Source organism: Mesoplodon bidens, assembly GCF_964165515.1.
Source record: "Mesoplodon bidens genome assembly, chromosome: 3".
Taxonomy (NCBI): domain Eukaryota; kingdom Metazoa; phylum Chordata; class Mammalia; order Artiodactyla; family Ziphiidae; genus Mesoplodon; species Mesoplodon bidens.
Genome location: NC_138178.1, coordinates 65,042,138 through 66,195,570, shown reverse-complemented (window position 1 = coordinate 66,195,570; position 1,153,433 = coordinate 65,042,138). Strand labels below are relative to the sequence as shown.

Genomic DNA, 1,153,433 nt, shown 5'->3' with positions numbered 1-1,153,433 from the left:
GTTAAAGCTGTCATGGTGCAGTGGTTCGCATCCCTAGATTGGGATCCCAGCTGTACCACTTTAGTATCGGTATGACTTTGGGTGAGTTAGCTGACCTCATGGGGCTTCAGTTTCCCCATCTATTACATGGGGGTGATTGATAGTACCTTCTTCAGAGGGTTTGAGGATTAAATGAGTTAGCACATGTACAGCATTTAGAATAGAGATATGCAATAAGCGGTGACTAAATGTTAGCTATTATTATTTCTTGTTGCACTCCATAAATGGCATTTTTAATCTTCACTGAGAGACTTGATTGGAATTGAGGAGTCTTGTACAATGTACTACAAAGGATTTCAAGTGTTTACCGATGAGTAAGGGTAAATGTATGGTTGATGGGGGACTGTTTCATCCCTCCTGCTATCAGCTCCCACCCCTATACTGTTCTATCAGCCCCATCACCACAAATTTTGTTTCTCATTGGATTAAAAAAAATGACGGCAGTGACTGATTTTCTTTTAACTTTCGAATTTTCCTTAAATGAGTGATCTAGTTTTTACCATTATTAGTTATTAACAAATGCTTCTATAGAAACATAGCTTTCATTTCTTACATCATTTGGTTAGGCCTCCCCACCCTACACTCTGTGGCATCCTCAAAGCATGACTAAGGTTCTCCTCTCCAAAATTTCAGCTGGGGGTTAGGGACAGGAGAGGGCAGGCCAACCTGGGCAACACTCTTGCCTCCATGACCCCATAGTGAGGGGTGGGCAGTCTACCTGAAGCCTTCCTCTCATGTTTGCCATGTTTCAGAGCAGTTGGGCATCTTTCTAAGTTCTCTTAATGATCTTCATGTCGGGAGTATCATTCCAATCGGGACCTGTCCTCTTGTGTTTTCTTGGACCTACTCCTTACCCTTGTTATTGATTCTTGTTCCCACAGCTGAGCACTTTCTTTGTTCCACATATGTCACAGAAAAACTTCCGTCAAGACAGTTGATTGGATTCCTTTTTCTTAGGCCACAGTTAGTGATTATTTCTAAAATAGCCGTTGGCTACTAACCCATCTTCCTTCTTTAGTTTGGAAAATTTTCAAGTTTGAGAATTTGTTCTTTTTTATATAATCAGAGATCATTTTCTTTCTTAATTGAGGTACACTTTACTTACAGTGAAATTCACAATCCTGAGTATACAGTTTAATGAGTTTTGACAAATTCATATCCTGGTGAGAAACTGACATGCTAGTCAATATTTAGTATGTTTCCATCAGCCCAGGAAGTTCCCTCATGCCCTCTTCCTGCCATTCCCTACTTGCCATAGGAAACCCCAGTTCCAATTTCAGTGACCATAGGTTAGTTTGGCCTGTTGTTGAATGTAATATAAATGGAATCATGTTATATACTCTCTTTATCTTGGCTCTTTCACTCAAAATAAATATTTTTAACAACATAATATTTTTGAGACTCATGTTATTTTGCATATGAATAATTCATTTAAAAAATTCTAGAGTAGTATTCTGTGACTTAACTTGAATTAATTTTTGTGTATGGTATAAGGTAGGTTCAGGGTTAATTTTTTTTCATATGTTTATCTAGGTATTCCACTGCCATTTGTTGAAGACTTCTCTTCCTCATTAAATTGTCTCAGCACCTTTGTCAAAAATAATTGGCTGTATGTTTGTGGGTCTGTTTCTGGATTTAATTCTGTTCCATTGATTTATTTGTGTATCCTTAAGCCAGAGTCATATTACTGTAGGTCTTGATGTTCTTTTTAAAGATTGATTTCCATAGATCTTGATGTCCTTCTTTTTAAAAATTGCTCTGGCTATCTAGGTCCTTTGCATTTCCACATATATTTTAGAAGCCTCCTGTCAATTTCTATAAAAAAGCCTATTGGCTTTTAATTCAGATTTTCTTGAGGCCTGCTACGGACAAAAAAAATCGCTTTTATGTTTTGATATTTTTTGTAGAAGAGGGCCTCATAATAAACTCTGAAATTTTATTTTCATGTTTTTAAATTCAGAATATGTTATGTGGGGTTTGATTAGATTCTGAAATTTTCTCTTTGAAAATATTTTTTTCCATTTTGCTCTATCTTTGGTTTCTAAAAGGCTTATTAACACTTTTTTTTAAAGAGTTTCTTTTTTATACTAGTAATAGCCATTTACTGTTTTAAAAAAAAGTAAAGAAAAATTAGAAAAGCAAAAAAGAAAAAATTAAGCTACTTTAAGCTTTAAGTAGAGTTAACCACTCTGTTAATTTTGTTATGCATAACCTTCCAGACTTTCGGTATGTAGTACAGAGTATAGATACAGATAGATATGTAGTATAGATATATGTATATATGTGTGTATATGTATGTGTGTGCATAAAATATATATATATATATATATTTATATAAAATACAGTTTTCAGTGAACTTGGAGTCTGCAGTATTTGTGTCGGTCTGCCAGGGCTGCCATAACAAAATGCTATAGACTGGATGGCTTAAACAACAGAAATTTATTTTCTCACATTTCTGGAGTCTGGAAGCCCAAGGTGTTGCCATTTTTCCTTTCTTCTGAGGCTTCATTCTTTGGCTTACATATAGCCACCTGCCTTCTCACTGGGTCCTCACATAGCTTTTTCTCTTTTCTCTGTATGCCTTCATCTCTGATGTTTCTTCCTCTTCTTGAAAGGACACCAATCTTAGCGGGTTAGGGCCTGACCCTTGTGACCTCATTTAACCTTAATTGCCTCTTTATTTAAAGGCCTTATCTCCAAATACAGTTATATATATATATGTGTGTGTGTGTGTGTGTGTGTGTATTTCAGTTCTACATACACACAATATATATAGTGTATATAATTGTCAAATATTCTATGATAAATTTTACAAGTAGAATTGCTGTGAAGATGTAGTTACTACCCTCCCCCCAACTTTTTATTTAGAAATGCTTCAAACCTATAGAAAAAGTGAAAGAATAATAGAATAGTACAATAAACACCCATATATCCTTCATCTAGATTCACTGTTGTAAAAAATTTTGCAACATTTGCTTGTTCTGTCTTTGTTTATGAAAACATTTCTTTCTGAACAATTTGAAAGTAAATTTTAGGCATCATGACCTTATACCTCTAAAATTTCAAAGCTGAGAAGCTCTTATTCAGATAGTGGCCTGTTACCTTATTGATTATGTTAGTGACCTAAACTGAAGTTACCTAGGTGTGGCTGGGTAATTTACACCAGATGAAACTTCTGTTTTTATTGAATCTGTTCACAAAACTGTTTAACTTTTTTCCTAGTGACGCCAATGGGATCAAGTAGCAATCCACCTCAGGAAATAGAATTTGGAGAATCTGGTTTTGCTCTATTATTTCCTCAAATTGAAGGAATAAAAATAAAACCCTTTCATTTTATTATGGATCCAAAGAAATTAATACTAGAAAGGCATCAACTCACTGAAGTAGGTAAGTTGTTATTATTTACCATTAATTGCCCATATTGTTGATTGATTTTGTTTGTTACTTTGAGAGAGTCTGAATTAAGTACACGTTACTGCAGATGTGGATAATTCAAATTAGTGATTAACAGAGGCTAGTGCAATATTTTTTTTGGTAGAATGGATTTACTTTTTAAATTATTTTACTTACATTAAAGCCTGAGAGAACCAGAGATGAATTTTCCATAAATACTCTGTTGATAATAAACTTACTTGTATTTAATTCTGAATTTTGAAGGATTTCTTCCTCTTTGAACATTTTCTGTTTTTTAAAAATTATTTTTGGCCATGTTGGGTCTTCGTTGCTGTGCGTGGGCTTTCTCTAGTTGCGGTGAGCAGGGGCTACTCTTCATTGCTGTGCGCAGGCTTCTCATTGCGGTGGCCTCTCTCATTGCGGAGCACCGGCTCCAGGCGTGCGGGTTTCAGTAGTTGTGGCTCACGGACTCCAGAGCACAGGCTCAGCAGTTGTGGCTCACGGGCCTAGTTGCAGCATGTGGGATCTTCCCGGACCAGGGCTTGAACCCGTGTCCCCTGAATTGGCAGGTGGATTCCCAACCACCGCGCCACCAGGGAAGCCCTTGAACATTTTCTTATCATTTTGCCTTATTTTGTTTTCTGAAGCTGTAAAGTTTAAGGTTTTATTTCTCTTTTATGCTAGTAATAAACATTTGTTGTTTCAAAAATTAGAAGATACAGGTTAGTTCAATATTGACTAATTAGAAAGACGGGAATAAGTGTAATGAACTTGATAAGCTTTAGAAATAGTGTAAGTTAAGGCAGAGTATATCAAACAATGGTTTAGTAGGATATGTCAGGCAGGAAGCTTGGCTGGAGTAGACAGGTCATGCATGAGGTGATTTTGAAGAGGTAAAGGGTTAGCTCAGTTTCTAAGCTCTGGTAAGAAAGCTTAATTTAATATAGTAAGCAACAAACTAATTATTCAGGCAAAGCAGTGTTAAGGCCTTGCGTCTACCTCTGCAGATGAACTGACTGGGGTTAACTTGTTAGAGAAGCTTGTTTGGCCTTTGACTCAGTGCTTTTGCTAAAGGTCATATCGCCAAGCCTCCTCTGTGCTGTCTTTTTGGGTCCAGAAGTAAGTGTGGTGCCTCCTGGGCATGCTTCCCTCTGCCCTATAGCAACCCGGGGAATCCGTGATTGAGGTCCTTATGGTAGCACTGCTTGAAGCTAGAAGCCTAGTTTTGTCCATTTACAAGAAAGACCCAAAATCTTGAGTGGAAGGAACCATCTATTATATGATAAAATAGTTATTAGATTTGTTTTAGACCTTGTTTGCATTACAGTGCTAAAGAAGTATAGGAATCAGAAAACTGAAATGAAAAAGAGCCCCATGTTTTTCTGCTGTGTGAAGCGTTTTTATTGGTGTCCTTTCCCTAAGCTGTTTGCTGTGAACAATTTTGGCTTATTCCAAAGCATCATTTTCATCCTGTTCATGGCCTTCTGGAAATTGAGGCTTTGCCTAGATTGAGATGATAATCTCTATTCTTCCCCATACTATTTTCTTCACTTCTAAAATTGGACCATTGTCTTTTATGTGGACGAGAAGATGGAGGCCTCTGAGGTGGGCAAGGAGTGAGTGGTTGGAGGCTGTGGGACGTGCCTTCTCCACAGAGGCCCAGCCTGCACTCCTGAACCAGACACCCGGAGCAACTCTTAATCTATGTTCCGTGATAGTGGAAGGCACCTCATTCCTGGTAGTGTCCCTCAGGCTCGGCACACTTTCTCTGTAAAGGCCAGATAGAGAATATTACAGGTTTTGCCAGTGATACAGCCTCAGTTGCATCTATTCAACTCTGCCGTTGGGAGTGCAGAAGCAGCTATAGACAGTATGTAAAAAATCAGCTTTGTTCCAATAAAACTTTATACAAAAGCAGGGGCACCGGATTTGGCCCCTGGGCTGTGGTCTGTCTTCCGCTGCATTGTAGACTTGGCTGCTCTGACTAGAAGGTGGTGTGTGAGCAAACAAAGCAGCTCGGCCTCCTGTGAAATAGGCAGTACCTCTGTGCGCAGGGACCTCGTGTGTGATATTATAATTTTTCCAGACCCTGTGTATAGGGGGTGTTGTAATCGGACCCACTGTCACGGTACGTATAAATTTATATATATACATACACATGCGCACTTTCTGTTATATTCTTTTTGAAGAACTTACCAAAATGGTGCATTTTTTAAACAAGGCATAGGTTGTTTTAAAGTCTGTATGGTATCTTGTGTTAAAAATAGTCTCTGGAATGAAAAAAAAATATATATATATATATATGTGTGTGTGTACCTGTGTGTGTGTATGTGGGCTAGCACTTAATTCTTAAGGAGTGAAGGCAAAAATACCTCTATTCCCTAAGTGCCATAAAAGCCAATGTCCATTCATTCAAAAATTGTTCATGTGCATGTCATATGCCAGTCCCTGTACGTGCGGGGCTCTGGAGATGCTTGTTGGAGACACACTGTCCTGCCTCTTGGAGCTTCCAGTCTAGCAGGCCAGGCCAACTTTGAATACAATACCACAGATGTGTAAGTGTTACCAAGTAGAAGAGGTGCTAGGAAGCGTAATCATGGACTTAAGCCACTCTGGGGTGTTGGGAAAGTGACATTTGGGCAGAGCGCTGGGTAGAAGTGAACTCGAGTGGGGAGAGGTCCCTCAGATGTGGAGTCAGGAAGAGTATTGTAGGAGTATTGTACCTTCTTTCCAGCTGACTGACAAAAATAGATGAAAGGACAGGACATAGAAAGGGCCTGGCAAGTCACCTTCAGGATTTAGGTGCTGTGGATTCACCGGCTCATAGGAAATGTAAGGAGTTCCATCGTACCTGGAGAGTGGTGGGTGTGAGGAGGGGTGTGGTGTGAGGTAGAGCTGGGATGCAGGGCGGGGCCGCTCGGCACTGAGGATCTTGATGTGCCCAAGGGCAGCGGAAGCCGGGATTCTAAACTAAGGAGTGGCACAACCGATGGGTGTTTGGAAAATGCCCCTCTGGCTGTGGTGTGATGGCTTTGGAGGAACACAAGAGAGGAGGCAGGGAGAACGGGGGCTGTTGTGGCTATGGCAGTGGTGTTGTAGAGATGTGGGCGGATTCAAGATGAAGTTCCCACGTGAGTCCACAGGGTGAGGTGATGGGTTAAAACGTTGCTGGATGAGAATGAGGACCATGGCATTGTTGTCACCGAGGTTTCTGCCAGGGCAGGTGCGCAGTACCTTCTCCCGAGGTAAGGAATAGATGGGGGCGCAGGTTAGAGGAGTCAGATGATCAGTTCTGGGTTGGACACATTGAATATGAGATGGGGACATTGATTAGACAGTTGAATATGTGGGTCTGGAGTTCAGGAGAATGGTCTCGACCACAGATACAAATTTAGGAATATCAGGTAATTAATGGCTGTTGTTCATGTCCTTTCTGCTTACTTCTTTTTGGTCTTCTCTGTCAGCAACTTAGAGGTGTAAAAACTAAATTTTAATTATTTGTTAAGTCAAAGTCCCAAAAAAATTTGAGGGATTAAGTTTTTAAATTATCTGGAGATTTCATAGAGAATCTTGAGGGGGCCACAGTCAGTGATCAGGTGCAAAGCAGAGAAAAATGGTGCTAAAAGTTAAGTGATGGAACTTGTTCTGCTTTAGAGGCTGCCTAGCCCTTGAAAAAGCTGGGCAGCTTCTCAGGCAGGAAGGTGACTTAGAAGGAGGGTGGTGCCAGTGTTTTGTTAGGCTTTCCTGCCCTTTGTGGTGGATTTCACTCAGCTCCAGGAGCAAAGAACTAGGAGAGAGCAGAGAGCTAGCAGAGAGCTGTAAGGGGCCTGGTGGGGGCCAGCTCCCAGGTTATGGTGCTGGCAGGATACAGCCCCTGAGCCCCCGGGCCGTAGGCTCATGTTCATGGAGCTGACTGGTGTGGCACTTCTCTTTTTTTAAATCCCTTACCATGTACGTAAAGTGACACGGCTTCTCATTGAACGATATCAGAGAGATTTTTGGATAAGATGCATCTCAAAAAAGCATGACAACTACGTGAAAGCCAGAGCAGCACAGGTGACCCCTAGCTGGTTTGGAGGATAGGATGCATGGCTTCTTTATTCTCCCTCTAAATATACGATGTTTACTTCAGATTCATTTGATTCAAGGGGAAATAGCGTCTTGAGTGTCATTTCATTATTTGATAACTTGTGTAACTCGTGGTCGGGGCCCTCAGTTTAGCCAGAACATGTTTTGATAGCTCTCCTCTATTGAACCCTTACTGGGGGCCAGGCACTGGGCAGGGTTGGATGCTTCTTTATGACATTATCGTATTTAATCATCACAACCACTCTTGAGACTTGCTCCTGCCCCAGTTTTAGAGGAGGAAGCTGCACTTGGAGAAGTCTAGTAAATTGCTCAGTCAGATGGCTACAAGAGGTTGAGCCTGAGTTCTGATCCAGGTCTGATTCCAAAAGTCATGTCCTAGCATGCTGACTTCATATTTATACATGTTTAGTGTAAAAAAGATGGGTATAAAGATACAGGAAAGGAAGTGATGCTAAAACTAAGGTTGTGAGGAAGAGAGAACACAGCTTCTGTCTATGAATTGTTGATGGTATTAGCCTCTCATTTCAAGTAGACATTATCTTTCACGTAGGTTTTCTACATGCATTTAGATTACGTCACTTTCAAACAGGCCATAAAACAACTGTCTTCAGAGAGCCTTCCCTAAAAAGAGCAGAAATCTGAACACGCAGACCTAAAGCCTTTTCAAGCAGTCCTGGCCAATCTTTGGAATAATTCTTCATAGCTGGCTTTCCTGAATCTGATGCTGCTCTTGGTGTCTAGATTTGATTTTTTTCCTTTTAACCTTCCAGCTTGAGCATAGCTGTAATGAATTTATATTCTGCCTTATTTGAAAATGAATTTAAGGCAGCATACAAAGATACATAGACTATCAGTGGAGGAATTCTGAGTTGAGGGACATGTGTAGGAGGAATATAGTGCAGCCAGGATGGAGGGTAGTACATGAGATACAGACCATCATCATTTGCTAGCTGTGGGCCACAGGTTTGGCTGAGCTAGGGCAGAAGAACCATTAACTCTTCCCAGTTTTCTGAGAACTGAGATAAATTCTAGTGGACCTATATGCCCTTATAATAAATGGCTTGTTTTTCAAGCTGTTTCTTACCCCATGTCACTCTATGAACACCAGTGGCATCACCCCAACTATGACTCCTTAAAATAAAAGCAGTTGTAGGATCCAAACCAGTGAGGTCTGGTTACTGAGCTCTTAGCGAAATCTAAAAATGTTTAGAGCTGCCAAAGGAATGGATGGCCCACGTGCTCTTCAGCCACTCAGTCTGCTGTGACTTAGATCTCATGCTGGATTTCAGGGAACAGTGAACTGGAACTTGCACCTTTTATAGTTGGGCTGGTTGAGTATGTCATCTGCCCAACAAACATCGGAGCTGAGAATACGGCTAGCGTGCTTTCCTGAAGTTGAAAGTCCTCAGATACTGGTACTGAGCAGAGGGCCCTCCTGTTTCCCCACAGAGGCAGGACTGAAGGCAGTGCCAGGATTTCCCTCAGAATGAGCTGGGTAGTTGTCTTTTCAGGCTCGTGTATCTTAGGCCTCAATTTTTAGTGGCAAGGAGTTTGAATTGTACCTTCCTTCTAGTACATGATACAGACCTGTCTGCTCTGTCAGGCAGCCAGCCTGGGCTAAGGCAGATTTGTTCTCTAAGTTGGGTGGGGGGAAGTGAGTCTAATTTCTAGATTTGTGTGTGTGTGGTCCCGCTGTAGAACAAGACCACTGGAGGAGGATGTTGAAAGCACTCGGTGTGCGTTGGGTGAATAAGGGTGCCTATAGAACATTCAGATGAAAATTTTAGTAGGCAATTGTAAAAGAGGGCCTAGAGCATAGAAATCAGGAAAGGGAGAGATTTAGAAGTTTTTAGGTTTCTAAAACTTAAAACTGAGAAGTCAGGAGATGTGGGTCTAGAGTCTGCCAAGATGCCGTCCTGGGCCAGTCACTTTTCTAGGATTAACAGCCCTTCTTTGTAAAATAAGCATAAACTGTTGATCCCACAGGCCTCTTCCGACTCTGAAAATTCATTCTTAAAAAAAAAAAAATTTCTCTGAAAATTTGCTGGGCTGGTCTGTGTGGAGAAAAAGACCTTTTAGTAATGGTTTGGGGTATGTGGTATCTTGAAAGTACTGGTTTGTACTAATATCCTTCTTACTCTCCAAATCAGTGATGTACTGTATAGAGAATTAGAAATGGACCAGAGGCAGTCTCCCTAGATAAATCATTATTTGGTGTTAGGAATTGGTCATTCACCTCCACTCCACCCCGTTTCCTTAAGTGAGCCTTATTTCTGGCAACCTCTATTTACCCTTACGTCTGTGAAGATGGAAGTCATGTGGCTGAGTCAGTGGAAACTCAAATGTGGGTCAGGTGTTTGATTTTTTTTCTTCTTTGTGTCCCAGAGCCACCTCTTTGGCAAATTTCAAGTTGATAGTGTATAAACAAGGTGCAAGAGGCACATGTGAAAGCCTGGGAGCTTGTAGGGGAGAGCGTGAGTACTGCCTGCCTCCTGATAGACTATGCTGCCCTCTAGTGGTAGCTGCTTTTCATCCATATGCTGCAGAATTGAATATTTTCCTGCTTTGGAATGAGTTTCCAATGGTTAAACCACCTTCACTCCCACTCCCTTTCCTGGAATATATGGATAAGGCCTGTATTTTAATGGTGCATTAGTTTCCTGAGGCTGCTGTAACAAATTAGCACAAACTTTAGTGGCTTAAAACAACATTTATTCTATCACAATACAGAAGGCCAGAAGTTTGGAATCAGGGTATTGATGTGGCTGCATTCCCTCTGGATGCTCTAGGGGTGAATCTCTTGTCTCTTCCACCTTCTGATGCCATCGACATTCCTTATGGCTGCATCATTCTAGTTTCTGCTTCTGTGGTCACATTGCCTCTTCTGTCTCTATTTCTCTTATAAGGATACTCATAAAGTATTTAGGGCCTATGGATAAACCAGATGATCTCATCTCAAGATTTAATTACATCTGCAAAGACCCTTTTTCTTTTCCAAGTTAGGCCACATTCTTCTTTCCAGGGATTTGGTGTGGATATGTCTTTGGGAGACCACATTCAACCCACTACAGGTGGTTAGTGCTGTTTCTGTCCATTTTCTCTGGATGTTTAAATTCCCACTGCGTCTAACTCTGTCCTTCATAAACCCGTGTTCCCTTCCATTCCAGGTGGTGGCTGTGTGGAATGGCTTGCACCAAGGTCCACCAAGGGTGCTGCTCAGTTACATAGCTGCTTCCTTATTTGTGTTAAGTGTTGATTGTATTATTTTCAAATAGCCATTTAGTTTTCTTAATGATGAAAAATTAATTATAGCAAAGATTTTGAGTGTTAAAGTTTGCAAAAAAAATGGAGGACTTGACAGCTTAAACAGTAAATTGCACTTAACTAGGCATATAGGACATTAGCAGTAACATTTCATTTTGCAAAATAATAAAATGAAGAATTCCTTTTTAAGGATTTCTTTTTAAGGCTGTCTTTAATTGTTTCTCTTCATTTCTCTGCAGGTCTTTTAGATAACCCTGAGCTTCGTGTGGTCCTTGTATTTGGCTATAATTGCTGTAAAGTGGGAGCCAATAATTATCTGCAGCATGTAATCAGCACTTTCAGTGATATGAATGTCATCTTGGCTGGAGGCCAGGTGGACAATCTGGCATCGCTGACCTCTGAAAAGTATGTCTGATGTGCTTCTGATTTCTTCTGCACATCATGGGAAATGTTCTCAGCTTTATATTACTTGGGGTTTTTAAAAAACATGCTTAAAGAATTGCTAATAGTTAATTCCATTTTGCAATAGACATAGGTTGGGGGCTCACACAGTGTAATTCTGCTTATCTTTGAAGAATGAAATTTATGTATGTTATCCTTTAAGAATTTAGTTGGACTTATACTCTCCTTAAAATTGACTTTCAACATTGTCTGCTGAGCTCCCTTGACAGCTCTGTACTCTGTAACTGCAATACAGTAAGCCCCCTACATAACGAACCTTCAAGTTGCAAAACTTTTGTGCGTTTGCATGTCCAATCATGTAAATTAATTCACGTGACTGGCATACATTGTCACATGCGTGCATCCTCTACAGGTGGTTATGCTTTTGTGTACTGTACAGTACTGTATAGAGTACAGTAGTACAGTATCTTTATTTAAAGCCGAGGATGTCTGGAAGCAAGCATAAAAGCAGCGGTGATGTAGCTGATACTGCTAAGAAATGCCAAGCGAAAAGAACTGAGAGAGTGGAGCGAGGCAAAAAGATGGTAGACGTCGCTCATTATTATCACATGAATCGTTCAACCATTGGCACGATTCTAAAGAACAAGGACAAGAACATGTGAAGCCTGCTGTGCCAGTGATGTTGACAATATTATTGAAGAAATGTGGAAAAGTGATGGAGGAGATGGAGAAGCTTCTCGGTGTGTGGATGCAGGATCAACCTCAGTGTCGAGTCCCGCTCAGCTTAATGCTGATTCAAGAGAAAGCTAATAGCCTTTATGAAGACTTGAAGAAGAAACATGGCAAAGAATCAGAGGGCACATCTTTTAATGCCAGCCACGGCTGGCTTCATTGGTTCAAGACTAGAGTCAACCTTCATGATGTAAAAGTAAGTGGTGAGGTAGCGAGTGCAGATATGGTAGCTGCCTGGGAATTTCCTGAAATGCTTCTAGAAATTATTGATGAAGGCACATATTTACCTGAGCAGGTTTTTAATGTGGATGGGACTGTACTGGAAGAGGATGCCAGACCAAAGTTAGATCAGTAAGGAGGAAAAGTTGATGCCAGGCTCTAAAGCAGCAAAGCATAGGCTAACTCTGTTGTTTGGTGGCAGTGTTTCCAGCAATATGAAGCTGAAGCCTCTCTTAGTTTATCATTCAGAGAACCCAAGAGCCCTTAAAAACATAGACAGGGGCTCTCTTCCTGTTGTGTGGAAGAGTAACCCCAAAGCCTGGGTTACATAAGGCCATTTTCCAGGACGGGTTTGTCTACCACTTTATCCTGAAGGTAGAGAACTACTGCTTGGAGAAGGACGTCCCATTCAGCATTCCTTTGCTGCCTGACAGTGCTCTGGGCCACCCCCCCTATTCACAGATGGCTTTCATCGCACGTCAGAGTAGTGCATCTGCCACTAAATACAATGTCTCTCATCCAACCTATGGACCAGGGAGTTATAATGACTTTCAAGAAATATTTTTTATGTCACACTTTTCGTCAGGCAGTAAAGGCAAGTGACAAATCAGCAACAACCTTGTGACAATTTTGGAAGGACTATAAGGCCATACATGTACAAGGCCATAAAAAACATTGACTCTGCTTGGTGTGAGGTTATGGCCGTCACCATGAATGGGGTTTGGAAGAACCTTTGCCCACAGTCTGTTCATGACTTTTGTGGATTTGAGAAGGTGGATGAGGAATCCAAAGAGGTCTTCAGTAACTTAGTGACCCTCAGCGAGAAGCTGGAGCTAGGTCTGCAAGAGGATGACTTCATTGAACTCCTTGCTGTGCAACGTGAGGAGCTTACTAATGAAGACCTGATAGAATTGGGGGCCCAGAGAAAGGGCACAGAGAAACAAGAGGAAGAAGAAGTAACTGAAGAACCGAAGAGATTCATGACACAGGAAATGGCAAGGGGATTTTCCTTATTTGAGGAGGCACTGTTAACTTTTTGAGGCACAGGACCCGAACGTAAAATGGTACACAAAGGTTGTAGCAGCCGTTCAGAATGCAATCCAGTGCTGCCGTGTCATCTGTGACGAGAAAAAAAGAGCTACTACCCAGATATCACTTTTTTAAGACGGTAGATAGATAGAATTGAATCCAGCAAGGAACCAGAACCTGTGGCATCAGCGTCAGGCGCGAGTGCAGTTGCAGCTTGCCCTCCATCTCCTATTGCTGGCGATCCTTCAGCTCTATCATCTCCCACCTCCTCTCCCTCCTCCAGTCAGTAACTCTTCTTGCCTGTTCACTCGATGCCAGCCCTGTATGCCAGCTGTTGTACTGTACTGTAAGATTAGAAATTTTTATTTTTTGTTTGTTTTTTATGTATTATTTGTGTGAAAAGTATTATAAACCCATTACAGTACGGTACTATATAGCTGATTGTGTTAGGTGGGTACCTCGGCTAACTTTGTGGGACTTAACAAACAAATTGGACTTAAGAACGTGCTCTCGGAACGGAACTTGTTCGTGTGTAGGGGACTTGTTCGTATGTAGGGGACTTCGTATGGTTCATACGTATGTCACTTCCTCTCCGGTTCTGTTTTCCTCCTCTAAAGGAGATGCGTGGTTCAACAGTACACCTTTATGGTAAAACTTCTCAGAGCCTCTAATACTGTGCTCAGTACTTCGGATCTTTTAGAGGGAGGGGGAATATTATTACCTGTGGCCCTTCTTAAATCTATTTGGCCACAAAACCTTCTGTCCATGGAGCATCTTGCAGGCTGACTGGTATTACTTGGCACACATTTTTGGAAATACTGTACTAGATCTTTTTTTTTAACATCTTTATTGGAGTATAATTGATTTAGAATGTTGTGTTTCTGCTGTAGAGCAAAGTGAATCAGTTATACATATACATATATCTACTCTTTTTTAGATTCTTTTCCCATATAGGTCATTACAGAGTATTGAGTAGAGTTCCCTGTGCTATACAGTAGGTCCTTATTATCTATAGTAACGTGTATGTGTCAGTTCCAATCTCCCAATTTATCCCTCCCCGCCCCCCCCAACCCCGCTTCCCCCTTGGTAACCGTAAGTTTGTTTTCTACATCTGTGGCTCTATTTCTGTTTTGTACATAAGTTCATTTGTACCATTTTTTTTAGATTCCACATATAGCAATATTACTTGGCACACATTATTGGAAATACTGTACTAGATCTTTTGAAAGGCTTTTTCAAGCTCAAAAATGATGCATCTTTCATTTTATTATTAGGGCTTTTGTTTTCAAAGATAAAAAATATTTGCTCTTCTATCTTGAACCATTACTACTTTTCCATTTCCAATGAAAGTATGTAGTATTTTGAGTTTGAGCTAATTAAGTGGACATAAATATCAGCTGTTTCCAAAAGCAAGAAGATGAGACCCCCCCCCGCCCCCATCCTCCAGATGTTTCCTGCAAGCACTATTATTTGTTTCTCTCTATATTTGTGTTTAGTATTTGGATCCTAGAGTGGTGACATGGAGACACACTGTTAGAGATCAGTATCATTAGGAGCAACTTAAATCATCCCAGTCATCATCTCCCTCCTGGTAGTCAGCACTGATGGATCAGGGAAAGCAGGTAGCTAAGTTGAGTTCCCTGGAATCTGAGGAAGAAGGGAGGAAAGCCAACTGCACTGAACTCTAAGCACTGGATTTCATGCATAAGTATACCTGATTCTTGTTAGCTATCTGTGGGTTATTTCTCCTTTTGCCTAATTTTCCTTATTGTCTTTGCTTTTACTTTGAAATTATATACAGATAGGGCAATGACGATCTAACATAGTTGATTTTTGAAATGCAACTCACTCAGACATATAACATCTGAGGTGCTAGCCTGTTAGCATGGCTGTCTGTATATAATCTACTCTTTATACCTAATTTGGGAAATACACCCTCAACAATCATTACCTCTTACATGACACATTAATTTTAACATGGTCTTTACACTGTGTCATGGAGTAAGGGAAGCCATTGAGTAAATCAGTGCTCCATGTTAATGGTGTCCAGATAGGAGCCCTGCTCCCTCCAAAAAAAGGTGAATAATTCTTTTTAGGCAGGAGACTCTTGTTGCAGTTGTATACCAGAGAGGAAATGTAATAAGGTTAAAGGAACAGCAGCAGACTTCAGAAGATGGATTCTGCCCCTCAGAAACTGGTTTTGCCACTAGTTAGCCTTAAGTCGCTTAGTGCTTAAGCTTTTTAAGTCTTAGTTTCTTGTTAACGCAGTGAGTCCTGCCCATTTCGTAGACTCAGATGTTGGTAAACCTGATAGAAATGTTAGAAATGTAAGGTACTTACTTGGTTTTCCCCCAATGGGTGTTCACTGTATTATGCTTTACAACTTTATTGGCATTTTATTTTTATTTTCTTTAGTAACCATAAAATATTTCATTAAAAAAATACCAGGCAAATAGAAACAAAAAGAAAATGTATGATTTTACCTTCAGATTAAGCTAAATTATCAGGTCAAAGCGATAAATAAGACACAGCAATATAATCTATTCCTTTATGGACCAAACAGCATAGAGCTTAAAACTTCTGGAATTATGGGTTCTTAATAAAATTATTCTCCATGATTGAATATTTAATACACCTCTTTTAGAATTTGACAGCTGAGGTAGGGGAGAAAAGATACCAAAGAGGTAAATAATACCAAAAGCTTTAATACATATCATAGTATATATGAATAAAATTGTAAGATTCCTTTTTCAGGGAAGTGAGAAAGGTAAGAATACTCTGTACCCTTCTAAAACTCAGGTTGGATTTTAGAAATCTTTGTGGAGGTGATGCATTTGCCCCTTTGTATCTGTGACTGAGGAAATGGTTGCTTTCTTCTCCGTAGATCTGTCTTCTGCATTCTTTTAATATATTAATTTCAGTAGTTTAATTTTTAACCCTTATTACAGTCCTCTGATCAGGGAGAGAGAGCCTCAGACTAACTGTAGACTAAGGCAGCACTTCCCAACCAGTGAATCAGGAGGATTTTTCTTTTATACTGTAAATTTGAATGGTGTTTCATGATATATTGCCACCTTTCTAATTTAATTTTCTAGGAACCCTCTGGATATTAATGCCACCGGTGTGGTTGGACTGTCATTTAGCGGACACCGTATCCAGAGTGCCACAGTGCTTCTCAATGAGGATGTCAATGACGAGAAGACTGCTGAGGCTGCGATGCAGCGCCTCAAAGCAGCCAACATTCCAGAGCAGAATACCATTGGCTTCATGTTTGCGTGTGTTGGCAGGGGCTTTCAGTATTATGGAGCCAAGGAGAATGTGGAGGCTCATGTATTTAGAAAGTTTTTTCCTAGTGTTCCTTTATTTGGCTTCTTTGGACATGGAGAAATTGGATGTGATCGCATAGTCACTGGAAACTTTATACTGAAGAAATGTAATGAGGTAAAGGATGATGATCTATTTCACAGCTATACAACAATAATGGCACTAATTCATCTTGGGTCATCTAAATAAAGTGCCACCTGTAAAGTGGCTTTCACAATGTATAACTTTCAGGCTCTGCCTTTTCCAGAAAATGGAAACTTGGGATATGTATATTACAAATAAAAAACTTTATATATATCTGCTTTGTAGCTTTGACACTCTAAAGATTATTTGATAGTTTTTAATGTATTAGATGAAGAACAAGTTTGTAAATAATGTCATGCAAGACTGGGAGTTGAGAGCTTTTGCATCAGGCACAAGTGAACCAATTATGGCTATACTGTACCTACCAGATTATGTAGCTGCTGTGTGATAGGACTTTAAATAGTCTTCTGCATAGGAAGACTAAAAAAGGAGTCATCAACAGAAAGGAGATTTAAGACATTCCATGACTACCTCTGCAATGTTAGATGATCTTTCAGCAGAATCATGAAGATATTTTTCTCCCTTAATAAAGGAGAAAAATACATAGATGGCTTGGGAAATTTTTCTCTGCTTTACAATTTTACCATTTTTTTCAGAAGCTGTAACAAATTACTGACTTTTTACTTATTTGATAAATGTTAAAGAACTATTTTTTAGTACTCTATAAAGTTGCTTAGTCAAATAAATTGCCAAGACTAATCAGTATTTTATTACCTTATAAGGAAAAAAATTTTCCTTTTCCCTCAATAAAGAAATTGCAACAGAAAATTCTTTTTTTCACCTACTTCTGTGTAACTAATTGGCAGATGAGACAATTACATCACCTTATTTTGGTTTTATACCAATAAAACGTACCTTGGAAACTCAGCTGTGTACTTCATTGCTTTTAGTGAGTGAATGAAGGAATCCTTTAGAAAAGAAAACCCAGAATAATGGTATTTGTTAGCTAGCAAATCCTGGCATATTTCCAGTAAAATGTTTTTCAGGTTTAAATTTCTCATTATGTAAATATCAAAATGAAATCTGTGTAGAGAACACCAGTTTCCCCCCAATATCCATTCTTTCCTTTTCACATAGTCATAAAACCTTTGATTTTCAGCTAGGCACGTGCACACCAGAATAAAGACTACATCCTTGTGTCCCTTGCAAGTATGACTGTTCTGGCTGGTGAAATGTGAGGGAAATGATAATGTATCCTTTAAAACGGTGTGACCGTTTTTTGTTTTTTGTTTTTTGCCTTTTTTCAATCCTTTTGCTTAAAAGTGGATATGACTGTGAGCCATCTTAGACTCTACAGAAGAGGCAATGCTCTATTGTGGAAGAGAACCACACAGAACGATCCTAGGTTGCCATACCGTTTTGTTGAAGTGCTACCATTACTGATTTGGACTGCCTATCTCCAGAGTGTTTTACAAGACAGAAATTAACATCATTCTTGCCTAAGGCACTTGTTTTTTTCCAGGTCTTTGTTACAGGATATCTGTATTAGCATATTCTAATACAGTATGATATAATATATGGCACTTTTGTAACAGTCAGTGGTTCTAACGGGATAGAAGAAAACTTGCAAGGTAAGTGAAATCATCAAATATATTAACATTCCTGCTTTTCTATTTTTAATCACTTTTTGTAAACCAGTTTTTACTTCAAAACATTTTTTCTTGCTGTTTATTTATATGAATGATAAAAATAGTTAAAAGTTTCTTTAATTTATGGTTATACTCAATCTTAGTTCCTGAAGAAAGGCCAAAGAAAAGTTTGATTGCCATAGAACTTTTAATCTGTGAATATTAATATTTAGCTGTTTTTATTTATTAACTCTTCTGTTATTTGACATTGGTACCCATTATCAAGTAGACAATATCTCAAAATTCAAGTCCTTGTTTATGCTTACATAGCATATAAGGAAAATACTTTGTAAATTTTCTTTGTCCTTGATATTAACCAGAGTTGACTGAACAGTAGAGGAAAAAAGATTTTGAAAATGGAAATATGAACAAAATGCACCTGATTGAATGAACTGTTTTATTTTTTTCAAATTAATACATAAAATGTTTTATTACTTCTCAAAGGAGAGTCTGCTGCAAGGTCATTTCATACAATATTCGAGGTTAATATATGGCTCCTTTTTATAGCTGAGACTTTGGAGCTTGTTAGGAACAATAAATTCATTTGGCCACAAGATTGTAACCCTGGTGCAAAATAGAAAGGGAAGAAGTTGAACCAACTGAAGGAGTAGTACTGATGAAAACAAAAGTTACTGGCCCTGCCTCTCAGAGGCTTTGACATTTCTTTGGAAGTGGGGGGGATGATAATTTAACCAAAGTTAAAACAATTTATTATGGTTTTGAAAGGCCTGTCTTAAAGGCAAGCATTAAAGAAAAAGTTACTGTTTCAGCTAAAAACATACTGAATTCCTAGAAATGGCAACTGTTGTAGTCATTTGTGAAACTGGAAAAATGTTCACATGAAAAAATTGACATGAGCACAAAAAGAGAAGATGTACCCTTACTGTTTTCTTTACAATACTGAGCTGACTTCTATCAAGTGACAAGGATAGGATAGTTTAATCAAGGTGTTTAAAAAATACTGATTTCCTTAATGTGCTTTCAAAGCAGAATCTTTCTGCAGCTACAATTTGCCTTGTTAAAGGCTGCTTCAAAGGAATAAACTCCTTGAAAAGCCATGTAGCAATATAAGAAAGAATAAGGAAGCTTGGAATTAAGATCTCAAAACAGACACCCTACACATTGTTATAATTAGTAGTCTGTGACCTAGAGTAATGAAGGGGGTCCAGAAGGCCAGTTCACTTCTGTAATTCTCAACTTTGCTTAAACCTGCATCATTGGTAAATAAAACAACTTTTCAACCTAGTAAGAGAAGCCAAACAGCAAGAGTTTTGCCACTAATTTATATTACAAATTTAACACAACGAACATGCAAAGAATGTAAAATAAACTTTTACAAATCTGAGAATTTCCTAGGCATTCTGCAGAAATTTTTGAGAAAAAAATCTACTTCCGTCATTTTGTGCCCAAGTCTAACCCATTTGAGCACCACCATAAGTTCCATTTTAATGAAAACAGAAGACTAAATCCTCTTGATTTGAAATTGAGATTTTTAGATGACTGACTTGGTTTTCGTTTGTAGAAAGGGAATGAGTCTGCTTAATGAAAATCCTAAAATAACAAAACATAGTATTAGTAATAACATCCTTGTTAAATAAACAAAACTAATACCTGTGCTATGTAAATGAATGTTACCAGAAAGTTTTTTTTAACATTAGCCTGTGTAGAGAAAAATAGTCACATATTTACAAGACATGTTATTTTTGTTTCATTTCTGCCTTATGCCATGATGGGGACAGAGTAGAAGAATATATGCTACTCTAAAGTAGGAAACATTGGCAGAGGCCAATAAACTTCATTTAATGTCTTGGTACTAAGAGTGTATGGAGCATTTCATTTCATACTTTTTGTAAAAGTTACTCTTCTCTAGAGACATCACAGCCAGTAAAAAAGGCAAGATTGATAATTACAAGAAATTGGAAAAAATACATATATTCATTAATTTTAAATGTAAATCAGTGAAGATAATTGAGACCATTTTCTTAACATTTACACAGTACCTCCACATCTAACAAAAATTCAGTCACCATACATGTATCTAAAACATAACTCTGTTCAAGGCCTAGTCAGGATACTAGAATTACAGATAGGAATAAACAGAATTGACCTGAGTGACACTAGCAAAATTGTGAACTACAGCACTCCAAGCTTTTGTTCCTCCACAGAAACGTTGAGGAGGAAAGGAAAAAAGCAACTGTGTGAACCAAATTTGTTGGCGCTCTGGAAAACAAAGGTTTACAGCAACTAACACAGTGCCCAGTGAAGAAAACCCATCCTCAAAATGGAAAGTTTTGTGATTTTTTACTCACCCTTGCCTCCCATGCAGTGGTGCTCTTATTCTTAAAATGACAGAAGCCTGGTTTCCAGTTCCCTCCCTCAAACCAGAAGAGGAAGAATAGGCTTTATTTGCAAATCACTGTTTGTCTTTTCTAATCTGTGGGGGGGATTAGTAGGACTGACTCAAGGTGCTCATCACTGTTTTGCATAACTTGGAAATCAGGCAAGAAAGAGTAGGCACTGCTTGTGAAAGCTGCAAAATGACTACAGAATCATAGGCACCTGGATATGGGTGAAGACATAAAACAGGCTGTGTAAGGCCTAGAGGAGAAGCTGGGGTGAGATTTTTGAGAAACTGGGCATTCAAAAGCAGTTGTACCCAGGGGAAGATATAGAATGCCAAATGAATGCACAGGCAAAACATGCTCAGAAAAGATTTAAGAGAGCCTTAGGTTTTCATCTTGGTCTGATCCCTAGGATAGAAGCAGGCCTAGCTAAGAGCTGCAGGAGTGCCTTAGCACACAGGTGAAATGCAAAAAGGAGAACTGGCATTCAAGGAAATCTCTAAAAACAGCTGAACATGAGATAATAGGAACAGAGGCTTCAGTGATCACACACAAGGGATAGTCTTTGTAAAAGTAGCTTGGAAAAGTCTCAAAAACAAGTGAACAACAGCGTTCAGCAGTCAGCAACAACTGGTAAACACTGGGAATAGAAGAGAATGTTATATCCAGAATTACAGTACTGTAATAGTGAAATGCCCAATTTTCAACAACAAAAAACCTGTAAGGCATACAGAGAAACAGGGAAATGAGGCCTATTCAATGGAACAGAAACTGGCCTGGCCCACACATTGACCTTACTAGAAAAAGACCTTTAAATATGCTCAAAGAACTAAAGGAAATCAAGAAAGTGATGAATAAAATGAGAATACCAGTGGAGAGAAATTATAAAAAGGAACCAAAGAAATTTTGGAGCAGAAAGTTACAATAACAAAATTTTCACTGGAGGAGTTGAACAGCAGATTTGAGCAAGCAAAAGAACTCATCAGCAAGTTGAAGACAGGACAGTTGAAGTAATTGTGTCTAAGAAAACAAAGTAAACAATCTAAGGGATTTGTAAGATACCATCAAATGGAAGAAGAAACATTACAGGAGTCCCAGAAGGAAAAGAGAAAGCTACATAAAGTTTATTTGAGGAAATAATGACAAAAAAGCTTGCCAAATTTGATGCAAGACGTGGATGTACATATCAGGAGGCTCAACAAACTCCTAATAGGGTAAAGTCAAAAGAGACGCCAAGATACATTATAGACGGTCTTTGACCTAGGACAATTTGACTTAGGATTTTTTCAGCTTTACAATGGTGTAAAGATGATATGCATTCAGTAGAAACCATACTTACTTTTTTGAATTTTGATCTTTTCCCAGGCTAGCAGTATGCAGTAAGATATGCACTTATGATGCCTAGCAGTGGCAGAGAGCTGCAGCTCCCAGTCAGCCGCATGATCATGAGTAAACATCTAATACATGTACAACTATTCTGTTTTTCAGTACAGTATTCAGTAAATTACATCACTTCAAAATAGGCTTTGTATTAGATGATTTTGACCAGCTACAGGCTAATGTAATTGTTCACAGCACATTTAAGATAGGATAGGCTTGCTATGATGTTCAGTAGGTTAGCTATATAAAATGCATTTTCAACTTATATTTTCAACTTACCATGGGTTTATCAAGATACAACCCCATTGTAAGTGAAGGAAAATCTGTATAATTAAGCTATACAAAGAGAAAGAATCGTGAAAGCCGCAAGAATGAAGAAACATCACATAAAAGGGATCTTCAATAAGATTATCAGATTTCTTGAAAAAACTGTCAACCTAAAATCTTCTATCTGGCAAAACTGTCCTTCAAAAATGAGGGAGAAATTAAAACATTACTGGACACTGATACAACTGGACCTGCCCTGCAAGAAATGCTAAAGGAAATTCTTCAAGTTGAAATGAAAGGACAAAGGATAGGAACAGGAAACCATATGAAGAAGTAAAGCTCTCCAGTAAAGGTATACATGAAGAATTATAGAAGCTAGTATTATAACTTGATTTGTAACTCTCTTTGTTTTCCACACAATTTAGGAACTAACATATAAAAATACAGTTATTGGTTTACGTTTTTAGTTGGTTTATGTTTTTAGACACAATGCTTAAAGATGTAATCTTGTGACAGTAATAGTTGAAAGGGAGTGAGGGCAAAGTTATATAAGAGCAAAGTTTTTATGCACTATTGAAGTTAAGCTGCTGTAAATTCAAATTAGTGTCATTACTTCATGATGTTAAATGGAATCCCCATGGTAACCACAAAGAAATAGCTATAGAATACACACAAAAGGAAAAAAGAACTTAAATGTTTCACTATAAAACAAAACACAAAAGAAGACACTAACACAGAAAATAAGGAGCAAAAATATTCCATGCAAACAGTAACCAAAAGGGAACAGTATATTATTATGAGACAAATAGACTTAAAACCTTTTTGGATTTAAAGAGACAGAAAAGTACATTATATGTTAAAAGGTTTTATACAACAATGTAACAGTTATATAATATATAATATAACCGTTATATAACATTTACACATCTAATAACAGTTATATATAACAGTTATATATAATTGTATAATATACAATATAACAGTTATATAACATTTACACATCTAATAACATCCTCAAAATACATTAAGCAAAACACAACATACCAGGGGCTTCCCTGGTGGCGCAGTGGTTGAGGGTCTGCCTGCTAATGCAGAGGACACGGGTTTGAGCCCTGGTCTGGAAGGATCCCACATGCCACGGAGCAACTAGGCCCGTGAGCCACAATTACTGAGCCTGCACGTCTGGAGCCTGTGCTCTGCAACAAGAGAGGCCACGATAATGAGAGGCCCACGCATGGCAATGAAGAGTGGCCCCCGCTTGCCGCAACTAGAGAAAGCCCTCGCACAGAAACGAAGACCCAATACAGCAAAAATTAATTAATAAACTACTACCCCCAACATCTTCTTTAAAAAAAAAAAAAAGATTAGTCTTAAAAAAAAAAATCAGCACTGCTTTCATTGCACCCCATAAGACAGAAAATTCTAGCTGTAAATGCTTACATTAAAAAAAATCTGAAATCAACATTCTAACTTTATAACTTAAGGAACTAGAAAAAGAATAGACTAAATCCAAAGCTAGTAGAAGGAAGATTAGAACTAAGATAAGCTAAATACTGAAAAGAAAATCAACAGAAAATTTTGAACTAAAAGCTAGTTCTTTGAAAAGGTTAACAAAGTGGACAAACCTTTAGCTAGATCAATAACAAAAGAGAAGACTCAACTTCTAAAAACAGAAATAAGAGTACAAGACGCGGAGATCACCTTCCTCCCCACGGATACACCAGAAATACAGCTACACGTGGAACAACTCCTACAGAACACCTACTGAACGCTGGCAGAAGACCCCAGACCTCCCAAAAGGCAAGAAACTCCCCACATACCTGGGTAGGGCAAAGCGGAGAGATTCCCGCACAGAGGATCAGTGCCGAGCGGCACTCACCCGCCCGAGAGGCTTGTCTGCTTGCCCGCCAGGGCGGGCGGCGCTGGAAGCTGAGGCTCGGGCTTCGGTCAGAGCGCAGGGAAAGGACTGGGGCTGGCGGCGAGAACTCAGCCTGAAGGGGGCTGGTGTGCCACAGCTAGCCGGCAGGGAGTCCGGGAAGACTCTGGAGCTGCCAAAGAGGCCAGAGACTTTTTCTTCCCTCTTGGTTTCCTGGTGCACGAGGAGAGGGGATTGGGAGCGCTGCTTGAAGGGGCTCCACAGACGGGCGCGAGTCACGACTGAGGGTGCGGAGCCCAGTGACGGGCGTGGGACGCTGGGGCTGCTGCTGCCGCCGCCAAGAAGCCTGTGTGCGAGTGCAGGTCACTGTCCACACCGCCCTTCCGGGAGCCCGTGCAGCCCGCCACTGCCGGGGTCCCGGGATCCAGGGGCGGCTTCCCTGGGAGAACACACGGCGCGCTGGTGCAACGTCATGCCGACCTCTGCCGCTACAGGCTCTCCCCGCACTCCGTGCCCCTCCCTCCCACCCGGCCTGAGTGAGCCAGAGTCCCCGAAGAGGCTGCTCCTTTAACCCTTTCCTGTCTGAGCGAAGAACAGACGCCCTCCGGCGACCTACACGCAGAGGCGGGACCAAATCCAAAGCTGAGACCCAGGAGCTGTGAGAACAAAGAAGAGAAAGGGAAACCTCTCCCAGCAGCCTCAGAAGCAGCGGATTAAAGCTCCGCAATCAACTTGATGTACCCTGCATCTGTGGAACACATGAATAGACAACAAATCATCCCACACTGAGGAGCCAGGAGTCAGAGCTGTGCCTCTGAGGTGGGAGAGCCAACTTCAGGACACTGGTCCACAGGAGACCTCCCAGCTCCACATAATATCAAACGGCGAAAATCTTCCAGAGATCTCCATCTCAACACCAGCACCCAGCTTCACTCAATGACCAGCAAGCTACAGTGCTGGACACCCTATGCCAAACAACTAGCAAGACAGGAACACAACGCCACCCACTAGCAGAGAGGTGGCCTAAAATCATAAAAAGTCCGCAGACACCCCAAAACACACCACCAGACGTGGACCTGCCCACCAGAAAGACAAGATCCAGCCTCATCCACCAGAACACAGGCACTAGTCCCCTCCACCAGGAAGCCTACACAACCCACTAAACCAACCTTAGCCACTGGGGACAGACACCAAAAACAACGGGAACTACGAACCTGCAGCCTGCAAAAAGGAGACCCCAAACACAGTAACATAAGCAAAATGAGAAGACAGAAAAAAACACAGCAGGAGAAGGAACAAGATAAAAACCCACCAGACCTAACAAATGAAGACGTAATAGGCAGTCTACCTGAAAAAGAATTCAGAATAATGATGGTAAAGATGATCCAAGATTCTATTTCCCAGATCCAAAATCTTGGAAATAGAATAGACAAAATGCAAGAAACAGTTAACAAGGACCTAGAAGAACTAAAGATGAATCAAGCATCAATTAAAAACACAATACATGAAATAAAAAATACTCTAGATGGGATCAATAGCAGAATAACTGAGGCAGAAGAACGGATAAGTGAGGTGGAAGATAAAATAGTGGAAATAACTGCTGCAGAGCAAAATAAAGAAAAAAGAATGAAAAGAACAGAGGACAGTCTCAGAGACCTCTGGGACAACATTAAACGCACCAACATTCGAATTATAGGGGTTCCAGAAGAAGAAGAGAAAAAGAAAGGGACTGAGAAAATATTTGAAGAGATTATAGTTGAAAACTTCCCTAATATGGGAAAGGAAATAGTTAATCAAGTCCAGGAAGCACAGAGAGTCCCATACAGAATAAATCCAAGGAGAAATATGCCAAGACACATATTAATCAAACTGTCAAAAATTAAACACAAAGAAATCATATTAAAAGCAGCAAGGCAAAAACAACAAATAACACACAAGGGAATCCCCATCAGGATAACAGCTGATCTATCAGCAGAAACTCTACAAGCCAGAAGGGAGTGGCAGGACATAATTAAAGTGATGAAGGAGAAAAACCTGCAACCAAGATTACTCTACCCAGCAAGGATCTCATTCAGATTTGATGGAGGAATTAAAACGTTTACAGACAAGCAAAAGCTGAGAGAGTTCAGCACCACCAAACCAGCTTTACAACAAATGCTAAAGGAACTTCTCTAGGCAAGAAACACAACAGAAGGAAAAGACCTACAATAACGAACCCAAAACAATTAAGAAAATGAGAATAGGAACATACATATCGATAATTACCTTAAATGTAAATGGACTAAATGCTCCCACCAAAAGACACAGATTGGCTGAATGGATACAAAAACAAGACCCATATATATGCTGTCTACAAGAGACCCACTTCAGACCTAGAGACACATACAGACTGAAAGTAAGGGGATGGAAAAAGATATTCCATGCAAATGGAAACCAAAAGAAAGCTGGAGTAGCAATTCTCATATCAGACAAAATAGACTTTAAAATAAAGACTACTAGAAGAGACAAAGAAGGACACTACATAATGATTAAGGGATCGATCCAAGAAGAAGATATAACAATTGTAAATATTTATGCACCCAACATAGGAGCACCTCAATACATAAGGCAAATACTAACAGCCATAAAAGGAGAAATAGACAGTAACACAATCATAGTAGGGGACTTTAACACCCCACTTTCACCAATGGACAGATCTTCCAAAATGAAAATAAATAAGGAAACACAAGCTTTAAATGATACATTAAACAAGATGGACTTAATTGATATTTATAGGACATTCCATCCAAAAACAACAGAATACACATTTTTCTCAAGTGCTCATGGAACATTCTCCAGGATAGATCATATCTTGGGTCACAAATCAAGCCTTGGTAAATTTAAGAAAATTGAAATTGTATCAAGTATCTTTTCTGACCACAATGCTATGAGACTAGATATCAATTACAGGAAAAGAGCTGTAAAAAATACAAACACATGGAGGCTAAACAATACACTACTTAATAACGAAGTGATCACTGAAGAAATCAAAGAGGAAATTAAAAAATACCTAGAAACAAATGACAATGGAGACACGACGACCCAAAACCTATGCGATGCAGCAAAAGCAGTTCTAAGAGGGAAGTTTATAGCAATACAATCCCACATTAAGAAACAGGAAACATCTCGAATAAACAACCTAACCTTGCACCTAAAGCAATTAGAGAAAGAAGAACAAAAACATCCCAAAGTTAGCAGAAGGAAAGAAATCATAAAAATCAGATCAGAAATAAATGAAAAAGAAATGAAGGAAACGATAGCAAAGATCAATAAAACTAAAAGCTGGTTCTTTGAGAAGATAAACAAAATTGATAAACCATTAGCCAGACTCATCAAGAAAAGAAGGGAGAAGACTCAAATCAATAGAATTAGAAATGAAAAAGGAGAAGTAACAACTGACACTGCAGAAATACAAAAGATCATGAGAGATTACTACAAGCAACTCTATGCCCATAAAATGGACAACCTGGAAGAGATGGACAAATTCTTAGAAATGCACAACCTGCCAAGACTGACTCAGGAAGAAATAGGAAATATGAATAGACCAATCACAAGCACTGAAATTGAAACTGTGATTAAAAATCTTCCATCAAACAAAAGCCCAGGACCAGATGGCTTCACAGGCGAATTCTATCAAACATTTAGAGAAGAGCTAACACCCATCCTTCTCAAACTCTTCCAAACAATATCAGAGGAAGGAACACTCCCAAAGTCATTCTACGAGGCCACCATCACCTTGATACCAAAACCAGGCAAGGATGTCACAAAGAAAGAAAACTACAGGCCAATATCACTGATGAACATAGATGCAAAAATCCTCAACAAAATACTAGCAAACAGAATCCAACAGCACATTAAAAGGATCATACACCATGATCAAGTGGGGTTTATTCCAGGAATGCAAGGATTCTTCAATATACGCAAATCAATCAATGTGATACACCATATTAACAAGCTGAAGGAGAAAAACCATATGATCATCTCAATAGATGCAGAGAAAGCTTTCGACAAAATTCAACACCCATTTATGATAAAAACCCTGCAGAAAGTAGGCATAGAGGGAACTTTCCTCAACATCATAAAGGCCATATATGACAAACCCACAGCCAACATTGTCCTCAATGGTGAAAAACTGAAACCATTTCCACTAAGATCAGGAACAAGACAAGGCTGCCCACTCTCACCACTCTTATTCAACATAGTTTTGGAAGTTTTAGCCACAGCAATCAGAGAAGAAAAGCAAAGAAAAGGAATCCAAATCAGAAAAGAAGAAGTAAAGCTGTCACTGTTTGCAGATGACATGATACTATACATAGAGAATCCTAAAGATGCTACCGAAAAACTACTAGAACTAATCAATGAATTTGGTAAAGTAGCAGGATACAAAATTAATGTACAGAAATCTCTGGCATTCCTGTACACTAATGATGAAAAATCTGAAAATGAAATCAAGAAAACACTCCCATTTACCATTGCAACAAAAAGAATAAAATATCTAGGAAGAAACCTACCTAAGGAGACAAAAGACCTGTATGCAGAAAATTATAAGACACTGATGAAAGAAATTAAAGATGATACAAATAGATGGAGAGATATACCATGCTCCTGGATTGGAAGAATCAATATTGTGAAAATGACTCTACTACCCAAAGCAATCTACAGATTCAATGCAATCCCTATCAAACTACCACTGGCATTTTTCACAGAACTAGAACAAAAAATTTCAAAATTTGTTTGGAAAAACAAAAGACCCCGAATAGCCAAAGCAATCTTGAGAACGAAAAACGGAGCTGGAGGAATCAGGCTCCCTGACTTCAGACTATACTACAAAGCTACAGTAATCAAGACAGTGTGGTACTGGCATAAAAACAGAAAGATAGATCAGTGGATCAGGATAGAAAGCCCAGAGATAAACCCACGCACATATGGCCAACTTATCTTTGATAAAGGAGGCAGGAATGTACAGTGGAGAAAGGACAGCCTCTTCAATAAGTGGTGCTGGGAAAACTGGACAGGGACATGTAAAAGTTTGAGATTAGATCATTCCCTAACACCATACACAAAAATAAGCTCAAAATGGATTAAAGACTTAAATGTAAGGTCAGAAACTATCAAACTCTTAGAGGAAAACATAGGTAGAACACTCTATGACATAAATCACAGCAAGATCCTTTTGGACCCACCTCCTAGAGAAATGGAAATAAAAACAAAGATAAACAAATGGGACCTAATGAAACTTCAAAGCTTTTGCACAGCAAAGGAAACCATAAACAAGACCAAAAGACAACCCTTAGAATGGGAGAAAATATTTGCAAATGAAGCAACTGACAAAGGATTAATCTCCAAAATTTATAAACAGCTCATGCAGCTCAATAGCAAAAAAACAAACAACCCAATCCAAAAATGGGCAGAAGACTTAAATAGGCATTTCTCCAAAGAAGATATACAGACTGCCAACAAACACATGAAAGAATGCTCAACATCATTCATCATTAGAGAAATGCAAATCAAAACTACAATGAGATATCATCTCACACCAGTCAGAATGGCCATCATCAAGAAATCTAGAAACAATAAATGCTGGAGAGGGTGTGGAAAAAAGGGAACACTCTTGCACTGCTGGTGGGAATGTGAATTGGTACAGCCACTATGGAGAACAGTATGGAGGTTCCTTAAAAAACTAAAAATAGAACTACCATATGACCCAGCAATCCCACTACTAGGCATATACTCTGAGAAAACCATAATTCAAAAAGAGACATGTACCAAAATGTTCATAGCAGCCCTATTTACAATAGCCCGGAGATGGAAACAACCTAAGTGTCCATCATCGGATGAATGGATAAAGAAGATGTGGCACATATATACAATGGAATATTACTCAGCCATAAAAAGAAACGAAACTGAGCTATTTGTAATGAGGTGGATAGACCTAGAGTCTGTCATACAGAGTGAAGTAAGTCAGAAAGAGAAAGACAAATACCGTATGCTAACACATATATACGGAATTAAAAAAAAAAAAAAGTCATGAAGGACCTAGGGGCAAAACGGGAATAAAGACACAGACCTACTTGAGAATGGACTTGAGGATATGGGGAGGGGGAAGGGTAAGCTGTGACAAAGTGAAAGAGAGGCATGGACATATATACACTACCAAACGTAAGGTAGATAGATAGTGGGAAGCAGCCACAGAGCACAGGGAGATCAGCTCGGTGCTTTGTGACCGCCTGGAGGGGTGGGATGGGGAGGGTGGGAGGGAGGGAGATGCATGAGGGAAGGGATGTGGGAACAGATGTATATGTATGACTGACTCACTTTGTTATAAAGCAGAAACTAATTAAAAAATTTTAAAAAAAAAGAAATAAGAGTAGGGTTATTACTAATGAGTCTACAGAAATAAAAAGGATCATAAGAGTACTATGAGCAGTTTTAAACAAGTTGAATAACCTAGGTGAAATGGATATATTTCTAAAAACAAAAGCACAACCATACTAATACTGATTGATGAAGAAATTAAAAATCTACATAGACCTATAGCTAGAAGGGAGATTGAATCAGTGGTCAAAAACCTCCCAACAAAGGAAAATCCTGCAACCTCTGGCTTTACTCAATTCAACCAAACATTTAAAGAAGAAATAACTCCAGTCCTCAAACTTTTCAAAAAAATTCAATAGGCAGGAACACTTCCTAATCCATTGTATAAGGCCAGTATTGCCCTGATACCAAAGCCAGACAATGACAACACAAGAAAAGAAAGTTAAAGACCAATACCCCTGATGAATATTGATGCAAACATCTTAAAGTATTAGCAAACTGAATTCAAGAGCACATTAAAAGTTTTATACATTTTGAACAAGTGGATTTATTGCTGCAATGCAAGAATGGTTCAACATGAAAATCCAATCAAATACAATACACTGCATTAGCAGAATGAGGGTCACACATGGATCCCATCAGTTGATGCTGAAAAAGAATTTGACAAAATTTTTTTGATTAAAAAAAACCCACCACCCCCCTAGGAATTGAAGGAAGCTACCTCAATATAATAAAGACCACATATGAAAATCTTACAGCTAACATCATACTCAATGGAGAAGGACTGAAAGCATTTCCTAACATCAGGAACAAGGTAAGGATGCAGCTTTTACTACTGCTGTTCAACACAGTGTTGGAAGTTCGAGGCAGAGTAATTGGTCAAGAAAAAGATTGAAATTAGAAAAGAAAGTAAAATTATCTCTGCAGAATACATGATCCTATATGTAGAAAACACTAATGATCCCTGCACCCCCAAATCTGTTAGAAACAAATCAGCAAAGTTGAAGCATACAGAATCAACACACAAAATCAGTTGCCTTCTGTACACTAACATGAACAACCCAAAACAGAAATTAGAACAACTCCCTTTACAATGGCATCAAAAACAATGATCTACATAGGAATTAACTTAATGAAGGTGAAAGACTTGTACACTGAAAACCACAAAACATTGCTGAATGATGTTAAAGATGACACATAAATGGAAAGACACCCCATGTTCATAGATTGGAAGACTTAATACTGGTATGATGTCAGGTGATCTACAGATTCAATGTAATCCACTTCAAAATCTCAATGACATTTTTTACAGAAATAGAAAAATAAGAATATCTAGGATCCCCAAATAGCCAAAACAATCTTGAAAAAGATTAAAGATGGAAGGCTCACACTTCCTGATTTCAAATTTTACTGCAAAGCTACAATAATCAAAACTGTGGTACTGAATAAAAACAGACATATAGACTAGTGGAATAGAATAAAGAATCCAGAAATCCTCACATATAAGGTCAAATGATTTGGGGGAAGTGCACCAAAACCATTTAATGGGAAAGGACAGTGTTTCCAACAAATGGTGGTGGGAAAATAGGATATCCACATGCAAAAGAATGAAGTTGGATTTTTATCTAACACCATATAGAAAAATTAATTCAAATGGATCAAAGACCTAAACCTAAGACGTAAAACTGCACTCTTAGAAGAAAACAGGGGAAAAGTTTCAGGACATTGGATTTGGCAGTGATTTCTTGGATATGACACCAAAGTCACAGGCATCAGAAGAAAAAAACAGACAAACTGGGCTTCATCAAAAATTAAACATGTATCAAAGGACACTATCAATGGAGTGAAAAAAGCAATCCACAGAATGGGAGAAAATATTTGCAAATCACATATCTGATGAGGGATTAATATCCATTAATATATAAAAAACTCCTAAAATGCAACAACAGCAACAAAAGACAACCCAAATCAAAACTGGGCAAAGGACTTGAACAGACAGGTATCCAAAGAAGATACAGTATGGCCAATAAACATGTGAAAAAATGCTCAACATCACTAACCATTTGGGAAATGCAAATCAAAACCATGATGAAATACCACTTCATACCCATTAGGGTGGCTACTATTGGGGGGAAAAAAAAAGCATTGACAAGGATGTGGAGAAACTGGAACTTTTGTTCATCGCTGCTGGGAATATAAAGTGGTATAGCTGCTGTAGAAAACAGTATGGCAGTTCCTCAAAAAATTAAATACAGAATTAGCATTTGATTCAGCAATTCCACTTCTGGGTATTTATACAAAAGAACAGAAAACGGGGGCTTGAACAGATACTTGCACATGTACGTTCATGGAAGCATTATCTCAATAGCCAAAAGGTGAAATGACTCATGTTCATTGATTGATGAATGAATAAGCAAAATGTGGTAGATACATTGGAATATTATTCAGTCATATAAAGGAAAGAAATTTGGATACATACTATAGTGCTGATGAACCCTGCAGACATGGTAAGTGAAATAAGCCACACACAAAAGGACAAATACATGATTCTACTTACATGAAGTATTGAGAATATTCAAATACTTAAAGTGGGGAGTTATTGTTTAATGGATACAGTGTTCAGTATGGGATGATGAGAAAGTCCTGGAGATGGATGGTGGTAATGGTTGCACCAGTGTGAATATACTTAATGCCACTGAATTGTATACATGAAAATGGTACATCTTATGTATGTTTTTCTACCATAAAAACTTTTTTAAACCACCAAAAAAAGTCATATAACCTAGCTATTTTTTTTAAAAAAAAGGTTATCAAGCCACAAGACAGGAAGTTTAATTTGTATATGGCTAAGTGAAAGAAGACAGTCTGAAAAGGTTACATGCTGTATGACTCCAACTATATGACATTCTGGAAAACTATAGAGCTAGTAAAGGGATTAGTGGTTATCACTGTGAGGTTGGGAAGGCTGAGTAGATGGAGCACAGGAGATTTTTAGGGTGGTGAAGTTATTCAACATGATACTGTAGTGGTGGACACATAAAATGATGCATTTGTCAAAATCCATAAAACTATAACAAAAAGAGGAGCCTTAATGTAAACTATAGACTTTTGTTAACGTTTCATTTAATTTATAATTGTTTCATTTATATTAGCAAATGTAGCACACTAGTACATTTTACATAGATGTTTAATAGTAGGGAAAACTGTGGGAGAGGGAAGTATATGGGAACTCTCTGCAGTGTCTTCTCAATCATTCTATAAATCTATAACTTTTTAAAAAATAGTCTGTTAAAAAATTCTATGAGGGTTTTTCATTTTGTATACTCTAGTGCCTCAAGCTCATATGTATTAGTTGTAAGTGAATGATGGGTAAATGAATGAGTGAATGAATGAATCAGTGGCACTAGTGACAGGTTCAATTCACAGTGCTCACACTGGGCTAGACTGTTGGGAAAAGTCAGTGTGTACCGACTGAGGGATTAATAACCAGAATATCTGAAGAACTCCTAAAATGCAACAGCAGCAACAAGAGACAACCTAGTTCAAAATAAGCAGAGGACTTGAATAGGCAGGTATCCAAAGAATATACACAGATGACCAATAAGCACATGAAAAGATGCTAAACATCACTAATTAGGGAAATGCAAATCAAAACCACAATGAGGTACCACTTCACACCTATTAGGATGGCTATTAAACGAAAACAAGTGTTGGCAAGGATATGGAGAACTGGCTTGAGGGGGAAGTTATTCACAGGTGGGCTGTTCGTTTGGCCAGAGCTTGCTCCTCTGCCTCGGCTATTTACTAGCCCTAGACCTTTGGTGTTCAGAACTCCCACTGCTCCAAGCTACTCCACAACTCTTCATATGTCCTGAAAGTTGCCATTGGTTTTTTTCTATTATATTTCAGGGTAACTACACAGTTGGAAAAACTGAAGAAACTGTTCTGGCCCAATGAATTCTTTATTTTGCTCCTAATAAGATGAAAACCTCACATTCTGCAAAATCATGCCCTAAAATTAAAAGCCTTATGGGGAAAATAAGTTTGGAATTTTGTAACCTGAGCAGTAACAAAAACTAGAATCCTAAATTTCCACTAGTATCCACTGAGAATTAGTCCATCTTCTATATACTTAAACTTCTGGGCTTGTGTTTCTTTCAGATATAGATCCTTGAAATCAATTGCTTCTCATAGAGAAACGATTTCCATCAATATTAAAAATATGATCTAAAGGTAGCTGCCAATGATAGGGATAGAGCAGGATAGTTAACACAGGTAGTTTTAGAAGTCCCACTAGGGGATTATAGACACAAAGGGAACTTTGGGAGACCATTGTAAGCTAATGAACACTCAAGAAAGCAATCAGAACACTGTGAAACAAAACAGGTCTGCTTAACAATGAAACCATGCAATAAAAGCATGAGATATGCCCCAGGCCATTAAGTGAAAAAACAAGGCCTGCAGCCTGCTGGTCAAGGTCAGCAAGATAATGATCCTTAGGACATGCACCTGAGCATGTACCAAGGACAGGAATACAGGGGAAAGGTGGCATTCCAAAGTAGAAGACCCTCATACTGAAACCTGAGATGCTTTAACATATTTTAGTCTATGTTACCACCCTTCTGCTGATTTGAATAGCACCATGACAGTCCCCGTTTGACCAAATAGGGTCAAAAACTCCTCTGCCCCACCCAAAGGAGGAGCTAGTGACGTAAGCGTGATGTCTACTCAAAGAATGTGGAAGAAGGTGGTCCTCTCCCACTTCCCACTTTTCCTTTGATTATAAAAACGTAGCCCACTTAGTTCTTGGGGCAGAGCTCTCTTGCCTGCCCACTTGTATCCTTCACAAGCATCCTATACTAATAAATCCACTTCTTACCTCCCACTTTGTCCCTCACCGAATTCCTTCTGCACCGAGACATAAGAACCTGTGAGTCATTAAGTCCTGAGACAAGTTGTGTGGTTCCACATTCATCAATCAATGCTTTTTTTCTAATCACCGGGTGAAATGTCTTCATGCCTTACCTGTACTTGCAACTTCCCCAGACAGCTTAACACAGTGAAAGCCACTAAAGCCACTCCTTGCCCTTAGGATTTTCATCTTTTCTCTTAGGGTCTTCGTATATTGCTGAAAGTTTCTCATTAGCTGTGAGAAAGTTTGCCGATGGATGCTTCAACACATTAGCTTACTGGGAAAAATCATGTTTGACCAATGCCACTTTCACATAGGATTGATATTACTCCCCTATTTACCTACTGCAAATGAGCTAATAATACACGTGACAAACACACATACCTTGCAATAGGACAGACTGTGTTTCAGGGTATGATAACTTTCAGTCTTTAGAGAACAAAGAAGGATTAATGTCTAATTTCTTTTACCTTTTGGTGTTTCATTTTCTGCCTTTGTAACAAAAAAGCAGTGATTTGGGTTCACTGTGATATTTCTTCAATGTTCTCCATGACCTATAGAAAATAAGAATTAAGATGTTTTCTCCATCTCAATTTTTCTTTATATGCACACCTTCCAACACATCTTTATTTTATTCACACATATACATCCATCCCTTCTGTATGTGATATGAAGAGTTGAGGTGAACTAGCCTAGAACACCCAAATAAGCCACACAACGCTCCTCAGAACACAGAAGAGTTGTGTCAGCACCTCCATTCAGATCTCACAGAAGAAAGTGTCCCTGCCTTTCCTCACTGCCTGTTTTCTGTTACCTGAAGTTCTAACAAGCCTGGTGAATTTTTTTAAAGATATTACAAATGATAAAGAGAGTAAGGGGAAAAGATTGCTAGAGTGAGTCATTCTAATGGCAATAAAAATTAATAACTGATGGCAAGAAAACAGAAGAAAGTAGCAAAAACAAAACAAACCAAAACAAAAAACCCTGTGGCTAGCTAGGACTATTTAATGTAGGGACAATTCCCTCCATAGCCGATGAGCCCTAAGTCTGTAACCCATATCTATGGAAGCATAAGTGCAGTACAAAAACCTTGGACTTGGGGTTTAAATCCTTGTTCTACCACCTGATGTGTGATCTTGATCTTAACCTCTCTAAGCCTCAGTTTTCTCTTTTGTACAGTGAGAATAATACCACCTGCCTCACAATGGGTGTTAGGACTTAAAAGAGTTCTCCTTCTCCGATATGAAATATCAACCACAGTGCCTGGCACCTACAGACACCTGATGTTCATGATTACATATTACACTGCTTTCTTTTCATTTGAAGAGCTGTACTGTCAGAACTAGTGCATTATTGCAATAGGGATACATAATCACAATCTAAATGTATGCTAGGACTTTAGGCTGTAGGTTTACTTAATGAACGAAGTGAAAAGATTGCCTAGGGAGGTTTATATTCCAGAGGCACACAGGGTGACACGAACAAATCTATCAGAAGGGAGTGATGAAATGAATAAAGCTTTATGGTGTGGTGGCAAGAGGAGTTTCCTGGTGAAAGCAGGTCATTAATAAAATTTAAAATAGAATGTACCATCATGCTGTGATTTTCATAACAAGTAGGAGCTAATAGCATTAAGCAATTCCCAGTCCCCATGATCAACTTTATTTTCATGACACAGATCTTGTCACATGCAGTAAAAGGCATTTCTTTTTGCTTTTCTTAAAGTAATGGCCTTGCAGTTACTGATAGACTGTTTGACCTTGAAAAAATAAGTGGTCAGTCAGCTAACTTTGTGAGCTATGCCCAATACCTTATCTAGGTTTTTACCCTTTGTTGTGACATTTTTTGCCTCCATTAAAAGAAAGCAGCAATTTAATACTTGAGCTCCAAAACTCTTTTCTCAATGAAACCAGAGTACCTCTGTGTGGAAAGGCTCCAAAGTAGCTTCTATTTTATTACAAACATGTCTTTATAAACAGGAAGAGGTCGACTTGTTTTTTATGTGTATACATTTCCTAAAAAATAATTGAGTTTTTACCATCCCATTGAACATTCTGAAAAAAAAAATTAAGAGGCAAACCTTTTGAAGAGAGATGTTATTGGCGAATTACAAACACAGATCCTTGTGCATTCAAGCATTACTGGCAGTCAACCATTCCTACATTTTTTCTTGTCAGACTTAGCCTTATTTGTGTTAATCTTCCCAGTTAAAACCATGCTCAATAATAAATTTTCAGTTCTCTGAGAATTTCTTCACTGGTTACTTTACCATCAGGCATTTTACAAATGAATGTAGTTCCAGACAATATCATTACAAGTTTAGCAAAAATCAACAAACTCACCAAACCATTAAAATACATGATTTCACTCAATTACAAAGTAGAAGAACACATCTCAATCTCTTGATAACTCAAAAGTTAATTTTGAGCATATTAAAATGAATCATCTGACAGTATCATTTAATAACAGCATCTCTTTCTGGCTTTTTATTGTGAAATATACATAATAAGATTTACCATTTTAACCTTTTGTGTGTGTGTGTGTGTGTTACGCGGGCCCCTCACTGTTGTGGCCTCTCCCGTTGCGGAGCACAGGCTCCGGACGCGCAGGCTCAGCGGCCATGGCTCACGGGCCTAGCTGCTCCGCAGCATGTGGGATCTTCCTGGACCGGGGCACGAACCCATGTCCCCTGCATCAGCAGGCAGACTCTCAACCACTGCGCCACCAGGGGAGCCCCATTTTAACCATTTTAAACTGTACAGTTCAGTTCCACACTGTGTACAATCATCACCACCATGCATCTCCAAAACTTTTTCATAATCCCACACTGAAACTCTGTAGTCATTAAATAACTCCCCATTCTCCTACTCTTAGCCCCTGGTAACAACCATTTTACTTTCTGTCTCTATGAATTTGATTAGATACTTCAAATAAGTGAAATCATGTAATACTTATCTTTTGTGTTTGGCTTATTTCACTTAGCATACTGTCTTAAAAGTTCATCCATGTTGTAGCATGAATCAATTTGATTCCTTTTTAAGGCTAAATAATATTCCATTGTATTCATGTATCACTTTGGGTTTATCAATTCATTCCTTTTTTAAAAAATGCTTTTTTAAAGTATAGTTGATTTACAATGTTATGTTAATTTCTGCTGTACAGCAAAGTGATTCCATTATACATATATATACAATCTTTTTAAAAATATTCTTTTCCATTATGGTTCATCACAGGATATTGAATATAGTTCCCTTTGCTATGCAGTAGGACCTTGTTGTTATCTATTCTATATATAACAGGTTGCATCTCCTAACCCCAAACTCCCACTCCATCACTCCCCCACCCCCACCCCCACCCCCTGATAACCACAATTCTGTTCTCTATGTCTCTGAGTCTGTTTCTGTTTCATAGATAAGTTTATTTGCGTTATATTTTAGATTCCTCATATAAGTGATATCCCATGGTATTTGTCTTTCTAGTTACTTCGCTTAGTATGATAATCTCTAGATCCATCCATGTTGCTGCAAACAGCATTCTTTCATTCTTTTTTCATGGCTGAGTAGTATTCAATTGTATATATGTACCACATCTTCTTTACCCATTCATCTGTCAGTGGATATTTAGGTTGTTTCCATGTCTTGGCTATTGTGAAGAGTGCTGCTGTGAACATAGGGGTGCATGTATCTTTTTGAATTATAGTTTTGTCTGAATATATGCCCAGGAGTGGGATTGCTGGATTATATGGCGACTCTGTTTTTAGCTTTTTGAGGAATCTCTGCTTTCCATAGTGGCTGCACCAGTTTACATTCCCACCAACAGTGTAGGAGGGTTTGCTTTTCTGCACACCCTCTCCACCATTTGTTATTTGTAGACTTTTTAACGATGGCCAGTCTGACCAGTATGAGGTGATACCTCATTGCAGTTTTGATTTGCATTTCTCTAATAATTAGAGACGCTGAGCACCTTTTCATGTACCTGTTGGCCATCTGTATGTGTTCTTTGGAGAAATGTCTGTTTAGTTCTTCTGCCTATTTTTTGATTGGGCTGTTTGGTTTTTTGTTGAGTTGTATGAGCTGTTTGTATATTTTGGAGATTAAGCCCTTGTTGGTTGCATCATTTGCAAATATTTCTCCCATTCTGTGGGTTGTCTCTTTGTTCTGTTTATGGTTTCCTTTGCTGTGCAAAAGCTTATAAGTTTGATTAGGTCCCATTTGTTTATTTCTGCTTTTATTTCTATTGCTTTGGGAGACTGACCTAAGAAAACCTTGGTACAATTTATGTCAGAGAATGTTTTGCCTATCTTCTCTTCTAGGAGTTTTATGATGTCATGTCCTATATTTAAGTCTTTAAGCCATTTAGAGTTTATTTTTGTGTATGGTATGAGGGTGTGTTCTAACTTCATTGATTTACATGCAGCTGTCCAATCAGTTCATTCCTTGATGGACATTTGGGTGGTTTCCATCTTTTGGCTATTGTGAATAACGCTTCTATGAACAGTGGTATACAAATAACTATTTGAGCTCCTGGCTTGGATTCTCTTATGTATATACCCTGAAGTGGAATTGCTGGATCATATAGTGATTCTATGTTTAATTTTTTTGCAGTCACTTCCCATTCCAAACTCAACCCTAGGCAACCACTTGCATAGTATCTTCAAGGTTCATCCATGTTATAGCATTAACCTTAATATAAGTGCAAGCATGCAATTTGTGGTCTTTTGTGGCTGGTATCACTTAGCATAATGGAGATTTATCCATGTTACAGCGTGTATCAATACTTTGTCCCTTTTTATGGCTGAATAGTATTCCATTTCATGGACAAACCATATCTAGTTGATGAATATTTAGATTATTTCCACTTTGGGTTTATTATGAATATTGCCACTATGGACATTCAAGTCTTTGTGTAGACATATGTTTTCATTTATTGTGGGTTGTTATCTAGGGATGGGGTTGCTGGATATTAAGATAAATTTATGTTTAACTCTTTAAGAAACTGCTAAACTGTTTTCCACAGTAGCTATACTACTTATTTCTTCTTTTCTTTTTTCTTTTTTTTAAATTGAAATATAGTTAATGTACAATATTATGTTAGTTTCAGGTGTCCTACATAATGATTTGACATCTGCATACATTATGAAATAATGATAAGTCTAGTAATCATCTGTCCCATACAAAGTTATTATAATATTATTGATCATATTCTTTATGCCGTATGTTACATCCCCATGACTTATTTATTATATAACTGGAGGTTCGTACCTCTTAATCCCCTTCATCTATTTTGTCCACCATCCCTCCTTTCTGGCAACCACCCATTTGTTCTCTGCATCTATGAGTCTGTTTTTATAGATTCTTCCTTTTGTAATTTTTATATTTCTAGCTGTGGTTTCTTCTTTTCTGCTTATATAAGTCCCTTTAACATTTCTTGTAAAGCCAGTTTACTGGTGCTGAACTCTCAGCTTTGGCTTGTCTGAAAAACTCTTTATCTCTCCTTTCTGGGTAGAGTATTCTTGGTTGTAGGTTTTTTCCTTTCCTCACACTGAACATACTGTGCTGTTCCCTTCTGACCTGCAAAGTTTCTGCTGAGAAGTCAGCTGACAGTGTTATGAGTTCCTTTGTACATCACTAGTTGTTTTTCCCTCACTGCTTTTAAGATTCTCTCTTATCCTTTAATTTTTTGCCATTTTTAATTACAATGTGTCTTGGTGTGGACCTCTTTGGGTTCATCTTGTTTGGGACTCTCTATGCTTCCTGGACCTGGATGTGTTTCCTTTCCTAGGTTAGGGAAGTTTTCAACTACTATTTCTTCAAATAAATTCTCTGCCCCTTTCTCTCTCTCTTCACTGCAGGTGGCGCGGGTCCAATCCTTGGTCGGGGAACTAAGATGCTGCATGCCACGTGGTGTGGCCAAAAAAAAAAAAAGATTAAAAAAAACATATAAATGAGGTCATGAAGTATTTTTCTTTCTTTGTCTGGCTTATTTCACTTAGCACACTGTCCTGCAGGTCCATTCATGTTGTTGCAAATGGCAGGATCTCCTTTTTAAAGGCTGAGTAATTTTCATTGTATATACCACCATTTCTTTATCCATTCATCCATTGATGGATACAGGTTGTTTTCATATCTTGGCTATTGTAAATAATGCTGCAATAAACATGGGAGCACAGCTATCTCTTTGAGGTACTGATTTCATTTCCTTTGGGTATATACCCAGTAGAGGGATTGCTGGATTATATGGTAGTCCTATTTTTAATTTTTTGAGGAACCTCCATAACATTTTCTATAATGGCTTAACCAATTTACATTCCCACCAACAGTGTACAAAGTTTCCTTTTTTTCCAACATCCTTGCCAACACTTATCTTTTATTTTTTGATAATAGTCATGAGGTAATATCTCACTGTGGTTTTGATTTGCATTTCCCTGATGATTAATAATACTGAATACCTTTCATATACTTGTTAGCTATTTGCGTATCTTCTTTGGAAAAATGTCCATTCAGGTCCTTTGCTCCTCTCCTCCTTTTTGGTCACATACGCAAAGGAAAAAACTAATTTCTGGAAACTCTGGGAAATTTTTTGTCTCCTTCATGGGCTTATGTATTAAGATGTAATTGGTCCTATGACACTCAGTAAGAAGAGAGAGGAATCTTACTTGAACTTAAGGTTTAAAAAAAATAAAACTTGCGATTAACTCATAAGAAGTCCTACACTTAAAATCCCGTTTGACTGCTTTAAAAAGTTATTTTAATATTTCATTTATTTAGAACTATAGGGGTAAAAAGGCATTCCACATACATTTCTCTGAGAACTCAAAGAAAGAATGAGCTTAGCATGCTGGAGAGGCCCATTTTAAAATTGGATTGGTTGGTTTCTTTGCTATTGAGTTGTATGAGTTCCTTATTTATTTTGGGTTTTAACCCCTTTTCTGATATATGTTTGCAAATATTTTCTCCCATTCCTTAGGTTGCATTCTCATTTTGTTGATTATTTCTTTTGCTGTGTGAAGATTTTTAGTTTGATGTAGTCCCTCTTGTTTATTTTTGCTTTTGTTGCCTGAGCTTTTGGTGTCATATCCAAAAAATCATTGCAAATGCCAAGGAGCTTTTTTCCTATATTTCCTTCTAGGAGTTTTATGGTTCAGGTCCTGCATGTAAGTATTTAATTCATTCTGAGTTGATATTTGTGTATGATGCACTATAGTGGTCCAGTTTCACTCTTTTCTATGTGGATATCCTATTCTCCCAACACCATTTATTGAGAAGACTATCCTTTGTGTATTCTTGGCACCCTTGTCAAAAATTCATTGATTGTGTATGATGGGATTCATTTCTGGTTTCCTCAATTCTGTCCCATTATCTATGTGTTTCTTTTTATGCCAGTACCATACTGCCTTGATTACTGTAGCTTTGTAATATAATTTGAAACCAGGAAGTATGTTGCCTCCAACTCTCCTCTTTTGCAAGATTGCTTTGGCTACTCAGTCTTTTGTGGTTTCATACAAATTTTAAGATTGTTTTTTCTATTTCTGTGAAAAATGCTATTGGAATTGTATGGTTTTCATTGTACAGATCTTTCACCTCCTTGGTTAAATTTATTCCTAAGGGTTTTATTCATTTTGACGCTATTGAAGATAGGATTGTTTTCTTGATTTCCTTTTTGTATAGATCACTGTGTAGAGAAATGCAACTGATTTTTATATGCTGATTTTTGTATCCTGCAACTTTACTTAATTCATTTATTTGTTCTAACAGTTTATTAATCAGTGTTTAGGGTTTTCTACATATATGATCATGTCATCTGCAAACAGAGATAACTTAACTTCTTCCTTTCATATCGGGATGTTTTTTCCTTTTTCTTCTTTTCTTTTCTTTGTCTGATTGCTCTTGCTAGTACTTCCAGTACTATGTTAAATAGAACTTGTGTGAGTGGGCATCCTTGCCTTATACTGAATCTTAGAGAAAAAGCTTACAGTTTTTCCCCATTGATAATGATGTTAGCTGTGGGATTTTCATAAATGGCCTTTATCGTGTTGAGGAAGTATCTTTTTATACCTATTTTGTTGAGAGTTTTTATCATAAATGGATGTCAAACTTTGTCAAATGCTTTTTCTGCATCTACTGTGATGATGTGGTTTTTATCTTTCATTCTATTAATGTGGTGTATCACATTGACTGATTTTCATATGTTAAACTAACAGGTTTGTAATTTTTGATTGGATGTTAGATATGTGAGTTTTACCTGTTGGGTACTGGATTTTTTTTTTTTATTATTATTGAGCTTTGATCTTGGATGCAGTTATTTGGAAACAAGTTGATTCTTTCAGTTCTTGCTTTTAAGGTTTGTTAGGCAGGACTGGAGCAGTGCTCAATCTAGGGCTAGTTATTCCCCACTACCGGGGAAACACTCTTCTGTGTACTCTACCTATTACCCAATGAATAATTAGGATTTTTAGTCTTATTATTGGGAACAGGCACTTTTCCTAACCTTGTGTGAGTACTGGGTACCTCTAATCCTTTCAGGTAATTCTTACCCTAACCTCAAGTATTTTCCTACTATATATGTGCTGATGATTACTCAGCTGAATACTTGAACTGAAGATCTCTGAAATTCTCTCCCTTTGCAGCTCTTTCTTTTCCAGTACTCCATTCAGTGAACTATAGCCACATTGATGTTTCTGGACTCTCAGCCTCATCTTCTCAATTCAGGGAATCAACCAAGCTCAGCCTGGGCCGTCCCCCCAAACCCCTGTGCCACAGCCTGGAAACTCCTTCAAGGCAATAATCTGAGGCAGTCATTGGCTCATCTCAACTGTTTCCCATCTCTCAGGGATCACGATCCTTTGTTTCCTGTCATCCAATGTCTTGAAAACCATTGCTTAATGTATAATGTCCATTTTTTAATTTTTCAAGTAGTAGGTAAATCCAGGCCCTGTTACTCCATCTTGGTCAGAAGCAAAAGTCTCACAATACTTTTAAAACATGAACTGACCTACAAGCTTCCCAAAGATTTGCCTATACTGTAGGTAAAAATCCTCCTCCTCCTCCTCCCTGTGTACCAGCCCACTTCAGATTACTTCTGGAGAGATCAGTCCCTTACAGTAATCTGTGTAACACATTATAGCTAATATCGTAATTTCACATATTGAGATAACATGGTTTTCTTTGGGATAAAAAGGTGACTTGTGTCATATAGCTAGTAAGAAATTCATCTTCACATGAAAAACCCACAGAAAAAATTTTTGGGTCAACTATTTTTTGGATAGATCTAAATCCCATGTAACAACCACCATCTAATCTAGGGCTTTAAAATAAGCACTTCATTTTGAATTTACTCACTGTGGTGGACACTGGTACTGCTTGTCTCTACCAGGCTGATATCATACTGGATCGAACTGGCCCTCTGAAGGTGGCCCTTCCTGACAGTAAAGAGGAAAGAAACACACAAATGGAAAATGGGTAAGTGGAAAACCGGAAAGAAAGTTTAAAGTTGAATATGTGGAGGTACATTTTCTTTTCCACAACTCTCTGAAACTGCCAGAGCTTCCCTAAAACCATGCCCCATTATTTAACAAATCCTCCAGGGCAGGTAGGTCATCTGTGGGGACCTCAGATGCTGATGATGCCACTTAGTCTTCCTCCTTTAAGACAGCAGAACTGTTGTATTTTAGTGTAATGTTTTTGTGCTCTTCTTCAAGTGGCTAGTTTTAATTATTAGTTGGGACCCTTAATGTGACATGGGGTGGCTTTAGTCAACTATTGAAAAACTCATTTGCACTTTTTTAAGGTTGCAGTTCATCAATCTTTTTGGTCATCGAGTCAATTAATATAGGTTCTAATTGTATTCAGGTGTCATGACAGAGCTTTAAAAAACTACTTTTGGGGCTTCCCTGGTGGCGCAGTGGTTGAGAGTCCGCCTGCCGATGCAGGGGACACGGGTTTGTGCCCTGGTCCAGGGAGATCCCACGGGCTGCGGAGTGGCTGGGCCCGTGAGCCATGGCTGCTGAGCCTGTGCATCTGGAGCCTGTGCTCTGCAACGGGAGAGGCCACAACAGTGAGAGGCCCGTGTACCGCAAAAAAAAAAACTACTTTTAATATTAAATAAGATTTTGGAATGTATACTTGCTTTCAGTTTTTTTCAATAAGTCAGTGCCTAAAATATTACCTTACATTAATAAAAATGAATTCAAAACCACTTTTACCATAGCAAAATGAAAGTGTTTTATAAAAATATACTGATTCCTCCTTATGAAACACAATTGATTCTAGCCTGGAGTTCAGCATTAGTGGGTTATCATTTTGGACCTCATTCAAATACGGCATTAATTTCTTATTAAATTTCAAAAGGCCCTCAGCTTAAAGCAATTTCAGAAGTGAGACTGCTTGGTTGCAGCACATATAGTTTTTTAACTTTACAAGACATTTGCAAACTGAATCAAAAGTGTTCAAAACTGTTTCAAACTCTAAAATCTCACATTTTATATTGTTTGGATTTTTTAAAAAAGTTTTGCCAATCTTATGGGCAAGATAATTGCAGGCTGAATTTGCAGTTTCCTGACTAAGAAGATTGAGCATTTTTTATGTTTATTTTATGGAATTTTCTTCATCTTTTATACATTTTTTAAATTTTTCCCATTTGTCTACAGGTTTACTATTTTCTTGATTTGTAGGAGTTCATGATATACTCAAGACATATATGCATCTATTTTCACATGATATACTCAAGACATATATGCATCTATTTTATCTTTGGGACTTCTCCCACTTTGTAGCTAGGCTTTTTTTTCAATAGTGTCTTTTGATAACTAGAAGTTTAGTCAAATTTATCTGCCGTTTGTTTTACAATTTGTACTTCTTGAATCTTGTTACAGAAATCTATCCCTACTCCCAAGGGCACAAAGATATTCTTTAAATGTTCTTCTGAGAGTTTTCATTTTGCATTTCACATTTAGGTCTTTAATCTACCTGTACTGATTTTGAGGTATGCTTTGAGGCAAAGATCCAACTTTACTTTCTTCCATGTGGATAAACAGTAATGCCAATACTATTTATTGGAAAGTCCGTTATTTCCCCACTGCACTGTATACCATTTCTGTTGTACAGTCGACCTGCTGTATCAGAGGGTTCTGCATCCGTGGATTCAAACAATCTCAAATCGAAAATATTTGAAAAAGAAAAAAAAGAATACAGAAAGCTCCAAAAAGCAAAACTTGAATTTGCCTAAAGCTGACAACTATTTACATAGTATTTATATCATATTTACAACTATTTACCTACCATTTACATTGTATTAGGTGTTCAGAGATGATTTAAAGTATATGGGAGGATATGTGTAGGTTATTTGATCTTTTTAATGTCTGTGGCACCTGAGTTATTATATCTTTATTCATTCCTAATAATATTCATTTGTGCCTTCCCCCTGCTTCTTTGAAAGAGATTTGTCAATATTATTAATCTTTTCATAGAACCAATTTTGTCTTTGTTGTTCCTCTCTATTATACCTATTTTACATTTATTTTCTTTAACTCCTACTCTTTATTTTTACTTCCTTCTAGTTTCCTGGCATTTATTTTGCTATTCTTTTTCTAACTTAGTGAGATGAATGCTTAGCTTATTTATTTCCAGGCTTTCTTCTTTTCTCATATAAGCATTTAGGGCTATAAGTTTTCCTCTGCTGGTTCATTTGCATCTCTCAGATTTGTTATATAGTATTTTCATTATAGTTCCAGTCAAAATATTTCCCAATTTCCATTGTGAGCTCTTTGATCCATGAATTATACAGACATGTATTTCTTAATTTCCAAATGTGAAGGTCTTTGATAGTTATTCTTGTCCCTGACTTTCCTCTTAATCACACTGAAGACTGAGCATGTGGTATAACATCAAACCTTTGAAATGTGTTGAAAACTGTTTTACTGCCCAGCACAGAATAATATTCATAAATATTCTGTATGAGTTTATAAAGGATTTTGTACTGTGTTCTAGAATAAATCTAGATCAAATGTGTTAATTACATTGCTAAAATCTTATAAAGTCTTACTGATTTTTATCTCCTTTCTTATAAATTTCTGAGACTCATACATTAAAATTTAACGGTGATGGTGGTTTTGCTTATTTCTCCTTTGTATTTCAAATTTTGATTTATACTTTTTAAGATTTTGCTTATAAGAGCACATACATTTTTAAATTGTTAAATCCTCCTAGTGAACGAAACCTTTTACCATAACATTTATTTTGTCTGATAGTTATATGACCTTTTTACTCCTAATCTTTTTGTATCCTTATCTGGAAGGATTTAGCATCAAGAATTTAGATTTTAAAATATAGGTGTATTATGTCAATCTTTGTTTTTTACCTGGAATCTTTAGTATAATTATATTTAAAATAATTACTGATATATTTAGATTTAAATCTACCATGTTATATCATACTTTCTATTTATCCTTTTTTCTCTATTTTTCTTTATGTTTAATCAATTGATTATTTTTTATTCCTTTTTGTCCTTCCTCTAATTTGTAAATTATGTGTTTTGATTTTTTCTTCAATTGTCACCCTAGACATGTTCATTCCTAGTATATCAAGGTCTCACATTAACCTATATATTATCCTCCTCCCATTTAAAATCCTTTAGTATATTTAATTACAATCCTTTCAACTTATTTGCTATCACCATCATGTGTTTCTTTTTTTTAATAAATTTATTTATTTATTTATTTATTTATTTTTGGCTGCATTGGGTCTTTGTTGCTGCATGTGGGCTTTCTCTAGTTGCAGCGAGTGGGGGCTACTCTTTGTTGTGGTGCATGGGCTTCTTTCTCATTGTGGTGGCTTCTCTTGTTGCAGAGCATGGGCTCTATGGAGCACAGGCTTCAGTAGTTGTGGCATGCAAGCTCAGTAGTTGTGGCTAGTGGGCTATAGAGAGCAGGCTCGGTAGTTGTGGCGCACGGGCTTAGTTGCTCCACGGCATGTGGGGTCTTCCCAGACCAGGGCTTGAACCAGTGTCCCCTGCATTGGTAGGCGGATTCTTAATCACTGCGCCACCAGAGAAGTCCTGCCATCATGTATTTTAATTCCTCTTTTCAAAGACATAGTACAGTACTATTATTAAAATTTATACAATATTTGTTTTGATTCATTCACATAATGACTTTCTCTGATCTTTCTTCTTTCTTGCATCTCAATATACCATACAGGATCAATTTCCTTCTGCTTGAAAATATGAGAGGACAAACTCTTACAAGTTTTTCTTATCTAAAAGTATCTTTGGGACTTCCCTGGTGGTCCAGTGGTTGAGAATCTGCCTTCCAGTGCAGGGGACGTGGGTTCAATCCCTGGTCCAGGAAGACCCCACAGGCCGTGGAGCAGCTAAGCCCGTGCACCACAACTACTGAGCCTGCGCTCTACAGCCCGCGAGCCACAACTACTGAGCCCGCATGCCACAACTACTGAAGCCCGTGTGCCCTAGAGCCTGTGTGCCGCAACTACTGAGCCCATGTGCCGCAACTGCTGAAGCCCACATGCTCTAGGGCCCCCGTGCCGCAACTACTGAAGTCCATGCGTCTAGAGCCCATGCTTGGCAATGAGAGAAGCCACCTCAATGAGAAGCCCGTGCACCACAATAAAGCGTAGCTCCCACTCACCACAACTAGAGAAAGCCCACGGGCAGCAACAAAGACCCAATGTGGCCAAAAATAAATAAAATTTAAAATAAATAAATTAAAAAAAGTATCTTCATTTTACCCTCATTCCTGAAAGATGTTTTAAATGATACAGAAATTTGGGGTTGATGGTTATTTTCAGTGGATACTGAAAATATCATTGCTTACTCTGTCTTCTGGTTTTGCTTCTTTCCTACTGAGCAGCCAGCTTTCAGTAAAATTGTTGCATTTTTAAGATAATCTGTCATTCTTTTGTAACATTTTTGCAATTTTCTCTTTGAGCATTCTACAGTTGTACTGGGCTGTGCCCATATGTAAACTTATTTTTATCCTGCTTGAAATTTGTTGGACTTCTAGAATCTGTGGTTGACTTTCATCAGTTCTGCAAAGGTCTCAGCCATTACCTTTTCAAATACTGCCTTTGCCCCTTTCTCTCTTCTATCGTACATTTCTAGGTACTTTCTCTCTGGTCTCCCTTTTTCTTGACTTCTCTTGACCTCTCTATAACATTTTCCATTTCTTTTCCTCTCAGAATTACCTTCTGGGTAATTTCTTATCTATATCTTTCACTTCATTAAATCTTTTATTGTGTCTAATTTGCTATTAAAAATGTATTCTTGGTTAAAAAATTTTATTGAACTAAGACATGTATTGGCTTTTAAAAAATTACAATTATTATATTTTATGCATTACAGTTCTGTTTTGGTCTTTGTCAAATTTGCTTATTTACAAGCCTCTCATTTATTTCTTGGTATATATTAAACATATGTATTTTATATTACGTATCTGAGTCTTCCAAAAAATAAAGATTTTGAATATCTGATTTTACTATCAGTTGTTTCTGTGGGTTCTAACTCATGGTGCTTCTTTTCTTATATGTTTGGTAATCTTTTTATACTGTGAGATACTTTTTAAGGTAAAGGATGAAAGTGGGTTCTTCAAGAATTAATTTGCATTTGTTTCTGTCAACCACCTGGGGCACCGCCAGCCTGAATTATTCAACATTCCTAGCTTTTTTTCCCTAGACATTCAGACTGCATCAGGATGCAAACCAGATAATATTTGTGATTGGAGGTTCCTTTTGTCCTTTCTTGTTCTTATATACAGTTGACCCTTGAACAATGCAGCAGTTAGGGGCGCTGACCACCACACAGTTGAAAATCCACATATACCCTTTACAGTTGGCTCTCCATATCCATGATTGCACATCCAGGGATTCAACCAACCATGGATTAGGTAGTACTGTAGTATGTATTCAAAAAAAATCTGCATATATGTGAACCCATGCAGTTCAAACCTGTGTTGTTCAAGGGTCAACTGTACTTTCATTTTTCTTTTATCTATACTTTCTACCAAAAAGGTATTGTTTAGCCTGCTCATACTAGCAATATTGCTAAATTCTGGCTCAAGCCTGCAGAGTTACTGTGTTCTAGAAGGTCTCCTCTGAAACTTTGTGTCATTAAGCACCTGTGGGGTACAACATACCATGGCACAAACTCAATGGGTTTGCACAGAAGTTTCCTTTTTAGACAATTACAGCAATGTTAAAGCTCTATGGAATTCAAAAAAAACCCTCTTAACAATTCCCAGTGGAATGAATATTAGATTTCCTAATAAATCCTTTGGTCATTATGTAGGATGTGTATTTCTAGCTCTCTACCTTATAGGCATATGGTAGAATAGCATTTCCTGGTACCCCCTTAAGTAGGACCATGCAGCTCATTCTGGCCAATGAATCATGGCCAGACAGATCATTTCAACTCAAATATGAAACCCTCTGGCAGAGCAGCCCACAGCATTCAGGATGGTGGCTGCTCCATCAGTTTGAGATTTTAAGTGACTATGATTATAAAAGCCGGTCTGCCAAATGATAATAATTATACACTATGAATGGGAAACAGTCTTATTTTTTTAAGCCACTAAACTGTTAGGGTTGATAATTACCTAGCCTATCCTGATTGATATTACAAAAGTATTTATTATCCAATCAATAACATGAAATGCTATATTTCCAACCTGGCACTAGAGTGATTAATGAGGGAATTAGTCAGTTGGTCTTCTCCTTAGCATATTAGACCAACAAAATATTTAGAGGGATAGAATAAAATAATAAATCATTATTCATTTTTTTTCCAAACATGATTTAAAGTCAAGAGTACACCTAATTCCAAACATGGGTGTTCTGGTTATCTGTAACAGTATAACAAATCAACCCGAATTTAGTGGATTAAAACAATTTATCTCTCATGGTTTTCTGTGGGTTGACAGCTGGGCAGTTTTTGCTTGGGATCTCTGTGGTTGCAGTCAACTGGCAGCTAAGTCTGGATCAACTAAAGGTTCAACTGAGCTGGATGTCTGAGGTGGCTTATTCAAATGGCTGGTAGTTGACACTGGCTGTCGGCTGGGAGATCAGCTGAGGCTGGTTCTTTGTTCTCACAACATGGTAGCTGATTATGTGAAAGAGCAGCGGAAGTATGAGTGACAGGAAATGGAAGCTGCCAGGCCATTTAAAGGCTATGCCCTGAACTAGAACAGCACCATTTCCACAATATTCTGTGGTCAAAGCAGTCTGAATGCCTGCCCAGATTCAAAGATTTAGAGAAATAAACTCTTCCTCTTGATGTAAGAGTGGCAAAGTCACACGGCAGAAGAGCAAGTGGGAATGAGAGATATCGTTGTGGCTATCTTTGGGAAATATAATCTGACACAATGAGCTTGTATTTAAATTTTTATATCTGTAGTAAGATGCTAAATTATGAGATAAAACATATTAGATTGCCTAAATAATATATTTTAGAATAAAATATGTAATACCAATACCACGTATTTTAAAGCACCGTCTCCAATTTTTATTTACTCCATGGTATAAAGTAATTCAGAAATGAGGATTTTATGAAATATAATTTTACATGTTACTTTTCTTAGAATATAAATTTCTCAAGCCCACTGTATCTCTTTTATGACTACCCTCAGCTCCATTTTCCATTTGCACAAATATCTATGACAGCATACAGTGTGCATTTAATAAAAATTAATAATGAGAGTTATGATACCAGATAACTCCTAAATTTAATAAATTCTATATTCACTTATTTTCACAAAAATTCAGAAAAAGCTGAAGACCAAAACTAATGAATGAAAGTAATCTTCAGTGCATAGTGTTGTTTCATGTGAAGAAATTTTCCTTTGGTCTTATGAGTTACTAGTCTTCTCAGATTAGTTGCCTGCCTACTCATCTGTCTCTCCAAATTGATTTAAATCTCTATGAAGTTAGGGAACATGTCTATTTTCTTCACTATTATATTCTTTATGCTTATCAGCACAGTGTCTAGCACAGAGTAGGCACTAAATAAAGAGCTGATCCTAGATATTAACTATATGTCTTAAATTTATATTTACAGCATGTTGCATAAATTGTTTCTTTCTTTCACAAAATCTATTTTAAATAGACCTAGTCCAAATATTTAGGTGTTTTTGGCATGATGACTTTAGTGAATGTGGATCTACCTTACTAGTTTAGAAAAGTCAAGGTAAATAATGATGATGACATTAACAAAGAATAAATAGAGGATGCTTAAGATCCTTTCAAAAATGACTTATTAATTTTATAACAAAAATAAATAAATAATAAAATTTAATAACAGTAACTCTATTAGAGAAATAACTCTAAACAGAAAAAAAATCTCGAAAAATAATCTAGAGCTAAAGGGCATATTGATTATTTAGTAGGATAACTACTTTATGCATTACTTTTTCTTTTCAAAAGCATGTTTTTATTTTGGTTACCTGCAAAGGAAGTAGAGGGCTCCAATGATAAGAGTTCCTAGAAGAACAGCCAATGCCACGAAAGCTGCAAACAGGTCACTTTTAGTTTGGTTGCTGGAGCTTGGGAGAAAAACCTCTTCACAACGAGCTCCTGTATAATTTTCAATGCATCTACAGAATAAAATTTTAGATAAAGAATTGCATTCTCTGTTCCATTAGCTAGTATAGAAAGCATAAGGTTTCCAGCTGGTATGAAAAAAAATAAGACTAATTTTCAGATTGTGAACATAGAATAGGCATGCTTTCCTATAATGTTCACAGAGCTACAGTTATAATAAAACAAATTAGCATGTGCAGTCTAATCTTTGCTATCTTCCTTTTCCAGTTTTTAAATTGTTTAGAAATTCCAGAGAAATTATAGAATATTCAGTCCTTTTATCTTTTAGATTTTCAATATGTAATTATCCACACTTAAGTTTATCTGAAATTTATTTTGTTATTTCTGATATAGATGTGGTTCTAAGTATATTTTTCCTTGACATTGCTAACTAGTTATTCCAACCCCATTTATTAAATAATCATTCCCTTTCCCACTGTTTAACAGTGCCTCCTTTAGTGTATGTCAAATTTGTATAAGTAACAGCATTTCTTTATTCTTCAACGATATATACATCTAATCTTGGGCTTCTACCATATTGCTTCAATATTGTTGCTTTATAATATGCTTTAGTATCCGGTAGTTCTACTCCTTACCTTATTACTTTCCTTTTCTAGAGATTTTGTGATATTTTCATTTGCCAGCCAAATATTTTAAAGCCAGTTACTTTCAGCTCTTTAAAACTATGTGACCATAGAGAGAACCATAATCTTTGGTAATATCAGTCAGTTCCTTTTTCCCTGTTAATATGTTCAGAGATTATAAAACTAGAGATTGATATGAACTAATGAGTTTGGCACCAGATCAATTTCATTAGTTCATAGTTGCAGTTAAAATAAAGAATAGTATTTTAATATATACTAATGTTTGTTTATAAAGCAACCCATGAAGTTACGGAGTAAACCAGGGGTCCCCAACCTCCGGGCCACGGACCGGTACCGGTCTGCGGCCTGTTAGGAACTGGGCAGCACAGCAGGAGGTGAGCGGCAGGCCAGCAAGCGAAGCTTCATTTGCTGCTCCCCATCGCTCACATTACCGCCTGAACCATCCCCCTTCCCCACCGGCTCCTGGTAAAACTGTCTTCCACAGAACTGGTCCCTGGTGCCAAAAAGGTTGGTGACCGCTGGAGTAAACTACACTTAGCAATAATTTTGCGTAAAAAAAATGTGTGTGTATATGTATGTGTGTATATATATTCTTTAAGCTAGTATTACCAAAAATAGAAATATCTGTTCTACTAAATTAATTCTCCTCCTCACCTCTTTCCAGTTTAGGAAGTATTTACAAATGTTATCTTTTCTCCCACCCTAGTCTAATAAGGATGCAGTCCTAGAAAGTTACATGCTGAACTGATTACTAACAAAGCTTGGCAACTAATGTAATAGGCTAATAAAGCAGTATACAAATAAATAAGAGAAAAGAATATCAAGTTATAGCACAAGGGATCGATTTTACTTAAATGAGCATATGAAAGATGTTTTATGAACCTCAAGCCCTACACATGGTGAGGCAGTGGTGTTATTGGTTACAGCCTCCACTGAGGGGGGAGGGGTGTCAGTTTGAGCAAAGAAGCAGTTTTGATTCTCTCAAACTACTGTAAAGATGGAGTTGAGGAAACATAGAAAGGAAAAGACAGGACAGAATATGAGTGGCAAACTGAAATGCAAGTAAAATACTTTACAAAACACAATTACCTAACGTCTAAATAAAAAATACTTACTTTTTCCAAAGATCAAGTCAGTTAAATAAGTATGAGGAGAAAAAAGATTAAATGAAAATAATTTGTTTCTTTCTCCTCTAGCCCCACATCCCACTTCCAAAAAAGGGAATAAATAACACACAGAGACACACACACACAGACACACACAGGCCTAGAAAGTTAATATAGAGACTACCAAAAAAATCAATACATATGTCATCACAAAATAACCAAAGAAGGGGCATTCCACACAGTAAAAAAAAAAAAAAAGTTCTAAATTTTTCAAAACCAGAATTCAGTAAGTAGTAATTATTTATGACTTCGGAAGGTTTTTAAAGAAAAGATTTAGCCACTGAAAAAGTTACTGTCATCGTTTTAAAATAACTCTCAGGTTTTGAAATATTAAAATGGGGTTCAGTTTCCATTTGAATGTAGCTAGAACCCTAAAGAAATAAATTCTGAATTGAAACAGTATAATTCTTCTTTATAAGGAAGATTTCTTTTTTAAAATGCTATAAACTCATTACTCAAGGCTGTTCAAGTTTAGGTAAGATTGAACTTCAAGGAAGAAGATGACAAACTAGCTGATGTAACTAACCCTGTGTGTTTACTTTGAGCTGGAAGGAGTCAAGAGAATGGTATAAATATAAGCTGAGTGGTCAGATCAGGTTGTAAGCAAACAAACAATAAAGGCATATAAAGGAAAACAATCAACACTACAGTGTTGTTCTGTTGTCTTACAGCAGGGCCAAGCAAACACATGCTCTTGTGGGAAAGTCAAAAGCTGATGGTATCTTTAAATAAAGCAAAGTGAAGAATAAACACATCTTGTTATTATTTAACTAGTCAAATCAGAATTTAGAGAAAAGCAAAGAAATTTAAATATTATGTTATTATCTAAGAAGTAGAAATGGCTAACCTAAAAATTAATTTAAAATTTTCAGATATTTATCATACAAAAAAGTAAACACAGCCTACCAATGAGTATGTACAAGGATTCCACTTTTAAAGCTCGAGCTCATTTATGAAAATGTTATGACCCAGTTATGACACAAATATCAAACTTTAGGCAAAGTCAGCTCCTTTAAGGATAAATAAGGGTGAATTAAGAAGATTTAGACAGATAACTAAATGGTAGTACTAGTTGAAGCAAAACAGAAAGGTGAGGCATTTGTACCACTATTTCATGCAGAACTAAGTAGCCTTCAGTCTTCATGTAACTTTCTTGCTAAATTATTTCTGGACATCACTTCTGCACAGACTGCCAAGTAGCAAACAGTTGTGCCACCTAATGAGGTGAATATCAAGCACTAGGATCACACACATTCTCCTAGATCTGAAAGATGAATGCTGGAACAGGTACAAATGCTCAACTAGGTGAGAAATTCCAAAACTCAGAATCCAAGTCATATGTGCTGGTTTTCTGGCTGAATACCACCAACAATCTTGTCCTTAAACCCAGAAGCTATGTTTAGTACACTGGACATGAAATAACCTCATTAGATTCTACAGCATTCCAGGTAAGTTGTAAGAACCAAGTTTTTAATCACGTAAACAAACAGTGCCATTTAGCTTCAAGAAAGAGTATTGGGGGCTTCCCTGGTGGCGCAGTGGTTGAGAGTCTGCCTGCCAATGCAGGGGACACGGGTTCGAGCCCTGGTCTGGGAAGATCCCACATGCCGTGGAGCAACTGGGCCCATGAGCCACAACTACTGAGCCTGCGCGTCTGGAGCCTGTGCTCTGCAACAAGAGAGGTCGCGACAGTGAGAGGCCCACGCACCGCGATGAAGAGTGGCCCCCGCTTGCCGCAACTAGAGAAAGCCCTCGCACAGAAACGAAGACCCAACACAGCCAAAAATAAATAAATAAATAAATAATAAAGGAGTTCCTTTAAAAAAAAAAAAAAGAAAGAGTATTGGACTATGAGCTAGAAAAAACTGATTTCTTGATCCCACTCTTATCACTGTTGGCTGTGTGACCTTGGGCAAGCCACTCAAACTCTCTAAGACACTGTAAAAATCAAAATAACACCTGCTTTTGCTATTTCATAGGGCTATTGTCAGAATCAAATAATGTCTAAAAGTACTTTGAACACTGAAACACTATGCAAGTGAAACTGAAATTAAAGTAGTTACTTTACAAAGACCATGTTTACATCTAATGTAGGACTACAGGGAATAAAATACTCAAGAAAAATTACAGCCAGAAAAAGTTAAGAGCATGGAGATCAATAAATGTGTTAAATATTTTTCAGAAACAATAAACAACTTTATAAGAGTCCACTAACCAAACAATGATTCAACATCAATTCCACTTCACTTGGGCTAATCTATCCTGGAAAGAAAAAGTATAATATTGGCATATGCCAAAATTGACTTCCAAGTTTGATTCCTACTCTGTAGTAATCAAAGTTCAATCTGAAACCCATGAAAAATGGTGACAAAAACAAAATAAAATAAAACTATTAGATTGTTCAAGAAACACGAACTAACCACATGGGCTTAAATCCCTTTAGCATTCCAGGGCCAGATAACAATACACAAACATGCCAACATCCTATGAAACTCCTACTAGATTTTTATAAGCCAAGAATTCAGGGAAGACTGACTCTTTTATTAGCTAGTGCCATAAATGTAACTTCACTAAGCATTTATTAGATTCTTAATAGTACCCAGAGATACTTAGCTAATATTCAATCTTACGAAAGTTTTAATATTTATATGATATTAGCACCATTTAAAACCAATAACTAGTATGCTTCAAGTGTGTAAGTATAATCTAAGTCTAGTAAAAAAGCAAAATCTATTAGGTTCTTCCAAGATTGACTATGAACAAGATAATTCATGTGCTGAAATGGACTACAGACTATATCTGTATATAAATGGATAAAACATCCTGCATACATAATAATTCATATTTGTCATTATGTACGGTATTGTTGTAATTTTATTGTGAAGTGTTATAATTTTTTGCTTAAGTAAATCACTGTGAAAATGTGAAATATTTTACGTACTGAAACTAGCTAAAGCACAGTGAATGAAGGAAGCATGTAAACAAATGATGAGCAACAGTAGTTTAAAACACGACCTTCATTACTGAATCCATGCATTGGCTATTCTTTTCCAATTAAGACTTTTGGGGAGAGACACCCATAGAATGCTGCAGGGTTCACCAGAGTACTTGGGGAAAATTCTGTGATTAAAAATTTTTTCTTAAATGTTGTCTTCCTCCATGTGAGAAAAATAATTATCTCAATTCTCACCCTATTTTGTTTTCCTCAAGAAAAAAAACAAGATCAGGGAGGAAATCCAAAACTGCTCTTGAAAGATAAGATATATATGTTTTAAAAAAATGATCAGGGAGGAAAAGTAAAACTACAAGCAGAAAATACGTATATATTTTTTGTATTCTATTTTGTTATGATCCTTGGTGTAAAAAATACACAAATATTTGTATATACAAAGATTTATTTATACATAAAAACTGGTATATGTCAGTTCTTCCTTTCAAGTAATAATTTCAGTAAATATAAAGCTATATTTAGAATTTATAAATGATAAATTATAAATGGGCCTTCCAATTGTAGACATTTTTCACATGTTTTGGTAAAACTTAAAGGACATCAAGACCATAAATCCAGGAAAAAATGGAAAGACTTATGCTCTTAAATCACCAGACACTCAATTAAACCACAGTTCTAAATGGACAGTATTCATGCTGGCATCTTACCTTCCCAGGCTTCAGGTCTCAACAACCTTCTAATGCAGGGAAAATCTCATGCCCCAACTTGGAATAAGACAAAGAGAAGCCAGCATCAGTTCACTTCCTGACAAAAGAAGTTAAGTATTAGAGCTGAACAAAAGTCACAGTTGTCACTTTGCATGGTATTCCTATGTTGAAAATGAAATCTTACTGGTGAGAAATTGGGATATTTTTCAGGGGCCTTTCAAAGGAAATAGTGGATGAAAAGACACTATCTAAAAGGATAACCAAAATTCAGAAGCAAATGCATAATCTGACATAACTTATTATGCAACAAATAAGAAGAAAATGAAGGAGCTTTAAAGGAGGACAGTCATTATCTTTCACTGGCGTTCTGCTTCCTAGAACAGCAATGAGCTAACCTGAGTTAGTTCTGAAGAGTAGTTTCTACTCTTGAACAAGTGACACAATTGAGTAAGACAAATGCTGGTGGAAGACAAGCAGACCTAAGAGCAGTTATGTTTCCACTGTTTCAAAACCATATTCTGCTATGTTTGACAAGCAGATGATCTGGAAAAACATGATTTCAAGAAGATTTATCCTCTTTTAAGTTTTTGTTCTAAGCATGGTGGGTCAAGAAAGATATATCAGTTGTTTTTGCTGAGAATACTAATGAAAAAGCTTTATCAGAAGTAAGGTTACTAATGTGAAAAGTGTTAACAAAATGCATAGCTAAATAGAGCAGTTGTTTCGTGCTTTTTGCAACTGTTCTATTATCAGCTTCAAGGCTGTGATTTCCTTTCTGTAAAGGTGTTCTAAAGACCAATCTAAATCCTGATGTTTAATAAAGCAGTGCCAAAATAAATATATAAAGTATATATATATATATATATATATACACAAAATAAATATATAAAGTATATAATATATAAATAATATAGTACAGTGCCAAAAGTCAAAGTAAAAAGGACTTTGTTCTGATTAATATCACAGTAGCATTTTGAATTTTTTTTCTTTGAACCATAACCTTCTACTAAATTTACAGATGAAAAAACAGAAGTCTTACCTAAAAAGAGTGCCAAGAACTAGCCTATGGTAACCAACTGACCTTAAGAAAACTTTAAAATTTTATGTGATTAATAAAACAACTCATAAAACCCAGACGATTTCCTTTTGGAAACTGAGTTTAGTAAAAAGCACACTGAGGTCCAGCAAAACTGTGGACAGACACACACGCAATACACAATTAAAAGAGGCAACGTATCAAATGCAGAAGCACAATAAATGTTGATTTTCTTACATTTTTCCAATTGTGATTCTCATCCTCAATTATTTTACTTTCATAAAACAAGCCTTACATATATTATAAGTTGGTACTCCTAAATTGCCTCTCTTAAATAGAATTCAGTCTTTATTTTATCACCTGACAAATGATGATTTCTACCTAGCCAACACTGACTGTTGTGGATAGGGGACGAAGCTTGGCTTCTGTCAAGGCAGCAGGGGCCTTCTTTGGTCTGAGCTTGTGGCCCTCTGGGAGAATTCTGGTGATCAGGCTCAGGGAACTGGAGCTTACTAAGTCACTCTGGGTACACCTGATATCTTAAAACTCCACCTCCACACTGTGCAATGATTGGCTTCACGGTGATCACAAGAAGCCTAGAGGAAAGTGAGGCAGCAAGGAAAGGCCTCATCCAGCTAGTGATGCAAACATAGGTGAAGACAAATCCTTTCCCCCATTCTTTCTCCACGAACCTAGAAAGTTCTAGTTGGAAGGTTGAAAGATTAGGGGCTTTCTGACGTTGTGCCCAAGTTGGCGAAGAGGACAAGGGCTGGAAAGGGCTTCTGCCTGGACTGTTCTCAGTGAAAGACTTTGAAATAGACAAGATTGTTAGGTACCCTGTCTAACGACCCTTCTGGGTTATCTGATTCTATGGGGGCCTGTGCTTTCCATTGTCTTTGAGCTATTTTACAAACTCTGTAAATTGTAGAAAACTGACAATAAATGAATTTTGTCCAGTATAATACAAGAGATTTCCCTGTGGATATTGATAAGTATTTAGTATTTCATTTCAACATGGCTGATCACCTATACTTGCATGTGTGTGTTGTTTTTGTTTTTGTTTTTGGCCATGCCGTGCGGGCCCTCGGCAGTTAAAGCCCAGAGTCCTAACCACTGGTCAGCCAGGGAACACCCAAGTATGTGTTGTTTGAATTCATCTTTGAGTCAGTTGTAACATCTTATTGGTTCCCTTGTTAATGAATGAGTTAAATATGTCTTTGACACATGTTCATTTTATATTTGTATGAAAATCATGATTTTCCCTTATATAAAAATTTATTTTTTTTTTTACCAGTTTGAAGGTTGCCCACTGAGATGGATTCATCTGACAGAGCTAGTTAAATGGAGTTGCCAGTGAAGTGCACCTCCTTAATAGCTTAAGCACAGGCATGTCTTTTCCTGGCTTCCAGAGGTGAATCCCACTCAGCAATAGAACTTAAAATTTGCTGGTTCTCTGTTTCTCTAGCTTTTTTTCCCCTCTCCACTAACTTTTTTTTTTTTTTTTTTTTTTTGCGGTACGCGGGCCTCTCACTGTTGTGGCCTCTCCCGTTGCGGAGCACAGGCTCCGGACGCACAGGCTTAGCGGCCATGGCTCACGGGCCCAGCCGCTCCGCGGCATATGGGATCCTCCCAGACCGGGGCACGAACCCGTATCCCCTGCATCGGCAGGCGGACTCTCAACCACTGCACCACCAGGGAGGCCCTCCACTAACTTTATGTTTAATTTTTTGTCGTTGGTTTACTTACTACTGATAAGTTATTTTCCCATTAGTAAGAGCAATGGTAAGGAGTTTGGTTTTATAGTTTGACAATCTGATGATCTCTGTAAATGGATGATAGAGATCTACTCAACCAGGTGAAAGGATAGAGAAACTGGTTTGTCAGACTCTTATTAAAAATTTATTTCTCTAATTTTTTAGCTCAAATCAATTAAAAATTACATACCCACTGGGAAGGAGAGTACCTCTTTTGACATTTGGACCAGTGAGATTTTATGTTTCTGTGTTTACTTGATCTGTGCCAAAGTTATAGATCTGAAGCTATAAGCTCTTTCTATGCCTATGTGTCAAACTCAGAAAGGCCTTTACCTCTTACTCTGTGTGAAATTTCTTTCTTTCTCCAGAGGATACTAAAAAATGATAGTATAAAGTCTCTTAAATTAAAGAAGTTCTGTTCTGATTGACTTACAGAGATAAACAAGCTCTTACATAAATTCAGTATTGTTAAAATTCCCAGAATAGGAAATCGAACTTCTAATACTTTATTTTTTTTAATTTTATTGAAGTATAGTTGATTTACAGTATTGTGTTAATTTCTGCTGTACAGCAAAGTGACTCAGTTATACATATATATTCTTTTTCATATTCTTTTCCATTATGGTTTAAACACAGTTTATTGACTATATTAATAATTCCCTGTGCTAAACAGTAGGACCTTGTTGTTTGAACTTCTAATGCTTTAAATGTACTAAACTTAAATAAAATTCTTCTTGCTAAAACTAAGAAAACTTTTAAGAACCCAAGTTCACATTAATAAGAGTAAATCTTTGGTAAACAATACTAGCTTAATAATTTTGGCTTAATAAAACAGCTATATCTTTATCAGTATTAGTAGAACAGAAGTATATATTTTATTCCACTTGGGTTTGTTTTTCCTAAAATTATACAGGTTTACTGATCAAATAAGCTAATATTACTCCTACATATTATTAAAAACTATGAAAAATGAAAACTGTATTCAATTAAATTCAATCATTATTCTGACAAACATCTATTTCGACCATAATTATGTTCTGTAGTATTTATGTTTTATAGTAGATAATTTCTAAGGTAAAAGATTGAATTTATATTATTTTTTTAACATCTTTATTGGAGTATAATTGCTTTACAATGGTGTGTTAGTTTCTGCTTTATGCGGCTGCTTCCCAGTAGCTATCTATTTTACATTTGGTAAGGTATATATGTCCATGCCACTCTGAATTTATATTAAATTGAATTACTGGATATTATTAGACACAGATAATTTTTAAGTAAGGTAGAATACTGAAACATTAATCATTAAGTATAATTTCAAGTTTATATAATTTTGCTTCTTAAGGTTACAGCTTTGGTCATGTTAATGAACATATTCATTTTTGCCACTTTAAGGAGTTATAGAAGATATGTGTGTGGCAGTAGAAAGTTGTAATATGTGAGTTCATGACTTTGCAGATCTACTAAATTGCTTGTGTATGCCATACAGTTCTAAATTATCCACTACCCCAGTGATCTCTGTGAAACAGAAGTTAGTTATAGTTACTTGGCTGAAAGATATGAGTAATGAGACTATACTTGGAACAACTGTGACAGAGAAACACAACTCTGTGTGTACTTTTGTTTTCCAAGGGTAGATGTGTCTGAAAGCAGCAGTTTGCAGTAGTTCGCAGGCTTTTTAGTCTCTAGGACTTACTGAGGACTCCAGAGAGCTTTTGTTTACATGGGTTAAGAAACTATTGGTATTTACTATATTGGAAAGTGAAATATAAATTAACAAAAATACTTATTTATTGATTCATTTGAAGATAATTATATGAACACACAGTGTGTTATAAATAACATCTCAGTATTATAAAAATGGCTTCAACGGGTAAAACCTCTGAAAGAGAACCAGGTCAGTTTGTTCTAATTAGAATATGGGAAAGTGTAGTGAACAGAATTTAGAAAATAAACTTTATTTTGTCCCATTGATGAAAGAGGTTATTAAACATTAGTTCTCAGGCACCTATTTTAACCAAGTGCCAAAATCTCCTCTGACAACTTTTTTTGATTTTGTCTTCTCAAAATTGGATCCTAAATATAGAAAAAATAAAATAAAAAGTCACCCAAAACTGTATTTGAGATTTCTCAGAGAACACCCAGAAAATCACAAATTTTCTTTGTCTCTTATCTTTTAAAAACAGAGATGATAGAAATAATTATAACAGTAAAATAATGAACAAAAATCTATGAAATTTCCTGGAGATCTGTCAATGCCTCTGCTGCACATAATTTTTTCTTTTTTTTTTTTTCGGCCGCGCTGTGCAGCATACAGGATCTTAGTTCCCCAGGGATCGAACCCATGCCCCCTTCAGTGGAAGCACAGAGTCCTAACCACTGCACCATGAGGGAATTCCGGGTCCGTAGTGTTTTTAATCTCAGGGCAAATGCCAATCAAAACTCTTATGAAATAGTTGTACACTATACTTCCAACAGAGAATTTTACCCTTATTCACCCTGATATTATTAACTGGCTCACAGCCATTAAGTATCTGTCATCTATGTAGTTTTGTTTTAATGTGATGCGTGTCAGAAGGCACTGCTACAGGCTATAAGGCAGTGTTTGTATTCTGAACTAAAAAGGACAGTCCCAGAGCCTCATGGACAAAGAATGTACCAGGACTGCAAATTTCTGACACTTAAAAAAAAAGATTCTTGGGTACAAGCTTCTGAGATGACTGGACTGAATCAGGATTCTTTATAGTTCAAAATCAGACAGCCTCATGAAAGCAGGTTGTTAACCCAAGATCTCAAGGAACACAGGACTGAATGAATTGATGAGAATTTATTGTGGTTATTTGTTTAGGACAGTGTTAATACTGTAATGATCTATTTTTCTTATATTAAAAAAAAACCCTCTCTTTTTTCTTAAGCTATCCATAACCCACAACAATTTAGTAAATAGTACTTCTGTAAAATGCAACAAAATACTTTGAAATGTTATCTGATTCACATTAAGCAGCCCCTGACTCACAAATTCAGAAACTATTACTGAGTCTCCTTACTCTTCATGGTAATATAGTTATTTGCATATGTCCAACAAGAACCTGTTCTCCTTTTCATTAGGACAAAACTGGACAAATCATTTGATCAACCAAGGCCTTCCATGGACTATCATTTTTGAGAATGACTCTCATTGAATTAGGTAAGGTAAGCCGTTTTTACAAAACAAAAGCTGACTTTACATATGGATCCAAAATCTACAAAGCAGTAAAAATGGCCTGGTACCTGGCTTATAGGTTCAAGCCCTCGGGAGGTAAGGAAGTCACTTACTGGCAGGCCAAGAACCTTAGCAAATTTGGGGGACTCTGAGAAAAGAGAAACCAAATTTACAGGTACTCTACAAGTGAAATCTGGTATAGTTAGTTTCTTAGGCTTGGTTTTCTAGCCCCACAACAACAAACAATAGAGGCTTATAAAGTCAATTCCAAGATTCTTTATGAAAACTTTCAAACAGAAATGAATTTTGTAACTGTCATGGACGTTCAGTACTGAATTGCAAAATTCAGTAATTTTATATATTTAACTAATGCTCTTATTGCACTAGCATTTTTTACACCAAGAATAATTTTTTGGGATTATATAACTACAAGGGGAAGACTGTTATGAAAAATTATGAAAGACTTTGAAACAGACCAAAAAAAAAAAAAAAGACTACTGGGTGTTCTGTCCAATCCATCCTTCTGGATGATCTGATTCTTTAGGGGCCTGCATCTTTCATTGTCTTCCAGCTGTTTTACAACTCCGTAAATTATAGAAAACTTAGAGTAATACAAATGATTCTTTTCCACAGAAATTCAAAGGAATTTTGTCTGGTGGAATACAATTGATTATTGCCTGTAGATACTGAATGGTTTTGCATGTATTTGTAAACTTCTTTTAGCATTCCTGATTATATATTCATCTGTTGCTTTGAACTGGTTTTAACATCTTACTGGTCCTCTCATTAATTAATGAACTAAATAATGTCTTTCATGTGTTCATTTATATTTGTATGAGGTCAGGCCTTCACCTTTTTTTAAAAAAAAATTATGTTATAACATCAGGAAGGCTGACCCAAGGCTACAGAGCCTGGGAAGATTCTTATGCCTCCAATTAGGTTGCCAAGATAGAAGGGAGCAGAAACTACATGATCATATTTGGGAATTTTATGACACGTTAGGCCTTGAGGGTACCTTACACCACACTATCATTCGACTTTCGGACAATGACCTTCAAACATGTTTTCAGGAACATATTATATGTGAAAATTAAAGGTAAGATAAAAGTCATGATAAAACAAACTACCCTGGATCAAACTCTTTTACTAGAAAAGAACCATACTTTTGCAATTTTTTCTACCACCCTATTTTTAACAACTAAGTATGTAAAAGTAAAGAAAAATGTAATTTCTTTCAGAATCAAAACATGCCATGGCATATGACCCAGCAATCCCACTATTGGGCATATACCCCGAGAAAACCATAATTCAAAAAGAGTCATGTAAAACAATATTCATTGCAGCTCTATTTACAATAGCCAGGACACGGAAGCAACCTAGGTGTCCATCAACAGATGAATGGATAAAGAAGATGTGGCACATATATACAATGGAATATTAGTCACAAAAAGAAACGAAATTGAGTTATTTGTAATGAGGTGGATGGACCTAGAGTCTGTCATACAGAATTAAGTAAGTCAGAAAGAGAAAAATAAATACTGTATGCTAACACATATATATGGAATCTTAAAAAAAAAAAAATGGTTCTGAAGAACCTAGGGGCAGAACAGGAATAAAGACGCAGATGTAGAGAATGGACTTGAGGACACAGAGAGGGGGAAGGGTAAGCTGGGATGAAGTGAGAGAGTGGCATGGACATATATACACTCCCAAATGTAAAATAGATAGCTAGTGGGAAGCAGCCACATAGCACAGGGAGATCAGCTGGTGCTTTGTGACCACCTAGAGGGGTGGGATAGGGAGGGTAGGAGGGAGATGCAAGAGGGACGAGATATGGGGATATATGTATGTGTATAGCTGATTCACTTTGTTATAAACCAGAAACTAACACACCATTGTAAAGCAATTATACTCCAATAAAGATGTTAAAAAAAATGCCATGGGTTAATTTCTGCCACATGTACACTGTAATATAACAGGAAAATAATCTCAAAAATAATATAAAAAGGAATGTCAAGCAATAAAGCAACTGTAATTTCTTTTATCTTACAAACAAGTAAATGATAAATTAGTAAAATCCATCTGGATTAGGCCTAACAAATTTAGTGGCAGCTTTGATGAGATATGGGTAAAGGACTTCCTAATAGCTAGCCAATTGGTGCCATGAGATTCAGCTTCTCCTCTCAATTCTCTTTCTGCAGATAAAGTTAAAATGCCAATATCTTTGGGAAAACTAATACATTAAGCTACACTGTCATTTAAATCTCCATGGGTGTGGAAATTTTCAGAAAAAAATTTTAAAACAGAAAGAACATGGAAAGAATGTATAATAGAAGGAAAAGAATCATGACACAAAAAGAGGTAAAAAGATAAAATTTTGCTACTTCACACTAGGCCCCTGATTAACAACCACCTTCTTCTTGGACAGAAATTAGAATACGTGTTCCTAAGAGAAATCTTGGGTACACAAAGGAAAGAAGGAGTACAGCAATAGAAAGGGCTAGTGGCCTGAAATAAGTTACTCAAACTTGGGGCCTCACACCCTCTAAAAGGGACCTTGGAATGATCCAATGAGATCATGTATTTCAAAGCACTTGGCATATCAAGGTGCTCAATAATGTTTATGAACAAATAAATGATCGAACAAACTCTTGAATATGAGCTGTGGCCTGACTGTTTGTTGTTTTCCTAATTTTATGAATGGTGTTAGCAGAGAAAGTCTGAGAAGGAAATGAATAAATAAATGGAAAAAGGAATAATGCAAATTAGACACACTAAACAAAAGCCTAGTATGTGGATTTCTGAAATTTATTTGTAAGACCAGAGTAAATTATATAGAGTATCTGATTAACTACAAAATATACTATATACATACGAATCTATGAAGATGTATAATAATTACTCAGTTTTCTGAAATTTCTTTAAAAAGTTTGAGATAGTTACACATACATTTTCTTTAAAAGTGAGTAAAAAGCTAATAATGTGACTGAAAATCTAAAAGTTGTGCTATATTTTCTTCCTATTGTATTAACATTCTCAGTTGAAGTTCAAAAACAATAGTATCCTTTTATTCCAGACTATAAATTACAGTAAATTCTTATAATGACAACATAAGTCCATAATAGAAATGCTGACAACTGAATAACAGTGGAACAGCTCAGCATAGCTATAGTTAGGCAGTAATAGCATTAGCCTGTGCTTATATCAGCAAAACTCTCTATATTATTTTTTTCTTATCTCCAAATTGAATGGATTTTGACACCTCCCCTTTTTTTTGTAGTTGGGCTAACTCTCTCTGCATATAAAATACATTTATATATACCCACAAATATATCTTACTTCTATATTTCCAAGCAATGTATTATGTGGGAAATACAATTTTCTGTTTTAATGAACCTAAATATGCAGGTTTCGCGTGAGAACACACAAACAAATAATTTTATCTCGGTGCCATTTTGAAAATATTATTTGTCAAGATCAAAATAGCTGAAATTTAACTGTTTTTACTATTTTTATCTGATAATCTTATAACCCATTCAAAACACATATATGAGAAAGAATTTTGCTTCAAAAGAGTCCACAATCTAAAACTGGACAACATGAACCAACTGTTCAGTAGTAAAACAAATTAGTTTCAGAACAAACATTAACTGATAAGAATGCATTTCAAGGATTTTTTTACCAGGCACATAAGAAACTGTCAGCTTTCCCAAAATATCTTGACTCCAGATAAAAAGCGAAAATAGAGATTAGTGAAAGGAATAGTGGGGGTGTATTGAAAAATACTGGATAAATTCAAAATAAATAAAAAAGTTTTCTTTGGGGACTTTTTAACTGATGTTAATTAGTATAATCAAATACAGCAAACCAATAGATAGTATGAGGAAGAATACCCCAGTATGAATGTCAGACACAATCTGGGGTATTTCCAAACAAAATGGCAAACTGTTTCAAGGTTATCTCTGGCATCATTTCACCTCGCTTTTCAGTTTTCTGTTGCCACATGGCACCCACTCCCAAAGCCTTGAGTCTTAAAAGGTACTTAGGACATCCTACTGCAGTGATATCCAGAAAAGATCCCATGCTCCAGACCACTCTCTGCCCCCTCCATCCATCAGAGACACTTCACTCAGTTCTGATAAATTGATTCCTAATACTAAGTAATACTAATGACCAAAGCATTAATCCTTGGAGGATTATTTGCATATAACAGAGGACCTCACACTTTACAGAAAATAATCACATGAGTCAAGATCTTTACACATTTAGCTAGATTTGGGTAATAATAATTGGCTACATTTATTCCCACTAAAGGGAAGTTGAGCAATTAATCACCTAAAGAATTTAGATATCCTCAAGGAAAACTTTCTATATAACTAAGGCTCCTCTCAATTTAGATCATTGTTAGAAAAAAAGGACTATTTCATATTCTAGCTTGAGAAATACACATCTATCCTTTAATCCTTACCAATGTTATACATGTTATTCTTTATCATTTAATTACGTGTGTTTGAGACAATAATGCTCCTTTTCCTTAGTAAGACAGGAAATATGGCAGAAACAGCTAGATATCCCTCTACACCCATTATCCTTTTATCCTTTCTCTTCTCCAATTACAGAATCCTTAGCTAGGCACAGGGCTGCATGAAATAAAGACTGCATTTCTAAATCCCACTTTAACTGAGGTATAGCCATGTGACTAGGTTCCAACTAATAGAGTGTGAGAAAAGTGATGGGTGCAACTTCCAACTTCGAGAAAATATCCTTAAAAGGAGTAGAAGTGTCTCCTTTCCTTCCCTCCTACTTTTTGAAAAGATATAATCCACAGATTCTAAAATATCTGTGAGAAATATCAAAAGAAGCTGAGATTGGGCAGGCGCTACAAAATAAGAGCTCGAGGGACTATGAAGGAGGGAGAACTCCGTGTGTACCATTTGCTTCCTGGAAGGTGAAAGGCTCATTTTGACTTGCAAGAATCTGGTTTCTTGTTTGCAGTGGCCTGAGAAGGAACCAGGAGCACAGGAATGGTGAGACACAGTGGCAGAAATGTGCAGGTATGCAGAGCATGGAGGAAATATTGAACCTGTGAGCCCAACTTCTGGAAGGCAGCTAGGAGACAAACTTCAGCTAATCGTGACATGATTGCAGAGGCACTGACAAAAGCGCAAGCAAGGAGCACTGAATATATTCAAGAACAAAGACTAAAACAGATGAGGGAAAGTAGTGACAAAACAAATGAAAATGTCATATACTCTGACAAAGTAGAAATTGTACCATTTACAAAAATTGGGAAGAGAGTAAAGAGGATTAGGGGTAAAGTGAGGACTGAGATCTAAAGCATACATTGGCTGGCAGTCACGGCATGTATTTAACATTGAAACATCAAGTAGTAGAGAAGTATAAGCACATTAAAGATTTTTTTTTAAACTGAAAAAGTAAAGCAGAAACTAACATACCATTGTAAAGCAATTATACTCCAATAAAGATGTTATTTAAAAAAAACTGAAGAAGAATATCACTGTCTAAAACTAAAGGGAGAGGCGGGGAGAAGAGAAAGGATGCTCATTTTCATCACCATTCATAGTAGGGAATTAATAGATGCTACCTAGAGAAATGGGGTGGGAGGATTCGGAAAGATGACAGGAACAAAAAAATAACATGACTGAATTAAAACCAAACACGTGCTGCATCAATAAATAAAAAAGGGTTTCAAAGAAAAAGATGGCTCGTATTGCTCACAATGCTAAATTCAACTCTATGCTGCATTTATGAGGCATATCCAGAATAAATTAATTTAGAAAGGAAGAAAGTGGAAGATAGAGGAAAGGTACAGCAGGAGTCATGATTTTAATATTAGACAAGGTAGAATTCAGGCCAAAAAGCATTAAATTAGATGAAGAAAGTCACTTCCATAATACAAAGATCTAACTCACAATGAAGACATAACAGTTATTAATATCTTCACAGAAAATAACAGAGCAGCAATAACCATGAAATATATATTGCAAGAGATAAAGGAAAAGCCAGAAACAACAGTAGTAGTAGAAGACTATAATTTACTTCTCACAGTCCATGACAAATAAAATAGACAAAAAGTTATGTAAGAATAAAGAAACAAATAATATAATTAAGATGATCTGATTGATACATTAAACTTTTTGCCTTAAAAGTAGTGTAATCCTTCTATATAAATATCCAAGGAATAGTTCAAAATACTAAATATTAAACCACTAAAAATCAAAACAGAACCTTAATAAATTCCAAAAGGGAGAAATATTACAGAGACCATCCTGATAATATTGCAGGGGAAAAATGGAGATAAATAAAAGCAGAAAACAAAAGGTCTTTCCAAGTGGAAGTTCCTTGGGTCAAGAGGAAATTAAGAGCAAAATTATCGTGCTTCTAGAAAATCACAAATAATAGAATCTATAGGATACGGCTAAAGCAGTGTTCAAAGCAAAGTTCATTAGTTCTAAATACTTACATTAATAGGAAAGAAAAACTGAAAACAAGTTAATAAGTCCTCTCAATTAAAAGGAAAAACAATGATAAAATAATTAAAAGGGAAATAGAAGAACTTAAGATAAAGGCAAAAATAAATGGGTTAGAAAACAGAAAAAAAAACCCAACAATAAATAAATCTATGAGCTAGTTCTCAGTAAAATAACGTTGGGAGAAAGCACATTGTGGTGGATTAAAGATGGCCATAAAGTCTTTGTCACTCTCCTCATTGAGTGTCAGTCTATTTCCCCTCCCCTTGAATCTATGACTTGTTTTGGCAAGCAGAATGTAGGAGATAATGCTTCATAATTTTCAAAGTTACACCTTGAAAGAGATCTGCCTGCATCTATTCGAATATTCCCTCTTGATCTCTATGTGAGAAGTTTGACTACCCTGTTGGGACAGAGACTTGAATCCACTTTGGATGTTTCAGAAACCACCAAGCCCCTAGCGGAACACAGCCCTATATGACATAGAGGAGAAGAAAAACCCAGTATCTCTCTGCTTGAATTCCTAGTCCACAGAATTGTGTGCAAATTATAACATGGTTGTTGTTTTAAGCCACTGAGTTTTAGGATGTTACACAGAAATAGATAACCTTAGAATAAGGTGTTGGTGCAACTAAAAACCTAAAATCTGTGGCATTAGATTTGAACCAACAATACGTGGAGGTCTCAGGGGCAGAGACTGTTGGTAGAGACTACAAGTATGGTGAGGAAATGCTACTGGAAGCTGAATGTAGCCCAGTGAGTGACCTTTTGATACCATGTAGAGTAGAACTGCCTACATAAGACCAGTACAAATTCGTGTTCCATGAAATTATGAGCAAATAAAATGGTTGTTTTTAAGTTACTGATTTTTAGAATGGTTTGTTATACAAAATAGATAACCAAAATACAAATGCATAAGACATGATAAAGGAAATATAACCACAAAAATGAAGAATATTTTTTAAAATCATAAAAGAGGCTATTTTAATAAATTCTTTACATATAACATTGGAAACCTAGATGAATTGGATAATTGTATAACAAAATACAATTTACCAAAAAGTAACCCCAGTTACAGAACAAAAAAGAAGAAAGAAAAAGAAGGAAAATACTCAAATTCTTTCAATGAAATAGGATAATCATTGATCCCAAAACCTAAAAAGATTTTACAAATAAGAAAACAATAGGCCAATCTCACTTACAAATATCAAAGCAAAAATCCTAAATAAAATGTAAGTAACAAGAATCAGCAGACCGTTAAAAGAATAAGTGAGTTGTATTCCAGGAACACAAAAATGCCTCAAAATCAGGAAATCTAACAACACAATTCATCATGTAAGTAAAGTTAAAAACAAAAACCACAATCATGTTCATAAACTCTGAAAAGGTATTTGATAAAATTCAACAACCATCCTTGACAACAACATTTGATGAATGTGAGAGGTTTCACTTCTGGGTATGACTTGCTAAGATGCTATAGGATGACCACCACTCCCAGCCCCTGCAGAAAACTATGAAGATCTGGACAAAATATGAAAAGCAACTACCTGAAAGTCCCAGAGAATGAACAAATACAGAGTCTATTGGGGAGTTCATGTTCTGTTGAAGGAAGGAGGCAATGAGATAGTGTAAGTTCCTATTTCTGAAGCTTTTAGCCTGGGGCTGAGTGTGGCTTAAGTAGTGAGTAGAGCAGCAGTGGGGGCTTTGCATGGAAAAACTCTTCCTGGTCTGGGAAACCAGAAAAAAAGAAGCTAAGAAGACACAAATGCTGAAAGAGTGGGAGAATCCTAGACGAGAAAAAGCCAGAGAGGGGATCCCCAAATTCTGTCTACACATAGCTCAAACTGACCCCTGAATCATGCATGCTCAGAACAAATTCAAAACAACCTAGGTAAAAACAAAATATCAGAACAGAGACTGAAGCTACCAAATAAGAGACAGCATTTGAAGTAAACACAGAAAACCATGCTCATCAGAGAGAAATAACAGAATTTAGAATCTCCACAATTTAACACTCATGTCTAAGAAACAATCCCAAATTACCTAGCATACAAAGAACCAACTGCCCCCCCCTCCAAAAAAAAGAGAACATTTTCAAGAGAAAAGAAGATGAACTGAGTTCAAAGTTAAGACGAATCATATATTGGAACTCAAAGCCCAGAATTTTATTTTATTTAATTTTTAATTTAGCCACGTGGCTTGGCTTGTGGGCTCTTAGTTCCTTGACAAGGGATTGAACCCTCACCCTTGGCAATGAAAGTGCAGAGTCCTTAAAAGGCTAGAATTTTTTAAGCAACTAATATGACTATCTTTAATGAAGTAAAGCAAAACATGTTTGGAGTGCATGAAAATCTCAGCAGAAAAATGAGAGGTCTCAGCAGACACAGAAACAAACAAACAAAAGGAAATCCAAGAACTGGAATTAAAAAAAAAATTCAACAAAATAGAAATACATGGTTACTTACTAACATGATAGAATTTATCTACCTCACAACCAAATGTTAGCATCAGGTTTACTGATGGAAATACTAAAGGCATTCCCACTAAAGTCAAAACAAAAAAAGGACACCACTGCCATCACTATTATTTAATATTGTACTAAAGGTCCTAACAGTGCAATTATATAAGATATAGAAATAAATGTCACAGCAATTAGAAAGAGGTAAGTACTATTTATAGATGCTATGATTGTATACCTTGAAAACCTAAGGGAATCAAATGAAAAACTCCCACAAATAGTAATATAATTCAATAAGAGAGTGGAGGAAAATTAATATATAGAAATCATCAGCTTTGTTACATATAAACAATAATTAGAGATAGGGAGAAAAGGTCTGAATCACAAGAGAAACAAAATGATGAAATAACTAAGAGCAAATTTAAGAAATATATAAAAACTATTTGAGGAAAACTTTTAAAGATATTCTAAGTAAAACAGACTCAACTTCAGAGGCATAAGTTCTAAGTTAATTTATGAATGTAAATGTTATCCCAATATCCAAAGACAGAAACTATAAAGTTCCTGAAGAAAACATAGGTAAATTCTATGGTTTGATGATCTGCTAGGAGGACTCAAAGGACTCAGCATATAGTTGTACTCTTGGCTATGACTTATTACAGCAAAAGGATACAAAACAAAACAAAACATGCAAAGGGAAAAGGCACATCGGGTGAAGTCCAGAGGAAATCAGGCAAAAGCTTCCAAGAGTGCTCTCCTAGCAAAGACACAAAGGACATACTTAAGTCCTCTAGCATTAAGTCTTCTAGCAATGAACTGTGACAATATATGTGAAGTTTTGTCTACCACGGAAGTTCATCAGAGACTAAATGCCCAGGACACATACCAGGATAGCAGACTCCCAAAGGAAAGCATGTATTCAGCATAAACCACACTATTTATAGAAACAATTTAGGCACAGTGAGACACCCTTATCATATAAGAAGTATACATAAATATACGGAACTGTTTACCAGCCAAGTTCCCAGACACCAGCATGGATCAACTTTACAAACAGGTCCTTCTAAGAACAGCAGTCTCAGGACTGCTATGTTAACTGTTTCCTGCACTTCTTGAATATGAAAAGCCTAATTATCAGTCAACATCCAAAAACCATACAAGATTGATAAAATTAACTATGTAAAAATTTTAAAAATCTTATTTGTGGCCAAAATTCACTAGGAGTAAAGTTACAGATAAGTGAAAATTTATGAAACTGTGAAAGAATTTTTACAACTCATATCTCAGACAAAAAGATACTATATCTTTTTATAAATCCTTATTATATAAAAAGCACCCAAAAATGAATCCTAAAAAGACTACAACTTAATAGAAAAACTGAGAAGAAAAAAAAACATTGGCAGAAAAAGAAATACAAATGGCTCAACCTCACCTACCATAAGATAAATGTGTCAGACAGAGAAAGACAAATATCATATGATGTCACTTATATGTGGAACCTAAAAGAAGGGTACAAATGAACTTATTTATAAAACAGAAATAGAGTCACAGATGTAGAAAACAAACATATGGTTACCAAGGGGGAAAGGGAGGGATAAATTAGGAGATTGAGATTGACATATACACACTACTATATATAAAACAGATAACTAATAACCTACTGTACACCACAGGGAACTCTACTCAGTACTCTGTAATGATCTATATGGGAACAGAATCTAAAAAAGAGTAGATATATGTATAACTGATTCACTTTGCTGTACAGCAGAAAATAACACAACATTGTAAATCAACTATACTCCAAAAAAAATTAACTTAAAAAAACAGATAAATGTGAATTAAGGCAACACTCAGATACCATTTCTCACCTATCAGATTGGTGAAAGTCCAAAGTTAGACAGCATGCTCTGCTGGGAAATGAGGCACTCTCAAACACAGCTGGTAGGAATTCAAACACCTATGCAGAGCAATTTGGCAATATCTACCCATATTACAAATGCATATACCCTTGACCCAGTCAAATTCTTGGAATTTACTTGCACTCTATAAAATTACATACATATAAGGTTATCCACTGTAGCACTATTTGCATTAGCAAAAGATGAGAAACAACCCAAATGTCCATCAAAAGGGTTAAATACACCATACATAAAACATAATACTATGCAATTTTAATAAAGTTGTTGCTTTGTGCCATGGAAAGATCTCTAACATGTATTACAAAATGAAAAAAGCAAAGTAGAAAACAGTGTTATGATTTATAGAAAATAAGATTTCAGGTTGGTTTTGGCTTATACACGTGTAAATATATGTTAAAGATAAACAATACATAATATTAGTTACTTGTGAGTAGAAAATAGGGAAATAGGTGAAAACAATTTATACTGTATATCTTTTATTATTGCTTAATTGTTGGACCATGTAAATTTATTATCAAATTTTTAAAATGTCAATGTATTCTGTAACCAAAACTGAAGCAGCCTTAGGAGATGGTTGCTTAAGGAATAATCTTAGCATGAGATAAGACCATGTCCCAGGCCTGTTATTCATATCTTTGCCAGACACTGGTAGCCAGCTCAGAGGCAAAGTTGGAATGGAAAGGATAAACTAAGAGGACATTAAGTGAAAGACCTAAAATTTAAAGTTAAAAAAACTATTCATGTTAGATCTCTAGCTATGGTTATTCACATATGGAACTGAGTGGAAACAGGGACACATCTAGAGCCTAGTAATGATACTGAGCAGATGATGCCCACAAGCATGTAGACCCCAGACCAGTTGGACCTGAACGTTGATGATGCTGACTCCTTACCTCACCACCAACCCATCAGAAGAATGTCCATAAGCTGATCACGCCCTCTTTGAACAATTACTATTAAACTTCTATCTTCCCCAAGTGGGGGACATGTAGTTTTTCGTGGCAGAAGCCCGCTGTGTCCCCCTTTGCCTGGTGAAGTAATAAAGCTATCCTTTTCTACTTCACCCAAAACTGTCTCCAAGATCTGATTTGGCACCGGTGTACAGAGAAGCTGAGCTTTTAGCATCAGTTAAGTTTTTAAGTGGACTGCATTACCAAAGAAACCACAAGCCAAAAGCCTGTTCAAATTCTAAAGCAATCTCTAGACCTCCAAATCTAAACAGCTGGGACTTGGCTATGAAAACTTTGTAGTCCTCAAGAGGGATGAAGGGTAGCAGAATATGCCACCCCAAAACGTGCCACTCTGAAATACGGATTATTTTCAGCTGAAGGAAAGTAAGAAGAACCAGACACAAGAAAAATTATCTGTCCTTCTCCTCTCTACCAGGAAGAGCAGGACGATTCTTCATCTCCAGATTACTCTAGATTCTAATCAACCTGTAGGTTGACACCAGAGGAATCTATGTAGCAAAACTTACTAACTAGTCCCTATCTTCCATTATGTTTTCCTCATATATTTACTTTCCCACAGGTTGCCACCCTTGAAAGCCTAAAATCCCTTCTTGTCGTTACTTCTCTACAAATTTGTTGTTCTTTGTTCAGATGCTGTATAAGCCCCAAATTTAAACTAACCCTTTGAGTTACTCATCACCAAATACTCACATGTGTTTTTCACAATATATGCATTAATAAACTTCTGTTTTTCTCTTTTTTAACCTGTCTTTGTCAGTCTAATTTGCAAGGCCCCAACCAATGAACCTAAGACGGGTAGAGGAAAAATATTTTTCTTCCCTACTAGGATATATACTTTCCAATGGCTACACTCAAGTGGAAAGAAAATCAATGGAGTCTGACCCCAAGATGACCTAGATGTTGGAATTAGCAGACAAGAATTTTAAATCTCAAGGCTTTATGCTCAAGGATATAAAAGAAAATATACTTGTAATCAATGAAGAAATAGGATAGCTCAGCAGAAAAATAAGAAATATGAAAAAAAATTAAAATGGAAATTTTAGAACTATTAAATACAATATCTGAAATAAAAAATTGACTGGATGGGCTTAACAGCAGATTGTAAACAACAGAAGAGTCAGTGAACTTAAAGACAGATAAGTAGAAATTATCTGTTTAAAATACAGAAAAATTTTTTTAAAAAGAAAGAAAAACCCTATGATCTGTGGAACAGTATTAAAAGGTCAACATACTTGTAACTGGAAACCCAAAAGGAGAAAAGAGAGAGAATGGGGCAGAATAAAGAATATTTAATGAAATGATGGCCCCAAATTTCCCAACTTCAGTGAAAGACAAATTTGCATATTGAAACGCAGCCTACACCTAGCAAACTTAGGCACATCACAGCTAAAGGTCTGGGGGAAAAGAGAGAAAATCTTGAAAGCCATCAGAGAAAATGACACAGTACATATGGGGAAACAGTAATATGAATGACAGCTGATTTTGTATCAGAAGCCATAGAGACCAGAAGATAGTAGAAGGAAATATTTAAAGTGATGAAAGAAAAAAATTGAACCCAGAACTCTGTATCTTGCAGAAATATGCTTTAAATATGAAGGCAATAATAGCAGCATTATTCAAAATAGCCAAAAAGTAGGAAAACCCTCAAATGTCCATTAACTGATAAGTGGATAAATAAAATGTATATCCACACAATGCAATATTATTTGGCAATAAAAATAAATTAAGTACTGAGACATGCTACACATAGATAACTCTACAACATAAAATAACTTAGGCTAAGTCAAAGAAGCCATTCACAAAATAACTCTTATTGTCTGATTCCATTTGTATTAAATGTCCAAGATAGGAAAATTTATAGTGATTGAAAGTAGATTAACTGTGTGGTGGGGAATAGGGATTAATTACTAATGTTTGTGGTATACTTTTAGGAGGGGATGAAAATGTTCTCAAATTAGATTACAGTGATAACTGGTTGCATAACCCTGTGAATATATGAAAAAACACTGAATTGTTTACTTTAAATGGGCAAATCATATGGTATGTGAATTATATCGCAATAAAGCTGTTTAAAAAAAAGACTGAAGGCAATACAAAGACATTTTTAGATACGAGAAAATTAAGGTAACTCATGGTCAGCAAGCCTGCATAGTAAGAAATGTAAAGGGAAGGTCTCCAGGCTGAGAGGAAATAACTAGATGGAGACTTGAATCTACAGAAAGGAATGATAAGCATTGGAAACAGTTAAAAAAAGAAGTGTCACTTAAATGTCGATTTAGATAAAATACAATGACTATTTAAACCAAAAACAATAACATTGTATTACTGAGTTTATAGACTTATGTAGATGCAATACCTACAATAATGATGGCATAAAGAACAGGGAAGTAAATGGAACAATATGGTTACAAGATTTCTGCATCTTATATGAAGTGAAAATTATATGAAAGTTAATATAATTATATTAACTGTGAAGTTAAGTCTGTATATTCAAAGCCTTGGAGCAAAAACTAAAAATATAATAATACAGTAGTTAAAAGGCTTACAGATAAATTAAAATTCTACTTTAATGTTTAGTCATTTTGAATGGTACTAGCCATAAGGATCATACTGTCAATAGTCATGGGCTAAAGGACACTTAAAGAAAAATAAGCAATACAAGAATATGTAATACTTGCAACATACCTCAACTACATTTAGATTGTGTATTAAGTAAAAGGGTACAACTGTAAGATGCTCTACACTACTGATAAATGAAGGAAACAAGGTTATTTAACAAAAGCTAAATTATAAAGTCTATGAGTCAGAACTGAACAAAGCCAAGGTCCTTTAAAAAAATGGAGAATTGCTGAATATATATTAACATATCTAAAGAAAAAGCCTGTCAATCTGAGGAGCTGTTGGTCAGCAAGAGAAAGCCAAGGGAAAAAAGGCACAAGAGGCAAACCTTAGCAGTGCTCATCTAAGCACTAACAGAGAAGAAGTTATGGCCCGAAGACTTCAAGTACAGTCCTAGGTAAGATTATTCCTCTTATGGAAATGAATGCATCAGGCTAGTGACAAATTCAATTTATATAATTTTTCTTGTTTCCACTCTGTGTTCACTAAATAACATTCTAAACTTGACTTCCCTTGTATGACAGTCACACATAGAGAGGATATCTGACTCACATTAACTCAAGTCTGTGTAAACTACCACTCATAAATTAATAAATCAGAATAGTTATTTTAGACATTGGTCTCTGTTAGCCTAGTTTGTGCTCATGAGAGATGAGCCCCCCCCCTCACAATATGCTTAATTAGGTTCCTAAGCATGGAAGCTGAGAGGAGATCTCCAGACTATGATAATACCATGGTCACACAGTACTTCATGAGGCTATTTATTTCCTAGGTGTACGAACTTCACTGAGTAGTTCAAATCATTTTCTTTTTAATTACAAGAGTTTGAAATTTAAATCTTCATATTATTAAAAAACTTTGCTTTTTAACAGATGTGCTTGATTACATAAGACAGTGGAATAAAGAGATACTGCTGACAAAAGAGAACATTGGCGAAAGGTCAGGAAATGAGACATAGTCCCTAACATAAGCTATCCCTTAGATGTAACAGAAAAGAGATTCATTCACAAAACTGGAAAATAGTGCCCAATTCTTGTTTATAATAATTTATTTGTACAACAACTAGTGAATTGCTTAGACCATTCATCTACATAATGATAGTGCTAGATCTCAATATTATATTTATTATTACTACATCTGCTTGTACTGTCTTGGTAGAAATCAGACAAAATGGTTGTATCAGAATGTGAAAATGAACAGGTCTTAGATCAAACCTCAAATATTCCCAGCGAAATGTGTTATGAGAATTGCATCATAAAGATCTATAAATATCAGAATTACACATTTCCTCTTGATGGCCAGAATAAGCTCTACATTTTGAATTTCCATTTAACACATACTGGTTAAGATGCCTTGTAAAAAGGATGAGGCAGGTGTAAAACAAAGGAAATTATTTTACTGATATTTTTAAGACTTTTTTGTACGGCCCTCCCCCCATTTGAGCCCTTTCGCACTCTAATAGTCTAATGAGACTAAGAAAAGTTTCTGATCTTTTCAGAAGCACTGGTTTGTTATAAACTTAATGAGAGAAGGCAATATGTAAACTAAAAAAGAAGGGCAAAAAAACAATTCAGTAACATCTCTGTAGAAAATTACAAATAACTTTTATTTTCAAATCTACTCTATTACAAAGATCTTCCTCACAGAATGTCTTATTATATCTTAGCTTTGTTTGCTTGGTATTAAATATCCCTATTTTTCTGTGATAAGACTTCCAAATTCTTCTCCATCCTGGTTTTCTTCCTCAACATTTCACTCAAAAAACATTTTCTTTTAGCATTTATTATATTCCAGGACCTATACTGGATGGAGGCAATTCAAAGACAAATAAGAGGATGCATTTCTTCCAAGGAGCTTATATTCTATTAGGGAGCAGCATATACATAAATCATTAAGTGAAGTAAAGAGGTATAAAGATGTCTGAAACATGTCTGAGTACAACGTGAGCATATAATAGTCAGTAAAGGGCTTCCCTGGTGGCGCAGTGGTTGAGAGTCCGCCTGCCGATGCAGGGGACATGGGTTTGTGCCCCGGTCCGGGAGGATCCCACGTGCCGCGGAGCGGCTGGGCCCGTGAGCCGTGGCCGCTGAGCCTGCGCGTCCGGAGCCTGTGCTCCACAACGGGAGAGGCCGCAACAGTGAGAGGCCCGCGTACCGCAAAAAAAAAAAAAAAAAAAAAAAAAAAAAAAAAGTCAGTAAAATTAATACTAGCTGCCATTTAAGGTAAACCCTCAAATATTGGTGGCTTAATACAAGAAAAGTGTTTTATTTCTTGTTTACATTACAGTCTAATGCCCAGTGACAGGCAGCACTTCTCCATCTCTTAAATCTGCTACCTGGAAAACATGGCCTCCAAGGTCACTGAGGCAGGAAAAAGACAGGCTGAAGTTTTTCAGGAGATGGTTGTTTGGGGCCAGGTTTCAAAGTGGCCTGAATCCCTTCCCATAGCAAGCATACTGTCCCAGAACTCAATCATGTGGACCCAATTTAATGATAAGTGAGGCTGGGAAATGTAGAGGACCCCATAGATATTTATTGAACACTAACAGGCTCTGCCACAGGGTGTAAAATGAAGAACAGTTAATTCTACTTGGAAGAACTTCATAGAAAATGTAATGCTTGAGTTGGGTATCAGATCACTCTACTTTATCAGTTTCTACCATACATGATGGGAAAGCCAAGAGAATCAACTGAACAAAATATTACGAACAATAAAAGAATTCAGCAGAGTAGTTGGGCATTCACTCATTCAATAGATAATTACTGAGTGCTTACTCTATGCCTATTCTAGATGCATTGGAAACATCATTGAATAAAATAAAAATTCTTAAATTTTTAAATTAAAAAAACCCCATGGAGTTTATAATCTAGCTTGGGGAGATACTAATAATAAAAAAGTAAATAAAAAATCATATAGCATGTTAGTAGATGATAAGAGATTTGGAGAAAGAAAGAGTGGAAATGGGAGAAGAATAGGTTTCATTTTTTTAAAAAGTGGTCTGCGAGGCTTCATCCAGAAGTTGACAGTGAAGACATGAAGGATGTGAGAGAGTTAGCCATAAGGATATCCTGGGGGAGAGCATTCCACACAGAAAGAAAAACCAGGACATTATCTTATGATCAGGAATTTTCTTGGCATTGAGAACAGCAAGGATGTCCGTGTGGCTGAAGTAGTTTGAACAACAGGACAGGAGAAGGATATGAGGGCAGAGGAATACTGTGGCCATATCATTAGGGTTTTATAGGCCTCTGATCTTTATCTGACAGAGATAGTCACTGAAGAGTTTTAAATATAGAAGTAACATGATATTTATTAAGTTTATGTATAAAAATTGATTTACATTTGTAGCAAAAAATAAATCTATAGGAAAAAACTAGAGAAATGTGCAAAATCTATACAAAATGTTTTTAAAACACCCCTGAAAGACACAAAAGAGGATTTGAATAAGTAAGAAGATATGTACTGTTCTTGGATAAAAAGACTTAGCACTATAAAAAAACTTTTCCGTATGTGAATGTATCAAACTAATGCAATTACCCCCTCAAAAAGTCCACAGTTTTTCTTTCTGGACAAACAAATTAATTCTGAAGTTCATATGAAAAAATTAAAAAGCAAGGATCGTTAGGGGTGTGGTGGTGCAAAAACTAGACTTACCATATATTAAATCTCACTATAAAGATTCAGCAATTAAAAGAGGTTGCTACTGGCACATGAACAGATGGACAGACCAAAGGAAAATGAGAGAAATTCCAGTAAGAATTTAAATACATATGAAACTTAGTATATAAGAAAGTTGGCATTTCAAATCAGTGGGGGAATTCGTGCATTTAATAAATAATTATTGAGTACCTACTATGTTTCAGGCACTATTCTAGCAGTAAACATAAGAATAAAAATTCCTGCCCTCATGAGGATGACATTCTAATGGGGATTATGACATTTAAATCAAATATTGGAAGGACTGGGTAGCTATATTGCAGAAGATAAATCTGGATCCATACCTCATACCATATATGTATTCTAAATAGAAAAAACATTTAATTTAAAAAAAAGAAGCTGAAACAAACATGGGAAAATTCTTTACAACTTTGGTATAGGAAAGGCTTTTCTAAGTATGACAAACTCGAAGTTTAAGAAAACAAAGATTGAAAATTTGGACTGCAGACAAACAAAAAAATTACTGCATGGAAAAATAAACACCATAGGCTAGGTAAAAAGAAACATAATAAACTATAAATAATTATTTTAAATTAATATTACATAGAAAAGGCTAATCTCCCTAATATAAGAAAAGTTCTAGAAATAAAAAGAAAAGGATCAATAACACAATTTTTTAAATTAAGCAAATATGTGAACAAATACTTATCAAAAAAAAATAGTTAATATTTAAACAATGAAAGCTGCCTGACTTTATTTATAATTAGGAAAATATAAGTGAAAAGAACACTGAGATACCATGATTTTATCTATCATATTGGCAAAAATCCAGAAGTCTGACAACTCTGTTGCAAGGGAAACAAGTACTCAAATCCATTACTGGTGGGAGTTCAAAATGGTATTATAATCCCCACAGAGAACATTCCCTGGAACCCAGGGAATTCTCTGGGCTGCCTCTTAATACTCTACGTCAATTCTCAATAGTGCAGGTTAATGGCAAATTACAGCAATCAAAAAAAAAGGCTGGAGTATTGAGGACTCAGATCCCTCAGGAAAGAAATTTGGGTTACTCCATTTGGTAAGAAATCTACTGATGTGATGGCTGAAGACAAGCGGAGTATGGAATGGATAGTGGAGAAGGAAGCCACAGATATCACCTATGGTCTCATAACAAATTAATTACAAAAAACATTGTAATATGTATCTTTTCTGCTTGTTATATGTATGTATTTATTTGGAGATATTAACCATTTTCTTTTCATTCTCCATCTTACCATTACTGGAGGTTAAACTTAGTGATTAGTCTTTATATTACAGTATATTCAGTTGCACTATGACTAAATCTGAGGAGTAATTAATATTGCCAGCTATAAAAACAATTACTGTTGGGACTGAATACCTCTTAATTTGGGGAAAGTATGAGAATTTCTTGGTGTGTGGAAGTTCAAGTGAGTATAAGATGTACCTATAGAAGCTGGGTAGTCAAAGGAGGGATATGCCAGTTATCAATTTACTGCCTCTCACCTCTAAATCTAGACTTTGTCCAAGCTTTGTGAAACTTGGGCTTGAAAGTATACTATTTCTTTCTCCTTTGCCAGCTGGCATAATGTTAGGCCTTGTCAGTAGAGAGCACTGGAAGGACACCGTAAGAAGGGATTCTTTTTCTTGCTCCTATGGTGTGATGGCCAGTTGGAGGCTTCTGGTGGTATACCCAGTTATACACACCCTCCAGAAAGTTTCAACAGCACCCCAGCATGTCTTGCTCACACACTAGCAAGCAGCCTCTCAGTGAGACTCACCAGCAACCCAACGGGTGATTTCTGCTTAATAGCCTTGGCCTGAGAATTTCTCCACCATCTAATAGGCCATAGCCAAACTCTCTCCATCAAGATCTGCATCTCAGCATTGATGGAGCATCCCCCAAGTTTTTTCCTTTCTTGAGTACTCTCCCTCAGCTTAGAGGTAGTAGCTGCTCCCTGCATCTTCTGTTCCTGTATTCTTTATAGGAATTCTTTTTACCAATTTAAATTTTTTATACTAAATTAGGGAATATCAAGAATGACTTTATGCCAATACATTTAACTACTTAAATGAAATGGAATTTTCCTTGAAAGGCACAAACTACCACAGATTACTCAAGAAGAAACAGATAACTTTAACTTTACATCTATTAAAGGCATTGAATTTATATTTAAAAATCTTCCCACAAGTAAAACTCCAGACCCAGATGGCTTCATTTTTACATTCAACCAAATATTTAAGAAAGAAATATTACAAACCCTACATAAACTCTTCCAGAAAACTGAAGAGATGGGAACAACTTTCCAACTCATTCTATGAGGCTAGCATTACCTTATAAAGAGTTCACAGTGTATAATTCCATTTACTATATAAAATTCTAGCCACTGAAAAATCAATCAGTAGTGACAAGAAGCAAATCAGCATTTACTTGAGAACACAGGGATGGTAGGAAGAGATGAATTACAAAGGGGAATTAGGAAACTTTGAGATTATGGATATTTTCATTATCTTGATTATGCATGTGGTTTCATGGCTCCATACTTATGTCAAAACTCACACTGTACATTTTAAATATGTATTCTTTAAATATGCTTTAATATAGGTATAAAATATACCTTAAATATACCATATCAAGCTGTAAAAAATTAATATAATTTACTACATTAGTCAAATAAAAGAAGAAAATCATATGACCATTTTGATAGGCACAGAAAAAGCATTTAATAAAATATAAAACACATTTATGATAAAACTCTCAGCAAAGAATAAAAGGGAACTTCCTTAATCTGTTAAAAGATATCAACAAAAAACCTACAGTTGATATACTTAAAAATGACATATTGAGCTTTCTTTCCTTGAGGTCAGAAACAAGACAAGGATGAGCGCTCTCACCACTTCTATTCAACAAATATACTACAGATTCTAGCCACTACAATACAGCAGGCAACAAAGTAAAAAAAGGTATAAAGATTAGGTAGAAGTATAACTGCCATTTTCAAAGATGACAAGATTGCAGATTCTTTAGGACTATTTAGACACACAATTATCATAATTCATATGTGAATTCAGCAAGATCATTACACATAAAATCAGTATAAAATAATTTTATTTCCATACACAAGCAGTGAGCATTTGGAAAATGAATTTTTTTAATGCCATTGAAAATGCCATCCAAAAACATTAAAATATCTATTTTTAAAAACTAATGAAATATATGCAAGATCACAACACCAAGACTAAAAAATAGATATTGCTGAAAGAAATTTAAGAAGACATAAAATCACAACATTGTAAAGAATTGTACTCTAATAAAGATGTTATTAAAAAAAAAGAAAAAAAAAGAAGACGTAAAATCAAGGTATATAACATGTTCATGAATTGGAAGTCCTCAACTTTATTTGAGGCCAATTCTCATACTTGACCTAAAGATTCAATCCCAGTTAAAATCCTTGCAGGATTTTTTGGAAGTTCACAAGCTGCTTCCACAATTTAAATTAGACAAAATGGTAAACCAGACAGACTAGTTTCTACACAGCAGCTAAAGGCCTGCTTTGAACAATCTCAATCATTGATTGGATTAGGTAATCTATGATTACTAGTGCCTCTAACCACTTGTCAGAATCTTACATAAATCCTCTCTAAAAGAAGATAATACCATCAAAAACCTTACAATATCTCTACAGTTTTCACACAAAATGTCTGACACATTAAAAAATAACTACCTATGTAAGTACTCAAGACAATCCGATTAAAAACCAAATAGATGTTTTCCACAGAAACAAGAAAACTGATTCTAAAATTCATATGGAATTTCAAGGGACCCTGCATAGACAAAATAATTGTGAGGAACAAAGTTAGGGAACTAACACTTCCCAAGTTCAAAACTTACTACAAAGCTAAGTAATCAAAACAATATGATACTGGCATAAGGACAAACATATAGACAAATAGAATAGAATAGAGAGCCCCAAAATAAACCCTCACATATACGGTCAATTCAACAAGCATGCCAGGACGATTCAATGGGGAAAGAGCAGTCTTTTCAACAAATGGTGATAGGAAAACTGGATAGTCATATGCAAAGGACCTTACCTTACACCATACATAAAAATTAACTAAAAATACAAAAAGCCCTAAACATAAGACCTAAAACTATATAAACTCTTAGAAGAAAATATAGGGCAAAGGCTTCATAACATAAGGCAAAAGCTTCATGACATAGACTTGGCAAGGATTTCTTGGAAATGATACCAATAACACAGGCAACAAAGGAAAAAAACCAACAAATTGGACTTGATCAAAATTAAAATGTTTCGTACATCAAATGACACTATCAACTGTATAAAAAGGCAATTCATAAGATGGGAGAAAATATTTGTAAATCACACATCTGGTAATGTGTTAATACCCAGAATGTACAGAGAACTAAAACTCAACAACAAGTAAAAAACAACCCAATTCAAAAATAGGCAAAGGACTTAAATAGACATTTCTCCAAAGAAGATATACAAATGGCCAGGAAGCACATGAAAAGATTTCAACATGTCTAATCATTAGGGAAATGCAAATCAAAACCACAATGAGGGCTTTCCTGGTGGCGCAGTGGTTAAGAATCCGCCTGCCAATGCAGGGGACATGGGTTTGAGCCCTGGTCTGGGAAGATCCCACATGCCGTGGATCAACTAAGCCCATGTGCCACAACTACTGAGGCTGTGCTCTAGAGCCCACGAGCCACAACTACTGAGCCTGTGTGTCGCAACTACTGAAGCCCACGTGCCTAGAGCCCGTGCTCTGCAACAAGAGAAGCCACCACAATGAGAAGTCTGCACACTGCAACAAAGAGTAGCCCCCGCCCGCCACAACTAGAGACAGCTCGGGCGCACCAATGAAGACCCAATGCAGCCAAAAATAAAAAAAATAAAATAAACCACAATGAGATACCGCTTCACATCCATTAGACTATTATCAAAAAAACAGAAAATAACAAGTGTTCACAAAGATGTGGAGAAATTGGAACTTCTGTGCATTGCTAGTAGGAATGTAACACGGTGCAGCCACTGTAGAAAACAGCAAGGCAGTGCCTCAAAAATTAAACATAGAATTACCATACCATCCCACTCCTGGTTATATACTCAAAAGAATTGAAAGCAGGGTCTTGAAGAGATATTTGTATACCCATGTTCATAGCAGCATTATTCAGAATAGCCAAGAGGTTAAAAACAACCCAAATGTCCCCCAGTGGATGAATGGATAAACAAAATATGTTATATACATACAATGCAATATCACTAATCTTTAAAAAGGAAGGAAATTCTACACTATGCTATAATGGAAGAACCCTGAAGTCATTATGCTAAGTAAAATAAGACAGACATACAAGCTAAGTATTGTTATGATTCCACTTATTTGAGGAACCTAGGATAGTCAAATTCATAGAGCCACAAAGTCGAACAATGCTTACCAGCGCTGGAAAGAGGGGAAATGGGAGGTTATTGTTTAATGGGTACAAATTTCCATTTAGGATGATGAAAAAGTTCTGGAGATGGATAGTGGTGATGGTTGCATAACAATGTGAATGTACTTAATGTCACTGAACTATACACTTAAAAATGGTCATAATGGTAAGTTTTATGTTATCTATCTTTTACTACAGTAAAAAATAATTCAAAAAATACTAGAATTCACCTAAACCTTAAAATTGTTATGGTGAATAAGAATCATACTTTCATAAAGTAAAATTCACAACTTTAGTTAATAAATAGTATGTAAAATATATTTATACTTCCATTTATACTGCCTCATTTTCTTTTTTATATGAAATATACTGAAAACCACAAAAAAGGTGTAAAAAACCCACCCATAATCACTGCATAAAGATTATTTACTGATCTTGTAGGGCTAATATAACACAGTACATTTTACTAAACAATTTAAAATTTGAGCTTTCTGTAATTACTTGCAGTAATACATAGGTGTAATTTGTTCCTTTCCTTCCTTCATTATACTTATTTATTCATTTATTTATTTTGCTAGGCACAAAAAGCAGAAAGATGGCAAATCTCTGCCCTCAAGGCATTCACAATTTTGAGGAAGGCAGTAAATAAACAGTTAAAATATTAATCAGTGGCATAATAAAGGTATGCATGAAATGCCCAAGGTATAATGGGGTACAAAAGAAAGAGCCCATGAAACTACCTGGTTAAGACAAAGAAGGCTCCACAGAAGAAGTGATAAATTAGCTCTCTTCAAAGACAAGGGAGGAAAGGCATTTCAGGCAGGCGAACTGACATATGCCAAAGCATGGAATCAGGCTTAGCATGTTTGGGAACCTGCACATTGTTCAGGATGTTTAGAACTCAAGGTACATACGAAGAAGTTATAGGAGAGGATGTCAACAGAACAGACCAATATGATGAAAAGCTTTGAATGCCAGGCTAAGAAATTTGGAGATACACTGTATCCTTTGAAATATTTTGTGAACAGAAAAGACAAAGACAACTACAGCAGTATTGTGAATGAGACTAGGATAGAAGAAAGAAGGCTACTGCAATACCTCAGGAGAGAAACAATACTAAGGAAAGAGCAAAGAGATACAGAAGTAAGGATAAATTCCATTTAGATACAGAAGTAAGGATAAATTCCATTTAATCCAGGACTTTGTAAATAATTAGATGTTGGTACAAATGAACTTATTTACAAAACAGAAATAGAGTCACAGATGTAGAAAACAATCTTATGGTTACCAGGGGGGAAAGAGGAGGAGGGATAAATTGGGAGATTGGGATTGACATATACACACTACTATACATAAAACAGATAACTAATAAGGACTTACTGTATAACACAGGGAACTCTACTAAATACTATAAGTGGATATATGTATATGTATAACTGATTCACTGTGCTGTACAGCAGAAAGTAACACAACATTGTAAATCAACTATACTCCAATTTAAAAAAATAATATTGAGCCACTGAATCAAAAAAATAATAATAGACGTGACTCCAAACACATGCACACACACACACCTGAAGCACAAGTTTCACAAATAATACTTACACTCATTATGCACTATTTATTCTAATATTTTTTCTATTCTTTTCATTAAAAAAAGACAGACACAACTAAATTAATTTCAAGACATATCAATGAAAATAAATAGAATGTAGGGTGGAAAAATAAAACTTAATCATTTCAATAAAGACAGAAAAGGTAAAGTTCAACTAACTATATGTGTTTACAGACACACACTGAAAAATTGGAAGAAAAAAGTGTATTAGTCAAATACTGAAAAATGAAAGCTAGTATAGCTACCTTAATGTCAGATAAATAGATTTTAAGGCAAAAAACATTACAGATAAAGAAGGTCACTATATCATGATAAAAAGGGATACTTCACCAGAAGACATAACCATTCTAAATTAATATAGGCTTAATAACATTGCCTCAAAATATTTTCAGCAAAAATTAACAGAAATTGTGATATTAAAGATCCAAAAACAGTGAGAAATTTTGACATAACTCTTCAGTTATTGATAAATCAAGAAGATTGAAAATTAGTAAGGATATGTAAGATTTGAACAGCACATTATAACAAGCTTGATCTAAGGTACATATATAAAACCCTACATCTGTCAATTAAAGAATATACATTCTTCTCTAGGAGACACAGACCATTTAAAATACTGTACATGAACCAGGCTCCAGAGCAAATCTCAACAAACACTAACGAACTGATGTCATGTAGTCCTCAACTTTAAAATATTAGCTTAAAAAAAGAAAATCACTGTGCTAAATTACCAAATAAAGAAAGTAGATCAGAAAAATGAGAGGAGGCTGGTTTGAAAGAAAGTCCAAAGAGGCTCTAGAAAGCTCTCTCTTCCTACCATGTATGGCATAATCTTCCGTATTTTTGCATGTGTTTTTTACAACACTTTAAAAAGCAAGAAAAATACTCTTAGCTTGAGGGTCATACAAAAACGATCTGGCCTGTGGTTTGTAATTTGCTTACATCTAGAAGAAGGTACTCCTCATTCTGTCATACGTTGTCTCTGCAGTCTGACAGCTGGCTCCTTACTAGCTCTTCCAGAAAATAAATCTGCCAGTCAAAAGTTCTACCCAGGTACATCTGCAAACCAGGAAGCAGGCACTCACCAGAACCCAACCAGGCTGGCACCCTAATCTCAGACTTCTGGCCTTTAGAACTGTGAGAAATAAATTTCTGTTGTTTATAAGCCACCCAGTCTATGATATTTTGCTATAGTAGCCTGAACTAAGACCCTAGTTTTCTTCCCATTACAATGATTCTCCAAATTTCAGTACTCTGAACTCTTTCTTTCAACTTATTCACTGCAGCATAACAGACATTTATTTAGTATACAGACAAGTATTAAGTATACAGCTTAATAGAACACATACTCTGACTACAGTGCAATTAAATTAGATATAAATCTTAAAGGATAACCAAAAAAAAACCCCATACATTAAAGAAGAAATCATAATGGAAAAAATTTTAAACTTAGTACTGAACAACAGGCTATAAAATTTGTAGGAAGGAGTTAAAATGTATTTGGAAATTTTTAACATTAAATACTGTCTGTTAAAAAGAAGGTTAAAGATCAATGAACTGAAGACCAAAGTTAAGGACTCACAATGCCTGACTTCACTTATTATAAAGCTACAGTTATTAAAACTATTTGTTACTGGTAAAAGATAGAAATACAGATCAGTGATTTAGAATAGCCCAGAAGTAGACCCACACATATATGCTCAATTAATTTTTGACAAAGATGCAAAGGCAATTCAATGGAGAAAGGATAGCCTTTTCACCCATATAGCTATACCAAGATCAAGACACAAAATGTTACTATTTTTTAATTATTAAATTTATTTTTTTCTGGTAAGCATTTTGGTTTTGTTCTGTAAATGCCACATGCCATATCCCCTTATAAAGAATCCAGAGTGAATATATCATAAGATTAAGTGAACCCTGGGAGTTGTACTCAAAGGCCATTTCTTTAATTTTTTCCTAGTTGTATGACTTTTGGCAAGTCAGTTAATTTTTAATTTTCCCTTTATTTTTCTGTTTCTTTAGGTCTCCTCTCCCCCTTTTCTCTAAGGTTTTTCTGAGAATGAAACACGAAAATGTAAATAAAGAATATGGTCAGTAAAGAAATTTGGGGGGATAAAGGAAATGTTCTGTATTTTGTGGTGGTGGTGGTTTCAAGGGTATAGACATTTGTCAAAATTCATCAATTATGCACTTAAAATGAACATAGGGACTTCCCTGGTGGCACAGTGGTTAAGAATCCACCTGCCAATGCAGGGGACATGGGTTCGAGCCTTGGTCCAGGAAGATCCCACATGCTGCAGAGCAACTAAGCCCGTGTGCCACAACTACTGAGCCTGTGCTCTAGAGCCCGTGAGCCACAACTACTGAGCCCGTGAGCCACAACTACTGAGCCCACGAGCCACAACTACTGAAGTCCATGCGCCTAGAGCCAGTGCTCTGCAACAAGAGAAGCCACTGCAATGAGAAGCCCATGCACCGCAACGAACAGCAGCCCCCGCTCACCACAACTAGAGACAGCCAGTGCATAGCAAGAAAGACCCAATGCAGCCAAAAATAAATAAATAAATAAATAAATAAATAAATAAATAAATAAATAAATAATGAATGTAGTTTGTCATATATAAATTATATCTCAGTAAATGGATTTAAAAATGTAAAATAATGTAGAAGCTCCTGGTGGGTGAGAAATAATTGCTAATTTGTTCCTTTATCCCCTTCCTTTTTTACCTGAGAGGAAAAAATGCCTATTTTTAAAAACAGTCACTCACTATTCCCTCCATGAAAACTTCTAAAAACTTCCTGAGATAATTATAAGGTTATTTCTCTGCCTCTCCTCCTCCACACTAAATCCCAATATCTTTCACTTTTCCTGTGAATTTTACTTTCCTATCCTTTAATAAGATCTTAAATCTAGATTCTATACCTCTCACACTTCAGTTAAGTAACAAAAACAGATGCACATGCTACAAAGTATCTTTAGATGTTAGCTCTGCTAAAATCTGTGGACATTATTGGTAGTACTATGTTTTTCATTCACATATTAAAAGAGGTTTATTATAACCCCCTTAAATCCTGTTCAACCAAACTCACGAAGCCAGCTACACAAGTACTATTTTCAAGTCTTTTATTGATCCCTGGCTATAACGATACTCCCAAAGTGAATACTATTATTTTAAAACAATAATGGCTAAGATACCCTTCTTTTTAAAATTTGCTGCTATCATCAGAAAAACTTAACTCTTCATTTTCTTTTTAATATATCAAATGAAGTTCTGGTACCAACACAGTTATCATGTATTCTAAATCAAAGCAAAATATCTCATGTTGCTTTTCTTACATTGGTGAATTCTATACCTGTTTTGCCAGTAATAAGTACAGACTGTCTTCCCTAAGTTGCTAAACTCATAGAGAGTTCACTAAAATGGATTAAAAAATCTGAATAGGCTTGAAGCTACCACTACCAATTTTCAAAATAAACACTTTTGAGATTGTGCTTTGCCACTTTGCTTTGTTTTTATTTTAAAACCATAATTTTGTTCTATATAAATATGAAGAGTGTTCCTCACACTTTTTCATCTTATACTCTTTGTTCAATATTTATTACTTCTCAAAGAAGTTAGTAGATGATAAAAAATAAAATCACCCTCTCCCCCAGTCCATTTCACTCACCTACAAAATGGGCTGGGAATAGTAGGTATCACATAACAAATCCCTCCATTCAGGCAAAATGACCTATGACTGGGACCACAGGGCTCTTCATGATCTAAAACATATACATAAATAAAATAGAGAAAAACAAATTATAGCTTTTCTAATAAAATAAGGAAAAGGACCAAGTATCTTACACTGAAGTAGTAATTCTAAAAATTAGAATGAAGAATTGTTTCTTAAAATGAAGGACTTAATCTTATTCCTTATTTGATAAGCAGGGACTTCTATCCCTTTGAGGAAAAAAATTAATCTGTCTTGAAGATATGGTCATTAATTATAATGGAGTTAAAAGCTATATTACAGAAATAGGGAATCTCTATAATAGATTAAAAGAAGGACATTATGATCTTAAAATAAATAGTGGCTTTTCTCATTTAGTACATAGATTCTGCAGCTTTGCTTAGAGTTCTTCTGTCCCAAGTGTATATTTAGATTCCTATCTTTCCTTTAAGGTCTCAAATACATTAAAGTCTGAAATTGTTGTGGGAAAAAAATTTAGATTATTAAATAAATTCTGATGTCCAAAATCATCTTTAAATATTTCTACATATGACAATTTTAACATCAAAAAACCAAAAATATAATCTTATTAGGTTTTGGTTTGCAAGGGAATTTTAGGTAATAACTAGTAACTATTGAAAACCTAAGTCATCATCTGATATATAGCAAAAATGTTCAGAATATTAAGAAAATAAACCTCCATTTCTCTCTTGCTTCCTTTCTCTCCTCTTTCTCCATCCTTTCTTCCTTCTTTATCTTTGACCTTTCCTTTATGTTCTTTCTCTCTTTGCCTTCCCTTTCTCTCTTGGTACCTCTCCTTCCTTCCAGCCTCTACCTCCTCCTCCACCATTAAAAAAAAAATCTTACCAAAACCATCAGGCAGAAAAATTTAGAAATAACATAGTAGAATTCACTGAGTCATTATACTACTGTATACTACTATTTATGATTAGAAAAGCAAATTGCTGAATGCTTTATCTTTTGGTCCTGAAGGGGGAATCACATTGCTTTAAAATCGCACATTGTTGGTTCCTGATTGGTTCTGTCCAGAAAGTGACATAGAATCTATTGTGAAGGAGAAAATGGCATTATTCCAATTTAGCATTTTAAAAAATAGCATACTAATTTTAAAAAGTTATCTAGCATTTATTTGCCACTAAGATATCAATACCCTTAAGATGTAACTGCTGTAGAACCAGATGTCTTCACTATCAGAATTTGAAATTTTAAAACTTTCCTTTTACTTTAGAATTGAGAAGATTCTGTTTCACCATCACATTACAATTATAAAAGTATAAAAATGTAAGGAGGAAAACAGAACTACAAAGAATTTAAGTGGAAAAGAAGAAAGTAAACCAACCAGAACTAATCTTTTAGATTTTTTCTTTTTTACACAATGTCATGCTTCTTTACAACCGAACAACTTTTAATAAGATAATTCTTACAACTCTTCAGGAATAATTTGGCTAACAAATAAAATCCCAGTTAACATTACATTATGCTAGAATCATGGAAGTCATCACATAGGGTTTCTCCATTGAGGGTGGAGTGTCAAATTTATCACAGAATGCTTCCTGTGGCTGAAATTAATGCCCTTGTTTTAAATAAGATTACAACCAGTCATGACTCAGCACTTGCTATTTTATCAGTAAAGAATACTCATCTAACCTGAATCACTATCTCTGAATCTATTTTTATTCTGATTTCATTTACTTATTTGTAAAGTTATCAGATTTAGAGTAAGCCAGAATTTGTCAGTTTGTAAAAAGTGATAAAATATAGGTCTAAAATAAAATAGTTTCATGTTATAAAGGAAGGTCTTTCAAAACCAAGGTATTCCATATTTCTAGGACAATTTTAGATGGGGAAAATATAGTCTTGTGTTAATATACATTTGTTTTTTGGTTCTATTTCTATGCGACACACATTGACAAAAGTATAAACTTACAAGAAATTACCTGTTGGCATCTTAATTTTTAAATAGTTTCATTCTTGGTCAAAAGCTTAGGGTTGAAAAACAGCACCTAAAATTAACAATTCAGGAAAAATTATCTTCTTTTGAGAGCATTATAAAATGTCAAATATTGTAACAGTAATATTCTTTTAAACGATGAAAATAATTAAGACATTTAAAGGCTAGGGACAAAATTCTTTGGTTAGAGCATCTATTTTCTTTGATACTTATCACATATCAATAAAAAAATCTGAACAGATAAAACTAAAAGATCAACAAGCAGTATAAATGCACCAGATACAAATCATTGCCTAGATAATATAATGTACTCTTAAATCTCTCTTTGAAGAAACGTCTGTTTTACTTTTAATAAACATTGTTAAATTAGTAGTATACTATATGAGATTATATATGAAAGATATGAGTCAGTAAGTGAAACTGAATAACCTGAATTGACTTTTCAACTTTTTCATAAAGCCTGTTTCTAATTTGACTTTAACAGAACAACTTTCTATTTTTCAGTTTATTAAAAATGGCCAAAAAACACACTATAGAAAAAAAGTAACTGCATTTAAAAGGTTTGCATTTCTATAGAAACTTTAAAAATTTTATAAAAATACTTTCAAATTTACTGTAGATTGCACATTACATTTACCAATATACAAATGCCTTTTAAAAAATATCTGGCATCTAGCAAAGCAAAGTAGCTATATATGAAGTTATCTGCTATAACAGAAACAAAGGAATTACAAAATACAGTTGAAAAGATGACAGATTTATACTTACATTATGATTACATGTTCTCAATTTCTTTTTATAAAAGAGACTCACTCCTGACTTAAGCAGAAAGACTTTGTAACAGAAATCTCAATCAACAACTTCCTATTAACACAGGTGTAATAATTAAGGCCTTCTCTCAAAGCCAGTCACTCTTTCTTAAACAGACAAGCAATGACAGAGAGAAAGACAGAAGTTAAACCTATTTAATTTGAAATAATCACTGGCTCATCATATGAGTTTCTTTTTCTAAAGAAACAAGGCTTACCTCAATAAAAACTCACATTCATACAAACAATAAATTTTGTTGGATATGCAGCGTTTCAAAAGTTTTTGAACAATGCAGTCTGCAGCAGCTGTGCCTTGCCCTTTATAACACGTCAAAAATCTGATTTATATGGCTGCAGTGTGCAGCGTGGGCGCAGTGGAGACAAAGACCAAGGTGTGCACAGAGGTCAGGCTCCAGCCAAGGGAACCACCCCTTTCAGTCCACATGTTCAGAGTTGCAAATGGAGCAGAATTTTATTTAGGAAAGAAGTTGTACTAAAAGCTGCGCTCTCAAATCCCTGTCCAATTCTTTAAGTTATAAAGTAAACTACATTCTTTAGACTTCTAATTTATCTCTGCATGTCTGAATAATTCCAAAGTGTTGTACAACTTTGTGAAGAAGAGGAATTTGAATATGGAGTTAGTGGGCAAGCGTTCCCTGGGGTTTTTTTAAAAAAGGAATTTCCTTACAAAACACATAACGTTTATACAAATGGTGATTTGAAGTACTTATAAAACTGAAAGAAGGTAATAGTTACAATACAGCACGTGTACAATGCCATGTGCAATATGAAGTGAATATAATCACTGAACATGACTAATACTGATGGCAATATAACCATCTGCAAACTATAACAAAGCTGTAATACATGCATTAAGGGAAGCTATGAGGTTTAAAAATCATAAATAACTTAAAATATTGACAAAAACTACAATTTTGTTTAAAATGAAGTACGGGGTTCTTCAGCACGTAATTACCTAAAGTATGCTAACCATTCAGATGGTTATCTTTTCTAAAACCACAATTCAGATGTGACTCCTTGTTTGATGTAAAACATGGAAACGAGTACATTTGCCCTTTTAAGAAAATATTAAAATAATCTCATATAATTCATATTCTGAGAACAATACTTTTCATTACTATTATCTTCCACATTCAAAGGCAATTTTTACATAGTTACAATCTTATACATACACACACATACATATATACACACACATATATAAAATTTTGTTAGCTTACAGTGTTTTGATTTTAAAATGGTATTTTTATGAAAAATCAGTAACCTTTATTATTTGATTTGAACTATGGAACTATGATGCTGTCCACTAACATGAAAATGACTACTAAATTGTATGTGAGAGATAATAATCTGTGACTTCATTCAGGATATTAAAGATGTATTTATTAGGAGGCATATCATGGCAGTTGGTTTGGTATTAATAATTTTTCACACAATACAAATAAACTTAACTTTTGAGGCTACATGATTCTAAAGAAGAAGACCTAATGTTTTTCAAGTTGACTTTTCACTCTAAATAAAAGCCATGGTCTTTAAGAATAATTTATTTGTTCATGCATCTATCAACAAATATGTTGTAAGTGGTCTGCTGTTGTTAACAAATGATAGACACATGAACAAAAAGAGGTAACTACAAAAATGTTGTAGGCTGACATATAAACCATATTTCGGCTTAAAATGATAATTGGGCTTAAAATGATAATTTCATGCAATTCAACCAAATATAGTCTCAAAGACACCTATTTATGTCACTATAATAACACACACAAAAACAAAGCTTAACTATTAAGGAGAATCAGAGAAAGATTCCAAGAGGGAGTTTTATTTGTGCTGAGCCTTGAAGAATGAGTAAGAGTTTGTAAACAGAGATGGATGAACATTCTAGACAGAGGTAACAGCATGTTCAAAGGCACAGAAGAAAGAAAATCCTAATGTATTCAGATAACTGCAGGTAGATTGCAGGTCAGGATGTGTGCAGAGTATGTGTGTGGAGTGTACATGAGTTCATAACAGGATAGGATGGTGGGGGAAGGAGTGGTAAGAATAGATCTTGTCAAATAAGCAGGGTTCAAATAGTGACTCTATCTGAAAGGCAATAGGGATACCTTGAAAGGTTTTTAGCAAAGAAGTGGCATGATCACATCTACATTTTAGAAAATTCATTTTGATAGCAGTGTGGAAACTAGATTGCAACCTGCCAAGGAACTGGTATCAGAGAAAATTATTTGGAGGATATTTTAACAATCAAGAATAGTGGGGCCTCCCTGGTGGCGCAGTGGTTGAGAGTCCGCCTGCCGATGCAGGGGATACGGGTTCGTGCCCTGGTCTGGGAGGATCCCATATGCCGCGGAGCGGCTGGGCCCGTGAGCCATGGCCGCTGGGCCTGCGCATCCGGAGCCTGTGCTCCGCAACGGGAGAGGCCACAACAGTGAGAGGCCCGCATACTGCAAAAAGAAAAAAAAAAAAAAAAAAAAAAGAATAGTGAAGAGGGCTTCCCTGGTGGCGCAGTGGTTGAGAGTCCGCCTGCTGATGCAGGGGATGCGGGTTTGTGCCCCGGTCTGGGAAGGTCCCACATGCCGCGGAGCGGCTGGCCGCGTGAGCCATGGCTGCTGAGCCTGCGCATCCGGAGCCGGTGCTCCGCAATGGGAGAGGCCACAGCAGTGAGAGGCCCGTATCCATTAAGGAAATGTATATTAAAACCACAATGAGGGCCTCCCTGGTGGCGCAGTGGTTGAGAGTCCGCCTGCCGATGCAGGGGATACGGGTTCGTGCCCCGGTCTGGGGGGATCCCATATGCCGCGGAGCGGCTGGGCCCGTGAGCCATGGCCGCTGGGCCTGCGCGTCCGGAGCCTGTGCTCCGCAACGGGAGAGGCCGCAACAGTGAGAGGCCCGCATACCGCAAAAAGAAAAAAAAAAAAAAAAAAAAACCACAATGAGATACCATTTCACACCTTACTAGAATGGCTATAATAAAAATGACAGACAATAACAAAGAGAAACTAGACCTCTCAAACATTGCTGGTGGGACTGTAAAATGGTACAGTCACTTTGCAAAAAAATCTGAAAGTTTCTTAAAAAGTTAAACATAAATTTGCCATAAATGTATCCAAGAGATATGGAAATATGGGTCCACACAAAGATAGGAGTGTAATGCTTAGAACATTATTCATAATGCCCCAAGCTAGAAAACAACTCAAATGTCCATCAACTGATGAATAGATAAACAAAATGTGGTACAACCATACAATGGAATACTACTCAGCAGTAAAAAGGAATGAAGTATTGGTACATGTTACAACATGAATTAACTTCATAAAGATGCTAAGTGGGGGGAGACCTTCAAGATGGCGGAGGAGTAAGATGTGGAGATCACCTTCCCCCCAACAAATACATCAGAAATACATTTACATGTGGAACAACTCCTAAAGAACACCTACTGAATGCTGGCAGAAGACTTCAGATTTCCCAAAAGGCAAGAAACTCCCCACGTACCTAGGTAGGGCAAAAGAAAAAAGAAAAAACAGAGACAAAAGAATAGGGACGGGACCTGCACCTCTGGGAGGGAGCTGTGAAGGAGGAAAAGTTTCCACTCACTAGGAAGCCCCTACACTGGCAGAGATGGAGGTTGGCAGGGGGGAAGCTTCGGAGCCACAGAGGAGAGCGCAGCAACAGGGATGTAGAGGGCAAATCAGAGAGATTCCCGCACAGAGGATCGGTGCCGACCAGCACTCACCAGCCTGAGAAGCCTGTTGGCTCACCTGCCGGGGTGGGTCAGGGCTGGGAGCTGAGGCTTCGGCTTCAGAGTTCAGATCCCAGGGAGAGGACTGGGGTTGGGTGCATGAACACAGCCTGAAGGGGGCTAGTGCACCACAGCTAGCCGGGAGGGAGTCTGAGAAAAAGTCTGGAACTGCCTAAGAGGCAAGAGACCATTGTTTTGGGGTGTGCGAGGAGAGGAGACTCAGAGCACCGCCTAAATGAGCTTGAGAGATGGTCACGAGCCACGGCTATCAGTGTAGACACCAGAGGCGGGCATGAAACTCTAAGGCTGCTGCTGCAGCAACCAAGAAGCCTGTGTGCAAGCACAGGTCACTATCCACACCTCCCCTCCCGGGAGCCTGTGCACGCCACCACTGCCAGGGTCCTGTGATCCAGGGACTACTTCCCCAGGAGAACAAACGGCATGCCTCAGGCTGGTGCAATGTCACGCTGGCCTCTGCCAAGGCTCACCTCGCATTCCGTACTCCTCCCTCCCCCCGGCTTGAGTGAGCCAGAGCCCCCTAATCAGCTGCTACTTTAACCCCATCCTGTCTGAGCGAAGAACAGATGCCCTCAGGTGACCTACATGCAGAGGCGGGGCCAAATCCAAAGCTGAACCCCAGGAGCTGTGCGAACAAAGAAGAGAAAGGGAAATCTCTCCCAGCAGCCTCAGGAGCAGGGGATTAAATCTCCACAATCAACTTCCTGTACCCTGCATCTCTGGAATACCTGAATAGACAAAGAATCATCCCAAAATTGAGGTGGCGGACTGTGTGTGATTTTGTCTGTATAGCTTTGCTTTTACCATTTGTCCTAGATTTCTGTCTGTCCTTTTTTTTTTGGTATAGTTTTTAGCACTTGTTATCATTGGTGGATTTGTTTTTTGGTTTGGTTGCTCTCTTCTTTCTTTGTTTTTTTTAAATTACTTTTTAATTTTTAACAATTTTTAAAAACTTTTTAATAACTTTACTTTATTTTTTTAAATTTTTCTTTCTTCCTTTTCTTTCCCCTTTTCTTCTGAGCCATGTGGCTGACAGGGTCTTGGTGCTCTGGCCAGGTGTCAGGCCTGAGCCTCTGAGGTGGAAGAGCCGAGTTCAGGACATTGGTCCACAAGAGACCTGCCAGCTCCACGTAATATCAAACGGTGAAAGCTATCCCAGATATCTACATCTCAACGTTAAGACCGAGCTCCACTCAATGACCAGCAAGCTACAGTGCTAGACACCCTATGCCAAACAACTAGCAAGACAGGAACACAACCCCACCCATTAGCAGAGAGGATGCCTAGTATCAAAATAAGGTCACAGACACCCCAAAACACACCACCGGACATGGTCCTGCCCACCAGAAAGACAAGATCCAGCGTCATCCACCAGAACACAGGCAGCAGTCCCCTCCACCAGGAAGCCTACACAACACAATGAACCAACCTTAGCCACTGTGGGCAGACACCAAAAAAAACGGGAACTACGATCCTGCAGCCTGCGAAAAGGTGACCCCAAACACAGAAAGTTAAGCAAAATGAGAAGACAGAGAAACACACAGCAGATGAAGGAGCAAGGTAAAAACCCACCAGACCAAACAAATGAAAAGGACATAGGCAGTCTACCTGAAAAAGAATTCAGAATAATGATAGTAAAGATGATCCAAAATCTTGTAAATAGAATGGAGAAAATACAAGAAACGTTTAACAAGGACCTAGAAGAACTAAACAGCAAACAAACAATGATGAACAACACAATAAATGAAATTAAAAATTCTCTAGAAGGAATCAAGAGCAGAATAACTGAGGCAGAAGAACAGATAAGTGATGTGGAAAATAAAATACTGGAAATAAGTACCACAGAGCAGAATAAAGAAAAAAGAATGAAAATAATTGAGAAAAGTCTCAGAGACCTCTGGGAAAACATTAAACGCACCAACATTCAAATTATAGGGATCCCAGAAGAAGAAGAGAAAAAGTAATGGACTGAGAAAATATTTGAAGAAATTATAGTTGAAAACTTCCCTAATATGGAAAAGGAAATAGTCAATCAAGTCCAGGAAGCACAGAGAGTCCCATACAGGATAAATCCAAAGACAAACATACCAAGATACATATTAATCAAATTATCAAAAATTAAATACAAAGAAAAAATATTAAAAGCAGCAAGGGAGAAACGACAAATAACATACAAGGAAATCCCCATAAGGTTAACAGCTGATCTTTTGGCAGACACTCTGCAAGCCAGAAGGGAGTGGCAGGACATATATAAAGTGACGAAAGGGAAAAACCTACAACCAAGATTACTCTACCCAGCAAGGATCTCATTCAGATTCGACAGAGAAATTAAAACCTTTACAGAGAAGCAAAAGCTAAGAGAATACAGCACCACCAAACCAGTTTTACAACAAATGCTAAAGGAACTCCTCTAGGCAGGAAACACAAGAGAAGGAGAAGACCTAAAATGACAAACCCAAAACAATTAAGAAAATGTTAATAGGAACATACATATTGATAACTACCTTAAATGTACATGGATTAAATGCTCCAACCAAAAGACATAGACTGGCTGAATGGATACAAAAACAAGACCCGTATATATGCTGTCTACAAGAGATCCACTTCAGACCTAGTGACACATAACAGACTGAAAGTGAGGGGATGGAAAAAGATATCCAATGCAAATGGAAATCAAAAGAAAGCTGCAGTAGCAATTCTCATATCAGACAAAATAGACTTTAAAATAAAGACTATTACAAGAGACAAAGATGGACACTACATAATCATCAAGAGATCAAACCAAGAAGAAGATATAACAATCGTAAATATTTATGCACCCAACATAGGAGCACCTCAATATACAAGGCAAATGTTAACAGCCATAAAAGGGGAAATCGACAGTAACACAATCATAGTAGGGGAATTTAACACTCCACTTTCACCAATGGACAGATCATCCAAAATGAAAATAGATAAGGAAACACAAGCTTTAAAAGATACATTAAACAAGATGGACTTAATTGATATTTATACGACATTCCATCCAGAAACAGCAGATTACACTTTCTTCTCAACTGCTCATGGAACATTCTCCAGGATAGATCATATCTTGGGTCACAGATCAAGCCTTCGTAAATTTAAGAAAACTGAAATCGTATCAAGTATCTTTTCTGACCACAACGCTATGAGACTAGATACCAATTACAGGAAAAAAATCTGTAAAAAATACAAACATGTGGACGCTAAACAGTACACTACTTAATAACCAAGAGATCACTGTAGAAATCAAAGAGGAAATCAAAAAAATACCTAGAAACAAATGACAATGGAAACACGATGACCCAAAACCTATGGGATGTGGCAAAAGCAGTTCTAAGACGGAAGTCTCTAGCAATATAATTCTACCTCAAGAAAAAAGAAACACCTGAAATAAACAACCTAACCTTACACCTAAAGCAATTAGAGAAAGAAGAACAAGAAAAACCCAACATTAGCAGCAGGAAAGAAATCATAAAGATCAGATCCGAAATAAATGAAAAAGAAATGAAGGAAACAATAGCAAAGATCAATAAAAATAAAAGCCCGTTCTTTGAGAAGATAAACAAAATTGATAAACCATGAGCCAGACTTATCAAGAAAAAAAGGGAGACGACTCAAATCAATGGAACTAGAAATGAAAGAGGAGGAGTAACAACTGACACTGCAGAAATACAAAGGATCATGAGAGATTACTACAAGCAACTATATGCCAATAAAACAGACAACCAGGAAGAAATGGACAAATTCTTAGAAAAGCACAACCTTCCAAGACTGAACCAGGAAGAAATACAAAATATAAACAGACCAATCACAAGCACTGAAATTGAGACTGTGATTAAAAATCTTCCAACAAACAAAAGCCCAGGACCAGATGGCTTCACCAGGTGAATTCTATCAAACATTTAGAGAAGCGCTAACACCCATCCTTCTCAAGCTCTTCCAAAATATAGCAGAGGGAGGAACACTTCCAAACTCATTCTACGAGGCCAGCATCACCCTGGTACCAAAACCAGACAAAGATGTCACAATGAAAGAAAACTATAGGCCAATATCGCTGATGAACATAGATGCAAAAATCCTCAACAAAATACTAGAAAACAGAATCCAACAGCACATTAAAAGGATCATACACCATCATCAAGTTGGGTTTATCGCAGGAATGCAAGGATTCTTTAAAATACACAAATCAATCAATGTGATAAACCATACTAACAAACTGAAGGAGAAAAACCATATGATCATCTCAATAGATGCAGAAAAAGCTTTTCAACAAAATTCAACACCGATTTATGATAAAAACCTTCTAGAAAGTAGGCACAGAGGGAACTTACCTCAACATAAAAAAGGCCATATATGACAAACCCACAGCCAACATCATTCTCAATAGTGAAAAACTGAAACCATTTCCTCTAAGTTCAAGAACAAGACAAGGTTGTCCACTCTCACCACTATTATTCAACATAGTTTTGGAAGTTTTAGCCACAGCAATCAGAAAAGAAAAAGAAATAAAAGGAATCCAAATCGGGAAAGAAGTAAAGCTGTCACTGTTTGCAGAGGACATGATACTATACATAGAGAATCCTAAAGATGCTACCAGAAAACTGCTAGAGCTAATCAACGAACCTGATAAAGTAGCTGGATACAAAATTAATGCACAGAAGTCTCTTGCATTCCTATATACTACTGATGAAAAATCTGAAAGAGAAATTAAGGAAACACTCCCATTTACCATTGCAACAAAAAGAATAAAATATCTAGGAATAAACCTACCTAAAGAGACAAAAGACCTGTATGCAGAAAACTATAAGACACTGATGAAAGAAATTAAAGATGATACATACAGATGGAGAGATATACCATGTTCTTGGATTGGAAGCATCAACATTGTGAAAATGACTCTACTACCCAAAGCAATCTACAGATTCAATGCAATCCCTACCAAACTACCACTGGCATTTTTCATAGAACTAGAACAAAAAATTTCACAATTTGTATGGAAACACAAAATACCCCAAATAGGGCTTCCCTGATGGCGCAGTGGTTGAGAGTCCGCCTGCCAATGCAGGGGATGGGGGTTCGTGCCCCAGTCTGGGAAGATCCCACATACCGCGGAGCAGCTAGACCTGTGAGCCATGGTCGCTAAGCCTGTGCATCAGGAGCCTGTGCTCCACAACGGGAGAGGCCACAACAGTGAGAGGCCCAGGCACCGAAAAAAAAAAAAAAAAAAAGACCCCAAATAGCCAAAGCAATCTTGAGAAAGAAAAACGGAGCTGGAGGAATCAGGCTCCTGGACTTCCGACTATACTACAAAGCTACATTAATCAAGACAGTATGGTACTGGCACAAAAACAGAAATATAGATCAATAGTACAGGATAGAATGCCTAGAGATAAACCCCCACACATATGGGCACCTAACTTACAACAAAGGAGGCAAGAACATACAATGGAGAAAAGACAGCCTCTTCAATAAATGATGCTGGAAAAACTGGACAGCTACATGTAAAAGAATGAAATTAGAACACTCCCTAACACCATACACAAAAATAAACTCAAAATGGATTAAAGACCTAAATGTAAGGCCAGACAGTCTAAAACTCTTAGAAGCAAACATAGGCAGAACACTCTATGACATAAATCACAGCAAGATCCTTTTTGATCCACCTCCTAGAGAAATGGAAATAAAAAAAATAAACAAATGGGACCTAATGAAACTTAAAAGCTTTTGCACAGCAAAGGAAACCATAAACAAGACAAAAAGACAACCCTCAGAATGGGAGAAAATATTTGCAAATGAAGCAACTGACAAAGGACTAATCTCCAAAATTTACCAGCAGCTCAATATCAAAAAAACAAACAGGGCTTCCCTGGTTGCGCAGTGGTTGAGAGTCCGCCTGCCGATGAAGGGGACAGGGGTTCGTGCCCCGGTCCGGGAAGATCCCACATGCCGTGGAGCAGCTGGGCCCATGAGCCATGGCCACTGGGCCTGTGTGTCTGGAGCCTGTGCTCCGCAACGGGAGAGGCCACAGCAGTGAGAGGCCCGCGTACTGCAAAAAAAAAAAAAAAAAAAAAAAAAAAACCCAATCCAAAAACGGGCAGAAGACCTAAACAGACATTTCTCCAAAGAACATATACAGATTGCCAACAAACACATGAAAGGATGCTCAACATCACTAATCATTAGAGAAATGCAAATCAAAACTACAATGAGGTATCACCTCACACCTGTCAGAATGGTCATCATCAAAAAATCTACAAACCATAAATACTGGAGAGGGTGTGGAGAAAAGGGAACACTCTTGCACTGTTGGTTGGAATGTAAATTGATACAGCCACTATGGAGAACAGTATGCAGTTCCTTAAAAACTAAAAATAGCACTACCATACGACCCAGCAATCCCAGTACTGGGCATATACCCTGAGAAAACCATAATTCAAAAAGAGCCATGTACCAAAATGTTCATTGCAGCTCTATTTACAATAGCCAGGACATAGAAGCAATCTAACTGTCCATCAACAGATGAATGGATAAAGAAGATGTGGCACATATATACAATGGAATATTACTCAGCCATAAAAAGAAATGAAACTGAGTTATTTGTAGTGAGATGGCTGGATCTAGAGTGTGTCATACACAGTGAAGTAAGTCAGAAAGAGAAAAACAGATACCATATGCTAACAAAAATATATGGAATATAAAAAGAAAAAAAAATGTTCTGAAGAACCTAGGGGGAGGACAGGAATAAAGACGCAGATGTAGAGAATGGACTTGAGGACACGGGGAGGGGGAAGGGTTAAGCTGGGATGAAGTGAGAGAGTGGCATGGACTTATATACACTACCAAATGTAAAACTGATAGCTAGTGGGAAGCAGCCACATAGCACAAGGAGATCAGTTCGGTGCTTTGTGACCACCTAGAGGGGTGGGATAGGGAGGGTGGGAGGGAGATGCAAGAGGGAGGAGATATGGGAATATATGTAAACGTATAGCTGATTCACTTTGTTATAAAGCAGAAACTAACACACCATTGTAAAGCAATTACACTCCAATAAGGATGTTAAAAAAAAAAGAAGACAATGGGATAACATTTGGAGTGTTAAAGGTAAAGAATTTTGAACCTAGACATTTATAACCAATAAAATATACTTTACGTTTAAAAATAATTAAAACAAAACATGCTAAGTGAAAGAAGCCAGTCATAAAAACCACATATGGTATGATTCCATTTATAAGAAATCTTTAGAAAAGGCAAATCAAAAGAGACAGGAATAGATTAATGATTGCTTGGGACTGGGGCTGGGAAAAGGAAATTATGCAAATGAGCATAAAGGATGTTTTTAGAATGATGGAAATATTCTACAATTGGATTGTTGAGGTGGTCGCAAATTTGATAGAGCTAAAATATAAAATAGGTGCACTTTATGGTATACAAATTATGCTTCAATAAAGCTGCTAAAAACAAAATAAAGGAATACCAAAACAGATGTCATGAGTAAGATAGTGATTTCTCTCGAGACATGTTATATTTAAAATGTTACTGGGACATGTAGAAGGAAATGCCTGAAAATACAGATCTTGCATGTATGATAAGAATGAGGTTAGAGATAAGAGATTTGGGACTCAAATTCCACAGGTGGTTGCTGAAGTCATTAGCTCAGAGTGTGCACATGTGTGAGACAGAGGCCGTGGACTAATCCCTGGAAAATATCAACATTTAATGGCTGGAGAAGGAGCCCATTAAGAAATTATCAGAGAAATAAGAGAAGAACAAATATGACCAATGGCAAGCTCTTCTTCCATAATTCAAAATGCTTATCCTCTCTATTTCTAGATTTAGCACTCTAGACAACATCTAACTCCCAGCGATGAAAGATGAGGCTTCAGCTCTCTTACACTACCCTCTACCTCTTTAATTTGAATGTTTGATAAGTTACACTATTATCTATTTCTTCTCTTTGTTATATCTGTAATTTTAAATAATATACTCATACTTCTGTCCTCATCAATGAACTTGAGTCAATTCACAGACTAACTTCTTAACATGTAAAATAAGTAACTGTACTGCTAACTTTGCTTCCACCTTTTCTCTCCCCACTTCCTCTTTCTGCCTTAGCAGCTATACCTTGACTCTTACATCATGAAGGTTTTTAACATTTACATTCTCATCTGTGACCTTAATTAAGTGTTTTCATAACTTTGCCTCTAGATGTAAAACTTGAAAACCAATAAACTACAGTTTTGTCAATATAACTGTAAATAGTATTCACAGTAGATCCATGCAGTGTGAAAGAATAACATTTCCTTCTATTGTTTCAGTGTCACAATAGCTGGGCCATTCATAAGATAATATTCCCAAAAGCAAGATAAAATAAATTCTCTTTTCTTAAACTCTAGGTTGATTAAAATCATGCTACATTTAAATTTGCATCTTATTTGTATCTTGTTTTTTTTGCACAGCTTTAGAGTTTAGAGTTTCCTTCTTTTTGGGGGGCGGGCGAGACGACTGAAAAATAATGTGCTTTATCATAACATCTCAAATATTCAGCTGCTTTTTTTTGTAGTGTACAGATTTATTTATATCGATAGCACATGATCCAGCATAAAACCAAATCTCTTGAAATGTTTACTCTGTGACTTCCTAATTATTCAGGGACAGGGCTCATCAGCTAATCTCTTCACACACCAGGAGTCCAAGGTAGGAATTTCTTAAACCACAGGTATGACGTGGCTACACAGAGTCTGTACCAGGTGAATGATGTACTGCAGGTGCTCATTCCTCAGAGTGACTCTAGTTTGCCCTCCAATAGGTCTTTTAAGAACTGTGCTCTGAGGTCAGCATCAGTGAAAATGGGGTCTGCACCTGGGAGCCTGGACGTGGTCTCCAGGTCATGGTAATGCCAGTGGTTCCTGTCTGGATTATTCTCAGAGACAAAGGGCTTCCTGGTTTCTGTCAGCCTCACCATCACAACTAGGTCCACTTCTCCCTCAATCTGTCCTTTACCCCATGTTTCAGGATTCACTTTCTTCTTGGGCACAAACCGCCTGTTTAGCAGGATGGTAATTCCCAGGTCAGCACAGTAAAAAGGTAGCACCACCGAACAAAGAGAGCCAGTAGGCCAGCCTCCTGGGCAGGGTTCACCATGGTCCAAAACATCATGACAGCAACTTGGAGTGGTCAAAGTGCCTCCTGACCTTCACTGGCCTGTACTCCAGATTTTTCAGTTCCATTGGGTCTGCTGGCAGTGAGATGGGCTTGGCCACCACTCTAGACTAGCTCTGTGATCAACTTTAGCTTCCACTTCTGACGTTGGACCTGCCATGTCCCTGGGCCAAAGATAGCAATAGGAATGAGAAGCAGAAACCACTAGAGAAAGGAGTCGTCTTCTGTTTCTGTGGCAGTTGCTTCGGCTTAAGAGCTGCCACACCTACTGGGTCTCTAGGCCAACACTTGGGAGGAACATGCAAACTGTGATGATTAGTTATGCTTTCCTTTAGGATCCTAGACACCTGGGTTGGAGTCTTGGGTTGGCCCGGCATTAGCCCAAGGTGGCAGAGGAAGTTACTGCGTGTCTACAATCAAGTGTATGATACAGGAGTGCGGGAGGAGCCAGCCCTGGGGCTTTCATGAGGACAGAGTGCTAACCAGAGTGGGCATGCAAACAGGGCCTGATTCACAGGCTCAGGGAGCAGTTCCAGAGCGTGTTGCAATGCCCATACTCACCCACCCTCCTGCGCAAAGTGGAGGGCAGGGACAGGGCAGCTTTTCCTAGGTACATAGGGCATACCTGGATGAGTCCTCACCTGGGCACAGGACAACTCCAAGAATGTTCCTCCTGATGACATCGGCCTGGTGCCCACCCTGCACAGCAACAGCCCTAGCCTTGTGGCCTGCAGCCCCAGCCCTCAGATATTCAGCTTCCTAATCATACTATTTATTACATGTAGTCTTCTTTCATTTTCTTAGACATCCTTTCCAAAGCTCTTTCTACCTCCTGCTCAAATCCAGAGCTATTACTGAATTCAGCAGGTCAATAATAATCACTATCTTTTTAACTTTTATTTTTTTATTGAAGTATAGTTGATTTACAATGTTTCAGGTATACAGCAAAGTGACTCCGTTACACATATATGTATCTGTTCTTTTTCAGATTTTTTTCCATTATAGGTTATTACAAGATACTGAATATAGTTCCCTATGCTATATAGTAGGTCCTTGTTATTTATCTATTTTATATATCGTAGTCTGTATTTGTTAATACCAAATTCCAAATTTATCCCTCCCCCTTTTCCCCTTTGGTAACAATAAGTTTGTCTTCTGTATCTGTGAGTCTATTTCTGTTTTGTAAATAAGTTCACCTGTATCATTTTTTAGATTCCTCATATAATTGATATTATATGATATTCTCTAAAACCATAACAAAAATAAACTCAAAATGGATCAAAGACCTAAATGTAAGACTGGACACTATAAAACTCCTACAGGAAAACATAGGCAGGACATTCTATGACATAAATTGCAGCAATATTTTTTTGGATCTGCCTCCTAGAGTAATGAAAACAAAAACAAAAATAAACACAAAAAACAAAAAATAAACAAAGCTTTTTGAACTAAAAAGATTTTGCACATCAAAGGAAACCATAAACAAGACAAAAAGACAACACTCAGAATGGGAGAAAATATTTGCAAATGAAGCAACTGACAAAGGATTAATCTCCAAAATATACAAATAGTTCATGTGCTCAATATCAAAAAAATAAACAACCCAATCCAAAAATGGGCAGAAGACCTAAATAGGTATTTCTCCAAAGGAGACATACAGATGGCCAACAAACACATGAAAATATGTTCAACATCGCTAATTATCAGAGAAATGCAAATCAAAACTACAGTGAGGTATCACCTCACAGTGGTCAGAATGGCCACCATCAAAAAATCTACAAACAATAAATGTTGGAGAGGGTGTGAAGAAAAGGGAACCCTCATGCACTGTTGGTGGGTATGTAAATTGATACAGCCACTATGGAGAACAGTATGGAGGTTCCTTAAAAAACTAAAAATAGAACTACCATATGACCCAGCAATCCCACTACTGGGCATATACCCAGAAAAAAACATAATTCAAAAAGACACATGCACCCAATGTTCATTGCAGCACTATTCACAATAGCCAGGACATGGAAGCAACCTAAATTCCATCAATAGACGAATGGATAAAGAAGATGTGGTACATATATACAATGGAATATTACTCAGCCATAAAAGGGAATGAAATTGGGTCATGTGTAGAGACATGGATGGACCGAGAGACTGTAATAGAGTGAAGTAAGTCAGAAAGAGAAAAACAAATATCGTATATTAACACATATATGTGGAATCTGAAAAAATTGGTATAGGTGATCTTATTTATGAAGCAGAAATAGACACAGACGTAGAGAACAAACGTATGGATACCAAGGGGGAAAGCAGGGGTGGGGTGGGGCAGGTGGTGGTGGTGTGATGAATTGGGAGATTGGGATTGACATATATACACTACTGATACTATGTATAAAATAGATAACTAATGAGAACCTACTGTATAGCACAGGGGACTCTACTCAGTGCTCTGTGGTGACCTAAATGAGAAGGAAATCCAAAAAAGAGGGGATATATGTACACGTAAAGCTGACTCACTTTGCTGTACAGTATAAACTAACAATATTGTAAAGCAACTATACTCCAATAAAAAAAAAAAGGAAGAAGGAAATCTTGCCATTAGCAGCAACACGGATGAACCTGGAGGGCATTATGCTAAGTAAAATATGCCAGACAGAGAAAGACCAATACTGCATGGTATCACTTATATGTAGAGTCTAAAAATAAGTTTTTTTAAATTAAAAACTCAAACTCATAGAAACAGAGAATAGAACGATGGTTGCCAGGAGCTGGGGGTAGGGGAAATGAGGAAAGGTGGTAAATGGGTATAAACTTTCAGTTGTAAGATAATAAGGTCTGAGGATCTAATGTATAACAAAGCAACTATAGTTGATAATACAGTATTGTATAACTTAAATTTGCTAAGAGAGTAGAACTTAAGGGCTCTCATTTTAAGAAAATGTAAATATGATATGAGGTGATGGATGTGTTAACTCGATTTTGAAAATCCTTTCACAATGCACACATATATCAAATCATCACATTGTATACTTTAAGTATATTACAATTTTATTTGTCAATAATGCCTTGATAAAGCTGGAAAAGAAAACTCTGCTCTACAAAAGGCACTGTCAAGAAAATGAGAACACAGGTTTTCCGGGTAAGATGGCGGAAGAGTAAGACGCGGAGATCACCTTCCTCCCCACAGATACACCAGAAATACAGCTACACGTGGAACAACTCCTACAGAACACCTACTGAACGCTGGCAGAAGACCCCAGACCTCCCAAAAGGCAAGAAACTCCCCACATACCTGGGTAGGGCAAAGCGGAGAGATTCCCGCACAGACGATCGGTGCCGAGCGGCACTCACCAGCCCGAGAGGCTTGTCTGCTCGCCCGCCGGGGTGGGCGGCGCTGGAAGCTGAGGCTCGGGCTTCGGTCAGAGCACAGGGAGAGGACTGGGGCTGGCGGCGAGAACTCAGCCTGAAGGGGGCTAATGTGCCACAGCTAGCCGGGAGGGAGTCCGGGAAAACTCTGGAGCTGCCGAAGAGGCAAGAGACTTTTTCTTCCCTCTTGGTTTCCTGGTGTGCGAGGAGAGGGGATTAAGAGCGCTGCTTAAAGGGGCTCCACAGACGGGCGCGAGTCGCGACTGAACGCGCGGAGCCCAGTGACGGGCGTGGGACGCTGGGGCTGCTGCTGCTGCCGCCGCCAAGAAGCCTGTGTGCGAGCGCAGGTCACTGTCCACACCGCCCTTCCGGGAGCCTGTGCAGCCCGCCACTGCCGGGGTCCCGGGATCCAGGGGCGGCTTCCCTGGGAGAACACACGGCGCGCTGGTGCAACGTCATGCCGACCTCTGCCGCTACAGGCTCTCCCCGCACTCCGTGCCCCTCCCTCCCGCCCGGCCTGAGTGAGCCAGAGTCCCCGAAGAGGCTGCTCCTTTAACCCTTTCCTGTCTGAGCGAAGAACAGACGCCCTCCGGCGACCTACACGCAGAGGCGGGACCAAATCCAAAGCTGAGACCCAGGAGCTTTGAGAACAAAGAAGAGAAAGGGAAACCTCTCCCAGCAGCCTCAGAAGCAGCGGATTAAAGCTCCGCAATCAACTTGATGTACCCTGCATCTGTGGAACACATGAATAGACAACAAATCATCCCACACTGAGGAGCCAGGAGTCAGAGCTGTGCCTCTGAGGTGGGAGAGCCAACTTCAGGACATTGGTCCACAAGAGACCTCCCAGCTCCACATAATATCAAACGGCGAAAATCTTCCAGAGATCTCCATCTCAACACCAGCACCCAGCTTCACTCAATGACCAGCAAGCTACAGTGCTGGACACCCTATGCCAAACAACTAGCAAGACAGGAACACAACGCCACCCACTAGCAGAGAGGAGGCCTAAAATCATAAAAAGTCCGCAGACACCCCAAAACACACCACCAGACGTGGACCTGCCCACCAGAAAGACAAGATCCAGCCTCATCCACCAGAACACAGGCACTAGTCCCCTCCACCAGGAAGCCTACACAACCCACTAAACCAACCTTAGCCACTGGGGACAGGCACCAAAAACAACGGGAACTACGAACCTGCAGCCTGCAAAAAGGAGACCCCAAACACAGTAACATAAGCAAAATGAGAAGACAGAAAAACACACAGCAGGAGAAGGAGCAAGATAAAAACCCACCAGACCTAACAAATGAAGACGTAATAGGCAGTCTACCTGAAAAAGAATTCAGAATAATGATGGTAAAGATGATCCAAGATTCTATTTCCAAGATCCAAAATCTTGGAAATAGAATAGACAAAATGCAAGAAACAGTTAACAAGGACCTAGAAGAACTAAAGATGAATCAAGCATCGATTAAAAACACAATAAATGAAATAAAAAATACTCTAGATGGGATCAATAGCAGAATAACTGAGGCAGAAGAACGGATAAGTGAGGTGGAAGATAAAATAGTGGAAATAACTACTGCAGAGCAAAATAAAGAAAAAAGAATGAAAAGAACAGAGGACAGTCTCAGAGACCTCTGGGACTACATTAAACACACCAACATTCGAATTATAGGGGTTCCAGAAGAAGAAGAGAAAAAGAAAGGGACTGAGAAAATATTTGAAGAGATTATAGTTGAAAACTTCCCTAATATGGAAAAGGAAATAGTTAATCAAGTCCAAGAGGCACAGAGAGTCCCATACAGAATAAATCCAAGGAGAAATACGCCAAGACACATATTAATCAAACTGTCAAAAATTAAACACAAAGAAATCATATTAAAAGCAGCAAGGCAAAAACAACAAATAACCCACAAGGGAATCCCCATCAGGATAACAGTTGATCTCTCAGCAGAAACTCTACAAGCCAGAAGGGAGTGGCAGGACATAATTAAAGTGATGAAGGAGAAAAACCTGCAACCAAGATTACTCTACCCAGCAAGGATCTCATTCAGATTTGATGGAGAAATTAAAACGTTTACAGACAAGCAAAAGCTGAGAGAGTTCAGCACCACCAAACCAGCTTTACAACAAATGCTAAAGGAACTTCTCCAGGCAAGAAACACAACAGAAGTTAAAGACCTACAATAACGAACCCAAAACAATTAAGAAAATGGGAATAGGAACATACATATCGATAATTACCTTAAATGTAAATGGACTAAATGCTCCCACCAAAAGACACAGATTGGCTGAATGGATACAAAAACAAGACCCATATATATGCTGTCTACAAGAGACCCACTTCAGACCTAGAGACACATACAGACTGAAAGTAAGGGGATGGAAAAAGATATTCCATGCAAATGAAAACCAAAAGAAAGCTGGAGTAGCAATTCTCATATCAGACAAAATAGACTTTAAAATAAAGACTACTAGAAGAGACAAAGAAGGACACTACATAATGATTAAGGGATCGATCCAAGAAGAAGATATAACAATTGTAAATATTTATGCACCCAACATAGGAGCACCTCAATACATAAGGCAAATACTAACAGCCATAAAAGGAAAAATCGACAGTAACACAATCATAGTAGGGGACTTTAACGCCCCACTTTCACCAATGGACAGATCATCCAAAATGAAAATAAATAAGGAAACACAAGCTTTAAATGATACATTAAACAAAATGGACTTAATTGATATTTATAGGACATTCCATCCAAAAAAAACAGAATACACATTTTTCTCAAGTGCTCATGGAACATTCTCCAGGATAGATCATATCTTGGGTCACAAATCAAGCCTTGGTAAATTTAAGAAAATTGAAATTGTATCAAGTATCTTTTCTGACCACAATGCTATGAGACTAGATATCAATTACAGGAAAAGAGCTGTAAAAAATAAAAACACATGGAGGCTAAACAATACACTACTTAATAACAAAGTGATCACTGAAGAAATCAAAGAGGAAATTAAAAAATACCTAGAAACAAATGACAATGGAGACACGACGACCCAAAACCTATGCGATGCAGCAAAAGCAGTTCTAAGAGGGAAGTTTATAGCAATACAATCCCACATTAAGAAACAGGAAACATCTCGAATAAACAACCTAACCTTGCACCTAAAGCAATTAGAGAAAGAAGAACAAAAACATCCCAAAGTTAGCAGAAGGAAAGAAATCATAAAAATCAGATCAGAAATAAATGAAAAAGAAATGAAGGAAACGATAGCAAAGATCAATAAAACTAAAAGCTGGTTCTTTGAGAAGATAAACAAAATTGATAAACCATTAGCCAGACTCATCAAGAAAAAAAGGGAGAAGACTCAAATCAATAGAATTAGAAATGAAAAAGGAGAAGTAACAACTGACACTGCAGAAATACAAAAGATCATGAGAGATTACTATAAGCAACTCTATGCCAATAAAATGGACAACCTGGAAGAAATGGACAAATTCTTAGAAATGCACAACCTGCCAAGACTGAATCAGGAAGAAATAGAACATATGAACAGACCAATCACAAGCACTGAAATTGAAACTGTGATAAAAAATCTTCCAACAAACAAAAGCCCAGGACCAGATGGCTTCACAGGCGAATTCTATCAAGCATTTAGAGAAGAGCTAACACCTATCCTTCTCAAACTCTTCCAAAATATAGCAGAGGGAGGAACACTCCCAAACTCATTCTATGAGGCCACCATCACCTTGATACCAAAACCAGACAAGGATATCACAAAGAAAGAAAACTACAGGCCAATATCACTGATGAACATAGATGCAAAAATCCTCAACAAAATACTAGCAAACAGAATCCAACAGCACATTAAAAGGATCATACACCATGATCAAGTGGGGTTTATCCCAGGAATGCAAGAATTCTTCAATATACACAAATCAATCAACGTGATACACCATATTAACAAGTTGAAGGAAAAAAACCATATGATCATCTCAATAGATGCAGAGAAAGCGTTCAACAAAATTCAACACCCATTTATGATAAAAACCCTGCAGAAAGTAGGCATAGAGGGAAATTTCCTCAACATAATAAAGGCCATATATGACAAACCCACAGCCAGCATCGTCTTCAATGGTGAAAAACTGAAACCATTTCCACTAAGATCAGGAACAAGACAAGGTTGCCCACTCTCACCACTCTTATTCAACATCGTTTTGGAAGTTTTAGCCACAGCAATCAGAGAAGAAAAGGAAATAAAAGGAATCCAAATTGGAAAAGAAGAAGTAAAGCTGTCACTGTTTGCAGATGACATGCTACTATACATAGAGAATCCTAAAGATGCTACCAGAAAACTACTAGAGCTAATCAATGAATTTGGTAAAGTTGCAGGATACAAAATTAATGCACAGAAATCTCTGGCATTCCTATATACTAATGATGAAAAATCTGAAAGTGAAATCAAGGAAACACTCCCATTTACCACTGCAACAAAAAGAATAAAATATCTAGGAAGAAACCTACCTAAGGAGACAAAAGACCTGTATGCAGAAAATTATAAGACACTGATGAAAGAAATTAAAGATGATACAAATAGATGGAGAGATGTACCATGTTCTTGGATTGGAAGAATCAACATTGTGAAAATGACTCTAGTACCCAAAGCAATCTACAGATTCAATGCAATCCCTATCAAACTACCACTGGCATTTTTCACAGAACTAGAACAAAAAATTTCACAATTTGTATGGAAACACAAAAGACCCCAAATAGCCAAAGCAATCTTGAGAACAAAAAATGGAGCCGGAGGAATCAGGCTCCCTGACTTCAGACTATACTACAAAGCTACAGTAATCAAGACAGTATGGTACTGTCACAAAAAAAGAAAGATAGATCAATGGAACAGGATAGAAAGCCCAGAGATAAACCCACGGACATATGGTCACCTTATCTTTGATAAAGGAGGCAGGAATGTACAGTGGAGAAAGGACAGTCTCTTCAATAAGTGGTGCTGGGAAAACTGGTTAGGGACATGTAAAAGTATGAGATTAGATCACTCCCTAACACCATACACAAAAATAAGCTCAAAATGGATTAAAGACCTAAATGTAAGGCCAGACACTATCAAACTCTTAGAGGAAAACATAGGCAGAACACTCTGTGACATAAATCACAGCAAGATCCTTTTTGACCCACCTCCTAGAGAAATGGAAATAAAGACAAAAATAAACACATGGGACCTAATGAAACTTCAAAGCTTTTGCACAGCAAAGGAAACCATAAACAAGACCAAAAGACAACCCTCAGAATGGGAGAAAATATTTGCAAATGAAGCAACTGACAAAGGATTAATCTCCAAAATTTATAAGCAGCTCATGCAGCTCAATAACAAAAAAACAAACAACCCAATCCAAAAATGGGCAGAAGACCTAAATAGACATTTCTCCACAGAAGATATACAGACTGCCAACAAACACATGAAAGGATGCTCAACATCTTTACTCATTAGAGAAATGCAAATCAAAACTACAATGAGATATCATCTCACACCAGTCAGAATGGCCATCATCAAAAAATCTAGAAACAATAAATGCTGGAGAGGGTGTGGAAAAAAGGGAACACTCTTGCACTGCTGGTGGGAATGTGAATTGGTACAGGCACTATGGAGAACGGTATGGAGGTTCCTTAAAAAACTACAAATAGAACTACCATATGACCCAGCAATCCCACTACTGGGCATATACCCTGAGAAAACCATAATTCAAAAAGAGACATGTACCAAAATGTTCATAGCAGCCCTATTTACAATAGCCCGGAGATGGAAACAACCTAAGTGTCCATCATCGGATGAATGGGTAAAGAAGATGTGGCACATATATACAATGGAATATTACTCAGCTATAAAAAGAAATGAAATTGAGCTATTTGTAATGAGGTGAATGGACCTAGAGTCTGTCATACAGAGTGAAGTAAGTCAGAAAGAGAAAGACAAATACTGTATGCTGACATATATATGGAATTTAAGAAAAAAAAATATCATGAAGAACATAGGGGTAAGACATGAATAAAGACACAGACCTATTAGAGAATGGACTTGAGGATATGGGGAGGGGGAAGGGTAAGCTTTGACAAAGTGAAAGAGCGGCATGGACTTATATACACTACCAAACGTAAGGTAGATAGCTAGTGGGAAGCAGCCGCATAGCACAGGGAGATCATCTCGGTGCTTTGTGACTGCCTGGAGGGGTGGGATAGGGAGGGTGGGAGGGAGACGCAAAAGGGAGGGGATATGGGAACATATGTATATGTATAACTGATTAAATTTGTTATAAAGCAAAAAAATAAATAAATAAATAAATAAATAAATAAAATGAGAACACAAGCCACAGACTGGGAAAAAGCATTTGCAAAAGACATACCTGAGAGAGGATTGTTATCCAAAATATACATAGAACTCTTAAAATTCATATAAGAAAATGATCAGACCAATTAAAAAGTGGGCAAAAGGCTGTAACAGACATCTCTCCAGAGAAAATATACAGATGGCAAATAAGCATAAGAAAAGATTCTCAACATCATATGTAATCAGGGAACTGCAAATTAAAACAATGAGATACAACTACACACCTATTAGAAGGCAAAAATCCAAAACAGTGACAACACCAAATGCTAGTGAGGAAGTGGAATGTCAGTAACTCTTTTTTTTTTTTTTTTTTTTTGGCCACACTGCACGGCATGCGGAAGAACTTCCCGGACTAGGGATCGAACCTGTGCCCCATGCAGTAGAAGCATGGAGTCTTAACCACTGGACCACCAGGGAAGTCCCAGGAACTCTTATTCATTGCTGGTGGGAAGGTAAAAGGGTGCATCCACTTGCATGACAATTTGGCAGTTTCTTACAAAACTAAACATAACTCTTAACATAAGATCCAGTAATCGCATCCCTTGGTATTTACCCAAAGGAGTTGAAAACGTATGTCCACACAAAAACCTGTATATTAACGTTTATAGTAGCTTTATATATAACTGTCAAAACTCTGAAGCAAATAAGATGTCTTTCAGTAGAAAAACAGGTAATTAAACTGTGGTACATCCAGACAATGGAATATTATTCAGTGCTAAAAAGAAATGCAATATCAAGCCATGAAAAGACACAGAGGATCCCTAAGTGCATATTACTAAGTGAAAGAAGCCAACCTGAAAAGGCTACACGATGTATGATTTCAACTATATGACATTCTGGAAAAGGCAAAACTATGGAGACAGTATGAAGATCAGTACTTGCCAGCAGTTACAGGGGAGGGAGGGACGAATAGGCAGAGCACAGAGGATTTTTAGGGCAATGAAACTATTCTACAGGATATTATAATGGTAGATACATGCCATTATACATTTGTCAAAACTGAGACAATGTACACCACCAAGAGTGGACACTAATATAAACCATGGATTCTGGGTAATAATGATGTGTCAGTGTGATGTTTATAGCTGGGGAGGCTGTGCATGTATAGAAGCAGGAAACATATAGGAACTCCATGTGTTTTCTGCTCAATTTTGCTGTTAACCTAAAATTGCTCTAAAAATTTCATGCAGCAACAAAAACCCAATGTAGCCAAAAAAAAAAAAAAAAAAAAAAAAAACAACACCTCAAGGATGAAACATCTAAAGAGAGAGAATAGCATCCAAATACCCAGACTGCACTTTAAGAAGCACTGGGCTTGTAACTTAAAACAAGGTACAATGCAAAAGCAGCATTCTGAATTCAACAGCATTACCGGGACTTCCCTGGTGGCGCAGTGGTTAAGAATCCACTTGCCAATGCAGGGGACACGGGTTTGAGCCCTGGTCCAGGAAGACCCCACATGCCATGGAGCAACTAAGCCTGTGAGTCACAACTACTGAGCCCGCGTGCCTAGAGCCCGTGCTCCGCAACAAGAGAATCCACTGCAATGAGAAGCCCCCACACTGCAATGAAGAGTAGTCCCTGCTCGCCACAACTAGAGAAAGCCCACGTGCAGCAACAAAGAACCAACGCAGCCATAAATAAATAAATAAATAAATAAATAAATAAATAAATACTATTACCAATTAGATATAATTAATTGAAAACATTGCTAAAATTTGGCCTTAAGGCCAAATTAAAGCTTCCTCATAATTCAGTACTTGAACTGGATGAATTTTTGACTACTGAAAGATTTTACTCTTATTATTCAAACTGAAAATATTATTATTACTATTTTTTTTTTTTTGCGGTACGCGGGCCTCTCACTGTTGTGGCCTCTCCCGTTGCAGAGCACAGGCTCTGGACACGCAGGCTCAGCAGCAATGGCTCACGGGCCTAGCCACTCTGCGGCATGTGGGATCCTCCCGGACCGGGGCACAAACCCGCGTCCTCTGCATCGGCAAGCGGACTCCCAACCACTGTGCCACCAGGGAAGCCCTGAAGATATTATTTTAATATTCAATGGCATAGATATAGTACAATCAGAGATGTCAGAAAAAACACAAATAACTGAACCAAATTCATCCTTCCTCTTAAGAGCAGATCAAATAAAGCATCCTTGTTGATTATAGCTTAAAGGTGCTATGCTCCAAGGTTCAACTCTGTACATTCTCTCCCTTGGAGATCTAGTCCATTCCCATGGCTTCAATTATTCCTCTATGGAAAAAACTCTCATTTTTTATTTACAGCCCTAATCATTCTTATAAGCTCCACTTTTGAACTCTTACACATAAATATCCCACTTCTATTTAAATTCAAAATACATAATTCAAACCAACAAATACTTACTGAGTCCCTACTCTGTAGCAGACAACAAAAGAATCGCAAAAGAGTTAAATCATTTCCTACTCTTAAGAAGCATATCGTCTATTTGTTGAGAAACATGAAAAGTTCAACAGCAAATGTATAGCCATACAAAGCAGTTTCTACATATTACGCATACATGAATTATAAAAATAGTTGTTATATATTTTGCTATAACATTATTGAGAGGTTCCCAATCCTCCATCAGTTCACACTAATAAAAAGAAAATCTCCAAAAATCTTTGCAACTTTGGAGAAAGCAGATTTCTTAGAACATAGAAAGTATGAACCATAAAAGAAAAAAATGGATAAATTAGACTTGAGCAAATAAAAACTTTTGCTCTTTGTTGTTGTTGCTGGTTTTTGGCCACACTGCGTGGCATGCGGGATCTTAGTTCTTTGACCAGGGATAGAACCCATGCCCCCTGCATTGGGAGCATGGAGTTTTAACCAGGGAAGTCCCAAAACTTTTGCTCTTTGAAAGACAACATTAAGACAATGAAAAGGCAAGCCACAAAGTGGGAGAAGATATTTCCTATAAATGTATCTGACAAAGGATTTGCATTTTATATTTATATATTTTATGTTTTTATATATGTTTATATATATATATAAATGAACTCTTCCAACTCAATAATAAGACAGCTCAATTAAAAGATGGGCAAAAAAAATGTGAAGTCATTTTACCAAAGACATATGAAAATAATAAGCACATGCTCAACATCATTAATCACCAGACAAAGGCAACATAAAAGCACAGTAAAAATCTACATCCCTATTAGAGTGCCTAAAATTAAAAAGGCTGTCCACATCAGATGTCAGCAAGGATGTGGAACAACTGTAACTCTCATCGTCACTAGTGTGAGTGTAAAGTGGTATAAAGACTTTGGGAAACATTGTGACAATTTCTTAGAAATTTGAGCAGACATCTATTGTGGTGGAAAGCCTTTAAGGTGCATCCCAATGAACACCACTTCCTGATACTCACACTCTTGTATAACCTTCTCCCCTTCTGGGTGGGCTGGACTTACTGACTTACTTCTACAGAACAGATATGGCAGAAGTAAGGACATGCTGCTTTCAAGACTAGGTTATAAAGATTGTGGCTTTTGTCTTAGATGTCTCTTTTTCCCTCTTTTAGATTTCTTTACTCAGGGGAATCCAGCTGCCATGTCACAAGGCAGACCTGATAAAGAGGCTCACATGACAAGGAACTGAGGCCTGACAAGAGCCACATGTGTGAGCTTGGAAGTGGATTTTCCCCCAGTCATCCTTGAGATGAGTACAAGTCCTGACTGACACCGTGACCGACCCTGAGCCAGAACTATCTGGCTAAGTCATTCCTGGATTCCTGACCTAAAGAAATTGTGAGATGATAATTTTTTGTTGTTTTTAGCCTCTGAGTATTTGTTTGCAGCAACAGATAACTAATAAATCAACCATATGACCCAGAAATTCCACTCTCTCATATTTACCTAAGAGGAGTAAAAAGCACATCTGCAGAGTGATGTGTACACGTTCACAGTAGCATTATTCGTAACAGCCCCAAACTGGAAAAACCCAAATGTCCGTCAACAGGTGAAGCGAAGAGATAAACCAGCAAGCATCAGAATTATCTGGAAGGTCTGTTAAAGAATAGACTGCTAGGCCCTACCCTCAGAGTTTCTAATTCAGTAGATCTGGTGTGGGGTCTGAAAATTTGCATTTATAACAAGTTCTCAGATGATGGTATGGTGCTAGTTTGGTGCTTTGAGAACCATCATATTAGTCTACTATTTGAATGTCTATGGTATTCTGTGCTGTATAGTATCTTTTAGGACTGAAACTAGAACATATCCACAGGGTACTACCAGGTTGATGAAGGGAATAAAACTCTAAGGAATTCACTGGAAGAAAACTGGAGAATGAATCACCTAGAGAAAAGATAAAAAGGAGAAACTCAATAACTTTCTTAATTTACTACCCTGGATTTCTCTTTAGTCTCCATATGAATATGCTTTATTTCCTTAACTAGACTATAGGTTTCCTGAAACAGGAATAGTGTCTTATTTATCTTTATCCCTCTAGGCTAAATCTGGCCTACTGCCTTATTAACAGTAGATGTTTAACAAATATTTTGTTATGAACTTATTGCTTATAGTTGACTGCTAGACTGACTTGTAATTTCTTATGTTTTACTAAAAAACGACAAGCTTTTTAATAATTATCAAGGGGATTTCTTAAAAGAGCATATCAATCTTCCCATATTTCATTTTAATTTATGTAAATACGACAGAAAAATTATCAACACCTCAAACTTCATCTTCTTACATATAAGCTGAATAGAAGTGTGTGTTTCATAAACTCTAAAAAATAATTCTGTATGGAATGAACTGGAACTGCACAAAAGAATGTACTGGCCAGTGACACACCTTTAAATCTCATTCTTACAGGTTCTACAGGTTCTTCTGGTTCACCTCCCAAACACAAGAAAAGAATGTTAGCTGCCACTACGCTTACCTCAAAAAGATAAAAACCCATCAACCAGAAAACTTTCTGAAATTTTCAATGCCTATGATGGTTATGCCTTTGCAATATCCAAAATAGATTACAGTCCTGATAACAAGAAATTAAACAGAGAAACTTCTGCTTTAAAGATAGTGGTCTATTAATTTCCAAAATATACAAAAAGCTCAATCAACTCAATATCAAAAAAACAACCCAATCAAAAAATCTGCTGAAGACCTAAACAGACATTTCTACAAAGAAGACATACAGATGGCCAAAAGGCACATGAAGAGATGCTCAACATCGCCAATTATTAGAGAAATGCAAATCAAAACTACAATGAGACATCACCTAACACCAGTCAGAATGGCCATTACTAAAAAGTCTACAGGGGCTTCCCTGGTGGCACAGTGGTTGAGGGTCCGCCTGCCGATGCAGGGGACGCGGGTTCGTGCCCCGGTCCGGGAGGATCCCATATGCCGCGGAGCGGCTGGGCCCGTGAGCCATGGCCGCTGAGCCTGTGCGCCCAGAGCCTGTGCTCCGCAACGGGAGGGGCCACAACAGTGAGAGGCCCGCGTACCGCAAAAAAAAAAAAAAAAAAAAAAGTCTACAAATAATAAATGCTGGAGAGGGTGTGGAGAACAGGGGACCCTCCTACACTGCTGGTAAGAATGTAAATTGGTGCAGCCACTATGGAAAACAGAATGGAGGTTCCTCAAAAACTAAAAACAGAGTTACCATATGTTCTAGCAATCCCACTGCTGGGCATATAACCAGAGAAAACCATAATCTGAAAAGATACATGCACCCCAATGTTCATAGCAGCACTATTTATGAAATAAATAAATGTCCTATTTATGGAATAAGTAAATGTCCTAAATGTCCGATGACAGATGAATGGATAAAGAAGATGTGGTACATAAACACAATGGAATACCATTCAGCCATAAAAAAGAATGAAACAATGCCATTTTCAGCAACATGGATGGACCTAGAGATTATCACACTAAGTGAAGTAAGTCAGAGAAAGACAAATATCATGTGATATCACTTATACGTGGAATCTAAAAAATGATACAAATGAACTTATTTACAAAACAGAAACAGACTCACAGACATAGAAAACAAACTTATGGTTACCAAGGGGAAAGGTGGGGGGGGTGTAAATTAAGAGTTTGGGATTAGCAGACACAAACTACTATATATAAAATACATAAACAATATTCACTATCTTATAATAAACCACAATGGAAAAGAATTCAAAAATAAAGACAGTGGCCTGAAGTTGGCATTTCTCTTTTCTTCCTGGAAATAAGCATACTCCTTTATTACTACAACAGCAAATTTTGAAATCAGGTAGTGTAAGTCCTCTAGCTTTGTTCTCCTTTTTCTAAATTGTTTTGGCTATTCTAGGTCCTTTGCCTTTCTATAAATTCTAGAATTAGTTTGCCAATTGCTATTTTTAAAATGCTGCTGGGATGTCGAATCTACAGATCAAGAACTGTATAGTCTTTTCAACAAATGGTACTGGGATATTTGAATATCCATGTGCAGAAAACAGACTTATACCTTTACCTTAAAGCATACAGAAAAATTAACTCAAAATACATCACAGACCTAAATGTAAGAGCTAAAACTATAAAACTTCTAGAAGAAAATCTTTGCAACTTTGGGTTAGACAAAGGTTTCTTAGATATGACAGCAAGAGCACAATTCATAAAAGAAAAAACTGACAAAGTAGACTTTATCAAAATTTAAAACTTTTTCAATTAAAAAAAATTAAGAAAATGAAAAGGCAAGCCACAGAATGGGAGAACATATTTACAATCATATATCTGATTAGAGACTTGTATCCAGATGATATAAATAACTCTTACAAATGAAATAAAAGGAAGACAACCCAATCAAAAAATGGGCAACCACTTTTTCAACTTAGGGAAATTGAAATTAAAACCTCAATGAGAGGACTTCCCTAGTGGCACAATGGTTAAGAATCTGCCTGCCAATGCAGGGAACACAGGTTCAATCCCTGGTCTGGGAAGATCCCACATGCCACAGAGCAACTAAGCCCATGTGCCACAACTACTGAGCCTGGGCTCTAGAGCCCACAAGCCACAACTACTGAGCCCGCATGCCTAGAGCCTGAGCTCTGCAATAAGAGAAGCCACTGAATTGAGAAGCCTGCACACCACAATGAAGAGTAGCTCCTGCTCGCCGCAACTAGAGAAAGCCCACACGCAGCAACAAAGACCCGATGCAGCCAAAAATAAATAAATAAAAAATAAAATAAATTTTTAAAAAACCTCAATGAGATACTACTACATACCTACTAGAATGGTTTGGCTATAATAAAAAATACTGACAATACAGTTTTGGCAAGGATGTAGAGAAACTGGAAGCCTCATACAAAACTGGTGGAAATGTAAAATGGTACAGCCACTTTGGAAAAGTGTGGCAGTTTCTTAAAAATTTAAACATGTGCTTATCATACAACCCAGCAATCCTCCTCCTAAGAATCTACCTAAAAGAAATGAAAACATATGTCCACTAGAAGATTTGTAAACAAATGTTCATAGCAGATTTATTTTTTTTAATGTAAACACTTTTTGGATAAACCAAACAGGAAAAAAGTTCCACTAAAAATACTGCATTAAAGTATGAATGGAAAGTACTGAAGAATGAATCTAAGAAAGGAAAATGATTCTAGCTAATGATATAGATGTAAGAAGGAACTAAGGGCAAAGAAAGCTGTGAATACGGTGGTAAATCCAAATAAACACTATATAAAAAGTAGAAATGTTCTTTTGGTTTAATTAATATGCATGTAGCATTAACTGAAAACAAAAGCATGAAAGTTAGGAAGGAGTAAGTTAAATGTGTCCTAATGTCCTTTTATTTTCTGGGATGACAGCAAAAGTATTGAATAACATTAGACTTTGCTAAGTTAAGAATGTATGTTGTACTTACTAAGGTAACTACCAGCAGAATAGAAACTGTTTAAGTTCAAACCAGCAGAGGGGAAAACTGAAAAAAAAAAAAAAAATCCCAAAGAAGGCAAAGGAGAGAAAATAAATACGAAACAGATGAGATAGGGTAAACAGGAAGAAGACTTCTCCCCTCTCCTCTTAGGAACTCAGCCAATGAAAAAGTCACTGACTCTTTGTTTACTATAGCCTTTCCAACTTGTTTCTCTCCTCTATAAAAGTGTTCTCCTTCCTTTGCTGTGTGGGGACTTGCACGTAGCTCACCATGGTTGCAGACCCCAAATTGAAATTCTCTGCTGATCCCAAATAAACCCACTTTTCTTGTTGCTAGAAAAGTAACTGGCAGATTATTTCATTTAGGTAAAAATTAGAACAACGATATACATTTGAACTACATAATAAACAAACTTGATCTAATGAAGATATATAAAACAATGCTCCTAACAACTGCTAAATATACTTTTTTTAAGCATACACAGGACATTTATAAAAAACATATCATTATCGAAAAGCAAGTCTCAGAAAAGTTTAAATGATTAAAATCATACAGAGTAAGTTCTCTGACCATAGTGAGAATAAACTAGAAATTTTAAATGGGTCAATGAAGAAATTTAAAACATATTTTGACTCAACTTTGCAAATATTATACATTAAAACATGTGGATGAAACTGAAGCCACATTTAGAGGAAAATTTACAACCTTAAATGCATATGTTAAGGGGAAAAATTGCTTACAAATGATAAGCTAAACATCCAACTAAAAATAAGAAGAAAAACAAAATCAAAGAAAGTTTAAAGAAGGAAATAAAAAGCAAAAACAATAAAATGGAAAGCAAACATACAATTGAGAGAATTAACAAGGCCAAAAGTTGATTCTTTGAAAAGATTAGAAAAATTGACTAACATTTATTGAGATTTATCAAGAAAAAATTTAAAAATTGCAGGTCAATATCCCTGATGAAATAGATGTAAAAATCCTCGACAAAACACTAGCAAAACAATTCAACAGCACATTAAAAGTCACCATACACCATGATCAAGTGGGATTTATTCTGGGATGCAAGTGGTTCAACATATGCAAATCAATCAGTGTGATTCACTATATTAACAAAAGTGATAGGGATAGAGTAGGATAATTAAATAGTCAGTTTAGAAATCCCACTAGGGGATTAAAGACAGAAAGGGAATTTTAAGGGAGTTTTGGAGACTGTTGTAAGCTAATGACCACTCAAGAAAAGAATCCAGTAACCTAGCAACAATCTACACTACCTTGAAGGAAGACCAGGTGCATCCAAGTGCCAACACACTGAAGCCACAAACCCTGACAGTTAAAATACAAGACAATAGATACAGGGTCTCAATCTTGTGAAGTCAGAGTTAATAGTCCTTGAAGAGTAGCATTTTTGTATGTCGCCAAGACAGAAATATAGTTGACAGGGGAAAGAAATTAGGTGAAAGGGGACATTACACTGAAACCTAACATGAATTACCATATTTTAGTATATGTCACCACCCTTTTGCTAATATACATATGATTTAAATAGCACCATGACAGTCCTGGTTAAACCATGTAGGGCCGAAGGAGGAACTAATGATGTAATCTTGATGTCTGCCAAAGAATGAGGAAGTAGGTGGTCTTCTCCCCTCCCCACTTTTTCTTTGATTACAAAAATGTATCCCTCTTTGTTCTTGGGGCTTTGCTCCCTTGCCAGCCTCCTTGTATCTCTCACCAGTGTCCTATGCTAGTAAACTCACGCTTTGCCTCACGCTGAATTGTTTCTGTAATGAGACAAAATAACCTGAGCTTCAGTAAGTATTGACACCAAGTGAGCGGTTCTAATCAAAAGACAGTGGGTTCAAGTCCCCTCCTAAGCCAGGGATTGTGTATTCAAGTCCCACTCTGAGGTGCGGGTGGGTTCGAGTCCTACCCAAGAAGGAGTGCAGTTTCAAAAGGACGGATTAAAATCCTACCATCATTTCAACAGTTACAGAAGAAGCACCTGACAAAATTCAAGATCCTTTCATGATTAAAAACTCTCAACAAATTAGGTATAGATGGAATGTACCTCAACATAATAAAGGCCTTATATGACAAGGTCACAGCTAACACCATATCCAACAGTGAAAAGCTGAAAGCTTTTTCTCTAAGATCAGGAACAAGACAACATAGTAGTGAAAGCCCTAGTCTGAGCAATTAGGCATGAAAAAGATATAAAAGGCATCCAAATCAGGAAGGAAGAAACAAAATTCTCTGTTTGCAGATATATGATATCACATATAGAACACCCTGAAGATGCCACCAAAAAAACTATAGAACTCATCAATGAATTCAGTAAAGCTGCAAGATACAAAATCAATATACAAAAAACAGTTGCATTTCTATACACTAACAATGAACTATCTAAAGAGGAATTAAGAAAACAATCCCATTTACAAAAAATAAATACTTAGGAACAAATTTAACCAAGGAGGTGAATGTACAGTGAAAGTCATAAAACACTGATGAAAGAAACTGAAGATGACACAAATAATTGGAAAGATGTTCCATCTTCATGGATTGGAAGAATATCTCCATATTACCCCAAAAAGATATACGATTCAAAACAATCTCTATCAAAATTCCATGGCATTTTCCACAAAAAATAGAAAAAAAAATACTAAAGTTCCTATGGAACCACAAAAAAAACCCTGAATAGCCAAAGCAATCTTGAGAAAGAACAAAGCTGGAAGCATCACACTGTCTGATTTCAAAATGTACTATAGGGCTTCCCTGGTGGCGCAGTGGTTGAGAGTCCGCCTGCCGATGCAGGGGACACGGGTTCGTGCCCTGGTCCGGGATGATCCCACATGCTGCGGAATGGCTGGGCCCATGAGCCATGGCCACTGAGCCTGCGCGTCCGGAGCCTGTGCTCCGCAATGGGAGAGGCCACAACAGTGAGAGGCCCGCGTATCGCAAAAAAAAAAATACTATAAAGCTATGGTAATCAAGGCAGCATAGTACTGGCATAGGACAGACGTAGAGACCAATGGAATAGGATACAAAGCCCAGAAATAAATCCTCACATTTACAGTAAGTTGATCTTTGACAGGGGTGTACAACAGAGATGAGATGGTCTTTTCAATAAATGGTGTTGGGAAGGCTGAATGTCTGTGTGCAGAAGAGTGGGGTTGGAACGTTGTTTCACACCACATACAAATGTCAACTCAGGATGGATTACAGAGCTAAACCTAGGACCTAAAACTGTAGAACTACTAGAGGAAAGCATAGGAAGAAAGCTTCTTGACATTGGTCTGGGACATTCTGAATATGACCCCCAGGAGCACAGGCAACAAAAGCAAAAATAAACAGATGAGACTGCATCAAACTAAAATCTTCTGCATGGCAAAGGAGACACTCAGCGGAGTAAAGAGGCAGCCTATGGCACAGGAAAGGATGTCTGCAAATCATACATTTGGTAAGGAGTTCAGAATATATTCAGAATATATGAGAGACTCAAACAACTCCATAGCAAGACAAGAGATGACCTGATCTTATTTTGTTTTTTTCCAAACACCTTATAGTTCTTTATTTAAAGATTGAATTATTTATCTTTAGTAAATTGAAATGTCTTAAACCTGTTAACATGGCCAATGAATAAGGTTCTGAGTGATAGCTTATTTTGTAAATAAAGGACCTGATTTTTAAAATGGGCAAAGGACCTGAATAGACATTTCGCAAAGGAAGACATACAAATGGCCAGTGAATATACGGGATGATGCTCGACATCAATGATCGGTAGGGAGGTGCAGACTGAAACCACAGTAAGATATCACCTCACACATGTTGGAATTACTATTATCAAAAAGACAAAAAATAACGTGTTAGTGAGGATGTGGAGAGAAGGAGCCTTTGTGTACTGCTGATAAGAATGTAGACTGGTACAGCCATTATGGAAAACAGTATGGTGGTTCCTCAGAAGACCGGAATTGGAACTGCTACGTGATCCAGTGGTCCCCCATCTAGATATGCATCCAAAGGAAATGATATCAAATCTTAAGGAGATATCTGCACTCCCACATTTACTGCAGCGTTATTCATGATACCCAAGATATGGAATCAATCTAGGTGTCCATCAACAAATGAATGGTTGGAGCTGGTGTGGTATATAACAATGGAATGTTATTAAGCTTTAGGGAAGAAGGAGATCCTGTCATTTGTGATAACGTGGATGAACTTGGAGGACATAGCACTGGATAGACTGAGCCAGACACACAAAGACAAGTACTGCATCATCTTACTTGTATGTGGGATCTGGAAAAGTCAAACTCATGGAGGCAGGAAGTGAAACAATGGTTGCCAGGAGCTGGGGGGTGCAGGAAATAGGGTGATGTTGTTTAAAAAAAAAACAATGGCGAATTTCTCATCACAAAATAAGTCAGAAGAGAAGAATAAGGACCTCTTTCAAGTGCTGAAGAAAAAACAAAAATTCTTCTATCCTAGAATTCTGTACCTAAGAAAAATACTCTTCAAGGAATGACACAAAATAGAGACAATTTAAAATGAAAGCTGAGAGTATTTGTGGCTAATAGACCTACTCTACAAAAAAACAACAAAGAAATTTCTTCAGGCTAAAGGTAAATGATCCCAGACTGAAGCCTGATTCCACAAGAAGAAATGAAGAACACTATGGTAAAGAAACTAAGAACACGGTGGTAAATTCAATATCTATTTATGATAAAAACTCTCAACAAAGTGGATGTAGATGAAACGTTTCTCAGCATAATAAAGGCTATATATGACAAGCCCTATCAAAACTCCAATGGCGGGCTTCCCTGGTGGCGCAGTGGCTGAGAGTCCGCCTGCCGATGCAGGGGACACGGGTTCATGCCCCGGTCCGGGAAGATCCCACATGCCACGGAGCGGCTGGGCCCGTGAGCCATGGCCGCTAAGGCCTGCGCGTCCGGAGCCTGTGCTCCGCAACAGGAGAGACCACAACAGTGAGAGGCCCGTGTACCCCCCCCCACACACACACACTCCAATGGCATTTTTCACAGAAATAGAACCAATCACCCTAAAATCTGTATGGAACTACAAAAGACTCTGAATAGCCAAAGCAACGCTAAGAAAGAACAAAGCTGGAGGCATTACATTCCCCAATTTCAAATTATATTACAATGCTATAGTAATCAAAACTGTATTGTATTGGCATAAAAACAGACACATACAACAATGGAACAGAATAGACAGCCAAGAAATAAACCCATGCCTATATGGTAAATTAATCTATGACAAAGAAGGCAAGAATATACAATGGGAAAGGACAGTCTCTTCACTAAATGGTATTGGGAAAACTGGATAGTCTCATGCAAAAGAATGAAACGACTACTATCTTATAGCATACATAAAAATTAACTCAAAATTGATTAAAGACTTGAATGTAAGACCTGAAACCATAAAACTAGAAGAAAACTTAGGCAGTTAGTACCTTGATATGGTCTTGGCAATGATTTTTTTGTATCTGATTCCAAAAACAAAGTCAACAAGAGCCAAAACAAGTAGGACTGTATCAAACTAAAAAACTTCTGTACAGCAAAGAAATCCTCAATAAAATGAAAAGGTAACATGAACTGAATTCAACTTTGATTTGGACAAAGTTGACTGGGTGTTTTAAAGGGAGCATGAGGGAATAGGGAGGGGAGGTGAGTGGGGGCTTAATAGAGTTGAGGAATTGAAAAATTACAAAAAGCAAGAAGGTGGAAAGGTTTTTCCATGTGCGTCCCATCTGGGTTTGTTAACTGGCAGTTATCTAAGGTAGGCTCCTACACTCCTATAGAGGGTGGGAGATAGGAACCCTATCTTTGGGTAAATTCTTTTGGCAACCTTGAGTTTCCTGAGGCAGGCACTTTGGGGGTGGGGGGGGGAGTGTAATTCTAGGGATGTAGCCTTCACCTGTTAGAAGGTACGTTACTGTTCTGTTCAAGGACGAGGCCTAGTCAAGAAGAGGGTTTAGAGGACCCTGGCTAGAGACTGGTCAAGAAGAAAATCTTTGTTAGCCCCCAAATGTGAATCAGATTCAGATAATACAACTGATTATTCAAGAATGAACCTAATATATATGGAATCTAGAAAAAAAAAATGGTCATGAAGAACCTAGGGGCAAGATGGGAATAAAGACGCAGATTTACTAGAGAATGGACTTGAAGACGTGGGGAGGGGGAAGGGTAAGCTGGGACGAAGTGAGAGAGTGGCATGGACATATATACACTACCAAATGTAAAATAGCTAGTGGGAAACAGCCGCATAGCACAGGGAGATTAGCTCAGTGCTTTGTGACCACCTAGAGCAGGGGATAGGGAGAGTGGGAGGGAGGGAGATGCAAGAGGGAAGAGATACGGGGATATATGTATATGTATAGCTGATTCACTTTGTTATAAAGCAGAAACTAACACACCATTGTAAAGCAATTATACTCTAATAGAGATGTTAAAAAAAAAAAGAATGAAACTAAATTAGATCTATGATATTTTGGCTTCACTGAATTGCTCTATGCCCTCTCAGTATTTTATGAACAAGAACTGTGGATAAAAAAATCAAAGTCGAAAAAATGTTCACATGTGACTGACATTAATATCCATGTGAGTTAATAATAATGGCTACCATTTACTGTGCACTCACAGTATGCCAGACAAAATAATAAAACCTTCATATACATTATATAGGCCTTAACAAGAGTTTTACAATGTAGGGATTATCTTCTTTTTACAAAGGAAACTGACACTAAGAGAAGTGAAGTGGCTTTTCCCAAGGTACAGCTTGTAAGTGGCAGAATTTTAAAAAATTTGCCATGGTAAATAAACTATACATACTTAGTCTTATGAATTTACTTATAAATGGAATATGTAAATATATTCTCAAAATCCAAGATACAGGAAATATAAAATTCTTTTAAATCCCAGGTACAGAATGTATCTGAGATCCTCTTTCTCTGAAGATGATTGCTATTATTTTTTAAAAAGCCATTTAAAGTTAGTCCACTTAGGGACTTCCCTGGTGGTCCAGTGGTTAAGACTCCAAGCTCCCAATGTAGGGGGCACAAATTCGATTTCTGGCTGGGGAACTAAGATCCTGAACGCCTCATGGCACAGCCAAAAAAAAAAAAAAAAGTTAGTCCACTTAAAAGAGATGAAAATTTCGTATAAAAAGAGGGGTAAGAAACTTCCCTGGTGGCGTAATGGTTAAGAATCCGCCTGCCAATGCAAGGGATACAGGTTCGATCCCTGGTCCAGGAGGATCCCACATACCATGGAGCAACTGAGCTCGTGTGCCACAACTGCTGAGCCTGTGCTCTGGAGCCCGTGAGCCACAACTACTGAGCCCGCATGCCACAGCTGCTGAAGCCCGTGCGCCTGGAGCCGGTGCTACATGATGGGAGAGGCCACCGCGATGAGAGGCCCGCGCACAGCGGCAGGGAATGGCCCCTGCTCGCCGCAGCTGGGGAGAGCCCGTGCACAGCAACGAAGACACAATGCAACCAAAAATAAATAAATAAAAATTAAATTAAATTTAAAAAAATAGTGGTAAGAATTTTGATGTTTATTTCATCTTTTATTTAGCAAATTTGGGTTATAATTGCAATTATGTGCTAATTCTTTTTTCATAATTAATTTTTATTGGAGTATAGTTGATTTCCAATGTTGTGCTAGCTTCTGCTGTACAGCAAAGTGAATCAGTTATATATATATCCACTCTTTTTTAGATTTTATTCCCATATAGGTCATTACAAAGTATTGAGTTCCCTGTGCTATACAGTAGGTTCTTATTAGCTATCTATTTTATATATAGTAGTGTTTACATGTCAATCCCAATTCCCCAGTTTAGCCCTCCCACTCCCCCTTTCCCCTTGGTAGCCATAAGTTTGTTTTCTACATCTGTGACTCTATTTCTGTTTTATAAATATGTTCATTTGTACCATTTTTTTAGATTCCACATATAAGCAATACCAGTGTGTGCTAATTCTTAGAAGGCACAAATCAAGTGGGGATTTGGGCATAATTTTTCTGACAAAATTGTGTTATATATAAACAGATTTCAGCTAATGTCTAGTTTCCATATGGACAGTTGTAAAGAAGGCTGCAAAAAAGTTGACATTGTTGATAATTTTCCCAAGGCCCTCCTTTAACCCTGATATCCAAATATTTTAAGAGATGAGAGTCATCATCATTGCAATTTCTCTATTTTTCAATTGTTGTGGCCTAACTCTGCCAAATCTTCATTTGTCATTGGTTTCATTTGTGATTTGAGTTCACCAACATCATTTTCATCATCTCTCCTACATCTTTTCAAGATTCACAATTTTGCCCTAAAATCACTTGTATTGTATTTGTGTTTTATAGGAGTATTCAACAATCATAAAAAGACTGGCCAACAATGCCTCTAAGCTAGACAAGGATGCATGCATGAGGGACAACCGATTTCATAAGTGGTTTGTTCATTAGTGAATGTTATTATAACTTTGGCTTCCCTTTGGAATCTCATAACTGTGGGAACTTAGATAATAGTCAGATAACTAGGGTACCTGTACTAAAAGAAGACCTGTGAAGTTTGAACAGATAATGGCATAAGATGAGGCCAGAGAGGGACGCATCCACCTAGCAATGTTGCCTCTCATAGTGAAAGAAGATGGGCACATGTACATCATATACGATTTAAGCCAGCAAACGTAACCATAAAAAGTAGATAGAGAATCACCCAGCAGACTTTATACAGTAGTCATAAAAGCCACCACTCCAATAATAATACATGCTTAAAAATAAAAGTAATTTAAATCAAGAAAATCCCCAAAGTTTACACTCTGTTTCAAACTCTATCTATAGAGCGTTCAAATCTTAGTAGAAATAGATCAAAAAGAGTTTTCATCAGTTGGTTAAAAATATCCTTATCATATATTTAAGAATTTCCCACTTAGATGTTAGCTTGCTAGTCTTACAATATTCGTAGTTTTTTGGCAGGACTTACATCAGGAAAGGAAAGCAAAATATTATGTATGAAACCAGCAAGCAAGAAAATCACAGTGGAGACCAATATATCTCAATACCCCCAAATCACTTCATGTATATTTAGATATGGTAATAATAGGATCTTCAGTGTCAGGCCTTTCCAGCTTTTTCTAAAAATAATTTAAAAGCTTTTATTTTTAGAATTTAATGTATTTTAAAAGAAACTTTCAGATTAAAATTCTTTTTTAGGAAGTGAAAAAAATGATTTGGATCACATTTTGTCAATATGTGAACACAAATTAAAAAGCTAGCTTTTCTTGAAGCCAAATATAATTCTTCTATAAAATACATCCAAAGAAATATGTCTGTTCTCCTTAATTCCATATTTACCTTTGGTTGGTGTTCAAGCATTTCCTTTTGATATAAAAAGCTGGCACACATGGCTATTACCACTAATTAATTTTAAGAAAGGCAAAAATAGAAAAGTACAATCACGAACCTCATATGGTTGAGTCAAAAACTGGAATAAAAATTTTTTCTGAAATGAAGTAGTAAACATTTACTAGTAGTCAATGATGCAGAAATAAAAGATTGTCCTATACAAAAGTCAAGACTTAACACTGAACCTGTTCTACTCCAGTCAGCAATTTCTTCCTGAAGACTTCTATTAGGTTGTAACAAGTTTTAGCTTTTCTTGCTGTATACCTCAGCAGGAGAAACCAATTTCCAAAAGGTGTTCCCTAATTATATTAAATGTGCATGCTGAGCCATGCCAATATTCTATTCCAAAAAGTAAAAAATATAAGATAAGTCACATATGGAGGAGATGCCTGTCAACAGTAACGCGTCAATAATGCAATTTATATGTGAATCAGGCTATTGTAAAAGTTTTTTTTTTTTAATCTTTTCCTCCAGGGATCAAACCCACGCCCCCTGCATTTGAAGCACAGAGTCTTGACCACTGGACTGCTAGGGAAGTCCTATGTCTGCTTCTTTCACTCAGCATTATATATCTGAGGTTCATCCATATTGCCATATGCAGTTGTAGATTGTTCACTGCTGTATAGTGTTCTTTTATGTGAATATACCATTAAAAAGTCCATTATCCACTGGAAAAAGAAATCTTTTCCTCACTTCATATAACTATTTACTAATAAGACTTCATGCAAAAATGAACCAACAAATAAAAACTATCCTTGAGGTTGCAGTATAGAAAAGAGACATTTATACTGCATCAGTTTAGAATGCTTTGGATTGCAGGCAACAGAGAACTCAGTTCACAACAGCATAAACAAATGTGGATTCACTTCTCTCACAAGACAAAAAATCTTGAACTGGTGATTGCTAAGGTTGGTGTTTACCAATCAATGGTGCTATCTATATCTTCAATATTTTTGCTTCACCATCCTGAGTGTATTTACTTTTATTATTCGTGTTTGCTGCCTAATGCTTTCAAGATGGTCACTGTAGCTCCAAGCATCACATCTAAGGTCAGAGCAAGAAAAAAGTTAACCCCAGCACTGTCTGACCCTTTTATCAGAAAAAGGGAAAGCCTTCAATGAAGTCCCCTAGCAGGTTTATGGGCTAGAATTGTATTACATGACTACTGTAGCAGTAAAGAAGACTGGAAAATCAAATATTTAACTTTGCTAATTTTTATGGTAGAGGTAAGAAATGGATATGGATTGGTCAGCCAACAGTGTCTGCCAGTCCTCAACTCAATATGCACACACATACTTCTTACACATGTGTTAAACACAACATACTCATCCTCTCTTCAAGGAAGACAACCCCACTATCTCATCCAATTACTGCATGATACAGGATCTTTGGTTGATTTTCTGTCTGCTCTATCAAGTCCAAATATGACAACTCTTTTCTGACCATTTGTATGGCTAAATGGGAAGCTGTCTCTAAACCACTCCCCTCACATATATACAACGATGAAAAAGAAAGAATAGAGTGACCCCCCAAAAATTCCATTAAGAAAGGGAGATAAGAGGAAGTACACAATAGTCAACAATCCACAATCTATATCATATCTTCCTGGACAGAAATCACAGATTCCTGGGCAGGCAATAAAGTAAATCCCTTGGCCAGTCAATCCAACAGCGCCTACTTTACATCTCAGGAGGATCTGCTTTGTCATTGTGCTCTGTAGCCATATCTACGGCAGGTTTTGAAGCTGATGTCTTTCCCAGGGGATCCACAGCTTTTGTAGCCTACTTCATACTGGTTTGACTTAGGGAGGAAAGGATGAGGATTGCTTGGAAGGTAAAGACAATCACAACTAATTGCCAGCTTTGTACTGCAGGTTCCCTCAAAAACATATCAAGCTTCTGGTCTATCTGCTTCAGATCAATTCCTTGTGTGAGTAACCACACCCAAAAAACATTTCTAGAAATAATCTTTAAGCCTGGAGATTCTAATCTCTTAGCTGCTGACCTCTGAGCTCTCATAACAGACAAGGCAATTCTAACAATAGTCTTAGGTAAGAAGGTCCTACCCTTAATCCCTACAAAATTCCAAATTACAGGGCTCTTTTGTCAATTTAGAGTACAAGCTAAAGGCAGAACACCTCTATAGCAAAGCTATATTCTTCTGCCCTCTCTGCTTTCATGTTGAGGAACACTAATTTGAGTTCACCCCCCTTCTGTAGGAACCTACTGAAAAGCCACAAGAAGTCACCAATACAGCACAATATTCCAAATTCTTCCTTTCATTTCTCCTAACACTACAGTCTCAGTTTGCATAGTCAGCCTTCCACAGAACAGCAGGTACAGATTAATCAAATGCTTTGCAACTGTATAACAAGGGTTACAACTTTCCTTATTTTTCTCCATAATGTCTGGAGGTAGGCAATCCAAGATTGGAAGAGCTGTTCAACAATGTCCAGACTCTTTCAATCCTTCTCCTTCATGGTCCTCAGCTTGTTAGAATCATCTTTTCTCTCTCATACTTGTCATCTCATAGTTGCAAAGATGGCTGCTATATCTCCAGGCTTCATGTCTGCATTTAAGGCACAAAGAAGGAGGAAAGAGGAGAGTACCGGCCACCACTGTTCTCTTTATCAGGAAAGCAAAAGCCATCCCTGAACTTGGGAGACTTCCCTTCATGATCACTGGCAAAGGAGAATGGGATTGTCATGACTGGCTTCAACTAGTCAGGATTTTTTGCTTGAAGCTGGGAACACTGCTGTCCCTAACAAAATGAAGGTAAGCAATAGGGAATGGGTATAAGGAAGGTCACTAAGAATATCTCCACACATAGACATTTACAGTTTTAAGAGAATGTTTGAAAAATGAAAAGCAATCTCTATTTGGTGAAATTTCAAGCAATATAACAGAAGCGGGGGGAAGCTCCTCAGGCAGTGCTATAGAAATACACTTTAGGTAAAGAGATCTCTACTCAGGCATACCCATCCTACTTAGGAGTCTATCCCTTAAATTAACACCCTTTAGTAACTCTGCTTTTCACAGACTCTTCCTTTCCTTCAATTCTGAACCCACAGAATCTCTAAAGTACCCATGTTTATTCAACAGCTGTTTCTATGGAAGCAGAGCCCCTGGTGGAAGGGCACAGGGGTGGAGGCTATTTATAATTTAAGGACTGACAGTACATGCCAATAGCAGCTATTATTGATGAAATCCTTGAGGAATGTATAAAATAGTTAAATACTGTGAAAAACCAAAACCAGAAATATTCATGGTGCCTGTTGTTCACCAAGAAACCTCTTATAATTTGGTTTCCCATCTATATCCACCACCTGGAAGAAAATACACTGATCATACTGGTACAACTGGTTTTTGTAACAATTTTATCTCATTGTATTGGGTTGGCCAAAAAGGTCTTTTGGGTTTTTCCATATTACCGAAAAACCAAACGAACTTTTTGGCCAACCCAATATTTAAATTAATTTGCTTTCTGGCTTTACATATTAGGCTGATGAGGTCATCAGACTAATTTAATCCTCTCTGGGACACTTACTGACCAGATCAGGTTTCTAAGACCACAAGACTGAGGGTTAGACCCTAGTAAACTCACTAAGGTTATACCACCCAATGTGGTCTTTTGAATAAAAGCAGCTGGCCTGCCCCAAGCAATAGCCCTTTACATCACTGAGTGTATTGGCATGAACTTCTTTAAAACATTTAATCAATTTTCATTCCATGTAGCAGCTCACAAGAGCCACTTTCTTTGATGTAAATTGTGCTACCTATAAATATACTCGAGTCACCAACCATTCAAAGTAAAATAGTTTTCAAGCAACCCTCAAATCACGATTTTTATGTATAAAAAGATATGTAGTGTAGGGGTTTTGGGCATGGGCTCTGGAGCCAGAAGGCTAGAGTGCAAATCCTAGTTCCACATTAGAACATTCTACTATAGAATCGGGCAAAAACCTTTGTGCCAATTTTCCTCATCCATATGTGAGGCTTGAGGTAGTGGGGGACAGAATAATAGTGCCTACTTCAAAGAGTTGTCTGAAAATAAAATGAATTTATATATATAAGGTGCCTGGAACACAAGAAGCACTCAACAGGTGTTAGCTATCATTATTCTTCACTGGAAAATCTAATAGTATATGGTTGCATTTTATGCAAATGTAAAATGATTTGATAATAAAGATTCACTTTATATACAAAATATGGAATAACACAAAATCCCCCCCCAGTTAATAATTCATCAAGAATCACAGTTTCCGGCTCCCCTGGTGGCGCAGTGATTGAGAGTCCGCCTGCCGATGCAGGGGACGAGGGTTCGTGCCCCGGTCCGGGAAGATCCCACGTGCTGTGGAGCGGCTGGGCCCGTGAGCCATGGCCGCTGAGCCTGCACGTCCGGAGCCTGTGCTCCGCAAGGGGAGAGGCCACAGCAGTGAGAGGCCCGCGTACCGCAAAAAAAAAAAAAGAATCACAGTTTCAAAGCTGGTTGGTAATTGACTTATAAACTCTTTTAAGCTATTGCCCACATGGCAATAGCAAACTTCCCATTCTTTGCTGCCAGGAATAGTCTTGAATTATGCATGTCTCCTACAAAAGGCTACAGCTCTATACAGAGATGTGAAGGAGATAAAAATCATAGCACTTCCCAACCCCACTGACCTCTCAGTGTTGATCCTGGTCTTCCTAGAGGTTTCCTATGTCCTTGGAGCCTAGAAACTCTACAATCAATATCCAAACAGAATTAAGTCTCTGAACACTGCCCCAGAAAACTTTTCTTGAAATAGGGGTCACTCAGCCTGGTTATTTTTCACATGTGTGTGCCCTTCTCAGACCTGGAGTAATTACCATCCCTTCCCATTTTCCTTACTGTACATAGTTGTTTTTTTTTTTAACATCTTTATTGGAGTATAACTGCTTTACAATGGTGTGTTAGTTCCTGCTGTTTAACAAAGTGAATCAGCTATACGTATACATATATCCCCAAATCTCCTCCCTTTTGTGTCTCCCTCCCACCCTCCCTAACTGGTCAAGTTTAATACTTCCTTGCTCACAAAGAAATATTATCCTAAATGGCCCTGATTTTCCTTTAACCTATGTTTACTCTTCTCTCCTACTCAAATACTTCTTTCCCTTCTGTTTTATTTACTCGCCTCCATCAGCACAAGTCTTTTTTCCCTTTTGCATGTGACTGACACATCTTCACTCTCAAACTCCCCCAACCACACTCATTCCACACCCAATTCTTTAACTTCTGTCATTCTTTACCCTCTGCCCTATCCCCCATCTACTAAAGAGTCCATTTATTTGAGGAAAAACTCTTTTATCCAAATTTATTTTTCACTTTTCTGCAGTTTACTCTTTTTTAAAAATATTTTATTTATTTATTTATTTATTTGGTTGCACCAGGTCTTAGTTGCTGCACATGGCTTCCTTAGTTGCAGCTTAAGGGCTCCTTAGTTGCAGCTCACCAGCTCCTTAGTTGTGGCAGGCATGCTCCTCAGTTGTGGCTCGCCGGCTTCTTAGCTGCGCCACGCAGGCTCCTTAGTTGCAGCATGCGAACTCTTAGTTGCGGCGTGCATGTGGGATCTAGTTCCCTGACCAGGGATTGAATCCCGGCCCCCTGCATTGGGAATGTGGAGTCTTAACCACTGCACCACCAGGGAAGTCCCTCTGCAGTTTACTCTTAATAAAATTCTGGTTCCTCCTTAGATCACAAGGTACCTTTTCCAATATAACTTATTTAGTCCTTACTTTCTGCTTTCTTTGAATCCATGGGAAGAAGTGAGGAACAGCCTCTTCCTTGCTCCCAAATGCCATTTTCAGATCATCACACTGTGGCCTACTCTCCACTGTTTGAAATCTCTACCTATGTCACATTTCAGAGAGCCGTTCTCAACAATCCTATCTGAACACACTCATCTCTAAATTTATCCTCCCATCCTTCTCTCTAGTCTTGATAGAGGTGATTCAATTTCTGTTGACAGGAACGTATGTATTTGAAGAGCATTATATGAACCAAAAATTAAACATGTTAATGGTGATCACATGGTCAACAATGGAACAAACTGAATAAAACACATGACTACTTCTGTGCTCATAAAGTAACTTTATAATCTTCTATAATACTCCTAAAGTCAAGTTCTACTAGTTCATATATTCTATCATTAGAAATATATCATGTTAGTTACTTCCTTAGACATAAATCACCATATGTTTGTCAAAATAAACTGTAGCAACAGAAAATTAGAAGGCCTTATGATGGATATATAAGCTATTCTTGGCAGATGATCAGGCTACTTAGAAGACCTTCCAAAAAGAGGATTCTACAACTTCCCAAGGTAAATCATTCTAATCTTACACATCCTGAATTTCAAAAGCTTTGACTCTTCTTATCTAAATTTCTCCTGCTGTTTTTCCTCTATAGAGATGGAAAAAGGACAGGCAGCATCCTCAGTAAGTCAGCATCTCAACTACTTGAAAAGCAATATCATCCCTTAGCCTTCACTCTTCTAAACTCAACAACTTGAACTATTTTCCAGACTCTTGTTCTCCAAGACTTTCTTAACCTTCTTTAATTCTATTCATATTATTTTTAAATTACAAAGACCAGACCAGCTTACAACTTTGTTGTTTTTAATATGTTTTTATGAATAGTTAACACATACTTGAACATGGTTCTATACACACACACCTTTCCAACTTTAGAATGGAGACCCAAACTTCTGTAATTTAAAAGTTAAAGAACTTTCCATATTGTGGAGTCTACCACTATTACCTCTTAGTTGAATTAAAACAATGATCTATGGCTATAGTTGACAAATTATGGCTCCACATATGGCCCCAAAACATTACAAAGAATGAATTAACAAATAATTACTTACCTGATCTGTCCTCGGGTGAAAGTTTTTCTCCTAGTTTGCAGAGTAGAGATGAAACTGGCTCTCACTTTATAGTTCACCTCTTTTTCTTCTTTGATAGAAATTGTGGACACCATAAAGAAAAATAAAAACAGAAAATATTTTATATAACAATTTTAGTAACACATGGAAGAGAAGGAAAGTAGAATCTGTTTACAAATTTTATGGGCTTTTTCTTTTACTTAGTAATACCCTCAAAGAACTTCATAATAAGTAATAGAAACTTAATATTTTTAATTTCTCCTGCTCCCCCTTTTTTAAGCCTCAGGAAAACTATTTATTGTTAATACTTCTAAATACTAGGCTAGATAGAAGCTGGATTAAGAGGGAAATAGAATTTTATTAGAAGATTATTGTGTGGGAGGAAAAAAACCCTTTCAAACAGAGACTTTTGGGGGATGGCAAGGAATTTTATTTCTTTTTCTATGAAAGTTACTTTTTGTGTTATGTCTGCACCAAGAAAAAATTTTACATACAATATTAGGGATAGAGAGTTAATAAGGACTGTCATTTCAATAAAGTGGTAAACTTCATGAGAAAGAAAGGGAAAAAGTGGTATAAAATATGATCTATCTTCCACTTTAAAAGTTCTTTTTCCCAAAGAGCTTTACTTTATATGGCATGAAGAAGAAGGTCAAGGCTCAGAACACCTTAAGTATATAAAAGTGGCATATATGTATAATATAAATTTTTATATCAAGCTAATTATCAGAATGCATAATCAACCCCTCAGAAGTTTATGGTCTTTCTAGACCCATATGCTGAAAACTATAAAACATTGATAAAGAAAGTTAAAGATGATTCAAAGAAATGGAAAGATAGCCTGTGCTCTTCGACTGAAAGAATTAATATTGTTAAAATGGCCATACTTCCCAAAGCAATCTACAGATTTAATGTCTATCAAAATATCCATGACATTTTCACAGAACTAGAACAAATAATCCTAAAATTTATATGGAACCACAAAAGATTCAGAACTGCCAAAGCAATCCTGAGGAGGAAAAGAACAAAAGCTGGAGGTATAACCCTCCCAAACTTCAGACTGTACTACAAGACTACAGCTATCAAAACAGCATGGTATTGGCACAAAAACAGACACAAAGATCAATGGAACAGAATAGAGAGTCCAGAAATAATCCCACTCACCTATGTTCAATTAATCTACAACAAAAGAGGCAAGAATATACAATGGAGAAAAGACAGCCTCTTCAACAAATGGTGCTGGGAAAGCTTGATAGCTACATGTAAAACAATGAAATGAGAACATTCTCTCACACCATATACAAAAATAAACTCAAAATGGTTTACAGACCTAAATGTAAGATATGACACCATAAAATTCCTAGAAGGGAAGATAAGTGAAACATTCTTTGACATAAATTGTAGATCAGTCTCCCAAAAGAAATGAAAGTAAAAATAAACAAATGGGACCTAATCAAACTTAAAAGATTTCACACAGCAAAGGAAACCATCAACAAAATGAAAAGATAACCTATGGAATGGGAGAAAATATTTGCAAACGATGCAACCCACAAGGGGTTAATATTCAAAATATACAAACAGCTCACACAACTCGATATCAAAAAAACAAACAACTCAATCAAAAAATGGACAGAAAACCTAAACAGACATTTTTCCAAAGAAGACATACAGATGGCCAATAGGCACACGCAAAGATGCTCAACATCACTAATTATTAGAGAAATGCAAATCAAACCCACAATGAGGTATCACCTCACATTAGTAGAATGGCTATCATCAATAAGTCTACAAATAATAAATGCTACAGAGGGTGTGGAGAAAAGGAAACACTCATACGCCATTGGTGGGAATATAAACTGGTGCAACCACTATGGAAAACAGTATGGAGCTTCCTTAAAAAAACTAAAAACAGATCTACCATACGATCTGGCAATTCCACTCCCGGGTATATATCCAGGAAAAAAACGAAAACTCTAATTCGAAAAGATACATGCACCTCAGTGTTCACAGTAGCACTATTTATAATAGCCAAGCCATGGAAGCAACCTAAATGTCCATCAACAGATGAGTGGATAAATAAATTGTGGAATATATATATATATATATATATATATGTATATGTGTATATGTATATATACAATGCCATTAGAAAGAATGGAATATTGCCATTTGCAGCAACATGGATGGACCTAGAGAATATTATGCTTCGTGAAATACATCAGAGAAAGACAAATACTACCTATCACTTACATGTAGAATCTAAAACTAATACATATGAATCTGTATACAAAACAGAAACAGACTCACAGACACAGAAAACAAACTTATGGTTACCAAAGGGGAGAGGGAGAGGGATAAATTATACTGGATACAATAAGGATTTACTATACAGCACAGGGAATTATACTCAATATCTTATAATAATCCATAATGAAATATAATTTGCAAAAAACCCAAACCACTGTGCTGTACACACGAAACTAAGACGATATTGTAAAGCAATTATATTTCAATTATAAAAAAGAAGTTTATGGTCTTTCTGTAGTCACAGGAATAATGAACATGAAAGGTTTAATAGTAGCACAGGACTTCCCTGGTGGCGCAGTGGTTAAGAATCCGCCTGCCAATGCAGGGGGACACAGGTTCAAGCTCTGGTCCGGGAAGACCCACATGCCGTGGAGCAACTAAGCCCATGAGCCACAACTACTGAGCCCGTGCTCTAGAGCCCGTGACAACTACTGAGCCCGCATGCCACAACTACTGAAGCCCATGCGCCTAGAGCCCGTGCTCCACAACAAGAGAAGCCACTGCAATGAGAAGCCCACTCACTGCAATGAAGAGTAGCCCCCGCTCACTGCAACTAGAGAAAGCCCACACACAGCAACAAAGACCCAACACAGCCAAGAATAAATAAATAATTTTTTTCAAAAAAAGTAGCATAATTTTGTAACTATAAAATATCAAAAATTTATCTACCTTCAAATTTAATGCCAGTTTCCCCCCCCCGGTTCATTTTTAGTCTCTTAGATAAGTGAAAAATCAAATTTTCTTCTTTACATAAAAATAATCATAGAATCAGAAAAATTTAGAGCTAGAAAGAAATTTAGAGAATTTCTAGATGTACCAAGTTCAATCCTCTCCAAATCAGAGACATTCATTTAATTGCCTTTTTCAAAGTGAAAGAGTGAATTGGAGGTGAAACCCTGGAATCCAGAATGCTTTTCCCGCTACATAATAATTCCTCAAGCTTATTGAGGCACAACTTTGTGTGTGTATGTGAGGCAGTGAGGCAGTAGGGTTGAAATTGAGGTCTCTGAATCAGACTGTCCAGGTTTGAATCTTAGTTCCTCCACTTATTATCTGGGTGTTCTTGAGCAAATTACTTAATCCCACGGTGCCTCAGTTTTCTCATCTGTAAAATGAAATAACAACTATACCTTCCCAACAGGACTTATGAAAAAATTAATACAAATAAAGCTCACAGAATGATGTCTGACACATTGTAGGCATTTAACAAATGTCAGTAATCATTAGGAGTCTATCAATAAACACATGGACATGTACTTGCTAGGTTTTAAAATAGCCTAATTAGACTAGAATTGGAATACTAGATCATTTTTATGTTTTAAAATACATATACAATCACTGATATTTCACTTTGGCATATAAACAGTGCCCCCAAAACGGTTTCCTCATGAAGTACATGCAAAATTCCAGATATTAAACACATAATAAAGCTCACTTAATTTGAATACCATTCATTTTGTGATCACTTGAGCCCAGTGGTATACTCAGAATATGACACCCAAAGGGATCATTTTTTTTTTCTAACACACCCTCCTCTACGTGACAAAATTATTTTTAGTAATGACCGTGAAATAAAACAAATAATAATAGCCAGGAAAGAAACAGACAATGAAAATTCTTTTACTCAAACTCCACTTATATGCAAATATAAAATAAATATTATAGTACAAAAAAGGAAAAACGCAACGGAATTCATGTTTCTGAAAAAAGGAAAAACTTAAACCTACATATTGTTTTGTGGAAGTACTAAGTAATAACATTGCACCTCCTATTGATTCCTTCTTCAGTTTTGAAGTAAACATTAATAATTCAAAAAGAACAAATTTCAAAGTAAAAGAGTTTTTGAATTCAATTATTCCGAAGAATAATTTCACATATTAACTAAATTTGTACTTACAAGCCAAAAATATTACACTTTGTTTCCCTCAAATGTTACATGCAAATGAAAACCCTAAGTGGTCATACAGAATGACAACACTGAAGTAATCAAGTCTGTTTCTTCATCCTTATAGTCACTATGCAATCACTGCTTAAGAATCTACTATATAAATGCAAAGATATGGACCAAAGGGGCTGCAGACATGTACTGCACCTGAAGCCTTGAATTACCCTGAGTATTTATGAATTTATTTGGAAAAATATCCGTAGAGCTGAATCTATGTTTATTGAAAGCCAACTGTATAACTGGGAGTTCTTTGATTTAACTTCTATGTAGAATATGATATTTATTAAAGGATCAATAATTTAAATGTGCTAATTTGAAGCTTACATATACATTACTAAAACTTAACAGTAACTACAGTAATTGTTTAGAACCTAGATTCATAAGAAATTTTTCAGGGAGAAATATTTTATCACTGACATTGTTTAGAATTTCTGGTACATAGAAATTGCTGGTATGGGCTTCCCTGGTGGCACAGTGGTTGAGAGTCCACCTGCCGATGCAGAGGACATGGGTTCGTGCCCCGGTCCAGGAAGATCCCACATGCCGCGGTGCAGCTGGGCCCGTGAGCCATGGCCGCTGAGCCTGTGCGTCCGGAGCCTGTGCTCCGTAACGGGAGAGGCCACAACAGTGAGAGGCCCGCGTACCGCAAAAAAAAAAAAAAAGAAAAGAAAAGAAAAAAGAAATTGCTGGTAATAAAAATTGGACAGACTTTTAGTGGGTTTATTATAGTTTAATTCCCTACAGACAATGAGAATTTTTGTTTCCTAAACCCCAAGTGATGCTCTCATTGCCCCCACTCTTGGCATGCCACCGCTCAAGGTGAAATCTGCCACTGAGGTACCATCCTTGAAGATGGGCTCGCTATGTTAAGCGTATTTAAGCTACTTATGAGAAAACGTTTTTAAAAAGAATGTTAACTGAGGACCTATTCAGTGCACGGTACTGTGCTTTGTTTTATTCACATAGAATGTAAGCACATGAATTTTGCTTGTTACAAGTCAATCACATTTATTCACTAAAGCCCTCTCAGCAGAATTTTTAAAGCTATTTTGTTAGCAGTTATTATGTATACTTAAATTTTTAAATAATTATCAGAGTCACATATATTCCATTTTTCAAGCTTTTCATTAACTTAAATTGGCTTTCTCCCTATGTGTTCTAAATAAGTGAGGGTGCATCACAAATCAACATTCAGAAGAGGTTTTAAAATATTAACATTTACATAAACATTAACAACTTAAAATCTCTTGATACTTTAAAATTCCACAAATCATGTGGCATCACATTCATATGTTCTACTTTTTCAAGCAGCTACCTCAAGAGAACAAATTTTAACTCTAATAGCAATCTTTTTCATCATAGGATCAACATAATCTCCAGTCAGCCTTCTCATAATCTTGCAGCTGCATACATGCACAAATTTTCTGGTTATGTGATTCTGGTACTCTTGAAAAGACAGTGTATTTTTTTTTTTTTTTTTTTTTTTTTTTGCAGTACGCGGGCCCCTCACTGCTGTGGCCTCTCCCGCTGCGGAGCGCAGGCTCAGCGGCCACGGCTCACGGGCCCAGCCGCTCCGCGGCATGTGGGATCCTCCTGGACCGGGGCACGAACCCGCGTCCCCTGCATCGGCAGGCGGACTCTCAACCACTGCGCCACCAGGGAAGCCCAAGACAGTCTTTTTAACTGAAAGAAAATCTGACTTACCTCAAAAGGTACTTTGGTATGGGATAGCATGCCAATTACAGCCACATTAGAAGCAGATATATCTGGCAAGAAAATGACACACAAGCCTTAAAACTACAGTTAATTTCCTCTACTCCTGCTGTATAGGTCCTATTTTTTTTTATGCTGTGGGGCTCCTTCACCCACAAAATCCCTCTCACTAGTCACCTACAGTCTACTAAAGCCACACCTGTTCTGTTTATAGCTCTAGGATTCCCCCCATTGATAAGAATCACCTGGGACAGTTAAAAATAAAAATAACAGGCCACACCCCTTAAATTAGATTTTAATGGGTTTAAGGTGAGGCTCCGGTATCTGATTTTAATCAAGTATCTTCAAGAGATTCTTACAGACACATTTAAGAATAAGCTAAAGAGGCCTGCCAGAGATCTTCACAGTTCCTCCAAATTGATCAGTCTCAAGGGCTAATCCTCCTCTGGGTATTAGGACTTAGGGTATTTGAAAATAGAGCAGGAGAAGTTTGGAGAAAGCAGAATACCATCTTGTCTACAACTCTGATTTAGGTTTCCAACATCCTAAAGAATTAAAGAAGTGGAAGATTTTAGTTTGGATAGGTGATGTGAAGTACGACACCACCAGGGAGCAGCATAGAGCTGATAAATTACACATGTTTGGGGAGTTTTTGACTTCACACTACCACATAAAATGGTGTACCTACCTTTTCCATGAACTCAGATTACAAAAAAACAAAAACAAAAACCCCAAAGCAGCACACTTAAAAGACACAGGCAAAATATATTAGCATGTAATTTCCAGTTTTCTCTCTCTAGAGGGTCTTCACTGACAGCTGTTGTAGGAAAAAATTTCCCTTGAAGTAGCCTTGCACCTGAATCCAAAACTGGTATTAGACTACAAATATTCCAGGTAATCCAAAGTGGTGTTCCAATTTTTCTGTCTGCAAGTTTGAAAATACTTGTCCTACTCTTTTAACTAGCATTGTAACTGGATGCTTTTCAATGGTTTTAATCAAGTCTTCAGAGTTCTACTAAGTGTGAGGGTGGGAGGGGAATGGGGTGGAAAACAACTTTAACAAGCTATGCTGAGGCTTTTTTTTAAAACACTTTTTAAAAGTGTAGTTGAAATGTTGCCACCACCTGTCAAAACTATACCCACCCACCCAGCAATCCCATCCATCCTCCCAAGTTTTCTTGACTCATCCCCACTTTCTCTTTTCCAGTCCACATTAAATGTAGAAAAAAAGTCCTCTGGCAACCCAGGTAGCTTCTACAAATATCACCTCCAAGGGCTTTGTGTTCCTCTGAAATTCCATTACAGTTGGGTTAAGAAACACTGAAAGATGAGGGAGGACTTGAAGAAGGAATTTTACTTACTTCCCAGCTTGCCAAAATTCGATACTCATTCCCTACCTAGATATTCATGTGTCTAAGAAAAGTATGATCCAAGCCCCTGGGGCAATTCTGTGACCTGGGTTTTGATTTCCATCTTTTAGCTAGAAAAGCTGAGGTGGGAGGAAGAAGAGGCAAGAATGACTAAGACATTCCTGGGAGACCAAATAGGCCTAAGCAAAAAACAAACAAACAAAACAAAACAAAACAAAAACCCACTTTAGAAGAGGTGTGAGAACCGGAAATCAAGGCTGTCTGCAGAGCTAGAGCCCATCCTGGAAGTTAGCATTCTAGAAAAGAGGGTTTCCAATCCTTTCAAGTATTTTAGCAAAAATGTCAGGACCCTATTGGAAAATGGCTAGTTTAGCCCGAATTGAGACGAGTAACAAAACCTATTCCGAATCCAGAAGCTGCTTAAGTGATTGTATTCCACTGCTCACAGCAGCACCTGCAGACATTAGAAAGAGTTGTATGGGAGGACTTTAACCTACAGAGAGTATTATGGGTGCATCCAGGGCCCTCACCTACTCCACTTGCTCCACCCGCTAAAACCAAGAGCCACGGTCCTAAAGCAAGCATTCATTCTCCACGGGGCTGATGTTATCTCCAAGGGGCGAAATCTTACTCTTTTCATGTATAAAGCACAGATACACGTATGGTACATACACAGCTATTCAGGATATGAATGGTATTATAATTTCATGGCGGTTGGGGAGGAAGGGGTTGGTGAACAAAACGTTTAAAAAGGCTTTTCTTAAGAGAACGATAATGGAAAAAAAAAAAAAGGCCGAGTAACACTGTCCTATAAGGGTCCTGAGCTAAAACCATCAAATGAAAGTCCTGACAGGTAATTTTCTCCCAGACAGCAGCCTAAGGGTCAAGGGTCTCTGATTCTGGTTCGATCTCGGCCACAAAGAGGTGTTTTCCTCTCCGTGCCTCAAACCTCAGAGGGCAGTGAATGCCCGCCGTTTGCTCCCTCACGGGGTGCCGTGTATGGATGTGTCCAACGACTAGCGAAGAGCTTTGGACACCGCAAAGCGCTGCACCAAAGCCAGAGGAGGTTTCTATTCTCGGCTGCACGAAATTCCCCGGGTGGGGCCCCCTCGGCCTCCGCACTTGTTGCTTCCCGGCCCCGCCGGCCTCCACCTCAGACCTTCTCTCCGCGACCCCCTCCTCTCTCCACAAGCGCACGCGCAGCACCCCCCTCCCCCGGCCCCGCGACCCCCTCACCCACGCCAGGAAACCGGCGCGCTCCGTTCAGGCCCTGGCGCCGGCCGAGTCCCCAGCCCCCAACCCCCTGCCCGGTTCCCGCCGACTGCCCGGCCCGCAGAGGCCGCCGTTTCCTAGACAGCCGCGAGACCGCTCCGCAGCCTCCGGGGCGCGCGCGCCGACGGCGGGAGGCGAGGGCGCAGGCGCGGGCCCGGGCGAGCCGCCGGCGCGTGGCCGCGCGCGCGCCCCCGAGCGCGGTGGGCGGAGGAGCGGAGGCAGCGGAGGCAGCGGCGGGCCGCGAGGGGGCGAGGGGGCGGGGGGGCGGAGAGGGGAGCCCCGGGAGCGCGAGCCGCGGCCGGCGCCGCTGCAGAGCCGAGCGAATCCACAGCCCGGGCAGCAGGTATGTGTCCCCGCAGCCGGCCGTGGCCGGGGCTTCCCCTGCCAGTCTTCCCGGGTCCTGTGGCCGGGGCGGGGGTGGGGGCCGGTCAGGGTTTGCAGGGTACGTGTCCGGGAGGGCTGGGATCTTACCACTGACCTTCATCCCCTCTGGTCGCTGTAGCAAGGCGAGGGTGCCTGGGGCAGCCTAGGGCTTCAGCTCCAGCCTGGGGATCTGCTTCTTGTCACATGCTTCTTATTTATTTTTGCAAACTGCCCTGGTTCGGGTCCAGCTGCAGATGCCTTACCTCCCATTCTTTGCCTCTGTGTGCCATCTTGCATTTATTAATAAAACATGCAAGCTGGGGGTTGGGGATTGCTGCTGGGGGAATCCCATTGCAGTATAACAAGCGGGTGCCTATTTTAGTTCTTCAGGCGTGGTATTGAGGTGGAAATCCCACACCCTGGGGATTTGTAGCTTTGTTGGTCGTGACCACTTCCTAGTGGGCTTCCCCCATTTGTCTGGAGGCGCCACAGCGGCAGGATGGACTGATAGGAAAGGATGGTGGGTTTTCACCGTCAGGCCAAAATCCCATTCTAGGGACAGGTGCAAGCTACGGCGGACAGTTCCCTGCTTGCTAACTTGCCAGGGTGGCTTAAAACCAGAAAATTGTTTCCCTTGATTGCCGAGAGGAGGCCTTGAACAGAATCCCTGAGACTTGCATACTCAAACTCATTAAGGTTTTGCATCTGAAGATGACTAAAGCTTGCCACCTGTTGGAAGTTAGACCCCATGAAATCCCCAGTAATCTAGCCCACCAATCCCTGTTTCAGTCACTAATACTGAGATAGCAATAGGCCCATATTGATTCCTTCCATATTCTTTAATACTGCTTGGCTTTTATCTCTTTTAAAATAAAACCTACCTATGATTTGATGCCCCATAGGTTATAGATTGAAATTACATGATTTGTTTATATTCCATATACATATAACATCATATCCTAAAGAGTAAATTTCTCTTCAGTGTATATGTTACCTATTTCCCCAGCTTTTCACCTTGCTTCAAGAAACAGTTAAAAAAGTGGGATGTATGTAATGATTACCTTTCTTTTTTTTCCCCCTGAAATACTGTGGTGAAAAAAATAGTAAAAGCTAGAAGTATAGAATGAAAATGGTCACCACAAGATGTTGGGATATGGCAGCAGGACTGTAATTTCTTCTAAAATATATAGTAGAGTGCCACATCTAATCATGAGAACACATTTCTTAAATGCTCATATGTGCCAGGTACTGAGCTACAAGCTATTGGTGCATATCTCATTTCGTCCTCATAACAAACCTGTTATCTCCATGTTGAAGATGAAGAGACTAAGACTTAGAAAGGTTAGCTAACTTGCCCAAGGTCACACAGCCAGGGACAGGATAAGGATGCAAACTCTAGTGCATCTGATTGCTGCGGGGTCTGTGGGGGGGGGGATGAGAGTAGCCTTTAACCCTGGTGCTGCTGTTCCATCTACATTTTCATTAAGGATCAAAGCTTATGCATGAGCACACAAGCTTGGATCTGATTTTCCATTTCATAGATTTCACATCAACCTTTGTGGCTCTCCAGTACGAGAAACTGTTGTTTCAGAATGGGTTTGTGTGGAATTTTTTAAGGTGGCACTGAGCCTATAAACATGGGGTTCAAGACGTTTCCGTTCAACTCTCCCAAACAAGCAATTAAGTTCAAAAAGTTGTTTCCCTTCAGATTTAAATCTGTAAAATGTATATGCATCAGGTAGAATGAATTACGTTTTTCATTATCGCATCCTACTCCAATCTTCTTGCCGCCCTGCACACTATCTTCTGGTCTCGCTGCCAGTCATTAGAACAACATTGTCTGTCATGCTTGTGTGTGAGTGCCTTAACCAGGTGAAGGAATCCATACAAGTCGTGGACCATAATCCAGTCTCTGTGATTGTAGCAGCTCTTCATTTGAAAGTTTTGGAATTTGTACAGTCAACAATGGATATAAATTTAATCTTTTTTTGTAAATGCATTATTATAATGCAGGTATTGGATTTTGCTACACATTCCTAACAGTTCTCACAGACTTAGAAATCACTGTAGTTGCATCAATGGGAAATTCACTCATGGGGGCTACAAAGTTTTATACTCAGGTCACATATTTGAGATGGTGGTGAGAAAAGTACAGCTAAGTAGAAGGGGTTATTTGAAAATTGTATCCCATGGAAATTACAGCTTTAATGATAAATTGATGAATAATATTAGGTCAGAAATAGAAGACTCTTGTAAATTCTATAAGCTCTGTTTTCTTTCTTGGGCAATATGACTGGTTTTAGGACACCATGATGTTGCTTTTTTCATTATACTCTATTCTGTTGATACTAAAGCAATTTGTTATAGCCGTTTTGCCTCATGGAAATCACTCGGGTTTGGAAGAGCGCAGCCCCAGTGCTTATGGCAATGCTGAGATGGAGTCTTTCTGCCCTGGGGATTTCCAGTCTATGATCAGATAAACTCAAGATGAGTCCTGATGTTACTGGGGAAAAAGCAGAAAGCAAAGAGAGGTACTGCTTGATTCTGGGGAGCAAATTGGTTTTCCTATAGGGAGCACCATTATCTTCTTCAGTCAGAAGTCTCATAATTAAAAAGCATCTAAGAAGTCTACTTTCTTCTATTCAAGCAGGATTTTATTTACTGCAGAGCTGAGCACCCTTTTTTGGTGCAATGGTCAATTTGAGGAATGTTAAAATGTTTCTGACTACATATTTGTTTTCTTGAAACATATGTTTACACTGGGAAAAGCCATATGAACAACTATGGATGCTTAAGCATTATTTTTTTTATTCCCCTCGTCAAGGGTTTTTTTTTTTCTTTTTTTTGGAAGTGGGAAGCAACTAAAATTTTTCCAAGCTATATAACTAGCATGCATTGCAGTGACTGATTGTAATGCACATTTTAATGCATTGTTGAGTAAGACACTGGGAACTGGCATATTTGTCTTTCCTTGACTGACCTTGTAGGCTACTTAGTTGTGAAATGTCTTGTTTTCTTACAGTATTTCTTAACTTAGTAGTCTCTAAAATGAGATTTTTTTTTCAATGTCAACAATCTTGAATCACAGTACTTCACAGCTTACTCTGGAATACTTGATTTTCACCAGTCTTCTTTTTCTCTCCTTGATGGAAGCTATAGCAAGGGTTTTAATTTTATTTCGAAAGCAGTTCACAGCCTGCAAGTTAAGCCATCCCCTTTCCAGACTGAACCAGTCAGAGTTCACAAATGCTGGCCAGGCACACACACCGTAGGACCTTCTCCTATAGTCCAGGTCTCATGTGAGAACCCTAGACCTCCTGCTGGACTTACATGCACTCATTTTCCCCATATGGAAGATGTAAGAGGTCCTAAAGTGAGCTCACACCAGTGGGCCTTGGGTGCAAGGTAGGATGGAGGCTACTTGTAGGAAAGAGTCGGGAAATCACTTCTCCTGTACCAACACTAGTCTATATTGTGATTTCTGCTTGCAAATATGTATTCATTATAAAATGTTTGATCATTACATAAATATAGAACGTAGAGGTCCATGATTAGAATCTTTGATATTCTTATACTTTAGTGAGACCACCATTAAAAGTTTGATATAGATTTCTCTGGATTTTTGAATGTGGATACTAAAATGTTATTGTTTGCCAACAATACTATACATAGATGCACACTATTTTGTAGTTTCTCTTCTTGCACTTGGTAGTAGACTTTGGACCTCTAGAAGGCCCTTGAATGGCATACTTTTAGACACGGCCACAATGGGAACTAGATGAGAGGAGCCCTGTAACCAGGGGTAGAGGAAGGGAACTAATGTGTGCTGGGTAGGAACCTGGCATGAGCTGTGTCCTGGGATAGGTAGTTTCACATTCCATATCTCCTTTAACCCTTTGCAATGACCCTTTGTGGTCAACTGTTTCTAGATTAGGAGAGAAGAGCCCAAGGTCCACGACATAAGGAGCAGAGCTGAGGTCAGTGTGGCTCAAAATCTGGGCCTTTTCCCTCTTTTCACTCTGATTGCAAGATGGAGAGTGCTGTGCCCCATCATTCTCTGGCCTCCTATCCTCCTCTGCCTCTGCCCATCCACACAGGCCTCCTTACTGTTCCCCCGCCTCAGGGCCTTAGCACTAGTGCTTCTGTCTCCTGGACTGCCCTTCCTGCAGATTCTTGCATGGTTTACGCCCTCACCCCTTTCTGGCTTTGCTCAAAGTCTCACCACTCCTTTAAAACTACATGCCCTCCCACAGGCATTCCTGTTCCTCCTCCCTGCTTTGCTTTTATTCATAGCCCTTCTAAATATACTATATAAATCTCCCGCAGAGAATGAACACTCCAGAGCACAGAGATTTTGTCTGTTTTATTCACTCCCCTAACCCTGGTGCCGTGGAAAAGAACTGACAAGTCACAGTGTCATCCTTGAGTATTTCCAGCCTCCCACACTTTTTGTTTTTTGTAGCCCTTACAGTTCCTGGTAGTGAGCAGTGAAACCTCTCAAATGCAAAGGCTTTATATGTGTTTGGGGGTGGGGGGAACAGCAAGGAAAGTAGAGAAGAATCGGGAGAGATCTTGTCTTACTCCTGAGTGGAGGTTAGGAAGAGAGGAACCTCCCAGGTAGAGTCAGCCCCGTAAAGATGAAAAGTCTCCTGAGGGCTGGGCTGTATAATAAGGCAGCAAAAGCTACGTGCAGAGATGGCCTGGGTTGAAGAGGAGACCTGTGTGGGTTCCCCTCTATTTGGAGTGCAAAATATTTTGAAAACTTCCAAGAATGGTGCTCCAGATTCCACCAACTTTCCCATGGCCTGAGTCACTAGAAAGGAAAAGGAATCTGTGAACACTCACACGGGCAGGTTAATCACTGCACTACCAGTATCAGCATCTTGCTTTTTTTTTAATACCTGTTGGTGTCTTCCCTGCTTAAGCCAGGGTGTCAAAGTTCATTGACAAAGCACTTAACCCATGTGTCTGAGTTTTGCAGAAAGCATGCACCAACAGCATAACAGCTTGAGATTCTTTGGGCCCAAGCAGTCCCAGACTCCCAGTTACCTTTTATTCATCTATTGTTTGCAGTAGTTCTTGGGCTGCAGCAAAATGATGGGCATTTGGGGCACTAATACAGCCTCAGAACTCTTGAGAATTGAGTACACTGGGATGCAGGAGGGAGTTAATGGTTATGGGATGAAGTTCCCGTGGAACTACTCCTTAGCCACAGGGAAGCTTCCTTCTCCCTTTTCCTCCCTCCTCCCCCTCCTCCCCCTCCTCCCCCTCCTCCCCCTCCTCCCCCTCCTCCCCCTCCTCCCCTCCTCCCCTCCTCCCCTCCTCCTCCCCCTCCTCCCCCTCCTCCCCTCCTCCTCCCCCTCCTCCCCTCCTCCTCCCTCTCCTCCCCTCCTCCCCCTCCCCTCCTTCCCCTCCTCCCCCTCCCCTCCTTCCCCTCCTCCCCCTCCCCTCCTCCTCCTCTTCTTCGGTGTCTTTAATTGCTGCCCTAGGTGGTCGGAATTATCTGCCAGGAGAGAATTCCCCTCCAAGAAAATGCAGCCTCCCTAAAACTGCTTTTGATTTGTAATGGAAACTACTCAGTAGCTAGGACAGGGGCTGATAACTCAGTTCCCACAGCTCATTAAAACAAAGAATTTTAATAAGTATTTCTGCCTTTTGCAGCCCAGGTATTTGGAAGTCCAGACTGCGGTCAGGCATCTGTTCTCTGGATTTCATTCTCAAGCCATAAGGCATGCAGTGTTTTCTGCTACTCTTGGTTCGAAACAAGTCCGAAGCGAGTTATTTCATCCGTGATTCTCTCAGTCTCCCACCCCAGTTTCAGAACTGCCACCATGTCCAGCCAATGCCATATATAGTATGGTCAAGTACCTTTCTCCCATAGCGATTTCCCTTCAAACAGTTAAATCTTTGGTTTTACCTGAGTTTGACGCAGTTTTTAAAAAACAATTTCTGTGACACTTGCTAATTCTCGTTTAACCATGGCTACTAAAATTTGTTAGTTTTGCCCTTCAAAACAAAAGAACAAGGTGAATTATATTGTAATCCCTCAAATAAAGAAAATGTTCCATTGTTCGGGGGGGCATAGTCTCAAAAGAAAAGCCTGGAAAATTCTCTCCCATCTCTCCCTGTCCTTCCATTATCAGTTTCTACCTGGGACTCGATCCGTTATCACTCCCCACTTCATGTCCTACCAGGAACCCCTGTCCCCACCCTTCTACGAAACAGAACTCTTAAAGGTCACGCCTGATTGCCTAATCACAAATCCAGTGGCCCTTTCTCAGATTTCGTTCCTGATGGCTCAGCAACATCTGACCCCATTGACTTCCACTCCTTGAAATGCTGGCAGCTTCTTCCTAATGTGTCTGGTCTTTCCTCAGCTCTTATCCTTCCTGTTCTATCAAGAGGCAGTCCGGAGAAGCAGTTAAGAGTGTGGGCTCTGCCCAGGTGGTGAATCCTGGCTCTAGCCCTTGCTAACTGTGTGACTTCGCAGGAGTGAATTTACAACCCTGTGCCTCAGTTTCCTCCTCGGTAAAATGGGAAGAAGAACAGTGGCTATGTCATAAGGCTGTCAGGAAGAGGATGAAATGAGTGTGCCTAGAAAACAGTAAGCACTCAGTCGATGTCACCTTTTATCATTATAACTTCCTGTTTGGATGCCTTTGGAGACTCTCTTGTAGCTGCAAGATAAAACCGTCACTTTAGTGCCTGATTAGTTTGCTTCCTGCCCCTGCCCCTTTCCAGTGTGTGCCCACTTCCGAGCCTTTGCTCTGCCCCTCCTTCCCTGGCCAGAGGAGGGAAAGAGAGCTGAGGGCCGTGCCTGCCTGGAGGCTCTGAGCACAGACCGCCTTGTAATGAAAGACATCCTCCCTTGGGCACCAAGCCTATCCCTCTCAGGCAGATTATAAATTACTTAAGGACACCAGCTGTGATTTATACTTAAAAAAAGATATACGCCTCAACATTTAGCACTATACTTTACACATAGTAGGAATTTAACTCATATCTTTGAACTGCCAAAACATTATAGGTTTTCTTGGTCCTTCCAAAATCCTTTTTCCTCCTACACTGAAACTTCTATTGATCAGTCCTAAAGCCCATTTAAGCTTCATATGGGAAAATTGAGTTAACACCACAGGGCGAGTTAACCACTTCAACGTTTTTGGAATGAGGAGGGATATACAGAAATCATTCAAATAATGGGAGCACAGGGAGTAATTTAATGCTTTTTAAAAGGAGTTTGAAATCCTACCAACCCATGAAGCTGTTAGGATTTTATAGTGTGTGGAGCTTTTTTCTGTCCTCACACCATCACTCCCAAGTAAAGTGAGCTCTGAGGGTGTACGTGGCAAATCTTCAGACCTTGTCACAGGCCTGCTCCTGAGCCAGTGTTCTAGTCCTGTTTTCTTTCCCCTTACTACCCAGGTGAAGAGGACATTGAGGTTGAATGAAGATCAAAGGAAGGGCTGCCTACTTAAAAAAAAAAAATTAATCCCATTCCGACATTCTTTGTTCTTCGTTGGCATGGCAAACATTCCATCAGTTTCTGATGTGTCTCTGAGGTCGTGTACAGTCACAGAGTTGGGCTACCAATAAAACCAATAGAAGTTGTGCTCCCCTGGAAGCCTTAAGGACCATGTTCTTTGCATCTTGAGATTCTATAGCAGGGTTTTTAAACCTCAGCACTTTGGGGCCCGGATAATTCCTTGTTGAGGGGAGCTGTCCTGTGCACTGTAAGGTGTTTAGCAGCATCCCTGGCCTCTACCTATTAGATGCCAGTTGCACTACCACCCTCCCCCAGTTGTGATAACCAAAAACATCTCTACACATTACCAAATGCCCCCTGGGAACATTTGGCATCTCCCATTTGAGAACCGTTGCTCTATAGAATTAATCAAGAAAATTCAGCATCTTACCATTTTGTAGACTACCAGAGTTTAGACAGTTGGGGGCAGTTGAAGATAAAGATTTTAATAGCTATGAAAGGTAAATTTGGGTTTGAAGTTACTAACACAGAGAAAATTTAGTGTCAATAAGCATTTATAGATTATATCATGAATAAGAAGAAGTAAACAAGTAAAGCAGTTACAGAAATTGAGACCATTTTACTCCTAAAGTTCTCAGGTCTGAACACAATAGCACATTCTAGGACTGTTTCAATCATCCTTGGAGTATTTTTGTTGGAATTGTATTTAAGTGCCCCACATACTTTTAGGCCTTTGACAGTAAGTATATTAAACCAAAAATCATTAATATTTCTAACCTAACCCTAACCTAACCCTAACCCTAACCCTAACCCTAACCCTAACCCTAACTTGAGAAATCTTGGTTGATTACCATTGGAGAAAATTATATTTGACCTAAGGTAGGCTGGCTCTCTTCACCAGAGGCTGCTTCTGACCACAAACCTTTTGAAAACAGCACTTTTAGGCACTGCAGGGGCGAAGTAGGAATGACAAGGCACTTTGGGCTTTGGTGAAGGGCAACAATTGATCAGCGATCTCCATGGCTATTAGAAAATTTAACTGTATACTTGTGATTTGAAACCCATCTCCAACTGACAGTCACCATTGTGTTCTTTCTAAATGCAGTAGCTAATTTGCATGCCACACCCCAAAACTGAAAGTAATAGTTAAACATACTGCTTTCTGAAAAACGTTAAGGCTCCAACCTTAGGAGAGACCTGCTTTGGTCAGAGATCACATTCGGTGTATTAATTGCCTTTGAAAAGGAAAAACATACACAGAAGACCCCAAGATGCTCACTACCCAAGAGTGGAGAAATAAGCCTTGTGCAGTTCCTTGAATCAAGAAGGTCAGGTAGAATTACTAATTCCACAGGTAATTGTGATCATCTTCAATGTTCCAGACTTGTGAATAGGTGGAAGGAACTCCAGTGTCATGTCAGTGCTGTGGACTGGATGGGGACCCCCAAAATGCATATGTTGAAACCCTAACCCCCAGTGTTATTGTATGTGGAGATAGGATCTTTAGGAGGTAGCTGTCTGCAAGCCAGGAAGAGAGCTCTCACCAGAACTAGACCATACTGGCACCCTGACCTTGGACTTTTCAGTCTCCAGAACTCTGAGGAAATAAGTTTCTGTTGTTTAAGCCATTCAGTCTGTGGTATTTTGTTATGGCAGCCCGAGCTGACTAATACATCCAGCATCCTCATTGTACGGATGAGGAAACTGGACCCAGAGAGGTAAACTACTTTCCCACGGTCAAGCTACTAGTTAATGGTAGAACTGGAACACAGAACCTAGGTTTCCTGACTCCTAGTCCAATGTCTATTCCCCTTTCCCCACCGCCTCGGGTCATATAGCACTTTTATTCATTATCTCTAGAATCCGTGGCTCATCACAGTCTTTATACTTGCCCTGTTTATTTCAGCATTGTGAGGATCAGTGAGACGGTACAAAAAAGACAGTTTAAGTTTCTGAACTACAAAATATTTTACTAATATAAATATCATACTCAACTCAGATTGTGCCTGGATAGCAGGAATCTATTTGGCTCTGAAAATTGTAAGTTGACCTCTAGTCAAGTCGGAACTTCTGTGAGGTAGTATTAGGCTAGGAGGTCTCAGGTAGGAGGGTTGGCCCTTAGCTTTAGGGAATGAATCAGGGGACAGAGAAGGCAGAAGGAGGTAGGGCACCTGGTTCAGTGGTGTACCATCTCAAAGAACAGCTGAGAGCAAGACAACTGCTCTTTTTTGTTGAGTTTTAAAAGTTGTGGGTGATGTGAGTTTGCCTAGTAAGAGAAATGTCCCTTTTATAAGGACAGAATGTCAGAGCTGGAAGAGAGCTTGTGGTACCACTTGGAGTTCCTGGTGGTAAACAACAGAACAGTTTATAAACTACAAAATATTTTATAAATGTAAATACAACCATTCTTAACTTTTATTGCATTTACTGAAAATATATCATGAAGGAATATGCTTATCTGAAAGTAACAGAAGGTCTGAAAAACAGTGGCTTGAATAGGTAAATAACTTATTTTTATTGTGTAAGAAGTCTAAAGGTGGTGGTCCAGTCTTGCCTTGCTGCTCAGAGATATCATCAGAGGCTAGGGTTCTATTTAGCATTTTGTTCCTCATGGTCATGAGCAGCTGCTTCACCTCCAGGCATTTCATCTGTATTCCAGGCTGGAGGAAGGAGAGGGACAAATGTGAAGTGCAAAAGCTTTCTCCTCTCCAGTGCAAAAGCTTTCTCCTCTCCAGGTTTTGCCTTCATACTGGGGAAGGGACTTATTCCTTTATTTTAATAATCAGAACTGTATCACATGACCACTTCTTAATGCAAAGGCATCTGGGAACTCAAGTATTTTGCTTTCTAGCTTCTAGTGTAGAGGGAAACAAGGGAGAAAGAGATTGAATGGGGCTTGTGAGTCAAGTTAAAATAACTATCACAGAAGAACATGGCATTTCTGCAGAATCATAGGGGGCTAGAGAGCCAGCCTCAGCAAATAAGCAAGGTGGCCAGGCACAGCTCAAGGGCACTGGACACTCCTGTACTCTTCTAGGCTGGTCACTTCCAGTCAGCATTCATGCCATACCCCTGGACTTCTCATTCCACCACAGCTAGACTTTTGCATTCTTAAGGATTCAAAGTCCTCAGCTGAGCCTGGGTCACATTTCCATGCTGTAGTATATGGGAGGGGTAGGGAATGAGACTATATGGCCTCCTCTTGGGCTTCCATGATGGACCAGGAGGGAGTCTGCCCGCAACCCATCTTGGAATTCCTCCAAAACGAGAGGGTACTCTGATGCTTTGTAGCCACAAATATTCACCATCCCCCTATTTTATAGATGGGGACTCTGGAGCCCAAAAGGAGGAAAGGGCTCAGGCTGTACCACTGAGTAGGTGAAGGGCAGAGGCAGGGTTTTGTCTTATCCTCGTGCACCTGATCTGGTTGGTTCCAGGGAGGCAGCTCCCCTCAGAGTCTTCCCCTCAGAGTCCTTGACATTCCCTAAGGTGAGGGGATTTGTCCTTGGAGGCAGCCCCTCCTTTTCCCAGCAGTCCATGGGCAGTTCCCTTTCTCTCCCCAGGACTTTCCCAGCGGCTCCTTCCTCTCTGTGTAACGTCTTCCTTTCCAAAAGTAAGAACTACCCTCCCACCTTGCAAACAACATATTCTAAGAGAATACTGACTGGGATTTTTTTAATGAAGATACTAGGTGGTAAGTATCCCCACCTTCTAAAGAGAAACAGCTAGGCACAACCGCTCAAGATTTATGTAAAGGTGGTTGAACTTTTCTGGCTGCCATCACCCACCTATATAGCCTGTGTGAAGAAAAGACTAGACATTCAAGGAGAGTTGATTCCCTGGGCAGAGTGTGAGGGACAGTGCAATGGTGGGGGGTGGGAGAGCGGGGAGAGCCTTGATTCCTCCCAGCCAAGGGAGAGGGCTCCCAGAGCTCCATCAGTTTGGTGCCCCTGACTCAGATCCTTTGGAGATTCCCATAAGGCTTTTTCAGAAGCCATAGCTGCATTCAGCATTTGGACACCAGCCCAGAGAATGCTGTCAGCCGAGGGAGATCTAGAAACAGTCAAGTGCAGAGACTTTAGTCCCTTGACTTCAATCCTTGACAACTCCCCCCGCCCAGGCCCGCCAGTGATCCTGGGAAGCCAGAGCCATGGAAGAAGGGGAGGAGGAGAGAAAGCAGATTTCACCCCCTTCCCCATCACAAGACCTCAAGCTGTGAGCCATGATCACAGTCTGAGCCATGATCAGGGGAAGAGCTTTGAGCTGGATGTGAGATTGAAAACTTGATTTAGACCAGATGAGTTTTTTTTTGAAACACCTGAAAATTAGTCTTAATTGCTGAAATGAGGTGGTTCTCAAAAGCGTGAGTAACCAGAAAACTATAGAGTCTGTTTGGAGACAAAGGTTGGAGAGAAATAAAGCTGTTTCTAGTCGTAACCACGTTCAGGCTGTTGTTACTCTCCTTTTCCAAAGATAGCATTCCAACTTTTGAGAAGAAGCACTGGACTAAGGTGTGAGGATTTCTGGAGTCCAGCCCCAGCTATTCCACACACTAGGAGGGTAGCTCTAGAACAGTCAGTTTACTCTTCTGGGTCTTGGCATCCTCTCCCCAAATGATGGGATTGTGCTTTGTGGTTTAGGTGTCCCAGAATAATTTCTCTACTCCTCTGAACCGTGCAGTGACTTAAAACAGCAGGACAAAATAATTCACACAGTGAGTTTGCTTTACAAATTGTACTTCAGTTATATTTGTTGGAAGAGTCAAGCATAGATGAATGGCATTTGGCAGGAGAAAACCTTAGTATATCCGAAACCCTTAATTATACATGATAGGCAGCTCTGTAGCTTGGTCTGTGTCAAAAGATGCCACATTATCAAATGACACATGGTAGAGATATTCACAATTTTTGCAACAGCTTGTTCATCTGTAGCATGATTGGCCTGTGTCAGGCAGGTAGCATCCACGTTTTCACCTGAGTCTGCATTTGAAAACCTGAGCGCTCCTGTATTTAGATTAAAGGCCTCTTGTCTGGTTCCTGTGGAGATGAGTCCGTTGAAATTGATGACACTCAATAGGAAGTTTGGGGCCCATAGCTAGTGACACATGTTTATTTCCAGAGTTTGTATGTAGTTAAATATTATCACCACACTAGGTATAAGTTTTATACACAGCTCTTTATGTATTTTATTACATATGTAATATATAAAAATCACACATAAGTAATACATAAATTATAAATACTTTTCCTGCAATAAGAAAATCATATGTAATCATATGTAACCCTAAAGATAATTATTATTCTCCTTTTGTTCCTGTCCTTTCAGACTTGTTATACATGTATACATATATTAATTATCTTTTTCTTTTCATTACTATTTTGGTAAAATACACATAACATAGAATTTACCAGTTTGACTATTTTTAAATGTACAGTTTAGTGACATTAAGTACATTCACATTAAGTTCTGGAGATCTGCTGTACGAAATAGAGCCTGTGATTAAGTACATTCACTTTGTTGTGCAGCCATCACCACCATCCATGTCCAAAACTCTTTTCGTCTTGTGAAACTGAAACTCTGTACCTGTTAAACACAAAAACTCCTTTACAGCTCCACTACACACACTTTGTGTTATTGATGTCACAAATTTTCTCTTTATATCTTACATTTTTAGGTAGTATACATTCAGTTTAATAACCTGCTGAAGACAGCAAGGAGGCCTGTGTAATGAAAGTGCAGTGATTAAGGGGGTAGGAAATAAAACTGGAAAGGGAGCTTGCAGGGCCTTGTGGACCATGGTGAGCACTTGGATTTCATCTAAAATTAACTGGGACATCTTTGTATAGTGGAGGGCAGAGGAGTAACATGACTTAGTTTGTCTCAGAAGGTTCACTGGGCTGCTCTTTAGAGCTTGACTGGCAGAGGGTGGGAGAGGAAACAGGAGAGCAGTGGGGAGGCTCTTTCAGGTGAGAGTTGATGGTGGCATGGATCAGGTTGCTCTCAGTGGAAGCAGAGACAAGTGGTTGGATTCTGGATATATGTTGAAGGTAGAGCCGGTAGGATTTGCTGCTGGATTGGATGTGGGGTGGGAGAGAAAGAGGAGTCAAGGTTGACTTCAAGGTTCTGGGCTTGAGCAACTGAATGAAATTTCCATTTCCCGAAGTGGAGACGGAGGAGGAGGAGAGTTTAGGTGGGGGGAAATGAAGAGTTCTGTTTCAATCACGTTAAGTTTTACAGTCTATTAGATGTCTCACTAGAGAAGTCAAGTAGGCAGCCAGATATGCAAGTCTGGAGTTCAGGGGAAAGAATGGGGCCAGAGATAGAAATTTTGGATAAATTTTGGATAAAGTCTGTGTGGATGACATTTTAAGCCATGAGATTGAATGAGCTCACCTAGGCCCTGGCAGAGAGGATAGATGGATAATATATGAGGCTTGAGTACTGAGCCCTGGGGCACGTCAACATTTAGAGGTCAAGAGGAGGTGGAGGACCCAGCGAAGGAAACTGAGAAGGAACATCCAATGAGGGCAGAGAAAAAGAGAACAAAATATTTCAAGAAGAAGGAATGAGTGGTCCGTTGTGTCTAATGAGGCTGAGAAACTGAGTGTTGTATTTAGCAACATGAAGGTCATGGCTCGTACTTGGGATGCGGCTCCCGTCACCAGGGTCTGTGTCTAACCGATGATGTGGGGGGACTCCTGAATCAGGCAATTCTCCTTCCTTTTAGTGCTTCTGATTCTTAGTGTTCTTCTGTCAGATATTCACATACATTTTGAAATTGGAGCTATATTTTGTCTACACAGATGCTTCACCAAATCCTGTCTGGGAGGAGAGGAAGACACTTTGGGTCCTCTAACTTTCCTTCCTGAAAGATCTATGCCGTATTTATTTTTATTTATTTATTTTTTTGTGGTACGCAGGCCTCTCACTGTTGTGGCCTCTCCCGTTGCAGAGCACAGGCTCCAGATGCGCAGGCTCAGTGGCCATGGCTCACGGCTCTGCGGCATGTGGGATCTTCCCGGACCGGGGCACAAACCCGTGTCCCCTGCATCGGCAGGCGGACTCTCAACCACTGCGCCACCAGGGAAGCCCTATGCCATATTTCTTGATAGGAAATCACATTCCCTGTCTTAAGAGTTACCACTTATGTAAAAGAACTTTACCTTTTAGGTGAACGTTAAACATCTCATCCTCTAAGAGATAATTATCTAATTTTCTAAATCAGTTGACTCAAAACAAGTATTCTCTCTTCTCTTGGACCTTCCAAGCAAACAGGTGTTTTTTTCCTGCCTCACAATGGAGAACAATCTTGTTTTGGTGTGATCTGTGCTTTAACCATCACTAGTTCCCCTTTCATTCATCAACCAACAGTTATTTAACAAAATTCCGACAATAGACTATATTATATGCATCGAGTCTAATTGGAGAAAGAAACTCTCAGGAAGAGTTTATCAAGTCCCAGACACAAGTGATTCCCACGGTCAGGGTAGGAAGACCTCAAAGGAAAGCAGGATTGTGAGAAGGTGTGGAGGGTAAGAAAATTTCATGCCCTGGGAAGGCAGGGGGTTAGCTGGGCCTCAAAAGGTAGAAAGGATTTGAAGAGGTAGAGTAAAAGATAATCATGCCAGATATTTGATATCATAGTCAAATTTAATGCTGATTGCAATTACAGTTTATAGTGACAGATTGGCCTGAAGAGATGTCAGAGATAATTCACATTGAATCATGAACCCATGAAACCCATTCACACTGGCCTGTGCTTGAGAGGCCTATGATATCAAGATTCTAGATTACCTTTCAGAGGGATATTGATGGTATACGGCGGTAGTGAGGTGCCTTAGAATTTAGAAATAAGATTGCCTTAATTTAGCTCTTCAGTCTCATTCATGTATGAGACACTGAAGATGTATGAATACAGATAGATAGGTCCAGTGTTCAAAAGCCTCGAATGGTGGCCCCAAATCCCCCCAACTGCGAAAGATACTCACATTAAGTCCCCAGAACCTGTAAATGTTACCTTATTTGGAAAAAGATGTGATTAAGTTAAGGATCTTGAGATGAGGTAATTCTGGATTATCAGTATGAGACTCACGGAGAAGAAGACGTGGCAGTGTGGCCACGGAGGCAGAGATTGGAGTGATGAGACCCAAGCCAAGGAGCACCTGGAGTGACCAGAAGCTGGAAGAGGCCAGGACCAGATTCTCCCCCAGAGCCTTCAGAGGGAGCTCAGCCCCACTGACACACTGATTTTGGACCTTTGGCCTCCAGAACTGTAAGAGAATAAATTTCTATTCTTTAAAAAGAATACCACCGGGCTCCCGTGGTGGTGCAGTGGTTGAGAGTCCACCTGCTGATGCAGGGGACAGGTTTGTGCCCCGGTCCGGGAAGATCCCACGTGCCGCAGAGCGGCTGGGCCCGTGAGCCATGGCCGCTGAGCCTGCACCTCCAGAGCCTGTGCTCCGCAACGGGAGAGGCCACAGCAGTGAGAGGCCTGCGTACCGCAAAAAAAAAAAAAAAAGAATACCACCAAGTTTGTCGTACTTTGTTATAGTAGCTACAGGAAACTAATGCAGGTGGTATTAGTTATTATGGTATTAAACAAATGGTAAATGTGGGTTTGGAAGAACCCAGTACCTTAGTTAAGGTTACCTGCTTTGTGATCTTAGGGAGGCAAGTCCAGTCATAACTGTAATATAGCAAGTTTAAACATAATCATTAAACACCCTGTTTAGAGGACAGCTATGTGAGTGGAAGTGGGGCAGTTGGCCCCAGACCACAGAGAAGAGGAGCCAGAAAACCAGAAACTTGCAGTGAATGCCGCAGACAGGCGGGCCTGAACTTTGTGGTCTGTCGCGGTACAGGGAAGGCCACTGGGCCTCTCTGTGGCCTGGATGGAGTCCCTTCCTCTTTGCTTGCTGGGTGGTGCCCTGCCTCCTTGCTTTCATTCCATACAACTTACAGTCACTGATCAGCTTCCAGGTTTGCTGACTCTGGGCCCCTGCCGGTGAACTTGAGCAGTTTGGATCCTGAAAGAGAAGCTTTCTCTCTTTCTCACACACATACAAATCAATACATTTGCAGCCTTGTTTTTATTCCTTGGGAATTTGATTAGCATGATTTAGCTAATCATGCTAAGGTTGACTCGACCTTGAGATTGACAAAACTAGAAGCCGCATCCTGACACTTACTGAATTTGCCAGCTAAAGCCACACGATGAGACTTTTTGATAGACAGCCTTCGGGTCTTCCAGATACTATCTGGTGTTATTGTTGATCCCTCCATGCTAACTCAGGGACATCATGCTTCTCCCTCAATTTAAAATCTGGAAAATGCATTTATTCAGCAGACATTTTTTCTTGGCACTCACATATAAGGGGTGTACTAAGGGGCTGCTAGGGGCTGGAGAGCTCCTTAACATGCCCTTTAGGGCGAATGACCTCAGCTCCTGTATTTGTTTCCTAGGGATGGTGTAACAAAGTACAACAAACTGAGTGGCTTAAAAGAACAGAAATTCATTCTCTCACAGTTCTGGAGGCCATAACTCTAAGATCAAGGAGTCTACAGGGCTATATTCCCTCCAAAAGCTCTAGGGGTGTATCCTTCTTTGCCAGTTCTGGTGGATTCAGGTCTTCCTTGGCTTGTGGCCTCATCACTCCAATCTCTGCATCTGTCTTCACTTGACCTTCTCTGTCTCCTCTTCTGTCTCTTATAAGGAAAGCTGTCATTGGATTAGGGCCTACCCTACTCCATATAACCTTATCTTAACTAATTACAAAGACTGATTTCTGAATAAGATCACATTCTGAGGTTCTGGGTGGACATGAATTTTGTGGGGACACTATTCAACTGACTATAGGTCCTCAAGTTGGAAAAGCTGCCAGGGCTGGAATGAGTCTTAGGTTATGCTAAAATAAATATGAGTCAACTATAGCACAGACTAAGTAGATACCAATTTGTAAGTGCAGGGCTGTAAGATAGTATAAGGAAGCTTGGTAATGATCAAGAGACTACCCTCTCTGGTGGCAGCAATGATACACAATGATGTCTCCTGTTAATATCCCTAAAGGCACCTCTCCAAACGGGGAACCTGCCCATCTGGCTCTCCTGCCCTCCTCTAATTCAGATCACTCCAGCAGTACTGCTCTCTACAGGTGGAACTAGTTCCCACATCACCTGCTGTTCTCTGTGGGTGTGGATACCTGTCTCCTGGTGCAGGGTCTTCACAGCTTTGTAGCTTTCCATGGACACTCTGGCAAGTATCCAAAGGCTCTTTTTCTCCTATTGGGATAGGTTTGTCTTATAAGGGCTGCCCCACCCATAGTCACTCTGGTTATCACCTGTTATTGCCATCTTGGCATTTGTGTCCCGAGCTCAAAAGGTCACATGAAGGCATGTCTCCATGGCACTCTTGGACTCCATGGGACTCTGTGGAGAAGTTATTGACCTCATCTTTAGTTAGGTTAACCTGTGATGTACTCCAGTGTTGGTTTTTTTTCTGATCCTTCCCATCTCAATAAGAAGACAGTGTGTTCTATGCCAAAGTGTTACATTCTAGCCTCCCAAACTGTCTTCTTATTCCTCATTCACTCGTACGAGACCCTGGAGGGCACATTATGCAAATTAAACCGACCCTGTAGGCAAAAACTGCCTCTCCCACCGTGCACTGTGCCTAGGCTACAGCTGTATTGGAGCAAAACATCTGAAACCAGGAGAAGGGAAAAGAACTCAAGTTCTGTGGCTCCCAAGTTGCCACAGGACTTGAGTTCCAATTCCAGGTCATCCACTCACTGACAGTGTAGGTCCAGGAAAGGTTTGTAACCTCCTTGAACCCAAGTTCTGTAAATTGTAATTTATCTGTAAATTGGGCCTAAAACTGTATACTTTGAAAAATTATGAAAATTTAGTGAGATGGCGAACGTATGTGAAAACTCCCAGCATTGTGCTGGTTGCACAGTCACCAGTCCATAAATCTGCTACCATGATTATGGGCAGAATCCATGACACAACTGACAAAAAGTGATTGTCGGATAGCACCATGCAGATTCAGGAAAATGTCCAGTGAACCACGTGACTGTAATAACTGCGAAGAGTTAGTGTCTTTTCTCTAGATCTTTCCCCATTTTCCTGCCCTTTTCTCTTACCTCAAAGGAAGAATTATTCTTCCTTTTCAAAACTAAAAATCTCTGTATTCATGATTCCATCCTTTCCACCTATGGCAGAACTGTGTTTACATATTTCATCCCTTTACCTCTGTTGGCTGTATTCCCTCAACAAACCCAAGTTGTGTCTTTGCTTAAAAACACTCTTCCCCCAACTTTGCAGCCCACCCAGGATACATGTAATCTCTCTTTCCATTAGCTGTCAAACTTCTTGAACACTTCTAAAATTGACTAATTCACAAATGTCTGTTTCACATGACCCTGTGCTGGGTACCATGATGGACAGTGGGCGGGCGTCATGGCTGTTGGCAGAGGATGATACTACCAGGTCTGCTGCTGCTGTGTCTTGAGCAAGATGGTGGCCACATGTGAGCAGTTTCTAGTCTGGCCCTTGCCCAACTCTTTTCCCTCACACGGGGCCCATGAGTCTCTGTTCTCAAACCTCCGCCAGCTTAATTTCAGTTTCCTGAACAGTCTCAGGTTCTCTCCCACAATAAGGAGGAACACACTTCACCTGATTAATTCCTGTGTCTCCTTTAGATTCCAGTATTATTTGCTCAGGGAAACCTTCCATGCCTCCTCCCCACCCTATTTAGGACAGATTCTTCTTTTACATATTCGTAGACTCATCACTCCCTGTGTTCAGACCACTTAGCTCAGTTTCTAATTCTGCATTTGTGAGTGTGATTACTTGGCTTTCTTCTCCACCCTACCCTAAGCTCTAGGAGAGCAGGGACCATGACTGTTATTACTCATTCTATGCATAGCAGCTAGTATAGTGTCTGTCTGGTGGTAGACCATCATTAAATAGTGGTAGTAGTGTCTTCCAGGAGCTAGTCGGGTAGCAAGTAGAAAATAATGTGTTCTAGTGCTTTGAGCAGAGTATTCTAATGGAGTTATATCCTGTATGTTAAGGGAGCACAGAATAGCAGCAATTAACTCACAGGGGTGTGGGTACAGGTGTGAAGTAATCAGCACATAGCTCTGAAAAGATGAGTAGGCATTCGCTATGCAAATGCAGCAGAGGGAAGGACTTAAACAAAGAAGTGAAAGAACTTCATGAGTTGAGGGAACTGAGTGAGGTTAGTATGACTGGAGTGAAGGGAACATATGGAGAAGTAGCAAGAGATGAAGCTGGACAATTGGGACACAGATAATGGAGAGCCTTGCCTATTTCCTTTGGAATATGAACATATGTGGAGAGAGCCAGAGATGGTCTTTAAGTAGGAAAATAGTATGACAGATTTGCATTTGAAAAAGACTTGTTTTGGCATCTGGAACTCTCAGACATGGCTGGTGGAATTATAAAATACTAGAACCATACTGGAAAGCCGTCTGGCAGTTTCTTATAAAATTTAACATACACCTATCCCGTGAACTGGCAATTCTACTCCTGCATACTTATCTAAAATTGAAAATATATGTCCAAAAAAGACTTACACAAAAATGTTCATGACAGCTTTTTCATATGAGCCAAAACTAGAAACAACTCAATTTTTCATCAACAGATGAATAGAAAAATAAGTTGTGGTATATCCATACAGTTGGATACTACTCAGCAATATAAAGGAACAAACTTGTGAAAATGCAATAACCTAGATGACTCTCACAGACACTGTGTTGACTAAAGAATCCACACACAAGATAATCCATACCATGTGACTCCATTTATATACAGTTCCAGAACAGGCAAAACTAATCTATGGTAATAGAAATCAGGATATCAGCTGCCTCTGGGTATCAGGGGCTTGACTGAAAAGAATCACAAGGGAACTTTCTGAGACTACAGAAATGTTGTATATCTTGATTCGGGTGGTGGTTCTGTTTAAACCCATCAAACTTTACACTTATAATTTGTGTGTTTTATTGTGTGTAAATTATGCATCCTTTTTTTAAGTACTAGAGGAAAAAGACTTCTTTGGAAGCAGTTGGGGAATGCTGGAAGAGGGATTGAGAATTGAATTGGGGAGATTGTAACAATGCAGCTGAAAATTTTTAGGGCTGGGATTTAAGCTGTGGGTTTGGAAAAAGAGGGGATACATTTCTGGATCATTGAGGTGATAGGATTTTTTTTCTCTTCTCCCCTCAACCCCCCTCCCCTCTAGCAACCACTTGTTAGTTCTCTGTATCAGTGCCTCTGTTATTTAGTTATGTTGTTCATTTACTTTGTTTTTTAAATTCCATATGTAAGTGAAATCATACAGTATTGTCTTTCTCTGTCTGTATTATTTCACTTAGCACCTCTAGGTCCATCCATGTTGTCACAAATGGCAAGATTTCATTCTTTTTTATGGCCAAGTAATACTCCATTGTGTGTATGTCTGTGTGTGTGTGTATCTATAAATCTGTATATCACCACTTCTTTATCCATTTTTCTGTTGATGGGCACTTAGATTGCTTCCATATCTTGGCTATTGTTAATAATACTGTAATTAACATAGTGGTGCATATATCTTTTCATTTTCCTTGGATAAATACCCAGGAGTGGAATTGCTTGATTGTATGGTAGTTCTATTTTCAGTTTTTTAAGGGGCCTCCATACTGGTTTCCAGAGTAGCCGCATCAATTTACATTACCACCAACAGTGCACAAGGGTTCCCTTTTCCCACATCCTCACCAACACTTGTCATCTCTTGTCTTTTTGATAATGGCCATTCTGACAGGTGTGAGGTGATATCTCATTGTGGTTTTGGTTTGCATTTCCATGATGATTAGTGATGTTGAGCATCTTTTCGTGTGTCTTTTGACCATCTGTATATCTTCTTTGGAAAAATGTCTATTCAACTCCTCTGCCCTTTTTCTTTTTTTTTTTTGGCGGTACGCGGGCCTCTCACTGTTGTGGCCTCTCCTGTTGCAGAGCACAGGCTCCAGACGCGCAGACTCAGCAGCCATGGCTCACGGGCCCAGCCGCTCCGCGGCATGTGGGATCCTCCCGGACCGGGGCACGAACCTGTGTCCCCTGCACCGGCAGGCGGACTCTCAACCACTGCGCCACCAGGGAAGCCCTCTGCCCATTTTTTAATCGGGTTTTTTGTCTTCTAGATGTTGGGTTGTGTAAGTTCTTTGTGTATTTTGGATATTAACCCCTTATCAGTTATATCATTTGCATGGGAGATATCTTCTCCCATTCAGTAGGCGGCCTTTTCATTTTGTTAATAGTTTCCTTCACTGTGAAAAAGCTTTTTAGTTTGATGTAGTCCTATTTGATTATTTTTGCTTTTGTTTCCCTTGCCTGAGGAGACATCCAAAAAAGTATTGCTAAGACTGATATCAAAGAGCATATTGCCTATGCTTTCTTCTAGAAGTTCTATGGTTTCAGGTCTTTTTCTATGATGATCTTTTATTTATTTATTTTTTGCCACACGGCATGTGGGATCTTAGTTCCCTGACCAGGGATTGAACACTCACCCCTTACATTGGAAGCACAGAGTCTTAACAACTGGACCACCAGGGAAGTCCCCCAGGTCTTACATTTAAGTCTTTAATTCATTTTGAGTTTATTCTTGTATATGGTGTAAGAGAGTAGTCAGTCTGATTCTTTTGCATGTAGTTGCCCAGTTTTCCTAATACCATTTATTGAAGAGGCTGTCTTTTCCCCATTGAATATTCTTGCCTCCTTTGTCGTGGATGGATTGACCATATAAGTGTGGGTTCATTTCTGGGCTCTCTATTCTGTTCCATTGATCTTTGTGTCTGTTTTTATGCCAGTACCATATAGTTTTGATTACTGTAGATTTGTAGTTTGAAATCAGGGAGTGTGATGCCTCCAGCTTTGTCTTCTTTCTTAAGACTGTTTTGGCTATTCAGGGTCTTTTGTGTTTCTCTACAAATTTTAGAATTATTTGTTCTAGTTCTGTGAAAAAAATGCCATTGGCATTTTGGTAGGGATTGCGTTGAATCTGTGGATTGCCTTGAGTGATATGTTCATTTTAACAATATTAATTCTTCCAATCCATGAGCACAGTATGTCTTTCCATTTGTTTGTGTCATCTTTGATTTCTTTCATCAATGTCTTATAGTTTTTCTGAGTACAAGTCTTTTACCTCCTTAGTTATATTTATTCCTAGGCATTTTATTCTTTTTGATGTGATTGTAAATGGGATTGCTTTCTTGATTTCTCTTTCTGATGGTTCTTTTTTAGTGTATAAAATGAAGATGATAGGAATAACAAAACTTAAAAAGTGATAAGAGGAAAGAGTTAAGAAAACTTTGGGTTGTACCCTTTGGTAGGTAGGTATAGTTGGTGAAAATTGGGAAGCAAGTTTTCGAGGGAGATTTTTGGTGGTGGGAGATGAGTTGAGTTCCAGAAATGTGAGCTTGCTGTGCCCCTGGGGCATCTACACATCGAACAGGTGGAGTTAAATATGTGTCTGAAGCCTGGGGATATTCCAAGGCTGGAGATAAGGATGTGGGGTCGCCAAGAGGTAGGCATCATTGAAATCATCATGAATGGGAGCAGAGACAAGATCTAAAAACAGAACCTTGGAAACCTTGACACTTAAAAGGCAGTAGAGAACAAGGATCCCATGAAGGAATCTGAGGAGATGTAAAAATGTGCCTCATAGAAGCCAAAGAAGGGGAAAGTGATTCCATAAACAGGCAGGGTTGATGTCAAATGCTGTAGCAGTCAGGTCAGAAAAGAACTGCTTCCATACCACTTCCTCTCTCCTAAGCCCTTCAGATCTCATCAGCTCCTTCCTCATGCTACTGGAATGCTTTTTCCTGAAGGTGGCCAGAGACCTCCAAGTCTCCAGATACCGTGACCTATTCCCAGCCTCATCTTCAACCTCCCTGCAGCATTTGACATCATTGACCATCTCCTTCTCCTTGAAATTCTCTCCCCTAGGCCTCTGTGACTCTATAGGGTCCTTATTACCCTCACGCAACCCTTTCCATGGTTCCCCTTCCTGCTCCTGAACATACTCGTTCCCTGAGGTTTTGCCTTCTTTTCTTCCCTTGACATCGAATTGAAGCATCTTCTCATGGTTAGATCTGTGCTGGGTGCTGATGATACCAGTAAGTGTAACACAGGCCTGGCTTCCCAGAAGTTGACAGCATAGCCACAGAGGAAGAGGAAAATAGATCTCAACAATATTGTGTGCTAAAAAGGTATTAGCAGGGTTCTCTGGGAACGTGGAAGGACAGCTGAGCCTGAAAAAGTTAGGAATGAAACAGTAAATAAGAACGCATAGAGCCATGAAGGGGAAAGTCTAGGAAGGGATGGGATCCTCAGAAATCTCTATGGCTGAAGTGTATGTAGAAAATGCGGGGGTGAAGGGTGAGAGGAGGGTTGGAAATGTAAATATAGAGAGGTAGATTGCAAAGTATTTTGTATAATCCTAAGGAGTTTAAGCACTGTTCTCTATATATAAGCAGTAGGGAGCCAGCTGGGGTCTTAAACAGAGGAAAGGTATGATCACACACACACAAAAATTTTGGAAGGTAACTAGCTGAATGAAGGATAGAGAGACTGGGAGGAGGCTGGGGGCAGAGGGGCCAGTTAGGGGGCTGTTTCCGTAATTCAAGTGAGAAATGATGAGGATTCAAATTAAGGTAGCAGTGAGAATAGGGAAGATGATGAAATTCCAGAGATATTTCTGATATAGACTTGAATAGATTAGGCAACTGGTTGGGAGATATGAAAGAGGGAGAGGTTGAAGATGATGGCACAGTTCTTAAATAGGGAGATTTGGGTCAATGGTGACCCCATGATCCCAAATTAAAACCACAAGAATGGAAACAGCCTTTGAATGGAGGTAAACTAATGATTAAGATTTAGACGTACTCGGCAATTCCCTGGCAGTCCAGCGGTTACGACTCAGCGCTTTCACTGCCAAGGGCACGGGTTCGATCCCTGGTCGGGGAACTAAGATCCCACAAGCTGCACAGCACAGCCAAAAAAAAAAAAAAAAGATTTAGACATACTAATTTTTTTAACATCTTTATTGGAGTATAATTGCTTTACAATGGGGTATTAGTTTCTGCTTTATAACAAAGTGAATCAGCTATACATATACATATATCCCCATATCTCCTCCCTCTTGCGTCTCCCTCCCACCCTCCCTATCCCACCCCTCTAGGTGGTCACAAAGCACCTAGCTGATCTCCCTGTGCTATGCAGCTGCTTCCCACTAGCTATTTATTTTACATTTGGGAGTGTATATATGTCCATGCCACTCTCTCACTTCATCCCAGCCTACCCTTCCCCCTCACTGTGTCCTCAAGTCCATTCTCTACATCTGCATCTTTATTCCTGTCCTGCCCTTAGGTTCTTCAGAAACATTTTTTTTAGATTCCATATATGTGTGTTAGCACATGGTATTTGTTTTTCTCTTTCTGACTTACTTCACTCTGTATGACAGACTCTAGGTCCATCCACCTCACTGCAAATAATTCAATTTCGTTTCTTTTTATGGCTGAGTAATATTCCAGTGTATATATGTGCCACATCTTCTTTATCCATTCATCTGTTGATGAACACTTAGGTTGCTTCCATGTCCTGGCTATTGTAAATAGAGCTGCAATGAACATTGTGGTACATGACTCTTTTTGAATTATGGTTTTCTCAGGGTATATGCCCAGTAGCAGGATTACTGGGTCATATGGTAGTTCTATTTTTAGTTTTTAAGGAACCTCCATACTGTTCTCCATAGTGGCTGTATCAATTTACATTCCCACCAGCAGTGCAAGAAGGTTCCCTTTTCTCCACACCCTCTCCAGCATTTATTGTTTGTAGATTTTTTGATGATGGCCATTCTGACAGGTGTGAGGTGATACCTCACTGTAGTTTTGATTTGCATTTCTCTAATGATTAGTGATGTTGAGCTTCCTTTCATGTGTTTTTTGGCAATCTGTATATCTTCTTTGGAGAAATGTCTATTTAGGTCTTCTGTCCATTTTTGGATTGGGTTGTTTATTTTTTTGATATTGAGCTGCATGAACTGCTTGTTAATTTTGGAGATGAATCTTTTGTCAGTTGCTTCATTTGCAAGTATTTTCTCCCATTCTGAGGGTTGTCTTTTCGTCTTGTTTATGTTTTCCTTTGCTGTGCAAAAGCTTTTAAGTTTCATTAGGTCCCATATGTTTATTTTTGTTTTTATTTCCATTTCTCTAGGAGGTGGGTCAAAAAGGATCTTGCTGTGATATATGTCATAGAGTGTTCTGCCTATATTTTCCTCTTAAGAGTTTTATAGTGTCTGGCCTTACACTTAGATCTTTAATCCATTTGGAGTTTATTTTTGTGTATGGTGTTAGGGAGTGTTCTAATTTCATTCTTTTATATGTAGCTATCCAATTTTCCAGCACCACTTATTGAAGAGGCTGTCTTTTCTCCATTGTATATTCTTGCCTCCTTTATCAAAGATAAGGTGGCCATATGTGTGTGGGTTTATCTCTGGATTTTTCTGTCCTGTTCCATTGATCTATATTTCTGTTTTTGTGCCAGTACCATACTGTATTGATTACTGTAGCTTTGTAGTATAGTCTGAAGTCCAGGAGCCTGATTCCTCCAGCTCTGTTTTTCTTTCTCAAGATTGCTTTGGCTATTCAGGGTCTTTTGTGTTTCCATATAAATTGTGAAATTTTTTGTTCTAGTTCTGTGAAAAATGCCATTGGTAGTTTGATAGGGATTGCATTGAATCTATAGATTGCTTTGGATAGTATAGTCATTTTCACAATGTTGATTCTTCCACACCAAGAACATGGTATATCTCTCCATCTGTTTGTATCATCTTTAATTTTTTTCATCAGTGTCTTATAGTTTTCTGCATACAGGTCCTTTGTCTCCTTAGACGTACTAATTTTGAAATTATTATGCAGAGTTTAGTTAGAGCTCTGTTTCAATACAGAGATGGTGGCTGAAGTCCTGGTGTTAGATGAGCCTTTTCAGAAAGCCCATGTAGAAGAGACCATCAGTGGGTGGAGATGGAGCATCAAAGAATATCAGCATTGAAGGATTGTGAAGAGAAGGAAAAACTTTAAAGGAAATAAAAACAGAAAGGAAGGAAAGAACAAAGAATCCCCAAAACCAAGAAAATAAAGAGTTTTAAGAATCAGACGGTCATCAGCACTGTCAAATTTCACAGAAAGTTTTAGGACTAAAGGTGTCCATTGTGTTTGGTAGTTAGGAGGCCCCTGACTAACATATCAAGATCATTTTTATTGCAGGGCAGGGGTGGAAACCATAGTGTTGAAGTAGGAAGAGAAAAATTAGAAAAAGCATAATGTAAAATTATGTCACGTTCAGGCATGCAAATACTCAGACCATCTCCTTTCCACATAATTTTACTCAGGAAAATTACTTGAGGATGTAACTCCAGCGTAAATAAAGGGAATTCAGCAAAGAGGAGGACATGGGATCTGAGGTGGAAAAAAATGGAACCAAGCCAGGATAACAGTTGTGCACCAGATCCATAGAGTAATGTGTCCAAAATTGACCATTTAACAGGAAAATTAGAAATCTTGGTGATCTTACCATAAGATGAAGAAAACATATCATATCTACTTTCTATAAGAAAAAAGGCAGTGAGAAACTTCAGAAGTATAAAGAAAAACCTGCAGAAGACGTCTGGACTAAGCGCAAAGCATACTAAAGTATAGAATGATTTTGAGCAACTTGATGGTGTACAAGAAAAGAAAAACAAACCTATATACTTGAACTTTTTCCATCCAGCAACTTCGATAGAAATAGTGTTACATCCCTTTCTGTCCTGATTTAATCACACTACCTGATTCTGCCGTGGATATAATCATAAATATAAATGTTCTGGGCCCATGAGCCATGGCCGCTGAGCCTGCACATCCGGAGCCTGTGCTCCGCAATGGGAGAGGTCACAACTGTGAGAGGCCCGTGTACCACAAAAAAAAAAAAACACATAAAAAAACATGAGGGGGCTTCCCTGGTGGCGCAGTGGTTGAGAGTCCGCCTGCTGATGCAGGGGACACGGGTTCGTGCCCCGGTCCGGGAAGATCCCACATGCCGCGGAGCGGCTGGGCCCGTGAGCCATGGCCGCTGAGCCTGCGCGTCCGGAGCCTGTGCTCCGCAGCGGGAGAGGCCACAACAGTGAGAGGCCCGCATACAGCAAAAAAAATAAATAAATAAATAAATAAAATAAATAAAAAATAAAATAAATATAAATGTTGCTTATTGCCCTACAAGTTTTAGATGCAATTTATGAGCAATTTGCAAAGCATGCAAAAATTCATGTAGCTCCAAAACACACTCTGAATGATTTAAACCTTGACACGTAAAGAAGCATTGGTAATCAATCAATCAGCTAATCGAAAGTTGGAATGTGGAGAAGGGTATTAGTAATTTGATAGCTAACATTTATTGACTCTCCACTATGTCCCAGTCCCTATCCTAAGTCTACTATAGGTTATTGAATTCATAACAAAGCTATGAGTTAGGTGCTATTTTTATATCCATTTTCCAGATAAGGAAACTGAAGTACAGAGAGGCTAAGTAACCTGCCCAGGGTCACACAGCTAGAAAATGGAAGCAATGACATTAGCACCCCAGCCATCTGGCTCCAGAGCCTACATCTACATACACTCCACTGTCCTGTCTCCTCAGGAGAGGCCGAGAGAAGTGCCCAGGCCAATGACTTCATCACACATTCTGGAGGGGCAGGAGATACTGACCCAAATCGATGCAGCAGACAGGAAACACATATTTTTAAAAGTAACCTGAGGTGGTTGCCTCTGCAGGTTAGGACTAGGGGGTGGGAGGCTGAGAGGAAAACTTTTACTTTCTGTCATATTGTATACCTGTGTACCATTTGAATTGTTATTACTATGTGCATGGATTCGTTTCATCATTTAAAACTCCTACCCTTCCTCCAAGGCCGTGTTTAAAAGTTTCCTCCCAAAGCTTCCCTAATTCCTTTAGTAAAAAATGGGCTTTCAATCCTCTGAGCTCCTGTAGGGTTTTGTCTCTGTCTCTGCCCTCTTTAGAACCCACTACTTCTTTATTTTTTCTATTAATTTTTGTGTGTTTTAAAAAAATTTTTATTGGAGTATAGTTGATTTGAACCCACTACTTCTGACTTTACTACAGTTGCCTTTGAAAATGCCTTGAGGACAGCATCTTTGTCAGATTTATCTGACTGATCACCATAGCCTTGGCACCATGCCCTGCCTATGGTATATGCTCAATAAATATTGAATGAACTGGATGAGTGGCTTCTGTTAGCACCAGATCATGTCCATTTCCTTCAATTTGGGGAACTTGGAAAATGTAGCTTAAGTATGTCTATGTGTCAGTCATTGTGCTGCCACTGGGGAAGAGGGAGATGGGAAAAGAGGGAAGTGTGGAGTGGACACTCTGCCCCATTCTTCTATAAGAGCAAAGTCACAAAATGACAACGCTGAAATGAACCTTAGGTCACTATGTCCAACCCCATCATTTTACAGATGAGGAAACTAAGGCCAGGGAGCAGAAAGGACTTGAAAACCTACAGTTAAATTGTAATAGCTGTATCAGCTTAGGTTCTTAAGGGTTTTTTTCCTAATTACCAAAGCAATACATGTTCAATGCTTAGCTTGGGGTTTTTTTTTTAACCCCCTATAATCTGTCTATATGTCTACCTGAACATGGTTTTGAGCTTTTATTTTTCTCTTATGGTCATGCTTTGAATGTGATATTTTAAGCTGGCACAGATTCTGTTTGGATGTCAGTGAATGATGGATGGGTGGATAAATGGATGAATTAGTGACTTTCCCAGGATAACATAGCTGGTCGGTGACAGAGCTGAGACATAGCAAACCATGTCGCTGAGGGATGCCAAGCAGCTGAAGTACCTGACGCAAAAGCACTTCTGAGTTGCCATGACAACTACAGTAGTCCTCTAATTTCTATCAGAGCATGTGAGGATCAGGGTCAGACCCTTACAGGCACAGAGGTTAAGGCCCAAAGGAGGATGCTCCTTACCAGGCTGTGATGGCACAGCCCAGGCTAGACTCAGGAATCAGCATTTTGTTGAAACCACCAGGCCTGGTCTGAAAGAGGGGCCAAGGGAAATGGATCCAAAGGACACTGTTATCCAGACAGCACCATGTGGTGAAGAGATGCAGGAGATGGACCCAGATTCCAGTCCTGGCTCAGATACTAACTCACTGAGTGACTCTGGGCAGGACCCTGGGCCTCGGTTTGTTTACCTATGAGGTGAGGTGTTTGGACTAGTGCCTAGGTGATGTCCACAGGCTCTTCCAGTGTGAAAATGCCCTGACACTTTGCAATTGCAGGCCACACCAATTGCAACATGTCTCGTCAGAATCCAGAAAAGGCTGGGATTCCAGCCTCAGACCCACATAAAGGAGATATCCCTCCCTGCACCCCTTTGTCACACACAGACTCCGCTCCCCTCTGACAGCCAGCCGGAGCAGTGGGAGGGCAGCCCGAAGGCAGGTAGCCCCCCCAGCCCTGGCCAGCTGCCCACTCCAGGTGAGGTGGGAGTGGGGCCAGGAGAAGGTGCTCTTCTTCAGAGACTGCCTCCCCCTTTGGAGGCACTCGGGTACTGCTCCAGCTACTAGCGTGGTAAACAAAGAGCAGGGTTCCTTGGCTGGAAGTGGGGGTGTGTCTCCTACTCCATGAAGATGGGGGCTGGCAGGAGGTCAGCAGTTCTGGGAGCAGTGCTGAGAGGATAAAGAAGCCACCTGGCTAGAGGGGCAAGGTGATCTGGCGACCTTTGGTGACTCTCCATCCATGCCCAGTCCCCGAGGGTCGTGTCCCCCAGCCTCTTCATGAGCCATCTACCTCCCAAGCCTCTCCACCTTCCTGTGCTCATCGCCACTCATACTTCATTCATTCAATGAATATTTCTTGAGCACCTGTTGTTCTGGGTGCTGAGGATACCGTGGTAAATGAGAGAGAGACAAAATCTCTGCTCTCAAGGAGCTTATGTTCTAGAGGGGGAGGTACTTAATAAATACTAATCATATAGTATATTATACAGATGGTGAGACATGCTGTGAAAAGAATAAAGCTGGTAGAGGAGATAGGAAATGTGGGCAGAGCGTGTTATTTGATTTAAGGTGGTCCAGAAAGACCTTGCTAATAAGGTGGCATTTGAGAAAAGACCTGGAGGAGGTGAGGGTACAAGCCCTGGGACGTCTCAGGGAAGAGCATCCCAGGCAGAGAAGAGGCCCAGAGCGGGGAGTGTGCTTGACACATTTGAAGAACGAAGCTAGCGTGGCTGGAGAGGTGAGCACAGAGGAGACAGGTAGAAGTTGCAGGGGCTCTGGAGGGCAGGGTACAGAACCTTTAGGGCCGTCACTCGGCAGCCAGGGTAGGGAGCTACTGGAGGTGGTGAGCAGCGGGGTGATGTATCTGCCTTGGGTTTTAAAAGAATTTCTGCTGGGTGAAGGAGAGGTGAAGGAGAAAGCAGGGGGACAGGTGAGCTGTCTATTGCAGTAATCCAGCTGAGAGATGATGGGGGGCGTGGACCAGAGTAGAGAGGTGGTGACAAGTGTTAAGTTTTGGGATGTATCTTGAAGGCAGAACTGACAGATTTGCAGACAGGTTGGATGTGGGGCATGAAAGGAAGGAGTCAGGGATGACCCCAAGGCTTTTTGGCCTGAGCAACTGGAAGGATGGGGTTGTTGTTCACAGAGACGGGAAAGGCTGTGGTGAGGCAGGTGAGACATCTAAGTGCAGTTGTCTGGTCAGCAGTTGGATCCACGAGTCTGGAATTAAAGGGAATAGTTGAGGGTAAAGATGTATTTGGGAGTCATCAGCAAATAGACCTGCACTGTCCAGTATGGTAGCCACTATCCACGAATGGCTTTTTAAATTTAACATAAATTAAAATTAAATAACATTTAAAATTCAGTTCTTCAAGCACTCTAGCCACAGTTCAAGTGCTCAATAGCCAAATGTGAGCAGGGGCTACCATACTGGACAGCACAGGTATAGAACATTTCCATCATCACAGCAAGCTCATTGGACAGTACTTATATGTCTGGATGAGATTCCCAGGGGAGTAAATGGAGAAAAGTGAGCATTTATCAGTTGGCAGGATGAGGAAGAGTGGCCTGTACAGGAGGAGGAAAACCCAGGAAAGGACAGATTCCTAGATGCCAGTAAAGAAAGTATATTGCAGAAGAGGTCAAATGCACTTATTAGGCCAGGTAGACTGACAATCAAGAATTGACCCGTAGAGGGACTTCCCTGGCAGTCCAGTGGTTAGGACTGTGCGCTTCCACTGCAGGGGACGGAGGTTCAATCCCTGGGTGGGGAACTAAGATCCCGCATGCCATGTGGTGTGGCCAAAAAAAAAAAAAGCCTCTTTGGAAGAATTGACCATTAGATTTAACAACAAGTAGATCATCAGTGACCTCAGTGAGAGCAGTTTTGAGGAGGGGGAGGCAAAAGCTTGAGGGAAGATAGATTCCAGAGAGAATGAGGAGAGAGGGATTGGAGGCAGCACATGCACACACCTTTTCAGATGAATGTGCTGTGAAGGAGCAGAGAAATAGGCAGAGGCTTATGATGTTAAGGGAAATTTTCAGGACGAGAGGAGGAGTATAGCATGTTTGAAGCACTTGAGATTAATCCAATGGAGAAGGAGAAATTGATGATGCAAGAGACAATTGAGAAAACCATGCCTTGAGTAAGGAAGAGCCGACAGGATCTAATCCCCAGCGGTAGGATGGTCTTTGGTTAGATATGGACAGTTCATCTGGAGGATGGAGGGAGGGCAGAGTTGGTGGCAAGGCGGCAGGTAAGAGGGAAGCTGGGGAGCATGTGGAGGTTCTCTTGTGATTGCCTCAGTTCCCCCAGGGCAGTAAGGAGTTCATCAGCTGAGTGTGAACAGAGGCGTTGGAGGTGTGAGGAGAGAGAGGAAGGCATCGAGTAGTCATCCAGGAATCATCCAGGAAAGCGCGAGAGTGGTGGGATTAGGGGATGGATGTGGGGTTGCCAGGCTGCACCAAGGGCTTGCTTAAAGTCTGTGGTTCTGGGCTTCCCTGGTGGTGCCATGGTTAAGAATCTGCCTGCCAGTGCAGGGGACACGGGTTCGAGCCCTGGTCCAGGAAGATCTCACATGCCGCGGAGCAACTAAGCCCGTGTGCCACAACTGCTGAGCCTGCGCTGTAGAGCCCGTGCTCCACAAGAGAAGCCACCGCAATGAGAGGCCCATGCACCGCAAGGAAGAGTAGCCCCCGCTCGCCACAACTAGAGAAAAGCCTGCGCGCAGCAGCCAAGACCCAACGCAGTCAAAAATAAATAAACAAAAAAAAATTTTTAATGGATAAAATCTATCTTTAAAAAAAAGAAAGTCTGTGGCCCTGCCAGAGCCAACTTCCAGAATTTGCCCTGTTTTGCCTCTGTGTGTTCACATATGCAGCTTTTTCTCATAGGAGGGTCCTTTCCATTTCTCTACTCCCTTGTCTGCCCAGCCAACCCGTGGTCCTGCAAGGCACAGCTTGAGCATCAGCCCCTCTGATACCTCCTTCCGTTTCTTTTCAGCAGTGCCCATCCTTCTCCCAGAACTCTGGTAGTGTCACATTATCATTATTTGCTTACATGGGTGTTGCTCGAAGACACGGGTCAGTAAACACTTTTTGCAAAGTGCCAGATAGTAAGTATTTTAGGCTTTGTGGGCTCTTTGATCTCTGTCACACTATTCATTCTGCACAAATTGTAGCACAAAAGCAGTCAGACAATACATAAAAGATTGGGTGTGACTGTGTTCCAGTAAAATGCTATTTACTAAAGCAGGCAGTGGGCTAGGTTTTGCCTATGGGCCATAGTCTGCCAACTCCTGCTCAAGGGGATGGCAGGGATGGTGTCTCAGTTATCTCTGTGGCCCCCATATCTGGTGTCGGATCTGGGTATCAGGTAGGGGCTTAGGAAATGTTTGGATGAAAGATGAATGGATGTGCTGAAATAAATACTTGGCCTGCTGAGGTGCTTAGATTACAAGACAGTGCTCCCTCAGACATGTAAGTTTTGGTCTGTTTGTCAGTGGTCTGTCATTACAGTCACCCTGTGACTAGGGAAGGATTACACGTGAGAGCATGAGCCCTGGACACCCGGGAAAGATCAGAGATGGCCTCGCCATCCACTTCCTCAGTGCTAAGCTGCCACCCTGTCTAGCCAACCTCGCTCCTACTTGTTCCCAGGTGCACAGCCCCCCAGTTCTGAGGGTCCAGCCTCTTCACAAACAAGCCCTCTGTGTTCACTCTCCCTCTGCATGGTTCCTGTGTTCCCCTTCAGCCCACCACCCCTCGGCCCCTGCAGAGAACAAACAGTCATCAGTCATATGCAAGGCATGGTGGGAGAATCATAGGCCCTTCCCTGAAGAAGCTCACTCACAGTCTATGCTTTCCTCCAGGGGTGCCCTCTGCCTACCCACACCATACTCACCTGAGCTCCTCCTGAAAGCTTGCCATAGCCACCCCAGGCCGCCTGATTCCCCCTTCCTTTCTACTTTTTCACAATCCTGTGCTTCTGCACCACACTGGGGTTCTCTTGGGTATGGATTCACATGTAAATATCATCTCCCCATCACAGTGTAAGCTAACAGAGCACAAGGACAGCAGAGTGTGCTTTTGTTTCTCTGAGACCAGCACTGTCCAATAGAAATGTAAGCCACATACACAATTTTAAAATTTTCTAGGGGCACATACAAAGAGTTAAAAGAAACTGGTGAAATTAATTTTAGTGTATTTTATATAACCAATATATCTAGAATATTATTCCAACGTGTAATCAATATAAAAATGATTTTATTCATACTAGGTCTTCAGTGTCCAGTGTGTATTTTGCATGAACAGAACATCTTAGTTTGGGCTAGCTACACTAGAGTACGTAGTTCATGCAGGGCACGTGGTAGACGCCTACTGAGTGACTGCATTGAGTCCTCCTTGTGAAGTGCTTCACACCTACTGTCCAACCCTCACAGCAACCTTAGGAAAGAGGAACTGTTATCCCATTTTCTACATGAGAAAACTGAGATTTAAGAGGTTGCTTGTACCCAGCTGCTAAGTCACAAAGCTCAAATTTGAACCCAGGTCTCGGTCCAAATCCTATCCTTAAAATAGAATATTTAAGCTGGAAGTTTCTTTAGAAAATGATCCAAATTGCCAACTCCATAAATATCACGTGTATTCTCAGCACCTAGCCCCAGTGTCAGGCTCATCCTAGGAGCTCAGATATTTGAATGAGTGAATCTGGTCTCACTTTACAGATGTGGAAATTGAGAAATGCGGGGAGACTTGTCCAAACCAATCAAAAGAGGGAAGTCAGGGGCTTCCCTGGTGGCGCAGTGGTTGAGAGTCCGCCTGCCGATGCAGGGGACACGGGTTCGTGCCCCGGTCCGGGAAGATCCTACATGCCGCGGAGCAGCTGGGCCCGTGAGCCATGGCCACTGAGCCTGCACGTCCGGAGCCTGTGCTCCGCAACGGGAGAGGCCACAACAGTGAGAGGCCCATGTACCGCAAAAAAAAAGGGAGGGAAGTCAGGAGCTAGAACCCACATTGCTGGTTCCCACTGCACTGCTTTTGTTCTGTGTCCTTCTGTCATGCAGATGATCAACGCCAAAAAAGCATGGGAATTTGATATCTGGAGCTTTCTTTGTATTTGCAGGGACAGATTTTAGCAGGCATTTTCTTCCCATCTCCACACCCTCAGAACTCGCCATATTCCTTGCAATTCCCTTCTTTCCCCTTAACTCTACCTACCCAGCAGCCCAAAGGACAGGCAGAGCAGTTGAGCCTGCTCCGTGACCAGGACTCCAGGTCTCCAAGTGAAGCTGCATAAACCGGCAAAGCTCACTGCACCTGGGCACCACCCCCAGCTTTCATCTCGGGTCACGCTCCATCGTGACAACTTGTGCTGTTTCCTTGGCTGGAGGGCAGCATGAATTTACAACAGGGTCACGCTGACTAGCCACCAGCAGCTGGCCTGCGTGCCTGGATGCCTGCCCTGGAGCCTGGTTAGGGAGGCACCCTCAGGCTCACTTCAGGCCCAGCCAGTCAGCATCCTCCCAGGGAACTCCTAGCAGCCTCCTTCCTGATCAGGTCATAGTAAAGGTCACAAATTGTAGAAGCTTAGAACTGAAAGGGAATTTAAACATCATGCATCCTACTGCTCTTCAAACTGTAATGTCCTACATGTGTCCAGGGAATCTTGTTAAGATGCAGATTTCTGATTCAGTAGGTCTGGGATGAGATGAGAATCTGCATTTCTAACAAGCTCTCAGGGGATGTCAATGCTGCTACTGGTCTAGGGACCACACTTGGAAAAGCTAGGATTTTGGTGAGAAAACTAAGGAGGGAGGGATTAATTAAACTCACAGTACAAGTCTCCTAAATTTTAACTATACTTACCAACTGTATTTGCTATCTGCAGAATTTGTTGGCACTTATCACAGACTACTTTGTGTTAATATCCTTTTCTTCCAATTAGACTGTTAGAAGCAAGAATATATCTTATTCTTCTATGTATCTCCCTTGAAGTCCCCTCTGAGAGGCCACATGAGCTGTGAAAGCCCATGTACCTGGGCCTGTGCCTTGGAGGGTCTTGGTACCAGGTGTTCCTGGGGTCAGGGGCACAGTGAGGTGGAGCCCAAGTTGGAACTACAAAGACCTCAGCAGGTACCAGACCTAAAGGGCAAGGTGAGGATGGAAGTGGAAACTTGTAGTTTGGGAGTTAGCAGAGGTGCAGAGGCTTGGAGTCTTTCTGAACACAGTCCACGGATAGAGGGGGAAGGCTGCGGGCTCAGCTCATGTGGTGCCCAGGGCGTGGGGCAGAGGCAGTATGGCTGCTTTGGAAGCAAGGACCCAGGCCCAGCACCGAGTTTTTCCAGGGGCTCTAACGTTTGTTGAATAAATGCACAAATGAAGGTCAAAAAAGATGCAGCAGCAATAGTTAAACATATTAAAAGACTCCACAGGCTTAGCGATGATTTACACACTTCCTGGCACACTTCAAAAGTGGCAATGGCAGGTTTTTCTATTTGACTTAAAAATTAGTTTTTCTTTTGACCCTAGTGAATCGAGGTCTGTTCAGGGCACACACAGGACCAAGCATAAGCCCATAGACCTGGGGGGCCGAATGGAGTTGCCCAATAAATGCTGGAGGTCAAAGATGGCCCCAGTCTGTCTGTCTGTGTGCTGTGGCACTTATTTTCATAAAGGTAAAAAACAATATGTAATGAAAAGATAAGCCACAAACTTGGAGGAAACATTTGTAAAACACATATCTAATAAAGGACTTGTGTCCATATTATACAAAGAACTCTTAAAACCTAGTAATAAGAAAATAAACAACCCAGTTGAAAAGTGGACAGAAGATCCGAACATCAGATACCTCACCAAAGCAGCTATGCTGATGTCAAATAAGGAGATGAAAAGATGCTCCACATCATATGTCATGAAGGAATGGCAAATTAAAACGAGATGCCACTACACACCTCTTAGAATGGTTAAAATCCCAAAACACTGACAACACCAAACACCGGTGAGGCTATAGAGCAACAGGAACTCTCATTCATTGCTGCAGGGAATGCAGCATGGTGAAGCCACTTTGGAAGACAGTTTGGCAGTTTCTTACAAAAATAAACATACTCTTAACCACATGATCCAGCAAGCACACTCCTAAGTATATACCCAAAGGAGTTGAAAACTATGTTCACACAAAAACCTGCACACGAATGTTTATGGCAATTTTATTCATTATTGCCAAAAATTGGAAGAAACTAAGATGTCCTTTGATAGGTGAATGGATAAACAAACTGAGGTGTACCCAGACAATGGAACTTAATCAGCAATAGAAACACATGAGCTATCAAGCCACAAAAAGACATGGAGGAACCTTAAATGCATTTTACTAAGTGATATGGTTACACTGAAAAGGTTATATACTGTATGATTCCACCTATATGGCTTTCTGGAAAAGGCAAAACTGTAGACACAGTAAAAAGAGCAGTTGTTGGGCTTCCCTGGTGGCGCAGTGGTTGAGAGTCCGCCTGCCGATGCAGGGGACACGGGTTTGTGCCCCGGTCCGGGAAGATCCCACATGCCGCAGAGCGGCTGTGCCCGTGAGCCATGGCCGCTGAGCCTGCGCGTCCGGAGCCTGTGCTCCGCAACGGGAGAGGCCACAGCAGTGAGAGGCCCGCGTACCACAAAAAAAAAAAAAAAAAAAAAAAGACAAAAGAGCAGTTGTTGTCAGATACTGTGTGGGGGGGTATTTTTCGGGCAGTGGATCTGTTCTGTATGGTACTGTCATGGTGGACACATATTTTGAATCTGTCAAAACCCAGAGAGTGTCCAACACAAAGACTGAACCCTAACAATAAAGTATCAATACTGGTTCATCAATTGCAACAGATATAGCATTGGAAGCTATGGGGGGGTGGGGAGGTGGTCACATGGGAATGCTCTGTACTTTCAATTTTTCTGTAAACTTTAAAACTGCTCTAAAAAATAAAGTCTATTAAATTTTTTAAAATGTGCTACCGAATTCCAAGGGGAAATCAGTTGCTGGGTAATTGCTCATCCATGTTTCTCCTTAGGTGCAAAGATGATCTTGGACATTCACTGCTGACAGCCCCTCCACAAGCTGCCTGCATCAAAGCATTGACTTGGTTTGAGAATTGTCCTCGAGTTTTATGGGTTACTAAGGAATACTTTTTGAATGCAGAAAGCATACTCATGGGGGCCATCTAAGGGCCCTGAATTATTTTTCTGCCTTTAGAAAAGCTGCTGAACTAAATCTGGCACATAGAAATGTGCCTGAGGGATTTTTCTTTTATTTTTAAAGGTTTAATTTAATTTTTATTTTATATTGGGGTATAGATGATTTACAGTGTTGTTTTAGTTTCAGGTATACAGCAAAGTGATTCAGTTATACATATATCCATTCTTTTTCAGATTCTTTTCCCATATAGCTTATCACACAATACTGAGTAGAGTTCTTGTGCTATACAGTAGGACCTTGTTATTTATCTATTTTATGTATATTAGTGTGTATATGTTAATCCCAACCTCCTAATTTATCCTTGCCACCCCCTTTCCTCTTTGGTAACCTTAAGTTTGTTTTCAAAGTCTGTAAGTATGTTTCTATTTTGTAAATAAGTTCATTTGTATCATCTTTTTAGATTCCACATATAAGTGATATCATATGATACTTGTCTTTGTCTGACTTATGTCAGTATGATGATCTCCATCCATGTTGCTACAAATGGCATGATGTCATTCTTTTTTATGGCTGAGTAATATTCCATTGTATATATGTACCACAACTTCTATATCCATTCCTCTGTCGATGGACATTTAGGTTGCTTCCACATCTTGGCTATTGTTAATAGTGCTGCAATGAACATTGGGGTGCATGTATCTTTTTGGGTTATGGTTTTCTCTGGATATATGCCCAGGAGTGGGATTGCTGAATCATATGGTAGTTCCATTTTTAGTTTTTTAAGGAACCTCCATACTGTTCTCCATAGTGGTTGTATCAATTTACATTCCCACCAATAGTGTAGGATGGTTCCCTTTTCTCCACACCCTCTCGGCATTTATTGTTTGTAGACTTTGATGATGGCCATTCTGACCAGTGTGAGGTGGTACTTCACTGTAGTTTTGATTTTCATTTCTCTAACAATTAGCAATGTTGAACATCTTTTCAAGTGCTTTGAGATTTTTTTAAAATTTGCTAATTGAACCCTGACCTTAGTGAGCTTGTAGTCTAGAGTAGATGGTACAGGAGCCTAAACCACTATAACACGAGATAGAAAAGTGATTCATGCACTGAGTAAGGTACCATTAAAGTGGTTGGGAGAGAGATGCCCTTCCCCCCCACTGTCTTCAGGTGGAAGCAGTGACACTGGGTTATAGAAGATTGGATGGGAGAGCAGGTATTATGGTTGGGGCTTGTGGAATAGGGGAATCCATGTTCCATGCAGAGAGAATTCCATAAGCAGAGGCAGGGAGGTGGATAATGTGTGTGCATGTGTCCGTGTCCTGGGAAAAGTGGTGTCTGCACAAGGTGGCTGGACCATAGCACATGAAGAGGATGCAGAATGGCTTAAAAGGTTATGGCCAGTTGGTGGCAGCCTCTGAATCACAGGCCAAGGAATTGAGACCATGTTCAGTAAGCAGTGGGGACCAAGCAAACCCCAGCTGTGCTTCAGAAGAGTCATGTGGTAGCAGCATATAAGATGTGTCGGAGAAAAGAAGCCTGGAGGTAAGGATACTTGTCAGAAGACTACTTTGAGGAAGTATCAAGAGCCCAGGAAGTTGGAAGCTGTCTCTTCAGCCTCTGAATTCCCATATCCCTTTACCTGTATCTCTTGTATACACTTATCAGTTTTTACCTTATGTATCTTTTTTAGTTTAAAAGTAGATTTAGTTCATTATTAAGGAAAATTAGACAATATAGAAACATATAAAGTAAACAGTTCCCTGTAGTCCCACCACCCAGAGATAACTACTGTTAACATTATGGCTCTTTCCTTTCAGATCGCATCATATAAATCACACTATATTGGCTTTTTTTTTTACAAATATGAGCATAGTTTTAAAGCCTACTTTTTAAAATTACCTTACAGTGAACATTTTTCCTTGTCAATCAGTATTTCTAGATTTCTGTTGTTGTTTTGGTTGGTTTTTGGTTTTGCTTTCCCAGTTTTTAAAATTGTGGTAGAATACACATAACATGAAATGTATGATTATTGACAATACATTCACAATGTTGTGCAACCATTACTATTATTTAGTTCCAGAACATTTTCATAACCCTGAAAGGAAACCCTGTATCCATTAAGCATTCATTCCCTATTCCTCTCTCCTCAGCCCCTGGCAACCACTTATCTGCTTTCTGTCTCTAGAGATTTATCTGTTCTGGAAATTTCATATAAATGGACTCGTACAATATGTGGCCTTTTGTGTCTGGCTTCTTTTACCTATCACAGTGTTTTCAAGGTTCATTATATCTAGATTATCCTTTTTTTTTTAAACAAAAGATGCTCATGAACAAAAAGCACTGAGAAACAAGACCTCTCCTCAAGATTTCCACTTCCCCACCTCCCTACCTGTTAATAATTTTGGATACAGCATCTGGACCTTTTAGATGAATGGAGGTGATAGGAACAATCAAGCGATACGTCCTTCCAGCATATTCTGCTGTCTCTCGCTTCCCATCACCTGACATGAATGTGGGAAGATGCCTTAGCTTTTCTAGTCACTTTCAGGATTTAGGACAGGCTCATTTTCAGGTGTTAAAATATCCCATGTAAATCAAAACTTCCATCCAGTCCACACAGCCTGACCTTCGGATCAGCGCTTCTGCTCCTTCCCCCCAATTCACTCAGGCTAATCCTGGGATGCTTTTGTAAGTTCCTTAGAAACCCACCTCCCGTGTTCTGCCCTCTCTAACCCCTCTGGGGGCAGTAGGGGAGTTGCATGCACTATTCCACTGGATACTTGCCTAACTTCGGAGGGCTACCTTCAGTTCCTGCTTTCAACACTGTCCCCTTGGAACTCCTCTGGCCTTCTTGGGTGGAATCCTGTCAAGATGTCCCTGGAATCTATAACTGTAGAGGGCACTTGCCATATTTGTGATCATCTTGCATCCTTTTAGTGGCCTTTCTAGATCTGGGGAAATTCCCATGTTGAGTCCACTCCCCATGCAAGGTGGTAGCCTCCCTTGCAGCCAGGATACAGCTGTGTGATCTATCTCTGCCAATCAGATGGAGCTGGGACCCAGGATTTGGAAGCTGAGAAGGAGAGGATGTTGGTGTGGTGCAGTGGCATCAGCAATGCTTTTGCTGGAGCAGCGCCAGGGTCCAGTCACTGTTCCTGACCATAGAGTTTTGATGCCTGGCTCTCTGACCCACCTGGCATTCAGCATCCTTTAAAAATGTATACTCTGCTTAAACTATTGAGTTTAATTTTTACTAAGATCCTTGACTGATGCCACATCCTTGCTTAGCCTGGTGGTTAAGGGCAGGTTGCTTCCACCAATGCTCTCTGTCCCCACCTGGCCACCTCCCATGCCCCAGCCAGCCTGGGAGTCTGGCATGGGTTTCTCTTGCTTTCTCTCCTGCAGGCTGTCAGGAGTAGTAGTTACTGGACCAGCTTGACCATCTGTTAGTATGTTCCAAATATATGGTCTGACATCTCTCTTTAGAAATGTGAGTACTTACCATCTTTGTCCTCAACTTTTGGGCATCTGCAAAACTCTGAGACAACAGGAAAAGTCCTATTGCACACCCTGTCACACACATATTTTCTCTATATATTATGTAAGTGGGATCATCATCTACTTGTCATTTTGTAACCTTTTTACTTAATGTTATATTGCAGACAGCTTTCCATGTTAATGAGAATAGTACACCTTCATCCATTTTTAAAAAAAAATATCAGCCACATTGGTGAAAGAACTATTTATAAACAATAAAAAGCACCCATTTTAAATGCACACTTGGAACCATCACCACAATAAAGATTTAGAATATTGCCATTATTCCCAAAAGTTCCCTCATGTCCCTTTGCAGTCAGTACTTCCCAAGCTTCAGCTCTAGGCAACCATTCAACTTCATCCTTTTCAATAGCTGTATGACAATCCCATAATATAGAAGTTCCTTAATGTATTTAACCAATCTCCTGTTGATAGACATTTATATTGCTTTCAATTTATTGTTTTATTGATTCCTTATCAACACATATTTGTGGAGCACCTACTATGTGCTAGGCTTGGTGCTATTATAACAATTCAACGAACTTCTATATGTGTATATGTGTGTATGCATTTATTATTTCCCTAAAGTGTATCCCCTAACAGCTGAATTACTGGGCCAAAAAGTGTGCACGTTAAGATAATTTTGATAAATATTGTTAAATTACCCATCAGCAAATTTGCAACAATTTACACTTCTATCAACAATGTGCATGAATGGCCATTCTCCCACACCATCATCAGTACTAGGGATTATAAATCTTTCCGAGTCCATTAGGAGAAAAAATGGTTTGAATTTATGTATCTTTGCTTACTGATGAGGTGGGCCAACTTAGCGTCTGTGAATTTTATTCTGGAAATCACAGCCCCAGAAGCCAGACTCCCTTGACCTCACCCCTCAGAGTGAGGCTGCGGCCGGGCTCTCTCCACTGAACTGGAAGGACATCCTGTCCTGTTGGAAGTGGGACAAAGGTCACCCTTTGGTTCCTCACAGCTCCCTACCTCCCCCCCCCTTTTCTTTAAATAATTAATTAATTAATTTTTGGCTGCATTGGGTCTTCGTTGTTGGGTCTTCGTTGCTGCGCACGGGCTTTCTCTAGCTGCAGCGAGTGGGGGCTACTCTTCGTTGCGGCACGCGGGCTTCTCATTGTGGTGTCTTCTCTTGTTGCAGAGCTCGGGCTCTAGGCACGTGGGCTTCAGTAGTTGTGGCACGAGGGCTCAGTAGTTGTGGCTCTCGGGCTCTAGAGCACAGCCTCAGTAGTTGTGGCACACGGGCTTAGTTGCTTTGCAGCATGTGGGATCTTCCCAGACCAGGGCTTGAACCCATGTCCCCTGCATTGTAAGGCGGATTCTTTACCACTGGACCACCAGGGAAGTCCCCCTACCTCCCCTTGAACAGCCACGTTGGAGAAAGCCCCTCAAGGATGGGGTTGGTCCTAGTCTCTCCTGTGATTGGACCTGCCCCTGCAGGTACACCTGAGGAGGTCCATGTCATTTAGACTTCTAAGCTGGCAGAATGTGGGTGGAAATATAGCAGGCTTAAATTAGGTATAGTTCCTGACCAACTAGATAAAAATCATTATCAAAGGAGAAGAATTTTAACGAGTCACTCTTTTTAACAAGTAAATATATCAATATATAGGTTAGCGCCCCAAATATTACTGGAAACTGTTAGAAAGTGGCACCAGAATTTCCTGTAGTCGCCCCCTCCACTGTGGTGCTCTCCTGTCCTCATTCCCAGGAAAGTCAGATCTGCTTCCATAGATCACAGCTTGTAACTCCTGGGGGTGGGCAGGAGATGGGCACGGGTGGGAATCCAGGAACTGGTTATGTGGTTGGTTTAGTTGGGAGAGGTTAGGGTTTATGGCACAAGGAAGGAAACAGGATCCTCGGGCCTTGACTGTTGCTGAAACAGCTCATAGAAATACTGTGACAGGGTAGTTCCTAAGTCAACTATGTCTTTTCTTGTGGTGTAAGGATATCTATTGCTATTTTTGGTTTCATGCTTGTCCTCCATTTTCACGCCAGTGCCCATGGAGAAGAGGGTATAATTAAGCAAGTATTTGGACTTATTTGGTCCACAGCCACCCTCAACAGCTTGCAAATGATTAAGACACTCCCTCAAAAGGGAACTTTCATACTTTGCTATGGAGTGTGAATTGCTATAGCCCTTTGCAAAGCAGTCTTGTTTTAACTATTAAAATTTAAGATACGTACTCTTTAGCCCAGTAGTCTCACTCCTGGGAGTCTATCCCATACAAATAAAAATACCAGTACATAATGAAATGTATACAAATATATTTATTGTAGCATTTTTCACAGTGGCCAAAAAAAAAAAACCATCTAAAACTGCCTATCAACAGGAACATTGTTAACTAAATTATGGAGCATTCATACCATGGAATATTATGTAGCATAAAAGAAAGAATGAGTTCCAGTTTTACTACCTGACTTGGGAGAGGGGGGTTTCTATAGTTTCCGCTGTTGAGTGTGAAAAGCAAAGAGCAGTTACGTTTGAATAATGTATTTTTTAAATAAAACAATGAGATGTTTATTTGTGCATAATTGTGTAAGCACAAAGAAAAGTAAGGAAAAATATACACAAGGTTAACACTGGTGTGTGTTTGTGAATATGTATATTAAGTGGGGGGAAGCAGGCAAAAAAAACACAGGTGCCACTAAAGACATGAGTTTTATGATGAGCAATTTATATAAAATTATATATTGTACCTGTGTATATATATGAATTAAGAAGTTAGAAGAAATGTAAATCTTTACCTATTGATCAGAAAGGATGTCCATTATATATTGCTAAGTGATAAAAGCAAATTGCAAAGTTGGTTTTGTTTTGTTAAACACAAACCCACAAAAATTAGCCTATATATGTGCGTACACGCTTGCATAATTCTGAGCAAGGGTTTCCACACCTGGGTATTAACATAAAATCTCAAGGGAGAAGTGGAGGGTTAAAATGGAGGCTGGAGAGAGGTTTATCTTTTTAAAAATATACATCTTTTTATTATTTTACGTGTTGCAGTGGACATTTATCTATAATGTATCAGTGATCTATTGCCACAATAATACCACATAACAAACCACCCCCAAAACTTGGTGGGCTTAAAGAAACAAACCTTTCCTAACAGATGGCTGAAGGAAGAGGAGGATTGTACCTGCCAGTGTGAGGAGTCATTAGCTACCTAATATTTATAAGGAAGTTTACAGCTTTCAAAACATTCCTTTGTAATGCTTCATTCTTCTCACCTCTTTGAATTTTAATTTCTATCTATGCATCTGTCTTTATCACTAGCCCACTAGTTTCTTGAGTGCATCTCTTTTATCTTGATAACCCCAATGTTTGGTATACTTCCTAGAACACAACAGGTGCTAATAAATGACTAAAGAATGATTTTTTTTAAAAACTAAAGTTTTATTCACCTCCTGGGTTTGTGGGCCTGCGATTTAGGCTGGGCACAGCTGTGTGACTCTTCTGGTCTTGATCCAACTCACATGCCTGGGGGTGGGGGAGAGGGGAGGTGGCAGCTGGCTGTTGACTGTCCTTGGCTGGGGTGACCAGGCATGCAGGCTGTCATGGAAATGTGTACGTGAGAGGGCAGTCCCAATCACATGAGTGCTTTTCATGTTTGCTGATATGGTCGTCATGGTTCTACAGAGAAACAGAAGCAATAGGATAGATATATATGTGTATTGTCTGTGTGTGTGTGTGTGAGAGAGAATAAAGAGATTTATTATAAGGAACTGGCTCACAGGATTATGGAAGCTGAGAAGTCCAGACCCAGTAAAGCCCATAGTGTAAATTCGAGCCTGAGTCTGAAAACAGGAGGCTGGTGCCCCAGCTCAAAGTCAGTGAGGCGGAGAGAGAATTCTTTCTTACTCAGCCTTTTGTTCTCTGTAGGCCACTGACAGATTGGATGAGGCCCACCCATACTGGGGAGGGCAACCTACTTTACTCAGTCTACCAATTCAAATTTTAATCTCATCCAAAACACCCTTGCAGACACACCCAGAAATACTATTTAACCAAATATCCCTTTATGCGTCAAGTTGACATGTAAACCGAAGCATCACAGTTTCCAACCTACGTGGACAAAGCAAGTCATATGGCCAAGCCCAGTGACAGGTGAAGGGGCAGTGGAAAGTTATGTGACTTGTCTTCGTCCATTTGGGCTGCTGTAACAGAATACCTTAGGCTGGGGGTGGGGCTTCAACAACACACATTTATTTCTCACAATTCTGGAGGCTGGGAAGTCCAAGGTCAAGGTGCTGGCAGATCTGGTGTCTAGTGAGGACTCTCTTCTCCTGGTTTGCAGTCAGTGGTATTCTGGTTGTATTCTCACATGGCTAAGAAGTCATCTCTTTTGTGTTTCTTCTTATAAGGTACTAATCCTATTTGTGAGGGCTCCTTCCCCATGAGCTAATTACCTTCAAAAGGCCTTACCTCCTAATATCATCACGTTGGGGCTTAGGATTTCAACATATGAGTTTTGAGAGACACATTCAGTCTGTAACAATGACAAATACAGGAAGGGTGAGAATGGGGTCATTTTTGCATCATACCATATGTAGTCCAAAAAGTGTTGAAGAAAGAGGACTTTTTCCCTCCATTTACCAAAGAAGAGTCACTTGCCTGGTGCCATGTAGAATTCAATTGCCAAGTTAATTATATCTGGGTTCTTAACAGGTTTAGTCAACATCACGTACAGGAGAAGATTGCTTCAGAGATTTTCAAAGTGCAGCGTTTACACTTAAGATTTGCCTGACTGGGACAGAGAAGGTGAAACGTAGGGGTAACAGGGCAGCCACTTGCAGCCCTAGCTCATTGTTGGTGCGTCCCCAAATCATAGCTATTTGAGTTCCCCAGGAGCTCTGCAGAATTCTGGAGGGAAAATGACATCAGGCTGGGGTTGAGAAATGCCTGCTGGGGGGCATCCTTTTCTGCCCAGGCCAGCCAGGGGTGAGGAGCCAGTAGGTCCTTTGTCCCAGCAGGGACAACTTAGGGAAGTGTTTGTTAGGAAAAAGAATATCGAGAGGAAGGGAAGGATTAGAATAACGGTCCTCTTTGTTTTCTTCTCGGAATACCTGAGTAATTTCAGATCTAGTTTTGTGTGATCTCGTTTTGTGTTTCCCCTGCTTTATGAGACTGGTAATAGTTGAGAGGCTGTGTAAGTGAAGAGGAGCAAACAGTAGAAAGTAAGAGGGGTCCATGGGAGACAGTGCCACACTTAGAAAAGACAGCCCTGTGCGCTCCCTGCCCACTTGCTTAGCCACTAAGCATTGTGCAGTGGACTGGAGATCAGAGTGGGAGGATGCTCGGAGACATGATTGATTTTCTTCATTTTCACTTCTTGTTAACAGAGCAAGGTGTGAATGGGTCAGGGTAGCAACAAGGATGACCTCGTGTTGTTATACACCAACCTTTCTCTTCTAGCATAAGAATCGCCCTTCTCCTCTTGGGGATGTGGAACATCATGTCTGTGAAAGGTGCCTGAGTGGCTTCTCCCTAGGAGCAGATTCTACAGTGAGCTTTAGGATGTCAAAACTGAACCCCACACACATGCAATGCTCTCTAACTAAAAGAGCCCCAAGGTTTGGTAAGAACACATCTTTCACATCTCCTGCCGACCAGTTACCAACACTTGGCCAGTCTTGTTTGGAGACCCAGGAAACTTATTCAGCCGAGTGTCCAAACCTGGTCTGGCAGACAATTGGTTATACACACAACAGCTCCTTCCTGTCCTTGCTTGCTAAGAGAACTGAGATTTGTTTATGGAAACAATATGCCCAGCTCCAAAGGATGAATCACGATTGGTCTAGGCTCTCATATCACTCCTTACTTCCTTGGCCAGCTGTGCGTTGGCCTCGGTTCCTTTGCAGCCGTGTGACCCCGCTCTGCGCAAGAGACATCAGATGTTGACTAGAGGGCTTGGAGAGATAATGCTGACTGAATAAAAGATCAAAGCTTTGTGAGGAGAAAGCCTTTGATTCTTTTTCTTGTTTGGGAGCTAGTGTGAGGATGTGCAAGCTGGAGCTGCAGCAACCATTCTGCAACCAGAGGGCAACAAGTGTGAATAATGCATCACACAGGGGATGGGGGAATGGAAAGGTGCAAAGAGCTTGGGTCCTTGGTGATATCTTTGAGCCACTGCCTCCAGGCCTCTTGCTATGTAAGATAATTAAAAGTCTTCACTGCCTAAGTCACTGTTAGCCAGATATTCTGTTACTGGCAAATAAAAGTATTCCTAACTGATATATCTGGTCATCTTCAGCCTGGCCAGGGTAGGTTTTGCTGACAATTCCACCACACTAGCTTTGTAACCAGTTAACTTCATCTGCAAAATATGTTGGGAAAAAATACCTTCTTTATTACCTCCAGCAAACTTTCTGAATCAGAAGATCAGAGTGTGGTCTGTGGATCAGCAAATCATTATCCCCTGGGGTTTCTTCAAAATGTAGACTCTCAAGCTTCCACCCCAGACACACTAAATTAGAAATTTCCTGGGTAGGGCTATCAATCTGTGTCTTCACAAACCTTCCAGGTGATTCAGTTGCAATGGAAAGGGTAAGACCACTGATATTGAGGGTCAACTGGAGTGGTTGCATGTCAGAAACACCAGGGGAACTTTAAAAAGATTCTCAAACTCCACCTGCAGAGTTCTGATTCAGCATTTCTGTAGTGTAACCTATGAATTTATATTTCCCAGAAGGCCCCCAGGTGATTCACAGTGAAACCAGGTTTGGTAACCAATGGAATGCATATGAAAGCAGGTCACGTATGCCAAGGGGCTGTCACTCTAGTAAGAGACGAGGAATAGACCTGGTCACCCCGGGGACAGGTGAGCTGAATTATGGATTTTCTCACCTGGTAGGTAAGGGAACTGACGACTACTTGACCTTAGAAGTCTTTTTCAGCTCTAAGGTTCCTAGGACACCCGCTTGAACTTTGAAGATCTGGCTGGAACAAGCAAATATGGTCTTGGCAAATTACATAGACAGACTCATGAGCAACAAGTGGAAAGGACTGGAATTTTACTAAAGTTTAAAAAGCAGACTTGCTCCCCACCACTGCCAGACCCAGTAAATCCAAAACAGGTTTTCTCTTCTGCTTTTACCAGGTTTATGAGACGGCAGGTTTGCACTTCAGATGTTCATTTATAGAGTGCTAGACTACACCTGCTTCATGCTAGGCTTGTGCTTTGGGTGTTCTTTCCTTTGGAAAATATTATTTTTGAAAAACATCATCTTAAGGCATCTTGCCTTCTAAAGTGTGCTACTTGTTAAGGATCAGAACTTCTGAAGCAGCCTACTTACTGTCCATCCAAATATGATTTTAACCCTCTCTCCTGCCTCATCTCTGCCTTGTACAGGAGACGCCAATCATTTCTTCCCCACTCCCACATCTCCTTCCGGGAAACTGCAGTCCCTGTTTTCAGCAAGCCTGTTCCCCCACTCAACCCCTGCTGAGTGAGTGTTTAAATCCGTGACACTGTGGAAAATAAACAACAACACCTCATTGATTGACTTCAGAAGATTATTTTGAAAACCAATAAATAAAGGGGGAAAAGTTAAGCATTTATCCTTCCTTTTCTATATGAACTGTACCTTAGGCTAATCAAATAGTTGATGAGGGGGAGTTTTTCTTCATAGAAGCTGATAAATGAAGAAGGAAAGATGAAATCATAGCATGATCCTTTTGTAAGGCCTAATGAATTAATGGATCTAGGAGGCAACCATCAATGGCTCTTATGTCACAGAAAGAAAAAAAAGAAGACATTCTGTGTCACTGAATAGAAGTCATGACACTGCCTATAGTCTTGCAAAAAAAAAAGTTCCATCTGAATCTGATTAAAGTCTATAGACTAAAATTTACAGGAAATATAGAGGACAGAGGAACATGTTAAATGAAAACGAAGGGATACAATCACCATAATCCAGACTGTGGGAAACTTTCTAAGACAAATGATCTAGTTTTTCCAACAAATTGCATGGAAAACATAAGACACAGGGGGAAACCTACAGATTAAATGAGACTGAAGGGTCATGTTAACCAATCATAATGTGTGGACCTTGTTTGGCTCCTGATTCAACAAACCTTTAAAAATTACAGGAAAAACAAGGAAATGTGAACAATTCCTGGATATTTGATAATATTAAGAAAATATTGTTGATTTAGTAGTGATGATAGTTTTGTGGTTACATCTTTTAAAAGGAATCCTTATCCTTATTCTTAGAGCTACGTATTGAAACATTTACAGATGAATGAAATGACGTCGGAGATTTCTTGCAAAATAATCATGAGGGGTGGGGAAAGGGCAGGATACAGAGAAGACTGTCCCTGAGCTGTTAACTGTTGAAGTGGGTGATGACTAACTAGAAATTCACTATACAGTTCCCTACAACTCTCTATATTTGAAATTTTCCTTCCTAAAAAGTCAAATTAAAATACTTTCATTTCTATTTTTTATATATATTTTATATTAGCCATAATATGTTAGTATAGGAGTTGATGTTTGTTTTTTATAAATATAGATTTATCAAGTTTTACTTGTTCTTCACTGCTAAGGGGACCCAAAACTTTTGGAGGTTTTATTTTTCACCCTTGCCTGCCCAGCTGGATTGGAAGGTCCCTGGAAGCAGAGACCTTCCTAGTATATTCTCCACAGAGCTAATACCTTGTGTAGCGTGTAAAGTGCCCACCTTGGGAATACAGCTCCTTAAAACACCATTCCAGAAGGGAGTATTGCTCACCTGGTCTCCTATTTATGGACACCTCCATCCCGACTTCCTTGTTAGTGGAGAATGGACAGTCCACACAACCATTCCCACCACTGGGAGGAGTTGGTTAGCTTGAGGCTTTGTAGAGAGAACAGAAAAGATTGAAACTGACTAAATCTGTGTTATGGAATAGAGAACGTTATAAATGTACTATGCAATTAATACTACAAATACTACAGGAGAGTTCTGGTTTTTACATGTAGACCCTCTTTACAAAAGTATAAGGTAAAGTGAAACCACTAGCAAGGTGTGGCTACAAAATGTCTGTCCAAATTCTCCTCGCTGTTGTCCCTGCATCTTGGTTCCATGTTGTTGTTGTTATTGTTTTTGCCCCAGAAACTTCTGGTGTGAAAACGGTGGTCCCCTGTATTAAAGCCCTTAATGATTTTAGAAAGCTCTCCATCTCTCTTATTTTCGGTTGCTCGAAGTTCAGACTTTCCCAGGATTTCCTCAGTTTCCTTTAACTTGAGCTCTCACTTTTCTTTTTTTCTTTTAATAAATTTATTTATTTATTTATTTATATTTTTGGCTGCGTTGGGTCTTCATTGCTGCACGCGGGCTTTCTCTAGTTGTGGCGAGCAGGGGCTACTCTTCATTGCGGTGCGCGGGCTTCTCACTGCGGTGGCTTCTCTTGTTGCAGAGCACGGGCTCTAGAGCACAGGCTCAGTAGTTGTGGCACCCAGGCTTAGTTGCTCTGCGGCATGTGGGATCTTCCCGGGCCAGGGCTCAAACCCGTGTCCCCTGCATTGGCAGGTGGATTCTAAACCACTGCGCCACCAGGGAAGCCCCTCACTTTTCTTAATTACACAGAAGTTAGAGACACTTCTCCACTTTGTAAATTTACCATCAGTTCTTACTCCAGGAGCACCTTTTACTTCTGCATGATGTAACAATTCTATCCCTTTGTCCCTCCTGAGCTTCAGGATTGGGAGAGGGTATTCATCCTGGGTTGATGTCTTATAGGAAAAGCAGTTTGCAATTAGAATATAACTTACAAAAGGACCGCCCCTTGGAGTAACCTCCCTTGTAACTTGTTCAAAATCACCCAGAACATGGGTCTGTCTCCTTGTCTTTATACATTCTGCCTGATTGTTACTGTCTCCCAGAAGACTTCTAGGTGGTACCACAGCACCCGTTTATAGAAAAGTATACTCTATTTACCTAGTCTGGATTTTAAGAGGAAATCTTACACTCGGCCATCCAAATGCTTTCAACAGACCGTGCAATTTAAATTTATAAAACAGTAACTATGTCGATAAAAGCCAACACTACATGCCAGGCACTATTCTAGGTGTTCTACACGCATTAACTCATTTAGTTAGTTCTATTATTATTCCCATTTTATAGGTGGACAAACTGAGGACAGAGGGCCAGTGAGTGGGAGCCAGGCTCTGACCATTTTTGGGACAGCAGCCTTGAAGCAGATCTTATTTCCCTGCCCAGGGATTGAACCTAGCCGCTAGTCCACCAGGGGCTAGAGGCTAGAAGCAAAGTTCCCTGGTTCTTACCTCCTTTGAAAGCAAAAATGTTTCAAGGAGGCAAAAACTGCAAAACAGATACAAAGTTTATTATAAGAGGCACAGCACAACTGTATGGGAGAGCACAGAGAGAAACAGTTTATTTATCTAAGGCAGAAGCAAGGCAGAAATACACACCCAGAGAGGAGTGCAGGCTTCCTGAATGAGGAGGCAGTACAGAGGCGATTGAAATCACTTATATAGGGCAGTCCTTCCGGTCTTCGTTTACATTTGGCTGAGTATCTTGTTTCTTTTTTCACACCTGACTGGCCCTGGGACCCTCCCCAACATGCATAGGCAACTTTTTGCTAAGATGGATCCCACCGCAGAGGACTGTGGGGGTATGTCCACACTTATTATGGGGTGGCGCCCCCTCCCTTTTTGATCCCCAAGGAGCCTTCCTGCGCATGTGTAGACAGGGAAGTTTTCCTTGACCTCAGGAGTGGTCATCTTATCTCTTTACTTCAGCAGAGCTCAGCTTCTGCCACTAGCTTTGTCCTTGGAGCATCTGGGTGAGAACAAAGCTTCCATTTTACTCTACTTGACAGACATCAGCTGTCCAGCCCAGGGGCCCATCTATCTCCTCACTCATGACCACAGGCAGGCTGGCTCAGGATGTGCTGCCTGTCTCCTGGAGAGACCCAACTGGGAAGAAGAGAGGAAAGCCTGGAAGAGTGGAGAGACAGAACTACCAGAGGAGAGGGAAATCTCGGGAGAAAGAAATTTCTGGGGAAATGAGATTTTTTTTTTTTTTTTTTTTGCTGTACGCGGGCCTCTCACTGTTGTGGCCTCTCCCATTGCGGGGCACAGGCTCCGGACGCGCAGGCTCAGTGGCCATGGCCCACGGGCCCAGCTGCTCCACAGCACGCGGGATCCTCCCGGACCGGGGCACGAACCCGTGCCCCCCGCATCGGCAGGTGGACTCCCAACCACTGCGCCACCAGGGAAGCCCCAAAAGGAGATTTTTTAAAAAAAAATAAATTTATTTATTTATATTTATTTATTATTTTTGGCTGTGTTGGGTCTTCATAGCTGCCCGTGGCTTTCTCTAGTTGCCACGGGCGGGGGCTACTCTTCATTGCAGTACGTGGGCTTCTCATTGCGGTGGCTTCTCTCGTTGCGGAGCACTGGCTCTAGAGCACGCGGGCTTCGGTAGATGCAGCGCGTGGGCTCTAGAGCACAGGCTCAGCAGTTGTGGCTCACGGGCTTCGTTGCTCCATGGCATGTGGGATCTTCCCGGACCAGGGCTCAAACCCGTGTCTCCTGCATTGGCAGGTGGATTCTTAACCGCTGCGCCACTAGGGAAGCCCGGAAAATGAGATTTTTGAGACAAACCTGATTTTTGAGATTCCTAAAGCTGAAGTATAAAGTTACCCTGGTTTTTCCTTGTCTATTTAGTAGAAAGAGCTGTGGTCCAATCTGGCTCTCTGCCATCTCTGTGTGACACAGAAAATTCACTTTATCACTCTGGGCCTGTTTCTTCATCTCTAAAAAAAAGTGAAATTATGCCTATTGCTATCCGCCATAGGTAATGGTAGGAATCTGTTCACTATTACTTTGAAGGAAAGTCTATATGGAAGAAAGTTCTAAGGGCTTCCATTTTTAGATGAGCTTAGGAGGACTTTGGTTTGACATCTGAGTGTAATAAATTCCTACTATTCAATTATTTGTTTTCAGGGCACCACATTTGTATGCCTTATAGAACCCACGCTTGGACATGCTGATGTCAGGCTTCAAGACAGCTGAGCCCCACTAGACACCCAAAAAACCCATGGCTCTGGTTGCATCTTTCAACATGACCAGTCCGCAGTAAGTAGCATTTGGATCTGCTCTCTGTGGATACTGAGTTGGCACATCAGGATTGGGGGTACAGCCAATAGCTCCTTCCCCAGCCCTGTAGAGATGGAGGGGCTCCAGGTGGTTTTGTCCTTGAGCCTGACATTAAAATAATGTGTTAAAATCTACTTTTTCTCAGAGTTACCTTATTCATGTCATCTCATTTTTTAGTTCAAATAGGCAGAGGAATTCTGCAATCCAAAACTGGGATTGTAATCCCATTGCTAATCCTGTGGGATTGCTAATATCAGATTGGCTGAAACAAGTCTCATGACTGAACACAGCATCAAGGGTGGGGAAATATACTCTTCCTTTTGATGGGAAGCTCCAAAGTCACGTGGCAAAGTGAGGGGTGAAGAGCAGAGCCACTGATACGTGTTGCCCACCATACTGTTCTTCATATTCAAGACCAGGGAATAGTCCCAATACTCAGGCTATAACTGTGAGACCTTCACTCCCCCAAAGGAGGCCTTGTCTCCTCCCGCTGAGATGATCCATGGCCAGAGATGGTGCTGGGCCACTATGACCACTGGCAAGAGGGGAACAGAGGGCAGGAAGGCAGGAGTAGCTTATTCCGTGCTTCTCAGAGCCACATCCTGTTAGTTTCAGAAACTCTCCCCAGCCCTCCATGAACATCATGATCAGAAAGCTCTACTTGTTCAGTTTGGCAGTCCATAGTTTCCAAAAGAACAAATTTGACCCAGCATCTACTTTTTGGGAAACATCTGGAAGAGCCAGGATTCCCCCCATGAACACCCACACTTTTATTTCAATTGTTGAGAAACACACAGAAGCTTCACATCCTGTGACTGTCTATCTGAAGATCTTGAGTCATTTTGTAAATGCCACACCATGATGAGTACTATTATCTGTGCTTGACAGGTAGCAAAGAGCTAAGGTTTAAATAAAGCCTATAAAAGAGAAGTGGGGCATTGGAAATTACTTGGTGAATTCAGGTAGTTTAGGCAGCCAGTCTGTGGTGTTCAAGGAAAAATCCCACTTTTTCCTCAATTATCTGGGATGATTCAAGCAAAAGAGAAGTAGGCAGATTCAGTTCCAAACTTTCTGGATAACTGCCACTGTGTATTATTGGTTAGCTTCCAATGGTGGCTGGAAAAGTTTAGAATGTAGAACTGTCCAGCCAAGTATAGGAACTTATCACTCCAGAGCCCCTCCCACCTGCTCCATATTTCTTACATCCATGTCAGATCACAGAGAAAGAATAGAGCCTCTATTCCACCTCCTCATGCTTCAGCTGGAGAAACTGAGGCCCCAGAGGACGTCCGCAGAAGTCAGCATTGGAATCGGCACCAGAGCCCCAGAACAGTTTATCGCAGACTGGGCTGCGTTCCAACTGTCCTCTCAGTGTTCCCTCAAATATTTAATTTTTACTCCTCTCCACTGTTTGGCCAGAGGCACAAGACCCAGCCCCTCAGATTTTACAGACGAAATAGGGTCAAGGATGTGTTGGGGGAACCAAAGGTGGCAGCCCAGGAAGTTAAAGGGAAATGGTCCAGCCCACCATCTCCTCACAGTGTAGCTGTTGGTGTTTTGGAAGAAGAGTTCTTAGTTACTGAACACACTGCAGGATGTGTAATGTCCCCTTTCTTATTTATGTCATTAGTGACCTCCTTTGGTAATGTGACAGCCACAAATGCCTCCACCAATTGTCAAATGTCCCTGGTGGGTTGGGAGGTAGTCCTGCCTCTGGTTGAGATGCCCTGTAATGCCAATGGAGCTGTGGGTTACTTGCAGTGCCCTAGGTGAGCCTGATGGTAACCTAGTAGGAGACCCAAAACCCCTCAGACATTTGTTCAAGTGACCTCCATTTCCTACTGTCAACCTTATAAAGGCAGCTGTAGTAGGACCAGTTTAAGTAGGAAGTGAGTGGCACCCAGAACAGTTGGCTCCTCCTGTCCTCACTGCCCCAAAGCTCACTTGGTCCCTACAGGCCTCCAGGTCAGCTCCCCAAGCACCAGCAGTACATCCAGTTGTGAACAAACACCTCTCTTCTCTATTGTGGTACAGATGGTAGAAACATTCCCGAAGACCTTTACAAAGAAACACGGAAGACAATTTAAAAGAATGTATTACTCTAACATAAAGTCTAGTTATTGAGAAGCCTAAAAATCTAAGTCCTGGCTTTGCTGGTTGGCAGAGTTTCCATCTGGGTCTTTACCTTCCTTTGATGAAGGACCCTGCCCCCCAAACCTCATATTTTAAGATCTGAGCATGCTTCCACTTTTCCCCAGTTGGTGAGGGAGATGCGGCTGGTAGGGCCTCAGTCCAGTCCCTGGGTTGGTCAGCAGGGAAGAATGGTGACCTCACACTTCCCCTGCCCTCCTCCAGCACAGATTACAGTTCATTCTCCCTCTTTTCCTTGGGGAATGGAAAAATCATTTTGTTCTTGAGGGATAACTCTGCCCTGTTGCCATCCCCGACTCAGGCCTGCCACAGAAGGAGGAACTTCTGAAGTTGAGATCATCTCCCAACAAGTAGACGAAGAAACCAAGAGCATTGCTCCTGTGCAGCTGGTGAACTTTGCCTATCGGGACTTGCCCCTGGCTGCGGTTGACCTCTCCACAGTGGGCTCGCAGCTCCTGTCAAACTTGGATGAAGATTACCAAAGAGAAGGGTAGGTGTTGCTACCGTCGAGTAGCTAAGACGTCTCTTGCGTAACTCCCTGGGTTTCCATGGGTACCTCCAGTGAGGCAGCCCAGGGACGAGAGGTGCTGAATAGTAAGAGACCAGAAGTTCACATCAGGCCACCCCAGCTCTTCTCCTCAGATATTGTTTCCTCAGAAAAAGGCTGTGGGCACAGAAAATACCTGTCACTGCTAGACAACCTATTAAGCGACATTTGCTTGGAACTCGGGGAATTATAAAATTAAAGGCTGTCACACTGCATAATAGCCCATCCAACCCCCAATCTGGACACCTGGGAATCAGGAGACCAACAGGATTTAGTGTGACTCACCCAAGGTCTCAGCGCCTGTAAAGAATGGATTTAGAGTATACTTTCCTTTTATCAAGTCTTCTTTCACCAGGGACGAGATGGGGAAGAAAGCATGTGTGCAGTAACATGCTAAGGGTAGGAGGGAATTTAGCACCATTCATCCAGGAGCTTTGCAGACCTTAAGAAGGTCTACTACTTTTTCCAGTGAGAACAAATAGCATATGCTGGCCCCTGATTCAAAGGAGTGGCCCCTACCTACTCCTACTTAACTGGTCAATCAGATTGGATGCCTTTGTTCAATCTGGACAGGGGAGACACAGCAGTGACACCCTCCATTCACGTGGGGGAAGCTGAAGGCTGGACAAGGGCAAGAACAGGTCCTTGGGTCACAGGGCAGCTCAGGCTTTCCCCAGCCCCACCCTGTTGCTCTTAGATATAGACTTTTAAACATTGGCCAGGAGCTTGGGAGCCAGTTCTGGGCTACTCTCCTTCCTCAGATGCCACCGCTAAATATTTTGGAACATGCTGACAGCTTTGAATATAAAAACGAAGGGTTGCCAGGTTATTTTAGAAGCAAATGAGAAGTCTTAGCTACAATTAAATTTGCAGAGCTTGGATTCCCTGTAAGTGTTTTTGAAGGGCCTCCCCGCTTTCCTAAGATAAATTGCCTAGCAATTGTGAAACCATACACCTTTTGCAAAAACTTCACTCCAGTGGCTTTCTCTGAAAATATAATTTTTTCTAAGTACTGTGCTTAGAGTCAGCAGGACATTGGAAACAAGGATAGGCAAATGGGTCAGAAATAGTTCAGGGTGGCCTGGTGGAGGGTGGCAGCATTCTGAGCATGGGCAGCACCATCCAACCACAGGGCCAGCTTCTCCAGGTCTCCAGGTCCTTGGCTCCGCCAGAGATGTTGGCGGTCAAGCCTTCCCTGAGCACCTGGCTACTGTGCCACTGCCTTCTGGAGGTCAAAATTGGTAGTGCAGCCTGGTATCCTGCCCCAGCCATTCTCATGGACTCATTTCCCGCCCCACCAGCGCCACCTTTAGGCTCTTTTCAAGTTTATAGTTGGAAGGCAAGGAAAGAAGCGGGGAGACCTTGGAGAATCTAGTTCCAGACCCTATCCACACCTGCACCCTGTAGGCATACGCACCACAGGTGGTCCAGGCTTTGGGGGCACCACTCCTTAGCCTGAACTGGAGAAGGCAGAGTCCCTGCTTTGTCATTCCGTTTGCTTCTGAATCAGGCCCCTGCAAGGTTTCTTCTGAGCAGGGAGAATACAGATGGGATGCCTGCAAGGCCAAGAGGCTCTTGATTTGGTTTGAGTCTCCAGGTGTGCCCTGGAAAGCTGCTCCTGTTGGGTAAATAGGAAGCAGCCGGGTGAAGGGATTTGCTTCGCTGCTGGAGTTCTCGGCAGCAGGCTCCATTGGCAGCCAGAGGGCTTCCTGGAGGAAGGAAGAGCAGGCACAGGACACAAGCCAGGTGACAAGGAAGCAGAACAAAAGCACACTGTGAAGGGGGAAAAAAGCCTCTCTTCACAAGCTTCTTGGCTCTTGCTGCATTTCCTGGGGTTTTCCCCAAATTTCCAACCTGGCCCTTTCTGAAATGATGCAAAACAACACGATTTACAGTTCTGGTAGGTCTTCGAAAAGCTTTGGTGTAAGTCTTGTCAAATACACCTCTTCCTACTCAGGGAAGTGTTATATACAGGAATGAATCTTTTCTGTAGGAAATGAAGGGACCTCAGGGACCCCAACAAGATAGTGCCCAGCCACCCCACCATTCACTTCTTTTGAGCTCAGTGGTATTTCAGTGCTTTTAAGTTTCCCAGAATCTAAGAATGTTAGAGCTGGAAAAATCCTTAGAAAGTATGTATTCTAAATACTCTAATAGGATAGCAGAGTCTAGAGAGTGGAAGGAACTTGTGCAAGGTCACACAGTGACAGAGACAAAAATAGAGCCCTGGCTCCTGATCCAGGCTGGCACTACTGGGCTTCCATTTGTCACCTGTCCCTTTACAACATCACAGTTGTGACTATGGTTAGCATACATTGTACATGATACCATTGTTAGGCTATACCATCAAAGGCCCTTAACTTTTTGGCGTGCAGTCACTGAGATGTGGGTAAACCCCTAGGCACAGGTGGAAGAGTTTCATCTGTCTCAAGCTCCTTGACTTTCCTAACAGCGCTTTGTCCTTCTCGTGGACCTGCCTAGCAGAGCTTAAACTGCAGAGCTATCTGTTGTCTACCCTCTTTGCTTCTACACACAGACTGCTGAGGGCTCAGGTAGGAAAGTCAGACAACTGTGCAGATTGGTGCTGTCTTAGTCTGGTGGGGTTTCCATAGCAAAGGACCACCAACTGGGTGGCTTAAACAACAGGTATTTATTTTCTCACGGTTCCGGAAGTGGGAAGTCCAAGATTGAAGTGCCAACAGAGTCAGTGGCTGGCGAGAGCTCTCTCTTTGGGCTGCAGACAGCTGCTTTCTCGCTGTGTTCTCACATGGCCGTTCCTTGTTGTGCGTGAGTGGAGAGAAAGAGTGAGCTCTGATCTCTTCCTCTTCTTATAAGGGCACTAATCCCATCATTAGTCATTAGGGGCCCCACCCTGACCTCCCAGAAGCCCACCTCCAAATACCATCACATCAGGGTGGGGTGGGTGTGGTGCTTAGGGCTTCAACCTTTGGGGGGTGGGGGGGAAGGACACAAACATTCAGTCTATAAAAGCACCTCCCAGACTCAAGGCCTCCAGTCTCAACTTGCTTCTCAGTTTTGCCTGACAGTTCTCTGTGGTCCTGGTTAGCTTTCACTCCTGGTCCCCAGGTGGCCATTTCAGATTGTTTCCATTTCCCTCAAGCCTTCTCTTGCCTCCAGCAGATGACCTCCTCTCCTCCTTCCCTAAGAAAGTAGAAGCAGTCACAGATGAGCTTCACCCCACCCCTCAGTCGCTCGCTTCCTCCCTTCTAGGGCCAACCTCACCTCTGAGTTCTGATTCCCCTCCCCTCACACCTTCTCATGAACTTTGCTGCATCAGTTGCGTCCTCACACTGACTCCTCACACGCTCAGGTCTCTCACATCCCCCCTCGACTCCACGTCCCCGTTAGCTGCCACTCTCTCTTCCTTTTTGCAGCCAAACTTCTTAAAAGCCTCATCTGCACTAGCCATGCCCCCTTTGCTCTCTCCCATTCATTCCTCACCCTACTGCAGTCCAGCTTTAGCCCCATCCACACCGTGGAAACTGCTCTCCTCAAGGTCATCAACGGCCTCCGTGTTGCTAGGGTCCTTACACTGTCCTCTGTCCAGCATTTGAAAACGTCATCCACTCCCCGCCCTTGAAACACTGTCTTGTGTGTCCTCTGCTCTATCACACTTTCTGGATTTTCTTCCTACCCCTCTGGCTGTCCATTCTAGGCCTTTTAAAACTTGTTCTTTCTCTGCTTTGTCCTTAGATGTTGGGGTTCTTCTTTTTCTGTCTTTGGCCAGTTTAGCTCTACTAATTCTACCCACTGGGTAATTGCATCCACCCCCATAACCAAAATTCACATTCTTCAGCTTGTAACTTTCAAAGCTGAGTCTCTAGCACAGCTGCTCTCTCTCTCTCTCTCTCTCTCTCTCTCTCTCAAACTGCTGGCTCACATCCAACTACTTCCTGGACATCTCCACAGGATCCCAGACACGCCTAGAATCCTAACAAGTGTCTGTGGAATTATCTGTTCTTCTACCTCTGAGTTGGCTGCATATTTGAGAAATGTTCTTGTCTCCACCCAAGTCATTGCTAAAAATAGCTTTTTGGTGACAGCATTTAAATCCAGCCTGAGGAACCCTTATCTGCCCAACCAGGACTTCTGGCCATCTCAGACCCAACAAGGCCCCAAACTGAACTGTCTTTTCCCAAAACATATTCTGTCTGGCCCCAGTCAGTGGATCTAGACTTACCTGGCTGGCCTCCCCAGCCCATTACCAGAGGGAGTCACATGTGCATATTGGCTTATTTACAATGACCCTCAGCCTCCTTCCTGCCTCAACAGGAGCCAGTGACTTCCAAGACACCAAAGATCCATGAAGCCAGTCGGTCAGTCATAGTCACCACTGGAACTTACATCCTTCTTCCTCCCCTGCTCTGGCTCCCTCCTGTCCATGTCCACTGCCCATGAAGCCGCTGACACTGACAGTGTCCACTGTGGGAACGCTAGTGCCCAGTTCAGGGCCTTTCAGAAACCACAAGGCCACAGGATGCCCATGCAAGGTGGGGAAGAAAAGCCTCCCCTCCCCCCAGACTCTGTACCAAGCTATCAGTGAGCCCAGAAGTGTCTCTGCTTATGGCCACCGCTCTGGTCCTATTTGCTTCTGGCCTTCACTTCCCTACACCCAGGTCTCCAGTTCAATCCAAGGGGCTGCACTGGCATATCACGCCAGCTACACCATCACCATCATCACCATCATCATCATCATCATCATCCTTTCCCTCCTTGCATCTTCCCCCCAGCCATGCGCCTCCTCCTTCAGTAGCGGTAAAACACAGGTCTCCATGAATGTCTGCAGATGTGAACAGACAGAGAAGGGGGAAGGGGAACAGAGGAGGTTCTTGAGCACGTCTGAGCCCCAGCTGAGCCAGCCACAACGCCCCACTACATCGGTACCCTGAGAGACCAGCTTAATTTCTCCTCCTTCATCCTCATGTTCTGTCATCTCCAAGTCCTGTACCTTTCTACTGCCCTAATATCTCTTCACTGCATCATCCTTCTCACAAAGGATTGGTAACCCTATCAGCCAGGTGCTTTGGACTGCATACCACAGGAAGCCTATCTCAAACTCAAACAATGAAGGTTTTCATCAGCCCATGGCCCATGGAGCCCAGAGCTAGGGCAGCTTTGAGGTTGGTCCAGACCCTTAACAGTAGCAACAAGGACCAGATTCCTTCTATCTGTCCACTCTGCTGTCAACAGTGTTAGCTTCATCCTGATGCTGTAAGATTCCCCTTATTTTTTGAGAGGGTTGCCCTTGGTAATCTGGCCACATCCTTCTTCATACATGTCTGGCAAGAGAGAATGGCTACCCATCATTCTCTTTTAAGAGCAGCAAAGAACTTTCCCAGAATCCTTTATTTGCTCTCTCCTCATGTCCCACTGGCTAGAATTGGGTCACATGGTAAGGGGTATGGGAATCCACAGCCCAATCAGGGCCACCCCTTGAATTGTGTCATTTCCCAAAACACACTGTTGTTACCCCATGGGTCAAGGGTGGGATGGATATTGGAGAATTGCCCGCAATACACCACAGTCTCTAAGAAAGCCAAGCCTCCATTCATAGCTTTTGATCCAGAATTAGAACTTCCCTTTTTCCTTTCTAGTCATTGTTCGATTTGGAAAAGATCTAGAAGCATGCCTGCCTTCTCAGACTGTTTCTTCAGTAACTTGGTTGGCTCGATTATTTCGCTCAGATACAGTTTGAATTGTGTCCACTATCCCAGGGGACAACGCTTTGTGTTTCCATGTAACCAGAGCCCCTTCAGCCTGGTTGCCTTTGGACATCACCCCATTCAACAGTGGGAAAGTGAGACACAGAACTGCTTCTCAGTGAACCAACTGTCCACCTTTGGAAGAGGGACACTGGGTTTGCAGGAGGCTAACTCATGGCACATACTGGGAGTTCTACTCTTTCTCAACCAGCTACACTACACTGAAGGCCTGATTGGTTTGCAGGGTCTGGGCTAGACAAGAGGCCACAGCAGACAGAAAATTCGGAGAAGCGCAGAACCTCCACCCTAGGGAAGCTCACAGCCGATAGGAAAAATGATGGTGACAATATATGTGTGAGGAAGGCAGCGAAGGCAAGGGTCATCACCCGCTTTTATAGAGGAGACTCTGTGGGCCACATCGAGAGATAGTGCTCCCCATCTTTTTAGTGGAAAGAGGGTGCAGAGAGGGTCATGGAAGAGTAGGTAGGATAGTCTTTGTCAAAATATTAAAAAAAGTAAGAAATGAAAGATATTCAGCCTTTTGTAATTATTTACATTTTAGGGTTCTAAGAGGTCTGACCTGGTTGGTCAGGGCCAGACCCGCAGATGGGAGAAGCTTGGAGGAAGGCTGGGTAGACAGAAAGGAACGTTATTGCTTGGAGATGATGCCAATGGCACATTTCTGCTGGAACTTGACAATCAGAGAAAGAAAACCTAATGGTTTTGAGATGTCAGGCTAGGAAAAGATGACAGGGTCCAATATAGCAACATCTTTAAATGAGGACTGAAATACTTTTAGATATGCCAGCAAACAAAGGCTGGAGGCAAAGAGGGAGGAGGGGAGGTACCCCCTGAGCCATAACCCCAAATTCCCTTCTCTTTTCCCATACTGTCCAGCCCAAGGACCACCCCCTCCGGAAAATCTTCTGTCCCCCACCCCACCCAGGCCAGAGCCTCACCTTGGTGCACCCATAGCCCTTGACCTTCTTCTAGCTCAGCACTTGTGACACTGAGCTCTACTCTGTTCTCAAGTCTGCCTCTGGTACTGGACCAAGTGCTCCCTCAGGGCAGAGATCAGATCCTTTGAGCCTGGAACCGAGGGGTGTTGATTAAATGAAGGAATGACTTGAGTGAGTGAGTGGATGAGTGAGGCTGTGTTCAGATAAGGATTAGAAGAGAAGGGGAAGGCCACTTCCATTTGGGGAGAATTGGGGGCTGGCTCTAGACCTGTGTGGCGTCCAGGAAGAACCACAGGAAGGGACCAGGCTTCTCACTGCCCACAACTCAAGGCCATAGTCTGTGGCTGGCCCAGCTTTGAGCATCCCTGCTAATTCCACACCCCCTCCACAAAGTCATCCTAAAACAAGTAAATCAGATTTGCCTCAGAACATGCCCACTTCACTTAGTACAATCTTAGCAACCTTTTAGAAGAAGGGAAGGCTTTTGGGGGTTCAGGGTTAAAAGGCAGTTCCATCCCTGCCATGACCTTGCAAGTGCAAAGTCCAGAAGTTCTGCATCACGTGGCTTGTGAAGTCTTTGATTCATTTTTCCCTCAAGGGAGAAGAAAGTTAAAAAGAGCTTCTTTATTCCATTTGCTTGATGCCAAGGAGATTTGTCTGTAATAAAACTCTGCCTCCTCCTCTGGCACACCAGCTGTCCCTGGACCCAAGCTGACCCTGTGACCCACGACTCTTTATATTTTTCGTAGGCTCAGGCTTCCATGGGGGTTCTTGATGTCCCAACCAGGAAATAAAGGTTTGATTCAGATCAAAAAGTATTTTCTGGTAAGCACAGGTGAGCCTATTTCCTGTAGTCCAAGAACTGCAAAGATTTTATACTGATTAAGAAGACAGTAAGTTCACAGATATATTATTTCTCAGCAAAATAAAACCTCTTGTCCTCACAGGGCAGGGTGTACAGCCTCTGGAGAGCACTAGGTGGCGGCAGAGCACCTCTGACCACCTTCGCGTGGGTGTGTGAGCACTGCATGGAATGGGGTGGGGGACTTGAAGCCAAGGCCAGGTCCCCCAAGGAAGGTGAGCTGACTTTATGGGATTTGGGGGCCTCCAGTCATCTGCGGATGCCCTTGAGATCTGAACTTTAGCCAAAGAGAAGAAGACGGAGCTGGCCATCCCGGGATTTGCCAAGCCACAGCTCAGAACCAGAGAAAGCTGGACAGAGAAGTGGGCGTGGGGTGTGCCTGAAAGCCGTAGCCCACTGGTTCCCACCAGGGTAGGAAGCTGACCTCATTCAGGCAGCCCCGACCACAAAGCAGAGCATGAAGGAGACTCTCAGACTTCTGGCCAGTTCCCAGAATTGAGGACTCGAGGTGGGAGAGGTTCTTGTGGTCCCTTGGTCCAGCAGGGCCCCACTCCCTCCCCTGAGTAGACTTGAACCCCATGGAAGCCCTTCAGAGATGTGTGGGCAGTGCCCTGGGTTCCCCCAAGTAGGGGGAGCCAGCCGATGGTGCGTATTAGCCATTGTGTTCCCAGAGGAGGGTTGGTGGCTCGCCAAGCTGGGTGACAGCTCCTGGGCTGGGCTCTTGCCACCACACCCTGCTATCTTTCCCAGCGCTTGCCTTTCCCAGGATGCAAGAAATCTGAGATTCTGGAACAAGAACATGTCAGACTCCCGTGACCCCAGCTGCACACAGCCCTCCTCCCTCCCTCCGCCCCAAGGCAGTGGGGCTAACCTTTAGCTCTGATTGCAGAACGGAAGCTGCTCGTATGGGAACTTCAGTTTCTTCAGTTCCCCCAAGGGCTGGGAGAGTCACCTCTGACCTCCAACCTGAGAGTCCTCGTGACTGCAGTGTGTTGTGTGCTCGCATTTCTGGGTGTTTTGTGCTGCTGTGGCTTGCCTCTTGGAATTGGGTACAGGAACAAAGGGGATGCTTGACAGTGCTTTTCCTGCTCTTCTGGTTCTCCCTGTGGGAGTGAGAAAGAAGTACACGGGTGTCCCTGTGGGTGTTGGGTTGATGGTTCTCATGGGTGGATATTTGTCTCTGAAGAAGTTCTGCACATGTGAGCTCATTTCCCTCTCCTGCTTTTTCCTCTCCCTTTATGTGTTTAGCTTTTCAGGGTAGTCTAGGGCAAAGAGCTCGTTGCATAGTCTGAATTCACTTATAAGGCTGCAGGCTCCATGCGGATGAAGGCCCTGAACACTCTCCTGTGCTTAGCACCCAGTACAGTGCCTGGCACTTAGTGGGCATGTAATGACTATGTGAAGAATGGAATGGGTGTTGAAACTGCCCATATTTAGATGATTAATCCCTTTTCTAATGCTCACATGCCTAAATCATCATAGTAGATATGAATGGTAGCCGTGTGGTAAGCATTATGTTATGGGCTTTACATATGTTATTTTTAATATTTTAGAACAACAATCCTGCAGTAAGATAGTACTTATTCCCATTTGGGAGCTTAGGAAACTGGGGATCAAAGATCGCACTCAGAGTTCAGGCAGTGGTGGGGCTACAGTTACCACCAAAACCTAGACAAATGGAAGAGTCTGGCTTTCCCCATTGTTTGTCAACAGAGAAAAAAATAGAAGGAATTGCCTTTTAAAACTACTAGATGAGTTAACATTTGTAAAGTGCTCGGAATAGCATACGTGCATACTAAGTGCCTTATAAGTGTTTGTTAAATCAATAAAAATAAAACCCAGGTCAGTGCCAGAAGTTGGATTTAAGTCAGCTTCGTGGCTTTCTCTGACAGTATTTTAATCCTCTGGAATAAATACAGTAAAGAAAAATAAAGTGGGGCCACAGGATGTTCTGCTGACAAAAACACCACCAAGTCTGTGGCCTCCAGGCCGCAGGTGTTTAGCGTCACAGAATTGGAGTATCTCAGGGCCTGGAGGGGTCTCAACTGCCCAGTCCCAGGGTTTGAACTCGGATCCCAGGTGTCCTTAGAAGACCTATGAGTGAGAATCAAGGGGTCCGTGCACCCCTTGGAATGTTATGCACAGTGTTGTGGTTTTGTGCACTGTTCGGGTATGGGGCCACGGTTTTCATGCCCTGGAGAGCTCTGCAACACAGAAGGGTACTGAGGCTCTGGTCTAGCAGTGCCTCCCAAGGTAAGAGTTGAGGCAGGTTGGATAGGCTCAGCACCCCAGACTTCATTCAGGCTTCAACTACACCCCCTTTCTTTGGGGACTTGATGGATGGAAATCTCTGTTGAGTAGGACTGGCAGGCCATCTGGTCTGGCCACCTACTGGGAAATAAGCTCTTCTGTGATCTTCCACCTCCTCCAGGGACATCATGACTGTCCACTGCCTGTGGACTTTGCAGGCAACTTGGGGGTCTCCACAATCCTCATACCTCGCCACCGCCCCTTCCCCCCATCGTGCATCCTCCCAGCCATGCCAGCCTGGCAGCCACACTGTGGATTGCCAGGGTGGGAGAAGCCAGACCCCCCCCAGGAGCAAACACAGCCCCTGCCATCCTGGCACTGCACAGAGCAATTCTGCTCTGCCTTTCAGAATGGGGCTGTTTCAGTGCCAGGCTTGGGAATGCTGCCTGATGGAGCAGTGACCTGGAGCCGCCTCCTTCTGGGCCACTCTCGTGGCTTGACCTCATATAAAGGATTCATCAGAAACTTGCCAGAGTTCATTTTAATATTCTAAAAGTTATCCTCTCAAACTTTTATGAAGATACCTAAGTATATAAAGCAGAAGCAGTAAGGGTACTCAGCCTCTCCTCCCTCTCCAGGGTTTCTCTGAGGCCTCAGGAGTGACTGGTGCACCCTCACAGTAGAACAGTCACCTGCCTGCCAGGAGATGCCATCTGGTTGGTATTTACAGACTTTGGCAGCCGAAGCCGGCCTCCTGGAGCTGTCCCCTCGCTGCCACTGCACCAAGATAGGAAATTGAGAGACGCCTGCCCTCTGGTGGTGATCCTGGGGATAACACCACCCTGAGAACCAGCTCTAGGACTTTGATGGGCTGAATGCTCAAGAGATGGAGGAAGGTATCTTTTCTAATTAAAGAGTCAATGCTGATTTCCCTTTTGGCCCATTAAACTCCTTGAGTCATTATTTAATCACTCAGGGATACTTTGAAGCTGGAAAGATTCTATTTTTCTACTAAAACCCAGTCTCCAAGGAATATCTGAGTCATTTGAATTTCAGAGGAAATTTTATTAGTAACTGGGATTTCCAAACACTGGGGCAGCCAGAAAGTCTGCTGCTTCAGCCCAGCCTCTGTTCTGGAGTCTTGGGGTCCATGGTCCTACTCCTCAAGGAGCTGGAAGCCCAGAGCCTGCTTGGACTCCAGCTTCAGCCTCAGGTCTGGGCTAAGAAGCCCTCGATGCCCCCAAACACATACACTCAGTCTCAGTGAGTGGCAGTGCTGCCTTCTGCTCCCCAGGGGGCCTAACCTGCTTCACCATTCCCTCAGTGTTGGGTCCTGCACCCTGGCCCCAAGGGCTGGCTGGGGACCTGCTTGCCTTCACTGCCTCATCTCTCCTGCACCCAGACTCCCTTTGCCATGCCCTGCCCACCTCCTGAGCTGCCCGTTACCTCTTGTTAAATCCAAAGCAGTGGTTGTCACCTAAATCACCCAGGATCTCACTGAGATGCAGACACTCATTCAGTGGGTATGGGAAGGCCCAAGAGTCCGCATTTCTAACAAGGTCCCAGGTGATGCTGACGCTGCTGGTCCACGGAGCCCAATGAGAATCAAAGACCAAGGGCAGTGGTTCTCAATCTCAGCTGCACATTGGAATCACCTAAGGAGATCAAAACATACTAAGGCCTGGGTCCCACTCCATTGTTTGTGGTTTGCATGGTCTGGTGTGTGGCCCAGGCACTGGGATTTTTAAAAGCTCTCTTAGTGGTCCTCGGATCAGCCAGGGTTGAGAACCACTGACCTGGATACAGACTGCAGCCTCCCTGCCGCCACTCCTCAGCAGCTACTGTATCCCTGGACACCATCCTTTTTTGGATGGGTGGTCTCCCTCCATCTGCTTCAGTTGAGCCCTCCCCTGCGTGTATTGTCCTGGGGTTCACATAGGGTGTGTGCAAATAGCACCCCTTGAACTTGTGCACAAAGGGGGTTTCAGAAAGTCACCCCCAGACGGGCATAGTTGAGGGGCTTGTAGTGGAAGGCAGAGCAGAGGTGGGGGGAACCACTGGGCTAGTGCAGGAGCGGAAGCACAGGACCAGGGCAGTGAGCATGGGCTCCACTTTACAGCTGCCTTGAGGTTTTTTGGGAACTGCATTGGTTGCCCCATGGGCTGTGGGAACACCTGCAACACCTGCTTGGGGTGGGGTTAGGTCAGCTGCCCCCAGCCCTGAAGGGGAAGCCCTTCCGGGTGAGGCCTACCCTGACCACCTAGTTTAAAATGTCACCCTTCATGCCCTCCTTTCCTCCCACAGTACCCACCACCCTGTAGGACACCATCCCATTTCCTAATTCGTTATGTTTATTGTTTGACTCTCACCCACAGGAATGTCAACTGCCCGAGAGCCATGGCCTGTGTTGATCACAGTGCCTGCCTAGCGCATAGGGTGTCTGGCATTCACTTGACTTCCAGACCTTCCCCTGCCTGGTTTCTGAGTCCTGCCACCTTCCTGGCCCCTCCCTGGCTGCTTCCCGAGGCCAAGGAGTGCCGTGGTGTCAGGGCCAGGCTCGCATTGCCAGCTTTGGACTACAGGTCCCCACTTTTCACCGACCACTTCCCAATAACCAAACTTGGGTCTGCTTAGGAAGTTTTTCTGATCAAACAAGAAAATAAAAAGCAGCATCTTTTCTTCTTTTTTTTTGGCTGGGCCTTGCAGCACGCGGGATCTTAGTTCCCCAACCAGGGATCGAACCCGTGCCCCCTGCATTGGGAGCATGAAGTCTTAGCCACTGGATCGCCAGGGAAGTCCCAAAAGCAACATCTTAACATTTGAAGCCGCAATATAAAATGACTTTTCATTCCCATGGAGAGGCAGGTCAAGTGTAGAGTCTCCTTTTTAGAGGGAAAGCCTGCCACTTGAAGAAACAAATGGTTTGTTTCATCCCTTTCTCCCCGTGGGACCTTCCTCTCAGGGTAGAAGGCCCGGTCTCTGAGGGATGCACCCCACGCTTCTGGGGTGCACAAGGCACAGATGAGATCAGGTGCCCCGCTTCTCACGCTGGACGTGCAGGCGAGTCTTCCTCTGGATGCTCAGCAAGGCACCAGCCCAGGCCGACGGCTTTGGCAGCTGCCCTTTTCATTTATCACTGCAGAGGGGGCTTGCCTCAGATTTCAGGTGACAGTGAAATGGCATCAGTGTAGGGACCACAGACGATTGGACTGGGTTTTAGAGAGGATGTGGAGTTGGAGCTGGGTCTCCTTTGGGAGCCGGGGAGGAGGGCAGGAGGGTGGCAGGAGGGCAGGAGGGTAGGAGGCCGCAGGAAACTTCCAGAGGGAGTGCCGAGGCAGCTGGAGGCGGGGCGAGAACTGGGGTGAGAGGTGCGAAAGATTAAAATAGGGCCAGCGGAAGGGGGCGGGAATGTCATACTATGGGAAAAGGAGGGGTGACACTCCCGGGATGTATCAGGAGGAGAGGAGGTCAGCCAAGTAATGATGGCCAAAGGTACCTTACAGTTCAAAGGGTCTTTCATAGGCAAAAGCATACACAGCTGATAGCACCTGTGGGTGGAGCCTCCAGGATTCTCTGTGCCTCGACCAGGTAGGGTGTGGCTGTCCCTGACCACTCTGGTCCTTCTTTCCTGGCCTCCTGGACAGACACGCTCAGCCCTCCCACCGGTGTCCTTCACATGGCCTTTCCTTTCCTGACACTGTCTTCTCACCTGCATCCCAGGGATCCCATGCATTCCTCTGACCAAATCCCAGCCACCCTCACCAGGCCCCCTCAAGACTCCTCCGCTCTGAATTTAGGGCTGTCAGTTTAGCAAATAAGAATAGAGGACACCCATTTAAATTTGAGTTTCAGATAAACAATGAATAAATTTTTTTAGTGTAAGTATATCCTATACAACGTTTGGGACATACTTATACTAGAAAATCGTTGATTGATTGTTTACCTGAGATATAACTGCTCGTCCCGTATTTTCTCTGGCAACCCTACTGAGCTCCGCATGGTATCAGTTTGGGGTTTACCCTGTAGCCTGTTGCTTATGGGTGGCTCTCGTGAACCTGCAGGAAGGTGGAGAGAAGTGGTTCCACGGGCGACTTTGAAACCCATCTGCAGCGGGTGAAGCAGGTCTTCATCGATAGCCTTCGGTCTGGCCTCCGCTCACCTTTGTCCCCCTGTCTTCTGCTTGTCCTCAGTGAGAACCCTCTCTTCTGCCTGGCAGCTCTCCTCACTTCTCGCACCACGCTCTTGGCCATGGGCGAGGGTGTCCCATCAATCATCCTCTGCTTGTCCAAAAATGCCTTCCTCCTCTTCCCCCATCACCTGAAAGCCAAATTTCCTTGAAGAGCCATGAGCTTTGTCCCACTTTCCAACATCTGGGGCCTCCTTCAAGCTTTCCCTTGATGGACTGTGGGGAAGAAATCTCCCTGAAGCACCTACATTATTCCTTTGGGGAGAAGGGAGCACCTCAAGGCAGAGCTCCCCTTTCCAGAGACACCCTCGGGATCTTCAGGGATGGGTACCGGCTGCTTTGCAGCAGGCTCCAGCCAATTGCTCCCTCTGGACAGGAAGGACAGTGGGTGACGGCCCAATCTTTGGGCCATCAGATAATTTATCATCATCATCATCATCACCATCACCATCAGCTACATGGTGCTTTACAGGTCAGATACATTTTCTCATTTAACTTTCAATAACCCTGGAGGCTAAGGAGTTTTACAGATGGGGAGGCTGAAGTCCAGAGTGCCTTTGACATGGTCCCGAGAGGCTGAAGGCCAAGCCAGAAGTGAGGACTCCCCAGCCAGTGCTGTCTCTGGTATTCTAGGGCACCTAATTCTTCCTCATCAGGGCAGGCAGGTGAGTCCAGCTTGTAAATAACCCACCAAGGCAGTGAGGTTTGACTTCACCATCCCCATGCCCCCTTAGAGGCACTCCCTTTTCACCAGGATCTTGTGTTCCTGAAGCGAGCGGATCAAATGCCCTAAGGGGCCCACCAGCTCTGAGATTCTGTGCCTTCTCTCCACTTCCAAACCTACTCAGGAAAGATTTCATTATCGGTGGCCTCATGTCTTGTATGAACATTCACGATCATCTAATCAAAGGTTTCCCAAAAGACGGTCCATAGAACACTAGTCCCTCCAGGTGCTACGTGACAAAAGGGTGCATGGGCCAGTGAGTTTGGGAAAAACTGATACTGTAATCCCTTTTGGAGCACAGTGATGCATGATAGCATATTAATGGCACTAAAATGTCCTGCAGAGAAAAATATCCACTTAACTTTTTAAAAAATAATTTAAAAAATTTTTATTTTATTTATTTATTTTTGCCTGCACTGGGTCTTCGTTGCGGTGCGCGGGCTTTCTCTAGTTGTGGCGAGTGGGGACTACTCTTCATTGTGGTGCACGGGTTTCTCATTATGGTGGCTTCTTTTGTTGTGGAGCATGGGCTCTAGGCGCATGGGCTTCAGTAGTTGTGGCTCACGGGCTCAGTAGTTGTGGCTCACGGGCTCTAGAGTGCAGGCTCAGTAGTTGTGGCGCATGGGCTTAGTTGCTCCGTGGCATGTGGGATCTTCCCGGCCCAGGGCTCGAACCTGTGTGCCTTACATTGGCAGGCAGATTCTTAACCACTGAGCCACCAGGGAAGCCCTATCCACTTAACTTTGACCCAGATTTTCTAAAACTTATCCAACCCTAGAAACTTTTTATTGAGTAACAATCATTAACATTCTGTGGAACTAGCATTCCTTACAATCTACTTTGAGAAACAGGGATCAGTTCAGATCTTTCCTTGTATAGCTGAAAAAACAGAAAATTCACTTATGAATTCATTGAGCATTTATTAGAGGTGGGCTGAGGGTATCCTAAATACAGAGCCTGTGCTAGGTTCTGAGACCTATGCGGAAGTATAATATAATAAGTGTAATAATAATAATAATAATTCATGCAGCACTTACCACATAGCCAGGCTCTCCACTAACCGTTGTGGTCTTCCATCTTTACAAGAAGCCTGTGAGATGTGGTTTTGTACCCATTTTAAAGATGAGGAGACTGAAGCATGGGGAGATGCTGTGAGCTGCCCGGGTCAGCCTGTATACCGAGCTCCATCTCTTAATGAGATGTTTCTGGTCTTCCGTCATTCTACCCAGTGGCCCCTTGAAGAAAGCTGTGTTTCATCAGGAAGCAGAGCCGGGGAGGTGTTGAGAGCAGGGCTGTGGTGGGGACCTCACCCCCTCTCAGTGCCTTCTTCCCCACTTTTGTCCCCGCAGGTCTACCTGGCTGAAGCCGTGCTGTGGGAAGAGAGCAGCCGTGTGGCAGGTATTTTTGCTCAGTGCAAGTGTCAACAGTTTCCTGGTAGCCTGTGTAATATTGGTGGTGATTCTCCTGACTCTGGAACTTCTAATAGATATAAAGCTTCTCCAGTGTGAGTAGCAAGAGAGATACATATGTAAATACATATGATGTCAATATTCCATGTGCATCCATCAGGGGTCCCCAACTAGCAGTGTGATCTGCCCCCAGCCTGACGGCGCTGCCCACCCCTGGCCCCATGGCCCATGGGGATGACCATTGGGAGGAAAGCATCTGGCAGCTTCTCTCCCTGCCACCCCCAGCATTGCTTTGCCCCCCTCCGCCCAATGTGGCCTCTTCACTCCCCTTCCCCAGCATTCCATGATCAGAAACTGATGAGATCCAAAATGTTGGGGACCCCTGTGTGCACCTTTTTTTTATTGTTCCCATTTGGAATTTTCCAGGTTGGAATTTGCTGTAGCTTAAAGAGAGTTCCCATGTGTGGAGGCGTCTCACCTTGTAGTAACTAATAATGACAGCAGCCACAATGATGCTATGATTCCTTGTATTTTTATCCATCTGTAAGTTGGCAGTGTTATTTATCTATAACGTGATCATTTTGAAAGCACTTCTCCATGTATTTGACCCTAGTAGCAACCCTGTGAGACAGGCAAGACTGGTATTATCCCTTTTTATGGATTTGGGAATTAAGCTTGGGATAAGTTAGACTTTTCCTAGGTGAGAGGTATTAGAGCTGGGACTTCAAGCCATCAGGCCAGTTTTCTTTCCCAACCTGGTCCTCTTGGTGTTCGTCCTAGTTTCATGTTCATGGGAGCCTGATGCGCATGGCAGCAGATAGCTTGTCTGCCACCTCTTCTGTCCTTCTAGGTGTCCCTTGGCAGCACGTCTGTCAGAGCGGAGGGCCCTCTTTCTGCCTCCCACCCTGTAGACGCCTGTTTGGTGCACGAGCAAGGGGCCAAGGGTCTTGACGCTTGGCTTTGGCTGAGTGAGTGGTTTCTGGTAGAGCTCCTGGTTCCCCAGAGGTCCACTAGTCAGAAGACGGCTCATTCAAGTGTAAATTAAAAAAAGAAATGAAATTGTTGGCCCCTGAGAGATTTCCTTTCCTGCCATTGGCAAAATCCAGGACTGTAGATCCAGCCACCCCCAGACCCATTCAGTCATCTTAGACTTGTATTCTCAAATGCTCCCAGACCCTTTACTGGAGTCTCTGTATTCAGGGTCCGTCCTATTCAGGGTTCCAAGTCCTATTAGCCTTCCCTACTCTCTGAGAGAGGATGGCGGAGAGTGCAGAATTGCTTTTGTCTGATAAGCCTCGTTGGCTTTTGTACAGCTAGTGGCCCCTTGGTTCCAATCAAAGTATCTTCCAGCAGAAAGTGACTAGCGCTGATTTTACACTCAACCTGTCTTCAATTAAACCATGTTGTATACCTTTCCTCCTACTCATCGGTATGTCTGCTTTTTATGAGGTCTGACCATAACAGAGTCATTCTTTCCTTATTGTGGGTGATACTTGGGGCTCCTGGCCACTCAGGCATTGAGTGGAACTGAGAACACGGCCGACACTGGAATTTTGCTTAAAACTAAGCATCCAGGAGATTGATTTTGGTGGGAGATCCACTAGCAGCTCATAAAAGGCATCTTAAATTCCATAAAACGCACAGTCAGAGATTTATTGCTCTTCTAAAGCAAACCATAAAAAAAGGCACAGGAATTCATTTGAGAAATAATGGGGAGAGATTTTATGCTTCCAGAATCATCTGGAGGTCTTTTCAGAGTCACACAGGCCTCAGCCTCCCGGTTCCCACTCGTATTCATATGACCCAGGACGGAAAGAATCCACAGTGTGGCAGGACTTGCCTTCTGAGGCTTGTATTGGTCTAAAGCCAGGAACCCCAAAGTCTCCCACTTGGAACCTGTCTTTGAAGCCTCCTTCCCCCAGGACACGCTCCAGGACCTTGTTTCCACCTACCCCCAGGGCTTGCTGATCTCAGAGCTTTGGGGGAGGCTGTGGGTTCCTTTCTTTCGGCCAGCCCACCCCACTGATAGCTCTGGGCATCTTTCCTTGTCCCCCAGGGGATCTGAGCTGCGTGCTGACCAGAGCCCAGTAGGGAAATGTGCTCCCAGCTGCATTCCTGCACCTTGTTTTGGTCCTGCCCCACTGTCCAGGGATGTTCTACCAGTATCTCTTTTAGGCTGGCCCTCTGAGGGGGCATCCCCTCCCACCCACTCTCCATCAGAGCCCACCTGACCTTGTCCTGGGCCCCAGCACCCTACTTTTGGCCTTACTCCCTGATAAACTATGCTCTGCTACAGCTCAGAGGCTGGTCACGGCCCCTGTATTGTGAAAGGGCCTGCCAGAGGTACTGCCTTAATGCCAAGGATTGCCTGGTGGAAGGTGGGGTGGGAGCTTTCAGTGGCTGATAGCTCTCCCTGCTCATACGCTGGTATCCGGAGGCGTGGCAGCCCCCAGCTGCTCACTCTGCCACTTTCGGGAGGCTGACACCCTGCCCCACCACTGGTGTCTTCTTCCAGTCCCGGCTCCTGCCTTCTCCCCCAGAAGACCCTGGCTGACGTTGCCGTCTCAGCCACTCCGAATTTTCAGAATGAGAAGTCAGAGTAAGCTGGCCTTAAGCCCCACTCACAGCGCACAGTGCTTTGGGGGTGAATTGTGGGGATTTCTGGAAGCTCATCTAGATCTGACCGAAGCTGCCCACCCAGGTCTGAGGTGTCTTCTTGATCCCTCTGGAAGGCTCCCCTGGAAGGCTTCTTTCTGGGCACAAAGCCCATGGCGGCTGATGGGACTCTAAGAGGCAGCCCATTGGATGGAGGGAAGAACAGCATCACAGGCCCACCAACCTCCCACCACCTCCATCACAGACACCCCTTAAAGCTGCCTGATGTTCTCTGGCCCGACTGCATCCAGATCTGAATGCTCATGCTACGGGCTCCTGGAGGCCTGCCTCCACGCTATGAGGCCCCCTCTACTGATGCACCTAATTCCTTGCTCCTAAAATTGGCCCCTGTTATTGTGCTTGCAGTTTCCAGTGCATTCCAGTTTGCTGGCGTGATACACTGGATCAGTCTGGTCATTCTCTCAGTGTTCTTCTCAGAGGTAGGTCGAGACTTGGGCCCTGTGACCATCTCTTTAGGGCAACTCCTGGCCCGGGGAGACCAAGCTTTATTCTCTAAACACTTTCTAATGACAGACCCTCTGCCAGACCTTGAGGCTGCAAAGAGGGAGACACAATGCAGGGACCTGAGTTCTGTGCTGGGCCTCAGTGGGTGAGCCAGACGGTGAGCAGGTGTCGTCCAGGTGAGGGTAGATGGTGACATCTGTGAAGGTGAGACTGAGTGAGACATAGTTGAAGGAGAGCAAATAGTTTGTGTGACTGGTAAAGAGTAGGCGGAGGCCGGGCTGAAGCCCAGGGGGCCTGGAGGTGGGGAGACTGATTAGGACTCTGTGGCCATGGTCCTGGGTACATAGGTGACTTGCCCCTCGGGGTCGAAGCCCAGGGGGCAGAGAGGGTGGAGTCACAGGGCTGGGCAGTGGACTTGACCCAGTGCTTCAGTGGGTACAGGGTCTGGCTAGACTGAGCTGTGCCCCCTCTGTGGGAACAAAGGGGCACGTGTCTGGGATGAGGGAGCATGGGTGCCCTTCGTCGTTGCTAGAGCCAGCTGATGAAGCCCAAGTCCGTATCTCTGTGTGTGAGGTAAGAGGGAAAAAGCACCTGGAAGCTCGTGGGCCCTGGGTTTTGGTGGGAGCTGATAGCCCTGAGTGGGTCTGAAATGCGTGGGAACAGTTCCCCCACCTTGACATGGGGGTGAGTGACGCATCCTCTGAGCAGCTCCCGGCCTCTCACAGTGACCCCCTGGCCTGTGTTTCAGGGGCATTGACTTGGGGCTGCTCCCGGCAGGGTCTTCAGGGGAAGCCGGGAAGACTGGGCTTCATCCTATGCTCAGCGGCGGGTCTTTGAAGGACTGGAGAGTTTTGTGTGGAAATCCTGTCCCTCCTAACAGAAGACAGGCCCAAGTCAGCTGGCCACTGGCCCACTCCCTGTGTGTGCCCTCAGCCCCACGACCACAGGTCCAAATTAGCCCATGCAGAGCCCCAGTGGCGCCTTTCAGCATGGTCAGCAAGCGTGGGCGGAAAGAAAGGAATACGATACAGAGCCTGCTGGGGTGGCGTGTATGCCTGCACGTGTGCGCGTGCACGCACACACACACACACACGCAAGCAGCTTACACCAGCAAGGGTGATGCCATCTCAGAGGCAGAAGGGGCTCTGAGTCCCAGAGCCCAGCAGGGCCTTGAAGGAGGAAGGATGCTCCAGGAGAGCAATGATGTGGGTGGAGTTACGGAGGAAAAGAGTTTTTTGTACTGTGATCGGGGAGCCCAAGGAGTTAAGCACCCCAGGGTCCTCCTGGGCCGGCTCTGACCCCATCTAATGGCACGTACTTTCTCTCTCAGACTCAGGGGAGGCCTGGGCCTCAGACCTTGAATCCAGAATCCTGAGTCTGGGTGTGGGGTGTGGTGGGGCTGGGCAGCAGGCATTCCAAGCATGGAACATTCTTTCCCAGGCCTTGGCTCCCGCAGCCCACGGGGTTGGCAGGCGAGGACTCCAACACTGCCCTTCCTGGGAAGCGTCCCTAACAGCTCACCAAGGTCATTGCCTTAGAGGTGCCTCAGACCCCCGAATAGTGCCTGCTCCCCAGCCTGCTGCCCCTTGGAGGGTCCTGCCCTCCTGGCCCCCTTTGTCTCCGCTCATCGGGATTCCCTCCCATGCACACATGGGCTGTGGCCAGATGTCTCCTTGATGCAAACCTTGGAAAATGTGCCATGTGTCTGTGACTGCCAACAAAAATGTTTAATCAGTTGCTGCGGTTCTTCCATCTATCCCTGTGCTTTGGTTTTATTGGCTTTGCAGAATTTATTACCCAGTGTTAATTTGGCATTCCCTTCCTGTCACTGCCGGAGACGAGCCACCTGAAACAGACAAGCACCAGTGCAGAGGAATCGCGGCCTCAGAGCCCCCCCTCCCCCACCCCATGCCACGGAAGAGGCTGGGCTTCCCACAGGCTCAGCAGGGAGAGCTGGGGGCTGGCGGAGGATGACTGTGACCTTGGACCTTGTTAGAGATGGTGAGGGTGGGGGTGGAGCTGTAAGGTGGGAGTAACAGAGGAGTAACAGAGGGGTAGCAGGGGTAACAGGTGTAATAGAGGGGTAACAGAGGCGTTAACAGAGGAGTAACGGAGGGGTAGCAGAGGGGTAACAGAGAGGTAACAGAGGAGTAACAGAGAGGTAACAGGGGTAACAGAGAGGTAACAGAGGGGTAACAGAGAGGTAACAGAGGCGTAACAGGAAAGTAACCAGGGAGACCTGCCTCCCCCAGTACACCCAGCCCAGCGTGAGCGGAGGGGCTGGTACCCAGTGATCTCGTGAGGAGGCAGCCCAGCTAGCAAGCCGGGGTTTCCACGGAGCTCCCAGGAGAACCTAGCATCCGAAGAGGTTAGAACAGTCCCATAGAGGCCCTTTCCCCCTGCTCCCCGCAGGGCTGGAAATGTGCAAAGGTGTCTGTGCTTCTCACAATGACTGGGGCACAATGACTCCCCCTTTCTAGTGGGAAGGGCCAGGGCAGCCAAACATCCTTCAGCTGCAGAGCAGGCCCTGCGTATTTGCCTGCTGAAAATGCCAGCAGTGTCCCTTTAAAACCACATGGACGAGGACGGCAGCCCAGGGTCATATAGCCAGTTCCCACCAAAAGCGGCCCAAGGCTCTGGGCTCTTCATCTGGTCCGTCACCACTGCATCCTCCCCATGGCCCTAGTGCCGGCCGGTGGGGAGCAGACCAAGGATCTGGGGGAAGGGCCTGGGCCAGCGACTGAGAAAGAAAAAGCCCAGCCCTGAAATACCTCTGACCACAAACCCAGCACAACTGGCAGGCCGCCTCACCTAGGGAGAAGCGAATACCACCCCTTCGGAGCTGGCCTTTCTTCCTCTGGGAAATGGCTGCAGGCCAAGGGTGGGGGTCAGTCCGAGCCAGCTGACTTAACATGGGTGTGGTGTCACAGGCAAATTCCAAGAAAGTCCAACCCAAAGGACTCCAGATGCCAGGCAGCCTTTCACCTTGTGCTGAGCGTTATTCCAACCCTTGTCTCAACTGAGCTTTAGGACAGCCCCTGAATTGGGCGGGACACTTTGTGAGTTAGGAAACTGAGGCCTAGGAGGAGCGGGCGGGACAGATGCAGGCCTCAGGGTGGGTGTGCAGTGGGCCAGTCCATCCTTGCCCATCTCAGAGCTCTGAGGGCTGCTCCAGGGAAGATGCCCCGGAGGACAGAGCTAGGCCCACAGAAGAGAAGTGCAGGGCTGGTCTGACCTCAGTTTGAGGACATCTGTGCAAATAGGCCGAGCTATTCACCAGTGAGGCAGGTGCTTTTCAAAGTGGTGAGAGCAGGCGCCCCGCACCCAGTCAGGCCGTGTGGGTGCCCTACAGGGGCCCGAGGTGAAAATGGGTGCCTGGGAGGCTTCTGGGTCCTGCTGTGCTAGGTCGGCCAGGGTCATCCCACTTCCATGGGGCCCTGCAGCACAAAGACCGGGCAGAGCCTTCGGAATCCAGATGGAGAATTGTGCTAATGGTGTTTCCAAAGTGCCCCCCTGCCCTTGGCTGAGACCAGGCCCAGCAGCCACTTGCCACCAGGGAGGCCAGCAACTTCTCTTCCTGAGACCGCATGAGGCCTTGGGGCCCAGCCAGGCTGGGCCACCCTGCAGCAGGGCCTTAGTACAGGTCATGGGGTGTTGGCCCCATCCCCTAATTGGGGTGGAGATGCAGAGAGGCCCTGCTCTTCCTGGGAGAGGAGAAAGCCAACCCACGCTGGCCTTCTAGACAGGAGCCTCAAGGCAGTGGCAGCAGCTGCTGCATCCTCTTCCTCGTCCTCCTCCTGTTTATTATTATTAGGATTCTATTGAGGTGAAATTTACATAACAAAACATTTTAAAGGTTCAGTGGCATTTAGCACACACACAGTGTCGTGTGTGACCATCACCCCTTCCTAGTTCCAATGCATTTTCATCACCCCCAAAGGAGACCCTGTCCCCATTAAGTGGCCACTCTCCCATCCCCCCTTTTCCCCAGCCACTGCCAACCACTAATCTGCTTTCTGTTTCTATGAACTTAACTCTTCTAGATATTTCATATAAGCGGAATTGTATGATGTATGACCTTTTGTGTCTGGCCCTTTCACGCAGCACGGTTTCAAGTTCATCCACGTTGTAGCATGCATCAGTGCCTTGTTCCTTTTTATGTCTCGATACTATTCCATTGTATGGATAGACCACATTTTGTGTATCCACCTGTCAGTTGATCAAGGTTTTCTTTAACATCAGCTATTAGGGCCACCTCGTCCTCCCCGGCACTGACTCTTAAAGTTGTCCTGGGCTGCGCTGGGTCTCGAGGGAGTCTGGCCTGCTGGGTTACCTGTGCTGTGTGCCAAGCGAGGGCCATTGCCAAACTAAACTGAGCCAGGGCCTCCCTCATCTGTGCACGTCAGCAGCCACCCCAAGATTCTGGATCTGTGAGGTGTCCCTCTCCTGCCTGCTCCTTCCTCCCAGGGGGGCCCTGGTGAGCCTTAGTCATCAGATAGAAAGCAAGAGGGTTGTGCTTCTTTTTTTTTTAATTTATTTTTCACTTTTTATTTTATGTTGGAGTATAGTTGATTAACAATGTTATGTTAGTTTCAGGTGTACAGCAAAGTGATTCAGGTATACATATACATGTATCTATTCTTTTTCAAATTATTTTCCCATTTAGGTTGTTACATAATATTGAGCAGAGTTCCCTGTGCTATACAGTAGGTCCTTGTTGGTTATCCATTTTAAACATAGCAGTGTGTACATGTCAATCCCAAACTCCCTAACTATCCCTCCCCCCCATAACCATAAATTCCGTTCTCTAAGTCTGTGAGTCTGTTTCTGTTTTGTAAATAAGTCCACTTTTATCATATAAGCGATATCATATGATATTTCTCTTTCTCTATCTCACTTACTTTACTCAGTATGACAATTTCTAGGTCCATCCATGTTGCTGCAAAATGGCATTATTTCATCCTTTTTAATGGCTGAGTAATAGTCCATTGTATATATATACCACATCTTTATCCATTCCTCTGTCGATGGAATTTAGGTTGCTTCCATGTCTTGGCTATTGTAAACAGTGCTGCAAAGAACTTTGTGGTGCTGTGTCCTTTCAGACCATGTTTTTCTCCAGATATATATCCAGGAGTGGGATCGCTGGATCATATGGCAACTCTATTTTTAGTTTTTTAAGGAACCTCCATACTGTTCTCCATAGTGCTGTATCAATTTACATTCCCACCAACAGTGCAAGAGGGTTCCCTTTTCTCCACACCCTCACCAGCATTTATTGTTTGTAGATTTTTTGATGATGGCCATTCTGACTGGTGTGAGGTGATACCTCACTGTAGTTTTGACTTGCATTTCTCTAATGATTAGTGATGTTGAGCATTCTTTCATGTGTTTGTTGGCCATCTGTATATCTTCTTTGGAGAAATGTCTATTTAGGTCTTCTGCCCATTTTTGAATTGGGTTGTTTGTTTTCTTGATATTGAGCTGCATGAGCTGCTTGTAAATTTTGGAGATTAATCCTTTGTCAGACAGCAAACTTAATCCATTAATGTTTTGTGTGTTCTGACTGCTCCACCCACCAGCTGTTCCCCAGTCTCTCTCCCTTCCCTCAGCCTCTCTATTCACTGAGACACAGTATTGAAATTAGGCCAGTTAATAACTCTTAATGGCCTCTAAGTGTCAAGTGAAAAGAAGAGTCACACATCTCTCACTTTAAATCAAAAGCTAGAAATGGTGAAGCTTAGTGAGGAAGACATGTCAGAAGCAGATATAGGCCAGAAACTAGTCCTCCTGCACAAGACAGTTAGCCAAGTTGCGAATGCAAAGGAAACTTTCTTGAAGGAAATTAAAAGTGCTACTCCAGTGAACACACGAAGGCTGAGAAAGGGAAATAGTTTTATTGCTGCTATGGAGAAAGTTGTAGTGCTCTGGATAGAAGATCAAACCAGCCACAACATTCTCTTAAGTCAAAGCCTACTCCAAAGCAAGGCCCTAATTCTGTGAAGGCTGAGAGAGGCGAGGAAGCTGCAGAAGAAAAGTTGGAAGCTAACAGAGTTTGGTTCATGAGGTTTATGGAAAGTCGCCATCTCCATTACATAAAAGTACCAGGTGAAGCAGCAAGTGCTGATGGTAGAAGCTGCAACGAGTTATCCAGAAGATCTAGTTAAGATCATGAATGAAGGTGGCTACACTAAACAAAGGACTTGCTAATGTAGACGAAACAGGCTTCTATTGGAAGAAGATGCCATCTAGAACTTTCATAGCAAGAGAGGAAAAGTCAGTGCTGGCTTCAAAGCTTCAAAGGACAGGCTGACTCTCTTGTTAGGGGCTAATGCAGCTGGTGACTTTAAGCTGAAGCCAATGCTCATTTGCCATTCTGGAAGTCCTAGGGCCCTTAAGAATCATGCTAAGTCTACTCTGCCTGTGCTGTAAAATGGAACAACAAAGCCTGGATGCCAGCACATCTCTTTACAGTATGGTTTACTGAATATTTTAAGCCCACTGTTGATACCTACTTTCTTTCCAAATGTTACTGCTCACTGGCAATGTGCCTGGTCACCCAGGAGCTCTGATGGAGATGTACAAGGAGATTCATGTTGTTTTCATGCCTGCTAACATCTATTCTGCAACCCATGGATCAAGGAGTAATTTTGACTTTTTGGTCTCATTCTTTAAGAAATACATTTTGTAAGGCTCTAGCTGCTACAGATAGTGATTCCTCTGATGGATTTGGGCAAAGTAAATTGAAAACCTTCTGGAAAGGATTCACTATTCTGGATGTCATTAAGAACATTCATGATTCATGGGAAGAAGTCAAAATAGCAACATTAATGGGAGTTTGGAAGAGGTTGATGCCAACCCTCATGGATGACTTTGAGGGGTTCAAGACTTCAGTGGAAGAAATAAGTGTAGATGTGGTAGAAGTGGCAAGAGAACTAGACTTAGAAGTGGAGCCTGAAGATGTGACTGAATTACTGCAGTCTCATGATGAAACTTTAATAGGGGAGGAGTTGCTTCTTATGGGTGGGCAAAGAAAGTGGTTTCTTGAGATGGAATCTACTGCTGGTGAAGGTGCTGTGAAGATTGCTGAAACGACAACAAAGGATTTAGAATATTGCATAAACTTAGTTGATGAAGCAGCAGCAGGGTTTGAGAGGATTGACTCCAATTTTGAAGGAAGTTCTACTATGGTAAAATGCAATCAGACAGCATTGCCTGCTGCAGAGAAATCATTCATGAAAGGAAGAGTCAATCCAAGCAGCGAACTTCTTGTTATCTTATTTTAAGAAATCACCACAGTCACCCAACCTTCAGCAAACACCACCCTGATCAGTCAGCAGCCATCAACATCGAGGCAAAATCCTCCACAGCGAAAAGATTACAACTTGCTCAAGACTCAGATGGTTAGCATTTTTTAGCAATAAGTATGTTTTAACCAAGGTATATACATTATTTCTTTAGACATAATGCTATTGCACACTTAATAGACCACAGTGTAGTGTAAACATAACTTTTATATGCACTGGGAAATCCAAAAATTCCTGTGACTTGCTTTATTGCAATATTCGCTTTAAAAATTTTTTTTTAAATTTATTGAGGTATAGTTGACTTACAGTGTTGTGTTAATTTCTGCTATACAGCAAAGTGATTCAGTTATACAAATATATACTTTTTATATTCTTTTCCATTATGGTTTATCATAGGATTTAAAAAAATAAATTTACTTATTTATTTGTCTATTTATTTTTAGCTGCGTTGGGTCTTCGTTGCTGTGCATGGGCTTTCTCTAGTTGTGGCGAGCGGGGGCTACTTTTCGTTGTGGTGCACGGGCTTCTCGTTGCAGTGGCTTCTCTTGTTGTGGAGCACAGGCTCTAGGCACGCGGGCTCAGTAGTTGTGGCCCATGGGCTCTAGAGCGCAGGCTCAGTAGTTGTGGTGCACGGGCTTAGTTGCTCCGCGGCATGTGGGATCTTCCCGGACCAGGGCTCGAACCCGTGTCCCCTGCATTGGCAGGTGGATTCTCAACCACTGCACCACCAGGGAAATCCCCTATCATAGGATATTGAATATAGCTCCCTGTGCTATACAATAGGACCTTGTTGTTTATCCATCCTGTATATAATAGTTTGCATCTGCTAATCCCAGACTCCCAATCCTTCCCTCCCCCACGGCAACCACAAGTCTGTTCTCTATGTCTGTGAATCTGTTTCTGTTTCCTAGATATGTTCATTTGTGTTGTATTTTAGATTCCACATATAAGTGATATCATATGGTATTAGTCTTTCTCTTTCTGACTTCGCTTAGTATGATAATCTCTAGGTCCATCCATGTTGCTGAAAATGGCATTATTTCATTCTTTTTTATGGCTGAGTAATATTCCCCTGCATATATGTACCACATCTTCTTCATCCATTCATCTGTTGATGGACATTTAGGTTGCTTCCATGTCTTGGCTGTTGTGAATAGTGCTGCTATGAACATAGGGGTGCATGTATCTTTTCGCATTATAGTTTTGTCTGGATACATGCCCAGGAGTGGGATTGCTTGATCATATGGCAACTCTATTTTTAGTTTTTTGAGGAGCTACCATACTCAATATTCGCTTTATTGAGGTGGTCTGGAACTGAACCTGCAAAATCTCCAAGGTGTGCCTGTATAGTCTTCTGTCTCCCCCATCACCTGGCGTAGGGCTGGGCATCTGACATCCACCGATGAAGGCGTGAATAATTAAACATGTGAGAAATTCTTTTTCAAAATCTTGTTTTCATTTCTTCATTTGCCATGACCTTGACAATGATCTTAGGGAGCATGAAAGTTGGATATAGAGATGAATTTTCTAAACAAGTTGGAATGTACCGCTTTAGACAATGTCAAGCTCACCGTTGGTGGAAGTCTGCAAGCTCAGGCTAGATGACCAGCTCATTGGGCTACCAGACAAGGGATGAAAAAACACTGGAAGGCAGTTGGGCCATGCAACGTAACCTTTAAGGTCCTCCCTCCAGCTCTGAGATTCTAGAAATAATCTAGAAACATTCCACTTAACACCACATTCTCAGCAACAACTGATCCGTGCAAGTGGGGAGAGCTGGGCTAATACTTCTGCCTCCTGGAGGGGGGACCTATTAGGGAAGAAGCACATCCTCAGTGACCCTTGGCCTCAGACACAGACCAAGACCTCATGCCGGGCTGTCAGGGTGACATTCAGAAGGAGCTGGGAGGCCACCACACAGACAACCTAAAGTTTGGGTCCCTGGTGACTCCTCTGGGTGAGCACAAGACTCCATCTCATCACCCTGAAGTATAACAACAATCTTCATGTTTAAAAAGATAATTCTGCCCATTGTAGAAAATTAAGAAAATACAGACAAGACAAAATGAGAAAACACAAATCGCCCATATTCTCATCACCCACAGACAACCACTATTAACTTGGTTTACGTCCAGTGAGCCTTTTTCAATGCCTAAGTGTGTATGTACACACTTTTTCCTTAAGAAAAATGGGGTTATAGTGGACCTGATATTCTGGAACCCACTTTTTGTCTATGAATATTTTGTAAATGTCTTTTCATGTACATACTTTTACAACCACATACTTAGGGGGATTCTACCTAGTGTTTTGTTTTGTTTTTAATTAGCAAATAGTTGAAACACATCAAAAACATAGTGAATCATTTAATGCACACATGTGTTCACACCACCCAGCTTTGTCAAATCCTAACATTTTGGCAATCCCCTGCCATACAGTGGCTGCAGCCATTGTACGACGTCCCCAGTTTAACCCTCATCTTGGACTTGTAGGATTTCTCCCCGTTTTCTGCTGTTATAAACAGCAACAGCCCTGTAGACTCACCCCATCTCAGTGTGACTCAGTTTGGGTTTAAGAGCAGTGACCCTTGAGCCCGTGTGACCCCACTCCCTGCTCCTCTCCTGCCCAGAGTTCTCCCTTCTGCCCTCGCCTGGCACCACTTCTGGCTGTTTCTGGCTGTCATGGCATGTCCTCCCACCCAGGCGGCAGTTCATTCATGTGGGCCAGTGGCATAGAGGGAAGGTCAGGCCCAGGCTCTGAGCCTCCTGGTTCAGCCTTCTGCCAGCTGTCTGGTCCTGGGGAGGTCACTTTGCTTCTCTGAGCATCAGCCTTCCTCGTCTGTAAGAGGAAGTTAAAAATATCCATCTTAGGGCTTCCCTGGTGGCGCAGTGGTTGAGAGTCCACCTGCCATTGCAGGGGACACGGGTTCGTGCCCCGGTCCGGGAGGATCCCGTGTGTCGCGGAGCAGCTGGGCCCATGAGCCATGGCCGCTGAGCCTGCGCATCCGGAGCCTGTGCTCTGGAACGGGAGAGGCCACAACAGTGAGAGGCCCGCGTACCGCAAACAAACAAACAAACAAACAAAAAATCCATCTTAGAGGGATTTTGTGAGAAATGAAATAATGTGTATAAAGTTCCTCTATTAGTCTAGGTTTTCCAGAGAAACAAAACCAACAAATATAACCTAGATGTATATATTTATGTAATAAAAGAGATTTATAACTTCTTGGTTCACATGGTGATGGAGGTCAAGAAATGCCCAGATCTGTAGGGGGCAAAAGCTGGAGGCCCAGGAGAGCTGATGATGTGCATCTCAGTGCACGTCGGAATCTGCAATGTCCCAATTCAAAGACAGTCAAGCAGAGAGAGCAAATCCTTCCTCCCTCTACCTTTTGTTTTTATCAGGTGGATTGGATAGGATGAGGCCCGTTCATGTTGGGGAGGGCAATCAGCTTTTACTCATTATTCCAGTTCAAATGCTAATCTCATCCGAAACACCCTCCCAGACACACCCCAAATGAGGTCTGGCCAGATATCTGGGCACCCTGCAGCCCAGCCAAGTTGACATGTAAAATTAACCTTCTAATTCCTAATACAGAGCCTGGCACAGAGGAAAGACTTGATAAATGGAAGCTCTTGTTTATTTATTCATTCAGCCCACATTTTTGGGTGACTCCTTGCCAGGTGCTGTAGGTGGTACTGGGCGTGAGGATCCTGCCCTGATAATCAAGATGCAGGCCCAGCTCAGGTGTTTACAGTCTACTGGGAAGCCGCCAAGGGGATGTGTATAATGAGAGAACTGGAAATGGAGCTTGAGTCTCCTGCTGCAGTCAGTAGGAGACCTCAGACGGGAAGCAGGCTGCTTGCGGATGTGTGGGCTGCTAGGTGCACGGTGGGGATAGAGGACCTTCAGGCAGCAGTCACAGAGCGGACAAGGGACAGCGTGAGCGACCACAGCATGCCTGGTTGTTGACTACAGCAGGAAATGGTGAGAGATGTCCTGGGGACCAGGCCAGGTCATGAAATACCCTCCATGTCTTGCTCAGGAGTGGGGGTCTTGTTTTGAAGGCAGTGGGGAGGAGGCTCCAAGCAGGAGAAGGGGTGATGAAGTTGGACTTTTAGAGAAATCCCTCTGGCAGCCGGTGAGAAGCAGGGGTTGGAGGTGGGGGAAGACTGGAATTTGGAGACTATTTAGGAGGTGCCATTTAGCTGTAAGAGGTTAAAGGTTTGACCCAGAGCAGTGGAAGTGGGACGGAGGAAGGGACAAGCTGGACAGAGTAGAAGGAGCTAAACTCTGCAGGACTTGGGGAGCGGCCATCCTGGGGGAGGGGGGCACGTGTGAGCGAGAGTGAGGGTGAGCACGACTTCCCGGGAGCCTGGCCTCCTAAGAGGGGTGGGGATGCCTTGTGCTAAGCCTGGGAACTGCTGCAGGAGGAGGTCTCAGCTGGAGTCATGGACTGGGTGGGACTTCAGGGTGTCGGGGGCGAGTTGAAGCCAAGCGTGCAATTGTCCGGGGATAGGGGAGCGTGAGAGGAGAAGAAATGGAGCCCCAGGAAACAATTTTGGGACGGAAACCTGACTGAGAAGGTGTAGCCAGGGAGGTGGGAGGAGAACCCAGAGAGTGTGGGATCCTGGAAACAAAAGGAGGCCTTCTAGAACAAGGAAGCCGGCAGCACACCTGAAGCTGCTGAGGGGTCATTGGTAACCAGGGGCGAGCAGTTTTCCTGGAATGTTGGGTGCTGGCATCAGACTGCAGTGGGTTTAGTGGAGGCACCTCTTCAGAAACTTGGGAGAAGAGGGAGAGGGCAGTGGCTTAAGGGAGACGTGGGGTCAGTGAGGGATGTTTCAGGATGGAGGAAGTGGAGATGTTCATATGCCCAGAGGGAGTTCTGGAACAAACCTTGCACATCATGTGGGTTTCAGTTTCTCTCCTCGTCACCCAAGCCTAGCACAGTGCCCCCTGCACGGTGAGCACACAGCCAGGGCATGTCAGTGCTTAATTCACTGCCGTTTGGTCATGTTGTCACCACTGGGCTCTACCCTGTGGGTCTTGAACCCATTCTTTTAAGGTAGCCGGGAACCTCCTGCCAAAATGAACCCAGCATGGCGGGAGACGGTGCAGCCAGTGTGCCTGGGAGCCCAGGCCCCTGGAGATATCAGCTGCTGCCTCTCGGGAGGGAGTCATCTTTAGACCCCTAGGAAGGAGGCAGTCTCCATTCACCATCCTCTTCCCCACAGATTTGGGAGACTTGAGGGTGAAGGAGGGAGGGGGTGGCTGCTCGCCCTGCTCCTGTTTGATCAACGCCTAACCCCAGGGGGCACCCTTGTGCTGCCTGCAATCACCCCTCAACCTGTGCATGGTCATCCAGCAAACCTTTCTTTTGTTTTTTTCTTTTTCTTTTTCTTTTTTTTTGCGATACGCGGGCCTCTCACTGTTGTGGCCTCTTCCGTAGCGGAGCACAGGCTCCGGACGCGCAGGCTCAGCGGCCACGACTCACGGGCCCAGCCGCTCAGCGGCATGTGGGATCTTCCCAGACCGGGGCACGAACCCGTGTCCCCTGCGTCGGCAGGAGGACTCTCAACCACTGCGCCACCAGGGGAGCCCAAGCAAACCTTTCTTTTGCAAACCAGTTCAAGACTGCTTTCAGCCCCCGCAAATGTTCCTCACATTTCCTAAGTTCTCCTTGTAGCTGGATCCTGGACTCCATGTCTTCCTCTTGCTGCTCTAGTTTAACCGGGGCCTTGCAGAGGAGGGAGCCTGCAGCCATCTTGGCAGCAAAAACTTGCCCAAGGGTACATCTGCTTCTTGAGGAAGCACCAGGGGTCAGCCCCCAGCGGCCTGGTGCCCACCGTGTGTCTTCCTTAGGCCAGGCTGTTCCCCTAAGCCGTGCACCACCCCACTCCCCAATGCTGCCGGCTGCAGCCTTGCAGGGGCACAAGCTCAGGGTGAGATGTGTGCTGCTCCCTTTTCCCTGGCTGGTGGGCCCAGCTTTGGGGATGGCTCTGCAGGGAGCAAGGGTGCCAGCCCCCACTCTGCTCACCAAGCAGTGAGCCAGGGGATCTCCCTCGGCTGGAGGAAGGGGTGCCTTTGAAAAATTTGCTCGAAGGCATCTGATAGACTAGCAGGTGTTTCTGCCTGCATCTCCCAGCGTTCGTAAACCCTAGGAGACTCATCAGGCCTCATCCCAGGGAAAGAGGCTGATTCCCCTAAGGGGAGGGGCTCAGGCCTCAGGCCTCAGGAGGCCAGGAGTCCTTGCTGCCACCTGAGCAAGGCAGGGCCTGGAGCAGATGCAAGGGTCAGCACTTCCCATCCTCCCCACGTGCTGCCTGAAGCCTGAGCCCCTTCCCTTGGGAGAAATGAGGGGAGTTCCTCCTGAGAGCGGGGCTTGCTGAGGGAAAAGATGAGGCCTCTGGGGTGGGAAGGAAGAGGGGCCTGGGGACTAGAAGGTTTACCTGCCCCTCTCAGCCTCAGTTTGTGCATCTGTAAAATGGCACAAGAGCTTGGATTATAGTAAATAATAAATGGTGCCATCCTGGAGATTTTGCCAAGACTCTGGCCTGTCTTGATTGTCAGAGCATCCTCATCTCTGGAAGGTGAGACTGGAATGAAGGAGGCTGAAAACCCTTAGTCCCAGGTGGGACAGAGGCAGCTGGAGCTGAGGGTCCAAGTCCCTCAGTCCCACCCCCCTCAAAGCCCTTTGCAAATCTTGGGGGCAGGATTTCAAGGCCGTGGGCCCTGGGGTGGGGGTGGGTGATAAAAATAACCCCTCCTTCGTGTCCTCCTGCAGTTCTGTTAACAAAGCTCTTTCCAGCGGAGCTCTGTAGCAGCTGGCTAGCTGAGGCAGGCAGCACGGGGCCACTAGTTCCGCTTTCCTGCAGGCTGACTGAGGGCTACGGCCGATGTCCCATCGTTAGTAAGGGATAGTCAGAGCCCAAAAGGGAACCCTGACCTTTGACTCCTGATCTAACTCTCTTTCTCCTTCTTGCATCTGGGCATGTGGTCTCCCTGGGTTTACCCAGGGCATTGTCACCTTACACATCCCTGCCGTTCTGTTGGGTACTCCAGGGGAGTTTGTTTAAAAAAGGCGTATTTCTGGGCCCTGCACCCAGAGATCCTGACATCCTGGATCTTCATGAGAGCCCAGGAATCTCCATTTTAAACAAAATCCCCAGATGTTGCTAAAGCAGGGGGTCCTTGCCTGCACATTGAGACACACAGGCCAACAATGGGTTAGTCGGTCTGGGTGAGACCCGTGCTGGGGGCCGTGAGGTGGCAAGGCAGCGTGGCCAGGTCCCTACCTCCACGGACAGCACAGGATGCTGCCGGGGAAAAACCCCTGGGTGGAGTGTTTCAGAGCTGGGTTCTCATTCCACCTTTGACCCTGACTCAGAACAGCCAGTTCCAGGCCATTTCCCATCTACAGCAGGAGGCTGGCCCAGGAGCTGTTTCCCAAGCCATCTCCACAGCTGCCTTTTGGCTGTTCTGTTTCCATGGGCTGGGCTAGGAAGGAAAGTCTCCCTCACAGGGTGGGTCCCCTGTGGATGCGCCAGCAAGGAGGAAAGGCAAATAGGTGGCCAGTGCTCCCACTGTTCCACTTGCCTACCTGGTACCACCTTGACCCATAAGCCCACTCAACCTCCATCCCTTCCTAGAGCACAGAGGCTCCACTGGTGCTGCCTGCTGCCTGCTCCTCCCCTCTCTGGGGTTCCTGGCTGAGTTTCAGCCTGGCCAGCTCCCTTCCTCATCCCCCCACTGACTTTTTAGTAAATGCTGCTTTGTTTATAAAGCAGGATGATTCCTTTTAAATGAGGTAACCTAGAGGAGTCAAATTCATAGAGATGGAAAGTAGATGGTGGTTGCCAGGGGCTGTGGGAAGGGGGAAAGGGGGAGTTGATGGTTAATGGGCACAGAGTTTCAGTCTGGGGTGATGAAAAAGTTCTGGAGGTGGATGGTGGTGATAATTGCACAACAATGTGAATGTACGTAATGCCGCAGTTCACTTTTAGAAATGGTTAAAATGGTATAATTCATGTTATGTATATTTGACCACAATTTCCAAAGACGGAGCAGCAGCAGGGCAGGGAGAAGGAGAGATCACATCCAGACCAGGCCCTGTTCCTCTCTGTGCCAGCCTGGACTTTTTGCTGTGGGAGCCCCAGAATTGGGATTTTGAGGTGGATGTGGCTGGTGTATCATTTCAGAGGAGACAAATACTGAGTTTCAAAGTCAGCACAATTCGAGGGAGTGAACAGCAGCAAAAGAAACTCGGACAGTATCTGGTGATCTTATACAGCTTGAGTACACTACACGGAGTCCAGCACCTCTGGGTCCAAAGGCCGACTCACCTCCCAATGCCTGAGTGACCTTGGGCAGCTTCCTTAACCTCTCTGAGCTTCAGCTTCCCCTTCAGTAAAATGAGAATCATGTGTGAGGAGGGTTAACCCAAGATCTGCAACCTACTGATATGTACCAGATGGCAAATGTTAGTCTCATAATGAATTGGAAGATTTGTATCTTCTAACTCATTTCTCTAGCAGAAGGGGAAACTGAGGCCCAGAGAGGTTATCTGACTTGCCCAAGGCCACACAACCAGCCGATTACTGAGCTGTGACCTCAAGATATTGGACCCCAACCCAGACCTCTCTGCACCCACTCAAAGCTGTGGTGCAGTTAAGTGAGAGATTGGGAAGGCACGTGGAATGGGCATCAGGCTGCCACATGTCCCTATGTGTTCTCAAACGTGGTGACAGAACTGGCCGCCACCAGCATCCCTCCTTCTCATCTCTTCAGGATAGTCCTTTATGAGGAAGAGGTAAATTTTAGCAGCCAAGCCTTTTTGTGGCTTAAGTGTGGGTAGAGATCCCTCGGCTTTCTACAGCTTTGCCACATTCAGATGGCTGGCCTTCTACTATAGGCATGTGGGAGCAGGGACCTCACCTGGTGTGAATTACTGTGAACTTCTCATCTTGGTTCAAGGAAGGGCCTATGACAATTGTACCAGGGTCATATGAGACCAGCTTTTAAGTATCTTCTTTGGAGAAAGATGTACTCTTGGTGAGGAAACCGCCACAGAAGGCGGAGGCATTGGAGTGAGTTCCTGAGGGCTTTAAGGAATCAGACATGCATGCATTTGTTCATTCATTCACAACTTGTAATCACTCAGTGTCACTCTATGCCAGGGATTAGGGGTAAAGGAGAGAAGTCAGACAGTGCCCCCTGAGCCTGAATTGGGGGATCAGGCAGATAGGCACTACAAAGTAAGATAAAGTCCAAGGGAGGGAGGGTGGTGATTCATGTTCCAAGGCCTATAGGAACACCCAGGAAAGAGGCACCGAGCCTGGGGAGGGTAGAAAAGCTTCATGGAGGTGACATTTGAGTTGTGGCCAGAAGGAGAAGGCCTTTCCAAGAAGAGGAAGGGGAGAAGGCCCTGCTGGTTAGCACATAGGCCAAGATGCTATAACAAGAAAACCCAAAACACAGGGACTTAATTAAACAAGGTGGGGTCAGCAGTTAAGGCTTACGTGGTGGCTTGGGGCTGATGGGGGCCCAGCATTCTTGTTGCCAGCCCTCCCTAACTGAAGACACCTCCCCACCACACCTACACACCCACATTCTAGTCTTTGGGAAGAGGGAAATAGGAGGACGAGCCTAATCCCTTAAAGGTCGCAACCAGGAGGTGGTACGCAGAGCTTCTCTCCTCATAAGCCATTGGCCAGAACTTGGTCACATGGCCACTCCAGATGCAAGGAAGGCTGGGAAATGTAGTCTTTATCTGGGTGGCCATGCTGAAATTCCAATTATTGTATAAGGAGAGAAGAGAGATTGGGGGTGGGGGGAAGTCAATGGGGGAGTCAAAGCCACATGCAAAGACAAGGCAAAGGAGAAAGAGCTTGCATGTTTGTTGATTTGCAAGTGGTTTGTGACATGACAGGAGTGCAACAGATGACTGGAGAAGGAGGCAGGGTCCTGAGTATCATTCCAAGGATTCAGAGTGTATCTGTATGTAATGGGAGCATTGAAGGTACTTAGCCAGGGTCTGGCACAGGTGGTGACGCAGACCTGAGCTGGGGCACTCAAAGCAGGGGTGGAGAGAGCACGTGGGCTGAGAAACACTTAGGGGATGGTGAAGACTTCTCCCGTTATTGAACAGGAAGGAGAGCCCTTGATTCCGAGCTCTGGAATCCTCTCCTCCGGGAGGAGGGGGCGGGGAGAACAATAACCATAACCTCTTTTCTCACTTCCTCTCAGACTGTTCTTCGGATTGTGGTGCTCGGGATCTGGGATTACATTGAAAACAAAATAGAGGTAAAGACCAATGTCCATCTGCACCCCCAAGCCAACCATCCTGGAAGCCAGGGAATGTCACTGTCCCATCCATCCCAGGGTGGGAGCCATCAACAAAGGCCAGCACCTCCCCACACTGGACACAGGAGTCTGTTCAGCTGTGCCTTTAGGTGGGTGGGGAGCGGGGGTAAACTGAGAAAGTTTCCAGCAAAGGAGTGGCCTAAAAAATCTCCTTGACTTTCTGCAAAATTTAAAAAGTTATTCTTTTTTTTAACATCTTTATTGGAGTATAATTGCTTTACAATGGTGTGTTAGTTTCTGCTTTATAACAAAGTGAATCAGCTATATATATACATATATCCCCATATCCCCTCATCTTGTGTCTCCCTCCCACCCTCCCTATCCCACCCCTCTAGGTGGTCACAAAGCACGGAGCTGATCTCCCTGTGCTATGCGGCTGCTTTCCACTAGCTATCTGTTTTACATTTGGTGGTGTCTGTATGTCCATGCCATAAAAAGTTATTCTTGAATCATTTTGGAAAGCTTTTGAAATGTGTTTTAAAACAAATCCACTCTAAAATGGCCCCATGATCAGAGAGCTGAGTGGGGGAACCATGAAAGTGTTTCTCAGCCCGGGTTTAGGCAGAGCAAACTGGTTGCTTTGTTTTGTATAAAAGCAGGTGGCGTGTGGTGGGTGGAGATGAGATGCGGGGGAGGCTGGCTGACCCCCAGAGTTTGGTGCGCACAGGACAAGGCAAGGCTGTCAGTGTCTGCTGCCCACTCCTTCCTCACCACCCCATTCCCCACCACACACACTTTTTAGCCTCTTTGGGCCAAATGCTGGGAGCAGACATAGAGGCCTGGCCTGTGGAAGTCTCAGACCAGGCCAGGCTGGAACAGGCAGATGGAAGGTCAAGGCCCAGAGCTGAAGTGCAGGCTGGGTCCCCTTCTCTCCGAGCTTTGCCTACATGCAGGGTTAGAGACTCAGCACCAGCAGCAGATGCAGATGAGATGTGGGCTCTGGGCTGTTGCTTCCCAGGGGGAAGGGGCCTGCCTTCAGCCTCCACTGCCAGTGAGGGATTCAGTGAGGCCAGCGCAGGAAACCTGCGACACGGGATGCAAGCCCCATCCTGAGAAGGGACAAGATGCTGGAGACATATGCTTGCAAAAGAAGCTTGGAACAGCCCAAGGCCGTCTGAACCAAGGCTGGCGATGGGCTGAGGTCACTTGGAGGAGAGAGAGTGCTCAGGAGCACGTCTGGGGTGGGAGGCCCCTAAAGACTAAGGAGGGTCACGAGAGGCAGCCAGGGATGGGGATGAACTTCTGAGGGGGGTGTAGGGGATCATTGGCCAGCACCAGCTGCTTTGCCTGACCTGGTCTCTGGTTCCAGGACATTCAGGAAGTTGGCCCAGGGCACTGAAATCCACCTCCTCTCACAGGTGTTTGATGGGGCTGTGATCATCCTGTCCTTGGCCCCGATGGTGGCGTCCACTGTGGCTAATGGGCCCAGGAGCCCCTGGGATGCCATCAGCCTCATCATCATGCTCCGGATCTGGCGGGTGAAGAGGGTCATTGATGGTGAGTGGCCCGAAAGGGGCGAGTTCGAGGCAGGAAGGATGGTCTCTGGGGTCTCTCATCCCCTTATCGGGGTACCCTCTCCCTGGTTCCCAGCCCCATGTCCCATCCTGTGAACACTGTGGGGTTTGACATCTTGTCAGGGAGCCCCTAATCCAGAGTCCTCATCAAACTGAGATGTGATCAGGTCCAGCTTTGTAAGGCCCACGCAGGAAAGGCACTGGGAGATCATCTAGTCTGTTCCTCTCATTTCACAGATGGGGAAACTGAAGCCAAGAGGGATGAGGGTCACACAGGAAACCAGCTCTGAGTCAGCAGTGAAGCCCAGGACCCCTGACGCCCACCAGTGTTCCCTTAGCTGTTCAGCTTCCCCCATCTGCACAGGCTCTGCTCTTGGCTCTGTCCCTGAAGGGCTGCCACTGGCTGGGAGCTCATGGGGCCCTGTAATCCAGAGTCCAGGCTCCCTCTCTGGGTCTCAATGTATGTCTTTTATAAGTAGGATCCACTGTGAGTAACAGAGACTCAGAATAACAGTGACTAAAACAAAACAGAAGCTTATTTCTCCCACATGAAAGCCTGGGCCAGTAAGGTAGGCAGTAGGCAGTCCAGGGCCAATAAGGAGGTAGGCAGTCCAGGGCCAATAAGGAGCTTCTGAAGTCATGATTCCAGGTTCCTCTTATATTGTTGCTTTGCTGCACATACCCTATTTTCCAAAGTCACCCTCACGGCTCAAGAGGGCTGCTTCACTGCCTGCCATCACATCCTCATTTCAGCCAATAGGAAGAAGGAAGGGAGGAAGAAGATAAAGAAGCAAAAGGAAAGCCCCAGCTGCCTTTTCTTTTTACACATCTTTATTGATTTATAGTTCACACACCGTAAAGCACACATTTAAAGTACACAATTGAATGCTTTTTAGTATATTCATAGAATTGTGCAAACATCACCAAAATCTAAGTTTGGAGCATTTTTATCACTTCAAAAAGAAACCCATACCCATTAATTAGCAGTCACTCCTCATTCCCCTCCAGCCTTAAGCAACCACTAATCTACTTCCTGTCTGAATAGATTTGCCTCTTCTGGACATTTCATATAAGTGGAATCATATATGTGGTCTGTTGTGTTTGGCATCTTTCACTTAACAGAATGTTTTCAAGGTTGATCCATGTTGTAGTATGCATCAGTACTTTATTCCTTTTTATTGTCAAATAGTATTCTATTATATAGATATACCACATTTTATTTATCCATTTGTCAGTTGATGGACACTGAGTCTGTTTCCACTTCGGGCTGCTGTGGACACTCATGTACGAGTTTTTGTATGGACATATGTTTTCATTTCTCTTAGATTCCTGGATATGGAATTACTGGGCCGTATGGTCACTCCTTGTTGAATATTTTGAAGAACTGTTTTCCAGAGCAGCTGCCCCATTTTACATTCCCACCAGCAATGTGGGAGGGTTCTAATATTTCCACTTCCTCATCAACTCCAGGTGCCTTTTAAGGAAGGCTTCTGGAAGCCGCTGCACAACACCTGCACTTGCATCCCATCATCCAGGATGTAGTCTCATGGCTTCTCACAGCTGCAAAGGAGACTGGAAAATATAGTCCTCATACCAGGCAGCTGTGCACACAGCCAAAATTAAGGGTTCTTCTATCACTATGGAAAACGAAAAAAAACAGTATCTTAGTCGTGATGGGTTAGGGTTCTAGCCCTCTTATAGTTTCTGGGTGCTGTTGGGTAGCTGACACCACCACCCCTACCCCAGATCTTCCAGGAACCACACCTGGGCCTGAGCCTGATGCTGGCTGGATGCTGGGACCAGCCCCTCCCCCACCAAGCACTGCCGCTGCCAAGCTCTTCACGGGGCTGTCTCTGTCTTCCAGCCTACGTCCTGCCTGTGAAGGTGGAGATGGAGATGGTCATCCAGCAGTACGAGAAGGCCAAGGTCATCCAGGACGAGCAGCTGGAGAGACTGACGCAGATCTGTCAGGAGCAAGGGGTAACGCATGGTCACTTTCAGTTCTGCCCAGTTCCGTCCAGGGCTGAGGACACTAGTGGTTTCTAAAGTCCCCCAGGGTGCCAGAGCTGCAGGTGCCCTGCGGTCAGCGACCTCCTCCAGCCCCTTCACAGACACATGGGGAACCTGAGGCCCAGAGTGGGGAGACGTGTCTCTAAGGTCACTCGTGCCCAGCCCAGCCAGGCCTGGACTCCACCCTGGCTCTAAGGCCAGGCTTCTTTTCATCTCTCCGTGGTGACCAGTCAGCTCTCCAACCTGAACCGGCTGAGTCATCCCCTCAGTTATCAGGGTCTTCTGGGCATGGTGGTCTCTGAAACAGGGGTTGGATTCTGTGTACAGAGGTTGCTGGGCACCACTGTGGGCCAGTTGCCACCCAGGACCCCCAGACACACTAGAGAGGCTTCAGCAGCGCCCTCTGCCCTCTAGGAACCCTGGTAAAGACTCAGAGACAGGGACGGGCCCTGCAAAGCTGTGCTGGGCAGAGCCAGGGGGACGGGCAACCGGGGCTCGGAGAGGGTCTGTCTGGGAATCCAGAGGCCTCTCTCAAGGTCCAGCCCTCCAGTCCGCGGCTCCCTCCCCCAGGACTTCAACCAAGTCACACACTTTTTTGCCCTCAGTTCTTTCCTCCCTAACATGAGGGGACTGCTCCCATGTGAGTGGGCCAGACAGCCCCTTCTATAGGAGTTTAGGGGAGGGGACTGGGGTGCTCAGGAGGTCGGAGGACAGCAGGGCCTTGCAGCAAGGCCACAAAGCGCTGTAGAAACATAGCCTCAAGTGCAGGGAATGTTCTGGTACCAGCGGTGCAGGGTGGGAATGCCACAGAGCGACTAGCTCGCAAGGTGGTGGGAACATGTGTGGGAGGATGGGCCCCAGCCCCGAAGCCCTCGCTGTCGGCCTCCAAGGGTCCTGGGCACTCACTGCCGTGGGCCATGCTTGTTCGCACCCAGAGTTGCTTCTCCCGCTAAGCTGGATGCTCCCCTAGGGCAGGCTTCGTCCAACTTGTGTTTTTCCCCAGCCCAGCACCCCATACATGTGGGTCTCCTGGCTCCCCAACCCCGGGCTCTCGTGGCTGGAGGAGGCGCTGGAGCGGGTGGGGAGTCTGTGGAATTACCCCACAGGAACACGCAGGCCACGTCTTCCAAGTCACCCCTTTGGAATGTCTGTCTGGGAACATTTATCTCTTTATCTACTTGGGGAACACCACGGCCTTTCACTTCAGCACAAAGCGCTTATGAGTGACAAGAGGGGCCATCAGGGGACACAGTCCCCAGGGGCACATTGTCCATGGGGTCCCGGGAGTGGGGCCGTCTACACGGAGTGCTAGGCTGGGAAGAAGAATGCTCCAGTCCCCAAGCAGTTGGCATCAGCTTTGTGCTTACCCGTGCGTCTGGTCAGCCAGGAGTGTGCACAGGACTGGCCCCTGCCCTCACTGGGCTCTGGGTGACTCGAGGCGTTTAGCAGGCCCATGATAGACAATAGCAGTCCCGTGTAATGCATGCTTCAGCAGGGACACATCGGGGGGCTCTGGGGGCGGTGGGATGCCGGTTTCCAGAGGCGCTGACATTGAGCCACGACCCCCTGGAGAAGGGCGCCAGGTAGAGGGACAGGTGAGGCACGAGAGTGGGCATTGTGCTGGGGGAATCAAGGCCGTTCAGGGTGTGAGCAGAGGGTGGGAGTGGGGGGATTTGGAGGCAGGCTTGGGGAGGGCCGCAGGGCTGACCAGGGAGTTTGGGCTTCATCCAGTTGAGAGGGAAGAAGCCTGGAGTGTTAGAAGCAGGGCCGGGGGGATTTGCTCAGATTTGAGTTTTTGGTGGATCTTTCTGGTCGCCTTTGGAGGACGGATGGGAGAGGCAGGAGTGGAGACGGGAAGCCCGGTAGAGGTGGTAGAACCACGAAGGGGAACGGGGCCTGGGCTTGGGGCAGAGGGAGGTGGAGGGGTCAGGGAGAGGACAGCTCAAGTGTCATCCAGGACCCGGCCAGAGCGTGGTCAGGCAGCTCTCAGTCTGCTGTCTAATAGGAAAATGAATGCTCTGCTTCGCTGCACTTGGCCACGTGAAAGACACAGACATAGCGCCGCATCTGCCCTCCATAAATTCATGGCCACGTTAACAGCCCACGTGCTGCGTGGCTGAGGGGAAGCCCTGAGGGCAGGCCACCCCTCCTGGTTTCCACTGTGACCCCGTCCTGAGCCCCCGGGGACCCCACATTCCTACTGTCCCGGTTCACATCACCCTCTATATGTGGCCTCCTTCCCAGGGATCTGGGCCAGAGGGAGACTCCCTTGGATTCTGCACAGGAAAGAGCCAATAAATAAAGACATATTCCCTCTACGTAGTGACATCTGGAAAAGAGATAAACAGAAACAAACCATTTTATTTAAAAAACACCTGAAGCCTGTCATCTTAGTTAAGACAGCAAAAAAGGGCCAGATGGGCTGGAATCCCAGCGGGCTGCCAGGGAGGCGGGAGGGGCTGGCCAGAGCCACACGCTAGGTCACTGGGTTCTGCAGAGAAACCATGAACGCTGCTCTCCCAGAGCCGTGCCCACTTCACAGGGTGGAGCAAATAGACACCTCATTTTCAGCTGGATTTTAAGACCAGGCTTGGGACTTGACTGAGCAAAAAATGCCCTTAAAGAAATGTGAATGCTGGCTCGTGGAATGTCAGGGATGGCTAGACCCTTTGAGAGAATAGTGCCTGGAATGGTGAGGATGTTAGGGACAGACCTGAGTGCAAAGCCAGCTTGGCTACTTGTGGCTTTGGGCACCAAGGGGACCTCTGTGGACCTTGGTTTTCCTAATCTGAAAAATGGGGATAATAATACAATCCTTGAAGGATGGTTGTGCGATTGCTTAGCCTAAAGCCTGGCACATGATAAATGGTGACTCTATGGGAACTAACCACGCATTTCTCCACGTACACCCATTTTACAGATAAGAAAATTGAGAAGTGGTGACTTGCCCAAGAGCACAGAGCTAAGAGAGGGCTTTTAGAGCCAGGAGTAGATCCAGGTGTCCTGTCTGTGAAAGGTGTTCTTCCCCAGCCCACCTTGCTTCGGATCATGTTCTAGGACATTTTTATACCCATGTCACTTCTCAGGGCTCGGTGAAAACATTGATTAGATTGGGCACCAGGGTGTTTCAAACCACTGCCTGAGGACAACTCTCCTCTTGCAGGCACACACCTGGCTGCCCTCAGCTGCCTCAATAGCTTTTCCGAAGAGTCTCTTGCTGCTGCCCTCACTCCCACCCCACCCAACCCCATTCCAGGTCATTCTGTTCATCTTTGTCACAAACTCTTGCTCTCTCTCTCTCTCACTCTCTCTCCCAGCAGGAATTCTTAGGGCTTAATGAAGCAATTTCCAAACTGAATTTGTATATGCTACCTAAGAAATTGAAATTTACCCAAAATTCCAATGAAATGTGTAGAATCTCAGTTTAAACGAAACACTCACTTTGCGTTCACCTTGCTCTCTCCCTGGCATGTATTTGTAAAACTACTTGCCAACATTTCACTCATCTTAGCTCTTTTTTTTTTGCGGTACGTGGGCCTCTCACTGTTGTGGCCTCTCCCGTTGCAGAGCACAGGCTCCAGATGCGCAGGCTCAGCGGCCATGGCTCACGGGCCCAGCCGCTCCGCGGCATGTGGGATCTTCCCGGACCGGGGCACAAACCCGTGTCCCCTGCATCGGCAGGCAGACTCCCAACCATTGCGCCACCAGGGAAGCCCCATCTTAGCTCTTTTTAAAAATAAACTTTATTTTTTAGAACAGTTTTAGATTTATAGGAAAATTGTGACGATAGTACAGAGTTCCCATATACCCTGTACCCCTTTTCCCCATTATTAACTTCTTACATTAGTATCATACATTTGTTACAATTAATGAACCAATATCGATATGTTATTATCAAGGCCCACACATTGTTCAGATTTCCTTAGTTTTTATCGAATGTCCTTGATCTGTTCCAGGATCCCATCCAGAACACCACATGACATTGAGTCATCGTATCTCCTTGGGCTCCTCTTGGCTATAAAAGTTCCTCAGACTTCCCTTGTTTGTGATGGCCTTGACAGTTTTGAGGAGTTCTGGTCAGGTATTTTATAGGATGTCGCTCTGCTGGGATTTAACTGATGTTTTTCTCGTGATTAGATTGGAGTTCTGGGTTTTAGGGAGGGAGACAGGTCCCGTGCCATTCTCATCCCATCATATCAAAGGTACATACTGTCACTATGACATCACTGTGGATGTTGACGCTGAGGTAGTGTTTGTCAGGTCTCTCCGTTGTAAAGTGACTCTATTTAAATTCATCTTAGCTTTTTAGAAAGCTTAAATTGCTTCTTACTGTGACCCTGTGGAGACTCTTGGGTGACATGCTTTGCCAGCTTCTTGCATGAATATCTTGCACATTATATCTTCTGTGCCACATGGCATCTCATTCTCACCACAGGCCACGCCCAAGGTGTCCCAGAACTCCCTTGTGTTATAGATGAGGGGCCCCTGGATTTGGCAGATGGAGGAATCTGAGGCCAGTTAGGAGATTAGGATGGAACAGGGGTCTCCTACAGCTCATTCTAGTCCTTTCCTCCCCCCGGATCACACTGGCCTTCTGGTCTTCACAGGGAGACAGGATTCAGTGCTTCCCTCATTCCCTCATCTCTCCTGACTACTGGGCTCACCTCATCCTTAGCAGATTCCTATGAGAAAGAGGAGCCCAGAGGGGCCAGCGTTGGGGTCAGGGGAGGGAGGGGGACACTCTGTTGGTCAGTCTCACCTTTCCCAAGCCCTGGCTGACCTTCTGCAGCCTTCTTCCAGATGGCTCATGTCTGTGGTGGAAGCAGGTCGACTCAGACCCCTGCATTCAACAGTCCTTCGACTGGAAGGTCATTCCCTTTCACTTTTATTTTGCTCTGTATCTGGATTTTGTTCTCTGCCCGTCCAGCCAGAATTTTCTTAGGCATTCATCTCTCTGGTACACAGATGGATTCCAGAGGTGGGGTGCTAGTTCCTGTCCTTCAGAGAGGTGGTATGAATGTTTTGTCTCTTTCTTTGTACTGGCTGCTTCAGAAATCAAAGCTATTTTAGATGCAGTGGTTAAATCAATGCAGTGATATATTCTTCCAACTTGTCTTAAGAAACCACTTCTGAGGTTTTAGTACATCCCTGCCCAGGACCTTGCTCTGATTCCAAAACATATTCTGAAGTCCCCATTGTACTTGCTGTTTGCTCTATAAGCCTTGCAACAACTTTTGGTCCAAAATAATATGATCCAACTCAGCTCATGGTCGAAGTTTGTTTCTCTTCCCTGCTGGGCCCTGTGGGACCAGTTAAGTTCTTCTTCCTCAGTACCATCTGCCCTGAGACCACTGGCAAAAGACCCAGGGAGGTGGGGCTCAGTCTAGGGTGACTTGAGGCCCAGCAAGGAGGCCAGTGGAACTCTGTGAGCCCCTTAGGTCAGCCTTAGACCTGGGGCAGGCGGTGGTCTCTGAAAGAAGAATCCTGTGCGGGGGCAGCTTGTAGGGTGGAGAGCATCCTCTTACTATGGGAATCAGCAAGTGGGATTCTAACCTCAGCTCCACCAATAACCCCTGGATCTCAGGATCCTCATTGGAAACATGGAGGAAACAAGGCTTACGTCACAAGGATGCTGTGAATATCAGATTAATTCAAGTAATATATAAAGTCTGGCCCACTGGAGTCTCCCAGTAAATGTTAAAAAAGAGAGAGAACAAAAGTAATACTAAATGATTTATATAATGGTGACCATTTACAGATGCGCTGCCACGTGTTTTAGCTCATTTTGACTTTGATGGTCAAAGTTGGCAGGCTAGGTATTATTAATCCTTTTATAGATGGAAAGGCTGAGTCTGAGAGAGGCTGCTGCCTGCCCAGTGTCTCACTGTTTGTCATGGAAGGGAAAGGCTAGGGTGGAACTCAGAGTTCAGTGTCCATTTTCCTACAAAAGAAATAGGGCATCTGTACAAGTCACTGTTAGAATGAGTAACACAAGCTGCTCCATTAAACAAACCCAGACATCTCAGTGGCCGAACACAAGAGGAGCATGTTTGTCACCCACACCGCAGCCCAGTGCAATTACTTTGGGGAGGGGGTAAAGGGACACTGTTCCACACAGTCACTCTGGCCTCCAGGCTCTTCCCGTGTCATAGCTCCTTCTTATTCTAAGTGTTTGGAGTTTTCTCCCTCTAGCCAGGGGATTAAGAAAGGGAGGGTAGAGAATTGTGCATAGAAAATTTTTACTGGCTGGGCCTGAAAGTGGTGACATTGTTTCTGCCCCCATTTCGTGGGAGGACTCAGTTACACAGTCACACCTAAGGCACCAGATGCTGACAGAAGTAGTCTGAGTGCCCAAGGAGAAAACAGTCACCTGCACAGTCACCTAATAGGCTCACAATGTTTCTACCTCCATTCCCCCCTTCCCACTAGCAGGAGGTACCATCATAATGATTAATCCTTCCTGGATGATGCAAGTCTCCCTGGCCTGTTTCCTGAAGAAACAGGATGATAACCTGGACCCTAAGCGATAGGCATTCCCGCCGGAGGCAGGTGGGGGGCGGTGTCCACTCTACTGTCCTTCGGGGGCCAGCAGCCCCTTCAACAGATCAAGAACAGCAGGAAAGGGGTTCTCTCCTGGCTCTGGGGGTGTTGCTTGATGCCGGCTCATTCCAGAGAGCCCCCTCTTTTCTTGCAGAGGCCACAAGCCCCCAGCTCAGCACAATAGTCTTTGTTACCCGGATTATTCAAGATCCCCACTGTGGGAAGTGAATTTTTCTTTTTAAACATGGGCAGTGATTTCTAAAACAGCCGAGAGCTTTAATGACAAGCCTATTTAGCTGATCAAATTAGCCATCAGAGGAATAACTTATGTTATCCTTTTGCCATAATTTAAATTTATGGCCAACTACCAGTCATCTTCACAGTGGATGGAAAGGGGCCAAGGTCGAATTCAGCTTCACCCTGCTCCTAAATCATGAGTTTGCAATTGTCTCCTGAGTTTTATTGTTACCAACAATGGCGAAACTAATGGAAATAAACATTGGATGCCATCCCAATAGCAGATGGGTTTGAAGGCCGGGCAGTCTGTGCAGACAGCACTAATAGGATGGAAGAAAATTATTGCTATTGCATTAGATACCATCGAGCTTCTGGCCAAAGTGTGCATTGATCAGGCCAAGGCCCTGTCAGTTGTACTTCACAAACCAGACCATTAAAGGCAGAGATGGGCTGGGTGTGCCCGCCCTGCCGCCCCCCCGGGGTCTGGCCCCGCCTGGGCATGCATTAAAAGCCCAGCCCAATGGAAGGGGCCTGACTCACTCCAGTAATGCATGCTGAGGGCTTCCCTGTGGATCCCAGCAGATCTGGTCAGGTTATCTGATTAGAAATACTTAGCTAATAATGTGCATTAAGAAGGGCTGTGACTGCACTTTCCTTCTTCCCAGGTCACAGGATGGTCTTTTTTTCCCCACTGGACCAGTTTGCCAGTGGAAAATTTGCTTCATTTTATCCTCAAAGCCACCATGCACTTTCTGTCCCAGAGGCCCAGGCTCATGTGAGCCTGGAGAGCCTCAGTGCTATGGGTGTTTCTCCTTATCTGTGTTTAGCAGTTTGACTATAGGGTTTCTAGGTGTGGAAGTTTTGTATTTATCCTCCTTAGGATTCTCTGAGTTTCTTGAATTTGTGGGTTGGTGTTTTTCATTAGATTTGCAAAGTTTTTGGCCATCATTTACTTATTGCCTCTGTCCCAGCCTATCAGTCTCCTTCTGGAGCTCTAATTACATATATTAGACCTTCTGACCATGCCTCACATTTTCCTTATACCCTATTCTGTTCTCCCATTCTCTCTCTTTTTTCTTTTTCTGGCTGTAACTTTTTTTTTAAATAAATTTATTTATTTATTTTTTATTTTTGGCTGCATTGGGTCTTCGTTGCTGTGCATGGGCTTTCTCTAGTTGCAGTGAGCTGGGGCTACTCTTCGTTGTGTTGTGCGGGCTTCTCATCACAGTAGTTCTCTTGTTGCAGAGCACGGGCTCTAGGCGCACGGGCTCTAGAGCGCAGGCTCAGTAGTTGTGGCGCACAGGCTTAGTTGCTCCGCAGCATGTGGGATATTCCCGGACCAGGGATTGATCCCGTGTCCTCTGCATTGGCAGGCAGATTCTTAACCACTGCACCACCAGGGAAATCCCTGGCTGTAACTTTTAATATTTTTCTATAGACCTATCCTCAAGTTCAACATCCCTGTCTTCTACTGTGTCCAGTCTGCTGTTAAACCCATCCAACTGAGTGCTCAATTTCAAATATTGTATATTAAGGTCCTAAAAGTTTCATTTGATTCTTTTTATAGGTTCTGTTTCTCCACTGAAATGCTACAACTATTTTGTCCATCTTTTCCCATACTTTTCTCTAACTGCTGTATGATTTGATAATCGATCACTTTTTCCTGCTTGTTTGCATGAATAGTAATTCTTATTGTATGCTACACATTGTTGATGCATTTTAGAGGTTCTGGGTTATGTTATCTTTCTCTAAAGAGTTGGCTGTCTGACGTGGGGCATTTCCGTAGGAGCAGGGCATGGCCCTGAAGACAGCACCAAGAATTAACTGGCTCTTGCACTTTGTTCCCTCCTAGTTAGAGTCCCAGAGCCAGCACAAAGCTTGTTATAGACCAGAATTCAGCTGCTCCGTTAGCCTTATTGAACACACAGTGAAACTGAGGCCCAAGGAGGAAAGGAGACTTCAAAGTCGGAGTGAGGGAGGGGTGATGGGCCAAGAGTTGAGGCTCCTCCTCCAGCCCTGGCTTTTTCCCCACATGGGGGCCCTCCTGCTCTTTCCTGGCCCCCGTTACCACCAAGCTCCCCCGTATTCTGTTTGAGCTGAGTCACTTCCATCTTTCCCATAAGGCTTCAAGTTCCCTGACACAGGGTGTGGGGGGCTGGAAGCCAGAGACATGGGTTCTGGGCCCAACTTTGCTCTGATGCACCATGTGGTCCTAGCCTTTATCCCACGCTGTCCCCCAGCTCAAAAGCCTCCTGCCCATCACAGGGCCTCAGTTCACCCATCTGACTAAAGAGGCTCTGCTCTCCTAGGACCCCTTGACAACCCTTCATCAACTGAGGAAGCACATGTGGCCATGTTCAGCATATGGGAATCCGGAGCCAGGCTCTGAGGGTCCCAGCTAGAACATCCGGACAGTCCCCTGGGCTGTCACAGCCAGTGACCAGAGCTGAGAGCCATTTAGCCCATCTGCAGTGTCTCCGTAAGGAGTCAGCCGTTCCTTCTCAGGGCGAGGGATCAGAGCATCCAGCCACCCCACACCCTCTGGGTATGAAGCTTGTAAAAATAGGTCCCCAAAGCAGGTTGCCTCCTCCCTCACCCCCATTCCAATCCATGCCCATGCTGACACTTCTACCTCCTAAATAGTCTTCATCTTCATCTCCACTGTCTCTACCCTAGTCCAAATTCTGGTCATCCCTGGTCTGCACTGCTGCAGCAGCCTCCCAGCTGGTATTCCCATGTCCGCCCTGGCTTACCCCCATCCAATTCATTCCCCGCTCGGCTGTCGGCACAGTCCTCTCAAGATGCTCATCTGAATCACCACTCCTCCACCTCCACCCCTCCACCCTTCTGTTAAGAAGATTTCAGTGGTATATTGTTGCTCTTTAAATAAGGGCTGAAGTCCTTAAAATGTCTTACCATGGCTACAAGGCTCTGCCTGGTGTGACCCCTGCCGACCTCCCCCAACACCTCTTACCTCCTGGTCTCTGTCTCCCAGACACACCGTGCCTCCTCTGCCACAAATGTCACCCAGAGCTAGCCCTTAGAACTCTCCTGGGACATTTGTTCCCTGCAGTGCGTCAGACAGTGCCTGTCTCTGGGGCCACCCAGGACTCACTATGAAGCTGGGAGAGGCAGTTTCATTCCAATACACATAACAGAATTTTAACGTTTCCCTCGCCATGCTTTACCTGACTTCTTAGTGAATGAATGAATAAAGGAGTGAATGGGGGAACTACCATACACTCGGGTCCATATTTCTAGCCTAAAACTTATTTCAGTGTACATGCCTATGTCTGCACATGTGGGCTTGGGGCTGGGCAAGCCATGGCCTCTGGCGTCTGGCCTGAATTCCAGTGGGACACTCATGAGCAGCTCTGTATCAATTACACGTTATCAATAATGCATCTGTTCAGAGTGGCCTAGGAGGCCATTAGCTAGGGCTGCCGGCCCTGATGAGCGGCCTTGGAGAAAGTGGGCTGGGTATGCCCATGGGAAGTTCAGATCAGCCTGGGCAGGAGGGGCTCCCAGCCCCAGCAGAGCTAAGGAGCGTTGCCTAATGGGCTCTACGTGACATCTGAGACCTTGCTGCGAGAAGGGTGGCTCGAGCCCTCTTCCCCTGCACAGAAGGCCAATCTATAATAAGCTAGCCTCACTTTCTCACTTTCTGAGACCAGTGGCCCCATTCGACTACTGGGTTGTTGAGATCCAGGTCTGAACCTAGTCTGAGACCAGAGTTAGGGCCCAGTGTGTGATCAGGATGCAGTCTTAATATGTGACTTGGGTCAGGACTCAATGTGTGACCAAACTTGGGGCTCAGTGGTGGGGCTCAGGCTTTGCCTCAGCTTTGGGTTAAGGTTGGGGCCCAGTTTGTGGCTGGAGTTAGGACTCAGCCTGAAACCACAGAAAAAAGCTGGGCAAAGCTGACTAGTTTCACACATTGATTTATTGATTCATTCAGCAGTATTTACCGAGTGCCTTCTGTGTACCAAGCAACAAAACAGGCAAGATCCCTGCTCTTACAGAGATTATATTCTATATTCTATTCGTATATAGATTATATTCTATATCCCTGCTCTTACAGAGGGGTGAGGGTGGCAGTGGTGTGCTGGAGCTGCCACTGACTCGTGAGAGCCAGCTGTGCACATTTCTTCACAATTCTGCATGACATCATGTTGGTAGTTTGCAATTGGCCACGGTGGGAGTGTTTATACCAGAGATTAGCATGTACTAGAAATCAGGCCTCTTTTTTTCTATACCAGCACACCACTGCAGCTGAAGTGACCGACCACATGTATTTATCTGATCTCCTTCCCCAAACTCCAATGAGATGATAGTAAAGAAACAAATCATAAACACATAAGAATTAAGAAACTCCCTTTAAGTCCTGTCCATCAGGACCAAGAGGATACACATTTCAGTGGGTTTAGGGAAATGGAGAGTGATTTAGCAGAGCGGAGAATCTATAACTAAAGTGTCTAAAGAGGCAGATGGTGAGGGAAATGGGCTAATTCCCCCCTCAGTACCCTTTAGAGTTTGGGAGGAACGGGGTGAATGTGAAGCTGACCACAGGGGAGAGGGGTTGGCTAGAAGTCTGTACACATACTATTTGAACCCTCCACGTCCCCTCCCAAGTTCTGCTCAGCCGGGAAACCACACTCCCCCATCATACAAGAGGCAAGAGGTTCGTACTCCGGAGAAATTGAACCAGAGGGCTCTGCAGGTGGGCACTGGTTGAGGCAGAGGCCTGGGGAGGGGTTTAGGGCTGAAAATGAGGATTAGGTGAAAGTCCTTTCATCTAATGGCTGGACCCTCTTCTCCATTTCCCTGCCCTGCTCCCAGCACAGAGGCAGCCAGAGGTGTGTCCTCAGGCAGGAGGCTGATGAACTCTGGGAAAACCTGTGTTCCCAGAGACAAAATGTGTGAACACTGACATTGGGAAGTTGCCCCGAGGCCAGTTTGCTGCCTGGCCACCCTAGTGTTAGTGAATGCTTCAACGGTGTGTTTCACTTTTGTCAAAAGAAAAATAATAAAACATTAAAATAAACAAAAATATCAGGAGATGCTAAGTGCAATGTAGAGAATTCAAACAGAGTGATGTGATGGGGTGCCTGGGTGGCTGCCTTAGGTCAGGGGTCGGGGAAGGCCTCCAGGAGGGGGAGCCAGCCATGTGATATGGGACCAGAGGTCCCTGGGAAAGTGACCCTGAGACCAGCACACACTTAGTGTGTTTAAGGAATGACGAGAAGGCCTGTGTCACAGCAGGAGGTAAAGGGAGAAAGAATGAGATGAAGTGAACCAGGTAAGCAGAGCCAGAACATGCACCTGTTATGTAAGCCAAGGGTAAAAGTTTGGGTTTTCTCCCACCCGAGGTCTATGGACAAGGGGGTGACATGATCTGATCTAGGTTTACAAGAACCCCTCTGACCCCTGCTGGCGAATGGATGGTAGAGGGCTGTAGGACTGCAGTCATCCAGGTGAGAGCTGGCAGTGGAGGTGGAGGGAGGTGGGCAGGCTTGTGGTAGCACTTAGGGAGCTGGACTTGAGGGCAGATTGGATGGCAAGGATAAGGGAAAGTGCGGAAGCAAGGGAGGAGATTGCCTGTTTTTGGATGCAGCTAAAATGAGATGAAAACACCTGAGGAGCAGGTGTGGGGATAGAGCGAAGGGTCCTGTTTAGACTAAGTTGGGTTTGTGACACCTGTGCCCCAATTCTGTGTTGCTGTCAGGTAGGCAGTTGGAGCTTTGATCTGACATTGCAGGGAGGGGCGAGGGCTGGAGATTGGGATCATGGGCAAGTAGGTAATCTCCTAGGTAGGGAGCTCAGGCGGGGGGAGTCCCTGGGACTCCTCCACCCGCCTCCCTGCTTCAGGCCTTTGGGGGTTTGACTGGAGGTTGTGGGGTTATGCCAAAGCGATGCAATGTGTGTTTGGAACACTAGGTGGCAGTAAAAGATCTCCTTCCTCCTGAGCCCATGGCCAGGCCCTTCAGTGTCAGGCCCAAACTTTGCCTGCACCCAGATGGCCCAGGGAGGCCCCAGAGTGTGAACAGCCGTCTCAGCCACAAACTCAAGAGGCATCTGGAAGCCTCTCTAGGCAACCTTCCCCAACAACAACAAAGAATGAAACCAAAATAAAAATGTGTGCAGCTTTAAAAAAAAATTTTTTTTTTTTTTTTTTTTTTTTTTTTTTTTTGCGGCATGCGGGCCTCTCACTGTTGTGGCCTCTCCCGTTGCGGAGCACAGGCTCCGGACGCACAGGCTCAGCGGCCATGGCTCACGGGCCCAGCCGCTCCACGGAATATGGGATCTTCGCGCACCGGGGCACGAACCCGTGTCATCTGCATCAGTAGGAGGACTCTCAACCACGGCGCCACCAGGGAAGCCCTGTGTGCAGCTTTTTACAAAGCCTTTATGAAGCCCTCAAGTCCTCAGAGAGCTCTGTGGGGTGATAACCCCTATTCTACAGATAAGGAAACCAAGGACACATGGCAGTAAGCCGCAGGGTTGGAACTAGAGTCCAGTCTAGTCTGGCCAGCCCTCGGAACACCTCCTAGAAGAGGGGATATGGGCGTTGCTGGAAGACAGGTGGGTCAGGCACAGCCCCGTAAGCCACGATGGGCTCCCACCGGCTAGTTACACTGACCCTGGATATTGCGGGGTTTCCCGTCTTCCACTAATCATCAGTGTGGGACACCAGAATAAGTCTCTTGGGTGGCACGTTTAGGCAAGTAACCAGAACGAACCCCGTTCCCTGACTCTTCCTCGGATGCTCTTCCCGCAAACCACGGCTGTGCTTCCTCTCACGGCCATCTTGTCTTCACTATGGGGCCAGACTACACAGTATCCGAGGTAAGACACAGGAACATGTTTTTTATTACTCGGAAAAGGCTCCAGAAACGTCAGAGACGCTTGCGACTAGTGTCCTTGGGAGATTTGTAAGGAACGCCCCCTCCAGCCTTTGGATGCTCAGCCCATTCCTCCCCGCTCCACCAAGAGCAAAGCGCCCAAAGGTCGGGCTCGGGCCGGGTCCACGCCCCCGGCCCCGCCCCTGCCCAGCCCACCACCCACCGCCCCGCTCTTTCTTGCAGTTTGAGATCCGGCAGCTGCGGGCGCACCTGGCGCAGCAGGACTTGGACCTGGCGGCCGAGCGCGAGGCGGCGCTGCAGGCCCCTCACGTGCTCAACCAGCCGCGCAGCCGCTACAAGGTGGTGGAGGCCGGCACGTGGGCCGAGGAGACCGCGGACGAGAGCGTTGTGGAGGAGCTGCAGCCCACGCAAGGTGAGCCCGCCCGCGGCCTCCCCAGTCCCGTCGTGGGGAGACCCGTCCCCACCCCCGCCCTAGGGCTCTGTGCACAGCTTCCCGGAGTTGGAGCACGCCTCCTGGCAGGACCGTGCCCCCATCTCGGCCCACGATTGTGGCGGTGGCGGTGGTGGTGACCCTCAGATCAGTGCCCCCGGGACTACCTTTCTGAGCCTCGGAGAAAGCGTTCAGGTAAGCTCCCTTGACCCGACCTCGACATGATCTCAGTGGCGTGTACTCATTTCATGCCTGTGGGCCACTGGCTGCTTTGCGTGCACTATTTCCCCAGTCCTCGCGGTTAACCGCCTGCAGGAGGCTTGACTTTCTTACTTTATGGATGAAGGAACTGCGACCCAGAAAAGTTGTCCAAAGGTGCCTCACTAATAAATGGCAGAGCTAGGCTTCCAGCCAGATGCCTAGGACTTTCCTACTGGACTGCCCAGCCCACTAAGGCCCAGATAGTAAGTTCAGGCTTGGGGCCCAGAACAACCCAGAACCTATGCTTTAGGGATGGTAGTAAATTGATGGGCAGGTGATGTTGGTGGAAATGGGAGTGCCGGCCATACCCTAGGGCAGAATACTCTGTAGAAGACCAGCTGTGTCACCTTGTAGAGGGGAATTAACCTTTCTGGGTCTTGGTTTTACCAGCTGTCAAATAGGAACAATGCTGAGCTTTCCTCACAGGGTTGTTGTGAGGCTCAGGAAGCAGGTGAAAGTGGCTTCCAGAATTGCAAAGTAGTCCTGCAAATGTCAGGTGGTATTATTTTGTGATTGGGGGTGAAAATACCCTCACCTGGTGATGCAGCCATGTCAGGTTTTGGGCCTTTGGGAGGTTTGGAGAGACTGTGTTCTCATGGGCTCAGGCCAGGAATCAGCCTCGGCTCAGGGGGCACAGCAGGGGAGATCTGTGGTCTTGCTGGAGCCCCGGGGGAATCCTGGGAGCCTGAGCATGAACGCTCATGTCTGAGTCCTCCCTGCCCCAACTTGCACCTGAAAATGTTATCACTAAAATGATGGTTAAGGGATTTCTTCACTTTACCAAGATATTTTTAAAAGTATCGATGGCCCCTAATAATTCAGAATACATTCTTGGGTCCACATTTTTTACCTAAAGGTAAGGGAACTAAGATTCATCAAACTCCTCCAAGAGAAGCTTTTTACAGTGTGATTTCATTTCATCCTCACACCTCCTTTCTCTCATATGGAGGAGGAAACTCAGACCCGAAGAGGTCGAGAGAATTTCATGAGGTCGCACAAAAGAAATGGAGGTGCTGGGCTTGGAACCAAGGCTGTGGGATCCTAAACTCCAGCTTCATCTGGGGCCCACTTTGCCTTGGCGTGCTGTGTGCTCCTTGCCAGGGCAGTGGCAGCCAGGCAGGGCTGGGCAGGTTGGGCAGCAGGAAGCCAGAGCTCCAGACTCTGCCACTCCCTGGCTCTGTGACTTGGGGCTTCAGTGTTCCCTTCTGCAAAGTGGACTCATCACTCCAGCTCTGTCTGCCTTACAGGAAGTCTGGGGAACTGATGGATGTGAGAAAGCTCTGTAGGCTGTAAGGCACTGTGAACAGGTTTTGGGGAGTGGGGTGATTGCTATTATGATCTTTTGAGAGACTTTCCAACCTCAGAACTGTAGAATTTGGGGGGTAGGAAGGACTTCTGAGTCCAGCTCTTCAGCTGATACGCTAATCCCATCTATTACACCTGCCAAGAGTTCTACCTTCCTCTAAGAATAGGTACCCCGAACCTCCCAGAGAAGCCCATGCCAGCCCAACATCAAATGGCTCTGTTAGAAAATTCTTCCTCAGGCTGTGCTGAGGTCCGCCCCCGGCACCCACCTCTCCCACATGGACCAAGCTTTTATATATAGGCCTGGTGGGTGCCCTCCCAGCTGAGATATCCTTTCGGAGACTGGCCTCTGAGTGTTTTCTCCTCCAGAGGCTGTCACCTGCATTCCCACAACCAGTCCTCAGGGGACAAGCTCTCCAAGTTCTTGCTGTCCTGCCCCTCCCTGAGCATTCCAGTGTTTCAGTCACGCAGTTCTTGGGGAGCTGCAAGACCAGGGCAGAGTGTCGAGGGGGGCCACCCCTGCTGTTTTTCTGGACCCAAGACCCCTGTGACAAGGCCAGAAAACTCCTGAGCCTTGTGGTGGCTGCCTGGCCTGAGCTCACAGGTGACCCAGGCCCACATGGCTCTGTCGAGCCCCATGTCCCTGCAGCCCATCCTTGGGCAGCACACTTTCTGTACCCTCTGTGTGGATTTTGACATTCATTTGTGTTCAGCTGTAGCTTGTTTGATTCCTGCCTTTACTCCGGGTTTCTAGGACTTTGTAGATCCTGACTCATCACCAATTCCTTCCGGTTTTACTGCCTACATATATCGTGAAACATTCCCCTTTTCCATCTGCATTGTTCAGCCTTCCTTATCTCTGGACCTTGGCTGGCTCCCTGACCTCAGCTTTGCCCCCATAGGTGCCCCCTTCAGTCCTTTGTCCCCCCTACACACACACAGTCATCTTTCATAAATCCTTCATGTCCCTCCCTGAGTTAACACCTTGGCTGGTATCTGCTAGGGCTGCCGAAACAAACTACTGCAAACTGGGTGGCTTAAACAGCAGAAGTTTACTGTCTCACAGTGCTGGAGGCTGGAAGTCTGAGATTAAGGTCTTGGTAGGGTTGGTTCCTTCTGAGGGCTGTGAGGGAGCATCTGTTCCTGCCTCTCCCCCAGCTTCTGGTGCTTTGCTGCTAATCCTTGGCATTCCTTAGCTTGTAGAAGCATCACTCTGACCTCTGCCTTCTCTTCACATGGTGTTCTCCCTCAGTGTGTGTCTGTGTCCAAATTTCCCTTTTCATAAGCACCTTAGTCATGTTGGGTCTGGGGCCCACCCTACTCCAGTATGATCTTATCTCATCTTTTTTTTTTTAATACATTTATTTATTTTTGGCTGCATTGCGTCTTCGTTGCTGTGCGCGGTTTTTCTCTAGTTGCGGTGAGCAGGGGCTACTCTTCCTTGTGGTGCACAGGCTTCTCATTGCGGTGGCTTCTCTTGTTGTGGAGCATGGGCTCTAGGCATACGGGCTTCAGTAATTGTGGCTCGTGGGCTCTAGAGCGCAGGCTCAGTAGTTGTAGCGCACGGGCTTAGTTGCTCCACGGCATGTGGGATCTTCCTGTACCAGGGCTCGAACTCGTGTCCCCTGCATTGGCAGGCGGATTCTTTTTTTTTTTTTTTTTTTTAATCAATTTATTTATTTATTTATTTTTGGCTGTGTTGGGTCTTCGTTTCTGTGCGAGGGCTTTCTGTAGTTGCAGTGAGCGAGGGCCACTCTTCATCGTGGTGCGCGGGCCTCTCACTGTTGCGGCCTCTCTTGTTGCGGAGCACAGGCTCCAGACGCGCAGGCTCAGTAGTTGTGGCTCATGGGCCCAGTTGCTCCGTGGCATGTGAGATCTTCCCAGACCAGGGCTCGAACCCGTGTCCCCTGCATTGGCAGGCAGATTCTCAGCCACTGTGCCACCAGGGAAGCCCGGCAGGCGGATTCTTAACCAGGGAAGTCCAGTCTCATCTTAACTAATTATATCTACAACAATCACATTTCCAAATTAGGAAATCACAGTCTGAGGTACTGGGGGTTAGGATTTCAACATATGACTTTGAGGGGGAGGACGCAATGACTCAACTCATAACAGGTGGCATATAAGACCCTTGATGGTCTTGTCCCAGGCTGGCCACCGCCCCGACCCCCGCCATCTCATCTCCTTCCAGTCTGCACTCTGTCTTCACTTGCACTCTAGCCGAGTGAAACATCTTTGTGTTTGGGAAGTGTTCTTCGCAGTAGTAAGTCTCTGAGCCTTTCCACATGTTGTTCACTGGCAGGACAGGCCTGCCTGCCAAACTTCTTTTCATCCTTAAAACCCATCCCAGAGTGAGCTCCCAGTCACCACGCCCTTCTCTTGAGACCTTATATGAACTCCCACTAGGCCCTGAGTGTGCCAGGTCGCTCCCACACTTTATCTTCAGGGCCCACTGCGCCTGGCCCTCAGGCTCCCCTTAAAGTCCGTTGCATGGAATGTAATCTGCAAGCCCATAACTGATCGAAGAACAAAGTACGGCTTGTGGACATCACTTGTTTCCCTATGGGTCCTGCAATCCTGGGTTTTCTCTCGGAGCTCAGGGGGCATCTGGCAATAGCCCACTCCAAAAACCCCACTCCTGGCTTTCAGCTCCCCATGCTGGTGCTTGTGGAATCCAGAATAAAAGAATATAACAAGAATATAAGAATCTTCTTTTTGAAAGTTCTCCTGGAAGTCAGTGGCAGCTGTTGCCCACTTTGTCTTGCTTTCCAAGGATGGGAGGAGCAGGTTTACAGTCTCCTGGTCCATCACAGGACCTTCCTCCCGATGGAGCAGAGGGGGCTGGAGCAGCCGCTTCCTTGCTTTCCCTAGTGGTCAGCCTCCTTGCTCTGCCACATTTGGATTCACAGGGAGTCAAGATCGGGGGTCAGAGAGTCTGCCAACAAACCAAGCCTTTAAAATCATCCCACACATTCTAGTGCTGTGAAGCTTTGAGTGCCTGCCTCTCCACCGTTCCTCCTCTCTCTGCAGTCCCCATCATGGGCAACTTCTAGGAGGAAGTGGAGGGACACAGAATAAGAAGGGAGAAAGTGACTGGCTGCATGTGCCAGCTAGGGTGTTATGGGGTCTGTGCTGACCCTCCCGGAAACTAGAGGCTTGTCTGAACAAGGCACTCAGGCCTCCCATAGAGGTGGCAAACATGCACCCCTGGGAGCAGTTGCAAATGCCCTTCCCATCTAGCCCTGGAATCCCACCCCTGCTCTCCTTTATCTCCTCTGTGACACCCCCTACCTCCCAGCTCTCTAGATGCACACTTGCTTGCCCCAGCCCACTCAGGAGAGCACAGCGCATTCCTGGTCTGCCACTTGATGGCCAACCCCCAGAGCTGTCAATAGAAAAGGCAGTGCCTCTGAGGCAGAGGGCAGAAGCCTGGGGCTAGCAAGTGGCATGCATGATTCACAGCCTCAGATGAGCCAGGGAGACAGGGCACCCCAGCTGATCTCTCTTTGACCAGGAGCTGTGTCCAGGGAGGGATTTCCACGTCATTAGAAATTATGGCTAGACAAGCTAGGGGCGCTCTGGGCCACACTGGAGGTGGAGATAGGTCAACATTCATTGCTCACCATGACCTTCAGGCCAGCGAGGGCCCTGAGGCTCACCATATCACACTAGTACACAGACCATCTGGGGATTAACCTGCAGACAACAGCGATAAGTCTCAGGACCCATGGGCGAGGGCCTTGCTCCAGGGGGGATGGCAGCCCAGGAGGGCGGGAGTGCCAGCCTCAGCCCGGGCAGGAGAAGTGGCCCCTGCAGTCTCAACAGTTGCCAGCGGGTCAGTCAGACTAATGCCAACCAGCTTCTGTTTAAACTTGCTCCAGCACAAATCATTTTTAAAACCCAGGCGGCAGAGTTGCAGGCTTTGGGGGCCTGCCAAGTTCACAGTGCCCCTGTGTAGTCATTAATACTTCCCTCCCAAATTTATTAGTCTTGAAGCTCACCCGTAACTTATGAATTACAGCCCGTGGTGGGAGTGCCGCAGCTTTTAGCATATATCACAGTGAGCTTCGGTGTCCCCCCATGCTGCACCAGCACTCAGAGAAACCCCCCAGAGGTGCACCAGGCCCGCAGAGCTGGCACCAGTGTATAACCTTGGGAGAGGAGGGGCCTGTGTGCCAATGGAGGCAAGCCGGGGTTTCTGCTATCACTGGCCTCCTGATGTGTGTGCCTGATGGGGGGCCCTGGGGACCCCAGGGAGCCCCAGAGCTGTAGAACTAGAACTGGGCAGCGAGGCAGCTGACAGGGCAGAGCTGGTGTGGGTGGTACTGAGGGAAGGATGTGGGTTTAAGACTCAGGGCTGGGTTTGAATCTCAACTTGGCCTTGAACAAGTTACTTAAACTCTCTGAGCAGGACTGGCTTTATGGTGGGGTGACCCATGCAGTCACCGAGGGCCTCACACTTGGTTCAATGCTCTGCTGTCGCTCTTGAAATTCTTAATGCTTTTTTTCTTTCAGTGAGGTATAATTGACATATATAATTGACATATTAGTTTCAGGTATACCTGGTAATAATTCGATATTTGTATATACTGCAGAGTCACAATAACCCTAGTTAACATCTATCACTATACATAGTTACAGAATTTTACTTCTTGTGATGAGAACTTTTAAGATTTATTCTCTTAGCAACTTTCAGATATAAAATGTAATATTAACTATAGTGACCGTGCTGTATCATATCCCCATTTATTTTATAACCAGAAGTTTGTACCTTTTGACCTCTTTCACCCACCCATTTCACCCAACCCCCAACCCCTGCCTCTGGGAATCACCAATCAGTCCTCTATATCTGTTTCTTTTTAGTTTTGTTCTGTTTTTATTTTCTATTTTTTAACATCTTTATTGGAGTATAACTGCTTTACAATGGTGTGTTAGTTTCTGCTTTATAACAAAGTGAATCAGCTATATGTATACATATATCCCTATATCCCCTCCCTCTTACATCTCCCTCCCTCCCTCCCTATCCCACCCCTCTAGGTGGTCACAGAGCACTGAGCTGATCTCCCTATGCTATGCGGCTGCTTCCCACTAGCTATCTATTTTACATTTGGTAGTGTATATATGTCAACACCACTCTCTCACTTTTCCCCAGCTTACCCTTCCCCCTCCTCGTGTCCTCAAGTCCATTCTCTGCGTCTGGGTCTTTATTGCTTTCCTGCGCATAGGTTTGTGAGAACCTTTTTTTTTTTTTTTTTTTTTTTAAGCATACAGTATTTGTTTTTCTCTTTCTGACTTACTTCACTCTGTATGACAGTCTCTAGGTCCATCCACCTCACTACAAATAATCGTTTCTTTGTATGGCTGAGTAATATTCCAGTGTATATATGTGCCACATCTTCTTGATCCAATCATCTGTCGATGGATACTTAGGTTCCTTCCATGTCCTGGCTATTGTAAGTAGAGCTGCAGTGAACATTGTGGTACCTGACTCTTTTTGAATTATGGTTTTCTCAGGGTATATGCCCAGTAGTGGGATGCTGGGTCATGAGATAGTTCTATTTTTAGTTTTTTAAGGAACCTCCATACTGTTCTCCGTAGTGGCTGTATCAATTTACATTCCCACCAACAGTGCAAGAGGGTTCCCTTTTCTCCACACCCTCTCCAGCATTTATTGTTTGTAGATTTTTTGATGATGGCCGTTCTGACTGGTGTGAGGTGATACCTCATTGTAGTTTTGATATGCATTTCTCTAATGATTAGTGATGTTGAGCATCCTTTCATGTGTTTTTTGGCAATCTGTATATCTTCTTTGGAGAAATGTCTATCTAGGTCTTCTGCCCATTTTTGGATTGGGTTGTTTGTTTTTTTGATATTGTGCTGCATGAGCTGCTTGTATATTTTGGAGATGAATCCTTTGTCAGTTGCTTTGTTTGCAAATATTTTCTCCCATCCTGAGGGTTGTATTTTCTTCTTGTTTATGGTTTCCTTTGCTGTGCAAAAGCTTTTAAGTTTCATTAGGTCCCATTTGTTTATTTTTGTTTTTATTTCCATTTGTCTAGGAGGTGGGTCAAAAAGGATCTTGCTGTGATTTATGTCATAGAGTGTTCTGCCTATGTTTTCCTCTAAGAGTTTTATAGTGTCTGACCTTATATTTAGGTCTTTAACCCATTTTGAGTTTATTTTTGTATACGGTGTTAGGGAATATTCTAATTTCATTCTTTTACATGTAGCTTTCCCAGTTTTCCCAGCACCACTTATGGAAGAGGCTGTCTTTTCTCCATTGTATATTCTTGCCTCCTTTATCAAAGATAAGGTGACCATATGTGTGTGGGTTTATCTCTGGGCTTTCTATCCTGTTCCATTGATCTATATTTCTGTTTTTGTGCCAGTACCATACTTTCTTTGTTACTGTAGCTTTGTAGTACAGTCTGAAGTCCAGGATCCTGATTCCTCCAGCTCCGTTTTTCTTTCTCAAGATTGCTTTGGCTATTCAGGGTCTTTTGTGTTTCCATACAAATTGTGAAATTTTTTGTTCTAGTTCTGTGGAAAATGCCAGTGGTAGTTTGACAGGGGTTGCATTGAATCTGTAGATTGCTTTGCATAGTATAGTCATTTTCACAATGTTGATTCTTCCAATCCAAGAACATGATATATCTCTCCATCTGTTTGTGTCACCTTTAATTTCTTTCGTCGGTGTCTTAAAGTTTTCTGCATACAGGTCTTTTGTCTCCCTAGGTAGGTTTATTCCTAGATACTTTATTCTTTTTGTTGCAGTGGTAAATGGGAGTGTTTCCTTAATTTCTCTGTCAGATTTTTCATCATTGGTGTACAGGAATGCCAGAGATTTCTGTGCATTAATTTTGGATCCTGCTACTCTACCAAATTCATTGATTAGCTCTAGTAGTTTTCTGGTAGCATCTTTAGGATTCACTATGTATAGTATCATGTCATCTGCAAACAGTGACAGTTTTACTTCTTCTTTTGTGATTTGGATTCCTCTTACGTCTTTTTCTTCTCTGATTGCTGTGACTAAAACTTCCAAAACTATGTTGAATAATAGTGGTGAGAGTGGGCAACCTTGTCTTGTTCCTTATCTTGGTGGAAGTGGTTTCAGGTTTTCACCATTGGGAATGATGTTGACTGTGGGTTTTTCATATATGGCCTTTATTATGTGGAGGTACATTCCCTCTTTGCCTACTTTCTGGTGGGTTTTTACCATAAATGGGTGTTGAATTTTGTCAAAAGCTTTTCAGCATTTATTGACATTATCATATGGTTTTTATCCTTCAATTTGTTAGTATGGTGTATGACATTGATTGATCTGCGTATATTGAAGAATCCTTGCATTCCTGGGATAAACCCCACTTGATCATGGTGTATGATCCTTTTAATGTGTTGTTGGATTCTGTTTGCTAGTATTTTGTTGACGATTTTTGCATCTATGTTCATCAGTGGTATTGGCCTGTAGTTTTCTTTCTTTGTGACATCCTTGTCTGGTTTTGGTATCAGGGTGATGGTGTCCTTGTAGAATGAGTTTGAGAGTGTTCCTCCCTCTGCTATATTTTGGAAGAGTTTGAGAAGGATAGGTGTTAGCTCTTCTCTAAATGTTTGATAGAATTCGCCTGTGAAGCCATCTGGTCCTGGGCTTCTGTTTGTTGGAAGATTTTTAATCACAGTTTCAATTTCATTGCTTGTGGTTGGTCTGTTTATATTTTCTATTTCCTTCTGGTTCAGTCTCAGAAAGTTTTGCTTTTCTAAGAATTTATCCATTTCTTCCAGTTTGTCCATTTTATTGGCATATAGTTGCTTGTAGTAATCTCTCATGATCCTTTGTATTTCTGCAGTGTCAGTTGTTATGTCTCCTTTTTCATTTCTAATTCTATTGATTTGAGTCTTCTGCCCTTTTTTCTTGATGGCTGTAGCTAATGTTTTATCAATTTTGTTTATCTTCTCAAAGAATCAGGTTTTACTTTTATTGATCTTTGGTATCATTTCCTTCATTTCTTTTTCATTTATTTTGATCGGATTTTTATGATTTCTTCCTTCTGCTAACTTTTTGGGGTTTTTTGTTCTTCTTTCTCCAATTGCTTTAGGTGTAAGATTAGGTTGTTTATTTGAGATTTTTCTTGTTTCTTGAGGTAGGATTGTATTGCTATAAACTTCCCTCTTAGAACTGCTTTTGCTGCATCCCATAGGTTTTGGGTCATCGTGTTTTCATTGTCATTTGTTTCTAAGTATTTTTTGATTTCCTCTTTGATTTCTTCAGTGATCTCTTGGTTATTTAGTACCATATTGTTTAGCCTCCATGTGTTTGTGTTTTTTACCAAATTTTTCCTGTAATTGATATCTAGTCTCATAGTGTTGTGGTTGGAAAGGATACTTGATACGATTTCAATTTTCTTAAATTTACCGAGGCTTGATGTGTGACCCAAGATATGATCTATCCTGGAAGAATGTTCCTTGAGCACTTGAGAAGGAAGTATATTCTCTTGTTTTTGAATGGAATGTCCTATAAATATCAATTAAGTCCATCTTGTTTAATGTGTCATTCAAAGCTTGTGTTTCCTTACTTATTTTCGTTTTGGATAGTCTGTCCAGTGGTGAAAGTGGGGTGTTAAAGTCCCCTACTATGATTGTGTTACTGTCGATTTCCCCTTTTATGGCTGTTAGCATTTGCCTTATGAATTGAGGGACTCCTATGTTGGGTGCATAAATATTTACAATTGTTATATCTTCTTCTTGAATTGATCCCTTGATCACTATGTAGTGTCCTTCTTTGTCTCTTGTGATAGTCTTTATTTTAATGTCCATTTTGTCTGATATGAGAATTGCTACTCCAGCTTTCTTTTGATTTCCATTTGTATGGAATATCTTTGTCCATCCCCTCACTTCAGGCTGTATGTGTCTCTAAGTCTGAAGTGGGTCTCTTGTAGACAGCATATATATGGGTCTTGTTTTTGTATCCATTCAGCCAGTCTGTGTCTTTTGGTTGGAGCATTTAATCCATTTACATTTAAGGTACTTATTGATATGTATGTTCCTATTTCCATTTTCTTAATTGTTTTGGGTTTGTTTTTGTAGGTCTTTTCCTCCTCTTGTGTTTCCTGTCTAGAGAAGTTCCTTTAGCATTTGTTGTAAAGCTGGTTTGGTGGTGCTGAATTCTCTTAGCTTTTGCTTGTCTGTAAAGGTTTTACTTTCTCCATCAAATCTGAATGAGATCCTTGCTGTGTAGAGTAATCTTGGTTGTAGGTTTTTCCCTTTCATCACTTTAAATATGTTCTGCCACTGCCTTCTGGCTTGCAGAGTTTCTGCTGAAAGATCAGCTGTTAACCTTATGGGGATTCCCTTGTATGTTATTTGTTGCTTTTCCCTTGCTGCTTTTAATATTTTTTCTTTGTATGTAATTTTTGATAGTTTGATTACTATGTGTCTTGGCATGTTTCTCCTTGGATTTATCCTGTATGGGACTCTCTGTGCTTCCTAGACTTGATTCACTATTTCCTTTCCCATATTAGGGAAGTTTTCAACTATAATCTCTTCAAGTATTTTCTCAATCCCTTTCTTTTTCTCTTCTTCTTCTGGGACCCCTATAATTCCAATGTTGGTGCGTTTAATGTTGTCCCAGAGGTCTCTGAGACTGTCCACAGTTCTTTTCATTCTTTTTTCTTTATTCTGCTCTGCAGTAGTTATTTCCACTATTTTATCTTCCAGTTCACTTATCCGTTCTTCTGCCTCCATTATTCTGCTATTGATTCCTTCTAGAGAATTTTTAATTTCATTTATTGTTGTTCACCATTGGTTTTTTGCTCTTTAGTTCTTCTAGGTCCTTGTTAAATGTTTCTTATATTTTCTCCATTCTGTTTCCAAGATTTTGGATCATATTTACTATCATTACTCTGTATTCTTTTTCAGGTAGACTGCCTATTTCCTGTTCATTTGTTTGGTCTCGTGGGTTTTTACTTTTCTCCTTCATCTGCTGTGTATTTCTCTATCTTCTCATTTTGCTTAACTTACTGTGTTTGGGGTCTCCTTTTTGAAGGCTGCAAGTTTGTAGTTCCTGTTGTTTTTGGTGTCTGCCCCCAGTGGGTAAGTTTGGTTCAGTGCGTTGTGTAGGCTTCCTGTTAGAGGGGACTGGTGCCTGTGTTCTGGTGGATGAGGCTGGATCTTGTCTTTCTGGTGGGCAGGGCCGCGTCTAGTGGTGTGTTTTGGGGTGTCTGTGAACTTATTATGATCTTAGGCAGCCTCTCTGCTAATGGATGGGGTTGTGTTCCTGTCTTGCGTGTTGTTTGGGATGGGGTGTCTAGCACTGGAGCTCGCTCATCATTGAGTGGAGCTGGGTCTTAGCATTGAGACAGAGACATCCTGCAGAGCTCTCCCTGATTGATATTATGTGGGGCCGGCAGGTCTCTGGTGATCCAATGTCCTGAACTTGGCTCTCCCACCTCAGAGGCTCAGGCCTGACACCTGGCTGGAGCACCAAGACCCTGTCAGCCACACGGCTCAGAAGAGAAGGGAGAAAAAAATGAAAGAAAAATTAAAATGAAGTTATTAAAAAAATTTTTTTAAGTAATAAAAAAAAGAGAGCAACCAAACCAATAAACAAATCCACCAGTGATAACAAGTGCTAAAAACTATACTAAGATAAACATAAATATCAGTTACTAGTCTGTCACATACAGCAAATCCTAAGTCTACAGTTGCTCCCAAAGTCCACCGTCTCAATTTTGGGATGATTCTTTGTCTTTTCAGGTATTCCACAGATGCAGGGTACATCAAGTTGATAGTGGAGATTTACTCTGCTTCTCCTGAGGCTGCATGGAGAAATTTCCCTTTCTCTTCTTCGTTCACACAGCTCCTGGGGTTCAGCTTTGGATTTGGCCCTGCCTCTGTATGTAGGTCGCCCTCTGGCATCTGTACTTCGCCCAGACAGGAGGGGGTAAAAGGAACGGCTGATTAGGGGGCTCTGGCTTACTCAGGCTTGGGGGAAGGAGGGGTACGGAATGCAAGGTGAGCCTGTGGCTGCAGAGGCCGGCGTGACATTGCAACAGCCTGAGGTGCGCCATGTGTTCTCCCGGAGAAGTTGTCCCTGGATCCCGGAACCCTGGCAGTGGCGGGCTGCACAGGCTCCCGGGAGGGGAGGTGTGTTTAGTGACCTGTGCTTGCACAGAGGATTCTTGGTGGCTGCAGCAGCAGCCTTAGAGTTTCATGCCTGCCTCTGGTGTCTACACTGATAGCCGTGGCTCGTGACCATCTCTCAAGCTCATTTAGGAGGTGCTCTGAATGTCCTCTCCTCGCACACACCAAAACAGTGGTCTCTTGACTCTTAGGCAGTTCCAGACTTTTTGCCAGACTCCCTCCCAGCTAGCTGTGGCGCACTAGCCCCCTTCAGGCTGTGTTCATGCAGCCAACCCCAGTCCACTCCCTGGGATCTGACATCTGAAGCCTAAGCCTCAGCTCCCAGCCCTCACCCACCCTGGCGTGTGAGCAGACAAGCCTCTCAGGCTGGTGAGTGTTGGTCGGCAGTGATCCTCTGGGAATCTCTCTGCTTTGCCCTCTGCACCCCTCTTGCTGTGCTCTCCTCTGTGGCTCTGAAGCTTCCCCCTGCCTACCCACCCCATTTCCACCAGTGAAGGGGCTTCCTAGTGTGTGGAAAATTTTCCTCCTTTACTGCTCCCTCCCCAAGGTGAAGGTCCCATCCCTATTCTTTTGTCTCCATTTTTCCTTTTTTCTTTTGCCCTACCGAGGTACGTGGGGAGTATCTTGCATTTTGGGAAGTTTGAGGTCTTCTGCCAGCATCCAGTAAGTATTCTGTAGGAGTTGTTCCACATGTAGATGTATTTTTGATGTATTTGTGGGGAGGAAGGTGATCTCCACTTCTTACGCCTCCGCCGTCTTGAAGGTCCTCCTGTTTTGTTTTTAGATTCCACATAAAAGTGAGATCATACCTTGTCTTTGTCTGACTTATTTCACTTAAGCATAAAGCCCTCTGGTCCATCCAGGTTGTTGCAAATGGCAAGATTTCATTCTTTTTTATGGATGAATAACATTCCATTGTATGTATATGTGTGTGTATGTATGTATATGTATATATCACATCTTCTTTACCCATTCATCTATTGATGGACACTTAGGTTGTTTCCATATCTTGGCTATTATAAATAATGCTGCTATGTACATTGGGGTGCATGTATCTTTTCAAATTAGTGTTTTTGTTTTCTTCAGATATATATCCAGGAGTAGAATTGCTGGATCAAATGGTAGTTCTTAGTTTTTTGAGGAGCCTCCATACTGTTTTCCACAGTGGCTACACCAATGTAGATTCCCACTAACAGTGTACTTGGGTTCCCTTTTATCTATCTTCTTTCCAACACTTGTTATCTCTTGTCCTTTTGATAATAGCCATTCTACGAGTGTGAGGTGATCTCACTGTGGTTCTGATTTACATTTCCCTGATGATTAGTGAAGTTGAGCACCTTTCCATGTACCTTTGCCCTATCGTATGTCTTCTTTGGGAATATGTCTATTCAGAACCAATTTTTAATTGGATTGTTTGTTTTTTTGCTATTGAGTTGTATGAGTTCTTTATATATTTTGGATATTAACTCTTATCAGATATGATTTGTGAATATTTTCTCCCGTTGGGTAGGTTGCCTTTTATTTTGTTGATGGTTTCCTTTCCTGTGCAGAAACTGTTTAATTTGGTATAGTCCCAGTTATTTTTGCTTTTGTTTTTGCTTTTAGTGTCAAATCCAAAAACGCATTGCCAAGACCAATGTCAAGGAGTTTACCTACTGCCTATATTTTCTTCTAGGATTTTTATGGTTTCAGGTTTTACATTCAAGTCTTGTTTTTTTTTTTGACTGTTATTTGATTTTAATTTTCTATACAGCAGGTTCTTATTAGTTATCTATTTTACACATATTAGTGTATATGTGTCAATCTCAATCTCCCAATTCATCCCACCACCACCCTCTCTCCCCACTTTCCCCCACTTGGTGTCCATACATTTGTTCTCTACATCTATGTCTCTATTTCTGCCTTGAAAACTGGTTCATCTGTACCATTTTTTCTAGATTCCACATATAAGCGTTAATATATGATATTTGTTTTTCTTTCTGACTTACTTCACACTGTATGACAGTCTCTAAGTCCATCCACATCTCTACAATTGACCCAATTTCCTTCCTTTATATGGCTGAGTAATATTCCATTGTATATATGTACCACATCTTCTTTATCCGTTCATCTGCTGATGGGCATTTAGGTTGCTTCCATGACCTGGCTATTGTAAATAGTGCTGCAGTGAATGTTGGGGTGCATGTGTCTTTTTGAATTATGGTTTTCTCAGGGTATATGCCCAGTAGTGGGATTTCTGGGTCATATGGTAATTCTATTTTTAGTTTTTAAGGAACCTCCATACTATTCTCCATAGTGGCTGTATCAATTTACATTCCCACCAACAGTGCAAGAGGGTTCCCTTTTCTCCACACCCTCTCCAGCATTTGTTGTTTGTAGATTTTCTGATGATGCCTTTTCTAACCGGTGTGAGGTGATACCTCACTGTAGTTTTGATTTGCAATTCTCTAATAATTAGTGATGTTTGAGCAGCTTTTCATGTGCCTCTTGGCCATCTGTATGTCTTCTTTGGAGAAATGTCTATTTAGGTCTTCTGCCCATTTTTGATTGGGTTGTTTGTTTTTTTAATACTGAGCTACATGAGCTGTTTATATATTTTGGAGATTAATGCTTTGTCCATTGATTCGTTTGCAAATATTTTGTTCATTCTGAGGGCTGTCTTTTCATCTTGTTTATAGTTTCCCCTGCCATGCAAAAGCTTTTAAATTTCATTAGGTCCCATTTGTTTATTTTTGTTTTTATTTCCATTACTCTAGGAGGTGGGTCAAAAGAGATCTTGCTGTGATTTATGTCAAAGAGTGTTCTTCCTATGTTTTCCTATAAGAGTTTTATAGTGTCCAGTCTTACATTTAGGTCTTTAATCCATTTTGAGTTTATTTTTGTGTATGGTGTTAGGGAGTGTTCTAATTTCATTCTTTTACATGTAGCTGTCCAGTTTTCCCAGCACCACTTATCAAATAGACTGTCTTTTCTCCATTGTATATCCTTGCCTCCTTTGTCATAGATTAGTTGACCGTAGGTGCGTGGGTTTATCTCTGGGGTTTCTATCTTGTTCCATTATTCTGTATTTATGGTTTTTGCCAGTACCATATTGTCTTGATTACTGTAGCCTTGTAGTATAGTCTGAAGTCAGGGAGTCTGATTCCTCCAGCTCTGTTTTTTTTCCTCAATATTGCTTTGGCTATTTGGGGTCTTTTGTGTCTCCATACAAATTTTAAGTTTTTTTTTATTCTACTTCTGTAAAAAATGCCATTGGTAATTTGATACAGATTGCATTGAATCTGTAAATTGCTTTGGGTAGTATAGTCATTTTCACAATATTGATTCTTCCAATCCAAGAACATGGTATGTCTCTCCGTATGTTTGTGTCATCTTTGATTTCTTTCATCAGTGTCTTATAGTTTTCTGAGTATAGGTCTTTTACCTCCTTAGGTTGGTTTCATTGCAATGGTAAATGGGAGTGTTTCCTTAATTTTTCTTTCTGATCCTTCGTTGTTGGTGTATAGGAATGCAAGAGATTTCTGTGTATTAATTTTGTATCCTGCAACTTTACCAGATTTATTGATTAGCTCTAGTAGTTTTCTGGTGCCATCTTTAGGATTCTCTATGTATAGTATCACATCATCTGCAAACAGTGACAGTTTTACTTCTTTTCCAATTTGTATTCTTTTTATTTCTTTTTCTTCTCTGATTGCTATGGCTAGGACTTCCAAAACTATGTTGGATACTAGTGGTGAGAGTGGACATTCTTGTCTTACTCTTGATCTTAGAGGAAATGCTTTCAGTTTTTCACCACTGAGAATGATATTTGCTGTGGGTTTGTTATATATGGCCTTCATTAGGTTGAGGTAGATTCCCTCTGTGCCCACTTTCTGGAGAGTTTTTATCATACATGGGTGTTGAATTTTGTCAAAAGCTTTTACTGCATCTACTGAGATGATCATATGGTTTTTATTCTTCAGTTTGTTAATATGGTGTATCACATTGATTGATTTGTGTATACTGAAGAATCCTTGCATCCCAGGGATAAATCCCACTTGATCATGGTGTATGATCCTTTTAATGTGTTTTTGGATTCTGTTTGCTAGTTTTTTGTTGAGGATTTTTGCATTTATATTCATTAGTGATATTGGTGTGTAATTTTCTTTTCTTGTAGTATCTTTCTCTGGTTTTGGTATCAGGGTGATGGTAGCTTTGTAGAATGAGTTTTGGGGGTGTTCCTTCCTTTGCAAGTTTTTCGAAGAGTTTGAGAAGGATGGGTGTTAGCTCTTCTCTAAATGTTTGATAGAATTCACCTGTGAAGCCATCTGGTCCTGGGCTTTTGTTTGTTGGAAGATTTTTCATCACAGTTTCAATTTCATTACTTGTGATTGGTCTCTTCATATTTTGTATTTCTTCCTGGTTCAGTCTTGGAAGGTTATACCTTTCTAAGCATTTGTCCATTTCTTCCACATTGTCCATTTTATTGGCATAGAGTTACTTGTAGTAGTCTCTTAGGATGCTTTGTATTTCTGTGGTGTCCATTGTAGCTTCTCCTTTTTCATTTCTAATTTTATTGATTTGAGTCCTCTCCCTCTTTTTCTTGATGAGTCTGGCTAAAGGTTTATCAATTTTATTTATCTTCTGAAAGAACCAGCTTTTAGTTTTATGGATCTTTGCTATCATTTTCTTTGTTTCTATTTCATTTATTTCTGCTCTGATCTTGATTTCTTTCCTTCTGCTAACTTTGGGTTTTGTTTGTTCTTCTTTCTCTAGTTCCTTTAGGTGTAAGATTAGATTGTTTATTTGAGATTTTTCTTGTTTCTTGAGTTAGGATTGTACTGCTGTAAACTTCCCTCTTAGAACTGCTTTTGCTGCATCCCATAGGTTTTTTTTTTTTTTTTTTTAATTACCTTGCGGAGGAAAGCTCACTAGATTATCATCAACTGATTTTAATTAATTTATTTATTTTTGCTGTGTTGGGTCCTCATTTCTGTGCAAGGACTTTCTCCAGTTGTGGCAAGTGGTGGCCACTCTTCATCGCGGTGCGCGGGCCTCTCACTGTCGCGGCCTCTCTTGTTGCCGAGCACAGGCTCCAGACGCGCAGGCTCAGCAGCTGTGGCTCACGGGCCCAGTTGCTCCGCGGCATGTGGGATCTTCCCAGACCAGGGCTCGAACCCACGTCCCCTGCATCAGCAGGCGGACTCTCAACCACTGCGCCACCAGGGAAGCCCCCTTCCCATAGGTTTTGGATCGTCATTTTTTCGTTGTCATTTGTCTCTAGGTATTTTTTGATTTCCTCTTTGATTTCTTCAGTGATCTCTTGGTTATTTAGTTACATATTGTTTAGCTTCTATGTGTTTGTGTTTTTTACGTTTTTTTCCCCTGTAGTTTATTTCTAATCTCATAGCATTGCGGTCAGAAAAGATGCTTCATATTATTTCAATTTTCTTAAATTTACTGAGGCTTAATTTGTGACCCAAGATGAGATATATCCTGGAGAATGTTCCATGTGCACTGAAGAAAGTGTATTCTGCTGTTTTCGGATAGAATGTCCTATAAATATCAATTAAATCTATCTGGTCTGCTGTGTCATTTAAAGCTTGTGTTTCCTTATTAATTTTCTGTCTGGATGATCTGTCCATTGGTATAAGTGAGGTGTTAAAGTCCCCCACTATTATTGTGTTATACTGTTGATTTCCTCTTTCATGGCTGTTAGCATTTGCCTTATATATTGAGGTGCTCCTATGTTGGGTGCATATATATTTATAATTTTTATATCTTCTTCTTGGAGTGATCCCTTGATCATTATGTAGTGTCCTTCCTCATCTCTTGTAACATTCGTTTTTAATTAATTAATTAATTAATTTTTGGCTGTGTTTGGTCTTCATGGCTGCATGCAGGCTTTCTCTAGTTGTGGTGAGTGGGGGCTACTCTTTGTTTTGGTGTGCAGGCTTCTCATTGCAGTGGCTTCTCTTGTTGCAGAGCACAGGCTCTAAGCGTGTGGGCTTCAGTAGTTGTGGCATGCATGCTCAGTAACTGTGGCTCATGGACTCCAGAACGCAGGCTCACTAGTTGTGGCACACGGGCTTAGTTGCTGCCCGGCATGTGGGATCTTCCTGGACCAAGGCTCGAACCCATGTCCTCTACATTGGCAGGCAGATTCCTAACCAGTGCGCTGCCAGGGAAGCCCCTCTTGTAACATTCTTTACTTTAAAGTCTATTTTATCTAATATGAGTATTGCCTCTCCAGCTTTCTTTTGATTTCCATTTGCATGGAATATCTTTGTCCATCCCCTCACTTTCAGTCTCTATGTGTCCCTAGGTCTGAATGGGTCTCTTGTAGACAGCATATATATGGGTCTTGTTTTTGTATCCACTCAGCGAGCATGCATCTTTTGGTTGGAGCATTTAATCCATTCACATTTAAGGTAATTATCGATAGGTATGTTCCTATTACCATTTTCTTAATTGTTTTGGGTTTGTTTTTGTAGGTCCTTTTCTTCTCTTGTGTTTCCAACTTAGAGAAGTTCCTTTAGCATTTGTTGTAGAGCTGGTTTGGTGGTGATGAATTCTCTTAGCTTTTGCTTGTCTGTAAAGCCTTTGATTTCTCTGTCAAATCTGAATGAGATCCTTGCCAGGTAGAGTAATCTTGGTTGTAATTCTTCCCTTTCATCACTTTAAATATGTCATGCCACTCCCTTCTGGCTTGTAGAGTTTCTGCTGAGAAATCAGCTGTTAACCTTATGGGAGTTCCCTTTTATGTTATGTGTCATTTTTCCCTTGTTGCTTTTAATAATGTTTCTTTGTCTTTAGTTTTTGTCAATTTGATTACTATGTGTCTTGGAATGTTTCGCCTTGGGTTTATCCTGCCTGGAACTCTCTGTGCTTCCTGGACTTGGGTGGCTATTTCCTTTCCCATGTTAGGGAAGTTTTCAACTATAGTCTCTTCAAATATTTTCTTGGGTTCTTTTTCTCTCTCTTCTCCTTCTGGGACCCCTATAATGCAAATGTTGGTGCATTTAATATTGTCCCAGAGGTCTCTTAGGCTGTCTTCATTTCTTTTCATTCTTTTTTCTTTATTCTGTTATGCAGCAGTGAATTCTACCATTCTGTCTTCCTGTTCACTTATCCGTTCTTCTACCTCAGTTATTCTCCTATTGATTCCTTCTAGTGTATTTTTTCATTGCAGTTATTGTGTTGTTCATCTCTGTTTGTTCTTTAATTCTTCTAGGTGTTTGTTCTTTAATTCTTCTAGGTCTTTTTAAAACATTTCTTGCATCTTCTCGATCTTTGCCTCCATTCTTTTTCTGAGGTCCTGGATCATCTTCACTGTCATTATTCCGAATTCTTTTTCTGGAAGCTTGCCTATTTCCATTTCATTTCATTGTTTTTCTGGGATTTTATCTTGTTCCTTCATCTAGTACATATTCCTTTGCCTTTTCATTTTGTGTGTCTGTGAATGTGGTTTTCGTTCCACAGGCTGCAGGATTATAGTTCTTCTTGCTTCTGCTGTCTTCCCTCTGGTGGATGAGGCTATCCTACATTCAAGTCTTCATCCATTTTGAGTAAATTTTTTTTATGGTGTAAGAGAGTGGTCCAGTTCCCCCAGGACCACTTATTGAAGAGACTGTCCTTTGCTCATTGTGTATTCTTAGCTCCTTGTTTGTAAACTAGCTGACCATACATGGGTAGGTTTATTTCTGGGCCTTAATGCTTTTTCTAAAAAAATAAGTTTATTTATTTATTTTTGGGGGGCTGCATTGGGTCTTTGTTGCTGCACACAGGCTTTCTCTAGTTGCGGCAAGCGGTGGCTATTCTGGTTGTGGTGTGCGGGCTTCTCTTTGTGGTGGCTTCTTTTGTGGTGGAGCACGGGCTCAAGGCACACAGGCTTCAGTAGTTGTGGTGCATGGGCTTAGTTGCTCTGTGGCATGTGGGATCTTCCTGGGCCAGGGGTTGAACCTGTGTCCCCTGCATTGCCAGGCGGATTCTTAACCACTGCGCCACTGGGAAGTCCCAACCTTAATGCTTTATAAACAAGGGGCCCCACAAGTTATGCAGCTGGTCTTATGTCTCAACCCTAAATTTTCCAAAATGAGAATAGTAGTGGAAGCACATCTTCACTGAGAGGAACTGAACATTCAGTCATACACACTGCCCTCAGCCTGGTTCACAGCAGGTGCTCAGTGAATAGTAGTGTCCCCCCTCAGTGAGGGCTGCTGAGCTGTGGAGCAGCAAGTTGGAGTTTGGGAATGGGAGTCCCGACCAGGAATCAGGGCTTCCATCTGGGCTTTGGGGCCTGGATCTACACAGGACGTGTGGGTGTGCAGTGCTGACCCCCACCCCCAGGCTGGCCAGTCCTGTCACCTGTGTGAGGCCCAGCTGACTCACCACCCTTTTGCTCCACCTCTGCCTCGCTTGGCAGGTTGGGGCCCGGCCCAAGGAGCAAACCCCACATAATGAGCATCGCCACCACAGCACCCAACCGGCTTTAGGAGGATTAGTCAGGATGGCTTTGCAGAATGTTCACACCCTAGGAAGAAAGGTGCTGGGCAGCTGAGAGCAGCTGCCACAGAAACGACCCAAGACTTTGGGGCTGGCAGGGAGCACCATGGGCCGGGGTTTCAGGGAGGTGAGGGACAGCCCCAGGTTAGACTTGACCTTCATTATCTCAGTGAAACATACAGCTCACCAGCATGTAGATATTTCTTACTCCCATTTTACAGGTGAGGAAGCTGAAGCTCAGAGTGGCTAGGGATTTGCCTAAGACCACACAGCAAACGTCTGCAGAGCTGAGGTTGGCACCTGGGCTCTTTTGTCCTGGAGTCTATGTTTGTACCAACCCTTCTTTCCTACCCCTCCAGGGTCAGCCAACCCAGTCTCCCTGTGAGGCAGTTCCTACGTGGCCCTAGGGCTCCTTGATGCCAAATCAAAACAACTGTGGGGCAGGGGGTTATTCTTAAATGGAAGGTGGGTAGTCCCATGTTGAGGCTGACTGATGGCCTCTTCCTGGCCACAAGCATCTGTGCCTGCTTTTCTTCTCTCCCCACAAGCTCCCAGACACCCAGTAGTCACTAGTCTCTGGGCAGGAAGTACCAGGGACTGAGAGCAAGGCTGTGTGCTGCAGGGTGCAAAGAGCATCTCAGAGGGTGAGGGGAATGGCCCTGGGAGGTCTTGCATGTCCCTGACCCAGCCATAGGCACTGTTCAGTCATCCTATTTATTGGCGGCTGGTATATGCCAAGCACCATGCTAAGTGCTGGGGAGACTCTGAGTAAAATGTGGCCCCTGCCCTCTAAGGCTCTTGGGCCCCTGTGTGGATGGGGACAGAACTCCAGCCCAAGTGGTCAGTTGTGGAGAAGGCGGACTACCTGAAGCAGAGAGGGGTGGGCGGGGTGGGGGGTGCGGGCAGCATCTGCACTGCTAGGGAAGCCCGGGCAGGCCTTGCTCTGACTTGTCTTAAAGTTCACTCTGAGGCCCCTGTGTTTGGAGCAGAGGAAGCAAATACAGACTGGACAGGCCTGCAGTGGCTGCCTGGAGACCTAGGTTCTGTGTCAGGCGTGTCCATGGAGTGAGCAATCCCATTCATTAATCCCACAGGCATGACGAGAGTCCAAAGGGGAAAGCAAGAGGTCTGACCTAAGGCTGGACTATGGGCCATAGCAGAGGGTATCTGGGGTCCCTCAACTGGTTAGATTCAGCAGCAGTTGCGTTGTTGGTAAGGATGGAGAAGAAGCATGGAGAAGTGACCAGGGTCCCAGCCTGGGTGGGCAAGGGAACCATTCACCAAGATGGAGGTGGAGGGAGAAACTGAGTTCTGTTTTGGACATGTTGAGTCAGAGGTAGCTGGAGGTCATCCAGGTGAAGCTGTCCAGTTGGCCAGACAAGTCAAAAGCTCAGGAGAGATATCTGGGCTGAAGGTCACCTGGCCTAGGTTATTTTACCTGGCCTAGGCTTGGATGAAGATGTGAGCATCCTCAAATAGTCAACACTGAGACAGGAGAGAGAGAGAGAATACCTTAGTAGACTGAATCAAGATTCAGAATGCTTTCAGCAGGCTCTGGGCTGAAACCAGCAAGCTGACATTTGCCTGAGATGATAAACATGAAGCCCTCTGTGGGGGGTTACACAGCCACAGCATGGCAAAGGCCTGGCTGGCCTGGCCCCAGCTCCTGCAGAGAAGACCTGGGCATTGATGTTGGCCACGAGCTCGTGAGTCAGCAGAGTAGGGCAGTTGCTAAACCCACTTGGAGGAGGTTAGGCTGCATTAGGGGAATGATCATGCCGGATCTTGGGAAGGACCCATCTGTTAAACAATCCCAGCCTTGCAGGACAGCAGTGAGGATTAAAGGAGGTCGGTGTGTGAAGTGCCGAACCTGCAGTCTGGAGCTTTGAAGGGCACAGTAAACGCTAGCTCCCTCCTCCCTACTCCTCCCCCCATCTTGGTCTCATCTAGAGCCCACAGTGAAACCTTCAGAGTGGAGAGGCTGGAAAACTGAGGAGGGGTGAAAAATGGACAGGGGTTTCTCAGGAGAAGAGACTTCTCAGGAGGGATGTGAGGGCTTTTTAAGTGCTGGAAGTTCTGTCGTACAGACTGTGAGTAGAAATGGGCTTAGCCTTGGTACCTGTGGGGGCAGGATCTGCAAGGCTTCACATAGCAGGCTCTTCCTGAGGAGACGGAGACTGGCTGCCTGACCAAGGAGTGGACGTCCCTAGGAGGCCCTGACTGTGCTCCCTGGAGGTAGAGGGTCAGGCACACTGACCCTGTTGAGCGCAGATGAACCTGATTATTAGAGCTGCTCAACAAAGAGGTAGGAGTCCCCTTCCCTGAGGTGCACAGGCCGTGGTGGGGAGAGCCCCCCGTCAGGCAGGGGTTGAGGTGATTTCCACACTGGGGGTTCGGGACACAGCTCAGGTGCCTCCGGTCCCTTCCCACTCTGCTCTGACTCTCACCTCTTGGAACTTCAGGGCTGGCAGAGGGGTCGGGAGCCAGCTGTTGCAATCTCTAAGAGCCCCGCCGGCCCCCTCGTGGTACAGATAAAGAAACTGAGGCCCAGAGAGGGGCTGTGACCTGCCCAGGTTCCCATGGTGGGCCAGTGGCAGCACCGGCACAAGAGCCCAGGCTCTGGGTTTTTCTCATTCACTCCAGGCCACCTCCTGAGAGTGGCCCCTTTGGGATTCGTGGGTCCGTGGATACTTTAGCTGAGTTCATTGTCCTGCCCACGTCACATGGCCCTCTACAGCCCCATCACAGGTGCCTGCTGCCATGGCCTCAGGATAAAACCAAGAGAAGTAACCAGAACCTCCCACCTCCCACTACCCAGGGTGGCCTGCAGGGCTAGACAGCATTTACAACATAAATTATGAAGGACCATGGAGAAGAGTGTTGCTGTCTGATTCTGAGGGAGTGTTGCTGGTTGATCCTGAAGCAGGGCCTGGAGCCAGCCTGGGGCCCCTCCCTCAGCTCAGACATTAGTGAAAAACACACATTTTTTCATTTAAAAAAAAATGAAATGACCACAGGCATTTAACGATCAAAAGAGGCCGAAAATGCTTTTAAGAGCCAGGTTGCTGTGCGTTGCTGCCACCTAGTCTCCCAGTGTCAGGGCAGGCTGGCTTCTGCAGCCATCTCAGGTGTGCCCAGGAAGGCGGCCACAGAAAGCATCAGGCCAGTCACCTGCACACCATGGCTTCTTGGGGTGTGGACCCCAGTCCTTCCCTTCTGCCCCATCATCAGGCACCACCCAGCCTCCCTCAGGGCTTGTCTTCCTCACCCGGGCACTGTGGTCTCTGTTCTCCTGTCTTAAAGTCTGACACCTTCCCAGCCACTCTCCCCGCAACCTTGGGAGTGACTCACACCTGACCACGTTCACACTTTCCGGTGGCTCCTCACTGCACTTGGGGCAAGGCTAAGCTCCTTAGGATGGCTTTTGGGGTCTCCTGTTGTCTGCTTTTCCTCCTATGGTCAGGCCTCTCTGTGAAGTTCTCACCTCTCCTCTCTCCATTCCTTCCCCACCCCTTCAGGACAAAGAACCAACATTTCTTTGAGACCCTGTTCCCTTGCCATCTCTCTTGACCTGGACAGCTTTACGCCTTCTCATTTGTTATTCATTCAATAACTGTTTACTGAGCACCCATCATGTGCTGGGAACAGTGTAGGGGGTGGGCATGCCCAGCGCCCATGTCCATTCCTGTACAGCGTGGAAGACCGAGGGGGCTGTCGCCGATGATCAGCCTCTGCACCTGGCTGTGTGTGGCTGCAAATGGGGCTTTGAGGCTTTTGCACTGAGGACAGCATTCCTGGTGACCCTGAGAACCTCAGGTGGATTCAGAGACTCAGGACATCCAGGCAGGGAAAGCCCTGAGGAACTATTTCCACACCCCTTATCTCAGAGAGGGGGAAACTGAGGACAGAGAAGGAAAGGGCCTGTTCATACCACACAGCAAGCTGGAGATGCTCCCTGATACCCAGTCCAGTCCAGCCCAGCCCTGGGGCAGATGAGACATGCGGTCCCCCACGGAGGATCAAAGCATCAGGGAGCTTGTGGGAGACAAGCGCCTGTCTCCCCTCGTGGTAATGGGGGTAGGGGCAGGAGTACTGGGGGAGGAGCGTGAACTGGCCACAGCCCCTGCCTCTTGGACTCTCTGGCTCACCATCACACTCACCCTTCTCTGTCCCCACCTCCATAGAAGCTGCAGTGAAAGATGACATGAACAGCTACATCAGCCAGTACTACAATGGGCCCAGCAGTGGTAAGTCTTGTGTCGGCGGCTGTTCTGCATGTATCAGAACTTCTGTGTGGCCCTGTGCCAGAGGTGACCCTGGCAACCCCTAACATCCAGGCTAGGGACAACTCGACCTGGCTGTCCACCTCCCAGCACCTGTGAACCATAACTGCAGGCAGGGTTCAAGGCTCCCAGCAAACTCTAGCGCTAGAGCTGTGGGTGTTGTGGTGGGAGTGCTCTGGGATCGCCAAAGAGAGCTGCATGGGGGACTCTGGAATGGGAGGGGGCTGGAATCTAGACGTCTAAGTGACCTCAGCGCCTCCCAACCTGAGAACCTTTCAGGATGAGCATGATGGGGGTGAGATAGCAGCGTAATTGGGCTTGAGAAGTAACAGGCATTGGGCATGTCCTTGCTTGATTTATGTTTCATTCTTGCACTTCAGAAAGTCTTAGGGGACCTAGTGGTTTTCACTTATGGGGAGGGTTGAGTGAGTTTAAAAATAATACTCAGTCCTTCAACGTCTTGTTTCTCCTTAGCCAATGTCTTGAATCTTGTAGTTTGGGTTTCACAGCCCTTAAATCCTGGTAAACTCCGTTGTAAGGCTAGACTCCCTCTTCTGCCTCCTCTTCCAAAGCCTTATCTAACCTGCTGGTCTCAAAGACCACCATCTCCCAGTACACTCTCCCCACCACTTTAGAGAGAAACCTTGACCACACTACACCCACTATGATTCAGCCCCTTGATACTTCTCAGAGAAGACATTTTGAGGTGTCCTTCACCCTCCCCCTACAATGCATCATATAGAGATTAATCAGTCTTCTGAAGGCACAGCTCTGGTCACGTCACTATCACACTGGACCCATTTAAAACTTTGACCCGCCTCTGACCATGAAATTCAAATTCCTTATCGTGGCACACCATGCTTTCTGAGTTATGATGGGCTAGATTATGCCACAGTGGCAATAACCCCACATCTGTGTGGTTTAAATAAATCAACAAAGGCCCATGGCACACTGGCCAGGGGCTCTGTGCCCAGGCTGTCATCTTTATTCTAGCACCCAGCAGGCAGAACAGCTGTCACCCCTTCCAGAACAGTGTTGACTGCCAGAGCAAAGCACGTCTGGTTTACATAGCTTCTCTGGGAAATGCCACTGGTCAGTTCTTACAGATGATTGGCCAAGGCACGCCACGTGTCCACACTTGAGTTCAGCAAGACGGGGAGGCATAATCCTCCCTCAGGGAGGTCAGTGAATATTGGAGAACTGGACCGCCTACCAAGACCTCTCCCAGCAAAGCCCATTCATACTCACCGCCCACCGTCCAGCCCCATTCCTAGACCCGCCCCCATCAGGGCACGCAGAGGTGTGGCACGGGCGGAGTGTGACCCGCATCCCCTCCTTCCTTGCAGACAGCGGTGCCCCAGAGCCAGCTGTGTGTGTGGTCACCACGGCGGCCATAGACGTTCACCAGCCCATCTCCTCTGACCTCTTTTCTGTCGATGTGCCCCTGAAGCTTGGCAGCGATGGTCCCTGCGCCAGCGCCACCTCTGAGAGCGCCTCCCGCTCCACTCGCGGCTCCGTCACCCAGGCCCAGAGTGACAGCAGCCACATGCTGGGCTCCTCCACGGACTGCGGCACTGCCCGCGAGGAGCCGTCCTCTGAGCCTAGCCCCTCCCCCCTGCCACTGCCGCCACCACCTCAGCAGGAGACGGCAGAGGCCACAGTCCAGGACCTGTTGTCCTCCCTGTCAGAGGACCCCTGCCCATCCCGGAGGGCCTTGGACCCAGCCTCCCTTGCCCGGCCCAGCACAGCGGGCTTGGCCCAAACCAGCCCCGAGCTGGAGCACAGGGTAAGTCTGTTCAACCAGAAGAACCAGGAGGGCTTCACTGTCTTTCAGATCAAGCCTGTCATCCATTTCCAGCCTGCTGCACCTGTGCTGGAGGAGAAGTTCAGATCTTTGGAATCCAAAGAGCAAAAGTTGCACAGGGTCCCTGAAGCCTAGAGCCTCCGGGCAGGCTGGGAGGGAGAGGGGCAGACAGCCATCTCACGCTCTCCCAGGGCCCTGCAGGCTACTGGGGCCACACAAGGGGCCCAGGAGCCCTCCTGGCCTCCCTCAGGGTGCTGCCTGCCTCCAGGGAGGTGACGCCAGGCCAGGAGGCCACACGCCTCAGACCTCAAAGCCCAGAGCTGGCGCCTCCTCTCACCCTGCTCAGGGGAGGGTGGTGCTCGTGGCTGGGTTTTTTTTAAACCACTTTTACAAAAACCAGCCTGTGGCCCAGCTCCAGCAGGGCAGAGTGCAGGGGCCAGCTCAGCCTCTTCCGTTGCCTTTGTTCCTGATGCCCACCCCGGACCCTCGGGAACAGCACTGTGAGCAGGGGCTATCCAGCCCCACCCCCAAGCCGTCTTTTCCAGGAATCCTGGGTGGAGCCAACACAATCACACACAGACCACCATCTGAGCCTATTTCATTTGTCCTCATTCTCTCATTTAGGCATGAGCATTTCTGAGTCTTTTCAAGACAAATCTAGTTTTCACCTTCACAGGACATAAAGGGATGGATCTGAAAGTGGGTGGGAGGGTCAGGGGGGTGGGGGGGGCAGCCATTTTCCAATCTTGGCTTTAATAATAAAAACCACCTGCACTGAGACTTCCAGTTGGCAGAGGTGTTCCTTTGGTTGCTAGTCCAAGTGAGGACCCCAGAGTGGCTTGTTTGGGTTCGAGTTGGCCTTGAAAACCAACCCAGAGAGCCCCAACTCCTCTCTGGTGTCCCCAAGGCCTTTATAGAGTGGAAGGAGCCCTGGACCCCAGGAGGGAAGCGCTCACACTGCCTGCCTGTGTGACTGTCAACTAGTACCTTCCCTTCCCTCATCTCCCCACCAAAATGGAGCTCAGAATACAGTGTTCCTTGCTGACAACTCCCAGACGCAGCTCACTGAGCCAGGGCTCCATCCCTCAGGGATCTTGAACTTAGCAGGTCCAAAGCTGAGCATGATATCTTGCCCGCAGCCTGCGCCTCCTCCTGGATTCCCAGCCCGGGCACCACCATCCACCCAGCCATGAACGTGAATGAATCTTGGCTCCCTTCTCATCTCCCACAAGCAGTCACGAACGCTGGCCATTCTGCCCTCCAAGTCACCTGCCCCAGACCCCATCATCACAGCCTTGCTAAGGCCCAGGCCCAGCTCTGGCTCCACCCTCCTCCAATCAGTGTGTCCCCAACTGGGCTGCTGAGCCTGGTCACTGTCTCCCTTGCTGAAAAGTCTCCAAGGGATTTTATGATCACTATGTTTCATTTTATATGTCCAGAAGAAAAAGGGAAGATAATTTTTTTCATTTCAAGGGCTCCCATTGCCTCAACTGAGTTTCTTGGTGGGGGTCACAACTCTTAAATGAGCTCGCTTGCCTGCCCCCCTCCCAACCTGCTCTTTCTCCCCTCCCTGTGTGTGCAGGTTGTTCTCACTTCTCAAGTGTCTCACTAGTAGGTCAGGGTGTCCTCCCAGTTCCTGTGGCCCCTGGGACTCACCCTGACAGTGCAGTCAGTGATCTCCTGGCTTGGTCAGCATCTGCATCCCTGCTTGCATCCCCTTGGTACTCAAGATCAGGGATCAGGCCCGAGTCCCATTAAAACCCTAGAGCCCTGCGTAAGGCCACAGGCTTGGGCAAAGTCACTCAGGAAAGACGGCTGAATTGGAAAAAAGGGAGGGAAATTACCACATGCAGACAAAGAACACCCTCATGATTCGTGGGGAGATCAGCACTTGTCAAAAAAGACATTAAAGGGAGCAGTGTCCAACCAAGCCGTTTTGGGGTATAGTCTGAGGCATTCCAGTCACCAGCAGCATAGTTACAGCTTCCATTACTGAGCACTCTGTAAGGCCTCTACACACTTGGGCTCCTGTAACCTTCTGATGACCCCATGAGGTGGTAAAACGGCCCATTTTACAGGTGTAGCACCCAAGGCTGAGAGGTTTAAGGAACTTCTCTGAGGTCAAACACTAATAAGAGAGGCACTGAAACTGGAGCCCAAATCTGCCTGGCAGTGTGCTAGGTGCTAGGACTCCCAAGTTTTAGAGCTTTTGGAAGTAAAGTGGTCACTCTTAGGTTTTGTCACATGATGGGCTGGAGGGCATTACCTGATTTATAATCTCTAGGGCAGGAGTCAGCAGGGTCTGTTATTAGCGGTCTGCATTTGCTGGACTAGAAACAGGTACTCTCCTCGGCCAGGCCCAGCTTGCTAAGCTGTGATGCCTTCTTTGCTGACTTCCCGTCACCCCAGCTCGTGGGCTAGTGCTGGCTACCCAAACAGGTAAATGAGCCTGTCCTGTGCCAGAGCTGAGACCCAGCTCCTAGCTGGCACCGCCTCTGCTGTGGACTTCTACTGCAGAGAAAACCACAGGACAGGGAGGAAAGCAATGGGGTAAGATGCTAGGCAAGTGGCCCCTGCTCTCTGCCTCAGTTTCCCCACCTAGAAGACCTCCACTTTTAAAAGCTGGTTTCTTAGGGTATTTACAAATTGCTGTGAGGTGAAATTCTGCCTGAGCACTCACTGTTGCCTTCCTGCTTGAACAGGCAGTAGCAGTGTTAGAACTGCCACACAAGCGGATGAAGACTGGGGGCAGAGATGCCAAGAGGTGGTCCCACCTCTCCGAGAACAGAGTCTACAGTCACCGAGTTAGAGGGTGCACACAGACAGAGGAAGCCACTCACCTGTCTGAGGACAGGCGCAAGGCAGTCTCTCACAGCCTGGAGTGCAAGAGGTGGAGAGTAAAAGCTGTGGCTTTCACGGTTCCCCCGGGTGCCACAGCCCAGAGTTATGGCTGGCGGGCAGCTGGGGACTGGTGGAGATGGAGCCTGAGTACTCCCTCCCTGGGAGGTTTGCAGCTCTGGGAAATAGCTCCCCTTGCTCGTCAACCCATTCAGAGAGCCCCCTCTGGTGCTCTCCCAGAAGAGAGGAGGGTCTGGTAACAGCTGCTCTCTCCTGTAAGCCAACAAAAGGGTGGTAACAGTAGTGGCTCCCATTTATTCATTTCCTGTTGTGATGGGTGCTCTTTGCAGTGTTCCCTCTTTATCACAGCCTTGCAAACTGGGTGCTGTTTTCCCTGCTTTACAGAGGAGAAAACAGACACAGAATGATTAATTAAATGACTTGCCCAAGGGCATACAGCTAAACTACTGGCAGGATTCAAACCCAGGTCTGTCTAGGTTACATGCCATGCTGGATACGGTGAAACGAACTGTGGGGTATTAAACCAGGTATCGTCAGGAGAGTCAGAGAGATAAATCAGCCTACGTGGCCCCTCAGGCTGGAGGGACCCGCCCACCCTCTCTGCAGAGCCCTGTGGCTCCTCCCACAGGGCCAGCCTCCTGGCTCCACCCTGCCATGAATTCAGCTGGAGAGGAGCCAGTCCTGTAGCCAGGGTGCCACCCTGACCTGCCAAACCTGGCAGCGAAGGCAAGGCTGAGAGCCACCAGTACTGGTGGCCAGCCCCCAAGGCAGCTTGGCCAGAGCCCTGCAGGCCTGGCTCAAAGTCCACCCAAGACTGGGGAGTTGTAAGGCCTTCCCTGAATGACACAACTGGCCCCTCTCCAGTCAGCCCTGGGCAAGTCCTCCAGCCCAAACCTTGGTTTTTCAGATCAAGTCACACAGACTGGGGTTTTTCACAGACCCTGGACACTTAGAGGCTGGTGGCCAGGAATTCTCTTCGGCGTGGTGGGTGTTTATTCCATCAGTGACTCTCAGCTCAGGAACACCTTTCTGACTCCAAGCTCCTGACTGGTGCTGCCTCCACGTTCCTCTCTGGTGTAATTTCCTCATCTCTAAAGAGACTAAAGGTGGGGCCGTACACTCTGTGAGCTGGGGAGAGCCTCAAATAAGATGAGGTCCAAGGAAGCCTTCTTAAAAACAAAGTATCTTACTAACAAGTCAATAGGACACTTGCATAGAGTTGCTTAACAAGGATACCCAACAACTCTGGGAGTTAACCCCAGGTTTTGAAAGGACATCTCAGGGCAGGAGAGAAGTCTGGATCACTCCACCTCCACCCTCCACCTCAGATGCTGTGGTGCATACAGGGTGTGCCAAAGCCCTGGGTTCTCAGCCCAGCTCTGGTTTGCTACATGGCTCCAAGTGAATCCATGGACTTGCTTCCTCACCCTGTACAGCAGGAATAATAACTCGTCCCCTCCGCCCCCATCCCCGTGAGGGTTGCTGGGATAGTTAATGACATAATGGAAGGGAAAGCCCTTTGAGAATGTTTCAAGGGAGACACAAACAGAAACCATCCTTATTAATAATAGATGCCTGGGGTGTTTCACTGCCTACCCACGTTCAGCACTTCTGGGGAAGGTTGCCCAGGAGATGCTCAGCTATTTCATTTGCTGCCACTGATAGTCTGATGTGGGGAGAGGGTGGTAGATGGGTGCTGAGAGGACGTGTGCCCCACCCCCCAGCCCCAATAGCCAGCCTAGGCACTGTATCCCCACTGGTTCCCCTGTAAATAATGCCCTGGAGTCACCCCAAGTTACAGCACTGTTGTTCCCCAGACAGGAACCACCTTATCTGCCTTCCTCTCCCTTTTCCAGTACAAGCCAAAAACATACATTTCCGTGGCATAAACTGAGTGATGAATTCATATCTACTCTGGAAAAATTTTTTTTTTTTTTGCTCCAGCACTGAAAAGTTTAGTATTGTCTCCTGGTGAATAGTTAATTTAATTATCCAAAGAAAATGATGGAACATTTGCTGCTAAATTTATTGCAAGCTACCAAAGAGAGAGGGCTGGCATAATTTTATGCAGAGCCCCAGGCTATAGCATAGGGGAGCAGGCTGCCTATTCATCCTGAAACAAGCAAATGAAATTGACTACCCTGGAGATCAATCAGGACATTAAACACTGTGATGAATGTGGCAGAATTCTTCAGTGTCTGAGATTTACAGGCCACCTTTCACCAAGCGCTCTAGGAGCCTCCCCAACATCAATTAAGCCTCACATCTAGGTAGGCTCACCTCCACCTCCACTGCATAAAGAAGAGGCATGGGGTTCTTGGACTTGGGTTTGCTAAGTGCCACAAAAGATAGCCAGTGTGCAGACTAGATCCAGATTCTAGTACAAAGACCCCCCACTTCCCTCAGCAAGGAACGTTTTAGAATGGAGGGATCAGGTTAAAAGGGGACTGAGGGATTGGGGTCCAGAGTGTGTCACATTCTTGGTGCTTCTGTGCCTTGTTCACACTGGGCCTTTTGCCTGGGATACATTTCTTTATGGGTTGATTCTGACTGGTCCTTCTGAACTCGGCTCAGCTGTCTTATCGTGCTCCCCTCCACTTCAGCCTGCCCCCGTCAGGCTGGATTAGGTACATCCTCTGTGTTCCCAAAGAGGGACTCAGGATATGGCATGTAGTTGAGAGTAAACTTTGGCCTAAGGTCACCACTCACTAGCTATGAATCCTTTGGCAAGTGTTTTAAGCTCTGTAGGCTTCAGTTTTCTCAACTGGAGAATGGAGAATAATACTATACCTTGTGGGGTTATGAAGCTTAAATGAAATATAATGTCTGTAAAGCCCTCAGCACAGCATCTTGGGCACAAAAAGCTCTCAAAAGTGGTTACTGTCTCCATTTACCTAAGCTGTTTGATATCTGCCAACACATTCACACAGGTCAAAGCTTGAAGATATCTTGGAAGATTACCAAGTGCAATTTGCCGCTTTACAGATGAGGAAAATGAAGGCTAAAAGGAGAAGGAATGTGGCCAGGGTACCTCTGAGACCATATCAGAACAAGGACAAGAACCCAAGGGTCCTGGTGATCAGCCCACTCAGTGCTCAGCCCTTCCTGTGGTCCCCAGGTCCCAGACCCCAATGTTCCCCGTGCAGGCCCCACGCTGGGAAGGGAAACAGCCCTCCAAGCTGGACCTGAGTACACAAAAAGGCAGCAGTAAGCTGCCTTTAACCACGTGACCAGTTGTGGTAGGCAAAGAAGGTGAAGCCCAGACAAGTAAAACCTCACCATGGCTTGATTGCTCACCAGTCGGGCACCAAAGAAAGTAAATGCCAGCTTCCTTCCCAATAAATTCCTAATTCCATCACACTTCCATGCTTCTAATGACAAGCTTGCTGTTTTGAGGCAGTGCAAACCAGAGGATCAAGTCCTGGAGAAGCTGGAAGATGGTGGGGGGCAGCCTGGCACGGTGCAAAGGCCAAGCTCTCCAAACCTGGAGTCAGCTTAGGTTCCACATCTCAATTACTGCCTCTGCTCGGTTACCTCTCAGCCCATTTCTTCATCCAGAAAGTAGGGGTTGATGATACCCCCTTTGGGGATCACAGTATTAGAGAAGGATACACAATGCACCTAGTAGGTTCTTAACAAGTAACATTTGCCACAAGTCTGGTTTGTGTTCTACCTCTACCATCTGCTTTGTGCCTTGGGGCACATCACCGCTCCTGAGACCCTGACTTCTTCACTGTTTCCTACCTTTTCCACCTCTTGGAGTAACTTACATGAAAGTGCTTTTATAAACCAAGGATTATCAGCAACTCTTCTTCATTTGGGTTTCCCCCAAAATATTTTTAAAACCCTAGGGCTATATGAATTGTGGCATTATATCACCCTATATGGGCTTTTTTACAAGGTTATCAGTCAAGTCTCCTTTAGTTCAGCAACAGCTAACCAAATCCATCTGTTACAACCAATAGTGTTCTCCAGGTTTCCCAGCCTCTTCAGCACTTTTACGTAGACCAAAACAAAAACCCCTCTCACCCCCGTGAGAGACAGTGTGAAATGCAACCATATCCCTTTCAGAAAGACAGCAAAGAGAGCACTTATGGCTGAGGTTTCATTCAAAGCCCCCCAGCCCAGTACAGACACGCCCAGGCTCTGCCGGCAGCATGGCTCCCACTCTGTCCTGGGAGGAAGAGCCCCAGTCTCTGCCAGCCTCGCCCAGAGCACCGGACCCATTTCCACAGTCTCAGGGGACCCATTCTGTACCCAAAGAGCTTTCAGCCAAACCCATCTGGGGCATAAGGCCAGAGGATTCCTGCAACAGCCTCCTAATCACTTCCATCTTCTCCTCCTCCCTCCATCCGTCCTGAACACACTGCCAGGTTATTTTATTCCTCTAGGTTATGTTATTCCTCCAGATCAGGTTACAGGCCTTCCTCTATATATGTCAATATCTCCCTGTTACCGGGAGGGTGCTTCTTAAGACCTGTTCAGGTGGCAGGGCCTCAGGATGTCATATGCAACTATTTGTGGAACATTCTGGATATACTGACATGTTTAATTCTAACATACAAACAAGGAACAGAACAACCAGCAGAGAGCATTTTTAAGGATTCAACACATGTCCACTAAACAAAAGCTGTGGAGGGTCAGTGGCTGCTGACCTCCTTAGTTAATATCTATTTGCTACCTGTTCATTCACTTTGGAATCTACTTATATTAAGACGACATAGCAGCAACCAAGGTTTTAGAAAAACGTATGCAAGAAAGACTTAGATTGGGGAATTCTATTATTTTTTTTCCTGTAAATCAGGAAAAGAACTTTCACAGTACCACCCCCGGCTCAGCTCCTGAAATGGCAGTATTCCTTGAGGGCAAAGTTTGAGAACCACTGACCAATAAGGAAAAAGGACAAACTCCTCAGCCTATCAGTCAATGTCCTCTGCAATCTGGCCTTAACTACCTACCGCCCTCAACCCCTTTCCTGACGCCCTGTGTTTCCACCCGTCACTGCCTCAAGCATCCATGTGAGCCCTTATCTGTTCTACTTCTGCCCCACATGCTAATATTAACGCCTCCACGCCCAAGGAATAACCACAGCTGGCCCACTGAGGGAGCTCTCCCTGTATGCGTTGACTACATGCTATCTGCTTTTCTAATCACTTGGGTCTCATCTTCCCTGGTAGCTGCAAATCTTGAGGGCAGGGGCTGTGCCTCTAACAGCTTGTATTCTCAGAGCCCAGGAGGAAGCTGTTCTCCCTGTCAGGACCACAAGCTACTTCAGGGCAGTGGCTGGGCCAGACTTCCAGGTGTTTGCTCCAGCATCCCACACAGCACAGCTCGCGGATGAACCAGGGAATATGCCCCATAGTACTGCTGAGAGACCGTGGGACCAGGGGCAAAGCTGGGTTCTGTACTTTCTCAACTACTGGAAAGCTGAGACCAGGGTCCTCACTAGGCCTCACTCCATAGAGTAAGGAGTTGTTCGCTTGATCTAAATGGCCTCAAGGACCTACTCAGCTCTGCCCTCACAGGGCTGCCTTTCTACATGCGTACTTTTGCTCTCTCAGGGACTTCGGGTTCTAATTAACCAAATTCCCAGGGCTGTATGAGATTAACCAAAGACCTCAAAAAACTAGGGAGAATAGAAAGCTACTCCTAACACCTTTCCCCACACTGCTTCCAGAGCTACTGCTCTGGGTCCTCAAGCCAGATGCAGGGGCAGTCCTTTGGAACTGACAGCTTGGTTTCCAACAAAACATAAGGAGAAAAAGGGCATGTCAGATTGCATCTTCTGGCATATATGGTAGTTTTAACAATTTGCCCCCATCTCACACAACTGCCTTTTTAAGGTAAACTTTAAGTGGGCACTTAGAGGGGCTTCTGAGTTGAACAAATTCCTGCTGGAAAGACAAGCCCAAATACTGACTCTTCTCCTCAACTAGGATCCTGAGGATGTGCCCTGCCCACCCAGCACCAAGCACCGAGTGCCCTTTACCTGAGGTTACTGTGCAGCGACTCCCTGTTCCTTGAGCCGAAGTGAGGCAGAATCACATACTGGTGAAGTCGCTGCTCTGAAGCCAAACTTCCTGGTTTCAAATCCTGGCTCTCATTTATAAGCTGTCTGAATTTAGGCAAGTTATATAACCTCTTTGTGCCTCAGCTTCCTCATCTGTAAAACAGGGATGATAATAATAGCATCTATCTTACAGGGTATTGTGAGGACTGAAGGGGTTTAATATATGTCAAGTGTTAGAATGGTGCCTGACATATAGTAAGCGTCATACTTAATGCTATTATGATGGTGATGAGTTGTACCCAGTAAATTAAGTGAGCAGCTGCTTAGAGCTCGGGCAGGGCAGTCATGATAGGAGGGAGCCAAAATGGAGAAAGACCAACCAGTTCAACCCTGAGGCTAGGAGCCACACAGAGATACCAGCTGGGATGGTCCTCCGTGAGCCAGCACACCCTATATATACTGGGGGTACCTCTGCAGCCATCACCTTTGCTGTCTCTCCTCTCCCCCAGTTAGTGTCCAATAGGGATGAGGAGTAAATGGAGAAGGCAATGAGCAAGGTTAGCTTTCTTTGGAAGAGCCCCAAAGACAGCAACAAGATATGAGAACTACTTTTGCAAGGGTGATTCAAACTATGTGGCCTTGGACAAGTCACTTTACCTCCTTCACTTCTTCTCTGTGCCTCAGTATCCCTATCTGCCCAAGAGGTGTGAACCTGATGATCATTCAGCTCTGCATTCTAGGATTCTACAGTTCTAGCAGAGCATCACTTTGATGCTCCTCTCATCTCATTAAAAGGAGGCAGAAATGCCAGTGTTTCACAGCAAGTGATTACGACACATCAAAAAGGGTTCAACTAGTCAGTCCCAGGCTGGCCACACAAAGGAACTGGCGGGCCCCTCTGCTCCCTCCACTTATGTATCACTCGTCACTTCCCATCTCTTTCCTGCCGTTTTCCTTGTCAACTACTATACCTTCTGCAGATTGGCTTCAGGGTGGCAGTTCTCTTCATTCAACTTGCCTACTGACTCCTGGCCCTTCTATGACCCCAGATACCTGCCCACGCCTTCCTGCAGGCTTGGCCAAAGCCTCACCAGCCTCTGTTCTGTGGGCTGCACTCACACCAGCTTCTGGCCTCTTGCAACATTCTCAACCTCAGCCATGCCCTAGGGCAGCAGAGGGAGACTGCCAGAGCTCACCACCCATGTGGCCAACTCACATGCCTGCTGCTTTCTAAGACAGCCCAAAGGAAGCCACCAGGAGGGCGAAAGAAAAGCCAGAGCATTCTCTGAGCAGGACTTTAAACATTTACAATAATATCAAACTATCTGTTAGCATAAGAGGCCATACTGTCTCAAAGCAGCCCCTCCTTCTCCACTTCCCTCTCCTTTATAGACATTAAGTCCTATCAGCTGACAAAACCTTAAAATGAAATGGAAAATGAAATTAACTTCAGCCAACTAAATATATTCAGCAGGTTCAGGTTTAAGTCAGGTCTGCTTCTGTCACATTACCTGTGATTTTCGGAAGACTGGAGTATATTTAAGATAATATCCATGCTTTGTGGCCATGCATTTTTAACTCTCAATTTGCCAATCTAGTTCCCTTATCTTAACAACTAGATTATGTTGATTAGGCTGGTGGCAACATTCATGTTTACAATTTTGCCTAAAACACAGAGCCTTCCATGAACAACACAGTCAAAGATAAAATAATAAATTAACTTTCACTCCTTTTTTTCAATTTTTTCTCTTCCTTTACAAAGACAGGCATATTTCTGGTAATAGTTTTAAAGCTGTGGAAAGGCTTTATTATATATTTTATTACAGAACTAGAAAATTTCAAAAAATAACTGTTTGGAACCACAAATAATTAAAAAGAAACATAATAATAACCCCATAAAAAAGCATTCTGGTGCCTGTTAGAATTTTTCCTCAAATTACAAAATGTAGCTCTCCACACTTTCCAATGATTGTCACGTTAGCCATGAACTTCTATGATTTCAGCTGAATATACTTTGTACAATTTTCCTTCTTAAGACATGGTCATGGCTCATTTTTTCTTCAATAGTTCTGTCATTTCAGGAACAACCTGCAAATTAAAAAAAAAAAGTTATTAAGCAACTTGAGTCTTCATTGTGATATGGTCACAGCTTCTTAAGAAGTAAAAAGAGGCCAAAAGAAACAATGTGGATCACTACAGAGGTACAAAGTGCCCCCTTCTCTCCCCCACCCAGGAACTCCCTGTTCACCCACAGTCTCTCTTCCCATCCATGGGGAAACTATAAACCTTGGAAGGGAAAGGTCACCTGGGACACATGGCTGGCAGCGCCAAAGCCCACTCATGGCCTAGGAGCCTTTCTGATACAACCCCAAACCTCAGAAAGGCACCACAGAAAATAGGAAGTCCAACTTTTCTCTGTGCTGAGAATAGTGTATATTTTTTACTTTCATGTTTCCTAGCATTCTTCCTTCCCTCACTGCATTCCTGCCCTTCCTTCAAAGTCCACACCAGAGTCTCTTGCTTAGTCATGACTCCTGTCAACCTCCTCTAGTACTTGTTTTCTCATTGTTCATTCATTCATTCATCATTCATTTAACAAACACTGTGGCTGTTGTTCCTCAGCACATGTTATCATCTTCTGGCACATAAAAATGAGCTGCATGCTGAACATTGCCCATCATCACTCTTTATTAAAATCAAGGCCTTGTGCTGATGCAGTGGCTGATCAGCAGACACAGTAAGAAACCACAGTGAGGGAAACTGACCGAGTTGGCTCCCACCTTAAAAAGGATTAATTACTGACCCTTGGTCTTGGCAGTTTAGTGGCTGCAACTGGAGCTTTTGGTGTGGAGCTGCTTCGTAACAGCCTGGACAACAGAGGAGGGCTACATGTGGGGACTGCAGGGGAATGTCACACAGAGCCCACCTGAAAACTAGCTGAGCCACTCGCGTAAAATATCAATTACTCAGTCTTCCAAGGGGCTCTCGACTGCCCTAGCTCACAAAGATCCCAGCTGAACTCGCCACTGATGAATATAGCCTCTCAATTATTTAAGAGAGCTACATTTCCATTAGGTGGAAATAATGTGTTCGTACAAAATTTATTAAGGAAATTGTTGACATGTTGTTCCTTCCGAATGTCACTTTGTCTCCAGCCTATTAAAAGGCCCATGTTTACCATGGAGCCAGGAGGCATTAGCTCAGGGGCAGCATTAAGTGCTGGCACCACTTCTCCCAGCTTTTCTCGGTGGAGAGACCATGAGCTTATGCCAGTCACACAGATGACATGCTAAATGAGCTTCATGTGGGACCTACGTGTTTCATGAAAAACAGGCTAGAGCCCAACTTCTTTTAAATAAAACATTAATTTGGTTTAGAACACAGTTTTTAAAAACCTTACAGAATGTCCCCCTGCCACACTCCCCAAAAAAGAGTCGAAGGGTCTTTCTCTCTCGATCCTCTACATCCTTTTTATTAGATCAACCTCAGACTTTCCAAGCATACCACACAATGCCTTAGTTAGGAAAAAGAACATGTCAACTCAGTTTACTGAGTATCTGATGGTCTTAGCACACTAAAAGATCTGGATTCTTATTTTTATTCTATTTTAGATACTGCAGAGGCAGCTCCCTATTCAGTAAGACCAAATGAGAGTGAATTTATGTTTAAAATACGATAATCTACTGATATAAGTCACAGCACAACTATATTTCACTCATTTACCTAGTATTTCCTCAGGATAAGCACTATGGGAGATAAAGAAGTTCAGGCCTGATTCCTGGCCATGAGGAGTTCCACTCACTATTTGGAGAGAAGAGCCAGAGGCCTATGAACAACCCAATTAGAAATGTGCTCATCTTCCACTGTAAATGTAAGAGGATGAGAAGAACAGCACTAAAAGCTCCAAATTCAGGAGTCCTGAGGAAAGTTGAGACTGGTGCAGACTAAGAAAAATCAGGACATTACCATGGAGAAGAAAAAGATACTGAGCAAAAAAATAAGGAGGCAAACAGAGATAAACATTGCAGGTTCCAGAGACAGTAAAGGGATTAGAACGACCCCAGTGAATGACTACGCTGGGAAGAGGTGAAAAAGGTTTAAAAAGACAGGAGGTATGCCAAGTCTAATCAATGGGAACACAATAGTCTCTCCAACAGAGATGGACAACTGGATAACCACACATACAAAAGAATGATGTTGGACTGGACCGTCACCTCACACCATATACAAAAATTAATTCAACATGGATCCACAACCTAATTATAAGAGCGAAAACCATAAGACTCTTGGATCATGACAACAGATTCTTAGATATGACATCCAAAACAAAAGCAACAAAAGAAAAAAATAGATGAACTGGCCTTTATCAAAATTAAAGCCTTTTGTCATCAAAGGACATTATCAAGAAAGTGAAAAGACAACTTACAAAATGGGAGAAAATATTTAGAAATCATATGTCTGGCAAGGGTTTAACATCCAGAATATATGAAGAAATCTTACAACTCAACAACAAAAAGACAAACAATTTAATTAAAAAATGGACAAAGGACTTGGATGAACATTTCTCTAAAGAAGATATACAAATGGCCAAAAAGCACACATAAAAAATGCTCAATATCACTGGTCATCAGAAAAATGCAAATCAAAACCACAATGAGATACCACTTCACAACCATTAGGATGGCTATAATAAAAGACAATAACAAGTGTAAGCCAGTGTATGGAGAAACTGGGGCCCTTGTATGTTATTTGGTAGGAACGTAAAATGAGGTAGCCACTTTGTAAAACAGTCTGACAGTTCTTCAAAATGTTAAACATAGAGTTATAAAGTAAACCAGCAATTTCATTCCTAGATATATATCCAAACAAGATGAATCAGTGCACAAAAACTCATACATGAATGCTCATGGCAGCATTATTTACAACAGACAAAACGTGGAAACAACTCAAAAGTCTATCAACTGATGAATGGATAAACAGATTGTGGCATATCCATATGATGGCTATTACTTGGCAATAAAAAGGAATAAAGTGCTGATACATGCTACATCATGGTGAACCTTTAAAACATTATTCTAAGAAGCCAGCCACAAAAGACCATATATTACACGATTCTATATCCAAGACTGGCAAATCTACAGAGACACAAAGATTAGTTGTTGCCAGGGGCCGGGGAGAATGTGAATAGGGAGTGGCTGCTAATGGGTATGGGGTTTCTGCTCAGTGTGATGAAGATGTTCCAGAATTAGACAGTAGTGATGGCTGCATAACTTTGTGAATATATTTAAAAAAAAAACCCCACTGAACTGTACATTTTAAAAGCATAAATTTTACAGTATATGAATTACATCTCAGTAAAGCTATTATATTGAGAAAAAAACAAAGACCCCAAACTACCAGTCAGGTGGTGCCCTCTGCCCTATCACTCTAACTCTGATTACGATATTTACCATTTATTAAGCACCTACTATGTAAATGTATGGTAGGAAATACAATCAGGTAGGCTAATATTTAACATAGACTATACTAGGTGTAGTATAATCTCATTTAATTCTCATTACAAGGTAGTATAATATTTATATTATCTATGAGAAAGCTTATATTCAGAGAGATTAAATAACTTGGCTAAGATAATTTAATTAGTATGTGCCTAAGACAGAATATGAAACAAAGCTCATAATTACCATACAATGTTATTTCTGTCATATGAAGAAAAAAAAAAAAACTTGTCCTAACTCATATGATTGTTGAAGGGTAAAGTGAAAGGATGAATATAAGAAAATAAAATGTTATGCATATATATTTTTACTCCAGACATGATGAAATTTGGTGGACACAGTGTCCCTTAGAGAATTATTAGTCTAATAGCTATATACACTTGTTATCTGTGATACAGTTTGAAATTTTTAATTTTTAAACAAAAATTTGATCTAAAAAATCCCTTCTATACAGCTATTATTTGACTTATGATGTTATTTTAAGATCATAATCCCAAATAGATAATAATTTTCATTCATCATTTGCATACTTGTATTTTTAAAGTTGTTATACCTTTAAATATTTGATAGAGAGGGTGGCTCCAGTGAGAAGTATATTCACTGAGCCACCCTGTTTCTTCTTCTGTCAGAATTACTATAATATTCATCTGGAATCATTCTGATTTCAACTGAGAAAACAATTTGATTTCTGTCTAGTTCTGCCTTGGCTGCTAGTCTGTCAAAGATGTGGTTCTATTTACTGCAACTTATCTAAGGTACAGGAGTAGCGGTGAACCACCCAGCTGTGGTACCTGATGAGCTGGAAAGGCAGAGTGATGAGAAAACGAACAGAATCAGGAGCCTGGCTTAGTTGTGCCAATAACTTGCTGAGCAGCTTCCCCAGATCACATCTCTCTGGGACACAGACAACTTAAGAAGAACACACCCTGCATGTTACTCATATAGTAATAAATGGGAGGCTGCAACTCAAGCAGAATTTTTAGTATCTTCTTTACTAGTTTTTCCCCAAACTGCATTTTTAAGGACTGATTAACTTTCTCACTTTGTATTAATCAAAGGCATATATAACTGTACTTCAGAACTTCTGAGCAGCATGAGATAGACACTACTGTAATTCTAGCTAAAGGCAAATAAAAATTATGTCTTACTCCAAATAGTCTCCCTATAGTCAAATGTGGACTTCTTAAGGGACGGAAGATGATACTCCAAGCAAATGGCAGCTAAAAGAAAGTGTAGCTACACTCATATCAGACAAAGACTTCAAGACAAAAAAATTAACAAGAGACAAATTGGACAATGTATAATGAAAAAGGGACAGTTCCTAAGAAGACACAACTTATTAACATATATGCACCTAACAGAGGAGCACCAAAATATATAAAACAACTATTGGGCTTCCCTGGTGGCGCAGTGGTTGAGAGTCCGCCTGCCGATGCAGGGGACACGGGTTCGTGCCCCGGTCTGGGAAGATCCCACATGCCATGGAGCAGCTGGGCCCGTGAGCCATGGCTGCTGAGCGTGCGCGTCCGGAGCCTGTGCTCCGCAACGGGAGAGGCCACAAGAGTGAGAGGCCCGCGTACCGCAAAAATAAATAAATAAATAAATAAATAAATAATAAAACAACTATTAACAGACCTACAGGGAGAAATTGACAGCATCACAGTAATAGTAGGAGATCCTACTTACATCAACCAATAGATAATTCAGACAGAAAGTCAATAAGGAAAGAGCAGCCTTAAATGAAACGTCAGGTCTGATTTGATAGATTTGTACAGAACAGGCCATCCAAATGCAGCAGAATACACATTCTTCTCAAGTGCACATGGAGTTTTCTCAAGGATAGACCATATGTTGGGACACAAAACAACTCTCAATACATTTAAGAAGACTGAAATCATATCAAGCATCTTTTCTGATCATAATGGTATGAATCTAGAAATCCACTACAAGAAGAAAGCTAGAAAAAATGTGGAGAATGAATAACATGCTACTGCACAACTGTTGGGCCAATGAGGAAATCAAAGGAGAAATAAAAAATTACCTGAAGACAAAAGAAAATGAAAATATGACATACCCAAATCTATGGGATGGAGCAAAAGCAGTGCTGAGAGGGAAGCTTATAGCAACACAGGCCTACTTCAAGAAACAAGAAAAATCTCAAATAAACAATCTACTCTCACACCTAAAGGAACCAGAAAAAGAACAAACAAAGCCCAAAGTCAGTAGAAGAAAGGAAATAATAAAGATCAGAGCAGAAATAAATGAAATAGAGACTAAAAGATGATAGAGAAGATCAGTGAAACTAAGAGCTGATTCTTTGAAAAGATAAACAAAATTGACAAACTATTAGCTAGACTCACCAAGAAAAAAAGGCTCTGATAAATAAAATCAACAAAAGAGGAGAAATAACAATGGGTACCACAGAAATACAAAGGATTATAAGAGAATATTGTGAACAGCTATACGCCAACAAACTGGACAACCTAGAAGAAATGAACAAATTCTTAGAATCATACTACTTTTCAAGACTAAATCATGAAAAATAGAGAATGTGAATAGACCAGTCACTAGTACAGAGACTGAAACAGTAATAAAAAACTCCCCAGAAAACAAAAGTTCAGAACTAGATGGCCTCACAGGTGAATTCTACTAAATATTCAAAGAAGATTTAATACCTACCCTTCTCAGACTATTCCAAAAAACTGAAGAGGGAACGTTTCCTAACTCATTTTATGAGGCCAACATCATCCTGATACCAAACCCAGACACAGACAACACAAAAAAAGAAAATTACAGACCAATCTCTCTGATGAATATAGATGAAAAAATCCTCAACAAAGTATTAGCAAACCAAATACAACAATACATTAGAAGGATAACACACCATGATCAAGTGAGATTTATTCCAGGAATGCAAGGATGGTTCAACATCTGCAAACCAATTAACGTGACACACAACATTAACAAAATGAAGGACAAAAACCATATGATCATCTCAACAGATGCAGAAAAAGCACTTGACAAGATTCAACATCCATTTATGGTAAAATCTCTCAATAAAGTGGGTGCAGAAAGAATGTACTTCAACATAATAAAGGTCATATGTATCAAACCCACTAACATCACACTCAGTGGTGAAAAACCAAGTTATCCCTCTAAAATCAGGAACAAGAAAAGGATGCCCACTCTCACCACTCTTATTCAACATAGTACTGGAAGTCCTAGCCAGAGCATTTAGGCAAGAAAAAGAAATAAAAGGCATCCAAATTGGAAAGGAAGAAGTAAAAATGTCACTGTTTGTGGATGACATAATTTGATATATAGAAAACCCTAAAGATTCCACCAAAAAACTATTAGAAGTAATAAATGAATACAGCAAAGCTTCAGGGTACAAAATCAACATACAAAAATCTGCTGCGTTTCTACATACTGTCAATGAACTAGCAGAGAGAGAAATTAAGACAGCAATTCTGTTTACAATCACAACAAAAAGTATAAAATGCCCAGTAATATATTTAACCAAGGAAGTGAAAGACCTGTAAAATGAAAACTGTAAGACATTGTTGAAAGAAACTGAAGAAGATATAAATAAATGAAAAGATATTCCATGCTCATAGACTGCAAGAATTAACACTGTTAAAATGTTGATACTGCCCAAAGCAATCTACAAATTCAATGCAATCCCTATCAAAATCCCAAGGACATTTTTCACAGAAATAGAACAAAAAATTCTAAAGTTAACATAGAACATAAAAGCCCCCCCAAAACCAAAGCAATCCTGAGGAAAAAGAACAAAGCTGGAGGTATCCCATGCTCTGATTTCAAACTATATAACAAAGCCATAGTAATCAAAACAGCATGGTATTGGCACAAAAATATACACAGATCAGTGGAAGAGAACAGAGAGCCCAGAAATAAACCCACACATATATAGAAAATTAATTTACAATGAAGGAACAAAGAACATACAATGGAGAAAGAATAGTCTCTTCAATAAATGGTGCTGGGAAAACTGGACAGCCACAGGCAAAAAAATAAAAATAGACCATGCCCCACACAAAAATCAATTCAAAATGGATCAAAGACTTGAATGTAAGACCTGAAACCATAGTACTCCTAGAAGAAAACATAGGCAGTATGCTCTTTGATATTAGTCTTAGCAACATCTTTCCAGATATGTCTCCACAGGCAAGGCAAACGAAAGCAAAAAATAAACAAATGGCAAACTAAAAAGCTTCTGCATGACAAAGGAAATCATTGATAAAATGGAAAGACAACCTATGAAACAAGAGAAGATCTCTGCAAATCATATATCCAATAAGGGGTTAATATCCAAAATACGTAAAGAGCTCATACACCTCAACAACAACAAAACAAACACCCTGATTAAAAAATGGGCCTAGGAGCTGAATAGACATTTTTCCAAAGAAGACATATGGATGGCCAACAGGCACATGAAAAGATGTTCAACATCACTAATTATTAGGGACTTGCAAATCAAAACCTCATTTCTGTTAGAATGACTATTATCAAAAAGGCAAGAAATAACAAGTGTTGGTGAGGAAGTGAAGAAAAGGGAACCCTCCTGCACTGCTGGTGGGAATGTAAATTGGTGCAGCAACTATGGAAAAAAGTATGGAGATTCCCCAAAAAATGAAGAATAGAACTACCACGTGAACCAGCTATCCCACTCCTGGGTATTTATCCGAAGAATACAAAAACACTAACTTGAAAAGATATATGGGTATTTAAAATGACCCATATACAAGGACCTACTGCATTGCACAGGGAACTCTGCTCAATGTTATGTGGCAGCCTGGATGGGAGGGAACTTTGGGGGAGAATGGATACATGTATATGTATGGCTGAGTTGCTTTGCTGTGCACCTGAAACTATCACAACATTGTTAATCGGCTATACTCCAATATAAAACAAAAAGTTTTTAAAATTTTTTAAAAAAGAAAAGAAAAGATATATGGGGAATCCTGGGTTCACTGCAGTATACAACAGCCAAGATAGGGAAAACAGTTTACAACAGCCAAGACAGGGAAACAACCTAAGTGGCCATCAAACAGTGAATGGATAAAGAAGATGTGGTGTATACATATACAATGGGATACTATTCATCCATAAAAAAAGATGAAATCTTGCCATTTGTGACAACATGGATGGACCTTGACAGTATACTGCTAAGGAAATAAATCAGAAGGAGAGAGACAATTTCACTCATGTGGAATATAACCCCCCTCCCCACCAAAACAAAGTAAATGAACACACCAAATAAAAACAAACACGTAGAATCAGAGAACAGAATAGTGGTTACCAGAGGGGAAGGGGCTTGGGGGAAGGTGCAATGAGTAAAGGGGATCAATGGTGTGGTGACAGGTAGAAACTAAATTTCTGGTGGTCAGCATGCTGCAGGGTATACAGAAGTAGAAATATAATGTTGTACACATGAAACTTATATAATGTTATAAAACTATGTTATCTCAATAAAAAAAATTTTCAAAAAATTTTTAAAAGTGTGCTTAAAATACCAAAAATAGCTTGAGAATCTCAGGTTGGAAATCAGCTGACTGGATGATCTTTGAGGTCCCTTTCCACTTTTACTGTCCTAGGACTCTCAAATGAGATATTTCTTTGATCACGTGCATGTGCATAAACACACACACACATACAATATAGATACATACACTCTCTCATGTTAAACCTGGGAGCTGCCCTTAATGCAAGAGGCACAATGTGTGGGACACCACTGCATCTATCATTGCTACAAAGATAGCAATGATATCCTGCCTTGAGGCAGGAGCATCTTTGTAGCAATGATAGATGCAATGGTATCCCACACAGTATGAACATCACAAATTTCCGACTGTCTAACACTTCATTCTTTTATCCAGTAAGCCCCGCATGTGAGTAGCAATACACAGTACACAAGCAGACAGAATAACATAACTTAAAATAAACAAAATTACTTATAGATTTACTCAAATATTCTCTTGAGGAAAAATAAAAGGTAACTACAGTAGATGCCTGTCTGCAAACATATCAACAAGATACATGGTTAAGGTTCAAAAAGTGCTTGCTTTCATTTTTAAAGTAAAAGGTCTTTATCCCTTTATCTGTATCTCACTGGAACTAAATGCTTTCTACTTGAACAAAGGTATTATTATACAGAAATACAGAAACATTTATCTTTTTCATACTAACTTTTCCTCCCACTGGGATATCCTGGTCAAATGACTGCCACTACTGTTTGTTCTTACATAGTTGGGCCAGGTCACAGGAGCAGCTAACCTACCTAGACCCTAAATTTCAGATACAGAACCCCAGGATCACAGAAGAGGGGGTGTATTTTTCCTATGCAATATACAGACTCTTTTGGGAGTGGGGGTTCCATGGGGAAAGCTGCCCTATGCTGACCCAGGACAATAGCCCCAATTCTAGTCTCTCCATGAAGTCTGGACCATTACTGAATAATTCTGAGCATTTGAAGGGCCCATCTTTCATTGAGCATGAACATACACTTCAAAATACAGATGTGCTCTCAAAGTGCAGTCATTAGTTCATCTGGATCATAAACAGTGCTGGAGAAGCCATGGTAATGGGCCAATCCGCTTGCTGGGGAGACCACCCCTGGCTCTGATCTCAGGTTGCAGCTCTCCATTAAGGCCCACAGTAGCTCATTATACTTCTATGCGAGGGGTTCCGCACTCCAGTAAATCCAGGATTGGATGCTACTTTCAGAGCCTCAAGTCCTGCATGAGTGATTTCTGCACAAGGTAACCTGGAAGCTAGTAGACAGGCCCTGAGGGACAAAAAGAGGCCAGGCCATGCATAAGCTATGACCTTTAAATGTGGCCAAATGAATATCAGGTGCTCAACAATATCACTAAAGTAATTCTCTCACGGAGAGGGCAAATACAGGGGTGGTAGCAGGGTAGAAAGAACACTCAAAAAAACGAAGAGTGCGAGGAGCGGGAAATAAGTGTCCTTCTCTACAGCTGTCACTGTTAGGAAGGCCTTTGACTCTCAAACACAGCAAGCAGAGCATACTTGCTGAGTAGATAAAGTGGACTTGAGTGCCCACTCATCCCATGAAAAGCTATAGTATCACTAGTAAATCTCTGAATGAGGGGTTATGATGTGAATTTCTTTAAGGTACCTGCTAAATATGGTTCTAGGTTATAATTACTTGAGTCATTTCACACTGTACACTAACTTGGCATATGAGATGCCAAGAGTCATGTGGATGTTTGAAAGACAATATGGACTTCTTAAAAGGAAAGTTATAATGCTCTATATAAACATCATATATTAAGTAGAACAACTCTTCACTTTAAGTAGTTCAAAATTGCGTATATTAATATATACATACACAGACACAGGTACACAAATACACAATGTTTTCCTATAATAGCTTCCTCCCTGACCAACTCCTGGAGGTTGTTGGATGACAACATAGATAACAGCCGTCACTCTCAAGGCCAACTTACCTTAAATAAATCTGCAACTATTCCATAATCTGCCACTTGAAAAATTGGAGCTTCTGGGTCTTTGTTAATAGCCACAATTGTCTGTGAAACAAAAAGAAAGAGTTTGGCCTTTATAAGAAAACATACCACACAGACTGATGGTTCTATTCTAACTTCCCTAACAACAAATTTGTATTCTTAAAAATGTCTACCAAATAAGATTAGTTTGATTAATTTATGCCAATTGTAAGTTTAGAAATTTCTGGATTGGAACATAACAAGGTTATCTCCCACCCCCACCACTAGCCCATTGCAGTATTAAAAAGGTTTTAAATCATTATTTTTTAAAGTTGTTTTTTTACTTATGAAAAAAAATGTTTTAGATAAGTAACAAATCAGAGGAGAGGATTCTGGGAAGATAGCCAAGTAGGAAGCATTGGGAATCTGTCTCCTCATCTACACTACAACTGAACTGGCAGAATCTCTCTAATGTAACCATTTTGGAACTTTGGAATCTATTAAAGGTTTGTAACTTCCAGGGGGAGACTTGCATGGTAAACTGTAGCTCTTAGGAAAACAGTTGCTACCCACCCCCCAACTCCCAGCCCTAGTGGCAGGCAGCTGTGCACATGTTCCTGGGGCAACTTTCACACAGCTTACAGGAGCCAGAGTGGGCAAAAAGGACCCTGTTCTCCAAATATTGAGGATCTATGCTTTGGTCATGGAATGCTGCTTCTGATCACAAAGGTGCAAAGAGGACAGTGGCTACTGCTGTTGTACCTTAACCATTATTGTTCATGCCCTCCCCCTCCAGTCAAAGTTATTTCCAGGAGATTTAAAGGATCAGTGCTCTTCATTTTTCTCTTTTTCCCCTTTTGGGAGCCAGACATTAAAGCCTAGGACATTCAAAAGCAAATGTCTATCAGGAGAAAACTACAAAGTGACCACACATGCCCAGGGAAAGGCACAGGCTCTGAAAAGACCCAAGAAGACAGTAAATTTATACCTCAGGTAAATACTTGGCACAGAGACAGCCTACAACAATCAAAAAAACAAGAACAATAATATGCAAAAACAATAACAAAAAACCCAGCAAACGTGGGGAAAAAGGAGAACCTGATTTCCAGAGACACCACATTATTAGATTCAAGAGTCCAGTTTTCAACAAAAAAATCACGAGGCATACAAAGAAACAAAAAAGTATGGCCCATTCAAAGGAAAAAAAAAATCAACAGAAACTGTTCCTGAAAAAGACCTGATGGCAGATCTACTAGACAAAGACTTTAAAACAGTCATCTTACAGATGCTAAAAGAACTAAAGGAAGATGAGGAGAAGGTCAAGAAAACAATGTGTGAACAAAATGGAAATAGTGATAAAGAGAAGACCCAAAAAGAAACCAAAAAGGCATTCTGGAACTGAAAAGTACAAAAACTGAAATGAAAAATTCACTAGAGGGATCCAAAGGCAGACTTGAGCATGCAGGAGAATGAATAAGCAAATTTGAAGACAGGATGATGGAAATTAACAAGCTTGAAGAACAGAAAGAAAAAAGATTTAAGAAAAGTGAACAGAGCCAAGGCACCTGTGGACCACCATTAAGAGGACCAAAATACCTATGGTGGGAGTCCCAGAAAGAGAAGAGAGAGAAGAGGGCAGAGAGAATGTTTAAAGAAATAATGGCTGAATATTTAAAGAAATAATTTGATTAGAGACATGAATAGAAACAGCCAAGAAACTCAAAAAACTTCAAGTAAGATGAATTCAGAGATCCACACCAAGACACAAAATCACACTTTCAAAAGCTGAAGATAAAAAGAGAATCTTGAAAACAGAAAGAGAGAATTGATTTGCTACACACAAGGAATCCTCAATAAGACTATCAGCAGATTTTCCATCACAAACTTTGGAGGCCAGAAGATAGTGAGCTGATATATTCAAAGTGCTAAAAGAAAAAAACTGTCGACCAATAATCCTATATCCATCAAAAGTGTCCCTCCAGTGACTTTTGCAGAAATTGAAAAACTCATCCTAAAATTCATATGGACTCTCAAGGGACCCTAAATAGGACCAATGAAATAGAAGAGGGAGCCCAGGAATAAACCCTCACATATATGGTCAAATGATTTTTGACAAGGGTGTCAATATCATTCAATGGGGAAAGGATAGCCTTTTCAAAAATGGTGTTGGGAAAACTGGATATCCACATACAAATAAATGAAGTTGGCCCCTTACCTAACACTATACACAAAAACTAACTCAAAACAGATCAAAGATTTAAACATTAGACCTAAAACTACAAAACTCTAAGATGAAAAACATAAGGCAAAAGCTGCATGATGTTGGTTTTGACAATGATTTCTTGGATATGACATCAAAGGTATAGGCAATAAAAAAATAGACAGGGCTTCCCTGGTGGTGCAGTGGTTGAGAGTCCCCCTGCCGATGCAGGGGACACGGGTTTGTGCCCCGGTTTGGGAAGATCCCACATGCCGTGGAGCAGCTAGGCCCGTGAGCCATGGCCGCTGAGCCTGCGCGTCCGGAGCGAGGCCACAACAGTGAGAGGCCCACGTACTGCAAAAAAAAAAAAAAAAAAAGAAAAGAAATTGAACTTCATGGAAATTTAAAAATTTTGTGGATCCAAAGACACTATCAACAGAGTAAAAAGGTAACCCAGAGAATGGGATAAAATATTTTCAAATCATGTATCTGATAATGGATTTTTAAAATTAATTAATTAATGTATTTATTTGTTTTTGGCTGTGTTGGGTCTTCATTGCTGCACGTGGGCTTTCTCTAGTTGTGGCGAGCGGGGGCTACTCTTTGCTGTGGAGCACAGGCTTCTCACTGCAGTGGCTTCTCTTGTTGCAGAGCATGGGCTCTAGGTGCACAGGCTTCAGTAGTTGTGGCTCACGAGCTCTAGAGCGCAGGCTCAGTAGTTGTGGAGCACGGGCTTAGTTGCTCCGTGGCCTGTGGGAGCTCAAACTCGCATCCCCTGAATTGGCAGGCAGATTCTTCTTTTCTTTTTTTTTTTTACGGTACGCAGGCCTCTCACTGTTGTGGCCTCTCCTGTTGCAGAGCATGGGCTCCGGACGCACAGGCTCAGCGGCCATGGCTCACCTGCCCAGCCACTCCGCGGCATGTGGGATCTTCCTGGACCGGGGCACGAACCTGTGTCCCCTGCATCGGCAGGTGGACTCTCAACCACTGCGCCACCAGGGAAGCCCAGCAGGCAGATTCTTGACCACTGCGTCACCAAGGAAGTCCCATGATAAAGGATAAATATACAGAATATATTCAAAAACCTACTAACTCAACAACAAAAAAAACCAAACTACCCAATTCAAAAATTGGGTGAATGACTTCCACAGCCACTTTTCCAAAGAAGATATACAAATGGCCAATAAGCACATGAAAAAATGCTCAACATCACTGATCATTAGGGAAATGCAAGTCAAAACTACAATAAGATACTACCTCGGATCCATCAGGATGGCTACTATCAAAAAAACAGACAAGTGCTGACAAAGGTGTGGAAAAATTGGAACCCTTGTGCATTGTTGGTGGGAATGTAAAATGGTACAGTTGCTGTGGAAAACATTATGGTGGTCCCTCAAAAAATTAAAAATAGAATTACCATATAATCCAGCAATTCCACTTCTGGGTGTATACCCAAAAGAATTGAAAACAGGGCCTTGAAAACATATTTGTACACCCATGTTCATAGCACCCTTACTCACAAAGGCTAAAATTTGGAAAGCAACCTGAGTGTCCACAGATGGATGAAAGGATAAGCAAAATGTGGTGCATACATACAATGGAATATTATTAGCCTAAAAATGAAGGAAATTCTGACACATGCTGCATGGATTAACCTTGAGGACATTATGCTAAGTGAAATAAGCCAGTCAGAGAAAGAGAAATACCAAATGATGATTCTACTTAAAAGATGTACTTAGAATAGTCAAAATCATGGAGACAAAAAACATAGAACTGTGGTCGCCAGGATCTGGAGAGTGTCGGGGGAGACTGGGACGTTACTGTTTAATGGGTATGGAGTTTCAGTTTTACAAGATGAAAAGAGTTCTGGAGTTGGATGGTGGTGATGGGTGCACAACATTATGAATGTATTTAATACCACTGACAGTGTGTACACATCTAATTTTACACTTAAAAATGGTTAAGATGGTAAATTTTATGTGTATTTTACCATGCAAAAAACATTTAAGTGCAGTGTACTAAAAAATTTGAATTTTCTGTATATAAATTATACCTCAATAATCTGACTTAAACAAACCAAATATAACTGAAAAGTTTTGCAGTTCATCGAAAAATTTTAGATATATTGAATGAAAACCATGGATGAAAAATTAACTTATTTTATATTTGGAGTGCTTTATTCAATAAGACAGAAGTCTACTTTATAAAATCATCATGAGATACATATTAGAGTCAATCCTCAGCTTATTTCACTTATAAAATGATTAGTATTTTCTATCTCCTATTAATAAGTATATACATTTAAACTTGTGACTATAAATGTTAGATTTCAACTTTAAAAAAGTAACAAATCCATATCCTAATTCCTAATCCATATCCTAATCCTAATAGGCTTTGTAGCTCACTATTTATCTTCCATGTACTGCATTCAATTTAGTATTTTAAAATTACTATTCTGGGTCTATGTGAGAATAGAAAAGTTAACTATCTAGTCAGCCTGTTAAGATGAACTTTAAAACAAAAAAGTTTGTCTTTATGTATGCAGCAAATATAAATAAATGTAATAAAGCAAGTAAATTACTACATCTCCTACAAAAACTACCACAAGTTCCTCTTATCTCCTATAAAATTTTTAAGTGTAAAATGTTATAATGACAGATCAGTAACAGGTTAAGGAGTAATAGTCACTAAAAAAGGTGTTATGTTTACACAATTATTTGATTAACAACAGATTTATTTATAAGTTACAAATAGTTTGGTATTCCCCACAGATGCTTCTAACACCATTGCAATTAAAGTAAAATTAGAGTTTTGACTCTAACATGGTGTTATTTTAATAAAAAGATCATAATAATGTGAATCTCTAGAAGTAAAATTAAGTACTTCCCTGCCTATTATGCCATCTCATGAAAACAGCTGGAACACCTTTTTAAAGTATTTTGATACAGTCTGACTTAAAATATAGGCTACATGACATTATGTGTAATTCCCCTAGAGGGGCCCTGAGGCGGAATATTCCAGAATATCTGAAACTGGTGCACACTGTAGTCCAGGTAACTACTGATCCAGAGAAACATGCCATATATATTAAAGTATGGTCAGAGACGATAAACGAGGGTTTCAATATGAGCCTCAAATCCCAAGTCACAAGGACAAACATTTTGAGTCACAGGCATTGATTTGCATCGAGGTGTTTCTCTTCTGGGAATATGTAGCCTGCTTCACAGCTACTAGCAGAGATTTATTTAATTAACGATGGTTAATGATTTTCCTGGAGGCCACCTAGTCAAACATCTGACAGTTTAATCATCTGAAAGCTTTTTCATCCCACTATATAAAAGTTATTTTTAAAGTAAGAGCACATAACTGTGGGAAAGGAACCACTATAGTATTTAAGAAAAAAGATTTGGGCTGTTCAGTTTTTCAGATTACTAAAAGAATATTCCTGAATTATCAACTGTAAATAACTATGATAAAATCTTACTTGCACCTTACAGCTCTTTTAATATGTCCTTATAAATGCATGTTCTTCTTCCTTACAGACCTTTTAAAGCACAGACTGTATTCAACCATATTAATATGTATACAGTTCCATCAAATTTCATATTCTTTCAACTAGACCATAATGCTAACTAAAACTACAGCTTACATGCAATGCAACTATCAGATTTAAACCAATCACTTAGTACTCCATTTTAGAGCTTAACCAAAATTACAATCTAAGACTGCTGTGTCTCCCACACAAGACAGTGATGGCAGGGACTATGTCTTTTTCAGTTGAGTATCTCCAGCATCTAGTACAAAGTACACATGTTTAATAAATATTTGTTGATGGGATGGAGAGACAAATTCTTGGCTCAAGTTTATTCTTATGGATTGTTCCCCAACACTGGTCTCCTTACTTCAATTATTCTTTTCGCTTTGACTATCTAGTCCATTTCTCCCAATCCAGCCCTGTTGGGATGTAATGAGAACTTTCACCAAGATCGTCTAGGCAGGTAGAGTCTTTTATTTTAGAGAAGCAGAATTCTAGATATGTCTGAACTGGCCCAGCTAAAAATATTTTTTAAGGTTGCTGGTGTTGGAGTGCTTTTTTTCCTCTAATGCAGCAATAACATTTTCCCATTGGCACTGCTGTTTTCAGAGCTCAGTAAAGAAACCTGCCATCCAACTGTGAAATCTGACTGATTTGGGGCCAATTCATTTAGAGGTTACAAGGAGGTAGTGCATGCATCTTTTCAAGTTAGAAGTTAAACCTATTAAAAGTTTTATTACCTTTTATATCAAACTTCCATCTGAATGGATAAAAGCAGGAGTGTCTGAGGCATCTCTGACTTCATGTAAGACTAAGTTCATAATTCAAACTGTGCATTGTTATGCATGAATTAATGTGTCATATTCTGAAATATATGTTCACAGAGTCATCACACAGAGTCCAAGTAGCAAGTTAAAATCAAGTGTTTCCTCTATACACTGTATTTTTGACAATTACTGAGGTTTTGAGACACTCCAATCCAAAACATGTCAGTCGCAATTTAGTAACAACCCAAGAAGAGGGGCCTTGCTGAGGTATGAGGGTGGGACCGTTAGGGGACTAGGGTGAAGCAGAGAGACAATCAGGCCTCAGAACCTCATAAACTAGATAAGTCAGAACCTCATCAAGTTGTTTTCACCCCACATTTTCTATCCATAGATTGTCAGAGCTGAAAGGGATCTTAGAGATCATCACCCAACACCTGCATTTGGCAGACACAGAACTGAGGTACCAATAGGACATGTCACGTGGTAAGTTGGCAGTGGAGCTGGGATTCAGGTTCACACCTCTTTCCATGACATAGCACTGCCTCTCCTACCAATGGTACATCTTCAGGCAGGGTACAGTAGCTTATTTATCTTTCAGTTCCTAGATTTTTGTTCATGTGAATGGTTCCACTACACACACTATAACTACATGGAAACATACCAGTCAAACCCAAGTTTTAAAATATGAAAACTTTTCCTCTTAGCATCTTTATTGTTGTGTAGTTACCTTGCTGTCTTTCATCCCAGCTAAATGTTGGATGGCTCCAGATATTCCTACAGCAATATAAAGTTCCTGAAACAAGAGACCATATCATTAGTATGTATTTATATTATATTATACCTTCCAAAATATTTGCTATTAGCAACTCGAGTCTTACACCAAAAGTATTTTAAATAAAATAGATGCAATATGTATTACTTAAATTATGCTTTTCTCCTTTTCTGATCTCCCTAACCCATAGTCCTCATTTTCCTCTGAATTCCTATAGTAGTGGTGGTATAATAATAAATACATGGATAATGAGAGTTATTGAGCATTAACTATGTGTCAACCACTGTGCTAAGCATTTTACATCAACTGTTTCACTTAATCTCACAAGTTCCTGTGAGGTAGCACTTTTTTGTCTATGCTACTCATTTGGATAACCACACTTCAACTCATCACTCTGTATGTAACCATTCACAATACACACACATTGTATATTAACATATAAACACATACACTTACACATATTAAAATACATTTTGACTTAATTGTTTGCCTTCTCATGGATATTTGTGGAAGTGGTAATTAGGGTATATTTATTAAGCTTCATATTTAGAAAAACCAAAATTACAAATCAGTCTCAAGAGTCACACACACACACAATCTCCTTAACTAAAAAATAACAAATTTCTCAAAGGCATAGAATGAACCTTTGTATTTCTAACGCCTAATAAATGGGTCACCGCATTGTAGTTTCTAAGTAAATGTTGATGATATCTGCATCTCTTCCTACCCCTCTGCCCCCACTAATTACAAAGGGAATGATGACTTACTGCTGCTCTCTGTCCCTTTATCTAAAAATTTTAAAGTATCCATGTTTGACAAGTAAAATTCACTATCATCATGGAAAACTGACTTAATAAGTGCTTAATTAAAAGAGCTTAGCTGCTCTATTCTGTCTAGTAGGGATAATTAAAGCTTCAACTGAAAAGCTTTTCCCACACATAAACTGAATTAACAAGTCCTGGCTTGGGTAGGGGGTGCACCTACCATGTAACCAAAATAACACTACAGTTTTGTCACAAATGACAGTAAAGTTTCTCCTCAATATGAATAACATGGAAGGCATTGAAGGTGGCTCTGTCACACTCAGTTTTATTACAGGGCAGATACTTCGAAGTCAATGACAGTGTCAGGTAGTCCCACTTTGTTTTCTGTACTGCTCATAATCTTATTTATGAGCATTGGAGCTTTTTAAAAAAGCTCTCCAGCACTGGACCTTTCTTAAAAAGCTCCCCACGATGCTCTAATGTATAGCTAGAGCTGAGAACCAGTAAAACAGATGATCCTCAGCTCTTGTGCGGCTTGAAACCTGTAACTCGACACAGCACACTGACAGCATATCTCTGGGTCTCATCTTTAAAGGCATAAAGTGTCCATTGCTTCTAGAGCAGTGAGATACACTGTGTACCCCAGAAAGGATACAACCTAGCCCCCACTGTGAGTTAATCATCTAACAATCTAAAATGAGCTGGGCTTGTTTTTTGATTCAACTTGCTCTGTAGTTAACCATCAAAAGCCTGAAGATAAGAAAGAGCAATTTGGCCCAAAGAGACTGTGTCTTAGGGTGGAGGGTATACTGCAGAAAGTAAAATGTATGCGTGAGGATAAAAAACAATCCCATGCTCCATGATTCTATCTTAAACATAATCCAATGTGTCAATTATGACCATACACAGTTGGACAATACAATAAGGCCCTGTCATTATACTGTCTTACCAGACATGGACACTCACATGAGTAATAAACAAGCACCACTATTTTCCATTGAAGATTTTACAGGTAACTTCAATTGATAATTTTAGCCTCGTTTCAGTTTATTCTGACTAGCATTTCTTTCAAGAAAGAACATTCATTAAATTATTAATCAAAATATACTTACTAAATCCTACATTCAGGAAAACCAGGCCAAAAAGTTCTAATGTAAAGATTTTTAAAGTAAGATATTTAGACAGACACTGTCTCACTAACCACTCTTTTAAGTATATTCTCAAAGCAAGTATTGGGAAGGATCAATAGTTCTGTAAATGAGTCTTTCTGACATACACGTCTTCATTAAAATTCAGCCAGTTTGGGCCTCCCTGGTGGTGCAGTGGTTGAGAATCTGCCTGCCACTGCAGGGGACATGGGTTCGAGCCCTGGTCTGGGAAGACCCCACATACCGCAGAGCAACTGGGCCCGTGAGCCACAACTACTAAGCCTGTGCATCTGGAGCCTGTGCTCCACAACAAGAGAGGCCGCGATAGTGAAAGGCCCGCGCACCACGATGAAGAGTGGCCCCCGCTCTCTGCAACTAGAGAAAGCCCTCGCACAGAAACGAAGCCCCAACAGAGCCATAAATAAATAAATAAATAAACTTATTTTTTTAAAAAGAAAATTCAGCCAGTTTTAAAAGCCTCTCCATTTGCATTATAAAATGCTGATTCACTCTGGTACTACACATCAACATAAATATGATATAAATGAAATTTACTTTAAACCCCCTGAGAAATGAATACTGTTGGCTTTATCCATAAATGTCACTAAGGAAATAACAGATTCTGGGGCAAAGGAAACCAAAGGCAAGTGGTTCCAGGGTCATTCCCTCCTTTCTGACCAGCATAAATTGCCCAAATAGGTCCACATGACCAACAGGACCTTATTTTATACTATCTTGCAAACATGGTTCTCTTAATAAATACAAAAGCTTTGCAACAACAGCCCTGAACGAGTCCTGAGATTTTGGCTGCTGTTCTGAGATCTGATAGCTCTCTAAGGCAGGAAGAGAGGCTTTTTTCTTCTTTTTTAAAAAACATGTACAGGCAGTTAGACTAGTGTCGTAGGGTGCTTCCTCATGGTTCAGAAAGCATTTCTGTATTTCAATAATAATAATTAGTATGTACAAAACTCTCCACAGATGCTAATTTATGGAGCACTTTAGACACTGCTTCACAACATAACAAGGCAATGCCTGCCCTGAGGCACTTTCTTTCTAAATCAGATAGGAAGATAATTTGGAGAGAAAATGAGAGGCGATGTTGGAGGGGAGAACAGCAATTAAGGGTTCAAGAAGAGGTGGGATTAAAGAAAGGAACAGACACAAAAGGAAGGAGGGGTAGTCCTGGAGATAAAATCCTAGTAGCCTTTACAAAGGGAGGGAAATCTTGAAGAGTGAGAGACTAGGACAAACCACACAGCTGGTAGCAGTCTGGGTGGATCATCCTGCAATTCAAGGATGGAGACTGGTGGGAAGAAATAAAGCCACAGAGCAGTAAGAGAACCAGGGGTTATTCTGAAATATAAAGAAGGGACAGCACCTTCTTCAATACAAACAAATTCTGGCAGAAGAAAACACAAATCTCTCTTCCTTTGCCAAAGCCTAAAAAAGACTACAGCTGTAGACTCATCCAAAGAACTTACGGGCAGATGTCTAAACTACTCTAGAGTGGGCTCAGATAAAAACAAGAATGGGGCTTGGAAACTTCTGCATCCAGTGCGGTTAACAGAGGTTTGCAAGAGGAGCACATTACTGTGGTTTAGAACCTAGGCTCTGGAATCTCACTGCTACGTTTAAATGCCAGCTCAGCCACCTAACAGACATGAGACCGTGGGCCAATTATTTAATCTCTCTATGCCTCAGCTTGCTCATCTGAAAAATTGGGACTCTAAGAATCCCCACTTCAGAGGGTTACTGTAAGGCTTCAGTTCTTAGCATAAGTATCTGGTTTCCCAAGACACTGGTGTGCCACTCATGAATTGAGATTTGCTCAAACATTGATTTTCTCAGCCCACTGGGTGACCAGTGGACTCCTGGGGTGGTCCCAGGCTACCATGTACAGCTGAGCAGGCTGTATACTGAACAACTCTAAAGGGAGGTATCATTCATATCATAGTCATTAAAGATCTGCATTTTATTACAATAATTTTCCAACAGATGGCAGTAAAGTACCTTGAGAAAGGGGCACTTTTTTCCTAATTCATATGAGAGAGTTGTATGGACTAGTAGAAGTGCAGGGCAGCAAGAACCCCCTGTGGTACGAACACTGTCATTGTCTTAAGGATGCCATAACATGGTTTTACTGTTGTTGGTACAGTTATACGTTACAGGCAATATAAAGACAACTAATTCTTTGTCCTGTGTTCTCATGAAGCTCACAGTCTAACAATGTAGGTTAAGGTAAGATAATAAAAATCTGTAATTCATTACAGGAAAAAATCAGGGTGTGATAGAGCTCTGGTCTCTTATGCAACCCTTTACTTTCTGTTCCTGCCACTGAGAAGTGGAAAGACCTTTACAAGCAGGAAGCAGTTCGCAGGATGACAGTCCTCTGTAGTCATTTCTATCCTCTGCCAAACAGGAGTCCACTTTTATATCCATCTGTTCTTGTTCCCTTAGTCCTTTAAACAAAATAAGCTTTTAGAAGAAGTTTTACTGATCCTAGCCTGATGATAAATCTGTATGTCTGAGAACAGAAAGACTGGAATGAAATCTTAACACTTTTAGGGAAATCTAACCAACCTGTGGAATCGACATGGTCAGAGTATTCCCTGGTGGATGATTTGGGTTTTGGCTGCTTTCTTCAGAAAGTATGTGCTAACATCATTCTCCTGCTTTACCCAAACCTTGTGCAGGAAATCTGGAATTCCAAGAGGTATTTATTTCTGAGTCCTGCTCTCTAGAGGATTCTGGTGCAAAAGCTAAGGAGAAAACTGTTTCTTACTTGCTCATTGTGATTTTTGCCTAATGTTATTAAATCCAAGAGATATACAATATAATGTGAGCTACATAATTTAAAATTTTCTATTAGCCTCATTAAATGAAGTAAAATGAAACAGGTGAAACCAATTTTAATAATATAATCTCAATTAAGACTAGCCACATTTCAAGGGCCCAATAGCCACATGTAGCTTAGTGGCTGCCGTGCTGGACAGCACAGATCCAAGATGATTTAAGAGCAAGCTAAAGAAGGGAATTCCCTGGAGGTCCAGGGCCCGCTGCTGAGGGCCTGGGTTTGATCACTGGTCAGGGAACTAAGATCCCACAAGCTATGAGGCATGGACAAAAAAATCAAAAACAACAACAACAAAACCAATCAAACAAAAACAAACAAAAAACAAGCTAAAGAAGAGTCTTCTTGTAAGCTCTAAGAGGTACTGTAGAGCATAGTTTGATAGTAGACCTCAGGATAGAATGACATTAGTCTCTTGTGTCAGCTTTGCTTGTATTATCTCAGAACAAGAACATTTATAGGTTGTTCAAAATCTGTGAGAGAGAACCAAAAAGGAAAGTCAGCAGAATGACGAAGCTGAAGACGAGCGTAAGAGACATGAGAGACAGCAAGATTAAACATGGGAGCAGCCAACAGAGACACAAATAGATGACAAAAATCCAACAATTTTCAGGTACGGTAGACCATCATAGGAAAACCAAAAGCAGATGAAAATGACTAGTTTAAAACAGTAAATTTATACTCTGAAAGTAATTATCAAATTTTGTTCTCTAGTACGATATATTTTCTTAAAATTTTAGAAAAACCTGAAAAATCTATCCTGAAAAGCTCACAATTCTTAAAAAAAGGGTACAAGCATACCATGGAGATTTTGCGTGTTCTAGACTACTGCAATAAAGCGAATATCCCAATAAAGCGAGTCACAAGAAGTTTGTTTCCTAACGTACATAAAAGTATGTTTACACTCTACTGTAGCCTATTAATTGTGCAATAGCTTTATGTCTAAAAAAACCAACATACCTATCTAAATTTAAAAATACTGTATTGCTAAAAAAATGCTAACCATCATCTGAGCCTTCAGCAAGCCATAGTAGTAACATCGAAGGTGACTCTTCACAGATCACCATAACAAATATAATAAGATCAGAGACAGATAGGTTCAGATCCTGGTTCTTTCACTTAATATCTGTGTTCTCAGGTAGGTTACTTAACCTCTCAAAGGCTCAATCTCCTCATGTGTAAAATGGAGATAAGTACCTGCAGCTAATAAGGATTGCTGTGATTATTAAATAAAAGAATGAATGTGATGTGCCCAAGATATTAGACATTAATGCTATTATTATTATTACTGAATGATCACTAAATCTTTAAACTAGAAGGCATTAGACAACCAACTACCATATAAATTCCACTTTAAACTACTTAAGTAGTTTACTATTGTAATAGTAACTATTACTATCTCAAGGCAAGTTGTTATTTAACTTGATACAATTCTTCTGGGATAATGTACTGGGAAAATTTCTTTTTATTGATATTTGTTAGTTTCTGTTTTGCATTTAGTACAAGCTGTGAAGTTTGAATTTCTGCCTAACTTTCTAGACAGTTCTGGCCGGCCTAGGAAGTTGAGGTGAGTTTCTTTACAAAATTCTAACCCAATCTTCATACAGGTACCAAGACATATCAAATTGGTCATACAAAAAATACATATATCAAGTTGAAATTATACTTTATTTCTAGAATTGGAACAGTATTCTGCTGCAGCAACTTCAGATCTGCTTTACTTTAAACAAAGTAGAAAGGAAAGATTTAAACATTTACTTTTTTGTTTATATGAAATATGGCTATGAGAGGAGTAGTTAAATCCGGAGCTTTCCGAGTAGAAAAACCAGGCCAATATTACTTCATCTCTTTAAAAATCAGGTTTAAAATAGCTTTCCTACCAAGTCTCCCTTTCTAAATAGAGTTGGGGAAGGAATGTAAAAAACTACATTTATTCAAAGATAAAAAATTTTAAAGACATCATATAAGTAGTTCTCACTAGACTTCAGTAATCCAATGTTACGTGCTCAAAAACAATACCCTATGACTACCTCAGACAGGACAAGTTTTACAGAATGGCACATGCTCTCTCAACCTTGTTTACTCAGAAGACTACAGAGGCATAAACTTAAACAGCAACTGTTACAGCTAAAACACAACACATGCACAGGACAAATGCCAGGTTAGGAGTTAAATGGAATTCATCATAACAAATAATGAATGTCTCTTTGAGAAGTAGATTAACTGAACTATATTTTCTAATTACGGCAAGTCTCCTGTGCATTAATATTGCTATATTTCATCCTGCTGCCCATTTAAAAGGCCAAACTATTTCCTCTGTTTGCCAAATTGTGTTTAAGTCTCTTCTCTTTTTGGAAGAGGCCCCAAAACGCAAAGCACAACTATCTGTGGCTCTTTTCTCAAACAGCTCTCTGCCTATATTATGAAATTCTCAGGCAGGATTATGGCTAAACTGAGTTTTACATGAAGAGAGAACTTTACCCATACTCTTGGTTTGAAGCTGAAGGTATGTCCCATCCATCAAACAATGCTCCTATACTAGGACTAACTCAGGTTTTATCAGGATTCAAGGTGGCATAGTAATCATCACAGCTACATGAATTGTCCATGATATGCCAGTAACCATATTCTACTTTATATATATTAACTCACTTAACTATGACAATAACTCTAAGGGGTGGAAATTCTTCTCATTTTACAGAACAGAAAGCACAGGCTCAGGCAGGCCTGCTGAGTTGTTCGAAGTTATATACACCTAGTAAAAGGCAGGCTTCTTAACCTTAAATTTTTCTTAAGAGAATATTTTGACAATAAATTTTTAATATTTAACTATTTTGCAATTAAATGCTTAGCATTTATTTAATTAGCTTCTATACTAATTCACAGATTTTCTACTGCGGGGAGATATTCTTCAAGTATACCTAGAATGATAGAAAGCAAAGTATATTATATAAAATTATTATATAAAATTATTCAGATGATTAAATTACAATGAAATATTTGGGTGTATGACATCAAAATATTTAGATATACAATCAGTCTATTACAAAGCTTTGTATTTTAGCAGATCAAATAAAAATTTTGACTATAAAATTTTTTATCAGTAAGGTTTTTTAACTGACATGGTTAGTTAGATCATGCTAAATTATATATACCTATATAGAATTTTGGAGTAGTAAGGAACCTCTACGAATTTAGGCATAATCTTTTTATTTAATCAATGAAAAAACAGAGGCCCCCAAAACCAAAGCTGGCAATTGAACCTGACTTCCAAGTACTATTCTTTTCACTCACCAAGCTACCTCTTTCCCAAAATTACTAAGAAGGCTATTGTTTGTGCACAGCCTTTCTTGATGATTATCTAATCTAAAATTATTTAGATAACTTCTGTGCCAAGGAGCTTATGAAAGGTACAAAGTAACCAGAGGAACACAGTTTGGAGGTTCTTTAAAAAGCTAAACAGAGAATTACCATGTGACCCAGCAATCCCACACCTAGGTATACCACCCAAAAGAATTTAAAACAGGGACTCAAACAGATATCTGTATGTGAGTGTTCTAGCAGCATTATTCACAATAGCCAAAAGGTGAAAACAAAACAACGCAAGTATCTATCAACAGATAAATGGATAAACAAAATGTTCACGGACTATTACTGAAATATTTTTCAGCCATAAAAAGGAATGAAGTTCTGACACATGCTACATGGATTAAACCTGAAAACGTGCTAAAAGAAGACAGTCACAAAAGGACAAATATTGTATGATTCCACTTTTATGAAATATCTACCATAGGCAAAATCATAGAGACATAAAGTAGATTAGGCATTACCAGGGACTGGGGTGGGAGGGAATGGGGAGCTACTGCTTAATGGGTATAAAGCTTCTGTTTGGGGCCATGAAAACTTTTGGGAGTAGACAGTGGTTATGGTTGCACAACATTCTGAATGTAATTAGTGCCTCTGAATTGTATATTTAAAAATGGTTAAAATGGTAAATTTTGTTAGATTTTACCACAATAAAATCATCAAAAAGTAATTTCCTGACAGAATCCTTTACATAATTCTCCATCTTCAAAACACTTAATTCTAGAATCCTGTGGTTTCAACAACTATCAAAAGTAAATAGTTCAACATAACATTAAAAAAATAACAATAGGTGAAACCAGGTAAAAGATTGACGGGAATCATCTGTACTATTTTTGCAATTTTTCTGTAAATCTAAAACTGTTCTAAAAAATGTTTTGTTTTGTTTTTTTTTAAAAAGCAACTAGAGTTCTCTGTGAAGTTCAGCCCAAGTTACACAAAGACTCCTTGAAGCACATTTTAAAGTTACAAGAATTTGAGCAGAGCTAGTAATGTAGAAAAGGGAAGTGCCTGTAACACAATAATAAATTTACTATTCTTCCAACCTTACTGGAGACCTTCTAAGTAATCTCAGTTTAAGGAAATGGAAGATATTCCCCTGCCCCAAATACCATTTCCCAAATTCCTTTTCAGACTAAGTTTAGTTAATATTAATATATAATTATATTAAAATAAGTTATTAAAATGTTCTTTTATACAAGATCCCAGTACTCATGTTTTTGGCCCTAAAGTAAGCACAAGGATTGAATTACATACTCTAACCGATCAACCATCATTAAATAAACATTTCCTTTTAGTACAGTGTCTCACGTTCTCTGACATTAATGTGCATGTTTATCTTATTAGAAACTATACGTGAGAAAAAAATTAGCTTTTATATGAAAGAACCAAAAATACAGTTAGAATAAGAATAGAGAATGAAGAGGAAGTGGTCTGGGGAATGCACAGCAGTCTGGAACACAGGGCTCAATAAATACTCATTGACAGCTGGAGTGAATGAAAATTCTGTCCAGGGTGTCTCTTTGTGGGTTGGGGAGGAAGGGCAGAGGGCTAGTTCTCTGGAGGGATCCTGAGTCTCCACCATGTTGCCTCCTTAGGACAAGTCACGCCAAGGCCAAAGCTGAGGCAGCAGAACAGGCTGCCCTGGCTGCCAACCAAGAGTCCAACATTGCCCGCACTTTGGCCAGGGAACTGGCTCCAGACTTCTACCAGCCAGGTAGGGCCAACCAGGGAGGGGAGGGGCAGGATGGGGTAGAGGGAGGTTCTGAGGGGGGGTGGACACAAAAAAAAGAAAAAAAAAGAATAGAAATTTAGAATAGTTTTATTCAAGTTGCCACACCACAACAGCTACAACAAAGATTTGCTGTCTACTCTTACTGATTTTCGTGCCAGCTGTTAAATGAGATTGACCACCTACATGTCAATTATATCAGTGGAATCTTTTTTCAAAGTTCTAGTATGTACATTAAAAAATTCAATTGTCTCTCCAAAACTTAAAAAATTTAACTTTATACATAAAGTGGTAATGGATAAAAATCCTGGCTGATATTTGTCCTCTGAAATAAATGTTTAGAGAAATCAGTCAAATAAAAATTAGCTAAGAAAATAAAGCAAAGATATAATTAGAACCCAAAGATACAATTACAACTAAATTTTAGCAAATAAGTTTTTAACTATTGCACAACCAAACTATTTATACATCCAAATCACAGTTTATTAGTTCTACAACTTCTCCTTTGTCATTTTAAGCTTCTCTGTAAGGGCTTCGATCATCCAGGCCATGTAATTACCTTTAAGAAGCATGCTTAGGGTGTTTTCTGGACTACAGGTCCATACAGCATTTCTCTTTGTCCTCTTGGGAATAGAACATCAATTGCTTTCAGCTAAATGCACTCACATATGAATATTTTAGTACAATTTAATGCTTCTACACCAACCCCAAAGGAACAGAGCATCAATTTGTGAACACTGTTCTCTTGGAGTTAAAAGCCAAGCTGGATAATGCAGTATGAAAGGGGTTGTCAATCTTTAGCTTTTTAGCAAGTCAGAAAAGCAGTCCATAAATTCAGTCCCAGCTGTGTACAAATAACTCCATAAAATTTATTCATACACAGATTTTTCAACACTAGTGAATTTTTTCAAGAGAACCCAGAAACAAAATTTCTTGTCCTGCTAAATTATCCCCATAACTGCTTCTTCATCTAGTAACTATTCACCTTGTCTTAGAATTATAAATGAACCACTAATCTGTTAGTAAAATACCAAAATACAGACAAAGTAATCTACTTCCACTAAGTGTAAAAACACATTTTCCTAGCAGTAGGTAACAGATTCTTTAATGACTGCAATATGCTTATATGTTTGGAACATAAAGTCATCAACAGGGCTTCTAAAAGGCAATCCAGAAAAAAAGTTAAATGGGAACTACCACTAACTATGACAAGGCTTAAAAAGCCATATTCATTAAATTCTATTCAGAGCATAAATCTGACACTCTGTTAAGCTCAACACATGTTAATTAATGTCCTAACAAACTATCAGGTATTAGTTAAAGAATTCAATACCCCTTCATGATTTCAAAACAACAAACTTTTAGCAAACAAGGATTTATAATAGTAATTATAAAAGTAGCTAATTCACAGTACTTATACTATATGCCAGGCACAGTTTTAAGTGTTTTACATATACTAACTCATTAAATCTTTAGAACTACCATATGAAGTATACAGACTGTTACTATCACCATTATACAGCTGAAAAAACTGTGGCACAGAGAAGCTAAGTGATCTGTCCAAGGTCACACAGCAAGCAAGTGGTAATACTAAGAACTGAATTCAGGCAATCTGGCTACAAAGTCTGGACTGTTAACATTTTTAACCATTATATGACACTGTCTATTGTAGGAAACTGCTTTAACATCATACCTAGTGGTGAAACACTAGAATTCCCTTGAAAATAAGAGATAGGGATGTTTATCAATCAAAACTCCAACTGTGGAGCTTGACAAATTAATTCTAAAACTGTGGAGAACCAAAAATGGCTAAGACAATTTTGGAGAAGAATGAGGGAGAGGCATATTGCCTAACTAGATAATTTTATTATAAAGCTTTAGGTGCAGTATTGGTACAATGATAAACAACTGATGCATAGAACAGAACAGGGAACACAGAAATAGACTTGTGCATATATGTAAACTTGATATATAAAAGTTAACACTGTAGATCAGTGGGGGAGAAAGGAAATGTGTAATAAATGATTAGTTACATGAGGAAAAATTAAACAGTTATTTCACACCAAACAAAGAATCAAATCAAGTAGATTATAAACCAAAATGTGAAAAGCAAAACTTTAATACTTTTAAGAAAACAAATACTGCTCAATATTGTTAAGACCCTGTCTTAGGAAAGATTCCTTAAATAAGACACAAAAAGTACATATCAAAAAAGAAAAACTGTTCAACAACGTTAAAATTATAAGCTTCTGTTTATCAAAAAATATGATTTAAAAAATGGAAAAGACAGCCATAACTGAGAGGAAATGTAACACACATATGAAAGATTAGAATCTAGAATATATAAAAGAACTTCCAGAAATTGATAAGAAGACAGACAATTCTATAGAAAAATGGGCAAAAAAGATATAAACAGGAAACTCAGAGAGGGAAAATACTATGAATGGACATTTAGCATATGAAAAGATCCCTCACTAGCAATCAGGGAAAAGCAAATTAAAAAACACAGTGAGATTTCATGCCCATCAGACTAGCAAAACTTTAAAAAAATCGTAGTAAAACATAACTAACAAAGAAGTTACCATTTTAATCATTGTTAAGTGTAGTTCTGTGGCATTAAGTGTGTTTGCCTTGCTCTACAACCATCACCACTACCTATCTTTGGAACTATCATCTATCTCTAGAACTGCAAAACCTTAAAAAAGAGAAAATACCAAAATACAGAGATGATGAGAATAAAGGTAAACTTTATAAACTGTTGTTAAGTGTAAATAACCACTTTGGAAAATAATTTGTCAATGTCTGGTAAAGCTAGACATTTACTGGTAACTAAGCAATTTCACGCTTAGGCATACTTCTCTAGGGAAATACTAACATACAAGGAGACATTTAAGAATCTTTACAGCAACATTACTTGTAATAGCAAGAATTTATAGACTACCTAAATAAACATCCATTAATAGGAAAATGGTGGAGTTATGATATATTTATATAGTAGAATACCATAAATCAATGAAACACAAATGAAAAAATGCTACCTGCATTAAATGAATGAATGTCACAAACAAAACTGACTAAAAACAGGATAAAGAACACATACAGTAAACAAAGTGGGTATAGAGGGAATATACCTTAACGTAATAAAGGCCATATATGACAACCCCACACGTAACATCATACTCAACAGTGAAAAGCTGGAAGTTTTTCCTCTAAGATTAGGAGTAAGACAAGGATGCCCACTCTCACCAATCTCATTTGACATAGTATTAAAAGTCCTCACCACAGCAATTAGGCAAGAAAGGGAAATAAAAGGCACCCAAAGGCATTCCTTGGAAAGGAAGAAGTAAAACTGTCTCTATTTGCAGATGACATGATATTATATACAGAAAACCCTAGCTCTCCTGCCCACCCGGCAGTGGTGCATGGAAGGCAGGGGTGTGGACCCCAGCCCACCTTTGGTCTCCCACCACTGCCTTTCATGCTACGGGCACTCTAGCCTCGCCGCATGTCTCATGACAGGCCCTCCCCACAGTGGGGTAAGGGCGGGGGTGTCCCACCACCACCGTGCACCCCCCTCAGTGTGTGAGCGCATCTCGCCCTGCTCTCAGTGGTGCCACTGCAGTGCTCCAGGTTGCCCCTCAGTGGCCCAAGCTGTGGCATCGTTTCCCATTGCCGGCGAGGCCCTCGAGTCCCCACCGCAATGGTGTGTCCATTGTATCAGCTCTCTCGGGATACTGAGAGGTCTTTTCCAGAGATGTTCATGAATGGGCTCCTTTCCATCCTAGAGATCTACCTGGATAGATTCTCATCATTCTATGTGATTTCAAGGGCACCTATCAGGCACCAGAGGGGGACCATGTACACCTAAGGGGACGGGAGGAACCCCCAGTGACTGGCTTCCAGGATCTTGGCTCCCAGGCCAGAGGTATGGCCCAAGCTCCTGTGGTGGGAGCTCCGAGTCCAAACCGCTGGACTAACAGAGAACCTCAGACCCCAGGGAATATCAATCGGAGTGAGGCCTCCCGGAGGTCCTCATCTCAGCAACAAGACCCAGCTCTATCCAACTGCCTGCAAACTCTAGTACTGGACCTCTCAGGCCACACAACCAGTGAGACGGGAATACAGCACCATCCATCAAAAGAAAAAATGAAATGACAAAAAAATATGTTACAGACGAAGGAGCAAGGTAAAAACCTACAAGACCAAATAAATGAAGACGAAATAGGCAACCTACCTGAAAAAGAATTCAGAGTAATGACAGTAAAGATGATCAAATATCTCAGAAACAGAATGGAGAAAATACAAGAAACATTTAACAAGGATCTAGAAGAACTAAAGAGCAAACAAACAATGATGAACAACACAATTACTGAAATTAAAAATACTCTAGAAGGAATCAATAACAGCATAACTGAGGCAGAAGAACGGATAAGTGAGCTGAAAGATAAAAGGGTGGAAATAACTGCCAGGGAGCAGAACAAAGAAAAAAGAATGAGAAGAATTGAGGACAGTCTCAGAGACCTCCAGGACAACATTAAATGCACCAATATTCAAATTATAGGGGTCCCAGAAGAAGAAGAGAAAAAGAAAGGGACTGAGAAAATATTTGAAGAGATTATAGTGGAAAACTTCCCTAACATGGGAAACGAAATAGTCAAACAAGTCAAGGAAGCACAGAGAGTATCATACAGGATAAACCCAAAGAGAAACATGCCGAAACATATATTAATCAAACTATCAAAAATTAAATAGAAAAAATATTAAAAGCAGCAAGGAAAAGTAACAAATAACATACAATGGAATCCCCAAAAGGTTAACAGCCGATTTTTCAGCAGAAACTCTTCAAGCCAGAAGGGAGTGGCAGGAGGTATTTAAAGTGATGAAAGAGAAAACCCTACAACAAAGATTACTCTACCAAGCAAGGATTTCATTCAGATTTGATGCAGAAGTTAAAACCTTTACAGACAAGCAACAGTTAACAGAATTCAGTACCACCAAACCAGCTTTAGAACAAATGCTAAAGGAACTTCTCTAGACACACAAGGGATGGAAAAGACCTACAATAACAAACCCGAAACAATTAAGAAAATGGTAATAGGAACAAACATATGGATAATTACCTAAAATGTAAATGGATTAAATGCTCCCACCAAAAGATACAGACTGGCTGAATGGATACACAGACAAGACCCGTACATATGCTGTCTACTAGAAACCCACTTCAGACCTAGAGACACATACAGACTGAAAGTGAGGGGATGGAAAAAGATATTCCATGCAAACGGAAAACAAAAGAAAGCTAAACAATAATGCTACTAAATAACCAAGAGATCACTGAAGAAATCAAAGAGGAAATCAAAAATACCTAGAAACAAATGACAATGAAAACACGATGACCCAAGACCTATGGGATGCAGCAAAAGCAGTTCTAAGGGGGAAGTTTACAGCAATACAATCCTACCTCAAGAAACAAGAAACATCTCAAATAAACAAACTAACCTTACACCTAAAGCAATTAGAGAAAGAAGAACCAAACCCCCCCCAAAATTAGCAGAAGGAAAGAAGTCATAAAAATTAGATCAGAAATAAATGAAAAAGAAATGAAGCAAACAATAGCAAAGATCAATAAAACTAAAAGTTGGTTCTTTGAGAAGATAAACAAAATTGATAAAACATTAGCCAGACTCATCAAGAAAAAAAGGGAGAAGACTCAAATCAACATTACTGGAAATGAAAAAGGAGAAGTAACAACCGACAATGCAGAAATACAAAGGATCATGAGAGATTACTACAAGCAACTATATGCCAGTAAGATGGACAACCTGGAAGAAATGGACAAACTCTTAGAAATGCACAATCTTCCAAGACTGAACCAGGAAGATATAGAAAATATAAACAGAACAATCACAAGCACTGAAATTGAGACTGTGATTAAAAATCTTCCAACAAACAAAAGCCCAGGACCAGATGGCTTCACAGGTGAATTCTAGCAAACATTTAGAGAAGACCTAACGCCTATCCTTCTCAAACTCTTCCAAAATATAGCAGAGGGAGGAACAATCCCACACTCATTCTACGAGGCCACCAGCACCTTGATACCAAAACCAGACAAAGATGTCACAAAGAAAGAAAACTACAGGCCAATATTACTGATGAAAATAGATGAAAAAATCCTCAACAAAACACTAGCAAACAGAACCCAGCATCACATTACAAGGATCATACACCACAATCAAGTGGGGTTTATCCCAGGAATGCAAGGATTCTTCAGTGCAGACAAATCAATCAATGTGATAAACCATATTAACAAATTGAAGGAGAAAAACCATATGATCATCTCAACAGATGCAGAAAAATCTTTCGACAAAATTCAACACCCATTTAAGGTAAAAACTCTCCAGAAAGTAGGTACAGAGGGAACCTGCCTCAACATGATAAAGGCCATATATGACAAACTCACAGCCAAGATTGTTCTCAGTGGTGAAAAACAAACATTTCCTCTAAGATCAGGAGCAAGACAAGGTTGTCCACTCTCACCACTATTATTCAACATAGTTTTGGAAGTTTCAGCCACAGCAATCAGAGAAGAAAAAGACATAAGAGGAATCCAAATCACAAAAGAAGTAAAACTGTCACTTTGCAGATGACATACTATATATAGAGAACCCTAAAGATGCTACCAGAAAACTACTAGAGCTAATCAATGAATTTGGTAGAGTTGCAGGATACAAAATCAATGCACAGAAATCTCTGGCATTCTTACACACTAACAATGAAGAACCTGAAACAGAAATTAAGGAAACACTCCCACTTACCATTGCAACAAAAAGAATAAAGTACCTAGGAATAAACCTACCTAAAGAGACAAAAGACCTGTATGCAGAAAACTATAAGACACTGATGAAATAAATTAAAGATGATACCAAGAGATGGAGAGATATACCATGTTCTTGGATTGGAAGAATCAATATTGTGAAAATGACTATACTACCCAAAGCAATCTACAGATTCAATGCAATCCCTATCAAATTACCAATGGCATTTTTCACAGAACTAGAACAAAAAATTTCACAATTTGTATGGAAACACAAAAGACCCTGAATAGCTAAAGCAATCTTGAGAAAGAAAAACGGAGCTGGAGGAATCAGGCTCCTGGACTTCAGACAATACTATAAAGCTACAGTAATCAAGACAGTATGGTACTGGCAAAAAACAGAAATATAGATCAATGGAACAGGATAGAAAGCCCAGAGATAAACCCACGCACATATGGTCACCTTATCTTTGATAAAGGAGGCAAGAATATACAATGGAGAAAGGACAGCCTCTTCAATAAGTGGTGCTGGGAAAACTGGACAGCTACATGTAAAAGAATGAAATTAGAACACTTCCTAAAACGATACACCAAAATAAACTCAAAATGGATTAAAGACCTAAATGTAAGGCCAGACAGTATAAAACTCATAGAGGAAAACATAGGCAGAACACTCTATGACATATATCACAGCAAGATACTTTTTGACCCACCTCCTAGAGAAATGGAAATAAAAACAAAAATAAACAAAATGGGACCTAATGAAACTTAAAAACTTTTGCACAGCAAAGGAAACCATAAACAAGAAGAAAAGACAGCCCTCAGGATGGGAGAAAATATTTGCAAGCAAAGCAACTGACAAAGGATTAATCTCCAAAATATACAAGCAGCTCATGCAGCTTAGTATCAAAAAAACCAAACAACCCAATCCAAAATGGGCAGACCTAAATAGACATTTCTCCGAAGAAGATATACAGATTGCCAACAAACACATGAAAAGATGCTCAACATCACTAGTCATTAGAGAAATGCAAATCAAAGCTTCAATGAGGTATCACCTCATACAGGTCAGAATGGCCATCATCAAAAAATCTACAAACGGGCTTCCCTGGTGGCGCAGTGGTTGAGAGTCTGCCTGCCGATGCAGGGGACGCGGGTTCGTGCCCCGGTCCAGGAGGATCCCACATGCCCCAGAGCGGCTGGGCCCGTGAGCCATGGCTGCTGAGCCTGCGCATCTGGAGCCTGTGCTCCGCAACAGGAGAGGCCACAACAGTGAGAGGCCCGCGTACCGCAAAAAAAAAAAAAAAAAAAAAAATCTGCAAACAATAAATGCTGGAGAGGGTGTTGAGAAAAGGGAACCCTCTTGCACTGTTGGTGGGAATATAAATTGATACAGCCCTATGGAGAACAATATGCAGGTTCCTTACACAACTAAAAATAGAACTACCATACAACCCAGCAATCCCACTACTGGGCATATACCCTGAGAAAACCGTAATTCAAAAAGAGTCATGTACCACAATGATCATTGCAGCTCTGTTTACAATAGCCAGGACATGAAAGCAAACTGAGTGTGCACTGACAGATGAATAACGAAGATGTGGCACATATATACAATGGAATATTACTCAGCCATAAAAAGAAACAAATTTGAGTTATTTGTAGTGAGATGGATGAATCTAGAGTCTGTCATACAGAGTGACGTAAGTCAGAAAGAGATAAACAAATACTGTATGCTAACACATATATATGGAATCTGAAAAAAACGATTGTGATGAACTAAGGGCAGGTCAGGAATAAAGACACAGACGTAGAGAATGGACTTGAGGAGACAGGGAGGGGTAAGGGTAAGCTGGGACAAAGTGAGAGTAGCACTGACATATACACACTACCTAATATAAAATAGATAGCTAGTGGAAAGCAGCCACATAGCATAGGGAGATAGGCTTGGTGTTTTGCAACCACCTATGGGGGTTGGGTAAGGAGGGTGAGAGGGAGGTGCAAGAGGGATGGGATATGGAGATATACGTATACATATAGCTGACTCACTTTGTTATACAGCAGAAACTAACACAACGCTTTAAAGCAATTATACTCCAATAAAGATGTTAAAAAATAAAAATAAAATAATGTCTGAAAATAAAAAAGAGAAAACCCTAAAGACTCCACCAAAAAATTGTTAGCACTAATAAATGAATTAACTTGCAAGATACAAAATCAATATATAGAAATCTGTTGTGTTTCTACACACTAACAACAAAACTATCAGAAAGAAAAATTAAGAAAACTGTCCTATTTACAACTGCATCAAAAAGAATAAAATAACTGGGAATACATTTAACTAAGGAGGTGAAAGACCTGTATACTAAAAACTATGACACTGATGAAAGAAATTAAAGAAGACACAAATAAATGGAAAGATATTCTATGCTCATGGATTAGAAGAATTAATATTGTTAAAACATCCATACTACCCAAAGCAATGTACAGATTAAATGCAATCCCTATGAAAATTCCAATGGCACTTTTCACAGAATTAGAACAATCATAAAATGTGTATGGAACCAAAATAGACCTTGAATAGCTAAAGTAATCTTGCAAAAGAATAAAAAAGCTGGAGGCACCATATCAGAAATTTGTAATATAATTTAAAACTATATTACAAAGCTATAGTAATGAAAACAGTACGGTACTGACATAAAACAGACATACAGATCAATGGAATAGAACAGAGAATCCAGAAATAAACCCATTCACATATGGTCAATTAATTTATGACGAAGGAGCCAAGAATAAACAATGGGGAAAGGACAATCTCTTCAATAAATGGTGCTGGGAAGACTGGACAGCCACAAAAGAATGAAACTGGACCACTATCTTAAACCATACACAAAAATCAAATCAAAATGGATTAAAGACTCGAATAAGACCTGAAACCATAAAACACTTAGAAAACATAGGTGGTAAGCTCTTTGACATTAGTCTTGGTGATGGTGTTTTGGATTTCACACCAAAGGCAATAAAAGCAAAAGTAAACAAGTGGGACTATATCAAACTAAAAGGCTTCTGTGCAGCAAAGGAAACCATCAACAAAATGAAAAGGCTACGTACTGAATGGAAGAAAATATTTGCAAATCATATATCCAATAAGGGGTTAATATGCAAAACATGTAAACAACTCACACACCTCAATAGCAAAAAAAAAACCAAAACAGAATCCATTAAAAAAAATGGGCCGAGGATATGAACAGACATTCTTCCCAAAGAAGCCACACAGAAGATGGCCAACAGGTACATGAAAAAATACTTAATGTTGCTAATCATCAGAGAACGGCAAATCAAAATCACAATGAGGGCTTCCCTGGTGGCGCAGTGGTTGAGAGTTCGCCTGCCGATGCAGGGGACACGGGTTTGTGCCCTGGTCTGGGAGGATCCCACGTGCCACGGAGCAGCTGGGCCCGTGAGCCATGGCCGGTGGGCCTGCATATCCAGAGCCTGTGCTCCACAATGGGAGAGGCCAGAGCAGTGAGAGGCCCACGTACAGCAAAAAAAAAAAAAAAAAAATCACAATGAGATAGCACCTCACACTGTTAGAAATGGCTACTATCAAAAACAAAACAAAACAAACAAAAACCCAAGAGATGACAAATGCTGGCTAGGGTGTGGAGAAAAGGGAGCCCTTGTGCACTGTTGATAGGAATGTAAATTGGCACAGCCACTATGGAGAACAAAATTAAAAACAGAACTACCATAAGATCCAGCAATTCCACTTTTGGATTTTTATTCAAACAACACAGAAACACTAACTTGAAAAGATATTTATTGCTGCATTATTTACAATAGCCAAGATATGGCAACAACCTAAGTATCCACCAATGGATAAATGGATAAAGAAAATATGTTGTGGGGCTTCCCTGGTGGCACAGTGGTTGGGAGTCTGCCTGCCGATGCGGGGGACGCGGGTTCGTGCCCCGGTCTGGGAGGATCCCACGTGCCGCAGAGCGGCTGGGCCCGTGGGCCATGGCCGCTGAGCCTGCGTGTCCGGAGCCTGTGCTCCGCAATGGGGGAGGCCACAGCAGTGAGAGGCCCGCGTACCGCAAAAAAAAAAAAGAAAAAGAAAATATGTTGTGTATATATATACAATGGAATACTATTCTGCCATAAAAAAGAATTGAAATCTTGCCACCTTGAGGGCGTTATGATAAATGAAATAAGAGAAAGACAAACACCATATGATCTCACTTAATGTGGAATCTAAAAAAACAAACAAAAAAACTCTAAGCTCATTGATACGGAGAACAGATTGGTGGTTGCTGGGGGTGGGGAGGAAGGGTCAGAGGGTGGGCAAAATGAGCGAAGGGAGTCAAAAAGGCACCAACTTCCAGTTATAAAATAAATGAGTCATGGGGATGTAACGCATAGCATGGAGACTATAGTTAATGACATTTTATTGCATATTTGAAAGTTGCTACAAGAGTAAATCCTAAAAGTACTCATCAGAAGAAAAAAAATTCTATAATGATATATGGTGATGGATGTTAACAATAAAAAAACAGCATGCTATTATTAACATAAAGTTTTAAAAATATACAAAACAGTAGTATGTATCAGTGCTTCCCAACTTATTTATATCATGGCACACAGAATATAGTAATATTTGTATGGTACACTAGGCTAAATGAACAAGGCTAGTCATAATATTTACTCTTCCAAAGACTGAGAGGATCAACATCTTGGCAAACTTGTAAATCATCCACGGCACTCAAGTTGAAAAGTTCAGCTATATACTGTTTAGGGATCTGTCGATATACAGTAAAAGTAAAAATGAAATGCATTGAAGAAATAATCATCAAATTTAGGGTAATGGTTACGTTTGAGGGGAGGGAAGGATATGCACTGAACGAAGAGTTACAGGGGTTTTCAATTGTAATACTGCTTTTTAAATTTGGAGGTAAAAACGTAAGTGTTTACTGTATTATATTATATATAAATATACATATATTTATATTTTTTTAAATAAAAAGAAAAGAATGGGAAACAAAGTGAATTTAGTAAACATAAGCTAATTTTTCAAGCTTAGCCTAGCAAGAGAGATAAACAGGGTGGTAGCTAGCAGGGGAAAAGAGCTGCTGGGTGGGTAGATGAATAATTTTCTTTTTTTAAGGTTATAAAATAGCAGCCAGGGACTTCCCTGGTGATGCAGTGGTTAACAATCTGCCTGCCAATGCAGGGGACATGGGTTTGATCCCTGGTTCGGGAAGATCTCACATGCCGCGGAGCAACTAAGCCTGTGCGCCACAACTCCTGAGCCTGCGCTCTAGAACCTGCAAGCCACAACTACTGAAGCCTGTATGCCTAGAGCCCGTGCTCTGCAACAAGAGAAGCCACTGCAATGAGAAGCCCACGCACCACAACTAAGAGCTGTCCCTGCTAGCCACAACTAGATAAAGCCCACATGCAGCAATGAAGACCCAAAGGCAGCCAAATAAATACATAAATAAAACTAAAATAAAAAAATAAATAGCAGCCAGTAGAGAGGTGCCCTGGACCCAAAGTACAGGGGTAATTAATGGAATACCATCTCAAAGGAGGTGAGAAGTGATGGGATCCAACGACAGGTAGACATATTAGTATTAAATAAGAAAAGGGCCACCTCTCTCTCTGATACATATAGGTAACCTGGGTTTTTGTTTTGTATTGTTTTTTGCTTTCATAGAGAGTACAATTTCATAGAGAGGACAATAAGTTGACTTGTGAAGCAGAAGGAAAGGTCAGTGCCCAAGAATAAGGGAAATGATACTAAAATAAGGGGTTTAAAAAATTGGTACAATATAAAATAATGTAGTTGATATATACTAACAAATCAAAATTCAGTTCAGGTAGATATGCTTGTGGAAAACTGTCTGAGACTATGCAATCCACCAATTTTTTCTGGACAAGTGATTTTCAAAACGTGCTCAGGGCTCTAATCACTCTGCAAAGGTGCCATAGAAAATCTCTCAGAATACTGAGAAAGGGAGAGAGCTGAGTTAGTAGCACTCCAGGTACATGGCCCCAGTCCAATCCCACTTTTTCTTATGTTATGTATGGAACTTTCTGATAAGATTTCATATGAAGAAGGGTTCTACAACAAAACCACTATGAAATTTTATCCTAGCCAGACCTACAGGCCCAAAAGCAAATAATTTTGACTCCTTACAGAAGTGCACTTAAATATTAGGCAATTGGCTGACACTGAAAAACACTATTTTTTTTAAAAACCTGCCCTTTGAAACCACTGTCCTATTTATAATAAAGATATTGTTGAGGACGTTAGGGCTCAAGGGATAAATGTATTTCTCTGATCTTGATACCAGGCCAAATTATGCTTCCCATGTGCAATTAGTTTGTTTTTACCTTAGGGACAATGTAAATGAAGACACTGATCTTGTTTCCCAATATGAACTGGCTTCTAGAAAACCTAGTGCCAAATTGGCAGCCCAGGTCTAACAAATGGACAAAGCCATACAGAATTTATTTTCTTTAAAATCTCTCTCTTAGTTTCAACACATATCTCCAACCTTTGTTTACCCTCTACCTGAATTTTCTTAAGACCACTCAAATTGCTATCCAGCCACCCCCCCACCTCACCCCAAGAGATACAAAGCAGAGTTTGGCTGTGACAGGTATGGGGGTGGAAAGTCAGAGCAGGAACACTAAGAAATCCCTATCTCTGAGGCCCAGGTACAGAGGACCTGCCTAAGATAAGGTTAAATAAGAACTGAGAACCACCCCTTACCACAACCAAAGACTAAAGAGATATGACAACTAAATGCAATACTTGGCCCTAAACTAGATGCTGTACTGAGAGGGGAAATATACTATCATGAACATCGACAGGCTAATAAAATAGGAATATTCCATTAGAATATGGAAAATTGGAATTGGAATATAAACTGACAAAATCCAGATATGGAATGTAAACTGTACTTTGGCTATGTATCTTTCTTTTTTCATTTTTCATTGAAGTATGTTGATTTACAATGCTGTGCCAATCTCTGCTATACAGCAAAGTGACTCAGTTATACACATGTACACATTTTAAAAAATATTTTTTCCATTATGGTTTATCACAGGATATTGAGTATAGTTCCCTGTGCTATACATTAGGACCTTGTTGTTTAGCCATTCTAAATGTAATTGTTTGCATCTACCAACCCCAAACTCCCAGTCCATCCCTCTCCCTCCCCGACTCCCCCGTGGCAACCACAAGTCTGTTCTCTATGAGTTTATTTCTATTTTGCAGATAGGTTCATTTGTGCCATATTTTAGATTCCACATATAAGTAATATCATATGGTGTTTGTCTTTCTCGTTCTGACTTACTTCACTTAGTATGATAATCTCTAATTGCATCCATGTTGCTGCAAATGGCATTATTTCATTATTTTTTATGGCTGAGTAGTATTCCATTGTATATATGTACCACATCTTCTTTATCCATTCATCTGTCAATGGACATTTAGTTGTTTCCATGTTTTGGCTATTGTGAACAGTGTTGCTATGAACATAGGGGTGCATGTATCTTTTCGAATTATAGTTTTGTCTGGGTATATTCCCAGGAATGGGATTGCTGAACTATATGGTAATTCTATTTTTAGTTTCCTGAGGAACCCCCATACTGTTCTCCATAGTGGCTGTACCAACTTACATTCCCACCAACAGTGTAGGAGGGTTCCCTTTTCTCCACACCCTCTCCAGCATTTGTTATTTATAGACTTTTTAATGATGGCCATTCTGACCGGTGTGAGGTGGTACTTCATTGTAGTTTTGATTTGCATTTCTCTATTAATCAGTGATGTTGAGCATCTTTTCATGTGCCTACTGGTCATTTGTAAGTCTTCTTTGGAAAAACGTCTATTAAGGCCTTCTGCCCATTTTCAATTGGGTTGTTTGGTTTTTTGTTATGGAGTTTTGTATGAGCTCTTTGTATATTTTGGAGATTAAGCCCTTTTGGGCTTAATATTTGCTTAATTTGCAAATATTTTCTCCCATTCTGAGGGTTGCCTTTTTGGGCTTTTTTCTTTGTTTTTTATGGTTTCCTTTGCTGTGTAAAAGCTTGTAAGTTTGATTAGGTGCCCTTTGTTTTTGTTTTTATTTCTATTGCCTTGGGAGATTGACCTAAGAAAACTTTGGTATGATTTATGTTAGAGAATGTTTTGCCTATGCTTTCTTCTAGGAGTTTTATGGTGTCATGTCTTATGTTTAAGTCTTTAAGCCATTTTGATTTTATTTCTGTGCATGGTGTGAGAGTGTTCTAACTTCACTGATTTACATGCAGCTGTCCAACTTTTCCAGCACCATTTGCTGAAGAGACTGTTTTTTTTCCCATTTTATATTCTTGCCTCCTTTGTCAAAGATTAATTGACCGTAGGTGTGTGGGTTTATTTCTGGGCTCTCTATACTGTTCCATTGATCCGTATGCCTGTTTTGATTTCTGTAGCTTTGTAGTGCTGTCTGAAGTCTGGGAGAGTTATGCCTCCTGCTTTGTTTTTCTTCCTCAGGATTGCTCTAGCAATTCTGGGTCTTTCATGGTTCCATATAAAATTTTGAATTATTTGTTCTAGTTCTGTGAAAAATGTCATGGGTAATTTGATAGGGATCACAATGAATCTGTAGATTGCTTTGGGTAGTATTGCCATTTTAACAATATTAATTCTTCCAATCCAAGAGCATGTGGTATTCCATTTCTTTGAATCCTCTTTTATTTCCTCTATTAATGTTTTATAGTTCTCAGCATATGTCTTTCACCTCTTTGATCAGGTTATTCCTAGGTATTTTATTTTTTCAGGTGCAATTTTAAAAGGTTTTTTTTTTTTTTACATTCCCTTTCTAGTATTTCATTGTTAGTGTAAAGGAATGCAACCAACTTCTGAATGTTAATCTTGTATCCTGCTACTTTGCTGAATTCATTTATTAGATCTAGTAGTTTTTGTGTGGAGTCCTTAGCGTTTTCTATATACAGTATGTCATCTGCATATAGTGACAATATTAGCTCTTCCCTTCCAATTTGGATACCTTTTATTTCTTTTTCTTGTCTGACTGCTATGGCTAAGACTTCCACTATTATGTTGAAGAGAAGTGGTGAGAGTGGGCATCCCTGTCCTGTTCCAGATTTTAGTGGGAAGGCATTCAACTTTTCACCCTTGAGTATTATATTGGCTGTGGGTTTGTCATAAATGGCATTTATTATGTTGAGATACATTCCCTCTATTCCCACTTTGGTTAACAGTTTTTATCATCAATGGATGTTGAATTTTGTCAAATGCTTTTTCTGCATCTACTGAGATAATCATGTGGCTTTTTACTTTTCTTTTGTTAATGTGGTATATTACATTGACTTGTGTATCCTGAACCATCCTTGTGAACCTGGGATGAATCCACTTGGTTGCAGTATATGATCTTCTTTATGTGTTGTTGGATTCAGTTTACTAAGAGAAATTTTGCATCTATATTCATCAAAGATATGGCCTGTAATTTTCTTTCTTGGTGGTGTCTTTGGTTTTGGTATCAGAGTGATGGTGGCTTCATAGAATGTCTTTGGGAGTGTTCCCTCCTTTTTAATCTTTTGGAAGAGTTTGAGAAGAATCAGTGTAAGTTCTTCTTTGTATGTTTGGTAGAATGTGCCTGTGAAGTCATCTGGTCCTGGACTTTTGTTTGTAGGAAGTTTTTTTTATTACAGATTCAATTTCACTTCTAGTGATCAGTCTGTTCAAATTATCTATTTCTTTTTGATTCAATTTTGGGTGGGCTGTATGTTTCTAGAAAGTTGTCCACTTCTTCTAGGTTGTCAAATTTCTTGGTACATAATTGTTCATAGTATTCTCCTACGGTTTTTTGTACTTCTGCGGTATTGGATGAGATTTCTCTTTTTTCATTTCTTATTTTGTTTATTTGGGATCTCTCTCTTTTCTTCTTGGTGAGCCTGGACAGAGGTTTGTCAATTTTGTTCACACTTTCAAAGAACGAGCTCTTGGTTTGGTTGATTTTTTCCTATCATTTCTTTAATCTCTATTTTATTTATTTCCTCCCTGATCTTTATTCTTTGCTTCCTTCTGCCAATTTTAGGTTTTGTTTGTTCTTCTTTTTCTAATTCTTTTAGGTGGTAGGTTAGGTTGTTTACTTGAGATTTTTCTTGTTTTTTTGAGGCAGGCCTGTATCACTATGAACTTCCCTCTAACAACTGCTTTTGCTGCATTCCATAGATTTTGTATGGTTGTTTTCATATTCGTTTGTGTAAGAGACTATTTCTACTCTTTGGAAATACACACTGAAGTACTTACCGGTCATGATCTTACTGTCAAATAGTTCAGAAAAAAATTGTGTACATATGTGTACACATACACACATACTGTATTATTTTTAATTTTCAAATTTTTATAAGTTTGAAATTATTTCCAAATAAAAAGTTAATTTAAAAAAAAGGAATAAAAGTCTTTGTTGCAACAGTAAGCTACAGACTAGTGGATCCCCATAACTGGGTCTGAATTCTTGCAGGGAGCATGAATCCATAAACATACCAGATTGTTCCATATAAATACATGTTCAATAATCTTCCATATGTACGTGTCAACTGCTATGAATGATAATATAAAAATGTATTTTAAAGTATACCTAAATTCATAGCATCTCTGGGGTATTCGATATTTTCTTAAAAAACTGATAATAAAAGTAAAATTATTTTGTGAAATAACAAAATTTGCCTGTCCCCTTACATGAAATAAGGAACTTCTTACTATTCATCATCAGAGAGAACTATGATGATGCTTTCCATAGCTGTAACAAAATGACAACAAAATACAACATAGGATCTTCAAATAATACAAAGTTAAAAGGAATATGAATGAAAAAAAATCAAGCTTTAAAAGATTCAGGAGGTTTCGGTGGTAAGACAACACAGACCCAAATTTAATAAAGATAACTGAAAGTACTTTGTTCAGCTTTAAACACTAAGAAACACTGCATTATTACTAGACAAGGGAGACACGGTTTAACAGCAGACAATAAAATATGGAGGAAGGAGAAGAGAGATTTTGGATGTCTTCAAATGCCAACAGTAGGATCTGGCTGCCAAGAATCTAATGCAATATTAAGTAGCACTAATTAAAATATTATTTAGGAAGATAATAATCCAACTCTGTACTAGTCAGAGCACACATGAAGTAATGTGATCAATTCTAGGCCTCAGGACTCCTGCTTATGACCCTGAGAATAGTTTGTATCAGACTAACCCCCCTCTTGCAGAGAAAAACTATGAAACCTGGTTAAAATAAAGGCAGCAACTGTTTAAATACGTTGGAGATCAACCAAGATAGTGGACACTTGAGAAGCCAGAATTCTGTAGGGGAGGGAAGCACAATGAGAAGAGCCCACCGTACACCTCTACTTCTTCCCTTGGGACATATGCAGATCTCCCACAAGGGGAATAAAAGCCCCTCAGAAAGCAGCCACTTTAGATAGAAACCTGCAGTCTTATTAGTGGAGGGAACAAACAAGACAGTATTTATGGTTGCAACATTAGCTGGAAGGTGAGGAAAATATTCCAGAGGACAACCACAAACTCTGCATACATATTCTGCTCAAAACTCTGGCTGACCACCCCCCCACACACACTGGACATGTGTCAGGTAGCCTCTAAGCCAGCTGGCTAGGCTAAAAGAGAAGAGGATTTGAGGTTTGAGTGCAGCCAAATTAATTGCCTGCTAAAACAAAAATGAATATTCTCAATAGAAATATAACAGAATCCATAATCTCTACACATATTATTCAATGTGCATAATATGATCCCAAAGTACTAGGCCAGTGATTCTTAAAATGTGATCTGCATATTCCTGTAAGTCCCAAGACCCTTTCAGGGGTCTGCAAGGTCAAAAATATTTTCATAGTAATACTAAAATGTTATTTGTCCTTTTCTCTCTCATTCTATCACAATGCTACAGTGCAGTTCTCCAGTGGCTACATGACTGTTTGAGGAAATCATCTCTCTGATAACTACCAGAGGTATGCATCTGTATTTCTGTGTTACCTAAAAATGTTTAAAGTAGTAGGTTTTAAGTATAAACATGTATGTTTAGAGAGATTAACTCAGTTTGTTCTCAGTACAGTAGCTTGTGCTCTTATAGCTGTAATTTCTGTAACCTCATTATCATCCAATAAATTGATATTTGGAATCCCAAAGATTTCCCTGTGCCTACAAGGAAACACAACAAGTACATTTTGTTACCTTATATGGCAATAAAAATTTTTTTGTAAATTTTTATATATTTTAAAATTTATCTAAAACTATAATTTTAGATTTTGCTAATATTTATACTAAAATACAGAAGACTGACTTTCCCAACCCACAGCTCCAACATCTACATCAAAAGATGCTGATAAAGATGAAACTGATAACAGAGATCTCTAACTTATGGAAAAGAGGAATCTATTCTAAAAAATATTGTGTAAAATTAAGTGAAAATATGATAAAAGTTATCTTTCTCTTGGCTTCAGAGATGTTAATAATTTATGTTACTGTGTCTTTTGCAACAGAAATGATGGCCATTTTTAAAATAATTCCGTTTAGAGAAAAATTAATTGAATGTTTTATTTTTAACACAGATGTGATGAGTTCAAAAGTAAAAAATTGTTTAGCTTTTCAAACCAGGAAGGAAAAAGTCACTGAAGCATCATATGGGTTATCATATTTCATTGGCTAGACAAGCACAGCTGCTAAAAGACTAATAAAGGTGACCTTGCTAAATGCCTGCTAGATGAAAAATCAGTGAAAGAAACTATGGCACTGCCACATTCCAATGATACAGGAACTTGCTGAATAAAAGATTTAACTGTAAACATGAATATTAAGTTAATACATCATCTGCAAAATTGTACTTTTGCCTAACAAACAGACAAATCTATATAGTTGGGTTTTGTGTTTTAATTGTATTTGTCCAGTATTAATAACAACTAAACACTGAAGAATTCCTTTATGTGAATGCTTGGCAACAAACAAAAGTGGTACTGAAAAACTCAAAGTATTAAGTAACTTTTTTGGATCTCATGGTTTATCCTAGAAAAACTATTGACATTTGCACTGATGATGTAAAAATAACAGTGGGTAAAACTGCTGCCTTAGCATTAAGCAAGACAGTTGCACCAAACTTGTACTAGTTGTCACTGCATTCTTCATGGCCACATACAGTTTAAAAAAAAAAGAAAAAGAAAACCTGGTTTCACTTAACAACATCCTTGATGAAGTAGTAAAAATTATTAGTTTTATTAAATCTTGACCTTTGAGTACACATCTTTTTAGTATTCTGTGTGACAAATCACAAAGTATGCAAAGTACTTCCATTGCATACAAAAGCACAATGACTGTCTTGAGGAAAATGGCTCGAGTGATGGTTTGAGGAAACCACCCACATTTTCATGGATCACCATTTCCACTTCAAAGAACAACTGATAGATATTTGGAGTTTTGGCAGACATTTTATTGAAAATGAATGAGGTGAGCTTATCAATTCCTAGAAAACAAAGTTTTGGTTGCCAAGGACAAAATTTGTGAATTAAGTTGATAATTAGAATTTTAAAAAAACTTGTATCCATGAATATGAGCTGTAAAGACTCCTCTAATGAGATGAGTGGTGATATTGATGAAGGTAATGTTTTGATATTGATAAAATGTGTCAACATTTGAAAGATCTACAAAACTCACTAAAGGTTATTTTCTAAATGTTACAGGATAGTGAAAGATCCATTCAAAGCACAATACAGACCAACAGATTTTAATGTAAGGGTATGAAAAGTTCATTGATATGGTTTCAGATTCCACACTGCCAATACCCTTTAAGAATTTACTCCTTGTCAAGTTCTGATGTAGTGTAAAAGAATATCTACAATTTTATGAAAAGGCTATTAGAATACTCCTTTCTTTCTATATATCTGTGTGATGCTGGATTTTCTTCATATACTTCAATCAAACCAATATAAAACAACACACAGTTAGCAAAAACGAGAATCTAGCAGTTTTCTACTAAGCCAGATTATCAAGTCAAAAATGTAAAAAAATACCATTATTCTCATTAAATTTCTTTTGTTTTGGAAGATGGTTATTTTCACTAAAATAGTATTTATATTAAAAGAAATGGCTTTACTGTTATTTTCAAAAGAATAAATATTTTAAAATTTTCTCAATTTGAATTTCTAATATAAGAAATATCAATAGATATAACCCAAATAAACAAAAGCTCTGAGAGCCCTAAATAAATTTTAAAAGGAGCCCTAAGACAAAAAATTTGAGAACCATTGTACTACACACATGATGAACCATGAAAGTGTGAAAATACAATCAAAGGACATCAACCCTGAAATAACCCAGAACTTGGAATTAGTACACAAGGATTTAAAAGCAGCTATTACAAGTATGGTCAAGGATGTAAAGGAAGATACCTGTAATGACTGCACAGATAAGAAATCTCAGCAGAGAAATGAAACTATAAAAAGAACCAAATGAAAATTTTGAACTAAAAAATACCAAATCAGAAATTTTCTAGATGGGTTTAATAGTATATTAGAAATTATAAAAGAGTCAGTAACCTTGAAGATAGACCAGTAAAATTATTCAATTTGAAGAACAGAGGGGAAAAAAAAAACATGAAAAAGAATGAACAGAACTTAAGTAACCTACAGAAGAATATAAAGATATCTAAAATATGTGCAACTGGAGTCCTAGAATAAAAGTAGAGAAAAATAATGTGGCATAGTGTTCTACGTCAACAGGCCAAATCTGGACCGCCATCTGTTTTTGTATATAAAGTTGTAATGGAATACAACCCTTCACTTACAAGTCTATGGCTGCTTCTGCTCTACAACAGAAGAGTTGAGTAGTTACAACAGAGACTATGGCCAATTAAACCAGAAATACTTCCTATGTGATTTACAGATAGCTTGCTATCCCCTAGTCTAGATCTTTTATGTCCTTACTGAAATTTTTCATCTAGTTATTCTATCAACTACTGGGAAAAGGTATTAAAACCTCCAACTATAATTATGTATTTGTTTATTCCTCACTTTAGTTCTGTCAGATTTTGCCTGACGTATTTTGAAATTCTGTTATTGGGCAGTTACACAATCATGATCGTTCTTTCTGATAAATTGATCCTTTTACCATTACATAATGGCCTCTTTATGTTTGGCAGTACTCACTGTCTTGAAGTTTGCTTTATCTGATATTTAAAAAAACAAACCAGATTTCTTATGCTCACTATTTGTATGGTGTATTTTTTCTATCTAAAATATATTTCTTTTAGGTAGCTTATAGCTGAGTCTTGCTTTTTATACATCTGGTAATCTCTGCTTTTTGACTGGAATATTGAGTTCATTTATACTTTTCTCTCACTGCTTTTAAGAATTTATTTTTATCAGTATTGAAGTGGATGTACATTGTTTATGAGTTTTGAATACAATCATATCAACCATAAAAATAGACCAAACAATTCTGCTTGTCTGTCAGAAAACAATTGTTGATCATGAGATTTCAGGTCTTCATTTTGTTCTCATTTAAAGTAATAAAAAGTGCTTGCTGATCATTAACTGGAGAAAACTGCAAAGTCAGTGAATCTGGAAACTAACATTTATGACATACAGATGGCCAAGAGGCACATGAAAAGATGCTCAACACTGTTAATTATTAGGGAAATGCACATCAAAACTACAATGAGGTATCACCTCATACCAGTCATAATGGCCATCAACAAAAATTCTACAAACAACAAATGTAAGAGAGGGTGTAGAGAAAAGGGAACCTTCCCACACTGTTGGTGGGAATATAAACTGGTACAGTCACTACGGAGAACAGTATGAAGATTCTTTAAAAAACTAAAAATAGAGCTATGATTTATGATTTAGCAATCCCACCCCTGGGCATATATCTGGAGAAAACCATTATTCGAAAAGATACATGCACCCCAATGTGCAATGCAGCACTATTTACAATAGCCAACACATGGAAGCAACCTAAATGTCCATCGACAGGTGAATGGATAAAGAAGATGTGGTACATATATACAATGGAATATTACTCAGCCATTAAAAAGAATGAAATAATGCCATTTGCCGCAACACGGATGGACCTGGAGATTATCATACTAAGTGAAGTAAGTCGGAGAAAGACAAATATCATATGATATCGCTTATATGCAGAATCTAAGAAAAAATGATACAAACATACTTATTTATAAAACAGAAACAGACTCACAGACTTAGAGAACCAACTTATGGTTACCAGGGTAAGAGGGTGGGGGGTATGAACAGACTGGGAGTTGGGGGCTGATATGTACACACTGCTATATTTAAAATAGATAACCAAAAAGGACCTACTGTATAGCACAGGAAACCCTGCTCAGTACTCTGCTAATAACCTAAATGGGAAAAGAATTTGAAAAAGAAAAAAGTTTCAATAGGGAATGCAGCAAGGAGATCTGATGTTGGTTAAATTATGGACTCCTTCCAGTTAGTTGGCTCTCCCTCCAAAGCAAATGTACTAAAAATAAAATGACTTCCTTTTTGAAAAAAAATTTTTTTCTTTTTATCATTCTGTAAACAATTTGACTATTACATGCCTTGTAGTTTCATTCCTGTTTCCTGTTCTTGGGGTTTGTTGAGCTTCTGAGATCTGTGGATTTATAGTTTTCATCAAATTTGGACATTCTATGGTCATTATTTCTTCCAATAGTTTTCCTGCTCCAATTACACATATATTAGGCCTCCTAAAGTTGTCCAATAGCTCACCAAGGCTCTGTCCATTTTTTTCCTGTGTTTTCAAAATTTTCTGTGTTTCATTTTGGACAGTTTTTGCTGCCATATCTTCAAGTTCACTAATCTTTATTCTTGTAGTGTCTAATGGCAGGATAAACATTCTTTTCAAGTGCACAAGGTATATTCACCAAGACAGAGCATTTGTTAGGCCATAAAATAAGACTCAATGAATTTTAATACTGAAATATTAAAGAGATGCTCACCAAAATTAAATTTGAAATCAGTAATAGAAAGCTATCTAGGAAAAAAAATCACAAATGTATAGAAATTAAACATTCCTGATTTTCTAAATTAGAAAATTTTTTAACGAATGATGAAAATATATCAAAATTTGTGGGATGCATCTAAAGTACTATTTAGAGGGAAATTTACATCTTTAATATTTACATTTAAAAACAAGCAAAATACAAAATTAATGAAGTAAAGTTCTACCTTAACAGCAAGGTAAACCCAAAGTAATTAGAAGGAAGAAAATTAAGAGCAAAAATCAATAAAAAGAAAACAATGAAAAAAATTAACAAAGCTAAGAGTTGGTTCGTTGTTGGTGTAGCTGCTCTGCAAAACAGTCTGGCAGCTCCTCAAAGGTTAAACATAAAGTTACCATATGAACAGCAATTCCACTCCCTGGTACATATCTGAGAGAAATGAAAACATATATCCACACAAAGACCTGTACATGAATGTTCCTATCTGCATTATTCATAAGAGCCAAAAAGTAACAACAGCTCCCCACACACACAAACCAATCTTACACAGATTTTTCCTTCAGAAAATACAGCAGGAGGGAGTATCTTTCAACTCATTTTATGAAGCCAGCATAATGCCAATACCAAAATTAGACAAAGATATTGGGGGGGGGGAATTACAGATTATTTTGATAAAGACAGACCTAAAAATCTTTACAAAAATATTAGTCAATCAAAACCAGCAATGTATTAAAAGGATAACATATCAATCAAGTAGGGTTTACCACAGTAACTCAAGGTGGTTTAACATTCAAAAATCAACCAACATAATTCACCACATTAACAGAATAAAGGAAAAAAACCATGATCATTTCAACAGATGCAGAGAAATATTTGACAAAATTCAACAACCATTCATGATAACAACTCTCAGCAAATCGGGAACAGAAGGGAAGTTTCTCATCTTGATACAGATAATGACTTATATACAAAAGAAATAATGAATAATAGAAATAAATAGGCAAGCCACAGATTGGGAGAAAATATTTGCAAAACATATATGACAAGTAACATATCTGGAATAGATTTTTTAAAAAAAACTTCTACTACTCAATAACAAAAAGACAAGCAATTCAATAAAAAAGGTGCCATACATCTGAACAGATACTTCGTAAGGAAGACATCTGAGTGGCCAATAACACAACAGTGTTCATCATCACAGATATCAGGAAAATGCAAATTAAAACCACAATAAAGTACACCACTACACATGCACCTGAATAGCTAAAATACCAAATGTTGGTGAAAATGAGGAGCAAGTGGAACCCAGATACATAGTTAGTGGAAATATAAAACTGTACAACTACTTTGGGAAGAAATGATCCAGAGGGGTGTCAGAGTCCAAGCAAGGTAGGTAGGGTTATCTATATAGGAGGGCTGAATGTTCAGTGCAGGGTGTGGGAGCCTGAGTGGGGCAAGGAAAGCATTTGTACAGGTTAGCGTATTGGCAGGGTCCAGGTTTTTTACTGCCAATGAAAGGCATTACAAACAGGGAAAGGGAGAGTCAGAATTGACCCTGCAGTGGAATTGGTGATGTCACTGTGAACTCATGGTTTTCAGTGTAGATAGACTGATAGTGAAATAGATATAAATGTTTGTATGTGTATATGAATACATATGTGTGTATATCTGCATACATATATACATACCTACACACATTCCCTAGCTTTTTCCACTGAGGGGTCCTGGGAATAGCAACGAGCACAATTAATATCCAGATGTCAGCTTCATACTATTCTTCACTAAAAGGAACCAGGACTCCCTGGAGAAAAGACCGATGCCAGGGCTGGGATAGGAAAGGTACAAAAAGCCTGGAACATCTTATTCTGCCAGTAAGTAAGAAAGGCCTCAAAGAATTATGGGAACATGTCAAGAAGACACAGAAGCCACCTTGAAGGGGTTCTCACTGGCCAAATGTGGAACAATTTGTACATCAATTAAAATAATAACAACAGATTTTCACCCATTGAATAAAACAGGAACCATAAGTCCTATTATAAAGAAATGAATATTTATTTAACATTCATTTATAAATAAATATAAATAAATAAACTGAAAGTGAGGAGAACTGGAATATTCACATCATTTCAAAGTACCTCCTCATAAAACATTTATTAATTAAAAAGGGAAAAATAACTTTACAGTGGAGAAGTTTGACAGATATCAAAGCCTTTAATATATTTAAATTCCTTATGAAAAATTTAACCAAATGGTCAAAGTGAAAATCTAATAAGACACAATGAAATTGTGTACCATCTGACAGTATGAAATAGCACTTTTGTGATATTCCTGTCAAAGATGTATATATAACCTAAACTGAATGGTGAGGAGACATCAGACAAATGCAAATTGAGGGATATTCTATTCTACAAAATAGCTGTCCTATAATTTTTCGAAAGTGTCAAGGTCATGAAAGTCAAAGTAAGAAAGGAACTGTTTGAGATGGAAGGACACATGACAACTGTATGCAATGCAACATGTGATTATGAACTACATCCTTTTGCTATACAGGACATTATTGGGACAACTGGCAAAACCTGAACAAGGTCTGATGATTAGATAGTATTAATGTAAATTGATGTTAATCTCCTAATTTTAAAAGTTGTACTGTGGCTTTATAGGAGAATGTCCTACATATTTGGAGATGATGGAGAATCATCTCAGCAACTTACTCTCTAATAGTCCACAAAAATAAAGACTTTTACTCTGTCCTTGAAAGTTTTCTGTAAACTTGAGAACATCTCAAAAAAGCTTTAAAGCCTTAAAGAAAAGTACACACACACACAAATAAATATGTACACATATATATACATGTCGAAGTCTAACTCAGAGTTAATGAATCAGAATCTCTGGGGCTTACGTGATTTATGTTAAAGAAAGTCTTCAAAGCCTTTAATGTATTTAAATTCCTTATGAAAAATTTTCAATAATCCTATATTCATGACAGTAATGTTGAAGAAAGCTGACTGTATGACATTTATTTACAATACAGGTAAGGATGCCACTGGTCATTCCCTGTCATTCTGCTATCCTACTTAATAACAAGTGTGTTGTTACTGAAAAGTCAATGTAAATAAAAGTTTGTCTCCCACCATACTTTCTTGTAGAAGTATTACTGATTAGGAAGGTTGTGGGTCTGATCTTTTGTAAATAAATTCAAGCCTAAAGATTATCTATTCATGTAAACTAGGACAAACAAGATTTATACCAAAAAATACCTATGTGCCACACCTCATTAAATGCTAGGGAAGGCTCAAGCTTACTTGCTCAATAAATGCTCTCACAGCCTGACTAATGCAGTATCACAAGCAAACAGGTCACATGGTTTTGTGACTTTGTTTATTTAGTAACTATTTTACATTCTGAGATCTTATCTGACTTCAAATAAGCTGAATAACACAAAAAGTATTAACAACCATCCATACATTAGATCTTATAAAAATTAAAAATTTCCGGAAAAAAAAAAAAAAAAAAGGGCCTCCCTGGTGGCGCAGTGGTTGGGAGTCCGCCTGCCGATGCAGGGGATGCGGGTTCGTGCCCCGGTCTGGGGGGATCCCATATGCCACGGAGCGGCTGGGCCCGTGAGCCGTGGCCGCTGGGCCTGTGCGTCCGGAGCCTGTGCTCCGCAGCGGGAGAGGCCACAGCAGTGAGAGGCCCACATACCGCAAAAAGAAAAAAAAAAAAAAATTAAAAATTTCTGCTCTTCAAAAGAAAGTGAATAAAGAAGCAATAAAAAGACAAAGAACCCAATTTTAAAATGGGCAAAAGACTGAACACTCTTCAAAACAAACTTCAAAAGCAAGACTTAAATTTTTTGCCTATTTTGAAACTTTGAATGAACCTCTGATGGAACAGGGCACTGAGATATGAGATTTTTTAAAATGGATATGACTTAATATCCTGTTTTGAAATACATTAAAAATTTTTTGAAATATATAAAAAAATTCATTTTCCTCCACACAATAAAGACTTAAACTGGCTGAGAATTGTATTCACTGAAAACCTGAATCATCTAAGAAATGTGAACAATCATTAGATATTGTTAGTGATTCAACTTTGAAACCAAAGTATTCCTTTTGTAAGTTTTGGATAGTTTTAACTGAATAGTCTAGTATCACTTACCCATATGGATAAGAATTTTCTGAATTTCATGCAACTAGACATAATACAGAAATAAACTAGGTGTTCAGGAAGATATAAGACCACAGTTGTCACTCACAGCTCCCAATTTTGAGATTCTGTGTTCATTAATATAGATTCCTCAGTTTTACTGATAGATTTTATAATATATAGGCTTTATGGTAAATAAATGTTAACGTGAACTTGTAAAATCCATTTAATAATAAAATGCTGCTTCTATCAATTTTATATTTAGTGTTGTGACATAAATTTGACAAACTATTCCACTGTTTTAAAAAATGTGAAAAACAATGCTGGATTTAAGAACTGCTCTGTGTTTTACTGAGGCCAAGAAATCCACAGACCTGTGAGAAGAACACATTCACCATGGTAATGGCTAACTGCTTAGGTACACTGAATAGGACACCAATCACTGGGATGATTGTTCCACAAATATATACAGTTCTCATCCCCATAGAATTCTGCATGGCATATTTTATTGCGATACTTACCGGTGCTACTATTTTTCCTGTCTGTCCAACTTGCAAGTCATTGGGAACAAAGCCAGCATCAACAGCAGCACGAGACGCACCAACTAAGGAAAAAATATTTGTCATTTTTTTAAGCTCTATTATTCAACTAGCTGGAATATTCACTGATAACAGTAAAAAAGAAAAAAGACACTGATAAAGTACATATATAAAACATACAGGGCTTCCCTGGTGGTGCAGTGGTTGAGAATCTGCCTGCTAATGCAGGGGACACGGGTTCGAGCCCTGGTCTGGGAGGATCCCACATGCCGCGGAGCAACTAGGCCCGTGAGCCACAACTACTGAGCCTGCGCGTCTGGAGCCTGTGCTCCGCAACAAGAGAGGCCGCGATAGTGAGAGGCCCGCGCACCGCAATGAAGAGCAGCCCCCGCTTGCCACAACTAGAGAAAGCCCTCACACAGAAACGAAGACCCAACACAGCAAAAATAAATAAATTAATTAATAAACTCCTACCCCCAACATCTAAATAAATAAATAAGCTGGATGTTTAAGTCAATATTTAGAAAAAAAAAAAAAAAAAAAAAAAAAACATACATTATAACCTGTTTGGGATGTCATTATATAATGCTCCTTTACACCATAACTTCACAGCTTTTAAAGAAAGGTATTATAATATCTTTACCTCTAGGACCAGATAAAGAAGAGTTACATACAACACAAGATAAAGGCTTAACCAGTATTTTCTATCTAAAAATAAAAATGAAAATTTAACTAGCCTTCTATCCTCATTCAGCAGGAGTCAAAAGGAGCCCTGTACTTGGAGAAAAGGTACCCCCTCTCCCAGCAGGGGTCAACAATGAGCCTCAGGTCCTCTTCATCTCCATCTAGAGAGGACAAAAAGGGGGAGCCCTAGTGAATACTCCTCACTACCTCTTAACACTCACAGACTCACCTCCACTACCTATCACGAGTCAGTCAGGACTGATCACATTCTGCCCTTCACTTACATCAGTCACTGCAACAAGCCCCAGACTCAAAGGTTATCCTTCATAACCCATACACTGATCCCCACAATGCCCTGCATGCTCCCCAGTCTGCACACTTCTCCCACTGCTCCCCAATTCCTGAAACCTTACACTATGATTTCTGGAATTCACAGCCTGATACCAGCAAACCACAAGTCTCTCTATCTTCCACCTATCGGTCTAAATGTTCCCCGAGGACAAGGATTCCCCTGCAGCCCTCTCCAGCAGATGTCGCTTTGTCTGCCACCATCTTCATACCACTGGGCCTAGAGGTGGTGCACCAGGCCCTCACTGCCACTCTCAGAAAGTTTCCCCTCCTCCCTCCTTAAAACCCTTCAGCTTCAAAGCTCATGTCATCAGATTATGTCACCCATATATTGCTGTGTCATCTATCAACCAGCATGTCAATTCCCTTCATTCCTCAATGATTTTTAGCTTCTGGGTCTTTGTCACTTTCTCCAATACTAGTCTTGTCTTAATTCTTGAAGACTTTGACACCCTGGCTTCTCAGTTCCTTGAGCAACTCTCCTCCAGTCATCTTGTCCTTCACTCTACCCATGGTCATATCCCCAACCAGCCCATTAGCAACATCCCTCAATGATCTTGATTTCCAAAGTCTCTCTGTGACCTCTCCTTTCTAGCTGACTATTTTTAGTACCCTACTCCAACAACCCTCTGACCACACGGGGATCCACAGTTCTATTCATTGTCCCTCTCTCCCCTCATGTTCTCTCTTCTTTCTTTACCCAGCTTAATTTCTATGATCAGTGACTCTAATCACTCCTTTGCATATGTCTTTAATTTCTTTGCCCTCCTCTTGTACCATCACACTCAAGTGGAAATCCTCCATCTCTGGTTACTGATTAAGCGATCTTTCCACCTTTTCCATACCTGTCCTACTATAGTTCTGCATGACTGGAGAAAAACACCAATACTCAGCCATGTTAACTGGGTTTTACTTTAAATAAATAGGCCTTAATTCTCTCTATCTTTCTTAAACTATCGATATAATTTCATATCTTTCCTTCTCTCTTCAAACTTCCAATACTCTTTAAGATTCTGCCTATTTCACTGAAAAAGTTGAAACAATCAGAAGAGAATTTCCACATGCTCCAACTAACACATTCACCCATCAACCTGCAGCTGTGTTCATATTCTCTCTCATCTACTCAAGAACATCTCTCCAGTAACTCTCCTATCTCGTGTATGATTAATCTCTCCCTCTTAACTGAAGCATTCCTATCAGCATATAAGTATGCTATTATTTGTCCAATCTTTAAAAAGTCCCTCTGTTCGTCTCACTCCCCCTCTAGCTACTGTCTATTTCTCTGCTCTCCCATAGAGTTAAAAGCCTCTAAAGAGTTGTTTGCATCCACTGTCTCCAATGCCAGGCCTCCTATTCTATTTCTAAAAATTTTTTATTAAAATATAACACACATACAGAAAAGCACACAAATCACAAATGTGCTACTGCTCAATGGCTGATCATAAAGTGAATACAACCAGGTAACTACTACCTAGGACCATTCTTTTAAACCCACTCCAATCAGGTTTTTGCCCCCACTACCCACGACCCCCATTACTAAAACTGCTCAAAGTCACCCATGACTTCTAAGTGGCTGAATCAATTAGTCACCTTTCAGTCCTCATCTTCCTTGACCTTCCGTCCTTGCAGTATTTGACATAGGTGATCACTCTTTCCCTTACTGAAACACTTCATTTGGATTCCAAAACATCATACTCTATCCTGATTTTCATGCCTTACTTACCCATTCCATTTGGTCTTTGTTCTCCCCTTCTCCCCTACCTCTTAATCTTGCAGAGTCTAAGGCTTAGTCCTGGGACCTCTTCTATATCTACACTCAGTTCCCTTGGTGAGTTCATTTGGTCTCATGGCTTCAAATGCCAAATAAATGCAATTGATTTCCAAATTTCTATCTCCAGCCCAAACTTTTGAACGCCACATTCCTATACCAATTGCTTAATTGACATCTCTATTAGGATGTCTATTATTAGACATCTCAAAACTTAGTACAGTCATTCCTCAGAATCCGCAGGGGACTGGTTTCAGGAACCCCGCCCCACAAGGATACTGAAATCCAAGGATGCTCAAATCCCTTATATACAATCAAATGGCATATATTTGCATATAACCTATGTATACAGGCATACCTCAGGGATATCGCTGGTTCGGTTCCAAACCACCACAGTAAAGCAAGTTACATGGATTTTTTCGCATATAAAGGTTATGTTTATACTATACTGTAGTCTATTAAATGTGCAATAGCATTATGTCTAACAAAATAATGTACGTACCTTAATTTAAAAATACTTTATTGCTAAAAAATGTTAATCATCATCTGAGCCTTCAGCAAGTCATAGTCTTTTTGCAATAGTAACATCAAAGGTCACTGATCACATATCGTAACAAATATAACAGTAATGAAAAAGTTTGAAATATTGCGAGAATTACCAAAATGTGACACAAGAGACATTAAGTGATCAAATGCTGTTGGAAAAATGGCACCAATAGGCTTGCTCAAGGCAAGGTTGCCACAAACGTTCAATTTGTAAAAAAATGTAATATCTGCAAAGTGCAATGCCTATACTTTAAATCATCTCTAAATTACTTATAATACTGAATAATGTAAATGCTATGTAAATAATTATAAATACAATGTAAATGTTATATAAACAGCTGCCAGTGCAAGGCAAATTCATTTTGTTTTTTGGAACTTTCTGGAATTTCTTCCCCCCGAATATTTTTGATCCATGGTTGGTTGAATCCATGGATGCAGAACCTGCACATATGGTGGCCTGAATGCATGCCCAAAACTGAACTCTTGGTCTATCCTTGGAAACTGTGCCACCTGGGGTATTCCCCATCTCAGCTAATGGCAACTCCATCCTACCAGCTGCCAGATAAAAACTTTTCCTCATAATCTATATTCAATCTATCAGGAAATCCCAATGGTTCTACCTTCAAATATATATCCCAAAACTGTTTCTCCCCACATCTACAGCTACTAACCTGGTTCAAACCATGAGCATCTCTCACCTGAATGACTGAAACAGTCTTCTAATTGATCTCCTTGTTACTGCACTTATCACCCTATAGTCTATTCTCAAAACTGTAGCCAGACTGATGCTTTTAATATGTGTCAGATCATGCAACTCTTTTGCTCAATGGTTCCCCATTTTACTCAGAGAAAACCAATCTCCTTACGAAGGCCTACAAGCCCTATGTGATCTGGTCTATTACTTCCAATCTTATCTCTTACCACTCTCCCTTTCTGCACTTTTCATTCCAGCCACACTGGCCTCCTTGTTATTCATCACGGAGGCCAGACACCTTCCTGCCTTAGCAAAAAGCCCTTTGCACTTTACTGGTCCCTCTACCTGAAACACTCTCTCTCAGATTTCCTCATGGCTTGCTTCCTTACCTTCTTCAAACCTTTATTCAGATGTCTCCTCATTAAGGCATACTCCGACCAGCTTATTTAAACCTGCAATCCTCCCCCTCCAATCCTCCTCCTTCTCCTTTTCCTGTTCTATTATTTTCATAGCATTTACTACCCTCTAACACACTATATTACTTACTAATTTATTGTGTTTACTGTCTGTGGTAGGCAGAAAAATGGCCTCTCCAAAGATATATTCACTTTCTAATACCCAGAACCTGTGAATTACCTGTATGACAGCAGATAGGATAAAAAATTAAGGATCTTGGCAGAAGGCACTTATCCTGAATTATCTAGGTGGGTTCTAAATGTCATCACAATATCCTTGTAAGAGGGACACAGAAGGAGATATGAAACAGATAGAGAGAGAAGAAAGTAATGTGAGGACAGAGGCAGAAACTGGAGTGATGCGGCCATAAGCCCAGGAATGCCAAGGCAGCCTCTGGTAACTGGAAACAAACAGATTCACCCCCAGAGGGAGTGTGGCTCTGCCAACACCTTGATGTCAACACACCTGTGGCCTCTAGAGCTGTGAGAGAATAATTTTGCTTATTTTGTTCAATGCTTTTGCTTACCTCCTAAAATAGTGCCTGCCAAATGGCGGACACTTGATAAATATTTCTTCAGTGAATGAATGAATGAATGCATGAATGAAATATCCTCAGTCAAATACCACCATCTAATTATAAAGAGTTAATATCCTGCCTTTATTCAGACAAAACCATAACTGTTTCTATGGGTACACATATTAGGTAATATAAAAGGACAGGAAAAGCTTAGAAAGTTATACACAAAACTCTCAAAAGGGGGAGAACAAAACAGATATTTCTATAAAAAGAAGAATATATTCATGTAATGGTTGTATAATTAAAAACTAAAATATTTTTAGTTTTCTGATTTTTCAAAAAACATCATTCCATTCTCAATATACTTTTAATAACAAGATGTCTCTTCCCTATAAATTTAAAAAGTAATGTTAAATGTTAATTTCTACTTGTATGAGAGAGTTATGTTAGACCACCAATAAAGGGAAAAATAAGGCATTCCTGAAGTAGGCGATGAAGCTGACATTTAATTTTTTTTTAATGGAAAAAACTACTGAAATGTGGCAAATGTTAAGAGTGTCATATAAATAATAAAAAAGAACATGGACAACCTCTCTTCACTGAACACTATACCATTTACTTGGAGACTAAGAAAAACTGTTTCAGAGAGAAAAGTTGAAAACCAGAGAAAGCAAAAAATCTGCAGCTTTGAATGACTTATATACAAAAGAAATAATGAAGAAAAAATATTTCCAACGAAATGGGAACATTTTTCTACTAAGGAAAGTAACTTTACCTGCAGCATGTAGTTGATCTGCCAAATCGTACAACAATTTAAAGTTCTCTCCACTCTTCAAACCCCGACCTCATTTAAAAAGATGAAAAAAAATATTGAGCAAATATAAACTCCATTCCATAAAAATTTTGAACTTTGTATACATGAGTGAATCTTCATATTACACAACTGCCATCTCCTCTATAAAGCCTTTCCTGAGTTCTCCCATGATACTCCTGTACTTCTCCTATAAAGCATTCAGCACTACTGTAATTAACTGGTTAACTAATGGTATAATCAGTCTTTAAAATCAGTCTTCCCCACTAGAAGAAAAACTCTTTCAATACAAGATCCTTACCTATCTTGGTCACTGCTATATTTAGCAATACTTAGCTGAACAACTGAAAGAAGTTATTATTTTCATGGAAGTCATTCCACTAGACTTTCAACTCCTTAAGAGCAAGAACAATCTGCCTTTTCCTCTTTGTTTCTTCAGCACTTTGCAATGGGCCTGGCAGAGAACATATACCCAATAAACATTTCTTTAAAAAATAAGTGAATAAACTAGTCAGATATACCTTTTTTGAAATATTAAATTATTTCCTCTCAATGCCACTTGCAATAGGAGGCTGTTTGGAAGCTTAATTATTTCATTTGATGTTTAGTTTGTGAAGATTTTTAAATCACAGCAGTTATTTTTTTAAAAAGCCAGCAGGTTATAAAATGTAGGCTTTTTTGTTTGTTTCTTGGTCTTTTTTTTTTTTTAAGTAAGAAACATGACATACAAAAAGAAGCAAGTCTTGTGCAATATTAAGAGCTTTGATACTAAATGCGAAAAAACTTTCAAAGAGTTATCCATAGAGACCTGGACTGCACTGGAGGTCTTTCAAAGAAGAGTGAAGGGTGGGAATCATACAACACAGCAAGACCTGGACTGCACTGGAGGTCTTTCAAAGTAGAGTGAAAGGTGGGAATCATACAACACAGCCCTGAGATTCCAACCAGTTCTTTCTGTGATTTCAGAAGTCAACCATACTCTTCTGAATAACACAGAAGTCAGTCAAAAAGACAAAGCTATGGAGTTGAGATTTGTACCATGCTCCCCCTGGTGCCAATGACACAGATTTGCAACAGAAAGTCCAAACTGTGTATTAAACGCATGATTTCATTTTCCTAATCGGTAAAATAGGACTAATACTCGCAACTTGCCTACTTCTTACATTTGAAAAAACACCTGTGCTCCTCTAAAATGAGTACTAATAAAAGCAAAGTATTTTAAGTTTACATCATTTTTTAAAATTAATAAATTACAATATTCCACTTACCACCAGATACCACCACTTTGGCACCTGTTAGCTCTGGTCGATCGCTTTTTGTTAATTTCTGGTCAAGCCATTCTGATATCCCCACTGGGGAAGCACTTGATGCTGCATATATTGATACATATAACAAAACATAGAGCATGAATTCAAGTTCTACAGTAAAAAATAATTTTTTAAGAGAAATACACAAAGAATTAATTCCAGGCAATTTAACTTTGTTAGTTACTGTGAATTTTTTATGCCACTAATTTCATTCTCTCTGATTTTATGAAAGACAACTAGATTCCACCTTCACCTCATTAGCTGTATGACTTTTGAGAAGTCATGTAACTCTCTGAGTCTAGCTATAAAACTGGAATAAGCCTCTCTCTATGGGGTTCAACAAAATACTGTATATGTTAAAGTATAACACCTTCCGTAAGTTTACTATTATTAAATTATTCCATTATATTGAATCTCTATTATAACAGGCAACAGTGAGAGGGGAGTAAAAAATCTTTACAGCAACATAACGGATTAATCTTAATGCACCCCCACCTCCTACCCTTTTGATGTACACCAAAGCAAATATCCAAGGACCAAAAATGATATAAATATTTCTTATTTTTGTATAAACTTGGGAATAATATTTAGATTGAGCTCTCAAACACTCTGCATTAGAAATTTAACTAGAAGCCTTCTCTTATTCTAATATAATGTCTGAGCTAAAAACCAAAAAACTGAAATAAATACAAACAAATTCAAATGAACACTCACCGTTTTCTAAGCTGGCACTACCTCCACTTGTCGCTGCAGCTTCAAAAGATGTTCCTCGGACAGAAAACACCTTCACTTTTTCATCACACTTCACTGTACATAAAGCATTTCCTGTAATACACATTTATTTTTAAAAAACCACCATGAAAGGCAAAAAACTTCCCAAATAGTCCTTTGAGGTTCAGAATTTACTTCACAAAGAGAAGGAAGAAATAACTGTAGACCAGTTACTTGTTTTCTACCTTTACTAAGTATAAGATAAAGGACTATAACACTGAAGAAACATATCAGTGGCTCTCTGTATAACCTTGGATGTCTTTAAAAATAGAACAAGTGCTGACCTGCGTGGAAGAAACAAACTGGAAAAGGCAGTCACACTAATCAGGTACACTCTTCCTAAAAGGAATATAAACAAAAGCTTCCTTCTCCAAAAACAACATAATCAGTAACTCAACAACATGAGCTGCAACAACTTAATAAGAACGAAGCTACTATGCCTTGCTAAGGGAGGAAAATAAGTGAAAACATGATCAGGCGTAAAGGACAGGAAGTGTGATGCATCAAGACTTTTAAAGGATTTGAAACATTTCTTATGGATTAGCAATCACATTAAGAGTAACCTAAACTATGACCAAATATTTCCCTTTAAACACTACTAATGATGAAAGATCTGATTTGAGAATTGCCCATTTATACTGAAACGCACAACTTCGACCAGAAAGAACAAAGAGTTCACTGCCTTCTCCAGCCCCACTAGAGACCAGCGTGCTTAGCAAAAGATCAACTAAAGAGATACCAAAATGAATATCGTAATGCAGACGGAAATGAAGTAGAAGCAGCAAAGAAGACTGAAAATACTACTTTACAATAAAGATGTTAAAAAAAAAAAGAAAATACTACTTGAAAAAATAGAAAATTTTCTTTTCCAGGTGCCACTTACAAAATATACTAAATAGTAAATCTAATTTTTATTGATCACTGGAAAAATCTCACTCTGTACACTGAATGATCAGGAAGGAAAGAAGTGTGTTCCAGATTTACCAGAGAGAATGTCATGTCATGGTCCAGTGGCAATTCTAAGACTAAGATTGTCCTCAGAAATCTTAAGATGGTCCATATTTCAAAATCCTGTCTTCAAGATTAATCTCTGCTTTTAAAGTTTTCAAAAATTTAACATACTGATTAATTATTTTCCTTGGGTACTCACCTGCATAAATGGTTCTCACAAATGTGTCGGGTGATTTGATTGCAATGATGTCAGAAATAGGGGCAACATCAAGTTTGGCTGCTATTCTGGGCAAAAGGTTCTAAAAGCAAAATAAGCAGTGAGTTACACACATACATGCTGATGGATGGCTATAAAGTTATCAGCAATAACATTCTCTAAATGGAAATTCTGTAGAAATTTTAATTTGAATATTTTATATTTCACATGCATCTTTAGACATACCACAATTTCAAGCACAACTTTTTGGAGAGTCTTTGAGCATAAGTAAGACTCGATGATTACTCTAACTACATTAAGAGTTTTATAGCAATAAACTACCTTAACTCAGTATGTTGAATTATGAGATACGATATTTGCTTTAATGATCATCATTTATGAAGTGTGACAGTTATAGACTACTGAATTTAGATAATATAGAAAAATATTTAGAGTAGTAGTAAAATTCTCAAATACTGAGAAAGAACATACTTGTATATGTTTATTTAATGTACATGAAAGAAATAATTTCAAAGCAGACATTTTCATCTGTTTAAAAAGTGATGTTGCATTTAAAAAGATCAAAACTAACCTAAGTGTCCATCAACAGGGGATAGGTTTATAAATTATAGTTCATCCATATAATTTTAAAAAATGAGAAAAGTAAAGCACAATGCCTCTCTCTCTCTCTCTCTCTCTCTCTATATATATATATATATATATACACACACACATATATATCTCAACAAAAATTAATGTATGTGCTTTTCCTTGTATATGCATATAACATCTCTGGAATAGATACATGTGGTAACTTTGCTCCCACTAGCAGGGACCATTGGGCAAGCCACAATATTCCCAGGCCTTAGTTACTTCACCTCACAATGAGAGGAAGAGAATCTCTATGCTTCTACTCTAAATTTCTCTGACTCTCAGGCTCTAAAACAGAATCAGTTAGTGAAGAATGAATATCCCATGCTTTCTAGACTCAGAGGTTCTCTTAGATGATGACACCATCTAAGTGTAATTTTAAAAGTGAAGTGTTGCTTTGATCACATAAATAGAAAAGGTGAATTCTACACTACTTTCTACAGAGAGCTTACTCCATGGCATCCCCTAAACTCAGTACATGATACTACCTCTAGCAGGCAAACTTTCATTATGACAGTACTCAAGTTCCTCTCCTCACTCCAACCCCAAACCCTCTCTGTTGCTCTAAGAATTCTCTCAGGATTATCCTCTAATCACTCCTTTATTCTTCATCCTCTTGCATGCATGTACAATTATACTATTTAATTGGCACTAACGTGTATTTTGTTTTAAAATACTTTTTAATATACATACTATATGACCCTCAACTAAATTTATAAAGCACCCTGAGAACAGAGGTTGTGTGTCTTCTGCTCCTTGTGTCTCTGCCCAGTATATAATAAGCAGTTCTACATAAATCGATGCTAACAAGTGTTAAAAGCCTGAATCAAATTTCCTCCTGTTGCATCTGAAAATCTATAAAGATTTTCTAATTTTCAATCTATTGCTACCTAAAAGAGCTACTGAAAAGTACTGTAGTTTATAAATCCACAATTAGAAAAAATTAAGATTTCACAGGAAATAAAGGGCTTGGGAAAATAATTAAAATTCCATTGAACATAGCTCTAACTTGATAAATAAGAAGTTTAGAAGACATGTGCTTTTAAAAGAAACCAAATTTGTCAGCATTTAAAGCCTACTTCAGTAAGTAACTCTTTTCCTGAGCCACCTTCTTTAAATTGTTCAGGAAATACTGCTGGAATATTGTTACCTGGCTGAGCAGATTCTCTTACAAATTTTATGATATGCAGACTGTGCTTCTTTTTAAAGTTTTACAACTTTCTAAACTTGAAATTTAATCTCTTTTGTACTTCTATTATCCCTTGTTTTATTTTAGCACTTCTTGAAAAAAAATTTACCACAGTACCTAAAGGCACACGTTTTTCCAGGTCTGATCTTCTGTCTGAATCTCCTAAGAGGATGGATGGTAAACAGATCTATTTCTACACTATCCAACAGGCTCAACCACATGGTTTCAGGGAAGGAGAGGCAATAACTAACACAGTTTTCTTTTGATGCACAAAAAGGTGACAGATTTTAAAATTCTAGCATACCAGTACAAAGGTGTGGTATCTTGAAAACACAATTGGTGAAGAACTGTTATACAGCCAATTGTTTAGCTTAATCTGATGGACTCTTCCTCATTCCAAATCCATTCAGAGGCTGCAGCAACAGCTACTACTATGTGACCTTTGTTCTCAAAACTCCCATATGTCACAACATAGCAATCAAGGCTAGAGTATTAAAATCTAGCTAATCAGATACAACAAACACCCCTTCTTGGTTTAACAATCTTTTAGGTAAACTGTCATCACAGAAACTCGGACTTACGAAATTGTTTATATCACCCAACACAGAACCAAACTCTCAGAGATGGAATGGTCCATAAAGATCTTTTAGTTCAATGCTCATCTACAACAATCCAAAGTACAGTAGCTGGATGTCAAGCCTCTGACTTAATCATTTCCAAGGGAAGTGAAACCTGCCATAGAAAAAACCCATTCCATTTTAACATTTCTAGTTGGTAGATCATAGACATCACTTGGCCAAACTGCATCATTTTACATATCAGAAAACAGATTTCAGGAAGGTAAGTGACTAGCCCAGAGTCATATATCGTATGTCATATATATAGAACCATCTTACTTAGCAATTACCAAACCCCACACAAAAATGGGAAAACTTATGATAGTCTGCAATGTGACAACCTAATTGTTGTCACATTGTTATTAGTAAAAGAACAATTATTGATTAAACTCATGTATTTACATTGTAGATTACAAATTCTGTTATTGCCTAGAAATTCTACTAATCTTAAAAGAAAAAATTTAATGAATTCAAAGTGATAATTGTGAGCTTAAAAACAAACTAGAGCAATTCACATGGGTGACAGTGCAAGATCCCTACATGTTTGCAGTGATTCACGTCTAGAAGCAATATTGCACTACAGATAAATATTCACAAACACTATTCATTTTGCAAGAAAAGAGATCAATGTGTTGGGAACTCACTGCTATTACCACTCGACATGGTTAGCTGATGAAAGAGCTTATATCTTATTCCCCAAACTCGTATTTAAAAATCAAATACAATTGTGAATGTAAAAGGAAAAAAAGTCAAATCAAGACAATTCAAAGAAGAAATTTAAATGACTGATAACTATATGAAAAGATATTTGATCTCACTATCAATCAGAGAAATGCAAAACTGTTAAAGATATGATTTTTCACACATCAGATTGGGGGGGGAAATGTTAAAATGTACAATAGCAAGTGTTGGCAAGCTAGGCAACTGGTGGAGTGCAAACTGAGGCATCCCTTCATGAGAGCAATTTAGCAATATACATCAAAATTTTAAAAGCACATAGTCTTGACCCAGCTATTTCACTTCTAGACCTCTGTTCTAAATAAATACCAGCCCATGTATACAAAGGTATATACAAGGACGTTTCTTCACAGCAAAGTTTATAAATACAAAAAATTAGAAATAACCTAACTGTCCATCCTTGGCTAACTATGAAATATTATGCAACCATTTAAAAAATGAGATAGACACATTACGAGCAAATATTTTCAAGATATACTCTTAAGTGAAAACCACCAGTCACAAAACAATTCATGCTATACTACCCCATTCTAGAAGTTAAAAAAAAAAATTGTACGTCTATTATAATTTGAAAATCCACAGGAAAAGGCTTAAAAGAATGTACAAGTATTAACACCAGTACTTTGGAAGAGGGAAGAGAGTTGGGAATAAGAAAGGGCAATTGTGATACCTTGCTCTGCATACTGCTTTACTGTGTGCATCTTTTATAATAAGAATGTATTGGCGTACAACTTAATTTACCATCTTTAAAGGTAAAAATAAAAACTACAAGCTGCAGCTTATTAAGAATGGGATAAAAGAAAAGGGAGCTAGAATAATACCCATGGTCACAGGGAGAGCAAGAAAGACCCACTGACAAATTCCTTCTCTTGGGCTCCCCCTACATTCCCCCTCCCTTTTTTTAAAACTTCATGCAGACCACGACCCATCTCATAGCACATTCTTTCTTCAGACATATCACAATGCACATGATCAGATTACACCTTTCTCTACCCTAAGGATGTCTTCAGCCACCACACAGCCCTTCCCAAATCCCCCAAATAGATAAATTTGGCCTTTCTAAATATCCATCAGTCACTCAAACAAAGCCATCTCTTATAATGGGTTACTAATACAAATGACATTCACACAATGAGAAAGTTCAGCATTGTTTTTAAAGTAAAATAATTTTTTTAAATAGTTTTCTCCATAACAAAATCTGAAAATCTGGAAAAGGCATTCTAATAAATTATGACGAAATCTTGAAAGAACAGAGTTGTCTCTGTGACAAAATGGAAAGCCTGGAGATAGCATTTTCACAGAAATTATAAAATCTTGAAAGAATAAATTTTAGCAAAACTATCACATTAATTCTGAAAGCCAGGATTAGCTATCTAAACAAAGTCTGTTGTACATTTTCAGCACAATGAAATCTAATGCTTCCAAGCAGTGACATCAGATTCCAGTCTCAATCTTCTCACCTTTCCAAAGGCAGATGCTCCAGCACAGATGTGTGTGTAATTAAACTGCTTCTGAGTTGCCAAAATCAATGGTGTCAGTTCCTCTGAGAATTAAACACATTTGATAAACACATTTTATAGTATTTTATTTATTTCATAAATTCATAAACTTAATTCTTTCCACTGGAAAAACTCACCTGGAAGGAAGCCTTTGTACACATCATGCTGAGCCACCAGAACTTTTGCTACACCTGTTACTTTGCAGAGATCTTGTGCCACCTATGAATAAAAGAGTTTTCAATTATCCATCTAACAGAAAGATACTGATAGAGCCACCACTACAATTATCAACAGAGCATAAAATCTTAATGGTCAACTGTAAAAACTGTTCTTATGGGAAAAAGGACTACTTGGGAATTTAAAAAAGTTATTTAACAAAGAAAATCTTAAGCCAATTGATCTTACTGTCCACTGACCTTAAACAAAAATTCCTGCTTTGAAAAAGAGAAGTACTAATTGATAAACCAAAATCAACACAGCTGTCTACTCAAATTTAGTTGTACATTGTGCTCTTTCCTTTCACTCAGTGCAAATGTAAATTCATCATTTTAGAAATGGTGAAAATGAAGCAACAGTTAGATTCTTTCTCTCACAATAACAACACAGCCAGTACACGTCAGACTCAGGGTTCCTAGAGCTAAAGAACAGGAGTTAACCACACTGATATACAGACTACTGCACTTTATCTGGCAATAATAATTTCTGCTGATTTTAAAATTAGTGAGTGAATCCGGGCAATAAAGAAAATCTTATATAACAGTCCCCTGTGAACCACTGAGTTCCTACTCACTGACATATATTTATCTATGATGAAGCAAATATTTTGTATTTGAAATCCTCATTTCTTCTGTTTAGAATCAGGCTGGGGTTCTGGGAAAGCTTTTTGACCACTCAGACTTCCTGTATACAGAAGGCAATTAGAATTCCTTCTTTTAAATCTCTTTAATTACAGCATAACTAGTTTCTGCTTTAGGAGAAACATGGTAATCATATTATGGTCTACTGTCTTCTTGTTTACCTCCATGCTGATTCACTGAGGCGTAGGCATAAAATGCTGTGCCTCCTGTCCCCTCCCTTGATGGAGGGTAAGATTGCAACAATATTCACTGAAGAAAGAACGCAGTGCAAAAGCACCTCTTCTGAATCAAGTGTTCACTGGAAGACAATCTTGTACTATCAAAACCATCTTTTTTTAAAAAAAAAAAACAGCAAAAACTTCAGGCACTACACAGAAGAGTCACTTGCTGTTTATGACAGCTACAGAAAACAATATAAAACTGAAATATGCCTAGGCTATTAACAGAGTCTCTATATACAGGTACTGATTGTTTTTCTTTAAGATTAAAATGTGACACGACAATAAAATTGTAACTGAAGAAAAGATGATTTGTTTTGATCTTTCTCAAAATAATGTAAATAAAATAGCATCAAATATTTTTAAGTCATATTGGAATAATTATTTAAAATCACAGCAAAATAAATAATCAAATCCAGAACTAGTATATCTGAAAGTAGGGCAACCAAAAAGATAGCTTAGCTATATCATCATACATTGTGGTTTATAACTATGTAAGACTCAACAAGTGTTAGCAGGATTTTGGTAAAGAAATCCACATAACCGCAAACCTGCTTGAATACATTCTTTTAAGATACCAATTTCACGTAAGAATATGGACAGAAGCAACACTAACATTCTGAACCTGCATTACATCACATGCTCTGCAACAATGTCATTTAATAAAAAATAAATTAAATCCTCTAAAAAGAAACATGCTTTATTAGGGATTTCTTCCTCTGAGGTCCAAGCCCCCAGCTGTACAATTGGCAACTCATGTATAGTGAGAGGGAACGGGCGGCTCAAGCCGGGTAAGCTTAATTGAAGCACACTTTCAACTACACTACAGCCCAGAGGTACAGACTCTGCATACCACATTAGAGATCCTTTCCAGGGGGTTACTTTACAAAGCTGTCACTGTCTTATTTCAACAACAACCAAAATGAAGAACACCTTTTAGTAGCAGCTATAGTTTAGAAAGCATAATACTTACATTTGAATTCTTACACCAATTAAAAATTAACACCCATGATACTTTTTCCAGATTTACCACTTACAGGAACTAAAAGCAATTAGCAAGCATATTCATCAATACAAAAAAGGGATCGGCTATTAACCTCTAAGGGGACTCAAATATTATCACTCTACTTGGTACCTGATGGTACATGATGGTGCCAGTGGAACTAAATTAAGTATTCTACCTCATTTCAAAAGATAAAATGCCTGGTGAGCAAACCTTTTAGTTCCTTTTTTCACACGTAGTAATGGTTGTGACATTCAGCATTTAATGAGGATCAGAGACCAGTTTGGGTTACAGTCCTCAGCATAATTCTCTGTCTCCATCTTTCCCTGTTTCTTGATGGAGATTATATTTGCTATGGTTGACCTTAAAAATTTCTCACCTTGTCACATTTGGTTCCAGCTACTAAACAGGACACTTCACCTCCAAGACGTGTGGCTGCAGTGATGGTATTTAATGTAATGGGTGCTAGGGTATCATTTCCATGCTCAGCTATTACCAGGGTACTCTGAAATCGTAGCAATGAGGCCTAAAAAGAGAAAGAAAAAAAGGAAAAGAATGTTGTAATACAAACTTTATTTTTACTCTAATTGATAAGCATGTGTGCTTTAAAGAAAACTGTATGCAATATTCAGTTTTATAAATGTATTTATAAAATACTTGCTCAGTAGCAAAAATTGGGACTGTGTCTATCACTCTATTACTGATAGTCTTACCTAATAAAAACAGAAAATACAAATTAGTATTCTACTGTTAGAAAAAAAATTTTATTATTTCCAAGCAACTTTCCCACTAATCTATGTTCAATAACAAACTGATAAATGTATCTATATTTAAAATCCTTAGAACACATTAACCAGCAAACTAGGAATCAACTACTACCAATTACATTCACTTGCAACAATACTGCTAAACAGTACAGTATATCTAGAAATAATGATTATGAAATCAATTACTAAAGTTCTGTTGCTTCAGGCAAAATGAATTTAATACCAAAATAACTGATAATGTAAACCTGCCTTTAAAATACAATACTACACAGCAATTTTGATAAAGTTTCAATTGTTCAAATATGCTTCCACCTTCAAAAAAGGAGCTTTTGGACAGTATCTTGGAACCAACTAATATCCATCCATAGCTACTGTGGACTATCAAGAGACCACCAAATAGTTCATGGTCATTTGAAATAATTTCAAACACCAGAAACACAAAGATGAACAAGAATGGTCCCTGCGCTCAAAGTTTTCAAGAGAAATTAAGACTTGTTCACATACAATTATAAGACAGAATAGTTTTCAATTAATGAAGAGAGCCAAAATGTTGGCAGCTGCCGATCATGAAGCAGAGAATCAAGAGGAAGAATGGAAGGAAGTTTAGGTATTCCTGTCATGTGAAAGGATAAGGAAGCACACCACAGGCATGAGGAAAGGAGAAAATTTTGGAACTATCCTTGTGGAAAATGTCAATGAGAAATGAGAAAAAGAGGCACTGATGATCAAATGTCATGGCTCTGTGGCTTTGAATTCAGCAATAATCTTCAGATCTGGAGTTGGAATGAACAAAGCAGAGTGTAAAATGTACCCAGAGCTGGAAATTTACAAAGAGGGTATGAATGAAGGGAAGCCAGGTACAGGACTATAATGCTGGTTGCACAACTAAACTGACAAAATACATATTTTTTGTTTACTATATTGTATATATCAATTGCTATATTCTTCACCTTTTTATTAATATATGGGCATATCAGTTCAACTAGTTTCCATAATCATTTGGGTTATTAGTAATTTTTTATTATATTTATATAATATATATTATATTTATTATTATATTTATTTATTATTATAAACAATGCAGAGACGAGCATCCTCATAGCCAAAGCTCTGCACTCAACAGATGAGAGTTCCTTTTAGTCCAGTAAGACCTTTTTGACTGAAACTTAGCCAGGTTACTCTACCTGCTCTGCTTCCACGGATGAGTCAGATTCTGTGCAACCTTCAACAAAATAGGGGCCCTTCTTCCCCTAAGCCTCCTACTTCTACCACTGCAACCCCTTCCTTCTCCTCAGCCCTCTAAACCCCCTCTATCCTTGATGAACCTAATCCCAGAGCTGGGGGCCAGAGACTGCAAGGCAAGACTTCAGGGGCAGAAATGCTTCCAGAGCCACAGAATGAGGATGGAAAGAGGAAGAGGACAGCACTGAAGAATACGCCAGAGGAAGGAATTGCTGCATTGTGTATCAGTGGATGACATTTAATGTCTTTTTTCCTCCCTTTCTGTTTACTCAAAGGGAGCAAGAAAAGGGGAGAAAATTAGACTTTTGTTTTTGCCAAATCAAGTCGTTGTTTGTATAACTTTTCCTTTTTTACGATAAAAAAAAATTGCCTTCTCACGAGGTGAAATTCTTTATGGTTAAGGTTAGCAATCTTCATGCACTTCTTAAGATTCTCTTCTTATGACAAATTCCTAGGAGTGTTAGATCAAGAGACAGACACATTTTCAAGGCTTTTAATACAGATTGACGCAAACTGTTCTCCAGAAAAGTTGTAGCAATTCACAGCAATTCACAATTCCTGGGATGACATGAAAGTTCTTAGAAGACAAACACCATGCCTGTTTACTTTTGTATCCCCATAGTCTAAAACAATGTTGTTTCCAATATACATCTGTAGAATTATACAGTACTTCTTTTTTAATCAGAAGAGCACAATATCTTGTAAAGAACTTTGTAATTAGGACCCAATGGCATAATTTGATTTGAATCACATTTCACAAGAATTGCCAGTAACAAACGATTTATTACCAATATATATCAGACACCATATTTTTGATTATGCTTCACACCTCATTTGCCATAAAAATTAAGAGCTTTTCATCACCTTTTAAAGAATAAATCCAAGATTTGGTGGCAAAAGGCCCATATTTGTTATAAATTATAGTTCTAACATAATATAAATGAGGTAGTGTCCTAAGGAATTGTCAAGCCTTTTAGAACTTACAAGGGATCACTGCATATTCTTTCTAAAAGACTATTCAAAATTAAATTTATCAGGATAAACAACTAAAGAATATACATAAGGAACTACTCAGTCCGTCTATCTGATCAATCTTTACTAAGTACTACATATATCATAAGGCACTCCATATTACTTTATCAATTGACTCCTTTATAGTTTTTTTAATACTACGCTTTCTTCTAATTCAATGTTCCATCTTCTATTTCTCAGATACAACCTAAAGAGAAGCTGCAGCATCTAAACATGGTTATGTAGCTTAATTCAGCAATAACAGCTGTGTGCAGCCTACAGCAGAAGAAATTGGTCTGTGACCTTTAAAATGTTATTCCTCAATCCAGAGCCCAGTTTCTTCATCTTCAAATTGAAGGAGACAAACTAGATCAATGGTTTTCAAACTATACTCCATCCAGGGAGGCACCTCAGGAACCACCGCATAGAATAAAGTAAGAACCAGGCAGGTAGGGCTGCCAGAATGGTCCCCAGCTTTGCTTTAACCAAATTAACCAAACTAATATTACAGAGCCCTGTACTAAGATAAAATTGTATTTAAAATTCAAGAAACCTCTATGATGTAGGTACCATTACTATCCTGACTTTACAGATGAGGGAATTGGAGCTTAGTGGCTACATAGCTAAGAAACAGAGCCAGGTTAAAGTCCAGGTAGTTGGACTCCAGATTTGGGGGTTTTAATTACCAGCTCTCATCAAAGCACCATCATTTTTAGCTGTTTTATATATGGGTCATTCCTGTAATATTTCACTTAGCAAATTTTCTCTTGTTTAAAAAAAAATAGCACTGGTCAAAAAGAAACAGAAAGATGATATCAAAGGCCTCTTTTCCAGCTCTAAAAATTCTGTAACCCTAAAATCCTATTTTAAATAGAAGTGGTATAGAATATCACAAAAGATACAAAAAACACTGCTACTTAAATTAAAATTAATTCATGCAGACCAGTGCCACCATAAATTCTTGGTCATCAATCTTATCTGGGCCCTCTGCCTGGCAATGTTTCTATGACATCCTTGTTGGCATTCTCACTCACTGTCCACAGCAACTATTTCCAATATCCCCTTCCGACATTTTTCCAACTGCCAACATAGTCTGCTCCTTACTCTCAGAAGAAAGCCTCACTTCTCACTTCACGATGAAAACTGAAGCCATCAGAAGAGAACTGCTTCCCCTTCCTGATATGCAACATAGAAATTCCCGCCCCTGCTCTATCACAGTAGAAGCTGCTGCAGGTCCTTCCTCCTGGAGCTGATCCCTTCATCTGGACTCTGGATTCCATCCTCTCAAACCTAGTCAAACACTTCATTCTGTAATCACCTCTCAGTAACGTTTCCAACCTCTCCCACCTCTCCCTTCTCCTTCCCGTCAACTTTAAAACATGTTTGAAGCTCTCCCAATTTTAATGAAACCCAAAATTAAAAATCCATTATCCCACCTTTCACTCCAGCTAATTCCTCATCTCCCATACACACCTCAACTACTGTACTTGTATCCTGGCTTCTGCACTCACCAAAATTACCAACAAATACTTTTCATGCTTACTTCTTCTCTCAAAATGTGTGAAATTACTGACTAGTCCATTCTTACTTCCATTGCTTAATTTATAATTTATCATCTATATAAAAATGACAGATATACAGACAGAGACAGAGGTATCAAATCTCTCTCCTAAGTGCTAGACCTATATAATTAGGTTACACCTGCATATCCAATTGCTTAACTTGTCTCATCAATCACTCACCGACTCAGCAAATCCAAATCTTAACTCACCTTTCCCTTGATCCTCCAGCCCCCTCCCATACTGCTTCTCTGGGGTTCTACAGGGGATGCACCACCCACTAACAAGTTGCCCAAACCATGATCTGAGAGTCATATCTGGGTTTTTCCCTCAATTCTCACAGCCAATCAACCACTAAAGCTGTAACAATTCTTCCTTCTAAATATAGTATCTCCTAACTCCACTCACTCCACTCACTTCTCTCCATCTTTAATTCCACTACCTAGTGCAGGCCATTAACCCTCTCTTATTACTCCAACTGACTCCCAAACCAACTTTGCTCCCCTCCAATCCATTTCTCTCAGTGATCTTTCAATGATAAAAATCCAACATGTTATTCTCCTGCTCAAACAAGTCAACTGCTTCCTGCCTCCTTAGGATGTGGTAAACTAGACTCCTTAGATTGGCTTACCAGGCATTTATTCTATGGCCTGATCTACCTCCCTAGCCATATATCTTTTGCTCTATTTATAACTTACTTTCGGATACTTGAACTTGCCCTGCTCTCTCTGACCTTTAGCCTGTCCTCACATTGTTCCCTCAGACTTAAGGACCTCTTCCTCTATTACCGGATTAGCTTTCAGTTAATCATCCTTAGGTTTTCTGCTTAAATGCCAACCCCTCCAAGAAACTTTTGTACAGTGTTGTGGTAAAGAGTACAGGCTCTAGAGCTCCCCTGCCTGTTCTTGTTTTTGGTTTTTGTTTTTAAATTTTCTGGCTGCACTGTGCGGCCTGCAGGATCTTAGTTCCCCAACCAATGATCGATCCTGGGTCCGGACAGTGAAAGTGCAGAGTCCGATCCACTGGACAGCCAGGGAATTCCTGCCTGGGTTTAAATCCCACCTCCACCATTACTTCTTTGTGCCTCAGTTCCCAGATCATAAAATGTAGATGATGATGACAACAGTAATAATCTCAGAGTTGTTGGGAGGATTAAATTAGTAATTGTAAAATAAAGCTCTTGGGATAGTTCCTGGAACATAATAAATGCTCAATAAACGTTAGCATGAAAGCTTCCGTGGATCTCCTCCAACTGGTTAACTTTCCTAGCACCAACACAGTACCCTGAATCGACTTCATTACAGCACTTGACTACACGTACCTGATTACTTTGTCTTCCCTTCTTGATTTTGAGTACAGAGGTCATGTCTGGTTTTCTCACCGCTACAACCCCAGCTTCTACTTCAATGTCTAGCACAGAGTAGATGTCTAATAAATGAGTTGAACATTGCTTCTAAAAACTTCTTCATCGAAAGGATAACAAGCCACAGATTGGGAGAAAATATTTGCAAAAAAAATATCTGATACAGGACTGTTATCTAAAATACACAAAGGACTCTTAAAACTCAACAATAGGAAACAAACTGATTTAAATATGGGCAAAAGTTCTGAATAAACACCTCACCAAAGGAAATATACAGACGGTAAGTAAGCACACGTACAGATGCTCTACATCATATGTCATTAGGGAACTGCAAATTAAAACAAAAATGAGATACCACTACACATCTATTAGAATGGTGAAAATCCAAAACACTGACAACACCAAATGTTGGTGAGGATATGAAGTAATGGGAACTCTGGTGTAAATTCAAAATGGTACAGCCACTTTGGAAGACAGTTTGGCATTTTCTCACAAAACTAAACATACTCTTGCCATACAATCCAGCAGTCACACTCTTTGGTATTTACCCAAATGAGTTGAAAACTTACATCCACACAATGGGACTTCCCTAGTGGTCCAGCGGTTAAGACTTTGGACTTCCACTGTAGGGGGGTGGCTTCCATCCCTGGTCAGGGAACTAAGATCCCACATGCTGTGTGGTGTGGCCAAAACAAAACTTACGTCCACACAAAAACCTGCACACGGATATCTATGAAAGCTTTATTCGTAATTGCCAAAACTTAGTAGCAATCAAAACGTCCTTCAGGGGACTTCCCTGGTGGTGCAGTGGTTAAGACTCCGTGCTCCCAACACGGGGGCCCAGGTTCGATCCCTCGTCAGGGAACTAGATCCCACATGCATGCCGCAACTAAAAGTTCACATGCCACAACTAAGGAGTCCGCAAGCTGCAACTAAGGAGCCTGCCTGTCGCAACTAAGGAGCCCTCAAGCCACAACTAAGGAGCCCTCGAGCCGCAACTAAGAAGCCTATCAGCCACAACTAAGGTCCAGTGCAACCTAATTAATTAATTAAAAAAAAAAGTCCTTCAGTAGGTGAACGGATAAACTGTGGTACCACTCAGCAAATGGAGTACTAGTCAATGCTTTAAAATAAAAAAAAAGAGCTATCAGACCATGAAAAGGCATGGAGGAACTGTAAATGCATATTACTAAGTGAAAGAAGACCGTCTGAAAATGCTACATACTATACAGTTTGACCAATGTGACATGCTGGAAAGGAAGAGCTATGGAGACAGGAAAAAGATCAGTAGTTGCCAGAGGTTGGCAGGGAAAGGGCAGAGCACAGAGGATTTTAGGGCAATTGAACTATTCTGTATACTATAACAGTGGATACTTATCACTGTACATTTGTCAAAACCCATAGAATGTGTAACACCAAGAGTGAACACTAACGTAAACCATGGATTTTGGATGATAATGATGTGCCACTGTAGGTTCTTCAATTGTAACAAATGTACCACTCTGGTGCAGGACACTGATAGTGAGGGAGGGAAGAAGGGGTAATATGGGAATCCTCTGTACTTTCTGCTCAATTTTGCTATGAACCTAAAACTGCTCCAAAAAATAAAGTCTATTTTAAAAACATCTTCTGTTGCTTTAAAAACATCCTTTTAAACTACTTTATACACTGAGCTATAAAAAAATAATTTTAAGACTCTAGATTAGTTACTCCTCAAGGTTATTCATTTGAACCACAGAAAATGATGCGAATAACTGTTTTCTTGATTCTCCTGAGAATGAACATAGCTAGGACCATTCCAGATTCACAGGTAAGAAGTTATTTCATTACATACAGTGAATGCTTAAGGATTATAAATGTTTGTTGCCACCTTACACTTAGATCTTCCTTTTGTGTGTGTGGGTGTGCAAGAAGGTTTACTGGGGAGTAGTACTCTTGAGAACGATACTCAGGAGGCATCAAGGAAATAGAACTGGGCAGTGGAAGAAGCTGAACTGCAATGTTGCAGTGCAGTCACTACAAAGCTCTCGGCTGATCTCACAAGGAACCCTGGAACTAGGATGGCCCTTCAGAGTTGTCCAGAACTGAAGCAAGGGGGCCACAGGCTTTGCGTGGTTTTTTTGGTTTTTTTTTAAAGAATAATCAAACTAACATGACTGACGCGTTCTTTTATTTCTAATTCAACCCTGGAAATAACGCCATGTTTTTAAAAAAAGCAAGATATGATCAAATAAGAACACATACAATATGTACAGAATTAAAACAATGGTAAACAGGTGATTTAAGATAGCCAAAACTCAAAAATGAAGTGGCCTTTTTATCTAAAGAAAATCGTTCACCCTTACTACTTCATCAGCCAATAACAACAGTTGTAAAGCACCTTAGTTTACAAAGCAATTTCACAGGTTTCTCTAGCCCCCTAACTAGATTAATCCTCTCCCCAATTACATATTCCCCTAACACCCTATACACCTTTCTGTCACAATGATCACACTTAAAATAATGTGTTCAATATTTGTCTCTCCCAGTCTGTTTGCACCACGTGGGCAGGGACTAGGTCTGTCTCATTCTCCACTGTGAACTCGGTATCTATCGGTGAGCGTGACACATAGTGGGCATTCAATGAATGTTTAGTGAAAAGTTTCCCCCTAAATGATCAAAAACTAAAAAAGCAACCATTTTCCTCTCATTGATAATTTAATTATCTAAGCAGTTAATATGTGTATCTACCAAGAACAGTACGCAAACTTGCTAAATCCCTAAAGAAATACCCCATCATCCTTTTACAGAACTTATCTAGACTACTAACTAGACTTAGTTCCAAACAGTAAAATGTGAAGTTTTTTTCTGCATACCTGCCACATACCCTTGTTAAGTTGACTGGCCTTAATGAGACAGTATTCTTGAAGATAGGGTTAAAGGGGTCTTCATCCTCTCTCCACCCTTTCAGAGCCAGACTTCTTGAAAACAACGTCCTTAAGCATAAACTCTGCTGCCTCACCTCACTCTTTCTCCCTTACTCACAGCAAACCAGCTTTCACTTGCACTACAGCACGGAATCCAGTCTCTTCAAAGTCACCAACAACCTGGGATAGCTAAGTCCAGTGAACACATTTTGGCCCTTCTCTTATTCAACCTTAACAGTTTTGACACTGTTTTTGCTTTTCAGTGTTTTTAGGAGCAACAAAGGAGATTCACTGCTCAGGTGCTCCTGCTGTGCCTTTAACTGTGTGTTCAGGTAGTAAACTACCACAGGTGTTAGAAGGAAAAAAAAAAGTTGGACTCTAACTCCCTACTGTACAAACCCACTCAAAACCTAAAGTAGTAAGAATAAGTTTAATCTACCTCCCCCACCTTTGAAAACTAAGTGGGGTAATGGTAAGGGGGTGAGGGTCATTTTGCTTAACTCACAAATTAAAAAGCAGGAAAAAACTATAAAATCTTTCCAACTTCTACTGAAAAAGATAAATAATATATAATTAAAGTTACCCATCCCTATTTTAACATATATTTTGTAATTTAAAAATGTATATTACATTTCTGTACTTTAACCTCCTTAGTAATAAAATATGGTAGCTTTTAATCATGACTAGAAATGTCATATGACATTGATTATATTATTAAAAACAGTCAATTTACTTCACTTTAAAAACAGACAAGACCCTTAAGTAGACACGCTGGCAGGAAGCATAATTTTATGGAATTCCCCTTATGCAATAAAATGTTTTAGTACCACATCAAACTTGGCTTTCTTCTTTCAAAAGAAATTAAAATTTGCATGTGAATTACAGAGTTCAATCTCATTCATCAATGATAGACCGTGGACTCTGAAAAATGTCATGTTCCTTCATACCAGTTTCAGAGCTTCTGAATCAAGGTAGATATGCCTCCTGTCTGGCAATGAATATAGTAACAGGAAGACTCAAATAACCTTGAAAAGTGTTGCTTCACTCTCCATGTTAAAACATCTCTTTGGTATCTTAGTCAACAAATCAATTTCAAATGCAAATGAGTAAAATAATACTAATAATTCAAATCAATAACCCTGCAAGAATGTTAACTACCTGTTTTCCTCTTATTGTGTTCCCCAGCTCTTTATTGTAGATGGAAAACTTTCATTAACAGATAACATTGAGGACCACCCCCACACACACACCAAGAGATGAAGGACTTTGCTCAAGGCCACAAATAAATCAAAATGAAAATGGAATTTAGATACCAAATGCGAGTCATTTAACTTACATTCTAACAGTTTAAGGTATCTTTTTTCTTCACTAGTTGCAATAAATTTACCATCTTAACCATTTTTAAATGTACAGTTTAATAGTGTTAGCTATATTCACATTATGATGTTAACAGTTTAATCTTTTAATAGATAAATTTATTATTAAAAATATGGTTTTGTAGAAACATATCTTCCTGAATTTACTCATGGTTAGCTACAGAACAATTTATTTAAATTGCAAGAGTGGAGATTCAGATAACTCATTTTGACTTTATGGTATCATAAATATAACTAAACAGGAGCCAGACTGAAGGGACTTGCACTTTAGAAATCTGTGACAACTTGAGCACCAAAACATTTAAGAGTAGTAATGGATGAAGTAACCTACTGAATGAAGTAAGGATCCATGAGTCCATAAATAAATACATCAATAAGCAAGAAGGAAATGTTCTTTCTTATAATAATACAAAGCTAATAAAAGTAGAAGGAATGGACTTCTCTGGTGGCGCAGTGGTTAAGAATCCGCCTGCCAATGCAGGGGACACGGGTTTGAGCCCTGGTCTGGGAAGATCCCACATGCCGTGGAGCAGCTAAGCCCGTGCGCCACAATTACTGAGCCTGCGCTCTAGAGCCCACAAGTCACAACTACTGAGCCCACGTGCCACAACTACAGAAGCCCGCACGCCTAGCGCCTGTGCTCTGCAAGAGAAGCCACTGCAATGAGAAGCCCACGCACGGCAACAAAGAGCAGCCCCTGCTCGCCACAACTAGAGAAAGCCCGCGCGCAGCAACGAAGACCCAACGCAGCCAAAAATAAAATAAAATTGATTAATTAATTTTTAAAAAAGTAGAAGGAATGATGAAATTAGAAAAATCACTATTTTACATCACAGTACTCATTTCTCAGGCAAGAATCATCAACAGGTAAGACTAATGGGTGAAAGTCTGATGAGAAACAGAAGAGTTACATAGTTTCAATGTATCTCTCCACAAATTAGTTAAAAATCACGAACGGATGAGTAGTAATTTGATAGTGGAGAAACCTGCTGAACACTTTAGCCAAGTAATTAACATCACCAATGATGGGATAAACCAACATTATGAGCCTCCTAATATGATGCACTGAGAACACAATACCACTTCTGTGATACTCCTGCCAGTACATAACCTGAAACTAATCAGAGGAAACACCAGACAAACCTAAATCGGGGGACAGTCAACAAAATAGAAGGCCTGTACTCTTCAAAAATGTCAATGCCATCAAAGCCAAAGAAAGGCTGAGGAGTTTTCTAAAAAAGACTGAAGAGACATGAGAACTAAATGCAAGGCATGATCCCAGAGTATCCTAAACCAGAATAAGAAATACTGCTACAGATGCAAACCATTACATACAGAATGGATAAACAAGGTCCTATTGTAGAGCACAGGGAACTGTATTCAGTATCCTGAGATAAACCATAATGGAAAAGAATATAAAAAAGAATGTGTACACACACACATATATAAATGAATCACTTTGCTGTACTGCAGAAATTAACACACTGTAAATCAACTATACTTCAACTAAAAAACAACAATAAAAAATACTGCTACAAATGAGTAACAATTGGTAATACTTGAGTAATATCTACAGATCACAGTATTGTATCATTGTTAAACTTGCTGATTTTGCCAATTGTACTGTGATAATGAAAGATGAACCTCCTTGTTCATAGAAAATATACTGAATTATTTAGGAGTATAGAGCATGTCTGCAACATACATATTATATCAGAAAAATAATATGTATATATGAGGAGAGAGAAAGCAAATGTGCCAAACTGTTAATAGCTGGTGAAACTCAGCAAAGGGTTTTGAGAATTCTTTGTACTATTCTTGCAACTTTTCTGTAAGCTTGAAATTTCTAAATTTTTAAAGTTAAATATGTATGGGTATTTATGTATCCATTTTACAAGTGTTCCCACCGTTTTCCTATACCCTTGAAATTCAAATCTCTCAAATGTTCTTAATGACTTTAGAGGAGCTACTCTACTTAGCATGACTTCAAACCCTGAAAATAAAGTCAAGGTCAAAGTCTTTGGCAAACCACAGAAAAGGTGTGGAAATACTGCCTATGTATATTGGCAGTGTTTATAATGACTTAAGCTAGTCATTCCATTTTTTTCTGGTAGTGCTACAAAATAACTGAGTCCTAAATTCCCCCTCCACAACTATTTCACTTATGCCAGACTTCTAACCTGTCCACATAACTACCTTCCAATTACTGTATAGGTAGGAATCTGGCCCTGGAACTTTGCCAAATCCATGACTTTAACTTTTTTATGTCTGAGTCATCTGAGGAAAATTTCTGGGGAAGACTGAACACTGACCTGAAGGATGTGGGTTTGAACTTTGAGTGTATGGGGGGGCGGGGGCGGGGTGGGGTTGGGCTTTTGTTTTTTAAGGGGACAAGAGTACATAAGAAAAGGGCCTACAGATATCTAGAAATACTGCCAACTATGTTTCAGGGAGAAAATCCCAGCGGTGGGTACGAAAACATGCATGCACAAGAAAAATTGTAGAAAAAATACAAAACGTCAGGAAAGTTTCTGACCCAAGTTTAGCAATCTTGTCACTTAACCATCAGAATATCTACAGAATCCACAATATAAATGGTTACTTGACTTGTAATTGGTCAATCTCCAAATACTACTGTCCCAAATACTACTGTCCCATTGCATTAGGACAAACACCTATTTTCTATCAGTCTTTCTCACAATAGCAAAATGTGGTAAACTCATGATTTGTAACTAATGAAAGCATCAAAAACTTACCGCTACCAATAATCGTTCCCTAGCTATTTAACCAGCAATCTGCTGGTTTAAAAGCAGGTCAGCTTGTAGTAAAAAGACGCCTGCCCTTCAAAACTGGCTACAGCTGTCAGTACAATCACCTAAACGCAGCACTGCCCCATTAGCCAGAGAGCAGAACAAGGTTCCAAAACCACATTGCCCCTCGCTCGCCCCAGCACTTGACAGTGAGTGGATTCGAAGAGCCGCAATGCACCCAGGGAAAATGTTTAATTCTTCCAGAAACGTCACCTTCCAAGCTGAATTCAGGTTTTAAACTTTTTCCAAGAGGACATCCCGGCGGCGACATTTTCCTCCCTCGGGTGAAGATTCCCCGGGGACTCAGCTGCTCGCTCCCCGCCAAAGGTGGAGAAACTGGCGGCCTGTCAGTGCTGGAGGCTGGGAGAGGGGCTGGGAAGAAGACGGGGAGGAGGAGGGGCAGCGGGAGCGCAGGTTCAGTACTCTGACCTCTGACCTCGACCCCCACCTGGCGGCCCGGAAGGAGGCAAGGGAAGGCCCCAGCACTTTGAGCCCAGGCCCCAGGCCGGGCTGGGCCTGCCAGTGAGAGGGCCAGTCAGGTCCGGGGGTGGCGGTGACCTTCGCCCAGATCTTCACAGGGACAGCAGATCGAGGCTGGACCGTCACCGGGCTCGACCCTTCCCGCCCGGACTCACCGCCCGCCGGAGCTGCCCAGGAGCCACCGCTCGGAACATGGTCACTGCACCCGTTCGCTTCACACTAGCCGAGGACGTACCCAACTGCACCGCCTCCGCTAGTCACCGTAACGCTCGCGAGACTCGGGAACGAGAGCGGACGCCCCGGCGAGGAGAGCGAGCTCGCGGTTTCTGTCTGCCTGCCTATTGGGCGGTCGCGCAGCCAATGGGGACGGCGGAAAGTTAGGGGCTGGACTTGGGAGTGGGGCAAAGGTGAGGCTGTTAACTAGGAGACGTAGGCTGAAGCCAGGCTAAAGAAAGACCCCGGCAAAGCGGTCAAACTGCCGACGACCGTAGCCCAGACTGTCTGCCAGCCCCAGTGTGCAACGCTTGTTGGACCGAACTTTCCCACTGAGCTGATGACGTCACTGTCCTGGCTTCCCAGACCTCTGGACGAAGTTCACCTCTCTCACTCTAATTATTCTTCTGCCTGTTCATTTGCTCACAGATATCAATGTTAACCCCCGCAATGTGCTAAACACATTTTCCAGGTCAGGGGAATATAATAAAAGGATGCATAAAATGTTGACCTCACCAAACTCTGGAGGAAACATACGAGTAAACCTATTATTACTATTATGGGAGGAGGGATTCCTGGAATTGGTGATATTTGAGCTGGGTTCTAGAAGGAGGAAGCTCCGGAGCACAAACAGGGAAGGAACATGACAGGAAGGTCCAAGGACAAGGGGCAGGATGCTGTGTGCTGCCTGTAGAAGGAAGCAGATTGGGAAAGGTCTTGAATGAGGGAGTAACATGCGGCCCCACCCTAGCTCACTTCTCTCCCCACTCTTCCTATCCCGGGACAGGCCCACCCACACCCTGGCTTCAATGCTCTTGACTGCCAAATCTCTTCTGACCTTTGGATCCGCTTATCCACCTGCCTACTGGGCATCTATCTCCTCAGGATGTTCCTCAACACCTCAGACCCACATATCCACAACTGACTGGGCGTTCCCTTCCAGACTTTATTCTCCTCCCGTATGCCCTTTCTCAGGGAATGCTTTCCACCTCCACCCAGCTGCTCAAGCCAAAAACCTGGGGGTCATACTTGACTTGTTTCTTCCTTTATTCCCTATCCTATGAGTCACTAAATTCTAGTGATTCCACTCCCGGAACAGCTCCCAAATCCATCCAGGACTCTCTTCTACCACACTCTGTGTTTGCACTGCTGCAGTTGCTTCTTTACTGTTCTCCCAGTTTCCAGTCTTCAATCCATCTCCCACTGCAACCAAAGGGCTCTTTCAAAAGAGCAAACTGGTGATGTTACTCCCCTGTTGAATACACTTCAATGGCTACCCACTGATTTTAGGATAAAATGCAAACCCCTTAACGTGATGTATAAACCCTGTGTGAGCTGATCTTTTCCTTCCTCTTTTACCCCCTTTCCATCTCCCATGGCCATACAGAATTTCCTCCACATCCTCCAATGCCCTATTCCTTCTGCCTCCCCACTCTCTTCCCCCTCCCTCTCCCCTTTACTCCTTCAACTGTTTAGTACTTATTCATTCTTGACATTTCAGCTTGGACTTTCCTCCCCCCAGTAACTCTGAATTAGACCTCTCTTCCACATGCCCCTATATCTGCCTGTACTTCACCTGTATATAGCAGCAATTGCCACATTGGTTGTAATGGCCTGGTTACTTGTCTGTCTCACCCATCTGACTGTAAGACCCGTAAAGGCAGAGTCTATCCTACTTTTTTTATTAATGTGTCTTCACACCTTGCACACTGCCTGGCTCACAGGAGGCATTCATTCACTGTTTGTTGGATGAATCCGCAAATCAATGAGTGACTTGCTAAAGAGTCTGGACTTTAAGCAGGGGAGTGATACACTCAGAAATTGTCTCACTTCCCAATTTTGTAACCATCTACATTTCGATCCTTGTCGAGTCTACCAACAAATCCCACTGGCTCCACCTTCAAAAGATGTCCAGAATCCAACAACTTCCACCAACATGTCTTCATTCCTCCACCACTACCACCTCCCCTCAGGCCCTTATCGTCTCCCCACCTGGATCATGGAAGGAACCTCCTGACTGGTCTTTCTGTTTATACCTGTGCCTCCTGAAGTCTCCTCTCCAAACAGCAGACTGATTGTGTCCTCTGCGCAAAGCCCTCTTCTACCACTGCCCCCTCTGTCACTATGCCCCAACCGACCTCGCTGCTCCTTGTACACACCAAGCAGCTCCCATCTCTGGCCTTTGCACTCCTGTTGTTCCCTCTGCCTGAAATGCTCTCCCCTGGGGACCCACGTGCCTCTTTTTCTCACTTCATTCAGGTCTCTGTTCAAAAGCCACATTTTCAGAAAGGTCGACCTTGGCCACCCTATGACGTAAAACAGCCCCCCTCCTTCCGCACTCTCTGTCTGCTCGTTTGACTTTCCTTCTTGGCATTTATCACCACCTGACAGGATGCACGTTTCTATTCATTTGTGTTTCTTGCTAATCTCCCTGCAGGGGAATGTAAATTCCCTGGAGCAAGAACTCTGAGCCAGCAAACATTTGAAGGGCCCTGTGCTTGGCTTTTGCTCTTGCCTCTGTCTGGAATTCCCTTCCCCACTCAGCAGACCTCTATTCCACATTTAACACTCAGCTCACATGACATTTCTTCTGTGAGGCTTTCCCCGACCCTCTAGGATGAATGAACCCTTTCCTCTTCTGCACTCTCCTGGTTCTGTGACCATAAATTGAACATACGTTACATCCACTTAGAATATGTCTGCGCCCATGTGGTGGGCTGGGGCTCGGGACACCCTCAGTGAGTCTGCATGTGGGAGGGGCCGTTTAGTATTCTGTATATCAATGCATTTGCCTCCCAACCCAGTTTCCCAGTTGGACTCATAGTCCAATGGAAGTGGAAAGAAGAGGGAAGGGTGCTTTAAGTAAAAACTGCAAGGGGTATTTTACTAAAAGCGATGTAAAATGTGGTCCACAAAGCCACCTCCTCCCCTGCCTCCCCATCCATGACAAAGCAGAACACGAAAGAGGAGAGGAGCTTCCCCACCCCTCCCCACCTCCATCTCCCACCGGGCAGCTTTGGCACCACCCAGCCTCCAGTGAATCAGCAGCAGCTGTGCCCAGCAGAGGCACGATGCCAACGGGGACAGGGTGGTTCCTGGCAGAGCCGAGCCAGAGCCAAGGAAGAGGCAGAAAACTGCCCAGGTCTATGATAACTGACCAGACCTGCACATGAGCACAGAGGGGACGCCGCTTGGGACTTCGCCGGGGAGTGGTGGGGAGTTCTATATTCACATGCAGGTCAACAACCACCGAAATGTGTGTACGAAAACATCTAACTTAGAGGGATTTCCCTGTAGATACTTGGGTGTCTGTTTTTCCCCCTCAGTTATGAGCTGCTCTGATGGCAAGACCGCGTGATTTTTATCATCTGGTTCGTGTTTAGTGAGTGTTTGTAGAAATGTTTGTCCAAAGAGAAAAGGGAGTAAGAGAGGGTGGGGAGAAGGAGGAAGGAGTTGCCACAGTCAAGCCCTGAAGACTTACTCCAGTCTCTTTGGAAAAAGCTCACCTCACCTCTTTCCTCTTCACAGGCCATTTTCAGGAGCAGCTTCTCCAGGATTCCTGGTGAAAACTTAAAAGAGGAGAGTTAGTGGGATGAACTACAGCCCCAGCTGCTGCAACTCTCTTGGGGGGCCACACTCCTTCCTCGTCAGCCATGCTAAGCTCGCCTTACCATCAGCTGGCACCTCCTCTGGGCTCAGTGGTTTACCTGCTGATCTGAGCCCTTGACCACCGGGCCCTTCTTAGGCCAGGGTTGTTGTACTTGTCCATTTATCATCACAAGTGGGCAAGAGAGTACTGAGAAGCACTCAAGTGGATCAATCTTGGCCAACATGATGTCTCCTCTTCTTGCCTGCTGGTCCCTGCATACAAGGTGCCCAAAATGCCCAGGTGGCATCTGTAGCTAAATACTTCAGTGGGACTCTTACCGTGTCCTTCGGTGGAAGATTCCCAGTTTGGATTCAAAGACCTCTAACCCTGAAGGGCCCAGAGCTGTGAGGTCTGGAAGCCCAATCTCCTCGAGAGCTCACTGAGAGTGATGGTAAAGTAGGCCCCTCCTGCTTCCACCCTTTGGTTCCTGGATCCACGTATTCTTCCTGCTGGGGACACAGCACCATATAAAGGTCTTTGATTCAAGATGCACATGGCATCCTGGAGGATGAACCCCATCCTCATAAAGTATTGCCTCCAAGCTGGTGCTTCAAGTGGGCCTTCAGGGAGGTCATTCTGATGCCCTATCAGGCCAGCAGCTTCGGGGTGGTAGAGTGTGTGACTGGATCAGTGACTCCTGTGATCACAGACTTATTCCTGCACCTCCACTGCAATAAATTAGGTCCCAGGTTTGACATGATGTTATGTAGGATCCCGTGCTGGTGAATCAAATACTCGATAAGCCCTCAGATAGTGGTGCTGGCTAAGGTCTTGGGGGAAGGAAAGGTGACCGGTACCCTGAATATGTGTTAATTCCTATCTGGATGAATCATGGTTCTTCCAGGGTGGAAGGGGTTCAATGTAGTGAACATGTCACCACATGGCCAGTTGGTGTCCTGGAGGAATGGTACCATGTTGCTGGCTCATTCAGCAGCAACAGTAGCTAGAACAACCTTCTTAAGTGGGAGCCCATGCTACTAGGTTCATACTGGCCTCTCTTGCTGTCACTGTGGCCACTTCATTCATGTACCCTTAGTGCCAGCACTGGGTGGCTGACGGCAGAGGCTGGCTGAGGTCATCTGGTCAAGTGATGTTTTGTCTTCTTGGTTATTTAGTGCCTCTTTCATGGTGAATGCTTGCTGGTGGGTGTTAACATGTGATACAAATACTTTCATCCTTGTGTCTCTATCCCAGACCTCTTTGTCGCTAATCCTCCAATCTTTCTTCTTCCAGGCCCCTACTAAGCCATGTAGGCCATTTATCACTGCCCCTGAGCCCCTATATATTCTAACCTTGGGGCACCTCTCTTTCCACACAGTGTGGATGACCAGGTGCACCTCCTGAAGCTCAGTCCACTAAGAAGAGTTTCCTTCACCACTATTTTCAAGGTCACCCCGGAGTGGGGCTACAATGCAACTGACATCCATTTTCAGTTTGAACTCACATCCTGAGCCAACTCTCCATAAACCATATACAGGATTTTCTTCCTCTTTTCTGCTGGTTGTGAGGGATCCTACACAGAGCAGTAAGTGTGAACTGAGGATGGGTGCTGGTATAACATGGGGTCTGGGCTGCCTGCTCAGGCAACTTGCTCATGCTCTCTGGTCCTACTTGTGCTCAATTTCAGATGTACCACTTCCATCCTAGGACAGACTGTTGCTGCCTATCTGATATTATGACTTGACGGGTTTGAGAGAACCCAGCTTATGATGGGTGGTTTCTGACATATGCTTACTCGGTGTGGTTATACCAGCTTCCTTTTTGCAAAAGGCACATAAATCTCTGCTGTAGGTGGCATGGCCTTGCTCCAGGGGCAAGGGCCTATTTTGTGATTCCCAGTGGAGGTTACCATAAACTTCACACAGCATCTCTTCTACAACTGATAGCACTCATACCAGCTATGGAAACATAAATGGCCTAATAGCAGGACTGCTGGGACTACAGCCTGGACCTACTGTAGGACCTTTTTCTGCCCTGCACTGCATTAAAGCTGGCAGCCTTTTGTGTCACCTGGTTTATGGGCCAGAGCAATATGTCCAGGTGTGAAATAGACCATGCCAAGAACCCAAAGAGGACTACCAGGCATTATGCTCCCTTATTCATGGTAGGAGGTACAATAATTTATCTTTTTCTTTGGATGGGTATGTGGCACTCCCCTGACTCTGGACCCCTAAACATCTTACTGATGCTATCAGCCCCTGCGCCCTTATAGAATTTATCTCCCACCCTCTGGAGTACATGTGTCAGACCAAGGCCTCTAATGCGCTAGCCACCTTTTGTCCATCTGACTGAATTAATATGATGTCTTTGTTATAACAGATCAGGATGTGATGTTTTGCAGGATGTCTAAATGGTCTTGATCTCTTCAGTCTGTCTTACTACAGAAGTTGAAAGTTAACATAGCTCTGGAGCAAAACTATAAATGTATAATGTTGATGTTCCATATGAACGCATACTGTGTCTGATCTATTTTCCTCATAGGGATAGGAAAGAACTTATTCACCAAATCAATATCCACATAAAATGTACCTGAGGCTGTGTTCATGTGCTCTAGCCAAGATACCCAAACTGGTGTGGTGGCTGCAATAGAGCTACTACTTGGGTGAGTTTGGGCTAGTCCACTGTCATCCTCTAGGTTTAGTCTGGTTTCTGCAGGGACAACACTGATGAACTGAATGGAAAAATGATGGGATTCCTTTAGATCCTTAAATGTTGCTTCATTGTATGCTGCCAAGGAGGCCCTCTGACTTTTACACATAGTTTTAAATTGCCTGTTAATCATTCCAAGTCTTTTATATTTTTCTCTAGGGCATCAGTGGAGCTTAGCAATTGCCACCCAATGCCATTGTCTTGTAGTTACTCTTTCCCCTGTATCTCTCAAATGCCTAGCATATTCCCTTCCACAGGCAAAGCATCCCAATTCACCACCAGTGAAAGCTGTAACAATTGAACCACCACTTTATGTGAAGGGCTATCTGTATTCCAGCTACTGGCAGTGAGGGGGTCCTCAGTGCTGGTCTAGCAAAGAGCAATACAGCTCCAAATCCCCATCTCATCACCTGCTTTCTCAGGCCGCTCCCATACTCCCATTTCTATTGGAAGCAGGTTCTGAGGCAAGTTTAAAGTACCTGATGACTACTGGGGGGATGCCCTTAAGATTCACACCTGTGTAAAGGATGAGAGAAGCAGAATGGGGCAGAAGGAGAAGCTGGGCAGATATGTAGGCCTGAACAACAATGCAATGGAATGTGAATTATTCTGTTATTGAATAAGTGGAAAAGCACTGTGTTTATTATGCAATAACACTATTGCCATGCTAAAAGAATACAGTATATATCAACATTAACAGACTAAATGCTGACCACATTATTGTCAACCCATAGGAGAACAACCATCAGAAAAATTAGAAAATTAAAACTGGAATGTATCATCTGTGATATTTGAAACTGAATAGCTCATTACATCAGAATTTCTTCACAAATGTAAAGAATGAAAACAAAGCTGCAACCAAAGTAAATTTCTGATTGGCTCATTTGTTAGCCAAACAAGGAAAGTCTTTTTACTGATGGTGATTTAATTAAATTGGGCTTGATTGCAGCAGCTGACAAAATGTGTCCAGAGAAAATTAACTTGTTTACTATGATTAGATTTGGGGGTAGAAGAAATGAGGACATGAAAAGCAACATCAATAATCAATTAAAAATCCAGGTAAATTATTTCAAGTAGTTTTCTGTGGCTTTTGATGAGTTAACAGACGCTACCAATAATGCTCGGTTAGTCTTGTTTATTCAAGGAGTCAGTGCTAAGTTTGAAGTTACTGTCAAATTGCCCTCTGTGAATAGTCTGAATGAACAGACTATTTCCTAAGAAGGTGAGAAAACACAAATCAGTACAACCTGAAGTGGAATCTGCTAAGATGTATTACACAGCCAATGGTGGTAAAAATATGTGTGAAGCAGAAAAAGGCTTAGACAAATTTTAAAACTTGTGAAAATGTAAGGTGTGTAAAGCCTGTAGTTATTCATTGTATTATTTGTCAGCAGCTATTTCCTTGAAAATATTTTGAATCTATCATTTTTCATTGTCTCAGTGTCAGCAGTGAAATTCATTCACTCTCATGGACTCTTATCAGTTCTGTGATTTTTTTGCTCAGAAATAGAAGCTGAACTTGTGCTACTACATAGCAGTTTGACGGTTTAGCAGTGATAAGGTTTTATTGTGATTTTTAGCTCAGGGCCTAGATTGAAATTGTACTCAAATGTTTATAACAGCTTATTATCATAGCCCCAAACTGGAAATGATCCAAATGCCTATTAACTGGCGAATGAATTAACAAATCGTGGTCTATTGTATTCCATTGTGCTATGGACTGAATTGTATTCCCTCCAAATTTATGTATTGAAGCCCTAACCCCCAATTTGGTAGTATTTGAAGATGGGAACTTTGGGAGATAATAAGGTTCAGAGGAGCTCATGAGGGTGGGGACCCAGTGATGGGATTACTGCACCCTTCCTCTCTCCCACATTTGAGGACAGAGAGAGAAGGCAGCTGTCTGCAAGCCGGGCTTACCAGAACCCTACCATGCTGGCACCCTGATCTTGGACTTCCAGAACTGTGAGAAAATATATTTCTGTTGTTTGAGCCCCTCATCTGTGGCATTTTGTTATGGCAGCCCAAGCTAAGCATGATCCATTGTATTCCATTGTAAAACAATAAAAAATGCACATACTACTGATACACACAACATGAATGAATATCAAAAGCATGCTAAGTGACAGAAGCCAAACACAAAAGACATATGATTCCATTTATATGACAGTCTGTAAAAGGCAAAACTAAAGGGACAAAAAGGTGATCAGTGGTTTCCAGGAGCTGGAATGGAGGGTGGAGTTTGATGGCAAATGCGCATGAGGAAACTTTCTAGGGAGATGAAAGTGTCTGTATCATGATTGTGGTATATATATCAATGATTATGTACATTTATCAAAACTCAACAAACTGTATATTTAAAATCGGTGAATTTTATTATATGTGAATTTCACCTTAATAAAGTTGATTAAAACACAACCACACACACATACAGCAGGTCACCAGACTGAAGCCTCTGCTTGTACAATTTACAATCAGGATATTGATGCAAACATAAACTGAAACATTTCATTTTGTAATCTGACCCACATCCTGCATTCAATCCACCAGCAAACCCTGTTGTCACTAGGCTTCTGCTTCCGCTCTAGTCTAGCCACTGTCATCTCTGCCTGGGGTTATTGAAGCAGCCTCCTAACCAGTCTCTGAGTCTCTGCTCTTGCCTTCACAGACTATACTCAGAACAATTAGTGATCCTCTTAAAACGTAAATCACATTACACCACCCCGTTCAAACCCTTCCATCATGCTGGGGAGAAACTCCAAAGCTCTTGCCATGGCTGCAAATCCCTCCCTGATCTGGCCCCTGCTTGGTTCTCCTATTTATTTCCTCTCTCTCCTTCCATTTCAGGTACTCTGTCTCTCTACTCTTCCTCAAACACATGAGCATACTCCTGCCTTGAGGACTTTGCACTTGCTGTTCCCTCTGATTGGGATGCTTTTCCTCTAGACCTTCTGCTCGGTTTGCTCCCACTTTTCATTCAGGTCTCAGCTTAAGTGCTGCCTCCTGGGAGAGACTTTTTCTGACCACCACCAGGTAGCTCCTTCTCCATTTTCTCCATCTTCTAATTATGTTTTATTTTTCAGAGCAAGGACTTTGTTCTATTCCCTGTTGTATCCCTTGCCCTTAAAACAATATCTTGTGCGTGTCAGGACTCAGTACATACTTTGTGAATGAACAAATGAATGAACAGATGAGCTTACTTGCTATGAAGCCTTCTCAGACCGCCTGGCCTGCCTCTCCAGGCCATCTCTCCCTCTTCCTCATCTTTCTGGCATTTGCTCTTTTTGTTTAATTTTAACAACACCTTTATTGAGATATAATTATGTGCCATACAATTCACCCATTTCATGTATATAAATAAATTATTTTTAGCATACAAGCCACAGTCAATTTTAGAATATTTTCATCATTTCCAAAAGAAACTTCAGGACTTCCCTGGTGGCGCAGTGGTTAAGAATCCACCTGCCAATGCAGGGGACACGGGTTTGAGCCCTGGTCCGGGAAGATCCCACATGTCGCAGAGCAACTAAGCCTGTGCACCACAACTACTGAGCCTGCGCTCTAGAGCCCGTGAGCCACAACTACTGAGCCCACGTGCCACAACTACTGAAGCCCGCGCGCCTAGAGCCCGTGCTCCACAGCAAGAGAAGCCACCGTAATGAGAAGCCTGCGCACCACAAGGAAGAGTAGCCCCCGCTCGCCACAGCTAGAGAAAGCCTGCACGTAGCAACGAAGACCCAACGCAGCCAAAAATAAATAAATTTATATAAAAAAAAGAAACGTCATATTCTTTAACTATCAAACCTCTAATGACTAATCTACTTTAGTAGAAATGACTAATCTACTTTCTGTCTATGGATTTGCCTATTAAGGACAATTCATATACATGGAATCATATAATCTGCGGCCTTTTTGACTGGCCTCTTTCACTTAGCATAATCTTTTCAAGGTTATTCTACATTGTAGCAGGTATCAGTATTTTATTCCTTCTAATGGCAGGATAATATTCTATTTATGGATATACCACATTTTATTTACCCATTCATCAGTTGATGAGCATTTGGGGTTGTTTCCATTTTGTGGCTCTTATGAATAATGCTGCTATAAACATTTGTGTACAAGTTTTTGTCTGGACATGTTTTCATTTCTCTGGGGTATATACCTAGGATTAGAATTGGTAACTCTGTTTAAGCATTTAAGGAGCTGCCAAACTATTTTCCAAAATGGCAATACCATTTTACATTCCCACCAGCAGTGTATGATTGTTCTGATCTCCGCATCTCTCAATTATATTCCATTGACCTACGTGTGGTCTTTGCTGTTTTGCCACAATACAAACCTTTCACTGTGTTTCAAAGGTCTAGTTTGAGCCTTAGATTGTTATTGACCTTATGTTACTGGTTAACATTTAATATATCTGATGCCCACCACCCCAAATGAATTGTAAACTCCTTTAGGGCAGATTCCATGTCTTGTACATCTTTGTATCCCCTTCATCACATGGTGAAGTGCCAGGCATGCAGCAGGTGCTCAATAAATATGTATTGATTATCTGAAGGAATAACAAGAAGTTGGCAACAATCATGAAAGGAGAAAGGAAGGAAGGGAAAAGAAAGGAAGGAAGGAATTTGGGGTCACAGGGAGAGTTAGAATCTAATCAATCGAATTTTAAATGTTATAATGAAAGGTCAAGCATCAAAAAACTCATTCTCCTTGAAAAAACAACTTTCTCCTTGTGAGGTTTTCCACATGTAAGAGAATGAAGTTGGACCCCTTCCTCACACTATACAAAAAAATTAACTCAAAGTGGACCATAGCCCTAATGTAATAGCTAAAACAATAAAACTCTTAGAAGAAAATATAAAAGTAAATCTTCAGGACCTTGGGTTAGGTAAAGCCTTTTTAGATATGATATCAAAAGCATGAGTAAAAAATAAAGCATTGATAAATTGGACTTCATCGATATTTAAAACTTTTGTGCTTCAAAGGACACCATCAAGGAAGTGAAAAGGCATCCCAGAGAATGGGAGAAAATATTTGCAAATCATATATCTGATAAGGGATTTTGTAGCCATAATATATAAAGAACTCTTTCAACTCAATAATAAAAAGACAACCCAATTTTTAAAATAGGCAAAGGATCTGAATAGAAATGAAATGGCAAAAGCACAGGAAAGAATATTCGACATTAGTCATCAAGGAAATGCAAATCAAAACCACGAGATACCACTTTATCCACACTAGAATGACTATAATCAGAAAAATAGATAATAAGTGTTGATGAGGAGCAATTGGAACCCTCACACATTGCTGGTGGGAACCCTCATAATGATGCAGCTGGTTTGGTAAACAATTTGGCAGTTCTTCAAAATGTTAAACATATTACCATATGACCCATAAATCCCATTTCTAGGTATATGCCCAAGAGAAATGAAAACATATTCACACAAATCTTGTACACAAATGCTCATAGCAACATTATTCATAAGAACCAAAAACTGAAAACAACACAGATGTCTGCCAACTGATGAATGGATAAGTAAAATGTGATATATCCGTACAATAGACTATCATTCAGTAATAAGAAGGAATAAAATACTGACACACACTACAGCATAGATGAACCCTGAAAACATTATGCTAAGTAAAAGAAGCCAGTCACAAAAGACTGTGTATTGCATGGTTCTATTTATATGAAATGTCCAGAATAGGCAAGTCTATAAAAACAGAAAGTAGATTTGTGGTTGCCTATGGCTGGGGGCGAATGGGGAGGGACTGCTAATGGGTATGGGCTTTGGGGGAAGGTAATGGAAATGTCTACAAATGATGGAGGTGATGTTTGTACTACTCTGTGAATGTAGTAAAAACCATTACACTGTACACTTTAAATGTGTAAATTGCACAGTACATAGATACACACACACACACACACACACACTCCATGAGGATGAGGGATGTTATGATAAGTCCTCTCATTTATTTTCTGTTAAAAAAATTAATCATTTGAAAAAGTCAGTAATTCAACCATTAATGATTACAGAGGTTTTGTAGCACATCTCACACACCAACCTCGACCCACAGTGTTTCAGGACTCCATGAATGAGAACTGCTGCTTTACACCTTCATTTAATATGCTTAACACCATTCACTTCTCTCTGCTCTCCATCTAGATGGCTCAAATTCACTGCTTTCCAGAGCTGCTCCAGAATTTCTGTCTAGGAGAATTTTAGGGGCAGCAGTCTGGTTAGAAGGGGTGGCCCAGGGATTTGTCTTGAAGCTGCATATGCATAGCAGACCCACTTTTTCACTTAAAATTTAGAGGCTGATGAGATTTGGACCCCTGGGTACTGCTTTTGGATGGTCCCCTGTTCTGCTTCAATATGGGCCACATAGAAATGGGCCTGTATTCTTTTTTTTTTTTTTTTTTTTGGTGGTACGCGGGCCTCTCACTGTTGTGGCCTCTCCCGTTGCGGAGCACAGGCTCTGGACGTGCAGGCTCAGCGGCCATGGCTCACGGGCCCAGCTGCTCCGCGGCATGTGGGATCTTCCCGGACCGGGGCACGAACAAACCCGTATCCCCTGCATTGGCAGGCGGATTCTCAACCACTGCGCCACCAGGGAAGCCTGGGCCTGTATTCTTAAAACCTGCTTCTCAGTTTCAAGGCTCACCTGTGTTCCCAACAAACAATTATTCTGCAATGACATTCTGCCTTTCTAAAGACAGCACATGGAAATGGACCACCCTTTTTAGCAGTGTCTGCCAACAGGCCTTCTTTTTTGGTGCTAAAATTACCTGCAAATTATTTTAACTGTGCCACTTTCAGATTCTCCTTTCAACATATCTGTTCCTTCCCATGTGTTGTCATTTCTCTATTTGAAAGTCATGACCGTGAAACCTCAAACATTTATGGGTTATGCAAACAGCTTCTTTTGGTATATTTTTAATAATCACTGCTCTTATTATTACCAGATGTTGAAATTGCAAATGATAACAAAGTGACAGACTTTAAGGGTAAGATTATTTGGGCAAGAGAAATGTGACTTTTTGTTCTCTGAGAGATAGCGGGTGTCTTGCCTGGATTTGTATCCATTTTTTCCCACTTTTAGCTGAGATGTCTTAGACAAATTCTTTAATTTCACGGATCCTTTGTGTCTTCACTGGTAAAGAGTGCTGTTAATGCCTCTTTCATAGAGTTTTGTTGAGAAATGTGTGGGATTTTATGTTATTTATTATTATCAATTAGACATTAGTTATCTATTGCTGTGTAACAAATTACCTCCCAATTTAGCAGCTTGAAACAATGTTTTTTATCTCACACAGTTTCAGAGTACTAGAAATTGAGTGCTTTAGCTGGGTGGTTCTAGCTTAGAATCTCTCACAAGATTGCATTCAAACTATTGGCCAGGGATGCAGTCTCAGTAGACTTAAATGGGATCAGAGGATTTGCCTCTAAGCTCACTCATGTGGCTGTTGGCAGGAGGCTTCAGTTCCTCACCACGGGGACCTATCCATATGGCTTCTCCCAAAGGCAGTGATCAGAGATTAAGATGGAGACAGAGATACCAAAACATAAGCTGCAGTCTTTTATAACCTAAACTCGATGGTGACATACCATCATGACTGCCATATTCTACTGGTCACACTAACCAACCCTGTTACATTGTGGCAGGGGACTGTGCCAGGGTGACTAGAACAGGAGGCAGGGATCACTGGAGGCCATGGTGGAGGCTGGGTACCACCTACAGATAGAGTACCCAGAAGGCATACCTGGACACCACGAATTCAACAGCCCTTCTAGGCTCAGGAGATATAAAATAGACATTGTCCTTGCCCCCCACGACTCTCATTCTAGAGGCCCATAGTAAGTGCTCAAGAAATGTGTTTTTCCCTCAAGAAAGAGAAAGAAACAAACAAAAACTTCACGAAAGGAGATCTTGCTAATCAGAGGTATAGCCATGATCGAGGTAATTCCCGCTAGGGAAAGTAGGGAAACTCTCCCTAAGGGTGACTATTACAAGTTGGATGACTCTGCAATTTTCAGTTTAGAGCCTGAGAATTTGTTAAGGATCCTAGCAGAAGTAAAGACACACATTATAACTGTCTGTGAGAAAAAGGTGTACTAGGCAGATTGATGGTATCCACAGTCCAGCAAACAATGTTATTTTCCAAAACGATCTTTTCAGACATTGGCTGCATCTATAGGCACACTAATAATAAGGTTCTAAAGTCCTGGGCTCCTTAACTCTATGTAAAAGCAACTAAGGTGGGACCTCTATTTGGCAATGACTCATCCACTGTCAATTTTGTTGATGTTTAATATAACGTATATATAGATAACATATGTACTATATAATAAGGCGACCTTGAGTTTAACATCTTCTAGAAGGCACTCTGACCTCCCAGTTTACCCTAATTAGTGAGGTTTTACTCCCCTGATATTTTACCTGTGCTAAAATATTCATATTTCAGGTTCTTAGAGGAGGCATGTATGACTCACGGGATTAATGACAAAGGAATTTGCTTCCATTATCAGATTAGCCTTGCATCTCACCAGCCTTCATAATGCTGAAGTGAAGCTTGAGATTTATACATAAATATTGAAGTCTTATTCCAAGTTTAATAAAACATGCATATCTTTCTAATATACCCATGGACAGAAACGGACCCTGGAACTTTTGCTGATGCAGAAGAGCCCACAGGTGTCTGAGAGATACCAATTCAAGTCCCACTGGATGGCTGTCATTCCCTCTAATGCCCTTGACTGGCCTTTTCAGGTCACTGAAAACTTTGTGGTTCAGTAGCTCTTTGCGGAGCCTGCCATCCTCTGCCAGGCCCATGGAGGATGCCGGAGAAGAGATTGATACCATCTCTGAGCTCATAGATTTAATGAAAAACACTCGTCCTAGAGTCTCCGCCTCCACGAGAAAGAGCAAGGATTTTATCTGTCTTATTCACAGCTGTGTTTGCAGTGCTTAAAAAAGGGATTTCAGGCAAACTCCGTTAGGGAGTCCCTAAGAACTAAATTGTCATGTGGTCCCCGGGTGTCTCCACACTGAAGCATACACACCACGAAACTATAATGAGAGCACTGGGGCCAAGCAGGGGGCCAGACCTTTCACAGTCCCCATATTTCGGGTTCATTCCTGCCTCCCGGCTTTGCTGCCAGGTGCCTGCTGCCTTGGTGCACCCTCCTCATTGCCAAGACTCTACCCCAGTGGTTCCTAATCTTCAACCCAAGAAGAAGTTTTTGGCATTTTGCAGCCAAATGAGAAAAATCAGAATAATGTAATGAGTTTTTCACAAAGCTCAATGGGAAGGACTATTGATTCTGAGACTAGGCTTTCTTTTTTGGTGTTACTATGTTACCTCTTATATGAAATTATGGTAGGAGATAGTGGGTTGTTTTCTTTTTAGTGCCTCACCTGGCATCATGGAGTAGTGGCTGTCCTGTGTGATGTCCCCATTGTTTTTTCCTTGGTTCCTGAATTCCAGAAGTTTGAGAACCACCATCATACAAGAAAAGTTCAATCCCCACCTCACTCTTGGGGTCTTCCCTGATCCTTCGGGGCTCACTTTTCCTTTCTTTAAAAACAATATCAATTAGGATATTTTTCTAAAGCCATAAGTATATAGTGCAGGACAATTGGTAAATGTAAAAACTCACAAAGAAGAAAACAGAAATCCTCTATAGCCCCACTTCTCAAGAGAAAATAAACTTAGTCTGAGAGATGCCCTTCTATTCCATTTTCTGAGTTTTTCACTTAATTTTTTAACAAAAATGGAGGTATTTTGTGTAAGCTGTTTGGTAATTTCATAATATTCCATCCTCATCCTCTTCCACAATTTTTTAAAAAATAAATTTATTTATATTATTTATTTGTTTTTGGCTGTGTTGGGTCTTTGTTGCTGCGCACGGGCTTCCTCTAGCTGTGGCGAGCGGGGGCTACTCTTTGTTGCAGTGCACAGGCTTCTCACTGCAGTGGCTTCTCTTGTTGCAGAGCACGGGCTCTAGGCGTGCGGGCTTCAGTAGTTGTGGCTTGAGGGCTCTAGAGCACAGGCTCAGTAGTTGTTCCACGGCATGTGGGATCTTCCCGGACCAGGGCTTGAACCCGTGTCCCCTGCGTCAGCAGGTGGTTTCTTAACCACTGTGCTACCAGGGAAGCCCCCTCCACAATTATGAAGTGCTGACTTGGTCTAGCTGCTGTGGTATGCATTTACATGTATGAGCCACTTAATCCTCACAACAACCCCATAAAGTGGATACTATTATTATTCCCTCTTTGTAACTGAGGCTCAGAGAGGTTAAGATACACCCCCATTTCACAGAGCTGCTAAGTAGTAAAGGCTTTCTGACCAGGGGTGCCTGGCTCTGGAGCCCAAACTCCAAAGCAGTATGATTTAGTGCACTTCCATTATATGGATTTACCACAACTTATTTAACCAGCCTTTTACTTTTGTCCATTTTCCTTTTTTTCCCCAAGTTTCTGGTATTATAAATAAAGCTGCCCTGTACAACCTCAGGAGTAAATCTTTATGCACATTATCCATAAGTATTTCCATAGAATAATTTCTAGCAGAGGATTTGCTGGGTCAAAGTGATTACAGCGTTTTAAGGCTTTGACAAAATTTGCCAAACTGCATCTCAGATTGTTGTGCCTTTTCAGAATCTTGTACCCTGGACACTCCCTCCAATAGGCTATGAGAAGGCCAGTTTTCCCACACTTTGCCACCACTGGGAATTATCGGGTTTTTTGGTTTTTTAAATCTTTGTCAATGTGAGAGACCCAAAGTGGCAATTTATGATGCTTTAGTTACTAATGTGGTGGTAGCTCCCAGCGATCCAAACCCTTGTATAATTCCCTCCCTTTGAACACCTGTGACTTGTTTCTAGTGAAGAGACTATGGCAAAAGTGAAGGATTTTGTAGATGTAATTAAAGTCCCTAATCACTCGATTTTCAGTTAATCAAAAGGGAGATTATCCTAGGTGGGCCCTACCTAATTGGGCGAGCCCTTTAAAGGGATCATTGAAGTTAGAGACTCAAAGCAGCAGAAACTCTCTCTGTGGCTGGCTTTGAAGAAGCAAACGATCATGAAATGAAGCTGCACGTAAGTGAATTTCATCACCAATCCGGGAGCTCAGAAGTTTGTCCTTCCCTAGTCAAACCTCCATATGAGAATGCAGCCTGGCCATCACTTTGATTTCAGCCCTGTAATGCCCTCCCAGAGCAGAGAACCCAGATAAGCCATGCCCAGACTTCTGAGTTACAGAAACCCTGAAATAATAAATGGGTGTTTTCTTACGCCACTGAGTTGTGTGCTAATATAACTAACAGGACTACAATTTTTCCACGTGTTTTTAATCATGTTTTTTTCTTCTTTCCAGCTCATTTTTCTGTTAGCATTCATCATTTTCTTATTTGAGTTCTTAATATATTTGTTTTAAAGGTATCAACCCCTTTGTCTCTCATAAATAATAATCAGCCATTGCATTTTTATGTGGTCAAATCCGTTGGTCTTTCCCATCTGGAATCTATCTTTATTGTGCCACTTGGAAAGCCCACCCTCATCCCAAGGTTATAGGAAGAGTCACATACCTTTTTATCTAGTACTTTTGTGGTTTTTTCATTACATTTAAATCTTTAATCCATCTAAAGATGGTTTTAATAAACGGTGGTGCAGAAAAGTCCAACTTTAATTGCTTTCAAATGTACCAGTAATACCTACTGAATAATCATTTGCTTTCCAATTGAATTCATATCAAATCAAAAGTCTAATTTTGGCCTTTTCAATCTGTTACATTAAGTCCATCATGTTCTGCTTTAGTATCAAACTGTTTTCATTATTAGAACTTTATAATGCATTTGAGTATGCGGTGGGAAAAATCACCCTTCATTTCTCTTCTTTTATAAATTTTCCTCAATATTCTCACACATTTCTTCTTTCATTTTATCTTTCGCATTATTTTGTCAAATTCCACTGGCAATTTAATAGTATCTGTAGCATACCAAAATACATTTATAGATTTATACACATATAGATTATTTGGGGGAGAAATGACACCCCATAGTTCCATACCAGAACATGTTTGGCATTCTGTGAATTCTTCATGGCCCTCATCAAGATAGGTTTATTCGTGTACACCTGACACATTTCTTGTCGAAGTAGTGACAGGGTTTTAAATATTTTCATTTAAAATATACTAACTCTAGTATATTTTAATAAGTGTTTATTGCTAGATTATAGGAAAAATATATTTTTTTTACTTACTTATGCAACCATAAATTAGTAAGAGTTTGGCAAAAATCAGTGAAAGAATTCTGTGAGAATCAGTTGGCTATGTGGAATTTACAAGTCAGAGTATTGCATATTTTATAATTTATTTGTAAATTATTTGCTATAGTTCCTTTATATCAGTAAAATTTATTAGGAACATATATATGCTTTATGTATATGTATATGTGTGTATATATATATACATAATATGTGTGTATATATGTATATAATATCTTCCCTAGAGACCCAGTTCTTAAACGTTTATCAATACCCCACTCGTGGGATGTATGAGCCTATGCTGATTTGTCTAAGTCATAAGAGAATCCCAAATTCCTTGCCAGTAATTGGTTCAGGAATGGACAAATCTAAGCCAAGTTGGGCCAGTGAAACAGGAAAGAGATTTTCCAGGGGATTCTGAAAAGAAGCTCTCTTGCTCTTTGGTGAGAGCCCCAGGAAGCCAGCTTCTCCAATTGGTCACAGACAAGGAGGCGCGTGTGTATTGTGGCAGCCGTTGTGTGACCATAAGAACCACTCTCAGAATGAAGCTGAGTCTGTGGACAGTAGAGCAGAGAAACAGAAAGACACTGCTGATGACATCTTTGAACCCCTGGGTCGTGTAACTCTGGGGTCTACCCTGCCTCTGTGCTTGTTCTTTGAGCCAGCTCATTTTCTGTTTATGTCCCTTTCACCTGGGCCTTCTTTAGCCCAAAGCACCCTGCCAATACATGAAGACTGAGTGAGGTATATAGAGTATCCACCAGTTCCCAGCACATAGTGGCTGCTCAGTAAATGACAGCACCTCACCCCCACCCCACCGCCTCCCACCTCCAGCCCCGCCAGGCCTTGCTTCCCCATCCAGTGCAGGCCTGCCTCCAGCCTTTGCTCCCACAATCTCCCTCCTCACTCACAGGCCCCATTTGAAGCTTTCTCACCCTTAAAGACCCTGCTCAAATCCCACCTCCTTCACAAATGCTGTCCAGCTCATGGGGAATTCTCCTTCATGCTCAGCTTGTGTGAGCCTCATCACATACCGTCTCCTGTGGTTTCCTGGGCCTTCCTGAATCTGGGTCCATCTTCCCTAGAGCGGATCCCTTTAGGGCCTGGACCATTCAGTGTGCGTCAGAGTCTGCCTCCTGCACTGGCCTGGCTCAACCTCTTGCCCCCTGTAACGTTTAGTGAGTACTTGGTGCTGAACGTACCAGACTTTAATCTCTTCTCTTCCTTGCTTTTTGTAAGCTGTGGGCACCAGGATTCAGCTGAGTGAGATTCCTACAACAGCAAGAGGAGTGTTATTATTTTGTTCTGAAGGTCTTTACAAGCATAAGGCATGTCTAAAGTGGCTATAAATAATTTATACTGTCCATAACTCAAGCTGATCAAAATAGACCTCATCACAGTGATGCGGCAAAATCTGGCACAAGCTGCTTTTCCGCTGCCTCCAAACCAATTACACATTCGGCGCGGATGAAAATCTGCCTGGATTCCCTCCCGAATCGGATTAATGGCCCATCTGCAATCACATTAATCACAATCTGTCCATGATTAGACATTGGATAATCCCATTGGACAAGAGGTGACAACCCAGTTTCTATCATCTCATTTATTATCTATTTTTGGAGTTTGCTGGTAACTCTATAGCCTCCAGAAGACGTTTTCCAGTGGAAGAGGCTCCTCTGTGGATCCTTTTGAAAAACTGTCACTTCATAGGCTTCAAAGAGAGCCAAGCACTTGGTGTTATTTATGATTCCTATTTTGTTTCCAGGTGATGAATAGACAAAATAGGACACAAGTCTGTGGTCTCTGTTATGAGAAACACACACACACATTTAGCTTCTTACAAATGTGTGTTGGAAAGAATAAAAGACATCCTTCAGAACCTTTCTGAAGAGGCAGCCTCACGTTTGAGATATATGATACTTCCTTTTCTGTTTGTTTTACTATCATAAAAGCAAGCATCTATGATTGGTAAAGGAGCCGTAACTGGCCCCAAATGTCTGAAAACCTAAACCCACACACATGCACACATTTGTGCAGGATGGAGGACCTTTTACAATATTCCATTTTCCTGCTGGAAGGTCAAACTGAACTCTGATAGCTGATTGTTCCTCTCATTTGCCTCTAGAAATACCGCTCAAGGGACTTCCCTGGTGGCGCAGTGGTTAACAATCCACCTGCCAATGCAGGGGACGTGGGTTCGAGCCCTGGTCCGGGAGGATCCCACATGCCGTGGAGCAACTAAGCCTGCACGCCACAACTACTGAGCCTGTGCTCTAGAGCCCACGAGCCACAGCTATTGAGCCCAAGCACCACAAATACTGAAGCCCACGTGCCTAGAGCCCGTGCTCTGCAGCAAGAGAAACCACCGCAATGAGAAGCCCGTGCACCACAACGAAGAGCAGCCCCTGCTCGCCGCAACTAAAGAAAGCCCGTGCGCAGCAACGAAGACCCAACACAGCCAAAAATAAATAAATAAATTTATTTACAAAAAAATAAGAAAAGAAATACCGCTTAAGGGAAATGCTAGGACCACATGAGTTCGGACAATTCTAACATTGCACCCACGTTCTCAGACCCATGGGTGCTGGAGCACAGCAGAGAAAGCCCGAAGTCACTCCCACCCCAGAAGGATACAACTCACAAAGCAGGATTGTTCCCCACAATACTGGTGTCTGTATCTCAAACCAGATGTATTTTTCAATATCTTCAACAAGTAAGTTACAAGTGAGTGGTATTCTTTTCCTCCTTCTTCTTTTCACCCCATGGAAATGGTTGCGAGCAACTGATCACCAGCCACCCGTCCCCCAAACCAGCTTCCCTCCTGCCGTTTCTAGGTTTCTAGGTGGAGAGAGGAGCCCCCCAGAGGGTTTCTCCCTTCGTCCCCCGCCCCCGCTCGTGACTCATGTCCTTGTTACCTCTTGCCTTGCTTGACTTACCCACGTGTTAATCTTCCCACAGCACAGCTATGTTCTTGCCATTTTCCCGTCTGAATCTCTTCAGTACAACAACAGGATCCTGGAGGTTCTCCTTTGCCAAGAGAATCCCTCATACTCCTCAGTGGAAGTCTGAGGCTTCCCACTGTCTGACACAAGCTTCCCTTTCAGTCTTTCGCTCATGCTGACTCCTCAGTGGGAGTCCAGCCCCACGGACCTGCCTTGGGTGGCTCCAGGGGTCTTCCCTGTCTCTACGGGGCTTTGCCTGTGCCACTGCCCTGATTCATTCCTGCCTCTCCCAGCTGCTCATATTTTCCCCAAAATGCACTCGACTCACTCATCTCCTCCCTCTGTCTTTGAGACTGTTCCCTCTTCCAAGCAGACCTTCCTGCTCCTTTTCTGCTTGGAAGAATCATACTCATCCCACAGGGCTCAGATGATTTGCCGTGGGCTCCAAGAAGCCTTTCCAGTCATCCCGTTCTGTGCTCCCTCCTTGGTGTTCCTGTTGCAGCTCTGGTTCTCAGCTCTGTGGTAGCCCTCTTCCCACTGCTGACCCTAAGTCAAAGGTGAACAAAGCTGGACACTAGGTAAAGTGGCAAGGACACATTTTAATTAGTAATGTCTATTGCAACAGGGAGAAGAGTCCCGCATGAACCGAACTCAACTTCGATTTGTACGGAGGTGATGGGAATTGTAAAGGGAGAATGAGGGAACAGGGAGGGGGATGAGTGGGGGCTCAGAAGAGTCAGCAAAGTGAAGAATTATAAAAGGCAGGAATCAGGGGTTGGTCTGTGAGAAATCCATCGGGGTTTGCTAACTGGTGCTTATCCAAGGTAGGCTCCTACCCTCCCACAAAGGTTGGGAGACACTGGCCCTATCTTAAGGTGTTGGATGGAACAAAAAGTAAATTCTTTCAGCAGCCTTGAGCTTTTTTCAGGCAAGCACTTTAAGCGGGGCTGGGGTCATCCTAGGGATGTGGCCTTGAGGCATTATAAACTATGTTAGTGTTTTGCTCAAATCTTCATAGGCTAAGACATAGGTCTAGTTGAGAAAGCACTTAGAGGAGGCTGGCTAAAGTTTGATCAAGGAGAGACTCTGTGTCACCTACCATCATCTTCCTCTTCTCTCTACTGGGCTGCCTTGTTTCAGTGAAGGCACCTTGTCCAACCAGGGCCCCAGCCCCAAGCCTGGCCCATTTGGCAAGAGGCTGGCATCTCTGCAAAACCACCCAATCCTGGTTTGGTTAATCTATTCCTTTTGGAGCTCAGTCTCTCCCTCTCTCCTTCCCTCCCTTTCTTTCTCATTTTGCCCAGTATCCAGATCTCGGCAAGGGGAGGGATAGTGATAGAAAAAAACCGAACCCTAGAAGGTAGGCCCTGTGAGTCTGCAGGCTGGCAGAAGCAGCCAGGAATGCCAGTGCCCTGGGTCAGACTGCTCAGAACCACTCCCAGGCCACACTGAGCCAACTGGGGTTCCCCCTTCTGGAAAGATGGGAAAAATGCAACTGTCCCAAAAGGCATCAGCACAGCTCCTTCCTATTACCCCCTCCCTTCCTGAGATCTGGGCTTGGCGGTTTATCCCTGTGGCTACCAGGGTGTGCTTTGGAAAGAAACAAAGGCTCCCATGTGTTTTTTTTTTTTTTAAGGGTTAATTTTTCTCATCCTTCTGTAATGACTATATTGATCCCGCAAGGAAAAGAGTGCTAGAGACTGTGGGTTTCTTAATACAGAATGACCCTGGCACATGTCCACTATAAACAAAGTAACAAACAAACAAATAAGTTCATTCCCATCTGGATAGACTCAAGTAGCACAAGTTCATAACTAGTCTCATGGACTAGTGGGCTTGAGTCTCAGTCCCATCTCTCATTAGTTGTATTAACTCATGAAGGTTATTAATTTATTCATCTCTGAGCTGCTGGAAGATGGTAAGAGGACCTGCCTCAATGCCTCAGAGGCAGAGTTGGCTTCATGGGATGCAACCGGTACAGTCCATGGGGCCCCATGCTTGGTTTCATATTCTGCCATTGTTGTCTTGAAATTGTTACTAATTTTTGAGTGAGGGGCCCCGCATTTCATTTTGCACAGGTATCTGCAAATTATGTAGCCCATCCTGCCCTGTGGGTTGTTGGGAGCTTTAAATGAGACCTTCTACGATTGCTTAGCCCAGGGCCTGGACTGCAGCAAGGGCTCAGTGAATGTTAGGGAGGGAGAAAGGGGCTCAGGAAAGAGAGAGAGGGACCTGGCAGTGTCACTGGATACCTGTTTGCTCAAAGGAAGTTGGTGGGGGTCAGGCAAGAGAGCCTGGGGAGAGAGGACGGGCTTGGATATCAGAGGCCTGGAGTCTGACTCTGATTTGCCAGGTTTCTTTCTCTTCCTGGACCTTAGTTGCTGTCTCTGAAACATGGTGCCCAACTCCCCCAAAGTCGAGCTCTCAGAAGCCTATGGTGGTGACGTTGGGGATGCTGAAACCCTTTCTGGCCTATTCTGTACAATGTCTCCAACTGCCTTTGGAGAGGAGTAGAGGCCAAGGTCATGGGGTGGGAGGGGGATGGAGGCAGGAGGCAGAGGAGGAGGTCTGGTCCTCAGGTGGGCAATAACAGAATCCCATCCCAAAGGACTCCAGCAGGAAGACCCCTGGTCTGGGCCAGGGGAACCTGGCATCCAGCTCCATTTCTGTCACTTATATGCTAGATGACAGGTCATTGGCCCTCAGTTTCCTCTCTGATACTCACAGTGGGATTAATGCTCCCATCACTAGCAACAGCTTCCTTTGTGTTGGGTGGGCACTATGCCTGTGACATGCCCTTTGTGAGTGATCCAGAGGCAAGATAGTGTAATGATTCCACCAGCAAGCTCCGGAGGCAGAGAGCCTGGCTCAAGTCCTGGCTCCACCAGCTATGTAACCTGGGACAAATTACTTAACTTCTCCAAGCCTCAGTGTCCTTATCTGTGAAATGAGGATAATTTTAACAATAGTAACTCCTTCCTGAAATTGTTGTGAGCATACAGGCAGTCATGTGTTTGAAGGTGGCCCCAAGTGAGAGTCCTATATGTTAGCCATGACGATGATGATGATACTGAAGATATAGGTTAAGCCCCACATTCCTTCCCACATAGGCATTTCCATGACAAATAGGAGACAAAACATCTCCTGGCAGGTAAAGCTCTCCTGAGTGGGTAAGAACAGGAAGGCGGTTAGGGGGGAAGGAAATGGAGCGTGTGTGTGCACATGTGGGCCTGTAGGAGCTGTGTGGGGGCTCTGAGCTTGAGGACGGGCAGGCTGGGCGAGGATGACCACCTCTCTGGGCTGCAGATTTTTCTCTGTCAAACAAGGGTCTGAAAGAGAAAGTCTCCAAAGGGTCTTCCAGCGTTTTCGTTCTAGAGTTCTGGAAGGAAGGAAGAACGGAGGATTGACTAAGCAAAACTGTAAAATAATAAAGCCTGGTTTGCTTTAGGTGACCTGGCCTGCTTTGTGATCTGCTCCTAGGCCCTGGCCCCATGCCTAGTGCTTTCCTGCTCTTTCTTTCAGGACTTGTTTCCAGGGTAGGAGCTGCTATCCCTGTATCGTGAATGACCACATGTTCTGTGATTTCTCAAGGATTTCTGCACAGTAAGCCTGTCTTTCAGGGGAATTGTGAGTAGAGTTTAAGGCAACAGAGATGGGGTGGGGGGAGGTTTGGGGAGAAGGAATCCAGAGAGACTTCTTTGTGCTTCTGCAGTCTTCCCAGGAAGAGGGTCATAGCCGGGGTTAGTTTATGGGATAATACAGAGCTATGGAGCTCAAGCTGCTATTCCCAGTAAGGATAGAGAGTGCTCTAAAGCCCAGGAAGGGAGGCTCCCAGATCTCCCGTGTGCTGTGGCCTGGGACATGGAGAAGGGGACCCTGGGAGCAGCCAGGAAGCAGAGAACCAGGGCAGGGCCAGATCAATGGTGCCTTGTGGCTGTGCTGGGGGAAGAGGATTTTCACTTCTCTCACTCCAGTGCTGGTCTCCCAAGGATGGTTGTGGCCCAGGAGACCCACACGGAGGGATCCTGAAACTGGTCCGTGGTTTCACAGCTCCAGAGAAGTGAAGCTGGTGAGTGATGGAACCACACCCATGTGGGTCTTCAACCGCACAGTGAAAGAAGCAAGGGAGATGGAGCCAGGCAGACCTGCTTTGAATGCCAGCTCTGACTTACCCTGTGACCAGAAGCAATCGTGTCACCTCCCTAAGCGTCAGTTTCCTCATGGACTAAATGAATCTAATACTACCCACCTCATAACATTGAGGTAAAGACCTAATAGGCTAATAACAGGGGATTTGCACATGATGGAGACTAAAGAAATATTAGTTCTTGACCCAGCTACCTGACATCCCAGGAGAAATCACCATCTCCCCCATTCTCCCTAATAGGGTCTCAAAGAATTGGCTTTTTTCTGGTAAGGAGGAATTTCTCCTCTTGGCAGGAGAGTGTTAAAAGTCTGGACCTAGGATTCCAACCCAGAGCCTCCCCCTCCTGGCTGCCTGTGCCATTGAGTTAATTGATTTGCTTGCTCCTAGTTGGGTGCTGACAGTCTGGCCAGGCCCAGAGTGGCTGGAGAGAGAGGACAACCAGCCAGGAGCACCTCCTAGTTCACTAGGGAAGCACACCTACCACAAACCTCCTCCCCATTCTGAGATGGCACCCAGATACACAGACATCATTTGTACACAAATTCTGCACTCAGACCACAGTTTCTGATCCTCCATCCCCACAGGAGACACACACAGAGCAAGCACGCATGGAAATGCACAAAGAAATCATCAGATGACACACACACAGATATACGTAGACCTCCCCTCCACGCCCAGAGGCACACAGGCACCGCACACAGGAAAGGCACAGCATACATAGAGGCTCCCAACACAAAGACACAGCCATAATTGTGATTATCATAGTTACCATGTATTGCACTTACTTAGATATTGTTCTAATCCTTTTCCAGAGAATGCTTTAATTCTTACGATGGTAGAGGTAGATATTATTTTTATCCCTCATTTTACAGATGAGGAAACCGAGGGTCAGAGAAGTAAAATAAAATGCCTGAGGTCACAGAGTGGCCCGGTGCAGACATACCCACCTATACCCGCTCCCTCTCTCCTCAACCCCGTTTATTTTCATAGACACGCAGCGTTGTCCCCACCCCGACATGCTCCACACACACTCAGGACGAGCGCTGTTTGGGGCACTAGTGGCCAAAGACGCAAGAAATGGCCTGTTGGCACAGCGGCTGGTAAGCTGTACTGAAGAACCAGACGAGTGAGAAAGACCAGGCGTTCCAAAGGTAGTGGCAGTGGTTAAAAGCCTTACAAGACAGACGGGGCCACCAGGTGAAGCGCTCAGCACAGCGCTGGGTGGTGGGCCATCATCCAGTAGTGAGTTCAGTGTGCGCTGAGGGCCTAGCCCCAGCTCTGCGCAAAGTCTCTCCTTGCGCGCTTGGCTGCACCCATTTCACGGCGAGCAGCCCAGAGTGTGAGGCCAACCAGCCCTAGGTTTTTAGCAGAAGGGCCGCCGAGCTCGACCGCGCCCTCAGGCCGACATGGGCCGGGATCTGGGGTTCCCGTGGAGACATTTTATTCCCAGGCGCCCACCTGCGTCCATCGCGCACCAAGTTCTTGGTACACCTTTTAATGGGAAAACAACGACAGCCACCATGGTTGGATAAATGTTATTTATAATTCGTGGGCCAGTTCTTGAACCCTTTCAAACAAAACCCACAGAGATTTCTTTGAAAGAAAAATGCCTGGACTCTGCTCAGAAGTCGCGGGTTTTCTACGGAACGACAAGCCGCTACACAGATAGTAAATTACCCCGCGCGCCACATTTGTTTCTGATTATTTGCGTTGCAGTTGGTTTGTGAAATAAAACAGGAGAGTTTATAAATATCATTTATTCTGGAAGTGAGACACACATTCGACCCCAGCCTCGTTCCTAGAAGGAGCTGTGCTATTCGAATGGGGAAAGAATGGGGGAGTCCGTGTCAAATTACACTCCCGCCCCAAATGCAAGTCAAGGCTCGAATCTGGATCCGGTGATCGTCTTCGGATTCTGCGTTCTGGCGTTACCCACCTAACGCTCCAACTGGGAGAAGTTTTCCACAGGCGGACGGGTGGGGAAGTCTAAACAGAGTTTATCCAAACCCTTAACCTCTCTCTCTAGCTTGGACCCTGAGAACAAAGGCGCCTGAGAGGAGAACGGTGACCGGCTGGACGGTGAAGGTCTTGTCCAAACAGACCACCCTTCCTCCCAGCTCTCGTCCTAAGAGAGTGGATTTTTTTTTTTTAATGAAATAAGGGAGCATCTAAAGGACAGGCCCCCCTTCACTCTCCCAGGTATCCATCACCCTGCTCGAGCGCGCCTGGGGAGACCGCACAGCAAGTCCAAGAGGAAGCTCAGAGCTGCGGCGGCAGCAGAGACAGCTCAGCAGTGACACAAGGTCCAGCCGGGATAGCCGGACCCAGCGCCAGAGTGGGGATCCTTGTACATTTCGGGGGAGGGGGCTGCGCTCCATTGTTCACTCTGGGCCAATCAGGGTTAGCCCATTTCCTCCCAGCCAATCTTCCGTCACCCCCGCCTTCCACCCAATCTACCCCGCCCATCAGCCCCCAGGTCCCCAACACCTCCCCTGCATCCCCAGCGGTTCTGGGGAAGCTTCGTGACGCCACAGGTCCCGCCCCCAGCTCCGGCCACGGGTGAATGCGTGCTGACGTCATGCTGCGTACGGGCCGGTGCGGAATCGCTCCTTCAACTCCGCGGGGCAGGAGGAGTTAGTTAGCGAAAGAGCCGAGGCTGGGCGCGCGACCTTCGTCCTTCTGCCCCTGGCCGCACGCTTTGCGCACATCTCTTTTCTGCATGGTGGATATTATTTTTCATTATCCTTTTCTGGGTACTATGGGGGATCATTCCAAGAGTAAGTCTTCCTGTGTGTGTGTGCGTTGTTATGTGTGTGTGCTTAATATGCAATATTTCTAATGCAGAAGAATGTTTAGTGGATTCTACAAGTGGCTTCTATTTGACAGGACACTGGGAGAGAAAAAAAAGAAAACGAATGCATTTTCCTGCAGGACCGCTTATCCGTTGGAATCCTGTTGTTTTAGTTTATAATTAAACACTCTTTCTCAAGCCTGCTAGGCTGACCTCAGGCTGTGAAATCTGCTTCTGTTTTGCGCTAAGGCAATAGGTTTGATTTAGGGATGTGGGGTTTTTTGTTTGTTTGTTTGTTTGATTGCTTGCTTGTCTTTCGGCCTTTCAAATAAGGAAGATTTCTCTAGCTTTCTTAAACTAAGAAATGTCAAAGAGGATGAGTGGAGACTCCGCCGAAAGCTGATGTGTCTGTGTTGGGATAGGAGGGAGTCGCTGTGAGAGGGAGTGTGCGGACGGCAATGCCGGAACATCACCGTCCAGTATTGATAGTGTGGCGTCCGCAGGGTTTAAATGTCTATTTACTCTTTCTTCTCACTGACTTGTTATATTTTAGTTACAAGATATATCGATAAAACGCCTGTGTCCAAGTGAATGTAATAGCGAAAAAAATCGGGGAGGGGGGTGGGGGAAGACAGAAAGCCTTCGCAAATTCAGAAGATTTTGTTTTTTCGTTTCCAATTGTCTGGACCTTTGGAAAGCCCATTTCCTTTTTCTTGTGGTCGCAAGTCTTGAAAGAGAGCGAGAGCGAGAGCGCCAGCGGGTTGGGTTGGGGCTGGAGCGGCCTCGGTCGGGGTCCGGGCAGCCAGGCCTGACGCGGGCCCCGCGCCCTTCCCCGGCAGAGAAGCCCGGGACGGCCATGTGCGTGGGCTGCGGGAGTCAAATCCACGACCAGTTTATCCTACGGGTGTCGCCCGACCTCGAGTGGCACGCCGCCTGCCTCAAGTGCGCCGAGTGCAGCCAGTACCTGGACGAGACGTGCACGTGCTTCGTGAGAGACGGGAAGACCTACTGCAAGCGGGACTACGTCAGGTGAGGCCCGCGAGAGCCCGGGCTGCGCCACCGCTCGCTGGGGCCGGGGCTCGAGGATGGCGGGCCGCCCGCGCGCCCCGGCGCGGGGAGAACACGGCCCCCACCCCGAACGCGTGCCGCCGCACACCTCCTGGCCTGGGAACCCCCCGAGGGCTGGTCCTCGCAGCCTCCCTCTGGGCCACAAAGCGTCCTGGGCGCGCGTGCCCGGGGTGGGTAGCAGCCCGGCAGGCGAGGCCGGCCACAGGCCCCGTGCTGACACCGCCCGTGCCTTGGGCCCGCAGGCTCTTCGGCATCAAGTGCGCCAAGTGCCAGGTGGGCTTCAGCAGCAGCGATCTGGTGATGCGGGCGCGGGACAGCGTGTACCACATCGAGTGTTTCCGCTGTTCCGTGTGCAGCCGCCAGCTGCTGCCCGGCGACGAGTTCTCGCTGCGGGAGCACGAGCTGCTCTGCCGCGCCGACCACGGCCTCCTGCTCGAGCGCGCCGCGGCCGGCAGCCCGCGCAGCCCCGGCCCGCTCCCCGGCGCCCGCGGCCTGCATCTGCCAGGTAAGCCTCTTGCGCCCGGTACTGCGCCGCCGGCTCGGGAGTGAGTGCATGGGTGTGTGTGTTCGTATGGGGGTGGTTGTGATCGGACGAAAAGTTGTCACTTGGGTGTATTTCCGTTTGCCTGCAGTGTGGGGTTTTCTGGGTGAGTGCAGAACCCTGTGTTAGGAACGCGGCTGAGTGTGTGTTCATGTGACGGGGAAAAATTGCGTGTGGGTAAACGTGAGCCGGGATTGTGTGTATGAGTGTGCAGAATAGTGGAGGAATTGTGTTCTCCGTGATCAGGAATATGTGGAACACAGTAGTAGGAGCAGGAAGGTGAATGACCACGGGGAATCTGAAGTGGTGACTTTGTCTATGGAACTTGTACTCGGAATTTCAAGCAGTATGTGTGTTGTCAGAGAGAAAAGATAGGTTTGCCTGGGGGTATGTGTGTAAGGAATACAGTTCCCAGCCTAGAGGTGGGTTCAGCCAGCCAGAAGCCCACCCGTAAGGACAGTTCTGAAGGCTAACCACTCAACAAAGAGCTAGTGTCTGCATTTGTATTTTGAGGCCCAGTTTGATGAACAACTTAGCCAAACGTTTCTCGGTGGGGAAGGAGTGGACGTACAGTGGACTCAGGGATCATACACCTCAGGGGATGCTCTGGGTCCTAATCAGGAGATGCCCAGAGTTGGGTTCTAAGTGTGTGGTTACTGGGTAGGAACAGTGACTCTGGCTGAGCAGTTACCAGCAAGTAGCCACAGACCTGAAGTACCAACCTCTAGGCCAGGCTGAGCCTCTGGGTCCTGTGTGCTTGAAGTGCTCCCACTTCCTCTGCTCCTCCCTTTATTCCCGTATAAAATGAGAAAATTGGGCTAGATGGGCTATTTGTAAATATTTATCCAGATCTAGATATGCCCGGAAGGGGATATAAATTGAAACAGTGAGACTTGTATCCAAACCTGGTTCAGATGGGAGTGCGAAAAAGGATGAAGCCAGTGTTGAGGGCACCCTGGTCTCGGGTGTCGGAGGGGCTCCCTTTTGTTTGCTGCGGGTTGCGGGCCGCGGGGATCCGGCTCTAAATACCCGATTCTACTTAACCTGGGGTTGAGAGAACCCAAGGCCAAGTGAGGAAAGTGCCAGCGGCTGCGCGCAGGCCGGGAGGGCGGCCGCTGGGCCAGGGTACCCGGAGCCTTGAGGGAGGAGACCCGGCGGGCCGAGGCCCGAGGGCTGGCAGAAAGGAACCGTTCCAGGCCCTGGAGGCCCACTCGCGCCCCAGGGCAGGTCTTTGCGACACACGGCCTGGCCCTGTCCGAGAGGCCTCTGAATCAGGGAGAAGGGCTCTTGGGGGGCCACCCGGGAGCAGGAGACAAGCCCCCCCCAATTCCGAGGCAGGGCGGCGCGTGGGTCCCCTTCCCCTTTCCCCCTCCAGAGTCCCGGGCGCGCCTCCTTCCTCTTCCTCTGAAACTCCCGACTTCTTCCGGAGGGCTTCCCTCGTCCCGCGGAACCCACGCGGGCATTCCTAGGGTCTGGTAAGTGGAGGAAGCACAGCGGGGGTCGACCACTCCCGTCCCGCACAGGCCTAGCTCGGAACTCCCACGCCCAGTTTGCGCGCTGGCGAGATCGCTGCGGGGAGCCCTGTGGAGGAACTAGGGAAGGGACGAAATGCACACCTTTTTCCGGGTAGGGCGAACGGACGGAAAGGGAGACAAGACGAACAATAAAACGAAATAAACGGAATAAAAGAGAAACGAAATCGGGCCCCGGAGGACTCGGCCGCTGCGGGGCGGGGCGGGGCGCAGGGAGAGTGAGTGGCGGCCACTCTCTCATCTCTCGCTCCCTTGCAGACCCGGGATCGGGCCGGCAGCCCTCGCTGCGCCCGCACGTGCACAAACAGACCGAGAAGACAACCCGCGTGCGGACCGTGCTCAACGAGAAGCAGCTGCACACTCTGCGGACGTGCTACGCCGCCAACCCGCGGCCCGACGCACTCATGAAGGAGCAGCTGGTGGAGATGACCGGCCTGAGCCCGCGGGTCATCCGCGTCTGGTTCCAGAACAAGCGGTGCAAGGACAAGAAGAAATCCATCCTCATGAAGCAGCTGCAGCAGCAGCAGCACAATGACAAGACGGTGAGAGACTGGGAGCTGGAGGATCGGATCGGGTGGAGCGTCGGGTTCGCGCTGCGGCATCTGCGCGCCCATTTCTGGGCCGGCTCTCGGGAGATCCAGGGGGAACTGGACTCTCCAATAGCGTGTGTTGGTGCTTTCAGAGCAAGGCTTACCTTGGGGTTGAAGGCTTCTTAATTATTGTATCCGAGGTCAGGTCTTCCCCAGTTCCAGCGGCAGACCAGAGTTGGGGTCTGGGGCGTAGTTCGGAGCTCAAGGTGGCATGTTTGCCAGAGCCAGCAAGTCGGGGCGGGTTGTGTCCTTCTCTCAGCATGACTCGGTTTGAACACTTTTCCTCTGCAAACCTGGAGAGGGATGGGAACGCAGGCCTCGCGTTCGTTCCCTTGCCATGTTGGCTTCCAGCACCGAGGCTGGCCTATGGTGGCTGTTTTTGGGCCCGAGGAATTTGCACTGGAGAAGGCGGGCTCACTCGGCTGCGGACAAGTGTATGCCTCCCCTAAACCGTTTCAGGCTCCAAATCACGTGCCAGTGCCTGGGGCCCCAGTCTCAAAGATGGCGGGAAACGCAAGACCTAATTCGAGCGTCTTCCACCCTCTCTTCTGCTTGTCCCGCAGAGCCTGCAGGGACTGACCGGGACGCCCCTGGTGGCGGGCAGCCCCATCCGTCACGAGAGTGCCGTGCAGGGCAGTGCAGTCGAGGTGCAGACGTACCAGCCGCCATGGAAAGCGCTCAGCGAGTTCGCCCTCCAGAGTGACCTGGACCAACCCGCCTTCCAGCAGCTGGTGAGGCCCTGCTTTCCCCGCCCCGAACTCAGGACTCCGGGGGAGGTGGGGTGGATTTAGCCACTTAGCCGAGGTGGGAAGGGGTGGGGGTTTCTCAGGGGATGAGGGGCTGGGGGGTTTGGGGGGAGGTGGGTAGGTGCAACCGCACCCGGCTCATTAATTCGCTCTAAACCAGGTCTCCCTGGATTAAAGCGCTCGCAGGGGAGGTCGAGGGATTACCCAACCCGCAACCCCGCCCTAATACCCCTGCGTGTGCTTGGGGACCTGGCCGACTTATCCAAGGGCCTGCTCCCAGACGGTGGCTTGTCCCCATGGGACACCTTTGGGAGTAGGTGGCCCGGGAAAACCAGCTCGGGCGCTGCTTCACCCGCTCCTTCCCGGTGTCTCCGCTGCCCCAGGTCTCCTTCTCTGAGTCTGGCTCCCTAGGCAACTCCTCCGGCAGCGACGTGACCTCCCTGTCCTCGCAGCTCCCGGACACCCCCAACAGCATGGTGCCGAGTCCCGTGGAAACGTGAGGGGGACCCTTCCCCGCCAGCCCGCGGACCTCGCATGCTCCCTGCATGAGACTTACCCATGCTCAGGCCATTCCAGCTCCGAAAACTCTCTCGCCTTTGTAATTATTATTATTGCTATTTAAAGAGAGAGGACTGAGAGAAGCGGTCGGGATAGCCAAAAGCGCCGGGACGCAACCTGCTTTCACCAGACTGGAAAGCCCTGCTCCGAGGACTTTTCTTTTTACAAAACCAGAATTTGGGTTTGCTAACGTTAGCTCTGCCATCTCTTCTCCCTCGCTCGGCGTGGCCGCCGCCGCTCTATTTCCGCGCCCCCCGGCCCACGCACGCACTTGTGCGTGGAGAACGCGCAGGTCAGGTCCCGCGCCGGCCCAGCCCCGAGCTCGCCCACGCGGATGCGGGCACTTGCCGCCGCCCGGCCCCGCGCTCCCAGGTGGCCTCGCCCCGGCTCTAGCGGGGAAGAGGACGGGGCAATCCAAAGGAACAGGCACTCAATCCCCCAAAGAGCATGATTGCCGGAAAAAAGTAGAAACGAGACTTTCCTTGAAAATGTTTTAAATTATCGGTCGACGGAGGACAGAGTGTGTGAGCCTTTGCCGAACAAAACGTAAGTTATTGTTATTTATTGTGAGGACAGCCAGTTCATAGTGGGACGAATATTTTGATCTTAATAAAAAAAGATAATAACCCGATCGATGCTGCTCCTGTGTGCTGTTGGTGCAGCGGGAGGGCTGGACGAAGGCAGGTTGGGGTTGGGGCTTGTTTCAACGAAGATGAGGCTCCGCGCAGGGCCCACCGCTGGTGCCCGCGCCTCGCGCGCCACTGGCCCGCGTGCTCCCGTGCCGACAGGGGCGGGCCCGGCGGGGATTGGGCGCCGCGCGCGGGGCGGGGCTGGGTCCCTGTGCTCCGTGCGCCCCGTGCGGCCCAGCGAGGCCCAGCGAAGCGTGTGAGCGCCCAGGACCTCCTGGAAGCCTGCGCGTTCCCTGTTGGCTCCCCACTCTCGGCGTTTCGCTGCAGAAGCCCGCGGGGCGGTGGGGGTGACCCCGTATGGGCAGGGAAACCTGCGATGTTCTGATGGCGGCCGTTTGGCTGGCTAGGGCCAGCGTTTCCGTCTCAACCTGGCCTCAGCTCCTGCAGCCGGACCCAGCCTGGCGTCCCTCAAGGCCCCCTCGACCCTCGCTCCACTTTCGGCCGGGTGCACTCGCCCCGCCCCCTGCGTTTCTTTTCCCGCGGGTCTGGAAGCCCGAACCCCCACCCCCGGGCGCCTCGCCCGCCTGCCACCCGGGCCCTGCCGCCGAGCAGCGAGGCCAGCCCGCGCGCCCCGGGGTGAACAGGGGGGCCTTGACGGTCGTCCTCGGCGCTGTCCCCAGAGTGGATGCGCGACGTGATCAATCCCGCTGCATTTATTAATTCCCCCGTCTAGACAGAGGAGAAGGCCGTGCGGCGGCTCCTTATCTGCATTTGGCATCACCTGCAAGCGATACACTGAAGGAGCCACAACAAGCCCCCGCTAGGATCGAGGCTGCCAGGGAAAATAAGTCCACCCAGAACCAGTCTGGCGTGTCCTTGGTTTATTTTCTTTCCAGACCCGAAATGCAGGGGGCGGGGGATGGCTCGGGTGGGAGGGAGCTGGGAATGGCCCCTGGATATGCCGTGCCCAGGTCACTTGGTGTGACATTTCAAACCCCTGTGACTTGTTTTCTTGAAAACTGGCTTTAGTGATCGCAGGAAATAACCAAGAGATACTGAATCTCCAGCAGGCCCCCGGGCAAGCACAAAAAACCGGGAGGCTCAGGTTTTACCCTTCACAAATATTTAACCCTTTGGCTGCCTGGGGTAATTCTTTCCCCAAACCAGTCCTCTTTTGGTGGACTCAGAAAGCTGCCAGCCTGCCAGTGATTCCACTACTCTTGAACAATCTATGGCATTGGGTTTCCTTGTCCCTCCAAGTTAAAAGACCCTCAGGTAGCTCCTTCTTTGTCCAGGAATTGTTTTGAAAGAGGGCAATGCCCTTACTGAGTAGGGGATAGTTGCAATATTAGCTCAGGTAGCTCCTGGTAAGGAAAAATGTGTCTGAGGGGGCATCTGTGGTCGCTGGATAGAGGAATCGATGCTTTCTGTTGAAAAGCCATGGGCTGATTGGATGGCCAGAGGCTGCTATAGGTGTTTCAGCTGAACTGATGGCAGAATTCCATCAGCAGCTTTCTCCCCTTCCCCCCCACCATTAGAGATGGGAGGCTGGAAGACTGGCTAGCAACTGAGGAGGTGGGAAGATCGGGCCACATTTATATTTTACTTCCTGAAAGTCAAGGTGATGCTAACACAAAAATTAAAGAGAATCTTCCCCTTCTTCAGAATTTAGGAAATGGTGCTGCAGACTTAGAGATAAGGGAAGAGATATGTAGGGTTAATGAGGACCAGCTTTACTCTCAAGTGCCCAGAAAGTGTTTTAATAATCAGGGTTAGATTCTTTGAGGGTTCATTCCCTTAACTTAGATCATTCCCTCCCAAACAGAACTATAGATATTTCCCTTTACCTTCTGGCTGGCCATTGGATTAGGGGGCTAAACTTCCAAGAAAACTTTTGATTTATCCAGAATATTGGGTTTTGTCATTTTAAAAAAGGAAATAACAGGTTCTTGAATTTAAAAAATTTCATTAATGGTTGTTGTTAATTAGCTCTGAATTTTTGCTTTGAACACACTGCAGTATTTTAATGCTACAAATGGAAACATCTGCCTATCTAATTACAGTCACCTCTTCCCTTGCCATCCATAGATCAAAAATCTAATTCCTCTTTTTGGTATTTATATGAGTGTGTCTGTTTTTGAATATTGGGAAATTATCCAGATCACGGTGGTTACTGTGTATTAGGATACCTGTATCTATGTGTATTGCTGTATAAAACATCACAAGCTGTTCTCCTGTAGTTTGTTGCTAGCCACCCAAAAGGGCGCATCGTTTTCCTTGTGGGTTTCCAAGGAAAGGGTTTGACTCTAAAGCCTTATTACAGTGGTCCCTGGTGAGGTGTCAGATCTATGGTTGGTTAGTTACATTAATAAATATCTGTTTTACTGGTTCCCAGGTCATCTTTAAACATCTTCTGTAATACAGTAGGGATTTCCTTGTAAATTAAACTACCTGTAACAATTACAAGTGTTGTATTTTATGCTTACTGAACTTTTAAAGTGAGATACCCAGCTGTGTAGTAAAAAAAGTCAGTTCAATCAAAGAGGCCATAGATGGGAAATGGGAGTAAGTTATTTAACTAGATTCATCTTAGAATAAGATTTTCTCAGTGGATTTATCTAATAATTTGGATAGCTCTATGTAATTGAGGCAGAAAGGGATTCCCAGAGATGGAAAAGTTTATGGCTATTACACCACAAATTTAATACATATTGAAAGGCTGCACAATTCTGGGAAATTCAGAGTCCCTGTGGCAGTATTCCCAACGAACTTTAATTTTTAATGGGTTGTGGAACAGAAATCGGCCTTTCAGTTTTGAATATGAAATAGCTTAAAGCTTAGTTTTGTCAGAGTTGCAAATACTGGGTTTAAATGAGACGTTGTCTAAGATTGTTCTCTAAAAAATGTGAGATTCTGCCGCTGCTGTCTGGGGGAGGGCATAAATTGCCACACATTTAGTTAGCTGTCTTTTCCCGTACAAGTATTCACCAAAGAGAGCAAGAGAATTAGTTGACTAGCAGCATGCTGGAGAGGGGAAACAATGAATGAATAATAAACGATTTGCAGAGGAGTTCCCAATGGGCTTGTGATAAAAGCAGGAAATTCAGAGAGTTTATTAAGCTGATGTAGGGAAGATTAGAGGCTTTTAAATATGTGTCTGATTGATGTAAAGGTAAACTTTCTTCAGGATACTGGGATTCAGTGCAATAACGAGGATTGTGTGACCAATTACAGACTAGCACCTTGTTGATGGAGACTGTGCATGGAAGATGCAGATAAATGGAGCTAGGCTGAGAGCAGTAATGGGAGAAAAAAAGGGCACAGAGAAATACTCCATTGGGATCCAGATGTGGAGTGGTGTAGGGGGAGTGGTTCAATTTATAAAGCAAGTTTGGCGCCCGGCAGAAATCATGCCAGAAAGGCTGGAGTGCTAGGCGAGGCCATCTTTTGGATCGGGGCACCGCCTGGTCCATAAGGTCAAGGGCTCGTGAGAGAGTGGGTCAGGGGGTGAGCGGAGGGGCAGGAGTTCAGGAAGGCTGAGCGATTCCTCAGTGGGAAACAGGACATTCAAGGCGGTGGTTTCAGTGTGGAAGGCAGGAGACCCCAGTGTTCTTTCGGGGCGTGGGAGCAGGGAGAGGGACGTGGAAGAAGAGGGATGGTGAGGAGTAATCCCTTCCCAGATTATTGAGACCCAAGAATTCAGAAAGCTTGGCAAGGACCTCTGGAAAAAATGGCCCACGTGCTTTTCTTCCTGGGGGAGGAAGGAAAGATGGTAGAGGAGGCGAGGTCCGGACCTAGATTCAGGGTTCGAGGGTCACAGCGCCTCCAATTGCCTGTAGGGAGGGAGAGGCTCCGGAACTCGGCAGAAAGCGGCATCCTGCTGGGTGTCCGGTGTGATGAGACCTGTAGAGCTCCGGGAAAGCGAGCTGCCGCCTAGAGCGAGAAATTCGGTTGGGCAGCGGCGTTGGGCGTTCAAATGTCGCTGCCCCCGGACCTCGGGCGGCTTTTACCTATTTGGCTCAAATTCTGGGCTCTAAAGCCCGGGCGAAATTGTTACTTTTGCTGCGACTGGGCCCAGTCGCATCCTCAGGTTTACAGGCTGGACCCAGCAGAGGCTTTTCGCTTCGGCCCAGCGGGTCCACCTGTGGCCCCTGAGACTCGGGAGACCCGGGACGTGGCCCCCGCCCCAGGAGAAAGCCAGTTGGTGGCACTTGCCTCCGCAAATTGGAACAAGATGTGCCTGCGCTCACCTGCGCGCGGTTCTCTACCCACCCCGGGAGAGTTTAGAAGTAGTAAAACCCAGGGGAGTTAGAGCTTAAATCACTCTAGCCCTGCGGAGCGCACAATAAAGGAGGGAACTTGAGACCTGCAGAAACCGCGCGGGTCGGGAGTCACAGAGGAGCCGCCAGACCCGATCCTCGCAGGCTCCCCAGCCGGGTGGAGCCGGGGTTTGTCTCAATCAAACCCTCTCCCCTCCCGGACGAGGGGCCCAAATGAGACCATTCAATTAAATGTTTAATTGCGAATTCTGGTATGGTTTCTGGAAGGTTAATCACAGCTGTCTCAATTATTTATGGCTTTTTGGCAAATTTCCGACCAGATAAGAAGTATATTCTACTGTGAAGCGTCTTGCAGGAAATCTGATAAATATTTGATTATTCCTTTCAGCTACAAGGATTCTGTGTCCACGCCCCAAGACCCGAGGGGCAAGCGGGATTTGGGAACTCCTCCCCTGGTTGGGGCGCCCCGGGCGACGGCGGGTCGCGCAAGGAGCCGGCCGCCGACACCTGGCTCCCCGGCCCTCGGGCAGCGGAAAAGCCCGGACCGCCGTCCTGGAGGAGGGCGCGGGCTCCAGGGCCCAGCCCCTCGGCCTCCCGGGGGCGCGGCGCTCAGCCCGGCCGCGGCTCGAGGTGTTTCGGAGCGCGCCGCGGCGAGGGTCCGGGCTCCTGGGTCCGGCGCCCCGGGCCGAGTCGCCGCCGAGCCCTGGGAGCGGGCTTCGCCGAGGCGGCGGGGACTTCCCGAGAGTCGGTCCCACTGGCCTCGGAGCCGCCCTCCCCGCCCCGAGCCCAGCCGGGCTTCGGCCCCGCAGCCCGAGCGCGCGGAAGACGCCGGGTCCCGGGCGGCGGAAGTACAGAGCGCACTGGGATGCGTTCGCTTTTTCTCTTTTTTTTTCGTTTGAAATTGGATCTCTTTATTTTCTATTTGCAAAGGAGTAAAAACAGCATATACAAAACTCGGCAGCCATGTGGGGCTCCAAAAAGAAGTGTCCTGAACATTAGGTAGCTAAGTTTGCTTTCAACAATCCTATGAAACTTCTGTATTTTCCAGGCCCCTCCGCCCCCAGTCTTGAATCTGATACGTATTAAAACCATTTTTTTCCCCCCGAGCAGATCTTTCTTCTTGGTAATGTTTGATCCTTATCTGACAGAAATTATTACCAATGTCACTCAGTGACCGGCTTAGCACTGACCGTTGGCTTAAGGTGGAGAAACGATGAGAACAAGATATGAAAAGGTCAACATCTCCTGGCAGACAATCCTCCCGTTCAGCTGTGAGCCGTGCACAGGAGTTGAAAACTTCAATTCAGAGCCCTTGTGACCGTCTGTTTTATTTTCACTTCGGTTTTCATTGCAGTTATTTGAGAAAATATTTTAGGGTGATTCACTATGGTTGATCTTTCTGGATCCGTAATTTTTATTCTGGAGAATTTCAGTTCAGCGATGCTATTCCTATAGGAGACTCTCAGTATTGGCCGCTAGGAAAGTTTAAGTAGACCAACGAATATAATGCTTTAAATTAATTTCAAATAGCCCCCAAAACATATTATGTAATTAGAATGTAAAACTGTTATAAACATCTTTTACTCAAACCTATAAAAGGGAAATTTAGAGCAGGTTGACTTTTAGTAAGTCTTTAATTAAGATACTTCCGGAGTTGGAATTAACGTTTTTCTTTCAAATTTGTATTGCTTTAACAAGAAAAGTCATCATTGCAAACAGAATAAGTTATTTTATTACAAGAACAAAACAGACTTGCTAATTTTATGTCTAATTTTACCCACATTACAAATGCAAAGTATATATTATCATAGGAGGTAAGTTACCAAACTCCAAAATATTGTGCATAAATGAAATAAACTCAACTTGCAGAATTAGAAAGAACATTAAAGTATCTACAGTCTTTATAAATAGTGCAAGGTATATACCATATCTACAGAGTATAAACATGTGAAAATGAACTTCTTAAGGAACAGTTAGAACGTTTGATCAATTTAAAATACTAATGAGGGTACTCAAATATACAACCAACCAAAACATTTATTTTTTCTCTTTTTTTAAGAAAAACTGTCGAGCTTCTTCCCAGGCCTGCTGAGGAAATCTGTTAGCCAGCTCAAGATAGTCTTGGGAACCAAGGCATTTTCCTGAGAGAGAAAAAAAAGAAGAGTAAAATTAAAAAGAGTTAAATTCTTCAAAATGTAAGAAATGAAAATTATTTTGATATCTAAAATGGAGACATACTCTTCAAATAAATCATGATGCAAATTTAAGTAAAGGTAACTGATCTATATCTATCTATAGTATAAAATATATAATATATATTTTAATCACAATCTATTTCATGCTTCTAACCTATTCAGACATTAACCCCTATGTAAAACATTATGAAAAACATTGTTTTTGGACTCTGGAGTAAGAAAATAAGTAAATAAGTATGGTAAACAAAATAAAGTGACAGTCATGTATTCCATCCTTAAGTTAGCCTTGAAAGGCTAAATCTGTATGTAAACTTTACATTTATTTTCTAAAATAGTCTATTTAATCTAAAACATGATTTTAGTTTAAACATAACTTTAAAAATGCTCCAATCTGGCACTCAGTCACCTAACAAAGCAGAGGGAACTGTCAGGAGCTTTACTGGCTCTTGAAACAAACGATCTCCTGGCCAGCCAGTCATCTAGCAGCAAGTATTTGAAAAACAGAATTCTTCCTCAGCAATAAGAATGTGGTGCTGCCAGGAGCTGCTTTACACTTAGAACTTAGAGGTTCACCTGGGCAATGAACTCAACATCTTGAAACATCTTGAAACATTTCTGGGGGATTTAATCTAAGCAAAAGGGGAACAGATGTCCAAGGTGCAAACTGGCAACTTAGTGTGGCATCATCATTTTTTAAAATCAAGTAAGCATATTATGAGCTGTCACCAGTAGAGTGATGACTTTTTCTAAGCAGAGCAGAGAACAGTTTCCTATTTGTTGTTTTGTGGATTAACCCATAGTAAATCCACACTGGGGAAAGCATGAAAGTTAGAGAAGATGGTCCCTTGGAAAAGGAAAGAAGGTTGAAACCAAGCAGACAGAGTCAGCCCCTGGGACTTCGCCTGCCAGATAGGCAGCAAATTGTGACTCATCCTTATGTCAGGAGAAAGAGGAAGAAAAAAGAATGTCTATACTTCTTACTGGCAAAAAAATTGCTGTACAATTAAAAATAAATACATTAGAAGATTTTTCTAGGCATTTTCATAAATTCAAAATTTAAAACATTGTTTTATAAGGTATAGTAACAAATTATGCTGATTTCTCTCTAGCCTCCAACAGCTTAAAAAAAAATGCTGTCATTGAGTCAGGGCAGAAGTGAACTTGCACACTAACACAGGCTTAGACAAATGGTACCAACTATGATGTTGACTTGAATTTCTAAAAAGGGGCATAGCTTTCTGTTTACTTCTCTGAGTGTCTGAACCAATAAAACATGACATTTTTTCATGATATTGTTATAGTTTTAGTTATATTCTCTTTTATGTACTTTTCAACACCTGCCCACTATAAACTGTATATTCTGATGTACTCATGCTTGATGACAAAATCAATTTCTTTATTCCCTGAAATATATTTGGTATCCGAATCTCAAATATTTTAGGTGATGTAATAAATTGATTTCTCTAACAGTTTCAGAGGGTTGAGTGAGAAATGTCCAGCTAACAAACACATGACATTTAATTTCAATAGAGACGTACCTTTGGGCTGATAAGACTGGGTATCTGCCTGACCTGGAGTCTGTGCAAAATCCTGTGTGAAACGAGAAAAGTGTTTTTTAATACCAATGCTACGAACAGAGAATTTTGCTGAGCGTGGCTTTAAAAATGCTTCTGAATTCTGAGGCAACTATTTTTTTTTTAAACATTTATTTTATTTATTTATTTATTTATTTTTGTGGTACGCAGGCCTCTCACTGTTGTGGCCTCCCCAGTTGCAGAACACAGGCTCCGGACGCGCAGGCTCAGCGGCCATGGCTCACGGGCCCAGCTGCTCCGCAGCATGTGGGATCTTCCTGGACCGGGGCACGAACGAACCCATATCCCCTGCATTGGCAGGCGGATTCTCAACCACTGTGCCACCAGGGAAGCCCGGGCCTGTGTTCCAGTAGCCATGGCTCATGGGCCCAGCCGCTCCGAGGCATGTGGGATCTTCTCGGACCGGGACATGAACCCGTGTCCCCTGCATCGGCAGGCGGACTCTCAACCACTGCGCCACCAGGGAAGCCCTTTTTTAACATCTTTATTGGAGTATGATTGCTTTACAGTGTTGTGTTAATTTCTGCTGTATAACAAAGTGAATCAGCTATACGTATACATATATCCCCATATCCCCTCCCTCTTGCACCTCCCTCCCACCCTCCCTATCCCCCCGCTCTAGGTGGTCACAAAGCACCAAGCTGATCTCCCTGTGCTATGCAGTTGCTTCCCACTAGCTTTCTGTTTTACATTTGGCAGTGTATATATGTCCATGCCACTCTCTCACTTCATCCCAGCTTACCCTTCCCCCTCCCTGTGTCCTCAAGTCCATTCTCTATGTCTCCATCTTTATTCCTGTCATGCCCCTAGGTTCATCACAACCATTTTTTTTTTAGATTCCATATATATGTGTTAGCATAGGGTATTTGTTTTTCTCTTTCTGACTTACTTCACTCTGTATGACAGACTCTAGGTCCATCCACCTTACTACAAATAACTCATTTTCGTTTCTTTTTATGGCTGAGTAATATTCCATTGTATATATGTGCCACATCTTCTTTATCCATTCATCTGTCGATGGACACTTAGGTTGCTTCCATGTCCTGGCTATTGTAAATAGTGCTGCAATGAACATTGTGGTACATGACTCTTTGAATTATGGTTTTCTCAGAGTATATGCCCAGTAGTGGGACTGCTGGGTCGTATGGTAGTTCTATTTTTAGTTTTTTAAGGAACCTCCATACTGTTCTCCATAGTGGCTGTATCAATTTACATTCCCACCAACAGTGTAAGAGGGTTCCCTTTTCTCCACACTCCGAGGCAACTGTTTTTGCATGAATAGTTTGGAGCCCAAATATAAAAGCTGAAGAAACTGACATTATGTAATTCAGGTTCTCATATGTTTAAATCAAATAATGATGACTCAAATCTTGCTAAATATCACCAGGGGCCAGGTTGTTGCCTCCTGTGTAAAGTACAACTTTGTTTTATATCTAACAAACTGAATTCTTTAGCCAAATACTGTCTTAAAATATTGACAGATTTTTAACATTTTAAAAAGCACAACTATAAAAGCCCTTATGTATTCTGCAGCTATATCTTTTTTTAAATTGAAGTATAATTGACATACAGTATCATATTAGCTTCAGGTGTGCACCATAGTGATTCTGTATTCATTTACATTCTGAAATGGTCACCATGATATGTCTAGTTAACATCTGTTACCATACAAAGTTATTATATTATTGACTATATTTCCTATGCTGTACATTACATTCCCATGACATTTATTTTATAGTTGCAAGTCTGGGGGCTTCCCTGGTGGCACAGTGGTTGAGAGTCCGCCTGCCAATGCAGGACACACGGGTTCGGGCCCTGGTCTGGGAGGATCCCGCATGCCGCGGAGCGGCTGGCCCTGTGAGCCACAATTACTGAGCCTGCGCGTCTGGGGCCTGTGCTCCACAACGGGAGAGGCTGCGATAGTGAGAGGCCCGCGCACCACGATGAGGAGTGGCCCCCACTTGCCACAACTAGAGAAAGCCCTCGCACAGAAACGAAGACCCAACACAGCCATAAATAAATAAATAAATATAGTTGCAAGTCTGTACCTCTTAATTCCCTTCACCTATTTTGCCCACCTCCCACCTCCCCATGCCTCTTTCCCAACCACCAGTTTGTTCTCTGTATCTATGACTCTGTTTCTGTTTTGTTATGTTTGCTTGTTTTTTATATTCCACATATAAGTGAAACCATATGGTAAAATTGCCTTTCTCTGTCTGACTTATTTCATGTAGCATAATACTCTTTAGGTCCATCCATTCTGCAGCTAGATCTTAAAGTCTAGTAATTTTACTCTTAGATGGAACATGAAAAATGTCATCTATAATATGTAAAGTTTCAGGAACCTAGGACAAACTACTAGCCCTTATTTTTAATATAATTTTCTAGTAACTATTAATCATCTAACACAGGGGACCTTGAAGAACCATTTTATAAACTAAAATCCAATGTATTTTCATTCCCTTGAGCACAATTATTTATAGAAAAAAACGAAACTTGATTTAACTCCAGCAATCTAAAGTGCTATCCCAAATAAGCATTATAAGAAATTTCTGTAGTATTTATAAAATCTGTGTGCTAAAATAAAATGTATGTTAAATGTGTTACATTTACATTAAATTACATTTAATTGTGTGTTAACTGTAATGGAGAAGAGTTGAATTAGAAGTACTCCGAGATCAACACCAGATGAAAATAATATATATGATCCTTACTTTAGATTCTGATACCATTTATAGTTTTATAAATTGTTTTCCAAGCAGTTGAAAATGTAAGGGACTAAGTTGGTACAGATGCAAAATTGTCTTTGCTCAACATTCACTCTCTTGATTCAACAATCACTGTCCTGGTTGAGGCCTCTCTGCTCATGCCATGAAAAACTGCATATCACCTCCCTGGCAGTCCCTGTCCCCCTTTCTTGCATTACTTTTCTCCATAGCACTTAATACCATCTGACATGCTATTTATTTTACTTATTTATTTGTTTTTTGTTTTGACTCCCCCCATTCTAATGAAAGATCTTTAAAGGAAGGAATTTGTATCTGTGTTATTTGCTGCTGTATTTCCAGTGCCTAGAGCAGTGCCCAGCACACCAAGGGCACTAAAAAATTACCTGTTGAATGAAAGAAAGAATGAATTTTAAGATCACAGTCTTAAAATTCTCTATAAGATATTTTCTGTTTAAATTTAATCCTAAGGCTATGAGAATATCTGAAGAATCCTAAATGTTAATTGTGATGTTTATATAAAAATTCATTAAGATTTTAATTATTAATCACAAGATGTTCTTTGCAAAATCCGTACCCTACTTATAGATCTGAATATCTTTGAAGAAATTTTCAGAAATTGGAATCCAGACTCAAACAGAACAATTAAGCTGAAAATAAAACATTTCTAAACAATTGATCTAGTATGTTTATTAACTGATCATCTAATAGAGGATAGTTTAAGAAATGTAAACTACTAATTGCCATCTAAGGTGAAGAAGGCTTGGGGGACTCTTTAGCCATCCCAGCCAGCTGGGCACAGTTACACCCTTTCAAAAGTGATATTCGTATATTAGCCAGAATAAGGAACAATAACAATACAGAGCTCTGCTTTCTGTTTCATTATTATGAACAGAAAACACTGTCTATTAATCACATGTGCATCATGGAACAAAAACAGATTGGTTTTAGGGTGGAACATTTGAAGGAAAATGGAAGATTTTCAGCAAATAATGATATACAATGGCAGAAAAAAAAATCACAGGACTAGCTATTAGCAAATGTTAAAGAATAGCCAACTTGATTTTCTATTGTCAAGACTGGGTTAATTTAGATGTGGAAATACTGCTTTGCTTTGCTACAGTACTAATTCTTATTCCAGTCCTACAGAATTTAACTGGATCAGAAAAATATAAGGCCATACTTAAAAGTTTTAGATTTAAGAAAAAGCAACATAACAGATTTTTATTATACACACAAGGCTGTGTGTGTATTTATTTATTTATTTAAAAATTTATTTAAAATATTTATTTAAAAATTTACAAATAAACTGACATTTTAATTGATCTTTCTTCAGCAATCATTATCTTTTCCCTATAAATAGACAAAAAGCAAGATGAATTAACAGTTAAAGCCTTAAAGAAGTCTTTTAAAAAACATTTCCTTAGTGCAGGCTTACCATTTCATTAACTGGAAAAATACCCTTTTCTTGAAATCCTCCAAGTAGAAATTATACAACACCCAAACCCCAGTTTTACTATCATGATATTTTAGAAATTAATTTCAAGCACAGAAATATGTGAAATTTTTAAAAGGTAGAGTGGATGGCAAGAATAAACAGCTGGTTCGCTTTTACTTTTCAACTGCATTAGCTTACACACAGAGCCAGAGAATTAGGCATAACACAGAAGGTACCTGAATGAACGTGGCCAGTAGAACACAGCTCATCTCCTGCTCCAGAATGATCTTGTTCTGAAGATTGTTGTAACAAGCAGCGATAAGTGAAGGGAACAGCACTTTGATCAGCCGTGGGTCACTGAAATACTGGAAGGGCAACTGGCAAAGCTTCTGCAGCACCGTGGGGTGGCGGCCGGACTGCACGATGACCTGAAACAGAGGAGGAACCCCAGGTCAGCTGCCAAAAAGCCCCGGCCTGCCTGCCCTGTGTCCCCCTTCCCCAGCCAGTAGTGCCAGTAAGAACCATGGAGAACATGCTGAATAAGTGTAAGGAGGAAAGAAAAAGACTCCTAAACTCCTTACCAGAGCTTAACTTAAGTGACATTTGAAAGGAGCAGAAAAGAAAGAAATCTCATTTCCTAACTTAAGGAAAAGATTCCAAAAGTTCTGCACCCATTTAAGTTCATATAATCCACGAGGAATCATGCACTTATCATGGAGAGAGGGTGCCTGTGAAATGGGTTTGGGATACACACTGCTTTAACAGAGTGCCCCACCCTTCACTCTTCCCCTTAAAGCAAAACAGCCATATTCCTTAAAACCTGCAAAGAGTTCACTCACAAGAAAGATACCCTTTCTTATAGTCCTGCCCACTAACCTAGCTCACGGAATATACTGAACACAGATAGATCTATTCTGTATGCAGACAAACCCTTGGAAAGAAAAGGGGATTGTAAAGGGAACGGGAACAGTTTCAGCAAACACAGGCTCCAAAAGTTCCTTCCTCCGATCCATACAGCTTATCTATGTTTCCATCAGTGCCACTGAGTCTAAAAGGAGAATTGTTTAGATAAATGAGACTGTTGTCTTGAAGCAGTCTAGGTTTACAACTGTGTACATTTTAAGAAATGGGGCAATGCAATTAATGGGCTTGCAGGGAAGCCCTCCTAACTTACTCCCTAGGCCTACATGATAAACTAAGAAATGTCAAAATCAGATCTGTTTCAAGTAACCTTGATTAGACTGTTCTAATATAAAAGAGCTGGGTGACCCAAAGCCCACTTCTTGGTATAGGAGGAAGCTCACGGAAGGTTAGGAACACTGTAAAATCTAAGGTCAAGACCGTAAATTGTACTTGGAAAAACACAGTTTTACAGGTACACACCCAGACAGGACTGCATTCAAATTAAAACCAGAAGGACAGAATGAAACAGCAGAGGCAGGAGAAACATAAATTACAGGGATTTACAAGTTTTCAAAGTACTTTTAACAATACTTTAAGAATACACTCTCAGATGATAATGCAGTTTGGTTTAAGAAGAAAATCAACAAAGTAATAGTTCACATATTTTAGTTCAATAGCTAAAGTGACATCAAAAACCTTTGGAGAATGTTGATAGGGACTTGTTAATACCTTCAAATCCAGCAGGAATTTTAAAGACTTGCAGTGTGACAATTCAGCACATGGCTATATGTTGCCATTTCTGACACTGGCTGAGAAAAATATGCCCTATCATCCACTTTATTGATAAAGCATTTGCTTAAATCTTTAATTATTAGCTACAAATTTTGTAGCACAGCCAAATGATCATCACTTTAGAATTTATAATGATACCATTATTAGAAGTCTCTTTTCTCCCTTTGGACAAAAATTAAGAACAAGTTTTTTCTTTGGAACTTCACTGTTAAAATGCTATTATTGGAAGACTCACTGATTGAAAAGATATTAAACTGGACAGTCTGGCTAGCACAGGCACAATGTTAACTCAAAGATGACAACTCCTGGTTCCTGGTAAATTAGCCTAGAACATGAGAGCTTAACCATAACTTATTCCACCTGGACTCCTGACTCTTGCTGGGGTGTGGCAGAGCCCCTTGGGGGTCAGTCCCCTCTGGGAACAGGGCTGGCTATCAGTTGCCTGTTGAAAAAGTGAGTTTACAGAGGTCACCAGCAGTGTAGTGAGATGACCTGCCAGAGGCCACTACCTTTAAGTCCTCAGACTGCAGAAGACACAAATGGATACAGGCAGTTTGGTTACCTTGGGGTGAAGAGTTCTACCCACAGGACTAACTATGACAGGACTCAACCAGATTATAGGTAAGGGGTCCAGTCCGTGAGAGCCACACCCCTTGGCTTGGCTGTGAGCCAGAGTAGGACATGTAGTTGTCACTGTCCCTCAAATCACACTTCAGACATTGTGGGGAGACAGGATTAGGAGACGCGGGAAGTGGCCAACCTGTAGCACTGAGACTCAGTTGGTGAGACTACTCCTGGATAATTCAGGTGGGCTCTTGGCACAGAGCAATGGCAGTTTGACGTCATGAGCACAGCTAAATAGTCATCTGAATTAGGCTAATAAGCACTTCCTGTAGGGGCAGGGAAGCAAGGCTGGGATGCAAACAGCCTGACCTCAATGCTGAGGGCCTTGGGTACCAGGAGAGAGTTTCCTGAGGGGCTTTTGACAGATTAGGGGATAAAGGCATGATTCAGTTTTATTTCAACCACTCACTCCCAGGCCTTAGGGGGGGTAGGTCAAATGTCACCTTGGACTACTTAAGCTTTCCAAAATCAGTAGAAAGTCGATAGAGTGTCATCACGGGACATGAAGTTCTTGCTGAATGAAAGAAACGTACATAAGAGAAATCTCAGACATACAATATGATGTAAATATGTCTCTCTATATGCCTTCCTCATGGAGCTGCAACTAAATCAATAACTGCTGGTCTGTCACCTTTGTCCAGACAAAGGGTTGCCAATAAGGCCTAAGGTGGTACTACTCTGAACATGGCCAGGCCACCTGCCCTTCCTTTCAGGACACACAGGCCAACACAAATATAAAGAAGCTTTTCACAGAGTCCCTTTCCAGAGTACTGCACCAAGGGAAGGATGTGACCTGCCTGTAGATTTCTTTGGTGGCCACAGTCATCAGAGACAGTAGATAGGGAGCTGGTGTGGCCTCAGGAGTAATGAGAAACCTCCTCTCAAACATGATGTCCATTTTCAGATGCAGAGTAGGGCTCCAAGGAAACCAAGGGAATTTCTAGCAACGTTCAGATCAAAAGAGACTGAAACTGAACTTGCCTCTTGCTCTTAGGTGTGATTCTAAAATAGGTACTAACTTAAGAAGAACTAGGAGATCTGAGTTCCTGCCTTCACTCTAGTCACCAACTAGTTGTGTGACCTAAGCAAATAGCTCAGTTGCTTTGGGCTTTAATTTTTTTAAAAGTATACTTTTCATTGAAGTATAACACACACACCCATTAAGTTAATAGCTTGATTTTTCACGAAGTGAACTTACCTGTGTCGCCAGCACCCAAATAAAGAAAGAGAACACGACCAAGGGTTCTGGGTCTTTAATATACTCTTTCTCACTGAAAATTAGATTCCTGCATTTTGAATTTAAGACAAGTCACAGAAACTACTTGACTGTATTAGAACATAAGATCTCTCTTATGTTCTTAGCACTTCGAGGCCTTCTTGGATTCAGTCTCTATCAATCATTCTCTGGAGAGAATTCTCCTTTGGTCTTCTAAGCAAAGGCCAGTGGGCCTAATTCCTCAGTCACTGAAGAAAGATACCTTTTACCCAAATGCCCTGGCACTCACCACCTTTTTTTTTGGGTTGGGGGACAGAGTGGGGAGAGGGTAAGAGAGGAAGTGGGAGAGAGACCCTCACTTCCTTTTCTTTTTGGAACTATCAACAATTCTGGGAAGAAGGGGCTTTAGAAAAAGGAAAGTTGCATGCTGCCAACGTGTGCTATAGCCTGTGGAAAGAGGGTCAAGAGGATCTGAATGCTGGCATTAAAAAGGCATCTGGGAAAAAAATAAAAATAAAAGGAATCTGGAGTAGACAAGTGGACATGTTGATTCTTTCATCTGTTGATCCCTGACTACCCACTAAGCCTTCTGGCTCCAATCTTTGCACTTCCTACCAAGTGAAGCATAATCTGGGTGCACTGAATGAGAGAGTCAGAAGAGAGCTCTAAATTCAGCGGACGTTTGCTGAGTGCCTCCTGTGTGCCAAGTGCTGTCAGGGACATGGACAGGAATCAAGTTTTAGCTCTCAGGGAGATGAAGTATGTCCACAGTAGACAATGATACAAAGGAGCCTGGGTCATCAGAGAGGGAAGGATAAGGTACTAGGGGACCCCTCACCTCCTTCCTTAGGTGAGGAAGGCTGCACTGAGAAGGTGGGCTGGACCTTCAAGGCTAGATCAGATCTGAGCACCGAGAATTGTAGGTGGAGGAATTTTAGGTGGAGAGAAGAAACGCCTAGGTTCAATAACCAGCCTGTCTTTGTCTGCTCAGGCTGCCATTACAAAATACTATAGACTAGGTGTCTTAAATGACAGAAATTTATTTTCGCACAGTTCAGGAGCCTGGAAGTCTGAGATCACGGTGCAGCATGGTTGGGTTCTGGTGAGCGCTCTCTTCCTGGTTTGCAGACTTGACACCTCAGTGTGTCCTCATGTGGCCTTTTCTTAGTGAGTGCCCATGGAAAGAGAGATCTCTCTCTTCCTCTTCTTATAAGGCCACCAATCCTATCACATTAGGACCCCACCCTCATGACCTCATTTAACCTTAATTAACTCTTAAAAGCCCTATCTCCAAGTACAGTCACATTGGGGGTTAGCATATGAATTTTGGGGGGATACAATTCAATCCATAGCTCAGGTCTGATTCCTCATCACCCCTGGCCAAAATAAAGTTTCATTAGCAGGCTACCCTCACTAACCAGGTGGATTTTAGAAGTGACTGGGTCAGTTGTCTCTCAGTGGGCATAAGCCGTGAATCTGCAGGCTCAAGGGTGCTTGGTGTTAGGTAGCCCTGGGCTCTAGGCCTGGCTCTGGCCAGTTAACAGGTTTGAGCCTCAGTGTTCTTTCAATAAAATAAAGGTAGATGGCAGCCTTCAGGGTTTACATGAGGATCAAATGAGACAGTGTCCATGACCACAATGCATTAATAAAAAACAATGTTAGTTATGAGTGTTTGGTTAGTTCACCAGCTCTACTGCTCTGAGTCTTCTCCTGCCGGATCTGGCTTCCCTACACTTGCAGGACCAGAAGTCCCCTCCCAACGTTAGGCCTAATGAATGCTTTCCATCATCCCACCCCCATCTCTCCATAAGGGCTGCTCATTAGAACAGGGCATCTGGCAGCAGCAGGCCCTACTCTGGCTGGGACTCATCAGCAAGCTTCATGCGCCTGGGAAGCCATTGCGGCGGCCTCTCCCTGGCCCTGTCTGCACAGGAGACAGCTATGCAAACAGTGCTGGGGATGCAGCTAGGATCTTGTGGTGGTGGGGTAGGAAGTGCATTCTGAAGGCTGTGAAAAGAAAATCCTAGCATAAGCACGATCCAAGAAATGCAGGTAGCGGTACAGAGAAAGTGTGTGTGTGTGTGTGTGTGTGTGTGTGTGTGTGTGTGTGTGTGTGTGTGTGTGTGTGTGTGTGTGTGTGTGTGTGTGTGTGTGTGTGTGTGTGTGTGTGTGTGTGTGTGTGTGTGTGTGTGTGTGTGTGTGTGTGTGTGTGTGTGTGTGTGTGTGTGTGTGTGTGTGTGTGTGTGTGTGTGTGTGTGTGTGTGTGTGTGTAGCCTGTTGTGCTAGACTTGTCAATCTGAAGACAGAGCAGGAAGGGCCAAAGCTAATAGGCTGGTGTTGTGGCCTCCTGATTCAGACCCAGGAGGAGCTTCCCTCCAAGCACTTGAGGAAATCCTTAAGCCCAGGAAGCCTTCCCAGGTAGCACAGCCTGAGAATGCCTCTCCTTTTCAACCCAAAGACAAGGCAGCAGCTATTACACATTTAAGTGTGTGTAGCTTAATTCCTAGTTCCAGAAGGGCAGGAACTGTATCTTTTACTCTTCTGTCCTCCATTGCTCTGTTGCAGGGCTAGGCACATCAAAGTTACTGGAATGAATGAATCAAAGTGACAGAGGGTCCCTAGTTAACAAATTCTTCTGTGCCTTACCTTGGGGGAGAATCATACCACAATCTCTTCTCATGAGGTATAGATGCCGTTTTCTGACTCAGGGGCCTCAATGGTCTCCACATCATGTTGCCTTAGGTCTGCACAGCTAGTCCCTTGTCATAGACTGAATGTTTGCATCCCCCCCCACCGCCCCCATCTGCACTCACACACACCAATTCTTATGTTGAAATCCTAACCCTCATGTGATGGCATCAGGAGGTGGGGGCCTCTGGGAGGTGATTAGATCATGAGGGTGGAGCCCTCATGAATGGGATTAATACCTTTATAAAAGAGACCCCATAGGGCTCTCTAGTCCTCTTTCTGTCATGTGAGGATACGATGAGACGTTGGTAGTCTGTAACCTGGAAGAGGGCCCTCCTCAGAACCTGAACAGGCTGGCACCCTGACCTTGGACTTCCAGCTTCCAGAACTGTGAGAAACAAATTTCTATTGTTTATAAGCTACCCAGTCTATGGAACTTTGTTACTGCAGCCCAAACTAAGACATCCCTAAAGAATGGATTTTGTGATACTCTGTCTCCTATCCTAGAAGGAAGTTGGGCTTGAGATCCTCAGCATCCTAGGCACAAACTCAGGGCTCCCTGGCCTGGTTATAAAGAGAGGTCTGGAAAAAATCCTCCTTTGTGGGTGGTGGGTGACACTGGTCTCTCACTTGATGTGAAAGAATCCAAAATCTTCTAGGATATCACATTGCCAGAACCTCAGCAATACCCAACACAGCAGAAAGCCTGTCACTGGAGGAGACATTACTCAGTAGTCTATAAAGCCCCTTTCCCTACATTGTCTGAGTCTCTAAACACCCTGTGAGGTGGGCAGACAGGGATGACTATACTCTTATAAGAAGAGATCTAACGCTCAGAAAGTTTGAGAGACTTGTCGCAGGTTCGCCAGCCAGTCACTTATGGAGCTGGGCCTCGCAAACTCTTATAACTGACTGCTGGCTTTTCTCTCACCACTCAGGCCTGTCCAGTGCTATCAGACACTCATGAGGCTGCCCCTTACTACACTGAGGGGCTCTCTGTCACCTGAGCTCATTCCAATGACTGGCTGCCAGCCAGCTTCTCGCACAACTTTGCCAGCCCAGATGAAGATGAGGATGACATACTGTCATTCTAAACAGACTAAACCAATTGACATATACAGATTAAACCAACACAAAAGGCCTTTCTTCAAAACCCTATATTCTGTTTGGCTGGGTATCAAATAACCAGTTCTCCGCTATTGGCTGTGCTGTGCTAAGGGCTTGTCTCAAATGATCAGACCTAAGAACTTGAAAGAGAGAAATGGCTGGCAATGGGGCTAGATTCTCAGGAGTGAACTGTTGGAACATGCGACTCCAAAATGAGGACCCTCTTGCGATGGTTATGTAGTCAGCTGCCTTCTGGGTTTTGAGTGCCTGCAAACCTGGTCTTACTTTTTTTTTTTTTTTTTTTTTTTTTTGCGTTACTTGGGCCTCTCACTGTTGTGGCCTCTCCCGCTGCGGAGCACAGGCTCTGGACGCCCAGGCTCAGCGGCCACGGCTCACGGGCCCAGCCGCTCTGCGGCATGTGGGATCCTCCCGGACCGGGGCACAAACCCGTGTCCCCTGCATCGGCAGGCGGACTCTCAACCACTGCGCCACCAGGGAAGCCCTGGTCTTACATTTTTGAAACAACTGCTATCATCTATAATATATTTATAATGTTAATCCTTGGTATGACCTGAATAGTTTTTCCCAACAGTTAAATTTAAAGAAGAAAAAAAGGAAAGTGGAGGTAGGCTACTGAGTAGTTCTAAGTCTGGTCTAGAAATGCAGTCGGCCGGGGGAGAGTTTGCAGATTTCACATCTGTGAAATGACAACTGCTGTATTCACTTCAAAGATCCCAAGGAGAGTGGCTAGGAAGGCCTATGGAGACTCTATCATGTTATGTAAATGGAAAACAGCCCGATTCTCCTCACCCAGAAGGCCCCCTTCCTCCAACTGTGACCACCTGGAATGCAGCCAAGAACCAGGAAGTGAGCAGGCAGACCACTGAGCAGACAAATCAGTTCATTCATCAAAAATCTACTGAGCATCTACTCTGGCCGAGTGCTGTGTTAGGCTCGGGGAGTGGGGTAGTGAATGAGTCAGACACACCTTGCCCTCATAGAGTGCCCAGTCTTTCCACAAAACTGATGTCAATTATTCACAGCAAAGTTCTGCAAGCTCCAACTCAGTCTACCAATTCACATTTCAGAAGCAAGTCTAACAAAGTGGATTGGAATCAGCAAATTAGGAGACTGCTGGAGATAGGTAAACTGACAACAGGAAGAAGCATCAGCTGACACGAATAAGTGATGGGTGGTAGGTAAACCAACAACAGGAAGAAGCATCAGCTGACACGAATAAGTAACAGGTGGGAATTAAAATTATTTCAAGAAGAAATAAGAATTCAGAAAGTTGCCTGGAACCATTTAGTATATAAATGGTTGGTCTTGAGTGCATTAATGTACTGTAGTAAAATATCATATTATAACCCATTACCTTTTCTTAGTACTCTACACTTTAAAAATTTAATTCACATACATGATAATCCTCCTGTACCTGATACTATAGTAGGTATTCATTTCTTAAGGCATCAAAAAATATATATTAAGTATAATTTAAGTTCAAGAAGACTATAATATTTAAAAAATGAACACAAATAGTTAATGTTTGTTTTTTTTAACACCTTTATTGGAATATAATTGCTTTACAGTGGAGTGTTAGTTTCTGCTTTATAACAAAGTGAATCAGTTATACATATACATATGTCCCCATATCTCTTCCCTCTTGCATCTCCCTCCCTCCCACCCTCCTTATCCCACCCCTCTAGGTGGTCACAAAGCACCGAGCTGATCTCCCTGTGCTGTGCGGCTGCTTCCCACTAGCTATCTATTTTACTAGTTTGGTGGTGTATATATGTCCATGCCACTCTCTCACTTTATCCCAGCTTACCCTTCCCCCTCCGTGTATCCTCAAGTCCATTGACACAGACCTACTAGAGAATGGAGTTAATGTTAAATAAACATCATGTTTTAAAGGTAAGTTTGGTCTTCTGCCAAATTCACTTATATGGGAACAGCTCATTCCCTGACCATACCAAAACCATGACACTAAATAATAGAAATAAACTAGAAAAAGGTTCTGTGCCAGTTTCTTGCCCCTCTCCAAATCCATCTATCCATCCATTCATCCCTCCAAGCACCTTAGACACAAACATGGTATACTACAGTAAAATCTCTCTCTCTCTAGAACTCACCTAATTCAAGGAAACAAAACAGAAAATGGTCATGTTCTGTCTTACCTACTTATACTCTGTGAATCCTGCTGATTTTGCTAAGATCTAAGAGTGATCCTGAATTTCCCCCTTGTTTAGGAGAAAGTTTTGCATTTTGTTTTATTTTTATTAGGTTTTTTTTTTTTTTTCTCAGAATGCCCTCTGGCAAGCTTCTAGCTACTTACGTCACTGGGACTCCAACCCCATGTCTGCCATGGACCAGAAGACAGAACCACACATATGGCCTGCCTGGCTCCAGATGCACAAGCAGTTGTTTAGGCAAAGACAGGCAGATGTGAATCTCCAGTTTTCAACACTCTTAAGACTATAAGCTCCATGAGAACAGGGGTTATGTCCCTTTAATTCACTGCTGTGTCCCCAGCATCTGGCATAGTGCCTAGCACAGTGCCTGACAAATTATAGGTGCTCAATAACCATCTGGGGAATGAATGAATGAGGACTGAGCTTTGGTTTCCAAACCTGACTCCAGGGGCCTATACCTTCCGCACCAGAGCCCTGGGCCTACTCTTCCCAGGGCCTTCAAGGTCCTCAGAGACACTGACTTTGGACCTACAAGAACGGCTGACTGAGTACCTCAGCCAGCACCCTGTCCAATCCAACAGCCTCTTGGCACAAAGGTGTGGAGAGTAGGGCTACGTGGGGCAGGGGCAGCGTCTTTCAGCAACACTTGTGAGCTGGTCAGTCAAGCCTAAGGCCAAACCACCTCCGTCGGCCAGGGTGGTAGGGTGAGTGGAATACGGGTCAGACAGAAATGTATACAGATAGTTAAATCTCACCAAGGCAAATTCTTTATGCTGAGGAATTCCTGTTTTGCTTTTTTCCATTTCTTGTCAGAGACAAGGTGTCCTCAACAAAGGGGCAAAAACAGGCGTCTAGACATCTAAATTCATTATAAGAGACAGCCAAAAGAGTCTGTAAATCATTGGAACAAAGAATATTTTTCTAGCAGAGCAGAAACAAAGTAGCTGTTGCATTCCTTCCCGCAAAACTGGTCCTGCTACAATGCTGAAGTGAAGAGGCAGCAGCCGCAGTGGCCAGGCCAGTGCACAAGCCTCTCTATCCACATTGCTCTTGACAAGTCTCATCACACGTGAAGCCCAGGCCCAGGAGAGGAACAATATGACAGGAGGGGCCTTGAGGCCAGTGACCTCTATGAATCATATAAAGAAATGGCATGCCCCAAACACACACACACACCTTGTTTCTCTAATCTCATGCCTTGGGGGTAGAGTAGGGAGGGTGTTGAAGTGGCTCTATTTAAATACCACATAAGAAAAGTTTTAAGAGTCTGTCCACATACATAATCAAATCAAATTCAGAGCAGAAAAACACAAAGATTCCCTCAGCTAGCACTGCAAACAAATTCCTCTCCTCCCAAGCTTGCTTCTGCCATAAGATAGATTTCTAGGCTGAGATTCAATGCAGAGATCTTAGCAGACTGTGTGGGAGGCAGGCCCTTTAAGCACTAGCCTTCTTGCTGGTGGTCCCAGGAATTCACTGCTGTCTAGTGCCAGCAGAGGGTCAAGGAGGAAGGAAAGAGGGTGAAGAAGGGAAGGAGGGAGGAAAGCAGCCAGGGGCACGAGGAGAGGCTAAAGCCAGTAGTTGGGGGCTTGGCCTCTCAGAGGCTTTGGAGACCAGGTGATCCTACAGAAACGAGGGCTTTCTTCATGTAGTAAAGGGTGAGTGGCTGTCCTGCAGTGTCCCTCCAGGGAAACTGGGTGAGAAGGTCCCTGAGCTGTGTTCCCTGCTTCCTATGAGTGACAGGCTGTGTGCTGAGTACCACTAGCAGAGGGGCGCAAAGGAGGCTTCTGGGCAGGCCTCCCCCCTCAAACGCCACTCTGCTCCTGCAGGCGAGAATGATGCTTCAGAACCAGGGGCATCAGGTCCCAGTCCTGGGGCTCCAGTGTGGAAGTCCTGATGCCCTCCACATACTGGAGTGACTTTCAGACGCAGGCTGAACATATCATCCTGCTGCTCTCCTCATCATCTCCTAGAGGATAAATCCCCAATTCTCAGCCCCCACACGTAGGTCTCTTCATGACCTGGGCCTGGCCTGCTTCTTCACTCTTAGCTCTTATTCCTTCCACTACCTCCTAAGCTCCAGCCAGAATGAACACTTTGCAGTTCCCTAAACCTTCCCAGGCTATTTTACATCTCAGTATCTTTGCTCATGGTCTTTCCTGTGCCTAGAATGTCTTTCCTACCTTGCTACCTGGTAAGTATCTATTCCACTGTCAGATATCAGCTCAAGTACCAGCTCCACTGTGAAATACTTCTAAGAGGAAGCTCTAGCACCGATCCAGGTTTGTTTACTGTCTGTCTCTCCCTTTTCTCCTAGAATGTCAGCAACTTGAGAGCAGGGACTTAGTCGGTTTTGTTTCTGTCTGTCTCCTGGGTGTCTAGAACAGTGCCTGGACCATTGCAGGCACTCGTTAAATATTTGTGGAAGGAAGGAATGAGTCTCAGCACTGCTCCTAGGCTGTGGGTTCCACAAGGACAAGATCTGGGTTGTATTCATTTCTTTATGTCACAGCACTTGGTTTGAGATGGGGTGGGCATTTAGCAAAAGCTGATAAATGAGAGAAAGAATGAGTGATGAATGCTCATATGGACAGAAAGCTCATGATACAGGGCATTTCCCCAAGAATAAGTCACCTCCAGCCTTCTGTTCCATGTTAGAGCTTCTTTTTACTTCTTTCATGTTGTCTATTTTGTGAGAAGAGTTGCCTTTTAAATGAAGCATGTTCTAAATTCCCGTCAAACACATCTTGTAGCACAAGAAGCGGGGGCTAGATTCTCTTAAAAACTTGGCTAACCCTAAAAGTCACAGATTCTATAATTTGTCAGGGACTATACCCATACGTGCTTTTTCTGTTTTAATTTATGTTTGAGACAGAACCTTGTCTAAAGAGCACAAACCTTGGAAATGATACAGACTCACTGTACCGTCATACATTTGAGGGACTACTTTATTTTGGATTTTTTGTTTATTTGCATTATCTGTGTCCCATCTACCACAAGGTGGGGGGAGGGGAGAAGAGAGAAGGCTGGTCACAAAAAGTCCTAGATAATGTGCCAGGAGGCCTGGCTCCAGGGAATTGAGCAAGTCCTTCTCTCGTCTGGCAATGAGGGGAGTTGGACTAGATGATCTCTGAAGGTCTGTGAACTTGCAGAAATAATATAATACTGTGCTATGAGCATTCCCACACATAAGCACCTTTTGCTGACTATACCTGCACAGATATTACATTTAAATATGGTAAAAAAATAGTTTAGAATATATTTTTCTTAGGAATGAATGAAAAGTCTTCACACAGGATATGCTATCTCCACATTCTCAACTATTCTGATTTTCTAATCCAGCTTCTTTAAGAAAAGGGAACTTATAATTACACACACACAAACACACGGGTACTGGCAAGATTATGTCCATTACAGACTAACAGGACATGTGTGTGTGGGGGGTTGGGAGGTGGGTAGGTAGATGGACAGTATTTAAGAATGCCCTAAAATACAAATATTCCAAGTGGGCTCTGGACCTTTCCTGTGAGGAGAACCTTCCTCACCATGGAGCCTTTGGGTGGTGTAAGAACAACAGCAGGGTTAATAAATGCAGAGTACAGCCTGATAGATTTTCTGGTCACATCCTAACAGCAGCCAGAGAGCATGGATGCATTCCATGGAGCATTTATGGGCTCACTAGCACCAGTCTATGACAATTTTATTTAATAATAAAAATATAATAGTAGTCAAATCTTTTTGTAGTTTCAGTTTACTGCTTTCTTAAGTGAAATAAATGGTCTCTCAGATTTCTTTTACTTTCATCTCTCTGCTCTAAGTACAGTAGGATAAGGTTCCAATTAAGGCCCATTAAGTGTTCACGTTGATTCATGTGAGGCATTTTCCAGTTTCTTTTCCTAACACAATCTCAGTGTACCTCTGAGTTACCTCTGTGGTGTGTTTTCAGTTTAGCAGTTGCTCATATAGAAGAGAATTATTCGGGTGTGAGGTCTCCCTTCCTCCTATTTCTGCAGCCCAAAACGGTGAGCAGAGATTCTCCTTCATTGCACTCCAGACAAGCATATGTTTATCACCTGTCAGGTACATCCAGATGAACTACACATGCCCCTTGGGAAGGGGAGCTGGCAGCTGGCCAGAGCAGACTGACCCTCCCAACCTCTCTTCGCAGCTGTGCTGGAGCGGCACGGTGAGTGGCAGCCCAGAGACCCCTACAGGGGGACCTCCTGGTGCTTCTACATCTTTTGGGTCCATGGAGACACACAGAGTTCTCTTCAGTTTCTCAACAGACGGGGATACATGCTCTGATGGCAGAGATGGCCTAGCTAAGGTGATATCAAGTGTCAGAGCAGACTGAGTGGATACTCCAGGGATTTTCCCAGTAACAACAGGGAATGTGGAGGCTGACAACGATAATTTCAATAACATCGTAGTCAACACTTGCTCCCAGCCAGGCAATGTGCTAACACGATGCGCATGATCAAATTTAGTCTACACAACAACCCTATGAGGTGTTATCAATGTTATCCCCACTTTACAGGTGAGGAAACTGGCACCAGGAATGTAAGGGGTTTGACCAGGATCACAGAGCTAGTAAGTGGTATAGTTGTGACCATAACATAGGTCACCTGGCTCCAGAGCCCATGTTCCTCTCATCATGCTATAGAAACATACTACCAACTCCTTAAAGCAGAGACCAGCCCATGGCTACCATGGCAGAACTGCTGCACACTAGGGTCTCTGACGAGGTGTGCATTATCTGACGGCAGACCAAAGGTGCACAATCCCAAAGGAATTACATACCCATGAAGAGATTTAAGAAAAATATTTTAAAATCCCCTCAGGAAACTTGCTATTAAATGAATGATATGGTGATTTGGGGGTCTTTAAGTGTAGATTTTCCCAGTGTGTGCTTTCAGAGTGAGGCATACCTGCCAAAAAGCCTTTTTTTTAACCAAATCATAACAAGTCAGTGTAGATTTGCTGTGACAATGCCACCAACTTGATAAGCAAATACCCCAAAGGCATCCACTCTCATAGCTGACAGTCAAACTTGGGGCCTAGTAATAAGGATGACATTTAACCTTCCCAACAATCCTGTGACTTAGGACTTCTTGGCTCTGTGTTACAGCTGGGGAAAGCGACTCTCGGGGTAACCTGCGCAAGTTCATCACCCAAGTGAGAGGAGGGGCTAGGACGTGAACCTAGGTCTGCCTCCAAAGCTTTCTCTCACATACCGCTGTTTTCTCAAATGCAGGATTTGCCAAACCTTAAGCACAGTGGTTTCCTTTGGATCTCAGAACTACTGGCTCCAGCAAAAGCAAAACTAAGAACTTTCTTTTAGAATAAATTCAAAGATAAATAACTTACAGTGCCAAAGAAATGGCTCTTAAATTTTTAGCTAAAAGTCAGTTCAGGAGGTTTGGTCACTAAAACAGAAGTGCTGTATCCTTCAAAATCTGGAGCCATTTTATCCTTTTCTGCAGTATTATGCCTAAGAAGAGATGTATTATCTCAACATCCAATAATTCATTCAACAAATATTAAGTAATTACTATGTGCCAGGCACTGCTGTAGGCACTGCAGACAAAGGCTCTGTTCTCAAGATACTAACATTCTAGCAGGATGGGGTGGGAGCGGGGAGACAGGCAAAATAAATAAATGTCAAGGGCGGGTAATAAGTATATGAATAAAAATAGAGCAAGGTAAAGGGGAAACAGTAACCATGGGGCTGATACTCTATTTTAGATACTGTGGTCATGATAACATGATATCTGAGAAAAAAACCTTTGAAACACCCCCACCTCCCAAACCATGCTGATTTCTGAGGGAAAAGATTCCCAGGTAGAAAACAGCAAGAACAAAGGTTTGACATGAGAGGTGTGTTTGTAGAAGAACAAGGAGACCAGCATGGCTACAGTGGAGTACTTGCGATTACTACAATTAGAAATGAAGATTATTAAATTCAAGTACTCATGTTGGTCTGGACATGACTTCCCACTTCACCTTAGAATTATATATTTGTCCTCCATCAGAGCTGGAAGGGCCCTTGGGAGTACCCAGCCTAACTGTGGGTAAAGCCCAGAGAAGGGCAGTGACTTGCCCAGCATCACACAGCTGTACAGCTGTGAAAGGACCCAGCAATCCTGACTGCTGCACTAGTATTTGTTCCTTGGTGCTGGGCTTTTTGTGACTGATGAGGATCTCATATAAGGTTTCCTACCTCAGGAGAGGCGTTTTCTCTGTGATTACAGATTAAGTCTTTACAGTCTATCTCAGTGATTTATTAAAAAGGTCCCTCTATGACCAAACACCAAGACAGGACCAGAAAAAATTAGATTCACCACTGGTCATGAGTTAAACTTTGACAAACTATTCCTTCTGGCCTCATTTTCCACCCCATTAGAAGATTTCCAAGTGAGCAAAGGATGACTGAGGATTGTGCACACACCTGACCTGGCAGTAGGGTTCAGCTCTGGACCTTGTTCACAGGATCAGGGTTTGGGCACCTGGGGAATAGGGTGCTGACAGTTTATTGCTTGGCTTCCCCTTGTGCGTTTTCTGCTGCTCTGCTCAGTCTTGGGATGGAGCTCAGAAGGAGATGATTAACTTCATGGCATCTTGCGGCTGAACTAAGACCTCGCAATGACCCTACTCATGCTCTTGGTCTCACTTCCACTGCTGAAGGAGCTTAGTGGGTTCCCAACTTTTTATAGGAGAGTGGAGATGAAACTATGGTTAGCTTTCAATTTCAAAGTTTCAATGTTAGATTTCCTGACAGTTATTTTACTGGAGTGTTCTGAATCTGAGTTCCCCAAAAATGAGAAACTGAGAAGACTGGTGAAGGAAGGATAGTTTACCTGCACAATTGTGTTTTTTTCCAATCACTATGCCAGAATTATGAATTCAGCCTACTGCTGTATCAGGTGTATTATTTAGTGCCATAAAGATGATGGTAACAGGGCCTTCAGGGATAGCAACAGCTGCCTTTCTTGAGCATTCACTATGAGTCAGGGCCTTTATTGTCTCACTTAACTCACACAACAATGTGGGAAGTAGTGGTATTACGTCCTCCATTTCACAGATGAGGAAGCCGAAGCTCACAGCTCAGTAACTTGACCAAACCAAGGTCACAGTGCTAGGAAAGAACAGAACATGGATTTCAAAGCCAGCTGACTTCAGAGCCTATGCTCTATGTCACGGAGGTGTGACATCTGACTTTTAGTACTATCAGAGATCAAGTTCAAAACCTCAACTGCTGACTGACTCAAGACGTGAATCCATTCAGGTGCCACCTTAACTATCACTGTATCAACCACAAGCAGGGGGATCCATGGGATTATAGTGAGCCACGAATTAGGACACAATCCTGTACAAAGGGGGAGAAGAATGTTCCTTTCTCAGTTAAGTGCTACAAGTATACCGGGCCATTGTTAGTCTTGGGTGGTGAAGGCTTCCATCTGAGAGCTCAGTGGAGGCTCCCTTGCAGAGGCTGCCATTTACTCCAGCTGATTCCCTGGCAGTGCAGCCACCGGGTCAAGGAGGGAGTTCCTTATAACCTCTCAAGTGGTTTTTGGAGTTAAAAGGTACGAGCTCATGGTACTTCAAACTACCCTTGTGTTGGAAAAGAGTGATGAGGGCACCAAAGAGATGAGGGAAGTAAAAGGTATCTTTTATTCGGATTCTGTGACATTGGTGACTTTTAATACAAGCAGCCAAAATTGCTAACTGGCAAATTTCTCCATTCTAATATCAGCCAGGTCACTCACTAGAAGTCTTAGAATAAATCTTTAGGTAGGGGACTTCTCTGGTGGCGCAGTGGTTAAGAATCCACCTGCCAATGCAGGGGACACAGGTTCGATCCCTGGTCTGGGAAGATCCCATATGCCGCAGAGCAGCTAAGCCCATGAGCCACAACTACTGAGCCCACGTGCCACAACTGCTGAAGCCCGTGTGCTTAGAGCCCATGCTCTGCAACAAGAGAAGCCACTGCAATGAGAAGCCCACGCACCACAACGAAGAGTAGCCCCTGCTCGCCGCAACTAGAGAAAGCCCGCGTGCAGCAACGAAGACCCAATGCAGCCAAAAAGAAATAAATCAGTAATTAAAAAAAAAAATCTTTAGGCAGAAGTTATTATTATTATTATTCTTATTTTTTGAGGTACGCGGGCCTCTCACTGTTGTGGCCTCTCCCGTTGCAGAGCACAGGCTCCGGATGCGCAGGCTCAGTGGCCATGGCTCACGGGCCTAGCCCCTCCGCGGCACGTGGGATCCTCCCGGACCGGGGCATAAACCCGCGTCCCCTGTATTGGCAGGCGGACTCTCAACCACTGCGCCACCAGGGAAGCCCCAGAAGTTATTTTTAATTAGGAAATTTATTGTTCTACTTTTGGGAAAAACCCCATATTTTTCTTTGGTGCTGTAATATTGAGAGTAACTCCAAAATGGTTATACTGTTGAAGTTCTTTGGCTCTTCCTTAGACATGATACCTTGTTATTTTGTGAAAGGAACTGTATCTGTCACACAAAGAAAGAAAATACAGAAAGCTGACGTTTGTGTGACAGCTAGAGAATAAGCTGCCAACACTGGGAGAACAGAAAGGCCTTGAATGCTGGAGTTTCCACTTTGAGCCCACCACAGCAGACTCCATTCTTGGAATTGGATGGGGCTGGGGGAGTTTACCAAATGCATGTGACCTAGGACCATCTGCCTTTGAGAAAAACAAAGAGTAAAGTAAGAATGTGTGAGCAGGAATTAGGCCACCTCTGAAAGTTCTAAAGGCTACAACGGAGCTCTGGAAAACCGCCACTCTTAAAACACAACTCTGTGTCCCTCACTTGTAGATGGTATACAACTGGGAAATTGCCCTGTTTTTGTTTGCAGGGAAGCATCTGAGGTAAGTACAACGGATACATTTTAGGACCGTTTAGTCAATTAACATTTGGATTCTCTTATTAAGCCATCAAACTACGAAAGACTTGGAAAAGGCATGTCACACAGCTCAGGCAGAATCTAGTTTCAAGAGCTTCAGTGTCCAGCTTACTCGCAGGTTCTGATCTCCCCAGACACATTCAGGAGCCTTTGGTGCAGTGCCAAGCAGATGATTACATGATCTGCATGACTCTCTACAGAGAAGCTGATGGGGGGAGGGTGGGCCAACGGGATCCTTCCTACTTTCAACTATCACAGGAGACTCCGGCTCTGATCGCTGGAATCTATGGGGTCTTTCCAAATGAAAAAGTCAGTCACTAACTACAATGAATATGCAAAGGTGCTTATTCCCAATACAGTAATATGCAGGCAGTCAAATCATCTGTCATTCAAGTTAATTTAATTATCAGACCACATTTAATTATCCAATATAAAATGTAAATAAAGTGAAGGTCTGACAGCCCATACTAATTATGTTCATTATAATAATTAAATGGGAAGGAACGTAGAGTCATGAAAGTACCATAAAAGATAAGGAAGCTTTTGATTAAAAAAAACATTTTAATTAGAAACTGCAGCCCTATAGGAAACAGATGATTGGTTCTATCAAGGATGGGGCATTACTTTTATTATCCAGGTTTCTCTTCTAAAGTCATCTTTAGTATCATGGGGCTCAGTCCTTCCAGTTAATAGACTAAATGGTGGCAAATAAAAAGTGCCAATCCTTTATGCAAAGCAGTTTCCTAATAAAACAGCCTTAGGCTGCAGCAGGAGTTCAGGATCTCCTGTCTTACAAAGACACAAGCTGGAAATAAAGGATCCTCTGTGGACAAACAGGCACTGCAAATTAACATGACTTCTGCCTAATGATACGGAAAGATGAAATGAATTGAGCATCATAATTTCTCCTCTGAAATTTCTCTGATATAAAGTAAGTGGCATGAGGTTAAATAAATTCACTTTCACAAGAACAGAAGTGAGGCGGAAAGGGCACTAACTGGACTGTCAATCAGGAGGTTGGGCAATTTCTTTTCCTTCTCTGAGCCTCAGTTTCTCCATCTACAGTATGAGGGAACCAGACTAGGTATCTCAGGGCCCCTCCAGGATGAAGGCTCCACGAAACTTTGATTGAAACTGGAGTGAGAGCTTAAAACTGCACTTCCATATCCCTCAGCAAATGCTCACTTGGCAAATTACTGGGTTTTGGAGGGAGCAGAAAGGGGATTTAGAATGAAAATAAACAATCAACTTTTTAGTTAGAGAAAACTCCCCAGTTCTACTGGGATATGAGCAGTTATCATTAAGTAAGCTTGAGGCTATGTCCCCTACCCTTCCCTTGCCATGCAGCCTGATGGGCGTGGAGCCCAGCCACAGATGGTGAGCATGGCTGTTTGGTGCAGGTGAAACTACTGTGGCTAGAGACGGCATCACACAGCAAGGACACTGACATCTCACCTGTAAGTCTCTGCTTGTGAGTGTCTGCCAATGGGCCCCCTGTATTAAGATAGGAGAACCAAGGTATATTCAGCTTTTAAGGATGAGCTGCCACGGAGTGGGCAAGCAGCTCATGAAGCTATCTGGTACTGAAAGAATCTGGAGTAGGGTAAGGAGGACCTAAAAAACCACAGTATGTCTCCATAAAATCAGAATGCTGGTCTGTGGTTCTAATCTCAGCCATTAAAATATCACAGACTCACAGAGCTCAAAGGAGAGATGATCTAGGACAATCCTAGATCATCCTAGATCATCATTTAAAAAAAAAAAAGGGCTTCCCTGGTGGCGCAGTGGTTGGGAATCCGCCTGCCAATGCAGGGGACACGGGTTCGAGCTCTGGTCCAGGAAGATCCCACATGCTGCAGAGCAACTAAGCCCGTGAGCCACAACTACTGAGCCCGTGTGCTGCAACTACTGAAGCCCATGTGCCTAGAGCCCATGCTCCGCAACAAGAGAAGCCACTGCAATGAGAAGCAGACACACCGTGACGAAGACCCAGCACAGCCAAAAATAAATAAATAAATAAATAAATTTATAAAACAAACAACAACAAAAAAACCACAACCTTTTTTTGGTGGTAAAATATGGATAACATATAATTTACCATTTTAACCATTTTTAATCCTACCATTCTCAATGGCATTAAGTACATTCACAATATTGTGCAACCATCACCACTATCCAGAACCAAGCTATTGGGTTGGCCAAAAGGTTTGTTTGTTTTTTGCCATAAGATGGCTCTAGTAGCGCTTAGTTGTCTTTAACTTCATTCGAAACAATTTTGTTGGATTGTATTGTGACAGCTGTCATATCAGAGTGCATTTAAAAAATTATCAAAATTGGTGGATTTTTGTGTAGCCATTTTAATATTGAAGATGGAAGGAAAAAAGCAACATTTTCGGCATATTATGTTTTATTATTTCAAGAAAGGTAAAAACACAACTGAAACACACAAAAAAGATTTGTGCAGTGTATGGAGAATGTGCTGTGACTGATCAAACATGTCAAAAGTGGTCTACGAAGTTTCGTGCTGGAGATTTCTCGCTGGACGATGCTCCACAGTTGGGTAGACCAGTCGAAGTTGAGAGCAATCAAATCGAGACATTAATTGAGAACAATCAACCACACGGGAGATAGCCAACATACTCAAAATATCCAAATCAAGTGTTGAAAATCATTTGCACCAGCTTGGTTATGTTCATCGCTTTGATGTTTGGGTTCCACATAAGTTATGGGAAAAAAACCTTCTTGACCATATTTCCACATGCGATTCCCTACTTAAACATAACAAAAACATTCCGTTTTTAAAACAAATTGTGATGGGCGATGAAAAGTTGACACTGTATAATAATGTGGAACGGAAGAGATCGTGGGGCAAGCGAAATGAACCACCAACAACCACACCAAAGGCTGGTCTTCATCCAAAGAAGGTGATGTTGTGTATATGGTGGGATTGGAAGGGAGTCCTCTATTATGAGCTCCTTCTGGAACACTGAACGATTAATTCCAACAAGTACTGCTCCCAATTAGACCAACTGAAAGCAGCACTCGAAGAAAAGCACCCGGAATTAGTCTACAGAAAACGCATAATCTTCCATCAGGATAACACAAGACCACGTGTTTCTTTGATGACCAGGCAAAAACTGTTACAGCTTGGCTGTGAAGTTCTGATTCATCCACTTTATTCACCAGACATTGCACCTTCGGATTTCCATTTATTTAGGTCTTTACAAAATTCTCTTAATGGAAAAAATCTCAATTTCCTGGAAGACTATATAAGGTACCTGGAACAGTTCTTTGCTCAAAAAGATTAAAAGTTTTGGGAAGATGGAATTATGAAGTTGCCTGAAAAATGGGAGAAGGTAGTGGAACAAAACAGTGAATACATTGTTCAATAAAGTTCCTGGTGAAAATGAAAAATGTGTCTTAGTTTTATCTTAAAACCGAAGGAACTTTTTGGCCAAACCAATACCTCTTTGTATGGTCAAAAATGCTCAAGCCTCAAGAGGGAAAATGATTTATCTAAGATCCCGCAGCTAGTGGCAGAGCTGAGGTTAGAACCCAGGCCTTCTATTTGCTAGATTATGGTCCATTTTGTGCTCATAAAACACATTCATTTACACTTTCCCAGGATCTTTACCCATCTTCCTCGAGTAAGGCACACAGATATGTCCCAGAAGCATTCAGAGTTGCAGAATGGCAGCTTCTCAGTGTACTGTCTAGGTAAATGGGCATCATCTTCTAAACCCTCCACCCCTGCCCAAGAAATACTTCAGAGATCACTGGTAGAAAGGGCCACTGATACATCTAATTTTCTTAAGCAATGTGAAAGAAAAGAACACTGAGCTGGGCTTTGCAAGACCTGCGTTCTAGTCCTGGTATTTTAGCAATTCTTTATGTCATTTCAGGGGGCTTATTTCACCTCTCTGAGTCCTGATTCTTCACCTGTCTGTGAGGCGGGAGTAATTCCTCTGCCTACAGTCTCAATGAAGTGCTAATGAGGTCCAAGAGGCCACAGATGGGGCAAGCAGTATAAAGAATTCTACAAATACCAGAGGTTATGCTTTAGAAAAGCATCTCCATAGGTGCAATGTCTCAGTGTTTGACAATTACTATCATTTCTATCAATTTCTGATTTCTTCTCTACTTTTTGTCATATTCTTTCTTTTCACAGATTGTTGCATTTCAGCAATTGCCTGAGGACTGAACTGACTTCTCTGACCTTCTACCTTCCACCAAATCAGAATTGGATGTCCAGTTAGGATTCAATCCCTCTGGGAGGCAAGGTGTTGAGAAAGGAGGTCTGTGTTTTTTACTTTTCTAATTTCTTCCTCTCAGCAATTACCTCTAAACCCCACAGCTTCGTCCCCAACCGAGAAGCCATAGGGTCTCTGTCTCCTCCTTGGATTGCTTACTGCTCTCTCTGCCCATTTAATCTGCTTTCTTCCTGTCCCAACATGCCCAGTCATTACTTTGCCATCAGGTCCACGTCAGTTCTAACATGCCATTTCCAAATACCAGTTCCCCTGACCCCATTTCTCATTGACTCTGGTGAGCCCAGAGATACTTAGAGTGTGTGTTTTATCTATAGGAGAGGATTAGTCTGCAGTCCGACATCAGCAGAAAATCTCTCTGAAATCCTACACAGTTCTGAGTTCAGTAAATTCATCACAACAGAGTTGGTTTAAGCAAAGAGCTTCAACCATCCCTAAACATGGGTATGCTGAAGAAACTGAACTTTTTGCTATAGAACTGTACAGCAAAATATTATCACACACACAAATTACTTACCTCTTTATAAGTGCAGGAGATATGATAAATGGTAAACGACTTAACAGGAAATTGTGAGGTAAACCATGGGCTGTCTACACAAGATAAAGCCACGCAGCCATTAAAAACTGTATTCACAAAGAAGGATTACAATATAATGTTAAGTGTACAAAGCAGGATAGGAGTGTATATACCATATGACCTCAGCTATGTAAAAATATTCATAGAGGGCTAGGGAGTGGGTGAAGTGAGTGACGGTGGTCAAAAGGTACAAACTTCCAGTTATAAGGTAAATAAGTTCTGGTGATGTAATGTACAGCATGGTGACTGAAGTTAACGATACTGTATTGTATATTTGAAAGCTGCTGAGAGTAGATCTTAAAAGTTCTCATCACAAGGAAAAAAATTTTAACTATGTGAGGTGATGGCTAACTAAATTTACTGTGCTAATCATTTTGCAACATATAAATACATCAAATCTTCACACTGTACACACTTAAAAATAAGACAGTGTTACATGTTAATTGTATCTCAATAATATTAACTGGCAAAAATATTCACAGAAAAGAGACTGTAAGGAACCTGCCAAAACGGTAACAGTAACTATCTCAACAGTGAGATCAGGAATAACTGTGATTCCTCCTCCTTCTTTACACTTGTCTATCTTTTTCATGATGAGTAAGAAACACTTTTGTAATCAGAAAAATAAAAACAAACTTTTAGAGGGAAAGGAAATGCAGTTTAGTAGGTCAAATGCATACACATGAAGAAAAGAAAACCACACAGGAGATTTCGCTCAACTTTCCTTCCTTGAGTAGCTTGTAAGAGACTCATGAACCTGCTGGGCTTAGTCCAAGGAAAGGACAAAGCATCAGTACCCGAGAGAGCACTGTGTGAGTGCTCCTGTGGTGGGAGGTGAGAAAGATCTGCCCTTCTGGCAATGAGGTCTGCGAAAGGGGAATTTTTCTACGTATGACGCTTCTTCTGGCAAGGGTCCACATTTTCTATATTTTAAATCATGGAAATCTTTCTACAATGGACTTCATATTCCTCACTCTTCTTAAAGGGAATGCACAGAACATACATTTTGCCTCCATGCTCACTCAGGGTCTGCACTGGGGGCATCAACAATCATCCAGGGAAATCAAATACAGGGCTTAGTGTCCCTTTGAAACCAGATAGCTGCAATTTTTTTTTCTTTACTTTTTTGGCCATGCCACGCGGTATGCAGGATCTTAGTTCCCTGACCAGTGATCAAACCAACACCCCCTGCAGTGGAAGCGCAGAGTCTTAACCACTGGACAGCCATGGAAGCCCCAGATGGCTACAATTTCTGAGGTCTTGTGCTTGTCTTGTTTTTTTCTATACTCTTCCTCCTTATCAGATAGGCAGTTTCAGCTCTTAGTGTGTAGGTTCTCACCTTGTATTTGGCTCTGGCACTACAGCTATCTCCTGTCCTTCTTCCACCCTGGTCTAGTTTACTGCAGGCTAGTAAACCTAGTAAGCACACTTATTAGAGAGTTGCCTAAAATAAAAATTAGTAAGCTTAGAGTGAGGGTTAAGGGCTGTTCATAGGCCGTTTTCTCAGCTATAATCCACATAATTAAGTTGCTGAATATGAGGCTTTAGATAAATGAGGTAGTCAGGAATTACAATTTGATATATTAGTTATGCCATAACTCTGTTTTTAAAAATAAAGATAACAACCTAAATGGGAAACGAATTTGAAAAAGAATAGATCCATGTATATGTATAACACTTTGCTGTACACCTGAAACTATCACAACATTGTTAATCAACTATACTCCAATATAAAATAAAAAGTTAAAAAAGATAAAGTGCTTTATTATTGTTATTTTAAAAATAAAATCTGTAACAAAGATTTCCCAACTTTTTAAAGCAACAGAACACTATTTACAAATGAAATCTTGCTCAGAAACCAAATAATCAAAATAGTTAAAAGCAAAACTACTCTGGGTGATTCAAGGGGGTAAGGCCCAAGCCCGGCCTTCTCAGGCTCCCCTCCAACACCATCTGGCACCCTCTTAAGCACCTAGGCAGAAGCCAAAGACCAAGAGCAGTTTCATAAAGCACCAGACTAATGCTATAATATTTGCAAACTGACCCAAGTTGAAAGATGTAACCTATTTCATTAAAACAACAACAAAAAAATATGAATAAAGCATCAGGATCTATGTGGTAAGGGAGTAGATGGTTCTGTGTGGCTTAAGAATATTTTATTAAAAATATCTTATTGTTATAGCTTTAAGAGGAAGTCCTAGTGCTGGTCTAGTGCTGATCAAATCTCTTTGGAGATAAGTCAGAGGCATATCCCTGGAGCCTGGTTAAAGGGCCTCACACAGGACAGATGGGTTCCAGCAGGCTAGCCTGCCTTTTCTCACTCCAATACCTCACACTCTCAGTGCTGGGGAAGCAGTCTGAGGAACTTTCCTGTGCCTCTTACCTGGTTATCTGGGTGGTTGACAGTGAAGTAGCCCACACAGACGATGACCTCATGAAGGAGGCTTTCACAGGAGACGTGGCTGCAGTGGCCCAGTAGGGAGCTGGCGATGTGCCGGAATGCAAGGGACAAGCCCTCTGCCCCTACAATAGACTAACAAAGACAAGGAGCATTTAGAACTCCCCAGCCCAGGGACAGCCAGGGCTGCAAATCACAAAACACACCTGGGCCCTGTGCACCTTCTGCCATGATGCCAGAAAAGCATATGAAATTTCTAGAGCACTGTGCTTAACAGTTCAGTTCAGGGATTCCTGCTCCAATAAACGACCATAATAAATGCAACGTTTAAACTGAAAAAAAAAAAAGACAGAAAATAAAGCATAGCAGACCAAATGCCTGTACTATGTGGATCAAGACACTATTCACCTAAAGCATGGGTATTTATCCCATTTTTAATGAGGTATTTTTTTTCTCATTGCACAGTCTCACTGTAGAAAATTTGGAAAAATATAATAATACTAAAATTCACCTGTAAGTCTATCATTTAGCTAACTTCCAATACTTTTTTTTTTCTGAAGGAGAAAATATTTTCTTGTATGCAGGGATAAAAATACGACTCTAATTATTTACTTACGTTCAAATAGAAAAGAAATATACATAACAATTAGTTATTATTCAAATAGCTCTTGAGCTCCCAAAGTAATGTAAAAAAACCCAACAACCTGCCCCCGCCCCCCCAAAAAACACAAAAAACAAACCATGAAGCCCCCTCAGCTATGAGGCTTCTGGGATCCTTTCTTGAGACAGTCAAAGGGCTGTTGGTGGTGGGCGACGTGGGAGGAGAGCCTGAGTCTGTCTGTGCAGCCTGAAGCGTCTATTTAATAAACATGTCAAACAGACAGAGCGACAGGAGGGCAAAGGGGAGAGGCGAGGCCCACAGAATGCACTCGCAGCCCACACTGGAATGAAGCACCACTGCCAGCCTGTGGGAAAAGGCAGTGTTTTAAACTCATCTCTTGATTTGAGGTCTTGGCTGGCTTGAACCAGGTCAGATACGTTGCAGCTTGGAAGTTTCAATGAATTCACTCTGCCTAACAGCCGCGAAAGCACAGTCTTTTTAATAAATACTGTTGAAACAAAATTACTACTAAATTTTAAGAGTGCCTTCTGTCTCCGTTTCACTGCACTGAGACAAAATGTTTTTCAAGCCCCAAAGAGACTTCAGGAGGGCCCTCCTCCTTTAAATCAAGTAGTGACACCTTCTCAGCTCAGCCCTTATTTAATTAGTTGTGTCCAGCTTGCTGTGACCCAGTGCCCTCTGTTTAACCTTCACTGATAAGAGCAGGTCAAGGGGCATGTAAGTTTGAATATAAAAATTAAACCAATTTTTCAAGGAAACTATATTTCCTTTTTAGTCAGAATTAATTGCCAAGTCAGTACATTGATTTGTTTCTTGAGACCACCTTCAATTGTAAAAACTGTCAAAGTATATGCACTATACAATATCCGGGATCTCAAGGCCATCTGTGCTAATATGAATTCAGAGTGAAATCAGACTCTTTGCTGAAGGGAGAAAAATATTTTGACAGCCTTATTCGTATATAATGAAATGAAACCAGTTAAAAAAATATTCTAATGGATAACCTTTTGTTACTACTATGCGATGAGTTCTCACACCAAAACAATCACATAGGTTTATGGCTTCAAAGAAGGGTGCAGAAGCACTGGGAATGTTGCATTCTAAACTTAACCTTTTGATTCAACATCTGCAAGAAGGTTTGGGTAAGTTCTTCACCTTCAGAATATGAGTCAGTCCACATTTCCTGAGGGCCTACTATGTGCTAGCTAGCACAGTGCCTTTATGTAATCTCATTTAAACCTCAGACTTGTGAGGTAAGTGTTTTTAATCTCTATTTTACAAATGAGAAACTCAGTCTTAAGGATTCAAATGACTTGTCTAAGGTCATACAACTTGGTAGTATGATGGCTCAAAGTCAGGTCAGGCTGACTCTAGACCCAGAGGTCTTGATGAGGATGCTTCTCCATAACAGCTCTACAGAGATGCATTCTTGTGATGCACCGGGACTCAAACCGTCAACATGTCTTACACTGTCTTGTCTAACTCTTCAGAGGGTCAGACCATTTATCTCATTTCAATTTTCTTCTTCAGTTCCTTCAATCCTCTCAGGCAATTCATAAATTGTCTCCCAGATTTTTTTTCTGAGCTCAGACCCATACTGTACCTAAAATCTCTTTTCCTGTGCTTTATAAACATAGTTCCTGAAATCTCACTTTTGATAAGTAAGTTGTTTTAATGAACTAGAATATGAGTTTCTCTGACCATATCTATCATAAAAATAATACTTTTCTCCTAAACTCACCTATTGCTTTACAATGCAAATATTGTGTATTTGTATGCTATTTACTTGAGCATTGCATGATTGATCAGATGTCTATCTACATCAATGATGTCTATGTGGTCAGATGCTTTGCTTTAGCTTGCTCAACAGAGTGTAGTGGTTAGTTAAAAAAAATGACTATAAATCTTTGACAGTCCTCCCATTGAGAGATGGGGCCTATGTCTTCTCCTCTTGAATCTGGAAGGCTTATGACTGATTTAACCAATAGAGGATGGCTGATATGTAACCATATGACTTCTGAGGCCACGTCATAAAAAAGCCATGCAGCTTCTGTTGGTTCTCTTGGAGCAGTTGTTTTCCAGAAGCTTCCTCTCAGGAAAATCCTACTGAGAACCCAGACACCATGATGTTTTGAGAAGCCCAAGTCACATAAAGAAGCCATATGTAGAGTCTCTGGCCAATAGTCCTTGATGAACCTAGTCTTTGAGTAATCAATCCCAGGCATAAAACATGAAAGTGAAGGAGCCTCCAGATAATTTGAGCTCCCAGCTATTTGAGTCAATTTGCCCCTCTTCTCCATACCCCCCAACCCCAGTCATTCGAGCCCCTCAGCTGAAGCCCTACATCGTGGAGCAGTGACAAGCCACCTCCGCTGTGAAAAGCCCTGCCTGAATTCTGGATCCACAGAATCTGTGATCATAACGGTTGTTGTTTACCCCACTAAGTTTGTTTGTTTTTCAAATGTATAAAAGTAACTGGAACAGTAAGGTAATCATTGGTAGATGTATTAAAAAACCTGATGCTAGAAATTCTAGGTATCTGGGTCCCTGCACACACTGATGAAGCATAAGAGAAAAACATGTGCTTGACTTTGGGCACCAAAAGGATGGCAGCCAGGAGGAAGGTCCCTGAAGGCTTTCCTGGCCCATGCACTGGTTAAGGGGAAAAAGGTGCCTGGGAACAATGTCCGGGGAGAGGATGAGAAGCAGTGATGGCAAAACTGACTAAAATAAGACAGGAGAGTCAGGACAGAGAACAGGAAAAGAAGAAAAAGCAGGAAAGAATTAAGAGAAATATGGAGTAACAGGAAGGACAGAGAAGAAAGAAGCAAAAGAAGTGTTAGGAACCAGCCACAAAAGGACATTCCCCTGGGGAGGTGGGCATCTCACTCTAAGAATGGCTAGAACTCTCGAGTCACCTTGGTGTTTCTCCTGGGGTTGTGGCAAAAGCGGCTCAGGTAGGGAATATATTCTGGGCTCGATACGGCAAGGAGCTGCAGAGGAGAAGTCGTGGTTTCATCTTAGTTGGGCATGAAGGGCTCCAGAAACAGATTTTTGACTTTTCTAACATTACTGGCCATTGTGCCTAAAGGTCATAAGGGAGCAGGGCTGGTTGGAGTTCAGTGGTTCTTTTGAGTAAGGCTGCACAGGCTGTGAGTTCATGGAGGGCTGGGGGTAGGGCAGGGACCTGGGGCTCCCTGACACTCAGAGTAACTGATGGAATGAATGGCTGACTTAATGTAAATGCTTGTGTATGATGTGGCGAGCCCTGAAGCAGTATAAATCCTGGTCAGAAGACCCATAAACCAGGAGCTCAGGAACATTTTTAGGTATTTGTTTTTCATAATCCCTGGTAACAAAAGAAATCACTCTAGTTGGACCTAGCTGATGGGTAGCCTGCTGGTCTCCATATTCTGAGCGCATAAAATTAGCATATCTTGATTTCTAAGCTGTTTCCAGACAGAACACAATGGGGTTGGGTCTTCATAAAACACAAATGTTACGTTCAACCCAGAGGCAAGAACCATTGGCATTCTCTGGAGCAGGTACCTCTTGTTCTAGGTGTGGCTGTAAAACTCTCAGAACTTTACTTATTGTGTAGCTACCACCTAAGGCTAGTTCAAGTGCTTTGAAAACTAAAAAGCATTAACCCTAAGGAAGAGATTTCTGTTCTTATGATGGATAAACTAACTCTACAAAGTTGAAAGATACTGAATCCAATGATACGACTTACTAATTTCCAGTTGTGAAGAGAATGACAGGAAGACAAAAACTGCACATTTGTCACCAGCTACAAAACAGAAGTGTTTCTTCCATCTTGCGATGACCAAAGACCACAATTTTCATATATTTGTATCTCTATAACCTTTTTCCCGTTGAGCAAAGCAATTCATCTAAATTATGGGTTCATTATTTGCCAAGTTTGTTCCCTTTTTAATGAAATCACTTGACAGTTAATAAACTGAAAGAGAAAGTCTACTCCTTGGGGCTTGCTCTGTTCCAAAGGTTCAGTGTTTTTGAAAATTAAATTTCCTATATGAAAAACAATCTGTTTCTAAGCTGACAGTCTGGTGTTATAACATAAAGCAATTTTTCTTTAGCTATAAAAACTTAATATTTATAGGGGTTTGCACATTTAACTACACATGCACTTTACGTTGGATACAAGTCAGTTAAATCATTCATAGACAGTCATATCAATCAAAACAATTTAGCTAATTTTGGTTGTGTTTATATAAGAAACCATTACTTTCCTTAATATTTAAATATTTATGGTATGATAATGCCTTTTCTAAAGAAATCAAGACAGAAGATTTATAAGTAGCAGAATGGCATAGGCTTGGGGCCATGGGTACCAGTCCTGGCTCAGCCATGTGTAACCCTGGGAAATTACTTAACTGCCAGCTCTTCCACCTGTAAAATGGGTATAATAATATTCTGTAGGGTAGTCATGAGAATAAATAAGAAAGCACATGCAAAGCACCTAATCCAGTTCCTAGAACACAGTAGCTTAATAAATAGCATGTATTATTATTCCCTGTATTGTAGCTTATTCCTTATGCCCCAATCCAGGAGAAGAACCTCTCATCATATCTACACAAAATTATTAACTCTTGGCTGGTTAACCAATTCCTGGTACCTGAAAAGCAGGCAGATCAAGAGCTGCAAAGCTGTTGAAGAAACGTAAACTCTGAATGGCCACTTGGACTGTGTTCTGAGCGTAACTCTCCTTGGGACTAGAAGTGCCGGGGTCCGAGATTGTGCCATGGAAGAGGACACAGTAGAGCATATGCAGAACTCCAGCCAGGTCTGTGGCCTGAAGAGCGGCTGTCAGTCCTGTGGGATCCTGGCGATTATTGTCAAATATGCTGTGTGACCTGATAAAGAAACATTCAACTTTTTAAGAGAAATCTACTTAAAGGATGTTAGCATTTTTATAGGTCAAATGCAACATGACAAGCAGACCGTTAAAAGCAAACCATGTGAGTGGTGTTGTAAGGTAACAAGAAACCTCAAGAAGTAAATGCAGCCCTCCCCCCACCAAGTGCACTGCAGCCCGCCCTTTTCTCCGGCTGGGAGACTGGGCTGCTGCAGCAGGGGCAACTGAGTACTCTGCAGCCAGGCTGAGGCTGCTACCACCCTTTGCAGCCTAGATAGCCCCACTTTGTTTAGATTCCAGGCCTGGTGGAACTGGACAGAGTCCATGAGAGCTGTTGGGACTTAGAACCCAAAACACCATGGCTTCCTTTCTGGATACACAAGGGAATCTTCTCAGGCAAAGCAGTTACCGGGAAAGCACGAGGCCTCAAAAACCCAGTAGTGTGTTGGTATACCGTGACAGGGAGACACTTCAACCGCTTTTGAAGGCACAGTTCCAGCATCAAGGAGTATTGGCAGGACAGGCTGTAGGGGCCAGACTCCCAAGAACAAGCTAGTGCTGGATTAGCTTTGTACAAATCACCTTGAAGTTAGCTTAGCAATTGTGGCAGGCAGTATGGGTGAGCAAGAAGCAATGGCAGTGGCAAATGAATTCCTCAAATTAATAGGAAAGGAAGGGTTTGCTAAATCCAACTCACTCTGGAACTCAGGTATACGTGAAGCATCTAGTGATCAAGAGCCTATGATTTTAGTAAATGTGGCTGCTAAGCATTCATTCACCCTTTTTGCCCCTAGAAACCATACCCAGGTTTCTCTCCCGTTCCCACAGCCAACATGCTTCATGTGGGGCCCCCTTCCTATTCACTCTGGCTCAAGGGTATGTAGGCCTAAGGTAAGGGGAACATGGAGGGAGATTCTTGTGCTGAAATGCCTGGAAAGAAGCCCTCACTTTTTCTCCACAGGTTTGAATCTGAAATGTAAGGTCTGTAGCTGCTGCAGCCATTTGTTCTAACCACTGCACAAATCCTCAGGTCTCTGGGCTGTTCCAAGTGGGTCAGTCACCTTCCTTCATGGGACACAGCTTTTCCTCAGGAAGGGAAGTTACAAGTCCCTGCTCAGTGTCTCCCTTTAACCTGGTATGATCGGCACAAAGCTGAGCAGAAGTGTCTTTATGTTTCTGCCACAGGATGATGCCCTTCCCTATTTTTAACACTAATATAGGTCCCTCCCATTCCTTTTTCTGTTGTTGTTGTTATTGTTCCTTTCAGCTGGAATCTAGAATGGGAGAGAGGCATTAAAGATCTATGCTTATCTCATAAACTTGCCCAGAAGCACTGAAGAGATGCCACTAAGTAAATATGAATTCGAAAGTGCTGGCTGGCAAGTTTCTAGTATCTTGTCTAGTTTTCTAATCCATAACTTTTTAAAGTTCTAATCTGTTAGTTTCATCAAAGTGTAGTTTTATTCGTAACCATGGTAAGCATTTATTTCCTGAATGTGCACTATTTCTGATAGTCTAAGAATGTGGGATGACACTTATACTTGTTCTCTTCTCAAGAAAGCAGGTCTTATGAAATACTATAATCTCATTTGCATGGCAGGACCTGCTAAGTACATTCACATCTTCCACCCCGCCTCATTTGTAGTTCTTCATAGTTGGTACAGAAGGTATTGTTCTCCTCACTTCGCACATGATGCAACCAAGACCCTCAGAGATTCAGTGAGATGTTTTAGGTCATAAACATTTGTCAGTGGCAAGGGCAGGGGTACTACCAAGAACTTTTGACTCTTTAAAGGCAGGGCTTTGTCCAAAGACCAAAACATCCAGGCCAAACAGGAGGTGACCTCTTCTTTTGTCTCCATGCCTTTTCTTAAATCAAATCTCGGGGTTAACTGCACACTGTTAAACAAAGTACACAGAGGTTGTAATGTAATCCTGATTATCACGGAGAGATGCTTTCTGTCTTATGGGGCTCAGTAAAAACAAAAAGTTAAGAAATTATATTTATTTGCTTATAGGCACATCTGAACCTTTACACAAACTGTTAGCTAATGTCATTTCAGTTTGCCCTTCCTTCCTTCCTTCCATTATAGCCATGAGAGTTAGGGGTCAGACCCTGACTAAAGACGTGAGTAGAGATTAATGTGTCTGAGTTTATTATATAGATTCCAAAAAGGGGTCTGTGTTTGTTTAACAATGACTGCCTTTTAGAACCAATGACAAGTCAGAAGACATTTCTCCCTAAAGCTAATTTCTAATAGGCTTTCAGAACCTTGGGGATGAGTGACATCACTGCTGGTGACAACATTTTTTCTTCTTTGTGATTCAGAATGGTGACCTCCCCTTTACTGCCTGTGTTGCTTTTAAACTGATTATTAGCATATTCAAATGCAGATATTCAGGAATATAGCTTTATTATTTAGAACACTTTGTAACAGTTAATCTTTGTAAGCATTTATGAAATAACATGAATTCACTGCTATTACTTCTTTAAAAGAATAAATTTTAAAAAAACCCCAGCAAGTGAAGATCATCAGAATAGTTTCTCTTCTCTCCACCCCACCCTATTTAGGAAAATACTAAACTATAAAATAACATAACTCAGGATCTTTTGCAATATTCTTCTGATGAAATAAAAATGTTGATTCAGAAAAATCAATTAAATTAGCATTCAAGAACTCAGATGTGGAAATGGTTCAAAATGTGTATTAATATTGCTTTGTGGAAAAGACAATTAATTTTAAAGTTAGCCTACAGAATATACAGGGTGGAGGGGAGGGGAGAGAGCTTGTCTGCTGCATTTGGCTTCCACAGGACTAATGTAGACATGAAGGGACTTTAGAAAATGTTTACTTTTGATTTAGTCTGAAATACGGATAATTTGTCCTTGAACAGGACACTGGCTCCTGTTGGTCTTAAATGTCAGCTATAATCACTTTAAGCCTAAATGTTTATAATAAAAAAGTAAAAGGCCTTATTCACATCAGGCACAGGTTATAAAAAGTTTTCTTTTTTAAAATACATTTATTTATTTATTTTTGGCTGCGTTGGGTCTTTGTTGCTGCGCATGGGCTTTCTCTAGTTGTGGCAAGCGGGGGCTACCCTTTGTTGCGGTGCATGGGCTTCTCATTGCGGTGGCTTCTTGTTGTGGAGCATGGGCTCTAGGCACGCGGGCTTCAGTAGTTGTGGCACGCAGGCTCAGTAGCTGTGGTTCGTGGGCTCTAGAGCGCAGGCTCAGTAGTTGTGGCGCATGAACTTAGTTGCTCCGTGGCATGTGGGATCTCCCCAGACCAGGGCTCGAACCCGTGTCCCCTGCATTGGCAGGCGGATTCTTAACCACTGTGCCCCAGGGAAGCCCATAAAGTTTTCTTTTAAAGACACATTGAAGATATGAAAAATCAGATCTGAAATTTTATATATTACACTCTAAGATCTTCTCAATTTTACTGGATTTTAAAGTGTTTTTGTTTGGTCTCTAGGATTAGAGATCTTAGTGGTATATTCATTTCTGTTCATTAATCGTGAGAGTCAATCAGGAAAAACTATAACTGGGCCATCAATATACCTGCACCGCTCTTGAAAACCCTACTTTGCCTTAAAGGAGAGTATAGCTGGGCAAAAAAAAAAAAAAAAGCAATAATTTGGGTGGGCATGAATCAACTGCCATCTGTTCCATCTTTGGCATTTTAAACCACTTATGTAACAGGCCTTATTTGGCCCAAAAAAGCAGCTGTGACAGTCGCAGAGACTATAATCCCCTTTGCCCATTTGTTCCTGGCTTGCTTGCTCTTGTATCCCCGGTTGCAGATTTCTGATTTGGTAACATCCACCCTGATCCCCTTCAGTGCCGGTATCTTCTAGACTGCTCTCCTAGCTTCTTGGATTTTGGCTTTGTGCCCTCCTTTAGATCTGGAATCCCAGAGGCATCTTATCAGAACCTCCCATTTTAGCCTCTGAATCCAGAACACTCCCCCCAAAGGTCTGCATAGTGCTGGGAGTGGACGGAGTTAAGTAACTGTCCCTCCCAATGATGAATGTGAACTTCACTGTTCAAGAAGTGAACTATGTCTTACAGAGTTATTCCAGCTGTGGGCTCTGATGTACTGGGACAGTCTTAGAAAGCTGACCTGCATCTAGTAATATCATCATTTATCAGGCTTTGTGGTGAGCAAAAGGGACACGATTATCTGTCATATATTCTCTACTGAAAAAGCCAAAGTACCTGTGCTCCAGCAACAGTGACCTGTGATGTATTACAAAATCAAGGAAGACCAGACCCCTGTCCTATAGAAGGTTACAGTCTAATAGTGGCAGGCGTGTGCATCAGTTTCCTATTGCTGCTGGAATAAATGATCACAAGCTAGTTGTTCAAAACAACACAAATTTATTCTCTTAAAGTTCTGGGGGTCAGAAGTCCAAAATGTCTCACTAAGCTAAAATCAAGGTGTTACCAGAGCTGTGTTCCTTCTGGAGGCTGAAGGGGAGAATTTATTTCCCTGCCATTTACAACTTCTAGAGTATGGTTGCTCTTTGGCTCCTGGCCCCTTCTTCCATCTTCAAAGCCAGCAGCATAGCACCTTCAAATCCCTCTCTAACACTGACTTTCCTGCTTCCCTTTGAGATTACATTGGGTCCACCTGGATAATCCAGGCTACTCTCTCCATCTCAAGATCCTTAACCATTTCTGCAAAACTCCTTTTGCCATGTTAGGTAACACATTTATAGGCTCTAAGGATTAGGATACAGATATCTTTGGCAAGGCATTATCTCCCCCCACCCCTAATTTTTTTTATTGTGGTAAAATACACATAAAATTTACCATCTTACCTATTTTTAAGTTTACAATTCAATGGTATTAAATTTGTTCATAATGTTGTACAACCATCACTACCCACTATCTCCATAAGTCTTTCATCATGTAAAACTGAAACTCTATACTCATTAAACAATAACTCCCTATTCCTTCCTCCCCCGGCAACCACTATTCTACTTTCTGTCTCCATGATTCTGACTACTCTAAGTATGTCATATATGTGGAATCATCATATAGTATTTGTCTTTTTGTGACTGGCTTATTTCACTTAGCATAATGTCCTCAAGTTTCATTCATGTTGTAGCATATGGCAGAACTTCCTTCCTTTTCAAGGCTGAATAATATTCCATTATATGTGTATATCACATTTTGTTTATCCATCATCCGCTGATGGACACTTGGGTTGCTTCCGTGTTAGCTACTGTGAATAATGCTGCCATGAACATGGGTGTATAAACATGTCTTCAAAACCCTGTTTTCAGTTCTTTTGGATATATATCCAGAAGTAGAATTTCTCAATCATATGATAATTCTATTTTTAATTTTTTGAGGAATTGCCATAACATTTTCCACAGCAGCTATACCATTTTACATTCCCACTAACAATGCACAAGGGTTCTAATTTCTCCATATCCTCACCAAACCTTGGTATTTTCTTTTTTTTTTTTAAATAGTAGCCATCCTAATGGGTGTGAGGTGATATCTCATTGTAGTTTTGATTTGCATTTCCCTATCAACGACAGTGAGCATCTTTTCATGTGCTTATTGACCAATTTGTATTTCTTCTTTGGAATTCAAGTCCTTTGCCCATTTTTTAATTGGTTATTTTGTTGTTGTGTTTTAGGAGTTTTCCATAGTTCCTGGATATTAACCCCTTATCAGATATATGACTTGCAAATATTATCTCCCATTCTCTGGGTTGTTTCTTTACTCTGTTGATATTATATTTTGATGCACAAATCAAAAAACTTTTCATGCAGTCCATTTGTCTACTTTTTCTTTTATTGCCTGGGCCTCTGGTGTCACATCCAAAGAAATCATTGCTAAATCCAATGTCAGGAAGCTTTTGCCCTGTGTTTTCTCCTAGGAGTTTAATTGTTTTAGGTCTTACATTTACGTCTCTGATCCATCTTAAGTTATGGTGTTAGATAAGTGTCCAGCTTCATTCTTTTGCTTATGGATATCCAGTTTCTCCAGCACCATTTGTTGAAGAGACTGTCCTTTCCCATTCAATGGTCTTAGCACCCCTGTCAAAAATCATTTGACTATAAATACAAGAGTTTAAGTCTGTGCTCTCTATCTTATTCCATTGTTATATATGTCTGTCTTTATGCCAGTACCACACTGTTTTGATTACTGTAGCTTTGTAGTAAATTTTGAAATCAGAAGTGTGAGTCCTCCCCCTTTGTTCTTCTCTTTCAAGATTGTTTTGGTTATTTGGGGTCCCTTGAGATACCATATGAATTTTAAGATGGGATTTACTATTTCTGCAAAAAAAAAAAAGCCTTTGGGATTTAGATAGGGAGTGCAAGGAATGTATAGATTTATAGATTGCTTTGCATAGTAATGACATCTTAACAATATTGTTTTATAATCCATGGACATGGGATGTGTTTCTAATTTATGTCCTCTTTGATTTCTTTTGGCAATGTTTTATACTTTTCATTGTATAAGTCTTTCATCTTCTTGTTTAATTCCTAAGTATTTTATTGTTTTTGATGCTATTATAAATGGAATTTTCATAATTTCCTTTCCAGATTGTTCATAGTATATAGTGTATATAAATGCAACTAATTTTTGTGAGTTGACTTTGTATTCTGTTACTTTATTGAATTCATTTATTAGTTTTAACAGCTTTTTTGTGTGGAATCATTAGTGGTTTCCACATATAATATCATTTTCAAACAGAGAAAATTTTACTCCTTCCAATTTAGATGCCTTTTTCTTTTTCTTTTCCTCACCTAATTGCTTTGGCTACAACTTTCAGTACTATGTTGAGTAGAAGTGGCAGAAGTGGGCATCCTTGCCTTGTCCTGATGTTAGAGGAAAAGCTTTCCTTCTTCCATCCTTGAGTACGATGTTCCTTGTGGGCTTTTCACATATGGCTTTTATTATGTGAAGGTAGTTTCTTTCTATTCCTAATTTGTTGAGTGTTTTTATCATGAAAGGGTGTTGAAATTTATCAGATGCTTTTCTGTATAAATTGAGATGATCATGTTTTCTTCCCCCTTCATTCTGTTAATGTGGTCTATTAAATTGATTGATGTTCATATGTGGAACCATTCTTGCACTCCAGGAACAAATCCCACTTGGTCATGGTGTATAATCCTTTAAACATGCTGCTGAGCTTGGTTTGGTAGTGTTTTGTTGAGGATCTTTAAATCAATGTTCGTAAGGAATATCAGTCTGGAATTTTCTCCTTGTGGTGTCTTTGTCTGGCTTCAGAATCAGGATAATGCTGGTTTCATGTTAGAAAGTATTCTCTCCTCTTCAATTTTTTGGAAAAGTTTGAGAAAGACTAGTGTTAGTTCTTTAAATGTTGGGTACAATTCACCACTGAAGCCATCAGGTCCAGGGCTTTCCTTTGGAGACTTCTGATTACTGCTTCAGTCCCCTTATTAGTTACAGGTCTCTTCAGATTTTCTATTTCTTTGTGATTTAGTCTTGGTAGGTATTGTGTTTCTAGTAATTTGTCCATTTCATCTAAATTATTCAATTTGTTGGCATACGTTGTTAATAGTACTCTCGTATAGTCCTTTTTATTTCTGTAGAATTGGTAGCAACGTCCCATTTTCATTTCTCCCCCCACCCAACTTTACCGAAGTATAACTGACAAATAAAATTGTAACATTCAGTGTGTGTAAAACATGATGATTTGATATACATTGTAAAATTATTCCTATCATCAAGTTAAAACATCCATTACCTCATATAGTTAACTTTTTTTTTTCGGTAGAATGCTTAAAATCTACTCTCTTATAATTTCAATATACAATACTGTACTACAACTATAAAAAAACAAAACACTTCAAGAATCTGAGTGTCATCTCTGTGCAGGGACCACGCTAATCTTTGTATCATTCTAATTTTGGTATATGCGCTGTCAAAGTAAGCACCCCATTTTCATTTCTGATTTTAGTAATTTCAGAGTTCTCACTCTTGTTTTCCAGCTGAAGGTTTGTCAATTCTATTGATCTTCTCAAAGAACCAACTTTTGGTTTCACTTATTATCTCTACTGTTATTTTATTCCTAACTTAATTGATCTCCACCATAATCTTATTTCCTTCCTTTTGCTAGCCTTGGGTTTAGTCTGTTCTTTTTTTCTAGTTCCTTAAGTTGTATAGTTGTTGTTTTTTTTTAGATTAATTAATTATTTTTGGCTGCGTTGGGTCTTCATTGCTGCACACAGGCTTTCTCTAGTTGTGGCAAGCGGGGGCTACTCTTCATTGCAGTGCACGGGCTTCTCACTGCGGTGGCTTCTCTTGTTGTGGAGCATGAACTCTAGGCGTGTGGGGTTCAGTAGTTGTGGCTCGTGGGCTCTAGAGCACAGGCTCAGTAGTTGTGGTGCACAGGCTTAACTGCTCCACAGCATGTGGGATCTTCCCAGATCAGGGCTCCAACCCATGACCCCTGCATTGGTAGGCAGATTCTTAACCACTGCACCACCAGGGAAGTCCCTAGTTAATTTTCTGATTTGAGATATTTCTAGTTTCTTTAGTGTAAGCACTTATAGCTATACACTTTCCCCTTAACAGTGCTTTTACTGTCCCATGAGTTTTTTATTTTATTTTTTATTGGGGTATAGCTGACTTACAATTATATTAGTTTCAAGTGTACAATGTAGTGATTGAAATTTTTATAGATTATACTCCATTTAAAGTTATTATAACATATTGGCTATATTCCTTGTGCTGTACAATATATCCTTGTAGTTTATTTTATAAATAGTAGTTTGTACCTCTTAATCCCCTACCTCTACATTGCCCTTCCCCACTTCCCTCTCTACATTGGTAATCACTAGTTTGTTCTCGATATCTGTGAGTCTATTTCTGTTTTGTTATATTCATTAGTTTGTTTTATTTTTTAGATTCCACATACAAGTGATAACACACAGTATTTGTCTTTCTCTGTGTCATTTATTTCACTAAGCATAATATCTTCAGGTCCAGTCATGTTGCTGCAAATGGCAAAATTTTATTCTTTTTATGGCCAAGTAGTATTCCATTGAGTGTATGTGTGTATGCATCTCCTTTTTCCATTCATCTGTTGATGGACACTTAGGTTACTTCCGTATCTTGGCTACTGTAAATAATGTGGCTATGAACACTGGGGTGCATGTATCTTTTCAAATTAGTGTTTTCATTTTCTTTGGATATACACCCAGGAGTAGAATTACTGCATCATATGGTAGTTCTACTGTTAGTTTTTTGAGGAACCTCCATACTGTTCTCCATAGTGGCTACACCTATTTATATTATACCAACAGTGTACAAGGGTTTCCTTTTCTCCATATCCTTGCCAACGTTTGTTATTTGTGGTGTTTTTGATGATAGTCATTCTGACAGGTGTGAGGTGTTATCTCCTTGTGATTTTTAAAGTTTTATTGAAGTATAGTTGATTTACAATGCTGTGTTTAATTTCTGCTGTACAAAAAAGTGATTCAGCTATATATACATACATATATATATATATATATATATATATATATATATTATTTTCCATTATGGTTTATCACAGGATACTGAATATAGTTCCCTGTGCTATACAGTAGGACCTTGTTGTTTATCCATCCTATATATAGTAGTTTGTATCTGCTAATCCCAAACTCCCAGTTAACTTCCCTTCCCCATCCTGCTTCCCCCTGGCAACCACAAATCTGTTCTCTTTATCTGTAAGTCTGTTTTTGTTTTGTAGATATGTTCATTTGTGTTGTATTTTAGATTCCACATATAATTAATATCATATGGTATTTGTTTTTCTCTTTCTGACTTACTTCACTTAGCATGATAATCTCTAGGTCCATCCATGTTGCTGCAAATGGCATTATTTCATTCTTTTTTATGGCTGAGTAATATTCGCTTGGATATATATATACCACATCTTCTTTATCCATTCATCTGTTTATGGACATTTAGGTTGTTTCCATGTCTTGGCTACTGTAAACAGTGCTGCTCTGAACATAGGGGTGCATGTATCTTTTTGAATTATATTTTCGTCTGGGTATATGCCCTGGAGTGGGATTGCTGGATCATACAGCAACTCTATTTTTAGTTTTTTGAGGAAACTCCATACTGTTTTCCACAGTGATTGTACCAGTTTACATTCCCACCAATAGTGTAAGAGGGTTCCCTTTTCTCCACACTCTCTCTAGCATTTATTATTTGTAGACTCTTTAATGATGGCCATTCTGACTGGTGTGAGGTTGTACCCCATTGTAGTTTGATTTGCATTTCTCTAATAATTAGCGATGATGAGCATCTTTTCATGTGCCTACTGGCCATCTGTATGTCTTCTTCAGAGAAATGTCTTTTTGGGTCTTCTGCCCATTTTTTTTTGTTTTTTTGTTTTTTTGAGGTACGCGGGCCTCTCACTGTTGTGGCCTCTCCCGTTGCGGAGCACAGGCTCCGGACGCGCAGGCTCAGCGGCCATGGCTCACGGGCCCAGCCGCTCCGCGGCACGTGGGACCCTCCTGGACACGGAGGGCATGAACCCGTGTCCCCTGCATCGGCAGGTGGACTCTCAACTACTGCGTCAACAGGGAAGCCCCTGCCCATTTTTTAATAGGGTTGTTTGTTTCTTTTTTTGATATTGAGTTGTATGAGCTGTTTATATATTTTGGATATTAACCCCTTGTTGGTTGCATCATTTGTAAATATTTTCTCCTATTCAGTAGGTTGTCTTTTCATTTTGTCAATCGTTTCCTTTGCTGTGCAAAAGCTTTTAAGCTTAATTAGGTCCTATTTGTTTACTTTTGTTTTTATTTCCTTTGTCTTAGGAGTCAGATCCCTCAAAATACTGGATTTATGTCAAAGAGTATTCTATTTGTTTTCTTCTAGGAGTTTGACAGTTTCCAGTTTTACATTTGGGTCTTTAATCCACTTTGAGTTTATTTTTGCGTATCATGTGAGAAAATGCTCCAATTTCATTCTTTTACATGTAACTGTCCAGTTTCCCCAGCACCATTTATTGAAGAGACTGTTTTTTCTCCCTTGTATATTCTTGCCTCCTTTGTCACAGAAACCATAAGTGTGTGGGTTGATTTCTGGGCTCCCTATTCTGTTCCTTGAGCTATGTGTCTGTTTTGGTGCCAGTACCATACTGTTTTGAGTACTGCAACTTGGTAGCATGGTCTGAAGTCAGGGAGCATAATACCTCCAGCTCTGTTCTTCTTTCTTAAGATTGTTTTGGCTATTTGGGGTCTTTTGTGTTTCCACAGAAATTTTAAAATTATTTGCTCTAGCTCTGTCAAAAATGCCATTGGCATTTTGATAGGGATTACATTGAATCTGGAGATTGCCTTGGGTAGTATGGTCATTTTAACAATATTAAGTCTTCAAATCCATGAACATGGTATATATCTTTTCATCTGTTTATGTCATCTTCAATTTCTTTCATCAGTTTCTTAGAGTTTTCTGAGTATAGGACTTTTACCTCCTTAATTATTCTTAGGTATTTTATTTTATTTTATTTTTTGATGTGATTGTAAATTGGATTGTTCCTTAATTTCTCTGACAGTTTGTTGTTTGTGTATAGAAATGCAACAGATTTCTGTATATTAATTTTGTGTCCTGAAACTTGACTGAATTCATTGATAAGCTGTAGTAGTTTTTTGGTGGTGTCTTTCAGATTTTCTATGTATAGTATCATATTATCTGCAGACAGTGACAGTTTTACTTCTTCCTTACCAATCTGGATTCCTTTCATTTCTTTTTCTTGTCTGATTGCTGTGCCTAGGACTTCCAATACTATGTTGAATAAAAGTGGTGAGACCGGGCATCCTTGTCTTGTTCCTGGTCTTAGAGGAAATGCTTTCAGCTTTTCATTGTTGAGTATGTAATTAACTATGGGTTTGTCATATATGGTCATTTTTTATGTTGAGGTATGTTCCCTCTATACCCACTTTGTGGAGCGTCTTTATCATAAATCAATGTTGAATTTTGTCAAAAGTTTTTTCTGCATCTATTGAGATGATCATATGATTTTTATTCCTCAACTTGTTAATGTGGTATATCACACTGATTGATTTGTGGATAGTGAACCATCTGTGCTTCCCTGGATAATTTCCACTTGAACATGGTTTATGATCTTTTTAATGTATTGTTGGATTTGGTTTGCTAATATTTTGAGGATCTTTGCATCTATGTTCATCAGTGTTACTGGCCTGTATTTCCTTTTTCTTGTGATATATTTGTCTGGTTTTGGTATCAAGGTGATGTGGGCCTTGTAGAATGAGTTCAAAAGCATTCCTTCCTCTGTAACTTTCTGAAAGTTTGAGGAGCATAGATGTTAACTCTTCTCTAAATGTTTGGTAGAATTCACCTGTGAAGCCGTCTGGTCCTGGACTTTTGTTTTTTGGGAGGTTTTAAAATTCCTGATTCAATTTCATTACTGGTAATTGATCTGTTCATATTTCCTAGTTCTTCCTGGTTCAGTCTTGGAAGATAGTACCTATCTAGGAGTTTGTCCATTTCTTCTGTCCAGTTTACTGCCATATAATTGTTTGTAGTAATCTCTTATGACCTTTTATATTTCTGTGGTGCTGGCTGTAACTTCTCTGTTTTTATTTCTGATTTTACTGATTTGTGCTCTGTTTTTTTTTTCCTTGATGTATCTGGCTAAAGGTTTATCAATTTTGTTTATCTTCAAAGAACAAGCTCTTGGTATCACTGATTTTTTCTATTATTTTTTACAGCCTGTTTCATTTTTTTCTGCTGTTATCTTTGTGATTTCTTTCTTTCTACTAATTTTGGGTTTTGTTTGTTCTTTTTGTAGTTCCTTTAGGTGTATGGATAGGTTGTCTGAGATTTTTCTTGTTTCCTGAGGTAAGCTTATATCACTATAAACTTCCCTCTTAGAACTGCTTTTGCTGTGTCCCATAGATTTTGAATTGTTGTGTTTTTGTTTTCATTTGTCTCCAGGTATTTTAAAATTTCTTCTTTGATTTCTTTAGTGATCCATTGGTTGTTTAGTAGCACATTGTCTAGCCTCACCTGTGTAATTTTTGCAGTTTTTTTCTTGTAGTTGATTTCTAGTCTCACAGTGGTGTGGTTGGAAATGATGCTTGATATGATTTCAATTTTCTTAAATTTACTGAGACTTGTTTTGTGGCCTAGGATGTGATCTATCCTGGATAATGCTCCATGTGCACTTTAAAAGAATGTGTATTCTGCTGCTTTTGGATGGAATCTTCTTTATATATCTATTAAGTCCATTTGGTCTAATGTGTAATTTAAGGCCAGTGCTTCCTTATTGGTTTTCTGTCTGGATGATTCGTCAATTGATATAAATGGGGTGTTAAAGTCCCCTACTATTATTGTGTTACTGACAATTTCTTCCTTTATGTCTGTTAATATTTGCTCTATGTTTTTAGATGCATCTATCTTGTGTGCATATATATTTACAATTGTTATATCTTCTTCTTGGATTGATCCCTGATCATTATGTAATGTTTAAGAGTGTTTTGTTTAATTTCTGCAAATCTGTGAATTTTCTAGTTTTACTTCTATTATTGATTTCTTACTTTATCCCATTATGGTCAGAGAAGATATTTTGTATGATGTCTACCTTTTAAAATCCACTGAGACTTAATTAGTGGCCTAACATGGTATTCTATCCTGGAAAATGTCCCATATACACTTGAGAAGAATGTGTATTTTGCTTTGGGGTAGAATGTTCAGGAGGGGCATTATTCTGTCACATGGGCCTATTCATTCATGATTCATTTATTCAACAAATATTCACTGAGGACCTACTCTGTGAAAGCACTTTTCTAGGCACTGGGATTCAGCAGTAAAATCTATGTTCTCTTTCTAATAAAACTTACATTTTAGTGTATGAGATACAATGAACAAATAAACAAGTATCACATGTAATATATAGTATGTCAGGTGTGCTAAGTACTGTAGAAGAGCAGGGGATATGGGTAGGGAATGAAGATGTAGGGGTGTGTGTGTTTGTGTGTGTGTGTGATGCTATTTTATATAGGGTGGTTGGGGAAACCCTTTCTAAAGTGCTATTTAAGCAGAATTCTACAGAAAGTGAGGAAAGAAGCCATGTGGATACCTGAGGCAAGGGTGTTTTTAGGCAGAGGAGCAGCAAGTCCCAAGGCTTGGAGCCAGGAGCATGCATGACATATTCAAGAAATAGCAAGAAGGCCAGTGTGGCTACAGCTGGTTAAGCAAAGTGGAGGAACAATGGGGGATGAGGTCAGAGAGGAAACAGGAAGACGATCAGGTAGGGTCTTGTAGAGCATTGTAAGGACATTATAACGGTTTTACTGAATGAGATGGAAAGCCATTGTAAGGTTTTCAGCAAAGGGGTGATATAATATGACTTTGGTTTAAAAATAATCACTATAGCTAATTGGTTGAAAAGTTGTTAGAAGAGCCAAGACAGAAGCAGAGAGGCCAATTAAGAGACTGTTTCAATCATCCAAGTGAGAGATCATGGTGGATGAACCAGGATGGTAGTCATGGATGTGGTAAGAAGTGGCTGGATTCTGAAAAATATTCAGAAGGGAAAACCAATAGGATTTCCTGATAGAATGAATGTGGGGGTGAGAAAAAGAGGGGTAAAAAATGGCTTAGTGGTTTTTTTGCCTGAGTAATTGAAAGAATGTGGCTGTCATTTACAGAAATGGGAAAGACAGTGGATAGAGCATGTCTGGGGAGGAAAATGAGGAGTTCAGCTTTAAACTCGTTAAATTCAAGATGCCTATTAGACACCTAAGTGAAGATACTGGATCAGAAGTTGGATAAAATGAGCTTCCCAAGGGTAGGGAATTTTGTCTGTCTCCAGGGATTAGTACAGTATCTGACATAGAGTAACCACTCAAGAGACATTTGTTGAATAAATGAATAAATATACAAGTCTGAGTTCAGAGGAGTGATCTGGGCTTGAGATATTTGGGAGTCATCAACACACAGATGGTATTTAAAGCCAGCTCATCTAGTGAGTGAACACAGATTAGTCTGAGAATTAAGCCTTCGGATACTCCTAAGTGTAGAAGTTGGGGAGATGAGAATAAATCATCAAAGGAAACTGAAAAATGAAACCAGTGGTGTAGGAGGAAAAGCAGGGAAGTGTGGTGCCCTAGAAGCAAACTGAAGATAGTTTCAAGGAGGAGAAAGTAAAAAATAAAAAAGTTTAATTAAAAATAAGTGAGGACTAAAAAAGGATGAAATTTATAGAAATGACTATTAAATCCTATTTTTAGATTTAAAAACTAACTGCATATGTTTAGGATGGGAAGAAGGTAAGTGACAGAGGACTGGAATATAGCTTTCAATGATAAGTGGGGGAAAAAGACTAAGCAAATTAGCTTCCTATCCATTCAAATGAAGAAACAGTCTTGCTTGATTACCCATGAATATAATTCAATTTTGACTGAGCTAACAGGAGTAAAACATACACAACCAGAAAGGTTTATCCTGATCCACCGCAATGAACAACTACTCTGGAAGTACTGGTTCTAGCACTGGGTATGGCACTACATTCAGGACACTGATGTATCAGAAAGTTCCCAAGGAAAGTGACTTGTGTGGTAAAACTATGTGGAAACAGTGTCACCTGAGGTACATTTGAAGGTACTGGGAAATTTATTTCAGAACTGGAGGATATAAAGGTTATCTTCAACCTAAAGAGGTATTACACTGTTATTTATGACCCCAGAGGAGAGATGCTACCCGAAAGCACATATTAGATAAACTTACAGAAAATTTTCTAACAATCAGAACACCCAAAAGTTAAATGGGCTGTTGGTGAGGTATTACATTCTTAACTATTCTGCAATCAGTGGAGGAATACATTCACTGAAGTCACAGAGGGCACTCAAAACTCAGCTGGGCAATGGACAGGATGATGTCTAAGATTCTGTTCAGTTCTGGGGTGTTATAACAGGTGTGAATCTGCTTCAAATATTATAGTCTCCTACACAGACACACACACGCACACACACACACACCCTATATTTTATATATACAGTAGAGGGAGAAAATAGCTTGTTTAATGCAGATCTAATTTGGAGCCCTGTTAAAGGGAATGAGGATGACTTAGTGGAGATATGAGAGCAAGAGAAAACTCAAGGTGGAAAAGATACATGTGTAAGCACTATAAGATAGTCTGGATATTTGGTTAGAGAAGAGGAAAAATATAGGGGAAATTAAATAGTGAGAATATTAGGTAGGGTGAGGCTGGCTGATCATTTGGGAGGATTTCCAAAGTACCTGGTTATTAGTTTCAGTTGAATTCAAAAAGGAACTTTTGAGAAGGAAACCTGTCTGGGAAGAGAAGTGATAGATGATGAAAACAGAGAGACATTCTTATTGTTGGAGATCAGCAACCTAGAACATGCTTGAGAAAGAAGAAGACCAAGAGGACACCAATGAGAATGGAAGGTAAAGGGTGAGGCCCCTAAGAAGAAACTGTGGTCTCTGGCAGAGGTCTGGAAGGAGGGCCAAGAAAGTGGAAGATAAAGACAGTCTGGGGACAACCAAAGGTGAATGGAGAAAGGGCAGGGAGGAGTCCAAAAGGTGAGAATACGGCAGCTCTGGATGACTGACAACAGTATATGGTCCTAAAGCTTGGAACTACAGACTAGGACTGTTGTCCAAGAATGCTTCTCAGATGGGACACTCCTGACCTATCTTCAGTTTTCTCATTATCACTGTAAAACACAAAAGGGCCCTGTGCTGATTTTGGCTAGTTCAGCTGATATTTTGGGCTTCTCTTATCTTTAGTATTTGGCAGTTAGGCTGAAGGAGCTCTGCCAGAGGCTCTGCTGTGTTGCCAAATGGAAGCAATTACTTCTCCTAGGTGAGTAACTGGGAGGAAAAAACTGTCATATCTGGGCTGCGTGATGCAGTACCTTCCTCATTAATCTTTCCTGCTTCCACTCTTGCCCCTATAATCCATTCTACACAGAGTAAAAATCCATTACTTTTTAAGTAATCAGATCATGCTGCTCTCCTGCTTAAAATCCTCCAGTGGCTTCCTATCACACTTAGAATAAAACCCAAACTTCCACTCTCTCTGCCCTGATCTCTTGGCCCTTCATCTCCTAGCACTTTCTTGCTCATCACATTCCAGCACACTGCCTTCTACGTTTCTGGTACACACCCACTTCAGATATTTGGGAGTCATCAACTTCCTATTCTGCTCAACTAGAATACTCTTCCCTCCGATCTTTACAGAGTTGGCTCCTTCTTAGCTCAGTGTCATCTTCCCAGAGGCCTTCCCTGACCACTCACCCAAATCACTCTGCTATACTACCCTGCTTTATTTTCTCATATCACTATTACTAGCTAAAATTATCTTATTCATTTACTGGTTTATCATCTTTTTCTCCTGTTAGACTGTGAGCTCCACAGAGCGAGTATTTTGTTCACCACTGGATCCCTAATACCTCAACAAGTGTCTGGCACATATCAAGTGCTCAGTAAACAGTAACTAATAAAGATTTGCTAAAGCAATGGAAGGAAGAGAGAGAGAACTGGTCTCAGAAAGGTATGCCAAAGGCATGAAGGCCTTTGGAGATCCTTCTTACCTTAGGGGAGGAAGAATGTGAGACATACGCACCTCTTCTTCCTATGCTAAGAGTAAGCCCAGGAAATGGGGCCCTGGCATAGGTCGATGGTGCACACCAGTATTTGCTAACGCTGTCAGTCATAGCTATTTACCGACTTCTTATTTTGTTTCTACCCTGGTGCTAGGTGCCTGAAGGGGAGCTGCTAGGATATTTAGTCTCTCTCCTTAGGGAAACCTTTTCATTTGAAGACACAAAACATATACACAGGACAAAGGAACTAGTGAATTAGAAGTAGACAAATATCAAGTCATAGGTATAAATAACAGGAGCCATCTCATATTTCTGAGGCAAGCATATTTTTGATTTAATTGCATAGGACTGGATTGGATTCTGAAAGACAGAAGTCAAAGATAATAAAAGTTTGAGGTCTTAAAATCTGTTCATATTACTACAGTCATGAGCAGAATAAGGTAATCAGGAGGAAAAGCCAACTTTGGATGAAAGCCAATGAGCTTGGACTCTGACATATTAAATATAAGTTCCTGGTAGAAACTGTCAGTAGGAATTCCAAGAGGAAATGTCTATCAGGGTCTTGTTTATGAATATGGTTTATGCCTTAACTTTACTTGCTTCTGGCTTCATTTACTTTTCCTTACCTATTTTCTTTTATTCTACTTTTTTTCATCTATTTTTTAAAAATAAGAAGACATATATACTTCTGTAAGCCATCTCAAATCTTTTTGGAACAGGGTGGGGTCTAATAAATATATATATAAAAAAGCACCTTGGGCAGAAGGTTAGGGTGACAGACATGTTAGCCCCCATTTGCCCCTACCCTGTCCAACTCTGTGAAGAAGAATTGTCAAATTCATGTTTATAATGTGAGGAAACAGGCACTGAGAAGCTAAAGAATCTGTCACTGGTCACAGAGCTAGGAGAGCAGGAACTGCATTCACATTTTTCTGACTCCCAAACCTGGGCTCTTCAATACAACAGTACAAAAGGATTTTCCTCTTGAGATCCTGGCCCCCAAAGTCCTAGAGCCAGTGGGAGTTCAACTGCAAGTGTACACCAGACATATTCTGCTATCCTAAGTCTGGTGAGCCTGCATGCATATTGGCAGACTACCTTCATCACACCCTCTCCCCTCTGGGAGTAGTAAGTCAGTGAAGCCTGCCCCTAAATGCTGGCCCTGTGGGCTAAGGCCCAGGCAGCTTTCTCTGGCATAGTGTTCACCTAGCACGCAGTAGACACACAGTTTGAATTGCAGCAATGAAGTGATCATCTTTCTGTCCCTACAAGTCAACTACCACTTTATTACCAGCTGGGATAGATCTTTCAGAAATCTCTGTACTAGCATTTGCCCAATTGTGAATATAGAGACAGCCCAGAGGTTCCTGTTCCTGTATTCTTCTCACTTTCCAGACCTGAAGGATTCGGACAATCACTCTTCCTTATCAGTCTAGAGGCTGTTATGCTCCCTTGGACAGTGTGAGGATTGCTGGGAGATAACTCATGAGGAGCCCTTAGCCTGGGGCACATAAACAGTGTTCAACAGATGTTACTTCCTTTAGTTACACTTGCTTAGTCTTATTATGTTCACTTCATTCCCCATCTCCCAACACCAGCAAGCCTTTTGTCCGAGGACAGTGGCTAAAGATGCCAAGAGAAATGATAATACCAAGTATGAGACTGCAGAGAGGAAAGAATACAGATGAGAACAAGATACTGGGAACACATTTATCTCTAGGGTAGGTTGGAATGTGGAAGACTCTATTTTTCAAATATAAACATAGCAATATTTCTGGTACAATACGCTCTTCCAGAACCTTTATATTGCCCATGAAGAGATGGGAGTCTACTTCTCCTCCCTTTGAAGGTGAATGGGACTCTGTGGCTGCCTTGCTGAACAGAATTCAGTGGGGGGGATGCTGCATGACTCCTGAGGCTAGGTCATAAAAGGGGACATGGTTTCCACCTAGCTCTCTCACTTGTCAGGATGCTCCTCCTTTGAACCTCCACCATGCTGTGCAGCCCAAATTTGCCTGTGCAGAGGGACCACATGGAAAGGTCCCTAACAAACAGGTAGCGTGAACTACAGTCATGTGTGAACAAGCACACAGATGATTCCGACCTCCAGCCTTCAAGTCTTCCAACTGAGGCCTAGACACTGTGGAACAAAGATGAGCCATTCTCCTGTATCTTGATAGAATTCCTGACATACAGAATCTGTGAGATTAATAGATTGTCATTTTATGTCACTAAGTTTTGGGGTAATTTGTTACACAACCATAGTAACTGGAACAAGAATGAAAGCAAAGGAGAATATGTGGTACGGTGAGACGGGAGAAGTGTAGGGAGAAGAGTGGGGTTAGAATAATCTATATGTTGCCAAGGAGCAAATAGAACTAGCACTAGTAGGTAGTATTAGGGAGACGGATTACAGCTTGGTATAAGGAGAGGCTTTTAAAGCATTAAAACTGATCAATGACAGAACAGGCTCCCCTGGTAAATAATAAGTTCCTTGTCAATGAAGATACTCAAATGTAAACTGAAAAAAGTTATTGAAGAGCTACAAATCTGAACAGAAGACTGGATTAAAGTGACTTTAAGGTTCCTTCCAGTCAATGGAACGTGACAGCACATTAGATCTGGGGTACAAGGAAGACGGATGAGAAAGAGATGACATCTGGAGCCTGATGCCCGAAAGACCAGTGATACCATACATAAAAAGAGAGACTATGAGAGGATTTAAAAAGATTCTTCTTTTCCATTCCTTTTGCCTCTTGCCCAGATGCTGTTAATGGTCTTTCCCACTTTCTACAGCCTCTCTCATACACTTTCACATGATAACTCCCAAATATGGTTTTTAGCATGTCATTGCCCTGACCAAAGGCTTTTAATGACACCACTGCCACCACCACATTCAGCAGATTGTTTTATACATCACACAGTAGTTTTATATTTATTACCTCATTTGAACATCATAACAGCCTGGTAGGCACTAAAATCACCATTACATACATCTCAAAATCCAGCCAAATTAAGTACTCTGTTCATTCTTCATGTTTTTTTCTGCTTTGACGTCTTTACGTATGCTATTTTCTTTATCTATGTTTTTCTCAACTCTAAATGTTCCAACCCTTTTTATCTTTCAAGGCCTAGATTAAATTTTAGTTGCTCTAGAAAACAGCTAATTCCTACAACTAAGAGTGATCTCTCCCTCCTCTGAAGTCCATCAACGATGATGTGTTAATCCAATATTTATTAAGCATTTACTGTGTGCCAGGCAGCATGCTAAGTGCTTTTTGTGTTTTATGTTCTATCCTCTGTATCACTCTCTGCCTTATACCATGGATATTTGTATATACCTCTTCTTTACTAGCTTACAAGGTCCTTGAGGACTCGATCAACATCTTAGTCATTTTTGTTTTCTCCCAAGCCTAGCACAGGGCCTGGCACAGAGCAAGCACTGTATAAATATTTGTCTAATGAATGAATGAATAATTCAGGCAGGCAGAGTTAAAGTTTACCTTTGCTTGAACAAATGGTTTTCAAGCACCCTTAAACACTTGAGAAGCACTCATTTATATCCACATAATTAATGGGCTAAATTACAAATTATTCTTATCTTTTTATGACACAGGTTTCCAGAGACCTTGGCTAGAACTCATTTTGTTAGTGTAGTTTACAGATGCGAAAATAAAACCCACAAATACACATAATAACAAATTTCTTTTTCTCTAAAAATATTCTGGCTTTCAGAATAGTGTTTTCCAACCAATCAGAATTAACTAAGTTTTACAAGCTCCTCTTTTTCTTCTGTGTACTCATAAGGACTGTAAACTCTTTCACTTTGGATCCACTACTTCTTGGCCCTCTTGCTATAGTACTTTGCATAGTTATGCATCTAGAAATGATTGCTGATTAAGTGAAAGGTTTTGTGTTGGTTACAATTTATAATCATTTATTACTGCTCGGATCCTATTAGTTTGGCTAAGGAGCCAGCACCTTAAGGGGGACTCAGTGAGCCTCAGCCAATTACGGCAGTTGAGTCACTGCCCTGAGATTTGAAAACTATCCTTTTTTCCTTATTTCTTGCAGGCCCAAGAATGGAAAACTGCTAACAGTTAAGGCCAAACAGTTATTTCCGAAAGTCCTATTACAGATTGTTGAATTTTGTTGAAGTGATTAAGAATTATAGCTTGTGAACAATTCGCATATTAAAATTGTAGAGTAATCCTAATATAAAAATCAATCCTTTCACCAGAAGATCACAATTTCAAGTTTTACTTAAAGAAATGCAAGCTTACTGTTCAAAACCAAGCCTGGTACAAAAATCATCAGTTAGTACTTTTCTCCCCCATGCTGAAGCAGAGATTAACAGTGTAAATACTGACACCCAAATTGTCTTTCAGAAAACCTAGGTAAAAATTAGAAGATTAAGGGCACAATAGGAGGGCAGTGCAAAGGCAGACCTGTTATAATCACCATCACAAAGGCCGGCCACCGGCAGACTGCAAAGTGTTTACTCAAAGCCCTGCGCTATCAATTAGTGTACATAATTATCTCAGGGTCTGCCAGTTCACAAGAGGCAGTTTTTGAAGGTCTCTCTGGCCCCCCTTTGTCTTTCACTCCTGTTGGTCACAGAAGGGCTTTGAGGACAAGCCTTCCTCGGCGCTCAGGCTCTGGCTGGCTTCCCTTGGCAGCCCCAACAGGAATTATGTGAATTCCTCCAGTATAACAACAACCAAGCTACCTTTCTCTCCACACACGGCTTTGACCTTGTGCTGAGACTATTTAACACATGCAACAAAATGCTTTCAACAGGTCGTTGTAGCTTATAGTTTAAAAATTAATTTCCACGAAGAAATGGGAAGTATTGTAGCACAAAATGGGCTGTAAATATTAGAGGTAAACAAATCAGAAGATGTAGGAAAAACTCCCCGTATTCCTGTAGCTTGGCAGTATTCAGGAAATGCTGGAAGATTGAAGGATGAGAGGAAGAACAGCAGACAGGGGTCATTCTTCTTGTCTCTCAGAGAAGCAGCTTACACTGATACTGCTAAGAATTTCCTAGGTAAATTAAGCCAGGAAACCACCCGAACCTGCTTTTGTAGCAAGGCCTACCAATAGAAATTTGCAGAGTAACTGAGGTTGGAGAAGGAAATTATATTGGGTAAAAAATAGATGAAGAATTCTTAAAAACCACTAAGGGTTAATCATTGATTTATTTAAAATCCAGTTGTATATGTACATAGAAATAATTATACTTCATTTTATGAGTGTGTGTATATACATATAGAATAAGGTTTTATATATAAACTTCATACATACACACTCACACTTTGGTCTGCCTGGATAATCCTTAGGCATGTCTAGAAGCATGGAAAACCACGTATATCCCCTAATTTGGAGACGATACCATCTACCACTCAAAAATTTCAAGTCAGAAACTTGGGAGTCATTGCAGACTCCTCACTTCCTCTTATATCCCATACTATCAGCTCTGTGCCATTTCCCTTACATTTATTCTGTGTCCTCAGTGTATCTGCTCCTCTCTATTTCTACTGTCTCCACAGGACCTCAACATTTCAAGAGCCTTTTTACTATTCCTTCTGCCTCTAGGCTCATGCCATTCCAGTCATTTCTATAGTTTTCAGGAGTGATCATCCTATCACAGAAATTTGAACATGTATGGAGTGCACTGAATACCTCATCTCCTGCCACTCTTCACAGTCACCCTATTGTAAACTACATCAAACTGAACATGAGACAATGTCTTATATATCCATAACTCTTGGTTTGGGTTGCCCCCAAAGCAGTCCCTGAAACAAAGATATGGGTGTTGGTAGTTTATTTGTGAGGAAGTAGAGAAGGAAAAGAGGGTAGGGAGAAAAGCCAATCAAGTATGTGTTAATGAACAGGTTACCACTGGGCCCCTTTGAGAAACTGTACAGAACATACCTCAGGATTGTCTCACTGAGGGTTAGCGGAGCTGGGATATTACCCACCAATGTATTGTTGGAGAGTCACTCCTGGGGGTGTTAACTCCCTGGCACTTCTAGCAAACAGCTACTTGTTCAGTGAATATCCTCAGGCAGAGAAATACAGGAAGCCACTTGTAGGTGACCTCCTGATAGGCCACAGGCACCAATAACATCTACTATATCATGCAGTGCCCATACTATGCCCTTCCTCCCAAATGAATTCTTTACTCCACTCGTCTTCCTGGATCCTTTAAGATTTAGGCCATTGAAGCCCTTCTTGACCTCCTTTGGAAGTGTTTTACTTCCTTCTCTGTGCACATTCTCTTCTGTTGCAGCTATTATGTTGTAGCTATTAATTTGCAAGTCTGACTCCACACCAGACTCTGGGCTCCCTGAGGGCAGTAACCTTAGTACTTAGCTTGGTTTCTGGCCCAAGGCAGATGTTCAGTCAATGTCTACTAGACAAGGACATGACTGTGTGTATTAAAGAGAAGAGGATCCTGTTTTCCACATATGTAATTGAGAAAATTTTCAAAGAAACAAAACGTATGCTCCCGTATTTTGAATAATATAAAGTCAAGTGTGTAGGAGGGAACACCAAGGGAGGAATCTTGGGTCCTAATTCAAGTTAGTTTGGCTCAGTTGCTTTCCCTATAAAAATGAGTGGCTATTAATGACCTTTAAACTTCTTTCAAGTTCCACAGATTTCAAGTGACTGAATCCATGTGTAAGTGAAAGCTAAAGCCCACAAACTATACAACAACCACATATGGAAATATTTATGTGTGTGATATTCATCTGGATTCAAGGAAAGAGTATAGGTGACAAAGACTTGAGACGCTGGCAGGTTTATAATGGTGTGTATACAAAAGAGTGAGTGTTGGAAGGGTCTCCTGGGTGAGAGGATACCTCCCAGGGAGTGGCCTGGCTACTGCACAGGAGCTAGCTGGGCAGCATGGCAGCCTCTAAGCTGGCAGGTGCCAATGCCCTGGATGGAGCCCTGTTACTGCTGCCAGCCTCTGGGCAGTGTGGGACCACCCGAACTCACTTAGGTCACAGACCTACAAATAACCACTTCCTGAGTTCTCGTCAAATCCCTGGAAGGTAGGCTCTGGCTACATTTCTAGAGGGAACAGACTAAGTGGAAAACTGACTACAGGCCGTGCTTGGCTTCCTTGACACTCAGTCTTAATCTTCCTAGAAATGTGACTCGGGGTAGAGGGACTAGGCAAGAATAAGGAAGAATAGGTGGGTGTCGGGGGTCCTATGCATAACAGACTAACAAATGTTGAGGAAGTTCATTTCAGAAAACAAATTCTCTTTTAAAATATTCTGAATACAGACATTAGCATTGTGTGTACATTGAATATGGCTGGATAAGATTTCTTTAAGTAGCTAGACTTTATTAGTTTCAAATCATTAGTTTTATTCTTGACAAATCCCTGATATATATATATATATATAAAATTTGTATGCAGTGCTGTTTAGAATTTAATTGTAAGAAAATTGTTTTACTGAACATCCTTAACATGCCTGAGGGATATGTCATATTTCTATCAGAAACACTGAGTCACTATTGCAAATGATTTTTACTTGGTAGGAGGGGAGAGAAAAGAACACGAGGCGGTTTACTCTGTCTCTCTTAGAGAATTACTGTTTTTGAGGACAGTCCCCAGGGTGGGGCGAGGGGGTTTAAAGAGCCAAGCAGGCCAGTCATAGTCCCTGGCACACTGGCTAAAATGATGCCCATGGGTCATATGTGATGTCAGGGGGCTACTGTTTTTGGATGGCTCCTTTCTCTTATTCATGGAGATACCTTGGAAGGACAAAGGGGAAAATAAAGAACCTAGGAGGCTATAACTGAAAGCATGTGATGGTCAGGGCACTGTGAAGCTGTGCCGTGTTGCGCTGAAGGCCTGACTCAATTTGGTCTAGGCTTTGTCACTGACTTGCTGACTTAAGGAGAATCACTTGATTACTCTGTATCTCAGTGGAAGAGGAACTGGATGACTTCTAAGGTCTCTTGTAGAAATTATAGTTAAGTTTATGACACCAACAAGAAAAATAGGCTCTGACAGGAGCATGTAGCCAGGGAAAATGAGACATATTAGACAAGTCTCAATATGGGAAGCCAATAAGGACAGAGGTAGCACAAAGAGGAAAAGAGCCCAAGATGACCATGTACATCCCTATGAAATGACTCCAAAATGAGCAAAATCCAAGAGATGTTTCAAAAGTTGACTCCAGACTGACATCAAGTAGAGGCCTTACCTTCTGGTGACAGCAAAGCACAGCGTGCACATTCCGTGTAAGAGCCCTGCGGCATGCTGCAGAAATGTGGCTGTTTTGGGATTCTCATCCACTGGGCCTTGCACCGAGAGGAAGCAGCCACAAAGCTTGTCGATCAGACCAATGTTCACCACGTAGCTAGATGTGGGGAGAAATGTGTGTTATGAATCTGCATAGTCTGGCAACATCTTCACCTTCAAAGATAAATCTTAACAAACACAGGCTTAGACCCTTCAAACAAGCAAACACAACACACACAGGTTTGGGTACAGCATCTTAAATAACAATTTCCTTAGATTTAGTCCTGAATAATCAGCTATTTCTGTAAACGGTTCTCTTTTCTCTTTTGGTTATTCTGCTGCTATTTTTTCAGGAAAGTGATCAGCTGATCATTCTCACCGGTCTAGAGAGTCTGACAATAATTGAAATGATTTATAATGATCTCTATCCTCTTGAAAAGCAGTAATTCCTAAAGTACTAGGAAGCTAAATTCACCAGAATTCAGGGATTCAGAAAATAAGATAATGCTACCCAGACACTCCTGTTACAACCTAAACTGCTAATGCCACTGTAGATTCTCTACTTTTTTTTAAACCCTATCGCCATTAGGAGTATAACAAACAGTGAGAATCTAATTGCCCTCTGTTATGAAAAGTAGCAGTCCTGAGAGTTGACAGTAACATTTATGAAGTCACTTTCATCTTTTCAGTCTATTAAACAGTTTTTCAGAGATGTTTATTAACCTGGACCAACAACAGCAGTTCCTTTATTAGTCCACAAAGCAGAAATTGAAAATATCTGAAGACTATAAATGACCTTGTAGATAAATCAGCCTTAGCTTAGAGATTTTATACCAATTCAGTGCTACTGCATTTACATGTATGAAAAGCACAGGACTCTGAATATAGCAGTTCTGAAAATCAACACATACAAACTTTCAGCAATATGTGCAAAGGAATTGATGCTTCTGCTTGTAAGTGCACTAAAATCCCTATCACTATTCATTTACTAATACAGTTTTTTGTAAAAAGAAGGAGAAGCTGATGAATAATTCATGTTTGGAGCCTCTTCTAAGTTTACTATTTAAAAGGTATAAAATAATGTTCCTTTTCTCCTTTTACATTAGGAAATGCATTTATCTGGTTACTGAGCATCCGTGGCCTGTTAGGAACCAGGCCGCACAGCAGGAGGTGAGCGGCCAGTGAGCCAGCGAAGCTTTATCTTTTTTTTTTTTTTTTACATCTTTATTGGAGTATAATTGCTTTACAATCGTGTGTTAGTTTCTGCTTTATAACAAAGTGAATCAGTTATACATATACATATGTTCCCATATCTCTTCCCTCTCGCTTTATCTTTATTTACAGATGCTCCCCATCGCTCGCATTACCGCCTGAGCTCCACCTCCTGTCAGATCAGCGGCGACATTAGATTCTCATAGGAGCGCGAACCCTATTGTGAACTGCACATGCGAGGGTTCTAGGTTGCGCACTCCTTACGAGAATCTAATGCTTGATGATCTGGAGCTGAAGAAGTACTAGATGCTAGTGCTGGGGAGTGGCTGCAAATACAGATCATCATTAGCAGAGAGGTTTGACTGCACAGAGACTATAATAAATTAATTGCCTGCAGACACATATCAAAACCCTATCAGTGAGTGGCAAGTGAAAACAAGCTCAGGGCTCCCACTGATTCTGCATTATGGTGAGTTCTATAATTATTTCATTATATATTACAATGTAATAATAATAGAAATAAAGTGCACAATAAATGTAATGCGCTTGAATCATCCCAAAACCGCCCCCTCCCAAGTCCGTGGAAAAATTGTCTTCCATAAAACTGGTCCCTGGTGCCAAAAAGGTTGGGGACCACTATCCTACAGTTTTAAAATTGGGAAGTATGAAATGATGACCACTAACCCTATTATCTTATAATGAAGGAAAATGACATATTGACATATTGAACCCTAGCCCTGCAAGTTACTGGATGACCTTGGGCAAATTACCTTGCCCTTCTTAGTCTGTTTCCTTTTTAATATAATAGAATGTTAGTATAAGGTTCTTGTAATAAGTGACTGATAAGCTAATACATGAAAAGAAGTTGATACATTTTATTATTAGTTTTATTGTTACTAGTAGTAATAATAGCAGTATTTTAAAAATAGATGCATGCAAACTTACTAATCATAAATACAATGAAAATGAAGACAACACAAAATACCATTTCACAAATATCAGACTGACAAAAATCAGTGAGTTAATATAAAACACTGATAAGGATATGAGGAAATGGAATTCCTATCCTTTAGTGATGGAAAGTGAAATCTGTAAAATCACTTTGGAGAACAATTTGGTGTTACTTGGTAAAGTTGGACATGCATTTATCATAATATTCATAAATTCCTACTGTAGGCATATAAACTTGAGAAACTCCCATATAGGCAAAAGAAGGTTTCTACAAGGATATTCATTGTATCATTGCTTGAAATAGTGAAAAAATAGAAACTATTGCCCTTAAATAGAAAATGGACGAACTGGAAATTTATTCATTTAATAGAATCTGTAGAGCAGTTAAAATAAATTTATCAGATTTATATGCATCAACATAAATAGATCTCAACCCCATGTTATGTGAACATAGAAACTGACAAAATAGTATGATAGCATTTATGTAAATTTTAAATAACACAAAAGATAGAAAGCAGAGTATATTGTTTATGGATATTTATTATATATAAATATATACATATAAATTTTATATACACAAATATATTTATATATATTTGTATATATTTACATATATACATATATATTATACACATGTATATAAAAATTTTATTAAAATTTTATAAAAATGCATAGGAACTATACACACACACTCTAACAGTGATTTACATCTTGAGCAAGAGTAAGGGGAAAGGGATGGAGATGGGGAGTTAGCTGTATCTACAACATTTGGTTTCTTACCAATAAGAAAAAAGATCTAAGACAATATGGAAAAATGTTATTGGTTACTGAAAAATGTCAAGTTGGTACATAGGTATTGATAATTTTGTTAGGTGTATGTTGATATACTTCATCATAAAATAATAGAAAACTTAAATATTTTAAAAGGCAATAATAACAAACAGGAAAAGCATTTGAAACCTGTAAGATGAAGGACTAATGTATTTTTCCCCCATGTTTATTGAGATATAGTTGATATATACATCATATAAGTTTAAGGTGTACAATGTGATAATTTGACATATGTATATTCTGTAAAATGTTACTGTTTTCCAGTTTCACACCACTGTGATTGGAAAAGATACTTGATATAATTTCTGTGTTCTTGAATTGTTGAGATTTGTTTTGTGCCGTAACATAGGATTCATCCTAGAAATTGTTCCATGCGTATTTGAGAACAATATGTATTCTGCTGCTGTTGGATGGAGTGTTCTATATATGTCTGTTAGGTCCTTTTGGCCTATAGTGTTGTTTAAATCTGCTGTTTCCTTACTGATTCTCTGTCTGGAAGATCTATCTATTGTTGGGAGTGGGGTATTCAAGTCCCGACATATTATGGTATTGTTGTTTTGTTCTCCTTTTAGTTCTTTTAGTATCAGTTTTATATATTTAGGTGCTCCAATGTTGGGTGCATAAATATTTACCACACCACTGTCATATCCTTGGTGGATTGACCTCTCTATCATATAATGACCTTCTTTGTTTCTTTTAACCATTTTTAGCTTAAAATCTATTTTGTCTGATATAAATATAGCTACCCCTGCTTTCTTTTGCTTACCATTTCCTTGAAATATCTATTTCCACCTCTTCGCTCTCAGTCTATGTGTGTCTTTAAAGCTAAAATGAGTCTCTTATAGGCATAATATTGTTGGATATTGTTTTTTTATCCCTTCAGCCACTCTATGTCTTTTGATTGGAGAATTTAATCCATTTACACTTAACGTATTGATAATTACTAATTGGTAAGGACTTACTATTGTCATTTCATTAATTATTTTCTGTTTTTTAGATCCTTTGATCCTTGCTTCCTCTCTTGCTGTCTTCTTTTGTGATTTGATGACTTCTTGCGGCAGTATGCTTTGACTTCTTTACACTATATGTATCTACTACAGGTTTGTAAAGGCTTAAATAAAACATATATATTACATCCTATTTTAAGTTGATAAAAAGTTTGATAGCATACAGAAACTTTATACAGTTGTCCCTCAGTATTTGTGGGGAATTGGTTCCAGGACCCACTATAGATACCAAAATCCGCAGATGCTCAAGTCCCATCATTGGCCCTCCATACCCTCGGCTCTGCATCTATAGATTCAACCAACCACAGATTGTGTAGCACTGTAGTATTTATTGAAAAAAACCTGCATGTAAGTGGACCTGCACATTTTAAACCTGTGTTGTTCAAGAGTCAACTGTACTTTTATTTCTCCCTCCTCATATTTTAGGTTATTCATGTTATAATTTACCTATTTTTATAGTGTTCATTCAATAACAAATTACTGTGGTTATGTTTACGTCTATTATGTTTGATTTTTAACTTTCAAACTAGACTTGTAAGTGAATTATGCACCACCATTACAATACCAGAGGATCGAATTTTGACTGTACGTTTACCATTACCAGTGAGTATTACGCATCCATATGTTTTTTTTCATCTTTAAAAAAATTTATTTATTTTATTTTTGGCTGCACTGGGTCTTCGTTGCTGCATGTGGGCTTTCTCTAGTTGCGGCGAGTGGGGGCTACTCTTTGTTGCGGTGCGCAGGCTTCTCATCACAGTGGCTTCTCTTGTTGTGGAGCATGGGCTCTAGGCATGCGGGCTTCAGTAGTTGTAGCATGTGGGTTCAGTAGCTGTGGCTTGTGGGCTCTAGAGTGCAGGCTCAGTAGTTGTGGTGCACGGGTTTAGTTGCTCCACGGCATGTGGGATCTTCCTGGACCAGGGCTTGAACCCATGTCCCCTGCACTGGCAGGTGGATTCTTAACCACTGTGCCACCAGGGAAGCCCATCCATATGTTTTTATGTTATTACTTATCATCCGTTTCTTAAAAATATATATATATATATATATATATTTATATATTTATATATATATATATATATATATATATTTATTTATTTATTTGGCTGCGCTGGGTCTGAGTTGGGGCACGCGGGATCTTCATTGCCATGTTTGGGATCTTCGTTGCAGCATGTGGGATCTTTAGTTGCACCATGTGGGATCTTTAGTTGTGGCATGCAGGATCTAGTTCCCTTACCAGGGATTGAATCCGGGCCCCCTGCATTGGGAGTGCAGAGTCTTAACCACTGGACTACCAGGGAAGTCCCTATCATCCTTTTCTTTAAACTTGAAGAATGCCTTTAGTATTTCTTGTAAGGCAGGTCTAGTGGTGATGAACTTCTTCAGCTTTCGTTTGTTTGGCAAAGTCTTTATTTTTCCTTCTTTCCTGAAGGACAGCATTGTTGGGTACAGCATTCTTGGTTGACAGTTTTTTCCTTCAATATTCTGAAAGGCTGTGCCACAGGCTGGGTTTCTTGATCAGGTTGGCTGCTCACTGTGCTCTGATGTTGAGCAAGGTTGCTGGCTGGCCTCTCTGGTTGGGAGGGGCCTCCATTTATATCCCATAGTTGGGTGGGTAAAGAAACTGTCTCTGTGGTTGGGAGAGTCTTTGTTTGGGCTCCATTGTGGGGTGGGGATACAGGCTATGCTCTGTAGTTGAGTGGGACAATAGCTGGGCTCTAAGACTGCCCAGGGTTACTGTTCAGTCTTCCTGGTTATCTGGGGTCAGAGGCTAAGCTCAACAGCTGGGTGGTTCTGCTGGCTTGGTTCCCTGCCTAAGAAGGGCTGTAGTTTGGACTTTGTAGCTGCCTGGGTTTCCCAGCTGGCCTTCCTGGATGGTCAGAATGAAGGCGATGCTGAGCTAGAGGGCAAGGATGATAATTTGCTTTCCTGCCCAGGTTGTGTGATAAAACAAGCTCTACAGCCAGTACAGTCTGGGGACTGGGGACCCTAATCAGCAGAACTGCCAACTGAGCTCTGTGGCCAGATGGGGCTACAGGCTCAGCTCCACAGATGGGCAGAGCTGCTGCTTGGGATCTCTGCTTGGGCGCCACTTCAAGCATCAATACAGTCCACCAAGATCTGAGTGCTGACTGCTGTCAGCCCCTCCACACCTTTCTACTTGATCAGTGGTCAAGCTCTGCAGATTCCCCCAGCAATCCCGGTGAGCTGAGACCCAAGTGGAAGTGTCCCACAATGCTGGGAGAGCTGGATGTCCATTTGGGCTCCCTCTTCCCACTGGAGAAACCATAGGCTTGCGGGAGGATGGGGGCTCATGCAGTGTTGTGCTGGCCTGTGGGAGGGCTGTTGTGGTCAGAGTGTAGCTGCTCCTCTTACCCTTCTAATGTGGTACTTCTTGATCTCTGAGGTCTGGGGGGAGATGCTTCAGTCTCATCTACCTCCTGCATTCTGAGTTTTCACAATGGTTTCTTGTCTATGGATAGTTACTATCTGGCTTTCTTGTGAGGCCATCTGTTTGATGACACAATCTGATCAAAAGTAATGAACTAAGACCTTGTAAACAGAGGATTATCACAGGGAATCAACACTGATCCTGGCAAACAGGAGCATCATCTACAGCACTGGAGTCCATTTCATAGTACAAGATGGTTGGCTGTTCTTTAGCACATTCCATCCATATCTCAGCAAAGTTCTGGAAGCCAAAAAAATCCAAGATCAAGGGGCCAGCAGGGTTGGATTCTTCTGAGGCCTCTCTTTTTGGCTTCCAGATGGCTGCCCTCTTGCTGTCTTTCATATGGTTGCCCCTCTATGCATGTGCCTAATGATTTTAATACATGAATAGCTTTTACAATTAAAAAAGTCAATACTTCCAATAGAAAAATGGGCAAAGTACATGAACAGGCAACTCACAAAATAATTAAAATGGCCAGTGAACATTAAAAAATGTTCAATATAACTACTAATATAAAAAATGAAATATTTTCGCCTCTCAGTTTGGCTAAGACTCAAAAGAATGATGATATCCGACAGTGTCTAGGCTGAGGGTACAAAGACGTACTCATATGTAATCTTTATGTAGGACAATTTGGCAATATGGATCAAAATCCTTAATACATATTCTTTGACCCCCCAATTATACTTCTCAATGTTTAATAGAAGACAATAATCAATTGTAGGGAAGGATGTTCTTTACAGTATTATCTGTAAGAATAAAATACTAGAATAAACCTATGTAAGTAATAATAGGTTACCTGAAGCAAGTCATGGCTACATAATTAAATACTTGGAAACCCAGTAAAAATTCATTTGCAAGTTTCTGTTGATTTGGAAAAAAGCACTTATAAAAAAGTATGACCAATGTGTATAAGTATTACAATCTTTTTCATAAAATAACCACATATATATGTACCAAAACCAAAAAAAACCCAATGATTATCTTTGGGTGGTGTGATTAAAGATAATTTTTGTGTATTCAACAAAATCCAGTGTGCTTTTCTGTGTTTTTCAAATCGATTTTCTCACTGAGCACATATTAATTTTATAATTAGGAAACAAGTTATTTTAAAAAGGCGAATGGGGAGAGAGGCAGAGGCAAGCTATCTGCTATTGCAAGAGAGACTGCACTCTTAAAGAAGTAGCAATGGAGCAAAGGTAAGAAATCTGAGATATTTACAAGGTAGAATCAATAGGTACTAAAGACTTAATTGGATATTGGTTTGGTAAAGGATTGTGAAGAGTTTTTGACAATGCTCAGAATGCTGGCTTAAGTAACTGAATGGGATACTGGTGCTACAGATAAGGACAGAAGACACAGGAAAAGTATCTCCTTTGGGTGGAAAGATAAGGTGTTCAGTTTTGAACTTGTGGAGACTGAGGTGCCTGTAGTACATCCCAGCAGCTAGGAAAGTGCTTGGCTAAAGTACAGTTTTATAACTTCTCCTTGAATAGATGCCTTATGTTTACTAATTTTTGATTCCAAAAGGCTGGTATCAGTGACTTGGACTCATCTATTTGCCTCTTGGTTGCAAAGTTTGATTTCCCTGTTTGGAGGGACAGATATAAATTTCTAATTGAACATGATGAAAAGAATTGTGCTTCAGCAAAAAAACATGAATAGCCAAAGGAATCCTGTGAAAGAACAACAAAGTTGGAGGTATCACATTTCCTGATTTCAATCTATATTACAAAGCTACAGCAATCCAAATAGTATGGTACTGGCATAAAAAGAGACAAGTAGACCAATGGAACAGAACTGAGAGCCCAGAAATAAACCCATGCATATCTGGTCTATGAATATTTGACAAAGGAGCCAAGAATACTCACTAGGGAAAGGATACTCTCTTCAATAAACGGTGCTGGGAAAATCAGATAACAACATGCAGAAGAATGAAACTGGACTCCTACCTTACACCATTCCCAAAAAAAGAACTCAAAATGTATGAAAGATTTAAAGGTAAGACCTGAAACCATGAAACTCCTAGAAGAAATCATAGAGGAAAAAACTTGACATTGGTCTTGGCAATATTTTTTTTGGATATGACACCAAAAGCACAAGCAACTGAAGCAAAATAAACAAGTGGGACTACTTCAAACTTAAAAACTTCTGCACAGCAAAAGAAACAATCAAAAAAATGAAAAGGTGACCTGCAGAACAGGAGAAAACATTTGCAAAACATATACTGGATAAGGGGTTAATGTTCAAAAAAATAAGGAACTCCTACAATTCAATGGTAAAAACACAAATAATCCAATTAAAAAATGGGCAAAGGACCTGAATAGACAGTTTTCCAAAGAACATATACAAATGGCCAATAGGCATAGGAAAAGATGTTCAACATCACTAATCATCAGGGATATGCAAATTAAAACCACAACGAGATACCACCTCACACCTGTTAGAATGGCTATTATCAAAAACAAAAACAAAAACACAAAACCAAAAAGCCCCCAAAACCAAGAGATAATATTGGCAAGGATGTGGAGAGAAAAGTGAACCTTTGTACACTGTTGGTAGGAAAGTATATTTGTAAAGCCACTATGAAAAGCTATGCGGTTCTTCAAAAGATTAAAAACAGAACCACCATATGATCTATCAATTCCACTTCTGGGTATATATCTGAAGGAAGTGAATCACTATCTTGAAGAGATACTTGCATTCCCATGTTCACTGCAGCATTATCCAGAATAGCCAAGACATGGAAACAAAGTGTCCATCAACAGATGAATGGATAAAGAGAAGTGGTAAATACACACACACACACATATATACACACACAATGAAATATTATCCAGCCATAAAAAATAAGGAAATCCTGCAATTTGTGACAATATGGGTGGCCATATAAGGCATTATGCTAAGTGAAATAAGTCAGACAGTAAAGGATAAATCCTGTATGTTCTCACTTACATGTGGAAACTAAATGAGCTGAACTCACAGAAACAGACAGTAGAATGGTGGTTGCCAGAGGCTGGGGTGGAGTGTCGGGGAAATGGGGAGATGTTGGTCAAAGGGTAAAAACTTCCATTTATAAGATGAATAAGTTCTGGGCATGTAACGTACAACATGGTGACTAAAAATAACAATACTGTATTACATACTTGAAAGTTGCTAAGAGAGTAGCTATTAAATGTTTCAACACACACACACACACACACACACACACGGTAATTATGTAAGCTGATGGGAGGTGTTAATGAACATTACTGTGGCAATCATTTTGCAATATATATGTGTATCAAATCATCATGTTGTACAACTTAAACTTACACAATGTTACATGTCACCCATATCTCAGTAAAGCTGGGAAAAAACAGAATTGCAGAGCTTCAGGATTGATGCATTTCCTGAGCAAATTTCAAACCAGTGTTTTTTCAAATTGCAATCTGCTTCTACCCTACACATAATACTGCTTTCCTAGAACTAGGCTAAACACTTGACACTGACAATATTTGCATCTTATAGAAAAAATAATTCTGATGTTTGATAGCTGAAAGATATTATTTGGATATTCTGTTAAAGGTTTTTTTGTTTGTTTTTTTTTATCCCAGGACCTTGTGAAGTGTCTGGCACAAAGTGAGTACAAGTGATCATATTTTGAGGTGATAAATATTTGAGGATCCCTTAGATCTAGAAACTCGACTAAACCATGTAAAATAATGAGAATAAACACTGCTATTACCTCATCTTGGTTAGACACCCTCTTGCCTCTTCTATGTCAGATAAGGAGAGAACAGGGACATATGTCAGGGTGATGTGCCCTGTTCCAGCTCTACCTTAGGGGTACAGGTCAGAAAATAGTGCCAAAGACTGTGTTGGAACGCTTTCCTCACAACTTTACAATGCTAGAGATATAAACTGACAAAAAATGCACAGGTTGTAGCAGGGAGTGGTGTGAGAGTTCCTGTCACTTCATATTTGAGAAGGTGAAAAAGCAAGCATGAAAGTAGTTAAACATGTTCTGTTTGTTTCATTAAGATCTGAGATAAGGTTTGTGGTTCTACATATAGGGATCATCAAGCCAGCCTACAATGCATTATCTACAAGAAAACAATATTTACCAAAAGTGGTTCAAGTCAGATAAAGAGTGGCATGGTTTTGTACTGAAGTACTGTAATTGTCAATCACCCTTTTTAAGTTACATGACTTACTTGGTTTGGCAGATTACCACTGTTATTTTTTTCCCCAATAACCTTCTTGTTTTTACAAAGGATCTAGTAACTATAATAATATATGTAAAAATGTAGGTACTTTCTCCCGGAAGGCCGACCAGAATTGCATTGAAGCACTTGGCTGGACCTTCTGCCTCATCACAGCTGAGGCATGTGGCTAAGCTGTCTGGATGACAAGAATGCAGGGTTGCTGCATCACAGAGTAGCCCAAGGGAGAATGCTGGGGCTGAATGGCATTCATCAGCAAAGAGGGCCAGGTTCTACAATGACCAAAAGGACATGGGGAAATTGAATGGGATCAAGCAACTGAGAGAAAGGCCAGGGAGGGTCAAAGTCAAGTGCTGTATGATAAATGGTTGTGGACCCAAAGGGCCTAGTACTCTGTAGCAATAAATATGCCTGGGGAAAGAGGGCAGGCAGATGGAAGGGACAAGTTAACAAAGTAATCAAGGGTAAGAAAGATACTGAATGAAACAACTGTTTTCAAGAAAGCACTACAAGAGACCAGTGTAAAATTTATGAACTGTGAAAGAAGCAAATGCAGAAGAGAGCATTCTCTTTCTCCTATGAACCTACTATAAGCTTCAGAGAGTAACAAATTGCATGGGTTTTGGAAGTCAGAGATCAGTGCAGATCACAGAGGAGTTTCTGATAGGTGGGACAGGTAATTGATTAACACCAGATGGAACCCTGTTGGGAAATTAAATGTCCTACCTGATTCCAGATTCATGAGGGAAAAAGAATTCAGACGTCAAAGTAGGAATAAATTTCCCAGGAGAGAAGGTGACCTTGGAAGGAAGCAGGGTTGACCTTGAACAGGTGTTAGGAATTGCCACATTTGTGTAGTGGAAAACATACAGCTGTTGGGAGTACAGCTAGACCTGAGTTCCAGTCTCAACTCTCCTACTTAACTTTTAAAGTTATTCAGTACATAACCTTGGGCAAACCACTTAACCTCACTGAGCAATTTCCTTACCTACAAAGTCTGTATTAGAAATCCTACACTTATAGGGCTGTAAAGCCTCTACTACAGTACCTTACATATAATGGGTGCTCCACAAATGATAGCTATTATTGCTGTTTTAAATCTGAACCAAATTTATAACCAGAGATGACCTGAGATAGGGAAATTCTTAGAAATTCTTTGAGTTGGAAAGAGTTGACAGCAAAAAAAGTTATAAAAAGCTTGGACAGACCCAGTCTTTTGCAAGGAGCCCGCGAGGGGGGTTGGCGCGCGCTAAACGGGAGAAGCACTGGTTTGAGAAAAGCATGGGTCGCAAGTACACATTGGGACCCTGCCATTAATGGAGGGGAAAAGCGGGGAGACGCCAGCAGATTCCATCCTGTAAGCTGGTAGGAAGCCTGAAGGCTTGATGGGATTCCAGTGTGATAGGAGGCAAGGACATGCTTCAGATACATCAGAAATTCATCTACACGTGGAACAACTCCTACAGAACACCTACTGAACGCTGACAGAAGACCTCAGACCCCCCAAAAGGCAAGAAGCTCCCCACATACCTGGGTAGGGCAAAAGAAAAAAAGAATAAACAGAGACAATAGGATAGGGACGGGACCTGCACCAGTGGGAGGGAGCCGTGAAGGGGGGAAGGTTTCTACACACTACAAGCCCCTTCGCGGGCGGAGACTGCAGGTGGCGGAGGGGGAAAGCTTCGGAGTAGCGGAGGAGAGCACAGCAACAGGGGTGCGGAGGGCAAAGCGGAGAGATTCTGGCACAGAGGACCGGTGCCCTCAGGCACACACCAGCCCGAGAGGCTTGTCTGCTCGGCCGCCGTGGCGGGCGGGGCTGGGAGCTGAGGCTCGGGTATCGGCTTTCAGTCGGAGCGCAGGGAGAGGACTGGGGCTGGCGGCAGGAAGAGAGCCTGAAGGAGTTAGTGCACCACGGCTAGCCCGGAGGGAGTCCGGGGAAAGGGTCTGGAGCTGCTGAAGAGGCAAGAGACTTTTTTCCCTTTTGTTTCCTGGTGCGCGAGGAGAGGGCATTAAGAGGGCTGCTTGGGGAAGCGCCGGTGACAGGCACGAGCCGCGGGTAAGGCACGGACCTCGGAGACGGGCGTGGGCCGCCGCCGCCGCCGCCGCCCGCCCGCCGCGGCCCGCCGCCGCCGCCGCCGCCGCCGCCGCCGCGGGGCCTGTGTGCGAGCGCGGGTCACTGTCCGCCCCGCCTTCCGGGGGGCCTGTGCACCCCGCCACTGCTGGGGTCCCCGAGACCCGGGGACGGCTTTCCCGGGAAAGCGCACGGAGCGCCACGGGCTGCTGCAACGTCACGCCGGCCTCTGCCGCCGCAGGCCCGCCCCACACTGCGCGCCCCTCCCTCCCCTCTGCCTGAGTGAGCCAGAGCCCCCGAATCAGCGGCTCCTTTAAACCCGTCCTGTCTGAGCGAAGAACGGACGCCCTCCGGCGACCTACGCGCAGAGGCGGGGCCAGGTCCAAGGCTGAGACCCGGGAGCTGTGAGAGCAGAGGCAGGGAAATCTCTCTGTGCAGCCTCGGAGGCAGCGGATTAAAGCTCCACGGTCCATTTGATGTGCCCTGCGTCTGTGGAGTGCATGAATGGACAGCGAATCATCCCAAATTGAGGAAGTGGACTTTGAGGACAAGATTTAAGACTTTCCCCCCTTTTCCTCTTTTTACAACGAATTATTCCAAATTAAGGAGGTGGACTTAGAGAGCAAGATTTCAGACTTCTCGCCCTTTTCCTCTTTTTACAACGAATTATCCCAAATTGAGGAGGTGGACTTGGAGAGCAAGATTTTTGATTTTTCCCCCTGCTCTCTTTTTGTGAATGTGTATGTGTAATCTTCTGTGTAAGATTCTCTCTGTATAGCTTTGCTTCCACCATATGTCTCAGGGTTCTATCGGTCCGGTTTTTTTTTTTTTTTTTCAATAATTACTTTCTAATTTTAATAACGCTACTATATTTCATACTTTATTCTATTTTACTTTACCTGCTCTTTCTTTTTTTCCTACTCTCCCTTCCTCCCTCCCTCCCTCCGCTCCTCCTTTCCTTCTTTCTTTTTCTTTCCTCCCTCCCACCCTTCTTCTTTCCACTTTCTTTTTCTTTCCTTCCTCCCTCCCTCCTGTCTTTCTTCCTTTCCTTTCTCCCTCCCTCCCTCCTTTCTTTCCATCCTTCCTCCCTCCCTCCCTCCCTCCTTTCTTTCTTCCTTCCTTCCTTCCTTCCTTTCTTCCCTTCTTCCTTTCTTTCCCTCTCTCTTTCTTTCTTCTACTAATTCTTTCTTTCTACTTTTTCTCCCTGTTACTCTGAGCCGGGTGGATGAAAGGCTCTTGGTGCTGCAGCCAGGAGCCAGTGCTGTGCCTCTGAAGTGGGAGAGCCAACTTCAGGACACGGGTCCACAACAGACCTCCCAGCTCCACATAATATCAAGCAGCGAAAATCTCCCAGAGATCTCCATCCCAACACCAGCACCCAGCTTCAGTCAACGACCAGCAAGCTACAGTGCAGGTCACCCTATGCCAAGCAACTAGCAAGGCAGGAACACAACCCCACCCATTAGCAGAGAGGCTACCTAAAAACATAATAAGGCCATAGGCACCCCAAAACACACCACCAGACGTGGACCTGTCCACCAGAAAGACAAGATCGAGCCTCAACCACCAGAGCACAGGAATTAGTCCCCCCCACCAGGAAGCCTACCCAACCTACTGAAACAACCTTAGCCACTGGGGTCAGACACCAAAAACAACGGGAACTACGAATCTGCAGCCGGCAAAAAGGAGACCCCAAACACAGTAACATAAGCAAAATGAGAAGGCAGAAAAACACACAGCAGGTGAAGGAGCAAGATAAACACCTACCAGACCTAACAAATGAAGAGGTAATAGGCAGTCTACCTGAAAAAGAATTCAGAATAATGATAGTAAAGCTGATCCAAGATTCTATTTCCATGATCCATAATCTTGGAAATAGAATAGACAACATGCAAGAAACAGTTAACAAGGACCTAGAAGAACTAAAGATGAATCAAGCATCGATTAAAAACACAATAAATGAAATGAAAAATACTCTAGATGGGATCAATAGCAGAATAACTGAGGCAGAAGAACGGATAAGTGAGGTGGAAGATAAAATAGTGGAAATAACTGATGCAGAGCAAAATAAAGAAAAAAGAATGAAAAGAACAGAGGAGAGTCTCAGAGATCTCTGGGACAACATTAAACGCACCAACATTCGAATTATAGGGGTTCCAGAAGAAGAAGAGAAAAAGAAAGGGACTGAGAAAATATTTGAAGAGATTATAGTTGAAAACTTCCCTAATTTGGGAAAGGAAATAGTTAATCAAGTCCAGGAGGCACAGAGAGTCCCATACAGAATAAATCCAAGGAGAAATACACCAAGACACATATTAATCAAACTGTCAAAAATTAAACACAAAGAAATCATATTAAAAGCAGCAAGGCAAAAACAACAAATAACACACAAGGGAATCCCCATAAGGTTAACAGCTGATCTCTCAGCAGAAACCCTACAAGCCAGAAGGGAGTGGCAGGACATAATTAAAGTGATGAAGGAGAGAAACCTGCAACCTAGATTACTCTACCCAGCAAGGATCTCATTCAGATTTGATGGAGAAATTAAAACCTTTACAGACAAGCAAAAGCTGAGAGAGTTCAGCACCACCAAACCAGCTTTACAACAAATGCTAAAGGAACTTCTCTAGGCAAGAAACACAACAGAAGGAATATACCTACAATAACGAACCCAAAGCAATTAAGGAAATGGGAATAGGAACATACATATCAATAATTACCTTAAATGTAAATGGACTAAATGCTCCCACCAAAAGACACAGAGTGGCTGAATGGATACAAAAACAAGACCCATATATATGCTGTCTACAAGAGACCCACTTCAGACCTAGAGACACATACAGATTGAAAGTAAAGGGATGGAAAAAGATATTCCATGCAAATGGAAATCAAAAGAAAGCTGGAGTAGCAATTCTTATATCAGACAAAATAGACTTTAAAATAAAGACTATTAGAAGAGACAAGGAAGGACACTACATAACGATAAAGGGATCGATCCAAGAAGAAGATATAACAATTGTAAATATTTATGCACCCAACATAGGAGCACCTCAATACATAAGGCAAATACTAACAGCCATAAAAGGGGAAATCGACAGTAACACACTCATAGTAGGGGACTTTAACACCCCACTTTCACCAATGGACAGATCATCCAAAATGAAAATAAATAAGGAAACACAAGCTTTAAATGATACATTAAACGAGATGGACTTAGTTGATATTTATAGGACATTCCATCCAAAAACAACAGAATACACATTTTTCTCAAGTGCTCATGGAACATTCTCCAGGATAGATCATATCTTGGGTCACAAATCAAGCCTCGGTAATTTTAAGAAAATTGAAATTGTATCAAGTATCTTCTCCGACCACAATGCTATGAGACTAGACATCAATTACAGGAAAAGATGTGTAAAAAATACAAACACATGGAGGCTAAACAATACACTACTCAATAACGAAGTGATCACTGAAGAAATCAAAGAGGAAATTAAAAAATACCTAGAAACAAATGACAATGGAGACACGACGACCCAAAACCTATGGGACGCAGCAAAAGCAGTTCTAAGGGGGAAGTTTATAGCAATACAATCCCACCTTAAGAAACAGGAAGCATTTCGAGTAAACAACCTGACCCTGCACCTAAAGCAATTAGAGAAAGAAGAACAAAAATACCCCAAAGCTAGCAGAAGGAAAGAAATCATAAAGATCAGATCAGAAATAAATGAAAAAGAAATGAAGGAAACGATAGCAAAGATCAACCAAACTAAAAGCTGGTTCTTTGAGAAGATAAACAAAATTGACAAACCATTAGCCAGACTCATCAAGAAAAAAAGGGAGAAGACTCAAATCAATAGAATTAGAAATGAAAAAGGAGAAGTAACAACTGACACTGCAGAAATACAAAAGATTATGAGAGATTACTATAAGCAACTCTATTCCAATAAAATGGACAACCTGGAAGAAATGGACACATTCTTAGAAATGCACAACCTGCCAAGACTGACTCAGGAAGAAATAGAAAATATGAATAGACCAATCACAAGCACTGAAATTGAAACTGTGATTAAAAATCTTCCATCAAACAAAAGCCCAGGACCAGATGGCTTCACAGGTGAATTCTATCAAACATTTAGAGAAGAGCTAACACCTATCCTTCTCAAACTCTTCCAAAATATAGCAGAGGGAGGAACACTCCCAAACTCATTCTACGAGGCCGACATCACCTTGATACCAAAACCAGGCAAGGATGTCACAAAGAAAGAAAACTACAGGCCAATATCACTGATGAACATAGATGCAAAAATCCTCAACAAAATACTAGCAAACAGAATCCAAGAGCACATTAAAAGGATCATACACCATGATCAAGTGGGGTTTATCCCAGGAATGCAAGGATTCTTCAATATACGCAAATCAATCAATGTAATACACCATATTAACAAGTTGAAGGAGAAAAACCATATGATCATCTCAATAGATGCAGAGAAAGCTTTCGACAAAATTCAACACCCATTTATGATAAAAACCCTGCAGAAAGTAGGTATAGAGGGATCTTTCCTCAATATAATAAAGGCCATATATGACAAACCCACAGCCAACATTGTCCTCAATGGTGAAAAACTGAAACCATTTCCACTAAGATCAGGAACAAGACAAGGCTGCCCACTCTCACCACTCTTATTCAACATAGTTTTGGAAGTTTTAGCCACAGCAATCAGAGAAGAAAAGGAAATAAAAGGAATCCAAATTGGAAAAGAAGAAGTAAAGCTGTCACTGTTTGCAGATGACATGATACTATACATAGAGAATCCTAAAGATGCTACCGAAAAACTACTAGAGCTAATCAATGAATTTGGTAAAGTAGCAGGATATAAAATTAATGTACAGAAATCTCTGGCATTCCTATACACTAATGATGAAAAATCTGAAAATGAAATCAAGAAAACACTCCCATTTACCATCGCAACAAAAAGAATAAAATATCTAGGAATAAACCTACCTAAGGAGACAAAAGACCTGTATGCAGAAAACTATAAGACACTGATGAAAGAAATTAAAGATGATACAAATAGATGGAGAGATATACCATGCTCCTGGATTGGAAGAATCAATATTGTGAAAATGACTCTACTACCGAAAGCAATCTACAGATTCAATGCAATCCCTATCAAACTACCAATGGCATTTTTCACAGAACTAGAACAAAAAATTTCAAAATTTGTTTGGAAAAACAAAAGGCCCCGAATAGCTAAAGCAATCTTGAGAACGAAAAACGGAGCTGGAGGAATCAGGCTCCCTGACTTCAGACTATACTACAAAGCTACAGTAATTAAGACAGTCTGGTACTGGCATAAAAACAGAAAGATAGATCAGTGGATCAGGATAGAAAGCCCAGAGATAAACCCACGCACATATGGCCAACTTATCTTTGATAAAGGAGGCAGGAATGTACAGTGGAGAAAGGACAGCCTCTTCAATAAGTGGTGCTGGGAAAACTGGACAGGGACATGTAAAAGTTTGAGATTAGATCATTCCCTAGCACCATACACAAAAATAAGCTCAAAATGGATTAAAGACTTAAATGTAAGGCCAGAAACTATCAAACTCTTAGAGGAAAACATAGGTAGAACACTCTATGACATAAATCACAGCAAGATCCTTTTGGACCCACCTCCTAGAGAAATGGAAATAAAAACAAAGATAAACAAATGGGACCTAATGAAACTTCAAAGCTTTTGCACAGCAAAGGAAACCATAAAGAAGACCAAAAGACAACCCTCAGAATGGGAGAAAATATTTGCAAATGAAGCAACTGACAAAGGATTAATCTCCAAAATTTATAAACAGCTCATGCAGCTCAATAGCAAAAAAACAGACAACCCAATCCAAAAATGGGCAGAAGACTTAAATAGGCATTTCTCCAAAGAAGATATACAGACTGCCAACAAACACATGAAAGAATGCTCAACATCATTAATCATTAGAGAAATGCAAATCAAAACTACAATGAGATATCATCTCACACCAGTCAGAATGGCCATCATCAAGGAATCTAGAAACAATAAATGCTGGAGAGGGTGTGGAGAAAAGGGAACACTCTTGCACTGCTGGTGGGAATGTGAATTGGTACAGCCACTATGGAGAACGGTATGGAGGTTCCTTAAAAAACTACAAATAGAACTACCATATGACCCAGCAATCCCACTACTGGGCATATACCCTGAGAAAACCATAATTCAAAAAGAGACATGTACCAAAATGTTCATTGCAGCTCTATTCACAATAGCCCGGAGCTGGAAACAACCTAAGTGTCCATCATCGGATGAATGGATAAAGAAGATGTGGCACATATATACAATGGAATATTACTCAGCCATAAAAAGAAACGAAACTGAGCTATTTGTAATGAGGTGGATAGACCTAGAGTCTGTCATACAGAGTGAAGTTAGTCAGAAAGAGAAAGACAAATACCGTATGCTAACACATATATACGGAATTTAAAAAAAAAATGTCATGAAGAACCTAGGGGCAAAACGAGAATAAAGACACAGACCTACTTGAGAATGGACTTGAGGATATGGGGAGGGGGAAGGGTAAGCTGTGACAAAGCGAAAGAGAGGCATGGACATATATACACTACCAAACGTAAGGTAGATAGATAGTGGGAAGCAGCCGCAGAGCACAGGGAGATCAGCTCGGTGCTTTGTGACCGCCTGGAGGGGTGGGATGGGAAGGGTGGGAGGGAGGGAGATGCATGAGGGAAGGGATGTGGGAACAGATGTATATGTATGACTGATTCACTTTGTTATAAAGCAGAAACTAATTAAAAAAAAAAAAAAGAGAAATCTAGAAACAATAAATGCTGGAGAGGGTGTGGAGAAAAGGGAACACTCTTGCACTGCTGGTGGGAATGTGAATTGGTACAGCCACTATGGAGAACGGTATGGAGGTTCCTTAAAAAACTACAAATAGAACTACCATATGACCCAGCAATCCCACTACTGGGCATATACCCTGAGAAAACCATAATTCAAAAAGAGACATGTACCAAAATGTTCATTGCAGCTCTATTCACAATAGCCCGGAGCTGGAAACAACCTAAGTGTCCATCATCGGATGAATGGATAAAGAAGATGTGGCACATATATACAATGGAATATTACTCAGCCATAAAAAGAAACGAAACTGAGCTATTTGTAATGAGGTGGATAGACCTAGAGTCTGTCATACAGAGTGAAGTTAGTCAGAAAGAGAAAGACAAATACCGTATGCTAACACATATATACGGAATTTAAAAAAAAAATGTCATGAAGAACCTAGGGGCAAAACGGGAATGAAGACGCAGACCTACTTGAGAATGGACTTGAGGATATGGGGAGGGGGAAGGGTGGGCTGTGACAAGGCGAAAGAGAGGCATGGACGTGTATACACTACCAAACGTCAGGTAGATAGATAGTGGGAAGCAGCCGCAGAGCACAGGGAGATCAGCTCGGTGCTTTGTGACCGCCTGGAGGGGTGGGATGGGGAGGGTGGGAGGGAGGGAGATGCATGAGGGAAGGGATGTGGGAACAGATGTATATGTATGACTGATTCACTTTGTTATAAAGCAGAAACTAATTAAAAAAATGAATAAATAAACTTAAAAAAAAATGGATAAAAAAAAAAAAAAAAAAAAAGCTTGGACACTACCTATTCTAATATCAAATATCTAAATATCAAGAAAGACAAATGAGCTCTAACTGTAATGCTTTTCATTAATAGGATTTTCCTGCTCTCTACAAAATGTGGTATATTTTGTATTAGGAATTTGTGGATGGTGTGAGAAAGACTGCCATCACATGGGCCCTGAGACTTAAATTATTTTAATATATATTTTTTAACAAAAAAGACAGTTTTAAGAAATCTAGAAATTTACCTGATGAGGTCCTGAACTCGACTGTTAAAAGCATCACCTTGTGAGGGTTTGCTTTTCATTTCCTGTGTTGATATTTTTGGTGTAATTGGCTGGCTGTTTCCATCTGGTCGATTGGCAATCAGGCAGCCAAAAACCACAGCGCTGACTTTGAGAAGTCCAGTTGTCAAGCCTTCGAAAACTTGCTTATTTGTATTTCTTCCCAAAATAGCATTATTTTCATCTGGAACGTAAACCTAGATGGAAAAAAAATACAGTAATTGTGTTTCAATAAAACCACCAAAAATGAACAGAGATTATACGGAAAATTTCTGGAATCAGAAATAACTTTGAAATTCTAGAGGTGCCATCTGAATGTTTGAGTATTGGTTCTAAGGTCAGATTGTCGAGTTCAATTCTCAGCTTTGCGCCCACTAGCTGGGTGACCTTGGATAGGTTGTTACTTCCAAGCTTCAATTTTCTCATTTATAAAACATGGATAATGACATTACCTATAACATAGGGTTCTTGTGAGGATTAAATGAGCTAATAACATAAAATGCTTAGCTCGTGCCTATGTGCATAATAAGCACTCAATAAATATTAGTTATTCAATTGAATAAAGTATATTACAAATTTGTATACACTCAGAAAACAAACCAGTTGTTAAACTGATAGCACTGTTTCTTGTTAAAGTGAATTTTTAAAATATTTAATCTAAATTCCTCTCTTAGGAAAAAATTTTCATTTCTTATTACAAAATGGTAAAATAGTTTTTTGCCTAATACATAGGGTCATATTGAGCTCTGTTTATTTATGGTTTACAGGAAGTAATATGCCTGTTAAAAGCTGGACAAGGAGTCAGAACCTGGGCTTGGGTTCTGGCCTTGCAGCTATATGATCTTAGACATGTTCCTTAACCTTTCTGTGTCTCAGTTTCCTCAACTGTTAAATGAGGATAATCTTAGTATCTAATGAATCAACATATGTAAATTCTTAGAACAATATTTGGCACATAGGTAAGTCCTAGAGAAGTGTCATCTGCTACTGTAACTGCTACTCTTACTGTGCTTCCTACTATTACCAGGAGTAAATACTACTGTGTATGAACATCAGCTCTCGCAGAGAGGATGACTAGAAATACAGTGGCTAGATACATAATTACCAGGCTAGATACATAATTACCAGTGGCTAGATACATAATTATTCTGCCTTGGCATGTGATGCTGGCTACATAAGGGTTCACTCTTCCCACAGAGAAGAGGGGCTCCTGAAGGCCTCACTACCAAGAAAGGGGCAGAGACAAGAAGCTAAAGGTGGGGAGGAAGGAAGTTTGGACATGGAATCAGATAGCACTGTAGTTAAGTTCCAGTTCCTCCTCCAGCACGTCACATGACTGTATGTAAATACTTCACATTTCCAAGCTTTGGGTTCTGTATCTGTCTACCTGCTAGGACTACCATGAAGTTCAAATAAGATGACGAATGGGAAATCACTTGGTAAATTATTACCAATAACTTTACAAATGCACTTATCTAGTAACAACTAGTCTTTGCCTCATTCTCATTCTTTATCTGCACCAGTTCTATCAAAAGATAGAGGAATAAATGATCACTAGGATTCAAAAGGAAGATCTTCATAAACACAAGCAAATATCCCCTCCATTGTTTATTGTTGTTGTTCATTTAGACATTCCATGAAAGTTACTTTTCTGAGAATAGCCTTGTTTAAGACTGTTGACCATTGCTAACCACTGAGCCATTCCTAAGCCAAAGTAATTACGGTAGAATCTTTCTGCAGTATGTGCTGATGGAAGTTCCCTTTGAAACTCTATAAAACAGTCACAGAGCTTCTTCAAGCTGTGACTAGCATAATCTAGCCTATCCCAATACAGAAGGTGGTATTAGGAGTTGCGTTTGAATCAAGAATTTCTGTATAAGTCAGGATAAGCTAGGTTATGCTTCAGTGAAAAATTCCTCAAAAATTCCAGTGGTTTCAAACAATAAAGCTTTATTTTTCATTCAAATGACATGTTCATCTGAGACTGGCTGGGGCTCCTGTTGTCCTTACTTCGGAGTCTAGGTGACAAAGCAACCATCATTTAGAGCAACAATGCCCAACAGAACTTTCTAAAATGATTGAAATGTTTCAATCTATACTGTTCTATATCTGCACTTGTCACATGTGGACAATGAGTACTTCAAATGTAGTTAGTTAGACATGGGACTGAATTTTTAATTTTAGTTAATTTAAATTTAAATAGTGGCTAGTGTATTGAACAGTACAGAGGACTGTAGGTCACAGTGGCAGAGAGCAAAAAATATCTCTGGAGGGTCTTGTGTCAACATTAAATGAGCTGCCTGGAAATGACACATCGCTTTTGCTAACAACTTATTGGCCAAAACGAATCACATAGTCCAATTCAACCACAAGGGAGACAAGAAACGTCATTCTACTATGTACTTGGTAAGAGGGGGAGAATCAGAACATCTGGTCCACAGCACTACTGACAGCATAATATTGTTTCTTCCACTATGACTATACAAATATTATTCACAGTTAAGCTATTTAGTAAATGATTACATTTACTTTCTTGTACAAATTTTTGGTTTCACTCAGATGTTGAATTTCTTATGTATGTATCACTAGTTCATTGTCAATCTTTCCGGTTAAAATGGAATTTCCTCTCAAGTTCAAACACATCAGGGATTGTTGATTCTTCTTCTCCCTCCAATGGAGACAATTGTCCTGCAACTGCCATCCTCCTGCTCTAATCTGGACTGGTTGCTCTCTAGGCATACTATACAGCTCTCATTTTGAGATGCCCTTCATCTTCATCCAAAGAATTCCTTCCACCCCCACCCCCCGACCCCGAGTTAGATTCCTTTATTTCTTGGATTCCAAACAACTTCCAAAGAAAGGGTGCATGGGAGGAAAAATTTTGAGACCTTTTATGTCTGAAAGTATATTTATTTCATCCTTATACTTGACTAATAGTTTGGATGGATATAGAATTCTTGGTTGGAACTAATATTGGTTGGAACTAATTTTCTTTCAGAGTTTTTTTTTAATAAATTTATTTATTTATTCATTTATTTTTGGCTGCGTTGGGTCTTCATTGTTGCGTGTGGGCTTTCTCTAGTTGTGGTGAGTGGGGGCTACTCTTCATTGTGGTGCGTGGGCTTCTCACTGTGGTGGCTTGCCTTGCTGTGGAGCGGGGGCTCTAGGTGCGCAGGTTCAGTAGTTGTGGCTCGTGGGCTCTAGAGCGCAGGCTCAGTAGTTGTGGCACACAGGCTTAGTTGCTCCGCGGCATGTGGGATCTTCCCAGACCAGGGCTCAAACCCTGCATTGGCAGGCAGATTCTTAACCACTGTGCCACCAGGGAAGTCCCTCTTTCAGAGTTTTTAAGGACTGCCCCATTGTTTCCTACTTTAAGTACTGTTCTTCAGAAGTCCAATTAATTCCTAACGTTTTTGTACATGTCCTATTTTGTCCTCTCTGGAAACTTTTAGGCACTTCTTACCCCTGATTTCTTCTGTCATGGTATAGCTCTTCCTTCATTTTTTGTTCAAAAACTCAGTGGTATTTTTCAATCTGAAAGTCATGTGTTTCACTTCTGAAGGTATCTCTTGTATTACTTCTTTGCTAATTTCCTCTCATTTATTTTCTGTGTTGGATTTTGGTCCTGAGCTGAGTCTTGAATTTTCTTGTATTTTTTTCTTCTGCTTTTCATATCTTTTTACTTTGTCCTACTTCTTAGGCAATTTCCTTAACTTTATTTTCCAGTCCTTCTGCTGAATTTTTCATTTCATCAGTTGTATTTTTTTTTTTTTTTTTTTTGCGGTACGCGGGCTTCTCACTGTTGTGGCCTCTCCCGTTGCGGAGCACAGGCTCCAGACGCGCAGGCTCAGCGGCCACAGCTCACAGGCCCAGCCGCTCCGCGACATGTGGGATCTTCCCGGACTGGGGCACGAACCCGTGTCCCCTGCATTGGCAGGCGGACTCTCAACCACTGTGCCACCAGGGAAGCCCCATCAATTGTATTTTTAATTTTCAGGAGTTCTTTTGGGCTCCCTGTTTTGTTTTTACAGTACTTTGTTTTTGCTTCATGGCTGCAATATTTTCTCATCTCTGTGAAATTCTAATTTTTAAAGATATTCTTTTGTTTCCTGCATGGTCTTTGTTTCCTTTGAGTTCTTTCTTTGTATTTCAGGTTGTAGGCTTTCCTTAAATATGTGGTAATCTGGGGATTTCTGTCCATACTTAAGATTAATGCATAGATGGATTTCAGTGTTTCACAATCTAGATCTAATCACAAGCTGGATACAAAGTCAGCATGAGGGGCTTCAATTTGGATGACTAAGCAGAGACCCAGCTGGGGAATCCCAAATGTCAATATTTGTAGGTCTATTCTCCTGGGACAGTTAGTGTCACAAGAATGGAATCCTATGCCCTCTAAGCCTAGAGTATATGACATAGCCTGCTCATTTTCTCAGAGGTTCATAGAAGAAGGGGCTGAGTGTCTCAGTGTTTAAGGAACAGATTTTCACTTAATCATTTTGTTTTTGTATGATTTCTGTATGGCTGTACCTGGTGTCCCCATGTCCTGAGTAACTTTGGTTCAACCTCTTGTCTTCTGCCAGTGTTTGGGGAGGGGCATTCACTTGGCTGTACATGTAGCAGATGGGATCTAGGGCATCTGAACTGCCTCTTATTTAGACTTTCAACCAATCCTCCTCTTTCCAGCCCTACTTGTACCCTCATTTTCTGAGATACTTGGGAACTCTAATTTTTGAGCCTTCTGGGGTTACGTGGCACAGGTTTTCTTCTGGTAGTAAGACCTCCTGCTAATTGAGGTTTTAGCTTTTAGGCAACTGTTTTTCAGTCATCTGCTTTCCAGATTAAAACATACTTGCTTTCCTTTCCTTCCCATTCTCTTTGTCGTTGAGGGGTTAGAATTTTATCTGTATATCTATTTACTATAATATTAGTGGGGGCCTCCAGAGAGATAGAATGTAACTTGTGTGTTCAATTGGCCACATTTAAAAATTAACTCAATAAATCACCTAAAGACACAAGTTTCTTTTTCTTTTACAAACTACAGAAAGAAAATGAGAAACACATTTCTGGGTAATGTCAGGGTTCTTCATACATCACAGATTTTCATATTCCTTTCTTTTCAAAAACCTTGTACTGATATTAAGTATTTCAAATAAAACACTATACATGTGCATTTAGCAATCTTTCATTTCTCTACATGTATTTTATCCAATAATTGCATCTTTTAAGAATATAGTTGAGAATCACAAAGACATTAAAGACTTCTGAGATGCCCAAATTAGTGTCATTTATTTAATCACCTGTTCATCCAACATTTGAATATCTACTACATCCATGGTCAAAGGAATAAAGTGATGCTCTGCTTATTCTAAGGATCATTTAGACCCTGTATACTTTGATTTTACAAGTAAGTGTAGAAAGCTGTGGTTTACTGGTTTATAGTAGAACAGAAAGAACAATATAAAAGAGAGAAGTGGTAGCCATTTTAGAGGTAGGCAGTAGCAAAATGTAACACTAATTCTGGAAGCATAAGAAAAAACAGATATAAGAATGCTAAAGGCAGTGCAATGTGAGACATGTTATTTTTACTGGACTCACTCATCTTTATTTGCACTGAAATTATTATTTACTATAAATCAGTATAACTGTTTATGCTCAAAATGACAACCTTAAGATATCAAAAATAAAGCTAAATTATGATCCTTACTTATTTGAGGGGCAGCAAAGAAAAAAGGATGAAAACTAACATTTATCGAGTTTTTCTTCTATGCCAGATACTTAAGCATTTTCCTCATACCATTACATTTAATTTTTGCAGATTAACATATCAAAGTTCAGAGATACCAAGCAACATGTCCAAGTTTCACAGCTAGTTAATAGAAGAGCTGGGACTTGAACTTGAGTTTATCAGACTCTGAAGCCCATGTGCTTTCTCTTACCCCACACTGACTTCCTCCCACTGGCCATCTCTTCTGCTGAGGATTCTGGAACAACTGTCTCAATTGGAGGGAGGTGAAAACTGATCATGGGCCAAACATTGCCTTTCTGATGTCTCTTCCATTAAAAGCTCTTAATTAGGGCTTCCCTGGTGGCACAGTGGTTGAGAGTCCGCCTGCCGATGCGGGGTACACGGGTTCGCGTCCCGGTCCAGGAGGATCCCACATGCCACGGAGCGGCTGGGCCTGTGGGCCGTGGCCGCTGAGCCTGCACGTCCGGAGTCTGTGCTCCGCAACGGGAGGGGCCACAACAGTGAGAGTCCCGTGTACCGCAAAAAAAAAAAAAGCTCTTAATTAATTTGAACTTTATTCTTGACCAAAGGGCATGAAAATATTTTATTTAAAGGTTGTTGGAATAATTATGGGTGAAATATTCTAAACTTATTATTCAGAAACCATAAATGTGGTTCAAGGACCAAATGTTACTTCTTCATCAGCCCCCCCAAAATAAGCTCAATGTAAAGTAAATCAGATATATTTTTATACTTTTCTTATTTTCTCTGTCCACAACTGACAACTTTTGATTTTTCTATTTCATTGGGGCTTTCTGCTTTATTTTAGAAACACCATTTTGGCAGTTTTTAATAAAGTAAACAGAAATTGAAAAACTTCTCCAACAATCTGGCAATTATATGAAGAACACTTGTGGCCTGCAGGAGCCAAGCTTGCCATGGTGAACCCTGGGACCTCAGACCTCAGTCTAAAGTCCCTCACTGTACTGAACAGTCTTTTATTTTCTCACTATGGTTTCTTATTTTCCAATAGTCTAAGCCCCTCACCTCATCATATTTTCACCCCAAATTTGTTTTTTTCTCTCTAATTTCCTTATTTAATATTGATCCTTTCACTGCTGAGAATAGAGTTTTCTTTTGCTTGTAACCTTTGGTGAAGTCTTTGTCTCATAAGGACATTATTTTATTTAAACGGTCACAGAAATTCTCCCCATCCATATATATAGATTTTTCTTTTGCTGGTTTAAAATCCTTTTACCACAATGTTTTAAATAGGAAACTGATGTTTCATCTAAGAAAGAATTTCAAAATTGACTGAATTAAAGTATGAAGGGCTTTATCTTCAGTTAGACAAAAGGTTCTTTCTAGTCTTCAAGAATGAGATTTGATAAAGAGAAACTTTAAGGAGAAGGTATCTACACTGTAAAGGATATTCTATTCAGAGCAGTACCCTGCACTGTTGTCTTTTGTCTAGTTGGGTATCACTGTTACTTGCCAGAGGTAAAGTAACTCGTTAACAGCCTGCTCTTTTGGGACACTTAGTAGATGAAATGCACACCTAGAGTTCTGATATACGCTTATAGACTAACACTTGAGTTTGCACTTCCTTCTAACACAGCTGCTGGGCCAAGGGCACACTGCAAGTTGAGGGGCCTGTCCTTTAGGAAAGGTGTGCAAGCAACATCCTCCCTTCCCCCCTGCCTGCTGTGTATTGCACACCTGGCTTACCTGAGTCTGGAACACATTCCATCCTAGGGTGGGTGGTCTGTGGAGGGCAGGGGAAGGTTGCCTTCCCAGCATGCAGCAGTGCTTGTAACTACCACCTGCTGGTACGTACCAGGCCTGGCCTGGGAAAAAACAGAGCTATGTAGCTTTTATCTCTTCTGAATCTGTCACTCCTGAGGCAGAAATCTAAAAACCACAATTGCTCTTCAATGGATGCAAGGTATTTCCTTTAGTATATTTCTTTAGAATACACTGGTGTGGTTATTATCTTACTCTTATAGTAGCAGCAGAGTATAAGTAATTTCATGTAATAATCTTATTTATAAAATTTCTCCTTCCTCTCAAAAAATATTTGGCTTTCTCAAAATTTGCAGATATTTCATATAGTTTTAGATCAAGAAGGAAACTTAGAATCAATTTTTTTCATTTTATATTTGAGGAAATAATGGTCTAGAGGAGAAAGAGACTTTCCTGAGAATGAAGAAACCATCAGGGCTAGAATAAGTACTGTGCTACTTCTCTAAACCTACTCCAAGGAGAAACCCAATATCTATAGGGCTAAGCTCTGAGGCAAAGTGCTTTAGCAAAATTAAATTAAAAGTCATTATCACTTTTAAAAGACGAGCGCATACTCTTTCTTTCCCCCACTACCTCCCAACACCAAAGTAGTTTTGAAAACTTTCTACATTCTTTTTTGCAATCCAGAAAGATGCTTTTATTAGTAGTATAAATCTATCCATCTGTAACATGATTCCATAAGAGAGAAAATTAACTTGGTAATCAGTGGTAATTCTATCCAACTAATTTTCAGTATTGTGAAGTTGGGCTTAAGTATTTTTAAGTTGTAGGGTGTGTTCACAATGGTCAGAATATGAACTAAACTCACTGAGAACCAATACGAGATTGTTTAGAAAGCTCCTGTCAAGTCAATGTCAGAGTATAGGGGAAAAAAAGGGAAAAAAATGTGGAAGGGCTCCAGCATCACACACAGGTTTCCATAGTGCTGGGACCATTTTGTTTCCTTAGCTAAATTGTCTTCAGACTACAACAGTCTTTTCACCATTGACATTTTATAAAACATCTATGCTCATGTTGTATTATGTATAAAAATAGAACTCATGAATGATATTTACCCTGATGATTTACTTGGCTTGAAAGCATGAAAAGAAATTACATAGGAATGGCTAATAGTTTTTCAACATTATCTTTTTAAAATTTCACAAACAATATCAAGACAATATTAAAGAGGATGTTGCATTTTATCCCAAATATTATTACCCTTTTTAATATATTTATGCTTTTCAGACTCTGTTTATACATTTTCCAAAATCCTAAATAATATAATTTCAGCAAGCTCTATAGTGCATGCCTTAGTGGTCTTGATGCTTGGAAATTTCTTTGTTACTAATGCTGAATCATATTATTTTTCTGCTCAAAAGATTCCCTGGCTTCTTATCTCCTGCAAAGCTAAAGTCCAAAACCGCATAATGGCCAAAGAGGCCCTTCCTGATCTGTCTACTTCCCCAATTACCTCTCTGAATTCATGTATTACACTTTGTCTGTATGGTTCTTGCTCTTGCTCTGCTATTTCCTCTGCCTAAATACTCTTCTCCCAGGTATCCTCATGATTCATTCCCCCTCTTCCTCTAGGTCTCTATTCAAATGCCATCTTATCCATAAGCTTTTCCAGACTATCTCTTTAAAAGTTACATTCTTCTCCCCCAAACGCACTTCCCTTTCCTGTTTACTCAGCTTTATTTTTCTCCCATTGCAATGGTCTAAACTAGTATGTATTTCCTCTCTCTCCAAGCTAGAATATAAGCTCCATGAGGGCAAGATTTTGTTTTGTTCAATTCTCTGATCCTGGTGCCTAAAACAACACTGGCTATATAGGGTGTTAAAATAAATATCTTATTGAATGCACCTAGATATTGATTTTCAATTTTAAAAACCCAATTATTGTAACATATTCAGAAGTTCTAAGTTAAAAATAAAACCAGCACTTAAGGGACTTCCCTGGTGGTCCAGTGGTAAAGAATCTGCCTTCCAACTGCTGGGGACGTGGGTTTGATCCCTGGTCAGGGAAATAGGATCCCACATGCCGTGTGGCAATATAGCCCATGTGCCACAACTACTGAGCTCACGCGCCTCAACAAGAAAGCCCGAGTGCTGCAAACTACAGAGCCCACACACCCTGGAGTCTGTGCACCACAACTAGAGAGACAAAAGCCTGCACACCACAACTAGAGAGAAGCCCATGCACCACAACAAAAGATCCCACATGCCTCAACGAGGATTGTAAATGCCACAACTGAGACCTGATGCAGCCAAAGGAAGAAAGGAAAGAAAGAATAAAAACATGACATTCACAGAAAGATAGACAAGATGAGAAGGCAGAGGGCTATGTTCGAGATGAAGGAACAAGATAAAACCCCAGAAAAACAACTAAATGAAGTGGAGATAAGGCAACCTTCCAGAAAAAGAATTCAGAATAATAGTGAAGATGATCCAGGACCTTGGAAAAAGAATGGAGGCAAAGATCGAGAAGATGCAAGAAATGTTTAACAAAGACCTAGAAGAATTAAAGAAGAAACAAAGAGAGATGAACAATACAATAATTGAAATGAAAAATACACTAGAAGGAATCAATAGCAGAATAACTGAGGCAGAAGAACGGATAAGTGACCTGGAAGACAGAATGGTGTAATTCACTGCCGTGGAACAGAATAAAGAAAAAAGAATGAAAAGAAATGAAGACAGCTTAAGAGACCTCGGGACAACATTAATGCAACAACATTCGCATCATAGGGGTCCCAGAAGGAGAAGACAGAGAGAAAGGACCTGAGAAAATATTTGAAGAGATTATAGTCGAAAACTTCCCTAACCTGGGAAAGGAAATAGCCACCCAAGTCCAGGAAGCGCAGAGAGTCCCATACAGGATAAACCCAAGGAGAAACATGCTGAGACACACAGCAATCAAATTGGCAAAAATTAAAGACAAAGAAAAATTATTGAAAGCAGCAAGGGTAAAACAACAAATAACATACATGGGAACTCCCATAAGGTTAACAGCTGATCTCTCAGCAGAAACTCTACAAGCCAGAAGGGAGTGGCAAGACATATTTAAAGTGATGAAAGGGAAGAACCTACAACCAAGATTACTCCACCCGTCAAGGATCTCATTCAGATTCGGTGGAGAAATCAAAAGCTTTACAGACAAGCAAACCAGCTCTACCAAACCAGCTCTACAACAAATGCTAAAGGAACTTCTCTAAGTGGGAAACACAAGAGAACAAAAGGACCTACAAAACCAAACCCAAAACAATTAAGAAAATGGTGATAGGAACATACATATTGATAATTACCTTAAACATGAATGGATTAAATGCTCCAAGCAAAAGACACAGGCTCGCTGAATGGATACAAAAACAAGAACCATTTATATGCTGTCTATAAGAGACCCACTTCAGACCCAGGGACACATACGGACTGAAAGTGAGGGGATGGAAAAAGATATTCCATGCAAATGGAAATCAAAAGAAAGCTGGAGTAGCAATACTCTTATCAGATAAAATAGACTTTAAAATAAAGAATGTTACAGGAGACAAGGAAGGACACTACATAATGATCAAGGGATCAATCCAAGAAGAAGATATAACAATTATAAATATATATGCACCCAACACAGGAGCACCTCAATGCATAAGGCAACTGCTAACTGCTATAAAAAGGAAATTGACAGTAACACAATAATAGTGGGGACTTTAACACCTCACTTACACCAATGGACAGATCATCCAAAATGAAAATTAATAAGGAAACACAAGTTTTAAATGATACAACAGACCAGATAGATTTAATTGATATTTATAGGACATTCTATCCAAAAACAGCAGATTACACTTTTTTCTCAAGTGTGCATGGAACATTCTCCAGGATTGATCATATCTTGGGTCACAAATCAAGCCTCAGGAAATTTAAGAAAATTGAAGTCATATCAAGCATCCTTTCTGACCACAATGCTATGAGATTAGAAATCAGTTACAGGGAAGAAAACGTAAAAAGCACAAACACGTGCAGGCTAAACAATACGTTACTAAATAACCAAGAGATCACTGAAGAAGTCAAAGAGGAAATCAAAAAATACCTAGAGACAAATGACAATGAAAACATGACAATCCAAAACTTATGGGATGCAGCAAAAGCAGTTTTAAGAGGGAAGTTTATAGCAATACAATCCTACCTCAAGAAACAACAAACACCTCAAATAAACAATCTAACTGTACACCTAAAAGAACTAGAGAAAGAAGAACAAACAAAACCCAAAGTTAGTAGAAGGAAAGAAATCATAAAGATCAGAGCAGAAATAAATGAAATAGAAACAAAGAAAACAATAGCAAAGATCAATAAAACTAAAAGCTGGTTCTTTGAGAAGATAAACAAAATTGATAAACCTTTAGCCAGACTCATCGAGAAAAAGAGGGAGAGGACTCAAATCATTAAAATTAGAAATGAAAAAGGAGAAATTATAACAGACACTGCAGAAATACAAAGCACCCTAAGAGACTACTACAAACAACTCTATGCCAATAAAATGGACAACCTGGAAGAAATGAACAAATTACTGGAAAGGTATAACCTTTCAAGTCTGAACCAGGAAGAAATAGAAAATACGAACAAACCAATCACAAGTAATGAAATTGAAACTGTGATTAAAAATCTTCCAACAAACAAAAGTCCAGGACCAGATGGCTTCACAGGTGAATTCTATCAAACATTTAGAGAAGAGCTAACACCCATCCTTCTCAAACTCTTCCAAAAAATTACAGAGGCAGGAACACTCCCAAACTCATTCCATGAGGCCACCATCACCCTGATACCAAAACCAGACAAAGACACTACAAAAAAAAATTACAGACCAATATCACTGATGAATATAGATGCAAAAATCCTCAACAAAATAGTAGCAAACAGAATTCAACAACACATTAAAAGGATCACACACTATGACCAAGTGGGATTTATCCCAGGGATGCAAGGATTCTTCAATATACGCACATCAATCAATGTGATACACCATATTAACAAACTGAAGAATAAGAACCATATGCTCATCTCAATAGGTGCAGAAAAAGCTTTTGACAAAATTCAACACCCATGTATGATAAAAACTCTCCAGAAAGTGGGCATAGAGGGAACCTACTGCAACATAATAAAGGCCATATATGACAAACCCACAGCAAACATCATTCTCAATGGTGAAAAACTGAAAGCATTTCCTCTAAGATCAGGAACAAGACAAGGATGTCCACTCTTGCCACTATTATTCAACATAGTTTTGGAAGTCCTAGCCACAGCAATTGGAGAAGAAAAAGTAATAAAAGGAATACAAATTGGAAAAGAAGAAGTAAAACTGTCACTGTTTGCAGATGACACAATACTATACATAGAGAATCCTAAAGATGCCACCAGAAAACTACTAGAGCTAATCAATGAATTTGCTAAAGTTGCAGGATACAAAATTAATGCACAGGAATCTCTTGCATTCCTATACACTAATGATGAAAAATCTGAAAAAGAAATTGAGGAAACACTCTCATGTACCACTGCAACAAAAAGAATAGAATAATCTAGGGAGGGTGGGAGGGAGAGAGACACAAGAGGGAAGGGATATGGGAACAGATGTATATGTATAACTGATTCACTTTGTTATAAAGCAGAAACTAACATACCATTGTGAAGCAATTACACTGAATAAAGTTGTAAAAAAATTAATTAATTTAAAAAAGACTGGGGTGGTAAAATTGGATTCAATAAGGAAAAAAAAAAGAACAGGACCATATTTTTCTCTGTATTCCTATATCTAGCCCAGGGCTAGAATAAATGCATAAATTAGTCATAAGCCATTTATTAGTCATAAGTGAACTAGTCATAAAATGAATAAATAAATAATTGGTATTCTTTTAAAAAAAAAAGAATAGAATACCTAGGAATAAACCTACCTAGGGAGACAAAAGACCTGTATGCAGAAAACTATAAGACACTGATGAAAGAACTTAAAGATGACACAAACAGATGGAGAGATATACCATATTCTTGGATTGGAAGAATGAATATTGTGAAAATGACTCTACTACCCAAAGCAATCTACAGATTCAATGCAATCCCTATCAAATTACCAATGGCATTTTTTTACAGAACTAGAACAAAAAATCTTAAAATTCGTCTGGAGACACAAAAGACCCCAAACAGCCAAAGCAGTCTTGAGGGAAAAAAATGGAACTGGAGGAATCAGGCTCCCTGACTTCAGACTATACTACAAAGCTACAGTAATCAAGACAATATGGTACTGGCACAAAAACAGAAATATAGATCAATGGAACAGGATAGAGAGCTCAGAGTTAAACCCATGCAGCTATGGTCAACTAATCTATGACAAAGGAGGCAAGGATATACAATGGAGAAATGACAGTCTCTTCAATAAGTGGTGCTGGGAGAACTGGACAGCTACATGTAAAAGAATGAAATTAGAACACTCCCTAACACCATACACAAAAATAAACTCAAAATGGATTAGAGACCTAAATGTAAGACGAGACACTATAGAACTCTTAGAGGAAAACACAGGAAGAACACTCTTTGACATAAATCACAGCAAGATCTTTTTGATCCACCTCCTAGAGTAATGGAAATAAAGACAAAAATAAACAAATGGGACCTAGTGAAACTTCAAAGTTTTTGCACAGCCAAGGAAACTACAAACAAGACGAAAAGATAGCCCTCAGAACGGGAGAAAATATTTGCCAATGAATCAATGGGCAAAGGATTAATCTCTAAAATATATAAACAGCTCATACAGCTCAATATTAAAAAAACAAACAACCCAATCCAAAAATGGGCAGAAGACTTAAATAGACATTTCTCCAAAGAAGACATACAGATGGCCAAGAAGCACATGAGAAGCTGCTCAACATCACTAATTGTTAGAGAAATGCAAATCAAAACTACAATGAGGAATCACCTCACACTAGTTAGAATGGGCATCATCAGAAAATCTACAAACAACAAATGCCAGAGAGGGTGTGGAGAAAAGGGAACCCTCTTGCACTCTTGGTGGGAATGTAAATTGATACAGCCACTATGGAGAACTCTATGGAGGTTCCTTAAAAAACTAAAAATAGAATTACCATATGACCCAGCAATCCCATTACTGGGCATATACCCAGAGAAAACCACAATTCAAAAAGACACATGCACCCCAATGTTCACTGCAGCATTATTTACAATAGCCAGGTCATGGAAGCAACCCAAATGCCCATCGACAGATGAATGGAGAAAGAAGATGTGGTACATATATATAATGGAATATTACTCAGCTATAAAAAGGAACGAAATTGGATAATTTGTAGAGACATGGATGGATCTAGAGACTGTCATACAGAGTGAGGTAAGTCAAAAAGAGAAAAATAAATATTGTATATTAATGTAAATATGTGGAACCTAGAAAAATGGTACAGATGAACTGGTTTGAAGGGCAGAAACTGAGACACAGTTGCAGAGAAAAAACGTATGGACACCAAGGGGGAAAGCAGTGGGGAGGTGGGGGTGGGGGTGTGATGAATTGGGAGATTGGGATTGACATGTATACACTGATGTGTATAAAATTGATAACTAATAAGAACCTGCTGTATAAAAAAATTAAAAAATAAAAAATAAATGGAAAAAAGAAGAATAAAAACATTTTAAAAATCCCAGCACTTAAAAAACAAAAATGTACAGTATGTAGTCATCCTGGATGAATTCGTAAAGTGAGTAAAAGGAAGAAAGGAATTTTTCATGTTACCCCCTTCTCTATGCAATATCCTACTTCTTTCTCACCTCTTATTCCTAGTTCTGTTGCTGCAGTTATGGGATATGTCTTCTATTTTCCCCACTTGCCAGTTTGAGTTATGTGCCTCACTGAAGTCCCCAAATACCCCGGGCACACTCTGCTTTACTGCAGCACTAACTGCAATGCATTTTAAAGGTCTGTTATCTGTCTTTTCTACTAGATCGTAAGTTATTTGTCTCTAATTCCAGTGCCAACTATCTACTTGGTGCTTCTAAATATTTGTGGAATGAAAGAATGAGTAGGTTCTAGAGGCATTTACAAAGCAGTATTGGTATGCTGACGTTACTGTGCTGGGAGCTAGGAAGCCAGGGTCTCATTCTAGCTTAGCCATTATTATCAACATGACCTATGTGTCTCCAATTCTTTATGCATAAAATAACGGCATTTGGCTTTAATATTTATTGAGTCTATTGGAAGTAAGATGGTGAGAGAGGTACTTTTATAAGCATTTAACTCATTAAATGTTTACAGCAACCCTCTAATATATCTATTATTATCCCTATTTTGCAACTGAGAAAAGAGAGGCTCAGAAATGTAAAACAACATGCACAAGATTGTGAAGTCAGTAAATGATGAAGCAGCTTCTCAAATTCAGGACATCTGATTCCACGTCTAGTGACTTATCCCAACATCACTGTATCTTTCTTAGTAGGAGGTTGCAATGATTACGCTCTACGGCCTCTTTTTATTCTCAGATTCTTTGATTCTGTAGGCCTAATTTATTTATGATAATGAAGTTATTCAAGTAAAGCCATCTATTTGGAATACAAGCAAGGACCAGGGAACAAAACAGACAAAAACAAAACCAAAAAACCAACAAACAAAAAACAATGAAAAAGGAGATGGAATCAGGCCTACTGATGCCAGTGAGAAAATAGTTAAGCAGTGAAAGTTGAGGTAAAAAATGACAGCACCACTATAAGCATCATCATAAAACACTAGAGGGAGGAACCTGAAGAACAGAAAATCAGAGATTCTCAGAGTGGAAAGCTCCATGATTAGATCATTAACTGGTTCATCCTCCCAGATAATGTAGGGATTTCTCAATATGGGTCTGACATCCTCAGCCACAGGGTCTCCACCAACCATTCACCAAGGCAGACCTTTCCAATTTTAGACAGTTCTAATTATTTATTATGTTTATGTCAATATCTGTCCCTGCTCCTAGCCCTATCACTCTCCACTGACCCACTGGTCACTGGTCTTCTTATTACTCTATGCAATCAGAACAGGGGTGTTCCGTTGTCCCTAGGAGAACCATTCAGAAATTTAAAAACAGTTCTCATGTATATTGAGTCCCAGTTTCTTCATTTATTTCTTATTTTGCATGATTTACATTCTCTTTACCTATCAGGTTACTCTCTATTCTGCAGAGGGACTGTTATTCTCTTGTTCTAGACACCATTCAACTATATGATATGACATTAGTTTTTTTTCAGAAGTCATGTTTCACCCCAGACATACTAAATTCATAGTCATCTAAAACCTATAGGTCTTTCCTCCAACCTTGAGTCTTTTCCACTGATGCAACAGAAAAGCTAGGTTACCACCACACCCTGCATCCTGTAGCTGATTTTTTTCAACCTGAATGCCAGTCCACTGAGATCTTTATCAGTCCTATTTCTATCACTCTAAAAACAGCCTATCCTTCCTAGTTTTGTGCAAATTTGATATGCCTGCATTCTATGCCTCTCATAGCCAGATTCCTACCAATACAAGGCTTAAGTCCAAAGGCTCTGAATGCACATAGCCAACCAAGGAACCCATGCTGGGCACATCTTGTTGAAATAGCTTTCATTCTCTTTTGGAAACTCAAACCATGCCATTTGTCAAATGGAAATTACTGTGGTTTACGGGTTGGAGGTTGGCAGGGTGTGAATGGGAGAGGTATATATACATGTGTGTGTGTGCACACACACATGTGCGCATACCCACACCTTCACAGATGGTAAATATCTGTGAAGGCAAAACACTGGGTTTCCTATCACATAAGTGTGGAATTCCTAAATAAATTATTTGGCATTTTGCAGCAAATAATGTCTCTTTTGCTCAAAGCTGCCATTTAAAATTCTATTGACCAAAAAAAAAAAAATCACCCTTAAGTACAAGGGGCTCTTCTCTAATAAACCTGGTACTCTTCTCATTTTTCCTATGTCAAATAATGGCACTATCATCCATCTAAGTACAAAATCCAGAAACCTTGGTCTCATCCTCCTTACCCTACATATCCATTACCAAGGTGAATATTTCTTGACTCCCCTATTTAGGTGGCTATCCTAATAGTCCAAGTCACCAATAATCTCTCTTCCAGACTACTCTGATAATCTAATTGGTCTCTCTGAATCCATATTTGCCCCCCACCGAAATCCATTTTAGATATCCATATGTATATCTGATCATATCTGATACCCTTCAGGAATGTATATTTATGATTAAAGTCACAGACTTAACTGAACCTACAAAGTCCAGCATGCTCCAGCCCGTAAATCTACCTCACTTGCCCAAATTGACTGCCTTCACTTCTTGTTCACAAGGGTCCAGCCTCAGTGGCCTTCCTTTGTTCCCTGAATTACACAACCTCTTTTCCACCTCAGAGCTCTCTTAGGAGCTATTCTCTCTGCCTAGATCATTCCTCACCTCCCTTTTTGCCTAGCTAATAAGCAAAACCTAATCCTTCAGGATTTAGTTTAAATAGCACTTCTTCATGGAGGCCTTTCTTGACCCTCCTAGCTTGGTCAGTTCCCATTTATGCTTCCCTAGTACCTTGTAAATATTCATTTAGCATGTAACACAACAGTAATCACATAATTAATGACTAGACTTCATACCTGGTAAAATAGTAGCTCTATAAACATTAGAACAAATGTATTTCATTCACTGTTCTATTCCTAATACCTAATGTTCAGTTCCTTATATGCTATAGGTGCTTAATAGATTTTTTTTTTTTTTTTTTTTGGTACGCGGGCCTCTCACTGTTGTGGCCTCTCCCGTTGCGGAGCACAGGCTCCAGACGTGCAGGCTCAGCGGCCATGGCTCACGGGCCCAGCCGCTCTGCAGCATGTGGGATCTTCCTGGACCGGGGTACGAACCCGTGTCCCCTGCATCGGCAGGCAGACTCTCAACCACTGCGCCACCAGGGAAGCCCTTAATAGATATTTTTTAAAAGACTAAACAATTCTTTGAAAATGGTACTATTGTTTATCCCCATATTATAGGTAAGAAAACTGAGTTTTAGAGAAGTGAAGAAATTTGTTCAAAATTAAAAATTAGCTAATTATGGAGTGAGAATTTGTATCCAGGTAGTTTGATTCCAGAGCCCAGGCTATATGCCTTCTAAGGTATATGAGATACTTTTCAAGAAGCATCTTCCCTCTTACCCATTTTTATGTCTTTTTTTTATTGTGGTAAAATACACATAACAAAAGTTACCATCTTCACCATTTTTTTAAAAAAAATTTATTTATTTGGCTGCACCGGGTCTTAGTTGTGGCACGTGGGATCTTCATTGCGGCATGCGGGATCTAGTTCCCTGATCAGTGATTGAACCCAGGCCCCCTGCATTGGGAGTGTCGAGTCTTAACCACTGGACCACCAGGGAAGTCCTATCATCTTCACCATTATTAAATGCACAGTTCAGTGGTAATAAATACATTCACATTGTTTTACAACCATCACCACCATCCATCCCCATAACTCTTTTCATCTTATACAACCGAAACTCTTCACCCATTGAACAAACTCCCCATTCTCTCCTTCCCAGAGCTCCTGGCAACCAACATTCAACTTTCTGTCTTTATAATTTTGACTACTCTAAGCACCTCACAGAAGTGGAATCACACAGTATTTTGTCTTTACGTGACTGGTTTCTTTCACTTAGCATAACATCCTCAAGGCTCATCCACATCGTAGCATATGACAAAATTTCCTTCTAAAAGACTGAATAATATTCCATTGTATGGATATACTACACTTCACTTATCCACTCATTCACTGATGAACATTTAGGTTGCTTCCACATTTTATCTATTGTGAATAATGCTGCTTTGAACATGGGTCTATAAATACCTTTTTAAGACTCTGATTTCAAATCTTTAGGGCATATACTCAGAAGCGAAATTACTGGATCATATGGTAATTTTAGTTCCTTCAAGAATAAGTTCCTTAAAAGAAAACACTTTTTTTCTACAATGGTTGTACCATTTTACATTCCCACCAACAGTACACAAAGGTTCCAATTTCTCCATATCCTCACCAAATCATTTGTTTTCTGATCTTTTTGACAGTGGCCATCCTAATGAGTGTAAGGTAGTAGTATCTCATTGTAGTTTTGATTTGTATTTCCCTAACGATTAGTGATGTTGAGTATCTTTTCATGTACTTATTGGCCGTTCAAATACTTTCTTTGGAGAAATGTCTATTCAGGTCTTTCGACCATATTTTGATTGGGTTTTACTTTGTTATTGTTGTTATTGTTGAGTTTTAGGAGTTCCCTATATATTCTGGACATTAATCCCTTATCAGATATAGGATTTGCAAATATTTTCTCCTAGTCTGAAGGTTGCTTCTTTACTATGTTCACAGTGTCTTTTGATGCACAAATTTAAAAAATTTTTCACTCAGTCCAATTTGTCTTTCTTTTGTTACCTGTACTTTAGTGTCATACACAAGAAATCACTGCCAAATCCAACATCATGAAGCTTTTGCCCTATACTTTCTTCCAAGAGTTTTATTGTTTTAGCTCTTATATTTAGGTCCTTGATCTATTTTGTCTTAATTTTTGTATATGGTGTTAGGTAAGGGTCCAACTCTTTTGCATGTGGTATTTAGTTTCCCCAGTACCATTTGTTGAAAAGACTGTCCCCTCACCATTGAATGGTCTTGGCAACATCAATTGACCATACACATGAGGGTTTATTTTGGGGCTTTCTATTTTATTCCATTAGTATATATGTCTGTTTTTATGCCGGTACTACACCATTTGATTACTGTAGCTTTGTAGTTAAGTTTGAAATCAGGAAGTGTGAGTCCTCCAGTTTTGTTCTTCTTTTTCAACGTTGTTTTGGTTATTTGAGGGTCTCTTGATTTTCCATATGAATTCTGGAATGGGTTTTTTTCCCCACAAATACATCATTGGGATTTTGATACAAATTGCATGGTATGCACAGATTGCTTTGGCTAATACTGACACCTTAACAATATTAAGTCTTGTAATCCATGAACACAGAATGTGTTACCACTTACATATGTCTTCTCTAGAATCTTTCAGCAATAGTAGTAGTTTCCCTTGTACAAGTCTTTCACCTCCTTAGTTAAGCTAATTCCTAAATATTTTATTTTACTTGATGCTATGGTAAATTGAATTGTTTTGGTAATTTTCTTTATAGATTGTTCACTGTTTGTGTATAGAAATGCAACTAATTTTTGTTTGTTGACTTTGTATCCTACTACTTTGCTGGATTCATTTACTAGTTCTAACAGTTTTTTCTTTTGTGTGGAATCTTTAGGGTTTTCTACATATAAGATCATAACAGATAAAAATTGAGATTATTTCTTCCTTTCCAATTTGGATGACTTTTATTTCTACTTCTTGCCTAACTGCTCTAAAACTTCCAGTACTATGTTGAATCGAAGTAGTGAAAGTGGACATTCTTGCCTGTTCCTGATCTTAAAGGAAAAGCTTTCAGTGCTTTACCACTGAGTATGATGTTTGCTGTAGGTTTTCATATATGAATTTTATTATGTGATGATTCATTTTTTTTCTTAGATTCCATATATATGCATTAGCATATGGTATTTGTGAAGATACTTTCCTTGTTTCTAGTCTATAGAGTGTTTTTTTAAATCATGAAATGGTATTTTGTATTTTGTCAAATGCTTTTCTGTATCAATTGAGATTATCATGTGTGTTTCTTTCCTTCATTCTGTTAATGTGGTGTATTACACTAATTTATTTTTGTATGTTGAAACATCCTTGCATTCCAGGAATAAATCCCACTTGGTCATGTTATATAATCCTTTTAATATGCTGCTGAATTTGGTTTGGTAGTATTTTCTTGAAGACTTTTACATCAATGTTCATAAGGGATATTGGTCTGTAGTTTTATTTTTTTGTAGTATCTTGTCTGGCTTTCATATCAAGGTAATGCTGGCCTCATAGAATGAGTTAGGAAGTGTTCCCTTCTCTTCATTTTATTTTTTTGAAAAGTTTGAGAAATATAGATATTAGTTCTCTAAATGTTTGGTAGAATTTGCCAATGAACCTATCAAGTACAGAGCTTTTCTCTGTTGGAAGATTTTAAATTGCAGATTGTATCTCCTTGGTTATAGGTTATTCATATTTTCTTCTCCATGATTTAGTCTTGGTAGGTCCTGTGCCTCTAGGAATTTGTCCACTTTGTCTAGCTTATCCAATTTGTTGGTGTACAACTGTTCACTCTAATCTCTTATAATCCATTTTATTGCCATAGAATTGGTAGTATAATGTCCTCACTTTCATTTCTGATTTTAGTAATTTCAGTCTTCTTCATCTTCCCCTTTTTTTCTTTGTCCATCTAACCAAAGGTTTGTTAATTTTGTTGATCTTTTTGAAAAAAACAACTTTTGGCTTCATTATTTTCTGTATTGCTTTTCCATTCTTTATTTAGTTTTTTCCTGCTCTGTCTATATTATTTTCTTTGGGTTTAGTTTGTTCTTGTTTTTCCAGTTCCTTAAGTTGTAAAGTAGGTTGCTGACTTGAGATCTTTCTTATTTTTTAATATAAGTATTTATAGCTGTAAAATTCCCCCTCAGCACCACTTTTGCTGGTTCCCTTAAGTTTTGCTTTTTTTTTTTCAAATTCATTCATCTCTAAGTATTTTCTAATTTCCCTTGTGATTTCTTCTTTGATCCATTGGTTGTTTAAAAGTGTGCTGTTTAATTTCCACAAATTTGTGAATTTTCCAGTTTTCTTTTTGTTACTGATTTCTAACTTCATCCCACTGTGTTCAGAGAAGATATAATATCTTTTATAACCTATTGAGACTTTTTTGTGGCCTAACATATGGTCTATCCTGGACAATGTCCCATGTGCACTTGAGAAGAATGTGTATTCTGTTGTTGTTAGGTAGAGTGTTCTCTGTATATATCTGTTACAGCTAGTTGATTTACTGTGTTAAGTCCTCTATTTCCTTACTTATCTTGTGTCTGGTTGTTCTATCCATTATTGTGACTGGGGTACTGAAGTCTCCAACTATTATTGTAGAACTATCTATTTCTCCCTTCAATTTTGTCAGTTTTTGCTTCACATATTTTGATATTAGGTATGTAAATGGTTATAACTGTCATATCTTGCAATATTGAAACTTTCTAAAGATATATAATGTCTGTCTTTTTTTCTTGTAAGCTTTTTGATTTAAAGTCCTTTTGATCCAGTTTTAAGAATCAAACATTTTCTTATTTTATCTCCATTATTTTTATCTGCATCCACATACTTCATTACATAGAAATGAAAATGCAATCACAGAGTTAAGATATATAATTCTAGTCTGAATAACTTCCCTCTTGGTCACAATATGTTGGAAAATAATAGCAAGTAGAGTAGAACTATATCCAAGATGGCCTCCTTCCAAGGGATTTGTTGAGAATTTTAGGGTCAAAGGCAATTGGTCTGGAACAATTTTAAAGGAAGAACATTTATATGATTTTCTCCTTTCCCTATTCCAACAAGGTGCTATGTATGTATCTCTAGTCTCACTCTGATGTTGTACTGTAATTACTGATTCTTACGTCAGTTGACTTACTATATTGTAAATGTGTTAATCCCAGAAATATATATTTTTAAGATGTACAGCATGATGAATTGAAAAACATATACAGAGTGAAATTACTATAGTCAAGTTGGTTAACATATCATCTCTTCACATAGCTACCATTTTTTTGTGTGATGAGAACATCTGAAATCTCTTAGCATATTTCCAGTATTCAATACAGTATTATTAACTATAGTTATATATTGTACATTAACTCTCTAGACTTATTTACCCTACATAACTATAACTTTGTACCCTTTGACCAACATATCCCAATTTCCCCCAGGCCCCAGTCCCTGGTAACCACCATTCTACTTTCTGCTTCTATGAGTTTGACTTTTTAAGATTCCACATATAAATGGATTATGTAGCATTTGTCTTTGTATGCCTGGTGTATTTCACTTAGCATCATCACATCCTCTGAGTTCATTCATGTTGTAACAAATGATAGGATTTCCTTCTTTGTTTTTTTTTTTGGTCGCACTGAGCAGCATGCAGGATCTTAGTTCCCCAACCGGAGATCGAACCCGTGCCCCCTGCCTTGGGAGCATGGAGGCATAACCACTAGACCACCAGGGAAGTCCCAGGATTTCCTTCTTTTTTAAGGCTGAATAATATTTCATTATACCTATCTGTCTACCACATTTTCTTTATCCATTCATCTGCCAATGGACACTTAGGTTGATTCCATATCTTAGCTATTATGAATAAGGCTGCAATGAACATAAGAGTGCAGGTATCTCTTTGAGATATTTATTTCCTTTGGATACATATCCAGAAGTGTGACTTCTGGAGTCACACTTGAAGTCATTTAATTTCTAGTGGACATTTAAAGGGCTTTCTGGAATACAGCCTAGTAAATGGCAAGAGACCAACACAGCCTAAATAAAATTCACACAGAACAGAAAAGAATATTTCACTTGCTGTGACGAAAGTGTCAGGAGTGAAAGGAGTGAGGTACAACGAGGAAAATAAATATGCATCATAAATGGGATGCTGGGCTACACATGCCTGCATATTTAATTAGGCCCTAAGATGATTTGTAAGGCAGTACAGAGCAGCAAGGCAGGATGCTGAAAGACTGTTGGATTATGAAGCATGAAGAAATAAGTTCAGGCTGGGTGAGTTGGCATGAATTTTTTTAACTCTTTAATTTAAAATAATTACATATTAATTGGAAACTGCAAATAAAAGTGTAGAATGGTTCTATGCACACTTCCCAGTTTCCTCCAATGATTACATTTTATATATCAATAACTGTAGTATGACATCAAACCCAGGAAATTGACATTGGTACAATGTGTGTGTATAGTTAGTTCTATGCCATTTTATCACCTATGAAAACTAGTGTAACTGCCACCACAGTCGAGATACAGAACTATTTCATTACCACAAAAACATCCTTTTATGGTCATGCATACATCCTCCTCATCTATTCTTCACTGCTGGCAACCGCTAATTCACTTTCCATTTTTATATAAAATTTTATCATTTTGAGAATGTTATATAAATGGAACCATTTAGTATATGACCTTTTGAAACTAGCTTTTTTCACTCAGCATAGTGCCCTTGAGATCTACCAAGCTGTTGAGTGTATCAGTAGTTCATGATTTTTAATTGCTTAATAGTATTCTATGGTATGGATGTACTAAAGTTTAACCATTCCCTATTAAAGGACATTTTGGTTGTTTCCATTTTTGGCTATTATAAATAAAGTAGACTATATTTAATGTGATTACTGATATGTTAGGACCTAAGTCCATCATTTTATTTTTTGTTTATCCTGTTGTGGCCTTTTCAAACCTATACATTTATGTCTTTTGACAAATTTCAGACAATTTCAGCCATTATTTCTTCAAATACATCTTTAGTCCTGTCTTCCCTCTCCTTTCCTTCTGTGAATCTGATAACATGAATATCTGACCTTTTGTTATAGCCCCATCAGGCCCCTGAAGCTCTGTTCATTATTTTTTAAGTCTATTTTCTCTGTTGTTCAGATTGGGTAATTTCGATTGTTCCATCTGAAAATTCATTGATTCTTTCCTCTTTCCTCCCTGTTCTATTGTTGAACACATTCCCTACATTTTAAAGTTTTGGTTATTATAGCTTTAAGTTCTAACATTTTCATTTGGTTCATCTGTATATCTTCTATTTCTTTGCTGAGGCTTTCTATTTTTCATTTGTTTAAGCATATTTGTAATTGCATGTTGAAGCATTTTTATGATGGCTGCTTTAAAATCCTGTGAGATAATCACAACATATGTTGGCCCTCTCTCCTCAATCAGGTATAGGTTTTTCTGGCTCTTGGTATGATAACTGATTTTTTAAATTATATCTTTGATGTCTTGGGTATTACAAGGCTCTGGTTCTTATTTAAATCTTGCATTGTAAAAGGCCTTCTCTGACTGTGCTGGTATGGGGTAGGGGATGCCACCTTGTTACTGTCAGGTGGGGACAGAAGTGCAGGTTTCCTGCTTGGCCTTTACTGACACCCTTGGTCGGGGAGGGTGCCCCATCACTGTTGGGTGAGGGTAGGAGTTCAGGCTCCTCACTTACTTTTCCACTGATACCACACTGGCTTGCTGGTTTGGAGAGGGAGAGGTAGATGTTACTGCTCCCCCTATGGCCTCCACAGCGGGGTGGTGGGGCTTGTTACCTCAGGCAGGTGGTAAGGGCGGTAGGACTTGTTACTAGAGGAAGGTGGTAAGTCCTGGCATCCTACTTGGCCCTTTCTGATGTCACTCTAGTGAGAGAGAGAGGGGAGTCTCACTACCTCTGGGTGGGGTGAAAATTCAAGCTCTCAGCATGGTCTGTGCTTACCCTGGTGGGCGGAGGGGGGCTCATTACTGCTAGGTGAGGATTAAAATCCCAGTTTCCCACCCAGCCTTCTCTGAAACCACCATGGTAGAAGGGCAATGCATGAGTGCTTAACCCCTTCTTAAGGCCTGATTCTTCCAGAGAGTAATAGCCACTGTCACTGTGCAGGGATTTTTCTTACAGTGGTAACAGAAGTAGTGAGAGAGGCAGTAGGGATAATAATAGCAGCTTACACTTAGTGAGCACTTAACAATGTGAGATACCAGTGCTAACAGCTTCACCTGGTCCATTACACTTAACCCACACAATATTGCCCAACAGCAGCATTGCTACTCCTTTTTCAGACACGAAAGCTAGGGTTTAGAGAGGTTATATTATGGCAGAATCAGGATTTCAATCCAGGCAGTCTCACTGCTAAGCCTGGGCCTTAAAACTACTTTACTATACTGTAGTGAGGATTAATCAAGATGACGTGTGAAAGTACTTGAAAATTAGAGAGCACTAAACAAGTGTGAGGGAATTTTTATTACCACTTTTCAGAGTACTTTGACAAGTCACCATGATTAGGTAAATGAAATTTCAGGCTTCATCCAAAGCTAATGAATCATTTATACACTGTTTTCCACTGTAACAGCTACCCAAAAGATAAGTTTCATATACCGTAAAAGCTGCAAAGCACCTTTGAATGAAAGTTTTAAAGGTAGAACTTTAGGGAAATACATGTACAGACTATTTTCTCATAGGTATTTTTACATTTTTCACATATAGAAATGGGAGCTGAATTTTGGTTTAATCTCTTTAGATAGGTTTCAACAGAAGTTGTGAGGAGAGAGGTGTTATGGATAATCACTGAGCCATGCTATCTACTTTATAGGAAGGAGATTAAGTTGTGGAGGAATCCCTTTAAAGAAATAGTTATATGTAGATCATGAAGTAGACAAATTCACATGAAAAAGGAAATGTATATCGTTCGCATTTCAACTATATTTGAAATGATGTATAATTCTCTAAAGCACATTAGCTTATAACACTGTTTCATTCATTTATCATTTTTCCAACACTACTTCCTAAGCTCTGTGATAAGCTCAATGGGCGAAGATAAAGACACAGTCCTGCTCTCAAAAGTTCATAGGTAAGTAAACTGTAATTAGAATTCCATGTAATAAGTACAACCCTAGAAGTAAACTCATGGCACTGTGAGGACTGGCACAAGGAACAGTGTGGAGGAGGTAACTCCTGGGCTGAGTCTCACAGGAAGAAAAGAACTTAGCTTTCAGGGGTCTCGGTGGTGTGGGGCAGTACAGTACAGAAAAGGACACAACATGAAGGCAGGCCTGAAAGAGTGCGGACATCTAGGGAGCTGCGGGTTGATGGGTGTAGCTAGAGCAGCAGGAAATGAGACTGTCGGATCACACAGGCCTGGTATGCTTCATTAAGGATGTTGGTTCTTAATCCTGAAGGTGATGGGTAAGCCGATCAAGGATTCATTTTAGAAATAGGACTCCTGTCATAATGTGGTGTTATGGAAGGGATTAAAACTAAAGGCAGGGAAGAAGCCTATTATATTGCTACAAATGAGGGATGATGGGGATTGTAGAATCATCTGATTAACTGCATATTTGGTGAATGGGGAGGAAGAGGAGCGAAGGGAGGTATGGTTTTAAAACATTTCCTAGGTTTCTGACATAGATGGTAGTGTTACTTATCAGGGTAGCGGGGAGGTAATGGGGGAGGACAGGCCCAGTTTTGGGCATGCTAAGTTTCAGGTACTGGGTATGGAGATGCTGATTTGGGATCATCAGTGTGTGGACAACAGTTGAAGTCATAAACATAAAACTGTCCATGAAGACTGTACAGCTTGAGGGGGAGGAGGAGAAAAACTCAAAAGGGAATCCTGGGAAACATCAACATTTGCAAAATGGTCCTCTATGAGGAAAGTCCAGAGGGAGATTTTACACAAACCAAAGGAGGGGAGATTTTTAACGTGGAAGTCACTGGTGATCTTGGTGAAAGGTCTTTGAGTGAAATGGTGGGAGAAAAAGCCAAACTACAGTGGGTAGAAAGTGAATGTGTAGTGTGGAAGTGAAAAGAGTAGATGCAGACAGCTCTTTAAGATGCCTGGATGTGACACACAGGGGTGGTAGGTATGACCAGAAGCCAATGAGCTGTCATTTCTTTTCTACTGGAAATACAAGGATGTCTAATGACAGCAATACAATAAAGCTGATGATGCTGGCATTTTACAAATGATAGCTTAATCTTTGGCAACTTGGTCAAAAACAAATGCAGGAATGAAACAGAGAAAAATACAAAAGTGCTAGTCTCAGGATGGGTAATCTGATGTAACATAGAAGCCACATTTTCCCAAGTTAATTATAGGCAACAATAAGTAGTTTTCAAAATTATGTCATTTATTTGTTCTTCTAAAAATACCTATGAAATATCTATCAAACTGTATGTGAAATGCACAATTAAAAAAAAGGTTTTGGTCTTCCTCTTTCACAACTTTCTCTTGGGAAACAAATCCCCACTGACATTTCTCATGGCACACAGTAAACCTCAAAGGAAGGGAGAGTAGATATGATTTGAAAAAAGTCTTTTAGACAGTCTGATCTGCATTCCCACACCTTAGATGAGACTTCTTGCCCTAGAAAGGTACTTCAGGAAGGCAGGTCAGTTCAATTCAGTAAATGTTGGTTTATGTGCCTCAACGTGCCCAACACAAGGTGTGGAAGCAAAAGCAATGGGTTTTAGTATAGCTCCCCCACTAACTTTGTGACCTTGCATGAGTTATTTAACCTTTTTAAGTCTGTGGCCTCACCTGAAACTTGAAAGGGTTGTACGAGAGAATCCTTCAAGTTCTTTACAGTTCTTGATATTTTATGATTTGTTGACAAGCGGGTCGAAGGTTGCTAAATTAGACATTCTTTTCTCTCTACCTGGTGATTTTCAAGAGCATATGCAAAGTTTTCCTTCCATGCTTCCTGCTCCAACCACTTACCACTCTGTTCCCACCTGCCTAATTCCTACTTAGGTTCAGCTTCCAACAATACTTCCTCAATGAAGCCTTCTCCAACCTTCCTGTTAGGAAGGAATCGCTCTTTCCTCTGACCTCTCAGAACACCCAATCTTTACTTTGCTTATGGCACTCTTTGCTTTGGCATTCATGTCTTATTTTACTAGAGCAGAGGATGGCAAACTTTTTTTATAAAGGGCCAGATAGTAAATATTTTATGCTTTGCAGTCATACAGTCTCCATCACAACTACTAAACTCTACCATTATAGGCAGGAAACAGCCATATGTAACAAACGAGTGTGGCTGTATTCCAATAAAACTTTATTTACAAATAGGTGATTGTTTGGCCTGTATGTCCTAGTTTGTTGACCTTCGTGCTAGACGATAATGCTCTTGAGAGCAAGCTCCATACCATATTGTCTCTGCATTCCTTGTGATGCCTAGTATAACATATTCTTGCCTAAAGACGGCACACAAATAGATGGAATAAATTATGTACACTTAAAATAGGAGGAAAGAAAATCAATAGCCATTCCCTCTATGTTATTCATTTCAAGAAAAAAAAAGAGAATCGATATAAAAGCATAAGAAGATGGTGTAGCCCTTCAATAATCTAATCAGTGTCTTTACATTGCTGCCTTTTAGACAGTACTTTTCCCTTTCTAAATCTAGGGCAAAAAATTAAATTTCACTCATCTTACAATGCCAAAAGCCAAAGGCCCTTCTGCATATAACAAAAGCACATTTCCCCCAATTTTTTGTTTTGAAAAACGTCAAGCTGTTAGAAAAGCCAAAGAATATTAAACAATGAACTATACTCTACCTAGATTCACCAACTGATATTATTTTGCTACATCTGCAAAAGCATGTTTCAAAAATAAATTTTATTGTAAACTGCACCTATTTTAAGTGTAACTTGCAACAAGTTTTTTTTCTGAGAAAATTTTAAAGTTTTGCTTTTTAAACATTTGGGGAAGAGTGTTTGCCCAAGCATACCATGACATCCAATATCCTTAAAGGAAAATATTAATGTATTTGATTACATAGAATGAGTAACTTCTATACCAAAAAAGACAGTATAAACAAAATTTAAAGGAAAAGGAGACACCAGATGCTAGGAGAAAATGTTAGCAACAAATCTATAAAACAGGAATAAAAATACATAAAGATAATAAATAAAAATTTTAATGTGTGAACAGAATTTAAGAAGACAACTCAATTAAGATGGATAAAGGATGTGAAGATATACAAATGACCAATAAATATATGCAAAGATATGCAATTTACTAAATTATCTAAATTTATCTAAAACACTAGTGAGATTCCATTTCAGTTTAGCAGACGGGCAAGTATTTTAATATATAGAATATAACTACATTGTAATATCTGATGTTGGTAAATCAGTAAGTTTTGACAAATCTATGCACCTCTATAAGAACCATCAAGGTAGAGAACATCTTCAACACCCCCAAAAGTTCCCTTGTGCTCCTTTGAAGTCAATGTTCTCCTCCACTCCCAGGGCTCTAGACAACCACTGATCTGCTTTGTGTATCATAGATTATTTTGCATTTTCTAAAATTTCAAATAACTGGAATCATATAGTAGGTGGACTTTTGCATCTGGCTTTTTTTTTTTTTTTACTTTGAATAATGCTTCCCTGAATTCTGAATAATTAATCCATGCTGTTGAGTGTATCATCAGTCCATTCCTTTTTATTGCTAAATATTATTCCATTGTATGGATATACCACAGTTTGTTTACCATATCACCCGTGGGTGGATATGTGTGTTGTTTAGGAATTTTAGTTATTTATGAATAAGGGTGCTAAGGTCATTCTTGTACAAGTCATTTTTGTGAAGAAATGTTTTCATTTTTCTTGGGTAAACAACAAGGAGCGAGATTGATGGGATGTAGGGCTAGTATATGTTTGTAAGAAACTGCAAAACTTAAACCACTCTTTTTAAAACAACAGGATTTGTTAAATTATATTGTCAAGATTCAAGAGAAAGCAAGTTATCTTTTAAGGAACAAAACTACATACTGAAGTGTGGTCTACATTAAGACTCTCACTTGCTGCGGTCAGAGGTGTTAATGAGACCTAATATTGCTGCTTTTCCTCTCTACACAGACTGCTTTCATAGGTGAGAATGAACTGAGCAAGAGCAGAGGCCCACCATAAAGAATGCTTTTAGTCTATTTCCAGTATCTCATAAAACCCCAAGAGGACTGGGAAAGGGCATAGAAACAGGAACTTAGCTGTGTGTATGACCATTTTAATGTCTGGTATTACTGTTCTCTTTCATTTACTAGAAACGCCAGAAGGCCTTCTGCTTGATGCCCTGCTATGTCTAAGTACAAACATGAAGATGTTGGGATGTAAGCTTCAGAAGGGCAAGAAGAGAGACTGAATTATTATAGGGTGCTGGAAAAGGCCTAAACAGAGTTCATCTATATTCACCCTTCTAATTTCTGTCCATCCTCCACACCTGACCCACTAGTAGTCTCTTTTTCTCTCCATTCTATATTGCCCTCCCGAGCCCTCCTTTTGTCTGTTTCCTTCTCTTCTTGGGTCCCACTCTTGTCTTCCTTTTAGTCTCTTCCATTTTCTTTCATCTTTCTGCTTTCTGAGTATGTGTACAAATGTGCATGTGTATGATTCTCACCCTTGCTAGGCTTATTTCAGACTTCTCTTCCTAGTCTCTCTTCTTCCTCCCAAACAAAAGCTACGAAGTCTGTTAGACGTAAAGAAATAGAACTATTCCCTTGCAATTGTTGATGATGGCCTTTGTGCTTTTCATTTGCAGTAGTTTTCTCCCTGCAGCTAGATACTACAGGTTCCAGTCTGAGTCCTGGGATCACCCATTTTCCTGAATCTCTATGTTAAATGACAACATAGCGTGTTCAAAATGTACACTGAATAGCTGTCACTCCCTTTAAGGAATTTTCAAAACATGAGTTAAATAGTTGTTTTTAAAATTCCTCTGCAGGTATTTTAAAACATGTTTCAACTATATAGCTATAGATATACAGTCTACAATGAAAGCTTCACTTTCCTTTCATAAAAACAATCATTTTTCCAATTAAAGAAATCTTTTTAAGTTCAAGGCCATATTTAAGCCCTAAGAAATAAGTCCTGTTATTTAAATTACCAAGTTATTTCAGTTACTGAGGTGAATGCATGTAGCTGATGGAAACCACATAACTCTTTTACCAAATTCCGGAAGTCTAGAACTTTTATTTCTGTACTGCTTTAAAATCTCTATATATGTATGTGTGTGTTTGTATGTGTATAGAATGTCAAACTTCAGAAAAGTTGCAAGTATAGTTCAGAATCATGCTGCACCTAGTTGTCATGTCTTGTTCCTACCCATCTAGAAAATTCCTCAGTGACTCCTTGAACTTTCATGATTTTGAGACTTTTGAAGATTACAGGTTATTTTGTAGAATGTCCTACAAGTTGGGTATGTCTGATGTTTCCTCACGATTAGATTCAGATTATGCATCTCTGGCAGGAATATCACAGTAGTGATACTGTGTTCTTCTCATTGCAGCCTATCAGGTGACAGACAATTTTGATTTGTGCACTACTGATAATGTTCACTTTGATCACCTAAGGTGGTGTGTACCAGGTTTTCCCACTACAAAGTCACTTTTATTTTGTAATTAATAACAACTTGGTAGGAATGTACTTTGAAACTAGGTAAATATCCTATTTCTCATCACATATTCATTTTTTTAAAGAAATGGGTACAGCATAAGTATTTCATAAAAAAGTAAATATTTCTCTTTCACTGGTTAAAAAAAGGCAGAGTGATATTTGGAACAGGATTTGAGATATAGGTCTTCCCGCTTAAACTGACAGATCAATTACCATTTGTATCTATTTAAAACATAGGCCATTATTTTTAAAAATGTAGAAGTACAATAAATGTATTCTTTCCTCACATTTGAAACCTGAGAAGTAAGCAAGCTTCTGTACAGTAAAAGCTAAGGCCATGTCATTTCACTGTTAACTCAGTATCCGTCTTAAACTGAACCTGGCTTAAGTCTGGCTGGAGCTCTCACCGCTTAGCACTCACTCCTTTTCCCTCTGCCTTGACTTGGGCTGTAAGCTTACTAAGGTTGATATTTTTTTTCTCATTTCCTTAGATAATGATTAAATTACTTATCAATCAGTTCTCAGTTTAGATAGCTCCTCTCGGAACTTCCCCCGACTCTTGAATATCTCAGCACCCTGTCTTGACTCATCATAACCCTTAAAATATTATATCGCATTTGTCTGTTTGCTTGTTTGAACTGAACTATCCACAAGACTGTAAATTCCAAGAAGACTAAGATTGTGGCTTTAGTCCATTAAGAATTTAATAACTTAACTAGAACAATACCAACAGATTTAAACTCTTTTGGTTCTTCTGTTATCCCACTCCATGCCTCTCTACTTAAGTAACCACTATCACGAATTTTGTGTTTGTCATTTCCTTGCTTAATAAAGTTTTTTTTATCACATATGTATGTGTCCCTAAAGAATATAATTTTTAGTTTCCCTTGTTTTCACACTTTATAAAAATAATATTTGAAAAAATTAATCAGTGAATTTAATTTACTAATATTTTTAGAATTTTTGCTTTGGTTCATGAGAGAAACTGGCCTGTATTTTTTTTTTTTTTTTGGTTTGGTTTTGTTAACAAGGTTCTACTGGCCTCAAAGAATGAATTGGGAAGAAGTTCCACTTTTTCTCTTTCTGGAAGAGTTTAAGATTGAAATGATCTCTTCCTTGAATGTTTGATAGAAGTTGGCTATAAGATCATCTAGGCCTGTGATTTCTTTGTGGAAAGACTGTGAATAACCAATTCAATTTTTTTAATGGTTAGAGCACTTTTCAGGCTTTCTATTTCTTCTTAAGTTGGTTTGTTGAGTTATAATTTTCTAGGAATTTGTTAAATTAATTTAAAATTTTAAATGCACTGGTATAAAGTTGAAGTATTCTCTTAACTTTTTAATTCCTCTTCAAGCTGCAGTTAATTCTTTATATTCCTTATATTATTTGTGTCTCTTCTTTTTTTTCGTGATCAAGTTTGGCAGAGGCTTGCCTACTACATTAGATTTTATGAATAACTAATTTTTGCTTTGTTGATATTCTCCAATGTTTGTTTTCTAACTACCTATTATAATTTCCCTTGTTTTCTCTCTAGGTCAATTTGGCTGTTCTTTTTCTAAGATTCTTAAGTTAAATACTCAACTACTTATCCATACACTTTATTCTTTTCAAATATAAGCATTTAAATATATATTTTACAGTTTTGCTTTATTGCATCCCCCAAATTTTGATATGTAGTATTTTCATTATTGTCCTATTTTAAGTTCAAAAATTTGTGACTTACTGTATGACTCCTGAGTTTAAGTCTCTAAATTTCTAAATGTATATGGATGTTTATCTCTTTGTTATCAATTTCCATCTTAATTGCATTACATTCAGAGCAAATTGGTTGCAGAATACTTCTATTAAACACTACAAACTTCCCCTTAAGTATTGCTTTTTGGGGATATGCTATATTTTCATTATCATCAATTCAAATTATTTTCTAATTTCCCTTGTGATTTTGTAGGTATATTATTGATTTCTAATTTTATTTCATTGTGGTCAGAGAATATACTTTCAGTTTCTTTAAATTTACTACCATTGTTTTATGGCCCAGCATATAGTCAATCTTGAACACATTATGTATGCTAGAAAAGAATGTGCATAGTATTCTGCAGTTGCTGGGTGTAGTGATGTATAAATATCAATTAGATCTAGGTGGTATCATTTATATTTTTACTGACATTTTTTTAGTCAAGTTATTTTATCAGTTGCTGAAGGAAGGTGCTGAATATCTGTCTATGAGAATGGAATTATTTATTTTTCTCTTTGTTAATATTTGCTTCCTGTATTTTGAAGCTGTTATTAAGTACATACACATTTATGATTGTTATATTTTCCTATTGGTTAACCTTTTATCAATTTGCAATGTTGCTCTTTATATCTTCTAATACTGTTATATATTAAACTCCTCTTAGTTTGATATGAATGTAGCTATTCTAGCTTTTTGTTTTGTTTTGTTTTCAACTTATATTTATATAGGTCTGTGTTTTTATATTTAAGTACATCTCATGTATATAGCATTTAGTTGAGTCTTGGTTTTTACCCTTTTTGGCAATTTATGCCTTGTAACTTTTTCAAGGAAAGTTTTGCACATTCTGTTTAGTATAATTATTGATATATTTGGGTTAGGTCTGCTGTTTCATGGTTTTCTGTTTGTCTCACTGTGTTTTGGAATATTTAGATATATTACAGAATTCCATTTTAATTTACATATTAGCTTCTAAGATATTTTGCAAGTAGCTTCTCTAAGGGATTATAACATACAATCTTAACTTTTCATAGTTTACTTAGAGTTAAGATCATACCACTTTGTATAAAATTCAGAAACTTTGTAACCTTATAGGTTTCCTGTCCTCCCCATCCTTTATACTATAGCTATCATATGCAGTACACCTAAACATGTTATAACCTTATAAGACAGTGCTGAAATTTTTGGTTTAAACCATAACATGTATTTAAAATTTTTTTTAAAGAAACAAAGAGGAAACAAATCTTCATTTCCAGTGTTCTTCATTCTTTCCTTCCTAAAGATAGCAATTTTCATTGGGTATCATTTTCCTTCAGTCTGAAGAAATTCAGCATTTCTAGTACTGCAAATCTGTTGTTAACTAATTGTCTTAGGCATATATTTTAAAATGTCAACTGTATTTATTTCACCTTTATTCTTGAAGGATTTTGTTTTGCTGGATATAGAAATTCTGGATTGAATTTTTTTTTCTTCTAGCATTTTAAAGATGCTCACTGTCTTCTGGCCTCTGATGAGACAGATGTCAGACACTATCTGAATCATTATTTGCCTGTATGCAGTGTGATAACTTTCAACATTTTCTCTTTTTATTATACTTGGTTTTTATCAGTTTGACTATGATTTACTTAGGCATGATTATCTTTGTATTTATCCTTTTGGAGGTTTGTTGAACTTCTGATTGAATCTATATATTTATGACTTTTACCATATTTGGAAAAAATTTAGACATTATTCTTTCCAAAATATTTTAATGCTTCATTCTCTGTTCTTCTTCTGGATATCCAATATATATTACACTGTTTGATATTGTCCCACAAGTCCCTAAGGCTCTGTTCTTTTTCTTTGTTTTTGTTCCTCATTCCCTCCACCACACACATTCTTCAGACTGGTTAATTCCTATTCATATAACTTTAAGTTCAATAATATTTCTTCTGTTACCTCCATTCTGCTGTTAAGCCCACTAGTGAATTGTTTTTTAAAAACGTATACTTATTTTGTAAATAATTTTACACTTCTCTCAGCCTTCCCTAGTGTTAACACCCTACATGTAACTATAGCACAATTACCAAAACCAGAAAATTAACACTGATACAAAACAATGAACTAATCTACAGACCTCATTAGAGTTTTGCCAGTTTTCTCACTAACGTCCTTTTTTTTTGGCTTCAGTATCCAATCCAGAATCCCACACTGAATTTAGTTGTCACATCTCTCTAGCCTCTATGAGTTTTTCAGTCTTTGCATTTCATAAGCTATCTCGTAGACTGACCTCAATTTGGATTTTGTCTGATATTTTCTCATATTTAGATGGCATTTTTGGCAAGAGTACCACAGAAATGATGGTGTGAGCTTCTAAGTATATAATACTAGAGGGTAAATGATGTTGATATGTTCTGTTTCTGGTGATGTTAGCTTTGATCACATAGTTAAGGTAATATCTGCCAAATTTCTTTATTGTAAAGTTTCTATTTTCCTCCTTTGTAATTCAAAGTATCTCGTGTGGAGTTATTTTGAAACTTCGAAAATATCCTGTTTCTCGTCATACTTTTACTCACTAATTTTTGCATCTGTTGATGATTCTCTCCTGCAATAATAATTACTGTGGTGTTTGTCTAATGTTGATTTTTCTATTTTTCATCATTCCCTCTCATTAATTCATTTGGTGAATTTTTAAATTCAGTTACTGTATTTTTCAGTTTGATTCTTTTAAAAAAGCAGGCATATGACTTTTTTGGACTCAACTGGAAAACTCTATTCTTGGATAGCAGCTGAAATCTCAGTTCAGTTTGTCTTTAGCTGAGGCACTTGGAGTCTGTCCCACACATATATGGTACCAGGGTCATTCAGATATTTATAAATAATTTAGGGGATCCTCCTTTCTGGCTCTCTCCTTTTTGAATATCATCCTTACATTCTAGCAGTTGTCTTTGCCCCAGATTCTGTCTTCTGGTTCTTTAGGCCAGAAGAATTGTGGATTTTCTACAGTAGTTTTAGTCATCCCATGTGGTACCAACTGTGGCCTGCCCTCAGGCTAAAAGCCATAAAACCAGGAAACTCAATGCTGTTCCCTTCTTCCAAGTGTCTATTCCAATCAGAATTTGTCTGCTTTTGATTGGTCTCTAGTACCTCCAGGTAGGTTTTTTTCATACTTTACCCAGAGATTATATTTGTCATCTACAGGAGGGTCAGTCTGGTAGGAGCTTATTCAATAATATCTGAAGCAGTACTGGATCATCTGTATGATACTGATTCTTTCAAATATGTTAAGACTTGCTTTATGGCCTAGTGCATAGTCAATTCTTGTAAATTTCCCATGTGAGCTTATAAAAAATGTACATACGGTTCTATCTATGTGCATTAAACCAAGTTTGTGAATTGTTTTATTCAGCTTTGTACATATTTAACAATTCTGTCTGCTTTACCTACCATTTGAAAGCAGTGTGATAAAATCTCCACTATGATGCTGGATGTGTCAATTTCTCCCTCAAGCAGTCAACTAATGATTCTAGGTGACAGTAATAATAATGATGATGATACTATTTCATATGACTGCAGTAGAAGGGCAATTAGAGTTATAATCTGACCCATATTCTTTCACTAGGTCAATTTTGAATGTAGCTTTGAGGGTAAAGTTCTACATCAGTTACAATATCCTTTAACTGTTCTCACCAAACTTACATTAGTGGTGTGTCATGTAATATAGTAGAAAGAAGGTTAGGTTGGGATTTTGGAGACCTGAATTTGAATCCCAGTTCTATTGGTAACAGGCTGTGAAACTTCTGGCAAATACCCACACTATACATCTCCCATCCTTCTCCTTTTTTGAGTTCCATTGTCCTCATTTGTAAAACAAGGAGGACTGGACTAGACTAGATACTATGAAGGCCTCCTCTCTGTTTCTGATATACTCTGTATCAATAAGCTATATAGCCTACTAGACACAGAGTTCACATTATTGATGAAGAAAAGGGTAGGGTGTCCTTGACATGCTGATCAAGTGCCACAGTAAGGAAAGGAGAAACAAGATGCAAGTGGCATCAGGAAGAGCAATATTACCGGTAGAGAGTTGAAGGATTTCTGCTGTCTGTAATTAACTATTAAGTCCACGTTCTGGCTCCTTGGTACAAAGAAAACAGTGTGGTGAATGGCCAATTCCAGGCCTTTGCTGCTGTAATGAAAATGAAATAGGCACCTGCATGGCTCTGCACACGACTCAGTGAAAAGCGATCCCCTTGCTGTAAGGTTGCACTTATATTTTCTTTGTTTGTACACAGGGCTTTCTTGTCACATTCTGAAGTGCTCACCAACAGTCTCTTTGATCCAACAGTACCATATCAATTATTTAAGGTTTGTACATCACTTTTCAATTAACAGTTTTCTTGGCTCCAGAAAATATATACGCACAATTTATAAGAGTATTCTTTAAATATTCCATGAGGAACAGGTTACTATGAATTAAAAATAAGAATGCTAATAAAATATGTAATGCCTTTTAAAGTGCAATGAAACATCAAGAAATTATAAATCTTTTAATTAAATGCTTCTTCAGTGTATCTTACCCAGGTGACAATATTAAACATGTATAAAATTAAAGTCACAAAAATGTTACTTTATCTCATTTGTCAACTCAATAAAGTGAGGACACATCAATTTAGATTATAGGAAGGGATGTCCTGGACAGGGACTCAGGAGACTAGCATCCAGGTCATGGTTCTATCACTAGGTAGTTGTATGATCTCTTTGCCACATCTCAATTTACTAATCTGTAATATGGACTATTTAGAATTTGTTCAACATAAAAAGTCTATCAATCTATTTTCACAGCACTCAGGGGTACTTGTACTGATCTTTTTTTATGGTAATAAACATGTAACATAAATTTACCATCTAACAATTTTAAGTATACATTACAGTCTAATTAACTATATGCACATGGTTGTAAAACAGATCTCTAGAACTTTTTCATCTTGCATGACTGAAACTCAATACCCACTGAACAGTAACTTCTCACTTCCCCTCACCCCAGCTCCTGGAAATCACCATTCGACTTTCAATTTAATGAGTCTGACTACTTTAGATATCTCACATAAGTGAAATCATGCAGTATTTGCCCCTCTGTGACTGGCTTATTTCATAAGGTTCATCCACGTTGTAGCATATGGCAGGATTTCCTTCTTTTTTATGGCTAACCAATATTCCAGTGTATGTACATACATTTTCTTTATCACTCATTTGTCAATGGACATTTAGGTTATCTCCCCCTCTTAGTTACTATGAATAATGCTACAGTGAACATGAGAGTGCAAGTATCTAATTGAGATTCTAATTTCAATTCTTTTTGGGTAAATACCAAGAAGTAATCCCATATGGTAGTTCTATTTTTAATTTCTTGAGGAACTGCCATTACTGTTTTCCAAAGCAGCTGCACCATTTTACATTTCCACCAGCAGTGCACAAGGGTTCCAATTTCTCCAAATTCTTGCCAATACTTGTTACGTTCTGTGTTTTTGATTTTTGGATATTATGTATTTTGGATATTAACCCTTCATCAGATATATAAATTTCAAATATTTTCTCCCACTCTGAAGTTTGCCTTTTCATTTTGTTGATTGTTTCATTTGCTGTACAGAAGCTGTTTAGTTTGATGTAGTGCCACTTGTTTATTTTTGCTTTTGTTGTACTTTTGGCATCATATACCCCCCAAAAAATCCTTGCCAGGACCAATGTCAAGGAGCTTTCTCTTCGTGCTTTCTTTTACGAGTTTATGGTTTCAGGTCTTACATTTAAGTTTTAAATCCATTTGGAGTTAATTTTTGTGTGTTGTGTAATTTTTGTGTATGGTCCCCAACCTTTTTGGTACCAGGGATCAGTTTTGTGGAAGACAGTTTTTCCACGGACTGGGGCACAGGGGCAGTGTGTGTGTGATGGTTCAGATGGTAATGCGAGTGATGGGGAGTGGCAGATGAAGCTTTTCTCGCTTGCCCGCCACTCACCTCCTGCTGTGTGGCCTGGTTCCAGGGGTTGGGGACCCCTGGTGTAAGATAAGGGTCCAATCTCATTCTTTTGCATGTGGATATCCACCATTTCCCAACAGCATTTACTGAAGATTACCCAACAGCATTTATTGAAGAGACCACCTTTTCCTTTGTGTATTTTTGATGCCTTGTCAAATCTTAGTTGACTGTATATTTGTGGATTTACTTCTGAGCTCTCTATTCTGTTCCATTGGTCTATGTGTCTGTTTTTATGTCAGTTTGCTTTAATCTGAATTATTTCCTTCCCTCTGCTAACTCTGGGCTTAGTTTTTCTTTTTCTAGTTTCTTGAGGTATAAAGTTGGTTGTTTGAGATCTTTCTTCCTTTTTAATGCAGGCATTTATTGCTATGAACTTCCTTCTTAGCACTGCCTTTAAGCATCTCGTAAGTTTTTGTATGTTATATTTTAATTTGTCTCAAAGATACTATCTAAGTTCTCTTTTAATTTCATTCTTTGATTCACTGGTTTTTTCATGAATTTGTTTAATTTCCACATATTTGTAAATTTTCCAGTTTTCCTTCTGCTATTAATTTCTATTTTCAATCCATTGTGGTCAGAAAATATACTTGGTATGGTATCAGTCATCTTAAATTTGTTGATGTGTTTTGTGACCTAACATGTGATCTATCCTGAAGAATGTTCCATGTGTGCTTGAGAAAAATGTGTATTCTGCTGCTGGTGGGTGGAATATTTTGTATATGTGTATTAGGTTCGTTCAGCCTATAGTGTTGTTCAAATCCTCTGTTTACTTAATGATTTTCTTTCTAGATGTTTATCCATTATTGAAAGTGGGGTATTGAAATCCCTTACTTTTACTGTGTTACTGTCATCTTCTTCCTTCAGTTCTTTTCAATGGTTGCTTCTTATATTTGAGTGCTCTGATGGGTGCATATGCATATATATTTCCAATTGTTGTACCTTCCTGAAAAATTGACCTTTTATTACTATATGATGTCGTTCTTTATCTCTTCTGAGAGTTTTTGACTTCAAGTCTATTTTGTCTGATATAGGTATGGCCACCTCTGCTCTTGTTTGGTTACCATTTGCATGGATTATCTTTGTCACTTCTTTCACTTTCAGCTTACGTGTGTCCTTAAATTTAAAGTGAGTCTGTTGTTGCCAAATGATTTTGATCCATTCAGCCACTGTATGTCTTTTTACTGGAGAGTTTAATCTATTTACATTTAAAGTAATTATTGATAGAGAAGGAACTACTATTGCCGTCTTGTTAATTATTTTCTGTCTTGTAGTTATTTTGTCCCTCATTCCTCTCCTGCTGTCTTGCTTTGTATTGTTGATTTTTTTTTTGTTTGTAGTAACATGCTTTGATTCCTTTCTCATTTTCTTTTGAGTATCTTCTATAGGTATTTTCTTTGTGGTTGCCACTGGGTTTACATAAAGCATCTTATAGTTATAATAATCTATTTCAAGCTGATAACAACATCAATCACATACAAATATGCTACACTTTTACTTCTCCCCCCCAATATTTTATGTTACTGATGTCACAAAATACATATTTTATATCATGTATCCATTAACATACTTTTATAGTTATAGTTATTTCTACACTTTTGTCTTTTAATTTCTATAACAGAATTAACAGTGATTTAACCACCCTCCCATTACAGTATTACAGCATTCAGTATTTGTCTATATATTTACATTTACCAGTAAGCTTTATACTTTCATATGCTTTCATGTTGCTATTTAGTGTCTTTTTGTTCCCATTTGAAGGACTCCTTTTAGAATTTCTTGTAAAGCAGGTCTAGTAGTGGTGATGAATTCCCTTAGCTTTTATTTATCTGGGAAAGTTTTTATTTTTCCTTCATTTTTGAAGGATAGTTTTGCTGGATATAGTGTTCTTGGTTGGCCTTTTTTTCTTTTAGCATTTTGATTATAACCTTCCACTCCCTTCTGGCCTGTAGTGTTCCTGGTGAGAAATCCACTGATTATTTTATGAGAGTTCCCTTGCATGTGACAAGTTGCTTTCCTTTTGCTGCATTCGAAATTCTGTCTTTGACTTTTGATAAGTTGATTATAATGTGTCTCTGTGAGATTCTTTGGGTTCATCAAAGTTAGGATCTGTTGGAATTCTTGAATTTGGATTCCCTTTCCTTCACTAGACTGGGAAATTTTAGGCCATTATTTATTTAAATAAGCTTTCTGCCCCATTCTCTCTTTCTCTCTCCTTTTGGGACTACCATAATACATACATTTGCCTACTTTACAGTACAGCATAAGTCCCTTAGGCTTTTTTCATTCTTTTTTCTTTTTATTCCTGACTGGATAATTTCAAATGACCTATCTTTTAGTTCGATGATTCTTTCTTCTGTTTGATCAATGCTGATCTTGAATTCCTCTAATTTTTTCAGTTCAATCATTGTATTCTTCAGCTCCGAAACTTGTCTTTGGTTCTTTTTATATTTTCTACCTCTTTGTTATTTTCATTTTGTTCATATATCATTTTCTTGAGTTCATAGAACATCTTTATGATGATTATTTTGAATTTTTTGTCAGGTAATTCATATACCTGCTTCCTTAGGGCTGGTTTTGAAGATTTATCTTGTTCTTTGTAGGGGCCATGTTCCCCTTTTTCTTTGTGTGTCTTGTAACTTTGTGTTGGGATCTGCACATTTGAAAAAACAAGCATGACTTTTAGACTGTACATATTGGCTTTGTAAAGGGGAGGACACCAATCACCTTGACTAGGGAATTAGGCATTCTCTGACACTTTTGTAGGGGATAGGACTTCTCTGGGCCTGAGTGTGCAATTCCTCAATTAGAAAGGCTTGCTGGTTTCTGTTTCAGGAGATCATAATCTCTTGCTCCCTCTGGTGTCTGCCTGCAGCACTGCAAGTTCTCTGGTTCTCAGAAGCAAGCTGCCTTGCTCTCTCTTGTTCTCAGGGGCTGCCAGTCATCCAAAGTATGCTAGTTTCCTGTCAGTGCCATAAGTCAGGTGAGACAGATACAAGTCCCCTGGCAGTCCTCCAAAAAGCCAGAATGCAGGACTCACACTCAACTCCCCTCCCTCCTAAAGGGGAGAACCCATGAGCTGGGGTATTATCTTCCAGTGTGGAGCTGTGCCAACTTGAGAGAGGGGCGATCATGAGTAAAGCAAACAGTTCTTCTTACCCACATCAATGTGGCTGTTCTTGGCTTTGAGATCATCTGGGGTATTGCAATATCTTAACTGTTTACCAGAGTTCTCATAATGGTATTTTGGTCTGTATATAGTTGTTAAGTATCTCTGTGGGGAATGAGAACTGGGACTTCCTATTTTGCCAGTTTACTGTTTTTCACTGGTCTTTTTATTGCCTTCTAATGTGCATGTCTGGTCTCCTCAAGGAGACATTTTGAAGGTAGAGGCCTACTTTTCTATGCACTGAAATGATTTAGGTACAGAGAAGATTCTTAACAATTACTTATTGAATGAAATCTGCTTTAACATATTTTAAAGTTTTCATACCTTTTGGAAGATAATACATTTCTGTTAGCCTTCATCTTAGATCATGCCTGTCTAAATGTACTGTTTTTACATGACTCCAAATAAATTCCTCAAGACCTTATCTTAAAAATCCTACTTTGAATCTGTGCTGCAAGAAAAAGCTTTTACAGTGCCACATATGCTAATTTAGCTTTTGTAAAAGTCATAATCCAGAACTGTAGAATTTCCATCCTTCCTCAAGGCATGGGCAAATACAATTTCTTCCCGAAAGCCTCTCCAATGCTCCAATTAGAACTCATTCATTCATTCATCAAATATTTAACAGGCACCTCTTATGTGCCAGGCACTCTTTTAGGCTGCGTGGGCTACTCTGTAGCTCTGATTATGTTACAGAACTTCTCATAGCTTTCCTTTAATGTTAATGTATGTAAGTTGTTCCTTTTTCAACTGTGGGCTTCTAGAGGAAAGGAACTGGGTCCAATTCACCTCTGTAACCCTGGAATCTGTACGATGCTTTGCACATAATTGAGATGAAATACAAGAGTGCTAAAACAAACTCCAAACAGCTAGACTGGGGGAAAAGAAAGTCTTCTAAACCATCTCAGTTTGCTGAAGAACCAGAAAGGCTGAAGTGTCCTAAAATCAGGTGTCATATAAATTCCACCAGATCTCAATTAATTAGCTTCTTTTATGCTTCTTTCTAATCCTTCTGGAAAATGTGTTGATGACTATTTTCTATCCTTTACTTAAAGGGTACTAACAAGTTAGTGATCCATATTTCAGTTACATGTATATCAAAACAAGTCAGCAATAAAAATGGAAATGCACTCAAGTGATTTCCAGAAATGTAAAAATCACCATCACTAGCCACCACCACCTTCTACTTCCCCAACTTAGAAAACATACCCTCCTCTCCCAACTATCACAAACTCTATCACAGCAGTATTAGAATTCACAGCTAGAGAATAAAAAGCCAAAAGGAACAGCAGAAACCAGAAAGTGCCACATATAGGAGGGATAAAATGTGTTTGATAAACTAATATCCCAGGATCCCAGTTCTAAACTGAACAAAATAAACATGGAATGTGGTGATATCCACTGGTTGGGAGACTAAAAGCTTTCTGAGTGTCAAGAAACCTTGAGGTCACAAGTAAGGGAATATTATTCAAAGAAAACTGGGGATTTCAAAATACAGGGAGAGGATCAAGCTACTTTTACAAGCTCCTGGCACATAGTAGGCACTTAGTAACTGAAAGCTATTATGAGGAGATAAGGTCTAGCTCAAATGTCCCTCCTTTGTGATGTCCCGGGTGGAGGCTACTGAGCTCCTTCCTCTGTGCTCCACTATACTCTGTACAGGTTTCCAACACACCATTTTTATATGCAATTTACATGTCTATTACCACTCCTATGCAGGAATTTCCTGGATGGTTGGGATCATGTCTTATGCTTCTCTGGAACTGGAAATAGTAGGCGCTTACAATTATTAAGTGAGAGAATAAACAAACTACCTCATACAATAAGAAAAGCTTTCGATCAGAAAAGAATGAAGAGACATTCTAGACATCCTAGCTAGGATGGAGGATCTTGTCTGTAAGTCTTCTTGCTCATTCCTTCACATTTCAAATGTCTCTTTTGTTACCTGTTCTGTTCAAAGTACATTTATGTATCTTCTTCCATTAGCAATATAGAATAGGTTTCACAGAGTAAATTCTTCCAGATGATGCAGCATGCAACAGTGAGAGAGCATGGGATTTGGTTTTTTAGTTTTTACTTCTTATTTTAAAATAATTTAAAATTGGTAATGGAAGAATATAAATTATATACTTTGAACAGGACAAGTAACAAAAGAGAATGGCGGGGCTTCCCTGGTGGCGCAGTGGTTGAGAGTCCGCCTGCCAATGCAGGGGACATGGGTTCGTGCCCCGGTCCGGGAGGATCCCACATGCCGTGGAGCGGCTGGGCCCGTGAGCCGTGGCCGCTGAGCCTGTGTGTCCGGAGCCTGTGCTTCGCAACGGGAGAGGGCACAACAGGGAGAGGCCCGCGTACGGCAAAAAAAAAAAAAAAAAAAAAAAAAAGAGAATGGCTTTTAAATGTGAAAGAATATGCAAGAAGACTTAAAAACAGGATACGATGCAAGAATAGTAGAGTTCCCTTCAGCCAGTACCCCTACTGTTAACACCTTACAAAACCATAGTATAATTACTGAAAGCAAGAAGTGAGCCAATAAAATTAACTATTCTATTGACCTTATTTGAATTTTCAAGTTTTCTCACTAACATCCTTTTTCTGGTCTAGGATCCCACATTACATCTAATTGTCAGATCTCCTTAGTTTCCTCCAGTCTGTGATAGTTCTCTAACCTTTCCTTTTCTTTCATGACACTGACACTTCTGAAAAGTACAAGTCAATTTTTGTGTAGAATGTCCCTTAATTTGGGTTTGACGGACCTAGGTTGGACTCTTGACTCCGTGACTTACTATCTATGTAGCCCTGGGCAAGCCAACCTCTCTGGGACACAAGTTTCCTCATCTGTAAAATGATATAATAATACTGACTTTCTGTTTTAAAAATTAAATGAAGCAATATATATTAAAATACCTGGAATATAAGGCCATACCACAAATGCTAAGTCTTTTCTCCTTGCCCCTGCCTTTCAACTATTTCTGATAGAATTTTGCTAAATGTGTAACTCGTATTTCAATGCCTTCTTTTATAGATAAAACCACATATAACTTAGCCCTCAAGTGATGACTCAGTGTCATCACTATAAATAGCCATTATTGCACTGTGTAACAGTTCTAGGTCTGTGTTTTTTGTTCTCTCTCACTGCAGTCCCTTCTCATTGTCAGTATACCTACGTGTAAGGGCCTCATAATTTCCTTTCTGATTTTCAGCTTGAAACTTATGGGGTTCCATTTATTTACTTATATATTCATCAAAGACATACTGAAGCTACTGTGTCAGGCCCTGTGTTAGGATCTCGGAGAAAGTGATAAATTACCTCCTGTCCTCCTTGATTTTATGGCTAGTTGGGGAAATGGACAAGTAAACAGTTAATTACAATTCAATGTGATTAATTCTATGAATGACATAATGCAGAGGAGCATGTAAGAAGAACACCTAACCTGGACTTGAGGAAAGAGTCAGGTTGGGGAAGGTTTCATAAAGAAGGTGCCATTATGTCTCAGTAAAGGTCTGCAGAATGTGTAGAAATTAACCAAGTGGAGAAGGAAAGAGAGCAAAAGGCACACAGTTTAGGAAGAGCTATTAGAAATATGTGCTGAGTAAAAGTAGATCGGTTCTGAAAAATAAATCTCCTGTGTTATAACCTTGCAGCTTGAGAGAGATTTTGTGCCAATATCTCAGGGGCTCAGAAACTTGACCAAGAAAATTCTGGCCCCAGGGCTGTGTTCTGGAGACTGCAGTTGACAGGCCTAAACCTTTGGATACTATGCTGAGCTTACCTCTTTCAACACCTGTGAACTGAAGTAAAATTTAAGGCTACAACTGGCTGCTTGTTTCCACTGCAAAAGTATAACAGGTTTGCCCCTTTCTGACAGAGGAGTTTCTTCCTTCAAAAAAATATATCAATGGTTATCAAAAAGTCCTTTTTAAACTGACCCTTTTAACTGAGCTGGTAAGAGAGGTTTTGAGACTTTCCCAGCTGTCTTCCCTTCTACAGCACTCATTCCTACGGCCTCAGAGGTTTGCCTTTGAGCCTAACTCATTCCAAAGCCCTAGTCTGATCATGTAAATTTATGATCTCAGCAAGTGCTACAAGTATATTACCCATCAAATATTGGAACTTAGGAGACTGCAATATAAGATTTTCAAATTAAGAGGTTTTTCTGCCAGTTCCTATTTTACTCTCCCAATCATCTTCACTTTTTTTTTTTTTTTTCCAATCTGGAGAGTAAATAAGCTTTTAGTTTTCTCTACAGGGGATATTTCTCAAATCTTAGCTGCTTCTAATTCAAAGCAATAATATTACATACCGTCAACTGGTGTATGAGGAGGTCCATCAAGAAGGTAATCTTGTTACTAAACAGAACATCAGTGCAGTTTTCTGAACAGTTATTGCAGGTGAGGTTGTAAACATTGACTGCATTGCAGAGAGACCTAACAGAAGGAGAAAAACACCACTTATAAAACCCGTGCAGCTCTTCTCTAAACAATTTAAAATACATAAAATGAATGGTATAAAAGCAACAGGCATGGGATAGAAGTCACTCTAAAAGAAAAAAAACAAGCCAAATATTACTAGGTGCAAGGTCCATCAGCTAGATATAAAAGCTTGTAATTTTTATCCACAGCCCAGTGTTCATCAGTAACTAATTCTTGCCTCTTATTAATTTCTTAGTTGCAGCAGCAGGCAATGGAAATGTACTTACCAGTCTACTGACAAGGTCTTTATAATCTAAGATTAGATATTACCCAGGAATTTTGGGACCTAGAATTCTTTGAATAATACCCAGAAAAAAAGGTCTGCCAAAGCTCCTGTTGCTAGATCTCCTGGTCGACAAGGGCAGATAATGGAAGAAGGGAGCACACATGAGGAGGAACTAGAGGCTTTCCCTGTGAGACAAGAACTGCAGAGTTCTGGGGAGTGAGCACCACACCGGCTCAGAGACTGAGCAGGGGAGGACCTAGAGAATAAATCAGTCTAAGGTCAAACCCATCAAAGAAATGTTTTTTTTTCTTAAGGATTAAAAAATTATATGCCACTGTTCAAAGAAACATTTGGAGCAACACTCAATGGGTATTCTTCTGAGTGCTTTGAAAACTGTGATTAACCTGCATTGCCTGAGTGATTAATGTTGATTCCTGCCTGTCTGACTAAATCTCCTGCTTAAGTCCTATGTATAAGTGTTTTGATTTAGTCCCTTACAACCAATCCTCTAGAACAACAATTCTTAAAGTGTGAACCACGGACCAGTAGCATCAATATTACCTGGGAACTTTTAGAAATGCAAATTCTCAGGTTCCACCCCAGGTTACTAAATACTAGAAACTTTGGGGGTAGAGTCCAGCAATTTGTGTTTTAACAAATTCCACAGGTAATTCTGATGCATCTTCAAGTCAGAGGGCCGCTGTTCTGGAATAGGGGCTCTAGAGTTTGACAGAGCACTAGCATCACCTGTATATCTTTAAAGATATATACCTGCCTGAGTTCCTCCCCTGGAGATGCTAGTTGGGGAATGGGAGGGCTCTAGACATCTGCATGTTTCAAAAGTTCTATGAGCAATTCTGATGTATAGCTAGAGTTGAAAAGTACAGGTCTAAGAACCAACAAGTGGGTATTCATTCATTCAACAAATATCTAAGTGCCTATGATTTTCCAGGCTCTGTGCTAGGTGGACAAGACAAGCTCTCTGTCCTCATGGAGCTGATGCTCTAGTAGGAGAAAGATGGTGAAGACAGCCCCTCCTGTACTTGTAATCATCTGTTTGTCTGATATAGTTGTATCTTGCTTCACATAATTGATAGGTTCCTGGAAACTGAGCATTAGAATACATTGGTTAAGAGTAGAGGTACTGGAATAAGACACTAGGTTAGAAACCCAGTTGTGCCATTTGAGGTTTTAACAAGTTACTCATTTAATATCTTAGCATCCATTTTCTTACCTATAAAACTGAGATAATAATACCTAAGCTTCACATGGTTATCATGAGAATTAAATGAGATAACAGATGTAAAATATTATACTTAGGACAGTGCCTGGCACATGCTTAAATACTTAATAATGATAGACTTCATTAGCGTTATTAATCTTATTATTCTTGTTAGGAAATGCACAAATAAAACATTTAAAAAATCCAATCAAAGTGTGCTATAGAAGCTATTATTTCCAGAATAATAAAGCACAGTGTGTCCAAATTTCTTCATGGTATACTGGCATAAACAACGAAAGGGGGCTTCCCTGGTGGCGCAGTGGTTGGGAGTCCACCTGCCGATGCAGGGGGCGCAGGTTCGTGCCCCGGTCCGGGAGGATCCTACGTGCCACGGAGCGTCTGGACCCGTGAGCCGTGGCCACTGGGCCTGCGAGTCCGGAGCCTGTGCTCCGCGGCAGGAGGGGCCACGGCGGTGAGAGGCCCGCGTACCGCAAACAAAACAAAACAACGAAAGGACTCTAAGTTGAAGGGAGCCAGGAGGAGGCTCAGCTCTGGCCTGACTTAATCCCTGAGGATTGTACAGGAAAACGTGGCCTACATGTAACTCACTTATGACACATTGATTTGGAGGTGCTACCTAACAAATTCTCCACAAATGCAAATCAGCATTATTTCAGTTATTAGGTAACATATTTAGATTTTTCAAGAGGGCTTTTCTTTTTAATTTAAAAAATAACATGTATTTGTGATTATAAAAATAATTTTAGATAACTGTCATAACTTTGGGAAAGAGAAGCACAAATAAACAGTAAAAACTATCAAGAGATGATTGGTATTTGTACTTCCAATCTTCTCTTCTTACAAATATTCACTTAGTTAATATGTGTACAATGAATATTTCTCCATGACATTTAATGTTCTTCTATAGGGATTTCCCTGGTGGTCCAGTGGTTAAGACTTTGCCTTCCAATGCCGGGGGTGAGTGTTGTTCAATCCCTGGACAGGGAGCTAAGACCCCACATGCCTCGGGGCCAAAAAACCAAAACATAAAACAGAAGCAGTATTGTAACAAGTTCAATAAAGACTTTAAAAATGGTCCACATCAAAAAAAATCTTTAAAAAAATCCTTCTATAACACTGGTCTTCAATTTTTTAAATAAAGCAGCAGAATGCTTTCTTACTCAGAAGCTTAAAAGCTAACAAAATGTTTTTCAGAAGCCTAAACCAAAGAACAGATAAAATCAGACCTCTGCTGACTGAAGCAGAAGTGGGGGACCCAGGACCCTACTTTGTTCTCCTCTCAAAGAGCCTTGAAGGGTTCCTCAGAGACCTGGGGACACCTGTGGGTATGTTCCCTTGGAGTACAGTAAAAACTACTGAGCTTCAATACAAATAAAATTTAACTTGGTAACTTTTTGAATAGGAATGATGACCTTAGTACAACACACACAAAAAACCATGGTGAAAAGTATCTCCCTCTTACTTATTTCCCTCAGCCACTCAGTTCCCTACCTTAGAAATCACCATGGTTACTAGTTTACATATCTTTCCAGAAGTAGTCTGTGCATATGCAAGAGTTGTTCCCTCCCACACAAATGGTATCATACAAGACTTGGAGGGTGAAGTGAGCCAAGGCCATCTCCCCCTGCCATTGGTTGTTGTCCTTATCAAGCAAGGTTTGGAAAAGTGAGGTTTTCCTGCAGTAGTATTCAGGTTCCATTTCCCGAATTCTATGTGTCAAGAACCAGTGGGATAACTTGTACTACTTGATTTGATTTCCTAACCTGATCTGCAGCCTTAAGTACCCATTCTGTGGTTTCCTGGTTGTGAGAGAAAGTTGTGTGTGGCATTAGCTTATTTCCTTCCTAACTTGTGTTTGGCCTCAAAGGGAGCAGCGCCCCCAGTGGATATGTCTGGTATTGTTTTGGAGTCAACAACAAAAGGTCTACAACTTTTTCCAAGTTTTGTAGACATCCAATTTCTTATTTTAAATTCCTTTTCTGATTAAAATACTTACATTGAGAAATATTGTAGATTTTAAAAGATGGAACAGTGTCATCCAACGGATATAAAATTTTACTTCAATCAATCCCTTACTATTGTGCCCAATTTTCAACGTTATAAACAACACTGTTTTAATATTCAGAGTTCTTAGTTATATGCCACAGGAAGTAAGCTCTGGCTGACTTAAATATTAAGGAAGTTAACTGAAAGGCTATTGGGTATATCATAGGATTTAGAAAACACAGGCACAGAAGTTACACTGCCTGGACCAATATCCAAATCACATACCATGAAATTGATCTGCTAAAAATAACACTGGGCACCATATGCCACAGCTTGAACTCACACTATGATTTTGGACACCAGATGCAGCTGCCTCCAATTGTCAAAAGAATAGAGTTTGGGATGTCCTTGCTTCTTACTTCATTAGCCTCAGAGTAAAAGTCTGGAGTGGGTATGTTGGGTCATGAAGCCTAGGTCACAAGTTTATATACTAGACACAAAGAATACTGGGAAGCAAATACCTGGCATTCTCATGCTCTATAGTGGGAGGGCCACATTATATGCTTGGGAGCTCCACAAACATAGGATGTGCTCAATAGCACAACTCATGTTCACAATAGCTGTACTGAACAAATCCTTCTGCTTCCTTAGGATGAATTTTCAGCAATGATAATTTGAGTCAAAGGATATGAACATTTAAGATTTTTGATAGACACTGCAAAATTCAAATTGCCCACCAGAAAAAAAATATTTTAAACCAATTTATACTCCTAGAAAAAGAGTTTCTCCATGTTTTTACCAACACCAGATAATTTCATTATAAACAACTGCTACTGATCTGACAGCTAAAAATGGAATTTTTAAAGGGTTGCATTTCTTTTATTACTAGTGTGATCAAAGACTTTTTCATGTGCTTATTGCCAATGTATATTTATATTTTCTTGAATTATCACTGTGAACCTTTTACCCATTTTTCTATTGGGGGGGGTCTCTCTTTTTCTTATTGATTTATAAGGCTCTTTACCAATAATAAAGATATTAACCTTTTATCATCATATGTAGCAAATAACTTTTCCAGTCTGTTGCTTATCTAAATTTTTTGTTTTCTGTCATAAAGAATGTTTTCATTTTTATTTGATAAAATCTGTCAAACTTTCCCTTTAGTACACCTGGGTATTGTGTAAAACTCAGAAGGACCTTCCCACTTCAAGATTATAAAAACATTCTTTTAAATTTACTTCTGGCATTTTCATAGATTTTTGCATTTAAATGCAAGCTATGAAATTGATTGTGGGATAAGGTATAAGGTAAGTAGCCACTTATCTTTTTGTTAATTATTCTTATCCTCTATTTTAAAATTTTTATTGGAGGTTTTTATCTTTCTCTTAGTGATTTATAAGGATTCTCTCAATATAAATATAACAAAGGGTTAATACATGTTGTTAATATATTTTCCAGTTTACCTACTGCCATTAATTTTGCTTGTTATTTTGAAAGCATTTTTTATGTACTGAAGCTAAACAATTTTAGGTAGTCAAATAATTCTTTCTTTGTGATTTATTTTTTTCTTCCTTTCCTTTTATCCTTTAAAAGGTTATTCTTCACTATAAGATGAGGTAACTACATGTCTGTGTCTAGGCATTTGTATTTATTTTTCTTTAATCATCACTGTGTGTGGTAATTTTATGGTTTTATAATATACTATCAAATCATTTAAAATTTATTTTGGGGTGTGGCATGAGGCAGAAGCCTAAGTTCCACCCCCCGCCCCAGAGATTACTCAATAATTCACTGTTTCTCTACTGGTTTGAAATGCCACCTTTACTATAACTATATATATAGGATATATTCCCTGGTTTCCTAGTCTAGTTGATAATATTGTTCAGCATTGTGCCAATATCACATTGTTTTGTGTACTGCAGCTTTATAGTGGGACTAACATATGTAACTATAGATCCCTCATGGCTTAAAAAAAATGAGGGTACTATATTTAGAATGACACGTGGAATTATAGTTCTATAATTGTATCCTCTTTTCCCTTTGGTTTTGATCTATAATTTTTATGGTCTTGATTTCTAATCTATTTTTTTCTGTCTTATTCAATGAAATCCCTACAACTTGTCTAAAATCTTTTGTGGAATATCGTAAGGCATAAATAAACATACACATGAAAAAGCAAACAGCACATGGTAGGGGATTTTGTCCTAAAGCCCTCTGTGCTTTAAAAAAACTGCATTTACTAGTAAAGTATGGAATATGCATCTGTATAATCTTATGCTCACAAAACTCTCCAAAGAAACTTCCACAAAGAAACTACTTTCTGATGAGAAAAAAGCGGGGCGGGGCGGGGGGCAGTAACCAAAAATCTCAGGGTCAGGAAAAACTTGTCCACTTAGTAGAACTTGTTTGAAAAACAACCTCTATTTGAAGAGCACCTGTCTTAGAAAGATCATTTCTTTGAACCCAGCTTGGGTGGTCTGCCCAAGCAGCTTTCCTTGTAATTTAAAACTCAAATGACTGGAAGCACTTTTTAACATCAAACAGAAAGCCCCAGATTTTAAAAGTATCTTCTGAGAAGACAGTAAAATCTTACTGTCCTTTCTGTCAAAAGTACACTGTGGTTGGGTTTAGATAAAGGCTTTCTGCTCCAAATAATCATGAATACATGAGTGAATCTTGTGTCAGTAAGTCTTCTCACCGAAAATGTTTCCTCTGAAAAGCAGAGGACAGAAAAGGCATCACAAAGCTGGGTATTTTAGCAATAAATACAGGAACCTATTTATACCCCAAAAGGACACTAATAGAATACAAGTGTAGTACACCTCCGACATTAAGATTAGTATCTAAGATGTTATGAAATAGGTAAATAGAAAAGCCCCAGGTGGTTGCAGCCTAAGAGGACTTGGTAAAATAATATAACTAAGGAAGTATGTAAGTTTATATCCTTATGCAGTTTCCAGTGATTAAGACTTTTCAGGAAACACTGTTCACCAAAATCCACTATCTCATACCAGTGTCAAGAAAGCAGACATTTAAAAACAACTGCCATTGGCAGTTTAAAACCAGAGTCCTTATATTATAAATTATAATTTACCAAATGCCTTTGGCTTGCATTGAGCATTTTTTTTTTTTTCTTTTTTTTTTTTGCGGTATGCGGGCCTCTCACTGCTGCGGCCTCTCCCGTTGCGGAGCACAGGCTCCGGACGCGCAGGCCCAGCGGCCACGGCTCACGGGCCCAGCCGCTCCGCGGCATATGGGATCCTCCCAGACCGGGGCACGAACCCGTATCCCCTGCATCGGCAGGCGGACTCTCAACCACTGCGCCACCAGGGAGGCCCTGCATTGAGCATTTAATAAATGGCATATAGCTTATACACATGGAGGTGAGTGAAGACTTTAAGTTCCTGCAGAGCAAAATTCTGTGCTAAGTAGGCACAGCAAGTAATAAGAGTCACACCAATACAGCTGCAAAGAGAAACTTGGAATTTTCATCAGTTACTGTTTCGGCCCTCATGTAAGAAAAGGATTGGCTTGATGTGGATAAGTGTAGGAAAGAGACAGAACATCACAAAACACAGCAAATGATATAATTTAAGGAAAGAAGATTATCTGGACTGAACCAGAACACACAGCCCTGGAGTAATACCAGTTTCCTAGGGAAGGGAGAAATGAATATTAAAACTAGAGCTCTCAAACATATTATAATTTACCACGTACATTTTGTTTGCATTAAGCATTTAATAAATGGCATATAGCTTATATGCATTGCCATTCTCAAATTATCTTTTGTCTTTATAAAGCTCCAAACTAAAAGAACTTTTTAAGATATTATTAAAAAGAATTATTTGAAACTAGGGAGATGCAACTGCAATTAGAATTCTAACACCCTAACTGGACCCACCAAGTGAGTGGCCCCTCACAGAACGGGGCCTGTGATGTAGGCCTGGCCCTGCAGGACTGGCCCACCTGAAAGCTGCATGTGCCAATTCTGGAGGCTAAAAACTGAGACTAGTGTCAAAGCACAGAAAACTCTATTCTATTATACAACTACTTTAAGTTAGTTCTAAGCAAGGTCCTTGCCTGATTCATCCTTTTTGGGGCCCTCATAGTATGCAGCACAGAGCTGGCTGTGCACAGAGATGTCTAAATGAAGGGACAACTGTCTTCCTTGTTTCAAGGAGAATATACAAGAATGTACAACTGTGGAACATGCTAACGCATTAATTAACCACATTTTCCACTATTCTGCTTTTTTAAAAACTCATTAGAATGACTGGGGTGGGAACCCATCCCCAGTTAAAGATCAAGTATCTTGTAAATTCATATTGCTATTTCAGATTCAAACTCAGGACTACGGGATTTTTTCTTCAAACTCTTCTATCAACATATAACAGCTCTCTTTCCTCTCTTTGACACTGAGAATCCTGGTCCTTAAGAGCAGCAAGGATGACAGAGTTAGAATATCCATAATTACTTATTTGCTTTATGCTACATTATAACACACAGCAGTTTGAGAATAACAAAATTAATAGTACACTAATTATGATTACTGAAAACAGTTAAAAATATTTTGGCATATGCCATACCTATCCCTCACCTCCAAAGAGGCTGTACTAGCTACACCGTCAGAACGTACAGTCATCTCATACTACACTCTCCCTCTTAATCTTCTTTAGTTTTAGTGCCATAATTACATATTTAATGTTCACTATCAGTCCACACGTCAATGTATCTATATTCATTGCTTGTCTGAAGCTTGTTCTCTATTAGACTCCTTAGCAAGGTCTTGTGGGAACAATATTCCCTGAGTTCTTGCATATTGATAAGTGTCTGTGCCTTTTATAAGGGAAGGTCAATTTTGCTGAATATAAACTCCTTGGCATGTATCTTCTTTTCTTGAGTGTATTAAAAATGTTACTTCATTTTCTTCTGAAATAAAACACTGATATTGAAAAGTCTAATGATAAATGAATTTTCTTTCATTTATATATCATGTGCTCTTTTGAACTTTCAATATGTAATTTTAAAATTTGAAGTTCAATTTATACACAGTTACCATTTACCCTTTTTAGTGCACAGAGTTTTGACAAATGCATTCAGCAGTGAAACCACAACCACAATAAAGATATAGAACCATCATCTCCCAAATTCCCCTGGATGGTTACTTTCTAGTCATCTCCTCTCCTAACCCCTGACTATCACATATCTGTGTTCTGATTCTGTAGTTTTGCCTTTTTCAGTCATAGAAATCGAATCATTCCATATGCAGCTTTTTGACTCTGGTTTCTTTTACTTAGTACAATGCATCTGAGATTCATCCCTGTTGCTGCATGCATAGACAGTCTGTTCCTTTTTATTTCGGAATAGTATTTAATTGCATAGATACTTTCCATGCTTATGGATTGCTTGTTCATTTACCAGTTGAAGAATATTTGGGTTGTTTCAAGTTTGGGGCAATTATGAATAAAGCTGCTATAAACATTCATTTACAGGTTTTTGTGAGCACATATTTTGTTTTATTTATCTGGGGTAACTAGGAGTGGGACTGCTGGGCCATATAGTAAGTATATATTTAATTTTATGAGAGACTTACACACTGTTTTCCAAAGTGGCTGTTCCATTGTGCATTTCCCACTAATAGTGTAAGTAAGAGAGTTACAATTGCTCTGTATGCTCCCCAGCACTTGGTAGTATCAATTTTCTTTTTTATGAAATTTTAGTAGGTATGATGAAGTCTCTTCATGTGGTTTGAATTTGTATCTCCTAATGAGGTAGAGCATCTTTTCATACACTTACTTGCCATCTGTGTGTCTTCTTCGGTGAAGTATCTATTCAAATCTTTTGCACATTTATTACTTTTTATTCTGTAATGTATCCAAAGCACATAAAACACTTCCTGGTCTATACGTATCAGGAACTAAAAAATAAACACTGACAACAGAGCGAATGAATATAATACTCTCTTCCTCAACCAAAAAAGGTAGAGAAAGAACACTACCCAGCTTGGAAAACATGTGGAAAGTTCATGATTTTTAAATTTTTAAAACAAATAAAATCAGCTTTCATTTGCAAATCTTTTAGTATCAGATCTCTTAGTTCTTCTCTACAGAAAGTAGAAAGACTCTAGTGTATATTACTGAACCAGTGAATTTAAAATTATAAAACAACATGGAATGCTAACATGGAGTGTTAACAGAGAGTGCTATTTGATTATGCTTATAAAGTTATTTATTGAGGCAAGGGAGAAAATTTTCTAAAGCAGTCTCATTTTAATAATGTTCACTTGGTCTGTTGTACCAAATAGATTTTAGACATATAGTACTGATTAGAATAAAATAAACTGAATGAAAGCAAAGCAAAATAGTATTTAACATGGAAAATGTATTTGCAAAAAGTTCTATATGTGGTCTTGCATACATGGAAGTCTTTTTAAGTGTTATTATGTTATTGAGAAAATTTGAAGATATTGAATAAGCAAGTCTTGGTTAATAAGAAAATGTCTTCTCAGCAAGAAATCTGAGGACAGAAGAATGATGCAGAAAATTTAATAAGGAAGAGATAGATGATTCAGTTTTGATATTTTTGTGACCACAAAGAATGTGGACTTGTGACAGAATTTGGAGGTATTTTTGCAGTGGACATTTGGACATTTGGATCCGTGTGAGCTGCGGATAAAGAGGAAAACTTTTCCCACTGGCACAGTGATGACTAGTGTAAATCCACACTGCCTTCTCTACCTCTGACTCCCTCCATTCTGATGCTAGAACACTTAGGGTGGGTGGGGATAGCAGGGGGGGCCAACATCCAGGAACTGCCAATCAAGACAGCTCAAGGGGTCTTGACGAGACGCTAATAATGCTGCCGACCAACCAATCTTTACTATGGGTATGTATATTATGTGCATCCTACACTTCAGTTTGCATCAAAATTCAATGTAACAATCACAAATGATTATTACATTGCATATCATATTCTACAATGTAACATTTTAATAACACTGAGATTAATTTTTTAATTAAATGATTTTCCTAAGTATAATGATGCCTCAGAGCAGGAGTAAGAAACTTTCAAGTGGATATGTTATTTCAAGGGTTCTTCTTTAATTGGTGAATTTGGGACAATTAGATGGGCAATTTAATTATTCCACAGAGACATATTCTAATTTTAAATGCGAAACCATATATATTTTAAGCAAAACCTAATTAGACTTTCTGCATTTCCTAAAATTAACCTCCCACTGAGAAGGTGTTATGTTTCAAAGATTACAAAAATATATTTAAAAATGTAGGATGAGCATCAAATTAAAACATTAATTTTAAAGTCTAGTGTTAAACTCTGTCTTGTCTAATAACAAGACAGTTATGATTAGCAAGTCTTTAGATATGTTCTTAAGTAGGATCTGGTTATATAATTTTAAAGTCACAATTAAACATGTTGGCTCTGGAGAAGACCCCAGGTGGTTTGCAGTGTTAAACAGCAGATTAAAGTCGACACAACTAATTTCTTTACTTTAATCTTATTAGTGGTACAACAGCTGTCAACTGTAACCATTTCTGTTCAGCCTTCCGAGACATAAACAAAATGCTTCAATATGTCAAATGGAGATGAGTATTTATCAATCACTATGGCTAATTAGCTTGCAAAACAATGTTTTTACTTTTATTGTCTTGAGGAAAGTTATTCACTTCTAGTAAACCTTGATCTAAAAATAGACATTTAGAATTATATTACAATAATTCTGCCTAGAAATAAGGAATTGCTTATTAACAATGGATTGTATCCTAAATTTCACCCACACTGGCAAATACCATTTTATTAACACTTAATGAGGGGCTATAATGTAGCAGATACATGGGGTGGCACATGGTTTCCACCTCTATAGTACCCACATCTGTTACTGATGGGAAATAAGTCTTATGATAAATTTACTCCATATTTGCCACCTGATTTAAGTCATGAAAAGGGTGTTTAAGGTAACACAGAAATGTTGCACTGCTTTTTTAGACTTCATTGCTAGATCTTCTCTGAACATTTTGTCTCATATATACAGATAGTTACAAGTGGTTTTGGTTCATCTTTCCCAATTTCTGTTAGATCATTCCTGTTGTCCCTCTTTGGCTCCTAACCTGTTAGGAGGGAAAAATCATTCCACAAGCATTTTCTGTACCCACACCAAGAAGCCACTACAATAATTGGTTTAAAAGCCTTAAACCAATCAACCAAACAATACCACCTCCACCAAAAGTAAAAAACTAAACAAATAAACTAAATAACAACAACAAAAAACCCCCAAGCTACTCACAGGAATGATGACAGTAATATTTTATAAGATATCAAAGAAATATTAAATTTTTATTAAATTTTTAAAAGTTAAATATTCACATATCAGAAACAAAAGTATAGCCATCATTACCCTGTAAATACCAGCTTTGTAAGAGATCCACTGAGGACCCTTATAGACTCAAACAAATTAAATCGCACTTTCTGCATACACCTTCAATAATTCAATTTTTTTTTGTTATGTGGTGTAGAGTAACTTACTGATTAGTCTTATCTTTCCAGTTGTGATGTAAGCTCTTTGAAGATAAAAATCTCACATATCTCAGAAGAAATTTAACAAATACCTGCAGACTGATAATATCTCTCTTTGGTGATACCATGTAGGCAATAAGGTAGAGAAGGAAGAGTACCAGAATAGAATGCACAGTCCTAGCTGCCAGTGTGATAAATGATGGTAAATTGTTCAGTCTTTTTAAGCCTTAGTTTCTTCATTTATATAATGTGATAAATTGGTGAAGACAAGCCAAAAACTCTGTTAAATAAATGTAATATATTTATAAAACAGTTTTATTACTCTTGTATTTCTGACAATGCCAAGTGTTTTGCAGGGATTCAAAACAACTTCTTTGTAAAGGTTCTCTCTCTCACTCATCTTTTACCCACAATACTAAACAAAGTACTAAGTACATGGCAATGAAAGAATATATTAAATGACTGAATTCTTCTTTGGTTAAAATAGCATAAGCAATACGGGCTTAAATTAAGGTAGTGGCAGCACTAATAGAAAGATGAGTGAATGAAATAGATATAAACTTTTCTTGCCAAAATGTGAAATAAATAAGGAATAAATACCTTTTACTTTTCCCTGAATTAGTCATTTTGTCCAATTCCCTCAGACTTAATTATTTTTGATATTGTACTGACAGTGTTCTAATATTTTTTCCTCTTATTAGAACATTTGTGTCTTAAAAATATCAAAATGTGTACAGCGTCCCAAGCACATCCTATTATTTCAGGCCTCCATGATCTTGCACATGCTGTGCTCTCTGCCTAGTAGGATTTGTTAATTTGGCAAACTCTGAATCTATCTTTTAAAACCCAATTTAGATGGCATATCCTACAGGAAAGATTCTGTGTCCTCCTATGGCAGTTAATTACTCCATCCTTCATGTTATCTCTGTATTTGGTGCATACTTCTAGTTATACTTAGCACATCATACTAAATTACCTCTTCCCCTGTTTAGCTCACCTCTTAATGAATGAGCCCACTGAGGGTATGGACAATGTTTTATTTCCACAAGTCTACTGCTCAGCACACAACTCTCAATCAGAATTGTACCAACCTCCTAGGTATGTGTGTAAAGGTATAATAACATATTTGGTTGTCACAATGACTGAGGGCAGAGGTATTTAATGGGCCAAGGGATGTTACACACCTTGCAGTGTGCAGGGCAATCCCGCATTCTGACCCAGTGCTACTGGTGTCCCATGCTAGAGTGTGACAATTCACAAAGCCCTTTCCTACATATTAGCATTTCACCTTCATAACAACCCTGTGAGATAGAAATCTTTCCCCCCATTTCCCAGATGAAAAATACTACAGCACAAAAAGGTCTTAAGAGACAGGTCTCACATTAAATACTGGCAAAGCTGGTATTTGAACTCTAATGCTCTGACTCTAAATCCCAGCTGAGTTTAATCCATTAGTGCATTATATTCCCTTTTCTCTAATTCTAAATACAGATATTGCTGGCTTCAGTTCTAGAACTAATCAAGTGGGAAAGTGAGTATGTTTATAGAAGTAGATTTTAGCCTAAAATACATTATGTGTTAGACTGTGTACATATTTGTAAAATGTGATATTATAATCTTCATCCTATTTAGGTGTTTCTCAAGAATCTAAGTCCCAGATGGTAACAAAAGAAAAGAGGTTACAAAGTTAGCAAAGTGCGACATAGTTCATAATTCTGAAAGTGCTACAGAGTATTTCAGTAAGACTGCTGTGTTACACTGTCTAGAACACCAAAGGACTTGGTCACAAGCTCTACATCAATTGTTTAGTGCATTGACACTTTCCTCACAGAAATACACTGCTGATTTTAGAAGGAAATTGATAAGAAAATAGGATTCACTTAATAGAAATTAGCTTTACAACCATCTTTGCTGGAATGCATAAATTTGAAAAATAGATTTGTATTTACATTAACTCAAATGTCAATGCTGAGAACTATTTATATGAATTTTTATTTTCAGTAAGGCAATAACCTCAACTCTGAATCAATAGCTAGGCTTGATGAAAATGATTCCCTGGAGAAGGCATTAGTGTAAAGGAAATAGCAAGCAAGCTAGAGCCTCAAATAAGCTGTGAGTAACGTCCCAGGAGTTATTTACCAGTGAGAGTCCAAGTTAAAGATTTTCTTAAGTAGACACGTAACCAAAAATGTTCAACCAACAAAGTATTACCTGAGAACTTTCTACATGGAAAGAAAATGCCTTAATGTAGACTGGGCTAAGAAAGAAGTTTCAAAACTGCAAATTTTATCAGAAAACATGAATCCAGCATCTACCAGTGCAATTTTGGTAAAACAACAACCCCATCTAGAATGAAGTTTTGCATTTCTTATTGGGAAAGAGAGAGAGAGAGGAATAGGATGATGCAATGCTCCGAAACTTGCATCAGGTACTTGATTATGTCATGCTTTGGGATAGATGTTTAATAATATGGAGATATTGTGTGGTTTCCCTGAGAAGAACAAAATTGCAAGTCCAAAAAAAGCTTGAACTGAAATAAGTCAACGTTTTTCTTACTTCTTTTAAGTACTATAAAAAAAATGACTTAACAGAAAAATCATGTGTCTTTTACCAATGCTATATCTTTCCCCTAGCAGTTGAAACTGCACTGTTAACTCTTAAAATAAAGGCATATTATTCAGTTCTTAAAAATATAATAAAGCTTTACCTTGTAGTATAGGATTAACATTCTGAGCTGCATCATGCTGTCAGGACTTGAGTGGGGGGTTGGGGGGTGGTGACTGCTCTTGCAATCCCCTCACATTCAAAACATCTTAACCTCAGCTTCAAAACAGGCAACTGGTTCTAATTTCAGAAGATAACTGGTGCAATGATTAAGTTCATCATGAACAAATATTTTTTATTAAAAAGTTGGACTATGGTCCATTATGATCAAGTCTGAGAAAATAGAGTCTAAGAAAATATACTTCTAGTTTTTGTAAAAATAAGACAGTGTTACTGGGATTCAAACTAAGTTCTAATTATAAAGTTAATAATGAGGTAATCAATCTGGGACCCAAGGGCCAACCAAGAAAGTTAATACTTGAGGGCTATAAAGAACATGAGTAGTACTGTTACTTCTTCTTGCAGAACTTATGTATTGTTATTAAAGAACAATACACAATACATTTTCCAATCTTTGATGCTGAAAATAAGCTCTGCACTCTAGAGTATGTTACTTGAAGTGTGCTTACCTTAGCATCCAGGGACAGAATGTTTAATGTATATAATTTTCTATACAGATTCTCCAAACTGGGGTTAGGAGAAAAAAGGAAGGTTCTGCCAGTCCCAGATTGTAGAAACATTTAATGTTCATAAAGAACTATACCCTAGAGAACTTGTAAAACGTGCTTTCTCTATTTCTACTTTAAAACGTGGGCATTCATTCATTCTTCCTTGGTATGAAAGAATTTAGAAAAACAATTCTATGAGGTTGCAAGGAAGGTTCTATAACATAGTCCCATATTTTCAACCCAATCTAGAGTTTTAAAAAATCTTTAATATTTGTATTTAAAAGTATCAGGCTCTAGGTTGGAAAGGACAGAAATTTATTCAAAATATGTCAAGTAAAAAGAGACATTTACTGTAAGGCTGTTGGGAACTTTCACGTGAATCCAGGAGAAAATGAACTACCAGACTTCAGGAGGGCAGGAACAATGCCAGCTCTGTGGACTGGGCCTACTCTCATTTCCAGCCCCCTTTTCTCTCATGAAGCAGTTCTGGTCTCCTTTCCCCAAACTGGCTTTCATTAGTCCTGCTAAACTTGGAGTGAACACAGCCCTGTAATGACCATCCCAGAAGTTACTCTACATGATTTTTCAAATTCAAACACACACACACACAAAATGGGTTGGAGTTTTATAATTTTCCAACTGCAAATTCCTGAGAGAGAAACTTGACTGGACCAGTTTAATTTTGGGGGCTGCGTTTTAAGCCTGATATTGCTGGCTGGTCTACAGATTGGCTGCTTTTGAGTCAAATGTCCATTCTTGGTTTAACCAGCTATGGCCATTGAGGGAAACACCCTATGGCATAAAATATAGCTTCTTAGAAGAGGCACAGCTGCAATGCCTAGAACATGTAGTATTCATAACACCCATAAAAAGGGAACAACAAATAGGAATGGAGTTGAGGCGAATATGAAGTGAATATGACAAGCCAAGAAGAAATAAAGGGTAGCAGGGTAGGAAGCTCATGGTGAAAACAGGTTAATGGAGTCTGGATTGTGTTACACACTGAAGAGAAAGGCAAAGATTTAACAGTAGATGAGCTCCAAAGAGAACAGACACGTGAGTCAAGAGACCAGAATAAGAAGCAAGCTATAGGCCAGGCACATGAGGCCAGGCATCTGAGGAAACTAAGTTTGCAGACATTAGATACGTAACAAAATGTTCCTTTTATGAAGAGCTTACATAAACCACCAGGCTGGCTACTCCACAAAGGTAACACAGCAGGCTAGTACTAATGATATTTAGAGTTTAACCCACCTCATTTCCCTGTAAGTTCCCTAAGGACAAGGTCTATTTCAAATGGTTCCTAGATGTGGCAATCCCATTCCCATGTCCATATGTACATACAACTGATCCCAAGAAAGGAATCCCTAGAGAACAGTTTCCCTGGGTATCAGGATCAGAAGCCCTACGTCATGTACCTGCTTCTGGTATACACGGGATATCCCTTTTCCACTATGAAATGAACTGCATCAGTCGCTACCCTGTGAGTATCACTAGACCAAGAAAAAGGAACAGACACCTTTAGGGATGAAACCTCAATAATCATGGGAGAGTAATTCTGAACACTTCGCCATTTGGAAAGAAGAAACACTCTTTGAAAAAAGAGTATCATGGCTCTCTTTCAGGTTGCAGTCATGCCCCAAACATTGTTGCTCCTGACCCTCATTCTGGCAGCGGTCACGTACATGGCTTCCGGTGACTGTGAGGAGTGAACAAGGGAAGCCAACGCAAAGCATCTGACACACGGACTGGCACTGAGGATGCTCTCAATAAATGTTAAGTTCTGCCTCCCCACCAACTTCAAAGGATCAAGCAAACGCAATATTGACAAGTAGATAAATTGCACAAGTTTATGTTATTTTACTTTGGAGAATAAATTTGTGATCTTCCTAGTAAGCAAGGCACTACCTCACATCATCCTAAATTTATTTATTTTTACTGTACTCAGTGACTATTGTTCTACCTGAGACTGATTTACTAGATAGATAAATGTATATACTCTAAAGAAGCAAAAAAGCAACTTAATTTGTTTGATGTGAATAGAGAGGTATACTTTATAAAGGCCACAGCAGCAGGAAGAATTTATTTTTTCATCATAGATTAAAACGGGGGTAATCTTATATAAACCCGTGTACTCTGATTCTAAAACTGTGATAAGGACAACAACCAAGAATATAGTTCTAGCATTCTCTTTGACCTTCTGAGGAAAGAAGTTACAGATATAAGATATACAAATTCACAGAAGTTTAAAGATGGAATAAAAACATATTGCCTTAAGTCTAGCTAACAGAGTGGTCAAAATCAGTAGGGCCTTATTTGGCTAAGATTGAGATGTGATCATATTTTAAGTCCACAGAGTCAAGTATTTGAAGCAGTGTGCTCTTTTACTGCTTTACTTCCGTGTCTCAGAAAATGAATTCATTCATGTATTCAAATGATATTTATTAAGATATCATATGATTTATAAGTAATGTATTTACTATGGTCTCTGATCCCAAGGAATTATAATATCTCCGAGGAGAAGATAACACGACAAATGGAGTACTTGGCAACATTAAATAAAGTGCTAAATTGGACTATTCTCTAAACTGTTTGATATTTCTTCAGTGGTTTAGATGAAGATACATATCTTTTACAGATCAACTTCAGGAGTGGCACAAAGTTAAAGAAAAAGAAACTAAATTAGAGGCCAAATCAGGATCCAAAAAGGATCTTGACAGGCTGGGCCAAAATTAACCAGGATGAAGTTTGGACTTAGGGTGAAAAAAACAAATGACCAAGTAAAATTAATAGATCATAGATTCTCGGAACCCAAAGTGACACAGACTTAGGGATTTAAACTTCAATAATTAAGTAGGGTAAGTAGAGTCAAAACAATAACAACTACCAAAAAAACCCATTGATATTAACTAAGTGCTTTCTTTGTGCAGAGCACTTAATAAATACACACACTTTTAGCAGTCAACAAGCCCTACCCTGGTAGGGTTACCATTTAACTGAGGCTCTGTTACAAGTAATTTAGCCCATGATCCCATAGCTACCAAGTGAAAAGCAGAGAGTTAAGCTCAGATCTGACTGCAGAGCCTGTCTGTTCTCCATTATACCATGTGGTCTGCACTGCTCCATGTTAATAAGACTACTTCCATATTAAAAAATTGTGTCCAGAGGGACAATGGAGGAAGAGAAGCAAGGCTGATGGAGAAGAAAGAGGGGCTGGTGAGTTCTGCTACAGAACAACCTAGAGCAGCTTAGAGAATAAAATAGTTAAGTACAATAGCTTAACTATTTGGCCCCTTTTTTGTCCATGAGTACCTGTCAAGAACTAGGAATACCAGGTAAGTAAAAGGCAACCTGGAAAAGACAGCCCAGTATCATTTTTGGTGGTCCAAAAGGTTTGCTGGCTTCTTTATGAAATATGAACATTTACTGCTGCCTGAAAAGGGCTTGGAGATGTGGAATGCCAGCAAGTGTCAACTCTCACTTCTGTTATCATTGCCACTATGTAAATATACTATAAAAACACAACACAAAGTTTAGGTCACAGCACATCCACCTTCTTATTTACATAACATGGGGCATTCTTTTTGCTCAAAGAAAATGACAAACTACCATTTATTTTCAAATATTAAAAGCTATGTTAAGAGGCAAACTAGTATATATAGAATGTATAAATAACAAGGTCCTAATAGCACAGGGAACTATATTCAATATCCTGTGATAAACCATAATGAAAAATAATATAAAAAAGAATGTACATATGTATAACTGAATCACCTTGCTGTACAGCAGAAATTAACACAACACTGTAAATAAACTATACTTTGATTTTAAAAAAAAGCTATGTAAAAAAACAACTGTTATTAGCCTAAACCAAAGAAAAGGTTAGAATATGTCATTCATTGTTTTGTACTTGTTTTCTCCAAGTAAAATTAGGAGGCAGAATAACATGAGGCATTCCAAAAGTAGATACAACATGAAATGAAAATTGCCTTGTTAAAAAAGAGGGGATATATGTATATGTATAACTGATTCACTTTGCTGTACAGTAGAAACTAACACAACATTGTAAAGCAACTATACTCCAATAAAAATTCAAAAAAAAAAAAGAAAGAAAATTGCCTTGTTTCACGGTGATCTTTCTTGGCACTGAAAATAATTTTACTGGAGGACATTTGTTAAAAAGGTTGATTTTAGAATACCATATCCCGACCAAGTCTTTTCAGTAATAACTGATATATATATATATATATATATATATATATATATATATTAATTGAAGTATAGTTGATTTACAATATTGTGTTAGTTGTAGGTGTACAGCACAATGGTTCAGTTTTATCTATATATCTATAAATCTATAAGCATATCTATCTATCTATATCTTCTTTTTCAGATTCTTTTCCTTTATAGGTTATTATGAAATATTGAACATAGTCCCCTGTGCTATACAGTAGGCCCCTATTGTTTATCCATTTTATACATAGTAGTGTGTATATGTTAATCCCAACCTCCTAATTTATCCCTCCTCTACCCCTTTCTCCTTTGGGAACCAAAAGTTTGTTTTCTATGTCTGTGGGCCTATTTCTGTTTTGTAAATAAGTTAATTTGTATCTTTTTTGATTCCACATATAAGTGATATCATATGATAACTGTCTTTGCCTGGCTTATTTCACTTAGTAGGATAATCTCTAGGTCCATCCATGTTGTTGCAAATGGCATTATTTCATTCTTTTTCATGGCTGAGTAATATCCCATTGTACATGACAAACCCACACTTAATATCATACTCAATGGTGAAAAGCTGAAAGCATTTCCTCTAAGATCAGGAATAAGACAAGGATGTCCACTCTCACCACTTTTATTAGACATAGTTTTGGAAGTCCTAGCCACAGCAATCAGAGAAGAAAAAGAAATAAAAGGAATCCACGTTGGAACAGAAGAAGTAAAACTGTCAGTGTTTGCAGATGACATGATACTATACATAGAAAATCCTAAAGATGCTACCAGAAAACTACTAGAGCTCATCAGTGAATTTGGTAAAGTTGCAGGACACAAATACACAGAAATCTGTTGCATTTCTATACACTAACAGTGAAAGATCAAAGAGAAGAATTAAGAAAACAATTCCATTTACCATCGCATCAGAAAGAATAAAATACCTAGGGATAAATCTACCAAAGGAGGCAAAAGACCTGTACTCTGAAAACTATAAGACACTGATGAAAGAAATTGAAGATGACACAAACAGGTGGAAAGGTATACTGTGCTCTTGGATTGGAAGAATCAATATTGTTAAAATGAATATATTACTCAATGCAGTCTACAGATTCAATGCAATCCCTATCAAACTACCAATGGCATTTTTCACAGAATTAAAACAAAAAATTTTTAAATTTGTATGGAAACACAAAAGACTCTGAATAGCCAAAGCAATCTTGAGAAAGAAAAACGGAGCTGGAGGAATCAAGCTCCTTGACTTCAGACTATAATACAAAGTTACAGTAATTAAAATAGTATGGTACTGGCACAGAAACAGACATGTAGATCAATGGACAGGATAGAAAGCCCCCAAATAAACCAATACACCTATGGTCAATTAATCTACAACAAAGGAGGCAAGAAAAGCCAATGGAGAAAAGACAGTCTCTTCAATAAACAGTACTGGGAAAACTGGACAGCTACAGGTAAAATAATGAAATTAGAACATTCTCTAACACCATACACAAAAATAAACTCAAAGTGGATTAAATACCTAAATGTAAGACTGGATACTATAAAACTCCTAGAGGAAAACATAGGCAGAACACTCTTTGACATAAATTGCAGCAATATCTTTTTGGATCCATCTCTGATAATAATGGAAATAAAAACAAAAATAAACAAATGGGACCTAACCAATGATAATTTGAAAAGGATTCAAGCAGGTTTATGGGCTTTCTCTGTTTCTAAAAAAAAGAAAAATAACCCAGTGAAGATTCAGAAAGGTTTCAAAAATTTAAATTTTCATAAGTGGGTATAATTCTCAATTTCACACTAAAAAAATCTGCTGGAAGCAAAATATTCACTCAGAGGGAGTTACCTAGCAATAATTATAGGACAACTGCTGAGGTACCATGTGGAGTAAAAAGGAAGAGGGGCAAAGTGGTGAGGAAAGAGGATCCGGGAGTTGGTTTTTCCATTCACAGTGCTCTGGGACTGCAGGGGCAGTGAAACGTTAGGCCTGCAGTCATAGGTGATCCACATGATAAATGTTACTAGACAGTGGCTGCAACTTCTCAAATCTTTTCCTGTTTATTGCTGAGAAAAATGAACTATTGTAGGATAGTAAAAAAAAAAAAAAAAACCAAAATACAGTCTCTCTAGGTAAGAGTCACGAAATGCCACAGGAAGCAGAAAACAAAATGTGCTAAGGTGGCAGAAGTTTCATGATGACGAGGGCTGGGAGCTCAACAGGGATAGAAGGGGAGGATCTGGGCAAGTTGAGAGCAAAGGAAGTCCCAAGGCCAGAGAGCAGTTAGAAGGAATATGAAAAAGTCACTGACTCAGGCCCACCAGTGTGCTCTGAGTCTACATTTAAATCTAATGTAGTTGTGGCATTTTTTTTGCCTGTCTCCAAGTAAGCAGCATAACCTTAATTCATTAGCCCAGAGAAGTGAGGCTAGTTTAGAAAGTAGAGTCATGATCTTGAGCTGTGCTAAGGACGGACAGGAGAATCTTAGAGTCAATGCTAGATGCCCACAGCCCTGAGTGCTGGCCTCACTCAGTAAGCAGTACCTGGCTGAAAACACAAAACTATTGGCCTAAGATGAGAGGAAGAAACAAACTCTCAATCCTGGCACTGTGGCCAGCTGAGAAGCATTGATCTGGACTTTCAGGATTCCATGGCTTCTTTCCAAAGCAGGTGTGCTAATTCTTACTTAGGTCTTTTTGGGAACTATGGAAACCTCTTCTGTTCCCTAAACAAGAGGCACAAATAAGCACCAGAACATGTCCTCTGCCACAATGACAAAGGTAGCTTTTGGGAAATAGGCATTTCATCTAGGTTACCATTAAGGGAGCTTAGGGTCATGCGTGTTGCAGCCTACCAGAAAACAAACAAAACAACAACAACAATGAAATCAAAAAAGAAACAAAACAAAAACTACAGGTGCAGTTAAGATGAACAATATGAATTATTAACAGTTATGAAAAGCACTGTCCCGAAGAATCAAATGCCATTTATATTCTTACCTCAAATATTTTACTGTATTTCATTCTTTCCTTCCTCTCTCTCTCTCTGCCAATTAATATACATTGAGTGCTGACAACATGCCAAGCAACACACTGTCAATAAAGTCTACTTTGAAAAGGAATAGCAACTCTTCTGGGTTAGAACATCTATATGTGTGCTATAACTGCCCCATGTACAGTTTTCTGCTCCAAAGAAAGATATCCTGACTTTAAAGGACACCTATACATTCTTTCATTAATCTCTACTTTGTCAGTAGAGCAGAAGAACCCAAACTAACTCAGTATCAAAGTCTGTACTTAGAAATCTCTCACGTCAAATAGATAACACTGTCTTAAACCAGGCAAGATTACTACTTTAAAAACTGTCACCTAATATTTATATAACACTTCAAGGTTTACAAAGAACTCTCACATACATTATTACTTCAACTGATCCCCACACTGTGAGGTGAATATGACTACCCCTGTTTGACCAAATGAGGAAACAGATGCAACAAGATGAAGGCACTTGTCCCAATTCTCCCAACTAGTAACCAGCAGAGGTAAAACTGGAATTCAGGTTTGTATGACTCCAAAGCTGGCGCTATTTGTATTTTACCAAATGTCTCTCAGGAAGAAAGATAACATACTCTTGGAATTTTTTTTTCTGTTGTATCCAGCAGACAAATGAAGCACTCACTTTTGTAGAGCTAATTAAATATTTAAAAGTTTCTCAGTGATATAACTGAACTTTTATCAAAACTTCTCATTTAAACCCTGCAAATAAGAGTCTCCACAAAATATCCAAAAATTGTGCATGTTACAACTCAGGAATACAATACTTCTGAAATAATGCTGTCTGCTACTACATCCTAGGTGGCCAGGGACCAAAGGGTGACTTAAAAGAATAAGAAAGTAGATCTTGGGTCTAAAGGATGCACATGATCCTTACGAAAGAGCAATTTGCAGTTAAAAGACCAAACTGCAATCCACTTCCCAACTATTTGGCTGGGACTCCAGACTATGGCAGTCTTGGCCTCAGACTGCTCTTCCTGTATGTTAGGGACTTCTTCAAATTTCACAGCTCAGGCCTTTGTCAATGTACTTACCTCCTTTTTTGTATGCAATACAAAAAGTTAGCTGTTATTACTATTCATTTCTCTTCAAATTTTGTAAGCAATTAGAACTCACAAGTTTATCAGTTCTTCTTGATTTAGGATTAGAAAAGGTCACAGACCAAAGAAATTTCCTTCATAAGGCTTTTTAAGCTCAATTTGAGTTTTGTAAATGAAGTCGAGCACCTCTGTTTTTCTCCCTAATGGGGAGGGTAAGCTTTTGCTATTCAAGCCTGAATAAACATACAATTTTCCTGTGGTCCCCCATATGGAAACCATAGGGCAGAAATGACTCACAAGTGAAACGTGAAAGACAGATTTAAAAACTCTACTTACTTAGGAGGAATTCGTGAAACTGTGTTCACATTTGTGACTGGGACCACTACTTGAAGAATGTGTTCAAGGGCTGTTAATCCACCAGCAGCTTGAAATGCAATCTGATCTGCCACATTCTAAACAGAAATACAAAAAGAAATTAGCCCCATTTCCCAGGCATAAAATTATAACCAAATGAAATATTTAGCTGTAGTGTGAAATATTCTGTTGGTTCAATTATTCTACCAACACTTATTGAATGTTTACTCAGTGCTAGGAACTATAGGTCAAAAGTGGTGAACAAAAAATCATAGTTGCTGTCCCCCATGAAGCTTAAAATTTAGTGGATGAGACCAACATTAATCAAATAAATATAAATAAAACAATTTCAATTATAATAAGTACTCTGAAGAAAAAGGAAAGGTGCTCTATGAGAACAGTGGGGGAATCAACTGTATATTGGGGAAAGGGTCAGCATAGGCTTTTCTGAGAAAGTTGAGGTTTTGAGACAGGCAAAAGAAAAGGGAAAGGGATGAAGCACTCCAAGCATAGGAAAAAATCATTTCATACAGAAGTTTTTAGCAACACTTTTAAAAACTGGATCATTTTGTAAGGTTAATTACCACTTAACAAGACAAACTGACTTCCACAAAGATTTCCTTTGCTAGAACTTTTTTCTTCAGTAATACAAGATAATCTAATAACTAACCAGTTAGATGTACCTTTTTTAAAAAAAGTGGATACCTTCAAGATGGTGGAGAAGTAAGACGTGGAGACCACCTTCCTCCCCACAAATACATCAGAAATACATCTACACGTGGAACAACTCCTACAGAACACCTACTGAACGCTGGCAGAAGACCTTAGACTTCCCAAAAGGCAAGAAACTCCCCACCGTACTTGGGTAGGGCAAAAGAAAAAAGAAAAAACAGAGACAAAAGAATAGGGACAGGGGCTTCCCTGGTGGCGCAGTGGTTGAGAGTCCGCCTGCCGATGCAGGGGACACGGGTTCGTGCCCCGGTCCGGGAAGGACACCACATGCCGCGGAGCGACTGGGCCCGTGAGCCATGGCCGCTGAGCCTGCGCGTCCGGAGCCTGTGCTCCGCAATGTGAGAGGCCACAACAGTGAGAGGCCCACGTACCGCAAAAAAAAAAAAGAATAGGGACAGGACCTGCACCTCAGGGAGGGAGCTGTGAAGGAGGAAAGGTTTCCACACACTAGGAACCCCCTTCACTGGCAGAGATGGGGGTTGGAGGGGGGGAAGCTTCTGAGCCACGGAGGAGATCGCAGCAACAGGGGTGCAAAGGGCAAAGCAGAGAGATTCCCGCACAGAGGATCGGTACCACCAGCACTCACCAGCTTAAGAGGCTTGTCTGCTCACCCGCCAGGGCGGGTGGGGGCTGGGAGCTGAGGCTCAGGCTTCTTCGGAGGTCAGATCCCAGGGAGAGGACTGGGGCTGGCTGCGTGAACACAGCCTGAAGGGGCCTAGTATGCCACAGCTAGCCGGGAGGGAGTCTGGGAAAAAGTCTAGAACTGCCTAAGAGGCAAGAGACCATTGTTTCGGGGTGCACGAGGAGAGAGGATTCAGAGCACCACCTAACTGAGCTCCAGAGATGGGTGCAAGCCGCGGCTATCAGCATGGACACCAGAGACGGGCATGAAACGCTAAGGCTGCTGCTGCCGCCACCAAGAAGCCTGTGTGCAAGCACAGGTCACTGTCCACACCTCCCCTCCCGGGAGCCTGTGCAGCCTGCCAATACCAGGGTCCTGTGATCCAGGGACAACTTCCCCAGGAGAACAAATGGCGCGCCTCAGGCCGTTGCAACGTTAGGCTCGCCTCTGCCGCCGCAGGCTAGCCCTGCATTCCGTACCACTACCTCCCACTGGCCTGAGTGAGCCAGAGCCCCCTAATCAGCTGCTACTTTAGCCCCGTCCTGTCTGAGTGAAGAACAGATGCCCTCAGGCGACCTACACACAAGAGGCAGGGCCAAATCCAAAGCTGAACCCCAGGAGCTGTGCGAACAAAGAAGAGAAAGGGAAACTTCTCCCAGCAGCCTCAGGAGCAGCGGATTCAATCTCCACAATGAACTTGACATACCCTGCGTCTCTGGAATACCTGAATAGACAACGAATCATCCCAAATTTGAGGAGGTGGACTTTTGGAGCAACTGCAGACTTGGAGTTTGCTTTCTGCATCTAATTTGTTTCTGGTTTTATGTTTATCTTAGTTTAGTATTTAGAGTTTATTATCATTGGTAGATTTGTTTATTGATTTGGTGGCTCTCTTTTCTTAATATATATATATATTTTTTTTCCATTTTCTCTTTTTGTGAGTGTGTATGTGTATGCTTTGCGTGATTTTGTCTGTATAACTTTGCTTTTACCATTTGTCCTAGGGTTCTGCCTGTCGGTTTCTTCTTTTTCTTTACTTAGTGTGGTTTTTAGCACTTGTTATCATCAGTGGATTTGTTTTTCGGTTTGGTGGCTCTCCTCGTTCTTTTTTTCTTAATTACCTTTTAATTTTTTAAAGTTTTAATAATTTTATTTTTTATTTTAATAACTGTATTTTCCTCCCTCCCTCCCTCCCTCCCTCGCTTTCTCCCTTTTCTTCTGAGCCATGTGACTGACAGGGTCTTGGTTCTCTGGCTGGGTGTCAGGCCTGAGCCTCAGAGGTGGGAGAGCCCAGTTCAGGACACTGTTCCACCAGAGACCTCCTGACTCCATGTAATATCACACAGCAAAAGCTCTCCCAGAGATCTCCATCTCAACGCGAAGACCCAGCTCCACTCAACGACCAGCAAGCTACAGTGCTGGCCACGCTATGCCAAACAACTAGCAAAACAGGAACACAACCCCATTCATTAGCAGAGAGGCTGCCTAATATCATAATAAGGTCACAGACACCCCAAAACACACCACCAGATGCGGCCCTGCCCACCAGAAAGACAAGACCCAGCCTCATCCACCAGAACACAGGCACCAGTCCACTCCACCAGGAAGCCTACCCCCCTGTCTGGGGGCAGACACCAAAAACAACGGGAACTATGGGCCTGCAGACTGTGAAAAGGAGACCCCAAACACAGTAAGTTAACCAAAAGGAGAAGACAGAAAAATACACAGCAGATGAAGGAGCAAGGTAAAAACCCACCAGACCAAACAAATGAAGAGGAAATAGGCAGTCTACCTGAAAAAGAATTCAGAGTAATGATAGTAAAGATGATCCAAAATCTTGGAAATAGAATGGAGAAAATACAAGAAACGTTTAACAAGGACCTAGAAGAATTAAAGAGCAAACAAACAATGATGAACAACACAATAAATGAAATTAAAAATTCTCTAGAAGGGGCCTCTCTGGTGGCGCGGTGGTTGAGGGTCCGTCTGCCGATGCAGGGGACGTGGGTTCATGCCCTGGTCCAGGAAGATCCCACATGCCATGCAGCGGCTGGGCCCATGAGCCATGGCTGCTGAGCCTGCGTGTCCGGAGCCTGTGCTCCGCAGTGGGAGAGGCCACAATGGTGAGAGGCCTGCATACTGCAAAAAAAAAAAAAAAAAGAAATTCTGTAGAAAGAAGCAATAGCCGAATAACTGAGGCAGAAGAACGGATAAGTGAGCTGGAAGATAAAATAGTGGAAATAACCACCCAGAGCAGAATAAGGAAAAAAGAATGAAAAGAATTGAGGACAGTCTCAGAGACCTCTGGGACAACATTAAACGCACCAACATTGGAATTATAGGGGTCCCAGAAGAAGAACAGAAGAAAAAAGGGACTGAGAAAATATTGAAGAGATTATAGTTGAAAATTTCCATAATATGGGAAAGGAAATAGTCAATCAAGTCCAGGAAGCGCAGGGAGGCCCATACAGGATAAATCCAAAGAAAAACATGCCAAGACACATAGTAATCAAACTATCAAAAATTAAATACAAAGAAAAAATATTAAAAGCAGCAAGGGAAAAGCAACAAATAACATACAAGGGAATCTCCATAAGGTTAACAGCTGATCTTTCAGCAGAAACTCTACAAGCCAGAAGGCAGTGGCAGGACATATTTAAAGCGATGAAAGGGAAAGCATTACAACCAAGATTACTCTACCCAGCAAGGATCTCATTCAGATTCGATGGAGAAACTAAAACCTTTACAGACAAGCAAAAGCTAAGAAAATTCAGCACCACCAAACCACCTTTAAAACAAATGTTAAAGGAACTTCTCTAGGCAGGAAAAACAAGAGAAGGAAAAGACCTACAATAAGAAACCCAAAACAATTAAGAAAATGGTAATAGGAATATACATATTGATAACTACATTAAATGTAAATGGATTAAATGCTCCAACCAAAAGACACAGACTGGGTGAATGGATACAAAAACAAGACCAGTATATATGCTGTCTACAAGAGACCCACTTCAGACCTAGGGACACATACAGACTGAAAGTGAGGGGATGGACAAAGATATTCCATGCAAATGAAAACCAAAAGAAATCTGGAGTAGCAATTCTCATATCAGACAAAATAGACTTTAAAATAAAGACTATTACAAGAGACAAAGAATGACACCACATAATGATCAAGGGATCAATCCAAGAGGATATAACAATTGTAAATATTTATGCACCCAACACAGGAACACCTCAATACACAAGGCAAATGCTAACAGCCATAAAAGGGGAAATTGACAGTAACACAATCATAGTAGGGGACTTTAACACCCCACTTTCACCAATGGACAGATCATCCAAAATGAAAATAAATAAGGAAACACAAGCTTTAAATGATACATTAAACAACATGGACTTAATTGATATTTATAGGACATTCCATCCAAAAATAACAGAATCCACTTTCTTCTCAAGTGCTCATGGAGCATTCTCCAGGATAGATCATATCTTGGGTCACAAATCAAGCCTTGGTAAATTTACAAATATTGAAATCGTATCAAGTATCTTTTCCAACCACAACGCTATGAGACTAGATATCAATTACAGGAAAAAGTCTGTAAAAAATACAAACACATGGAGGCTAAATAATACACTACTAAATAACCAAGAGATCACTGAAGAAATCAAACAGGAAATCCAAAAAATACCTAAAAACAAATGACAATGAAAAAACGACGACCCAAAACCTATGGGATGCAGCAAAATCAGTTCTGAGAGGGAAGTTTATAGCAATACAATCCTACCTCAAGCAACAAGAAACATCTCAAATAAACAACCTATCCTGACACCTAAAGAAATTAGAGAAAGAAGAACAAAAAACCCCAAAGACAGCAGAAGGAAAGAAATCATAAAGATCATATCAGAAATAAGTGAAAAAGAAATGAAGGAAACAATAGCAAAGATCAATGAAACTAAAAGCTGGTTCTTTGAGAAGATAAACAAAATTGATAAACTATTAGCCAGACTCAATCAAAAAAAAAGGGGAGAAGACTCAAATCAACAGAATTAGAAATGAAAAAGGAGAAGTAACAACTGACACTGCAGAAATACAAAGGATCATGAGCAATTACTACAAGCAACTATGTGCCAATGAAATGGACAACCTGGAAGAAATGGACAAATTCTTAGAAATGCACAACCTTCTGAGACTGAACCAGGGAGAAACAGAAAATATAAACAGACCAATCACAAGCACTGAAATTGAAACTGTGATTAAAAATCTTCCAACGAACAAAAGCCCAGGACCAGATGGCTTCAGAGGTGACTTTATCAAACATTTAGAGAAGAGCTAACACCTATCCTCCTTAAACTCTCCCAACATATAGTAGAGAGAGGAACACTCCCAAACTCATTCTACGAGGCCACCATCACTCTGATATTAAAACCAGACAAAGATGTCACAAAGAAAGAAAACTACAGGCCAATATCACTGATGAACACAGATGCAAAAATCCTCAACAAAATACTAGCAAACAGAACCCAACAGCACATTAAAAGGATCATACACCATGATCAAGTGGGGTTTATCCCAGGAATGCAATAATTCTTCAATATATGCAAATCAATCAATGTGATAAACCATATTAACAAACTGAAGAAGAAAAACCATATGATCACCTCAACAGATGCAGAAAAATCTTTCAACAAAATTCAACACTCATTTATGATTAAAAACCCTGCAGAAAGTAGGCATAGAGGGAACTTAACCTCAACAAAATAAAGGCAATACATGGCAAACCCACAGCCAACATCGTTCTCAGTGATGAAAAACTGAAACCATATCCTCTAAGATCAGGAACAAGACAAGGATGTCCACTCTCACCACTATTATTCAACATAGTTTTGGAAGTTTTAGCCACAGCAATCAGAGAAGAAAAAGAAATAGAAGGAATCTCAACTGGAAGAGAAGAAGTAAAGCCGTCACTGTTTGCAGATGACATGATACTATACATAGAGAATCCTAAAGATGCTACCAGAAAACGACTAGAGCTAATCAATGAATTTGGTTGTAGCAGGATACAAAATTAATGCACAGAAATCTCTTGCATTCCTATACGCTATTGATGGGAAACCTGAAAGAGAAATTAAGGAAACACTCCCATTTACCACTGCAAGAAGAAGAATAAAATACCTAGGAATAAACCTACCTAAGGAGACGAAATACCTGTATGCAGAAAACTATAAGACACTGATGAAAGAAATTAAAGATGGTACAGACAGATGGAGAGATATACCATGTTCTTGGATTGGAAGAATCAACATTGTGAAAATGAATCTACTACCCAAAGCAATCTACAGATTCAATGCAATCCCTGTCAAACTACCACTGGCATTTTTCACAGAACTAAAACAGAAAATTTCACAATTTGTATGGAAACACAAAAGACCCCAAATAGCCAAAGCAATCTTGAGAAAGAAAATGGAGCTGGAGGAATCAGGTTCCCGGACTTCAGACTATACTGCAAAGCTACAGTTATCAAGACTGTATGGTACTGGCACAAAAACAGAAATAGATCAATGGAACAGGATAGAAAGCCCAGACATAAACCCATGCACATATGGTCACCTTATCTTTGATAAAAGAGGCAAGAATATACAATGGAGAAAAGACAGCCTCTTCAATAAGTGGTGCTGGGAAAACTGGACAGCTCCATGTAAAAGAATGAAATTAGAACACTTCCTAAAACGATACACCAAAATAAACTCAAAACGGATTAAAGACCTAAATGTAAGGCCAGACACTATCAAACTCTTAGAGGAAAACATAGGCAGAGCATGCTATGACATATATCAGAGCAAGATCCTTTTTGACCCACTTCCTAGAGAAATGGAAATAAAAAACAAAATAAACAAGTGGGAACTAATGAAACTTAAAAGCTTTTGCACAGCAAAGGAAAACATAAACAAGATGAAAAGACAACCCTGAGAATGGGAGAAAATATTTCCAAATGAAGCAGTTGACAAAGGATTAACCTCCAAAATTTACAGGCAGTTCATGCAGCTCAATATCAAAAAAACAAACAACCTAATCCAAAAATGGGTAGGAGACCTAAATAGACATTTCTCCAAAGAAGATATACAGATTGCCAACAAACACATGAAAGGATGCTCAACATCCCTAACCATTAGAGAAATGCAAATCAAAACTCCAATGAGGTATCACCTCACACCAGTCAGAATGGCCATCATCAAAAAATCTATAGAAAATAAATGCTGGAGAGAGTGTGGAGAAAAGGGAACCCTCTTGCACTGTTGGTGGGAATGTAAATTCATACAGCCACTATGGAGAACAGTATGGAGGTTCCTTAAAAAACTAAAAATAGAACTACCATGCGATCCAGCAATCCCACTACTGTGCATATACCCTGAGAAAACCATAATTCAAAAAGAGTCATGTACCAAAATGTTCATTGCAGCTCTATTCACAGAAGCCAGGACATGGAAGCAACCTAAGTATCCATCAACAGATGAATGGGTAAAGAAAATGTGGCACATATATACAATGGAATATTATTCAGCCATAAAAAGAAACGAAATTGAGTTATTTGTAGTGAGGGGGATGGACCTAGTGTCTGTCATACAGAGTGAAGTAAGTCAGAAAGAGAAAAACAAATATCATATGCTAACACGTATATATGGAATCTAAAAAAAAAAAAAGTTCTGAAGAACCTAGGGGCAGGACAGGAATAAAGGCACAGATGTAGAGAATGGACTTCAGGACACAGGGAGGGGGAAGGGTAAGCTGGGACCAAGTGAGAGAGTGGCATGGACATATATACACTACCAAATGTAAAACAGCTAGTGGGAAGCAGCCGCATAGTACAGGGAGATCAGCTCGGTGCTTTGTGACCACCTAGAGGGGTGGGATAGGGAGGGTGGGAGGGAGATGCAAGAGGGAGGGGTATGGGGATGTATGTATACATATAGCTGATTCACTTTGTTATACTGCAGAAACTAACACACCATTGTAAAGCAATTATACTCCAAAAAAGATGTAAAAAAAAAAAAGTCTATGATAATAATAATAGCTAAAAAAAAAAAAAAGCCACTTCACCTATTTTAGGGAGAATATTAAGTAACCATTTTAGAACTCAACCTATGATTTTTCTATACAACTTCTGATTTGTATACAATTCTTGTGGGAAGGATATATAAGCTCTTTGCATTCCTCTGGCATGGGGAGGGCAAGAGTTTTTAAGCATACACAGAATCACTGCATCAAATATGTGAAATACAGGATAGCAACCTGCTATAGGCTGAATTGTGTCCCCACCCTCCACTGAATTCTTATGTTGAAGTCCCAACCCCTAGTATCTCAGAATGTAACTGTATTTGAGGATAAGAAATTTAAAGAGGTGATTAAGTTAAAATGAGGCTGTTAGGGTGAGGCCTTAATCCAATATGACTGTTGTCCTTATAAGAGAACAAGAGACACCAGGAATGCACATGCACAGAGAAAAAGGCCATACACAGCAAGAAGGTGTCCAATTACAAACCAAGGAGAGAGGCCTCAGAAAAAAACCAAACCTCCTAACACTTTCACCCTGGACTTCAGCCTCCAGAACTCTGAGAAAAGAAACTTCTGCTATTTAAGCCACCCAGTCTGTGGTAGTTTGTTATGGCAGCCATAGCAAACTAATATTCGACCCTTCTATTACAATACCCCTTTATATTTCTTTTAATAGTATTCTACAGTTCATTAAGCCTTGAAGTGTCTTTGAAATACTGAGGGGCTTTTTTATTGGGGGGGGTACTTGGGGGAGAGATATGAGTTATTCACAGGCTCTGTCAAACATGTTTTCCTGATTCTTCTGATGTTCAAAGCACAATGCTCTGCCTGCTTGATGTGGACTATCAATTATTGGCTCCAGTACATGTCTGGAGTTTGGTAGTATAATATCTTAATCATTCATTTACTCATTCTTTGTGCACAATAAAATACAGTCTGAGACTATAAGAAGTTCATCATGAATCCTAGACAAGACCTCACACTTTTAAGATTAAAAATTAACAATTTATGTGGTTATTAATGAAAAAATGTTTCCTTGCAATAAAACTAACAATCAGAAAATTGAAAACCTAGGTGCTCAGTAATTTATTTAAAATCATAATGCTGTTACCATTCTTTCTTCTTATGCTAGGATGTCAATATAATTAGAAAATAGTAACAACTTTGTATTAGTACATAGCATACACAGATAAAACTGCACTAATCATAACTATATAGCTGGATGAGCTATGGCAAATTGAAAACACATTGTAATAATTCCAAAATTAAAAAATAAAGCTCTATAACATGCCATAATACCCCTGTTGCCCATCCTACTCATTATCTCTCTGTCTTTCCTCGATGTAAAGGCTCTCCTGACTTTGAAAATCACAGAATCCTTTTGTTTTCTTTTCAATTCTATAAAAATAGAATCACACTTTATATATTCTGTACTATCTAACTTTTCTTGCTTGTTTTTTCCCCTAAATTCATCCATATTGTTGCCTGTAGCAGTATTTAATTCATTTTCCTTGCTGTATAGTATTCCTTTATCTGATTACATACCTCAACTTATTTAAATGTTTCACCGCTGATTGACATTTGGGTTGTTTCCACTTCGAAACTCTGGACAATGCTGCTTTCAACATTTTTGTATATGTATTTGGGCACATGTGACATGCAGTTGAGTATATGCTTAAAAGCAGAACTGCTGGGTCACAGAGTGTGCATAGGTTGTGTTATTAGTTATAGCCAAACAGCTTTCTAAAATATTCAGAACAATTTTTGTACACATTGCAGTACCATGATGATTTCGGTTACTCTACACTGACACCAAAACTTGCCTTTATCAAGTTTTTTTTTTTTTAAGTTTAGTCATTCTAATGGGTATATACTTGCCCTTTTTTTTTTTTTTTTTGGCTGTGCTGAGTCTTCATTGCTGTATGCGGGCTTTCTCTAGTTGTGGCGGGGATGCAGTGAGGCTTCCGTGGTGGCGCAGTGGTTAAGAATCCACCTGCCAATGCAGGGGACATGGGTTCGAGCCCTGGGGCTACTCTTCATTGTGGTGCATGGGCTTCTCATTGCGGTGGCTTCTCTTGTGGCAGAGCACGGGCTCTAGGCACGTGGGCTTCAGTAGTTGTAGCACACGGGCTCAGCAGTTGTGGCCCACGGACCCTAGAGTGCACGGGCTTCAGTAGTTGCAGAGTGTGGGCTCCAGGGCATGTGGGCTTCAGTAGTTGTGGCATACGGGCTCAGTAGTTGCAGCTTGCAGGCTCTAGAGCACGAGCTCAGTAGCTGTGGCACATGGGCTTACTTTACTGCATGGTATGTGGGATCTTCCCGGACGAGGGATTGAACCCGTGTCCCCTACATTGGCAGGCCAATTCTTAATCACTGGACCACCAGGGAAGTCCCTGTATACTCACATTTAATTGAGGATTTTATTTATCTTTCCCTGATAATGATGGGGTTGAACACATTTTGTTCATTGGCTTTTTTTTTTTTTAAATTTGAGGTATACTTTACAATGGGGTGAAGGGCTCAGATCTTAAGGATACCATTCAGTTAAATTTGATGAGTACCTATCAAGACCCGAACATTTCCATTACCCTAGAAAGTCCCCTCATGCCCCTTTCACAGTCACTCCCTCCTCCCTGATGCAACCACTGATTTGATTTATGGTAACATAGGTTAGTTTTGTCCACTGTAGAATTTCATATAAATGAGATCATGTAGTACGTATGAATATTTAATTTGGTAGTGATTGGTTATCCTACCAGCAGTTTTACCAGAGTCAGGCCTAGGGTATCACGGAAGCCTCTTTAGCCCAGGGGAAATGACAGAGGGGCTCTGAGTCAAGATAGGGAAGTAAACACATATGTACATATCCTTTCTTCTATACTCAAATAGGAATTATAGATAAAATATTTAATAATATGAAAAAATAACCACATTAAAAATAAGTGAAACATCTCTGTAAAACAGGGATGGAAAAGCTCATAATAATGCATAGAGCAAGGGTCCAACTTTCAGCAGACTCTTAAAAGAACATTTGCCCTTCTAGACTCTTTCCTCTTCCTCAGCTTTCACACTGATTCAGCCTCCAAGTTCTGATTACTCGTCTCCTGTTATGGCCCTTAACTTTTGCCTTTTCTATCCATGTCTATTCTTACCATGTCAGTTCAGGCTTTCGTGGTCTGTTGCTTGAGGCACTGCAGCAACCCCCTAACTAGTATCTCTGGATCCAAGCTTACTTCACAGCACACCATTCTCTAGAGCAGTGCTTCCCAAACACTCTAAGATAAAAGTCAGGAGTTTTTGTTTGTTTCTTTGTTTTTAATATTTTCACTCCATTGTGACCAATAGTTTTGTGAAATATAATACAAATTAAATACTAAACAATTGAGGGAAAAAAGGTATACTAACTTTGAGCCCACATTTTAAAATATTAGATGAAAGACATAAAATTACTCTTGATTTGTGTACTTATCTCACCATATTCTAGTAACAGTAGCCTGGCACTGGCCTGTGGACTCTCTTTTGAGTAGCCCTGCTCTGGATGCCTTTATATGCAATGAAGATAATATTCTCAAGAGTAAATGTGATCATGCCACTCTGTGGGTGAAACATTTGAATGACTGCTTCCTCACTGTCTACAGAATGAGGCCCAAACTCTTTAGCACAATTCTTCAGAATCTGATCCCTCTCTAACAGCCTCCTTCCCTGCCATGCTCCTGGCCTCTCTCTCAACCAGATTCCCCATGTGGCCCATGCTGTTTCATGCCTCTGTGTTTTGGCATATACTGATCTTCCTAGAAGGGATGATCCTCTAGCTTTTCATCTTTGTATCCCCACTAAACTCAGAGCTTCCTGCAGGCAGGGACCATGTCTTCTTCATCACCACATCCCCAACACTTAGCAGAGGGGAATGTACTCAGAAAATGCTTCATCAACGGTTGTTCAGAAAATGCTTCATCAACAGTTTTGAAAAAGAAGGCTCACAAAGGTATTTTAACAGGATTTTAACTGTGAAAACACAGATAGTCAATTGCTCTGGTATGATCCCAGGATACAATTCCTGTTACTGCATGTGCCTAGTGGAATAGTTTTTCATTGGGATTGAGCTTCATGACCAGAGAACAAAATTCAGTTTTTTGAGACTTAAACACCTGTTCACCTTGAGCCTCCTTAATAGCCACCAAGGAACCAAATTCTCCACTTGTACTCCGTTTCAATGTAAAGCCTTTGTATTTTGATATTTCTCAACTCAAAGTTATGTCATACCCTAAGCCAAGCAGATGCACCAATTGATGCAATCTGTCCACAGAGAAACAAAACAGCACCACTGCTGTTCTCACAGACCTTTCCACAACAAGAGAGAACTGGGTCAACATTGCAAAAGTGTACGGGAAAAGGACTGAGTGAAAGCAGACCATCTTAATGTACACATCTATGCCTTAAAAACAAAACAAAATAAACTCAAAGCCTTTCATGCAGTGCCAACAACATGGATATGACCTCTTGAAAAACTTAAAACATGGGCTCTAACAGACATTAAGCAGGAAAAAAAAGCCAATTTCAGGAAGATAGGCCATTCAAAGCCAAATTTTAAAGTATTATTGAAAATTGAAGTTCTAATTTATCATTTGCACCCTTTCAAGGAACTAAAGCAAAAAAAGCAAAACCAACTGTGCAATAAAAAATCTCACAAATTTCTCCCCAGAGAAATCAAGGATGGTTTTGGTCATGTGCACTTCTGTATTACAGATCCAACAAGCCATTTTTGGATTCTCTTCCACAGAGCATGGCCAAATGGGAACACTGTTCAGTATCCTCCTAACTTCTTCTTCATGCCCCACTTCAACTCCTATTCATGCCATCATCTCTGCCCTACCTCAGGGCCCCATTTCTCTCTGTCTGCAAGCTCCTCAAGAGTGGCAGCTGACTCATCTCTGCAGCCCCAGTGATGACACAGAACAGAAATGGTAAATACTTGATGGATGAGTAACTGAACAAAAGGATGAACAAATGAAAAGATTTCTCTCAAACAGCAAAAATGTCCTGTGACATATGACAGTTTAACACAATTATAGGGGCCCGTGAGCATAACAAGGAGAAACACCTCCCACTGGATCCTATTTCCTAACACAGTGCAAATGAACAGCTCTTCCCTCTCTCTGTACATAAAGGTAGATGAGACAATCCTCTGATAGCTTATGCCTTTTTCACCTCAGGGGGACAGAAAGGGAAACTCAAACTGGCTCAATGATGAGTTGCCCAAATGTTAAAATCAAGGGGGAAAAAACACCTTCTTAAGCATGTGGCATTAAGTACTCTTTATGCAAATGAAGATCACTTTCACACAGTAATCCAGGTAGATTTAAAGGATGTAGAGAGCCTCTTATTTCCTCCTCCTCTCTATTCCCACCACACTAGCTTCTTGTGCCAATCACGTGGTACTTCCTATACACTGCTCTCTTTATATTCCTGGATGCCTCAGTGAGGCTGGATGCTCCTCAAATACATGGTCATATACTTGTTCCTATCCCTCAAAGTGTCTAGAAAAAAGGAAGTATGCTAAAAATGCTTAACCATAACTATACTCTCCATCCAACCTGCCCCCTTCTCAATTTGTAATATTCAAATGCTATCTCTCAATCCTTTAAGACCCAGATCAAATCACTCATAAAGTCTTTCCTGATCCCCTCAATAACAGTCAAAAGGTCTTTGTATTTAACTGTATTTCTCTTATGCCCCTTATCACTTTTGACTTTATCCCAGAGCTTTTCGTGTTCATGTGCCACACTGTGAAGCCTAAGCTCTCCTACCTCTGCATTCTCAATCGTGGTCAAGCACAGGATGCACATACTGCAGATACCAAGCAAAGTTTGTTAACTGATTGAAAATACCTCATCTAGAAAGGTGAACTAGATATTTTTCCTTTTTTCTGTTACCCCTTTTCCAAATACTCTGCATTCAGACAGAAATTATAAAATTAGAACTTTCATAAATAGCTTTATCATTCTGATTTGAGCAAGAAAAAAATACCTCCGAAGAGGAAATATGTGGCTTTACTTGTGTACCAGACATAACACCTTAATAGCTCTCCCTTCCTTTGCTCTCTCCCACTGTGAGACTGACAACTGACTAATAGGATTAGAGGCTCCATTATAATAACCCAGCTTAGCTAAAGGCCAGCAAAAAATGACAGCTTCAATCTGAATTACATGGCCTAGGAATCCATTCAATTATTAACTAGAGTAACTGTTATTACCTCTCCCAATTAAAGGAGAGGCAGCTGTTAATCTTTGGTGGCCTGAAAAGGCTGATGGCCTTTGTACTTGACTTCTCTATAGACAGTAATTACATTCTTTGTGATCAGAGAGGAAGGCCTTCCTAGCCGTTTAGACAGAGGTGGCAGATGGGGAAAACTGTTTGCATGTTCATTAGCAGGATAGGCTAGGCTAGATTTGTTTGGAGCATCTGGTGGCACCTTAAGACCTGTTTAGAGATAATACAAGTAGGTTTTGGCAAGTTCATAAATTTAGAACTCAGTAGCCCAATTTATAGAGATGAGAAGATTCTAGAGTGAATTTTTTTACAGCTGTTTTTCCCATAATGAAAACTTTCCTACCACTTAAATGACATCATCTCTACTCAACTACTATCTTCACCTGTTATGGTCAGCTTAAAAGAAGCAAGTATAATGAACTGATATTCCTTCTTCTGTTACATGGTTTTTCTCTTCTAAGCCTTCTAATGTCGCCTTCTTCATATTCTCATAATCTACATAAAGGTTTGGCTCAGTCTTTCAGCCGTAGACACTCATACTTGAAAGAATCAGTTTCTGGAGTCAAGAATATCACAAGGAAATTGTAAATTTGTGGGACTGTGGTGCCAAAAAGAGTATAATCATAACCCACAGTTTGAAGGGTTAGGTAATAAGGTAAGTGGGGCTGAGAGAGGCTGGAAAAGCTTTCTCAAGATGAGAGGAAGAATTCCTTTGTGATGCTAATCAGAACATGGACCCTTTGGAAGGCTCTCCCTGAGGGAGCTGAATTGTGCCATGTTTGACCTGTTTGGACTAAGTGAGATGAGGGCAGGGTGAGTGAGAGGGGGTGGTGCAGGAACTGAAGGATGAAAGCAGGACACAGACCTGAGTGCTCTCATTCCTTCTCTCTAAGCTGTTATGAGACAGATGACCAAAGATTAGTGTATAGAGTTTATTACTGCAATCCAACAAAACTCACAATAAAGTCATTTTGATCTTCCCTCATCTTCACGCTCCACAAAGCTGCCAAGTGGCAGGCACTGGGCCAGACCCAACACTCATAGCTACAGTGAGAGACAGACTTAACATAGACAAATGCAACACTGTGAGATAAGCACTATAATAAGGGGATGTACAAAGAGTTGTTTGCACACAGAGGACTAGTTCTTCAGGATATAATGGGTGTCAATGTGAACAGTTTTCTGAGTTATCATGTTATCAAACTAAAAGACAAAAAAAGGATTCAAAGTCAAGGACCTACATATGAAGTTCCTTGTGCAACTCCTTTATTCTCCCACCATTCCTAACTTGCAGGCTACCTGCTGCTTTACCGCAGAACTTGAGGAGTCTTACCACAGCAGTTCCCTGTTTCCCTTGTTGCTGCATCTTAACTCTCCTGGGTGCTTTAAAGTTGGGAGGCAAAAGAAACTCAGGACCATGAGACCAAGGAGAATCTGTTTGGGGCAAGGGAGTGATACGGACAAGGACCAGTAACAAGGACAAACTCCTTTAGGTCCAGCAGCTCCCAGGGAGCAGGACCATAGAGCTCGAGGCTCTTGTCCACTGAGATGGCAAGGAAATGGAGAGGAGTGGTCCTAGAGCACTCTGTTCTTGCTCCATTGTGACACTGGCACTTCTTGACTGATTTTTCTATTATTTAATTGTAAACTAGATCATACTGATTATCTATTTTTTTAATCACAAGGTAGACTGTGAGCTCTTTGACAGCTGGGATTTCGTTTCTATAGGTCCAGCAAAAAGTAGGTATTCAATAAATAGCTGTTCAATATAAAAGTACAGCCTGATTTCTGGGCTCTAACATCAGAAATTCTATTAACAGGAAAGAAAAGCCATCAATCCTTAATGAGAAAGAAAAGGCTTAGAAACACTCATGTGCCTGGGAAAGTCAAGGCAAGGATACAGGTAAGCTAGAAACTGTGGCTGATAAGGCAAGGCAGGCCCTGGTGTTAGGCCTGCCTGAAGGGGACAAGCCCAGAGAGGAGAGGCCAGGAATGTGAAGGCCAACTGCAAGGCCTTTGCCAGTCATCTTTGCTTATGTCCTGCCTTAGTTATCTTGGCATTCTTTTTTTTTTTTCCCCCTTATTCTCAAGGAAAGTAATGACCCAGACCCTTTTATGTCCTTAAGAAGGGATGGGGAGAGCAATTTTCTCCAAGTGCCATCCTGGAGGGCTGAAAGTGACAATTCAAGGAATTACTATGTGGCAGGCCCTAGGCTGTTATCTTATTTAAGCCCTCAAAACCGGTACCTCATCATCATCCCATTAAAGAAAAATAGTCTTAGAGGAGTCAGTTACTTGCTTAAATTTTTACAGCTAGCAAGTGGTAGAGCCAGGGATTGAGCCTAGGTTTATCTGACTTCCAAGGGTATAATGGGTCTATACCAAGAAAGCTGTGGGGGAAATCTAGTGTGTGGCTATAGGAATGTATGTGACTTTTGGCACACTTATCACTCAATATCCCAATTTTGTAAAATCTTGGACTTGATATTATTTTAAAATTTCAAAGAATATTTTATGTTGAAATAATTTTAGATTGAAGAGTTACAAGTAGAGTAGAGAATTAGTATATGCTTTAATTGAACCTTCTCTCATATTAACATCATACAAAACCATGGTACATTTATCAAAACTAAGAGATTAAATTAAAACTATACTATTAATTAAGCTATGGACTTATTTGGATTTCCCCTAGTTTTTCTACTGATGACCTTTTCCTGTTCCAGGATCACATCTAGAATACCACATTGTATTTAGCTCAATGTTACTGTGAAGACAAGGTGAAGTTACTCTTAGCATTAGAGGGGGGATTCTGAGCTCTTATATTAGCAATTTCTAGCAACTAAAAAAAATTCAAAAAACTTGAAGTAATCCAGACTCAGAGAATGCAAAGGAATGCCAAGTTTGACTATCACAAGTAAATAAAAAAGGAAATGAGAGCTAACTAGATTCTAAGGGACTGAAATATGAGTAGTTCTTTTAACTGGTGGTGCAGTTCTTGAGACTGTCAGGAAATGGGAAGAAATGTGCACACAGCAGGAGGGAAGTAAGCCTTGGGTGAGGAGGGAGGGAATGTGGGACCAGGGTTAGAAGAGACTCCAGGTGGCCCAGGATGGGCTCCCCCTGCAGCTCCAGTCCCAATTGGCCTTCAGTACTTTTTTGGCCTATGGCAGGCTTTCAAAACCCTTTCCTTCCTGGATGTCAGTGAAATCCAGTAAAGCCTTCCAACTGTAGCATGATACTGCTTCAAAGTCTTCAGAGTATGCCTTTCCCACTTGTGCCCATGATAGGATATTTACTGCAAGATTTTTTCCAAGAAGCAGCTAGGTTAAAAACCTTGTGATAGGGCACTAGGAAAATCAGTTACAGTTGATTTTAGAAATGATCCTGCTAGGAAGCACTGGGTCTGCTTACTTTAGTCTGGAGGAAATGAAAGGGGGGAAATAACTAGTGATAGGCAATGTTTTCTCAGATGGATTATCTGGAGTCTGCACTCCGTTTTAGCCCCTCCTGTTCTTTAGCATCTAAAGTATACAGGGAAAACAGAGGAGACAAAATCCACACTAAATCTGTTACTTAAGAGACTATCTGATACAAAGTATGGCAAGGAAGAAGGCAAAAATGAGCAGCCTTTCAGATTTTGGACTTCAAGATCATTGTGCAAATTTATACTTTGATCATGGATGAAAACTGAGTAACAATGCAGAGCTTTTGTTCCCCATTAAGCTGCTGCAAACAAGACCTTCTTATATAGAGAACAGCATGAAAGGCAGAATATCTGGTCCTTCTTCCTGATTTTGCTAAATCAAATATGATCAAATGTTTACTTAAGAGTTAATGCTGCTCGACTGAATTATAACTGAATTAGAGAGGCTCTGTGCTATCACTTTTAGCTAGTGAGAATAAGATAAGACCTTTATTAAAGGTGAACTAAAATGTTTAAAAGTCTGCTTATTCAAGGCAAACAAAACTCAGAAGACTCATTAAGTCTGGAGAACACCAGACCATTACAGAATCTTATTTCTTTATAAAAAGACATATATGAATCTCTTTCTCTTTACAAGGAATAATGAAGTTCATGTGAAGAGAAATTTGGTGATCAATTTATATTTACACAGCTTTTAGTCTGAAGTCTGAAAAAGGTTTTAGTTTTAAGTCAGAATGCAAGTCCATATCCTCCCATTATGGGGAAGTAAGTTATCTTATGGAAAAGAAATGTAAAGATCCTAAAAAGAGTCCACACTTCTGAGGACATCCATGTGTAAACATTAAAAGGCATACAACACTAGGAGGCCTTTTCAGCAGGGACAGGGAGAGGTAGGGATTTGAGAAAGACAGGCAGAAGTGATGTTTTAGATTTTGTTCGTTATGGCACAAATGGTGTCTTTTTTTTTTTTTTTTAAAGAACAGATGTTATTTGTTCAGAGTTTGCTATAGCAGATAGTCAGCCACCAACAGTTACATTTGGTGGAGGGATGGGTAAGCTTTATGATGAAAAAAAGAGAAGGCTTCAAGTATGCACTGTTTGGAGGCTATTGGCATGGGGAAGCTAGAGGTAGGTTAACTAGGAGTGGGCATCTTATGTGATGGCTTGAGTAGCATACTCATCTTTTTCTGGTGGGTCTTGAGTTAGAAGCAGGATCAGAAAACAGTGAAGCTGGCAGTCACTGATCAACTTCTGACCATTCTGGGTTGATTGCTTCAGAGGTAGTAGACCGGCTTCCTAAACTGGTTGCTGCAGAGGTTGTAGGTCATTGTTTTATTGTTATATATGGGCTGGCTACTGTCTATTTGTATATTCAGTTTCTCAGACAACTTGAACATATACGCAGAAAATCCAGAGGAACATACAAAAAAGCTCTAAAAATAATAAGTGAGTTTAACAAGGTCTCACAATATAAGTCAATACAAAAAAATTAATTCTATCAGCAAATCTGTAAATAAAGAAGTAGATTAATGGTTGCCAGGGGCTGGGGGAGGAGAAAATGGGGTGTAACTACTAATGGGTATGGGGCTTCTTTTTTGGGGTGATGATGTTATGGAATTAGATAGTGGCGATGATTACACAACCTTGTTAATAAACTAAAACCAACTGACCTATATACTTTAAAGGGGTGAATTTTATGGTATGTGAATTAGACACAAACTACATCTTATTTACTGTTTAGAAGCTGTTAGCATGGCCTACAGATGAATTCTGCCACGGGTTGAATCCCAACTCGTTCACTTACTAGGCATAACATCAGGCAAGTTCCTTATCCTCTTGATGCCTCAGTGTTCTTACAAATGAGGGCACATAATTCCCACTTCAAAAGGTTATTAAGAGAATTAAATAAATTGACCTATATAAACAGTAGAATCATCATCTTCTTCTTTATATTGTCCCTGCTTCTTCAGTTAAGTACCTAGTATAATGTCATCAAATAAATATTAGTTCCTGACTACTGAGGGTTCTTGCTTTTTCTAGACTTCACATTTCACTTCTAGTTCATTCAGTACTAATACCCGTAAGAGTAGACCCTTAATGTTCTTGAGAGGACATATCCTGGAATCCTTCTGATACCTCAAAATTTCACTAAAGTATGATTTCTCTCATAAATACCTTTATTTTAGCTGAGTCTACCTTCTCGCCTCATCAGCCTCAGCTTCAATATTACTTCCTCAAAAGGGCATTCTCTGACCTCTAGGTTGTATTTATTCTTCCTATGACTTCCACAAACAACTCTGTATTTCCTCAATCATTTCCTCAAAAACTCATCACTCTTTACTGTAATTAACTGCTTAACTGCCTATAAGGGCAGGGCCTGTATCTGTCTGAATTAGTGCTATTTCCCATGTGCTTGGCACATAAAAAATTCACTAACATTTGTTAAGCATGTGCACACAAGGCCAGGTACTCTCCTAAGTGCTGGTTTGCAAGCACCGTCTCAAATAATACAACAGCATGAGGTGGATACAATTATCATTCCCATTGACTTGGAGAAACTGAAGTTCAGGGAAGATAAGTAACTTCTTTAAGATTATGTAACTAGTAAGGGCTGGTCTAGGACTCAAATCCAGGTATATCTGATTCTAGAATCTGAGCTTTAACCATCACACTATTCTGCCTCTCTGAATACTGTGCACTGAAAAACAAAATCATTTCACTGAACTAAAATGTCTGTGAGTGAGTACAATGATACAGAGTTAGTGCTGGGAAGTTTCCCTAGACAGGAAGATAGCATTATAGACATAATACACTATACATTTCTACATAAGGGATGGCTCAATATTGTTCTTGAGAATAAGGCTTTGAAAACGAGCCATTATTCAAGTAGCTAGGAGTAAATAGTAAGAGGCAGAAAATAATTATAGAAACTAAAAATTTTAGATTAAGAAGGAACCTGAAAATGATCTAATTCCCTTATATAAGTTGAACACATTAGATCAGGCAAAGATGTACCATAGAATATTTTAAGGTGGCCATTTTGGGTAGTTTGGCAAATGTTATGTGCTCTATAATCTTACTAGATTTTTATGGCATATTTTACAACTTATTGTCACAACTTGGACATAGATGAACAAGCATGTTATATCAATTCAGCAAATAATCTATGTAGTACTCAGAATATATAAGGAACTGTAGTTGGTGCTTCAGAAGACCAAATCGACAGATAGCAAAAAGTCAAATTTAAGGATAACTAATGTCTGTACTTTGGATTTTGTATTCAAGAAATTAATGATGCAGGGGACTTCCCTCATGGTCCAGTGGTTAAGACTCCACGCTCCTAATGCATGGGGCCCAGGTTCGATCCCTGGTTGGGGAACTAAGATCCCACATACCGCGACTAAGCTCATGCGCCGTAACTACTGAGCCCGCGCGCTCTACAGCCTGCAAGGTGCAACTAGAGAAGCTCGCGACTAGAGAAGCCTGGACACTGCAACGAAGACCCAGCGCAGCCAAAATCAATCAATCAATCAATTTTTAAAAATTCAATTAAAAAAAGAAATTAATGAGGTAAATTATGTATAGGCTTTTTAAGATAAAAATATTTTCCAGCTTCCTTTGGTCCTTGATATAAGTATAATAAACTTGGGATACGTAAATGACAGCAAACACAATAAAACAGAGTCACTGCTGCAACTCTTTAAGATAACACCAATTTTTCCCTCTGAATAGACTGACTTTGTGAGGTAATTCCCAGAACTCTTTCCTGGTATCACCAAATCTGCCAAGTTGGCCACTTCTGTAAAGTAAGCTATTTGGCCCAGACAAACATCTATCTTGAATGTTTAGGCATTTGCTTGCCTTAAGGCAAGGAATGGACTAGAAGACAAGCCAAAAAAACATTCAATTTATTGAAACAAACATTTATTGCCTGCCAACTGTGTGCATGGTGTTTGTTAAATGGCAGAAATACAGAAGCACAGAGGATCAGGACCTGCCTTCAAAGACCTCATATTCTACTGAGAAAGAAAATTCAAAAACAGATTAATGCAACATAGTGTGATAAGTCTGTAGTGTGATATGATGGAGGTACAGGGTACACCCTGGGCTTACGTAGTAGGTACCTAACCTGCTTGGGTGAAGATCAGAAGAATGACAGGGAATACTTCCTAGAGGAGGTGACACCAGAGTTGAGCCTCAAAAGAAGCCATCCAGGTAAAAGTATTTGATTATGGTGTGAGGGTGGATGTGTGTGTGTGGGTGGGTGAGTGGGGTGGAGGGAGGCAAATGCACTGAGCGGGAGAGAGGGAGGTGTTCTAGGGGATGAGGTGTATGCAGATAAAAGGGTACAAGGACCACTCAAGGGGCAATAAGCCACTGAAAATGGTTACGAGTGTGAAGTGATGGGGGAAATGTTGAGAGATGATGACAGAGGGGTAGGAAGAGAACAAATGTTGCAGGGGACCTCGTACTCAAAGAAAGAGAGTCTAAATCTTATTCTAACCCAACAGAGAGCTTCGAAAAGGTTTTAAAGCAGAGTGACACACCCAGATTTTCACTTTTGAAAGCATGCTCTGGAAGCTATATGGAGGACAGACTGGAGAGGGTTAAGACAAAAACCAACTCAAATAGTAGAAATGATTAGGGACCCAACACTATCAGTGACAATTCAAATAGAGAAGTAGGATGGCTGGCTAAAAACTATATTTACAAGTAAAAGCAACAGCCTTGGCTGCTGATTGGATGTGGGAGAAAGAAGAGTCAATTTACCAATCATCTTCTATGTATAAGGCAAAAAGGATACAAACTGGTCTGGCACAGGATCAGGCTCTCCTCCATGAAAAAGTTTAGAATTCAGTTGAGTATACTAGGGATAAAAAGAATCTAATGATTTTCAAGGTAATGTCTACATGCTAAATGAGTATGTGGCAGTCACAGGACACAGGGTTCATGCAAGGCAGGAGACAGACAGGTCTCATGCCTCCTTTTCATAATGCCAAGTGAAAAACATGTTTAAAAACCATTTTAACCTTTTAATATATAACCTTGGTAAATGGAACAGTGGCTTGAATTGGGTATTTGTACATAGGACTAAAATTGGACAGATATTTTACTGCATTTGTCATTAATCAGCCATCTCTGTTCAGTAATATTAATTTCATAGAAAAGATAAAGAAGTAAAATGTGAAGGAGGAGGGGAAGGAAGAAACGGAAAGATACACTGCTTTTTCTAGGAAAGGCAATATTTCTCCCAATGAACGTCATATATTGGTTGCCATGACTCTGAACAAAAAAAGCCTACTTTTCCTTCTCCTTAGTTTGAACTTATAAGGATTCCTGTGGCATCACCATATAGGCGCCTTGTTCTCTGAAGGTTTTGTAGATATTGGTTTGGCATCTCTTCTATGCTCATAGCAGCAGGGTGGGGGGGGGCTACATCATAGGCCCCTATAATCTGTACCAAAGCACAGAGTGTGGAATTTGAACATGGAATAGTTCAAAGAGGAGACCAGAATCTCTGATTTTTGAATGATCTTGTGCTCATGTTTTCCAAGCCCTAGTCAGCATATCCATAAGCTCAGAAGCAGTGTATATTTAAGCTTTGTAAGCTATTAGCCACCCACAGACATGGTGTTGTCTTCTCAGAATGTGCATTTTATTAAATTAACCAATTTCTGACAAAGCACCTTTTCTCTAATCTGCTGAGAAATACACTTACCATATTTCAGATGGCCTCTGAGTGGCACTGCCTAACAGTCAGTAGACTGTGTCAGATATGCAGTTATGCTACCTCCCCCTTTTTAAAGAACAATATAACTTGATAGGAAGAACTAGGGCTATTTCAAAGTAAACAGGCAGGTCCAAACTGTTAAGTTAAAAATTTCTATACAAGCTTAAACACCTTACATACATGGTCTGAATATATTTACATGAAGATGTGAGTGTTAAGTCAGGTAAGTTTACTTATATATTATAACTTGCACTTTAAAAATTAATTTTTATAATCCTAATACTTAACACGGTGCCTGGCATATAAGTACTGAGTAGGTACTTGAATAAATGCAAGTTTTTTATACTAATAAAACACTTCCCAGCCTACAAAGGAATAAATCAAAAGACTGTAATCCCTAAACATATGAAATACCAAAATGCACAAGCAGCACAAGAGAATCACATCCTATACACATTGCTATGTCCAATGAACATTACACCAGAATTTAAAGTTGCACTGCACAATATATACATACAATGCATATATTATAACTAATCAGAAATATTACTTTTTCAAAGGTAGATGTAGAGCTACAGCATTGCCAGTGATCGGTGTGGATTTACAGGTTCCAGGCAATCCTACATTCCCATCTTTTACTACTCCAGCTCTGGGTGGTGCGGGGGTAGAGAGGAATAGCTTCCTGCAGTTATAACTCTCTGGGTACCATCACCCTCCTCTTTTTGCTCCTCCAACCTGTCCAATAATTTTTATAATGAAATCTTTGTTTTAAATACTCTTCTTTTTGAAATACCTAAAGTAGTCGCTATTTTCCTGACTGGGTAGTACTTTCTTACTGCCCACTGTTGCTTGACATTTTCATTCATTTATTCAACAAACATTTATCAAGCAACCATTATGTTCTTATATTAGGTTCTGGGGACAGATAAAACAGACATGTCCATCCCTTTATGGAGTTTATAGTCTAGCATTCTAGTCTGGTATAATTAGTTTCTATTCACAAATACGTAAGGATTAAAAACTCAGTGAAAGATCATAAAGTACTACTCAATTCCTACTGGTAAATGCTTTACTCAAAATTAAATTTATTGCTTTAAGTAAACCAAACTATAGAAGTAATTTTATTAGTTAATAAATCAGAGTGATAAGAGAAGTAAGTCAATCCTTCATAGCTGTACTTTAGTAATCCATTCCTATTCCTAATGTTACAATTAGGCATTGCAAAAATACATACGTGATACAAGTTATGCAAACTGTATACAAAGGGTACAAAAAGGATACACAAAGCATATACAAAAATATCAGAGAAGCTGCATAGACTCATCACGAATTTACCTAAATCCTCATTTGAATTAGATAAGAAATTAATTAAATTTGTTTCTATGGCACTTGATACAAAGATAGTAGACAAGTCCAAAACGTCCTCTATCAAACGGATTCAGCAGTCTAATGTGTCCCCAGACACTAGGTTACCAATTTGTTTATCACTGATCTTGACTATAAGGTTTTTAATGTATTATTCATAAGTACATTATGCATTTTACTGCTTGTTGCAGAGATCTTAATTCAGAAAATGCTCTGTGCCAGCAAGAACTTAGTGTAAATGATACAGATAAAAAGATCATTTCATGTGTTTCTGACAAGTGATTTACATAACTTTTCTATTAATCAAAGTAGAATAAGTAGTGTATAACGTAACTTGTCACCCACATGGGGTTTTCTATTCTGAAAAATCCAAAATGCTTTGTGACTGACTTTAATTTTCTTATAATTGTCTAAATCTATGATAAAGAACAATTTAGACCAAGAAGTCTGAATTGAATACACATAATCCAAACTATAAGAAATACATTCACCCACTATGACTTATTCCAATTTCAGTTTGGTGGAGAGATATCTCTTTAATCACTGTATAGTAACTGATTCACTGGTAGTGAGTCAGTTAAAATATTGATGATTTTAATTCTGTCAATAAAGCAATCATTGCTCCCCAAATAGTATACTAATTTTTAAGTTTTATACTTGAAAGGAAAGGTAAAATGATAATATTCAAGTTACTAAATTTGGAGCTCATTTAGACAAATAGCTTGCAGTAAGACGTGAAAACCTGGACTCTACAGAGATGGTTGAAACACACACACACACACACATACACACACACACAATGTGAACCTTTGATCATTATATTAAGACAGGGTAGGAAATAAATATTTCAAGTGTAAATGTTAACAAAATGCTAAGGGGGATGAGGGAGATTAGAGAGTGATGATTAAAGGGTGCAGAGTTTCTTTTCAGGGTGATGAAAATATTCTAAAATTGATTATATTGATTATATTCAACTGTGAATATACAAAAACAGTAAATTATATCGTTAAATGGGTGAATTCTATATTATGTTTAAAGCAGTTTAAAATGTTAACAATAGCATAAAGCAGTTTAAAATGTTAACAAAATGGTCTTACTAAAAACCACACAGTTTATTGAAATACTGGGTTTGAAACATTTACAGCAATTTCAGAATAGACCGATAAGCATAGTTCTCACGCAATATTAACATCTTTACTAAAAGTGGCACATTGTCTTAAGTAAACATAGTACATAAAATTCAAATTAGAACAACACTTATGAAAATATTTTCTACTTTACAAAAGATTCAGATTCAGCTGACAGGACTGAAGAAAGTCTTAAGTAATAGATCAGACATACATTTGCACAAAAATGAGAAAAACTTAGAATCAGACAAAAGTCTCTGATTCTAGGTTCTGATATGGACCGACATGTTTCTCTCTCTCGCACAGAAGTCAGAAGTTATAGGTTTCCAGGACAGTCACTGATTACCCTTTATGGGAATCTGATAGAACCAACTAATAATCAACAAAGAGATTCAGAATTTATGTGCTTCAGAAAACATGATAATATAAACAACCCTAAGCACCTGAATTCCATGGGAATTAAACTACTGTCAGGATCTCATTCATTCATTCAATAAACATTTTTGTGTCATTTAAGGCTTGTGCTTCCTTATTAATTTGGGGGTATCCATCCAATAACAGTACTGAGGTGGGAAGTACTGTGTAAGGAAAACTAACAACTCACTGTAATTCCATGGTAAATGCTATAACAGAAGTATAATCAGAGGGCTGTGAGAACACAGAAAGAGGAGAAATTGCTTCTTGTATTTTAAAAAGAAAGTACGTGCTTTATATATGAAAAATAACAATTATAGCATGTTATCATGTATGCTGGACAGGATGATATACATTCCACTTCAGTGTCTTAGTAAAAAAAGAAGTGCATAAATCAACTATCAAAAACCCCAATTGTTGTGTGTGATCAGGGTAAATTCACTTAACCTCTCCCACCTTAGTTACCTCACACATGCCATCAATTCCTGACTCACATGAGACTGAAATGACTGTCAGGACTTAAATAAGACTCTTTCATATTTCAAATACGGTTTGAAGTTCCTTTAAAACATCAACACAATTAGCTTTACACAAATCTTTCTAATGTTAATGGCCTGATTATTCAAATAGAAACTTTACTTACTTTACCAGCAAATCTGTAAAATTTTCATAGCTTTGCAAGACAACATGCGGTAACATACTCCTATAGAATGCTTTGTTGTTAAGAGTTAAAAAAAAAGAAACTCCACAAAACTCAGATATACAAAATGACCGTTCATGTGACATTTGTGCGCTGTGTGTATAGACTGTGCTCATCTACCTTGTGGAATATAGACAGCCTTGGTAGGAGACATTGAGAAGACCAGTGTTCGAAGTGATAAAAGAACAAGCAGCTACAAGCCAGGGCAAAAATTGGTACTTGTCCTAAGACAGATGCAGACAAAGTGTTTTTAGAGTTCAAAGAAGAGAGAGATCATTACTATTTGAGAGATATTTTCACTTGGATTACTAGGCTTTTATGGATGATTCCATTAGAAACAAGACCACCATATATCTAAGTGAATATTTTAAAATATATTCACTTATTTACATCTTACTGCATAATTATTCTTGCCTCCATGTTATTTTTATGATACTGAGATAGGAAATGAGGACAGTGCCACATTCTGCTGAGAAATGTTCATTCTGTACTTTTTGGGATATTTAAGACAACTGTTAACAATTTCTGGAGTCTTTTATCATTCATTCAGAGACTTAACAATAGATGAGAGTGTTATCTTTGGAATGAAACAAGAACTGCAACCTAATATTGAAATATCTCAGGAATAAACATGAATGCTTCTGCCAACTATAGGCTTACATGAAGGGAAGATCTTCTGAGACCTGGACTATCCAAAAAGTCCATCACAGGACCCTTAAGTTATGAAAAATTAAACATAATTACTGGTCCACATTAATACTATGTTAATACATGACTGTAAGGTAGAATTTAGTTTTTGGTAAAGTTGGATTTTCTATGCATACTTAAAAAATATAGGTATCCCTTAACAGATGCCTATTTTAATTAAATTTAATTAGAAGTTTACCCTGTTAATGGTTTTCAAGGCTAGGTCAAGTAGTTTTATCTTTGCCTTATGAAATCACTGGCCTCATCTATGATTTACCTGATTTTGAAACCTTGTTCTAGAATCTAAATTTATAATTATGACATTATTCCTGTGCAGTAATTTTGATTCATAAGCATAGTAATTTATTTTTTTATTTTTTTTATTAGTTTCTGCTTTATAACAAAGTGAATCAGTCATACATATACATCTGTTCCCACATCCCTTCCCTCATGCATCTCCCTCCCTCCCACCCTCCCCATTCCACCCCTCCAGGCGGTCACAAAGCACCGAGCTGATCTCCCTGTGCTCTGCGGCTGAAGGGTAAGCTGTGACAAAGCGAAAGAGAGGCATGGACATATATACACTACCAAACGTAAGGTAGATAGATAGTGGGAAGCATAGTAATTTATTGAAAATATTCACTCTCCTCTACTCTTACTTTACCATTTCTGTCATAAAGTCCTTTGCATATTTTAACTCCCAATTATATACCCTCCTCATATCTTGTTATCACCAACTAAAGGGTTAAGTTTTTCTTCCTTTTCCTTTTTGTGTAAAAAGTTTTTTTTTTTTTAACATTGTCAATGGTTAATGAAGCAAACTGATGCATTTTTACAATTTCTAGGCTCACCATTTTTACGTATCCCATGCCTTCTCTCTGAACTCATTTTCTTCTTGCTGACGTATCTTTTAATTGCTCTTTTAGTGAACGCCTGTACTTCTTCTATTTCTTTGTCTTCAAATGTTTGAAAATGTCTTCATTTTGCCTTTATTCCTGAGTCATGTTTCACTGGGCATAAAATTCTTGGCTGATATTACACATTTTGAAGATACTGTTCTGTTGCCTTTTTTTTTTTTTTTTTTTTTAATTTTTTTTTTAATTTTTTTATTTTTTTATTAGTTTCTGCTTTATAACAAAGTGAATCAGATTTACATATACATCTGTTCCCACATCCCTTCCCTCATGCATCTCCCTCCCTCCCACCCTCCCCATCCCACCCCTCCAGGCGGACACAAAGCACCAAGCTCATCTCCCTGTGCTCTGCGGCTGTTTCCCACTATCTATCTACCTTACATTTGGTAGTGTATATATGTCCATGCCTCTCTTTCGCTTTGTCACAGATTACCCTTCCCCCTCCCCATATCCTCAAGTCCATTCTCAAGTAAGTCTGTGTCTTTATTCCCGTTTTGCCCATAGGTTCTTCATGACATTTTTTTTTTAATTCCGTATATATGTGTTAGCATACGGTATTTGTCTTTCTCTTTCTGACTAACTTCACTCTGTATGACAGACTCTAGGTCTATCCACCTCATTACAAATAGCTCAGTTTCGTTTCTTTTTATGGCTGAGTAATATTCCATTGTATATATGTGCCACATCTTCTTTATCCATTCATCCGATGATGGACACTTAGGTTGTTTCCAGCTCCGGGCTATTGTGAATAGAGCTGCAATGAACATTTTGGTACATGTCTCTTTTTGAATTATGGTTTTCTCAGGGTATATGCCTAGTAGTGGGATTGCTGGGTCATATGGTAGTTCTATTTTTAGTTTTTTAAGGAACCTCCATACTGTTCTCCATAGTGGCTGTACCAATTCACATTCCCACCAGCAGTGCAAGAGTGTTCCCTTTTCTCCACACCCTCTCCAGCATTTATTGTTTCTAGATTTCTTGATGATGGCCATTCTGACTGGTGTGAGATGATATCTCATTGTAGTTTTGATTTGCATTTCTCTAATGATTAATGATGTTGAGCATTCTTTCATGTGTTTGTTGGCAGTCTGTAAATCTTCTTTGGAGAAATGCCTATTTCAAAATTTGTTTGGAAAAACAAAAGGCCCCGAATAGCCAAAGCAATCTTGAGAACGAAAAACGGAGCTGGAGGAATCAGGCTCCCTGACTTCAGACTATACTACAAAGCTACAGTAATTAAGACAGTCTGGTACTGGCATAAAAACAGAAAGATAGATCAGTGGATCAGGATAGAAAGCCCAGAGATAAACCCACGCACATATGGCCAACTTATCTTTGATAAAGGAGGCAGGAATGTACAGTGGAGAAAGGACAGCCTCTTCAATAAGTGGTGCTGGGAAAACTGGACAGGGACATGTAAAAGTTTGAGATTAGATCATTCCCTAACACCATACACAAAAATAAGCTCAAAATGGATTAAAGACTTAAATGTAAGGCCAGAAACTATCAAACTCTTAGAGGAAAACATAGGTAGAACACTCTATGACATAAATCACAGCAAGATCCTTTTGGACCCACCTCCTAGAGAAATGGAAATAAAAACAAAGATAAACAAATGGGACCTAATGAAACTTCAAAGCTTTTGCACAGCAAAGGAAACCATAAAGAAGACCAAAAGACAACCCTCAGAATGGGAGAAAATATTTGCAAATGAAGCAACTGACAAAGGATTAATCTCCAAAATTTATAAACAGCTCATGCAGCTCAATAGCAAAAAAACAAACAACCCAATCCAAAAATGGGCAGAAGACTTAAATAGGCATTTCTCCAAAGAAGATATACAGACTGCCAACAAACACATGTTCTGTTGCCTTTTGGTACCTCTCATAGCTGACAAGAAGTTTCAGTCTAACTGTACTTTTAAGATAATCTGTATTCTGGTAGTTTAAAATATTTTCTTCTTCTCTTTGATCTTCTGCAGTCTCACTATAATGTGAATGCATGCCTTTCTTCCATTCTTGAAAATTCTCACTTTTGAGTGTGAAATATTAACTCCACTTTTCTCACCATTCTTTCCCTCCAGAACTCCAAATAGATGCTATGGAATCCCCTCAGTATACATTCATGACTCTTAATCATTCTTTCAGCCTTTTTATCTGTTTTTCTTCTGTGTTTGGGGGATATTCTTTAATACCATCTCCCAAGCTACTGATTAATTCTTTCCCTGTCTACTTTCAGTTTATATTTTATCCTGTTGAGTTTGTTCTTTATTTCAAGAGCTATATTCTTATTTCCTAGATTTCTTTTAGTTTTTTTCTCATATTACCTATTATTTCACTTCTGCCTATTTTTCATGCTTTCCTATTAATTTTAAATGGGTGCTTTCATTTATCTCCTTGAGCATACTAAATATATTTCTTTAAAAATCTCTTTCAGAGAATTCTATAAAATGAATTTCATCTGTTATAAATTCTTGCTCCATTTAAGAAATTGTTTGGCTATTCTTTCTAACATTTTATTTATTCATGTCTGTAATTTTGACTTGTAGGCACATTCTGAGCAGAGGTGTTTTGTTTTATTCTCTCTATCCCTTTATTCTCCCTTATCTAGTTTCATAGTTGCTTCCCCTGGGCACCCAGGGCTCAAGGTCACTTAAATGGCAATTCAGAGGTTGGAGCTCCAGCAACGATCCCGGAGATACTGTAGATTTGGTTACTGAGCAGGCAGGTGGCTTGGTTTAATTCTTGGTTGTGAGGCTGTGTGTTCTCTTCCTTCCTAGGCCTGAAACCTCCTGCAAGCTGATGCACTACGCAGTAGTCAGCAGCATTTTTTATTCAACCTGCTTTCATGAGTGGAAAAGTCCCTAGCCCAAGCTTTGCCCTTGGGCTGTGAACATGACTTTGTATGGGACAGTTACCCCCTTTCAGTCCACAAGAGCCCAATCATGGTCGCCATAGTGTCTCTGGTCTGCGAGTACTACGGAATGGTGACTTCTGCCTTTTTGTTAATACTTTGTGTTTCTATTCATTCCATCCTGGTCCACAGGAATCCCAGTTTTGCTTCTGACCTGGCTATGTCCCCTTAGTTTTCTTTTAAAATATCTTTTATTATTGTTATGTATTTGAAGCAGAAGAGAGGTGCCAGTATATAAACTTACTATGCCAACATGATCCAAAGTTTCCCTAACTATCTGAAAACCCTGTTTTTCCCCTTCTGATATTCCCTATCACTCTCACTAACATTTATCTTCATCTTTGAAGGCTTGTCTTCCTTTGCTTCAATCAGGGGTTAGTAAAGTTTTCTTGATGGGCCAGATAGTAATATTTTAAGTTTTGCAGGCAAAATGGAGGCTATTATGTAAAGTATAATCACTAATAAATGTAAAGAGCATTCATAGTTTGTGGGCCATTAAAAAACTGCCAGGGCTTCCCTGGTGGCGCAGTGGTTGAGAGTCCGCCTGCCGATGCAGGGGACACGGGTTCGTGCCCCGGTCTGGGAAAATCCCACATGCCGCGGAGCAGCTGGGCCCGTGAGCCATGGCTGTTGAGCTTGTGCGTCCGGAGCCTGTGCTCCGCAACGGGAGAGGCCACAACAGTGAGAGGCCCATGTAACGCCAAAAAAAAAAAAAAAAAAAAAAAAAAAAACTGCCAGTGGGTCAGCTTTGATCCATGGGCCTTAGTTTGCCAAACTCTGCAGTAAATATTATTATTTTTCAGGTTTCTCTTCTCCACTCTATCCTTTCACTACTCTATAGATTTTTATCCATTTCTACTGCTCTCTTCACTGTATCCAGGCTGATGATCCTAAATCTCTATCTCTAGCCTAGGTGCTTCTTCTAAGCCCCTTGTTTTTAGAGTTAACTTTATACTAGATATCACTATGTGGATGTCCCATGAGCACATGAACATGTCGAAATGGAATCTGTTCTGTTTTTTCTTATAAACCTGGTACTAAAAGGCACCATCATCCACTTCATGTGAAGCTTCTTCCTTCCCCATACTCCTCACAGCCAATGTTGATTGAATATCTCTTAAATACTTTTCAAATGCATCTATTTCTCATCCCTACATTTGTCAACTTAGTCTGCCACCATCTCATTTAAATATCCAAAATAGGCTTCTAAAACGCTTTACTTCTACAAGCTTGGCCTCCTGCAATCTACTCACCACACTGCAGCCTGAAGGATAGTTCCAAAAGAAATAGCAAAGCTACTCACTTCGCTCCCTGTTTGAAGTCCTTCAGTGGCTCCCACTGTCTTTATCTGACCCTTCACTGGTCCCTGATTATCTCTCCAGTTTCACTGCTTACCACTCCCCATCCTTGCTATGTCCCAGTTATGATAAATGACCAAAGTACCACACACTCTTGTGCGCTTCTCTGGGTCTTTGCAAGTGCTGTTCTCTCTGCCTGAAACACTCTGTTAAAAACCTTTTACTCATCTTTCAAGTCTCAGCTTTGTTGTAAGGTCTCCTCTGATATCAATTACTGGATTACGTGCTCTCATAGCACCTACTATTTAAATTTTACTCATTTACTCAACAAGTATTTATTAAGCACAGACAGAAATCCCTACTTTCATGAAAGTTCTATTTTAGTTGGGGTAGAAAGTCATTAACAACATAAATGAGTATGTTAGATGGTGATAAGGACTACAGAAAAAAATAAAGTAGAGATGAAGGGCTGGGGGCCATGGAGGGAAAGAGGGTTACAATTTTTAAAGGATGGTAAGAGAAGGCCTCCTGAGAAGATGATGTTTGAATAAAGACCTGAAAGAGGTGAGGAATAAGCCATGCAGCTATCTGGAGGAAGAGATTTTCAGGCAGCGAGAAGAGTAAGTGCAAAGGGCCTAAGGGAGAAGAGGACTGACATGTTTGAGGAATAGCAAGGCCCATGAGGCTAGAGCAGAGTCAGTGAGGAGGAAGAGTAGTAAGAGATGAAATCAGAGATGTAAAGAGTGGGGCAAATCTACAGCTTTCTAGGCCGTTGTAAGTACCTTAACTTTTGCTTCAAATACATTGGGAAGCCACTGGAAGGCACTGGGTAGGGAAGTGATGTGATCTGACTTAAGAATCATTCTGGATGCTGTGTAGAGAGCAGACTGAAAGCAGCAAGGATGGAAGCAAGGAGACCTATTATTGTACAACTTATTATATGGTATTTTAACTGCCTCTTTGCTTTTCTGTAGTCAGCTATTAGACTGAAGCACCTTGTGGGCAGAGTGTGACACATACATTAGGCATTTATATTAACTGAAAGAATGATCTACTTCCCAAGGATCTGTTTTTAAACATAGTTTTCAGGAATGAAGGAACATGCTCTCCTAAGAACATATTGCATAATAAACATCAAATGCCTTTTAGGAAAGAGATGAATTATCCTTCCAAAATGAAAGGCAGGATACGTCACAATAAAGTCTGCATCCATCAACTAAATTATCTACATGCTATAACTTATCTCTGTGTTTCAATGACCATGTGACTCCTTGGTTTTCAATGACCAGGTGACTCCTACTCTCAGGCATCCTGTTTACTTTTTGGTCACTGTACTCTTTTGAAAGAGGAGTAGGCATTGCCTCCTTGTAAACCATGTCCTGAACCTTTCAAACCCAAATTATCTAAATGTGGTCTGAGGATGAGAAAAATTTGCAGGTATCATGTACGAGGCATCTACTGTTTAGAAAGATCTGTTCCAAAGACACTATGGCAAATTTATCAAACGCTTCATAGTCAAACTTACTCATGAGGATCTTGTTCTTTTTACGTTTTTTCCAAATAAAAAAGTGAGTATGTGTACCTGCATATGGTTTCTGAGTGTGCACTGGGGGAACTAGAAAGCATCTGTTTCCTGTGAACGTGCTATGTATCTGGAAATCATCACCATCGTATGTTAATTATGTACCATTGTTCACAGACCAACCTACAGCACTGAGAAGGAAAAAGTGAAAAGGAAGGAACGAAGGGAGAGAGAGGCAGAGAGGTATGTTAATGATGGAAGAAAACATCGAGAAGACATATTTCTTGTAATCGAAGAATTTTAAAGTTATGTGTGTATATATATTTAACCCAAACCACAAAGAACATATTTATGACTCAGTTCTGAACTATATAGATAAAAGCAATGATTTAGATGACTGTAACAAAAATTTAGGGTAGAAGTCTGTAAATCTCAGAATTAAAAAAAAATGACCATAAATGTGTTAGCCTTCAGGTATACTGGTATTTCTTGAACACTTTAGCAAAAGTTGAGGGCATAGAGACCCTTAAGTAAAACTCGCTAGGAGAATCTACTGAAGTTGGTAGAGGAAATCAGAAGATCAAACCACTTGGGATGAGATACCTGTTTTCCTGACTGGGCTGGAAATATACTCCCTCCAAAAAGATATCTGAGACTGAAATATGGCTCTTGTAGTTGTGGCTTATGAGAATGTGTGAAGCTCTCTGGACAAAGGAGTTAAGGGACAGTCACATCCAGATGCATGCTCAAGCAAGTAAGAGGCAGCAAGATAAATATCAACTTGCTTTACTCAGTACACTGTAGTGATTAATAGCTTGGATTCAGGCTGCAACTTATTGGTTTTCAACCCCTGGTTCACTACTTATCTGCTGTGGGACCTTGGAAAAGTGCCTCCGTTTCCTTATTTGTAAAATGGGGATCATAAAAGCAACAGGACTGCTGTGAGGATAACATGTGTTAAGTTTATGCTAAAAATTTAGGATGAGTACCTGGCACAAAATAAGTGTTAATTATTAGTCTGCACCTATTGAATCATACTGTCCAGAGATGTTTTCTTCTATGTTCCCAGTATCTTTTGGCTCTGAGTAAAGGAAGCCTTCAGGATCCCACAGAGAGCTAGGGGCCTATCTACCAATCTTTAGTAAAGTCAATTAATTGGATGACTGGGTTGTGTCCATGCTCTTTTCCTCAGCAGATTTCTTGTCCCTTTGGCATCAGGGCATGGTAGAGAACACAGATAATCAAAAGCATCCCCCAGCAAGAATAAACATCTTCTCTAAGATGGAGTAGATAGAACATAAGTTTTCTCCCACTTGCCGCCCCCCACTAGGTACCCTTGGTTTCCTTAACCTCATTCCAACTCTTAGTGGCCATCAGCTCTGTTCTAACTTCTGTAAGAGGATCTTCTCATATGAGGAATGAAATGAGAAAGGTTCTTTGGAAACCATGATGCCATCTGCAAATATAAGCATTATTACTATTATTGTGGGATTGGAGAGATGGTACACCTATTCTGAGATTCCACCACCTTCTGATTATGCTGGCCAAAAACTTTCTAATTCATATTCTACCTTTCTATAATTGTGCTTTGAGGCAGTCAGAGGAAAAACTACATTTAAATTCTCTTTGAATGATGTAACCATTGTCTTGAAATCCTACAACGTTTTTCTTCTTTAGTCACATAATAACTTAAAACTCCCCTTGCCACGACTATACAACTCTTTCAGCAGAAAGTAGCTTCCACAGTATGGTTCCAGAGACATAACACTAATTAGGTTTCAATCTGCCTTCTAAATAGTTCCATCCCAAAACCAGTTTGCTACTTTCACGTATCTGTAAGAGTCCAAGATTGGAAAGCTCGAAGAACCCTCAAAACCACTGTTTCATTGACGAGGAAACTGAGGCTAAAAGGTTTTGTCATTCCCAAGCACATACAACCAGGTAATGACACATCTGGAGCAAGAAGCTGAGGCTTATCATTTCTGTGGCACTGTTCTCCCTTGTCACAGAGATGACTACACTGGCAGTAAGATGACTATATGACTAACATTCAAGCTCCATTGAGGTTATTTTTCCCATCATTTATTTTCCTTTTTGTTTAACACATTTTTCTCTTTTAAGTTTGTAGTCTAATGTTGACTTTCCACTCATCAATTTATCTATTACTCATTTATTTTTTCATTAAGTATCCTGAGGGCCTATACTGCTCACTGTACTCTTGAAAGCCTCAAGGACTGAGTTAATCATAGGTTTTCTAAAGGAAATGTATCTTGAATATGATCTTGAAGAAAATAGTAGGCACAGATAAACAGAGGAAATGGGGGCCTATTACAGAAGCAAGGAAATGCAGAAAGGAAAAGATGGTGTAAGCACAATACAGAGGATACTGTTCTGATTAACAAGGGGTGATGCCCTTGGAGAAGTGGGAATGAAGAACCAGTGAGGGAGGCCACAAATGCTAGCATTCTAGAGCAGAAATATGACGTCCTAAATTAAATAATTCAACATTTATTTAGCACCTACTAAATGCCAAACACTCTGCTTTACACTAGTGACACATGGTTAAATAAAACAGCCCTTACCTTTTAGAAGCTTCCAGTTTTAGTAGGGGAGACAAACAAGAAAATCAGTAATCATATTATGAAGTAGAAATGACAAATTGTATTATGCAGCTATGACAAAACTTGGTAAGGACTTTAAAATCAAACAATGGACTGAGATAAGGCTCCTAAAGGTGATTACTGAAATTAGTTTTGAAGAACAAGTAGGGGATGGCTTCAGGGAGTAGGTGTTTCAGAGGAGGAAGCAGTATGGAGGCCGTTGGGGATGAAATATACTGTTAAAAATTCAGTATGTCACGGACTTCCTTGGTGGCGCAGTGGTTGAGAAACCACTTGCCAATTCAAGGGACATGGGTTTGATCCCTTGTCTGGAAAGATCCCACATGCCACAGAGCAACTAAGCCAGTGAGCCACAACTCTGAGACCACGTGCCACAACTACTGAAGCCTGTGTTCCTAGAGCCTGTGCTCCGCAACAAGAGAAGCTACTGCAGTGAGAAGCCCACGCACCGCAACGAAGAGTAGCCCCCACTCGCCACAACTAGAGAAAGCCCATGCGCAGCAACGAAGACCTAACGCAGCCAAAAAAATTTTTTTTTTAAATTCAGTATGTCAATATTTATATACATACATATGAGTTCTGGACAGATCTTAAGCAACATTCAATTTATTTATACACTCCCCAAACCTTTGCTCAATAAAAGATTAAGTAAATACCTGAAATTGAGACACAGGCTTTAATTGGCTGTAATAGTTGACATGACTACAGTGCAAGCAAAGGGCCACTCCTCCTTTCTAAAAACTCCTCCTCTGTCTACTTGTCAGCACATTTTTCTGACCTAACTTGGAGATGATCAGAAAAAATATCACCACAGGAAACACATTCTACATGTGAGTTTCCACATTTCACTTTTGGAAGAGGGTCATTAACCAAAATAGTAATATAATTTCTAATACTGGAATGGCTTCTTCTCACCCTTTAGCCATCATCTGTAAAACACATTTTTTTTAAAAAAGACTAATTCAGAGCAATACATGGCAACTAGTATAAAAATTCTGTGCTATTCATCTTCTCATGCTGCAGTTGGTCACTATAGTGAGCAGGCCTGACAGTTTGCAGATGAAAATGTAAACACTGAGCTCGACTCAGTTATGTTGAGGCCAACCATTTCTGACAGTCTCTACAACGTGATAAACACCGTCTGTCTATAGTTCCTCTGTATTTGAAAGTTACGACAAACATTTTGTTGAAATGTAAACAACTGACTTCGTGACTGGTGAAGCAGTGGGCTGCAAATTTATCTAAAATCAAGAAAACAAAGATCTTGTTTGACACTAGATAAACCATTAGTGGTCACCAAGGGAGCAGCTTTGGGAGGTCATAAGTGTTGTCATCAGTCTTGAGAAAATATGCACTGAAAGGTATTGTCGCAACTTAGTTGAGGCAAGAATAAGTAATATGAGAGACAAAAGAATTAGAAACTAGTAGGAAAAGGGTAAATTTTTTTTTTACTCTAAAGGACAGTTTTTAACCAGCAGAAAAAAGGTGAGATTTTCTCTTTAAAGGACAGTTTTTAATTGGAGCCGAATTTTAAAATCTATTAACCTTAATTTGTTTTTTCAATGACTTTAAGTGGAAGAGTATGGAATAAAATGTATAACTAATTTTCTAAAAAACTTAATGAATCCATTTTTTCATTTATTCAATTCTATGGGAGATAATTGTTATTACTTCTTTGTACGGCCTTCCTGAAAAGTTATGCAAGTCCAGCCCAGTGCTCTGGAAAACTTCAACTTACTTTTTAATTAAGGTGGTATTGCAAACCAAATTCTACTATTTTATAATGATATATTATATGGTTAAATTAAATAATATTTATATTTATAATTTATAAGGTTAGAATATCGCTGACTGAATTTTTATGACAGCCTGTAAATGTTTACAATTCCTGTATCTGTATTCCTGGGCTACATATACTTAGACCTTAATGATGACTTTCAACATGAAGGACAGACATATTAAAATTTTTAATTTCTAGATATGTAAAAAAGTGTTTATAAAATGGAATGGCGGTCACTTTAAGACATGGTAACAAATATATTAAGTGAGAGTCCAAAATCAAGGACTTGGCTTCTTAAAGTTCACAATAAATATCAACTAAATTATTTTCTACATTATATATAAGGCAATTCATACTGCACTATATGGCAAATTAAAGTCAATTTTTTCTAGTGAATTTATTAAGATTAATCTTCTTTAGTCATTCACCCAATATTTAGAATATGTAAAATGCACTTCAAAGACCTTTTCAAGATTACAGAAGGAAGATATTCCTACTATGCAAATGAAAAAAGAATCTGTATATTTTACCTTGATCAATCAGCTAAAATAAAAACTGACGTAGCTTTATTCATCCTGTACCATTATATTTTAAATCAAACCCACTAGATTCATTTTGTAAATCATGTAATTATAAAATCAAAGACAAAAGCACATGAATTTGTTTACCTAGTGTAGTTCTTCCCACTGGTTAGCTCAGTCTTGTGTTTTATAGAATATTAGTCATATGTTAAGCCCTCTACGGTTTCTTCTCAACTACCTACCTGCCTCCTGAACACACCCAATACCAGAGAAACAGCAGCTCAGCAATACTTTCTAGTCACAGCCTAGTACTAACCTATTTCTTGATCGATCTGCGTGCCAGTTTCCATCTGCTTCTGTTCCTCCCAGGTAAAACTTTGCTGCTTTTTCTTCTGTTTCTTCCCTGTCTTTGCCGTTTACATCAGTCAAGATGCTCAGCACCATTTTTATACCTAAGACCTAGATTAGAATAGCCTCAAGTAAAAAACGTTAAGTCTTGGTTTGGTTCACCCTGTGACTGTTTAATTCTAAAATTTTTCCACCAACTTTGTCCTGGCCCCAAACTCTAGAACTACACATCATGGATGGCTTTAATCTAAATTCCCAGTGTACAGGACAAATGCCTAGCTACCATCTTATGAAAGGAAGTCTACACCCTTCATAAATTACCTATTTATTGAAACAGCTTAGTAATCTTTATAGGCAAGAAAGTTTTCATAGTCTATGAAGTTGTACATTTTGGCTCATTTCTCATTCTATCCTCAAAGAAATTGGATGGTATATCTTAGAACTTCTTATTAAAAACATTATGTATACAAACTCCACTAGCTTACTCTTTACCATTTTCCTAGTTAACAGAATAATCTCATCCATTCATTAATTTTCTTGTTTCTCCAGTAAGTATTTATTGATCATCTAGTAATATGTCAGATTGGGCTAGGTCCTAGGGACTCAGAGACAAAAGGATCCTCAAGGACTCTACAATCTTATAAGAAGACAAACAAGCAAGTGAGCTATTCTGGTATAGCAATGATTCTCCACCCTAGCTGTATCTCGAAATTACTGGTAGAGATTTTTATTTAGTAAATCTGTGGTGGACCCAAAGCATCATTTTCTTTTTAATTTTTATGACAATAAATTTCAAACATAACAAAAAAGAAGAGAGAATCGCCCAGTTATCTGTATTTACTTAAAAAAAATTCCTAAATAATTCTGAGGCACAGAGTTGAGACCAATACAGTATATTAATGATAGTGCTATGAGAGGTAAACATGAATGGATGAGATTATAAAGAAAGGGTAGCTAATCTGGAGTGGTGACAGGCAGGTGTGTGTGTGTGTGTGTGAGTGTGTGTGTATATACAGGTACAGAAAGGGCAGCCTGGTAGGGAAGTCTTCCAGAGGACGTAACACATCAGCTGGTTTTCTAACAGTGGAATTTCCAATCCTTTATTTTGCCGTAGAAATTTCTAATCAGAAAAATGGGGCTCTACCACGGGCACTCCAAGCTCACTGTTATCACTGCTACAGTTCCTTTTCCTGCTGTTGTCCTTTTCTTGGATTGGCTAGGATTCCCAGTGGAGAAGGGACTACAGTCCTCTTCTTCGCTGCTCAGTTGAACATCAATTTACATGCTTTAGGACTCTACCCTAACCTGGGGATCTCAAAAGACCGGGAAAGAAGAAGAGCTTCTCACAAAATGCTGGATGCAACGTGCAATTTATAATTCTACTTCTAGAAATATGTCCTGCAGAAATACTTAACACAAGTACTCAGCAAGATCTGTAGGTCATTTTTTTTTATTCAACAAACTTTGCCACTTACTAATATTTTCCCTTCTGAAGAAAATTTAAGATCATAGGGTAAAATTGCAATTGGAATTGCAATGCCAAAAACATAATCACGGGGATGTAGTATGTGAGAATTCAAGGTAAATTCAAGAGGTTATCAAACAAAACATTTTTCAGAAACTGTGGCTTAGCAACTTGGTGTGTGTCTGTCTCTCTTATTTACATTTGGATGTTAACTATAACAAAGGGTAAAACTCAATGTAAAGAGAAATGCAGGTCTTAATTTATACAATGAAAACATGCTAGAGCAGACACACTCAGCAGGTCCTGTAGAAATGAGTTTAACATTTAGGATTATAGACTGATTGGTTTACCATGCCCATGCCATGACCACGTTATCTTCTTCCACTAAGAGTGCAGGAAATTCCAATTTTAATGTATATTGATATGGCCTTTACAGACTTAAAGCATCAGCACACTTCATTCACATAGTTCACAAACAAAAGAATGAGAGAGTTGGCTAAATAACTCTTAAGGTTACTTAACTTCTAACATTCTATGACTTTCTTCCAATAATTTGTAAAACCAGGAAAGTGCCTTGTAGGCTCAATATATACTTAGTGGAAAAATTTTATAAACCATTCTGAAAGAATATTTCATGAAAGGAAAATATACTAAAAATTTCATATTTCTACAAGGACTACTTCTATATTTTGCCAGAATGTTTTAACTTCTTATATGAAATATACGACATTGAAATACTGAATATCCCATTTGTGCAATAAACTTATTATGTCAAATAAAAAGGCTTAAAAGTATTTTTCAATCTCAGCTCTGCCACTTACTGTGTTACCCTGGCCAAGTTAGTTAATCTCTCTGTCTCACTGACTTTACTTTAAAAATGGGGATAACATCAGATAACATTACTATACTATAATGTTACTATAATGAGTTAATGAGACAACATAGGAAAGCGTTATGACAGTAGATGCTCAATAAGTGTAGGGTTTTGTTCTTGTTGTTGTTCACTGACAAACATTCTCCAGCTTTAAGATGCCTTCTGGATTAATAATACCTGGTGTTGGCAAGGATGAGGGGAAATGGACCCTTGCAAACCATAGGTAGGCTTGTGAATTAGTATAGTACAAAATTCTTTCAGCTGCTCTCCACTTGGCCAGAATGATGGCTTATGGGACACTCTCCACTTCTCCTGTAAAACATGCTGACTGATGCCTACATCCCAGTGAACATCTTGCCTCTGAGTGTTATCACACACAGCATAGGTTCCATCTGTTCCCAAAGAAGTTTATGTTAATTGACTCTTCACCATATTATGTAATTTAACTAAATGTCAAGAAACTTAATGACATATTAGGAAAAAAACATTTCTGTGAAAACTAAGTTGAATGCTTCAGAAAGATTCGATAATAACAGCTGCTATACAAAACTGCCAGCAAATTAGGTCTAAGTGAGATAAGTGAAAGGACTGGGGGAAAAACGTAAAAACCTAGAGGACTAGGATGAACTCAGATGGTTTTACACTTTAAAAAACCTGAATGTGGGGCTTCCCTGGTGGCGCAGTGGTTGAGAGTCAGCCTACCGATGCAGGGGACACGGGTTCGTGCCCCGGTCTGGGAGGACCCCATGTGCCACGGAGTGGCTGGGCCCGTGAGCCATGGCTGCTGGGCCTGTGCGTCCGGAGCCTGTGCTCCGCAACAGGAGAGGCCACAACAGTGAGAGGCCCGTGTACCGCAAAAAAAAAAAAAAAAAAAAAAACACCTGAATGTGAAATCTGTAGCTACTGTATTATAGGTAATAATACTCATGTAAGAATAATGGAATGGAATTCCAAAGAAGAGATCTATTCACAAAGAAAAGCCTTGCTTCTACACCAGAAGACTGGTGAATGAACATAAACTGAAATGTTTTATATGCTGAAACAAAATACTTAAAGTACTTAGGTATCATTTATCATGATTTCCTTGGTTTGACCTTTGGGCTTAACTGATCAACTACAATTGATCTCAATTATACTGGCTAAGAAGGTTACTACTTTTTAACATGTATGAAGTATATATAATTGGCTTTTTTAAAATCAGAATTTCAATTCCATACCTAGTAAATCTATCCCAGAAAATAAGCCCAAGTCCACAACGGCACAGGTACAGAGATGTACATTGACTCACTATTTGAAAAAGCAAAATCCCCCCAAAAATCCAAACAAAAGTCCATCAACAGGGAAATGGTTAAATAAGTCAATGGCACAACTATTCCATGGAATACTATGCAGTCTTTAAAAAGGATTTCCAGGGTAAGTAAAAGAGAAAGTTGCTTTTCACTGAATTCCCTTTTGGATGGTTTAATTTTTTTAAAGCCATGTATTGCCATTTTTTCAATTGAAAAATAAGCCCAGCTAATTAAAAAGGTAAAAATTAGGTAGATCATGTGCTCACATGGAATAATATTCATAATATGCTACTAACTGAAAAGAAAGACAGTCAAAAAATATGGAAGGGTATTTTCCAAACTCCTTAACAGCTGTTATGTTTGAGATGAGGGACTAGGAAGGAAAAATGAAGGGGCTTTCGCTTTTCTATTTATGTATTTCTGTACTGCTTAATTTTGTTTTTAACAGTCAACATACATTATAGTAAACCTAAAGGTCTCCCAAACAGATGATTAACCAAATAAATTATAGTACTCTCATATGATAGAAAACTGTGTGGTTCTTAAAATCATGTTCATAAGAAATACTAAGAAAATGTTTAAGTGTTACACATTTTCTACCAACACACATTACTTTACTAGATTAAAACTAAAATGTTTTATTTTAAAATTATATTAAAATACATATATTTTTATTTGAAACATTGGTAGTTTGCTTCTGAAAGTTTTAAGTGGAAAAGAGCTGTTGTAATCAACTTTTTATTTTCGAGGACAATTCTGTATCCATCCCGTACCATTAGCAGAGGAAAATCAATGCAACCAACTCATACATATTGGAGACTTGTATGGATTTGTTCCTTCTCCCCTTCCCCACACATGATGGTATATTTTTGTTCTCTTTACGGAAATTCAATTAGCAATATTAGCCTCCTCCTCTGTCAGTGATGGACACCATTGAGATTCTCCTCACCACCTAAAGACATGTAAGATGGGCTTACTGATTCCCTGACTTACTAGTTAACAGGAGAATTACTGCCCACTCCTATAAATGACTCTCTATGTTTCTTGTCATAAACACAGTGACAGCTCCTGAAATCAATCTTTCATGACCTTATTGATTAAGACACTTAGAAATAATGAGACTTCACTAGTGGCAGAGTAATGCTTGGAAAAAAATACTCCAGTGAGGACTTGCCTATTAACACTGAAATTTATCTTCTCATTGCCCTTTTCTTATTACAGACATTTACCTAGAAACATACATGATGAAAAGTTAATAATCAGTTTTGTGGTTCATGTGCTTTTTCTTAATACTTGCTGGTAACATTTTAAATTAACAAAATAAATAGATATAAAAACAATTTTTGATCACTGTCTTCCTACCCTGTTAAGATCAGTACATAATTTCTAAACAAGGGAACACCTGGGTTTTTCTGAGAGCGATTACAGGATAAAAGCTATTTAGGGAAATTCTGAATATTCTAGAAGGGGGAAGTTTTAAAACTGTTTCACTCATTTGAATATTTTCTGCTTATATGATTTACATATACATGTTTGAAGCAAAACATCACATAATTTTAGAGCTGGACAGAACCCTAGAGATCTTCTAATTCAATCTACTTCTCATATTATGAACAAATTGTCACCTAGGGAAGGGAAGTGACTTGTCTAGGGTTATACCCAAACAGAGCTAAGATTGGAATCCATAACTCATCTGATGAGATGTTTTACAATTTTCCATAAAGTGAGAGGAGGAGGTAGAGCTTATCTGGTTAAAAAAAAAAGAAAGAATTCTGCTTCTTTTACCCTCTATATCACTTTTAGGGTATCTAGGACAGGGTTAGGAAACACGACCATGTTTTATTTAAAATGTGGGCCTGTAGTCAAGAATCACATCCCTTATACAGTACCTGGCATATTACAGGTGCTCAATAAAAACAGGCATACCTCTGAAGAGTGTTTCTGTGGATAACATTTTCCTGGTACAAAGCCTCTTGGTTTTTAATACCCAAACTTGATAGAACGCACTTATCTCTCATTACAAAGCTTTTCAGTTGATATACACAGAAAACTTATATGTACCCCGAACTCAGTACATTTTAAATGATATGCAAGTTGAATTACACTCCAAATAGAACTCATAAACGTCAGGATCACATGTAGACATTTCAAAAAAATGCACTGACTGACAACAAAGGGAATATGTAATATACTACTGCATGCAAAGCAAAATATTAATAACCATATTAATCGTTATGATGTTTTAGACACTTTACATTGTAATGTGTCTATTACTTACATATACATTTTACCATGTTTTAGTACAGTTTAGGAAACTGGAGTTTAAAATGTAATGTGTTTTTTTTTCTCATTTAAAATAATGGGAAACAGACTTGCAGTTAGCATTCTCACACATAATGGATTCATTTCAGGAATGAATTACTAATGGTAAGAGGGAGATTTTCAGTGCAGACACTGTACTTACAACTGCTGGGCACAGCACTGTACTTTGCACTGTGGACAGAAGGAACTGTACTACTTCTAAATCCTGTCATTGTTGAAATCTGAGAACTGGATGTATCTGCTGCTACCCTTACTGGAATGGATTCTTTGTAGTGCCTTTCTTCCTTACCTCCTTAGACTCAGATGCAAAATTTGGCATGGGTGCTTCTAACTGGAAGAACTTAGATCATAGGCCCATGCCAAGCTGTAAGGGAGGCTGGAAAAATAGTTTTCTGATTTCTATTTTGGGAAGGCTTGTACTCATAAGGTAGGGACTTCCATAATACCATGAAAACTAAGACCTCAATATCATGATTTTGCAATAAGACACCAAATCCACAAACAACCAAAAAAATAAAAAATAAACTGGACTTAATAAAAATTAAATTTTTTATGCTTCAAAGACACCATTAATAAAGTGAAAAGACAACCCAAAGAAAGGGAGAATTACTTGTAAGTCATAGTACTGATAAGAGACATAACCAGAATATATAAAGAATATATAAGAATATATAAATTCTTACAATTCAACCATAATAAATAACCCAGCTTAAAAATGGGCAAAGGATTTGAACAGACATTTCTTCAAAGAAGATATACAAACAGCCAATATACACAAACAGATGTTCAATATTATTACTTATCAGGGAAATGCAAATTTAAATCACAACAAGATACCACTTCTCACCCACTAGGATATCTATATCTGTCTGTCTGTCTGTCTATCTATCTATTTATTGACAGAAACTAACAAGGATGTGGAGAAACTGAAATCTTCATATGTTGCTAGTGGGAACGTGAAATAGTGCCAATTTGGAAAAGTTTGCCAGTTTCTCAAAAAGTTAAATCTAGAATATACTATACAACTAAGCAATTCTACTCCTAGACACATACCTCAAAGAAATGAAATCATACGGCCACACAAAAACGTGTACATGAATGTTTATAGCAACATTATTGATAATAGCCCCAGAGTAAAAACAACTCAAATGTCTATCAACAAAATTAAATGTGGTACATCCATACAATGCAATATTATTTGGCCATAAAAAGAGGACAGAATATTGTACTAATACATGCTACAATACGGATGAGCCTTAACAATATTATGCTAAGTGTAAGAAGCCAGTCACGAATGTCCACATATTGTATGATTCCATTTATACGCAATTTCCAGAATAGGCAAATTTATATAAACAGAAAGTAGATTAGTGGTTGCCTAGGATGGCAAGGGTAGGGGAAAATGGGGAGTGATTGCTAATGGGTACAGGGTTTCTTTTGAGGGTGATGGAAAAGTTCTGAAATCGACTGTGGTGGCAGCTGTGCATCTCTGTGAATATATCAAAGAGCATTGAATTGTATGTCTTAAATAAGTTAATTGTATGGTATGTGAATTATGTCTCCTTAAGGTCCCCCTATATATAGAAGACCAGTTAACTATACACCTAATTGTTTTTAGTATCTACTGGTGGTTATTATCTAGATTCATTTCATTAGAGGATTTACAAAACTAGTAATTTTCTATGTTCAACATTCTTTATTAATTTATTAATATCGATTACTTGGTTGCCCTAAGATACTATCTACATAAAAAAGCCAGGATAAATACTTGATTCCTTCTCTCAATTTACATATTTTCAGAATAACGAAATATTACAAAATATTTCAAATATACACAAAAATATAGAGAATAATATAACTAAAATTTATGTGCCCATTGCCTACATTTAATAAATGTTATTTTTTCAAATTGACTTAATTTTTAAAAAAGAAACAGAACAAATAGGGTTACCTTCCCCTCCTAACTTTCTCAAAGGTAATGACTATCTCGAATTGGTATATATACCTCCTATTAGTGCTTTTACACTTTTATGTAACCCTTCCTCTCTCTCTCTCTCTCTCTCTCTCTCTCTCTCTCTCTCTCTCTCTCTCTCTCTCTCTCCCCCTCCCTCCCTCCCTCCCTCTCTAGCAACATAACATTTCTTTGAGCATTTTAAAATGTTACCTAAATGGAAGCATACTGTGTGTAGACTTTTGCAATTTTCCTTTTTTGGTCAACACTGCATTTACATTTTTAAAAGTAAATGTTTTACTTAAGTATACATATAGAAAAGTGCATAAATTATAAGTATAAAGCTTGATGACTTCACAAAGTGAACGTACTCTTTGCCTTCATTCATTTTAACTGCCACAACTTAAGTGATGACTTACAAGACTTTGTGTTGCTTACCATCATATCTTCAGTATCCAAAGTGTTTAGTACACAGTTGAAAGTTCATTAATGTTTCTTAAATAAATGAATCAATAAATTGCTTCATAGTATTCTATTATAGGACAAAGCTGCAATTCATTCATTCTCCTATTGCCATTCTCCCACTGATGACATTAAGGTTATTTTTAGGCTTTTGCTATTAAAATGAGGATAGAACACACATCCTTGTATAGATCTCACTGCACCCAGGTATAGGAGTTTCTCCAAAGTATAAAACTAGAAATAGAATTTTGGGGGTCAAACAGGGTATGCAAGCTTCTACTTTACCAGATCTTGCCAAACTGCTCTACAAAGTAGTATATCAATTAATACTCCCACCAGCAGTATATGAGGGATTCCTTTCATCATATGCTTTCAAACACTTAGTATTTTCCATTTTCAGTTTTCACCAGACTGGGAGTGAAACGGTGCCTTGTTTAAATTTACAGAAATCTATTAATGAGGTTGAATATCTTTCCAAATATTTAATGGCCATCTGGATTTCTCTTTTTTTATGACTCCACTCAGTTTCCTCATGGGTTCACTTTTTCCTACTGATTTGTAGGATAACTTTAATATATTTTTCTAGTCCAATTTTTGGTTATATGTGTTGCAAATATCTTCTTTTCATTCATAGCATATAACTTTGTTTGAGTTATTATTTGAAGACATTTTTTACTTTAATGTTGTCACTCATGTTACCTTAATTATATATGCTTTTGAGATCTTAAATTATGTTATAACGAATATCATAAAGATATACTATATTTCTTCTAAATTATAAAAGTTCTGCTTTTTACATATAGGACTTTAACTTATCCTGGAATTAATTTTCAAGTTTGTGAGATAGGGGTCTTATTCCATCACTTATTCATTTACATATACATCCATTCATTGATTGATTAGTATGGAAAAATAACTGACCCAGTCCCACTTACTGAAGGGTACATTCTTTCTCCACTATTGAATATGCAACTTACGTCAAATACCAAGATCCTCTCTCTCTACACATGTATATGTGTACATGTATGTATTATAGATATAGATATAGATATATATATACACACACATATATATATATACACACACACACCTATATATGTAAAACAGTTTCTGGGCTAATATATTCCACAAATGTATTTGTCTATTTGCACCAACATCACATATTTACTACAGCTTAAAAAAAGTCTCGTTTAATTCTTTGTTTTTTTCCCCAGTGACTATCTTTTCAAAATTTATCTTCCAGTTTTATTGAGATATAATTGACACATAACACTGTACAAGTTTAAGGTATCAAGTTTAATCAAATAATGTGTTGATTTAATATACATATATTTTATGAAATGATTACCACAATAAGGTTAATTAACACCTTCATTATCTCACATACTTATAATTGTGTGTGGGGGGGTGTGAGGACCTTTAAGATCTATCTCTTAGTAACTTTTAACTATATAATACAGTATTATTAACTTCAGCCACCATACTATACATTAGATCCCAGAACTTATTCGTCTTATAACTAGAAGCTTATTCTCTTTGACCAACAGCTTCCCATTTACCTTACCCCCCCAGACGCTGGCAACCACCATTATATTCTCTGGTTCTATAAGTTTGATTTTTTAGATTCTACATACATGAGATCATACAGTATTTGTCATTCTCTCTCTGACTTATTTCAAACAGCATGCCCTCTATCCATGTTGTTACAAATGGGAGATTTCCTTCTTTCTCATGGCCAAATAATATTCATTGCATATGTACACACCACATTTTCTTTATCCATTAATCTGTCGATGGAGATTTAGGTTGTTTCCATGTCTTGGCTATTGTGAATAATACTGCGATGAACATGGGAATGCAGATATCTCTTTAAGATAGTGGTTTCATTTCATTTGACTATATACCCACAAGTGGGATTGCGAGATGATATGGGTAGTTTTATTTTTAATTTTTTGAGGAACCTCCACACTGCTTTCCATAATGGGTATACCAATTTATATTCCCATCAACAGTGTACAAGGTTCTCTATTTTCCACATCCTTGCCAACCCTTGTTCATTGCTGTCTTTTTGATAATAGCCATTTTAACAGGTGTGAGGTGATATTTCATTGTGGGTTTCTGTTACATTTTCCTGATGATGATGATGCACTTTTTCAAGAACCTGTTGGCCTTTTTATGTGTTCTTTAAAAATGTCAATTCAGGTCTGTTTGCCCATTTAAAAATCAGATTATTATTATTATTTGCTATTGAGTTGTAGGAGTTCCTTATATATCTTAGATATTAACCCCTTATCAGATTTGGTCTGAAAATATTTTCTCCCATTCCATAGGCTGCCTTTTCATTTTGTTGGTTGTTTCTTTTGCTATGCAGAAGTTTTTAAGTTGGATGTAGTCTGACTTGTTTATTTTTGCTTTTGTTGCTTGTGATTTTTTTTTTTTTTTTTGCGGTACGCAGGCCTCTCACTGTTGTGGCCTCTCCCGCTGCGGAGCACAGGCTCCGGACGCGCAGGCTCAGCGGCCATGGCTCACGGGCCCAGCCGCTCCACAGCATGCAAGACCTTCCCGGACCGGGGCACGAACCCGTGTCCCCTGCATCAGCAGGCGCACTCTCAACCACTGCGCCACCAGGGAAGCCCTGTTGCTTGTGATTTTGGTCATATCCAAAAAAATCATTGCCAAGATAAATGCCAAGGAACTTTTTGCTCGTTGTTTTCTTCTGGGAGTTTTATGTCTCCAGGTCTTAGATTTAAGTCTTTATTCCATTTTGAGTTAATTTTTTTTTTTTAAGAAGATGTTGGGGGTAGGAGTTTTTATTAATTTATTTATTTATTTTTGCTGTGTTGCGTCTTCGTTTCTGTGCGAGGGCTTTCTCTAGTTGTGGCAAGCGGGGGCCACTCTTCATCGCGGTGCGCGGGCCTCTTACCACTGCGGCCTCCTGTTGCAGAGCACAGGCTCCAGACGCGCAGGCTCAGCAGCCGCGGTCCACGGGCCCAGCCGCTCCACGGCACGCGGGATCCTCCCAGACCAGGGCTTGAACCCGTGTCCCCTGTATTAGCAGGCAGATTCTCAACCACTGCGCTACCAGGGAAGCCCCAAGTTAATTTTTTTGAGTTAATTTTTGTGAGTGTGAAAAGAGTCCAATTTCATTCTTTTGAACGATTATCCAGTTTCTCCAACACCACTGTTTGAAGACATTATCCTATCCCTGTTGACTATTCTTGACTCCCTTGTCAAATATTAATTCACCCTATGTGTTGGTTTATTTTTAGGCTCTCGATTCTGTTCCACTGGTTTTTGTATCCGCTTTTATGCCAGCACTAAACTATTTTGATTACTATAGCTTTACATAGGGATTGCATTGAATCTATAGATGGCTTTGGGTAGTATGGACACTTTTAACAATATTAATTCTTCCAATCCATGAATGAGATTTTTCCCCATTTATTTGCGCATTCTTCAATTTCTTTCATCAGTTTCTTACAGTTTTCAGTGTACAGATCTTTTCACTTCCTTGGGTAAATTTATTCCTAAGTATTTTATTGTTTTCGATGCTATTGTAAATAGGATTGTTTTACTTCTTTTTCAACTACTTCCTTGTTAGTGTATAGAGAAACTACTGATCATTGCATATTCATTTTGTATCCTGCAACTTTAGAGGTTTTGTTTATTAGTTCTAACAGCTTTTTTTGGTGGAGTCTTTGGGATTTTCTATACATAAGATCACATCTGCCAACAGAGACAATTTTACTTCTTCCTTTCTGATTTGAATTCTTTATTTCTTTTTCTTGCCTAATTTCTCTGGCTAGGACTTCCAGTACTATGTTGGATAAAAGTGGTGACAATAGGCAGCCTTGTTTTATTCCTGGTCTTAGGGGGAAAGCTTTCAGTCTTTCATTGAGTATGTTGATAGCTGTGGGCTTTTCATATATGGATGCTATTATGTGGAGGTATATTCCTTTCATAACTGATTTGTTGAGAGTTTTTATCATGAAAATGTGTTGAATTTTGTTAAATGCTTTTTCTGGATCTACTGAGAGGATCACATAATTTTAATCTTTCATTCTATTAATGTGGTATATCACATTTATTGATTTGTGTATGCTGAATCATTCTTTTATCCTAGGAAAAAAATCCCACTTGATCATGGTTTATGATCCTTTTAACGTGCTGTTGAATTTGTTTTGCTAGTATTTTGCTGAGAATTTTTACATCAACATTCATCAGGAATTTTGACTTAACACTTTTTTTCTTGTAGTGTCCTTATTTGGCTTTGATATCAGGGTAATGGTGGCATTGTAAAATGAGTAGACAGTATTCACTCCTCTTTGAATTTCTGGAATAGCTTGAGATGAACTGGAATTAATTCTTCTTTAAGTGTTTGGTAGAACTGACTAGTGAAACCATCTGGCCCTGGGCTTTTCTTTGTTGGGAGGTTTTTGATTACTGATTCAAATCCTTATTTGTTATTTTTCTGTTCAGATTTTCTGTTTCTTCAGGATTCAGTCTTGGGAGGTTGTACATTTCCAGAAATGTAGCCATTTCTTCTAAGTTGTCCAATTTCTAGGTGTGTAATTGTTCACTGTAGTCTCTTATGATCCTTTGTGCTATCAGTTGTAACGTCTCTTTTTTCATTTCCGGTTTTGAGTTTTCCCTTTTTTCTTAGTCTACCTAAAGATTTGTTAGTTTTGTTTCTCTTTTCCAAAAATCAGCTTTTAATTTAACTGTCCTTTTCTAAATGTTTTTTTCTCTATTTCATGTATTCTGGCCTGATCATTTTTATTTCCTTCCTACTAACTTTGGGCTTAGTTTCTTCCTTTTCTAGGTACTTGAGGTGTAAAATTAGGTTGAGATCTTTCTTTTTTCTTAATGTAGATGTTTATCATTATAAACTTCCTCTTAGAGCTGCTTTCATAGCACCCCATAAGTCATGATATGTCATGCTTTTATTTTCGTTCAAGATCTTTTTAAAATTTCACTTTTGATGTTGATTGTTTAGGAGTGTGATGTTTAATTTCCACATATTTGTGTATTTTCCAGTTCTCCTCCTGTTCTTGATATCTAGTTTCATACTACTGCAGTTGAAAAGATACTTGGTATGATTTCAGTTTTCTTAAATTTGCTAAGATTTGTTTTGTGACATAACATATGATCTATCCTGGTTAATGCTCCCTATGCACTTGAGGAGAATATGTATTCTGCTACTGTTGGATGAAATGTTTTGTGTCTATTAGTCCATTTGGTCTCAAGTATAGTTTAAGTCCAATGTTTCCTTATTGATTTTCTATCTGAATGATCTATCCATTATTGAAAGTGGGATATTAAAGTTCCCTTGTATTGCTGTCTATATCTCCCTTCAGATTTGTTAGTACTTTATATATTTAGGGGCTGATGTTTGATGTATATACATTTACAATTTTTATAGCCTCTTGATTATTTGACTCATAATTTTATCATTATATAATTACCTTCTTTTTCTCCTTATAATTTTTGACTTAAAGTCTATTTTGTCTGAAATAAGTGTAGCTACCCCTGCTGTCCTTTGGTTTCCATTTGCATGGAATGTCTTTTTCCATGCCTTCACTTTCAGTCTATGTGTGTTGTTAAAGGCTGAAGTGAGTCACTTGTGGCCACCACATACTGAGGTCTCTTTTTAAATCCATTCAGCCACTCTATACATTTTGATTGGATAATTTAATCAGTTTACATTTAACATAATTATTGATGGGTAAGGACTTGCTAAAGCCATCTTACTGTCTTCTGGCTACTTTGTAGTTCCCTTATCCTTTCTTCCTCTTTTGGTATGTACTATTTTTTGGCTTTTGTTTCTTGGTTACCATGAGGCTTACATAAAACAACTTATTACAGTCTCTTATAAACTGGTAATTTTGATTGCATACAAAAGTCTACCTTTTTAATCCCTCCCCCCATTTTATTTTTTGATGTTGCAACTTGCTGCCTCTTTTTATATTGTGTAATAATTAACAAACTATTGTAGCTATAGTTACTTCTGATACTCTTGTCCTTGAACCTTTATACAAGAGTTAAGTGACTAACACACCACATTACATTATTAGAGTATTTCAAATTTTCAACCCTTAACTTTACCAGTTTTATATTTTCATGTTACTAATTAGCATCCTTTCATTTCAGCTTAAAAAACTCCTTTCAGCACTTCTTATAAAGCAGGCCTAATGTGATGAATTCGAACAGCTTTTGTTTATCTGGGAAAGTCTTTATCTTGCCTTCATTTCTGAAGGACAGCTTTGTTGGGTAAAATATTCTTGGTTGGCAGTTTTTTCTTTCAGCACTTTGAAAATATCATCCTACTCTCTCCTGGCCCACATGGTTTCTGCTGAGAAATGCACTGATAGCCTTATTGGGGGGGGCATCCCTTGTATGTGAAGAATTTTGTTTCTCTAGCTGCTTTAAAAATTCCCTTTGTCCTTGACTTTAGACAATTTTATTATAATGTGTCCTGAAGATCATTTGGGATTGCAATTTTGGGGGCACCTATGAGTTTCATGAATTTGGATGTCTAAAACTCCCCAGATTCCCATATCTGTGAAGTTCTCAGGCATTATTTCTTTAAGTAAGCTTTCTCAAGAGACCCTTTCCTTCCCTCCCTTCTCCTAATTGGACTCCAATAATGCAGACTTTTTCTTAATGGTAGACCATGGTTCTTGTTAGTTTTTCTTCACTCTTTTTCATTCTTTCTCAGGTAAATCTTACATCTCCATTTCTTTGGGGTCGGTTGCTGGAAAACTGTGTTCCTTTGATGGTATCATATTTCCTTCATGTCTTGCATTGCTATCTTCTTGTTTAAAGAAGCCATCACCTCCTCTTTACTGACTGGCTTCAGTAGAAAACTTAATTTGGTCAGCCCTGTTAGGGATTCTAAGTTTTCTCAGAACTATGAATACACTTGCTCCATACTTCTTGTTCCTCTTCTGGGGGAATGTTAAGATTATACGCCTTCTCTTGATCCTGCAAAGCCAGGCCATGTGCTGACAGCCTCCCTTTTGCTTTCCCTAGGGTGGTGCTGAATGTTCACATTTGGGTGATTTCTCTCAATTCCCCAGAGTTGGGCCAGCTTTCTGTGTTGCTCATTAGCCATCTGCAGAGGTTTCTTCTTGCTGCTGTTAGAGGAATGCACTGGGAGCTGGCCAGGGGGTGTAGGTTTGTGTGGATGAGGTGCTGGGGTACTTGTGGACCAGTTGAGGGGATTCTAGGGCAAGGTGTCTTCAGCATCTCATGGGCAAGCTTGCTGATGGAGTCCACAATGTGGTTCGTAGGAGCCATGTCCCTTTGATGTTCTCCAAGAGCACTAGCTGCTGTTCTCCCAGCCACATCCAAGCTCCTAGTCACACAGCACACCTCAGTATTGAGGATGGGGCTAAAAAGAAGTGGGTCTCTTTGGCAGCATCCTGCCCAGCTGGGGAAGACTAACTCTAATATGCTCTCACAATTCCTCCTTGGGAGAAATCACAGGCCTAAAAGGTGTCTTATGGCACTGTGCTGTGCCTCCTTGGGGTAGAGGTGACACTGATAAAGGTGACGTGTCCACTTATCCTCTTCAGTGTATCCAATCTCAAAATTTTTTGCTCCGACAGTGTGATGGAACTTTCCCTGGGTCTAAATTGGTGTTCTTGGGCAGGGAGAAGACTATAGGAAATATTTAACCTACCATGTTGATGATATCACCAACTCTCATTTATTTCTTATTTAAAATTGGTTTAGTTATTCTCAACTTTATTTTTCTACAGACTTTTAGAATTATCTTGTAATATTCCATGAAAAAGTTAATTGCAGTTTTAACTGAATTTTATTTATGTTTTAATTTGTGGAGAATTGACACTTTATAAGTCTTCACAATCACGAACATCAAGTATTTCCATTTGTTGAAATACTCTTTCAGTAGAATCTCATAATTTTATACCTAAAAGTCTTATTTTTTAAAAAAGGTTATTCCTAGGCATATAATAGTTTCTGTTGTTATTAAGAATGAGATTAAAGCTTTTCTTTTTTACATTTGTAGTTTTTGGTCACTGGTGTCTAAGAACACAACTTAATTTGGTAAATGGATCCTGTAACCAGGAATCTTTATCGTCTTTTTGGTTTTAAGAATTTGTGAATTTTCCTGGATTCTCAACATAGACAAGCACCTTATCAGCAAATATACGCAACTTTGTTTCTTTACTGCTTATCTTTTATTCAGGCATGATGTTCAGATATGTTAGCAACATACTTCACAGATATCAACCAATCAAAAGGAAGCAATGGCTTTAAACAATCCATTTGGCTGTACTGGTGCATATCAGCCAGTAATCAGCACTGCTTTTTCTTGCTATATTGAATAAGAAAATATATCGTCCGGGACCTTGAGGACAGTGAATCAATGTTTCATTATTAAATATGATGTTTTTTGCAGGTTTTTGGTAACCATCCTAAACTAGCCTCTTCTTCTTAAAATTAAATCTTTAAAATTGTTAAAAATTAGGATTAAGTGTTGAATTTTAATTTATGCCTTTTCTGTTTCCACTAATACTGTTTTTCCCCTTTAATTTTAAAATAATGGTTTATATTAATTTATTTTTGATGTTATATCAATCCTTTCATTTCTGTAATAAATAATAGTTGACTATGTTGCTACTAAATTTTAATTCTCACAACTAAAAGAGTTAGATATGCAATCCTACCCATATTTTTCAAAGGAGAAAAGTGAAGTTTCTGGTACTTCCCTAGTGGCGCAGTGGTTAAGACTCCATGCTCCCAATGCAGGGGCCAGGGTTCAATCCCTGCTCAGGGAATTAGGTCCCACATTCATGCCGCAACTAAGAGTTCACATGCCACAACTAAGGAGCTGGCGAGCTGCAACTAAGGAACCCACCTGCAAAAACTAAGACCTGGTGCAACCAAATAAATAATAAAATATATATATATTTAAAAAAAGATTAATTAAAAAAAAAAGGAAAAGTGAAGTTTCCTACAAAGGTTAATAATCTGGCTAAGCTCACAGAGCTACTACATGGCTGATCTGGAATTTGAATTCAGGCCCATAACTACAGAGCCTGTGGTCTTAATAGCTGCATTATATTGTATCAACATCTGCTGACTGCCTAATTATTGCCATGAGTTTAACATAAATTATTTCATTTAATAGTCACACAATCCTTTGGGATGTGTCAACATCATACATTTTACTGATAGGAAAGACTGAAGCCCAGATAGATTAATTAATTTGTCCAGGTTCACACAATAAATAGGTAGCAGGTTCTATGCCCATGCTTTTAACATTGCTCTCATCTGCTTCCTTAATATCTGCCCACTGATGGTGCAATTTTGACCAACATCACGTGCAACTTTCAACAATTCTCTATTTCTTCATAGTTCCTGAGAATGGCATAGAGGACAACATAAATGATTTAATTTATTCTAAGGCAGAGTTTCTCCAAATGTCCATTTAAGTATCTCTAATGTCAGAAAAAAAGTGAATTTCCAGGGACATGGGGGGTATACACCTAGTAACAGCAAGAAACATCTTCATGAGTATTTTGTTTCAAAAATAAAAAAAATGTTGCATTCCTTTCCGTGATATCATCTATGTTTATTTTAACCAGAAAATAGTTTTATATTACATACTATTGTGGAGGAAAATAGTTTTCTACTTGCCTTACTTCATACACAAGGTATTTGCCATGGAGTCTATTAACATAAAAAAAATGAGCTGAACTGAAGACAGCTAGCTAGTATCAAGGTCCTTATACAGGCAATTTCTCATTTTTTAGTGTCACTATTTCCGAGAACCCAGACTTATATAAATGTGGTTAAAAACAGTAAGTGTTTACTCACTGCATCCAGCAATCAATCACTAAGGTGAGCCCAAGAGCAGATATTGCCAGAGAGGTAGCATGATGGAATACCGTCAGGCTGCTATGGGAAGAAACTTCAAAAAGCACATCTTACTGACAGGTAAAATCACTCATGTCATGTGCTGGGCTGAAAGGATGTCTTATACAGCATTGTCTATTTACTTATTTATTTTAAATCATAACAACAATGTACTCAACAAGAACTTTATTAGTGAAGAAAGAACTCTAACAATTTGTTCTTAATATTATCAGTAGCGTTGTCATTTTTAGCAATGTAAGTGAAGATTAAATAATTCATGGTCCTACTTCTGGTTCTCAAACAGCATTTTCATGACATTTCTTGCCTAATACAATAATTGACATGCTTTGGTTAAAATTTATCAATTATTTGCCACAAAGTATTTATTCAAGAGATAATACTAAAATAGTCTTTTTCACAAAAACCTGAGTGTAAAATTTTTTTAATGATTTTTTTTGTCGCTAATATTTGCATAAAACTGACACTCCAGGGAAGTGTACTTTTGTATCTAATAGCTTTAAGAAGCCCCCCTTAGCAATGTTCTAGGGAAAGGTGATTAACAACAGTATATCAGCATTCACCTAGCTAGATGAGTAGTGAACTTGGTATTGCTTTCTCATACTTAGCTCTCTTTAAGCACACCATAATCTCTCTACTTCTAAGAAGAAATAACAAATAGCCACCAAAAAGTGTGCAGCTGGGATTCAGTTATAATTAACTCTAATGTTCTATAGTTCTGGTCAATGAACTGAATACTTTTCTGAATGAGGACCTGCACTGTTCAGTCAGCAGAGACAGACATTCTCTTTTTAAACTAAATCCTCTATGTGTGATACTTTTCTAAGTAGAAGATGACACACAGCTGTTTTCCAAGATTTGCAACATGGCTTGATATGAAACAGGTTGATCCTCAATTACACAACCAGCTAACAACTCTAACAGCCATTTCTCAAAATGCTGCTGTTATAGACATTAATATCCTTCTAGTCTGTAATTTATTGTAAAAGTATGATTTAAAATGATACTAGAAGGACTACCTCATTCAAAAATGGGAAACTAAGCAATTAAGATAAGCTCTCCTGCTGAAAACAACCAAAAAAGCTGAATAAAACATATTTTTATTATTCTAAACAAATTAAAGCTACCAGAGAGAGAACTGCAAGTCAAAAATCCAGGAGAAGGTAACAACCAAAAGACAGAAGCACAGCCCTCAAAGCTGCTTTTGCTGATCCATGAGAAACAGTTACAAAATGACACAAATTAAACCATTCCAAACAAGACTGAAAAGTTTCATCCTCATAATAAGCTTGAAATGGAAGTCAGTCAGCCAATCCACATACTTGAAGCTTGCTTAGGACACCCAAGTGCCCTGGGGAACCTTAGACCTTGAACTTGAATTAACATGGTTCCAGAAACATTAGTACTCTTAGCACCTACCAAAAATGAATGAAAATATTTCCAGAGGAAGGCACCATCATATTAGGTTTTCAATTATTCTTAAAAATTATTCAAATACAATGACCACAAAACACATGTAAATAAATTTTAAAAGACTGAAATTATATAAAGTATTTTCTCTAACCACAAAAGAATGAAATTAGAAATAAGTAACAGAAGTCTAGAAAACTCACAAATATGTGGAAATTAAACAATACATTCTTGCGCAACCAATGGGTCAAAGAAGAAATCACAAGGGAAATTAGAAAATACTTTGAAATAAGTGAAAATGAAAACACAATATAACAAAACTTATGGGATTCACTGAAAGCAGTGCTCAGAGGAAAATTTATAGATGTAAATATCTGCTTTAAAAAGAACAAAGATCTCAAATCAATAACTTTACACTTTAAGGAACTAGAAGAAGAGCAAACTAAACTCAAAGCTAACCCAAAACTAAAGGAAATAAAGATTAGAGTGGTGATGAACAAAATAGAGAACAGAAAAGCAAAAGAGAAAAATCAAAGTTGGTTCTTTGAAAAGATCAAAAACATTGACAAACCTTTAGCTAGACTAAAGAAAAAAGAGAAGATTCAAATGACTAAAATCAGAAATGAAAGTGGGGATGTTACTATTGACCTTACAGAAATAAAAAGGATTATGACAGCATACTACGATCAATTATATGCCAGCAAGTTAGATAACGTAGATGAAATGGACAAATTCCTAGAAACATGCAAACTACTAAAACTGAGTTAAGAAGGAATAGAAAACTGGAATATATTTGTTAACAAGTAAAGAGACTGAATCAGTAATCAAAAACCTCTCAACAAAGAAAAGCCCAGAACCAGATGGTTTCACTGGTAAATTCTACCAAACATTTAAAGAAGAATTAATACCAATCCTTCTCAAATTATTCCAAAACACAGAAGTAGAGAGAATACTTCTTATCTCATTCTATGAGGCCTGTATCATCCTGATAATACAGCTAGACAAAGATATCAGAAGAAATTCTAGACTAGTACCCCCTATGAGTATAGATGCAAAAGTTCTCAACAATTATAATTATCAGCATATAATGAAAAATTAACAGGTTAAAAAGGAAACAAGACATCACAAGAAAGAACGTGTAAAAACACACGCTGAAAGATGTGAGATATTAAGGTTATTAAACATCAATTGTAAAATGATGTTTTCTGTGTATAAATAAAAAATAAGCTTGAAAATATCTGCAAAGAACATGCAATTATAAAAAAGGTCATAGCAGGTGTGAAAAAGAGCAAACAGGCTTTCTAGACATAGAAAATTAAATACTGTGGTTAAAATTAAGAATCTCATGGATAGTTTTAAGAGTGTATCAGAGACAACTGGGGAGAGAATAAATTAAAACAGAGAAGCTAGAAGAAACTCACATACCTACAAAACTTTGATTTACGACAGACGAGGCACCAAAGAACAGTAGGGGAAACTAGTCTTTTCAATAAATGGTGCTCAAAAAATTAAGCACCCAGATGGAAAAAAAAAATGAAATTAAACCTTACAATAAGCAGAAAAATTAATTCCAGGCAGATAATAAACTAAAAGTAAAGGCAAAACTATAAAACTTCAAGAATAAAATATAGAAAAAGACTTCTTGATTCAGGAATGGGACAATAGTTTATAAAGATAAGCAAAAACTATTAACCATAGAATACTGATAACTCTTTGCACACTAAAATTAAGAAATACTATATGATATCACTTATATGTGGAATCTAGAAAATACAACAATCTAGTGAACAAAACAAAAAAGAAACAGACTCACAGATATAGAGAACAAACCAGTGGTTACCGGGGGGAGAAGGACAGGGGGAGGGGCAATACTGTGGCAGTAGATTAAGAGGTACATGCTATTATGTATAAAATAAGCTACAAGTATATATTGTACAACACAGGGAATATAGCCAATATTTTATAATAACTATAAATTGAGTATAACCTTTAAAAATTGTGAATCACTATACTGTACACTTGTAACTTATATAATATTGTATATAAACTATACTGCAGTTTTTAAAAAAAGAACTGTTCATCAAAAGAACCAAAAGAGGGCTTCCCTCGTGGTGCAGTGGTTGAGGGTCCGCCTGCCGATGCAGGGGACACGGGTTCGTGCCACAGTCTGGGAAGATACCACATGCCGCGGAGCAGCTGGGCCCGTGAGCCATGGCCGCTGAGCCTGCGCATCCGGAGCCTGTGCTCCGCAAACGGAGAGGCCACGGCAGTGAGAGGCCACGTACCACCAAAAAAAAAAAAAAAAAAAAAAAAGAACCAAAAGACAGTAAAAAGACAGCTGAGTAATAGAAGTGGATATCTTTAATACACTTCAACAACCTAGAACTGGTATCCAGAACATAGAAAGAATTCCTGTAAGTCAGCAGAAAAATGAGCAAAAGATTTGAACAGGCATATCACAAGAGAAGAATTCAAATGGCCAAGCAATATGAATAGGTGCCCTAACCTACCTGCCAATAGAGATGCACATTAAACTACAGCAAGCATACTACTACATACCCACAAGATTGGCAAAAATTAAAAAGTCTGATAACATCAAGTGTTAGAAAAGGAGAAAGAAATAGGACTTTTATACTCTGCTGTCAGTAGAGTGGTTTGGTACAACTTCTTTGGAAAACAATACAGCATTATCAAGAAAAGTTAAAGGTACACATACCCTATAACCCAGGAATTCCACTCCCTAGGGAAATTCTTGCACATGAGTACAAGAATACATGTTTAGAAGTACATTTTTTATAAAAACAACCCAAATTTCCATCAATGGTGAAATGGATAAGTGCTACTGTGGCAAATTTATATAATGACACAGTACATACAGCAATGGAAAAAACCCTCTACACAACATAAATTCTTAAATACATAAACTTGACAGACACCAAGACACAAAAGTACAGAGAGTAGCATTCCATTTATATAAAGTTCAAAACTAGACATGTTTAAACTAATGTATATTATTTAGGAATGTATCCTTAGGGAATAAAACCATACAGAAAAATTTTAAAAAGTGGTTTCCAAAAAGTCAAAGTAATAATTTATCCAAATATTAAAAGAAATGCATGATTGGCAAAATAAATGTAGGTGGGTTGCAGGGTTCGAGATGCTGGCAATGTTCTATTTCTCAACAAGTAGTCACTGGGGTTTCTTGCTGTTATAATTATTCATTTTTCTGTGCAAGTGTGTTTTACATAAATTTCTGTGTGTTGTATTACATAAGAGGTTTTTTTTTAAGACGAGATTTTTAAAAAAGAATTTAAAAAGAGTTTTCAAAGAGTTAATGTGCATAATCAGAAAATATCACAAGTTGTGTAAAAAAAGTTACTATAAGCTAGACGTACAAATATTCATCACTGAGTTTTTATAATAAATTTATTTGCTTTTAAAAGAGCACTCTTCAAAAAGAAGCCACAATAAGTGATTTCACATGAGATGACTAAAATAGTGTGCTTTTATAAAGGCAGGCCTCAACATCTGAAAAATAATATAAACTATTTTGGAATCATGATTATCTAATTTTTTTTTTTTTTTTTACTGAGACATAGTTTACATAAAATGCACAGATTTAAGTATTTGGTTTCATGACTTTTGGCAATTGGACACACCTATATAACCACATCTAAAACAAAATACACAAACACTTCCTCCTTTCTTTTCCTTCACTGTTTCTTTTTAAAAAATACAAACCATATACATATTAAATTTCTGTATGATTCTTAAAATAACAATTAATTCCATTTTCCTTATATTAATTGTCTAATGCAAGCTAGTTGAAGAAGGTATCAGAAACATTTTCATTTCACTTTGGGCCATACAATACACTTGTCACCTTCTGACAAAATATGGGTGTCATACAAGCTATATAGTTACTTGTCAGCTGCTATGAGGAAACAACTACATAAATTGAGAACACAGTAAGTGAGGGGATCAAAATAAGATGATCCTACGACTGAATGTTTTCCAGTTCCTCTCAAACTGAAGAGTTCCAACTGAAAATAAGAGAAGTAAAACCTAATGCAACCATGAGGTTTGGAGGATAGACAGTGTCTACCAGGACCTGGACACAATTTTCTGAACACAATTAGGTTGAAAAAGCTCTTAGGGATTAGTGGTTTATCTTCTCTAGGCATGTGTTAAATAGCCACAAAAAGCAGGAAAAAAGGGAGTGGGGTGAGGAAGAGTTTCTACCTTTCTACCTTGCACAGTTTTTTGTTGGTGGAATTTTGCAAGATAACTTTCAAAAACACCAAAGTAAGACGGGGTTTGCTATAGGTATGACAAATTCAATTGTGATTTGACATCTCAATTCAGTTAAATTATGAATGCTGTCAGCTATGTGGTTTACTTATTCAGGTTCAAGAGATTCACAGCTGAATCCCTATTTAAATTTGGCAGCATTCTAAAAAAGTCAGGAAAGGCAACTGGACAAAATCCATGTCCAATCCATTTGCTTAAAGTGTTTACTTATAGTAACAGCATACAAATGTCTCATGTTACTGATAAACCACAGAAAGCTTGTGGGATGCTGTTACTATCCAAACTTAAATGTAATGTTCATTATGGCAAAGTAATGAGAAAGTCAATAAAAATACAAATCACATTTACTTAGAACAAATTTAATACAATGGCAAGTATGATGAAAGTGCCTTTGCATATATGAGAATGTTTTAGAAACTCTTATTTGAAATAATTAAACATTTCTGCAACAGAAGTGTCTTTGGAGCAATTTATTTTAACTTGAACTTTAATTATATTGTGAAACATAAACATACATTAAGACAGAAAAAAAAGAAAACATTTAGTACAATTTTAAAGAATAATTATAATTTGAACATAACATCACCATCTGGTCAAGAAAAAAGAAGACTAGAAGCACTCAAGAAGCCACTTAGGTAAATCTTCCTGATCATACCATTCACCCTCCTCTTTGGATAATCATTATTCTGATTTTGACGAGAAATATTTTCCGTATCTTCTTTATAGTTTTACCACCTATGTATACAGTCTAAAAGAATAATGTTACCTTTGTCTATTCTTAAAGTTTATGTAACTGGAAATGCAACAGTATATAAATATATTTTGGTGACTTCTGACTACACGTTGTGAGATACACCCATGTTGTTACCCATAACTGTAGTTCATTCATTTTTTTTTTAACATCCTTATTGGAGTATAATTGCTTTACAATGCTGTGTTAGTTTCTGCTTTATAACAAAGTGAATCAGCTATACATATACATATATACCCATATCTCCTCCCTCTTGCATCTCCCCATTCATTTTTACTGTTGAACAATATTCCATTACATGAACATACCATAATTAATATATTCAGCTGTTGATGGATACTTGGGTTATCTTCCATATTTGGTAATTATAAACAATGCTGCCATTGAACATTTGTGTACGTGTCTCCTGGTGCATATATGCATTAATTTCTCTAGGAGTAAAATATAGTATGCATGCCTTCAACTTTAATTGATCCTGGGCATACATCAGAGGAAATCATAATTCAAAAAGATACGTACACCCCAAGGTTCACTGCAGCACTATTTACAATAGCCAGGACATGGAAGCAACTTAAATGTCCATCAACGGATGAATGGATAATGAAGATGTGGTACATATATACAATGGAATATTATTCAGCCAGAAAAAAGAACAAAATAATGCCATTTTCAGCAACATGGATGGACATAGAGATGGTCATACTGAGTGAAGTAAGTCAGACAGAGACAAATATCATATAATATCGCTTACATGTGGAGTCTAAAAAAATGGTACAAATGAAGTTATCTACAAAACAGAAACAGAGTCACAGATATAGAAAAGAAACTTATGGTTACCAAGGGGGAAAGTGGAGGGGTGGATAAATTGGGAGATTGGGATTGACATATACACACTACTATATATGTTGATAAAATAGATAACTAATAAGAACCTACTGTATAGCACAGGGAAACTCTACTCAATCTATGTAATGACCTATATGAGAAAAGAATCTAAAAAAGAGTGGATATATGCATATGTATAACTGATTCACTTTGCTGTATAGCAGAAACTAACAGAACATTGTAAATCAACTATACTCCAATAAAAATTAATTTAAAAAAATAAACTTGTAGTACCAACTTATATTATCACAATGTATGAGCATTCCCATTGCTCTAGATCTTTGCTGATACTTGGTATTTTCAGTGTTTAATTTTTGCCATTGTGATAGGTGAATCACAGTACCACACTGAGTTTTTTATTTGGATTTTCCTGATTACTAAAGAGATTGACTATCTTTGCATCTATTTATTGGCTATTTAAGTTTCTCCTTTTGGTTTTGTTTTGTTTTGTTTTTTATCCGCCGCACTGTGCAGCATGTGGGATCTTAGTTCCCCAACAAGGGATCAAACCTGTGTCCCCTGCATTGGGAGTAGGTTCCTCCTTTCGGAATGCCTATTCTCTTGATCATTTTCCTACTGGGTTGTTGGTGGGTTTTTTTTTTTTTCCTCATTAATTTGTAGGAATTCCTTATATACTCTGGATACCCTTCTTCATGGGTTGTACATATAAAGATCTTCTCCCATTCTGTTCTCTTGTCTTTTTACTCTTTTTTTCTGGTGTCTTTTGATGAATAAAAGTTCCTATTTTAATGCAAATTTATCAACACTTCCCTTTATGGTTAATGTCTTCTTTTGTACTTTGCTTGTCCAGGCAAAACCCCAAAGTCAAGAAGATATTCTTCTCTTATCTCCGAAAGACTTTTTTTTCTTTTTACATTTAGGTCAATCTGGAATTAATTTTTTGTTTATGATGTGAGGTAAGGTCAAGTTTCATTTTTTAAAAATAAGGATATTTAATCATTGTAGCATCATTCACAAAATAGACCATACTTTCCCCTAATGCTTTACAGTGCCTCCTTTTTCCATACATACATAAACAAGCATACACATTTGAATAGGACTATTTATGTTTTTAATTATGTTCCATTTTTCTTTTTCTCCATCTTTGCTCCAACAGCATACTTTCTTAATTACTGCAGCTTTAAGCAGGAGATATGAATAATCTAATCCATGAACATGATAGATTTATTCCTATATAATTAATATTTTGATGATATCATAAATACAATTGATTTTTTTATACTCTCCTTGTATCTAGTGGCCTTGTTAAACTTATTTATTAGCTTATGATGTTAGCTATGTTTTTTTTTTTTTTGTAGATACAATTTGTCAGATTAAGGAAATTCCATTCTATTCCTGGTTTACCATCATGAATTGTTTGGCTGCTGAATTTACCAAATGTTTTTACTGCAGCTTTCGAGATGATCATTTTTTTCTCTTTTTTCTTCTATTAATATAAGCTATGATTGATTTTCCAACATTAAACCGAACTTGAATATCCTGAATAAATCCAACTTTGTTGTTATATATTATTCTTTTAACACATTGCATGATTCGGTTTGCCAAAATTTTGTTTAGGAAACCTGAATCCAAGTTCATGAATGAGATCAGCTTGTAATATGAGTTTCTCCAATTTCACTATGATGTCTGTAGGTGTGTATTTCTTTTTATTTACCTGGCTTGAGCTTCATTTGGCTTCCTGAATCTGTGGGTTGATTTAGAAGTTTTAGAAAGTTCTAAATGATGATGTCTTCAAATAATGCTTCTACTCCTCTACTCTCCTTCTGAATAACTACACATACATTAGGCATTTTCACTATATATTATATGCCTCTTACACTCTTCTCTGTGTTTTCCATGTCATCTTCTCTCCATGTTTCAGTCTGGATTCTTTCTTATGACCTACCTTACAGTATACTAATTCCCTGTCCAGCTGGTTTATTCTGCTGTTATCTCAGCTACAGTTTTCTTGATTTTAATTACTAAAATATTCAGTTCCAAAACTTCTATTTTCTTTCAAATGTGCTGTACCTTTAAAAAAATAATTAATACTTATATCATTGAACATAATAAGCAGAGTTCTAGAGCCCCTATTGGACTGTTTCTATTGATTTTTATCCATGTTGTCTTGCCTTTTATATGCCTAATTATCTTTCTATGTCAGACAGTCTATTTGAAAATTATTTTGTTGAAGTAATTTGAGACTTAGGTTGATTATTATCTTTCTCCAGAGTAGACTATCCATTTGCTTTTGTTAGGTACCTGGGGGTATTAGCAATTCAAGATCACTTTACTGCTTTTTCCAATGATGGGATTTTCCCAGCTACCCAGATGATTTGCCGTTTATCTGCTGTCTGTGCAACGACTGGCATACTTCCTGTTTACAGTTCAGTCCTTTAAGGTCCCAACCCAAAACATGGGTTTTTGGCCACTGTCCTACGACTTACAGTCCTAGACTCCAACAATTTTTCCCCACCAGTTCTGCAATAATATCAAAAGTACTACTCAGCTTCTCATCCGCCTCTTTTGGATCACCAATTGTACCCAGCCCCAAAATGCCTGCCATGTTCCCAGATCTTGGACCAGTAATTCTTTACTACGTTATTAGCAATTCAGTTCCAGTTTGTATTTTGTCTAGCTTTATTCATTGTCATCAGTGAGAGGACTATTCTGAGTTACCTCCTCTGTCATTGCTGTTAGGTCTATAACTAAATATTTTCAAGCTTATCTTTTGTTTCCTTAACACGTAAAAAAACAGTTTTATGATCTGTGACCGGTATTTACAAAGCCTTGCAGTTCTAGTTTCTGCTTGCTCTTACTCATAATGACTTATCCACTTTTGTGCTTGCTTTTTGACTGTGGCTACTCGTTCTTATAAAATTACTTGACAGAAATTACCTGAGGCCTAGGATAAAGGTGTCTTCTTCCAATTAGGACTCGCATTTCCTTCTGCCAGTTTTCTAGGGGATGCTACTAACCAATCTGAGACTATTTTAAACTCAATTCACCATTTGATATAATACAGGTAATGTGAACTTGGACTGCAAATCTATTCCAGGGCTGGATTATGGTTATAACTTCTGCACTATACTGAGACACTTTCTTTGCAGTCTCTGAGGTCAGGTGAGAGGGTTCACCATAATGTCGGGGAGAAGGCTATGGTGGTTTTTGTGAAGGGAAAATCTCTTATTCGACTTCATACCTTAGGTAGCCCTTAGGCTTTTACTTTTGTCTCCCTACCCCATGAGGCCTGCAAAATCGTAATTCACATTTGCCAGCCTGGCAAATACTCTTGTGGCATTCAGTTATAAGCACAACTGTCTAAACTCTTGCTTTTTCTTTGGCCTGATAACTCTTTAATTCTCCTTAGCTCTTTGGTGCTTTTAAGAAAATTACTTTTAAATTTTTTCCAGAATTTTTAGATGTTTCTGATGGTAGAGTTGGTGCAAGTCCCCTAGATCACCATATTTCTTATAGAAGTGGCTGCGGTTTGTTAAAAAGTATAATACATGCAAGAAAGCTTACAAACGTTTTATTTCTGAACAGAATCAGAGAACCCAAAAAGCCAGAAGGGACGTGAGACACACAGTAAGTATTCCAAAACCCAGGTCTCCTCAGTTTCCAAATCTCTTTTGTGACAAGAGCATTTTTGTGCATCACATATTTAAACTGTTAGCCCTAAAAACAGTTCTCAGAGCTTCAGAAAAATTATCTAAGGAAACTGTGTCAAAGCAGTAACAGAAAGCATCAGTGTGTTGAGGTCTAAATTAGAGGACAAAGACCTCAAGATTAATCTCTCACCATTCCTCAGTGAGTGCCTGCCCAAGTTCCACCAGTGCCCCCCACCCCCGTCACTTCTAGGCTGTCTTCAAATCCTTCACTGGGTACTTGGCTTTGGTGTTAATGATTTTGTTACTCCAGGCAGTTTTCCAAACAAAAAGGAATGGTTATTTATAATTCCTAGACTGAAATCATAAATACCATCAGCTGAATTACACTGAAATGTCAGTATAACTCTATGAACAGAAGTTCACATAAAGTTAGTCTGTCTTGGCTAGGTAAAAAGGATTTTAGTTATAAAAGTTGCAAAAGGATCTTATTGTAGGTAAGTTTAGACTCTTAGGTGGTCCTGCAGTGTATACTCTGAGGACAGCTTTGCAGCAAGGTTCCTGACACAGATCATTTAGGCTGGGAGCCAGACAACATTTTTCTCCCTCAAATTATAAGGGATCAGTGGTATTCCAGTAAATTGCCCCTTTGTGAATGAAATAACTTTACTTAGATTTTTACACTGAAATACCATACTGAATACCTTTCTTATACAGATCATTTTACTTTTTCCTCAAAAATTTTGTGATTACTTCAGTCTAAAACAGTATTCATGAGATATGGTATACATGGTGGTATCTTCAAGCAAATGCCTTTTAGTTCAAAGTATAAGTACCCTTCATAAAAAAAAATCAGTGTCTGCTAATTTTAAAATAATTAGAGATTTTTCCAAGGTATATTAAACCTCCAAACACTCCATCTAGTACATGTCGGACAACTAACAGCTTCTGAACTCTCTCATACTCTGAAAGGGACATGTTATACAAAAGAACTGACTCTATGTGGCTCTGCCATGATATCACAGTGAATATGCTGCTCTCAGTTCCTATAGAGGATTGTATTTTCTGATGCCAAAATGCAGCTGAGCACTATCTTGTAAAGCTGATCATTCATATGACTGAAAACCCGGCAATTCCACCCATGAGGCATATCCCCTAGAGTAGAGCACTGATTCTCAAAGTATAGTCCCTGGACCAGCAGCATTAGTGTCACTTGGGAACATATTAGAAATACAAATTCTTGGGACCCACTCCAGACCCACCGAATCAGAAATCCAAGGTGTTTTAACAAGTCCTCTAGGTGATTCTGATGCAGACTAAAGTCTGAGGCTCCCTGCTTTAGAGAAATTCTTGTTCACTTGCTCTGATACAAGAATTGCTTGAGCAGAATTGCCCCTTCTCTCTCTACCTCTCCCCCACCACACACACACACACACACACACACACACACACACACATCCAATCCCGAAAATGAACATCTACTGTCAGGAGAACAATATAAAAAAATGTACTACTAACACCATGTAGTACTCACTATACAACAGAGAAAATAAATGAAAAACAGCTACATTTACAAGCTTAAATAAAACTTAGACCCATAATTTTGATTGAAAAAAATCACGTTAAGTCTGAAGTGTGATATTTTATAAAGGTTAAACACAAGCAAAACTAAATAATAAATTATTTAAATATATATTATGTGATAAAGCAATAACACTATTTTTAAAAAACAAAGAAAGGATACCCCTTTAATTCTGTACAGTATTTCCCTCAGAGGGAGCAGAGGCAGGGGGATAGGGTGAGGAAGGAACATGGTGGGAACCATAAATGTACTGGGATCAATCTAGTTCTTAGGTTGGTCATGAGATTGCAGCTGTTCATTTATTTATGTAATTTTTATCACTATATTCTTTTGTATATATAAAGTATTATATAATACATTTTAAACCCAGAAAACAGAAAAATGCAGCTAATAAACAAAGATAGTCATTACCTTAAATAGAAAAATTAGAAACCACCTAAGTGATATAAATTGTGTAAATTGTGATATGTTCATTCACTTACAAAGAATTTTAAAATTTTTGAGAAAATATTTATGATAAAATTAGTTAGATAAAATAATGTAAAAAATGTACAGTAAAAGGATTAGAAAAAATACAATAAAGTGTCAGTAGTGGGTATTACAGGAAGTTTTGTTTCTTCTTTGTACATTTAAATTTTTCTATAGTGAATAATAAATACTTTTAAAATCATTAAGGATTTTTAAAACTGTCACTGAAACATTTAATAACTCTAAGTCATTAAAGAAAACTACCAAATCTTCCATTGGAAACAGGAAGGAAGTTGGTATTTTGTGAAAATCTGTGATTTATGAGCTTTATAATTCAAAGTTTTATATTTTCTGCCATAAACCTGTGTATCTTTATTACTCTGATTTCAATTAAAATAATTTCATGTAATTTGTGTGGGAGGAAATATGACTGAGAAAACCATGACCTAAAGAATATATTTTTGCCATAGAGGACTTCAATTAAAACAACTAAAAACAACTTCGATATCCTTAAGAACAAAAAGAAAAAATATCCACCAATGGTTGACCAGCTTTTGGAAACACCGAAGAAACACATATACAGAGAGTCTGCCTTATAGCCCCAGGGCCCATCATAATAAGAAAGAAACATAAAGATTATAAGGCCAGAGGCCAGAGATTAGTTACGTACCTCTTTTTCCAATATTCTAGCGACCTCACCAAGGGTACGATCTAAAGCAGAAACCTTATTGTTTGCCCATGAGCCACTGTCTTGTACTTGTAGTTGTTTTAGAAGATCTTTGGCTAATCGCTGAAGCCTTGGATACAAAATGAAAGAGAAGAATGACATGAATGTATTAGACTATAATATTTCATTTTCCTAAATATTTTTATTTTATTTTTTTTATTTTTATTTTTATTTTTTTTGCAGTAAGTGGGCCTCTCACTGTTGTGGCCTCTCCCAGCTCCGGACACACAGGCTCAGCGGCCATGGCTCACGGGCCCAGCCGCTCTATGGCATGTGGGATCTTCCTGGACCAGGGCACGAACCCATGTCCCCTGCATCGGCAGGCGGACTCTCAACCACTGCACCACCAGGGAAGCCCCCTAAATATTTTTAAATAAAAGTTACTTTCATTATTGTATTAGAAACTGCTTCATAGAGCACCTAAGGGGAAGAAAAACAAACCACTCCTAAGGCTGGTATTATCCTATGTTCGCAAACACCAATCTAGTCCTTGTGACACAAAATAGATCTAGAGGACAGTACTGTCCATCCACAGGATTAGCTGGAGCAATTGCTGCCATCAGTTTCCACGTGACCCTTAAACTGGAACAGAATTGGAGATGGGGAAACGTGAGAGTATGATGGCAGAGAAAATGAGTATAAGAGCCTGAGCAGGTTTTCATATTTTGATTTAAATCTTCAAGGTAGCCTTGGATACCATGTTATAAGCACTGTAAACTCTCAGAATATCAAACTCCCCATTTTCCAATTTACAGGCAATTTGGGGATTTCCTGCCACTGCTGATATCATTTAGACAATAGAGCAATTATTTCCTTTTCTCCATGACACATATTTCCTAGATCGTAAGATTCTTTAGTAAGGGGAACGTATGTAATATTTCTTTGAAGCCCTTATTTCTTCTGCTTCATATACCTCACTCTTTGATCAATCCTCCTCTACTTTCAACTTACTTGCTTGAGTATCCTACCAGCAGATACTCACCAGACACTTTCCCAGATCTCTCCACTTTTCCCCTATGCATCATCTCCCTGTTGCCTTACTTCCATTTTTATCTATGATTGATTCCATAGGCCATCATTATAATCACTTTCTTGTAAACGTGTGCTACATTCCCTTTCTGTTGTTCTGTTACTCCTACAGCTAACTCCCAGCCATGGTAACAATCACTAATGCTTGTTTAGTGGGCCAGGCATCCCTTTCAGTGCCTTGCATACATTAATTTATTTAGCTGGATTAGTGAACATCTGCCCACCTTTTCCATTTTTGATACTGAGAAACAGTCATACCATGCAAAATACTGGTATGACTATAGATTCAGAATCTTACTAATATACTTTTTTCTAGTCTGCTCACTCTCCTACAAAGACTTGCATCATATATTGCTCAATCTCCTCACAACTCGTTCCTTTCTCCCCCTTGCTTTCACATAAGAAGATCTTACATTTTATAGAGAAAATGGAAGCTACTGGAACAAGAAAATCTTCTTTCTGCCACAAAATCTACAAGGATATCAGCACTTCACCCATACTCTCCCTTATTTCTCCTATTACAATCAAGGAAGACTGATTCCTCCCATGTAGGGCTAGTCTTGCCACACAGGCTCTGTATGCACGAGCTCTTTCTGGATCTAAATCCCGCTCTTCCTGCTTCAGTGTCTTTGCAAATGCTTTTCATTCATTCCTTCTGAAATGCTTCCCCCACCTCCACATTATCTAGAAAATTCCTACTTATCCCTAAGTTCTTAGGCCAAACTTTGCTTTCTCTGATTTGACTATTCCTTCAAATCACTTATTACAAGTCTCTCCCATGCAGAGATTTACAACAGAACTTTTGGTAATGATGGGAATGTTCCATATCTGTACTGTCCAACATGGTGGCTGCTAGCCAAATGTACCTATTGTGCACTTGAAATATAGTTAGTGTGACTGAGGAACTAAATTTTAAGTTTTATTTAAGTTTAGTAATTTAAAAAGCCATATGTGGCTAGAAGCTATCATACTGGACAGCGCAGAAGCACAGTATTAACTTCATGAGACAGGGTTCTTTTCTTTTTTTTATTATTAATTAATTTATTTATTTTTAGCTGCATTGGGTCTTCATTGCTGCACATGGGCTTTCTCTAGTTGCAGCGAGCAGGGGCTACTCTTCGTTGTGGTGCGCGGGCTTCTCATTGTGGGGGATTCTCTTTGTTGTGGAGCACAGGCTCTAGGTGTGAGGGCTTCAGTAGTTGTGGCACGTGGGCTCAGTAGTTGTGACTCGTGGGCTCTAGAGCACAGGCTCAGTAGTTGTGGTGCACAGGCTTAGTTGCTCCGTGGCACGTGGTATGTTCCTGGACCAGGGATCGAACCTGTGTCCCCTGCATTGGCAGGCAGATTCTTAACCACTGTGCCAGTATGGAAATCCTGAGACAGGGTTCTCGTTGACCCATTCACCATCTTATCCGTAGCACCTTTAGATAAGTACACTCAATAGATATTTAATGATGAATGGTCTAAGAAGAAATTTCTTCTTTTCATTAATATTAACAATATCCATAACCTCATATGTTACAAAATACTTTCATGTACATGATCATTTTTAGTCCTCTGAAAAACACTGTCCATCCCTGTTTGAAAAATGAAGACGCCGAGGCTCAGGCAAATTAGGTGACTTTCCCAAGGCCTCATGACTGGTAAATGTATTATTGGGACTAGAAACCTAGGCCTTTAATCTTCAAATTTCATGCTTTGTCTCCACACCATAATAGTCAATTCAAATAAGGTAATTTCATTCACAAATGAATAATATTCTAGAATATAATTTTATCTAGAAATGTATTTATGTAAAAAAAATTGAATTCCTCAAAGAATACAACAGTAATTGCAGCTCAAAAAGGCCCTGGTGAACTCCAGTTTAAACCTAAGCTATCCATATGAAGTTTACTTTGATAAGTCAAGGAATAAATACAAACTCTAAAATCAGAAATACCTATGCTTAAACTCTGGCTCCAGAACATATCACATAGGTAAACCCTGGGGAGGTTATTTAACTACTTTCAATCTCAGTTTCTTCAACTTAAAAGTGGAGATTTTATATATATACATATATATATATATTTTTTTTCTTTCAGAGCTTCTGAAGATTAGAGATAATTAATGTAATGTACTTAACACCATTCACTAAAGTAGACATTCAATAAATGACCAACTCTTATTACTATTCATTGACAGAAAGTCTCAACCTAACAAAAGGAAAAAGGGAATATAAAAAATACAAAAATAGAATAAGAGCAACATACTTCTTTTCTTCCTAATCGAATATGGGCTACAGTCCCATCCGATTAAAGTTACTGACCTTATCATGTGGATGAATATTGGCAGCGAACTTCATTGTGTGACAGATAAGTAGCCACTTCAGCTTTTGGCTGAATAAAGCCTGCACACCATGTAACTGAATATCCAGCCATAGCAATGGATGCATATGAATCTAGCACTATTCTTACCAAGAATGCTCACATTCCACTGAAAACCAGGGGTATTTAGGGAGGCACAAGGGCCATTTTAATTCACAGAATACAAGAGGCTTGTATTTCACCCTGAGGTAAATCAAATCTGGGATTCATATGAACCTATCTTTCAAGGAAGAATGCCAAATCAAGGGGATGCTTAGGTAACATGAGCTAAACCTCTGTTTTATTCCCTGCTTCCAAAGAAGTACCACAAATAATACAGCCCCTCTCAAGAAAAACATTAGATTTTGATTCATACTATAAATAATGATAGAATGTCACAGGACTCAAGCCCTGAAAGCTGTATTTTCCCTACAGGGCAAGAATAGGAGCTGTTTAGAGGGTGCAGTTTTTATTAATACAGAAATTGCTATTTGAGTTACTTCTGGCATGTTAATTTTTTCTAGCATGAAAAGAAAAAGTGAAGGATTCATAACTCTAGCCTAGAACGTGAGAAGTATCTGTCAGGTAAATGGCTTTATGGAGAATTTTTTAAGGTCAGATATTTTCTTCTCAAAACTTGAACAAATTCTAACAACTCTAAGTTCAAACCTGTCACTGGCAAGTGTGAAATGTAAGGGCTTCTCTGTATGGATCCCTAACTTTTATCAGTCAATTTTGGGAGGTTCATTAGGATCATTGGGAAGATTTATAAAAGTGTAAGAAAGGAGACTGGGTCCAAGTTAGGAACTAACATTGTTCTTCGGTGTGATGGACAGGAAGACATAAACATATTAACTTCTTTTTTTCTTTCACCTCCTCTATTTGAAAGGTACATAGTCTAAATTTAAGGCTACTGGTTCCCCTTCCATTTGTAAATAATATGCTTAAGCCTGTATTTCTAAATGTAACGGCCTAAGAAATCCCCATATAAGATGAAAAAATCAGTGTGCATATATTGCCTCCTATATTGACCATCTTTCATTGTTGCCAGGCAGCATCCTTTCCTGTGGAAAAAGAACCCATCTATCCCTTTCAGGGAACTACCTCACCTTCATACTTACATGGGTATACTAGATGTGCTCAATGCTATCAGGGTGTTGCTGCTCCCAGGCCCTCATTCTTAGTGGAAAGATCTAGAAAATGTGTGTATATTATTATATAAATAAATATTAAAAATACATATAACTATATATATAATTATATACACACAGAGTTGACGCTTGAGCAACAGGGCTTTGAACTGTGCAGGTCCATCTATAGGCAGATTTTTTTCACTATGTATGTCCCACAGGATTCAGGGTTGGTTGAATCCGTGAATGCAGAACTTTGGAGGGGAAGGCTGACTGTAAAAGTTACAGGCAGATTTCTGACTGCTCGGAGGGCCAGTGCCCCAGCCCCCACCCTCACTGTTCAAGGGTCATGTGTGTGTGTGTGTGTGTGTGTGTGTATCCCTACACTTTACATCTATATTTATTTCTACTATATATACATATAATGGAAAATAGGAGTTAAAACTGATACCTACAATTCCAATTCACCACCATAGGATTTTCTATTCTCCCTGGGTCTATTTTTAACTCTCTTCTCTCATCCTTAATATATTTACTTATGTGAACAATCCACCTAACATATCATGCATCTTTCTTTATGCATACTGTTATCTTCCTGCTTGGCCTCCAACTCCCTACTCTGGGCTCTTCTGCCATTCTCAGCTTGCTTGGGTTTCACACCCTTTGCAAGACTCCCCTGACAGACTGTGCCAGGATGACATTCCATGGATTACCCTCCTCATTTGGCTCTGATTCCCCACACCAGGCCATGGTGTCCTACCCCACATGGAAGCTCCCTGCACTCTGCTTGGGCTCTGAACCTCCATACCTGGCGGCCCTCCTTAGCCTACTCAGGCTCTGACACCCATCATTTTGCCACTGCTGCCTCCAGCCATCCAGCCAGTGCAGATGGTTGCTTGGTGCTCTCTCATCTAGTGGCTTTAGGACTGAATTCTTCTGGAAAGGGAGGGGAAACTGGAGGAAGAGTCATTTTCATTTATTAGCTAGAATAATTTTATAAGGAGACATTTCTTTTCATCTGCTATTTGGTTACCAATTTCAATCAGTTACAATAATTATCCTTTTTGATGCTCAAATTGTCCTATTTTTGTCTATTAGTAAACTTTTCAAGTCAGCTCCTGAGTCTTTTGATAAAACACTAGCAGTTTTTGAGAGATTCCTTGCCATCTAGTGTGACAGAGCATTCAGATCTAGCATTAGACATTTTTCCAAGAAGTTCTTGCTCCCTTTAGTGAGATATGATCACTGCTACTCCATTGGTCATTGTTTCTAGGCCTCTTCAATCGACAGAGCTAGGAAATAAAAAATGTGTGTACACACACATACATAATACATGTGTATCTATATATGTATATACACAAATACGTATACACACAAATACGCAGAACACTTTTTAAAAGATAAAATATCTCATAACTTCATATATTTCAAATTCACTCCTACAGGGGTATTACCTGATCTCTAATGTATTACATCTATCTCCTTTCATTCAGACTGAGAATTCAGTTTCTCAGTAATACAGGGGATGAAAGAATGCTAGTCTCCATAATCTTCTTTACTTTATCCTTATTATTATGCACACAGACTCAGAATAACATCATCAATAATAACATCACCAATATAATTGGAGAATGGTTAATTTTTTAGAATATGTTTTCCTCATTCTCCCCGATATTTTTCTTATAGTTACACTATAAAAACACCTGAGATACAGTTATTACATAATATTCTTTTTCTTCTGGCCATCAGTTATTCTTAGTTCTATAAGAAACTATAACTTTACTATTCATCCCTAGCCTTTATGTTATGTCTAATAATTTTGATTGTCTAAGGTTCATTCTCTCTTAGTATTTAAGATCCTCAAGAAAAGAAAATGTGGGTCAAGGATTTTGTAACTGGCAAAACTGATTTTTGAGGGCATAAAATTATTGATAAGAAAGAGTAAGAACTAAGGCAACACTGTTCACATCAGCCCTTCCTGAGGAACCTACTTAAGAATGAGGTTCAGGTGCTTCTCTCAAATTGGTTCCCTGAAACTTCCAGTGAAAACCTGTTAGTTATTTTGGGGTTATCCTTTCCTTACATCTGTTATCCCAGTTGCTTCTCTTTGCTTTCTTTCACACTGATGTCATTACCATGCAGGTCTTGTGGCTATTTGTTCCCATCCACTTGCATTTCAGATTTCATGTAGATATCTGGCAATGTAGTTTTTTTTGTAAATGCTTCCATGGGTTTTTGGTTTTCTTTATTAGTTATCTGGTTTCTATGCTAAAAATTGAAGATATTGAAAAATTATGCTTCTATTGCTACTGCCATTTTTCTAGACTTATAATTTAAAAGAATATCCTGGTTGCCCTGTGGTGAAGAGACTGTAGTAAGCAAGGGCAGAGCAGTATAGAACTAATTAGGAAGCTGCTACAATAATCCAGATGAGAGACACTGGTAGGTTAGACTAGACTAGTTACTATGGAGGTAATGAATAGTGGTTAGATTCTGAATATATTTTACAGATAGAGCCAACAGAATTTTTTGATGGACTGAAAGTAGAGTGTGAGAAAAAGGATGACTCTAAAGATTTTAGATGACTTAATTTAAGGATGGGCTTGCCATCCTTAAACTAAGGATGAGCAAAAATATGAGGGGTAAGGTATGGGAGCAAATTTCAGGAGTTTAATTTTGCACATGTTCACTTGAGGCATCCAAGTGAACAGAGAGACATTCAAGTGGAAATGCTAAATAGGAAGTTGGATATAGTATTCTGGAGTTCTGGGGACAGGTCTGTATTGGAGATATAAATTTAAAGTCCATCCAGATACTAGATGTTTAAAGTCATGAAACTAAGATTACCAAGGGAGTAATCCTCTATTTGAACTCTCAGGACAAAGGCATGTTAATGTCAGTGGTCAAAGAGACAAGAAACAACCAGGCAAAAGATCCTGAAAAAGAGCATCAGGTCAAGTAAGAGGAGAATCCAGAGAAAGTTGTATAGTAGATTGTTACATTAAAGGTCCCCCTTGAAGTATATCTTGCCAGCCATGACATACATAGTCACCTCAGACAGTGACTACGGACTTGGCAAAATGACTTGCCTTGGCCAATGGGACATAAACAAATGTGACACAAGCAGAGGCTTGATAAGGCCTGATATCCTCTATGAACACTGATGCAAAAACCCTCAATAAAACAAGCAAAACAAATTAAACAGCATATTAGAAGGATTATACACCATGACCAAGTGATCTGTCTTCCTCAAGGAGGCTGACCAAAGCTTCCTTATATGGCAGTCACAGGGGAGCAAGAAAGCGAAGTTGTGAGCAGAAGCCTCAAGACTTCTGGAGCTAAGGCTCAGGAGTCACATATTGCTTCTGCAGTAGACTGTGGATCAGGACAAGTCAAAAGGCCAGAACAAATTCAAGAGGAAGGAAAATAGAGTCCACTCCTTGATGGAGAGGTGGCAAAGTTATATTGCAAAGGGACATGCCTCCAGGAATGGCTCAACAACTTCTGGCCATCTTTGCAAACACTATACCACATCATATATTAAATTTCCTCAAATTTTGGATCTATTTCTAGACTGTTTTAAAAAATCTATTCCATTAATTTGTATTATTATTCACATGCCAATACAAAACTATTTGGTGGATAAATTAGGAGTTTGGGACTAGCAGATACAAACTACTGTATATAAACTAGATAAATAACAAGGTCCTACTGTATAGCACAGGGAACTATATTCAATATCTTGTAGTAAACTATAATGGAAAAGAATTGGAAAAAATATATATACTGGATCATTTTGTTGTACATCAGAAACTAACACAACATTGTAAATCAACTATAAATTAAAAAAATAAAGTACAACATAAAGTGCTAGAACTTAATCTTATACATAATTGAATAAAAGATATCTTAACCGTAAACAAAAAAGTGGACATGCTAAGCTCCGGATTCACATTGCCTTTCAATAAGACTACACCAGTCTGTACCCCCATCAGCAGTATTATATAAGTACCTTTCTCTCACTGCACCTCTACTGGCAGTCTATTTGAGAGAAGCAAAATGATGATGTTTTTGTTTACTTAGCTATTACACTTAGTAATTACACTTACACCCAATGGCGGAGTCTAAATCCTCATCTGTCAAGTGGCCCTTGCAACAATCTTGAATGAGATCTCCTCAGAGTAAGAATCAGTACAGCCTTGCCAGAACTTGTTTTGTTAGAATAGGGTTTCTTTACCTCAGCACTACTGATGTTTTGGATGTGGTAATACTTTGCTGTGGAGGTCTATCTTGTGCACTGAAGAATGTTTAACAGTATCCCCTGGCTTCTGCACGCTTGATGGCAGCTGCACCATTTTTCCAAGCTGTGATAACCAAAATATTATCACATACCCCCAGGCACAGACAAATGTCCTCTCGCAAAACCATCCCCAGTTGGATACGACTGTGTTAGCAGAATAAAATTCTAGGCATCAGATACAAAGTCCATGACCACAGGCATACAATGATGGTTCAGATAAGCTTTTGTTACAGGCAAAAACTGAAGAGACAAAGAACTAAAATGTAGGATAAAATACTCACTTTGCTTTATAGGGTGAGTCTGAGCCAGAATTTTTTGTTTCCAATAAACTCTCGTATTCCTTGGCCCTAAAGAGAAAAGAGTTTTATCACTTTTAGTTATTTTGCTGCTAATTTTTATAACAAAATATAACTTTAGCTGTGTTTTTCCTCTCCCAGTACTAGGAACATTACTACACTAGTTTTCACACTTAGATTTCTGAGATTGTATCTTTAAAATATTACAAATCTATCAAAAAAGACTGAAAAATACATATTTCCTCACAGGATATAAAACAGATTCATAAAAACACTTATGAGTTTAGGGACTTGGTACAGAATGGTGCTATTTTTCAGAAATGTTATAATCATGATAATTAAATTTAAAACCATACTAAGTTTCTACAAGGTGGTTGAGGTGCCTCAAGAGGCATATAATGCAAGATTAAATACAGGTAAAAAATAGTCACTTAACTCTAGAAATAATTTTAAAAGGCAGTGGAAATGACTTGAGCAGATACTCAAAGATCTGTTTTGTTCTGCTTTTGTTATTTATACTGACTAAATACCAAAAGTCTGCAAAAATCTGAGATAACACTCTTCTGCCATTGTCCAACTAAGCTCCACCTTGCCTGTAACTGTAGGTGACAGCCATCAACAGGTCACCAAACTAAGCAGATGTCACTACATCAATCCATTAACAATGACTTAATTTGTCAATTTCCCTTTTCAGAGGAAAAAGAGAAAAATACTAATTTAAATATTAACCATTCACCCAAAGGGTTCTAGTCTCAAATAATTAGTCCAGTGACCTATGAAAGAATTAGTCACAATGTACACCAATCCATACAGCAATGACGGGTGAAAAAATAAAACCTATTTCATAAAAAACCTGAAAGATGCAAATTACAACACACCTAATGAGAAAAAAGCAATCTAGCATAGGTTATGCTTGGGAATGAAGAAATAACTAAATTAGAATTAAACATTAAATTATGTATTGTTTCAACCTACGTGTGCTCATTGCTATCAGCCAAAATATTAAGGCATATCAAAATGGGGAAATAACCACATTGTAGTTGCAAGTAATTGTGACCTCATATGAAAGGTGGGGAAAGTAACAATTTTGCAGGATTGAATATGTTCCAAGAGCTGTGCCAAGGAGCTACACATTCATTGTCTCATAGAGTCTTACAAACTCAATATATATATTGTCCTCATTTTACAAAAAAGAAATTGAGGCTTAGGAAGATGCCAGTTATATCAAGACATATATTTATCTGAGCCTTCAAGTGGAAAAAACTGAATACACTCTCCCATTTATGCACACCTAACTAGAAAATTACTACCCAAAGAAATCCTAACTTTACCTGGAATGGTAGTTAACTGCTTTTTCCTAACTTGAATCTCACCTTGATTCACTTTTAGCAATCAATTAAATATTTATTTCCAGAGCCCCTACGCTGTATAAACTAGAGTATGGGGGGATAATAAGATTTATATATATATAAGGGATGGAGTATATATATATAGTGGGAATATTCAATGTATTTATTCTCCATAAGGAGGAGGAAGATACAGCATTAAAAGATACATAGTTCTACAAAGCTGAGTAAGTGACAGATGGGTACTGTCACAAGTGCTCATTTCCACCTAAGATGCTAGGGGGAGTTTCCTCAAGGAAATGGAAAGTGTACCTGCTTGAAAGATAGGTAGCATCTGAATACACAAAAAGAAAATGCCATTAATAGGGTAGAGAAGTGAGCAAATAATGCTAGATGTGGGAGAAACACAGGTTGTGCTTAGGGAACAGTGTACAGATCCCTTTTGCTGGAGCAAAAGATTAAAATGTGGGAATAATGAGAGATAAGGCTGAAAAGAATTATTTCAGAAACTCTATTATTATTAAGTTCTGATTACCTACTCTTTAAGATAATGACCCACTTTATTAATATTTTAAATTTATTAGTGTTGTGTTGTATACTGCATTCCCTCACTTTTAGTCTCCTTGTCATCGTGTTTGTACTCTTTCTTAGCCAAAATGTGGGATATTTATTTACTCCATTTTATTTTTTGTTAGCTTTTCAGAGTTTACCAATATTCTCCAAGAATTAGATCTTATCAACTTCTATTTAATTTCCATTTTTATCTTTATAAAGATATAGTACATTGTAAGTGCCATATGTATATTTGTTAAGTAAAAATAAATACATCTATCCTATCTCCCATGAAGAAGATATAAATATTATTCTAATCCTTGAGTTGTTTAGATCACTACTACTTCAACTGATAAAATAATTTAAGGCTAAAATTTCATTCTGAGTAAAGTTTTGACCATACTCCATAAGTTTCATGTTCTCATTGTCACAAATTTCAAACAGTTTGCATTTCCATTTTGTCTTACTCCTAAAAACTCTTACTTCAAATAATGTTTTCTGGCCCACTCCCACCCCTTGGTTCCGAAGTGTTAATTTTTTTGTCTTTATAATTTTTTTTCATTTTTGGGTCAGCTTTATCGAGGTATAATTTACAAACAATAAAAACTTTACATTTTAAGTGTATAATTTCATGAGTTTTCACAGTTGTGCCTACCAACATAAGTGAAACCAAGATCACGATATAAATCATTTCCACCACCCCACAAAATTTTCTCATGTTTTTTGGTAATAATTCTCTTCCCCCTGCCCTCACCTTCTTGTTCCTAGGAATAATCCATCTACTTTTTCCCAGTATAGATTTCTGAATATCAAATTACTACAATCATACATACTTTCTTGTGTCTGGATTAATTCATTTAGAATAAATCTCGAGATTCTTTCATAATCAAATATATTATTAGTTAATTCCTTTTCACTGCTTTGCAGTATTGTATTGTTTGGACACCACAATTTATCCATCTCCAGTTGGATATTTTACTTCTTTCCAATCTGGGGCTACTACCTACTCTAAACATTTGTAGACAAGTCACTGCATGGGCAGATGTCTTAATTTCTTTTGGATAAATACCCAGGAATGGGGTTGCTGAGCAATCTGATAAGCATGTGCTTAACCTTAAAATACAAAAATGTTTACCAAACAGGTCATTCCAATTTGTACTTCTACCAGCAAAGAATGAGAGTTCCAGTTGCTTTAATCCTTGACAAGTGTCTTGCTTAATTTCTTTATATCTGTGAAGTTCTCATATTTCCTTTTGACTTCTAACTTCATTTCCTTGTGGTTAGAGAAGATATCTTGCATGATTTCAATATTTTAAAATTTATGGAATCTTGTTTTGTGGTCTAATGTATGATCAGTGCTGAAGAGTATTTCATGTACACTCGAGCAGAATATGTATTCTGCTGTTTTGGGGTAGAATGTTCTCTATTCATCTGTTAGGTTTAGTTAGTTGATGTTGTTCAAGACTTTTATTTCCTTGTTGATCCCCAGACTGGTTGTCCTATCCATTATTAAAAGTGGGGTATGAAGTATCCAACTATTACTGGTGAACTGTCTATTTCTCCCCTCAATTCTGTCAGTTTTTCCTTCATATATTTTGTGACTTTTTCAGGTGCATATATGTTTGTAACTGTTATGTATTTTTGATGGATTCATCCTTTCATCACTACATAATATCCTTCTCTCTTTATTGTACAATTTTGGTCTTAAAGTCTATGTTGCATGATAGCAATATAGTTACTTCAGCTATATTATCTTGCAGAGGGTACTCTTTGCATGAAATATTTCTATCCTTTCACATTAAACCACTTGGGTTCTTATAGTTGAAGTGAGTCCCTTGTAGACAGCATATAGTTGAATGATTTTTAAAAATTCATTCTGCCAATCTGTTTCTTTTACTGGAGTCTTTAATGCATCTATATTTAATGTGATTACTAATAAGGACAGATTTACTTCTCCCATTTTGCATTTTCTGTATATCTCTTTGGTCCCCCAATTCCTTCATTACTGCTTTATTTTGTGCTAAATATTTTCTAGTGTACCATTTTCATTCCCTTCTCATTTCTTCAAGCATATGTATATACTTATTTATTTATTATCTATTGTTTTCTTAGCAGTTGTCCTGAATTATAATTAACATCTTAATTCATAACAATCTAGTTAGAATTAATACCAACTTAGTTTCAGTAGTATACAAAAATGTCCCTATATAGCATTTACCTCCTTTATGCTATTATTATAAGTCATTTCTTTATACATTGTGTGTGTCCATCAACATAGGTTTATAATTATTGCTTTGTGTAGTTCTCTTTTAAATCAAATAGGAAAAATAAGAAGATACAAAAATACTACATTTACACTGATTTATACATATATAGTTACTTCTACAGCATTCTTTATTTCTTTGTGTGGATTCAAGTTACTGTCTACTGTGTTTTTATCACAGACTGAAGATTTCCGTTAGAGCTTTGTGAAGAGCAGGTCTACTAGTAACAATCTCTCAGCTTTTGTTTATCATAGAATGTATTAATTTCTCCTTCATTTTTGAAGTTTTGCCAGATATAGAATTCTTGGTTGACAATTTGTTCTGCTTTTGTGTTTTTCTACCAGGAAACCGAATATGTTTATCCTACTGCCTTCTGACCTCTATAGTTTCTGATGAGAAATAAACTGTTATTATATTGAGGATGTTTTACATATGAAGAATTGCTTCTCTTTTGATGTTTTCAAGATTCTCTTTGTCTTTATCTTCCAATGTTTGATTATAATGTGTCATAACATGGATATCTGCATTTCTGCTACTTAGAGTTTGTTGAACTTCCTGGATCTGCAGATCATATCCTTCATTAAATTTGGAAAACTTTCAGCCATCATTTCTTCAAATGTTCTCTGCCCTTTTCTCTCTCTACTCTTCTCTGGGACTCCCCTTATGTATATGTTGGTATGCTGGATGGTGTCCCACAGTTTTTTGAGACTGTATTCAAATTTTTCCCCATTCTTTTTTCTTTCTCTTCCATGGAGTGGATAATCTCAATTGAGAATCTTCAAGTTCACTGATTCTTTCTTCTATCTGCTCAAATAAGCTGCTGAACCCTTCAAGTAATTTGTTTCTTCAATTACTGTACTCTTCAGCTACAAAATTTCTATTAGTTCTTTTAAATTTTTTATCTCATTATTAACATTATCCAGTTGGTTACATATCATTCACATGTTTTCCTTTAGTTCTCTGAGTGTATTTAAAAAAATTTTAGGGCTTCCCTGGTGGCACAGTAGTTGAGAGTCTGCCTGCCGACGCAGGGGACACGGGTTCGTGCCCCAGTCTGGGAAGATCCCACATGCCACGGAGCGGCTGGGTCCATAAGCCATGGCCACTGAGCCTGTGCGTCCGGAGCCTGTGCTCCACAATGGGAGAGGCCACAACAGGGAGAAGCCTGCATACCGCAAAAAAAAAAAAAATTTAAATCTCTGTCTAGTAAGGCCAATGTCTGGGTTTCCCCAGGGACACTTTCTATTATTTTTTTTCCCCAGTGTATGGGCCAATTTTCTCTTTTTTTGCATGCCTTGCAACTTTTTATTGAAAACAAGACATTTTAAATATTATAATGTGGCAACTCTGGAAATCAGATTCTCCTTCCTCTCAGGTTTTGTTTTTGCTACTTGATGTACTTGTTGTACATTTGTTTAGTGAGTTTTCTGAACTAATTTTCTAAAGTTTATATTCGTTGTCATTATGGCCCCTAAAGTTTAGCAATCAATTAGTGATCCAAGAGATTTCTTGAAACACCACAAACAATAACATCAAAAGTCCTAATCTAGTCTTGGCAGATGGGCTCTGTGTGTGTGTTGGGGCAAGCCAACAAGACTCAGCCAGGCAGATTAAAACTCTACATTAGCTCTCACTTCCTGCTTGCATAAAAGACTAATGGTCAGGACCTTCTTGGGTCTTTTCTGATCATGTACCCATCCCTAGGCATGCATATGGCCTTCTAGATTTCTCAGAATATGTGGGAGATTTTCAAAGCCCTTGTTCCCCAAGGCATCTCAATCCTCAGCCTTTCCCTGCAAATTTTTTGATTAATTATTTACACTAATTGTATACCCTTGCACTGGGCACCACCAACTAATACATTTGCCTTTAAATTGTTTTTGACAATCACCCCCAGGTAGCCTCCTCAGCTCTGAGAGAATCCTGAGTTAGGTAAAAGAAAGACAAACCCTTAGAACTAACCTTTCAGAGAACCATCAGCCAGGTTAAAACAACTACAGTTCTTTGAGTACAAGGTTTGTTCTGCTCCCTCCAGTACTAAGTACCTGTAACAGGGATGCTGGGAAGTTGAGACATGATCAGGGTAAGTTAAAACACCAATAGCCTCTTTTTTTAAACTGAAGTATAGTTAATTTACAATGTTGTATTAGTTTCAAGTGTACAGCAAACTGATTCAGTGATATATATATATAGATTTTCGTTTCAGATTCTTTTCCATTATAGGTTATTACAAGATATTGAGTACAGTTCCCTGTGCTATACAGTAGATCCTTTTTGTTTATCTATTTTATAATATATAGTGGTGTGTATATGTTAATCCCAAACTCCTAATCTATCCCCCACCCCCCACTATCCCCTTTGGTAACCATATGTTTCTTTTCTATGTCTGTGAATCCATTTCTGTTTCATAAATAAGTTTGTATTATTTGTATCATTTTTTAGATTCTACATATAAGTGATATCATTTGTCTTTCTCTGTCTGACTTATGTCATTTAGTATGATAAACTCTAGGTCCATTCATGTTGCTGCAAATGGCATTATTTCATTCTTTCTTAAGGCTGAGTAGTATTCCATTATATATATACCACATCTTCTTTATCCACTCATTTGTCAATGGACATTTAGGTTGTATCATGGGGTATTCTTCTGTGGGTTAATCCTATATGGAACTCTCTGTGCTTCCTGGACTTGGGTAACTATTTCCTTTCCCAGGTTAGGGAAGTTTTCAGCTATTACCTCTTCAAATATTTTCTTAGGCTCTTTCTCATGCTCTTATCCTTCTGGAATCCCTATAATGCGAATATTAGCGTGCTTGATGTTGTCCCAGAGGTCTCTTAAACTGTCCTCATTTCTTTTCATTCTTTTTTCTGTTCAGTGGCAGTGATTTCCACTACTCTGTCTTCAGATCACTGATCTGTTCTTCTGCCTCATTTAGTCTACTATTGATTCTTTCTAGTGTATTTTTCATTTCAGTATTGTATCCTTCAATTTTGTTTGGTTGTTCTTTATATTTTTTAATTCTTTGTTAAAAACGTCTAATTTCCTTTGTTGTGGTTTTTTTTTGCAGTACGCGGGCCTCTCCCGTTGCAGAGCACAGGCTCCGGACGCACAGGCTCAGTGGCCATGGCTCATGGGCCCAGCCACCCCGCGGCATGTGGGATCTTCCCGGACCGGGGCACGAACCCGTGTCCCCTGCATCGGCAGGCGGACTCTCAACCACTGCGCCACCAGGGAAACCCAAAACTTCTAATTTCTTGCTCTGTGCATCCATTCTTTTCCCAAATTCTTTGATCATCTTTATGATCACTACTCTGAACTCCTTCTAGGGTCGACTGCCTATCTCCACATCACTTAGTTCTTCTTCTGGGGTATTATCTCGTTCCTTCATCTGAAACATATTCCTCTGTTGCCTCATTTTGTCTAAACTGCTACTTGTATTTTCCTGTATGTGGTAGGTTGGTTAAGTTTCTCAACCTTGGAGAAGTGGCTCTCTGTAGGAGATGTCCTATGCATCCCAGCAGTGCACACCCCTCTCATTACCCAAGAGCCAGGGGCCAGCTGGTCCCAGGGTAGTATCTGGTCTGGATTTGTGGACTCAGTCTGCAGGCTGTGGGACTGTAGTTTGCTTGCTTCTGGTGTCTGCCCCCTGGTGGATGAGGCTGGTCTAAAGGTTTGGGTAGGGTTCCTGGCAGGAGGGGCCAGTGCCTGCCCCCCTGGTGGGTAGAGCTGGGTCTTGGTCCTCTGATGGACAGGGCCGTGCTAGGGGCATGTCTAGAGGTGGCTGTGGACTCAGAGAGTCTTTAGGCAGCCTGCTTGCAGATGGACACATCCCCACCCCGTTTCTTGTTTGGCCTGAGGTGTGTTGTTTGGCACTTGAGCTTACAGGCTGTTGGGTGGGGCCAGGTCTTGATGCCAAAATGTCAGACTCCAGGAGAGTTCTTGCAGATGAATGCTCCCCACTGTGTCCACCACCAGTGTCTCTGTCCCCAGGGTGGGCCACTGCCACTCCCCACCTCCACAAGAGACCCTCCAAGACTAGCAGGTAGGTCTGGCCCAGGCTTCTATCAAATTACTGCTTTTGCCCTTGGTCCTGGTATGAGTGAGATTTTGTGTGTGCTCTTTAAGAGTAAAGTCTCTATTTCCCCCAATCCTGTGAAGCTCCTGCAATCAAGCCCCACTGGCTTTCAAAGACAAATGCTCTGGGGGCTCCTCTCCCTGGTGCTGGATCCCTGGGCGGGGGCGCCTAATGTGGGACTCAGAACTCTCACTCCTGTGGGAGAACCTCTGCAAATAAAATTATTCTCCAGTTTGTGGGTCGCCCACCGGAGACATGCGGAATTTGATTATATTTCAAGTCTGCCCCTCCTATGGGTCTAGTTGTGGCTCCATCCTTATATCTTTAGTTGTAGAGGAACTTTTCTGATAGGTTTCAGTCTTTTTCAATGATGTTTGTTCTGCAGATAGTTGTGATTTTGGTGTGTTCATGAGAGGGGGTGAGCTTGGGGTCCTTCTACTCTGCCATGTTGGCCACTCTCTTCCCTCTCTCAAGGAGGTTCATCTGATTTTTCTTAACTGCCTTTTCCCCCAGTAGCAGTGAGCCTTTGATCATTTACTGAGTTCAAAAAAACTTGATTCTGACAGTTTTTGCCAGTTGATTCATTATTTTTATGGCAATATGGACTCTTGGAGTTCCCTACCCTACCTTTTTATTCACATCATTCAAGATTTTTAAAATTTTAAATAAGAGACCTTAATTCATATTTACATTATAATTGATGTGTTTAGCATTATTTCTGCCATTTTATTATTTAAACCAACTTTGAAATATAATTCAAATACCACATAATTCACCCATTTAAATGTGTAATTCAATGTTTTTAAATATATTCATAGGGTTGCATAGCCAATCATCACATTCTAACTTTAGAAGATTTTTATTTTCCCTGAATAAAATCCAGTAACCTTTAGTACTCAATACCAGTTTTTCTCCTCCTGCTCACATCCCCAAGCAACACTAATCTGCTTTTTATCTCTATAAAATTTTTTATCCTGGACATTTCATATAAATGGAATCATAAGATGCATGGCCTTTTTCTGATCGGCTTCTTTCACTTACCATAGTGTTTTTAAGTTTCATCCACATTGCAGCACATGTCAGTATTCATTCCTAAATACTATTTCATTGAATGGATATATCAAATTTTGCTTACCTATTCAACAGTTGATGAACATTTGGGTTGTTTCCACTTTTGGCTCTTATAAATAATGATGCTATGAACATACTTGTACAAGTTTTATTTGACCATGTTTTCAATTCTCTTGGGTGTAAATCTAGGCATGGAGTTACTAGGTCATATAGTAATTTTGTGTTTAACTTTTGGGGAACTAACAAACTGTTTTCCAAAATAGACAGATCATTTTATATTCCCAACAATAAGGTATAAAGATTCTAATTTCTCCACATCCTTGTTACTGTCTATTGAATATAGCCATCCTAGTTGGTGTGAAGTGGAATCTCACTATGGATTTGACCTCCCTGATGACTAATGATGTTGAGCATCTTTTCATGGTCATACTGGCCATTTGTATACCTTGTTAAAGAAATGTCTACTCAGATCCTTTGCCCATTCATTATTGGTCAGTCTATCAAGGCAAAAGAAATAAAAGCAAAAACAAACAAATGGGACCTAATCAAACTCAAAAGCGTTTGCATATCAACAAAATGAAAAAACAACATACTGAATGGGAGAAAATACTTGCAAATGATGTGACTGACAAGGGGTTAATATCCAAAATATACAATCAGGTCATACAACTCCATATCAAAAAAACACACAACCCAATCAAAAACTAGGCAGATGACCTAAATAGACATTTTCCCAAAGACATACAAATGGCCAACAGGCACATGAAAAGATGCTCAACATTGCTAATTATTAGAGAAATGCAAATCACAACCACAATGAGGTATCACCTCACACTGGTCAGAATGGCTAACATCAAAAAGTCTACAAAAAGTAAATGCTGGAGAGGTTATGGAGAATATCGCTGGTGGGAATGTAAAGTGGTGCAGCCACTATGGAAAACAGTATGGAGGTTCCTTATAAAACAAAAAATGGAGATACCATATGATCCAGCACTCCTACTCCTGGGTATATATACAGAAAAAACAAAAACTGTAAGTCGAAAAGATACATGCACCGCAATGTTCACAACAGCACTATTTAGAAAAGCCAAGACATGGAAGCTACTCAAGTGCCCATCAGTGGACGACTGGCTTAAGAAGATGTGAGATATATATATATATGTATAGAGACACACACATACACACACATATGCAATGGAATATTACTCAGCCACAAAAAAGAACAAAACATTGTCATTAGCAGCAACATGAATGGACCTAAAGAATATGCTTAGTGAAATAAGTCAAACAGAGAATGACAAATACTACATGATATCACTTATATGAGGTATCTAAAAAACAGTACAAATAAATCTATATACAAAACAGACTCACAGACACAGAAAACAAACTATGCTCACCAAAGAGGACAGGGGAGTGGGAGTGAGAGACAAATTAGGAGTGTTTGATTAACAGATACAAACTACTATACATAAAATAGATAATTAACAAGAATTTACTATATAGCACAGGGAATTATACCCAATATCTATAATAATCTATAATGGAATATAGTCTGCAGGAAAAAACCCAAAGACAAATTAATATGCTGTACACCTGAAACTAACACAATATTGTAAATCAATAACAAAAAAATTACTCTGAGCATTAAACACACAGTATATAAAAAGAATGACATGGTAACTATTCTTATTAAGAGTTTACAGTGAGGAGAATAAATAAAAATTTTTTAAAATAAATAAGGTAATATCTGAGAATAAGATATCCTATAAAGAGAATAAAGTAATTAATATACAGTGGCTGATTATACGTATGTGTGTCAAGGAGTTGAAGGATTTATAGAGCACAATGAAGGAAGGCCTCTGAGAAATAAGTTTTTAAGCAGAAACCTGAATCAAGTGAAAGAGCCAGTCACAGGGAAATCTCAGGGAATTTCAGGCTGGCTAGAGGGAACATCAAGTGCCAATACACTAGGGAATATTCAAGGAACAGAATGGCAGCAATGGTAAAACGAATACAGAATTATGCTTATTATATAAACATGCTACTCCATTAAAAATGCTTTCTTGAAAGTCATCAATGATCTCCAGTATTACCAAACATAATGGCTTTTTCTCTGTATTCATTCTCCTTGAACTTTCTGACTATATTTCACATCTCACTATCAATGCCTTTTTCATGCCCTCATCTCCTTTCACTTCCATTTAACAATTATCTATTGTTACTATTGCAATTTTAATATTATAATAATGAATGCTAAATATATAATTTTAACTTTTAGTCCAAATTTCAAACTCCTGAAGCTCTTCACTTGGAAGCTCAACCTTCACTTTGTTCTCTATATCTTTAAAACCAAAATTATTCTTAACATTGTACATCCACTTACCTATATTTTTCAATAGTACTTTGGACTAATATTTCAAAATTATTTTCTATTCTTCATTTTCTTTTCTCAATATTATCATAAAATCATTAATCTTAGATTAAAACATTTCTTGATTGCTTTCTTTAAATTTATTGTACTATACACTGTAATGTCAGCCCTATCACTTCATGCCTGAATTAGTAAAATAATCTCCTATGCACCCAAGCTTTCAACCTTCTAATCCTACCTGTATAGCACAGGTGAAAAATCTTCCCAAGTCATTAATTTCCTGATGTTATTCCCTTGGTTATCTATGGTAGTTCTTTCCCAAAAGATATAGTCAATCTTCTAACTAGCATTCAAGGCTCTCCATAATTTGACCCTTTGCTACTTATTCAACTTTATATTCTCTGACATATCAACTGCACTTTATAAATTTGGATTTGCACAGTCCATTATCGAGACATTTTCACCAGTTAGGATACTGCTAGCCGGGAGCAGTACAGCTTAATACCTGCACAGATTAATGCAGGAGGCAAGAAATAGGAGGAAATTATTACTTTTACAAAAATAAACTTCAACTGAAAAGAATAAATAGGCATTTAACAGGCTTACGAATGTGGACACTGTCTACCATTTCCTCTGGGATATCACTTGGAGAGCTGAAACCTACCTGCTGTATGCTCAGCCACATCATCTCTGTACCCCTATTTCTTTTTTCTCCCAAGTTTACTGAGATATGATCAACATACAGCGTGGTGTAAGTTTAAGGTGTACAAAGTGATGATTTGATACACATATATACTGTGAAATGATTACCAAAATAAAATTAATTAACACCTCCATCATCTCACATAATTACCATTGTGTGTGTGGTGAAAATATTTAAGATCTACTTCCTTAGCAACTTTCAAGTATTAAAATATAGCATTGTTAACTATAGTCACCAGCCTGCACATTAGATTCCCAAAACTTGTTCATCTCATAAGTGGAAGTTTGTTCCCTTTGACCAGCATCTCCCCATTTCCCCCACCCCTGAGCCCCTGGTTACCACTGTTCTAATCTCTATTTATATGATTTTGACTTTTGTAGGTTCCATGTATAAGTGAGATCATATAGTATCTGTCTTTCCCTGTCTTACTACTACATAGTAAAATGCCTTTGGGGTTCCATACATGTTGTTGCAAAAAGGCATAATTTTGTTCTTTTTTATGAGTGCTCCCTATTGCAGTCAAGGACATACATCAGCATACAGATAGATGCTCTAAGGACACCATCAACTTCTTCCTGCCTCCCTCTCTCACATAATCTATCTCAGATTTCTTTCTTGTATGTATCTACTCCTCCACATGTCTGTGCCAAACATTCTGGCATCTAATTTTGATCCTTACTGAACCACTGTCTAACTACTTTGTGTGAGGAAGTTTTTTTTTCTAAGTATGACCTTTAGAAAGCCATTGTATTTTGTAAGCCTAAGTTTTCCACATTTGTAAGATGAGGGAATACAACTAGCTAATTTTTAAAGGTCTTTTCTAGCTGTAAGATTCCATGATTCTAAATTCTTATAAACAGTAGGTACCAATTTGTTAGGTAGGGACTTCCCTGGTGGCACAGTGGTTAAGAATCCGCCTGCAGGGGACACGGGTTCGAGCCCTGTTCTGGGAAGATCCCACATACTGCGGAGCAACTAAGCCTGTGTGCCACAACTACTGAGCCTGCGCTCTAGAGCCCGTGAGCCACAACTACTGAGTCCACAGGCCACAACTACTGAAGCCCACGCACCTAGAGCCCATGCTCCACAACAAGAGAAGCCACCACAGTGAGAAGCCTGCACGCTGCAATGAAGAGTAGCCCCCGCTCGCCGCAACTAGAGAAAGCCTACATGCAGCAACGAAGACCCAACACAGCCAAAATACAAATAAATAAATAAATTTTAAAAATTGTTAGGTAGATTAGAAGTGGTTGCGAGCTTGCTAAAATGTAGATTCCTCACCTAAAACCAAGTTAATCAGAATCAACTGGCTGAAGCCCAAGAACCTATCTTTTAAATAGGATACCAAGTGATTCGGATGTAAGGGGTCGAAGACTACAGTTTGAAAATCATTGTCCTGTTTCATGATTTGATCTATATTAACAAAACAACATAAAACTTATCATTTATTGAGTTTTCTCTTAGATACTAGGCCAGTAGTTTTTAGAGTATGATGTGATGCCAGGGGGTCTCGGAGAATCTTTCAGAGGTACAAGGTAAAAACTCATTCATTCTCATTCCCTTACAAGCATACAATGGAGGTGAGGCTATATGGCATGTGATATTACAACACAGAAGCAAATTTGAGAATCCAGCTCTATTTTTTAAGCCAGAAGTTAAGAAAATTAACATGACTCTTCTTACTAAATTTTTTGCTTGTTTTAGAAAAGTTATTTTTCATAAAAATTTTTTTCATTTTTAGACCCTTTGTTTTATAAATTTATGTATTATTGCTTTGGCTAGAACTCACAGAATTATGTTCAAGACCAAGGGGGATAGTCTTTTTGGTTTGCTTCTGGTTTTAAAGGGAAGCATTTAATGGTTCACTATAAAACTGGTTATAGTTAGTTGGTTTAAAATAGATATGCTTTAGTAAGCTTTAGTTAGCTTTAGTAAGCTAGACAAGCACCTTTATTTCTTTTTTAGAAATTTAAGAACTCACTGTGAATATACCTAGTACTGAAGACTTAAGAAATAACATTCTTCAACTACTTTTTATACTATTACTCTGTAGCTCCCATTTCTAGATATGTAGACCCTCATATCATTTGTAAATCAAATTCACTCACATGGTGTTTTACTTCCTTGTACTACCAGCATAATATAGCTCATCTGACTTACTGTGAAATACAGATCTTTTAATCTATTCAAAGTAACTCAATACATATTATACTTAGTACACTTTCAGAATGGAGCTTTGTTTTCAACTGCAGTAGCCTTCCCCAGCTTAAATTTTTTGGTACCGCCTTTTTATTACTTGGATTTTGAGCCTTAAAGTTTTATAATTATAAATGACAAAGATTAACACAGTTTAGAAGTTGATTGGCTAAAAATAAACTAAATAAAAGGTATACTCATAACAATTATGATCGGTCAAGAGAGTGAATGCCAGGAGAAAGAATAAGTCATCGTGAATGGCTAAAGGAAGTGCGAAGCAGTGAAGAGAACCACTAGGACAATCAAGACCTTTTTCACTGTTCCTACATTTTTTCATAGTTTTTCACTGTTCCTACATTTTTTCATAGTATTACAATGCAACCCATGCCCCGTGTAGGAGTAGTTCTCCCACAGGAAGGAAGTAAGTGGATTGTGATTTTCCTCTTTTAAACAAAATCTAGTATTTGGCTTTGTTTCCCAGAAATCTGGGGAAGTCTTTATCCTGGGAGAAGTATAACTATGGAAGTCCTTATCCTGGAGGAAGCATAGTGACAGGTGAAGCAGTGAGGACTAAGGAGCAGCTCAGATCTGCCTTAAACAACTTTAGTTCTATTTTTTTTTAACTGAAGTATAATTGGCATACAATGTTGTATTAGTTACAGGTGACAACATAGTGATTTGACATTTATATAAATTATGAGATGATTACCCCAGTAAGTCTAGTTACTACCTGTCACCATTTAAAGTTATTACAATATTATTGATTATATTCTGTATATTACATTCCCATGATGTATTTATTTTATAACTGGAAGTATCCCCTTCATCTGTATCTCCCTTCTCTCTAAACCCCTGCTCTCTGGCAACCACCAGTTTGTTCACTGTATCAATAAATCTGTTTCCGTTTTGTTTTGTTAACTTTTGTTTTTTTAGATTCCATATGTAAGTGAAATCATAAGGTATTTGTCTTTCTCTGTCTGACTGACTTCATTTAGCATACCATCCTCCAGGTCTATTCATGTTATCAAAAATGGCAAGATTTCATTCCTTTTTATGGGTGACTAATATTCCATTGTGTGTTTTTGTGTGTGTGTGTGTGTGTGTGTGTATGTGTATCGCACCTTCTTTATCTATTCAACTGCTGGTAGACATTTAAGTTGCTTCCAAATCTTGGCTATTATAAATAATGCTGCAGTGATCACAGGAGTCCATAAATCTTTGTGAATTAGTTTTCTTTTTGGGGGGTAATTACCTAAAAGTGAAATTTCTGGATTGTATGGTAGTTCTATTTTTAATTTTTTGAGGAATCTCCATACTGTTTTCCATAATGGCTGCATCAATTTACATTCCCACCAATGGTGAACAAGGGTTTCTTTCTCTCCATGCCCTCCCCAACACTTGTTATGTCTTTTTGATAATAGTCATTTTAACAGGTATGAGGTGGTATCTCATTGTGATTTTGATTTGCATTTCCCTGATGATTAAAGATGTTGAGCAATTTTTCATGTGCCTGTTGGCCATCTGTATGTCTTTGGAAAAATGTCTGTTCAGGTCCTCTGCCCATTTCTAATCAATTTTTTCCTGTTTTTGGTATTTAGTTGTATGAATTCTTCATATATTCTGAATATTAACCCCTTATCACGTATATGATTTGCAAATATCTTCTCCAATTCAGTAGGGTGCCTTTTTGTTTTGTTGCTGGTTTCCTTCACTGTACAGAAGCTTTTAAGTTTAGTCCCATTTGCTTATTTTTGCTATTTTTTCCTTTGCCTGAGGACTCAGATCCACATGTATGTATCACTAATACTGATGTCAAAGAGCTGACTGCTTATGTTTTCTTCTAGTAGTTTTATGGTTTCAGGTTTTACATTCAAGTCTGTAATCTATTCTGAGCTTATTTTTATATGTGGTATAAGATAGTGGTCCAGATTCTTTCTATTCCATCAAGTTGTCCAGTTTTCCCAACAACATTTATTGAAGAAACTGTCTTTTCCCATTGTATAACCTTGACTCCTTCGTTGTAGATTAACTGGTCACATGTGCATGGGCTTATTCATGGGCTCTCTATTCTGTTCCATTGATCTATATGTCTGTTCTTGTGCCAGTACCATACTGTTTTGATGACTATTGCTTTATAGTATGCAGTTGGCCCTCTGTGTCTATAGGTTCAACCTCCATGTATTCAACCAACCACAGACTGAAAATATTAGAAAAAAATATTAGACAATATTAGACTGAAAATATTAGAAAGTTCCAAAAAGCTTAAATTCGCTATGTGTCACAGCAACTATTTACAAAGCATTTACAACTATTTACAGAGCATTTAACTTGTATTAGGTATTATAAGTAACTTAGAGATGATCTAAAGTACATGGGATGATGTGTATAGGTTAGATGCAAATAGTATGCCATTTTTATATGGGGGACTTGAACATCCACATAGTTTGGTATCCACAGGGGGTCCTGAAACCAATCTCCTCCACATACTGATGGACAACTGTAGTGTGAAGTCAGGAAGTATGATACCTGTAGATTTTTTCTTCCTTCTCAAGATTGTTTTGGCAAGTGTCCATTGACAGATGAATGGATAAAGAAGATGTGGCACATATATACAAAGGAATATTACTCAGCCATAAAAAGAAACAAAATTGAGTTATTTGTAGTGAGGTGGATGGACCTAGAGTCTGTCATACAGAGAGTGAAGTAAGTCAGAAAGAGAAAAACAAATACCGTATGCTAACACATATATATGGAATAAAAAAAAAGGTTCTGAAGAACCTAGGGGCAGGACAGGAATAAAGACACAGATGTAGAGAATGGACTTGAGGACATGGGGAGGGGGAAGGGTAAGCTGGGACGAAGTGAGAGAATGGCATGGACTTATATATACTACCAAATGTAAAATAGATAGCTAGTGGGAAGCAGCTGCATAGCACAGGGAGATCAGCTCGGTGCTCTGTAACCACCTACAGGGGTGGGATGGGGAGGGTGGGAGGGAGACGTGACGGGGAGGGGATGTATGTGTATGTATAGTTGATTCACTCTGTTGTAGAGCAGTAACTAGCACACCATTGTAAAGCAACTGTACTCCAATGCGGACGTTAAAAAAAAAAAAGACTGCTTTGGCTATTCAGGGTCTTTTGTAGTTCCATACAAATTTTAGGATAATCTGTTCCAGTTATATGGAATATGCTATGGGTATTTTGATAGGGATTACATTGGCTCTGCATATTGTTTTGGGTACTATGGCTATTTTAACAATATTAATCTTCCAATCCATGAGCACAGTATAACTTTCCATTTATTTATATTATCTTTAAATTCTTTCATCAATGATGAACAGTTTTTATCTTCTTGCTTAAATTTATCCCCAGATATTTTATTCTTCTTGATACACCTGCAAATGGGATTGTTTTCTTAATTTCTCTTCCTGATTGATAGTTTATTATTAGTGTATACAAATGCAACAGATTTCTGTGTATTCATTTTGTATCCTGCAACTTCACTGAATTCATTTATTAGGTCTAATAGATTTTTTTTTTTTTTTGTGGTACGTGGGCCTCTCACTGTTGTGGCCTCTCCCGTTGCGGAGCACAGGCTCCAGACACGCAGGCTCAGCAGCCATGGCTCATGGGCCCAGCTGCTCTGCGGCGTGTGGAATCTTCCCGGACCAGGGCATGAACCCACGTTCTCTGCATCAGCAGGCGGACTCTCAACCACTGCGCCACCAGGGAAGCCCGGTCTAATAGATTTTTGATGAAGTGTTTACGGTTTCCAATTCATAGTATCATGTCATCTGCAAACAGTGATAGTTTTACTTCTTCCTTCCCAATTCAGAGGCCTTTTATTTCTTTCTCTTGTCTGACTGTTATGGCTAGGAGTTCTAATGATATGTTAAATACCAGAGAGTGGGTATCTTTGTCTTGCTCCTGATCTTAGAGGAAAAGCTTTCACCTTTTTGCTGTTGAAAATGATGTCACTTGTGAATATGTCATATATAGCCTTTATTATGTTGACGTACATTCTCCCTATGACCACTTTGTTGAGAGTTTTGATCATAAATGTATGTTAAATTTTGTCAAATGCTTTTTCCATATCTATTGTGGTTATTATATGGCTTTTATCCTTCATTTTGTTAATGTTTTGTATCACACTGATTGATTTGCAGGTGCTAAACAATCCTCGCATCTGTGGAATAAATCCCACTTGATTACGGTATATGATCCTTTTTATTGCTGAATTTGGTTTGCTAATATTTTGCTGAAGCTTTCTGCCTCTATGTTCATCAAGGATATTGGCCTCTAGTTTTCTTATTTTGTAGAGTCTTTTTCTGGTTTTAGCATTAGGTGATACTGGCCTCATAGAACGAGTTTGGAAGCCTTCCTTCCTTTTCAGTTTTTTGGAACAGTTTGAGAAGAACAGGTATTTATTCTTCTTTAAATATTTGGTAGAATTCATCTGTGAAGCTGTATGGTCCTGGACTTCTGTATACTGAAAGTTTTTTTTTTTTAATTACTGATATACTTTCATTACTAGTGATTGATCTATTCAGATTTTCTATTTCTTCCTGATTCAGTGTTGGAAGATGGTATAAACACTCCCCAACTCATTCTATGAGGCCACAATCACCTTTATACCAAAACCAGAAAAAGATGTCACAAAGAAAGAAAATTACAGGCCAATATCACTGATGAACATAGATGCAAAACTCCTCGACAAAATACTAGCGAACAGAATCCAACAGCACATTAGAAGGATCATATACCATGATCAAGTGGGGTTTATCCCAGGAATGCAAGGATTCTTCAATATACGCAAATCAATCAATGTGATAAACCATATTAACAAACTAAAGGAGAAAAACTATATGATCATCTCAATGGATGCAGAATAAGCTTTTGACAAAATTCAATACCCATTTATAATAAAAAACCCTCCAGAAAGCGGGCATAGAGGGAACTTACCTCAACATAATAAAGGCCATATATGACAAACCCACAGCCAACATCGTTCTCAATGGTAAAAAACCATTTCCACTAATATCAGGAACAAGACAAGGCTGCCCACTCTCACCACTATTATTCAACATCGTTTTGGAAGTTTTAGCCACAGCAATCAGAGAAGAAAACGAAATAAAAGGATTCCAAATCAGAAAAGAAGAATTAAATCTGTCACTGTTTGCAGATGACATGATACTATACATAGAGAATCCTAAAGATGCTACCAGAGAACTACTAGAGCTAATCAGTGAATTTGGTAGTAGCAGGATACAAAATTCATGCACAGAAATCTCTTGTATTCCTATACACTAATGATGAAAAATCTGAAAGAGAAATTAAGAAAACACTCCCATTTACCACTGCAACAAAAAGAATAAAATACCTAGGAATAAATCTGCTCTGATCTTTATTATTTCCTTCTTTCTACTAACTTTGGCCCTCATTTCTTCTTCTCTTTCTAGTTGCTTTAGGTGTAAGGTTAGATTATTTATTGGAGATTTTTCTTGTTTCTTGAGCTAGGTCTGTATCTCTACAAACTACTTTTGCTGCAACCCATAGGTTTTCAAAGGTTGTTTTTCCATTTTCATTTATCTCAAGGGACTGATTTTTTTGACTTTCTCTTTGATTTCTTTGTGACCCATTGATTAGTTAGTTTCATGTTGTTTAGTCTCCATGTATGTGGTTTTTGTTTTCAGTTTTCTTCTTATAGTTTATTTCCAGTTTCATACCATGGTGGTCAGAAGATTTTTTAAATGATTTCAATCTTCTTAAATTCAATGAGACTTGTTTTGTGTCCTAGCATGTGATCCATCCTAGAGAATGTTTCATGTGCACTTGAGAAGAATGTAAATTCTGCAGGCTTGGGATGGAATGGCTATACATATCTGTTAAGTCTATCTGGTCTAGTGTGTTGTTTAAGGCCAGTGCCCCCTTACTGATTTTCTGTTTTGATGATCTATCCATTGCTAAATTGGGGTATTGAAGCCATATGCTATTAATGTATTGCTATCAATCTGGATAGGTACTCCTATGTTGGGTGCATAAATATTTACAGATGAATAGACAACAGTGAGATGGCAGACTTAAAACAACCCCAGCAATAATTTCATTAAATGTAAATTGATTAAAAACTGCAAATAATAGACAATGTTACACTGGATAAAGATGGAAGATTAAATCATATGACAATTATAGGAGATGCTCAAAATATATAAAAAGACAGTTTAAGTTTAAAACTAAAAGAATTGGAAAAATTTATCATGTAAATAATAAGTGGAAATGGTAATTATTAGCAAAAGTGGACTTCAGCATAAGGGAGAGAAAAAGTGGACTTCAGCATAAGGGATAGTACCAGATATAAAGAAGGACACTTTATAATGGTAATGTGATCAATTTGTCAAGAAGATAAAATAATACTAAATTTGTATATATCTAGCAATAAAGCTTCAAAATTTGAAGCAAAACTGGAAAAAACTAACATGAGAAATAGATAAATCCACAATTATATTTAGAAATGTTAATATTCTTTTTTATGTAACTGATACAATATGAAATGGACAATACCAGAGATAAAATACAGATTTTAACAACACTATCAACCAAACACACCTAAGTGACACTACAGAAAATGCACTTACCACAAGCAAAATATACATGCTTTTCAAGTAAACATGCAGCATTGACCAAGACAGACCAGATGCTGAAGATAAAAGTCTCAATAAATTTAAAGGAACTGAAATTGTGTGCAGTAGCAACTCTGACCACAGGAAAAAAAGGCAAAAAGATACATGAAAAGTTGCCAATTATTTGGAAATTAAGCAATACATTTCTAAGTAGCCAATGGGTCAGTGAAATTGAAAAATATTTTGAACTGAATGAAAATTAAAACACAACATCGAAAATACTGGAATACAGTCTAAGCAGGGCTTAGAGGAAATTTTATAGGTGTAATTTCAAATATTAGAAAAGAAGAGAGGTTTCAAGTCAGTAATCTAAGTTTCCACCTTAGGAATTTAGGAGAAAAGGCAAAATAAATATAGAGTAAAGACAGGTAAAAATAATAAAGTACATAAATCAATAAAATAGAAAACAAAAAAATAGAGAAAAATCAATGACTGCAAAAGTTCATTCTTGAAAAGATTAATAAAACTGATAAATTCCTGGACAGAGCGATGAAAGAAAAAAGAAAAAAAACCAACAATTATAATTTTTAGGAATGAAAACGTATATGTCACTACAGATCCATACAGGCTTAATAAAATACAGGAATATTTTTAAACTAGTTTTTAGAGCAGATTTAGGATCACAGTAAAATTGAAAGTTACAGAGGTTTCCTATACACCTACTGCCCTGAACATGCATAGCCTCCTGCATGATTAATATCCTCAACATGCATAGCCTGCATGATCAGTGATGATAGCCATTCTGACCAGTTGTGAGGTGATACCTCACTGTAGTTTTGATTTCCATTTCTCTAATAATTAGCAATGTTGAGCATCTTTTCATGCGTATATTAGCCATATGTATTTCTTCTTTGGAGAAACATCAATTTAGGTCTTCTGCCCATTTTTTGATTGTGTTGTTTGTTTTTTTCTTATTGAGTTGTATGAGCGGTTTGTATATTTTAGAAATTAAGCCCTTGTTGGTAGCATCTATATGGAAAAATAAACTTGGACCAATGCTTCCTATCATACCCACTAATTTATTTGAGATGGATCATAAATCTAAATGCCAAAGCTAAAATTACAAGGCTTCTAGAAAAAAAATATGGAGGCTTTTTAACCTCTGGTCAGACAAAAACCTCTTAGAACCCAGAAAGCATAAGAACAAAAAAGAACATATTGATAAAATAGACTTCATCACAATTAAAAAACTTTTGCTTATTAAAAGCTATCATTAACAAAATGTATAGGCAAGCTCCAGATTCAGAAAAAAATTCACAAGACACATATCTGACAAAGAACGTGTAGCTAGAATATATAAACAACTCAAAAATAAAGTGACAAACAACTTTTAACATGCACAAAAACCTTCAACAGACACATCATAAAGGAAGATATGAATGGTTAAAAAGCACATGGAAAGATACTCAATACATATCATTAGTCACTAGGGAAATGCAAATTAGAATCACAATGAGATACCACTATGCTCACACTGGAATTAGGTTAAAATTTTAAAAACTCACAATACCAAGTACTGACAAATTGTTGAGCAACTGAAACTCCCCCAGTTTGCTGATGGGAGTGTAAAACAGTACAACCACTGTGAAAAACAGTGTGGTATTATACTTTTAAGTATTTATCCAAGAGAAATGAAAATGTGTATACACCCAAAGACTTGATAGGAGCTTAATTTACAAATGCCAAGAATTGGAAACCCAAATGTCTATCAACGTATGGACAGATAAAAATTTGTGGGACATGAACACAATGGATATGTTCAGCAATGAAAAAGAACAAACTATATACATGCCACAACACAGATAAGCCTGAAAAACAGTATACAGTTGACCCTTGAACAACATGGCTTTTAACTACGTGGGTCTACTTATACATGGATTGTTTCCAATAGTAAATACTATAGTACTACACAATCCCCGGTTGGTTGAACCCATGGTTGTGGAAACATGGATACAGAGGAACTGCAGATATGGAGGACCAATAAGTTATACGTGGATTTTTTGACTGTATGGAGAGTCAGTGCCCCTAACCCTCCCATTGTTCAAGGATCAACTCTACTTAGTAAAAGAAGCCAGCCACAAAGGAATCTGATTTCATTTGTATGTATTTCTAGAACAGGAAAAACTAATCTATAATGATAGAAGGCAGATCAGTGGTTACCAAGCACCAGGAGTGGTGGAAGACTGACTGGAAAGAGACATAAAGACACTCTGTGGAGTAATGGAAATGTTCTAAACTTTGATAGGAGTATGGCTTACATGAGTATCTAGATTTGGCAAAACTAAACAATCTGTACATTAGAGATCTCTACTTTCACTTAAGTAAATCATACTGCAATGAAAAAAATGTCTATAGATACTGGTAAGTATGCATAAAAAGGATATATATGCCAAAATATTAGTATCAGAATTATAGTTTTTTCCTATAATTTAAAGATTTTCTTTAATAAACTAGCATTATTACTATATATATTATACGTATTATATTAATATATATATATGTGTGTGTGTGTGTGTGTGTGTATATATATATATATATATATATATATATATATATATATATATATATATAACTATACTATACTTCCCTGAAGGACCTCACTGAAAAGGTGACATTTAAGCAAAGACCTGAAAGAGGTAAGGGAGCTAAGCTCTATAGATGTAAGTAGGAAGAGCCATCCAGGAAGAGGAAAACTGAAGGACTGAAGTTTAAAAGCCCTGAGGTTTTGAGAAGAGAAGTGATGTGATTTGACATTTTAACAGGTTCACTTTGGCTAGCGTGTTTGGAATAGACAGTAAGGAGCCAAGGATAGATACAAAGAAACTAGTCAGAGGAGTACGGCAATAATCCAGGTGATATATGGTGGAGGCTTGGTTGAAGGAGGAAGTAGTAATGCTAGAGAAAGACAGTCAAATTCTGAATGTACTTTAGAGCAAAGCTATCATTATTTGCAGTTAGATTGGATGAGTAGTGTGGGAGAAAGAAAAAGGTCAAGGACAACTTCAAGGGTTTTGGCATACACAACTAGAACAGAGTACCTGGTCATTACGATAGGGAAGACTATGGGACAAGACTATGGGAGGAGTGTTGCACTTATTGTTTGGACATACTAAGTTTGAGTAAAACTGAGGATATATAAAATTGGTAGTCATCAGCAAATGGAGAATATTTAAAGCCACAGAACTGGGTCATCTAGCCAAGGGAACGTGTACACAGAGGAAAAAAAAGAGAGGTCCAAAGAATGGACTCTACAGCATTTCAGGACCTCAGCAAGTTCTTAGCACAAACTAGAAATGAAGGTCAGTAATACCCTGAAGTATATACTGCAAAACTATTTTTAGAAACTTGGAGGAACTTCAAAAAATATAATCAGGGCTTCCCTGGTGGCTCAGTGGTTGAGAGTCCGCCTGCCGATGCAGGGGACACTGGTTCGTGCCCCGGTCCGGGAAGTTCCCACATGCCGCGGAGTGGCTGGGCCCGTGAGCCATGGCCGCTGAGCCTGCGTGTCCAGAGCCTGTGCTCCACAATGGGAGAGGCCACAACAGTGAGAGGCCCGCGTACCAAAAAAAAAAAAAAAAAAAAAAATATATATATATATATATAATCAAAAAAGCCTTTTCTATTCTTTGCCTGAATGAGTACTCTCAAGTTTTCACTGATTCTATAAGATGAAATTGATACCTTTTTAAATTACAATCTGAAATTGGAAACTATAGAGAGATAACCCCTGTTCACCATTATTCTAGGCCTGTATTTCTATAATCCCATGGGTGAAGCTTCTCTATCTTTCAAACCATTTGGGAATAAAGGTATAACAACATATTCAGACTACCTTCCTTCAAATAGCAAAGATCTTCTAAGGAGTAACTACATTTGTGTCCTCGAACAAGACTCATCAGTCATCAGATGATGCTCAAAGCTTGTGAGGTAATGATATACTACACAGCTGTCTGATCCTCAGATATCACTTTGGAGGCAGATGATAAACTACAGATCTGACAACTCACTTTCCATTTCAAGATATTTCTTGAACTTTTTCTTGTGTGACAGGCTACCAAATTGATTAAACCCAGTCATGGGATTTGACACTACAGCCAGCAGACTTCTATTTGTTGATTGCTATTGATTTTCTTTGATACTTCATTTAAAAATCAATAGTTGGAAAGAAAAATAGGCTTGGTTTACACATACTTAAACATACTATTGTATGCTGAAGGAGGCACAAGTTTGGCAGGGCTTTGGCATCCAATTATAAGAAGAGCTCTTAACAGGTGAAAGCAAGGGCTTTAGATCGATATGCAGTTTTCTTTCTCAATCAAATAAAGTGGCTATAAATTAGTCTCATCAGTGTTATTTTCAAGGCTTTCTTGGAGCAAACAAGTTTAAACTTTTTTGGCGGGGAGAGAGGGTCTTCCTTGGATTTACATTTAAAAAGATACATCACTAAGAGTTTTTCTTTGTTTTTAAGGATATTTTTAGTACCTGAAGTTCATCCGGGATTTTATCTTTTTGGCTTTTTTTTTGTTTTTTTGCCGCTCTTCTCCATCTTTCAAAGGCTCTGGTGGAGCTGCACTTTCAACCACAATGTCAATAATATACTTCTTTAAGGAAAGGTGTTCCTGCAAGATAAATAAATAATGGTGATGATGATGATGATTAAGAAATAACATAGCATTGGTACAGACTACAGTGAGTATAAAAGAATATATAGATGAAAGTAAAAGTAATCTCTATGAAATACTGGTTTCAAAAATTGCTTGGGGAGGGCTTCCCTGGTGGCGCAGTGGTTGAGAATCCGCCTGCCGATGCAGGGGACGCAGGTTCGTGCCCCGGTCCAGGAGGATCCCACATGCCGCGGAGCGGCTAGGGCCGTGAGCCATGGCCGCTGAGCCTGCACGTCCAGAGCCTGTGCTCCACAACGGGAGAGGCCACAACAGTGAGAGGCCCGCGTACCACAAAAAAAAAAAAAAAAAAAAAATTGCTTGGGGAAAAATTGAAGAAACTGTTTTACTTGAGATTTTCATTGACTCATCAAACCTTTGCTGCACATCAATTATGCTAAATGCTAGGGATACAGCAACATATCCCTGTGCCTTGCAACCCTACACTGCAGTAGGAGAGGTAAAATATGTACACAAATATATAATACCAAGCTTGAGAGTTAGAATGCTATAAGAGCTCAAAAGGGGAAACAAGATCACTGTTCACTCAGGGTAAAGAGGAAAGATTTTAAGAAGGAAGCACAACATCTGCTATCCCTTGAAGGATGGATTGAATTTGAACATATGGATATTGGGGATGTGTGTATTTGTTTGGGTTGGTAGTTGGTAAAGGTGGCAGGAAGGAGAAAGGAAAAGGGCATCTCAGAAAACAGGCAGAGATGAGAAAGTGGAAGGTGGTTACTGGCAGCAGAAGTTGGCCCCACTGCCCTCCTTAGTCATCTTGGATTTTACAGCTCATCACTGTAATCACTCCCTTGCATGTACACAACTCGCTTGCCCCTTCTTTCATACTTGCATGGAAAAATCCTAACCCTAAATCCAACTCTTTCCCTACTCTGTACCCATAACTGAGCAGATTAATATGGCTATAATTACAAACCATGTTGACTATTCTAACTTTAAATTTATGACATTACACCTCAAATGGGCTCCAGTACTGCCAGGCAATCAAGCAACCTTAGTCTACTCACATTCTCCTTCCTAGAAATTATTTTAGACCCTCTCCTTAAATTTCCAACACCATTAGAACTGTAGATCACTTCTTCCTCCCTGACACTCTTTCTTCACTAGGTTACTAGACATCACATTGTCCTCCTAACTCCAGCTGTACCTTCTACATTTTCCTTGCTAGATCCTTTTCCTCTTCTTGACTGGTAAATGTTAAACATCTCAGACCTATCCTCAGATCCTCCCTCTTCTCTATTCAAACTTATCCATCAAGTGCAGTGACTTGAAATATTATTCACACAGGCAATTCCCAAATTTTTATCCCTAGTCCAGACCGCTCCCCTGAACTCCATTCCTATATCAAACTGTCTCCTGAAAATCTCCACTTAAGTAGAATATTTCCACCATAAGCATTTCCAAAATAATATTCTACAACAAAACTCTTACGCTCCCAATATAAATTGCTCTTAGAGTGTTCAGTAAATGATACCACTATTTGTACAACTGCTCACATCTAATACACTAGTAAATCCTATCAGCTCTACTTTCAAATATACCCATATTAATCCCAATCCAATCACTTCTCCCCACCACCATCACCTAGTCTAAGGCATCATCAGCTCTCATCCATATCATCGCAGTAGCCTCCTAAATGTTCTTGCAGCTTCTATGATCTCCAAATCTTTCCTTTACAAAGTCAGCGACTTTTAGAAATATAAATCATATGATATCATTCCTCTTATCAAAATCTTGAGTTCTCATCACATTTAGGGTCAAATCCAAAGTCCTTACCATGGCCTACTAAGCCCCCACATCATCAATCTCTCTCACCTCATCTTACACTACTCTCTCCTTTGTTCATTCCTTTCTATCCACAGTGGAGTGGATGCTGTTGTTCCTCACATTCATCAGGAATGGTACTGCATCAGGACTCTTGTTTCCTTAGCTGAGAATATTGTTCTCCAAGTACTTGCATAGTCTCAGGTAAAATGAACACCCAATCTTAAGTAACACCTTCTATTATTTGCCATCTTCTTATTTTGTTTATTTTTCTTCATAGGACTTGTCTAATATTAGTGCCTAACATCAATATTCATTTGCAATCTCCTGCACTAGAATATAAGTTTCATGAGGGCACTGACTTCGTTTTGCTCAGTGATGTTTCAGTGTCTGGTACTGTGCCTGGCATATGGTAGGCACTCAATAAGTAAATGTTAAATGAGAAGAGGGTGAGGTAATAAGATCTAAAATAGTATTTGTGGTCAAATGAATGAAGGTGTTCAAAACGTACAAACTTCCAGTTTTAAGATAAATAAATCCTGGGAGTGTAATGCACAACATAGTGACTATAGTTAACAATACTCTATTGTATATTTGAAAGTTGCTAAGAGAATAGATCCTGAAAGTTCTCATCACAAGGAAAAAGAATTTGTTAATTATGTGTGGTGATAGACTTTAACTAACCTTATATGGTAAGTAAGTTTACATTTCACACACTATATATATCAAACATTATGTTGTACACCTAAAACTAACACAAATGTTCTGTCAATTATATCTCAATTAAAAAAAAGACAAAAATAGTATTTATGAGGGTTTATTCTACAACATACATTGAGATAAGTACTTTACATATAGTCCTTTGAACTATACTAAAATGTATATATTGTTATTATTCCCATTTTAACTATGAGGAAACAAACACAGAATCAAATAACTTTTCTGAAGTTAAAAGGTCAAGATCATGACTAAGCAACTTTGCAGGTAGTAGTGATAGAGCCTAAGTTTAAACCCAGACAGTATGATTATGGAGTCTATATTCTTGACTAGTACCTTACATATATGGCTGGAAAATGAGTTTGAGTCAGAGTTGTGCTCATTATGAAAATTTTATGCTTAGTGAAGTCAGACAGAGAAAGACAAATCTTTTATGTTCTCTCTTATATGTGGAATCCAAAAAATAAAACAAATGGATATAACAAAACAGAAACAGACTCACAGTCACAGAGAACAAACTAGTGGTTACCACTGGGGTGAGGGATGGGGAGGGACAAGACAATGGAAGGGGATTAAGAGGTGCAAGCTACTAGTTATGAAATAAATAAGATACAAGGATGTAGTGTACAGCACAGGGAATATAAATATATATATGTTATATAATATATAACTGTAAATGGAGTATAATCTATGTAAATATTGAATCACTGTGTTGTACAACTGACACTAATATAAGATTGTAAATCAACCATACTTCAATAAAAAAGAAACTTTTCAATTCATAAACCGACCAAAAAAGCAAAACAGAAACTCCACAACCAAAGGCAGAAAATATTCTCTCAAATGCAGAAGCAATTATTTTCTTTATTTAATCATTTATTAAATACTTACTGTGATCAGCAAAGGGCTAAAGTGCATACATTATTTCCTAAAATCTTCACAACCCCACAGAACAACAGGTGGCAATATGTTTACATTTTACAGATATTTAACAAAGGCTCAAAGAGGTTCAATATTATGTCCATGATCAAAACCCTCAAGTTCAAAACCACAGCTGGCTGACTTCACAAGACCAACCTTTTTTACTACTCCACATTCCCTCCCCCTACACTGCTCATGTGAGCTGAGTCTCTGACATCTAATTTCTATCACTGCGTTAAGGAAAGGAAATCTTCTAAATGACATCTTCAATTTTGTGAAAAGTTCAATTATACTATTTTCAGTTGTACATAAATGTTATTTACATATCTAATAGAATCCATTAAGTATTAATAGGATCCTTATTACGAAAATGCAGACATTATATAGAAAAATTTGGAATCTATCCAGAACAAAAAAATTCCGTCTTTTAAAAAGACATTACATTTACATACACATTCACACATACAACACACATCATGCCCTCAAATTTATGTTAATTTTTTTAAAACCGCAAAACTAAAAACAAATGAGGATATATATTTTTGTTTGACTTAACTTTTTCCTTAATATAAAATCAACATGTTAATTATAGAAAATATGAATAAAACTAAGAAATAAAAATCTCCTATAATCTTAACATCTAAAAATAATTATTTGAGTATATCATCCAGACATTTTTCTTCATATATATTTTTATTAAAATGGGCATATCTTTTATAATATTTTATAATCTGCTTTTTAAATTTAATATTGCAAATATATTCATACCATTAAATAATGTTCTAGTACATAATCTACTGATTATAGCAGTACACCTAATTTTACTAAATGCTTTTTTGTTAGATATTTGGATTTATTTTATTTATTCAATATAATAAATACCAGGGCAATAAATACTCCTATAGTTAAAATTTTAAACACAGAGCATATTATTCCTTTATGATCAAATCACAGAACTGAAATTCCTGGGTTACAGATTACACATATTTTTAAGGCTTTTCATATGTATTCCGAAACAACCAAAATGAGAATTAAGTCCCCACAAGTGATTTGCTAGTACCTAGTGTTTCTGTTTTCTTTTGTCTTTTTTTTGTTGTTGTAAATATGTCAATTTGTTAGCTAAAAAAGTGATATAAGTATGCTTAACCATTTGTTTGCATTTTGTCTTCTGTGACTTAAAATGTGTCTTTTGTCTGGCTTTCTATAGACACTTTTCAAGGTTTTATAGATTTGCTTCTAGTGGTTTGCATTATGTTTTCACTTTTTGTAAGAAAGAGACCGCCTTTTTTTTTTTTTTTTTTTTTTTGAGACCGCCTTTTGATGATAAAAGAAATGCATTGTTGGATGTGACACAGGATGATTAATAGTTATTTTTCCATTAAAACCATGAAGACTATACAGGAAGAAGGTTTTGAGATGGTTTCTGAAGATGGAGAGCATGTACAAAGAAGGTTTTTCAACACTGAGAAGTGGTTGAGAAAATTATGGTATATTTCTATGATGAAGTATTAGTCATTAAAACACTTATGAGAATTCTGAGAAGATGAAGGCAGTGGTAGCAATGTTTAAGATCCTCTCTGAATCATCATATAAATCAGAAAGAACAATTAGATAGCAAAAACAAAACCCACAGAAATTATTTACAACAAAGTAAGTGACAAGGTATCCCCACAGCCTCCAAATAGAAGAGGGTGAGGACAAACTACCAATAGGTCAGCTGCATTTCAGTGTCTTTGAAGGAGAAATCAGAAAGAAACAACAAGAGTGAATAATGAACTTGAGAACAGAACTCTAAAAGGAACTGTTTTTCACTGGAGAGTTCAATAGGCCAATTTGCGAACAGTATCTAAAACTGAGAGGGGTTTGCCCACTTAAATGGCAGGTGAGTAAAAGGTGCCTGCATTAAGAAGGACTGAACAGTGTGGTGAAGGCTAGGCCCTATGAACTCTCGAAACTGAGCCAAGGAGAAACTGTTAAAAAAGGAACTTAATTAAGCCAACTAGGGATAATTGAGACAAAGGAGGAAAAAGCCTCGATAAAAGCAGAGCAGGGAAACAGAATCAAGAAATTTTAGAAAGCAAGTCACTATATTTTTCACAAAAATAATAGAAGAGGGAGTTCTAAGAAGTTAGAATAGGTACCTTGAGTCACAACTCATTATAAAAGTCTTATAAAACCAATTCCACATAAAAATAAGCAATACAAAAGTATCAAGGTCAAATGTCAAACTTATTAAAAGAAAAAGAAAATAAGTAGAATAGCAACACTACAACAATGAAAACGCACCAAAAAAATCCACAGAAAAGATCAAAATGTAACCTTCTATTTCAAAATAAAGTAAAACAAATATAGAAAATGTTCCAACACAAATCGCCATCCTAAGACCTCAGCATTTAGGTCACAGAACTCAACGAAGACTGCAAAAGAAAATAAATCATTTAAGAAATGAAGATAAAATAGATGACAAAAGAGTGAATAAATACAACAAATAATGCCTCAGACAACTAAAAGATAAAAGGTAGAAAGATACTTAAAGCAAAAGAAATAAAAATTATTTGAGAGTAAGTGGACATACAGAAGATAGGGAAAGATGCAGCAAACTGAATAGGAGTGCCTGAAAAAGGAAATCAAACCAAGGGAACAAAGCAAATATTAAAAACTATGATTCAAGAAAACTTTCCTGAAAAAGAATATAATTAAATATTGAAAGAGTACACCACATATCTGAAAATATTGACCCAGAGTGGCTAATACCAAGACATACTGAATTAAAATTTCTAAAAATATAATTTATAAAAAAAAATAGATTATCATCAGCTCTTTTGACAGCAATATTTTATGCCAGAAGAAAATGAAGTACAGTAGTCCCCCCTTATCCTCGGTTTCACTTTCTGTGGTTTCAGTTACCTGTGGTCACCAGGGTCTGAAAATATTAAATGGAAAATTCCAGAAATAAACAATTCATAAGTTTTAAATTGTGTATTGTTCTGAGTAGTGTGATGAAGTCTCACACCAACCTGCTACATGGCCTGGATGTAAATCTTCCTTTGTCCAGTGTTTCCATGCTGTACCTACCTGTTAGTCACTTAGTAGCCATCTAGGTTGTCAGATGGATTGTGGTACGGCAGTGCTTGTTTTTAAGTAATGCTATTTTACTTAATAATGGTCCCAAAGCACAGGAGTAGTGATACTGGCAATTCAGATATTCTCTTACTTGCCTAATTTATAAATTAAACTTTATCACAGGTATTTATGTATAGGAAAAAACAATACAGCTGACCCTTGAAAAACATGGGGGTTAGTGATGCTAATCCCCACACAGTCAAAAATCCACATGTAATCTTACAGTTGGCCTTCCATGTTCGCAGATTCAACCAACCATAGATCATTTTATTGAAAATAATCCATGTATAAGTGGACTCGCATAGCTCAAACCCGTGTTGTTCAAGGATTAACTGTATATATAGTATTTGATACTATCCATGGTTTCAGGCATCCACTGGGGTATTGGAACATATCCCCCAAGGATGAGAGGGGACTACTGTAATGTATTTAGTATTTTTTAAAGAAAGAAATGTGAGCTAAGGATTTTATATCCAGCAAAACCAACTTTCAAGTATGAAAAGCACAGATAAACTGTTAACAACATTTAAAAAAACCTCAGAGAGTATTATTCTCATAACACCTTCCTGAAGAATCTACTACAGAACAAGCCTCAGAAAACCAACATGACTAGAGAGACACAGACATAAGACTAGTGGTAAACATTACATGTACACTTACAGAACTAAGACTACACTAGTGATTAAAAGCTAAAGAAATATAGTTATATAATGGCTATATGTCAGACTTCTCACAGAATTACTAATAAAAAAAAGATGAGGAGAATAGGGAAAACATGAAAAGAATTTTAAACTGTTCTCAGTAATTAACATTGGTAGTGGGATTATTAGTAATATTCTAACATTGCTGTGTGTGTAATGTGGGATGAAATAAAGGAGATTATGGGTATTATAATTCTATCATTCCCTGTGTCCTTTATACCCTGAATGCTTGGTATGGAAGAAAAGAGATACAGACACAATATGGAGAAGGTTAAATAAAACCCATGTAGTCCTGAATTTGAATTGTAAGAGTTCATGAGCCCATCATCATTTAATAAATAATAAACGTATATGCACACACATATGTATATAAGAGCTTGTATGTAACATACTCACACACATATCACATACATTTTATTTCTTTATTCTCTAATTCTGTTCACAGTGATCCACCCAGTAGCAATGACCATCCCTTCTTGTGCTCTTAAAATACCCTTTCTCAGTAAAAGTAATTAGGGCTTCTTCATGAAATAGTTAATCATAAACTAAATGTCTTGCCATACCAAGTAGCAAGGTAACTAACAAATTCAACTAGGCTCATGTCAAAAGAACTTGAGAGCAAACTTTAAGAGGCTCCCACTGACCAAAAGATAGCATAATTTGAGCTTTAAAAAAAGGAAAATTTCCAATGACTGAAACAAAAGTGTTTAATTACAGAGTTTATAATGATATATACATTTTAAAAACTAATTGTGGACACATTTGAAGGATAATAGGAAACCAACTCATTATACTGAAAACAGGTAAATAATCAAAATTTTAACCTGCCACTAGGTAACCAAATAGTAGATGAGGGAAAGCATCTCTTTATAAATGTATTTCAAATAATAAATGCAAATGAAATGTATAATTAGAATATCCTCATATCCATGAATTAATGGATTTAAGTATACATTAATCAAAACCCAAGAGCATCAACAGCTAATATGTCAATATCACAAAAAGAAAGACAATCAGACATTAAGTTCATCCTGATGAAAGAACTCAGCACCAAATACAGTTTTTCCAAATGGGTTGAACCTTAGCCTGATCAAGCCTCTAGATCCGCCTGCCCATAAGCAGGCAATACAGAGTACAGAGGAACATACCACACTGCAGCAGGCTGCACAGTAACAAAGCTTTAGCAAGTCACACAATTCTTCAGCTAGGAACTGAATTTCCCAGTCCCTCTTATAGCTAGTGGTAGCCATGTGACTGAATTCTCATCAATGGACTATGAATGCATGTTCAGTGTTTGAAGACCATTCACTTTCTTCCCCTTCTGCAAACTGGAACACAAAAGGGCCTATAACACAGCTCTGACTCTGAAGGGGAGGGCATATCTTAGGGGATAATAGAGACAGGAGATGGATCTCTGAAAAACCACATGGCATACATAAAGCCTTGGGACTGCTTACCTCAGGACTGACCACTTGGGATTGCTTACCTCAGGACTTTATTGTGAGAAATAAACTTCTATGTTCTTAAAATCACTGTATTTTTGTCACTATTACAGCAGATTAGTCTCTTCCCTAATTAATGCAATTATGTACAAAATTTTATAATAATTATATACATATATCTTTGCATTTTTATATGTGTATATGTATGTACATGAAATGACTATAAGAAAATAAGGCAATGGGAGGGAGGCTCAAGAGGGAGGGGATGTGGGGACATGTGTATGTATATGGCTGATTTGCTTTGCTGTGCAACAGAAACTAACACAGTATTGTGAAGCAATTACACTCCAATAAAGATCTATTTAAAAAAAAGGTGGAAAATTACTAAAAGTTGTCACTAGATGATTGTGATAGATTTTTAATTCTCTCATTTATAATAAGCATGTATAAGTAGAAGGTAAATCATTTTAAAATAGCTCTTATGAGATGAAATCTGGAATTGACTTCGAAAGAGTATTTGTGGAAAGTGAATGGAACGTCAATAAGGCAGGATAAGTTTATCATTGTTACAGCTGAGTGATGATTACATGGAGGCTTGTCATAAATGTTTTAAATTCTCCACAATAATCAGTATAGAAAATCTTGTAACAAGAAATAATTTGTACACATGCATCTTAAAATTCTATATTTGGCTTGCCAAAAGGAGTAAATGAAATCACAATATTCCTATCTCTCAAGCATCTAAGAACAGGACTTAAAATGAAAATTACATGTTTGCACACTATTCAAGTGCTAAAAGTGTGTACTCGAAGTTTGAAATCTATTGTAAAGACAGAAGGAGACAATATCCTGCAGAAAATAATCCTTAATGACATCCTTTCTTAAAACCCCAAGGAACTGCCTAAGGTAAGAAAAATACAGCAATCTCATCTCCTTTTACCCGAAATGTTGCTTGCTTAGAGTTTTCTATAGTTCTGGTCATCCAAAAATAGAGCTTTTCAGAGATTGATATTCCTGCCTCCATTCTATATGAACAACCAAATAGTTTCAGAGCCCAGTCTACTTAATAATTAATAAATGTTCAGTTAAAAAAAGAAAAGAAACTGTAAGTAATTTACTTCTGCAACAATATTACTCTATAAATATATTCACACTGCAGTGAGATTTACAACAAAATATCAGCAGTAGGGGATTGATTACATAAATTATGGTACATGAATTAATATGATACTATACAGATTTGATTAGTTCCAAACAACAGTAATGATATTAAAAACATTCATTGTATAATGGTAAATAAAAATTCAGTAGATGCAAAAATCCTCAACAAAATACTAGCAAACAGAATCCAACAACAACATATTAAAAGGATCATACACCATGACAAGTAGGATTTATCCCAGGGATGCAAGGATTCTTCAATATACGCAAAACAATCAATGTGATACACCATATTAACAAACTGAAGAATAAAAACCATATGATCATCTCAATAGATACAGAAAAAGTTTTCGACAAAATTCAACACCCATTTGTGATAAAAACTCTCCAGAATGTGGGCATAGAGGGAAACTACCTCAACATAATAAAGGCCATATACGACAAACCCACAGCAAATGCCATTCCCAATGGTGAAAAACTGAAAACATTTCCTCTAAGATCAGGAACAAGACAAGGATGTCCACTCTCACCACTATTATTCAACATAGTTTTGGAAGTCGTAGCCATAGCAATCAGAGAAGAAAAAGAAATAAAAGGAATACAAATTGGAAAAGAAGAAGTAAAACTGTCACTGTTTGCAGATGACATGATACTATACAGAGAGAATCCTAAAAATGCCACCAGGAAATGACCAGAGCTAATCAATGAATTTGGTAAAGTTGCAGGATACAAAAGAAATGCACAGAAATCTCTTGCATTCCTATACACTAATGATGAAAAATCTGAAAGAGAAATTAAGGAAACACTTCCATTTACCACTGCAACAAAAAGAATAAAATACTTAGAAATAAACCTACTTAGGGAGACAAAAGACCTGTATGCAGAAAACTATAAGACACTGAAGAAAGAAATTAAAGATGATACAAACAGATGGAGAGATATACAATGTTCTTGGATTGGAAGAATCAATATTGTGAAAATGACTATACTACCCAAAGTAATCTACAGATTCAATGCAATCCCTATCAAATTACCAATGGCATTTTTTACGGAACTAGAACAAATCATCTTAAAATTTGTATGGAGACACAAAAGACCCCGAACAGCCAAAGCAGTCTTGAGGTAAAAAAACAGAGCTGAGGGAATCAGACTCCCTGACTTCAGACTATACTATAAAGCTACAGTAATCAAGACAATATGGTACCAGCACAAAAACAGAAACATAGATCAATGGAACGAGATAGAAAGCCCAGAGATAAACCCAAACACCTACGGCCAACTAATCTATGACAAAGGAGGCAAGGATATACAATGGAGAAAAGACAGTCTCTTCAATAAGTGGTGCTGGGAAAACTGGACAGCTACATGTAAAAGAATGAAATTAGAACACTCCCTAACACCATACACAAAAATAAACTCAAAATGGATTACCGACATAAATATAATACTGGACACTATAAAAGTCTTAGAGGAAAACGTAGGAAGAACACTCTTTGACATAAATCACAGCAAGATCCTTTTTGATCCACCTCCTAGAGAAATGGAAATAAAAACAAAAATAAACAAATGGGACCTAATGAAACTTCAAAGCTTTTGAACAGCAAAGGAAACCATAAACAAGACGAAAAGACAACCCTCAGAATAGGAGAAAATATCTGCAAATGAATCAACGGACAAAGGATTACTCTCCAAAATATATAGACAGCTCATGCATCTCAATATTAAAAAAACAAACAACCCAATCCAAAAATGGGCAGAAGACCTAAATAGATATTTCTCCAAAGAAGGCATACAGATGGCCAAGAAGCACATGAAAAGCTGCTCAACATTACTACTTATTAGAGAAATGCAAATCAAAACTACAATGAGGTATCACCTCACACCAGGTAGAATGGGCATCATCAGAAAATCCACAAACAAGAAATGCTGGAGAGGGTGTGGAGAAAAGGGAACACTCTTGCACTGCTGGTGGGAATGTGAATTGGTACAGCCACTATGGAGAACAGTATGGAGGTTCCTTAAAGAACTAAAAATAGAATTACCATATGATCCAGCAATCCCACTACTGGGCATATACCCAGAGAAAACCATAATTCAAAAAGATACATGCACCCCAATGTTCATTGCAGCACTATTTACAATAGCCAGGTCATAGAAGCAACCTAAATGCCCATCGACAGATGAATGGAGAAAGAAGATGTGGTACATATATACAATGGAATATTATTCAGCCATAAAAAGGAACGAAATTGGGTCATTTGTTGAGACGTGGATGGATCCAGAGACTGTCATACAGAGTGAAGTAAGTCAGAAAGAGAAAAACAAATATCGTATATTAACGCATATATGTGGAACCTAGAAAAATGGTACAGATGAACTGTATTTTTGCAGGGCAGAAATTGAGACACAGATGTAGAGAACAAACGTATGGACAACAAGCTGGGAAAGCGGTGGGGTGGGGATGGTGGTGTGCTGAATTGGGCGACTGGGATTGTCATGTATACACTGATGTGTATAAAATTGATGACCAATAAGAACCTGCTGTACAAAAAAAAAATCAGTTATATAAATATGCAGGTGTAGACCCATTTATCTATTCTGTTCCACTTGTCTATTTTCCAATCTAGATACTAATACTATACCATTCTGATTGCTATAACTTTTATAATAAGCCTTATAATCAGGTAGCATAAAATCTCCAACTTTGTTCTTTTTCCAAAGTTGTTTTGGTTATGAATCAGCTTGTAAATTGTATTCTGTTCCACTTGTCTATTTTTCAGTCTAGATACTAATACTACACCATGTTGATTGATATAACTTTTATAATAAGCCTTATAGTCAGGTAGCATAACATCTCCAACTTTGTTCTTCTTTTTCCAAAGTGGTTTGGTTATGAATCAGTTTGTAAATTTTTACAAAAAAAGTGAGGCAGAAGTACTGAGATCTTCCTGAATGGAACACTTGTAGGATAGAGCCTGAGGATTTGTCCAAGGTGTTCTCATTTAAGTATTATTTCCTAAGCTCTGTATTTATCTAAAACAGAGATAATGTAGAAAAAAATGTTAAAAAAGCATATATGTAATATGTATAAAAATTCTCAATTAAAAAGGGCTACACTTTTTTTTTTTTTTTTTTTGCGGTACGCGGGCCTCTCACTGCTGTGGCCTCTCCCGTTGCGGAGCACAGGCTCCGGACGCGCAGGCCCAGCGGCCATGGCTCATGGGCCCAGCCGCTCCATGGCATGCGGGATCCTCCCGGACCGGGGAACGAACCTGTGTCCCCTGCATCGGCAGGCGGACTCTCAACCACTGCGCCACCAGGGAAGTCCAAGGGCTACACTTTTAATACGTCTGATGAACCTAATGTGATTGAGAGACACCGATATTGCTGTTTCCATTATCTTGTGCGTGAGACCTATCAGATGTGTGAAAATACTGACCCCTTGGAAAAGAAGTCTGTGTTAATATAATTGTAGATTCTATGTTGTCATATGTAGCATATCACGTAGACAACTGTCTGGCTGTACTTGGAAGACTTTTTGAAATCTGATTGCTCCTCAATGATCTTCTGTTTTAAAGAGTGTGAAACAGATCACATATGCAAGTAATAGACCAAAAACCTTAAGATCAATGTATACAATTAAACCACATAGCTTTTATTCTTAAAAAAAAAAAATTCAGGATTCAATCCTTGCAATGCAGCTTATATATAAATATGTGTGTAAGATTCATATATTCATATGTAAAGAGCTGAAAATTAGATCAAAATGTTAACAGTAAGAAAACTTTATTTTTCTCAAATTTTCCACAATTGATATATATTAATATTTTAATTATTGTGAAATTAATGCTAATAAGGAAATGCAAGGAAAAGGCAAGCTATTTAAAGAAAAGAGGATTGGTTTGTATTAGGTTACAGTTGCTATAGGCTCATTTGTTCTGCAGAAGAATAAGTATAACTACGTAAAAATACACTCATCTTTTTGTATCTATCCACAATCCTAATTATTATGGCACAGGCATGAGGAAAAGCAAAGTATATTCTTTGAGACACAGTATCTATGACTCATTTCCAAAATATGAATCAATCAGGACCAAAAATCATCCAAAGGCCCCTGGATCTCCTTCTTTCCTATAAAAATTTAAAAAACACAGCTCCTACCCTGGAATCCTGCTCAGTGCAAGTACTAATCTGCTACTAACAAGTCAGAAATGAGTCTTCATTGGCCATTCTCAGTATTTGACACTGTTAATTCTAAATATGCATTAAGAGGGGAGACTGTTTTTCCTTAGGAATAGAAAAGGAAATCAATGCAGTAGAAACAGCACTGAATTGTGAGTCAAGATAGCTATACCAGGATAAATTCTACAACTCATGGCTAAATGACTTCTCTGGGCCTCAGTTTCCTCAGTAGGAAAAAAAGAAAAGGGATTAGACAGTAAATTGTAAAGTCCCCCATTTTCTAACATTCTGAAAATGAATGTATCAAGCCCAAAAGCTAATTAATGATGGCTGTGTACACACACACACACACACACACATTTAAGTTTAGTTTTAAAGTCACAGTTGTGACTTTTTATATAAAAACAACATTGCTGCAATAAGAAATACCAGTAAAATATATAAGGAAACTAATACCTATACAGATGATCTCATCAAAGTTTATACCCTTCTTATTCTTTTAATTACCTTTTATGGCATACTAGACCAAACCCTGGCCTTTCTAACATAATTTACTATATTCAACGAAATAATTCATATTGAAGTTTATGACCTCGATATTCTATCAGACTCTTCCTAAAGGTTCTCATAGTTATTTTTTAAAAGAGACAGGAAAAAATTAAGCCATAGATAGGTTCATGATCTTTGGGAAAGAATGTCAAAGTTCTAAAAATAGTTGATTAGCAGGAAAATATAAATTATACAATATAGGATTTTATTAAACTATAATTATTATAGCTCTCTCAAGTGTTACCACACAATAAATACATTTCATAAAATGTGCTACATCAAAGAAAATAATTTGCTTCCCACTATTTAAAAATATTATAATACAGAACTGAGAATTTTTAAGGATGTTATTCTTCCTTGATCAAAAAGCATTTAAATATGTCTTCTTAGAATAAAAAGGACCAGAATTTCATTACAGTAATACAAATGTATTTTTACTTGAAAATCAAACATCATGTTCAAGAGGCATATTTCTCTAGGGCCAAAGGTTTACTTTCAAGAGCAGGGTGGATGCCAAGTTACTAATCTAAATAGATGAGAAATTAATGCAAGGGTTTTCACATTTTGTTTGGAAAACAACATTTTTCTCTCAACCTCATCCTTTACTTTCTCAACTTTGTAATCTAAAATCCAATGATATTAATCAATTCCAGAACCAAATAATGTTTTCTCTTAAATTCTTAAAAATATTATGAGGCATTCTGCTCTTTGAAGCCTGCCTGGCACAACAACAAGTAAGATAAATAGGAGGCATTTTACAATATTTCCTCACTGTCTTCTACAAAAACTGGGAAAGGGTGAAGGCCTGGAGGGTTGGAACTTGTTTTTCTTGTTTCTCTGGATGACTATGGTAAGAAAAGTGAGGGGTGAAGAAGAGGTGGAAGAGTGGAGAAATGAAGGTGTTTGGGAAGGGAAGAAGGAAAATCAGGGGAAAAAGAGGAAGAAGCAGATGAAAGAAGGGAAGAAATAAAGAAATATTCAACCACAAACAACATGGCATTTTTAGACAATACTTTACCACATATTTTGAATATCAACCTCAAAGACATAGTATATTGAAAATAATAAATAACAGGTTAGCTCATTAACATTTAACTTATTAACATTTAATTCAATACTAAATGCCAAGGGTTTATGCTAACAGCTTAAGTTAAAGAGTCAGAGTTTTACTCAGAATAAGACCAAAAGAATCTAAACTATTATTTTGACTGATATCACTCTTCCATAAAACTATTCCAGCAGATTATCCCCCAGAAAGATTTCACAGGAAAGCTGATTTGTAATTACTGATTGTTTGGATGGCATTAGCCATATCTACAGATTATTATCATCTAAGCACTATTCAGAAGTGAAAGCACCATATACAAAAACTAGTTCATTTATATTTAAATGAGTGTTTAGAGATTCATGAAACTATGAAATTTATCAGAGATAGCATAAAATTAAGAGATAGGTTCAAGTGACATTTATCTGTATTTCCCTGGTCCCTGGACTAGTGCAGAGTGCACAAGCAGGTGCTGAAGAAATGCTTTAAAAAAAAGTTTGAGAGTTCCATTATATTTAAATAAAATTTTAAATTTAGTCAAACAGTAAATTTAAGAAAATCTGAAATGTAATGCCTTTTATCAAAATAATGCCCTTCGTGACAGCATCATTTTGAAAAAGTAAACAGGTGACAATGACAATTTTTAAAACTCGATAGGCTATTTTAATTATACAAAAGATTCAACTCTGCCAAGGTCCCTGTCTACAGGTGTAGGATACACTTATGTTCTTATCTATTACAATCTATGTATTATATTGTTTGAAGTGATGGATGAGAAAAATGAAGCTAATGAAACACTGTGAAACAGACACCATGTAAAAGAGAAAAGGCCATCTTCTGATAGAATGATAGTCCACCATCTGTCCCCCTGCCACTCAGTGACAATTACAAATACTCCATCAGTTTTCTGGTTGGTGGAGATGATAAATGAGGTAAAGACTTCTTTTTCAGATACTGATATTCCTTTCTGATCTAATCTGAGGTTTAACAGATGACTCAAAGAAAAGCCCAGAGTTCAACAAGCTTATAATTTATCATGCTGTGAAGATGGAAAGAGGTCTGAGCTCAATACTACAACAGGGAATGGTTCAGTAGTATTGAACCAAGGCTTATAATGAAAACTGTCTTTGCAGAATTCTCAGATTTCAAATATAGCAACTTAGATTAGTATCAGACTTCATCCTTAGAAATCGTTTCAATAATATCCCAGTAACAATATTACCACAGATCACAAATAACATCACCCTTTCAATACAGAATCAAAGAGACAATAATGCTCATAGACAGAGCTGGAACTCCCCAGTTGTGAGTGGTTTTCACAAGCCCTGGGTGACAAGGGCTTGAGAGAGTTAGCAGCTTCACATCATAGTCAACAGTACCAGAATAAACATTCCCTTTAAGTCTATTGACCATTAAATGTTTAAGAAAAGGATGCATGCAAAAAAATAAATACCTAGGTTAAAAGTAAAGGGATAAAAAAGGATATGCCACTCTAACACTAGATAAAAGAAAGCTGGAGTGGTTATGTTAATATTAGACAACATAGCAAAGAATATTATTAGGAATAAAGAAGGTCATTTGACAATAAAAAGGGGTCAATTAATCAAGAGGACATAACAATGATTAGCATTTTTGAATCTAATAACAAAGCTTTGAAAAACATGAAGCAAAAACTGGTTGAACTGCCAAAAGAAATAGAAAAATTAACAGTTAAAATAAAAGATTTCCATATCACTCTCTCAAAAATTGATAGAACAGAAGTAGGCAGAAAACCAGCAAGGATATAGCAGATGATGAAACTTTTTGAGATGACAATTATGTTCACTATCTTGAACGTGGTGATGGTTTCCTGGGTGTATGAATATGACAAAACTTATTAAATCATAAACTTTAAAGTAAGTGTAGTTTAATGTACAACATTTATACCTCAAAGTGCTTTAAAAACAGCAGGAAATTCCCAATTTGTATGACTCTAGGCACTATAATACTGAGTGGAAAAGAGCTAAGTTCAAAAAGATCACATACAGCATGGTAACTTTTTATAGAGCAGAAAACAACTAAAATAAAAGTATATTTTTTAGTAATAGATCTAGATACAAAAATAAAACTATGAAGGAAAGAGGAAGAATATAAAAGTACATATCAAAAACCTAACCAAAACAAGGTTTGCCATAACAATACAAAAAAAAAATCTAGGAGAGAGGCATTAAATAAGAAAGAGGAATGTTTCATATTCTTAAAAGGTATAATTCATCAGTAAGATGAAAAATGTGTAAATAGTTATGACCACGATAATAAAACTTTGTGATATATATATTGCAAAAACTGATTTTAAGAATACAAGGAGGCAAGAGTAAGTAATAATAGCATATTGGCAGTCTTCATTTTTGAGAAAAGGATATTAATGAGCACAAAAATAGGTGTAAAAAAGTAAGAATATCCACATAACAATGAACAAATTTGATCTAACATATATTATATATATCCAAAGAGAAAAAAACATATTCTTCTTAACATTTTACAATGTATGAAGCTATAAAGAAAATCATTAGATTTCCCAAAGTAGAACCTATATAAGGCATAATCTATGACCATAATGAAATAAAAATGGAAATTATAAACGAAGAATAGTGCTCATTTTGGCATCATATATTTTAAATTAAAGCAATGCACAGAAGATTAGCCTGGCCCCTATACAAAATATCTGACAGTCAAATCCATGAATCATTTCACATGTTTAAACACACACAAACACTCATATTCATAAAATAAAGCAAAAGGCATTGCCACCACTCTAATCTATAACCTTGGAACTACCTCTTTATTTAAAAGAAAATAAAAACTGAAATACAAAATATTTGTAAAACCCACTAATTATTGAGAAACAAGCCCAGCAAGAAATGCTTAAGACTTAAATGAAGAAAACTATACACATGCACACAATACAATATATGAGTAGACAAACATGTGGCTGGATGGAAAGAAAGAATATTTAAAAGATGTCCACACTTATCTCAATGCAGTCTCAATCAAAACACAAACAGGATTTTCTTAGCTTACAAGTTAATTGCAAAGGTTATGTAGAAATTGAAAAGCAGAGGAATAGCTAAGGAAATTTTGAAAAAGAATAAAGAAGAACAAACTGACCCTATTAGGAGTAGAAGCAAGAAGACAGCAAATGATATCTACTCAATTTTTGGAGAAAATAAATGTAAAACTGCAAATGTCTACCCAGTGAAAATATCTTTCATAAACAAAAGCACATACAAACAAACAAAATTTCCTACTGGGAGATTCTTACTAACCTGAGTAGTAGGCACAAAGACAGTTGTTCTATTATTATTCTACAAACAGTATATATACATCTTATGTACTCTTCTGTTACGTAATGAATTTCACCAAAATATTTTAAAGTAGAAAAAGATACACCATGCATATACTAAATAAATGAAATCTAGTATATGTATATTACTGTCAAACAAAATAAGACTTTAAGAAAATTCTTCAGAGGTAGAAAAAAAAAGCCAATTTATTTTGTGAATCTATTATGAACTTGATGTTAAAACCAGAAAGTACCTGCAGAAAAAAAGGAAAACTATTCACCTATAGCATTACTCATGCTACAGAGCCATTTCATATAGTAAAAGGCTGAATACATTAGAAAGATATACAATTCTAAACTTGTATGCTCTTAGTATCCTAGCCTCAAAATATATGAAGAAAAAATGGATGGAACAAGAAAAAATAAATTTATGATCACAGTGAGAGACTTTAATCTTCTCAATCAGTAATTGAAAGTAGACAAAAATCAATATAGATATAGAATATTGTAATATCATGACTAATATGCTTGATAGAATAGGTAACTAGAAAATACACTTTCTCTTCAGGCATAGGACATTTACAAAATCTTACCCTGTGCTACGCTACTTCAGATTTCAAAGGATTTCAAAGACTACATTCTCTGATCTTACTGTAATTAATGTAGAAATCAACAGACAAAACTCTTATGCTTGGAAATTTCAAGTCAATGTTCTAAACAGCCAATGGATAAAAGAAAAAATTCTGAAGGAAGTTAGAAAATATTTAGAAGTGAGTAATAATGAAAATATTTTGTATCAAAAAAGGCCTTAGAAATTAATATCTTTAGGAAAAAAGGCTAAAAATTAATGAGCCAAGCATTCACCTTAAGGACTTAGAAAAAGACTGGCAAAAATAAACTCAGAGAAAGAAGTAAAAAGGAAATAATAAAACCAAGAAATGACATTTACTGAGTAAAAAACAAAGAAGCGATAGGATCAACAAAACCAAAAACCAAATCTTTAGAAATACTAATAAAATAGACAAACTCATGACAAGAATGATCAAGAAAAAAAATATAGGCACAGGACTTCCCTGGTAGTCTAGTGGATAAGACTCCATGCTCCCAATGCAGGGGGCCTGGGTTCGATCCCTGGTCAGGGAACTAGATCCAACATGCCGCAACTAAAAGATCCCGCCTGTCGCAACTAAAATGATCCCACATGCTGTAATGAAGACCCCTCATGCTGCAACTAAGACCCAACGCAGCCAAATAAATAAATAACTAAAAAAATATATAGGCACAAATTTTAAATGTTAGAAATGAAAAAAGAGACACAGTTAAAGATTCCTTTAAAAATCACAAAGAATACTATCAAAAATGTTTTGCCAAGGCCATTGAAAACTTAAGAAAACATATAATTTCCTAGTAAATGAAAATTTACCAAAATAGATGTAGTAAATCATAGAAAATCAAAATACACTCAAATAAATAATTGCTAATTTAAAATCTGACCAACTCATTAGGATAGCTACTACCAAAAAAACAAAATAACAATGTTGGCAAGGATGTGGAGAAAGTGGTACCCTTGAGCAGTTTGTGGGAAAGTAAAACTGTATAGCTACCGTGAAAAAAAGTTTAGTGTCCCCCCAAAATTAAAAATACAATCACAGTACGATCCAGAAATCTACTTCTGGGTATACATACAAATAATTGAAAGCAAGCATTCAAATAGATGTTTATACATGTCCATAACAGCATTATTTGCCATAGCCAAATGGTGGAAGCAAACCAAGTGTCTATCAACACATAAATGGATAAACAAGATGTGGTATATACATACAATGGAATATTACTCTGCCCTAAAAAGGAAGGAAATTCTGACATATGCTACAACATGGTTGAACCTTACGCTGAGTGAAATAAGCCAGTCACAAAAAAACAAATACTATATGATTCCATTTGTGTGAGGTATGTGTGGTAGTCAAATCCTGAGACAGAAGGAATGGTGACTGCCAAGGCCTAGGGGGAGGGAGAATGGGGAGTTATTGTTTAAAGGGTAAAGAGTATCAGTTTTGCACAATGAAAAGAATTCTGTGGCTGGATGTTGGTGATGGCATATAACGTGAATGTACTTAATGCCACTGAACTGTACACTTAAAAATGGATAGGATGATAAATTTTAACTCATGTATTTTACCACAAATAAAAAACAGAAAATAATTATTCAGAAAAAACACATACTAAGAACATATAATTTTATAGACACATTAAACAAAACCTTCAAAGAAAAGATTATTTCTATTTTATGTAACCTATTCCAGGAGTTTTAAAAAAAAAAGAAAAACTTGTTAGCTTACATTATGAAGCTAATATAATCTTGAGAAAGGAAAATTAGGAAAATCTAACTAAAATATTTGCAAAACAAATTCAACTACATATCTTTAAATCAAGAGCAAGTAAGTTTAATAACAGAAAAGTCATTAATGTAATATATCACAATAAAAAAATTAAGGGAGGGAATTCCCTGGTGGTCCAGTGGCTAAGACTCCGCATTTTCACTGCCGAGGGCCCGGGTTTGATCTCTGGTGGGCGACCTAAGATCCCACAAGGCGTGCAGTGTGGCCAAATAAAGAAAGAAAGAAAGAAAGGAAAAAGTGACCTTAAGATCCAGAAAAAATTTTCAATAAAAATTAATACCTACTTATTTTTTTAAGATCTTACAAAACTAGGGAACTTCCTTACCTTGATAAGAGCCATTTATAAAAACTTGTAATTGTTAAAACTCCAAATCAGAAAATAAACAGGGTAAAAAAAGTCTTAATTTCATTCAGCTTAAAATGCCAAGTTACTGAACTAGTTACCAGCATAAATCTAAGGTCACTCTGTACCCCAAATCCTATAGCATGGTTAACACAGATGAAACCTGACAAGAGTCAATCGTACATGCTTTAATTCACTTGTTCTACAATGCCAAAAAGCTAAAAAGCCAACTTGAAATTAAGAATACATGCACCTATCTGAGCAAATCTCATCAAAGTGGCCAAAATGAATCTAGTATTTTGTCTTTTATAATGGCATCAAAGGATATTGCAACAATTTAAAAGAATAAGGAACTAAGGATGTAACCAGCCAAAATACCCAACTTCACCATAATGGTCTTTTATGGTTGCAGATGCATTCATTTATCTAATTTTAACCTTGAACCAAAAAAAACAAAAAAACAAAAAAGGGGCACAGAAGACTCCTGAGCAACAGGGACACATCTCCATTGTTCTATTTCTTCTTTAATTTTTTAAAATGCTTTTGCTTTTATCAAAGTTACCCATACACATAATTTACACAGTCAATAGTTCAAAGAAAGTAGTTTCCTACTGGTTTCCCCACTTCTTTCCTCAATCCAGAGGCAATGAATTTAGCTGATTATTTTATCTTTTTTTTTCTAGACTCCTTAATATATTTTGTGTTGCTATTTCTTCATTTTTCAATTTTAGGATTATCTATTGACTTTTCATTGTGAAACATAAGGACTTAAGCTCTACTCCTGGAACCTGGTCCTCCCACCCACACTTTGTATCTCATGTATTCCCCTATCCTTCCAAATGTAAAGAAAAAAAAGTGTTATCACCTAATTATCCAGGTGACAGGAATATGGGGTTTACTACATTACTTTCTTCTTTTTTTGGTGTAAAATTTTAATATCTAAAAAGAAAATTCAGCAACACTAGTGAAATATGGGAGAAAAGGTAATATATTTTATCTTTGCATAAAATAATATGTATAAATTATCTACAAGGAATGAAATATTAAATTTATATGACTGAAATTTTCACATAATAATATATATATCTAAAATTTTTTCACTTTATAAAAATTTCTTCAATGTACTTTTAAACTAGGCCACTTTATTTTTATTTTATATTGGAGTATAGTTAACAATGTTGTGTTAATTTCAGGTGTACAGCAAAATGATCCAGTTATACATATACATGTATCCTTTTAAAAATTCTTTATGCTAAGATACTTCATAATCTAAAAAAAATCTTTTTTGAGAGAGAGGACCAAACTACGGGACTGTGAGAATTCTGTTTTATAGCTTTGTGATTTTCCTAACACAACAGATGTGCCTACTCTGCCAACTGCAAGAGAAGCCGAAGTGACAGAATAATTATTACTAAAATTCAGTAACTTTGAGCAGAGATAGGTGTTCCCTGTTCCTCTATGAATAAAACACTGGCCACTGAATTTCAGATAAAGAACCTAATAAAGTCTTAATTAAAGTAAAAGCATTTATAATCACTTATTTATTAAGGAAAATTAGAAGAATTATCTAAATTAGGCATGTAAAATGCTAAATTTGTCATCTATCCTCATTAGGGCAGCAATGTTCCCTCTCATAAACTATCAATAAATCTTTCATTTCGCTTACCCCTCCCACATGAAGTCATCATACTATGGATTTCAAGATTATGCAGGCATAAAATTTCTATATAAAGAAATACATATTATAAAACTTTTACAGCATATTCAAGTAGAAGCAGCTTGAGCTGTATAAACCTGTCTCACTGTAACCCTGTTTCAGATCCTCCATCATCCAACTGAAAGACAGTAGCTGAAAAATGGTGATCACAGTTGCTTCGATCTTTTAACATCACCCATGGACACAATTCTGCAACTCCTTGTAATTGACACTGAAGAGCCAGATGGGAAAGTATCAGCCTATACTCTGTGAATGTATAGAACTAGCCACGGTTTTAGTCATTCCTAGCTACCGTGATCTGGATTAAGAGTTTAAGGAGTTTAAGAGTTGCCTTTTATAAAACAATAGCGTTTAGGTATGTAATTAACTTCTTAAAGGCAATGGATACCTGTTGCAAATAACTGCCAAAAACATATTATAGGGACTTCCCTGGTCGTGCAGTGGTTAGAAATCCACCTGCCAATGTAGGGGACACGGGCTCCAGCCCTGGTCCGGGAAGATCCCACATGCCGTGCAGCAACTAAGCCCGTGTGCCACAACTACTGAGCCTGCGCTCTAGAACCAGCAAGCCACAACTACTGAGCCCATGTGTCACAACTATGGAAGCCCGCATGCCTTAGAGCCCATGCTCCACAGAGAAGCCACCGCAATGAGAAGCCCACGCACCACAACGAATAATAACGCCCGCTCACCGCAACTAGAGAAAGCCTGCGCGCAGCAACAAAGACCCAACACAGCCAAAAATGAATAAATAAATAATTTATATTAAAAAAGTATAACCTTTAACACTTAAAATATCATCTAGAAAACTCCATTCTAAACCTCAAATAAGCAGATGCCAAAAGGAAAAAATAATCTTAATTAGTTTAAGTAAACTATGAAATTTAGGCAACCACCATGATGCAAAAGAAAAGTAGCATGTGTTACAGTATACACGCACCAAGGACTCATGCAGGAAAATATGGTTGAAATGGCTTTTCACATTTGTACAGGTTAACAGTATTTTGAGAGCTAAGAGTCACAGAATGAAATTTTATCCAAAACTAAATAGTTTAAGTTTCTAAACTGCAGTTATTTGTTACCTATTTAAAAATGCATTTTATAACAGAGCAACTGTTTAAAAGCAAAGATCAATGGAAGAAATACTGAGACGGTGATTATTAGCAGTGAAAGCACAACACGTAACATTAGAAGAAGCATGAGAAACAGGTATCACTGGAGTACTATTTCAAAATTATTAATGTGATTATCCATTTTACCTTTCTTAGCACATGGCCTTTGCCCATTTCAACCCAGCTAGACAGGTGATTAGAATTTGTTCCAAAATAAATAAAAGAAAAAAAGCACTTTATAATCAACTTTAGATATGCAGAACAGATATATGCAGCAAGACAAGAGTTTTATAAGCCAAGCTAATATCCTGAGATTTAATAAATTTATTGACTTTGCCCTTTAGCATGTCAATAATCAAGCCTGGAGGATTCCTATAGCATTTACTTCAAAGTATGGAGAAAGTTCCCTTTTGCAACCTTAAGGCTTAGTTACTTTGTTAGAATAAGGAGGAAAGAGAGGTTAAAGTAAATTTTACTTCTTTCTAGCCAAAAAAAATTTGGAGATGAAAGGAGGAAAAAAAAGTGTGTCCCAAGGGAGATAGGTGTGTTGGCTAAATCAGAGTAATGACAAAAGTATTATTTTGATTCTCAAAAGAAACTGTCTCTCTAGGTGTTCCCGGCACCAAATAGGGTGTGGTCCATTAATATGGCCATGCTGTGTGGTTTAGCTTTCCCCAAATGCCCTTAGTTCTTATGTGGTAGAAGCCAGTAGGATGCGAGGGGCCAGAATGGAGGTTATGGTAAAGTCTCAGAGATATGAAAACAGAGAGAACTGAGGGGTGGCCTGATCAGGAGGAGGTAAATAAATGGCTGATGCTTCACTGGAACACCGTCCAAGTGGAAAGAATAGATCAAGAGTTCACTAGCCACCCTTCCAGATCAGTGGCCCTGAGCAAACTAAGTGAACAGGTAAACAAGCAACTTACACTGGAAATCAGAAAAGACAGAAGATATGATGTAGTAAGATCCCAACTTTTCCTCCTAACATGGGGTTACGTATGCCATACTCTTACTTCGATACGCAAAGATGCCATCTTAAGGAAATAAGCGAGAGGATGGGGACCAAGGATTGTTATAAAAGAGGCTGGGTACTAACTATGGAAACGAATTAAATTATTGGATCAAACTAAGGTTTAAAACAAACTGGTTGCCTACTTAAAATTTCTTCCTTGAACCAATGAAGAAGACTAAATCGGCTATAGATAGATAGCTACATATTCTCTGCAAATCCCAGGTACAATGTGAGTGAATTTACTATCATAAGAATTCCAAAAGTGAGAAGAAATATACACATTAGCAATCAGCTATATGTGTGTGAATTATATACACACACAACTATAAAAATGTTCCCATCCTATTAAACAGAAAATGAAGGCAATGGAAACTATGTCCTATAAGAAAGGGTAAGATGTTTTTACATCATTTCTCAAACTAACATAAAATGTACTTATTGAAGTATTGGGGGGAAATGAAGATCCATTCTAAATGAGTTCTAGTTTTTTAATTTGACTTGATTTTCTGTTGAAAGGCAAAGAAGATATTTTCCTAACATGATTATAAAAAGAGAGTAAATACTTGTGCTTCTACAAACGTAATAACCAAGGTAAAAAGAAAATGAATCTATTAGGAATTACGGAGTCGTCTATTATTTCTCAGACTGCCATCAATTCTGGGAGACATCTACTACCTCTTTTATTTTTTTAATTAATTTATTTATTTTTGGCTGCATTGGGTCTTCGTTGCTGTGTGTGGGCTTTCTGTAGTTGCGGTGAGCGGGGGCTACTCTCCCTTGTGGTGCGCAGGCTTCTCCTTGCGGTGGCTTCTCTTGTTGAGGAGCACGGGCTCTAGGCACGCGGGCTTCAGTAGTTGTGGCTTGTGAGCTCTAGAGCGCAGGCTCAGTAGTTGCGGTGCACGGGCTTAGCTGCTCCGCGGCAAGTGGGATCTTCCCGGACCAGAGCTCGAACCCGTGTTCCATGTATTGGCAGATGGATTCTTAACCACTGTGCCATCAGGGAAGCCCTTTACTACTTCCACATCAATGCCAGGCACACTCTAGTCAAAGAGATCGGCTTATATCCCATTAAATACAGTGATATCTTTATATTTTTACTAATTAAAATTTTCATTTTTTCCTTCAATCACCTAATTAGCATAATTTTCCAAGCAGAAATTCTAAGTTGGGATTTGTAAAATCACACTTGGTTGTAAACATTCAATAAATTATAACTTAAGATTCTTCATAAAAGTTCTTTTCATACTTTCCATGAATTAAATGAAAATAAATTATTATTTTCTCTATATTTAAATAACACAGTTGACAAACAGGTATAAGTTATATGCTTTTAGAGCCAAGGAGTCTCATAAACACAGAAATGTATACATTAAAAAAATTTTTTTAAACCTTTTTAATTTCATTTTCTATATGGAATTAAATGTACTTTATGCAAGTCCTACAAAAATCACTATCAGCTTCCTCAGAGAGTGTGAAAACAGGTTCAGAAAAAAAATCAGTTTTAATTAAAACTAATACTTTACTATTTCTCTAGTAATGTGCTGAAAAATTAAATTTTGGAACGTATTTAAACTAGCACCAGTTTCTTTTGACCTTTAAAAATCACATACTTTTATCATTTGCATTCTAAGATGATGGAAGAGAAAAAAAATCAAGCATATAACAGCTCTTTTTGTGAAGTCTCAAGAAACAAGAAAACTTTCCTGGTCAAATTACAATAAAAACACAAAACATTAAACCTTTCTTGCTGGGCAGCTACCTATTATGTTTAACAGGCTTGAAACAAAATGTGTCAGAGATCAAGAGTAAGTTATCTGATATGTCAAGTGCATAAGGTCAAAGGTCCAATTTTATTAGGTCAGAGGTGGTATAAATAAAATCTTATATGTCAAAGAAGAAGGGTCACAGATAAAGTGTATATAATATAAAGACATCACAGATGACAAGTAATAACTTTAAGTAGAACAAGTATGTTTACTATAGATACCTTTGCTGATTAAAAATGACATGTGTGTGTAAATATAAAATTGCCTTTCTGTATCACACAACTACATTGCACACTTGTTTTCAGGAAAAAGGGGCTATAACCAAGAATAACTACATGAATTGAGAACTTAAAGAAAATTTAATACTTTTATACTGAAACAGTACACAAAATGAATACATCGATCAAATCTCAAACCACAACAGCTAAACATCAAACTATGCTTTAGTAGCTACAAAAGTTAGATAATATTACACACTTTTCTTCCAAAGTACATGAATTAAATATTCTTTCCTTCTCTACTTCTCTCATTGAGATAAAAACACATAAAATTTAGATTCCAGTTTACGTAATAGCAGTGCTCCACAAAAATTTAAAATATTTTTTTGTAAATTGAATAATATATTTAGTTTTTTTATTAAGAGAACTTAGTTACAAACAATTTTTATAAGTGGAAGAATTTCCTTTATAATGGGAATAATTAAATTCTAATTAATGAAACAATTGAGAATTTTTTTTCATAGTGGAACACACATACACCTGACTCTAGCTCTAAACAGTAAACTTAAGTAGAGAATGGGGATAATCACATGAATGATTCAAGTAAAAAAAAAATTCCATATTACTCTCTCTTAAAATACCCATACAATTTGATTAAAAGGCAAAAAAATTATTTCAGGTAAACGAAATAGATGATTAGTTCCATTTTTTATTTCACCTTTATTAATGGTACCTAAAGCCATTCTGTATAACCTTTCAGTTCAACTCAACTAAATGAGTTCTTATTAAATACCACACTATGTGTCAAGCATTATGTCAAACAATGGATATTACAGAAATTAAACATTTAAAGACTTCCAATTTTAGCCACAGTGACTGGCTTATACTGGACTAATCTTCCAACTCCAAAAGTTGCACAAAATATACAAAACATCCATTTAAAGGCATTAAAGAACAGCCAACACAGCCAGAACCTGAGAGACCATGATCCCTAAAAGGAGGCAAGCACGTGAGGCGAGCTCCACATTCACTCTGGATTTTTCCCTAAGGGCTTATGCCAGTTTCTGGCATGAGAGAACAGTGCAAGGTGAAAGTGGCAGTCTTACTAAGCTGAGGAGACAGAATTTGGTTTAGAGCTGTCAAAATGGAACTTGAGGGGCAAAAATCCTTAAAAGGAGGAATCATAAAGAAGTGAGCCAAATTAACCATGTGCAATTTCCCCTCAAACACTGGTCATATCCAGAAACTTAGGAGAAAACAGCAGCTTTGTTCCTCCTACCTAGGTAAGATTTATTAAGAACCATCCACATAATTACCCCTGCTTCCTGACAGCATCCATTCCAGAGCAAAGTCCCACGTCCTTGAACAGTCCCCCCTCACCTCCAGATCACCTAGCAAAGACCCAAATCCTATACTAAGTCCTTTCTAACACGTTATTGAGAAACTATAACTTCCCATAGTGTGCATTTTCCCCTCTTTTAACAAGTCAATAAACCTAATTTTATTCAATTGTAGATGTGTTCCTGATGGTCTTTGCCTGGAGAGCACTGACAAAAACCCAAGAAAAAGAATGAACTATAGCTTCATATAAACATTAGGGATCAATCTCACAGACTTAAGGATGAGTGAAAGAAGCCAGGTACAAAATGTACATACTGCATGATATCATTTATATGAAGTTCAAGAACAGGCAAGACTAATTGATTGTGCTAGTAGTCAGAGATCAGTTACCTTTTGGGGGCACGACTGAGATGGGGCATGAGGGAGCCTTCTGGGGTTCAAGAAATGATTTATGTGCTGATATGAGTGGAACAAATGTAAAAATTCATCAAGCTATATACTTTAAATTTGTGTATTCTATTAATATATACTCTACTTGAAAAAAAAAAAAGAGTTAAACACACATGTGCACCTACACACAAGTACTGCCCTCAAAGAACCACAATAACCTTTCCTAGACATCTTAAAAGATGCTTGACAAACATGAATTTCTCAACTCTGGGTATGTTTAGAAATTTTCTATTAAAAATAGAACCAAAAAATTCAGAGATTAGTAATGTCATACATATCTCAATAACAGTCGAATGAAAAACATTTATAAAACTACTTATACAAATCTAAATTCCATGTAAATAGCAATTAGAGGTAGATAAATAATGCATTTCCCAAAATTTCTAAGTATTGTACTGATACAAAATTATCAATTTATATGATTTTTATATTGTTAACTGTTTTCCAAGAAACATAGAACATCACTAAATAAAATTATTAAATATTTTAAATTATTAGTATTTTTAAATTATTAAAATGTCAAAATACCATAAACCTTTTTTTGCACTGAAATTATATAAACAGTATTAAATTCTTATTTCTGTATTTCTTTTAATATATATACTAAAATAAGGACATTTGTATACTATATTGTAGTAGTTATTAAATATTAAATATAGTTTTAAATAACCATAGAAATACATATGAACATGGATTTCTTCATAATAGAAAAGAACATGAAAGGTACTCAATAAATGTCCAAAATTAAAGCTTACCACTTCCTCATCTGAAAGTTCACGCCCTTGGATGCTGCTATTTTCTCTCACAGCTTGCTGATGTTTTTTTCCTTTAATGTGGCTAAAAAGATACACCTCTGAAGAGATCTAAAAGCATAAAATCAAAGCAATGTAATGAACATATAATTATATCTTACTTTAAATATTACACATTCTATCCAGTATACTATATGCAAGTTGCGATCACTCTAGCATTTACATATTAGTCTTAAAAATATTTTCTTTAGAATACAATTCTGAGAATCCTCTAGAACAGGGGTGCCCAACCCGGGTTCGCGGACCGTTACTGGACCTCTTAGGAACTGGGCTGCAGAGCAGGAGGTGAAAGGCGGGCAGATGAGCGGTCAGCGAGCAAGTGGCTTCATCTGCCGATCCCTGTCGCTTCCGTTACCACCTGAACCATCCCCCCCAGCCCCGGTCCGTGGAAAAACTGTCTTCCACGAAATCTGGTCCCTGGTGCCAAAAAGGTTGGGGACTTCTGCTCTAGAAGACACATGGTCAAAAAGGCATGTCATCAAAGCCAATCTTAACAGAGTTATAATTTCTTCTAAGTATCAAGGTTCAAGTTTCAGCACTGAAAATGTTCCTTTTCTTTTGTGGTCATAATACCCAAAAATATTGACTTGGGCTATCATTAAGCAGGTATACATCCATTTTAGCAGCAACTGCATGCTTTGCTTCTTTGCACTGCTACTCCTAACTGCTGATACTATTTTTGTACTACTTACTTTGCCTAAAAATCATGAAAGAAATCCACGGTAGTCAGCAGATGCCTCAGTATGACTTTTAAAAGATTGGGAGAATATATTTCCATAGTTTAATAAACTTTAGTAAATAAATTATAACGTATGGTAACAATACTGATACTGACAACCTACCGGGACGCTGCAGAGAGAACACTGCTTCTTTCTTTCATAAGGGGTCAATTTGGGGGCATAATCAGTATTTGCATGTCGTCCACTGCTTAACTCAGCAGCTTTTTCTTTCCTTTGCTCAATCTGTTCCATGTGCCTTCTAATGCTTTCATCATGCTGTAAATGAAGTCGAAGTGTGAGAATACAGAAATCTATTCAAGTTATACTGAGAACTTGAAAAAGTAATATTTCCATTAAACTTTCTAATATAACAAAATGTCTTAATTCAGTATTAACTTGGACACTGAGGACAAGAATCTACGTAAAGCCCTTTAATATCTCCTACATGCACAGTAACATTTCCTAAAGTGTACTTCATGGAATTACACTGTGGGTTTTTTGTTTTTTTTTTTTTTTTTTGCGGTAGGCGGGCCTCTCACTGTTGTGGCCTCTCCCCTTGCGGAGCACAGGCTCCGGACGCGCAGGCTCAGCAGCCATGGCTCACGGGCCTAGCTGCTCTGCGGCATGTGGGATCTTCCCAGACTGGGGCACGAACCCGTGTCCCCTGCACCGGCAGGCGGACTCTCAACCACTGCGCCACCAGGGAAGCCCTACACTGTGGGTTATTAATAAGTATTGATATTTTGTGGAAGAGGTTCTATGGTCAAATAAATTTGGAAAATATTAAGTTAAAGCTACTTACTTACTCCAGCTTGTCACTGTGCATTATGACTCAATAAACCTAGCTTACACTAAGCAACATTTTACACACTTATTTCATGACAACATACTTTTGAGAAGCACTTCCTGGAACACACTATGGGAAATGTTGCCCCACAGGTAAAGACCAAGCTCATCCTCACAGCAGACAAGGCCCATCATGACACAGACCTTTACCCACATCGACTCCAGTGACTTCCCAGAAAACAAAAAATAAACCAACTAAAAAACACTATTTCAGGGCTTCCCTGGTGGCGCAGTGGTTGAGAGTCCGCCTGCCGATGCAGGGGACACGGGTTCGTGCCCCGGTCTGGGAAGATCCCACATGCCGCAGAGCGGCTGGGCCCGTGAGCCATGGCTGCTGAGCCTGCGCGTCCGGAGCCTGTGCTCTGCAAGGGGAGAGGCCACAACAGTGAGAGGCCCGCCTACCGCAAAAAAAAAAAAAAAAAAAACCACTATTTCAGACTTCTGACTTTGTGCTCATACCATTTCATACGGCTGGATGCCATCCCACCCATCTACCTATTCAACTCGTCTTTCTTTCAAGATTCAGCTCACAAATTATCCTCTAAAATTATTTCCCTGACTTCTGAAATCCTTCATGTTAGCTTAGTATCCTCCTCTGTACTTTCATAGCACTCCATAGCACTCTATCCATACGGAAATTATCTGCTTAGCATCTGAATCTCACACTAGATTATGAGTTTCTTGAAACTGAGAACCATGTCTTACTCATCTCTGTATCCCCATGCCTAGCACAAGACTCAATAAATATTTGCTGCATTAAATTTAAATAAATGATAAAGTTCTAGAACTATACAAATAGTAAAATAGGGTCCTCTACTCCCTGGAATTTACTACCCCTGTGAAAACCCAACATGTAAATAATTGTGACACAATGTAAAATATTCATACTGCTAGAAACTACTAACGGTAAAGATTTTCTAGAAAATATCAGCTTATCATAATCTCCCAAGCAACAACTGTGCAATTCATAAACACTGAAATAATCTTTTAGTTTATTTCTAAATAATTAAAAGTCTATGAATATAAGAAAGCTAGTAGTAATGTCTTCAAGTCATTAACAAATTAATTAGTAAAATCAAGAAATGCTAAAATTCCTTTACATTTTTTCCATCAATTGCTTTATCTTACTAAAATGATTTCAGTTTTCAGATAGTTGAGTTGGAATTGATCATAGCCAAAACCACATAAGTTTTATTCTCCAAATAGTGATATTAGGAATACAAATTAATTCAGTTTTTTTTAAAGAAATATGACTGATTCTTTTATTTTTAAAATAAATTTAATTATTTTATTTTTGGCTGCATTGGGTCTTTGTTGCTGCACGTGGGCTTTCTCTAGTTGTGGCGAGCAGGGGCTACTCTTTGTTGCAGTGTGTGTGCTTCTCATTGCGGTGGCTTCTCTTGTTGTGGAGTACAGGCTCCAGGTGCACGGGCTTCAGTAGTTGTGGCTCCCGGGCTCTAAAGAGCAGGCTCAGTACTTGTGGCACATGGGCTTAGTTGCTCCACGGCATGTGGGATCTTCCCGGACCAGGGCTTGAACCCATGTCCCCTATATTGGCAGGCGGATTCTTAACCACTGCACCACCAGGGAAGCCCTAATTCAGTTTTTATACAATTAATTAAATCGATAAAATTTTAATCTCATGCTACATTAAAACAGCTCTAAATTTTCAAATTAAAATATATAATATTCCTACCTTGAGCTGAATTTTTTTCTGTAGCTCTTCCATAGCTTCTTGTTGAGCAGCTGTGAGTGCTGCCAATCGTTCTTCCCTGTCTCTATGAGAAGATATTTAAAAATTATAAACTCAACTGCTTGTAGTAACAAATTTCATGAGGTTAAAAAAATACAATTAGGACACATAGGCTTATATATTCTAGAGAGTGTTTTAAATTATTTTTTTCTGAATGCCTATTAAGTCTCAGATATATTATTGCTCATTAAACATTTGGGAAGCAACAGACATTATTATTTATAAAAACAGGTTTCTGGACCCAAGAATGGGTTTAAATACTAGCTCTGGGTCTGTCATTTAAATATGGCATATTGAAAATATATATTTATCTCTTTTCCCTTCCAAAAACCTATAAAACAATATGAAAAGAATAGAAAAGGCAAAAATTCACAAAGACAAAGAGAATAGGAGAGGAACCAATCACAAACAAATTATGAGACATACAAAGAAGTATGACCATGTTTAGGAAAAATGCAGTCAAATGAAACTCTCTGAATGAGGCCATATGCTGGATTTATTTGGTATTATAAATACGTTATAAGAATTAAAAGAAAGTATGCCAACCTAAGGAAAAATATCGCGACAATGATTCAACAGATAGAGAATCTGAACAGAGAAAGAGAAATCGTTTTTTAAGAACTTTCCAACAAAAGGAACTATGAGTCCTTAAACAAATGGCTTTCTAGGGATGGAGCAGGGAAAATATAAGGTGAATTTGAAGCATCTTGCAGTGCCAGGAAGTAAGGAAGTACTCAAAAAAACAAAATGATGAAGTATGTCAAAGGCAAGCAGGGGTCAAATGAAAAAGCTTCCAATGTCCAAAAATGAAACAATTTGAGCAACAAAACAAATACCATAATACTGGTTTGTAACCCATAGTATAATACAAATATAAACGAGTCCCTGTTGACATAACAAAGGAATTTAATAAATAAATGGGAGAACAAATATCCTGTACAGAAGAACTGCAAGTAATTTATGTATGAATTCGTGTCTCAAGGCGGTAGAGAATAACTCCCCATCTCTTCAGCATAGGCTTGCTGGCTTGCTTCCAAGGAGGACAGCATAGGGAAAATTTTAAACGATACAGTGGAGAAATCTGACAAATACTACCTTAGCCAGGTGATCAAGGTTAACAAAATCAGTGATAAGTCAAGGTGATAGTATGAACCTTAGACATTTTAAAAATGGTAATTCACATTCACCCCTGTGCTCTTCCTCCCAAAACCCATAACCTCAGTCTAACCATGAGAAAAACATCAGACAAATCTTAAGAGAAGAAAAGTCTACAAAATACTTAACCACTACTCAGAACTATCAAGGTCATCAAAACCATGGAAAGTCTGAGAAACTGTTACAACTCAGAAGAACCTGAAGAGAAATGACAATTAAATATCTGAAGAAAGAGTGGCCACTTTCCAAATTTTATGAAAAGCATTAATGTACAGAGTAGGATAATCATGAAGAGAACCAACCTACTGGTGAAAAACAAAGTCAAAAAGAAAATTTTGAAAACAGGTAAAAAAAAACCCAACAACTCACCATATACAGAGGAAAAACAGTATGATTAATGGCCGACTTTTCATGAGAAACAACAAAAGTAAGAAAATTCAAAGTACTGAAAGAAAAACCAAGAATTCTATATCCATCAAAACTACCATTCAAAAGGAAGGCAAAATAAAAATATTCCCAGATAAGCAAACACCAAGGTAATTCAATGAAAGCAAACCTGTCTTACAAGAAATACTGAAGGAAGTCCATCTAGCTAAAAAGAAATAATGCCAAAGGGTAACTTGAACCCACAGAAAGAAATGAAATACACAGGAAATGATAAATATGTGGATAAATATAAAGGAATCTACAAATACATTTTCTCTATTATTCTAATTCCTTTGAAAAATGTGGGACTGCAGTAAAAAAATCGTAACACTGTATTGTTGAATTTATGACATATATAGATGTAATATATATGACAATAACAATACAAGAAGAAAAAGACATAGTACTATATTGGAAAAAGTTGTTCTATTTTACCAAAATTAAGTTAATTTTAACCTGAAGTAGTTTGTGATAAGTCAAGATGAATACTGTAATAAAGAAAGCAAACACTAAGCAAATAACTAAAATAATACAGTTTTTAAAATCAAGAGAAAAATTTAAATGATGCCCTAAAAAGTACTGGTTGAGGGACTTCCTTGGTGGCTCAGTGGTTAAGAATCCACCTGCCAATGCAGGGGACACACGTTTGAGCCCGGGTCTGGGAAGATCCCACATGCCGCGGAGCAACTAAGCCTGTGCGCCACCGAAGCCTGGGCGCCTAGAGCCTGGGCTCCGCAACAAGAGAAGCCACTGCAATGAGAAGGCCAGGCACCGCAATGAAGAGTGGCCTCTGCTGGAGGCAACTAGAGAAAGCCCGTGCGCAGCAACGAAGACCCAACACAGCCAAACTAAATAAATAAATAATTTTTTAAATGTACTGGTTTAACAAAAAAGAAGACAGTAAAGGAGAAAAAAAACTTGAGACATACAGAAAACAAATATCAAAATGGCAGATATTAAATTCAGTCATATCAATAAATTATATTAAATAAGAATGGACTAAACAATCAAAAGGCAGAAAATAGAAGGCCAGATATAAAAAGAAACCTCAACTATATATAAGTGACACACTTTAGATACAAAGACACAAAAAATGTTTCCCTTTAGACTGAAAAAGACATATCATGTAAACAATAAACATGGCAATATTTAAAACAGAAAAAAAATTGACTTTAAGACAAGAAATATTTTTTAAAAACCCAAAGAGGGATATTTCATAATGATAAAAGGGTCAATATTTCGAGGAGTTATAATAAGTATAAATTACATGCCTTTAATACTAAGGCACCAAAATACATGAAGCAAAAAACTGTCAAAACTTAAAAGAGAAATAGACAATTCAATAATTATTTTTGGAGATTTCAATAACTCTATCTCAAGAATTAATACAACTAGACAGAAAATCAGTAAGTATACAGAAGACTAAACACTATCAACTAACTTTACTTAACTGACATTTAGAGAACACTCCATCCAAAACAGCAGAATACATGTATTTTCAAAGAGCACACAGAACATTCTCTAGGATAGTCTACATTCAAGACCATAAAGTAATAAGTTCAATAAATTTAAAAGGACTGAAATCATACAGAAAACATTCTTCAACCACAAAATATTTAATTAGAAAACAGAAAAACTGGAGACATTCCAAATATTTGGAAACTAAATAACATGCTTCTGAATAACTCAGGAATCAGAAAATCATAAGAAACATTAGAAAAAAATCTTGAATTGAATGAAAATAAAAATACAATGTATCAAAACTGATGAGATGAAATTAAAGAAGTGCTAAGAAGAAAACTGGTAACTTCAAATGCTTATATTAGAGATGCAGAAATATCTAAAATTAATCAACTAAGTTTTGACTTTATAAAAGTAGGAAAAGCAAAGCTAATCAAATCCAAAATAAGCAGAAGGAAAGAAATGATAAATATCAAAGTGGAAATCAATGTAACAGAAAACACAAACATAATGTAGAAATTCAAAGAAACCAAAAGCTGTTTTTTTGGAAAGATCAACAAAATGCACAAACCTTTAGCTAGACTACCAAGAGACAGAGAGACAGAGACAGAGAGGAGAGACATAAATTAGCAAATAAGGAATGAAAGAGGAAAATCACTAGAGATCATGTTAAAATTAAAATCCTTATAAGGAGCTATTAACAACTTTATAAAAATACACAACTTAGATGAAAAGGACAAATTCCTAGAAAAACACAAATTACCAAAGCTGACTCAATAAGAAACAGAAAAATCTCAATAGACTGATAACATGTTAAGAAAAATTTATTTAGTAATTTAAAGTCTTCCCCAAAAGATAACTCCAAGCCCAGATGGCTTCACTAGTATACTGAACATTTAGCAAGGAAAAATAACAATCCTACACAAAGAGTTTCTGTAAATAGTGGAGGAAAAAACACTTCCCATCACATTCTCTGAGGCTAGGATTGCCATGACATGAAAGCCAGACAAAGACATCACAAGAAAATTACACACCAATATCCCTTATGAATATATCCTTAACAAGAATTCAACAACACATAAAAATGATTTTACACTATGACCAAGGGGGAATTAACCCAGGAATGTAAAGTTGGTTTAATATCCAAAAATTAGTTAATGTAATAAACCATATTAATAAAAAATGAAAGCCACATGATCATCTCAGTGAATGTCCCCAAAGAAGCATTTATTTAACCAAATTCAAAGTACATGCATTCTAAAAACTCTCAATAAACTAGAAATAGAAGAAAACTTCTTTAACCTGGTAATGAGGATTTATGAGAAACCTACAACTACGTCATATGTAATAGTGAAAGACTGAATGTTTCCCCCCTAAGATCAAGAACAAAATAAGGATATACAATGTCACAACTTCTATTAACGTTATATTGTAGGATCTAGTCAGTGCAATAAGGCAAGAAAAAGAAATTAAAGACATCTGTATTAGAAAGCAAGAAGTAAAACAATCTCAATTTGCAGAGGACATGGGCCTTTATGTAAAATATCCTAAGGAACAACAACAGCAAAAAAGAAAACACTAATAGGAAAAAAGTCATAGGAAATTTGTGCAAGATCATAAAAAATTATAAAATAAAATATATAAAAAATTGATTGTATTTCTACATACTAGCAAAAATACTAAGAAAAATGAAATAAAATAACTCCATTCACTATGGCTTCAAAAAGAGTACTTAGGAATAAATTTAAGAAAAGAAATGCAAGACCTATTTTCTAAAAACTAAAACATACTCTTGAGAGATTAAAGCAGATAGAGACACATACCATATTCATGGATCATATACAATATTGTAAAGATGGCAATTCTTCCCACAATGATTTATAGATTCAAGGCAATTACTATAAAAATGCTTGCAAGCTTTCTTTTTTTAGAAACTGGCAAGCCTACCCTAAAAAATTATTTGGAAAGCAATTCTGAAAGAGAACAACAACATTAGAGAACCTACATTAATTGATTTCAAAACTTGCTATAAAGCTACAGTAGTTAAAACAGTGTGGTGCTGGAGTAAGAATAGACATGTAGATATCAAAAGAATCGGACAGAGTCCAGAAATAAACCCTTACATCTATGATTAATTGACCATGAACAGGCAGCAAGGATAGTCTCTTAAAAGCTAGCCTCTTCAACAAATGGGGCTGTGATAAATGGATATTTATATGCAAATAAATAAATTTATATTTTTGATTCATACCATACATAAAAGGTATCTTAAAAGGAATTAAAACCTAAATGTGTGTCAAACTGAAAAACTATAACATTTTGAAGAATATCTTATGACATAGGGTATAAAAGGATTTCACAAACAAGATCAAAAATCAATTTGGCCAATTAAATGCTTCTTCCTGGGTCTTTGTATCTTAACCAAGTGATTTTAAAATGTAGGGATGGCTGAATGTCATTTAACATAATCAGGGCGGCAACATGTTGACCAGACCATTTCCATCAAAAGACTACTGCCGTGGCTCCTGGGACCTAGTCTCTGATGCTTGACCATGTCCCAGCCTGGTCATCTAACCACCTATCACTTTCGTTCCCAATATTTTACTTAAAATTTACTTTGCTTAAGTTAGCCAGAATCAGATTCTATTTCTTACAACTGAAAATATCTTGAAATATCAAGTTTCCCATCCAACAGAAATGTTCAAAAGTTTTCCATTTTGAGTAGGATGTCTTAATTCCTGGAAATCGAAATTCAGTATAACATTTCTGTATATGTAACACTTTCTAAAAATTCTACATGACAGCAAATAGCTTTAAGACTTGATTTGAATATGCACTCACTGCAAATGTTCATCAGGATCAAAATCAAGATAGCAAATGAAGTACCTAGCTCTTTCCCGGGCAGCATCTTCCCGGGCTTTTTCCTTTTCTTGCCTCTGTTGCTCAATTCGGGCTTCTTGTTCTTTCCTCTTCATTAACAATTCTTCTACACGGGCCTGCCGTTCTGCTTCTAGAGCTCTCTTACGTTCCTAACGTCAGAAATGTTTTAAAAGATGTTAGAATTATGTGTAAGATGAAAATGATTAAAGGTGACATAGCTTTGACATATACTTATATATTCAAGCCAAATAGATCCCAGGCTTGTCATTAGGTATGCTTCTCAGAAGTTAAATAAAATCAAATACCAATACTATCTGGTTTTCATATGTCATTTACCAGTGTTACAAATAATTAGAAGAATAAATGCTGGGCTTCCCTGGTGGTGCAGTGGTTAAGAATCCTCCTGCCAATGCAGGCGACATGGGTTCGAGCCCTGGTCCAGGAAGATCCCACATGCCGCGCAGCAACTAACCCCGTGTGCCACAACTACTGAGCCTGCACTCTAGAGCCTGGAGCCACAACTACTGAGCCAGCGTGCTGCAACTATTGACGCTCACACGCCTAGAGCCCATGCTCCGCAACAAGAGAAGCCACCACAATGAGAAGCCTGCATACCACAACAAAGAGAAGCCCCCACTTGCCACAACTAGAGAAAGCCCGCACGCAGCAACGAAGACCCAACACAGCCAAAAATAAATAAAATAAAATAAATAAATTTATAAAAAAAAGAATAAATGCTATTTTAGGCAGATACTATCTTATTAGAACCTGATACATATTTTATGATTAATCGCTTCTAAAGCTTTGTGTTGGAAATGGTTATAGAAATAACAGAACATGATGAAGAAAGCATAATTAACAGATTTTATTTCTGAACTAAGCTTTCATATAGGAATTAAGTGAAGAAAAGCTTGTGGCAGGGAGAAAGAGGCATTATAATACAGCATAGTGGGTAAGAGAGTGGACACTGTATTAGATTCCCTGATTTTGTTTCCTGATTACATTATTTACCAGCTGGGTGACCCTGGTATAGTTATATTATACATGTGACTTAGTTTTCTGGAAGACAAAATAACAATAGTGCTTATTTCTTAGGATACTGTGAAGAACACATGAGATAATACATGAAAAACACTTACATAGGGGTTAGCATATACTAAATTCTCAATAATTATCATCATCATCATCTTTAATGCAGAAGATAACTTCATTAAAATACTGTGATATACTTCCTGTGTATTTTTGCCTACTAGGAGTACTTAGCTAATTTTCACCATATTACTAGATGTATTGATATATTTCTTTCAATTCATCCCCATCCCCTAGGGAGCTCACACAACATCTCCCTGGTCCCTACTCTTTATGATAAATGGAACACACTACACTGATCTAGGCTCTAGTAACTACTACGTACATAGCCTTGGGCAAGTCATTTTACCTTAAAGAGACCCAGTTTGCTGTGAGATCTAAATTATTAACATAGGTAAGTACTTAGCAAAGTGTTTAGTACATAGTAAAGTGTTCAGTAAATGAGAGCAGAAAAGAAATGCTAAAGCAGTTTCTGTTTAGAGGACACTGGGGAGAGATGCTAATATTCCTAATAGTTAACTAAGTTACTAATAAGCTCACAATGGTAACTTTATATCTACAACAAGCTGTATCTACCCAGGGGAAGAAAACCTTTTTAAAGTAGTAACACAAAAGTGTCCCTATTTCTTTTCTTTCTTTCTTTTTTTTTTTGGCGGGGGGCCTGCGAACTAGAGGGAATGCACTGAATTCAGGAGAGCACATCTGACAGATCGTAGACTGTTGCAGGTGGGCAATTAGATTTTAAATATAGTCTTTACTTTCTAACATACTATTCATGAACTGGTTATAGCTATTTCTCATTACTAAATATAATATGTAGAAACTTTTTTAGTTATATACTCTCTGAAAAACTCAAGAGTAAAAAACAATCAAACCTGGTACAGAAAATTTTCTCCAATAAAAAACATGAACAGGGACTTCCCTGGTGGTCCATTGGCTAAGACTCCACACTCCCAATGCAGGGGGCCTGGGTTCGATCCCTGGCTGGGGAACTATTCCCTCATGCATGCCTCAACTAAGAGTTTACATGCCGCAACTATGAGTCCACATGCCACAGCTAAGAACTCCACGTGTAGAAACTAAAGATCCCACATGCTGCAACGAAGATCCCATGTGCCACAACTAAGACCTAGTGCAGCCTAAATAAATAAATATTTAAAAACAAAAAACATGAACAAAAGAGTTTTCCCTTAAACTCAAATTTATTTAAAAAATATGCATTATGTCTGAAAACACAACTTTCACACTAAAATGCAAAAGGTTAAAGCATTAAATATAAAGAATTAAACCAGAACTTTTCATTTCATATTTTATAAAACCAAAATCTTGAGGGATATACTTTTAAAAATTATAAGTTGGGGGCCTCCCTGGTGGCGCAGTGGTTGAGAGTCCGCCTGCCGATGCAGGGGATACGGGTTCGTGCCCCGGTCTGGGAGGATCCCATATGCCGCGGAGCGGCTGGGCCCGTGAGCCATGGCCGCTGGGCCTGCGCATCCGGAGCCTGTGCTCCGCAACGGGAGAGGCCCGCATACCGCAAAAAGAAAAAAAAAAAAAAATTATAAGTTGGCCTTATAAATGAAATTTATTAATATTATATACAAACAATTACTTTATGTGTATGTGCAATGTAGCTAAGTTGTATGCATAAATATGATGTCAACTTGCTGATTGTTTTTACGGATATAAGAAGTACTCCAACATTGTACTAATAGAAATAACTGGACTTCAAAAAATATCCAATCTTCTAATTTCTGTTTTTAATAAGTGGAAGAGAAAATTGGTAACTGTATACATAATGAGTAAAATTAGTAAATTCACCTAGTATTTTCCTTTCTATAATTTAAATTTCTTAAAGATAGGAAACTTTGTACCCCACAAAAGCATTTGTACAGGGCAGGAGTTCGATAAATATCTATTAAACGAATGAAGCGTAACTTTATAAAATAATATTCATTATAAATCTATATGCTCACAAATAAAAAGCATAAACCTACAGCAAATGAACTGTAAAGATATCTAACTCTCAACCCTTCTGAAACCTCTCAGACTCCCATGTACTTTGTTTCACAGTCAAGGATGTATTTATGGCAGCCTAAGAAAGGATTTTGCAACCCCGCCCTTTACGCCTACAAATCAGAAGATTAGGGCAAGAGAACAAGGCCGAATATCTAAGAAAACTGGGCTTAAAACTAATCCATCAATAATTTATATAGCAAAAAAGGGAAACTGAGAAGATATGATGGCAGCATTAACTTAGTATTTCACTTACAAAAAACAAGAATCACAACTGCCTTTAACAATTTAACATTTATGTGAATGTTTCGAGAGTAAAAGTAAAGCAGATGGAGGACCTCTGAATTCTTTATTAAGTTAGTAACTTACTATTATTGTATTTACAGAATGTTTGGCATTATCACCTTGCACATATAGTAATGACTACATATTTTTTAAATTTTTTAATTTTATATATATGTTATATATTACCAATGAATTTTTCTAGTATCAGTTATCTCGATTAAACTTATGTACATACATTTTAAATTTTTCACTGAAAATTAAATCCATAGGAAATTTCTACATTTTTAAAGATAAAAATAAGTCTGAGTAGTCAAAACAAATTTTAAGTGTTAGTGAGTTCAGAAGATTCCTTACTACTTTCAGAAAAAAACTGCTTTCCTTTACGCCTTAATAAATGTTCCAAATTATAAAATATGAGTCATCATTTTTAAACAGAAGATAACTGTTATATTTCAAATCTGCAAATCTGCAAAATAAATGCAGAAAAAGTAACTAAAGATGTCTATTCAAAAATATACAATAATACTCATATATTTCCCCCCAAATCCAGTTAAGAAGTTACCTCTTCCACAGAACTTTCCCTGACATTCCCCTCCCACCAAGAGAGCTAATTATTCCCTTCTCTGTGATACCACTGTAACCTATACAGTACAGGTTTCTATTACACTTTCACACTGTGTTGTATTATTTGCCATAAAGGCAAAGATCATATCTCATTTATTTCTGAATTATTAATGCCTAATGGTTGCTCAAAAGTAACACACAATTTTCAAAATAATTATGATTTTTTAACATCTTTATTGGAGTATAAAAATAATTATTTTTATAAAATGGTTTGATGCAGAAAAAGAAAGAGCAATAAAGCTGAAGGGATGGCTCAAATTAAAAAATTCAAATATCCTATTTCATTTACTCATCTAAGAATGTTAGTTAATGGGTAATTAACTTTTAAATGATAAAAATGAAATTTTTTACTGCTCCTTTGAGAGGAAAAGCTAAAGTTTCTCTAAAAGTAGTATCCTGTATTTTTAAACATAAGTTAGCTTGGCACTCAGATTAAAATGAGACCTTGAACTCAAATCAAATAGAGATTGGGGTGAATATGGGACTGCTTGCTAGTGTACAAAAAGAGCATAAAGTAACCAATAAACTTGAAAACTGTAATGATATTTTAATTTCCTAAAATTACCAGTGACATGAAGAAGCATGAAACATTAATAACATCCCTAGCTTTTAATGTAACAACAAAGCTCTTCACAGTCAGGTCCCTAACTCTACATGCATTACTCACTCATCTCCTGCATAGAATGCCTACTTCGCACCATTTACGACTGTCTCAGTTTTCAAAACTTAGTTGAGGCATCGCCTCCTCCAGGAAGCTTTTCCTGACGTTCTCACGTCTTTGCCACTCTCAATTTGAGTAACAGGTTCTCCTTTGTGCTTCCAAAAACGCCTTTATTGTTACACTAATCCTAATGGGTTAAGATTTGTTTACATATATGTCTTCCCATTGAGATCAAGGATATATCTTTTTCATGTCCTTGAGCAAAGCACAGCACACAGATTATAGTAGTAATTCAATAAATGATGACTGAATGAATAAACAAATAAATATTAGTCATAATAGATAAAGTATGTCTGAATCCATATTTGATCTTGAGGAAGATTTAAATAGTTTAAAACCATCACTAAAGTTTATGTGTTAAGTCTTCTTCCCATCCTGAAAATGGTAGCTAACTTAGGGTATGCTACAGAGGTTAAAGTACCTGATGACACTGCCCAATATATGACAGGTGCTCCTTGTCATAAGCATAAGGATTGCCCAGTTCTTTAAGGCTATATACATTGGTTCAAAGACAATCCATTTGTAAGGGAAGAAAGGAACATATTCTTGCCCAACCCAATTAGAAAAGAATAGATAATAATCTGTCCAGAGCAATTTAGTCCTTCATCTGGTTGAGACTACAGATTCAAATTGACAAAAACACAGATAACCCAATCTGAAGGAGTACACACTGCCTTGAAAATCAGACTTCCTGTTTCCAAACCGTGCTACACTAAACCATGCATCCTTGGGAACACAGACTTGGTCTTACTCCTTTTTCTATCCTCAGCACCTGGCTCAGAGCCTAGGAAATGGCTGCTGCTCAATAAATGCTTGCAGAATAAAATTCTACCTGAACAGCTTCATCACGTGCTTGCTTTTCTTCCTGTCTTCGCTGACGCTCTTCCTGTAACTCATTAAGCCTCTGCTCATATTCCTTCAATTTTGATAAAACATCATGGCGTTTGTTCTGGGCTTCGAGGGTATTTATAAAGGCAATTTCGTTTACCTGCAATAAAAAAAATGGAGAAAGTGAGTTTCAAATCAGGTTAATTTTAAGGCACATCACAAAAATAAGAAACTTAACAGTCTTTATATAATAATACAAACCAGTTTTAAGGCATAGACCAAAAAATGAACGACTTATAGTCTTTTCTTTCAATACTTATCCCCAAAATGGATAATAATCCAGTGTACGTAACAAACCCATAGGCTGCAGTAAGAAGTGATTTAGAGAAGTGGTCCCCAACCTTTTTGGCACCAAGGACTAGTTTTGTGGAAGACAGTTTTTCCACGGACGGGGGTGGTGCGAGGATGGTTCAGGCATTAATGCGAGTGATGGTACAGGCGGTAATGCAAGCGCTGTTCAGGTGGTAACGGAAGTGATGTGAAGCAGCAGATGAAGCCGCTTGGTTGGCCGCCACTCACCTCCTACTGTATGGCCTGGTTCCTAACAGACCACAGGACCGCTAATGGTCCGCGGCCTGGGGGTTGGGGACCCCTGATTTAGAGTAAAGGTCTGCCATTGAAATATTTTTTATTGAAGTATAGTTGATTTACAATGTTATGTTAGTTTCCGTGTACAGCAAAGTGATTCAGTTATACATATACATATGTTCTTTTCCATTATAGTTTATTACAGGATACTGAATATAATTCCCTGTGCCATACAATATGACCTTGTTGCTTATCCATTCTATATATAATATCAATAGTTCGCATCTGCTAGTCCCAAATTCCCAATCAAACCCTCCCCCTTGGTGACCACAAGTCTGTTCTCTATGTCTGTGAGTCTGTTTCTGTTTCATAGGTAAGTTCATTTGTGTCATAGCTTAGATTCTACAAATAATGATATCATATGGTATTTGTCATCTCTTTCTTACTTCACTTAATGTGATAATCTCTAGGTCCATCCACGTAGATGCAAATGGCATTATTTCATTCTTTTTATGGCTGAGTAATATTCCATTGTATATGTTTACATCTTCTTTATCCATTAATCTGTCAATGGACATTTAGGTTGTTTCCATGTCTTGGATACTGTAAATAGTGCTGCTATGAACATAGGGGTGCATGTATCTTTTTGAATTAGAGTTCTATCCAGATATATGTCCAGGAGTGGAATTGCTGTATCATATGGCAACTCTGTTTTTAGTTTTTTGAGGAACCTCCATATTGTTCCCCATAGTGGCTGTACATGGTCACCAATTTTGTAGGAGGGTTTCCTTTCTTCCATCCCCTCTCCAGCATTTGTTATTTGTAGACTTTTTAATGATGGCCATTATGACCAGTGTAGGATGGTACCTCATTGTAGTTTTGACTTGAATTTCTCTAATAATTAGTGATGGTGAGCATCTTTTCGTGTGCTTGTTAGCCATTTATATTGTCTTCTTTGGAGAAATGTCTATTTAGGCCTCCACTGAAATGTTTTTAAGAGACAAATTAAGATTTTTATAGAAACCATTTTATAAAGTTACTTAATATCATTGTGATTTGACATTATACAAGTTACATTTAGTTTTAATAGGTTTGTACATTATTCTAATGAGTTTGAGATGACAAAACTTAAAGTAAACAAACAAATAATTCTTCTTCAACATACACCAAATAAGTGACAATTAGGTACAAGGTATTAAACTATATACCTCATCCTCAACTTCACATATATTCAGTCTAAACAGTCAAGTTTTGCTAGAGAGTACAGTTTTTTTTAATAGATCTTTATTGGAGCATAATTGCTTCACAATACTGTGTTAGTTTCTGTTGCACGACGAAGTGAATCAGCCATACGCATACACATGTCCTCATATCCCCTTCCTCTTGAGGCTCCATCCCATCCTCCCTATCCCACCCCCCTAGATCATCACAAAACACTGAGCCGATCTCCCTGTGCTATGCTGCTGCTTCCCACCAGCCAACTGTTTTACATTCAGTAGTGTATATATGTTGATGCTACTCTCACTTTGCCCTCCCACCCTATGCCCTCAAGTCCATTCTCTATGTCTACCTCTTTATTCCTGCCCTGCAACTAGGTTCATCAGTACCTTTTTTTTTTCAGATTCCATATATATGTGTTAGCATACAGTATTTGTTTTTCTCTTTCTGACTGACTTCACTCTGTATGACAGACTCTAGGTCCATCCACCTCACTACAAATAACTCGATTTCATTTTTTTATGGCTGAGTAATATTCCATTGTATATATGTGTCACGTCTTCTTTATCCATTCATCTGTCGATGGACAGATGGTTCCATGTCCTGGCTATTGTAAATAGTACTGCAGTTAACACTGTGGTACATAACTCTTTTTGAATTATGGTTTTCTCAGGGTATATGCTCAGTAGTGGAACTGCTGGGTCATATGGTAGTTCTATTTTTAGTTTTTTAAGACACCTCCATACCATTTTCCATAGTGGTTATATCAATTTACACTCCCACCAACATAATTAAATGAAATAGAAACAAAGAAAACATTAGCAAAGATCAATAAAACTAAAAGCTGGTTCTTTGAGAAGATAAACAAAATTGATAAACCCTTAGCCAGACTCATCAAGAAAAAAAGGGAGAGGACTCAAATCAATAAAATTAGAAATGAAAAAGGAGAAATCACAACTGACACCGCAGAAATACAAAGGATTATAAGATACTACTACAAACAACTATAGGCCAATAAAATGGACAATCATGAAGAAATGGAAAAATTCGTGGAAAGGTAAAATTTTCCAAGACTGAACCAGGAAGAATTAAAAAATATAAACAGACCCATCACAAGTAATGAAATTGAAGCCATAATTAAAAATCTTCCAAGAAACAAAAGTCCAGGACCAGATGGCTTCACAGGAGAATTCTATCAAACATTTAGAGAAGAGCTAACACCCATCCTTCTCAAACTCTTCCAAAATATTGCAGAGGGAGAAACACTCCCAAATTCATTCTATGAAGCCACCATCACCCTGATACCAAAACCAGAAAAAGATATCACAAAAAATTAAATTACAGATCAATATCACTGATGAACGTAGATGCAAAATCCTCAACAAAATACTAGCAAACAGAATCCAACAGCACATTAAAAGAATCATACACCATGATCAAGTGGGATTTATCCCAGGGATGCAAGGATTCTTCAATATATGCAAATCAATCAATGTGATATACCAGATTAACAAATTAAGGAATAAAAACCATATGATCATCTCAATAGATGCAGAAGAAGCTTTTGACAAAATTCAACACCCATTTATGATAAAAACTCTCCAGAAAATGGGCATGGAGAGAACCTACCTCAACATAATAAAGGCCGTTTATGACAAAACCACAGCAAGCATCATACTCAATGGTGAAAAACTGAAATCATTTCCAATAAAATCAGGAACAAGACAAGGATGTCCACTCTCACCACTCTTATTCATCATAGTTTTGGAAGTCCTAGCCACAGCAATCAGAGAAGAAAAGAAATAAAAGGAATACAAATTGGAAAAGAAGAAGTAAAACTGTTACTGTTTGCCAATGACATTATACTGTAAATAGAAAATCCTAAAGATGCCACCAGAAACTACTAGAACTAATCAATGAATTTGATGAGGTTGCAGGAAACAAAATTAATGCACAGAAATCTCTGGCATTCCTATACAGCAACAATGAAAAATCAGAAAGAGCAATTAAGGAAACACTCCCATTTACCATTGCAACAAAAAGAATAAAATACCCAGGAATAAACGTGCCTGAGGAGGCGAAAGACTTGTACTCATAAAACTATAAAACACTGATGAAAGGAATCACAGAAGACATAAACAGATGGAGGAATATACGATGTTCTAGGACTGGAAGAATCAATATTGTGAAAATGAATGTACTACCCAAGGTAATTTACAGATTCAGTGCAATCCCTATCAAACTACCAATGGCATTCTTCACAGAATTAGAACAAAATATTTTACAATTCATATGGAAACGTGGAAGACACCGAATAGCCAAAGCAATCTTGAGAAAGAAAAATGGAGTTGGAGGAATCAGGCTCCCCGACTTCAAACTATACCACAAAGCTACAGTAATCAAGGAAGTATGGTACTGGCACAAAAACAGAAATATAGATCAATGGTAAAGGAGAGTAAAGTTTTTATGAGTAAAGTACAGCTAATGATAAAAAAATGGAAAATGTCTGTTGGGGTCAAATTTCTCATTCTTGAAAGCCAGAAGGAAGGCATGCCACAGTGAAAAAGGTAGAGTGAAATAGGGAAGTAAACAAACACTGGAGCTTACTCTCTCTGAAAGAAGTATAGACGCCAGGAATCCATGTTGGATGAAATAAAACCTATCACTAGATATGTTACAAAGTGAACCAAGAAAGTTTGAATACAGTTCTAGCAAAGATTTCCCAAACTCCATCCCATGTAACTACTTTCATAAGTAAATTAACAATATAATCATTTCTGAAGGTATACTGAAAGTATAAGACAAACAGGTATGCTCAAGGAAAATTAATCATAATGTATCAAGGGTCACATGTTAAACATAATCAAGAAGGAGGAAAAAGAAATGGGACCTAATGCTCCAGACAAAATAAATAAAATAAAATTCAGAGGGAAGAATGTGCAAAAGCAGCATAAAAAATCCAATCTGTGATGTTGGTCAAATGTTACAAAATTTTAGTTATGCTAGTTGAATATGTTTGGAGATGTAATGTACAGTATGGTGATAATAGTTAATAGTACTGTACTATATACTTGAAACTTGCTAAGAAGATAGATCTGAAATCTTCTTAGCATGTGTGCGCGCACACACACACTTAGTAACTAAGTAGAGGTAACAGATATTTTAATTAGTTGGATTGTAGTGATCATCCCACAATGTATATGTATATCAAAATATCAAGTTGTACACCTTAATATATACAATTTTGATATGTCAATGATATCTCAATCAAACTGTAAGTAAATAAAAAAATAAATAAATAAGACATTTCCTGGAAATTAACTGGAAGAAAACATAACCAAAGAAACAGCAGAATATCTCCTAGGCAAACTTTGTAATGTAAAAGAAGTCAACACGAACCTGAATTTAGAGGTGCAAAAAGGATGATAAAATGACATGATAAAATAAAGGAAGACTAAAGAGTTAAGGAAACTTAGGACAAAAGTAACACAATCACAGAATTAATTAAATTAGAAAAAGCATGAAACAGAGCAAAGATGGTAAAAAATCAAATCACTAACAGAGGAAAGGCTTGTTATAATCACAGTTAATATGGACTTTAAAATGAAAATTTATGTGTAAGTAATAACTTTTGAACATGGAGAACAAGTTAAGATGACCTAATGTAAGAATAATATCTGTAAAGTTAAGAAAGACAAAATATTCCAATATATAATACAGAAAATTTTACCTGAAAAAAAGAAGTACTGAAAATTGAGAAGGCCCACTTTATTTCATGAAGAATTTATTCAGAAGATCAACACCGAGAATATCCTTATTAAATCACAAAACATTAAGGAACAAGCACAAATTTTTTAAGCTTCCAGGCAGTAAATGCAACTCATCTATGAGAAAGAGGGAGAAAAAATTTGTCTGGCCTCAGGCTTCTCCACAGAATTAGTTAATGCTAGAAAAACATGGAATGATGCCTACAAAACGTTGAAGGAAAGATATTCTGAACCATGAATCTGATCTCTAGCCAAGATGTACTCTGAAATGCCACAGGCCTTTGATACCTAAGAACTCAAGGAATAGAGCACAATAACCTCTTCCTGAAAAAATCACTTGTTAATAAAATCCAGCCAACCAGGTCAAAACAAAGAACTCATGAATGGAGGATTAGGCAAGCTATGCATCCATTCATACATAGTAGGAAAACTGAACTGTGGAATTTATAGTTTCAGAACAAAATGTAAATGTTATAAACCTTAACAATGTAAAAATAATGAAACTATGAAAATTCTTGGGAGGAGATCTTGTGATAAAGAAACATTTATTACAAATTCAGTAAGTCCCTCAATTTTACTTCCACGTCACTTCCTTATCTTAAAATGGAACTAAAATAGAAATGAATACTTCTTATTAAGAAGTACCATGGATAGTATAATTCTTTTATTATTAATTAATTAATTAATTAATTATTTTGGGGGGGCTGTGTTGGGTCTTCATTTCTGTGTGAGGGCTTTCTCTAGTTGCGGCAAGTGGGAGCCACTCTTCATCGCGGTGTGCGGGCCTTTCACTGTTGCGGCCTCTCTTGTTGTGGAGCACAGGCTCCAGACCCACAGGCTCAGCAGTTGTGGCTCACGGGCCTAGCTGCTCCGCGGCATGTGGGATCTTCCCAGAACAGGGATCGAACCTGTGTCCCCTGCATTGGCAGGCAGACTCTCAACCACTGAGCCACCAGGGAAGCCTGATAGTATAATTCTATTTTATAAAGTTATCTATTCATTCAATCTAAACATTATTCTAAAGAGATTTCTGGAAGAGTATTTATAATGTAAATGGTAGCTATTTCTGAGGGTGGGATTTTGAGTTTTCTTTGCTACATATTGCTTGAATTCTTTAAAATGAGAATAAACCATTTTTATAACAATATGGCCACTATTCTACATATAAAACAGAACTAAAGAAAGCTAGAGTAATGCATTTATACAAAGACTTAAAGACAAGAGAAAGTCCCTGAAGGTTTTTAAGTTGAGAGGTAATACAATAATGCCCTTAAGAAAGATTAATTTGAAGGGAGTAGGGACAAAAGGCAAGAATAACAACTGCAAATATTGATAAATGATCACAAGCTTTCCAAGTCTAGATTAATGGGAGACTAGTGATACCATTCATCTGAAATATGAATTTCAGGAAAGGCAAATGATTTGGGATACAGGGATGGTAAGCTGATGAGTTTCACTGAATACAATCATCAAGCAATAGGTAATTGAGTATAGAGCTTCACTGAGAGGGTGGGGTTAAAATGCAGACCTAGGAGTCACTACAGAGAGGATATCTGAAGCAATGAGAATGATTGTGATATTCAAGGAAAGGAATAAGTGAAGTGGACTGAAGGCAGTAACATTAAGCAGCAAAAGAAAAAGGGAAGATAGGAAAGCATTGGTTAGGAAAGCAGAAGGAAAACCAAGGTAGCGCAGAAGAAAGTATTCTAGAAAAAAATACATAACAGTGTTGATAATGAACAGATCCAGAAAAGGCTTTTAAACATAGTGATAACAGAGTAACATTCTGAAAGGAAAGTACAGTATAGCACAGAGGAAAAATGGTGTCATAAGGAATTCAAGAAGACAGGAGTGATGAGGTAGTGGAAATGAGCACAGACAGCTCTTTCTAGGCATCTAGTGATTTCCAAAAGAAAAGAATAGGTAATCTATAGAACAGGTGGAAGTAGTCAGTCTAGAGGAAGAAAGCAAAGGAGCAGGCACAAGAAGATAACTGATGAAGCAAATTTTAAAAGCAGGCAAGAGGACACAGCACAAGGAAAAGGCTACTGCCATAAATAAGGAAAAAGATGTCTTTTCCTCAAAAAACCCCCCAAAACCCTGTAATTATGAGTAGACACGTTGCATCTGAAAAACTATCAATGAGACCATTAAGAAACTGAAAATAAAAGCCATTTTTATACTATTAAATAAATGATAAAATCAGGTGCTAAATATCTCTGCCTGTAATAATAATCACTATCAACTAAATAGTAGATGACTTATTTTCAATCATCTGTGTATCCAAGAAAGAACTAAGACATTTGAAATGACTGTTAATTTATGCCAAGAACTCACAAAAAAGTATATATGGAAAAAATTATATCTTACACAGGACTGAAATAAATATATTTGGTATGTCTCAAGGACATATTCTTAAGTTCTAGTGGAACTTAAGTATATTTTAAATCACTGGATTATTAGAACTTCTGGATTAGTAATAAAACAATAGAAATGCATTAGGGACTTAAGGAAAAGTTAGGAAGTGGAACACAAATAGGATGCGGCATTCTATGAAATTCTAATATTTTACAGAGTATTTACAGCATACCAAGGATGGCATTAACTGCTTCACAATATGCACAACCTAATGTAATCCTTTCAGCAATTCTTTGAGATGTAGGTAAGATTATTCCTATTTTACAGATCAACAAATAGGCTGAGAGGCTAAAATAACACCCAAGACCATTCAGGTACTACATGGTAGAGTCAGGACCTGAATCCAAATTTATCTAACTCCAGAGACTTCAGTCCTCACTATAATGATGAAAAATTACTTCTGAAGAAGGAGCAACTGTTTGATATATGTGGAACCAAATTTCCTGATCATAAAAATCACCTGGGGGGCTTATAAAAAAATAAAGCTCCTCAGGGGCCACTCTAGCATTACTGAAAAAACCCTGCAAAGCTTGGAAAACTCTCTTTTTAACAACTCATATTACTGTTATAATCAGGCAAGACTGGGAAATATTGGCATGTGATAAATCCAAAGGTAGGAGGAGGTTTTGTCTCATAGATTAAAATGTCTGGGGATGAAAGTAATTGGCAATGTTTCACACAAACTTTTAAGATATTTATGTAATTATACTAAGAACAATTCACTCATAAAATATTTAAATGAATGAGAGAACAAGAAAAACCTAGATTGTCTATTTTTATTTTCTTTGTAGATATAATACATTTCAAAAGAGGGTTTCAGAGATTATCTAAGAGAAAGCAATGAAAATTAAGAGAACCAATAGGGCAGCAGTTGGTAGCAGGGTTTTAAAGCAGAATTTCATATTAGCAAAAATCTTAGTACAGACTCTTAACTCAGTGATCCTGACTAAGAATTTTTAAAACTGCAAATGGTAGCTGATATCTTTATGTAAAAACAACCAGCAGTCAACCACTTATCTTGATGGAAATTATCTAAACTATAGCTTGGGTTAATATGTTTATAGGAGCCACTTTGGTTTAATGAGATTATAATGAAAGTAAATATATTAGGCAATTAGACAGATCAAAATTCATACAAGTCATATAAAAAAAAGAACACAAAATGAAAATACTAAACCAATAATAAGAACAGTGGTAAAAGCATAGGCTTTGGAACCACAAACATCAGGATTTTAATTCTGGCTATATGACCATCAACAATCTGCCTTCAGACTGCTCCTCTAAAATATAAAAATAATACATAGTTCAGAATTTCCACTTCCAGCTATGATGGAGTGATAGGGTCCAGATGCACCCTCCCACCTTAAACTAAAAAATTAGACAAATGTATAAAATATATGAAATTCAATTAATGTAACACAGCAAATATCAAAAGAACAAAGGACAAAACCACATTATTCTTGCAATAGATGGAGAAAAAGGATTTGACAAAATCTAATACTCCTTCATGATAAAAACACTCAACAAACTAGGAGTAAAAAGGAACTTCCTCAATCTTTGAAGGGTATCTATGAAAACCCCATACCTAACATCATACTTGATGATGAAAGACTAAATGCCCCCCACTCCAAAGATCAGGAACAAGACAAGGATGTCCGCTCTTACCACTTCTATTCAGTATTGTATTGCAGATTGTATCCTGAGCAATAAGCAACAACAATAACAACAAAAATCAAAGCCATACAGATTGGTAAAGAAGAAGTAAAACTATCTCTAGTTGCAGATGGTATGATCTTGAATATAGAAAATCTTAAGGAATCCACTAAAAAGCTATTACAATTAATGAGCGAGTTCAAGCAAGGTTGCAGGAGTTAAGATAAATATATAAAAATCAATTGTATTTCTATACACTAGAAATAAACAATCTGAAAATGAAATTAAGAAAACAATTCCATTTACACTCACCTCCAAAAGAGTACAATCAATACTTAGGAATTAATTTAAACAGAAGGTGAAAGGCTTGTGTGCTGAAAATTAGAAAACACTCCATAAAGAAATTAAGGAAGATTTAATTAACTGGAAAGATATCCTGTGTTCATGGATTGGAAGATCTAATATTAAGATGGCAATACTCCCCAAAGCACTGTAAAAATTCAATGCAATCCTAACAAAACTCCAATGGACTTTTTTATGGAAATGGAAAGCTTATCCTCATCCTAACTGCAAGTTACCCCAAAGAGCTAAGACAACATTGAAAAAGAATGAAATTGGAGGAGTATAGTTCCTGATTTCAAAGCTTACTAAAGTGCTACAGTAATCAAAACAGTGTGATACCAGCATAAGGACAGACGTATAGACCAGTGGAATAGAACTGAGAGAGGAGAAATAAAACTGTACACCTATGGCTAATTGATTTCCAGCAAGTGTGCCAAGACCATTCACTGGGGAAAGAATAGTGTCTTCAAGAAGCAGTGCTTGGACAAATGATATCCACCTGCAAAAGAATAAAGGCAGACCCCCTTACCTCATTCTGTATATAAAAATTAATTCAAAATGTATCTATGACCTAAATATAAAAGCTAAAACCATAAAACTCTTAGAAGAAAACATGGAGGTAAATCTTCATGATTTTGAATTTGGCAATAATTTCTTAGCACAAAAAGTACAAAAAATAAAACAAAAGATAGATAAATTGGACTTCATCAACATTAAAAACTTTTGTGCAAAGAACATTATCAACAAAGTGAAAAGATAACCTACACAGTGTGAGAAAGTATCTGCAAATTATGTATCTGATAAAGGACTAGTATTGAGAATATACAAAGAACTCTTACAGCTGAACAACAAAAAGACAAACAGCCCAATTAAAAAAAATGAGCAATAGACTCTGAATAGACTTTTTTCTAAGGAAGATATACAAATAGCCAATAAGCACATAAATAGATGCTCAATATTGTTAGTCATTAAGGAAATGGACAGATTCCAAGAAAGACACAAATTACACAAGAGAAAGAGATAATATGAATAGCCCTATGTATATAAAAAAATGGAATTTTTAGCAAAAAAACTCAACCACAAAGAAAACCCCAGGCCCAGACAGCTTCATTGGTAAATTCCACAAAAAAATTAAGGAGGAAATGGTACCAGTTCCACATAAACTACTTTGGAAAACTGAAGAGGATGGAACCCTTCCCAAGTCACTTTAGGAGGCCAGCATATTCTGTTACCAAAAGCAGACAAAGACATTATAAGAAAAGAAAAAAAAAGATCAAAATCCCTCACAAACATTGATGCAAAAATTCTTAAAATTTTAGCAAATGAAGCACACCAAAATATAAAACTGATATTATTTCATGACCATGTGAGGTTTATCCCAGAATTGCACAGTTACTTTGGCATCTGACAATCAAATACCGAAATTCACCATTTTAAGATCTTAAAAAAACACATAATATCATCTCAATAAATGCAGAAAAAGCAGGTAACCAAATTCAAAGTCCATGGTAAAAATTTCAGTAACTAAGAATAGAAAGGAAGTTCCTCAATCTGATAAAGAACATCTATGAAACATCTACAGCTAACATCACACTTAATGGTGAAAGACTGAGCACTTTCTTCCTAAGATTAGGAGCAAGGCAATGATATTGGTTCTCAGCACTAATCAACATTGTGCTAGTACTGGTTAATGCAATAAAGGGAGATTAAAAAATGAAAAACATACAGGAAAAAAAGAAATAAAACTAGAACTAGTAGGTTTAGCAGGGTTGTAGGATATAAGGTAACACACTAAAATCAAATGTGTTTCTATAAGTTAGCAGCAAACAATTAGAAACAAATTTAAAACAAGATACTATTGACAACAGCATTAAAAATATAAACTGCAGATAAATTTCATAAAATATATACAAACCAAAATAAATGGAGATATATGCCATCAGATATATGGTTCAGAATACTCAATATCATTAGGATGATACGTCTCCCCCAGATTAATCTATATATTCAATGCAATTCTAATGAAAATACAGGCAGGCCTCTTTTGTGGGGGAGGAGTAGAAATTCACAAGCTGATCCTATAAATTACATGGAAATGCAAAGAACCTAAAAGAGCAAAAATAGTTTTAGAAGAAAATAAAACTTAAGGGTTTATACTTCTTGATTTCATGACTTATTATAAAGGTACAATAATGAAGATAAAGTGTTATTTATAAAGATAAATGTAACAGAATAGAAAATCAGAAATAGACACACACATATATAGCCAATTGCTTTTCAACAAGAGTCTAAGGCAATCTATTATACAAAAGATAGTCTCTTTAACAACTGATACTGAAACATTATATAACCATATGAAAAAAATGAACCTCAGCCCTACCTCACACCATATAAAAAACTTAACTCAAAATGGAACATAGACCTCATCGTAAAATTTAAAATTTCTAGAGAAAACTTAAGAGAAAATCTTAGTGACCTTAAGTTCATGTAAAGATTTTTTAAATAGGGAACAGAAAAACATAAAGTATAAAAAAAAAAAGTCAATATATGGGACCTCTCCAATTTTTAAAACTTCAAAAGACACTTTTAAGAAAATGAAAAGGCAATCTGCAGACCGAGAGAAAATATTTGCAAAACATAGATATTAATATCTAAAATATACAAAGTCCTCTAAAAAATCCTGCTATTTGCCACAACATGGATGAAACTGGAGGGTATTATGCTAAGTGAAATAAGCCAGAGACAGAAAGATAAATACTGCATGGTATCACTTATATTTAGAATATAAAAGAAAAAGTGAAACTCATCAAAACAGATTTTTCTTTCTGTAGTTGATTTCTAGTTTCATACCATTGTGGTTGGAAAAAATGCTTGACATAATTTCTATCCTCTTAAATTTGTTGAGACTTGTTTTGTGGTCTAGTATGTGATCTATCCTGGAGAACATTCCATGTACATGGGAAAAGAATGTTTATTTTGCTGTTTTTGAATATAATGTCCTATAGATATCTATTAAGTCCAACTAGGCTATTGCATCATTTAAGACCATCATTGCCTTACTGATTTTCTGTCCAGATATGGAACCAACTGAAATGCCCATCAGCAGATGAATGGATAAAATAGATGTGATATATATATACAATGGACTATTACTCAACCATAAAAAAGAACAAAATTCTGCCATTTGCAGCAACATGGATGGATCTAGAGAACGTTATGCTTAGTGAAGTAAGTCAGACAGAGAAAGACAAAAACTGTATGATATCACTTATAATTGGAATCTAAAAAATAATACAAGTGAATATATATGCAAAACAGAAACAGACTCAGAGATATAGAAAACAAACAAACCAGTAGTAACCAAAGGGAAGAGGGGAGAAGGGAGGGGCAAATTAGGGGTACAGAATTAAGACATACAAACTACTATGTATAAAATAGATAAGCAATAAGGATATATTGCTGTTACATGGAATTACAGCTATTATCATGTAATAACTTTTAATGGAGTATAATCTGTAAAAATACTGAATCACTATGCTGTACACCTGAAACTAACACAATATTATAAATCAACTATACTTCAATTCAAAACACGCAAAGAAAGAGTGAACAGAAAAGTAGTTGCCACAGGCCGGGGGGAGGCAGATAGAAACAGGGAGAGATTGGTAAAAGGGGACAAACTTTTAATTATAAGATGAATGAAACCTGAGCATCTAATGTATAACATGGTAACCATAGTCGATAACACTGTATTGTATTGATATAACTGAAATACGCTAAGAGGGTAGAACTTAAATGTTCACACACACACACACACACACACACACACACAAAAGATAAATATGTGAGGTGATGGATATGTTAATTAACTGGATGAGGAAAATCCTTTCACAATGTATATGTATATCAAATCACCATGTAAATATCTATTTTATTTGTCAATTATATCTCAAAAAAGCTGAAAAAGAGAACTGTTTGACTAATAACCAAACAACCTAACTTTAAAAAATGAACAAAGATATTTGAACAAACACTGTACCAAATAAGAGCTACAGATAGGAAGTACACACATGAAAAGATGTTCAAAAAGCAAATTAAAACCATCAGACACTATACATAAAGACTAATATGGAATGGTTAGAATTATAGTATGTAACCATGTCAAGTGTTGGCGAGAATGTGGCTAACTAGAACTCTCATCCACTGTTGGTAAGAGTATATAAAGTGTTTCTTTAAAAGTTAAACCTATCATAAGACTCTGCCAATCTCAGGTATTTACCAGAGAAAATGAAAGCACACATCTGCACAAAGACTTGTATATGAATTTACACAGCAGCTATATCTATAACAGCCAAAAACTGGAATGAAAACAAATGTCCATCAACAAGTGACCGGATTAACAAACTATGGTATTTCTACACAATGGTATACTTCTCAGCAATGAAAAGGAAATGATACACAACAGCATGGATAAAATTCAAAATAACTATGCTGAATGAAAGATGCCAGAAGAAAGAGTACATACTCTATGATTTCATTCATATAAAATTCTGGAAAATGCTAACATCCATAGTGACAAAAAGCAGATCAGCAATTGCGTGGTAACAGAGTTGGAGGAAGGAATGAATTACAAAGAGGTATAAAGAAACTTTTGAGGGTGATGGAATTGTTTATTATTTTCATTGTACTGATGGTTTCAGGAATATATATGTCAAAACTTAACAAATTGATGCTTCACATATGTGTTATTTATTGTCTGTGAATTATACTTCATTAAACCTGTAAAAAGTAATACATATCTCATAGGATTATTGTAAGAATAAGATATTGCACATAATAAGTAACAAGTGAGCATGTAAAAATGCTGTTATTCTGGCACAGGATAAACATTTGATAAACATTAGCTTCTCGTGTAACAAGGGAAAAAGTTCTCAAGTAACTAATTCAACGTTCAAAGCACCTAAGTTATACCTTAGCTTCTTCCTCTTGTGCTTTTTTAACAATTGCTTGTAACTGCACCTCTCGTTTAAATTCAGCATGAAGTAATTTCTCTTCCATCATCCTACGTCGTTGGTCTAGTAACTCTTCTTTCCACTTCCGGACATCTTTCTCCTATATGCAATGAATTATCACATCATTAATTTCAGCATACACAGTCACTTGGCAAGAAGTGCAAACAGATAAACAGCTTAGGAATTATAAAGTCAAGAACGTAGAAAGACCTAAAGGATCATGACTAATGATTACGAACACAGCCTATGGAGCCAGACTGATGAGTTCATAATCTACCATGGTCACTTGCTCGATATATAAACTGGGCAAGTTTTTTAGCCTATGTCTCAGTTTCCTTATCTATAAAGAGAATAGTAGTACCTAACTCATAGGTTTTCAAGATTGAGTGAATATATGTAAACTCTTAGAACAGTACATTAGACATTGCTCAAGAGAAATATTTGCTGTTATTATTATACTGTGCTATGAGCACACTTAAAAATGAAAATAGTGTATATGTCTTATCCTTATAAACGTTAATGGCTCTATAACCCAAATTCAAGACAGATAATTTTATCCTAGAAATTGAAAAAAAGGTGAGAAGTCTGAAAAATAAATATTTGCATAAGAAACATTCTCTGAAGAAACAGAGAGTTTTGACTATAGAAGAATAATTACGTTAGCTCCCTTTACTTCCTTAAAACAATATCAAATAGGAGAAGTAAAAGACTTGTCCTGTGCTCCAAGAAATCAGAACCTGCACCAATAAGAATAAATTATAGAAAATCAATGTTGGCTCAACATGAATGGGAAGAAAACTAACATTTCAGTTGAATTTTAGCTAAATAATAATGTATTTAACCATCTAAAAAAGTATGATGCAGAAACAGTACTGGATTAGGAGCTAGGAACAGGTCCTTAAAGCTCTAGCTCTGCAAATTATTGGTCATGTGATATTGGTAACTAGCTCTGCAAATTATTGGTCATGTGACATTGGAAACAGCCCTTAGCCTCTCCTAGATTCAGTTTTCACATCTATAAAATGGGGTTCAGGGGGACTTCCCTTGTGGCGCAGTGGCTAAGAATCTGCCTGCCAATGCATGAGACATGGGTTCGATTCCTGGTTTGGGAAAATCCCACATGCCGCGGAGCAACTAAGCCCGTGCACCACAACTACTGAGCCTGTGCACTAGAGCCCAAGAGCCACAACTACTGAGCCCGCACGCCACAACTACTGAAGCCCACATGCCTGGAGCCTGTGCTCCACAACAAGAGAAGACATCGCAGTGGGAAGCCCGCACACTGCAACGAAGACCCAAGGCAGCCAAAAATAAATAAATAAAATAATTTTTTTTTGAAATGGGGTTCAGGATCTGTTCAACTCTGTGTGCCTCACAGAGGAATTGTGGTGATCAGATGAGACCATATGTGTATAGAATACTGTTGAAACAATAACTCATTATATAAATTGAAGGTGGGATTTATCATTTAAATTAATTGAAGGGATACCTACATTGATGGGAGAATTAAACCAGAGAACCTCTAACGTCTTGTACAATTTCAAGAATTTACTATTTTGTTTGCATGAGTATCTGGAGATTATATTACATAGTGAGAAAATAAAGTATATAATTTTATTTGTATTAAAAACACACTAAGAAGGGAAATTATAATTGTGTTAGAACATTTTTCTAAAGCTTAAAATGAAATAATACATTAACTCTTATAGAACCCCATGACATGGAGACTGTTTTTCATATTTGATCTATTCAATCTAAATGATTAAAATCTTGATTAAAATAATTAAATTCTTGAGATTCAGGTGAAGAGAAAAATTACAGGTTTTCTTCCTTTCCCAGCCAACTTTTCTACTGTACTAAGGAGAATCTTATGCCACCTCATTTTTACATTCAAATTATTTGGTCCAATTATTTTTCCCAATTTTAAAACAAACACAAATAATGCAAATAACCTAGGCATATTAGTCCTCCTTTCTAGGACCAGAAGGTAACAAAGGAGTTCACCTATACTATAACGGTTACCTATCTTCTGTCATGCTGTGTTAGGTATACAGACTCCAAGATGGAGTCTGTTAGTACACAGACTCCAAGATGGCTCCAAATGATCCCAGCCACCTGGTAATCAGACCTTTCCTTGTGTATTTCCCTCCAACACTGTATCAGGATCATGACCAATACAATTCAGCAAAAGTGATGGTATATCACTTCCGAGATTAGGTTATAAAAGACAGTGCAGCTTCCATTTTGGCAGCTCACTTGTTCACTCTCTCTCTCGTCTTCTCTCAGATTACTCTGTGGGAAAAATAGCAGCCATGTTGTAAGAACATCAGGTTATGGAAAGACCCACATGGCAAGATACTGAGGTCCATAGCCAACTGCTAAAGAGGAATCCAGGCCTGCCAATAACCATATGAGAGTTTGGAAGTGGATCCTTCCGCTCCAAATGACTGCTGCCCCAGACAACAGCTTGACTGCAACCTCAGGAGAGACTCTGAACAAAGAAATAACAACACAAGCCACTCCTGGTGGTTTCCATGCCCAAGAAACTGTGAGCAGTTGTTTTAAGTGAAAATGTGTGTTGTTTTAAGCTGCTAAGTCTTGAGGTCCTTTGTTATACAGCACACATAACTAATACAATACTCATGTCTGCTCTGTGTAACTAACAATAAGAACGACCATATACTGAGCAACAGCCACCCGAGCAACATGCTACTGTTTTACTTACTTGCCACTTTCATCATCACAACTGGTTAACAATGATAATTGTCATTTTATGGATAAAGAAATTAAAAGGCAGTATTGTTAAGTAATTTGCCCAGGGCATCATATCCTATTATGTGGTTCAAACCAGGATTTCACCTGATTGGCCATCTCCAGAGCCCATGTTCTTTCCACTACACTGACCGGAAGTTACACTGCTCTAAATACTCCAAGAATCTCTTCCATAAATCTAATTAGTGCCCCACTTATTCAAATCTGATCATCTCAAGCTCAAAACTGTCCTACCAATTCATTGAACACTTTGCACAAGACTCCCCAAGGAAACCCCCACTGAAAATGGCAAAAGACAAAGCGCAGCTTTAATAATCCATGCGAACTCAGCAAAACATCAATTTACCAGCTGTTTTAGGAATGACAAATTCTGTTTTCTTTCTTTAACAGGTAGCTTTCTGTAACTCAGTAGATAGAAATGCTTTTGTTTCCTAGTAAATTTATTTTTATTGTTCTTTTAGCTTCTCTCAAACTAGAAGAAGTCAAGTTGAAAATAAGCCCATCAATTTAAGGCAATCATACTTCCCTAAAAATTAAAACTCACCCTTTCTAACAATTTCTGAAGCTTTAATGCTTTCTCTTCGCGTAACTTTTCCCTTAGCTGCTGTGCTTTCATTTGTTTTTCTTCATGTTTCTTCTTAGATTCTGCAATTGTTCTATTAATACAAATAAATGGACAAGAGACATAAATGTTTACATGATAAAGTCAATAATATCTTCTTTAGTCTTCAAAGTTCTTAAAATAAATATAAAAAATATACAAAACTAACTTTGGCCTAAAATTTCACAGAAACATTGTCACTTTTCAAAGAATCTGGAAATGTGTTGAATAATGTACCTTAAAATAGTATGTAGTAACTCCATTTAATAGTCAAGAACATCTAGTTCCCTTCCTGTGAAACATTTCAAATTAAATTTCAAAGGCCAGACCTTTTACGAGATGGTGAGGAAAGTTTTTCATGCATGTGAATTCCATGTCCTGGAGGTCTAGCAGGTTCCTCCTCTACAATATCCCCCCAGGATGTATTTTGGCGCCAAGATTCACGAGCTGTTTTCAGAAAAAAGAAAACTGCTATTGTTTAACCACATAATTCTATAAAACGAACATTTGACAACAGACTTTTAAAAGGCATCCCACTCTTATTTATTTTACAGAAAAACCCCATAATCTATTTTATACCCCTCTACCTATACATACAACACACACACACAAACATACAAACATGTAATACCTTCATAATCTGCAAGGACATCGTTCCAATCCATAGACATACCACAGAAAGATACACTTCCACTGCCCATGCTGGCCTAAAATGTAATAAGAAAAATTGAGTAACAAATATTTGAATCAATTATAACCTTATAAAATGAACTATATATGAAATTTTCCTACCTATTGCTCATATATTTCATTTAGCAAACAGTCCAAAACCAGAAAAAAGTCACATACTTCTTACAGTCACAATAATTACCAAGTTAAAAATACCACAGCCTATACATTTTAAGAGGAAGACTAACCTACCTGCCATTAACAGCAGAGACAAACCAAGTAATTTTAAAAGAAAACTATTGGGTTTAAACTATTACTACATAAATTCTGACATATTTAGAGCACACATCAGAAGAGCTAAAAAGTATTTGTTGGGCATTAAAATTTAATAGGAAGACATTGCAAATATTCATGATTACTTTTATTCTTTAAGAAATCCCTCATCAACATATATATCCTGAGCGCCTAGTGATAGCAAGGCAATGTATCATTTGCTTTTTATTAGCAGAAGGAAAAATATATCTTCGATTCTTCTTCAATCTATACAATTATAATCTGAGAAATGTGGCGTATTTACTTACTCTGAGACTCATTTTCTTGATTTATAAAATGAGAAAACAACTTCCAACGTGTCAATTGCATTATATATAAAAACACTTAGTAATGGTAAAGTGCTTAAAAAAAGACTTGCTATTGTTTATCGTATAAGTCTCAATCACCCAGAGAATAAAAATTCTAAAAGCTCACAGAAAAATCACTGTCATTGTCAGTTTCAATACTGATATCATTGTTTTCTTCAGCTTCAATTTCTCTAGTTAACTGTTCCTCTTCAGCAATAGCACTAGCAATGGCTTCTTCATTGGCCTTTTCTAGACGATCTGCTAGCTCTTCCTTTTTAGCAAGAACTTCTGCCATAGACTATAAAGTTAAAAACAAACAAAAAGAAGAATCATCAGTTGACTGGAAAGTTAAGTAATTATTTCTTTATGTTCTAATCATAAATAGTATATATAAAAATAGCATTGATCTAGAATTATAAAACTTGGGGTCCAGTTGTATGACTCGGAAATTTCTTAAAAGCAAAAGACTATTTTATATTCCATAAAATGATACAATAATCCATGAGACCTTTTTACCAAACTGCTGTGTATGACAAACTGTGAAGTTGTATAAATAATAGTTGTTATTAATAATAAAGTGTGAATTTCATTTGAGCACCAAAATTCAAAACATTTACAGGTCAAATATTTGAAAAACAAAAGAAAAACATTATACTTTAAAGGGAATATAAAAAAAAAATTATGCCGTACTGGTGATGACACTTTCTGAACATATATACCTTACTTAAAATTATGCATTAGCATTATGTAATACAAATATATGCATCAGAATTATTAATTAATAAATCCCTATAAAAAGCTAAATATGTATACTATAAGCCCTAAAGCAAACAGTGAAATAACAAATATTTATGGCTACTAAGCCAACAAAGAAGATAAATTATAAAAGAAAATTAATCAAAAAGATGGGAGAAAAAGGGGATGAAGAACAGATGAGTCAAAGAGAAAAACAATAAGATGGTAGATTTAAAGGAACCATATCAATAATCACATTACAGGGAAATAGAGACTCAAATTGGATAAAAGCAAGACCCCAAACCACATGCTGCCCATAAGAAACCTAATTTAAATATGAGAATATAAACAAATTACAAATAAGAGCTACCATACTACCACTAACCAAAAGAAAGTTGAAGTACTAATATCAGACAGTAGATTTCAGAGCAAAAAATATGACAAGGAATAAAGAAGGTCATTTCATAATGATAAACTGTTAATTCACTAAGAAGACAAAATAATCCTAAAGGTTTATGAACTTAATAATAGACTTTCAAAATAAAAGAAGCAAAAACTGATAGAATTACAAAACAAAATAAACTTAATGGGAATGTAAAATGATGTAGTTACTTCAGAAAACAGTCTGATAGTTTCTCACAAAGGTTAAATGTAAAGTTACCATACGACCCAACAATTCCATTCCTAGATGTATACCCAGGAGAAATGAAACCATATGTTCACACAAAAACTTGTACACAAATATTTAAAGCAGCATTATTCATAAATTCTAGAAAGTGGAGAAAACCTAAATGTCCATCAACTGATGAATGGATAAAATGTGGTATATTCCACATTTTTCAAACAGTGGAATATTATTTGGGCATAAAAAGGAATGAAATACTGATACAGGCTAAAACACGAATGAAACTTGAAAACAATACGCCTAGTGAAAGAAACCATTCACAAAGACCACATATTGTATTCCACTTCTATGAAATCTCCAGAACAGGCAAATCTATAGAGACAAAAGACAGATTAGTAGTTGTATAGGGCTGGGAGGGTGGGGTGAAAGGGAGGACTGCTAATGGGCACTAGGTTTCTTTTTGTAGTGATGGAAGTGTTCTAAAACTAATTATGGTGATGTCTGCACAACTCTGTGAATATACTAAAAAACACTGCACTGTACACTTTAAATGGATAAACTGTATGTTATGTAAATTATATCTCAATAAAGTTGGCTTAAAAAAAGTAGTCCCACAGATATATGCAGAGATTTCAATACCCCTCTCTCAACTGATAGAACAAGTACAGAAAATTGGCAAAGGAGACCTGAACAATATTATCAACAAAACTGACCTAGATATTTTCCCAAGAGAAATGAAAACATATGTACAAAACAAAGACAAACGTTCATGGTGCCTTTATTCATAATAGAGAAACTGGCAACAACTCAAACATCTGTCAACAATTGAATGGATGAACCTACTGAGTTACATGCATACAACAGAGTACTCCTAAAGACAATAAAAAAAGAAGGAACTATTAATATACACAACTACACGGATGAATCTCAAAATAATTATGCTGAGTGAAAGAAGCTAAACAAAGATTACATTATTCCATATACAGAAAGTTCTTAAAATGCTAATTAATATGTAGTAACAGCAGAATAGTGATAACCCTGGGAAGGGGAAATAGGGAAGAGCAGAAAGGAGGGATTACAAAAGAGAAAGTGAAAACTTCTGGAGGCAATCGATACTTTCATTATCTTGATTGTAGTGATGATTTCACAGGTATAAACACATGTCAAAATATATCAATGTGTATATCTTAAATATGTGAAGTTTACTGAAAATCAATAACACCTCAATAAAGGTATTAAAAATGTAAGTGCTTGAGCTTCGGCTTATTACTGAATTGGTCTGGAGTGGAGCCTAGACATGGGTATCCTTTTTAAAGCTTCCCCTCCCCACTTCATTTCCGCTGTCGATACTCTGCCCCCTCAAAACATACAAGATTGTCCCTGGGGAAAAGAATGGGGTAAGAGAGTTTAGATGACAGACTATTTCTTTGCATCATAAGCTTTTTCTATGTAAACTCTAGAATATTATAGAAACTAACTTGTTAAGGTGCCACACAAACATCATACCTAACAACAATTTAAAAAAACTATTAAAGTTGAATATATTTAACTTTGCAGAAAGTAAGTTCTCACATAAGCCTATTTCCTTCTCAATTTTATCTTCTCCAGAGAACATTTCTATTTCACCTCTTAAGACCTAAAAAGATTTTAACAGAGTAACAGAGCTTACAAATGAAATAATGATTCAATTATCCATATACAACTTCTACTATTTTCACACTGCGAAATTCAAATACATATCTGCATACATAATCATTTTTTAAATTTCTAAATTTTCATTACAATTTGTAATTTCAGTAAATCTAAAAAAATATAAATCCATGGTAGCTAGGATTTACATCAGCACATTTTTACAATGTTGGCAAAAGTGGACCTTAAATATAAAGGATTCTTTATGTTTAATAAATAAATTTTATTATTATAAATTCTTACAGTCATTTTTTGCTTAGGTTTCTGTTAAATAAGAGAACTACAGATTTTTTTAGTTGAACCATGTATGTGACAATACTATATTGAGGGAAAAAAAGAAAATTTTCTCAACACTGCAGCAATTCTCTATAACCCTCTACTTAGAACCTAAACAATGACATGCTTATCTGGAGCAACCCACAGAAGTATCCGTGCCAAGACAAATAAAAAAATAAAATTTTCTCAAAATCTTAGTTTAGTTAAAATTCCTTTAAGACCTAAGGATATGCTAATATTCATATGTAAAGCAGAAGTGATTTTGATTCAAGTATGTAAATGTCATTCTCAAAATAACCAAGGGTTTTTAATACTCTACCATAAGCTTATTTTACCTATTTGATAAAAATAAAAATGATGAGAAAAGAATTTTTAAATAATTATTTTATGCTTATTTAAGTATAGGATCTTTTTCCTCTTTTGAAATTTGATTCTCATAGAATCCATTCGCAAAATAAATAATTTAATATGACAGCTAGCTATGAAAACAAAAATATAAATACGACCAATTTCTACCCATACATTAAACCCACTATGTACATGATCATAAATTATTTAACCTTTAAAACATTCACACTAAAAAACCTAAATTAAAAAAATTGCCCTTTATGCCTTTATAAAGGAATCTAAATATTTGTTTTTCTTATTACTGTAACTCTTATTTTTCCCATAAACCATATAAAATTTCATCTGTATCTAATCTTATTCTCTCACTAAAATGTATAATTTGGCCTAATATCATCTGCTGCTATCATCTTTCAACATGATGAGGCATTCAGTTTAAAAAGAAGTTATAGTATACGGTGGCCAATTAAAAACTAAATTTGGAGTGTAGGAAGAGGAACCAAGATGGCAGAGAAGAAGGACGCACTCTCACTCCCTCTTGCAAGAACACCAGAATCACAACTAACTGCTGGACAATCATATACAGGAAGACACTGGAACTCACCAAAAAAGATACCCGACATAGAAAGACAAAGGAGAAGCCACAATGAGAAGATAGGAGGGGCGCAATCACAGTAAAATCAAGTCCCATAACTGCTGGGTGGGTGACTCACAGATTGGAGAACACTTATACCACAGAAGTCCACCCACTGGAGTGAAGGTTCTGAGCCCCACGTCAGGCTTCCCAACCTGGGGGTCCGGCAACCGGAGGAGGAATTCCTAGAGAATCAAACTTTGAAACCTAGTGGGACTTGATTGCAGGACTTCGACAGGACTGGGGGAAACAGAGACTCCACTATTGGAGGGCACACACAAAGTAGTGTGTGCATCGGGACACAGGGGAAGGAGCAGTGACCCCAGGGGAAACTGAACCAGACCTACCTGCTTGTGTTGGAGGGTCTCCTGCAGAGGCGGGGGGGGTGGGGTGGGGGTGGGGCTGTGGCTCACCGTGGGGACAAAGACACTGGCAGCAAAAGTTCTGGGAAGTACGCCTTGGCATGAGCCCTCCCAGAGTCTGTCATTAGCCCCACCAAAGAGCCCAGGTAGGCTCCAGTGTTCGGTTACCTCAGGCAAAACAACCACAGAGAGGGAACCCAGCCCCACCCATCAGCAGTCAAGCAGATTAAAGTTTTACTGAGTTCTGCTCACCAGAGCAACAGTCAGCTGTACCCATCACCAGTCCCTCCCAACAGGAAACATACACAAGCCTCTTAAATACCCTCATCCACCAGAGGGCAGACAGCAGAAGTAAGAAGAACTACAATCCTGCAGCCTGTGGAACAAAAACCACATTCACAGAAAGATAGACAAGATGAAAAGGCAGAGGGCTATGTAACACATGAAGGAACAAGATAAAACCCCAGAAAAACAACTAAATGAAGTGGAGATAGGCAACCTTCCAGAAATAGAATTCAGAATAATGATAGTGAAGATGATCCAGGACATCAGAAAAAGAATGGAGGCAAAGATTGAGAAGATGCAAGAAATGTTTAACAAAGACCTAGAAGAATTAAAGAACAAACAAACAGATGAACAATACAATAACTGAAATGAAAACTATACTAGAAGGAATCAATAGCAGAATAACTGAGGCAGAAGAACGGATAAGTGACCTGGAAGACAGAATGGTGGAATTCACTGCTGCACAACAGAATAAACAAAAAAGAATGAAAAGAAATGAAGACAGCCTAAGAGACCTCTAGGACAAGATTAAACGCAACAACATTTGCATTATAGGGGTCCCAGAAGGAGAAGAGAGAGCGAAAGGACCAGAGAAAATATCTGAAGAGACTATAGTCAAAAACTTCCTAACGTGGGAAAGGAAATAGCCACCCAAGTCCAGGAAGCGCAGCGAGTCCCATGCAGGGTAAACCCAAGGAGAAACACGCCGAGACACGTAGTAATCAAGTTGGTAAAAATTAAAGACAAGAAAAATTATTGAAAGCAGCAAGGGAAAAATGAAAAATAACATACAAGGGAACTACATAAGGTTAACAGCTGATTTCTCAGCAGAAACTCTACAAGCCAAAAGCGAGTGGCATGATATACTTAAAGTGATGAAAGGGAAGAACTTATAACCAAGGTTACCCTACCCAGCAAGGTTCTCATTCAGATTCGATGGAGAAATCAAAAGCTTTACAGACAAGCAAAAGCTATGAGAATTCAGCACCACCAAACCAGTTCTACAACAAATGCTAAAGAAACTTTTCTAAGTGGGAAACACAAGACAAGAAAAGGATCTACAAAAACAAACCCAAAACAATTAAGAAAACGGTCATAGGAACATACATATCAATAATTACCTTAAATGTGAATGGATTAAATGCTCCAACCAAAAGACACAGGTGTGCTGAATGGATACAAAAACAAGACCCATATATATGCTGTCTACAAGAGACCCACTTCAGACCTAGGGACACATACAGTCTGAAAGTGAGGTGATGAACAAAGATATCCCATGCAAATGGAAACCAAAAGAAAGCTTGAGTAGCTATACTCATATCAGATAAAATAGACTTTAAAATAAAGAATGTTACAAGAGACAAGGAAGGACACTACATAATGATCAAGCGATCAACCTCAGAAGAAGATATGACAATTATAAATATATATTCACCCAACACAGGAGCATCTCAATACATAAGACAACTGCTAACAGCTATAAAAGAGGAAATTGACAGTAACACAATAATAGTGGAGGACACTAACACCTCCCTTACACCAATGGACAGATCATCCAAAATGAAAATAAATAAGGAAACAGAAGCTTTAAATGACACAGTAGACCAGATAGATTTAATTGACATTTACAGGACATTCCATCCAAAAACAACACATTACACTTTCTTCTCAAGTGCGCACAGAACATTCTCCAGGATAGATCAAATCTTGGGTCACAAATCAAACCTCAGTAAATTTAAGAAAATTGAAATCATATCAAGCATCTTTTCTGACCACAACGCTATGAGATTAGAAACGAATTACAGGGAAAAAGAAATAAAAAACACAAACACACGGAGGCTAAACAATACGTTACTAAACAACCAAGAGATCACTGAAGAAATCAAAGAGGAAATCAAAAAATACCTAGAGACAAATGACAATGAAAACACGAGGATCCAAAACTTATGGGATGCAGCAAAAGCAGTTCTAAGTGGGAAGTTTATAGCTATACAAGCCTACGTCAAGAAACAAGAAAAATCTCAAGTAAACAATCTAAACTTACACCTAAAGGAACTAGAGAAAGAATAACAAACAAAACCCAAAGTTAGCAGAACGAAAGAAATCATACATATCAGAGCAGAAATAAAGGAAATAGAAACAAAGAAAACAATAGCAAAGATCAATAAAACTAAAAGCTGGTTCTTTAAGAAGATAAACAGAATTGATAAACCATTAGAAAGACGCATGAAGAAAAAGAGGGAGAGGACTCAAATCAATAAAATTAGAAATGAAAAAGGAGAAGTTACAACAGACACCACAGAAATACAAAGCATCCTAAGAGACTACTACAAGCAACTCTATGCCAATAAAATGGACAACCTGGAAGAAATGGGCGAATTCTTTGAAAGGTATAACCTTCCAAGACTGAACCAAGAAGAAACAGAAAATATGAACAGACCAATCACAAGTAATGAAGTTGAAACTGTGATTAAAAATCTTACAACAAACAAAAGTCCAGGACCAGATGGCTTCACAGCTGAATTCTATCAAACATTTAGAGAAAAGCTAACACCCATTCTTCTCAAACTCTTCCAAAATATTACAGAGGGAGGAACACTGCCAAACTCATTTAATGAGGCCACTATCACCCTGTTACCAAAACCAGACAAAGATATTACAAAAAAAGAAAATCACAGACCAATATCACTGATGAATATAGATGCAAAAATCCTCAACAAAATACTAGCACACAGAATCCAAAGACACAATGAAAGGATCATACACCATGATCAAGTGGGATTTATCCCTGGGATGCAAGGATTCTTCAATATACGCAAATCAATCAATGTGATACACCATATTAACAAACTGAAGAATAAAAACCATATGATCATCTCAATAGATGAAGAAAAGCCTTCTGACAAAATTGAACACCCATTTATGATAAAAACTCTCCAGAAAGTGGGCATAGAGGGAACGTACCTCAACATAATAAAGGCCATATACGACCAACCCACAGCAAACATCATTCTCAATGGTGAAAAACTGAAGCATTTCCTCTAAGATCAGGAATGAGACAAGGATGTCCACTCTCACCACTATTATTCAACATACTTTTGGAAGTCCTAGCCACAGCAATCAGAGAATAAAAAGAAATAAAAGGAATACAAATTGGAAAACAAGTAAAACTGTCACTGTTTGCAGATGACATGATACTATACACAGAGGATCCTAAAAATGCCACCAGAAAGCTACTAGAGCTAATCAATGAATTTGGTAAAGTTGCAGGATATAAAATTAATGCACAGAAATCTCTTGCATTTCCTATACACTAATGATAAAAAATCTGAAAGAGAATTTATGGAAACACTCCCACTTACCATTGCAACAAAAAGAATAAAATACTTAGGAATAAACCTACCTAGGGAGACAAAAGACCTGTATGCAGAAAACTATAAGACACTGAAGAAAGAAATTAAAGATGATACCAACAGATGGAGAGATATACCATGTTCCTGGATTGGAAGAATCAACATTGTGAAAATGACTATACTACCCAAAGCAATCTACAGATTCAATGCAATCCCTATCAAGTTACCAATGGCATTTTTTATGGAACTAGAACAACTCATCTTAAAATTTGTATGGAGACACAAAAGACCCCGAATAGCCAAAGCAGTCTTGAGGGAAAAAAACGGAGCTGGAGGAGTCAGACTCTGTAACTTCAGACTATACTACAAAGCTACAGTAATCAAGGAAATATGATACTGGCACAAAAACAGAAGCACAGATCAATGGAACAAGATAGAAAGCCCAGAGATAAACCCACGCACCTATGGTCAACTAATCTATGACAAAGGAGGCAAAGATATACAATGGAGAAAAGACAGTCTCTTCAATAAGTGGTGCTGGGAAAACTGGACAGCTACATGTAAAAGAATGAAATTAGAACACTCCCTAACACCATACACAAAAATAAACTCAAAATGGATTACCGACATAAATATAATACTGGACACTATAAAAGTCTTAGAGGAAAATAGAGGAAGAACACTCTTTGACATACATCACAGCAAGATCTTTTTTGATCCACTTCCTAGAGTAATGGAAATAAAAACAAAAATAAACAAATGGGACCTAATGAAACTTCAAAGCTATTGCACAGCAAAGGAAACCATATACAAGATGAAAAGACAACCCTCAGAATGGGAGAAAATATTTGCAAACGAATCAATGGACAAAGGATTACTCTCCAAAATATATAGACAGCTCATGCAGCTCAATATTAAAGAAACAAACAACCCAATCCAAAAATGGGCAGAAGACCTAAACAGACATTTCTCCAAAGAAGATATACCGATGGCCAAGAAGCACATGAAAAGCTGCTCAACATCACTAATTATTAGAGAAATGCAAAGCAAAACTACAATGAGGTATCACCTCACACCAGGTAGAATGGGCATCATCAGAAAATCTACAAACAACAAATGCTGGAGAGGGTGTGGAGAAAAGGGAACCCTCTTGCACTGTTGGTGGGAATGTAAATTGATACAGCCACTATGGAGAACAGTATGGAGGTTCCTTAAAAAACTAAACATAGAATTACCATATGACCCAGTAATCCCACTACTGGGCATATACCCAGAGAAAACCATAATTCAAAAAGACACATGCACCCCAATGTTCATCGCAGCACTATTTACAATAGCCAGGTCATGGAAGCAACCTAAATGCCCATTGACAGATGAATGGATAAAGAAGATGTGGTACATATATACAATGGAATATTACTCAGCCATAAAGAGGAATGAAATTGAGTCATTCGTTGAGACACTGATGGACCTAGAGACTGTCATACAGAGTGAAGTTAGTCAGAAAGAGAAAAACAAATATCGTATATTAACGCATTTATGTGGAACCTAGAAAAATGGTACAGATGAACCAGTTTGCAAGGCAGAAGTTGAGACACAGATGTAGAGAACAAACATATGGATACCAAGGGGGAAAAACCGCGGTGCATCGGGGATGGTGGTGTGCTGAATTGGGCGATTGGGATTGACATGTATACACTGATGTGTATAAAACTGATGACTAATAAGAACCTGCAGTATAAAGAAACAAACAAACAAACAAAAACTAATACTAAACTTTCTTTGGGTTATTTGTATGGAAGTATGTTAATATAAATGTTTCAGACATTACATGAAATTTCTAAAAATCTTATATGTTCTGGTATAATGTTATAAGTCATATTTCTAGTTATTACTTTAAAATGTATATCTCAGAAAAAACTAAATTTCCTTGTCAACTGCAAAAAAAAAAAAACAACTAAATTTGAATTTTTTCTCACAACTCTTTATATGTGCCTATTCCTTTTGAAAGTTACTTTTTAAACAAAGCCAGCATGACCTATTCTGAATTATACTCAGGCCAAGTATCTTAATACTAAAATGGGAAGGAGAAAGACATGAGCAGAATTAAGTAGTCATCTAAAAACATAAACCTATAAATAATTTTAAGTCAATGCATTTTTAAAGATTCTGCAATAGCGATGATAAATAAATTTCATCTTAAAGACCAACTCCAAGCAAATGATTATAACTGTCTAAAGTACTCTGTTAAGAGAATTCCTAAAGCTAAGTTCATTAAGCACAATTTCCCATCTATCAGAGTGGTAGATGTTGCATAGAAAACATTATTATGATAGTTTCTTAATGCTAAAGAACATGTGATCAAATCACACACAAAGTGAATGATTTTGAGCAAGTTATTTAATTCTCACAGTCTCATTTCCTTCCTCTACAAAATAAGAAGAAACTTAACTATATCAAAAGATTGCTATAAGAATAAAATGTTAAAATGAAATAACATATATAAAATGCTATGTTAAAAAGTGCTTGTAAAGTGTAGAGAAATATACATTACAATTTTTTATTATTGGGGTTTATGTCTCTTTAATATATTTACTCAGAAATCCGATAAGTTGTTCTTACCAAGTTAGCAGCACTCACATTTGAAATATCTGAAGGATTCATTTCACTTTCTATTCTTGCTTTCTCTTCTGAAAATTTGTCTTCACTTGCTTGCACAGGTGTGTCAGCTTGCTGAGTAACTGAAACACACTCTATATCAATGTGAACGGCAGGTATTTCAGAAGTTTGCACAGAATTGTCTTGTAAGAAACTATTGCCAGAGTTCTTGACATCATCCAGTGTACTCACTGTGAACTAACAAAACATATTACAGATTGAATCAGAGATAACAAAAAATACTCACCAACTTATTTCACTCTAGAAAACCTGATTCTGCTTAACCTATCAACTGTAAAGCAGCAATTGACTGACAGACGACTCAGTCATTTTTTGGTATGTTTCAAGTGTAAGAAGAGAAACCATTAAGCAGCCACAATTTTTATTTGCACATCTACTATGTTTAGGACACTGTCTTAAGTGCTTTAGCAAATTACTCAATGTACATTGTAATTACATTTTATTTTAGTAGGCTGATTCCTGATGAGTACCGTATACGCCTCACAAAAGAAATCTAGCCACAAGTATAATACTCTGTCTTATATTCAAATAACTAAAGGTATTTACATGGTTTTTAATATCAAATGAAGGCACTTTTCACCAAATATGTACTTCCAGGGCATTTTACTCAAAAACATTGAACTCGCTCTCTTTAGATAACATTAACACAGCCTTGAAGCATCTTTCATAAAGATCCACATAGCACATAATACCGAATCTCAGATCTAAAAGAGAAATACACCATAAAAAGTAGAGTATATGTCAGCATGCAGTTTCATCATGCAATTCATATTCTTTAGACTTCAATAGGCTCTCCATTCCCCTTTAGGAATATTTAACACATAATCAACAGAAATGTAAAAACCATTTAAACAAATACAACTTTTGCTGAAGTCAAATACATACCCATTTTTTTAAAACTTTCTAGTTTAGTGAATAGGAACAAGCCTTTATTTTCACTTTCTAACAGAGTACAGAAAGAATGGCACTATGTTTTCCAGCTATATTCAGAGTAATGAACTCCAAAGAGAAGAACTAAAATCTAAAATTGTGAATTTAAAACTTACTCACATCACTACTTAAACATTAGATAAACAGTGCAGTGGCTATAAAAACCATAGTTTGATATAGTATTTATATAAATATTAAACTTGGCCAAGTCATATAAACTACTTTAAAAATCCTACTATTGGTTAGAACTTTAAAGTGTCCCAAAGTGTTCATTTTAGCATAAGCATTATTCAAATTGCATCACAATGTTTATATTGCTATCAACATTATCCATACATCAGTCACCATGGTTTATAATCTTCTCAGTAATATTTACATTAGCATTATTGATCTTCACAATATAGTCAACCCTGTTTATTAAAAAATCAATATCAACTTAAATAACAAAATCAAAGCTAAACTATAATGTTGAAAAATATGTAAAAATGCTAATTCCATTTTCAGAATGACAGTGGAGAAAACAATTATTAATATTAGCTTGGCCACCACAAGCAGTGAACTTTTATAGTGAAATAATTTAACAATAATTACTCTAAAGTTCTATGTATAGACTATTTCTAAAACCTCAAAAAATCACATAAGTTTATTCATTACACAAAGTCAGCATAATTTTTATACTGTTAAATTTTATAGTTAAAATATAATACATGTACCAAGAATGCTAGATGTTAGTTAAGTGATATAAAAAGTGATTTCATCATCAAATTTACCTACATTTAAAAGTTTCTTAAAGTTTCACCCAACAACTATGTACTGATTACTTCCTGCGTATCTATGACTCTGCTCCATATTGTGGGAAATTAAAAGGCAACATAAGATAATGCCCACAAGGAGCTTTCAATCTCATGTGGGCACAAAACATACATACATTAAAGAGTTATAAAACATCAGGAACAATGTAGGATTAAGAGCCATTATCATTAAGGGGAAAAAACATGGAAGTTGAGTACAGTTTCTAATAAAAATAAATATCCTACAGGTAAAAGGAGAGAATTTTAAAAGGCAGATACTATTCTGGACTGAGAAATATGACAACTATTTTACAACTTTTTTACTTAGTCCCTGTACCTTATCAAAGAATCTCTCTTTTATTTCATTAGTCATTTTACATAAAATCATACTAACTGAACGTAAATCTTTCTGTAAACAAATATCTTTTAAAAATGCATTGCTGGGACTTTCCTGGTGGTCCGGTGGTTAAGACTCCATGCTTCCAACGCAGGGGGTGCAGGTTCAATCCCTGGTCTGGGAACTAAGATCCCACATGCCATACAGGGTGGCCAAAAAAAAAATAATAATAATAATAAAATAAAATTTTTTTTTAAGTCCTGGTTTTTAAAAAAAATGCCTTGCTTAACTGAGTAAGTAAAATAAACTTCAAATGGACTGACAGAAGAGTACTGGGAATATTAACTTTAAAGAATGATTTAAATATAAATCACTCTATACTCGAATTGTAGGAAGTAAAAGTAGAGTAAGTGAAAAATTATTCTACTTTAATCACCATTTAAAATAACATTACAAATGAAGCAGGAGGACAACATTTTTACCACATAATCAAAGTTAACAAACTTGGGCAAATTGATATGATATGCCTTTAAATGTGAGGCTAAGAACAATCACTTTATTTCTGTCAAAAATGTATAAGCTAAAGTGAATAATGAATAAACAAACTGAAGAACACTGTACAAAAAACCCACAATGTAAACTTCAAAAATATTAATGTCATGAAAGACAAAGACAGGCTGAGTAACTGTCCCTGGTGAAAGATATTAAAGAAACAAAGCCAAATACAATGTGTGATTCTAGACTGGATCATGCATCATGGAAAAAAATTCTATGAAGAAATTATTGGGACAACTGGAAATTTTTAAATACAGACTATAAATTAGATAACAATATTATATAAATGTCAAATTCCCCAAATTTTATAATTATAGTGTGGTTATGTAAAAGAGTTTCTTTGTTCTTTAGAGATATATGCTATAGCATTTAAAGGTGAATGGTTACGATGTTTGCACATTACTCTCAAATGTTTAGCATACAGTATGAGTGTGTGATATGTAAACAGAGAAAAAAATGTGGCAAAATGTTAATCTGGTTATCTACGAAAAGGGTACAGGAGAGTTCATTATTCTATTCTTGCAACTTTTCTGTAGATCTGAAATTTTTCACAATAAAAAGTAAAATGTGAAGTAGAAAACTTAAGACATTCCAACATACGTATATATACCCTTTATAAAAAAGCAATAAAAGGATTTTCAGAATGTACTACCTGGGTTCTCTCTGCAAGAGGATGATCACATGAGTGTAATGAGTCTTTGAGCCGAGATTCTATAGTATTAGAAGGTCCACCTCCAACAAATTCACCTTTCTGAATACTTTTGTCAGGTAAAAGACGTACATTTTCTTTATCACTGTCATCCTTTGACCTTAATGCTTCTGTAGGTAATGAAACTTTTGGCATCACTGCTGTTGATCGTGAACGAACAGGCCTTCCTCGCTGAACAGTTTCCCATCCTTCAGCATCTTTCCGTTCTATGCAATTGAGGGAAGAAAATAAATCAAGATTTCATTGATGATAAACATTTTCAAAAACCTACAAAATAACATTTGCCAATCTAATTCCCATTAAGTATAACTAAAATATAAATATGACACTAATTACGATGCAAAGTGTATTGTGCACAAGTGTGTGTGTATTCTCTAGTCCCTACAACCACACTGTGGGGTAGGTAAAATTATCCCTATCTTACAAATGATAAAACTGAGACTAAGACTGACCTAAGACCCTGGAACTTCCCTGGTGGTCCAGTGGTAAAGAATTCACCTTATAATGCAGGGGACATGGGTTCGATCCCTGGTCCCACACGCCGCGGGGCAACTAAGCCAGAGCACAACAACTACTGAGTTCACACGCCTCAACTAGAGAGCCTGCATGCCACAAACTACAGAGCCCACGCACCCTGGAGCCTGTGCGCCACAACTAGAGAGAAACGCGTGTGCCACAACGAAAGATCCCACATGCCTCAATGAAGACCCAGCGTGCCGCAACTAAAACCCAATGCAGCCAAAAATAAAATAAATAAATAAGAAATAAATCCTTAAAAAACAAAAAATACTGACCTAAGTCCCCATAGTCAGAAAGTAATAACATTTATATTGTGTATACTATGTGCTAGCACTGTTCTAAGTGCCTTAGATGTAACTCTTTTAAATAAATCCTCTTAGAGGGTTCACAACAACCCTCTAAGATCAGTACTATCATTCCCATATTACCAGTGAAGAAACTGAGACAAAGAGAGGTTGAGTAATTTACCCAAGGTCACACACTTAGTAAAGGTAAAGCCAAGATGTAAGTCTAGGCAAATTGGTTCTGATGTCCATAGCCCAATGAATATGTAAAAACTACCTCCCCTTCTTTTAGAATCCAAACATAGGCCTTGGTCCAAAATCCACATTCTTTTCCCCTGTCTCAGTACTAATAGTATACACTGACTTAGGAAAAAGAGGTAAAAAACTATTTTAATGATCATAAGATTATAGTGTTAAATGAATGAACCCTCAATGATCTAGTCCAGTATTTCACCATACACATAAGAAAATGAGGGCCAGTATCCAAAGTCACAGAGCAAACTAGCCTAAAATAAATAAGAAGCTTCTACTAAAATGTTTCAAAATTTCACAACCTGAGATATATATGTATACAGTGACCGCCACAATTTTTCAAATTTTATAGGCTAATTGTAATCTGTCAAAATTAGTACAAAGACTTCCAGTTCTGGCCAAGATGGAGTAGCCTCACCTTCATTTCCACGTCCTCCTATTTACAACTAAAAACTCTGGAAATAAAAAAGATACAAAATAAGCACAGGACGATTTTAAAAGATAGAAAGTAGTAGGCAGACTGCCTAGTGACCCTGGGAATTGAAAAGCAGCACAGCAGTGAGTTCTCTGTTTTTGTTTATTGCTGACAGGATGCTATAAAAGCCTCCAATCCAGAAGGACCAACTGACATAGACAAAACAGGTGTCAGCAAAACTTGTTTTGCCAAGCCAAAGGACAGAGAAAAGGATGGCCTAAGAAAACAGAAAACCATTTTGGCAATATTCCTTCTATTCTAGCCAAACGTCAGTGGAAACTTTCCACCCCATAGTTTCAATAGAGGTAAGCAGAGAGCTGAACTTCTGTTGCCCACCTGGCAGAAGCAGATGGTGGTCCAATTCCCTCACCAAAACAATGTCAGCAAAGGTGAACAGTGAGCTGAGCTTTTACTTCCAACTGGCATTAATAACACTAAACAAAGCGGTAGGAACCGTACTTACTCAGCACTCCACTTTCCCTCATACCTAGTGTCAGTGGGAAGCTGAACTTCCACACCCACCAAGCAGCAGTGAGACTTAATGAGGTAGTGAAAGTCAGAACTGGTAGACACTGACCTAGTCAGCTAGCTGGGAGGGAGTCTGGGAAAAAGTCTGGAACTGCCTAAGAGGCAAGAGACCATTGTTTCAGAGTGTGCAAGGAGAAGGGATTCAGAGCACCACCTAAATGAGCTCCAGAGATGGGCGTGAGCCATGGCTATCAGCATGGACACCAGAGAAGGGCGTGAAACACTAAGGCTGCTGCTGAAGCCACCAAGAAGCCTGTGTGCAAGCACAGGTCACTATCCACACCTGCCCTCGGGAGAGCCTGTGCAGCCTGCCACTGCCAGGGTCCCATGATACCGGGACAGCATACCCGGGAGAACACACGGCATGCCTCCTGCTGCTGCAACGTCACAGTGGCCTATGCCGCTGCAGGCTCGAGCCGCATACCATACACCTCCCTCCCCCAAGACTGAGTGAGCCAGAGTCACCTAATCAGCTGCTACTTTAACCCCATCATATCTGAGTGAAGAACAGATGCCCTCAGGTGACCTACACACAGAGGCAGGGCCAAATCCAAAGCTGAACCCCAGGAGCGGTGTGAACAAGAAGAGAAAGGGAAATTTTTCCCAGCAGCCTCAGGAGCTGCGCATTAAATCTTCACAATCAACTTGATGTACCCTGCACCTGTGGAATGCCTGAATAGACAAGGAATCATCCCAAAATTGAGGCGGCAGAATCTGGGAGAACTGTAGACTTGGGGATTACTTTCTGCAAATAATTTGTTTCTGGTTATATGTTTATCTTACTTTAGTATTTAGAGTTTATTAACATTAGTAGAATTGTTTATTCATTTGGTTGCTCTCTTACTTTTTTTTAATATATAGATATAGATATATATCTTTTTCTCTTCTTGTGAGTGTGTATGTGTATGCTTCTTTGTATGATTTTGTCTGTATAGCTTTGCTTTTACCATTTGTCCTAGGGTTCAGGCTGTCCGTGTTTGTTTGTTTTTTTTAAGTATATTTTTTAGTTTTTACTGCTTACTATCATTGGTAGATGTGTTTTTCAGTTTGGTTGCTCTCTTCTTTCTGTCTTTTTTTTCTTTTATTACTATTTAATAATTATTTTTCATTTTTGATTTTAATAAATTTATTTTTATTCTATTTTTTCTTTCTTTCTTTTTTCTCCCTTTTCTTCTGAGTCGTGTGGCTGACAGGGTCTTGGCGCTCCAACCAGGTTTCATGCCTGTGCCTCTGAGGTGGGAGAGCTGAGTCCAGGACATTGGTCCACCAGAGACCTCCCGGCTCCACGATATTTCAAATGGCGAAAGCAATCCCAGAGATCTCCATCTCAACTCTAACACCCAGCTCCACTCAAAGACCAGCAAGCTACAGTGCTGGACACCCTATGCCAAACAACTAGCAAGACAGGAACACAACCCCACACATTAGCAGAGAGGCCGCCTCCTATCATGATAAGGTCACAGACACGCCAAAACACACCACAGGACATGGTTCTGCATACCAGAAAGACAAGATCCAGCCTCATGAACCAGAAAACAGGCACCAGACCCCTGCACCAGGAAGCCTACACAACCCACTGGGGGCAGACAACAAAAGAAACGGGAACTATGAACTTGCACCCTGCTAAAAGGAGACCCCAAACACAGTAAGTCAAGCAAAGTGAGAAGACAGAGAAATACACAGCAGATGAAGGTAAAAACACACCAGACCAAACAAATGAAGAGGAAATAGGCTGTCTACCTGAAAAAGAATTCAGAATAATGATAGTAAAGATGACTCAAAATCTTGGAAACAGAATGGAGAAAATACAAGAAAACTATAACAAGGAACTAGAAGAACTGAAGAGCAAACAAAAAATGAAAAACAACACAATAAATGAAATTAAAAATTATCTAGAAGGAAACAATAGCCAAAAAACTGAGGCAGAAGAATGGATAAGTGACCTGGAAGATAAAATAGTGCAAATAACAATTGCATAGCAGAATAAGGAGAAAAGAATGAAAAGAATTGAGGACAGGCTCAGAGACTTCTGGGAAAACATTAAACACACCAACATTAGAATTATAGGGTTCCCAGAAGAAAAAGAGAAAAAGAAAGGGACTGAGAAAATATTTGAAGAGATTATAGATGAAAACTTTTCAAATATGGAAAAGGAAAGAGTCAATCAAATCCAGGAAGAGCAGAGAGTCCCATACAGGATAAATACAAGGAGAAACGTGCCAAGACACATACTAATCAAACTATCAAAAATTAAATTACAAAGAACAAATATTAAAAGCAGCAAGTGAAAAACTACAAATAACATACTAGGGAATCACCATAAGGTTAACAGCTGATCTTTCAGCAGAAACTCTACAAGCCAGAAGGCAGTGGCAGGACATATTTAAAGTGATAAAAGGGAAAAACCTACAACCAAGATTACTCTACCCAGCAAAGATGTCATTCAGATTCGATGGAGAAATTAAAACCTTTACAGACAAGCAAAAGTTAAGAGAATTTGGGCTTCCCTGGTGGCGCAGTGGTTGAGAGTCCGCCTGCCGATGCAGGGGACACGGGTTCGTGCCCCTATCCCGGAAGATCCCACATGCCGCGCAGCGGCTGGGCCCGCGAGCCATGGCCGCGGAGCCTGTGTGTCCGGAGCCTGTGCTCCACAACGGGAGAGGCCACAGCAGTGAGAGGCCCGCATACAGCAAAAAAAAAAAAAAAAAAAAAAAAAAAAAAAAAAGGTAAGAGAATTCAGCACCACCAAACCAGCTTTACAACAAATGCTAAAGGAACTTCTCTAGGCAGGAAACACAAGAGAAGGAAAAGACCTACAAAAACAAACCCAAAACAATTAACAAAATGGTAAAAGGAACATACATATCGATAACTACCATAAATGTAAATGCATTAAATGCTCCAACCAAAACACAGACTGGCTGAATGGATAGAAAAGCAAGACCCGTATATATGCTGCCTACAAGAGATCCACTTCAGAACCACGAACACATACAGACTGAAAGTGAGGGGATAGACAATGATATTCCATGCAAATGGAAATCAAAAGAAAGCTGGAATAGCAATTCTCATATCAGACAAAATAGACGTTAAAATAGACTATTACCACTACATCATGATTAAGGGATTGATCCAAGAAGAAGATATAACAATGGTAAATATTTATGCACCCAACATAGGAGGACCTCAATACAAAAGGCAAATACTATCAGCCATAAAAGGGGAAATTAACAGCAACACAATCATACTAGGGGACTTTAACACCCCACTTTCACCAATGGACAGATCATCGAAATGAAAATAAACAAGGAAACACAAGCTGTAAATGACACATTAAACAAGATGGACTTAATTGATATTTATAGGACATTCCATCAAGAAACAACAGAATACACTTTCTTCTCAAGTGCTCATGGAATATTCTCCAGGATATATCATATCTTGGGTCACAAATCAAGCCTTGGTAAATTTAAGAAAATTGAAACCATATCAAGTGTCTTTTCCGACCACAATGCTATGAGACTAGATATCAATTAGAGGAAAAGATTGGTAAAAATTACAAACACATGGAGGCTAAACAATACAATACTTAATAGCCAAGACAACACTGAAGAAGTCAAAGAGGAAATCAAAAAATACCTAGAAACAAATGACAATGAAAACACGAGAACCCAAAACCTTTGGAATACAGCAAAAGCAGTTCTAAGAGGGAAGTTTATAGCAATACAGTCCTACCTTAAGAAACAAGAAACATCTCAAATACACAACCTAAACTTACACCTAAAGCAATTAGAGAAAGAAGAACAAAAAAACCCCAAAGTTACTAGAAGGAAAGAAATCATAAAGATCAGATCAGGAATAAATGAAGAAGAAATGAAGGAAATGATAACAAAGATCAATAAAACTACAAGCTGGGTCTTTGAGAAGATAAAAAAAAATTGATAATCCATTACCCAGAGTCATCAAGAAAAAAACAGAAGACTCAAAACAATAGAAATAGAAATGAAAAAGGAGAAGTAACAACCAACACTGCAGAAATACAAACGATCATGAGAGATTACTAAAAGCAACTATATGCCAATAAAATGGAAAACCTGGAAGAAATAGACAAATTCTTAGAAATGCACAACTGCCAAGACTGAACCAGGAAAAAATAGAAAATATGAACAGTCCAATCACAAGCACTGAAATTGAAACTGTGATTAAAAATCTTCCAACAAACAAAAGCCCAGGACCAGAAGGATTCACAGGCAAATTCTATCAAACATTTAGAGAAGAGTTAACACCTATCCTTCTCAAACGCTTCCAAAATATAGCAGAGGGAGGAACCCTCCCCAACTCATTCTACGAGGCCACCATCACCCTGACACCAAAACCAGACAAGGATATCACAAAGAAAGAAAACTGCAGGCCAATATCGCTGTTGAACATAGATGCAAAAATCCTGAACAAAATACTAGCAAATAGAATCCAACAGCATATTAAAAGGATCATGCACTATGATCAAGTGGGGTTTATCCCAGGAATGCAAGGATTCTTCAATATACGCAAATCAATCAACGTGATACACCATATTAACAAACTGAAGGAGAAAAACGATATGATCATCTCAATAGATGCAGAAAAAGCTTTCGACAAAATTCAACACTCATTTATGATACAAACCCTGCAGAAAGTAGGCACAGAGGGAACGTACCTCCACATAATAAAGGCCATATATGACAAACCCACAGCCAGCATCATTCTCAATGGTGAAAAACTGAAACCATTTCCACTATGATCAGGAACAAAACAAGGTTGCCCACTCTCACCACTATTATTTAACATAGTTTTGGAAGTTTTAGCCACAGCAATCAGAGAAGCAAAAGAAATAAAAGGAATCCAAACTGGAAAAGAAGAAGTAAACTGTCACTGTTTGCAGATGACATGATACTATACATAGGGAATCCTAAAGATGTTACCAGAAAACTACTAGAGCTAATCAAGAATTTGGTAAAATTGCAGGATACAAAATTAATGTACAGAAATCTCTTGCATTCCTATACACTAATGATGAAAAATCTGAAAGTGAAATTAAGAGAACACTCCCATTTAACATTGCAACAAAAAGAATAAAATATCTAGGAATAAACCTACCTAAGGAGACAAAAGATTTGTGTGCAGAAAATTATAAGACACTGATGAAAGAAATTAAAGATGATACAAATAGATGGAGAAATGTACCATGTTCTTGGATTGGAAGAATCAACATTGTGAAAATGACTCTACTACCCAAAGCAATCTACAGATTCAATGCAATCCTTATCAAACTACCACTGGCATTTTTCACAGAACTAGAACCAAAAATTTAACAATTCGTATGGAAACACAAAAGACTCTGAACAGTCAAAGCAGTCTTGAGAAAGAGAAATGGAGCTGGAGGAATCAGGCTCCTTGACTTCCTACTATACTACAAAGCTACAGTAATCAAGACAGTATGGTACTGGCAGAAAAACAGAAATATAGATCAATGGAACAGGACAGAAAGCTCAGAGATAAACCCACGCACATATGGTCAACTTTTGAGAAAGGAGGCAAGAGTATACAATGTAGGAAAGACTGCCTCTTCAATAAGTGGTGCTTGGAAAACTGGACAGCTACATGTAAAAGAATGAAATTAGAACACTCCCTAACACCATACACAGAAATAAACTCAAAATGGATTAAAGACCTAAATGTAAGGCCAGACACTTTAAAACTCTTAGAGGAAAACATAGGCAGAACACTCTATAACATAAATCAGAGCAAGATCCTTTTTGACCCACCTCCTAGAGAAATGGAAATAAAAACAAAAATAAACAAATGGGACCTCAGGATGCTTAAAAGCTTTTTTGCACAGCAAAGGAAAACATAAAGAAGATGAAAAGACAACCCTCACAATGGGAGAAAATATTTACAAATGAAGCAACTGACAAAGGATTAATCTCCAAAATTTATAAGCAGCTCATGCGGCTCAATAACAAAAAAACAAACAACCCAATCCAAAAATGGGCAGAAGACCTAAATAGACATTTCTCCAAAGAAGACATACAGATTGCCAACAAACGCATGAAAGGATGCTCAACATCCCTAATCATTAAATACAAATCAAAACTCCAATGAGGTATCACCTCACACCAGTCAGAATGGCCATCATCAAAAAATCTACAAACAATAAATACTGAGAGGGTGTGGAGAAAAGGGAACACTCTTGCACTGTTGGTGGGAATGTAAATTGATACAACCACTATGGAGAACAATATGGAGGTTCCTTAAAAATCTAAAAATAGAACTACCATATGACCCAGCAATCCCACTACTGGGAATATACCCTGAGAAAACCATAATTCCAAAAGAGTCATGTACCACAATGTTCACTGCAGCACTATTTACAATAGGCAAAACAAGGAAGCAACCTAAGGTCCATCAACAGATGAATGGATAAAGAAGATGTGGCACATATATACAATGGAATATTACTCAGCCATAAAAAGAAATGAAACTGAGTTATTTGTAGTGATGTGGATGGACCTAGAGTCGGTCATACAGAGTGAAGTAAGTCAGGAAGAGAAAAAGAAATATCGTATGCTTACTCATATATATAGAATCTAAAGGAAAAGAAAGAAAATGGTTCTGATGAACCTAGGGGCAGGACAGGAATGAAAACACAGACAGAGAATGGACTTGAGGACATGGGGAAGGGAAAGGTCAGCTGAGACAAAGTGAGAGAATAACACTGACATATATACACTACCAAATGTAAAATAGATAGCTAGTGGGAAGCAGCTGCATAGGACAGGGAGATCAGCTTTTTTTTTGAAACCATCTAGAGAGGTGGGATATGGAGGGTGGGAATGAGATGCAAGAGGGAGGGTATATGGGGATATACGTATGCATATAGTGATACAACAGAAAAGTAACACAACACTGTAAAGCAATTATACTCCAATGAAGATATTAAAGGAAAAAAGAAAAAGAAGGGAAAAAAAAGCCCTGGAATAATCACAACCTGACTGTGATTTGTTATCATTTTTATTTATCGCTGTATTTAATTCACTAATATGTCGTTCAATGTTCAAGAGAAAATGTTTTATAATATCCATTTAGGTTTTGATGTTAAGGTTATAAAATGATCTCTCTTTTATTCTGAGGAAGAGTTTCTTTAAGATTGAATGTATCTTTACCTAAAATGTTTGGGAGAATTCACAGGTGAAGCCATTTTGACCTGGAATTTTCTTTGTGAAAAAATGTTTCATTATTAACTCACATTTTTTTAATACTTATACGTTCCTTCAAGTTTTTCTAATTCTTGCTATGCAACTTTTGTTATGTTTTTCAAGTTATTTGTTAATTTCTTCTAAATTTCTAAATTTAGTGTATAATATTGCTCATAATTTCTTTTTAATATTTTTGCAATCTGTGCCAATGCCCCTGTTTCATTCCTGGTGCTAGGCCTTGTCTCCTCTTTTTCTTGGTATTACTAGAAGTCTGTTAATTTTATTGGTCTATTTGAAGAACTACATTTTGGCTTTGTTAATTTTTCTCTATTCTCACCTGTATTTTTCCTTCCCTATTCCTTGGGTCTAGCTTGTTGTTTTCTAACTTCTTGAGATGGACAGAGTATGGATTTTAGGTTTTCCTCCTTTCTAATTGGTGTAATTGAGGCTAGAAATTTTCCTCAAAGCATAGCTTTACCCTAATCCCAAGGATTTTAAATGTTCATTTTTATTCAACTGACATTTTCTAATTTTCAGTGTGATTTCTTCCCTGACTCATGGATTATTCAGATATATATTCCAAAATTCCAAAAATCTGAGAATTGTACAGCTATCTTTTTGTAATTAATTTCTAACTTCATTCCACTGTGTTAAGACAGGCAGAATAAGTTCAATCATCTGAAAGTTGTTGAAACTTGTTTAATGTGTCAATTTTGGTAAATATTTGGTAAATATTCCATGTGTGCTTGAATATGTATTTGGACTTACAGCCATGACAAAGTAGCCTGTATTAATATTAATCTTCTTCCTGCCAAACAGAACTACAGGAGCTAGACGAAATATATAAATGAATTGTTTAAAGGCATTGGAAAGCAACCAGTATAGGCAAGATTTGAGGAACTACAATTCCTGAGAATAGAGACAAGAACATGAGATCCACATTCACCCTAGAATTTTCCTTGAAGACTGTTGGAATTCACAGTGTAGGAAAGTGAGTTCTAGCAGAAACCAGCAGTCCTATCTAGCTAAGACAGATATTGGAGTTCGATGAGTCTAAAGCAACTGGGGCTTCAGGGGAAAAAATCTTGGAGAGGGGGAAACTGCCGGAAAGTAAGCCAGAAGAATCTGCATTCAATCTTCCCCTAAGAAGTCTGACAACTGCTAAGCTTTGCATATACAGGGCAAGATTCCAAGACACCCAGCAGAAAACAGCAGCTGGGATGCTAATGAGCGAAGCAGATATTGTAGCAACTGTATGGTGCTGAGGAAACAAAAGTTGGAATTCAGGAATGAAGTGGTCTTGGCAAGCACCCCAGGTTTTCAGTTGACACCCCAAAAGGAACAAGAAAAAACTAAAACACATCAACTTTAATAAAACCTCAAGCCAAACCTTGACAGGATTAAGGTGTTCTGCTTGTTCTCTACCTTTCTGCCATAAAAAACTATATATTTTTAGAAGAAGCCTCTATAACTTTTAGTATACAATATTAAACGTTCAATTAAATATGAGGCATCCTAATCAAAAAGAGTAAAATAACTCTAAACTGCCCCCAAAATGTTTTTTAAACTAACAAACTCACAGATGGTTCAAACATTTTACTTTTCAGACACAGATTTTTAAAATAGCTATTATTAATATGTTCAAGAAAATATGGATTAGACATACAGAACAGAGGATGAGTAGAATGACCAGAAGACATATCAGTAAAAAGTTTCCATATTGAAGCATCAAAAGAGAAAAAAATGGGAAAAAAAGCATTAGTTGTTAGACATATCAATTATATCAAGTTCATTAATCAGGTTGTTTAGATATTTTTTATCTTTACTGATCTTTATCTACAGGTGCTATCATTTGAGACAGTTATGGTAAAATCTCCCAGTGTAAATACAGAGTTTTTTTCAATTTTTCCTTTCAGTCCTGTCAGGGTTTGCTTTATATGTTTTAAAGATATGTTATGTACATATAAATTTAGAGTTATTTTATCTCTCTGTTGAAAAGACCCTTTAATAATTTTTTAAAATCTCTCTTTAAAATGTTGCTTGGCTATTCTTATTTCGTCTGGTAACAATACTAGCTTTGATTTGAATGGGGTATGTATAGAATATCTTTCACTGTCTTTTTCTTTTGACTTTTCTACATCTTAATATTGAAGGTGTATCTCTTATAAGCAGAATACAATTGGGCTTTATTTTTTAAAGTTTTATAATCTTCTTTTTTAAAATTTAATATTTAGACCATTTACATTTAACATAGGGATTGATACATTTGCATTTACTTCTATTACATTATAATTCTTTCTTTGATTTGTCTTATCTGTTTTGTGTTCCTTTTTCCCTCTTCTCTTGCTTTCTTTTGGATTGATCAAAAAGATTATTAGTTGAACATTCTTTTATTCTTCTTTGTGGTTTTCCTGAATTTATAACACAGCGTTGACTTATGTCTAATGCAGATGAGCACTTTTGTAACTTCTTAGACAATGCTAGAACCTAGAAAATATAAACTCCATTTATTCCTCTCTTATCTTTTGGGTTACTGTCATAAATTTTCATTCCACATATATGTCAAGCTCCACAAGACATTGTTTCACACAGTCAATACACATTTAAGGTTATCTGCATGTTTATTCCTTCTAGTGTTTTTCATTCCTTCATGCATTTCTGGGATGCTATCTGGGATCATTTTCCTGCCATCTGAAGAACTCTGTGGTGTTTCTTTTAGTGTAGGTCTGATTACAAATTCTCTCAATTTTTATTCATCTAGAACTACCTTTATTTCACCTTCATTTTTGAAGGTTATTTTTGCTGGATGCAGAATTCTGTCTCACCAGTTATTTTCTTTCAGTACCTTAAAGATCTCATTCCACTGCCATCTGACTTTCATCAAGCTATAAGTTGACTCTTGCTCATTTGAAAAGTCTTTTTTTTTTAAAAGCTGTGACTATTTGCAAAGATTTTCTCTTTCTTTGATTTTTAGTATTTTTATTATATTGCATCTAGATGAGATTTGTTTTGTATTTTTCCTACTTAGAATTTATAGTGGTTCTTGAATATAAGACTATACCTTTTGACAGTTTGGGGAAATCTTCAGTGATTACCTCCTCAAAGGTTGCTTTTGTACCATTCATTCCATCCCTTCAGACTCCACTTACAGGTGTGCCTCTCATGCTCTTCTCTGCATTCTCCTCTCTCTCTCTCTTTTCTCTCCATGATATAGCCTCAGTATTTTCTACTGACTTAGAATTAATTCAATCCCAACTCTCCTAAATTTTAAATCTCTTCTGAGTGTGGGTAAACACATTAGTTGTTTTAAGAATTTCATTTATCTTCCTGGATTCCTCCCTTCCAGGGCACTGTGACCATAAAAAAATCTGGACTGGCTGCTATCTAGACATGTACACAGCAATCATCCTGGGATCACCACCACAGAATAATAATTCCTTTGCCTCTTCTCTGTACTGGCTCCCTCTGGTAGTGATAGTGTCCATAGAGTTAAAAATCTTTTGAGACCTAGAATGTTTGAAAACGTCTTTAATCTACTCTCACATCTAATGGATAATTTGGCTGGACATAGGATTTTAGCTTAGAAATTATTTTCCTCCAGAATTTTGAAGACATCGCTCAATTTTCTTGTGGCTTCCAGTGATAATTCTGCAAAAGCAGGTGTCATTCTGATTCTTGGTCATTTGTATATAAACTGATTCTTTTCTCTAATTTTTTAGAGCCTCTCATCATCTGTAATACTCATAAATTTCCCAACATGTTTTGATGTCACTGCATTTTCATCCATTATAGTGGGCACTTAATGGGCCCTTTTGGTTAAAAACTTATTATCTTTCTGTTAAACAAAATTTCCTTTAATTATTTCATGACTTCTTCCTTTTCCTTTATCTTTCTATAATCCATGTTATTCAAACAGTGGATAGTCCCAGTATCTATTTTTATATAATAAGCCTAAAACTTAGCATCTTAAAATACTAACCATGTTATTTCCATGCAATTCTTTGAGTCAGGAATCTGAAGAGTGCTCAGTTGGGCGGGGGGAGGTGTAGGAGGGGGCTCATCTCATCTCATCTCCATATGGTGTCAGCTAGGGTGGTTCAACTGAGACCAGAGAATTCATGATAGCTTCACCACATGCCCAAAGCTTTCATACTAGTTACTGGCTGAGACTAAGTTCTTCTTCTCCTGGCCACTTTCTCTTCACATGGTCTCTCATTATTCAGCAGCCTATCTTGGGCTTCTTTACATGGTAGCTGGCTTCCAACAAGGAGAAAATTGAAGCTGCAAGCCCTCTTACCAGCTAGGTTGGGAATTTACCAAACCTCACTCTAGATACATTCTATTGATCATATCAAGTCACAGGACCAACCAAGGATTTAAGGCGAGGGAAAACAGAATCCACCACTTGATAGTGGAAGTGGCATGCATGCACAGGGATGAGAGAAACCGTTCACACCCATCTTTGCAGACAATCTACCACAGTCCACAATCTGGCTTCAGACTGCCTAAGTCTTCCAAGACTACCAGACATTCATCAATTAGAGAATCAGCCTTGAAGACCAATATCTCATGATCTATATCAGATTTGGATGTGTTCCTCAGGTGTGGGTTCTCTTGATCTGGAAGCCTGGCAGTTCAAGTAGAAGAGGGCTTGAAGTGGAAGCGACATTGAGGAATCTCAACATTATCTTTATCCATAGTCTTCTACTTAGTCTCGTTGTTTGCAATACAGTACCCTCACCTTCCAATGTGTTTGGTATCCCTCAGTCAAATACCATCTTTTGTACCTTCTCTAGAAACTAAACCTCCAATATTCTGTAGGGTGAGAGAGATACATCTACTCTCATCCTACTATTCAGAGTTATGGGGAAGTGGGGAGGATTCGAGATTCTTCTTATAATCCCTACCTATACCCTCACTTCCAGAGATACCTGCTCCCACCAATTTCTGATCCTTTTGGAAGTTATATGGATCAAATTGGATTGCTTGACAGTTTTGCCCACCCTCTGAGCTGAGGATTCAGCTAGCTTACTCAAATGTCACAGCTGGTCTTGCTATTTTCCAACTTTCAAAAATTTGTTCATATCATCTCTTCTCCTGTCTCTTTTTCCTTAAGTCCTTTCATAACATTTTAGTTGAGTCTGGGGAAAAAGCAAAGTAACTGCATGTGCTCACTCTATCATCTTTAACAAAAATCAATTTTATAGCATATCATTACAAACTTGAGTATTATACCTACTGTAATTATAAATTACTTAAGATATACACCATAATTCACTGTGCATAACAGTGCATCAAAACCCCACAACTGAAAACCAAAGTGGTCAAAAACAAAATTCCTTGGTATATTAACGAGTATTTTTAAGCCTACTCATAATGAAGATCTATCATTTCACTTCAACCAAACGGGTCACACTCATAAATAATCTGAGAGTACCACTTTAAACAAAACCATGATACGTGCTAATACTATAATTCCTTTAAGTTCTTTTGCAGTTTTGATTTTTTAACACATTTCTCTCAGACTTTCACGACACAGACACTAAACTTCATGATTCCACATTTTCCTACCTTTTCCTAAGAAAGAACTCATACCTACTCTCAATTTTCTACTTTCTCAATAGAGAAAGCAAGGGCAATATATTCCATAAAAGTAAGGTATATATCTGAAATAAGCCAATAGCACTTACTGAGACGAAAATGGAAAAACAGCACGACAATAACAATATCAATAATGCAAAGGTGGCAATACCTTTGTTATATCCAATAAAACATTTCTTTATGAACCAAAAAACTCCAAAGTGATCCTTCATTGAATAGAAAGGAAAGCAGTATTCTCAAGTTGTTCCTTAACTAATAAGACAAACTCATTATTACTTACTAACACTCTAAAATCCAATCCTCTAAAGATGTATAAAAATCCACTCTGGATTTATGAAGGAAACTCCTATGGAATTAATTCAGATGAGTCTTCAGAATTACAGCCCTTCTATTTATTTTTGCCCCTTTATTATTCTGACGGTATGGAAAACAGATATGTGAGTAAAGATAAACACATGATATTATTTTAGCACCAAAACAGTATTTAAATATTAATGAAATGAAGTACTGACATGACATTTTAAAGTGTATACTACCTAGAAGATGAACTACTTTATTTCTTTTCTACTTTAAGTCTTATAAATGAACTGACAAAAGATATCATTCTCCTTAAAGTTTACACAGGGCAAACCTGAGACTAGAATGATCTCCAAAAGTTTTCATGCAGTTTTTAAGATGATTTTATGATTTTAACTAAGGCAAATTAACATCATATAAATGATACACAAAGATAAATATATAATGTTATTAGCACCAACTTCAAATGAAATAAGTATCTCCACATAAATCTACTTGTCTAATACATAAAAAGGTTGATTCAAAGTCACTTGCCACTTTTGCGGGAAGGCTTCTGCACTGTCACTGGTGGGCAAGACTGGGCAGGTGCTACCTCCGAAGAAGCAGTAGAGCCTGTATGATGAGCCTTTACCTTGTCAGCCCAACTGACACCTGTGGGAGCCAGACGCGGAGCAGCCACTGTGCCAGGTGAACCCCTATGGAGAAAATGACAGCATTCAATAAATCAAATATAAGTTAAAATTTTAAATATATAGTTAATATATTTAAATTTTAAAGGCATTATGTGTGTGTATGTGTATCCACATATATAGAATAACATACTACCATAGCAATTTAAGGCAAATATACTCATAAATTTATCTTGTTCTAATACTTCATTAATATACCATAACATAGTGCATGGGAACAAATATAACAAAAAAGCTCTCACCAGATTGGTTTAAAAGAAAATTTTAGTTAAATGGGGAATCTTAAAAAAATGCATATATTTTTTATTTAAAATTTTATTTTCATTTAAAACTCATATCTTTTAATATAAATGTGCATTAATTTGCCAATTTATCAATGTAGGAATTATTAAAACAGGCTTTTTTTGTGTATATTATTTCATACATGATGCCTCATTGACAATGTCCGATTTTGTTTTCTTTAAAATGGAGTGATACTTTAGTGACACCTATTAAATAATCTTAGTACACAATCCTCCTAAATTTTAATAATAATTTCCCCAATCTTTCACAGTTGTCCTATCCACTTCTCATCTGACAGCAAAACTTTAACAGTTCACTTTATGAAAGCTTTAAAACAGAAACAATGACTCTTTTACACTCACATTTTAGTGGTTTACTTAATATTTAAATTATGAGTTAATATATAGACAACTTGAATAAACAAGTTTGGTAACTAACTGCATAGTCTAAAGCATTTAACTCAACCAGTAAGAACAGAATTGAGCATATATACTAAAGTAAGCCTATAAGCCACAATTTTTCAGCATGCTTAAACATGTTTTACAATGATAATAAACAGTGTCAATTAATCCAATGACATAATACATGGAGATCAGTATGAGAACCTTTACTATGCATGCATTAAAGACTTCCAGGTTAAAATAAACCATGTACTATACAATACGCTGAACCACAGACCAATAGACTGCATTACAGGGAAATTTCCCTTAAACTGGTGATAGAATATAAAAACGTTTGTTTTTATCTGCTTATATGTCTTTCCCCCACTCCACTAAGGTCCAATTATTATAAGGTTCCAAAGTCCATCAACCTTCATCTAAGGCAATATTATCTAATAGTCTCATATGAAAGCAAAAAATTGGTTCTACTGAATAACACTTTATGAGCTCTTAGTAAGGGCCAAGTATTGATACAATGCTAGATGCTTGTGATAGAGAAGATATGACAAACATCTTGCCTTAAAGAAGGTCATAATATAAGTACAAAGAGTAAACAAACATTAAAAATTTTAACACACTGAGGGTTTGAAGCAGCTGCTGTTGCGGGGCGGATAAGGCAAATCAGCAAGCCACTCCGGGAAGCCAGTCACAGGAGAGCAATGCTTTGGACCTGCCATCAGCTTATGACATAAAAGATCATGTGTTGCAGATACCCAGCAAGGAGGTCCACAGCGAGGCTTTTAGTTCTGAGGGAGCCCTTTCTATCCCTTGCTCTTGTGATGTGGATCCAGCTGTGTGGCTGACAGAGTCTTGGTGCTCCGGCCTGAGCCTCTGAGGTGGGAGAGCCAAATACAGAACACTGGACCATCAGAGATCTCCCGGCCCCACATAATATCAATCGGCGAGAGCACCCACAGACATCTCCATCTCAATGCTAAGACCCAGATGCACCCAACAGCCAGCAAATTCCAGTGCTGGATGCCCCATGCCAAACAACTAGCAAGACAGGGACACAACCCCATCCATTAGCAGAGAGGCTGTCTAAAATCATACTAAGTTCACAGACACCCCAAAGCACACAATCACATGCGGCCCTACCCACCAGAAAGACAAGATCAAGGCCCACCCGCCAGAACACAGGCACCAGTCCCCTCTATCAGGAAGCCTACACAAGTCACTAAACCAACCTCACCCACTGAGGGCAGAAACCAAAAACAACGGGAACTACAAACGTGCAGCCTGCGAAAAGGAGACCCCAAACACAGTAAGTTAAGCAAATGAAAAGAGAGAGAAATACGCAGCAGATGAAGGAGCAAAGTAAAAACCCACCAGACCAAAGAAATGAAGAGGAATTAGGCAGTCTACTTGAAAAAGAACTGAGTAATGATAGTAAAGATGACCCAAAATCTTGGAAACAGAATAGACAAAACATAAGAAATGTTTAACAAGGACCTAGAAGAACTAAAGAGCAAACAAAGATGAAGAACACAATAAATGAAATTAAAAATTCTCTAGAAGGAAGCAATAGCAGAATAACTGAGACAGAAGAATGCATAAGTGACTTAGAAAGTAAACTAGTGGAAATAACTACCACAGATCAGAATAAAGAAAAAAGAATAAAAGAATTGAGGACAGTCTCAGAGACCACTGGGACAATACTGAATGGACCAACATTCAAATTATAGGGGTCCCAGAAGAAGAAGAGAAAAAGAAAGGGACTGAGAAAATAGTTGAAGAGATTATGGTTGAAAACTTCCCTAATATGGGAAAGGAAATAGTCAATAAAGTAAAGGAAGCACAGAGAGTCCCATACAGGATAAATCCAAGGAGAAACACGCCAAGACACATATAATTCAAGCTATCAAAAATTAAAATACAAAGAAAAAATATTAAAAGCAGCAAGGGAAAAGCAACAAATAACAAACAAGAGAATCCCCATAAGGTTAACAGCTAATCTTTCAGCAGAAACTCTACAAGCCAGAAGAGAGTGGCAGGACATATTTAAAGTGATTACAAGGAAAAACCCACAGCCAAGATTACTCTCCCCAGCAAGGATCTCATTCGGATTCGACCGAGAAATTAAAACCTTTACAGACAAGCAAAGTTAAGAGAATTCAGCACCACCAAACCAGCTTTACAACAAATGCTAAAGGAACTTCTCTAGGCAGGAAACACAAGAGAAGGAAAAGACCCGCAATAACAAACCCACAACAATTAAGAACATGATAGAACTGCCATACAACCCAGCGATCCCACTACTGGGCATATACCCTGAGAAAACCATAATTCAAAAAGAGTCATGTATCAAAATGTTCATTGCAGCTCTATTTACAATAGCCAGGACATGGAAGCAACTTAAGTGTCCATCAACAGATGAATGGATAAAGAAGATGTGGCACATATATACAATGGAATATTACTCAGCCATAAAAAGAAACAAAATTGAGTTAGTTGTAGTAAGGTGGATGGGCCTAGAGTCTGTCATACAGAGTGAAGTAAGTCAGAAAGAGAAAAACAAATACCGTATGCTAACACATATACCTGGAATCTAAGAAGAAGAAAAAAAAAAGGTCACGAAGAACCTTGGGGTAAGACGGGAATAAAGACACAGACCTACTAGAGTATGAACTGGAGGATACAGGGAGGGGGAAGGGTAAGCTGTGACAAAGTGAGAGAGTGGAATGGACATATATACACTACCAAATGTAAAATAGATAGCTAGTGGGAAGTAGCCGCATAGCACAGGGAGATCAGCTGGTGGTTTGTGACCACCTAGAGGGGTGGGATAGGGAGGGTGGGAGGGAGGGAGATGCAAGAGGGAAGAGATATGGGAACAGATGTATATGTATAACTGATTCACTTTGTTATAAAGCAGAAATTAACACACCATTGTAAAGCAGTTATACTCCAAAAAAGATGTTAAAAAAAAAAGAACATGGTAATAGGAACATACATATTGATAATTACCTTAAATGTAAATGGATTAAATGCTCCAACCAAAAGATATAGACTGGCTGAATGGATACAAAAACAAGAAACGTATATATGCTATATACAAGGGACCCACTTCAGACTTAGGGATACATACAGACTGAAAGTGAGGGGGTGGACAGAGATATTCCATGCAAATGGAAATGAAAGTTGGAGTAACAATCCTCATATAAGACAAAATAGACTTTAAAATAAAGACTATTACACGAGACAAAAAAGGCCACTACATAATGATCAAGGGATAAATCCAAGAAGATATAACAATTGTAAATACTTTGCACCCAACACAGGAGCACCTCAATACATAAGGCAAATGCTAACAGCCATAAAAGGGGAAATCGACAATAACACAATAATAGTACGGGACTATAACACCCCACTTCCACCAATGCACATATCATCCAACATAAAAATATATAAAGAAACACAAGCTTTAAATGACACATTAAACAGGATGGACTTAATTGATATTTATAGGACATTCCATCCAAAAACAACAGAATACACTTTCTTCTTAAGTCCTCAAGGAACACTCTCTAGGATAAATCATATCTTGGGTCACAAATCAAGCCTTGGTAAATTTAAGAAAGTTGAAACCGTATCAAGTATCTTTTTCTGACCACAACGCTATGTGACTACAAATCAATTACAGGAAAAAAAACTGTAAAAAATACAAACACATGGAAGCTAAACAGTACACTACTAAATAACCAAGAGATCACTGAAGAAGTCAAAGAGGAAATCAAAAAATACCTAGAACCAAACGACAATGAAAACACAATGACCCAAAACCTAGGGAATGAAGCAAAAGCAGTTCTAAGAGGGAACTTTATAGCAATACAATCCTACCTCAAGAAAAAAGAAACATCTCAAATAAACAACATGACCTTACACCTAAAGCAATTAGAGAAAGAAGAACAAGAAAACCCCAAAGTTAGCAGAAGGAAAGAAATCATAAAAATCAGATCAGAAATACATGAAAAAGAAATAAAGGAAACAACAGAAAGATCAATAAAACTAAAAGCTGGTTGTTCTAGAAGATAAACAAAATTGATAAACCATTAGCCAGACTCATCAAGAAAATACAGAAGAAGACTCAAATCAACAGAATTAGAAATGAAAAAGCAGAAGTAACAACTGACACTGCAGAAATACAAAAAATCATGAGAGATTACTACAAGCAACTATATGCCAATAAAACAGACAACCTGAAAGAAAAGGACAAATTCTTAGAAAAGCACAAGCTTCCGAGACTGAACCAGGAAGAAATAGAAAATATAAACAGACCAATCACAAACAATGAAATTGAAACTGTGATTTAAAATCTTGCAATAAACAAAAGCCCAGGACCAGATGGCTTCACAGGTGAATTCTAGAGAATTCATTTGAAGCAGAGCTAATAACACCTATCCTTCTCAAACTTCCAAAATATAGCAGAGGGAGGAACACTCCCGAACTCATTCTATGAGGCCACCATCACCCTGATACCAAAAACAGACAAAGATGTCACAAAAAAAGAAAACTACAGGCCAATATCACTGATGAACATAGATGCAAAAATCCTCAACAAAATACTAGCAAAGAGAATCCAACAGCACATTAAAAGGATCATACACCATGATCAAGTAGAGTTTATCCCAGGAATGCAAGGATTCTTCAATATATGCAAATCAATTAATGTGATACACTATAAAAATAAATTGAAGGATAAAAACCATTTGACATCTCAACAGATGCAAAAAAAGCTTTCAACAAAATTGAACACCCATTTATGATAAATACGCTCCAGAAAGTAGGCATAGAGGGAACCTACCTCAACATAATAAAGGCCATATATGACAAACCCACAGCAACATGGTTCTCAATGGTGAAAAACTGAAACCATTTCCTCTAAGACCAGGAACAAAACAAGGTTGCCGACTCTCACTAAGATTGTTCAACGCAGTTTTGGAAGTTTTAGCCACAGCAATCAGAGATGAGAAAGAAATAGAAGGAATACAAATCCGAAAAGATAAAGTAAAACTGTCACTGTTTGCAGATGACATCATGATACTGTACATAGAGAATCCTAAAGATGCACCAGAAAACTACTAGAGCTAATCAATGAATTTGGTAAAGTAGCAGGATAAAAATTAATGCACACAAATCTTTTGCATTCCTATACACTAATGATGAAAAATTTGAAAGTGAAATTAAGAGAACACTCCCATTTACCATTGCAAAGAAAAGAATAAAATACCTAGGAATAAACCTACCTAAGGAGACAAAACACCAGTATGTGGAAAACTATAAGACACTGATGAAAGAAATTAAAGACAATACAAACAGATAGAGAGATATAGCATGTTCTTGGACTGGAAAAATCAACATTGTGAAAATGACTATACTACCCTAAGCAATCTACAGATTCAATGCAATCCCTATCAAACTACCAATGGCATTTTTCACAGAATTACAACAAAAAATTGAACAATTTGTATGGAAACACAAAAGACCCTAAATAACCAAAGCGATCTTGAGAAGGAAAAATGGAGCTGGAGGAATAAGGCTCCCTGACTTCAGATTATACTACAAAGCTACAGTAATCAAGACTATGGTACTGGCACAAAAACAGAAATACAGATCAATGGAACAGGATAGAAACCCCAAAGATAAACCCACGCACATATGGTCATCTTATCTTTGAGAACGGAGGTAAAAATATACAATGGAGAAAAGACAGCCTCTTCAATAAGTGGTGCTTGGAAAACTGGACAGCTACATGTAAAAGAATGAAATTAGAACACTTCCTAACACCATACACAAAAATAAACTCAAAATGGATTAAAGACCTAAATATAAGTCCAGACTCTATAAAACTCTCAGAGGAAAACATAGGCAGAACACTCTATGACATAAATCACAGCAAGATCCTTTTTGACCCACCTCCTAGAGAAATGGTAATAAAAACAAAAATAAACAAATGGGACCTAATGAAATTTAAAAGCTTTTGCACAGCAAAGGAAACCATAAATAAGATGAAAAGACAACCCTCAGAATGGGAGAAAATATTTGCAAATGAAGCAAGTGTCAAAGGATTAATCCCCAAAATATACAAGCAGCTCATGCAGCTTAATATCAGAAAAACAAACAACCCAATCCAAAAATGGGCAGAAGACCTAAACACACATTTCTCCAAAGAAGATATACAGATTGTCAACAAACAGATGAAAGGATGCTCAACATCACTAATCATTAGAGAAATGCAAATCAAAACTCCAATGAGGTATCACCTCACACCAGTCAGAATGGCCATCGTCATGAAATCTACAAACAATAAATGCTGGAGAGGGTGTGGAGAAAAGGGAATCCTCCTGCACTGTTGGTGGGAATGTAAATTGGTACAGCCACTATGGAGAACAGTATGGAGGTTCCTTAAAAAACTAAAAATAGAACTACCATATGACCCAGCAATTCCACTACTGGGTATATACCCTGACAAAACCATAATTCCAAAAGAGTCATGTACCACAATGTTCACTGCAGCTCTATTTACAATAGCCAGGACATGGAAGCAACCTAAGTGTCCATCAACATATGAAATGGAAAAAGATGTGGCACATATATACACTGGAATATTACTCAGCCATAAAAAGAAAATGAAATTGATTTGTAGTGGTGGATGGACCTAGATTCTGTCATACAGAATGAAAAAAGAAAGAGAAAAACAAATACTGTATGCTAATGCATAAATATGGAATCTAAAAAAAAAAAAGGTCTGATGAACCTAGGGGCAGGATAGGAATAAAAACGCAGATGTAGAGAATGGACTTGAGGACACGGGGAGGGGGAAGGGTAAGTTGGGATGAAGTGAGAGAGTGGCATGGACATATATACACTACCAAATGTAAAATAGATAGCTAGTGGGAAGCAGCTGCATAGCACAGGGAGATCAGCTCGGTGCTTTGTGACCACCTAGAGGGGTGGGATAGGGAGGATGGGAGGGAGATGCAAGAGGGAGGGGATATGGGGATATATGTGTACATATAGCTGATTCACCTTGTTATACAGCAGAAGCTAACACCATTGTAAAGCAATTATATTCCAATAAAGATTTAAAAAAATATTTTTAACACATTGAAAATCTAGTAATATAAGTATATGCAAGGTTCAGCAGTAACAAGAGATAAAAATGACTGTGACACGGTGGGGTGGGGTGGGCAGTGAGGGGAGCAGTAAGAAGTCATGAGAAAAGGGTAAGTTTTAACAGAAAAAAGATAACTGACCAAGTAAACTACTCACCAATCCTCACACTACACATCAAATGTTAAGATTCACTCTAAAGAACTAAAGTCCAAATAAATTTTTGTCTTTAAAAACAAATTTTGCCAGGGAAATTTAAGGAAAACAACAGTGATGAATGTGATGAACAGTATCATAGCTGACAGAGCTGTGAAAAGCATTTTGGGCAAACAGGGGCTAATTTAAAAGGAAAAGTTGGAGAAGCTGCCTCAGGAGGCAAAAAGGAGAAATGCTGATAAGTGCTTAAGTAAAAAGAGTTGCCTCAGGGCTTCCCTAATCTCTCACCTCTGACTGACCTTGAGGCTCTGAGGAAGCAGGAACTGACAGTAAAGGCAGAATTGTAAACTCCAGAGCACGGAAGACATAGTGATCACATGTAAGACCAGACAAGAGCTAGGAGATTTACTGGTTCAAGGCGATTTACTGATTCAAGGCATTTAAGGAAACCTCTGTCAAATCATTAGTTGACAACTAAGATAACTGAGCAGAGACTTTAGTGACTACACATGACAAAGAACATAGACTTCAGAAACCTAGTTCAAAGAAGTCACTAAACAAACAAATAGTAATAAAACCACCACCACTAAACAGCCACAACAACAAATCCTGGAAAGGGTAGCAATCTGATCCCCAGAGCTGTTGCATTATATGATTTAAAATATCCAGTTTTTAACAAAAAAAAAAACCCATAAGATATGCAAAGAAACAGGAACGTATGGCTTACTCACAGACACACAAAAAGAACAGTAACTGAAAGAGGTCCTCAAGGAAGCCTGAACTTTGGACTTACTAGACAAAGACTTTACATAAGCTATTATAAATACGTTCAAATAATTTCTAAGAACAAAAGGCAACCACATCTAAAAATAAAGTATGATAATGTTTTATCAAATACAGAATATCAATGAAGAGAGATTAAATATAAAGAAGAACTACATAGATGTTCTGGAGTTGAAAAGTACAATAATGGAAACGAAAAATTCACCAGAGGGGCTCAACAGCATAACTGAGCTCGCAAAATAAAAAAATCAGCAAATTTGAAGAGAGGTAAAGTGAGACTATCTAACCCAAGAAACACAAAGAAAAAAGAATGCAGACATTTGAACAGAGTCTCAAAGACCTGTGGAACACCATCATGAGTACCAGCACAGGTATAGTGGGATTCCCAGAGGAGAGAAAGGGACAGAAGGAATATCTGCAGAAACAATGGACAAAAACTTCCCAAATTTGATGAAAAACATTCATCTAAAAATCCAAAAAGCTCAACAAACCTAAAGTAGGATAAACTCAGAGATCCACACCTAAATACATCATAGTCAAACTACTGAAAACCAAAGACAAAGAGAGAATTCTGAGAGCAGCAAGAGAAACTGAGGCATCTCATGAAAGGATTCCCAATAAGAATAACAGTTTATATCTCACCAGAAGCCATGGAAGCCAGAAGGCAGTGAGAGGACATAGTCAAAGTGCTAAAAGAAAACGACTCTCAACCAAGAATTATATGCACAGCAAAACTATGCTTCAAAACCTGAAGAATAAGATATTCTCAGATAACAAAAAAAAGAAAAAATGTCACTAGCAGACCTGCGCAATAAGATATATTAAAGGGAGTTCTTCTGGTTGAAATGATAGGACACTAGACAGTAACTTGAATCCACATGAAGAAATAAAGAGGACCACTATAAGTAACTACATAAGTAAATTCAAAAGACAATACAAACTTATTTTTTCTTCTTTTCTTCTCGTATGTGATATAAAAGTCAACTGCGTAAAACAATAATTATAAAACTGTGTTGATGAGATTATAATGTATAAAGATGTAATCCATATGATAATATGGATAACACAGTTTATGATATATTTAGATCATTTGTTATGAAAGAAATTGCCATTTGATGTTATAAATCATTTAGCATGAAATATGTTTATGAGTTTTAATTTTTGGATCCTAATTATGTTTGAATATATAACATTTCCTGAAACTTAAACTTTACTCTCCTGGATTTTTTTAACTTTTTATTCAAACAACTTCAAACATAAACAAAAACATATACATGGATATATTTACAGTGAAATACCAGTTTTATAATATTATATTACCCACAAAAAAATTATTTACTGTAATGCAAGCCTCGGTAGGCTTTTTTGAGTTCATCTCACCCAAAATTTAAGCTTCTTCGAGCATTTGACGTTACACTTATTCTATCTGTTGACGGACTTGGAATCACATGACGTCCTGGGGACATCTTCTTTACTTCCCATGCCAATGAAGTTGGTCTGCCAATTCAAGACATACAGCAGATTAACAGAGAAAAGGGGTGGCAGGGGGAGAGGTAATCTAATCTTTTCTCTTGGTTGTTAGTGCATGAAAACATAAGCAGGTCACAATTTTGCCCTAGTGCATTGATTTCCAGAAAGTTACCATATTACCAGTGAGTAATCCCAGATGATGCATGGTCCAGGATTTTCCACCCACTACAGCATAGCAACATAACCATAATTATCTAAAAAAGCGCTATGGGGTTACAAAGACAGGATATAAACTACCTATATTTTAAAAGCTTCCATACACCCAGCTAAAAACACATTAAAAAGGCAATGGTACTAATTCTGGCTGCTTGTGTCTAATATCCTTGGAGAGCTAAGTGTGTAGAACCGAGATCAAGACAGAAGTACAGTGGTGAGGGTTAAAATGTAGAATACACAGGAAAATATGAAGTCTTCGTCCTCTACCTCTTAATCACCCGTGAGAGTGACATCATAGACATTTCACTACTCTTTGCTACAAAAGCTAACTATTCCTCCTTCTTCACTGGCCCCACAACCAATCAGTTGACAGGATGCACAATCTCTACTAAAATGTTTTTTCTGAAGCAACATCTTCTTTATCCTTATGCCCTCAATCAGACCTCCATAACTCCCCAAATCTCCTTGCCTCTTACTTTCCATTTAATCTAGTGATTGTGATTTTTTTCCCATTAAAAAGTGAAATTTATTGTTAGAAAACAAGAAAATTCAGATAGATGATTATCCAAATAAAGTCTAAAGCTTTTGATAATTTATTGCTAAATCGCCTTTCAGAAAGGTTGTAACAAATTACACTTCCACCAGATGAAAAGTGCCCATTTTACTTTAACCCTGCTAATAGTTGGTATCTTGTCTTAAAATTTTCGTTGGCTTGTGAAAGAGACAGCATTGCTTGCAAAGTCTAAAATATTTACTATCTGGCACTTTACAGAAAAAGTCTGCTGACTCCTGTGCTTGAATTTCAGTCTTTGATGAGTTCTTTTTCCTACAAGGATGTCAATAAAGATGTTTAGTTGAAAAAAAAAATTCACTGGCAAAATGGTATTTGCTTTTGTTTTTTAAATTATAATACATTTACTATCATTACAAGTGAGGCTGAACTTTTTCACCAGTCATTTAAATTTCATCTTTTGGGATTTGTACATTGGTATCTACTGCCCATTTTAGCCACTGATATCTGCATCATTTTCTAATTGATTTGCAATAATTTACTACTACTACTATTATTATTACTATTATGGCTACAAATCTTGTCACATAGATGACATAACTATTTCACTTGTAATTATTTTTTTATGTAGAAAGGCATATTTTCTTCCTGTTAAATCAAGCCTATCAATATTTTCCTTTGTGCTTTTTGCCTTTGTCTTACAAAGTCCTTACTCACAATAAAAATATATAAATATTTATCTATATTTTCTTTTCTAAGTATGTACAACTTCAGTTTTTACATTTACATTTCAAGTCTGGGTGAAATAAATTTTGATGCATGATTTGAGGAATGAAAGATGGATAATGCCATCTACAGGAAATTTAAGGTTGCTTTCTATATCTGGGATCCGTCTCAGGAGGCAAAAAGGAGAAATGCTGATAAGTGCTTAAGTTAAAAGAGTTGCCTCAGGGCTTCCCTCGTGGCACAGTGGTTAAGGATCCACCTGCCAATGTAGGGGACACGTGTTCAAGCCCTGGTCCAGGAAGATCCCACATGCTGTGAAGCAAAGAAGCCCGTGCACCACAACTACTGAGCCTGCGCTCCAGAGCCCACAAGCCACAACTACTGAAGCCCACGTGCCGCAACTACTGAAGCCCGTGCGGCTAGAGCCTGTGCTCTGCAACAAGAGAAGCTACCGCAGTGAGAAGCCCACGCACCGCAATGAAGAGTAGCCCACGCTCGCCGCAACTAGAGAAAGCCTGCACACAGCAATGAAGACCCAACACAGCCATAAATAAATACCCAATGCAGCCATAAATAAATAAATAAATAGTTGCCTCAAGTATATTTTTGTAGGACATGAATAGCTGTTGGACTTGGCCTCACAAGCTTTCTCAATACAATCTTCAACATAGCCACTGTTAGCTTGGAGTTTGCAAGCAAGAAAATAAAAAAATCTAGTTAGCTTTTTTAATGCACTAATAGTTATATTACAGACCCTTTTTGGATAAAAGGAACAGGAACTCCATCAAGTTAAATAAAAAAGAAAAAAGTAATAAAGGCTTACTGTAAGGATATAAACTGTAAAATGTCAAGGACATCCTCAAGGTGGCTCATGATTAGCCACCTGGAAGAGGCAGGCTTTAAAGCAACACTCTTAAACTCTCAAAGACCACATGATTTCTCTCATTTCTGCCTCTCTCTGTACATCTATTCCATTTTCTTTGAAATTGCTTTCCTCGGCTTATCTTTACAAGGGCAATGTAGTCACCAATCACAAATCAGCGTGATGATCTCTTAACTTGGTTCAACCCAGTGAAGGAATGTACCCCCCACCCCTGCCCAATCTAATCACCTATTACCAAGGGGTAAAGACGAAACTGCTAGTTACAAAGACAACTAGGCTTGACCCACCCAGGGACAGAGTAAAAAATTTTCATTGTGAGAAAAAAATATTAAAAGGATCAACATATCATGGCTTCCTTGAATTTGGTTTCCTGGGAATCAAGACTTCCTGGATTTGTCTCTTGGGATTCCTTCACTCTCTTGATTTCCCCCTGGGGCTGATACACTAGGATGGGATAAAAGATACGTTCTCTATAGGATGGTTCCATTCACTGAGACTCAACCAAGGTTAAATCTAAGGGAAAGAGGCAGCCTAGGCCTGTTTTCTCTGGGTAAAAAGGCATTATTGTAGCTCCATGTGAAATGACCCATTTCACAAGGGCTCAGGTTTCACTTTTAAGTCTAAACGAAATAGTAAATTGTTCTTTTGCCTTTGCACATAACCAAAATGATACTAAATCCAGTTGGATTACCTATCTCTGGAATATCTCTCAACTCTCCCTAGTGCCTTTACTCTAGTCTGAGTAGCCATCATCTATAAACTATACTGATGAACCTCAACCTTCCCACACTACAGCCAGAAAGATCTTTTAAAAACACAAGCCTGGTATGTGGTTTCCTTACTTAAGAACCTTTACGGCTCAAAATAAAGTTTAAGGTTTTTATCGTGTCTACAGAGTCCTACATAATCTGGTCTCACCCTACCTCTCTAGGCTCCTCTCATGCCCCTTTTCCCCTGCTCTCTTCACTCCAGCCCTGCTAAACTCTGAATTCTTGACTACACTGTGCTCTCTTCCACCTCCAGGATATCATATACCATCACCTCTACCTGGAATTACACTTTTCTTCTCTCCTTGTCAAGCTAACTGCTTCTTGATATTTCTGCCTCACTTAAGTGTAACCTCCTTCTCCTTGGGGAAGCCCTCCTGGACTTAACAAACGGCATGATGGTGCGTTTTCTTATACTCCCAAAGTATACTACATTTCTTTAGGATGACACTTTGTACACTGGTAAGTGTTGCCTGTCAACGCACTGTGCACTTCATGAGGGCGGGGACTATGTCTGTTTTCTTCGCCACAACAGTCCCAGAGCCTAACACATAGCACTCAGATGTTGTGTGCTGATTCTAAATGAAGGCTTCTAAAGTTATTCATCATTCCCCTCATCTCATCAGTTCTCCTCGGTGCCTACTACATTAAGAAGAAATATTATACCTCTCCCTACACGCTGTCACTTCACACCCTCTGCACTTCTATAGCTGCCCTTATTCCCTTCATCTGAAGGCCAACCACTGTTAAAATCCATCACTTTCTTTAAACACTTCTGTAGTTTCCATGAAATCTTTCCTGATCTATCCCCCAAAAGAAACATGACCCTGTCTTTCACTGAACATCTATAATAGTTTGTCATAGTAGTAAGTTCTATTTTATTCGACCTTCAGACTGAAAATTCATGAAAGGAGTAAATGTATCATATTAGGCAATTAAATTTCTGGACCAGATAAAAGTGCATTGTACGAGTAGGTACCCGATAAATACTTGTTACTGAACTTGAGACATGCAGCTCCCAACTTTAAGATTGTTACAAGTTTCAAATTAAGCTGAGATCAAGTTCACTGTCAATTTTAATAATTGTTTTTGAATCTGCTGTCTGCTATAAATATAAAGACCAGAATTCATTACCTGCTTTGAGCATCTGTCTTCTCTAGCTTTTCCTGAAGTTGAATCCAGTCAATCAATGCTTTGAAATCTCTCACATAGTTATCCAGCATCATTAGCACCTCCTAATTCAAAACAAACAACAAACATTAGATTCCATTCTGAAACTCAAGAGTTTCAAGAAAAAATTTTAGAGTAAAAGGACTTCGGAATTAATGTTTTTTACACTATATATACTCCTCATTGAGGAAGCAGCAAAACCTATGGATATTTTTTTGAGGGGGGGTTGTTTTATTTTCATTCTCACTCTTCGGTAAGAAATTAGGTGAAGCTGACAGTCTAAAGACCAAGAAATGGTACTGATATTCCTTCTCAAGACTTTCTCAACTGACCATTCTTTTAACCTTTCTTTTATTGTTAAATTTAATAAACAGAAAAGTGCACAAAACATAAACGTACACATGAAAAGATGCTCAACATCACTATTAGAGAAATGCAAATCAAAACTACAATGAGGTACCACCTCACATCAGTCAGAATGTCCATCATTACAAATTCGACAAACAATAAATGCTGGAGAGGGTGTGCAGAAAAGGGAAGTCTCCTGCACTGTTGGTGGGAATGTAAATGGATACAGCCACTATGGAGAACAGTATGGAGGTCCCTTAAAAACTAAAAATAGAGCTACCACATGACCCGGCAATCCCACTCCTAGGCATGTATCCAGAAAAAAACATAATTCCAAAGGATGCATGCACCCTGATGTTCACTGCAGCACTATTTACAACAGCCAGGACATGGAAGCAACCTAAATGGCCATCAACAGAGGAATGAATAAAGAAGATGTGGTACATATATACAAGGAATATTACTCGGCCATAAAGATGAACAAAATAATGCCATTTGCAGAGACGTGGATGGACCTAGAGATTGTCATACAGAGTGAAGTAACTCAGAAAGAGAAAAATATTGTATATTAATGCATATATGTGGAATGTAGAAAAATGGTAGAGATGAACTCATTTGCAAAGCAGAAATAGAGTCACAGATGTAAAGAACAAACCTAGGGTTACCAAGGGGGAAAGGAGGGGTGGAATGAATTGGGAAATTGGGACTGACATATATACACTACTATGTATAAAATAGGTAAATAATGAGAAACTACTGTATAGCACAGGGAACTCTACTCAATGCTCTGTGGTGACCTAAATGGGAAGGAAATCTAAAAAAGCATGGATATATGTATGTGTGACTGATTCATTTTGCTGTACAGCAAGAAACTAACACAACATTGTAAAACAACTATACTCCAATAAAAATTTTTAGAAAACAAACATAAATGTACAGATAAATTGTTTCAAAGCAAGGAACCATGCAACCACCACCCAAGACAAAAAATTTATTAATATCAGTCTCTAAAAGTTCCCTGATGTCCCTCTCCGAATCACTATTACACCCCTGTTCCAAAATAACCACTGCTTTGACTTCTAATAGTTTAATTTTGCCTGATTTTGAAATTCACATAAATGAACACATAGAGTATGTATTACTTTGTGGCTTCTTTTGTACGTTTACCATGTTCATTCATATTGCAGAGTGTACCTGCGATTCATTTACTGACACTGTCCAAGATCACTACTAAACAGTATTCTAATGTATTAATATTGGGTTAACCAAAAGGTTTGTTCGTTTTTTTCCGTAAGATGGCTCTAGTAGCACTTAGTTGTCTTTAACTTCATTCGAAACAATTTTGTTAGGCTGTATGTGACAGCTGTCGTATCAGTGTGCATTTAAAAAAACACATCAAAACTGGTGAATTTTTGTGTAGCCATTTCAATACTGAAGATGGAAGAAAAAAAGCAACATTTTTGGTATTTTATGCTTTATTATTTTAAGAAAGGTAAAAACGCAACTGAAACACAGAAAAAGATCTCTGCTGTGTATGGAGAAGTTGGCTGTTGAAACGTGTCAAAAGTGGTTTGTGAAGTTTCGTGCTGGAGATTTCTCACTGGATGATGCGCCATGGTCAGGTAGACAAGTTGAAGTTGATAGCAATCAAATCGAGACATTCGTTGAGATCAGTTATACCACGTGGGAGATAGCCAACATACTCAAAATATCCAAATCAAGTGCCAAAATTCATTTGCAGCAGCTTGGTTATGTTAATCGCTTTGATGTTTGGGTTCCACATAAGTTATGGGAAAAAAACCTTCTTGACCATATTTCCACATGCAATTCTCTACTTAAATGTAATGAAAACATTCTGTTTTTAAAACAGATGAAAAGTGGATACTGTACAATAATGTGGAACGGAAGAGATCGTGGGACAAGTGAAATGAACCACCACCAACCACACCAAAGGCTGGTCTTCAACCAAAGAAGGTGATGTTGTGTGTATGGTGGAATTAGAAGGGAGTCCTCTATTATCCTCCTTCCGGAAAACCAAACAATTAATTCCAACAAGTACTGCTCCCAGTTAGACCAACTGAAAGCAGCACTCGACGAAAAGCGTCCGGAATTAGTCAACAGAAAACACATAATCTTCCATCAGGATAATGCAAGACTGCATGTTTCTTTGATGACCAGGCAAAAACTGTTACAGCTTCTCTGGGAAGTTCCGATTCATCGACTGTATTCACCAGACACTGCATCTTCAGATTTCCATTTATTTCGTCTTTACAAAATTCTCTTAATGGAAAAAATTTCAATTCCCTAGAAGACTGTAAAAGGCACCTGGAAAAGCTCTTTGTTCAAAAAGATAAAAATAGTTTTGGGAAGATGGAATTATGAAGTTGCCTGAAAAATGGCAGAAGGTAGTGGAACAAAAGGGTGAATACGTTTTTCAATAAAGTTCTTGGTGAAAATGAAAAATGTGTCTTTTATTCCTACTTAAAAACTGAAGATGGGACTTCCCTGGTGGTCCAGTGGTTAAGACATCGCCTTCTAATGCAGGGGGTGCAGGTTCACTCCCTGGTCAGGGAGCTAAGATCCCACATGCCTTGCAGCCAAAAAACCAAATCATAAAAACAGAAGCAATATTGTAACAAATTCAATACAGATTTTAAAAATGGTCCACATGCAAAAAAGTCTTAAAAAAAAAAAAAACCAAAGGCACTTTTTAGCCAACCCCAAATTTATCCAGTTTATTGGTTGGTATTCATTTCAATATTTATTTATCCAATATTTACCCAATCTAATGTTGATGAAGACTTAAGTGATTTCCAAATTTGGGATATTACAAATTATATGCTGTTATTCATGTACATGTCCTATGCATATGTGTATATATTTCTGTTGAGTGTATGACCAAGACTGTAATTGCAGAGTCACAGATTAAGCATGTGTTCCACTTTATTTTTTTAAGTTTATTTTATTTATTTTTGGCTGCGTTGTGTCTTAGTTGCAGCACGCGGGATCTTCATTGAGGCATGTGGGATCTTTCACTGCAGCACACAGGCTTCTCTCTACTTGTGGCGTGTGGGTTTCCTCTTCTCTGGTTGTGGCACACAGACTCCAGGGCACGTAGGCTCCATAGTTGTGGCGCGCGGATTTCAGAGTGCATGGGCTCTGTAGTTTGTGGCATGCAGGCTTTCTAGTTGAGGCGCGTGAGCAAAGCAGTTGTGGCACATACGCTTAGCTGCCCCACGGCATGTGGGATCTTAGTTCCCTGACCAGGGACTAAACCTGCGTCCCCTGCATCGTAAGGCGGATTCATTACCACTGGACCACCAGGGAAATTCTAACGTTCCACTTTAGTATATAATACCAAACTGTTTTCCAAAGTGGTTGCCACTCCCACCAGCAGTCTATGTGAACTCTACTTGCTGCACACCCTCACCTACACTTGGTATTGTCCATTTGGGGTCTTCTTTGTTTTTAACCTGAGCCATTCTGGTTGACGGGGGTGTAATGGTTTCATTTTGGTTTTAGTATGTATTTCTCTGATTACTAATGATTCTCAGCACTTTTTCATATGCTTACTGGCCATCCTTTTTGTGAAGTGCCTATTCAAGACACTTCCCATTTTTCTAGAGTGTCAACTGTCTTTCTCTTTTTGATGTGTAGAAGTTCTTCACATTTTTTGGATATGTGTCTTTTGTTGATTATATGTGCAGCACATATATACTTGCCTTTTCACCCTCCTAATGGAATGGAATTTTTGATGAACAGAAATTCCTAATTTAAGTTAGTCTCATTTATGAGCCTTTCACCTAAAGACTGATGTAGCAATCTTTTCCTACCACAAGGTCAGGAAGATATTCTCCAAAATTATCTTTTAGAGCATGGGTCTATTTCTAGAATCTCTCCTCTGTTACACTGGTCTGTTTATCTATTCTTATACCAGTACCAAACTATCATACGTTGCTACAGTTCTAAAGTAAATCTCAAAACTCAGTAAATTCTCCAACTGTATCTTTGACTTCAAAGTTGTCTAGGCTAATTCCAGGCTTTTGCATTTCCATATAGATTTTAGAATCAGCATGTCAATTTCTCAGGGGAAAAAAATTAGAATTTTCATTGCATTTGCATTGATTCTATAGATAACCTGGAAGAAAACCGACATTTTTTTTTTTTTTTTTTTTTTTTTTTTTGTGGTACGCGGGCCTCTCACTGTTGTGGCCTCTCCCGTTGCGGGGCACAGGCTCCGGACGCTCAGGCTCATCGGCCATGGCTCACGGGTCCAGCCACTCCGCGGCATGTGGGATCCTCCCAGACCGGGGCACGAACCCGCGTCCCCTGCATCGGCAGGCGGACTCTCAACCACTGCGCCACCAGGGAAGCCCAAACCGACATTTTTATAACATTGTTTTTCTAGTCTATGAACAGATCTATAGCTCCATATATTTATCTTACTCAATGTGTCTCAGTAACATATTACACTTTTCTGTGTAGAGGTCTTACACATCTTCTGTTAGATTTAACCCTAAGAATAAATAGTAGTTGTTTTAAAGTTTTTCAGTTACTGTTGATTTTTTTTTTTTTTTTTTTTGCTGTACGTGGGCCTCTCACTGTTGTGGCCTCTCCCGTTGCGGAGCACAGGCTCCGGACGCGCAGGCTCAACGGCCATGGCTCACGGGCCCAACCGCTCCGCGGCACGTGGGATCTTCCCAGACCGGGGCACGAACCCGCGTCCCCTGCATCGGCAGGCGGACTCTCAACCACTGCGCCACCAGGGAAGCCCGATTTTTTTATTTTGAACTTGTATCCAGCAACTTTAACTCACTCAATACTTCTAATAGCTAATCTTTAGATTCTTCTGGACTTCATAAATATATATATATACATACATACATACATACATACATATATAATCTATGAATACGGACATATCTACTTTTCTCCCTAAGCCTTATACCTTTTATGTCTTATTCTTGTATTCCTATGCTGGCTAAAATCTTAAGTACGAGGTTGAATACAAATAAGGTTAGCAGCCTTTCTTGTCTCATTCACAATTGCAGAAGGAAAGCTCTCAACATTTCACCATTAAGTATGATGTTTACTCTAGAATTTTTGGAAGATTCCTTATATCAGTAAGGATGTTCCCTTTTATTCCCAGTTTGCTAGTTTTATCATGATGGGTGTCGAACTTCAACAAATATTTTTCCTAAATCTACTGAGACAATATGATTTTTCATCTTCACTCATCTAATTTGGTAAATAACATTAATTTCATATTCAAATGTTAAAGGAACACTGTAGGACTGGAAGGAATCTGACTTGATTGTGATGTAGTGTCCAATTTTCAAATAACCAGATTTGATACATTGTTATATGGTTTAGGACTTGTGCACTCTGTACTCCAGAGTGGCCTGTATTTTCCTTTCTCATAAGTGCTTTCGTTATCAAAGTTATGCTGGAAAGAATTCTCTATTTTTCTAGGTTCTAGAAGAATTTGCATAATACTGGCATTTTTTCCTCAATTTTAAAAATTGAGATATAATTCATACACCAAAGAACTCACCATTTTGAATTATACAATTCAGAGTTGTGCAACATACATGCAAAGAGTTGTGCAACTATCTAGTTCCAGAACATTTTCATCACCCCAAAAGAAACCATAAGCAGTTACTCCCTTTGCTGCCTTCTCTCCGGGTTTGGAAACCACTGATCAACTTCCTGTCTCTATAGACTGGCCTGTTCTGGACATTTCATATAAACAGCATCATATAATATGTGGTCTTTTGAGGCTGGCTTCTTTTACTTAGTATAATGTTTTCAAGGTTTTCCACCGGGTAGCATGTATCTGTACTTCATTCCTTTTTATAACTAAATAATTGCATGAATAAACACACTTGCTTATTCACTTGTCAGTTCATGGATATTCAGGTTGTTTCCACTTTTTGCCTATTATGAATAATGTTGCTATGTACATTCATGTACAAGTTTTTATGTGAACACACGCTTCAAATTCTCTTGGGTGTGTAACTGGAAGTGGATTTACAGGGCCATATGGTAACTCTAAGTTTAACATTTAATATTAACTACCAAACTTTTTTCCACAACAGCTGTACCATTTTACATTGTTATCAGCAATATAAGAGGGTTCTATATTCTTCATATCCTTGCTGAGATTTGCTATTTTCTGACTTCTTGATTCTAGTCAACGTAAAGAGGGTAAAGTGGTATTATTGTTGTTATTTGAAATTCCCTGATGACTAAAAATGTTGAGCATATATTCATGCGCTTACTGGACATTTGTATATCTTCTTTGGAGAAATGTTTATTCAAATTCTTATTTTTAACATATTTATGGGAATATACTTGCTTAACAATGGTGTGTTAGCTTCTGCTTTATAACAAAGTGAATCAGCTATACATATGCATATATACCCATATCTCCTTCCCGCTTGCGTCTCCCTCCCACCCTCACTATCCCACCCATCTAGGTGGTCACAAAGCACTGAGCTGATCTCCCTGTGCTATGTGGCTGCTTCCCACTAGCTATCTATTTTACATTTGGTAGTATATATAAGTCCATGCCACTCTCTGACTTCGTCCGAGCTTACACTTCCCCTTCCCCATGTCCTCAAGTCTGTTCTCTACGCCTGCGCCTTTACTCCTGTCCTTTCCCTAGGTTCGTCATAACCATTTTTTTTAGATTCCATATATATGTGTTAGCATATGGTATTTGTTTCTCTCTTTCTAACTTACTTCACTCTGTATGACAGACTCTAGGTCCATCCACCTCACTACAAATAACTCAATTTTGTTTCTTTTTATGGCTGAGTAATATTCCACTGTATGTATGTGCCATTATCTTCTTTATCCATTCATCTGTCGATGGACACTTAGGTTGCTTCCATGTCCTGGCTACTGCAAATAGAGCTGCAATGAACATTGTGGTACATGACTCTTTTTGAATTATGGTTTTCTCAGGGTATATGCCCAGTAGTGGGATTGCTGGGTCATATGGTAGTTCTATTTTTAGTTTTTTAAGGAACCTCCATACTGTCCTCCATAGTGGCTATATCGGTTTACATTCCCAGCAACAGTGCAAGAGGGTTCCCTTTTCCCCACACCCTCTCCAGCATTTATTGATTCTAGATTTTTTGATGATGGCCATTCTGACTGGTGTGAGGTGATACCTCATTGTAGTTTTGATTTGCAGTTCTCTAATGATTAGTGATGTTGAGATCCTTTCATGTGTTTGTTGACAATCTGTGTATGTTCTTTGGAGAAATGTCTATTTAGGTCTTCTGCCCAATTTTGCATTGGGTTGTTTGTTTTTTTAATATTGAGCCATATGAGCTACTTGTATATTTTGGAGAATAATCCTTTGTCAGTTGCTTCGTTTGCAAATATTTTCTCCCATTCTGTGGGTTGTCTTTTCATCCTGTTTATGCTTTCCTTTGCTGTGCTACAGCTTTTAAGTTTCATTAGGTCCCATTTGTTTATTTTTGTTTTTATTTCCATTTCTCTAGGAGGTGGTTCCAAAAGGATCTTGCTGTGATTTATGTCATAGAGTGTTCTGCCTGTGTTTTCCTCTGAGAGTTTTACACTGTCTGGCCTTATATTTAGGTCGTTAATCCATTTTGAGTCTATTTTTGTGTATGGTGTTAGGGAGTGTTCTAATTTCATTCTTTTACACGTAGCTGTCCAGTTTTCCCAGCACCACTTATTGAAGAGACTGTCTTTTCTCCATTGTATATTCTTGCCTCCTTTATCAAAAATAAAGTGACCATATATGAGTGGGTTTATCTCTGGGCTTTCTAGCCTGTTCTACTGATCTATATTTCTGTTTTTATGCCAGTACCATTCGATCTGGATTACTACAGCTTTGTAGTATAGTCTCAAGTCCAGGAGCCTGATTCTTCCAGCTCCGTTTTTCCTTCTCAAGATTCCTTTGGCTATTCAAGGTCTTTTGTGTTTCCATACAAATTGTGAGTTTTTGTTCTAGTTCTGTGAAAAATGTCACTGGTAGTTTTATAGGAAGTGCATTAAACCTGTAGATTGCTTTGGGTAGCATAGTCATTTTCACAATATTGATTCTTCCAGTCCAAGAACATGCTATATCTCTCCATCTGTTGGTATCGTCTTTAACTTCTTTCATCAGTGTCTTATAGTTTTCTGCATAAAGGTCTTTTGTCTCTTTAGGTAGGTTTATTCCTAGGTTTTGTATTCTTTTTGTTGCAATGGTAAATGAGAGTGTTTCCTTAATTTTCTTTCAGATTTTTCATCATTAGTGTATAGGAATACAAGAGATTTCTGGGCATTAATTTTGTATCCTGCTACTTTACCAAATTCATTGATTAGTTCTAACAGTTTTCTGGTAGAGTCTTTAGGATTCTCTATGCATAGTATCAAGTCATCTGCAAACACTGACTGCTTTACTTCTTCTTTCCTATTTGGATTATTTTATTTCTTTTTCTTCTCTGATTGCTGTGGCTAAAACTTCCAAAACTATGTTGAATAATAGTGGTGAGAGTGGACATCCTTGTCTTGTTCCTGATCTTAGAGGATATGGTTTCAGTTTTTCATCACTGAGAATGATCTTGGCTGTGGGTTTGTCATATATGGCCTTTATTAAGTTGAGGTAAGTTCCCTCTATGCCCACTTTCTGGAGGATTTTTCTCATAAATGGGTGTTGAATTTTGTCGAAAACTTTTTCTACATGACTTGAGTTTATCATATGGTTTTTATTCTTCAGTTAGTTAATATGGTGTATCACATGATTGATTTGTGTATATTGAAGAATCTTTGCATTCCTGGTATAAACCCCACTTCATCATGGTGTATGATCCTTTTAATGTGCTATTGGATTCTGTTTGCTAGTATTTTTTTTTTTTTTTTTGCGGTACGCGGGCCTCTCACTGTTGTGGCCTCTCCCATTGCAGAGCACAGGCTCCAGACGCGCAGGCTCAGCGGCCATGGCTCATGGGCCAAGCTGCTCCGCGGTATGTGGGATCTTCCCTCACCGGGGCACAAACCCGTGTCGCCTGCATCGGCAGGCAGACTCTCAACCACTGCGCCACCAGGGAAGCCCTATTTGCTAGTATTTTGTTGAGGATTTTTGCATCTATGTTCATCAGTGATATTGGCCTGTAGTTTTCTTTCTTTATGACATCTTTGTCTGGTTTGGGTATCAGGGTGATGGTGGTCTCATAGAATGAGTTTGGGAGTGTTCCTCCTTCTGCTAAATTTTGGAACAGTTTGAGAAGGAGAGGTGTTAGCTCTTCTCTAAATGTTTGATAGAATTCACCTGTGAAGTCATCTGGTCCTGGGCTTTTGTTTGTTGGAAGATTTTTAATCACAGTCTCAATTTCAGTGCTTGTGATTGGTCTGTTTATATTTTCTATTTCTTCCTGGTTCAGTCTTGGAAGGTTGGGCTTTTCTAAGAATTTGTGCATTTCTTCCAGGTTGTCCATTTTATTGGCACATAGTTGCTTGTAGTAATCTCTCATGATCCTTTGTATTTCTGCAGTGTCACTTGTTACTTCTCCTTTTTCATTTCTACTTCTATTGATTTGAATCTTTTCCTGTTTTTTTTGTTTATGAGTCTGGCTAATGGTTTATCAATTTTGTTTATCTTCTCAAAGAACCAGCTTTTAGTTTTACTCATCTTTGCTACTGTTTCCTTCATTTCTTTTTCACTTATTTCTGATCTGATCTTTATGATTCTTTCCTTCTGCTAACTTTGGGGGTTTTTTGTTCTGCTTTCTCTAAGTGCTTTAGGTGTAAGGTTAGGTTGTTTATTTGAGATGTTTCTTGAGGTAGGATTGATGTGCTATAAAATTCCCTCTTAGAACTGCTTTTCCTGCATCCCATAGGTTTTGGGTCGTCAGGTTTTCATTGTCATTTGTCTCTAGGTATTTTTTGATTTCCTCTTTGATTTCTTCAGTGATCACTTCGTTATTAAGTATTGTTTGGCCTCCATGTGTTTGTATTGTTTTCCAGAATTTTTCCAGTAATTGATTTCTAGTCTCATAGCGTTGTGGTCAGAAAAGGTACTTGATACGATTTCTAATTTCTTAAGTTTACCAAACCTTGATTTGTGACCCAAGATATGATCTATCCTGGAGAATGTTCCATGAGCACGTGACAAGAGAGTGTATTCTGTTGTTTTTGGATGGAATGTCCTATAAATATCAATTAAGTCCATCTTGTTTAATGTATCATTTAAAGCTTGTGTTTCCTTATTTATTTTCATTTTGGATGATCTGTCCATTGGTTAAAGTGGGGTGTTAAAGTCCCCTACTATGACTGTGTTACTGTCAATTTCCTCTTTTATGGCTGTTAGCATTTGCCTTATGTATTGAGGTGCTCCTTCATTGCGTGCATAAATATTTACAATTGTTATATCTTCTTCTTGGATCGATCCCTTGATCATTATGGAGTGTCCTTCTTTGTCTCTTGTAATACTCTTAAAGTCTATTTTGTCTGATATGAGAATTGCTGCTCCAGCTTTCTTTTGATTTCCATTTGCATAGAGTAACTTTTTCCATCCCCTCACTTTCAGTTTGTATGTGTCCTAAGGTCTGAAGTGGGTCTCTTGTAGACAGCATATATATAGGTCTTGTTTTTGTATCCATTCAGCTAGTCTATGTCTTTTGGTTGAAGCATGTAATCCATTTACATTTAAGGTAATTATCAATATGCATGTTGCTATTACTATTTTCTTAATTGTTTTGGGTGTGTTATTCTAGGTCTTTTCCTTATCCTGTGTTTCCTGTCTAGAGAAGATTCTTAAGCATTTGTTCTAAAGTTGGTTAGGTGGTGCTGAATTCCCCTAACTTTGGCTGTCTTAAAAGTTTTAGTTTCTCCATCAAATCTGAATGAGATCCTGGCTGCTTAGAGTAATCTTGTTTGTAGGTTTTTTCCTTTCATCACTTTAAATATGCCCTGCCACTCCCTTCTGGATTGCAGAGTTTCTGCTGAAAGATCAACTGTTAACCTTATGGGTATTACCTTGTATTTTATTTTTCCCTTGCTGCTTTTAATATTTTTCTGTGTTTTTAATATTTGATAGCTTGATTAACACGTGTCCTGGGCTGTTCTCCTTGGATTTATCCTGTATGGGACTCTCTGCGCTTCCTGGACTTGCTTAACTATTTCCTTTCCCATATTACGGAAGTTTTTAACTATAGTCTCCACAAATATTTCCTCAGTCCCTTTCTTCTTCTTTTCTTCTTCTGGGGCCCCTATAATTCAAATGTTGGTGTGTTTAATGTTGTCCCAGAGGTCGCTGAGACTGTCCTCAATTCTTTTCATTCCTTTTTTTTTCTTCTGCTCTGCAGTAGTTATTTCCACTATTTTATCTTCCAGGTCACTTCTCTGTTCTTCTGCCTCAGTTATTCTTCTATTGATTCCTTCTAGAGAATTTTAAATTTCATTTATTGTGTTGTTCATCATTGTTAGTTTGCTCTTTAGTTCTTCTAGGTCCTTATTAAACATTTCTCGTATTTTCTCCACTGTATTTCCAAGATTTTGGATCATGTTTACTATCATTACTCTGAATTCTTTTTCAAGTAGACTGCCTATTTCCTCTTCGTTTGGTCTGGTGGGGGTTTACCTTGCTCCTTGATCTGCTGTGTGTTTCTCTTTCTTGTCATTTTGCTTAACTTACTGTGTTTGGGGTCTCCTTTTTGCAGGCTGCAGGTTTGTAGTTCCGGTTGTTTTTGGTGTCTGCCCCCAGTGGGTAAGGTTGTTTCAGTGGGTTGTATAGGCTTCCTGGTGGAGGGGACTAGTGCCTGTGTTCTGGTGGATGAGGCTGGATCTTGTCTCTATGCTGAGGAAGACCGCGTCAGGTGGTGTGTTTGGGGTGCCTGTGACCTTATTATGATTTTAGGCAGCCTCTCTGCTAATGGGTGGTGTTGTGTTCCTGTCCTGCTACTCATTTGGCATAGGGTGTCCACCACTGTAGCTTGCTGATCGTTGAGTGGAGCTGCGTCTTAGCATTGAGATGGAGATCTCTGGGAGAACTTTCACCATTTGATATTACATGGAGCCGGGAGGTCTCTGGTGGACCAATATCCTGAACTTGGCTCTCCCACCTCAGAGGCACAGGCCTGACACCCAGCTGGAGCACCAAGACCCTGTCAGCCACACAGCTCAGAAGAAAATGGAGAGGAAAAGAAAGAAGGAAAGAAAAAAATAAAATAAAATAGTTATTAAAATAAAAAATAAATAAGTATTAAAAATTTTAAAAATTAAGAAGAAAAAAAAGAAAACAAAACAACAGGTAGAAGAGAGCAACCAAACTGGAAAACAAATCCACCAATAATAACAAGTGCTAAAAGCTATACTTAAAAAAAAAAATAACGGACAGACAGAACCCTAGGACAAATGGTAAGAGCAAAGCTACACAGACAAAATCACACAAAGAAGCATACACATACACATTCAGAAAAAGAGAAAAAGGAAAAAGTGTATATATATATTGTTGCTCCCAAAATCCACCGCCTCAAGTTTGGGATGATTCGTTGTCTATTCAGGCATTACACAGATGCAGGGTACATCAAGTAGATTGTGGAGATTTAATCTGCTCCTGAGGCTGCTGGAAAAGATTTCCTTTTCTCTTCTTTGTTCACACAGCTCCTGGGGTTCAGCTTTGGATTTGGCCCCACCTCTCCATGCAGGTTGCCTGAGGCCGTCTGTTCTTCGCTCAGATAGGATGGGGTTAAAGTAGCAGCTGATTAGGGGGCTCTGGCTCACCCAAGCTGGGGGGAGGGAGGGTTATGGAATGCGAGGCAAGCCTGCGGCAGCAGAGGCCAATGTAAACTTGCACCAGCCTGAGGTGCGTCATGTATTCTCCCAGGGAAGCTGTCCCTGGATCATGAGACCCTGGCAGTGGCAGGCTGCACAGGCTCTCCCGAGGGGAGGTGTGGACAGTGACCTGTGCTTGCACACAGGATTCTTGGTGGCTGCAGCAGCAGCCTTAGCATTTCATGCCCACCTCTGGTGCCCGCGCTGATAGCTGCAGATCATGCCTGTCTCTGGAGCTCGTTTAGGTGGTGCTCTGAATCCCCTCTCCTCACGCACCCTGAAACAATGGTCTCTTGCCACTTAGCCAAGTCCAGACTTTTTCCCGGACTCCCTCTGCCTAGCTGTGGTGCACTAGGCCCCTTCAGGCTGTGTTCACTCAGCCCACTCCAGTCCTCTCACTGGTATCTGACCTCTGAAGAAGCCAGAGCCTCATCTCCCAGCCCCCACCCGTCCCGGAGGGTGAGCAGACAAGCCTCTCAGGCTGGTGAGTGCTGGTCCGCACCGATCCTCTGCAGGTAACTCTCCACTTTGCCCTCTGCACGGCTGTTGCTGCGCTCTCCTCCGTGGCTCCAAAGCTTCCCCCCTACCAGCCCCCAACTCTCAAGGGGCTTCCTAGTGTGTGGAAACTTTTCCTCCTTCACAGCTCCCTCCCAGTGGTGCAGGTCCCATCCCTATTCTTTTGCCTGTTTTTTCTTTTTGCTTTTGCCCTACCCAGGTACGTGGGGGGTTTCTTGCATTTTGGGACGTCTGAGGTCTTCTGCCAGCGTTCAGTAGGTGTTCTGTAGGAGCTGTTCCACGTGTAGATGTATTTCTGATGTATCTGTGGGGAGGAAGGTGATCTCCACTTCTCACTCTTCAGCCATCTTGAAGGTCTCTCCTATTTAAATTCTTTGCCCATTTTTTTAACTGGGCCATTTGTCCCTTTTATCGTTGGACTGTAGAAGTTCTTCATATATTCTGTATATTAGACTGTTATAAGACATATATGGTTTGAAAATATTTTCTCTCATTCTGTGAGTTGTCTTTTGACTTAATAGTGTTGGCTTAACAGTATCGTATAACACACATAAGTTTTTACTTTTGTTGAAGTTCAATTTATGTATTTTTTATTTAATTATTTGTGCTTTGGGTATCATATCTAAAAAACTATTGCCCAGTCCAAGGTTACAAAGATTTACACCTATGTTTTCTTCAAATAGTTTTATAGTTTTCTCTCTTACATTTAGGCCTTTGCTCCATTTTCAGTTAGTTTTTGCACATGGTGTGAGGTAGGGATCCAAGTTCATTCTTTGCATGTGGATGTCTAGTTGTCCCAGCACCATGTGTTGAAAAGACTATTCTTTCCCCATGAAATAGTCTTGGCACCCCTGTCAAAAAACAGTGGCCACAGATGTGTGGATTTATTTCTAGGCTCTTAATGTTATTCCATTGATCTATATGTCTATCATTGTTCTGGTATCTTACTGCTTTATTACAACTTTGAAGTAAGTTTTGAATTCAGGAAGTGTGGGTCCTCCAAACCATTCATTTTACCAACTGTTCCACTATTGTACGTTAGAGAAAAATATAATCTAATCCAGGATAAAGTCGAGGGTAAGGCATTGTATTTAATTGTCCTGTCCCCTTAGTTCTGTTACAGTTCTTCCTCAGTCTTTCATGACCTCATATTTATACAGAATACAGGCCAGTTATTTCACAATATGTCAATCAATTTAAGGTCAAATTAAATTATCAGGAATACCACATTACTGATGTTATGGTCTTAGTGCATTATTTAAAAAGGCACCTGGGGCTTCCCTGGTGGCACAGTGGTTAAGAATCCGCCTTCCAATGCAGGGGGCACGGGTGCAAGCCCTGGTCTGGGAATATCCCACATACCACGGAGCAACTAAGCCCGTATGCCACAACTACTGAGCCTGCGCTCTAGAACCCGCAAGCCACAACTACTGAAGCCCATGTCCCTAGAGCCTATGCTCCACAACAAGAGAAGCCACCGCAATGAGAAGCCTGCACATCACAACGAAGAGTAGTCCCCATTCACCGCAACTAGAGAAAAGCCCACGCACAACAACGAAGGCCCAACACAGCCAAAAATAAATAAATAAAAAGACACCTGCTACGTATATGTCCTATTACTGGTGATAATAACCTTGATGATTTGATTAAGTGGTACCTACCAACTCCCCCACCTAAACTTCCTATTTTTCTTTGTAATTAATATTTTATAGAGATATTTTGTGACTATATAAATATCCTGTTCTTCAACAAAATTTCACCCACTGATTTAAGATCCATTGGTGATTCTTGCCTGAATAAATTATTATAATAGGTGCTAAATGATGATTTTCTAATTCCATCATTCCTTCTACATTTACTACTTAGCATTCTATTGTAGGAAAGGTGCTGTCCCTTCTACCTCATTTGCCTATTTATTCATTTAGTTATTCATAACAGTATGGATTCATCGATTCCTACATTGAATGATCCATTACTATATTTGTTTTGATGCTCAAATTGTCCCAGATTTGGCCAATCGGAAGCCCTTAAGGCTGGCTCCTATGTATTTCTGACATGTCCCCATTATATCAGAGCATTCTCTAGCTTTCTGTCGCAAAAAGAATTTTCAGGCTCATCTTGTATTTTCCCTGCTCTGCTCTGGAATCAGCCATTCCTCTAAGAAACTCTAGTTCCTCTTATTGGAGAATGGTATCTTGACCAAGATTAGGTGTTTAATGTGCTCACTGGTACTGGTGTGTCAACGCTTCAAGGTGCTCTCAGTAGACAACAGAAATATATATATATATGTATATATATATATATATATATATATATATATATACATATATATATATATTTATAAACACACACACATATATGTATAGTTTACTTTTTTCCCCGAACTTCTTGAGCTGGATACTAAGATCATTGGCTTTTAGCCTTTATTTCATTTCATTTATATGCATTTTAGCACTATAAAGTTTCCTTTAAGCAGGACTTGGGCTCCATCTCACATACATTGTTTTTGTTACCATTCAGTTCAAAATATTTTCTAATTTCTATTGTAACCTCTTTTTTGACCAATGGATTATTCAGAAGTGTTTTGCTGAGGCTTCCCACTAAGGATTTCTATCTTTTCCTGGATCATGCCCCTATAATTCTCCCCTGCTTAAGAATTCTTCCCTCTCCTAAGCTGTCGGTAGGTTTGTTATTTATCACCTAGCACTTCCAGTACTCAGAGAGAGAGTTGACCTGAATTTTCTACTCCATCTCTAGTAGAAGTGAAAGACCCTCTACCCAAACATTTTTACTAGTGATTTTCATAAAGAAATACAAGGTATGCTCATCCAATTTACAGGTGAAATAAATCTATGGTAAACAACAGAATTCGAAAAATATATAAATCTGCACTGTTCAATATGGTAATCACTTGCCACATGTGGCTATTAAGTACATGAAAAGTAGCTCATCTGACCTCAGACTTGGACCAAAAGAAAAGGAATGTATACTGACATAGATGTTGTCTTACTGCTTGTCTGGAAGATGCTTTATTTAAGACAATTTGTGGAAAGTATATTCAGAGAAAAATTGTTAAGGAGAATAGTGTCTTCTCAACTACATAGCATATACTTAGGTTTTCTAGTAGTAACGAGAACGAGACGGAGCTAGGAAACATGATAAGTTTGAAATGCACTGAAGGACACTGAACTTGGATAAACTGGCAAGCTTTCAAGCCTTTGTCGCCACGTGGATGAAAGGCTCCTGGTGCTGCAGCCAGGAGTCAGTGCTGTGCCTCTGAGGTGGGAGAGCCAACTTCAGGACACCGGTCCACAAGAGACCTCCCAGCTCCACATAATATCAAATGGTGAAAATCTCCCAGAGATCTCCATCTCAACACCAGCACCCAGCTTCACTCAACGACCAGCAAGCTACAGTGCTGGACATCCCCTGCCAAACAACTAGCAAGACAGGAACACAACCCCACCCATTAGAAGAGAGGCTGCCTAAAATCATAATAAGGCCACAGACACCCCAAAACACACCACCAGACATGGACCTGTCCACCAGAAAGACAAGATCAAGGCTCATCCACCAGAACACATTAGTACCCTCCACCAGGAAGCCTACACAACCCACTGAAACAACCTTAGCCACTGGGGAGAGACAACAAAAACAACAGGAACTACGAAACAGCAGCCCACAACAAGGAGACCCCAAACACAGTAAGATAAGCAAAATGAAAAGACAGAAAAACACACAGCAGGTGAAGGAGCAAGATAAAAACCCACCAGACCTAATAAATGAAGAGGAAATAGGCAGTCTACCTGAAAAAGAATTCAGAATAATGACAGTACAGATAATCCAACATCTTGGAAATAAAATAGACAAAGTGCAAGAAACAGTAAACAAGGACATAGAAGAACTCAAGATGAATCAAGCAATGATGAGCAACACAATAAATGAAATTAAAAATACTCTAGATTGGATCAATAGCAGAATAACTGAGGCAGAAGAATGGATAAGTGACGTGGAAGATAAAATAGTGGAAATAACTGCTGCAGAGCACAATAAAGAAAAAAGTATGAAAAGAATTGAGGACAGTCTCAGAGACCTCTGGGACAACATTAAACACACCAACATTCGAATTATAGGGGTACCAGAAGAAGAAGAGAAAAAGAAAGGGACTGAGAAAATATTTGAAGAGATTACAGTTGAAAACTTCCCTACTATGGGAAAGGAAATAGTTAATAGTTAATAGTCCAGGAGGCACAGAGGGTCCCATGCAGAATAAATCCAAGGAGAAATATACCAACACACATATTAATCAAACTGTCAAAAATTAAACACAAAGAAAACATATTAAAAGCAGCAAGGGAAAAACAACAAATAACACACAAGAGAATCCCCATAAGGTAAACAGCTGATTTTTCAGCAGAAACTCTACAAGCCAGAAGGAACTGGCAGGACATATTTAAAGTGATGAAGGAGAAAAACCTTCAAACAACATGACTCTACCCAGCAAGGATCTCATTCAGATTTGATGGAGAAATTAAAACGTTTACAGAAAAGAAAAAGCTGAGAGAGTTCAGCACCACCAAACCTGCTTTACAAAAAGTGCTAAAGGAACTTCTCTAGGAAAGAAACACTACAGAAGGAAAATACCTACAATAATGAACCCAAAACAATTAAGAAAATGGGAATAGGAACATACATATCGATAATTCCCTTAAATGTAAATGGACTAAATGCTCCCACCAAAAGACACAGATTGGCTGAATGGATACAAAAACAAGACCCATATATATGCTGTCTACAAGAGACCACTTCAGACCTAGAGACACATACAGACTGAAAGTGAGGGGATGGAAAAAGATATTCCATGCAAATGGAAATCAAAAGAAAGCTGGATTAGCAACTCTCATATCAGACAGAATAGACTTTAAAATAAAGACTATTACAAGAGACAAAGAAGGATACTACATCATGATCAAGGGATTGATCCAAGAAGAAGATATAACAATTGTAAATATTTATGCACCCAGCATAGGAGGACCTCAATACATAAGGCAAATACTAACAGCCATAAAGGGGGAAATCAACAGTAACACACTCATAGTAGGGGACTTCAACACCCCACTTTAACCAATGGACAGATCATCCAAAATGAAAATAAATAAGGAAACACATGCTTTAAATGATACATTAAACAAGATGGACTTAATTGATATTTATAGGACATTCCATCTAAAAACAACAGAATACACATTTTTCTCAAGTGCTCATGGAACATTCTCCACGATAGATCATATCTTGGGTCACAAATCAAGCCTTGGTAAATTTAAGAAAATTGAAATTGTATCAAGTATCTTTTCCGACCACAATGCTATGAGACCAGATATCAATTACAGGAAAAGATCGGTAAAAAATACAAACACATGGAGGCTAAACAATACACTACTTAATAACGAAGTGATCACTGAAGAAATCAAAGAGGAAATCAAAAAATACCTAGAAACAAATGAAATGGAGTCACGACGACCCAAAACCTATGGGATGCAGCAAAAGCAGTTCTAAGAGGGAAGTTTATAGCAATACAATCCCACTGTAAGAAACAGGAAACACCTTGAGTAAACAACCTGACCCTGCACCTAAAGCAATTACAGAAAGAAGAACAAAAAACCACCAAACTTAGCAGAAGGACACAAATCATAAAAATCAGATCAGAAATAAATGAAAAAGAAACGAAGGAAACGATAGCAAAGACCAATAAAACTAAAAGCTGGTTCTTTGAGAAGATAAACAAAATTGATAAACAATTAGCCAGACTCATCAAGAAAAAAAGGGCGAAGACTCAAATCAATAGAATTAGAAATGAAAAAGGAGAAGTAACAAGTGACACTGCAGAAATACAAAAGATCATGAGAGATTACTACAAGCAACTCTATGCAAATAAAATGGACAACCTGGAAGAAATGGACAAATTCTTACACATGCACAACTTGCCAAGACTGAACCAGGAAGAAATAGAAAATATGAACAGACCAATCACAAGCACTGAAATTGAAACTGTGATGAAAAATCTTCCAACAAACAAAAGCCCAGGATCAGATAGCTTCACAGGCAAATTCTATCAAAAATTTAGAAAAGAGTTAACACCTATCCTTCTCAAACTCTTCCAATATATAGCAGAGGGATAAACACTCCCAAACTCATTCTACGAGGCCACCATCACCTTGATACCAAAACCAGACAAGGATGTCACAAAGAAAGAAAACTAAGGGCCAATATCACTGATGAACATAGATGCAAAAATCCTCAGCAAAATACTAGCAAACAGAATCCGACAGCACATTAAAAGGATCATATACCATGATCAAGTGGGGTTTATTCCAGGAATGCAAGGATTCTTCAGTATATGCAAATCAATCGGCGTGATATACCATATTAACAAATTGAAGGAGAAAAACGAAATGATCATCTCAATAAATGCAGAAAAAGCTTTCGACATAATTCAAAACCCATTTATGATAAAAACCCTGCACAAAGTAGGCACAGAGGGAACTTTCCTCAACATAATAAAGGCCATATATGACAAGCCCACAGCCAACACTGTCCTCAGTGGTGAAAAACTGAAACCATTTCCACTAAGATCAGGAAAAGACAAGGCTGCCCACTCTCACCACTCTTATTCAACATAGTTTTGGAACTTTTAGCCACAGCAATCAGAGAAGAAAAGGAAATAAAAAGAATCCAAATCGGAAAAGAAGAAGTAAAGCTGTCACTGTTTGCAGATGACATGATACTATACATAGAGAATCCTAAAGATGCTACCAGAAAACTACTAGAGCTAATCAATGAATTTGGTAAAGTAGCAGGACACAAAATTAATGTACAGAAATCTCTGACATTCTTATACACTAATGATGAAAAATCTGAAAGTGAAATCAAGAAAACACTCCCATTTACCATTGCAACAAAAAGAATAAAATATCTAGGAATAAACCTACCTAAGGAGACAACAGACCTGTATGCAGAAAATTATAAGACACTGATGAAAGAAATTAAAGATGATACAAATAGATGGAGAGATATACCATGTTCTTGGATTGGAAGAATCAACATTGTGAAAATGACTCTAGTACCCAAAGCAATCTACAGATTCAATGCAATCCCTATCAAACTACCACTGGCATTTTTCACAGAACTAGAACAAAAAATTTCAAAATCTGTGTGGAAACACAAAAGACCCCGAATAGCCAAAGCAACCTTGAGAATGAAAAATGGAGCTGGAGGAATCAGACTCCCTGACTTCGGACTATACTACAAAGCTACAGTAATCAAGACAGTATGGTACTGGCACAACAACAGAAAGATAGATCAATGGAACAGGATAGAAGGCCCAGAGATAAACCCACGCACATATGGTCAACTAATCTTTGATAAAGGAGGCAGGAATGTACAGTGGAGAAAGGACAGCCTCTTCAATAAGGGGTGCTGGGAAAACTGGACAGGGACATGTAAAAGTATGAGATTAGATCACTCCCTAAAACCATACACAAAAATAAGCTCAAAATGTATTAAAGACCTAAATGTAAGGCCAGAAACCATCAAACTCTTAGAAGAAAACATAGGCAGAACACTCTATGACATAAATCACAGCAAGATCCTTTTTGACCCACCTCCTAGAGAAATGGAAATAAAGACAAAAATAAACACATGGGACCTAATGAAACTTAAAAGCTTTTGCACAGCAAAGGAAACCATAAACAAGACCAAAAGACACCCCTCAGAATGGGAGAAAATATTTGCAAATGAAGCAACTGACAAAGGATTAATCTCCAAAATTTATAAGCAGCTCATGCAGCTCAATAGCAAAAAAACAAACAACCCAATTCAAAAATGGGCAGAAGACCTAAATAGACATTTCTCCAAAGAAGATATACAGACTGCCAACAATCACATGAAAGAATGCTCAACATCATTAATCATTAGAGAAATGCAAATCAAAACTACAATGAGACATCATCTCACACCAGTCAGAATGGCCATCATCAAAAAATCTAGAAACAATAAATGCTGGAGAGGGTGTGGAGAAAAGGGATCACTCTTGCACTGCTGGTGGGAATGTGAATTGGTACAGCCACTATGGAGACCAGTATGGAGGTTCCTTAAAAAACTACAAATAGAACTACCATATGACGCAGCAATCCCCCTACTGGGCATATACACTGAGAAAACCATCATTCAAAAAGAGTCATGTACCAAATGTTCATTGCAGCTCTATTTACAGTAGTCAGGACATGGAAGCAACCTAAGTGTCCATCAACAGATGAATGGATAAAGAAGATGTGACACATATATACAATGGCATATTACTCAGCCATAAAAAGAAATGAAATTGAGTTATTCGTAGTGAGGTGGATGGACCTAGCGTCTGTCATACAGAGTGAAGTAAGTCAGAAAGAGAAAGACAAATACCGTATGCTAACACATATATATGGAATTTAAGAAAAAAAATGTCATGAAGAACCTAGGGGTAAAACAGGAATAAAGATATAGACCTAGTTGAGAATGGACTTGAGGATATGGGGAGGGTGAAGGGTAAGCTGGGACAAAGCGAGAGAGAGGCATGGACATATATACACTACCAAACCATAAGGTAGATAGCTAGTGGGAAGCAGCCGCATAGCACAGGGAGATCAGCTTGGTGCTTTGTGACCACCTGGAGGGGTGGGATAGGGAGGGTGGGAGGGAGGGAGATGCAAGAGGGAAGGGATATGGGAACAGATGTATATGTATAACTGATTCACTTTGTTATAAAGCTGAAACTAAAAAAAAAAAGTACATATGTGACTCACATTATATTTCTCTTGGGTGGCACTGCTCTAGACAGGCTACAGTAACTTGGCAAATGTAAAAAGATGAGATTTTTAAATGATAAATTTCTGATTCTACCCTTTGATCCAGTAACTGTAAAAGTAAAAGATTGGGGGGAGGTTGGTCTTAACAACACATGACACATATAAAAAGACTGGAATTTTATTTGACACTAAACTCAAGTTGAGTAAATAGTTTGCTGAGCGAGAGGAAAAAGTGAATAAGGCCTCACCCTTCAATAATACAAAGATTACAGCAACTATGAAAAGGCTGTGAGTCTCACCAGCACAAGGTAAAATGAGACCACTTCCTCTGTGGGATTTCCATTTGTATTAAACATTTTTTATTGCTAACCAGAATCTTCACTCCCTTTCCAGTTTGGGGAATTGGGTTCTTGTACAGATGTAAAAGGAGAAGATCCTCCTCCTCCTCCCTACTACTTGGCAGTAAGGCACAGAAATATGATTAGGGCTTAACCAAGCAGATTCACTTGCCTGGGACTTTGAATCTCAAGCTAGTAAGGCAAAGATGAAGAGGCAATGGTGTTATTAAAAAACAGCAATGCAACCTAGCCAGATGTTTCTCTGCAAAACCTCCCTTGGTTTCTGCCTACTTTCTAACCCTGATTCATCGGTTCTAGTGACATATCTGTGAACTATCCAATATCCTTCCAATAAATTATTTTTTCTACTTAAATCTGCTAAAGTCTATTTCTGTTGCTAGCTACCAAAAGCCTGTCTGATAAGCCATTGTAAGCACAATTTAAGGAGGCTAGATAGATAAAGCAGAACACAATAAAACAAGTGTGATAATAAGGAAGACTTTAACATCACATCATAGTAGGAACTATAGTAAGAACTGGATGACTAGATTTTAAAAGACTAAAGGGATGGTATGATAGATACCTTCACATGTAAGAGAGCTTGCCATAAAGGGATTATATTATTTCCGTATGAATATAATTTATAGAACAAAGAATGCTTGGTGAAAATTACAGATTTTTACCTGGCACAGCTGTCTCAAAAGAGAATTAGTTACCTGGGGGAATATGGTCAAGGGTAACTGTGTAATCGGTAGGTGGACTAGACAACTTTACTTACAGTTCTAAGATTCTATGATTTACTCACGAAATGCAAATTTGTTAGGAACCCAATATGTGCGAAAATACTGAATCTATGAAACTCAAACCACAGGAGAGATGTATTCTATGCTTTAAAACACTGATAGCATGCCAGCAAATGCTGCTCTTTAGGCTGAGTGAATTAAACAGATTATTCCCTCAGATACCCAATGTAACATTTATCAGTGGTACTTTCTGACAGAATGAATTATAATTTACAATCCCTCTTAAAGCAAATTTCTATCCTCTCCAACCTTTAGAAAGTTTTACTCTAGGACCTGAGGACAAGGGGGCAGAGTGGGAAGGGTAAGGTGGGACGAAGGGAGAGAGTAGCAATGACATATATACACTACCCAATGTAAAATAGATAGCTAGTGGGAAGCAGCTGCATAGCACAGGGGAATCAGCTTGGTACTATGTGACAACTTAGGTGGGACAGGGACGGTGGGAGGGAGGCGCAACAGGGAGGGGATATGGGGATATATGTATACATATAGCTGATTCATTTTATTATACAGCAGAAACTAACACAACATTGTAAAGCAATTATACTCTAATAAAGATGTAAAAAAATAAATAAAAGTAAATTAAAAATTTTAAAAAGATAATTTTATTCTAAAAAATTGGATTAATAAGTAAAACTATTAGCTGCAAAAGATATTAAATAATGAGCAAATCCCACAGAATTATCTGATGAGTGATGAAGTCACACTGCCTATAGTCAGCCACTTCATTTTCAAGATAACACTGACGTTTAGCGATCTGGATGTGATGGCACAGAACCCAAACCCTACTGACCCCTGGCCCACTGCTCTTTCTGCTAAGTCATATCTCCAAGACTTCCTACACCAGCAGCAAGAAAAATAAAAGGAAGAAAAGATAGGAACGAAAAAAATTACTAGCAAAATCCATTATCAAGGGCATGTTTCTTCCAGTGTTCTTTATTAATACTTTTTACATTTGCTACTAAACTGAAAGTTTCTGATGTGAAAATTCAAAAAAATAATAATAGTCGCTTCTAAATACTCAGTCTTAAATTCTACTACCATATATGTGAAAGCATCAGTTTAAAAACAAATAAATTTGGAAAAGTAAATGTTTAGAATTTTACCAGCATTTCTTATGCGATTGACTCAAAGCTAAATATATCACGGGCAATTATGCATGATTTAAAACCAGTTTTCAATAATATGATGGGCTACTTGCATTCTGTTTATCAAATACAGCATTTGCACTGGCAGTGACCTTCCAGTGGCAAAATAAATTTTAAATTGACTGGATTTCACAGGGAATCATTTCTAAATCAGCTTGTCTAGTATAAACAGATCATCTGTGCTCCACTGTACATACTCATGATAGTAACCATTGCTGCACTCTAATTTTCTTCTTTATTTTTTTATTAATTAATTTATTTATTTTGGGCTGCTTTGGGTCTTCGTTGCTGAGCACGGGCTTTTCTCTAGTTGTGGTGAGTGGCGGCTACTCTTCATTGTGGTACGCAGGTTTCTCACTGAGGTGGCTTCTCTTGTTGTGGAGCATGGGCTGTATGTGAGCGGCTTCAGTAGTTGTGGCACATGGGCTCGGTAGCTGTGGCTCACAGGTGCTAGAGTGCAGGCTCAGTAGTTGTGGTGCAAGGGTTTAGTTGCTCTGTGGCATGTGAGATCTTCCCGGACCAGGGATTGAACTAAGATCCACTCCGTTACTCAGAAACAGCAATTGATTTCAAGTGTAACTATGTGTAGATATTGCTTAATTGGCCAAAGTTGTCATTTAAATGCATAAGACAAAGAACTTCAAAGTGTATTCACTTCACCAGTATCACACCATTCTCATCTTACTATAAAGACCATAAAGACATACCAGTCTCACTTTACTATAAAAGCCAACTTTCCAATACTCCCAAAAGATGACTATCAGAAAATGCTAACCAGCTATAAAAATGCTTAGGTTTTATAAATACATTACTTTTCTATAACAAAATCTTAGACTGATGTTTTAGTGTCAGTGACCCTCAAAGACCTCAAAAACGCTTTTCACTTACAAATTTCTTTAATATAGGTACACTTTGGAAACCAGACCCAAGACTAATAATAAATATACGCCTAATTATTCATAAATGAAATATAGTACCAACCTCACTTCAGTCATAAAAGTTATATTCTACTTTAAAAGACTCTTCTGAACAAAGAAGTATTGTTTATTTTCTTTCAAAGGTAATCTTTAGTGCCAAATCACTGGTAATAAAAGTCTTCTTACAATCAGGAAAAAGAAAAATTTTTTAATTTAGTCTGCTTCCTCTTCTCAATTCTACTAACAGATTCAAATTCTTTAATTAAATTCATTCAACTTAAATGACCTACTTTAGGGCACAGAAAGTTTTAATTCAGGATAATTTATTTTAGAAGTTTTCTACTGATTTCCCTTTTGGCTTAAAAAAAAAGAAGAAAAAACCCTCTAAAAGGTAAGAATATAAGCAGCTATACTTCTAATACAAGTTGGCACAGAGAAAGTACATTTGGTGGCTTAAACAACCTATTTTAAGGAATGTTTAGCTCAACGTTATCAGAAATGATCAGAGTGGTACCGTGCAGCTGTAATCTGAGTCATGTTTTATGAACAAGGGAATACAAACAAGACAAGCAGCTGGAGCAGCCTCACAGTCACTGATGCACATCTTCCTCCTTACAGCTATGAAGGCCATTTTGTCAAGCAAGATGAAACAGAACAAAAGTGGCTCTGAAAGTAATGTTATAGGCATTCAGATAACTACATATAGATGTACAGCTAAAATTACCAATTAGTTTACCAATTGGCTGCAACGGATTCGATTGGTTTGTAACTAATTCTAGTTACTGGCACACAGAGCAGGAAAGTTGGCGCCATCCCTTTGTCCTCCTGACACACAATACTAGTGCAGACCCTTGGGCCCAGGACATCAATACAGCCCTCCAATTCAGCTGCAGGAATGAGCACAGTGGTGTACCTCAGTGATGATGAAGAAGTGGAAATAACCATCACATGAGAAGTCAGTGATAAAGGGAATGTTATGAAAGAAAGAGCTTTACAAAAAGTGTAACAAGTTTTAAAAAGCATTATTTTTTAAAAACAACTAATCTAATTTTTAAAAACTACTAATGAAATAAATAGTTCAAAAGGGAAATCATCTGGAAGCAAAATGGCAAGTAAACCAGTAACAAAACTGACTAATTTCAACATTCATGGTCATGTTCATTCCTTTATCATTCACTTCTTTCAAATATCTCCCCTTAATATTCAGTATAAGCAACCTCGAAAAAGAATACATTATATGTTCAACAAATGAAAGCCTGTAAATGAAAATCTGCTAATGGAAACCATTCTCCTATAATTTAATCCTTACTAGGATCCTTTTGGATAAATAAAATTTGCAGTTGCTTGGGTAGTGATAAAAAAATATTTTGCTGCAGTGGCTAATTTTTATCTCAACTCATTTGCAAGCTCGCTTTAATAGACGCTTTTCTCTTATGTAATTTCCCACTATGAAAACTGAGAGACCTATTGCAACTAAAAATGCACAAAGTTGCTCAAATAAAACTGTTATAATGCACAAAATCAACATACTCAAGTTCAAATTCCCCACTGATACCTTCATGGTTACCTCTAAACAACTATTAATGAATTTCTTATGCCTGGAATATTCTCCCAATACCAAACTAAATGTTTACATTCAGGCTGAAGGTCCTCAGGTGTCATCTAGCCAAACTCTTCATTTATGAACACAAAGGTAGGAAAAGGTTTGGTGATTTTTTCTGGAGTCATGCAACTAGAGTAGAGAAAACACTAAAATAACTACTATTCCATGAAATCTACTACTTTCCTTTCAAGGGACAGCACAAATATCACATGTAAAAACTCTACTAGAATCCTGCAGCCTGTATCTCTCCTTCTATGAATATCAGCATATGTAAAAACTAATGTTAACACATATTCAAAACTCATAAGCGCGATTCATGAACCTGAAAGGGAGAAGAGACTTTTCTCCCTCCAGCCACATATATTTCTAATATTGCAACTCACATCCTAAGAGAAAAATAACATGACATTTTTCTAAAATTTTAACCTCCACTAAGTCACCATGCATAGAAGAGCAAAACTTCTTCGGAAGACATAAACTGACTCTCTTTCTCCCAGCAAACAAATCTCAAATACTTTTAAAAATCCTGAGGAATAGTATGACAGAAATATAACCTTTGCTGCTACACCTTGTGATCCGGACATTAGGAAGAAATGTGTTCCATATTGCAGTCATTACCTGGAAAGTTTCCATCATGCAAAATTAACAGTAGAATTCAATTGCAGGAAAAAATGAGTAAAAAGGAAAAACTGTAAAAACCACAAATACATGGAGGCTAAACAGTGAGCTACTAAATAACCAAGAAATCACTGAAGAAATCAAAGAAGAAATAAAAAAATACATAGAACCAAACGAAAATGAAAACACGACAGAAAACCTATGGGACACAGCAAAAGCAGTTTTAAGAGGGAAGTTTATAAAAATTCAATCTCACCTCAAGAAACAAGAAAAATCTCAAATAAACAATCTAACCCTACACCTAAAGCAACTAAAGAAAGAAGAACAAAGAAAACCCAAAGTCAGTAGCAGGAAAGAAATCATAAAGATCAGAGCAGAAATAAATAAAATAGAAACAAAGAAAACAATAGCAAAGATCAATAAAACTAAAAGCTGGTTCTTTGAGAAGATAAACAAAATTGATAAACCCTTAGCCAGACTCATCAAGAAAAATAGGAGAGTACCCAAATCAATAAAATTAGCAATGAAAAAGGAGAAATCACAACTGACACCACAGAAATAGAAAGAATTATAAGAGACTACTACAAACAACTATATGCCAATGAACTGGACAACCACGAAGAAATGGACAAATTCTCAGAAAGGTACAATTTTCCAAGACTGAACCAAGAAGAATTAGAAAATATAAACAGACCTATCACAAGTAATGCAATTGAAACTGTAATTTAAAATCTTCCAACAAACAAAAGTCCAGGACCAGATGTCTTCACACGCAAATTCTACCAAACATTTAGAGAACAGCTGACACTGATCCTTCTCAAACTCTTCCAAAAAATTCCAGAGGGAGGAACACTCCCAAATTCATTCTACGAAGCCACCATCACCCTGATACCAAAACCAGAAAAAGATATCACAAAAAAAAGTATAGACCAATATCATTGATGAACATAGATTCAAAAATCCTGAACAAAATACTAGCAAACAGAATCAAACAACATGTTAAAAGGATCATGCACCATGATCAAGTGGGATTTCTCCCAGGGATGCAAGGATTCTTCAGTATACACAAATCAATAAATGTGATACACCAGATTAACAAATTAAGGAAGAAAAAGCATATGATCATCTCGATAGAGAAAAAGCTTTTGACAAAATTCAACACTCATTTATGATAAAAACTCCCCAGAAAAATGGATATAGAGGGAACTTACCTCAGCAAAATAAAGGCCACATATGACAAACCCACAGAAAGCATCACACTCACTGGTGTAAAGTGAAAGCATTTCCACTAAGATCAGGAAGAAAACAAGGATGTCCACTCTCGCCACTCTTATTCAACATAGTTCTGTAAGTCTTAGCCACAGCAGAGAAGAAAAAGAAATTAAAGGAATACAAATTGGAAAAGAAGAAGTAAAACTGTCACTGTCTGCAGATGACATGAGACTATACATAGAAAATCCTAAAGATGGAACCAGGAAACTACTAGAACTAAATAATGAATGTGGTAAGGTTGCAGGATACAAAATTAATGCACAAAAATCTCTGGCATTCCTACACACTAACAACAAACAATTAAAAACAGAAATTAAGGAAACCATCCCATTCACCACTGCAACAAAAAGAATAAAATTCCTAGGAATAAACCTACCTAATGAGGCAGAAGACGTGTACTCACAGAACTATAAAAAACACTGATGAAAGGAATCAAAGATGACATAAAAAGATGGAGAGGGCTTCCCTGGTGGCACAGTGGTTGAGAGTCCGCCTGCTGATGCAGGGGACATGGGTTCGTGCCCTGCTCCAGGAAGATCCCACATGCCGTGGAGCGACTAGGCCCGTGAGCCATGGCCACTGAGCCTGCACGTCCGGAGCCTGTGCTCCGCAACAGGAGAGGCCACAACAGTGAGAGGCCTGCGTACTGCAAAAAAAAAAAAAAAAAAAAAAGATGGAGAAATATACCATGTTATTGGATTGGAAGAATCAATACTGTGAAAATGACTAGACTACCCAAAGTAATCTAAAATTCAATGCAATTCCTATCAAACTACCAATGGCATTTTTCACAGAACTAGAACAAAAAATTTCAAAATTTGTATGGAAACACAACAGACCCTAAACAGCCAAAGCAATCTTGAGAAAGAAAAACAGAGCTGAAGGAAAAAGGCTCCCTTACTTCAGACTATACTACAAAGCTACAGTAATCAAGACAGTATGGTACTGGCACAAAAACAGAAATATAGATCAATGGAACAGGATAGAAAGCCCAGAGATAAACACACACACATATGGTCACCTTATTTTTGATAAAGGAGGCAAGAATATACAGTGGAGAAAAGATAGCCTCTTCAATAAGTGGTGCTGGGAAAACAGGACAGCTACATGTAAAAGAATGAAATTAGAACAATCCCTAACACCATATACAAAAATAAACTCAAAATAGATTAAAGACCTAAATGTAAGGCCAGACACTATAAAACTCTTAGAGGAAAACATAGGCAGAACATTCTATCACATAAACCACAGGAAGATCCTTTTTGACCCACCTCCTAGATAAATGGAAATAAAAACAAAAATAAACAAATGGGACCTAATGAAACTTAAAAGCTTTTGCACAGCAAAGGAAACCATAAACATGATGAAAAGACAACCCTCAGAATGGGAGAAAATATTTGCAAATGAAGCAACTGAAAAAGGCTTAATCTCCAAAATACACATGTGGCTCAATATCAGAAAACCAAACAACCCAATCCAAAAATGGGCAGAAGACCTAAACAGACATTTCTCCAAAGGAGATATGAAGATTGCCAACAAACACATGAGAGGATGCTCAACATCACTAATCATTAGAGAAGTGCAAATCTAAACTACAATGAGGTATCACCTCACACTGGTCAGAATGGCCATCATCAAAAAATCTACAATCAAAAAATGCTAGAGAGGGTGTGGAGAAAAGGGAACACTCTTGCACTGTTGGTAGGAATGCAAATTGATACAGCCACTATGGAGAACCGTATGTGGGCTCCTTAGAAAACTAAAAATAGAACTACCCTATGACCGAGCAATCCCACTACTGGGTATATATCCTGAGAAAACCATAATTCAAAAAGAGACATGTGAGGGCTTCCCTGGTGGCGCAGTGGTTGAGAGTCCGCCTGCCGATGCAGGGGACACGGGTTCGTGCCCCGGTCCGGGAAGATCCCACATGCCGTGGAGCGGCTGGGCCCGTGAGCCATGGCCGCTGAGCCTGCTCATCCAGAGCCTGTGCTCCACAACGGGAGAGACCACAACAGTGAGAGGCCCGCATACCGCAAAAAAAAAAAAAAAAAAAAGAGACATGTGCAACAATGTTCACTGCAGCACTATTTACAATAGCCGGGACATGGAACCAACCTAAATGTCCATCAACAGATGAATGGATAAAGAAGATGTGGCACATATATACAATGGAATATTACTCAGCCATAAAAAGAAACGAAATTGAGTTATTTGTAGTGAGGTGGATGGACCAAGAGTCTGTCATACAGAGTGAAGTAAGTCAGAAAGAGAAAAACAAATACTGTATGCTAACACATATATATGGAATCTAAAAAAAAAAAGAAAAAAATGGTACTGAGGAACTTAGTGGCCAGGCAGGAATAAAGACGTAGATATAGAGAATGGACTCTAGGACACGGGGAGGGGAGGGTGGAGCTGGGTCGAAGTGAGAGTAGCACTGACATACATACACTACCAAATGTGAAATTAGCTAGTAGGAAGCAGCAGCATAGCACAGGGAGATCAGCTCGGTGTTTTGCGATGACCTAGAGACTTGTGTCAGGGAGGGTGGCAGGGAGGCTTTCGGCCTCCTGGCTGAGTTCACCTTGTTGTAAAGCAGAAACTAACAGTATTGTGAAGCAATTATACTCCAATAAAGATCTATTAAAATTTTTTTGGAAAAAATTAAAAACACAGAATCCCTCAATAAAAAATGTAAATAACCCAGGATAATATCCACAGCAGGAACAACAGGGATATTCCTTCCTAAAAGAAAGTCTTTAAATGAACAAAAATGAAAAGCTTTGATGTTTAGATCAATATGATATGTTTGATCTAAAGCTTTTTTAAATAACTTTTTCAGGTTCATGAATAGCACCCAAAACAGTAAGTGTTACAATAAATACCCAATATTTGTTTAATGAAAGACAAGTCCACTTGAGTTCTAGTCTTTAACTCTGCTGCTAATTCATTATGTAATGTCAAGCATGAACTTTGTTTTACACTTTCCTATTGGTAAAATAAGAGGGCTGGATGATATGATATCTAAGATTATATTCAGATATCATGATTTATGATTCTTTTTCACATTCTGCTCCATTTTGATTTCTAATACCAATCAGATGTACATTTTTCATTCTTTTTTCCGACAAAGCTACATTTTAATATGTCTGTTTATATTTCTCCATTTTTTATTGTGAAGTTTTACATGAAAAATACTTTCTAATTATAAATAGTAAACAAAAACTACCTTTTTTGGAAACTTCTATATATCCCTGGACCCTTATAAATTCATCCTTTTGATACTTCAAAGACACAACTCTTAAAAAATTTCATGATAAATCTTATACAGTTTTACTCTATTGTGAATAGAACTGAATTACAGGGTGTTAGTGTGGTTACTAAACTAAGTATAAGATTTTTTAAACTTTTTTTAATACTATAACAAAAAATTTCTGTCTGAAGCAAATAATTTTAAAACAAAAATACCTCTTGAAGAATCACTGCAGCTTGAACTAAATAATAATAAAGATGATACATTTTTTTAAAACCTTATATTTATAAGTAAAAACCAAGAAAAGGTTCTAGAAGTGCTTATCTTATTTAGGGGGTTCCCATAAATTTTTACTAGAGTACTACAAACTAGATTTAAGACCCACTTATTATGTTTTTACTGTTACCTACCCAGGAGTGTGGCAGAAACAAAAATAGAAGATGACACAGTCTTCATTAAAGATGCTTCCAATTTCATTAAAAACACAAACCACCAAACACTTTTATACAAGAAACAGATCAAGATCAAAGTTCAATGTAAATACTCATCGGGGAAGAAAGCCATAAAAGATAACTGAATCTTTAAACAAGTATATTTCTAGAAAATCTGTCTTACTAATACATGACTAGGAACAATTACAGCTGCAAACTCCTCCAATTGTTCAATTTATTGCTTTACTGGAGGATAATTGATATATTTATAAATAAATTATGTTACTTAGCTCATATTTTCACTATTAAATTAAATGAATAGTAAACCAAATTAAATAAATAGCAAACCAACATAAACGCCCTAATCCCATAATCAATCATTACAGCTTTCCAACTAAAATTAAATAATAGTTTAAGAGAATGTTCACCTGAGATGTTAGTGTATATAACAACAAAGAGGACTGCAAAGATAAGGTGTATGAGAGCTTATCATTGTTATTTCTGATGTCGTTATCATTACCAATAGGCTTTGTAATGCAAGCTCAGTGGCAGCACATCATCATGGATTACCTTTGCAAGAATCACTTACATGACTATGCCTCTATTACTTTAAAAATGTGAGCAAAAGAGGGATGCATGTAGTACAACTACATCATACTGCAGCTATATCTCACCTAAATGTTTGTTTCATCCTCTTCTGAAGCAGAAAACAAGAAGCCTCTTGCCTAAGAACACTGGGCAGGATTTCCTGGGGTACAACCCTTTTTGAAAATCCATTTCCTAAAGATTTCTCTCTCTGTTCCCCAAGAACGAACTCCTTGATTCACCCCCAGGGCACCACCCAAACAACAGAATTTCACTGTTACTCAGTAAATGTTATAGATTCATTGTTTATGTTTTTAATCTTTTTGTCCTGTTCTATTCAGCTACCTTACTTTATATATTTCAATATATTTAGTTTTTCATGGGAATCATGGAAAGACAGGAGGTGTCTGCTAATTTAATTGCAACAGAGTCATTCCAAAAAGGGACTTAAGTCTGAGATAAATACAGCAGAGCAGGTTAACAGGAGTTGAAGCTAGCTATTGGAAGACAAAATCAGAATAACAGGCAATAGGTACTGAGCAAAAACCTTGACAGGGTTCATAGAGGGGATTAGATCAAGAGAATAGGATGCAAGATGAAGCAGTATCCAGATAGACTGAAGCCATAAGCATGGTTAGAAGAGACTGGTAATCTAGAAGACTATCCTGTTGCCACAACCAACAATTGTGACCAAATTACTAGCCCTGCTGAATGAGGCCTGGTGAGAACAATGGAGAAGACAACAGCAGAGGCCTTTCTAATGAACCTCATCATCTTGACAGGAGACTAGTTGACTAAACCTTTCTTGGGATGGCTATCTATGACAGCTCCTTCCAACTTTTCAGGGAGGAAGTTAAATTTCCAAGCCTGTATCATCATACCCCCATGATCCTTTCTCATCCATGTGAACACAGCAGGGTTTAAGTGAAATAAAAGTTAATCAAGGATTTGTGGTATATGTTTTTCAGGTAGCAATCATTGTAAATAATTTGATGAAAGTTATGAGCCCTCTACCCAAAATAATATACATGAACAAAATAATTTCACAGTACCTTCAAATGATTCAAACACATGAATCTAAGAATCCCTACTTGAGACATTTTCCAGGATAGAACATACATTAGGACACAAAATAAATTTCAATAGGTTTTAAAAGATAGATATCATACAAAGTACCTTCTCCAACCACAAACAGGATGAAGTTAGAAATCAATAACACAAGTAAAACTGGAAAATTTACAAATTTTTGGAAATTAAACAGCACGCTCAAACAGCAAATGGATCAAAGAAAATCTCACAAGGGATATTAGAAAATACTTAGAGATACATGAAAATGACAACACAACATATCAAAACATACGGGATACAGCTAAAGCAGTGCTCAGGGAAATATTTATAGCTTTAAATGCTTACACTAAAAAATATGAAAGGTCTCAAAAAAACTTAACTTTACAACTTGAGACACTAAAAAAGAAAAACAAACTAAATCCAAAGCTAGCAGAAAGAACTAAGAAAGATTACTGAAGAGATAAACAAAATAAAGAATAAAAAAATAGAAAATAATCAATGAAATGAAAAGTTATTTCTTTGAGAAGAACAACAAAGCTTATAAACCTTTAGCTAGATAGACTGAAAAAGAGAATTCAAATTATTAAAATCAGAAATGAAAGTGGGAACAAATTACTACTAATTCTACAGAAATTAAGAGGATTGGAAGAGAGTACTATGAGTAACTGTCAACAAATTGGATAAACCAGATGAAATGGACAACTTCCTAAAAAACACAAAACCTACCAAGACTAAATCATGAAGAAATACCTGAAGAGACTTCTAACTAGTTAGGCAATTGAATCAATAAAAATCTCCAAACAAAGAAAAGTCCTGGATCTGATGGCTCCATGGGTGAATTCTACTGAACATTTAAAGAACTAATACCAATCCTTGTAAACTTTTCCCAAAAAACTGAAGGTGGGGGGAACATCTCCTAACTCATTCTATAAGGCCAGATAACCCTGATACCAACCCACACCGCGATCCTATAAGAAAAGAAAACAAGAGATCAATATATGAACACTGATGCAAAAATCCTCAGAAAATACTAGCAAACAGAATTCAGCAGCATACTAAAAGGATTAATTAAACACCATGCCCAAATGAGATTTATTCCTGGAATGCAAAGATGGTTCAAAATGCAAAAATCGGGCTTCCCTGGTGGCGCAGTGGTTGAGAGTCCGCCTGCCGATGCAGGGGACACGGGTTCGTGCCCCTATCCCGGAAGATCCCACATGCCGCGCAGCGGCTGGGCCCGCGAGCCATGGCCGTGGAGCCTGTGTGTCCGGAGCCTGTGCTCCGCAACGGGAGAGGCCACAGCAGTGAGAGGCCCGCGTACAGCAAAAAAAAAAAAAAAAAAAAAATCAATCAATATAATATGCTACGTCAATAAAATGAAGGAAAAAACCCATATGATAATCGCAAATGAAGCAGAAAAAGTATTTGACAAAAATCAGCACCCATTCATGATAAAAAAACACTCAACAAGCTAAGAATAAAAGCAAGCTACCCAAATATAGTAAAATCCCTATATGAAAAATACACAGCAAATATCATACTCAATGGTGAAAAACTGAAGGCCTTCCTCAAGAACAGGAACAAGACTAGTATGTCCTCTTTCACCTCTTTTTCAACAAAATACTGGAAGTTTCAGCCAGAGCAATTAGGCAAGCAAAAGAATAAAAGGCATACAGATTGGAGGGAAGAAGTAAAATTATCTGTTTGCAGATGTTACGATCTATTATATAGAAATCCCTAAAGACTCCACAAAAAAGTTGTTTAAAATAATAAATGAATTTAGCAAAGTAACAGGATACAAAGTCAACACACAAAAATCATTTGCATTTTTCTATATACTGACATTAAACAATATAAAAAGAAATGCAGAAACAATTCCATTTGCAATACCATCAAAAAGAATGAAACACTTAGGAGTTAACTTAACCAAGAAGGTGAAAAACTTGTACAACAAAAACTACAAAACATAGCTAAAAGAAATTAAAGAAGACATAAATAAATGGAAATACATACCATCTTCATATAATGGAAGACTTAACATTATTAAAATGCCAATACTACCCAAAGCAATTTACACATTCAGTGAAATCCCACTCAAAATCCCAAGTTTTGCAGAAATACAAAAACCCAGCCTAAAATTCATACGGAAACTCCAAGGACCCTAAATACCCAAAACATTCTTGAAAAAGACCAACAAAGCTGGAGGACTCACATCTCCTGATTTCAAAACCTACTACAAAGCTACAATAATCAGAACAGTGTGGTAAGTGATATAAATACAGACATATAGACCAATGGAATAAAGAGCCTAGAAATAAATCTTCACATATATGGTCAAATGATATTTGACAAGAGCACTAAGACCATTCAGTGGGGAAAGGACAGACTCTTCAACAAATGGTGCAAGGAAAACTGGATATCCACATGCAAAACAATGAAATTGTGCCCTTACCTAACACCATACACTAAAATTAACTCAAAATGGATCAAAGACATAAATGTGAGATGCAAAACTATAAAGCTCTTAGAAGAAAACATAAGGCAAAACTTTCATAACATTGGATTTCGGAATGATTTATTGGGTATGACACCACAGACAAAAGCAACAAAAGAAAAAATATATAAATGGGACATCATGAAATTAAAAAAAATTTGTGCATCAAAAGACATTACCCAGAGATATTCAGGAGTTGAGGAAGATGGCGGAAGAGTAAGATACGGAGATCGCCTTCCTCCCCACAGATACATCAGAAATACATCTACACATGGAACAACTCCAACAGAACACCAACTGAACGCTGGCAGAAGACCTCAGACCACCCAAAAGGCAAGAAACTCCCCACGTACCTGAGTAGGGCAAAAGAAAAAAGAAAAAACAGAGACAAAAGAATAGGGATGGGACCTGCACCAGTGGGAGGGAGCTGTGAAGGAGAAAAGGTTTCCAAACACTAGAAAGCCCCTTCGCGAGCAGAGACTGCGGGTGGCAGAGGGGGGAAGCTTAGGAGCCACAGAGGAGAGCGCAGCAACAGGGGTGCGAAAGGCAAAGTGGAGAGATTCCCGCACAGAAAATCAGTGCCGACTGGCACTCACCAGCCCGAGAGGCTTGTCTGCTCACCCGCCAGGGCAGGCGGGGGCTGGGAGCTGAGGCTCAGGTTTCGGTCAGATTGCAGGGAGAGGACAGGGGTTGGAGGCGTGAACACAGCCTGAAGGGGATAGTGCACCACGGCTAGCCGGGAGGGAGACTGGGAAAAAGTCTGGACCCGCCGAAGAGGCAAGAGACTTTTTCTTCCCTCTTTGTTTCCTTGTGTGCGAGAAGAGGGGATTAAGAGTGATGCTTAAAGGAGCTCCAGAGATGGGCGCAAGCCGCAGCTAACAGCGCGGACGCCAGAGACGGGCATGAGACGCTAAGGCTGCTACTGCCGCCACCAAGAAGCCTGTGTGAAAGCACCGGTCACTATCCACACCTCCCCTACTGGGAGCCTGTGCAGCCCACCACTGCCAGGGTCCCGTGATCCAGGGACAACTTCCCCGGGAGAACACACAGCGCACCTCAGGCTGGTGCAACATCATGCTGGCCTCTGCCGCTGCAGGCACGCCCCACATCTGTACCCCTCCCTGCCTCTGCCTGAGTAAACCAGAGCCCCCGAAGCAGCTGCTCCTTTAACCCCGTCCTGTCTGAGCAAAGTACAGACGCCCTCAGGCAACCTATATGCAGAGGCGGGGCCAAATCCAAAACTGAACCCCCAGAGCTGTGCGAAGAAAGAAGAGAAAGGGAAATCTCTCCCAGAAGCCTCAGGAGCAGTGGATTAAATCTCCAAAATCAACTTAATGTACCCTGCAGCTGTGGAATACCTGAACAGAAAATGAACCATCCCAAATTGAGGAGGTGGACTTTGAGAGCAAGATATATTATTTTTTCCCCTTTTCCTCTTTTTGTGAGTGTGTATGTGTATGCTTCTGTCTGAGATTTTGTCTTTAAAGCTTTGCTTTCACCATTTGTGCTCAGGTTCTGTCCGTCCGTTTCTTTTGGGGTTTTTTGGGTTTTTTGTTTTGTTTTTTTTCCTGTACACGGGCCTCTCACTGTTGTGGCCTCTCCCATTGCGGAGCACAGGCTCCGGACGCGCAGGTCCAGCGGCCATGGCTCACAGGCCCAGCCGCTCCGCGGCATGTGGGATCCTCCCGGACCAGGGAGCGAACCAGTATCCCCTGCATTGGCAAGCAGACTCTCAACCACTGCGCCACCAGGGAAGCCGCTGTTTTATTTTGTTTTGTTTTTTACCTTTTAAACAAAATTTTTTAAATAATTATTTTTTTATTTTAAACTTCATTCAATTTTATCTTTATTTTATTTTATTTTATCCTTTTTCATTCCTTCTTTCTACTTTTTCTCCCATTTTTTCTGAGCCATGTGGATGAAAGGCTCTTGGTGCTCCAGCCAGGAGTCAGTGCTGTGCCTCTGAGGTGGGAGAGCCAACTTCAGGACACTGGTCCACAAGAGACCTCCCAGCTCCACATAATATCAAACGGCGAAAATCTCCCAGAGATCTCCATCTCAACACCAAGACTCAGCTTCACTCAACGACCAGCAAGCTACAGTGCTGGAAACCCTATGCCAAACAACTAGCAAGACAGGAACACAATACCACCCATTAGCAGAGAAGCTGCCTAAAATCATAATAAGTCCACAGACACCCCAAAACACACCACCAGACATGGACCTGCCCACCAGAAAGACAAGATCCAGCCTCATCCACCAGACCACAGGCACTAGTCCCCTCCACCAGGAAGCCTGCACAACAAACTGAACCAACTTTAGCCACTGGGGAGAGACACCAAAAACAACGGGAACTACGAACCTGCAGCCTGCTAAAAGGAGACCCCAAACACAGTAAGATAAGCAAAATGAGAAGACAGAAAAACACAGAGCAGGTGAAGGAGCAAGATAAAAACCCAACAGACCTAACAAATGAAAAGGAAATAGGCAGTCTACCTGAAAAAGAATTCAAAATGATACTAAAGATGATCCAAAATCTTGTAAATAGAATAGACAAAATGCAAGAAACATTTAACAAGGACCTAGAAAAACTAAACATGAAACAAACGATGAACAACTAAATAAATGAAATTAAAAATACTCTACAAGGGATCAATACCAGAATAACTGAGGCAGCAGAACAGATAAGTGACCTGGAAGATAAAATAGTGGAAATAACTCCTGCAGAGCAGAAAAAAGAATGAAAAGAACTGAAGACAGCCTCAGAGACCTCCGGGACAACATTAAACACACCAACATTCGAATTATAGGGATCCCAGAAGAGGAAGAGAAAAAGAAAGGGACTGAGAAAATATTTGAAGAGATTATAGTTGAAAACTTCCTTAATATGGGAAAGGAAATAGTTAATCAAGTCCAGGAAGCACAGACAGTCCCATACAGGATAAATCCAAAGAGAAACTCGCATTGACACATATTAATCAAACTATCAAAAATTAAATACAAAGAAAACATATTAAAAGAAGCAAGGAAAAAACAACAAGTAACACACAAGGGAATCCTCATAAGGTTAACAGCTGATCTTTCAGCACAAACTCTGCAAGCCAGAAGGAACTGGCAGGACATATTTAAAGTGATGAAGGAGAAAAACCTACAACCAAGATTACTCTATCCAGCAATGATCTCATTCAGATTTCATGGAGAAATTAAAACCTTTAAAGACAAGCAAAAGCTAAGAGAACTCAGCACCACCAAACCAGCTTTACAACAAATGCTAAAGGAACTTCTCTAGGAAAGAAACACAACAGAAGGAAAAGACCTACAATAACAAACCCAAAGCAATTAAGAAAATGGAAATAGGAACATACATATCGATAATTCCCTTAAATGTAAATGGATTAAATGCTCCTAACAAAAGACAAAGATTCGCTGAATGGATACAAAAACAAGACCTATATATATGCTGTCTACAAGAGACCCACTTCAGACCTAGGGACACATACAGGCTGAAAGTGAGGGGATGGAAAAAGATATTGCATGCAAATGGAAGCCAAAAGAAAGCTTGAGTAGCAATTCTCATAACACACAAAAGAGACTTTAAAATAAAGACTATTATAGGAGACAAAGAAGACTACATAATGATCAAGGGATTGATCAAAAAAGAAGATATAACAATTGTAAAGATTTATGCACGCAACATAGGAGCTACCTCAATACATAAGGCAAATACTAACAGCCATAAAAGGGAAATCGACAGTAACACAATCATAGAACGGGACTTTAACACCCCACTTTCACCAATGGACAGATCATCCAAAATGAAAATAAATAAGGAAACACAAGCTTTAAATGATACATTAAACAAGATGGACTTAATTGATATTTATAGGACATTCCATCCAAAAACAACAGAATACACATTTTTCTTAAGTGCTCATAGAACATTTTCCAGGATAGATCATATGTTGGGTCACAAATCAAGCCTTGGTAAATTTAAAAAAACTGAAATTGTATCAAGTACCTTTTCCGACCACAACGCTATGAGACCAGATATCAATTACAGGAAAAGATCGGTAAAAAATACAAACACATGGAGGCTAAACAATACACTACTTAATAACGAAGTGATCACTGAAGAAATCAAAGAGGAAATCAAAAAAATCTAGAAACAAATGACAATGGATACACGATGACCCAAAACCTATGGGATGCATCAAAAGCAGTTCTAAGAGGGAAGTTTATAGCAATACAATCCCACCGTAAGAAACAGGAAACACCTTGAGTAAACAACCTGACCCTGCACCTAAAGCAATTACAGAAAGAAGAACAAAAAACCACCAAACTTAGCAGAAGGACACAAATCATAAAAATCAGATCAGAAATAAATGAAAAAGAAACGAAGGAAACGATAGCAAAGACCAATAAAACTAAAAGCTGGTTCTTTGAGAAGATAAACAAAATTGATAAACCATTAGCCAGACTCATCAAAAAAAAAAAGAAGACCCAAATCAATACAATTAGAAATGCAAAAGGAGAAGTAACAACTGACACTGCAAAAGTACAAAGGATCATGAGAGATTACTACAATGAACTGATTGCCACTAAAACAGACAACCTGGAAGAAATGGACAAATTCTTACAAAAGTACAATCTGCCAAGACTGAACCAGGAAGAAATAGAAAATATGAACAGACCAATCACAAGCACTGAAATTGAAACTGTGATAAAAAATCTTCCAACAAACAAAAGCACAGGACCAGATGGCTTCACAGGTGAATTCTATCAAACATTTAGAGAAGAGCTAACACCTATCCTTCTCAAACTCTTCCAAAATATAGCAGAGGGATAAACACTCCCAAACTCATTCTGCGAAGCCACCATCACCCTGATACCAAAACCAGACAAAGATGTCACAAAGAAAGAAAAGTACAGGCCAATATCACTGATGAACATAGATGCAAAAATCCTCAACAAAATACTAGCAAACAGAATCCAACAGCACATTAAAAGGATCATACACCATGATCAAGTGGGGTTTATTCCAGGAATGCAAGGATTCTGCAATATACGCACATCAGTCAACGTGATACACCATATTAACAAACTGAAGGAGAAAAACCGTATGATCATCTCAATAGATGCAAAGAAAGCTTTTGACAAAATTCAACACACATTTATGATAAAAATCCTTCAGAAAGTAGGCATAAAGGGAACTTTCCTCAACATAATAAAGGCCATATATGACAAACCCACAGCCAACACTGTCCTCAATGGGGAAAAACTGAAACCATTTCCACTAAGATCAGGAAAAGACAAGGTTGCCCACTCTCACCACTTTTATTCAACATAGTTTTGGAAGTTTTAGCCACAGCAATCAGAGAAGAAAAAGAAATAAAAGGAATCCAAACTGGAAAAGAAGAAGTAAAACTGTCGCTGTTTGCAGATGACATGATACTATACATAGAGAATCCTAAAGATGCTACCAGAAAACTACTGGAGCTAATCAATGAATTTGGTAAAGTAGCAGGATACAAAATTAATGTACAGAAATCTCTGGCATTCTTATACACTAATGATGAAAAATCTGAAAGTGAAATTAAGAAAACACTCCCATATACCACTGCAACAAAAAGAATAAAATATCTAGGAATAAACCTACCTAAGGAGACAAAAGACCTGTATGCAGAAAATTATAAGACACTGATGAAAGAAATTAAAGATGATAGAAATAGACGGACAGATATACCATGTTCTTGGATTTGAAGAATCAACATTGTGAAAATGACTCTACTACCCAAAGCAATCTACAGATTCCATGCAATCCCTATCAAACTACCAATGGCATTTTTCACAGAACTAGAACAAAAAATTTCAAAATTTGTATGGAAACACAAAAGACCCTAAATAGCCAAAGCAATCTTGAGAACGAAAAATGGAGCTGGAGGAATCAGGCTCCCTGTCTTCAGACTATACTACAAAGGTAGAGTAATCAAGACAGTATGGTACCGGCACAAAAACAGAAATATAGATCAATGGAATAGGATAGAAAGCCCAGAGATAAACCCATGCACATATGGCCACCTTATTTTTGAAAAAGGAGGCAAGCATATACAGTGGAGAAAAGACAGCCTCTTCAATAAGTGGTGCTGGGAAAACTGGACAGGTACATGTAAAAGTATGAAATTAGAACACTCCCTAACACCATACACAAAAATAAACTCAAAATGGATTAAAGACCTAAAGGTAAGGCCAGAAACTATCAAACTGTTAGAGGAAAACACAGGCAGTGCACTCTATGACATAAATGACAAGATCCTTTTTGACCCACCTCTTAGAGAAATGGTAAAAAACCAAAAATAAACAAATGGGACCTAATGAAACTTAAAAGCTTTTTCAAAACAAAGGAAACCATAAACAAGATGAAAAGACAACCCTCAGAATGGGAGAAAATATTTGCAAACGAAGCAACTGACAAAGGATTATTCTCCAAAATATACAAGTAGCTCATGTGGCTCTATATTAAAAAAACAAACAACCCAATGCAAAATTGGGCAGACGACCTAAATAGACATTTCTCCAAAGAACATATACAGATTGTCAACAAACACATGAAAGGATGCTCAACATCACTAATCATTAGAGAAATGCAAATCAAAACTACAATGAGGTATCACCTCACACCAGTCAGAATGGCCATCATCAAGAAATCTACAACAATAAATGCTGGAGAGGGTGTGGAGAAAAGGGAACACTCTTGCACTGTTGGTGGGAATGTAAATTGATACAGCCACTATGGAGAACAGTATGGAGCTTCCTCAGAAAACTAAAAACAGAACTACCATACGACTCACCAATCCCACTACTGGGCATATACCCGTAGAAAACCACAATTTTAAAATAGTCATGTACCACAGTGTTCACTGCAGCTCTATTTACAATAGCCAGGACATGGAAGCAACCTAACCCAAGTGTCCATCGACAGATGAACGGATACAGAAGATGTGGCACATATATACAATGGAATATTACTCAGCCATAAAAAGAAATGAAATTGAGTTATTTGTAGTGAGGTGGATGGACTTAGAGACTGTCATACAGAGTGAAGTAAGTCAGAAAGAGAAAAACAAATACTGTATGCTAACACATATATATGGAATTTTTTTTAAAAAGTGGTTCTGAAGAACCTAGGGGTAGGACAGGAATAAAGACGCAGACATAGAGAATGGACTTGAGGACACGGGTAGAGGGAAGGGTAAGCTGGGACCAAGTGAGAGAGTAGCACTGACATATATACACTACCAAACGTAAAATAGATAGCTAGTGGGAAGCAGCTGCTTTGCACAGGGAGATCAGCTCAGTGCTTTGTGACCACCTAGAGGGGTGGGATAGGGAGGGTGGGATAGGGAGGGTGGGAGGGAGCCGCAAGAGGGAGGAAATATGGGAATGTATGTATACGTAGAGCTGATTCACTTTGTTATAAAGCAGAAGCTAACACACCACTGTAAAGCAATTATACTCCAATAAAGATGTTAAAATAAAAATAAGAAAAAATGAAAGATTAACGTCATTGGTAAAAAGCACTACAAAAGGAGGAAAAAAAAAACGAGACAGGGACATACCCAAAAGGACAAGAAAAAAGTTTACCAGAGAGTAATAAGGGTCTTTAAAAGGCAATGTATTGACACTAGGAAACAGGGAGGGGATGTGTGAATGGGAAAAAAATGCAAAAAATGAATGAATAGGAACTTTGAAGCTGACAAAGAAGAAAGCATGGGTGGCTGGGAGAGTGGTAGTCATTAACAGAAATAAAGAAATCAGGAAGAAATCTTTTAAAATGAAAGTATAATATGGTTTGATAGCTACTCCTAAGAACTAGGCTACCATTACTAGGAACTTAGCCCAGATAAGTCAGGTTTGACTAACCCCAGTAATAGTTACAACATGGTGACTGTGGGATCAAGTTATTAAGTTATTCCAAATACCCCAAAGAAAAATAATCTATTCTCTATTGATTATAATAAATGAGAACCAAATACAAGGAACAAAGACTTATCAACGAAGACATCATCAATGAAGTGTCATGTTAAATACACTAAAAAATAACAATTCATCTACCTCTACAATTTAAACACTGAATCATAAAATAATGTCTCAGGAAATGTTATATACATAGGAGTAATTATTCTTTAATCAATAAAAAGAGCAAAATTTTACTGTAAGCGTACAATGAATGAAAAACAGCAAAGAATACATAACCAGAATAAGACCAGATACAGATAGAGGAAAAGATAGTTATTAATGGGGTGGAAGGTGGGTGAAATAGGTTAATAAGTTGGTCAAAAGGTACAAACTTTCAGTTACAAAATAATGAAGTCCAGGAAATGTAATGTACAGCATGGTGACTATAGTTAATAATAATGTATATTTGAAAGTTGCTAAGAGAGTAGATCTTAAAACTTATCACCAGAAAGAAAAAAAAATTGTAACTATGTGTGGTGATGAATGTCAGCTAGAGTTATTGTGGTGATCATTTCACAGTTTATACATATCCTGAATAAATAAAAAGTAAAAAGTAGATTTTTGATAGTTATTAATGTAAAACAATGGTGAGGTAACCAAAGCCTAGTCCATAAGTGCACAGGTGAACTCTTAGCCACTCTCCCTGTGCAGAATCTCATGTTCTTTGTAACAAAGTGCAATACCCGAGCTAAAGGGCAATAGGCAAATCAAACAAACCAAAAAAAGATAGAGAGATTATAATATTAACATCACACAAAACAGAATTCACAAATGTTAAATTCACAGTGAAAATACTACTCATATGATCATTTTTACAACTAATAATAAGGCAGCAAAATGGTTTTAAAAATCTTAGTACCTTTATTTTATATATTTTCTTTTCAAATTTCTGTAAAAGACCATCAATTTTTACAGCAAAAATTAAGAAATTGAGACGCTTACAGTGTATAGAGTAGTAAAATATAAGCAATGAGAACATAAAAGGTGGAGTAGGTCAATGGAATTGTGCTGTTGTAATGTCCTTACACTCTTCATGGAACAGTCTGATACTAACTGAAAGTAGATTATGATAAAGTAAACATGCATGTAATACTTATTCCTACAGCAGGTTATTACCTAAAAGTTTTGCCTTAAGTTAAATCTGATTTTCCAATAGAAACAATGGCATTAAATGAAGATGTTTTCCTAGGGGCTCAAATTCAAGGCCTCCCTCTGCTGGTCACTGCTGAGTATACTTCGTTGTGGCAATGCCCCAAACTGGCAATGCACAGACTGAGAGGAGGTCTTCTCCCAGAGCCCGCCCATCCTCGGTGCTCCCCACAACTGATCTAACATGGCTCCCCATCTCCAGGTCAAAGCCTCTGAGGACACTCCTCTAACCACTTCACTCTCCACCCTTCTCTCTCCTACAATCCAAGGCTCTCCAGCCTATTGTTTTGCTGCAAAAACTTCTTTTGCACTTCTAGACTTTTGCACTTGTGTGCCTAGATGGGATAATTCTATAAATCTATTTTGCAATTTAAAAAAAAATTCTCAGAAATTCAAGGAAATATTGAAGAAACTGCAATAGTAGTGGGAGACTAAAATATCTGTGTCTGACAGATCAAGGAGATTAAAAAAAGTAATAATTTGGAGTATGTAAATAGTAACTTTAAAAATATAAACTTATCAATTTCTATCTACAGAGAATCAACCTTACATATTGCTACCATGTCCAAAGGATATTTGCAAATACTTAGCTTCTTTACTTTCTCCACGTCTATCAGGCTTCTGCAATAGTCATTTCCTTCCCCATCCAGCTTAGGTTCCATGGTCCACTACTCGAACTACTCTCTTACCCTCTTCAGTCCTTTACTTTACTTCAGTCCTTTACACTGCATCTGCCTAAAAAATACCTACCCATGATTAATTCATCTACCCACCATCTTTGTGCATTTTTAGCAAGCGACTGAATGCTAAGTATAACTCAGGAGAGAGGAGAATCACATCACTGTGTAAACCAGTGTCTTCACCCCCAAAATCTATGTAGTCTCATTGCTTCACACAGCCTTTTGACATCTATTTACAGAGCATTTACTATGTTTCAACACCAGTTCCAAGAACTGATGATGGAGGGGTGAACAAGACAGTATGGTTTCTGTCCTCATGGAGCTTACTGTCTAGTAAGGGAGACAGATATAAAAACAACAAACTAAACAATTATGTAATTTCAATTGTGATAAGTGCTTCTAGGGAAAGTATTAAGAGTACAGTCGGGCCATACGCACCCAAGCAGAAGCCATGGATACCCAGGGCTGAATGTACTATGTCATTTTATGTAAGGGGCTTGAGCATCCATGGATATTGGTATCCACAGGGCAGGGGTTGGGAGAGAAGGTGTCCTGGAACCAATCCCCTGCAGATACTGAGGGACGACTGTATATTATAGGGGAACCTGGTTTAGTCTGAAATATCTGGATAGGCTCCCCCTGAGGAAGTGACACTTAAACTGAAACCTAAATTAAGAATAGAAATTAGGTAAAAGGAATGGGGGAGGGCTTCCCTGGTGACGCAGTGGTTGAGAGTCCGCCTGCCGATGCAGGGGACACGGGTTCGTGCCCCGGTCCGGGAAGATCCCACATGCCGCGGAGCGGCTGGGCCCGTGAGCCATGGCCGCTGAGCCTGTGCGTCCGGAGCCTGTGCTCCGCAATGGGAGAGGCCACAACAGTGAGAGGCCCGCGTACCGCAAAAAAAAAGGGATGGGGGAGGTGAGGAGGTGCTGGGCAAGGAGAATCAGGGATTAGTGTTCTGGCAGAAAAATCAGAATGTGGAAATGTCTGAAGACTGGTGAGCACATGGCTTGTTTGACTAACTGAAAGAAGGCTGGTTTAAATGAGGCAGAAGGGAAGAGAGAAAAGTGGTGTGAAATGAAGTTAGCACCAATCAAGTCACTCAAGATTTGAAGGTCATGCTGAAGATTTTAATGCTCAGAGCAAAGGGAAACTTTTGAGGAGCTCTCATCAAAAAAATTAGAGCTTATTTTTGTGGTTTTTAAGTATCATTTTGTCTATAAGGTGGAGAATGGATTGGAAGGATGCAGGGAGTCCTGTTACAAGGTTTCAGTTGTAATCCAGGCATTTTTTACTGGTGGCTTGGACTAGAATGGTAGCAGTGGAGAATGAGAGAAGTGGACAGATAAGAAAGATTTAGTAAGTAATCTGAAAGAGGCCGATTCATTGGACAGTGGCTGGTGTGAGGTGAAGGGAGGAGGGGGGAAGAGAAATACATCTTCAGGTTTGGGGCAGAGGAAGTTACCATGAACTTGGTTTTATATACGTCAGTTTGACATGCTTGTGAAATATCCAAGTGGAGATGCCAACTAGGCAAGTTGGACATACAAGTCTGAAAATCAGAAGAAAGATATAGGCTAGACATATAAATTTAAGAATCATCAGAAAATGAATAGTAAATTAAGCCATGGCATGGAGAAAACGCAGAGGGAGAAAGATGGTCTAAAAGGAGCTTTAATGACTTCTCAAAAGCTAAAGGTCAGGTGGAAAAGAAAAAGCCAATAAAGAGGAGGCAGAAGCAGCAGCCAACAAAGGAGGAAGAAAACTAGCAGAGGTTGTTCCATAAAAGCCAAAGAAGGGAGTGCTCTAAGAAGAGGGGAGTGGTCAACAGCATGAAATGTTACTCAGCAATCATGGAAGGGACTGAAAAACAGCCACTGGACTTACTGAGTGACTTTAATAAGAACTTAACAGGAGTTCTGATGGGATGTGACACCAGGTTGGAGTAGACTAATGAGTACCCAGGAGAAAAGGAAATGAAGGTAGCAAATGTAGAAAGTTCTTCTAAGAAACTTGGTTAAAAAGGGGAGGAGGAAAATGGGGACTGGGAGAGTAGATGAAAGGATAAGTAAAGTAGAGAAAGGGTTTGGGGGTTTCTTCTTCTTGTTCTTATTTTTGTAGTTCAGAATGGAAGAGAAATAAGCATGTTGTATGCTGATGGGAAAAGAATCTAATTAGGAAAACTGAAGATACAGGAAAGAGAAGAATTTCCAATCTCAACTGTGACCTTCAAGGCTGCTGGGCAATCTTGTGGTTTCTATATGTCAGCCCTTTCATTCTCCATCACAATTATTTCAGACCTTTCCACTCTCTTCAAACTTCCAACCCCACACCTACTACTTTCCAAAATAAAAAGAGCAAAGAACCTATCAAATGGAATTTCAAATTCTTATCACAAATTTCCACCTTGATCCCATCTGTTCTTATCCCTCTTGAAGGCCAAGTTGAACAGCTTTCTCTCAACTGCAGTCATTCTTAACCTATGCACCACTCCTACTTCTTCCATGGCTTTTGGGACATTCCTATTCTCCTATCTTCTTCCTACTTCTATAATGATTCCTTCTCTGTCCTGGACCTATATTCTTCTTTCTCCATCTGTGACTTCTCCTTTCAGCTAATTATAAAATTTATTTTCTTTTTATTGCGTGTCATACCTTTGTAAGCACTTTCTCACATCTCATTTTGATCCTTACTTGTTGAATTGAGAAGTCTCAACTATTGAGATATAAACATAGAATACTTTTATTTTTCCCCCATATAACTAACTACTCAGTTGAATACTAAACCTGCTGAGCATGCTCAGTGAAATTCCACTGTTTTTCAGTCACATTCAATTATCAAAGCTTGGTTTTTAAATCCCATCTACAGACAACCTGCCTATTAGCACAGGTGAGAATTACATGGCCTTTAGCAGATGCTTCTGGTGGGGAAGAACACAGCTTGTCCTCACTGTGTCTCTCCTCTCTTCCTCCTCTGTATCCCTTCAAACTCTCCTACATTCACAAACTTATGTCCTTGCCATAAGCGGAAGCTGTGGGAACAGAGCAATAGCCTACTTAATATAGATCTCACCAGTTATTAGTGGGATCTACTACAGTCATCAGCCAGTCCTTCTCCAGGGACTAAGGTGATACTGACCACCAAAAGAATCAAGTGCTGCCAGGCAGAGATGCATCCCTAATCTTTCTCTGAATCAATCTGAAGTCACTGGTCTCTACTGATCTCTGCAGTACATGGTAATTTCTGCACAGGGAACATTCATGGTTCTCTAGGCAGTGGTCAGGTTCACCCTGGCTCCCTCTGCCCAAGCAGTATCTGCCTCAACTCCAACAGAGGTTGGTATATTTTACCTAACCAAGTATCCCCACAGGAAGCCCCTATTACTCCAACATCTTCACTAATGTACACAATTCTACCCTCACATAAATCGTGAGATGCACTGGGGGTCTTCTTTACTTGGTCAATGACAAGTCCCATCCTATCTCCTTCTAAAGAAAGCATACTACCCTAAAGTCCCTTCAAGCCCAGCTGGCATGAGCTACTCCAGCAAGCTTATTATGCTATGAAATCTCTAAGGGAGATGTAGGTACCAGTCTCTATATTCAAGGATGCCCCCAAAATTCCAGAGCCACACATCCAGTTCCCCCAGGTTGAAATGGAAAACAGGGAATGGAAAGTACAATATGTTCCCAGTATGCTTTCCCCAAAAATCTCTCAACATATTCCACAGGCACCAAAATCAGTACGGCAAAGATCCAGCCAGAGAACAAGATGCCGGTCTCCTGCAGCCATACATGCAAACTTCACAAGCAATTCACGCACCACATCAAACTTCATTAACTGTGCACTCCCCAAAAGGCAATCTCCCCCTATCCCACTTTATATGGAAGAAGGGGAAATGCAGTGGTGATGGTCAGAGCACAGCTTTGCTGGAAAAGTCAGTTCTTAACAAGTCATGCAGTGAAGTAGCTGATGGCATAACAGGAATGCCTTTAAACGAAAAAAATGAGAAATTTAGCCTCTTGATTAAAGAGATTGGCTCTGGTCAGCAATCTTGGTTGATACAGTTAAGATACTTTTTCATGCTGTACTTATCATGTGAATTACATAATACAGGAGTTATTAACTGCATTTTACATATGAGACAAAGAACTGAACTGTGGTTACTTAACAAAGGCGTTGCACAAAAATCACAAAGAAGGATAAATATTATCAGTAAATCAACAAAGGCTGAATGCACCTGTACAATGAGGATCTATAAAATGACGGTTATACATCTTACAAAGGTACTAATCAAATGAGATAATGGATAGAAATGCTTTTAAAATGAGAATAGAACAAAACAAAAATAGAACTCCAGTTATTATATACCCAGCACATGGATAAAGCAAATATTAAACTGTATATTTTTACATCACCACCTGTAAGTCCTAGATGGGGAGAGGAGCAGAGTTGGGTATGAAATTAACTTTTAAGCTCCCAGATTTTATTTCTCAGCATAAACCTTTGAGCATCTTGACACAGTACAAAGAATAGAGAACACATTTCTACTCCTCTGTCAAAATCTTCTCCATTCTTTCTTTCTTTTTTAATTAAAAAAATATATTTATTTATTTATTTATTTTTGGCTGTGTTGGATCTTCATTGCTGTACATGGGCTTTCTCTAGTTGCGGTGAGCAGGGGCTACTCTTCGTTTTGGTGCGTGGGCTTCTCATTGTGGTGGCTTCTCTTGTTGCGGAGCACAGGCTCTAAGCACACGGGCTTCAGTAGCTGTGGTACGTGGGCTCAGTAGTTGTGGCTCACAGGCTCTAGAGCACAGGCTCAGTAGTTGTGGTGCACAGGCTTAGTTGCTCTGCGGCATGTGGGATCTTCCCGGACCAGGGATCGAACCCGTGTCCCCTGGATTGGCAGGCGGATTCTTAACCACTGTGCCACCAGGGAAGTCCCTATATTGCATTATTTTACTTTGTATTTGAAAATTCTCATAATAAAAAGTTAAAAATTAAAAGAAATTTTTTTTAAATCTTCTCCATTCTTGTAATGTATACTGTTTTTTGGGGTGTGTGTTAGTTTCTGCTTTATAACAAAGTGAATCAGTTATACATATACATATGTTCCCATATCTCTTCCCTCTTGCATCTCCCTCCCTCCCACCCTCCCTATCCCACCCCTCCTGGAGGTCACAAAGCACCAAGCTGATCTCCCTGTGCTATGCGGTTGCTTCCCACTAGCTATCTACCTTATGTTTGGTAGTGTATATATGTCCATGCCTCTCTCTCGCTTTGTCACAGCTTACTCTTCCCGCTCCCCATATCCTCAAGTCCATTTTCTAGTAGGTCAGTGTCTTTATTCCTGTCTTACCCCTAGGTTCTTCATGACATTTTTTTTTCTTAAATTCCATATATATGTGTTAGCATATGGTATTTGTCTTTCTCTTTCTGACTTATTCTGTATACTGAGGCAAGTTATCTACAACTTGCACAACCAATTTCTATTACTGTTAAACTTTCACAAAGCTTTGACAGGACTGAAAATAAAAGCTACACTGTCTTTGTTTCATATATATGTTGATTTGTATCATATATTTTTTTTTCTTTTTTTTTTTCGCGGTATGCGGGCCTCTCACTGTTGTGGCCTCTCCCATTGCGGAGCACAGGCTCCAGACGCGCAGGCTCAGCGGCCATGGCTCACGGGCCCAGCCGCTTCACAGCATGTGGGATTTTCCCAGACCGGGGCACGAACCCGTGTCCCCTGCATCAGCAGGCAGACTCTCAACCACTGTGCCATGAGGGAAGCCCTTGTATCATATTTTAGATTCCACATATAAGTGATATCACATGGTATGTGTCTTTCTCTTTCACTAGAGATGATAATCTCTAGGTCCACCAATGTTGCTGCAAATGTCATTATTTCATTCTTTTTGATGGCTGAGTAATATTCTATTGCATATATATAATAAATTTTTTAAAAAAAGCTACACTGTCTAATGGCAAGTCTAGCTTCCCTGAATACAGTATCAGAGATAGGTGCAAGAGTTTCTGCTCATCACAGAGACATGGTTGCAATTAGTCCAACTCACTTCTATAAAGAAGTATACATTTGACAAATTTGATTTCTTCAGTCAACCTTTTGTTATTTTTAATCACAAAATCAAAGAATCTGCTGATCTTATTGATCTCTAGGGATGACCTAAAGATTATCGAGGCCCACATGCTCATTTTATATAAGAAACTATAACCCAAAATTAAATCCAATAGTGTTTTCTACCACAACATGCTGATTCATTCCACCCCAATGATATGATTTTCCTTAAAAATATTTTTCTTAAAACATAAAAAGTTTTACATGCTGATAGTAACAATATTAATTGCGACAACTAAAGCATAAATTTGGGTGATTTCAATCACTGTTCATTCTGAAAAGTGTTTCTGAAGAGTCATATTTTTAGGCTAGTTTAAAACATTTTGGCTGTTTCCAATTTTAGAGGAAACATAGCTGTTGTGTCAACATGTAACTTTGCTTTGACCCTTCGAATATTTCAAAGGTTAAACAATGAATTCCAGGATTTTCAACCATGTTCACTGTAGAAACAGAAGCTACCTCTGTAATATTTCTATGATGATATATCGTTCTGGTTTTTCTCAAAATAATTTTATTTAATATAAACTAATACAGTACATAGTTTGTATCTACTAAAAGGCCAGACTTTCTAGTGAATTTTTAGAGCCAGATTATGCTATGTGTCTGTTTAATATACTATTACAAATACAAGGTTATCTAAAATTAGAAAACACACCTTACAATGACATCCTAATCCCGCCCAGGATTGTTTATGGTTAGCCATCAATCTCACTTTTCCCTGATCACAGTGAATTAGAAGAGTGATAAGTATCTCAACAGAAAAGGAGCAATGTCCAATTAAAGACATTAAACAGGAAACCAAAGAATGTGAAAATCTCACTAATGCCACCTACAGTACCAATGGAGAACACAGATAAGAGAGATTTTTTAATAAATTGTGTGTACGTGTACTTATCCTTTAATTTCTTGCCTAGGACTATGTATCAAGACAACTTTCTACCAAATCTTGCACAGAATATAAAAGTGAATAATGAGGTAATGCAAACAACAACAAGGGTACTCTTGAAAAATCAAAACAAAGAAAAACCTGACACACTCACAGAAGCAGAGAGTAGAACAGTGGTTGCAAGTGATGGGGAAATAGGGAGATGTTGGTCAAAGGGTACAGACTTTCAGTTATAAGATGAATAAGTTCTGCAGATCTAGCGTATAGCATGGAGACTACAGTTATTATTAAAGTACTGTATACTGAGGCAAATTATCGAGTCAGATGTAGCAAAAATTGGAGAATCTGACTTCAAATGGATTACAAAGCCTCAAAGCAAACCTTACCTTACATTCCACCACACTCTGATCTGATTCACAAGTTACATAGATTTCATCTACTGCCCGGCGAAGATTGTCAAAAAGAAATGCCCAGTATCGAGCTCTTAGATCAATTTTCCGAGGGTGCCTTGTTTTAGTGGGACTTTTATCAAAGTGTTTATCTCCAGTTGTAGATGACGTTATTTTACAGTCTACTGTAGTGTTCTGATGAAATAAAACAAAACATGAAAAAATATTTTTAAAAGCCTCTAGAAACTGGATTTTTGTATAAATCAAATTTTTCAACATAAATACTTAAAAACATGACATTCTTCTTTTTAGCTTATATCACACTGAATTCATCAAAACAAAACTTCTCAACTTAAATAAAAGCAGCAGGTTTGTAAGGTCAATTACATGTTTCATTGAAGATTAGGATGATTTTAATGGTGAACAGACTCAGTCAAAAAGGAGCACTAAAGTGGCTCCTGATTTACTTAAATATGTGTATGGCACATTTACATACAGTAACAAATAACAGATACTAATTTCAACATTTTGAAATTACCTGTGTATATTCTTTTCATTTAGAAATGACATCTCCTATACTTATATTCAGTTACTTAGTTTTATTTTAAACCTTTTTCCACTAAAAGTAAAAATATATAAATACAAAATAATTTACTAGAAAAGAACACTGATGAATAAAACCAAGCATCAGCTACAGAGCAGACTCAGCAAATAAAGTAACTATAGTATTCATATGACCCAGTCTTTCCTCAGTTGCACAGGCGGACTTTGAAAATACAGGATTATATTCTATATTTTTATAGACTGTACCAAAGAATCATTCCCCCACAAACAGGAGTGTGCAGTTTACATAAAGACCTGAACTTCTCATTAGAAGTACAAAGGAGTTGCTTATCTCTCTGTGGCTACTTAAACTGATAAATAAATAAATACTAACCTTGTACTACAGTTACAACAACAAACAATCTCAAGTTTCTTTGGGTTGTTTTGTATGTGTGTATGTCATTCCTGTTAGCTTGTTTGTTTTTCCTTTTTCATAGAAGAGCCCCAGAGTGAAGAATATCCAAAATAGAAGCTAATACTCTCCTGTTTTGTTTTAGGCTTCGGCCTTCAATGTAACAGTGATTCCTATACTTCAAAAATCTTTTATAGCCAACATCGGTTTATATAGAATCTTCACTATCAAAAGTCAAGCAAACAAAACATATATACGCACAAAGACATGCACACTTAAGAGGCTGAGGTGGAGCTGCTCATCCTCCTTCCACAGTCCCCCATCCAGACTAAGGTTGTCAGACTCAGCAAGTAAAAATTAGTAAGTATTTTATCTGACAGCCTTAGTCCAGGTCCAAATTCTCAACACACAAGCAATAAAATTTAAAGTAATCATCAACAACCCACAAAACCTTTGCTTCAACGGCTCTCCAAGCACTTTCCAACCCTAATAGTAAACGATAAATCATGATGGCAAATATCCCCTCACACAAATTTTAAAGTATGTATTATTAGCTCTACTTTACAGCTTAGAAAATTGAGATTTAGAGGCTGATTTGTCCAAGATCACATAGCCACAGGAGACTATCTTCCAGTTAGAGCTCTGCAATTACACCACTGACTTCCCATTACACTGCACCCCAAGGCCCTGTGCTAACAACCCTTTACCGAATATTCCAGACCACCTCACTTCTCTTCCTATATACCACCCAAAGTTAAAATTAACTTGAATTTTCCTGAATTATACTTCCTTCACAAACTTCTTAGAGTGATCAGCAAAACACTAGCAGCTTCCTGTGAATTCAGATCCTAATCTTATAAAATTCTCAAAAATAATTTAACTCATCTTCACCCATTTATGCATTTACCCTATCATGCACCCATATGTATACAATTCAAACACTTTAACCAACCTTTCTTAAAATGTAGAACAGGCAAAACTGCTATTAGGTTAAGATGTTTCTATTCTCCGTGACTGCTCTATGTGAGGCTCTTACTAAGAAAGACTCCAGAAAGGCAGAAACTACAGCTAGGTAATTCCATCTGAAGGGCAATGGACTATACAAATTTGACATTTAAGCTTGACAAAAATAGTAATACTTTATATCTGCACATTTATTTACATTTTATGAAGGGCTTTTGAAAACATATCATTTAATCATCACAACAAACTATAAAGACAGGACAAATATTGAAGTATTATTCCTATTTTGTAGATGACAAAATTAGTAAGATTCAATTTCTTGACCAAGTCAAAAGGCTGAGTGACAGAACTGGGACCAGAACCGAGTCTTCCAACTTCTGCTCCAATGTTCATAAAGCATTTCACATAGCACCTAGCACACAGTAGTACCCATATAATGTTAGGTATGATTATAGTGGGAAAGATAAAGAGGTGAAGAAATATGCTCACAGAAAAATGTGAATAAACTAATGGTAAAATTGCCAAACTTGTGAAGAAAGGTAGAAGAAGCATATCAAATTGTAGAGGCTGATAAGTTTGTAGAGTTTCAAAATACAGTGCTCTTACCTACCACTGATAAAAGTAACAGCAGTGATAATAATAATTGCAGTGGCATCTAATATTCATGTCATACTTGCTATGTGCCAGACACTGTGCTAAGTGCTTTCCATACAGTTATACTTCATTTAATCTTTGAAGCAATTTTATATCACAGTTACTATTACTAGTTCCATTTTATAGAGGAGAAAACTGAGGTTTAGCTAAATTAAATGATAAACCCAAGGTCTCACACTAAGTAAGAGACAAAGCCAAGATTCAAAATCAGGTAACTATCCCATTGTTACTGTGCCTTACTGTGCCTGTTTCCAAGACATTCAACAGAAGACAAAGCAATCTAAACTTTTGGAAAAAGCTAGACACAACTGAATCTCATGTTTTAAATAAAATTCAATGCAACAAATGTTATACTATTTTAATCAATCACTTTTGAGAGAAAAAGAGGAAAAAAGAAAGAAAGGAGAGGGAAAGGGGAAGGAGGAAATTGAGATTTCTGACTCACCTCTCTTAGAACTCTCGTCAACTCCCCTGAGAATCTGAAGAAATCTATGGACCTAAACCTCTGACAACAACTTGTCTTTTTATTGTCTCCATATTTAGTCTTTTCCAGAATGTCCGAAGGTTGGAATCATACAGTATGCAGCCTTTTCAGATTGGCTTCTTTTACTTAATAATATGCAATTAATTTCCTCCATGTCATTTCATGGCCTGATAGCTCATTTCCTTTTAGAGCTGAATGTACCACAGTTTATTTATCCATTCACCTACTGAAGGATATATTGGTTGCTTCCAGGTTTGGCAATTATGAAAAAGGCTGCTATAAACATCCATGTGCATGTTTTTGTTTAGACATAAGTTTTCAACTCATCTACATATATACCAAGGGCATGACTGCTGATCACAAGGTAAGAGTATGTTTACTTTTATTAAGAAACTGCCAAACTGTCTTCCAAAGTGGCTGAATTTCCACTCTGAATTCCCACCAACATTGAATGAGAGTTTCTGTGGCTCTTCATCCTCACCAGCATTTGGAGTTATCAGTGTTCCCAATTTTGGTCATTCTAATAGGTGTGCGGTGGTAGCTCATTGTTTTAATTTGCATTTCCCTGATGACATATGATGTGGCACACCTTTTCATATGCTTATCTGCCATCTGTACATCCTCTTTGGTGAGGTGTCTGTTAAGGTCTTTGGCTCATTTTTCAATCAGGTTCTTTCTTACTGTTGAGTTTTTTATAAGAGTCCTTTGTGTATTTTGGATAACAGTCTTTTATCAGATATCTTTTTCCAAATATTTTCTCCCAAGTCTGTGACTTGTCTTCTCATTCTCTTGACATTGTCTTTTGCAGAACAGAAGTTTCTAATTTTAAAGAAATCCAGCTTATCATTGGTTTCTTTCAGAGATCATGCCTTTGATACTGTACCTTAAAAGTCATCACCATATTCAAGGTCATTTAGGTTTTCTCCTATGTTATTGTCTAGGAGTTTTATACTTCTGCATTTATGGTCAACAGTCCATTTTGAGTTAATTTTTGTGAAGAATGTGAGGTCTGTGTCCAGATTCTTTTTTTTTTTTTTTGTCATATGGATGTTCCAGCACCATTTGTTGAAAAGACTACCTTTGCTCCATTGTATTGCCTTTGCTCCTTTGTCAAAGATCAGTCGACTAATTACATGGGTACATTTCTGGGCTTTCTATTCTGTCCCATATATCTATTTGTCTTTTCTTTTGCCAATATCACACTGCCTTGATTACTGTAGCTTTATAGTAAGTCTTGAAGTTGGTTAGTGTCAGTCCTCCAACTTTGCTCTTCTCCTTCAATATTTTGTTGCCTATTCTGGGTCTTTTGCCTCTCCATATAAACTTTAGAATAAGTTTATTGATATCTACAAAACAATTTGCTGGGATTTATTGAATATATTCTTCAACCTGGGAAGAAATGACATCTTGACCATATTGAGTCTTCCTATTTGTCAACATGGAATGTCTCTCCATTTATTTAGCTCTTTGAGTTCACTCATCAGAGTTTTATAGCTTTCCTCATATAGATCTTATACATATTGTTAGGTTTATACCTACCTATTTAATTTTGGGGAGTGCTGATATAAATGGTATTGTGGGGTTTTTTTAAAGATTTATTTTATTATTTATTTATTTTATTTATTTACTTTTGGCTGTGTCGGGTTTTCGTTGAGGCCTGCGGGATCTTTCATTGCGGCATGCAGGCTCTTCATTGTGGTGTGTGGGCTTCTCTCCAGTTGTGGCATGTGGATTTTCTCTCTCTAGTTGTGGTGCGTGGGCTCCAGGGCATGTTGGCCCTGTAGTTTGCAGCATGTGAGCTCTCTTGTTGAGGTGCACGAGCTCACTAGTTGTGGCACACAGGCTTAGTTAGTTGCCCTGCAGCATGTGGGATCTTAGTTCCCTGACCAGGGATCAAACCCTGCATTGTAAGGCAGCTTCTTTACCACTGGACCACCAGAGAAGTCCCAATGGTATTGTATTTTTAATTTCAAATACCACTTTTTCATTGTTGGTACACAGGAAAGCAACTGACTTTTTTATGTGATTCTTGTATCTTGCAACCTTCTGTTATCAATTATTAGTTATAGCAGTTTTTTGGTTGATTCTTTCAAATTTCTTACATAGATGATCATGTCATCTACGAACAAAGACAGTTTTATTTCTTCCTTCCCAATCTGTATACCTTTTATTTCCTTTTCTTGTCTTATTGCATTAGCTAGAACTTCCATTACAATGTTGAAAAACAATGGTGAAAGGGGACATCCTTACCTCATAACTGATCTTAATGGGAAAGCTTCTAGTTTCTCCCATTAAGTATCATGTTAACTGTAGGGTTTTGTATTTTTTTTAATCAAGTTGAAGAAGTTCCCCTCTATTCCTAGTTTACTAAAAGATTTTTATCATCTTTTCTAGGTGTAGAATTTTGTCAAAGTTTTTTTCTGCATCATTGATATAAAACTAGGTTTTTTCTTTTTTATCCTGTTGTTGTGATGAATTCCACTGATTTATTTTAAATTATGAACCAACCTTGCACCTCTGGGATAAATCCCACTTGCTCATGGTGTATCATTCTTTTTATTGTGGGATATGATTTGCTAATATTTTGTTGAGGATTTTTATATCTATGTTTGTAAGAGTCACTGGTCTGCAGTTTTCTTGTAACGTCTTTGTCTGGTTTGGGTGTTAGAATAATGCTGGCCTCATAAAATGAGTTAGGAAGTATTCCCTCTGCTTCTACCCTCTAAAATGGATTGTAAAGAACTGGTATAATTTCTTCCTTAAATGCTTGGTAGAATTCAACAGTGAATCCACCTGGGCCTGGTATTTTCTGTTCTGAAAGGTTATTAATTATTGATTTAATTTCTTTAATACATTTAGGCCTACTCGGAGTGTCTATTTCATCTTGAGTGAGTTTTAACAGATTATGTCTTTCAAGCTATCAGTCCATTTCGGCCTGGTTATCAAATCTGTGGCAAAGAGTTGTTCATGGTATTCTTTTATTGTCTTTTTAATGCCCATGGGATCTGTACTGAAATGAATAAGTAGGGACATGCAATAGGACTTTGGGACAGTACTATCCATATGAGGTTAGCGGTCATAAGTGTCAAAAGAGCCTTTCAGGGCTTCCCTGGTGGCGCAGTGGTTGAGAATCTGCCTGCCGATGCAGGGGACACGGGTTCGAGCCCTGGTCTGGGAAGATCCCACATGCCACGGAGCAACTGGGCCCGTGAGCCACAACTACTGAGCCTGCGCGTCCAGAGCCTGTGCGTCCAGAGCCTGTGCTCCGCAACAAGAGAGGCCGCGACAGTGAGAGGCCCGCGCATCGCGATGAAGAGTGGCCCCCACTTGCCACAACTAGAGAAAGCCCTCGCACGGAAACGAAGACCCAACACAGCCAAAAATAAATAAATTAATTAATTAAAAAAAAAAAAAAAAGAGCCTTTCAACATAACTGATACTTTTCTCCTGCCACTTTCAAATGCATGGGGCGCAGAGCAGAATAGGCAGAAAAGTGGCTGTAACGAGGACAAGTCTGTCAAGTGTGTACTACCAAGGGGCAGGGTAGCCAGACAGTTGGGAGAGTGGGCAAGAAGGTCATTATGACAGACAAACCATAGAATCTCAGGTGGATATCCAGGAAAGTGTGGTCATATGGAGGATGAGGGATAATGAAAGGGTGATAGGATCAGTAAATTACAGATTGCATGGGGTTGAAGAATTGTTAGAGTCACATGATCACAGAGAATAAGGCAGGAGGAGAGGTGACAGGTAGAAGATGGGATGGCTGAGATTGAGATCCTGGAGGGAGAGTACTTGTTAGCGAGAACAAGGCAAGAGTCTGACCATCAGAATGAGTAGAAGACAAAACTATCGGAGGAAAGAAATGCAAGAAATTGAGAGGACAGCAGTAATGGTGTAGAGCATGCAGTGAGCCTGAAAATTATATCTTCAAGGAATAAGGAGAAGTGACCTGGAAATCTGTAAGTGCTGCAACAAGAAGAGGGAGCAGGTGGTATAGTCTGATGGCATGTCCTTCAAATCTGAGGAGTTTTAGGAGATGGGAGGGAGAACTGCCTGAAATGCCAGTGAGGAGCAAGCAGGAAACCTAACCCACCTCTAGGATCACAGGTAGGAGTGCTGTGGAGGAAGAAAACAACTACTACTTAAAACGACTGTGGAGGAAGCAGTATCCCCACATGTGAGTTGGGATTTACGTAAAACAAGAAGGTAAAGGGAATGTGCAGGGAAGAGAAGAACAAAGAAAATTTTGCTGATGGTAAACCTACTTCTAGAGGGGCAAAGTTGTAGGATTTCACAAGTAATCCAGAGGCATTTCCCTGATTACTACTGAAACTGAGCATCTTTTCACAGGTTTACAGGCTATTCAGGTTTCCCCCATTTTTTATTGGGTTATTTGTCCTTTTTCTGATGAATTTTAGCTCTTTATGAAGTCTTTGAGGAATGGTATCTTCTCCCAGTCAATCTCATCTTTAACTTTGTTTAAGTGAGTTTTTTAGTTTATAAATTTAATTTTGATATAACATATCCGTCAGTTATGCTTTTTGTCTTGTCTAGGAAAGCCTATTCTAATTCAAGGTCAAAAAAATATCCTTCCAGATAATCTTAATTTTTTTGTTTTCTCATTTGGTCTTCAGCCCATCAATAATTTTTTTTATATTACATGAAAATATCCTTATATTTTATTTGTAATTTAACTGCATTACAGTCAGAGAACATGTTGTGTCTGACTTCTATATTCTTGTCTGACTTCTATTTACTGAGACTTCTTTATAACCTAGGATGTGATCAGTTTTTGCATATGCTTTGTGTACACTATTTGAGTGCCAATAAATATACACATATACATACATACATATACATACATATATGTATATGTATTTATATGAGATCAATCATAATTGTATCTTAATTCTATATTCTTGCTATTTATTCCTGCTTGATCAGTTTCTGAGTAAGGGATATGAATATTTACCACTATGATCATGAATACACTTTTCTCCTTGTAATTCTGTTAGTTTGGGCTTTAAATATTTCAAGCCTATGCTGTTAGGTACCTAAAAGTTTTGTACTTTTATACTTTTTGGATGATTATTCTTTTCACCATTATATAATTTCTATCTTTCTGTAATCAATGCTTTTCATGTTGAAGTCCATCTGGTTTGATATGAATATTGCTATTCTAGCTTTAGAGCATATCTAGAATATCAAGTATTTTGCCTGGATTTTTTTCTCTTTCTTTGTTTCAAACTTTCCTTGAAGTTTTAAATATGTCTCTTATAAGCAGTATACAGCTCAATCTAAAATGAGAGGTTTAATTCAATCATCTGACTTTCAAGAACTGAATTTAATCAGTTTACATGTATTGATATTATGTTTGCTGAAATATTTATACTTAGTATCTACCATTATCTTTCATGTTTTTCACTTACTATGATTTTTCTTTTTTTCTTTCTCTTTCCTTCTATTTAGTTGAAAAGCTTTGGTTTATTCACTTTCTCTTTTCCTCTGTTTATTTGGAAATTGTGCCCGCTTGTTTTACTCCTTTAGTAGCTAGCCTTAAACAAAGACTTCTTCCTAAATAAGGATTTTATCACATTAACTCCCCTCCAAACTCCCTACAGTCTTCTGTGTTAACACTGTTTAAGACTATAGCTCCACCTTTCTAAATTTAATTGTGTGAGTGTTTTTGAAAACCATCAATAGTTAATGGGATTTACTAAAATATTTTACAGCTATCTTTTTATCAAGCTCCCTCCTCCAGGTTACCTTTTCTTCTTGCTGAAGTATGTCTTTAATAGTCCCTTCAATAAGCATCTGTAGGTGGTAAACCCTTAGCCTTTGTACATCTAAAAATGGCTTTATTTCACTCTTGAACTTGAATGATCATTTGAATGGGCACAGACTTCTGGGTTAAAAGTTATTTCGCCTTATAACTTTGTAGATATTGGTCCACTGTTCTTTTGTTCATTACAAGATTATTGTTATTCCTCTGTGCTTTTGTTTACTTCCTGGTATTTTAAGAGTTTTATCCTTAACATTTTGCAGGTTCTCTAGAATGTATCTAGGTATAAATATATTTTTATTTATCCTGCTCAGCTGTACAGTTATGCTCTGAATCTCTTGAGAACTCAACGTAAGGAAAATTTTAAACATCATTTTTCCAAATATTGCATGCCCACTATTTATTCTCTATTTCAAAAGTCCTAGAATGCATATGTTAGAGTTTCTCAATCAAATTCTCTTTCCAATTTTCCATCTCTTTAGTTCTCTGAGCTACATTCTGAATCCTCTTAAGTAGTTAGTGTCTTCCAACTCACAAATTCTCGCTTTAACTAATCTCTCTGTCCAATATATCATTTATTCTTACTAATTGCAGGTAAGAATAAAAAATTAAAATTTCACAGACAACATTTTCATTTCTAAGATGTTCACTTTTATCTATAAATGTTCAAAATTCATATCCATCTTTTATTTCAGAATTTTCCTTTTTGCGTTATCTTTCCTTTGAGGAATTTAAGCTGTTTATTTGAAAGTCCTCTTTAGAAAAATGACCATTTTTCATTACCTGAGGAGTAAATTCTCTCATTTGTGGAATGTGTTGTTTATATCTTACGAAATTATTTTCCTCATGTGCCTTGATATTTTGTTTTGCAAACTTATTTTGCATTTAAGTTTCTTTTATTTTAGTTTTTCACTTTGCTCACCCTAACTACATGTGTACTAGTTTTATGGTTACCATCATCTGGCCCACCATGGTCCCCTTCCAGAGGTCTTTTACTGGGGACTTAAAGCTCTCACTCTTCAAGAATATAGCAGACCCAGTCATGAACCAGAGGGCTACTCTCTTTTATTGCTTCAGATGTCAATTATCACAGGCCACAACCCCAGGCAGATTGTAGTGTTCTTTGTCTCCTAGTGCAGAACACTGCACAAGCCTAAAGTTTTATGCCATGAGCCTGGATCTGTTTTCCCACCACAATCAGGGTGTTTCAGCCTTCCTTATATAGGACTTGTCCAGTAAGTGTGTCCCCAACTCCACTTATCTGTGAATATATGTGTTTGTTTTATTTCTGATCCACAGAGATTTTTATTTAATTTTGAAAATCCTTTGTCTCTTTAATTTTAAAAAAATATTTTATCATTGATGCCTCTTGTATGTGCGGACTAGGGAATATTTTATGAACTCACAATGCCACCTTGATTAGAAGTCCATGTTTTCCTTATGTGTAGTTTTGGGTTTACATAATACATATTGGTATATTTAATAACATCAAACTAAAATAATATGTATGAAAAGTTCAGAGAAAATAACTACAGATTACAGAGCTAACTATAAATATGGCAAAACACTTTTAAAAATAAGGTAGGCTTGTGTTCTCTAAAATTTTAGTAGAACAATCTGAAAAATTTTATATTCAATACACCTTTATTATCCTACATCCAAAAGACATCATTGTACCTAGAAAGTAAATCATAGAAGAATCACAAATATGGAATGTGCAGCGGAGGAGTTAAGAGCATAAACTGTAGAAATTGATGGCATGGGTTCAAATCTTGGCTGTGTCACTTAGTCATAAGTTACATAACCTCTCTCTACCTCAGTTTTCTCATTTGTAAATGAAGAATAATACCTACATCAAAGGGCTGTTATAAGAAACAAATTAATATCTGTAAAGTAGTTAGTACAAGTTAGGCACATAATACTACATACACATTTGTTAAATAAAGGACATTACATTAAATTTTTATATGAAGATAAAATATGCAATATTCAAATCCTGAAAAATTAGATTTTATAATTGAAATTAAACACAAAAAAGTAAACAGTTGTATATACTGTACCTGTTTTGTCGTTTTATGAGTGGCTTGAATTGTCCTCTTTGATTTTCCACCAGTTTGACATTTAGATTTTCCTTCAAGGCAAAAATAGATAAATATATAGATCAACAAATAGATAATATAAAACTGAACTATGCAAATTATCCAGGCATACTAACAAATAATCTCCTTCCAGAGACCACAGAACAATCTATACATGGCCATCATGAACTACAGATGTCATAAAAAACAAATTTCCAGGGCTTCCCTGGTGGCGCAGTGGTTGAGAGTCCGCCTGCCAATGCAGGGGACACAGGTTCGTGCCCCGGTCCAGGAAGGTCCCACATGCCACGGAGCAGCTGGGCCCATGAGCCATGGCCGCTGAGCCTGCGCGTCTGGAGCCTGTGCTCCACAACGGGAGAGACCACAACAGTGAGAGGCCCGTGTACAGCAAAAAAAAAAATTTCCAAGGTCCCAGAGACTGCTTTTATTGAATGGCTTTCTCAGAATAGGAAGAAATCAACTTCTTAAAGAAGTCAGATAGTCTGATAATTTAAAAACAAAGTCAGGTTAGTGATACTCTTCAACTTATATATAGCTCCTTTGAAAATAGTTCTTTGAATTAAAATTTTATTTTGACAATAAAATTAAGAATACATTTTTTACCATATAAAAATTCAGTATTTTCTGTTTTAATTTATCTGATTTATGAAATATATAGTTTCATTTTGAAAAGGGACATTTTCAGTTCCTTGTATTTCTGCAGCAGATACAGCTTTCTCACTTGCTCTTTTTTATAAGAAAGACACTAACTACTGTTTTATAATCACTCTATTCTTGATAGCTATTCCAAAACAGGAGTAAAATTCTGTAATGTACAACAGACTCAATTTCCTTTTTGCAAAATACTTTTGGGCCAAGACCCCTGAAGCAGTACAAATGAAGTGAACCATAACACCTACTATCAATTTATCTGCACATCAGAGGGCCTCCCTCACTGTTCTACCAGGGGTGGAGGCAGAGAACTCTCCACCCCCTACATAGCCTTTTATTCATCCTTTCATCATAGAGAACAATGTATCAGAGGCTTTTTAGAATATCCAGGAGAATAATCAGCTTAGAACAAGTACCAGAGGAGACAGGAATAAAACAAGGAACAGAAGAAAACTTTTTTTTTTTTTTTTTTTTTTTTTTTTGCAGTACGCAGGCATCTCACCGCTGTGGCCTCTCCTGCTGCGGAGCACAGGCTCCGGACGCTCAGGCCCAGCGGCCATGGCTCACGGGCCCAGCCGCTCCGCGGCATGTGGGATCTTCCCAGACCGGGGCACGAACCCGTGTCCCATGCATCGGCAGGCGGACTCCCAACCACTGCGCCACTAGGGAAGCCCCCAGAAGAAAACTTTTAAAAATTGAATTATCATCCTCAGAAACACCTGAGTATAGATTACAGCAATAAAACAAGAACGAGTTGATATTTTTTAAAAAGCAAAATATTTTTCTGTAAGTGGCAACGTTTTAACAATATAATCTTAAAAATTATGAAGTTAACATTCTTCCTTTGTCATCATTATTATAGATATTCAGAACGTTCTAATTCTTTGTGCTCTAATTTCCATTACTTTGCAATAAGCATAAATGAAGCTTTAAAATAGTACTGGCCAATTTTTTATGTACTTATGTGCAATATCAGGATATATACAGATATAGGATTCATTATTATATTTTCTTCCCTTTTATGTTTTTTGAGTAGAAGCAATTTTAATAATAACACCTTCAGATTACTTTGTGTTCTGAATAACCCATGAAAAATGAGAAAATTTCATAAAACAGTATTTATAACATAGAGCAACCATGAGATATTTCTAGGTTTCTTGCCACTTTTGTATTAAATAATGTTGATATATATTTTCTATAAAACAAATGAAGTAATAGTAAGCTCCATATGACAATTTTAGCTAGTAAGGAGCTAAATTTAAAAAGAAAAATTTAATTTCCACCTCTATTTAACAGCTTTTGTGATCCAAAAGAACTGCTCTCTAAAAATACCTAATAAGACTGACAATGAGTGAGGTAGATGGACCTAGAGTCTGCCATACAGAGTGAAGTAAGTCAGAAAGAGAAAAACAAATACCATATGCTAACACATATATATAGAATCTAAAAAAAAAAGAAAAATGGTTCTGAAGAACCTAGGGGCAGGACAGGAATAAAGATGCAGACGGAGATATAAAGAATGGACTTGAGGATAGAAAAAATCTGAATCTCCTATAACTTTAAAAAAAAACTAATCTGCCAGTCATAATAACCACCCAATTTCATTCCTATGTGAAACAGTGAAACTAACAATATCATTTTCATTTGTGTATTAGGTAAGATAAAAAAATCAATTAAAAATTACTTATTATTGGGCTTCCCTGGTGGCGCAGTGGTTGGGAGTCCGCCTGCCGATGCAGGGGACACGGGTTCGTGCCCCGTTCTGGGAGGATCCCACATGCCGCAGAGCGGCTGGGCCTGTGAGCCATGGCCGCTGAGCCTGCGCATCCGGAGCCTGTGCCCCACAACGGGAGAGGCCACAACAGTGAGAGGCCCGCGTACCGCAAAAAAAAACAAAAAACAAAACAAAACAAAAAATTACTTATTATTTAATACATACTAATTTGCCCAAGACTTCTAATTATAAACAGTCTTCAGTCTGTCTACTGTTCAAGACTAAATATATTCTTCTAATTTACAACAAAAATGAAACTTTTTTTTTAATACATACCATCATCATCTTTGCTTTCTAGTGGAACACTCCAAGCTATTAGGTTTCTTGCTGTACGACCCTCCTCTGCAACTATTCTCCTTACTTTGTCATGACTATTGGAGCGCTGGAATGACGCCTATGCACAGAAAAGAGAACATGTATTAGTTTATTAAATTAGTCAACATAAAAAATATATCTGGCAGACAAATTCATCATTTCTATTATTTTCTCAGAAAGGAAACACTTAAAACTAATTTGGGATCAGAAAGGTGCTTAGACAGAAATAAGAGTTAAGTCCCAGATCTTTTTTACTCCTAAAAAGACTGAATTTTACAACTTTAAAAATAAATCAATCATTTCAAGAATGAATTCAACCTAAGGTTTGAAAAACTGTCCTAAGGAGCACAAACACTGCTGTGTACCCATTTCAGCACCACTCCCCCGTATGTATCACAGGTTAAAGTAAGAGGGTACATATTCCCTCTGAAAGCTCTCAGCAACAAAAAATGTTTTCAAGACTCCTATTTTTTTCCCTATAGATAAAGTAAATTTTCACTCAGCTGTATATTTCCACTGCATAACTTTATTTCCAAGTTATTGGGATCTAAATAATTCCTGTAAACTAACATATTTAAGTTGCAAAATTTTTTTTTTTTTTTTTTTTTTTTTTTTTTTTGCGGTATGCGGGCCTCTCACTGTTGTGGCCTCTCCCGTTGCGGAGCACAGGCTCCGGATGCGCAGGCCCAGCGGCCATGGCTCACGGGCCCAGCCGCTCCGCGGCATATGGGATCCTCCCAGACCAGGGCACGAACCCGTATCCCCTGCATCGGCAGGCGGACTCTCAACCACTGCGCCACCAGGGAGGCCCTTAAGTTGCAAAATTTTAAACTCTGCCCTACTGCACACAATGCGTGTATGTAAGTGGTGTGTGCGTGTGTGTATTCTTGCTTCCTCTAGTCCCATACAGCTGAAAGCAACACTAGCCTACAGGTTCAGCCCCAACAAAACCCTGGGCCAATGGAAGCCAGATCCAGTAATGTAAAGGAAATTACCTTCCCACTAATGAATGCTATATGACAATAGCCCACTTTTTTTTTCTGTTGTAATAAGATCATGGATGCCTTTACTGTCTTCTTTTGCTTCTCTATATTTTTATTTTTATACGTTTTTTTCTTTATTCTTTTTTTTTACAACTTTATTGGAGTATAATTGCTTCACAATGGTGTATTAGTTTCTGCTTTATAACAAAGTGAATCAGTTATACATATACATCTGTTCCCATATCCCTTCCCTCTTGCATCTCCCTCCCTCCCACCCTCCCTATCCCACCCCTCCAGGCGGTCACAAAGCACCGAGCTGATCTCCCTGTGCTATGCGGCTGCTTCCCACTAGCTATCTACCTTACATTTGGTAGTGTATATATGTGACAAAGCAAGAGAGAGGCATGGACATATATATTCTTTTTTAACATCTTTATTAGAGTATAATTGTTTTACAATAGTGTGTTAGTTTCTGCTTTATAACAAAGTGAATCAGCTATACGTATACATATATCCCCATATCTCCTCCCTCTTGCGTCTCCCTCCCACCCTCCCTATCCCACCCCTCTAGGGGGTCACAAAGCATCGAGCTGATCTCCCTGTGCTATGCGGCTGCTTCCCACTAGCTAGCTATTTTACATTTGGTAGTATATATAAGTCCATACCTCTCTCTCACTTCGTCCCAGCTTACCCTTCCCCCTCCCCGTGTCCTCAAGTCAACTCTCTACGTCTGCATCTTTATTCCTGTCCTGCCCCTAGGTTCTTCAGAACCAGAAAAGAGCCCATTTTTATAAGCCAAGAATCTATGAAAAGAAAAGGGCTCTAAAGCATCCCTATGAGCACAAGGATGCAGCCTCCTTGCCCAACCCTTAACTCCATGTGGGAAATCTACCTCCCTCTGAAAAGAATTCACTCCTGGGCCCAGCCCAAAATCCTAGTCCAACTAATGAGCAAGTTCATCTTCTCTTCTAGTTCTTGCCAGCCTAAACTCTTAGCATCCCTGGAATCCTTAGTCAACAACAAATTTACTGGACAATTACTATGTGCCAAGCACTGTGCAAGACACTGAGAAGAATACAAAAATATAAGGTAGTATACATGTCCTCAAAGAATTAACAATCCAAATAAGTGAATTAAACACATAAGAGCAAAAAATAATATATGAATTAATTAGTATGGTATCTAGTCTCCAGATGCCCCCTTCCCCTCAATAAATCACTCCTGCTGGTGTTCATGCCCTTGTGTAATTCCCTCCCCTTGAACCTGGCTCTGTGACCTGCTTTTTGACCTATAAAATGAGGTGGAAGTGACATTGTGTAATTTCTGAAAATAGGTCATAAGAAGCTTTGCAGTCTCTACCTGGGTCTCTTGGAATGCTCCTTCTTAGGATATTCACTCTTGAAACCCAGCCATCCATGCCATGAGAAGCCAAAGCCACCAGTAGAGAGACCACGTAAAGTCAGCACTGATGGACAGGCCCAGCTGAGCTCCCAGCTGACAGACAACATCCACTGAGCCATCTTAGACATTCCAGTCCAGTCAAGACCCCAGATGAATGCTGCCATCCCAGCACCCCAGGCACCCCAGGGCAGAAAAACCACCTAGTCAACCCATAGGATCATGATGGGTAACAGGAACTATATGTATGCACACTAATCCACAATAAACACATCTGTATTTCTGTATCTATCTGTATAGAGATATTGAAAACTGTGAGTTTATATTAATACCTCTGATTTCTTTTTTTAAATATTTATTTATTTATTTTGGCTGCACAGGGTCTTAGTTGCGGCACACGGGATCTTCCTTGCAGCATGCGGGATCCTTAGTTGCAGCATGCAGGCTTCTTAGTCGCAGCAAGTGGGCTTCTTAGTTGAGGCATGCAGACTTTTAGCTGCGGCATAAGGAATTCTTAGTTGCAGCATGCAGGCTTCTTAGTTGCAGCATGCAGACTCTTAGTTGTGGCATGAATGCGGGACCTAGTTTCCTGACCAGGGATCAAGCCCAGGCCCGCTGCACTGGGAGCTCAGATTCTTACCCACTGGACCACCAGGGAAGTCCCAATACCTCTGATTTCAATCCTACATCATAGGTTTATTTTAGCCTTCCCCTTTCCTTATTTGTAATTTCTTTCTCCATCAGTAAAAAACCCAGCTCTCATCATCTAAAATATACTTACTTACCTGTTCAATTCTAATATATACATAAAGTAGTTTCAAAAAAAAGGGGGGGGGGATTCCCTAACCATCCAGTGGTTAGGACTCTGCGCTTTCACTGACGAAGGCCCAGGTTTGATCCCTGCTCAGAAAACTAAGATCCCACTAGCCACGCCATGCAGCCAAAAGTAATAAAAAATAAATAAATTAAATAAAATAAAGTAGTTTCATAATAGCTAACCCATATCTCCGTGAGAAACACACTAACAAGATTATATTTCTATACAGTTCCATCTTTAGTCTTACAGTGTCCAAAGTACTAGATTTTGTTTTCCAAAATTACTTAAATTAGTTCGTCTCATACTCAACCCTTCAGTGTGGATACATTATATACCTGTAATATGTTACTCTTTATTTTTTGGGTTCTCCTCACGTACTGGTAAATTTTAATTGCTGGCTTATTTGGGGAGCATGTGAAAGAAAGGCAACACTTTGTTCTCAAACAAAAGAACTTATTAATTAGTATGACTTTGAGAGAAGAAAAAAGTCACTACACCCTAGGGCAGGGGTCCACGAACTTCCTCTACAATGGGCCAGACAATAAACAAATTTTATTTTAGGCTTTGCAGGCCATACAGTCTCTATGACAACTACTCAATCACGCCATTTTGTGTGACAGCAGCCATACACAACATGTAAACAAATGGGAGTGGCTCTGTGGGAAATATATATTACTGTTCATTTTGAAATAAATTCAAATTACAGAAAAGTTACAAATGAGCACAAAGAATCCTCAAAATATCCTCATACATTCTTTTTCCTAAAACTTCTGAGAATAAACTGCAATCATATCTTTTGCCCTTAAGTACTCCAATGTGTATTTCATATATCCAAAGACACTCCCACATATAAATATACTACAACTATCAAATCAGGAAATTATCATTGATCCAAATAATTATCTAAATTAGAGTAATGATTTAAATTTCACCAACTGTTCCACTGATGTCTTTGATAGTATAAAGTTGACAACAGAGAGAGGGGGAAGATGGAGGAAGAGTAAGACGCGGAGATCACCTTCCTCCCCACAGATACATCAGAAATACATCTACACGTGGAGCAGCTCCTACAGAACACCCACTGAACGCTGGCAGAAGACCTCAGACCTCCCAAAAGGCAAGAAACTCCCCACGTACCTGGGTAGGGCAAAAAAAAAAGAATAAACAGAGACAAAAGAATAGGGAGGGGACCTGCACCAGTGGGAGGGAGCTGTGAAGGAGGAAAGGTTTCCACACACTAGGAAGCCCCTTCACGGGCGGAGACTGCAGGTGGCAGAGGGGGGAAGCTTCGGAGCCATGGAGGAGAGCGCAGCAATAGGGGTGCAGTGAGCAAAGCGGAGAGATTCCCGCACAGAGGATCGGTGCCGACCAGCACTCACCAGCCCGAGAGGCTTGTCTGCTCACCCGCTGGGGCGGGCGGGGACAGGGAGCTGAGGCTTGGGCTTCCCTCGGATCGCATGGAGAGGACTGGCGGCGTGAACACAGCCTGAAGGGGTTAGTGCACCACAGCTAGCTGGGAGGGAGTCCAGGGAAAAGTCTGTACCTGCTGAAGAGGCAAGAGACTATTTCTTCCCTCTTTGTTTTCTGGTGCCGCGGGAGAGGGGATTAACAGCGCTGCTTAAAGGAGCTCCAGAGACGGGCTATCAGCGCGGACGAACCGCGGCTATCAGCACTATCAGCGCGGACCCCAGAGATGGGCATGAAACGCTAAGGCTGCTGCTGCCGCCACCAAAAAGCCTGTGTGCAACCACACATCACTATCCATACTTCCCCTCCCGGGAGCCTGTGCAGCCCGCCATTGCCAGGGTCCCGTGATCCAAGGACAACTTCCCCGGGAGAACGCATGGCACGCCTCAGGCTGCGGCAACGTCCCGACGGCCTCTGCCGCCGCAAGCTCGCCCCCACACTTCATGACCCTCCCTCCCCCCGGCCTGAGTGAGCCAGAGCCCCAAATCAGCTGCTCCTTTAACCCTGTCCTGTCTGAGCGAAGAACAGACACCCTCCAGCGACCTACACGCAGAGGCGGGGCCAAATCCAAAGCTGAGCCCCGGGAGCTATGCGAACAAAGAAGAGAAAGGGACATCTCTCCCAGCAGCCTCAGGAGCAGCAGATTAAATCTCCACAATCAACGTGATGCATCTGTGGAATACGTGAATAGACAATGAATCATCCCAAATTGAGGAGGTGGACTTTGAGAGCAAGATTTATTATTTTTTCCCCTTTTCCTTTTTGTGAGTGTGTACGTGTATGCTTCTGTGTGAGATTTTGTCTGTATAGCTTTGCTTTCACCATTTGTCCTAGGGTTCTGTCCGTCGGTTTTTGTTTTCTTTTTATTTAAAAAAATTTTTTTTCTTAACAATTATTTTTTATTTTAATAACTTTATTTTATCCTCTTTCTTTCTTTCTTTCTTTCTACTTTTTCTCCCTTTTATTCTCAGCCGTGTGGATAAAAGGCTCTTGGTGCTGCAGCCAGGAGTCAGTGCTGTGCCTCTGAGGTGGGAGAGCCAACTTCAGGTCCACAAGAGACCTCCCAGCTCCACGTAATACCAAATGGCGAAAATCTCCCAGAGATCTCCATCTCAACACCAACACCCAGCTTCACTCAATGACGAGCAGGCTACAGTGCTGGGCACCCTATGCCAAACAACTAGCAAGACAGGAACACAACCCCATCCATTAGCAGAGAGGCTGCCTAAGATCATAATAAGGCCAAAGACACCCCAAAACACACCACCAGACGTGGACCTGCCCACCAGAAAGACAAGATCCAGCCTCATCCACCAGAACACAGGCACTAGTCCCCTCCACCAGGAAGCCTACACAACCCACTGAACCAACCTTAGCCACTGGGGACAGACACAAAAAACAATGGGAACTACAAACCTGCAGCCTACAAAAAGGAGACACAAAACACAGTAAGATAAGCTAAATGAGAAGACAGAAAAACACACAGCAGATGAAGGAGCAAGATAAAAAACCACCAGACCTAACAAATGAAGAGGAAATAAGCAGTCTACCTGAAAAAGAATTCAGAATACTAATAGTAAAGATGATCCAAAATCTTGGAAATAGAATAGACAAAATGCAAAAAACATTTAACAAGGACCTAGAACAACTACAGAGGAAACAAGCAACTATGAACAACACAATAAATGAAATTAAAAATACTCTACAAGGGATCAATACCAGAATAACTGAGGCAGCAGAACAGATAAGTGACCTGGAAGATAAAATAGTGGAAATAACTCCTGCAGAGCAGAAAAAAGAATGAAAAGAACTGAGGACAGCCTCAGAGACCTCCGGGACAACATTAAACGCACCAACATTCGAATTATAGGGATCCCAGAAGAGGAAGAGAAAAAGAAAGGGACTGAGAAAATATTTGAAGAGATTATAGTTGAAAACTTCCTTAATATGGGAAAGGAAATAGTTAATCAAGTCCAGGAAGCACAGACAGTCCCATACAGGATAAATCCAAAGAGAAACTCGCATTGACACATATTAATCAAACTATCAAAAATTAAATACAAAGAAAACATACTAAAAGCAGCAAGGGAAAAACAACAAATAATACACAGGGGAATCCCCATAAGGTTAACAGCTGGTCTTTCAGCAAAAACTCTGCAAGCCAGAAGGAACTGGCAGGACATATTTAAAGTGATGAAGGAGAAAAACCTGCAACCAACATGACTCTACCCAGCAAGGATCTCATTCAAATTTAATGGAGAAATTAAAACCTTTACAGACAAGCAAAAGCTGAGAGAGTTCAGCACCACCAAACCAGCTTTACAACAAATGCTAAAGGAACTTCTGTAGGAAAGAAACACAACAGAAGGAAAAGACCTACAATAACAAACACAAACCAATTAAGAAAATGGGAATAGGAACATACATATCGATAATTACCTTAAATGTAAATGGATTAAATACTCCCACCAAAAGACACAGACTGGCTGAATGGATACAAAAACAAGACCCATATATATGCTGTCTACAAGAGACCCACTTCAGACCTAGGGTCACATACAGACTGAAAGTGAGGGGATGGAAAAAGATATTCCATGCAAATGGAAATCAAAAGAAAGCTGGAGTAGCAATTCCCATATCACACAAAAGACAATTTAACATGAAGACTATTACAAGAGACAAAGAAGGACACTACATAATGATCAAGGGATCAATCCAAGAAGAAGATATACTAATTGTAAAGATTTATGCACCCAACATAGGAGCACCTCAATACATAAGGCAAATACTAACAGCCATAAAAGGGGAAATCGACAGTAACACAATCATAGAACAGGACTTTTACACCCCAATTTCACCAAGGACAGATCATCCAAAATGAAAATAAAAAAGGAAACACAAGCTTTAAATGATACATTAAACAAGATGGACTTAATTGATATTTATAGGACATTCCATCAAGAAACAACAGAATAGACATTTTTCTCAAGTGCTCATGGAACATTCTCCAGGATAGATCATATCTTGGGTCACAAATCAAGCCTTGGTAAATTTAAGAAAATTGAATTTGAATCAAGGATCTTTTCCGACCACAATGCTATGAGACTAGATATCAATTACAGGAAAAGATCTGTAAAAAATACAAACACATGGAGGCTAAACAATACACTACTTAATAATGAAATGATCACTGAAGAAATCAAAGAGGAAATTTAAAAATACCTAGAAACAAATGACAATGGTGACACGATGACCTATGGGATGCAACAAAAACAGTTCTAAGAGGGACGTTTATAGCAATAAAATCCAATACAATACAATTAAGAAACAGGAAACATCTCAAATAAACAACCTAACCTTGCACCTAAAGCTATTAGACAAAGAAGAACACAAAACCCCCAAAGTTAGCAGAAGGAAAGAAATCATAAAAATCAGATAAGAAATAAATGAAAAAGAAATGAAAGAAACGATAGCAAAGATCAATAAAACTAAAAGCTGGTTCTTTGAGAAGATAAACAAAATTGATAAACAATTAGCCAGACTCATCAAGAAAAAAAGGGAGAAGACTCAAACCAACAGCATTAGAAATGAAAAAGGAGAAGTAACAACTGACACTGCAGAAATACGAAAGATCGTGACAGATTACTACAAGCAACTCTATGCCAATGAAATGGACAACCTGGAAGAAATAGACAAATCCTTAGAAATGCACAATCTGCCAAGACTGAATCAGGAAGAAATAGAAAATATGAACAGACCAATCACAAGCACTGAAATTGAAACTGTGGTTAAAAATCTTCCAACAAACAAAAGCACAGGAACACATGGCTTCACAGGCGAATTCTATCAAACATTTAGAGAAGAGCTAACACCTATCCTTCTCAAACTCTTCCAAAATATAACAGAGAGAGGAACACTCTCAAACTCATTCTACGAGGCCACCATCACCCTGATACCAAAACCAGACAAGGATGTCACAAAGAAAGAAAACTACAGGCCAATATCACTGATGAACATAGATGCAAAAATCCTCAGCAAAATACTAGCAAACAGAATCCAACAGCACATTAAAAGGATCATACACCATGATCAAGTGGGGTTTATTCCAGGAATGCAAGGATTCTTCAATATATGCAAATCAATCAACGTGATAAACCATAATAACAAATTGAAGGAGAAAAACCACATGATCATCTCAATAGATGCAGAGAAAGCTTTCAACAAAATTCAACACCCATTTATGATAAAAACCCTGGAGAAAGTAGGCATAGAGGGGACTTTCTTCAACATAATAAAGGCCATATATGACAAACCCACAGCCAACATCATCCTCAATGGTGAAAAACTGAAACCATTTCCACTAAGATCAGGAACAAGACAAGGCTGTCCACTCTCACCACTCTTATTCAACATAGTTTTGGAACTTTTAGCCACAGCAATCAGAGAAGAAAAGGAAATAAAAGGAATCCAAATCAGAAAAGAAGAAGTAAAGCTGTCACTGTTTGCAGATGACATGATACTATACATAGAGAATCCTAAAGATGCTACCAGAAAACTACTAGAGCTAATCAATGAATTTGGTAAAGTAGCAGGATACAAAATTAATGCACAGAAATCTCTGGCATTGTTATACACTAATGACGAAAAATCTAAAAGTGAAATTAAGAAAACACTTCCATTTACCACTGCAACAAAAAGAACAAAATATCTAGGAATAAACCTACCTAAGGAGACAAAAGACCTCTATACAGAAAATTAGAAGACACTGATGAAAGAAATTAAAGATGATACAAATAGATGGAGAGATATATCATGTTCTTGGATTGGAAGAATCAACATTGTGAAAATGACTCTACTACCCAGAGCAATCTACAGATTCAATGCAATCCCTATCAAACTACCACTGGCATTTTTCACAGAACTAGAATAAAAAATTTCACAATTTGTATGGAAACACCAAAGACCCCGAATAGCCAAAGCAATCTTGAGAACGAAAAATGGAGCTGGAGGAATCAGGCTCCCTGACTTCAGACTATACTACAAAGCTACAATAATCAAGACAGTACCTTACTGGCACAAAAACAGAAATATAGATCAATGGAACAGGATAGAAAGCCCAAAGATAAAGCCACGCACATATGGTCACCTTATCTTTGATAAAGGAGGCAGGAATGTACAGTGGAGAAAGGACAGCCTCTTCAATAAGGGGTGCTGGGAAAACTGGACAGGTACATGTAAAAGTATGAGATTTGAACACTTCCTAACACCATACACAAAAATAAGCTCAAAATGGATTAAAGACCTAAATATAAGGCCAAAAACTATCAAACTCTTTTTTTTATTAGTTTCTGCTTTATAACAAAGTGAATCAGTCATACATATACATCTGTTCCCACATCCCTTCCCTCATGCATCTCCCTCCCTCCCACCCTCCCCATCCCACCCCTCCAGGCGGTCACAAAGCACCAAGCTGATCTCCCTGTGCTCTGCGGCTGCTTCCCTCTATCTATCTACCTTACGTTTGGTACTGTATATATGTCCATGCCTCTCTTTCGCTTTGTCACAGCTTAGCCTTCCCCCTCCCCATATCCTCAAGTCCATTCTCAAGTAGGTCTGTGTCTTTATTCCCGTTTTACCCCTAGGTTCTTCATGACATTTTTTTTTAAATTCCGTATATATGTGTTAGCATACGGTATTTGTCTTTCTCTTTCTGACTTACTTCACTCTGTATGACAGACTCTAGGTCTATCCACCTCATTACAAATAGCTCAGTTTCATTTCTTTTTATGGCTGAGTAATATTCCATTGTATATATGTGCCACATCTTCTTTATCCATTCATCCGATGATGGACACTTAGGTTACTTCCATGTCCTGGCTGCTGTAAATAGAGCTGCAATGAACATTTTGGTACATGTCTCTTTTTGAATTATGGTTTTCTCAGGGTATATGCCTAGTAGTGGGATTGCTGGGTCATATGGTAGTTCTATTTGTAGTTTTTTAAGGAACCTCCATACTGTTCTCCATATTGGCTGTACCAATTCACATTCCCACCAGCAGTGCAAGAGTGTTCCCTTTTCTCCACACCCTCTCCAGCATTTGTTGTTTCTAGATTTCTTGATGATGGCCATTCTGACTGGTGTGAGATGATATCTCATTGTAGTTTTGATTTGCATTTCTCTAAAAACTATCAAACTCTTGGAGGAAAACATAGGCAGAACACTCTGTGACATAAATCACAGCAAGATCCTTTTTGACACACCTCCTAGAGAAATGGAAATAAAAACAAAAATAAACAAATGGGACCTAATGAAACTTCAAAGCTTTTTCACAGCAAAGAAAACGATAAACAAGACCAAAAGACAACCCTTAGAATGGGAGAAAATATTTGCAAATGAAGCAACTGACAAAGGATTAATCTCCAAAATTTACAAGCAGCTCATGCAGCTCAATAACAAAAAAACAAACAACCCAATCCAAAAATGGGCAGAAGACCTAAACAGACATTTCTCCAAAGAAGATATACAGATTCCCAACAAACACATGAAAGAATGCTCAACATCATTAATTCATTAGAGAACTGCAAATCAAAAGTACAGTGAGATATCATCTCACACCAGTCAGAATGGCCATCAACAAAAAAATCTAGAAACAATAATTGCTGGAGAGGGTGTGGAGAAAAGGGAACACTCTTGCACTGCTGGTGGGAATGTGAATTGGTACAGCCACTATGGAGAACAGTATGGAGGTTCCTTAAAAAACTAAAAATAGAACTACTATATGACTCAGCAATCCCACTACTGGGCATATACCCTGAGAAAATCATAATTCAAAAAGAGTCATGTACCAAAATGTTCATTGCAGCTCTATTTACAATAGCCAGGACATGGAAGCAACCTAAGTGTCCATCATCGGATGAATGGATAAAGAAGATGTGGCACATATATACAATGGAATACTACTCAGCCATAAAAAGAAACGAAACTGAGTTATTTGTAGTGAGGTGGATGGACCTAGAGTCTGTCAGACAGAGTAAAGTAAGTCAGAAAGAGAAAGACAAATACTGTATACTAACACATATATATGGAATCTAAGGAAAAAAAACAATGTCATGAAGAACCTAAGATGGGAATAAAGACACAGACCTACTAGAGAATGGACTGGAGGCTATGGGGAGGGGGAAGGGTAAGCTGTGACAAATTGAGAGAGTTGCATGGACATATATACACTACCAAACGTAAAATAGATAGCTAGTGGGAAGCAGCCGCATAGCACAGGGAGATCAGCTCAGTGCTTTGTGACCACCTAGAGGGGTGGGATAGGGAGGGTGGGAGGAGGGAGATGCAAGAGGGAAGAGATATGGGAATATATGTCTATGTATAACTGATTCACTTTGTTATAAAGCAGAAACTTACACACCATTGTAAAGCAATTATACTCCAATAGATATTTTTAAAATATAAATAAATAAATAAAGTTGACAACAGATATAAGCTCAATTATTCCAGAAGCTCTACAAACTCCGAGCATGATAAATATAAATACAAAGAACACCATGCCTAAACGAACCACAGAAAAACTGATGATAGACTGAAACATAGAGAAAAACTTAAAAGCATACAGAGGAGGGAAAAACAGCTCACCTTTAAAGAAGCAATAGTACAGTAAGACTGACAGCTTTGAATTGTCCCGGAAGTGATAAAATTAATAATTTATAATAAATAAATCAATAATTTATTACTACCTATTCAGTAGAATAGTAGGGTCAAAACCTTGACTCAAGAGAGTTCAAGAGAATGTTGAGTGAGAAAATGGAGACAGTAAGTATAAATAACTTTTTTTGATTTTTGCAATACAGGCGAAAGAGAAAGAAGAAAGCAAAAACGAACAGAGAAGGTTTTTAAGATGGGTGATAGTATGTTTTTATGCTGATGCGAATGATCCACAGAAAGTGAAATTGCATATGCAGGGAAACAGGGAATAACCAAAGAAGCTAAAGCTGCAAGTGACAGGAAGTGAATTTCGTGTACACGAATGAACCAACCAGCTCAAACTATTAGAAAAACAAAGACTGCTCTCTTCCACTCTAATACTCTGTGCTATGAAGTTAACCCAAATTTCCCTCTCCGAAACTTGACTTTATATATATATATATATATATATTTTTTTTTTTTTTTTGCGGTACGCGGACCTCTCACTGTTGTGGCCTCTCCCGTTGCGGAGCACAGGCTCCGGATGCGCAGGCTCAGCGGCCATGGCTCACGGGCCTAGCCGCTCTGCGGCATGTGGGATCTTCCCGGACCAGGGCACGAACCAGTGTCCCCTGCATCAGCAGGCAGACTCTCAACCACTGCGGCACCAGGGAAGCCCCGACTTTTTATGTTTTAAAAATAAATATCTGCCTCCACATTCCTTCATTCCTCTGACCTTACCCTGGATATCCACATGGCATCTACTTACCTGACTCATAAGCTTTCACTGAGACTCATTAGTCCATGACCAATGTTCCAGCTCCATTCTGTGTAAAATACTTGAATGATCTCTTTTCTATTCCCATACTTTCCAATCAGTATAACATCATAAAATCTCCTTTTGCTTAAAGACATCTCCCAATGATTATATAACTTAGTTTGGCATCTATCATTTAGGTTACCTAAGCATTGTTTTAACCAAAAAGTATAACTATTCCTTTCAGGCCAGATGAATACATTTAAATAGGTGGTCTACTTTTCATCTCTTGTTCAGATAATTCTCTTACACAATCACAGAAAATTATACAGGTAGATACACATACATACATATATATATATATATATATATATATATATATCAGATCATAAAATCCACTATTCTTTACTTTATAACTCAAGAGTCTTCATAAAGTAATGAGTTTCTCGGAACTAAAATGGCCACAGGATAGCAACGCTGTAGTACTGCTAGACCAGAAAATTGGAAATCTAATATTGTCTTCTTCTATAAACATTTCAGTTCTACCACAAATTTTGTAGTTAGTTCTTTTATACTTAGTACACATACACACATTCAAAGAAAAAGCCACCAGCTCAAGACTGTCTTCATTCTTAATTCCAATACTTCATAAGGAAAAACATTATAACACTCATCTTGCAACACATGACTGAAAACCATTTTTCAGTTTAAAGCGCAAGTGCCTTCTGCAGTATATACTGAATGGATTCTTTTCAGTAAAAACTCATATATTCTAATCAATTTTAAAAATCCTATTCTTATAAAAATGTCAGTAGTAACCTAATGCAATTTTAAACATTTTAATTAAAGCATCAGGGTTTGAAATGCAATAAATGGGTCTGAGATACTTCATAACATTATAGATATCTATTTCAAACAGTATTTTCACACAGGTTCTTTTCTTCCAAGAGACTTAAACAAAATATATGTATTTTCATCCAAAGTCACAGTGTGCCACCTAGTGCCATAGGGAGATTTTACAGAGGCTTGTTCTAAAACTAAATGTTTCACCCAATCCAAAAATGGGCAGAGGACCTAAACAGACATTTCTCCAAAGAAGATATACAGATTGCCAACAAACACATGAAAGAATGCTCAACATCATTAATCATTAGAGAAAGGCAAATCAAAACTACAGTGAGATATCTCACACGGGTCAGAATGGCCATCATCAAAAAATCTACAAACAATAAATGCTGGAGAGGGTGTGGAGAAAAGGGAACACTCTTGCACTGTTGGTGGGAATGTAAACTGATACAGCCACTATGGAGAACAGTATGGAGGTTCCTTAAAAAACTAAAAATAGAACTACCATACGACCCAACAATCCCACTACTGGGCATATACCCTGAGAAAACCATAATTCAAAAAGAGTCATGTACCAAAATGTTCATTGCAGCTCTATTTACAATAGCCAGGACATGGAAGCAACCTAAGTGTCCATCATCTGATTAATGGATAAAGAAGATGTGGCACATATATAAAATGGAATATTACTCAGCCATAAAAAGGAACGAAACTGAGTTATTTGTAGTGAGGTGGATGGACCTAGAGTCTGTCATACAGAGTGAAGTAAGTCAGAAAGAGAAAAACAAATACCATATACTAACACATATATATGGAATCTAAAAAAAAAATGAAAATGGTCAGAAGAACCTAGGGGCAAGATGGGAAAAAAGATGCAGACCTACTAGGGAATGGACTTGAGGATATGGGGAGGGGGAAGGGTAAGCTGGGACAAAGTGAGAGAGTGGCATAATCTGGGACAAAGTGACAGAGTGTCATGGACATAAATACACTGCCAAACGTAAAACAGATAGCTAGTGGGAAGCAGCCGCATAGCACAGACAAATCAGCTCAGTGCTTTGTGACCACCTAGAGGGGTGGGATAGGGAGGGTGGGAGGGAGCAAGATGCAAGAGGAAATATATGGTGACATATGTATATGTATAACTGATTCACTTTGTTATAAAACAGAAACTGACACACCATTGTAAAGCAATTATACTCTAATAAAGATGTTTTTTTAAAAAAAACTAAATGTTTCAATAAAAAGCATACACATCAGCCTTAAAGTTTTTATGTTTGACTCTTCAGTATATAATCTAAGAAAGCAAGTGTTCAGAATGTTTACCAAGAAACATACATACCTCTTAGCAAGGCTCATCAAGCAAAAGAAAAAAGAAGGCAAAAATAACCAATATCAAGAATAAAAAAGGAACATCACTACAGATTCTAGAATCTCCAGAAGGCAAAAACATAAAAGGATGTTATAAATAGTATCAATAACTTGAAAATTTTGATGAAATGCACAAAAATCCTTGAAAAACACAACCAAACTTGGCATAAAAGGAAACGGGAAGACCTGAGTATTTATTAAAGAAATTTTTTAATTTTAAATATTAAAGAAATATTTACTGAAGAAATTCCACAAAAGACAATCCAGGCTCAGATAGGTTTCACTGATGAATTCTCTTAATCACTGAAGGAAAAATTGCACTAAATTCTTCCAGAGAATATAAAAGAAGGACCAAATCTCAACTCATAGAGTCCCACATGACCCATTTAGGATAGCAGAACCTAAGAGGACAAGAGAAGTAAACTGCCAGTTCAAATTCTTTCAAAACTAACAATGTGAAAATTACATATACATCCATACACACACACACACACTTGCAAACTGAATCCAGGTAAAACATCACAATGAAGTTGATTTTATTTCAGGAAGCAAGGTTGATTTAACATTTTAAAATCAATGAATGTAATTCGCCATATTAACAAAATAAAGGAGAAAAGTTTGATGCTCACTTCAACAGATGAAAAAAGCATGCGATAAAACTGGACAACCATCCATGATAAAAATTCTTCACAAACTATAGCAAACAGCGTATTTAATGATAAAATCTTGAAAGAGACAAGGATGCCTACCATCACCACTTCCATTAATCATTGTACTGAAGTTCCTAGCCCATGTAATAAGGTGAGAAAAAGAATGAGAGGGAAAATATAAGGTGAACCTGGAACAGCTTGTTACACTAGAAAGTATAGAAGGACTCAAAGAATAATAGGAGCATATGAAAAGACACAAGAGCCAGTTTGAAGGAGCTTCCACCAGCTAAATCAGGGACGATCTGACCATCAAAATAAATGGTAGTAATAGATTATAACAGTAAAAAAATCCAGGAAGCCTGAAAGGCAGACAGGCACACAGATAATTGGGAAGAAAACAAATATTTATTATCTACTTTAATATTTATTATCATCAGTGGATGCTAAAACTAATGGGTGACAGTTTGATGAGTTGCAGGGTATTTACATAGCATCAAAGTATCTCTTGACAAATTAATTTCAAAAGAGAAAGCAAACTTTAAATAGCAGAACCTGACAATACCCTATATTACCAAGTGATCAGAGTCAACATGACCAATAGCAGGACAAACTGACATCATATCCTTCATGATGTGATATACTGACAAGGATACATCATCATTCATGTGATATTCTGCCAAAAATACAAAATCTGACTCTAATAATAAGGAAACATGACCCGAATCGAGTGACATTCTTCAAAATAACTGTCCTGTACTCTTCGAAAATGGCAAAGTCAAAAGAGGCAAAGAAAGTCTGAGGAATTATTCCAGGTTAAAGGAGACCAAAGAGACATGATAAGTAAATGGATCAAGAAAAAAAAATAGCTATAAGAGATATTATTGAGATAATGACAAACTTTGACTACATTGTGGCTTATATAATAGTATTATATGAATGTTAAATTTCTAGATTTTGATAATTGAATTGTGGTCATGTAAGAGAATGTCCTTGTTCTTAGGAAACATACACTGAATATTTAAGGATAAAGGAGTATGCTAGCTTCAAATTGAGGCAGGAGATACATGGGCCCCAGGCTGAGCAGCTGAAATCTGTCCCCTGTGGACAGATACTCCAAGAGAAAGATAATGGCAGGAGCAAGGAGGAGCTGAGTCTTGCTTGGATAAAAGATAAAGAGACCACATATTTCTCATTTTTGAGGACTAGGAGACCTCTCCAACTACACGTGTGCAGAAAGGCTCCTCTGGGGTCAAAAGGGGAGGGGGCGCCACCCCATAACAGGTGGTGTCAACCTCCCCAGAGGCCTCTACACTGGAATCCATCTTGGCAAAAAGATGCACACACATTTCAGGGTGGGCCCTAGGACAGGTCCCCTGTGGGAAAGAAATGAGATAATTGGCCAAAGGTAAACAAAAACCCAGAAGAAGTGCCCTATGTAAGTGATTTGAATCACCTCTCTGGTGCACTCCTCCTCATTAGGGAGGACACCCACACCCTTTCTCTTCAGGTGTGTATCTCTGCCTTGCTTCTGTCTTAAATAAATAAACTGTTTCTCTGTGTGCTCTCCCACTTGTGCTGTGTCTCTAATAATAAACTTTGTACCAGTTTTTACAGTTTTTGCCTCCTTGAGAAATTTATTTTTCAGTGAGGGGCAAGAGCCAGGGCAACTTTGCTTCTAGCCTCTAGCCCCTGGTGGTCAAGTGACTAGGATTCCTGGTTTTCACCCAGGCTACCCAGGTTCACTTTCTGAGCAGGGAACTAGGATCTCTCTTCAGGACCACCCACTGCTGTCTCCTCGAGATCCAAATATTTTCAAATGGTTCATGGAAGAGTAATATATTTATGTACATAACATGCATACACTATATGTTTGTGCAAATATATGTGTGTGCAAATACATGTACATGTCTATAGGTATATATGTATATGTGTTTGTATGTTTACGTGATCTTTTTTTTCTGGCCGTGCCGCATAGCATGTGGGATCCTACTTCCCCAACCAGGGATCGATCCTAGGGCCCCTGCAGTGGAAGTGCAGAGTCCTAACCACTGGACCACCAGGGAACTCCCTATGTGTAATTTTAGATACACATATTGTGTATATATACATTTATACACATCTGTATGTTTTATATACACACACATACATATAGAAAAAGAGAAAGAGAGAATATGAGAAAAGAAACAAAATTAGCAATTGGTAAAGTTAGTGAAAGAATATATGAGAATTCCTTGTACTCTTCTTGCAACCTTTCTTAAATTTGAAATTATAGCAAAATAAAAGGTGCTAAAAATAATGACAATAAAGGATGATATTTTCATGAACTTCAGGTAAAGAAAAAAGTCTTAATCGGGACACAAAAAGCACTAATCTAATCATAAAGGAAAAAACTAATAACCTGAACTTCACTGAAATTAAGAACAGCTTCTACTAAAAAGACAACATTAAAAGAATGAAAAAGCAAGCCACAAAGAAGATATATGCATAAAAGAAACAAAGGTCTTGTACCCAGGATAGATAGAGAACTCCTTAAATCAATTAGAAAAAGAAAGACAACCCAACAGGAAAATGAAACTTGAGTAGGCACTTCACAAAAGATACATAAATAACCAATTACCATACAAAAAGGTACTCAAAAGCAGGCACTGGAAATAATAAATTTTTTTTTAAATAAATGACTATACTGTATGGTGGTGAGGAGTTGGGGCAACTGCTTACACTGCTGACAGGAAGCTAAACTGGTACAACCACTTTGGGAATCTGGCATTTCCAGCCTCTGATTATCTCTCTAGCCTCATCTTCCATTACTCTTTTCTCTTCTATTTTTTTTTTTTTTGATAAATTGAGTCTCAGAAATTTTATTTCATTTATTTATTTTTTTAATTTTATTTTTGGCTGCATCGGGTCTTTGTTGCTGCGCATGGGCTTTCTCTACTTGTGGCAAGCGGGGGTTGCTCTTTGTTGAGATGCACAGGCTTCTCATTGACTTGTTGCACAGCATGGACTCTAGGTGCGTGGGCTTCAGTAGTTGCAGCACACGGTGCTCAGTAGTTGTGGAACATGGGCCCTACGGCACACGGACTTCAGTAGTTGTGGAGCACGGGCTCAGCAGCTGTGGCTCACAGGCTCTACAGTGCAGGCTCAGTAGTTGTGGTGGATTCTTAACCACTGTGCCACCAGGGAAGTCCCTCCATTACTCTTCTTGTCTGTCATGCTCCAACCCCACTGACTTCTATTCAGTTCCCTATAGCTACCAAGCTCCCTCCTAATTCAAGGCATTTATATAGAATTCTCCCTGCTATTTAGAATGTTCTGCCACTCTACAATGTACATTTATTGGCTTCCTCCCCAGTATTCACTCCCTACATCTTTCCTAATAGTTCAGTTTTGTTGGGGTCTCATGTGGTTCTAGAGAAGTAGACTTCATCCCTAAGTCCAAGCAACCCATGACCTTGCCTAAGCCCATCAGCATATTCCACTCCTCCAGGCATAACAAGTGATTCTGGTGTAAGCATGTAACGTAAGGTAATCAATACACAGTGGACTTCAGATCTTCTCCTGAAATATTGGAGAAAAGACTCATTTTCCTACTGGCCATACATGAGGAAATACAAAGTTCTGAAAACTATCGCTAACCAACTGGGGGCCTTAAAGGGAGAAAACCTTAAGATTATGGCAACAAAACAGAAGGCAGAACCAAGGGAAGAAAAGCAATCAAATCCTTGGTGAAACTGTTGAGCCAAAAGATCAAGTCTTATCTCTACTTGCTACTGAAAGCATCCTAACTAAGACAGTGTTCCTCTTAGCCCAGCCAAGGCCTAACGATCTTTCAAGTCCCAACTTAATGGTACTTTCTCAGAATGAGGTATCTTCAACTCCCAGACTTGGCCAGGACCCCTTTTATATACTCGAATCAACTTGTACACCTTTGTAGCACATCTCACAATTAAATTTTAAATTACATAATTATGTGTTTACCATCTATGCTCCCCATTAGACTGTAAGTTCTGGAGGATGGGATTTTGTTCATCACTCTAGCTAGTGTGTGCTAGCACAGTGCCCAGCACATAATTATATCATGAATGATGAATAATTGGAATGATAAAGAAATCATCATAGACAGCTAGTGGGAAGCAGCCACACAGCACAGGGAGATCAGCTCGGTGCTTTGTGACCGCCTAGAGGGGTGGGATAGGGAGGGCGGGAGGGAAGGAGACACAAGAGGGAAGAGATATGGGGACATATGTGTATGTATAACTGATTCACTTTGTTATAAAGCAGAAACTAACACACCACTGTAAAGCAATTATACTCCAATAAAGATGTTTAAAAAAAGAAATCATCAATAAATAATTGACAAAATAAATATATCATGAATAAATGAACAACATCATTGGGAAATAAGGTGTTCAACATAAATCCACAACTAAAGTTCTGCCCTGCTAAGCACAAATTCTTTTTGATTTTACCATTTTGGATGAAAATCTCTGAATCACAGTTCCCTGACTTCTGAAACAGAGGCTACTGAAGCAACTTCCTCTTTTCTTGAAAGTTTCAGGTTATCACTACAAACACCAACTTTTGTATGATATTGTAATATATAGCCTTCAGGTGCTATAGAAGGGCAGTGGATGACTGTCTTAAAATAAATGGACCCAGGTCAAAGTGTTTTTAGACTTTTTGGGCTCTTTACTTACTAATGATTTTGCAGAAAACAAAAACTTAATTCTTAATTATTTTGTCTTCTTCTCTATCAAGCTATCAGCTGTCAATTCTTATTTGTGAGAATTCTGGGAAATGTACTATTATGTTTCTGAATAAGAAACTCAAGAATTCTACAAGTACAGTGAATATATTTTCAGTGTGTGAATTATCTGTTATGGATGATCATAGGCATATTTCATTTACGTTCAGGGTTTTCGCCACATTCTTCAGAGTCACAATAAGCAGTACTTTACTATACCTTTCCCATTAAGCAGTTTAAAAACAACACAGATCAAAAGGAAATACTATGCAGCTGTAATAAGGAATGAAGATCTCTAATGATCTAGGATATATTGCTAAGTGGGGGAAAAAAGTATTAGAATATGAAATCTTTGGATTTGAGGAAGAGAATGATAAATATATATACATTATAAACATACTTATTTATATATTTTTTCTTCTTTTTGAAAATATAAGCAATAAAGGATAAACCAAAAACTAGTCAAAATGATTACCCATGAGACCCATTAGGATAGCTACTACCAAAAAAACAAAAAATAACAAGGATGTGAACAAACTGGAACCCTTGCTCACTACTGGTTGGAATGTAAAATGGTATAGCTGCTGTGGAAAACAGTATGGAGGTTCCTCAAAAAATCTGATATGATCCAGGAATTCTACTCTCAGTATATAGCAAAAAGAATTAAAACTAGGGTCTCAGAGAAATATTTATACATCCATGTTCACAGCAGCATTTTCACAATAGTTAAAATGTGGGAGCAACGCTGTCCATAGACAAATGAATGGATAAGCAGAATGTAGTATATACATAAAATGGAATATTATTCAGTCTTAAAAAGTAAATTCTGACATATGCTACTACCTTAGGATAGTATGCTAAGTGAAATAAACTAGTCACAAAAAGACAAATACTGTATGATTCCACTTATATGAGGTACCTAGAGTAGTCATAATCATAGAGAGAGAAAGTAAAATGGTGGCTGCCAGGGGCTGGGGGAGGAAAGAAATAGGGAGTTATTGTTTAATAGGTATAGAGTTTCAGTTTTGCAAGATGAAAAGAGTTCTGAAGATGGACAGTGGTGATGGTTGCACAACTATATGAATGTACTTAATACCACTGAACTGAACACTTAAAAATGGTCGAGGGGCTTCCCTGGTGGCACAGTGGTTAAGAATCGCCTGCCAATGCAGGGGACACGGGTGCGAGCTCTGGGCCAGGAAGATCCTACATGCCGCAGAGCAACTAAGCCCATGCACCACAACTACTGAGCCTGTGCTCTAGAGCCTGCAAGCCACAACTACTGAAGCCCACATGCCACAACTACTGAAGCCCATGTGCCTAGAGACTGTGCTCTGCAACAAGAGAAGCCACCACAATGAGAAGCCTGCGCACCACAACGCAGAGTAGCCCCTGCTCGCCGCAACTAGAGAAAGCCCACGAGCAGCAACGAAGACCCAACGCAGCCAAAATAAATAAATAAATTTTAAAAAATGAGTGAGATGGTAAATTTTGTGTATTTTACCACAATTTAAAACATGGAAAAGATTGCCCACGAAGGGAAGAAGAGAAAGAAGAAAAGTCATACTTCTCTAAATGAATACTGTTTAACAGGAATTTTGAACCATGTAAACATTGCATATAATATTAAAACAAAGTAAAATCAAAAAGAAAAAGAAATATCAAAACTCAAAAGGAGGTTGAAAACAGTGGAATAAGTTTTTCAGCATACTGAGAGAAAAATTAGTCAATCTAGACTTCTATACTCAGCAGACCATCTTTCAAAATTAGGGCAGGAAAAAAAAAGATACCTTAGACAAACAAAAACAGAGCTTATTAGGACTTAAAAGGCCCTCACTATAAGAATTTCTCAGAATGTTAAAGGCAGAAAGAAAACAATCCCAAATGACAGATTTAAAAAATTTAAAACTCAGAGCTTTTTTTATGTCTTTAAGATATAAAAGAAACTGGAGTGTGGAATGGGGCAGGATGAGACAGGAAAGGAGAATATAGGTAGAAACAGTCCTGCCTTTACACCCAAAAGAGGAGGCTCCTGCCCTGAGCCCTACACTTTAGGAGATTACACCTATCAAACACCAAAACATAAAAATATCAAAACCCAAAGATAATAAGTAACTAATTGAGGGTACAGGAATCAAGAGAGAGAGATTCACAAACTGAACTGAGACCTCCCCATCCTAAGAGAAGACAATGAAGAGAAGGAAGGAGGCAAAGCACAGCCTCTGTGCTGAGAAACCAAGGTAAAAACATCTAATTTTACTTAAGAATGGCCACCCCCAATCTCCCAAGGAGGTGTCTAGGCAGCCTGGATTCCCCCAGAAACTGCTTTCCCTCCTCCTCCTGGGTTTGAGTGGGATAGTTTAAGATACTTAGAACTGCCTTAAATCTTGAGTTAGAAAAGTAGAATATGGGGAAGGAGAACCCATATGCCCAGACTCTCTGGGGACTTTCACCACATCAGTCCCCATCTAAGATTCGGAGACCACCCTGGCCCAATTTCCACCCTGTCAACCCCAGGGAGTATATTGCTCCTTTAAGAGCTGGCTGGGCCCTGGGTCGGAAAGTAAGTCAGGCTGCTGACATAAACTGATTTATAACTTTTTAAGATTAAGACATATTGTTTAAAAAAAAAAAAGTTGACTTCCATTTCTATTCTTGCCCTAGGTCATACAAATGTTAGGAGTGAGAGTCTATGGCTCTCAAGTTGAACAGTACATTCACAGTCAGTTACTTTATTGCTGTGCTTTATAACAAATGTGTTCCATAGAGTGTCTTGAAGGTAACAAATATTACATCAAAAAAGAGAATGAATTAAAAACAGAAGGAAGGAAGGGAGGTAGAAGGAGGTTAAAAAAACTAAGGTTAATGCTTAAGGTAGCTTGATCACTTACCATCATTTTTTAATTCCCTTCTATGCCAAGAAGTTCATTTACCACACAAACCCATGGGGTGTGACTCCTATAATAAAAAATATATAGTACATACTCTTAGTCATAACATTGTCATAAAATCATATTTATTCATAAAAGATAAAAATCTCATCCCCGCAAGTTTCTCATTACATTAAACAACAAAAACATCACCCCTTTATATTCCATTTAGATATACTATAGCATGTTTTAAACACTCTATGCTGAACAATATCTCAATGCTCTCCAAAAAAAATTAAATGGAAGAGAAAGAGTATTAATTACATAAATAGCCTATGATATTCCAATCCAGAGTCTTCAAGCTTTTTTTTTAACTAAACACACACACACTTTATATCATGACTCAGTTCATACACACATGATTAACTGAAACAAAGCTTCATGAAGTAATATTTATCCTTATTGTGAGAGATGCACTCTGATTATTTCCTATTCTATTCTATTTCATTTTTTAAATACTGCTTTCACTGAATTGATTTATGACCCACTAATGAATCCCAACTCAGTATACAAAACACTATGTAACCTCTCCTTATGAACTTCCAAAAACTGAGATTTTATCATAATATCTCAATCACAGAACATCTAATTCTCTACATACAACAGATCCTACTTTGCAGGGAACCTAGTTAATGTTGGTCAACCCTTTATTCAAAGAAATCCAAAGCTAGGAAACTAGATAAAAAACAAGAGGACAGAGAAATTGTGAGAAAAAATAGCTTAACCCCGTAACAAAAGCTACTGAACAAAGAAAAGCAAGCAACAGTTGGAACCCAATCTTCTGGAATGACAGCCTAGGTCATTTATCTTCATCAAGTGAATCTGCTCCTTTTAAAATGCAGCACTTCAAATGAAAACATATGTTCACACAATAACTTACAGACAAGTATTCACAGCAACATTATTCCTAATAGCCAAAAAGTAGAAACAACCCAAATGTCCAAAAACTGTTGGATAAATAAAAGGTACTATATCCATACAATGAAATCTTAGTCGGCCATAAAATAGAATAAAGTACTTGTACATGCTACAACATAAAGGAATCTTGAAAACAAGATGCTAAGTGAAAGAAGCCAGTCATAAAAGACCACATATTACATAATTCCACTTATATGTAATGTCCAAAATGGGCAAATCAAGAGAGTCAGAAAAACAGATTACTGCTTGCCTAGGGCTAGAGAGTTGGAGGATGATGAGTTACTGCTAATGAGTACAGGGTTTCTTTTTGGGATGATGAAAATGTTCTAAAATTCAATATGATGACAGTTGTACAACTCTGTGAATATACTAAGAACCACTTTTTAAATGGGTGAGTTATAGTATACATGGATTATATCCCAGTAAAAATGTTATATTTTTTAAAATATACTACCTCTGTTCACAACTTCTCCGATGCCTCTACATCTCACTCAGAGTAAAACTCAAAGTCCTCACAGTGGCCTACCACACCCTAAACCTTCTAACTCCCCATAAGTCTCTGACCATACCTCCTACTCCTCTCTTCTCTGGTGTTCATTCCACTTCAACCACACTGGCCTCCTTAAGTTCCCCAACATGCCAGACACACTACTGCCTCAGGGCTTTACACTTTAAAGTCCCCATCTGGAACACTCAAGATTAACTCCATCTTTGCCCACATGTCACTTTCTCAGTGAGGCCCTCTAACACACTCTTTTAGAAAGTGCAACCTGTTTATCCTGACTCCCGCCACTGGCACTCCCTATCCCACTTCTTCTCTAGCACTCATTACTTTATATTATTTACTTACTTGGTGGACTGTCTCCCTTTCCCCACAAGAATGTAAACTCCATTATGTTCTTTTTTTTTAATTTTTTTCTATTAGAACTCCCTCCCGCCCCACCCCCATCCCACGCATCTAGGTCATCACAGAGCACCAAGCTGAGCTCCCTGTGTTATACAGCAGGTTCGCACTAGATCTATTTTATGTATGGTAGTGTACTTATGTCAAACCTAATCTCCCAATTTGTCCTACCCTCCCCTTCCCCTCCCTGTGTCCACATGTCCGTTATCTACGTCTACATCTCTATTCCTGTGCTGCAAATAGGTTCATCTGTACCATTTTTCTAGATTCCACAAATATGCGTTAATATATAGTATTTGTTTTTCTCTTTCTGGCTTATTTCACTCTATATGACAGACTCAAGGTCCATCCACAGCTCCAAAAATGACCCAATTTCGTTCCTTTTTATGGCTGGCTGAGTAACATTCCACTGTATATATGTACCACATCTTTATCCATTCATCTGTTGACGGACATTTAGGTTGTTTCCATGTCCTGGCTAATGTAAATAGTGCTGCAATGAATATTGGGGTACATGTGTCCGACTGAATTATGGTTTTCTCAGGGTATATGTCCCACAGCTGTGTCGTATGGTAGCTCTATTTTTAGTTTTTTAAGGAACCTCCATACTGTTCTCCATAGTGGCTGTATCAATTTACATTCCTACCAACAGTGCAAGAGGGTTCCCTTTCCTCCACACCCTCTCCAGCATTTATTGTTTGCAGATTTTTTGATAATGGCCATTCTGAACAGTGTGATGTGATACCTCACTGTAGTTTTGATTTGCATTTCTCTAATGATTAGCGATGTTGAGCAGCTTTTCATGTGCCTCTTGGCCATCTGTATGTCTTCTTTGGAGAAATGTCTGTTTAGGTCTTCTGCCCATTTTTGGATTGGGTTGTTTCTTTAATATTGAGCTGCATGAGCTGTCTATATATTTTGGAGATTAATCCTTTGTCCGTTGATTCATTTGCAAATATTTTCTCCCATTCTGAGGGCTGTCTTTTCGTCTTGTTCATGGTTTCCTTTGCTGTGCAAAAGCTTTGAAGTTTCATTAGGTCCCATTTGTTTATTTTTGTTTTTATTTCCATTACTCTAGGCGGTGGTTCAGAAAAGATCTTGCTGTGATTTATGTCAAAGAGTGTTCTTCCAATGTTTTCCTCTAAGAGTTTTATAGTGTCCGGTCTTACATTTAGGTCTTTAATCCATTTTGAGCTTATTTTTGTGTATGGTGTTAGGCAGTGTTCTAATTTCATTCTTTTACATGTAGCTGTCCAGTTATCCCAGCACCAGTTATGGAAGAGGCTGTCTTTTCTCCATTGTATGTTCTTGCCTCCTTTGTCATAAATTAGGTGACCATATGTGCGGGGGTTTATCTCTGGGCTTTCTTGTACCATCGATCTATATTTCTGTATTTTTTTGTTCTGTTTTTTTTTTTTTGCGGTATGCGGGCCTCTCACTGTTGTGACCTCTCCCGTTGCGGAGCACAGGCTTTGGACGTGCAGGCTCAGAGGCCATGGCTCACGGGCCCAGCCGCTCCGTGGCATATGGGATCTTCCCGGACCGGGACATGAACCTGTGACCCGTGCATTGGCAGGCAGACTCTCAACCACTGCGCCACCAGGGAAGCCCTATATTTCTGTTTTTGAGCCAGTACCATACTGTCTTGATTACTGTAGGTCCATAGTATAATTTGAAGTTAGGGAGCCTGATTCCACCAGCTCTATTTTTCTTTCTCAAGATTGCTTTGGCTATTTGGGGTCTTCTGTGCTTCCATACAAATTGTAAAAATTTTTGTTCTAATTCTGTGAAGAATGCCATTGGTAGTTTGATAGGGATTGCACTGAACATGTAGATTGTTTTGGGTAGTATAGTCATTTTCACAATATTGATTCTTCCAATCTAAGAAAGTGGTATATTTCTCCCCCTTTTTATGTCAATTTTGATTTCTTTCATCAGTGTTTTAAAGTTTTTTGAGTACAAGTCTTTTGCCTCCTTAGGTAGATTTATTCCTAGGTATTTTACTCTTTTTGTTGCGATGGTAAATTGAATTGTTTCCTTAATTTATCTTTCTGATTTTTTGTTATTAGTGTATAGGAATGCAAGAGATTTCTGTGCATTAATTTTGTATCCTGCAACCTTACCAAATTCATTAATCAACTCTAGCAGTTTTCTGGTGGCAACTTTAGAATTTTCTATGTATAGTATCATGTCATCTGCAAACAGTGACAGCTTTACTTCTTCTTTTCCAATTTGTATTCCTTTTATTTTTCTTCTCTGATTGCTGTGGCTAGGACTTCCAAACTATGTTGAATAAGAGGGGCGAGTGGACATCCATGTCTTGTTCCTGATCTCAGTGGAAACACTTTCAGCTTTTCACCATTGAGAATGATGTTTGCTGTGGTTTTGTCATGGCCTTTATTATGTTGAGGTAGGTTCTATGTCCATTTTCTGGAGTGTTTTTATGATAAATGGGTGTTGAATTTTGTCAGAAGCTTTTTCTGCATCTATTGAGATGATCATGTGGTTTTTATTCCTTAATTTGTTAATATGGTGTATCACATTGATTGATTTGCATATACTGAAGAATCCTTGCATCCCTGGGATAAATCCCACTTGATCATGGTGTATGATCCTTTTGACATGCTATTGGATTCTGTTTGCTAGTATTTTGTTGAGGATTTCTGCATCTATGTTCATCAGTGATATTGGTCTGTAATTTTATTTTTTTGTGACATCTTCACCTGGTGTTGGTATCAGGGTGATGGTGGCCTCATAAAATGAATTTTGGGAGTCTTGCTCCCTCTGCTGTTTTCTGGAAAAGTTTGAGGCTTGGTGTTAGCTATTCTCTAAATGTTTAATAGAATTTGCCTGTGAAGCCATCTGGACCTGGGCTTTTGTTTATTGGAAGACTTTCAATTACAGTTTCTATTTCATAACTTGTGATAGGTCTGTCTATATTTTCTAATTCTTCCCGGTTCAGTCTTGGAAAATTGTACCTTTCCAAGAATTTGTCCATTTCTTTGTGCTTGTCCATTTTATTGGCATATAGTTGTTTGTAGTAGTCTCTTCTAATCCTTTATATTTCTGCAGTGTCAGTTGTGATTTCTCCTTTTTCATTTCTAATTTTATTGATTTGAGTCCTTTCCCTTTTTTTCTTGATGAGTCTTGCTAAAGTTTTATCAATTTTGTTTATCTTCTCAAAGAACCAACTTTTAGTTATACTGATCTTTGCTACTGTTTTCTGTTTCTACTTCATTTATTTCTGTTCTGATCTTTATGATTTCTTTCCTCCTACTGACTTTACGTTTTCTTTGTTCTTCTTTCTCTAATTGCTTAAGATGTAATATTAGGTTGTTTATTTGAGATTTTTCTTGTTTCTTGAGGTAGGACTGTATTGCTATATACTTCCCTCTTAGAACTGCTTTTGCTGCATCCCATAGGTTTTGGGTCATCGTGTTCTCATTGTCATTTGTTTCTAGGTATTTTTTGAATTCCTCTTTGATTTCTTCAATGATCTCTTGGTTATTTAGTAGTGCACTGTTTAGCCTCCATGTATTTGTGTATTTTACACTTTTTTTTCCTGTAATTGATTTCTAATCTCATATCGTAGTCAGAAGAGATGCTTGATACAATTTCAATTTTCTCAAATTTTCTGAGGCTTGATTTGTGACCCAAAATGTGATCTATCCTGTAGAATGTTCTGTATGCACTTGAGAAGAACGTGTATTCTGCCACTTTCAGGTAGAATGTCCTATAAATATCAATTAAATCTATGCGGTCTACTGTGTCATTTAAAATTTGTGTTTCCTTATTTATTTTCTGTTTGGATGATATGTCCATTGGTGTAAGTGAGGTGTTAAAGTACCCTACCATTATTGTTACTGTCGAATTCCCCTTCTATGGCTATTAGCATTTCTTATGTATTGAGATGCTCCTATGTTGGGTGCATATTTATACTTGTTATATCTTTTTCTTGGATTGATCCCTTGATTATTATGTAGTGTCCTTCCTTATCTCTTGTAACAGCCTTTATTTTAAGGTCTATTTTATCTGATACGAGTATTGCTACTCCAGCTTTCTTTTGATTTCCATTTGAATGGAATATCTTTTTCCATCCCTTCACCTCAGTCTGTATGTGTCCCTAGGTCTGAAGTGGGTCTCCTGTACACAGCATATATATGGGCCTTGTTTTTGTATCCACTCAGCCAGTCTGTGTCTTTTGTTTGGAGTATTTAATCCATTTACATTCAAGGTTATTATCGATACCTATGTTCCTATTACCATTTTCTTAATTGTTTTAGGTTTGTTTTTGTGGGTCTTTTTTCTTCTCTTGTGTTTCCCGCCTAGAGAAGTTCTTTTAGCATGTGTTGTAAAGCTGGTTTGGTGGTGCTGAATTCTCTTAGCTTTTGCTTGTCTATAAGGTTTTAGATTTCTCCATCAAAGCTGAATGAGATCCTTGCTATGTAATCTTGGTTGTAGGCTTTTCTCTTTCATCACTTTAAGTAGATCTGCCACTCCCTTCTGGCCTGCAGAGTTTCTCCTGAAAAATCAGCTGTTAACCTTATGGGGATTCCTTTGTATGTTATATTTTGTTTTTCCCTTGCTGCTTTTAATATTTTTCCTTTGAACTTAATTTTTGTTAGTTTAATTAATATGTATCTCGGTGGGTTTCTACTAGGGTTTATCATGTATGGGACTCTCTGTGCTTTCTGGACTTAGGTGATTATTTCCTTTCCCATTTTACGTAACTTTTCCACAATAATCTCTTCAAATATTTTCTCAGAGCATTTCTTTTTCTTTTTTTATTCTGGGACCCCTATAACTTGAATGTTGGTGCATTTAGTGTTGTCCCAGAGGTCTCTGAGATTTTCTTCAATTCTCTTCATTCTTTTTTCTTTATTCTGCTCCTCGGCAATTATTTGCACCATTCTGTCTTCCAGCTCACTTATTCATTCTTCTGCCCCAGTTATTCTATTATTGATTGCTTCTAGTGTATTTTTCATTTTAGTTATAGTGTTGTCCATCACTGTTTCTTCTTTATTTTTTCTACATCTTTGTTAAACATTTCTTGTATTTTCTCAATCCGTGCCTGCATTCTATTTCCGAGATTCTGGATTATCTTTACTATCATTACTCTGAATTCTTTTTCAGTAGGTTGCCAATTTCCTCTTCATTTATTTGGTCTTGTAGATTTTTACCTTGCTCCTTCATCTGTAACATATTTTTTTGTCGTCTTTTTTTTTTTTTTTTTTGCTGCGTGGAACTGTCTTCCTGTCTTACTGATTGTTTGGCCTGAGGCTTCCAGCACTGGAGTCTGTAGGCTGTTGTGTAGATCTGAGTCTTGGTGCCAAGATGAGGACCTCCGAAGACCTCACTCCAGTGAATATTCCTTGGGGTCTGAGGTTCTCTGGTTCTCTGTTACTCCAGTGGTTTGGACTCAGGGCTCCCACTGCAGGAGCTCAGGCTCAACCCCCAGTTCATGAACCAAGATCCCGCAAGCTGCGTGGGGCAGCAAAAAAGAAAAAGAAAAAAAAGAGAACAATAACAAAGAGTAAAAAATATAATAAGATTAGAAAACTAACAGATATGCTAGAAAAATTTAAAAATAAAAATATAGATGAAACAACAACCAGAAGGTACACCGGAAAAGCAGCAAAAAAGAGGGGAAAAAAAAGCCAGAAAAGGCCTTAGCTGTTGGGGGCGGGGCTTAGGCAGGGGCAGGGTTTAGGCAGTGGGCAGGGCCTATGCTTCAGACTCACAGGGCTGGAAAAAGCACCGGGGGCAGGGGGGCTTAGGCTCAACGCAGCAGGAGGGGCTCAGGAGTGTTTCTGGCCTTGGAGGACAGAGGACCACTTCCAGGACCCCAGCTGGCTGCCTGGGCATGAGTGGGCAAGGGAAATGCTAGACGCGTTCTACTCCGATCCTCCAATCCTGGAGGGTCCCTCCCCACTGGCCTCTCTTCTTCTCCCCACACCCCATCTTATGCCGCTAGGACCCACATAGCCAGAGGGGGCCCCAGAAGGCAGGGGACCAGACCCAGAAGCCCAACAGGCTTCCCAAGCTGACTGGGCAGGGAATATGCCCGCGGCACTTACCCTGACACCCCAGTCCCGTGGGTCCCCTCCCGGTCCGCCTCTCCTCCCCTTCCTCCCTCCTCCCTCCCTCCTATGCCCCTAGAACCCCCACAGCCGGAGGGGGCCCCGGAGGGCAGAGCACCAGGCCCAGATCCCAGCAGGCTTCCCAGGGCCCAAGTGGGTGGGGGAAACACCCACCACACCTTCCCTGATCCTGTGATCCTGGAGGGATCCTCCCCAACCGCCTCTCTCTTCTCCCCTCACCTCCCTCCTATGCCCCTAGGGTCCACGCAGCCTGGATGGCGCCTTAGAGACCAGAGGACCTGGTCTGGGAGCCCAGCAGGCTTCCTGGGACCTGACCGGGCAAGGCAAATGCTAGGCGCGCTACCAACTGATCCTCGAGCCCCTGAGGGTCCATGCAGGCGAGGGAACCCCTCCCCTCTCCCAGCCACCCCTCAGGGGCCCTGGTACTGTCCAGCCTCAACTTCTCCTCCCCCCCTCACTCCCCCCCACATCCTAGCCAGTTTCTTGGGGGTTCCTCCCGTTTCCTTGGGCATCGAGGTCCCCCACCAACGTCCAACAGGTGCCCTAGTTGTGGGGAGACGTGAACTCTGCGTCCTCCCATGCTTCCATCTTGACTCCACCCCCTTTCTCATCTGGTTTTGTTATTGCTATAGCCTCAGAATACAGAACAGTGCCTAGCATTGAATAGGCATTAATTAAACACTTATTTACTAATGAATGAAGCCTGTACTAAAGAATCTTTGCGAAGAGAGGGCAGACAGCAGAAGCAAGAAGAACAACAATCCTACAGCCTGTGGAACAAAAACCACACACACAGAAAGACAAACAAGATGAAAAGGCAGAGGGTTATATACCAGATGAAGGAACAAGATAAAACCCCAGAAAAACAACTAAATGAAATGGAGATAGGCAACCTTCCAGAAAAGAATTCAGAATAACGATAGTGAAAATGATCCAGGACCTCGGAAAAACAATGGAGGCAAAGATCAAGAAGATGCAAGAAATGTTTAACAAAGACCTAGAAGAATTAAAGAAGTAACAGAGATGAACAATACAATAATGGAAATGAAAAATACAGTGGAAGGAATCAATAGCAGAATATCTGAGGCAGAAGAACGGATAAGTGGCCTGGAAGACAGAATGGTGGAATTCACTTCTGCGGAACAGAATAGAGAAAAAAGAATGAAAAGAAATAAAGACAGCCTAAGACACCTCCGGGACAACATTAAACACAACAACATTCACATTATATGGATCCCAGAAGGAGAAGAGAGAGCGAAAGGACCAGAGAAAATATTTGAAAAGATTATAGTCGAAAACTTCCCTAACATGGGAAAGAAAATAGCCACCCAAGTCCAGGAAGCACAGAGTCCCATACAGGATAAACCCAAGGAGAAACACAGAGAGACACATAGTAATCATATTGGCAAAAATTAAAGACAAAGGGCTTCCCTGGTGGCACAGGGGTTGAGAGCCCACCTACCAATGCAGGGGACGTGGGTTCGAGCCGTGGTCCGGGAAGATCCCACATGCCACGGAGCAACTAAGCCCGTGCACCACAACTACTGAGCCTGTGCTCTAGAGCCCGAGAGCCGCAACTACTGAGCCCGAGTGCCACAGCTACTGAAGCCCGCATGCCTAGAGCCTGTGCTCCGCAACAAGAGAAGCCACCGCAGTGAGAGGCCCGCACAATGCAAAGAAGAGTAGCCCCCACTTGCCATAACTAGAGAAAGCCCACGAGCAGCAACGAAGACACAACTCAGCCAAAAATAAATAAATAAAATAAATAAATTTATTTAAAAAAATTAAAGACAAACAAAAATTATTGAAAGCAGCAAGGGAAAAATGACAAATAACATACAAGGGAACTCCCATAAGGTTAACAGCTGATTTCTCAGCAGAAATTCTACAAGCCAGAAGAGAGTGGCATGATGTACTTAATGTGATGAAAGGGAAGAACCTACAACCAAGATTACTCTACCCGGCAAGGATCTCATTCAGATTCAATGGAGAAATCAACAGCTTTACAGACAAGCAAAAGCTAAGAGAATTCAGCACCACCAAACCAGCTCTACAACAAATGCTAAAGGAACTTCTCTAAGTGGGAAACACAAGAGAAGAAAAGGACCTACTAAAATAAACTCAAAACAATTAAGAATAGGGTCATAGGAACATACATATTGATAATTACCTTAAACGTGAATGGATTAGATGCTCCAACCAAAAGACACAGGCTCGCTGAATGGATACAAAAACAAGACCCATATATATGCTGTCTACAAGAGACCCATTTGAGAACTAGGGACACATACAGACTGAAAGTAAGGGGATGGAAGAAGATATTCATTGAAATGGAAATCAAAAGAAAGCTGGAGTAGTAATACTCATATCAGATAAAATAGACTTTAAAATAAAGAATGTTACAAGAGACAAGGAAGGACACTACATAATGATCAAGGGATCAATCCCAGAAGAAGGTATAACAATTATAAATATATATGCACCCAACATAGGTGCACCTCAATACATAAGGCAACTGCTAACAGCTCTAAAAGAGGAAATCGACAGTAACATAATAATAGTGAGGGACTTTAACACCTCACTTACACCAATGGATATATCATCCAAAATGAAAATAAATAAGGAAACAGAAGCTTTAAATGACACAACAGACCAGGTAGATTTAATTGATATTTATAGCACATTCCATCCAAAAACAATAGATTACACTTTCTTCTCATGTGCGCAGGGAACAGTCTCCAGGAGACATAACATCTTGGGTCACAAATCAAGCCTCAGGAAATTTAAGAAAATTGAAATCATATCAAGCATCTTTTCTGACCACAACGCTATGAGATTAGAAATGAATTACAGGGGAAAAAACATAAAAAACACAAACACATGGAGGCTAAACAATACATTACTAAATAACCAAGAGATCACTGAAGAAATCAAAGAGGAAATCAAAAAATACCTAGAGACAAATGACAATGAAAACATGACGATCCAAAACCTATGGGATGCAGCAAAAGCAGTTCTAAGAGGGAAGTTTATAGCTATACAAACCTACCTCAAGAAACAAGAAAAATCTCAAGTAAACAATCTAACCTTACACCTAAAGGAACTAGAGAAAGAAGACTGAACAAAACCCAGAGTTAACAGAAAGAAAGAAATCATAAAGATCAGAGCAGAAATAAATGAAATAGAAACAAAGAAAACAATAGCAAAGATCAATAAAACTAAAAGCTGGTGCTTTGAGAAGATAAACAAAATTGATAAACCATTAGCCAGACTCATCAAGAAAAAAACAAAGACTCAAAACAATAAAATTAGAAATGAAAACAGAGAAGTTACAACAGACACTGCAGAAATACAAAGCATCCTAAGAGACTACTACAGGCCACTCTATGCCAATAAAATGGGCAACCTGGAAGAAATGGACAAATTCTTAGAAATGTATAAACTTCCAAACTAAACCAGGAAGAAACAGTAAATATGAACAGACCAATCACAAGTAATGAAATTGAATTTGTGATTAAAAATCTTCCAACAAACAAAAGTCCAGGACCTGATGGCTTCACAGGTGAATTCTATCAAACATTTAGAGAAGAGCTAACACTGATTCTTCTCAAACTCTTCCAAAAAACTGCAGAGGAAGGAACACTCCCAAACTCATTCTATGAGGCCACCATCACCCTGATACCAAAACCAGACAAAGATACTACAAATAAAGAAAATTACAGACCAATATCACTGATGAAAATAGATGCAAAAATCCTCAACAAAATACTAGCAAACAGAATCCAACAGCACATTAAAAGGATCGTACACCATGACCAAGTGGGATTTATCCCAGGGATTCAAGGATTCTTCAATATACACAAATCAATCAATGATACACCGCATTAACAAATTGAAGAATAAAAACCATATGACCATCTCAATAGATACAGAAAAAGCTTTTGACAAAATTCAACACCCATTTATGATAAAATCTCTCCAGAAAGTGGGCATAGAGGGAACCTACATCAACATAATAAAGGCCATATATGAAAAACCCACAGCAAACATCATTCTCAATGGTGAAAAACTGAAAGCGTTTCCTCTAAGATCAGGAACGAGACAAGGATGTCCACTCTCACCACTATTATACAACATACTTTTGGAAGTCGTACCGACGGCAATCAGAGAAGAAAAAGAAATAAAAGGAATACAAATTGGGAAAGAAGAAGTAAAACTGTCACTGTTTGTAGATGACATGATACTATACATAGAAAATCCTAAAAATGCCACCAGAAAACTACGAGAGCTAATCAATGAATTTGGTAAATTTGCAGGATACAAAATTAATGCACAGAAATCTCTTGCATTTCCTATACACTAATGATGAAAAATCTGAAAGAGAAATTATGGAAACACTCCCACTTACCATTGCAACAAAAAGAATACAATACCTAGGAATAAACCTACCTAGGGAGACAAAAGACCTGTATGCAGAAAACTATAAGACACTGATGAAAAAACTTAAAGATGATACCAATAGATGGAGAGATATACCATGTTCTTGGATTGGAAGAATCAATATTGTGAAAATGACTATACTACCCAAAGCAATCTACAGATTCAATGCAATCCCTATCAAATTACCAATGGCACTTTTTATGGAACTAGAACAAATCATCTTAAAACTTGTATGGAGACACAAAAGACCCCGAACAGCCAAAGCAGTCTTGAGGGAAAAAAATGGAGCTGGAGGAATCAGACTCCCTAACTTCAGACTATACTACAAAGCTACAGTAATCAAGACAATATGGTACTGGCACAAAAACAGAAGCATAGATCAATGGAACAAGATAGAAAACCCAGAGATAAACCCACACACCTATGGCCAACTAATCTATGACAAAGAAGGCAAAGATATACAATGGAGAAAAGACAGTCTCTTCAATAAGTAGTTCTTGGAAAACTGGACAGCTACATGTAAAAGAATGAAATTAGAACACTGCCTAACACCATACACGAAAATAAACTCAAATTGGATTCGAGACTTAAATGTAAGACCGGACAGTATAAAACTCTTAGAGGAAACATAGGAAGAACACTCTTTTACATATATCACAGCAAGATATTTTTTGATCCACCTCCTAGAGTAATGGAAATAAAAACAAAAATAAACAAATGGGACCTAATGAAACTTCAAAGCTTTTGCACAGCAAAGGAAACCATATACAAGATGAAAAGACAACCCTCAGAATGGGAGAAAATATTTGCAAATGAATCAATGGACAAAGGATTACTCTCCAAAATATATAGACAGCTCATGCAGCTCAATATTAAAGAAACAAACAACCCAATCCAAAAATGGGCAGAAGACCTAAACAGACATTTCTCCAAAGAAGACATACAGATGGCCAAGAAGCACATGAAAAGCTGCTCAACATCACTAATTATTAGATAAATGCAAAGCAAAACTACAATGAGGTATCACCTCACACCAGGTAGAATGGGCATCATCAGAAAATCTACCAACAACAAATGCTGGAGAGGGTGCAGAGAAAAGGGAACCCTCTTGCACTGTTGGTGGGAATGTAAATTGATACAGCCACTATGGAGAACAGTATGGAGGTTCCTTAAAAAACTAAAAATAGAATTACCATATGACCCAGGAATCCCACTACTGGGCATATACCCAGAGAAAACCATAATTCAAAAAGACACATGCACCCCAATGTTCATTGCAGCACTATTTACAATAGCCAGGTCATGGAAGCAACCTAAATGCCCATTGACAGATGAATGGATAAAGAAGTTGTGGTACATATATACAATGGAATATTACTCAGCCATAAAGAGGAACGAAACTGAGTCATTTGTTGAGACGTGGACACATCTAGAGACTGTCATACAGAGTGAAGTAAGTCAGAAAGAGAAAAACAAATATCGTATATTAACGCATGTATGTGGAACCTAGAAAAATGGTACAGATGAACCGGTCTGCAAGGCAGAAGTTGAGACACAGATGTAGAGAACAGATGTATGGACATCAAAGGGTGGAAAACCATGGTGGGGTGGGGATGGTGGTGTGCTAAATTGGGCAATTGGGATGGACATGTATACACTGATGTGTATAAAATTGATGACTAATAAGAACCTGCAGTATAAAAAAACAAACAAAAAAACAACTAATACAGAACTGTCTTTGGGTTATTTGTATGGAAATATGTTAATATAAATGTTTCAGATATTACATGAAATTTCTAAAAATCTTACATGTTCTGGTATAATGTTATAAGTAATAATTCTAGTTATTACTTTAAAATGTATATCTCAGAAATAACTAAATTTCCTTGTCAATTGCATTAGTATGAACTCTCATCAAATCTTTAACCGTGGTCATTTTTAAGTCTTTTGTCATTTACAGACAGTTCTTTGTGTACTCTGATGCTTTTGCAAATATGTTCCTATAAAAGGGTTTCGTCTTCAAGGAATTCGTGGAAAAGACTGAGAAGTACAGGTTTCTGGTAACTGACTATACTGCTGAACTGAATGAATAAGCATTTTCAGAACTCTAATGGAAAACTGATGAACTCATAAAAGTGCTAAGAAAAGATCAAGATGAAAAAAAAGTAATTACATGGGACTGAGTGAACTGATGAGGATGATTATAATTGTTGTGACTTTCTGTTTGAATAAAAAAAAAATCCCACAAGGACTCAGAGGCAAAGAATATACAAATCAATTTTCATTGCAAAGTAAAAGAGCTGTTACAGTGGAGGATTACTGGACTGAATGTCAATATTATGACATAGTATGAGTGTGTTTCGTGTTTGGTAATTGCAATCCTTGTTGCTTTTGTTGTGGTCATCCATTTACAATGCTTGGTGTCAGTCTATTTATCTCTTGTAAAAATAAAATACAGTGTGTGTGTGGGGGGAAGAATCTTTGCTCACAGCGTTCCTTTCTTCTCACCCTATATGTATTCAAAGCCTATCAATTCTTCAAGGCCAGCTCAAAAGTCATCTTCATGAAACCCATTTTGATATCCCCAGCTGACAGAGGTCTTCATCTAAATTCCCAGATCACTTCATCTGTAATCATTACCTCTAAAAAGTGGGGGAAAGTGTGATCCAGTGGAAAAAGAGTATATAGGCACAGGAGTCAACCAAATCACTGGTCATGTGACCTTGAGAAGTCATTCAACCCTTTTGAGTATCAGTATTCCCACTTATAAAAATTAAGGCTGGGTTGTTTACCCAAGAAAATTTTTTCCACACAAATACCTATATACAAATATTGAAAGCACCTTTATTCATAATATCTCCAAACTGGAAACAACCCAAATATCAAAAAGAAAAGAAATAATCCAATTGTGGCATAACTGTATAACAGAATAGAAAGCAATACAAAGGAATGAACTATTGATATATGCAATAAAATGAATATCACAGACATTATGTTCAGAAAAAGAACCGGGACACAAAAGAATACTGAATTTATATCATTTATATCAAGTTTTAGAACATGCAAAACTAATCCTAGGTGAAAATATCGAAAGAGGATTGCCTCAGTTGGAAGGGAAGGACTGGGGAGAAGTACAAGGCAACTTTCTGGGAAGATGGATTGCGGTAGTGCTTCCCAACTATGTATAAATGTGTCAATACTCAATTAACTGCCCACTTAAAAAGTGGTCATACTTTTTGTTTGTAAATTATACCAGTAAAATTGATTAAAGAGGGCTTCCCTGGTGGCGCAGTGGTTGAGAGTCCACCTGCCGATGCAGGAGACACGGGTTCGTGCCCTGGTCCAGGAAGATCCCACATGCCGCGGAGCGGCTAGGCCCGTGAGCCATGGCCGCTGAGCCTGTGCTCCACAATGGGAGAGGCCACAACAGTGAGAGGGCCGCGTACCACAAAAAAAAAAAAAAAAATTGATTTAAGAAAAGGGCACAAAGCTTAAGGGGAAAAAATGAAGGCTATCCTTAATTTATAAGGTTCTTAGGAGGATTAGATGAGAAACACTTCTACTGAAATCAGTATGGCATAGTGAGAAAGACTACACACTGATATGGGGCTGAATCTCAATTTAGCAAATTACTATAGCTACTAGTTATATAACCTTGGACAACTCATTAATCCCTCAGAACTTCAGTTTTCTCTTATGTAAAGAGAATAATATCTACTTTACAGAGTTAAATGGTAGCATACTAGAGTTTCCACCAGTTAAGAAAATATCTGTTACCTAACAAGTACCCCAGTAGTTTTTTAAATAATACATAAAATCCAGCACATAGTAGATGCTCAATTAGTGTTATACTCTTTTTCCCATTTCACTTGGATGAGAATTTCCTCCTCTACTACAGTTTAGGATCCTGAAGGACAGGATCAGCAACTCAGTGATCTTCTCTTTCCTCTACTTAAGATTCTATCTAAAAAATGGTAGGCACTCAACAAAGATTTTACAGGAAAGGAAGGAAGGAAGTAGGCTGGCTTGTTGATTAAGCAGAATTACCTCTTTTTCTTTTGGTCATTCCAGAATCAATTACTGAGCTTTTCAATAAAGACAGTTGTAGGCTAGATACCAATAACTTTTTTAAGGCAGACACAAAACTTATGTACTACATGATCCATATGCACTAGAAAACAGATTTGAAATAGACAAGAAGCAATGTGAAGTAAAGAATGGATCTCTGAAGACAGACCCAAATACATATCCCAAGACTGACACTTAAAAATCTATGTAATGGGGCTTCCCTGGTGGCGCAGTGGTTGAGAGTCCACCTGCTGATGCAGGGAACATGGGTTCGTGCCCTGGTCCGGGAAGATCCCACATGCTGTGGAGCGGCTGGGCCCGTGAGCCATGGCCGCTGAGCCTGCACGTCCCGAGCCTGTGCTCTGCAACGGGAGAGGCCACAACAGTGAGAGGCCCGCGTACCGCAAAAAAAAAAAAAAAAAATCTATGTAATGCAGGACTTCCCTCGTGGCGCAGCGGTTAAGAATCCGCCTATATATGTCCATGCCTCTCTCTCGAGGCATGGACATATATACACTACCAAACGTAAAATAGATAGCTAGTGGGAAGCAGCCGCATAGCACAGGGAGATCAGCTCGGTGCTTTGTGACCACCTAGAGGGGTGGGATAGGGAGGGTGGGAGGGAGGGAGACGCAAGAGGGAAGAGATATGGGAACATATGTATAACTGATTCACTTTGTTATAATGCAGAAACTAACACACCATTGTAAAGCAATTATACTCCAATAAAGATGTAAAAAAAAAAAAGAATCCGCCTATGTTTGTTCTTTGCTATTTTCCAGATTTTCTGAAATACAACTGGAGTACAATTACAACTTTAAAAGATTATAATGATATAAATTTAAATGTATTCAGGAGAGGAGATCAAGACAGCAGGATAGGAGGATGCTGAGCTCACCTCCCCCCAAGAACATATCAAAAAAAAAAGAAAGAAACACATCAATTCTCACAGAAAACAGACTGGAGACTGGCATAAAGACTCTTACATAACCAAGGCTGTAAAGAAAGATCCACACAGAGTCAGGAAAGAAGGGAAGAGAAGTGATCAGGTTGGGACCCACACCTGAAGGAGGGGGCACAGAAGTAGGGGAATTACTTGGTTTTGGAGATCCTCTTTGGAAATAGAGGGGTTTGAACCACATATTGGGCACTCCAGGCCCGGAGTCCGACACCAGAAAGACAAATCCCCTTCACTGGTTTGAAGACAAGTGGGACTGGCAGGGGGGCTGTGAGAAACTTGAACTCCACTCATTAAGAGCATGCACATGCTTGCTTGCTCCCAAAACAAGGCAGAGGAAGCCGACTGAGACTGCCTAGGACTCTAGCTGCTTTCCACAACCACCCCAGTGCACGCCCTGGCCTACCTTGCTCTGCCACACAGCTCCCAACTAGGGTGAAGGTTGCCGCTGCGAAGGAAAGTGCACAGTTGTGGGGGATGGCACCAACTTGGACCCAGCTCTGCATCTGGATGGGGCAAGGGCAGCCATTACTGGCACTCCCAGAGGCAGCAGATTGGGAGTGGTCTGGACTGTGACTGTAAGGCCTGGACAGCCCCAGCGCATGCCCCAATCCATACTGAGTGCCCGCTCCAGCCCCTCTTGCTCCAGTGCAGCTCCGCAACTACTGAAGCCCACGTGCCTAGAGCCTGTGCTCCGCGACAAGAGAAGCCACTGCAGTGAGAGTCACACGCACCGCAACGAAGAGTAGCCCCCACTCGCCAAAACTAGGGAAAGCCCACATGCAGCAATGAAGACCCAATGCAGCCAAAAATAAATAAAATTTATTTTAAAAAATTTAAGAAAATTTACATCAAGCAATTTTCCAACCGTAATAGTATGAAACTAGAATCAATTACAGGAAGAAAAATGAGAAAAAAACACAAGGGGACCAAACAACAGACTACTAAAAAAAAATAGATCAATGAAAAAATCAAAGAGGAAATCAAAAATTACCTTCAGATAGATGAAAATAAAAACACAACTCTCCAAAGTCTATGGGATGCAGCAAAAGCAGACCTAAGAGGGAAGTTTATAGCAATACACACATATGTCAGGGAACAAGAAAAATCTCAAATAAAAATCCTAACCTACAATCTATAGGAATTAGAAAAAGAAGAACAAAAAAGCCAAAAGTGAGCAGAAGGAAGGAAATAATAAAGATCAGAGAGGAAACAAATAAAACGGAGACTAAAAAAACAATTAAAAAGATCAATAAAACCAAGACCTGGTTTTCTGAAATGACAAACAAAATTTAAAGCCTTTAGCCAGGCTCATCAAGAAAAAAAGAGAGCAGACCCAACTAAACAAAATAAGAAATTAAACAGGAGAAATTGCATCTAATATCACAGAGATACAAAAAATCATAAGAGAATACTACAAGCAGTTATATGGTAACAAATTGGACAATACAGAAGAAATGGATAAATTTCTAGAAACATACAAACTTCCAAGATGGAATCAACAAGAAATGGATAATCTGAACAGACTGATAACTAGCAGTGAGACTGAATTAATAATAAAAAAAACTGACAGCAAACAAAAGTTCAGGGACTCACAGCTTCATAGCGAAATTCTACAAAATATATGAAGAAGGGCTAATACCTATCCTTCTCGAACTATTCCAAAAAGTTGAAGAGGAAGAAACTCCCAAATTCATCCTACAATGCCACCATTATGCTGATAACAAAAAGAGACACAGATACCCCAAAAAAAGAAAGTTATGGGCCAATATCTCTGATGAATATAGATGCAAAAATGCTCAACAAAATATTAGCAACCTGGTTTCAACAATATATAAAAAGAATCATACACATGATCAAGCAAGATTTATTCCAAGGATACAAGGACAGTTCAATATCTACAAATCAATGTAATACGCAACATTAACAAAAGGAACAATAAAAATCACAATCATAGATGAAGAAAAAGTATCTGACAAAATTCAACATCCATTCATGACAAAAACTTTCATCAAAGCTGGTTTAGAAGGAACGTATCTGAACATAATAAAGGCTATTTATGACAAATCCACAGTTAACACCATACTCAATGATGAAAAGTTGAAAGTTTTTCCTCTAAAATCAGGAACAAGGATTCCCACCTTCACCACTTCTATTTAACAAAGTATTGTAAATCCTAGCCACAGCAATTGGACAAAAAAAGAGAAATGAAACGCATCCAGATTGGAAGAAAAGAAGTAAAACTGTCCCTATTTGCAAATGATATGATGCTATATATAGAAAACCCTAAAGTCCCAACCGAAAAACCATTAGAACTAAGAAGTGAGTTCAGTAAAGGTTCAGGATATAAGGCTAACATACAGAAATATGTTGTTCTTCTACACACTAATAATAAACTATCAGAGAAAGAAAAAAAAACCATTTAAAATCACATCAAAAAGAATAAAATATCTAGGAATAAACTTAACCCAGGAGATGAAAGACCTATACTCTGAAAACTATAAAATACTGATGAAGGAAACTCAAGATGATACAGAGAGATGGAAAGATAACCCATGTTTATGGATTGGAAGAATTAATATTGTTAATATGCCCATATCACCCAAAGCAATCTACATATTTAATGCAATCTCTATCAAAAATACCCATGACATTTTTGCACAAAACTAGAACAAAAAATCCTTAAAATCATTTGGAACCACAAAAGAAACTGAATAGCCAAGGCAATCTTTAGAAAAAAGAACAAATCTGAACTCACACTCCCAGACTTCAGAGTATACTACAAAGCTACAGAAATCAAAACAATATGCCACTGACACAAAAACAGACACATATATCAATGGAAGAGAATAGGGAGCCCAGAAATAAACCCGTGCACTTACAGTCAATTAATCTACAACAAAGGAGGCAGGAATATATAATAGAAGAAGGCCAGTCTCTTCAATAACTGCTGCTGGGAAAACTGGACGGCTACATGTAAAAGAATGAAGTTAGAACATTTTCTCACTCAAAATATAAAAATAAACTCAAAATGGATTAAAGACCTAAGTGTAAGACTGGAAACCATAAAACTCCTACAAGAAAACACAGGCAGAACACTCTTTGATATAAACTGTAGCAACATTTTTTTGGATCTGCCTCCTAAGGCAAAGGAAACAAAAGGAAAAATAAGCAAATGGGACCTAATTTAGCTTACTTGGGTAAACTATAATGTGTAGATTAATAAACAAAAATAAGGGATGTATGTGTCATAGTAGAGTATTTAAATACAACGGATTTCTGGGGAGCAATCCACTTGAATAAAAAAACCAATAGAGTGAGCAAGCACAGGAGTGACACCAAGAGCCCACGTCAGGTTAAATGTCACCATTACATCAGGTTAAAAAGGCCATGTTCTCATTTCTCCCAAAAATTTAAATAAATGGCTAATAAGAACATCAAAAGATGTTAAACATCGTTAGTCATTAGTGAAATACAAATCACAACCTCACAACTACAATGAGATACCTCTTCACAACTACTAGGATGACTATAATCCAAGACAGACAAAACCAGTGTTATAGAGGACGTGAAAAAACTGGAACCACCATACACTGTGGATTGTGAATGCAATATAGTGCAGCTGGTTTTGTAAACATTCTGGCAGTTCCTAAAAACGTTAAATACAGAGTTACAGTATAACCCAGCAATTCCACTCCTAGAAACATACCCAAGAGAAATGAAAATATAGCCCCACAAAAAAAAGCTATACACAGATATTCATAGCAGCATTGTCCATAGAATTCAAAAAGTGAAACAACCCAAATGACTATCAACTGATGAATGAATAAATAAAATGTGGTACATCCATAAAAGAAATGAACTTCCTGGAAAAGTCAAAATTACCAAGACAAGAAAAGCATCAATGGTTGCCAGCAATTCAAGGGGAAGGAGGAATGAATAGGCAGAGCACAGAGAATTTTTATGTCAGTGAAAGTATTCTGTATGATACTATAATGGTGGATACATGTCATTATACATTTGTCCTAACCCATAAAATGTACAACACCAAGACTGAACAGTAATGTAAACTATGGACTTTGGGTGACAATAATTTGTCAATGTAGGTTCATCAATTGTAACCAATGTACCACTCTGGCAGGGGATGTTGATAATGAGGAGGCTATGTATGAGTGGAGATAGGGAGTACATGGGAAGTCTCTGTATGTGCCTCATAATTTTGTTGCAATTCTAAAACTGCTCTAAGAAAAAAATTTTATTTAAAAAAAAAAAAAGGTTCAGGAGGGTTCACATGGTGCCACAGGAAGATCCTGAACTCACCTCCTCCTACAAACACAATGAATCTAAAACTACATATGGAATAATTTCCTTGGAAAGGGACCTGAAAACTGGGTAAACAGAACCTCCACAATAAAAGGTAAAAGGACAACATCAAGACAGATAGGAGAGGCAGAGGATCAGAGAGGCAGAGATAGTTTCACCAAGGAAAACCCACCCACCAGTTGTGTCAATTCACAATCTGGAGGGACCACAGAGGTATGGATCTTTGCCTGAAAAGTGAGGGATGTGAGCTCCACATCAAGCACTCCAACCCCTAGACCCTGCACAGGAGAGATGAGCCCCCAAAACTGTCTTCAAATACCAATAGAAAATATGTCCAGGAAACCTATAGAACTTCAGAGTATGGACAACCCACTCTTAAAGGGCTCACAGGTAGACTTAACCCCAAAATCAGCGTAAAAACGCCTGATTAAAAAGCGTGGACCCTAAGTGATGAGGACCCACTTACTATCTTGAAGCATCTGCCAGAGAGGCAGAATCCAATTAGAACATTCCCCAGGGACTGAGACACTGGCAAGAGACTTTTTAAGATTTATTTTTTGAGGTAACCTGGTTTATAACATTATATAATTTTGTGTATACAACATTATATTTCTACTTTTGTATACCCTACAGTGTGCTAACCACCAAAAATTTAGATTCCATGTGTCAACACACAGTTAATCTCCTTTATGCATTTCACCCTACTCCTTTCTGTCCCTTCCCCTCTGGTAACCACTATTCTGTTCTCTTTATCCACATGTTTCTTTTGATTTGGTTTGTTCACTTATTTTTTGTTTGTTTTTATATTCCACATAAGTGAAATTTTACAGTATTTGTCTTTCTCCATGTGATTTATTTCACTTAGCATAATACACTCAAGTTCCATCCATGTGGTTGTAAATGGCAAGATTTCATCTTTTTGTGGCTGAGTAGTATTCCATTGTGTGTGTGTATGTATACAAATACATAGCCATATCCATATATATATATATGTATCACATCTTCCTTATCCATTCATCTGTTGATGGGCACTTAGGTTGTTTCCATATCTTAGTGATTATAAATAATGTTGCGGGGACTTCCCTGGTGGCACAGTGGCTAAGAACCCACCTGCCAATGCAGGGGGCATGGGTTCGAGCCCTGGTCCAGGAAGATCCCACATGCCGCGGAGCAACTAAGCCCATGCACCACAACTACTGAGCCTGCACTCTAGAGCCCACAAGCCACAACTACTGAGCCCGTGTGCTACAACTACTGAAGCCCACACACCTAGAGCCTGTGCTCCACTACAAGAGAAGTTACTGCAATGAGAAGCCCATGCACGGCAATGAAACAGGAGCCCCCACTCACCGCAACTACAGAAAGCCTGCGTGCAGCAACAAAGACCCAATGCAGCCAATAAATAAATAAATAAATAAAATTTTTAAAAATTATTTTAAAACAAATAATGCTGTAATGAACATGGGGATACAGCTATATTTTCAGATTAGTGTTTTCATATTCTTTAGATAAATACCAGGAAGTGGGATAGCTGGATCATATGGTAGAGCTATTCCTAATTTTTTGAAGAATCTCCATAATGTCTTCCACAGTGGCTGCACCAATTTACAGTCCCACCAACAGTGCATAAGAGTTCCCTTTTTTCCACATCCTCACCAACATTTGTTATTTCTTGGCTTTCTGAATAGTCATTCTAACAGGCATGAGGGGTATCTCATTATAGTTTAGATTTGCATCTCCCTATTAATGATGTTGAACATCTCTTCATGTGCCTATTGCCATCTGTATGTCTTCATTGGAAAAATGTCTATTCAGACCCTCTGCCCATTTTTTAATTGGATTGTTGCTTTTTGTTATTAAGTTGTATGAATTCTTTATATATTTTGGATACTAACCCCTTATCAGATACATCATTTGCAAGTATCTTCTCCCCCTCAGTAGGTTGTCTTTGTTTTGCTGACTGTTTCCTTTGCTGCACATAATCTTTTTAGTTTGATGTAGTCCCATTTGTTTATTTTTGCTTTTGCTTCCCTTGCCTGAAGAGACAAACCTAGAAAGACATTGCTAAGACCAATGTCAAAGAGCATACTGCCTGTGTTTTCTTCTGGAGTTTTACGGTTTCAGGTCTTACATTCAAATCATTAATCCATTTTGAGTTGATTTTTGCGTATGGTGTGAGCTAGTGATTTTTGTGTATGGTGTGCGTTAGAGTTTCATTTTTTTGTGCATGGCTGTCAAGTTTTCTTAGCACCATTTGTTGAAGAAGTCAGCCTTTCTTCATTGTATGTTCTATGCTCCTTTGTCATAAATCAATTCTCCATATATGAGTGGGTTTATTTCTGGCCTCGCAAATCTCTTTCACTGACCAGTTTATCTATTTTTCTGCCAATGCCATGCTGTTTTGCTTACTACAGCTTTGTAATATAGTTTGAAATTAGGGAGTGTGATACCTCCAGCTTTGTTCTTTTTTTCTCAGGATTGCCTTGGCTATTCAGTATCTTGTGGTTGCATGTAAATTTTAATATTATGTTAATTTTTGGCTCTATTTCTCTGAAAATTGTCCTTGGAATGTTGATAGGGATTGCACTGAATCTGTAGATTGCATTAGGTAATATGGACATTTTAACAATATTACTTCTTCCAATCCATAAGCATGGAATATCTATTTATGTCTTCTTCAATTTCTTTCAACAATGTCTTCCACTTTTGAGTGTAAAGGTCTTTCAAATCCGTAGTTAAGTTTATTCCTACATATTTTATTCTTTTTGTTGTAATTTAAATAGGATTCTTTTCCTAATTTCTCTTCCTGCTAGCTCATTGCTAGCACATAGAAACACAACAGATTTTTGTATTTTGATTTTGTACCCTGCAACTTTACTGTATTTATTCTTTCTTTCTTTCTTCTTTCTTTTTTGGCCAGGCAGCATGCAAAATCTTAGTTCCCCAACCAGGGATCAAACCTGTGACCCCCCCCCCACAGTGGAAGCATGGAGCCCTAACAACTGGACCACCAGAGAATTCCCCTGTATTTATTATTTCTAATAGCTTTTTGGTGGAGTCTTTAAGAGTTTTCTATTTATAAAATCACGTCATCTGCAAATAGTGGTGAATTTAGTTCTTTCCAATTTGGATGACTTCTACTTCTCTTTCTTGCCTAAGTGCTCTGGCTAGGACTTCCAATACTATGCTGAATAAGAGTGGCAAGAGTTGGCATCCTTGTCTTGCCCCAATTTTAGAGAGATAGCTTTAAGTTTTTCACCATTAAGTATGATGTTATCTGAAGGTTTGTTTTATATATGGCCTTTATTATGTTGAGGTATGTCCCTCCTATGTTGAGAGTTTTTACTACAAATTAGCATTAAATCTTGTCAAATTTTTTTCTGCATCTATTGAGATAATCATATGATTTTTGGCCTTCATTTTGCTAATGTGGTATATCACATTTACTGATTTTTAAATGTTGAATAAATCCCACTTGATTATGGTAAATGATCCTTCAATGTACTGTTGAATTCAGTTTGCTGAATACTTTTTGCTGACTTAACAATACTTTGTCGCAGATTTTTGCTTGTATTGAAATATTCATCAAAGATATTGGCCTGTAATTTACTTTGTTTGGTATCAAGGTGATATTGGCCTCACAAAGTGAGTTAGGAAGTGTCGGTGGGAGCCATTTTTGTGATGTCAGGCTACCTTGCTAATGCCAGCGCTGGCGAGCATGCATTTGAAATTCTCCATGTAACCTGTTAGTGCCAGTGGCCATGTCCCACTTAGAACTCTGCCTACCCCTGTGCCTAAGCCAGGCCTCATAGCCAGCTGAGTGACAGCCCTGCCCATCAGTGCGCCACAGTCACTGTAGCCCTGCCACAATAGGAGGCCCATGCAGTCCACCTAGGAACACCTCTTGAGCACCTGGCTCTGGTGGCCAGGCAGAATTACACTTCTGAGCCCCACAGGACATCTAAATAAGGCCACTCCTTCAGGATTGGGAAACAGCTGATACAGCTAATACATAGAAGTAAACACAGAGACTTAGGCAAAATGAGGAAATAGAGTAATATGTTCCAACTGAAAAACCAAGGGAAAAAACCTCAAGAAAAGAACTAAATGATAGAGAGATAAACAATCTACTTGATAAAGAGTTAAAAGTAATGTCATAAAAATACTCACCAGGGACTTCCCTGGTGGTTAAGAATCCACTTACCAATGCAGGTGGCACATGTTCAAGCCCTGGTCAAGGAAGATCCCACATGCCGTGAAGCAACTAAGCCCATGTGCCACAACTACTGAGCCCACATGCCACAACTAATGAAGCCCACGCACCTAGAGCCCGTGCTCCGCAACAAGAGGAGCCACCGCAACAAAGAGTAGCCCCCGCTCGCCACACTAGAGAAAGCCCATGTGCAGCAACAAAGACCCAATGCAGCAAAAAATAGTAATAATAATAAAATGCTCACCGAAATTGGAAGAATGGAAAAACACAGTGAGACCTTCAACAAAAAGACAGAAGACATTAAGAAAGTACCAAATAGAAATAACTAAACTGAAAAATACACTACAGGGGTTCAACAGAAGACTTGATGAGGTAGAACCAATCAGCAAGCTGGAAGACTAAAGAATGGAATTCACCCAGACATAGCAGCAAAATGAAGAAAGAACTTTAAAAAGTGAAGATATGATAAGGGACCTTTCGGACAACATTAAGCAGCATAACATTCACATTATAGGGGTCCCAGAAGAAGAAGAGAAAGAGAAAGGGCCAAAAAAATTATTTAAATAGTGGCTCCAAAATTCCCTAATCTAGGGAAGGAAACAGACATCCAGGTCCAGGAAGCCCCAAGCGTTCCAAATAAGGTGAATCAAAAGAGATACATAACAAGACACATTATGATTAAAATGCTGAAAGTTAAAGGTAAAGAGAAAATCCTAAAAGCAGCAAGAGAATAACAACTTGTTACATAGAAGGGAAACCCCAAAAGGTTATCAGCAGATTTTTCAGCAGAAACTTCACAGGCCAGAAGGGAATGGCATAACATATTCAAAGTAAAGAGAAAAAAAAACTTCCAACCAAGAATGCTCTACCCAGCAAGGTTATCATTCAGAATTCAGTAAGACATCAAGAGATTCCCAGAGAAGCAAAAGCTAAAGGAACTCATGATCACTATACTGGCCCTAAGAGAAATATTAAAGGGACTTCTTTAAGCTGAAAAGAAATGGCACTAATTAATAAGAAAATTTACAGAAGGAAACATCACACTGGAAAAGGTAAATAAATAACAAAGGTAGTGGATCAATCACTCAGAAAGCAAGCATGAAAATTAAAAGATAAAAAGTAATAAAATCAACTATAACTGCAATTAGTTAAGAGATACACAAAATAAGATGTAAAATGTGTCATCAAAGTATAAAATGTTGGGGGTACTAAAAAGATAAACCTTTGGAACTTGTTCAAATTTAAGTTGCTACCAACCCAATACATAGTACTAATTACATAGTAAGTAGGATATTATATGTGAACTTCAGAGTAACAGCAACGAAAAAACTTATAGTAAATACACAAAAGAATATGAGAAAGGAATCTAAACATAACTCTAAAGAAAACCACCAACACACAAGGGAAGAGAGAAAGAAAATAAGCAACACAGAGGAACTACAATAACATCCAGTAAACAGCAACAAAATGTCAATAAGTACCCATCAATAATTACTTTAAATGTAAATGGACTAAATTCACAAATCCAAAGACACAGAGTAGCTGAAGGGATTTTTTAAAAAAACCTATTTAAATGCTGTCTACAAGAGACTCACTTCAGAAGAAAGAACACACACAGAGTGAATAAACTGGCTGTCACTTCCGGGGAAGATGGCGGAAGAGTAAGACGCGGAGATCACCTTCCTCCCCACAGATACACCAGAAATACAGCTACACGTGGAACAACTCCCACAGAACACCTACTGAACACTGGCAGAAGACCTCAGACCTCCCAAAAGGCAAGAAACTCCCCACGTACCTCAGTAGGGCAAAGCGGAGAGATTCCTGCACAGAGGATTGGTGCCAACCAGCACTCACCGGCCCGAGAGGCTTGTCTGATCACCCGCCGGGGCGGGCGGCGCTGGGAGCTGAGGCTTGGGCTTCAGTCGGAGCGCAGGGGGAGGACTGGGGCTGGCGGCGTGAACACAGCCTGAAGGGGCTAATGCGCCACAGCTAGCCGGGAGGGAGTCCGGGAAAAAGTCTGGACCTGCCGAAGAGGCAAGAGACTTTTTCTTCCCTCTTTGTTTTCTGGTGCGCGAGGAAAGGGGATTAAGAGCGCTGCTTAAAGGAACTCCAGAGACGGGAACGAGATGCAGCTGAAAGCGCGGACGCCAGAGACGGGCATGGGATGCTGGGGCTGCTGCCGCCGCCAGGAGGCCTGTGTGCAAGCGCAGGTCACTGTCCACGCCCTCCTTCCGGGGAGCCTGTGCAGCCCGTCACTGCTGGGGTCCCGGGATCCAGGGACGGCTTCCCTGGGAGAACGCACAGCATGCCTCGGACTGGTGCAACGTCACGCCGGCCTCTGCCGCTGCAGGCTCGCCCCGCACTCTGTGCCACTCCCTCCCCCCCGGCCTCAGTGAGCCAGAGTCCCCGAAGCGGCTGCTCCTTTAACCCTGTCCTGTCAGCGAAGAACAGATGCCCTCCGGCGACCTACATGGAGAGGCGGGGCCAAATCCAAAGCTGATACCCAGGAGCTGTGAGAACAAAGAAGAGAAAGGGAAATCTCTCCCAGCAGCCTCAGAAGCAGCGAATTAAAGCTCCACAATCAACATGATGAACCCTGCAACTGTGGAATACATGAATAGACAAAGAATCATCCCAAATTGAGGAGCCAGGAGTTAGTGCTGTGCCTTTGAGGTGGGAGAGCCAACTTCAGGACACTGGTCCACAAGAGACCTCCCAGCTCCACGTAATATCAAATGGCGAAAATCTTCCAGAGATCTCCATCTCAACACCAGCACCCAGCTTCACTCAATGACCAGCAAGCTACAGTGCTGGACACCCTATGCCAAACAACTAGCAAGACAGGAACACAATGCCACCCATTAGCAGAGAGGCTGCCTAAAATCATAAAAAGTGCACAGACACCCCAAAACACACCACCAGACGTGGACCTGCCTACCAGAAAGACAAGATCCAGCCTCATCCACCAGAACACAGGCACTAGTCCCCTCCACCAGAAAGCCTACACAACCCACTGAACCAATCTTAGCCACTGGGGACAGACACCAAAAACAACGGGAACTACGAACCTGCAGCCTGCAAAAAAGGAGACCCTAAACACAGTAAGATAAGCAAAACGAGAAGACAGAAAAACACACAGCAGGAGAAGGAGCAGGATAAAAACCCACCAGACCTAACAAATGAAGAGGAAATAAGCAGTCTACCTGAAAAAGAATTCAGAATAATAATAAAGATGATCCAAAATCTTGGAAACAGAATAGACAAAATGCAAGAAACAGTTAACAAGGACCTAGAAGAACTAAAGATGAATCAAGTAACGATTAAAAACACAATAAATGAAATGAAAAATACTCTAGATGGGATCAATAGCAGAGTAAATGAGGCAGAAGAACGGATAAGTGACGTGGAAGATAAAATAGTGGAAATAACTACTGCAGAGCAGAAGAAAAAAGAATGAAAAGAACTGAGGACACTCTCAGAAACCTCTGGGACAACATTAAATGCACCAACATTCGAATTATAGGGGTTCCAGAAGAAGAAGAGAAAAAGAAAGGGACTGAGAAAATATTTGAAGAGATTATAGTTGATAACTTCCCTAATATGAGAAAGGAAATAGTTAGTCAAGTCCAAGAGGAACAGAGAGTCCCATACAGGATAAATCCAAGGAGAAATACGCCAAGACACATATTAATCAAACTGTCAAAAATTAAATACAAAGAAAACATATTAAGAGCAGCAAGGGAAAAACAACAAATAACACACAAGGGAATCCCCATAAGGTTAAAAGCTGATCCTTCAGCAGAAACTCTGCAAGCCAGAAGGGAGTGGAAGGACATATTTAAAGTGATGAAGGGGAAAAACCTGCAACCAAGATTACTCTACCCAGCAAGGATCTCATTCAGATTTGATGGAGAAATTAAAACCTTTACAGACAAGCAAAAGCTGAGAGAGTTCAGCACCACCAAACCAGCTTTACAAATGCTAAAGGAACTTCTCTAGGCAAGAAACACAACAGAAGGAAAAGACCTACAATAATGAACCCAAAACATATAAGAAAATAGGAATAGGAACATACATATCAATAATTACCTTAAATGTAAATGGACTAACTGCTCCCACCAAAAGACACAGATTGGCTGAATGGATACAAAAACAAGACCCATATATATGCTGTCTACAAGAGACCAACTTCAGACCTAGGGACACATACAGACCAAGTAAGGGGATGGAAAAAGATATTCCATGCAAATGGAAACCAAAAGAAAGCTGGAGTAGCAATTCTCATATCAGACAAAATAGACTTTAAAAAAAAGACTACCAGAAGAGACAAAGAAGGACACTACATAATGATCAAGGGATCGATCCAAGAAGAAGATATAACAATTGTAAATATTTATTCACCCAACATAGGAGCACCTCAATACATAAGGCAAATACTAACAGCAATAAAAGGGGAAGTCGACAGTAACACATTCATAGTAGGGGACTTTAACACCCCACTTTCACCAATGGACAGATCATCCAAAATGAAAATAAATAAGGAAACACAAGCTTTAAATGATACATTAAACAAGATGGACTTAATTGATATTTATAGGACATTCCATCCAAAAACAACAGAATACACATTTTTCTCAAGTGCTCATGGAACATTCTCCAGGAGAGATCACATCGCGGGTCACAAATCAAGTCTTAGTAAATTTAAGAAAATTGAATTTGAATCAAGTATCTTTTCCGACCACAATGCTATGAGACTAAATATCAATTACAGGAAAAAATCTGTAAAAAATACAAACACATGGAGGCTAAACAATACACTACTTAATAACGAAGTGATCACAGAAGAAATCAAAGAGGAAATCAAAAAATACCTAGAAACAAATGACAATGGAGACACGACGACCCAAAACCTATGGGACGCAGCAAAAGCAGTTCTAAGGGGGAAGTTTATAGCAATACAATCCCACCTTAAGAAACAGGAAGCATTTCGAGTAAACAACCTGACCCTGCACCTAAAGCAATTAGAGAAAGAAGAACAAAAATACCCCAAAGCTAGCAGAAGGAAAGAAATCATAAAGATCAGATCAGAAATAAATGAAAAAGAAATGAAGGAAACGATAGCAAAGATCAACCAAACTAAAAGCTGGTTCTTTGAGAAGATAAACAAAATTGACAAACCATTAGCCAGACTCATCAAGAAAAAAAGGGAGAAGACTCAAATCAATAGAATTAGAAATGAAAAAGGAGAAGTAACAACTGACACTGCAGAAATACAAAAGATTATGAGAGATTACTATAAGCAACTCTATTCCAATAAAATGGACAACCTGGAAGAAATGGACACATTCTTAGAAATGCACAACCTGCCAAGACTGACTCAGGAAGAAATAGAAAATATGAATAGACCAATCACAAGCACTGAAATTGAAACTGTGATTAAAAATCTTCCATCAAACAAAAGCCCAGGACCAGATGGCTTCACAGGTGAATTCTATCAAACATTTAGAGAAGAGCTAACACCTATCCTTCTCAAACTCTTCCAAAATATAGCAGAGGGAGGAACACTCCCAAACTCATTCTACGAGGCCGACATCACCTTGATACCAAAACCAGGCAAGGATGTCACAAAGAAAGAAAACTACAGGCCAATATCACTGATGAACATAGATGCAAAAATCCTCAGCAAAATACTAGCAAACAGAATCCAAGAGCACATTAAAAGGATCATACACCATGATCAAGTGGGGTTTATCCCAGGAATGCAAGGATTCTTCAATATACGCAAATCAATCAATGTAATACACCATATTAACAAGTTGAAGGAGAAAAACCATATGATCATCTCAATAGATGCAGAGAAAGCTTTCGACAAAATTCAACACCCATTTATGATAAAAACCCTGCAGAAAGTAGGTATAGAGGGATCTTTCCTCAACATAATAAAGGCCATATATGACAAACCCACAGCCAACATCGTCCTCAATGGTGAAAAACTGAAACCATTTCCACTAAGATCAGGAACAAGACAAGGCTGCCCACTCTCACCACTCTTATTCAACATAGTTTTGGAAGTTTTAGCCACAGCAATCAGAGAAGAAAAGGAAATAAAAGGAATCCAAATCGGAAAAGAAGAAGTAAAGCTGTCACTGTTTGCAGATGACATGATACTATACATAGAGAATCCTAAAGATGCTACCGAAAAACTACTAGAGCTAATCAATGAATTTGGTAAAGTAGCAGGATATAAAATTAATGTACAGAAATCTCTGGCATTCCTGTACATTAATGATGAAAAATCTGAAAATGAAATCAAGAAAACACAACCATTTACCATCGCAACAAAAAGAATAAAATATCTAGGAATAAACCTACCTAAGGAGACAAAAGACCTGTATGCAGAAAACTATAAGACACTGATGAAAGAAATTAAAGATGATACAAATAGATGGAGAGATATACCATGCTCCTGGATTGGAAGAATCAATATTGTGAAAATGACTCTACTACCGAAAGCAATCTACAGATTCAATGCAATCCCTATCAAACTACCAATGGCATTTTTCACAGAACTAGAACAAAAAATTTCAAAATTTGTTTGGAAAAACAAAAGGCCCCGAATAGCTAAAGCAATCTTGAGAACGAAAAACGGAGCTGGAGGAATCAGGCTCCCTGACTTCAGACTATACTACAAAGCTACAGTAATTAAGACAGTCTGGTACTGGCATAAAAACAGAAAGATAGATCAGTGGATCAGGATAGAAAGCCCAGAGATAAACCCACGCACATATGGCCAACTTATCTTTGATAAAGGAGGCAGGAATGTACAGTGGAGAAAGGACAGCCTCTTCAATAAGTGGTGCTGGGAAAACTGGACAGGGACATGTAAAAGTTTGAGATTAGATCATTCCCTAGCACCATACACAAAAATAAGCTCAAAATGGATTAAAGACTTAAATGTAAGGCCAGAAACTATCAAACTCTTAGAGGAAGACATAGGTAGAACACTCTATGACATAAATCACAGCAAGATCCTTTTGGACCCACCTCCTAGAGAAATGGAAATAAAAACAAAGATAAACAAATGGGACCTAATGAAACTTCAAAGCTTTTGCACAGCAAAGGAAACCATAAAGAAGACCAAAAGACAACCCTCAGAATGGGAGAAAATATTTGCAAATGAAGCAACTGACAAAGGATTAATCTCCAAAATTTATAAACAGCTCATGCAGCTCAATAGCAAAAAAACAGACAACCCAATCCAAAAATGGGCAGAAGACTTAAATAGGCATTTCTCCAAAGAAGATATACAGACTGCCAACAAACACATGAAAGAATGCTCAACATCATTAATCATTAGAGAAATGCAAATCAAAACTACAATGAGATATCATCTCACACCAGTCAGAATGGCCATCATCAAGAAATCTAGAAACAATAAATGCTGGAGAGGGTGTGGAGAAAAGGGAACACTCTTGCACTGCTGGTGGGAATGTGAATTGGTACAGCCACTATGGAGAACGGTATGGAGGTTCCTTAAAAAACTACAAATAGAACTACCATATGACCCAGCAATCCCACTACTGGGCATATACCCTGAGAAAACCATAATTCAAAAAGAGACATGTACCAAAATGTTCATTGCAGCTCTATTCACAATAGCCCGGAGCTGGAAACAACCTAAGTGTCCATCATCGGATGAATGGATAAAGAAGATGTGGCACATATATACAATGGAATATTACTCAGCCATAAAAAGAAACGAAACTGAGCTATTTGTAATGAGGTGGATAGACCTAGAGTCTGTCATACAGAGTGAAGTTAGTCAGAAAGAGAAAGACAAATACCGTATGCTAACACATATATACGGAATTTAAAAAAAAAAATGTCATGAAGAACCTAGGGGCAAAACGGGAATGAAGACGCAGACCTACTTGAGAATGGACTTGAGGATATGGGGAGGGGGAAGGGTGGGCTGTGACAAGGCGAAAGAGAGGCATGGACGTGTATACACTACCAAACGTAAGGTAGATAGATAGTGGGAAGCAGCCGCAGAGCACAGGGAGATCAGCTCGGTGCTTTGTGACCGCCTGGAGGGGTGGGATGGGGAGGGTGGGAGGGAGGGAGATGCATGAGGGAAGGGATGTGGGAACAGATGTATATGTATGACTGATTCACTTTGTTATAAAGCAGAAACTAATTAAAAAAATAAATAAATAAACTTAAAAAAAAAAAAGGATAACCAGTGGACCTACTATATAGCACAGGGGACTCTGCTCAATGTTATGTGGCAGCCTGGATGGGAGGGGAGTTTGGGGGAGAATGGGTACATGCATATGTATAGCCGAGTCCCTTTGCTGTGCATCTGAAACTATCACAACATTGTTAATCGGCTATACTCCAATATAAAATAAAAAGTAAAATAAATAAATAAATAAAATAAAGCTATTAGAGAAAGAAGAACAAAAAACCCCCAAAGTTAGCAGAAGGAAATAAATCATAAAAATCAGATCAGAAATAAATGAAAAAGAAATGAAGGAAACGATAGCAAAGATCAATAAAACTAAAAGCTGGTTCTTTGAGAAGATAAACAAAATTGATAAACCATTAGCCAGACTCATCAAGAAAAAAAGGGAGAAGACTCAAATCAATAGAATTAGAAATGAAAAAGGAGAAGTAACAAGTGACACTGAAGAAATACAAAATATCATGAGAGATTACTACAAGCAACTCTATGCCAATAAAATGGACAACCTGGAAGAAATGGACAAATCCTTAGAAATGCACAACCTGCCAAGACTGAATCAGGAAGAAATAGAAAATATGAACAGACCAATCACAAGCACTGAAATTGAAACTGTGATTAAAAATCTTCCAACAAACAAAAGCCCAGAACCAGATGGCTGCACAGGCGAATTCTATCAAGCATTTAGAGAAGAGCTAACACCTATCCTTCTCAAACTCTTCCAAAATATAGCAGAGGGAAGAAAACTCCCAAACTCATTCTACGAGGCCACCATCACCTTGCTACCAAAACCAGACAAGGATGTCACAAAAAAAGAAAACTACAGGCCAATATCACTGATGAACATAGATGCAAAAATCCTCAGCAAAATACTAGCAAACAGTATCCAACAGCACATTAAAAGGATCATACACCATGATCAAGTGGGGTTTATCCCAGGAATGCAAGGATTCTTCAGTATACGCAAATCAATCAACATGACACACCATATTAACAAACTGAAGGAGAAAAACCATATGATCATCTCAAAAGATGCAGAGAAAGCTTTCGACAAAATTCAACACCCATTTATGATAAAAACCCTGCAGAAAGTAGGCATAGAGGGAACTTGCCTCAACATAATAAAGGCCATATATGACAAACCCACAGCCAACATCGTCCTCAATGGTGAAAAACTGAAACCATTTCCATTAAGATCAGGAAAAGACAAGGCTGCCCACTCTCACCACTCTTATTCAACATAGTTTTGGAAGTTTTAGCCACAGCAATCAGAGAAGAAAAGGAAATAAAAGGAATCCAAATTGGAAAAGAAGAAGTAAAGCTGTCACTGTTTGCAGATGATGATCCTATACATAGAGAATCCTAAAGATGCTACCAGAAAACTACTAGAGCTAATCAATGAATTTGGTAAAGTAGCAGGATACAAAATTAATGCACAGAAATCTCTGGCATTCCTATATACTAATGATGAAAAATCTGAACGTGAAATCAAGAAAACACTCCCATTTACCATTGCAAATAAAAAGAATAAAGTATCTAGGAATAAACCTACCTAAGGAGACAAAAGACCTGTATGCAGAAAATTATAAGACACTGATGAAAGACATTAAAGATGATACAAATAGATGGAGAGATATACCATGTTCTTGGATTGGAAGAATCAACATTGTGAAAATGACTCTACTACCCAGAGCAATCTACAGATTCAATGCAATCCCTATCAAACTACCGCTGGCATTTTTCACAGAACTAGAACAAAAAATTTCAAAATTTGTATGGAAACACAAAAGACCCCGAATAGCCAAAGCAACCTTGAGAATGAAAAATGGAGCTGGAGGAATCAGGCTCCCTGACTTCAGACTATACTACAAAGCTACAGTAATCAAGACAGTATGGTACTGGCACAAAAACAGAAATACAGATCAATGGAACAGGATAGAAAGCCCAGAGATAAACCCACGCACATATGGTCACCTTATCTTTGATAAAGGAGGCAGGAATGTACAGTGGAGAAAGGACAGCCTCTTCAATAAGTGGTGCTGGGAAAACTGGACAGGGACATTTAAAAGTATGAGATTAGATCACTCCCTAACACCATACACAAAAGTAAGCTCAAAATGGATTAAAGACCTAAATGTAAGGCCAGACACTATCAAACTCTTAGAGGAAAACACAGGCAGAACACTCTATGACATAAATCACAGCAAGATCATTTTTGACCCACCTCCTAGAGAAATGGAAATAAAGACAAAAATAAACACATGGGACCTAATGAAACTTCAAAGCTTTTGCACAGCAAAGGAAACCATAAACAAGACCAAAAGACAACCCTTAGAATGGGAGAAAATATTTGCAAATGAAGCAACTGACAAAGGATTAATCTCCAAAATTTATAAGCAGCTCATGCAGCTCAATAACAAAAAAACAAACAACCCAGTCCAAAAATGGGCAGAAGACCTAAATAGACATTTCTCCAAAGAAGATATACAGATTCCCAACAAACACATGAAAGAATGCTCAACATCATTAATCATTAGAGAATTGCAAATCAAAAGTACAATGAGATATCATCTCACACCAGTCAGAATGGCCATCAACAAAAAATCTAGAAACAATAATTGCTGGAGAGGGTGTGGAGAAAAGGGAACACTCTTGCACTGCTGGTGGGAATGTGAATTGGTACAGCCACTATGGAGAACAGTATGGATGTTCCTTAAAAAACTACAAATAGAATTACCATATGATCCAGCAATCCCACTACTGGGCATATACCCTGAGAAAATCATAATTCAAAAAGAGTCATGTACCAAAATGTTCATAGCAGCCCTATTTACAATAGCCCAGAGATGGAAACAACCTAAGTGTCCATCATCAGATGAATGGATAAAGAAGACGTGGCACATATACAGAATGGAATATTACTCAGCCATAAAAAGAAACGAAATTGAGCTATTTGTAATGAGGTGGATGGACCTAGAGTCTGTCATACAGAGTGAAGTAAGTCAGAAAGAGAAAGACAAATACTGTATGCTGACACATATATATGGAATTTAAGAGAAAAAATGTCATGAAGAACATACAGGTAAGACAGGAATAAAGACACAGACCTACTAGAGAATGGACTTGAGGATACGGGGAGGGGGAAGGGTAAGCTGTGACAAAGCGAAAGAGAGACATGGACATATATACACTACCAAACGTAAGGTAGATAGCTAGTGGGAAGGAGCCGCATAGCACAGGGAGATCAGCTCGGTGCTTTGTGACCCCCTGGAGGGGTAGGATAGGGAGGGTGGGAGGGAGACGCAAGAGGGAGGGGATATGGGAACATATGTGTATGTATAACTGATTTTGTTATAAAGCAGAAACTAACACACACAAAATAAGAACACACACAGACTGAAAGTAAAAGGATGGAAAAAGATATTCCATGGAAATAGAAATGAAAAGAAAGCTGGAATAGCTATACTCATAACAGACAAACTTTAAAAGAAAGATGGTATTAAAAGACAAAGACATTATATAAGGATGAAGGGGTCAATCCAGCAAGACAGTATAACATTTCTAAATGTACATGCACCTAACAGGGGAGAACCAAAATATATCAGGCAAATATTAACAGACTTAAAGGGAGAAATGGAAAGCAATACAATAATAGTAGGGGAATTTAACACCCCACTTACATCAATAGATAGATCATCCAGACAGAAAATCAATAAGGAAACATCAGATTTAAACAACAAATTATACTAAGTAGATTTAATAGATTAAAATAGAGTACATTCCATCAAAAGCAACTGATTACACATTCTTATCAAGTGCACATGGAACATTCTCCAGGACAGATCACATGTTAGGTCATAAAACAAGTCTCAATAAAGTCAAGAAGACTGAAATCATGTCAAGTATCTTCTGCAACCAAATAGTATGAAACTAGAAATCAATCGCAAGGGAAAAAAATGGGAAAACCCACAGAAGCATGGACAGTAAAACAACATGTTACTTAACAACCAATGGGTCACTGAAGAAATCAAAGGAGAATTTAATATCCAGAGACAAATGAAAACAGAAATGTGATATACCTAATTCAGTGGGATGAAGCAAAAGCAGTTCTAAGAGGAAAGTTCATAGCAATACAGGCCTACCTTAAGGAACAAGAAAAATCCCAAATAAACAATCTAACCTAACACCTAAAGGAACTAGAAAAAGAAGAACAAATGAAGCCCCAAATTAGTAGAAGGAAATAATAAAGATAGGAAGGAAACAAATAAAATAGAAATTAAAACAAAAAAACAGAAAAGATCAATGAAGCTAAGTACTGGTTCTTTGAAAAGATAAGCAAATTCAACAAACTTTTAGCTAGACTAACCAAGAAAAAAAGGAGGAGGACTCAAATTAAATCATAAATGAAAGAGGAGATGTTAAAATTGATATCTCAGAAATACAAAGGATCAAAAGAGACTACTATAAATAATCATACACCAACAAATTTGACAACCTAGAAGAAATGAATCAATTCCCAGAAATATATAATCTTTCAAGACAATCATGAAAAAGTAGAAAATCTGAATAGACAGATTTCTAGTAAGGAGTCTGACACAGAAATAAAAAACCTTCCAACAAACAAAAGTCCATGACCAAATGGCACCACTGGTGAATTCTACAAAACAGTCAATGAAGATTTAACACCTATCCTTTTCAAACTCTTACAAAACACTGAGGAGGAGGAAAACCTTCTAAACGCATTTTACAAAGCCAGCATTACCTTGATACTAAAACCAGACAAGGACGTGACCAAAAAAACAAAAAAAAATTTACAGGTCAATATCTTTCATAAACACAGATAAAAAAATCCTGAACAAAACATTAGCAAATGGTGTCCAACAATACAGTAAAAGGATCATACACCAAATACACCACAATCAAGTGGGATTTATTCCATGGTCGCAAGGATGGTTCAAAATTCACAAATCAATAAATGTGATACATCACAATAACAAAAGGAAGGATAAATATCACATGATCATTTTGATAGATGCAGAAAAGCATTTGACAAAAGTCCACATCCCCTTATAATAAAAACTCTCTACAAAATGGGTACAGAGCAAATATACCTCAACATAATAAAGGCTACATACAACAAACCCACAGCTAACATACTGAACAGTGAAAAGCTGAAATCTTTTCATCTAAGAACAGGAACAAGACAAGAATGCCCACCTTCACCACTCTTATTCAACATGGTATTGGAAATCCTAGCCACAGCAATTAGGCAAGAAAAATAAATAAAAGGCATCCAAAATGGAAAGGAAGAAGTAAAACTGTCTCTATTTATAGATGGCATGATACTATACCCAGAAAACCCTGAAGACTCCACCAAAAACTGTTAAGACCAATAAATGAATTCAGTAAAGGTGAAGGATACAAAATCAATACACAGAAATCTGTGGTATTTCTACACAATAATAAACTATCAGAAAGAGAAATTAAGAAAACATTCCCATTTATAACTGCATCAAAAAGAATAAAATACCTAGGAATAAATTTAACCAAGAAGATGAAAGACCTGTAAACTGAAATAAGACACTGGTGAAAGAAAATGAAAAAGACACAAATAAATGGAAAGATGCTCCATGCTCATTGATTGGAAGAATTAATATTGTTAAAATGTCCATACGACCCAATGTGATCTACAGATTCAATGCAATCCCTATCAAAATTCGAATGGCAAAATTTACAGAATTAAAACAAACAATTCCAAAATTTGTATGGAACCACAAACAATCCTGAATAGCCAAAACAATCCTGAGAAAGAAGAAGAAAGCTAGAGGTATCATGCTTCCTGATTTCAAACTATACTACAAAGCTACAGCAATCAGAACAGTGTGGTATTGCCACAGAAACAGAGACATAGATCAGTGGAACAGAATTCACAGTCCAGAAATAAACCCACTCATATATGGACAATTAATTTACACCAAAGGAGCAAAGGATTGTCTCTTCAATAAATGGTGGTTGGGAAACTGGACAGTCACACACAAGAAAATGAAACTAGACCACCATCTTACACCATACACAAAAATTAGCTCCAAATAGATTAAAGGCTTGAATGTAAGATCTGAAACCATAAAACTCTTAGAAGAAAACATAGGCAGTAACCTCACTGATCAGTCTTTAGATGTTTTTCTGGGTCTGACTCCAAAGGCAAGAAAAACAAAAGCAAAAATAAACAAATGGGACTACATCAAACTGAAAAGTTTATGCACAGAAAAGGAAACCATCAATAAAACAAAAAGGCAACCTACCAAATGGGAGAAGATATTTGCAAATAATATATCTGATAAGGGGTTAATATCCAAAACATATAAAGAACTCACACAACTCAACAACAACAACAGAAAAAGCTCAATTTAAAAATGGGCAAAGGATCTGAATAGACATTTTTCCAGAAAAGAAATACAGATAGCCAACAGGCACATGAAAAAAAATGTCCAACATCACTAATTATCAGGGAAATGCAAATCAAAACCACAATGAGATATCCCCTCATGCCTGTTAGAATGGCCATTACCAAAAAAAGCAAGAAATAACAAATGTTGGAGAGGATGCCGAGAAAAGAGAACTCTTATACACTATTGGTGGGACTGTAAATTGGTGCAGCCACTACAGAAAACACTATGGAGATTCCTCAAAAAATTAAGAATAAAACTATCATTTGATCCAGCTATTCCACCTCCAGGTATTTATTGGGAGTACAGGAAAACACTATTTTAAAAAGATACATGCACCTCTACATTCATTGCAGCATTATTCACAATAGCCAAGGTAAGGAAACCACCTAAGTCTCCATCGATGGATGAGTGGATAAAGAAGATGCGATACACATATAAAATGGAATACTATTCAGTAACAGAAAAGAATGAAATCCTACCATTCTCCACAACATGGATGGACCATGAAGGTATTATGATAGGTGAAATATGTTAGAAAGAGAAAGAGAAAAAACTGTATGATTTCACTCATATGTGGAATGAAAAAAACCCCAAACAAACAAATAAACAAAATAAACAATGACGAACTCACAGATACAGAGAACAACTTAGTAGTTACCAGAGGGGTAGGGGATTGGTGGGGGGTGGGGGGGAAGTGGACGAAGGAGGGGGCAACTACATGGTGATAGATGGTAACTAGAATTGTGGTGGTGGTCACTTCATAGTGTATACAGATGGTAACTTATAATGCTGTACACCTGAAACTTATATTTTAAAAAAAGGAATAAGGTGCTGATACATGCTACAACATAGATGAATCTTGTAAATGTTATGTTAAATGGAAAAAGTCAGACACAAAAATCTGCATACTGCATGATTCTATTTGCCAAAATAAGCAAATTCATAGAGAAAGAAAGTAGATTAGTAGTTGCCTGGGGCAGAGGTAGGGAGTAGGATGGAAAAGTGGGGAGGGAAGCCAGGAATAGGGAATGAATGCTAATAGTTATGGGGCTTCATAGTGGGATACTGAAATGTTCTAAAATTGATTGTGGTGATGGTTGCACAATTCCATGAATACACTAAAAACCACTGAAGTGTACACTTTAATGATTGAATTTAATGGTATGTTAAATATCTCAATAAAGCTGTTTTCTAAAAATAGAACTTACAATTTCCAAAATTTCAATCAGTTACTAGTTTCATGATATTTGCCATAACTACCACCCATACTATTATCTACAAAACATTTTTCTATAAAAAGAACTACATTTTACTTAAATTTTAAAAGAAAATTTATAACACTAACCTAAATGAAAAATCAGCTAATATAAAAAAATGGATATGGCAATATATTGGCAGTGCTACTCAAATTAAATTTGAGAACCCAGGCTATGGCAAAACAACGGCCACACAGAAAATAGAGCACAAAAAACAAAACAAGTCAGTAAACAGGGAATGAACACTAGGACTAACTGGCCCCAACGTTTCTGAACAAGCTGCTGCCTGTGATGAACTGAGGTCTCACTTGTCCTACCCTGCCCTGCAGTCCCAGAATGTAGAGACACCTGAGAGTCCTAGAGATAAAAATGTGAAGACTGGCTCAAGTGCCAGGAAAGGCTTCTCTCTTCTCTGAGTTCGGTCACCAGGCTCTGAAAAGGCAAGAATCAAATGGCAGGCCCAAAATAGTTAGAAGCCTGTTAGTAGCACTATTCTAAAAATTATAGGCCCAATTAACTGAAGTCAGGACAGTACATCTATGAATTGTCTCATGTTTGTCAATAAATTCTAGAAAAATCTGGATTTCAATCAGTTCCTCTCCAATGTTCATAGAATCTATCACCCATGTTTTTGCTTTTTCTGAAATATAAGAAAATCTTAGTATTTACCTTTCTGAGACTGGTACTTAAACAATGCTGATGCCCACATACTCCAAAACTATCAGTAATTTTTCACGTGTTTCCTAATGGAAAGTAAGTGTATTACAGTAAAATAAGTAGTATTTTAAAGGGCAACACAGACATTTTATAAGTCCAAGTTATTTAATGAGGTTTTCAATTCTGATCACACCTATATTTACTACCATGAAAACATCAAGTAAAAGGCATTTATTTTCTCCCATGAACCTGGCATGCCTCTTTGAAAATATCAAAATTACTTCTCTTTCCAATAGTATATTAAAAGCTGGCTTGACACATACCGAAATCTTTACAAATGAAATATGATATCTGAGATTTGCTTCAAAACAATGGGGAGTTATAGCTTTTATGGGACAAGACTGTCCATGCATAGGTAATTACTGAAATAAATTGGTATACAGAAATTAATTTTTCTATTCTCTCCACTTCACACGTTTTCAAAATATATAATAAACTTAGTGCTTTAAGAAGTTATGGGACTTCCCTGGTGGCGCAGTGGTTAAGAATCCACCTGCCAATGCAGGGGACACGGGTTCCAGCCCTGGTCCGGGAAGATTCCACATGCTGAGGAGCAACTAAGTCCGTGCGCCACAACTACTGAGCCTGCACTCTAGAGCCCATGAGCCACAACTACTGAGCCCACATGCCACAACTACTGAAGCCCGGGCACCTAGAGCCCATGCTCCGCAACAAGAGAAGCCATCGCAAGGAGAGGCACCGCAACAAAGAGTAGCCTCCGCTCACTGCAACTAGAGAAAGCCCATGCACAGCAACGAAGACCCAGTGCAGCCACAAATAAACATATTTTTTTAAGTTATCATTAAAAAGTAGTAATTATTTTAGCAAAGCTTCATGAAATCTTTAGTGTTTCATGTCACAGAGGGGAAAGTCTGCCTATAAATCATTTCCTTCTAATATTCTTTTAAGGTTGTCTCCACCAATGGACTGTAGATCTTTTGTTTATATTCCATAAGACTTACTGCCAAAGCCAAACACGTTTGTGAAAAAGGTTACATCCCAGCATAAAACTGGAAACAGATTTCTATTAGTGACTTATTTTGTTATACATGCCATCTGCCGTTTTCACTTCTACAATTTCAGAAATGCCAATTTCACAACAGATATTAGATTGCACCATTAAAGAAAATTCTATTTAACTTCCCACTAAATACCACCATCACTTTCTAAGTGTTTAAAGAATGTTCCCATGTGATTCCCAAAGAATTTTTGCTTCTCCTTTAAACTAGGTTGGGTTGTGGTTGGGTATGAAGGTGAAAGAAAAGACAGAATCTCAAGCCCCTTAATCTTATCCTTAAAACATTAAAGTGGTTAAATGAAGGAATTAATAAAGTCAATATCAAATCAAAATTTTAGTGATTCTTAAATATCTATGAAGCTGCAAGGACAAATATTTTTGAAGTCTATATTTAAAACACTAGATCCTTTGGAGACCAATCAACAAATTATTCATAACTGCATTTATATAGCAACACTAATTATGCTTCCATGCATAATCCACCAGGTAGATTGACCTAAACCACCAGGGTTTAGAGAATTTTAGAGAATAAAGAATGGCAGCTCAGTGAAGTGGAGAGAAAGAAGGAAAGGAGCATGCATTTGCTGAGTGCTTACTATGGGCCAGGAGCAGTTCTAAACGCTTTACAGACACCTCATTTACTTGCTATCAACAAATTTATGAGGTGGATAATCATATCCATATTTTATAGATGAGGAAACCAAGACTCAGAAAAATTAATCTGTCCAAGGACAAGTAGGAGAGCTGGAATTCAAACTCAGTTTGAAGTTTGCCTTCAAGGCCATCATACCACAATTCCACCCACAAAGACACCTTTCCAAATCATATTAAAAATTCTTTAAATATTAATTCCTTAGTGGATATTATTCAGATCATTTAAATATGCAGCATAAATCAATCTGCACCACTACATTTTGAGGAAAAGTCATAGTTACCTGGAAAAAAAAATACAAGGGCCAGAACATCAATATAAACCAGACAGGGACACTGGTCAGAATACCAGCCTCAGGTATGAAAACTTAATTCTAGATGAACCATTCACCAGTGGGTGATCTGGAGCAAGTAATGACCTCAGTTTCCCCACTGGTAAAATGGACATAACGCTTATTCCATCCTTCCACCTCGGATTGTTTATGAGAATGAAATTAATGTTGGTGAAATCAATATGTAAACTGTAACAAACTAAAATACACATAAGGAACTACTATCTATTCAGTAAGAAGACTATACTGAACAGCTATTTTCATGTTACAATAACTTAGCACAAACAGAATGAGGAATACAGTTCACCAACGACAGGAAGCTGCTCTCAGGCGGGCGGGCCCCACCTCAGCGAGAGCCACTTGACAGCAGCAGGTGCTTGGAGGACCAGTTTTCTGCCTGCTTTCAAACAATCCCGTCCCTCACTGGTAGGGGAGGGTAGGCGGGAATAGAGTGCTGGGAAGGGAGCACTAAAACAGGCAGAAGGCTGGGTTCTACTACACCCAGGTGCCAAGCCCTGGTTAAACTCTTTACCCCTCCAGGCCTCAGTTCACGCATTTGTAAGATGGGGAAACCTTTCCCGCCCTGCTTCCCGGGCAGAGCTAATACCCGAGTCACTGTGCAGGGAAAGCGTGGTAAACCCCGCTGAGAATGAGATGATGACGATCACCTGTCAAATGAAAGGCTGGGAGGGCGGCTCCTCCGCTAGCCCTTCGCAGTGTAGATATTCCAGAAGCCTCGGACCGGGCCGCCCCTCTAGGGAGTAACGCAGCACCCCTGTCCACCTCTCGGCCCGCCGGGGCGCGCAGTCCCCTGTCGCTCACACCCCGAGCTGAGTCCACAGGGCAGGCCTAGAGCCTGCCAACCCCCGCCCCCAGGCCTCCTCAGAGGACCCCAGGGCCCTCCCGAGTAGCCGCGGCTCCCCTCCCCCAGCAGTGTTCCCTGCCCTTCTCCGCTCCCACTCCCAGGTGAGGGGAGGGGGTGAAAGGGCTTACCCCGCCGCCATTTTGTCCCCTTGGCCCCCTCTAAGCATTCAGCCGACCCGCACCCCAGCCCAGGCCCGCCCAGCTCTGTGCAACGCGCGCGCCCCTCGCGGACACTCACCCCTGACCGCCCTGCGCAGTTCGGGGCGGCTCCGAGCGTCCCGCCGGGAAAGGGGCGGGGCGGGGGCGGGGCGGTTGCAGAGGGGCGGGGCGGCTGGCTGCTGCACCACGTGACTTCCAGCTGCTGCCGCGCCTCTCCCCGCTCCACTCTCCGGCAGTCCGCGCGCAAGCGCAGCCCGGTTCCCGCCGATGGGCCGCCGAAGCGGGAGGCAGGTCGTGGGCGCGCTTCGTGGCCCGGGCGCGGCTGCTTGTAGGTGGCTGTTCCGCCCCCAGGCTGCGATTGCACGCGCTTTTGGCCACACGGTTCTCTCTCTGTCTCTCGGAATCAGCCCCTTCACCCTGCCTCCCTTATCACCACAGTCTGTCCCATAGATAAAGGACCTAGAAGTCCGCCTCAAAAATCTGTGACTCTGAAAGCGCTTCAGAAAAGCAGCGGCCCTAAGCTGAACACAGTTTATTCTCTGCCGCAAAGCTTTATTCAGCTTCTCTTGTGCGCCAGGCTTGAAAGTCTCAAAGTACAAAGACCTGACAATTTAACGATGTTAAATTAGAGCTCTGAACAACGCAGACCATAATTATCACATGAATATTCCCCCATCACTTTTCATACAGCTGAGAAACTCAAGCTCTTTACCTGTCCCTCTCCTTTGCTTCCCACAATAAGCAGCAAGTTATGGAATCCAATGGAGTCTACTTCACAACTAGACTGTAAGTACTGTGAGGGCAGGAACCATATTGTTCTGGCTCCTCTTCCCTCCTGCCTTCTTAGAAAACTTGCTCTTTCATTCATTTATTTAACAAGTGTTTTTTGAGTGCCTACTATATGTCAGATGCTATTCTAGATTCTTGGACTTAATAAATAAACAAAAGAGAAAGAAATCCGTGTCTTCCTGGAGCAAGGTAGAAACAGACAATAAATAGTGAACATAATAAAGTTCCATGATAATGAGATGATAAGCACTAGAGTAAACAAAATGAGTAGGATAAGGAGGCAACATAATGTGATTTCCTGAAAGGTGGTCAGGGCGTTATTCCTCTTATCAATAGTCCCCTTTCTCCTCTCCCTTTCATTTCCATAAGCATTTAAATAACCTCTCCCATCTTGAAATCTCCCACCCAACCCACCAAACCCCACTTCAACCTCTGCTTTCTTTCTTCTGTTTACAGATCTGCCGTTCACAGATACATCTCTCTGACTACCTACACAAGGATGTCTCCAATTCCTCAACTACTACTCATGTCTAAAAACTCATGTCAGGCATTTCCCTGGTGGTCCAGTGATTAAGAATCCGCTTGCCAATGCAGGGGACACGGGTTCAATCCCTGGTCTGGGAGGATCCAACATGCCATGGAGCAACTAATCCTGTGTGCCACAACTACTGAGCCCACATGCTGCAACTATTGAAGCCCGTGCACCTAGAGCCCATGCTCCACAACAAGAGAAGCCACCACAATGAGAAGCCTGCTCACCACAACAAAGAGTAGTGTCCACTCTCTGCAACTAGAGAAAGCCCGCATGCAGCAATGAAGACCCAGTGCAGCCATAAATAAATAAATAAATACTCATGTTACTGCCCTCCGGTTTCTGCCCCACCACCTTATGAAAACCACTCTTTTCAAAGTCACTAGGGATCTCCCTACTGCAGATCCTATGGGCGTTATCATCATGACCTAACTTAATTGCTCTGAATCAGTTGACACTCCTTACATCTGGAAACACTCTTTCCTTGCCTTCCACTTTTACTCTCTTGATCTCACTTCTCCATCTCTAAGCACTCCCTCTCCACCTCTTTTGAAGTCTCCTGTTATTTCTCTCACCCCTTAAATGTTGGTATCCCTCAGGGATAGGTGTAGGCCCTCTCTTTTCCAGCTGGACACACTCTCTCTGGTGATTGCTTCTTTTTAAATTCAGTTAGTATCTTCATCCCCTATATTTCCCAATATATATCTCCAGCCCTGATTTCTGCTTTGAGCTCCAGAGCCACATGGTTAACTACCTGGTCATCTCCACTTGAACCTCTCAAAATCAAGAAGACAAAAACAAAAGCCACTCATCTTTCTTATATACATACAAAACAGCTTGAGATATTTTACTTATTACACAGTTCACTCAAAGTGTTCAATTCAATGGTTTTTAGTACCTTCACAGAGTTGTGCAACCGTCACTATAATCAATTTTAGGACATTTTCATCACCCCAAAAATGAACCCCATACTCATTAAAAGTCACTTGCCCACTTCCCCTCAGCCATAAGCAACCACTAATCTACTTTTTCCATATATAGATTTGCCTATTCTGGACATTCTATGCAAAAGGAATCATGCAATATGTGGTATTTTGTGACTGGCTTCTTTCACTTAGCATGTTTTTCAAGCTACAACCACATTATAACATGTATCAATACTTCAATCCTTTTATGGCTGAATAATATTCCATTGTATGGATATACCTCATTGTTTATCTATTCATCAGTTGATGGACATTTAGGTTACCTCCATTTTGGGGCTATTATGAGTAGTGCTGCTATGAACATTTGTGTACAAGTTCTGTGTGGACATGTTTTCATTTCTCTTGGATAAATACCTAGGAGTGGAATTGCTGGGTCATATGGTAACTCTGTGTTTAACGTTTTGGAAAACTGCCACACTATTTATAAAGCCAGCTGTATCATTTTACATTCCCACCAGCAGTATACGAGGTTTCCAATTTCTTGATATCCTCTCCAACACTTGAATTGCCTGTCTTTTTTATTACAGCCAACCCAGTAGGTGTGAAGTGGTATTTCACTGTGATTGTGATTTGTATTTCCCTAATGACTAATGATGTTCAGCACCTTTTCATGTGCTTATTGGCCATTTGTGCACGTCTGTAGAGAAATGTCTATTCAAATCCTTTGCCTATTTTTAAATTGGGTTACCACTCATAATTTTTTGCACAAAATCTGTTCCTATTGTTCTAACAAATACTCTGGTGCCCCTCCATGAAAATGCCCCTTCTTCAGCCCCACTGGTGGCAGGCTTGACCATGTGACTTGCTTTGGCCAATAAAATTTGAGAAGAAGGATCAACTCCAAGGAGAAGCTTTAAGCACCAGCTGGTGGGTTCACCATATTTCCTTTTTGTATGCCACAAGACTAGCAATCTGTTTCAGAGAGAAATTGTTCCATCAGCCTGGGTTCCAGAGTGAAGATGACATGGAACAAAACCACAGCTGATCCCCAAAGGACTTGTAGCATTTTTCTTTGTAAGCCACTCAGATGTGTGTGGACATTTGTTACTGCAGCATAACCTAGCCTGTGCTAAAGGATACACCTGTCCTATGTGCTGTGTGAGTGCCTCTACTATCCCTCCAGCCTCCTTGACATGGCCTACCAGGCCATGAAGATCAGGCCTGTTAACCTCTCCAGGCTCATTTCCAGGCCATTCCCTCAACTACCCTATACTCTAGACAAAATAAAATATGTTGAGACCCTGGAATTCACTTCTTCCTCTCTTTCTCTCCCCATCCTGGACCTTTGTCCAATTTGTTCCTTACTACTGGAATAACAGTAATATCTATCTTTCCCTGAGTATTTTCTATGTGCAAGACAATATATATATATATATTTTTTTTTTTTTTTTTTTTTTTTTGCGGTATGTGGGCCTCTCATTGTTGTGGTCTCTCCCGTTGCGAAGCACAGGCTCCGGACGCGCAGGCTCAGCAGCCATGGCTCACGGGCCCAGCCGCTCCGTGGCACGTGGGATCCTCCCGGACTGGGGCACGAACCCGTGTCCCCTGCATCGGCAGGCGGACTCTCAACCACTGCGCCACCAGGGAAGCCCAAGACAATATTTATATATGGTCTCATTTTGTCTGACAGCAACCCTGAGAATTAGGTAATCTATCCCACTTTACAAATCAACAAAGTCCCTAGACTTACTTTTCCTAGAGCAAACAGCTAGAAAGGGACAGAGACAGGATTTGAACCCGGGTCTGTTTGACTCCAAAGCTCCTCTTATAATCATTATGCTATAAAAATAGATAGAGTTATTTATCTTTTATTGAGCATTTACCATGTGGCAGGCATTACACTGAAGCACTTTGCATGGACTAAATTTAATCCATGTAAAGAAATCACATACAATAAAAGTATAGAATTGTGGTATCCCATAGCAGGTAAGACTCTGACTTTGGGGTCAGATCATGTAATTGTGTGACCTTGAAAAAATTACCAAACTCTCTAAACTTCATTTTCCTCACCTGTAAAATGTAGCAGTAAGATGTACCTCAATGGGTTTTTTTGAGTATTAAATGAATCAATTTTTAGAAAGCACTTAGAATAGCTTAGCCTATAGTTAGAGCTCAAATTATATCAGTTATAGTGTTTATTTTCTCATCTAGCCTCGCAATAAATATTTATGAGGTAGGTACTATTATGTAACTGTCCCCTTTCCTTCAGCTGCCCTGTCTTTTCCCACCTCTTGACTTCTGACACACTACTCCCTCCAGAATGCTCCTGCTCTTCTTTGCCACCTGGCAGACTCCCACTCACCTCTGGGACCTCAGATATCCTTTCCTGCACTGCTGCAGCAAGCTTGGTTGCTCTCTCCACTGGGCTTCCAAAGCACTTTGCTCAAAGTCTGATAGTTAGATCCCCTTGAAAACTAGGAACAAGAACCCAGTAAAAAGTAGAGTTTACTGTAAGACTGGAATTGAAATGCGGAGGCCTTCGAAACCAGTCTCTCTTGCTTCTCTCAGGTGGATTCCCTGGCTTCTCTGCTTCTTTCTGCTTTTGGCAATAGGAGAGGAGAAGCCAAGAGATTTCCCCTCACTTACTCTCCCTCAGGCATCATCTCCAATGGTTAATGCATCTGCTCCATGGATCCAGCTCCAACTGAAAACCTCTTGCCATGGCTCTAGATTCTGCCTGACAGCCTTGGCTTTGAGGTTCTGATAACATCACATCTTTCTATTGTTCACCAGCAGATTAATTTGCTCACCTGTTTGACTTGAATGCTGTTATCACCTCCAACGAGTGGAAAATAAAATTCTAGTAATCCATGGCAGACAACAGTACTGTAATTGCTTAGATTAGTATCTGTGGTTGCTTGAAATAAAGTGCCAGATGAAGGTAAGGAAATTAGAAAATTTGGAGCTACTGTAATGATAATTACAAGGACTACAGAGTAGGCTGACCAGCATTAGGCAGCTTAGAGAACAAAAATGTTAAATTCAGGACGTTAAACTCTCAGCTCAAGGTGTGATCAGAGAAGCAAAAAGCTTGTACAGTGTAGCAGAGAATCTCTTATTTCTTATGACTTAAGGACAGACCATGGCTGAGGATCAGAACCAAATTTATTTGTCCAAGTTGCTAGAATATAATGATATTGAACTCACAGCCTTTCTAAGTCACTGCCTTAAAGTTAGGACATCTGTTGGAAATTAGCAGGGCCTTGTGACTTAGGATGGGGACATTTGAGGTGACTTCCAACTAGCCCCCTAAATATCCCTGTGCCCCCTCTCCTTTATAAGGAAACTGACCTTTCCTTGTTTAAAGATTCTACATGCAGCAGTTGCCTTGCAAAGAGATATCTAGTCTCCCTCAAATCCTAGCCCCCCCCCCCCACCATTACCTCCAAACCCAATTCTAAAGTTAAATCCAGGGACTTCCCTGGTGGTCCAGTGGTTAAGACTTCACCTTCCAATGCAGGGAGCATGGGTTCAATCCCTGGTCAGGGAGCTAAGATCCCACATGCCTCCTGGCCAAAAACCCAAAACAGAAGCAATATTGTAACAAATTCAATAAAGACTTTAAAAATGGTCCACATAAAAAAATCTTTAATAAAAAAATTAATAAATAAAAAATAAACTTAAATCCAGGGACCCAGGAGAGAATTGTAAGGTATATTCCAGAAAATAAATAAATAAATAAACTCATACACCCAAACAATTACAATGTCTTTTATATTTACATTACCAATAACCTGGAAAACTATACCCGAGCAGATTCCACAGGTATTATATGAGAAAAGATAGAATAAAATGATGAGTCAGGTTAAATTTAAACACAGGTATCCTTCTGCTTTTAATGTGCTAAACTGAGCCTTTCTAACAGCTTGCCTGATTTGGTTGACTGAAACTAAGATTCAGTAGTGGCCTACATTCAATGAAGCTGAGATGCCAGAACTTCACTCACATAATGGGGAGAAAGAAATGTAAAGAGTCTTGTACAAAAAGGTCAAGCCACAGTGTCACATATGAAAGAGTCAAGGTGATGGGAATATTAGAGTGAATGTGTTATGTGTAACCTGCTCACCCTCCTCCTGACTATGCTTCCTGGAAGGGCACAGAGGGCACTAACGCACTGAGAAAACATTAGTGAGAGAAACATGGGCATCCTTGAAAGCCCTGCAATGCCCTCAGGGGTCTGTGGGGGTACCAGCTTGATGACAGGGCCCCTAGGGATGAAACAGATGGGTACCCTACTAAAGTATTACTTGATAGACACAACTGGGAAAACTAAAGTTCTAGCACACAGAAACTCGACTTGAGTAGCCACAAAAGGAAGTCATAGCCTCTCATTTAGTTCCCAGTTACGGCACATACCCAGGGCCCAGTGATTGAAGGAGAAACTGGGTTCTCTTGAGGAAGGACACTGCGACCTTGTCACAACTGTATACCATAAATATTTCTCCAAGCCTTTCCCAAAAGGACCTGTGGCTATTAATAGAATGAGCATGCACTGAGGGAAGGGACATACCCAGACTTTGAAGGATTATTAGACACTGATCTGAATTTATGCTAATCCTTGGGGGCCCCCGGATAGATTGAGGGCTTTGGGTAATCAGATAATAAATTAAATTTATATCCAAGTCCATCACACAGAGGGCTCAGTGGGTTCTGTAGACCCATGCTGAGGTAATTTCACCAGGTCCTAAATGTGTATTTGGACTAGACATACTTGGCAACTGGCAGATCTCCTGCACTAGCTCCCTGAAACATGCAGAGGGGACTATTTTGGTAGGCAGAGCCAAGTAGCCCCTGGAACTGCCCTTCCCTAACAAAATGGTAAGCCAAAAGCAATACCACAGACCTGTGGGAACTGCAGGGATTGGTGCCACCATCTAAGATTTGATAGATGCGTAAGTGATGACTCTCTTCTCACCTCTGTTTAATTCCTGTGTTTGACAGTGGCAAAACTAGACAGTGATTGGGATTATTCAAGCTTCCACTCAGGAGATCTCTAACCATTGTTAATAGATAAATATAAATACATGATTGTTCACAAATACATTCTTAGTACCTAGAACAGTGTTGAATGTGTGATAGGTGCCTCAATAAATATTTGCCAAATGAAAAAAAAAATACTAGACAGTGTCTTCACTTGAAGCTTCTGATCCAGATATGGCATTTTTGCTGGGACAAATCAACATAATCCTGCCCACATAGCATGCAGTTGTTGATCTGGCAAATCATTTTTCCGTCAAAGCAATTAGCAAAGAAAATCAGAAGCAACAAATTTTCATATGTCAGGAACAGTGACTGACCTTTACAGTTTTACTTCAGGGCCACGTCAGTTCTCAAGTTCTGTCACAGTATAGTCCACAAGGACCTTGATCATCTGGACATCCCATAAAACATCACTCTGATCCACTACATTGATAATATCGTGTTGATTAGCTTGGTGAACAGGAACTAGCAAATATTCTTAGTATGAATGCCAGAGACACAAAAATTCCATGAAAGGAATATTGCAATATCCCTGTATAGCAGTGGTTCTCAACCAGAGGCAATTTTGTCCCCTACTGAACATTTAGCAGGCAATATCTGGAGATGTTTTTGGTTGTCACAGCTGGAGGTAAGGGAGTTAGTGGCTATTGACATCTAGTGGGTAGAGGCCAAGTACACTGCTAAACAACTTGAAATGCACAGGACACCTCCCCACAACCAAGAATTATCAAGCCCAAAACGTCAAGATCAAGGTCAAGAATCTCTTTAAAATTCACTTTAAAAAATTCAGGTTAGGGCTTCCCTGGTGACGCAGTGGTTGAGAGTCCACCTGCCGATGCAGGGGACATGGGTTCGTGCCCCGGTCCGGGACGATCCCACATGCCGCGGAGCAGCTGGGCCCGTGAGCCATGGCCGCTGAGCCTGCGCGTCCAGAGCCTGTGCTCCGCAACAGGAGAGGCCACAACAGTGAGAGGCCTGCATACCGCAAAAAAAAAAAATTCAGGATAAAAAGTCTACAAATAACAAATGCTGGAGAGGGTGTGTAGAGAAGGGAACCCTCCTACGCTGTCGGTGGGAGCGTAAGTTGGTGTAGCCATTATGGAAAACAGTGTGGAGGCTCCTCAAAAAAACTAAAAGTAGAGTTGCCATATGATCCAGCAATTCCACTCCTGGGCATACATCCAGACAAAACTATAATTTGAAATACATGCACCCCAATGTTCATAGCAGCACTATTTACAGTAGCCAAGACATGGAAGCAACCTAAGTGTCCATCAACAGATGAATGGATAAAGAAGATGTGGTGTATGTATATACAATGGAATATTATTCATCCATAAAAAAGAATGAAATATTGCCATTTGCAGCAACATGGATGGAACTAGAGATTATCATGCTAAGTGAAGTAAGTCAGGCAGAGAAAGACAAATATCATATAACACTTATATGTGGAATATAAAAAATAATACAAATGAATTTATTTACAAAACAGAAATACACCCACAGACACAGAAAATGAAACATGGTTACCAAAGGGGAAAGGGAGGGGTGAAGGATAAATTAGGAGCTTGAGATTAGCAGATACAAACTACCATATACAGATACAAACTACTTTGTAGATATACCATAAACAACAAGGATTTACTGTATAGCACAGGAAACTATATACAATATCTTGTAATAACCTATAATGCAAAAGAACCTGAAAAATGTATATATATATATACATAACTGAATCACTTTGTTGTACACCTGAAACTAACACAATATTGTAAATGAACTATACTTCAATTAATTAATTACCTAATTTTTGAAAAGAGAGATAGCTCTTAATAATCAGGGAGATGACCCATCCTGTGGATGTTGGTCAGCTTCATTATTCAGCCACTGAGTCCTTGTTCACTGGGCTTGTGTACTAGTAGCCATGGCAGCAGGCATAAGGGCTCAACAACATGGACTTCCCTCTCCAAGGCAGAAAGCTCAGACTGCCAAGAGCAGAAGCCAATATTAAACCCTTGCTAACACACCATTCCTCAGGGCACTGGGGGCATGCCGATTATATTGGACCTCTTCCATCATAATGGGGCAGAAATTTGTTCTCACTGAAATAGATACTTCTTTCTTCTTTCCCTATCCAAGATGGTTCTGCCAGCAACACCATCTGTGGACTTATGGCATGTCCTGATTCCATGACTCGTTATCATGATATCCTATACAAGATTGCTTCTCACCAAGGATCTCATTTGAAAACAAGAGAAATTGTCTCAGACTCTTGTATTTCACTAATATTATCACATACCCCATCATCTGAGAACATCTAATCTGGTAGATTGATGCAATAACCTACTGAAGTCATAATTACAGCACTACTTGTGGAACAAACCCTGTGAGGTCCAGTGCCATCTTAGCAGGATGGAGTTTATGTTTTGAGCCAGTGACCAACAGATGGTGCTGTTTCTCTTACAGCCAAAATACCCAGGTACTAGAAGCTATTACACCTAATAACCCTCTGACAAAATTTAGTTTCCCTTCTCCCCAACCATAGATTCCTCTGGTTTAGAGGTCTTTGTTCCTGTCTTAGTTTGGGTTCTTGCCCTAAGACAGGGTCTTGGGTTCAGGCAGTTTACCTGAAAGATGATTCAAATAAGCACAAGTAGTGAAGGGAGGAAAGTGAGACAGAGAAAGGAGAAAAGCCAGTAAGGTGTTTGATGATGAGCAGGTGATTGCTGTGGGCAACTGAAGCTCAATCTCACCAAGATCCCTCTGAAAAACAGTACGGAACAAGTTTCAGAATTGTCCTTTTGGAGGACAGGAAGGCAAGGCATATACCCACCAACTCCAATTAAAGGACATTAACTCCCTTGCATTTCTGGGCTGTTTTCCTTTGGCAGAGTGTGAGAAAAAACTCACAGGAAGAGACTAGAGAAGGGCGGAAGCTGTCATTGTGCAGGGAGCCTCTATTGCAGCTGCAGGTGACTCAGGTGGACCAAGGGGATATGGACAGAGGCATCCACCTCATCTGCTACAGCCCCAAGGGAGACGTGCTTTCATGAGGGGACACAATAATGGTCCAATTGAATGAGAAATTGAAACTGACACCTGACTATTTTGGGGTCCTCATGCCACTAAACCAATAGCCAGAGGAGAGGTTACAATACTGGTTGGAGTGGTCAGTCCCAACTAACGAGGGCGATTTAAGTTGCTGCCACATGATGAGGGCAGAGAGGATTCTGGTACCCAGAAGGAATCATTGGGGAATCCCTTGTTTTTCCATCTCTAGTAGAAACGATTAAAGGAAGAACCCAAAAAGGCAAGACCACTGAGGATTTTGATCCTTCAGGAATGAAGGTTTGGCTCACTACCCAGGCAAAGAGCCACCACCAGCCAAATCATTGACTAAGGACAATGGAAGCATGGAATAAATAGTGACAGAAGGAAGTAATAAATATCAACTCTGCCCTTATGACCAGTTATAGAGATGATTAACAGCTATGCATATTTTTGTTATGTATATATTAATATTTACCGATTATTTCTTTTTTCCCTTTCCTAGGCTATTTTGTACAAAGAAGGTCAATGATATTTAACTTTGCCAATTAGTTCATATGTCACCAGACCATGAGAAGCCATGGTTTACTGGGGAAGACTGTGAATTCCCTAGAGATCTTGGACTTAAAAAGAGCAATGATGACTTGCCTCACCCATATTGAAGAGATGATGAAGGCATCTTCATTTTTGTGAAGCATTGTTGCATCCTGCTAGAAAGAAGCATGAAGTTGTAATATAGGTGGTAAATATTATGAATAGCAAAAGGCGTGGACTGTGACACTTTGTTTGCCTGTTTGCTCTTGGTCTGTTCCCTGATCTTCCCCTGCTCCACTCTAACTCTCAGGGAACTACATTTCCTAGCAACCCTCGACAAAGGGCTTCCAGATAGATTAGACCAATGGGAGGCCCTGGCAGAACACTGGAGAATGGAAAGAAGGGAGAATCAGGGTATTTCCCTCTCTTACTCCTCCTTCCTCTGGCAACATCTCCAATAGTGGCTATGTTTTCTCCATATCTCCAGCTCTCACCAAACGGTCCCTTCCTTCATGGTCCAAAACCCTTGCCATGGTTCTAACTCTTGGGTGGTGCCAATTTCAGACAACACCACCTCCTTCTATCCTCCTTCCATCATTAGAAGTGGTAGCAGCTGTGTAATGTTGCCTATCTGTGGTTTGTCTCACTATCTATTGTTGAATTTCTCATCTCTTCCATCAACTGGTATAATTTCCAAAATTAAAAATCCCTCTTCTTATAAAACGTAGGGTGGATTACATTTTCTTGACTGTATCCTAACTGATACATAACCTGAGGTTAATCCCATGCTCAGTCTGGTTCTATGGGGTGATTATAACACACTGGTGGCAGCCTTGGCACACTGACAAGGATTTGAGGCAGTTGTCATCAACTTGGTAGTGGATATAGGCAGAATGAGGTGTAGGCTATAGCTGCTGAAACATGGGTTTGATGTGAAGAGTATACGGTCCAACCCACCCTGGGCCCTTTTAATTTTACAGCCCTCCAGATCTGCACTATTCAATACAGTAGCCACTAGCCACATGTGGCCATAGAGCAACTGAAATGTGGTTAGTCTGAATGAGATTTGCAGTAAGTGTAAATTGTATACTGGATTTTTAAAGTATTTTAAGAAAGAATGTAATATATTACATTAATAATTTTTATACTAACTGCATGTTGAAATGATAGTATTTGCGGCATGTTGGTTTAAAAATTCATTAAAATTAATTTCACCTGTTTCTTTTTACTCTTTTTAATGTGGATATTAGAAAATTTTACACATGTGCATCACATTATATTTCTGTTGGACACACTGCTCAAGACACCAAATGGGTTTTTTTAAAAGATAGTAAGGGTTGGTGATGAAAGGAACTGTGGTCAGGTGAATAACAGCTCCCAAAGTCATCCAGGTCTCTGGGTCTGTGAATGTTACCTTATATGATAACAGAATTTGCAGATGTGATTAAGTTAAGGATCTGAAGATTTAGAGATTATCCTAGATTATGCAAGTAGGCCTTAACTGTAAATCACAAGTAAGAGGAGAGAGTGATTTGACCTAGCTATGAGAGGACTGGAGCAAGATACTGTACTGCTGGCTTCAAACGTGGAGGAAGAGCCCAACAGCCAAAGAATGCAACTCTAGAAGGTGGAAAAGGCCAGGGATCTGATTCTCCCCTAGAGCTTCCAGGAAGAATGTAACCCTGCCAATGCCTTGATTTTGGCCCAGTGAAACTGATGTTGGATTTCTGATGTCCAGAACTGTAAGAGATTAATTTTAAATTAAATTTGTTGTTTTAAGCCGCTAAGTTTATCATAATTTATTACAGCAGCCATAGGAAACTAGTAAAAGAACCAACATTTCTTTTTTAAAAAAAATAAATTTATTTATTTAGTTTTGGCTGCGTTGGGTCTTCGTTGCTGCACGCAGGCTTTCTCTACTTGCAGCAACCGGGCTTCTCATTGCCGAGGCTTCTCTTGTTGTCGAGCACTGGCTCTAGGTGCGCAGGCTTCAGTAGCTGTGGCACGTGGGCTCAGTAGTTGTGGCGCACAGGCTTAGTCTCTACAGCATGTGGGATCTTCCCGGACCAGGGCTGGAACCCATGTCCCCTGCATTGGCAGGCAGATTCTTAGCCCTTTATTTATTTATTTATTTATTTATTTTTTTTAATTTTATATTCTTTTTTTGAATTAGCATTATCATTATGATAATTATATCATGTTATCATATAGTCTTGCTTTTTTAATTAGAGTTGCTTTTTATAGATTTGGGGTTTGTTTTTTTTTTTTGGCTGCGTCGGGTCTTAGCTGCGGCACACAGGATCTTCCTTGTGGTGGGTGGGCTTCTCTCTAGTTGTGGCGTTCAGGTTTTCTCTTCTCTAGTTGTGGTGTGCAGTCTCCAGAGTGTGTGGGCTCTGTAGTTTGTGGCTCACAGACTCTCTTGCTGAGGCGCAAGCTCAGTAGTTGCGGCACGCAGGTTTAGTTGCCCTGTGGTATGCAGGATCTTAATTCCCCAACTAGGGATCTAACCTGTGTCCCCTGCATTGGAAGGCAGATTCTTTACCACTGGACCACCAGGGAAGTCCCAAGAACCAACATTTCTTTGTGTACTTTTAGGTACCTGCACTTAACATGTGTTATCTAATTTAATCCTCATGACCATCCTATGAGATAGGTATTTTAAAGATGAGGAAACCAAGATATAGAGAGACTAAGGAACTTGCTCCAGGTATTACATTTAGTAAGAGGCACAATCTGGATTCAAATCTAAAGCCGTGTGAAAATAAAGTTCATGCTCTTTCCATGATGTTGCACACATCTCATCTCTCTGGGCTTTGTTTTCCCCACTTTTCTTCCACTACATTGACCCCAGAAGTCACAGGGGTACCTGGAAAATGAGTTAGCATGTTACTGCCACCTCCAGAGGGAGGAACATCCAAGTTGGTCATGTGACTGCCATTTTCTCAGGCAGAAAAACGCTCAGAGGGTAAGTGATTCTGAAGCAGTCAACCAAGGCATACTTCATTCCATTCTCTGCGAGTACTAAATTTAACCCTCTAAATTTAATCTCATGGTGAAGAGGGGCTACCACCTCCATCCAAGGGGAGAATCTTGGTGTCAGGGAGGAGTTGAGGATTACATACCTGTGACTAGCTTCAGCAACCTCATGAATGGGGATGCCAGTGTGGTACATACTGGGAATTAACTCAGTCTCCATAGGGTGCATTACAGAGACTCGGTAGCTGAAAAGTACATATTCCTGACTCCTTTGCAGCAGGGTTTCTGAATGTGAATTGATTTCTGATAATGGGATGACCTCATGAAATATAAGGCAGAAGTGAGATAAAGTCTAAAGCCATCTTTTTACCCCTTACACTGTCAAGAAAACTTGGGAAAATGTAAATTTTTTTCTGTAGTGGGATTCTGGTAGCCATTTTCCAGCTTTCTGAGTGCTGAGAGACAGTGCAATCATCCACGGTGGCAATAGCAGCAGCTTCTTGATTACAGTTTCCTGACCCCTGGATCAAAACTATGGGGGGATATGTCTTGAATAATTCAAATGATGACCCTGGAGTGTTGGTGACGGTCCATTCTGTATTTTTCTGGGAATAATTTCTTGTAGTCCAGCCTAGATCTTTCTCTCCTAAACCTTATATGCATCAATTTCCTGCAATAAATCTCTTCCTGTAAAAAATACCTAGAGTGGTTTCTACTTTGCATTGAACGTTGACAGATGCAGCTGTCAACTGAAAGAGGGAAAATGACAAATACAACTTAGAACATATTTCATCTTAATTGCCGCTAAAGTGTGCAGATCTAGTTGTTCAAGAAATATTCATGAGTATCTACTATGTGTCAGAAACTGTTCTAGTCAGTGAAGAAAGACCAGTGAAAAAGAGACATACCTGCCTTTTAAGTGGCTTGATTCAGGTTGGAGAGGCCAACACAATCAGAAATAGAGTGTTAGAAATACACTGGTAGGTAAAGTACACTGTATTATGAGGGTACGTAAGAGAGTTGCCTAACCCAAAGTTGGGGTCCAGGAACATATGCTGGAGGAAGTGATTTCTGAGATTGCAAATTAATTAGAGTTCACAGAAGCTAACACTGACTCACTTAAGCAGTAAAGAAATTTGTTTAAGTGATATAGGAATTTGAATATGAAGTATGGATTAGATAATAGTTTTATATCAATGTTACATTTTCTGATTTAGATAATTGTATAGTGCTATGTAAGAGAATATCCATGTTCTTACAAAATATACACTGAAGTATTTACGGATACAGAACTATGATATTTTCAACTTACTCTCAGATGACTCAGAAAAAAAGTGTGTGTGTGTATGTGTGTGTGTGTGTGTTGCAAGAATAGTTAAGGAACTCCCATATTCCCTTTATTTAAATTTACCAGTTGTTTACACTTTGCCTCACTTGCTTTACCATTCTCCCCCCCAGTTCCTCTCATCCCCTCCCTCCCCCTCTCTATCCCTCTCTTCCTTTCTCAAGGGTATATGATTCCTTAACTATTCTTGCAATGTTGTGTTGCTAAGTATGAAATTATATAAAAATTAAACTTTGTAAACCAAAAAAGTGATGTCAAATTGCCAGGAGGGCTAGAAATATCTCAGGCTCAGGGCTACCCAGCCAGGAACAATACCCAAAATTCACACCCCAGAATTTGTCAGTGAGAGCACCACTACTGCTCAAAGAACTTGATCTTTCTATAATGTTGTAGCTGTCGAAGAGTCCCTCACAGTCTTCCTCTGGCTTACTTCTGATATAGTTTTGGGAGATTGTATCCGGTTAGTGGTGGATCCTAGATAATGTACCCACACACTAACTTTAAGGAAGGTGAGAAAGTGAGTATATGCCATTTTCAGCTTCTAGAGTGAGAGACAGACTTTAAGGTGGGAAATTCTGCAATCATCAAAAGGAAAGCAAACACTCAATTGAAAAAAAGTGACAACATTCACTAGAGTGCACTTCTTTGCTACCCATGCCAAATATTAACATAAACCCTTCTTCCCATACTTAGTCCTCCAGAAGAAAAAATACTACCAGTTAACATAATGCAGCTGTTCCTTATAAAATCAAAACGTGCTCACTTTCTCCCTAAAAGAATGATAACTTGGAATCTTACTGGTGGCTGAATCCAGCTTATATAGAATCTCTGTGTGATGTTCAGTCCTCTTCTAGTTCCATCATGATCTTGTCTCAGAATTCTGCAACCCATGAACAATATTATAAAGCTAACCACCGTCAGCATGCCCTGGAAGAAAGGGATAGAAAAGAAAAGAAAAATTAGTTTAAATATATGCATGGCAGAACAAGTGAGAAAATGAGGCAGATCCTATCATCTTTATTTCTGCAAGAACTCATAAACCTATTTCAAGGGCAGGAATAGAGAGGCAGGTATAGAGAATGGATGTGTGGACACGGGAGTGGGGGGATGAATTAGGAGATTAGGTTTGGCATAAATACACTACCCTGTAAAATAGATAGCTAGTGGGAACCTGCTGTATAGCACAGGGAGCTCAGCTCAGTGCTCTGTGATGACCTAGATGGGCAGAATGGTGGGCTGGGCGGCGGTAGTGATGGGCGGGAGGTCCAAGAGGGAGGCGATATACGTATACTTGTAGCTGATTCACTTTGTTGTACAGCAGAAACTAACACAACATTGTAAAACAATTATACTCCAATAAAAATAAAATAAAATTAAAATTAAAAAAAAGAAGTCACAGGGCTGTAATTGATATTTCTAATTTCCATCCCCTACCACCCATTTTATGTTCTCCTGCCCAGAGCCACCAGCTGCCACTGGTCAGGCTTCATTACTTGGGTTGAACAACCCGAACCCTCATTCCCAAGGGATCTGAGCCCTTGATGGTCTTATAAGACTGTTGGAGTCCTCCATTAACTTTACCAGCAGACATGGCAGTACTAAGAGTCAACCCCAGGAGATCTGTGAGTCCCAACCATAGTCCTTTAAGCCTCTGTGTTTATTGGTGACACTATCTCCTCTTGATAGTGAGGATCAGTCATCCCAGCTGGCACCTTTTTTGGCCTGTATTCCTGGTGACATGAAGAGCTTTAAGCATCCAGGTGGTAGTCTTAATTTCCAATCAGTGGAACCATGGTGTGTCCCCTGGTAGAAGCATTCCTCTCATGCTTACCAACACCTCTACACCAGCACACTCTAGAATCATAGGGGTAGAAAACAAAACATTTTCCAGTTTGCATTATGTGTGAAAGGTACACTTTCCACTTCCATCTTGGAGCCTATACTTTTGCAATGGAAAACAAATAGGACCATATCTTGGTTGCTGACTTAGAACATATAGCACATCTTGTAGAATAGCACCGTAACCTCGCAATATCTCCCTACTAGCATTTTAACTGAGTTTTCAGTAGACCATCCTACCTCTCTATAAGACCACTTATTTCCAGATGATGGAATAAATTATAAGACCAGTGAATTCCATAGACATCAGTTCATTGCCTTAACTCTTTCACCATAAAGGAAGTTTTCTTAGTCAGAAGCAATATTATATGGGATACCATGATGGTGTATAAGACATTTAAGGCTATGGATGGTGGTATGGTCTGAGGCATGGTAGGCAGGGATGTTGAATGATGCCATCAGAGAGCAGTCATCCAAACACTCCCATATATCCTACTTTAATTCTAGGCATCCTACTTTCCAATCAATGCCCTAATTTTCACATAAGAGAAAGGCTATTATTTCAAAAAGTGCCTAAATTCAAAAAATGGAATTTAAATTTGGTTTTCAACCATCTACAGGTATAGAAAGCCCATGGTTTTCAGTCCACACCTTCAGTCACGGTCACTGCCCAACTCATTGAAGGATCCCATAGGCTAGTGTTGGTTATATATTTGAACAACAGTTTTTACCATAAAAGTGAGATTTGGTTAAAGAGAAATATATATAGAACAAATGATGAACTTAATACTGGTTACTAGAAAGCAAAACAAAAAGAATAGAAAAAGTATAGAAAAAGTAAATTATTGGAAATAATAATTTCTCAGTTGAATCTCCAACAAAAAGAGGGTTCAAAATATCATATTTAAGTTTCTGAATATAGATGATAACCATAATCACCTGCATCAACTAGCTACCAGTTTAATGCTTCTGATGCCTGAAGAGCACTTTGTTTTGTTTTCACCAAGTGATTGTTCAGCTTGTGTTTGGAAATCTAAGATGACATGAAATTCAACCTAACCTGAGGCTGCCCTAATAGCTACAAGTTCTCCCTTGTGTTAAATGAAATTTCTTCTCACTGAAATTTACACCATTGAAACTAATTTCACATCTTGAAGTTTTTCATGTCATTGTTAATGACATTTCTGCAAACACACCTGATCTTCCATACAGAAAGTAAGTCAAAGTCTATTAAAATCCATTAAAAGTACAAAGTATAGTTATGTATACCAAGATAATCTGTGATTCCATTTTAATGATTTTTATAATAGTTGAAGTTCCCCTATTATAACTTAGTGTTATGTGGTCTTCTCAGCTATTAAAATTCATTGAATGAATGACTTCCTTCTTATTTTGGAGAAGAAATTGGGTGCAAGTAGTTTCTTTGGGAGAAGTCTTTGGTAAGGTTCCCTAGAAACAACCTGAGATGGATATTTGTTTGCATGTAACTTATTGAGAATGCACTCAGAACAGACAGGTAAGGGAGGGAAGGAAGCAGGATGGGAAAGGAACTATGCAAGAATGGAGTTTCAGGTGAAATCTATCTTCAGTCTCATCCTACAAGAAGCTATGGAGTATAAAGTGTACTGCAAAGCCCTTTTTACCTTGAAGCAAGGGAGTGGAATTTTTGTACCCCTGCCCCATCTAGATATTAGTCATGGTCCAAGAAATGGGAAGTTGGTATAACTCCCAGGAATCTCCAGCCCCAGAGGCTTCAAACATACAAGGGAAATCTTCCAGAGAACGTTGCAGGTATGACCCTTTACCCCAAGTATATGGCAGCTGGGCACTGAACACAAAAACCAAAGTAGTTATAGGAATCTCAGAAGGTCTGGGTAGAGCATCAACAATGTCTGCCAAGGCCCACCTCTTGCACCATTCAGATCCATGTGTTTTTCACATTAGTTTCACTCCATTCTATCACAACTTCTCCAGTTATAATTTCTGGCAAAACATAAGAGAGGAGGGTTTGTGAGATGAGCTATAGCCCCTGTTGCTGCAGTTAGACCCTAGGCTATCACTGATACTTATCATCTCTCACCTCTACTGCCCAATCTAGATTTCCCTCATCCTCAGGTAGTGTTTGTGCTGGTCTATATCGTTTGTCTAGTGGGTGACCTAGATCCTCATCTCTGGGGATCCTGAGCTCCTGATTACCATGACATTAATAGGTTGTGGTTGCTGAATTTTTCCATTTACAGTTAAAACTGGCCATGGAATATCAAGAGACTCCTTAGTGGATCACCGAAGTGCCAAATGTTTCTGCCTGCTCCGTTACGTAGCAGTAGCCCCACCTCCTCATGATATCAAAGTCAGTTTCCCCCCACAAGGTGGCAACTCCTTTTCACTGGCACAAAGACCCCAAAGTGGCAAGGTGTCATCAGAGTATTAAGTTAAGTAGGATTCTTTTTCCCTGGTGGAAGAGTCCTCTTTCTAGAAACTAGGATCTATAGAACCATAGGACCTAAAAATTGTGGAGCTAGGAAGAACAAATTCTTCAAACAGTTTTCTGAGAGTGATGGTGAGTGGAGTCAGTCCAACTTCCACTCTTTGATTCTCAGACCCATGTATTGTACTGACTGGGGACACAGTACCACACAACGATTGCTGGTTTAAGGTAAAGAAGGATAGAGACCCATCCTCACAAAATGTCGTCATAGTCAGATGTTCATTCCTTACCAAGGCACAATAGCATAATTGTAGATGCTTTTCAAGGTTAAAATAGAGTTTAACTCTATGCTTCAATAAAATTCTCTGCTACAGATGTCATGACTCTGCTCTAGAACCCAAGCGGTCTTCACCATGACTCTCCTACTAGAATTACTAGGATAAATATGTAATTCTAAATAAATATTGACTTATAAAATAATAATAATAACAATACCTTATAGAGTTTAACATATAGAAAGAATTATAATACATGACAACAATAGCAGTAAGGTATGTGGTGGGTAGTAAATTGTAATTAAAGGGTTCTAAAATCCTTGTATTGTTCAAGAGTTGGGAAAAGTCCTAATTTATATTAGAGAAATTTCCATTAAGTCAAGGATGCATATTATAATCTCTTTTATAACACTAAAAGACAGTAAAAGAAGGTACAACTAGCAAGTTAATAGATGAAAAAAATAGAATAATAAAAAGAAAAATTTTAATTTAAATTTTATTTTAAAAAGGCAAGAAAAGAGAGAAAAAGGAACATAGAATGTATTGGACAGGTAGAAAACAAATAGTAAGATAGTTGGTTTAAACCCAAATCTCTCAGTCACTCTATCAAATATAAATAGAATAAATACTCCTATTAGAAGGGCAAAGATTTTAAGACTTAATGTAATACTTCAACTATACGCTGATTTCAAGAAATATACCTTAAGTATAAAAATACAATGAGGCTGAAAGTAAATGAATATAAAAATGTATACCTGCAACCAGTAATCAAAAGAACGCTGATGTTGTTATACTAACATCAGACAAGGTAGTCCTTATGATGAAAGGCTTTATTAAAGGTAAAGATAACATTTCATTATGTTAAAGTATCAGTCCACCAGGAAAATATAAATTTGTATGTTCTTAATGACTTAGCCTCAAAATATGCATAACAAAAATTGAGAAAACCAAAAGTAGAGAAATATACAACCATAGTAGGAGATTATGAAACATATCCCTCAGTAACTGATAAAACAAGTGGACAAAATATCAGTATAGATATAAAAGATTCACACCACACAATGAGCAGATGTTACCTAATTGACATATATAGAAAACTGCAATCAATGACTTCAGAATACAGATTTTTTTTCCCCAATGCACACAGGTGGGAACTCTTCAGAAGTTCCTGAGCAACAGGAATCTGAGATCCAGCCTCTCTAATAGAATAAATAACAGATACGGTCATGTCCATCTTTCCTCCCTGCAGATTTGTGTTCTAATTCCACTCTCCTATTGAGTGCCAGGTGGGGGTTTGTTTAGCCAGGGCATGTGAGACACATCTCATTTGGGTATTATGAATAAAAAGTGAGCGTAGAGACCAGGAATCATACTTTGGAGGAGACTCAAAGGTCTAGCTTGTTACTTTCAATTCCAAAATAGATTACATGTTCCCAGAGGTGAGATGGATCTGGTAAAGCACATTTGTGGTGGGAGGTGGAGACACACAACCAGGGAGATAGAAGACAAGGAAAAGCAAATCAGGCAAAAGTGAACTGACACAAAGAAACTCCTGAGATGGAATGTGAATACTTGCTGAGGATTTTTATGGGTTCCCCAGACCTTGTAGGTCATTCTGGGCTATGCTCCTCTGCTTTCTTGAGCTATTTCAGTGATAGTAGTAGCTTCCTTTTTAATCCTATTTTTGGCATAAGGCATATCTGCCTTTAAAAGTGTACATAATGCATACAGAAAAACTGTGAAGTTCAACACCAATGTTTATAGCAGTCATTTATAAGAATGGGATTTATGATCATTTTTTTTCTTTTTGCTTATTTGCTTATATATTCATTTTGCTAAAGTAAATAAGTAAGCATCCATTACTTGTGTAACTCCTTTGTTTCTGCACTTACATTGTAGGACAAATCTTTTTTTTTTTTTTAACAGCAACCAACCTCAAAAGCCCACAGACCTGAGGTTGATCTTGAATCAAAAAACCCGAAGCACCAAGTTCCTGAACACTGTCTTGTGATGGAGCCGGAATCGTAGGAACGTTTTCTCTTTGTCAGTTGGATCTAACAACATGTAAGTCTTGAAGGCCTGGTGTGACCATAAAGCAATCCTGCATCTGGTTCCCACAAACACTCCAAAACTTATAGGTTCAGGAAGTGGTGTCTTTCAAAGAAGTCACTCTGCTCATATCAGTTTTGGATTTCCTCTCACAAAATTGTCTTCAGAGCTAGTTTAGTAATGCCAAAAGAAAATCAATTTCATTATAATTTGTAAGAAACTCTTTATTAGTACACAATGTTACCCCAGTTTTTACTCCTTCTTTCACTACCTTCTTTAACTAAATTTCATCCCTTCCTTCTTTGTATACTTTGTTTTTACTGCTAATGTGTTTGACTAAGACTTCAAGGACCTATTGTTGAGAACCTGGGGAAAAGAGTGTGGGAAAGGGTTCTGAAGCTTAATAAAGCCTGGGACTCGGGGAGGGGGGCTGGGAGGGGGTTGGACAGTTTGCATGTGAGGTCCAAAGGTAAGGTGATGTTATAATTTATCACCCCATTCTGGGATACTTTCAAGTGTGAATGGGGACATGATTAATAATTATGCCAGGTCAACTAAGATGTATGGTCACCCAATGGGTATAGGGAGCAAGTCAGGGAAGGCACTCTGACTATTAACTGTCCACTTGGGCTGCCTTTAGCGCCAGAGATTGGTGTAACTGCCTTACGGCCATAAATGTGAATTGCCGGTTGTAGAGGATGGCTTCTATTTGAGGATAGAGCTATCATTACATTTGATTATTTGATCACTGGGACAGATCCATGTTTCATTTAGGGAAATCTCATTCAATAAAAAACAGTTAAACTGAATTTGTTGGAATTATTTCTAATAGGTTATTACAATTTTATGACTACCTACACACTTTTGTTTTTCTTTGTTTTTTTTTTTTTTTTGCGGTACGCGGGCCTCTCACTGTTGTGGCCTCTCCCGTTGCAGAGCACAGGCTCCGGATGCGCAGGCTCAGCAGCCATGGCTCACAGGCCCAGCCGCTCCACAGCATGTGGGATCTTCCCAGACAGGGGCACGAACCCACGTCCCCTGCATCGGCAGGCAGACTCTTAACTACTGCGCCACCAGGGAAGCCCCGTACACACTTTTGGATACTCCTCAGAAATGAAAATATTTTCTAGGTATTACGACACACCCACCCACCTACATATTTTCTGTCACCTTCTAAGACCGCACTATAACCCTGGAATTTTCATATCTCCTTCTCTTCTCAAAAGACTAATAAAAGATTAAACAACCAACAAAATCCCTCTAATTGTGTGATCATTCAGTCTAAGTTGTTCCTTCATTCACTGCCCTGTAGTCTATTCCTTTGTCTCGTGTTTTCCACCTTTGGAAAACTACAAATTCATTCAGTTTGTTGGCCTTTCCATGTAAGTTGTGTATTGTGCCAAATCTCATTCATTCTCATGGAAATGGGCCTATAACACAATGTCCATACCAATATATTAAGTAAGTATTGCTTTGTTTCTTAAGCCACTATTCATTGTAACACACGTTTTAAAAAACTCAAAATCTACAAATTCCCTCTTTTAATAGTTTCAAAGCTAACTCTGCTATCTGTAGTACATACTTTTAAAAGAATGCCAATAGAGCAGAATTCATTCATTCCACAAAAAATTATTGAGTTCCTTTTATTAGTAGGGGCACTGATGAAATACAGGTGAAAACACACAGTTCCTGACCTCAAGACTCTCAAATTCTTGTAGTAATATCAACAAATAGCTACAGTAGATTGTGCTAAATGCTGTAGCAGAGGAACATACAAAGCACAATAATGGAACAAAGAGACTTGAGAGACCAACAGTTTTGCTTGGTAGGGAGTTAGAAAAGCCTCCTTTAGGAAACACTTGTGCTGAGTCTGGAAGGAAATTTTCTAGGGGGAAAGAAAGAAAAATTAAAAAATTTGAGCCCCTTCTATGAGCCGGACACCTTACATAGAGTATTTAATATACTACTCTCATAAGACTTATCAGACAGGTTTTTATTATTATATTTTTAATAGAATTTTAAAAAGATTAAGTCATTTGTTCAATGTTACAAAGTGGCTGAGTGATGGAGACTGATTCAAGTTCTGTGTGTCTGATTCCAAAATTGTCTATGCTCTTTCCATACTGCTTCCCAGCAAGGCAGAAGGGTATATGATTAGTAGGTTTTTGTTTTGTTTTGTTTCATATTTTTTTTTTTTTTCTTTTTGCGGTATGCGGGCCTCTCACTGTTGTGGCCTCTCCCGTTGCGGAGCACAGGCTCCGGACGCGCAGGCCCAGAGGCCATGGCTCACGGGCCCAGCCGCTCCACGGCATATGGGATCCTCCCAGACCGGGGCACGAACCCGTATCCCCTGCATCGGCAGGCGGACTCTCAACCACTGCGCCACCAGGGAGGCCCTGTTTCATATTTAAATTTTATTTTATTTCTTTTTTATTGTTATTATTTATTCTGGCTGTGTTGGGTCTTTGTTGCTGCACGCAGGCTTTCTCTAGTTGCAGCGAGTGGGGGCTACTCTTTGTTGCAGTGCACGGACTTCTCATTGTGGTGGCTTCTCTTGTTGCGGAGCATGGGCTCTAGGTATGCGGACTTCATTAGTTGCAGCACTGGGCTCAGTAGTTGCAGCACTTGGGTTCTAGGCCACGCGGGCTCAGTAGTTGTGGTGCACAAGCTTAGTTGCTCCGTGGCATGTGGGATTTTCCTGGATCAGGGATTGAACCCATGTCCCCTGCATTGGCAGGCAGATTCTTAACCACTGCACCACCAGGGAAGTCCCCTGATTAGTAGTTCTAAATCCTGTATGACACCATCTACATGAAGTTCAAGAACAGGCAAAACTTAGCTATGATGAAAGATGTCAGAATAGTAACTATGTTTGGCAGAGGTGATATTTGGGGAGCAGGAGGGAGACTTTTGGGGTACTGGTCAGGCTTCACAGGTTTACATATGTATAAATTCGTTGAGCTGTACATGTAAGATTTGTGCACTTTATTGTATGTAAATTACACCTCAAAAATCTACATAAAAACATATTTGCCACATGCTCTGGCTTTTATAGGTCAAGAAAGTTGATCTCTAGATTCTCATAATGCCTTTTTTTTTTGACAGGCTGCTTGTTGTAGATACTTATTTTTCTCTAAATAAAATGGATTAATTACAAGTAATGACAGTGGATCAGTCTTGCCTCTCTTAAGCATAGGTCTTTACTATAATCTGCTTCCTAACAATCCTAACTGCCAAGGTCATAAAATTGTGGATTTTAAGAGATGAAGACCTGCTTAGAGGCTTCTAGAAGGGTTGCCACATGGGTCTTTTTGAGACTTTGATGAAAGCAAAACTATAGACCTCCTCCCCAAAAATGTACTATGCACAAAATTTTGCATGGGATTTTGAGATTATCACACCACTTAGGACCCACCTAGCAGCCAAAGATCTCAAATTAAGATTCTCTGAACTAACACAATCATTTTCCTACAGGTGAAAAAAATAGGCCCAAGGAAGGAAAAGAGCCTGTTTACGTGCTGAGTGAAGACAGAGCCCAGACATTCTGATGCTCAGACATTTATGCTGTTCACTCCAACAGCACCTCTTTAGATATCTTTAGATCTCCTTTGCCCCAAAGCCTCCATCTGGGGAGACCTTGAGTTCAGAAGAACTTCCATAATATCTTGTATCCTACCCTTTGTAATTGGAATCACATCAGGAGCTGGTCAAATTTTGCCTTGTGCTTATTGGAGAACAATACGTGCAAAGCTGAGTTGTGACATTAGTCCTTCTTTTTTCACAGACTGCCTCAAAGCCCAGAACTAAAGTTAAAATCAAAATGTGATAAAAGTTTTTCTTTTCTTTTTTGTTTTTTAATTGTTTGTTTTAGAGAAATCAACCCTGAAGTGTTGCCTATATTTACACTCTGAAACTTAAAACTTTATTCTGTGCTGATCTTTATAACACTGGAAAGATCCCACCGAACTTACTCTTTGTTCTCTAAACTTTTGAATGGTCTCTGATTAAAAAAATAAAATTCCAGCCTGACCCAGGAAATTTGTCCAATCTGTGCCCATTTAGTTTTTCAGTTTGGAGCAGAATTCTTGCACCCAATCCAAATAGAGACTGTGAGAAGTGAGAGGACCCAGAAAGACTTTTCTTCTGTGTGAAAAGGCCTGATCTTAAGTGGACCATTCAGTGAAAGAAAAGGGCTCAAGCTGCAGCCTACAAATTACTTTGAGTTTAGTGTGCTTGGGATGAGGTTTAGAAATCACATAGAACTGTAGGTAGACATGGAATAAAAACCATGTGCACATTCATTCTATCTGCAAAAGATTTCCTAGGTACTTAGTAAACTACTCCTTCTGCGCAACCATCTTTTGCTTTTCTAGCAGCATGATATAAGCTTACATTTCTTGAACATTTTACCATATGTGCCAGGTACTGTTCTAAACGCATATTATTTTAATTTAATCTTCATAATAACCCTTTAAGGTAGTCTCATTACTATGATCATTTTATAAATGAGCAAACAGATTTTCAAAGGCCAAGTAACTTGGCGAAGGTCACAGAACTTGTAAGTCGCGAAATTGAGCATCACATACAAACATCTGGCTTAAGTACTTGGGTTCGTTCGTCCTTCTCTGGTCAAATAAATAAGTAGTGATACATTAAAGACTGGGAAAAACAAAGATTTTCCTAGGTACTGTATTATTTTCACCCAAATCTCCAGCCTTTCTTATTGATGGAAACCGGGTCGGACACACGGAGTGGACAGGGGGCTTCTGGTAGGAACGAGGCTGACGGAGACAGGGAGGGGGTGGGGTGGGGGCGTGTCTTTTGGAGGGCGTCTTGGCGCAAGGAAAGACTCCTCCGGGGGTCTCCCCTCCCGGCCCCGACCGCCAGCCTCCTGTAGCCTCTGGGCCCGCAGCGGACCGCCACATCGCCGCGGCCCGGCCCCAGCGCCGTGCGGTCCAATCATCGGCGCAGCCTGGCGCCCCGCCCCTCCGCCGGGGCTATATAGGCCTCGGCCTTGCCTTCTGCGTCGCAGCCGTTGATGCTCGGGCTTCAGCCGTTGATCACCCGAGGAACTGAGGCCACGGCACTGTCCGCGTTTCGTCCCACCCTCCCCACGTACCCCGCGCCGCCTCTCTGCGGCCGTCCGCTGAACGCCGCCGCTGGCCTGAGCCCCCTCCTGCCTCCCTCCTCACTTCTCTATGTGTCCGCGGCTGGCCGGCACGATGCGGCTGGGCCCGAGGCCCGCTACGCTGGGGCTGCTCCTGCTGTGCGCCGCGGCAGTCGGCGCCGGGGAGGCCGAGGAGTTGCACTACCCACGGGGAGAGCACCGCGCCGACTACGACCGCGAGGCGCTGCTGGGCGGCGAGGTGAGGCGGCCAGGCCGGTGGCTGGGAGGGCCGGGCCTCGCAGCGCGGCTGCCGCGGGCTTTGTCCCAGGACAAAGGGGGCGGCCGGGCGAGGCCTGGCCGGGGCAGTCTGACAATGGGGGCCGGGCGGGGCGCAGCTCACTCTCCCGTGGACCCCGGGGGCTGTAAGGCTGAGAAAATAGCGCGGCCCAGGAGCTGGATCCCTTCTACCCTCCCTACAAGGGGCAGGATCACTGAGGGTGTGTAGGGGGCAGGGGCCTTGGAGAGCAGGTGTGGGTCACCCCAAAAGCCCTCGGCAAGGTTAGCTCTATTTTTCTCCACCATTTTGCCCTCCTGATAGTAATGCTTGACCACCCCCTGTATATCGCTTACCCCCCAAAGGAAGAAGTCGATGAATATGTTAAACTCACCCCCGAAGAGCAGCACAAAAGACTGAAGTCAATCATAAAGAAAATTGACTTGGACTCAGATGGCTTTCTCACCGAAAGTAAGCACGTCCTACACAACTAACAATGGAAACATCCCTTTGTAGAAGACAGAAATACAAACATTTAAGCAGGGTGTCTGTTGAGTGTAGATTGCTAGTGTTTCAACCAATTACAGGTACTGTGTGAGAGGGAAAAAAGGACATGGTGAGTAGGTTTTATACCTGGAAATCTTTAGACATAGGATACCAACTAACACTCAGTGCTTTCTCCAGTAATATATAAACATCACTGACCCTACATGGTATGTGCAAGTCATACCTAGAGCAAACGCCCTGCTCCTCACATGACTTTTTATCAATATCAACATGATTTACTTTAGAGAAACATGCTAAAAACCTTCTTAAGGCATTAAGTGGTTTATTGCTCTTTTGATATATGCTTCATTAGAATCTTAACAACTTGCTTCTTTTTATAAGCAAGTAGAAAAGGACCTGTTGCATGTGAATTATGTTTATCACAAATTATTATAACTGGTAGAGGCCTTAGAATCATTATGTCCACCTCTTTTTGTAAGGATGAAGAAACTGAAGCCCAGAGGCCTAAGTGCCTTGCTCCAATGAGTAGCAAAGCCAGGATTAGAACCCATATCTCCTGCACTTAATTCAGTCTTTAATATCCTTCACTTAAAAAAACAAAGAAACAAAAAACAAAAAAAAACAAAGTGAGTGCTCTTAGGTAGATTCTAGAGTCAGAAATGAAATGCACAGGTTCTTAAAAGAATATTCCAAATAAATTGCTGTGCACCTGCCTCACCTCATTGCTTAATTCATGTGATGAACCCGATCAACTTTCCAAGTTGATCCTCAACAAAAATTCAGGAGCTGTTTTCTTATAACTCTTATTTATATGCTGTTCAGCATCTGAAGAATGAAGATGCTGGAGAGAGAATTATAAGCTGATTAGTAAATTCAAGATGTGTTGTCAATGAAGTATTCACATTGGTGCCCTCAGGAATATTAAGGTTTTGTTCCTTGTACTTAAAACAAACAACAGAACCTTTAGACTAATTATCCAATAAGAATAGGTCCATCTTTGGTTACACTAGAGAGCACATAAAACAAGTTGATTTGGAAGACTTGGTGCTATTTATCTATATGGGCCTACATGTGTTCAAATATTTAATAGTAGGCTTTTTAAAAAGTTAAAATGAAAAGGAACTTAGTCCAAATCTTCATTTTATAGGTGAGAAAACAAAACCTAGAGAGGGTAAACTTATTCCTTATGGCAGAGCTGAAGTATGAACCCCTGTTTCTGACCTCTGTTTCGTTCTGTATTCTGTTAAGCCATGATGATCATTCTACTTGAGGACTGTTCAGGGAATTTTGCTTATTTGCACTTTAAGGGCCAGGACTGGACTCAGGTTCTTGAGAGACAACTAAGTTCAGTTTGGGCTTTGAAGCCAAACATGGGTTTGAATCTAGACTCTGCTACTTACTAGCTGTGAGTCCTCAATTCCTAACCTCAGTTTCCTGAACTGTAAAACAATTATTATAATTGCCTTGTTTTGAAGATTAGAGACAAAGTATATAGAGGACCTGATATATAATAATTGTTCAATACATGGTTGCCATAATTATTCTGCCCTGATTTAGAGTTTCAGGAGAGACAAAGTGTCTTTACTTTTCTATTCACCTGACCTCCCCCAAACCAATAGAGGAGTACCACTCTTTAAACCAAATGGTGTATTATCTTTAAACCAAATGGGTACTCTTGCTTCCTTGCAAATATTCATGCTTTTCTTCCCCCACCCCCTTTTTTCTTTAATGCAGTATAGTAAATATCTCTATGATAGATTTTTAAAAGTTGATCTGAAAGTGGACATTTGCGATTTAGAAACTTTGCCCCTATGTCTTCAGGTACCCAGTTAAGACAGATAGCTATTACAAGAAGGGCATAAATCATAATTGCTACCCATAACTTTGTTAAAATTTCCTCCAGATGCTTTATGACATAGTTAAAGGGAATGTACTGTAACAATATTTCTCAAATTTCAGTCACTTGAGTACATTTTTCACAATTTAGGCCCTATTTACTTATCTATTATTCCCTTAATATGGTCTTGATTCAACTTAATGTAAAATGTATTTTAAAGGAAAACTTTATATTACTTTCATAAATGAAGAACACTATTTTTTCCAATACATATTAAAATAAATGGGTAGTTATTCAAATATTTGTGCTTCCTGAGATATCTGTGATAATTAGCAAAAGTTATCTGCAATTTTTTGGATAATATGTTTTAAAAGTCAATTGCTATTTTGGCCAATTGGTAGTTTATTTAATAAATACTTGTTGAGCCAGGTGCTTTCTAGGGATTTGGAGTACCTCAATGAACAAAACATACCAAAACTCTCTGTACTCAAAGAGCTTACATTCTGTGTAGATCACATATTATAACATTCTTAAGACTCCAAATAGCTCTCCCCACCTCCTATTCCTATTTCTATGAATACAACTAGGCCAGTTCTCACTCACTGTTTATATACACTAAAGTTTTTTTTCTTCTTTTAAAGAATGTTTAGAAATTCTCACTCCTTTTAAGTATCAGAATTACTATTACATTCATTGTGTTCTGGGAAATTCTCATAGGTGAACTCAGTTCATGGATTCAAATATCTTTTAAACATTATGCTGTGCAAGAAGCGAAACAACAGTTTGTTGAATATGATAAAAACACTGATGGTAGTGTGTCGTGGGATGAATACAATATTCAGATGTATGATCGCGTAATCGACTTTGATGAGAACACTGCTCTGGATGATGCAGAAGAGGAGTCTTTTAGGCAGGTGAGTACGTGTGCACAAGCTTTTGATCATATCAGTTCACTTTACCTTCCTGTATGAGTGAGCACAAGAGGCCTGAGGTCTAGATTGATTGCTTTGTTCTCTAGGCAATCACCTGTTTCACTTCAGTGATCATTTTGATGGTTTCCTTTCTAGCCAGATTTAGGACTCATTCTGGACTACTTCAGTTATCCTTGCATCTGTATTTCTCACCTGCATCATTTGTCCTCATTTCTAGGGTTGCTTTTTTAGTGTATTTTGAATATGTATCTCAATATTTTTTTTGTTATTGAACAATTGGTTTTATTATCATGTTACGAAGACTATAGAGGCCTATTCCCATTTTTAAGCACATAGTTTTATATAAAATAACTCTAAAATTTTTTAAAATTGTAGTAAGGTACACATAACAAAATTTACATTTTAACTATTTTTAAGTGTGCAGTTCAATGTTGTTTAGTACATTCACATTGTTAGGCAACCACCACTCGACTTTCTTTCTCTGAACTCAACTATTCAGGGTACCTCGTATAAGTGGAATCATAACATTTTTGTGTGTGTGTGACTAGCTTATTTAACTTAATGTTCTCAAGGTTCGTCCATGTTGTAGTATGTGGCGGAATTTCCCTTTAAAGACAATTCCATTATATGTATATATCACATTTTGTTTATCCATTCATCAGTCAATGGACAGTTGAGTTGCTTCAGCTTTTCGGCTATTGTGAGTAATGTTGCTATGAACGTGGGTGTACAAATATGTCTTCGTGACCCTGCCTTTAATTCTTTTGGGTATATATCCAGAAGTGGAATTGCTAGATCATATGGTAATTCTATTTTTAATTTTCTGAGGAACTGCAATACTGTCTTCTATAGTGGCTGCACCATTTAAAATAACTTATTTTTGAAGATTCAGTACCACTATGAGTTCCGTTGTGTCTCATTGTTTAATTTGTTGAAATATATTTCTTAAGCAGAGTTGAGGAAGACAATATTTAGGAATCAGTAGGAACTTTTAAAGACTTTTTACTTAGTAATTAGTAGGAACTTTTTAAGACAAATTACTATAAGCTTGAGAAATTACTATTTCAAATACTTCTGTATTTCAGAGGTAATTTTAAAGACTTTTTTTTTTTTTTTTTTTTTTTTTTTTTTGCGTGGTACGCTGGCCTCTCACTGTTGTGGCCTCTCCCGTTGCAGAGCACAGGCTCCGGACGCGGAGGCTCAGCGGCCATGGCCCACGGGCCCAGCCGCCCCACAGCATGTGGGATCCCCCCGGACCGGGGCACGAACCCGTGTCCCCTGCATCGGCAGGCAGACTCTCAACCACTGCGCCACCAGGGAAGCCCTAAAGACTTTTTTTAAGAGTTTTTTGTATGTGGAAAAAATAAAACCAAACACCTTGTTGCAAACGTTGTGTCCCAAAATATTAATCAAGGGTGCTTGGAAAACATTTGAGGCTCCTCTATTCCTTAACTTACCTATCCCATTATTAGTATCTACCTTTTAGTTTTTACCATGGCCATATTTTATCAGTGTATATGCTATTTATTTTAGAATCATATTGTCCACTTGAACTCTGTAGGCCATCACTAACTCAAAATTGGTTGTTTCTCTGCTAATGATTATGAACATGCTATGCATATACCACTGGTGTGGAGGTTAAGAGCTCCAGCTTTGGAGCCAGTCTGCTTGGCTTCACATTCAGGCAGACCACTTAACAGTGGTGCAGCTTTAGGTTAAGTCAGACCTCCTTATGCCTCAGTTTCCTCATATCTAAAAATGGGAATGATAATAGTATGGAGAAACAGTAATAAATATTGAGAGTAGCAGTTGGACTGGTAAACTCTTCTATGTTGATTTGAAAGAATACTGTTGAAGAAAGCATGTGTGATTCACATATTTATCTTTAATATTTATATACAATCAGCTTTTGAAAGTTGTTTAAGGCATTTGTTAACTGTATCAGCTTTAGATGAGTTAGGATTTAATATATACGGGAAAAATGTCTTTGCTCCTTTTTTTCTCCTTATTTGGGTCTTCATCTTACAGCAGACTGAAAAGAGTGCAAATCAGTCTTTTCACTACTTAGTGCTAAAAAGAAAACAAATGATAATAATGAAGTTAGGGGTTTGTCTACTAGTTATTCTCCTTTACTATAGGAATTAACTCATCTTAAAAGCATCATTCGCATTCCAAGACTTTTCTAAAACCAAACCATGCTATGATATTATGACTTCCCTGCCAGAGAATAAAACAGAAGTTAAATACAGTATTTTAAAATCTTACTAGAATTAGATTCTGTCCTTTTTTTTTTTTTTTTCACTCAAAAGATTCAATTAGCAACCCATCAAAAATAAGAAACGTGTGTGGTTTTTAAAATCTGTATTCTTTGGGGGGTTGGGGGTGTGGGATGAAATAATACATGATGTTGAGGAGAAAATCTTCACTTTGAAGAGGTACATGACTTGTTAATATAAAGTATTTATGAACCGTTTTTCTTTTAAAAGTTTTCTGGTTCTAATGCTATGTTCCCCACCCAGGTACTCAGTACATGTTGATTATAAGACTCTACTTTTAAAGAATGAATTAGATGGACCTTAATAGCCTAAATGAATTTATGGATCCCTAAAATGAACCCTCAATGGGAGTCCTAATGGTTATTCTTTGACAACACAGGAATATGTCTCTACATGAAGTTCTATTTATAATACTTTATTAGAATCTGATATATATAGATATAACCCACTAAAAGTGGATGTGGGGTGTAAAGATGAACCCAGACACAGCTGCATTATTATTCAAAATAAAAAATCAAGGATGAAGAATGAATCGGTCTTAATCGAAGTAACAGACTAAATATTATACCATAAAATAATCATAAAAAGTAATTGGATATCTAAATAAAATAAAATGTTTCTATATGGAAGCCTAATAAAAAACAAAAATCAATTTGATACATGAATTTTATCTTATTTTTGATGTATCATATAGAGAATAGAGATAGCCTGGAATAATGACCCTCTCAGGCTGTGAAATGTCTGAAAAAGCATTTCTTTATGATCTGATGAAAGTATAGTCAGCACTTTTAAGCAGGATATTTAAAGTTTGAGGACCAACCAGGCAGAAGCTCAATTGCTCTAACTTCTAAAGCCAGCTGCTGAATGTGCATGTATAAGCAATATTTATTTATGTAAGATATTATCTTGCATGTGGTTAATCAGAATAAGACCTAGACTTTTTTTCTGGTATCACAGGTTATATATTTCCTCATGTAAAATTTTTAGTCTACCAAAAGATGGCAGTTTTGTTCTTCACAAGTTTCTATTACAATATAAAATAAACGAGTATGGTAGTTTCTATCTTTTTACTACTGTGTATAGTACTTCCTGCTCTCCAGTAGAACACAAGGTCTTTATACAGAAGAAAAAAGTGTTGAGGTTTTATGAAACTGATAGTCTTTTGTTGTTCTCTTTTAGAAATTTGCCACTTTGAAAAACGTCTTTCAGTGTATTGGCTTCTTTAGTATGAGTCTCTCTTAAATTGTGTTCCTCAAATGACTAAAACTTTTAAAAATCACATTATTTCATTTTATTTTTAAAACTGAGAAATGTAAACCAGAAAATACCTTTTTTTTTTTTTTTTAAAGAAATCTTAGCTGTTGAAAGAGATCCTTTCTTTCCATAGGCAAATTTGGCCAAATTCCACTCCCTCTGCTGAAACATGGACCTTTTTGCTCTGAATTGAAGGGTTCTTTCATAAGGAAATCTAAGCACTTAGTATTTGAATAGTGATTTATTCAAAAAGAACTTGATTGACTCAACAAAGTACCTCAAGTTCTTATTTTTCTACTTTTCCCCATGTTAAAGCTGAAAATAACATGTAAATTATTTGGTCTAATTATTTAAAATTATGAAACATTAAGTTAAAACAGCTATTTGGAAACACTGTTTTCCCCCTGTCATGATTGGGTGGATATAACTGGCTAGTGGAATCTGGATGTTTAAAAGACAAATTCTTTGGGGAAAGAAATGAGCCTCTCCACTGTAAATCAATCATCGTAAAAGAACTAGTGTTTCAGTAAATGACTGCTAGCTAACCTCTAGTATTCCAAAAAACCGAAAAGAGTATTTCTTTTCAACAGTGAATCACATAAATTAAAAGCTTCTAAAATATTTGAAATTGTACTTTTTCAAAAATGTGCAGATTAATACACATAAGTTTATAGAAAGTTATTCCCAGAAATCCTCAAAATAGAATTTATGCCGGATTAGCAATATGCCACTATTGGCTTCCAAGGCTCTTAATCACAGAATTACCTTTGAGAAATTCATTAAAAGCAGCCTTGTCCCTAATAGCTGCTACTTCTTGATTTCCTATCAGAGTGTACTTGGGGGGAAAAAAAGGAAGATGGGTGTGAGAAAGTAGAAAAGGGTATGATTATTTAACCTCGACCTCAAGATAGGCCCTTTTCAGCTTTTGATGTGTTTTATCTGGACATACAGAATTAACACTGTAAAGAGCCTACAAAGAGTAGACTTCCAATATTATGTACATTTATCAAAAGTATTCTCATTAAAGAACTATTTTTTGAAACCTGTTAACGTGTTTTTGAAAAGTCATTTTGAAGACCAGAAATAGTTAGAAATAGGCATACCAAGAATTAATACATAATCTAAATTTATTGCTTTGGGGACATTAAAAAAATTATTGAGATTGTTAAAGAAGATAGTGTGTAGTACTGTAGAAAGAACAGGGAGGATCCAAGTTCAACATATTTTAGCTGTTTTTCTGACATCCCTTTCAATAAATCATTTTAATCTCATTTTTTCTATCAATAATAGTAATATGTAACATTTGTTTAATACCTAATACTTAAGGTTTCTAATTGCTTGATAGGAATTCTCATCCCAATTGCTTAACAGATTTTTTTTTTCTTATTTATTATAAATTGTTCAATTTATTTAAACTAAAAAAAAAAACAGTTCACCCATTTCTGTCACCTCCCCACCTCTGGCAACCACCAGTCTGTTCTCTGTATCTTGAGCTTGGTTTGGGGGGAATTTTTTGTTTGTTTTTAGATTCCACATATAAGAGATCATACAGTATTTGTCTTTCTCTGACTTATTTCACTTAGCATAATGCCTTCAAGGTACATTCATATTGTCTCAAATGGCAAGATTTTATTCTTTTTTATGGCTGAATAATAAGTCCCTTACATTCGAATGAGTTCCATTCGTAAGTCCGATTTGCTCGTTAAGTCCAACAAAGTTAGCCTGGGTACCCAACTAACACAATCGGCTATATAGTACTGTACTGTAATAGGTTTATAATACTTTTCACACAAATAATACATAAACACAAACGAGAACATTTTTAATCTTACAGTACAGTACCTTGAAAAGTACAGTAGTACAGTATGACAGAAGGCATACAGGGGCTGGCATCGAGTGAACAGGCAAGAAGAGTTACTTACTGGAGGAGGGAGAGGAGGTGGGAGATGATAGAGCTGAAAGATCGTCAGCAATAGGAGATGGAGGGCAAGGTACAACTGCACTCGCACCTGACGCTGATGCCACAAGTTTTGGTTGCTTGCTGGATTCAATTCTGTCTACCGTCTTGAAAAAACGATCCAGTGATATCTGGGTAGTAGCTCTTTCTTTCTTGTCACAGATGACACGGTAGCACTGGATTGCATTCTGAACGGCTACTACAGCCTTTGTGTACCATCCTACGTTTGGGTCCTGTGCCTCGAAAAGTAACAGTGCCTCCTCAAATAAAGAAAATCCCCTTGCCATTTCCTGTGTCGTGAATCTCTTCAGTTCTTTAGTTACTTCTTCTTTTTGTCTCTCTTCATCCTTTCTCTGGGCCTCCAATTCCATCTTTTCGCCTCGTTCCACTCTCTCAATTATTTTCACTTTTGTTTCTATTGTTACCACTTGGTGCTTCTTAGCAGTACCAGCTACATTACCACTGCTTTTACGCTTGCTTCCGGACATCCTGGGCTTGAAATAAAGATACTGTACTACTGTACTCTATACAGTACTGTACAATAAAGTAAACAAAAGCACAACCACTTGTAGAGGATGCACGCACGTGACAATGTATGCCCGTCATGTAAACTAACTTACGTGATTGGACATACTATATATTGGCTATTGTAAATAATGCTGCAGTGAACATAGAGGCTCGTATATCTTTTTGAGCTAGTGTTTTCATTTTCTTTGGTTAAATACCCAGAAGTGGAATTCCTGGATCAGATGGTAGTTCTATTTTTAATTTTTTGAGGAATCTCCATACTGTTTTCCATAGTAGCTGCATCAATTTACATTCCCACCAACAGTGCACAAGAGTTCTCTTTTCTCCATATCCTTACCAACACTTGTTATTTCTTGTCTTTTTTGTAACAGCCAGGTGTGATATCTCATTGTGGTTTTGATTTGCATTTCCCTGATGATTTATGATGTTGAGCATCTTTTCATTTACCTGTTGGCCATCTGTATGTATTTGGAAAATGTCTATTCAGATCTTCCCATTTTTTTAGTTGGACTGTTTGGTTTTTTTTCTATTGAGTTGTACACGTTTTTTATATATTTTGGATATCAGCCCCTTATCATATATATGATTTACAAATATTTTCTCCCATTCAGTAGCTTTCATTTTATTATTGGTGGTTTCTTTTGCTGTGCAGAAGCCTTTTAGTTTGATGTAGTCCCACTGTTTATTTTTGCTTTTGTTGCTTTTGGTGTCAGATTATCCCAGCTGTATAGGTGAGGAGACCAGAGAAGTTAAGCAATTTGCCCTAAGTAATAAGCTAGTGAGTGGCATTCAGATCTGAGTTTCTGTGGCTGGAGTTTAGTGGCTGGAATTCAGATCTGAGTTTCTCTGACTCTAGAGCCTGTGTCTCTGTACGGCTTCTAATAAATGTTTGTTTTTTGCCCAACTTACCTTCAGAGAGATGATGTGAAGATAAAATATGATAATGGGTGTAAATGTACTTTAGATTTCACATAGTTGTATTTTTCGAAGTATTTTTAATGATGTTATGGTATGGATGAGACCTTTAAACGTGTTCAATATTTAATTTTCAAAGCTTCATTTAAAGGACAAGAAGCGATTTGAAAAAGCTAACCAGGATTCAGATCCTGGTTTGAATCTTGAAGAATTTATTGCTTTTGAGCATCCTGAAGAAGTTGATTACATGACGGTAAGGAAGAAACATTTCAAGATGACTATTGCATGACCAAAACTTTAAAACTTGCTTTTACAAAGTAATTAAAATGAATTGTATGGCAAACAGAATTTTGGGAGACAGGAAGATCTAAAGTTTTCCCTGCTTAAGATAAGGAGTGGGAAGAAGGAGGTTTTCTGGTGGAGTGGGGTGGGGTGTGCTTATTGGGAGGAAGAAGGTAAGGAATGAGTTTTCTTTAATCTCTGTAACATATATGAGCATCAGTCTTTCCCTGGCTAGTTTCTGTTTCATAACCACATTATCTTCAGTGCCTTCCTTGTCTTTTTGTAGTTTTCTGACTTTCCTCTGGTTTTTCAGTATTAGTAACACTAGAACTTCCTATTTAGTTTACAGCATCACTTGTGAAAACTTTTGGTCTGGGAAAATGTATCACATTTGGATCTCTTTTCATAGGGTGTGTGGGGGTAGGGTGGGGGGTACAGCTGCTAATGACTAATGATGTTTTTGCAACTTAAGGCATAATGAGTCCTCTCATCCCTTTAGTGCTTAAAAGAAGTACCAGCTCTTCAAAATTTTGCTGGACTCTAGGTTTAATTTAACACTGATTAAGCCCCTCCTATGACTTGATAAGCTTCTTGAGAACAGAAACTATCCTATTGGAGGGTAAAGATTAATATAAGACATGGCTTTTAAAAAATAGGCTAAACATTTCTATTGAGGTCTGTTGCCTGGCATCAGCCTCCAGCCATGTGGCTTAGTTCCCTGGACATTTCAGGGAGGGAAGCTGTAGCTTTTTGTTTAATGGGTCATGATCAGATGCTGCTACCTTGTTAGCCAGGCTGCAGATACGTTTTTCATGACCTAGTTTAAGAACATTGGCACAATTTGTTTAATTAGGGCCAATTAGGGCCAAAATTTGAGCCCTAGCATGGTAGGTAGAGGATGTTGGATCTTGATTACCTGGGGAATAAGGAACAGTTGAAGACTGAGGAGGGAGATGACCAGTGAAAGCAATGAAATAATTTAGGCATTATATGTTATGGCCCCGGAATACAAGGTGGCAATGGAATGAATTAGACTTGACCAACATTTTGAAGAAAGCATAGACAGGAATGTTGACTGACTAAGCACGGGAAGGGAGGGGGGCAAGAGTCAGAGATGACTGTGAGGCTTGGGGCTTGCATAACAATGAAAACCCATTGCAGAACGGGGTGTATCAGTATGGGGAAGTATGTTCTTTGTGCTGAGTTGGCCTTGATGGCAGCGTATAAGGTGTGTAATCATAAACTGGTGTCTCATTCAGAGCAATTTCATTAATTCCTATTTACCTTAATTGTTTTTGTGTATCCCTTTTTCCCTTTAAGGATATATTTGATATGGGAAAAGGCAGGAGTACAAGATCAACTAAGTGATTCTACTTTGGATCAAAATTTGGAATTTAAAGATATTTTCATTCATGTAGTTCCAAAAATTATTTTAACCAAGGCAACATTATTGAAATAAGTCTATTGTTTCCCAAGAGGATTACTTGAATGGAGGAATAATCATTTTGATCAGTGATTCTTTTACTGGGTCACAGACTCCTTTAAAAAGCATGATGCAAACTATGTACTGTGTCCCAGAAAAATCCTATGTATGTCCATGCTTATACACGTGAAATATTGGATTATAATTTCAAGAGATTCTCAGATCCTCTCTCTAAAACCAATCTTTGGATATCCAGGTTAAGATCCCCTGGTTTCTATATATAAACTCTGTAATATTTGATTTTAAAAAACACCAACAGTTGGGCCTCCCTGGTGGCGCAGTGGTTGAGAGTCCGCCTGCCGATGCAGGGGATGCGGGTTCGTGCCCCGGTCTGGGAGGATCCCGTGTGCCGCGGAGCGGCTGGGCGCGTGAGCCATGGCCTCTGGGCCTGCGCGTCCGGAGCCTGTGCTCCGCAACGGGAGAGGCCACAGCAGTGAGAGGCCCGCATACCGCAAAAAGAAAAAAAAAAAAAAAAAAAAAAAAAAAAAAAAAAAAAAACACCAACAGCTTCTATTTAAGTGTTATTTCATACAGATGTAGATAAAGCCCCTGGGTTTGACTAGAATGGTAGACTTTTGAGAATATGTTTCATTATAGTTGTGATGCTAGAATCCAGATTGAAAGGTATTTGGGTGGCAGTAGGTAATGAGGAAACGAGAACAGTAAGGTATAACCTATGAGAGGAAAAGAAAAACCAGGATGGTGGCTAAAGAGTGCAGCATAGTCATTGGGGACTTGAATGTTTTTAAAGGCATAGAAGAAGGAGCTGGTGGAAAAGAGATTGGAGCCTTGGCAGAGGCTGGAGTTAAGAGTGAAAGAAAGCACTCAGGAAATGGGATAGTATGGGATCTAGGAAGACAGTTGAGGGGGAGAAGAGGGGGAGAGAGCTTTAACTGCTGAGATCAAAGGCCTAAAATGATGAGAGGAAAAGGCATATATAGAGGTAATTAAAGGTGAGGATGCAATGCTGGGAAACAAGGAAGCATTTCAGAAGACCTGTACCATGTGTAGAAAAACAGGAAGGTCTTTGTCAAGAGTGTATTGGAGAGAGTTAGGGTGAGGCCCAAGGAAAATGGAGGTTTCAAAAAACAGCTGTAGAGTGTATGTTAGGGAAAGTGAGGCAGAGATAGACTTCCAAGCTGCAGTGAGAGCCCACCAAAATGGCAAGAAATTAATTTACAAGGACTAGTTTCTATTTTTGTATCTTTCTCTGATTCTGGAATAAAGGAGAAAGTGAAGTGAGTCTGATGTACTAGACGGGGATTGGCATAATAAGAAGAGGGTACAAGGGGATATAGGAATGTAATAAGGGAAGTACTGAAGCAGCTGGCCATTAAACGGGTCATCTTGGATCAAGTATAACGAGAAAGGGTGTGATCTCTGGGTCAGCGGGGAGTGGTTGGTAAGAAGCCTTGGTAAGCGTGAGGAACAGATTTGGGGGCAGTCTGGTGTGGACAGGGTAGATTGGTAGAAGAAGCGGCAGGGGGTTGAGGTTTTATAGGGGACTGCCCCATTTCAGGTCTGGGGGTAGAACAGCAGCTCTATTCAAAGATCTAAGACAACAGTTCTTTTGGGGTTGTTAATAGATTTGAGGGAAAGTGGAATTAAAGAACACAAAGGTAGTAAGATATGTCATTCTTCAGAAGGAGGGTAATGTGCAGAAAATAGGAGTGTGAGTTTAGTGCCGAGGTTGTTCAGGAGGGTGAAGTGGAGTGCTCAATAATAGAAACTTAAGGATGTTGAATTTTAAGCTACTTAATATTTGGGGTTTTATTCCTGCTTCTAAATTCCAATGTTTAGAAAGATTGTCTTGCAAGTATGGACAACCAAAATAATTATTCCTAAATAAGTTCTGTAGTAGCATTGATTCAGATGGTGGTGGGATTGAAACTTTTGTGACTAATTTTTTTGTGTGTGTGTGTGTGTGTGTGAACGGACATGCAATAGGAATTTGTCATTCAAGAGGCTTTAGAAGAACATGACAAAAATGGTGATGGATTTGTTAGTTTGGAAGAATTTCTTGGTGACTACAAGCGGGACCCAAGTAAGTAGCTTGGGGATGTGTGGAAGTGGGGGGTGGGAAAAGAAGAAAGAAATTGAAAGACAGTCTTGCTCATTGAGATTTCTGTTTGACAGAGGAAAATGGAAGAAGAACTGGGCCTGATTCCTCCTTGTTCTGCCAAGTTCAATAAAATACAAGGGAAACAAAGGGACTTAAAGCTTATCTGAGAATGCTGTTTTTACTCACTTTTAGTTCCACATCTAGATCCAAGCATTTTTCTTCCTTTTCAAACAAATGCAATGTAATCATCAATCCAAATGGGTGAGGAAGTAAAGGTTGATATTTTTAAATAGACTTCTGTACCCTTGCATGTAGATCTTGAAAGAGAAGAAAATATAGAATCCTATAAATACTGGAGTAAGACTGGAAGGTGGCTTACTGAGTGTTTGAAATTTGAGGAGTTTTTAAATGCAGCTTTTTCTGAAAGCAGCTGTCTTTTCAGAATTGTTGCTTAAAAGCATCACTTACTGTGAATGTCACTTTAAAATTACACATGGCATTGCTTTGTAAGAGCACGCAGGAAGCTTTAGTCACATGATGTACGTAAAAACATTACCTAGCTCAAACTTGGGAAAACTATATCTGAACAAGTAGCAGCAGTTAACAAAATTACTAGTTTGTGATAATAAGTAACAATTTAAAAACTCTTGAGTATCACTTTTGAAAATTACTATAGAGTTTATACTTATTTCAGGACTTTTCAGTTAAGTACTTCTGTTTCTTTGGGCCTCCTTTATTTGGTAAGCTTTAAATTAATTTCCTTTATTCTAGGGGTATACCAACCTTCTTATTGGATACATGTGATATTCTTGCATATGCATGTTTATGTTCTTGGTGTTTTTTTTTTTAATATATTAAGCAGCAAGTGAAGATCCAGAGTGGATACTCGTTGAGAAAGATAGATTCCTGAATGATTATGACAAAGATGCTGACGGCAGGCTTGATCCCCAAGAGCTGTTGTCTTGGGTAGTACCCAATAATCAGGGCATTGCACAAGAAGAGGTAAGTGTTACAGAATTACTCTCTCATCCCCAAATTGGTGCTAAGAAGTGATAGTAAAGGAAATTCAAAATCTTAAGCCAAAGAAAGAAGGAGTGGAGTTATTTATTTAGGAATAATGCATTGCTATTTCTTGATTTAAATCTATGATCTGTTTTAGATTGTTTGAGATTTTCAAGGAGACAAAGAAGTTAAGATTGTATCATGTATTAATCTGATAGCACAATAGAATAATAAAAATTTGTATTTACCTATAGGGGCTCAAAATGAGTTATATTAATTTTGCTTTACTTTGAAATATCCTGAATTGGATTTGAGTTGGGAGGAGGCAGAACCCAGCAGAAATTAAGGAAGGGGGTAATGAGAGGTGCCGTAGACAAACCTGGTCACAATGGTTAATATTTTTAGATACTTAGACAATAATGAATACTTGGCATACCTGAATGGTTTTGACAAATCAAATCACATTAAAATGTGAACATCTTGCTGAAAATGCTTATTACACTTGACACCTTTTTGTTTTGTTTTATTTTAAAGGCTCTTCATCTAATTGATGAAGTGGATTTGAATAGTGACAAAAAGCTGTCTGAAGCAGAGATTATGGAGAGCCAGGACTTGTTTCTTACCAGCGAAGCCACAGATTATGGCAGACAGCTTCATGATGAATATTTCTATCACGATGAGCTTTAATCCCTGGGTATATCTGAGTAGAGTACTGACTCCTTTTATAGTTTGTTACCAGCTTTACTTTTGTGATAAAATGTTGATGTTATATTTTACATTCTTACGTCTTACCACAGTCAAGATTAATGTACATTAAAATTTTGGCCTTTTAGAAGAAACGTAAAACAAAAACCTGATATTTATTTCAAAACGTATTAAAAAAATGAAACAATATTGTGCCATATGACAACATAGTCTTTCCTAAATATTCCATCTGTTTAGTACTGTATTATGGAATATTTGAGTTCTGTTTCCATACTTGAAAAAATGGAGGATTCTAGAGATGGCTGAACAATATTATTTAAGTAGTATATGACTGAGCTATCAATTTTTGTTTTAAGTAGATTTAATTTGGGAACTGACAGAAGGACATTGTGTTTAGTTTTAGCATTTTTGTTTCAAAACCTTTAAAGGAACCTTAGAAGGACTTATGCCTCACATGTTAATGTTGAGAAGTTCTGCTTAATTTTAAAATGGTTTCTATAAAAGGTTTTATTGTATGAAATAGAACTTTATATTTTTGCATATGTATAGATAGTAATTATATTTAATGTGTAACTATAGCATTATGGTGTGTGGAATTTGACATCGTCCAGAACTCTTCTTTTTTTTGACTGATTAAAAATGAAATGTCCTATCTTTTTATATGTTGTTTGTTTTTCTTTAATCTTTCAGGTAAACCTTGAATTTAGCAAAAGTTTTGTTTTATTATACATTACTTCACCTCATCCATTCCTGTATTTTATTTGGGGAGTGAATGTTCTCAAAACTCTGTTAAATTATATTCTTGCTGCATATTCTTACTTTGCCTTTTTTTTTTCTAGATAAAAGAATCATATTATAATTGAATGTGCACCTGACACATTTCAGTTGCTATTGTGGCAAATGTGGTCTTGCTATTTGGGGCTAGAAATAATCATAAGAACTACACAGGTTGAAATCACCAGTAGAGCTGGTTAGTTATCAGCAGTAGAGCTCAAGATCAGTCATACTGAAATTAAAATCATACTTGATAAGCATTTGTCCACACCTAAATGGTCAGTTTTAACCTTATTCAGGAAGTCAACTTATTACCTTTGTGGGGAGTAAGAAAAGTGAGAAGGTGAGAAATTCATTTTTTCATAGCTTTGACTCACAGATAGTTTTTCTTTCTGTTTTCTTAAATTACTTTTATTTGTGGGTGAAGAGGTCAGCTATGCATTCTATTAATCGTTTTCCAATCTAAAGTTGTCTCCTTTATAGCACACACAGCACTGGGGGGCTCAGCCAGTCTTTATGAGTTATTAGAGAAAATCTGAAACCCTTTTCTAATAGAATTAACTGCATCAGCTAACCTACCTACTGCTCCCACCTCTGCTGATGTGAGTCGCGAATGCAAATTGTAACCTCTCATACTTTAATGATAGCTTGCTTACCCTGGTATCTAAAGTACATGGTTTTCATTTTAACTTACACAATACTTGTCTGGCCTTTTAAGAATTAAAGATATACTATTATCACTCATCTGCCACTTGTCAGCCTTATTGAAGTTGGGGTATTTATTTGGAATAACCAGTTTGATTAGCATGCTAACCATTTGTTTTTCTCACTAGATTCTCCAAAATCTGTACCAGAATTGTTAGATCATTGGATATGGCTTTTATATTTAATCTTAATGAGTTAAGAGTTAGCATTCTACATTATCTTGATTTCATGCAGATATAAGAATTTTGGTGACATTATTAGCAGTCACCAATATCTGTACTCCTTTAGTTCCTGGCATAAAGAAAATTACACTTTCCAGCCCCCATGTGGGTGAGCAAGGGCTAGTTCTGACCAGTTAAATGTGAGTAGAAGTAGTATGTGTCACTCCCAGACCAGGCCAGTGACAAACCTTTGCCATGGCATTGTAGAGGATGCCTCATTTGAAATGGTGAAGCCACAAGATCAAAGTAGTCTTGATTTCTGAGTGACCACATGGAGGTCAGTTGGACCGTCAGTGGACTTTGCATGATCAAAAAATAGACTTTTATTATGTTAAGCTACTAAGATTTTGGTGTGTTTTTTGTTTTTTTGTTTTTTAAATTACAGCAGAGCCCAGCCTATCCTTACTGAGTGAAGATTTAGTATTAAACAATTGGCTTTTATAAGCATATGGAGAAGAATCATCATCTACTTGAACGGAGTTTCTATATCTTCTGCTAATTCAAAATAGAAAAGTTTATTTTTAAGGCTTTTATTTGGATTTAAATAAGCCTCTTTAAAAATAAAACTTTAGGGCTTCCCTGGTGGCGCAGTGGTTGAGAGTCCGCCTGCCGATGCAGGGGACACGGGTTCATGCCCCGGTCCGGGAAGATCCCACATGCCGCGGAGGGGCTGGGCCTGTGAGCCATGGCCACTGAGCCTGCGCGTCCAGAGCCTGTGCTCCGCAACGGGAGAGGCCACAACAGTGAGAGGCCCGCGTACCACACACACACACACACACACACACAATTTTTAATAAAATTAGGATAATTTGAATTTATTCTTATGAAATGAGAGTAAAGACAGAATGAGGCTTTTTGAATAAGCTGATTCTGGCTGAAGGACTTAATCCATTGTTTGACTTCAGGTACTACTTCAAAATGGAAAAGTTGGCAGTATTTGCACATTTGCACAAATCAGTTCATATATGGTTCTGATTGGGCAAATATACAGGACAGAAAATGACTTTCTAGTTTGTGGTATGAACTTAAAGGAAGCCAGGACATTCATAGTAAAAGCCATGAGGTCATGTTTGCCTTACTTATTAGTTCTTTCCTTTGCAGTTTTGTTTTTTTTAAAACAGACCTTATTTTTCGAGCAGTCTTAGATTCACAGCAAAATTGAGCAAAAAGGTAGTTATTTCCCATAAGCTCTGCTCTTTGCATATGCACAGCCCCCTCCACTATCAAAATCCTGCACCAGAGTGGTATATTTGTTACAATTGATGAGCCTACATTGACACATTATTATCACCCAAAGGCCACAGTTTACATTAGGGTTCACTCTTGGCCTTGTACATTCTGTGGGTTTGGACAAATGTATAATGACAAATCCACCTTTATCCAGAGTAGTTTCACTGCCCTAAAGTCCTCTGTGCTCTGCCTTTATTCATTCCTCCTCCACCAAACCCCTGGCAAACAATAAACTTACTGTCTCCTGAGTTTTGCCTTTTCCAGAACATCGTATAGTTGGAATTATACAATATATAGCCTTTTAAGGTTACTTTGCAGTTTTGAATGTGCACCATTGTTGCTCTAGGTTTTTGTGTTACCATATTTCCTTTTAAGTGAGAAATTTCTATGTAAACTTCCATAAGATCTTTTCAACTTTGGAAAATAATTTGGGAAAGCCAGTAAGAGTCAAATTTTTGAAACAAGTATAACAACTAGTGTGCTTCATTTCAACATTGAATGTTTGTCAAATAAATATTTGGCCAGATTTCCTGGCTGCTATGAAATTTTTTACAACTGATATCAGTGAGTAGCTCAACTACTTAAGAGCCACCAGAACAGGTACTAAAATGTCTCAATTTGATTTGGAAAAAAAGACAATTCAAGTACAGAGGAAAACAAGTATGGTGAAATACCTAGAGTTCACCATATCTTTATTTCAAATTAACTAAAAATAGTTCATGAGCTGTCGAAAGTAAACCACTTGAATTTATAAAATTTTAAAAATGGTTAAAGAGATTTTTTAAAAATCATATAAGCCTTTAGTCTTGGTTTTATGTACTCTAAACGAAAAAAATCATCCTAGTTCTGTTTTCTGTTCTACAAAGATATTTTTCTTTTCTTCTGAGGCCAGGATCCAATGAACAGAAAGCATCGCTCTTTTGCTGTGTAGTACAATTAGTAGTGATTGGTAACACAGGTAAAGAGACCATCTCACTACAGGGATACACTAAAAGCATGAACAAAGGTGTTTTTTTGTGCCAGCTGCTGGCCTGCCTGAATTGATGTTTTGTTGTTCCGTCTAACAACAAATGACCTCATACAAGTGGTTGATTTTGTAAGAGTACTCTGTAATAAAAAACTTGATCATATTTAATTGTGGACTTGCCTTTGTGGTGGTAAGGAAAGGGAAGCTGGGCTAAGCTGAGGCTGAGCTGTGACTAAGCTGTTTACAGGTATTTCACCTCACTGGCATACAGCAATTAGTCTTCTATGTGTGCTCCTTCAGCCCTTCCACTTTTTAAACCCCAACACCGCAGCAAAGCTCCTAACTCCCAAACAACCCACCAAAGCAAAACAACAAATACTGCAAGCTTAGAGAAGGAAAGAGATGAGGGTGATTTGTATTAATGCCACTTTCCTGCTCAATTTAAAAACATGATAAACATTTATTTATAAAATTTCCTGTATGACGAAGAGAAAAAGTATAACAGTTTATCTGGAAATCAATGTGTTATCCTCCCTTAAATTTAAAAGAATGGAATGTAAGTTTCTTGAGGACTGCAGCTGTATCTTTATCATTGTGTTTCCAGTGCCCCGTATGTGATTAGCACATAGTAGATATTTACTGAATTAAGTTACTAGTGGCACAAGATGAGAGAAAGCTGACATAATATCAGTTTGTTTCAATGACTGTAATTTTTTAAATGTCTCAGCCTGTTTTTGCCTTGTGGTCTCTCTTTTAAAAAAAATTCTTTGGATGTTTAAATATATTTGTTTAAGTATCTTTGAGATTATTCTGTTAGTTCTAGGTGTACTCCCATTTGTCAGTCCACTGACTCTCCCTCATTATGGTTTGCAAGTTTTGACTGAATTCACATTTAGTGAGACCTGTTTGCATAGAGTCTCGTGTGTCCAAGGTTGTAGAAATGTCATTTGTTAGGTCCTGTGGGTTTTATCAGTTCTAGACAGGTTTCTGTGTTAAATTTCTTAGCCTGAAGCTTCTGTACCTCACGGTAGTGTGAATTTGGACTCCATATATCTGCATGGGCACAGTTTTGGTGTCTAATTTCTCATCGGTGACCTTATCTACCCACAATTGGCAGATACTGTACTTCCTTGTTCCTTTTTAGACCAGTGAGTGTGTTTTTCTAGTCTTCATTTCAAAGAGAGCCTCCTTCATGGTCCTGGCCAGCTCCCCACTGTAGAAGCATCATCTCCTTTCCTTTTCTTTGGCATTAAGACCTCAGCCCCAGTGATTAAGGCCCATATTCAGGTGCCATATGTGATTCCCCTGTGAACCATTGTGCCCTTGTTCATTCCTTCTTTGTTTTTATCCCTTCTTTGTTCTAGCACCTGGAGATTTCTCTTTCTTGCTCTTATACTCTGATTTATATTCTTAAATGTTTTGGATTGTATTTTGTCTAGCATTTAAGTTTGTTTGGAGCAGGATTTCAATCGCCATGATGACTAAGAAGCTTTACTGTTAATTTATACTGAAAGAGAGCTGGATTGTTAATGTGACTATAAGCTAGTAGCATAAAATAATGCAAAGTATATAATGCAATCTTAAATGCTTTAAAAATAAATGCAATGTGCAGATTGTGAGAAAAGTCCTACTGCTAGTTAGATCTCAATTGCATTTTGTTTCTTAGACTTAACCATGAGGTCAGAGCAAACCAGAGGCCAGTTGAGTCAACTAAATGACTAAACTGGAATTCTTAAAATTCCATGAAAGAAGAATGAGGGGGACATATCAAAACGATGCTGGACTCAGCTTGTAGGGGTTCCCACTGGCCAAATATGGTATAATTTAAGCATCAAAATAAACCATGATAATAGATTATAATATTTGAATAAAATAAAAATCTATGAGTCCATAGTGAAATAAAGTAATGAATTAAAAAATAAATGGGGGAGAAGGGAATGCTCTTCCATACAGTAGAATGCCAACTTATAAATGTAGAACAATGCTGGGGTTAGAAAATCATCAAGGGATGCCAAAGCTAGTAGGTGAATGTTTGATGAACATTATATTTACAGTTTCAAAGTATCTTCACACAAATTACTTTTTCATTATAAAGAGAAAGATAGTAACTTTATAGCTGAGAAACCTGGTGGACACCACCTTAACCAAGTAGTCCAAGTTAATATCACCAATACTGGAACAAACCAACATTGTGTGTTTCTGATATGGTCATTGAGAAGGACACACCATCACATCTGTGGTATTCCTGAAAAAATACAACTGACCCTTGAACAACATGGACTTGAACTGTGGGGGTCCACTTATACATGGATTTTTTTCCCAGTAGTGAACACTACAGTACTACATGATCCGCTGTTGGTTGAATCCGGGGGTGCAGAGGAACCGCTGACAGGGCCGTGTGAAAATTATACTCAGATTCTCCACTGTGCAGAGAGTTGGCACCCCTAACCCCCCTCGTTGTTCAAAGGTCAACACTACAGAGTCTGAATCTAACCACAGGAAATTCACAGACACAAAGTGAGGGACATTCCACAAAATAGTTGACCTATGTTCTTCAAAAATGACAAGGTCAAGAAAGACAAAAAAAGGCCAAAGACCTCTTCTAGTTTAAAAGAGACTAAAAAACTATGACAGCTAGATACAGCATGTGATCCTGGACTGGATCCTGAAGAAAGGAAAAATAGGTATAAATGTTGTTAATGGAGCAATCCTGACATTTGAAAATGTTCTGTGGTTAATATTGTATCAATGATAAATGTCCTTATTTTGACAATTGAACAGTGGGTATTTATGAGAATGTCCTTGTTCTTAGCAAAGTATTTTTAGAAGAGAAAGGATTATGATGTCTGCAACTTACTTTCAAATAGTTCAGAAAAAAAAAAAGGTATGTGTTCATGCATAGAGAAGAGGAGGGAAGGGAAAGAGAGAATAAGGAAGCAAATGGGGCAAAATATAAACAGTTGGTGAATCTAAGTCAAAGTTATAATTTCAAACTTAAGAAGAGTTTCAAGAATACATCAAAATTTAAGAATTAGCCCTCCCCCTAAAATACCTTCTAACAATAGGATTGATTGTACACCATTCAGCAGCTGTTGGTCCTGCAGATGGATTTAATTAGGAGGTAATGGCAGGAAACCAGGTGGGTCATTTCAGAGTTTAGTGGGTAATGCCACCAAGTGTATGAGATTATCAGGTTGACTTTGAGAAGATCATTTTGGTTCTGGCGATAAAATGATCTAGAATAGGCACGTGTAGCAAAAGTGTAGGGCCATCAGAGTTTGTCTCTGCCTTTCTGAGTCCTAACCCCCATCCCACCCTCCTCCAGATACTCAGTATTCTGATGGCCTCTTGTGCTCTCAATCCCTTCCTTCCCACTACTAACCTGCCTTATAAATTTCCATACCCATCAATATTATCTTACCTGTTGGTTTCTGTCCCTACCCTCTTGAGAGCTTTTAAAACAGAAAAAATATTTTCTCTTTCAATTGTATTTGTATCACATGATGTTTACATTATAACTGAACAGGTTGGCAAAAGAGAAAGGGACCAGAAACACTTTGGTGTACAGTGACTCTATTCAAAACTGCGTGAGAGAATAGAGTTCACCAATGATAGGGATAGGATAGTATCCTAGGCAAACAGGATCACAGGAGAGGAAACATCTAGTTTTGATGACAGAAACCTTGAATCCAAACCATTGCTGGCTCCAACTAGAGAAACTGGATTCCCTTTCCTGCTTGCTCACCTGGGTTGGCATTCCTATGGCAACACAGTCCAAACAGAAGCTCAACTATGGAGTTTACCTAAGGTTTCTTGAGCATATGTCTCCTGATTGCAGCCTCCTGAAAAATGCTTTTTTTCTTTTGGTTTTCATGATGCCATGCTTTTCTAATTTTTCTCCTTCCTGTTTGATCACTACTTCTCAGACTCTTTTATTGGCTTTTCGTCCACCACCTGAGGTTTTATCCATGGCTTTCTCTCTTTACACACTTTGCCCAGACTATTTCCACTACCCCCATAACTTGGAGAACTTCTCTAAGATGAGACTCTCAAATCCATATCTCAATGTTGAAGGAGCCTGCACATCCATCTTCTGGCATATATGAATACTTGAGCTTTTCATGAGTTGAGAAGTCCTTGAAAATGGGCTTGTTATCTCATCTGTAAGGACTGTTTGCTTTGTGGGCCAGCAGTAAGAGGATATGGGGTAAATCCCTGTGATGTTTGCAATGGAGAGAATGAGAGAGGTTGAAAAGGAGCTGGATCTTCTATATCAGGGGAAGTATGAAATGGGGGAGGCCCTTGGAAGGTCCATTTTAGAACCCATATAGGTATAGTAATCAAGTAGTGTGGCACTGACATAAGTATAGGCTTATAGATCAGTGAGTAGAATTGAGAGTCCAGAAATAAAACCATGTTGATAGACAAGGGTGCCAAGACAATTCAGTGGGGAAAGAATAGTCTCTTCAACAAATGTTGCTGGGACAACTGGATAGCCATATGCAAAAGAATGAAGTTGGACCCCTTCCTCAAGCCATATATAAAAATTAACTCAAAATGGATCATAGGCCTAAGTGTAAGAGCTGAAACTATAAAACTCTTAGAAGAAATTGTATGAGTAAATCTTTGTGACCTTGGTTTGGGCGAAGCCTTCCTAGATATGACACCAAAGCATAAGTAAAAAAAGAAAAAACAGGTAAACTGAATTTCATCAAAATTTAAAACTTTTGTGCTTCAAAGACACCATTAAGAAAGTGAAAAGACAACCCACAGAATAAGAGAAAATACTTGCAAATCATACCTGAGAAACTACTTATATTTAGGATATATAAAGGACACTTACCACTCAATTTTAAAAATAAGTAACCAAAACAATAAATTATCCAGTTAAACATGGACAAATTATCTGAATAAATATTTATCCAGAGAATATATATAAATGGCCAACAAGCACCTGAAGAGATGCTCAACATCACTAATCATTAGGGAAATGCAAATCACAGCCACGGTGAAATATCACGTCGCACCTACTAGGTACGTATATAATCAAAAAGGCAGATAATAACAAGCGTTTGTGCAGAAATGGAGAAATTAAAACACTTTTACACTGCTGGTGGGAATGTAAAATTATGGAGCTGCTTTGAAAAACAGTCTAGCAGTTCCTTAAAAGGTTAAACATAGAAATATATATGACCCAGCAATTCCACTCCTAGGTCTATACCCAGAGGAAATGAAAACATACATACACACAAAAACTTGTACAAGATGTTCACAGCAGCATTACTCCTAATAGTCAAAATCATGGAATCAATCCAAATGTGCATCAACTGATGAATGGATAAATAAAAGGTGGTATATTCATATAATGGAATATTATCTGGCTATAGAAGGGAATGAAGTACTGATACAAACTACAACATGGATGAACCTGTATATACTCTGCTAAGTGAAAGAAGCCAGTCACAAAAGACCACATATTGTATGATTCCAAAATCTTCAGAGACAGAAAGTAGATTAGTGGTTGCCTAGGGCTGGGGGTACAGTATGAATAACGACTGTTATTGAGTCCCTGATTTATTTGGGGGTGATGAAAATGTTCTAAAATTAGATTGCGGTAATAGTTGCACAACTCTCTACAAATTGTTGAGTTGTACACTTTAATTTTCTGGTATGTGAATTATATCTCAAAAAGATCATTTAAAAAAGAAAAAATCAAACGCATATGAGTTCCACACCAGAAGTTCCACAGAAGACTTCCCTAATCGGTCACTGCGAGCCACAGAATCACGATAACCACCTGAGAGAGGAGAGAATCCTCACTTCAGTGATCTCTCCCCATCCCCTGCCATCCCACCTCTCCTCCCAGACTCCAACACCAGAAAGGAGCAGAGGGCAGCAGAGGCCACAACTACCCCACCCCACTGCAATCCCCTGGGATTTTGTGCTTGGGGGGGCACACCCTGGGGGCACTTTGGGAGCATTTGAAGGGCAGGGTCAGGGGTCCTAGGTGCCCTGCCATTTTGGGGACAGTCCTGCACAAGAAATAATTGTCCTTTGTCCCACATAGTTTTAGAATGTCCCAGTGGACATTCATGTAGGTAAAAGACCTGCATATGATCATCTGAGGCTAGAATCAAACTCCTTTTTTTTTTTTTTGCGGTACTCAGGCCTCTCACCGCTGCAGCCTCTCCCGTTGCGGAGCACAGGCTCCGGACGCGCAGGCTCAGCGGCCATGGCTCACGGGCCCAGCCGCTCTGCGGCATGTGGGATCCTCCTGGACCGGGGCACGAACCTGTGTCCCCTGTGTCAGCAGGCAGATTCTCAACCACTGTGTCACCAGGGAAGCCCCCAAACTCCATTTTAAGCAAAGTATTTTTTACATGGTTTTAATGTACACTGCATTTCCAGAAATTCAACTACTATGTAAATCAAAGGAAGGTTGGGCTTCCTTTTATTTAGAACTTTTCCAGGAGTTGTTCACCATTGCAGAAAACCGGGTCCCAAATGACATGGCCACTAGTGGTATTTAAGTCTCTGATAAAAACCCCAGTATCCATCTGCGTTTGTACCCAAGCCCATTCATGGTGCGAAGAGCTGACAGAGGTACTTCAAGATATCTTCTGGGGATGGTCATTCCCAAGTGTTTACATGTTGAGATCATACCCTTCCCAAATGCATACACTGAAGTCCTAAACCCCCAGTACCTCAGGATGTGGCTGCATTTGGAGACAGGACCTTTAAAGATGAAAGGGTGGGACGCTAATCCAGTAGGATTGGTGTCCATATAAGAAGAGAGGGAGACACCAGGGACAGAGGAAAGGCCATGTGAGGACACAGAGAAGGCAGCTGTCTTCAAGCCCAGGAGAAAGGCCTCACCAAAAATCAACCCTGTAGGCACCTTGACCTTGGACTTCCAGCCTCCAGAACTGTGAGAAAATAAATGTCTGTTGTTGAAGTCACACAGCCTGTGGTTATGACAGCCTTAGCAGGCTAGTTTACCCCTCACCCCACATACACATGAGCTGTGACTATACGTCTACAGAGCTATGTCAACACTGTTGGTACCTCAGTGGGGCAGGGAATAAATACCCTCACCTCTCTCCTTTTGCTGTGGCCTTTGTATCAGTGCCTCCTATTGGCCTAATGCACCAGGAAACCCTGGTGGATACAGTCTGTGGAGGTTGCCTCTCTGGGCCCAGAGCAGGCCATAGGAGCATGGAGAATACATGGGAGAGGAGGGACAATCAATATATAGTCATTTAAAAAATTTTTATACGTAGATAAGTTATACTACATATGAATTCTATTTCAACATAGTAAAGCAGCTATTAAACACATAATTGTTATTACAAGGAGCATTGGGTCTGTTTAGAGTTGAAAACCACTGCCTATAGCCACCAGTGCCTCTAGGGAGGAGGGGAAACAGGCTTTGAATAGACACTAGTTTAAAAATGAAAAAGACTATGTCTTAAATAATGTGTCCTATACTGTGAAGTGAAGGAGTTGTAACCACAAAAATGACAGGCGGGCTTCCCTGGTGGCGCAGTGGTTGAGAGTCCGCCTGCTGATGCAGGGGACGCGGGTTCGTGCCCTGGTCCGGGAAGATCCCACATGCCGTGGAGTGGCTGGGCCCGTGAGCCGTGGCCGCTGAGCCTGCGCGTCCGGAGCCTGTGCTCCGCAACGGGAGAGGCCACAACAGTGAGAGGCCTGCGTATCGCAAAATAAATAAATAATGACAGGCAAGTTAAAGAATCTGAACAAGATATCCTTAAGGGACACAATTCCCAATGGGAAAGATGGGTTTAATTAACCCAATAACTGTAAGGGGACAATTATTTTCTTAATGTATCAGTTACACCAAATTGCTTGTATAATTTTTTTAAAAAAAGCAATAAAGCAGTCTCTCTGGGCTTAGTAACGCACATACATTATATTTAATATTATTAAATCATGTATAATCATAGTTTGGAGGGTAAAGTAACATACCTTAAGAGGTTAACCCAATTCTAGCAGACTGAAAAAATAAGGCTTTTTCTGATCATAGTAGTAAATGTATACAAAGATGCAAAATGAATGAAGTAGTCCCACCAATAAACTCACCTTTGGTGACAACTCAGAAGACCTCTGATTTCTCACGGCTCTTTGCTGCCTTCTCTTTGCTAAAGCCCTTCCTCATCTTCATTCTTCGGGAATGAAGATCCCGAAGGAGTGGATCTTCATTCGTCACCTAAATAACCCACAACAAATGATAGTGTTTCCTGGTCTGTTCTTCATCCAAGCTGTAAGCTCCCTAAGGCAAGGACTGTGCTGTGAAGGGCTTTATATCTCCTCCAGTTTCTGGTGGACACATAGTAAGGGCTAAATATCTTCTTCGGTTGGTGGTTTGATTCATTTTCCAATTTGTAGGGGTTGAACCAGTGATTTTCAAACTTTGGGTACATTATGATCACCTGGAGAGCTTTCCAAAAAACACTGATGCTCGGCCCCCTCTCCTAGAGATTCTGATTCATTGGTCTGCGGACACCCAGGTGGTTCTAAAATGCAGCTGAGTGTTGACAAACTGGTTCTAGTTCAGGGTTTCTCCATCTTGGCACTGTTGACTCTGGGGACTGAATTATTCTTTGTTGGGGACAAGGAAGGGCTGTACACAGTAGGATGTTTAGCAGCATCCTTGGCCTCTACTTGTGAGATGCCAGTAGCACCCTCACTTCAGTTGTAACAGGTAAAAAAAAATGTCTCCAGACGTTGCCAGAAGTCCCCCAAGGGCAAAATCGCACCACTTAGAAACACTGGTCTGGTTGCTCTGCGCACTGCTTTAAGAGCCTACCCATAATTTTGTTTTCTGTGTCTTTTCTGACAGGAAGCTGCATCACTGTGTCTGCATAAAGCACTAGGCTGGTGTCTGAAGGTGGACCTGAGCTTCAGCCACTTAACCTCAGTGCAATCCAGGCAGCTCTCTTCGTTCCCAGGTCTGGTTTCTCATCAGAGGGCTATGGAAGAGATCAGAGGAGTCGATCTTTATATTTCCTTCCAGCTCTGACGCTTTGTCTTTGCCTGATTTACCTAGCAACCAGTTGGAAATGGAGTGTGTTTTATATTTAATACATTTACTGAAAAGAATTTTATATTTTATATTTCCCAGTTAATTAAGAAAAAGTCAATTAAATTGCTTTATGTTTATGACTTTACGGATTCCCCACTCCACCTCCTGTAGCAATCTCCCAGGAGACATACGAAAAGTAAGGCATGACATTGTTTTCATTCCTAAGTTACATAACCAACTTCAGTGTGGAATATGATTTAAACAGACAGGAAGAAACACAGCCTTTTTATGAGAGGAATTTGAAAGTGAAGATGATGGATTTAACTTTCAAAGACAAAAATTGTCTATAGGAAATTTAAAAGGTGAAAGTTATTTTTAGAAACTGTAATGCTAGTATTAAATGAAATTAAATGAACTATTTCCTGTTTGGAGTGATTTCCTGATTTCAAATGAACCTGTGATAACTTAAAGAGACTCCTGTGTAACTACCTGCAAGGAGGCGGAGTAGAATTGGAGGAAAGCGGGGTTAGGCGCTTAGGTCTCTAAATCACTCTCGGAAGCCCAAAACTTTTAGAGTCCAATCCAGATGCTTCTCACCCCTCCACTACTACTGCCTGGATTCATGTAATTGCCTCTTATTCCTTGTTTCCATCTTTGACTCCCCTTCTTCATAATCTCTTTCCCACAAGGCGACCAGAGAATAGACTTGGTCCCACCCCACCACTTTACCATTTTACTCAGAGTAAAAACCAAATAGCTACAGGATTCTACACGATCTGGCTCCTCACGTATCTTTCTGACCTCATTCCCTGCTCTTTTCCCTTATCCAATGTGCTCCTCTCCCTCCACATTGGACACCATTATAATTCCTAAACACACCAGGCACTTGGCACGTTCCAGTCTCAGGACTTTTGCACTGGCTCTTCCCTCTCGTAAGGATGCTCTTCCCCCAGATAGCATAGGGTAACTCCTTTTATTTCCTTCAGGTCTTGGTAAAAAGTCACCTGCTTAATGCAGCCACCCTGACCACCCTATTTCATACTGTAACCTGCCGCCCACATACTGACTCGTCATTGCCTAAGTTCTGGTCCTCTTTTGTTCCCATAGTACTCATCACCTTCGAACACACTATATAATTTACTTATAACATCTGTTCTCATGTCCATCTCCCTCCACCAGAATGTAAGCTCCATGAGGGCAGAGTTCTTTGTTTTCTTCTCTCATGTTTTCCAAGCACCTAGGACAATGCCTGGAACATAATAGGTGCTCCAAAAACTATTTGAATGAATGAATGAATGAATGAACCATGAACTGTGAAGCCTGAACTTGGGCAAGCTGCTTAACTTCTCTGAGTCTCTGTCTCATGACTGTTAAATGGAGTTGATGAGTTGCTGTATTTACCTAGTAGAGTCATGTGTGAATCAAATGAGTTCTTACCTGAAAGGGCTTAGCACAGTGCCTGGCATACAGAGAGTCCTCAGTAAATATTGGCTGTTCTTATTGTTATTATTAACCTGTTGCCCAAGATAAAAATCGGGGTGTAGTGTGTGCTGACGAATGAATGCGCTCCTGGTTGCATGACTTAATAAGCAATGCGTCTGAGGCAAGAGATGAACTGTAAGACTGGGCAAGGTGGAGCTGGAAAAGCAGGTCAGGTACAGGAAACCCACCTTGAAGGTAGCCCAGGGTGCTGCCCTGGAGAGGGCTGCCCTTCCTCCACTCCCCCTAGAGGTGTGTGGAGCTGATCTGTGGGCCCTAGGAGAGGATCTGTGTTTGGGGGAGTGTGTGGAGAATGATCATTAGCAAGATGAGAAGGGAAGGGGAGTGGAAGTGGGGAGATCATGTAAGAGGGGGTTGACTCATCTAGGAAGCAATAACGAGCCCTAGGAAAGACAACTGTGGTTGCAGATGGTAGAGATATTTTGGAGACAGAACCAACTCCTTCAAAGCAAACTCAGAAAGACAATCTACTTTTTATGCTCTATCAGGTAGCGAAAATACGATTAACATGAATGATGTGATTCTTACCTACCGTTAATTTCTAAACAGACTTTGATTTTTATTAACAGGCTTTGGGGCCTATTATTCAACAGAGAAGCAGACTGTTTTTCTCATGGGGAATGTTTAGACTAGGAAAAAAAAAAAGGAAATTCTTTCCTTGCTAGGTAATAATAGAGAGATGAAGCAAGCGTGGCCAAAATACAACATGAAGGAAAGCTCTGGAACCCGCTGTTGTGAAACAGCTCTTGTCAAACCTCAATGAGTACTGTAGCAGTTTCTCTTAGAAGTTAAAACAGGAAATACACACCTGATTAAACTCCTTTAAGTTCTGATAGCTGCCGCTGCAAGTTTGAAAACCCTGGCATTTCAAAATCTCAATAAAGTGACTTTCGAAGCAACAGAAGGGCAAACCTTTGATAAGGCTGCAAGGTGAGATGCCAGAGATGAAGGTTCCTTTTATATATATATTGGCCACCAATTGACAGCTCCTGCCCTTTAAACTTAATTGCCCGCTCTCTTTGGGACTAGGAGATTTCACAGTCTGTTGTCAGTCTTTGATGCTCAGGTGGTGTTAAATATTTTAAAAACCAACAAAAAAATTCCCCAGACTCTAACACCTCTTTGCCCTGATGACAGCCCAGCCTCCTACTTTGTTTCCCTGCTCAGCTTCTCTTCCTTCCTAGCATCCTCTAGGATTGCAAAGTCAGGTCGCTGTTACTGTTATTTTAAAGTGTTTCTCATCTCTTAGGAACCACATCTCCTGGGAACCATATTTCTCAGAATTTTGAAATTTTCCTTGTTCAGGTCCCTAGGACACATCTGCAGGGCCCTCAGGCATACACGGGAGTGTTGTTGAAATGCTTGAGGGCCATTCTCTTGGTTATTGCCACCTCCAAGACGAAATGACTGTCTTCTTGCCCATTTTTCCCTAAGGGCCAAAACTGGGTCCAGAAGAGCAGTTTCCCTTGGGCTCTGAGATGAAATGGTCAGCCAACAAGGCTAATGTGTCCGTTGCTCCGCTTCCAGCCCTGTGAGACTGCACGTGGAGGTGATGCTGGTGGGGGAGATGAGACACCTGAGGAAGGAACCTCGGTGAACTCAGGCACCTGTGGAGCATGCGGGGCCCGCTGCACGCTTTCCTACGGGGCACTTAGAAACACTTCCATTCTTTGAAATATTGCTTTCTTTGGGGGTATTTCTCCATTTAATCCAGTGGTTCTCAAAGTGTAGCTCTGAGACCAGCAGCATCAGCATCACCTGGGAACAGGTAAGAAATGCACACTCTCAGGCCCCACCCAGAGCTTTTGAATCAGAAACTCAGGAGTGTGTGTTTTAACAAGCCCTCCAGGTAATTCTAGGGGTCAAGTGTGAGAACCATGTATCTGGCCTGCTGTTCTATTGGTGTGGTCCTCAAATTGCTTTGCTAATAATAGTTAAGAAAGTCGGCTTTGTGTTTCTGTGCGTCTGAATTCACCTCCTTGTAAGGGCTGCGGTTACTCTCTGACAGCCACAGCCTCCATGACAGGAGGGGGAGAGGGAGGCGAGTGCTGTGAAACAAACGCCTGGCGAGGAAATCTCAGACCTGCCAGGGTCTGCTTTGAATCTTCACACCTTTGAAAAGGGAGAGGACTCAACAACTGGGAAGAAAAAAAAAAAAAAACCATTAAAGAGGCACACAGCTGCTATTTTGAATCAGGAGCACAGCAAATTTAAGTGATAGCCATAAAACATTTTTACTTCTGACAAGAGAATCCCTTTAGGGCAGGTAATGATCTGTTAAATATCAAAGGAGCAGACCAAGGACCCTAGGACATTTAATAGGGAGAAGGGAGGTGGGGAGAGGGGGGAGGAGGGGAGCTCCGCCTTCAACAGGCCACAGCCTAGACCTGGGGAAGATGACCAGGAACAGGACCAATGCAGAGAACCACGGAGAGGTGTGCGGGGGATCATTTTGATCATTAGAGCTGCCCGACAATGGGATGGCATCTTAGGGGCGATGGGGAGCCCCCTGGCTCCAGGAGCATGTAAGTCTAGGTGACCCTGTAACAGAGACGCCATAATAAAGGAAATTCTTGTATCAGGCAAGAAGCTGCACGAGGGTCAACATTTTGCAGACTTAAAAAAAATCAGAACTCTTTCTTCAAGTGAGATAGTACCCCTTGGTACTTAAATTTATAAAACAGATTAAACAGGGGCCTCTTTTGTGATCCCTGGGACACATCCTCTTTGGAACATCCTAGGTGAGTACCAAAATCCCTTTCAATATGAGCTCCTCGAATTCTGTGGTTCTTTGACCTCTTTTCAAACCAGAACTTCTCCCTCTTCTCCCCAGGCTTCTCTTGAGCTGCCCACGAGCTTCCTTGGATGTGTGTCACCAAAATAACAATGGTTACAGGAGATGAGAAAAACCTAAGAGTGCATGCAGTGACACGCCTCACACACCCCTCCCCAGGGATAGTGCACAGTGAGGACTTTGCATGCTGAGGCTTGATTCTTAGTGGCATGCGAGGGCAGAGGCCCCGAGCAGGACACGCCTGTCTTTAGCCACCTTCAGTGCAAACAGGAAAAAAGGCAGGCAGACTAAAGCCTGAGCCAACAGGTAGACCTAAATGGAATGGGTTTTCCAAGCTGTGAGAGACCCACCTTGAAAGTGGCCCAGATGCTGTCTGGGCCTGCCCTGGTGGGGGTCTCAGAAGTGAAGAGGGGGCCTTCCTGAACTCTGAAGGGACCAAACGTGAGATGGACCCCGGACCCGCGGTGGGGAGGGCTGTCAGCCAGGGCCTTCCCTTCTTTGCCCAACATTGCTGGCTCTGAGTCTGTTTTTTTCCAACAGAACTAAAGTTTTTGTCATAAAATTCTTGGACTACTTGAGCTTCTGGATTATAATGTCCTTTTTTTTTTTTTTTTTCCACAGTGATGATAGCTTTGGTCTCTCTTATAAACACCTAATGGGCAGAAATTTTTTCCTTCAGAAGAAGGACAAAAAGAAAACACCAAGGAGATTTCATTATAGTGCAGCTTCTTCTCTGGTTGGCGAGAGGCATGACTGTGACCTGAAGCTGATTTTGTTTATTTGAAAGGAAAGACAATTGTTCATTCACTCAACAAATATTTACTAAACACATAGAGCTGCTGGGCTTCTGCTTGGCGTTGGGGATATTGTCAGCTCCAGCTCTGAAGGAACAATGAGGTGAGGGGATAAACATGGAAAAAATCACAGTTCAGACATCCATGCACAGATAGCAACTGGTTTACACAGGCTGAATAAAAGAAGGTGAATAAAAGAAGAACGAAAAGCCTTCTAAGCAGACAATAGAGAATGTGTAAGCAGCATGAAGTCAGGGGTAGTGAAACCAAGACCCCTAAAACCCAGTTCCCCTGCTGAGTTTGATTAACCTCTCTGTCTAAAATTTATTCTCTTTCTTGCTCCCTCTGACCTGAATCCTGTGCTAACTGAACACTAATCAACCAGAGTCAAATGACTAAAACTGCTGTTGTCGATAACATCGTTAACCTACAAACTCAGGTTTTTTCTCCAGGACAAGATGAGCTAACAGACCCCCAAGCCATGGACCACCTGGCCAGAGATAGTAAACCAGAGACATCCTGACTCCTGAAACTACGATTAAGAAATGTCACAGAAATGTCACAAGACCGTGATTAACCCCAGCTTCTTTGTTCTTCCCCTTAAAAAACCCTCTAACTCAAAGACCGAGTGGGAGTGAATCTAAGGCTTGTCTCCCACTCCCTTGCTTGGAGCCCTGCAATAAACCCTCACTTTGCCGCTAACACACGCTGTCAGGAGTTTGACTTTCTGCGCTGTGGGCGTACAAGCCCTTCTTGCTTGGTTACACAAGTATGGACCTGTCCTCCTGGGTGGAGAGGGGCATGAGAGGTGCTGGGGAGAGAGCAGCAGCAGGTGGCTTGGTGAGCTGGGCAAGGTAGGATCTGGTAGGGCACTGTCTGCTGAGCTAGGGAATTTGGACTTTATCTTAAGAGTGAGGAGGAGCCATTGATGGATTCTAAGCAGAGGAGACTCCTGACCACATCTGTACTTTAGAAAGATTTCTCTGTGGAAAGATAATGTCTAGGATTTGCATCCAAATGACCTTAGACCAAAATACAAAAATCAATTAATTGCAGGACTTTGTAATGGGAAACAGCCCACTTGTCTATCAAAAGGCTGGTCGAATAAAGAAGTACTAGGCAACTGTAGAAGGGAATGAGGGATATCTCCACTTATGATATATTTCTGAGTAAAAAAGGAATGTGTGGGACTTCCCCGGTGGTCCAGTGGTTAGATTCTGTGCTCCCAACGCAGGGGTCACGGACTCGATCCCTTGTTGGGGAACTTAGATCCCTCACGCCACATGGCACAGCCAAAATAAAATAAAATAAAACAAAATAAAAGTAAATAAAACAGAGAAAATTTAAAAAACCAAAAGGAATGTGTGTATAGTATTTATCTAAGAAAGGCAGGGATACAAATATGTAAACATACAAATGTATCTACTTATATTTAAAACAGACAAGCAATGGATAAACCAATAAAAAGTGGTTACCTATAGGGGGAGGGAGAGTACAGTGTGGAGGAGATGGGGAGAAAAGCTGGGCTTATTTGAATAAAGCTTGGCTTGTGTATTTGACTTTGGAACCAAGTAAAAATTTCATGTAAAAAACAAAATTATATTAAAAAAGAATTCCTAAAAGTAAAATGGAACAAATGAGCATAAGTGTGCATATGGTTAGTGGGGTAAGCACACAGGGGAACTGTTCCAAACACAGTGATTTGACTGTACACCTATAGAGAGATATAACCTAAGGACAAAAAGGACTGCAAACAAGCAATCTTAACTTGTTTTCAGCAATCATTTGGCTGGTGAGAGAACTGGTATTGGTGTTCTGAGACTGTTGTGTGTGCAATGTGGGATGAAGCCAATGAGAAATTATGTGAAATCCCAATTATATATTACTTGGTGTCTTCTTTTTTGGCTGCGTTGGGTTTTTGTTGCTGAGCGCGGGCTTTCTCTAGTTGCAGCGAGTGGGGGCTACTCTTCTTTGCCGTGCGCGGGCTTCTCATTGCGGTGGCTTCTCTTGCTGCGGAGCATGGGCTCTAGGCGTGTGGGCTTCAGTAGTTGCAGCATGTAGGCTCAGTAGTTGTGGTGTGCAGGCTCAGTAGTTGTGGCACACAGGCTTAGTTGCTCTGCGGCATGTGGGATCTTCCCAGACCCGGGATTGAACCCGTGTCCCCTGCATTGGCAGGCAGATTCTTAACCACTGCACCACCAGGGAAGTCCCTTTCTGGGTGTATTTGAGAAATGAGATTCTTAGCGTGGAAGAAAGGAGGTGCAGGTGGAAGAAATAAGAGGTTATGCAAAAGCCCCGTAGCCCTGAATTTGAGTTGAAAGTATCAGTATGAACTTATATGTTTTATCTTTAAGACTAACAGAAAACATTATTCCCTAGCTCTGATCTCTGAAAAGACCTAGGAATAATAATCAATCCTCTAGCAGTGAACACCCTCGGTGCCCAGATCATAGTCTTGAAATTCCATTTCCCAACAAAAGACTAGGGTTCTATGAAGAAATGTTAATTCCAGGGCTGGGATAAGAAATGAACATGAGGAGCCTATCGTACCAGATGGGAAGGAAGTCCTCAAAGACGGCTAGGATAGTGTCAGAAGGACTCAGAAGTCAACGTGAAGAGTCTCCTTCTGGCCAAAGATGGACACTTTTAGCATCAATAACAGCAAAACTTCAATGGATTGAATACATCAAATATGTTTAATTCCATGAGTTCATAATGATACTAAAACAAATTTAATTGCTCACTTTTGCAGTATGGTCATGAGCAAATTCATTATTTTGAAAATTAATAAAGACATATAATTATCTTTGAGCATTTATCTGTCTTTCCTATACAGGCTGTACTACTGGGTAACCAAATAGTAGATGAAGGGAAGTTTCTCTTTATAGAAGTAATTCAGTTCATAAATGAAGAAGGAATTATAGAATTGGAATATCACCATTTGGCAACTCCTAATTAATTAATGGGTAGTGACACTGGATCAGCAACATCTGCTAATATCACAAATAAAGACAACCAGATATCACATGGCTCCTGTGAAGTATTCTTGCCAAAAATTTCAACCTAAATCTAGATTCAAGTAGCAATTTATAAGAAATACATGGGACAGAAGAAAATATTAAAAGACACCACGGAGATGCAGTCAGTAAAATCTATATTGTGGAAACCTCTATAGGATAAATGATCTAGTTTCTTTGCAAATAAATTGCAAGGGAAAAAAGAGGAGGAAACTGGTATTTAAAAGAAACTTAAGGTAGAGAACAAATGTATGGATACAAGGGGGAAAGGGGTGGGGTGAGAGGAATTGGAAGACTGGGATTGACACATATACATTATTGACACTATGTATAAAATAGACAACTGATGGGAACGTTGCTGTATAGCACAGGGAATTCTACCTAATACACTGTGGTAACCTAAATGGGAAGGAAGTCCAAAAGGGAGGAGATATCTGTATGTGTATGGCAGATTCATTTTGTTGGGCAGTGGAGGTTAACACAACATTGTAAAGCAACCATACTCCAATAAAATTTAATAAAAAGAAAAAAACTTAAGAAACATATCACCAGTTACTGTGTACAGGACTTATTTATTTAGATCAAGATTCAAACAAACTAAAAAAATAAAATAAAAATTTTGTGACATTTAAAAACAATTGGAGGGCTTCCCTGGTGGCACAGTGGTTGAGAGTCTGCCTGCCGATGCAGGGGACGTGGGTTCGTGCCCCGGTCCGGGAAGATCCCACAGGCCGCGGAGCGGCTGGGCCCGTGAGCCATGGCTGCTGAGCCTGCGCGTCTGGAGCCTGTGCTCCGCAACGGGAGAGGCCCCAACGGTGAGAGGCCCGCATACCGCAAAACAAACAAACAAACAAACAAACAAAAAATTGGAAATTTGAAAAGTGGCTGAATATTTGATGACATTAACATTATTGTTAATTGCTTTTAGGTGTGATGTTATGGTGGTTATGTTTTTTTCCAAGAATCCTTATCTTTTAGAAATATACACAGAAATAGTTACATATAAAATGTGATATCTGAGATTTGCTTCAGAATAATAGAGGAGGGGCAGGATGTGGGTGGGGATGGAGAAAGAACAAGTTTAGCCATGAGTTGACAATGACTGCAGGTGGGTGATGGGGACATGAGAGTTCATTCTTCTATTCTACTTTTGGATATGTTTGAGATTTTCCACAATTAAATGTTTAAAAACATAAATACAAAGCAATGAAGCTGAAAAGAATGATCCCTGCAGCAGCCTGGGAAAGATGGACTGGAGGGAATATTTAGGGGCGCTGATTTTCCTCTACCCTCTTCTCAAGACCCTTTTGCATCTCCTCTATTCCCATGCCTCATATTCCGTAACATCTTACAGAAAAACCCGAATGAACTTTTTGGCCAACCCAATAGAACACGAGAACGGGTGATTGTACATCAACCTCACAAGAGAAGACCTGGTTAGGCCTGCCCCCAATATTTGCAGGGCTCAAGATAAGAGTACAAATGTAAGTCACACACCATGGGACATCTAATAGTAAAAGTTATAAATCAAGCTAACAAATTGCTAAGTAAAATATGTTTTATCCTCTTACCCTGGCAAATATATTTGCCTACAGACCTAGAACACCAGGTTTGAGTTAAAAATTCTTGAATTCTGTGCTGGAACACGGAATCTGGAAAAGGGCTCCCTTTTTTCTCCCACCCCCCGCCCCCAGCTTTGTCTCACGTTGTAAAGAACCTTGTGTACACATCCCAGGTCACATGTCCAAGCTCTGTCCACATCCTCTGCCAAAGCTGCCCCTTGGCCATCCTTTGGGTCTAGGGCTGCACACACCAACAGTTCAGTTTACACTTGGGGTACAGAGTTGCGAGGAAGAGGCCCTTGAAAGATTTAGGGCCATGTGGGCATGCTATTCCAGAGTCTCAGGGACCTGAAATTTGTTCTAGAAAGGAGACACAGCTCTGTGTGGTTACATCTCCTTGGTTCTGTTGATTCCTTATGCTGTGGAAAAGGGTATGGTTGAGGGAGGGCCATAGTGGGGCTCAGGGTCCACAAGTCCCCAGGGTGACACCAGCGATGGCTGGTGGGAGGATGGGAATTTTATCTCAGATGAAGCAAAATTGGGAGGCCCTCGGAGTTTTCAAAATCCAAATTTAAATACATGACTTTCACCTAAAGGATGATGGAAAGAGGATAATTTCCTTGGCCCCCAGCCCTAACCCCACAGCAAGATGACAAGCCACAGAGAAATAAAGGCATATGGTTAGAGAGGGTGTCCTAGAAGACATCTTAAAGGGACTGATTTATCCTTTAGGATTTAAAACCTGACAGTTTGGAGTAACATTATAAATAATACAATTATTTTGGTTTGATTTGAGGGAAAAATACAAGATCAGTTACACACATCTTACCTTTGAGAAAGTCACAGTGCTTATTGAAATTGAATTCATATCATGCCTCCAAGATGAAACTGGCATACTTTCTAAGACCAGACAGCAGGGGAAGTTGCCCCCCAAAGAGTTGTTGGTATGGCTGGTCAGGTGGTTGTCTCTCAGGCTCATTTGAACAATCTTTGCTTTTCAGCTGCCTAAAGTCCCACCCTCAGTACTCGTTCCCTTGGCATTAGCAGCAATACTGTCAAACAGTAATCAGCATCCAGGCTGTAAAGAACAAAGAGCTTTATGTGGGTCTTAAGAATTGCAATTTGGGGGCTTCCCTGGTGGCGCAGTGGTTAAGAATCCGCCTGCCTAATACAGGGGACACGGGTTCGAGCTCTGGTCCGGGAAGATCCCACATGCCGCGGAGCAACTAAGCCTTTGCGCCACAACTAATGAGCCCACATGCCACAACTACTGAAGCCTGTGTGCCTAGAGCCCGTGCTCTGCAACAAGAGAAGCTACCGCGATGAGAAGCCTGTACACCAAGAGAATTGTAATTTGGGATACACAGATTTGGGTAGAAGGGAAAGAGTGTTCCAGGGAAGAAAAAGAGTCAGGGGTTTATAAAGGCAAAGACTGTATGGTTGTTAAACTTGTCTGGCAGGAATTATGATTGGCTCTGATGCAGGAAAGGAAATATTTCTCCTTAAGGGATAGGCTGTCACGAGTTATTTAGGGTAAGGGTCCAAATGATATCTTGAGTGTCTGGAAGATTGGGCAGATGTTCTGGATGCCTGAGCTGAGACATAAGTGATCAAAGGCCAGGTTCCGTCTAGGCTGAGGTGTGCATAAATCACACTCACTCAGTGCCTCCTGGCTCCATTTTAGAGGATTAGCAATACCGACTCCATTTTAATTTTCCTTTCACAGTACATGCCAGACTCTTAAAGCAGCATGCAACTTGTTCTAGGAAGGGAAACCTTTTGGATCCTTATACCTTATTGAGAACAAGTTCAGCAGCTTTTCCCACAGGGAGGGCCGGGGCAGCCAGAGAGACCCTGACCCCTGCATGGAAGGGCTGAAGAAAGAGCACAGGACTTTAGAAATGGTACAGATTTCCACCCAAGTTTGTCTTTATAATTTTTTTGAGGGCTCCTATACCATGGGAGGATGTGATACAGAATGTATCACAGACATAAAAGGTCAATACTTCTCCAGGGCTCTTTAAGTAAGGCAGCGCTCTTGAGGCTTGTATCCTTGGAATCCTGGCTGATGTGGGAGCTGGATGTACAGGACCAAAAGCACAGCAGGCTTCGGGTTGACTAGTACTCTGCCAGGCCCTGCCCAGCCAGTTCCTGCCCTCACAGCCACGGCAGCCTGAACACTGCTGGGAGCTAGAGCTGTTGGGCAGTCAAGGCCTTCGAGGTCGGCCACGACAGACTGCCTATGCTCCGTTCTCTTGAAGTTTTGGTTCAACTCAAATAGACCTCTGACCACATTTCTGGCCTCTAGGGGGCACGTTTCTCAGTCTCACCGTCTTTTTTAGGGTGAAATTTCTTGAGCCTTGACCACAGGCTTCTAGGAATTTTCTGGATGGGTGGGTGATAAACCACAGGCCACTGTGCTTTTGACTCAAACTCTTGGAAGACCTTGGGCCCCAGAGCTGGAGCAGATGAACTTGGCCTGGAACCTGGAGACAGGAGCTTTGCAGGGTTTTTCCTTTGTTTTGTCCTTAGGTATGGACAGGAAGGTTGAGTTACTTAGCCTCATGGTCCATTATCATCTTTGAGTAAGGCCCCTTCCTTGATTTTGAATTAACGAATTCCCTCTTACCCCATAGTTCCCTCCTATGCCCCTCTCCTCTACAGGTAAGCACACTAATGGGCTTAATGCATATCTTATTATTTGCATGTGTTCTTGCATGTATTTTGTGTGAGTATATATTTTTTAACTCGGAAAATAATTTATTTTTCTTAAATGTAAGGGGAAATTAGAAGCATTAATACCTTATCAGGACTTTATGCAAATGTAGAATAAGCATGTTATTCCAAATTCAGGGCCCAGGTGATGTGAAAATGAAAAAGAATTGGGGGGACAAAAATACATTGTGAATAACACATAAATTTACATTTCCATTTAGGTATATTGTGCCAAAGTCAGTTTATAGTATTTTGGTACATTTGAAATAGTACTGAATTACTGAGAGTAACCACTGAAATACCTTTCAACTATGTGAAGTATGGAAAATTGCAAAATTAAAAAAAAATTAACATAGGAGAAATGTTATACTATTGTGCTGGCTTACAAAGTTAGTGTCCAGATTTTGGATGAAAATATGTTCCCCTAGTATCCTAAAAATAAGCAAAGTTTTGAAATCTTTTACACACTGGTATTAGATAGTTGTGTTTATTTTATTCACACAGAGGCAATAGTACAATGCTAAAAATAAGCATGCACCTATGCCTGTATTATTAATGTATGGAAATTGTATTCTGTTATAAAATCTCATCTGGTTTCCTACTTTTTTCACTAAGCACTCTGATTTTAAGATGTATCCACGTTGCTGAGTGTGCCCGCAGCTCATGGGCCACGTTTTACTCATCCACCCCGCCCCCCGCCAGTGGACTCTCAGGCTGCCCCTCCCTCCTCCATCATGGGCACAGGAATAGAATTTCTGGGTCATAGGACTGAGACGGAGGCTTTAGTCTGGAAACCTATTAGCACAGCAAGTGCCAAAACCCCTTTCTTGTGCCTGGAAGAGACGTTTTGGAAGTCTGAAGAGCCACCACGCCTCCCATCCTGCCTGTAGCACTAGGCTTAACTCCTAAAACTACAGGATTTGAGGTAGGAAAGCTGGATTTGAGGAGCAGCCTTTCTCCCCTCCTCTGCACCAGGAGAAGACATCCCGGGGTCCAGGTGAGAGGCCCAATATCGCCAAAGATTTTGCTGGCAAGCCCTGAATGCTGAGCTGGCCCCTCCTGCACAGCTCAAGGTAGGGGGACAGCCTGCCCTCACCCCAAGGCTGGGAAGTGACTGGGGCCAGGCCCGGGCAGGCAGAAGACCTGAGTAGGAACACCCTGGGATCAGGTGGCACCCCTGCACCTGCCCCCGCCCCCGGGCGAGTCTTTGGGGAGCAGCTTCTCTAACTATTGGACTGAAGCCATAGCCCAAGAAGCTCAGGCTCCTGGCACTAAACAAAATTCAGAAACACCCAGATTGACTCCAGCAAGAAGCTCTTCGAGCCCTAAGATGGGGCCTATGGGCTCTTGCTGATTTGCACTGCCTGACCCCGCCAGCCTTCGGGGGGCGCTGTTCCTCCAACATCAGAGGTTCTGAGCCAGAACCAAGGGCAGCTCTCAGGTGACAGCTCAGTGGTGCCTCACATTGATGGTAAAGACCTCTCAGACAAAGGCTTGGGGAGAATGAAGAGAAATTGTCAGGCAGAAACCTGACAACTAGCACCGCCCTTTCCTCCTTGCTCCAGGAGACCCTCCTATTCATCCATATGCTTCCAAATGCAGATCAAAAGAGGCTGAGCCCTCCTTCCACACTGCCCTGTCCTGCAGTTCCATTTCCTGCCTCCTCTCCTCCATAGCAGGAGAGCAGGGACCTTCCCCGGCAGGACCCGAGGATGGCCTTCTCCAGGAGGACAAAACCACAACTTCTGTGTACGACAGACACACAGCAAATAGTAGGAAGACGGTGTAGGGGAGGACTTTGCTTGGCCCTCTGGAGCCTTGTCCCATGGGAATGACTTTCAGTTAAGGACAGCCTGGGGCAAGGCCAGTGAGACTGGGGGTGGGAGAGTGGGGAGGTGAGTAGGAGCCCATGGGGTGTGAGCCCCTCTGGGGCAGCCTAGGGTGGGAGTGGGTGGCAGACTCATAGGAAATAAGTATGGTCCCTGCCTGGAGAAAGGGCACTCGCTATGAGGGTAACAACCATTTGTGCCACAACTATTCTCTAAGCATCTCTTATGTGTCAGGCACTGGGCTAGTTGCAGGATGCTGCTGTGAACAAGAGCTGTGTGGGTCCAGCGATCTGGAGCTGACACTGCAGAGCAGAGGAGTCAAACAAACCGTAAGTAAGCAAATGCATAATTCTAAACAGCAATGCAGACAATGAGGGAAGTTGGGAGCGTGTTGAAATGGAGAATAATGGGGAGGAGGGAGCTACTGTAGATGTGCTGATCAGGAAAGGAGGCACAGAGGCTGAAGCAGTGATTATGGAGGTTTTCCCCTGCCCAGGATCCCTTTCCCTCTTCTTGTACAGCCCTCTCAGTTCCCTTCTCTACTCTTGATCCACAAGGGCTCCTGGAGAGGGCATGTGACCCAGATCTGGCCAATCAGGGCAGCCCATCCCACACTGGCCACAGTGATTGGTTCAGAGATGGACCCATGACCCAAATCAGGCAAAGGAGAGTCAGGCTGGAAACTTTGGCTGGACCGTTGGATAAGAAGCTGTCTCTTTTCGTCGGAGGATGCTAAACAAGGATATAAGCCTTGAACAGCCATGGGTGGCCACATAGAAAGAGCCTGCCTGAGAATAGAGCCAACCCCAAGGAAAGCAGAGCTGAGAATCGGTGAGGGAGGGAGAGATCTGTTGACCAAGCCCTAATGCTACTTTTGATTATCTGAATCTGCAGGAGGGAAGAGGAAAAGAAACATCAGCATTCCCCAAAACTCTCTTCAAAATCATCATCTTCACCAGTCTTCTCTCTGCCCTCAACTCTATAAGAAGCTGGAGGCAGGTAGTGGGCAGCAGTGCAGGGTCTGTTTGGAGCCCCCTTTTGGCAGGTCCTGCAAACACAGGTAGTTTCCTAATGTCTTTTCTCATCTTCACCTTTGGACATCAGCCAAAACTCTGAGAGAGCAGAAAAGCCCCATTTTTAACATCCTGTTACATGAGTATTGTTGGCTCATTTCTATAAATGAAGAAAATGAGGCTCAGAGAGTTTGAGTAACTTGCCAAGAACACAGAGCTGGTCAGGGACAGAGCTGAATTCACGCCCTAGTTTGTCTGACTTCAAATCTTCCTCCCCCTTTCTACTACTCCAGTCTAAGGTGTGGTATGGCCCGGCAGGCAGGTGGCCCCTAGCATTGTGGCTATCGGCAGCTTGACCTGGGATTCAGGGACATTTAACTCCAGCTCTGGCAGGCTGTGGGCAGGGCAGTCCCACATCCAGAGAAAGTGACATCTATGGGGTCTGGAAAGTACAGCTCACAGTCTAGGGTTACCGCCATTGTCTGAGTGCCCACTGCATGTTACTGTGTTTCATCCAGATAAGAAACTGGCTACCAGCCAGAGCTGATGAGACCTACTGCTGGATACCTTCTTATCCTCCTTTCCTGAGTCAAGACTGACCCCTGTGGTGGCGTGAGGCTGAGGCTGGCCGGCAGGGAACCCCAGCTGTTAGGAGCAGAGGAAGGCAGTGTCAGAGCCAGGCCCACACAGCTTTCTCCCACATCCATCCCATCCCAGACCTGGCCCAGCCTCCTCATGTCTCTCCAGACTCCTCCCCTGCCTCTCTGCCTCCAGCCTCACCCCTCACCCTTATCCACCAGAGCTGCCATTGTTTGCCTGATTGTTCACCATCTTGTTGCCAAATGAATGGTCCAAAAGCACGTTTTATAACGGCAACCTTTATCTACAGAAGATCTTTGAAACTTCTTGGCCTGGCATTTAAAGTGGTTCAAAATGTGGACTTACTGAACGTTTTCAACTTTGTTTCTCCTTTCTTTCAGATGCATACCCTGCATGTGTGTCAAACTGTGTGTGCTATTCCTACTGCCACTCCTTGGCTCAGGTGATTTCTGCCATCCCTGCCCTCCCCTCTCCATTGTTAATATTGACAATTCACTCCTTCAGTCCGTCCACCTTTCCTTCGACAGGTATTCCAGGAGTCTCGCTCTGCTCCTGACATCCCGGGCAGCTTCACCGACCCGCAGCTCTGACACCTCATCCCTTGTATTGTGATCTCATTAACCCGCTCGTATTAACCTCCTGCATGAGACATCCTTCTTCCCCTGCTCCACTCAACTGCAAATCCTTCAAGGGCAGAGACCCTTCAAGGGTCTCACCCATTTTGCAGCTCCTGTGACAGGGGTTAATAAATGTGTGTTGCTTGAATGGGACAAACACAGGCTCTGGTAGGAAAGCACTAAAAACACTGGCTTGAGAGGCTAGAGCTTAGTCCCAGCTCTGCCACTTCCTAGTGTGGCTTGAGGAGAGCTACTGTCCTTCTCTGGGCCTCGGGATGCCCATCTGTAAAATGGGACTACCATCCTGCCCTGACCACCTTTCTAGGCTGGGGTGGGTGGGAGACTATGCAGGTGTCGGCTGTTATTACGATAGTTTCTCCCATAGTCAGGGTGTGTGTTGAGGGTAGAGGGAGATGATTGTGTTTCTTGGAGCCCTTTAGCCGTAAGAGCTGAGTTGAGCAAAGACAGCAGGAGGCCCCTCCCAGGACCCTCAGATGCCAGCTCAGGGGGTTACGGCAGGGGAAATGACCAGTGACTTGGTGCACATATGTCTTTCTGAGGCATGGATGCTCCAGGGCTCTCTGCCAGTATCCTGAGAGGGGGGGCAGGCAGGAGCTCTTCTCCAGCCCCAGACTGCCTGTGAAGGGTTAGTGGGCATGACCTCACTTGGCCTGCTTGCAGTCCTATGGTCCTCAAGGTTCCACACTGCCTCCAGTGACCTGGGGTGGGGTGTGCAAAGGAAAGGGGGGTTTGAGTCGGGGCGTTTTATCATCATGGGCTATCTGTCCAGAGGGGAAGCCAAGGTTCACACTGGAGAAGGGACTCGCTGAGGTCACTTTTACAGTCCTGGTGTGGATTTTGGAGACAGCGACGATTGAATCCCAGCTCTGCCACTTACTCCTGTAAGAGCTGGAGCAAATTAAAACCCTGAGTCTCAGGTTCCGTAAATGTTAATGGGGGCTTACAATTCTAATGTTGTAGAGCTATGAGGATCGGAGGGAATGATGTGTATAAGGTGTCCATTCCCGGTGGCAGCTCAGGCATCTGGCTCCATTCCCCAGGGTGATGGGGATGCTCCCTCCTGGACATCCTGCACTGCTCTGGGTAAATACCTCCCCGTTTCTCAGGTGACACGGCTGTCAAAGGTTTTAGGAGAGAATCAGGTCAGCTTTGGACCCAGGACAGGAGGTGGCAGGTCTAAGATTCTGCCAGTCAGGAGACTGATTCTGAGGAAGTGAGCGGCTTAGGGCCTGGGACACCCTTCCCACCACTTCCTTTCCTTCATTTGCTCATTCATTCCGCAGATATGGATTGACTGTGCACTCAGGAACAGATTCTGTCCTGGCTGCTGCTCCATCAGGGAGAAAGAAGATCCAGATGCTCCCCACCCAAAATGCTTGTGTGCCAGTGGGGAGAGAGACAAAGCAAGGAGACACAATGAGAGTGGGATTGCTATGGGAGTTATGTGCACAAGGCAGGGGATACCGAGGTAGTGGAGCCGCGGAAGACTCGCACTTCCTTTTTTTCTCATTTTAATTGCAGAGCACATTTTTGTGGTTGAGATCGAGCTCTATAATTTTATAACCTGCTATTTTCATTTGGCATTATGTCATAAATATTTCCTCCCTGTGATTATTGAACTCTTTATTTTTTATTGTTTTTAATTAATTTATTTTATTTATTTATTTTTGGCTGTGTTGGGTCTTCATTGCTGTGCGCGGGCTTTCTCTAGTTGCATCGAGCGGGGGCTACTCTTCGTTGCGGTGTGCGGGCTTCTCATTGTGGTGGCTTCTCTTGTTGCAGAGAACAGGTTCAGTAGCTGTGGCACCCAGGCTTAGTTGCTCCGCGGCATGTGGGAGCTTCCCAGACCAGGGCTCGAACCCATGTTCCCTGCCCTGGTAGGAGGATTCTTAACCACTGCACCACCAGGGAAGCCCCAATTGAACTCTTTATAAATATTTTCAATGGCTGCAGTGTATTTTCAGTAGAGCAGTGCCGTAATTTAATTAGGCTTGGACATGTAGATTGTTCTGGGTTGGTTTTTTTCCTATGATAAGTAGTACTGTTACAAACATCTTTGTACATAAATTATTTCCCATGTGTCTTGTTATTTCCTTGGGATAGATTTCTAGTCATGGAATTCCTGGACATGGTATATCAAATTTTAAAAATCCCTCAGTAATTCCTTGGTACCTACTGCCAAATGTCTTTCTGAATCGGTTTTTCGGGTGCACCCTAGAGCAACTGTGGTACTGTTTGGACTTAAGTCTGTAGAGAGGTCAAGATTATTGTAGGAAGATAGGTTGGGGTGGGGGTTTGAACCATACAGACTTGGGGGTTCCAGTCCCAACCCCTTCACTTACTCATCCCATAGCCCTGGCCATGTCGGTTCTCCCATGACATGTGTGATAACACTATCCTTGACCAGTTTTCTGCAGATGAGAGATGGCAAATGTGAAGCACACAGCTCAGTGCCTGGGACACAATAGGAGCACAGTAACTGGTTACTGCTATGGAATGACAGCATCCTGGTCGGGCCTGGGGTGAAGTCATGCCCTCTGGAAGCTGAGGCTGCAGGGTGAGGCCTCAGCTCCAGCCTCCACTGGCCCAGGCCCAGGTGCCCCTACACTGACCAGGTCAGGGCCCCCAGGAGCACTGCAGGCAGCAGGGCAGAAGGCAAAGGCCAAGACCGGAGGCTAGAGAAAGTGAACCAAGGGCTCTGGGGCCAAAACAGAGGGAGGAAGTGATTTCCAGGCTGACTGAGGAGGAGAACTGGGAAGGAGAGGGAAGAGCGACGGGTAGAGGTCTCAGGGGCCACAGGAAAAGTCAGGACCAAGGTTATGAGAGCCAAAGGGAAGGGCTGGTTCAATGCCGGGATGTAAGGTGAATCCAGGTACCAACCAGGTCCTCAGAGGCTGGCCCAAGGGCAGGGGTGGGCACCAGGGGGCTCTGACAGGCTGCCCAGCACCTGATTCTATAACTAGCTCACTGAGTGCCCCTGGACAAGAACCTGACCCTTGCCGGGCACTGACGCACCCATCTGCAGAAGTCTCTGGTGTCCTTCTGTCTCTGACATCCTCTGGCCTGGCAATGCCCTGAAGAGATGAATGACTTCCCATCTGGCCCTCTGAGTAAGTTTAAATACCTACCAAACAGTTTTTCTGCTGCAGACAGGAGACAGAACTGCCCTGGGTCTCTTGGATCAGTGGGAAGACTTTTCTGAAGGATCATTGGAAAGGGGAAGGGCAGAGGTCAGAGGGAAAGGGCTTGCTTAGAGAGAGTGACCACAGCCAGAGCAGAGTGGACAGGTAAGCCCCAAGGCAGGCTCGAGGAGAATTAGAAAATGTTGCCTGCTTTGGTGGATGAAGTCCCATGTTCATACTGCTTGGCTAGAGAAACCAGCTCTGGTTTTCAGCCCTCACTCATCCCCTTGGCTTGATACTCTGTGTTGCAAGTTGAGTTCTGCAAGAGCAGACACTGAGGCAGAGTTTGGAGCATGTGGTGTGTATTAGAGACCCACACCTATGAAAGGAAGGGGGAGAAAGCAGGACTGCGCAGAGAGAAGTCAACCTGTGTTCTAGGCTCAATCAAGTCTCAGCAAACCCAGCACCAGGTCATCTGAGTTGTCCAGCATCAGATCTAAATGGAGGGGCCTCTATCCTCTTGTCTCCATCAGTCACAAGATTTGAGCTGCCCCAGGATAGGTGTGATCTCAGGTAAGGCGGCCCCCTGCAGCTGAGATGAGCTCGGAAGGAACTGACAGCTGGAGGTTGTGTGCTGAGCACTCTCCCTCCCTTCACTCTCCTTGAAGGGGGATCTGGGCAGCACAGCTTCATGTCTTTCACAACTTGGGCAGTGAACCACCTGCTCAACTGTACATGGCAGCCCTGTGGGAGAGAAATTATAGAGGACACAAACCTGTGCCTTCTCTAGATGCTTTGAAAAGTGTGAAAGAGGAAAAGAAAATCAAATAACAGATCATTGTCTTTGTACTAAGGGAGTCCCTGTCAGGAGAGTCACATCCTCTGAGCAGGCTGGTTCCTGATTTTCTGGCCTGGAAGTTTTGAAATGTCCGGTTGTCTTATCTCACCACTTCCTGCCCTCCCCCTGCACTAGCTCCTGGGCCTCATAATATGCTTTCTGCTGGGAAAGTGTGTCAGATCATTCTTCCATTTCTCTCCTTTTCCCCTTTCTGTGTGATTTGGCCACAAGTTCTTGACATCAGGGAGTGACGAGGCAGCCCTAGAAAGAGACGTGACCTTCACAGGAAGAAGGGAGATGGAACCCTCTGGCTCCAAGGTCTTCAGTGACCCCTTAGTGCTCTTAGTTTGAAGTCCAAACTCTCAACATGGCATGTAACGCCTTCATGAGCTGGCCCTGCCTCTTCCCAGCCTGGCACAGAGCATCACTGAATGAATGGAATTGTTTATTTTTATTAATAGTGATGAAGATGATGATGATGATGATAAAAGAACTCATGTTTCTCTAGGCTCCATCAAACCATGGGCACTCCTCGGGGCTCAGATCAGCAATCACCTAAAAATTCTTGGCTCACCTGCTCATACAAAATTCTGACTCTCTCCTTAAAATCTATTCCAACCATTTCTGGGAGGCAAGAGGTAAAGAGCAATGAGTTAAGAGCAAAAACTTTGGACTCACCATTGGAAGGAACCAGGATCCTTGGAGAAAGCTTGATTCCAGAGCTGGGGACAGGTAATATATAAGATGAGCTTGAAAAATCTTGTGTCAGAAAGTAAGGAAGTGCTAAAAAACTAATAGTGCCACATCAAAAGGAAACAGAAGCCACCCTAAAGGGGCTCACACTGGCCAATCTGGGACAGTTTGAGCATCAAAATAAATAATAATAACAACAGATTATAACCCATTGAAAGAGAAATTCTCGAGTCCTCATTAATATAAGTAAATGAATAAATAAATGAGGAAAAGGGAACATTCTTCTGTTCAGTAGGATGTCAACTAATACACATAGGTGGAAGGGTGGAGTTGGATGACATCAATGAATGTCAAAACTAGTGGGTGTGGGGCTTCCCTGGTGGCGCAGTGGTTGAGAGTCCACCTGCCGATGCAGGGGACACGGGTTCATGCCCTGGTCCGGGAAGATCCCACATGCCGCAGAGCGGCTGGGCCCGTGAGCCATGGCTGCTGAGCCTGCGCGTCCGGAGCCTGTGCTCCACAACGGGAGAGGCCACAGCAGTGAGAGGCCCGTGTACGGCAAAAAAAAAAAAAAAACTAGTGGGTGAAGGTGTGATGAGGAACAGGATACATATATTTACATAGCCTCAAAGAATTTTCCTATAAAATACTTATTAATCACAAAGGGGAAAACAGTAACTCTATGGTGAAGAAAACTGGTGGACACCACTGAAATCAAGTGACCAAAGTTAACATCACCAACAATGGGAAATGTTGACATCATGTGCCTCCTGATATGATGCACTAAGAACACAGAAGCACGTATGTGGTGTTCCTACCAAAAGAGCATGATCTGAATCTAATCATGAGGGAAGAACCAGACACAAATCCAAATGTTGAGACATTCTTTTTTTTTAAATTAATTAATTAATTAATTTATTTTTGACCATGTTGGGTCTTCATTGCTGCACACAGGCTTTCTCTAGTTGCAGCGAGTGGGGGCTACTCTTCGTTGTGGTGCGTGGGCTCTTCTCACTGCAGTGGCTTCTCTTGTTGCAGAGCATGGGCTCTAGGTGTGCAGGCTTCAGTAGTTGTGGCACAAAGACTCAGCAGTTGTGGCTCACGGGCTCTAGAGTGCAGGCTCAGTAGTTGTGGTGCACAGGTTTAGTTGCTCCGCGGCATGTGGGAACTTCCCGGACCAGGGCTCGAACCCGTGTCCGCTGCAGTGGCAGGCAGATTCTTAACCACTGTGACAGCAGGGAAGTCCCAAAATGTTGAGACATTCTACAAAATGACCAGCCCGCTGCTTTCCAAAGTGTCAATGTCATGAATGTCAAGGGAAAATAGAGGAACCGTCAGAGACTGAAGGAGACCAGGAGGGAAGAATAGACTTAAGGGACATTACAATTGATGGAATTAAATTTGAATGAGAAGTGCAGACTAGACAAGAGCATTGTATCAATGTTAAATTGTGCTGTGGTTATGTAAGAGAATGTCCTTGTTCTCAGGAAATATACACTAAAGAATTTAGGGGTGAAGAGTTCCATGTCTCCAGCTTACTCAGATAATATATACTATATTATTAAGCATATATAATTAATTAATATGCATATGTAAGTATATAGAGAGACATAATAATAAAGCAATTGGGTAAAATTTAAATAATCTGCTGAATCTGGGGAAAGAGGCCAAGAGTTCTTTGTACTCTTTACTTTTAAAATTATATCAAAATTAAAATGTAAAAATTTAAAAAACCAAACCAAAACATGAGAAAATGTGCCTTTTACTGACCACCGTAGAAGAGTGCTGGTGAGGGCAGGGCTTAGGAAGGAACTAGGGAGATGGGCACCTGCACCCCAGGAATGTGGGGTCTCACCGTCTGGTGAGAGTCTACTGTCATGCCGTCCATGATGCTCAGGCTACCAGTCACTCCTCGGCTTTGTTCTGCTGTTTGAAGTCCTGGGAATGAGGCTTTTCCAGTCGATCCTGAGAGGACAGGGCCTCAGCAGCAACAATGCCAGGTCTGTGGGTGCATCATCATGGTGGGCTGAAAGCCTGCTCTGCGCGGGGTCTGAGCTAGATGTCTTTTCATGTTCTCAAGCACTGGGCTAGGCACGTAGGAAACATCTTATTTAAATTTTAGAGCAACCCTATTAAATACACAGACTTATCATCCCTGTGTTCCAGATGAGGAACTCAGTCTCGGTGAGGTGAGGCTGGAGCCGGGATTCAAGCCCCGTTCTTCGGACTCCCAGTCTAGTGCTCTCCCTGCCCCCCACCGCCCCCCACCGCCCCCCACCCCCCGGCTGGACGTGCCTGGAACCCTCCTGCTTCCGCACTTTGGCCCATGCTGTCTCCTTTGCCTGCATCCGTACTCCCCTCCCCATTTCTCAACTTAGTGATTTTCTGGCCCAGCCAAGACTGAAGTCCAGGTCTCCTACCTCTGAACCCCAGGTTCTCAGTGATAATTAAACACCAGCTGTGCCACAATCAAGCTTTGCCTTACTGTGAACAAGTCATTTTCTGACTAAATTAAGACCAGCCCCACTGAGGAGAGGATGACGAAAAACTGTTTTGATGCTCTTTTTTGAGACAGAAAAGAGCTATGATGGAAAACACAAAACAAAGCAGGCTGGAAAGGACGGGGGCAGGCGTTGGCGTGGGAGATGGTTACACCCTGCCTTCCCTGTTAGAATCAGGTCAGTTGTCTGTCCCACTGAGCCTCAGTTTCCCCATCTGTAAAATGAAGTGGTGAGAGGATAGAAGGAGTTCCCATCCAAGTGTGTATGTCTGACTCACGGACTGTGACTAGAAACTAGGCGGAGTCCGTGTCCCCCACCCAGTCAGTCGGTCTAAGTTGGGGCCTGGCCTTATGTTTTCTAACAAAGTCCCACAGGGCTTCTGATAGTCACCCTTCCTCCATTTGAGAACCTCCAGAGCGTCTCTGTGGGCCCTTCCACCACTGCAGTCCTCCACCCTCTGACCAGTGAGCAGTGGTGGTGGTTCTCAGCCCTCACTGAAGGAACTCTTCCCCCATGTCTACCAGGCTGGGTAGGGGGTCCTGATTACTCTGCTGGCTGCCCACTGGCCACTTTGCACTTCTTTGATGTCTTTTAAGGATCCTGGCCAACAACACCCAGCTTCTGAAGACCAATGATGATTGGAAACTCAGAGTCACACCCTGGTGGCTGCACATTAGTAAATCTGAAAGCTCCTTGTCAACTCAGAAAAACTGTGTGAGCAGGAAGAAGCTTTATTTTTTGCAACTGCTTTCCTGGGGCAAACTGAAAAACAGAATCTATATCACATCCTGAGGGCCAAGAGCCACACCCTCGGCCCCCTCCGAAGATCTGGGGCCAGGATGTGTCCAGGCGGCAGACATACTTTCTGGGAGCCCTGGCTCCCATCCCGCATGGCCCCTTGTCCCCGTATTTCCTCCTCTGCTACTGACTTCCCTTCTCTCCCCTCCCTCCTCATCATGCTTCTGCTCCAGACCCTGCCCTGGCCCCTCACCTCCAGCCCCACACTCTAGGAAGGAAAGACTCCGCTTAGGATGGAACTCTGACGAGTTAACTGAACTCTCTGAGCCTCAGTTTCCTTATCTGTTGGATTAGGTGAGAGGAGCCTCAGTTTCCTTATCTGTTGGATTAGGTGAGACCTCAGGCATGTGACGGGCTTAGCACAGGGCCCTGGGCAGTGAGACCCCAGCAGGCTTACTCCTGTCATCCTGGAACTACCTTGTTGCCTGGTCTCACCAGTGAGTTTCTTCTGGTTAATCAGGCCCCAGCTCCCCTCCTGAGGGAGGACTTCCCAGGCAGAGCCCCTCTCTCCTTGCACCCACTGCTGTCCTGCCGTTTGGCACATTTCCCCACTTGGGCTGCCTCCCCACCGAGACAGGCAGGAGCCCTGCCTTGTTTGTTTCCAGGCCTCCAGACAAGAAAGCTCAGTAAATGCTGGTGGTGCTCTGCTGCGGAGCTTGTTCTATTCTGGGCCAGGGTAGCTGCGGTTGAGAGTGGGAGCCCCAGCCCCTTCTGGCCTCCTGGAGGGACCCTACAGGCATTTCCCCCAGGAACAGTGGACCACAGTAGCTGGGTGCAGGAACATTCCAGTTCAACCATGGGGTAGGTGGGGTGGGAGGGCACCCCACAGCCATGCCAGCATCATGGCAGTGCACTCTGTTCCTCCAGAAAGGAAGGAGATACGTGTCACCTGGCCTGCCTAGAGAATGGCAGATATTATCAAGACAGCATGTTAGCAATGAAAGGGCCAAAACAAATGTCCCTTGGACCCGTGGTGATGCTGTATCCAAATGAAATTCGTGGTAAGGGCCTTCTGGATTCCTAATGTCACCAAGGAGCTTTGAAATGCTCTTTTTCTACAGCCCCTTCCCCTTTCCAGAAGGCTCCAAGCTATTGCTTAAGATTTTTCCTGTATGAGATGAGGTTGAAGGGTAACCTGGGGCCAGATCATGCAGGCCATGTAAGGACAATGACCATTGTTCTAAGATCAATGGGAAATCATAACAAGGTGACAACGGGAAGGTGATGATCAGATTTGGGTCTGAAAATGTCACCCTGCTGTGTGGAGAACTGACCGTAGTGAGCAGGGTTGGCTACAGGGATGTGCATCTTGAAATTCTCAATAATATTATCTTTGGATTTGTATTTTTAAGTGAAGTCTGATGGGACAATGAAGCATGGGTTCAGGGCTTGGAGCCTCGGCTCATGCGTGGTCCTGTCTCCTACTACCTCCCCTGATTAGTTCTCGGCTTTCCCCTCCCCACTCCTGCCTAGCAACCACTGCCACCCTCTGCCCCCAGCAGGAACCTGGTGCAGGTGTGGGGAGGCTCAGGGTTGACCGGTGGCATCTCAGGATGGGGCACTGCAGTGGTTGTCCCTGTGCTGTGCTGACAGTACCATGGCGCATTCAGCAGGTGACTCAGGACGGGGGGTCTCCTGCTCACTTCTGCTCCAGGTATCTAGGGCATCCTGGCATGAGTTTGCAATATTCTTGGGGATCACCCTCCACCATGGGAAAGGGAGATGCCTGCCTTGACTTCTCTGCCCGCCCCCCCCACCCCTGCCGCTGGGGAATGCAGTCTGGTGACTGGCAGGATGGGAAACGCAGCAGCTTGGGTCTCCTACAGAAGTGAGTCAAGAGATGGAGGGTGCTTGTCCTTCACGTATTCCTATGCCCAAGGGAGTGTAACATTAAATAGCAAGTGAAGCACCAGCACAGGTTGAGAGAACATGGGAAAGGAAAAGACTTTCTATTTTAGGACCTTTAATGACAATTCTTCCCTTACCTTTTTAATAATAGGCCCCATACTTTCATTTTGCACTGATGCTGCAAATTACATAGCTGGTCCTGGTAGAGAGCATTCAATGAGATCAAGCATGTAAAATACATGCAGGCCCTGCAGGCAGTAATACTCCCTTAGTGCTGGCTAGTATTATTGTTTTTGTTGTTTCTTTGGCTCAAAAGGATGGATGAAGTGGCTTCAGGAGCCGAACCCCGCCAGAGGGCTTGCTGTGGCAATCAATGTTGTAATAACTGAGTTTGCATTTTATTCTCAATCCTCAGACCTACCACCTCTTAAATTCTTCAAGTAGATGTGTTCAAATGTCATGCAGAACAGGACGGGGCTCTGCCTGCATGGGGGGACTCCCCCTTTAAAAAAAGGAGCAAAACTTGCCTCAAGCACAGCTGCCCAGACCTCAAGGCAAATTGTGTTTTGACGTAATTGTGATAGTGATTTTCAGGACTGGATCCCCCTCCCCGGGGGAGCTGGTGATGAAGGGCAGCCTGAGGGCAGCTCCCTTTTCTGAGGGGAGCTCAGATGGCTCCGTCCCCCTCTTCCACCTCTCTGATGTCCCACCAATCCATCCCCTCCTCCCTGCCTGCCCATCTAGGCCTCATCACTCTCTCAGAGTTATAACAACACCCTCTTCTTGTCTCACCCCCTCCCAACCACTTCCCCTCTGGAGAGCTCTTTCTAGAACCTGTCTCTGGGTCCTCCAGGGCAGAGACCAGGTCTGTGTCCTCTCTGAGCCCCAGTCCCAGCAGGGCCTGCCAGGAGTTGGTACCCAGCAGTGTTCATGGATCTGATTAAGAGAAGGCTGTTGTGGTCACGGTGGTTGGATCCCAACACCCCTAACACCCCAGTCAAGGCATTCCCTTCCTGAGGCCAGTGATGGTGGTATATGAGCATGTGACTCGGTCTCATTCTGGCCAGTGAGACACACGGGGAGGTCTCCCGGAAGACTGGGTGGGGAGGACTTTGGAGAAAATGAGACAAGGAGAGGGGTCCCATTTCTTCCTCTGTGGCTGTGTCTGGAGTTGTAGACCAGAGCCATTGCAGATGGAGGAGGGAGACAGTCAATGAGGAGAATCACAGAGAAACTGAGCTGGGGCCCTAATGCACTTAACCTGGAGGCCATGCTGCCTCCAAACCCCTTGTGTGGGTGATAACACATGTGCTCCATGTCAGACCCTCTGGTTTTACGTTCCTTGCGGCCAAGGCATCCTCAATGGGTGCAAATAACAAAGTGAACCTGGAAGATCATGTGCCAGGGCTGGACTCTCACCCAATGGCACCACCAGCCCCAGCAGCCTCCCTGGACTCAGCTTTTCCAGCTACGGTTCAGGGTGACAGGATTGGAGAAAGGAAGGATGAAACCCATTGTTAAGAGAGGGCTGTTGATTACAGACACCTGTGAAGGTTAAGACATGGGCTTTGGCATCAGGCAGACCTGGGTCTGAAGCCTAGCGCTTTACTTACTGGCCTTGGGTGAGTTGCATAAACTCTTTAGTTTGCTCCTTTGTGAAGTGAGGATGATGATAATGCATACCCCACAGGATGGGGTGAGGACTAAGTGAGTTTGTCCATGTAAAAAGCTTCAGCAAGTGCTCCAAAGCCGGGCTGGCTGTTCTGGTGGCCCAAACTCAGGAGCCGCAAAAGGTGAGGTGTGGGGAGGGAGAAGACCTCTCTGCTGCAGAGTACTTTAGATTGATGTCTCCTGTTACTTCCTTCCCCAGTTGTTTCAGCCCACAACCAGCATGGCCATCCGTCTGGGGCTGCCCTGACTGGACCAGAGCAGCTGGGAAAGGAAGGCCTCATGTGTGGGAGCCTTGAGATGGACCTTGGGGGATGGGAGGATTGGCCCAGGGAAGGAAGATGAAGGAAGGCATGTCAGGATCGAGGCTGGGGGGCAAAGCTGTGGAGGTAGGAGTAGAGAGGGTACCTTTGGGGAGAGGGAAGAGGCCTGCTTGGAGCAGAAATTTGTGAGGGGTGATGGGAGGAGCCCCTGGAGAGGCAGGGGAGAGAGCCTGGCTATGAAGTTTCCTGCTGATAAGAGGGTAAGAGCCGTCTATCAACAGAAAGTTTCTAGTCCGCCTCCAGAACTAGAAGCGTCACCCCATTTGGCAGATGGAAAAACCAAGGCCAGGGAGGCTGAGTTGGTGCTATCAGAGGTGGTGATGACATTGGGATGAGGAGCAACCTCAGCACTTGGCCTTCGGGGTTCAAAGTTATATTTACATTAGCTGTCTTCAGCTACAAGCAGCAGACAACCTGACTGGGGTGCCTTCAATGCTGGAGATGTTTATTAGCTTGACCCCAAGGATTCTGGAAGTAGGGGGCTACCACGGTAGCCCCACCACTCTGCAGCTCTCCCTGACGTGTTCTCTCTTGGGTGGTTATTGCAGAAGTGTGGGCGTGCCCCATCTCTAACCCTGGGCTTGCATAACTGGCACTTGGGCTCTTAGCTCTCTCCTGCAGCAGCTCTCATCCGTCTAATCACCACCAGTCAATGGTAAGGGAGGCATCGCCAAGGGTGGTGATTTGTGGATGAGCCTGATTCATCCCTTCTTGCCAACCAACCCTGGGCTCCGGCCCCCCTGCTGATGTCTTCTGCTGAGTGGGCAGGCCCTGGCTCACCAGGGCGGTGTCTGGAGCTCCAGCCCAGGGCTCTTCCCAAGTTGATACCAGACAGAGCCCCTAGCACCTGCCCCATCAAAACCAGAAACTCCAGTAATGTTCTCAACATTACTTTGTGTCTTTTCCAAAGACTGGGGGTGACAGATGGGGAAACTGAGGCTCAGAGAGTTGGAGGGTGGATTAAGGTCCCTCTGAAGGGTAAGGCCCAGACAGAACAGAAACTGGGGCCTCAACCTGGCTTTTCAAACTCCCACATTTATGCCTTTGTAATCCTGTCTCTCTCGGTCCAACCACATTCTTCCAGCCTGAAGACTCCATCTTCAGAGGGAGGCTTCCTGCCCCAGAGAGTGTCTAACCTGGGGACTTGGAGGGAAGACAGTATCCATAGGCTGTTATCCCTTGGCTAGTTACCTGCTCACCCCATTTCTGTGCTTTCATGGCTCCCCCCAGCACACAGCTCTGTCTGCGCCCAGACTGTGAGCTCCTTGAGGGCAGGATGTGGATTGGGGCAACGTTCACCCAGGGTTTGATGATGTTCTAGGCTTGGGTGAGCCCCTCCCTCCCCGAAATGGTTTGCTGGTGAAGGGTGGAGAGTCTAGCGTCTCTGGACCTGGTCTGGGGTGAGGCTTGGGGTGGTAAGTGACAGCACCTGGGTTCCTGCCCTCCTCCTTGCCCACAGCTTCAGTGGGCCTCAGGCTCCCTAAGTTTATGGCCTCTGAGAATGGCCCAGCTAGGGCATCGGAAGGAGGCAAGCGGAGGCAAGTAGTCGGGTGGCAGATGGCAGGCGGGGCTGCACAGGGGAGCACAGAGGCTCCACTTCCTGTGGGGCGACGGCCCTGGAGCCTGCCCTGGGGGAGGTTGCACAAACCTACCTGCACAGGCCCCGGGCTGCGTCTCCCACTGGCCCCTGCCTCCCCACAGCCCGGGGCTGGCATCCCTGCTCTCAGTCCTGCAGCCTGGGCTGTGTCCTCCGTCTCCACGGGGCTGGTGAGGGGCTGGGCCGGACATTGGGACCCGCCCTCCCATCACTGGGCACCAGCCCTTCCTCATTTTGCTGCTGATTCTAGCCCGAAACAAAACAGGTTGAGCCCTTTTCCTCCCTCCAGCAGTCTCTGGCTTACAGCTGCCTTCTGAGGCACTGCAGACGGCGCCGGCCTGGAAGGGGGGCCCTGGGCCAGCCCTGCCAGGACGGGGACGGTGCGCCTGCCTCCTGGCCCTCGTTCAGCCTTGTCTGTGGCAGGAGAGGGAGCTTTGCCGTGGCAGTCGGCTGAGGAAGATGCCCCAGCTTCAGTTCAAAGATGCCTTTTGGGTGAGTGAAGACGGCTGCGGGTTTGAGCCAGTGGTGTGGGCCCCGGGGAGGCCAGCCCGGCCGAAGTTTCCCCGGGGCGGTGGGTGGGGATACGGCTCCAAGAGGGGGATTTCTCATAAAAATAGTGGTTGGTTTTTGGTCTTTATCATCGTGGAGGTGACTTGGGCTGCTTCTGAGTCAGAAGAGGAAGGGGATCCTCAGTCTGGGGTACTGATTTCTCTGCAAACTTCAACACAGTGAGTGGGGGATAGTCTCTGTGCTCCCAGGGCTGTTTTTTCCCCTGAGTGACCCTCTCCCTACAGCAGGAACTTTTTAGGAGTATCTGATATATGGGTGGGAGCTCGAGGATGTCTTGTGAGGCGAAAGAGGGAGGGGGTCAGGTTTGGGGACCAGAAAAACTTGACTTTGGATCTTGGCTCTGCTATTTAGAGGCTGGACAAGTCATTTAACCTCTCTGAGTTCCATTTTCCCTCATCTATATAGTAGAGAGAGATAATAAACGTACCAACTGGATGGGAGGGTTAAAACAAGGTGATGTAACAAACTCCCCCGCACCTTGCTGGAGCGCCAAATGGGAATTCTCTTCCCCTCACCCAACCCCTCTTCCTTGCAGACCTCAGGGGTCCTTTGAGGAGGCAACAGGGCTGGGCAGTTCCTCGCTGGCTTTCTTAAATCCAGTGCACATGTAAATCAAGCCTCTTCCTTGTGAAATTCCAGCACCCAGCTGGCTCGTGGGGGTGAAATGCTTGGCCCAGGCCACACAGCCTGCAAGCCCAGTTTGGACCCCAGATCACTTCAGCTTTTTTCCAGCTGTCTCTCAAACTCCCCCTCTGCTCTGGCTGTTCCCAGTGGCTCACAGGAAAAACCTGAGACCTCTCTGGTTAGCGCTGGGGAATGTGGCTGGCCTGAGGGATCCCCTCCAGCCCTGCAGAGGACACCTGGCTCTTTGCTCACTTCGCTCAGCCTCAGTCGACAGCCTGGCCTCCCTGGGCTCTTTCCTGGGGCCTCTGGCCAGGAGGACGAAAGCTAACGAGCCAGGTCTTCCTTGCCTTCCAGGCCACGCTCTGCTTGGGGCCCGTGGCCAGCGTGTGAGTGGCCTGCTTCCCGCTGGCACTGATCGCACAGTGGGCAGAGGGATGCCTCTCTGGGCCTCCGTTTACCCATCTCTACAAAGAGGGGCTGGGACCGGCCCAGAGAAGCCAAGGGAGGCAGAACTGGCTCGGCCCATTCCAAGCACCAGGCTGGCAAATGGGGCCCGTGCGAGGGGCTGCAGGGGTGGGGTGACAGGCCGGACAGTGAGTCACTATATCACTGCTCTGACTTGGAGTGCAAAGTCTGGGGAAAGGACAGGGCCTGAAAATCCAGGTGCTTAGTAGCCCAAGGCAGGCCAGGACACCTTGACTATATTTTAGCTCCAGGACATCTGTCCCAGCCCAGAGCCCCTGGGTCCACCTTCCCTAGGACAGAGCTGGGCCAAGGAATAGCCCTAAGGCAGGATCTGGGCAGCAGGGGATGGTACATGAGGGAGAGCAGGGCATGGTGGCAGCAACCCACCTGTGGCAGCTTCCTGAGCAGTTTCCTGCCCACGCTCTGTGCTCTCCCCACCTCTGAGCTGCTGCGGGCGTCACCGCCTACAGGTGCCCCCTCTCCGCCACTGCTGGCTCCCTGGGCCTGGGGTGAGGGTGCAGCTTCCCTAGGGAGGGCTGGAGCGGAACGGGAGAAGTGGCCAGTGGGAGCCTCTCACACTGAGCCTGGGCAGATGCCCCAGAAGGTCGGTGGCAACACCACTGCCCCCAGGGCTCTGAATTCTACTGGGCGCTCAGCGCCGTGCTCAGCCCCGCCCAGCCCACAAGGACAGCTAACAGTTATTGAGCGTTAAAGATGTGCCAGCCGCCCGTTCTCAGGACTATGTATCTATTCACCCATTTAAACCAAGGAGGTAGATGCTATTATTATCCCTATTATTCGCAAGAGGAGGCTGAGGCACAGAGAGCCTAAGTCATTTGCCCAAGGTTATGTCGCTGGGATGAAACCGGACAGGTTGGCCCCAGTGTCTGGGCTCTCACCCAGGTGCTTCATGGCTCTTCTAGCAACGGGGCCCATCACTGGATCTTTGGGCCACGTTGGCGGAGGAGGGAGAAAAACTGTCCTTCACACCTCCCAGAGAAGTAAGATCAGATGAGGTCCATAGAAGTCTTTTAAAGCCCAATTTACAGACAAATCTGTAAAATGGAAAAGACTTAATGATCTAACTGCCATGGGGGTGTTAGGGACAGGGGCCCACCTGCCCCTCCCCCTGGCTCTCCCCCACCCCAGTCCAAGGCGCACCAGCTCCGTTGTGAGGAGGGAAAAAGAAGTGTTTTCTGAGGAGCTAAGAGCTTGCATTGAAGCTTATATGCTTTACTCATACGAGATGCCCTTATAGCAGTTAGGGCCCATGAACTCTGATTTTACCCACAATTATAACAAGCTTGGTCGTGTGGTCTTTTAAACTATAGATACAGCAAATAGTAAGGATCTACATTTGGTTAAATACTGGTGGGCCTGAACTGTTAGAGACGGTTTCACAGATAGCTGGTAGCCTGATAGCAAGAGGAGACAAAAAAATGATAAAAAGCAGACATAGTGTTTCAGAAGTAGTGGGAACATTCAGCATGGGAACAGACCAGCCCTGTCCCTCAGTAGGCCGATATTTGCAATTTTGCCAGTGTGGCCACACAGTATTTATTTATAGCCTGCGTTTATCTTCAGCAGAACGTTCAGACAGGCCGCTGTGGGAGTGAGGCAGGGGCGGGCCTAGCCACAGGGGGAGGGAAGGGATAATTTGATGCCTGTTATACACGCACAGTGATAGAGAACATCACGGCTTTGCAGGAAGTTTGTGGCTGAGCCTCAGAGCAGGGGCTGTCGGTGAGACAAGGTTGAGGATGAGAATACCAGGTGCTCGAGCTGAGGGGGACTTAGACCTCCTATAACCTGACTCAGCAACGAGCGGCACAGAAGCCCCCAGAATGCGGGGATACCACCCCCCTTCCCCAGTACACACAGCTTTCCTTGCCAAACTGTATTGCAAGAAACACCTGTCTGCCTCCTCAGTATAGGGCTGGCGAGTGGGGTATGTGTTCAGTCAATGTTTATAGAATAAGTGAATGAACAGTAAATGCATCCACGGTCTTAATGCCTTCCTGAACCTATCTTCTCCTTCATTTTACTTCAGTTACATTCTGCAAATGTTTGTTGAGAAGGGTTCACTACCAGGTAGTCTAAGCTGGGCCTCCGATCCTCACCCCCACGTCCAATCAGATGAATGAGACTGTCTTGCCCTCAAGGAGGCCAGAATCCAGTGCTGGAGACTGAGCTTCTCTGATAACACGGCCAGGCACGGGGCATACCCAGAGGGGTGCTCCGAGCTGCACTTTCCCCTCCTACCCCCTCATTGCCTCCCAGACCTGTATGTCCAACCGCCTTTGCAAAGAAGTCACTGGATATTGCTTCAAGAGGGAAAATCTAGGTCTGGACCAGGTTTTATTAAGATCCACATCCTGTCCCACTTGGGGTTGTTAAAAGGAAAAGTAAGGGCCGCATATACTACCTCTCACTCCCCGCCCTTCCCTCCCTGCCGCCCCAGCTTTGGGCAGGAACCATCAATGGGGACAGAGAGAACAGGCCTGAACTTTTCCCTCTGACTTGAGGTCACATCTCTCCCCTTTGAGGCTGGGCTCCAGCTTCACCTGGAAACCTCTGTGCCAAGGTGGGAGGAGTTGAGCTCCCCAGCAGAGGACAGAAGGAGGTACCACATCCTTGGGTGGGGGAATGACTCACCCAGGATGCACCGGGTGAGGCTGGGGAGGGGGGACTCAGGCCCCGTGTGTCTGATCAGCTACTGTTGCCTCTTCTTCTTCCCAGTTCTGAGACTCTGAGGTTCCCCACTGAGGAGGAGACTGAGGTGGGGACGACCCTCTTTTCAACATAATTCTGTTTTGAATGTGTGTGGGCCTGGGTATGATTTCCTCATCTTCAAAACACCATTGTTAATGACTGCATGGTCCTCCAGCTTGTGGATTTGGTGGACATGCTGTGATTTATTTATCCAATCCCCTATTGTTGGACATTTAGGTTACTGCCAATTATTTAGTATTCTGGACAGTGATGTACTGGGTAGATCTTTGTGTATCAAGGTTTTGCACTTGAGGACTATGTCTTTGGGTAGCTTCCCAGAAGAGGAGGCATTCCTGGGTGAGAGAGTGGGCCCAGTTCTCTAGCATTTGGCACTAGCAGTCACTTTGGGACCCCTCATAGTCCTCTGGCTGGGCGGGAGAATTTTCATCCAGGAAAGAGGGACCAGAGGGACCTGGAAGGGGCTGGGAGGACTCCGCTTGGCAGGGCTCTGCTGGGAACCTAAGCCCACTTAGGCTTTGTGGGTGGACTTTCAGCAGGGCAGGGCCCTGTGGCCTTGAAGGCTGAGGGGGCTAGTGGCTTCAGAGAGGGGAAAGGATTCTCCAAGTTGTTGAGAAGGGTTCATTACCAGGTAGTCTAAGCTGGGCCTCCGATCCTCACCCCCATGTCCAATCAGATGAATGAGACTGTCTTGCCCTCAAGGAGGGCAGAGGAGGGGGGTCCTCCTGAGAAACAGGGGATTGTAGAGGCAGGAGGTGGGAGAGGGAGGCCCCTGGCTGTCCTTCCTTTGCCACCACCTACTGCCTTCCCAATGTCTCCCTGGCCATGGCTGTCAGAAGGGATGAGGATGGACTCTCTTTCTGTGCTGGTTGCAAAGCTCTTCAAGGCATGGTGTTCTGTGTAAAAAGCATAGAGCCAAGCGGTGTGTCTTGCATGCGACCTGTTGTGAAAGGTGGGGGAAATAAGCATTTATGTCCGCACAGGCTTGTATTAACAATGAGAGTCTCTGGAAAGACACACAGAGAACTAATTAAAGTGATGACCTTGGGGGCAGTCAGAGAAAAGAGATTGATGGGTTATAGGGCTGGGTGGCAGTGAGCGTTGTCACTATGTATCTTTTTATAGTTTTTAACTTTTGAACCATGCAAATGTATTACCTATTGAAAAATTAAATTACACAACTAAAAATGAAAAAGAGAATGTTTATTTCCTATTCTGTGAAGATTTTTTTCTCTGAGTCCCAGCTACTTAAATCATCCCCAGAGGAGCGGCAACAGTGCCTGTTTGTTCAGTGCCTATTAGGCACCAGGCACTGTGACAGTCATTCCATGTGTGTCCCCAAACCCACCCTGCAGGGAAGGACTTGCCAATGTCCTCCTGCCTGCAGAACGGAGGCATGGGCAGGTCAAGGGCCTAGTTCATGGTCATATGTCCAGGACAGAGCAGGGGCACCCACCTAGCTCTGTCGGACCCCATCCCGTTCTTCCCCTGACTCCAAGGAGATTGACCAGTTCTTGGTTCAATTATAACTCCTGTTGGATATAAGGGCGGTTCCCTATACGTAAACACTGGTTTCCATGGTTTTGGAAGTAATGTGATTTTTCTCTCCATAATTTTCTGCAAGTGATCACAGATTATGTATTTCATTAAAAGGAAAATATTTAAAAGCACAACTAAGCAATTCCTGTTTTCAAGGCCAAGATGGTAGGGTTTTTTTGGTTTTTTGTTTTAATTAATTTATTTATTTATTTTTGGCTGTGTTGGGTCTTTGTTTCTGTGCGAGGGCTTTCTCTAATTGTGGCAAGCGGGGGCCACTCTTCATCGCGGTGCGCGGGCCTCTCACTGTCGCGGCCTCTCTTTTTGCGGAGCACAGGCTCCAGACACGCAGGCTCAGTAGTTGTGGCTCATGGGCCCAGTTGCTCTGCGGCATGTGGGACCTTCCCAGACCAGGGCTCGAACCCTTCTCCCCTGCATTGGCAGGCAGATTCTCAACCACTGCGCCATCAGGGAAGCCCCAAGGTGGTGTTTTTAGGCGACACTTGTAGCTCGATAGCATGAACTCTTCCACGTACTCTGTGCACACTCTGTGGTGTGTGTGCCCCCTGGGACCTGAGAACTTGGTTCCTCAGTGCCCACTCCACAGGACACGGTTGGCTGTCTAATGGCGATAGGTGACTGCAGAGGTTTGTGGTTGTGTTTGCCCTGCTGTTGCGATGCCTGCAGATGCTCTCCTGTAGGATTTCCTGGAGGCGGTGTCCTGGGCCAAGAACATAACCCACACCTTTGATTTTATTATTGGTGGAAAACAAGATCTGCTTCTCAAGACCCTCTTTTTGGTCCAATTCCCAGGAACTCATGGACTTTTCCTGGCTGCTCCTGGCACCTCCCCCCAGCCGGGGTTGCCAGCCCCTGGGATGGAGAGGGAGGTCCTTGCTTGGGTTTGGAAGGGTTGGTGAGGATTTGGGAGGTGGCAGGAGGGCAAAGCATGCTCCAGGTGGAAGGAATGGCGCAGGCCAAGGTGTGGAAGGGGGAGAGGGCACAGTGGGTTTGCAAGACGGTTTTCTGGCCCAGAGGACTGCGCAGGGTGACTGGAAGGAAGGGAAGGCCCTTGCCGGCTTGTGAAAGGTCTTGACCAACCTTGAGTGAAGGCAAAGATGCTTTCTTCCTTTTTGCACCCTCTCCAGGGACGGATTTTCCACTCACGCAAAGAGACTTGGAGGCTGCAGGCTGTGGGTAGGATGCCCGCCCACCTCGCCTAGAGCCTGGCTGACGCTGCAAACCACACGATGGAGGGAACTTGTTGTGGAAACTGAAACTGCCTCACTTCCAGCTAGAGAGAGTGGTACCCTGTGCCCTGGGGGCTGCCCATGCTAGGGCTCCCTGCTGGGCTAGCTCCGGAAGGTCCCTCCCTCATGGGCTCAGTCACTCCCTGTCTTCCAGTCTCAGAAGGGGAATAGGCCTCTTTGAAGCTTCCACCCTCACTCGCTGAAGGGAACCTGGAGAATCCTTTCCCCTTTCTGAACTTCAGTTACCTCATCTGTAGGATGTCAGAGTGATTCTCACCTAAGATAAAGGCTTTGAAGATGGAGAGGCTCAGGGGACCACATTCTTCTGCTCAGCGTCAGGAGTTAGCAGACCAGTAACAGATCCCAAGGGATCCCCACTTATAATTGGATAGGCACCTACAGGGTGAGCCTCATGTGTGGATCCTCCCAGTCTCAGGATGCCTCCCCAACTCTGTTCACCATTGCATATTAAATTCCACCATTAGAGAGTCATTCCTATGGCTTCAGGTGACAAGACGCAATAGCCCCATGAGGTTGGTATTCTTATTCCTGCTTTAGAGAGAAGACTGAGGTTTATAGAGGGGATGTGGGCCTGGGGATGCCATCCCGTTGGACTTTGCGGCTGCTGGGCTAGGCCTGGCTGCTACCTTCCCAGGCCAGTTCAGAAAGCCCTTGGCGTCAGTGAGAGTGTGTGGTGGTCTGCCGAGACCTGGTACGCTGAGCAATGGGTGACAGAGGAGGCGGGTGAGTGACATCCCCTTCTGCTGGTGTTGACAGGCCACCCACTATTGGGCAACAGGAAGTGTCTGCTGGTGCTCCAGAGACTAGAAGCCTGGGTGGGGATGGGGCCGCCAGATGGGATCAGGGCTTCCCAACTGCAGAAATGGAAAAGCGGAAGCTGAGCTATACTGGAGAGGAAAAGGGGGTGATGGGCTGAGTCAGGAGAATGCTTGACCTGTTCAAGGGACAAGGAGGCCTGTGTGGCTGGGGCAGAGTGATAGAGGTAGAGAGTAGTTGGAGATAAGATCAGAAATGTGACAGGGATCAAAAATCCCAATGCCCAGGCACTGCCACAGGTCAATTGCATGCAATTTTCGGGGTGGAGAAGCAGTGTTTTTCAAAGTCCTCCAGTTTCCAAAGTGCAGCCAAGGCTGAGAACCATTGGTGTAGATAACTGTGGTGTTTCAGATGCATCGCTGTTGCTGACAATGAGCATATATCTGGCTTTTACCATTTACGTGACCTCACCTGACTCACTTGTGAATGAGTAGAGGGTAGAGGGTTGTTTTTTTTTTTTAACCTTATAACCTTATACAATTACTTGTTTTGTGGTCAGTATACGTAACATAAAATTTACCATTTTAACCATTTTTAAGTGTGCGATTAAGTGGCATCAGTACATTCACAATGTTGTACAACCATCACCACAATCTATTTCCAGAACTTTTTCAAGTTTCAAACAGAAATTCTGTACCCCTTAAATAATTACTCCCTATATCCCTCTTCTCACCTCTTACTCTGCTTTCTGTCTCTATGAATTTGCCATGCTAGGGACCCCACATAAGTAGAATCAGACAATATTTGTCCTATTTCATTTAGCATAATGTCTTTAAGGTTCATCCATGTTTTAGCATGTGTCAGAATTTCATTCCTTTTTATGGCTGAATAATATTCCATTGTATGTATATACCTCATTTTGTTTATCCATTTATCTGTTATCAGGCACTTGGGTTGTTCCCTCATTTTGAATATTGTGAATAATGCCACTATGAACACAGGTGTACTAATACTGGTTTGAATCCCTGCTTTCAATCCTTTTGGGTATATACTTAGGAGTGGAATTGCTGGATCATATGGTAATCCTATGTTTAACATGTTGAGTAACTGCTAAATTATTTTCCCCAGCAGCTGCTCCATTTACATTCCCATCAGCAATGCACGAAGGTTTCAAACAAACAGACAAAAAAACCCCAAAAAACAAAACAATGCACAAGGGTTCTGTTTCTCCACATCTTCACCAACACTTGTTATTTTCTGTGTGTTTTTTCCCCCAATCATAGCCATTCTAGTAGGTATGAAGTGGTATCTCTTTTGTGTTTTGGTGGTTTTTTTTAACCTTGCCTCTTTATTTTATTTTTTAAACATTTATTTATTTATATGGCCATGCCACGCTGCATGCCGGATCTTAGTTCCCCTACCAGGGATTGAACCGTGTCCCTTGCAGTGGAAGCTCTGAGCTTTAACCACTGGACTGCCAAGGAAGTCCCTTATTGGTGTTTTGATTTGTATTTCCCTAATGACCAATGATGTTGAGCATATTTTTTTATATTTATTGGCCATCTGTATATCTTCTTTAGAGAAATGTTTATTCAAGTCCTTTGCCTACTTTTGAATTGGGTTGTTTATCTTTTTGTTGTTCAGTTTTAAGAGTTAGTTTTTGTATATGGTGTTAGGAGTCCAATTCCATTCTTCTGCATGTGCATATCCAGTTTCTCCAGAACCATTTGTTGAAAAGACTGTCTTTTCCACATTGAATGATCTTGCCATCCTTGTTGAAAATCAGTTGACCATATATGTGAGTGCTTATTTCTGGTTCTCTGTTCCATTCCATTGGTCTGTATGTCTGTCCTTATGGCAGTACCACAGTATATTAATTACTGTAGTAAGTTTTGAAATCAGGAATTGTGAGTCTTCCAACTTTGTTCTTTTTTTTTTTTTTCAAAATTATCAACTATTGAGGTCTTGAGTTGAGGTGTTTTTATTTTTTTAATTTTTAATTATTTTATTTTTAATTATTTAAAATATAGTTGATTTACAATGTTGTATTAGTTTCAGGTATACAGCAAAGTGATTCAGTTATACATATCATATATTGATATATTCTTTTTCAGATTCTTTTCCATTATAGGTTATACAAAATGTTGAGTGTAGTTCCCTGCGCTATACAGTGGGTCCTTGTTGGTTATCTATTTTATATATAGTAGTGTATATCTATCTGATAATCCCAAACTCCTAATTTATCCCTTCCCCCCTTTTCCCCTTTGGTAACCATAAGTTTGTTTTCTATGTCTGCAGATCTATTTCTGTTTAATAAATAAGTTCATTTGTATCTTTTTTTTTTTTAGATTCCACATATAAGCGATATCATATGATATTTGTCTTTCTCTGTCTGGCTTACTTCACTTAGTATGATAATCTCTAGGTCCATCCATGTTGCTGCAAATGGCAGTATTTCATTCTTTTTTATGGCTGAGTAGTATTCCATTATATATATGTACCATACCTTCTTTATCCATTCATCTGTCGATGGACATTCAGGTTGTTTCCATGTCCTGACTATTGTAAACAGTGCTGCTATGAACACTGGGGTGCGTGTTCTTTTTGAATTACGGTTTTCTCCGAATATATGCCCAAAAGTGGGATTGCTGGGTTGTATGGTAGTTCTGTTTTTAGTTTTTTAAGGAACCTCCATACTGTTTTCCATAGTGGCTGCACCAATTTATATTCCCACCAACAGTGTAGGAGAGTTCCTTTTTCTCCACACTAGAGATGTTTTTATGGGTGAGAAAACTGAGGTTTGAGCCTTCCTGAGGTTGCCGACCTGGACTGGCCACCAGTCTATGACAAACCCCCTATAACTCTCCCAAACCTGGACATACTTGGAGAGACACCGTCCTTAGAGAGAATCCCCTGGGGATGGTGGGCTCCTCCTTACAGTCGCCCTACCTCTGGCCCCCTGAGAAGGCCCATGACTTCTGAGCTTCCTTGAGACCCCACCAGCTCTCACTCTTCAAGGAGGATTGTCCCATAGGCTGGGGTCACCAACTTCTTCAGTGGATCATGAGACGGCCCTGAGGGAATTGATGTCCACCCTGGCCTGGGCCTGCCTAGACCTGAGGGGTCTTTGAAAATCAGGACTTCTGACCCCCAACTGCCTAGATGGCAGCCACTGAAGCAGAAGGGGTCCTCTTCTTTGTCACCTCTTGAATGTTTTCCCTTCATTTGGACCAGCTCTGAGCCCACTCTCCCAGGCCTGGGGACCCCAGACTGCAGGTGGTAGGAAGGTCCAGGAGGTCAGCTGGGGTCAGTCCATGCAAGCAGGGTTGAGGTGGTAGGCAGGGGATCAACACAGAAGTCTGGATCAGTGTCTCTGGAGCTGTCGTGAATACTAACAGCTTGGGCTGTGAGGGTCTGCACGGCGTAGAGCAGCACCGTAGTAGGTGCTGTGTTGGTGTCTGCAGTTGTTCTCAGTCTGACCCAGAAGAGGATGGAAATTGACACTGGAACCAAAGGAACAGTGTGGCTAATTCCAGGGCCAGGGGAAGACCAGCGGCTGAGACTAGGTCTTGGGTCAGGGCGGGAGCTCCCATGAGGCTGTTGGAATTTTATTTTAGTCCTCAGATAACCCCCAACCTTAGAGGGACTGCAGATTCATTGAAGGGAGGAGTTTGCACTCCAGGGTCCAAAGGTCTTGGTTTGAGTCCAACGTACGGGTGCAAGTGAGGGGCTGGGTGGGAAAGGTAAGCAGTGAATGGTTCCAGAGAGCACAGGCTTCCCTCAGGCAGCCCCAGTGCCCCAGAACCCTGGAGGTGGCATCTTGCTCCACTTAGAGATGTATTTTCCCACAGTGCTGCTCTATGCCGGATGCACACTGGCTGTGTTGGGCAGGGTGAAGCAACTTCCCAGTCTCCAACACAGAACCCTTGCTTGGAAGGTGCCGTCTTTGTCTCTCACACTGCCTTTAGAACCCGATGCCCTGCTTGGATTCCACTGCATTCACGGTGTGGCCCTGGTGAGTCCCTCCACTCTCTCAGCCTCTGGCTCCTTGTCTGTATTAAATCCATTACTGTGGTTAAAAGATAGACGTGGTGAAATGAATGTTAATGGCCTAGGGCAAGAAGCACCGCGTATAGACCCTCGGCAGGTACAGGAGCCCAGGAAGCCCTTGGGCTTGGAAGGCATTGCAGCCAGAGCCCAGGGTCAGCTCTGAGGCCCAGAACCTACCAAGGCCAGCAGAGGAGGCTGAGAGACCTAATCCAGGGGCTGTGGGTGTCTATTCCTGCCTTTGGGGAAAGGTGTGAGGAGTGGGGATCCCCTGCAGCCTCAGGAGCCCACCTCTGTCTCTTGAGCAAGTCTCAAGCCCAGAGGAGGCCGCCAGTCCTCACCCTGAAGCAATTCACAGCTACCAAGCAAGACACCCCACATCAGCCCAGTGAGGGCTTGGAGTCCAGTGTGCGTTCCACTATATGGGTGAAAAAATTAAGGCTGAGAGATCAGAAGCAAGCAGTCGATTGGATTCCAACCAGCTAGGATTCAAACCCAACTCTCCTTTTTTATTTCCTTTCTTGGTTTACTTTTACTTGATATGTACTAATCACCATGGCCACCATTTTCCAGGAGCCCCTTAAGTATCAGGGTGCCCTTTGTTGGGCTCCTACATATATTATATCATTTAGTCCTCAGAGCCCCAGGGAAAGTGGACAGTGTGTTCACACTCATTTTACAGAGGAGGGAATCTGTGCACAGGAGATTAAGTAACTTGCTCAAGGTCACACTGTCTGTGTGCATGGGACTGGCCAGGACTAGGAGGCAGTGCCTGCGATCTTCCCACACCCCCTACATGGACTTTCTCTTGTCAAGGTGTTCCCTGTGGGCCATCCTCTGGCAGGTGTAGGAGGTGTGGGAGGGGTGATAATTGCCACAGACGCCAGTCCCCGGTCCCTGGCCGGTCACTTACAAGCTGGAGGCCATGCAGCAAGGAGCCCTGTGCAGCTGGCCACGTGCAGGGGATGGTCGGTGCCTGTCCTTCCTGACGGGTCAGAGTTTCCTCCGGGGCCCAGCGTTGAGTGGCTCAGTTCCCTTCTTCCCTCCAACCACCTTCCCTACCTGCCCTCAGCCCTGGCCACTGCTGGATCCTACAAGCCCCCCGCCTAATCAGCTTGTTGGGGGGGCACTACAGAGGAGCTGTGTGACCTGGGCAAGTCACTCACCTTGCTGAGCCTCCGTTGCTCATCTGTGACATGGGGCAGTAAGGGCACAGTCCTGACATTGCAGGCTTCTCTGGGAATTAGAGGCGTGGAGAACACTGGCCTCTACCCATCCACATCCCACCCATCCTGTTCCCTTCCCCTGAACTTGGAACCTGGCCCTGGATCCTCGTTACCTCCAGGGAGGGTCCCCCCACTTGGTCTGCCTGGCTCAGGGCTCCGCCTCAGCTGGCCTCAGGCTACCTCTTCAGACACCTGCTCCAGCCCCTCAGACCCCTCACTGCTGCTTCCTGCTGGGCTTGTAGCCGCTCACAGCTCTGAGCATCAAGTTTCCGGTCTCCTAAACCCGAGGGGCTCATCCCCAACTCCAGGCCTCTGCCCCAACTCGTGTTCACTCCCTGCCCCACCTCTTGTGCTAACTTCTACACGTTTTGGTTTCATAAAGCAGGAGGGAGAAGTGGGGGATCGAGCTGGGCTTTTAAGAGCAGAGGGGAAGTGAGAAGTACATCACAGAAGGGGGGAGGGCAGTGCAGTAGAGGAGCCCCTTCCTGCTTGACGCTGGAAGAGGCCTATTTATTTATTTATTTTTATTATTATTTTTTTTTGGCTGTGTTGGGTCTTCGTTTCTGTGCGAGGGCTTTCTCCAGCTGCGGCGAGCGGAGGCCACTCTTCATCACGGTGCGCGGGCCTCTCACTGTCACGGCCTCTCTTGTTGCGGAGCACAGGCTCCAGATGTGCAGGCTCAGTAGTTGTGGCCCACGGGCCCAGTTGCTCCACGGCATGTGAGATCCTCCCAGACCAGGGCTCGAACCCGTGTGCCCTGCATTGGCAGGCAGATTCTCAACCACTGCGCCACCAGGGAAGCCCAAGAGGCCTATTTAAAAGAACAAAGTTGGAAGCCATGCATGCCCACACAATTGCTGTTTGAGCCTGGACAAGTTACATAACCTTTCTCATCCTTGCATTATCCCCGGGTCGGTATTACTGAGATAAGAGGCCCTAGGTATGCACAGTTGGTCCCTTCTGTTGCTTGTGTTGCTCCCCTGGCCCCCACACCCGGCTCCGTGGGATTCCTGAGAGCTCCTGAACATTCACAGGGCTCCAACAGGGCCCCCTGAAAGCTGCAGGTAACCATCAGTCCCCGGCCTCCAGATTCCCCAAATCCTGGGGCCCAGGATGTCTCAGGGGCCCATCCAGCAGGGCTGCTTGAGTAAGGGGCCCTCTAAGGCCCAGGGGAGGCCTCAGACTGGGGCTCAGTGGAGAGCTAGAGCCCTCTGGAAACTCATTTCTAATCCTAAGCCCCTGTCAGCCCAGCTGAACCCAGAGTAGCTCATCTAACCACACTCAATGTGCTTTTGTTCCTTAAAAGTAAGCTTTCTTGGCTCTCTCCCTTTGACACCTATCCTGGACCATCTTAGAAAAGCTGTAAGTCACCCCACATTTGTCTGCTTATGAATGGACCCCTCCAGTCTTTGAGTCAGGGGACACCTAGACCCAGAACACCTAGTTCAGCACATCACCTGAGGCTCGAGTCCTCTCTGCGGAATTCCTAACCTGATTATAGACCCCGGCGATGGGGCATTCCCCATCCATCAGAGCGGCTCACCTGTGTTGCACATTTGGGGCCACTCGGACTCTCGGAAAGCCCTTCTTTGTACTGATCTGGAGTTGGTCTCTCTGAGGGTACCAGCCACAGATACGCCCTCTGCTCCTGATGGCCCCACAAAGCTCTGCAAATGACCACATTCCCCAATGGCTCCTCAAGGGCTGAGACTAGAGAACTTCTCTTTACCCAGCCCTCCTCCTGGGGTGCTCTGGGTAAGCAACTGGCTTGCTCACTGAAGTCTCTGGTCCATCCATCCATCCATCCATCCAAGCCATATGTGGGTGTCTGGTCTTTTGCTTTCCCTCAGTTTAGCAGTCAATAATGGTGGAGATGTGGGGTACAGCTGTGAGGCAGTGGAAAAAGCCCGGCTGCTGCTCATTGACTTATCCTCTCTGAGCCTCAGTTTCCTTATCTGTACAACAAGCATAACAATACATTGTACAAAGTAGAGGGGACAAGTCTGTCTGGCTTGTTTAAAGGTGCTGGATAACGAGTCATTGAATTACAAACAAATGGTCCGGTGCTCTCTATGGGGCAGCTCAGGAGCTGTCATAAAGCCACGTCAGCTCGAGGGCCTCCCTAAGACGCTTCCTCAGCCTTTGTCCAGTGTATCAGCTGAGTGTTGCTGTGCAGACCTGGGCACCAGGGCCCAGTAGGCAAACAGACCCACGTTCTGCCTTCAGGGGGCTGCCTTCTCCAGAGTTCAGTGCTCACTACCTCAGGTGTGCTGACAATCCCAGTGGTTTGGTTTCTCAGCCCACAGCAGACAAGCAACAGTGGACTAGTTGTTAATAAACCAGCCACGGTAGGCACCTTGGCCGCAGAAAACTGTTAAACTGCGGTGAAGGGAGAGGGCAAAGCAGCCTGGGCACCATGTGGCCTGTAACCATGTTCAAAATCGCAGTCCTTGGCTTCTGGGGTTTCCTGAGATGAAGGGAGTAAGTCCAGTCTCCCTGTTCTGTCTCCTCTTCACTAGTAAAAGGTGATTTTAAAAAAAGGAAGAAAGAAAGAAAGAAAAATGTTAGAAAAAATATATAGGGCTACCCCGGTGGTCCAGTGGTTAAGATTCCACGCTTCCACTGCAGGGGGCGCAGGTTCAGTCGGGGAAGTTCTGCATGCCATGCAGTGCAGTCAAAAAATATATATATATATATAGAGAGAGAGACAGAGACAGAGAGAGAGAGAGAGCGCACCTAGCAACCCAAGAGCACGTCAGTTATTAGAAGGGTTTTTGACAAGCTTGGCTAGCATTTTACAGAATGGTTTCTGAACTTGGTTAGGGTGCAAGCAGGAAACTTAATGTTTTTCCTTCCACCTTCCAAAGCCACTGGTAGCTCTCCCTTCCTCTACCCTGGGCACGTGTTAGAGCGTTTCTAGTCCTTTTCAGGTCTAACTCCCTCCAGTTTCACCACGTATCAAAATCTCACTCTTGTTCACTTGAAAGCTTCCCAGTCTCCCCACTTGGCCCGTGATTGGAAGCCAATGCCAGGGACAGAGAACGGGTCCGTCTCTGCACTCGCCGTGTTCTGCCACCTCCACTGCCTGCTGCTTCTGTGTCTTCACAGATGGTGTGGGGCGCGGGCTTGGAAGCTCTAAAGGGGTACTTCACCCCTTATTTTCCTGGTGCTGCTGTAGCTGGTGCGGCGGGTAGCAAACACACACAGGTCAGCTCTTCCTCTCCTGGCTGCCTCGGCGGGTTCTTTGGTGACCTGGCGTATACCGCTCCATCCCCTGCAGCTGTCCACGTCTGACCCCTCCCAGCTGCTCCCCACCGTCCACTCCACGCAGCTTCTTTCGGGGACTCTTCCCTCGCTGTCAGGCATTTCTCACTGGCAGAGGCTTACTACCGGCAGCTCTTCCCAGCCACCTTCCCGGCCTCCACTTGGTTCCCAGGAAACACATGGTGCCAGTTCCCAACTGCTCCCTCCCCAGGCCCCACTCCCCTCAGGCAGCTCCAGCCCACCCTGGACTTCAGACTTCTCTAGGTAAGATGCAGCCATGGTTGCCATGGTTGCCCTGGCTTCCAAAAGCCAGCAGACAGACCACAGCCTCCCTGCTGGAAGGGCAGTTAAAGGTCACTTCCTCTCCCTAAACCTGTTTCACAGTCAGGAGGCCCCAGAGAGGGCAAGGGACTTTACTAAGACTACCCAGCTTCTTCCTGGCAGATCAGACCTGCTACCAAAACCCAGGCCTCTCCCTCTAAGGTTAGAGGTTTAGCTGTCCTCTGAGGGACTTTATATTCTGGAATTCCACGTAAGGGAACATTTGAAAAGGCTTCTGCAGCCTTTTAAATGGACCCTCTGGTGGGGGAGGGTGTGTGGTAGGGAGATAACTTGTTTTTTCCAGCCTGGCGCATCTGGGTTCTGCCTGGTGGGTGGGTTTGGGGTGGGGGGGTGAGAGGCAGGCAGGGACGAGGTAGGGCATATGGGGAGCTACCACTTGCTGAACAGCCACTGAGCCTGGGGCTTTGCAGAGAGGTGAGGGAATGAGCCAAGATCTGGTCTGGGAGAGCTGGGTTCAAATCCCTGCTGTGCCCTTCAGGGCCCCTGAGCAGATTAGGTAACCTTTCTGGGTTCCATTTTTCTCATCTGTAAAATGGGGGTAATCCCGGCTCAGGGCAAACTCTGACCTTGCTTTTACTATTCTCACCTGTGTACATTATTTCACTGGCTTCTCAGATCAAACCTAGGCTGTGGGAACAATTAGGCTTCTTTTCACAAGGAGGGAAGTAGAGGCTGAGAATGACCAGGACCACAGGGTGGGGTGTGAACCCGTATCTGGTCTGCTGAACTCTGTCCAATTTCTCAGGCCAGGCCCGGGTCCCCTCCCTGACTGGGCGGCCAATCTGCCCTGATAGGGCTGTGCCCTAGAGGGTGGGCTGTCAGGGCCAGGAGAGGTTGGCCTCTGCCCTCACTTCCTCCATGAGGAAACCAGATCCTGAGAAGGGAAGTGGCTTGCTTGGCACCCTGGTCTTTGTGGCCTAGCCCATGCAGCCACCAAGAATTGTATGGGTGTAAAAAGGAGGAAGTGGCAGTGTGTACAAAGGCTAGCTCTCTACCCACCCAGTGGGGGCATGGCAGGGCCAGGGCCGGCTGGTGGGCCTGGACCGTGGCTCACAGCCAGAGCCACCCAGAGAAGGGAGCAGGTGGGCCGTCCCTGAGCACAACCCGGCACCCAGGCCTCCCGCACGCTGCCTTCAGGCTGAGGTGGGACTATGCTTCCTCCTGCCAGACTTGTCCTGAGCACCTCCTCCTGCAGCCCCGATCTGACCCCTCTGTGGGGAAAGGGAGGCCCAGAATGGTCACACAGTGAGGGTGGCAAGGTCTGGGGTCCCACATCTGGCTTGAGGGAGGTCTCCCAAAAGAGGGCACCGCACCTGCCTGCCATCTGGCGCCCTCCCCTGGGGTGGATTGCCCTAGCGCCACATGGTGAGGGCGGGGCCTCCGGCTGCTTGCCGGCTCTCAGCAGCTCATCTGCAGAGCCAGCACGGCCCTTCTCCAGGGCAGCGTTCCTCTGACCCAGCCTGGGCACAGAGCTGGCCTCTGTGAATCCATGGTAACTGAATGACAGACCGAAACACAGCTTTGGTTTGAGGCAGAGAGAATTTGGGAAATCATTTTCAAAAGTTTTTTTTTTAATCTTTTTTTTTGTGTGTGTGTGGCTCGCGGGCCTCTCACTGTTGTGGCCTCTCCCGTTGCGGAGCACAGGCTCTGGATGCACAGGCTCAGCGGCCATGGCTCACGGGCCCAGCCGCTCCGCGGTACCGTGGGATCCTCCCGGACCGGGGCACAAACCTGTGTCCCCTGCATCGGCAGGCGGACTCTCAACCACTGCGCCACCAGGGAAGCCCCTTTAATCATTTTTTGATGTTTCAAAATGTAAAAGAGTTGCTGGACTGTCTATTGAATGACTGATGTCGGTATGTGAGTCTGGGGACAAGCTGACCTGGGTTCACATCCCAGATTCTGATCTTTACCAGCTGAGGGACCTTGGGCAGTCACTTCCCCTCTTTTCCTCCTCATCACCGTCCTTACCTCCCTGGGTGTGTGGTGTTTTCAATAAGAAAACAGCTGTGATATTCTTGGTATGGTGTGTGGTAAGTGGGCTCAATAAGTAGCAATTTCACAGAGGGCAAGGCCACAGGCAGGTCTCAGGTGACAGAGGCTGCAGGTAGACAGAAGGAGATGGGAGGCCCTGCCTTCTGGTAGCTTCTGCACTGTGGAAATGGCAGCCTGAGCCTGTCAACAAGGGCCCTGAAAGGGAGCCCTGGACACCTAGAGGGTGGAGCTGAGTAGGTGCAGGGAGGAAGGGCCAGGATGGGCCCCCTGGAGGAGGTGACTCTGGTGCTGGGCCTTAGACATTAAGCCTGCAGGACTGATTGATTAACTGATTGAATGATTGGTTAGTTCATTTCCTCAGCAGCTTCCTGAGCCTGGCTGTGCCCAGCTCTGAGCCATGAGTCAGAAGCCCTGGAGGAAGAGGCAGTGGTGGGGTGGAGGAGGGGTACAGGCTGGCAGGGAGCAGGCCCCAGGGAGTCAGGCACTTCCTTGGAACAGTCTAGTCACTTGTGATGGTGGCTCACTTGGCCAAAGCCCCTGCTGGCACCAGTGCGCTCTGAGCAGGGGCTGGACCAAACTCTCAAGCCCGGAGTGCTTCGGGGACTTGAGCTCCTGAGGACCCAGCCTGCAGGACCCCTCTGCCTGCCACCTCCTCCAGAATGGCCAATGTAGGTTTGCTTTTGCTTCTCTTTCCACTCTGGGGGTCTCAGTAAGGACAGTGGGGTTTCCCTGGGGAGTGGGAGCTGTGCATGGGGCTGGGAGGGAAGAGCAGAGTGTCCGCTGCAGGGCTGGGCTTGGTCAGCGTCTCCCTGCTCAGGCCCCCCTCCCAGAGGCATCGGGGAGTAACAGCAGGTGCCCTGCAAGTCCAAATCCTTGTCCTGCCTCCGCCTGTAGGACCTCAGGCAGGTCCTTCCCTTCTCTGGGCCTCAGTTTCCCCAAGGACTGAGGGGCACTGGACAAGATGCTTCCCAGTTCTGGTGGTCTATGGAATTTGGCCCTGCATACTGGTGTCCAGCTCAGAGTGATCCGCTTGTGGGGGAGGGCAGATCCATTTTCCTCCCTGGCTGCCACAGGCTTTAGTCCTGGGGGTTCGGAGTGAGGACAGAGGCTGAGGGGCAGGAAGCTGTGGTCTGCTGCCTGGTTAGTAGGCAAGTGGCCCATGAAAGCTACAGAAATGGAAGCCTGGTGCACACCAGCCTGGACATTGCGGTGGACAGGCCTGCAGGGGTTGGGGGTTGACTTCCTCCTGCTGGGGTTCTGAGTAGTCAGCCAAGGCCCAGGCCCACTGCTTGTCACCCAGTGGGCAGCTGAACCTGGGTCTCAGGAATTTCTAGTGCTGCTCATGGAGGAGGGTGTGAGCTTGGGATCCTAACCATCCTACAGGCCTGCAGATTCCATTATTCTGAGTTTGCTGAAGGTGGGCTGGGCCTGGCATGGGGCCATCTGGAGCAATTTGTGGCATCTCTGCCCTTCTCTACCACGTCTGATTCTCCTTAGACCTTGAAGAAAAACACCCTCTCCTCAAGTACTACCTCCCGCCCCCAACTTCCTACACCAGCAGCTCAGAACCCACTCCAGGGGTGAGAGTCAGATCAACAGCAGGATGGGAGGCAGAGAGACAGCTGTGTCCTGAGAATTCTCCAAGATGGCCCTCTCCCCACCATCCTGGCTAAGAGGTGGACCTAGGGTGTGCTGGGTGTCCTGGGGTGCTAGGTGTGTCCTAAGTGTGTGCTAGGATGTGCCCTAGCCCTGACCCTCAAGGCCCACCTCAGCAGATGGGTGCAGGAGCCCGGTGTGGCATCTGGTACACAGTGGATAATCAGGGAACAGCAGTTGCTCTTGTCTCTGCAGAGGCTGTAGAGTGCAGGGGGGTAAAGGGCACAGACCCAAATAAGACAGCCTGGGTTCAATGCCACACCTGCTGCTTTCAATCTGTGTCAGGCTGGGTACACTTCACCCATCTGTGCCTCAGTTTTCTCACGTGGACCCCTGAGATAAGAGAGTAATTGAGAAGGTGACAGGAGTGAGCAGTGTCAGGCACCCCATAAAGGCTGTCATCACGGAGCCTTGGTGGGGACCCTTCCCATGGCTGTCTTAGATTAGAGTTGCTGTGTCCTGACTATGAGCTCTGATCCACGAAGGGCTCACCTACACCTGGTACCTCCACAGATGGGGGACCTACTGTGTGCCTGTGTGAAGCTGTTACCGACCAGCATTCTTGGCTTCCTTAATCAATAGAAATTGATCAGAGGCCAGACAAGAAATTCAGACAAAGCTTTATTGGGTGGGGCCCCTGCTGCAGCACAGGGAAGCGAGAACAAACAACAGGTTCCCTTGTTTGCCCGCTCGCTCAAGGGGGGAGAACTTGTTCTTTATACAGGGTGAGGGTAGGGGTGTGTCCAGGGGTCGGGCTGGAGGGGTAGCTTAGGTGGTTTGCCCACCCCTTAGCTGGTGTTGTGTGCAAGGAGCTTTTGCTCCTGACCCACTGCTTTTGCTCCCCTGGCTCTTCAGAAGTGGCAGTTGAGGTTTTTTGGGTCTTTTGTATCTTTTGGTCCAGAATTTGCCCCAAATGCACATGCACGCCGTTATTTTTAGTCCCATATAATTTCTTTGTATTTTGTAGCTTGAGGAGAGGTGTGTCCAGGTGCCAGCACTGCAGCACTGCAGCCAAGGGGCCCAGGTCCCAGCCTGTCTCAAAGCCAGGTCCTGAATCCCAAGAGCTCGTTCTTGGATAGGGCTGAGGGGGGCAGACGGGGAGGCCAGGCTGGAGGAGGTCAGCAGGGTCCTCACCAGGCTGCAGTCTGCGTTCCCCCGACCCACGCAGCCCGGCTGCGGCCCTCACACGTCCCTCTGTCCTGTGTTCCAGTGCAGGGACTTCACGGCCCACACGGGCTACGAGGTGCTGCTGCAGCGGCTGCTGGATGGCAGGAAGACGTGCAAGGACGTGGAGGAGCTGCTGAGGCAGAGGTGAGCCCCTCCCCCCAGCCCCTGGGAAGTGGCCGAGCCCCCATCCCGGCTGCACCCCGCCCCCCCGCCCCCCACCCCCCTGCTCTAAGAAGTCAGGAGCGCAACTCTCCTGTTTGTCCCGACCTGGGCCTCCCGCAAGTGGACAAATAATCTGATGTTCCTCCAGATGTCCTTGAATTTAGCCAACACTTATTTAGGCGAAGGGCTGGAGGCTTATCCTTCTCAAGGAGGAGCCCGCCGGCCAGCGGACCCCCAGAGGCTGAGCGGGTGGACCGTCAGGTTCTCCTGCCACCGCCGGCGGAGTCTGAGCCGCGGGCAGCGGAAGTGGAGGAGACACAGCGCCCATGGGTTGTCGTTGCAGGGCCCAGGCAGAGGAACGGTATGGGAAGGACCTGGTGCAGATTGCCCGGAAGGCAGGCGGCCAGACAGAGATCAAGTAAGAGGGCCCCTCCTGCTTCGCCAGGCACTTTCCACAGGGTTTAGGGCTTCCCCTTGTGGGGTGGACTGGGGAGGGCCGGCGAGGGTCTGGATGGCTCCCAGGGTAGGGTGCCTGGAGGGCATCTCTCTTGGGAGTCAGGCATGCTGGGCGAGGTCAGGTTCTGCGTGTGGGAAGAAAGCCAGCAGTCTGAGCACCAAGGAGGCCCTGGGCAGGGGGTGAGGTCATCTGTCCTCAGGGGCCTGCAGCACAGCCTGCACCCTCTGGGCGGCCTCCATCCAAGTCCTGAGAGCCCTGAGGGGAGGTGACAGGACCCTACTGGCTGCCCGAGACCCCGCAGCATTGGCTCGGCTCAGGCTTCCAGGAGGGACTGTGTGGCCACAGGCGGGGGTGCCAGCTCCTCACCCGTTAGCCCTGGGACCTTGGTGGGGGGGTCACTGACACTCTGTGCCTCCGTTTCCTCATCAGTGAGCAGATGACAGTACAACCTTCCTCAGAGGAATATGTGAGTCCAGGGCTGGCTCAGGCCTGGCTGGGAGGGGAGGCAGTAAGGGCACTTGCTGCTGTGAAGCCGCTGGGCCTCTCCGGCCCTGGGGCCTGGGCCTCTGTGTGCGGACTGTCAGGCGGGGACGCGGATGGAGAGAGAGTGACGATTTGAGGGCAGCTAAGGAGAACTTTCTAACAGTGGAGCGGAGGGGCTGCCTCGGGACGTGTGGACTCTCCCCGCTGCGTGAGGACCGAGCCAGGCTGGGGGGCAGACAGGACCCTGGACTCCAAGTCCTGGTAGGGCTCTGATGAGTCCTTCTCCTCCTACCCTGGAGCCGCAAGACCTCACTCAGCCTGCGGCTGCCATAGCAACCCCTGCCCCCTGCCCCTGCTCCCACAGGGGTCAGGCCTGTGAGCTTCTGACTCTGCCCAAGCAAAGTGACCCTGGACCCCGTCAGCTGCAAAGCCCAGAACCGGGTCCCCTCGTTTGAGTGTCTGAATAAACAACACGCTCTAAGTCTCCTAAAGACATAGGCAACCCTGGCTGGTCCCTGCTTCCAACCTGGAGTCAGGGAAAACTTAGGGAAGGCTAGAGGAAGGTTGTAAAGTGGTGTGAGCCAGGGGAGATGAATGCTCAAGGCCCAAGGGTCCTGCGTTGTACCACAAAGTGTGAACAGCAGCTTCAGGAGTATGAATGCAGGAGCCCTAGTCCCCGCTTGACCTTTGTGAGCTGTGTGACTGTGAGCAAGTCACTTAACCTCTCTGAATTGGGTTCTCATCTGTCCACTCCAGTGGGCTGTTGAGCAGATAAAGATGGCAGGGCCGAGGTTGAATACCGGCTGAGTGCACAGGGCTCAGGACATGGTGAGGAACAAATGGAAGTCTGTGGGGACCTTCTTTGTCTTCCAGGCAGGGGGTGGAATCAAGGGAGCATGACCCGGGGGAGTCCCTGCCCACCTCCTGCCCTCCCAGGCCTGCTGGAAAAGGAGAACTTTCCAACAAGAGAGGAGACCTCCTGGGAGAAGTGGAGAGGGTGCTCCAGGCAGGGCCATGGTGGGAGGTCAGGCTGGAGGTGGACTGCGTGAGGCATACTCAGGGGGCTGTGAGTCACGGCGGACTTAAAATAAGGAAGGAGAAGCCACCAATGAAGAGAATAAAGTGGGAATGGAGCCAGGTGGGCAGTGGGAAGGGTGGAGAGGTGCACAGAAGTGGCCAGGGGGAGGCTGTGGGCAGCCCTGATTCCCTGCGTGGTTATAGGAAGCCGAGTGGGTCAAGGTCTGCCCTGCTCTATATGCTGTGTGACCCTGGGATGGTCACTCCCCCTCTCTGAGCCCTGGGTCCTCAGCTGTGAAAGGGGACAATCACTCCCAAGAGTTGCTCTGGACAGTCACAATGTCCAACAGAGAGCGCCAAGCCACAGCGATGCTCGATAAACAGCAGGGGTCTTTACGATCTCATGGACCCCTCCATAAGTAAGATAAATTGGGGTCACCAGTTTAGTTTAACACTGAGGAGCCTGCCTGGCCAGCCTAGACCATTTCCTCTGAGGCCTAGCCCCTCCCTGGCCCTGGCCCTATCCCTAGAGGCACAGCTTCCATCCAAGGTGGGAGCACCAGGATGGGGCCCCAGGCCAGGGAAGGGAGGAGAGTCAGGGTCCACCTTGCTGCCTACCAAGGAGGAGCTGGTGCCTGGGCTGGGAGGGCCAGGCCCTAAGGCTCAGCCTAACCAGTAGAAGGAAAGGCAGGAACAAACCCCACAGGGGCCCCGCTGCACAGCCACACGGGTTCCAGAGCAGGCTGGGAGCAGCGCATGCATATCAGCACTGCCCCGAGTTCCCCATCGAGCTGGGGTGGCCAGAGGAGCAGGGCAGAGCAGAGGGCACCTCCTGGGAGAGGTGGAGAGGAAGGGAAGGCACCTTCCTGACAGAGGACTGGCACGGACAAAGGCTGGAGGTCGGAAAGCTCAGGGCACATTCAGAACCAGAGTCAGGAGGCAGGGGGCAGACCATCCGAGCTCACCTGCTGCTCCCCGTAGGGCTGTGCCCCTTGCAGCTCCCAGCTCAGCTTATGCACAGTAGGTACTTAACAATTATTGCTGTTGATCCACAAGGCGTGTACTAGGGTTGGTGACGCCATTAAGTCATTCCTTTCTTTACCTGTGGGCCAAGCATCCATCATCCATCCAAGCATGTATGGAGCACCTACTATGTGCCATGCCCTAGGCTGAGTTGGGGGGGATTCAGAATTTTTAAAATAAAGGCCCTCACTGTTCTGAAGCCAGGGTCTAGCACACTGAGGGTAACTTCACTCTCGTCCCCAGCCCTTTGCATCAGAACATCACTCCAAGGGCCCTCTCATGCCCCACCTCCTCCAGGAAGCTCTCCCAGACACTCTGGCCTTGCCTGCCTGTCAGGGTCTTGGCTTAGACCGGGTTGCCCCATCCCACACCAACGTGGAGGGCTCTCTGTGGGTAGGGTGAGTGGCAACCATGACAACATGGGTCGCTTCCTTGTCGCCGTGGAGGCTTGTGGGGTTGGCACCTGGCAAAGCTGGCCTGGCCGCTCCATGTGGGGACTGGCAGCTCATCCTCCAGGGCCCATCTCCTGGTCAGGGGGAGCCCCCTGCCTCCCCATGGCCAAGGCCCCTGTGTCCCATGGGATGCTCACTCTCAGCCCCTGGGAGGGTGGGCGGAGGGCTGGGGGTGCATAGGCTGGATGCGGTGAACGAGGAGGACAAAAGCCAAGGGGTGAAGTGACCCCAGAAATAGCCCAGCGAGAGCTGAGAGGGTGAAGCAGGCCAGCCTCCCCACCCCTGCTGCCTGAAATAGATCGTTTCTGTGTCATCCCCTGACCTCAGACTGGTCAGAAGGCCGGAGACTCAGCCACATATATTGAAACGAGGTTACTCCCACCTTCAAGTGATTTTTAGCATTCTCCTCCTTCACACATTAACTCAGCAAGCATCTGCTGGGCAGTGGCAATGGAGGACACACAAATAAGACCTGGTCCCCAACTCGAGGGATCCCCACAAGCCCTTTCAATGCATCTTAAAGAAGCGCTAGGTGGGTGCAGGGGGCTTACCCATAACATCTAAACCACACATCCAGCCCTTACAGAAAGTTCACCTTGACTCTCCTTCCAACCTTGGGGCCTTTGCTCTGGCTGTTGCCCTCATTTCTCCCCTGTGAGGTCTAGCTGAAATACCACCTCCCCCAGAAAGTTGTCACCTTCCCACCCTCTTGTTCATCCTGCGCCACGTAGGGTGCTGAGTGCCACAAGCTGCAGAGGCTGCATGGGGCAGGGGTTCAGGAAATAAAGGGGAATTGAGGCACAGCTGGGGGCAGCTTCCTGTGAGCACCTTTGCAGTAACCGCGAGCAAGAACGGCCACCACCTGAGTCCTCACACCCTCTCGTCCCTGCTTCACCCCCACTTGTCACAGCCTAAAACGCTGTGTTTTCCTGTCAAAAGAGAGGGGTGTTTTTTTTCATGATCTCTCTTCCTCTGAGCTCAGAGCATGAAGGTATCACTGAGGATATTGGAGGGAGAGAGGCGGGCCCTGTTCCCATCAGGGCTCCTCTGGGGTCAGCTCACTCAGGCCCAGCCTCCAGCAAGGGGAGCAAGAGGCCCATCTCCTGTGAGCTGGGAGGCAGGGGCCTCCTGGCTGTCAGGTGCGCAGGGGATGGGATGGCAAAGCAGGGACCACGAGGTGGTGCGTGTCACATGGTGGTACAGAAGTACAGAAGGAGACATTTACACCGGAAATTCAGACTGTTTGGAACAGAATTCCAGGCTGAGTGTCCTGAGAGCCGGGTTGAAAAGGGCAATGGGATGAGTTACACATGAGGACACTGGTGACTGATAACAGAGGTCAGAGGCCTGCAAGGGGTCCCCATCCTTGACATGTGATGGAGACACGGTAGAGGAGAGCTCTGGGAAATCTTGGTCATGGTTTCCCTGAGTGGTTTGGAGTTGAGAAAGGCCTTGGAACTTATCGCTCTGGGCTGTAATCCTAGGGGCAATGGGGAGGAGAACCAGGCATTGCCGCTGTTCAGTGGCCTCACAGTTCAGTGCTGTGACAGACACTCAAGGTATCAACCCAGGGTGACAATAGGAACAAGTGCCCCAAAGGGACAGAAGAGGAAGCCAGGCAAAGATGCTGCACATAGGGAATTAGCATGTGCAAAGGCCCTGCACAAGAAGGATCATGGCATATAGAAGGAACTGGTAGGTGGCCAAAGAACAGGGATAACAGGTGAGAAGTGAAGCTGGAGGGTTGGAGGTGATGGGGCAGGGGCTAGGGTGGTGGCAGTGAGAGGTGGACAAATAGGAGATTTGGGAAGTGAAAAAGAAGGTAACAGAGGGGGAGGAGGGTGGAGCCAAGGGCGGCTCGTAGGTTTCTGGTGTGCATAACCTGGTAGACAGTGGTGCCTTTGCTGAGAAGGGAGCCCTGCAGCAGGAGCAGGTTTGTAGGGCGATGAGTCCAGTTTCGGACACTCTGAGTTTGAGGTGTCTGTGAGGTGTGAAGTCTAAAAGGAGGTGAGGACCAGGCAGTGGGTGTGCAAGCCCCAGCCTGTGGGAGGGGTCTGGGCAGGGTGTGGTCATGCTGTGGGCCATGATGGGGCACGGAGAAGTGGCCATACTGGACCTAGAGAGGCTCTAACCATGGACGGGGAGACTGAGGCAGGAGATGAGTGTGTGAGAAGGAGGTGTCACCGCTGGCAAGGTGTCAATTCTGTCAGAGAAGAGCCCTGACCTCTCCACCCCCCGCCAGGGCAGGTGGGGTCACCATGGCAATCACCCCTTCCTTCCTCTGGTAAGAAGCAGAAGGCTCCAGCGCTCTCCACTTGTGTGGCCATGGTCAGTTTCTTTACCTCTCTGACCCTTGTTTTTCTCATCTGTAAAATGCGGATAATGATGGTACCCTCCCTGCCTGGCAGAGGTGTGAGGATTACATAATTTAGGCCAGCATTTGAACGTACATCAGCAGCACCTGGAGATTTGTTAAAACACAGTGTGCTGGCCCCCTCTTCCAAGCTTCCGCTTCAGGAGGACTGGGGTGGAGCCTGAAATCTGCGTTCCTAACAAACTCCCAGGTGATGCTGCTCCTGCTGGTCTGCTGCTCCTCCATGGCCTCCGTTTCCCTAACTGTCCCCATGGGAGGAGGGAGCCCCCCTGTGAAGCCTGCCTTGCAAGGATTGTGGGGAAATGCAGGCGGGTGGGCAGGGCTGTCTCACTGGGTGTCATGTGGCCATATGGCCACCAGTGGGCGGGAGCGCTGCTCCGCAGAGGCTGGATGGGCTGCAGCAGCACGCGGCCAGCAACAGGATCCTCGCCGCTGCCTGTGTGTGACCCCAGCAAGCCTGGCCACACTGGGGCCTCAGTTTCCCTATTGGCCTCGACTAACTGTGGTTCCTCAGGCATCCTGGTGAGGGGGGAGTTAAGGGGCCATAAACACAGGCAGAGAATTTTACCCTTGAGATAGACAAGCCTCACTTCAGGGCCAATCTGCAACCTCCACACACTGTCTCTGTGCACTTGGAGTCTTGGTACCCACAGGGCTGCAGGAAGTGGGGGGGAAAGGAGCCCAATCTATGGGGCTGCCTCAAGGGGACCCCCTACCTGAAGGCAAATCCAGTGGGGGTTTCTGATAAAGAGGGGGCATGCAGTAAGCTCTTAGGTGGGGCATTTTGGAGCTACATCTCAGGTCAGGTTAAGAGGCCTGGGGGACCCCCAGGTCAGGGTGTGCAGTAGTGGGCTCAGGGGAGGGTGGCATAACAGCAACCCTTGTAAAGCATCTGCTTTGCACCAGCTCAGAGGTGCTTTATACATATACATTCATTTAATCCTCATAACCATTCTGTTTGTGCTATTATCCCCATTTTTACAGAAGGGGAAACTGAGGCACAGAGAGGCTAGGTAACTTGCCCAAGGTCATACAGAGAGTCAGTGGCAGAGCTTGGATTGAACTCAGGCCATCTGGCTCCAGCGTCTGCTTCTAACGCACCTGGGAGTCCAGAGCAGGAAGCCCCGACCCAGGTTCCTAGCCTGGGATTCCAAGTCACCTCCCTCCACTGCCAGGAGGGGGAGCTCATCCCTCTGAGAGGCCCCTGCCCGTGAGAGCTGATGGGCTGGGGAGAGGCACTTTACCGTCAGTCCTGCTCTGACCCAAGGGCCACTCGTGGTGCCCCTTAGCCATCAGCAGCAGACGACTGGGCCCCTGAGTGGGCTCCGACATCTTTGCTCAGATCTCAACTCCGTTTGTAGCTCTGGGAGACAGCCCCCTGGCAGGACTGCCAGATGAAATATAGAATGCCCCATTAAATTTCAGATAGACAACAAATATTTTTAAAATTTAAGTGTGTTCCAAATATTACATGGGGCATGTTGACATTCAAAAACTATTTGTTGTTTATCTGAAATTTGAACTTAACTGGGTGGCCTGTATTTTTATTTGCTCCATCTGGCAACCCTACCCTTGGGCATCACCCCCTCACACCTCCTATGCCCAGCCAGCTCCTTCCCTTCCCTTTCTCCTTGGTGCCCTCTCTGGAGTGGGCAGTGTCTGCATGTCTGCTTCAGACTGGCCACCTGGTGCATCCTGACTCCTCCTACTGGGTTTTCTCAGGCACCCCAAGCTTAGTGCACCCTAAAGTAACTCCCCATTTTCCCTCCTGGGCCCCTCTCAGAGGTGTCACCACCATCCACCCAGCCACCTAGCCAGGGACCAGGGAGCCCCTCAGTTTCTCGCTGTCCTCACCTGTACCTCCTATTCATCCTGTCCTAAGGCCCCGACATCTCTCCCCTCCATCACCTCTGCCCTGCTTGTCCCCCTCTTCCCCCACAGCCCCCTCCAAAATGTCCTCAGGCCACCTGCCAGGTCTGAACCCCACCCTCTCCTGCTTTCAAGGGAGGGCCCTGAAGATGTGCAGAAGCCAAGAGCATTCTGCCACAGTGGGAGGTTTGATTGCTTTATAACTTCCAAAGAGAGAGCTTTGTATTCCAGAAATCCCAGCTTGAGTTCTGAGCGGATGGTCATGGTCTGGCTAGAGGGTCCCCGGGATCTAGGTCAGTGTGTGTGAGTGAGCCAGGGCCCTCCCACCAAAATAAAAGTCCCCGGGCCCAGCCAGTCCTTCAGGTTCCCCTGCACTGTCCTCCTGCTGACCCTGGTCTTTCTGTTTTGCAGCTCCCTGAGGGCCTCCTTTGACTCTCTGAAGCAGCGTAAGTCCCACCTGATCCCCACGCCAGGCTGCAGGGTGACAGGACCTTCTGGGAACACCAGATCCCCCACCGGTGGGGATGGATGTTTGCTGGCCGGGAGTCGAGGCTGGTGGAGGACTTGGGGGTGACAGAGATGAGCTGTGGGGTTGGGGTGGGCTGGCCCAGGCAGGGGCGAATATGTGAGCGGCTGGGGCCCACCAGGTCTGACACCGGGGACCACTGTCCTTACTCCGCCCCCAGAAATGGAGAACGTGGGCAGCGCCCACATCCAGCTGGCCCTGGCCCTGCGTGAGGAGTTGCGGAGCCTGGAGGAGTTTCGCGAGAGGCAGAAGGAGCAGAGGAGGAAGGTGAGGGGGGCGGGGAGGGGCCTCCGGGGGGCGGGGGCTGTTGTCGCTGTGGAGGCAGCAGGGGACGGGCTCTCCCAATGGGCAGCGCCCCAGGCTTGCGGGGGATGGCGATTTGAAGGAGGAGAGGGGGCTGTGGACAGACGCCTGGTACTGGGACCAGGGCCCAGCTCTCGGGCCTGAAAGCCCCACTGGGGGTCTTCCCCCTGCACTGTCTCAGGCCAGGAAGAGGGAAAGACCTTGGTCTTTTTTGTTTGTTTGTTTTTTGTGCGGTACGCAGGCCTCTCACTGTTGTGGCCTCTCCCGTTGCGGAGCACAGGCTCCGGACGCGCAGGCTCAGCGGCCATGGCTCACGGGCCTAGCCGCTCTGCGGCATGTGGGATCTTCCCGGACCAGGGCACGAACCCGTGTCCCCTGCATCGGCAGGCAGACTCTCAACCACTGCGCCACTAGGGAAGCCCCCTTGGTCTTCTTGATCATCCTACTACAACAGGCTATAGAGGGTCCATGACAGCTTGGGGGTATCCAAAGGAGGCAACCTAAGTTGGGGAGTCACCAGAAACTGGTCCTGAGCCCAAGGATCAGGGCTGTTTACCTGGGAGAAAGGAAGACTTGGGGGTCAGTCACTGCAGCCACTCTACAGGGCTGCCTGAGGCTGAGGGGAACAGACAGAGCTTGTGGGGAGTGGGGGCTGCCGAGCCTACCCAGCATCCAAAGGTACTGTTCACCCGTCTGTAGGGTGTGGCTGTCCCTAGATGGAGGGACTGCATGGAGAGGAAGTGAGGTCCCCGTCATGGGAGGTGTACAAACAGAGGCTGGAGGCTACTTGTCAGGGAAGCTGCAGAGGTTGGATGGGAGGTGGGCTTGGTGACCCCTGTGTCCCAGGTACTCCTCCCAAGCCTGAGACTCTCTGACTGGCTGAGCACGTGGCCCTCTGGGAAGGCAGGTACGGACACACGATCAGCCTCTCAGGGCCTTAGTGATGAGCGTGGTGCCTTGGACAGGGTGGGAGAGGCCAGGGCACAGGAGCACTTCTTGCTTGGAAAGGAAGCATTATTGTAAACTGTCCAAAGAACTGAAAATGGAAAATTCCACACAACTGAGCTGTGAAGGGAAAGAAGGCAACAGTTCACGGCTGGGGCCAGGCTGGGACTGGGTGTCCTGGCCAAGCCGTTTACCCTCGCTGCGCCTGTTTCCCTCTTGCGGGATGGGACACTTATGTCCACCTCCCAAGCTTTGGGGGACCCAGCCCAGAACCAGGCCCCTTGCAGTCTTCACAGGCAGGGCGCTGGCTCCGATCAGTAGCTCTGGCCACAGAAATTTAGTGTGGCTCCACTCCCTGTCTGCCCATCTGGCCAGCTGGGGCCTCAGGCTTACAGGATTCTAAATTTGGGTTCCTGAGCAGACAATGGGTCCTCCAAGCCAGCCCCAGAAGTTGGCCCAGACTTAAGGAGCTGTAGCAGGCGACCCCTCTGAGCTGGGACTTGCTTGCAGAGCATCTACTGTGACAGCGAGGCCCCAGGGTGGCTGTTTTGAGCTTTCCTGTGGCCAGTGGGGCTGTGATGTCTGAAAAAGCTCTTCTGGACGGAGGGGCAGTTCCACGGTGTGATCAGGGCTCCCACAAGCGAAGGACAGCCGTGATGTAGTGTGCAGGGAAGGCTGCCTGGGTGTGTGTGCACACGTGTGCATGTATGGATGTGGGTGTGCACCCAGGAGAACGAGAGTACACCTCTGCACACCTGTGAGCATGTGCATGTGTTTCAGTGTGTGTGTGTGTGTGACCAGGTGGCTTCTTGAGGTCTCCCCGCTGGCACTGGCCCCACTGAGACCCCAGGCACAAACTGGCTCCAGCCCCAACACGAGAGGTGTTTCATTTCCAATTATCCTTATAGTCAATCTCTGTCCAGGCCGAGTTCCATCCTCTCCATCTGTACAAGGAGCCTGGGAGGCGAGGTGGAGGTGCAGGGGCCCCGTGTGAACCAGCGTGTGACCGTGACCAAGTCTGGGGTGTGTACACAGGGCCCATGGCTGTGTGTGGCGGACATGGGAGAGTGTACATATGTGTACTTGTGAGTGGTGTCTGAGGTTGCTCTGTGAAGGCCTTGTGTATATGCAAGGGGGAGCGTGGGGGCCTGTTAACGTTTACTTATGTGTGTGTGTGTGTATGTAACTCTGTGTGTGTGTGCCAGCGTGTGTACACGGGGTATGATGGCTTTGAGTGGGTACAGAGGCTTGTGAGTAAAGGACAGCGTGCGTGTGTGTGCGTATGTGCACGTAGGTAGGTTGGGTATTCCCGGGCTAGAGACCAAGCCCTGGCTGGGGTCTGCAGGGAGAGAATACACCATGTGTATCCGTGCCCCGGGCTCCTCTAGCTTTCTGTTCTGAGCAGTAGTAGTGAAAGAGCAGGCTGAGGGAGAGGGAGGGCATCTTGTCACCACCCCCTTCAGAGCCAGGAAGGAATGCTGGGCCTCATCCCAAGGACACCCCGTCCTCTTGGCCTAAGGGAGTGTCCTGAGGCCATGGCCCCAAGCTCAGCGCCTCATGTCCCCTGCAGTATGAGGCCATCATGGACCGTGTCCAGAAGAGCAAGCTGTTGCTCCACAAGAAGGCCATGGAGGTGAGTGCAAGGGTCTTAGGCCTGGAGGAGTGGCAGGGGTCAGGGTGTGGATCCCAGGAGCCCTGGACTGGGCACCTGGGACGGGGCTTGCCTCAGGCCTCCATCCAGCAATAGGCACAGTGGCCTGTCGGGTTCTTGGTGTTGCACTTGCTCCCAGGGTGCCATGCAGACTGGCCCAGGCCCTGACCTTGGGGGGCTCCTGACTGATGGGCAAGCAGCCAGTCCCAGACAGTGGTCTACAGGGTCATCCAGGCTGTCAGCTGGGGACTCCAGGGGCAGAGGGAGAAGCTGTGTCTCCTAGTTCACTGAGTAAGGAGAAAAATAGCTCCACGACATGTGCAGAGGCTGGCATCGTGATGATGCATGGCATTTTAAGGGCCCTGCTGGCGGTCTGATGTGACCACACCTCTGAAGAGGCCGGGGCTGCGGGCAGGGCTCCATTGTCCCCACTGGGAAGGGGCCTGGGAACAAGACTCCCTTCTCCATCTCCATTCTGGATCCCCAAATCCTTGTCCCTGGTGAGGAGGCCCCCAACCCATCCACAGCCCCCAACAGGGAGAAGGGAGGTTGGGCTCAGGAGCCTCACTCTGGGGCCCCCAAGTCATGCCCCTCCATACCCCCCCAGTCCAAGAAGACATATGAGCAGAAGTGCCGAGATGCAGACGACGCCGAGCAGGTCTTTGAGCGCATTAGCACCAATGGTCAACAGAAGCAGGTGGAGAAGGTGCGTGGAGCCACTGAGGCCACGTGGTGTCACAGGGCTGGGGCAGGGTGGGGAGGGAGGGAAGGGGTGCCACAGACACTCCAGGGCAAGGTCTGCATCTGGGATATCCTGGCTGCTCACCTCGCTCTGAACCTTCATCCCTCTGTCTGTGAAATGGGTTTCCTAGAATCTCAGGGTCTAGATAGACAGAGTCAGCTTGATCCCCTTTGCCATCTCCAGGCTGCACCCAAGGACCCATTCCTCAGAGCAGGCTCACTGCAGCCCAGGCCCAGAGTTCACAGGGCAATGAGAGCAGATGCTAACCCTCACACAACCCTTTGGAGAAGGGCTCAATAGGCCCATGTCACAGAGAGGAAACAGGCCCAGAGATGGTAAGTGACTTGTTCAAGGTCTGAGGGCCAGGCAGAAACAGAGAAAGGACCCAAACCCACGTTGTCCAGAACCCAAGCTCTTGACTGCTCTGGCCTCTTGGCCAGGGTGGGAGTGTCAGAGATGCCAGGGCTCAAGAACACATTTTGTCCATTGCACAGACAGGAAAGCTGAGGCCCAGAGAGGGCAGGGGCCTGCAGGTGAGCTGGTGGCAGCAAGTCAGGGACAGAGCCCCAGCCTCAGCCAGTGGGTTCAGCAGTGGGCGTGGGGCCCCAGGGCCCGGCCCCTGGTCTACATTTCTCCCTCTAGGTCTCAACATCTTGTTTTCACATGTACCTGCATGAAGTGCAGGTTCCTGTTTTATTCCTTTTTTACTGGAACCAGGCTGTGGGCCCTTGTAGGGTGAGGCTGGAGTTAATGATGGAACTTGCCCACAGTTGGCTCCTGAGTGTCCCCCTGTGTGGCCAGAGAGGGGGTGACAGAGTCCCTTCAGGGTTTCCCAGGGAAACTCGGAGCCCAAGGGCTGGGCTGACGGGTTCCCGGGGGCGGGGCCTCAATGCTGCTTTCCCTCTGTCTCCTCAGAGCCAGAACAAAGCCAAGCAGTGCAAGGACTCAGCCATGGAGGCAGGTACGTGGCTAGCCCACCTCCTCAGCTTAGAGGGTAGGGTGGCTTGGACATTCCTTCCCCCACAGCACACTTCCTTCACCCTGGGGACACAGTCACGCTCATCACTCTCATTTCCATATTTATGCAAGTAAAACAAAAACATTCGTTTTCTCACATTTGCCAAGACTGTTCTTGGTGCTTTGCATGTTTTAACTAACACTCACAACAGTCTGCGAGCTGGTCACTATTACTATCCCCTTTTTTTAACAGACGAGGAAACTGTAGCACAGAGAGGTTAATTAACTTGCCCAAGGTCACACAGCCAATAAGTGGTGGTAACTGTATTTGAACGCAAGCCATTTGACTCCAGGGCCCAGGACTTTCACAGCCACAATCAAGGGAGACAGGCCCACTCATCGCACACACCTCTCTCTCTCTTACATACACTGAAACACATCAGAGCCTTCTCTGGGCTTCTGTCTCCTCTATCCTTCTCCTGATGCCAGAAGACCCCAACACCCCTATCTCTGCTGACACAACTCCTAGGACAGAGAGCTTACCGTTGCTCCCTTCCCCTGGGAAGGCTCTCCCTCCTGCTAGCGCTGCCTTTCCCAGGACCAGCTGCTCCCTTGGCTGGGGGCACAGAGGTCATGGTCCAAGCCTGCTGGTTTCCCAGCCCAATAGCTCCCAATGCTCCCCTTCACCCCTCCTCCAGGGCTGCGCTCTCTGAGCCTCAGTTTCCCATCTGGAAAGTGAGACGGTGGGACCTGGGGATGGTGAGAGGCCCAGATTCTGACCTTGGGTGTATGAGGCTATGCTCCGGCCCCAGGCAGCTGGACCGCAGGGGGAGCTGAGAGTCACCCTAAGGGCAGTACCACAGTGGTGGCCCTTATGAGCGTTCAGATGTAGCACCAGCAGCCAGGGCAGGTCTCTCTAGGGAGGAGGAGGGCACTCTGGGCAGGGGCGCTGCGGGAGCAAAGGGGTGGGCTGTGGGGGGGGTGTCTAGGCCGCTGGCCTCCCTGAGGACTGCCTGTGCTTCCAGAGCGAGTATACAGGCAGAACATCGAGCAGCTGGAGAAGGTGCGGGGCGAGTGGGAGCAGGAGCACCGGACCACCTGTGAGGTGAGACACTCCAGGCGTGGAGGCTGCTTCCCCAGCTACGAAATGGGAGAGACGCCTTTCCCTGCTCCAGCCGCTTCACGGGGGGGAAAAGAGGCAGTGCTGCGGAAAAGGCATCATTCCTTCATTCCTTCACTCATCCACTCACTCCACAGGCCCTGTGCTGAGTCCCTGCCCCCAGGGAGCTCACCGCCTGGCTTTGTGCTCTGAGTCCCCTTTTGCAGGCAGGCATCCTTCACCCCGTTTGGCTGAAGCCGAAACTGAGGCTCAAACAAAACCCATAGCTTCCCTGGGCTCTGCTGATGAGCAGGGCCTGGGAGACAGGCCTCAGGATTCAGGGTCCAGGGCTCCTCTTAAGACACTCCCCAGGGGTATGGTAGGGCCTGGAGGAAGGACGGGGCAGGAAGCCCAGAGGCTGTTCAACTTCCCTCCCCAGAAGCCTCAGGACCTGGCACAGAGGTGGGGGTGGGGACGCCTAGGAAGAGTCTTCCCTTTTGGCTTGGCTTCAGCAGAAGGGGTCTGGCTGGTCAGCCCCAGCTGAGCTGAGTGGGGCCTGGCCTGGCCCGGCCCTGCAGCAGCCCCCCACCCACCCCCGCTCCTCCCCCAGGCCTTTCAGCTGCAAGAGTCTGACCGGCTGACCATCCTCCGCAACGCCCTGTGGGTGCACTGCAACCAGCTCTCCATGCAGTGTGTCAAGGATGATGAGGTAGGGGCTGAAGGCAGGGAGGGGTAGGGAGTGGGAGGGGGCGTGAGGAGAGGGCAGCCTCCTAGCAATGGCACAGCCAGGTCCACCTGAGCCTGTCAGCAGATACCTAGTCCTCTGTGGTCCGAGCCCTGGCCTCAGGGGTCTCTGGCCTCAGGGGTCTCCGACCTCAGCGATGAGCCACTGCCCCAGGCCCTGAGGACAGGGAGCTCAGTACCACAAAGGGCCACAGCCTCTCTGCCTGCAGACTGGGCTTTGTGGTTACCCTGGCATCTGCCCTCTCTGCTCACCCCTGCTCCAAGGCCTTGGCTCTGCTATCAGAACCACAGAGCACATGCTCCCTCTGCTGGGATGGGGAAGGGAGGTGGACACAGCACCTCAGAGGTTTGCAGAGAGGCTGCGGGACCCTCGGTTGCCCTGCTCCAGGCCTGGCACTTGCAAGAGCCAAGGTCCAGTCCCTCTTCTGTCTCTAGACATCTCCAGGGTGTCCTGGTTCCCCCTTACTGAGCTCTACATGCCCGGTGGGCTGGGTGGGCCCTCCTCAGCAGAGGGGCCGCCACCTCCCTTGCCAGGGGCCTTGCAGTCCTAGAGCCATAAGCTCCCTTTCATGGCAGTCCTGACTCCCTGATGCCCGCTGCTGTTACTTGCCTAACCCCTTCTGCCTATGGGGTGAGGAGTTTTGGGGATTTTCTCCCCAAATGACTTGAGCCCACCTGGTGACCTCCTTGTAGCGAAGGAAGGAGTGTGGGCTCTGAATCCTCTCATACCGGATCCAGAGCCCAGCACACTGAATTCCTGCTTTGTGACCTTGGGCAAGTCACTCTCCTCTGAATTTCCTCATCTGTAAAATGAGGAAGCAGTGTCTACCTCAGAGAACAGGAGTGGGGTAAATCCCTTGCAAAGGAACTTGTGCACAGTAGGTGTTTGGGAAACAGGAGAAGCTGTCAGCCAGGGCTCTAACCCCTCAGGCAGGCCTGGGGCAGTTACACCTCAAGGCCCCTGGTCAGAGTTCAGACCCGAAGTGGGGGCAGGCCTGACAATGCGGGCATGGAGGTGAGGCCTGGCCGCTCAGCCTCTGCTTTTTCCTGCCCCCAGCTCTACGAAGAGGTGCGAGTGACACTAGAAGGCTGCAGTGTGGATGCCGACATAGACAGCTTCATCCAGGCCAAGAGCACGGGCACTGAGCCCCCAGGTGAGGTCCACCTACAGGCAGCACAGCTTCTGGGTCCAGGCCCGCCTTCCTTAGGCCTGGCTCAGGTTCTCTGAGCCTCAACTGCCAGGACAGAACTGGGGTGGCTCACAGCTCCTTTCTGGGTGGAGAAGCCTTGGTCAGGCCCAGGGAAGGGGTCAGGGACAGTGCAGTCCCCTGGTTGGGTCCTTAGCCTGCCGGCTCATCCAAGATAGAGGATGAGCAGAGCTTAAGAACAATGACACTGGAGGGGGAGATGAGGATAGGGCCAGAGGCAGGAAGCCTCTCCAGAGCACCTGCTCCAGCCTGCTTGGTACCACTAAATCTTGGGTCTAGACTATTCGGTCTTGGTGGTACCCACAGTGAGATCTCTCTAGGAAGGGAGCAGGCCCCGTCCTCAAGCACCAGGGTGGCCAGGGCAAGGATGGTAAGGTGGGGCCCCAGGCTGGGTCTCCGGATGGGGAGAGGATGGGGTGCCGAGTGGCACAGGTCCTGCCTGCCCTGCCCTTGCCACCCTGGGCCTCATGCGCTTGCTGCCTGCAGCTCCGGTGCCCTACCAGAACTACTATGATCGGGAGGTTGCCCCGTTGTCCAGCAGCCCTGGCGTTCAGCCGTCCTGTGGCATGATAAAGAGGTGAGCCGCCTGCTGGATGCCAGCCGGACGGGATACAGAGGGTGGGGCCAGGGGTGGGGAACGGGGGCTGCCAGGAAGGGAGGCCAGCCTCTCCTCCTGCACCTGGCTCTTTATTGGGCATCTATTGTGTGCCTGGTGCAGGGTTTAGGTGCTGGGCACTCTTCGGGGACAAGACAAGTTCAATCTAATCTCGTGACACCCTCAGCCCGAGGGGACCTAGGCATTAAATAATCACAGCCCCCTTATTCACTAGCGACTATGCTCAGAGCTCCAGGGAGACCCCAGGCTGGCTGACCCCTTGGGCTCTGCTGCTAGCCTGGGTGGATCCTTGGACGGTCAGGCTGAAGTGGCAACCCTCTCCCACTGGCACGGGATCAGGGCACAGGAGAAGGCCCTACTCCAAGCCAGTACTCTTGGAGAATTCTCCAGGTTTTTCCAGGGCCCCTTCCCTGGCCTGGCTGTGGTAGGTGCCAGGGTCCTGGTGTCAGGCCCCAGTGTGTCACTTGCACAAGTCACACACCTCCTCTAGGCCCGGGGCCTATGCGTGTGGGGGGCAGACTCAGACCTAAGGACCCTCTTGGTTCAGGCCTTGGGTGACGACGGTGACAGCCCACTGGGAGCGCCATGGCCTGCTCAGGGAGCCCCCCTGCCCGGGAGCCAGTTCCCTGAGCGCCCCATCTGTGCGCATCTAGGAGCATCCATGGGATTCACGTGGTGCCTGCGCCCCACCCCCACCCCCAGGCCTCCGTGACCTCCTCCCTCCCTCCAAGCCACTGCAGAGAAGGCCCTGCCTTTGAGAGGCGGGTCGGGTGGAGGTGACGGGCTCCCAGTCCTCTGAGGACAGCTCATTTCTGAGGCCTCTGGAGCCGCCCTGCAGGAAGGCTCCTGGGAGGCAGAGGCTTGTGGGCACCACGGCATGCTCCTCCGGGAACCCTGAGAAAGTAAGAACCCCAGGAGGAGGGCATTCCTACCCTCGCTATCATTCCAAAATCTCAGGGGACTCAGACCTCTCTGCACTCCCAGTGAGGACCCAGATCCCAACACAGGTGGTCACTTAAACACCAGGACAGAAGAGCTCACCTGGGGCAGTATCAAGAAAGGACAGAAAGGGGCCTGATGAGCATGAAAGATAAAGAGGGAAAGAGGTCCCACAGGCAGAGGCCTGGCTGCTGGAGGGGACGGGCAGGGACCACCATGTGGGGACCAGAAGCCAGGCAGGGCTGGGGAGGGGCAGGGGCCACTGGCCAGGAAGTGAGTGGAGGGAGGACTGGAGATGACAGAGCAGACAGCCCCGGCACACACAGCCTCGACGAGCTCTGCTCGCCCAGCCCCAGCCCTGCCGGGTTAAGCCTACCTGGCAGGGGCAGGAGAGCCACAGGCACTAAGTCTGCAGGGCCCAAATCAGCATCCGGCCTTCCCACGTGTGCCAAGTCCACGCATGCTTGTCCATGTGTCTCCATCCTGGGCCCTCAGCTCCACAAACCCTGCAAGGGGGCGGGGGTCCCGGATTCTCCCACCCTGGGAAAGGTCTCTGTGTCCCACCTGGCACTACAGGGCAGCCTCCTACGGGCCCAGCCCCTTACTGGGCACTCAAGACCCCTGGGGGGGTCTGGCCTGGTCCCTATTTCAGTCTTATCTCCTATACACCCCAAACTAGTCCACTCCACTTCCCAAATTCCTCTGTCTGTACAATCTGCACCTTTGTACTCCTCTCCCATTCACCGGCAATGCCTTGCACTCCAGTCTCTACCTGATAAAGTTGAGTCTTTGCAGACTTGGCTTGACCCCACCAGACCACGAAGCCTTTCCTGAGCGGGGGAAGTAGTATCAGCCTCTACTCGTTTAGCCCTTAGCACTGTCTGCTTCAGGGCACCCACATCTGGTTCCTTACTAGGTATCCCAGTGTCTGCCTCTGCCTCTTGCTTCTTGCCTTTTTTTTCTTTTATTCAACAAACTTCCATGACTCCAGTCCAGTCCAGGTCTGAGCCAGGCACAAAGGAAGGGGTGAATTAGCCCAGCACTGCCTCCTGGACCTCCCTTTGTGTGGTCGGGGAGCGGGTGGGCTGCCCAGGCTGGTGAAGGTCCTAGCGAGGTGTGAGTGGGCCAAGCTCTAGGGGGCAGCTCCTTTGCCCACGTGGGAGGCTGGAGCAGGGGCCTGGTGGGTGTAGGGCCTGGGCCCTGGAGCACAGAGGTCTTAGAGCCCCCAGTTAGGCCCTGCAGGGAGCAAGCACTGAGAAGACGTCTACAAGGTGAGGGACTGGGAGAGCGCGGCTGGGCAAGAGCCACTGGACCACTCTTTAGGGAGCCCTCATGGTGAGGGGCACCCCATAAATCACATCTGTGCCTGGAGGCTAGGGCCAACCCCAGCCCTGGAGCCCTGTGGGCTCCCTGCTTCATCTACTCCCGCTGTCCCACCCCGACTCACCTGCTTTCCTCCCTGTCCCCAGGTTCTCTGGGCTGCTGCATGCAAGTCCCAAAACAACATCGTCAGCAGCTTCTGCGGGTAATTGGGGGTGACAACTGTCAACCTGGGGTGAAGGGGAGGATGCCTACTTGGCACAGATGGGCCTTCCAACAGCTGGGAGGTTGGGGGTTGGGAAGAGGCTGGGCCAAGTCTGGGGAAGCTCCACTTCGGGGGGGGGGCTCCAGGGACCACTGTTCTTTGTAAGGGGCGGGTGCCAGGCCTCACCCTGCTCTCAGCCTCCACAGAGACCCTGACTCCCACCTCTGATCGGAATGAGTGTGTCTATGCCGCCATCGCTGTGCAGGAGGTGCCAGGACCCCACACCCTGCCAGCCCAGGATTACAGGGCGCTCTATGACTACACAGCCCAGGTGAGGCCCCTGCCCTCCCCTCCTTGGGAGGGCACCAGCATGCCCAAGGGAGTGCTCACACGTAGGCACATGCACTGTAAGTGGGCTGGGGTGGGTGCCCTTAGAACAGCACCTGGCCTTTGGGAGGGGCCCAGTGCGGACCTGCTCAGTGAAAGCTGAGGAACGGCACGAGGGCCTTGGTCACAAGCACACGCGGTATACAGGCAGGTGTGCACACGTGCAGCAGCTGGCAGAGCTGGAGCTATCTGAGGAAGCGGTCTGAGGATCAGGCTCTGCACCCACGGGTGAGGGCCTTGTTCTCCGTGACCACGGGCGCCCAGAACAAGCCATGGTCGGAACGAGGCCCTCAGCTGTGCCGGGGTTGATTTTCTGAAGCCCACAAGGGGAGGATGAGTAAAGGAGCCACAGGGCAGCTGTGCCCAGATCCCCAGAGAGTCTAATCTGCTCCCAGTTTGAGGTGAGGGAGTACAGAGCTGGACTCCAGATCCACTGGGACTGAAGCCAAGCATCTCCTCGGGGCTCGGCGGGCTGCACTGACTCCCGAAGCCTGGTCCCTGGAGAGGGAGACAGCCCAGGAGAATGATGGTGTGCCTGTATGACAAGGGCTAGCAGAGGTGGGGGCGTGACAAACACGCCTGCCCCCTGACTTGCTAGGTTGCAGCATCTGAAGCAGGGAGGGGGAGAAGGGAGCGGCAGGGAGGTGAAGCAGGGGAAGCAGCCCCAGGTTGTGTGTGGGAGGCCCACAGTGACAAACCAGAGGGGACAAGAGGCGGAGCCCCACGAGGCGCCCCACACCCTATGTCTCCAGGGCTGCCTTAGCCCAGAGTGGCCTTGTCTTGCAGCCCCAGGAGGCCAGCATGTCTCAGCTGACAGCCCACCTGGGAGACAGGCTGGCATTTACTGCCTGGGGTGGGGGGAACGCCTGACCAGAGGCCCTCCCAGCAGGCCCCCTTCAGCCTGATGCGTTTTCATTCTCTTGCCCAGAATTCCGATGAGCTGAACATCTCTGCAGGGGACATCCTGGAGGTCATCCAGGAAGGGGAGGATGGCTGGTGGACAGTGCAACGGAACGGGCAGCGTGGCTTTGTCCCTGGCTCCTACCTGGAGAAGCTTTAAGGAAGGGGCAGTAGCCCCCACCTGGACCTATCCTGTCCACGGGGCCAGCAGTGCCCCCACCGCTGCCCTGGCCTCGCAGGGGCCTCAAGACAGAGCCTGCCCTCAGGAAAGGTACCGGCTGCTCCCGAGCAGTCCTTCCCACAGGGAATAAAGGAGCGCTCTTTTTCCTCCTTGCACCCGTGTCCAAGTGCTCAATTCGGAGGAGGCAAAGGAGGGGAGAAGCCCAGGAGAGCAGAGCTCCCCACCTGAAGTGTTGTCACTGAGGCCCCAGCTCGGGTGTGTCCCTGGTCTGCTGGGGATGGGGAGGTACCCTAGCCCTGGGTCCCAGGGAACTGCCAGGGAGACACGCTCACAGCGGGCAATGGGAGAAGGCCGCAGCGGTCAGGGGGGATGGGGTAGGAGCAAGGAGAAGCTCGGGGCAGCTGGGATGGGGAGACCAGGCTTCCTGGGGCAGAGGGACTAGAGCAGAGCAGCAGCAGACAGAACACAGGGAAAGCAAGAGCAGCAGGACAGGGCAGGTGTGTGAGCACAGGGAGGAGGGACACCTGGAACGTCCTGGGGATGAGCCAAGCTTAGTTCCAGGCAGGAAACAGGTGACAGGTCTGCCGAGGCGGAGGGGCTGTGGCATGGTCGCTTAGGCAGGCCTGGAGTCTACGCGGGCTGACCTGGGCACAGAGGTGGCCAAGCTCCTCTTCCGCTCTTGGTGCTCTCTGGCCTTTGTCTTTTTGGCCCCAGAAACGTAACTTCTACTGCTGCCCAAGGCCTGCCACGGCCCTGCTCCAGCCACGCCAAGGGCCTGGGGAGTGACTGCGGGGGGAGAGCCAGTGGGAACCAGCCGCTCCACAGTCCTAGGCCTCCCCCGTGCTCGCCTGTGGGAGCCCCAACACTCTGCCGGCACAGCAGGCCAGCAGCCCGCCCCAATTCAGGGCCAGACATACCGGGGGGGGCCTCCTCCACTGGGCACACCTTGAGTGAGCCCGTTACTATCCCCGTAGACCACCTTCCCTGGGACTTCATCACTTCGCTTGCTCGTTCATAAACCTTTGTGGCCCACCTTCTGTGAGCTCAAGAGGAGGAACGCCTCAGACACTGGCTTTACTCAAGGGGCCCTTGACCTGGTGGAGGGGAACAGATAGACCAGAAAGCTGGCGGCAGTACAGGAAACTTCCTGATGTGCCAAGCAGTGCGGAGGCTTCTGGGAACAGGTGACCGAGATAAGCCAAGGAAAAGGGGAAGCTGTTACAGGAAAGTAAAGAGGGGGTTCCTTTCTGCTCCTGCCTGCCTGTGAATGATAGCCTCACAGTGGGCAGGGACAGAGACGGGAGCGAGGGGCACCACTGAATTCTCCAGTATTTAGAACTAGAAGAGACTGGGGGGATCTAATCGGACCTCCTGCACGACTGGGCACCAGGCACTCCTGTCAGCTTCAACATCTCTGCGACTGCGAGCTAATGGCACCCACGGAAGCCTGCCGTGGACCTGTGGCTTCCCACCGGTCCTGGCTCTGCCTGGCCAGCGGTCCACCTGGCAGCCATACGGAGGAACATTCCACGTGCTCAGTCAAACATCAGATGCTACGGTAGCAAAAATGAGGCCTTTGACCAAGCTCTGCCCTAGGAGGATGACCAGGGCTGGTAAAGAGGGCTGTTCCTCTGTTTATTGCAGCCTTCCATCTTTATGCCCTTATCTTCATCACTTAAGCAAAAAAGTGGATTTGATTAAACAAACATGACACCTGGTCAAGGAGGGGGATGGCCGGACTGTGGCCTCTGACCTCAGACTCAGGTGTGTGAACACCTCGAAAGTCTACAAAGCATGAAAGGGTTGTTTCCACCCAGTATTATTCATGCTGGGGCCAGGCAGAGGTGAAAAGGCACAGGGCAGCCCCTGGGTGCAGGGTAGGGTCCTGGAAGCACAGCTCCAACTACCCTCTGCTAGATGCCACCCCACCACTGCTTCTGCCAGAGGGTGTATGGCAGATGGGGTGGGAAAGGGCTTTGGGCCTCTGAAAAAAATCAGACTGAGGCTTAAATCCTTCCTGAAATGTAAATAAATTGTCTTTTATAAAGCATATTGTACAAGTGAACTGACCAAATGACCATACCGGTCCCTGACACATCTGAGGTTTATAAATAGGGATGTTTGCAAAGAAAAATGTAAGCTTGTGCTTGGTTTTATGCTCCCTGAAGGAGAGAGAGAGAAGTCAGTGACTAAAGCCCTGCTTACACAAATGCTTGCCTGGGCCAGAAACGTTGCTCAGGACAGCTAGATATGAGAGCTGTCAGAAGTAATTCAATCAAGCAAAGTATTTTGATGATTTCTGTGTGACTGACAGTGTATTTGAAAATGGGGGGGTGCTAAGATAAGGGGGTGCTGTCAAAGAGCTCACTCACCCCAGAAGTAGTACAGAGACACTATTACCCCTCTGATACAAGGTAGACAGTGAGTAGGGCAAGAGTACGACCGGGAGACCAGGTGCAGGCTGTCCAACACAGAGATGATGGTGGCTTCTCCAGGAAGTGGCAACTGGGCTGGAGAGCAATTCTGAAAGAACGAGGGAAATAGATCAACAGGACTTGGTAACTTACAGGATGTGAGACAGGAACGGGAAGAGTGGAAAGGAAGGAGAAGAGAAGCGATTTCCCTTCCCAGGTGGACTAGGAGGTGGAGGAGGGGTAGCAGCAGGGACAAAGTCTGAACAAAGGCCCAGAAGAGGCAGGACAGCCAAGCAGACTGACCACTGGCATCAGGTCATATATGGGCAGCCAAGAGGAAAGAAAAGAGGAGAAAGTTAGGTTATCAGTGCCTTATTTGTTCCTTGAAAATACCTTGTCATCTTGATTGAGCATTCCATTCAACTGCAAAGATTTTTTTAAGAACCTTTGGCCTAGATATTTATCATCATCTCTGACAGGTGCCGCAGTGTCTACAGTCCTGGAGGGTGATGGGTAACGAGTGTTAGATAACAGAGCCTGCGCTCCAGTCATTTAGGCAGCCAGAGAATAGAACTGAAAGCAACTCTGGGGTCACAATTATACCAGGAAAAAAGAAACCCACGAATGAATCTAAGTCAGATTCATTGCCTTTGCAGCCTTCTCCATTCTCTGTGTACCAGGTCACAACCTCAGCTGGACAGACAGCCTTCCCAGCAGAGGAGATGGTGACAGATAAAGAGGTTGTTGGTGTGTGTGTAATTGGGTGTATAAATAACTGCGGCCCTCTTCTTGACAGAGGGCTGCTCAAAGCCAGAATGGAGCAGGAGGAAAAGTATGGCCTCTGAAGTCAGACTATCAGGGTCTGAATCCACACTCATGCTTCCTTGTGTGGTCTTAAGCAAGGCACAATTTCTCTGGACCTCAGTAGCATCATCAGTAAGATGGGTACAATAAGCCCCTGTGTAAGTTGCTATCCTTGTAAAGTTCAAAATTAGATATAAGCGCTAATTAAAAGCATGAGATGATCATTTTTAATAAAAAAGTCCACCACCTCCAAATCTTGGCTATAATCAACCGTTGCTTTGCGCTTAGTATAGCATCCTCACTTAATGTGCCCTCTGGAGAGTGTTGGTTATGTCGGTAATTCCTTCCCAAAGGTGACAAGGAGGAAAGGAGAAGCAATGCACGATTTGACCAAACTGGACACATGCACCACTGGGGTCTAACACTTAACTCCAACCACCCTCCCACAGCTATTCTCAGGCCTGGCAACCTCAGCACAGGGGTAGCTGTTAGGCTCCGTCTGGCTGAACCAGAATATCTGCCTATTTCCCATCCTGGCATGTGAAGCAGCAGCACAAGCCCAGATCAAGGTCACCACTAGCAAGTGGGCACCCCATCCTCAGCACCCTCACAGGATTCTCAAGACCACAGCAATGTGGCTTTCAAACTGTGCTCTACAAAGCCCCAGCAGGGGCCAAAGGGAGGAGAAGCGGACCTCCCACTCCATTTCAAGCTCTACTTGTAGAGTTTACCTATTGGACCAGCAGTGGTTCTCATCCCTGGCTGCTCAATGGAATCACCTAACAAGTTTTTTTTTAAATGTTGATGCTTTGGTCCCACCTTAGACGAACTGAATCCAATTCTCTGCCAGCTGAGCTTGAGCATAAATATTTTGAACATTGAGAACTTTTCTAGCTAATGGGTTCTTCAGCTGAAAAAAGAAAGTTTGAAAACCATCTTCTTATGGCACCATAGTGACATTTCAGACACTGAGTGTCCCACTATGGTTCTGGGGATACAAACATAAACAAGTCTCTTTTCTGTCCTATTATAACTTCTGTATCTATTTTACTTTCAGTGGATAAACTCAAGAGAACAGGACCTGTGTACGAGTTAATTTCCCCCAGGACTAGCCATGTACTCCACACTGTCCAAAAAGGTATTCAGTAGGTAAACTCAGAAAATTTCTGCAAGGTACTGCACAGTACCCTCAGGAAATCTCAGGGATACTGCAATAAAGAGCCACACAGAACATGCAAATTATTCTCAAGAACTGCAAGGATGCTGCATATAAGATCAAGTACCCAAAAAGCAGGGGCTCCTATGCACCAACAATAACCAATTAGCAAATGTATCAGCAACATTACCCCATTCACAATAGCAATAGACATTGAGTTTCACAGAAAAGTTTCCCAAGTAAACTTAACTCTGTTAAAATCTATAAGAAAAACAAAAAACTAAAACAACCTATCAAACTGGGCAGATGATACAAACTGGAAATCCAGGAGATACAAATGGCTAAAACAGCTTTAAGAGTCCTAGCTAAGAGTCAAAGACATACATATTTTCATCTACTGGATGGGAAGAAAAGGTAAAGGCTGATAATATCCGAAGTGTCAAAAACAGATCAAGATGGTGGAGTAGGAGGATGGGGGACTCACCTCTCCCAGTGAACACATCACAAATACATCTACACGTGGAACAATGCTCACTGAAAACTAACTGGAGACTGGCAGAAAGACTTCCGTGCAACCAAGGCTGTAAGAAAGATGCACAAAGAATCAGGCAGGAAGGTAAGAGAAGTGATCAGGTTGGGACCTGTGCCCTTGGGAGGGAACTCAAACGAGCACGGAGATTACACGGGCAGAGATCCTTCCTGTGGAGTGAGCAGTTCCAGCCACATATTGGGTGCCTCAGGAAGATGAGATCCCTCAGTTGGCTGGAGGGCCGATGGCACTAACAGAAGGGCTGGGGGAAGCCTGGACTCGACTCATGAGGAACAAGCACAGACTTGCTTACTCTTGAAACAGGGCAGATTGAAACTACACAGGTCTCTGACCGGTTTCCCACCACTGCCCCAGCATGCACCCAGACTGAGCCAAGCAACAGCTCTGGCCTCACTTGTTCCAAAAAGCAGCTCCACACTGGGGCAAGGGCTGTCTTGGCCAAGAGGAAAGCTCGTCTGTGAGGCACAAAGGTAGCCCAGACCCAGAGCAGTGTCTAAGTAGGGCAGGGGCAGGCATGACTGGCGCTTACACAGGCAGCCCATTCAGAAGCTGTCCACTGACTATGGCCAGACCTCCACAGCCCAGGCCCAACCCACACTGAGTGCCCACACACGCCCCGCTTGCTCTGAGGTGCAGCTGCACACCAGGGTGAACATGGCAGCGGCTGAGTGAAGAGACAAAGGAGGTTCAGATGTGGAGCAGCATCTGAGCAGGGGAGAGGCAGCCATTACTGTTGCTTACACAGGCAGCACGTCAGAAGCAGTCTAGATCCCTGACTGTGGCCAAACTGCCGCAGCCTGCGCCAGCACTGCTCCGCTCTGGGGTGAGTGTGCCAGTGATGGCATCAGAGAGCAAACACTTTAAAGGGAACAGAGCTAGTTCAGACCTGACCCTCAGAACTTCTGCTCCAGCAACTTGAGACCCAACCTGCCCCTAATAGCATGGTGACAGCCATTGAGAATAAGGGACGTCACCTCTCACACCTGGCTCTGGCCCTAGCCCCTCTCTCTGCAGTCCCACCTTCTACCAAGGTGACAGCTGCCAGCATGCCCTGGAGAAAGATGTGACTTGTGTTCACGTCAGATCCAGCTTCCCCACCAAAGCCACTGGGCATGTGCAGACTGTATAGGGTTGCTCCCACACAAGGATACCCCTTTTCAAGACTGCAGTAGGTAACTGTTTCACCTAATTTCACAGAGACAGAGAAACTTAAAATGAGAAGACAGAGGAGTTTGTTTCAATTGGAAGAGCAAGAGAAAACCTCTGAATAAAACAACTAATGAAACAGAAATAAACAATTTACCAGATAAAGAGTTCAAAGCATTAGTAATAAGAATGCTAACTGAATTAGCGAAAAGAATACATAAACACAGTGGGAATTTTAACAAGGAACTAGAAAATATAAAAAAGAACCAGTCAGTACTGAAGAATGCAATAACAGAAATGAATAACACACTAGAAGGAATTAACAGCAGACTAGGTGATACAGAAGAATGTGAAAGTGATCTGCAGGAGAGAATAATGGAAATCACCCAATCAGAACAGCAAAAAAAAAAAAAAAAAAAAAAAACAGTAAAAAATGGGAACAGTTTAAGGCATCTCTGAGACAATATCAGTCATACCGACATTCACGTTACAGGGGTCCCTGAAGGAGAAGAGAGAAAGAAAAGGGTCAAAAAGTATTTGATGAAATTATGTATGAAAACTTTCCAAACCTGAAGAAGGAAACGGATATCCGGATATAGGAAGCCCAGAGGGTCCCAAACAAGATGAACCCAAACAAACCCACACCAAAACATATCATGATTAAAATGGCAAAAGTTAAAGAGAAAATTCTAAAGGCAACAAGAGAAAAATAAAGAGTCATATACAAGGGAACCCCCACAAGGCTATCAGCTGATTTTTCTATAGAAAGCTTGCAGACCAGATGGGATTAAACATTCAGAGCACCAAAAAAGGGGAAAACCTGTAACCTCACATACCCTGCAAGATAATCATTTAGAATTGAAGGAGAGAGAAAGGACTTGTCAGACAAGCAGAAACTAAGAATTCATCAATACTAAACCAACCCTAAAAGAAATGTTAAATGGTCTTCCCTAAGTGTAAAGGAAGAGGCTACAACAAGAAGTATCTACAGGAAAGGTGAGATCCCACTAGTAAAAGCAAATATATAGTAAAGGCTGAGGATCAACCACTTAAATAAGCTAGTACAAAGATAAAAAAACAAACAAAAAAATTGTAAAAACAACTATAACAATCAGTAAAGGGATAAACACGAAGATGCAAAATAGGACATCAAAAACAAAATATGGAGAAGGGGAGTAGAAAATATGCACCTTTTGGAATGTGTTTGAATGTAAATGACTACCTGTTTGAAATAGGCAGATATAGTTATAGATCAGCATATATAAACCCCATGGTAACCAAGAATCAAAAACCTAAAATAGACACACAAAAACTAGAGAGAAAGGGACACAAGCATACCACTAAAGAAAGTCATCAAATCACAAGGGAAGAGACTAAATGAAAAGAACACAGAAGAGCTACAAAAACAAGTAATAAAATGGCAGTAAGTACATACCTACCAATAATCACTTTAAATGTCAATGGACTAAATGCTCCAATCAAGATACACAGAGTGGCTGACTGGATGAAAATACAAAACTCAACTATATCCTGCTTATAAGAGACTCACTTCAGAGCTAAAGACACACAAAGACTGTAAGTGAGAAAATGGAAAAAGATATTTCATGCAAATGGAAATGACAAGAAAGCAGAGGTAGCAATACTCATATCAGACAAAACAGACTTTAAAACAAAGTCTGTAACAAAAGACAAAGAAGGACTCTATATAATGATAAAGGGATCAATACAAGAGGATATAACACTCATTAACATATATGTACCTATTACAGGAGCACCTAAATACATAAAGCAAATATTAACAGACATAAAAGGAGAAATTGACAATAATACAATAATAGTAGGGGACTTTAAGACCCACTTACATCAATGGAGAGATCATCCACACAGAAAATCAGTAAGGAAAGAGTGGTTGTAACACATTAGACCAGTTGGACTTAATAGATAGCTACAGGACCCTACATCCAAAAAAAGCAGAATACACATTCTTTTCAAGTACACATGGAATGTTTTCCAGGATAGATCACAAAACAAGTCTCAGCAAATTTAAGAGGACAGAAATTACATCAAGCATTTTTTCCCAACCATAACAGTCTGAAACTAGAAATCAATTACGGGAAGAAAAACGGGAAAAGCACAAACACATGGAGACTAAGCAACATGCTACTAAAAACACAATGGCTCAAAGAAGAAATCAAAGAGACAATCAGAAAATGCTTTGAGACAAATGAAAATGGAAACACAACTTTCCAAAATCCATGGGATGCAGCAAAAGCAATTCTAAGAGGGAAGTTAATAATGATACAGGCCTTCCTCAAGAAACAAGAAAAAACTTGTTTCTAACCTAACCATCCAAATAAATTAGAAAAAGAACAAAGAAAGCCCAAAGTCAGCAGCAGGAAGAGCCTAATAAAGATGAGAGAGGAAATAAATAAAATAGAGACCAAAACATAACAAACGAACATCAGGAATGATCAATGAAACCAAGAGTTGTTTTTTTGAAAAGATAAACATAATTGAAAAACTTTTAGTCAGGCTCATCAAGAAAAAAAGAGAGAGAACTCAAACAAAGTAAGAAATGAAAAAGGATAAATAACCACCAAAATCACAGAGATACAAAGACAACCTAGAAGAAACAGACAAATTTCTAGAAACATACAATCTTCCAATACCCAAAGTATCAACAAGGCTGTAGGAAAATGCAGAATTTCATATACTGCTAGTGAGAATAAAAACTGGTATAACTTTTCTGAGGGCAACTGGATGTATCTAAAAGTACAAAGTAAACCACTACTAACAATCTATCCTTGAGTCCATGCAAAGATGTAGAACACAGGGTAATGAAAATGCTTTGGAACTAGATAGGGGGGTGGCTGCACAATACTGTGAACGTACTAAATGCCACTGAGTAGTTCACTTTAAAATGTTAACTTTATGCCGTGTGAATTTCACCTCAATAAAGTTTTTTAAAATTAAAAAAACATTCTAAATGCCTGACAGCATGTGTACGACGGTATTCACTGCAGTGAGGCTGGAATCAACGAGTGCCTGTCCACTGTACATTGCTTAATCATACTATTACTATATCTATGCAGCTAACAAAATGCAAGAACAAATTCTACAGTCTGATAGAGGTAATAGTACACATTTTGCTGAGAAGAAGAAAAGAGCACCTATAGAACTCATATAATAGCAAAAAGCAAAACCACAAACCATGACCAAGTCTGTTTTTGTATATGTAGAGAAAACAGTTCAGAAGGGTACACATCACTGCTAAACTTGCTTACCTGTGGGCACATTTTCCTTATAGGTGTCTGTATGGTTTACATTTTTTAAAGCACTATTACTTTTGTTAAAAAAATTAGGAACAACTTTTAAAAGGCAGTAAGATAGCTCTGATAGAATGAGAAGCAAAGACACCCCTGTAGCAATGAGTACGGCTAGAGCCAGGGACCAGGGCTCCTTGGAGAAACAATGATACCAGGGCTGAGGGGAGGTGGGTACAAGATGAATCTGGAACATCTCGTTATGTCAGAAATTACAGAAGTGTTAAAAAAAATGTCGGGATGTAGGAGACAACTTGAAGGGGCTCCCACTGGTCACATCTGGAACTATTTAAGAACCAAAAACAAAACAAAAAACAAAAGGACAATAATGAATTACAGACCATTGAAAAAAGGAGAATCCATCAGTTCACAATGAATATAAATAAGGTATATAAAAATAAATAATTGGGGAAGAGGGAGGGAGGGCAGACTGGTAAATGAGGAAGGAGTGCTGAATTGGAAAAACAGTATTTCACAATCATCATTTTAAGATGGAATCTAAAACAACAATCATCATAGGAAAGATTGAATCAGGCCAGAGTCAGCACTAATTTGCTAAATCTAGGGAGAAGTTGGTGAGGAGCAGAATATTTACATGGTCTTATATCTCCAGAGATTGCTTGAGTTGGAAGGGGAAAAACAATAACTATACCATGGAGAAAGTGGAAAACATCCTTTCCAGGTGTGCTAGGTATGAATTTGTTGCCTCTTAGCTCCAAACTTGCCTTCCTTTCCCTTCCTTGCCACACTGAAGCTGGGACTCTGCAAACTACATTTCTCTTTGCCAGCTGGCCAACAGGGGCCTCTGAAGGGGAAAGCAGGGCTGGAAAAGACCATTAGTGTTTCAGTCCGGCCTGGATCCCAGCAGCATCCTCCACAGCGATTGTTCTGTGCTCTCATGTCTCGGCAGGCACCTCCAGGGAGTTGATTCTGCAGCACAGGGCGGGCAGCATATTCCTGTTGGTCAGGCTTACCCGGCCCTCCTCTGAGGTTCTAAGTTCCTTCCTTGTCTTCTCGTCCCTTGATCCTCGGGGTGGTAGCTGTTTGCTATTCCAACGCTTTAGAGCTCTCTTCTTTCCCTTTTAGTTGTTAACTACCTCTTACTCAGTTAACAATTATTTATATTAAAGTTTTCCTATTTACTTTCTCCCCCTCACTGGACCCTGAATGATACACCAGGTGATCAAAATTAAGATCACCACTGAGGGGCAGATGACATTGTGCTTCCTGAGAGGACATATGACATAGTGTTCCAGCCACCTGGAATGCAAAACTCAATCTAATCTAATCAAGAGAAAACATCGGATAAACCTAAAATGAGCAGCATCATTTAAAAGGAGAAACTGTATTCTTCCAAAATGTCAATGTCATAAGTGACAAAACTATGGAAATGCTCCAGATTAAAGGAGACCAAAGAGAAATGATAACTACCTATAATACTTGATCTAGAACTGGGTGGGGTTCTACAAAGGACATTATGAGATCAATTAGAATGTGAATGGTATTTTAAACTATTTTATCAGTGTTAAATGTACTGAATTTGATAACTGTATTGGTTTTGTTACAGAGTATCTTTATTCTTAGGGAATACCCGCTGAAGTATTAGAGCTAAAGGGCCATGATGCATGTCAGAGAGAGAGCATATGCAAGAATACAAATGACAAATCAAAGGGGGTAAATGTTACTCAGTGGATCTAAGTAAAGGATATTTGGGCCTCGTATGTACAATTCTTATTCCTGCAACTCTTTTGTAACTCTGCATTTCCAAATAAAATTAACTTTTTAAAAAAGGCAACAGGTTACAGCAGTAGTTCTCAGCCTTCACTGCACTCTGGACACCCCAGGCCGCTTCCGAAGCTCTGGGACCCAGGCATCTGTATTCTCAAAGTTCCCTGGGTGATTCCAATGTGCAGACAAGGGTGGGAAATACTGGTGCAGTGGGGGGCTCACTCATTAAAATTCAGACATAAAAAGTGGCTCTTTTGCCCTCCAGAGCAGCAGTCCCCAACCTTTGTGGCACCATGGGCCAGTTTTGCGGAAGATAATTTTTCCATGGACCGGGGGTGGAGGGGAATCGTTTCAGGATGATTCAAGCACATTACATTTACTGTGCACTTTATTTCTATTATTATTACATTGTAATATATAATGAAATAATTATAGAACTCACCATAAGGCAGAATCAGTGGGAGCCCTGAGCGTGTTTTCACTTGCCACTCACTGATAGGGTTTTGATATGTGTCTGCAGGCAATTGATTTATTATGGTCTCTGTGCAGTCAAACCTCTCTGCTCATGATAACCTGTACTTGCAGCCGCTAGCATCACCGTCTCAGCTCCACCTCAGATCATCAGGCATTAGATTCTCATAAGGAGCGCGCAACCTAGATCCCTTGCATGTGCAGCTCACATTAGGGTTCGCGCTCCTATGGGAATCTAATGCCGCCGCTGATCTGACAGGAGGTGGAGCTCAGGCGGTAATGCGAGCGATGGGGAGCAGCTGTAAATACAGATGAAGCTTTGCTCACTTGCCTGCGGCTCACCTCCTGCTGTGCGGCCTCCTGGTTCCTAACAGGCCATGGACCGCTACTGGTCCGTGGCCCAGGGGTTGGGGACCCCTGCTCTAGAGAATAAGCCCTGGGGATTAGGGTCTCAGGGTAACAAAAACTCCTAGTCTCAGCACCATGTGGTAGGGCAGAGACCCTGAAGACCCTGAAGCAGGTAGAAGGTGAATTTGTGTGGCCCTGGTCAACATGGAGAGATTACCCATCCAGAGCTTCCCAAAGGAAAAAGGCATTTCCATGACTATGACAGGTATTAAGCACAATTTAAAGCTGGCAGGAGTTAGAATGGTTTAAATGGCCCCAGAGCTACCATCTCCCCTTGTCTTTTTGGCTTCACTGTTAGCATGGTCGATTTGGGTCCAGCTGACAGAGCACAGGACAGGATGCTGCTCTCTCTCATCAGGCAAGCCAGGGAAGGAGTGAAGGACAGTGGTGTGGAATTAGTCTCTTGGGCAAGTTCAAGGAGTGCATTACCAATTGGCATGTTTTCCCAAAGCATTTTCCTACTGTGGAGGCTCAGCTAGGTAGTTCAATGCAGAAAGAGCTGAGGGCAACCAACATCACAGTCCAGCTATTGCTCACCTCAGCTCCAACCTCTGATAGGGTAGCCATAGAATGGTACATATGGAAAACTGGAAGCAAGGCTGAGGAGAGACAGGACTGGGGAATGGGGAAGATGGTAGTCAAAGGCTACAAAGACAAGCAAAACATTCTTGCCCAACGTGCAATGGGTAGGAACAAGAGATGTGATGGGTCAAGAGAACATAGCAAATCTCCTACAGTTCTCTAAAATCAGGCATGTTTTGGTTAACTTCCACTTTGTGAACAGAAGTTAGTTTTTACTCCTCTCCTTTCTCACATCATCTCCATTTTCAGGCAGGACAGATTTGCACAATATTTAGGCATCTCAAAATTGATGGATCCAAAACTGAACATGAACTCATGTCCCTAGATGTGGTCCTTACTGGCTCCATATCTCTGCAACAATTCTGTTTCCCCAGTTGACTGAGCCAGAAACCTGGGACTCATCCTAGACTCCTTCCTTCCTCTCCCTTCTCTCTGCCCCATGGTCAATCAATGATCAAATTCTGCCATCCTCTGTGACTCCTGATTCCTCCCGAGTCCACGCCCCACACCACCTCCACCAACAGGGCCCCACTCCAAAGAGCCCTCGAGCTCTCTCCTAACTACTACATCCACCTCACTGAGGCCTCACACGGCCCCTTTAGCCCATCCCCACAGCTACAGGGACGCCTATGACAGGTCCGCCTGCACCACTACCATGTTCACACATGGCTGCTTCTACCTTCAAAATCTGACTTCCACAGGATGTCATGTAAGACCCTAGAGGACCTGGGCTTTGCCAATTTAACTTCTTTTCGTTTTATTTTAAGCCCCAGGCACAATGAGTTACTTGTAGCTCCCTGCACACTCCGTCCCATTTCACATTCCTGTGTACCCTCTCCCACAAAGCCTATTCAGCCTCTGGGCTTGGGCCTCTCCTCCAGGAAGTTGCCTCTGACCTCTCCAGGCACCTCCTTTGGGCTCCCATTCTTTTACCACTACAATCACTGAACTGTATGGAAATTATCTGCTTCTGTATGTGTCTATGATACTAGCATTCCACATTCCTTGAAGAGGACAGCACCATCACTGTATCCCCAATGCCATGCACACAGTAGGTGCTCCATATTTGTAGGATATACTGGACTGAAAAGCATCTGTAGTTTTTTGAATATCAAGGCCTTTAGAATTTAGCAACAGATATAATTAAAACACACGCAAAGCATAATGAACTGCAGATAGCACCAACATTTAAAACATACTGCTGCTCTGGAACTGAAGTATCTCCAAATAATTAAAAACTACATGTTGAGGGGGTGATACAGAGTTTATTGAATTAGATTTTTCTATTTACAACTGAGATCACATCTACATACTATTTTGCTAGTCTACATGGGTACATTATTTCTAACGAGTTTAGACTTACGATGAATGGGCTCAATCATACAAAAAAACACACACACACACTCACACTAATTGTTTTAAAACAGTAGTGCATACATTACACTCCTCCTATAAAGCCAGCTTTGATTAAAAACCGCTAGTTTCAAAGATCAGTCTGATTTTGAAGATGAATCAAGATACACGCTGTATGATTCTAAAATCTATTTTATCCATTTTGTACAGTTGCTATCTTACTGAACTATAGTATATATTTTTTAAAAGGACACTGATGAGGGGCACCATCTGGTATTAACTTTAACCAGACAGCTGACTGTCTCCCCCTCCCCCCAGAAACCTTTGGCCAAGAGTTCTCCATTGTGAAGACTGAAAGGACCCGGTGATACTTCAGCAGCAGTCCCATTACTGCTTGGAGGTAACAGAAGTAGGCTCATGTCCGCCTTTAATTCTACCACACTACGCAACTTGCAAATGGTTCTGAGATTAGAACATTTATCACCGTACTTAAACACTTACGGACATGGAGAGTCAGCTAGAACAGGGGAAAAGAAACTCACAGGTGGGTAGGTAAGGAGGTGGACACGTGAAGAGCCAAACTGCTCTGTCCGACACCTGTGTACGTGTGCTTTAACTAAATGAACTCAGGAGGCCAATAGCAGTGGACCTGCTCAATTCACCTTCCAAATCAGAACAAGACTAAAAAAGCTCAGGTTTGAGTTTTCTACTATGCATAGGTTCCACCGGTGATGAGCAGCTCATAAGCAGGATCTCTACTCCTTCTGCACAATACGATGCAGGCACACAGCATGCCCAGCAGCTGTGGGAAGAAAACAACAATGGGAAAAAAAAAAAGGCTGAAAACCCTCTTACAGCAAGTGCGTATTTCTTTGTTGGCAGTGGAACTGTTTCTAAGTTCAAAGATCTCAAATCATCAAAAAAGCACTAACAGTAACAGAAGCAATTTCAAATGAATACATTATCTTTTAAGGAACTAAGTACCAAGTTTTAGCTTCTCTGCTTCACACCTAAGAACAATCTGCGAAGCCAGCAGAGAATCAAGTCTCTCCTAGTGCCATTCCCATCTCAATCTAGAGCAGTGCTGTATGAAAGAACTTTCTGCAATGATGCAAACAGTCTATACTGAGCTGTCAAACATGGCAGCCACTAGCCACGTGTGGCTACTGAGCACTTGAAATGTAACTAGCGCAACTAAGGAGTTGCAATTTTTATTTTATTAAAATTAATTTAAATTTAGATATATGTGGCTAGTGGCTACAATACTGAACAGCAAAGGTCTAGGGAGCGGAATGATCAAGACTATGTATGCTGAGCAAATTTAATAGTGGTGTTTTTAAGCATCTGGATTTGAGGGAGATAAACTTTATAACAAACCACAAAGTGAAAAGCCCAATACATGAGCAGCCCAAAAGCCCTATGGGGGAAAACCAATCCTGATACTAAAAAGTATAGTTCAAAGGTTTTTGTTCCACAATTATTTACTATTTTTGAAATCTAGGTTTGGCTCTGTGGTATTATATACATATTACTTTTTAAAGGTCACTCTTCCTTCATCATTTTATTTTAATAAGGCCTAATCCTTCTGTGGTAGCAAACAGGAATAGTAGTGCCATGTTATTTTGGATAAACGAGAGGATTAAGCTGGATTAAAGAGAAACGATTCTAGAATTCTTGACCTGGCTTCTTACAAAATATAAACAGGTACTAAAGAGCTAAATAAATTAATTTGCTGCTCTAACTTTTCATAGACAGTGAAAGGTCTCAGTTATTTGATTTTTAAAAGGCAGGGCCCTCTGTACATATGGGGTCAATCTAATTTCAACAAAGTGTACCCGATCCATAAACAAGACTCTCAAAAGTCTGAAGTGGAAGATTACTAATAAGACACATGTACAGAGAAAAAGGATGTCCTCAAACTGAATTCTCCATGATAAAGTCACACTCTCCAATTTCTGCCCTTATTTATTAGCCTCTATTCTACCCATTCAGGATATATACTTGCTGCTTGAATTCATCAGTTTCATTATATCAATATTTGCTGAGTGCTTACTTGTATAAAGCACATTTAAAGACATTTTAAAAGTGGATATTGTTGAAAGCTTACTAAATATCTTAAGCCAATTCTAGACATGTTTAGTATCTAATTCCTAAAGAAATACATTTCCATTCACTGTACAGCAAAACATTCTTAGAACAGTTATAAGATCAAACACAATTATGTTCCCAGGCAATGTTAAATTGAGCAATAAAAATGCTAAGCTCTGAAGTTACTGATTAGCTTGGGGAAAAGATCTCTTCCCATCCCCACTTCCTCACATTCCTTTCAGTTGGTTAACTTCTAACGAAGGAGTCAGCATTCTCAAAATGGGGTCTGATATAAGTATCCTTTTTTTTCCTGACTTTAATTTCAATTAAATCAACTTGTACTGATTTAAAAACAATTAAATAAACTTGATAAAACCCTACTCATGCTTGGAAATGAGTCTGTTTAAGAACATTAAATACTACAATTTAAGAAAAAAAACATTAAGCTCTACACAATAACTTCTTATAGTGCAAACCTCATCACTAAGTATTACAGGTCCATTTCCAAAGCTTTGCTATACTAAAATCTCATCAATTATTGAAATTTTCCAAAAACAGATTTTAAAATATCACACAAATATTTTAGCTCCACTGTGATTTCTTGCAACGAAACTTTCCCCTGTAGTAGTCACATCATGAGAACTAATCTACACTTAGTCCAAATATAACACCCAGCAACTGCAAAAAATGATTAGTAAATACATAGGCAAGTGGTGATTAAAAAAACTGCCAAGGACTAAAATGCTCTATGATACACTAGGTAGGTGGCATTATGGGGAAGTAGGTATTTTATACAAGGTAATTAGAACCGCACACTGAAAACACCCTTTTCTGAGAAAAATTTAGAAATACCGATCAAAAAGTCATCCATATTCTCTGACCCCTCAATTTCATGACTACAAATTTTTTGCTACAGACTTTGCCCATATATACAGAGGATATTCACTACTTGCATTTCTGTAATAGCAACACTTCCGTAAGTGCCCATTAATGCAGATAAGATATGAAGTATGTCCAAAAAATAGAATACTATATTGCCACAGTAGCATATTAATTTGTTTTTAAGAAGGTACAAAAGGTTACATATCATATATCATATGTAACCTTTTGTACCTTTTATGATACTTTTGAAATGATAAAATTTTAGATATGGAGGATTAGTGGTTACCAGGGTATGGGGGAGGGGGCATAGGACAGAGGTGGGTGCAATTAAGAGTATCAGGCAGACACTTGTAGTGTTGCAACTGTTCAGTATTTTGACTATGGTGATGGATACAAGAACCAAACAGGTCATAAAGTTGTACAGAATTGAATACACACATAGAAATGAGAAATCTAAAAAAAATCAGTGGATTGTATCAAGGCCAATATCCTGGTTGTGATATGTAATAGTTTTGCAAAATGTCAACCACTAAAGGAAACTGAGCAAGGCATACAGGATTCTGTCTGCATTGTTTCTCAAAACTGGAGGTTGCATACAATTATCTTAAGAAAAAAAGGTAGAAAATTGCATCCTATAAGCTTCTATTTGCATAAAAAATATTTATGTGCTTGTCTAACCACAAACTACTTCTGGAAGGATATACAGGAAACTGCGAACAGTGGTTGCCTCTGCAAGGGGGGACTCGAGAACTGGGGTCAAGACTTGAGAGGGAGGCTTACCTCTTACTAAATTTGTATCTTTGAAGAAAATTTTATCAAATGGGTTTTTCAATTAAGAAAATTTCAAGAAGTTAACAATTAAGATTAATTTCCCCAAAATTAAAAAAAAAAATCTTAGCCACTCAAGAATTAGCTTCCCAAGCTTTGGTTTTAAGTTTTTAAGGAAGAATTACTTGAAATACTTTTTTAAAATGACTGTCAGAATCAAGCCACTCGATTTTAACTATCTGGGGGCCCAATCTGAAGTGCTATTCATTTATGTATTTTAACTCATTTTAATGAATTAAAATAGAAGTCAGAAGAGGCAGGAAGGAAATAACAATCTCAACCTCCTTCACACTTGGCATACAGACCAGAAAAAAGCAACAAGGCCTTGGGAACCAGTTCTCTGTGAAATTTTGCTTTCGATCATTCCATCTTAAGGACATGCCAACGTTGTGAGACTCAAAAGACTGACAATTCCCATTTTCCCCATACTGCCTTTGCAGAGAGCCTTACCCACAGCTGACACTTAAGAGCTTGCCAAATCAAAACCTAGATTTTATTATTATCACCAGACTGTTGAAATATAAAATTTATAGCTGATCATTTGTTCATTTAAGAGGCTGGTGACTCTCAAAGAAGTGAAATATCTTGCTCATTAAGAAACTAACAGTATAATGGGTGTAGCAAAATTTTTAAAATCTCATTCTCTTATAGCTTTCAGGTTTTTCTTTCTTGGTAATTTTGGTCCTACCCAAACCTAGACCACTTAACAAGACTAGAGCAAGGCTGGGCTGATGTTTCATAAAGGGCAATACAGTAAATATCTTAGGCTTTGTGAACCAAGAGACAAAATTGGTCTCTGCTGCAACTATTCAACTCTGTCACCATAACACAAAAGCAGTCATGGACAATACATAAAATGTGTGGTGCTCACACAAAAAGAGGTGGTGGGCTAGACTGGCCCACAGATGACCAAAACTCAAACAAGAGGCTTTTACTGGTAAATTAAGTTTATGAGAAAATTTCTTCTTAAATTCACCTTTATGCCTTAGAACATCAATGAAATGTAGCTTAATAGTACCACAAATCACACTCAAAATCAAAGGAGACAACGCTTAAATATTTTTGATACTCACAACACTACCAAAAATCAATCAATCTTTCCCATTCTTTAAAATTGAATTTCCTGTGATAGCTCTTAGAGCTACCCCACTTTAGAACCTGAAGAAAAGTGCTAATCATTTTTCAATGCTAATACATTGTGTATTCTAACCAGCTTAAGTGTCAATTTGCTGTCAGATTTCATAACAGAATTTAGGAATTCAATCTTCTGAGAATCTTAATTCTTCAATTTGTAATTGGAGGCAGAGTACACATGGAGACGGGGTTCAAGCTTTAGTGATGGTCGTAAATCATGCTATCCTTGCTCTCCCTCATTTTCATGGCCTTTAAAACCAGGGACTGGAGAATCTCCAAGCATCCTTCTAGCTCTTTCTCTATCAGGGTAAGTATACAAGCATAAAAGCTCCCTGCTCTTTGAGTTGTTTCTGCCTTCATTCAGGTTTTCCACACACATGGCACCAATCTACATCAGATTTTGAATATCAAAAGTTTAAACATTTATAGGTACTCTTAAAAAAAGTAGAAAATTATTTTATTTCAAATGGATGTTTTTCCCTTTAAAACCAGTTTTTAAATTTACAAAACCACTAGGTTTTGAGACTGTAAAAGCTCTGAATCCCTGACTTAGTTTTGCTGAACTGAAAAGATCAAAGCTTTATCAGCCATTATTTAAGTCAGGGTGATTTAAGTATAAAATGCATATGAGAAGGCATACTTAAGAGACTAGTTAGAATATTTATTAGCCCCCACTAAAAAATATTTAATGAAGAAATATCTGACTGGTTAATAAGCTTAACTAGATGAGGGACATATCTAAAGTGTTGATTTTCATCAGTCTTCTATATACATGTTGCACATTTCATGATCAAAAGCACCATACAGTTCTAAAGCTTTTTTTGCTGCACCGTAATACATGCAGCTTTATTACCACACATAAAATCATTAAAAATGCACAGATCAGGATTTCACTTGGGAAAAGAGACCTCCCTCACGTTTCATTATTTTTAGCTAAATGAATGTGTTTACACAAAGAAAATATGAGGTACACCCCTGCTGACCAACAGATTACTGCTATGCTGAGCCACAAAGTAAACGCTTAGAAGGGCAGCGACCATAGCAAATAGAGCTGGGCTTTTTAATGAATCATTTCAGAGCTCTTTGAATATCAGCAAAGTAAACATTCACCCTTTTGCCATTTTATAAGGCACTTCCTGTTCAATACACTAGTTTCTGTTCAAATATACAGAGAGCAGACAAGCCAAGCAACTTAAATATAAACTAGCAATTATGTTGGTTTTTCTAACAACTAAATGATATCAAAACTTTCTTAAAGTAGATTCTCTAGACCTGAAGCATGTTTCAAGAACATACTAAAAGAACACTAAAGAACACTCTGAGAACTAGATCTGATGCAAAGGATTTTCAATCATTTTCAAATAGTTGTAATATTCCTCTAACAGAATCCCTAAGATATAATGTATATACCCAAGAAACTAGGAATGTAGATTATACTGGGCAGAAAAATAGCCACCTTTCTTACTTGTTTTTTATGTGGGTATGAGGGATAAAGGATGTGTATGCGGTTTTTTTGATAAAGTGACAGGTAATTAAAACAATTACCAGCTACTTTGTACAAGCTCTTATTAAGGGGGAAAAAGACTGTTTTCACTGGTAGGAGCTGGGACAAGTCCCCTCAGCTACCAGAAAGACATGGTACATTTCCAAATATGCCAAGTGGTGTAACAGACTTCTTGATGACAGTCCTTCTAAAAAAACTAAGTCCACAAATACAAGGGAGGTTAGAACCTCAGTTTTTAATTAAAGGTCTTTCCTGTAAAGTGATAAAATTGCTCCTGTTACTGTAAGAGACTAGTGTAGTGCCACTAGTCTTGATTTATGTATATGAACGTATAAAACCCTTGACGACAGAAAAGCAAGAAATGGAAGGAGAAATTTTAAAAAGATTAAAATAAAACTTTCCATTTCCAAGCTAAAATACAGCAGTTTGATTTTTTTTAATTCTGTGAAGTTCTATTGAAGTACCTCCCAAAAATACATTATGACAACAGTTTGTATTTTGAACAGGTCACTCACTAATCAAGTCAAGAAAATAAGATAAGGAGTCCCCTCGCACATGGTTCCCCCATCCAGATCTCTGGTTTCTGGGACCATTCTGGGTCTATGTCTAGAGACAGGAAATGGAAGATGCTGGAAACTGGTGTCTGGTACCTCAATCACTTCCAAGTTATCTATATACACAAAGATTAACTGCACTTAGTGATTAAAACCATTCAGGGTTGACATCAGAGAATCAGTACACTCTGAAAACTCCTTGGCTAGCCGTGCTTACCTGAATAGCTGCAAATGCCAGTGCTGCCCAGATAACATGCATCATGATTTCTTGTAGCTTCTTCACAACTAGAGCCTCACACCCCTGAAACACCCAAAGTCATCCTCATCAGTCTTTTTAAAAAGTGAAAGCTGCAAGGTCACATATTACTACTCACTGGCAGAAATGGAAATGACAGAAACTAAAAGAGGGAAATAAGATAATGCATTTGAAAATAATTTATATTAAAATTAAATGGCATTAAAGACAAATAAAAGAAGGTAGAAAAGAAGTTCCAGGTACAGATAGTTCACCAAGAAAAAAAGCTACCAGGCTAGATTCAAGTGTTGGCCAAGAAACTGAACTTACCTCGGCATAGAGGTCAGAGGGGTGGGCCAGACTGCCATTACAGCTGCTGGCGGTCTCTCTGCAACAGCTAAGAGGGACACTCTGGTTTTTGGTTTCTTTGAACCAGTCTGTATTTTCCCAGTCTGAATAGTTGTGAATTCCACAACAATGCAGCTAACAGAGAAGAGAAAAGAGATATTACTCGTCAAAGAACACATACCCCTGTGCTGAACTTTAGAGTTCTATGCACTGAAGAGCTTTAAGCTACTTTTAGACCAGTGATGTCCAACAGAACTTTCTGCAATGACAGAAATGTTCTGTGTCTGTATGCTCGGTATGGTAGCACCTAGCCACATGGGGCTATTGGGCAATTAAAATGTGGCTAGTGTGACTAAGGAACTGAATTTTTAATTTTAATTTAAATAGCCACATGTAATTAGTGGCTCTAGAACCTCCATTTGAGAAATCATATTGCCCACAAGGGGTAGTTTACAGCTAAGAAAAATCTTTACACTTTGCCTGTTAAATATCTAATCCTGAGTTAAATATTATTTCCAATGACAAAGTATTTAAAATATTTTGTCTGAAATGTCTGGGATTTACTTTAAGTTAATCTAGCAAACAATATGTGGGAGTAATAGATGAAATAAGATTGACAAAAAGCTGACAATTTTGAGGTGGGTTTGTGGATACAAAGATCTACTGTATGATTCTCTACCTTCAGGTATGTTTCAAATTGTCTACAATAATTTTTTTTTAATGGTTTTGTCTGTTAACCTTTCTGGTCTTGCTTTCTCAAGGTATATGAAGACTTCTCACCTCCTCTAAAGTCCATCTGGATGCTGAACTTTCCTGTGACACGTACCTCTCTTCCATTATCACCTCTTTAGCTAATTATTTTTAAGGGAAAATCAGATGCTTCTTATCTGGCTATGACTAGGTAATGGTGGGAAAAAAAACTTTTCAAGGGTGAGGGTAAGATTATCGGACTTGGACTTCCCTGGTGGCGCAGTGGTTAAGAATCCGCCTGCCAATGCAGGGGACACGGGTTCGAGCCCTGGTCCAGGAAGATCCCACATGCCGCAGAGCAACTAAGCCTGTGCGCCACAACTACTGAGCCTGCGCTCTAAAGCCTGTGAGCCACAACTACTGAGCCCACGTGCCACGACTACTGAAGCCCGAGTGCCTAGAGCACGTGCTCCGCAATAAGAGAAGCCACCTCAATGAGAAGCCGTGCTCCTCAAGGAAGAGTAGCCCCTGCTCGCTGCAACTAGAGAAAGCCCGTGCACAGCAACAAAGACCCAAGACAGCCAAAAAAATAAATATATATTAAAAAAATAGCATTGATCATTTAGTTTGACAACTCATGTGTAGCTGCATTTGGAAAAAAAAGATTATTGGACTCATCATGAAGCTAACCATGGCTGTAAATGTATACTGCTAATTTACATAGTAACAGAGTTAAGTTTAATGTTTGCTCAACAGTGATTGGTCCTCAAAAACAAATTAGCCTCAGAATGACTCACCTGTCTCTGTACATAATCAATAGCCCGGCTAGCAGCATCAGGGTTGGTTCCATTGTAGGTCTTATATACTTTCTGAATGCTGCGATCAACCTCATTTTCCACCTGAATCAAAACAAAGAATTCAGTCCCTCAAAAATACTGGTAAAATTAACATTAGTCAAGGCTCCAGCTAAAATGCCCTAATGGCATGTGTGCAAAGTGGCAAGATATTTCTGTGAATTTCTTGTAAGAAAAAAGTTTTCTCCCTTCCTGCCTCCATGTAGATTCAGGTAAAACTTTAGACATATTATATCACACAGATTAAAAGTAATCACAGAGAAGATTGTGTGCAAGATGGCAGGCTACCAATTTATTCAAGAGGGAGAAAGCAGTTGAGCCTTGAGATAGGTGTCCTAACTTATAAACAGACCACCTTCTTTTTCAAGTAAGTTTTCAGTGGGTTCTCAGAAGACCTACTCATTTTCCTTTCCTAAAGGAGGTAAAAATTAAACAACTTAAAAAGCCCCCACAAGATACTTTTGGGACAAATACCAACATTATTTCCATTTTACTTATTTAACGTTTAATTAGACTTGGGCAAATATGTAAAAGTAATCAGCAGGTTAAAAAAAAAAATCAGTCCTTAGAAGTGGCACCTTATGAAGAGCTGCAGTTCAATGTATGTGAATGAGAAGACAGGAAATAAAATCTTCATAATGTATTGCCAAGCGGCAACTAAAGTGTCATTTAATAAAGTTTGCTTGTACCAGATTCTCCTTACCCTTCTAAGACGATTAGACCTATTTGGTAATTTTATCAGTGATGTGGTAAGACTATAAAATTGACAACCAGATCATAGGTAGGGGTATAATCCACTGCATTCTTTTTTTGGCATAGTTGTCTGGTACCTTATGTAGCAACGGTTGAATATTAAATTGGGATATCATGCCTTTGACTCAAAATCATAAGAGAATAACCCTACTATGAGAATAACCCTACTATGCCTTTATAACAGCTCTATAGTTATCCCCAAATTAATTTAAAACAGCCTGTTTAGCCTTAAATGGTACTGTAGATGGAAAGCAAAAGCAGGCAAAACAGAAAGGAAAGGGGAAAGAAAAGAAGAAGAAATGACCAGAAAAGAGGAAAGAGGGGCAAGAAGGGAGTGGCTGGCAATAGTTGCCTTAGTGTTTGAGTTGGTAGGACCCCTTTTTCCTCAGGAACAAGTTCCAGGATTACAGCTCCCAATCACCTTTTTCTATGTCCAGGACCAACGCATTTTTTTTTTAAAAGAGGCAATGGAAAATGAAATCCTCAGTTTAGTTCTTCTAAACAGAAATCTGGGAATCTATATAGGGAATCTATAGGCTGAAGAAATTTGAACAAAGCTCTCAGCTGACCAACTATTCATTTGCAGATCATCCTATGGTCATTTAAAGAAAACTACCTACAAACTAGGACAGTGGTAGAATTAACACTTTGCTATATTAAATGAGACTAGAAGTCCTGACACATAATTTCTAATTATCCTTACATTTTCAAAGCAGTGGCTTAACTGAAGTCAGGCAAAAGAAAATGTTTACTCTCAAAATGAGTTTGTTCTATTTCACTTGAAACACTTAAGCAGCCACCTTTTAAAACATATACATTCCAGTAGACAACATACCTTTGCTCTGTAAACATATCCCAAAACCACTACAACAACTTCTGTGACAAAAACCAAGAGTAGGATGATGACAAACTGTAAGGAAAATGTAAGGAAACATTGTCAAAAATTAAATACAAATGAAAAAATAACTCTAAATACTCTCTTGATAAAAAGCAATTATCTGAGATAACTGCTAGAAGTTTAAGACAAGTGCTAATTCTGTTCCAATTATAAAGAGAGTCAAAGAGAAAATGGAGTTTCATGCTCAAATTCAAGTAAGTAACACAAATGAATATTCCCACATACTTTTACGACACATTCGATCCGTGAAGAGCTAACTTACCGTGGCAAGTCCACAGCGGCTTTCCCGGATTGTGGCACAGCAGCCAATTAGCCCAATAATGAAGAGCAGGGCTCCTACAGCTATGATCACCACGGCAGGGATGAGAGTGTACACATCTTCAAAGAAGTGGTCATAGTCGTCGTAAGTGATGAAGACATAGGCTCCCACATAGCATAAAATGCCAGCTGCTCCCTGTAAAAAACAAGGTCAGAGCACTGGTAAAATTCTCCCACCCCTGCTGGTAAAAATCCCCACTATTTCTTAGCATGTTATAACTCAATGAGATTTTCCACCACTTTTAAATCTCTTTGTAGACGTTTTTTCTGTGAAGCTGAAAATTATTCATTAGTAAGAGCATTTCCTTACTAAAGTTGTAAAGTTTTCCAAGCTCCATCTACTTTTCGATAACTGCTGGTTCATCTAGGACCAAGAAACCATGAATCCAGTAAGTAAGACTGATGACAAGAATGAAAACACACACACATCCCAAAGGGCTTCTGTAGCTCAATTACATGTCCGATAAGGGTCAGTGTGGAGGTGGGGACTGCCCCCAACAAATGGGGAAATCGGGTACAAGTGGCAAAGGCAGGATTTGAACCCAGGCAATCTGACTCCAGAATCTGCATTTATAATCTCCATCTAATGACTTGGGGAAAGAAAATACAATAGCAACTAATAACCATGATACCCATATCTAAAACATTTGCTGTCCTAGTTGAGACTATGAAATTTACCATTTTCATAGCTAGAGGGCTACATTACTAAAGAACTGTACAAACCCTTCAGGTCTATTTATTCTTTAGTGTTTCTCAAACTACATGAATAGGAATCACCTGAAGATCTTATTAAACTGCAGACTGATTCAGTAGGTCTGAGGGTGGGGCCTGAGATTCTGCATTTCCAACTAGCTCCCAGATGCTGCTGATGCTGCTGATTCTTGAACTACACTTTGAGTAACAAGGTTTTAGAGCACCTAAAGGGAAAGTGAATGCAGAACGTCATGGAACAGCTGCTGCTCCAGACACAATGCTCCAGTTACAGAGTTTTACATACATTTTCCTCTTATCATTGTCAATTTTGCTATCATTGTGTACCAGCACAACACTGACAGCCCAATGCTGCTTGCTTTTATGTGAATGAGCAAATACAGTGTGAGGTTAAGTGTTAAAACATTTGGTTTAAATGAATTACCATTTATAGAGCACTTTGAGACATTCACATGAAAAGAATTATTTCACCATTCTTCAAAATTTTAACACATAAATCATTAATCTTCAAACTAGAAAAGAGCCTTCACAATGATACTGGAAATATCGTTATCTCCTCTCAACCTGGAAACTCAGTTTATTTCTTAAGTCTGTGGGACCCTGTAAGCTTGGACATCATCAGTATATTTTCATATACCAGGCCAATAGAATCATTCAGATCTGGAAGAAAAAGACCCCATTTATGGAAAGTTGAGAAAGTAAGTTGATTTTTTTAAAAAATAATAATGAACTTTTAAAAAGAGAAGACACGACTAGAATAATGGAGGCAATTTAAAAAACCATATTCTTTTTTTTAAAGCTTTTTAAAAAAATTTTTTTTTTTTTTTTTGTGGCACGCGGGCCTCTCACTGTTGTGACCTCTCCCGTTGCGGAGCACAGGCTGCGGACGCACAGGCTCAGCAGCCATGGCTCATGGGCCCAGCCGCTCTGTGGCACATGGGATCTTCCCGGACTGGGGCACAAACCTGTGTCCCCTGCATCAGCAGGCAGACTCTCAACCACTGCGCCACTAGGGAAGCCCTAAAATGTTTTACTTATTTTATTTTATTTATTTTTGGCTGCTTTGGGTCTTTGTTGCTGCGCGTGGGCTTTCTCTAGTTGCAGCGAGCAGGGGCTACTCTTCGTTGCGGTGCGCAGGCTTCTCATTGCGGTGGCTTCTCTTGTTGCGGAGCACGGGCTCTAGGTGCGCGGACTTCAGTAGTTGCGGCTCGCGGGCTCAGTAGTTGTGCCCTGTGGGCCCTAGAGCGCAGGCTCAGTAGTTGTGGCACACGGGCTTAGCTGCTCAGCAGCACGTGGGATCTTCCCAGACCAGGGCTCGAACCCGTATCCCCTGCATTAGCAGGCAGATTCTTAACCACTGTGCCACCCGGTAAGTCCAAAAAACCATATTCTTTTAAAACTCTCCTCTGGCTTTCAAGAGGCCCCACTGCTGGCTTTCTTCCTATTTCTCTCACTGCTTGCTCTCTCAGTCTCTTCATGGACTCTTCTTTACCAGACAAATGTTAGTGATCTCCAGGGTTTTACCTTCGGCCCTGTTTAAATAGTTCTTATTTTGTAGGCTCTCCTTGGGCTATACTAGCCATGGCTTCACCAGCCACTGCAGCTCTCTACCTAAGCCATCATCTCAGGACTACACATCCCCATCTGAAAGCCCCACAGACACCTTGCCCTCAACTTACCTCAAACCCTCTCTGCCTTCCTGCCCACTCCATTAAACCTTCCCACATATTCTGTATTTCAGAGCAAATGGCACAAGACAGTCATTTTTTTCTAGTCAAATGCCTGAGAGTTACTCTATTTTCTTTCTTTGTCCTACCTCTACATCCCATCAATCACCAAACTCCTTCAGATTTACTTTCAAAACACTACCTGAGGGCTTCCCTGGTGGCACAGTGGTTGAGAGTCTGCCTGCCGATGCAGGGGACACAGGTTCGTGCCCCGGTCTGGGAGGATCCCACATGCCGCGGAGAGGCTGGGCCCGTGAGCCACGGCCGCTGAGCCTGCGCGTCCAGAGCCTGTGCTCCGCAACGGGAGAGGACACGGCAGTGAGAGGCCCGCGTACTGCAAACAAACAAACAAACAAAAAAAACCCACTACCTGAATACCGTAACTTCTCTTCAACCCTCTGCAGTGCTTCTGTCTTAATGTGGGCCTTACCATTGTTCACCCTAAACCTTATTTGCTGACCCTCCCTGTCCCTTAGTTATATGTTCTTTATATGATCAGTTATTTTTGTTAAAAATATAAAACAGATCAAGGCATTAACATGTTTAAAATCAAGATGAGGCAAATAAGGCCCCTGATAAACTAAGCTGTTCCTCCCTGCTTTTCAGGCTCAGACTCCATTACCTCTCATGTACCCTGAACAACAGAAAGCTGTTATTTCCAAATGTACCACATATCCTCTTACTTCTTTACCTCTGCTGTTCTCTCTGGAATGCCCTCTCTTCATCTGCCTGGGAACTCCTTGTCACCCATTAAAATGCAGTTTAAATATCACCTCTTCCTCTTGGAAGCCATTCTCACCCATTTCAGGTTGGATTAGGTGCACTTGGTCACATACCACCCCCTACACAGCTCTAACAGAGTATTTATTACAACTGCTGCAATTATAACTATATATGTCTCAGCATGCCATTAGGGCACAAACTTTGCCTGTCAGTCTTTCAGCCCTGTACCACCACCCAGCACCTAGAACAGTGCCTGGCACATAGAAGGTATGCATCAAAATTCATTGAGTACAATTCATTTCATCCAGTCCCTTGAAATTGCCCTCCTATCTCAATCATAAAGCTTTGGTTTGAATTTGCTTTGTTTCTCTTCAGTCCAATGCTTATAGTTTTTAGTCCACCATTCAAATAAGATTTGGCAACTTAATCCAGCTTACTGAATTCCTGATGGCCATGACATCTGGAATACATTAGTTTATAAATGCTTCACCTACAGCAACTGTACCTGTTCAAAGGCCCTCAGTTCACTGACATACTTACTTTGGTGACATATTATTATGAGATGATGGAAGGCATAGGAGAGGGGAGAGAGGAGAAACAGCTTAATAGTCTGGGTGCATTAACTATAGAAGTACATGGAATACTTAACACTCTTACCAAACATTACTTTTTCTTGACTACATATGTGTGATATACAAACACACGTGTATACACATACACATTTTGTTACAGTAAATGCTTTTAGTCCCCAAACAGAATTAGAAGAATACTAAATATGAAGCAATCAAATTCTGTCCAGTTTGTCTTCATTAGTCATCTCTCTATCCTTTGGACTCTTAGCTTTTCTTACTCTAATAGGCAATCTTCATTTCTTAAATGGCTTGAATTAAAATGAATTCCATCTTTGAGCTGCTAGTAAATGAAATTTAAGACCACATAAATTTGAATAAAAACGGGATAAAACTGGAAGATATATGTACTCCACAATTAATCTGAAGCATGGGAAAGTAAAGAACCGTCTGCATTTTAAACATGAAATGATGAGTTTTCAACCTAAAGAGATCCCTATAAGGCTCACACTTGGTGCTGCCTGGGAGTGGGCCAAGTGAAATGCTTCCAGTGCAACCATCCTCCACCCATGCAGATAACGAATGCAATGGAAGGCTAGGAGGAAATGCCATTTGTAAAGCCGCCTGTTCTTTTCTAATAGACTTGAAAGCAGTTTCTTTTCCCAGGCTGCAAACTAGTCAACATCCAAATCACACAGCAGAGTTGAAAACATAACGCTTCTGTTTTGACAACATACAGTGGGAAGCAACTTAGCAGTTGCACACACCAAAGCAGAAACTGCACCGATTGCTGATATGAAACTATATAAATCAAATTACTGATAGAGACTGTCTCCTAAATTGAAGGTAACTTCAAAGATTTCTTCTTTTAACGGCATGTATACATAGTGCTTAAAGTTGTATAATAAACAATTTATGAAATGACATCAGTTACTTTGAAAATACAGAGAAGGTGTCCCAACAACAGCTGAAGACCTAAAAACAGCAATAAACAACTGCTTTAATGACATCCAACCATCAGTATGAAAAACATAGGTAGAGCTTATATGGTAAACGGAAGAAGGTTATAAGTAATTCCTAACTAGGGACTTTGTAGTCATGCAGATTTTTGATATAGGAGTTGTGGCTATTAGAAAGCCTAAAAGGTAAGCAGGGTTAAATCCTTCTGAAGGGTAATGCTGGGATTGAGATCTATCAAAGGATCTGGGCTTTGCCAACAAACCAGCTGCAGGGGGGGAAGAGGAGATGCAGCAGGAGAGGGAATGAAATGTAGAACTTGGAAGCAGCTGAACTGCATTAGTCACCGCTGAGAAAATCTGAGCCTATAAGGAGGATTTGTGCCAGGACAGTATACTAAAAATACTCATCCTTTTTACAAATAAGTGAAGGGAAATTTAAGGGAAAGGCTGAGAGCTGAAACTACAGAAAAAAGAATTTTTTGAAAACCATTCTTCCTTACCTTTTAATAAACTCATGTTCTAAATTAAGTCACAAAATTTTAAAACTTTAGGAAAGCCAGTGCTTTTGCAACCCCAAGCTGTTCCTGCAGAAATAAAGCTACCTGTCAGAAAACTTTAGAAGTATGAGTTCCAGAAGTATGACACTTCACTTTATCCTTTTACCCTTCCACTACATATTCAACACATACAAATGTGAAGCCCCTTTAAAATAAGAAATTTCAATGTTATGTAAGATTGATTTTTCTACAGTTTAGAAACCAGTGTTTTGGTTTTAGAAACTAATTGTTTTGTTTTTGTACTTTTGAAATCCTCTGTGAAAGATGATGAAATGCTAAAATCCACAAAACTCCTAAATTCTTTACTTTTCTAAGGAAGAAGGAATATGAAATGAAAGGGAGCACATCAACCACAGTGAAACTTGCCACTGGAATCAGTGAACATTAAAAACAAAACAGCCTTGTTACAAGCCAGGAGGTAAAACACCTCTGTTGTGAAAAGTGCATCTATATGGAAATTTAGAAACGTGAAGGTGCATCCCACATCCCACAGAGCATATGGGTGAAGATAAAGCAAAGAAGAACAGGAGTGATTTTCTTGCAGTGGTATACAGGAGTCATGGATTCATTTGTAGAAGGGAAAGAATCAGGATAGTGTAAGGATGAGGGGACCGTCTGAAGTCATCCAGCCAAAAAGCACAGTGTCTCACAAATTCTTGTTGCCTGCAAGAACTACTCCTTCAGTGTGATTTTAGCTTCCAACAATCAATTGGTAAAGCAGAAGCGACTGGAATGTTGGGAGAAAGAGTAGAAAGGCCTGGCAAAAACCACCATGTATTCTAGACTTCATAAGAATGCAGATTTCAAAAAGTAGAGAGGGGAAAAACAGCAGCAGAAATCCATCTTATGTACCTATCTCTTAACATTTAATTCAGAGTCTCCTGTACGGTCATATTAGTTTTTCATGTACCTCGCTTCTCTCCTACAAAGAACCCATTGGTAATTCTATGCAGTGCATTTCTGAAAGCTTTTCCAAACTCCACCCTCCTCGTGCCATTACAAGTGTCTTAAAATCACCTCAAATCTTTCAGCATTCTACTTACCGTAATATTCTCTAGTCAATCCTATTTGTTTCAATTCTGACTTACTCTGACGAAATACTTCATATCATTAAATATAATTACTCTTACCAAGTCCAATGCCTACATATTTCATTTACTCTCTTATCACTCAAGAAAAAAAACTATCCCAAAGATTTCAAATCCTCTTTCAGAGATTAAATCTACTCTAACCAAGAATTTCTGAATCTATTAAAATATATCATTTTCAACCTAACAAATTGGTCAATAATATAGGCAAGCAGTATTCAAAGATATGTAAGGGTACAGAGAGAAGAGCCCACGGAAGTATAGAATAATAAAGAATAATCTTTCTGGAGAGCTATCTGGCAACACATTATTAGCCTCAGCATTTATACTTCTGTACCTACTAAGTGCACTTCTAGGAGTCTATTCTTAAGAAAATAAGTCAGATGGAAACAAAGATTTGTATAAGGTATGTTCATCAAAATGTTTTAAGATTATAACAAAATTATAATAGCGAAAACAAAAGAAAAAACCCTAGCATCCAGAGGTATATTTGCATTATAGCCCTTAAATATGTTAAAGCATAATTTAGTAATATGTTTGTGGTGTGTTAGGGGAAAAACACACTTACATGCAGACATTAAAAAAAGGAAAAAAAACATCAAAATGTTAATACTGGTTGTCTCTGAGTGGTGGAATCATGGTAACGTTAGTTTAAAATACTTTTTAGTGTCTTCTTTAAAAAGCAAATATATTATTTGCATAATCATAAAAGTAAATATTTAAAATTATATCTGAAATTGAGACTTTGTTGTTCTTTCACAAACGAATTCTTAGATCTGTCCTTAACCACCAACATAAAACTGGTATCTCTTCAATCCCAAATATTTTAGGCACTTCTGCCAATCTTCCCTGTTTATCACTTTTCTTGGGTCTGCCTGGCTTTGACTCATCTTTAGATGTTTTCTGACTATCTAACACAATTCTGATCCTTTCAGTACACATCTTTTTTTCCCCCCATAAATGTCACCTATTAAGGAGACAAGAAACAAACAAACAAACAAACAAACCCTACTTGGAGGGGTAAAATTTTGACAGTAAGCCACTTCTGCCATCATTATCAATATCACCATCATTATTGCCGTTATTCTTAAAGAAAAAGTATTTTAATCCTTTAAACCAATATTATTCCGATGATATTCCAAAGGTCATGTTCCTCAATTTTGTCCTATTTTCACTGTTTCTGTATTTGGTTTTTTATAATCATTGTTCATCTAGCTTAACAAAGTTGTTCTATTTAATCCAATTTATATCCACGAGTTGAAAGACCCCAAACGTTCAGGTTGCAATGAAATTGGAGATCTGCAACTGCCACAGCCAAATTATTTTAACAGCATGGAAATTAAATATTTTCAGATTGCAGGGCTCCAGGGGTCATCTGAGAAGCACGTAATTTAAACATGCATTTTTCTTTGAGACCCTCTGTCCTCACACCCTACTCTAACTGTAAAAAGAGTCAGTTATTACTACTGGAGCCTGAGGTCCTTAAGCTTTATAATAGTAGAGTTTGTCCTTGCTTGGGTTACGTGTTTAATCAGTAGCAGCAACAATGTAAAATACAGTACGTCAGCATTTACCATAGATTCCCTTTTAGTAAATCAAGAACAAATACATCAATGCAAATAATTGTTCTCATCTACTGACTCTACAAAACTATTAAGGAGGGGGAAGGAGGAAAGAGATGACATTTTTAAAGGAAGACTTGAGACTCTCCGTGAGTATAAGGGGAAGGGGGAGGGGGAGGAGCAGCTAGAAATTAAATTCAATAGAATATTAAATGATTTTGCCTGCCTGACCCCTCTTCCTATAAGCTGTCAGAAAGCAGGAACTGTACCTTTTTGCATTTCTCAGAAACATGTAAAGCACAGATATTCAACAAGTATTTACTAAGTGAATGATTCTCAGAATATACTTGTTTGATGCAAGTATAAATTTTATAGAATAAAATTTCTGCAAAAATCCTAACCTAAGTTGGATCTTATGGAATAAAATTCATTAAAATATTTCAAAGCATGATAAATATCCTAAAGAGCTAATAAACAACCTCTTCCTTAAACCGCCAACTAAAGAGAGCTTTCCTGACTAAGTTCCCAGTGCGATGCGCTCTTCCAGTTAATGATTACTCAGAGCCACAAGGCACTTGGATGGTGGACAGCTGACTTAGAATGTAGTAAGAGTGGAAATATTCATTTTCTTAACTGTCAAAGTTAAGAAACAGGTCTCCTAATATATACCAGAACTTGCTTTTCTTCTAGTGAACTGAAAAATAACTATGAAAAAAGAAATCTGTTAGCTGAAGGTGTGTTCCAATGACACATTCTTTGTCAGAGCAGTCACTCATGATGATAGGAATACAGAAGGTGGAGAAACAAATTCCAGGATGTTCGATGAAGGTTCCGGTTTAAAAGTATCATATTCTCAACTCAAATGTGCAAGATGTGCTAGAAAACACAAAATATGTATCTGGAGATTTGTGAAGAAGAAGTCTTCCTTGAAATATTTCATTATGAATTTTTATCTTTTAAACAAAAGCATGAAGGTATAGTTAAGCTTTCTTTTGGTAATGTGAACACAGCAAGTATATTCTTGCCTTAGGGCCTGTAGGCTGTTCCTTGTCTTAAATGTCCCCCATCTCCTCCAAATCACCCCAAAATCTGCTCCTTCACATATTCCAGATTAAATTTCATCTCCTTGGAGAAGAGACCTCTTTGCCTAAAGCAGCCACCCAATCACTCAATCACATCACCCTGCTCTAAGTCTCTGCAGAACACATCACTATCTGATATTTTCCTTGCTTTTTTTTTTTTTTTTTTTTTTTTTTTGCGGTACGCGGGCCTCTCACGGTCGTGGCCTCTCCCGTTGCGGAGCACAGGCTCCAGACGCGCAGGCTCAGCGGCCATGGCTCACGGGCCCAGCCGCTCCGCGGCATGTGGGATCTTCCCGGAGCGGGACACGAACCCGTGTCCCGTGCATCGGCAGGCGGACTCTCAACCACTGCGCCACCAGGGAAGCCCTTCGTTGCTTATTTTTAATTGCCTTGCTCCACCAAAAAAAAAAAAAAATTCTGTAAGAACAGAGATATTCATTTTTCCACCATTCTATCAGTAATATAAGCACAAAGTAGGTATTTAAACATTCGTGTTGTATTTGTTTAACAAAGCAGTTTTCCTTAATTATATGTATTCACAGAGGGAAGGGTAATATGAAACTTTTTTTTAAGATAAGGTAAATTTTAATGCTTATATAAGGCTTTTAAATATGATTTGTATGTAAAGGGTATTTCAGATGAGTGAATGATGATTAGTGAAGGTGCCACATTCCAAAGTTGTTTCCAAAAGCATTTGAAAGGTGTTTAACCTTGTGGTATTTCTCACTCCACAGCTGTGTTAGCGTTACTATGGCCTTTCATACTGATGAAAAACAACACCCTAAGCAGATGTGCCAGACTATAAATTCAGCAAGCATGGACAAAGCTTTCTCTTGTAGTCCCTATAATGCCTAAGACACATATGAGCAAAATAAATACTAGCCAATTGGTTTTTCTCACAGGGTAGAAAAAGTAAAGGTAATTTGTATAACGTGGGTCTTCATTAAGTACTCAATTAACTTGCCAGAATAAAAACCTGAAATTATGAAGTACTGATTTAAACTTGTTTTAGATGAGGCCTCCTGGGTCAGATCAAATGACCCACTGAATTAAGACTCTTGTCTGACCTTGGTGCAAAAATGTAGTTTAGAGAAGAGGTTAATGACTGTTCCAATAGCCTTCAAAATTTAGTCATGTAACTCAAACACTCTTGTCTTCCAAAAATTATCATGGGTCTAGAACTAATACACTTACATTTAAAGCTATGCCACTCCATAAAAAACAAAGAGATCCAAGTTGTACATCCCTTCACTAGTCCAAAATTACCTTTCATGCTATAGGCCCTAATATTTTGGAATTTGGTGAGGCACTCTCAATTTCCACTAAGACAACCTTCAGGATTTTAGAAACCACTATTTCCCCTTTGTCTGTGCCTTTCCATAGTAACTTCCTTAGACTGCACTGTCCAAAATAATCTACACCACGTCAACATTAACAGCTTTTGCTGTCAGATTATTCAAGTACGTATCTATTTGCACATCACAGCTCTTTGAACAAGCTGCCAACAGAACCAGGATATCATGATATAGAGAGGTGTAGTTTAAAGATGTTGACAAAGCAATTAAACTTTAACACTTATCAACAATCAGTCATTACCACCTGACAGCGAAGAGCCAGTGCAACAGAGCCTGGGCAACTTTGCCGAAGTTGCCCAAGGGAACCTAGATAAACTTTAGAGATGCTCTGTGTAGGGAATGCTTATTCTTCCACTTATAGATTAAGGCATTAAAAGGAGGAAGGGGCCACTATATAAGAATATACTTATTAGAACTGAAGAATGCATTACAAATTCCCAGGAAGAACAAGTTAACATCTGTTTTATGTACTTCCTCATAATGACCTAATTTTTTAAACTGACAAGTTAAATAGTGTTGTTTAAATGCTGGGGCAGGTTCTAAACAAGGTTAAAATCAGTGTTTTAGAGCAAGTGAGTCTAACACAGCCTAAAGAGTTCCTTCCCCTTTCCAAATCTTTTGAAATTCCACTTTGCTCTAACACCACCGGCTCTAGAGCACAGGACAACCTGGGTGTGAAGGCTGGCTCTGCCCCACCTTGCGTGTGCCCCTTTAAGTAAACTTTAATGTCCTCATCTGTAAAAGAAGCACAATATTCCCTGCCAGATGGAGTTGTTATGAGGATACTCCATGTAAAGTGCTTAGCACAGTGCCTGGGTTCTAAAAGCACTCAAATATTAGCTATGATTACCAACATCGTCAGATACCAACAGTTGGTCCTTAAACTAATACTTTGGCGCGAGACATATCTAATATTGTTTCCTCCTTAGTTATGTTGCACTAATCCTGCTGTATGCCACAGTTTTTTTCCCTGCATGTCTGCTTAACTTCCTCATCACAGCTCACAAATGTTTTATTATCCTACTAACCTAGATAAAGAGTGTTTTTACCACACAGTTTAACTTCAGTCTTGGCAAGAAGCCACTATGAAAAGCACAACTGAAGTTCACCATAACCTTCTTCACTAAGTGCCAATAGTACCTATACTTACATAGTTTCCAAAGATTAATGAACCTTTGAATTAACTGCTATTTTAAATGAAAATTTAATTATTTAAAGAAAATGGCTCCTGCATTCCCAATATTTTGTTTCATTAGCAATTCCAGTCCCTGAGCTTGAAGAGCCTAGAACTCACCTGACAGTACACAGACTCTTCTCCAAGATCAAATTGTTATGCCCATAAAAATCACAAGGAACTGCAAAGGCTACAAAGCTAAGTCTATACCTAAGAATCTTCTTACCTAATAGTGTTTCTCATCTGGAGAGCCCTAGAAACTCTTATAGCTTTTAAAAAGGCTTGTAAGTCAAACTAAAGTAGAAGAAACACTGCTCTAATTGGAAAAGAAGAAATCATGGAAACATCAATGACACGTGGGTGATTCTGAACAGTACTATCGGCCCTACCAGTCAGGATTCTTTCCATCACACCATAAATATCCTGAAAGACTCTATGGCAATACATGTGTGTAGTAAGTGTCTTATTATATGTAATTATCCTTTTATGCTACAGCAGTCAGGATATGAAGAGTTTCCTCCTTTGTTGGGGGAGGGGAGAATGTGTTGTGAGAAGGAAAGGATTCCTCCTAATTTAGGTATGTTTGTGGGAAAGAGTTGAATGGGGACATACAAAAGTAATGGGAAGTGGGAATGTTCAAGAAGTGTCCTGGGGACTGGGGATAGGGAAGTGTGTCCAGGACAGCAAGGGTTTAAGGACATGGTCAATGATGAGGAAGGAAAGGTGACTGAGGACTTCACCTGCAATACCAAGAGGAGGTTGAACCTTAATCTACTGCTGAAGCTTTTGGGGTGTGGGCGGGTGTTTATTTTTTAAATGAAATAAAGTGATGTGAGGGAAGAAATGCTTAATAAGATTTATCCGGGTGCAAGGTCCAGATGAACTAGAGGGTGGAGAGACTGACAGGAATAACAGGTTATTACAAAAGTCCCTGGCGAGATAAGGACCTGAAGTAAGATGAAGGGGCTATAAACACCCCTTTCTTTGAGGGCGTGTCCAAAAAATTCGAAAGCCACCCTTTATTGAAAGTGAACTAACTCATCGCTTTCAAGATCTTGTGACATCCGAGTCATATTTAACCAAGGTTTATAATCTCAGGCTACCCATCCCCAGGACCAAACAAACAGACGAATTTTCTTGGTTACAGGATTATTTGGCTTCTCAAGTTTAAACCGTTCCGTTTTCTGGGCTGGTAACCAGTCAACCAGTTCTGCATACACAAAAAGCTCTAAGGCAAAATCCCTCACCCCTGAGTCGGTAGCGTCCCCGCACTTCTGCACCGTTTGCTCGCACGCCTCGGGGCTGCCACTGGAGCTGCCAGGGCTCCGGGCCCCGACAAAGAAAGCGAAGCCCGACCCTTTGGGGAATATCCTATTTCGAGCCTGCTGTCCTGAAAGAATCTGCAATGAGAGCTCTCCGTCCAGCAGGCTGCTCCGGGGAGGGGGGAGGCCGGGGGGCCTCTCGGCGCCGATCCCTGGCACAGAGCTCGTCGGCGGGGGCATCGGGCCCGAGCACGGAGACCGCAAGAAGCCCCCGAGGGCTTCCTCTCACCGCCATCTACGCCCGGAGCCTTCCGGGCCGGGCCCCCTCCCCTCGCGCCTCCACCACAGGGCCCCCTCGCTCCCTTAGCGCCAGCCCCGGCCCAGCCTGGGTCCCCGCTGGGCCCCATAGGCGCTTCAGCCGAGGCCTCCTGCGGGCCGCACCGCCAGCCCCCCGCCCTCTCCCGCCCGCCGGCCACGCTCACCCAGAAGATGAGGTTGAGAAACACCAGCACGGTCTTGGAGGAGGTGATGCCGCACTGGCCCATGGTGCCGGCGGTCGGCTGGGGCCCTGCTCGGCGAGCGGGACGCGCTCACCGAGCGAGGCGTCAATGGCGAAGGCGCCTCCCCTCTGGGAACAGCACGGCCTGCGAAGCGTTCACCGCAGCCCCCGGCGCCGTCGCCCACCCCTAGCCCAGCAAGCACCTCGCTCCTCCGCGCAGCCGCCGCAGTCTCCGCCGGGCCACCGCGCCACCCCCTGGCAACCGAGTCCTGCCCCCAAACCGGCAGCTTCAGCCAATCACTCCCGTGGTGGCTACAGCGAGACCACGCCTCTTAAAGGAGACGAAAGCTCAGCGTCCTTCTTGGCCTCTGGCCGCCCTTGGATGCAGACGGCTCCTTAGGGAAGTTTCAGAGGACCAAACCCAGTCCTCTCCTATTGAGCTGCGTTTACTATGCCAGGCTTACAGGTGATTCAGAGTCCGGAGAACGCTGTCTTTCTACCTAGCCCGTTCTCCCCTAAGGAGGTCGGAGACACTAATTAATCTCCCACTCCACATCACAATTTTCCTGACAAAGTAACACCTAAGCATTGTCTGGGAGAAGTGCAGTGAACATCAACAAATATTTATGGAGAACTTATTGTGCCAAGCGCTAGACTAGCTCTCAGAAGAGTCATTGGAAAGGAGAAAAGGCTGGTGAGGGGGTTGGCAATGAGACATTTTCGTGTAGATGTGTGTTGGGAGCAAGGTAACACAGAAGTCTATTCCTGGGTAGGCATTTTGGAACAAGACTTAGAAAGATTACAGAAACATCTTTTTACATTGCAGCATTTCACACTCTTCCCCCAATCTTGCATCGATCATAGTAATGAACAGTTATTGAGAGCTTACCCCATGCCAGACTTTTTAGGGCCATTTGCTCAATTAACCTCCATCACAACCTTAGGTGAAGGTATTATGGTTATCAGCTTCATTTTACGGGTGGAGGAATTGAGGCTTAGAAAGATGAACAAATTTACCCAGAGCCACACAGAGACTAGGTGGTCTAGGGCAGAAAACCACATTCTCAGCCACACACGAAACTGCCTGTTTACTGTCTTACCTGCCATTACAACCCTGCACTCCCTCTTCAGTTGGCCCTTAAAGATGCCCATTTGCTCGTCCTTAATCATCTCATTCTCCTGAAATCTCCCTGGCTAATCACCTTTCCCAGGTACTCTCACCAATACCTTTTCATCTCTGCCTCCTACTGATTTGCACCAAGCAGGAGCAGCAGCCAGTTATTCACTCATTAATGAGCACCACCTCTGTGCCTCACTGTTCTAGGTGGTGGATATTTCACAGTGAGCAAGACAAATCCTTGCCCCCATGGAGCTCACATTCTGTTAAAGGAGGTAGACCTCAAACAAATAGGCAGGTTAGGTTTATGACATGATATTGAGTAGTGATAGAAAATAATTCAGAGGAACGGGATAGAGAGTGATGAAAGAAGTCCTCCGAACAGAAGACGTTGGAGGAGAACCAACTGAAGTGAGGGAGCAGGCCATGTGAATATTTAGAGGAAGAATAGCCCAAAGGTGGGAATAGCAAGTACAAGGGCCCTGAGCAGGACCATGACCAGTAGGAAAAAGAACATTAAAGAGCCTGATGTGCAGGAGGTCAGTGGAGAGCAGAGAATGAAGTGAGCAAGGCCAGATCACCAAGGGCCTAGTAAGCCATATGCAGCAGAAAGATACTGCAAGGCTTTGAGCAGGCCCGTAACAACATCTAAGTTTGTTTTTTATTTTTTATACTTTTTTTTTTGGTTGCATTGGGTCTTTGTTGCTGCATGCGGGCTTTCTCCAGTTGTGGCGAGCAGGGGCTACTCTTCATTGTGGTGTGTGGGCTTCTCATTATGCTGGCTTCTCTTGTCGCGGATCACGGGCTCAAGGCACACAGGCTTCAGTAGCTGTGGCACACGGGCTTCAGTAGTTGTGGCTCGCAGGCTCTAACGTGCAGGCTCAGTAGTTGTGGCGCAAGGGCATAGTTGCTCCGCGGCATGTGGGATCTTCCTGGACCAGGGCTCGAACCTGTGTCCCCTGCATTGGCAGGTGGATTCCTTTTTTAATTTTTAGTTTTAGTTTCTGCTTTATAACAAAGTGAATCAGCTATACATATACATATATCCCCATATCTCCTCCCTCTTGCGTCTCCCTCCCACCCTCCCTATCCCACCCCTCTAGGTGGACACAAAGCACCGAGCTGATCTCCCTGTGCTATGCGGCTGCTTCCCACTAGCTATCTATTTTACACTTGATAGTGTATATATGTCCATGCCACTCTCTCTCTTCGTCGCAGCTTACCCTCAATGTCCTCAAGTCCGTTCTCTACGTCTGCAGCTTTATTCCTGTCCTGTCCCTAGGTTCTTCAGTACCTTTTTTTTTTTTTGGATTCCATATATATGTGTTAGCATACAGTATTTGTTTTTCTCAAATAACTCAGTTTTCTTTCGTTTTATGGCTGAGTAATATTCCATTGTATATATGTGCCACATCTTCTTGATCCAGTCATCTGTTGACAGATGCTTAGGTTGCTTCCAAGTCCTGGCTATTGTAAATAGAGCTGCAGTGAACATTGTGGTACATGACTCTTTTTGAATTATGGTTTTCTCAGGGTATATGCCCGATAGTGGGATTGCGGGATCATATGGTAGTTCTATTTTTAAAGGAACCTCCATACTGTTCTCCATAGTGGCTGTATCAATTTACATTCCCACCAACAGTGCAAGAGGGTTCCCTGTTCTCCACACTCTCTCCAGCATTTATTGTTTGTAGATTTTTTTGGTGATGGCCATTTGACCCGGTGTGAGGTAATACCTCATTTTGTATCACCTCAAATGAGGTGATACCTCATTTTGCTTTGAATTTCTCTAATGATTAGTGATGTTGAGCATCCTTTCATGTGTTTGTTGGCAATCAGTATATCTTCTTTGGAGAAATGTCTATTTAGGTCTTCTGCCCATTTTTGGATTGGGTTTTTTTTTTTATTGAGCTGCATGAGCTGCTTGTAAATTTTGGAGATTAATCCTTTGTCAGTTGCTTCATTTACAAATATTTTCTCCCATTCTGAGGGTTGTCTTTTGGTCTTGTTTATTGTTTCCTTTGCTGTGCAAAAGCTTTGAAGTTTCATTAGGTCCCATTTGTTTATTTTTGTTTTTATTTCCATTTCTCTAGGAGGTGGGTCAAAAAGGATCTTGCTGTGATTTATGTCATAGAGTGTTCTGCCTATGTTTTCCTCTAAGAGTTTTAGAGTGTTCGGCCTTACATTTAGGTCTTTAATCCATTTTGAGTTTATTTTTGTGTATGGTGTTAGGGAGTGTTCTAATTTCATTCTTTTACATGTAGCTTTCCAGTTTTCTGAGTACCACTTATTGAAGAGGCTGTCTTTTCTCCACTGTATATACTTGCCTCCTTTATCAGAGATAAGGTGACCAGAGATGTGTGGGTTTATCTCTGGGCTTTCTATCCTGTTCCATTGATCTATATTTCTGTTTTTGTGCCAGTACCATACTGTCTTGATTACTGTAGATTTGTAGTATAGTCTGAAGTCCGGGAGCCTGATTCCTCCAGCTCTGTTTTTCTTTCTCAAGACTGCTTTGGTTATTTGGGGTCTTTTGTGTTTCTATACAAATTGTGAAATTTTTTGTTCTAGTTCTGTGAAAAATGCCATTGGTAATTTGATAGGGATTGCATTGAATCTGTAGATTGCTTTGGATAGTATAGTCATTTTCACAATATTGATTCTTCCAATCCAAGAACATGCTATATCTCTCCATCTGTTTTTATCATCTTTAATTTTTTAATCAGTGTCTTACAGTTTTCTGCATACAGGTTTTTGGCTCCTTATGTAAGTTTATTCCTAGGTATTTTATTCTTTTTGTTGCAGTGGTAAATGGGAGTGTTTCCTTAATTTCTCTTTCAGATTTTTCATCATTGATGTATAGGAAAGCAAGAGATTTCTGTGCATTAATTTTGTGTCCTGCTACTTTACCAAATTCATTGATTAGCTCTAGTAGTTTTCTGGTAGCATCTCTAGGATTCTGTATGTATAGTATCATGTCATCTGCAAACAGTGACAGTTTTACTTCTTCTTTTCCAATTTGGATTCCTTTTACTTCTTTTTCATCTCTGATTGCTGTGGCTAAAACTTCCAAAACTGTGTTGAATAATAGTGGTGAGAGTGGGCACCTTTGTCTTGTTCCTGATCTTAGAGGAAATGGTTTCAGTTTATCCCCATTGAGAAAGATGTTGGCTGTGGGTTTTCCATATATGGCCTTTATTATATGGAGATACGTTGCCTCTTTGCATACTTTCTGGAGGGTTTTTATTATAAATGGGTGTTGAATTTTGTCGAAAGATTTTTCTGCATCTATTGAGTTGGTCATATGGTTTTTCTCCTTCAATTTGTTAATATGGTTTATCACATTGATTGATTTGCGTATATTGAAGAATCCTTGCATTCCTGGAATAAACCCCACTTGATCATGGTATATGATCCTTTTAATGTGCTGTTGGATTCTGTTCTCTAGTATTTTGTTGAGGATTTTTGCATCTATGTTCATCAGTGATATTGGCCTGTATTTTTCTTTCTTTGTGACATCTTTTTCTGGTTTTGGTATCAGGGCGATGGTGGCCTTGTAGAATGAGTTGGGGAGCGTTCCTCCCTCTGCTATATTTTGGAAGAGTTTGAGAAGGATAGGTGTTAGCTCTTCTCTAAATATTTGATAGAATTCGCCTGTGAAGCCATCTGGTCCTGGGCTTTTGTTTGGTGGAAGACTTTTAATCAATCAGCGTTTCAATTTCAGTGCTTGTGATTGGTCTGTTTATACTTTCTGTTTCTTCCTGGTTCAGTCTTGGAAGGTTGTGCTTTTCTAAGAATTTGTCCATTTCTTTCAGGGTGTCCATTTTATTGGCATAGAGTTGCTTGTAGTAATCTCTCATGACCCTTTGTATTTCTGCAGTGTCAATTGTTACCTCTCCTTTTTCATTTCTAATTCTACTGATTTCAGTCTTCTCCCTTTTTTTCTTGATGAGTCCGGCTAATGGTTTATCAATTTTGTTTATCTTCTCAAAGAACCAGCTTTTAGTTTTATTGATCTTTGGTATCATTGCCTTCATTTCTTTTTCATTTCTTTCTTTTTTTTTTTTTTTTGCTTTATAACAAATTTAATCAGTTATACATATACATATGTTCCCATATCCCCTCCCTTTTGCGTCTCCCTCCCACCCTCCCTATCCCACCCCTCCAGGCAGTCACAAAGCACCGAGCTGATCTCCCTGTGCTATGCGGCTGCTTCCCACTAGCTATCTACCTTACGTTTGGTAGTGTATATATGTCCATGCTGCTCTTTCACTTTGTCACAGCTTACCCTTCCCCCTCCCCATATCCTCAAGTCCATTCTCTAGTAGGTCTGTGTCTTTATTCCTGTCTTACCCCTATGTTCTTCATGACATTTTTTTTCTTAAATTCCATATATATGTGTCAGCATACAGTATTTGTCTTTCTCTTTGTGACTTACTTCACTCTGTATGACAGACTCTAGGTCTATCCACCTCATTACAAATAGCTCAATTTCATTTCTTTTTATAGCTGAGTAATATTCCATTGTATATATGTGCCACATCTTCTTTATCCATTCATCTGATGATGGACACTTAGGTTGTTTCCATCTCCGGGCTATTGTAAATAGGGCTGCTATGAACATTTTGGTACATGTCTCTTTTTGAATTATGGTTTTCTCAGGGTATATGCCCAGTAGTGGGATTGCTGGGTCATATGGTAGTTCTATTTGTAGTTTTTTAAGGAACCTCCATACCGTTCTCCATAGTGGCTGTACCAATTCACATTCCCACCAGCAGTGCAAGAGTGTTCCCTTTTTTCCACACCCTCTCCAGCATTTATTGTTTCTAGATTTTTTGATGATGGCCATTCTGACTGGTGTGAGATGATATCTCATTGTAGTTTTGATTTGCATTTCTCTAATGAGCAAAGATGTTGAGCATCCTTTCATGTGTTTGTTGGCAGTCTGTATATCTTCTGTGGAGAAATGTCTATTTAGGTCGTCTGCCCATTTTTGGATTGGGTTGTTTGGTTTTTTGTTATTGAGCTGCATGAGCTGCTTATAAATTTTGGAGATTAATCCTTTGTCAGTTGCTTCATTTACAAATATTTTCTCCCATTCTGAGGGTTGTCTTTTGGTCTTGTTTATGGTTTCCTTTGCTGTGCAAAAGCTTTGAAGTTTCATTAGGTCCCATGTGTTTATTTTTGTCTTTATTTCCATTTCTCTAGGAGGTGGGTCAAAAAGGATCTTGCTGTGATTTATGTCATAGAGTGTTCTGCCTATGTTTTCCTCTAAGAGTTTTAGAGTGTTCGGCCTTACATTTAGGTCTTTAATGCATTTTGAGCTTATTTTTGTGTATGGTGTTAGGGAATGATCTAATCTCATACTTTTACATGTCCCTATCCAGTTTTCCCAGCACCACTTATTGAAGAGACTGTCCTTTCTCCACTGTACATTCCTGCCTCCTTTATCAAAGATAAGGTGACCATATGTCCGTGGGTTTATCTCTGGGCTTTCTATCCTGTTCCATTGATCTATCTTTCTGTTGTTGTGCCAGTACCATACTGTCTTGATTACTGTAGCTTTGTAGTATAGTCTGAAGTCAGGGAGCCTGATTCCTCCAGCTCCATTTTTCGTTCTCAAGATTGCTTTGGCTATTCGGGGTCTTTTGTGTTTCCATACAAATTGTGAAATTTTTTGCTCTAGTTCTGTGAAAAATGCCAGTGGTAATTTGATAGGAATTGCATTGAATCTGTAGATTGCTTTGGGTAGTAGAGTCATTTTCACAATGTTGATTCTTCCAATCCAAGAACATGGTACATCTCTCCATCTATTTGTATCATCTTTAATTTCTTTCATCAGTGTCTTATAATTTTCTGCATACGGGTCTTTTGTCTCCTTAGGTAGGTTTATTCCTAGATATTTTATTCTTTTTGTTGCAATGGTAAATGGGAGTGTTTTCTTGATTTCACTTTCAGATTTTTCATCATTAGTATATAGGAATGCCAGAGATTTCTGTGCATTAATTTTGTATCCTGCAACTTTACCAAATTCATTGATTAGCTCTATTAGTTTTCTGGTAGCATCTTTAGGATTCTCTATGTATAGTATCATGTCATCTGCAAACAGTGACAGCTTTACTTCTTCTTTTCCGATTTGGATTCCTTTTATTTCCTTTTCTTCTCTGATTGCTGTGGCTAAAACTTCCAAAACTATGTTGAATAAGAGTGGTGAGAGTGGGCAACCTTGTCTTGTTCCTGATCTTAGTGGAAATGGTTTCAGTTTTTCACCATTGAGGACGATGCTGGCTGTGGGTTTGTCATATATGGCCTTTATTATGTTGAGGAAAGTTCCCTCTATGCCTACTTTCTGCAGGGTTTTTATCATAAATGGGTGTTGAATTTTGTCGAAAGCTTTCTCTGAATCGATTGAGATGATCATATGGTTTTTCTCCTTCAATTTGTTAATATGGTGTATCACATTGATTGATTTGCGTATATTGAAGAATCCTTGCATTCCTGGAATAAACCCCACTTGATCATGGTGTATGATCCTTTTAATGTGCTGTTGGATTCTGTTTGCTAGTATTTTGTTGAGGATTTTTGCATCTATGTTCATCAGTGATATTGGCCTGTAGTTTTCTTTCTTTGTGACATCCTTGTCTGGTTTTGGTATCAAGGTGATGGTGGCCTCGTAGAATGAGTTTGGGAGTGTTCCTCCCTCTGCTATATTTTGGAAGAGTTTCAGAAGGATAGGTGTTAGCTCTTCTCTAAATGCTTGATAGAATTCACCTGTGAAGCCATCTGGTCCTGGGCTTTTGTTTGTTGGAAGATTTTTTATCACAGTTTCAATTTCAGTGCTTGTGATTGGTCTGTTCATATTTTCTATTTCTTCCTGATTCAGTCTTGGCAGGTTGTGCATTTCTAAGAATTTGTCCATTTCTTCCAGGTTGTCCATTTTATTGGCATAGAGTTGCTTGTAGTAATCTCTCATGATCTTTTGTATTTCTGCAGTGTCAGTTGTTACCTCTCCTTTTTCATTTCTAATTCTACTGATTTCAGTCTTCTCCCTTTTTTTCTTGATGAGTCTGGCTAATGGTTTATCAATTTTGTTTATCTTCTCAAAGAACCAGCTTTTAGTTTTATTGATCTTTGGTATCGTTGCCTTCATTTCTTTTTCATTTATTTCTGATCTGATCTTTATGATTTCTTTCCCTCTGCTAATTGTGGGGTTTTTTGTTCTTCTTTCTCTAATTGCTTTAGGTGTAAGGTTAGGTTGTTTATTTGAGATTTTTCTTGTGTCTTGAGGTAGGATTATATTGCTATAAACTTCCCTCTTAGAACTGCTTTTGCTGCATCCTAAGGTTTTGGGTCATCGTGTTTTCATTGTCATTTATTTCTAGGTATTTTTTGGTTTCCTGTTTGATTTATTCAGTGACCTCTTGGTTATTTAGTAGTGTATTGTTTAGCCTCCATGTATTTGTAGTTTTTACAGATTTTTTTCTGTAATTGTTATGTAGTCTCATAGTGCTGTGGTCGGAAAAGATACTTGATAATGATTTCAATTTTCTTAAATTTACCAGGGCTTGATTTGTGACCCAAGATATGATCTATCCTGGAGAATGTTCCAAGAGCACTTGAGAAGAAAGTGTATTCTGTTGTTTTTGGATGGAATGTTCTATAAATATCAATTAAGTCCATCTTGTTTAATGTATCATTTAAAGCTTGTGTTTCCTTATTTATTTTCATTTTGGATGATCTGTCCATTGGTGAAAGTGGGGTGTTAAAGTCCCCTACTATGATTGTGTTACTGTGGATTTCCCCTTTTTTGGCTGTTAGCATGTGCCTTATGTATTGAGCTGCTGCTCTGTTGGGTACATAAATCTTTACAATTGTTATATCTTCTTCTTGGATTGATCCCTTGATCATTATGGAGTGTCCTTCTTTGTCTCTTGTAATAGTCTTTATTTTAAAATCTATTTTGTCTGATATAAGAATTGCTGCTCCAGCTTTTTTAAATTTCCATTTGCATGGAATATCTTTCTCCATCGCCTCACTTTCAGTCTGTATGTGTCCCTAGGTCTGAAATGGGTCTCTTGTAGACAGCATATATACGGGTCTTGTTTTTGTATCCATTCAGCCAGTCTATGTCTTTTGGTTGGAGCATTTAATCCATTTACATTTAAGGTAGTTATCGATATATATGTTCCTATTACCATTTTCTTAATTGTTTTGGGTTTGTTGTTGTAGATCTTTTTCTTCTCTGGTATTTCCTGCCTAGAAAAGTTCCTTTAGCATTTGTTGTAAAGCTGGTTTGGTGGTGCTGAGTTCTCTTAGGTTTTGCTTGTCTGTAAAGGTTTTAATTTCTCCATCAAATCTGAATGAGATCCTTGCTGGGTTGAGTAATCTTGGTTGTAGGTTTTTCCCTTTCATCACTTTAAATATGTCCTGCCACTCCCTTCTGGCTTGCAGAGTTTCTGCTGAAAGAACAGCTGTTAAATGTATGGTGATTCCCTTGTATCTTACTTGTTGTTTTTCTCTTACTGCTTTTAATATTTTTTCTTTGTGTTTAATTTTTGATAGTTTGATTAATATGTGTCTTGGTGTGTTTCTCCTTGGATTTATCTTGTATGGGACTCTCTGTGCTTCCTGGACTTGATTGACTATTTCCCTTCCCATATCAGGGAAGTTTTCAACTCTAATCTCTTCAAATATTTTCTCAGTTTTTTTTTTTTCTCTTCTTCTTCTGGGACCCTTGTAATTCAAATGTTGGTGTGTTTAATGTTGTCCCAGATGTCTCTGAGACTATCCTCAATTATTTTCATTCTTTTTTCTTTATTCTGCTCTGCACTCGTTATTTCCACTGTTTCATCTTACAGGTCACTTATCCATTCTTCTGCCTCAGTTATTCGGCTATTGATACCTTCCAGAGAATTTTTAATTTCATGTATTGTGTTGTTCATCATTGTTTGTTTGCTCTTTAGTTCTTCCAGGTCCTTGTTAAACGTTTCTTGTATTTTCTCCATCCAATTTCCAAGATTTTGGATCACCTTTACTATCATTATTCTAAATTCTTTTTCAGGTAGACTGCCTATTTCCTCTTCATTTGTTTGGTCTGGTGGGTTTTTACCTTGCTCCTTCATCTCCTGTGTATTTCTCTTTCTTCTCATTTTGCTTAACTTACTGTTTGGGGTCTCCTTTTCTCAGGCTGCAAGTCCGTAGTTCCTGTTGTTTTTGGTGTCTGCCCCCAGTTGGTAAGGTTGGTTGAATGGGTTGTGTAGACTTCATGTGGAGCGGACTGGTATCTGTGTTCTGGTGGATGAGGCTGGATCTTCTTTTCCTGGTGGGCAGTACCGCATCTGGTGGTGTGCTTTGGGGTGTCTGTGAACTTATTATGATTTTAGGCAGCCTCTCTTCTAATGGGTGGGGTTGTGTTCCTGTCTTGGTAGTTGTTTGGCATGGGGTATCTGGCACTGGAGCTTGCTGGTCGTTGAGTGGAGCTGGATCTTAGTGTTGAGATGGAGATCTCTGGGAGAGCTTTTGCCATTTGATATTATGGGGAGCTGGGAGGTCTCTGGTGGACCATGTCCTGAACTTGGCTCTCCCACCTCAGAGGCTCAGGCCTGACACCCAGCTGGAGCACCAAGACCCTGTCAACCACACAGCCACTAGTGTTGGAGGGTCTCCTGCAGAGGTGGGGGGTGGCTGTGGCTCACCACAGGGACAAGGACACTGGCAGCAGAAGTTCTAGGAAGTACTCCTTGGCGTGAGCTCTCCCGGAGTCCGGCAAGTGGGTTCTTAAGCACTGCTCCACCAGGAAAATCCCCTGATTTACGTTTTTAAAGTACCTTTCTTGCCACACCATATCCCAGTTAAAATTTAAGAAATCAATCAACCAATTAATCACAGCTCTCAGGTGTGATTCCTTTTGAGTGTCTGTCTCCTTGCTGGTCCCCACCTCTACAAATTTCTCTCTCTCTGCTTTACTGTGACACTGTTCCTCCTTCCCCAAAGCATCTCCTTTGCATTTCTTCAGCCTCATCCCCTCCCATTTATCTGAGGAGGCCTTAATTCCCTGGCATCTGCACCTCCATCCTGTCCTTCCTTACTATGACCCCTTGGGTGGGTCTTCCTACCACATCCCCCCTCAATATTACAATCAGCTGGGCCACAAGACATTCTTCTGGGCATGGGTTTCAGCACCCCATGTGCTTCTAATGTGCTGCCAGGGTTGCAAACCACTGTTCTAAGTTTACAAACATGCACCAGTCTCTCCATCCTAAAAAGAAAAAGCTTTCAGTTAATACTGCATTTTTCTTTCTCTCTTTCTTCTCTCATCCAAAGTTCCTGATAGCTCATCTAGCCCTGGAAGATCAGCTCTGTTCAGACTTCACCGTGCATGTGAATCACCTGAGGAGCTTGTCAAATGCAGGGGCTGTTTCAGAAGATGGGGCTGGGACCAAGGTGCTGCATGTCTAATGGGCTCCCAGGTGATGCAGCTGGACCACTCTTTGTAGTTAAGGGCTGGCCTTCTGATCCTGACTCTCTTGCTTCCAACTCACGTTTTTTGTTTTGTTTTTTTACTTACTGCCTTGTGGTTTCACCCCATAGTGCTACTGAAATTGCTCCTGCCAATGTTACCAATGACCCATCTGTTACCCCTGCTCTGAGGCAGCATGTATAACAGTGAAGAGCACAGACTCAGAGAACAGAGAGCCTGGGTTCAAACTACTTACTAACTGGGTGACCTCTCTGTGCCTCAATACCCTCGTCTTCGGGAGGGGATCATGATGATAGACCCTTCCTCACCTGCTTGTTGAGAGAATTAAGTGAGTTATTACACATAGAGCTGTCAGAACAGCGTCTGGCACCCAAGTGCTTCATTAGCATTGGTGTTTTTCATCTCACAAGGCCTCTCATCAGTGTTTGACCCTGCTGACTTCTCTCTGCTTAATCCTCTCTCTTCCTTTAGCTTCCAGAACACCCCCCTCTCTTAGTTCTCCACCTACCTCTCTGGCTGCTCTTCTTCCTTGGCCCCCTTGGATGATGGTGTTTCCCAGGACTGTGGCTTAGGCTGTTGGATTTTCTCACTCCAGCTGGGTCATCCCACCCGTTGCCTTGGATTCATTTACCACCTAAATGCATAATTCTGCTGAATCTAGAGCTCCATCCCAGATCTTTCTCTCAGTTTCCTATCCATGTATCCAACTGCCTGCTGCATGGCTCCAGGTAGATTCATTAATTCATTCAGCACATATTTATTGGTTTCCTGCTCTGTGCCTGATCCTATGCCAGGTGCTGGGGATACAGCAGTGAAATGGTTAGATGTGGGCCAAGGCATCAGGGAGCTCGCAATCCAGAAGAGAGATTCAACGCTAATCATGCCATTATTGACTTACTGTAATGGGGATAAACAATATAAACAAAGGTGCAGGCTGCTATGAGAGTGAATGATGGGGACCCTGACTTTGTCTGGTGGTGACTCACGTGTACTCTGGACATGGCATGTCCCAAACTGAACTCATTGTTTCCCTGCCCCTCCTCTGCCTGTGTTCCTTAGATCAATGAACAACACACCTAACAACTTACCCAGGTCAAATCCTGGACCTCATGAGTCCCACTCTCCCTCACTGACCACTTCCACCCAATAAGAGAATCCTTCCTTTTGGAAAATCAGCCTTCTAACTCCTGGCACCCTAAATTCCAACTGCCTAATGTTCAAGCAGGCTGATATTATCCCCTGGCAAAGCTGCACCTAGAAAAAGAGAAAATGAGGGGGTGAGATTCATCCCCAGAAATGCAGGCCTACTGTGTGTCCTGCTGTACCTGACTGGTACATCTATTTGGGGGGCGAGGGGAGGATGGAACATGCATGCCTTCTCTTACTGGCCCTTGGCTTATAACTTTCCCCAATAAACCATGTTTCTTAATCTATATCGTGTGAAGTAAAATGCACTCTGATCCACATTGTGTGACACAAAGGGGCTATGTTTTACCAAAAAAGAAAAAGACATTTATTTTTTCCATTGTAAAAGCAATGTCTCACAGGGAGATCAGCTTGGTGCTTTGTGACCACCTAGAGGGGTGGGATAGGGAAGGTATATGGGGATATATGTATATGTATAGCTGATTCATTTTGTTATAAAGCAGAAACTAACACACCATTGTAAAGCAATTATACTCCAATAAAGATGTTTTAAAAAATAATAAAATAAAATAAAAGCAATATCTGCTTAGAGTGATTAGTGTCTTTATTAGACCAGCTCTGCAGTCCGATTTGGGACACTGGGGAAAAAAAACCTTAGATACAAATAGATAGAGAGTAATAATACCTGCTTGTAGTAGACATTTGTCTTTTTTAGCTATCCCACATTTGAACACCCTACCTATTTGGAAGGATCCCCATTGTATGAATCTTGTGGGAAGCCCAGCTAAGAGCTAGAAACCCCTTCTCCCTGCACTCAGGCTGCTAGAACGTGGGCACATGATGGATGCCGAATCAGAAGATCCTGCCTAGAAATCTGAACCTTGAGAGAGTGACACAAAGACACAAGGACAGTTAGAGGGGGCGTTGGGAGTCCAGCAGTAGGGGTGGCTATGAGTGCTCAGGTGGCAGTGCCAGTGGCAGCCTTCTAATCAAACCATTAACCTTGGTTTGACCTTGGCTGGGCTGTCTCCTGCTAAGCTTTCCTTGGCTTCCAGCATTCCTAAAGATGCTGGGAACTACCTAATATTTTTACAATAAATCCTTTTCTACTCAGGGTAGTTGGAGTCAATTTCTGTTGTTTATAATCAAGAATCTTGACTGATACGATGATCATTACAGAAAAAAGTGGAAAATTCCATAACGTAGAAGGAAGACAGAAACTCATTGCTCTACATCCAGAACAAAAACTATTAACACTTTCTTCCAGTCTTTTACCACATACATATTTTGACATAATTGCAATTATTTAATTAAATAAAAATGTATATATTCTAAGCTAATTTAAATTGTTGTATTATTTCAAAGATGATATATATTCATTGTAGAAAATTTGAGAATACAAGAAAAAAAAGCTACAACCAGATATAATTGCTGTTAATAATTTGGTGTATTTCCTAAAAAATTTTCTCTATATTTTTATACTTTACATAGCCAAGAATACACTGATGATTCCAACTGTTTATGCATAGCTAACTGAGAAACTTTAACAGTTCCTAGATAAAAGATGATATGAAGAGGAGCCAGGAGATAGATGTGGATAATATCTGCCATTCACGTGGTGTATTACTCAATACGAATTAAAAAGCCTTAATGGATTCAGGGTTTTAAAGATGCAGAAAGTCATTATGCAAGTTTCTTGGCAGTGAACACGCATATTATGCTGCCCTTCACGACTCTGCTTCTACTGACAAAAATACAGAAGCCTTTTTGTTCAGCTATTTTCCTGGCACAGTGTTCCAAGCTCTTAAAAATTTGTCCATTATGGGCAAGTGCTGAAACACAATAGGAATCATTATTGTTTTCAGTGTCATCAAACATGGCAAAGATACCACATGAATCGTGGAATGAATTATGGAGCTTGAGAAACACTTCTCCTGGAACTGGGAGAGGAGTGGAACAGAAGAGAAACAGCTGACAAGCTGATTTCAGTGAAGTGACAAGAAACATGTATCCTGGGACCAAACTGCTCAGGCTGACTCTTGGTTCTTACCCCTCGGTTGTTTTGTGACTTTGGAGAAGTTACTTTAAACTCTCTGAGCCTGTTTCCTCATCTGTAAAGTAAGGAATGATCCTCGCTAATACTTTCAGATTTTGCAACTCTCTTCAAAATTAGGGTGAGGTGGGTGATAAGAATAATACAAATTTCATAGACCACTGTTTATTCGGAGAGAATTGAATAAGTGAAAAAATAGAGTACTCAGCTCTACTACTGAGTGGCAGGGTCCATATATGACAGAATTCAACTGGCTCACGGCATTTGAGAAGCCTTATAAGTTCTTTATATCACAAGTTTCCATTTCCTAAATTATCCATTTTTTATTAAAACTTTTACTGAATGAAAACATTACATTCAGAAAAATGCACAAATCATAAGTGCACAGCTTGATTGCAACAGAGTGAACACATTTGTGAAACCACTACCCAGGATGACCAGCATCAGAAATCTTCTCTCACAGCCCCTCTTGGTCATTATCCCCTACTATCCTGACTTCTAACACCATAGATAAGTTTTGTCTGTTTTTAAGCCTTTTATAAATGAAATCATACAGTATGTATTCTTCTGAGTTTAGCTTCCTTTACTCCATGTTATGTTTATGGAATTCATCCATGTTGCTGTATGTAGTAGTAGTTTCTTCATTCTCATTGCTGAATACATTCAATTGTATTATTATATTATGATGAACTGATACATTCTATTGTTGAAGAACATTTGGGTTGTTTCCAGTCTTTAGGTTATTTAGAGTGGTGCTTCTGTGGATATTCTTGAGCCTTCCAATCCATGAACATGGTATCTCCTTCCCTTCCTTTATTTAGGTCTTCATTCATTTCTCTCAGTAATGTTGTGTGTTGTCTTGTACACCATTCATTAGACTTTTTCCTATATATTTATATATAGGAATAAATATATTTATATATTTATATATAGCAATATATATATATTGCTTTTTTGATGTCATTATAAATGGTCTCATTTTTGAATTTCAGAAATTGTAGCTGGTTAATAGAAGTACTGTTGACTTTTGTATATAGACAGTGTTTCCAGCAACACTGCTAAATTTAACTAATAAATTAATTGATTGCTTTTCTCTCTTGTTTATTTTCCTATTTCATTCATTTTTGTTATTATTATTTCCTTCCTTCTACTTTGTTTGGGCTTAGTTTTCTGTTTTTTTTTTTTTTCCCTAGCTTCTTGCTCCGTAGAGAGATGGGGGGTTCCTCTTCTGTTCCCATTGTCTGGTCTCTGCCATTCTGAATCAATGGAGTCTGTGAAAAACTGTGCCCTACCTCATGGATCATTACCAGTTCTTCCCCTTCCGTACCTGCTCCCACCTCAGTGCTTTACCTTGAGATTCTTCACCTTCAGTATGCTAAGTGCCAGCCCCAGGCTTTCCTACTTTCTCTCCTTTTGTTATCTTGGGATTGAAACTTCATTTAGTTGCAGAAAGGTAGATGCAAGAAGGACAGGAATTTAAGAACACTGGGCTGGCTATCTCAAAAAGCAGCCCATTTACAGCACAGGGGCAGCTGCATAATTTTCTAGTTGTTAGATAGTTTGGGTCTCTGGACGGCAGGAAAATTAAGTGTATTTCTATCTTTATTTACGTGAATGGATTGCTTTGTTTCCTATATGAAGCACGGGCAAGCAATTATTTTGCCTTTCAGATTCTAATAATTGATTGTCTGTCAGTTTTGATTTTCAAAATTGTTTTTCACTTTTGTGTTTTTCAGGTAAGAAGTGCAGAAGGCTGTAATGGGGTCTGCTCTCCAGACACCATTTAGAACAAGACATCTCCCAGGACAATCTTTCTAAAATGCAACTCCGACCATGCCTTACCCTCACTTAAAGGATTTTAATAATTCTCACTGTCTACTGAATAGAGACCAAACTCCCAGCTTGGCTAAATGACCCTTTGTAACAAAGCCCCTGGCTGAGACTCAGGACACACTGAGCTACTTACAGTTTTCAAAACCTGCCTTGCCCTTCGCTCCCCTCCTGGCCTTTGAATATGTTACGCATGTGGCCTGGGATGCCCACTCTCCTCCCCTTTTACCTTGAAGGACTGCTCATCCTTCAAGATTCAGCTCAGACTTCACTTCCAGAAGGGCTTCCTGATCTACCCCCTCAAGCTGGGTTAAAGCCCCTTCCCTGAATTCTGACAACCCCCTCTCCCCTCGTGCATTCTGCTATCAAACCACTTGCCACATTGGCTTGTGATAGACTGTGCTATGAGCTCCTTTTGAAAAAGGACTGTTTCTTATGCATCTCTTTATCCCATGCCCCTGGGAGGGATTCAGTAATGGTCTATAGGTTGAACAGTGTGGCTCCTGCTGGGCTAGGAGCTCCTATCAGATGCGATTCTGGTGGTATTAAGGCCGCCACACATATGAAGATGCTGGTGCACTGAAAAGGCAAGGACAGCACCATTTACTTCCACAAGACCTACTGCCCCTGCTAGCTGTGCCCCCGTGTGTGCATGCAGACAAATGACAAGTATTGCCTCCCATGCCTCACACTGTGCAGGCTAATTGCCCTCTTCCATCCCTCAGGGCCCCTCTCTGTTAACACCCCCAGTCTGTTTCACTGAGGGTAGAAGAGAGACAGGAACCAGTGTGAAAGCTGCTCCTTTCTACCATCAGAGCGGAGAGAGGGCTGCTTCAACCAGTAGAAGGAGCACGGCCTTGGGGTCAAATATCTTGGAGTGAAATCCTGGCTCTGCATCTACTATGACATCTTGAGCACAGAGGATTTTCAGGGCAGTGAAACTACTCTATATGATACTATAATGGTGGATACATGCCATTATATATTTGTCAAAACTCACAGAATGTACAGCACAAAAAGTGAACCCTAATCTAAGCTATGGGCTTTGGCTGTAAAAAAAATTGTATCACTTTATGATATGTAATGATTGCCAGGACTGTTAAGTGAAAAAAGCAAGATACAGAACAATATATATAGTATGCTACCTTTGTGTAAGGAAGAGGGTTGGGGAATAAGAAATATATATTCACAATTGCTTATATCTGCATAAAGAAAACTGGAAAAGATATACCAGAAATTATAAAAGTGGTTACCTCTAGGGACTAAGGAATAGGGTATATGGGGACAGGGGTGGCAGCACAACTTCCCAATGTATCCCTTTCTGTTTTGTTTTGATTTGTGAACCATATGAATGTATTACCCATTAAACCTGTTTAAAAAAATTAATTCATTCTATAATGTCTAAATTGCATGGTATAAAAACCTACTCATGAGACTCAATGGGGGAAGTGTGCTAATGTATCACATGGAAAAATAACCTGGACCCAGGTAGTGCTTAGGAATCATGGGATTGGGAAACTTACAGGACAGTGGCTCATCTCTTACTCATGCTTCTGCCTTTCTACCAAGGGGCTCTGCAGTTGCATCTGTCTGGGTTTCTTCTCCACCACTTAGACTCCCCACCTACTCATGCCTCAGCACCAGAGCGAAGCCTCTTCTCCCTGTTCATTTGAAGCTGTGGTTAGAGACAGTTTCAAAGAACAGGGGTTTGGGCAGGAACACAGTGATAGGCTTGCTTGGTACGGGCTATTGCTGGACAAGTCACTCAGATGTTAGGGCAAAGAGCCAACCGGAACTGGGCTCCACTAGACATGGATGAGCAGATGATGGCACTAGGGTGCCTGGAGAAGAGAGACAGAGAGACAAACTTGACAGGTTAGGAGTCTGTCCCCACTTCCTGTGTGACCTGGGCAAATCCCTTCTTCTCTCTGAGTTTCAGTTTCTCATTTGGGGGACAGGGGATTGGACTAGATCCCTTCAGTCTCAAAAGGGGAAAGCAGCAAAGTGCAGTGAAAAGAACATTGAACTAGGGAGACCTGGTTTCCAGGGCCTCTACTCCCATAGCCTTGCTATTGGGCCTTCATCAGGCCATGTGACCTCCATGAACCTCAGTTTCCTCCACCAGAAAATGGGGATAACACTCTCTGCAGATTGCTGTGAGTTACATAAATTCACGTGCATGAAAGTGCCTTGTCAACTGTCCTGTGAGTGTAGGTATGAGGGGTGATTATAAAGGCTACCACCTCTATAAAACTGAGGTATAACCCTTTCCTTGTCCCTCTGTCAGGATGACTGTGGGGGGCACATGAGACAGTATAGGATGGGTGCAGCGACTGAGCCCTGGACTGGAACACAAGAGCTGGGCTCTATCACTTGCCACCTGTGTGACCGTGACCAGGGGTCCTTTCTCTCTGGGCTTCCATTTTTCATCTGTGGCCTGGGAATGATAGTGCCTGCCTGACAGGTTATAGTGAGGGTAGATGTGAGGGTGAGCCTGAGGGTGTTGTGTGGACTGTGGTGTGATTTTTGGTGAGAGGAATGATTAATGGGACTGTTCCCCGGCTCCCCAGTTCCCAATGGAAACTATTCTGTGATGTTAATTAAGCTTACTTACACAGGCCTCCTCCAAGGCCCTGGGAGGGGGCCAGCAATGTATTTACATGGTCATAATGTTTCTGTAAAACTTATAGAAGTAAAATGTTTCAGTTAAGACCACTGTCTCTTCCACTCTGAGGTTTCTGTCAGATTTCCACTCATGTTGGATGGTGTTGGGTGGTCATGGGCATTTTGGGATCTGGCTAAGGGGAGGTTGAGTTGAAGGTACATTTATTTGACTTAGTGGATATATTTATGTAGTTTATAGTCACTTCTGGGCATACTCACTTCTGTGTATTGCTAGCCATTCTGGCAATAATACTTCTACCCACCAATACCCACCACGCGGACTCACCCATTATCATGACATGAAGGTGCAGGCCAGAGGCCATGTTGAAATATGAACGTGTCAATGCCCAGCACTGGGAGGTTGTGGAGGAGAAACAAAGTGTGAAGTGTATAGAGCCAGAAGCTAGTCTGTGGAAAAGTCTTCCATCATCAGAACGTCTATTTATTTCTCATGGATGCCCAGTCAAAATGGAAATTCCCTCCTCTCAAAGAATATACTCAGTAATGCCACGTATACAATTAAAAATGCACCACATATTTTGCTTCTCTTTAATGGGATTCATGCAAAATAAAATATATCAGAAGTCTATTGTTTATAGGGTTTGAGCACTATAGCAGCCCTACTAACAGGAGGTATTTCTGTGTGTGAAGCTGCATGTTTTATGCATCCCAATATATGGAATCACATTTTGGTGTAACTGATGCATCATGTCCTGATGAGGTCTGGCAATTCCAGATGAAATGGCACACAGAATTGCCCAACACAGCAAGACAGCCTGGAGAAACAAGGACTTCAGTGACAAAACTCCTGCACATACTTATCAAATAAGTACAGTGTATGTAGCATAAGAGTAATTTTATTACACAATTATGTAGCTCAAAGCAATGTAGTAGCAATTTAAGAATGCATCTGAATTGCTCTGGTTAACGAGCCATCAGTTCAGAATTTTTAAGACTGGTCCTTACCCTGAAATCTTACAGCTCACTTACAAAAGTGGGATAGAAGTTTCCCCCAATTTGAAAACAATCCTAAAAATTTACAACTTTACCAACAAGCTGTGAAGCTGAAAGAAACTTTCCTAAACGATTAACAATAAAATAACAGATTGGCTAACACACCAGAGGAAACACTGAATTATCTTTCTAGTCTCCTTATAGAAAATGCCATATACTACACTTTATAGTATTGTCATATGAAGAGGACATCAAAATGTATGTAGCCAAAACTCAAGGAAAATAAGGTGTTACAAAGACACGTTAGGCACTTAAAAATATTATGCTCTTGGGGGGTGGGGTTTGTGATATTTGTAGTACATCAGCTTTCCTTATTTGTAGGTTGTTTTGCTTTCTTTTCTCATTCTAAGTGCTATTCATGCTTGTACCTGATTTTGTATTTATAATTTTTTATTATTTTTCCTTTTGGAAGGCCTCCAGTTGTATAAACTTAGGGCCCCACAGAACTTGGATCTGCTGCTGCCTGAGGGGCTGCACTGACTCCCACCCCCAACAGACCCCTCCGGAACGGCCCCCCCACCGTTCTCTCCAGCCACCTTGGACCTTGCACACCGCACCCTGCAGCTGGTGCTGCTCTCCATCTGAGCCAGCCCCAGCCCCAGCCCCGGCCCCGGGCACAGCAGGCAGCAGTAACAGGCACCTCCCAGGAGGAACAGGGCCTGGCTCTGGGAGCTCCCACCCTCTCGCACACTCTGTATTCCGCTTCCTAACCCGGGCCTCACTGCTCTCACATCTTCTCTGGCTCTTCAACACCTTCAGGACAAGATTCTCTGACATTCAAGGCTCTTCTGGGTCTGGTTTTATTTTACATTGAGAATGGGATTTTAAAAATTACATTTCCTTGAAGAATAAAGCTAATAAATAGGAAAGCAGTTTTGTATCTGGTCACCACAGTAAATTATTTCATGTATTTTTTTTTCTTTTTTGTCTATTTTTTTTCCTGTTGATTCTCTAGGAATTTCTAGGAAGGCAAGCATGTCATCTGCAAATAGCCGTGTGGACTATTCCTTGCGAATATTTATATTTCTGTACCAGGCAGAGGTTTTGTTTGCAAACAACAGAAACCAACTCTACTTTAACATTGGAAGGCTATTGGAAGAGCCAAACTCTGAGAAGTCAAAATAACCAACCAAGTCCCACTAGAAATTCAGACTTCTTTCCAAGCTTAAGTGCTTCCCCCGATCCCAAAAATAAGTTCCAGCCTAGCAAACTGAAAATATCTTCACTCTTTTATCAGTTACTCTGAACAACTCCAAGTCCAGGATTTCTGGGCAAGGTCCATTCCTTCTCTAATTCCGTCCTAATCCTATCTCAATACTCTGCAAACAATATATACAATAGTGGATTAAAGGGAAGTACAAGAGAAATTCATTGAAGTATTTAAATATATACATGGCAGAGCAGAGAAGGAAATATGGGTAGAGAATATGGGGCTCTATGCCTTGGCTCGGATGTATGACCTCCCTCCTCTACCATTTATTCCATGTTGACTTTGCCGTCAGCCAACACCTCATCTGGTAGGGGTTTTTTACCTGTCAGGGTGGCCTAGACCATCATTCCTGAGGGGTCTGGGCCCTGGTGGTTTTGCCTAACAGGTTTGTTGTAGTTTTCCTTCTATATAGACCACTATGCATAGCAGTATTAGCAAGCAGAGCAGAGGGGTCCCAGAGAGTCAGCCTCATTTCTTCATGCCCCATTGTAATGACCTCCCCATTACCCTTTAATACTCTCAGTCAGCACTGTCCAGTAGAACTTTCTGCAATGATGGACATGTTCCACATCTTCTCTGCATGAAACGGTAGCCAACAGCCATATGTTATAGCCCAATAAGGTAGACACCAGCCATAAGTGGATACTGACCACTTGAAATGTGACTAGTGTGACTGATGGACTGAATTTCTAATTTAGTTTAAATTAAATTTAAATATAATAGCCACAGGTGGCTAGTGGCTACAGTATTGGACAGCCACATGTAAATCAATCGTTCCAGCTAACACCATGACCTCCCTTGGGCCTGTTCGTCCACTGGCATGAGAGCCCATGATGGCTGGTTGGCAGTATTAACTTCCTATTTGCTGGAACCATTATGTGTCCCAGACAGAAGCTTTCCTCCCTTGCATATCAAACCTCTCAACCCACAGATGTAGAATTGAGGAAGCAAAAAGCAAATTTTTTGAAAGGGGGTTGTTTGGTTTAATAGTGACACGTGCCATTCCCACATCCATGCCTTAGTGCCAAGATTGCTATAAACTTATCACTATAAGTTGGTTGCTGGTTGAGCTCATATACCACATCCTGGAGGACAGTGTCCCAAGCCACAAGATGTTGTCTACCAGGGTGCTGTAACTGATCCTTCATCTGTCTATTCTACTCTTCTCTCAGGCCAACTCTCCTGGTGTATGATAAGACCTGTGAATCCCATGACCAGTGGCCCATTGCTTCACTTCTTTGACTGTAAAATGAGTTCCTTGGGCAGAAAGAGTATTGTAGGGGTTGTTCTGATGGTATTTATGAAGTCCACTGATGTTGGTCCTGATGGAAGCATGACAGAGAGAAAATGTCTATTCAACTCCAGTACACATATTTACTCCCATGAGGACAAATCACTGCATCTCCATGATGGAAGGAGTCCAGTATAACCAACTTGCTATCACAGAGCTGACTGTTCCTCTCAAGTCATGGTACGGAGAGTCCAGTAGTATGATATCAGATGTGCAGAACTGGCCTCCACTGCTGGAAATTAGACCCTTGTCAGCAGCAGTGGCTGCTTCAGCTTTGGAGTGGCTGTTAGGTCCTTACTTGGACGGGTGGTCTCTGCCGCTTCCAAAACCACTTTATTCCTGTGTAGGCCCAGGAGCAGCTGGGGAAAGAAGTTGATAGATGTCAACTCATCCACTGGGTGGGTCATCATGTCCACCTGGTTACTGAGAACTTCCTCCACAGTAAGGACATTTTAGAGAGCATTCACGGGAGACACAGTAGTCTCTGCCTCTGGGTCACTTCAGACAGATCCATCCATATTATCTTTCCCAGACCACATGGTCACCAATCTCCAATCTTGTTCTTTCCAAGCCCCTGGTCATCCAGCCAGACCATTAGCTACTGCTCACAAACCAATGTAGATCTGTATCTCAGGCCACCTTGCCTTCAAGGAAAGAGGCCAACAAGATATAATGTTCTAAAGTCTGCCCTTGAGAAGATTTCTCTTCCCCACCAACTTTAGGGGCCACCTCTGAGTGGGACAGTAGCACCACAGAAGTCCACTTCTGGTGGACCAGCTCTGTGTAAACCCTGCTCAGTTATTTTCCTCCCCCGTCAACTGGCCGTAGGAAATACTCCATGAAATTATAGATGTGGGGGGTGATGGGAGGGCAGGACCACAGTATCTGAGATGTCCCTATGGCTATATCTTGGTGACAGGTCACTCATGTGCTCAAGTGAATGCACAGAGCGCCTCTTGCTGCAACAACTCCCTCAGGGCAGTTTGTACTCCAGCCTTCTTGCTCTCCCTGCATCTAAGCAACTAAATTCTTGTAATTATAATTCCATGGTTTATTTTGTGTATCAGATTTCGGTATGCCAGCTTTGCAAAAGAGTCTTTTCCATCTTTATGTCCTACATAGGTTAAATAAGAATATCAGTGCCTCGAAACTTTGTCAAATTTTACTTTGAAATCATTTATGTATTTTTGTGTTGGTGGGAAGAAACTGAACAATCTTTACAATTTTTTTCTGTAGTTATTGGACCACTTCAGTTTTCCACCACTTACTGAGTCAGCTTAGGTAATTTACATATTTCTATTAATTTTTCCATTTTATCCATAATAGCTTTCTATTTTACCTAAGTTTTCAAAAAATGTTTGACATTGTGTTATACATATCATTTGCCTAAAATCTGTATAATCTCTTCTGTATCTGCAGCTGTAACATTCCCTTTGCATTTCTAATGATACATATTTATGATTTCTCTCCTTTTTCTTAGTCAACTTGGCAGTCTGATCAGATCTTAACTTTATCAATTCTCTTTTATTTTTGTCATAAATTTTTTACATTTTCTTTATTCCTCTCTCTTACTTTCCTGAGAATATTTTATCGTTCCTTTCCAGCTTCTCAAATTGAATACTCAGGATATTTAAAAAAATAATTCTTACAATTATCCACTTGGATGTAAGCTCCACAAAGAGAAACTTTCTCTCTTTTGGTCATTGCTCTATCCTCAGCACCTAGAGCAGTACTGGCTTATAAGAGACACTCAAAATATCCTTGTGGAATGCATGAATGAGTTATTGACTTTACACAAAAGAGCTTAAGACTATGACACTGCTCTGAGGAAACTTTCAGTCAGATTATCTAGGTTTTGGTATAAAATACTCTCATTGTTAACAATTTCATGCATTTTGTAATCAGAATTTTAATTTTTCAATTTAACTTGAGCTATTTAGAGGAATGTTTGAAAATATCCAAGTAGTTAGACTTGAGATGAAAACCTTCTCTTTTTGTTGTTAACTTCTAGATTTATTATGTTATGAGCAGGGAATGTGGCCCATCTGATTTTTACTTTTTGGTTTCTGAGATCTTTGTGGCCTGGTATGCAGTCAATTTTTGTTACTGTTCCATGCGGATCTAAAAATAAAACAGGTAGTTTGCTTTTGGGTTGCATATGAAGCTTGTAAAATTTGATATTCAAACCTTCTCTTTACTAAATTTGATTCTGGGTTATGATAAATCCTTCCACTATGCCTATGGTTTGGTTGAAGTCACTGTTTATTTCATATCTTCTTGGCAGACTATATTTTTATTTGAAAGAAATTATGTTCTTTATCTTGCTTTAATGCATCTTGTCTTGAATTCTACTTTGCCTGATATGAGCATATTCTACATTGCTTTCTTTCTGTCAGCTTTTGACGGGGATATCTTTGCCAGACCTTTAATGTTAATCTTCATCATTTTGTTTTAAGTGAGTATTTTGTGACTGATTGGTGTGTAACTAGATTTGTGTGTGTGAATGTGTATAAGAATATGTGTGTGCATGCCCGATAAAGAGATTTAACTATAAGTCACACGTATACTGTAACAATGAAATGTTTGGTCTTCCTGACATTTATTTTCATGTTTTCTGTTTATTATTCTTTCTCAGTATTTCCCTTTTTCCCTTTTCTGAATTTTGTTGCCTTGACAAAGCATTGTCTGTTCCTTGTTTTTCCTCTTGTGGTTTTTAACTTCCATATCATATCCATATTATTAGTGCTTATCTTTATTTATCCACTGAATAAGACAAGTCTTTTATAAGAGATAGATACCCAGCTTAAACGGGCTTAAGAAAGATTTTCATAACCGAGGAGCCCAGATGTCCAGACGAAGTTTAGATGTCAGCTTCTCAGAGAGCTGTCTAGGAATACTCACTGCTGGCATCTGGTGGCGTGGTGAAAAACTGAACTTTGGCTGCTGAGATAAGGGTAGCCTTCAGTGGACATTCAGCTTGTTACCAGGCAACATGAACTTCCACAGTCATTTGCTGGGTAATCCCTCTCTATCTCTTCATGTCCTTATTTTTTCTATTCCCTGGAATAATTTAATGAGCTTTGAGAAAGTCTGTTCCTTCAGCCTTGTAGAACTCCCCTCTGAAATCTTTTTTAGGGATTAGCTCTTTAACAACTTTCCCTATTTCTTTTATTCAGATTTATCTATTTAGACTTTCTATCTCTTCTGGGGTCAGTTTTGATAAATAATGTATTATGGAAAATCAATATTTCAACTAGATTTTTCAAAGTTATTTGCACAGTTATGCAGAGAAACCGTTTATAATTTTGAAATTCCCTCAGTTTCAAAGGTTATTCCCACTGTCTTTCTTGTTTTGGATGTGTGTGCTTTCTCATGCATAATCCTCTCTCTTATTCTCTGACGGATGGATGTCAATGCTCAGAGCAATGTTGGAGCTCACTTGTTGAAGATGACAGTGCTTCTTTCATCCTGGGTCTTGGGAAAACTGTGGGCAGCAAAATCCCCACCTCACTCTAGTCCCTTCAGTTGGACTCCACATGAGCAAAAACTAAACTATTGTGCTAAGCCACTGATATTTTTGGAATTTACCCATTACAGCACCTTATCTAATATCCATGTTTTCTTCTATTATTTTTATAATTTCATTTTACAATTAAGATCCATCTGGAATTTGTTTTAGAATAAGAAATAACATGGAAAGCCATCTTTTTTTTTCTTTTAGATACATGGTGAGTTATACCAAAACCCTTTATTGAATGGTATTTCCCCCTGCTGACTTAATGTACCATCTTTACCTTAAACTAAATTCTCCTATTATTTCTGTCCTTTTTTTGAGGTCTTAATTTTTTCTTTAATCTGCTGACATGCCAAGACCAAATGCTGCTGGTCTTGTTTGTTCTTTATCAAGTTTTCCCTGAAATGTACTGTACTTTTTCAAAATGTTAATTCAAGTCTTCCCTTACTTTAGGAATTTTTCCTCTAACTTTCTTGAGCTCTTTGTTCTCTCTCCACGTCCCTTTTTGCATTTTAAGCATTCTCCTTTTGGGTGCTTCTGAAGTGACCTTCATTTTGGCAGTCATGTTAGTAATTTCTGAATTCTCTTTCTCCTTCATAGTAGCCTGCTCCAGTTTTATCTATTTGACATCCTTCAAATCTCTCAAACAATGCAGCTCAGAATTTTTCCAAAGTTACTTCTTATTTACTGAACTCAAACATTTCCACTGGAGGCCTGTTCTCATTTCTTGCCTTTGTCCCCTCTTCTGAGCTTCTCTTTCTCCTCTCATTCTGATTTATTGTTGTAGCTAATGTGGTTTTTTTTTTGAATTTTATTTATTTTTTATACAGCAGGTTCTTATTAGTTATCCACTTTATACATCTTAGTGTATATATGTCAGTCTCAATCTCCCAATTCATCATACCACCACCCTCTCCGCCACTTTCCCCCCTTGGTGTCCATATGTTTGTTCTCTAATCTGTGTCCTGCAAACCAGTTCATCTGTACAATTTTTCTAGGGTCCACATATATGCGTTAATGTACGATATTTGTTTTTCACTTTCTGACTTACTTCACTCTGTATGACAGTCTCTAGATCCATCCACGTCTCTACAAATGACCCAATTTCACTCCTTTTTGTGGCTGAGTAATATTCCATTGTATATATGTACCACATCTTCTTCATCCATTCATCTGTCAATGGGCATTTAGGTTGCCTCCATGACCTGGCTATTGTAAATAGTAGTGCAATGAACATTGGGGTGCATGTGTCTTTTTGAATTATGGTTTTTTCAGGGTATATGCCCAGTAGTGGGATTGCTGGGTCATATGGTAATTCTATTTTCAGTTTTTTAAGGAACCTCCATAGTGGCTGTATCAATTTACATTCTCACCAACAGTGCAAGTGGGTTCCCTTTTCTCCACACCCTCTCCAGCATTTGTTGGCTGTAGATTTTCTGATGATGCCCATTCTAACTAGTATGAGGTGATACCTCATTGTAGTTTTGATTTGCATTTCTCTAATAATTAGTGATGTTGAGCAGCTTTTCATGTGCTTCTTGGCCATCTGTATGTCTTCTTTGGAGAAATGTCTATTTAGGTCTTCTGCCCATTTTTGGATTGGGTTGTTTGTTTTTTTTAATATTGAGCTGCTTGAGCTGTTTATATATTTTGGAGATTATTCCTTTGTCCGTTGCTTCATTTGCAAATATTTTCTCCCATTCTGAGTGTTGTCTTTTCGTCTTGTTTGTAGTTTCCATTGCTTTGCAAAAGTAAGTTTCATTAGGTCCCATTTGTTTATTTTTGTTTTTATTTCCATTATTTTAGGAGGTGGATCAAAAAAGATCTTGCTGTGATTTATGTCAAAGGGAGCTCTTCCTATGTTTTCCTCTAAGAGTTTTATAGTGTCTGGCCTTACATTTAAGTCTTTAATCCATTTTGAGTTAAATTTGTGTATGGTGTTAGGGAGTGTTCTAATTTCATTCTTTTACATGTAGCTGTCCAGTTTTTCCAGCACCACTTTTTGAAGAGGCTGTCTTTTCTCCATTGTATATCCTTGCCTCCTTTGTCATAGATTAGTTGACCATATGTGTGTGGGTTTATCTCTGGGCTTTCTATCTTGTTCCATTGATCTATATTTCTGTTTTTGTGCCAGTACCATATTGTCTTGATTACTATAGCTTTGTAGTATAGTCTGAAGTCAGGGAGTCAGATTCCTCCAGCTCCATTTTTTTCCCTCAAGACTGCTTTGGTTATTCGGGGTCTTTTGTGTCTCCATACTAATTTTAAGACTTTTTGTTCTAGTTCTGTAAAAAATGCCACTGGTAATTTGATAGGGATTGCATTGAATCTGTAGATTGCTTTGGATAGTATAGTCATTTTCACAATATTGATTCTTCCAATCCAAGAACATGGTATATCTATCTGTTTATATAATCTTTAATTTCTTTCATCACTGTCTTATAGATTTCTGCATACAGGTCTTTTGTCTCCCTAGGTAGGTTTATTCCTAGGTATTTTATTCTTTTTGTTGCAGTGGTAAATGGGAGTGTTTCCTTAATATCTCTTTCAGATTTTTCATCATTAGTGTATAGGAATGCAAGAGATTTCTGTGCATTAATTTTGTATCCTGCAACTTTACCAAATTCATTGATTAGCTCTAGTAGCTTTCTGGTGGCATCTTTAGGATTACCTATGTATAGTATCATGCCATCTGCAAACAGTGACAGTTTTGCTTCTTTTTTTCCAATTAGGATTCCTTTTACTTCTTTTTCTTCTCTGATTGCCATGGCTAGGACTTCCAAAACTATGTTGAATAATAGTGGCGAGAGTGGACATCCTTGTCTCGTTCCTGATCTTAGAGGAAATGCTTTCAGTTTTTCACAATTGAGAATGATGTTTGCTGTGGGTTTGTCATATATGGCCTTTATTATGTTGAGGTAGTTTCCCTCTATGTCCACTTTCTGGATAGTTCTTATCATAAATCGGTGTTGAATTTTGTCAAAAGCTTTTTCTGCATCTATTGAGATGATCATATGATTTTTATTCTTCAATTTGTTAATATGGTGTATCACACTGATTGATTTGCATATATTGAAGAATCCTTGCATCCCTGGGATAAATCCCACTTGATCATGGTGTACGATCCTTTTAATGTGTTGTTGGATTCTGTTTGCTAGTATTTTGTTGAGGATTTTTTCATCTATATTCATCAGTGATATTGGTCTGTAATTTTCTTTCTTTTGTAGTATATTTTTCTGGTTTTGGTATCAGGGTGATTGTGGCCTCATAGGATGTGTTTAGGAGTGTTCCTTCCTCTGCAATTTTTTGGAAGAGTTTGAGAAGGATGGGTGTTAGCTCTTCGCTAAATGTTTGATAGAATTCACCTGTGAAGCCATCTGGTCCTCACTTTTGTTTATTGGAAGATTTTTAATCACAGTTTCAATTTCATTACTTGTGATTGGTCTGTTCATATTTTCTGTTTCTTCCTGGTTCAGTCTTGGAAGGTAATACCTTTCTACGAATTTGTCTGTTTCTTCCAGGTTGTCCATTTTATTGGCATAGAGTAGCTTGTAGTAGTCTCTTAGGATGCTTTGTATTTCTGCGGTGTCTGTTGTAACTTCTCCCTTTCCATTTCTAATTTTATTGATTTGAGTCCTCTCCCTCTTTTTCTTGATGAGTCTGCCTAATGGTTTATCAATTTGATTTATCTTCTCAAAGAATCAGCTTTTATTTTATTGATCTTTGCTATTGTTTCTATTTCATTTATTTCTGCTCTGATCTTTATGATTTCTTTCCTTCTACTAACTGAGTTTTGTTTGTTCTTCTTTCTCTAGTTCTTTTAGGTGTAAGGTTAGATTGTTTATTTGAGATTTTTCTTGTTTCTTGAGGTGTGCTTGTATTGCTATAAACTTCCCTCTTAGAACTGCTTTTGCTGCATCCCATAGGTTTTGGATCATTGTGTTTTCATTGTCATTTGTCTCTAGGTATTTTTTGCTTTCCTCTTTGATTTCTTCAGTGATCTCTTGGTTATTTAGTAATGTATTGTTTAGCTTCCATGTGTTTGGGTTTTTTACACTTTTTCCCCTGTAACTGATTTCTAATCTCATAGTGTTGTGGTCAGAAAAGATGCTTGATATGATTGCAATTTCCTTAAATTTACTGAGGCTTGATTTGTGACCCAAGGTGTGATCTCTCCTGGAGAATGTTCTGTGCACACTTGAGAAGAAAGTGTAATCTGCTGTTTTTGGGTGGAATGTCCTATAAATATCAATTAAATCTGTCTGGTCTATTGTGTCACTTAAAGCTTGTGTTTCCTTATTTTCTGTCTGGATGATCTGTCCACTGGTGTAAGTGACGTGTTAAAGTTCCCCACTATTATTGTGTTACTGTCAATTTCCTCTTTTATAGCTGTTAGCAGTTGTCTTACGTATTGAGGTGCTCCTATGTTGGGTGCATATATACTTATAATTGTTATATCTTCTTCTTGAATTGATCCCTTGATCATTATGCAGAGACTTTCTTTGTCTCTTGTAACAGTCTTTATTTTAAAGTCTGTTTTATCTGATATGAGTATTGCTACTCCAGCTTTCTTGTGATTTCCATTTGCATGGAATATCTTTTACCCTCCCCTCACTTTCAGTCTGTATGTGTCCCTAGGTCTGAAGTGGGTCTCTTGTAGACAGAATATATATGGGTCTTGTTTTTGTATCCATTCAGTGAGCCTGTGTCTTTTGGTTGGAGCATTTAATCCGTTGATGTTTAAGGTAATTATTATTATTTTTTTTGTGGTACGCGGGCCTCTCGCTGTTGTGGCCTCTCCCGTTGCGGAGCACAGGCTCTGGACGCACAGCCTCAGCGGCCATGGCTCACGGGCCCAGCCGCTCCGCGGCACGTGGGATCCTCCCAGACTGGGGCACGAACCTGTGTCCCCTGCATAGGCAGGTGGACTCCCAACCACTGTGCCACCAGGGAAGCCCTAAGGTAATTATTGATATGTATGTTCCTATTACAATTTTCTTAATTGTTATGGGTTTGTTTTTGTAGGTCCTTTTCTTCTCTTGTGCTTCCCACTTAGAGAAGTTCCTTTAGCATTTGTTGTACAGCTGGTTTGGTGGTGCTGAATTCTCTTAGCTTTTGCTTGTCTGTAAAACTTTTGATTTCTCTGTGGAATCTGAATGAGATCCTTGCCGGGTAGATTAATCTTGGTTGTAGGTTCTTCCTTTTCATCACTTTAAATATATCATGCCACTCCCTCTGGCTTGTAGAGTTTCTGCTGAGAAATCAGCTGTTAACCTTTTAGGAGTTCCCCTGTATGTTATTTGTCGTTTTTCCCTTGTTGCTTTCAATAATTTTTCTTTGTCTTTAATTTTTGCCAATTTGATTACTATGTGTCTCGGTGTGTTTCTCCTTGGGTTTTTTCTGCCTGGGACTCTGTGCTTCCTGGACTTGGGTGGCTATTTCCTTTCCCATGTTAGGGAAGTTTTTGACTATAATCTCTTCAGATATTTCCTCTGGTCCTTTCTCTCTCTCTTCTCCTTCTGGGACCCCTATAATGTGAATGTTGTTGTGTTTAAAGTTGTCCCAGGGGTCTCTTAGTCTGTCTTCATTACTTTTCATCCTTTTTTTTTCTTCTGTTGTGCAGCAGTGAATTCCACCACTCTGTCTTCCAGGCCACTTATCCGTTCTTCTGCCTCAGTTATTCTGCTACTGATTCCTTCTAGTGTATTTTTCATTTCAGTTATTGTATTGTTCATCTCTGTTTGTTTGTTCTTCTAGGTGTATGTTCTTTAATTCTTCTAGGTCTTTGCTAAACATTTCTTGCATCTCTTGATCTTTGCCTCCATTCTTTTTCCGAGGTCCTGGATCATATTCACTACCATTATTCTGAATTCTTTTTCTGGAAGGTTGCCTATCTCCACTTCATTTAGTTATTTTTCTGGGGTTTTATCTTGTTCCTTCATCTGGTACATAGCCCTCTGCCTTTTCATCTTGTTTCTCTTTCTGTGAATGTGGTTTTTGTTCCACAGGCTGCGGGATTGTTGTTCTTCTTGTTTCTGCTGTCTGCCCTCTGGTGGATGAGGCTGTCTAAGAGGCTTGTGCAAGTTTCCTGATGGGAGGGACTGGTGGTGGGTAGAGCTGGCTGTTGCTCTTGTGGGCAGAGCTCAGTAAAACTTTAATTCGCTTGTCTACTGATGGGTGGGGCTGGATTCCCTCCCTATTGGTTGTTTGGCCTGAGGCGACCCAACACTGGAGCCTACCCAGGCTCTTTGGTGGGGCTAATGGCGGACTCTGGGAGGGCTCACACCAAGGAGTACTTCCCAGAACTTCTGCCGCCAGTGTCCTTGTCCTCACAGTGAGCCACAGCCACTCCCTGCCTCTGCAGGAGACTCTCCAACACCAGCAGGTAGGTCTGCTTCAGTCTCCTATGGGGTCACTGTTCCTTCCCCTGGGTCCCGATGCTCACACTACTTTGTGTGTGCCCTCCAAGAGTGCAGTCTCTGTTTTCCCCAGTTCTGTCAAAGTCCTGCAATCCAGTCCCACTAGCCTTCAAAGTCTGATTCTCTAGAAATTCCTCTTCCCATTGCTGGACCCCCAGGTTGGGAAGCCTGACACGGGGCTCAGAACCTTCACTCCAGTCCGTGGACTTCTGTGGTATAAGTGTTCTCCAGTTTGTGAGTCACCCATGCAGCAGTTATGGGATTTGATTTTATTGTGAGTCCACCCCTCCTACCGTCTCATTGTGGCTTCTCCTTTGTCTTTGGATTTGGGGTATCTTTTTTGGTGAGTTCCAGTGTCTTCTTGTCAATGATTGTTCAGCAGTTAGTTGTGATTCCGGTGCTCTCACAAGAGGGAGGGAGTGCACGTCTTACTACTCTGCCATCTTGAACCAATCTCTCTAGCTAATGTTTTGATTTCTCCTATTTATAAATGAAGGTCTAGAGCCTTACTCTCCAAATGAATTCTGCTGCACACTGGTTCCGTGAGATGTTAAAAGAGATCATAAGAAAAAAGTTCAGTGGTTCTGTAAGTGTGAGAAATGATGAGTTAAACAGAATACTTTTTAAAGTTACTGAAGGAATTACACTAAATAATGGTGAGGATATGGAGCCACAGAAACTCTCACACATTTCTGGGGGGAGAGTGCAAACTGGTACTCTGCAAACTAGTTTGGCAGTTCGCATACACCTGTAAATTCCATTTCTGGGTGTAATTATCCAGGAAAAAGGTGAAACTTGTTCACAAAATGTGTAGTACAGAGAAGTATTTATAGCAGCTTTGTTCAAGCAAAAACTGGAAAACTCTAAATATTTACCAACAGAAAAAGAGATAAACACATTGTAATAAATATGTATCTTACAGTGGAATAGTCCTCAACCGTTAAAAGTAATGAACCACAGACACATGCAGCAACATGGGTGGATTGTACAGATACTATATTGAGTGAATGAAGCCAGACACAGAAGAGCACACATTGTATAAGAATCCATATACATGAAGCTTTACAACAGGCAAAACTAATCTATTGTTATAAAGCAGTTGCCTCGGGGTGTGGGGGTGTAGGGGTGATGGGCAAGGGATGTGAGGGGACTTTCTGGGGTGATGAAAATGTTCAAAATCTTGATACAAATGTGGGTTATATGGGTGTGATCTTTTGTCAAAATTCACTGACGTGGTAACTGCACTGAATGTCAATTAAACAATGAAAGTGACTGCAAGACCTCTCGGAACCTTTGATAAGCTAAGACATATTATGAATGTCAAGAGGGGGATGTGGCACACAGGGTTTCCCAGCCTAATCTGAGCCTTGCTGGAGGGGTGTGAGCAGAAAGTGTTCCCTCCTAAGTATAGGAACGGGGAGCAAATGGCTGTGTCGGGCACGAGTCACAGGATTCCTTGTGTCTAGTGTCCCAGGTCTCTCGGAGTACTGCCCGCGCCAAGGGGCTGGGGCTGGGGAGGGGCAGGTCTCTGTGCCCTGCTCTGGGGAGTCCAGGCCATGCCACCTGCTCCCCACCCACCCAGTCCTACAGCTTCTGCTAGTGGGGCCTCAGGGTGTCCACAAGGGGATTAGGCTGTAATAGTCAATAGCAGTAGAGAAGTTTCTGGCATGGCGGGAGCTACCACTGCTACCAAGACCCACTTATGCTTCCCTCTGTGGTGGTTGTGAGGTCCTAGCCCCTCTGTGCTGTGCAGGCCTTCCAGAGCCCTCACTGACTCAGCACGCAGTCCTAATCCGGCAAAGCCTGGAGACAAAGGCTGGGCTGGATGCAGCTCCAGAGGCCCCCTCCCGCCCCCTTGCTCAGCCCTGCCGCCCAGACTCAGGAGACTCTCAGGGCTCTGGTGGAAAAATTGGTCCCCAGACTTCTCTGGGCGGGTCACGGGCTATGCTGCACCAGTGGGCTTCTCATTTTGTTTGTTCTCATCTGCTTCTCAGCTTCTAGAAATCCTGCAGAATGACTAATATGTCAATGGTACCTTTGCTGTTTTCGAACACTGCTATAGAGGTGTTCTTATTTTTCTCTTCTGTCAATGCAAATGGGGCAGAACAGGTAATTTATGAATGAACCAAGGTGTGCATGTGTGAATGTCCGTTCAGCCTGAGCCCAGGCGAAAAGAAGGGGCTGGAGGAGAGAGTGGGGAGGCGGCCTGGCAGGCAGTGGACAACCAGCCCCGTGAAAGGTCCTTGCTACGCATGGGAATGACATTGCTGTGTGGTGGGGCTGACAGATGCTCCACGGGAGATTAGGAAATAAGTCTGCATCTCCCCTGGGCCTTGATACCATCAGCGGTTAAGAGGCCTGTCTGATTTCATTACAAATCTTCCATTCCCAGGGCTTAGAGCTCAGCCTCCAGACTCACAGGTGTGGGAGGACAGTGGGCCACAGCAAGGGCATTTTGTTTTAATTGTGGTCATTAATCTGACACCAACAGCTGGTCTATTCTGCAGGTGAAGGGGGGATGGTGACAGGAAAGCCATCTACTGGGAGCCCGCTGACTCTGCTGCTTTGCTCTCTAGGAAGTGGGGAGAGAGAGGGAAAAGCTTCCTAATCTTGCTTTCAGGGCCCCCTTTCCTGGCCTCACTGGGAAGGATCTAGGTTTGCTTTCTCCCTGGATTTTGTGGGAGTTTCCTGGAGCCTGTAGGTGACTAGCTCCCAAGCCATGTTCCTCTTATTTTCCCAGGGCCACAGTGGTGTATGGTGGCACCTTGCCTCAGGCCAGGCCCTGTCCCAAAGTCAGGTTATGTCCCAGTGAGAAGGGTGGAGTGGGACTCCTTACCAGGGCCCAGGTAAGCATCTGGAGCAGCCCAATGAGGCGCACGACACAGTAGGGAGAGGCCCAGAGCCAGATGGGACAGAGCTAGAGAGAAGGCCAGCGTAGCCACAAAATGGGAAGGTGGGCCAGACAGCATACGTGTGTGCACACGTGTGTGTGTGATGGGGAAGTTGGACAGGAGAGGCCCCAGAGCCAGATGGGTCAGAACTAGAGAGAAGGCCAGTGTAGCCACAAAATGGGAAGGTGGGCCAGACAGCGTACGTGTGTGCACACATGTGCGTGTGATGGGGAGAGTGGACAGGAGAATTTCACCCTGGCAAATCTATCCCGTCTCCATCCATCCACAACCCTGAGCTGGCACTCCACAGGAACGGCTCTGAGAGGCCCCGGGGGCGATTTAGAGGCATGGGTCCTCCCTGGGAGCTTGCCAGCATTGGACAAGTACTCAGTGGCAGATGGGTCAGAACGGGGCAGAGAGCAGGTGGGGAGAGGCCCCATGGGGTTGGGGAGGAGGTAGGCAGACAGAGACCTTGAAGGGTGAATGGAATCCTCACAGTCAGAGACAGCGTGGAGAGTGCATGGGGAAGGAGCGTACTGCTGGGTCTCCTGGCAAAGCAACGACCAAAGGGTTTGCTGAAGGGTAGGGACCTACTAAAGTAAGAGGGTCCACTAACAGTGAGCTTGATTCCTAGGTGGCAGGCCTGGGGTCCAATTTCTGGGGTTAGAGGCTGCCTCTGTGAGGACACCTTTCGGAAGATGGTCCTCAGACCCCCTCAGCCTGAAGGGAGCCAAGAACAAGGCTGGGGCAGCCATAATACAGCAGTCATCAACTACCATGTGCCAGGACCCTGGGGATCCCACGCCAGCCCTGGGGACGGGGGCTGATGCCAACGTGGTGAGTCACTGAGGCTTGGAGAGGACAGGCACATGTCCAGGGTCACACAGGGCAAAGCGTGTTTGAACCCAGGCCCTCCTTGCTATACTGTGGGGCCTTCAAGAGGGAAGCGCAGCCTGGCTCAACTCCTCCCACCAGCAAGAAGGGCCTGGGCATGGATGGGGGAGGAAACAAGATGCCCAGGTCGGCCCTGGTGCTCCTGCGGAATGACTTTTGGCGCTGGGAAGGTCTTTCAATTCCTCAAAGGAAAACCTAGACTCGTCATCTATTAGGGATAATTTGGGGTAAAGAGTCAATAAGGCCCCATTTGAACGCAGAGCACACTTATTTGGGGTAGGTCTGGCTCAGCCTGGGGAGCTGCTGCTTGCTCTCCCACTTGCAAAGCTTAGTGACCTTGGGCAAGTCATTGCCCCTCTCCATGCCCAGGCTTTCTCACTGGTGAAATAGGGTAAGAACAGGAGCCACCTCACAGGGTTATACTGAAGATGGAATGCATCACGCAGGCAAAGCACATGTAATGGTATCCGGCTGAAGAAAGCTGCTAGAGGTGAGCTATTGCTGCTATTGCAAGTCTTAGCACCTCGCAGAACTATTCAGAGGAAGAACAACCACCATTCAACAACAACTTGGCTCCAAGTTGCCAAGGAGCTTGTCCAAAAGGGAAGGTGTCACCCTTCCCTTCCTCCTCACCTGCTCCTTCCCAGGGTTTCCTCGGGACACCTGACCAAGCCAGGAAACGCTGACTCTACTTCCTAAATATTTCAGGACCTGGTCCTGCTCTTCCACCTCTATGGCAATGAGCTGAGCTGAGGGGCTCCCAGCCTCCCTCACCTTATGGGCAGGTTCTCCCTGCCCATAGATTCCCCCTCTGAACCCTCCTCTACTGCAGCAGTTTGCAGCTTTCAAATGGCAGGGATTTTCAAATGGAGGGATAGTGCAAATCTGAGCCTCTGGGAGCCTCCTGTGACTCTCACGTGTTTGCCAGAACATGCCAGAATAAACTTGGCTTTGCACTTGCAGACATTCCTCTGTCTGGAATGCCCTTCTCCCCACTTTGTCCACCTGGTGAACTCCCTTTTATCCTTCAAAATCTAGTGCTGGCACGCCTCATCTTGAAGGCTTCCAGACCACCCTTCCTCTCCAAGAAGTCTGAGACAATATGCCTGGTCTTTTATGCTGCCTTTTATGTTGTGTGGACCGCTCTGTTGTCACGCAGATTACATAATCGTTACCATTGTGCAACCTCCTTTGGACCTATCTCCACCCTCACCCTTAATCCAGGGTCTGGCTCGTGTCAGTTTTAGTTGACCCAAACTGAATTTGTTATTAGTCAAAGACTCCATGAGCTATAGATGTCACTAGATCAGGGCCACACTGTGTGGCCTTGGTCGTGCCCTTTCCCTCTCTGGGCTGCAGTTTCAGCATCTCTATAATGAGGAAGCTGCTAGAGTCTCTGGGCTGTTCTGAATTTCTGGAACTTCCCAGGTCTGCCTGCCTACTCTAGGGGTGGACAAAACGTTTGGGGGGTCTCCATGCCTCGCAGACCACCTGCTTCTCTGGTCAGCTGTGCCCACGGGAACCAGCAACTTCATTCCCCTGGAATCTGGTGACTAGCATTCTTGGGAAACAAAGGATGTTTGCAGAACTTAATATTTCTTTCTTTTCCCCCAAGAAATGGATAAACCTCATTAAGCCAAGACAAGAGAACTGGGTCATGCCCTGCTGATGCCAAGCAGGGGCTTGTGAATGAAGCAGGCTGTTAAATTTCATACATAAGAAATAATCTGCTCCTTGCACCCGCCTGATCACTTTATTAGCACAAAAGATAAATTTAAACCTCTGACTTATGACAAAAGGAAGTAAGTCTGCACTAACCTCCTAATTAAACCAAGAGAAGCCAGCTAGATCCAAGGACACCAGGCCCTCTCAATTAATTAACATTTATTACAATCAGAAAATAATCTAATTCAATTAAAATGTTTCCACAAAAGCGGTTTAATGACTTTCCCCAAAATAAAGTACATTCCACTGGAGCATTTATTATGCCAGGGCCCAGTGTCATTCGTGAGGGAGCCGAAATGACAGCCCTGATGTGGCTCTGTGGAAAGGTGAGGACAGGGCAGGTGGGGCCGGGGAGGGCTTGGCCGAACCCCTCGTCAAGAGAGAGGGGATGCTTCTGGACAGCAACGCTCTAGTGATCAAGCAGGCCCAGAGCCAGAGGAGCTGCCCACAGCTGCCTTCCCCCTCACCCCCACTTCCTGCTTCAGCCCCCTTCCCTCCTGCCAGCTCAGTGCTGTGTCTGGCACCCCCTTCCCCTTAAAGGATCAAGCTTGGGTAAGGTAAGGAATTAAGGGGCAGGCTTGGATTCAGGGGCCTGAGCCCCTTTCTGCCTGTGTCACCTTGGGCAGGTAGGAAGTGTTTAGAGAAAGGACTGTTAGCAGGGCTTTCTGAAACTTAGCCAGGAGATATTTGCAAAGCTGGAGAAACTGCCATTTGAAAGTTGCAAGCAGTTTTCTGACTCTCATGAGGCAGAGATTTGAATTCATAGTGCCTTTGTTCAGCAAAAATCCCTTGATGGGTCCTTAGTTATAAAAACAGAAAGCAAATACTTGGAGTTCATCCTTTGGAGCTAACAATATCTGAGGACATACTATTGCCAGGCAAAGGGCTAAACACATTTGTTGGACTACGTCCTTTAATCCTCACAACAACCCTGCAAGTTAGAACTCTCCATCGAAACCCAGGCTCAAAGTGTGCCTGAGGACCACGGTTAGTTAGAGGTGAACCCTGGATCCAAACCTGGGCAGCCAGACTCAGGGCAGAGAGGCCCCCGGCAAGCTCAGAATAACTGTGGGACTCGGCGGGGGGGCGGGGGGAGGGAGGCCTCTGTCATTGGACTTGGGTGGGACCCCAGAGTCTGTCCTTTTGAAAAGCCCCCTGGAGACTCTGGTGCTCTGATCTTGGAGACTGAAATCTCTACATCCACCCTGTCTCCTGGCGTCACACCTTGCCCAACACCCCTGCTCAGCTGTGGCCTCAGAAAAAGGACAGTATGAATTAAGCCCCTTCTCATCTAATTCAATTGCACCTACATTGTCTGAACTTTATACAGTCACCAGCATTGAGTAGAAGCTTTAAAAAGAGCTCTGTTAACTTGATAGGCAGAAAATGGGAGGCCAAAAATAGGATCCTAACTAAAAAAGAAAAAGGCGGAGGAAACAACACTTGCGGGATATATAGCAAACGTTAGTGATGGTCACTTCTGGGTGGTGACCTAGTGGGTCAACTTTATTTTCGATTTTCTACTGTAAACGGACATCACTTTTATAATCAGAAAAAGCTATTAAAATGGTTTTTAGGTATGCCCTCTTAGTTTTTCATTTCTCTTATTTCTAGAAAGTTTAAGCATTTGGATTCTTCTATGACTTGTCTGTTCTCATCTCTCTATTGGCATTTTATGTTCTTAATGATGTGTATAAGCTCTTTATAACAGGATTTTAACCCTATGCCCATTCTATTTGTTGAAATGGTTTTCCTGGCTGGTTATTTACTTTTCAATTTTGTTTCTAATGTTTTCAGTGGACGAAGGTTTATCATCTTTACGTAGTCAAACCTATTGATCTTTCCCTTTCAGGTGCCTTCTGTTGCTTTATAAGTTAGAAAATCCTTTATCAACAGCAGATAAAACAGGTATTGACTTAGCTTTCTTTCTAGTTCTTAGGGTTTCTTTTCTTTTTTCTCTCCTTTGTGCCATGTAGCTCCTTGTTTGATCTGCTTGGATTTATTTGAGTTTACAGAGTGCAGATTATTTTCCAAATAGCTAACTGATTGTACCAGCACATCTTATTGGATAAGACTTTCTTTCCCTTCCATATGGTAATGTCTGACTGATCCTATATTGCATTTTTGTAGATAATAAGCTTTGTTTTTAAGTTACCTATCCCATTACACTGACCTTTTTTTTCTTGTATCTGTATCACACTGTTTTATTGATCATAGCTTTTTCATATACTTAAATAGCCTCTCAATTTCAACAATTCCTGGGTTTCTTTCACCTATTCATTCTTCCAAGTGACTCTGAGAACCATTCTGTAAAGGTCAAAACAACAACAACAACCCACTGAGGTTTAAGATTCAAATTTCATTGAAATATTTGAGGAGATACATTGTCTTTCTACCCAACCTGGGGGCTCATCTCTCTATCTGCGCATCTTCTATTATAATTCTTGGGAGAGTTTTGTAGTTTCTCGTATTTCTTTGTTTACCCATCCCTACAAGAATGTGACTAGATGCCCAGAGAAACAGAAATGATAAGAAGAATAATAAATTTACATATATGTATGTTATATAATACTGTCATTTTTAGTGAGAGAAGCTGTCTTTTGAAAAGTGCCATGATTGTGATGTCTATTGGGTCAGCCCTTAAGTGAGTTAAGTGAGGAAAGCAATTTGAAGAATATTGTACACATTGTACAGGTGTGTGTGTATGTTTTGTGTATATTTGCACAAAAATGGGGCAAGGGGTTGAGCACTTTACCATCTAGATCACCATGGCATGGGGGGAATGGAGAGGGTGGAGGAATGGAAGGTAGATTCCCGCCCACCCCTTTGCTTCCCAACCCCCCACACACACAGGAAAAGAAAGTTGCCAAAGTGGCCAGTTACCTCTATGGTGGCTGATGGTCACTCAGTTGCCTTTTTTTGTCCCAGAAGCAGTCCTAGGAGGCCCCCATGGTAGGCACCTGCTGGGTGGGTGAAACTGGGGTTTACTTGCTTGGCAAACTTTGCCCCTCTCCACCTGCAGAGGTGGGGTGGGGGGAGGCAAGTCTGCTCCGGGGCCTCTTGAGTGGGAAGCTTCCACAGGCAGCCAGTACCTCCCTCTCCTCATCAGACACCCCGTTCCTGGCCAGCTCCTTACAGAAGGAGCCAGGATCTGACTGCTCAGCCTGGCAGGCCCTTTCTGGATTTGTCCCCTTCCCCATCCCCACTCTGCTTGCTTCAGGAAGCCTTCCTAGGCTGCCCCAGTCTGTCACGGTTGGCGTGAATGACCCTAGGACCCAGAATTATACATTGGCATAGAAACAGGCTAGCAGACTTGTGACGTGGTGGGGAAGAGAACTGGCTTCTGAGTGAGCCAGGCTGGGCTCGAATCTCAGCCCTACTACTTACCAGCTGTGCAGCCTTGGACAAGTTTTTCTTTTTTCTTTTTTAACATCTTTATTGGAGTATAATTGCTTTACAATGTTGTGTTAGTTTCTGCTGTACAACAAAGTGAATCAGCCATACATATACATACATCCCCACATCCCCTCCCTCTTGTGTCTCCCTCCCACCCTCCCTCTCCCACCCCTCTAGGTGGTCGCAAAGCACCGAGCTGATCTCCCTGTGCTATGTAGCTGCTTCCCACTAGCTATCTATTTTACACTTGATAGTGTATATATGTCCATGCCACTCTCTCACTTCGTCCCAGCTTCCCCTTCCCCCTCCCTGTGTCCTCAAGTCCATTCTCTACGTCTGTGTCTTTATTTGGACAAGTTTCATACTCACTCTGAGTTTCAATCTCCTCACGTGTAGAATGGGGGTCAGAGGGCTGGAGTGAGGATGGGCAGCGGGGAAGGCCGGCCCAGGACCCGTGGGCCGCAGTTCTGCCCCTGCCCCTCCTGCGAGTCTCGCTCAGACTCTTGAGGAGAGAGATGGGAGGACAGAGCGGAGGCAGGAGGCAGGAGGCAGGACACACACCAGGCCGAGAGCTGAGTCTGAGGCGCAAGTTGGCGATTGCAGATAGCTGAGGGAACACTTCCAGTTGGAGTCACCCCAACAGCTTCTTGGCTGAATGGGGCCCTGAAGAATGGGGAGGAAAAAGGACAAGAACCCTGTGGGCAGGGAAATCTCCAGGTGTGTTTGACGAGCAGCAAGGAGGCCAGCCTAAGCAGGGCCTGGGGGTCTGGTCAGCAGTAAGCATGACCGGGTGGCTGGATTCGGGCTCTGCAATTGGGTTGTCTTCTCTGGGCACCAGGAAGCCACTGATGATTCTGGGGCGACAGCAGGGGGTGAGGGAGGAAGGCCATGAGCTCTGGGAAGCTGGGAGGAGGAGCCGGACCGTCTTGAGGACAAATGCTAGTTCCCTCACTAGGGATTTGGGGCAAACAAAACCTCTCTGGCTTGTCTTCTCATGGGTAAAATGGGGATAATTCTAGAACCTACCTCATAGGGTTGTTGTGAAGATAAAATGAAGCTAGTTCAACCCTAAGAAACTCTCCCTTGCTCTCCTTTGCGTTCCTAGGAAAGAGCACTGACAAGAAGGCACACAGATCTGGGTTCATACACTGAGTCTGATTAGTTGAGTGAAAATGGGCAGAATGGAGCCATTTCCTTGGAAGGTTGTGGGGATGAAGCACACTCTCACCTTTGGTAGTGTTGACGCTCCCACCGGCGGCAGCCCAGGGCCTCTCTGAGCAGAGCCCAGGCCACAGAGCGTGGGGGAAAGGCTGGCTGCCCTGACCTGGAGGAAGCCCAGGGTCAGGAGGCAGAGGTACGTCAGTGTGGGGGACGCTGAGCCACTCAGAGCCTGAGGGAAAGAGGCCTGCAGAGCCTGACACCCACAGTGGGGCTCTATCCTCAGCATCGTGAGAGCCTGAGTGGCCTGGCCTGGGATGGCCGTGGCGGCAGGGTTAGGGTGTTTTCGGATGTGCCCCTGGGTGTGTGGGGGAGGGAGGTGCAGGGAGGAGAGGCGCTTGTGGGGAGAGGAAGAGCTGATGAGGAGCCACGGCCTTGCAGGTTTTCACTCTGCCTGACTTCGGACCCCTGGTTCCAAGACTCCAGCCCAGGTGTGGGCTGCTGGGCGATGGGTGGTGGAGGTGATGGACTCAGAGAGCTGAGATCTCTGCCCCCTGACAGAGATTCGGAGCCCCTCTACTCCGGGGGCCCCGGGCCCCCCTCACCGAGCACATTCCCCAGCACCCAGTAGCCCTGTTTGGATTCTCAAACTGGGACTGGTGACCAGTAAGGCTCAACCTTTTGGTTGCTTCCATGTACCTTCCAGAGGGTAAGGGAATAGTTGGTTGGGATATGTGTGTGCGGAGAGTTATCTGTTATCTCCAGATCATCAGGGGTTATACCCAGGCAGCCTGTTTCCACTCAGAGGTTTGCAAGTTTGAGAGAACTGGACCTTGGCAGCCAACTCCCTACTCACCACCCCCACCCCCAACCCCGTATGCAATCCAATTTTTAAGTTTCAGCTGTTAATTACCTCGATCTGCTCTTACTGGCAACCTGTGATCCGCCAACTGCAGTTCTTGGCTCCTGAGGCACTAATGAAGTTCTTTCCCTTGTAGAGCACAGGCTCACTTAAAAGGAAGCATAATTTGCTAGGTCTTGGAAAGCAGCAAGAGCTCCCGAAGCAGAGGGTGTACACTCAGTGCCAGGCACCCAGGGAGCTTCTCGTACCACTTAATTCTAGGTAGGAAAGAACTCAAGATTCTTTGTGGTCTGCATTGAAAGAAGTCAGTTCTCAGGCATGTAAGAAGCCAAAGGCCCTACTCAAATGTCAGTGGCCCATCACCTCTGGACAACCCAGAATCAAAAGGGAAGAGTGGTCTTCCTGAGGGCCCACTAGCGGAACTCCTAGGAATGGATCCCATGCTGTGCAAGGTGAAGGAGGGGAAATAGGATCTGTCTCCAGTTATACCAAAGGACAAAGTGATCCTATTGATGACCCTGCTCCACCTCACTTGGAGTCAGGCTTGGGCAACCCTGAACTGGTCCCACCATCCAAGCTTGTATCTTTTCAGGGGCCCCGGTTGGCCACTCACCGGCAGAGCATTAGACAGCAACCCAAGCCTAGTGTGCTCCATCCCTGGGACAGCTCCAGCTGTCTGTCTTTGTCTTTGGTTCTCTTCCTCCAGAAGCCAGTGTGCTGTGCTCACAACGAGGAAGGCTAGCTCCCCGGCTCCTCTCCAGCAAGCAGAGCCCGTGTCCCTGGGGGTCGTCTCTCAGTTTTGTTGCTGACCCTTCCTCCTAGGCCCAGGCAACAGAGAGAGCTCTGAGGCCCACATCAATATGGGTGTTGCCTCTTCAGCAACATAAAACTTTGAGTATGGCAATCAGTTTTCTGGAATATCCCTCAAATACCATGTCTGAAAATTCCAGAGTGCTTGCTAGTAGAGAGAAGCAGAAACACTGGGCTGGAGACAGTGCCCACTGTACGGGGTTTAGAGCTCATGTTTGCACTTTCATTCATTCTACTCCAATAACGTGCCAGCTGTCACTGCCACTGCCCACTGCCGACTCTTCCTGCCTGAGCCCGGTGGCCTCCTCTCTCTGCTCCTGAAGTGTCTGCACATTAGCTTGTCTGCCTTTGTGAGGATAGTGTGTGTGACCGTGTACCTTTAGGAACAGGCAAACGATGTGGATTCTGTAGCAGACGATATTGTACAAGGCCCTGCCTTGCTCATATTGTCTGCAGAGCTCTGAGATGGCCACTCAGAGGCTCAGCCACAGCCAGCTAACCAAACCTCTCAAACATGTAACTGTACAAACCCAGGAAGTCTATATGGTGACTGGTCACCAGGGGGCGATCTCACACAGCAAACCCGCAGCCCTCTGAGCTCTGGGGGAAAGCTGAAGGCCTTCTCGTTCCCTTCCATGCCTAGTTTTCTCAGTTTAGGGAGGGAACGAATCGAAATATAGTCCAGGTCAGCAGGGAGGAGCATTCAAGAGGGCACGCATCCTGGGATTTAAGAGGTAACCATGTCTGCAACCAAACTCCCCCTCCCCCGCAGCACGTCAGTGTGGGAGAGCTGCGGAAAGGACAAGCGCTCGTCTGGTTTTTAGTGTATATGAAAATGAATTTATTTACACAGTAACATGATGCCACAGAGAACACAGCAAAGTACCACAGCAAACCAAAGGGCGGCGCCACCTGGTGACAGAGGGGACCTTTCATTGGTAGGTTTATACAACTCCAAAACACGTTAAGTAGAGGTGAAGCTCCAGGAAAGAGCAAAAGAAACAAGATTTTCAAAAAGAGAGCATGGGCAGAGCCATGGGGAATGAAAGAGAGAGTGGAATGAGGGCTGCCATGATTCAAATGACTGAGAAGGACCACACCTGGCTTCTGCCCTCATCTCACGCCAAAATGCCCAGCATATCATCAACAGAAAAATCCCATCCCAGTGTGTTCATACATCTGCTAAGGGAAGGGATAACCAAGTAGTATTTGGAGCAAGTTTCCTGAAGCAGTGTGGTTTATCTTTCAAAAATGCTACCCTGAAGCCATAGGACTGGTTCAACATTCAAGTTATCATGAGTGCGGACACACACATACTTTCCACACACTACACGGGCAAAGTGGATTTTCCATAATATAATATTTGTAGCAAAATATATGACTCTGTACTTCTGCTAGGTTAGAAAATGTCCGACCTCTTTGGATTCCCTGAAACTTTCTGGATTAAAAAAAAAACAACAACAAACATGGAGGCAAATGGGTAGGTAAAGGTAAGAAGCTGGAATAAACGCGTAGGCTCTCTGGAGTGGGAAACATGCGATGGGATGTCCGGATGCAAGCCCCTGCCGCCCACCCAGGTGGGGAAAGCTTCTAGCAGTGGCTGACGCAAAAACCTACTCTAATTTCAAACAGCTGCAGAGAGGGGGGTGTTTAACAGCTGTATAGCACCTTGTACATTCTGGGCACTTATAAATATTAAATGGTGGTGATGCTGAGTGATAAACACCTCAGTAGGAAGGTTTATAAAAAAATATTACAATTTGTTAAGAAATTTCCCAAGAGTTCTTTAAACAAACCTATGGAAACTACCATATCTCTTTTAAAATATTCCTCAGCTCTCAGTATCACGTGGATATGATGTTCCCAAGCTGAAATTTGGGCAGTAGTCACAACCATGTCAACGAGAGAGGAAACAGTTCCTTCTCCTTAAATACTGGGGAACTTTATAATCTGTGCAAGGTTTTCTTCATCATCATCATCATCATCATCATTTTTTTCCTAATACACAAAATGGACTTGTTTTAAAAAAATAGGTGCTTATTTGAGGATGCATTATTTTATCAGCTGAATATCTGGATGTGGAATGTATGTGAATTCTCCTCCCATAGCATCTGTCATAACTCAATCTCATCACCTAAGAAGCATCAGGACAAAAAGGCTTGATTTCTTTGGCATAATCTCTACCTAGGATCTTGCACTGCACCTCTTGTGGCTTCCCTTATGGCATCATTTTTGGTCCAACGGAATCCCCACTTTTAGCGCTGCCATCAGCATGGACAGCTGGGCTGCAGTGCACACTTCAGCAAGAGCGGCACTTGGATTCGTCTCAGCACAGCACTTAGGGTCTTTGAGAATATGAGCTTCAATGAGGTAAAACTAATAACCCGGTTTCGTGGGCAGCCATCCTGTTTACTCATTAGGCTGAACTAGAATCTTTAATCCTTATCAACTAGTGAGGGGAATAAAAAACATGTCAGAGTTAACCCAGGGAGTCAAGTTCCTTCCCCCCCACCCCAAAGTATGCTCATACTTCATTTATACATCTAGAATCATTTGGAATATAGTGCAGTATAATAAGTCCATCCCAATTTCTGGAACTAGCCTGCATTTTTTCAGATCACTGCTGGTAACATCTAGGGAAAAATCCTAGTTGCAGGTTATCAGCAAAACCAAGTCAGGTTACTTCCCAGCACCAAAGTATTCTTAATTCAAATTTGGGAAGCTGAGTGCAATCCTTCTATGCCCTACCATTTACTAGGCCCCAAAGATCTTTCATGGAAATTTTACAATGCTGGAAACTTTAAAATACAATTTTAGGTAGTTTAACTCCCAGAAATATCATTAATATTTCTAGAGGTTCAGATCTCTTGGCTTAGAGTTTTCTAAGTTCACAAGCTTATTCTGAGTTTGGAAGCACAACTGTCCCCCACTGACAATGAAAGGTTACTCAGAGTCTTAAAATCCTAACAAATAGATTTTACTTTAGCCCCTCAACATCAGTAGGCTAGGGAGTGTGGGTGCTTGTGCCCCCCATATATCTCACCTGGTTTATCTTCCGAGGGCAAAACTTGAAACCCACTGCCATATTCCTGGCTTCCAATTCAGACTTAGCCTAGGGGTTGGTGGACGTCCTTCCCGATTCTTTTGTTGTTGATTCCACATGTTGCAACTGCTCTTTTCCCTATCCTGCTGTTATTCTTGATGAATTAGCTTCTGGGCATCACACTAGTACACCAAAGGGGCTCTCCTCAGGCTAGCAAAAGAGCCCTCTCACAGCCCCCGTCCTTCCTGTGGAACATCTAATTCCCTTCCTTCCCAGACGAGGTTATCATGCTAACAAGGCACTCTGCTGTACATTCAGTCTTGGTCTTGGCTACTCCAGCCATTGTCCTGTTTCTCTAATACCCAAATGTGTACGAGAGATTATTCTTGCTCATGTGGCTTAAGGAAAAGTTCCAATAGCGGCTTAATTGTTCAAATTCTCAATATAAATGGAAGAATCTATAGTATAAACTTCAATAGAAGAGAAAAAATCCAATCAGTATTGAAGACAATAACTTGACATTACTTGAGAAAACAAAGTGCTATACTAGTCACAATCCAAAACTCATATATATATATATATATATATATATATATATATATATATAAATATGTATGTATGTCTGTCTGTGTCTGAGGGCAGGATTTCTTTCCAGTTGATGAATGTATTCAAAGTTCCTACTACAATTAAAATGGAAATGTAAAATGTTTGTGATAATATGAGATTGATTGAATTTCATCATATTTGGAAAAATATTTGGAGGACCATCTGATGTAAATACTTCTTGCCTAGAAATAGGGTTATTTTGCCTATTCTGCTCTAACCTGTAACACCTTCTTCCCTCCCCACCTTACATTCCTTGGCCCTCACTCAGAGAGCTGTTAATCTAGCCACCTGTCTCAGGGAAGCCTGAGTCCCTTCTCTGACTAGTTGGCATTACTCTTTTGCCCTTAACAAGTCTGAATATGAAAACAGTACTAAACACATCTGATGTGAAGAGGTGCTCGGTTTGCCAGTGCTAGGAGATAACGGTAGTGGAGGGTGTCCATGATTATAATACTATAGAGTTAAAATGAAGAAGACTGGGTCCAAGGCAAAACAGAAACAGAGAAAAAAAGTGTGTGGCGGGGGGAGGGAGGATGCCTAGAGAACAAATAGAGGGACCAGGAAACATTCTTCATTAAATATGAAACCTCATTAAATAGTCAACATTCAAATTTACATGGGCAAGGCACCACGAGAGTGACATTGAAAAAGTGTCTCAATATGCAAACCATGGAGGGGGGCTGCTAAGGGAACGTGCTGGCTGACAGGGTCAGTGGTCTGTGCACTGCCACTTCAGTGTATAATTGGGCAGGGAGTTATGTGCACATGGGCTATGCTAAGATGAACCGAACACCAGCCTGCTAGGCAAGGTGTGGCCATGTCACAGGACACCGAGAGAGACAGTGGACTGCTGGCCTGCAGCGGCATGCCCACCTTGTGGCCATTCCTAGGGGCAGAGCCTTGCACTCTGGCCAGAGGAGACAAGACTCTTTGTGGGCCAACCAGCTCTCTTCCCTGGAAGACCTGTACTGCTGGCCAGGAGGACAGGCACATGTTCCATATGGAGCCTCACATGTCCCATTCTCTAAAAAAAAAAAAAGAAAAAGAAACAAAGAAGAGCACAATAAAATACATTCTTCTCCTTTCTTGATCCTCTTTGATATAGGTGAATCACATGAAAGGTTGTTAATAATGTTAAAAGTTTAGAAATTACCAAAAGGCCACTAACGTGCTATCTAAGTAATACTGCACAATCAGGCTTGGCTTTAACAAACTCTGCGCCGGTAGATGAGGGGCCCAGGGCTGTCTCACTAACCAGTGCAGAGAACGCGTCTATCAACCCTGCCACAGGTTGCTCCCCCAGAGGCCTGGCCTCTACTTCCAGCGTGCATGTGCACACACACGGGTACATACGTGTACACACTCTCACACTGTCTGAGTGACTCTTGGGATTTCAAGGTTGAAGTAAACAGAACAGATACTCACAGTTTTGAATAACACACACACACACACACACACACACACACACACGTGGAAGGAACACTCGTCACTCAGCTCAAATATGTGCCAAGGGAAGAAGGGGAGGGTTTCTGGAGATATTGCTTCAGGTGAAGTTGCAACATAAACATTGTATATACAGCTAAAAAAAAATACATACCAAAATTGCACATATATCCATAGAGGAGGAGCACAGACCCCAGGTACGGTGAACAGCTCTCAGCCACCCACCTCAGCAATCCAAGTTCCCTGGGAGCTGTCCTCCAGAGCCATTTCAGAGGGTCACAAGGAGCAATGTGCCTGTGCATTGGGAGGCAGTCTCTCTAGAAAAGGCCAGCATTCTGAGGAGGAGGTCAGCAGTCTCATCAGCGGCCTTCTCCTCTTCCCCTGCCTTCTGGCCATCCTAATAGCCGGCCACGCCATGCCCTCTAAGGAGACATTACAGCTCCACTGACAGCCGTTTCATGCAGGGCTGTTGTCTACAGCATTTGGTAGACTAGTTAACGCTGGCTACTGACAGAAGGAAGCTGGCCAATTACTGCTCGAGGGAAAACTGTGATCTGGGCACCGGCAGCCCTGGCTGCCAACGTTGACAGCTCTGACAGTAATCAAAGAA

General features: G+C 40.3%; 9 protein-coding genes and 1 pseudogene across 21 annotated transcripts in view; 5 read left to right on the top strand and 5 right to left on the bottom strand.

Annotated features, from left to right (window-relative positions):
* The window catches only part of FBXO22 (F-box protein 22), a 29,546-nt gene extending 12,104 nt beyond the window's left edge, over window positions 1-17,442 (top strand). The window contains exons 5-7 of the mRNA XM_081230156.1: window positions 3,262-3,426; window positions 11,025-11,190; window positions 16,263-17,442. Coding sequence (XP_081086282.1) covers window positions 3,262-3,426; window positions 11,025-11,190; window positions 16,263-16,680 — 749 coding nt within the window. The 3' untranslated portion in view covers window positions 16,681-17,442. The remainder of the gene's footprint in view (window positions 1-3,261; window positions 3,427-11,024; window positions 11,191-16,262) is intronic.
* A 938-nt stretch (window positions 17,443-18,380) lies between these two features.
* NRG4 (neuregulin 4) lies at window positions 18,381-151,613 on the bottom strand. 2 transcript variants are annotated; one of them, XM_081228899.1, is made up of 9 exons: window positions 151,527-151,613; window positions 148,912-148,973; window positions 142,938-143,025; window positions 95,209-95,274; window positions 93,209-93,302; window positions 52,778-52,927; window positions 44,673-44,752; window positions 35,805-35,888; window positions 18,381-19,754 (listed from the first exon to the last, which is right to left on the bottom strand). In XM_081228899.1, the coding sequence occupies exons 4-8, from the start codon at window positions 95,216-95,218 to the stop codon at window positions 35,872-35,874; spliced, it is 351 nt and encodes a 116-aa protein (XP_081085025.1). In that variant the 5' UTR covers window positions 95,219-95,274; window positions 142,938-143,025; window positions 148,912-148,973; window positions 151,527-151,613; the 3' UTR covers window positions 18,381-19,754; window positions 35,805-35,871. The 2 variants fall into 2 exon arrangements, with proteins under 2 accessions (XP_081085025.1, XP_081085026.1); XM_081228900.1 differs by lacking the exon at window positions 148,912-148,973 and having other exon boundaries at window positions 151,527-151,573.
* Window positions 108,505-109,057, bottom strand: LOC308613819 (surfeit locus protein 1-like; annotated as a pseudogene). The gene has a single exon. The product of its transcript is annotated as a surfeit locus protein 1-like (transcript).
* Window positions 151,614-151,843: 230 nt separating the features above from the next.
* On the top strand, window positions 151,844-291,036 carry TMEM266 (transmembrane protein 266). The gene is made up of 11 exons (XM_081230155.1): window positions 151,844-151,905; window positions 205,731-205,862; window positions 208,336-208,524; window positions 224,635-224,789; window positions 227,716-227,789; window positions 245,367-245,423; window positions 246,842-246,980; window positions 248,862-248,977; window positions 262,870-263,059; window positions 288,448-288,510; window positions 289,893-291,036. The coding sequence occupies exons 2-11, from the start codon at window positions 205,825-205,827 to the stop codon at window positions 290,483-290,485; spliced, it is 1,614 nt and encodes a 537-aa protein (XP_081086281.1). The 5' UTR covers window positions 151,844-151,905; window positions 205,731-205,824; the 3' UTR covers window positions 290,486-291,036.
* Window positions 291,037-301,000: 9,964 nt separating this feature from the next.
* Window positions 301,001-387,481, bottom strand: ETFA (electron transfer flavoprotein subunit alpha). Its single transcript, XM_081229245.1, has 12 exons — window positions 387,376-387,481; window positions 374,086-374,232; window positions 371,766-371,847; window positions 371,590-371,672; window positions 366,938-367,037; window positions 365,731-365,841; window positions 364,978-365,079; window positions 363,674-363,742; window positions 357,868-357,950; window positions 319,440-319,505; window positions 312,214-312,294; window positions 301,001-301,307 (listed from the first exon to the last, which is right to left on the bottom strand). Exons 1-12 carry the CDS (start codon window positions 387,412-387,414, stop codon window positions 301,269-301,271), a joined length of 1,002 nt encoding a protein of 333 aa, XP_081085371.1. The 5' UTR covers window positions 387,415-387,481; the 3' UTR covers window positions 301,001-301,268.
* Window positions 387,482-415,725: 28,244 nt separating this feature from the next.
* On the top strand, window positions 415,726-420,860 carry ISL2 (ISL LIM homeobox 2; the record flags this gene model as incomplete). The annotated part of the gene is made up of 6 exons (XM_081228925.1): window positions 415,726-415,869; window positions 416,723-416,912; window positions 417,194-417,456; window positions 419,283-419,566; window positions 420,178-420,345; window positions 420,744-420,860. The coding sequence occupies exons 1-6, from the start codon at window positions 415,812-415,814 to the stop codon at window positions 420,858-420,860; spliced, it is 1,080 nt and encodes a 359-aa protein (XP_081085051.1). The 5' UTR covers window positions 415,726-415,811.
* Window positions 420,861-427,536: 6,676 nt separating this feature from the next.
* Window positions 427,537-937,184, bottom strand: SCAPER (S-phase cyclin A associated protein in the ER). 8 transcript variants are annotated; one of them, XM_081230140.1, is made up of 32 exons: window positions 937,147-937,184; window positions 891,413-891,479; window positions 867,760-867,877; window positions 865,020-865,090; window positions 854,116-854,313; window positions 799,786-799,886; window positions 795,459-795,575; window positions 785,150-785,310; window positions 769,368-769,630; window positions 766,046-766,279; window positions 755,247-755,417; window positions 754,462-754,537; window positions 754,160-754,298; window positions 753,774-753,885; window positions 750,417-750,557; window positions 735,464-735,619; window positions 729,906-730,048; window positions 723,921-724,002; window positions 721,502-721,654; window positions 720,603-720,710; window positions 690,360-690,496; window positions 664,599-664,664; window positions 655,460-655,586; window positions 583,445-583,560; window positions 559,357-559,480; window positions 511,485-511,717; window positions 490,797-490,952; window positions 464,737-464,974; window positions 459,461-459,610; window positions 434,018-434,209; window positions 429,561-429,612; window positions 427,537-427,968 (listed from the first exon to the last, which is right to left on the bottom strand). In XM_081230140.1, exons 2-32 carry the CDS (start codon window positions 891,416-891,418, stop codon window positions 427,865-427,867), a joined length of 4,245 nt encoding a protein of 1,414 aa, XP_081086266.1. In that variant the 5' UTR covers window positions 891,419-891,479; window positions 937,147-937,184; the 3' UTR covers window positions 427,537-427,864. The 8 variants fall into 8 exon arrangements, with proteins under 8 accessions (XP_081086266.1, XP_081086269.1, XP_081086268.1 ...); XM_081230143.1 differs by having other exon boundaries at window positions 754,160-754,277; XM_081230142.1 differs by having other exon boundaries at window positions 766,064-766,279.
* A 26,692-nt stretch (window positions 937,185-963,876) lies between these two features.
* Window positions 963,877-980,629, top strand: RCN2 (reticulocalbin 2). Of its 3 annotated transcripts, none has more exons than XM_081230154.1 (7): window positions 963,877-964,214; window positions 964,595-964,700; window positions 967,291-967,487; window positions 974,587-974,688; window positions 978,148-978,244; window positions 979,122-979,264; window positions 979,799-980,629. In XM_081230154.1, exons 1-7 carry the CDS (start codon window positions 964,047-964,049, stop codon window positions 979,949-979,951), a joined length of 966 nt encoding a protein of 321 aa, XP_081086280.1. In that variant the 5' UTR covers window positions 963,877-964,046; the 3' UTR covers window positions 979,952-980,629. The 3 variants fall into 3 exon arrangements, with proteins under 3 accessions (XP_081086280.1, XP_081086279.1, XP_081086278.1); XM_081230153.1 differs by having other exon boundaries at window positions 974,575-974,688; window positions 979,125-979,264; XM_081230152.1 differs by having other exon boundaries at window positions 974,575-974,688.
* Window positions 980,630-1,022,816: 42,187 nt separating this feature from the next.
* Window positions 1,022,817-1,065,115, top strand: PSTPIP1 (proline-serine-threonine phosphatase interacting protein 1). 2 transcript variants are annotated; one of them, XM_081228067.1, is made up of 15 exons: window positions 1,022,817-1,023,251; window positions 1,044,452-1,044,552; window positions 1,044,914-1,044,988; window positions 1,052,657-1,052,691; window positions 1,052,932-1,053,038; window positions 1,055,590-1,055,652; window positions 1,056,278-1,056,376; window positions 1,057,328-1,057,373; window positions 1,058,395-1,058,474; window positions 1,059,079-1,059,177; window positions 1,060,270-1,060,366; window positions 1,060,907-1,060,997; window positions 1,063,445-1,063,500; window positions 1,063,680-1,063,831; window positions 1,064,816-1,065,115. In XM_081228067.1, exons 1-15 carry the CDS (start codon window positions 1,023,219-1,023,221, stop codon window positions 1,064,945-1,064,947), a joined length of 1,266 nt encoding a protein of 421 aa, XP_081084193.1. In that variant the 5' UTR covers window positions 1,022,817-1,023,218; the 3' UTR covers window positions 1,064,948-1,065,115. The 2 variants fall into 2 exon arrangements, with proteins under 2 accessions (XP_081084193.1, XP_081084194.1); XM_081228068.1 differs by having other exon boundaries at window positions 1,022,818-1,023,251; window positions 1,063,698-1,063,831.
* Window positions 1,065,116-1,078,795: 13,680 nt separating this feature from the next.
* TSPAN3 (tetraspanin 3) lies at window positions 1,078,796-1,103,502 on the bottom strand. The gene is made up of 7 exons (XM_081229153.1): window positions 1,103,241-1,103,502; window positions 1,089,934-1,090,125; window positions 1,089,609-1,089,683; window positions 1,087,964-1,088,065; window positions 1,086,459-1,086,611; window positions 1,086,111-1,086,194; window positions 1,078,796-1,079,705 (listed from the first exon to the last, which is right to left on the bottom strand). Exons 1-7 carry the CDS (start codon window positions 1,103,301-1,103,303, stop codon window positions 1,079,613-1,079,615), a joined length of 762 nt encoding a protein of 253 aa, XP_081085279.1. The 5' UTR covers window positions 1,103,304-1,103,502; the 3' UTR covers window positions 1,078,796-1,079,612.
* Between the last annotated feature and the right edge of the window lie 49,931 nt (window positions 1,103,503-1,153,433).

Bases quoted from the DNA above. Each gene is read 5' to 3' on its own strand.
- SCAPER (XM_081230140.1), bottom strand. The intron at 799,887-854,115 runs GTAAGGTTTGCT...GTTTTGAATTAG, and splicing joins AGAGTGTGGTGGAATGTAAG to GAGGTGCTAATGATGCTGGA. The intron at 766,280-769,367 runs GTAGTACATTCT...ATGTTTTGTTAG, and splicing joins CTCTTGCAGAGAGAACCCAG to TTCACAGTGAGTACACTGGA.
- RCN2 (XM_081230152.1), top strand. From the start codon at position 964,047: ATGTGTCCGCGGCTGGCCGGCACGATGCGGCTGGGCCCGAGGCCCGCT. The intron at 964,701-967,290 runs GTAAGCACGTCC...AAATTCTCATAG, and splicing joins AGATGGCTTTCTCACCGAAA to GTGAACTCAGTTCATGGATT. The intron at 967,488-974,574 runs GTGAGTACGTGT...TAATTTTCAAAG, and splicing joins AAGAGGAGTCTTTTAGGCAG to CTTCATTTAAAGGACAAGAA.
- TSPAN3 (XM_081229153.1), bottom strand. From the start codon at position 1,103,303: ATGGGCCAGTGCGGCATCACCTCCTCCAAGACCGTGCTGGTGTTTCTC. The intron at 1,089,684-1,089,933 runs GTAAGTTAGCTC...TTTTCCTTACAG, and splicing joins GCCGCTGTGGACTTGCCACG to TTTGTCATCATCCTACTCTT. The intron at 1,086,195-1,086,458 runs GTAAGTTCAGTT...TGGGTGTTTCAG, and splicing joins CCTCTGACCTCTATGCCGAG to GGGTGTGAGGCTCTAGTTGT.
- TMEM266 (XM_081230155.1), top strand. From the start codon at position 205,825: ATGGCTCTGGTTGCATCTTTCAACATGACCAGTCCGCA. The intron at 208,525-224,634 runs GTAGGTGTTGCT...TTGTCCCCGCAG, and splicing joins GAAGATTACCAAAGAGAAGG to GTCTACCTGGCTGAAGCCGT. The intron at 246,981-248,861 runs GTGAGTGGCCCG...TCTGTCTTCCAG, and splicing joins GGTGAAGAGGGTCATTGATG to CCTACGTCCTGCCTGTGAAG.
- ETFA (XM_081229245.1), bottom strand. From the start codon at position 387,414: ATGTTCCGAGCGGTGGCTCCTGGGCAGCTCCGGCGGGCG. The intron at 371,848-374,085 runs GTGAGAAATTTT...TTTTATTCATAG, and splicing joins CTGGAACCAAATGTGACAAG to GTGGCACAAGATCTCTGCAA. The intron at 319,506-357,867 runs GTAAGTATCGCA...CTCTTGTTTCAG, and splicing joins CAGGAAAAATAGTAGCACCG to GAACTTTATATTGCTGTAGG.
- PSTPIP1 (XM_081228067.1), top strand. From the start codon at position 1,023,219: ATGCCCCAGCTTCAGTTCAAAGATGCCTTTTGG. The intron at 1,023,252-1,044,451 runs GTGAGTGAAGAC...CCTGTGTTCCAG, and splicing joins AGTTCAAAGATGCCTTTTGG to TGCAGGGACTTCACGGCCCA. The intron at 1,059,178-1,060,269 runs GTAGGGGCTGAA...TCCTGCCCCCAG, and splicing joins AGTGTGTCAAGGATGATGAG to CTCTACGAAGAGGTGCGAGT.
- NRG4 (XM_081228899.1), bottom strand. The intron at 52,928-93,208 runs GTGAGTGAAATG...TTTATTCTGTAG, and splicing joins ATTCCCAGCCCATTTTGTAG to ATGCATTGAAAATTATACAG. The intron at 44,753-52,777 runs GTAACCAAAATA...CTTTACTGTCAG, and splicing joins GCCCTCTACTTCCTTTGCAG to GAAGGGCCACCTTCAGAGGG.